The sequence below is a fragment of the Tamandua tetradactyla genome, chromosome 13 (assembly GCF_023851605.1).
Source record: "Tamandua tetradactyla isolate mTamTet1 chromosome 13, mTamTet1.pri, whole genome shotgun sequence".
Lineage (NCBI taxonomy): Eukaryota > Metazoa > Chordata > Mammalia > Pilosa > Myrmecophagidae > Tamandua > Tamandua tetradactyla.
In genome coordinates this window covers 36,468,812-37,560,770 of record NC_135339.1, presented here as the reverse complement: position 1 = coordinate 37,560,770, position 1,091,959 = coordinate 36,468,812, and the positions used below count along the sequence as shown (strand labels likewise).

The 1,091,959-nt window shown below is 38.0% G+C and overlaps 4 protein-coding genes, 2 long non-coding RNA genes, 2 other non-coding genes and 2 pseudogenes across 37 annotated transcripts; 5 read left to right on the top strand and 5 right to left on the bottom strand.

The window, feature by feature from the left end:
* Positions 1-7,558: 7,558 nt before the first annotated feature.
* On the bottom strand, positions 7,559-35,353 carry MRLN (myoregulin). 2 transcript variants are annotated; one of them, XM_077124388.1, is made up of 2 exons: positions 34,892-35,199; positions 7,559-7,786 (listed from the first exon to the last, which is right to left on the bottom strand). In XM_077124388.1, exon 2 carries the CDS (start codon positions 7,764-7,766, stop codon positions 7,626-7,628), a length of 141 nt encoding a protein of 46 aa, XP_076980503.1. In that variant the 5' UTR covers positions 7,767-7,786; positions 34,892-35,199; the 3' UTR covers positions 7,559-7,625. The 2 variants fall into 2 exon arrangements, 1 of the variants encoding a protein (XP_076980503.1); XR_013161101.1 differs by lacking the exon at positions 7,559-7,786 and adding an exon at positions 9,032-9,081 and having other exon boundaries at positions 34,892-35,353.
* Positions 35,354-64,303: 28,950 nt separating this feature from the next.
* On the bottom strand, positions 64,304-207,702 carry CCDC6 (coiled-coil domain containing 6). The gene is made up of 9 exons (XM_077125252.1): positions 206,764-207,702; positions 125,466-125,615; positions 104,398-104,526; positions 90,123-90,226; positions 88,081-88,241; positions 85,256-85,412; positions 81,330-81,430; positions 73,902-74,026; positions 64,304-68,591 (listed from the first exon to the last, which is right to left on the bottom strand). Exons 1-9 carry the CDS (start codon positions 207,076-207,078, stop codon positions 68,397-68,399), a joined length of 1,437 nt encoding a protein of 478 aa, XP_076981367.1. The 5' UTR covers positions 207,079-207,702; the 3' UTR covers positions 64,304-68,396.
* Positions 207,703-231,754: 24,052 nt separating this feature from the next.
* LOC143653365 (large ribosomal subunit protein uL10 pseudogene) lies at positions 231,755-232,600 on the bottom strand (annotated as a pseudogene).
* A 6,656-nt stretch (positions 232,601-239,256) lies between these two features.
* On the top strand, positions 239,257-343,276 carry LOC143653876 (uncharacterized). 2 transcript variants are annotated; one of them, XR_013161584.1, is made up of 6 exons: positions 239,257-239,519; positions 251,234-251,321; positions 328,031-328,157; positions 328,244-328,429; positions 338,226-338,421; positions 342,028-343,276. It is a non-coding gene; the product is annotated as an uncharacterized LOC143653876 (long non-coding RNA). The 2 variants fall into 2 exon arrangements; XR_013161583.1 differs by having other exon boundaries at positions 338,223-338,421.
* On the bottom strand, positions 303,989-1,019,255 carry ANK3 (ankyrin 3). 28 transcript variants are annotated; one of them, XM_077125243.1, is made up of 49 exons: positions 663,958-666,993; positions 555,278-555,379; positions 554,761-554,859; positions 553,976-554,074; positions 538,366-538,464; positions 532,930-533,115; positions 530,978-531,076; positions 509,126-509,224; positions 497,324-497,422; positions 492,554-492,751; positions 488,287-488,385; positions 485,442-485,540; positions 483,522-483,620; positions 480,437-480,634; positions 479,058-479,156; positions 478,684-478,782; positions 470,553-470,750; positions 466,554-466,652; positions 464,210-464,308; positions 464,011-464,109; positions 463,422-463,517; positions 456,143-456,215; positions 455,916-455,978; positions 441,884-441,937; positions 434,011-434,134; positions 429,272-429,374; positions 395,599-395,705; positions 392,018-392,050; positions 389,125-389,349; positions 386,258-386,412; positions 365,187-365,398; positions 363,685-363,892; positions 362,450-362,546; positions 361,658-361,886; positions 360,924-361,049; positions 358,414-358,536; positions 356,750-356,831; positions 344,544-344,618; positions 341,158-341,289; positions 339,994-340,137; positions 336,982-337,290; positions 336,612-336,702; positions 333,389-333,767; positions 330,978-331,028; positions 329,121-329,207; positions 323,207-323,290; positions 323,009-323,068; positions 321,524-321,611; positions 308,866-311,804 (listed from the first exon to the last, which is right to left on the bottom strand). In XM_077125243.1, exons 1-48 carry the CDS (start codon positions 664,069-664,071, stop codon positions 321,543-321,545), a joined length of 5,973 nt encoding a protein of 1,990 aa, XP_076981358.1. In that variant the 5' UTR covers positions 664,072-666,993; the 3' UTR covers positions 308,866-311,804; positions 321,524-321,542. The 28 variants fall into 28 exon arrangements, with proteins under 28 accessions (XP_076981366.1, XP_076981360.1, XP_076981362.1 ...); XM_077125245.1 differs by lacking the exon at positions 336,982-337,290 and having other exon boundaries at positions 308,863-311,804; positions 663,958-666,996; XM_077125227.1 differs by having other exon boundaries at positions 308,867-311,804; positions 336,612-337,290; positions 356,786-356,831; positions 663,958-666,992.
* On the bottom strand, positions 477,876-478,040 carry LOC143654721 (U1 spliceosomal RNA). Its single transcript, XR_013161913.1, has one exon. It is a non-coding gene; the product is annotated as a U1 spliceosomal RNA (small nuclear RNA).
* On the top strand, positions 846,960-848,950 carry LOC143653875 (uncharacterized). The gene is made up of 3 exons (XR_013161582.1): positions 846,960-847,195; positions 847,420-847,530; positions 848,446-848,950. It is a non-coding gene; the product is annotated as an uncharacterized LOC143653875 (long non-coding RNA).
* TRNAG-CCC (transfer RNA glycine (anticodon CCC)) lies at positions 954,925-954,995 on the top strand. The gene has a single exon. It is a non-coding gene; the product is annotated as a tRNA-Gly (tRNA).
* Positions 1,007,092-1,008,497, top strand: LOC143653870 (non-POU domain-containing octamer-binding protein pseudogene; annotated as a pseudogene).
* Positions 1,019,256-1,053,300: 34,045 nt separating the features above from the next.
* On the top strand, positions 1,053,301-1,073,669 carry CDK1 (cyclin dependent kinase 1). Its single transcript, XM_077125223.1, has 8 exons — positions 1,053,301-1,053,842; positions 1,055,902-1,055,963; positions 1,061,158-1,061,314; positions 1,062,180-1,062,303; positions 1,069,443-1,069,613; positions 1,070,792-1,070,955; positions 1,071,049-1,071,190; positions 1,073,368-1,073,669. The coding sequence occupies exons 2-8, from the start codon at positions 1,055,927-1,055,929 to the stop codon at positions 1,073,464-1,073,466; spliced, it is 894 nt and encodes a 297-aa protein (XP_076981338.1). The 5' UTR covers positions 1,053,301-1,053,842; positions 1,055,902-1,055,926; the 3' UTR covers positions 1,073,467-1,073,669.
* Positions 1,073,670-1,091,959: the final 18,290 nt, after the last annotated feature.

The window sequence follows — 1,091,959 nt, the reverse complement described above, 5'->3', positions numbered from 1 at the left end:
ATTTTCTTCATGCAGGTGGGTCCTCCAGACAACCTTGGGGACACCAAGTCTGCTGCTAGGTATTTTTAACATTCCCAGGACATTTTGTGCCTTGATTATTTCTCTTAGCCACACGTGCATGAAGACATACTTTGAGACTGCTAAATTCGAATCAGAGTCTTACAGTTGGATGAGGACTTGGAGATGAGCAACTACAACCTGTGCAGGGTCGAATCTGCTAAGTTCAGATGAAGAAACAGAAATCCCAAGAGGATGAATGCTAAGAAGCGAAGGCAGAGAGGGGAGAACACAGACCTTCAATCCAAGACCACCTATTAGATGTATAACCTCGATAAGTTTCTATATCCTCTTGGTACCTGTCTCTTCATCTATAAAGTGGGGATAATAATAGCTACTCTATGGCACTTGCAAAGGTTCAATAAATTAAACCATATAAAGTGCTTAAAATAGCCTAATATATAGTAAATGCTAGATGGGTGCTTGTTTTTATGAGTATATCATGGAGCCCTTCTACAATCATAGTTCTGATCCTACCTCTCCTACACATAGTTAAAGGAGGAAAATTCTATCCATTGACAAATTCACAATCACTAGGAATAAATATCATGCATGATATCCTTTAATAAAGTCTCATCAAACTGGCATCTGAGTTCTTGTCACTGATTTAAGGAAGGTTTCTGTAGTGGTAGGCGGGGATAGTAACTAGTCCGGGAAATCAATTAGCAACAAAGTCTGATGATTAGTCTGACTCCTCAGTCATCACACTAACTCCACATCACACCAATATTTCTACAACTTGGTGCTTCTCTGTTGGCCATAGTCCTAACAAACTGAAGAATCAGATTCTGCCTTCGATGTAATACTTGGCAAGGCTGTTTGTTCAACTTTTCTTTGGCTGGTCAAGATTATTTTTCAGTAGGTTCTTTAGCCAATAGTTCTACAATATGCCGCCAAATAAATCATGAAATGAACATTGCTGTGGGATGGGAGAAGAAATACCTAATGGAACTCCTATTGTGCTGATGATTATGTTCTCCAATATATTTGACTTATTTACTACGTGCAACCCACAAGGAATGGTCTGCAGCTAATGAATACCAAAGCCTGAAAACTCAATCTGCAAAGGGTCTGCCTATGGAAAATGAGCTGCAAGTATTATTTGTAGTGCACAATATTCCTCCAACCACATAATAATGAAGTGAACCTCCTAAAATAGAAAACAGCAAGGAAAATATCTGGCACGTCACAGACGTCTGGCATAGAGTAAGTGCCTAATAAATATTAGTTCAATAAATCTACTCACCATCAATGGAAAAGTATCTCATGCTAATTTAGCTCTTCACTGCTTGATCTAAGGTATTTGGAAGACATGTGAGGAATTTCTTATGTAATTAACTTTGTAACATGAAGTGGGTAATAAAGACCCCAAATAATAAGCTATGATTGCCAGATGGCATAAAATAGAGAGTTAAAGAAAATAGATGAAGGTTTTTAAAACTCAAGCCAGATTAAGAAGAATGGGACAAATGCATTACTCTTTAACTCTCTTTCATAATCTAGCCATTTAACATTTTTGTTCCTAAGGTTTATGAGGGGTAAACAAAAAGTTTTTTTTTTTCTCCCTAGAAATCAGGAGAAGACTTTTTCAAAGACACAGGTGTGGGGTAGTTGATTTGCAAAATAATCTGGCCTTTCCTCAAAAGGTTAAACATAGAGTGTTACCATGTGATCCAGCAATTCCACTCCTAGTATATACCCAAGAGAAATGAAAATATAGGTATGTGAATGTTTATCACAACATTATATATAGTAGCCAAAAAGTGGAAGCAACCCCAAAGTACACCAACTGATGAAGAGATAAACAATATCCCTACAGTGGAATATGCTCAATTATAAAAAGGGATGAAGTTCTGATATATGGTAACTTTGAAAAATTATGTTCAGTACATAAAGAAGCTAGGCACAAAAGACCACATATCGTATGACTCCATTTATATGAAATGTCCAAAATAGGCAAATTTATAGAGAGAAAAAGTATATTAGTAGTTGCCTTGGGCTAGGGAGAAGGGGGCAGGCAGGGTACAGACTGGGGGAAATGGAGAGTTACTGCCATTGAATACAGGGTTTCTTTGGGGGGATGATGAAATGTCCTAAAATATTTTGTGGTGATGGTTACACAACTCTGAATAGGCTTTAAAAAAAACCCACTAAATTTTTTTATACTTAGTGAATTGTATAATATGTGAATTGAATTGCAATAGGGCTATTGCGTATTTAAAAACTGCAGTAGATGCAATTTTTCTGTTTGTGGATTTTAAAAACATCCTAAAAAATACACCTTTCAAATTCATTTTCTTGTAGAGTGCTGTCCTCTCTAAAATTGTGACTAGCTAGGGGCCAGACACAATGAGGCTGGAATAACCATGAAAAACTCACCTCCTCCTGAGAGGGAGCTCATTGTTAAAGGTAATTGTGGCATGTGTCAGTCAAAGGACACAGACCACCAGAGTTTCTGAAGTTGTCTCTTCCTTCTGCCATGAGAAAGTCTCCCTAAACATCCAGGTCACAGGACAAACATCAGAGAAGACACATAGATGCTGATCTGTCATCAATCCTGAGCAATTTACTCCCCCACTGTTCACTAGGCTGCAGCCACACTGGCCTTCTCAATGTTTTGCTGAGCTCTGCCTACCTCAGGGCCTGCATTGGAAGGACTCCTTCCCCCAGCTCTCTGCCTGGATGGCTCCACATCAGTCAAGTCTCCATTCCAATGCTGCCTTCTCAAAAAAGACTTTCTTAGATCCACCTAGCTAAAAGATTCTTCTTTCACATAAACTCTTTCATTGCTGTTTTGTTTTCTCCACAGCAATTGCAACTATCTGAAATCCTCATGTGTTCATCAGTTTGGTAGTTGCTTCCCCCATCAGAAGGCAATAATGGCAGAGGTCAAGAAAACATGTCCATGAAGCAGGAATTCTGCCTGCCTTGTTCACCAATATTTCCCTGTGCCTCCAACACTACTGGATAGGAGGTAGATGCTTGATAAATATTTATTGAGTAAATGATCTCCATGGCAAACCATAATTAACCTCCATAAACCACACACAAAGGTCAGTCTCTGTACCTTGAGATAACACCTTGTGCAGGAGTTCGGGGACACTAAGGATCTAAGGAACAAACTGTAATCACCTCCTGGCCAAAAGGGCAAAGGGCTTCAACTGGAAACCCAGTTGGCAACCAAGTCTTCCTATGTTCTCACCATAATCTTCCCTTGCCCTGGTCCCAGGTCGGATGGTGATGCATGCTCAGGGATCTTTCCTGCAAGTCTATAAATAAGTCTGGGCTCATTGTTGATCCCAGACTGTCCCACATGGCCTGTTGCCCTCAGCTTGCTCAGTTAGTAGGACTGTTCCCAGTAAGATCAGCAAACAACAGTTATACAGTGAACAGCACAGGAAAACAGTGTGGAACTAAGTGTTCTCACCAACAACAGATATATAAGATAATCTCTCAGTCCTTCCCCCGGACTCGGCAGAAGCAGTCCATCCCAACATGCCCCATTTCACCCCAGGATTAGGAGTTGCCCATTCTTACTCAGGATGGGTGTCTGGACTATTTTTCTTGTAAGTCATTTCTTTCAAGTGGACACTCAAATATTACCAACATCTCCAACCCTTAGTAAGTAGTGAGAGCTTCATAAACAGTAGAGTGCTGGTCACACAAAAGATGTTATTATTAAGCCCAAGTAATTGGTACATTGGATTATATACCATTTTTTAGTTCTTTAAAAACAAATAGCTCAAAGTGGCCTTTAAGATTGTTACCATTATTTAAAAATTCATATTAAAATGATTTTATAGGCACAGATTTAATTTTTTAATATATTGAATGCAGAATAGTAATTTAAGATGCTTATTTATCAGGCCTGACTTCCTTTCTGTTAACACAAAACAATGATCCCCAGTGGCTGGAGGACACACATATGCCCTTTTATTTCAGACGGAAGCCTGAGGAGAGCACCCTGTGAGGTGGGTGGACAACACATCGCCAGGCTTCCTGACACTTCTAGGGTTGGTGCAGTAGGTTGTGTCTTACTCAGTTAAACACTACATGTAAGATTAAGATACCTCATTGTAGTTTAAACCTCTCACCTTCCAAATGAAGAGCTAGTGAGGTAATTAACTTCTCTGGCCTGATGTGAAGCAGAATAACCAGATGATTAACAACAGGGTTCTAAGGGCAGATATTTTCAAGTTGGGGTTACTGTTTCACTCACATCCCAGCTGTGTCACTAAGATTCCCTTTGTGAACTTGGTCATTTTACTTAATTCCTCTGCGCCTGCTTTTACTCATCTCTAAAATGGAAACATCAGCCTATACCTCATACACTTGTTAATAGAGATTAAATTAATGAATGCAAAACACTTTGCATGATCACTCCACCTTACACTGCATTTATAATTAACAAGGATTCCAGCAGACATTTTCTAAGTTCCGTTCTCCAATTCAGGCTAATTTCTTCAAGGGATGACATAACCAGGAAAGATGCAAGGCCCCTGAATTAATACCAAGAGATTATGCAATTAATAGCACTTAGAAACCTATGCTCAGGCACAACCATACAAATTTGTGTCTATAGTGGCAAGTTAAGAAACACCACCCAATTAATTATAACAGCACATGTGGACATTATGTTCTCTGAAACCCCACAGAACTCCTTTGGAGATACATTTTATATACCCAGGTGTGGGTATTGTTGCAATTTATGAAAACAGTCCTGTTCCAATTCCACTGAAAGGAGTCATAGGTCTCTTACTTGAAAGTACTGCTGCTTGTCTTCTCCATGTTTATAACCTCTTAGATTTATATAAACCCTTACTTGTGCTTTCTCATGTTAAGTTTCAGCCCAATTTATTTTAGTCACAATATTTCTATGTGATATGCAAAGCAGCTAGTATTAATGCTGTTTGGGTTTTGTTTTGATGCAGGAGGCATAGGATGCCCAAAAAGGTTAAGAAACTTGCCCACAGGTCACATAACTGCTCAGTAGCCAGGGCAATAAGGCAGTCTATCATTTAGACAAGTGTCCGTCCCTCCACACCAGTACTGCTCAAACTATAGCTGGAAATGCAATTGTTACCATTGTAACAATGCTAAAACTCTGACTTCAGTAGCTTTGGGTGGGAACTAGGAATCTGCATTCCTCACGAGCTCCCAGGAGCTGCTGCTGCGGTTGGTCATTGGATCACCCCGCCCCACTCACAGCCTTCCTAACACCCTGGGCACACCCTTCCTAATACTTCCCCCAACTGTAATTACATCATTTGGGTATTCATGTGTTTTCCCCAATAGACCATGAACTCCACAAGAGCAGGAAACAGACTTTGTTCACCGCTTGGACCTGGCTGCCCAGCACCATGCCTGGCAAAAAGGAACTGGGTAAAAATTTTTGAAGAATGAATGAAAATGACATATATACAATTACAAAGACACAACACTTGCATAGTACAACTGATTGCTTATTGAAAAAAATATCTGTTTTCTCATATATTTTTTGTTGTTTCGAGTCACATTGATACCTAGCCAGAATGGCCAGTTCCCAAAATAACATAGGCAAAAGGAACACTGTGGGGTCAACCAATTCAGACCTCTACTTCCAACAGAATTATGCCTGAGCTCCAAAAAAATACAATCCCAGCCTTGAACCAATAGTATGGGCTAATGTGAGGTGGTTCTAAGTATGGGATGGGTTCTAAGTAGGGGAGGGGCTAGTTTAGGATGGACAGAGGGACTGAGGTTTGCTAACACTCAGCTTGGAGCTATGTTGGATCTGTTCCCAGCTGAGAATAACAATAACAGCAACCCAGCAGTCCGCCACGGATTGAAGGCTTTCCATATGCCAGGTACTGTATTAAGGACCAGGTGCTTCATTTCATCCTCTCGACAGTCTTAGTATAAAGGCACTTACATCTTAGAAAAGGCAGCTGAGGCATAGGGTTATCTAATTGTAAAAGGTGAAGCCAAGACCCGAAGCCAGGTAGTTTGGCTTCAGAGGCCACGCCTCCAGCCAAGTTGCCTACAGTCTGGACGCTCCCAGGGAAAGGAAACAATTGTCTGAAGGTGGGAGTGATTTAGCTCATCTTTCAGTAACCTGATGCTCACCTCAGACAAACCCCAGATAGATGGTGCGAGAAACACCTCACACCAATAGGAAATAAGCCTTATACACCAAAGGAAGGGCTTGACAATATATTGTAGAAAAAGAATAGGATTTTCCATTATAGCAAAAGCTGTTTGACTCTATTTGGTTTATGGTTAAATATACAACATTACTAAGAGGTCAAGTAAGAATAAGTTATGTCTCAAACGTCCCCGATTCCCTTCACACTTTATTAGCTCTCTTATGAAACCTTGCATTAATGATTGGGCCAAACCCGAGGAAATGATCATCACACGGAAGAAATAAAAATTTTGTTTGTCATGTGTGTCCAATGTAAAAACAGAGTCTAAAGTACGGAGAGACCTTAGTTTTTCAACAACTTAGAAGCAGAAGCTACCAGTTATATTTTAACATTCACTGACAGAAAATGAAGGAATCAAGAAAACAGAAGAGAATCCATTGGCAAATTGGACATGCAAAAAAGGCAAACTTAGTTTTTCTTCCTGATAAAGGTTTTAAAATGCTGAATAAGAAAATAAATAAATAGGGGAAATTCTACAAAAAAAAAAACTCTAGAGTCTTAAATGAAGTGCAATTTCAGCTTTATTACGAAAAAAAAAGTTGAGCTCTGTGGATAAGCTTTTAACCTCATTTGTCTCATTCAAGTATAATTATTTACTTTGGGGAGCAACATGATATTAGGGGTTATGAAGGCCCGGGACTTAGTTCTGCCACATCCTAGTTATGCTTACCCTAGTATAATTCTTTTGAATTTCAGTTTCTTCATCTTTAAAATGGGAACAACACCTCCTCTTAGGATCGCTGTGAGCCTTACATTAAACAGCATACTTAGAACACTTAATGACAAATAGAAAATGAATACAGATTACACCCTATTTTCTCTTCTTCCCTGAATATTCTCTTTTCCTGAAATATTCTCTCTTAAATCCTGCTCCAAACTCAGTCTTGTTGGTAGAAATATTTCTTACTTATTTAATATCCCAGGGCTACGAAAAACAATCCCTCTACAAGTAAATGAACTATGTATATAAGCGGATGGGTATAAACTATTGGTATATTTTATGTAAAGATTATGCTCTTTGTATGTTAAACTTGGTATGTTAAACACAGAATCATAAAATTTCTCATTGAAATGAACTTCACTCATAATTTCACCTATGAATTTTAGTCAACCCATCAAATAACCCATGTAAAATTCAAAAAGCTTTATGGCTCAGTAGTATAGATTTTTGAAAAAAAAAATATAGCTCAACTTGTATGAATGTTTTGTGAACCATAAAGTACTAAACAACATACTATGTTGTTTCTTTAATTATAATGCCCTGTTGGCTTCTAGAGTAAATTGAAGGTGTCGTCAAATTAAAATCACTCAACGTATTCAAATACAACTTTTTATTTACTGGTATGCAATATGAAGTTTACATGTGGTAAGGGAAGGTGGCTTTTAAGAAGTTATAACAACATACATAATAGATATTAAGTCAACAAAGATAACAAACAAAATTTTGAGAAGTCTTCCCACAATTTCATCTTCCAGACTTTGGGGAGTAGTGTTAGAGATTAACATCCAGTTTTTACATGTCATATCCAGAATGCTGCTGGTCCCTAGGAAAAAAGAGAAAAGTATCCTCAAATGAGCACATTTGTATTACTGATTATTTCAACTTAATCTAATATTGGCACTGAAAATAAATAGTGGCAAAGAAAATTCTTCCTGGGAAGATTCAGTACCTATTTGCAACCAACCGATTAACTGAAATACTTTTCTCCCAATCATTTTGATGATTTTACATTATAATCTTAGATCTTTTTTTATATGCTGAACTTGCCTTTAGTTCTAAAAGAAACAGCTCAAGGAACTGTAATTACCATTGTCTTTTCATGTTATCAATAACTAATTTGTCTATGAGGTTTTATTTGCATAGTCATTTAAAATAATTTTTCTTGGCATCAGTGAAGCAGTTAACGATAAAATTTTTTTAAATAAACAACAAAAGATCATTTGTAAATTCTTTGCTCTTTCCTCAGGGTCCTTCTTACTCATGTTTTGATTACTTAATAACACATCAAAGTTTAATCTTATCCACATTTCTGTGTTAATGAAACAGTAAAAAAAAAAAAAGCTAGAATTTAAAAAGATGTTAGATTGTGGTCTGTTTTCCATACTGTAGGAACATTTTACCAAATACCTATCAGAAAGGGAATTTAAAACCATTCTTAATCCCTTTCACAGTAAAAGAACAAAAAAGGCAAGTACTTTTCAAAGCCTTACACCAAATTCTTTATATGCAATCAATTTAAAAAGAGCATTGATACCTTTAAAAAATGGAAGTATTTCTGTTGGAAAATATTTCATCTCTGATTTTTACTCAGTAACTAAAAAGGCAAGTTGAGTTTTAAAAGGCAGAGAGAGAAAAAGAGAGAGGGAGATAGATGAGAATTATTCCAGTGACTTCTATGTTTAGCAATCTTGTTAATTTCTGTAATAAGGTGTCATGTCCCTAGAGAAGAGAATGATTTGCTCAAATTTACACAGCAATCATTGGCAAAGTAAAAACATAGAATTTTCCATAGATTCAACAATCTTTTCCCTGTGCTTCAGAAACAAGCACCAAGAATAATATATGAGTTTGCAAGGTGACGTCCCTTTCCTTTCAAGTTCCAAAGATTGCCCAAAGCATTTCTGATAAAGACGAAGTTCCCTGTAGCCTCTGCGTCCAGCTTGTGTTTCTTCAGTCTGTGTTCACAGGGGCACCTTCAGCCCTCTCCAGAAATACTAAGAGAGAGACTGAGCAATGAGGGGACACCAGGCAACAGTGGGCCAGGGAGGGGTAGGGAGAAGGGCAGAAGGCTAGAACAAAGTGTGCTCAGCAAAGGTGGTCTCTTAGCAACCTTGGTTTCTGTGTCAAAGCACATGGAAAGGTTTTATTGGATGGTAAGGTAGTATAGGAAGCAGAGGGGGCAGGGAACCTGGGTGGTAAAACTCTAAAATTATTCTTAAAAGAATCAGGATGGAGTGGTCAAAGAGCAGAATTTGGAAAATATGCCACTTAATGTCAGTACAGAATTTCAAAGCTAAAAACTGTACCCAAGGTTAAGCAAGATTAAGCTAAGTTCTAAGATTTTCCTGGTAGGGCAAACATTCACCATCCTTTTAAACAACAATCCCCTTAATATCCTTTAATATAAATTTATTTCAATATCTTCCCTGACCAAAAAAAAAAAAAAAATATATATATATATATATATATATATATATATATATATATATTCTCTGATTATGTAAGATACCATAAGATCGTATATCTGGTTTGGTTTTTAAATACCATATTCGTTAAGGTTTGTATCACTTTATGAACAAATTGGAAAACAAGAGAGTACAAAAGATCAGGCTATAAAAAATGACTCCTATACCCTTTAACCATATAATTTTCCTTCTCGTAATCTATATTAATGACATTACTTTAAATATAAAGAAATCATGCTCAAAGGTGTCTGTCGTGGCCTGTCTGTTTCTCCTACCCCATCACCTTATCATTTTTCTCTGGCAAATTTTATTTTTATTGAAATACATAATACATACCAAAAAAGTAGAGAAATCATAAGCGAATAATCAATCATAAGTGAATAAGTCACACACTTGATGAATTTTCTACAAAGTAAACACATGCACGTAGCTACCAATCAGATCTGCAAAGTTATTATTACTGAATAAAAGAAAAAGTAATAGTGGTAGGAAGACAGGTGTGCCAATTTGAATTTGTGGGTGTCAGAAAAGCCATGTACTTTAATCCTCATTCAATATTGTTGGGTGGGAGCTTTTTGATTATCTCCACAGGGATGTGACTCACCAAATTGTGGGGATTAATCTTTGATTAGAGGGAGACGTGACTCCACCATTAGAGGTGGGTCTTGATTCGTTTACTGGACTCCTTTAAAAGAGGAAACATTTTTGGAGAGAGTGACAGAGCCATGACAACCACGAGAGCCCTCGCAGCCAGAGAACTTTGGAGATGAAGAAGGAAACCACCTCCAGGGGAGCTTCATGAAACAGGAAGCCTGGAGAGAAAGCTAGCAGATGTTGCCGTGCTCGCCATGTGCTTTTCCAGTTGAGAGAGAAACCCCGAACTTCATCAGCCTTTCTTAAGTTGAGGTAACCTCTTGTTGGTGCCTTAAATTGGACATTTTTATAGATTTGCTTTAATTGGGACATTTTCATGGCCTTAGAACTGTGAACTTGCAACTCAATAAATTCCTCTTTTTAAAAACTGTTCTACTTTTGGTATATCACATCCTGACAGCTAGCAAACTAGAACAACTGGCTAAATACAAGTGTGGTTCAGTCACAAAAAGAATAATATTTATCAATTTAAAGTGATGGTAATTACAGCAACTTAAAAAAAATTGAAAAAGTGATCAGACTTTGACTAGAGATATGAATGAAACATTTGGATAGGAGTAAGGTAAATCAGGATACAGGGTAAAAGATGATATGGTTCATATTTTAAAACTTCAACATCCGTGTAACACCAAAGGGAGAGATGTTCATTTGGTGCAAACTTTGTATTTTGGGTAGTGCATTGTCTGATTTAACTTGTATGGTCAGTTTATTTGAACACCATAATTACATGGACTCTTGAATGGGGTATGAGATCTTGTTGGTTTGTCCAGGTTAGGGGGATGCTCTGATACATCCCAGAGTAATTTGGACAGAGAATAAAAATATTTGCAAAGTCCCCTTGGGGGACTGGGGAGAAGGGAGGAAATATTAAGCTTGCTTATTTAGGGAATTCCTGATATTCTTGCAAGCAATGGGGACAACAAATTCAATAAGCTAAGCCCTCCATCTTAGGGCTTGTCCCTATAAAACTTACTCCTGCAAAGGAGAACTAAGCCTACTTATAATTGTTCCTAAGAGTCACCCCAGAGAACCTATTTTGTTGCTCAGATGTGGCCTCTCAAAGCCAACTCGGCAGGTGAACTCATTGCCCTCCCCCATCTACGTAGCACACGACTCCCAGGGGTGTAAATCTCCCTGGCAATGTGGGACAGGACTCCCAGGATGAGCCATGATCCAGCATCATGAGATTGAGAAAGACTTCTTGACCACAAAGGGGAAGAGAGGAATGAGATAAAATAAAGTTTCAGTGGCTGAGAGATTTCAAACAGAATCGAGAGGTTATCCTGGAGGTTATTCTTATGCATTATATAGATATCCATTTTTACTTTATGGTGTTTTGGAGTGGCTAGAGGGGAGTATCTGAGACTGTTGTACTGTGTTCCTGTAGCCTTGATTAATGAAGATGATTGTATGACTATATAGCTTTTTTAATGTGACTGTGGGATTGTGAAAACTTTGTGTCTGATGCTCTTTTTATCCAGGGTATGGACAGATGAGTAAAAAATAAATAAATAAATAAATAATAGGGGTGAATAAGGGGTAAAGCAATAGATTGAAAGACTAGTGGTTAATGAGAGTGAGGGGTATAGGGTATGGGATATATGAGTTTTTTTCTTTTTCTTTTTATTTCTTTTCTGGAGTGATGCAAATGTTCTAAAACTGATCGTGGTGATGAATACACAACTATGTGATGATATTGTGAGCCATTGATAGTATACTATGGATGGATTGTATGTGGGTGAAGATTTCTCAGTAAAATATATTTTTAAAAAGTGGTGGTAGTTACAACTGTGAATTATGGTAATACCACTAAGGAAATCATTTTTTTTTGTATGCTGAATGTGGGGTCACACTTCATTATTTTTCCTTGTGAGTATCCCATAATTGCAGTACCATTTGCTGAATTTTTGTTTGTTTGTTTTGCTTGTTTACTTGTTTTTGGGGAAGTGCATGGACCAGGAATCAAACCAGGGTCTCCCATATGGCAGGCAAGACTTCTATCACTGAACTATCCTTGTATCCCAGTAAATCATTTTTTAATCCTTAAATGTGATTACAACTTATACTCCATGACCACTCATTACATACCAAGATATGCATACAACAAAAATATGTGGTTATCTGCAAATGTGACAAACATGCAATCAATTCTATTTACAATATTCTCAACTGGAAACAACCCAAAGGTCAACCTGCAGCTAGATAAATAAATTGTGGCATATTAATTTAATGGAATAGTCTACCATGATTAAAATTAAACTAGAGGGTAGTGCAGTGGTGGGTCAGTGGCAGAATTCTTGCCTGCCATGCTGGAGACCTGGGTTCAATTCCCGGAGCCTGCCCATGACAAAAAATAAAAAATAAACTACAGGTGCATATAATAACGGGGTGAATTTTACCACATAATATTGAATTTTTAAAAAGCATGGCTGAAAAGAAGACAAGATCAGAGTTAAAGTCCATAGTTTAGGGTACATAGATGGGTGATACTGGTGTAGGTGGTGAATGTATCAAGAAAAGTGAGGGCCTTCAACTCTGTGACCCTTTAAGGCTCCAGAAATGTGATCTCTAGTGGCTTGGTCCCAATTGCCAAGAACTGTAGAGAGACTTAAGAATTTAAACCCCATCACTGCCCCTCACCATGACTGCCTTTTCTGAAGTCATGCTTCGAACCTTGGAGTAGAGACTGTGAAATTGGACAGAGCTGCTTTCTGGAATTGGACAGAATCGCTCTCTGGAAATTAGCAGTTATAGAAAGAAGAGGGCACCAGTCATATCTAGGAGAAAGGAAAATGGTTGACTGCTTTAAAAGTGTAACATCATCAACATGCTAATAGGGACCTTCCCTGGGGTGGGGGGGGGAACAGAGATTCAGTGAACAAAAAGACAAATAGCACTTGCATAGAACTCTGGAGAATGGTAGAGACTGGAGGAGGACTTCACAAATGATGAATCAGAGAAAGAGAAAAATATCAGGTAGAAACTTCTGTCCCAGGTTGGCCAATCCTCTTCCCTATGTCTCACTTGGTCCCACACAGCTTGGGAGTTACCCAGAGGCAGCAGCCCAAGTCCATTCCATCAGTGAAACAGACTATCGAGTAACTAACAGCAGTGAGTTGGAATTCCATGCATATCCAGGCACAGGGACCTGAGTCCACAGAGACCTAGGGCTGAATACAAGCTGCTGAGAATTGCTGCATGCAAAAGAGCCCTCAAGGAAATCCAAAACTGAAGGGAGAAATATATGTCTCTATGACTATAGTTGGAGACCTCATATACCACTTTCATCAACAGATGGAACATCTAGACAGAAGATCAATAACGAAAGAGAAAGCTGAATAATATGGTAAATGAACTAGACCTAACAGACAGAACATTGCACCCCAAAACCGCAGAATATATGTTCTTCTCAACTGCGCATGGATTGTTCTCCAGGATAGACCACATGTTGGATCATAAAACAAGTCTCGATAAATTTTAAAAGGTTGAAATTATACACCGCATCTTCTCTGACCATCATGGAACAAAACTGGAAATCAATGATAGGCAGAGAACTGGAAAATGCCCAAATATATGGAAGTTAAATAGAACACCCTTAAACCATCAGTGAGTCAAAGAAGAAATTGCAAGGGAAATCAGAAAATATCTTGAGATAGATGAAAAGGAGAATACAATATAACAAAACTTATGGAATGCAGTGAAGGCAGTGCTGAGAGGGAAATGTATAGCCCTAAATGCTTACATTAAAAAAGACTAAACTAGCAAAATCAAAGACTTAACTGCACAGTTGGCAGAACTAGAAAAGCAACAGTAAACTAATCATAAGCAATCAGAGAAAAAGAAATAACAAAGACTAGAGCAAAATAAATGAAATTGAAAATTAAAAAAAATAGAGAAAATCAAGAAAACCAAAAGTTGGTTCTCTGAGAAGATCATTAAAGTGGCAAGCCCTTAACTAGACTGATAAAGAAAAAGGAGAGAAGATGCAAACAAAATCAGAAATGATGGGGGGGGGGGGGGCGTTACTTCTGAAACCACAGGAATAAAAAGGATCATAAGAGGATACTATAACCAACTGTATGTCAACAAATGAGACAACCTAAATGAAATGGACAAATTACTAGAAACAAATAAACAATCTGTACTAAATCTAGAAGAAACAGAATACCTCAACAGACCAATTACAAGTGATGCGATTGAATCAGTCACCAAAAATTCCCAACAATGTCAATTTAGGGAATGGCAGTACCGTATATACAACACATACTAAATGATGATTTGGAGTCATGGCCATGCATTTAATAAGTGCTGAACATTTATTCCCATGGTTTTTAGTAAAATTGTTTCTGAAAACTCTTCCCTGATATTGGCTCTCCCTGTCAGAACTATATACACTCTGCTAGATCCTGTATCCTTAGTTGTGGTCATCCAGTTATCCTAACAGCTGTATGATATGCTGTGAAAGATTGGAAATAAGAGTATGTAGTATGTATGTGTGCCAGTTTGAACATGTGGTAGACCCCAGAAAAGCCATGTCCTTTAATCTTCATTCCATATTGCTAGGTGGGAGCATTTGATTGTTTCCTTGGACATGTGACCCACCCAATTGTGGGTGGTAACTTTTGATTAGATGATTTCCATGGAGGTGTGTCTCCACCCATTGAAGGTGGAGTTGCTTACTGGAATCCTTTAAAAGAGGAAACATTGTGGAGCGAGTCCATTTTTGTAGAGCCACGTGAAAGCCAGCAGACACCACCATGTTCACCATGTGCCCTTCCAGCTGAGAGAGAAACATTGAACTTCATCAGCCTTCTTGAACCAAGGTATCTTTCCCTGGATGCCTTAAATTGGACATTTCTATAGATTCGTTTTAATTGGGACATTTCTCAGCCTTAGAACTGTAAACTAGCAACTTATTAAATTCCTTCTTTTAAAAGCCATTCTGTTTCTGGTATATTGCATTCCAGCAGCTAGCAAACTAAAACAATATGACATTAAATTGTGAATTAGTGGGTAAAGCAAAACTTCCCAACAAAGAAAAGCCCAGGACCAGCTGGCTTCAAGTGAATTTTACCAATCATTCCAAGAATTAATACCAATACTGCTCAAATTTTTCCAAAAAAATTGAAGAGGAGGTAATAACTACCTAACTCACTCTATGAGGTCAATATCATTCTAATATCAAAGCCAAATACAAATATTACAAAAAAGTTTCAGACCAATTTCTCTTATCTTATGCATATAGATGCAAAAATCCTTAAGAAAATACTTGCAAATTGAATCCAACAACACATCAAAAGAATGATATATCAAAACCAAGTGGGTTTTATCCCGGATATGCAAGGGTGATTCATCATAAGAAAATAAATTAATGTAATACATCACATTAACAAAATGAAGGGGAAAAACACATGATCATCTCCATTAGTACTGAAAAGGCATTTTACAAAATCTAGCTTCATTTCTTGATAAAAAACACTTTTAAAAATAGGATTAGAAGGAAACTTTCTTTTTTTTTTTTACATGGGCAGGTACCAGGAATCGAACCCGGGTCCTCTGGCATCACAGGCAAGCTTTCCTGCCTGCTGAGCCACCATGGCCTTCCCTAGAAGGAAACTTTCTTAATATGAAAAAGGGCATGTATGGAAAACTCACAGCAAACATCATACTCAAGGGTGAAAAATTAAAAGCTTTCCCTCTAAGATCTGGAATAAGACAAGGATGTCCACTGGCACCACCATTTTCAACATTGTACTGGAAGTTCTAGTGAGAGCAGTTAGGCAAGAAAAAAGAAATAAAAGGCACCCAAATTGGAAAGGAAGATGTAAAACTTTCACTATTTGCAGATAACATGATCATATACATAGGAAGCCTCAAACGTTCCTCAACAAATTTCTAGAGCTAATAAGGGAATTCAGCAAAGTGGTGGGGTATAACATCAACACACAACAAATCATTACTACTATACACTAGTAGTGAGCAATTTGAGGATGAAATCAAGGGGAAAATCCACTTAAGAAGCAACTAAAAAAATCCAAATATCTAGGAATAAATTTAACAAAGGATGTAAAGCACCTGTACACAGAAAACTACAAAACATTGTTAAAAGAAATTTTTAAAAAGACCTAAATAAATGTAATGACATTCTGTGTTCATGAATAGGAAGACTAAATGTCATTAAGATGTTAATTCTACCCCAAATTATTTACATATTCAATGTAATCCCAATTAAAATTTCAACAGCCTATTTTGCAGAAATGGAAAAGCCAATTATCAAATATATTTGGAACAGTTCCTGAATAGCCAAAAACATAGAGAAAATGAATGAAGTTGGAGGATTCACATTTGCTGACTTAAAACATACTACATGTAACAAATAAGGTATCAGTGTATGAGAGAGTTCAAATGGAGTTGAGGAGCTACTCTGGAGGTTACCCTTATGCAAACTTCAGTTAGACATTGCTACTATCATAACTTGCCAAACCCCAACCAAAACCATTCCTTCCAATCCTAAAGAATATCTATGACATTATATAAGACTCTACAAAGGTTCCATGCACTAGAGTAACTTTCCAGAAACCTACAACTTCCAGATGGGTCCCTGAACCAGATAAGTCTTGAAACTTAGAGGGGCCCAGCCTCTCCAGAACATCAGCTAGTTCCATCTCTGTATCCCTGATTATTGACAGCTCTTCCAACATGAAAAAGTTAGAATGGCCATAGCTCAAATACCGCTGAAGAGTGGGGAAAGATCAAAGGTGATGGTGGAGTTATATAGAGAAGGTAGGGTTTAACAAATGAATATGGTCGCTGAATCATTAAATTGATATTTCTCTTCATCTCCAATACCATAGAGTAGCTAGAAATAAAAACCTAAAATTGTGGGTTTGTAGCCCATACCAAACTCTGAAATCTGTTCTACAACTAACTGTTGCAATGTATTTTGAAATTTATTTCTTTTTTGTATATGTTATTTATCACAAAAAAAAGAAAAAAGGAGAAGAAAGAATATAATAGAGAAGGTAGGATTTAACAAATGAATATGACTGCTGAATCAATATACTGATATTTCATTTGGTCCCCAATATCTTGGAATAGCTAGAAGAAAAAATGAAAAATCGTGGAACTATAACCCATACCAAACTTTAAAATCTGTTGTATAGCTACTTTTTAAAATGCACTTGGAAATTTATTGCTTTTTTGTATATATAATATTTTTCACAATAAAAAGTTAAAAAAAAATACCACAAAGCTGCTGTGGTCAAAACCACATGGTACTGTCAAAAGGATAGATCTATTGACTAATGAAATTGAACTGAGAGTTTAGAAATAGCCCTCACACACAGCCAGTTGATATTTGACAAGAATGCCAAGTCCACTCAACTGGGACAAAATAGTCTCTTCAACAAATGGTACTGAGACTGGATAGCCACATGCAAAAGAATGAAAGAGGACTCCTATATCACACCTTATATAAGATTAACTCAAAATGGGTCAAATACCTAAATATAAGAGCTAGGACCATAAAATTCCTAGTAGAAAATTAGGAAACTATCTTTAGGTTCTTGTGTTGGGCAATGGTTTCTTAAACTTTATACTCAAAGCGCAAGCAATGAAAGAAAAAATAGATAAATGGAACTTCATCAAAATTAAAAACTTTGGGGCATTAAAGGATTTCGTCATAAAATATTTTCTCAATGGGAGAAAATATTTGGAAACCACATACTAATAAGGGTTTAATATTCAGAATATAAAAAGAAATCCCACAACTCAATAGAAAAAGACAAACAACCCAATTTAAAAATAGGCAAAAGATTTTGAATAGACATTTCTCCCAAGGGATATACGAATGGCTAAAAAGCACATTGAAAAGATGTCCAACATCACTAGCTATTAGGGAAATGCAAATAAAAACCACAATGAGGTAACATTTCACACCACTAGAATGGACATTACTTAAAAAAAGACAACAGAAAACAACAAGTGCTGGATAGGATGTGAGGAAATAGGAACACTCATTCATTGCTGGTGGAAATTTAAAATGATGCAACTGCTATGAAGACAGTGTGGCGGTCTCTAGGAAAGCTAAATATAGAATCACTGTAAGAACCAGCAATCCCTCTACTAGGCATATAGCCAGAAGAATTGAAAGCAGGGACTCGAACAGATATTTGGACACCAATGTTCATAGTGCATGAGTCAGTCACACTTGCCAAAAGATGGAAACGACCCAAGTGTCCATCAATTGATGAATGGATAAATAAAATGTGGTATAGACACAGAATAGAATATTATTCAGCCATAAAAGGAATGAAGTTGGATGAACCTTGAGGACATTGTGCTAAGTGAAATAAGCCAGACACACAAGGACAAATATTGTTATGATCTCACTGATATGAACTAATTATAATAAGCAAACTCACAGAGTTATAATCTAGAATATGGGTCACCAGGGGATAGTTTGAGGTTAGAGAATGGGGAGTTGATACTCAACTTGTACAGTCTATTTAGATTGATTGTAAAGGGTTGGAATAGATGGTAATTATGGTAGCACAATATTATAAATGCAATTAACACCTTGAATTATGTAGGTGAATGTAGTTAAAAGGGAGACTTTAGGTCTTAAATGTCACTAGGATAAAAATTAAAAGATAAAACAAAGGACTGTGCAACACAGTGAGCCCTATTATAAACAATGACAATAATTAATAGTAAAATGAAAAGAATGTCCTTTCTGAATTATAACAAATATGACACTAATACATTCTGTTAATAATAGGGTAGTATATGGGAAAAAATAGCCCTGATGCAAACTATAGACAATAGTTAATAGTACTATTTTAGTAATCTCTCATTAATTATAACAATTGTGCTTGTGCAATTATAATTGTACTTAATTGTGCAATTATAAAAATGTGCTATCATCAATTGCAGCAAGTGTTCCATACCAAAGCAAGGTGCTGGTGGTGGTGTGGCATATAGGAATTCTGTGTTTTAGGCCCAATTGTTCTGTAAACCCATAACTTCTCTAGTATAAAATTTTTTTTTTAATTTCAATCAATGACAGGTTCTTTTTATTCTCTCTATGGAAATTGATACTGTAAAATCTATGTCAATGAAAGAGTTTGCAAAAAATACGGGGAAGAAAAGTAGTATAGAGCTGTGTCAAGCAGTTAATGAAAATGCTAGCTTATTTTTTCTTGCTATTGTCATATTTTTGGTATTTGCTTTTCAGAATCTGCATTTGTTGTGATTTCTTTCTAAATAAATATTCACTTTCATTAAAAAAATGGATTTGCTTGCTAACATGCAGACAAAGTTTTTAGAAAACAACAGCAAAATATAAGGAAAAGAAAAGCAAGGGATTGGCTACCAGAAAAGTCAGAAGAGTGGTGACTTTGTGAGGAGGAGAGAGCAAGGGATGGCAGGTGCTTCTAGAGGTGTGTCATTTTTTTGTCCTAGGCGATGGATACACTGACAATTACTTTTTAACTCTTTGTTAAACTGCCTAAACAAGTTTTATGTACTTTTCTGTATGTTAGTCTTTACAATTGAAATATTTAAAAAATAAAACATAGAATAAAAGCCCAGAGAAAAGTACATACAAATATTAGCAGTAATCATAGTGATGGATTTAGGTGGAAGAAGTATGGGTTATTTTTTCGCTTTGCTTTTTCCATTGCATTTTTATTTAAAAGGAGGTTCATATATAACTGTAGAAAATGAAAGAAAATGGTGTTTCTACTACTAATCCCCTCTCCTCTCTATATATTACTAAAAGTATTTGTACTGATTTTATTTTTGCCAAGCCAATTGTTTTAATAAACAGGAACTCAAGGAAAATTTAACGTTAATGGGGAAACATTCTAATGAAAGTATATTACTTCTGTGATAAACAAGACTTAAGTCTCATTCGTTAAAGAACATGTTCTTGTTTCTTTCAAAATGCGCACGAGAAACAGGAACCTGCATGGTTCCTGTTTGGGTTTCCCCTTTGATGTTAGATCTGTTTCTGATCTAAACCATTGAAAGGACACAAATGTGTAGCCTCAGAAATTTACTAACATTTCTAGATTCTTCTTCTGCGGATTAAGATAATCTAAAATATAGGTTATTTTGATGTGTATTTTGATAATTAGTTCTTACTCAGCTAGAATCTAGGTAATCAAGTGTTTTTTGTTTGAGATTTAAGAAACACACCTTGGGGATTAAAGCTATTTAACTGCAACAATTTTCAGGAAAAACAGTTCTGTAGTGTTTCTTTACCTGATAAAGTATGCATCAAAAATTAAAAATAAATTTCAAACAAGTTTGGACACTATCTAGAAGTATGCTAGAACATTCTGAGCGTGGCCACCTCCAGAACTTGGTCTTATCTTGAATGTGTTATTTTAAAATCATAGCTGAAATGACATGACTTCCAATCTCTGATATAAGGCATCCTAGGTTATTTGTGGCCAAATATGTTTCATTTTGAATCTTCAGATGAATGTGAATAATTTTCCTGTCTTTACAAATGCCTCAACCTTTCTTTTATTCCTTACCGTCAATAACCACTGACGTCAATTTAATATTTTATAGAATGTGACACTAAGAATAAAAAGGATACTCTTATCTAATTTTTAAAACTTGTCTTTATTTTACCTTTGCTACCATCAAGATGTAGGTCAAAATAACGTCATTCAAATTGACCTGTTAGTTACTGATTGGTTGTTTGACCAACGCTATCCCAGAGAGTAGGCTAGTCCAGTGCAGAGGAGACTACCTCGTGGTCTCTGGAATCTGGATCTCATTATGTTCTCTGTTCTTCAATCTGATATCAAATTCTAGGACTTGGCCTTTACATCCCTTACAATCTTGTTTTTATATAAAACAGGGTTCCTCAAATCAAGTCTGACTCCTGGAACCATATGAAGTGTGGACTTGCTAAATAAATTGTACCTTGGCAAAAACAAAACTAAACAAACAGATCAAAAAACGCTTCTATTATGTAAAGGGATTACTAGTGCTAAAACTTTTCCCTTTTTTCCATTTCTATCAACCCCTGTCACTTCCCCTTATTAGGTGTGGATTCTTGGTGAAGACAAAGAACAGAACATACTTTGCAAAGTCTATTTTTCCATCAAAAGAAAAACACTTTTCATTGGATTCGAGTTTATAGTCTTAAACATGAGTCACATTTCAAAAATATTTTCTTTTTTGACGACAATTTGCTAATCCTACTCTTTGTTGCCATCAGTATCTAAAAGTTAAGATAATATCGACAGAACCTTCCTAGAGACTCTTGTTGGAAAATGAGACCTAATTGCAATCTGTCCATTCTTGTTGAATAGGTGCCTTAAGTAAACTGTAATGACTCCTGTTACTGAGTGAGGGTCTGCAATGTGCTGATTTTGTACACTGGGAGATGGAGCAACTGCCCAAGGTAACTTGGCTTTCTATGGTGATGCTTGGAGATTAACCAGAGTTCCATCCCCAGATGCCACACTCTTTTAACTACACTCATTTGCTAATGTTCTAAACGTTAAAAAAGATCTGTGTTACGATGCACATTGCTATTCTAAAATAGAAATATCCACCGGTAATAATTAATGACCACTCTCCTTCTTCAGTGCTGGCTCCTTTATATATCTGTAAATTGCTTTTTGAACAATGGGATGGATTGTCTCATGTTACCCTTCTGGGCCTGATAACCCTCAATTTGCTGGAAAATTAAATCAAAACAACCTGCCCTTTGTTAACAGGTTATTCCTAAACCACCATTAGGAGCAACCAGCTTAAAGTAATTTTTTATTATCTATTTTTATTTATTTTCTCTTATTATCCACTATTATATTACTATCTAAGATTATTTGCTACCTAAACACTGATCAACTTGTGGCTAACAAGTTTCTCACCTTAGCATTAGCTGGATCGAAAAATAACGAGAATGTGTCCAATGCATGGTGGTTGAGAAATGGTCTTTGGAAACAGGTTGATGGGCTTGAATCTCAGGTCTGTCATTTACCATGAGACCTTGGGCAAATTATATTAATCGCCTGTGCTGCAATTAGCACTTCTATTAAATGTGGATGACAGTAACTATTCCTTAGGGTGATGTGAGAATTAAATGAGGTAATATCCATGCCTGGCAAATAATCATTTAATAAGTGGTATGACTGTTATTAATTACAATCTAGCAGGCTATCTGCTAGACTGTACCCTCTGTATGAATTATTCATCGCAGGATTTTCTTTAAGTATCTAAAGAGGCAAAAGTGATAAACTCCTACTCCTCCTTTCAGACCCAAATGTTACCTCTTCTATGATCCATTCTGACTTCCTCAAACAGAAATGAATGCCCATTTGCCTGTAGCATATTGCCACTCACCCTGTTGTATTTCAGCTATTTGCTTACATGGGCCACCCCATGGGCACTCACTGTCTTCCGAGAGGTCAGGGATAGCCATAATTACCCATCCTGGATCCCAATAACTGACATGTCAATAATCCATTCTTAATAATCTTAATAATTAGTGACTCAATAACTGTACTTAAAGCAGAAGCTTTCTTGAAAGACAGAAAGTTCATTTTGTTCAAATGACAATAACAACATGAAAAGCATATAAATTAAGTACCTTTACTAGTGTGTTGGTTTGAAGCTGTTATGTACTCCAGAAAAGATCATGTTCTTTTAATCCAGTTCTGTGGGTATAGACCTATTGTGGGTGGGACCTTTTGATTAGATTATTTCAATTGAGATGTGGCCCACCTCATTCAAGGTGGGTTTTAATCCTCCTCCTAGAGTCCTTTATAAAAGGATAAAAGACTGGGGCGGGGGGGATCCCCCAGAGAAGCTGAGAGAGAAGCATCCAGAAACAGAAACAGAAGCAACAAAACCCAGGAGAGGACTGCCAGACACCGTCCGAGTGCCTTGCCATGTGTCAGAGGAGCCCCAGATCACCAGCAGCCTTTCTTTGGGGAGAAGGTATCATCTTGCTGATGGCTTAATGTGGACATTTTCACAGCCTTAGAACTGTAAACTTGTAAGTTAATCAATCCCTATTGTAAAGCCAATCCATTTCTGGCATACTGCATTTTGTCAGCTGTAGCAAACCAAAACAGCCAGGAAATAGTTTTAAAATAAAACCCCAGATTTGGGTGTTTTCAATTTACTTCATATGGAAAATGTCTCACTTTCCTGCAAAGTTTATGTTCAAGTAAATTATCATTTATAAACTTCAGAAATCATATGGGAATTATGCTCTGCTATTGTTTTTGCTTTTATTTTTTGCTTGTAATTAGGGGACCAAGTCAAGTTGTTGGAAGGCAACCAAAAAATGGCACTGCTCCTATAGGGTTCAAGGAGAAGAGTGTTGTTTTGGAACGGCTGTAGTTTTCATGGAAGAGTGGAAATTTGTTCTCTCAATTCTCCAGAAATAGATGCTGGTGCAGCAGGGCAGGAGACTTACTACATCCTTCAAGTTCAAGTCATTGGAAAGTTAACTTGGGAACTCTGGCATGTTCAGCAGTAAATGAATTTTGTGTATTCTACAAGTTTCTAAGATAAGTTTAAGTTTGATTCCAGAATTAATTAAGTTTCCGTTGGATTCTGACTGAAGTTGAGTTATGTAAGTAGGAAATTTGACTTATACACATCTGAGGAATTAATTTATCAATAACATGAACCTTGTACAAGATAAAGCTTATATTCCTGTAGGAGAAGAATGATAGACTATGGCTTTATGTTTAAATGACTGCAGGCTTGATTATTGCACTTTGTTCCCTGATTAGGACATGATTTCAAGGAGCTTTTCTCTTTCAAACTAAGGAAAACCAAAGCAGTGAAAGGTCTGAAATATTAAATAAATGGAAATACTAGAAAAGATATTTAGCTTTTGCAAAAATCTCATTTGACATATACCACCCAGACAGGTATAGTAACTTATTTGAGGTCACACAGTTACTTTTTTCCTAGAGCCAGTACCAGAATTGCCTCGGTAATTTCTTGACATTTATGAGAAATTGTATTCTGTATTTGACCAGACATGGCTGTTTGAAGGAATTCTACAGTCATCAGCATTCAACATGTTTGATTAAGGCCAGTGTAAGTCCAGAAAGTTCATAATAAACTACATCATAAGTGAAAACTTGGCAGGTCAGACTCACAAGGCACAGTACTTAATAAAAATGGACTTTGACTGAAAATGAAAATGCGTGCTTTGTCACAGATGGCAAATCTGCAAGATGGAGTGGGGACAGGGCGTGGGGCTTGGAGGCACAGGGAACTGGGTTTTAGATCCTAATTCCGGCTGGTTTAGTTCTATGGCATGTAACTGTAGATGCTATCTAATTTGTAGTACAAAGATAATGACATCTGTCTTACAGGGGGTTGAAAGGATTTTATTTGTAACTAAAGTTAAGAAGTATCTGCTACAAACATTTTGATTTTAATCTCATAAACCCTTATGAGGTGGGTCATTATATCCTTATTTTCTTTGTCAGAGAGACTGAAGCCTAGGGAGCTTATGTAACCTGTCCAAGATCACACAATTAGTAAGCAGTGGCCAGGGATTTGAATGGAGGTCTGTTTGGCTCCAGAGCCTCAACCTTAGGCACTGCAGTATCACAGTATTGGTGAAAATAAAAACCAGCATGCTGCTTGATACTACATAAATAATGGTTAGTACAATGAAGCAGTAGAGTCAGAAAGAAAGCCACTTCTTTGCAGCCCAAGAGGGACAGAGTAGATCAGATAGGTGAGAGGAAGCCAATGGTCCTTAGGAGAAGAAATGCCCTAGCAAGTTGAGGCTGACACACAGACATGTGGGTGGTAGAGCACTGCTTACCTGCCAACCCACAAGCATTCACCTGCTTGCTCACAGGCCCCAGGGAGGCCCCAGATCTGTCAGGAAGATACTCTGTGTCTCTTCTGCTATTTGACTTTCTGTCAACACCTATCTAGTTTGGGTCTTCCCAAGCCCCCTATGGCTATGCCTCAACTTTATTTGAAATAAATGTCCTGGCCCTAAAATGAAGTATTTTTTCTACAATAACAAACATGTCCTCTTAATCACCCAATATCAGGACACCTGAAGGCTTAATCACCCAATATCAGGACACCTGAAGGCTTAATCACCCAATATCAGGACACCACATTCCTACCCCAAATAGGACACTGTGCATATACTTCTCAGCTATGGCCACTTATTAAGACATCTTCTGGAACCAAAATAATCAAAATGCTACCAAGCTTTTCCCTGCCAAGTTCCCCAGCCTTCTCCATGAATCACGCTGTACTTTTAAAAGGCCAGATGAACTGGCCAGACCTCTCCTTGGGTGCTGGCTCTGTGTACCTTTCACAGGGAGACCCAAAACAGTGGTGCCAGCCAACACTTCAGGCGAGATGAGGAAGAAGGAATGGGCGTGATGATATTTGCTTGCATCATAGGTTTTTATTTTTTATCTGCAGAACTCAGATATCCAAACCAGTGTCATCCCCTGTAAGGGGTTAGGAAGTGCAGGGAAATGGAGAGTCTCTAGACCTATTTGAGCTCTATAAACACTTGGCAATATCTTTTAACCTGCCTTCTTGGCCTGTAACACATGCTCCTCTGCATAAATTCACTGGTGGTAAGTTTCCAACCTTCTTTAAGGTGCAGCTTTGATTTCTGGAACCAGCTAAGTGTTTGGAATTGTGTTTAGCTGAGAAGTTAGATGGCTAGGTTAGAGAATAGAATTTCAAGACAAATGAAAAGACTGTGACCTCCTTTGGGGAAGAAACTAATATCACCAGCACCTAGCACAGGAATTGAAACAATGCAAGTGCTCAATAAACACTGGGGTGTGGGGGGTGAAGGGAAGAAATGAAGTGTGTCTTTAAGATATTATTTTTCCATGACTCACAAGCTCACTATTTAGGTGATACCCAAGGAGGGGGTTTGAAAAGCACCAATTAAGGTAAAAATTTTCTACAAACATACAACCTTCCAAGAGGAAGTCTGATGGATAAAACCTGTTTGCGGCAAATAAATTTTAGGCGTGATAGACCAGTGAACCATTCTGTCTATAATTCTCATGTACCACAGAGCAAAGCCATTCTGTCTTTTATCACAGTTCTCATGAAATGACTTCTTTCTCCTACTATATCGAGAGCTTATTGACTCCTTGCCAAGCTAGAACACAGTAAAGATTAGATAAAAGTATGTCATCAACATGGTGACTGCGCTGATTTGAAAGGATGTATGGACCCTAGAAAAGCCATGTTTTAATCAAAATCCCATTTCATAAAATGGCAGAATAATCCCTATTTAGTACTGTATGTTTGCAACTGTAATCAGATCATCTCCCTGGAGATGTGATTTAATCAAGAGTGGTTGTTAGGTGACGACATATCTCCACCTATTTGGGTGGGCCTTGATAAGTTTCTGGAGTCCTATAAAAGAGGAAACATTTTGGAGAATGAAGGAGATTTCTGAGAGAGCAGAGAATGACATAGCCATGAAAAGCAGAGTCCACCAACCAGCGACCTTTGGAGATGAAGAAGGAACATGCCTCCTGGGGAGCTTCATGAAACAGAAAGCCAGGAGAAGAAGCTAACAGATGATGCTGTGCTTGCCATGTGCCCTTCCAGATGAGAGAGGAACCCTGACCGTGTTCAACATGTGCCTTTCCAGATGAGAGAAAAACTCTGTGTTCACCATGTGTCCTTCCACTTGAGAGAGAAACCCTGAACTTCATCAGCATTCTTGAATCAAGGTATCTTTCCCTGGATGCCTTAGATTGGACATTTCTATAGACTTGTTTTAACTGGGACATTTTCTTGGCCTTAGAACTATAAACTAGCAACTTATTAAATTCCCCTTTTTAAAAGCCATCCCATTTCTGGTATATTGCATTACAGCAGCTAGCAAACTAGAACAGTGACATAAAACATCCCCTGGAAAAGTCTCCTCTAAGAATCAATAAATTAAAGGGCAAATCCCACTTGATTAGAATTCTGGAAGATGATGGAGACTGGAAAAAGACTACAAAATCATTAAATCAACGAAGAAGTAAAAATAATCTCCAAGATTAGGTAGAAATATCCATCCTAGACCCACCAGTCTGAACCCCACCCCACACTCTCACTCAGTCCTGCACAGCTTGGCTTTGCACTGAGGCAGCCAGCCCAAGTCACTCCTGTCACAAATGCAAACTATAGAGCCACTCACATTGGTGAGTTACAACCTCATGCATATCCAGACACAGAGACCCAGGGCTTGCTGAGGCACATTGCATTCAAAAGGACCTCCCCAGGCAAAAAAGAGAGAGAGAGAGAGAGAGAGAGAGAGAGAGAGAGAGAGAGAGAGAGAGAGAGATACCATGGCAGAACTGTTTGCAAGAACTGTACACAGTCAATCCAACTTCTATTGGCTGGACCACCTAAACACAAAATGAACTTTTTGGGAGAGACACACCTTTGTGGTTTGACCCCATCTGGTTCCCTGGAGTGGGATACCTGAATGCAGAAGAAACTAGAGGCAGAAAAGCCTAGGGAGAGGAAAACAAATGGGGAGGGGTGTTAACTTGAACTGCTGTAGGACAGGAAGATCCTAGAAGTGAGAAGTGCAAGGAAAATGGGGTATTGAGTGAGGAAGAGAATTTAAACAAATATTAGGAGCTGGGGTGAAAATACTGCACAAAACCAAACAGAAAAAATGAAGATTCCCAGAGAAGGAACAGAGGAAAGGAAACTCTCCTGGAGGTGAAGCAATTGTACAAAAAGTGCAATCCCCAAAATTATACCACATATCCAGGGCAAGAATCAGATGAAGAAGAACTGAAAAAAATCTGATCGGTAAAACATGGGCTATTCTAAAGGTCTAGAATAAGGCAGGCTAAGCATTAAAGAACAGATTTAACATAAAGTCAATCAACAATAAAATATTAGGCAAGAGAGAAGCTGACATTCATCGTAAACTCATCAAGATAATCAGATGCCTAGACATCAAGAAAAAATTAGTTCTATGAATAGTATATACCAACAAATTAGAAAACCAAGATGAAATGGACAAATCATGAGAAACACACATGCACTGACCCTAGAAGAAATAGAAGACCTCAACAGACTGGTTATAAGAAAAGAGATTGAATAAGTCATCAAAAAACTCCCAATAATGAAAAGCCCAGGACCAGATGGCTTCACAGATGCATTCTAACAAGCATTCCAGGAAGAATTAAAACCAATCTTGCTCAAATTCTTCCCAAAAATTGAAGAATAGGGCATGCTACCTAACTCATTCTATGAGGCTAACATTACCCTAATGCCAAAGCCAGATAAAGATACCACAAGAAAAGAAAATTAAAGACCAATTTCTCTTATGAATATGGTTGCAGAAATCCGTGACTAAAAACTTGCAAATCGAATCTTATCCCAGGTATTCAAAGGTAGTTCAACTAAGGAAATAAATTAATGTAATACACTACCCTAACAAAAATAAGGGAAAAAAACATGATCATCTCAATTGATGCAGAAAAGCATTTGACCAAATCTAGCATCTTTTCCTGATAAAAACACACAGAAAAAAATGGCACATATGACAAACCCAGAGTTAATATCATACTCAATGGTGAGAGACTGACAGCTTTCCCTCTAAGGTCTGGAAGACGAAAGGATGCCCGCTATCACCACTGTTGCTCAACATTGTACTGGAAGATCTAGACAGGGAATTTAGGCAAGAAAAAGAAATAAAAGGCATCCAAATAGGAAAGGAAGAAGTTAAACTTTCCCGGTTTGCCGATGACATTTGATCCTATATATAGAAAGTTCTGAAAAATCCACGACAAAGCCATTAGAGCTATTAAACAAGTCAGCAAATTGGTGACATAACAGATCAGCACCCTCAAATCAGTAGTATTTCTATATACTGGTAAGGAGCAATCCAAGGAGGAAATCAAGAGAAAATTCCATTTATAACAGTCACTAAAAGAATAAAATATCTAGGAATAAATTTAACCAAGGGTATAAAAGAGTTTTACATGGAAAACCACAAAACATTGCTAAAAGAAATCAAAGAAGGCTTATATAAATGGAAGGACATACCATGTTCATGTATTGGATGATTAAATTAAGGTGTCAATTCTACCCAAAATGATTAACAAATTTGAAACAATCCCAATCAAAATTCCAACAGCTTATTTTGCAGAAATTGAAAAATCAATCATCAAATTTGTTTGGAAGGATAAGAGTCTCCAAGAGGCAAAAAAAAAAAAATTCTTGAAAAAGAAAATGGAATTTGGAGTACTCACATTACCTGATTTTAAAGCATATTACAAAGTTAGAGTAGTCAAAACAGCATGGTAACGACACAAGGATAGATAAATTGACTAATGGAATTGAATTGAGAGTTCAGAAAAAGACCCTCATACCTATGGCTACGTAATTTTTTACAAGGTTGTGAATTCAACTGAAAAAGAATAATCTCCTCAATAAATGTTGTTGGGAATAGCCACATGTAAAAGAATAAAAGAGGACCCCTATCTCCACCATATATAAAATAAAGTCAAAATGGATCAAAGACCTAAATATAAGAACTAGGACTATAAACTCCTAGAAGAAAACACATGGAAGCATCTTCAAAATCTTTTGTTAGGCAATGGTTTCTTAGACTTTCCATCCAAAGCTCAAGCAATAAAAGAAAAACAAATATATGGGACCTCCTCAAAGTTAAAAATTTGTCCATTGAGGGACTTTGTCACAAAAGTGAAAAGACAGCCTATTCAATGGGAGAAAATATTTTTATAATGGCTTAATATCCAGAATATTTAAAGAGATCTTACAACTCAACAATAAAAAGACAAACGACTCAGTTTAAATACAGGCAAAAGACTCAAATAGATATTTCTCCAAAGGGATATAGAATGGCTATAAAGCCCATGAAAAGATGCTCAACATCACTAGCTATTAGGGAAATGCAAATCAAAACCACAATGAGATATCATTTACATTAACTAGTATGGTCACTATTAACAAAACAGAAAACTACAAGTGTTGTATAGGATGTGGAGGAATAGGAACACTCAGTCACTGCTGGTGGTAATTTAAAATGGTGCACACCTTGTGGAGGACAGTTTGGTGGTTCCTCAGAAAGCTAAGTATAGAATTACCATACAGCCTGGTAATCCCTCTATCAGGTATATACACAGAAGAACTGAAAGCAGAGAGTCAAACAGATATTTTCACACCAATGTTCATAGCGGTATTATTCATCTTTTATTCATTGCCAAAAGATGGAAGCAACAAAAGTGTCCATCAATGAATGAATAGATAACAATATGTGGTATATACATACAATGGAATGTTATTCAACTTTAAAAAGGAATTTAGTCCTATACATGTGAGAACATGAATGAACCTTGAAGACATTATGCCAAGTAAAATAAGCCAGACGCAAAAGACAAATATTGTATGATCTCATTGATATGAAATAATAGAATAGGCAAATTCATAGAGTTAGAATCTAGAATATTGGTTGCCAGAGGCTGGGTTGGGAGTAGGGAATGGGGAGTTAATGCTCAATTTGTACAGAATTTCTTTTTAGGTTGATGGTAAAGTTTTGGTGATGGTAGCACAATATTGTGAGTAATTAGCAGCACTGAATGATATATGTGAATGTAGTTAAAGTGGGAAGTTTAAAGTCATATATATGTTAATAGCATTAAAATTAAAGGATAAAACATAGGACTGTGCAACACAGTGAATCCTAGTATAAATGATGGACTATCTTTAATAGTACAATTACAAAAATATTCCTCCATGAATTATAACATAGGCAGCACACTAAAGCAAGGTGTTAGGACTAGAGTGTTATGGGGAAAAATACACCTAATGTAAACTATGGTTAATAGTACAATTTTAATATTCTTTCATCAATTGAAACAATAGCACCACACTAATGCAAAGTGTTTACAGTAGGGAGATAAAGGGGAATACTGTATTTTTTACATGATTTTTCTGTAAACCTACAATTTCTCTAATTAAAAAAATAAATAAAAATAGTATGGTATAATTCATGCGAAATTGCAGGGTTGTATTTGCAAATAAAAATCTGAAAAGAATCTTTAACAAGTATGACGTGTTGTCAAAAAAAAAGATTTAAATAAATGGATGCAGAATAAAAATTTATAGAGGAAAACAAATATCCCAACTCACCTCCTGAGTTAGAGTGTATTTGTCTCCCAGGGTTGCCATAAGAAAATACCACAGACTAGGTGGCTTAAGACAACAGGTATTTATTCTTTCACAGTTCTGGTGGCCTAATTAGTTTTAATTTACAGTCATCTATAAATTGGAATTTTTTTCCAATCTGGTCCATTGGAAGGGCCTACTTAAGTTGAGGGATGAGTATGCCAGGGTCAATGACCTCTAATCATCTGGCATGTGAGAGTTAAGGAGGACCTACTAGTATGGCTCAAGAGCTTATTTCCTCAGATATCTTTTCCAATATACCCATTCTCCCAGTGTCAGCTTGGGACAGAGGGGTCCACAGCAGAACAAGGATCATGAAATGCCTCTCATAGGTGCTAGAAATAGGCTTGAGAAATCTTGATTAGTCTTTTGAAATATTCAGTTAAAGCAGACTGATCCAAAGCAGGATTGTCATACGGGATGTTGCTGAGGTTCATAGGTCATCTAATAATTTCCTAAGGGGCCAATCAGTATCTTCTTCAAAGGGAGGACTAGAAGGTTAATAAAGCTAGGAGGGGCATTTTTGTCTAAAGTAAATTTAGTGATTTGATCTGTTTACCCAATTTGAACTTTAGTTTTCCCTTTGTCATTTTGAATTTTCCTAAAGATTGTGGGTGATAAGGGCAATGTATATGTTGTTGAATTGGCAATACCCAAAAGATATCTTTAAAATTTATCCAGTAAAATGCATGTTCATCACTGAAAATTTGTAAAGGTACACTCCAGATGGGAATTATTTGCTGTACAGTGTTTTGGCTACAGTGGTGAGCATAGCCTTTTGACAAGGGAAATTTCTAACCAACCAGAAAAATAAACAGAACATAACTAATACAAAAAAAAAAAAAAAAAATCAAGGTGTCAGTGGGAATGTGCTCCATCCGAAGGAGCTAGGGAAAGACCCTTCCTTTCCTCTTCCAGCTGCTGGTGGTCCCAGGCATTCCGTGCCTTGTAGAAGTATAACGCCTATCTCTGCCTCCATCTTCCCATGTCAGGCTTTCACAGGGAACTTCTAAGTCTCCCTGTGTCTCCAAATCTCTCTTTCCATATGAGGACATTAGTCAGTGGATTTAGGGTCTACCCTACTCCAAAATGACTTCATCTTAATTTGATTGCATCTGTGAAGATCCTATTTCCAAATATTGTCACATTCATAGGAACAAAGAGTTAGGAATTGAACATTTCTATTGGGGCGTGGGTACAATTCAACCCACTACACGGTGACATACCTTGGGAAGCGGGTACTCTCTGGGACAGCCTTCCTTCCCATCCCATCCAGACACACAGAATGAATTTTAATGTAGCAAGGGGAGAAACTTGTGCTTTAGAATCATAGAAGAACAGAACCGAAAGAAAATATTTAGATCTCTGTCTATAATAGAGCGGTTATGTTCAAGAAACAATAGTTAATGTTTTGCAATTATTTTTGAAGGTCTCTATCATCACCAATCTTAGATATAGCCTTAATGTCCTGCATTACTAACAATATGCCATCCTCCGCTCCATCCATTCTCAGCATTCGCATGGCTTACTCCATCCTAAAGATGAAATTATTAAGAGCAATAGTAAGTCAAATATTGTATCTACAGTTTAAGTTAATGTTTCCCATCAAAGCCCATATTGGAGGCTCTAGATTTGAATTTAAATGGAGATGACAGGAAGACCAAGGAAAAACTCAATTGAAGGACTTTATAAAGAACATTAAAATAACCTTCAGATAGAGTCCTTGGCCATTTATCTACAGTATGAGTAAGCCCCACCACCCTGTAAAATACATTACTACTCTCATTTCACAAGTGAGTAAACTGAGGCTCAGAGAAGTTGAGTGCTTGCTTAAGGTCACACAACTTTTAAATGTCCAAGCCAGAGCTCCAGACCAGGCCGGCATCTGGTTCCCTCCAACACACTGTGATGCCCCTCTCCTTTACACACTTTATTTAGAAACCTGAGGCACATGTCAAGAGAATTGAACATATGTTCAATATTATTATTCAACTGTAAAAAGAAATGACCTTCTAGGGGTAAGGGGTATGGTATGTATAATCTTTTTTTCTCTATTATTGTTTTATTTCTTTTTCTGTTGTCTTTTTATTTCTTTTTCTAAATCGATGCAAATGTTCTAAGAAATGATGAATATGCAACTATGTGATGATATTAAGAATTACTGATTGTATATGTAGAATGGAATGATATCTTAATGTTTTGTTTGTTAATTTTTTTAATTAATAAAAAAAGTTAAAAAAAAAAAAAAGAAATGACCTTCTGATATATGTGACAACATGGATGAACCTTGAAGGCAACATGTTGTGAAATAGGCCAAACGCACAAGGAGAACAATGTATGAGGTCACTGGCATGAAAGAATAAGCAAATTCATAGGGTTAGAAACTAGAATACAAGTTACCAAGGGCTGGGTGGGGATAGGGAGTGGGGAATTAATGCTTAAAGGATACAGAGCTTCTGTTTGGGGTGATGGAAAGGTTTTAGTAATGGATGGTGGTGACAGTAGCACAACACTGTGAATATAATTAACACCCTAAATTATATATTTGAAGGTGTTTAAAAGGGGAATTTTTAGATTGTATATATGTTACCGGAATACAAATTTTTAAAAAACCCATAGGACTGCACAACACAAACCATGAACCCTAATGTAAACTATGAACTACAGTTACTAGTAAAGCTATGAAATTATTGTTTTATCAATGGTAATGAAGATACCACACTAATGCAAAGTGTCAATAATAGGGAAAACCTGGTGTTAGGTGAGGCATATGGAAAATCTATACTTCCTGCTTAGTTTTTCTGTAAAATACAATTTCTTTAATTTAAAAAAATGGGTCAAATAAAAAAAAATACAGTTCATTAACCTTGTATCTATCCTCCTTACCCCCCTCTCAAAAATAAAATAACATAAGATAAAAAGCTATTATTCCATGGTCCTGAAGAAGGACTCAGACTTCAGGTTTCAGCTCTGCTCATGAGGAGTGAGCAGGGCATTGGCATTTCTGGGCTTCAGGGTCCTCCTTTTCCAGACAGAAAACACAGTGACCTACTTTGCTGGACTCTCAGAAGCAACCATTATACGGAAAGCTGCAGAGACAAAGGTTCTGGCTAAAAAACAAGAAAGCAATGGACTTGTGAAACAAGATGGTGGCCCCTCTGATCCAAACCTCAAACATGGCAAACTAACAAAGGCCCACGTCTCCTATCCAGCATTCCCTACATATAGTTTCCATATCTGAAATTTTTCTTTGAAATCACTGGAATTCTTTTTGGAAAAGAAACACAGGGAGACGGAAGTATTTAACTGCAATCACAGAGTTTGGCCAAGTAATTTATATATTATTAATCCCTTACTTCTCCTCCTGCCTTTACTTAGTCAGATGGAAATGAAAGGAGCGGAATTCATTAATGTATCTTATAATCAGCCTGATACAAATTTGATAGATGTTGAAATGCAAGAGAGAGGAAAGAGGCTTTGTGCCCTCTGTAAGTTTTAACCTACTATATTCTCCGTCTATCAGAAGCAAACAAGAGCCAGGCCAAGATTTCCTCCTACATTAACATTTAAAAATATCATGTGTTTTAGAAATCAAAACGTACCTTTTAGAGATTCAATAAGCGAAGTCCAACGTCAAGGCAATGAGCACAACAGATCTCTCTGTTTCGTGAAAAACACCATATGCTCTTAGATAGATCAGGAGCCTAACTGGACTGTTATTAATAACCGGCTTAGAGCTTTATGAAGAAACATGAGCCAGAATGTCACGGGAGGAGACAAGAGGAAAGGAACTGACAGACACAAGTGGAAAAAATTATAACAAAAATGTATTTATACCCACACAGGAGCTCAAATAACCTAGGCGGAGGGGATCAGCAACTCCACAAACAATAGAAAGTTATGGAAAAAAACAAAAAAAAAGGTGCTTTAAGAGTTAAACAGTCAACTAACAAAAAATACCTCTGATGGCATTTTTCCTTAAACTTTTTATTTTGAAATAATTTCAAACCACCTGTAATGTTTTGTTCTCTCGAAAAAATTGACATGACTCATTCCATGTTTTACTATCCTTTGTTCCTCTGAACATTTCTTTTCCATGTTTATGTGAATCTCCTTCAAATTTATTCATGTTTCCTTGTTTACTGTGACTTCTCCCTGTTTTTAAAATATGTAAACAAGTGTATTTTCAAACATGTATTACCAGGCTTTGGAAGCTTGTTTAGTTGTGAGACAATTGGTCTCCCTTCCTTGAGGATAGTACAACAATTCTTAGAAAAGCATACACTGGGGGAGGGTAGAGTGGGGTGGTTGCACGACCTTGGGATTGTAGCCTACACAAGAGGGAATCTGTAGGATTGAGGTGGTAAGAACAGACGTGATAATAACCTGTCTTCTCAAAAAAAAAAAAACGAGAAAAAAAAAAATAAGCTGCCATCTGGCTTGTAGCCACTCTACTCTTTTGAAAAGTCAAATTTCAAAAAATTCCCAGACTGGGCCTCATTGTGCCCCCCAAATTAACTCCAAATTGTATAGACTATTAACAGCTGACTACCCAAATTAGATTAAACATTGGCCCTGTCTGTGCATCTGAAATGTTAAAAGAAAATTGACAGTTAGGCAAAAGTGATTGAAGTATTTGAAGGCGCAAATTGAAGGGAACAAATGCTTGTTAAATCATCTTATTCTTAAAGCCCCAGCTGTCTTTCACTCTGGCTCAGGTCTTATAACTGTTTCTTTTCAGAGGCAAACTAAATATGGGGGAGGCGTGGGAAACACCTCCTTATAAACCTCAGTGAACTGTTAGTTTGCTGAGGCAATTGTTAAAAGACAATCTAATAAACCAGTGGCCACCAATTTAATGGATGGTTGAAAGGAGGTAAAGTAGGGTTTAAGATTTTCAAATTTTTTTTTCACACTTTAATCAGTTTAAAAAATTTGGATATCCACTGATTATATCTTTTTTTATTTATAGCGCATATCCATATCCTATTGTAAATGTATTAAATATCTCATAAACACAATTAGAGGGGTACACGGGTGGTTCAATGATGGAATGTTTGCCTTTCATGTTGGAAACCCAGGTTCGATTCACGGGCCATGCAACCCCCATCCCCCCCCCCCCCCAAAAAAACGACAATTAGAAATTTTTAATGAAATTTAAAAATAAAATACAAGTTCTAATATTTTCATACTCCACTCTCAGCTTGTCGTATATACAGTCCCTGGGGCATGAGCCTCCCAGCTCGGGAGACTTTGGGGAGTGATTGAGAATCCCAGTTCCACCACTTAATACCCATGTGGCTACCGATAGGCATTAGTCATATTATTTACTCTCCCTATGTCTCAGTCTATTCATCTACAAAATGGCAATTAATACTTTCACAAACCTCATCAGGTTATTTTGAGGATTAAGTGATAGAGGCATACTATGTTCTCAATGTGGTGCCAGGAACATAAAGACAATAACTCATACTCACTAAGCCCTTATGAGTGAGGATGGGGAATAAATGACTTCAGAAATCCATGACTCAACAACTTGCTTTCAAGGTAAAAATTGGTAGAGGAAGAAGGAGCAGAGGTGGCAGAGAAGGGGTGATGATGTTTAATTTTACCTGCATTCTGTTCTCTTGACAAACAACAATCGTCAAGATATGGCCCCTGCCCCCACATACCTCATTTTGTGTTCTGAGAAATGGCTTATTCCAAAGAACCATGGACATGGTTAAATAAGACTCATGGATAACTCCTTGTTTACCTAGGTCAAGGCCAGACTCAGACCCTCCAAAATCCCATTTTTTGACTCATAAATGATTAGCTGAACTGTTTGTCCTCACTGGCCAGTCTGGACAAAATACCTGCTATCTTGACTTGGCCAAATCTTAGTCAGGCTTCTTCTTACTCCAGGCCCTGAATTTTGGCCCATCTTCAGCCTGAGCCAACATCAAAATACAGAACAGCACCCCCTTGTGAAAACTGGCTGACCACAAAGAAAGACATTCTCTGATCAGCTGCCCAATCATACCACCCTCCTATCCCACTCCTGACACCAAGTTCCTTTTAGCCTTGCTTACTTCATCATATAAAAGAAAAACACTTTTTGGCTTGACCTTTGGAAGCTTACAGATCTTGTGGTCAACAATTTGCAATAATCTTTTTGAATAAAATCTCTCCTTACTTTAGTCTGAATTTGTTTTTATTTGAGTTTCCTGGTGCTGTATCTCAGGCGGATTGTGGACCACCCTTCAGACACTGATGGCTTCACCCAGGTATTTTAACCAGCTTCTCGGGCCCTTTGTTCCTTCCTGGCTGGGAAAATTAGGATCCAGGATGGTGAGTCACCTTCCTACTCCACTGCTCTGGATTTTGTCTGGTGCAGCATGGTAAGGAGTTCATTATTTCAGGCAAAGAGACTTTTCTTTAGCTCTTCTGTGAAGCCGCTTCTGTTTTTCCTTGGTCCCGCTAGCAGGACTGCATAAGGAAGTTCCCTCAGCTTCCCAACTGAAGATTGCAGAGGGAATCTTCTTTGAACAGTGATTATGCTAAGGAGTATTCAGGCAGAACTCTTTCCTGGATCTTTTAAGATCTCATCTCTGATTAAATTATTTAATCCCATAGATAACTCTCTTTCTATTGAGTGTCCTCCCTCCTATTCTCCTACTGATGACATAATTAGCCAGTATGGTACTAATTTAGTTTTGTGTCTTCAGTTTTTACATTTCAACAAAATTTTACACTTCAAAGCCTCTTTGGGAAACTTGAGAACTGCCCAAACTGGCTCATCTCTCTTCCCATCATTTCTTGCTTCTTCCTCCATTTTACCATTTTCAACCTTTAGCTCTCTTGAATCCCAACTTCAACTCCTATCCTCCACCAATCTATTCACTGCTGCCATACCGTTCCCTTCCCACTCCAACCTCTCAACTTCCAATGATTACTGGAGAGGTTGCGAGAAATCCAGGACACCACCCAGCTTTGCTTAGGAGATCTGGGTGGATAAGGCAGAGAAGGACAGGGAACTCATGAGCAGCTCATATGTCAGGCACAGAGCTAGAGGTTTGCTGTTAAGAGATGCTGAGGGCAGGGCTAAGGCCACAGTTACCATGTGACCAAAGGACACTGGAAACCTTAACTCTTGAGGCCCAGTTTTGTGCACTTTCCCACCCACCACTACAGTCAGAGGATTAGGTCCTTCCCAAGGATATGATTTCAGCCTCTCACTTCACCAAAAAGGAAATTTCAGACGCTGATGTTGGGGTAGGGCTTTCCACACCAACAATAGCAAAATGAAAATGTCTTACTTCAAGCCATTAGCAAATTCCTTTTACCCCATTCATTTTTATGCATTGTGTGCTATACAAAAGCAAATACTTTGCTTCTAACAGCCCATCTTATCCCAGAACTCATGTTCATTTCTCGAACTTCAAAAAATGTCATAGCCCTCTCTGATCAAGATGGCTAAGTAAGGACACTTCAGGGCTCTGTTACTCCACAGAAACACTGAATAATCAGCAAGAACTAGCAGAAACATCTTTCTCAAAGCTTCAGAAAACAGTTAAAAGACTGCAATAACAGGGTGAGTGCCAATTCAAGAAAAAGGCCACTTGAAAGCAGTAGGATCGGGCAGGCAACTGTGGCTCAAATGGCAGAATTCTCACCTGCCATGCCAGAGACCTGGGTTCGATTTCTGGAGCCTGCCCATGCAGCCCCCCAAAAAAACAGTAGGATCTCCTTGTACCCTGGTTGGCCCCACCCCTCCCCTCACTGGCTTTACTTGGAGGCAGCTCACACTTCCAGTGAGTAGATTTCTGGTGTTGGTTCTGGAAGAAGCAGAGCAACCCTCATGCAAATAGTGGTTTTGTCTGTCCCAATCTGTTTGCTGGTGGCCTGAGGAACTGTCCTAGAACATGCCCTGCATGTAGAAGGCAGCTTACAGAGTTCTTCTACAGACTGTTGTGGGAGAGCAGGCACATCATGCTGCCTCCTGCAAGGGACTGCTAGCTGTGGAACATACAGTGCAGTGCCCAGGGTCAGAAGGAAACTGTTTACTAGGGAAGGAGGGTACTAATATCTATGTAAGGGGGTGTATTCCTAGGGTTATATGTGCATGCCTAAGGCAAGATCTGTGTGCCAGAGAGACCCCTACATTTTGGCCTGAAGATATTCTCTCAACTCTTTTATGGATAAGGTCTGAAGGAGAGCACTTACACAAGTAAATCTTTAAAGTCTGGGAAATGTGCTTTCTTTTTCTTTCCTTTGCTAGCTCCTGGCAATCTAGAAAAACTCTGTCATAACACTAGTTGGATACAAGCTTAAGGAGCAGACATCTCAGAATCCAAATTCCAGTGATAACATATTATAATATCAAAATGTCCAGGTTTCAATAGTAGATTACAAAACATACTGAGAAACAGGAAGTGATGGCCTTGGCAAAGGAGAAAATAAATTAAAGCATTATAATCTATCAATAAGTAGCACAGAGAAACCTCAGGCATACCAGACAAAGACTTCTAAAAAAAATTGTCCTTCAGCTCCATTTTTTCCTTAGCTAAAGGAAAACATGGACAAAGAACTAAAGGAAATCAGGAAAATGACTAACGAATACAAAGAGAATATCAATAGAGATATGAAAATTATGAAAAGGAACCAAACAAAGCTGAAGACCACAGTACCAGAAATAAAAAATTTCCTAGATGAGTTCAGTAGCAGTTTAGAATTGGCAGAAGAAAGAATCAGAGAACATGAGGATAAGAAAATTGAAATTATCCAGTCTGAGGAGCAGAAAGAAGAAAGAATAAAGGAAAGTGAACAGAGTCTTAAGAGACTGTGGACAGCATCAAGTATACAAATATCCACATTTTGGGAGTCCCAGAAGGAGAAGAAAGAGAGAAAGGGGTATAGAGGATATTCAAAGAAATAATGGCTGAAAACATCCCAAATTTAATGAAAGACAAAAATATAGGGTGGGCCACAGTGGCTCACCAGGCAGAGTTCTCACCTGCCATGTTGGAGACCCAGGTTCGAGTCCCGGTGCCTGCCCATGTGAAAAAAATACACACACACACACACACACACACACACACACATATCCAAGATGCTCAAGGAGCTCCAGAGAGGATAAACCCAAATAGACCCATGCCACAGCATATTATAATAAAACTGTCATATGCCAAAGATAAAGAGAGAATTCAAAAGGGCATGGGAGAAGTAACATGTCACACACAAAGCTACCTTAATTAAAATTAAATGCAGATTTTTCGTAAGAAACCATGGAAGCAAGAAGGCAGTGGGATGATACTCAAAGTGCTGAAAGCAAAAAAAAAATTCCAACCCAGAGTTCCATATCTGGCAAAACTATCTTAGAAAAATGAGGAGACATATCTCTGAAGACTGAGAGAATGATCAAATGAGAAGGAAGAGTTGTAACTAAGAAATTAGGATTTAACAAATGACTATGACTACCAACTCATCGTACAGATGTTTCTAGTGTATTAGAATAGCCAAAAGGAAATACTTGAAATTGCTGAACTGTAATCCTTGATCTTTGATAATAATTGTATTACTATATAGCTTTCATCTTGTGGTCATGTGATTGTAAAAACCTTGTGACTTATTCCCCCTGTATCCAGTCTATGGGCAGATAAGTAATAAAATAAAGACATTCATGAAAAGAAAATAATAATAACAGGTTGGGACTGTGGGGAAAATGCCCCTATGTAAACTATGGACAGTAGTTATAGTATTACTTTAATATCTTTCACCAATTGTAACAAATGTAACTATGGTTGGAAAAAAAAAAGAATTACCAAAAAGAAGTACTATCACCACTGGTAACAAATTTTCCTCAAAAATGCAAATGTTGGTGGTGGGGGGGTATATGGGAATCCTGTATTTTATGCATGATTACTCTGTAAACCCACAATTTTTCTAATAAAAATTTTTTTTTAAATGAGGGAGAGATTAAGACATTCCTAGATAAACAAAAACTGAGAAAGTGCATCACCACGAGATCGGCCTACAAGAGATGCTCAAGAGAGTTGTGCAGGCTGAAAGGAAAGGACAATAGACAATGACAGAAGCTGCATAAAGAAATAAAGACCTCTGGAAGGGCAACAACTGGGATAAATAAAAATGCTAGTACTATTTGTATTTTGGTTTGTAACTCCACTTTTTGCTTCCTATAGGATCTAAAAGGCAAATGTATAAAATTTAATAAGAAAGCAGTCATTTTGTACTGACAAGTATAAACACGCAATCTGTGACAAGAACTACATTAAGGGGGGACAACGAGGTAAAGCAACATGGTTGTATATACTACATTAAATTGAGATCAAAGTAATTGAGATTATTGTAGATTTAGGTTGTTAAATTTAAGCCCCAGGATGACTACAAAGAAAATGTCAGAGAATATACCAGCTCATAAAGACAGAAATTTAAAGTACAGGCTGCCATGGATAGGGGGCAGGTGAACAGAAGGAATTGGTGCAAAATGGGTGCAGGGTTTCTGTTGAGAGAGATGGGAAAGTTTTAGCATTGGAAGGTGGTGAGGGTAGTACACACAACACAGTGAGTGTGGTTAATCCCATGGAATGGTCTGCTTAGGGGGAGGTGAGATGGGAAAGCTTATGTTGCAAACATGTTCCACAATAATAATAAAAAAGAAGAAAGGCAGAGGGAGGGAGGAAAATACAGACAACTAAGACATAATGACAATTAAAAGGCAATACATGGTCCTGGGCAGTGTCTAACAAGGGAGGAAAGAAGGCTAAAAAAAAGGACATTATTGGGACATATGAAAAAAACAGAATGTAGACCGTAAACTTTAAGTCAATGTTAAATTTCTAGAACATGATAACTGCACTTAAGGGGCATACCTAAGTGAATATCCCTGCTCTTTGGAAATGTACTTAGCAGTATCAGGGGTTCAGGGAGCATGATGGATACAATCTGTTCTCCAATGACAGATACATAGATAGATGGATAGAGATACAGATGGACTGACAGAAGGAGGGATAGATAGCTAGAATGATACTGCAAATGTGGTTAATATTGGTGGATCTGGGTATCTGGAGAGAGAGGTAGGGTATGTTGGAGTTCCCTGTATGGGGTTTGTATTATTTTTGTAATTGTCCTGTAAATTTGAAAGTATTTCAAAATAAAAGTCATTTTTTTTTGTTGTTGTTGTTTTAATGTGGTATACAGTGTTTGGTGATACATGGGTGTGGAGGGGAAAAAAAGGTTGTGGTTAAAAACTGCCACTGAGTATAACAAAAGAAAAAGCCTCTTCCCTTGAAATACGGATTGAAACTGTATTTTCTTACCTGCTTTCATTTAAAAAAGCTGGCTTTGGCTTTAATTACTAAGCAGAACTTGACCTGTTAAATACATGTTGAATGAAGGAACAGAGAACCTGGTAAGCAAATCTTCAAACAATAACATTTAGGGCCCAGTACATGTCTTGTCAGCAGCCCCACTACCCCTCCACGCACTCTCAGATGAGCAGGACAAAGTGCTCCCTGAACCGAGCTCTGCACACCCCTGTTACAGATGAGCATCTCGTCCCTGGTCCTTAGTGGAGCGCACAGGCTTCCGTGTGAGTGAAGTTTTGTTTGAGGAAGGGAGACCAGATTCTTGCAAGAAACTTCATCCAACGTGAAGGTAACTGGCAACATGTAACCACAGGATTTCCCTCCAGCAATAATATTTATCCGGAAACTAGCTTCCTGTTCTTAGTCAACCCAGCGTTTTTAAAAAGAGATGGGAATGGCTTGGGGTTGGTGGGGGACAGTGGGAAGGAAGTGACAAAAGCTGTACTCAAACACTGTTGCCCAGTCTCTCTGCCCTGTCTGGCTCAATGCTGGCTTAACCACAAATTTTGTGCAAGATGGGGTGAGGGTGGGGGGGGGCAAACTATGTGGCTGATGCAGGTGTGGCTCTCAGAGGCTGAGAGTTCTGCTCAGATTTCAAGACTAACAGATATGTCATCACATTTTGGAGGCAGGAACTTCATAAGAATCAAGCAAACAAGTAATTCGTAATAAAGCACAGCACTCAAAGGAGATTATATAAAACTCGGAAAAATTCTGAAAACGAATCTTATATATTTTAGCTCCAGCATTCATGTACCACTTCTGCCAAGAAAATTAAGTAGGTTTTGAAGAATGCAATTGTCTTTTTTTAAGTTGCATTTTCAGAAAATGAATATTGAAAAAAATCCCTCAGGATTATGACACGCTAAAATGACTTCTGTCATCAGAACTTATCTTAAGACAATCCAAATGCAGCAAAGCCACTGGACATGGAAATATGTAATAGCACATTTGTCCTCACACACCTTTATGAGGAAGATGAGAAAATGGACCCAGAGAGATTATGCAATTGATCGAGGTTACAGGTGTCAGATTCAGTATCTGAAGTCAGGCAGCCTGGTCCAGTACTCTTAACTCTACACTGTAGCCTCTCAAAATATACATGTTTAGCTTCAATAAAAGCATATATTTTGTTGCAAAAATAAAAATGGAGCCACATTTAACACAACTGAACCATGTACTCTGGTCCAGACTGGACAAGAGGGTAAATCCAGGGGAGTGAATGCTCATAAACTGATGAACCTGGAGTGATTAAGGTAGATGAGTGTTAGTATCCTTTTTGTAGGCTGTACTTTCCTTCAGAGGCATAAACCAAGCCGATTCAAGCTTATAGATAATTCCATTTTTCATGAGAAAACAAACAAAAATGCAACTCAGGGTATGAGTTTGTAGGCTGTACTTTCCTTCAGAGGCATAAACCAAGCCGATTCAAGCTTATAGATAATTCCATTTTCATGAGAAAACAAACAAAAATGCAACTTCAGGTCAAACCTGGTTCAAGGTTTGAAATGTAGGTGTTTCACCCTAGTTTTTGGAGAGACTCTCATTGAATTAAAGATAAAAAACGTCGATAACATGAATAACCTATACTTTGTCGGAAGGTGTTCTAGTTTGCTAGCTGCCAGAATGCAATATATCAGAAACGGAATGGCTTTTAAAAGCGGTGATTTAATGAGTTTCTAGTTTACAGTTCTAAGGCCGAGAAAATGTCCCCATTACAACAAGTCTATAGTAATGTCCAATCAAAGGCATCCAGGGAAAGATACCTTGGTTCAAGAAGGCCGATGAAGTTCAGGGTTTCTCTCTCATCTGGAAAGGCACATGGTGAACATGGTCAGGGCTCCTCTCTCAGCTGGAAGGGCACATGGCAAATACAGCATCATCTGCTAGCTTTCTCTCCTGGCTTCCTATTTCATGAAGCTCCCCGGGAGGCACTTTCCTTCTTCAACTCCAAAGGTTGCTGGCTTGTGGACTCTGCATCGTGGTGCTGCAGCATTCTCTGCTCTCTCTGAGTCTCTCTGAATGTCTCTGAATCTCTCTGAATGTCTCTGAATCTCTCTGAATCTCTGATTCTCCAAAATGTTTCCTCTTTTATAGGATTTAAGAAACTAATCAAGACCCACTCAAATGGGTGGAGACATGTCATCCCCTAATCCAGTTTAGCAACCATTCTTAACTAAATCACATCAACCAGGGAGATGATCTCATTACAGTTTCAAATATACAGTATTGAATAGGGATTATTCTACCTTTAAGAAATGAGATTTATATTAAAACATGGCTTTTCTTAGGGGGCATACTTCCTTTCAAACCAGCACAGAAGGGCAATAAAATTTCCTTAACAATTGAGGGTCTTAATGCCAATTAAAGACATTTGCTCTCCTAAAGCCCACAGAGAGTAACATAAAAGACCCCTGGCTTTTAATTGCTTTATAAATAAAAGTTCTCTCTTCCCCTCCAAGCTGCTGCTATTTTCATCTCAGTAAATTAACTATGGATAGCTGAGCCCAACTAGCTTCCAAAGCATCTTCTTTAGGACCAAGGAAACCAAGGTCCTCTTATCAGATGAGGGGATGGAATTTGCAGGCAGGATTCTTTAGAGTTAAGAAGATGGTTGGAAAGCTGGGTACCATCAAATCTGAGCAAGCCTTTACAAGTTCTATGGCTGAATAGACATTGTCCTAGACTCTAACTCAGTCAGAATAACAAATTCTCCCTGGTTAGAGAAACTAAGAAGAGAGTAAGAGAAGATTATGGAGTCTCCCTCCAGCCAGCATTTCTCTACACTTAGTTCTATTAAAGAATTTGGTTCAATTAAAAGTGTGATGTTCCCCTTGTGTAACCAAGAAATCAGGATTTAAGGGATGGTTTTGATTACTGAATCATGATATAGATATTTCTTTCTGCTTTCTGGTATATTGGAGTAGACAGAGGGAAATTCCTGAAATCTCTAAATTGTAATCCAGATGTCTTGATCTTTGATAATGATTGTACAGCCCTTATCTTCTGTCCCTCTTATTGTAAAAATCTTGTGATTAACCTTCATTTGTACCCAGTTGTCCAGTTTTTCAACTTTAGAATCTTGTAATCACTAAAGACAGCCACTAATGCTTATTAATGAAGGGTCTTAGGTCAGGTCAGAACTAATACACCCCAAGTCAAAAGTCATCTTTATAAGATAGACTGGATCTAACCAAAATGGGCCTGTCTGACATGCACAGTAGCTTAGACTTTAACCTACAAGTCACTTAGACCTCATTCCACCATTTTCTTACATAGGTTCTGTAACGAAGTGTGTTAGTTTGTTAGCTGCCGGAATGTGATATACCAAAACTGGAATGGCTTTTTAAAAGAGGAATTTAATAAGTTACAAAAGTTTACAGTTCTAAGGAAGTGAAAGTGTCCAAATTAAGTCACCACCAAGAGGTTACCTTCACTCAAGAAAGGCCGATGGGTCAGGAACAATTTTGACAGCTGGGTGGTCACCTGGCTGGCATCTGCTGGTCCCTTGCTCCTGGGCTCCATTGCTTCCAGCCTCTGTTCCTGCAGGGGTTCCTCACTTCACTTCTCCAGGGCTGGCTCTCATCTCTTGGCTTCCCTTGGTTCCTTCCAGGTTCTGGCTTGCTTAACATCTCATGGCAACGTCTGCTGGGCTCCAAGCATCTCCAAACATTCATGTCTCTTTTCTCCACGTGTCTGCACTGTGTCAGCTCTGCTGTGAAGTTTCTGTCAGCTCTGAGGTTTCTGCTCTGTCAGCTCTGAGGCTTCTATTGTTTCTGTCATTTCTCCAAAGTGCTTCCTCTTTTAAAGAATTCCAGTAAACTAATCAAGACCCACCAGGAATGGGTAGAGTCATATCTCCAGCAAATCAAAAGTTAACACCCACAACTGGGCATATCACATCTCCATGGAGATAATCTGATTAAAATTTTCCAGACTACAGTGTTGAATCAGGATTAAAAGAAACGGTTGCTCCCACAAGATTGGGTCAGGATTAAAATATGGCTTTTCTGGGGTACATAATACTTTCAAACTGGCATACTAAACATGTAATCAATCTGTGCATGCTCAATAATCAGATCACCTCTAATTACATCATCTGAGGCCACTGAGCTTATTATCCTAAACCTTTGCTCATCTTTTTCTCTAATAAAACTATCAGAATTACTGTAGTTCAGGGAGACAGATTTTAGGCTGCTAGGCCATCTGCTCTCCTACTATGTGCCTAGTAATAAACTTTCTCTCTTTGAACCCCTGGTGTTTCAGGAATTGGTTATTGACCATGTCAAGCCAAAGAATCCACTGCCTTTGTCCAGTGACAGTTAGAGAAGGAGTTCAGAGTATCAGAAATGTGCTGCCCATAATCAAATGGCCAGTTAAAATACTTTTTATTACTATTCTATTATTAATCTAGGGCTAGAGAAACAAACATGTTAGAAGCTATTCCAGAGGTCTGAAATTGGTCAAATAGGATAGAAAGCTCATCATCCACTATCAGAGCCTCAAGAGGATTGTTTTTATTTTATATCTCACCTTGATTTATGCTCAGGCTTGCTACCCAACCTGGGGTACCAGCAAGATTATACATTGAGTCATCATGAGCACCCACAAAAGAGAAAAGGCCAGCAATTTGAAAGTGCTCAGAAGTTGAACACTGATTTTCAAAATGGTATTGAAAAGCTAAAGTGATAAAAGGCCAATGACTTTCTCACCTCAATCTTGTTCTTCAGCTCACACATGTTCGTTGGTATCTCACTCTGTCTGATACTTGGTTAAGTGGAAATTGCTTCTTCAGAATCCTCATTACTAATGTAACTTCTTCAGGATCCCAAGCTATGAGAATTCATCCCAAGCTTCTTACGCTCTCAAAATTCCATAAGAGCAACCCCAAACATAGTGACAGCAACATCAATTCCAACAAGAAGTTAGAACATGGGACTACTGCATGCAGTGGCCTTTCCCCAAGCTAATGGGAAGCCGTATTATCTGCAGAAAGGCACAGATGGGACAAAAAGGGAATAAAAGAGAGAACATTTTCTTGGTTTCAATTTCACGCCAAAACAATTGCCCAGAGTCATAACCCACAAATCCATAAATATGACTCAGTTAAGAGGAACTTATCATCATATCTATAATTTGGGACGGTGATGGTTGAAACATTCCTCTCGCCTTGGTGTAAAAATTAGAATTCTTTATGGTGGCATTTGTAGCACTGCTCTCCCAAGACTCCCCTTTTCCTTCTTATTCTCAAAATCTCTTCATTCTAGTCCCTCCATTTTTGAAATATTTACTATGAAAAATTTAAGCACATAGAAAAACAGAAAATAGCACAATGAATGCTCAAATCCGGTTTAGGCAGACATACTGCCAAGCTTTTTTTTCCCTCTGTGCCGATGCTCACTTCCCTATCCTCCCCAAGATTTATTTTAAAGCAAATTCATGACATCTATTTTAGTTTGCTAACACTGCTGGGAAGCAATATATCAGAAATGGATTGGCTTTTATAAAGGGAATTTATTAAATTACAAGTTTACAGTTTTAAGGCTGTAAAAATGTCCAACTAAGGCATCCAAGAAAGATAGCTTGACTTAAGAAAAGCTGGTGGTGTTGGAAAATCTCGTCAGCTGGGAAGGTTGTGGCTGGCTTCTGCTGGTCCTTTGGTTTCTGGTTTCAAACAGTTTCCCAGGGGGCATTTTCTTTCTGCATCTCCAATGTCTCTGTGTCAGCTCTGAGCTTTTTCCAAAATGGTACCCTCTTAAAGGACTCCAGTAAGTGGATTAAGATCCATCTTGAATGGTGGAGACACCTCTCTATGAAAACCACTTAGTCAAAAGATCCCATTCCCAATTGGGTGGATCACATCCATGGAAACAAACTAATCAAAAGGACCCTCACTAAATTATAGTTCTGCCCCCATAAGACTGGATTACAAAAAAAAAACATAGCTTTTCTGGGGTACATAACAGTTTCAAAGCAGCACAACATCATATCATTGCAAATGTAAATACTTTATTAATGAACTTAAAAATATTACTTTTATTATACAGATAAGAAACAGGCTGAATGTGTCTACTATGTTATGAGAAATCTGCATACCTAATCTCCTGAGGTAAGGGTATCCAGGTCTAAGCAACAGTCTTGCACTTGACACATGAGATTTCCCACAGTTACAACTGTCCCAGCCATCTTAAGATCACTGAGGTAGTCCCTCCCAGACCCAGGAAGAGCCTTTCATATGCCAAGTCCACATCTAAGCTCACTGTGGGACTGCAACTGTGCTTGTGGTTTGAGATTCTCCACATAATTTCCCCTACTGTCACCTCTGCACTTGACAATGGGACATTATGCTAGAGCCTACTCAGAAAAGCTTACAAGAGTCAATTGTTAAATTTCCAGGAATTTTGTGAGCCAGTCTTTAAACACAGCCACTATTAAAATTAAATTATGAAAATGTATAATTTTTAAAAATTATATTAAAAACAAAGGTAATAGATATTCAAAACTCTCCACTTTCCAACCTACTACATTTTACTACTATCTGTGTTCTTGAGGTTGTTTACATTTACTGTGTGTGTTTGGTGGAAATACTACATGATGGTGTGCTGCTGCACATCTCTTCCCAACTCCAAGTCAGCCATTTCATGTTGGTGGCTTGAACTTGGCCATAGTAGGGAGTGTTTATAAAATGGAAATTGGCAAACATGACAAATCAGGGTTTATTATTCCAGAGAGCTGGCTGTTAAATACTTACCAGCACACCCCTGCCTGACTCATCATCCCCTTTAAATTCAGACACATGGGCCCAACTTTCCTGATGAAACCATGTCATATTTGAGCAGAGCAAGACTATAGGGGAAAATTAGATGTCATCACAGCTGAGAGACCCCAGAAACACTTTAGTCCTGTCTTAAATCTTGGCTATCCTTTCCCTTGAGGGTCACAAAAAAGACTGAATTCTCACAGACCCTCATGCATCCACATACCACTTATGATTAGCGCTGGACTTGCCAGGAACTTCAGGTGTAGGCCTCTCTCCAGCTGGATGTCAATTTTCACCCCAACGACCCTATTCTTTTCCCTTCTCTCTTTTTCATACACACACGCAAGCTCTAGCCATTATAAACTCCCTTCATTCCTCAAATGCCCTATGCCAGAGGGAATTGTGGGAAGTGGTAGAGAAGGAAGCTCTAGGAATCAGTCCCTCCACCAGAACAACTATTAAACAGTCAGGAACTGTCTGAATCAACTGTATCAGAACTCTGGAATCCAGTAGAATCCTGGATAGTGTTCAGGGAAGAACCAGACAAAGAGGCTGGTAAATTACGATAAATAACATTAAATCACTCTCTCTGTGCAGCAGTTATCTGTGCCCACCCCCCACTCTCATAGCAGACAGTAGGGTCAGGCCCCCACGTAGCCTGCTGATACTAGAGAGAGACATAAAAATCAACTTCTCCAAGGTTGGGGGTTGGTTGGGGTGAGTGAGACAATTGCTGACCACTGCCTTTTACTAGCTACTTCAGATCACTGGGAGCCAGGCTCTGAGCACAGACAGTGTTCCAGCCACCCCAGATAAAGGCAGAAGAGGAAACTTAAGGATGGTATGCTTCCTTATATCTGCAAAAGGAGTCGAAGGACTGCTTTGGTTATGCAGGGGATGAGTCAAGAATGTGCAGCTCTGGGGAGCTGTGGAAGAAGCTCCTGGTGCCTTCCTGGCTCCTGTCACATCTCCTCCCCAGGGCCAGTCGGGGCTCTTTTGTGGGTCCCTGGCATTGTTCCAGCTAGAAAAGACTGACTTGGGAAACTCATCTCCAGCATGCCCCCTCTCCCAAAATTTGCCCCCTAGGCAAAAGAAGCTTGAGACAATGAAAGCAATGTAAGAAACAATTGAGGCAGATACTTGGCATGGGAAGAAGTCAGAATAGGAAGTTTCAGGATTCAGCCCTTCTGCCAGAACAACTATTAAACAGGCAGGAACTGTCTGAGACAACTATTTTGAAACTCTGGAGTCTAGTAGAACATTGTAGAGCATCCAGGGAAGAGCAGGAGAAAGAGGCTGATAAATTACAGTAAAGACTAGTAACTTGATCTCTCCACACATGTGGTTACCAGCACCCATCACTCACTCACATGGTGGGCTGCCATAGGAGACCAGCCCCTGGCTAACTTGCTGTTGACAGAAGGGGGCATAAATAGCTTCTTCCCCAAGATCAGGAGTGAACACGGCAGACTGCTGATCATGGCTTTTGATTAGCAACTTGGGATCACGGGGTCCTAGTTCTGAGGTCAGTCATTCCAATCCACTCTGGACCAAGGTGGCTAAACAGACATAAAGATGCAAACTTCCTCAGGGCTTCAAGGGACAGTTAGTTAAAGAGCTGCATTTGTTGGGAAGGGCAAGAAAGTGCACTTTGGGGAGCCATGGAATATGCGCCTGGTGCCTTTCCTGACTCCCTCCCCAAGGCACTTTGGAGCCTGTCTGTTCCCACTTTGTGCATCCCTAGACTTGTTGTGGCTGGGAAAGCCTAACTTGGGAAACTCTTCTCTGGTGTGCGCCTTCCAGAATTTTCCCTCCAGGCAAAAGCAATTAGAGACAATGAAAAGAGCATAAGAAACTGTAGAGGTGGAAAGCCTGGGGCAAAGTCTTACCTGCTTTAAACACCTGGAAAGGAAGTTCTGTCTCCTGGGAAATAGAGGGGGCAGTTCTCTGTAAACAGGAGAACTTCAAAATAACTAACAAGCACAAGCCCAGGCCCAAAAGACAGGGAGGACCCTGCACTCTGCATTAGCCTTAGGTGGATCTTCCTGATAGCAGAGCTGAAGCTGAATAAAATCTCTGTCTTGTCATCAGTTGGCTACAAAATCAAGAAACAAACATCTCAGGAAATAAATCCCACAGTTAACATTTTAAAATATTAAAATGTACAGTGTACAATAAATAAAAGGGAAACAAGGCAAACAAAGAAGTAGGAAATGTAGACCCATCCAAAGGAAAAGGATAAACATCTAGAAAATAGCAATGAAGAAGGTGAGAATATGGACATATGAAATACTTTTTAAAAATAATCTTAACCAGCTGTGACCTGGCTCAGAGTTTTCCAGTTAAAAATAGTAAAAAAAAAAAAAAAATCTTAAAAATGCTCAAGGAGAGGAAGGAAAACTCAGAGAAAGAACTACAGCATATCAGGAGAACAATGAACAAGCAATATGAAAATCTTAGTAAAGAGATAGAAATGTTAAAAAGGAATCAAACATAACTAATGGTGTTAAAGACCACGTAACTGAAATGAAAGATTCCCAAGATGTCTCAAGAGCAGATTGGAACTGGCAGAAGAAAGAATCAGTGAACTCAAAGACACAAAAGTTGGAATCAGTCAGGCTGAGGAGCAGAAAGAAAAAAGAATTATAAAAGATAAAAACAGCCCAAGATTTTGGGGATACCATTAAGCATACCGATATGCACAGTAGGAGAGTCCAAGGAGAAGAAAGAGGCAGAAGGAATATTCAAAGCAATAATAACAGAGAACTTCCAAAATTTAGCAAAAGACATGAATATGCACCTCTAAAAAGGTCAGAGAACATCAAACAGGATAAACAGGAAGAAAAATACACATCCTCATATATCGACCACACTGCTGAATGCAAAGGACAAGGAGAGAGCTCTGAAAAGTTGCAAGAGAAAAGCAACAAGGAAGCTCCAGTGATCCTCAGTGCCAATTTCTCATCAGAAACCATGGAGGCAAGAAGGCAGTGGGTTGAAATGCTTAAATGGCTGGAACAACTGCCAACCAAGAATTTTACATCCAGTGAGACTTTCTTTCAAAAAAAATGACATAGAGATTAAGACATTCCCAGATAAACAAAAGCTGAGGGAGTTTGTCACCACTAAACCTGCCTTACAAGCAATGCTAATGGGAGTTCTTTATCCTGAAAGGAAAGGACACTACACAGGGGTTCCAAACAATATAAAGAAATAAAGATCTCAGGTAAAGGAGCAAGAAAACTGTAGCTTCTTCCCTTTTGGAGTCTGTTTCCTGCTGTTCAATAAGCTATAAGCAAGCTTGGCAAGTGCTGTGTCTGGGGAAAGGGCTCACAGTGGGATCTCACAGCTTGATGAAAGGAAAGAAAAGGAAAACGCCATTTTTCAGAGGAAATGACATTTAAGCAGATTCTTGGAAAACAGGGGGGTTTGGGTGAAGAGTGTTTTTGACAGAAGGAACAGCATGTGCAAAAGCCTGGGGGCGAGGGCAGTTGTCTACATGGTGACCTTGTGGGTTCCCTGAAAGCAAACCCCAAGACAAAAAGTTGGGAGCAGGAAATTTATTTGGGAGGTGATTCTAGGAAACAGGAGAGAGTGGAGATTGAGGAAGGATGTCTTAACGAGCATGTGAGCTCTGTGGGCAACTAGAGTTAAATCCTAATGGAGTTGCTTGACAACTGAAACATGCTCAGAAATGTCTGGCCAGATGACAGGGATGTGGGGACTTTGATTCACCAACTCCCTCCACCCATTGGTGGAAGATGCCCTAGGGACAATGACCGGGAGTTTTCTAGGTTGTGCCACCTATGAGGCTTTGGAGAGTCTGAGGCGGCCCCAGGCTGGATGAGGGACCCTGGCAAGGGGCACGGCTGTCTGTGGTGGTGTCAGGCTGGTGAAGGGGTGTGAGGCACTGTACCATATCTTCTGCAGGTGGGGTGGAGGGCTGGTGGTGGTACTGTCTCCTGCCATTTGGCTTGAAGGATTCATTGAACTTCAAAATACTTTCTAATTTAAAATGAGGGAGACTTTCATAAAAAAATTCTAGATTCCTAATTTCCCTTGAAGAATAAGGTCATAGGCAGGGACCATCCTGCATTCACAATTAGCTGGACCTGAGTAATGGCTGCCCCTCCTCAGGGCCACAGTGGTCACTCCTACCCACCACACAGTGTGGCCCCTGTGGGCTTCTGAGTTTGTGATCCCCTGGCAATAGGTGTGTGTAAATAAGTACATGTTCAAATATATGCAAATATTTGAAATAGACAGCTGTCTTTTATTTCTTCAAAAATGTTAGCTGTTTCTACTCCTTTAGAAATTGCCTACAAGAAAACAGGGGCCTAGATTGTAAGCCTTTATAGCAGACACATTTAGTCTGGCCTGGTAATTATTATTTCTGGATTTCGAGAGGCTGGTTTATATATATGTATTTTAAGTTTTTATTGTATAGTATAACATATATACAAAGCAAAGAAATTTTAAAAAGCAATAGTTTTCAAAGCACTCTTCAACAAGCAGTTATAGAACAGATCCCAGAGTTTGTCATGGGCTACCATACAATCCTCTCAGATTTTTCCTTCAGCTGCTCCAGAATACAGGAGGCTAGAAAGCTTAAATATTTTTTTACCACCACAATCGACGTTTTTCCTTTCTGTTTTTGTGAAAAATAACATATATATACAAAAAAGCAATATATTTCAAAGCACAGCACCACAATTAGTTGTACAACATATTTCAGAGTTTGACATGGGTTTCAATTCCACAATTTTAGGTTTTTACTTCTAGCTTCTCTAAGATAGTGAAGACTAAAAGTGACATCAATTTAATGATTCAGCAATCATATTCATTTGTTAAATCCTCTCTTCTCTGTATAGCTCCACCATCACCTTTGATCTTTCTATCCCTTTCTTTAGGGGTATTTGGGCTACGGCCATTCTAACTTTTTCATGTTGGAAGGGTCTAGTCACTAATATGGGGTAGGGAGATGGAACTAGCTGATGTTCTGGAGAGACTGAGACTTCTAGGTTTTAGGAGTTATCTGGTCCAGGGACCCATCTGGGGGTTGTAGGTTTCTGGAAAGTTACACCAGTGCATGGAACTGTTGTGGAATCTTACATATTGTCCTAGGTGTTCTTCAAGATTGGTTGGAATGGTCCTGGTTGGGATCTGGCAGGTTATGATAGGTAGCAATGTTTAACTGAAGCTTGCATTAACAGCAACCTCCTGAGCAGCCTCTCAACTCTATTTGAACTCTCTCTGCCACTGATACTTTATTAGTTACATTTCTTTTTCCCTTTTTGGTCAGGATGGAATTGTTGATCCCCTGGTGCCAGGGCCGGATTCATCCCTGAGAGTCATCTCCCATGTCGCCAGAGAGACTTTCACCCCTGGATGTCATGTCCCATGTAGGGGGGAGGGCAATGATTTCACTTGCAGAGTTGGGCTTAGGAGATTTAGGCCACATCTGAGCAACAAAAGAGGTTCTCCAGAAGTAACTTTTAGGCATGTCTATAGGTAGTTTAAACTTCTCTGCTACCTACACAAGCTTCACAAGAGTAAGCCTCAAGATCAAGGGTAAGGCCTATTGTTTTGGGTGTTCTTAATGTTTGACATAGTGTGTGTGTGTGTGTGTGTGCGTGTGTGTGTGTGTGTGTATATATAAATATAACCTGATATTTAGACATAAGAATAAAGCCAATCAGGTTGGAGTTAAAGTAATTCAGAACACAGGGGTAAGGAAGACAATGTCTATATTTTAGAAACACACATAATCTTTGAGATCACAGGAAGAAAGTTTTATTTGATCTGAAACTGAAATTTTCTGTAGCACATAATCTAACTCAACCTATCTGTATAGCTCATTTGAACAACTGAAACACAGGGACCCCAGAATAAGAAAGAGGTCCTTTAATCTTGTATAGCTTAATGTAATGCTGGAAACATCCTACAGTATATTAAGCAGATAATCAAAAAGTATTGGCAAAGTATCCCCTTGAGGGATGGGAGAAAAAATATGGAACCACTAAACTTTACCATCAGGAAATCCCCTACTATGTCAATTTTATATTTATATTCTAGATTCTCTATGAGTTTGCTTATTGTAATTATTTCATATAAGCAAGCTCATACAATATTTGTTCTTCAGTGTCTGGTTTATTTCACTCAACATGATGCCAAGGTTCATCCACGTTGTTCATGTATCAGAACTCCATTCCTTTTTAGGGCTGAATACTATTCCATTGTGTGTATATACATTTTGTTTATCCATTCATTTGTAGATGACACGAGTTATTTCCACCTTTTGGCTATTACGAACAATGCTGCTATGATCATTGGCGTATACTGTTGAATCTCTTTCTTTTTGGGGGTCTTTACCTAAAGAATAGACGTAAGTGAGGAAACCGAGTCTCAGAAAACTTGGCTTTAACTGGACTTTCTTCAGTACCCTGCGGCCTTACACCTGGAGGCTTCACGCCCAACATGCAAGTGACTAATGAGGGTAGGAAGTTCCTGAAGTCAATAATTTCACAATAGTGGTTGCCAGAACACAAAGCTACTCGAGGGAAAAAAGTTAGGTCAGTTAGGTAAACTTGAATTTTAAAAGTCCTTTAGGAACATTTAAGAAGCCCAAACGTAAATCTGCAAAGGACTTACAGCAAGTTTTTTTTACCTTTGATTTTCAGATATTATATTTTATCTCTAGGTCAATTTGGGTCATTTTTATATTCCCCATTTTTTTCATCATGCTCATGCTTTCCTCTCCCTTATTGAATACATGGAGAATGTACATAATTACTGTGTAACACCTTTGCAGACATTTCTATCATCTGTGTCACTTGTGGGTCTGGCTTTTCCTTTTTTTTTTTTTTTCCAGGTACATAAAGAGGTGCTTTATTTCCACTTCAAAAGCTACATATCCCTTAAAGTAAATAATAGCTTGATTTTTTTTTGCATGCTGTACAATGGGGGTCATATTTCATTCTTTTTCCATGTGAGTATTCCATAATCACAGCACCATTTGTTGAGTTTTCTTTTCTTTTTTGGAGTGGAGGAGTACATGGGGCAGGAATCGAACCCGGCTCTCCTGCATGGCAAGCAAGAATCACACCACTGAACTACCCTTGCACCCCCTCTTGTAGAGTTTTACGTAAACATGAATGTTCTAAACCAATTGTTTCAATTTTAGAAGCACCATGTGGATTCACTACTCTTGAGTGATTAAATGGAAAAAAATGTATAAAAACAGCTTAAACTTCACTAACCTATTGTTCAAGTGCTTCATTTAAATCCTATTTTCTTCAAATACTATCTGAGTTAAGAACTGCTATCCCGATGATACAGATTAGAACACTGAGGCTGGCGGGTGAGCCTAGGGTAATATCTGGTCAACATTCTTTTCAAGTTACAACTAAAACCTAGCTGCCACGGGTAGAGAGACATTTTGTCATTTGGTCATTTCACCAAATGATTTACCAAATTAAAAACTCACTGTATTAGCTAATAGTTAAAATGGAATTAGGCTCAGCTAGCGTGAATCTAGACCCACTCAAGGATGTTTTTTGACTAGTTCTATAGAGAAAAGGGCCTAGATTTAGACAGATTGTACTCATGTGGTATCACAACTGTGTTCTTGAAGACTATGCTTTCAGAGATGCTGCTGCTAAGGATTGTGGCTTTTTTCAAGAAAAGAGGATTCTAACTGCCAGGGGCTCCATAAAACGCAACTGACAAACCATTTACCCCTCGCCCCCAAAATGTGTGAAACATCACCCCAAATATTCCTTTTAGTTTTCTTCCTAAATGGATTTGGAAGGAACTAGTCTGTGCCATATTGTGTGTGAAACCATCCAAAGGCTTTCGTATTGATTTTCATTTTAGCACAGGTATGGAGCATTACTTAACAGGTGTCATGGTTAGGGACAGGTGTCAACTTGGCCAAGTTGTGGTACCTGTTCATCTGATTGGGCAAGTGCTGGCCTGTCTGTTGCAATGAGGACATTTCATAGGATTAGGTCATGATCACGTCAGCTACATCCACAGCTGATTCCATTTGTAATCAGCCAAAGAGGAGTGTCTTCTGCAATTAGTGATGCTAAATGCAATCATGGGAAGCCTTTTAAGGAGGACTCAGAGGAGACAGGTTGCATTCCTGCTTTGGCTGGTGAGCCTCTCCTGTGGAGTTCATCCAGGCCATCCATTGGAGTCATCGGCTTCGGAGCCTGCCCTGTGGATTTTGGACTCTGCGTTCCTACGGTCACGTGAGACACTTTCAAAAATTTTATATTTGCAAGTGTTCCCTGTTGGTTCTGTTTCTCTAGAGAACCCTAACTAATACATCTTGGTACCAGGAGTGGCTCTTAAGGAACAGTATCTTAAAAATGGGTTTTTATGAATGGTTTTCTACTCTGACTGGGCTCAGAGACACTAAGGACTCTGATTCCCGTAAGCAGAATGACACTCCCAATCCATGGACTGAGTTGGCAAAGGAGATAGTCAAAATATCATCATTCGATTCTCCTAATGCTTCGCTTGTACGAAGCCAGACTCTGGGGGATAATGTTTTTGACACCTTTACAGAGTTTTGTAGGAATAAGAGTTATAGAGATGTTGGTTGGTTGTTGTTAGATACACTGTCTACATTAAAGGGTGAAAGGGATGGGCTTAAGGCTTCAAACAAGAAGCTTAAGTGCCGTCTGAAAGATGTAGAGGTTTCTATGAGTATCCTGAAGGAAAATTTTATTTCCTGTAGCCGTAGACTTGAGATCTCTGAAAATCAGACTCAGAATCTTATTGTTAGAGTAGCAACTTTACAACGTAAACTGAAATCTCAGTCTTGCATGGTGTCTGCCGTTAAAGTGAGGGCATTGATTGGAAAGGAGTGGGACCCTGAAAAATGGGATGGTGACATTTGGATTGATAATGATGTTGGGGGTGAGGTTGAAACCCTAGACCATGCTGAGCCTTCTTTAGATAACCCTGTAATAATCTGCCCTGAGGACACAGCCGCCCCACCTCCAGCCTGCCTTGAGGAATTGGCCACCCAACCTCCTCCTGAAGGGATTAGCCCTAGAATTATTAATCCTGTTTCACCAGATGAAACTGCAAATGAAAGCCCTGAAGCAAATGGCTTGGAAGATATTTCTAATTCTTTTCATGACCCACCCCCACCACCCCTCATTTCTTCTAGACCTATAACTAGACTAAAGTCCCAACAGGCCCCTAAAGGTGAGGTACAAAATATCACACATGAGGAGGTACGTTATACTCCAAAAGAACTGTGTGAGTTTTCCAATTTATATAGACAGAAATCAGGGGAATATGTGTGGCAATGGATTTTAAGAGTGTGGGATAATGGTGGGAGGAATATAAGGCTGGATCAGGCTGAATTTATTGATATGGGCCCACTAAGCAGAGGTTCTGCATTCAATGTTATAGCTAGAGCAGTTAGAAAAGGTGTTAACAGCTTGTTTGGGTGGTTGGTTGAAACATGGATCAAAAGGTGGCCAACATTACCTGAGGTTGAAATGCCAGAACTGCCCTGGTATAATGTAGATGAGGGGATCCAGAGGCTTAGAGAGATTGGGATGTTAGAGTGGATTTATCATGCAAAGCCTGCTCTTACACCCCAGGAATGTCCAGAGGATGCACCTTTTACCAGAACAGTGAGAAATAAATTTGTGAGACTAGCACCATCATCCCTCAAGAGCTCTGTGGTTGCACTTCTCTGTAGGTCAGATATTACTGTAGGAACTGCTGTCACTGAGCTGGAATCCTTAAACACAATGGGGATGACAGGATCCCGAGTTGGCAGAAGCCAGGTGGCAGCACTTAATCACCAAAGACAGGGTAGACGTGGGTATTATAATAGACAACAAACTCAAAGGAGGCATCAAAATTATATGACACGCAGAGATTTGTGGCATTGGCTAGTAAATCATGGGGTGCCTAGAAATACAATAGAAGGGCAGCCTACTAAATTCTTGTTGGAGCTGTATAAACAAAAGAGTTCTAGGTCAAGTGAACAGAAGTCTAACCTGAATTACAAAAACACAGAGTTACGGCCCCTTAACCAATTTCCAGACTTGAAACAGTTTACAGACCCTGAGCCCCTTGAATGAAGGGGAGACCAGGTCCCTATGGGGAAGAAACCTGTTACACTGCCACAAATTTATACTGTTAACCTTCCTCTAAGTCTTCCCCAAGGAGACCGACGGCCTTTTACCAGGATAACTGTGCATTGGGGAAAAGGAAATGATCAGATATTTCGGGGATTATTAGACACTGGTTCAGAAGTGACATTAATTCCAGGGGACCCAAAACGTCACTCTGGACCACCAGTCAGAGTGGGGGCTTATGGAGGCCAGGTGATCAATGGAGTTTTAGCTCAGGTCCGTCTCACAGTGGGTCCAGTGGGCCCCCGGACCCATCCTGTAGTTATTTCCCCAGTTCCGGAATGTATAATTGGCATAGACATACTGAGCAACTGGCAGAATCCCCACGTTGGTTCTCTAACTCGTGCAGTGAGGGCTATTATCGTGGGAAAGGCCAAGTGGAAGCCACTAGAACTGCCCCTACCAAGCAAAATAGTGAATCAAAAGCAATACCGTATTCCTGGAGGGATTGCAGAGATTACTGCCACTCTTAAGGACTTGAAAGATGCAGGGGTGGTGATTCCCACCACATCCCCATTCAACTCTCCTATTTGGCCTGTGCAGAAAACAGATGGGTCTTGGAGAATGACAGTGGATTATCGTAAACTCAACCAGGTGGTAACTCCAATTGCAGCTGCTGTTCCAGATGTAGTATCATTGCTTGAGCAAATCAATACATCCCCTGGTACCTGGTATGCAGCTATTGATCTGGCAAATGCTTTTTTCTCAATAGCTATTAGTAAGGACCACCAGAAACAGTTTGCTTTCAGCTGGCAAGGTCAGCAATATACTTTCACTGTCCTACCTCAGGGGTATATCAACTCTCCAGCCCTATGTCATAATCTTGTTCGCAGAGACCTTGATCGTTTCTCCCTCCCACGAAACATCACACTAGTCCATTATATTGATGATATCATGTTGATTGGACCTAGTGAGCAAGAAGTAGCAACTACTCTAGATTTACTGGTAAGGCATTTGCGTGTCAGAGGATGGGAGATAAATCCAACAAAAATACAGGGGCCTTCCACCTCAATAAAATTTCTAGGTGTCCAGTGGTGTGGGGCATGTCGAGATATCCCTTCTAAGGTGAAGGATAAATTGCTGCATCTGGCCCCTCCCACAACCAAAAAAGAGGCACAATGCCTAGTGGGTCTTTTTGGATTTTGGCGACAACATATTCCTCATTTGGGTGTGCTACTCCGGCCCATTTATCGAGTGACCAGAAAAGCTGCTAATTTTGAGTGGGGACCTGAACAAGAGGAGGCTCTGCAACAGGTCCAGGCTGCTGTGCAAGCTGCTCTGCCACTTGGGCCGTATGATCCAGCAGATCCAATGGTGCTGGAAGTGTCAGTGGCAAATAGAGATGCTGTCTGGAGCCTTTGGCAGGCCCCTATAGGAGAATCACAACGCAGACCCTTAGGATTTTGGAGCAAAGCCTTACCACCTGCTGCAGATAACTACTCTCCTTTTGAGAAACAGCTTTTGGCCTGCTACTGGGCCTTAGTAGAGACTGAACGCTTAACCATGGGCCACCAAGTTACCATGAGACCTGAGTTGCCTATCATGAGTTGGGTGTTGTCTGACCCACCAAGCCATAAAGTTGGGCGTGCACAGCAGCACTCTATTGTAAAGTGGAAATGGTATATACGAGATAGAGCCAGAGCAGGTCCTGAAGGCACAAGTAAGTTACATGAAGAAGTGGCACAAATGCCCATGGTTTCCACTCCTGCTGCCACATTACCTTCTCTTTCCCAGACCAGAGCTATGGCCTCTTGGGGAGTTCCTTACAGTGAATTGACTGAGGAAGAGAAAACTCGGGCCTGGTTTACAGATGGTTCAGCACGATATGCAGGTACCACCCGAAAGTGGACAGCTGCAGCATTACACCCCCTTTCTGGGGTGTCCTTGAAGGACAGTGGTGAGGGGAAATCCTCCCAGTGGGCAGAACTTCGAGCAGTGCACCTGGTTGTTCATTTCGCTTGGAAGGAAAACTGGCCAGAGGTGCGTTTGTATACTGACTCATGGGCTGTTGCTAATGGTTTGGCTGGATGGTCAGGGACTTGGAAAGACCATAATTGGAAAATTGGTGACAAAGAGGTCTGGGGAAGAAGTATGTGGATAGACCTTTCTGAGTGGGCTAAAAACATGAAGATATTTGTGTTCCATGTGAATGCACACCAGAGGGTGACTTCAGCAGAGGAAGATTTGAATAATCAAGTGGATAAGATGACCCGTTCTATGGATACCAGTCAGCCTCTTTCCCCAGCAACTCCTGTTACTGCCCAATGGGCTCATGAACAAAGTGGTCATGGTGGTAGGGATGGAGGTTATGCATGGGCTCAGCAACATGGACTTCCACTCACCAAGGCTGACCTGGCTACAGCCACTGCTGAGTGCCCAATCTGCCAGCAGCAGAGACCCACACTCAGCCCCCGATATGGCACCATTCCCCGAGGTGACCAGCCAGCTACATGGTGGCAGGTTGATTACATTGGACCACTCCCTTCATGTAAGGGGCAGCGATTTGTTCTAACTGGAATAGACACATACTCTGGATATGGGTTTGCTTTCCCTGCACGCAATGCTTCTGCCAAAACTACTATCCATGGGCTTACAGAATGCCTTATCCATCGTCATGGTATTCCACATAGCATTGCTTCGGATCAAGGAACACACTTCACAGCAAATGAAGTGCGGGAATGGGCACATGCTCATGGAATTCTCTGGTCTTACCATGTTCCCCATCATCCAGAAGCTGCTGGATTGATAGAACGGTGGAATGGCCTTTTGAAATCTCAATTACGGTGCCAACTAGGTGGCAAAAACTTGAAAGGCTGGGGTAATGTTCTCCAGGAAGCTGTGTATGCTCTGAATCAGCATCCACTGTATGGTGCTGTTTCTCCCATAGCCAGGATCCATGGGTCCAGGAACCAAGGGGTGGAAATGGGTGTGGTGCCACTCACTATTACTCCTAGTGATCCACTAGGAAAATTTTTGCTTCCTGTCCCTGCTATCCTGAGTTCTGCTGGTCTACAGGTTTTAGTTCCAAAACGGGGTGTGCTTTCTCCAGGAGAAACAACAGTGATACCACTGAACTGGAAGTTAAGATTGCCACCTGGCCACTTTGGGCAACTTATGCCTCTGGATCAACACACCAAGAAGGGGATTACATTATTGTCTGGGGTAATTGACCCTGACTATCAGAAGGAAGTAGGACTGCAACTACATAATGGAGGTAAAGAAGAGTTTTCTTGGAATATAGGAGATCCCCTGGGGCGTCTATTAGTACTACCATGCCCTGTGATTAAAATCAGTGGAAAACTGCAACAACACAATCCAGGCAGGACCACTAATGGCTCTGAGACTTCAGGAATGAAGGTTTGGGTCACCCCACCAGGCAAAGAACCACGGCCAGCTGAAGTGCTTGCTGAGGGGAAAGGGAACATGGAATGGGTAGTGGAAGAAGGTAGTGATAAATATGAACTTCGACCACGTGATCAGTTACAGAAACGAGGACTGTAATGCTGTTTTGTTTGTGTTATACTATTTAAGTTGTAAGATATCAAGTTTAAGAATGAATGTTGCCCAAGGATTTGCACGCTATTCTGGAGAGATTTAATGTGTTTCCAGTTATATGCAGGACAGTTGAGTATTGTCAGGTAAAAGAAAAAATGTGTGCTTATTAGTTTTCATTTGGAAATTAAGTATGGTCTAAGGTGATATATATATATATATATGTGCCAAGTTGACAAGGGGTGGACTGTCATGGTTAGGGACAGGTGTCAACTTGGCCAAGTTGTGGTACCTGTTCATCTGATTGGGCAAGCGCTGGCCTGTCTGTTGCAATGAGGACATTTCATAGGATTAGGTCATGATCACGTCAGCTACATCCACAGCTGATTCCATTTGTAATCAGCCAAAGGGGAGTGTCTTCTGCAATTAGTGATGCTAAATCCAATCATGGGAAGCCTTTTAAGGAGGACTCAGAGGAGACAGGTTCCATTCCTGCTTTGGCTGGTGAGCCTCTCCTGTGGAGTTCATCCAGGCCATCCATTGGAGTCATCAGCTTCGCAGCCTGCCCTGTGGATTTTGGACTCTGCATTCCTACGGTCACGTGAGACACTTTCATACATTTTATATTTGCAAGTGTTCCCTGTTGGTTCTGTTTCTCTAGAGAACCCTAACTAATACAACAGGTAAGGAATTTGATGCCCAGAAAGGCTAAGTAACTGGCCCAGTGAAAAAACTAATTCAAACCTAGAACCGACTCTAAACCCTCTATTATTTTACTACAGATTATTAAAACATACAAAGGGACTTAAATGTTTAAAAATGAGTTCACTTATATACCCAGTGTGAAGTCCAAAGCCTGAATGCGTATTATATGTGTGTGTTTATATGTAACAGTTTGAGAGTGAGTTTAGCTCTTTTTATTTTCATAATCTCCTAGGTTTGCTTTTTAAAATTTAGATCCAACATAGATCTAGAACAGTACACAAGCCTTAAGTGTACAGCTTGATGAATTTCACAAAGCTGATACAGCCAGTAGCCAGCACCCTGAACAAGAAAAAGAACAAATGGTACCAGCCCCTTCCATGCTTTCATCCTAGGTTTCCCCTCTAAGGTAACGTTTAGTGTTTAGAATTTCAGTTAGATATCTGTCACGAGCAACAAGGACACAGTATACATTTTCAGACTCAAAGATTAGGAAGAAAGACATGGGGTTTAAGGCTCAAGAAGTACATTTAAAAAAATTATCTTTATTTAGGTTTCTGATTCAGCACATGTATCAAAGACTAATCAACATAAAGAAGTAAATAAGACACTAATTGGAAGTCTTACATCTCTCTAAACTCTGACCAAGAATGTCAAGATTGCCACTATTACCAGAACCCCAAGCTGGTCAAGTTGTAGGACACGCCATCAGGAACACACAACGTGCAGATGTGTGGAGGCGGAAGGCATGCTGGCACTTGGCTCCTCTTCTCCTTGTGGCCGGCTTGCCGTGTGACAGTCCGCCTTGGCTTTACATGCTAAGTACCAAACAAAGTCCAAAGGAGGCTCAGGGTCAACCTGATCAAAGACTCGTTCAGAGGAATGCATTCTCAAACTGTTGTGCCTGCAACTTTATTTTTGCCAGGATGAAGTTCAGCTCAAGGTGTAAAATACAATCCAAATGCCAGTGAAGACTCAGAGCTCGCATGGAGCAGTGACCCGAGTTAAGGCATGAATGCACACATGCGCACACGGCACCCACGCTGCCACAGACACAGTGTTCCTTCAATCGCCTAGGGAGAGGCAACCCGGGCTTGGCAGTTCACAACTGTTTAGCATTCTGGAACATGCTAACAGCTGTGCGTTTGCTTTAATTAAAAAAAAAAAGCGAGAGGAAAAGAGAAAAGAAAAGACAAAGTAAAAGAAGCACACACAAAAATCTAAAACCCTCTTAATCTTTAACAATGGCTCTAGAGCATGGGACTCATGTAGCAGCGTCAAAAGCTGGCTCTTCAATAATTTGGAAATAAAATGTTGCTTTACTATGTATTTCTTTGGTAATCACCACTACAAAGTTTTCAGTGTTGGTTACCTATTACACAACTACTAGACAGAAGACCAAGTTTATGCAGAAAAATTTCTTCTGTACTGATAAGATAAAAATATTGAGCTCTCAAGGCCTAAGTTACAATGCTGTTTCTTGTCTGATTGGGCATCCTGCAAGTCAGGCTTCATGCAGGAGTTCACGTCTACCTAGCAGAGGGCGACACGTGTTCTATTTTCCTACCATTGAACAGTTAAAAATTCACATTATCAATTACTTGTGGTCAAATCATTTAGAAGTCAGTTGCAAAGGGTCAGCAAGCAGCACTTGGTGTCAAAGCCACATTCTGGTCAACACATTCATTCCACGGTTGCTGGTAAGTATCTCAGCTCAGAATTTAAAACTCCTTTCAATCAACAAAGGAGTATGTTAAATTAGGTTAAATCTTAAATACTTCCACCATCTGCCAAATGTCTAGATTTTTGTCTAGATTACCAGCATGAGAGAAAGCACTTCAGAGCCCAGAGAGGTGTCGAGTATTAGGTGAGTTAATCTGGTTTTGTACGAAAGGCATGGTCATCTGGCAATGGAGTATTTATAAGCAGCACAGTGGTAGCCAAAGGTCTCTGTCAGTAAGACAGGAAAATGGAGAATCCTGAAGCTACTGTTGCTTCCGCCTCCTCTCCCGATGGCCACTCATCTTACAGAGGCCTCTGGGAGTCAGCCCAGGGTTAACCTGAGCGCGAGGGGGCAACAGGCACTGCAGCCACTGTGTTCAGCCCCCCACGAGAAGTTCCCGAGCTAAGTCAGCTTCCCGCAGACGAAGGGATGCTTACCTCTGCGGCTCAGGTTTTTAATCCTATAGGTTCCAGGTACCTACACAAATGCCAAGAAACTGCCTCAGCAGTTACTGCCCAAATGCCACCAGCTCCACATGGGGTCATGAAACACTTGAGAAGAACATGAAACATCACAAAGTACTAGTGTTTTTTCTATCAATTCTGAATGTCCACAGGGAGAGGGAGCTAGACACAATAAAAAAAAAAGCTGTTAGAAGGAGCGGTGTTTTATTTAAAAGCAAAGTGACTATTCTAGAGGAACCAGCACTACATTTAGGCAGAAGTCTGACCGTGTCTCTAAAAGGTATTTGTCAGGAACTGCTTGCTCCCTCCAAATGTTTCCTCATTCACCATATGGCAATGTTTTGACTTGCATGCTTTCAGGAGGTAACTCAATTGATAGGAAGCTGAGAGAAGTTCATTACATTATGAATTTTTTGTTTGGGTGTATGACACTACCTGACAGCACTGAAACCTATAATCTCATAAAAGAGTCTTGTAAACATATACCATATTTCTTCTATAAGAAAAACTGAGACCTGTACCACAAAGGCAATGTTTGTTTGCCTCCTCTCAGAATTCCTTGGAATGGCAATGTACCAGCAGGGTCAGCGAGTTGTTAGTGAAATCTCCAGGTATGACGTGACCCAGTCTTGATTGTATTTAAAAACCAAAACCAAAACCAAAACCCTAAAGCCTCAATAATTAAATGCCAAGCTTCTTCCCCATATTTGAGAACTGTACTATGATTATGTATATTACACACACATTATAAATAGAATTTATATAGACATATAATTTCTTCCCAACAATTGAGGAGCGATGTACTCAGTGTGGGGTGGAGGCAGAAAGAGGTGAAAAGTCCTATTGTTGCTTTTACTCTCAGGTTCTTAAAATTCTAGTCAAACACTATTTATCCAACAAGACTTTTTTTTCATTCTGTAACTCTTAAATATGCATTCAAAGGCAAAAATGGAGAATGCTATACTGTACAATTTCAGTATCTACAATGTCACGGGTCCTTATTTTTAGGAGAGTGTTTAATAAAGAATTAGCTCTTAGAGATGGGTGTCACAAAACATGGACTTAAAAATTACTGATAAATTAATTTTCAGTTTTCTGATTATACCCAACAGATACACATTCTCACCATAAAATATACATTCTCTAGTAAGTTATTTTCATCCACAGCATATATAAATATGCAAACACAGGTGGTAAAAATCACTTTACTACCAAAGTACAAAACAGTAACTGCTGAAAAACAAAAATAAGATGTTGCAAGTATCAAGAAAAGAGTGACTCACAGTGTTCCACTTCAAAGTGAAACCAAACAATTTATTCGTGCTAAATGAATGGAAATAACGTATTGAGAATATACTTCTTTGTACACTGCACTTGCTTATATTAGGCAAAATAAGCATTTACCAACTCTACTATGCTACTTTCCTCTACACCCCTTCTTTTCTGCCAAGCAGTACAATATTTTGTGGCCACTATGCCAGATATTCCTATAATGTTCATTTCAAATAGCATTTGCTAATATTATTTTTTTGCATCTTTAAAATATTTGCTCAAACTCTATTTTAAGGAAACACAAATAAAGAATGGAAGGGAGAAATAGCTGTTTTTGTTACAATCACATTGCCTTTTGCAGCAGAAATTAAATAGCACATTCTAATCAGCAACCAAAACCACTTGTGGGTAGGACAACATTTATCAACTCATGTTAGAGGGGACCAGTTTAGGCAGATTAACATTAGGGATAAAGGAAAGAACCACATCTTGATATACAATAATTATCCATCCCATGTACATGGAGAACGTACAGCCATATAATCGATTATAAGAATTTCAACCTGGATGTTGATATATACTGAAAATAACCTGTAAAAAGTGTATCTGTAGAAAGCTCTATTAAACAGTATATGTTTTGGGCACTGATTCATCTAACTTTCCATTCTACACCAAAAGCTAGATTTTCAAAGGTATGAACTGTAGTGCTGAATTATTGTACTTTTGGTAAACACCATAATAAAGGAGGGTGGGATAACAGCTCAGTAAGTTTCTGCAAATTCATGGAAAAAAATATAAAAAAAGATATCCCTTTTTATTTTACAAACCTAGAAGCCAGGAAAATGAAGCTCTGGGGCCAAGCAAAAATTGCACACTGCTACTGAATTACCAAATAGCGTATAGCAAATGTTCCAGCGAGGGAATGGACGTACATGTAGATTCAAGTAAAACACTGATGGAAAAAGTTGTCTGGTTAGTGTTGTAGACCCACAACACTGGCTGCATTTCCGACAAACATTTACAACACAATTGATAGAAGCCTAGATAACCTCAGTGCAAATAAGTCAGATCCAAATATGCCAGGGAAGGAAGCCTTTGGCGTTGAGTAGACGGCTCCGTTTTACGAGTCCCAATTTGAAATGCAGACTAAGCACATGCATTAAGGCTGGGAGGAGGGGTGCACTGAATGTTGCGCAGGGGCGGGCTGCAAGGTGGCTGCCGAGGGGACGGCGGGTTGCATGGGTGGTGGAGGTGGAGGAGGAGGTGGCTGAACTGGGGTCTGTGTGTTGGGAGATGGAGGCGGTGTGGGCCGTTTGAATTTGTCAGGACTGTTGCTTCTCCGTGGTGAAGGCCTCTGTGGAGTGGACAGGAACAGCAGGTTAGTCTAGATACAGAGAGTTCATTCCCAACCCTGCCTGACCCACACTGAGGCTGGTGAAATCCTGACCGACAAACACCAGAAACTGGCCATTCCCGTGTCCATCCCCATTGGTCTCTGAACATGTCATGAAAATCTAAACAAGGTTGTGTTTTGTTTAGATTACTATACATTACTATTACTATAGAACTTGCACTGACCAAACGACTGCACTTGGGACCCACTTGAGAGCCATGATCTTCTCGACGTGTATGTGCGATATAATTACAATATTAACCGTAAGGCAGGACAAATGCCAAGCATCAATATTGTCAAGGGCAGACATTTGCACTTCCTTGGGAAATATAAGAGATCCTCATGTTAAAGATGTTGGAAATTCACACTGGACTGAAATCAGACCTCATTTTGGACAATATGCCAACTTTTTAAAAACATGTTAAGAAGAAAGCCCAATGGTGAAAATCTGGGTATGCATCCACACTTGACCACCCACTGATTCTGTCTCCTTAGGAGACCAGCTTCTAGCCTACTGTGCCTACCTCACTTTTCTCATCAAAGTAACTGTCATCTTGTTGTAATGATAACTGAGAATGTAGGCTCTGGGGAGGAAGGGATGGGGCCCACTGAGTCACTGCTGCATCTTTAGGCTTAGCACGGTGCCTGCTTAAGAATAGGCACTCCACATTTTCTTGAACAAAATGTCAGGAGCTTAGATGCTGTCTGTCTTACTAAGTAATAAGTACTCAGTGAATAGCTATTAGTAAAATAAAACCATTATTATTTTACACAAAGATAACTAGTTTTTAAATTATAGGGCTAATTGCAGATTATTCTTTGTACCGAGAGATTTTAAAATGAGGGGAAAATGGACAAGTGGCTGAGGTGCGTCCTGGGACTGGATATCAGTTACTGACAAGAGAATCCCTGAGTCAGACGGAGTGTGTCCACAGCTTTCACATGAGGTCTCGGTGCCAACAAACCCCACAAGAGTACTATAAAGCTTCAGAAAAGAGACTGGACCAGTACTCTAATTTCTCCTGATTGCTTCAGGAAGCAGAGGGCTCATGCTTCTCTTTGGTCGGGTGACTGGAATGGCCAAAGCCACCTTTACTTTAAGATCCAGAGGAGAGACATTCCCAAAGTATGTAGAAGAGATTCTGTGTGAGCTTCAGACATCTTCATTATGGGTGGGCTTATGCTTAAAGCCAGCTGCACTCAGAGTACTGGCACCACATTTCTAAGGACTATGAAACAGAGAGCTGGGAAGACATTTGAAAGGTACACATTTTTTTTTTTTATCCCTTCTTTAGAATTTATACAAGAATGCTGCCCACTAGAGAATATGCTGTCGAAGGGCTGGGGTTTTGTTGTTGTTTTGTTTGGAACGGCTTTCTTTTACACTTTCACTTTCAAGGGAAGGTGGCCCTACAGAAATGCCACCCACGAATCGAAATAAAAAGTAACCAACTCAACCTAAAAGATGCAAAACACTCATCTCCAGTTTATAATGATGGACTTTAGACATATTGTAGTTTGCAAAGCCTGCTGTCTACAGAAAAGCGAAATGAGTTCTAGGGGAGGAGCTAAGGAAAAAGTTACACTATGCCTGTAACAGAAGAGAAAATGGGAACTAGGCTGTGAGTTAGCTCCAGTTCATTCCAAGGAGTACCACTCAGGACTGCAGGGGAGAGGTCCTCTCACACAAACGCCTCATAAAATAGTCTCTGATAAATAATATCAAAAGCACTAAAATATAGAAAATGACCCCTGTAGGGAAGAGAGGGGGAAAAAGCAAGTCTCCATGTTCAGTTGAATACCCTGGAGTATATGTTTACATGGAAGTGCTGATCCAAGGGAACAAAAAAAAGTGAAAGATTCAGACTGCAGATTCTAAAATTCCTGGATGAAACATGGTATTCACAGGTAGGCAGGGGAAATTAATAAAAAGCTATTCAAGTAGGAGTGTAATAAAGGACTCAGACTTCATTCTCAAGGCTGCTTCTTTCCCTAGTATCAGCATTGGAGAACATTTGACTAGAACCTTAACAATTTTGAGAAGAATACAGAATATTCAAGAAGTAAAAGAAATGAGAAAAAATGGCAAGTGTACTCTTAAAAAGGAGAAAAAATTGAGAAAATTGGCTTACTAACTCAAGAGCATTTTTTGGCTTGGAGCAAGGGGTGGCAAACTACAGCCCTTCACCTCTCTCTGTTTGTTAAGTGAGCTAAGAGCCATTTTTATATTTTGAAATGGTTGGGGAAAAATATTTTGTGACATGAAAATTATATGAAATTCAAATTTTTGTGTCCATAAATAAAGTTTTAATAGAACACAAGTTCATTCATTTATGTATTTCTATGGCTGTTTTTGAGGGACAAGGCGAGGCAGATTAGTCACAACAGAGACTTGTGGCCAGACCAGCCATGGTTTGGGAACCATGTTCACCCCCAACCCCCAGAGTAATTCCCATGGCCATGGAAGAATCACATTGATAAAGAAACTGGCACCTGAAATGTGACTCACAAAGCCCAAGACATTTACCATTTGGCCAATTACAGAAAAAAGTTTGAAGACTCAGCTCTCTCAGCTTAGAGTATAGTGTACTATACTACACAAGTATACTAGGTATGTAGAGGAAATACAGAATCCAGTAACAAAATTACATCATATAGCAGTAAGTATTTCAAGAGATTTTAAAAGTTTTTTGCTATCTGCTGAATTACTACTTGTAGCTTCCACTGTGCTAAGCATTTGCATATAAATACAGATGATTTTTATTGTCTTCACCTCCACTTCCCAGTGTAACATCCTATAATTTTAAAAGAGACTTTGAGATCTGACCAGCCATAGTTTTGGGAACCATGGTTTTTTTTTTTTTTGAGAAAGTAGGGTCAATTCTGGCTGTTTGTGGTGGTGATAGTCTATAAAGTTGCCACCAACACTCAACTAGAGAATACTGAGTCTTTGCTCCTGGGGGAAACACAGGGTTAGGTTCCTGTGAGCTTCTGCTCACATTTTCATCAACCAGTCAATACATAACTTTGTTTTATGTTTTATGTGTGTTTCTGTTTAAAGACACCCTATTTAACATATATTGCTGATTTATAACATCGAACTCACAGCCAAGTGCACTACCACTCATGTCTAAACAAAGTTTATCTAACATACTCATTTTCTCCATAAAGCGCATTATATGTAGGCTTTGGTGCTTACGAACAAAGGCAGCAGTTCAGCACCATACTTGGGGGCCACTGTAAGCAGTGAACCTCCAAGAAAAAGACCACAAATGTGAAAAATGTGGCCCCACATATACTACAAAAAGGACACCTGTTTACAACCTCAGCTGGGGACATGCACACTGGGCAACTCACATTTTTTACCACTCTGCACATGTCCATAAGTGACTGTGAAAGTGCCATGAGTATTTATTTCAGGGTTAAAAATAACTTTAATGAGTAGGCAAATTCACAAATATAGAATCTATGAAAAATGAAGATTGACTATGATTCCCATGGTCAAGAAAGAATTACATCAACAAGAAAACAGCAACAGAACACACAGGATTCATCTCAAGGAAAACTCATCTCAGGTGTCTTCACTCAGAGGTGCCCATGGCTTCAAATGAGCCTCTCCTGACCCGAGAGTGTGCACAGGATGCTGAGGCATCTCCCAGCTCCACCTGGCTCTTGGTCTCAAGCTAAACTTCTAACACTCACAAAATGATATCTAACTACAGACGAAAATCCCATCATCAGGGATAAAACACAAATTCTAGCCTATAATTTGTTCAATTTTAGCCTGTGCTTTTCAACCACCTGGCCAGCATAAATGGTGCCTGTCTTGGGGGAAAAGAGATTTATGAGAATACCTTAAAGATTTTCCTATTGGATGGCTACCATCACATTCTTTCCAGGGCAACAGTAAATTTTACATGTCCCTGGGGATTAAATTTTCCTGCACAAGGACCATTAACCTAGACTAGTGGTGAGTCTGCCCATTAGGAATCACTTGACCATGGTTGGAAACATTTTTGATCTTCACAACTTGGGGTTGCTACTAGCATCTGGTGGGTAGAGGTCAGTGATGATGCTACACATTCTGCAATGAGCAGGATAATCCCCCACAGCAAAGAATTATCCAGCCCAAGATGTGAAGAGTCCTGAGACTGAGAGATCTTGACCTAGAATATAAAACAGATTTCAAAATCTCAGCATGGAGACTCAAGAGTTGAAAGGGAGATCAGACGAACCTTCAATTTCAATCTCCTATACAACACGGGCATTTTGTATGTCATTCTTAACTATAGTTATTAGGTCTCTGAATGTTTCCTGTGATGAGGCATGCACCATCATGAGGCAGGGCCTGCCCTTGCTGGGTAGCATTGACAGAATTTTCTCCATGAGTAATATCTACCAACTGGTCCTAATTCTACTCTTTGGAGAAATCTAGGATAGCTCTACTCCCCCTTCAATATGAGGATCCTAAAATTAAAGAACGGCTGTCATATCACTCACTTAAAATAGTTTCTGCCAGCAATATATCCCCTATTCCTTCTACCACCCATCTTACCATCTTAACATCCTGAAAACTATAGCTCAACAAAAAATAAGTTCCCACTTTTACACCAAGTCCATCAAACTGACAAAATAGCTTTAGAAATATCTTAAACACTTCTGCAAAATTGGGCTGTTCTTTTAAATATTTTCGTTTTGGAAATACATTCTCAATTCTCTACTGTTCTGTAACCCCTATCCATTACATTTCTAATTGCTCTGTTAGTCAACTGAATAACCAACTCTAAAGCAAACACTCCTCTGAGTGGAATTTGAACTAGACAAAGTTAAGATTCCTTCTAATTCCAAGAGAGAAAATCCTGAATAAAACTAGAAACAAAGCTAATTTCAGTAATAGTGTTGAGAGTCAGTGAACTGTGAAGGTGCAGACAATAAATGTTTTTTAGACATTGTGGCAACCAATGCTAATTCTTTTTGGCAAGGAGCTGGCCAAAGTTCAGTCAAGGCCTTGGCCAGAGTTCAAATTACATTTCACAAAGGGCGATTTTCCATAGGGCAAGAAGTTGAAGTTTTGCCTCCTGGAAGGACTTGAGTTCAATGCTTGAGAATTTGGTATCAAATCAATGCAAAATTGACAGGTTTAAGGTGAACTGATGGAGGAAAGAGGAAGAAAAATAAACGTTTAAGGGGATCAATCCTGACCACTGGAGGAGGACCAGCAAGGAGCACTCACGGGAGCAAAGTGCTGTGTCCCACCCCACTGACACTCACTGTGATACCATGGGATGCCCCCATATGCTGCACGTGAAGACCCGGGGAATTGTAGTAGGACATTCCGGCTCTTGTCAGTGAAGTTGGTGGTGTGAAACCAACCGTGTGACTTGCATATGACAGACCTGAAATAAAAAACAAATGATGCATCATTTCTAACTCTCAATACCATTCAGATCCAGTACATGACACTCAATTATTAGGTTTCTTCAACCATGCATGAAGCTTGAAGACACAGAGGTCCTCAATCACCACAACAATGGGAATGGACAATAAGAGTAGTGGGCTCACTGAATGTCCACTGAATGAAAAGGGATATAAAGGTCAAGCTCTGCCAGGAGTTCAAGTGAGACACATGGCAGGAATAGGAAGACATGAAAAGATACAGAATAAAGTAAAAAAAAATAAATAAATAAAATAAAAACGGAAAAGAAATGAGCAGATACAAGAAAAGAACAATCAGATATTAAAAAATAGGGGAAGTGACAAAAGAGACAACAATGAGACAAGATCCTTGTGTGTGTGTGTGTGTGTGTGTGTGTGTGTGTGTGTGTATGTGTGTGTGGAGTACACGGCCATAAAGCCCAAAGAACAATGATCACTGAGAACTTAGTAACTGAGGATATTCCATATAGGGAATAGAGAAGTCCTATGCATGCCAATGTATTCTGAAAGAAACTGATATTTCAGGAGCTATAAAACTATAATGTTCTGCAGAGTCTTAATCTAGAACCTGAGAATAATCTCCAAGGTGTTTTAAAAGTAAACATGCCAAGATTCTCCTTACTATTCAAGAGGTCTGGGGTGTAATCCATATTTTGAAAAAGTTCTAAAAGTCACTGTTACCCTCTTGACTGCCTAAGAGCTGCAGGACTTTGGAGAGATGGGTGCTCCAGCAGCCTTGGGCATCACTTACTTATCACTGCTTGAATGCAGCTGTGTTTACATCTTTGCGTTCCCAGCGTATACCAGAGTATCTAGCCTAGGTAGGTTCCATAATATTTACTGATTGAACGGATAGAGCATGAAAACAAAGGAGCAGTTTGGGGAAGCTGAATAGGAAATTCCAATTTTCAGTCTCTTTTTACCTACGGTGAGCTAATGGGTACCAAGCAACATGAGCTCCACTTACCTCTTTTCATATCCCTTTTCATGAAAACAAGGAGCTAAGGATCCATCCTCTACTGTATTTCAGCTTCCATGACCGAGACCTGCAGTCACCAAACCTAACTCACTTGTCCTGTCACAGAATTTTTCCATGCCCTCAACATCTAGTGCTGACAGTTTATTTCTTTGACTATCAATTAGTGCTGCTTTCCATTTGACATATTTCCGTTACCAAGTGTGGATTTTTGGTTTACGTTTACAAAATGGAGTCTATGATAAAGTCCAAGCTCTTGGGAGCTAAGTGGTCATTTACTGTGATGTCTATCTACATCACAAGAATTTCATTCAGCTGGGGGAGGAAAGGGGGGTTCATTAATTAGCTCTGGGGAATATAACTCTATTTCTTATTAAATTGTTGCAATGGAAGAGAATGGCTATGGAAGGGGATCCTTATCCCCAAATGGAGACGCTCACAAGGTTCAAATCACAATAAAAAAACATGATCTAGCCTATTTTCTAGTTTTGCTAGGGTAACTTTTCTCAAGGGTAATTATGAATATGTTAAGCTGTTAATCAAGAATCTTCAAAGATTCTCTGTGGCTAAAACTAAACCTAACTTAAAACAACAATAAATCACTCTTCTCTGGCTGGCATAAAGGGGTTCTACATTTGTTTCCAAACTATCTTTTGATGCTCTAGCTCAGCAGTTCTCAATATTGAGTTTCAAAGCCCAGGACCTACTCCAAACTAAATGAAGCAGGATCTCCAGGGTAGCTAGAGCTGAGAACCACAGTGATTGCAACTTTCACTCCTGACCCAAACTTCCATGTCGATTTCTTACTGTAGCCTTTGCCATGGGTGTCTTCTCTTTACCATACCACCTGCTTCTTCCTTCCCCCAGTGTCCAAGTCCAATCAGTAGCTCATTCATTCTTTAGAGAGGCAATTAGCCCAGACCCTGGAGCCAGACTGCCAGATTATATTGGGTGCCAGCTCTGCCACTTGGTACTGAGGCCAATGGATGAGTGACTTAGCTTCCCTGTATTTTAAATTCTTCAAGTATAAAATGGGATTACAGTAGCTATTTCTCAAGGTTGCCATGAGGATGAAAAGAGTCCATGTCACAAAATACTTCAAAAGTACCTGGCACAAAATAAGTGTTCAATAAGTTTTAGCTCATTCAAGGCCCATCTCAGAAGCCCTGGCAGCTCTCTTTTCTTTGAATCTCTTTTTAAAATTTTTAACACTTTTTATTATAACTTTCTATTTTGAAATAGTTTATGATTCACAAGATGTTGCAAAATTACTATAGAAAGTTCCCATGTATTCTTCATCCAGGTTCCCCCAATAACCCCCTATATAACCATAATGTATTATCAAAACCAGGCGACTGATGTTAGCACAATACTATTCACTAAGGTACAGACCTCATTCAGGTTTCGTCAGTTTTTTCAAGCACTGTCTGTGGGTGTGAATGTGTGCCCATGTGTAACCAACACACACTCAGGATACAGGACTGATCCATCACCCCCCCCCCCCACACACACACACACCACAAAACCCTCCCCTGAGCCTCTTAACCTCCCCTCGATCCTAACACCTACCTGGCAAAAGACTGATCTGTTCTCCATCACTATTTTGTTGTTTTGAGAATATTATAGAAATGGAATCATACAGTATAACCCTTTGGATTAGCTCTTTTCAATCAGCTTAATGCTTCTAAGATCCATTTAAACTGCTGCATGTATAAATAGTGCATTCATTTTTATTGCTGATTGTATTCAATTATACAGATGTGCTACAGTTTATTTTACTTTTAGCTATTAGGAAATCTATTATGTTCACTGTTGTGTTTGATTTTCCTGTATTTTTTTTAATTCACTCCTCAGATCTCTATTGTTGATGCTAACTTCTTAGATACCTGAAACCAGGTCTTATTAATTTTGGTTTTCCCTTAAGTTCCAATCATCATGCATCTCACCATCTGGCCCAGGAATATAACAAAGGTTAAAATGGAAAAAAATGTTAGGTTGGGAATGCAAAACCTCAATACCAGCTTACTAAAGAGAACACTGTGGCTTTGTGAATATGTTGTTGGGTTTGAGACTAATTTAAAAGATTAATGAAAAGTAATTAATGGCAAAAAAAAGCCAAAACACTAAGCAGAATAAAGCAAGATGCAAAAGAGTATAATTCATATGAAACCAAACTATCTAAAGTTGCAAAGGGTAGGGAAGGAGAGAGGAGACAACTGAAAATGCTGAAGTTCTGCTTTTGCATGGAAGGATTATGGGCAATTTGTTTCTGCTGCATCTCCTAATTGTTGCAAAATTTCTTTAATATTTCTTTGCTAAAGGAAAAAAAAACAAAAACATTGAAAATAGATACTATGGGTAGACATTTTTTTCTCTTTTAAAAATTATTTTACTCATACATTATCTTTGTAGCATCCTGCTTGTGAAAATCCAAACAGTACAGGTACGATTTACTCTTTAACTATCCCTGATCTGGCTTCTGTCTCCACCACCCCATTAAAATTGCTCTTGCTAAGGTCAACAGTCATTTCCGTATTGCCAGTTTCAATAGCTGTTCTCCACTCCTCATTCTACTTGACCTTGCAGCAGCATTTGACAAAGCGGACCAACCACTCCCTTCTTGTTGAAACATTTTGTCTTGACTTCAGGGACACTATACATCAATTTCCTTTCCTCTCCTTTGGCAGCAACTTTCCAGTCTCCTGTGCCAGGTTTTCCTCCTAGACTTGACCTCTAGATGCAATATTCCTAAGGGATCAGTTTGGAGGGATTATCTCCTCTCCCTCTATGGTCTATTACTAGGTGATCTCCTCTACTTTTGGTGGTTTAAAAAAAAAGCAAACCAACTTTATTTTAGAATAGGTTTAGACTTACTTTTAGAAAAGTGGCAGAGAGTAGAGAGTTCTTCAATACATATGCCTCACCCAGTTTCCCCTATTATTAACAATTTTTCATAACAAATAAACCAACGATGACACATTATCATTAACTAAAGTATACACTTTATTCGGATTTCCTTAGTTTTTCTGTTCTGGGATTCCATCCAAGACACCACATTACATTATGTCCCTTAGCTGTGAGAGTCTTCAGGCTTTTATCTTGGTATTTTTGAGGAGTACTGGTCAGGTATTTTATAGGATGTCCTTCAATTTGGACTTGTCTGATCTTTTTCCTCATGATTAGACTGGGGTTATGGTTCTTTGGGTGGATGTGGAGGTAAAGTGGCATTCTCATCACATCATAGCAAATACCAACACGGCTTATCACTGCTGACGTGGACCTTGATCACCTGACTGAAAAAGTGTTCATGTTTCTCTACTGGAACATTACTCTTTTTTTTCCCATTTCCATAGCTGTATTCTTTGGAAGGAAGTCAGTATGCCCAACCTATTCTTAACAAGTAGGGATTTATGCTCCCCGTCTTTTAAGGTGGAGAATCTACACGAATTATTTGGAATTCTTCTGCACAGGAGACTTGCCTTGTCTATTTATTTATTTACTCAATCATTTCTTTTGTATCAGTAGGTACTCACAGATATTATGCTTTGGGTTATAATACAATAGAATTTTATCATTTTGCTCAAATTGCTCTTGCTTTGGCCCCTGGGGTCTCTTTTCACTGGCTCCCGTATCCCTCTGGCATATCCTCATTGTTTTACTTTTGAGCACTCCTTTATTTTTTTGGCACTAAAGATGCTCCAGGCTCATCTATTTCCTGCCCAGTCCTAGAATCAGCCATTTCTCCAAGGAGTCCCGGTTCTTTTTATTGGAGAATGGCATATAGAAACCAAGATCTGGGTGCGGGGTGCGCCCACTGCTGATGAGCTGAGACGATTTGTAAACTTCATTATTCCACACCCTTGCTCTAGGCACATCCAAACATGCCAAGTGGGAATGTCCTTCCCTCAGACTGCAACAGTAACATCTTCCCCCAAAAGAGTGCCACGAATAATCAAGAAGAGGACCTTTCCTAAGTTCTAGGAAACATATCTTTTAATCAAATTGTGACACAGAACTCAAAATATTTCAACAAGGTGGTTAAAATGTGATATTTCCACATTAACTGAAAATGGGAAGAGAAAAAAGAGGGCTGAGATGCTTAAAATGAAAATGAAAACTATACAAATAGCATATTTCCAGTGAGGAAGTGATTATATATGCTTAATACTGAGAAACACACATGCTTCTAACAAAAACTAAAAAGTGAAAGGAAATCTGAATATTCAGGTTTTGCTAATCTACTATGTATAGCACTGCAATGTTCTAAACAAATGGCAGTAATTCTGCTGCCAAATAAGACATAAAATTTACTTTGATGATGCTATAGAACTTAAAATAGGATAAAAATAGTCTCACTTAGGCTAGTTACAAGGACAAAAGCTAAATGTTATTTATTACACAGTTTAAGGAGAAGATGAACATCTTGTAGATATAAGCACTCCCCATACTCAAAATGGCCCCACGATGGAGTCAGGTATAGTGAAAGTTAAAATTACGTAAATAGAGTAAGATTTGCATGAAGAATACTTGTTGCGGCAATAGTAATATTCCCAACTAAGGCCTGACACTCAAGCTTTTTTTTTCTTTTTCCAGTGACAATGTTATATTCAATCAATTGGAAATTACACATCTAGAGATTTCTTTAGTTTTAAATAAATCAAGTGGCACATTAAATTATATTTAGTATGACTCAGCATCCACCAACTATAAAAACAACCATCTGCCTTGCTTCTTCCTGACTCATACCTTCCTTCTACATCAATACATCAGAAGGCAAAGGAAGATCTTTATCTTGATATTGAAACACCAGGTGCTACTCCGGGAAAATTGAGAGGCAGCTAGGGAGCTTTTGGAGAGACTTAAGGCTACTGGAGGGCAGGAGAAGCAGATTCAGGGAGATTCTTTTGGCAAAAACAAAGGGTGACGATTATACCACCGATTTGTGTTGTAAAGTCCTTTTGGTTTGCCAACAGCCCCTCTTTATCCCTGTCTGATACATAGAGCACACTGGCCCGAAGCATAAAAAAGCTGCCCTGCTTTGTGCTAGACTTTCTTTCTTTTCCTTTCTTCCCCTTAAACAAACAAACAAAAAAAAAGGTTACACTGGCAAAGTTCTGAGCCAGATTCTAAAAGCACAAAACTAAGCCATTTCTATCTCACACTTTATCTATGGCAACTTGCATCACAATAGAATCCCTCCTTCTCAACCATAAGGGCAGATCTTCTCTTCAATGACTGTATCAGGAAAAAATGAGCGGTCAGGCTAACAATAAGCTGTTTTACTTTTCAAAACCACAAAACCTTTACGCTGCCAGCCTTTGAAGCAGTCGCCTTCCTCTACTCTGAGGTGAAACTTCTCCACCCTACCTCCTCCACCCCCCAACTCTGTTTAAAATTTGTGTACCAGCAAACACAAGACCATCAGTCTTATCACTTCAGTCAAAAGATGCAGTCCTTTGGCCTACTACCTTTTTTCTCCTCCCTCCACCTTACCCGTCACCCCCAAACCACCCCCCCCCACTTCCTCTTTCTTCCTTGCTGGATCATTTCCTTGACCTCCTGACCCGAGGGCCCCATGCTCTGCTGGCACTGAGCCCGAGACCACAGGGAGAGAGTTTCTGGGGTCAGAGGCAGACAAGTACCCCTTGGAAGGAGAGGCTTCAGAGGAACAAGGCATGAGGCAGACTGCCTGAGTGAAGTTCCTTCTTACACTGCCTATATCTTAGGGCTGAGTCTCTCAGGAATTGCTGAGAATCTTCGTAGGAAGCTCATGCTGGCAAGAACACAGGCTTTGGAAACAGACACACCCGGCCTCTCCACTTCCTGCCTGCAGGACCAGTGGTGATTGAACCTCCAAATTGTCACTTCCTCAATTCTAACATGGGAAAAACGATGCCTATGTCAATTATTCTAAGGATAAAATGAGCTGTGTGTGGGACATGGTAAAAGAAAATGTAAAACTGTGTTATAATACGTCTTCAAAACCCACCCGAGATCTGTGTCAATCCAATGGCACTTAAGGACAGTCTTCTTTTTAAAAAGGGTTTTCCTTCTACATTAAGAAAAAAACTGAACACACTAGCCAGCACTACAACATTTGTGCTTAAAATTTTCAAGATGAACATGCTTAGTCTTATTACTGGGTTTTTTTTTTTCAGGTTTCTGAAAAACATGTGCTCTTTCTTTTTCTGCTTACAGGATTTTTATATGCTAAAAGGAAATATATCCAGGGTTGCCTTAGATTTACTGGAAATGAGTCACAGAAACGGCAGAGAATATTTACTTACCAGGTGATATAGGCCTGCTTGAACTTGGAGAAGGAGTATAAGGGATTGGGCTGGACACAGTGCGAGGTCGTAATCCTTGTGCAGACATCTCATTAAAATACCTACAAGGAGAGAGGAGGAAATGATCACAACCTCCTGCAATGAAATACTTCTTAAGAACACTCCTATGAGAAAATGTTCACATCACAAGGTCAAAATCCCGATTATTTAGAGAGTGCTGCTGCAGCTAGGAAACATTTCACAGATTTCAGTCTTGCTGCTTCCGGTTTGGCAAACCTCACTCAGCAGGGGCATAATCCAGGGAGTATTACAGCTCAGGAGGGAGGCTATTGACAGAGCTGTGCTCTACAACAGACAAGGCCAGCCTTTTCTCCACTGCACATCTAAACTGCACAACAGCGATGTAGAGATTTCACCTCCACCGTCCCAAGAATTACAAGGTCATCCATGTTTTAATGACTACATTTAAAATGTTGGTTGAAATGCAGAGCCGAGTAAGCCCACTGAGATTTATGTCACCAAGTCAAAACTTAAAAAGATACAGCATCTCATGAAGTGAATGTGGATGCTTTAAAAGGCAGGCCCTTTAATAAATCACTTTGTTGTTCACTTAATAACTTACACTCTCAGTTGTCAGAGCCCTAGATTGTAAACTCCTTCAGGGGCAAGAACCATATTTTCTCCATGTCATGTAAATTTTCTAAAGTGCTTGACAGCACCCTGTACCCTGTGGAGTACTCAGTACCTTTTATTTGATGTAGCTGAGGAGACCTAAAAAACAATCCCTTAAAAAAACTATTAAAGTGTAGCAAAACTGAAAAAAAAAAGGCAGGCCTTGCTTAACAATCACATGTTAGAATGTAATAAAAGACACAAGGACCATGCATCTACTCTATGTCACACTTAGCCACATCATGCCGGGTCTAACTTCTTCCTGGATTCTGAAGTCACCGCAGACCCGAGAAGGCTAGAGTATGATCATGATGGATCTCGGCTTTCACTTTGAGAACCAAAGTTCAGGGATTTTCTAACAAACCACCCTTCACCAGGCTCTGAGGGCAAAGGAAGGAATGTCCACATGTGCGTGCATCTTATCCTAGAGACCTCGCAGCCTTGGCATCCAATCAACTCAGAGAGGAACCTTAACACAACCATCTCTCCTTAGGTTTATTCACCCAGAACAGTACACGGCTCCCTGGGGTGACACACCTCTCTCAACTAGATACCCACCAGGAATTCTTCCTATTCTGTGAAAGGCAACTAACCACGGTGGCAGAGGGCTTGACTTTTCCTTGTATTCTACAGCCAGCGAGGTAGCTAAAACAGGCCCGTGGCCTTTAAGGAAGAATAAAACACATTTGTAGACATCTCAGTTGTCAGACTATTTTATTTCTGCCAAGTGTGAGGGGATCTTTCCCAGGAGGGCAAGGGAAAGTATTTATTGAGCAGCTATACTCCACCTGGGATAATCTTACCTACCAAACGTAAGGTAAACCTTCTGGAGTGAATGTCAGTTCTGGGGGTGGGGTGGGGTGGGGTGGAGGGGAGCTGTTTATCTGGAAGCCTGAAGGAGCTTCAGTGTTGTCTCTACAGCCAGAAGACATCATCCCTTAGCGCTTAGATAGTTTTGTATCCAAAGTGGGTACAGGATGCTGTGCATGTCAGCACGCACATATTCTAAGGTTAATTTAAACAGCAGTTTGTCCATATCTTAAAAAGTAGTAAACTTATTTAGTGTTCTAGCTGATGATTTTAGTCAAATCATTCTCAGAGGATAAGAATTTTAGAGAGAATGGGAAGCTATCCAAAAGCAGTGAAATTTGGAATTAAAGGGTGATAGCTTTATCTTACAAGTATTTGGGAAAGAAATGAATAATCTTTATTTTTTTCAAACGAGGAAGCATAATCACAGATATTTTAAATTGGAAAACCTGTTACTGTATAAATCAATTATTTTCCCATTATAAAAATACACACTTTTATAATAGAACATCTCAGATTTTCCTTGAAATGATAATACCATTGTCCACAGAAAACTAATAAAAAGCTTCGTTCGCCCTCTAATTCTAGTCAGTAACAAACAGAAACAGAGTGCTGATATGCCAATATTGCCTACACGCTTTCTGACAACGCATTTTAGTATCAGTAGACAGGACTACCCATCTCAGCTGTTAACAGACCTGTCTGGGACACTGGCTTTCCAGTCCGGTGGGCTGGAAAGGGCCCCTAGGAAGCTCGGTCTCGCCTCACCCTGAGATAAGACACTGTGAAAGGCCAGGGATTGCAGAAATACTCTGGTTTCCTGGAAGGCTAACTCTCTAATTTCTGGGTTTCTCCGCTGATCAAACAATTTCTTTCGATTTAAATTCATTGCTTCTCTTAACAACCACCTTACTCCCAAGTACGGTCTATTTTCCAGGTGGTCTATATAACATAAAATTCACCCATAAGGATGCTTACGACAGATTTTTGGGAGTAAGATTTCCATTTGTGTTTTGGAGGAAAAAACACTTCCAGAAATGAAAGGGGAACAAAAAGTAAAAAGGTAACAAGGAGTCGCTTATGGGCTTTCTGCCTAAGACCCCAGTGAACTGATTTTATGTGATCATGTACCACGCCTGATTAACCATTAGGGTAGGGACCAGCAAACTTTTTCTGTAAAGGGTCAGACAGTAAATACTGTAAGATTTGCAAGCCATACATCTTGGCTGCAACGACTCAACTCTGTAGGGGTGGCATGGAAGAGCCCACAGACAATGCATAAATTGAATGGGCATGGAGGTGCCCCCAATAAGACTTCATCTACAAAACGGGGCGGCAGCAGAACGTAGCCTGCAGGGCACAGTTTGCTGACCCATGCTTTAGAAGCTTGCTCACTCTAACTGAGTGGTTCCCAGGGCGAGGTCCAGGAATCCTCAAGAGTCTTTTGGGAGGGAGGGATGTGCAAGGCAAAATGTTTTTTAAAGTAATATTAAGATATTTTTGCTTTTTTCAGTCTTATGCTCTTATGACTTTGAGACTCTATGACATACAATAACACCACCAATATGACTGCTCACTGAATGTGTGTCGTGCATTCTCGGGTTTTAAAAAGTTTTCAGTTTTAATTTCTAACATGATATATATATTCACATATACATCCATAGCAATAGCCCACACACAAAAAGAAGGGGGTTGTAGTCCTTCATAATGTTTTAGTGTAAAAGGGGCCTAGGACAAAAATGTTTAAGAATTCTAAGCAAGAGGTATATACTTCTCACTCAGATATTAAGATACGAAGCTTTAAAAAAAAGGAAAAATCTTGGACGCAAACAAAGGCTGAGACTGTTTCCTCTAAGTTAACACACTGAAGACTCCCTTATTTCAGCCCATCCACGGTGGGACAATGCAGACGCCCGGTGGGTTTGATGCAGACGCCCGAGCAGATGAATGCACTGCAATGATTTTATTTTTGAAAATTAGTTGCAAGAAGGCCCAAAAGTTATCAAGTGTGTTAAGGCACGGCCTAAGGATTTCAACCACCTCTGCCTGTCCCTGCAGGTCTTCTGGACTTATGCATACGTTTCCTTGGGCTTTACCTTAGCTTGCTCACCTGAACTGTGACCTGGGATGCTGCTCATGCTTTAAGCAAACCAAAGGCAGAATGAGACTAATCAACACAAACAAATCCTGCCATTCTATACATAATCCCAGCTCCATTTATCTCCCCACCAGTTTCGGAAAGGAATTGTTTTTCTCTTCTTTTGTGTCCAAGAGGAACATCCAATTTTCCTCATTTGTCTCAACCTCAGCATCTACTATAGTGTGGTAGAATTAATCATCACAATAGATAAGTGCTTAAGCCATGTCCTCCGCATCTAAAAGGATGCAGAGAGAGGACCCTTGGAGCATGGTTTATTGATAGGGCTCATGAGACGTGCACACACCTTTCATCATCCATTTCTAAGCTGGATTCACTCTCAGACAGCTGTCGACACAGGGCTTCTCTTCTCTCCATCTCCCTCTGCAGCTTCCTCTGCAGCCTCAAGTTCTCTTCCCTCATGTGACGTTCCTCCTCCAGATATTGTGCCATTTTCTCTGAATCTGAAAAGCCAAAGTTCTTACTTACACCATGCTTTATGCAACATACCCAAATCTTAAAAAAGAAGAGTACAATCCAGCTCTGATGCCTTACACAAGGGAACTGTTCCTACACTGCAGTTCTCACGTACACATATATCAGCTCTAGATTGAAGTGTGCCCCAGTGATCAAAGCTCACCAGTGATTAACATTTAGGAAAACATATAAAGTCAATGTTTCCAGGTAGTCATCTTCATTTCCATTCGCCTGCATTCTAGTGGGCTTTACATGGAAGAGGAAATAAAGCTAAGTCTGGAGGTGGCAGCTACCAGACATCTTCTCTGTCTGTGCTGCTGGAGTGAGAAGGGGCAGAGGCCAAGTTGGGAAAATAAAACTGGCTCCTCTCTAGGCACCAGTTTTGCTTTCCATCAACTCCAATACAGCATGGCCAAAGTTTCACCGTCACAGTGTCATACTAGTTAGCATGTCCCCTGGGCATGTGATGGCAGCACACTGAGAACCACTATAACGAGCTGCTCTAGATGACCATTCAAATCCTTTTCATGAAAATAATAAACAAGAAAACCTGAGACTGATGGTTCAAGTTTGTGTAATTCTGGGTGTGCGTATGAATGACTTCTGCCCCAAATCATTGGCAGCTTTTCTGAGTTCGGCAGCAGGTGAAGACTGCATAGTCAGTACCTCTTGAGATGGTGCTTTACACAAATGCCCCTTTCTCAGAAGCCACCCCCATATATCAGGGCTCTATTACAGCACCTGTCTCCCAGGCTAGTGATGACTGACCCCAGGATTAAACGTTGGACCCAGGCTGAGCCAGTTCCATATTTCAGATTCTCTCTCTCCCAGGGATCTGAAATATGGAACTGACATTTTGTGAGGCTCTAGAATCTCCTTCCACTAAGTTCCCTGGAGCCACCACAACCCCTGCCTGTCCAAGGTTTTTGTTTCTAGGATTCTCTGGTGTACTACAGCACCCTTCCAATAAATTATAAACATGACCCTAATTTCTGGTTTACCTCAGACAGAATCTGCTGTTACAGTATAATCAAAATAACTATTTTGATCAGTAATCAGTGTCCACCAATTTCCCTGCTTCTTTCCTTTTCCCTGTCTCATCCAATGAACTTGGAAAAAGCAAAATATCCATATGCTTATCTTTTCTAAATAATAGCTACAAATTGAAAATGGCTATGAGCATGTCCAAGAGAGACTCCTACATGTTACTGCTCCTTATTATTAGCCAAGTCCAAATTTAAGAAAAAAGGAGTCAAATGCCACATTCTCTCCCATAAATTAACCCTATTATGACTCCCAAGGATCATCAAATTAGTTATTGTTTTAAGAAACTTCTCAAAGCTTTGGCCTTTTACCAAATAATAACTTTGGATGATAAGTACCCAATGATTTCCAAAGCAGCATTATTACAGAATACATAAAAGCTCTCGAATATCCTCAATTTAGAGAGTCAAATAAAAATGGCAAAATTATTAAACACTATTATATGTACTAAACACTAAATCTCTCAGTTGTTTTCAATGCAGCCGGAAACCCTGCTGGCTAATCCAAAGGCAAAAAAAAATCTCTTTAATTGAAGGCATGCTGGGAAAACATTTACAACACACACTTTTAATACAAACAATTTAAATTATTTCACCTCAAATATACAAGTGTGCAGAATTTTCAGCAGCTCTACAGAAAGTACACGACTGGCCACTTGGAAGATTTACTGTTTCTAGAACCAGAAGGGCAACTGTTTGTCAGGGCAAGCTGCCTGTCTTTTCCATAAATAGGAAGGTTTCATGGAATTAAGGATTCACAAGTTTCCAAGAAAAAAATTAAGAGGGAACACTGCTTTTCAACAAAAATGACAACACTTTAGCATCTGGTAGACAAGAAGGGTGCTAGGATCAATGGATGGAAGACTTCCTGACATTGCAGCAATTAACACAGAAGCCAGAGGCACAGAGGAGGCACCAGGTCACACCTTCAGTTGTTACAGACCCAGACAGCTGACATGCCACGGGTGCCCTCTGCTGGCACACCACCACACCTGGGAATTTCAAGCTACATAAAGGACTGGTTTAGCATGAGTCAGCCTCATGCTAAAAAGCCTCCTACCTTTTCTCACACAGAGCTCCCTAGCACTTAGGGGCTACAACTTACATCTGCCCTCATCTTCAGCTATTTCGGGACATTTAGTCAAAGATAGCATCAACCAAGGGTGACTTCCAGGCAGACGCCAAAAGGTGGTTTCCAAATGTTTCAAAGGTAGTATTTGCATCTTGCATTCCCTTTCAAGTTGATGGTGTCTATGCCCACCCCCACCAGACCAATTAAGTCAGAATCCGTGAGGATGATGCCTTGGTACTAACAATACTTAAAGCTCCCAGGTGAATCCAACGTGCAGCCAGAATTAAGAACTACTATGAGAGAAGCTAAGGGTCAGATACATTCAGGCTGGAAGTGTGAGGGTCATAGCTGCATCCAAAAGAGACAAGGATCATTTCCACTACGGAGGATGAGGCAGATGATGGGGAAAAGTCATTACTCATCCTCTAAGTCCAAACCAAGCCAACAGTAAGGAACTAAGTGCCACTCACTGCTTCTTTGTCCTCAAAAAATAAAAAAATAAAAAAAAAAAAACACTTAACAAAACTAGTGTCTACATACGCTGTAACTGAGCAGCTCTCAGTTGCTTCTTCAGCCTCTCAACTTCATTCTTTAAAAACCTAATGTGGCGCATCATGTTTTCTGGAGAGTCAATCTCCATGGAGATATCTCTAGGCGATGGTGGAGCAGAGACGGGCTGGTCTAATTTCTCCTGTAGGATTCTTCATTAAAAAGAAAAATTTCAACAGTGAAAAACAATTTGCCTTTAAAAGACAAAACAAAATATTAGCTACAGAGTTTGATTTGAAAGCAAGCTCCTGCTAATTGCCAGACTGCACAAGGCTGCTTAACTCCTCTTCTCATTTTACATCAATTTCTACTTGCTTTTACCTTGTTATCTCACTCAAAGGTCAGAAGCTGAAGGATCTACCCTCTTTCCTTCTTTTAAGTGACCACTGGTAATTAAACACTACTGAATATTTGGTCTGTGATTATGCCTGGCCTAGAGCAGATACTCAGAATTATCTGATGACTAAATGTTCAACAAGTTGGGTTTAGGGCAGAGACATGAAAGGAATTCCTCTCTCTCAACACTTTTGTTTGGAACTTATGAATTGTACATTCTGTGACCTTAGAGGTCAGTAATACATAAAGGTTTGGTTGCTAAGGTGAGTGAAGAGTAATCAAACTGACTTCTAAAATTCTCTCCTGCAAAATCAGTCCTGAAGACATAACAAACTGGACTGAGAGTGTGTTTCTTGTGGCCACAGCAAAGGTAAAAAGCTAAAAACAAAACCAAGCCAAAATTATTGGGTTGATAATTGTTGGTGTCACCTTCTCCACCAATTATTAATATTAGGTTGAAGCATATAAAAAGCTGATTTCAATAGCTTTTGACATGCAAAAACTCCAATTTCCTATTGTTTAACCTATAATTTGTAACCAAGATATATGGGAGCTCCAAAAGCATTCTGCAAAGAATGGCTGATGAGCAGGTTCTTACATCTCCTTCAATAAGTTGCTCAGTTTTCTGTTTTGTTTTGTTTCTTTTTACCTTTGAGTTTGCCCAAGGACAAACTGTAAATTACCTCCAGGCCTACCCTTGATGTTAAATATTATACTGGTCCCTACATGTACCACTGTAGTAATACAGAAACTAGCTGATTTAATTACATCTTGAACATTTTGCTGTAGCCATCTCTTTAAATTTCAATTACCTTAAAGCTTGTGGTATCTATATTTTACAAATCCAGAGTTGACCTCAAAACAACTTATGGATGTTCATCTAAATTGCCAAATGTTTTTGGCAGAAGGACTCTGGTTAGCAAGTAAAAAAATCCCAACAAGTGGATTAATTACCATTTTCAAGAAATGCAACTTCTACACCCAGATATGCACCCCACACACTTTCCCAATCGTTCTTACAAGGCCTGCCCCACCCATTCCCAGAGCATGCAGTGCTTCAGAATAAGGACCTGGCAGTACCTTGCACAAAGGGGCTCAAGAAATATTTGCTGCTGAATTGAATGACATTTCACATCAACATACATACGTTTAACTCAAAAATAATTTTAACCTTAAACAGGAACTAGGATTTCTTTATGGTAGAGTTTTGAAACAAATAGAATTTTTACCATTAACATATGTTTTCCTAATGAATTATATTTCAGAGGTGCATAATAGTTAATAGCACATAGTATGTCCTTAATACTTGAGAAAACAACTGAGGAAGCCAGTTCAATAAGGTGAGAAGGTGAAACTGGAACCATCCTTCAGAACAACTTAAAGGTGAACAGTAGCTCCCAGGACTAACTTCATCATAGTTTTTAACATCAAATGAAAAAAAAAATTCTGCTGGGACAGTAAAATAGGGAATAATAAAGAGATGGCCAACACGGAATACTTCAGAAGCTCTGTTCAGTTATCAGTGAAATAGGTCATTTCCTTTGGCAAATTAAAATGCAAGGAATTAAGCTGCCTCATTGTTCACTTGGTGCTATTCCTCAAACAGAACAGAACTCTAGACACATGCACGCGCACACACACGCGCGTGCGTGCACACACACACATCATCCCACAGTGAACAGCAAGACTAAACATGCCGCTTTTCAGCTTCCAGTTTATCCATCCTTTTCCAGAGACGATTAACGAGTGCTTCTTGTTCTTGCTCCAATGTATTTTCAAGGTCGATCTTCTCTCGTCTCAACTAGAGGAAGGAAAACAAGTTGTGCTGAGAATAGCAGGCCACTTAAAATTTGTTAACTAGATTTCTGATTGAATAATTATGACCTCCTTGGGTAGAGAAAACTACAAAATTGGCCAATTTTCTGGCTTAGACACATTAAATGCATCAAGTTCCTAAACTTGATTTGGGAAAGACTAGCAGTTCATTTGCAGACGCGAATGGTTAACTGAATCACATTTCTCACCCCAGCACTTATTCAAGGCACCTGGAAAACCAACCAGGGCAGACCTGGGTCTGTTTCCTAGTCCCATATATACTATTCAATGTTAAAACAGAAAGGTTACGTCACAATTTACATAACTCTTAAACACTCAAAAACAATCCCACTTAGAGGTTAGTGGATGGACATAAATATGTACTAAATAATAAAAAACATTCCTGAAAATGATAATACCAAATTCACACTACTGGGTACCTTGGGAAAGAAGGGAAAAAGGGAAATTTGATTTGGCAGAGAGTATATACAGTTGGGGAAGGAACCCCAAACTGCATTCCATTTCATATAACAGAAGAAAATTAATGTATTCAATTAATAATTAGCAATATTCAATAAATAGTGAGAACAATGGCAGGGACTAGATAACAGGGACGTAGCAGTGAATCAAGAAGTCAAAAATTTCTGCCCTCATGAAACTTATATTCCATTGGATTCAACACAGTAATGAGCCAATTATAGATTTTGATAGAGGGGACAAGTGATAAGAAAAATAGTGTTGGTAAGTGGGATACAAGTGCAATGATAAGTAGATTTCACAGAGACGGGTAGTAAGAATGTGTTATATTCTCTGTCTATATGTTTGAGATATTAAATAATTTTAAGAGGAAACTTTTCAAAAAGAGAAAGACTTTGTTACTGGTGGCATGCTTCCCCCTCAACCAGTAGCAATTCCCTTTCTCAGATGTTTATTAAGAAATCATTGTTGCCGAAGTGGCAGATTTCAGAGTCCTGCAGCGGGTCGCAGAAGCAAGCTCTCCTCACTGGTCAAAGATCCCTGGTACAAAGAGTAAGGTAAGTCCATGCCGCGTATAAAATGTAGTCTTTTAAAGCCATAAAAGCATCAAACATCAGAAAACAACTGGAGTTTATCTTTAAAATAAATCAAAATAAAGTTCCTCTCTCTGAAACTTGTCTCACAGCAGTTTAATGTTGGTGCAGAGAATCCCAACCATAGAAATGATTAGTATATCTATAATTCCATCAGGTTCCTTAAGGAGCCCAAGGAGGATAAAAGCTCAGTCTATAATCAGACAAGGAACACAGGACAACTCCGTGAAGGCAAATAGCTAATTGTTCCACTACGAGGCCTCAATGAATATGTATAAAATCAGCTGTCCTGGAACTTACAACAATCAAAACATGGGGGGAAATGATTTAAAGATCAACGAAATGGTCACTCCTAAGTTTAGGGATGGGGAAAACATTCTCATATGATTACAGAACTCTAGGTTTACCTTTTATGTCCCAAAACTACAAAAATTGCTTTAGCAATGACTGGCAATTTGAAAAGTGTATTTCCTTTAACTTTAGATATACTGCAAAGCAGCAGTTTACACATTAAAAGAGAATCCTTCTAAATTAAACTTCTCTCCTTCACTATAGTGAGGTGGTTGGCAGATCTAAAGTCCAATATCAGACTCAAATCCCAGCTCCACTATTTACTAGTTGGAAGATTCTGGGAAAGTTATTAGATGCAATTTCATTACTTGTAGAATAGGTATTGGGGATCCAATCATGTCACCCCAAAAGGCATGTTCTGGTCCCAAGCCCTGATCCTATGGATGTGAACCCCTTTGTATACAGGACCTTTGAAGATAATATTGTAACGGGGTGCCGAAACCAAATGAGGGTGGGCTTTAATCCAGTGTGGCTGATGTCTTTAAAAGCAAAGGAAATTGGACTGGAAGGAGAAGCTACAGGGAGCAGCCTGAAGTTGGAAGTGAATAGAACCTGGAAGAGAAAGGAGAAGAAGCCACCATATTCACTGTCATATGACAGAAAAGCCAAGGATCAAAATCAATGGCAGCCAGTCCCAAAATGCCACAGTCTTCAGGGAAAAACCACTGCTAGCTAACATCTCTATTCTAGCTTCAAAACTGTGAGCCAATAAACTCCCATTGTATGGTATTTGTTGGAGCAGCCAGGAAACTAATATAATAGGGAGTTAAAAATAAATAATGCCCTGCCCTGGTACCATGGGATCAACAATGCCATCTTGATTAAAGGGGGGGAAAGAAGTGTAACAAATAAGGTATCAGTGACTGAGAGAGTTCAGATATAGTGGAGAGGCTACTGTAGAGGTAGCTCTTATGCAAGCTTCAGTTAAACACTGATACCTATCATAACTTGCCAACCTCCAACCAAAACCATTCCAGCCAAGCCTAAAGAACACCCGGGAGTTAAACAAGATTCTACAACGGTTCCATGCACTAGGGTAACATTCCAGAAGCCTACCTCCTCCAGATAGGTCTCTGGACCAAACAAGTGCTGAAATACAGAGAGGCCAGCCTCTCCAGAACATCAACCAGTTCCATCCTCCATCCTATATTCCCGACAGCCCCTTCCAACATGAAAAAGTTAGAATGGGCATAGCCCAAATACCTCTAACTAGTGGGAGAAAGATAAAAGGTAATGGTGGAGTTATATAGAGAAGGTAGGGTTTAACAAATGAGTATGACTGCTGAATCATTATATTGATGTTTCTTTTAGTCTCCAGTATCTTAGAGCAGCTAGAAGTTAAAACCAAAAATTGTGGAATTGTAACCCAGACTAAACTCTGAAATCTGTTCTACAATTAATTGTTGCAATGTGCTTTGAAATTAATTGTTTTTGTATACGTTATTTTTACAAAAAAGAAAAAAAAACATGTCTTCTAGCCTCCAGTGTTTTAGAGCAGCTAGAAGAAAAAATCTGAAAATGGAATGGTAACTCATAACAAACTCTGAAATCTGTTCTATAACTACTTGTTGAAGTGTACTTTGAAAATCATTGCTTTCTTTCTTTTCTTTGCATGTTATATTTAACAATTAAAAAAACATTAAAAAAATAATGCCCTGCTCATAGAATTATTGTAAACATTAAATGTGTTAACCCACATAAATTATATTTACATATTGGAATTATGTGTTAGCATTATATATATGTTTACTCTAAACTTAAAAGTAATTGGGTACTCTATACCAGACGTCACATTACAAATGATGCATTGCTTAAATTTTTTTCTGCAATGCATCATTGCAGAAACTGTTTGGCACTTAGTATGTACTTAACACCTGCTATTATAATTACCATCTCTGGGTATCTGCTTTACTTCTGCCCCACCCTCTAGACTGTAAAGCTTCACAAGTACTTGTTCAGCAGAAAAAAATTTAAGCAATGCATCATTTGTAATATGACGTCTGGTAGAGAGTACCCAATTACTTTTAAGTTTAGGGTAAACATATATATAATGCTAACAGGGTCAGGGATTTGACCATTTGTTCAAAGGTGGATTCTCATCATGGACAACAGTGTCTGGCATATAACAAGTCATATGTAAATATCGATGAGCTTATTTAACAAGTAAATGAGCCAAGATCACAGTCAACAGAAAACACTGTTTCAAAATAGTTTCTTGGCTTGGGTGGGATGTGATTCTGAAGAAGAGTTCAAGGACACAAAAACAGGGGGGTAAATAGTGAGGTGAAGTTGGAGCGAGTTCACACACAAATGTTTCTCAGCATGTGAAGCAGCTCCTATGTGCAGCAACGGGAAGAAACCTTGGAACATCTCACAGAACTCCTGCCAAACTTTGTGATTTCCTGTGCTCATGACATTTTTGGCCCATCTTTCAAGTACAATTCAGAGCCATTTCTTTAAGGAAAAAAAATTCCAAAGCATTCATCTTTAAGGACTCTGTTTCGTACTTAATTAAAAGCTAAAAGCAGGATAGGAAGTACTTGTTCAGCAGAAAAAAATTCAAGCAATGCATCATTTGTAATATGACGTCGGGTATAGAGTACCCAATTACTTTTAAGTTTAGAGTAAACATATATATAATGCTAACACATAATTCCAATATGCAAATCAAGAGAAAGCTCTCTTTACCCATGTGTAACTTACTAGGTATATGGCTTTGGGCAGGTCATTTCCCCACCCTGGGCCTCAGTGTCCTCATGCATGAAATGAGAATAGCCTAGACGGATCTCTGAGGTCCACTGTAGATCCATTCTATCATTCTCTGAATGGTCTCAAATAAAACACCTGTCTTCAGCCAGAGTCAGTACAGTCACAGACAGTCAGAGCCAGAGGCAGCAAGAGAACTGATATAAATCCACCCTTTCATTTCAGAAGAGAGGAAACCAGTTGCTTGTGAGATGATGTGACTCAGGAAAAGAGCTACCTATAGGATAGGAATGAAGAAGGGTCCCCTGGTGGCCAAAAGAGCTGGACCATGTCCAACCACCCAAAACAGAGGATCTTGAGGGAAAAGAGAACTTGGGATAAATTATGCTGTGCTTTATGTGTCTATCTTCCTTGTCAACCACACTTGGGGGTGGCAGGGTGGGAAGTAGGGATTTCCCTGATGGCAGGGAAATAAGGACTGCCTAGGGAGACTAATAGAGGAATAGATAGAAAGATGCAAAAGCAGGAAAACATGGGTCAAAACCACAGACAAATCTGATGCCTTTTTGGTACCTGTTGGTAGAGCTACCTGCTATCAATTTTCTTTCCACCACAGTGACCCAGGGCTCCCTGGATGGGCAAACTTGGGTTTGCTGTCCCAATTTGTTCAACTTCCAGCACAGCAGGCCCCAACTCAGCAGCCTGTATTCTTGGATATTTCATTACATAGGCTGGCTATGCCATGGGGGTAAACACTGCCTTTAGCCTTAGAAAGAGCAGGATCTCTTATCTTGCTGTGTTCTTTTAAAAAAATCTCAACCTCTCAGTATTGCCAAGGAGCTCTCAATGACACTAAAGGGCAGAGAAATTAGAGGAAATCATACTAAGTCACCTGATTAATTCCCACCTTAAGCTGTTTCTCAGAGGTGCCCTTCCCCTTAACCCCTGCCCATCTCATTCAACATCCCATATATTCAGAGCCAAATCATAAACTCCAGTTCTGCCAACCTCAGTAATTCAGAGAGAGGTCAATTTTTAGTGCTTGGATCATCCTGATCACAGAAAAATCTTCAACTCTTAAACAGTATGTGTTAAACTTCCAGGGTAATAAGTCAGATATCCTTGCTTGAAATGGAAACATCGGCCCCATGGCACATTGCTTTCATTACGCCAGTCTCTACCAATAATACTCTTCCTGATCTCCTTCCTAGTAATAATATCTGCTCACTCTTCCATTTAGCATTCATGCAGCAGGCACTGACCCATCCATCATCAAACATCAAATCCTCAGGGGAAACCTGAGCCCTTTCTGACTGTGCTTATTCTGCAAGTACTCAGCACCAACAAATACACCTGATCTGTAAAGCCTGCTTTATAATTATGGCAGTTCTCGTCAGTTCAGAGAACTGCCATTTTTTTTAACTCCTCTTCAGGAGCTCTCCCTCTCACTGTGGGTTAATTAATGTCAGCCCAAGAATTCTTTATTATGTTCCCAAAATAAATACAGAACTTCTCCTGTGGATAAACTTAGAATGTAAAAAATATAGCTGGCTCATTCGAATTCACAGTCTGTCTCACTTGTCCTTTCAGCAGATAGACACTGACGCCAACCAAACTAGCAGGAAAGGTGGGGGGCAGCTGAAAGAGGGGCTCCCCATGCTACCACATTTTGGGTTCACAGAGCCTGTCCCCATTTCACAGCACTATCTATCATGCAGAGTGGGCACGGGAAGAAGGAATGCTTGGCAAAAAATAAAAAATAAAAATAAGCCTGATGAGAACTTTAGCTTAACTGTTCTACTCAACTGTAGGATTTTGAAAAGTTTTATGGCTCTTACCAATCTACCCCAAAAGGTTTTAGTCTAGCTACTATCTGATCATCACTTCCATGGGAAAATGCATTTTGAACATCAGACATCTGACTTGAAAACCAAGTTTTGGAAAGCAGCCTGTTGTAACTAAGACAGTTCCCAAATCCAAGCGCAACGAAAGAAAAGGAAAATCCCCTGAAATAAAAGCTACCCATAGAAACAGAACACAGATCGGACGGCTGTCACAACCCACAGCAGAGATGCTTTGAAAATAGTGATATTAAAAGGAATGTACTTAATGTTTAAAAATGAAATAGCAAGTTAAAGCCCATAAAATATGGGTTTGAAGAGGAAAAAAAAAAGAAAAGAAATAGAGTAATCCAAGATCTATGACATTAAACCAAACTCTCATTTGACCAGATTTTTTTTTTTAAGAAAACAAGTGCATATTGGGCATTAACAACACAACACCTCTTCTCTCCAAGCCCTTCCAGGTCAGGTAATATCTGAAGGGTCAGCCCAATCTCCTATCACTTTATCACTTTAATACCTAATACCATAGATGTTCAAGTGTCCAAAGTGCTGAACCTGGTGGGTAAAAAAAATGAAAAAATAGAACACTTAGAAAAAAATGAACATTGTTCTATTTCTACCACAGGAGCAGAGACATTAAAAGATCTTATCTCATTCCATTTTACTTTCCCAATACATCAGAGTTCATCAAAGTTTTATGTATATATTGGAAAAGCATGACTAATGGGATTCGTGTGGGGTTGCTAAAATCTTTCATGCACAACTGACCTGGAAATAGCTGAGGCACGATGGCCCTTGCTGAATGACAAAGCCGTTCCAAAGTAAAGCAAAAGAGACAAGCAAAACCTAACTAAGCACTGCTTGTGTTGGCATCTGTTTAGGCAATCAGGACAATTTTGCTCAGCCCTGGCAACCCTCATCCTAGGCTAAAAGACACCTAATTCATACCTTCTGGAAAATATTTTTTTTAAAAGAAACCAAGCAGCCACTCTGTGTTACAAATGAGTTAAGACAGGTGTTCAGAGACCACAGATCCCCCAAGGTGCCTATTTGATTAACCAAGCTGCTGCTGGTTTCAGAATTCAGAACAAGTTCTAGGTCATCACCAGGACTTACACAGTGAGGACCAGAGAAGTACAGGTGGAAGACCAAACAGTAAAGAGAAAAGGGGAGAAAGAATGGTCATGCTCAAGTTTAAGAGGTCAAATTTATAGCTGAAAAGATTCTATCTATGTATATCAGAAAGACACTGGTAGAGAAAAATGAAAAGATGAAAAAAGTCAGAAATAACTATATCACAAGATAAACATGGTTGTTGCCCCTTGGGGAAAGTAAGATTGCTAATAATTTATCTTCTTGCTTTTTTCCTATCCACTCCCCTCATATTTTCTAATGAACATTTATTACTTTTATAACAGAAATATTTTACATAAGAACCTAATTATTTTTTTAAAAACTGAGTTTCCTAATATAACTTGAGCTATAGTACATCCATTAGCTTAGAGTATTAATTTACATATATAAAATACAGAATGAGCCTGTCAATTTTTATAAGGATAACTGAGAGTGGAAGCCTAGCTATCTGGGAGACTGATAGCTAATTTTCCAGACAGCCCAGAGTTAACATTCTTTACCATAGCTTACACTGTTTCTTTTCCAGATCTGTAGTTTCTTTAAAAATTTGTTCTTTGAAACTGACATATTTTCAGAACCATAGTAATGTCACATCTTTATTAATATGGGGAAATGGCACTATTTTGACAGCTGACCAGATCAATAAATTTTGCTTTTGTTCAATGATGCTGAGAAATGAAGAATGATTTTTGAAACACACATATAATTTTCCTTGGTTAAATGGTTTCTGGACTTAGGTGTCATTATTCTCACATCAACACAATATTACACAAAATCATAGATGCCAGCAACATAAGGATCTCAGGAGTGTATATGCCGGGTACAAAACTTTTCTATTTGGGCATTGCCAAAACCTTCCCTTCTCTCAGATTTACTGGGTTCATAATTCTAGGAGAGTCTTTCACCAAACCAGTACCATTGATAGAAAGCTGGTTTCAAATTATTGGGCGTATATTCTTTTGCTGCTTTTAAGAGTGTAGTGGACAAGTCCTTGGGGAATCATATCTACAATTGTTGCACATACACACATCTCATTGGCTACCATCAGCCAATTATGTCAAATAAGCTTTTTTAAAAAAATAACATTTAGCAACACTTCTGTTGATGTGCTTTATAAAAAATGGAACTTTCCTTCATAAAAGAAGTATCTTTCTAGTCATTACTGCAGTCATCTCACCTTCTTAAACAGATATGTTAACTTTATCTAGCCATTCCTCCATTTGTCATAGGTGTTAAATTAAGGAAAACTCCTCTTAAGTCCTCAACTAAATGTTTACCCTATCATAAAGAAGGAGACTTTGTGCACGTCCAAATAACAAGGGGCTAGAAAATCTTGGCACAATTTCTCTGGATTTTATTGCTCTTACTGAAGCACATCAATGCCCTTTAACTTAAGAGGCAGAATCTTTTGACTCGCGTGCATGACCCCACAACATACTCTGTGGGATCACGATGAGGTGCCTCTTCCTTCATGCAGGAAATAACATTTTTATTTTTCTCCTATCAAGTTAACATTTTCTCTGCAAACTGATCCATGGGGCAAGCATTACTTGATGTTTAGAAGTCTGCTAAGATGTAACACAGTGAATTTTTGCTTTTAATTGAAATACTGTTTAGAAAAGGAATTCGGGGGGGACTCTATTCTCTTTCACAAGCTACACAGAGACTTATCCATGTCCCCTGACAGAGCTGGAGCCTACCATCACAGGACTGGAGTTGGGATCTGTTTATTCCATGATATCTTGACAACTTCTGGATTACAAAACAAATAAAATCTACTGAAAAGAGAGCCTGCTGAAGCTTCTTTTGGGTAGTGGGTCTGGATTTCAGTTTGCTGATTTCCAAAGCACAAGGCTCTACTTACTGTTCAGCTATGACCTGTGGCTTCTTTCCCATCTTTCCAAATAGGCACTACAATATGCTCGTATCAAAGCTTCTCAAACATCCTCGAGGATTTGCTGTTATCAAATTTCCACCAAGTGGATTTCAAAGGTTACGAAGTGGTGAGGGCACCACAAGGCATGTTGTTTAAATAAAGGACAACAAACTACACACACATTTATTAAAAAAGGAAGAGGAGAAGAAAAGAAGGAGGGAAAGATGAAGACAAAAATATCAATGACAGTTGTTCTGGGAGTATTGGAGTCTAGTCAGTGTTTATTCTTTTTCATTTTTCTACTTCTATGTTCGCTGAATTTTCTTTAAAGAGCAATGGGCTTCTAGCATAATGCAACATTCAATAAAAAAAGGTTCTGAGACTTCCAAATTTTGAGACAGTATTTGTAATTGGGCTGCAAAGCATGCATGATGGTCACTAAATTTCCTCTCTTTAATGCAAGAGTACCCTCCAGGAACAGGGTTATTATTTATGCTTTCAAAATGGCACACAGAAATTACAAGGTGCTACTTAGGGTTATCACAATAGATTACTTCTGCAGCCAAAATCTGCAAGGGCAGCTATTAGCACGAATGGAACCCTAACAAGGTCCAGTATGACCATACAACTGTTTGTGAATCTCAAAGAAATTAACTGCAGGCACAAACCTGAACATAATCCACTAGCTGTTCAATTCACTGCTTTATATATTAGGAAGACATACAGATGGTTCAAGTAACTCACTAGACAATCACTACAGATTCTAAAATAACCGGCATTAGATTTATATGTGGACTGGTTGTGACGTTAGTTGGGTTTGTATTTTGAAAAAATTACCTTCTAGATAAATAAGACAAAAGGCTGTCCTGTACCCTTAACTAAGAACCACTTTACTGAGGCATGGAAACCTAGAACGTCCTTTCTTTCCTGATAAAAGTTAAAATACACCACCTATTTCCCCAATACCTCCTCGAGGTCAGGGGCCTTGACAAACAAGCTGTCAACATTTCTACTTAAAGAATGGAAGGATCCCAGATTCTAAGCCTAAGAGAATACAAGTTGCCTGAAGACTAAATCGCCCTCCAGAAGGGCTGTCTCCTGGTGAGATGCACTTACTGTGAAGACCTCCCCGCACAGGACCACACCCAGGCCAGCTGTGGAGGAAACACAAGACTGAGTCTCAGACCCAGCTCACTTCTGCTTTACAGAGAATAGGGTAGTACCTACATTTTAAAAAGCTTTACAACCCAAGCCACCCTTTCAAAATGAACGTGTCATGGCCAACACATATGGGCCTTCTAACACCCCTTCTGCCGTTCAAACCATCAGGTCCAGAGGTTCAGAATATAGGTTATTTTAAAGTAAATAGCGGGAGCTCCCCAATGCTATGTGCTTATGTGCCCAGCTCCCTGCAAATCATCTGACTCACTGACTATACCTGACACAGATGAGAAGACTGAAACTCAAAAGTAAACTGGCTGGGACAACTGGACAGTCACAGACTAAAGAACACAGCTGAGCCTCTGTCTCACCATACACAAAAATTAAGTCCAAATGGATCAAAAACCTAAATGTAAGAGCCAAACTACAACCTCTATACATAAGAATAAATCTTCGTGGTTTTGGATTTGACAATGGAGTCTTAGATGCGACATTAAAAACACAAACAACAAAGGAAGAACACAGATAAATTATATTTCATCAAACTGAAAACCTTTTGTGCTTCAAAGGAGACCAGCAAGAAGTAAAAAGAAACTCAAAGTATGAGAGATTTCACAAAACATATCTGCAAGGGATTTGTATCTAAAATATATAAGGAACCCCTAAATCTCACTAAGAAAAATAACCCAATTTAAAAATGAGCATAGGATCTGAATAGACATTTCTACAAAGAAGACATATGAAGGACAAAAAGCTCAGGAAAAGATGCTCAACATCATTAATTACTAAGGAAATGAAAAGTGAAAACACAGACAACACTTCTTACACTAGGATGGCTATTATAAAAAAGAAACAGAAAACAAGAGTTGGCAAAGACTTGGAGAAACAGGAACCTTCATACATTGCTGGTGGGAAGAGAAAATCACCTAGCTGTTTTGGAAAATAGTGTGGCAGTTTCTCAAAAGTTAAACACAGAGATGTTACATGATCAAGCAATTTCACTCCTAGGTATATACCCGAAAGAAACAATGATACATGTCCACAGAGAAACATGTACACAAATATTTGCAGGGGCACTATTTACACAAACAAAAGCTAGAAATAACCCAAATGTCCATCAACAGACAAACGGATACACAAAATGTGGCATACCCATACAATGGAATATTATTCGGCCCTTAAAGTACTGGTGAACCTTGACAACATTTTGCTAAGTGAAAGAGGCCAGTCATAAAAGACTTCATATTTTATGGTTCTATTTTAGGAATTGATCAAGAGGCAAATCCATAGAGATAGAAAATAGATTTGTGGTTGCTGAGGGAGATGGGATGGTTAGGGGTAATAGTTAAAGTAGGTACGGGCTTTCCTTCTGAGATCACGAATATGTTTGGAAATTACTTGTGGTGATGAATGCACAACTCTGAACATACTAAAACCACTGATGTTACACTTTAAATAGGTGAATCGCATGGTACGTGAATTATATTCTCATAAAGCTACTTAAAAAAAACCTGGCTACGATACTAAGCAGAGGAAACAGGTTCACATTTGGTTCCTTTCACCTCTGAACTCTGTCCTTTGCTCCCTTCCAAAACACAAATGACTGCTCTCTAGCCATCCATGCAAACCCACAGTTCAACTCCTCCAACAAAGAAAGGGTACATGTGTCAGGCCATGAGACATACACTATAATTGTCCTCAAACAGCCTACAGCTAAAGAAAAAGTTTCTTGTCAGAAGAACAAAGGTATTTACTACATAGAAAACATAACCTCGTCTAGTACAGCGCATAATATAATTCATGTGATAATCACAAGAGAGGGTCAGCCCACAACCAGAGAAGCTCAGAAGAGATTTATTCCAAACGGAGGAAACAACGCAAATCCTTCCAAATATTGACTAAAATTATTTGCAGCTAAACAAAATACAGAATAAAATCCTCATCATTTAGTAGTCCTGACATATGTAAAGCAAAGGGGGAAAAAGCTTTACAATGATATTAAGTTTCTCAGTCTTTATTAAAATAGGGATTTAATATTCTCTATTTGAGATATATTGCTAGGGTTTTGCAAAGCACATATTCCATAGTGGAAATTCATTTCTTTAACACTGAGGTCTGAAAAAGTGTAAAAGTTCATTTAGTCATTAATTTGCTATGGGGAAGGTATGCCATGGACTTCATTTTAAAGAGTTAATAACTGAAGCCCCAAAGGGCCTTAAGATAAGCTTGAACAGTGGTCTCTCCCCGGGAACTGTAGTGAGTTGGCCCGTCTCCCTCTCATGCTAGGGACTTACCACCACCTTGTGGCCACAGCTAAACGCCAGGAGGTCAGAGCCCATCTCCAAGCCTCCTTAGGAGCCAGGGAACCAGCCTGAATGAGAGGCTGGTTAAAATACTGGCCATCATCACCACGAAGGTGGGGACAGAATAAATCTCTCACGATACCAATTACTATGAGAATGTCACCTGATAACTTGGTTAACTCTTGATTAATAAGTTCTTGGTGTGTTAGGGATTTAACCAATCCCAAAGAACCTTCAAAGATTTAAATTGAACATGTAACTGAAGCTGTTGCTTTTCCTAGGAACTAAACAGGTTAACCTCAGAATAAAATGTATTTAAGCAGTGGGGAAACAGCCTTCTGAATTTAGATATCACATCTGAATTCTGAAGACAAATGGTTAAGGATAGGTTACTTTGGATTTGTATGAAATAGCCAATCCTTGAAAACTGAACATTGTTTTTTGCTTTTACCTGGAAGGGAAGGAGAAATTTCAGTCCTGGAAAACCCAGTAACATCCTCCCTTGACATAAGTGGGTACAAGAATAACACAAAGAAACAAAAGGCAGCATCGGTTTAAAATGAATCTCAGCTTTTCCCCGAACCTCACATTCCCATCACCATTTCATTCTCAGGTAAAATGGTGAAACTGGACAGTCTAAGGGGTGATTTAAGGAGCTGCTAGCATGGACTAAGATACACAGCCAATGTCTGAAAGTTGAGATCAATGAGATGACTTTAGCCAAATCATCACAACAGCAATCAGAATCTAAATTACAAAGAGCTGGAAAATCGTAACCAATATACTGAAAATTACATAGAAACCCACATAGCAGCACACTACGTTCAGTTTAGCCTCCTATAAATTATCTTAGGGAAAAATTTATTTCAGGCCATTAGAGAGGGGAAAGGCCTTAGGGAGCAGCGAGGCCAGGGACGGCAGGCACTTTAGTCCACTGGATGGACTGCTTGCTGAAGGCAAGGACTGTCCCTAGTCCTGTGCAGTGGAGTAGGAGGCCCAGTTTGGACTCCCAAGGCAAATACTTTGATCAAATACCAACATCTGCCAAGACCAAAGGACAAAGGAATTGTGTCTCATACTTTCCACTTTTATACCCTTTAAGTTTGCCATTTCTGATTGTAGTCTGTCCTACTATGCTTACAAATGGGAGAACCTGGCCCAGAGACATTAATGAAGTTAACTCAAGGTCAGACAACTAGTCAATGATTGATTCAGAGTGACCAACCAGGTCTCCAAATTCACATCTGCAGTAAAAAGTCTAATGGGGAGAAGAAAGAATTCACGTAAGATTGCTAATAACTCAAAGAATAAAAAATGCTAATTAAAAAGAAAAATTTGAGTTTCACAGCAGCCAACAATGTCTCAGGAACTTTCACAGCAACTTTCCTGTGGCTAAAAACATATTCTTCCCCTTTGCTTTGCAAAAGGAACCTAGCATTTCCTGTTATAAATCAATATATAACATATCTTCTGAAACTTTATTACTTGTGGTTGGGGGAAAAAAAAAAGAGAGAGAGAGAGAAAATGTGCATAAGAGTGAGCAGGTGTTATATAAATCTGTCAGTGCCTCCTTCAGAATTGAAGTCTCCAGTGCAGGAAGAAAGAGCTGAAAAACATTTGTCACTTATATCCCTAAAGGCATAATAAAGCTTGAAAGGACAAGTTTACAATATGAGAACAATAATTTTACAGGGAGAGCTATCAATGCTTACCTGCTCTAATGTCAGCTGCTTAGAAATGGTATCATTCTCCAGTTTTTTAATTTTCTTCATCAGTTTGTTCACCTGAAATTCCTGCTCCTGTTCTAGATGCTGTTCTAGCTCAGCTTTCTCATGCTGCAACTGGAAAATAAAAAGAACACGGATATGTGCACGGAGTTGCTCAAAAGTCATGGTAACGACGGCTCTCAAAGCTGGTAAAGAGTTATCAGCACAAAAGTTACATTACTCATTTTACTTACATATCCAAGAGCACATGGTACTTAGTAACCTGTTTCTAACAGGTTCCTCTAATTTACTGCCAAAAATTATTGGGTAAATACATATAGGTATCGAGTTATAATTAAATAGAGATTTCAATTTTAGAAGACTCATAAGTGACTGCCCATATAGGGAGGAAGTGAGAGGCTGGGGAATGAGGTAAGGAAGGGAATTTACTATTCAGTGCATACCCTTTTGTACCTTTTTAAAGTTTCATACCATGGGCATAAAATGATACATTTCAAAAGCAGAAATTTCACACAGTTTTTCTTAAATGAGTTGCAGTTTATTCTGATTCCCATAATGTGTGTATAGAGGAAGGAGATATTGCAATTATAAAATATACTTAGTAAATTATTCAGAATGCTGTTTCACAATGTATCAGTAAGTATGCTTTGGCAAAAAAGATCAGTACAATTAATTACCTTTGCATATGAAATTCTATATTACACCTCCTACATCTTCCCTGAACCAAGGGGAAAGCCTTTTGTTCATTCAATTTACGTGGACATAAATGGACATGTGCAGTTACAAGAGAAAACTGAGTAAACCAGGGGGCAAATTCAGAAGACTCCATGCACTAATGCCTAGTTGGCCTGTGGGAAGTAAAATTATTAAACAAAGAAAAAAAATAAGCCATGACTGTTGCCCCAGGGGATGCTGTCTTCCTCTGTAGAACCTCCAAGGGTACCGAGCACGGCTGAGAAAACACAGCTAGGCCTGATCGACACCACGATGATTTCTAAGCCTCTCCGCATCTGACAGGTTTTCACTGCTCCGGCAACATATATACTACTTGGTTAAAAAAAAAAAGTTTTAAATCTGACACAGTCTTCCAAAACTGGAAATGGTGACTAAAAAGATGCTGCTTTCCCTCTGTTTTTGATGTTCAAACTCCAAAAAAAGCTGGTCAACCTTGCGGAACCCAGGAACCCAGAAAAAAAATCAGATGTGAAGAGATGCTTACAACAACAAGCTACTTCTTTAAAACCCAGGTTCTACAAAACCAAGCAATAATTACAAGAACTAAGAGGACATGAAGAATTCCCAGCATTTCAGATACAAAAGACCCCAAAGGGACAGATATCACTTATGAAGAAAAACAGCCAAAAAAAAGAGAAAAATCTTCATCTAACACTTTTATTCAGTAATTATTTGTTTCGTGTCTTCTATCTGCAGGTGCTATGCTAGTGGTAGGTGAAATCTATGGTTAAGACATTGTTTTCTAAAACACAGTTTATGAACACTCATAGGATATCTGCTGGTTTTAGAGAAATGATAAACTTTAGAGTCTTGAAAACCTTAAACCATTTACGCAAAAGTTTTTTGTTTTTTGTGTTTCTTTTTTTTACAAACAGCTGTGTTTCTACCAATATGGCTCCAGGTGTTGCCATTTTTGTTCAAAAGACATCATTCTTTTCTTCAGCTTTATGTTTCTGCCCTAAGGCAAATCTGAACAACAAAGGATGCGATGTAACTTTGAAAAATCTCTTGCCCAACAAGGAGCGTTTGTCAGGGAATATTAGGTTAAGAAAAGGTAACATTCTCATTGGCTTGAAGAAGATATTCATACTTAGACAGATGGCCCAACACTGTCATTACCTTTAACAATGCAGATTAAATGAGTAATAAGAGTTCACAAGAACCCTCAGTTTGAAGAGTTTCTTTTCTCTAGAGAGCTTTATACCCTGAAGGAAATTTGACAGTGAAGCTGTCACGGCCAGAACTCCAGTAAGGTTCCTGGGTTACTCTAACCCATTTGGAAAACAGAAAGCTATGCTCGAATCCTAAAGCTCCATTTGCCAAAGAGTCACAGCTTTCATCATTCCCAAATCTGAAAGCTGAAACAAACAGCTCTGCTGTCTGCTTTGTTTTGCCTCCTCTCAGGTGAGATGGCAATTCAGAAGCAGGGCATGGTGTTTCCAAACAGAACACTAGCAACAGAAAATATGGTGGTTCCTTGGAGGCAAAGAGAAAAATATAGAAACTACTAGAAGAGAAAAACATGAGATGAGGGTTAAGAATAAGGGGGAGGAGGCAGAAGGGAAGAGGGGATGTAAAGGAGAGGAGAATTCTTTAGGAACTAATTAACAGTAGGGACACTTGGGCTAACAGTTTGCCTGAGGAAAATTCAGGACTCCTGGGCTTGCTGCTGCTGTAAACAGACACAACACAAAATCTGGCCCTGACAGGGCTCCAAACCTACAGCGTTAACTCACCTGTCTATTTTGAAGCTGTAGCTTTGATATCACACACATACAAACCACAAAGGTGCAGGCTGTCCCAAGACTAGCTATCAGAAATAAACTCCAGTTTCATTTCCATGTAGCATCTTCATTATGGACATAAAATTTAAGGCATGTTTTACATTTCTAATCACAAATTCTAATGTAATGCTAAATAAGCTATTTTAAATCTTCCAATAAACTCAGAGATCAAACAGCATAAAAATAGAAAATTCAAGCAGAGAAATATATCAAATACTACTAATGTGTTTGAAATAAAACTGCATTTGCCTTAAATATAGCTAAAGGAAAATGTCTGACTAGATTAAGTTTTGTTGTTTTTTTCAATCAAGTTATTCGACAAATGAAACACCAGCAGGTCACATTTTTTTCAATGGACTGAGGGTTATGGTAAACAGATTTGCTCCCTAGGATTCAACATTAAAAATATATTAATACAAATGAAAAACCCATAGGGTAGGATTCAACTTTAAGACTGTAAAATTTAAAAATTTAAAGTTTTTAAAGCTTATTTTCTTATTATATCCATTGATTATATATGGAGTCCTAAAGCAACCTGCCAGCACATTAAAAACAGAAGTGTAGCATTAATTTGATTTAAAACAGGGTAGCTTAAGCATCATTCAATTACCAATGATTATTGGCCTTCTGATGATTTAAAAAGGTTTTCTGGAACTTACTTCAGTGAACCAAGTATCTTACAACTCTTCACCAAGTGACTTTTTATTCTCAGCAAAATTCTCTCTAGCAGGTAGAGGCACTGAAAATCATTCATCTGAGAAAATCCCCTGGAGCAGCCACCGAAGGTGCACGTGTGGGTTGGCTGTTGAGCTACCCACCCACCACACAATGGGTCTGCTACATCCCAGGCTATGCTGACTGTAAATCTGCAATTTGGGGCTTGTTTTAATCCAGCCCTTGCCAAGTGAAGTAAGCCTTCTGGCTACCAGCCCTAGGAGCCAGCTTTCTCAAGGCAATTTGAGAATAAACCCCAGATGCCCCACCTCTGTTTTCATTACTCAGCACAGATAAGTTCTGCCCTTCCCAACATCCTTGGTTATCAAGGACTAGAGCTACTCTGGGTAGCTAAGTCAAGCTTTGGGTCAAGCAAAGGCCACCACAGGGCAATAACTGCGCTAAGTCATTGGCCTGTCAAAAATAATTATCAGTTTATTAGCACGGGCTTCCAAAAGAAATTTCAAATTTACTTCTTAGAACATCAGGAGTCTCTCAAGAACCAACTTCTCAACTACTGTACTGAGCTGCCTGAGCAGAAAGATCACCATTAAAGCCTTTTTCAGTTTGTCTTTTTTAACTTCTTAATCTCACATACATACTTTCCCAATTTAACCACTTTCATGTATACAATTCAGCAGTATGAACTGCATTCACAATATTGTGCTACTATAACCTATATCTATTATCCTGTTTTCATCCCCTCAAAGAGGAATGCTGCACCCACTAAGCCAGTAAGTAATTCCCTTTTCCCACTCCCCCAATGCCACCCCACCCAGGTCTCTATGAAATTTGCTTCTTCTAGGTGTTCCATATAAGTGAGATTATACAGTATTTATCTTTTTGTATCTGGCTTATTTCACTCAACACAATGTCTTCAAGGGTCATCCATGTTGTAGCATAACCAAAACTTCATCATCCCTTTTATGGCTGAAAAATATTCCACTGCGTGTACGTAATACATTTTGTGAATCCATTCCTCAGTTAATGGATACTTGGTTTGCTTCTACCTTTTGGTAATTGTGAAAGATCCTATTATATACATTATTAAATGCTTCTTGGGTACACACTTATTACTACATCCTCCCCTATTTCTGTCACTCACCATTATTCTCAGTCACCCAGGCTGAGAACCCTGGGGGTCATCCAACACCTCATATCTAATCATTAGCCAGATCCCATCATACCTGCCTACATAAAAGCACACCTCTTTTTGAGCTCAGGGATCTAATCTAGCTCAGGACTCTCATTCCTCTTAACTGGACTACAGCGAAACCCTACTACTGATGGACCCCCCAAATCCAATGTAGGTCATCCAGACAGTGCCTTCCTCAAAACCCTTAATGGCTCCCTACTAAGTTCAAACTCTTTGGCTTGACATTTAAGTCCTTCCACAATCTAGTCCCTACTCAAGGATTCAGGCAAGTAACAGGGAATAGATGGGTCTGCGCACAAGGAGTGGTGGCAATTGAAGATAAAGGCAGGGCTCATGTCTTTTTCTAAAGACACTTAAAATAACAAAACCCACCATGCTGACCAAACACTTCTGCAGACCACTCTATTCCAGAGGCTTTCAGACTGTAACCTCTACTAGCCACTCCAGACCACTGCTACTGCAACAGCTGCAGACTTTCCTCTACATTTCTGCTTATGCTGTGTCCTCTGCCTAGAGTTTCTGGATCCCTCACCCCAAATTACTGAAACTGGGAGTGGTTCCAACAATACCTTCTATAGTATTTTTCCAAGTGCCGTTGGCATAATGTAATCCTTTGCTACCTTAAGCTATGAGGAACACATGCACTTTTTTTTAACTTTTTAATTGCATAACATATATACAAATCAAAGAAATAAAAAAGCAATAGTTTTCAAAGCACTCTTCAACAAGTAGTTACAGAACAGATCCCAGAGTTTGCCATGGGCTACCACATGATACTCTCAGATTTTTCCTTCTAGCTGCTCCAGAGTATACAGAGGCTAGAAGGCATAAAATATTTATCATCACAATCGGCTTTTTTTTTCTTTTTTTTTTTTTGTGAAAAATAACATATATACAAAAAAGCAATAAATTTCAAAGCACAGCACCACTAATTAGTTGTAGAACAGATTTCAGAGTTTGACATGGGTTACAATTCCACAATTTTAGGTTTTTACTTCTAGCTGCTCTAAGACACTAGAGACTAAAAGAGATATCAATTCAGTGATTCAGCAATCATATTCATTTGTTAAATCCTATCTTCACTGTATAAATCCACCATCACCTTTGATCTTTCTATCCCTCTCTTTAGGGGTGTTGGGCTATGGCCATTCTAACTTTTTCATATTGGAAGGGTCTGTCACTAATATGGGGTAGAGAGATGAACTATCTGATGCTCTGGAGAGGCTAGGACCTCTAGGTTTCAGGACTTATCTGGATTAGGGACCCATCTGGAGGTTGGAGGTTTCTGGAAAGTTACTCTAGTGCCTAGAACCCTTGTGGAATCTTATATATTGCCCTAGGTGTTCTTCAGGATTGGCTGGAATGGTCCTGGTTGGAATTTGGCAGGTTATGATATGGAATTAAGACAACATTAAAAATTCTAACCAGGACCATTCCAGCAGAGAGAGTGAGGCCTCATCTGAGCAACAACAGAGGTCCCCCAGAAGTAACTCTTAGGCATGCCTATTGGTGGTCTAGGCTTCTCTGCCACCTACATAAACTTCACAAGAGTAAACCTCAGGATCGAGGGCAAGGCCTATTGATTGGGTATCCCTAAAGTTTGATACAGTATCAGGGTTTCCCTGATGGTAAGGTTTAATAATTTCATATTCTTTCTCCCATTCATCAAAGGACTTCACCAATACTTTTTGATTATCTGCTTAATATACTCTAGGATGTACCCAGGCACAACAATAATCTATACACGATTAAAGGACCTCTTTCTTATTCTGGGCTCCCTATGTTTCAATTGGAACACATGCATTTTAATGTCTTTTCATGGCACTATTGATATCCTTTTTATTAGTTACTTCTAAAACCAGCTAACACTTTGGGATGCTCATAATATACTAAGAGCTTTATGTACATCAACACACTTAATTAACAAAACGTTGTGATATTTCTATTACCATCTGCATTTGACAAGAGAAAATTACAGCTTAGAAGTTAGGCCAGACACCCCAAATCACAAAGCTGTTAAGCAGCAGACCCAGGATTCAAACTCAGCTTCAAAGCCTTTTCCCTTAACTCTGACATAGCGCTGCCCCCTTTGAGCATATGGGTGCATTCTCAATCACCTTTACTGGACTGCAAGCTCCATGAAGGGAAATGAACAGTATTTCTTCATCTCTATCTTCCAAAGCATCTACAAAATACCTAACGTATACAAATACTGATTGGATAAATTACATCTTAACTTTGTGTAGACTATTCCTCTCTAGATTAAACATCAGGATGAGCCAAGCAACTAGGTAAGTATAAAGGATGCCATTAAGAAACTGAAAGAATCAATAACAAATGAACAAATATTTAAAAAAAAAATGTATGATAAATTATACAAGATGAAGCTGTTATACAATAGGGAATGCCAGAAAGACCTTTAAAAACATACATACACATATATATAGTACTGTCAGATGATCAACACCCAAATCAGGAAACAAAATTGTTTACTCTCCCAAAGCCCCCGTGTCCTTTCCTAATTTAGCACACTCCATCCTGAACAGCACTTGCTACCCTGATTCTGAGAGTATCTACTTTCTTGCATCTTTTTTTTCTAAAAGTTTTACTAACAATATATTTGTAAATAGCAATGTTGCTTAGTTTGTATTCCTTTTTCCCTCTAACTTCTACACAAACTTGTGAGATTCACCCATGTTAGAGCCTAATTGTAGTTTACATATTTTTTGCCTTATGATATTCCATTGTTTAAGTATCACCTTTCCAATGATAGGTATTGGGGTCATTTCTAGTTTTTTACTTTTATAAACAATGCAGCTATGAGAACTCTTGTACATATCTGGGGAACATGCACACACATTTTGATATAGACTCAGGAGTGGAATTGCTAGGTCATAGAGAGTGAACACTTTCAATTTCATTAGGTAATGGCACATTGTTTTCAAAATGGGTCTTAATTTTCATTCTCACCATCAGTGCATGAGAATTCCCTAGTGATAGTTTGCTGTTGTTTTAATTCTCCTTCCCTGATTACTGACCAAGCTGTACATTTTTTTTTCATTTGTTTAGTGGCCATTTGGCTATCCAGTTCAAGTACTATGCCATTTTTCTTTACGGTTGTCTCTTTCTAACTGATCTGTAGTTCTATGTCAATTATATATGTTGCAATTATCTTCTCCCACTCTGTGGCTTGTCCTTGCAGTCTCTTTACATGATGTCCTATGAGAAGTCTTCGATTGTCTTCTCTCAAAACACCCCTTGGGTGACTGCATTAATTCCCATGGTGATAAATACTTTTTAATCCATGCCCTCCTAAATGTATCTCTAACTCAGGTGACTCTGTTGAAAGTCAGAGCCTCTCTCCAGCTACCTATGTACTGTATCTCCATTTGGATGTCTAAGCATCTCAAATGAACTTTCAATCTTCCCACACAAAACTTACTCCCCCTACTGTCTGTTCCATCTTAGATGATGGCAGCTCTAACTAAGAGGATATTAAATAATTGTTAAAAGTCAAAGTCCGGACAGTGACTTGCAATGTTCTAATAAACTGCATGCCAGCAATGGAACCCTGGCCCATTACTTTCCCAATCTCATCTTACCACTCCCCACTCACTCCATTCTAACCACAATGGTCTGTTGATATTTCTCCAAGCTGGGACATACAATCCCACCTCAAGGCCTTGGCACTTCTTGTTCTCTCTGGCTGTGATCTACCTTCCTCAGAAATCAGTATGGCTACCATTCCCTTGCCCCAAGTCTTTGTCCAGCTTTTACCTCAATGATTAACGTTTAAAATTCCCACAGTAACCCCCTCCCAAACCCTTTACCGTATTCTACTTTTGCTATAGCATTTAATTCCTGCTCCAACGTTTTCTATGCTATTTTAAAATTTTCATGTATAACTGGCTATCTCTGGAATGTAGAAATACAACATTTTTCATGTGAAAAAAATCATTTACCTACAGATTCTTTAAAATGTTGCATTTATACAAATAAACAAATGGCAATCTTAGTTCCTCCTTTCAATCCTATACCTATGATCTTTTCTCTTTCCTTTTTTTCTTTTCCTTTGGTGGAGGGTGCATGTTCCAGGAATTGAACCCAGGGCTTCCGCTAGGAAGATGAGCATTCTATCCCTGAACGACCATACACCCATTTCTTGCCTTTTTGTACCAGCTATAATTCCAGCAATGATGAAAAGATGTGAATGTAGCAGCCATGCTTGTTTTGTTCCCAATTTTAAAGGGAAAGCTATCAAGGCATCATAAATTAAACACAATGTTGGTGTGTGTTTTTTGTAGACACGTTTTCAGGTGGAATAAGTTCTATTCTTAGTTAAGATTTTATCATGAATTTGTTACATTTTATCAAATCCTTTTTCATCTATTGACATAACGATGATTTTTCCTTTCTAATCTGTGAATAAGGCAAATTATTCTGATTTTCCTCCATTAAACTAAAGCTGCATTCCTTGTATAAAACAACTTGGCTTTGATGCATTATTCTTTTAGTATATTGCTGAATCACATATTTTTATTTAAGACTTCTGCTCGTGGGTGAGATCGTGCTATAATTTGGCGTTCTTGAACTGAACTTGTCAAGTTTGAGCATCAAGGTTATATTAGCCTTGAAATAAAGCTGGAAAGCATACCTTCCTTTTCCTTGAAGTGTCTATAAAAGATTGGAATTATTTCATCCTTGACTGTTTGGTATAATTCTTAGTAAAGCTATTTGAGCCTGGAATACTTTTTCTAGAAAGACTGATTGAATTTCTTTAATGGTTAGAAGACCTCAGATGTTCGATTTCTTCCTCAGTCAGCTGTAGAAAATTACATTTTTTTAGAATTTTTTTCTATTTCATCTATAATTTCTCATATATTGTCATTCATTGTCTTATTATTTAAATTCCTGCAAGAAAGGGTGGGATATGTTCCTTTTCGTTCTTGGTATTATCTGTCTGTAACAGCCTGTTTAATTCTTTTCCCTTCATCAGTCTTACCAGCAGCTTATCAAATTCCTTAATTTTTTTTGAAAAGAACCAACTGTTGGGTTTATTAATCTTCTCTGTTATATGTTCATTTAATTAGCTATTGATCTTAATTTATTTACTTTCTTCTTTCTTCTGGTTTATTCTACCACCTTATTTCTAATGTCTTAAGACAGATGCTTAGTATAATATTTTCAGCCTCTTTTTCTAGTGTATGTGTTTAGATTACAAATTACTCTTGAGCCCTTCTTTAACTGTACACTAAGTTCTGATAGAAAGTATTTCAATTATGGTTCAATTTGCATTTTCCAGTGTTCATTAGGTTTAATGAATCTATTTGACCTGGAAGGATATTACTTGGTGTCCAAGCATACAGACATTTCCTAGATACCTGTGTTTTTCTATTTTTTGCATAATTACATTATGTCATTTGCATGACAAAACTTTCAGACTTGCTTTATGTCCCAGCATAAGTTGACTTTGGTAAACATTCCACGTATGCTTTAAAAACAGGCATATGCTACAGTTTTTGAGTACAGTGTTCTTTATATGTCATTTGGTCATTTTTATTACTGTAGTTTTAGAATCATATGCATTGACTTTTGTCAGCTTGTTCTGTCAAATATTCAAATAGGTACATTAAAATTCTTAATTTTGATTGTGAATTTGTGAGTTTCTTTGCAGCACTTTTAATTTTCAAGTATATGAGCCTTGTTATGTACATGAATACATTCAAATTTATTAGTATATCTTCCTGAATCTTTAACCATGATGATATGTCCCTCTTTATCCTTAAAGAGTTTGTCTTAAACATAACTTATTTTGCTAGTGCTTGCACAGTATACCTTCTTTCCATCTTTTTATTTTAAGCCTTTCCATATTGAATCACTTTGTTTTAGATGTGTGACATGAACAGTATATAGGTAGATTATTTAATCTACTGCAAGAATCGGAAAACAGCTATGCACATTTAGTTACACAGTTTGCGCACAGTTAGGAAAATTAAGTAGCTGCAAAACAGACTGGATGGCCCACGCACAAAAAACATGATTTTGCCCTATACAGAAAGTTTATTAGCCAATGACTGAGGCTATCCTCTTCGACTTTTCATTAGCGCAGACAGTTTTATTATGATGTACTTGGATTTAAATATATCATCTTATTTTGTACTTTCTCATTATTCTTACCTCCTCAAGAATTCATTATATCATCCTTTAAAATTGTTTCCCCTTTTATTATTTGGAAGTTATATACTTTGATTCAGTCTTTTCTGTGTATCTTAGTAATTACAAGTATGTATGTATTATTATTATAAACGAATACCTTTTTTCTTCTCCTGGACACACAAAGACTTGATAACACCTTAACTAATTAATTCCATTTCCAAACTTATATACTATTGTTATGTATTTTAATGATAGTTAAAATTAATCATAATTGATATAATTAAACACTTGCAAAAAGATAGCTTTTTTGCTCTTAATACCTTCCTGTATCTCTGACTGCCTCTCAAGACCACTCTACTTGAAGTATGTCTTTGAAAAGTTACTCTAGTACAGGAAATAAATTATTTTCTTGAGAATATTTTTATTTTGCCTTTATTCTTGATTATTTTTGCTGGGTACAAAATATCACATTAGGCTTCTGGTCAACCAAGATGGTGGTGTAAGGTGGTGTAAGATCCAGGATGCTATTTCCCCCACAGTATCTTTGAACAACTAGCAAAAACTGGCAGAGTCACCCTCCTCAAACCTCTGGAAAAGAGTTAAAGGGTTGTTGTAACTCGGCAAGGAACAAATAAAGAAAACGCAGCTTTAAAAATGGTAGGAGAAGTTCATGCTGCCTATATGGCCTCTCCCCCTCTCCTTCCCTGACCTCTGCATTACTCCCTTCCAAGAGCTCTGTGGAGCTGGCCTGCACTCCCATTGTGAGTCTCTGGCCCTGCTCTGCAGGGAGCAGAGTAACCCCTATATGCATGGGGAATCTGTATGTCTATGCCAATCTATCAGATGACAGCCTGAAAGCTTGAGCCAGGAAACTTTCTCGGCTGATCTTTCTAGAAATTGCTCTGAGGCAGAAGTAGCTTACAGACAACTAAAGCAGTATTAAGAAACAATTAAGTCAAAGAGGATTGAGACAAAGCATTCTCAGCTTTAACATCATAAGATAGAACACCTGGAAGAAGGAAAAATTCTATTCCATAGGGAGTAGAGGGGGCATTCAAATTCTTGTAAACAGAGGAACTCCTAAGGCCAAAAGCAAGGGGAAGCCCAGGACAAGATCCAGGCTCAGAAATGACTGACAGGACCCTGCTTCTGCATTTGCCTCAGGCTGATCTTCTCAATATGAGGGCACTAATCAATACTGTGCCAATTTGCAAAAATAGTAAAAGGTGTTTTTTGCACTGGTATGTTTAGTTTTTGTTAACTTTTAGCACTCAAGGAAATCTCTGTCATCATTAGCTGGATGCAAGCTTAAAGAACAGAGCTCAGTGACTAAATCCCAGGGTTATCATCTAAATAATAAAATGTATACTGTATAACAGAAGATCACAAGACAAAGAAACAGGAAATGATGTTCCATCTGAAAGAACAAGATATAAATGCAGAAACCATCAACAAAGTAGACGAGGCATGGACATAACAGGACAAAGACTTTAAAAAAGTGGTCCTCAATATGCTCAAGAAGAACACAGAGAATTAAAGGACAGCAGGAAAACAATGAACAATATGAGCATCTCAAAGAGAAAGAAGCCTTTGTAGCCAAACAAACAGGAGTTGAAGACCACAATAACTGAAATGAAAAATTCCCTAGAGGGTTTCAACAGAAGATTGGAGCTGGTAGAAGAATCAGTAAATGCAAAGGCAAGACAGTTGAAGTGGTTCAGGTTTAGGGGAAAAATAGGAAAAAAAAAAAAAAAAGGTAAACAGAGCCTAAGAGACCCATGGGACATCATCAAGTTTACTATGAGATATATTATGGGAACCTGAGGAGGAGGAGAGAGAAAAGGGCAGCATGAATATTCAAATAAATAATTGCAGAAGATGTCTCAAATTTAACAAAAGACATGAACATGCAAAATTAGGAAATGTGGCAAACCCCAAACAGGATAAACATGAAGAGAATGACATGCAGACATAGTAGTATACTGCCCAAGGACAAGGAGAGAGTTTTGAAAGCTACAAGAGAAAAGCAATGTGCAATGTACAAGGGAGTCCCAATATATTTCCCATCAAAAATCCTGGAGGCAGGAAGACAGTGGGATGAAATACTTAAAGTGCTGTAAGAAAATAATGGTCAGCCAAGAATTTTGTATCCAGCTAGTCTGCCAAACATGAGGGCAATATTAAGACATTCTCAGAAAAACAGAGGGAGCTCATCACCACTAGGCCTAGCCTACAAACACGGTTAAGGAAAGTTCTTCCAAGTGAAAGGAAGGGATACTAAACAGTGGATCAGGGTGGCATAAAAAAATAAAGACCTCTGGTTAAGGAAGCCATATGGGGAAAAACAAATGCCAGTACCATTGTTTGGTATGTAACAGCATGTTTCACTTCTTACAGGTTCTAAAATGCAAATGCATAAAAGGCAATGATAAATCGATGGCTTTAGACACACAATCTATAAAGATATATCTTGTAACAAGTACAACAAAAAGGTGGGGAGGATGGAGGAGTACAAGCACAGTGTCTGGGCATGCTAGCAATGATAAGTTGGTATCAAATCAAACGTGACTGTTATAGATTTAGTATGTCAAGTTTTAGCGCCATGGAGACCACAAAGAAAATATATGAAAAATGTATTACAAAGGAAAAGGGAAGGGACTCGAAACGGTGCAATATTAAAAAATAAATAAATATGAAAGTAGGCATTAACGGTAGAATAATTCAAACATAAATGGACAAATACTGTATGATCTCACTGATATGAAATAACTAAAATAAGCAAATTCAGAGTAGCAAAGGAGAATACAGGTTAGCAGGGGCCAGAGTAGGGATAAGGAACTGGGAGTTAATGGTTAACTGGTACAGTGCTGATGTTTTGGCTGATGGAAACATTTTGGCAATGGATGGTAGTGATGACAACACAATATCATGACTATAATTAACACCGCTGAATTATATATTTGAATATAGTTAAAAAGGTGTAAATTTTAAGTTATATATATTTTACCAGAATATTTAAAAAAAAACGCAACATAGGCCTGTTTAACACAGTGAATGCTAATGCACACTATGGGGTTTAGTTAATTATAAAATAATATTCTTTCATCAACTGTAAGGCACACACTAATGCAAAGTACTAATGGGGACTATATGGGAATTCTGTATTTTTTACATAATTTTTTTGTAAACCTGTAATTTGCCTAATTAAAATATATAGGAATATAAATGAGGACATCTGAATAAACTATGGAATTTAATTTTTAAAAAGTACCTTCAAAGTTATTTCTGTTCAGGACCTTAGTATTATTCCACTCTCTCCTGGCTTCCATTTTGCTATTGAGAAACCAGTCTGTCACTTCTCTAAACGTAATATGTCTTTTTTCCTTCTGGCTGCCGTAAAGATTTTCCCTTTACTTATCTTTACTATTCTGAGGTTCACTGTGATTTTTCTGGATATGGCTGTATTCTTGTTGGGACTTAGTAAGTTTCTTGTACTGCTGTCTTTCATGAGCTCTAAGAAATCCTTATCTATTATCTTTTCAAATATTGCTTTCATCCCATTCCCTTTCTCTTTTCTTTCTGGAATCCCAACTCAACATAGGAGAACTTTTTTCACTGTATCCTCAGGCCTGCCAATTACCTTTCTGTAATTTCCATGCTGCTGAATCTCTAGGCTGCATCCTGGATAGTTTCTTCTGACTGGTTTGCAAGCTTACCCATTTTCTCTTCAGGTCTATCTATCCTGCTATTAAAAACATCCACTGAATTCTGAATTTTGGCAACTGCAGTTCTTAGTTCTAAAATTTCTATTTGATGATTTTTCAATGTCCCTTTGAAAGCTTTCAAGCTCAGTTTTTATCTCTTTAAATGTAGCAAGCATGATTACTTTGGAGCCTATGTCTGATAAATCTGATATCTCAAGTATCTGTGAAGTCTTCTATTATATTCTGTTGGTTCACATTTATGCAATTTCATATCCTCATGTGCTTGGCTCTTTTTTGACTACATTCTGGACATTGTATTTGAACAATCATTTGGAGAACAACAATTTTGTAGCCTGGACAATGGTGTCTTCTTCCAGAAAAAGATCCATTTCCTTTAGCCAGTACTATAAGTCTGGGTCTACCTTAATCCAAAATCAAAGCTTCATCTCTTCTGGTTCATCCAGGTGATAAAAAATGGGTTTGCTCTGGGGTGTAACCCCTTATGATCCAGCTTAAAGTGAGGGGTGATCTATCAGAGTGCTCACCTCTGGCTAGCACCAACTTTGAGTTCTATAACCCCGGCACCATGAAACTACCAACTAGGTTTCTCAGCTGTTTCTTAGTGACTTGATCTTTAGGACAAAAGCAGCCCTAGATACTGAGGTCCCCTCTCTTGAGTCCTGTCCTCCCCCAGATCTCAGTTCAAGAGTTCTTCACTACCTTGCTAATTCTTTGATGCTTTAATAAAAATTTAAAAGTATTTTGCTTGGCTTTATTTATCCTCAGTGAGGGTTGTCTGAAATATCTAATGACATTTTGTAGAGGGCAAGTCATTTACAATTGTAAGGGAAATGTAAGGGATGTATAAATACAAGGGGGAAAGAAGCTAGATCCTTTCAGAAAATTAATTACTTTTTATTTTAGTTCCTTGTCAGCACTCAACCCCAAAGAGTAGGGTAAAGCCTTCTCTTCCGAGCAGATGGCTCCAACACAATGTCAGACTTGCCCCATCCACTCAGAATGCCGAAAGGACTAGGTTTTGAGTTTCCGAGCTTCCCAATAGCATATTACCACTAAAAGAAATGACACCTGCAAAAAATCTCAGGAATAAAGTTTAAAAAAAAAGATGCAACACAAATAAGGCCTGGCATCAACCTATAGTGCACTGAAAATCCATTTTATAAAAACCAGCAGCTACTTCTGAGAAACACAGTGTTTAGCCCAAAGAAAGAATTCATTGTGAGGTGAGATATTATTAGAAATAAAAATAAAAAGCTTCATCTCTCTTATCTAGTTTATAAATAATTAAATAGGATATAAGTCTGCATTTTAAGGAAATTACTGACTAAGCTGTCTGTAAATTGTTTTTAATATCAAATAACCTACCCACAAAATGTAAAACATTGCAATATTAATTACTATAAAGTTTTAAAGCCATTTGAAAAGTATTTCTGGTGATTGCTGAAGTCCATCTATAAAAGGGCCAAATATCCCTTAAGAGACAAGATTCACCTTTCTAACACAAATAACAGTGCTTCTCAACCACTCTGGTAAAGCTCTCAACTAGCTTCACTTTATTACATCTACTTTTATTTTCCCTCTCTCTGTATTATGTCACATTTTATGTCCAAAAAGAAAAATATATCAGCATGTAGCTTTTATGCCTTCTTGTTGCTGGCAAATTCTTGGGACCCTGGGTTAGTACATCAAATTTAGCTACAATATGAACATATATACATTGTCTCTATGATTTAAAGAAACTCAGTGATTTCTCAAAACTGAAGAACTACTTCAAACTTATTGTGCTTTATAATCACAATGCAAATCATGTTGCACAGAGGAATTTGGACCACGCTATTAACTGGAGAATTCTGGCTTATACATTGGCCGCTAGTAGCTGCAATATTTAAAATGCATTAAAACATTCCAGGAGGTCTCTACAGAAGTACTGTGAATCCAACATGTACACCTCTTGCTCCATGAAAAGAAACAAAGAGTAGACAATGCTAAGGTTCAGACAATTTGGAATAAAAATTAATAATAAAACCAACAATAAAACTCTACCTCAGGGTGGGCCACAGTGGCTCAGCAGGTAAGAGTGCTTGCCTGCCATGCCCGAGGACCCGGGTTTGATTCCCGGTACCTGCCCATGTAAAAAAAAAAAAGAAAAAAGAAAAAAACTCTACCTCAGCTGTTTTGTTAGCTATGATATGATAGCAAATTTCTCTGACGGGTATTAAGAGTCTAGAAAAACTAAAAAACAAGACAAAGACATCCACAGTTTTAGCCTCCTTAATGAAGGACATATCTCAAGGTCTCTTCTTCCCTGCCATGGGATAACCAAGTTTTCATCTGAAGCAAAGGTAATCTTAGCCTAGGTACCCTTTAAATTAATTTAAAAAGGTTTCATACATATTTATCATCTTGATATGATTTTGCTGCCAGCACAAAACAAAATAATCTCACTGTCATCTTAGCAACTTGGGAAACCAGTGGGGGAGGGGTGGTGGTAGAATGGCAGCCTTGATCCTCCGTATAAGCTTGAGAAGGGAATGAGAGTTCATAGTCACTTTTGATGCCAGAGACCTGAAATGCTACCCTATTCATTCAATGAGGTTAGGGAAGCATAAACTCCAGAAGAGTCTGAATCCACTAAAGTGGCACTGGAAGGAGAAACAAATTCTCCAGAATCGGGGGAGAGACAGAGAGGACAAACAAACTGGTGAGCCTTTTGTCCAGGAGGGTGTGCAAATTTAGGCATTTATTGAAAGTGTTCCTCCCAGTTTTATTGTTGTGCAGAGACAGAAGCATAATGCTGTCATATGACATCCTCCTGAACTGCTCAGCTATAAATCATATGGTAGTGGCAGATTCAGCAGTGGTTTTTGCCACAACTTCCTTCCTTTCCTCTGTGTATCATCCTTCCATAGAAACTTCAATACTTTAATTCCAGGAGACGTTCTAACCTCAGAGACTAAGTCAGTAATAAAAATAAGACATACAATTTAAGAAGAGATCCAGAAAACGTTTGTTCTTAAGTACTTACAATCATCAACAAAAATGTGCCCCGTCCTGTAAGGGTATAGGTATAATAATTTCTATTATATAATGATGACACTTTCTGAGGACCACATTCAACTTCAAACATGAATCAAAAGTACAGTTACTACGAACCTGAGTGTTATCATAAGATCAGATATTTGAAACTTGGATTAGATTGAAAAGATTCAGAGATATAGGTAATATACCAGTACTCTTCTTATCCCAGCCCAGTTCCAGGGTTACAAAAGAAAACTAACAACAATAAAAAAAGAAGAACTCATTAACTTTTGGCAGTGGTACTGGCAGAGAAGTGCCCGGCCAACAGTCAAATAAAAAAGACAAGGCTCCCCAAAGAGCAGGAAGCGGGAAAGTGGAAAGCAGGTAGGAAAACCCTGTTTTTGTTAAAACCCTATTAATCTCAGCAATGGCAGGGCTCTCAGTTGCCATTGATGATTAGTTGTTAATACTTAGCCAGAGGAATTAGGAATTGAAGGGAAAAAAAAGTTTTATAGCAGAGAGCGAGTTGGGGGTGAATCAAAGACTAACAAGAAAGTCAAGCTTAGAGGATTTTGATTTTACTAGTTCTGAATGATGTCGGCAGTTCAGAATTTTCCAAAACCTGCAAGTGGTCCTGAAACGGTCAGGGTCTTACAAGCCTACTGGGGACAAACAGACGCGACGATGATAGCAAAACGCTGAGCTCTTCAACTCAGTGATCCAGAAGGGGTTTCAAAACAGAAGGAGAAAACAGGCATCAAAACTTTTGCATTTCCTTTTAAGAAATAAGATATTCTCGAACTGTAAAAGTAATGCATGTTACCTTTACCAAATTGGAAAGAAAGGGGCACAAAGAAAATAAACATAACCTGTGAACTTAGCACCCAAGTATAATCACTGTTAACATGCTGCAGAATAGTCTTTTAAAGCATCACTCCCCCCCCTCCACCGCCACAAGGTCCACGCTACATGTCTAATTTTGATGAAGAGTTTCGTTCACAAGACATCTTGTGAATTTTTAATTATAAGTGAATAACCTACAACTTCTCTTCCATGTTCAGAACAGAGTTTAATTCTGATGCCACCTTATGCTAGATTCATGTAAAGTACTAAAGGTTCATTTTAGGACAATTTCTTACCAATCAGGTAGTCAGTCTATCTGGGCTGAGAAAAATGTAGATAGTTTAGAAAAGTGTTTCCACAAATTAGACATAATTATGTGTCTATCCATTGTATACATACAAAAACAAAGGAGGAAAGCTGCATGCCATTTTTTTCTTTTTTTCTTGTGGTTCGTTTTGGTGAGGATTAACACGTTTGGGGGGTTTGAGATATCTTGCAGATGATCTTCTGAAGGGGCAAACGGATTTCCTCAGCTACACTTAAATAAACAGTTTCATTTTAAAAGGTTTTAGATACTGCTCTGTCATAGCAAATGCTGTGGGAAGTGTCTCCCATAGCAATAATCCCACTTTGCTCTCAGGATCAAAGGATCCCTTTGAAATGCACATAAAAGCATTGTCCAATCACTAGCAGTGACAACAGTCAAAGCAAGGTGACAAAAACTGTTCTATCATTGGCCTCTGGGTGAAAAATGCTAAACATAGACAGTACCTGCTATCTATCTCATTTTCAAAAGTCTAAGGACCAAGCTGGGATAAGAAAGGATTATTTCAGGGACAGGCAAACCATCCATTTGTCCAAATTCTACCAGTTACACCAATAAGCTACAGACCCACGTGAAGCTGCCCAAACAACGTCTTCATAGAATCATGTCTTCAAGCCACCCTTTGTTTTGACGAAGACATGGCCACATGAAGATGAGGGCTACATATTAAATACAACTTTTGGCAAAAATAGTTCATTGCATTGTTCGGTGGATATACTATTCAGCCTGTTCAGAAAGATCCACCCCCCAAAAAGATGTTTCATATGAATTTTTCTCCTGACCAACTAGAACTATTTCTTTAGATATAAGAACTATGAAAAAAAAATACTACATTTCTCCAGGTTATGGTTTTATTGCTAGGATGCTCAGAACTTATATTTTAAGCTCAAGCCTTCTTATGCCAAGTGTTATTACCACAAATGACGTCCTTTTCTGCTGCTCATGTCTCTTACCTAGTTTCATATTTTAAGGAACAGTAATGTCTTTGGAAGTAGACAGGATTATAAAAAATGAATGAGAGGCCAACCATAAATTATGTAATCACTGAAGATGAGTCTTCATAGAGAAAAGCAGCAGGGGCTTGCTACATTTTTTATTGCTTTATAATGTACTTTGGTCAAAGATATATAATCCTAAAAGTCATGTAAGCTGGAAAAAAAAACTATCTTGCAGTGTTAAAAACTAGGGCACCTGATTACAAAGTAAGCTAAAAAAACAAACCATAATTGCATCCCTGAAGCGCTAGAAGCAACGTGCAGAATAAATCAACTAATGCTGCCAAGGGTCAAACTAACCTTTTCCCTCATTATTCTTTTTCTAAATCAAAATGCACATGAATAAACAAAAAGTTTCGGTGCAGAAATTTTGCCATACATCTCCTGCTATACAATAATGCCTGAGTACCTCTGTTCTTCACATTTCAATTTCCACCATTAAATCAAGTTTTGTGCAAGACTGCATGAGTATTTTTATCCAGTAATTAGGCAGATAAATGAGAATAAAAGGGAAAAAGCAAAAAGAGTCTGGACCATCACACTTGGTCTTAATATTAAAGTTTCTACACCAAAACTTCCAATCTTCTCTAATAATATCATTTACATTGGGAGGTAAGAAAAGGATCTAGGAAAGATTTTAAAAGCCTCAAATAATACTTTATTACAAACCCACTAAAATATGGTATTTCAACCCAACTAATGAACGTAATTGTCAATAATGCCAGTGAACAGAAAACAGTAGGAGCTATTTCTACCTTTCACAGACATTTAAAGACAAAGGGTAATAAAATAAGTTCCCCTTGGGATAATTTTATACGTGCTGTTTTGGACATGCCATGTTAAAAACGAAAACTCAATATCCCACTTATTCTGAAATTCATATTAATTAATCCACAAAATATTTTTCCCAAAGAACTTTCACTTTTGTACTCTACTAGCAAGCTTTGAGGGGAAAAAAAAGAAGGAAAAAGAGACAGAGAAATGAATCCCTGAGTCACAGAAACCAAGACTTTTCCTTTATGTTTTGTGTGGTGTCTTCCATATACTATTAGTAATTAATGTTGTCATCAGTTTTAATATCAATGCATTACCTATTCAGTGACATATTACTCCTTCTTTGAACATGGCTGAGTGTAGGTAATTTCAACTAATATGGATACCTTTTTTCTAAAACTGGCATTTCATTTTATATATTCATTTTAGTGAACAAGGCCAACCTCTGGCTGCCATATTCATTACTGACTCAACATAAAAGGTGCGAGTTTTCACATTTGGTGTTAATCCCCATATTTCCAAAAGCCTATACGTATACACACACACACACACACACACACACACACACACACAAACACAGCACATGCTCATCAGCAATCTTTTGAAATGCTCAGACTGTAAAATGTCTTACTTCCCTAAGGAGACAAGCTATGGCACCAAGTCTTGAGGATCACACTGCTGCCACCTTTACTTGAGTATTTTTAACCTAGGAGGGACCTTGGCTACAATCTCATCAGCAAACACTTCAAGCAAAGTGCTCTATTAAAGTCCCCCCGCCCCAACAGGAAAATGAGCAGAGAAAATGAAAGGGTAAAAAAGATAATTTACCTGCATCAATTTTCTGGAGAGCTCATTAGTGAGGAATTCTTCTTCCTTCTCATAATTTACAGCAAGGGTTTCTTTCTCCTTCTGCAGAGCCTGAATCTTCTTGAATAAAGTGTTACTGATGAATTCTTCTTCCTGCTCAGCCCTGGCTTGCTGTTTAAGAACAAAACAAAAACACATGGTGAGGTAACAGGAAATTCACTAATTGAAACATAACTCTTGTTTCCAGAGAGGGCACCCATTTTAATTGGAGCTCTATTTTTAACATGAGCCAACACACCCAAGAAGCACAAAAGAGAGGAACTCAGCAGCCACCATAAAAGCAAATCTTACTATTAGCCCAAACAGCCTCGCTACACCATGTATTAACCTTCTTAAAGTGATACTTCATGGAAATTAGCAAAGATCAGTTTGGAGATTTTATACAACAATCCTAAATCAATATCCAGAATACAGCAAGTTCCTTTTTACATTTGAAGACAAATCTAATTCTGTGGTAAATACATTGATTTGTGATAACTCTCTACATCACTGCCTCTCAAAGGTTTGCAACTAAAATTTCGAGGCATCACTTTTTACTAGGACAGAGGTATTCAATTCACTTATAAGGAAAATCAATCATGTCACCTGTTTCTTAGGATACTGAAATGGATTGGATATGCTATTAGCAAAGCAATACAGATACACATAGATACATTAACATATTCATTTCATTGTGACTGGAAGGAAATACACCAAATGACGAAAACAGAATTATGGCAAAGGAATGGGCATATAGGGGGTGAGAGATAAAGGTGGATAGAGAGAAGTTTTTGGTGTTGTTTTTACTTTATCTCACTAATGGGAGGGTTCTTGGGAGGAAAGCATGGGACAGGCATTATTCAAGGACGGGCATTATTGAATTTTTAAAACACAGAAGAAACGGGGTCAGACATAATTCAGTGGCAAAGAAAATATTCTTTTGACGTTACTTTCCAAATGTTTTCACAAAATAAACAGAAAAACCTCGCCAATCAAGACTCTGCAGAAAGAGCTCATGTGGTTCAAGGGGACTCAACTCTAATCAAAGTACTTTTTAAACCATGACATTTTGATGCATTAATCCCAAATAAAACACTCCTATTTTATCTGCCAAGTGAAGGGAAAGCTACTTGAATTCCAAGCCTCCAGCGCCTGTCATTTATAATACTACAAGAGGGCCCTGTGGGCAGGAGAGAGAAAAGGGAACCCCCATTAAGCAATTATCACCTTTTATTGTCAAAATGTCCACCAGCTTTTTTCAGCTCTGATGGCTGAGATTTCACTACAAATTCACTATCTCCCCCAACACCGACATCCCTGATAGCCTTGGTTTCTGTGTAGCCCACTGCCCTTGCTCTCAATTACAGCAGCCCTAGAGAAGTACAGCAATCTCTAGAACTGCTTGCCCAGCTACTCTACTGAAGACCACACAGAGTTTAGATGGAGAAACAGAATTGTATAAAAGGTGGTAACTGTGGAGAAGACCTAGCACTCAAGTTTTTTAAGAAGCCATCCTGGCTTGGCCAGGAGAATGAGCAAAAGAGAATATACATCACTTGGCTAGCAAAATTATTTTAATTAGCCACAGATACCAAGTAAGCATCCTTCACCACAGTGGTTCTTACACACTTCATACATTATTAGCACATTGTAATGTCTTATTGTTTCCACTACAGGCAAGGAAAATCCCTGTAGATTGGTACTTCTCCCCCCCCCCCCCTTTAAATTCATCCCTACATGTCTACAAAAGTCATATACATCAAGATCTCCAGGTTTCTTATATGAGTGTAAGAGAAAGGAATTCAAGGTATGTATTTAAGGCATATCTGCTATATACATCCAAGCCTGCAATCTGGTCGAGCTACCTGTTTATCTGGTTTTGACGGACAAAGTCCTACATGATTGGAATTCTGATTATTCAAAAAGTTACAGAGCAAAAGGGTGGAGTGGAACTGTAATGCTTCTGCTGGTGATTCTGGAAGTAGAATTCAAAAGCGTGTTTGCCATACGATTAATTTCATTAACAAGTCAGATCTAACATCTTGTACATTATCTCATATCTAATATTTTCAAACACTGGAACCTTGAATCATTAAGGAGTAAAAGAGAACCAGACTCAAAGACTTCGCCTACCATCTGCCTCTTTAAACAGGGGCCTAAAAGTGAGGAGTTGAGCAGCAGAGGCTGGGCCCTGAGAGTATATTCATGTAGCCCCACTCCATTTAACCATCAAGTTATAGGGGCAATACATTTTACCAAATTTTTAAAAAAAGAACTGAAACTTAGCAGGGTCTGTAGATCACAGACCTCCCAGTTTCCTTTCTAGTGTTCTTCCTGGGGAAAGTGACAAATTTTATAAAGGATGGGGGAAGACAGATGTTCAAGAGCAGCGGGTAAAGGAAAGTAGTATAGGATGAGGACTAGACCTGCTCTGAAGGTGCCTTCCAAAGAAAGTGATGTGTAACCATCAGGGGAAACCGAGGCTTTGGCAAACACAATTATTCACCATTTTAGAATTTCCATTCACTTCTAGACTAAGCCTATTAATAGAAAATACCACTTTTAGGATTTCTAAAGGAATAAGAACTGCTGTGAAGCCCAGTAAAGCCTATCTAATTGTGACCACTCTCTCTTGAAGCCCAACTCCGCAAGTAATATTATTATTTTCCCCACTATGTGGGACATGACATCCAGGGGTGCAAGTCTCCCTGGCAACATAGATATGACTCCCAGGGATAAGCCTGGCCCTGGCACTGTGGGATCCACAATACCTTCCTAGTCAAAAAAAACAATTACAACAAATAAGGTATCAGTGGCTGAGAAAGTTCAAATAGAGTCAGGAGGCTACCCTTACACAAGCTTCAGCTAGATATTGCTATTTATCATGGTTTGCCAAACCCCAATCAAAACAATTCCTGCCAACCCTAAAGAACACCCAGGGCTCTATGTGAGATTTTACAAGGGTTCCATGTACTACGATTACCTTCCAGAAACTTGCACCCTCCACATGTGTTCATAGGCCAGATAAGACCTGAAATCCAGAGGGGCCAGCCTCTCCAGAACATCAAGCTAGTTCTATTTCCCATCCTATATTATCAACAGCCCTTTCTAACATGAAAAAGCTAGTGATTTAGAGAAGATCAAAGGAGAAGGTGAAGTTGTAACAGAGACAATAAGGTTTAACAAATGAGTATGACTGCTGAATTATATTGATATTTCTTTTCGTCTCCAGTGTCTTGGAGCAGCACGAAGGAAAAACCTAAAATGGTGGAAATGTAACCCATATCAAACTCTGAAATCTGTTCTATAACTACTTGTTACAATGTACTTTGAAATTTATTGTTTTGTATATATGTTATTTTATGCAATAAAAAGAAAGAAATAAATAAAATAACGAAAATAAAGCCTGTCTAACTTAGGGGTATGGTTAGTTTTGCCAACCAAAGATCTGACAGAGGCCTATCTTTAAGTTAAGCTTCTGCCACTTCTTGGTTCTAACTGGGGCGGGGGGTGAGGGGGGCACTGTTCAGCTATAAATAGCATCTGAAAGCACAGAGAAAACCATCCAGCAGAACAAGATTCAAGGTCCCTGTGTCAGGGTGAAACTGTTGTGTACCCCAGAAAAGCCCAGTTCTTTAATACTGATCAATATTGTTGGGTGGGATCTTTGTGATTAAGTTGTTTCCATGGAGATGTGTCTCCACCAATTCAAGGTGGGGTTGCTTACCAGAGTCCTTTAAAAGGGAAGCACTATTAAATCTTCTGGGCATCAAAAATGAAACAATTTTGTGCATCAAACAAATTTACCAAGAAAGTAAAAAGGCAGCCTACACAATGGAAGAAAATATATGGAAACCATATATCAGATAAGGGTTTATTATCTAGAATATATAAAAGAGATTCTACAACTTAACAACAAAAAGACAAACAACCCAATTTAAAAAATGGGCAAAAGACAGGAACAACCCTTTTCAGAAGAGGAAATACAAATAGCTAAGAGGCACATGAAAGAATTCTCAACTTCATCGGCTATTAGGGAAATGCAAATCAAAACCACAATGAGATATCATCTCACACTCACTAGAATGGCCATTATTAAAAAACAACAAAATGACAAGTGCTGGAGAGGATGTGGAGAAAGAGGCACAGTTATCCGCTCTTGGTGGGAATGTAAAATGGTGCAGTTGCTCTGGAAGGCAGTTTGGCGGTTCCTCAGGAAGCTAAGTATAGAATTGTATATGATATAGCAATACCATTACTAGGGGTGTGTGTGTGTGTGTGTGTGTGTGTGTGTGTGTGCGCGTGTGTGTGCGCGCGCGCGCATGTGTGTATATTCAGAGGAAATGAAGACAAGGACACAAATGGACATTTTCACACTGATGTTTATAGCAGCATTATTCATGATTGCCAAGAGATGGAAACAGCCTAAATGTCCATCAACAGATAAGTGGCTAAACAAGCTGTGGTATATACATGCAATGGAACATTATGTTGCTGTTAAGACAGAATAACGTCATGAAGCATATAACATGGGTGAACCTTGAGGGCATTATGCTGAATGAAATTAGTTAGAAACAAAAGGACAAATACTGTATAGTCTCACTAATATGAACTAACATTGATAAGTAAACTTGGGAGTTAAACACAAAGTTAAGAACAAAGGTTATCAGGAAATAGAAAGAGGGCAGAGATTGGGTATTTGATGCTGAAGGAATACAGAGTGTACAACAGGACTGATTGTAAAAATTCAGATAGCACAATACTATCTGATGGTAGCACAATAATAGAAGCACACTGAATGAAGCTGAATGTGAGTATGGTTGGGGGAGAAGGGCTGGGGGTAGGTATGACACCAGAAGGAATGATAGGAGATAAAGGCTGAGACAGTATAATTTAGGAATGCCTTGAGTGGACAATGATGGTGATTAAACGTACAAATATAAGAACGTTTCTGCATGAGAGAGAACAAATGAATGTTAACATTGCAAGGGGCTGAAAATGGAATGTTATACAGGAAAAAATACAATCAGTGCAAGCTGAGGTCTATAGTCAACAGTTACATTGCAATATACTCCCATTGAATGTAACAAAGGCATTATGCCAAAACTAAATGTCAACAAGTGGGGGATAAGGGGGGAAGGTATGTGATTCTTTGCGGAAGAAAAGAAAATGTCTTCATATAGATTGTAGTGGTATAGGCATGGCTAAGTGATTATTCCAGGAACCACTGATTTGTTACTCAGGTTGGATTGCATGAAAAGCAAATAAAACTGCTTAAAACAGAACAGAGAGAAACAATGCTGGAGAAAATGTGGACAAAGAGATGTACCTATTCACTGTCGGTAGGGAAGGTGCAGCCCCTCCAGAGGGCAGTGTGGTGGCTCCACAGGAGGCAAGGGGTATGTCTGCCATATGATCCTACAACCCCGTAGCTAGGTATATACCTGGAGGAACTGAGAGTGGGAACCAGAATGGATATTTACACACTGGCGTTTATGGCACAATGGATGGAGGTGGCCTAAGGGTACAACTGAGGGAAGGAAGGGGGAACTGTAGTATATGCATACAATGGACTACTAAACGGTTGCAAGAAAGAATGAAGTTGTGAAGCATGCAAATAGGTGAATGAACCTTGAGAACAGTATGTTAAATGTCAGAAACAAAAAGACAAATATTATCATGCATCACTCATGTGAACTATACTATACAAACTTAGAGAACTGAAGTTGAGAGTATGGGTTATCAGGTTGGAGCCTATTGTAAAGGGTCCTAGATTGTAAATTCTTAAAGCAGTCACATCCATTCTGAAGTTGTAAACATTATTTCTAAATTCTGAGAGGCTGAGCTATTTGTGCATAACCTGGTCTTTCCCTGAAATTTCAGACATGTATGTAACACCTGAAACTTAAGAGTAAGAGCTCTGAAGCTATGGAAGTCAGCATTATCCCATACAACAACTGTTTAAAAAGTTGAAAAAGGGATTAGATTTCAATTAGAGATATGAATGAAGTTGATCTGGATAGGACTAACGTGAATCAGAATACAGGGTAATGGATGATACGGTCCATATTTTAAAACTTCAATTTCTGTGTGAGACCAAAGGGAAAGCTGTTTATTTTGTGCAAAATTTATATTTTGGGTAGTGTATTATCTATTTTAACTTGTATGGTCAGTTTATCTGAACACCATAATTACATAAAATCTTGAAAAGGACATGAGATCCTGTTGATTTGTACAAGTTAGTGTGATGGCCTGATATATTTCCAGAGTAATTTCAGCATAGAATAAAAAAGTATTTGCAAAGTTCCCTTGGGGGACTGAGGAGAAAAGAGAAAATACTCAACTTCCACATTAGGAGAATGCCTGATATTCTTATAAGCAGTGGGAACAACAAAATCAATAGGCTGAGTCCTCAACCTTGACTTTTGAACCTATGAAACCTATTCCTGCAAAGGAGAAGCTAAGCCTACTTATAATCATGCCTAAGAGTTACCTCTTTGGTTGCTGAGATGAGGCCTCTCTCTCTCTCTAAGCCAACTTGACAGGTGCACTCACTGCCCGCTCCTCTATGTGGGACATGACTTCCAGGGGTGTAATTCCCCTGGCAACCCGGGGCAGAACTCTTGGGCTGAGCTGAGACATCACATCATGGGATTGAAAAAGTTTTCTTGACCAAAAGGGGCAAGAAAGAAATGAGACAAATTAAGTTTCAGTGGCTGAAAGATTTCAAAGAGAGTTAAGAGGTTATCCTGGAAGTTATTCTTATGCATTATATAGATATTCCTTTTTAGTTTATGGTGTACTGGAGTAGCTAGAGGGAAGTCCCTGAAACTGCTGAGCTGTGTTCCAGTAGCCTTGATTCTTGAAGACAATCATATTTTTACAATGTGACTGTGTGACAGTAAAAACGTTGTGTCAGATATTTCCTTTATATAGGGTATGGGCAGATGAGTACAAAAATAAGGATAAAAATAAATAGATAAATAATAAGGGGGGAAAAATTGGGTAGATTGAAATACTAGTGACCAATGAAAGGGAAGGATAAGGGGTACGGGATGTATGAGTTTTTCTTTCTATTTCTTTTCCTGGAGTGATGCAAATGTTCTAAAAATGATAATGATAATGAATACACAAATACTTGATGATATTATGGCCCATTGATTGTATACTTTGGGTGGACTGTATGTGCATGAAGATCTCAATAAATATATTTAAAAAGAAAAAAAAGAGGAACCGTTTTGGAAAAATTTTCAAAGTGGACACACACAGAGCCATTTGGAGATGCAGAAGGAAAACATCCCCAGGGAACCTATTTGAAACCAGAAGCTAAAGGACCAGCAGACACCAGCCACATGCCTTCCCAGCTGACAGGTATTCCAGACTCACTGACCTTTCTTGAGTGACGGTATCTTTCCCTGGATGCCTTAGTTTGGATATTTTTTCTGACCTTACAATTGTAAACCTGCAACTTAATAAATTCCCTTTGTAAAAGCCATTCTATTTCTAGTATATTGCATTTTAACAGCTTAGGAAACCAATACAGTACCCAAATCCTGAAACTACAGCTCACCCTTTTCACAGTTGGTACTGCTCATTTTAGGAATAAAAAATAATGAGGACAAAAAGACAAGACACTATATCCAACACAACCTCAGAAAAATTCACAAAATAAAAATATAGAGGATCAGAGACTGTATAAAGAAGGTAAACTCTCCATTATGAGAGAAGGAACCACGCCTCACAGGAAGGCACTGAGCATCCATTCTGACTTCTATTCCCTGCTGCTTTCTACCCACACTAGTGCACTATTATCTCAATCTTAGATCCTGGTTTTACCTTTCTCCTAATCTCAAAAGAAACCTTTTGTTTTAAGGCTTAAACCATTCAACTTTCAACTGTATGCCTCCCAAAGGAGCCAGGAACCGGGAAGACAGCTGCCTAGGAGCAAAGATAGAAGGTTCGGCATCATTTGCTGGGCACTGTAGGTCCAAAAAACTGGGGAGTAGACAACAGGCAGGCAGAGGGGAGGGAAAACAGGCTACCTTAGGAAATCCCATCAGTAGGTTTTATCACAATATTCTCCATTTTATCTGAAATGCTTGAAAATCTGAGAATACCTAACCACTTCCAAGTTCAATAAAGTGGCATTTCAACAGCAACAAATGGATCAGGATTAACCTGTAACAGTAAACTTTCATTAACAAAGGAAAACGTGTGAAAAGAAATTTAGGAACTCTCTGAAGGTGAAACCTTTTACTGATGTTTTGTTTACATTTGTAGAATTGAAGACTGGGACGATCGGGGGAAACGGAAGAGCCTATGATTCCACTTTAATGCCCAATTCGATTCTAGTTGCTATTAGATTCTATAACTCTATTTGCTTGTTAGCGTTTTTTATTAGACCTCACTCAGCAGGTATTCATGTGAGAATTAGTGTATAAAGCATATTTCCATCATTCTTACCTTATAAAAAACATATAATATGTGAAAATGAAAAAGAAAGGATGGGAAAAAACGAGAAATTTATGAAGTCCTTTGGGAAAATAAAGCACTGAAAAAATTCTTAGAAAAAATTATTTTTACCTGAGTCATCACAAAGTTAAGTATCCATACTCCAAGTGAGCACAAGTTTCTATGGCTAAAGAAAAACAAAGTTTCTTCTGACCCACTGATACTATAACCAGACACAAATTTGATAGGAGATTCAAAGAGGTTGCTTAAGATTCCTAGTTCTTTATCAGTGGCATTTTGGAGCTCAAAGATTAGCACAGGAAGGAAAATTCAAAAACCCTCAACAACAGTACTTGCTACTGACAAGAAAATTCAAGTGCCAAAACCAAAATCATACAGAAAGATGCAAACCTTGATATGTCAGGAATGAGAAAAAGGAGTTTTCCAAGGCAAGAAATTATCTACTAGATAGCAGTTATAAGTAAAAGGATACAATCAGGAGAAAGTTCAAGTGACTGCCAAGGTAATATATATTTGCATTTGTCAAAAATAATAATAATAATAATAACTTTTAAAAGTTGGTTGATGACCTGCTTCAATAATAAAAATCAGATAACTGTTGAACAGATTTCCACTGGACTGTGTTCTGTGTTAATAAACCCACTGGTATGAACAATAGTTGATCAAATCCTGTAACTTCCAGCCAGTTTTCGGTTATCTTAGAGCTTAATACTTAATAATCCAGGCAGATTCTAATTATTATTTTAATTATTTTAATTTTTTAGGTTTAGGAATTTATTTAAATATAATTCTAGCTATTTAAATCTACTATTCTGTCTACTCACCCACAACCTACATTTTAGTAATCTTAATGTCTCAGTTTGAAACAGCATCTGAAACTGTAATATTAGGATAGTAGGAACCACCAAACACACAGCCAGAAAACTGAATGAGACCCTGTTCTTTAATGGTGTCGTGGTTAGGGACGTGTCAACTTGGCCAAGTTGTGGTAGCTGTTTATCTGATTGGGCAAGTACTGGCCTGTTGCAATGAGGACATTCCATAAGATTAGGTCATGATCACGTCAGCTGCATCCACAGCTGATTCCATTTGTAATCAGCCAAAGGGTTATGTCTTCTACAATTAGTGATGCTAAATCTAATCACCGGAAGTCTTTTAAGGAGGACTCAGAGAAGACAGGCCCCATTACTGCTTAGGCTGGTGAGCCTCTCCTGTGGAGTTCATCCAGACCCTCCATCGGAGTCATCGGCTTCACAGCCTGCCCTGTGGATTTGGACTCTGCATTCCTGCCGTCACGTGAGACACTTTTATAAATTTTATATGTGCAAGTGTTCCCTGTTGATTCTGTTTCTCTAGAGAACCTAACTAATACAAATGGTCATTTACTAGGCATCTTAGTTTGCCAGGGCTGCTGTAACAAGGTATCACAGACCAGCAGGCTTAACAGGAGGAATGACTGTCTTAGTTTCGGAGGGTAGAAGTCAAAAATCAAGGTGTCAACAGGATCATGCTTTCCCTGAAGTCTGCAGTGCTCTTGTATTGACTTTCTGGTGATGCATAACTCAACCTCTGCCTCTGTCACTTGGCCATTTCTCTCCCACATGACCTCCTTCTCTCCCACTCCAATGCTGTCCAAATTTCCTCTGCTTAGAAGGACTCAGGTCATGCTGGATAAAGGCTCACCCTGACTCAGTTTGACTTAATCTTAATGAATAGGACCTTTGAAGATCTTATTTACAAATGAGTTCACATTCACAGAATCAGGGGTTAGGACTTGAACAAGTTTGTGGGAGGAGGGGATCCATTCCATAACACTAGGAGCACATCTTGAAAATTCTGGGAGGTATGCAGTTCAGCAGAATCCCTGATGATGATGATTATGATGATAATTGAAAACTGGCTGGAAGTTATAGGATTTGATCAAACCACTGGTCATACCAATGGGTTTATTAACACAGAACACTGTCCAGTGGAAATCTGTTTAACATTTAAGTGCCAGTACTGCAGGGGTGCGTGGTAGGTGATGTAGAAGACAGTCCATAAGTACCTGTGTTTCTTCTATTCGAAGGACTAGTAGAGAGATGGTTTTGATGAGAGGCCTAAGCATTACAATTCTGTGTTTAATCTGCTGAAGCACTAGGCTATTTTGTGCTTCCTCCACATAATGCACACTAGTTTACATTAAAGCTCTTTAACTGTCAATAAATTAAAGCATCCATATTACTTATTCCATTCCAGAATTGCTAGTAAATCACTGAGTACACAAAGATCAGAACAGAAATCATGAGCAGGATTCACAGCTGTGTTGTTCTTCCCGATACCAAGACGAAGTCACAATTACAGCACCAAAGGGCAGGAGAAAAAGGAGCATCTAGCTGTCACTTTCAAGACTAGAAGAACTCAACCTTGTGATTTAAAAGGATCCTAATCGTTACCAAGTTTTATCAGTCATGTTATGCTTGAAATCCTTCTGGTGCTTCTTGAACCATCTTTAGTGAAAGAACAGTTAGCTCCCATGCCACCAAACTGCAGTGGACTCATACGTGTTCTCGTGTGCATGTCATTGCACATGAACTGCACACACTTCACAAACACAGCTCGGCACATGGAGTCAGCAATAACTCATCCAGTCCGCACTCAGAACCAGGAACTGAATCCACTGGTCACTTGTTGGAAAGAGAACATGAAGTTACTGTAACATTCCTAAAGGCTTATGCTTGATTTACGAATTTATCTCATCACAAACCAGTGATAAGGTTTCTGCACTAGACTGCGAGCCGCACTTTGAACAATCCTGCCCTGGGGAATGTTCATATACACTGCCAGAGTCCAGAGACAAACTGTCTTGTTGGCAATGTGGCTGTGCTCCCCTCCAGTTTTGTGACCCTGAGAGACTTATGTGATCGCTCTGTGCTGCATTTTTCTCCTCTGTAAAATGAAAATAATGGCACCACCCTCTGAGTTGGTTAGGAAGATAAATTAAAATACTACATGTAAAAAGGTTGGGGAGAGTACATGAACAGGAGGATAAAAGAGAAAACAGTGACATCTCCTAGAGTCTCCATTCATTTAACTAAAAGGGGAAATGAACAACAGAATTAAGGTACATCCATGGGAAGAAATATAGAATTATTAAGAAGAATATGGTTTAGATGTGCTGACATGGAAATACATGCAGCAACAATTTCAACAAGTGAAACACCAAAGTTGAATGTACACAGAGAATGCAAAAGGATCCCATGTTAAGCACCCAAACAAAAATCACACACATACAGGGACACAAACCACCATGAATAAGCCATCAGAAGCAATATGCTTTGAGCTTCACACACATACACTAGACACCCTACCCTCAAACTTCACAAAGACTTCAGATAGCCCAAGTCTCACAAACTATAATTTTATATAAAATGTTTGAATTAAAAATGTGAATAAGAAGAGTTTTTTAAAATTGGCAGGTTTAAAAAGGAAAATATGAACTTCTTGAAATAAATGTTTAAATCCATCTTGCATTTTGTAGTTTAACAGGAAATTCAACCCAGCTGAAAAGCAAATTAAGAAACTGAAAAACCTAAGAATTAATCCAAATGATTCCATTTACATGGAATGTCTACAATGGTCAAATCCACAATGATAGAAAAGTAGATTAGCAGTTTACAGTGGCTGGGAGAAGGGGGAAATGAAGGGAGTGATTATGAATGGGTTTCTTTCTGGGGTGATGAAAATGTTCCGGAATTAGGTAGTGGTGAGGGTTGCACAACTTTACCAAAAGATGCTGAATTAAAAGTGTCAATGTTACGGTATATGAATTATATCTCAATTTTTTCAAAAAGCCTTAAGCTACTAAAGAGGGACAGCAAACCCTCCAGCCACCAGGGCCCAGGAAAAGAGCCACTGTTTCTGAAACAGGGATAGAAGCAAAACTGGTCTGCCTGTGGAAGAGGGATAGGAAACCCTCCCATTTCCAGGACTTGGGCAAATCCACCATCCCTAGGGGAGGGCAGAAAAAACTGCCAGCAATACAAAGCAGAGGTCTAGTAAATGCTCAGGGAGGCCCAGAGGATTCAAGGTAGAGTTTGGCTGCTGAAAGAGGAAGAAGAAGGAATGCTGAGAAGACAATGGCCCCATGTTTGTGCATAGGGCCTACCTAAGACAGGACCAGAGGAACTGCAAACTAACCGTTGCCTCCATAATGAGAAATAACCAACAGCTGTCTACTGCTGGAGAAGGGACAAGAATGTGGCAGTTATTTGGCAGCCCAAGCATGCAAGGACTGCTGAAAACTGAGAAGGTAAAGCAAGAACACTGAGAAAAGTGGAGCCCAATAAGCCCCACTCTACTATACAGTAGCTGCAGGCTGTACAGAATTTGAAGCCTGTAGTGCACTGAGATACCAACAACAAAACCAGTTACTGGTTTCGACTGACTCAAACCCACACTAATGGCCTAGCAGTAAAATACCATACTCTATAGATATTTTCCAAGTATTTTACTTATAAATAGTGTAGGTAATGCTTTTTACCTCAGTCTCTACTGGTCTTTCTACACACAATGTCTGGCTTCCAATCAAAAATTACAAAAATCGCGAAAAAAAAAAAAAGGCAATTTTTTGCAGAGGGATAAAGCATTATTCATGAGATAAAGCAATCAACAGAACAGATCAGGGATGACCCAGCTGTAAAAATTATCAGAAAATGACTTTAAAGTAACCTTGATTAATGGGTTAAAGGATCTAGTTGGAAAGGTAGATAACATGCAAGAACATATGGGGAATTTCAGAAGAGATGGTTAGAGTTAAATGGAAAGCTAGGAATAAAAGCCTATATTAAAGATGAAGAATTCCTTTGATGAGATCATCCCTAGATTTGGAATGGCTTAGAAAAGACTCAATGAATTCAAATATAGACCAATACTAGTTATCCAAATTCAAATACAAAGAAAATGGGGGTGGTGACAGATCATCCATGGGACAATATCAATTGCTCTAACATATGTATAACTACAGTTCCAGAAGAAGAGGGAGAAAACATTATTTGAAAAAATAATAGCTATCAATTTTTCTAAATTAATCAAAGACAATAAACCACAGATGTAAGAATCTCAGAGAACCCCAATCAGGATAAATATAAAACAAGAACAGAAAGCAGACACATGCCCCGAGCCACCTCATAATCATGGTGAAAATCAAAGACAAAAAGAAAATCTTGAAGGCAGTTGGAGTAAAGAATATAGCCAGAGAAAAGGACTCCATAAGAAGAATGAGAATATAATCCTCAAGCTGAAAGATATTTGGTACCCATAACAAGCCAATGAAAAAGATCCAAAGTATATAAAGAACTACTATAAAAAAGAAATTATTCCTCCAGTATAAAAATGACAGACATCTTAGAAAAATGAAGACATGAATGGCAAAAATATTTTCAACCTCATAAGTAATTGGGAAGGTACAAATCATGCTCAACATTTTGTACTGTCTGGACTGGCAAAAAATAAAGAGTTCAGTAATGTCAAACGTTGACAAGGATGTAGAACAATGGGAATTTTCATATTGCAAAAAAGAGTATAAGCTAGTATAGGTATGTTGAAAAATCAAGAATGTTGATTTGACACAGTCTTGTAATTGAAACCCTCCTACATGAACAAAGAGGCAATAAAATTAAATAAATTAATACAAATGAACTGCATTCTTAAGTAAAATAATGGAAATTCCCCAAATATTAATTCAGAGGAGAAGGTATAAGAAATAATATATTCACAAAGAAAGTTAAAAAGCAATGAAATCAAAAGAAATACAACTAAGTACACCATGAATCAAAAAAGGAACATAATGAGTGAAAAAAGAAAGTTGCCAGAAAATGTCATGATATTTTTATTAAACTAAAGAAACAAGCAAAATAAATTATATTGTTTAGGGATGTATTTTTGAGATACAGCAATTAATTTTTTAAATCAGATAGAATGATAAACAATTCAAAATAGTGTAGAGAGGCAAGGAAATAGGGTAGAAATAAAACTCAGGTAGATAAAATTATAACATTACTATACTTATCCTTAAATGGAGTGGTAAGGATCCAAGTGTTCATTTTGTCATACTTCATGACCTACTTGCCTTATTTGTTCAGTTGTTCTATTGTATGGATAAAATAGAACATAATAAAAACAAACCGTTGTTACATACCATGGTGGAATTTGGGGGGCCTTATTTTCTACTTAGCATTTTCCCCTTTCACTACTGATAAATACTACAAGATGGGTAAGTTTCAAAAGCATCAGACCAAGTGAAAGAAACCAGACAAGACCAGAGATGTGACCCCATTTATATGCAATGTCCAGATTGGTAAACTTATAAACAGAAATAAATTAGTGGTTGCTTAGGGCAGAGGGAGAGGGAAGGACTGGTGATCGATCGCTAATGCATACAAGATTTCTTTATGAGATGATCAAAATGTTCTAAAACTAATTATTTTGAGAGCTGCACAACTCTGAATGTACTAAAAAGTACTGAATTGTATACTTTAGACAGGTGAACTGAATTGTATATAAACGGTATCTGAATAAAGCCAGTTTTAAGGAAGCACTCAAAAATGTATATTTCTTGTATGTCAAAAATATCAATAGAATATAAAAATATTAAATGGCCTTAGAGAAATAAACTTAAAAATAAATCTCCAGGTGGTGGTGCAATGGTGGCTCAGAGGCAGAATTCTCACGTGCCATGCCAGAGACCCAGCTGCGATTCCCAGAGCCTGCTCATGACAAAAAATAAAAAAATAAATCTCTAGGACCTGTAAATTCAGTGGTAGAATTCTCACCTACCATGTGGGAGACCCAGGTTCAATTCCAGGTCCATGCACTTCCCAAAAAACAAACAAGCAGGACAAATGAAAACAAACAAAAAAATTCAACAAATGGTGATGCAAGAACGGGATACTCACATGGAAAAATAATGAAACGTGACCCCATCACAGAGCTTACAATTAAATACATAAATAAATCTCTAATATAAAGTTTATATTAGCACACAAATACTAAAAAGCCCTAACTTCATATCATATCTCTATAACAAGTTATCGATTTGAAAAACAATCATATCTAATATATATATTTTGATGTATTTAGGAAGATTACTATTTTCATTCTTCAAATATCTCCACAGCTATACACTGGCTCCAATTTATAAATACTCAAAGTTATAAATGCTCTAACATCAGTTGGTTGTTAAGATAACATTTCCTATTGCAGTAACATAAAACTGTGGTTCAATTCCCAAGGTCAGCTTTCAAAAACTCATTCACACCATGATGCAACCGAATTATACTATGAACAGAATAAACCTGAATTCTGGGTTCTAAAGCAAAGAGCTTCTATGCAATACAAAGAGAAAGGAACACTTCTCCCCCTCCTCTCTAAGTATGGAGCCCAACTTAGGCACAATTTTCAAAAATTTCTTTGATATTTTCTCATTTTTACTGTCTGGATCCCTTTATCTCATAATACTACACTTACCAGCTGTACAGTACACTCAAAGTTCTTTAAGTCCCTACCCCAGTACAGCACAATACCCAAAACCTCTCTTTCCCCCAAATGAGTCATGCTGCAAATCAGCTATCTTCTTCATCTGAGCATCTAGCAGCCATCTCAGCTCCCACCTAAGAAAGCAATCAGATAGATCTTACACAATAAAATGTGAAAGACTTGTGTTTGTAATGCTATTATTTTTCAACCCAATAAAATGAAACCCAAAACTTAATGGAGATCATTTTTTTCTGGGAACAGGAAAGCCTAATTAATATGGTCTATGCCTGAGTATTTACACCTAGAAGCTGATCACTCTATCGCTTACCTGTTGTTATGCAACAAACCACCCCAAAACTTAATGGCTTATAAACAACAATTTATTATTTCTCATGATTCTATAGGTAGATGGATACTTCCCCTGTTGACTTCATCAGGCTCCCTTGTGTGGTTGCACTTAGCTGACGGGTCAGCTAAACTAGAAGATCCAAGATCAAGGCCAAGATGAAACGATATGGAAACAGACTCCATCTCTTGATGAAAAGAACTATAAAATAATGTGATTTGCAATCAACCATACTCTATCAGGATACTTCTATTTTCCACAGCTTCTTTTCTTCCTCTGAAGACCCAAATTTTCTAAAATTTCTCAATTTTTTATTTTTATGACATCAGCACGGGAGATCAACACTACATCACATATAAGTAGGAAAGCTACTCAAATTAAGCATAGCCGGAAACTTTAAGAAAAAGAAAAGATACAGTCAGCATTCATACTGCTAAAACTCCTTTTCTCTCTCAATGACAGCACTGGAAAAGGTAAAAGTTTCACTGCAATTAAATCTTCCCAATTATAAACTCAGGAACTGGTCCTACATATGTTCGTCATAATGAGCAAACTTCTCTGATCTCTGTATAAGTAGTGTTTATAAAGAAAATCAGACAAAACTACCTTCTCTGTGTAAGGAAGTCCAAGGATTGTGCCTAAGAGAGTGTGAAGCCACACATATTCATAAGAACAAGTATCATGAACTAGAGATACACACACAAAGGGAGGAATGACCACACTGGCGCTTGTTCTGTGATTCATGTTGCTGATGAGTTTAAACCCTGTGACTTTCAAGTCAAGGAAAGTACCATCTCCTAAGTACATCTTGGTCCAGAAGACAATGTCACTGCAGAAAGTTAATCATTGTTCTTGGAAGATGTGCTTTCAGAACTGAGGCCTACATCAGTTACTCAAAAAACAAAAAAAACAAAAAAACAAAACCACCAATGCTACACTCTCTACCCTCTACCTACTTCTGAACACCCCAAGATCTCCAGACCTGGTGCTGGGGCAGTGACTGGTGTCTGAACAATATGGACACGACATTTCTACAGCTCTGTATGATTGGAAAATGGGAGTAAATTACCACCTAGTTGCCTCCTGTGAGGAGAAGAGGAGCTAGTCAAGTACCTCCTATTCCAAAGAATCAAGAGAGGGAGCTCTGTGGCAATGCGATTCTGTGGAACTGGAAGTAAGGCCAGTTATAGACACACACATAAAACAACTGAGGAGTCCATCTGTGGTGGTTTGAAACTGTTATGTACACCAAAAGAGCCATGTTCTTCTAACCCATTCTTGTGAGTGCAGACCTATTGTGAGGGGGACATCTGATTAGGCTGCTTCCTTGGAGATGTGACCCACCCAATTCAAGGTGGATTTTAATCATTTCAGTGGAGTGCTTAATGAGAAGATAAAGGGCAGAGGCATTTTGTACAGAGCTCAGAGACAGAAATACCCTGGGAGGAACAAGCAAGGACACACAGAAACTCAGAAGACATTTTGGAGAGAAGGGCCAGTAGATGGTACCATGTGACTTCTCATGAGACAGAGGAACCCCAAATGCCATCAGCCTTTCTTCAGAGTCAAGGTATCTTTCTCTGGATTCCTTAATTTGGACAATTTCATGGCTTTAGAACTTTAAATTTGTATCTTAACAAATCCCCTTTGTAAGAGTCAATTCATTTCTGGTATTGCATTTCAACAGCTTTAGCAAACCTAAATACCAACCTTTCCCCACCCTTTCCCAAAGACAGAGAAGTCTAGAAGAAATTAAAACAACAACAAAGAAAAAAAAAAAAAAAACATGTGAGCAAAGAATAAAACTCACTGGCTGCCAATTCCACCTTAGAGGTAAAGTTGATTGTAAAGGAGTATTATTCCTGACTGAATACTGGTCATGAATGATCCACCACACACCTAACAATACAGGCTACAGAATTAAGCATGCCCTCGGTACCTTAGGACATGGGGGTGGGGCAGTTTTGGTCCTACTCTCAGTAAATAAAACCTTTCCCCCTTCCATGTCCCCAATAATAAGTTCCCAAAAGTAGAAGTGGTGACAAGCAGTAAAAGAAGCTACAGACACTAGATTTTAAAAATTAATTTGACACGTATGACGGAGTATCTCCTGAATGGCAGCTGCTGTGTGGGTATGGCAATGAATTTCACAAAGTCCCTGCCCTGAAGGTGGACATAATCCTCCTAGGAATTAAAGGAAAGCAACATCATTAATCCATACATTTAGCAACTGGCCTTGGAATGGTCTTGGCTACATGAAACAACAAGAACAAAGGAATTTAAAATGGAATTAAGCTTCACGAAAGAAAAGGCTAAGTATTTTATTCACTACAGTAAAAGAAGAAATATAGGAGGCTACTTAAGGTGTAGGACTCAGTACACAAGTATTCAAATATCTGGTGAAAAGTGACAAGCATAAAAAAAAGAAAGACTAAAGAGACAAGGGCAATTAGATGAAAATACATGATCACGGACTAGGTCTAACAATGGAGGAGAAAGTGCCTAAAAGGACATTATCAGGACAAAAAAAAAATTGGAATACAGACTATATGCTTTATATCAATTTTAAGTTTCTGGAGCTTAATAGGTTTAACTAATGTGTTTAGTTCGTTGGAAATATACATGGAAGTATTACATGGTAAAGGAACATGATGTTTGAAACCTACTCTAAAATGTTTAGAAAATAGAATAACTAAAATGTGGTAAGATGCCTAAAAGTTGGTAAATCTGGGTATTTGAGTAGGGGGTATATTGGACTTTATATATTATTTTTGCAACTTTCTTGTAAGTTTGAAATCATGTAAAAATAAAAACTTCTCAAAAAAACTGATTGGCATATACTTACACAAATATACAAACTTTATATACATGTTTACAACCCTATGGACTATTTTAAATCTTCAGCTTCTGTGTCAGACTAAAGGGAGAAACGTTTATTTGGTACAAAATTTATGTTTTAACTAGTGCATTTCCTAATTTAACTTTGTATGGTCAGTATAATTGAACACCATAAGTACATGGAACCTTGAATAGGGCATGAAATTTTGTTGGTTTGTCTAGGTTAGTGTGATGTCCGGATAATTCTCAGAGTGATTTGAATAGTGAATAAAGAAGTATTTGCAAAGTCCCCTTGGGGGGATGGAGAGAAAGGGGGCAATATTCAACTTCCCCATTTGGAGAATTCCCCACACACAGTGAGGGCAACCATATCAACAGGCCATGCCCTTGATCTTGGGTTTCATCCTTATGAAACTTATCCCTGCAAAGAACAGACTAATTTACTTAAAATTAGGCCTAAGAGTCACCCCCAGAGAACTTCTTTTGTTGCTGAGATGTGGCCTCACCCTCGCTAACCCAGCATGGCAAATGAACTCAATGTCCTCCCCCTCTACATGGGACATGACTCCCAAGGATGTAAACCTCCCTGGCTACGTGGGACAGAAATCCTGGGATGAGCTGGGTCTCAGCATCACAGGATTGAGAAAATCTTATTGACCAAAATGGGGAAGAGAAAAATGAGACAAAATAAAGTGACAGTGGCTGAAAGATTTCAAATGGAATCAAGAGGTTATCCTGGAGGCTATTCTTACATACTATATAGATATCCCCTTTTTAGTTTACGTGTATTGGAGTGGCTAGAGGGGAGAACCTGTAACTATAGAGCTGTGTTCCAGTAGCCATGTTTCTTGAAGATGGTGTATAATGATACAGCTTTTGCAATGTGACTGTGAAAACCTTGTGTCTGATGCTCCTTTTATCTACGGTATGGACAGATGAGTAAAAAATAAACAGTAGGGGGAACAAAGGTTAAAATAAACTGAGTAGATCGTAATACTAGTGGTCAATGAGAGGGAGGGGTAAGCAGTATAGTATGTATAAGTTTTTTCTTTTTTATTTCTTTTGCTGGAGAGATGCAAGTGTTCAAAAAAATGATCATGATGAACACACAACTATATGATAATATTGTGAGCCACCAATTGTACACCATATACAGAATGTTTGTATGTGTTAAGGTTTACAATAACAATTTTAAACAACAACAAAAAAACCCTATGCACTCCATTCCCGTTATAATAATAGCCAATGCTTAAATATCAGTTATGCATCTGGCACTGTGGCAGGCTCTTCCATTCCATACACTACCTCATTTAATCCATACTCCGATGACACACATTACAAACCCGCATCATATATGGGAAAACAGGCTTAATGAGGTCAATCAATTTACCTGAGAACCCAAGCTAAGTATCGAAGTTGCAATTCAAATGTAGAGACTGGCCTGACCCCAAAGCTCCTTCTACCACCTACCCCAATATTCAATAATGATGCCTCCCGCTGTTCCAAGGGATGCTGTCTCATGCTCCAGAAGCCAAATCCCACTGACCTTGCAATTAAAGCCAACCTTATTTATGCCACACAATGCCTGAGCATTACAAAGCATTCATCTTTAGGAAGAGGTACCTTGTAATTTCCTTTCCCAAACTGAGAGTAACTAATCACTGGGTGATGGGCAGGTAATCTTCAGGAACTGCAAAAAAAAGCCACTTTCACTATTGCTACCACCAGGGTGAGTAGGAGAATATGCACTTTCTGTTCAGTGCCCTGCATTAACACCAAGCTCTGGCAATTTAATTTTACTCCACATGACCTTCTCTCATCCACTTTCAGATACTGACTTAGGTTACGGATAAGAGGTGACCTGTCAGAGAGGCTAAAAGGGTAGTATGGCCACAAGCAGGTAGGCCAAGTAAAGCTATGGATTTACATCTATGAAGCAAACACAGGTCAAGAAAAGCCACATTCACCATATCTAAAAAGAATGCTTTTTTGCCTGTCTTTCAAAAGTCATCTGAAGTCACAGAACAAAGTACACCTCAGACCTATCAACCCTAATAATAATCTCAGTGCAGTGCTATGAGCTATAACCCAAAGCCTTGTAGTTAAGCTCAAATGGACTAAGAGGGACATGAAACCACTGAGTTAGAAAAATCTCAATCTGGGGCTCCTCTCTCTCTCTCTCTAACCCTAACTTCTTCCCTGATCTCCAGACTCTTAGCCAACCACTCACTTACCAGCTCCAAATGGGAGACCCCACAGACACCTCAAATGTGACCAACCCCATATACACCTTGAGCCCTTCCCATTTTAACTAAGTGAATGGTAGCTAGGCACCAAGTTACTAAAGTCAAAAATCTAAGAGTGATAAAGAGTAGGATAGAAAGATCAAAGGTGATGGTGGAGTTCTATAGAAAAGCAAGGGTTTAACAAACGAGTATGTTCGCTGAATCATTAAATTGCTATATCTTTTAGTCTCCAGTATCTCAGAGCAGCTAGAAGTAAAAACCTAAAATTGTGAAACTATAACCCATATCAAACTCCGAAATCTGTTCTACAACAAATTTTTGTGCTGTGCTTTGAAATGTATTGCTTTTTTTGTATATATGTTATTTTTCACAAAAAAAGGAAAAAGAAGTCATTGTGATGATAAAAACAAAATATTTATTCCTTCTAGCCTCCTATATTCTGAAGCAGCTAGAAGGAAAAATCTGAGATGATGGTACAGTAGCTCATGACAAACTCTAGGATCTGTCCTATAACTATTTGTTGAAGACTGCTTTAAAAACTATTGCTTTTTTCTTTCTTTGCTTTGTATATATGTTATATTACATAAAAAAGAAAAGAAAAGAAAAAACCTAGGAGTAAGCCTTGGATTTTCCTTCTCCTACTGCCCATTCAATATCAGTAAGTCCATTTCTAATTTCAAAGTAGATCTTTTTAACCTCCTCTGTTGTGGCAAGTGTCACCTCTCATCAGGCTTACAGCCACCCAGGTAGCCTTGCTGATACTTCCACTCCTGTTCTCCTAAAACCTATGCCCCATTCTGCATACAAAATGATCCTGTAGACATGGAAAGCCAATCACTTAACTGTCCCACTTCAAACCCTCCAATGGCTTTCTATCACTGTCAGAATTAGAGATTCTTTTTCATGGTCTATCAGCCTTCCTACCCTCTCCCACCACTGCTTGTGACACTCTACAGCTATCCTGACTCCTGTTCCCCAAAACACCAGGCTCACAATTCCTGTTGTGGGAACAGGGTACCAGCTAGTCCCTCTGCCACATGGCACACTGGATCCCTGTCATTTCAGGGCTCCCCAAAGAAATTATCCCTACCTGCCACCAAAACGGCCACTTGTTAGCCCATTACATTGCTTTTTTTTTTCTTCCTTCTGTCAGAGTACCCCCCTGCCACCAGAATTTCTTATCTCTTTACTTCTTTTTCTCCCGGTCACCCCTTTCCAGAATGTGGGTCTATGAGGGAGAGCTGCGCTGCTGCTGAATGTTATAGATTCAGAGCCTTGAACCATGCCTGGTATATGGCGAGCGTTCATACTGGATGGACAAATGGGCACCACTAAGATGTGGGAAAAATCTTCTCTTAATTGCTTACCATTTTCTCTCTAACCTCCTCTGCTGATCAGCTGCAGTTCAAGCATGGGGTCAGGGTCTCTGACGGAAAAAATGGTTAAGGGCTTATTCCTGCTCTTGGAGGAATTCACAGTTTAGTAATTACAGCTCCTTCGCGGATTCCTACAATCTACATCTGCTTGCACAGATGTAATACCAAAACATAAGCCCTGTACTGGGTAGTGCAAACTCTTCCAATTTTCCAGCCTACTGCCACTGTTTTACAATGTACACAATTGTAGCAGATGGCAGCATTAACTGTTTCTTCCTCCTTTTGATAAAACCCTCCTGCATTATAACTGGACCTAGGACTACCCAGTTGAAGTACATTTATCAGCCTCCCTGGCAGGTAGGTAAGATCTGGACAACAGGATGAACAGAAATGACCACAACCACGGAGTCACATTTTCAAGAAGGAAGCAATTTCCATCAATGCTTATTCCCTCTTCCCACAACCTGGGGTTTTAAGCCAGCTTCTACTATGCAGGCAAGGTTAACGCATCAGGAGATAGCGGCGCAACAAGATAGGAAGTGACCAACTTCATGGACAAAAGCCACCCATCTGCCCTAGACTATAATATACGGACAAAATAAACTTGGATACTTCTATAGTTTGGAGTCTGTACTTTCAGCCACTGTTTTTAATCCAATAAAATTTCTGAAATGAAAACTCATCAGTATGAGAGGAGAGAGAAAGATAAGTTTAAAAATAAAAAGCTTCCCAAGATATATGATTCTATGAGTAAAGTTTTATTTAGCAAGGCTATAAAAATGAATTATCCTCATTTGCTAATAAATACTGTAAATTATAAACAAGTCTATCATATATAATACATACAAATATCACATATATAAATAACTATAAATATAAAATTAATACAACTGTGCCCAAGAAACACAACAGTGCCTCAGGAATTATTGAGGGAAGAATTTGTCACGTCATCCACAGGGCTGAGAACATCTTTTACATACTAACTACCACTCAAATAATGTAAATATGAATATTCAACTTTGTGCTTATATGTGCACACACACAAATCTGCAAGGGACTTATTAGCTTGTAGGTAGTAGATTCCCAAACTGCAATAGCTGGATTGCAGGAGCACTACCTAAAATTCACTAAAAAAAAAATTTTTTTTTTAATCAATAACCTATCGATGACCAGACCCTACCCCTCACCCACTGAATCAGATTTGAGGGGGTGAGGCCTAGAGATTCTGTTGGGCAGATGAGTTAGCCAGCCAGCAGCAGGTGGGAAGGCCCCACACTAGCCATCAGGAGCCTTGGGCTCTGTCCTGGCTATGCTGTTAATCATAATGCCATAACCATCTCCCTAATGCCTGACATTCCAGCTGTTTCCAGTGGTTCTGCCTTAAGAATTGTTACAAGAAATATGCTGGAACAATGTTTGCTACTACTAGCCAGATGCTCCTTTCAGCAGCAGCCTCCCCAACATTGGGTATAGGCATTCAGTTAAGACACGGAGATTTAAGCAAACTGCTTCTTAAATCTGTAGCTACGAAGCTGTGTCCGTTTCCCTTGCAACTGCAGGTGACAGAGTGACAGCCACGTTCTGTCCTGTTCGTTATCTGCTCACTCATTCAAAGTTATCTAGAGTTTGGCTTCTGAACACCAACTTTCTTTGGAATTGGAAGCCAATCCCTCTGAAGAGGTGAGAGGCATAATGCTTAGGTTAAATTAGAAGCCTGGCTTTGTGATTTGAGGGTTTGTTGATGTAAGGAAATTTTCTGTTTTTCAGTGAAGAAGGACAACGGAAGGGAGGAGTCAGATAAGGAAAGGTTTAATTTCTAGAGAGAGTTTAATTTGCAGCAGAAAGTTTCTATCCTAGTTGGGCATGAAGATATTGTAGTTAAGTACATCACCTCCTTAATAAGCAAGTTTAAGTCTGTGTACCCAGGCAAAGAGGATAACTTCCAGATAAGGGAAAAAAGAAAAAAACCTTCCCAAGATCATATATAAACAGTAATTCTCTTCTGCTACAACTTTCATGGCAGAGTCCACTGATCCAATGTTATGAATTGAAGTCAAAACCTAGCATAGGTTTTCAATTCTTTAAACACAATTCTAAATCCAAAAGCTGTGACCATCTGTCAGGAAACCAGACCAACCTGACCTGCATTTATTCAGGGGCAAAGGTTGACCTGAATGGACAAGAGGCTGTGATGATTTATGTTACACTAAATCATCATATTTAGTGTAACCTGTTCACATGTTTTGCTATGGAAATACTGATGCGTTGGATGATGTGTTATTGTTACAACCCACTAGAGGTGTGATATAATACATGGTAAATTTCAGTATTATCTTTCCATAACCCCACCCCAACCCCATTAAAAAAGTTAACTCTAAGATACATCTGGCCCCTTGGATAAGGGACTCTGGAACTGTACTTTAATGTCATTTTATTCTGTATTTCAAATTAACTCAACGTTTCATTCTAAGTTTTCTAGCAACTAGTATTTATATAAATCTGTACTATCCTTATAAAAGAAAAGGGGGGAGGGAGGAGAGAGAAGAACAAAGAACACAGGACAAGTAATTAGGCTTTAAAACTAGCAAAACCAAATAATTTAACACTAAGTCCATTTTATATGTGTTATACAAGAATAAATATTCCTCATTTCAGTAATGTTGAGGTAGCATTATATTTAGATACAAAATAGCAGTCAACATCCAAAATGCTGCTAAATTAACTACAGTTAGTAATTCAGATGGCATGTCTATTGACATGATATTGAAAAGGAAACAAAGTGAAGAGTTCATTGGTGAAAGATGTGTGTTATAATATGTCTATACTCATTTCCCTACTCATTCACTAACAAAACTATATACCAATGAACTCCCATATATATTACATATGCCAGAAGGCACAGGGAAAATAATAAAATGATAATCTGAGAAAGAACTTTACAGGCATGTAAATAAAGGACATATTGGTCTCCTCCCAGTTCTGGAATCTTCTCTTTGGCATTAAACTTGCTTTCTGCTGTCCTATCCAATCAAAACTGAAGTTTCACAGAAGGAAAGAAATAATAAAGGTTAGAACAGAAATAAATTCAATTGCGAATAAAAAACAATACAGAGACTCAACAAAACCAGTTGGATCTTTAAGAAAAATCAACAAAACTGACAAACCCTTAGCTAGACTGACAAAAAAAAGAGAAGATGAAAATAAAATAAAATGAGAAATGAGTGGGAGGGCATTACTACTGACCCCACCCCACCGAAATAAAAAAGATCCTAAGAAGATACTATGACCAAATGTATACCAACACTTGAGACAACTTGGATGAAATGAACAAATTCCTAGAAACACATGAACAACCAATACTGATTCTAGAAGAAATAAAAGACCTCAACAAAGCAATCACAAGTAGAGATTGGGATGATCATCAAAAACTTCCCAACAAAAAAAAGCCCAGAACCAAAAGGCTCCATAGCCAATAAGAAATAATATCAATCCTGCTCAGACTCTTACAAAAAATTGAGGAGGAGCCAAATTCATTCTATGAAGCCAGTATGCCCCCAATACCAACACCAGACAAAGATACTACAAGAAAAAAAAAATTAAAGGCCAATGTGATCTCTTATGAATATGGATGCAAAAACCCTCAACAAAATATTTGCAAGCCAAATCCAACAGCCCATTAGAAGAATTATACATCACAACAAAGTGGACTTTATCCCAGGTATGCAAGAATGATTCAACACAAGAAAATTAATGTAATATATCACATCAATAAATCAAAGGGGAAAAATCACATGATCTCGATTGATGACGAAAAGGCATTTGACAAAATTCAGCATCCTTTTATGATAAAAAAATAAACTTCAAAACATAGAAATAGAAGGAAACATCCTCAATATGATAAAGGGCATACATGAAAAATGCACAGCTAACATCATATGAAATGGTGAATGACTGAAAGCTTTCCCTCTAAGGTCTGGAACTGCCCACTGTTACCACTGTTATTTAGCACTGTGCTGGAAGGTCTAGCTAGAACAATTTGGCAAGAAAAGGAAATAAAATACATCCAAATTGGCAAGGAAGAAGTAAAACTTTCACTATTTGCAGATGACACGATCTTATATTAAGAAATCCCCCCAAATCTACAAAGCTACTAGAGCTAATAAACAAGTTCAGCAAAGTGGCAGAGTAGAAGATCAACTTGCAAAAAAATCAGCTGTTTCTATATACTAATAAGGAGAAATCTGAGGAGGAAATCAAGAAAAAAAATCCATTTATAATGGTGACTAAAAGAATCAAATATCTAGGAAGAAATTTAACCAAGAATGTAAAGGACCTATACACAAAAAACTATAGAACATTGCCAAAATAAATCAAAGATGGAAGGCCATACAGTTGGTCATGGATTGGAAGACTAAATACAGTTAAGATGTCAAGTCTACCCAAATTGATTTACAGATTCAATGCAATACCAATAAAAATTCCAACAGCTTGTTTTGCAGAAATGGAAAAACCAATAATCAAATTTATTTGGAAGGGCAAGGAGCCTCAAATAGCTAAAAACATCTTGAGAAAGAAAAACAAAGTTGGAAAACTCACACTTCCTCACTTTAAAGCATGTTACAAAGCTACAGTGGTAAAACAGCATGGGACTGGCATGAGGGTAGATATATGACCAATGGAATCAAAATAAGAGTTAGACTCGCTCATCTATAGTCAGCTGATTTTTGACGAGGCATCCAAGTCCACTTAAATGGGACCAAACAGTCTCTTCAAAACAAATGGTGCTGGAAAAACTGGATATCAATATGAAAAAGAATGAGAGAGGACCCCTATCCCACACTTTATATACAAATTACCCCGAAATGGATTACAGACCTAAGCATCAGAGGTAGAACCATAAAACTCCTAGAAGAAAAGCATCTTAAAGATCGTGTGGATCTAAGTTATTTCTTAGACCTTATACCCAAAGCACAAACAATGAAATAAGAAATAGATAAATGCGATCCCCTAAAAATTAAAGACTTTTATGCTTCAAAGGACACTGTCAAGAAAAGTAAAAAGGCAGCCTCTCTCAACGGGAGAAAATATTTGGAAACCACATATCCAATAAGGGCTTAATATCCAGAATATATATTAAAAAAAAAAACTCAACAAAAAAATTTAAAAATGGGTAAAAGACATGACTTTTCCAAAGAGGAAATACAAATAGCTAAAAGTACATGAAACCATTTCACACTTAATAGAATGGCCATTAACAAACCAACCAACAAACAAAAAAAACAGAAGACAAGAGCTAGAGAGGACGTGATGAAACATGAGCACTTACTCAGTGTCAGCAGGAATGGAGTACAGTGCATCCACCCTGGATGGTGACGCTTCATAAGGAAGCTAAGTATAGAACTGCCATATGATTCAGCAATCCCATTACTAGGTGTATATACTCAGAAAATCTGAAAACAGGAATGCAACTAGACATTTCACACCAATGTTCACAGCAGCATTATTCATGATTGCCAATAGATGGAAACAGCCCAAGTGTCCATCAACTGATGAGTGGATAAATTCTAGTATAAACATGCAATGCAATACTATGGAACTGTAAGGAATGAAGTCCTGATGCAAACAATAAAATGGATAAACCTTGAGGGCATTATGTTGAACGAAATAAGCCAGACACACAAGGACAAATATCATAAGGTCTCACTAATATGACCTAATAAGAAGAAGCAAACTCTAGAATTAACATATAGGACACCTGGAGACAGAAAGAGAATAGAGAACTGGCAGATGATGCTTAATGTATGCAGAATGTTTACAGTTGACTGTAAAGGTTCAGAAATGGATAAAGGTGATAGCACAATATTGTAAATCTAATTAACAATGCTGAGTGTGAGTATGGTTGAAAGGGGAAGTCTCGGGTCATGTATGTCACTAGAAGGAATGTCAGAGGATAAAGCATGCGACTGTAACAGCAAAACCTTTTGTGGATGATGAATATGGTTAACTGTACAAATGTAAGAAAGTTCTTATGTGAATTACAACAATGCATGTCACTATTATAAGGTGTTAACAATACTGTGATATATGGGGAAAAATAACATTAATGCAAATTAAGGATGACAGTTAACAATTTAACACTGTAATAGTCTTTCATCAATTGTAACCAAGGTACTATACCAAAACTCAATGTCAAAACTAGTGGGGTATGTATACAGGGTATGGATAATTTTTTACTTTTCAAAGGAATAAGAATGTTCTCAAGTTGATTGTGATGATAAATGCATAACTATGTGACTATACCAAAAGCCGTTGATTGTGTGCAGTAAATGGATTATGTGGTGTGAATAAAACCATAAAAAAAAAAAAGAGGATGAAGGTGGCTCAGTGGCACAGTTCTTGCCTGCCATGCCAGACTCGGGTTCGATTCCTGGTGCCTGCCTATGTAAAAAAAAAAAAAAGAGAGAGAGGGAGAAAAGCTCTCCCACAGACTGAGATGCTGTATGTAAGGAGCCTAGCACAGGCCAGTGATGAGGGAATAAATTTAAAGTGGCTGGCGTGTAGCAATGGGCCTGACAAGCAGTGTAGTGAGCCAACAACTTTCAGACAGGGCTGGGGGATCATGTTGTGAGAGCATATTTGTCCAGACCCTATGCACAATCTGCTGACCAAGAGCTCTAGCACAAATAACAATAGCTGGCATTTACTGGGCACCTTAGTAAGTTCTAAACACCTTACTGAATTTTCATTTCAACTCCAGGAGATGGGACTATAATATCCCCCATATTACAAATGAGGAAACAAAAGTAGTCGCCTGTCCCAAATCACGGAGACCACAAGAGGGAGAGCTGGTTCAAAGCCAGGCAGTCTGGCACGGCACCTGAGCTGGGCCCAGGAGAGCTGAAGCTGGATCCAACCTGCTCAAGAGAGTAGGGTGTTAAATATCCAGGGATTCCGGTTACTACTGATAGCAAATATTATGGAAATCAATCATGACAAGAGTATTTACACCCATTGTTGGCAATTACTATAAATCGGAGCTTTTTTTTAATTCCAGGTAGCCAGTTTGCCAGCACACATTACCATACAATGCTGCCTCTGGTAGTTTATTTAGGTCCTCCTTCCCACAAGTAATAATAAGAAACTCTTACATTTTCATGGTATTTATATGCTTTGAAATTCGTGGAAAATGAACAAAGAAAACTGGGAGGTTAAGAACGGTTATCTGCATGAATGATGTTGAAACATAGGCTCATGATGATGAACGTAAGAGCCCACGTGGAGCACAGGCCTTCCAAATCTGAGCCTTGGCCCTCTTATCTTGAAAGGCAGTGAACCTGGGAGTCAGCGGAAGGGAGGAACTGTTTAAAGCTACCCAGCAACTCTGCAGCAATGTGCAGTAGCTGCCCCCCTGGACTCTGGGGAGGGAACGCTCCCCATTATTCCACAGGCTATGATTCCACAGGTCCCAAGGCCTCTGTGAGAAACAAGCAAGAGCTTTTAGCAGCTTCCACACAGGACAATATGGAGCTAGAAATTAAGTGGGTGTTAATCTTGAAGTGAAATTTTGAAGTAAAGTCTGACAGAGCCCAGTGCTTTGCATAAGAGCAAGGCGATATATATTTCATGAATGAATGAATGAGTGAATGAACGGCATAGTCCCTCCAGTACTCAGATCTACAGAAGACTCTGCCTCCAGCTTTAAATCAGGGACTGTGTAGTCAATCAACTTCACTAATCGCCTCAACTAAGGGCCTACCTGCATTCACACCTTTTCCCTAACTTCATATGCATAGTCTCCTTCTTCTCTGATTCTGGCCTTGTGACTTGCTTTGGCCAGTGAGATGTATTAGCCAATGCCATTCCAGGAGAGCTTGAAAAGTGTGGGTGTTCTTACCTGCCCTTACCCACAACTGGAATTCTAGCTCTCTCGGCCCACTGTCACCACAAGGATATGCTCAGTCTCTTAAGGAATGTGGAGATAGATGAACGAGAGCTGAGCCATGCCAGCGAACACATGCTAGACCACCAGCTGACCACATAGGTGGGCCCAGATGAAATCAGCTCAACTACCTAGCTTTCCCTTAAACCCACAAGCAATAATAAAAGGTTGCCATTTGAAGTGACTAAATTTTGGGGGTGCTTTGTTATGCAGCTGTTTAGCTACCTGATACAGGTTGCCTGCTCTGCAATTCTCCCAAAAGCTCAGTGGTGCCTATTCATTTCTCTCTTCTGAAACTACAAACTCCCTGAAAATTCAATGAATTGCTTTATCTTTAGAGTCGCATACAGGATCATCCCTCAGTGAGAGGAACAGAAAAATCTGCCTCTAGCTAAAGAAGCAAAGACATTACTGAACATCACCTCTCCTTTGGGGAATACAGATTCTCAAAGAAATTCTGAAGGAACAACAGGCTTCATTTCTATTCCTGCTTTGATAGGTATGAAAAAGTTTCAAGATAGCACTGCTGAAAAATGGCAAACTCAAAATATGATTTTCAGGCTCTTCCAGCAGGTGAGAAGAGCTATTCTACAACCTCACTACTCAAAGTGTGATCCTGGATCAGCAGTAGGAGCAATCCCTGGCAGTTTGTTACAAATGCAGATTCTCATGTCACACCCAAGACCTACTGCATTAGAATCTACTTTGAACAATAAACTTATTGAGATCTGGGTACCAGCCACTTAAAGATTAAAAAAAACAAAAAACTGAAGTTTCAGTCATATGGTAACTTTTACTAAATGACTTAAAATTATCACTTTAAAATACTCCACTTAACGGAAAGTAGATCACAGATTAACCAGAGCTACAGAGATGGAGGTATGAAAGAGTTCACTGAAAATGTCATCGATACAAATGCAAACAAGCAGTTCTCCCAACAACAGGAAACTTGTATAAGCAGAATAACGTATCCCTCAAAGATGTTCGATCCTAAACCCCAGGGCCTGTGAACAAATTACTTACATGGTGACAAAGGGGAATTAATAGAATTAAGGCTGCTTAGTCAACTGACCTTGCGATAAGGAGCTCAATCTGGATTTTCCAGGCAGGCTCAATACAATGGCTACGGTTCTTTAAAGCGAAAAAGAGAGGCAGAAAGAAGGTCAGAGTGATGCAACATGAAAAGGATTCAACCTGCCATCACGGCTTCTAAGATGAAGGGAGGGGGCCACCAGCCAAGGATGCTGGCGGCTTTCAGAAGAAGGAAAAGGCAAGGAAATGGATTCACTTCTAGAGCCTCCAGAAAGGAATGTAGCTCCACCATACCATACCATACTTTCAGCTTTGAGAAGAAAGAACCCTATCAGACTGCTAAGCTACAGAATTACAAGATAAGAAATTTGTGTCATTTGAGCCACCACATTTGTGGTAATTTGTTACAGCAGTAACAGGAAACTAATACAGAGACTGATAAAATAAATTAGATTTTATCTTGATAATGGAATAATAACTGGAATAATAATCTGTCATGATTAAGAACAAGTGAAAATTCCACCTTAAAAAAAAAACAGGCTAGGAACCACAACGCGATCCCAATTACGCTTCCTTTAGGATCATACCAACCTCAAGTGCATTAGAAATGACTAGAAGCACATAAACCAGCACACATCAAGGATGGCACTGATGCCACATCCTTTGTATACCGAACCTATTTTTCAAAGTTCCTATGATAAATAGTTACCACAAAAAAAACTATGCAAAGCCTGGCAGACATCTTGGCTAGGAGTGGCTGTGACAGCTTCTTGGATGCTGAACTAGGCGAGGCCTGGGATGGACAAGGGTTTCCTGAAGGATGAAGAAAAGCACGCAGAGGGGGGAAAAGGGTCACACGTGGGAAGTCCAAAGATTCCCATCCAGGTGAACTTCAAGGACAGAGACCTTTTTTATCTTTCTATCTCCAAAGGCTGGCAGAGTCCCAGATATGGAGATGGTACTTCAAGTACTGGGAATTCATTTTGATGCTGATCTGTTGAAAATTACTCCACAACTCCAAGCTGCATACTCAGGTGAAAAGTTTACTTGGGTCTGTACAGTCTAGAGGAACACTTGTCTTCCTGGGTTCTGGACATGAATTCCTGCTCCCCGTCCCAGCTGAGTACACAGCCCGGAGTGAGTGCCAAGCAGTACAGGTGAAGGCTCACACTGGGCTTGAGGCAAACTTCATGCCCTTCTCCGTCTGTCTTTTCTCAGCCCCCTCAAGGCAGTAATCTCTCTCTACTGTTACTAAGTATTTTTAATATTCCTTGAGACAACCTCAAACAATGCTGAGCTGCTGGTCTGGGCCATCCAAGTTATCTCCCAAGACACCAAAAACTGTATGATTAGTGCTCGCATTACAATGCAACTCAGTTTGAGCGAGCAGTTCATCCCAACCCTTTCATTCTACAGACCCTAATATTTTCAGACTGTGATTTTGCAGAATTCAAAGTTTCCAGGAACACGTCATGTTAAGGCGTGTTAACTACATTCACAAACTCCTATACCCAGTTTGATGTTAAGACTTAATATAGATATCAAATTGGCCGAAACTGGCCAAGTCAAAACCTCTGCCTATCCCAAGCCCACCACATGCAGTCAAATGAGTTGGATAATATTAGACAAAGGACACTGCTATGTAGACATAACTCAGTACTATATGACTCTACCAAAATACTAAATTAAATTCTGCAACCTTAAAAAATAATAATGGTTGATAATTAATCTTTAAGAGCAGTCACTATCACAATCCTAAACACGTACAACACATATTTACCCAGAAATGTAAATGACACAGATGTCATTTTTTAAAAAGTGACACAGATGTCATTTAAAAAAAAATGACACAGATGTCATTTAAAAAACAAAACCATGAAGCATCGCCATTGACATATTTATGCCCAGCTGTTTCACTCAATAAAGTATATGCCATTATTCCACCCACCTTTGAAAAGTCATCCCTCCTTAGAAAGGATCCCAGGCCCAGGTGGGGTTTTTTTTCCTCCATAGTTTACATTAGGCATATTCCCCCCCCCATATCATGTTACTATTAACACCTTGTATTAGTATCAGATATTTGTTAATTTATGAAAGAACACTCTTATACTTATATCTTAAACGATAGCCATCGTTTACAAAACAGGTCACTGTGTTGTACAATCTTGTTTCATTGTTTAATTTTTATTCTAGTAACACATATAGAAACTAAAATCTCCCCTTTTAACTACATTCACATATATAATTCAGTGCTATTACCCTCACAATAATGGGCTACCATCACCACCATCCATTTCCAAAACATCACAATTAATCTAAAGAGAAATTCTGTATAAATTAAGCAATAACTCCACATTCTTTACCCCCACCTCAGCCCCTGATAACCTATATTCTAAATTCTAACTCTGAGCTTGCTTAATTATTTATATCAGAGAATGTCAAGGCATTAGGGAAGGGCAAAGAAAAGATATGGCTGGAGTGCTCAGAGGAAAGGCAAATCTCCATCAACTGGAATCTTTTTCAGAAGCAGGTGCTGTAAGGGACCTACTAAGAAATTTTGATCACTGTTATAATTACCCTCACTCAACAGCCAAGAAAAGAAGAGCCAATTGTGATTAAACAACTACAAAAAGCCTCCGACTTCACAAGGATTATCCAAAAACTCTAAAAACAGTGCCAGGTTAGGCAACCTCTGTCACTTCAGAAGACTGAGAAAAAAGGATTTAAAAGGGCAATATTCTAAATATGCTTTCTGTTCAGAATATCAATTTAGTATTTTAAGGAATAAGTATCTACTAAAGGTCAGTCCTATTTTAAGAATGCCATGTTATACTGTACAGGTTTCTGAAAACAAAAGCCTAGATATTTTCCTTGAGAAAGGGGGTGGGGGGAGCAGTCCCCTGCTATCTGGGAAACTATCTGATGCTCATTGCTAATCCTCAGTTACACAAGCTGATCTGACAATCACAGCTCAGATTTGTTGTTTCCCTGCAGAACAAACAATCTTGTACATCATCCACATCAAATAAGGTCAACCTGAAACCACGATATACTGAGATAAAAATAAGATCAATTGTGAAATCTGCAAAATACCAAATATCTCCCTTTCTCCACTAAAATGAGTATCTGCTGCTTCTTTACCCATTATCTTCCTTTCCTATGGAGAAGGCTTATGAAATACCTAATTATAAAATTTCTACCACTTTCTGACAACATCCAATTTAGATAGAACTTTTTACCTTAAATTCCCTCCAAAAATTGCCCAACCAAAGCCCAAAGCCTATAATAGATTCTTCTAATAATCTCCTAATGAACAGTAAACCCAACTTGTCAACTACAGGTATGTTCCTTGGGGTCTCTCTGACTGAAGGGCATAGATGATGCCTCATTTTACACGTTTGGATTTTCTTCACCATCAAGATCCATCAAAATACTCATATTTTGATAAAACCAAATATAACTTTATTTGCAAACTTTTCTGGTTCTTAGCTATTGCATGGAGGCACATTACATCTAAAAGACAAAACAATTTTGGTGGAGACTTGGAACGCATAAAACTTTTTACTCCGTTCTTTTAAAAATTGTTTCCCTGTTAATATATACAGAACCTATTATACCAAGGGCTCTGAAAATCCACATAGCTTTTTCTTCCAAAGTTCAGAGTGTGGCAATCTGTGATGGCACCTAGTGGAAAACAAGATCCAAACTTACAAATTTTGAAAACACCAACTGTACACTAAGGTGATTTTATAGCTCCATACCATCAATGTCTTTTTTTTAATGTGCATTTCAGGTCCTGTGACCCAACCTCAAAAAAAGGAAGGAATCAACAGTGTAGATAAATCTCACAGATATAATGTTGGAAGAAAGAAGAAAAACACTAAACAGCACACACTATGTTATTCCACTTAAACAGAGTCCAAAGTCAGAAGAGTGGTTACCATTGGGGTGAGAGTAACTGGGAGGGTCCAAAAAAGGGATTCAGAGTGCCAATAATGTTCTATTTCCTGAAGTACCTTCAATCTGAAAACACGTCGAACTCCACACATATGATATGTACATATGTATGTAAGTTATGCTTCAAAAGAAGTGAAACACACAAACATAAAGGAAGTAATGAAGTACCAGCATGCCACAGAGAACCATTTAACTGGGACTCTGGAGATAGCACATGTCTACCAAGTGGCCAGTTTAATGTCTTTGAGCCTCACTGTCCATCTGTAAATAAGTGCCTTATTTTGCCAGGGCTGCTGTAACAGTACCACAGTTTGCTTGGCTTAAACAACAGGGATTTATGGTCTCACCATTTTGAAAGCTAGAAGACAAAAATCAAGGCAAGATCATGCTTTCTCTTAAGTCTGTAGAGTTCTCCTGGTAGCTTGTCAGCAATCCATAACTCCATCTCTGCATCAGTCACATGGCCGTCTCTCTTCCCTTCAGTCTCCTACTACCCATGTCCAAATATCCTCTGCATATAAGGTCTTCAGTCATACTGGATTAAGGCCCACTCTGATTCAGTTTGGGGTCATCATAACTAATAGGATCTTTCAAGATCCTATTCATAAGTGAGTTATTCACTGTACTAGCATTTAGGACTTAAATATGTTTCTGCAGGGGACGTAATTCAATTCATAACAATGAGGATAACTGCTTATATTTCATAGGGTTCTTCTGAGGATTACACAAGATAATACCTACACTGGGTCTGGTGCCAAGTGTGCTGAACATGGTGACCCAACCAACCAAATGTCTTGCCATCCATTCTCTGCTCTCAGTCTTCTGCCTCTGATTCAGCAAGTGGTCATCTCTGGATGATTAGAGGAGGCACAGAGCAGAACAAAGTCTGGCTGACCTATTCTACACTTCTTCTGCAACCTGGGCCCTCTAGTCCTGGTCAGTAGGTCTCACTAGGCACCTCCAACACACCTGCCTTCTGACCATGTCCACAAAGGCTTCCACTAGTTCAGAGAGTAATCACCTCCATGCTCTAAAAGCTAATTTATTGTCTATTCCATCAATAACCTCTCTACTGTTTTGGCTTTGTTTTCATAGATATAATTATTAAATTGGTGCTCCCTTACCACCACCATCACAGACTGTGCTGATTTGAAAGGATTTATGTACCCTAGAAAAGCCATGTTTTAATCTTAATTCCATTATGTAAAGACAGCCATTTCTTCTAATCCCTATCTCCACGGAGATGCGATTCAATCAAGTGTGGGTATTAAACTTGATTAGGTAGCAATGTGTCTCCACCCGTTCCAGATGGGTCTTGACTATGTTACTGGAATCCTCTAAAAGAGGAAGCATTTTGGAGAAAGTTTCAGAACGACATAGCAACAAGAAGCAGAGTTCACCAGCCAGTGAACTTTGGAGATGAAGAAGGAAAACAACTCCCAGGGAGCTTCATGAAACAATAAGCTGGAAGAGAAAGTGGCAGACTTTGCCACATGCCCTTTCAGCCGAGAGAGAAACCCTAAACTTCATCGGCCTTCTTGAACCAAGGTATCTTTCCCTGGATACCTTAGATTGGACATTTCTATAGGCGTTTTTAAATTGGCGTTAGAACTGTAAACTTGCAACTTATTAAATTCTCCTTTTTAAAAGCTATTCCATTTTTGATATTGCATTCCAGCAGCCAGCAAACGAGCACACAGGTCAATGACTTACACTGGACCCCTTACACAGAAAGTCATGCTAGGTCACAGTAGGCAGAATGTAAAGCCTAGGGCCCTTCTTGAGAAGAGAATGTGAGCTGGAGTAAGATCTATCCTGCACGAGTTAAAATGAGACTGATTTTAAGATGAGCATTAAGGCATCGTAGTCAAAAGAAAATCGAAAATATTGGAGCTTTAGATGGCGAAATTCCACCTGTTTGTCTGGATGTCTCAGAAGAAGGGAGATAATAGGGCAAGAATGTTATGAGCTTTTCCCCTCTTTGGGGTCAGCTGAGAGCCTACTGAAGTTTCAGATTCATTTTGTGCTATTTTTTTTATATACCAATTCATTCTAAAAGTAACTGAGGCACTTTGCATAAATATATGTTTTCTAGAAAGTTGGGGGGGGTGATGTATGGATAGTCAAAGGAAATAAAAAATCAAATAGCCAAATGAAGCTTATAGGTGCCGTGCATTTTGAAATTTTAATTCTATGGATCTGACCAGCCAAAGGAAAGGGGGAAAGTAAGATAGATACCAAAGAGAAATAACTATTTTTTGCCCGAAGGCTGATAAGTTTTACTCAAAGACCTAAGAAAAAATTTATTCTAGGAATCTCCATAAAGGGGACATTGTGTGATAGGGTAGATGGTAGCCTCAAAAATATTCACACTTCCATGAAGCTGTTCCTGGGAGATGCAAACTGAAAATTTAGGAGTAAAGAGACCAGAGACCTACTTTCAGATGGTTTAGCAAAAGGGAAGGAGGAAGATGGAGGGAGAGGTGCATGCAATCTGGGAAATGCCAAAAGTTAATGAGTGGTGAGTCTAGGAGGAGTTTAAGACTGCTTGTTGTACTCTTGTCTGCTTGTTAATTGAAGTAACTTTTAATTTGGTAGGTAAAAGAAAGAAACCATATACATTTTCTTACTCCCAAAGCACAGCACGTTACAGCATTTCCGAAAGGTCACATCAAGTTAAGTAATCAACGAGGTCTGCCGCCCCTGTGATTTCTCGTCTCCATTTCTCTGTAATGGCAATGGTCCTCACATCTTAGTCTTTAACTTAAACATCATATGTCTTCACTATAAGAACACAACACATTAGTCTTGCAAAGTTCAAAGAATAACACAAACAAAATATGGTTTTGGAAGCTGGGGGGCAGAAAGCAAAGAAAGGAAATAAGCTCCATTTTTATGATTTTCAATGAAATGATGGCATCAATACCTTACACAAATATCAGGAAAGGATCAAAAACAAAGATGCACTGATACACCCCAAGATGACCCATACCATGAGTTATCCGAAGTACCCTCATAGCCCCCATTCCCCTCCTGAGACTGTGCATGTAGAAACTCAAACATTGCTTTCTCTTCCCTTTGCTCTTTCCTATTCTATCAACGGAACCCACGTAAGCACTGATTAATAACAGGAAAACCTAATTAGTCTACTTAAGTTCTACTGCAAGGTTGCTCAATCTGTCCAATTAGACCAACTGTCAACAAATAATGAGTTTAGTGAGGGGTTTGACTTTTACTGGTTCAACCTTCATAAATTGCAGCCAACTCAGTAGATTAAATATTTAATGAGGAAATCCACTCTGATCTACAGCTTCCTAAAATACATTGGGGGCCTGGGGAACTAAGATTCCTACCATAAGAACTGATGATAATTAGATAAAGCTTGTTTCAAAAAAACTGAATCTATAGACTTTGTACATAGCATGTGCCAGATAAAGTTTAATGAATTGAATGTGTTGGTGCAGTTCAAAACCCTCACTTTTTGACAGAAAGCCCCAAACTTTGAACCGATATCCCAACATTTCCTATCATTTTATGAGGACCAACCACTTTCTTATGTAACTTGAAGGAGCAATCCCCGCTTAAAAAAAAAAAAAAAAAGACAGGTATTTAATGGGACTTCAAATATCTACCAGTTTGCAGATTCTTATTAAGAAGAGAGTTTGGTAGTAAAAGCCAGTTATCTCTGTGCTCTCATTCTTATTTAGGCAGGGAGGAGTTTTCAATGCTAAGAGAGTTGACTAAGTTCTAGAAAAAATATATATAAGCAACATGACAGTTACGTCAAAGCGAAAATGAATCCTTTCAAAACTATATAAAGAATTCAAGATGTTTCCACACACAAGACAAGGAAAAGACCAAAAGAGATAAGAGTGTAAAAAAGACAGGATTACAATTCAAGAGAAAGATGGCAATAAATAAAAGAAAGGATTGCAAGTCAAAAAAGAGATGACAATAAAAAGATGACTTAATACTGCTCAAATGAATATAAACAAAAAAATGCAAATAGCATATGCCCTTTGAATTGATAATTCTAATCCTAGACATCTATCCTACAGATAATACAAACTATAGCAAAAATTTATGTTTAAGAAAATTACTGTTTACTGTGACTTTATTTGTAGGAAGCAAAAGAATGGAAACAATCAAGAGGAAGAGTTAAATCAATATACTGCTCCCCTCTCCTGAAATATGTCACAGCGAACTATTCAAATGAATGGGGACAGTTCTACACCAGTTAGTAGGGAAGAACTTGTGAGACATGCTGTGAAATGAAAAAAAAAAATGATACAAAATAGCATGTACAATGCACTCCCATTTCTGTGTATTTTTTAAGGGGGACAATACAGGCACACGCTTATAGTGCCATTAAACAGACTCAGAAAAACTTAAGAAAATACATAAGAAACTAATACTACATTGTTTTAGATTTACCTGTCCTAAATATAAAAATATTTACGTTTTGCTATTTTAATATGGAGTCTATGCACTTTGTAGGAATGAGGAATGAGTTTCAGATAATTTCATTCAACACATGAAGACCAACAGTTGGCCAAATAACATTTCCAACAGTCTAGCTGAGGGGAGAGATAATATAAGGACGAGCCAAATTAAAAAATGTATCAATATAGTGATAAATGCTATGAATAAAATAACACAGAATGAAGGCACAGAGGCTGATGGGATGGGTGCTCTTTTAAACAGAGAGGTCAGGAAAGGCTCCTGGCATGACTACTAAGTAAAGAATTAGAGGAAGGGATGTAGTGTGCAGTGCAAATACATAGTTACAGGAACCAAAATAAAATTCGTTATATGCTTTAATTTTCGTAAAGCAATTATCTTCAAGAGACAAGCAGTAAATAATGTTTAGTAAGGGTATGGGGTAAAGAAGGAATGCAAAATGTATCTTGGGAAAAATGCCAGTGGAATGCTCCTTTTGTCTTCATCTACAGATTTAAGCCCACTAATAACCAAAGAGATGTAGCAGCTTTGCCAGGAAGCACAAAGAAGGCCTACAACCTACAACCTGCCTAGGAAAGCTACCCCCAATCCAGCTCCTGGTGGACTTCTGCTGAGACCCAAATTACTCACTAGATAACCTGATTTTCCATTCACCTGCCCAAGCAGCTGATCCTTACATGAGGGAATTTCCCTGCACTTGACCCTTGTCTAAGACTCTAATTTCAACTCTCCCTTCCACTTACCTTCACCTGCCCTGTGGCCCTAACCTGACATACCTGATCTGAGTTCCAGCTAATCTACCTTTTCTAGATCACAAATGTACACAAGACGTTTTAGAGATAATCACAACACAAACATGCACAGGATCCAATCAGGAAAGGTCCAGAGAGTTAAGGAGCAGATTAAAGGTCTCCTAAGATGCCAATAAATCCCACTGAGAACAGGTCAATCTAAGACCTAAGAATAAGGATCTAATAGATGGTAAGGAAATAAAGAGGAGTGTATTTTTCCTCATTTGTACAAAGAAAGCACAGAGCAGACCCCTTACTGACCTTTCAACTTAGAAAGAATGACAATAAAGTGTGAACAAGGGAAAAGTCAAATCTAAAAACATTTGCTAAATATCTGCAGTTCTTATTTTCACTTGTTCTTCGGTCTCCCAGCCAAGTCGGGATGTCTGCTAAACAAGTAGTCAGCTGTTTGGCCACATCTGGATTTTAAAACATAAAGACTACTGGCAAAAACATATTCTTCCTGGGACAAGCGGTTACCCACATGCAAGAGAATTAAGCTGAGGGGTGGCGTCATCATCAAGGCGAAGTAAACATCCCTTGAAAAAGCTTCTCCAGAGATTGAGCATACAAGAGAATAAATGTCACTGGCTTTGAACTCTGGAAGGTGGTAGATAGAGACTGGAGAACTCCACAAAAGCTGAGCCGAAGGAATAAAAAAATCTTAAGTAGAAGTCCATCCTGCACCACTAGTCAGGTCCCGTTTCCCCTCCCCAGCTAAGGAGCCAGAGAGAGGCTGCACAGCCTGTGGACCCTCCACAGCAGAGACTGTAGCTGCTTCACAGCAGCCAGCAAGAGCTCCACATATACCCAGGCACAGGGACCTAAATCTGGAGAGACCCAGGGAGGAATACCAGCCACTGAGAAGTGCTGCACACAAAAGAGCCCTCACTGGGGTGCCACAGAAATGCTGGAAGAAAAGTTGTAACCCATCCAGTTTCTACCCAAAGGAAAAACAGACTTTTGTGACATGAACCACCTTCTGGATTGACCCCACCTGACTCCCAGGGTAGAAGACCCTAACTGGGAAGAAACCAAAGAAGGGGCAGAAAAAGGGCGGAGCAGGGGGTGGTACACTGAACTGCTGAAAGAGAGGATGGGTCCCAGAACCAAAAAGTATAAGGAGAACAGGACTGAGCGGGAAGAGAATTTAAACAAATCATAGGAACTGGGGTGAAAAGTTGACACAAAAAAAGAGCAGAACAAAATAAGAGTCTCTGAGAAGGAACAGAGAAAAAGAAGCTCTCTCCTGGAGGTGAAACAATTCGATAAAAAGTGCAAACAAAAAATTACACTGTATATCCAGGGCAAGGATCAGATGAAGAGCCGAGAAAATCTGAACAAACATGCGCTATTCCAAAGGACTAGAATAAGTCAGACCAAACATCAAAGAAGAGCCTTAAAAAAAGAGTCAACAATAAAACCCTAGGTGAGAGGGAGAAACAGACCTTCAAAGTTAACCCATCAAGGGAATCAGATGCCTAGACATCAGCAAAAAAAATCACAAATCATACTAAGAAACAGGAAGATATGGCTCAGTCAAGGGATCAAATTAAAACTTGAGAGAACAATCAGAAGTTGAAAAAACTAATCAAACATGCTTAAATCTCCTAAATCAATTTAGGGAGTTGAAGGAAAATATGCGTAAAAAGATGAAAGACATTAAGAAACCAGAATGTGAGCATAAAGATGAATTTGAAAGTATAAAAAGAAACAACAGAAATTACGAAGATGAAAGTCAACATAGTAGAGATTAAAAATACACTAGAATTTCCTGCAGAGATCTGGTTCGAATCCCAGAGCCTGCCCATGTCAAAAAAAAAACAATAATAACAATAAAAATAAAACTATACTATCAGGCAAATAACAGCAGAACTGAACAGGCAGAAGAAAGAATCAGCAAGCTAGAAAACAGGACAACCAAAATCATACAGTCAAAAGAACAGATAAAGAAAATCACAGAAAAATGTGAGCAGTGTCTCAGGGATTGAGTGACAGCACAAATGCACAAACACACGTGCCATGGATGTTTCAGAAGGAGAAGAGAAAGGAAAGGGGGTAGAAAGAATCTCTGAAGAAATAAGGGCCGAAAACTTCCCAACTCCTATGAAAGACATAAATATACAATGTCCAAGAAGTGCAACATAGTCCAAACAGAATAAATCCAATAGACCAACTCCAAGACACAAACCTACAAAATATCAGATGCTAAAGATAAAGAGAAGATTCTGAAAGCAGCAAGGGAAAAGGGATTTGTCACATACAAGGTATCCCCAATAAGATTAAGTGTGATTTCTCATCAGAAACCATGGAGGCAAGAAGCCAGTGGTATGGAAGAGGAAAGCTGCCAAGCAAGAATTCTGTATCTGGTAAAACTGTCCTGCAAAAATGAGGGAGAGTTTTAAAATATATACAGAACAAAAGAACTGAGTTTGTCAACAAAAGACCTGCCCAACAAGAATTACTAAAGGGAGTTCTGCAGACTGAAAGGAAACAGCAGAGAGTGGCTTGGAGTAGTGTAAAGAAATGAAGATCATCAGCAAGGGTAACTAAAAGGGTCAATGCAAAATTCAACAATACTGTATCTCAATATATACCTCTACTCTTTAATTCATATAAGAATGAGAACACAGTTTTGTTTTGTTTTTCTTTAAAGGCATATTGCCTGGTAAGACATGCAAAATATAGAGTGGTAAAGTACAACAAAAACAAGATAAAGAGGGAAAACAGAGGGATATGGGAGCAAAGAACACGTATGCTTTGAAGCCAAGTTGCATCTTTTCAAATAGGTATATTATACATGTAGGTTAGTGTAATATAAACCCCAGGATAACTACAAAGGAATTATTTAAGATAAATACAGAAACAGAAATGAGAAATGAGTCAGATACCTCATAAAAGATCAACTATACAGAAAAGGAGGTTGCAATAAAGAAAAAGATTTTTAAAAAAAAGAGGAAAAGTGACTGAAGTGAGTACAGTCTTTACTAAAATAACACTGAATGTTAATGGACTAAACTCCCCAATCAAAAGACACAGATTGGCAGAATAGATGTTTCAAAAAAGCATGATCCAGCTACATGTTGTATACAAGAGACTCATCTAAGACTCAAGACACAAACAGGCTGAAAGTGAAAGGGCAGAAAACATATATTCCATGCAAACATGAACCAAAAGAGAGCTGGGATGGAGTGGTGCAATGGTAGCTCAGTGGCAGAATTCTCACCTGCCATGCCAGAGACCCGGGTTTGATTCCCAGTGTCTGCCCATGCAAAAAAAAAAAAAAAAAGAAAAGAGCTGGGATGGATATACTAATTAATATCAGATAAAACAGTCAAAAGCTGTCATAAGAGACAAAGGACACTGTATTAATAAAAGGGGCAATCCACCAAGAAGAAATAACAATCATAAATATTTATATACCTAATCATGGTGCCCTAAAGTACATGAGGCAAACACTGACAACAGTGAAGTGAGAAACAGTTTAACAGTTGGTAGACTTCAGTATATCATTCTCATCAATAGACAGAACATCTAGATGGAAGTACGATAAGGAAACAGAGAACTTGAATAAATGAACTAGACCTAACAGACATATACAGACCAATACACCCCCAAACAACAGGATTATACATTTTTCTCAAGAGCATATGAATCATTCTCCAGGACAGACCACATGTTGGATCACAAAACAAGTCTCAATAAATTCAGAAAGATTGAAATTATACAGAGCACTTTCTCTGACCATAATGGAATGAAGTTGGAAATCAATAAAAGGTGGAAAAGTGGAAAATCTACAAATACAACAAAGTTAAACAACACACTCTTAACCGATCAGTGGGTCAAAGAAGACGTTGTAAAAGAAGTTGGTAAATATCTGGAAACTAATGAAAACAAGAACATACCACAAACTTCTGGGATGCAGCAAAGGGTGCTGAGGAGGGATTTAAAGTTCTAAACACATATAAAAGGAAGAAAAAGCTAAAATCAAAGACCTAACTGTACACCTGGAAGAACCAGAAAAAGAGTAAAGCAAGCAGAAGGAAAGAAAAAGCTATTAGAACAGATATAAATGAAAATCAGAATTAAAAATTAGGGAACTAACAAAACCAAAAGTTGGTTCTTCGAAAAGTTCAATAAAATTGACAAACCTCAGCTACATTGACAATGAAGGGAGGGGGACAGGGCAAGGGGCAAATATACTCAGAAATCCAAGGGGGGACACTATCATTGGCCCCACAGAAATTAAAAAGATAAGAGAATTCTATGAATTGTATGCCAACAAATTAGATAATATAGATGAAATGGACAAATTCTTAGAAACGCATGCACAATCTACACTGACTCTAGAAAAAAAAAATCAAAGGCCTCAACAGACCAACTATAAGAAAGGAGATTGAGTCAGTTATTAAAAACCTTTCATCACAGAAGAGCCCAGGACCAGATGGCTTCACAAGTAAATTCTACCAAGCATTCCAAGAATTAATACCAATCCTGCTCAAACTCTTCCCCAAAAATGAAAAAGATAGAACCCTATCTAATTCTATGAGGTCAACATTACCCTAATACCAAAACCAGATAAAGATACCACAAGAAAAGAAAATTTCAGACCAATTTCTCTTATGAATATAAATGCAAAAATCCTCAACAAAACACTTGCAAATCGAATCCAACAGCCATCAAAAGAACTATTTGCCATGATCAAGTGGGTTTTATCCCAGGTATACAATATTGATAAGAAAATCAATTAATGTAATACAGCACATCAACAAAACTAAGGGGAAAAAAATATGTGACCATCTCAATTGACGAAGAGGAATAAAATTTCAGCATCCTTTCTTGATAAAAACACTTAGAAAAAATAGGAATATAAGGAAACTGCCTTAACATGATAAAGGACGCATATGAAAAGCCCACAGCTAACATCATACTCAATTGGTGAAAGACTGAAGACAGAGAATGCCCACTATCAACACTGTTATTCAACACAGTATTGGAAGTTCTAGCCCAGACACTAGGCAAGAAAAAGAAACAGAAGGCATCCAGATTGGAAAGAAAGAAGTAAAACTTTCACTATTTGCTGATGACATGGTCCTATATATATATACAAAGTCTTGAAAAACCTACAACAAAACTATTAGAGCTAAGTTCAGCAAAGTGGCAGGGTACAAGATCAACATACAAAAATCAGTAGTATTTCCATATACTAGTAATGAGCAAGCTGAGGAGGAAATCAAGGAAAAAACTACATTTACAATAGCAACTAAAAGAACCAAATATCTAGGAATAAATTTAACCAAGGATGTAAAGGGCTTTTTTTTTTACAAGGAAAACTACAAAACACTGCTTCAAAAAAGCAAAGAAGGACCTATACAAATGGGAAGAAATTCTGTGTTCATGGATTAGAAGCCTAAATATCATTAAAATGTCAATTTTATCCAAAAATGATTTACAGATTCAGTGCAATTTCAATCAAAATTTCACCAGCCTACCTAGCAGAAGTGGAAAAGCCAATTATAAGATTTATTTGGAAGGGTAAGGGGCTCCAAATAGCCAGAAATATCTTGAAAAAGAACAATAAAGTTGGAGGACTCACATGTTATGACTTCAAAGCATATTGCAAAGCTACAATGGTCAAAACATCATGGTATTGGTAAAAAGAATAGATATATTGACCGATGGAATAGAATTGAGAGTTCAGAAATAAACCCTCATACCTACAGACAACCGATTGTTGACAAGGCTGCCAACTCCACCCAACTGGGAAAGAACTGCCTCTTCAAAAAAATGGCACTGGGAGAACTGGATATCCACAGGCAAAAGAATGAAAGAAGACTCTTATCTCACAACACACACACACACACACACACACACTAACTCAAAATGGATCAAAGACTTCACTATAAGAGCCAGGACTATAAAGCTCCTAGAAGAAAATGCAGTGAAGCATCTTCAGGATCTTGTGTAAGGCAATGGTTTCTTAGACTTTACACCTAAAGCACAGACAATAAAGCAAATGGGAATTCATGAAAATTAAAAACATTTGTACCTCAAAAGACTTTGTCACAAAACGGAATAGAAAACCTACTCAACGGGAGAAAATATTTTGAAACCACATATCTGGTAAGGGTTTAATATCCAGAATAAATAAAGTAATCCTACAGCTCAGTGATAAAAAGACAAACAACCCAGTTCAAAATACTTGAATAAACATTTCTCCAAAGAGGATAAACAAATGGCTAAAAAATACATGAAATGATGCCTAATATCACTAGCTATTAGGGAAATGCCAAGCAAAACCACAATGAGATGTTATTTCACAACCACACAGAGTGGCTACAATTAAAAAAAAATTGCAAACAGAGAAACAGGGACATTCAGTCATTGCTGGTACGATTATACAATGGTGCAGCCATTGTGGAAGGCCACTGGCAATTGTTTAGAAAGGTTAGTACAGAATTACCATATGACCCAGTGTGCCAATTTGAAAGCAAAACAGAAAAGCCACGTTTTAATCCTGATCCAATCTTGTAGGGGCAGTTGTTCCTTTTTAATCCTGATTCAATACTGTAGGCTGGCAAATTTTGATTAGAATATCTCCAGGCAGATACAGCAAGCCCAATTTGTGGGTATAACCTTTTAATTAGATGAAGATGTGACACTGCCTATTCAAGGTGGGTTTTGCTTAATTACTGGAGTCCTTTAAAAGAGGAAACATTTTGGAGAGAGCTCGCAGCCGAGCTGACACTTGGAGAACAGAGACACAGATCTTTGGAGATGCTTGGAGCCCAGTAGACATCGCTGTGGGATGTTAAGCAATCCAGAACCTGGAGAGAGCCAAGGGAAGCCAAGAGATGAAAGCAGGCCCCTGAGAAGTAAAGTAAGGAACGCCCACAGGAACAGAGGCTGAAAGCAACAGCGCCCAGGAGCAAGGGACTAGCCATGTGACTATCCAGCTGACAGAGGTGTTCCTGACCCATCGACCTTCCTTGAATTAAGGTATCTTTACCTGGATGCCTTAGTTTGGACATTTTTATAGGCTTGGAACTGTAAACCTGTAACTTAATAAATTTCCTCTACAAAAGCTGTTTCAATTCTGGTATACTGCATTCCAGCAGCTTGCAAACTAATACAACCAGGAATCCTGCTACTAGGCATATACCGAGCAGAACTGAAAGCAGGGACTCAAACACATATCTGTATACTGATGTTCACCACAGACAAAAGAGAGAAGCAGCTCAAGAGTCCATTAACCAATGAACGGATAAACAAAATGTGGTATATACAGACGATGGAATATTATTCGGCTATAAGAAGAAAAGAAATTCTGTTGCACATGACAACATGGATGAAACCTGAGGACATTGCATTGAGTAAAATAAAACAGGCACAAAAATAAAAATATCGTACTATCTCACTGATATGAAGTAATTATAATAAGCCAACTCAGAGTTAGTCTCTAGACTACAGATTACCAGGGGATAGACTGAGATAGAGAATGGGTAGCTGATGCTTAATTTGTATAGACTTTCTATTTAGGTTGATTGTAAGGGTTTGAAAATTGATAGAGGTGATGATAACACATTATTGTGTGTTTAATTAATAGCAGTGAATTATGTACATGAATGTGATTCAAAGGGGAATTTGGGGTCAAATATGCTACCAGAATGAAAGTTAGAAGATAAAACATGGGTCTATAATCATACAGTGAATCCTGTTGTGGATGGTGGCCTGGAATTAATACAAGTATAAGAATGTTCTTTCTTGAATTATGACAAATGTATGCCACCCTTACAAGGTGTTAATAATAGGATGGTTTATGGGGAAAAATACACCTATTATGAACTATGAACTATCATTAATAGTATTATTTCAGTATTTTTCATCATTTGTAACAAAGGTGCCACACTAATGCAAAAGTGTCAACAATAACGGATTATATGGGAACACTGTATTTTTTATGTCTTTTCTGTAAAACTACTACTTCTCTAATTAAAAAACAATAATTCTTTTTTTTGTCTGCTATATGGCAGGGGGGGTCATATTTCATTCTATTTCCATGTGAGTATCCCATTATTGCAGCACCATTTGTTCAATTTTTGTTTGTTTTCTTGTTTGTTTTGTTTTGGGGAAGTCCATAGGCTGGGAATCGAACCCAGGTTTCAAAACAATAATTCTTAAAAAAAAAAAAAATGAAGCTGAGCCCCTACATCACACTATATACAAAATTAACTTAAAATGGATCAAAGCTGTAACTGGGAGAGCTAAAACCATGAAATTTTTATAAGAAAACACAGGTATAAATCTTCATGACTTGGCTTAGGCTATGACTTCTCAGATACTACAACAAAAGCACAAACAACAAAGGATTAAAGTGGACAAACTGGACATCAAAATTAGACATGTGTTACAAAGGACACCATCAAGAAAATGAAAAGATAACCCACCGAATGGGCGAAAATTTTTTCTTTCTTTTTTTTTTTTTAACATGGGCAGGCACTGGGAATCGAACCCGGGTCCTCTGGCATCGCAGGCAAGCATTCCTGCCTGCTGAGCCACTGTGGCCCACCCACGAAAAATTTTTTAAGTCCAGTATCTGATAAGGAACTTGTATTTGAATATACAAAGATGCCTAAAACTCAATGAAAAGACAACCTAATCAATACTGGACAAAGAACCTGAACAGATATTTCTCCAAAGAAGATATACAAATGGGCAAAAAACACATGAAGAGATCCTCAACACCATTAGCCATCAGAGAAATGAAAATGAAAATCAAAACAAACACTACTTCACCACCACCAGGATGATTAAAAATAGAAAGGCAGGCAATAATAAATGATGACAAGGATATGGAGAAATTGAAACTCTCATATACAGCTAATGGAAATGTAATGATTGTGTAACCGCTTTGGAAAAGTCTGCAGATCCTCAAAATGATAATAATAGAGTGACCATATGACCCAGAAATTCCATGGCTAGGTATATATATATATATATAATACATACACAACAAAATGAAAACATGTTCAAAGAAAACTTTCACATTAATGTTTATAGCTGTATTATTCATAACAACCAAAAGCAGATACAACCTAAATGTCCAATTGTTAAATGGGTCAACAAAACCTGACACATTCTGTACAATGGAATACTTTTCAGTGAAAGAATTTTCATACATTACAACAGGAATGAACCTTGAAAACAGTATGCTAAGTGAAAGAAGCAGTCATAAAGGACCACATATTGCATGACACCATATATGTGAAATGTCCAGAACAGGCCAACCTAGGGAGACTTGTGATTGCCTAAGGCTGGAGGGCGGGCATGAGGAATGACTGTCAATGGGAACAGAGTTTCTTTTTGCAGCAGTGAAAATGTCCTGAAGTTGACTGTGTACAATTCTGAAAGTGTACAACTCTGAAAATATGGAAAACCACTAAATTTACACTTAAAAACTGAATTTTACTGTATGTGAAATACATCTCAATAAAGTTGTTTTTTAAAAAAACACATCCTGGGTGGGCCATGGTGGCTCAGCAGGCAGAATTCTCACCTGCCATGCTGGAGACCTGGGTTTGGTTCCCAGTGCCTGCCCATGCAAAAAACAAACACACACAACCTAGTGAAAAACTAAAAAAGAATCGATATTTTAGTTTTTCACTAGGACGTGTTTTAAACCAAAACTATTCAACTACGAAAAGGTCTAGAGAGATACAATCACTGGAATAAAAAAAAAAAAAAGCTATTCCTAATTTAAAAGGCACATATGCCAGTACTGTTTCTTGAATTTGATGATTTAGATACCAAAGCTTGTCCAGAAGCTGTAAGATTAGAAGCACCGATATGAGTGACCTCAGCAGATACCACATTCTAAAATACAGTCTCACCTTTTACATAGTATTTTTAATAAATGTTACTTAATAAAATGTCTTAAACGACTTTTTTATACCTTTGTTATACTTCTCAAACAAACTAGGAAACAAAAATCATATATCAGAGCAACATTTCAATTTGTAGTTAATGCTTGATTTTCTGAGGGAAGAAGAAGTGCAGGGTAAAAAGAACACAGACTAGATCCCAGGAGAGCTAGCTTCAAGTTCTGGCTTGGGTTCTGGCTACCAGTTTCGACTTCAGCAAGTCATCTGACTTCACTGGTCTGTCATCTGTAAAATAAACACTGGTCTAGCATGAAGTGACATTTAATGTGCTCTCAGCTCAGAAGTTTCATGACAGCAAAAGAATAAGCTGAAAAGTGGCTCTCTTCTCTTCAAAATGGACCTCTTACATACTTTACTAATGGTTCAGAGTTTATTCAAAGGAAAACTCAGTGGCATCAGACAAACCATAAGCCTTGGAACCTGGCCTTACCCACTTTCACATACTTCCTCAGGTCACATCCCCATCGTACTTGGGCCACATTCATCTTTCAGTTCCTCAAATCTGCCATGCTTTTGTAACTTTCAGGACTTTACATAGCCTGTTCCCTTGGTCTAGAACATTCCCTTACCCTCCCTTCTGTGTGGTTAACTTTATTCATCATTCAGATGATGGTGACCTATATGTTTCTTTGGGGACACTCTCTCTGGCTGTCCTAAACTGACTCAGTTCCTCTATTACATGTTCTGAGAACTGTATGCATATCTTCTGAATCATTTAGCAAAACTCTAATTCTGTAACTGTGAAACTAGTTGTCTGATGTCTATTTTCTCAGCCAGAAGATAAGCTTCAAGAGATAGAGGCTGTCCTCTAGACCCAAGCTTAGTACCTGGCTCACAGAATATCCTGAGTAATATCTGTAGATAAACAAAGAGGATCTACTAATGGACCAGCATGAAAGAAGATTAAATGTAAGGCCTTGCAATGTGGGATAGAGCTCCCGAGATTTGCTGGGACCTGGCATCATGAGATTGATGCCAGGTCCAAAAGAGGCAAGAGAAAAATGAGATAAAATAAAGTTTTAGTGGCTGAGAAATTTCAAACAGAGTTGAGAGGTTATCCTGGAGGTTATTCTGATGCATTATATAGATATCCCTTTTTTAGTTTACGGTGTACTGGAGTGGCTGGAGGAAAATACCTGAAACTGTTAAGCTGTGTTCCGACTCTTGAAAATGACTGCATAAAGATATAAGTTTTAAAATGTGACTGCGTGATTATGAAAACCTTGTGTCTGATGCTCCTTTTATCCAGGGTATGGACAGATGAGTAAAAAGTTATGGTTGAAAAATAAAAAAGTAATAGGGGGTATAAGGGGTAAAATAAATTGGGTAGATTGAAATACTAGTAGTCAACAAGAGGGAGGGGTAAGGGATATAGTATGTCTGAGTTTCTTCTTTTTATTTCTTTTTCTGAAGTGATGCAAATGTTCTAAAGATGATCATGCTGATGAATACACAACTATGTGATGATTTCGTGAGCCACTGATTATACACAATGTAGGGACTGTATGTGTGTGAAGATTTGTCAATAAAAATATATTTTTTTAAAAGTGCATCAAAAAGCAGGAGGAGGACCAAGAGGTGGCTTAGCGAGGTGTAGGATTTAGTTCATCCTCCAGAACAGCTAGTAAACAGTCAGGAACAGCACAGAACAACTGCTGGGGCCACGTCAGTGACCAGACACACAGCGTACCCCTGTCTGGACAAGCTGAACCGGCTACAAGCCCACCCAGAACAGTGACTTCCCCAACCCACAGTGGCCGGCGCCCCTCCCCCACAGGCTGCTTCCCAGAGAGGAAAGGAAAGGGACTTTACTAACAGCAGGGGCTGAGCACAACCAAGCTCCAATTGTGGAATTAATTAACAAATTCTGACTACAAAAATAGGCCCCTAGCTCAGCTGAACCTTGAGTAAAAACGGAGGTTCCTGGTTCTTCGCTCTGGAGCAGAGGGGGTGCAGTTGACCAAAAAAGAAAAAAAAAAGGTTTTTTTGGATGTGAAAATGTCTGGGATCTGAAGGAAAGGAGGGGGCACATAGGACTGGGAGATACACAGAGAAATACGCTAACTTAAGCTCTTGATTGGCAAACCTGAGGAACAGGGGTCCTGCTCTGAAAAGGATTTTTCTCTTTTGTTTTGGTGGCTGTGTTTCTACGGCTTGACTGCTCTTTGGATACAACTGCAAGGCTTCTCAGGCTCCACTGCCCCAGGAATAGGCTAAATTAAGCTTGTCTGAGTGTTTGTCTGGAGATTGTGCCTTCCCCAGGAGAGGGTTGGGGCCCAGCTCGGGTGGAATCTCTCCCTCAAGGAGTTCAGACCCCAGGGTCTGGAAAACTGAAGCGATTAAAACCAGACTCCAGTCTCTCCTCATGCCCCCAGCAGGGAGAGTCTGCTGACATTAAAGGTACCACATCACCTGATGTTGGTGGGACCTGCAGGCAGACAAGCGCCACATACTGGGCAGGATAGGAAAAATGGAGAGCTCAGAGACTTCACAGGAAAGCCTTTCAACCTGCTGGGTCTCACCCTCAGGGAAAACTGATGCAGGTGACTCCTTCCTCCTGACAGGAGGCCAGTTTGGTCTGGGAAAATCTGGCTGGGGTCCATAATACCCAAGTAGACCCTCCTAAGGGGGGTAAAAAAGGTACCACAGGCAGGGCAAGAAACAAGAAAACAAGAACTGAAAAATTCTGATCTGTTCAACCAAACCTAAGCTAGAAAACAAGAGGTCTCCAGACCTCTACGCTAGAGGTCCAGAATAAGCTGAACTGAATGTCAGAGAACAGAAAGACAACAAAGCCATCCAGCAAGAAAATCTTAGGTAAAAAAAGCGCAATCCCCAGAATAAACTAATTAAGGTAATAAAATGCCTAGATGCCAGCAAAAAATAACAGATCATGCTAGGAAAACTGAAGATATGGCCCAATCAAAGGAACAAACAATAATTCAAATGAGATACAGGAGTTGAAACAATTAATTCAGAAATGTTCAAATAGACATGGAAAACCTCACCAAAAATCAAATCAATGAACTGAGGAAGGATATAAAGCAGGCAAGGAATGAACAAAAAGAAGAAATTGAAAGTTTGAAAAAACAAATCACAGAACTTATGGGAATGAAAGGCACAGTACAAGAGAAGAAAAAAACAATGGAAACCTATAATATCAGATTTCAAGAGGCAGAAGATAGGATTAGTGAACTGGAGGGCAGAACATATGAAATCCAACAAGCAAAAGGAAATACAGGGAAAAGAATGGAAAAATATGAGCAGGGACTCAGGGAACTGAATGACAACATGAAGCACACGAATATACGTGTTGTGGGTGACTCAGAAAAAGAAAAGGGAAAAAGAGGAGAAAAACTAATGGAGGAAATTATCACTGAAAAATTTTCAACTCTTACGAAAGACTTAAAATTACAGATCCAAGAAGTACAGCATACTCCGAAGAGAATAGATCCAAATAGACATACTCCAAGACACTTACTAATCAGAACGTCAGATGTCGAAGAGAAAGAATCTTGAAGGCAGCAAGAGAAAAGCAATCGATCACATACAAAGGAAGCCCAATATGTCCGTGTGTAGATTTCTCAGCAGAAACCATGGAAGCGAGAAAACAGTGGGATAATATACTTAAATTACTAAAAGAGAAAAAGTGCCAACCAAGAATTCTATATCCAGCAAAATTCTCCTTCAAAAGTAAGGGAGAAATTAAAACATTTTCAGGCAGAAAAATCACTGAGAGAATTTGTGACCAAGAGACCGACTCCATAAGAAATACTAAAGGTAGCACTAAAGACAGATAGGAAAAGAGGTGTGGAGAAGAAATGAAGATTATGAGTAAGGGTAGAAAGAAGGAAAATTAGACATGACATATAAAATCCAAAGGGCAAAATGGTAGAAGAAAATACTGCCTATACAGTAATAACACTAAATGTTAATGGATTAAACTCCCCAATCAAAAGGCATAAACTGGCAGAATGGATTAAAGAACAGGACCCATCTATATGCTGTCTACAGGAAACACATCTTAGACCCAGGGATAAACATAGGTTGAAAGTTGAAAGGTTAGGAAAAGATATTTCATGCAAATAACAATCAGAAAAGAGGAGTAGCTATACTAATATCCAACAAATTAGACTTCAAATGTAAAACCGTTAAAAGAGACAAAGGACACTATGTATTAATAAAACGAACAATTCAACAAGAAGATATAACAATGATAAATATTTATGCATTGAGCCAGAATGCCCCAAAATACATGAGACAAACACTGAAAAGAGAAATAGACACATCTACCATAATGGCTGGAGATGTCAATTTCCCACTCTCATCAATAGACAGAGCATCTAGACAGAGGATCAATAAAGAAACAGAGAATTTGAATAATACAATAAATAAGCTAGATTTGACAGGTATTTATAGAACATTACACTCCACAACAGCAGGATGTAACTTTTTCTCAAGTGCTCATGGATAATTCTCAAGGATAGACCATATGCTGGGTTACAAAGCAAGTCTCAATTAATTTGAAAAGATTGAAATCATACAAAACCCTTCTCAGACCATAAAGTAATGAAGTTGGAAATCAATAACAGGCAGCGTGCCATAAATTCACAAATATATGGAGGCTCAACAACACATTCAACAACCAATGGCTCAAAGAAGAAATTACAAGAAATCAGTAAATATCTGGAGGGAAGTGAAAATGAAAACATGACATACCAAAATTTATGGGATGCAACAAAGGCAGTGCTAAGAGGGAAATTTGTTGTCCTTAATGCCTATATCAAAACAGAAGAAAGAGAAAAAATTGAGGAATTAACTGTCTACTTGGAAGAACTAGAGAAAGAACAGCAAACTAACCCCAAAGCAAGCAAAAGGAAAGAAATAATGAAGATTAGAGCAGAAATAAATGAAATTGAGAACATGAAAACAATCAAGAAAATCAATAAAACCAGACGCTGGTCCTATGAGAAAATCAGTAAGACTGATGGACCCTTAGCAAGGTTAACAAAAGGAAAAAGAGAGAGGATGTGAATAAATAAAATCAGAAATGGAAGAGGAGACATAACCACTGGCCCCAAAGAAATAAAGGAAGTAACAAGAGGATACTATGAACAACTTTATGCTAATAAACTTGACAATGTAGGTGAAATGGACAACTTCCTAGATAGGCATGAACAACCAACACTGACTTGAGAAGAAACAGATGACCTCAACAAACCAATCACAAGTAAAGAAATTGAATCAGTCATTAAGAAGCTCCCCCAAAAGAAAAGTCCAGGACCAGATTGCTTCACATGTGAATTCTACCAAACATTCATGAGAGAATTAGTACCAATCCTGCTCAAGCTCTTCAAAAAAAATTGAAGAGGAGGGAAAGCTATCTAATTCATTAAGCCAATATCATCCTCCTACCAAAGCCGGACAAAGATATTACAAAAAAAGAAAACTACAGACCAATCTCTCTAGTGAATATAGATGCAAAAATCCTCAATAAAATTCTTGCAAATCAAATTCAGCAGCACATTAAAAGAATTATACACCATGAATGAGTAGGATTCATCCCAGGTATGCAAGGATGGTTCAACATAAGAAAATCAATTAATGTAATACACCATATCAACAAATCAAAGTAGAAAAACCACATGATCATCTCGATTGATGCAGAAAAGGCATTTGACAAAATTCAACATTCTTTCCTGTTGAAAACACTTCAAAGGATAGGAATAGAAGGGAACTTCCTCAACATGATAAAGGGAATATATGAAAAACCCACAGCTAATATCATCCTCAATGGGTAAAAACTGAAAACTTTCCCCCTAAGATCAGGAACAAGACAAGGATGTCCACTTTCACCACTGTTATTCAACATTATGTTGGAAGGTCTAGCCAGAGCAATTCGATAAGAAAAAGAAATACAAGGTATTAAAATTGGAAAGGAAGAAGCAAAACTCACTGTTGGCAGATAATATGATACTATATATCGAAAACCTGAAAAATCCACAGCAAAACTACTAGAGCTAACAAATGAGTACAGCAAAGTGGCAGGTTACAAGATCAACACTCAAAAATCTGAACTGTTTCTATACACTAGAAATGAATAATCTGAGGGGGAAATCATGAAAAAATTTCATGTACAGTTGGAACCCAAAGAAAAAAGTATTTAGGAATAAATTTAATTAAGGAGACAAAAGACCTACTAAACAGAGAAAACTATAAGAAATTGTTAAAAGAAATCACAGAAGACCTAAATAAATGGAAGGGCATACCATGTTCATGGATTGGAAGTGTAAATATAGTTAGGATGTCAATTCTACCTTAATTGATTTACAGATTCAATGCAATACCAATTAAAATTCCAAAAATTTACTTTTCAAAAATAGAAAACCCAATAACCAAATTTATCTGGAAGGGCAGGGTGCCCCAAATAGCTAAAATTATCCTGAGAAAGAAAAATGAAGTCGGACATCTCACACTACATGACTTTAAGGCGTAATACAAAGCTACAGTGGTCAAAACAGAATGGTACCAGCATAAAGATAGATACACTGATCAACAGAATCGAATAGAGTGTTCAGATACAGACCGTCTCATCTATGGGCAACTGATCTTTGATAAGGCAGTCAAGCCAACTCACCTGGTTCAGAACAAGCTCTTCAATAAATGGTGCCTAGAGAAATGGATATCCACATGCAAAAGAATGAAAGAGGATCCATATCTCACACCCTTTACAAAAATTAACTCAAAATGGATCAAAGACCTAAAACCTAAACATTAGATGTAAGACTATAAAACTGTAGAAGAAAATGTAGGGAAATATTTTTTAAATCTTACAATAGGAGGTGGTTTCCTAGACCTTACACCCAAAGCACAAGCACTGAAGAAATAAATAAATAAATGGGAACTCCTCAAAATTAAACACTTTTGTGTATCAAAGAACTTCATTAAGAAAGAAAAAGACAGCCTACACAATGGGAGACAATATTTGGAAACGATATATCAGATAAAGGTCTGGTATCCAAAATATATAAAAAGATTGTTCAACTCAACAACAAATAGACAAGACAACCCAATTACACAATGGGCAAAAGACTTGAACACACACTTCTCAGAAGAGGAAATACAAATGGCTAAAAGGCACATGAAGAGATGTGCAACTTCCCTGGCTATTAGGGAAGCCACAATGAGATATCATCTCACACCCACCAGAATAGCCGTTATCAATAAAATAGAAAACAACAAGTGCTGGAGAGAATGTGGAGAAAGAGGCACACTCATCCACTGTTGGTGGAAATGTAAAATGGTACAACTGCTGTAGAAGGCAGTTTGGTGGTTCCTCAGGAAGCTAAGTATAGAATTGCCACATGACCCAGCAATACCATTGCTAGGTATCTACTCAGAGGACATGAGGGCAAAGACACAAATGGACATTTGCACACCAACATTTATAGCAGCATTATTTACAATTGCCAAGAGACGGAAACAGTCTAAATGTCCATCAACAGATGACTGGCTAAACAAGCTGTGGTATATACATACGATGGAATATTATGCAGCTGTAAAACAATAAAGTTATGAAGTATGTAACAACATGGATGGACCTTAAGGACATTATGCTGAGTGAGATTAGGCAGAAACAAAAGGACAAATACTGTATGGTCTCACTAATATGAACTGGCATTAATGAATGAACTTGGATGATTTCAGTTAAGAACAGAGGTCATCAGGGGATAGAAATAGGGTAGGTATTGGGTAACTGGAAGTGAAAGGATACAGATTGCACAATGGGACTGATTGTAAAAATTCAGAAATGGATAGGACAATACTACCTAACTGTAATACAATGATGTTAGAACACTGAATGAAGCTGAATGTAAGAATGATAGAGGGAGGAGGGGTGGGGGGCACAAATGAAATCAGAAGGAAAGACAGACGATAAAGACTGAAATGGTATAATCTAGGAATGCCTAGAGTGTATAATGATAGTGACTAAATGCACAAATTTAAAAATGTTTTGCATGAGGAAGAACAAAGGAAAGTCAATAATGCAGGGTGTTGAAAATAGATGGTAATTCATATTTTAAAACTTTAATTTATGTGTGAGACTAAAGCAAAAAATACTTATTTCGTACAAAATCCGTATTTTGACTAGTGCATTTCCTAATTTAATGTACATGGACAGTTTAATTGAAAACCATCAGTACATGGAACATTGAGGAGGACATGAGATTTTGTAGGTTTATCCAGAATGATGCCTCGATAAATATCAGAAGGATTTGAACAGTGAATAAAAAAATATTTGCAAAATCCCCTTGGGGGAATGGTGAGAAAGGGGGAAAATTCAACTTCCTGACGTGGAGCATTCTTGATATTCTCACAAGCAGTGGGGACAACCAAAGCAATAGGGTGAGCCCCCAATCTTGGGGTTTGTTCATATGAAACTTAACCCCACAAAGGATCGGCTAAGCCTACTTAAAATTAGGCCTGAGAGTCACCCCCAAGAGAACCTCTTTTGTTGCTCAGATGTGGCCTCTCACAGCGAATATGACAACAAACTCACTGCCCTCTCCCCCCATGTGGGACTTAACTCCTAGTGGTATGGATTTTCCTGGCAATGTGGGACAGAAACCCTAGAATGAGCTGGGACTTAGCACCAAGGGATTGAGAAAACCTTCTCAACCAAAAGGGGGAAGAGAGAAATGAGACAAAGTGTCAATGGCTGAGAGATTCCAGAGTCGAGAGGTTATCCTCGAGGTTATTCTTAAGCATTAAACAGATATCACCTTTTTAGTTAAGGCGTAAGAGAGGCTAGAGGGAACTGCCTGAAAATGCAGAGCTGTGTTCCAGTAGCTATGTTTCTTGAAGATTATATAATGATAAACTTTCGCAATGTGACTGTGTGATTGTGAAAACCTTGTGTCTGATGCTTCTTTTATCTACGTTATGGACAGATGAGTAAAACATATGTATTAAAAATAAATAAATAATGGGGGAACAAATGTTAAAATAAATTTAGTAGACTGAAATGCTAGTGATTAATGAAAGGGAGGAGTAAGGGGTATAGTATGTATGAATTTTCTTCTGTTTTCTTTTTATTTCTTTTTCTGAATTGATGCAAATGTCCTAAGAAATTATCATAATGATGAATATACAACTATGTGATAAAAAAAAGTATATCAAAAAAATTAAGGCCTTGGGCGTAAAGCCATTTCTAAGCAAAGGAAACAGAAAATATTGCAGAGTAAAGTAAAACCACCAGACACTGAGCCTGAAAGTGATCAAACTATAGAAATAATACCAGTTAAACTTAAGCCTATTTAAGAGGCTTCTGGAGGCAAAAAATTATCCAAAAGGCACACACTCAGTAGTTCAGCAACCATCACAATATATTTATTCTGATTTATGTTCCAATATGAAATATTAAGTAGAAAAATTTTTAAAAATCAGACAGCAAATGTGCCTTTAATGCTCAGCTATGAAGTTCAAGTAGTTTATTGCAATTTTAAAAAACATCTATTATATCTATACCATCCTCTGAATCTTGAAAGCAATGCATTAAAAATCATTTAAACAAAAACACATCTGGTCCATGCACTTCTCAAATAAACAAACAAACGAAAATCCAAATAAACAAAAATTCAGCAAATGGTGCTGCAAAAAGGGGATATTCACATGGAAAATATGGAAAAAGAATGAAATGTGACCCATGCCATATAGCATACCAAAAACAAACAAAAAAACCACACATCCGCCCTACTTTTTTCAAAAAATCAATACACAGTAAAGTTTTATTATAATATCTTAATATTCCCTATAGATAACAAATGACATTTAAAAAGCATAAAAGAAGCTTCATTTTAACAAAAATAAAAATCCAGGGCAGGCCACGGTGGCTCAGCAGGCAAGAATGCTTGCCTGCCATGCCAGAGGACCTGGGTTCAATTCCCAGTGCCTGCCCATATTAAAAAAATAAATAAATAAAATAAAATAAAAATCCAAGTCAAAAAAATAAATGACATTGGGAACATTTTTTGCAACTCAAAAAAATGGAAAAAAGAAAAGTTTCTGTAATATAGAAAGAGTGATAAGGAAAATGGATAATAGAAAGACCAAGGACCCAACAGGAAAATGAGAAAGGTTATGAACTAGGCAGTTACAGGAAAGAAAATACATAAAACTCTTACAAACACATGAAAAGATGGTTATCCTCCCCCTTGACATAAATGCAGATTATACCAAAATGCCACTTTTCATCTATCAGACTGGCAAACTCCAAGTTTAGATAAAAACCCTCCACCAGCCAAATGCGGGGCCACACATGTTCCCACATAACCCCCACCAAGGGCAATTTGGCTACATCTGTCCAGATTACACATATATAGAGCATTTAACTCGGCAACATCACTTCTGGGAATTTACCCAAGAAAGGCAGTTTCACAAAGTGAAAGAATTCAACTCTGGAGTCAGCTTGCCTACATGTAAACTCCAGTTCTGCTACAGTCTGAGGCGCAAGTTCAGACAAGCCATCTAATCATCTCTGAGCCTCAGTTTACTCACCTGGAAAATAGGGGTAATACCACTGCCTACTTCATAGGATTGAAGTAAGGCAATGTAAAGAAAAGGTTGAAGAGAGTGGCCGGTCCATAATATGTGCTATGGAAATATCAGCTAATATAACTTATCCCTTCAGATATCCATGCCCCACACCCCCTGCAAAGTACCCATATGCTCAAGGTTACTGTAACATTGTGTGTGAAATCAAAGACTGAACATAAAGTAGATGCCCACTGGTTAGAGATAGCCATAAAAAGAACAAGGAAATAATGTATAGACATGGAAAAATCTCCAAGATACAATTAAGTCGAGGTGGGAGGGGCACAGAACAAAAGTATGGTATATTCTATTAAAGAGAAGGGGAGAGAAAACCATGTCATGGTTTTCCTCTTCTAAAAATTCAATTAAAAATAAAAACATTTTTAAAAGGCAGCATTTTGTTTCAGGCCCCAGGTAAAATTAACATGTACTCACAAATGTTTACACCAATGGTTCACAAACTTTGATATGGGTCAAATGCCAATTCTGGAATTACCCAGGACTCTTGAAAACGTATATATATATATATATATATATATATATATACACACTGATGCCTGGTTCCCATTCCTAATGAGGGATACAACTTGGGCACTATGAGTTTTATAAGTTTCCCAGGTGATTTTGATGTACAGAAAAGTCTGGAAACCACAGGTATAGATTTAAAGGTGATGAGTCATTGGCTACAGAGGTCAGACTGTTCCCATAAAGAACAAAGACTCCAGAAAAATAAATAAAAGCTCCAATTCCCCAAGTCAGCAGCCTACTTCAAACACTATTGATATGCACAAATAATAGCAAAATAAAAGCACCTGGATTGTCCCTTGGTGCTAATCTGAACAGCTAAGACTGTCCACAGTTTCTTAGGCCTGCCCATCCTGCCCCAGCCCCTCTGAAGCTACGTTACCCTTCCACTAGTCCCATCTCATGGAGAACCAGCAATCATTTGCATAACTCCTGGAAATAGGAAACTTCTTAATGAATTACCCTCAAAACCATGTTTAACACCCACTCCCTTTGTTTCTAAGTGCTGAACTCCCAGACCCCTTTTATTTCTTCTGCCAAGGAACTCACAGAGTGGAAAGAACTCTGGCCTGAAAGTCAAGTCATCTACCTGCACATCCCACTCACCCCATCTTCTAGCCCCACTTCTGAGCCAACAACTTAATAACATTTCACCTGGGCTCCAGATCCTTTGTTTTTCAGGTGAGTCTCCCACTACCTACCTGAAAGACTTGCTGTGAAACTCAAATGAAACAATTTAGTCGAAACCATTGTACAGATGCTGTGCAAGCTGCCCAAGCTGCAGGTTTTACAGCAGACACTCTGTGCAAAGACTGCTCATTTTTCTACCTGCCCAGCACACACCTGTCTGCCCACGCTGTCCACAGCCTTCTGTCTGGTACTTTCTGCCCTATGTAGCTTCACACACAATGCAGAGCCAGACATCCTGGAAGTCCTCAAAGCCAGCCCATCTTCCTAAGGTGTATGACTTCCCCAGGATGCTCATCACACACACCTTTCCCAGTTAAAGGCTTCCAGGGAAGACCACAAGGGCTGCCTCACTTCAGACTGCCTTGCAGTAGAGCCATAAAGCCTGTTTCCTGGTGCACATACAAAAGTCGCAGGAACTGAAATTCATACTGCAGTGTGCCAGGGGGCCTGGGAAGCCAGTCTGCATACCTCACCAAGGGCACAAGCAGCACGACTGCGAGGCATGGGGGATTGGTGCCAGGAAACAGAGCAGCAGGTAAAAGGTCTGTGAACCTGCTGTCAGCAGTCCTAGAGGAAAGTTGAGGGTGAGAACTGGTGCACCTGCCTCAGGGCATAAGGGTAAAACCTAAACTTCTCACTCACCTTCTTTATAGAAAAGGCTTAAAGCAGAACAGAAGCAAAGATGACACATTTGATCACAGAAAGCCCTCTGTTAACCATTCAAACACAAATTTACTATGGGTAAATGTTACTAGTTTTGTCAGGTAAAATAATGGTATAGTGGTTACATTTTTAAAAAATAAAGTCCTTATCAGAGACACAAACGGACCTATTCATGGGCGGAAACTATTTTGGGGGTTTGGATTAAAATATCACAGCCAAAAAAATAATATTAAGAAACAAGAAACAATACTGACTATGTGTTGATAACTGGGGAAGCTGGGTGGTGGATAGGTGGAGTTCAAAATAATAAATAACGATACCCTACTTTCGTATGCTTGAAAACATCCATCACATAAGTTTAAACAAAATCCACTATCATACAAAAAGCTGCTAAGCAGTTGAATGTGAGAAATTTATTCGAACATCTGATCTAATACCAGACATCCAGGACTAGAAGATAGGGCCTCCAGATCCACACCTTGGGCACCCTTTCCTCCCAAGAGCCCTGGTACAAAGGGACCTGGGCACCATTCACTCATGTAACTCACTCTGGCCAGGAACTTCTTTCTGGCACTGCTGGGACATCCAAAACTGTTCAGCACTGTTAAGAATGCAAGCCTGTGTGAGAAGCAGGTTGCCTGAAGGAATTCAGGATGCAAGCTCCCCACCTGGCATTCCCCTGTGGCAAGATGCACACCAGCCACATATGACAACATGGTCACATTAGTAAGCACACCATGAAAGGGGCTTGTGAGGCAGAAAGAAGAGGGAGGGGAGATCTTAAGTATCCATTCCACCGCCTGAAGCTACGTGTGGCATGACAAGTGCTGCCGGCTGTTTCAAGTTGACGTGCTTTTGGCCATGCTGTTCCCTCTCCCTGGAATGCCCTTCACCCACATCCTCCAATGTTACATCATCTCTGATGTGTTTGCCAACTGCCCAGGACAGTCACCCCATTCTCACTACTTCCTGAGCCAACCCTGAGTCTGCCTGGCCCCAGAGCCCTCTACAATCCTTGTCCTCTCTGCAAGGAAGGGCCAAACTCTGCAGGCTGCATCTCCCTGTGCCTGGATGTCAGCTAACTTCCACCTGGATTCAGTTAATGAGAAGCACTGGCAAGAGACTGGAAGGTGAGAGGAAGAGAGAACCAGGGTGTCTCTCCCCTTTCCTCTCCACCTCAGGCAGCATGCCCGGCTCAGGCCCACCATGGTTCTTAGGCTTCCTCCGCGTTACCCCAGCCCCCAGGCTGCAGTAACTCCACCTCCTCCCTTGGTCCTATAGACGAGGTGTGGGACTGGTATTCTGCTGTTCAAACCCCTGGGCTATCCCCACCCCTCTATGACCCTGAATAATAAAAACTTACCACCTTCCTCCAACCACCATGTGTCCACTGCTGTAAGGAATTTCTGGGTTTTGGATGCCCTTAGCCCAGGAGGGGCCACTCAGTCACTCACACCTGCCTTGCTCCAAAACGGAAGCGCATACAGCTGACACTTAGGTGTTCAAAACCGTTAAGTTAAATGAACACATGGACACCCCATAATCCATAAAAGTCAGAGAGGAGCCACAAGAAGAGAAGACTCTTGGAAACATCTCAAAGGGACAAAAGAAGGATCCTTTTGATGGGAAATTCACTATGAGGATTCACCATCCAAGAATTAGAGTACTGCCCACCAAGAAAGACCACAAGACAAGGACTTGGTTTATGAATTAAAAAAACAAAACAAACTGTGCTGTGTTCCAAACTACTTCAAGAAAGTTCATGGACTCTCTCAGCTTCCAGCTATCATGAAAGTATAAGGCAGAGGTTAAGAGCAGGAGCTCAGAGCCAGACTATCAAATCCTGGCCCCATCACCTCCCAGGTGAATGGCCCTGGTAAGTTCATTTCTCTGTACCTTGGCTCAGTCTATAAAATTACAAGAATTGCACCCTGTAGTTTTGTTTCAAGGGCTAAATCAAGCTAGTACATAAGGTTTGATTTGTTATTATCTGCAGCATAGCTCTAAGAGTTTCAAACTCAAACTCAGTGCCATGAGAGTGGGAAGCAAGTACCAGAGAAGCTGCAGGGCCTGGAGGAACAGACAGAGGTGCTGCCAGGGATGGACTTGAGTGCATGTGCTTCTACAGATTTTATGAAATTCTGCTACCAAACCACTCACCTGTGGGCCCAATGTGAGTTGCTAGTGTGCCAACCCTGAAATCTAAACCAGCCCTTCTCAGTAAACCGAGGAGAAAAATGAAGCCACAAAAGGATATGTGACTAATGCCTGGTCCCAGACAGTGAGAGGTCAACAGGCTCAGTTCTCCCAATGTCACTGCAGGCTCAAGAAGAACGGAGAAATTAAACAAGAGGGCTGGTAATGAGGCCAAATAAATGGAGACACCTGAGGAATGCAGTCAAAGCTGGCTATCAAAAAAAAAAGATGGCTACAGAGACAGGAGGTTGGGAGGAAGGTAAGAAGTTGCCGGTGGAAGGTGAGGGAAAACTGAAAGCAGATGAGGGAGAAGAGGAGGCACCTTCCTAAGAGAACTGCAAAGAGTCTAAGGAGAGGACACAGGGTTGCCTTCTTTGGTGACAACGATCTTGTCTCAGACGCACAGAAGATAAATGCAGAAAAGAAAATGAACAAGAAGCAAATCCAAAACCACTGGATAAAGAGGGAAAAGGAAGTTGTGTACCTAATGTATCCTAAGTTGCACCATAAATCATCAAAACCCCAGGGTTAAAATATCATGAATACTTTTTAGAAAAGGCACGGTGATTCAGAGGTTAGGTAAATTACCCAGGATAACACAGCTAGACGGAGCAGAACTCTTTTTGGTTTTTGGTTAGCCATATAAAATACAGGATGCCCAGTTAAATGTGAATTTCAGAGAAATAAGAAATCAATTTTTCTAGTACACATTTGTTCCCATGCAGTATTTGGAACATATGTATATATATAAAAAAAAAAAGTTGACTGTTTATCTGAAATTTGAAGTTTACTGGGCATCCTGTAATATTATTTGCTAAATCTGGAAATCCTACCTGGTGTCCAAGTCTCTCTCCACAACACCAAACTCTCCCAAGAACGGGAGGACTGGAGACAGAAAGGAATTAGTGGATAAAATTGAAAGGAAGGATAATTCACATGGAAGGCCTAATGGAGAATGCTAATCTGCAACATGTAAAATTAAAAGCATATTCCAGAAACCTACAACCTCCAAATGGGTCTCTGGATCGGGGATACTTTGTCTGAATCCAGGGACTCATCTTGCATTATGGATAAATGAGTCCCAGGAAGCCATCTTGAAATGCAGAGTCCTGAAATGCAGACGGCCCAGTCTCTCCAGAACAGCAACTAGTTCCATCCCCTACCCCCTATTAGCAACAGCCCCTCCCAACATGAATAGTTAGAATGGGAAGAGTCCAATTACCCAGAAAGATCAAAGGTGACAGTGGAGTTATACAGAGAAGGTAGGGTTTAACAAACGAGTATGATTGCTGAATCATTAAATTGATATTTCTTTTAGTCTCCAGTACCTCAGAGCAGCTAGAAGTAAAAACCTAAAACGGTGGAACTATAACCCATACCAAACTCTAAAATCTGTTCTACAACTAATCGTTGTGATGTACTTTGAAATGCATTATTTTTTTTGTATGCTATGTTTTTCACAAAAAGAAAAAAAAGAGGAGGAGGAGTATAACAGCAAAGACAGGATTTAACAAATGAGTATGACTGCTGAATCATTATATTGATATTTCTTGTGGTCTCCAGTGTCTTACAGCAGCTAGAAGAAAAATTTAAAAAATCGTGAACTGCAACCCATACCAAACTTTAAAATCTGTTCTATAACTACTTGTTAAAATGTACTTGGAAATGTACTGCTTTTTTTTGTATATATGCTGCATTTCACAACTTTAAAAAGTTAAAAAAAAAAAGCTATGCTGCATAAATTATACAAAACTTCTATCTGGATTGAGTATAGAGTTTCGGAAACGGATGCTATGGTGGTGATGGTAGCACAACATCGTGAATGTAATTTACAGCACTGCATTCCATATTTTAATGTATGCAAATGAGAAATTTTAGTTTGTATATATATTACAAGAATTAAAATTTAAAAAAACAATAGGATACTGTATAACAGTGAAACCTATTACAAACAGACTGTGGTTAACAGTACAATCATAAAAATGAATTGTCACAAATGTGCCATACTAATACAAGGTGGTAATAATACGGTGGTACATGGGTATTCAGTATTTTATGCATGATTTTTCTGTAAACCTAAAAAAAAATTAAAAGCATAAAAAAAGTGAAGAGTGATACCTATGGGCCTTTAAGAGCTGTGCTTAAAAAGGCAGCAAAGTCAAATTGGCTTTGCTAGTCTACTGGGGGGCTAGTGGACTAATAAGCGAATTCTGTTTTCATATTACCCATCAGGTACCAATAACCCAGAGTGCAAGGCTCCAATGGACATGGCTAGGACCCCACCTCCCTGATGGACAGAGGACAGTCAGGGAGTCAAGGAGAAGCCTGGGTTCAAGATGACTTACTGTGACTCATTTATCTATAATGCAAGATGAGTCCCTGGATTCAGAGAAAGTATCCTCTTTATTTTTTCTCACCATCCCAAAAGACTTCACTCCAGGCCAATAAAACCAAAACAGTACCGCAGTGAAGAGCATGTTTCCTAAGCTTCAAAAAACCTCCCAGGCTGGAATTCCCACTATTCTCTTAGGCATTAGGGACTCTTAATTTAAGAAGCCAAACTCTCAATCTTGAGGCTTGCCTTTATGAACTCATTTCTATAACAGCAAAGCTAAACCTACTCATTATGATGCCCAAGAGCCCCCCCTCAGAGAACCTCTTTTGTTACTCAGATGTGGCCTCTCTTTCTAAACCAACTCTGCAAATAAACTCATTAGCTTATCCCACTATGTGAGACATGACACCCAGGGATGAGTCTGGCCCTGGATACCGCTCTTGACCAAAAGGGGGAAGATAAACGAAAATAAAGTTTCAGTGGCTAAGAGTTGAGAGGTCATTCTGGAAGTTACTCTTATGCAAGCTTCAGCCAGATATTGCAAATTGCCACAGTATGCCAAGCCCCAACTAAAAGAATTCCTGAAAACCCTAAAGATACCCTGTGCTCTATCTAAGACTTCATAAAATAGTTGTACTTAGTAAGTCTATTCTTTCAGAAATAAGCCTCTAGATTGTTCCGATGTCAAATAAGCCCTAAAAGCCAGAAGTACCAGTCTCTCCAAGAACACTGACCACTCTCATTCCTCTACCCCGTAAGGTCAACACCCCTTTCCCGCATGAAGAAGTTACAAGGATCATTGCCCAGATAGCCCTGAAGATAGAAAGATTGATCAAATGAGAGGAAAGGGTTGAAACTGAGAAGTTACAATTTAACAAATGACTATGACTACTGACTCATTATATAGATACTTCTTTTTAGTTTCTAGTGTATTAGACTAACCAGTCTAATTTTGCTGAACTGTAATCCAGGAGCCTTGATCTTTGACAATGATTGTATAACTATATAGCTTTTATCATATGACCACAGGATTGTAAAAAACATTGTGACTATACCCCCTTTTCCAATGTATGGGTAGATGAGTAATAAAGACATGCAGGAAAGATTAAACATAATAATTGATTGGGACTATGAGAAAAAAATACCCCTATATGAACTTTGGACAACGGCTATAGTACTACTTTAATAATCTTTCATTAATTGTAACAAATGTAACTACTGTTTAAAAAAACAGAATTACAAAAAAAGTGTTAACTGTAACAAACTTTCCACAAACATGCCAAGTGTGGTGGCAGGGTAGTTATGGGAATCTTGTATTTTTATGCATGATTATTCTGAAAACCCATAACTTCTCTAATAAAAAATTTAGAAAAAAAAAAGAAAAAGAAAAAGCTCCCAGGCTGATATTCCTATTTCTAGAGAGATCCAGAAATAATAGAAAGAAATAAGACAACTTGGGGAGTCCCCCACAAACACAGAAAATGACTGGCTTACCCCAGATCATAACCTGGAGCAGACTTTCCATCAAATGGATACTGAAGCTCTGCAAAGAAGTCATTTTCAAAGGATATATTCCCATTTTGGCTTCTGTTTTTTAAAACCGGTGCTAAGCAGAAGTGGCACTATATCTCAGCCAAAGGCCAACCTCTGGAATTCCGACCTCCTAAGGGCAAGGTCAAAAGTCACGTCAGAGAAAGCAGGCTTTGGCTGTCTTCTGCCCAAGGTACTAAAGGCAGAAACTGGGAAATGGAACTTGGCTACCTTTTCACGAAATAATGGAAAGAATCAGACTAACTGACCTATAGGGAAAATAGATCTTTTAGGAAAAATCGTTGTCTCCTACTGTCCTGTTACTTTTACGGGACCACAGCAGGCCCTAAGAGGCTGGTCTTCAACCACCTCCAATCAGCTTCTGAGAGGTTAATGGGCTGTTATTTCTTACAGAATTATCTAAAGCAGCCTTGATTTTGAAATGCATTTTGGAGGACAACAGAAAGAGTGAGGGTGGGGTAGAGTAACGACATATTAATGATGCACATTAATATGGTATATGTATCAGCTCATTTGACCCTCACAACAATGGGATGGAAGCAAGAGTGATACTGACCCTAAATACTATTGTTTTTAACAGGTAAGAAAATGGAGGTGCAAAGGCTTTGAGTTCAGTATAACTTAGGTAGCAAGAAACTTCAATTAACTGGAATTCAAATCCTGTAAGTCCTGGATGTACTCCATATGCCAGACTCCTTTCAAATTGCCGCAATGCCCAGCAATGAGCACCGAGGGAAGGGGGTGGTGCCATTCAGGGCAGATACTAAAATTAAAAACAATTCCCCAGATGCAAAGATACTCAGATGAATACTACAAGCAATAAAAGAGAACCCTGCTGTATGCAACAATATGGATGCTGTTTAATATTTGTCAATACATGAGCTGGGTAATGAATCAAAGACTCCAGACCCACAAACTGCATTCTATATAACTCCATTTATGTGAAATTTTAAAAGAGGCAAACATATATATTTAGAAGTCAGAACAGGGTTACCTTTTGGGGGTACTGACTAGAACAGAGCACGAGGGAGTTTTGGAGGAGATATATACATAACAGCATGTATCTTCAGCTGGGTGATTACTTCAATGCATTCATTTGTAAATTCATGGAACTCAAGTTTGTACACTTCCCTGTCCTATGTTATATTCCTTTAATGAGCTTACAGAAAGTAAACCTGTATACCTACCCCTAAATTAATTTTACAAACCTTATTAAACAACTACTGCATTAAGGCTGGGGGAAAATACAAATGCTCCTTCAAATAGCAGGGCTTTTCTGTGCTACTGCAAAGGAACCCTCAGAGCAGTTGCTACATTCAAACCCCTGCTCTACCACATACTGCAATCTTCAAAGGATTGCTTCAAGCCCCCTTCCCCACCCCACCCCCATTTCTTCATCTGTGATGTAGAGAATAAGGAATTTTCAGAGAATTAAATCAGTCACCAAATGTAAAGTGTTTAGAAGTGTACCTGGACAGAGTAAGACTGTACAACGTGCCTATTATCATGGAATAAGTCAATCTTATTGATGATTGTGCTGGTTTGAAAGGAAGTATGCCCCCTAAGAAAAGCCATGTTTTAATATAAATCCCATTTCATAAAGGTAGAATAATCCCTATTCAATACTGTATATTTGAAACTGTAATCTGATCATCTTCCTGAATGATGTGATTTACTTGAGAGTGGTTGTTAAACTGGATTAGGGGGCGACATGTCTCCACCCATTTGGGTGGGTCTTGATTGGTTTATTGGAGTCCTATAAAGGAGGAAACATTTTGGAAAATGGGAGATTCCAAGAGAGCAGAGAATGCTGCAGCACCACGAAGCAGAGAGTCTACCAGCCAGTGACCTTTGGAGATGAGGAAGGAAAATGCCTCCCGGGGAGCTTCATGAGACAGGAAGCCAGGAGAGAAAGCTAGCAGATGACACCATGTTCACCATGTGCCTTCTCACTTGAGGGAGAAACCCTGAACTTCATCAGCCTTCTTGAATCAAGGTATCTTACCCTGGACGGATGCCTTTGATTGGATATTTCTATAGACTTGTTTTAATTGGGACATTTTCTCAGCTTTAGAACTGTAAACGAGCAACTCATTCAATTCCCCTTTTTAAAAGCCATTCTGTTTCTGGTATATTGCATTCTGGCAGCTAGCAAACTAGAACAATGATATATGACAGAATTCCCATCTTCAAACAGTTCAGAAGAAATACACAAACGTCTGCACTAAGCAGCCAAAGAAATGCTCCTGGATTTTCCTCTACCCCTCACCCCTCCCCCTCCCTCTCCCCACGCCCCCACCCATCTCTTCTGTAGTGGGCTCTGGATAAGACCCAGGCGCAAAGCCCACCAGACTTGTCCACAGGTGCCCTGCTTTCCTCCCCAGCTTCATTTTCTCTTCACATGGGGGGTTCTACCCAGTGTGGGAGGACTACCTCCTCCCACCCCTCCTTCCATGTTCCTCTGGATTAACTTCAATTTATCCTTCAGGTCTTAGCTTTAAAGTCACCTCATTCCAGGGAGCCCTCCCTCCTGCAGCCCCATCTGGTGGACTGAGTCAGTGCCCCCTACAACGCCTGGAAAGCAGACTCATCCCAACTCATACGTACAGCACACTGCCTGTGGTACATCAACATGCTCGTGGGGAAAAAATCTATTCTGTGCTAGTTAAACTATTTTAAGTAAAGGTTTTTACAAAAGCACAAAGGCAGAGACTGAGTCCAGCCTAGGAAGGGAGGCTGAGAGGTAGGAAGGGGTATCCTGGCAGTTACGTAAGAGCAGAGGTGGCAAGATCCTGGGGTACACTGGACAGGGCACAGAGGTGGAGCAGAACTGAAAACAAGGACCAAGGCCCAATGCTGGAGGGCAAAAGAGCCAGAAAGGGAAGCACAAGCTATCCCCTACAATTAAAATACTCTCTCCGTGTTGTTTCTTTTCCAAGACAGGGAGTTTGCTGTCCTGGAAACACTCCCTTGGGTCTGGCATCCTGGGAATTTGCAGTGGTAATGGGGCAGTTCTGGCTACTTTAACTGCAGAAGAACTGTGTAGAAACCACTAAGAGGAAAATGCCTACAACCAAAGAAAGATAACACCATGGCTAAATTAATTTATATCCCACCTACTGGGAGGCAATGTACCTTTGCCCTTAAATTCTGAAGTGAGACCTGGATTCAAATCTCAGCCCCACCTGATAGCTATGGGATCTCAGTCTAGTTACTTAACCTCTCTGGGCTTAAATTGACAAGGCTGGGGCGGGCCAAGGTGGCTCAGCAGGTAAGAATGCTTGCCTGCCAAGCCCAAGGACCTGGGTTCGATTCCCGGTGCCTGCCCATGTTAAAAAAAAAAAATTTGACAACGCTGCATCTATGGATAACACTAGCACTGATCACAAAAGATTGTGGTGAGGATTACATAAGAATATGTATGCAAAGCCTTCCAACAATGCCTATCCTTCAGCAAGCTGTAGAAAAACATAAGCTGTTAAATCAGCAAATGTTTGGGAAATGGGACAGAGTTGGTGAATAAGAACTGCTATTAATTTCTTCAAGCCTTTTTTTCCTTCAATCTTTCTCAAATGACAGTTTATTCCAAATGCTATCAAGGAAATTAAATGCTCACAACACATCTCTTACACACACACACATTTATATATATATATAGTGAGAGAGAGGAGTGGGGGGGAAACAACCATCATCTATGAAGTGTAGGGCAAATCCTTTCTCTTTCCTAGAGGACAAGCACTGTGAGTTATTCCCTCTTCCAGTATTTTCCACATCTGGGTGCTTACTCTAAACATAAATTAAGACAAAGGGCATGAAGACAAGGGTTGGGCATAGGGCAGGGGCTCCAAATCTGTCTGCTAAACGACAAAAAAGAACCAGATGTGGGACAGCCAATAGGCAATAAAAATTTAAGCTGGAGCAAGATGGCAACAGCACTTTTATTAAAATGCTTTAAGTTCAAATCCATAGCTTTAATGTCAGGATAACAAAAAGCTGTTAACTGCTTTTGTAGATGAGAGCAAGTTTTTCTTTAAAAAGTAAAACTGTAAAAAGTCAAGGGAGGAGGTGCATGGGGAGTTCAGTAGACTTCTCACCTGGCCCAGGCACTCCAAAAAAAAAAAAAAAAACATTCAACAAAGGGTGCTATGATAACGGGACATTCACATGGAAAAGAATGAAATGTCACCACCTCATAGCATACAAAAGAAAGTCAAGGGGTCCTTTTATCTGGGTACCTAAAGTATTTCTGAATAAGTTTATATGCTTTCCAGGTTCAAAATGACTGAAATAGTTAATATACTTTCCAAAGACATGGCCTGTTACCAGGCAGTGATTTGGACCCAAAGCCAAACCTCTAATTTTGAGTATAATTAAAATTTTACTCTGGTTAAAGACATTAAAACCATGCAGTAGATTTTTTTTCCTCAAATTTTAGTTTCTGTGTAATCTGCAGCTACTAAATGAAGCAGAAGCACAATGTTTTGACTCTCAGCAAATGTCTTTGTTTAGGTAAATTAAGGCCTGTCTAGTGAAGAACCAAAAAAATCCCCAAATCTCAATAGAATAAAAGTTATCATTTGAGTTGGTATATTAAGATCAGTGGGGGAGGGAGGGACAAACTACTTACATGCAAGTAATTTCAGGAGTTGAGATTTTTCCATATTAAACACCAACTATAACCGTTTGTCTCTCAAATGTGCATTGCAGTCTCAAAAAGCCAAGAGCACGCAAGACCCAAAACTTGTTCACTGATGAAACCAATACATTTTAACGCAGCAACTAAGTTTCTCAGAACTTTCTTTACTTCACCCATAATCCACAGTTTTCATTCTCTCACTTCCCTCCTTCCTTCCATGGAAAACTTTTTTGAATTATGACCTATGTCTGGTTGCATCTCCCCACTCAGCATCTCAGCACCAGCTGGCTTCACACAGTCCTCTGTGTCCCGAGGTGCCCTCCCGGCTACTAAGCAGATCACTCTGGACATACACCTGCCTTGTTCGATATGGAACAGATGAAAGGAAGATTATCACATCAATCAACACTGCTTAAAAAAAAAAACACTGGAATTTGAAATTGCCCACAGAACTGAAGTTCTATTTTAATGTAATGTCTTTGCTTCCACATAATTTCAGATTAATACTTAGAAATTCAGTCCGTCCAACAATATTCTGTGTATGGAATATGGGTGGGTTCGGGAGCACAACAAGCATAGAGAAATATCACTTAGATCATTTCAGCCTACTGACAGATGCAAATTGTGAAATTAAAACATGACATTTCTGCTAGTGATCAATGAAAGGGAGGGGTAAGGGGTATGGTATGTATAATCTTTTTTTTTTCTGTTATCGTTTTATTTCTTTTTCTGTTGTCTTTTTATTTCTTTTTCTGAATTGATGCAAATGTTCTAAGAAATGATGAATATGCAACTAAGTGATGATATTGTGAATTGCTGATTATATATGTTAATGTTTTAGTTCGTTTGTTAAACTTTTTAAATTAATAAATAAATTTAAAAAACAAAAACAAAAACATGACATTTCTTTTCAATCACCAAATAAAGAAAATTAAAAACAAACAAAAGCCTCCCTTATAAGCTCAGCATAGATAAATCCAGCAACAGCTTTCTCCACCTCTGCCTTACAAGATAAACTATAAGCTAATTAAACTGTTAGTAGATATGACACATTGTTTTCTTTAAAGGTATTCACTAAGATGAACTTCATTTTCGAAGGTATAACATAAAATTACCCTCCCTGGGAACCACTGCAGGAGCCCACCTGAACTTCCTTTATTGCTTCCGCTTTATGTCAGTGATTCCCACACTTACAGCCCTCCCTGTTGGACAGTAAGTGGGCACCTGAGAGGGGAGAACAGTTTTCATTCTGCTCCTAAGTCCCTACAGCGCCCAGCCTGAGCCAAGCTTAACGAAAGGCAAGGGCTGCTAGAGGTGCCATTACATTCCTTAAAGGTCTTTCCAAGTACCTGACACACAGGAGGGCCTTTTGTAAGCATTTGCAGACTGAATCCTGCCTATTTCAGGCAGTGGTTATCAGAGGTTGTTTTGTACCTTGCTGAGGTGGCAGAGGGGGAGAAAAAAAAAATCACAGAAAATTTCCCAGTATTAAACAAATCAGTATTTTAATGAATTTTCAACACTAAACAGTACAAAATATGTCAGCTCTAAGAATCAGTAATAGGTAAGGGGGGAGGGCTATTTCTAAATAATAGCCAAGCTATTAACCCATTTTTAACATTCTTTCTCTAAAAGAAGAAGCCCACACAAAGTGATGTTTGCAACCTACTGGTACTAGCACTGGGATAAAATTCACAGCCGTGGGTATGACAGCCATAAAAGATGAGAAAATTTGACAGTCTTGAGAATGTGGGAGAAGTCTGCAAGGGAACACCACTCCAAGATCCTAACGATAAGAAATATTTTCCAGAGCATTAGTTTCCTTGTCAAGAACAGGCAGGAACAGACCAAACCGGTAAGCATTTACTTTGTCAGCTTTGACTATAATTCAATATATCTAAAAGCAACCACACTGTGATGGAAAACAAAAAGCAAAGCCTACTGAGAAGGAAAAAAAATAATAATAAGCAGAAAAAGAAGACAAGAAAGATTACTGTTGTTCAGCCTGGTTGCAGTTTAAAAACCCAGATTAGCATTTCTAGGTGTAAACACAATTATCCCTTCAAGGCATGATTTAATTAAAACAGAAAGAATGCAAGTACAGAGCAAAAGTGTGACACTATATCAACACCTCCAACTCCACTCTACAGCCTACCCTACAAATACAAGGATACATACCCTACATATGCCTACAAGGATTCAGCAAGTCTCCCACCCAAACCTGCTTTCAGATACTTCCCCAACAGAGGATCCCTGTACCTCTGTGACGGCCCAGAGTGGCCTGAAGCAACTTTAGGGCATTTCAACATTTAAAACATAGACAAAGCAGAGTCATCTGTCATCACCAAAACCGAAAGTAGCAAATCTGAACAGGGCCACTTTTCCCCCCAAGCCTCCTTCAAAAACTCCTGGAAAGGAGAACCTGGAAACACTTTGTTCTCTTTCAGAAGTGAAATGTATCGGGACTGTTTAGGTGTATGCTACAAGGTAACTTCCATTATCACCCACGGTTAGAAGGCAAGGGTTTAGGGCACAGATTGTAGCGGTCCTCCAAAGTATACAGTGTATCCATTCAGCTATCCAGTCTGTTTAATCAACTTTGGTGAACATGGTGTTTGCTGGAGTTTAGGGTGTCAGGAGCAGGGTCCTGTCAGCTGGAGGTACAGGAGACAATACTAGCACCCACATCCCAGTAAATCAATTGCCCCCATTGCCTCTGGCATCAACTCAACAAATCCTCAAGCATGTACCCCTTGCTGGCACTGAAAACACAATGATAAACAAGGAAAATTCTGCCCTCAAAGGAATTTACTCATCTACTAGGGGCGACCAATATGATGGTGGTGTCCTGTAATACATCAAGGGGTATAGAACCCAGTGTGTGACTGAAGGGGCAGTGCATTCTACCCATATTTGCAAGATAAGGGAGAGGAAGAGAAGGGAAGAGCTTTTAAGGCAGGAAGTACATCCTAAAGGAGCTAGAGAAGCCTATTAAAATTCCAGGAACTAGGGATTCAAAAAGAGCAAAAGACCAGAAGGGGTGTGGCTACAAAACCAGCCCAGGCCAGTTCACACAGAGCCTATTAAACAGCTAGAAAGTGGGAGCCATTGAGAATTCTTAAGCAAGCAAAGACTACTTCAAATTTTTGCTTTAGACTAGTCATGAACAAAGAGTTACCATGAACTGGACACCGATGATTCTCTGAACTATTCCCCATCCCTCAGCAAAATAACTGACTGCCACAACCTCCTCCAAGTTGTTTTGTTTTAATCATGTACAAACAAATTATATAAAACACAGGGAAGGTACCTATAAATGTGAAGTACTTTAAATGCAGAAGGAATTTGAGAATAGCCTCTTTAAGAAAACTGGGCTTATATATAGTTAGACTTAACTATGAGGTCATACTTTCCCCAAAGTTGTGTCTAAAGTTGGATATTTCCATAAGAATTTAAGACTTTTTTTTTAAACAGGGAAAAAAACCCACCACGCCTCTTTACAAGCGCTATGCCAATCTGATTGCTTCAGAGTGTCTGCCAAAATGAAGTCTTAAAAATGGAAAACAGAGTATTAGGCTGCCAAGCTGAATGATCCAAAATACACAACATTAACTATATGGTGGCTTTTACTGGTTAATGAAACCATTATAATGTTGATGCTTAGAAGAGTCAGCTTTTCTAATCATGCCACACCACATTTTCCCTACAATAACTGCAAAATGTCTTTAAATTTAGGTATTTTTCTAAATTTCTATAATGGTTAATTTTAGTCAGGAAAGGACACTTTGATGCTAAAGATTTATAGTAGATCTCTATGTCCCAATCAAACATATGCTAAAGGGTTTGAACCTCTAGAAAAAGCACACACCCTAAGACAACCAGCCTCCACCATGTGAGACCTTGCTTATATTCTGAGAACAGCGGCAACAAGTTGGTGATTTTAAAACCTTCCAATTACTGCTCACAATTGCATTTCCACAGCTTCTCAGAGACTAGCATCCCTTGCCATCTCTCACTACACTGAATCAGATAATTCACATTCACATTTGCACCCACAGTGCAAGCCAGACACATCTGCTCTAACATCTAAAAACTACTCTGATATATAAAGGATTCATAAGGGATTCAAAAAAGCGTCTGAGCACTTGGTTTTTGCTTATTTCCCCCATCCCAGGGAAGAAATTATGATCTATAATCTGCAGCCTGGTTCCACTGCCAATTTTTCTGTGAAGTTAGATAGTCACTCAAAACACTGCATTCCATCTCTAAGCCACAAATAAAATGCACTGGACCATTGAAAACATGGAGACAAGGACTCTTAGAGTTGATTCTCCCTGTGGATGAGGTTTCCCTCTATTACAGGAGGTGGGAGAGCACAGACCTATGAAATTAGTTCTTTATTAAATGGGTAGCTTGATCAGAATAAACACTTAGATACCAAAAGCGATAAAAAAGATCACTAGATAAGGGCTTCTATTAGCTCCTTGACTTGGCTAAAGAAAGGAAGGCCTCTCTCTCTTCTTCAGGGTGTGGCTGATTAGTAAAGTCCTTCCTGTACATGATCAGGGCAAAGGAAAGACATCCACAATCACCTCTAGTGTTCGAGAACATGAAACTTAATATCATAATTAGAGGAACTGGGGGCTAAGAGCCAGAAAGGTAAGTAATACGATTATGATACCATCTTCCCTTCAAATTAAGTAACAATGAAAAATCTACCAAGGCCTTCACTTAATTGATTATCTAGGCAATGTGATAAACAGCTTAGGCAGCTACTAGCAAGGGTAATGTTTTTAAGTGAGAGGTGCCAGGGATGCCGCAGATTAACCCTGACATAAACCACCACAATCATGTTCCATGGACTCAAACATTCACAAACCCATTTCATGGAGTCTGCACGTTTCTCCTCCCCAATTACATACCTGATGGTTGAAAACCAATCCCATCACACTCTGGATCCTAAGTCAATCAACAAAATCCTTAAATGCCTGCAGGAACTCTTTTCTCTGCAGCTGTCATACAGCTCCTTAGTAACCAACACCTGCCCAGTACTAGGAGACCCAGCTGAACCACAAGTTTGTCTCCCTGAATATATTAATTAGAGATAAGAAAAGAACTAAGAAGCTTCTAGTAGTGGTACTTGTTAGGCTGTCATCCAAAACATTTTTTTAATGTAAAGCCACAGAATACTTCACAAAGTGTATTAGGTTAAATGTCAACTTTAGCTGAGGTTTAGTGCTAAAAAAATAAATAAATAAAGCCATCACCTTACACACTTCTCAATCCACGTATTCAGAAGGCCTCTGGTCTTTTATACCAGGAGTGAACGTGTTTTGACTGTGCAGAGCCAACATGTTTGTGTACAATTTACAGACCTACTTATAGTATGGTCAAAGTGTCAAACAGATAACCCTTTCATAATCTCTCCATCTCCACCCCCCACCAGCCATTCCTCCATCCCAGACAAACAAAAACAGCCTGAATTGCTGGCTGTAGGCAAGAGGCTAGAGATTCTGTTTCAGGAAAGTTTCACTACTTTTTGGTGGTTCAAATTCTCCAAGAGAGCAACCCTCTCATTTACTCACTCAAACCTTAAATAAACTGGCAACATCAACGTTTCCCTCTTTTCAAGATCCCAGCAGGCTGAGATATTTCTCTCAGTCAAGAAAGCCTACAAAAGAGGCTTGGAGGCTGCCTCTGCAAATTCCTCCCCCTTGCTACCTTAAGGGCCCTTCAGAAACTTAATAGTCTTGATATGGGTGAATGTTGCTCTAATTCCGTTCACCAGGACTGGGTTCGAACATACAAAGTGCCTTTCTACAATCAATTCCTAATTAGGCTGCTGCCAGCAAATTCCGATGGAAAACCTGCTTTCGAAACGAATTAAGAATGCCATCCAATTCCCATGCACAAGCTCATTTTGGGGCAACACACATACTCCTCCACTCAAGACCCTTTCCTGGCACAGGGTCATCCTAAACTTGCCCTATTTCACTTCCAGGCCGTGACCTTTGATCCATACTAAAAGTTCTCCCCTTTCTCATCTGAAGAATCCACCTAATCAGCTATTGTCCAGCAGCTAAGGCAATTTATTCCTTTGATTCCTTGACATTTTCTTCTCTGCTCCTGGATGGGTGGCTGTTTTGATCTGAATAGAGTTGTCTGTATGAGGATTCTGCATGTTAATGATGTGGCAAGCTGGCAGGGATGTTAAGAGCACACAGTGTACTTTTTCCAGTTATGTTTCCCCTCATCACAGCCCACTACAGACAGAACTACAGACCTAACCTTACCCTTCTGGGAAGCCTCCAGGGACCAGGTGAAAACAGATGGCCTGTTCTTCAGTCGAGTACCTGGACTCGGAGGTAATATACCTTTACACACTCCACCACCAAATGAGGAAGCATACGGACAGCTTGCTCAGCAAGACAGTCGCAGCCGCAACCCCTCACTCTGGTTTCGGCCTCAGCTGTCTAGGTCAGTGTTGGATGCTGTACTCTCCCGTATATATATCCCGCCCCGAAAGGAATGGTTTTCCAACAGAGGAGGGTGCACCAGCGCCGGTGCCCGCCTTTCTCTCTCGATCCTGACCAGAGAACTCCACTTCCCGGATTCCCGGTCAATCTCCCGCCCCACCCCACCCCCCACCCCCGGGCGATCCCGCCAGAGCCGTCCAGATACCAGCTGAGTGCCCAGCCCAGCTGCGCACCTCAAACCAGGCCCTTGGAACAGGGCCATGCTTCTTCCCTCTTTCCCAGCCTAGGGTTCCCCTAGATTCCGGACGCACCCCACAGGCAAGCTAAGACTGAAGCAGTCCCACCCCGCCCCCCAGCCACGCCGCCAGCTTGCAGCCCTGCCCCGGAGCGGCCTCCTCCCCAAAGGCGAAAAGAAACCGTCGGGGATTGCCCCAACTGTTTTTCCCCGAACCCCGCGAGGGACCCGGACCACAAGGAAGGGCAGACCCCCATGGCCACCTAAAGGACACATGCCCTCTCCCCCCGCAACAGACACCACCCCCCTCCTCTCCGGGCGCGGGCAGGTCTCAGCGAGGAGTTGTTCGCTGCAGATCCCCAGGAGCCTGGGGAGTGGGGGTTATAGGGTTGCCCGGGTTGGGATGCAGCCGCTCGCGGAGGCGGGCGGAGGTCGGCGCTGCGGCGCGCCCCGGGGGAGCACTCACGATGGTCACGCTGGCTTTGCGCAGGTCTCGGTTCTCCTCCTGCAGCGCCTTGCACTTGAGTTTGTAGGTCTCCAGCTCGATCTTCAGCACCTTGTTCTCTTGCTGCAGCGAGGCCAAGCGGTTGGTGAGCTCCTCCAGGCGGAACGGTGAGATGACAATACCCCCGGACTTCCCACCTCCGCCGCCGCCTCCCCCGCCGCCACCGCCGCCGCCGCCGCCGCCCGAGGTCGACGAGCAAGACGACTGCATGGCGGCCGAGCTGCTGCTGTTGCCCCCCGCCCCGTCCGTGTCGCTTTCGCTGGCGCTGTCCGCCATGGCCGCGGCGGGCTGGGGAAAGGAGGAGGAGGAGGAGCAGGGAGGCGGCGGCGGCGAAGGCTGGGCTGCGAATGAGTGGGCGCCGGGCAAGCACAGGGGAGCGCCGAGCTGAGCGCCTGGCACCAGGGCGCAGACTCGGAGCGGCGACGAGAGAAAGAGAGAGAGCTTCCCGCTGCCAAGGGACCTCCTCTGCCAGAGAACAGAGACCCCGCCCGGGCTCGGGCAGTATTGCACTGGGGCTCGCTCCAGCCCGGCCTGGCGCGCTCGCTAGGCCGCTCTACAAGGCTTGCGGAAAGCTGCGGGAACCCGCCCGCAGTCCCGTCCCGTCTCCTGGCGTCCGCAGGCGAGCTGCTGACGTGGGGGCACTGCGGGTGCGGAAAAGCCAGGCCAGCGTCCGAACCACCAGCTCCAAGTCCGCACGTGGTCTGGGGGAGGGCCTCCGAGACCCCTGACCTAAACCACGGCAGCCCAGCCTCTTCCGGGCTCGCGCCTACTCCGGCGAAAGAGAAACCCAATGCCCAACCAGCCTCGCAGGTGCTGAGGACACGTGGAAAGGTCAGCCTGGCTCCTGCACCCAGCCCCGGTCGTGTCGTGGCCCCATCTTCCGCCGATTTGTGTGTGCGGGTAACTCCCTCTGTCTGTCACACATCAACGCGGCCCTTGCAGTTTTATCTTCCCAGTACTGGCTGAGAAGCTTTGGATGGAGCAAAGAGAACAGAACGTTCCCCTCCAAGGAGCAGAGTAGGGTGAAATAGACACAGGCTAACCTCGTTAAAAAAGAATTTGCCGAAGAGGCACATCGCCCTCTCTATTCCTCCTAATCTCATAAACCTACACAGCGCTCAATTATTTAAGCAAGCTAGAATTATTTTTTTTTCTTTGTGCATCTTGCAAACAGTATCAACACATGTCAACCAAAAGGATTAAGACACTAACAGTTATTTAATTCAAAGTCAGAAAGGGAAGAGAAACACTTCTGGTGTAAATATTGAAACACATGTAAGTGCCAAATTTCCAAAGTAAATGAAAGCATAGCATTCTGCTGTACAAATTTGTGATGGTCAAGTGGAAAGAAAATATGATCATTACCCTTATTTAGAAAACTTTAATAGCTTTTAAAAAAAAACTTTAATTACTTTAATATGGTCTAATACAGGATTCTAGCTTTGAAGCATAAGAAATTCCTAATCAAATTTTATTTCCCCTCCCCCTCCCAAAAACCAGTTGCGGGAAATTGGCCCAGCAGGTGATTTGATTCTAAATACCACACTGTTGGCACAAAAAAAAACAGCTTTCACTTATGTATAAAAATTGGAAAGTGAAACTGGCTGGACTAGTTTTAGTTTCCAAGCTTGGTCAAAGAAAGAACAAACACAGGAAACACAAAAGAGAAAAAATAATACTACCAATAAAACAATTGTTTAAAATGCCTACTGCTTCGCCTGCCACTCCAGAGACCCTGGTTCGATTCCCCAAGCCTGCCCATGCAAAAAAAAAAAAAAAATGCCTACTGCTTTCAGCTTTTTGAAAGGTTTATAAAAATGTTAGGAAGGAAAAGAAATGGCTTTAATGATTTTTATCCCCTACCTTATCGTTGCACCTAAATTTGATGTAATGATTAAACCATTATTCAGTGGCTAATGGAAACTGGTACCTCAGAATAAACTCTAAATTGCAAATGTTCCAAATGACATCATCTTTTACTGAGGTGGCTATTCCTAGCAGACAGCTCAGAAATGCCAACTGCAATTAAATCCCAAATTTCTCCTGTTTTTTAGTTTACTGCTGGAGGACTTCTGAACTTAGACCCTGTTGGTGTGACCAAAATATGGCTGTGTGCTTCAGAAACAAAGCGAATCTAAATAATTCTGTTATAAGTGAACTGGTTTAATTTTCATTGAAACTTACATGTCTTCCTAGCTTTTTCTTTTGGGTAAATGATATAAGCAGCTTGTTAAATTGGAAACGGCTCTAGAAAACTCACTGGCCGTGTGAAATGGAAGAGTAAAGCTAGCAGGGAGCAGCACCGCAGGGGAAAGCTCCGATTAAACAACATTCTTTCCCCTTTATTCAGCACCGTGAAAGAATCTTAAGAGTGGGTCTAGCTTCCATAGTTCACATGTTTCTATTGTTCCCTATCCCATAGTAGCTAAAGCTTCCACTTTTAGAGCTTACAGCAACAGGAACATTCCTTCCCCGCAGAGCAGGGGGCAAATTGGCGCCCTCTCAGCTTTATCACTAACTAACTGCCTCAAAAAGGCAGCTTGACTGCTTCAAGTCAGCAGAGGGGGTGGAGTTTGAAGCGCCTGGCTTTCTTAAAGGGCCCACGTCATGGTAAGCTTAAGAATGCTTTGGTCTTGAATAGGATTTGGAGGAAATCTGCATTTTGACATGGTATGTGTAGGCAGTAATCATGTTTAGAAGACTTTAGGGAGAAAGCCATCTTCTAAGGCTTCCCTGCTGCTACAGATGGGAATAAACCGGAGAATTTCTTTTTCACTGTGGTTTTAATGTTATTGCAAAGCAGAAGTGTGTCTAATTTTCTATTTCTTGTAAAAGTGATTCCCCTTATAAACAGACCATTTATCACAACACTGGCTCAGTAATAGCATTACAATGGAATCACCAGTTACAAAACCAATAATATCATTATAAAACTCCCTTGCAGCTTTCTAGGGGAAATGAATCAGAAGAATAGATGTTAGTGTGTGGTGCCTGGAGGAAGGAGGGGCAAATTTAGATAATCACCTCCATTGAAGAAACAATGAAATTTAGCTTTGTACTAAATCCGAGCTGCAAAAACTAGAAAAACAAAGGAAAACAATACCTTGTAATCTAATTTTAAGGCATAACAGCAAAATATTTATTTGTTTAGTGCCATCTTTGCAGTTGATTCACCCTATAGCCTTGGAACTTTGGTGTTTTTTCCAACAATAAAATTACAATGATTTTCATAGCTATAAATAAATTGCTGTACATATCTACTTACATAAATGTGCAATCTGAGTGATTCTCTTCAAACTCTGAATGGATTGGTGGTTGTCAGAGCCATTGTTAGGGTTTTGAAAAGAATTAAAGGAGCTAAGTGTGAGCTGGTTATCACAAAACTAGTTATCACAGAATTTTGATGGAAAAATAGAAGAATATATCATTGTGGGGTTATCACTTCCTAAAAGATAGCTCATAGTGTTTATTTAAATGCGTGTTTGATTTAGAGGCTGCATCTAGTACCTAGACCTAATACAGGGTTTCTCCACCTCCATACTACTGACACTTGGGGTCAGATCATTCTTTGTTGCGGGAGCCGTGCTGGGCATCCTAGGATGTTTAGCAGCTTCCCTAGGCTCTCTACACATTAGATGTCAGTAACGTGCCGCCAATCATGACAACCAAAAATGTCTCCAGACATTGCCAAATATGCCCCTGGTTGAGAATCACATGTCTAGTAGGGCAATTACTTTTGAAGGGCAAAAGCAGGTCCGCTTTAGAGTGGCTTTTCTGGCAACACATTGATTACATACCACAGAGTCATCAAGAGAGTGTCTCTCTCATTTCGTCTCCTTGGTGACAACTAGCCAGAAGATCCTGGACCCAAACAACCATATCCACACCTCTGACAATTACTGTCTTCAGCCACCCCTATTTCTTTAACTTGTTTTTTCCATATTTTACATCCATTAATGCCAAACTAACTTTGCTCACCAGCATCTCCCCCGGCAAGAGATCATGACTTCAAGATCAATTATATAGCTTAACACCTCTGTTGTTCTCCTGTTTTCTATCACTCATTATTGGTTCACAGAAATCCAAACTATTTCTACAAACCACAGTCATCACCTAAGGTAAGTCAGGTGAGAATCAAATAAGAATTTCAGCAAAAAAAATAACCATATGAGTAACTGGAGATTTGGCAGCCTACAAAAACTAAAATATCCCAACACAGAACATCTAGAAATAGTGACCAGGAAACACTTTCTAAATCCTATTAAATGTACAGCAGAGGGCAAAATAAAATAGAAGGAAATCCCAGGGTCCAAAAGCAAAGAGGAAAACTGGAAACAACCTAAATATCAACCTATAGTGGGCTAGATCATAAATTCTGTTATATTCACGTAATGAAGTATTATGAGTCAATGGGAATGAATGAATTAGAATTGCATGAAGCAACATGAATGACCCTTACAAACACAATGATGAGTGAAAAAAAGCCAGACACAAAAAAGTATATACTGAATGATTTCATTTATATAAAATTTGAAACTAGGCTAAATTAATAGAAGTCAGGATAAAGATTCTCTTTGGAAGTGGTAGTAACTGGAAAGTGTGCTAGATTTCTAGTAATGTTCTCTTTTTTTTTGAGCTTTGTGCTTGTTACACAGGTGTGTTCACTTGTGAAAAGGTATTGCACTATTTATTTATGATTTGTGTACGTTTCTGTATGTAAATTATACTTCATTAAAATTTGTGTGTCAGAAAAGGAGGAAGAGGGAGGACTAAAAAACCAAAGTACTAAACCTGGCAGCTGAGACTAGGCACAGCAGCTTGTTAACCATGGAATTTATCCAGCAGGTACAGGACTTGTCTTAGGGCCATACAAAGCAAGAAGTTGTTACTAAGACACCCATGAAATGCCAGAGCCTTCAAAGAACTACACCAGCAAAGAAAGACTGGAGGGAGTGGGGAAGAAGAGGGATCTTCCTACCAGCAAACAGGAAGGTTGCCTTTGCCTGGATTCAGATTTAGAAAAAATAATCTCTTTGGAAAAATTGTAATTTAGATCTAAGCCACATGCAGTTAGGGGGTTCACACATTTCTACTTTATCCTACCTACGTGGTCCAGAAATCCCCAGATAAGATATTATCCTAAAAGTTGGGCTAACATGGGAACTGTTTGGGTGATGGAAATGTTCATATCTTAACTGTGGTGGTAGTTGCATAAATGTGTACATTTATCAAATCTCATCAAACTGATAGTTAAAAGATGTGAATGGTACTGTATGTAAAATACATCATTAAAAAAAAACTGATAAAAAAGAAATAGTTGGAGCTGGGATGGTGATATTCCTGTTGTACCTGGCCTACATAAACACAATTCAGCCTAAAGGTACAATCTCAAATTGAAGATGGGATTACAGTTGAAAATTATAAGATGCAGAGAGAAACAGTACGTTTTGAACAAAAATCAGCAATGGACCACAATAGTTTTTCCTAGAACTTCAGTTGACAAATATTGGATAAAGTTGGATTGGATAAAATGAAGTATGTTGAAAATAATTTAAGCCATAAAAAAGGAATAGGAAGCACAAGAGAGAAAGGTAGAGTCAGAGTTGAAAACAGAACATTCAGCTTTATAAGAGAACCAAAAAGAATATTTAAAACTGCAAAATACATTTCCTCATTTTGTCTAATTTCAAGACTACAGTGGTCAAAACAGTGTCATACTGGCACAAGGACAGACACATAGACCAAAGGAATTCAATTGAGAGTTCAGAAAAAAATCCTCACATTTATTGCTTTTTGAGAAGGATGCCAACTCCATTCAATTGGGAAAGAATAGTTTCTTTAACAAATGGTGCTGGGAAAACTAAATATCCATATGCAAAAGAATGAAGGGGTCACCAACCTCACACCATACACAAAAATTAACTCAAAATGGATCAAAGATCTAAATATAAGAATCAGGACTATAAAACTCCTAGAAGAAAATGTAGGGAAGCATCGTTAGGACTTTGTGTTAGGCAATAGCCCCTTAGAATTTACCTCAAAAGCACAAGTAATCAAAGAAAAAACAGATAAATTGGGCTTCATCAAAATTAAAAATCTTTCATGCATCAAAGGACTTCATCATGAAAGTAAAAAAAAAAAAACAAAAAAACTACAAAATGGGAGAAAATATTAAGAAACTACATATCCGATAAGGATTTAATATCCAGGATATACAAGAAATCCTACAAATGAACAACAAAAAAGATTAAAAAAAAAAAAACCACAATTTTAAAAATGGGCAAAAGACTTGAATAGACATTTCCCCAAAGAAGATATAAAAATGACCCAAAAAAGCATATGAAAAGAGGTTCAACATCATTAGCTATTAGGGAAATGCCAATCAAAACCACAATGAGATATCATTTAGAATGGCTACTATTACGAAAGAAAGAAAAAAAAACAGAAAATAACAAGTGTTCAAGAGGATGTTGAGAAATAGGTACATTTATTCATTGTCGGTGGGAATGTAAAATGGTGCAGCTGATATGGAAGACAGTTTGACAGTTATCAGAGAGTTATGTATAGAATTACCTGTGACCTGACAATCCCCCTTCTAGGTATATACCCTAAAGAATTGAAGGCAGGGACTTGAACAGGTATCTGCACACCAATGTTCATGACATTGTTCACAATTGCCAAAAGATGGAAGCAACCCAAGTGTCCATCAGCTGATGAGTAGATAAACCAAATGTGGTATAGCATACAAAGGAATATTATTCAGCTGTGAAAAGGACAACATAAATGACCCCTGAAGACACCATGGTGAATAAATTAAGCCAAACACAAAAGGACAAGCATTGTATAATCTTACTGATATAAAATGATTAGAATAAACAAATTCATAGAGTCAGAAACTAGAATACAGTTTGCCGGGAGCCAGGGTAGGAGTAAGGAATGGGGAGTTAACTCAATTGGTGTGGACTGATGGTGGTGATGGCGGCACAACATTGTGAATGTAATTAACAGCACTGAGTTATATATCTAAATGTGGTTAAAAGGGTGACATTTTAGATTGTATATACGTTATTAGAATAAAAATTTTAAACCAGAGGACTATCCAACACAAACAGTGGACTCTAATGAAAACTATGGACTATAGTTAATAGTACAATTATATCATATCTTCTCATTAATTGTAACAAAGTTAACGTACTAATACAAAAGTTAATAATGGGGGTGGGTTTGTGGAAACTGCATTTTCTGCATGATTTTTCTGTAAACTCACAACTTCTCTAATAAAAAAAATTAAGACTCTCCCCCACCCCTGCATCCCCGCAAAAAATTTAGCTTTATTTAGCTTGCTCTAGCAAGAGAGAATGTACACCAGAAGAATTGTGGGATGAATTTATTATAGAATTTGTGTTAGAACTGGACTATTCTAAGTAGGATTAAGGAATAGGGCCAGTTCTGGATTGGATGTTGTAAAAAAAAATAGGGGAAATTTGGTGACTGAATATCTTGATGAATTTTGTCTAGGAAGGAGGTTGTTAAAACAGGACTAGAATTATCACTGGTAAAGCAGAAGTCCTCAGGTTAGTCAGCAGAGTGGGATGTTTAGTCATTTTTAGGAAGGTTGCAGGTTGTTCTTTCTGTCTTGTTCCAAACACATACATGAAGTTCCCTTGTTTGGTCATTGTTTACGTCCTGTGAGTACTGTCCTCATACACTTGGGAACATCGTGGTCTAGCAGCCAGCTGCAAGCTGAACATTTTTTCATTTTATCAAATGATTATGAAAAACAAAATGAAACAAACAAGCAAAAACCCCAAGGGATGGAGTAATCAGCAAATTAGGCATAGCTGAAATGAGAATTAGCAGCCTAGAACAAAAGAACGGGGAAAGTACTTGAATACAGCATAAAGACATGAAGAGAGAAAGAAATATAACAGCAGATCAGAAACTTAAAAGACAGAATATCAAGGCCTAACATGCATTCATCAAGTAGAGGATAAGGAAGAAGAATAGAGAGGCAAAATTTAAATAATAATTTAAATAGTAATGGCTGGGAATGTTCCAAAATTACTATAAATTGATATTGATTTGATTTTTCCAAAAAGATATGAAAAGTCATATTCAGATAGTACAATGAGGCTAGAACATGATAAATAAAAATAACATTGTAAGGTGCAGGGTGGTTCAGTGGTAGAATGCTCACCTTTCATGCAGGAGACCCGTGTTCAATTCCTGGATCATGCACCCAAAAAATAAAAAATAACAAATAACATTGTATTGAGAGAAATTTAAACATATACTGGTAAAAAAAAAAAAAAAAAACACCTGAAGAAAACTGGAAAAAAAAAAATTCTAAATGAAACCAGAGAGGAAACAGAGATTATCTAAAAAAGGAATGGCAACTTGAGTATCAACACATTTCTTAATAGCAAACAAAGAAGTCAGAAGACAATACAATATTAACATCAAAGGGCTGGAAAAAAATAATCGTACTGAGAATTCTATGCATGCTATACTATTATTCAGGAATGAGAATGACATTTTCAGACACATACTTGCACTGACACACTTTAGCTAAAAGAATTTCTGCATATAGTTCTAAAAGAAAGGAGCTAGATATAAGGAAGAACAGGGAACATGGATGCTAAGATTAATTATTGGGTTTAAGTGGTGATATCCAGGTCTCACCACTGCAATGTTGTAGTTTATACTTTGGTTCCTGAACATTATCTGTGGTATGAAATCAGTTTGCACAATAGTGATTTTCTAATTCCTTAGTTTCTTCTGCATCTACTAGCTGGCATTATTTTGTAAGGAAAAGATTTTTCTCATTTAATTGTTGTTCTTTGGTTGCCCTGAAATCCAATTCCTACTGTAAAGTCAGGATAAATGCTTAATTCTAAGGCATGTACTCTTAACCATGCTCTCCTGCCTCTCCAAACAATCAGTATCAAGTTTCTGATTATAATTAAATTTCTCCTTTAAAAAATTAAAAATTATTAATAAAATATAACAAAAATAATCTGTATGCTAGAAGTTTAAAATAGTTTCTAAATAATTTGTAGGTCAAAAGTGAATTAAACATGAAAATTAACAGATATTTATAACAAAGAGTTTAAAACTAATTATCAAAATGGGTGGGATTTACTACTAAAGTAGTAAAGTGTTATGTAGAAATAAATTAGTGAAATAAGAAAAATATCTGTAAGTACTAGACGAACATATAGTAAAATTCACTAAGAACAAAAGATAAGGGACGAAAACAATTTTATGCCAAGAATTTTAAAAATTTAAACAAAATGTACAATTTTTAGAGGAAAAAAATAGCTTGACTGAATATATCTATTAAACAAATTGAACACAGAATTTTTAAATGTACCTCCCCCTAAAAAATACTCCCCACTAAGACTAAAAATATTTATAGAAGAGTGCTACTGTGGGGTTTGAAGTTGGATGTACCCTAGAAAACATATGATCAGTTTCTGTGGGTGTGAACCTGTTGTAAGTAGTATCTTTTGATGAGGTTACTTTGGTTAAGGTGTAACCCACCTCAATCAGGATGAGTCTCAATTCCATTGCTGGGATTCCCTTTGTAAGTGAATGAAATTCAGATACAGAGAGAGGGCCATGAGAAGCAAGAGACTTGACATGCACAGAACCCTGAAGAGAAGGGAGAAATGAGGACACCGCCATGTGCCTTGCCATGTGCCAGAAGAGCCTAGGATTGCTGGCAGCCAGCCCCAGAAGGCCAGTCTTCAGGAAGGAAGCACTGCCTTAATGATGCCTTGATTTTGACTTTCTTTTAGCCTCAAAACTGTAAGCTAATAAATTCCCATCGTTTAAGCCAACCCAGTTCATAATATTTGCTTGGGAAGCCTAGAAAACTAAAACGGCTACCAAACAACCAAAGAACAAATAATCCTTGTCTTTCACAAACTGTTCCAGAAAATAGAAAACAAGGAAATAACCCGCAACTATTTTATGAGGATAATACAAACCTGACACTAAAACCAGATAAAAACAGTCCTTAAGAAAAAGAAGATTAAAGGCTTTTAGACAGCTAAGTATTCACCAAAACCACTCCCTTCTTTTTTGAGCATACAACCAGACAGCATTTCCCAGCTTCCCCTGCACTTAGATGTGGGCATATGGCAATGCTCTCCTCAGTGGAATATAAATGGAATATAAATATAAATATGTGCCATTTTGACACATGGAGCATAGAAAATTTCAGCCACAGTCCGCCATGCCCTTTTTCTTTTACAGCTGAGTGTAATGGTGACTCCAAGGACCTCAAATTCAAAATGGTGGAGCTCCTGTCAGCCTTGGTCTCCGAGATTCTACATGTGGCTGATAATTTAAACCCATATGATGGACAAAGGATTAGTATGCAGAAAATACAACAATTCCTACAAGTGATTAAGAAAAAAGACAAAGGAACCAGCAAGACAAAAAAAAAAAAAAAAAGGATGTTGATCAAGCAGTTCAATAGAAGCAGAAAGTCAAATGGCCAATAAACAAATGACACAATGTTCAATTTTACTGGTGATTGGCAAAATCCAAAATTATACTGCAATGTGAAACTCTTGCACAGCTACAAAACTTAAACAATTATCAAGTATTAGTCAGAATGTGAAGCAATGAGAACTCTTCCCTCATTCATTGCAAATAGAAGCATAAACTGGAAAACAATTTAGTAATATCTAAGATAATTAAAGTGCACATTCTTTATAATTCAGCAATTCTACTTCTTTGTATGCATTCTAGAAAACAAGTATATACACAGGAGACATTAATAAAAATATTTGCAGAACTGTGTGAAAGAGTAAAACCTGGGAGCCAACATAAATGTTCAACAACAAGAGAATGGATAAATAAATTCATGCTATATAACATGAAAAATAAAACCTGCAGAGATATATGTATCAACATGGATGATTTTTTAAAGATATTATGTTAGGGGGAAAAGCAAGTAGTTTAAGCATACTGTATATGATACAATGTATATAAAGTTTTAAAGCAGGCAAAACAATTGTTTGTGAATACTTACTGTGGTAGGTTGTGTAGGTACCCCAACAACATATGTTCATAATCTTAATTCACATCCATAAGGATGTGAACCCATTGTAAATAGGACCTTTTGAAGATGTCAATTTTAGCTAAGTTGTGGGGAACTGAAACAGGGTGGTCCTTATTCCAGATTGCTGGAGGTCTTACAAAGAAACTCAGAAATCACAGAACCAGAAAGGAGAGGACATTGCTATGTGAGGGGAGGTGGAAAAACAAACCAAGGAACCCCAAGGACTGCTGGCAACTGGCACCAGAACACTATAGTCTTCTGGGAGAAAGCAAATATTGCCAATATTTTGATTTTGGACTTCCAGACTCAAAGCCATGAGCCAGAAAATTCCCATTGTCTAAGCCAACCCATTGTGAGGGGTATTTGTGATAGCAGCCCTGGCAAACTAAGACATTTGCATATGTAATAAAATAATAAAAGTATGTATAATGAGAAACACTGATTTCAAATAACGATTATCTCTAAGAAAGAAGAAAAGGTAATAGGAGGCTTCAACTATGTAATGTTTTATTTCCTTAAAACATAAGTATATAAATGATCAGATGTAAATGTAACAAAATGTTAAGATTTAACAAAGTGGAATCGTATATGCCAGGGTGTTCAATACTTTTCTGTATCTTTGAAATATTTAGTTAAAAATACTCTAATATGGACTTCCAAGACAAGTGCAGGCTGTAGTATCTCCCTGAAAAAATTGACAAAAATGAAAAGAACATTAATATAAGAAAAAATGCAGTGTTCATGCTGAATGTAAACTAGTTATAGAATGATTTGGACTATTTTTCCTTGTTCTAAGATATATTTTATTTTTGCTCTTTTTATACTAAATCATTGGGATGCATCCTACAGTTTATGTGTATATGTAATATTAATTGTAATTTTTATTTCCCTGAAAATGTTATTAAACTGATGGTATATCATACCCTTGATGATGTTTTAAACTATAGGAAGTCTGATCAGCTTAAGTAATTTGATAAGCTTTATTGGTATCTAGTGATTTCAAGAAGAGCTGGGAGTATGGTCAGTGATTAGGGAAACACCCAAAATATTTCACCTGTAGCCCCTGTCAGCATCTACCCCACTTGGAAGCAGAGGTCATTAAAGGTGGTGGTCCCACATGACTCCCAGGGGTGTGGACCTTCCTGGCAACATGGGACAGAAATCCTGGAATGAGCTGAGACTCAGCATCAAGGGATTGAGAAAACCCCTAGAATGAGCTGAGACTCAGCATCAGAGGATTGAGAAAACCTTCTTGACCAAAAGGGGGAAGAGTGAAATGAGACAAAATAAGTGTCAATGGCTGAGAGATTCCTAACAGAGTCGAGAGGTTATCCTGGAGGTTATTCTTATGCATTAAATAGATACCACCTTGTTAGTCAAGATGTAGTGGAGAGGCTGGAGGAAACTGCCTGAAAATGTAGAGCTGTGTTCCAGTAGCCATGTTTCTTGAAGATGATTGTATAATGATATAGCTTTCACAATGTGACTATGTGATTGTGAAAACCTTGTGTCTGATGCTCCTTTTATCTACCTTATCAACAGATGAGTAAAACATATGGAATAAAGATGAATAATAGGGGGAACAAATGTTAAAATAAATTTAGAGTGAAATGCTGGTGATCAGTGGGGGTTGTGGTATGTATGAACTTTTTTCTGTTTTCTTTTTGTTTCTTTTTCTGAATAGATGCAAATGTTCCAAGAAATGATCATGATGATGAATATGCAACTATGTGATGATATTGTGAATTACTGATTATATATGTAGAACGGAATGATAAAAAATTATGAATGTTTGCATTTGTTTGGTGTCTTTTTGTATTTTAAAAAATTAATAATAATAATAATAAAAAGGTGGTGGTTCCAATGTCCCCCAGTGTTGTAACTCACCCCAGCATTTGGAGAGAGAGTAAGGTCGCTGTGTAGGCCCTTGGAAAGGGTGGGACTGCTGCTTTCTAAAGCCCCAAGGATAAATGACTCTCAGACTTTGAAATCCAATGGAGTTTGCCCTGCAGATTTTAGGAGCTGTTTGGGACTTTTGACCCCTATTTACCTTTCGATTTGTCCCTCTGGCAATGGAATTATGTATTCTATGGCTGACCCTCCTTTGTGTTTTGGCAGAGATAACTTGTTCTGAGTTTTACAGATCCAAAGCCAGAGGAGAATTTTTGTCTTAGAACAGAACATGCCTGTAGGGTGGGCCAAGGTGGCTCAGCAGACAAGAATGCTTGCTGCCATCCCAGAGGGCCCGATGCCTGGCCATGGTAAAAAAAAAAAAAAGCTGGAAAGAACATGCCTGTAGATGACTTTGATGAGATTTTGTGTTTTTTCTGACTTTGTATTGCATTTATATTGTTACTAAAATGGTTTAAGGTTTTGTGATATTGCAATGGAATGAATGTACTTTGTATATGGAAAGAACATGTGTTTTTGGATTCCAGAGGGTGGAATGTGCTGGTTTGGAAGTGTTCTGTACCCCAGAAAATCCATGTCCTTTAATTCTGATTCAATATTGTAGGGTGCAAACCCTTTTAATTAGATTATCTCCTCAGAGATGTGTTACCCCCAGTTGTTAGTGTGACCAGGTGATTAGATTATCACTAAAAAGATGTGGCATGCCCAATTGTGGGTGTGGACCTTTTGGTGAGATGGAGATGTAACTCTGCCCATTCAAGATCTGGATTACTTTACTGAAGTCCCTTAAAAGGGAAATATTTTGGAGAGAGCTTAGAGCTGACACAGATACAGATGCTTGGATAACACTTGCTTCAGAACTGACAGAGCCAACACAAGACCCAGACATTTGGAGATGCAGGCCCCAGCAGATATTGCCATGTGCCTTCCCATGATATACTAATAAAGCCAGAACCCACAGTTGTGTCCCAGAGAAGCTAGGTGAAGACCCACAGATGCCAAGTGAGGAATTTTCATAAGAAACAGAGGCTGAAAGCAATGCAGATCAGGAGTAAGGGGCAAGCGTATGCCAGCCACATGCCTTCACAGCTGACAAAGGTGTTCTGGATGGCATCAGCCTTTCTTGAGTAAAGGTAAACTCTTGGTGCCTCAGTTTAGACATTTTCTTGACACTAGAACTGTAAACTTGTAATTTATCAAATTTCCTTTTTAAAAGCCATCCCATTTCTGGTATATTGTTTTCTGGCAGTATTAGCAAACTAATACACTAGTCTTGAAGATTGGAGTGATTTGGCCACAAGCCAAGGAATCCCCATAGCCTTCAGAGATTAGAAGAAGCAAGGAAAAGGATTCTCTTCTAAAGCTTCCAGAGAGAGCATTGCTCTGTTGATACCTTTAATTCAGATGAGTTCTGCTAATTTGGGACTTCTGGGCTCCAGAACTGGGAGAGAATAAATTTCTGTTGCATTAGCCACCAAGTTTCTGGTAGTTTGTGATGTTGTGGTAGATTGAGTTGTGTACCCCAGTTTGGACATATTTTTGCTCTTGGCTTACATTCTGCTGGGTGTGGACCCATGATAAATAAAAATATGGCCCAACTGTTTCAGTTTCAGTCTTAATCTTGTTATTAGAGGCCTTATAGAGAGAGTCACAGAGAGAAATACACCAGGGAGGAAAAGAAGCTGGAAGTCAATGGAACCTGGAAGAAAAAGGAGAAGATGCCACTGTATACATTGTCATGTGACAGAAAAGCCAAGGTCCAAGGATCACTGGCAGCCAGCCCCAGAATACCACAATCTTCTGATGAGAAAGTATCAGTGGCTGATGCCTTGATTTGAAACTTCTCCTAGTGTCAAAAACATGAGACAATAAGTTCCCATTGTTTAAGCCAACCCATTACATGGTATTTGTTTTAGCAATGGGGAAACTAAGATGTTGACTGAGCTGAAACTTCAATGGCCACAAACAAAAAAGAATGCAGACTTTATAGAATTAGTCCATGGAAGTCATTAAACAAGCAGTAGCAGCAATGATAACATCAACAATTACATTCCCTTGGGAGGGAAAAAATATTTCCATAATTTCCATATTCTATTATATATAATGTCTAGTTTTTAATAAAATTATGAGAGATGGAAAGAATGGCCTATAAATGGTAGGGGGGAGTGGGGTGGAGAGGGGGAAATGCACTCAATAACTACTGCCCCCAAGGCAGCTGAAATGCTGGACTTTCTAGGTAGAGAATTTAAATCATGTATTTTAAATATATTCAAAGAACTGAAGGAAATGATGTTTAAAGAATTAAAGGAAAGTATGGAAATGACATCTCACCAAATAAAGAATATAAATCAAGATACAAGAATTATTAAAAAGATTCAAATAGAAATTAAAGAATTACAAAGTACAATATCCCAAAATGAAAAATTCAGTAGAGGAGCTAAACAGTAATTTGAAAGAATAAGCTAAGTCAAAGAGAAGTCAATTGAGACTATCTAGTCTGGAAAATTGAAAAAACAAAAAGAAGATGGCCTTAGAGAACTGTGGAAAACCATCAAGCATACCAACACATGCGCACTGGCAATCCCAGAAAAAGAGAAGAGAGAAAGGGGCAGAAAGAATATTTGAAGAAATAATGACCAGCAACTTTCCAAATTTTATGAAACATCTTAATCTGTAAATTCAAGAAGTTCAATTAACTCCAAGTAAGTGAAAACAGTCACCCTGTATGAATACATATGACTAGAAAAAAATGGAACAAAATTAAAATAATTTCTAGTCTCACAAGAGTTTTAGACAGGAAAATAATGGAAAAGCAGGAAAACTTCCTTCCAGAGACCTATTTTTCTGGTGGAAAAAAAAACAGCAAGAGTGAAAATTCTAATTCTCAGATACTGCATTTCGTTGATAAATCAGATAGACATTTTTAAAATTATTTTTTCACATTTTGGATGTTAGATTGCATTTTATAATCGATTGTGATAAATTATTCTTAATGGCATATGAAATAATGGGGGATCTTAAAATCAACAGCATCTTAGAGTCAATGATATACAGATTTTTTCTTAATGAGTCTCTAGGTATCCTAAATAATAGAAGCCTCTGAATCAATGATTCTATTACCAGACTATTTGTATTTCCCCATAAGAACTAAATTCCTGAAATTGGCTTGCAAATATATGCCCACTTTCCTATTCCTATAGAATCTGAATTTTATCAATTGTTCTCACATAAAATAATCTGATAAAATAATCACTGAAACTCTTTTGACTCAGGGTGGATAAAGGTGTTTCCCATAATACTTTATCTAAAGAATATATTAATTTATAATGAGGGGAGGGAAAATGTGCGGGTTTGAAAGGATGTTCCTAGAAAAGCCATGTTTTAATCTAAATCCCATTTCGTAAAGGGAGAATAATCCCTATTCAATACTGTATGTTTGAAACTGTACTCAGATTATCTCCCTGGAGATGTGATTTAGTCAAGAGTGGTTGTTAAACTGGATTAGGTGATGACATGTCTCCACCCATTGGGGTGGGTTTTCGTAAGTCTCTGGAGTCCTGTACAGAGGAAACATTTTGGAGAATGAAAGAGATTCAGAGAGAGCAGAGCAGAACGACATAGCCACGAGAAGCAGAGTCCACCAGTCAGCAACCTTTGGAGATGAAGAAGAAAAATGCCTCCCGAGGAGCTTCATGAAACAGGAAGCCAGGAGAAGAAGCTAGCAGATAACGTTGTGTTTGTCATGTGCCCTTCCAGATGAGAGAGGAACCCTAACCATGTTCACCATGTGCTTTTCCAGATGAGAGAGAAACTCTGACTGTGTTTACCATGTGCCCTTCTGCTTGAGAGAGAAACCCTGAACTTCACTGGCCTTCTTGAACCAAGGGATCTTTCCCTGGATGTCTTTGATTGGACATTTCTATAGACTTGTAATTGGGACATTTTCTCGGCCTTTAGAACTAAAAACTTGTAACTAATTAAATCCCCCTTTTTAAAACCCATTCAGTTTCTGGTATATTGCATTCTGGCAGCTAGCAAACTAGAACAGAGAATATTTCTGACTGGTATATTTCTGACTGGAAGATCTTTCCTATCTTCCCATTAATAGAATGTTTTAGTGAACAGCTTAATTTTGCTAACTGAAGAGTAGTTTGCCATTTTCATATCTTGTTTTATTGAGATTCACTTTACTGCACTTGCAGATATTGCCTTTTTTACAAATTGAAAGTTTGTGGCAACCCTGCATTTTTTCAAATAGCATGTGCTCACTTTGTGTCTTTGTGTCACATTCTGGTAATTCTTGCAATAGTTCAAATGTTTTCATTTCATTATATTTATATCACTGTGATCAGTGATCTTTGATGTTACTACTGTAATTGCTTTGGGATGCCACAAACCATGCCCATATAAGATGGCAAACTTAATTGACAAATGTTGTGTGTATTCTGACTGCTCCATTGGCAGTGGATCATTCCCTGTCTTTCTTCCTTTCTTCAGACCTAATCCACTCCCTGAGACACAACAATATTGAAATTAGTTCAGTTAAGATCCCTACAATGACCTCTAAGTGTTCAAGTGAAAGGAAAAGTAGCATGTCTCACACTTTAAATCAAAAGCTAGAGATGATTAAGCTTCGTGAGGAAGGCATGTGGAAAGCTGAAATAGGTTGAAAGGTAAGCAAGCCTCTTGCCTCAAACAGTTGGCCAAGTTGTGAATACAAAGGAAAAATTCTTGAAGGAACTTGTATGTGTTACTCTATTGAACATACAAAGTGAACAACCTTATTGTTGATATGGGGAAAATTTTAGTGGTCTGGATAGAAGATCAAATCAGCCATAACATTCCCTTAAGCTAAAGCCTAATGCAGAGCAAGACTTTAGTTCTCTTCAATTCTATGAAGGCTGAGAGAAGTGAGGAAGCTTCAGAAGAAAAGTTTGAAGCTAACATAGTTTGGTTGCTGAGATTTAAGGAAAGAAGCCATTTCCACAATACAAAACTGCAAGATGAAGCAGCAAATGCTGATATAGAAGCTGCAGCAAGTTATCCAGAAGATTTAGCTAATGTAATTGATGAAGGTGGCTACACTAAATAACAGATTTCCAATGTAGATGAAACAGCTTTAATTAAAGATTCAAACATACAGTACTGAATAGGGATTAGAAGAAATGGATGGATTTATAAAATGGGATTAGGATTAAAACATGACTTTTCTAGGGTATGTATATCCTTTCAAACTGGCACATACATCTCAGCACTCGCAGCTCAGCCAGACGTTTGGAGATGCAGAAAGGAGTTGCCCCAGGGAAAGCTATTGGAACCCAGAAACCAGGAGAGGTCAGCAGACATTGCTGTGTGCCTCCCCATGTGACAGAGAAACTCAGATGAAAGCTAGCTGCCTTTCTGCTGAAAAACAATATGTTTTTAACTAAATAAATGCACTTATTAAAAGTCAATCTATCTCACCCCACAACAGCAGGATACACCTAGTTTTTCATGTGCTCATGGATCGTTCTCAAGGATAGACCATATGCTGGGTTACAAAGCAAGTCTCAATAAATTTTAAAAAATTGAAATCGCACCAAACACTTTCTCAGATCATAAAGGAATGAAATTGGAAATCAATAATAGGCAGAGGTCTAGATATTCACAAATATATGGAGGCTCAACAACACACTCTTAAACAGCAAGTGGGTCAAGGAAGAAATTACAAGAGAAATCAGTAAATATCTTGAGGCAAGTGAAAATGAAAACACAACATGTCAAAATTTATGGGATGCAGCAAAGGCAGTGCTAAGAGGGAAATTTATTGCCCTAAATGCCTATATCAAAAAGAAGAAAGACCAAGAATCAAGGAATTAACTGTCCACCTGGAAGAACTAGAGAAAGGACAGCAAAGCAAGCAAAAGGAAAGAAATAATGAAAATTAGAGCAGAAATAAATGAAATTGAGAACATGAAAACAATTGAGAAAATCAACCAAACCAGAAGTTGGTTCTATGAGAAAATCAATATGATTGATGGACCCTTAGCAAGGATGACAAAAAGAAGAGAGAAGAGGCAAATAAAATCAGAAACAGAAGAGAAGACATAATCATTGACATCACAGAAATAAAGGAGGTAATGAGAGGATACTACGAACAACTTTATGCTAATAAATTTGACAATGTAGTTGAAATGGAATGTAGATGAAACTTTCTAGAAAGGAATGAACAACCAACATTGACTCCAGAAGAAACAAATGACCTCCACAAATGAACCGCAAGTAAAGAAACTGAATTAGTCATTAAGAAGCTCCCCAAAAAGAAAAGTCCAGGACCAGATGGCTTCATGTGTGAATTCTACCAAACATTCAAGAAAGAATTAGTGCCAATCCTGCTCAAACTCTTCAAAAAAATTGAAGAGGAGAGAAGGCTACCTAACTCATTCTATGAAGCCAACAGCACCCTCACACCAAAGCTAGACAAAGATACAACAAGAAAAGAAAATTACAGACCAATCTCTCTAATGAATATAGATGCAAAAATCCTCAACAAAATTCTTGCAAATCGAATCCAGTAGCACATTAAAGAAATTATACATCATGACCAAGTGGGATTCATCCCAGGTATGCAAGGATGGTTCCATAAGAAAATCAATTAATGTAATACACCATACGTGCCAGTTTGAAAGGATATATGTACCCTAGAAAAGTCATGTTTTAATCCTAATCCCATTTTATAAATCCATCCATTTCTTCTAATCCCTATTCAGTACTGTATGTTTGAATCCTTAATTAAATCATCCCCCTGGAGATGTGACTCAATCAAGGGTGGTTGTTAAGCTGGATTAGGTGGAGATGTGTCTCCACCCATTCGGGTGGGTCTTGATTACTTTACTGGAATCCTATAAAAGAGGAAACATTTTGGAGAAATCAGGAGATTTAGAGAGAGCAGAGAAGAATGACAGCCACGGGGAAGCCACAACAGAGAACACCGCAGAACCACGAGGCAGAGAGCCCATCAGCCAGTGACTTTTGGAGGTGAGGAAGGAAAATGACTCCTGGTTTGCTTCATGAAACAGGAAGCCAGAAGAGAAAGCTAGCAGATGACACTGTGTTTGCCACGTGTCATTCCAGATAAGAGAGAAACCCTGACTGTGTTCACCATGTGCCTTTTCACCTGAGAGAGAAACCCTGAACGTCATCAGCCTTCTTGAACCAAGGTATGTTTCCCTGGAGTCCTTAGATTGGACATTTCTATAGACTTGTTTTAATTGGGACATGTTCTTGACCTTACAACTGTAAACTAGAAACTTATTAAATTCCCCTTTTTAAAAAAGATTTTTCTAGTATATTGCATTCTGGCAGCTAGCAAACTAGAACATATCAACAAATCACCAAAGCAGAAAAACCACACAATCATCTTGATTGATGCAGAAAAGGCATTTGACAAAATTCAACATCCTATCCTGTTGAAAACACTTCAAAGGATAGGAATAGAAGGGAACTTCCTCAACATGATAAAGGGAATATATGAAAAACCCACAGCTAATATCATCCTCAATGGGTAAAAACTGAAAACTTTCCCCCTAAGATCAGAAACAAAACAAGGATGTCCACTATCACCACTGTTATTCAACATTGTGTTGGAAGTTCTAGCCAGAGCAATTAGACAAGAAAAAGAAATACAAGGTATCAAAATTGGAAAGGAAGAAGTAAAACTCTCACTGTTTGCAGATGATATGATCCTATATGTCAAAAACTCCGAAAACTCTGTATCAAAACTACTAGAGCTAATAAATCAGTAGAGCAAAGTGGCAGGTTACAAAATCAACACTCAAACATCTGTAGTGTTTCTATATACTAGTAATGAGCAATCTGAGGGGGAGATCAAGAAAAAAAATTCAATTTACAATTGCAACCAAAAGAATAAAATATTTAGGAATAAATTTAACTAAGGATACAAAAGGCCTATACAAAGAAAACTACAAAAACTTGCTAAAAGAAATCACAGAAGACCTAAGTAAATGGAAGGGCATACCACATTCATGGATTGGAAGACTAAATATAGTTAAGATGTCAATTCTACCTTAATCGATTTATAGATTCAATGCAATACCAATTAAAATCCCCAAAACTTACTTTTCAGAAATAGAAAAACCAATAACCAAATTTATCTGGAAGGGCAGGGGTGCCCCAAATAGCTAAAAGTATCCTGAGAAAGAAAAATGAAATCGGAGGTCTCACACTACCTGACTCTAGGGCATATTATGAAGTTATAGTGGTCAAAACAGCATGGTACTGGCATAAACACAGATATACTGACCAATGGAATAGAATAGAGTGTTTAGATATAGACCCTCTAATCTATGGACAATTAATCTTTGATAAGGCAGTCAAGCCAACTCAGCTGGGACAGAATAGTCTCTTCAATAAATGGTACCTAGAGAACCAGATATCCATGTGCAAAAGAATGAAAGAGGAACCATATCTCACACCTATAAAAAACTAACTTAAAATGGATCAAAGACCTAAACATTAGATCTAAGACCATAAAATTTTTATAAGAAAATGTAGGGAAATATCTTCTAAATCTTATAATAGGAGGTAGTTTCCTAGGTCTTACACCCAAAGTATGAGCACTGAAGAAAGAAATAGATAAATGGGAACTCCTCAAAATTAAACACTTTTGCACATCAAAGAACTTTGTCAAGAAAGCAAAAAGACAGCCTACACAATGGAAGTCAATATTTGGAAACCATATATCAGATAAGGGTCTACTATCCAGAATACATAAAGACATTGCTCAACTCAACAACAAAAAAGACTAACAGCTCAATTACACAATGGACAAAAGACATGAACAGGCCCTTCTCAGAAAGGAAATACAAATGGCCAAAAGGCACATGAAAAGATGCTCAACTTCCCTGGCTACTAGGGAAATGCAAATCAAAACCACAATGAGATATCATCTCCCACCAACCAGAATGGTCATTATCAATAAAACAGAAACAACAAGTGCTGAGGGATGTGGAGAAAGAGGCACACTAATCCACTGTTGGTGGGAACGTCAAATAGTACAGCCACTGTGGAAGGCAGTTTGGCAGTTCCTCAAGAAGCTAAGTACAGAATGCCAAATGATCCAGCAATACCATTACTAGATATCTATTCAGAGGATATGAGGGCACACCAATTTTATAGCAGCACTATTTACAATTGCCAAGAGATAGAATCAACCCAAATGTCAATCAACAGATGAGTGGCTAAACCCCCCCCAAAAAATTCACGTGATTTATTTTACTATGATATTAGCTTTGCATTATGGTCGTCTGGAACTGGACTCACAATATCTCCTAGGTATGCCTGTATTGTGTCCAACTTTATTTTTGTGAAAAGAGGAGCCTTCTCAATACCTCAACATTCAGAATTTTTGTCACTCTACCTTTCAAATGATACTGAATGAAATGGAGGCATTTCTTCTTATTATTGGCTGCCTTTGCAACTCCTTGAGCTCTTTTACAGGGAACACATGTATTAGTCAGGGTTCTCTAGAGAAACAGAACCAACAGGATATATCTGTAAATATGAGATTTATGAAAGTGTCTCACATAACCATGAGAATATAAGAGTCCATAATCTGTAGGGCAGGCTGTGAGCTGGCAGCTCCGATGAAGGTCCTCAATGAACTCTCCAGGAGAGGCTGACTGGCTGAAGCAGAAAGAGATTCTTTCTTCTGAATTCTCCTGAAAAACCTTAGGGTCATTAGATTAAGTGCTACTCATTGCAGAAGATCCTCCCCTTAGTTGACTGCAGATGTAATCAACCATGGATGCAACCAATGTACTTACGATTTAAGTCCATGAAATGATCTCACAGCAACAGATAGGCTAGTACTTGCTTGACCAGACAGCTGGGTACCATCACCTAGCCAAGTTGACACGTAAACCTAACCATCACAACATGGAGAGACAGTTCTTGGACACTTTTTAATACAATCAGATCTGTTACAATGCAACATATTGTGAAATCATGTGCTAGAAAACAAAGAGCTTATGGGAAAAGTGGGGCTAGAGGTACAATACACAAAAATGTCATCAGTGACATACAAAAAATGATAGAATCCTAATAAAAATGGCAGCATGGTTTTATCATGTTAGACAATAAGAAATGCATGATGAGTACAATTAGTATGATACTTTACCTTGAAAAGGACCCATAATTGCTTGTGGAAGTGGTATCAGTAGAGTTGTAAATTATTGTTAGATATAAACTGGTAGAAGGAGGATTATCTGAAATTAGATGGAATGTTGTAACGCTAAATGCGGATGAGTGCACTAATAACACACATGGTGATTGGAAGTAGATGTTCAAGGTGTATCTCTGTGCATTTTGTGTATTCCTACTCGACTCACTTCAGCTGGGTATAATTATTCCGCATTCACTTACTGTGTTTCTTGCATAAAAAAATCACCCCAAGCAAAGACAAAATTTGTGTCATATTCAGATTGATACCTAATAAATCATTAATCATGTTAGAATAAATTTTGCATTTTCAAACCAAATGTTATAACAGAACTGAGAGAATGGCAAAGGATGTCCTGATCCTCCCTTCAAACAACACTGAGAAAAATCATTGGAAAGCTGGGGGAGTCTTGTGGGTCATTTGATTCTTGCCCATACCAAGAAAGATTACGTGTCATGGATGTTCCAGGGCTGGTGCTTGATCACATTTCCTTCATGTACACGCATTGATCATTTCTATGTTTATCAGAAAGGATGAGGCAGAAGCAAACATACCTTTGAGATAAAGCTTATGTAGTCAAAAGCGAGAGAAAATACTCTAGAAAAGTTTGTTATCATCTGGTGAATTGCCTTTATTTTTTGGTTCATTTGATTTTTCAGGTCATTTGCAGTGAGCTCTTTGTACATTACCTTTGTGTTTCCCTCTTCCCCCCTCTAATGTCATCACATTTAAAATACACTTGACTAAGTTTCTCAGGAATGAGTACCCATATAGGAATGCATTTCTTTTGCCAAGAAAACTACTATTCACAATTTTTAAAAGACTTGAGTTCTCTATTCTCCACAGGGAACATACCAAGGCATACCTAATTTGGCACTATCAGGGCAATATTTCCTTAGAGTAGCAAATTTATGAAGAAAGTTTCTTAACATTTGTGGGAAGGAATAAGGGCTGTCTAGGAAATGGTGCCAAATAGGCATAGGGAATTGAGTTATGTAGATGTTGTTTCTCTTTGTGATATTTTATTTATCATTTGGGTTCCATAACTTCCATAACATTCCCTAGAATTAATATTTGTTGAGGCTTACTCCAAAATAAATTTTAGAGATTATACATTCTTCTTACTGCAATTCCTTTTTTCTATGTGATCAGTTTTGAGAGAAATATTAGTATCACTTTTTTTTAACCTTCATATATTTATATAGCCCCGACCCACAACTCTTTTGATTTGGCTTTTACATAAGACGGTTTCATTTGGATGATAAAAGGACCAAACATAATATAATTTTATGGTTAATACTTTCCCATTTTCTGCAGATAAATGCTACTCATTTAAATCGGTTAATTATTCCTTTAATAGAGTGTACTCTAATCTGATTCTTAAAATGTTTGCAGCAGCAATTTATGGTAATGAATTATTAGCCACTTAATTGCTGCTCTTTGAAATTCTTTTTGTAGTTGAGGATGGTGAGTTTTCAGTTTATTCTTATGTAATGACATAATTATAGAAATAAATCACATTTTGTGGATTGTAATTAAAACTCTGCTTTGCTTTCCCCTTCTTTTATTAAGATTAGAAATAGTAACTTGACTTTGGTTGTGAGATTTGTTTTTACTGTATTGAAGAGTAGAAACAGTCTCCTTCATAAAGACTATTTTAAAAACATCATTTTCTTTTTGGAGATGTACCCTTTATTTCCTTGTTTCACAAATTAAGCTGGCTGATTTGTCTGCTTTTTGGTAACTAGTCAAAGAGACCAAATCCCATATTCTTGCCAAACCTCTAGCCTCTTTTGCTTCAACCTTGATTTAGCAGCTACAGGAGCTGCAGTGGCCACCCATGGGTGGGGGGTGGCAGCAGCCACAAACACAGATGGATCAGCCAAGAGACCTTTTCAGAAAGTAGGAAGGTGCAATCAGTCTCCACAAGGGCAGGGCTTGTTTGTACCCAATAATGTCTGAATGAGGTACTGATGCAATTGTTGGGTGTTCAATCTGTAGACAGGCTAACAACACTGTGGACCCCACAAGGAAGCGAGAGTGCAATTTCCTCTGTGATGTTAAATACTTCAGGCTTGTTGTTGGTGCCATTGTCAAACACCTCCTGGATGATCAGCGTGAAGGAAAAAGTGGGAGACGTTCAGCAAGTTCAGCAGTGTGGCTTTGCTGGCTCCGACTTTCTCCGGTTTTAATCAGCTGCATATCACTGAGGATTTCGATGGTGACCATGGAGGTCTTAGTGGTGATGCCCAAAGCTTGGAAGATCAGTGTTCTGGACTAGTGCAGTAACTCTGCACAGGGCAATGGCACCAGCAAGGGCAACATGTCCCTGAACTCAGTGAGGTCCTCCTTGGTGAACACAAAGACCACATTTGCCTGTGTTTGAGGCAACAGTGTCTCTGGGGCCAGGTTGTTTTCCAGGTGCCTCTAGATGGCCCTGTGCCTCATGGTGCACTTGTCCTGGTCTTCCAGCAGATGGACATGCAGATCCACTGGATCTGCTCAGAATTCACATGATTGGGTCCCACAAAGAAGCATTTGGGATGCTTAAGGAAGTAGTTGAACTTCCAGAACACCTTGTCTTCCCTGGGCATCATGGCAGTGACTCAGGGATTGCCATAAAGGGTTTAAAGATGATATGCTGGTTCGAAAAGATGTATGGACCCTAGAAAAGCCATGTTTTAATCTAAATCCCATTTCATAAAGGCAAAATAATCCCTATTCTATACTGTATATTTGAAATTGTAATCAGATCATCTCCCTGGAGATGTGATTTAGTTAAGAGTGGTTGTTAAACTGGATTATGTGACGATATGTCTCCACCCATTTGGGTGGGTCTTGATAAGTTTCTGGAGTCCTATAAAAGAGGAAACATTTTGGAGAATGAAAGTGATTCAGAGAGAGAAGAGCAGAATGACATAGCCATGAGAAGCAGAGTCTACCAGCCAGTGACCTTTGGAGATGAAAAACGAAAATGCCTCCCAAGGAGCTTCATAAAACAGGAAGTCAGGAGAATAAGCTAGCAAATGACACCGTGCTCACCATGTGCCCTTCCAGATGAGAGAGGAACGCTAACCGTGTTCAACATGTGCTTTTCCAGATGAGAGAGAAACTCTGATTGTGTTCGCCCTGTGCCCTTCCACTTAAGAGAGAAACCCTGAACTTCATTGGCCTTCTTGAACCAAGGTATCTTTCCCTGGATGCCTTAGATTGGACATTTCTATAGACTTGTTTTAACTGGAAAATTTTCTCAGCCTTCGAACTGTAAACTAGCAAACTAGAACAGATGATGTCACTCTCATAAGGATGCCCAGTAAGGGGAACTAAAAACCTCATTTTTTTTTAATTAAAGGGAAAGATTAAGCACTAACCTTGAATTTCAAGAAGGAAATGAAGTTCAGCCCTAGTTGATGAAAACAAATGCTCCTTTAAAAAAGAATGCCAGCTGATAAACGTAGAAGAGATGATATCATTAGCAAGTCAGCATTCTGAATCCTCCAATAAAATAATTGATCTGGATAAAGGTCATCAATGGTTGTCAAATAATTGGGTGGAAGGTTATGGGAAAACAGAATACTCCTATGATGTCAGAGCATTTTCCTCAGATAAAGGGGAAAAGGTACCTTTATCTTGAAGTGACATGACAGTCACCACTTAGCCAAAGTACAAATTTAGAAATACTAATAGTGGGCAGGCAGACATTGTATGTCTACTAATGGGATGAAATATGAGGTACAGACATCAACTTTGAAATATATATGCCAAAAAATGTTTAGCAGAAATCGAACGGGTCTTTAGATCTAACTTCCTGTTTATAAGAAATAGAAGTGATATAGGATCAAGTCAAACATCATAAGGAAATAATAAATTGAATCCAGAGTGTAGGACACAATGGTCTCATAAATAGTCAACATCATAAGAAAAAAGTGAGAGCAATATTCTAGACCAAAAGATATTTAAGAGACATTAAAACCAAATGCTATAAATGAGACTTAATTGGATCCCAGTTTTTAAGATTGATAGAGAAATTTGAATGTGGAGTGGATATTAGACGATATTAGGGAATGGGTGTTATTTTTTTACATGGGATAATGGCATTGTTGTTACATAGGATAATTCTCTTATTTTTAGGAGATTGCTGAAATATTTAGAGGTAAGTCACTATGTTGTTTGTGACTTCTTTTCAAGTGGTTTAACAAATAAAAAGGTAAATACATATACAAACATTGTTCTAGTTTGCTAATGCTGCTGAAATACAAAATATAAGAAATGGGTTGGCTTTTATAAGGGGATTTATTAAGTTACAAGTTTACAGTTCTTAGTCCATAAAAATGTCCAACTAAGGCATTCAGAGAAAGATACCCTGACTCAAGAAAGTCTGATGGCATCTGGAACACCTCTGTCAGCTGGGAAAGCATGTGGCTGGTGTCTGCTGGTCCTTTGGCTTCTGGTTTCAAACAGCTTCCCGGGGGCATTTTTATTTCTGCATCTCCAAACGTCTCTGAGGTTTTCCAAAATGGTTCCCTGTTAAAGGACCCCAGTAAGTGGATTAAGACCCACCCTGAATGAGTGGAGACATTTCTCTATGGAAACCACTTAATTAAAAGATCCCATCCCCAATTTGGTGGGTCGCATCTCCATAGAAACAATTTAATAAAAAAGGTACCACCCATAATTGGGTGTGTTACATCTCTATAAAAACAATCTAATCAAAAGATACCATCCTAAACAATAGGTCTGCTCTCACTAGACTGAATTAGGAAAAATAACATGGCTTTTTGGGGGTACATAACAGTTTCAAACTAGCACAAACACATATACAAAACATTATTTCACAATGGTAAAAGGTAAATTAAAAAGGTTGAATATACATGGTAGGTATATGGGTGATTATTATGCTATCCCTTCAACCTCCAGAATATTTAAGATTTTTCACAACAAAAATTTAGAGGGTATTTTCAATTTTGTCAGCTGGGTGTAATTTCTTACAAATTTAGAATTATATAAGAGACAGCACAAAATGCAGAAACTTAATCAGGAGAAATAGTGGAAGAGAGGTAGAAGATTTAGTCTTAGCATCACACACTTTTATAGGTGAAACTCCTTGCATGGAACCAGAAGCTTTATCTGAACTGAAGTTTTTTCTGCAATGTTATCTCAGGGCATGTATTCACTGGAGGAAAATCATTCTAAAAGACGCTAAAATTATCTAAGAATATAATATAAATGGGCTTAAGACTCTGAAGTTAGCACTCTCAAGTGATCCTATTCTCATGGATCCTTACTCAGTTTTTTTTTTTTTTTCCTTCAGGCAGGTGAAAATATCAAGACTTCTTTATTCTTGTCCCTTAAGGGAGGCCTGGTCAGACAGACACTTCAATGTCTCGCTCTCTCTTTTTTAAATTTTTACTTAAGAAAGCAAACAATACACGTAGAACCACCAAAAAATGGATATCTTAGTTAGCTTATCCATAGGCATATTTAAATAAAGTATCCAAATAATCATTGTAAAACCTGTGTTTGCACAGTAAGTTTCATACACCAATTTAAAATTCAGGCCACAAGGAAAAAAATCTACAAATTCAGATATCAGAGTTTCTTAAATTATAAATATTAAGTACTAACTTAATATTTAAATTTTTAAATATTTGATCAGCTGTCAAAACTGTGAATGTTCTCAGAATATCAGGTAGAAAATTATTACAGGTATCAACGTTGCTATGGTAATGACCTGTTACCTAGTTGCAAGGATACAAATGTTTTTACAATTAACATATGTTCTAGTTTGCTAACTGCTGGAATGCAATATACCAGAAACAAAATGGCTTTTAAAAAGGGGAATTTAATAAGTTGCTAGTTTACAGTTCCGAGGCCAAGCTTGGTCAGTTTTGAATAGAGAATGCCCATAGAGATCATCACAACTGAATCCCAGAGTGAAGAGACTGTGAGTAACAATAGGTTGAATCACGTGAAATTGCCGATAAATGACCAGTCTTGTCCAACAAAAATGGAAATCTCACATGGCTCAAATTAATACTTGACTCTTCTCTACAATATCCCTAACAAAAGTTCACATAGTCTCTTCATACACAGTGGAAACATTGGGGGAGCCCATTTTATTTTCAGACATCCTGTTTGGAGAGTCTCCCTTACAGGCACATGAGATTTGCCACTCTATAACTATTACTCTCTCTCCATGGTTTGGTTTGCCCTTTGAATCTTCAAGTTTTTGAACACAGTTCTCATGCTCTCCCAAGTTTTCTCCTTCTCCATGTTAAACCATTATGGCTCTTTCAGCCATTCCTCATTTGGTAGAATTTCAAGTTCTTTCATGATCGTCTTTGAATTTCCTCTGAAGAAGGTTCTGTTCCTCAGCGGTTCAGAGTTCCTCAACTTTGGAACTACTAACATGTTGGACCAGATAATTCTTTGTTGTGGCGGCTAGCCTTTGCATTGTAGGGTGTTTAGCAACATCTTTGGCCTTTTACCCACTAGATGTCAGTAGCACCCTCCCTTCCCCCTAGTCATCACAATCAAAAATGTTCCTGGGAGTGGGGTGGAGTGAAGGAAATTTGTCTACCACTGGAGTAAAAAACCATAGTTATAAGGGCAGTGCAATGGTGGCTCCGTGGCAGAATTCTTGCCTGCCATGCCAGAGACCCGGGTTTGATTCCTGGTGCTTAAAAACATAGTTATGATTCCAAGTGTAACAAAGAATAACACCTTCTATTTGAAGAAGAGCTGACTGTCCCCCATAATAGAGGAAGGATAATATGTAGTTTAAGAAGGGAGAGGGTGAGGAGAAAAGCACAGAGAGGAGAGGGAAAGTCCTGATGTTCTCCTTCTAGAAGGAATTTCAGGACAGAAATGTTTAACTGTGATTTTAGAATCTGTGCTGTGCTTATGCTGCAAAACATGCAATCAACAAATACTTTGCCCAGGAAAGCTTTGGGTGGTGGTGTTTGTTTTGCGAACCAGAGGTAGTCCTCATCTGGATTGATGCAGTGTAAAATACTAGCAGTTTATGCAGAAAGAGGTGCCTGAAGGCAAGGGAATCTATAGAACTCTCTCCCCAGGGGCTTTGACCTTCCACATGTGTGAATTGTGGATTGAAACTAATCTAATCCCAGTTGACCTCGTGTATTATGTAACAGTTTAACCATCATAGTAGGAGAGGACCGCTCTTGTTTTGGACATCTATTAAATATGCCCTAATATCCACCCACCCCACCCCAGCCACATTATGGTGATTAGTCCTTTTTCTGTGAGATACATTATGTAATAGTTAAAAGCAGTAACTGGAGTTAAGACTACTTGAACTGAGGTCATAGCATTGTCACTTTACCTCTGCTACTCTACTATACTACCTTACTTCTTTAAACTTCAAATTCCCCATCTCTAAAATAGAAATAATAATACCATCTGCATCATGGGACTCTTTGTGGGGATTAGGTGAACTAGTGTACAGAGCATTGAATATGAAAAAGCATAAGCTCAAGAAATGTTTACTACTATTATTTAGTCTACACCTATCTAAAAACTTTGTTTTCTTCCATACAGTTAACTCTTAATTCTCTCAACATGGTTTCTACTGGTTTCGGTTTGTTTTGGCTCTTAGTGCAGAAATTTACAATCATCTCTCCTTAATTTCAACTTGATAAGAGCTTGACACCTGGTATCAGATAACGTTGGTTTCAATTTCAATTCTATCTACCTCTCAGCACGTTATGAGAATCAAATAAAAACAATAATTGGCAGAAGGCTAAATCAGTGATTTCTAATGAGGATGCCCCCAGGGGACATTTGGTTGCTACAACTGGGAGCTGTTACTGTTATCTAGCGGGTAGAGGCCAGGGCTGCTGCTCCACATTTTAATAGTGCCTAGGTTTAGAACCCTGCACTTAATGAACCAGAAAATCCTATACAATTGCAAATGTCAGTTATTAACTATCCTAGCAGCAAATGAGCCCATTGGAATAATTTTTCATCCTGCCTCTGACCTCTAATACATTAGCTCCTCTTTCCTGGCTTTAGGTCATCCTTAAATTTGATCTACACCATCTATACTTTTATCTGGATTATTAATAAATATTGATAGGGTATAAGGACTGAATACTCCAGCCAAGGCTGCTGTTGAGGCAGTATAGCATAATAGTTAAGCATGAGTGCACTGATAAGAATCTGCAGGAGATCAAGTCCCATCTCTACCACACTAACTGTGTGGCCTTGGATAATGTGTGCCTCCATTTCCTCAGCTGTAAAACAGAGAAATGGTAGCAATACTCCTATAGGATGGTAGTGAGGTTTAAATGAAACTAAAACACATGAAGCATTTAGTCTATTAGCCCATAGGAATTGTTCAGTGTTACCAATAGTTTAAATGAATGTTCTTATAGGTTTATTTCTTCAAGGAGTTATAAATTTCTCACTCTATACCCCTATCAAGACCACATTTCACCATTTTATCACAATAATACGATGATATTTCTTGTCATATGCCTTGATGAAATCCTCTAGTAATGCTTTTTATTAAAAATATTAAGTCTAATACCTCCACTTTTATTTTTTTTTTGTTCAGCCTGGTGTCAGTATTCCAGAATCCAAGCTATTACCTTAAATATTTTTTTTTGAATGCCTGTAGATGTTTTCTGTTTTAGTAGTTAAAATTCAGTTAAAACTTTAATGGGACAATGCATGTAAATCATTTACCACCATGCCTGCCACATGCAACGCACTAAGAAATATTAATTCTCACTTCTGCCAAATATATATCAACTCCTGGTTTATTTTTTTAAGATCACATTTGGTCACAATGTATTTTCTTAGCCATGATATAAAGAATACCAAAATTCCCCTTTTAGGGGGTTCATAAAGGTATTTTGAACCACCACCGCACCAGTCCTAGCTTCCTAGTCGGGAGCATTGCTTGGCTTTAGAATCCTTAGGAAGGCAGTCTGGGAATCCACGGACAGGCTGAGGTGACGTGGGGTAGAAATCAGAGACAAGGAAGGGGGCTTGGATTGCATAAAACGATGGCGGCAGCCCCCAGTGCCCTAAAAGGAAGCCTAAGAAAGTAGCAAGAGCCGCAGGGAGGAACGAGAGGAGGAGAGGTCGGGAGAGAACTGTGGGAGGCCTACAGATGAAGTAAGTTAGGAGAGGGAGTGGCGCAGGCGCACTCTCAAACACGTGTGATTGGAGGACTACTCCCAGAAGGCCCAGGGGCTGCAGGGGATGTTGGGAAGGCGGGCTTGTTTCCTCCTGTGAATTCTAGCATCTCATAGCTGACGAGCCGTTGTGCTCTCCTGGGTTCTGGGCTCGGAACAGTGGTGAGTCAATACAGAAATGGATGCCTGAGAGAATAAACACACCGGGGCCGATACTGAAAGACATGGCACATCCCCTGCGGTGCGGGGGGAGAACTGCCTGCCCTCCGGCCACTGAGTCTGTTTCTACACGAAGGTTCCTGAGGTGGAGGTGGAAGCTCAGCTGTGGACACCTCCGAGCCCAGGGGAGGTAATGTGCACAACTCTGGTCTCCTGAAAGCCCGGTTTTTATTTAAAAATAATAATAATAAATTTTAATAATGAAGAGAATGTATTGAGCTCCTACCAGGTTCTAATGCAGTGCTAAGAATAAAATTCAAAGGGCTTATTGTGGCCTACGAATGAGTTGTTTTGACCTTCAAGAAAGTTTGGACAGCATTTATTCTTTCAACAAGGATGTGTTGCCAAAAGTTAGTTTAAGTGCTATGGAGAGTATATGAGTCAGGCTAAAATGGGTTAGAGTACCTTTGTACAGAGGATAGTGGCACCTTGTGAGGTGAAAGTGGTATGGAAGTTCAAATATGTGTAGAAGGATGAGTGGCCAAGGGGTGAACAGTGCAGACTTTTAACCCATGTCTCTCAACAACCAATTTGTAGGAAAGTCAGCAGAGGAACATTTGAACTTCAAAATGTCTACAAAATCAGCAAAGGCAAACTAACCTGGAAGCTTTACAAGTCAAGTGTTCTGAGATTTTTCAGGGGTAGTTGGAGACTAGAGGATTATAGGAGACTTGTATTAGTTAACTATTTGCTAAAACAAATGTCATAAACCTGTTAATTTAACAACAGGAATTTACCGACTCATGATTATGAGGCTAGAAGTTCAAAAATCGAGGGGTTGGCAAGGCAGTACCTTCTCCCCAAACGCTGGCATTCTGGGGCTAGTTACTGGGGATTCTTTGTTCTTGATTTTCCGTCACATGGTAGTGCACATAGTGGTGTCTTCTGTTTTCTCTTCCCTGGCCTTTTGACTTTCAGCTTGTGTCTACTTCCCATGGCTTTTTTTTTCCTCTGTGGCCCTCTCTATAAAGTCTCCCTAACTAGGATTAAGACCTATCCTGATTCAGTTGACAACGCTTAATTAAAAATAACCTCCTTGCATTCACACCCACAGGAATGGATTAAGATTAAGAACATGTTTTTCTGGGATACATAATTCAATCCCCAACAAGACTTAAAAGACCTACCAAGTCTTTTTCTCCTTTTCTTTTTTTAAATGGGCAAGACTGAACTATAAATACTTAGGGATCCACAACACGGGTGGTAAATTCATAAAGAAATGCAAGGAAGAGAAGACTGTAAATGTCAGGACAGTGGTTACTTTGGGAGGGAAGGAGGGAGCTGTGACTGGAACCAGGCCCATGGAAGGGTTTCTGTGGTAGTTGACACGGTCCTAGGTCTTAATTGTGGTAATTACAAGTGTGTTTGCCTTCTAATAATATAATAAACTATGCCACAGTTTTAAGTTGATTTTTGTGTCTTTATATTATTTTATAAAATAAGAAAAAGGAAGAAGCGTTAAAAAAAAAAAAAAAGTCATTCTGGCCCCTGTGTAGAAAATGAGTTGTAGGAGGACAAGAGTAGGAGCAAGGAGATCAATTAAGAAGACAGAATGAAAGTGCTGATGAGTAATACTGGGGGCTTGGCCCAGCGTGGTAGTGGTAGAAATGGTGAGAATTGATGGGTAGAGAATAGGATTTGCTCATAAATTGGGGGTGGGGAGATGGTAGAGTGGAAAGAAGAGGAATCATAAATGATTCCTGGCCTTTCGATAAAAGGTGCTGTCATTTACTGAGACAGAGAAGAATGTAGAGAGGAATGTGTTTTGGGTTCAAGAATCAAGAATTCCATTTTGGATGTATCAAGTTTGATGTACCTTTGAGACATCTCTCTGGCAATGACAAATAGGTAGGTGTTTAGTTTGTTAAAGATGCCAGAAAGCAGTATACCAGAAATGGAACAGCTTTTAAAAAGGAAATTTAATAAGTTACAAGTTTACAGTTCTAAAGTCATAGATATGTACTAGCTATGGCATCAGAGAAAGGTACTTTGGCTCAAGAAAGAGTGATCTGGGAAGGCACGTGGCTGGCGTCTGCTAGTCTTTGTTTCCGGTGTTGTTACTTCCAGCTTCTGATGCTAGTTGTTTCCTCTCTAAGTGTCTGTGGGCATTCATTAGCTGCTCTAGGACACAACTGTGGGTTTCATTTCTTAGCTTAGCATCTACTGGGGCCAGAGATCAGCAGCTGCAATTAGAATCACCACCTAGTTTTCTTTTCTTCGAGTTCTGGCTATTTTGGTGAGTCCTTGATCCGCACCCGGGCTATTTCTGTCCCAATCTTCAATTGTCTGCATCGGCTCTGTCATTTCTAAGGTTTCTCCAAATTGTTTCCCTTTTTAAAGACTCTAGTTAACTAACCAAAACGCACCTTGAATGGTTGGAGTCACATCTTCATCTAATCAAAAGGTCACACCCACACTAAAGCTGTGGTATATACATACGATGGAATATTACGCAGCTGTAAGAAAGAATAAAGTCATGAAGCATGTAATAATGTGGATGAACCTTGAGGACATTGTGCTGAGTGAAATTAGCCAGGAATAAAAGGATAAATACTGTCTGTTCTAACTAATATGAACTAACATTAATGAATGAACTTTGAGAGTTGAAATTAAGAACACAGGTTATTAAGAGATAGAAATAGGGTAGAGTTTGGGCATTTGGTGCTGAAGGAATACAGATTGTGTAACAGGACTGATTGTAAAAATTCAGAAATGGCTAGCACAGTACTACCTTGTTGTAGCACAATATAAGTGCACTGAATGAAGCTGAATGTATGATTGAGGGAGAAGGGCTGGGGGCACGTATGAAACCAGAAAGAAGGATGGAGGATAAAGAGTGAGACGGTATAACTTAGCAATGCCTAGAGTGGACAATGATGGTGATTAAATGTACAAATGAAAAAATGTTTTTGTGTGAGAGAGAACAATTGAATGTCAACATTGCAAAGTATTGAAAATGGATGGTATAGGGGAAAAAGTACAGTTAATGCAAGCTAGAGTCTGTAGTCAACAGTAGCATTGTAATAGCTTCCACTGGATGTAACAAAGGCATTCTGCCAAGACTAAATGTCAGCAGATGGAGGCCATGGGGGAGGGGTATGGATTCTTTGTGGAAGAAAAGGAAATGTCTTCATATAGAGTATGGTGGCAAAGGCATGACTGTTTACTTAGATTGGCTTGTATGATGTGTGAGTAAAACTGTTTAAAAATGAACAGAGAGAAACAAGTACTAGAGAAAATACAGATAAAAAGAGATACCTATTCACTGTCAGTAGGGAAACTGAGAGGTGCATCCCCTTGGAGGGCAGTGTGGTGGTTCACAGGAAACTAGAGGTGGGGTTGCCATATGATCCTGAAACACTGTTGCTCAGTGTATACCTGGAGGAACTAAGTGTGGGGACACAGATGGACATTTGCACACTGGTGTCTATGGTGGCAGTGTTCGCAATCCACAATGGATAGAGGTGACCTAAAGGTATAACCACTGAGGAATGGAAGGGGGAGCTATGTTGTATACAAACAATGGACTACTGAGTGGCCACAAGAAGGAATGAAATTGTGAGGGATGCAACCAGGTGAATAAAACTTAAGTACTATATGATGAATGAATTGTCAGAAAAAAAAACACAAATATTATCACGCCTCACTTATAGAGACTGTGCTGGTTTGAAAGAATGTATGTCCCCTAGAAAAGCCATGTTTTAATCTAAATCCCATTTCATAAAGGCAGAATAATTCCTATTCAAATACTGTATGTTTGTAACTGTAATCAGATCATCTTCCTGGAGATGTGATTTAGTCAAGAGTGGTTGTTAAGCTGGATTAGGTGATGACATGTCTCCACCCATTGAGGTGGGTCTTGATAAGTTTCTAGAGTTCTATAAAAGAGGAAGTATTTTGGAGAATCAAAGTGATTTAGAGAGAGCAGAGCAGAATGACATAGCCACGAGAAGCAGAGTCTACCAGGCAGCGACCTTTGGAGATGAAGAACGAATATGCCTCCTGAGGAGCTTCATGAAACAGGAAGCCAGAAGAAGAAGCTAGCAGACGACAGCGTGTTCAGCATGTGCCCTTCCAGATGAGAGAGAAACCCTGACCGTGTTTACCATGTGCCTTTCCAGATGAGAGAGAAACTCTGACTGTGTTTGCCATGTGCCCTTCCACTTGAGAGAGAAACCCTGAACTTCATTGGCCTTCTTGAACCAAGGTATCTTTCCCTGGATGCCTTTGATTGGACATTTCTATAGACTTGTTGTAATTGGGACATTTTCTCAGCCTTGGAACTGTAAACTTGTAACTTATTAAATTCCCCTTTTTAAAAGTCATTATGTTTTTGCTATATTGCATTCTGGCAGCTAGCAAACTAGAACAGAGACTAACTATAATATAAAAACTTGGTGAACTGAAGTGGAAAGCATGGGCTATCAGGTTGTGGCCTATTGTAAAGGGTCCTAGATTGTAAACTCTTATAGCAGTCATGTATTTTCAGGAGTCATAACTGTTATTTCTAATTTCTGAGATATTGAGTTGTTTGTATATACCTGGTCATTTTCAGAAACTTCGGGTATTTATGTGACACCTGAGACTCAGAGTTAGACCTCTGAAGCTATGAAAGTCCACAGTACCCCATAAAGGAACTATTTAAATAGTTGAAAAAGGGATCAGACTTTGACTAGAGATATGAAGGAAGCTGATCTGGATAGGACTAAGGTAAATCAGAATACAGGGTAAGGGATGATATGGTTCATATTTTAAAACCTCAAATTCTGTGTGAGACCAAAAGGATAATAGAGATTTATTTAGTACAAAATTTATATATTGGGTAGTACATTTCCTAATTTAACTTGTACGGCCAGTTTAGTTGAACACCATGGGCACATGGAATCTGGTATAGGGTGTGAGATTTTGTTTGTTTGTCCATGTAGTACGATGCCCTGATATATCCCAGAGTAATTTGGGCAGAGAATAAAAAAGTATTTGCAAAGTCTCCTTGGGGCACCAGAAAGAAAGGAGGAAATATTGAATTTGGATAATTTCTAATATTCTTGCAAGCAGTGGGACAACCAAATCAGTAGGCCAAGCCCTTGATCTTGGGGTTCGCCCCTATGAAACTTATTCCTGCAATGGATAGGCTAAGCCTACTGTCATGGTCAGCTTCATGCATCAGCTTGGCCAAGTGGTGGTACTGTTTGTCTGGTTGGGCAAGTGCTAGCCTGTCTGTTGCAATAAAGACATTTCATAGAATTAGATCATGATCACGTCAGCTGCATCCACAGCTGATCAGCCAAGGGGAGTGTCTTCTGCAATGAGTGATGCTCAGTCTAATCACTGGAAGCCTTTTAAGGAGGATTCAGAAGAGACAGGCTCTCTTCTTGCTTTGGCCAGCAAGCCTCTCCTGTGGAGTTCATCCAGACCCTCCATCAGAATCATTGGTTTCACAGCCTGCCCTGCGGATTTTGGACTCTGCATTCCTGCGGTCACATGAGACACTTTTATAAATTTTATATTTGTGAGTGTTCCTTGTTGATTCTATTTCTCTAGAGAACCCTAACTAATACATCTACTTAAAATTAGCCCTAAGAGTCACCCCCAGAGAACCTCTTTTTTTGCTCAGATGTGGTCTCTCTCTCTCTCTCTCAGCCAACTCAGCAGGTGAACTCACTACCCTCCCTGCTGCATACTCCCAGGGGTGTAAATCTCCCTGGCATTGTGGGACAGGACTCCCAGGATGATCCAGGACCCAGCATCTGGGACCTTCTTGACCAAAAGGGGAAAGAAAAAAATTCAGACAAAATAAAGTTTCAGTGGCTGAGAGATTTCACAGTGTTGAGAGGTTATCCTGGAGGTTATTCTTATGCATTATATAGATATCCTTTTTCTGTTTATGTTGTATTGGAGTGGCTGGAGGGAAGTACCTGAAACTGTTGAGCTGTGTTCCAGTAGCCTTGATTCTTGAAGATGGTTTTATAAAGGTAAGACTTTTCCAGTGAAAAAAAAAAAAAAAGGTCGTATCCACACTTGCGTGCATCACATGCCCATGGAGATAAACTAATCATTTTTTTTTTTTACCCTATAATATTGAATCAGAATTAAAAGAAACTGCTGCCCCCTAGATTGGATCAGGATTTAAACATGGCTTTTCTGGGGCATATAATAAATTCAATCCAGCCCAGCAGGTAAACTTGTAAGTCAGGGATCTAACCATTTTGTAGATGAGTAAAATACTTTTTATGTTGCTGTTCATCAATTTTCCAATCTCTATAGCATTTATAATTCTTCACGAATATTTGAGAAAGGTGTAATATAAGTATCTAAATACCTTTTATTTTAAAAGTATTTTTTTTTTTAAAAAGTATTTTTGTCATCCATCTCCAGACTTGTTCCCTGTAACTCTACCTGCAATCATTTGCCTATGGCTACCAGTAATAGGAAGTAGATTAGCATAAATATATGTGTCAGGGTGGGAGATGGGTGGTATATGGATTGTCTTCTACTCTTCAGGTTTTTTGCTTGCACTGGCTATAAAATTTCCCTGGGTTGCAGAGCAGGGATTGGAAAAAGCAACTAGATTATCATATTGTGTGCAGTCCTTTCATTCACTTCACTCCAGGGTTCCTATTTTGGCCCAAAGAAGACAAGTTCTCTCCTTTCCTCTTTGCTGCTGATCTCAAAGTTTTAGCCCAGTTTTCTTTCCCTTTTTCAATTGCTAACATAACTCTGTGTTCCCATGAAGACAAGCCATTGGCCCTTTGGATTTAAAGGGATTTTTTTTTTTTTTACCACTAATTACGGATGAAAACAAAAACAAAACACACGCAAAAAACAAACAAAAAAAAACCCACTAACCAACAAACCAAAATACTAAGAAACCAAAACTGAGAAATTATAAAACTTTCAAACGCTTCTATTCATAGTCTCTCTAAGCGAAACATAGGAAACCCTCAAGGCTTCAGCCTTCAGTTTTATTCTTCTTTACCATCACCTTGCCTCCACTGTGATAGGTTGAATTATGTACCAATATTTGGCATGTTCTTAATCTTAATCCACGTACCTGTGGGTCTGAATCCATCATAAATAGGACCTTTTGAAGATGCTATTTTTAGTTAAGATATGGCAAACTGAATCAGGGTGAGTATTAATCTGGATTACTGGAAGCCTTATAAGAAGAAGGACACAGGGAGAAGCAAAAAGTCAGAACCCAGAAGAGAAAGGAGAAGACATTACCATGTGATGGGAAAGCCAAGGAACTCCAAGGGTTGACAGCAGCCAACGCCAGAATACTGGTCTTTGGGGAGAAAATAAGCCTTGCCAATATCTAGAGTTTGGACTTCTGGCCTCAAAACCAATACATTCCCGTTTTTTTAAACCCATTGTGTAGTATTTGTCATAGCAGCACGGCAAACTTAAAGTACCCACCACTACTTCCCACATACTTTTTCCTTAATGGCCACTTGTCCCCACTGCAGACCACAAAGATTTTATCCTTCATGGGTAAGAGCACATTACCTTGGGGCTAAACCAACATAGGTTTAAATTGCACCTCCACTGCTTACTAGCTGTGGTTTCTAAAGTGAGTGATGTAGTTTATCTGAGTCTCTATTTTTCATCTGTAGAAGGAGGATAATAATAGCAGGTTCTTCACAGAAGGAAGGAAAGCTGTGAAAAATCAAATGAAGTAATCTTGTAAAGCACTTAATGTACTATGCAAAGTATGTATATAATAAGTTATCATTTTTATTGTCACTATCATCATCTTTTTGGCTCTCTCTGGCCAGAAGATACAATACATGGCATTTGACATTTCTGAAACTTTTATATCATATACCATTATAATTCAAAATGTCTTTGTTAGCTCCAAAATGATTCCCTCTGGGATTAGAAGGGATGAAAACTGATCTGTATTCTGAACACCTTTTTCTGAAACTACTTTTTCTTTGTCCTTTTCCCACTCCTCCATCCTTCCCCCTTCCTACTTCCCAACTCCCTACTATCAAAATAGATGGTACTGAAAGTATTGATGGCTTTCTTGATTCTGAATATTCAAGGAAGAGAAGACTCCTTGATTTCAGAAGCCTCACTCTGCCTGCTGGAGATCTAATTGAGACCTAAACCCAAAACTTAAAAATGCTTGCTACTGCCCTGAAGAATCTCCAAAACCCTCACCCTTCTTCTTCAGTTGGCCAGTTTCCTGGTCCCTTTGCCCACAAAGAATAGCTGGAACAATTGCCAAAGCAACTGTAGGAGGAGTGAGAAGAAAAACACTTTTTCCATTTTGTTCTTTGCCTTCAGTGTTTCAGAACCCCAGGAAACCCAGGGGCTCAAAAAAACTTGTGTGAGGGACATCCTGATCCAAGAGGAACAAGCAGCAAGTCTTAATCCAGTACAGTTATTTCTCAGAAAGGGAGTCAAGAGGGAGAGGCAAATTGGTATTACACGTGATTCTTCTATATAGTCCTTGGGGTTGGGGACAAAGATGTTTAGCTTTAAATATCATGTCAGCACACTCAGGGATAATAAATAATTCAGACATACTGAGACAGCTGTCTTTTCCATTTTTTTTCTTTTTGCTGCACATGTTTCCTCTTTGGCTGAACAGTCTTTCCATTAAGAAGGAGCTCTTTCAGTCTACAGTAGCCCTGGAATTAGCAGCACCTAAATGGGAGATGTCACTTTAACTCTTTGGGTACCAGATAATTTGTCTACAAATTTAGGGGATTCAAAATGAAGTAGGTGGTGTGGTGGCTTGGAGTTATACACCCCCAGAAAAATATGTTAATCCATTCCTATGGGTGTGAATCCATTGTGAATAGGACCTTCTGATGAAGTTACTTTATTAAGATGTGGCCCACCTGAATCAGGATGGGTTTTAATCCTATTACTGAGGCTTTGTAGGGAAGGCCACAGAGGAAGAAGTCTCAGGAAGCAGCCAGAAGCTGAAAGTTAACAGAACCAAGGAGATGAAGGAGACGACACCACCGTGTCCTACCATGTGATAGAAAAGCCAAGGAACCCCAACATTGCTGTCCAGCCAGAAGATACTGACCCTGGAGGGTAGGGGAAGGGGAAGCAAGATTTCTAGCCTCTAATCATGAGAAATGAATTCTTGTTGTTTCAGCTAGTTCATTGTATGGTATTTGCTTTAGCTTCCAGGAAACTAAAACAGATGGCCTATAAAACATGGACTTTGGAGTTAAGTAGAGCTGGGACAGAAGCCTGCCCCTCCCCTTCCCCCCCCCCCCATTCCGTTCTGCCAATTTGCTTGCTAGTCATTTTAGGCAAATTACCTACTCTCTCTGACTTCAGTTTCCTAAATTGCACAATGGGGACCATCATGCTTGCATCATAGAATATTGTGTACAGTAAATGATATAATGTATGAAAATTGTCTAGCCAAGGGCTTGATCCTTAGCAGATGCTTACTAAGACTCTAAGCTTTCCGAGGGCAAAGATCATACCTGTTATATTTACAACTGTATACTTAGTGTCTAGTACCATGCCTGGTCAATAAATGTTTGTTTAAAGAATTGAGGAGGATGATTTCCCTTTCCTTTGTTACTCCTGTCATTCATTTATTTAACAGCTCTTTATTGAACTCCTATTACATGTCAGGCAGTATTTGAGGTATCTGAGTACAACAGTGAAGGAAGAAAGTAAAAAATCTCTGTCCTCCTGGTCTTTACATTCTAGCACGTGGTGATAGACAATAAATAATTAAGTAAAATATGTAGTATGTTTGATGATGATAAATGTTATGGACAAAAATAAAGACCAAGTAAGAATGATAGAGGTTATTGTGAGAAACATAAAACAGGGAAGGATGATAGAAAATAAGAAGATGACATATAAGTAAAAGAGAGGGTGCATGTCACAGGGTGCTGGTAGGAGGGGGGACATTCCAGGCAGAGGAAACAGTACAAATTTCTTTGGCAAGAGCATCCTAACATGTTTGAAAACTAAACCAGGAGGCTGCTGTGGGGAGTAAGTAAGCTGCAGGAAGAGTGAGAAAGATAGCACTATTTGCTTGAAGGATTTTGGATTTTACTCTGATTGAGATGAAAAATCATTGGAGAATTTGGACAAGTGCCCATTTGGGGTGGGGAGAAAGTGAATGGGCATGTAAATGAAACCAGAAGAGTCATGTACTGATAAATTTGAATTTGGATAATGAGTCAGGATATGAAGGTTCATTATGCTGTTCACTCTTCTTTTGTATTTGTTTGAGCCTTTTCATAATAAAAATTAAACCAACAAACAAAAGAGTTCTTCAGCTGTTGTGTTAAAGGTCGACTGAGTAAGGGCAAGTGTAGAAGCAGGGGAAAGTTAGAAGGTTCCTATGCTTATCAAGGCAAGAACTTATGGTGTCTTGAGATGATAACAGTGAAGGAGGTGAGAAGTTTTTGGATACTGGATATATTTTTAAAGTAAAATAGAAAGGATTTGTTAAAGGATTTGAAAGTGAGGTGAGAGAGAAAAAAAAAGAATCAAAATGACTGAGCACCTGGAATGGTGGAGTTGCCTTCAGTTGAGATGGGAAAGAATGTGGGAGGAGGATTGTAGAGAAGATCAAAAGTTCAGAATTGGTCTTGTAAAATTTAGATGCATTTTAAAGTAAATGCAGATGTCAAGTAAACAGTTGGAAATAGGAGTCTGAAGTTCAGGGAAGAAGTTAGGACTAGAGATATAAATTTTGAGATTGGTAGTGTATATAGATAGCATTTAAAGGCATGAGATGGGATGAGATCACTAAGTCTAACTCTCTAAAATTCTGTTATTCCATTGAAATAAAAAAGGACTGTCCTGCTCACATCCACATGTATGTTCATTTACCCACACATAATGTTTCTCTGAATGCTAAAACAAGAGCTCTACTTAGAGCCCTGAGCGTGCACATACTAATCACTTTTATGAGGGCTTCCAAGTGTCATTTAATACATTGTATGGTCCCAGACAATTGAGTTCACTTGTTTAGGAAGCATGGAGAGATAATTTTACATCTCAAAATATATAATGGAAGATAAATTAAGTCATTCTCTTCTTCAATGCCAGTAATCTCAGTGGTTTTACTGAATATCAATTGTTCAGTGTATTAATATGCTAGTCATTGTATAATATGCTTGGTTGGCAGTCTTGTAATATTCTGCCAACCACGGTGTCCACAATTATTTTAACCAAAAACCACATGTGAGGGCTATGGAAGTTTGGATGTGTTTTCCTCAGTCTGTGCTTGCTGAGCATTGTGTTCCATAGCTTCTTCCAGAGTTTTCCTCACAGGTATTTATAGTGTTTTTCAAACTGGGTTATCATTATGGTTGCCAGAACACAGGAATTTGTGTTTTTTTTGTAAGTAGTGCCCCTGTTTAGACAATGCTTGTCATGGTTAGGTTCATGTGTCAACTTGGCAGAGTGGTGATACTTTTTTGTCTGGTTGGGCAAGTGCTGGCCTGTCTGTTGCGATGAGGACATTTCATAGAATTAAATCATAATCATGTAAGCTATACCCTAGCTGATTACATTTGTAATCAGCCAAAGGGGAGTGTCTTCTGTAATGAGTGATGCTTAATCTGATCACTGGAAGCCTTTTAAGGAGGATTCAGAAGAGACAGGCTCTTCCTGTTTCGGCTGGCCTCTCCTGTGGAGTTCGTCCAGACCCTCCATCAGAATTGTTGGCTTCACAGCCTGCCCTGCAGATTTTGGACTCTGCATTCCCACGGTCACATGAGACACTTTTATAAATTTTATATTTGCGAGTGTTCCCGGTTGATTCTGTTTCTATAGAGAACCCTAACTAATACAATACTCCTAATGAAAAAGTTTCAAGAAGGTTTTGATCTTTTTTCTCTCCAGGTGTGTGTCCCAGGACTCCATCCCCTGCTCTGATAGAAGGTATTCTTACTCACATATGCTTCCCTTTTGCTGTTGGCCAGAATCTGAGGTGAGGATGATTGGGATAGAGAAGTGCCTGGTTCAAGTTGTAAGGACTCTTCTGTCGTGACCCCAAAGTCACTCTCAATCTGGTCCCCTTAGATAAGACTCAGTTTGTCTTCAATTCTAAACCGTTATGTTAGTAGGCTTCCAATAGGCTTAGATTTTAACACTATCTTAAGAAAAAAAAAAAACAACAGAAAAAGGAAGAACCATGCTATAATCATAAGTTGGGCATCCCTGCTACAATTGCATCCTTGAAACTAGAGATAATCACTTTGATAATTTGGGAGAAGTAACTGGAGGATTGACAAACTAGAACAGTTTTCAGATTTTCACTTCTTTGAGGGACCGGACCAGGTAACTGTCTCTATTCAAGGTAATGAACTCTTTGAATTTTGTTTATGACCTTCTTGAGTGCCTTTGGCCTTTCTGTTTGGAATCTGTGTCCTAAATCTACTCTCTACAGTGCATCTGTAGTACACCTTTTAAAAATATAAATTAGTTCATATCACTGCCCTGTTAAAACTCTTCACTGGCTTCCCCTTGCATATAAAGCCATTCTCTCTAAATACCCTCCTCCTCAAAAGCCCTTCGTGGTTTGTTCCAGGCCCACATTTCCCACCTCATCTCATATCTTTCTGTCACCATCTCTCCCAATTCCCACTATACTATAGAGCCACACTGGCCTTCTCTCTACTTACTTACCTTAAGGCCTTTTTATTACTTTTTATTCTCTAAACCTGCAGTATCTTTCCCTTTATCTTCTCTGGGCTGATTTTGTCTTCACAGAAAATAATGTCACTTGCTTGTTTTCTGTATAACATTTATTACTAGCTAATATTTTTCTGTTTTTTTCATATTTAAAATACATTTTATTTTCTGTAGAAGGATGTAAAATGTACCTAGATGTAACAGGAATCTTTTTGAACTCGTTTGCCAATGAAATGTCTATGTTTAGAACAGTGCTTGGTCCAAGATACCTATTCAGTAAATGTTTGTTGAGTCAGTAATGAATAAGCAAGAAAGAAATTGGCAGGATTGATAAGGAAGAAATTAATAAAGGTGGCTTTTTCAGGGGTGATGGGTGATGAGATTGAGGGGGTAGGGGAAGTTTTTTATGTTAAGTTTTATGTTATATTGTTTTTTCACCATAAAAGAACGAGGGATTATGAGTGATTTTATTTTTACTATTTGGGTGTGTTTGTGTTTTCCAGAGTTTCTAAAATAAATGTGTTTTGCTTGAAAATCAGAAAAATGAAATAAAAATCAAAGGATTTTTGCATTTTAGGATACCGCGGCCTACACACCCTTACAAAACACCGTTGCTTTTTGCTTACTGCCAAGAACCTAGTCACTTAATTTGGTGTAACCTATATACTAGAATCTTTCCTGTCTGGGTTTTCTTGGATATGATTAACTGAAAAACATGAGCCTTAGATGGTCTCCATGGTAGCCAACTCAGAGCTAAGACTGAGGATAACGACAGGGGATGTTCTAGGTCTGGAAAAAAATCTTTGGATATTTCCCACATTTGGGAGCACCTTAGGCCTTTAGTTTTCTGAGCATCAGTCTCAGATACTGTCTTTAGTCAAAGACTTTGCTTTCCAAATGTGTTCCAAATCTGAACTGAGGAAGAGCTTTCTATGCTGAAGCACCTTCCTCCATCTGATATCCTGACCTCCACTCCATGAATTTCCTCCTGTCAGAATTTTACTCATCCTTTACTCCTCAGCTATAAAGCTGATTCTTAGATTGGATGAAACTTGAATTATACATACCCCTCATTGGCCCTTATTTCATTCTACTTCCTAAATATGTTTACATGTCTATTCCTCTCTTGAAATATTGATGGCAAAGACCAGCTGGTTCAACAAACATTAATAAATATAGTCCCAAGTTGGGATTGCAAGTTTCAAAGAAAAGACAGACTATGTTCAGTGTAATAAATTGTGGTAGTTATAAACTTACAAAGTGCTCTCAGACCATAGAGAAAGGGGGTAAGTAATTGCCTAAGGAACTGAAAGGACTTTGCTTATGAAGTAATATGGGGTAGGGTTGTGAAAAATGAGGAGAAACTCACCAGCTTGAAGAAAATGAACTGTTGATAATGCAACAATGTAGGTAATTCTCATAGGCATAATTTTAAGAGAAAAATGTGAATGGAAATGTTTGTAAAACATGTCTTTGATATTTAACTTAGGGAAAAAGCATTGAGTATCTCACCATTCAGTGTGGTCAACTAATATTTATGGCACCCCAAGTGGATCATTTGTTAGCATCACTTTCCTCTACATGATAAAATTATTTTTGGTAATAATCATGTATTAGTAATAAATATTATTTTCCAGATTTGTTCTTTAGCTTAACAAAATTAGCAATTTAAAAAGAATACATTTCAATTTTATAGACATTATTAAAATTCAGTAAAATATTCCCCCCCAATACTACCACCGCCTAACCCCAAATTATATTTCACAGTTCACAGTTTCACTTTTAAATTTTAAACACAAATGAAGCTCCGAGTGTTCACATAGGACAAAAGAATTTAAGTAACTTGAATTCTTTGTCTTTACAATCACTGTTCTATCATTGCTTTATTTTGAATCTGCTGTTAAAACAGAAGAATATGTGGTTCTACAGGGGTGGGACATGAGGTAAGCCTGCTGAATGATTCTAAATCTTTACGAACTTACCTTCTGAAATGAATGCATGTAACTGACTCCATGTCTGTAGTAAACTAACTGTTATAGAAGTGGAGCTCTCTGTGTTAACTTCCAAACAGAATATAATATTTATTATTTATTACAGAATAAGTAAAAAAAAAAAGTGCTAAATTGATGCTTATGTGTAGTCTTTTTTTTTTCAAGGGCAGGCAGTAGGAATTAAACCCAGCTCTCTGGTATGGTGAGAATTCTGTCACTGAACCACCATCACACCACTTACTTACATGTATTATTAAAACTCAGTAATAGTAGCAGTTGTTAGTGCTCAAACTTTTTGGTTTTGGGATATCTTTTCACTCTTCAAATTACAAAGTTCTGAGTTGGTCACAGTGGCTCAGCAGGCAGAATTTTTGCCTGTCATGCCAGTAGACCCAGGTTCGATTCCCAGTGCCTGCCCATGCAAGAGAAAAAAAATTACAGATTTCTTTGCTTTTGTTTGTATAGGTTATATCTAAGGATATTAATCATATTAGAAATTAAAATTGAGGAAAATTTTAAATATTAATGATTTGTTTAAAAACAGGTGATAAACCTACATGCATTAACACAGATAATACATGTTATGAAAAATAACTACATTTCCAAGACAAAACAAAATGTAGTGAAAGAGTGACCTTGTTTTACATTTATGTGCTTTTGAATTCAATCTGTTGCAGTTTGTTGCTGTGATTAAAGAATATGAAAAAATAATCTGGCCTTACATAAATATGTAGATGGAGAAAGGGAGATTTATTTTAATAGCCTTTTTAGATATTGTAGATACTCTTCCTTGATATACTATACCAAAACTCAACAAGAGGTAGTTTCTTATAGGTGAGTAACAATATGTATTTTGAAACCATGAAGATGAATTTTTTGTACTCTGTTACGTTAAAATCAATTGATGTGTCTGCATTTTGAATGTAACCTTAAGCATTGGTCGTTTGGAAAATAGTTCTCTGAGTTATGCAGCTCTTCTAAATGTTGTTACATTTCATTTTACAATAGCAAAAATACCACATTTGTTAATATCATCACTAATCTCATCAGAAGAGTCTTTATACTCATAGAAGCTATCAAGTTTACAGTAGGAGAAACAAGGTTTCCAGCATTCAATTTTGTCTTGAAAGCTCAAATATGTTTTTTTTTTTTTTTTTTTGCATGGGCAGGCATCAGGGTCTGTAGCATGGCAGGTGAGAACTCGGCCTGCTGAGCCACCGTGGCCCATGAAAACTCAAATTTTAGGTGACGTATATTTTATTTGCTTTCCTTGAAGTGGCAGGCTCATATTGTTAATTTTTGAGAAATTATCTTCTAAATACCCAAGCCAGAATAACTATAGTCTGTCACTTGTTTTTCATGTCAAAAAAGTGTGCCATTAAAGTAGCTAGATTAGCTCATAATTCAAATAGTGACAAAAGTGTTTTTCCTTAGGACAACCATTGTACTTTGGTATAGAGAAATGCTTTATTTTCCATTTTGTTACAGAAAAAAAGATGGACGTGAAACAGTCAAGATTTAATAAAATTAGCTTTTTCCTGGTTCATCAAGGATATTCTTAATTAAAACTAGGGTTTTGTTGATGATGTTGTTTTTAACTGCTAGTGTGTAGCAGTAAAGAAAACAGTGACTACTAGTACCATTCGTCCCTCTGCCTTGATTTTTGTTAAGAAATGAGCAGTTTTTCTCACCATTGCTTTTAGACCATGAACACACATTAAAACACATGAAAAAGACAAATACTGTTTTAGTACTATTATAAGAATATTTCAACCCCCTGTACTCTTGAAAGGATCTCAGGTTATCTCAGTTGATTGGATCACATTTTAATTTAAAGCTTGCACCAACCAAAGATTTTTCTTTTTAGAGGGCATTTTGTTATCACATTATTTAGATCTTTCAATGAATGTTGATAATAAAATGTAGGCTGGCTTTTAGTCAGTTTTATTACTGCTTTGAAATTATCCACATACAATGTGCACCTTTATTAATCGCACACAAGTCAGATTCTCCCACACTCCTTCCCTTGGTACAACAGTAGAGATTAGCGATAGCTTTTTTGGTGTCTTGATTAATAGGAGTTCTTAGTTTTAGTGAAGTACAGTCTTTTATAATTTGTACTTTTACTGCTTATCCTGAGATTGCATTCTGGCATAAATCCTACTTGGTTATAATGTATTATCCTTTTTATATAAAGGAGAAAGCCCATATAATTATCTCAACAGAGAAGAAAAAATATTGATAATTTAACACCTCCTCATGAGTTCTCAGTAAACTGGGATAGAAGGAAATTTCAAGGTTTTGCTGATCTTATAAAAAGATTGGAAACTATTCTCTCCTCTTTTTTATTCTTTGAAGGAATTTGTGGAAAATTGATATTTTTTTCCTTAACTGTTTCCAGGAATTGACCACTGGGGCTATTTCAGCTTGAAGTTTTCTTTTTGGAAAGTTTTAAATTGAGGGTTCGTTTTCATTGATATTTAATTTTGTTCATATTTTCCATTTCTTCTTGTATTAGTTTGGTAAATTTTTTCAAGGAATTTTTCCATTTCATCTTTATTTTTAACAGCTTTATTCACATGCCATAAAATTTATCTATTTAACGTAGGAAGTGGCTATTGCTTACTGCTCTTGGGTTTCCCTTCCTCACTAAAAAAGAATAGCCAGACTGAGACAAGATACCTTAATTGCTTTCAGATTTCCTAGGGAAAAGATTATAATTGGCCCAATTTGGGTTATGTACCTACTCCTAGACCAAACACCTGTGGTCAAGAGTGTGGTTACTCATATGGCAACCATGTGGATCTAGGGCTGAGAGTGACAATTATATCCCTTGGCCCACAGCCTGTGTTTGTACAGTCAGTGAACAGAGAACGATTTTTGCATTTTTCAAGAGTTGGATTAAAACAACAAAGAAGAATATGTGACAGAGAGTATATATGGCCCCCCAAAGTGGAAAATATTATTATATGACACTTTTCAGAAAATGTTTGATGACTCCAGATCTAGGGGGAGGGGAGCAGTTCCTTCAGAAGATGTATGAAGTGAACTAAGCTGATACTCCAATAGAAATTCACAGACCCACCAGTTCCACAGGATATTAATAAATGACCCCAGGATCAAATATTTTTGGGAAACCAGATAGCAAAATGTAAAAAGATTGCTCTGTTCTAGGACATTTCATGGCATTTGGCATGCTAGAAATCATTGTGAATATTCAGTAGTCTTAAGAGAAAGATACAGTATGTATTATTTCCCAAGCTTATTTGAGCAAAGATCCTTATCCATTGCCCCTCCTCTCCCCTAAGGAGATAATATTTCATGGAACACAACTTTTAGGAAACTTTTGTATGTGCACTCTGACATGTACTAATGCAGGTTTTATTTCCAGTCTTCTTATAAATTTATAGAATTGATAAATCCAGAGACCAGACCAGGTTTCTTCACATGGTAGTTTGAGGGCGTTGTTCTAAGAGGTGAGAGCAGAAGCTGAAAGGCTGCCTGAGTTCTAGGCTTGGAAGTCCCACATGTCACTTCCACCACATTCTACTGATCAAAGCAAATCACAGAGCTAACTCAGATTCAAGGGTGAGGAAAACTTTTTAATAGAAGAGTGGGGAAAAGTCACATTACTAAGGGGCAGGCATACGCGGATTTATCACCATCATCTGTGCAAACAATCTACCTCACCTGTCAACATATAATCTTATTTAATCTATACAGCAACCCTGTTATCCTCATTTGACAGATGAGGAAACTGAGGCACTACTCAGAATTGTGTAGTCAGTAAGTGTCTAAGTTGGTATGAATCCAGGCAGCCTGACTCTAGAGCCCATGCTCTTTTTTTTCTTTTTATGGTTTTCAAATAGAAAATGCTTTATAATAAAGATTATTTGTGCTTACCTGTATCCAAGTTTAAGTGGGACATGTAACTGATTCTAAGTCAATGAAGGCATTTATCAGGAGGTGTAAATTCATCATTCTCTTTCATCCTTTGTCTCTGTTGCCCTACACACCAAGTCAAAATGGTACAGCAATAAGGTAGAAGCAGATCGGATTGCTGAGTCATCTTCAGAAGGAAGATACTCCATAGAGCTGCCAGACCTGTATGTGTTAAGCCACTGAGATTTTGTGATTTGCTATTGCAGTGAAGCTGATTCTCTGCTGACTGATAAAAACCTCACTGTATTTTTTTCCTTGTAAAGGGAATCCATAATTTAAAAGTCACTCCAAATTTTATTACTCCAGGCCAACAGTACTGAATCTTTTGATGGCTGTCATTCCAGATAAGTCTCTCTGTCTTCAGATAAACACATACTTTTATATAAATAGGTTTCACACTCTCCATATTGCCTGATAGTTTCCTTTTATCATTGAACAGTATAATCTTGATTGTTCTTGTTCAAGAAGCAGAGATGTATTTAGGAAGCTCACAAAAGGAAGATTTTTAAGAATATATAGTATAGGTATTCAGAGCGCTGGTTCTGGAATCATAGTGCTTGAGTTCAAATTATAGTCCCATCAATGACCTTTCAAAAGTTACTTAATCTTTCTGTGCCTCTATTTCTTCAACTTTAAAGGGAAATAATAGTACTAACTTCACAATGAGGATTAAATAAAATAAGATTTGTAGAACACTTAACATTGTGCCTGGCATGTAGTAAACACTCAATAAATGTGCAGATTTGCACATTCCACTAAGATGTGCAAAGAAAATGTGGCTCCTTCCCATAATTCTTTCTTATAACCTCCTGCTGAACAGCAGGGAGCTGCTCCTGGTAGTGGAAGGAACCATGGTATCTACCTGCTTTAAAAAGACTTTCAAATAAATATTTGGTCTATCCAAAATTAATTTCCTTAATGGGGCAATTGCTTCCCCAACCCACATCATTTTTTCCAAAGACAGTTTCTCTATATAGGAAACAACCTTACAAGGTCTTCTGGTTAAGGTGAAGTTCACGTGTTATCTCTGTTGAATGGTCTTGTCACGAGGTGACTGGTCTGATCTCCACTAATATCCATTGTAGGAAACTAGTTCCATTGGATGTTGGTGCACGGTGGTATCCACTGCTATCTGTTCGTGACTTGACATTGCCTCTAGCATTGAGGGCCCTGACCTTGCAGGCTTCGTTTTCCCAACTCTAGGCCTCTACCAGTTCAGTGGTCCTCCCAGTCTCTCCCAATTTCCTTACCAGGGCACATATAAACTTTCAGGATTCTTGTGCGCGCAGTGGACAGACCATAGGGAGCAAAGAGCTCTGTCACTCCTTCTACTTCTGTTCAACTCATTCACCCCATCCCCCTGCTGGAGGTTGGCAGAGTCCCTTGCATGGAAGTCTCATTGCAGCTGGAGTGGGCAAAATGCTGTTTGATTTTTGGCTTTCTTTTCAACCTATGTAACAATATGTTTGCCCTCCAGGCAAAAGTCAGTTCAGGTGTCAGCCTGTTATTCCTCCTCTTCTCCCTGATTTTGTGTGTGATTTCCAAGTGCTGTCTGGGACAGGATTTCTCCCTCACCTTCTTTACAGGGACTTCGTTGATATCACTAAGCCTTACGTTCTATTTTAATGACAGAGGTAAAATCCCTGTGTGATAAGAAACTGCATGTCTCTTGATATGAGAGCTACAAGTCAACTAAGAACTAGAGTTAACTATGAATATAAGTAAATTTATGTAGTATTCTCAAATATTGCCCCCATTATAGCATCATCATCATCAATATTATCCTTAGGAAGTGCTGATTTTCCCTCAGTGTACTTCTACTTTTCCTGTAGATTTATGCTGTTTGCGAAGTTCTGGATTTTTTTAGCCACCTTGCCTGTTAAAATATAATCGGAAGGCCATCCACGTATTGTTTGCCTAGAATGCAGGAAATGAGCATTATACCATATGGACTCTATAATAGACTCACCCTATGGCCCCAGACAAGCAACAGATCCTGTGGCAACAGTGGGCCAGGCACCGCTGGGATAGCTGCTTTGTTTGAGAATGACAAATTAATTTCTGGTCTATCTTTTGACTACAAACCAACCCAAGATCTCACTTCCTCTTTCTCTGATTGTCCATTGTACACATAGCCTTTAAAATGACTAATAATTTTATTTCTGTGTAATTAACACTCTCAACTGTGTAATTAACACTCATACATAGATTGAATAAGAAACCCTCCCTGCCTAGGTGTGAGTGCAAGGGCTGCCACTAAGACCTCTCCTATATGATAATACCCCAAATAGTATGTTTGGCATTTATGTATGTGGATAAGTCACAGTTTTTCTATTTTTATGTAAATAGAATTACCAGACCATTTAAGGGTTAGTTTTTATCAAGGAAAGGAAAAGAAATCATAGGCTTCTATGTGTCTTTGGAAAAGAAGATTCATATGAAAAGGGAGAGAGATACAGAAGAGGCTGTGTGTGTGTGGGGAGACCACGGAAAACTTTACTGTTTACTGTTTAAAACAGGCAATCAATTAATGCCTGAGGGGCCTGCTACAATATGGCAATGGGTAGCAAAGTGACCAGGCTGGCCTTCTCAATTAGGGCCTTCAGCTAGGGCAGCATTTATCACCAATACTGAGAGGTGCTAGCTGGAATCAGAGGGCTAGCATCTGCATGCTTGTTTTAATAAAGCTAGTAAAATTGAGATAGTGTCTTGGCTCATCTTCATGGCTGCAAGCTCTCAATATTTGAAATAGGGTCATTTAACCTCTAGCGCATAGCTAGCTGTAGAAAAGCATCTGAATAGACCTTTGCAGGGGTCAGGTGGGTCACCTCGATACAACAACTAGCAGCTGGACTTGCATGCTGTGTCTTACAAGGACCTCTACAATTGGGCATCTCCTCCCTACCATTTTCGTATATACAAAGGCATTCTTTTTTTTTTTATTAATTAAAAAAAAATTAACAACATTTAGAAATCATTCCATTCTACATATACAATCAGTAATTCTTAATATCATCACATAGATGTGTGATCATCATTTCTTAGTACATTTGCATCGATTTAGGAAAAGAACTAGCAAAACAACAGAAAAAGATATAGAATGATAATATAGAGAAAAAAAATAAAAAATAGTAATAAATAAAAAAATATATAAAAAAAGGAAAAAACAAAACACAAACAAACAAAAAAAAACTGTAGCTCAGATGCAGCTTCATTCAGTGTTTTAACATAATTACATTACAATTAGATAGTATTGTGCTGTCCATTTTTGAGTTTTTGTATCTAGTTCTGTTGCACAGTCTGTAACCCTTCAGCCAGGGTACTTCAGGGTAATTGGAGCTGAAGGGTCAAAGGCATTCTTGATAAAAAGAGCCAGCCAGGCAGACATCTCAAGAGGAGTTAAGCCTGAGCAGAAGAAAAGATCAAGGTTCAAAGAATAGGAGAGAGCTCATCACTTGCGTTAGAGCTATGAGTCAGAAACCTGACAGCATTGGAACTGGAGAACTGAAATATGCCTGGAGTGAGCAAGGCAGGTCCTAGAAAATTATAGAACAAATTGTATTTTATTGACAGGGGCCTGAATGTTCCATGTGTAGTGCCCACAAGGAACTTTTTGAAGTGAAATAATTGTATGTGTGTAATTTTTTATTACTCATATATATTGGTTCTGACATGCCAGATATGGATGGTGTCTGCTTTAACTACCTATCTGGGAAGCAGTCCTTTCTATCTATTATCATGGAATTTTCTCAGAAAAAAGCCTTTTCTCCTCATGTTCAGAGTTCAGGGAAGAAAAAGAAAATGTGTAGGTGGGAGTGTAAGAGGAAGGAGAGTAGCAGCATAAACAAGCAAAGCAAAAACAGTTCATGTCTTTGAAACAAATATGATCATGTCAACCCTGTAAGAGACAACAACCAATTGATGTGAATATGGATACCAGTATTGTTGGAATCTTTTGCACATAGGTGATATTCATTAGGATAGGGGAAACTTAGACAGAGACACAGGTCTTTGTACTGTTTATACTCCTGGTTGCTAAACCATGGACAAAGACCTGCTGACAGAGTGATTAAAAACTTTACTGTAGGAGCAAAAGGGGAAGTAACTGCAGTTAGGAGATGTATTAGGGTTCTCCAGGAAAACAGAACTGACACGATATATATAAATCCATATATACGTATGGAAATATTATGAGATTTATTATAGAAATGGACTTCTTCATTTGTACCTTCTTTTCTGAGTTTTCTGAGTAGTGGTGGTGGTTGTTTTGTCTTTTGCTTTTATTCAGTGCCTCTTATTAAATTGTCATTTAAATCTATATGCACTTGGCACCATGAAATGTAGTCTTTATTTCTGTTAATATTTTAAAAAGAAAATCCTTGCTCCTTCCCGGGCCGGCTGAGAGTCTCGGAGAGGCAAGTTTCCCAAGCCGTGGCGGCCGGCACCCCTCTTTTGCGGGTGGCTTCCTGGTCCGGCTATGAGTCTCGGATCAGAGGGCTACCCAAGCCGCGGTGGCCCTCCCCCGCGGGCGGCTTCCTGGTCCGGTGGGGAATTCCACAGGCTGCGGCGGCTGGTGACCGACGCCCCTCCCCCGCGGGCGACTTCGTGGTCCGGTGGTGAATTCCCCGGGCCCACTGCGGCCGGCGACCAGCCACAGGGTCCCCTCAAGCCGCGGCGGCAGACGCCCCCACCACGCGCGGCCCCCCGAAACAACGGAGAGAATTGGATCAGAAATCCCCAGGCCGCGGAGATCGGTGACCGGGGGGGATCCCTTCCAAACACGTGAGACAAACGTGTGCCACGAGCGCCACCTACTGGGCAGGATAAGAACAACAGAACCCAGAGATTTCACAGAAAAATCTTACAACCTTGTTGGGTCCGACACCCAGGGAAATCTGACTAAATGCCCAGACACCAGCAGCAGAAGATAATGGTCCACGCTCAGAAGATTGAGAATATGGCCCAGTCAAAGGAACAAACCAATAGTTCAAATGAGATACAAGAGCTGAGACAACTAATGCTGAATATACGAACAGAAATGGAAAACCTCTTCAAAAATGAAATCGATAAATTGAGGGAGGACATGGAGAGGATATGGGCTGAACATAAAGTAGAAATAGAAAAACTGAAAAAACAAATCACAGAGCTTATGGAAGTGAAGGATAAAGTAGAAAAGATGGAAAAAACAATGGATACCTACAATGATAGATTTAAAGAGACAGAAGATAGAATTAGTGATTTGGAGGATGGAACATCTGAATTCCAAAAAGAAACAGAAACTATAGGGAAAAGAATGGAAAAATTTGAACAGGGTATCAGGGAACTCAAGGACAATATGAAGCGCACAAATATACGTGTTGTGGGTGTCCCAGAAGGAGAAGAGAAGGGAAAAGGAGGAGAAAAACTAATGGAAGAAATTATCACTGAAAATTTCCCAACTCTTATGAAAGACCTAAAATTACAGATCCAAGAAGTGCAGCGCACCCCAAAGAGAATAGATCCAAATAGGCATTCTCCAAGACACTTACTAGTTAGAATGTCAGAGGTCAAAGAGAAAGAGAGGATCTTGAAAGCAGCAAGAGAAAAACAATCCATCACATACAAGGGAAACCCAATAAGACTATGTGTAGATTTCTCAGCAGAAACCATGGAAGCTAGAAGACAGTGGGATGATATATTTAAATTACTAAAAGAGAAAAACTGCCAACCAAGACTCCTATATCCAGCAAAATTGTCCTTCAAAAATGAGGGAGAAATTAAAACATTCTCAGACAAAAAGTCACTGAGAGAATTTGTGACCAAGGGACCAGCTCTGCAAGAAATACTAAAGGGAGCACTAGAGTCAGATACAAAAAGACAGAGGAGAGAGGTATGGAGAAGAATGTAGAAAGAAGGAAAATCAGATATGATATATATATAATACAAAAGGCAAAATGTTAGAGGAAAATATTATCCAAACAGTAATAACACTAAATGTTAATGGACTGAATTCCCCAATCAAAAGACATAGACTGGCAGAATGGATTAAAAAACAGGATCCTTCTATATGCTGTCTACAGGAAACACATCTTAGACCCAAAGATAAACATAGGCTGAAAGTGAAAAGTTGGGAAAAGATATTTCATGCAAATAACAACCAGAAAAGAGCAGGAGTGGCTATACTAATATCCAACAAATTAGACTTCAAATGTAAAACAGTTAAAAGAGACAAAGAAGGACACTATATACTAATAAAAGGAACAATTAAACAAGAAGACATAACAGTCATAAATATTTATGCACCGAACCAGAATGCCCCAAAATACGTGAGGAATACACTGCAAACACTGAAAAGGGAAATAGACATATACCATAATAGTTGGAGACTTCAGTTCACCACTCTCATCAATGGACAGAACATCTAGACAGAGGATCAATAAAGAAATAGAGAATCTGAATATTACTATAAATGAGCTAGACTTAACAGACATTTATAGGACATTACATCCACAACAGCAGGATACACCTTTTTTTCAAGTGCTCATGGATCATTCTCAAAGATAGACCATATGCTGGGTCACAAAGCAAGTCTTAACAAATTTGAAAAGATTGAAATCATACACAACACTTTCTTGGATCATAAAGGAATGAAGTTGGAAATCAATAATAGGCGGAGTGCCAGAAAATTCATAAATACGTGGAGGCTCAACAACACACTCCTAAACAACGAGTGGGTCAAAGAAGAAATTGCTAGAGAAATTAGCAAATACCTCGAGGCGAATGAAAATGAAAACACAACATATCAAAACTTATGGGATGCAGCAAAAGCAGTGCTAAGAGGGAAATTTATTTCCCTAAATGCCTATATCAGAAAAGAAGAAAAGGCAAAAATGCAGGAATTAACTGTCCGCTTGGAAGAACTGGAGAAAGAACAGCAAACTAATCCCAAAGCAAGCAAAAGGAAAGAAATAACAAAGATTAGAGCAGAAATAAATGAAATTGAAAACATGAAAACAATAGAGAAAATCAGTAAGACCAGAAGTTGGTTCTATGAGAAAATCAACAAGATTGATGGGCCCTTAGCAAGATTGACAAAAAGAAGAAGAGAGAGGATGCAAATAAATAAGATCAGAAATGGAAGAGAAGACATAACCACTGACCTCACAGAAATAAAGGAGGTAATAACAGGATACTATGAACAACTTTACACTAATAAATACAACAATGTAGATGAAATGGACAAGTTCCTAGAAAGGCATGAACAACCAGCTTTGACTCAAGAAGAAATAGATGACCTCAACAAACCAATCACAAGTAAAGAAATTGAATTAGTCATTCAAAAGCTTCCTAAAAAGAAAAGTCCAGGACCAGACAGCTTCACATCTGAATTCTATCAAACATTCCAGAAAGAATTAGTACCAACTCTCCTCAAACTCTTCAAAAAAAATCAAAGCGGAGGGAAAACTACCTAATTCATTCTATGAAGCCAACATCACCCTCATACCAAAACCAGGCAAAGATATTACAAAAAAAGAAAACTACAGACCAATCTCTCTAATGAATATAGATGCAAAAATCCTCAATAAAATTCTAGCAAATCGTATCCAACAACACATTAAAAGAATTATACATCATGACCAAGTAGGATTCATCCCAGGTATGCAAGGATGGTTCAACATAAGAAAATCAATTAATGTAATACACCATATCAACAAATCAAAGCAGAAAAATCACATGATCATCTCAATTGATGCAGAGAAGGCATTTGACAAGATTCAACATCCTTTCCTGTTGAAAACACTTCAAAGGATAGGAATACAAGGGAACTTCCTTAAAATGATAGAGGGAATATATGAAAAACCCACAGCTAATATCATCCTCAATGGGGAAAAATTGAAAACTTTCCCCCTAAGATCAGGAACAAGACAAGGATGTCCACTATCACCACTATTATTCAACATTGTGTTGGAGGTTCTAGCCAGAGCAATTAGACAAGAAAAAGAAATACAAGGCATCAAAATTGGAAAGGAAGAAGTAAAACTATCACTGTTTGCAGATGATATGATACTATACGTCAGAAACCTGGAAAAATCCACAACAAAACTACTAGAGCTAATAAATGAGTACAGCAAAGTAGCAGGTTACAAGATCAACATTCAAAAATCTGTAGTGTTTCTATACACTAGCAATGGAGAAGCTGAGGGGGAAATCAAGAAACGAATTCCATTTACAATTGCAACTAAAAGAATAAAATACTTAGGAATAAATTTAACTAAAGAGACAAAAGACCTATACAAAGAAAACTACAAAAAAGTGTTAAAAGAAATCACAGAAGACCTAAATAGATGGAAGGGCATACCGTGTTCATGGATTGGAAGACTAAATATAGTTAAGACGTCAGTCCTACCTAAATTGATTTACAGATTCAATGCAATACCAATCAAAATCCCAACAACTTATTTTTCAGAAATAGAAAAATCAATAAGCCAATTTATCTGGAAGGGCAGGGTGCCCCGAATTGCTAAAAGTATCTTGAGGAAAAAAAATGAAGCTGGAGGTCTCATGCTGCCGGACTTTAAGGCATATTATGAAGCCACAGTGGTCAAAACAGCATGGTACTGGCATAAAGATAGATATATCGACCAATGGAATAGAGTGCTCAGATATAGACCCTCTTATCTATGGACATTTGATCTTTGATAAGGCAGTCAAGCCAACTCACCTGGGACAGAACAGTCTCTTCAATAAATGGTGCCTAGAGAACTGGATATCCATATGCAAAAGAATGAAAGAGGACGCGTATCTCACACCCTATACAAAAGTTAACTCAAAATGGATCAAAGATCTAAACATTAGGTCTAAGACCATAAAACAGTTAGAGGAAAATGTAGGGAGATATCTTATGAATCTTACAATTGGAAGCGGTTTTATGTGCCTTAAACCTAAAGCAAGAGCACTGAAGAAAGAAAGAAAGAAATGGGAGCTTCTCAAAATTAAACACTTTTGTGCATCAAAGAACTTCATCAAGAAAGTAGAAAGACAGCCTACACAATGGGAGACAATATTTGGAAACGACATGTCAGATAAAGGTCTAGTATCCAGAATTTATAAAGAGATTGTTCAATTCAACAACAAAAAGACAGCCAACCCAATTACAAAATGGGAGAAAGACCTGAACAGACACCTATCAGAAGAGGAAATACAAATGGCCAAAAGGCACATGAAGAGATGCTCAATTTACCTGGCTATTAGAGAAATGCAAATCAAAACCACAATGAGATATCATCTCACACCCACCAGAATGGCCATTATCAACAAAACAGAAAATGACAAGTGCTGGAGAGGATGCGGAGAAAGAGGCACACTTATCCACTGTTGGTGGGAATGTCAAATGGTGCAACCACTGTGGAAGGCAGTTTGGCGGTTCCTCAAAAAGCTGAATATAGAATTGCCATACAACCCAGCAATACCATTGCTAGGTATCTACTCAAAGGACTTAAGGGCAAAGACATAAACGGACATTTGCACACCAGTGTTTATAGCAGCATTATTTACAATTGCAAAGAGATGGAAACAGCCAAAATGTCCATCAACAGACGAGTGGCTAAACAAACTGTGGTATATACATACGATGGAATATTATGCAGCTTTAAGTCAGAATAAACTTATGAAGCATGTAATAACATGGATGGACCTAGAGAACATTATGCTGAGTGAGACTAGCCAAAAACTAAAGGACAAATCCTGTATGGTCCCACTGATGTGAACCGACATTAGAGAATAAACTTGGAATATGTCGTTGGTAACAGAGACTATCAGGAGTTAGAAATAGAGTAAGATAATGGGTAATTGGAGCTGAAGGGATACAGACTGTGCAACAGGACTGGATACAAAAACTCAAAAATGGACATCACAATACTACCTAATTGTAATGTAATTATGTTAAAACACTGAATGAAGCTGCATCTGAGCTATAGTTTTTTTTTTGTTTTTTTATATATTTTTTGTATTTTTTATTTTTATTTTTTTCTCTATATTATCATTTTATTTCTTTTTCTGTTGTCTTGCTATTTCTTTTTCTAAACCGATTCAAATGTAGTAAGAAATGATGATCATACATTTATGTGATGATATTAAGAATTACTGATTGCATATGTAGAATGGAATGATTTCTAAATGTTGTGTTAGTTAATTTTTTTAATTAATAAAAAAAAGCAAAAAAAAAAAGAAATGGAATGAGTTTTAAAAAGAGGTATTTATTAAGTTGCATGTTCTAAGTCCATGAAAATGTCCAAATTAAACCAAAGCTATAGAAATATCCAATATGAGGCATCCAGGGAAAAACACCTTGGTTCAAAGAGACTGATGACATTTGGGGTTTCTCTCTCAACTGGAAAAGCACATGGTGAACATGGTGATGTCTGCTAGATTTTTCTCCAGGCTTCTTGTTTTATGAAGGTCCCCCAGGGGCATTTTCTTTTTTCATCTCCAAAGGTCTCTGACTGCATGGGCTCTCATGGTTCTTGTGGCTCCAAAGCTTTTTCCAAAGTGTTTCTCTTTTAAAGGATTCCAGTAAACTGATCAGGACCCACCTGGAATGTGTAGAGTCACATCTCCCTCTAATCACAGGTTAATACCCACAATTGGGTGTGTTACATCTGCGTAGAATCCATCTAATCAAAAGTTTCCACCCCCAATTGGGTGGGTCACATATCTGTGGAAATAATCTAATCAGTTTTCCAACCTACAGTACTGAATAGTGAATAAAAGAAACAGCTGTCTCCACAAGATGGAGGCACATAATCCTTTCAAACCATGACAGTATCACATCATCTGCAAACAGTGAGAGTTTTGCTTCTTCCTTTCCAATTTGGATACCTTGTTTTCTTTTCTAATTACTCTGGTAATTAGAACTTCCAGCATATTGTTGAATAACAGTGATGACAGTGGGCATCCTTGTCTTGTTCCTGATCTTAGAAGGAAAGCTTCAGTCTTTCCCCATTGAGAATGATGTTAGCTGTGGGTTTTTCATATATTCCTTTTATCATGTTGAGGAAGTTCCCTTCTGTTCCTATCCTTTGAAGTGTTTTCATCAAGAAAGGATGTTGAATTTTGTCAAATGCCTTTTCTACATCAGTCGAGATGATCATATGGTTTTTCTGCTTTGATAATTTGACATCATGTGTTACATTAATTGATTTTCTTATGTTGGCCCATACTTGCAAACTTGGAATAATTCCCACTTAGTCAAGGTGTATAATTCTTTTAATGTGCTGCTGGATTCGATTTATAAGTATTTTGCTGAGGATTTTTGCATCTATATTTATTAGAGAAATGGGTCTATAATTTTCTTTACTTGTAGTATCTTTGTCTATTTTTGGTATTAGGTTGATGTTAGCCTCATAAAATGAGTTAGGTAGCTTTCCCTCCTCTTCAGTTTTTTGAAGAGTTTGAATAGGATCGGTACTGATTCTTTCTTGAATGATTGGTAGAATTCACATGTGAAGCCATCTGGTCCTGGGCTTTTTTTGGGGGGGAGCTTCCTGATGGCTGATTCAGTCTCTTTACGTGTGATTGGTTTGTTGAAGTCATTTATTTCTTCTGGAGTCAGTGTTGGTTGTTCATGCCTTTTTAAGAAGTTGTCCGTTTCGTCTACGTTGTCTAGTTTATTAGCATACACTTGTTCATAATATCCTCTCATTACCTCCTTTATTTCTGTGGGGTCAGTGGTTATGTCTCCTCTTCCATTTCTGATTTTATTGATTTGCATCCTCTCTCTTTTTTTATTGCCAGCATAGCTAAGATTCCATTAATTTTATTGATTTTCTCATAGAACCAACTTCTGGTTTTGTGAATTTTCTCAGTTGTTTCCATGTTCTTAATTTCATTTATTTCTACTCTAATCTTTGTTATTTATTTCTTTTTTTTTGATTTTGAGTTAGTTTGCTGTTCTTTCTGTAGTTCTTCCAAGTGAACAATTAATTCCTCGAAAGTTGCTGTTTCTTCTTTTTAAATATAGCTATTTGAGGCAATAAATTTCCTCTTAGCACTGCTTTTGCTACATCCCATAAATTTTGACATGTATTTTCCTTGAGATATTTACTGATTTCTTTTGTATTTTCTTGAACCACTGGTTGTGTAAGACTGTATGTTTAACCTCCATATATTTATGAATTTCCTGGCCCTCTACCTGTTACTGATTTCCAACTTGATTTCATTATGATCCAAGAAAATTTTCTGTATCATTTCAGTCATTTTAAATTTATTGAGGTGTGCTTTGTGACCCATCATATGGTCTGTCCTTAAGAATGATCCATGAGTACTTGAGAAAAATGTATATCCTGCTGTTGTGGTGTGTAATGTTCTGTAAATATCTGTTCAGCCTAGCTAATTAATTGTATTATTAAAAATCTGTTTCCTTATTGATCCACTGTCTAGATGTTCTATTCATTCATGAGAGCAAGGAATTGAAGTCTCCAACTATTATGGTAGAGGTATCTATTTCTCCCTTTAGTGTTGTCAGTGTTTGCCTCATATACTTTGGAGTACTCTGGCTCGGTGCATAAGCATTTGTAATTGTTATGTCTTCTTGTTGAATTGTTCCTTTTATTAATATCTAGTGTCTTTTTCTCTTTTAATTGTTTTACATTTGAAATCTAATTTGTTGGATATTAGTATAGCTACCCCTGCTCTTTTCTGGTTGTTATTTACATGAAATATCTTCCCAACCTTTCACTTTCATCCCATTATTGTCCTTGGGTCTAAAATGAGTCTTCTGTAGACAGCAATAGATAGGTCCTGTTTTTTAATCTATTCCGCCAGTCTATATTCTTTGATTGGGGAGTTTAATCCATTAAGATTTAATGTTATTATTGTAAAGGCAGTACTTTCTTCTACCATTTTGTCTTTTGGATTTTAGATTTTATATCTAATTTTTTCCTCTTTTTACCTTTACTGATAGTCTTCATTTCTACACTCTTCTCCAGACCTCTGTCTCCTGACTTTCCTATCTGTTTGTAGTGCTCCCTTTAGTATTTCTTGCAGAGTTGGTCTTTTAGTCACAGATTTTCTCAGTGATTGTCTGAAAATATTTTAAACTCTCCCTCATTTTTGAAGGACAGTTTTCTTGGATATAGAATTCATGGTTGGCAGTTTTTCTCTTTTAGAATCTTAAATATATAATACCACTGCCTTCTCGCCTCTATGATTTCTGTTGAGAAACCCATACATAGTCTTATTGGGCTTCCCTTGTATGTGTGGATTGCTTTTTTCTTGCTGCTTCCAAAATTCTCTCTGGGTCTTTGACTTTTGCCAATCGGATTAGTAAGTGTCTTGGAGTATATCTATTTGGATCTATTCTGTTTGGGGTATGCTGTACTTGGATCTGTAATTTATGTCTTTCATAAGAGATGGGAGATTTTCAGTGATTATTTCCTCCATTGGTCTTTCTCCTCCTTTTCCCTTCTGTTCTCCTTGTGGGACATGCACAACACATATATTCATGTGCTTCATGTTGTCATTCAGTTCCCTGAGACCCTGCTCATATTTTTCCATTCTTTTCCCTATATTTTATTTTCTGTGTTGGATTTGAGTTGTCTGGGCCTCTAGTTCACTAATTAGTTTTTTGGGTTTTTTTTTTAATTTCTTCTATTGTGTCTTTCATCCCCATAAGTTCTGTGATTTATTTTCTCAAACTTTTAAGTTCCTCTTTTTGTTCATCCAATGTCTTCTTTGTATCCTCCCTCAACTTGATTTGATTTTTGATGAAATTTTGCATGTCTGTTCTAATATACTGAAGTAGTTCTCTCAGCTTCTACATCTCATTTGAAGTGTTGGTTTGCTCCTTTGGCTGGGCCATATCTTTGATTTTCCTAGTATGGACTATTTTTTGTTGGCAACTAGGCATTTGATATCCTTAATTAGTTTTTTCTGGAGGTTGTTTTTACTCTTACCTAGGGTTTTCTTGCTGGATGTCTTTGTTGAATGTTCTTTGACATTCAGTTAAACTCTAGTATAGACTCTGTTTAATTGATCAGAATTTTTCAGTTTTTTGTTTGTTTGTTTGTTTCTTTCCCTGCCTGTATGGAGCCTTTTTTTGAAGAGAGTCTCCTCATATATAATGAACCTCAGTTAGATTTTCCCAAACCAGACAGGCCCACATCTCAGGAGGAGATAGTAGCCAGCATGTGTTTTCCCTGAGAGTGAGACCCAGAAATTTTTGGAGTTTCCTATGAAGCCTCTGGGCTCTTTGCATTTCCTATCCTGCCCTGCATATGGCACTTATCTGCCCATAGCTTCCCACTAGCATAAAGTGATGTGGTACCTTTAATTTCAGCAGACTCTCCCTACCAGGGGCATGGTTGAGACAGAGACTGGGGTAGTAGGCAGGCTTTGATTGCTTGTGTTTTTCCAGCCCCTGATGGCTGAATTTCCTAAAGGAGGGTCTCTCCTTGAGCTGGGTCCCTCCCCATTTTCTTAGGGAAGTTATGCCCTTTAAGGAATGAATCCCTTTCACCTAACTAGTTACTTGTTCTCTCAGACATGCCCTAGTTCTGCCATTGCCTGGGGCAGTGCTGGAGTCTGAGAGCAGTAATAGTTCTATCTAATGATCTGTTAAGGAGTTTAAAAAAAAAAAAAAGCAAAAGACCATATTAGAGCTGATCCCCCCTCCCCTGGTTTGCTAATTGTGATGGTCAGTTTCATGTGTCCACTTGGCAAGATGATGGTGCCCAGTTGTCTGATTGGACAAGCACTGGCCTATCTGTTACTGTGAGGACATTTCATGGACTTAAATCATGACCACATTGGCTGCTCAGCTAAGGGGAGTGTCTTCTGCAATGAATGATGCTTAGTCTAATCACTGGAAGGCTTTTAAGGAGGATTCAGAAGAAGCAATTGCTCTTTCTGCTTCAGCCAGCCAGCTTCTCCTTAGAGTTTGTTGAGGACCTCCATTGGTGCTGCCAGCTTGCAGCCTACCCTACAGATCTTGGACCTATACATCTCCACGGTTGTGTAAATTTTATATTTACAGATATCTCCTGCTGGTTCTGTTTCCTAGCTAATATATCTATTTCCTAGCTAATATACCAATTTTAGCTTGTATTTTCCTAGCTAATATATCAATCAAGAGCTTGAGTTGATATGTGGTATGTGGCTGCATGCATACCCAGATTCTGTGAGCCTCCTTTTCTTGGGCTCCAACCCTTTTCCAGTGTTTTGTGCTGGCCAACTAAAAAGCCTCTGATTTTGGTCTTTCCTTTTTTTTCCATCAGCCACACCCCCTCTCTGCCAGGCTGAAAACTCCTGGTTCCTTTAGTGTGTATTCCAGGTTTATCTGTGCTTGGGCCTGTTTTCAGTAGTCAGAATTTGTTATTTAATTTGGCAGTTGGAACTTGGTTGTGCTAAGCCATTGCTACTAGTAAAGTCTGTTTCCTTTCCCCTCAGGGAACCAGTCTGCAGTGCCCACGAGTGAGGGGCGCTGTCCTACACAGCTTAGAAGACTTACAGTTCTGTGTGGGATCTCACCCATTCCATATTGGTGTACACTATGTGTCTAGTCACTGATGTGCCCCCAGCAGTTGTTTTGTACAGTTCCTGGCTATTTACTAGCTTCTCTGGAGGATGAACTAAATTCTATACCTATGAACAAATTTCATACCTATGAACAAATCTTTGTTCATAGATTTTTGAAACAATAATTCTACTTATGGGAATATATCCTAAGAAAATAGTCAAAAGAAGAAAAGGCTCCCATAACATGAAATTCATTATAGGAGAAGTCATAACATTTGGGGAAAATTTTGAAATGTCCAACAGCTAGATAATGTAAATTATGTAAATAATATAAATTATACATCTATTGTTTGGAATATAATGTAGCTGTTAACACTATAATAGCCCACACCAACTCAGGGATAAAGGTAGGCCACAATAATAGTTACAGAGGAATTAATCTGGCTTGGGCTGATTTTCTCTCTGGTACTTCTAGTTCTCTCAGTTCCTCCTCCATAACTCTAGGAGTCTTTCTGATCACTTCAAATATGTTTCTCAAAGTAGTTATTTCATAAGTTTTGCAAAATTCCAAATCCATCATTTCTCCCCTTCACCATAGTAGGTGTTCATGGCAAAGGTTCCTAATGGTGCTGACACTAAAGTGGCTGCTGAGGCTCAGAACCACGATGTGGTTCAACTCCAGGGGGACCCTTTCCTGGAGTGTCAAAATGTGTGAATAGTGGCTGAAGTTTTGTCCACCTGATGGCTATGAATTGTACTTCCAAATGAATACCCCTTGCTAAGGATGCTGTGTCTAGAATGCTGGATACTCACCAGGGTCATTGAAGTCAGGGCAAACTTTTTGCCCCTGATAAAAATAATAATGATAGTAAGAATCTCTCTTATACCATTAGTGAAAAGTTAGCACAAAAGTAATAGAGTATTATAGCAAGAAATTCAGTTAAAAAAAGAGGAGCTTGCTAGCCATGTGCCCTTCCAAATGAGAGAAAAGGAACCCTGACCGTGTTCATCATGTGCCTTTCCAGATGAAAGAGAAACTGTGACTGTGTTCGCCATGTGCCTTCTCACTCGAGAGAGAAACCCTGAACTTCATTGGCCTTCTTGAACCAAGGTATCTTTCCCAGGATGCCTTTGATTGGACATTTCTATTGACTTGCTTTAATTGGGACATTTTCTCAGCCTTAGAACTATAAATTAGGAACTTAATAAATTCCTCTTTTTAAAAGCCTTTCAGTTTCTGGTATATTGCATTCAGGCAGCTAGCAAACTAGAACATCCATCACTGTCAGTGTGCAATAGATAGCTGAATGAAATGGGTAAAACTATTGACTTTGAGCTATTATTAGCTGAAAATGTTGATCATGTGATTTGCTCAATATTTGTTGGACACTAGGGCTGGTGCTGAGGGTACAAAAATGAATAAGCTATGACCTCCAACCTCACGTTTTTGGCTTGTTTATAAAGGGATCATCAATGTGTTAACCCCAAGGAATACAACTCTTGAGGATTTCAAAGTCCACACATAGTCTGTGGAGAAGAATTTTTAGCAAGGAGGGCCACAAAATATTCTTTAGTGGATTGAGGGTGGATAATTCTGATTATAATGATAATTTCCTCTATGTCACTGAATCACTTCAGATTTATGAACACTCTTACAGAGACTGGCAAGAGAACTCTTGCCCTGGCTCTCTTCTATTCTCTACTCCCACCTGTTTCTCTTCTAGCCACAGAATTTCCTTTCACTCCATATACCTTCTGAGGATCAAAAGCCTATGAGGGTGGGCCATGGTGGCTCAGCAGGCAAGAGTGCTCGCCTGCCATGCCAGAGGACCCAGGTTCGATTCCCGGTGCCTGCCCATGTTAAAAAAGAAAAGAAAAAAAAGTCTATGACAGGCTTGTCTGTCTGACTTGAACTAGGAAGGGAATAAATACATAAACTTGCCAGAGTGTTAGGAGAAATATTTCCTGAGAGAAGGGACAAGTGACCTACTTAAGAGTCAAGATGCAAAACAGTATAGTTCCCATTTTATAAACACCCAACTTACAAATGACCTAGACACATACTACTGGCCCACTCCATTCCCAATCAGCAGACTTCATGGCGGGTCAGGGGGTGAGGGTGAGGTATAAAACGGCTTAAGGCATCATCTACTAGCTTTTTCTCCTGGCTTCCTGTTTCATAAAGCTCCCTGGGAGACATTTTCCTTCCTCATCTCCAAAGTTTGCTGGCTGGTGGACTCTGCTTCTTGTGGCTATGTCGTTCTGCTCTGCTCTCTCTGAATCTCCTTCATTCTCCAAAATGCTTCCTCTTTTATAGGACTTCAGAAACTAATCAAGACCCACCCAAATGGGTGGAGACACACCTCAACCTAATCCAGTTTAACAAGTACTCTTGATTAAATCACATCTCCAGGGAGATCTAATTACAGTTCCAAATTTACAATACTGAATAAGGATTAGAAGAAGGGACTGCCTTTGCAAAATGGGATTAAGATTAAAACATGGCTTTTCTAGGGTCCATACATCATTTCAAACCAGCACAAATGGATTTTTTAAAAATATTTTATTGATAAATATCCACATATTATAGTCCAACCATATTATACAATCAGTGGCTCACAGGATCATCACATAGTTGTTTATACTTCACCATGATCCTTTTTAGAACCTTTGTATCACTCCAGAAAAAGAAAAAAAAGAACTCATAGATCCCATGAGAGTGTACAACTCTTCAACTTTGTTCACTCTTGCCAGTGAAGCTAGATTCAGTAAAGCACATTAATCTTAAGTATTAATCTTTCATATACGGGGAAAGCAGGAAACCTAGAGAACAGTCTTATTTCCTAAGAGCTTTATTTCTAAATCCTTAATTTTCTGTCTGGATGAATGGTTTTCGATTTCCTCTAAGTCAAAAAGAACTAAAGAAAGTTTTGTAAAGGATTTAAATGCTACTGGAGCTTTGTTGTTCATCTGTAGAGAGGCACTGAGAAAGAGCCCTGACTCAGCTGGGTTTGATAATGTCTTTGCCACGTTTTAATTATGTAAACTTGGGTTAATCATTTGACTTCTTTGAAGTACCTTTTCCTTGTCCAGAAAGTAGGAGAAATCCCTATCCCGTTGAGTTGTTATTAGAATTAAGTCTTTGTTACATTACTTCCTACAAGTGTGGCCTTGGGCAAGTTATTTAAACTTTGTGTCAGTTTCCTCAACTGAAAATTTGATTATTTTCAGATAATCCCTACTGCATAGGGTTTTTGTGAAGTCAGTTCTTAGAATGGTGTCTGGAACACAGTAAATACTATATAAATGTTAGCTGTTACTATTCTGTGAATATATGATATATGACACCTATATGTCAACCAGGCTAGGATTCTTATGGGCGCCAGCATTCGTAGGGAGCAGCATGAGGGCATGCTGACCTTTAAGGTAACTGTTGGGGATACATGTGAGAGAATCTAAACCATAAACCCCTGCCTAATTATTTCAAGTTTTGCTTAAAAGGGGGGAAGTCCTAAAATGAAAATATTTTCTAAGGGGAGAAATAGATGCCAAAAATGTATAAATAGAGTGTTCTTATAGTCCTTAGTAATGTAAGCCCTTCTTCCCAATTTATTTTTGTTCATCACTGAAGACCCCTTTGTGGGATGAGGGGCTTAAAAGCCATGTTATATGATAAGGTTCTGCATGTTAAGAGGAAATAGCAGGTAAAATATTTTTGTGGGACTCTTATCAAAGACTGTCTCAGGAAGGTTTCACTCAATAGGCTGTATCAATTCTTCTATACTCTCCCCCATTATCTGCATTTTTCAGATTCAGTCAACATCTTTAAGGACATTTAGGTCAAGAATTGGGGACAGCCATTTGATATTGGAAAGCAAACATTTTTAGCTCACAAAAATCTGTCTTTTCCCTTTTAGCTTCCTGTAGTTATTTCCCTGATTCTGGAAGAGGGAGACAATTTATAACCACATTTTATTGGTACTTTTCTCCATTACACAGATGATAAATTATTGAGAAGCTATTTGCTCTATATAAATGAAATATGTGGCTCATCCCCATCCAGCAGCTTGCTTGAACTGGCTCCAGCTGCTGTGAATTGGAGTTGGGAAAACAAAGCAAATCCCTTTTATACATTATGGGCTTGGTCCTTTGGGTCTGTGCAGGGGATAGAAAGGGCGGCAGTTATAGAAAGGAACAATGAACTAATGGACTATTTGCTGTCTGGTTGCTACTTGAGAGCAACAGACAGAGTCAGCTCTTTCATTGTCCCAGAAGGATCCTTTTCTCATCTGAGTATTGGAGGTCAGAGATTTTATACCTATATTTTAGCTAGTTCTATTCTGGGTTCCTAGTCAGAGATAGTCTGATCTTCCAAAAGGTTTTAAAATTTCCTGATACTTTATGGTAGTCAATTTTTTTTTTTTTTGCTTTATTTTATTTTTCTTATGGTAGTAAATTTTAACCTTTGTTTGGATCTCTTATCCCTTTGAGAATCTGATTAGTCGTGAACCTCCCCCCTCCTCAGCATCACTGATGTATGTGCACATGAAAGACTTCAGGGTGTTCATGAGCTCCTCCAACCACCTACCTACTTACCTCTTTATAAATCAATGGCTCTCTCTTATTAGATTACATTTTCCCTGTGATTTTAAAAAACATGTTTGATAATATTGTTATATTCTAGTTCTCTCTATTTCAAAAATAGAAAATTCATTATCTCACTGTGATTTTGTCTGTCTGTAAAGATAAAATCAGCTGAGTTTTTAAATAAGGTATAATCTTAATTTTATTCCAGGAGCCTTGTCTTTCTAAAGTCTTAATATTTAAAAACTCAGATTTATTTGTGCATGGATGGGTCAGTGGTAGAATGCTATCCTTCCATGCAGGAGACCCGGATTCAATTCCTGGACCATTCATCCCCCCCCAAAAAAAATAAAAACTCAGATTTAGAACTAGATAAATGTGCTTCATATTCCAAAAATTATACCTTTTTAAACTAAAATTCATGCACTTCCAGGATTAGTTTCATTTTCTCCAACTTAATAAACTTTGTTTTTTCACTTTATTTTTTTTTAATTAAAACTTTTATTTTGAGATCATCGTAGATTCACATGTAGTTGTAAGAAAAGTTCCCTGTACCCTTTACCCAGTTTACCCCAATGGTAACATATTGCAAATCTGTAATAGTATGATATCACAACCAGGCTAATGACATCATCATCATGTTGCCCTTTTTTTTGTTATACCCATCCCGTTCTGCCCCATTTCATTGTCCTTTATGCAATTCACATGGACTTTCACACAGCAAATATTTTCATTTTGTTGAGATCCAATTTATCAATTTTTCTTTTTATGGATTGTGCTTTTGGTATTGTCTAGTCCAAGATCTCAAAGATTTTAGTGTGTCTATTTCTAAAAGTTTTAGCGTTTTATGTTTCACATTTAAGTCAGTCATCCATTTTGAGTGAATTTTTATATAGGGCGTAAGGTTTTTGTTTGGAAGTTTTCTGCTCCTTAATTTATTTGCAATGTAGTCTATTGAGATATATTCATACACCATTCAGATCACCCAAAGTATACAATCACTGGCTCACAGTATCATCACACAGTTCTGCATACAACTCTGTGATCAAATTTAGAAAATTTTCATTACTCCAGAAGAAAAGATAAAAAGGAAAATCCAAATCCTCCCATACCCCTTAACCTCCTCTATCATTGACCCATGGTGTTGGTGTAGTACATCTGTTACAGTTGATGAAAGAGTATTAATAAAATATTGCTGTTAACTATAGTCCATAGTTTACAATAAGTACATTTTCCCTGTATACCCCTCTATTAATTAACTTCTTATAATAAGGTCATACATTTGTTCTAGTTCATCTTTTTAATATTTGTACAGTTAATCGTGATGTTGTCTGCCACAAGAGTCACTGCATTATACATGCCCATGTTTTCTTAATTACATTTTTTGAGGTGTAATTGATATACAATGAGCTGCATATATTTGAAATATACAATTTGATGAGTTTTGACATATGTATATAATCTTGAAACTATCACCACAATCAAAACAATAGATATACCCATAACCCCCCAAAGTATCCTAATGTTCCTTGGAATTCATCCCTTTCTACCTCCTGACCAGTCTCCATGAAAACACTGATTTGCTCCCTAATCTACAGATTAATTTGTATTTTTTAGATTTTTATTTAAATGGAATCATGTAGCATATATTGTTTTTTTGTTTTTATTTTGTTTGGTTTCTTTCACTCAGCATAATTATCTGAGATTCATCTGTACTTATAGGTATATTAGTAGTTTTATTTGTGTTCCTGAGTAGTATTCCATTTTACTGATAAACCACCATTTATTTTTCCATTCACCTGCTGGAGGACATTTGGGTGTTTTCCAGTTTTTAACTCTTATAAATAAAACTGCAATGAATATTTACGTACAGATCTTTGTATGGATATGTTTTCATTTTTCCTGGGTAAAACTTACAAGTGGAATGGCTGGGATGTAGGGTAGGATTCTTTTAATGATATTAATCACATGAGAAAACAAACCTTATACTTAACTTTCTGAGGACCTGTTAAACTCTTTTCCACAGCAGCTGCATCATTTCAAATTCTTATCATCAGTATATGGGGGTTCCTGTTTCTCTTCATCTTCACCTACACATTATTTTTTTGTTTTTATAAAAGTAGTCATCATAGCTGGTTCTGGGAAGATTGCAGAATAGGATAGGCCAAGTTCACCCCAGCTCCAAGGAACAGCTAGAGAAGTGACAGAAAAATGACCGGGACAGCAGTTCTAGGATACAAATGACCTGAGAGGGTCTCCTACGCTACATAGGGAGGTCCAGATACAAAAGCTGAGGAAATGAGACGTAGAGAACTGGAGACCATTCCGCTGTTACAAAGAGCCTAATGCACCCCTTTCCAAATGGAAACCCTCAGGAGTGCAACAGGGAGGCTTGGTTGAGGAAGTAAGCCAAGCCACACACTCCTTGACTGAACCTCGCCCAGGTATCCATGTGTGCCACAACCCTTCCCCCATGCACCTTGCCCTGTGCACTCGATCCCTGCCCTCATGCCCCAAGAACTCCTGCCCTGTCCCCTGCCCATGATGTGGGCCCCTTCACCCTACCCCCACATGCATATGTGCACGTGCACAATGCAGTCTGCACACCCATGCCCTGCCCCTCCTACCCATGCTCCCCGCCCCCTCATTTATCGCATCCTCCCCATGCTCATATGTGCATCCACACCCTGCCCCCTCTGCCCTACACACATGTGCCCTAGCACCGACTCCTGCACCCTGCACATGTGTGTACCCATGCCGTGGCACCCACGTGCCCTACCCCCACAACCCATGTCATGCCCCCTAAGACCTGTGCACCTGTGCTCCATCCCCCAGACTCTTGCTTCCCTCCCCCTGCGCAGGCACACACCTGCATCACACCTGTGACCCCATACATGTGTACACCTGTGCCTGCTCTCTTGCACCTTGGCCCTGTACCCCAACACCCCTGACCTCTGCGTCCTGACCCTGTGCACTGAATCCTGCTCCCTGATCCCCACATACCCTGAACACTGCCCATGCACCTTCCCCCACACACCAGTGCCTCACCCTTCCACTCTGCACAGCACCTCCTCCCCATACACCATATAGCCCCTGCTGTGCCCTGCCTCCATGTCCCCTGTGCCCTGTCTCTGAATTCCGAGGCCTGTCCAAGCAGTATCCCTCCATCACAGCTCCCACACCACAGCCCCACAACCTCATGCCCTGAACCCCATGCTCCTGGGCAGTAGCGTAATGCCCCTACCCAATGCCATGCCCTGTGCCTGTTGTGCAAATTCAAAACCTTAGATGACTGAAGGAAATCAACTTCCAAAGTAACTCTATTAAGAAAATTATATACCTCAAGGGCAATAGAAAATCAGAAAGATTATGAAGATGCAGACAGGTATAGCCCAGTCTAATGACCAAATTAGACACTGCTACCTGTCATAACTTGCCAAACCCCAACCAAAACCATTTTTGCCCATTCTAAAGAATACTTAGTGCATTATATAAGATTCTACAAAGATTCTATGCTCTAGGGTAACTTTGCAAAACCTGCAACCTTCAGATGGATACCTGGAATAGATAAGTCCTGAAATGCGGAGGGGCTAGCCTTTCCAGAACATCAACTAGTTCTGTCCCCTATCCCATATTATTGATAGCCCCTTCCAACATGAAAAAGTTAGAATGGTCATAGCCCAAACACCCCTGAAGAGTGGGAGAAAGATCAAAGGTGATGGTGAAGTTATACAGAGAAGGCCGGGCTTAACAAATGAGTAAGAGTGCGGAATCATTATATTGATATTTCTTTTAGCCTCCAGTACCTTAGAGCAGCTAGAAATAAAAACCTAAAATTGTGTAATTGTAACCCATACCAAACTCTGAAATCTGTTCTACAACTAATTGTTGTGATGTGCTTTGAAATTTATTGTTTTTATGTATATATGTTGTTTAAAGAGAAGGAGTTTAACAGAGAAATAGGATTTAACAAAAGAATATGACCACTGAATCATTATATTGATATTTCTGTTGGTCTCCAGTGTCTTGGAGCAGCTAGAAGAAAAAAACAAAAACTTGTGGAACGTAACCCATACCAAACTTTAAAATCTGTTCCATAACTACTTGTTAAAATGTACTTGGAAATTTTTGTGGGTTTTTTTTTTTGTGTATATGTTATATTTCATAATCTTAAAAAAAAGATAAAAAAATTCACAACTAGAAAAAAACACCAGAGGAGACAGACTTTGGAACAACTAATCAAAGATGTTCATAAAACTGTACTAAATAAATTCACTGGGTTGGCTAATGGCATAAATGAGGCACTAGAAGAGGATAAAGAAAAACTTGGTAGAATAAATAGAAAATAGCAGATATCAGAGAGATGAAAGATATTGTAGCCCAAATAAAAAATATACTAGAGGCATGCCACAGCAAATTTGAAGAGACAGAAGAAAGAATAAGTGAATTAGAGGACGTGACGATTTCAAATGCACAAAAGTACAAATGGCAAAAATGATGGAAACATTTGAATTGGTTTTCACAGAAATGATGAAAAACATGAAGCGCACAAATGTAAGAATCATCAGTGTCCCAGAAGGAGAAGAGAAGAGTAAAGGGAAGATTAGTTGAGGAGATAATGGGGGAAAACTTTCCAACACTTATAAAAAACATAAATATGCAAACCAAAGAGGCTCAACGAACTCCTAATAGAATAAATCCAAATAGGCCTACCCAAGACACATACTATCAATGTATCAGATGCCGAAGGGAGGCAGAAAATCCTGAAAGCAGCAAGAGAAAAGTGATCTGCTGCATGCAATGGAAACCACATAAGATTGAGTTTGGATTACTTAACAGGGAGCAAGAAGGCAGTGGAATGATATATTTAAGATCCTGAAAGAGAGAGACCTCCAGCCAAGAATTCAGTACCTATCCAAGATGGATAGATCTATCAGCTGAAAAAATAAGGAGAGGGAAGTCTGGATGAGGGCACAGAATTGAAGAGTACCAGTGAGGGTAACTTAAAGGATAAAAAAAAAATAGAAGGAAAAAAATATATAGATCTGAAAATAAAATCCGAAGGATAAGATAGTAGGATTAAGAAATGCCTTTATAATAAAAATTTTGAATGTTAATGGACTAAACTGATCAATTAAATGATACAAATTGGTAGAATGGATTAAGAAATATGATCCATCTATATACTGCTTTATAGATTTTAAGTGTAGAGAAGTCATGAGACAAAGAAGGACACTACATGTTAATAAAAGGGGCAATTCACCAAGAAGAAATAACAATCATAAATGTTTATGCTCCCAATCAGGAAGCTCCAAAGTATATGAGGCAAACATTGTCAGAACTGAAGGGAGCAATACATATTTCAGCAATAGTAGTGGAAGACTTCAGTTCACCACTCTGCTCTATAGATAAAACAACCAGACAGAGGGTCAACGAGGAAATAGAAAACTTGAACAATTTGATAAATGAAATAGACCTAACAGACACATAAAAATCATTACACCCAAAAACACGAGGATATATGTTCTTCTCTAATGCTCTTGGAAAGTTCTCCAGGATAAATCATATGCTGGGGCACAAAATAGGTCTTTATAAATTTAAAAATATTGAAATTATTCAAAATGCTTTCTCTTACCCCAATGGACTGAAGCTGGAAATCAACAACCACCAAAAAACCAGAACTTTCACAAATAAATGGAGATTAAATAGTGTACTCTTAAACAACCAGTAGGTCAAAGAAGACATTGCTAGAGAAATTGGTGATTATCTGGAGATTAATGAAAAATGAGATTATGACATAGCAGAACTATGGGATTCAGCAAAAGCAGTGCTGAAAGGGAAATTTACTGCCCTAAATGCCTATATTTAAAAAGAAGAAAAATCAAAAATTGAGTACTTAACTACTCACTTGGAGGAACTAGAGAAAGAACAATGAACTAACCCCAGAGCAAATAGAAGAAGAGAAATAACAAAGACTAAAGCAAAATTAAATAAATTGGAGAACTAAAGAACAGTGGAAAGAATCAATAAAACTAAAAGTTGATTCTTTGAGAAAATCAATAAAATCAATGGACCCCCCTAGCTAGGCTGACAAAAAAAAAAAGAGAGATAAAGAACGCAAATAAAATAAAAATGAGAGGAGGGTCATTACCATACCATGGCTCTAAGAAATAATGAAAGTCATAAGAGACAAGTAGGAACAATTACACGTCAACATATTAGACAACTTAGATGAAATGGACACATTCCTAGAAACACATGAATGATCTACACTGGCTCAAGAAGAAATAGACTATCTCAACAAACCAATCACAAGTAAAGAGATTCAATCAGTCATCAAAAAGTTTTCCTACAAAGAAAAGCCCAAGACCAGACGGCTTCACAGACGAATTAAATCAAACATTCCAAAAAGAACTAACACCAATCCTGCTCAAACTCTTCCAAAAAATTGAGGAAAGAGGAACACTACCTAACTCATTTTTATGGAACTGATATCATTCTAGTACACTCTAGCATCTGGTAAAAACTAAAGATGCTATAAAAAAGGAAAATTACAAGCCAATGTCCCTAATGAACATAGATGCAGAAACTTTCAACCAAACACTAGCAAATCGAATCTGTGACAAATTAAAAGAATTATACACCATGACCAAGTGGAGTTTATGCCAGGAATGCAGGGGTGGTTCAACGCAAGAAAATCAATGTAATACAGCACATTAACAAATCAAAAGGGAAAAAAAATCACGATTTGACAAAATTCACCATAATTTTCTGATAAAAACACTTCAAGAAGTAGGAAACAAAGGAAACTTCTTCAGTATGATAAAGGGCATATATGAAAAATCCATAGCTAGGGTTGTACTCAGTGGTAAGAGACTGAAATCTTTCCTCTAAGATCAGGAGCAAGACAGAGATGCCCTTTGTCACCATTATTATTCAGCTTGGTATTTGAAGTTCTAGCTGTAGCAATCGAGCAGGAAAAAGAAATAAAAGGCATCCAGATTGGAAAGGATGAAGTAAAACTTTCATTATTTATAGATAACATGATTCCATACTTGGGAAATCCTGCAAAATCTATGACAAAGCTTCTTGAGCTAATAAATTCATCAAAGTAGCAGGATATAATATTAATGTGCAAAGAGCAGTAATGTATCTATATACAAGCAATGACCTGAGGAGACAATTAAGGAAAAAATTGGATTCAAAATAGCAGCTAAAAGAATCAAGTATATAAGAATAAAATTAGCCAGTGATTATGTATGAGTTTTTTCTTTTTATTTCTTTTTTCTGGATTGATGCAAATGTTCTAAAAAATAATCATGGTGATGAATACACAACTATGGGATGACATTATGACCCATTGATTGTACAGCATGTATGTAATATATGTGTGTGAAGATTTCTCAATAAACATATTTTTAAAAAATTAACCAGGTATGTAAAGGACCTGTACACAGAAGACTATATAACATTGCTAAAAATATATCAAAGAAAATCTGACTTGGTGGACAGATATTCCCTGCTCAACCTTAAATATAGCTAAGATGTCAGTGCTACCCAAAACGACCTATAGATTAAATGCAATACCAACAAAAATTCTAACAACCTGTTTTGAAGACTTGGAAAAGCTACTTATCAAGTTCACTGGGAAGGGAAAGAAAACTCAAATAGCTAAAAATATCCTAAAAAAGGAGAACAAAGTGAGAGGATTAACACTTCCTGACAGTAAAGCCACAGTGGTCAAAACAGCATGGAACTAGCACAAAAATAGAAGTATTGACCAATGGAATCAAATTGAGAGTACAGAAATAGACCACCAAATCTGTGGGCAACTGATCTTCAATAAGGCCTCCAAATCCACTGATCTGGGACAAAATATTTTCAATAAATGGGTGTGGGAGAACTAAATATCAATAACCAAAAGAATGAAAGAGGATCCTTACCTTGTACCTTCTACAAAAATTAACTCAAAGTGGATCAAAGGCTGAAATATAAGAGCCAATATCATGAAACTCCTAGAAGAAAATATTGGGAAATATCTATAAGACATAGTAATAGGAGGTAGCTTCCTAAACTTTACACCCAAAGCACAAGCAACGAAAGAAAAAATACATCCATGGGAACTCTTCAAAATCAAATGCTTTTGTGCCTCAAAAGACTTTGTCAAAAAGGTGAAGAGGCAGCCAACTCTATGGGAGAAAATATTTGTAAATCACGTATCGAATAAAGGTTTGATACCCTGTATACATAAAGAAATCATACAACTCAACAACAAAAGAACAAACGACCCAATTATAAAATGGGCTGAAGATATTAATAGACATTTTTCTGAAGAGCAAGCACAGATGGCTGAAAAGCACATTAGGAGAGATGCTCATTTTTGTTAGCTATAAGGGAAATGCAGATCAAGACTACAATGAGATACCACCTCATACGTATAAGAATGGCTGCTATTAAACAAATAGGAAACTACAAATGTTGGAGAGGATGTGGAGAAATTGGGACACTTATGCACTGCTGGTAGGAATGTACAGCCACTATCAAAGACAGTTTGGTGGTTTCTTAGAAAGCTAAATATTGAGTTACCCTTTGATCTGGTAATACCACTACTCAGATATACTCAGAAGAGCTAAAATCAGTGATGTAATAGACAGCATCGTCATTCATAATTGCCAAAAGATGGGAACAATCCAAGTGCCCATCAACAGATGAGTGGATAAACAAAATGTGGTATGTACCTACCAGAGGATATAAAGCAGCAGTAAGATGAAATGAGGTCCTGAAGCATATGACAGCATGAATGAATCTTGAGGACTTAACACTGAATGAAAAAAGTCAAACACAAAAGGATAGATACTGTCTGATTTCACTTTTATGACTTGGTAAAAGTAAACTCAGAGGCTTATAATACAGAATATAGGGGACCAAGAGATACATAGAAGATAGAGATAGGTGAATGGTTAGCTAATGAGGTTGAATTTAAATGTAAGGGAATGGATAAAAGTGAAGGCAGGGCAGGCAATGGTGGCTCAGTGGCAGAGTTCTCGTCTGCTATGCTGGAGACCCAGGTTCGTTTCCCGGTGCCTGCCCATGTGAAAATACAAAAAAATGAAGGTAGTTCATTTGTGGGTCTTTAAGTTATAGTGCCATATTGAAGGTGAACGTGATTGAAAGGAGTTGTACAGAGCCATGTATACCACTCATTAACACTATATAAATAAGTTCTTGCATGAACTTCTTCAAAAGGTATGAATCTTGTACAAAGAGTAAATAACATTGGGGTATAGGGGGAAAACTATTGCATGCTATGGGCTGTGTTTAACAGGAAGCCAGCAACAGTACTACAGCAATACCAGGGATAAATAATTGGAGGGGAAGGACAAAAGTTAAGAAGGAGGTTTTGATTTTCTATTTGATGAGGGTGTGTTTATCGGTTATTTTTCTCTTGGGAGCAAGGAAAATTGTCTAACATTGAGAGTGTTGATTATACAACTAAGTGGGGATAATGTGAGACATGGATTGTTGACATTGGACATTATACATGATGCCCAATGGATGGAGGTGGCTGAAAGATACACTGAGAAGTAAAATGGTGAACTATAGTGTATACATATGATCGAATATTGTGCTGCTACAGAAATGAATGATATCGTGAGGTATGCAACAATGTAAATGATCCTAGGGGATATTATGTGATGTAAAATAAGCCAGAAACAAAAGAGTAATTATTATATGTCGCATTTAGAAAATACTTAGGGGCTTAAGTGTAAGCTCTTATAGCAGTCACATTTAGTCCAGAGCTGTAATTGTTATTTCTAGATTGTGAGAGGCTGTGCTATGTATGTATAACCTTGTATTTCCCTGGAACTTTGGGTACCTGTGTGTCTCCTAAAGCTCATAGTAGGCGTTCTGCAGTACTGAAGGTCAGCATTGCCACATACAACAATTGTTAAAGAAATTGAAAAAGAGAGCAGTCTTCAATTAGAGATAAGAACCAAGTGGATAGGGTTGAGACTAAGGTAGATCAGAATACAGGGGTAAGGAGGATGTTGTCTGTATTTTAAAACTTCACCTACTCTATGAGATCAAAGGAAGAGAGGTTTATTTTGTCCAATACCTAAATTTTCTATAACACATAATCTAACTCATCCAGACAGGATAGATCATGAAAACAACCCAAACACAGGGAGCCCAGAATGGAAATAAAGGCTCATAATTCTGTATAGTTTAATGTAATGGCCAGATGCATCCCAGAGTATGTTGAGCAGATAACTAAAAGGTATTGGCAAAGTCCCTTGAGGGATAGGAGAAAAAAATATGGAATTATTAAACTTTCCCAACTGGGAAACCCCAGATACTCTTGTAAACAGTAGGGGCTCCGAAAATAATAGGCCAAGCCCTTGATCTTGAGACTTGTTCTTATGAAACTTATTTCTGTTGTGGGGAAATTAAGCCTACCTAAATTATGCCTAAGAATTCCAGAGAACCTCTTTTGTTGCTCAGATGTGGCCTCTCTCTCTTTAAGCCCAATTTTGCAAATGAAATCATTACCCTCCCCGCTACATAGGGGACATAACATCCAGGGGTGAAAGTCTCTCTGGCAACGTGGTATTTTACTCCCAGGGATGAACCTGGCCCTGGCACTGTGGGATTGACAATGCCTTCCTGAACAAAAGGGGGTGAAGAATGGTAACAAAATAAGGTGTTAGTGGCTGAAAGAGTTCAAATAGAGTCAGAAGGCTATTCTGGAAACTACTCTGCAAGCTTCAGAAAGATATTATTTACCGTGGTTTGCCAAACTCCAACCAAAATCATTCCTGCCAACCCAAAGAACATCTAGGGCTCTGTCTGAGATTCTACAAAAGTTTCATGCACTATGAATACTTTCTAGAAACCTACAACCTCCAGATGGGTTCCTAGGCCAAATAAGTCCTGAAACCCAGAGCAGCCAGCTTCTCCAGAACATTAGCTAGTTCCATCTACCTGTCCCATATTATGGACAGTCATTTCCAACATGAAGAATTTAGAATGGGCTTAGTCCAAATATCTCTAAAGATTGGAAGAAAGATGAAAGGAGAAGATAGAATTATAACAGAGAAAATAGGATTTAACAATGAGTGTGACTGCTGAATCATTATATTGATATTTCTTCTAGTCTCCACTGTCTTGGAGCAGCTAGAAGGAAAAAGCCGAAAATTGTGGGAGTATAACCCATACTAAACTCTGAAATCTGTTGTATAACTAATTGTTGCAGTGTGCTTTGAAATTTATTGCATTTTTGTATATATGTTATTTTTCACAATAAAAAAATAGTCATCCTAGAGGTTCTGACTGATTTTTAATATTTAACCAACCTTGTATTATTGGAATAAATTCACTTGGTCATAGTGTATCTATTTTAAAATATCATCACTGGATTGAGTCTGTTAACATTTTGCTTAGGATTTTTGCATCTGTTTGATGTGTAAGACTGGCCAGTAATTTTTTTTTTTCCAAGTACTTTTTTTTTTTTTTTGGGTGCATGGTCCGGGAATCGAACCCACGTCTCCCACACGAAAGACAAGCATTCTTCCACTAAACCACCCCTGCGCCCCAGTAATTTTTTTTTTTATAAATCCTTAACAGATTTGGATATCAACAACAAATGTAATCAGCTGTGGATGTAGCTGACCTGATCATGACTTAATTCTATGAAATATCCTCATCTCAACAGACAGACCAGAACTTGCCCAACCAGACAAACAGGTACCACCACCTGGCCAAGTTGACATGAATGTAACCATCATAGCTTCTGAGAATTATACTGTCTAACCCAAAGGTTACTGTTACTCAGAAAAATGCACTGGAAGTGAGGAGATTGTTAGTTACAAGTAGAAGTTCTCACTAGTAAAAAAAAAATGCTCCAACTAAATTGTACCTATAATAAGTGCAAGTAGATTGCCTATGATGGTTACACTTAGAGAAAAAAGATTTTAAAAATATTTTGCAACTTCACAGAAGACATAAGAAAAATGGATTTTTAGTTTTTCTGAGTGAAAATCATAGAACTCATCAGAATGCTACTCTATTGAGTTACAGGGTTGACTGCTTGGTCTTTTTAAGACCTTATTCTCTTTTGGGGAGCTAGATACAATCTCTTTGTACTTCTCACATGGGGTTGAAATGAGCAGAGACCTGTTTTCAGGCCTCACTTGGACACCCTATTCATATCATGAAAAGTAGACTCAATGTCAGGCCTTAGAAAGATTTTGGGCATTTTTTATATGAACTCACATATGAGTAGACTGTCTTGTTTTTACCGTGTCATATTTCTGGAAGAGAAGGAGGTACAATGGAATCCTGAGGGTTTAAATAAGGTCCAAAACTCCGACTCTGCCCACGTTTAAATTAGATCTACCTGGTTTTTATTAAATTATATGAGCTGTTTTATACTCCTGCCAAAAATCCAAATGCCTTCTTGAGGAACAGCTGTATAAGTGTTTGCCCAACTTTGTCTCCTTGGGAAAGAGAATGTACAGGGGCTCAGACTGGGATGAACCATCACATTAACCTTGGCCATAAGCTTTGCCCCACACTCAGCACAAAAAACTCTGCAGATGAGGTGGGTTTACATAGGCAACTCAGCCAGCTCATTTCTGAAAGACTGAAATATTAACGGTTTCTGCCTCTGAGCTGCTGCAAATGGCCTCTTTTCTCTTTTTACCCTACTTTGTAGTTTACACAGATGCAAAATCTTTCTGTCCTCTAGTTTTCAGGGATGCTAATTTTCCTTAATAGATGAGCATCTGCCTGGGTCATTGCATGTGGCAGTGCATTGTATAACTCCAAGGGGTGTCATTCACATAACTACCATGTGTTTTGTGCCCCTGGAGTTGAGCATTGCGGGGCTTGCACAACTTCACACAAAAGCTCTGATATCTGCTTCAAATGCAGGGTAGCAGGTGATTGGGATTCCCTTTCTTCTAGTAAATGCAGTTCAAATTTTGGCTTATGCTGGCATGAAACGGTGGTTCTTATCCTTGAGTTCCTGCAGAACAAGCAGCAGTCGAGTCCTTGCTCCAAGAATTCTAGGAATTGTGTGATATCTCTTCTTCATGGCTGAGCCCCAAAACTCTTCTTGATTCATCAACAACAGTACAATTGTGGCTTAAGGCCAAGCTGCTGAGATTTTGCAAAACTCTTCGCAACTTAACATCAGTAAATCAGTCGCATAAACTACTAGTTTGTAGAATGGGGCTGAGGAATGAGGCAAACGTGGACATTCTTAATTAGAGCTGACCCAAGGCAAGGCTGCACCAGAATGGGTTTACTTCTACCACCTCTCCATCTGCTGTTTCAAATAGGACTCTTTTGGTTAGAAGAAACAGAAAACTCAAGTCTAAGTTGTTTATGTAAAAAACAAAGTAGATTTATTGGCCCATTTAACTGAAATGCCTATGAGTATGGCTGGCTTTAGGTGCTCCAGTGAATTTAGTACTTAATCTCTTTCTTCCTCTCTTCTTCCCTGCTCTCTCTCCTATCTCTCAGTTCTGTTTTCCTTCGTGTTAGCTTTATTCCTAGGCAAGTCTGTGGCATCTGGGGATCTCTAGCATCCCCAGGCTTATATCTAGAGGAACGAAACTGCCCTTAGTAATCCAAGAGGAAAGGAACCCAAAAGCTCCAAAAAATACCAAACAAAAACAAAAATGAACAAAACAACAACAGAAACTCAAAGGTTATGTTTCAAGGGTCTGGCTTGGGTTGTGAACTCACTCTCAATCAATTACTGTAGCCAGGAAATGGAATCATTTGATGGCCAGGCCTGGGTCAAGTGTCCTTGTGGTGATATGGAATATCCATCCCAAACCAAGTAGATGCTGAAGGATGGAAGGTTGCTTCTCTAAAGAAAAATCAAGATGCTATGACTAGAATAAGAGGAATGTATACCCGTGTGTCAAAACAGGAGTCATCAGATCAGGTCTTTTTCTCTCTCCACCCCATGTCTACCATATAGGGTAGATGGGCTGGGCTCTTCACCATAGACCCTAATTATTTTTGCCCTTTCTGATATATTTCCTTGTTTAGGAAAATATATCAGTTTATATGTTAAAACTGCTTATGCTGCATTTACCAAAATATATAAAGGATTTGTAAATATAAAACGTAAATGAACATGTTTATGCCCTTAATTTATTTGACCTTTCCATAATATTTCATGCTCTCGACATGCACCTCCATTTTAAATCTTCTTTATTGACTTCTATGACACTGTGGGCTCTTTATCTTTCTACTTTTCTGATCCTTGTAAACCTTTTGATGGCAACCCAGAGAGTTAAGAAACTAGGCTAACCCAGTGATTTAAGAAACTACTAAATTGTCTTAGCTTTACCTTCTTGATAGTCCTTAGATCCAACATTTCTTTATCTCCACAACCACTTCATTTGGGTCCTCATCACCTCTCCTCTCAGATGTTGTCATACCTTCCAATAGCTCTCTTAGCTTCCAGTTTTATACGTCTCAAATCTGTCCTACACAACTTCTTCCAGATCCTTCTTAGTTATCTGTTTGAGTTTCATCTTGTTCCCTACTTTCCTAAAGATGGCAATAATAGACTCTATTAATTGGCCTTAGGCCCCTTCTGTAGCCTCATTTCTTCCTTGTACCCTCTGAATTTCCATCACATCAGACTTCTCATAGATTCTGTCATACACCAAATGTTTCAGTCCTCTATGCTTTTGTACCTGGTATTCAATCTGTATGAGATGCCCGTCTCCCATTTATGTGCATTGTAATCTGTTGGTCTTTTAAACCCCTATTCAGGCATCATGTCCTCTTGGAAACTTTCTCTAACACCCTTCCCACCCAACTCTGAGCATAAGAAATCACTATTCTGTACTAATTTGTGTGTACTTTATTATGTACAGCTCCCTGTACTATACTTATTTATTTACATTTGTGTCTCCTTTACCAGATTGAATTTGCCTTTAGGTATGACTTGCACTTAACTAGACTCCATCACTCAATTCTGACACATGAATAGTTGCTTCACACAGTTTCTGTTACCTCCTTAGCCACTGAAAAGTTTCTGACCAAAGTTTAAATAAGGTATTAGTATGCAAACATCCTGAGGCAAGTAACTTTTGTGTGTTATTCACTATCCTTGTCATAGATTACGTACTCAGTGAATGAATAAATAAGTGAGTAAACCTATAGTATTGCCCAGAAACATCTAACTTTCATTTATAGTCTTTTGCCACTCCAACCACTTGGAGCACTGAGATGGAGGTTAGGTGGCTTTCTGTGGCCATCTTACCCTTAAGAGGCAAAGTCATAGATTAGAATATGGGTATTTGGTTGATTTCAGCCAGAGGTTCATTCCACCACAGTGCCTGGAGAAATTGGAGGATTTTGCTTTTAGTACCTTGGTCATTAACATGTCAGTGTTTTCAATTGTATGTTGGTAGCTCTGTTGCTATGTATAAACCTCATGAAGACTGATCTGGGAAGACCGAAGAAGTTCTAGAAATCCTAAGGGATGGGAGTGCCTTTTTATACTTTTTCATACTACTGAGAATGATTGGAAGCAAATGAATAGGGGGAGGGAGAGGAAAAATCAGAGGAAGAAGAATGTGAGAGAGAAAACAGTAAAATATACAGAAGGAAGAAGAATGTGAGAGAAGAAAAAGAGAGAAAAAAATTTTTTTTGTCCTTCTAGCACCCCCACCCCCATCTCCCAAGGCCTTTCTGGCCTTGTTCTTTGGTGTCTAGATTCCTTTCCTTTGTTTCCACACACCAATTGAATCCGTGCCTTTTATTGTTAGTAAGTATTCTCTGAAGGTAGGTAGAATATATAAACCATAACCACAGAAGGACATTTTCTGTGGGGGAACACTTGTCTTTGGGGGACACCACCCAACATCTAATCCTGCTTCCTCTGGTTGGTGAGTCTGGTAGGAGGTGAGGATTTCACCTCCAACTGTGGAAGCTGAAATGGCCAGATCCTTTTGACTCCTGGATGATAGGATACTATCTAAGCTCAGGCTGTCAGATGATCCTCCTAGGATTTTCTTTGAGTCTGGGGTGAATGTCACCAAGAAGCAAGGATGGTTCTGGGTTCACCCTACTGCCAGCAGTGGTGACATTGAGTATCCTTGGCAGCTACAGGGTCTTCCTAACTAGGCTGCTTCTATGATGTGACCCTGGTTTAAGCCAGCCTCCCAGCCTCTTTTGGATTGTGTCATTTTCCAGGGCTTTAAGTTTTCCCATTATTCTGCTGTAGCAAGTAGGCTTTTAAGCAGGCAGGCCTCTCCCCACCCTTCTTCTGGTTCAGCTGTCTTCACTGTGGAAAATACCCAAAGCCCCTCTCCTCACCTTCAGGACCGGGTGAAACTGCAGGCAAGTGAGAGAAGACCCCTGGGATGGGGACCCTCCCCTAACAGCTCATCTGCTTCTGTAACCCACTTTGCACCTTAAACTAACCAATTGTTTTTCCTTTAATATTGCCGGTGGCCATATTAAGCTTACCTTATTTCTAGCATGTAATACAGTCTATAAAAGCTAAGGTTGCCTTTTGTTCGGGGCTCACACTTTCAGAGGCTACTCGGCTGAGCCCTATGGCCATAGAAAATAAAACCTACTTCTTAAACCTCGGAGCCTCAGCCTGTTTTATTCTATTTCTATATAACATTCCAGGAGGCTTAAAGCCTTGTCCCTTTTTTCGTGCAACACTGCGAACTACTAAACATCCTTTCAGCAAACCCCTTTTCTGCTCAACTTAGCCAGGTGGGTTTCCTTTGTTGACAACAAGGAACCCTGACTAGTAACCCCTCCTTATCAGCATTAGAAAAATTCAGAGAGAAAATAATACAGTTTTATCTTGTGGCTCCTCTTACCTAAGTCCTCCTTGCTCTTGTTTTTATTCTCATCCTTGTCTTCTCCCTGCCTCCCTCCTTGCCATTCTTCAGCTATCAGCACTTCCTTTCAGCTCCATTTCAGTTCAAGCTAATGGATTAATTATGCCAGGTGCTTATATCATAGCCAAATCTTGAATAATCCACTTTCTTCTATATGAGAGTGGCAAGTGTGGCAAATATTGGAACTCTCTTTATACAGAATACAAACACACCTAATATATGATGGTCAGGACATATATTTCCATGACAACAGGACATCTGAGATTTTAGATAAATGAAAAGATACATATGTACTTAAAGCCATTGTTTTCTCTTCACTGCAGGCAATAAGTAGACCTCTGATTAACACAGGTTCACAAAGTTCATTAGAAGTCAATACAGTGCACTTAATGAGTTATCTTTAGCATTATGTATTTTCTGAGACAAAGCAAGTTTTCTTTCCTCTCTTCCTTTGGAGGGAGAGATAAAAGTAGACATTTTCAGTTCCATCTGTCAATAATGGAAAGTCCTCATTTTTATAACAATTTAATTTTTCCATAAAAAGTGAATCGTGTCTTCAATACAAATAGTTTTCAGGGCAATTATAATTAGGGTGCATGTGAAGGTAAAGAAGGAATGTTTTCACTCGCAATCCATTTGCTCCCTGCCCCTCTTATGTCCCTGCTTTTTTGTTCCTACCAACCATGCTGCATTCCTGCTGCAGCTCAAGGAACTTTTAAAATAACTCATTTACTATGTCTGCACAGTGTTCAGTGCTGCTTTAACTCCTTAAAGTTCTTTGATTATAATAATAATAGGTGCCATTTATTGAGCACCAGGCACCAGTTATGTGCTAGTTGCTGGAGAAGGACTTTTTTTTTGGACAAGGACTTTTACATACAATATCTTGAAGCTCCCAAGGCATACTAATACCATCTGGAAGATGGTATTAGTATGCCTTCTACATATAAGGAAAGATAATTTGTCCAGATCACAGAGAGCCAGTGTTTGAACCCAAGTCTGTTATACTGAGAAACCTCTGCCTTCTCCCTTCTGCCTCTACTGTCCTGGTGTCTTTAGGAGAATTTTTGACAACTCAAAAATTAACAATACTCACATTTTATCACTGTTGTTTTTTTCACTTAAAGACAAGGAAAACTTACAGCATCTGGAAAGCCACAGAAATCAGGGGGAAATAAGTCTTTAGAGTATGATGTCCTTGTCTCTTCCCTATTAGTTGCACAGTAGTAAAGAAATAAAAGTAGCCAAGCACTCCAATTAAGAATGCTTGGTCCCTTGGCCAAGATATTAGAGCAGACACTTGTGAAAACCAAATAGACTTTGAATGATTTCTGATGAATCAGAGCCATGATGCACTGTTTCTAGCAATCCCATTAAAACAACTTGTGTTGTTGAGATCCTTTGTACTTTGTGAAAGACTTGCATCTGAAACAAGTGGCACCTTTAAGATTTGCTAGAGTGGAAGCTGCCACACTTGAAGATGATATAATAGAAACAGTCCCAAGTAACAGAGAGCATTTGACAACTCACCCTAAGTGCATTTCGTCTCCTCACTCATCTCCTAACAGCCTGATTGCCAAACTCAGCTTTCCAGTGTCTCCTGATGTCCTCATGAGATTATGGCTTTCAAATGTCTCCTGATGTCCTCATGAGAACACCTATCACCAGTCCTGGTTATGGCCCTGACTTTGCCTCCTGGATCATTTAGTGTGGCCTGTGCTCTCTACAGACCTGTAACCCAACAGGCTCCTGGTTTGGAGCTTTGCCCAGCCTGTATAGGAAAGGGGCAGTTCTCCATTCTTGTGTCCTGTTTGATTTTTGTGAGAAATTCACTCTCATTTATGACTTGGTAAATTTTAAACACTAATTTTGAATGAGGAAGAGGTAAGAAAAATCACCCAAGAAAGGAAAGCTTTTTATTTTAATCTGTTACTGTAATTGTGGGCTTAACTAATAGAAACAGGTTCGGGAGCAAGCTTCCCAAGACCCACCCCAGGTACACGCACATTCTCTGCTTCTGTAAACAACAAAAACATTTCTCTTTTTTCTTGGTGCAGAGGAAGTGGATTTGGAGAAACAAGAATGAGTTTGGAGAATATTTTGTCAAGAGGGAATTTCCTACTTTAAAGGAGTTAGAAACTGGCTTTAGAGGGGGGATGGGACTGTGTGCAGAGAAAAGAGTGTGTTTCTTGGGCAGGAAACTCATTTTTTGTCTCTGGGCTGGGAATGAGGGCCCATCTTTCCAGGGCGAGTGTAGGAGAGGAGGCTGTGAGAATCCTGAAGACCTGGGAAGGAATGGGGGTGGGTCTGGATTGCAGAGTTCCAAGGGTTGTCCCCTGGCCTCTGGAGCAATATGTAACTTCCTAGAGCAAGAAAGGTTAAGCATAAGCCTCCCATCTGCATTGCTACTCACAAGCTTCAGAGGCCCGAGAATGCATTTTCCATCATCTTACCTCTAAGTTTAAGGCAGCTTTATATATCCACTGCCGTCATCACCCCCAAACTCAAATAAGGAAAATAAGTAACATTTATGGCACACTTTACAGTGTGCCAGACATTATTTAAGTGCTTTATGTGGAAGATCTCATTTCTGTGGTTGACATAACTATCACCCCCATTTTCCAGATGGAGGTTTATAAAACTTTCTTTTATAAAGGTTCAGTAAATTTCCCAGGGTCACATGACTAGTACAACATGATGTAAACTGCATAAAAACATGTATGCATGCAAAACCCCATTCTTCATGTCCTTAATATCTGAAATGTGGGACTTTTTTGAAAACTAGTCTTCCTGTTGACTGAAGATGTCACCATAAGCAGGCTAGAAGGCTGTGCTGGGCAGGCTTTCCATGGAGCTCAAGCGCTTCTTCGTGGCCCATGTGATGTGCCCCAGTAGAATGGGAAGAGGGATGGCTTCTCTGTTTGGTCAACTCCACTTGGTCCCTCATGAATGTGATAGGCTTTCCTCCTCAGCTCTTGGGGCTATGCCTGTCATTGCCCCTCTCCCTGTTGCTGTGGAGTTTTGCCCCACTATGGATTCCCTCTTTGTCTCTTTTTCCCTCCAGACCCCTAAGCCCCTTTCGCTACCCATCTACTCACTTCAGGATCCAGCATATATTAAAAATTCAGATATCTATGTGCTATCAAATGTAACCAGCTTTACAATGTTATGATAAAGGAGTCTGTGTTCCTGTCTCTGCTTAGATTTACTTTAAAAAGGCCCCTTTAGTTTTCCTAGTTTAGAAGAGGCACAGACCAAAAAGAGGGCATTGAGCAATTACACCCAACACACACCCACAAACAAATATGAATGACTATATAAAAGACTGGGGGGAAAATTACAAAAATGAAAACATCATTTACTAATAAGATTATAGATAGATTTTTTCCTTCTTTCAAAATAGCCTTGATATCGTTACAGTATCTCATCAGTAAAGTACTAAGTTAATGGTATTCTATAAGTGTTTATTTGATTCATATTAACCAGCCTTCATATATTCTATTTTGTTCATTTCTTCTTTTCAGTTATCTTCTGCCCCAGGATTTTCCCAAAGTCCAAGCAAATGGGGAACCAGGTTGATTATGTTTAATATTACTGACTTTCAAATATCAGTGACTTTCAAATGAAGTAAGGATGAATGGAGATTTAAAAAATATTCACCCATTTAAAATTCTTTCTCCTTTTTGTTATGAAGATAGTAAGCAAGATTACTATTTTTTCTGCTTTTATAGAAACGATGTTAAAAAATACCGGCTATATTTATGAACTAAAGACTAAAAGACTTAGGCGTAGAGAAGGAAGAGGAGAGAGGCCAGACTGCTTGAATGTCAGATCTACCAACTGCCTAGTCTGAATAGGTTCCTGTCTTTTCTCACCCTGTAAAGCTGTTACCATGGAGCTTGTCAGATCCTTACCTGGAAATTCTGATTTAGTGGGTCTTGGGTAGGCCCAGGGGTTTATATTTTGACAAGTACCTCCAGATGGTTCTTATTGTCAGATATTAGTAGGGGATACATGATAATAATAGCTCCATTTATTTAGTGTTATTTTGTTCTAGGTGCTATGCTATGTGTTTTACGAGCATTATCTCATTTAAGCCTTACAACAACCCTGTTGCTTTGAGATTATAACTTAATTTGGGTTTAAGATTGACATGGCAGTTTCAATTCTGACCTCTTACAAAAACAACATTCATGTTGCATTTACAGTGTTGTAACTATCAAAACTCTACGTGCTGCCTTGACATCCATCTCACTTGGGCTAAGTCGCTTGCCTCAACAATGACCTCTGGTCTAGTTAATGAACAGCTTTCCAGCCCTGATGTAAAAACTCCCCTAGAGCTCAAACCCTGATCTGTGGCCACCACCTATACACTTCACTGAAAACCCATAGCTGGTCCCAAATGATAAGTAACCATACCCACTGTGCTCAGAACCTCGTACCTTCCCCCCGCCCCTTTTTTCCCCAAGTATTGCTTTAAACTAAACAATCCTTGATTCCTACAAGAAATCTATTAACCTCCTTCCTTGGACCACAAGCCCATGATCCAAGTGAGAAGAAAAGTACTATTATTGTTTTTAGAATCCTCTCTGACTATATGCTAATAAAAGGAAATGAATTTTATACCAAAGGATGTTATTTATAAAGAACTAGTTGAGGATAAAGCAGGATGACAATCAAACAGCTCAAATAGTGGGACTGAACTATTAATAGTAAAGGTTGGATAATCATTCCATTCACAGAGTGTCTAGTATTATAGCAAAATAAAAAAGGCATGATCCCATCTTTTGAAGAGCACACAATTAATGGGAGAAACGATGGGAAAAAGGAAGAGAAAGAAGAGAGAGAGGAATAAATGATTATATAGAAAATAGTGTGATACATGCTATAGCTAACATAATGAGAAAGTGGTGTTAAGTCATAGTAGGAGGGGAGAGAATCCAGAGAGCAGGAGAATCCGGTATTGTTAAAAGTACCTTTGTAAAGGAGGCGATATTGGAATTGTTTTAGGCCACTCAAGGATTATATTTCCTGTGAGAGCTTTTTAAAGAGCCAATATGAGTTAGCCCCATAAAGACTGAAAGATAATCAAGGGTCTCAGATTAGTAATAAACATAGGCATCTGCTGAATGCCAATCACTTTACCTGTAATATCTAATTTAATCCTAAATACAACCCAGTAGGTTAGATATTATTGACCCCCATTATATAGATGAGGAAAATAAGATCCAGAGAAATTAAGTAACTTGTCCTGGGTTTCACAGCTAAGCTTTGCATGACGTTCAAAGGAGTTTATTCTTACTTCTGAAGGTAAAGAAGAACTTAAAGTAGGGAAATAATGTGATCAGAGGTTTTTAAGAAAGTATCATGGTGTGGTCAAAGGTCAGAGGTAAGACCTGTTAAGAAGTTTTTGCAGAATAAGGGCCTAAGGTAGTGGTTGTTGGAGTGGAGACAATCCAGCAGACAAGGAAACATGAAGGACATGTTTTTGGACTGGATGTGGAGGGAGGAGGCATGGTCAAGGATGTTCCTCAGGCAACTTCCCTGGAATGGATGGTGATGCCATTTGGAGAGAGGGATGCCAAAGCTGATTGCCTTGGAGGGGGTAGGCATGTGATCACTTCTGGACACAAGGAGTTGGAGGTGCTGGTGGGGTATCTGAGTGGAGACGCTTAGTACATAGCTGGATATATGAGTTCTGGAGCTCAGGACAGAGATCTGGGTGAAGATAAAGATCTGGGAATTATCAGCACATGAATAATTTTTAAAGTCTTAGAAAGAGACAAGATCACTCAAAGGACTCTGATGTACACCAACAGGAAAGTAATGGGTTAGAGAAGAGGATCCATTGGAGATGAGTAAGCAGGAGAGACAAGAGGATAATGAGGGAAGACAAAGGAAGAAAGAGGGTGATTAAATTTGAGTGCTTCAGGAGTTAGTTAAAAGACATGGACCTACAGGTGTGAGAGCATTTTGATTTTTTGTAGTTACAAAAGGCCTCAGAGGAATTCAGCTGTTGAGAGCCCTTTTATACTGTCCCCTATAAGATGACTCTTTTAGGTTCATCTGTAAACCAACAAGAAGCCAGTAAGGTGTGGTTTCGAGTCTTGAGTCTACCACAGGCTGTCTGTGCAACCTTTCATCATTTAACTTCTCTGGGCCTTCTCTGACCTTGTTTGCTCATGTTGCCATAGATCAGTCAGTCAACAATTATAGCCTTAAAAGCAATTGTTTCTTGCTCTACAGGTAATTTTAAATCACACAAATGGCATGTTCAGTGGCTTTCTTATCTTTATTTGGCCCAGAGCTTTTGGTGAAAACCAGGCTTCACTTTTTTGAAAGTGGGTGGAAAAATTGTTTTGTTTTGTTTGAGTAAAGATTGGTTCCCATAGTATAGGCTAAAAAGACAGGTTTGGGGGCACAGTTATATATTCCCAAGTACTCTTTTGAGTACTAGCTCGTTTCAAAGCTTTAGAATCTTGTTTGGTGAGCCCAGTGTATTAAACAGCCTTATATTCATTAGGTACCTACTGAGTGCAAATATACTGAGGTGGGCAAATACACATAAGATATGACTGATGAGGATGATTACTGAAAGTAGTGTCTATAAACACCTTCAGTAGCATTCAAAACTCTCTGTGGGAAGTCTCTCTTGCATCCATATCTTTCTGTCCTTGCCTCCTATTCTCTTCCCTCAGGTTCTGACCAAAACAAATTGTTCATGTTTCTTGGGATGCTTTTATTCTTCTAGCCTCTTTGTTCCATTTACCTTGACCTCCCTCCTTCAGATATTAAAATCCTGATCATTTCTCAAGTCTCAGCTCAAATGCCTCTCTTCCACCAATATTCATTCATTCGGCTAGTGTTTATTGAGTGCCTAATGTGTGCAAGACTCCTTGCAGGCCTTCTCCAGTCACTTTGTCAAGAATACTTCTAAGATCATTGTTACAGTGATAATGTTATAACAATATTAATCACAATAATCATAGTAACAACAGTGGCCAACACATGTGGCACTAACTATGTGACAGAATTGTTTTGGCTTTACACACATTTAATACATAGCACTTCCCATATTGTCTTATGCTTTATTTAAGAATATATCTTAGTTTTCTGATTCGATTAAAAATCTTTGAATCCATGGGTCCTAGTTCTTATTCTTTAAAATTTTTTTGATAAAAAGATTTATCTAGGACATATAGTTATCTAGGACAGTGACTTGAACGCAGTATGAACTAAATAAATAGCATTTGAGTTGAATTTGATATTTATCCCTAGTCATAGACATCCCTACCTACATCTCCTCATACCGATTTAAAGCTTCTCTTCAAAATCAGGAGGGCTAATAATGCTGTGCCTGCATATTAACATGTGCCTGCATATCTAACAGAACTAACTTAACACTGTTTTTAGATAGAACATATGCTCTCAAGTTTTCTAGTCTGTACTACTCTCTAATGCCTTATACAGGGTCCTGTAGCATTTGATTTTTGACCTTTATGTAGCCAAAGGGAAATTTAGATTCTAGCTAAACCCCCTCTCCTGACCTTCAGGAATCGGTAAAACTGCAGGCAAGCAAGATAAGACACATTCCTGGGATAGAAACCCCCTCTCCTAGCCTTCAGGACCGGGTGAAACTGCAGGCAAGTGAGAGAAGACCCCTGGGATGGGGACCCTCCCTTAACAGCTCATCTGCTTCTGTAACCCACTTTGCGCCTTAAACTAACCAATTGTTTTTCCTTTAATATTTACGGTGGCTATATTAGGCTTCCCTTATCTCTAGCATGTAATACAGTCTATAAAAGCTAAGGTTGCCTTTTGTTCGGGGCTCACACTTTCAGAGGCTACTCAGCTGAGCCCTATGGCCATAGAAAATAAAACCTACTTCTTAAACCTCGGAGCCTCAGCCTGTTTTATTCTATTTCTATATAACATTCCAGGAGGCTTAAAGCCTTTTTTCGTGCAACACTGCGAACTACTAAACATCCTTTCAGCAAACTCCTTTTCTCCTCAGCTTAGCCAGGTGGGTTTCCTTTGTTGACAACAAGGAACCCTGACTAGTAACCCCTCCTTATCAGCATTAGAAAAGTTCAGAGAGAAAATAATACAGTTTTATCTTGTGGCTCCTCTTACCTAAGTCCTCCTTGCTCTTGTTTTTATTCTCATCCTTCTCTTCTCCCTGCCTCCCTCCTTGTCATTCTTCAGCTATCAGCACTTCCTTTCAGCTCCATTTCAGTTCAAGCTAAAGTGTTGCAGCCATTATATAATGTAGCTACTCAGGCTGTCTGATCTGAGCAGCTCTTTTCTGTTATTGTCTCACCAGCAAGATTAGTATTTCAGTCAGAAAGATGGCTTATTCTTCTAGTACCACTTTAGCAGGAGTTGTCCTGCGTTTGGTTTCTTCAGAGACAATCATCTGAAGATTTGATGCTGTGACACATACCAGATGACTTTAACAAACTTCCTATCACATGTCCTCAGCACAAGAAGGAAAAACACCATGACAGCACCTACCAGTCAATAAAAAAGCTCTCATAAAATGCCATGGAGAGGGAGTTACAGTAGAAAGCTCTTCTCAGCAAGTCCTCCCTGGGGGTAGAGGCACAGCAACCCTCAAAGGCAAACTGAAGTCTTTTTGACACATCTTAGTGAGTCACTGAAGATAATACTGTTTTTCCTTGACATTTGCTAGATACTGTCCTAAACTGTACTTGTTTGTGCTTCTCTCCATCTCTTATTTATTTATTCAACAAATGTTGAATACTAGTGCTAGGTACTGTGATAAGATGCTGCAGATACAGCAGTAAGAAGGACAATAAATAAATACAAATAAAAAAAGATCTTTATAATGGTAAATACTATCGTGGGGAAAAATATGGTGATGTGACAGAGAAAAACTTGGGGTTGGGGGGGGAGGGTCAAGCTACTTTAGAAAGGATGTACAGGGAAGGCCTGAGGAGGTGACATTTGGAGGTTGAGATGAGAGCTTTCCTGGTAGAGAGAACAGTAAGCGCAAATGGGATAGGAATGGAATGAGAAGGAACTTGGCATTTTGAGGAACTGAAAGGAAGCCTGTGTGGCTTGAGTTTGCTCTCCAGAGATCAATCTACAAGATAAGGCACTTGTACCAGATTGTTAATCTGTTTACTACTTCCTTCATCAAGAAAGCCTCACTACTAACAACAACAAAAAAGTCAGCTGAACTAAAGAATATACTTAGTAGCATAGTTGATTTACATTCTGGCTCATGTTTCTTATCTCACTGCAGTCGGGCAACAAAGAGTTCTCAGACCAACAGCAATCCATGGACCATAATTTATCACTTATCTAGAGTGTAGTGAGAGAAAGGGAAGAGATAGCATGAGATACAGTTATGCAGATAGGAAGGAGCCACATGAATGCCAGATGCACAAGTGAAGATCAGTTCTTCACTAAGGTGCATTAAAATGGAAGTAAAAAAGCTAAGTGATTCCTTCAGACCTTTAATGAGAATTCCAGAGATTGTGTGAAATGTTCCAGAATGACCAACTTGCACTGTGATGGGGATGTTAGGTAGTCCATCAGACTGACTCAGAAATCAAGTTATTAGTTTATACACACTAGTCTCACATGTGAATTATTTGTATAACATGTTCCAGGAATGTGTTCAATCTGAAAATGCTAAGAGCCACTGGCAGTGGTTGAAAACTAGTGGCCTGTAGGCATATTTTGTTTGGTCCAAACAATGTTAGTGGGGGAAAAAATTGAATTGATTGCGAACACTTAAAAAAAAACAAACTTAAATCTAGCATTACTGTACTTGGGATTCCTACAAGGCAGCCTCTCTAAAAGAAAATGTGCTCACCCACTTAGCCACTACCCCTTAATGTTTTATACCTGACTTATATGTTATTCAGGATAGTGGGTTATGCTATAGTAGCAAATGACAAACCATCTTAGTGGCTTATTAGAAAGGTTTATTTTTTGTTCACATTGCATATTCCACATCATCTTCACTTTAGTACCAGGCTGGGGAGCAGACTCTATCTGAAATACTATAGATGTTGGGGGTAGGAAGAAAGAATGCATGAAGAATAGCATGCTAGCTTTTAGAGCATCTGTTCTTATATTTCACTAACCAAATTAAGTTCCATGACCAACATGATGCCAATGGGGCTATGAAGTATAATTCAACCTACAGGGATAGGCAGCCGATTTCTATGTACGGTACAGTCTACCATAATCCTTTTGCTTAATTTGTAGATAACCTGTCTATCCTTCAGAAACATTTGAAAGTATGACCTCACTGGCCAAAGGAACTTGGGAATTCAAGGAGTTTTAAAGATTTATTATAGCCAGAAGCATGGGAGCTATTATGCTAGAGCTGTCACCACTACCTTTATACATTTTTTGAGAGCTACATTTTCTTCTTGAATGAGTTGAAATTTCATGGACTTTTTCCTCGATACCCTTTATTTACTTCTTGTTTCAGGCTGCACCCATGCAAGACACACCAAACCCAATAACAGTCTTAGCCGGCAGGCTGTGAGGCAGCTCTGCTGCTCCAAGTACTTGTGCTCACTTCCAGTGGGTAGAGTGTGTACCCCAGACTGAGCCATCAAATGAGACTTAACTATAGAGAAAAAATAAATGATCAAGGTGGTGCAAGGGTAGCTCAGTGGTAGAATTCTCACCTGTGATGCGGAAGACTGGGTTCAATTCCTGGAACCTGTACATGCCAAAAATAATAATAATAATAAATTTAAAAAAAAGATCAGGCATGTTAAACTGAATATTTATTACATACCCTCTGTGTATCCTCTTGGGCCTGTGGAATACAGTCCTTTTCATTGAAGAACCAGGAAACAACCAGCGAAACCACTGGGAATGTAGACTTGAGCACTGAATTGTGGAGTATCCATTTTTTTTTTGCCTGAGTTGCCAGCATGGTCTGGCATCAGCAGGGTGGGCTTTGTGAAGAGGTCAGAATTATGAGGGACTTCAAGTATGGAAGGACAAGAACATTTTTCAAAATTTATACTGGGTTTTACTTACATCCAAGAACTTTGGAAGTAAGGTGGACTTATTTTATCATGTAGAGTTGGTTAAATGCCTCTGAAATTTTTAAAGTTTTCTGTTGATATATTTTTTTGTCAGTGTTTAAGTCCCATTTAATTGTGACTAACAGGATCACTGACATGAAAGTGTAGTGGCCTCACTCAGCAGCCACCTATGACGTACTGTAGAAGATTTTGTTTCGTTTCCACAAGTCATTCTAGAGTTTCTTTTCCTGTAAGACTTCACACAGAGGCTATTTATGTTCTCGCTTTGAAGGCAATGGACAGGGAACTGATGTATCTGGTACCTGGAAAGGTACCTAAAAAGTGGCAGGCACTGAATACGTACATGTTGTTGAATGAGGTGGATGGATGGTTTGGAGAACCACTTAATCCACCTTTCCCTTGTTAGTTACTCCTTTATTCCCTTCTGCTAGCAACACTGAGAGAGACAGGATAAAAATGAGGTAGACACTTTGGCTTGCCAAAAAGAAGAAAGAATTTAAACAGTATGGTATCAATTTGCTGCCTTCTAGATACTGTCCTTCTAGATACTTCTAGATACTGTCTGGATACTTCTCCTTTCTCCAATCAGATCAAACAGACACTAGGCTGGGAAAAGAAATTAATGAAGTAGGTTGGTTTTAGAGGGAATAAGAAGAGGCACTATGGCTAACAGTAAAACAAATGCCTTGTCCAAAGGGGGCAAACGTAGCTTCACTCGGGTGATTTTTTGTCATAAGGAATTGCAGAACCAACATAGCTACTTTAGATTTTAAAGAGAGCTCAAAATCCAAATTTTCATCCAGAATATCCTGATTGAAAAAAAATTTGGCAATACGTTTAATTCCTTTTGCATACCCTGCATACAAACAAAACATCTCTGGAAGCTGGATGTGGTCTAAGGGCTTCCAGATTGTAATTTCTGGGGTATTTCATTGTCCTTCACCAACCTAGCAAGCCCTTAGCAACACCAAAGTAAATATCTTGAAGTAGCTAGACTTTTATTTAACTGGGTGTCATGACTGAAAGAGGGGACTAAGCTGACTTTTTTATAGAGATGAGGGGTCCTGACGGGCTCTCCACGTTTTTGCCTGGCTTCTCAGTGGCCAGACAGAAATGAGGATGGCAATCCACAGGCGAGGGAGAGATTCCCACTTCAGCTGTGTGACTGATGTGCTGTTTGCTCATGAATTATTGGTATGCTCAAACCCATTTACTCAGGACTTTGTGGCTGATGAGGGGGTTGTACAACCAGAAAGGGCTAGTGGAGGATGTGGATACAAGTCAGTCCTTGGTAAATTAAGTCATTAGAATCAAAAGCCGTGCTTCCCTTTGGTTTCCAACTTGGTTGAATCTGTCAGGAAAAACTGCACACAAGATGGTCCACAGAGTAAAATTTCCCATTCACTGTTTCTTGTCCACTGATGTTTGATTCATTTTTTCATACCCTCAAACCCTTACTTTTTAAGCACCTATGAGGTGTCAGGCACTGTCCTATCCATTGTGGATATAACAGAAGCAAAAAACAAAGTCCATGCCTCAGAAAGTGTACAATCAAGTAATTAAGACCTGGAGGTTTACCTCATGTGATGAAATGCTTTTGAAAAGCTGAAAAGCAGGCAAATTCCTTCTCAGCTCTCAGAATTATACCATTGCTTGAGTTGGTCAGCAGAAGAGGAGTAATTGAGGATGTAGGAGGAAATTAGGTAAAGGTTTCTACTCCTTTTCTGGGGTATCAACAGGAATTTCCAATGTGATTCCAGAGGAAATGTTCTGACACTTCTTACTGCTGGTGTACCTTCTGTGGCCTAATGGCTCTTCTCACCACCTTTAAAGTCCTCTAAGCACATTCCTCTCAACTTTGCTTTGGAATTCTTTGGAATTGCTGAGGAATCCAGGAGGTCCTATTGTAAATGCCAACTCCATGATGTTTATTTTCTAATTCAGGAAGTGTCAAGGAATAAAGAGTAACATTTCTTCCTTGTAGGTTTACCTGAGTTGCTGTATCAATCAATGAAGGCAGCAGATATAATGGCAACTTTCACTTTGCCTTATTTTGAATGGTCTGCATTTAATTCTATAAAGAAGCAAAAGCTATTGGGCCTATTTCTAAGGATGCTGGTCAGAGTCCACTAGTTTTTTGTTTATTTTATATTAGTTTGTGTTGTTTTAGATTAGTACATGTTCAGCCAGGTAACAATCACACCACTACCTTGAGTCTCTATTATTTAAAGAACTCTTGCAAAGTTTGGCTCAAATCTCAATCTTGGAAATGTCTATTTCTGGACTATTTGATCATCAATTCATGAAAGAGAAGCAGTGCCAAATGATTAGGAGATTCTATATCTTTTAATATGTTTTGGCTTCTTCAACAAATCAAGGACATCAAGGTTCACCCAGACAGGAAGACAGCTTTTGGATCATTGGCTTCTTCAGAGAGCCTCAACTAGTGAGTTAATACTACTCCTTTGATTCACTTCTGGGCTTCTCACACATACTTGACATACAGCCCAACATGGCCTAATGCTTGAAATAATAAAGGAAAATAACTTTTTTTGCTTATTTGCTGTAGAGAAAATCCTCAGTCTTGATGGAACCCCAGGATGATACCAGAAATGAACATAGTGGAACATTAGGCTACAAAGGTAGACCTTATTTACAGAAGAAAGAAGACTGGCTGCTTATGTACCCAGTGGAGCAGTAGACCCCTCTTAGAAGTTGTGAAATAATCTTGCACAGTGTATTGCCATAATTTGGCAATACAACAGTGATAATACATTTTAATTTAACAAACTGAAGAATTTGGCAAAAATGTAAAACTGAAAAACAGAGCAAATATCAAGAATTTATCAATCACAGTTCAATATTTTACAGCAATATCAATCAAGGAAAAACTTAAATACATTTTTATAAGCTGCAGACCAAAGGCTGTATTAGGAATATATAATGTATGCCCCATTCAATCCATGTATGCATAAAAAAAATACATGTACTCATATGCACATAAAATGATTATAGTTTGGATACTTGTGTTTCTGAGTAAATTTGTGAGCTTTTGCTTGACCTGAAACTTAGCCTCTCAGTTCTCTCAATTTATCCCTAAAATCAAGTTTTCAGAACTATAAATATACCATAACACTCATTTAGCACCAAGACAAGCATGTTCATCTGAATTTATAGTTCAGGATAAATCCTTTTCTGTCAGCAACTATGAGCCAGAAATTCATAACTCTCAGATACTTAGTAAACTTGGATTCAGGTCTGGGTTTCACAGAGAGGACTTGGGGCATTTTTTTAACCCTTTGGGGTGGGTCTCAGTTTGCTCAATTGTAAGAAGATTTTTATTGTGGGGATAGGGGTACATTCCATTTATTTGGGACACCATGCAAATACAGTCCATACAAATTTTCTGCATGATACTGAATCCTTACTGGGAAGAAATCATCCATTTGGCAATAATCTTTAATGGCTAGGCAATATGTGACATTGCCAAATGGCTCTAACCACCCATCTAATATTTATATGGGGACTATTACTACCACAGACAGGTTGTACCTCACACAGTGATTATAAGGTATAGGTGCTTTAATAAATGTCATATACTTAAGTTTGGCACACAGTAAGTGTTCAAATTTTAATAATAACAATGATGATTTTTACTACCACTGTGGAACTTATCATCTAGAATAGGGGTTACAAACTCTAATGTCTACCAGGCCAGTCAGAGCATAGAAATCTAAGAAGTGGGATTGCAACTGTGGTGCCAGGAGAGCATATGGCTGGCTGGAGGCAATACGGGCAGTATGGCTCCAGCAGTTTGTTACTTTGTAGGGATGAGGCCCATGGATGCCAAATCCTGTTTTTCAAGAGAAGTTAGAAATTTGGGTTATTCTGTGAAATCTCCCATCTTGTAGGCACTGATAATGAATGTCATTTGAAAACACAACAAACATGGTGATGGTAGCACAACATTGCAAGTATAATTAATGCCACTGAATTGTACACTTAAAAATGGTTAAAATGGAAAATTTTATGGTATATGTTACCACAATGAAAAAATTAGTTAAAAACATAGAACAAATGCTTTATGAGCTAAAGCAACTGCAGGCCAGATGGTTCATGGAGCTGCCAGTTTACAACCTCTGGATGTGCTTGCTGTAGTAGCACCAACTCTAGTTTTGGGAGTAGCCCGAATCAAATGTCAACCAAAATTATTTGTCAGTTTATCTTTACTTCTTGGCTTCTCCATCATATGCACAGAATTTATGTAAGTTGGGAGCCTGCAGGGACAGAACCGAATGATAGAGCTGTCTGTATGATGGCACAGGCGAGAATAGGACTTGGCAAGAATAGATGGACTGGGCTGGCCTGGGCTTATGTGAAGACAGGAATTAGACAATTACCTTATGCCAGAGAACACAAGGACACTGTAGAGCACAGATAGGTGAAGAGTTTTAACACAATTTATTTTATGCTTAAATAATCAACTAGGTCATCCAGTGTGTGGGTTTTCATACATATGCCATTAGAGCTGTGTCAATGAATGCTGATTTTATATGAATATATCAACAAATAAAGAATTTCACCAAAACCCAAATAAAAATGCCCTTTAAAACACAGCAGCCTTATTAACCTAATATGACACTGCTAGAATGGTTAAATGATTGGCTTACTGAAAGGTGTCTATATCTTATAGCCAGTACACAGTACAGTAATAATTTTACAGCGTGCTGCCATTCTACTAGCTAAGGATTTGTTTAGTCCATTTTAAATACCCCCAACTGGGGCCTCTTGTGAGCACCATCCACCTCTAAAGCAGCAAGCATTACCCCTTTTTAAGCACTAACAGATAGGAACCCCCCTCCCCCTAAAGAACTACTGTATAAGTTATTTTTTTCTTTTTTAGGTCATTTCATTGAAAAATTGGCAATAGCAACAAATATTAGATGAAGGGCTTTGTGTTTACAGATAAAATCTTCTGTGTTGCAGTATACTGTAGTGTTTGCAAAATTGGAAAATATTTAATCAAAATAAGGTGATACACATGCATGAAAATATTAGTATTCTGAAGAAAAAATTTTCACAGAACTACAGAATTCCTCATTTTGGGAATTATTTAAATTTGCAGCAGATTTTAAAGATTTGTTTTTTTTAAAATCAAGCTAGCAGTTTTGCATATACAAACATTATAACTGCTAATATACAAGAATCAGTGAAGATCCCCTACCCAGAACCCACCCCTCCTCTTCTAGGGCAGTCATTTGAGACCCCTATTATGTTAAATGCATTTGCAATATTCTGTTTGTGTTCTAAGAGGCAGTGCCTTATCAACATTTATTCTAGTTTTCTGTTAGAATTTACACAGTGTTATTATTTACAGCAAAACTATCGATGTTTTAAAAAAGAAACAAATAGTGTTTATACCCTGACAGTTTGGGTCCAAGAAAAATAAGGCGAGCTGTTGTGGATTTAGTAATTTTAGTGTTCTCCATGATTTCATCATTCCATCTCCTTCTGTCCCTTCTGGCGGCAGGAATTTCTTCCTTTTGTAAATGACACCAAATTACTTGAGATAAACTGTTAACAGCATGGCTTCTTGTATATACACTGCATTGCTAATTGCACACGTGCCAATCCCGGAAATGAAAGTGAATTTCCATGCTCTGTAAATTGGCTCATGCTAAATTAAAATGGGTGGTTTTCTTTTTTTTATTGCATAAAAAAAATCATGCAGTAAATGTGTGGAAGCAGCAAATACACACACCCTTCTCTGAATTTTTACTTCCTGCTGACATTTCTTCCACGAATTTCTCAATACTGGCAGTAAAAACACATGATCCTGTAGAGAGACAATAATAGGTAGTGAGTTTAGTTTTCTTTGTCTCTTTTTCTTTCTTTTTTTCCTCCTTGGTAAGAGAACTTGCCTAAGTATTCCTTGTCATTCAACAGAAAAGCCTCAGCGTTTGGAGCCCTCTATATTCTAATGGGATGGTTTAACATGATGCTTTTGAGTGAGGCTATCTGCTTAAGCCTCCGAGGACAAGGTCCTGAGATGTACTGGAAAGCTCAAGGAAGGCAGTGGCCTTATCTGTGGTATCCCTGTGACCTCCAGAGAATCCTACCTATTGAATTTGTGATTTTAGGGATCTTGTTGGAAAGACCAGCTTTTACTTCTGTCTCTGATGCTAAAGTCACTCACCTACTTAGGCAAGTCATATGCATCCTTTTAGGCTTCAATTTTGTCATTTGTAAAATGAGCTGGAAGAGGTGCTCTCTGAGACTTCAGGCAACATTAAAATGTGAGAGACCTGTGGTTTCTATGGGCTTAAGAGGTCAGGGATATGGAGTCAGGATAAAACGTCTCAGTCATTTCTGTGCTTTTTGTGAGTGGTCACCCCCAAAAGCCAATTAATCTTTCAAAAAGGGAGAACAGTGTCATTATTTCATTATTAAGAAATTATTTCCCTATATGCAAATTAAAATTAAAGACTCCATCTTTTACTATTGCAAAACATACTTTCCCTTCTCTTGCCCCCAATCAATCATTAGTAGAATGAATTAATTTTATGTTAGCTTTTAATGGAGGCTCCACCAAGAACACCTTGTCCTGTCAAATGATGACTGCAAAAAGTTATCAGTGTTTTACAGCCAGGGCTAATATGTCAAAATAAATCACATTCCTCAGTAGAGGTTTTTGTAATTTCACGCAGTACTATTCTTGGTATGAACTACTCCAAAAACAAAGTTCTTCCTACATATAGTCCTGGTTCACTGTAAAGAAGACAAATGCTTTGAATACTGCCTGAGAACAAGAACATAGCCCCTACAGAAAGCTTGGTAACAAGAACAATCCCAGGAACAACTCTGTTCACTCAAATCTAAGCTACAGACTGTTTTTTTTTTTCAGGTATAGGAGAACGTTTAGAATTCTGTTTCTCTTGGGGCCTGAGTGTTCCCAGGGACATTGAGGTCTTTTACCCCTGAAAGGTTTCTTTCTCTTTGGATGGATGGATCCATGAGAAAGATGGATCAGCCAGGATACCTTGTCTTATATAAACATGTCAGTACAACACATCCTCTGTCCCACCATGGTTCTGGTTTCCTTTTATGTATTAAAAGTGTTACCTCCATGCCCAGGTCACTAAATCTTGAAACCAAGAACAGAGAAGTATCAATTCTTGCTGGGTGATATCAATACCTGCATGCCTCCTAGGACTCTGCAGAGGTACCAGAGAAGGGAAGTGGCACCTTTTGGCAGATCATGGCCCACAGGGTGGGCAAATCAGAGTAAGGTGAGGATTCTCTCACCTCTGCTTTTTACCACTTAAGTCTAATCTTCCAGGCACCAGGCTCTTTTGATGGTCCTGTGATGATGTTACCTCATTACTCTTCCCTTCTGTTTTCTTAGGAAGAATCCTCAGCATTTTTTCTCTAGTTGAACTCTTTCCTCATTTTTTACAGCTTTATTGATGTATAATTTATATACCATACAATTCGCCTATGTAGATATATGGTTTGATAATTTTTAGTAAATTTATATAAATGTGCAGTCATCACCACAGTCCAGTTGAACTTTTTTTTGTTTTGTTTCATCTCTTCTAAAAATCAATAAATCAATCCAACCTCCCAGGTTAATTTTGTAATAAAAAGTAAGGCCCTTCTCTTAGCATCTCAATGCAAGCAAACATTACTTTCTGGAAATAGTGGATATGTTACTACAATTTATTTAAATGCTACTTATTATGCTCACTTATATTTGGATGAGTATGATTTGGGTAATGGTTTTTTAAAAAAGGAGTATGAGAGTTAGTTCTCCTCTCATTGACCAGATTTCTCTTGTTCTTGATTACGTAATCAGGGTATATTGGCTTCATTCACTCAGGGTGCAGGAAGGGCATTTGTTGGACAAAAGTACAGCATACAAAGTACAGTGTTGCACAAAAAACATTAGTATAATAGACTGTCTGTTATGAAATATTGAAACTTTGAATGTTTCAATACTTCAATGAGACTTCAATGAGAAGTATTGTTACTGCAATGAGAGTGCCACCTGATGAGAAGACTATAAACATTGTCTTCCAACTTCCTTTTCATTGTTCAGAACTTTGTATTCACCATTCTTTTCTTCTCTACACTTCATCTATTTAAATTCCTTCTACACTTCAAGGTTGCTTCAAATACCATCTATTTGTAAGTGCAGTTTCTGATCTCCTTAATGAGATCCATCTTTGCAGTCTAACTCATACTCATCTTTAAAGACTTAGCTCTGTCATGGTTTAACAAAAGCCTTTCCTGATACACCTTCTCCACACCCCCATTGAGGACAGAGAGCATTCTTTAGTTCTTCCTTTCTTTCTCTACTCATGTCTCTCTTCCCTTCTCTTCTCTCTCTCTAATTAAAAATCAGTAAAGAACATTTTTTCATTAAGCATTAGTTCTAATTACTTTATATCGATACAATCAACTACAGTGAAGTTTTAAAATAATTTCCAATTCAGGTCCATTTGTTCTTCAATTAAGAACATTAAATGGGCTTTTTGAGTTTTGTTTTTTTTCTAGTGAATTGTGATTTTAAAAAGACTGGAGGTCACTAGAGCAGTACAAAGAAAGGAAAATACTGATTCATGTTTTGGCAGTGAAAGAAACACATAACAATACTAATAAAATAAAACTTTATGACTATTATTAAATATTATATACCAGGCACTATTCTAAGGGTTTTACATGGTTTAGCTCATTTAATCCTAGTAATAATAAGATGCTATTTTACAGATAAGGAAATAAATATACATAACTGTTAAACAACAAGGTTACACAGTTAGTACACAGTGGAGTCAGCACTGGAAGGAAGGCCACCGGCCTCTACAATCCATACTTTTAACCTCAAGGCAAGGTTTTTGGTTAGTTAGGAATATTTGTAAAGTGTTTAAAAACAAACAAACAAACAAGAAAATTACTACATAAAAACATATCTACTTTGAATGAATTCTGGAAAATGTTCTGGGGGGCAGGGTCCTGAAATTGGAGTGAACAATTCAGGCCATAGCTCTCTGACTTCCTGGAAGTGATAAAGAGATCTAGGTTAAAATCCAGACCGGTCATTAACTGCAGCTTCAGGAAGTTTACTCTCTCTCTGTCTTTCTTAATTCCTTAGTAAAGAGAAACAAGAACACCTATCTTACTTCCCAGGCTGCTTTGAGAAACATGTGATAAGAAAATAAGTGAAAGTGCTCTTAAGTATAAACCCACCATCACATGTGCAGAATTTCAGTGATGCTACTTTACGATTTCTCCCACTGTTTTATTCTAGCATCCCTGGCCACTGCTTCTTAGTACACTGGCCTATTTTATCAGGGCTCTTCAAGGAGTTAGTTTTGCTTCTCCTAATATTAGTAATAATAGCTGACACCTACTGAGTACTTACTATGGGCTTGCTAGCCCTGATTTTAAGCAATTTATATGTGTATTCATTTAATCCCCACAATTCTATGAGATATTTTACTATTTTTTCCCAACAGAAATGAGGAAATCAAGGCACAGAAGTTAAGTAACTTGCCCAAGCTCACATAGCTAGTGAACTCCCTGTCAATTTCACCCCTTCAAGCCACTTAACCTTTCACCCCATCCCAGAGACAACCACACTTAGATCCCAAGCCCAGGCCTCTATTTAAAATTATTGACAGATATTTAAAAAGCCAGTTTAATACTCAGTATACCTCAGTACCTGATTTTGTTTCTGTATTGTTAGGTCGTATATTTTTGTTATAGATTACATGTTACTAGTTTCCAAAGCTAGCAACTCTCATGTCATGCTTAACTCTCATTCTTCCCTCCCTCCTCATATAAAATTAATCTGGTGGTTCTACTTCTAAAATGTTTCTCAAAGCTGCCCTTTCCTTTTCATTCTCTATGCCCCAGTTTAGGCCCTCATCCATGTCTCCTAACCAAGTGGCTCTTGTTCATACTACTAATAAGATTACTTAAGTCACATCTAATCATTGTTCTGTCCTAGTACCCTCAGTGGTACCCCACTGTCTCCAGGATAAACGCCAAACTCCTGAGCATAGCATGTATGAATCCTCCTTAATGCCCTGTTTCAAAATCCTACTTTTTTTCAAGAGCCAGTTCAAATATTCACCTCCAAGAAGCTTTGCAAGATCTTTTCTGTTAGAATTAATTACAACTTCCACTGTGTGTTCCTAACATTATGTTTATCTCTTTTTTAGCAGTTACATTTTGATTTGTGTTACCTGTGATCATAGACAAGACTGTAAATTTACAGTGGTCAGGAGTTCACTCATATGTATAGCACACTTAGGATAATGTCTTGAAAATTGTACTCCCCCTGCTACCTACCCAGTATGTGTCAAAGTTTTGCACATAGTAGCCAAAATGGACTCTAAATGTGTGTAATCACTAATTCACAGAAGTTGGTCCATTCATATGCATTCTGCTATAAGAAAGTTTCCCTCATCCACTAATATTAAACTGTATGGATAAAATATTTTGAGGTAATACCAAATACACGAGAGGGCTTAGGCTGAATATGTAGGCAATTTTAGACTGGAATAGGGAATACAGAACAACAGTTCAAACTCTAACAGAAAAAATAAAGTCGGGTCATAATTGGAGCTCTCTTGGAAGGAAGAGGTCAGAGGCAACTTTTAAAGCTCCAACTCTCCTCAAAATCGTGTTTCTTAAGGCTGTCTTGAATCTCTTCTCTACTTACTTCAACTTTCTCTTTAGGTAATCACATTCTCTGGTATTCCACACTTATTTCTATAGCGAAGACTCCCACGTTTTTTATATGTACAGTCCCAGCATTTACTCAGAGTTCCAGATTTGTGTATCAAACTTTATAGATGGATGTCTTTAAGTACCTCACACTGAGCAAGTCCAAACCTGAATGTCTAATATTCCCCAAACCTGTTCCTCTTCTATTTCTGCTCCTTTCTCTACAATCAAGTTGCTTAAACCTGAAGCCCAAAAGTCATCTTTAACTCAACCTTTCTTTTCCACTCCACTTCCAAGCCAGTCCATCAAGTGCTGTTATGTTTCCTGAAAGCACTTCCCAGGTTCTAGCCTAAGCCACCATTATAGCTCATTGGGCTACAACAATAACATTCTAACTGCTTATATTAATTTATTTGATGAGCAAATAGTCACCTTAAATAATCTATTCTGCCACCAAACCATTTTCTACATGTTAACCGGTGTGCCCTCAAAACAAACAAACAATCCCCCACCCCACCCCCAAAATCAGGTAAGGCTTTTACTTGTTTCAAATTCCATTTAGAATGAAATAAAAATCCTTTACTCTGGACTACAGGGGAATGATGGCTCCTTCCTGCATCTCTCACGTCTACCCTACCTACCACGAGCTTGTCATGCTGTGGTCATGTTGCTCTTTCATTTGTTTCGCATTTGCCAGGTGTTTTCCCACCTTGAGGCCCTTGTCATTCAATACCTTTTGCTTGGAGTCCTCTTTTTCTCTTCCCCTTTCTTTACATAGCTAGTGCTACATGTGAGGTCTAAGCTTAAATGTCATGAGTTCAGAGAGACCTTCCTCAGCCCCTCTTTCTAGATATGTTCTCACATTCTTCTCTTACTGGATCGTGGACTTTGTTTTTTAGCACTCAAACTACATTTGTCCCCCATTTCTTTTCCCCTTCTTGTACTGAGAGATCCAGAACGACAGGGACCAAGGAGGTTTTGTTCACCATTGTGTGTTTAATATTTCTCCTCTGTCAGGCAGATGGTCGAAAGGATTTTGAAGGAATGAATAAAATAATTCAACATTTGGCCTTAGGTAAAGTGCAGCCTTTGACAAGTAAAGACACTGTTGTAACTGCTGTCCTCTGTATGCCTGTGAGATTGAGTGCATCCTCCAAAGAGGTCTGGAATATGGCTATTCCAAAGTCTTTATCAGGGCTTGTATCTGGGGACCGTTCCTTGCCATGAGCTGACTAATCAGTCTTCTAATTGTAAAAATTTGGAGATAATAGATTCCTTAAAAATGGAGTTTTGTTATGTTTTAAAAAAGAAAATATCGTGTTTTCACTGTGCAGAGTGTAAAAAAAGTCTACTGTGGGTTGTCTTTACACATGTATTTGACTTAAAATTTGTTCTTAGGTCTCTAATCATGAAATGCTATTAATATGAATAATAGCTATTAATATGGGTAATCGTTAAGAGCTTGGGTTCAAATTTTATTATTTTTCATTAGCTATAAGACCTTGGATATGTCATTTAACTTTTCAAATTTATAAAAAGTTTCCTCCTTTATAAAAAAAGGACAGTAGTCTTCATATCACTGTTTTGAGGATTGAATGAAGTAGTTTATATAAAAATATTACTCTAGTTGGCATCTAGTAATCATTTGATAAAAGATTACTTTCATTATTCATAAATAATTTTAGAGAGATAGTGTAATGTAACAAAGAACACTAGGTTGAACATCAATAATCTTGAGTTCAAATGTTAGTTCTACTGATAATAAGCTGTGTGATTGTAGACATGTTACCTGACCTCTCCAAGCCTTACTATCCTAGTAAAAGGTGGCAAGCAAAACTGGCCCAACCTACTTCAAGACTTGTTTCACAGATTAATTAAGACAAGAAAGTAAAAGTATTAAGTATGAAACATTATATATCATAGTGATAAATCTTTCTCTCTATAATTTGCCCCTCTAAGAAAGAAATTATTTTTATTTTAAGCTGCCATTAGCTTTTCTCTTACATTCAAAACAGAATGGCTATGACTCAGTATTAAAAAAATGCAAGTGCAGGGTTCAGAAAGCTCAAAATTCAACTAGTTGTAAAATGGGAAATAAAAATTTTGATATCACCATCTGAGACTCAGTGAAATTCCACTTGTTCAGTTCTTTTTTTTTTTAAATAAAAGGGCTGCCAGTAGGGGCTATAAAACATTCAGTGTATTTGAAAACTGATTTTTTCCAGGGTATATGTTCACATGTGTTCTAGAATTCCAAGCAGTTGGAATTCTTGCAGTAAAATCATTATTTCTTTCCACCTAAAACATTATTAAGTTTGCTTTATGCTGAAGTTGTTTTCATATTCATATGAATCTGTCTACCTAAGTTTCTCTTTCCATTGAGTGGTATAGCCAGTAAACCAAGGTCCTGACAACTTCTTTATAGGATGGATTATTTATAATACTAAAGCCTCTTGTTTATTAGTGACTAAGTCACTTCTATATTAATACAGTCTAAAGGACCCTGGAAAAACAGTGCTGTCATAAATTTTTTGTTATCATTTATTCATAGATATTAGGTGTATGTCGCTCTAGAAAAATGGCCCCAGCTGGTGTAGGTGACCTCTTTAGTTCTTTTCTACTTAGAGTCCTGAGCTACGATAGAACTGGTTGCTAAAGGTTAGTAGACTCTCCTCTCATTTCATTTCATTTATCACTTAGAATTGCTTAACTAGACTAATGCAAAATGGAAAACTCATGCAGTCTGCTATATACATGCAAGTTTTTCACCAGGTTCAGCAGTAAGATATGCGTAATAGGTGAGTTCATTATAGATAGATTTTGCTATGCTGAGGTTATCCTTAATTTTCTGATCTCTTACCCTTCTCAGCCAATAAATTAGCAGTCCTGTCAATATCTCTTGATTCAGCCCACCTCTGATCTTCACTGCCAAAGCCAGCATCTGTAATAGTCTCTTAACAGGCTTACTGCACATTCATTCTTGTCCCCTCAATTTACTTTCTGCCCTACAACTACAGTGATACAGAACTTACATTGGATCATATTTCATCATTGCCTAAAAAACCTTCAATGGTTCCCCATTGCTTTTAGAATAAAAATCAGAATCCTTAAACAGAGGGTTATGAGGCCTAAATGTTCTGATCCTTCCTACCTCTTCAGAAATCCTGGCAAAACTCTCCCTTACCAGTCACACTGATCTGTTCTCACGGTTCCCCTCTATTTCTTCTTACTTCCTGGCCTTTGCATAAGGCTACTGCCTGTGCCCAGACAGCTATGTATTCCACACATCATCAAATTCCCCACCTCTTTCGCATTTGACTTCTGTTCATCCTTTAACTCAGCTCAAACATTACTTGCTCAGGGAAACCTTACCTGCCATCTTAGACCCAGGTCAAGTCACCAGTTAGTATGGTTGAGAGTGTGGGCTCTGGAGGCAGCCTGCTAGGGTTTGTATTATGCATCTGTCACTTTTTACTTATTTGACCTTTGACAATTTACTTAAGCTCTTTGGCCCCATTTCCTCATCTGCTAAATGAGAGTAAGGACACCTATCCACGAGGGTTCATTGTGAGAATTAAATGAAGAGCATATATAAAACACTTGGAAGGAATGTATATAGTAAATATTATTTCCAGAGCACTCTGTAGTTCTTAGTAGTTTTCTCGGTGCCATTAAGTATTGATGTGATTCATTAGTTATGATTGGTTAGTTGTGATTGGTTACCATTAAGTCTCCAAAAAGAAGCTCAGCGCAAGGCAGGTACCATGCTAGTGTTGTTTACTGAGGAATTCCCAGTGCCTATGCTGAGAGTCTCAGAGAAAGAAAGTGAAATAAATCTTTCGAGTAAATTAAAAAAAAAAAGAATGGGCCTCAGTTATCTCACATATAAAATTAGGGACAAGGAGACTAGTTTATTTCTTAGTTTCTTATCCCAGCACTTAAAATTCCAGGTTTCTGATAATTGAAGATCAGATATACTAAAATGAAAACTGGAATCTGTTTGCTCTTTGTTACTTTGACCAATGGAGCTAAGAGGCTTATTGGTGAGCAGCCCTAAATAAGTGACCTGCCTTCCCTTATAGACTTACACAGTACTTTTCAAAAATTCTTATCTGCTTTCTCAACCACATGGCCTTTCTTACTGTAGTTATAAGAAAGAAACAGAATGAAAGTAAAATTTAGAAAACAATGCAAAAGGAAAGTATCTTGATCTATAATGAAAAGTCCTGATTATGTAAACAAAGCTCACTAAACATTTAACTTAAAAAAAATGTATTACCATTAACTTTTAAATTTCTTTGGTTTATATAGAATATATAAAGTAGTATATAGGGATTTCAATGATTTAATTTTAACTTGGCAGTTGCTACATTTCAACTGAAATCATATTCTCAGATACTGTTCTGCTAAAATTTGAAAGGCAGGATCAATAAAAATCTCAGAGTGCATTTGTAGGAATGACTGGTTGCAAAACAGTCTTCTTTTTAGATTGTAAGAGCCTACTTCATAATGAACACTTGCTCTTAAAGAAGGGATTCAAAAATCATTATTTACATTTGCTATTGCAAACATCATTTACATCTAAATTCCAGATGGATTTGTGAGGAGAAAGTTTATGAACTGTTACACTAGAGTCAAGTTGTGGTGCAATGAATGTATGCATACATAAACATAAGAAGAACCTTTGCTACTTCATGTTGGATTTTCAAAGCTGTACGTCAGTGAAAAAGGGAGGAAAGGAAAGATCTGAATGACTTGCTTAGTGGCAATTTAGAGATTTCACAGGAATTAAAATCCTACTGTTGTCATGAGCACATTTATCACCTTGACTGATGGTTCACTGTTATGAGAGGCTCTTCTTTTCCACATGCCGGATTTCCTTCTTTGTCTTCACCTTATAACCTTCTCCCTGCTTTAAAAGGAATATACACATTCAGATTTCATGGCAAAAGGGTTTTAGTTATAAAGCAGTTCTCATTCTGGTCCCTTGAGGCTGGATTAGGGTAAGTGAAAAGCAGTTTAAAGCACTTTGTCACTTCATGTCCAGAAGTACACACAATCTGGTTGGCTTGCCCACTCAGCTTAGCATCATCAAGGCAGCCTAGAAAGCACTCTCAGAATGAACACAGTCTAATTATTTCAGAGTAATTCAGCAGGTTAGTAATACATCAGAAAAATGAGCAACCCGTCCATTTCCTATAGTAAACTAGAAGAAATCATCACTAAGGTTCTCAAGGCACTCAAATCCCAATGAAAAAAAAATTAGTAAATTATAATTCATGCTTTTTTAAGCCAGAATGTAACCAATTTGTTGTAATGAGACTGAAATTTCTCAGGAAAACCCTAATCAAGAACTAATTCATTGAGATGTTACTGATTTGAGGAGCACTTTTTAAAATTTTAAGTTTGTGGAATTACCAACCACGTTCTCTCAGCCTTGGACTAAGTAGGTATCCCTTTCCCATAACAGAAGACCTTTCTTTGCTTCCCTGAAAAGACACACTTCCCTGAGAGCAAAGGTGTTGTACTAATACTCAGCTTTAACCCTCTTCTAATGGAAAACACTGTATCCTTTCTGATTTTCTGATGACTTAATTCTGAGAAAATTTCTGAGAAATTTTCAGTTCACCTTTTTCTTATGTAAATAAGGCCACTGAAGTTTCTGTTTTAAAATAGAAAAGAAGAATGGTTTGAGGAAAGGAAGGAAATTAAAAATAACCAGAGATGTTTACTCTGAGAGTTGGGAATTCATTTGTGAAGTTATACGGCTCAGTGATGTTTGGTTCTCTAACTGGCTCATTGGAAATAGGCTGTTAGAAACCTCCTCAGGTTAAGATGGGGAATTTGAGATTCCCCCACAGAATATGTTGGAAAGGGTGAGTTTATAGATTGGATGTAAGAATCTTGAACTGAGGTTTCCACCATTCTAATGTTTAAAACCCATGTATTTGCTTCAGCAAGCATTGTGTGCTCAGTGTCTGGGGCAGGCACTCGGCTAAAAAGCACTGGGTAGAGGATGGGCACCAGTGGGTTTAAGGGGATCTTATTTCTCTCTCTTTCTCTGTAACTGGCCTGTTCTAGTCCCCCATAAATGAAGTTATCTCCATGAAATACTATGAAGACATTTAAAAATACATTAAAAAATGTTAAGTATATTTCTTTGACCCTAATCAAATGCACAACACGTCAAAGCAGCAAACATTTTATTTAGCCTGCCACACTGCAGATGCCAGCCTGTTAGCAGCATTTTCTAGGGAGTTCACAAAGCTTTCATCCTCTACTTTCTCCTTAGCAATCCCTCTGCATTACCACATCATCATGTTTTCTCTCGTGTGGGATAACAATTCGTCTTATTACTTTCCGAGTGATCTGTAGGAAGCAATGGTGAAAAGGAGAGATTTTTCTTTTTTGTCTTTTTAAGAGGCGACACTATGGCAAATAATAGCAGTGTTTTTAATGCAGAAAATCTAAATTTCAAGAGAAGCATGAAATCTCAATGATCTTTACTTTTCTGGTGATGAGGTTGCCTTCTTCATCAGTAAATTGTTCTTCTGTGACAGATACACCAGGAATGGTTTTTGCCTCCTCTCCCTAAAGGATGTGGCATAGAGGTTAGCAACATACTAGATGAACAGAGCTCCACATCACTCCATACACCACACACATGCTCTGCAGAATTTTAGAAAACAAAGCTGTAAATTTGATTTGCTCTTCCAGTGCAAGGGGAGAAGGCAGGCTCCACTAATGGTTATTTAGTAGTCAACAGTATTCAGAGCATGAAACTCCAAGTATGAACAAGAATTGTTGTTAGCAACAAATTCCAAGGAAGAATTTGAAAATGTATACATGTAGAATGCAATTATACATTGCTATACAAACCAGGTTTCATTTGTTTAAAAAAATGTAACCAAAGTTAGAGCTCTAATTTGATCATCTCACTTTGAGCACAAAGTGTTTCTTCATTACTCATACTAAATCTCCAGTTGGAGATTTTTGTGGGTTGAGTTTTGACAGGTTTAACGTAGTGCCTTAGTTGCGGCATTATATTTGTCACCCTTTTTTTTGTTAGTTTCATTTAAAATCTCATTTATTAAGGATAATATATACATTCTTTTTTAGAGGACTCCAAGGAAAGTTGAAGGTACAGTGGAAATGTTAAATTTTTTCCAAGCCTTTGCAGAATAGTATTCCAGGAACTTATTGACTGGTCAGTCACACTTATTGTTGAAAAGGTGCCTGAGATAATGCTATAAGTCCAGTGTAAACCTGTATTTTTTCAAGGAAAAATGGCAGATCACAAAGAAGACAACTGCATATCTGGGAGGGCTAGGATTTCTAACTCTACACGTAACTGATATGGAAAAGTAGTGACACTGATAATTCTGTTACTGCTACCCAATGGCGAGAAAATTCTATGAGTGTCTTTGTAACAACTGGTAGAAAGGCAGTTCTGGTTTAAAATAATAAAGACTAAACAACTATCTTGTTTTGCTAACAAAAGTCTATTCTTTTTTTTTTCTTTTTACAAAGTAACTATATTTTTGTAGATTGTGGGCTTATAGATATAGCAATGGATGGGATATATAACTCATTTTACCTCACTCTGGTATAGGTAAGACCAAAAAAAAAAAATTTTCTTGCTGCTTGTGTTTAGTTCACTCTAAATCTTGCTTATAACTAATTTCAATTAGCGCAGTTAAGACAGGGAAATAGAATAATGAAGAGGTCTCATGCCAAAAAGCACTAAAATTAGCAACAAAATTTTATGGGATGGTGTTATTTTTATTTCCAATGTTGGTTTCATTGTACTCGGGGAAAAACACAATTTTATTTTTAAAGCAAAGGTACAAGGATGGCAGAAGTGTAATAATGTCATGATAGGTTTCACTAGAGTCTGAACATGAATGAGAGAAATGTTTTTAAGCCAATTCAAACACGTTTATCTCTTTCAGTGATAGATAATTCAAGAGTTGGAAGAAAATCCAGTAAAAGAGAATCCTACTGGATATGTCATTACTGGTTCCTTTTTTGGATAAAGATGCCAATTAACTTTTAAATTGTTTAGACAGTCTCTGAAAGGAATGTGAAGTAGGTTTATTTATAAGTATAGCGAAAACATGCAAGTAGACTGATTTATACTAATAGTCTTAGAAAAGCAAAGTCCACTTATAAATAACAAGCCATATATATATTGTTGAGAACTATTCATTATGTAAGACATTTTCACTGTTTCATACAGACCCTGAGTCTGTATAATTCAAGGTAAAGATACATCTCTTTATCTTAAATGGCTATAAAGTAGACCCAATTAGTCCTTTCATAAGGCCCATATAAATAGTCTGCTACTGTACAAACTTAGGAAATTGGGGGTTGGTGTTGATTAGATAGGAAATGATTGAAAGACAATTAAGAATTCATGAAATATGTTTTTTAAATTCATACATCTTTAATTCTGTCAAATAGAGTAATAAACTAGACTAAATGTTATCAGGGAGAGATCTCAGGGGCCTGTCTTTATTCTCTTTAATGAGAAAGAATAATTTCACATTTGTTTCTAAAGTTCTTAAAAAAGAAAATTATAGCACATACGGTGTCATATCATAATCCCTTAATCCCTTCATTATCATCTTAATGAAGACCAACTGTACTCTGGAACCCTGCTGGAAGCATTGTATTTTATAAACCGTTATTCCTCTGTCCTTGAATTTTTTAATAAAATGAAAGGATAACAATATGAAATGTACTAATTTGTTTGGCTGTAAACAGCATTAAGCAAGAACTTTCCACAAAAGAGCTGGATGTGATACATACACAAAGTATCCATCATGAAAGAATGGACAAAATAAATGGAAGTAAGTTCATCCATTACAAAAGAGTGGGGTAGAACTAGATTTATATTGACATCAAAATAGATCCACAGTATATTAAGCATAAAAGGCAAGTAAGTACTAAGCAATACTTATAGTATAACCCATTTTTATATTCTAAGACACCCACTAGCTGGGGATGCGTGTGTACATGTACATGGCTATTTGTTTATAAAAACAAATCTCACACATGTGAGTAATGGTTACAGTTATTGCCTTTTGGAAATAGAATGGGCAAGAAGAACTTTACATTCTTTCTAATTGCCTGATTTTGGGAAAACATACAGATACACACTTATTTAGAAAGTATGAAAGTTCAAAAATAGAACTAAAAATACAGTTGAACCATATGGTAAAAATTCAGTTATTTGAGTATTAACAAGGCCTTGCAATAGTTTGTCTGAGTTGGTTTAAAGTCTTTACCTTTGCAGTTAATGGATTTGCTAAGCAAATCATGTAAACAAGTGCAAAGGACGGGTTAATATACTTAAATTGCTTCCAAGCATTTGAAGCTACTATATTATCATCAAATATAGAAATGAATAAATATGCTAATAGCATTTAAAAATCCCAAAAGAAATCAGGAATTTGTTAGTTTGATGCATTTCACATGGATTTGAATATATTAAAGATTTTAAAATAAAATTTCTTTTAAAATGAATCCACATATGAATTTAAAGAGAGAAAAATCATAGGATTACAATTTCACCCCATTTCTTATACAATTAATGGCCGAGAAGACAAATTTTCTCACATACGTGGTAATGAAATCCTGTGCACAGCTACTGCTTCCCTTAGAAGGCACGTTCTGGCCAAAACTAACTTTGGGAGGGAAGGCTGGAACAATCCCTAAGTTGTTTTCAGCTCTGAGATTGAATGTGCTAGGGGGAATACTATGGCAAACAATATAAATATGGTAGTACAGTTCAGGGTTGGATAATCTCCATTAAGCAGGTTAAATTCCCAGTACTCCCAACCTAATAGAGTTTCCAGGAATGACAGCCCAATGCTGCCCTCTTCTATACCACTGGAAAGGTCTGAATGGCCAAATGCCTACTTTAGTCTAATAAAAGGTATTCCTTTTTTTCATTTGTTCTGGAAGAGAAAGAACATAGTATCATGGAAAGAGCAGATATAGATGGCACTTCACTAGAGGGCTAAGGATTAGGTTCTGGTCCTAGAGCTGTCACTTGCCAGCTGTATGATTTTAAGTAAATAAACTCATCACCAAGGCTAGGTTTTGTCATCTAGGAAAAGGAATGATTTTAGTCTTGGTGACCCATTCTGGTCCTAAATTCTCATTTCATGTTCTGGAAGAGATTTACATACTTACAGTAAACTACTGCAGTTCTCTGAGCTTTTATCTTAGAAAGATACCAACATATGCAGTAAAGAGAAAAGCAATGGTCATGTGAGTCTTTTCAACTGCCCACAACTCTACAGAAAAACATTTAACAGAAATAATTCCATATATGTAATTCATATAGTTTTTTCTTATAGCTTCCAATTATAATTACAGATATCCTTTAGCTTTCAGTTTCTCAGTCACATATAAAAGATGATTTTTCAAAGATTGTTTATACAATCTTCTTCCCTATTACAAAACCCATTCTCTGAATCCATTCAGTCAACCTCCCTAAAATTACACTAATGTCAAGAAGTAGAGAGCTGGGCAGATTACACACTCTTTAACATTATAGTATATTTTGTTCTTTTAAACCTAAGCTCTTAATAAACACATTAATATATTATACACATATTATTAATCACATATTAAGATCAAATACATGAATAACTCACTGTAATAAAGTTATTAAAAGCTAAAAAAATTACTTAAAAGCTAACTTGTTGATGCATGCCTAGAATTCAAGAAGACGCCCCCCCAAAAACGCCCTCACTGACTAGGGAATTTTTTAATGTTATTATTTTGTTTTTGTCTTCTTCAAAGAAAAATTTCTTTATCTTTTACCACTCTGCCCCCCACCCCCACTTTGGCAGAATTAAACACAATTTAATTCTGTTCTATATAAAGGAGAGTCAACTTCTATAATGGGAAGCTATTATAAAGGGATGAGGTGGATTTTGATGCTAGATAGATACAGCATATATTAATCATAAAAAGCAAGTTACAAAACAGTGTTCTTGGTATGCTGTTTTTTAGATGTTTCACTTTAAAATATCATTTCTTGGAGATATTGGTTATGGTAATAGCAAAGCCTGAGAAAAGGGTATGCTTTAACAACTTTAGAAAAACCAAATTAAGTATTTTGCCCCTAATTACAGGGAACATGTGAAAGGTGACTGATTATAAGTATTTTATAGATTGTAGGTTAACTATGTGCAAATATGGTAGACACCAATAAGTAACTTGGCTTGCCTATGTGGAATTTTCAAAGAAGTGATTCATACTTTATCTTAAGAATATTCTATTGTGCTCAGGGTTTCTTCTCTAATGTTTCCACAGACTCAGAAAAATAATCTAGAGCAGATTTGAAGAACTTTCTTCTCTCCTTTCATCTGATCTTCATGAAAGTACAAGTAGCAGCAGGATTAAGATGTTTTGAACACCTACGCTAACTTCTCTGCTCTTTGTAAGGTCTCATGATACTTTGGGCTTGGTTGATAAATTTGATAAATGGTGTCTCAATAGGTATTTCCTTTCTTTTTTTATCTCCAGAGAAATGAAACCAAGCAAGCAGTTTGAAGTTATTTAGACCACATTCAAGTTCTGTGCATTGAAAAATGGCTTCCTAGTTTTGTATGCGCAACTATTCTAACATCAAGAAAGAGCTCTCTATAGGTGGTGTAAAGAAGAAACGCACAGATTGCACAAAGCATTCTTCTGGACCTAGGCATGCATGAGGTCAGTGCTTCGAAAGACTTACGTGAGAAAATCAGGAGAATATATTCATACACTTTTCAACATGTGGTAACAGGGTAGGAACTGTTTTTCATGTCCAGTAAAAATTGCTTCTTATACTTAAAAATGCAGCCTGATTTTTTTTTTTCTGCATTAGTCAAGTTAAAAAAATAGTTCAGATGTTTTTTGCTTGTCCTGCATCACATCACATCCATTCCTTGAAGGCTATAACCCCAAATTCTCAGCCACTAATTGATATTGAAGAACCGGTTTTCATTTAAGAGTAGGAATTTGAGACTGAGGAATGGGAACTTTTTAATTCATTCTTTCTTCTTTATGTTACTTCATACCTCATTACAGCCTCTGAGGTTTCAATTGAACATTTCATTTTATATGAACTACTCTCTCACTAGATAGAATCTTTGTTCACACATATAACACTTCTCCAAGGAAAGCAGGAAACAAATGCCAAGAATTCTCAGATAAAATTTCAGCTGCCAAATGTCAAACACAGGCCTAGACAGAACACTTACTATCATGCAACATGGCCTTTTTTAAGTGGTTGTTTATAAGCTGACAAATGTGCAGAGAAACATATACAGAGCCATTTATAAAGCATGCTGAAGTTTCAAAATTATGAGAAAGGAATTTCTAATAATATAGCTATGCTCCATAATGATCCAGCTCCAGATACCTTTATAATCAAACGCCGGCGAGTAACTTGGGTAGTGACTCTCCGTTCTTCCTCTGAGCTTGATTCGCTCTCACACTCTTTCAAGTCCTGATAAATGCATTTGTAGTATAATTTTACTATCATATTTAAAATAAAAGACATTCTGAGAAGGGAAATCAGGAAAGAATTACTTTTACTTGTTTGGTTTTTTCTTTTTTGCCTCCTCAAGAAAATTATGATGTATATTTGTGAGCATCTTAAAAACATTTTAAGTGAAAGAAAATTTTTGGGTAGGAGTCTAAATTAAATTTCTCTTTCTCTGTTGTGTATGTGCATCAATACACACACACACACACACACATATATATTGCGGTAAAGATCAAGTAATTAAATTATAAGTGATTAAAAAACAACTATAGAGCCTTTTAGGCATCAGAAACTATATGAAACTAGCATTTACAGAAGCATGAATATTCATTTTAAAGTTAGTTTTGAATCTATATTCATTTGACTTGAATGTATAGCCTTGGTGGTTGGGCCTCATTTGTTTTGACCTATATAGTGGCATATTATTTCTGATTTTTATGACATTTTGGTCAGATCTGACAACTTAATCAAAAGGTATTTTGAACTTTGTAAAAAGTAAAGAATTTATATTAGTATAAATATTTGTATCACCAGATTTTTATCAGCATAATTGGTAACTAGTTAGTACATAACTGGTACTCAGTAAAATTTTAATCAAATAATTGAATGAATTATATAAAACATAAAGCTTCAGGCATTTTTAAAAGTACTGACATGAAATTAGGATAGAACATCATTTCAAAGACAAGAATATGGATATATAATAATTGCACAAAATATTAATTCTTAGGCAGTAAGGATAGGAATAAGGAAATATACGTGGCAAACAGTTCCTAATTCAAAGGGAAAATATTTTGCTTCTACTTAAAGGCCATGGTGCAGGGTATTCATTGAATGGTTTTTGGTTTATTTCTAAATTTTAATTGTGGGATTCTGAAAACAATTCTGGCATTTTATTTTCTAAGTTTACTAGTTAGCCCAAATCTAATAGTCCTGGAGATAGAAATTGAAACCAACACCATTGGAAAAATGAATGGCTATTAAAACAAATAAAACTGCTACAGGAGGTATGGTGTTATATAAAATGGCTTGTGAAATGTTAGTGAGTAGTTAAGAAGGTCATCTTTTCACAAAGGGATATGAGAACTATTTTTAAATATTACAGTAATATCAGCCTTGACTTTGTAGGAATTGTCATCTGAACAAAACATCCCACTAAATAATATGGGTTTCAAAGGAAATAGTTTTCAAATTTTTTACTCCTTCCAAAAATATTGACTTTTAAATTCCTTATTATTTTAAAATTTTTTAGAAAAGGACATTTTGTAAATTAAGGACACTCTAGAATGATCCAAGTATTGTGAAAGGAGGATTTGCAATAGCTCAAAAAGGCAGAAAAAGGCAAGACAAATTCATATGGCCAAAATAAAAGAATTTCTGGGTTTGAGGAGGCAAAGGGAAAATTCAAAAGCAGACTATATGTTATACAAACACTAATAAAAAAACCTAGATGTCAGTTATCTCATAATCCTACCAAGAATCATCTAAGACCAGCCTCTTAGATAAGGAAAAAGTAGTCATTAGGCCAGTGTTTCAGTTTCCACTTTCTCCTTGGAGTCTCTGCCAATCCTATGGGAAGGGTAAAGAAGATGGTAGTACTTAGATCAGGATTCCTTTTAGAGAACTCTCAAGGAAGTGGCAGAGGGAAAACCTAGGACACTAGATGGGATTTTCTCATCATTCCTTGCCATGGGTCACTGCATGGAAAAGGTGAAAATAGCAGATTTTTACCTTGTAACAGCAGGCAGCCATCCGTGTAAGAGCCGCACCGGGACTTTTGACCTAATTGTTTAGGGGACAAAAAGGGGGCTGTTTTCTGACTTCTTACATGAGATGACCTAGTTGGTTGCTTTTGTACTATGGTCTAGCTACAAAAGACACATCCTGAACATCTTTGGATTTCTTGTGAGATGAGACTCCTATCTCCCCAAAGCTTTAACTCCATATGAATTTTTATGGTAATGAAACTTTTATGCATTGGGTGGGACTATTGATACCCAATACCAAAGGCACAAACTCATAAGAAAATTTGAAAATATTTTCTAATAGTAATTCTTTATTACTGGTGTACCCAGCTAAGATTCCATTCAAGGTTAAGACCTTTGTTTTCAAACTCTATGACTTCTGTCTGGTTCCCCAATGGCCAATATGTAGTCACACGAACTCACATACCAGTATTTAAATTTATATTTACATTCTAATTTGCTTTCAAGACTTCTCTGATGATTATTCTTTGAATAGGCTTTTGCAAAATAAATCTTCACAGTTAAAACATCACTACGTTATTGCTTCTTCTGATTTTTTTGTGGGATCATTTTAAAAGGGAACATTCTCAGCACACAGCATTTTAAAAGGGAATATTCCATTCAAACTCATACTGTTCAAATATACTAAGAGTCAACCCCAAATCAGAAATTAATATTCAAACCACACTAGTCAGGAAGGAAGTTAATGAAAGCCTGAGAAAGACTCAAACAGTAAATCATAAAAGAAAAAAAAAAGAACTGATTCAGTTAATGATTGCTGGTGATGATACAGTAATTGTATGTGTAAACATCTTTTTTTTTTTAAAAAAACAATCACACATAAAACCCATGGTACTACAGTCCACAAATAGTGAAACCAAACTTAAAGCATGGACTGTAGTTAATAGGATAATTATAAAAACGTGCTTTCATCACTTCTAACAAATGTTCCATACCAGTGCAAGGTGTTGGTTATGGGGTTGGTATGAGAATCCTATATTTTAAATGATATCTTTTTTTAATTTTTGTATGTTGTATGGTAGGGGTCACATTTCATTCTTTTTCCATATGAGTATCCCATTATTGCAGTTGTTGAATTTTTTTGTTTGTTTTGTTGTTTGGGGAAGTGCATAGGCTGGGAATCGAATCCACATTTCCCCCCTAGCAGGTAAGGAGTCTACCACTGAACTACCCTTGCACCCCCTTAAATGACATCTTAAAAGAATCTTCTGTTCATTTAATGACTGCCTTCACCAAATCTTAAAGCAACTAACACAAAAAATAAATACAATTATTAGAGTTTTATTTCCTCTCACTTTCCCTGCTAAAAGCAGGAAAACAGTCAAAAGATAGCCTGCAGAAGGGAAAAGGAAAGGATATGATTAGTGACAAAGCTGATGATGAGCCCCTGAACTACTGGGAGTTGACTATAAGTTTTTCTAAACCTCACATTAATCATGGACTCATTATTTTAGAAAAGATTTGTTTTTCCATCCAAGACACTGCAGAAGATCTTAAGTAAACTACATAGTTTTAGGGAAAACTACAAGTGCTATTCCAAAGATGTATAACTCTCAATCTGTATTGAGAGTCCATGAAAAGATATAAATTTTGAGAGATTGAAAAGCAATAAAAAAATGTAGTAGAGCTTATTTTTAGTTTAAAAATTTAAAAGTAACTAAATATGGCAAATGTCAAAGAATTTAACAAGTAATCTATTAGATGATATCATAATACAAAGAGCAAGCAATTTATTTCATCACAGTAAAGTTTTAAAATTGTTGAAAACAAATGTTAAGACAATTGTTAATTTAGATATAGAAATGATAAGAAATGATACTTCTAACTTTACATTTCTAACTGTTGTTACCCAATACTGGCTTATACCCACCTCAGTTTAGGCTTGTTAATTGTATCTTTTCTCAATTTTTAAAACACTGTACTTTTCAGGACCAAAAAATCCTTACAACTCCAATATGGGTCAGATGCTATAGATTCTTTACATTGTACAAAAGGTCCAGAGAGGATCAGAAGTACTATTCGCCTTCCATAAGAAAGAAGACTGGATTAGGGGCTAGGAAACCTATATCCCAGACAAAAGTAATATTGGGCCTTAAGCTAGTTACTTAACATTTCTATGGTTCTTTTCTTTCCCAAACAATGACTAGAGATGCTTATTCCTATCCCTATCTTCATCAGGAATGAAAGCATGATGAAATGGCATACATTTTACTTAGTACTTTCTTTACCCCCATCATTAGTGCTACAACTTCACATATCTATAATTTAGAAATAGTCCGAAAAACTTGAGTCCAGTGACATGAGATTAATTAAACAAAGTAAAGCATCAGAAACATCAATTTAAATGAGAAGACACTGGATAACCAGAAGACATACCTTTTGCTCAGACCCATTGGACCCCTCTTCTTCATGGAGGTTAAGCCGTGGTTTGCCATCTGCAGGTGAAGTCCTACTCATCTTTTTCATACTGACAGGCACACAGGGTTTAGGCTCTTCTAGTATGAGCTTGCTGGTTTCTTCCAGAGATTTCTGATAAGCTACTAGTGGTGATGCTGGTTCCTCAACATGACCAGATCCGTGTATTTTTGGTTTTAGAATTTCCTTAGCACTGTGTTTTCCTACATCATTTTGGGATTCTGGAAAGTAAGATTTTGTCTTTGCTTCTGAAGTGACTTCTGCATGGCTTCCATTTGCTTCAAATTTTCCAGGTTCTCCTTTAAGATATGAGGTAATAGAATCCCTACACTGGTCAGGCCTGCAAAAGATAAAACGTGCAATTTACATTGGCCATATTTGGCTGACTGTGGCTTCAGAAGCTCTAAATTTTTAATAACAATGTTTTAAACTATAGGTAATAAACAATGTAGACATTTGAAGGCATAAAATAGAAAAGTATGAAATATTTGGCCACCGGATGTCAACTGAGGAGCTATCATGGGTTTGGGTAAGGATGACCTACACAGGCTCCAGACATCCCCCACATCCACTTTCTTACGCGGATAGTTATGCTGACATTTTAATTTTTTTAAATTAAGGTGCTATATCTATTTGGCACTTGAAAAATGATACTGAGAGGTTCACGAACATACCTCGAGTTCTAAACACACCGATTTAAGAGGAAATATTTCAGAATGTCCTTATGTCGCCAATGGAAAAAAATTGACAAGGAACAGAATGAGGCTTCAATGGAAACTCTGCCATTTCCAAGAACCTCAAATTCCATTTCTTTGTATGTTTTCAATTGCAAATCCTGCAGTGATTCTTTTCTGACCATAATAATTGAGAATCCCATCTTTCTCCACTCCTGACTACTACCTTCTCCCTCTGTTGAGCAGTGTTATTGCACATCCTTTGCGTCTATTTAAAGGGCAGTTTTCCTTTTAACTATTAAAAATCTTTCTCTTTCATACTTTCTTCTAAACTGACTTCAATTTTTACTAGTTTTAGGATAGACTTTTTTTTTTATTTTGTAGCTTGTGTATTCTTTTTAGCGTCTTTCCTTATTAGCTATAGAAATCTGAAGGCAAAAACTGATATAATATATATAAACGTATATAATATACGTTTATTGTGTGGTGTCTGTATGTATATATACATTCTTTTAAATCAAATTGATTATCTAAACACATTCATTAAAAAAAAAAAAAGATATCAACAGCACACCGTATTCTGCAAGTGCAGGATCAAACGGTCCCAGCATACTGTTTAAATTTCCATTCTCCAGCCACACTACTTGACTGTGTTATTATTTTATATATGCTCATACCAGAAGCAAGGCTACTGCTGTTCTCTTACTTCTGTGGGACAAAATGATGCGTTGTCATTTTTTTCTATGTAATTCACTGGCAGAACCTATATAAAACAAGGGATTTTGGCCATTTTAATAATAATGAACACCTTTCCTATACAGACCTGTATTTCCTGATATGCAACTATAAATTATGTGACTATTTCTGAAAATAGACATCAAAATTAATACTATTTGTCTTCTTTGCGTTACTCCCTTAGGTATGCTATACATAGAATTCATTGATGCTGCCAAACTTCAAAATTTTTGTAAACTCCTCTTTGGAAACCTTATGAATTCTCTCTTTGGAAATGTCTATTGATGAAAAAGCTTATCAGCAATATGAAAATATTATAGTTATGAAATAACTTTAGTTCTCTTGCATCTCATCTGAGTTTATCACTAGTTGCTACTGAAGTAAAAAATATATATATTCTGATGTTTGCATAAATAAAAGTAATGATTAATTTACTGAGAGACTGTTATTTGTACTAGCCATATGGTAGGAATGCTACAATGCTTTCTTTTCCAAGCCGTAAAACTGTTTGCTATAAGGAGCTGTATTCTTATTTTTAAAGATATTAAAGGGATGTTCTTAGAGCATTGAAACACATTTGAGGTCTCAAAGGGCATACCTGATGATGGTAGGATTTGAACCAATGGCAGACTCAACTCTCACTACTTTAAAGTGGGGCCAATGACAATCAGAATTATCTGGGTTAGAAACAAAATTTCTGTCATGGCAATATTATTTGGAGTAAAGAATTATATGCACTGTATGTTTCTAATGTTGTAAAATAATATTCATGTTGAAAAAACTAAGGAAAGATACATAAAGTGTATCTCATTATATAGATACTTCTTTTTACTTTCTAGTGTATTAGAATAGCCAGAAGGAAATATCTAAAATCTAGTAGACTTGATTTTTGATGATTGTATAACTGTATACCCTTCATCTTGTGACCATGTGATTGTAAAATCAAATGTATGTGATTTTATCCACTGTATGGGTAGATGAGTAATAAAATAATGACATGCATGAAAAAATAATATTAGGCTGGGAGTATGGGGAAAAAAACCCAAAGTAAACTGTGGACAACAGTGAATACTACTACTTTAATAAACTTTCATCAATGTTAACAAATGTAATTACTGTTAAAAAAATAGAATTACAAAAAAGTGCTATCCGTTATAACAAATTTTCTTCACCAATGCAAGTGTCAGTGGTGGGGCAATGTATAGGAATCCTGTATTTTATGCATGATTATTCTGTAAACTCAAAACTTGCCTAATGAAAATATTTTTTTAAAGGTGTACGGAAGGGAAATACACCAAAATGTTAATAATAATTATTGCTAGGTGATGGGGTTATACTGATTTTTTCATTTGCATTTTCAAATTTTGTAATGAGCATATTTATGTTTGCAGTCAGTAAACAATAGAAATATTTAAAAGACTTAGACTTTTATTTATTACATTATTTTGAAATGAATGCCAATTACTGGTTACAGGAAAATAATAATATGATGAATAATAAACTGGAAAAGAGTTGTCTTCTAAGGTAAGGGAATGAAAAAATAAAGGGAACATATAAATCTTTGGCCAGTATATTAAATTCTCTGCATTTTATATCAAGCTCTCAGTTGTTCTGAGAATTATAAAGTAACTTTCCTTCTTTCAATTAGCATAATAAATAAATCTTTAAAGCAGGAATTATCCCCAAACTAGAATGGTAATTTAGAAAAAAGATCATTGTAAAGAGAATATATATTTAAAGAAACCCTTAAACTTTCCTTTTCCGTAGAGCCATACCTGTCATCCAGTCGATCTAGTAACCCACTAGTTATTCTTCTGGCTTGAGCGAGGGACTCTAGGTTTCCACATGATGTCTCGTTCTGCCAACCTGTAATTGAAGACATTTCCCGTTCTGCTTGCTGAACACCTTTAAGAATAGCCTTTACTTTTTCTTCTGTCATCTCCTCAGACTCTACTCCTTCTTCAAGTTGAATGTCCTCAAATAGAGATTTAAGTTTTTCTTCCGTCATCTCCTCATCAGGACCAGATTTTCCTTTCTCCTGCTGCTCAGAGCTTACTCCCACTTTTCTAGTCTGTCTCAATGGCTGTGCTGGTTTAACATCTTTTGGGACCCCAGCCAAACTTCCGAGGTGTGGAGGATACTCACTCAGATACACATCCTGCAATTGGCTCTCATCTACATCCACTGCTTCGGGCATTTCTGTTAAAGGCATTGAGTCTTCGAGTTTGCTGTCTTCTAAGGAAGTGTCTTCTGCAATTACAACTGGAGGTCCATCTGCTGAATGTTCTGTGTTTCCCTGGGAAGGCACTAGCCCATCACTCAGTCTACTGGGGGTTCTAAGGGGAGACTCTATGCTAGAGATATCACTAAAATTATCATCTTGCTGGAAAGGGGTAGGTGGTGTGTAGTGCAACCCTGTGGGGGTTTCCAGTTCCATTTGAAGGGAAGGGTAACCTATGGAAGACAGTACATTTGGACTGACTGGAATGAATTAGAGAGACCATCAAACAAAAACACATGGAATGATTAAAATTGTATCAGGTATGAAAATGTATGATGAATCACAAAACAATGTTGGTAAATTCATTGGTTTAGTTCAATTAAATGTAATACAATGAAATAAAAAGCCTAGTGCAAACTACAATAAAATAGAATACTAATGAATTAAGGTACTGATTATTTCTACCAATTTTGGTAATTTCAATACAGTGACTTAAATAAGCAGACTAATTTAAATAAGCAGACTAATTTAATCCAATATACAGTTAGCTGTCATCATATAAAATACATTTATTCCATGGCCAAATTTATTATCTTCTTTTAGCATGCAAAATCCATTTTGTGGTGAACTGAATACAGCAAACCACAAGAAAACCATTTTTGAAAATAATTATAACTTATTTTAAAATCTGTACATTAAGCAATGCAACCCAACTCTAATTTTTACTTATTTCAAATGAAATTTTATAGCAAAGAAAAATGAACTTAATCTTTCAAAAGAAATGATTATTAGATTTTAGAGCAGTGGCACTGGGAAAAAAATCTAAAAAGATATTAGGAAACAGATTTATAAAGCAGAGACAAAGCAGAAAAGATTCCATGTAAAGTATTCAGGTATCGTAATATGACAGAGATGAAACAGTTTGGTGTATATGGAAGTCTTGGTGAACTTGGTGATGGGTATCCAGTCAGAATCCAAAATCAAATACAGAGGGAAAAAAAGATATACACAACAGAGACAGGAGGAAAACCATTTTCAAAGAGCACTGAATATTCATGATATGAAACGTGGAGACTTCTTAACCAGCCTACACAAAGGGGAAGGAGGGAGCAGTTCTTTAATTTAAACATTGCTGCAGGACTAAGGAAATATTTTTCTGCTTCAGCAGAGAGAAAAGTAAAAAATAGTCTGGTCATGGTGAGGAAAGGAAGTTCCACAAGAGTTTGAAGAAGAGGAGAGACAGGAAAAAAAAAGCAGTGGAGCACACTTTCTGAATTATTGGTCTACAAAACAAAAGCTAATTTTCATCAATCCAAGGCAAATACCAACTTGATTTTTTTGTTGGTAAACTCAACTTGCTATAGGTAAGTGAACATTTTTCAGTTACATATCTATAAAACAATCTTGTTGAAAGTTGGCCTGAGATTTATAGCCAGCATAAGTGAAATTTACATTACACATACATTCCTAAGTTTCCCTAAGAATTTTTTAAACTAGGAAAATAAACTATTAAAATGTAGGAACAAAACCTTTTGTGCATTTATTTTAATGATATTCTAATTTTAAAATGTTAAACACAGCTTTTCAGTGCATTGAAGACTTCCATTGTTTTCTGGTGATCATTTTTATTAGAGGCGCTTTTCTTTAAAAAAATTTCCCAGTAAAGAATATTAAATGAATCTATAAATTATGACTTGGCAATAATTTAGAATCTGGGGTAACATTGGTCTAAATATTTATCTAGTGCAGAAAAAAGTTTGATTATCAATATAGGGCCTCACATAAAACACAAAGCCTTTGAGAGCATTTTTTCAAGGCCCTATGGTGTTTATAAGCTTAAAAAGAAACCACTTTTGACATTATTAGCCATCGTGTTTATATTATAGGATAACAAGGTATGCTTTGATTTTCTGTTGACATTTAACTTTAGAAGGCAGAAACTTTCTAAGAATGTAAGATCTTCTGCCACAGAACATGTACAGAAAATAGAAGTTATTGTCTCTTGGTAGTTTAATTTTGCCAGTTTAAAAATGGAAAATCACCATTTTTTCAAAACTTGGAAAGGCTGAAAGATATCCCTTCTTTTCCTGCCTCTGTTCAATCATCAACATTGCTTACTCAAAATTAATTTGTAGGAATAATTTCCACTTGTGAAGGTAAGACAAGAACATCTTGAAAAACATAATAGGATATTTATTATGTTTTCTTAATACTTTGATGAAGAAAGCCCAATGAAGGAAAGATGAAAACATTATTATATAAATAAAGCTAGCATAAGAGGAATTATTATTATGCTAGTGATAACATTTATGCTCCTTAAGTTAGAAATTGTGCTGTCATTTATGTAGGATAAATCAAGTAGGATTTTTCCAAAGAATAAATGGCAACATATGAAGTTAAAATGATGCTAGATAAACCCCTCATTTGATTGATAAATTAGATTTTTTCAGTTCACACTTTACTATTTGGTCACTGAATAGTAATTCATCATTTTACCTTAAGAACTTGTATACTATAGGTACAAACTTGATCCAGTATCTTGCTTACTTGGTAAAAATGACTCAAAAGCTTTTACTTATATAAGTAAAAGTGATCACTAGTTTTATTAGTTAATATAAAAATTAAAAATGACAAAATCAATGTGTTCTCTAGATACTAAATCTTCTTCCATTTGGTTATATAAAATATTTGAAATTTTAACTCAGATAGCTTATATTTTTCTATCTCATTATTTATATTTTTATATAACAGAGACATTTACCAAGTTAGCTCTGATATCAGTGTTTATTTGCAAACTCTGGCAGAGTAAATGCTGTGAAAATGAGAAATTAAGTCAAGCAAATCACAATTTAGTTGATTTTAAATGACTCCCTTGTCTTATTGCACTTTCAGTATAAGAAAATGATTAAATAAACATGAACACTAAATTCAATTACCATCAACAGGGTCATGGAAAACATTGTTCTCATCTGCAAAACTTCTGGTGCCTGAAATATTTCCATAATCAAATATTGGTCCTTCTAGTAGAGTCACTATATCTATTCGATTAATTTTTGTCAAGACGGAAGTTAAGGCATCAGCTGAAGAGGAGAGAAAAAAAGTTGAAAACCCAAATAAAAATTTATTTTCTTCCAGTCAGTGCAATATCCACACAAAAGCATGGCTTTTGTGACCTTTCTATCATTTTAGCTCCTGTCTACTTCAGCTCTGCGGTATCACTATGCAAGAGCTCAGAACTCTCACTGCTGCAAGGAGACATTTCTAGAGTCTTAAGAATCATTTTATGAAGCCATATGCAATGACAGCAGCATTATCCTTATTATAACAGAGCATAGAGGTGTCATTATAACAGAGCATAGGGGCCTCAAACTATTTTAAACAAGTTCCTTTCTCTTAAAGATGTCAAAATAGCTCACCCAGATATCTGTTTAACATTTTTTTTTGGTTCATGGTCCAGGAATCAAACCCACATCTCCCGCATGGAAGGTGAGCATTGATGCTCAACATTTAATGAGTTACTGTGGTCAGGCTAACATCGGCAAGCCCACAATAACTTACTCAACATCATCATGGGTTGGCACTCACCAGACAGTATAGCACCCCTCACTATCTATCAAGACAAAACAAAGTAATTCCAAATGATACTAGAGAATTCTCTGCCTCCACAGACCAAGCTGAATGAAATGATTTGTCTTCCAATTTGATCCTATCATTCCCGCTTATTTCCCTGCCTGTCCACCTCCAGTCATTAACAGTGGCTTCAGAGTGTTTCTGGTGACTGTCCCATGATTTAAGAACTAGAATCATTTTTTCATTTTTGAAAATCACTAAGGACTACAGACAAAATACAACAAATATCTACTACTTGCTTTCTGAAAAGGTTTCAAAAATCTAAAGTATAAAATATTGGAACTAAATTAAACAATTAAAATTTCAGAAGATTTGTTATTACTTTATGATTACTCTGATTTAATTTTTTGATAATATATTTAAAATTACATAAAATTCAGAATAGTATTTGCATGACGCTAACAAAAGGCTTATCTAAAATTTTGGATATATGCAGTTATGAAAGTTATAGTAATATAATTTCAGCATACTTGTAGCATTTTTTCCATCTCTGGTAACCCATTTTTTTAATAACATGAAGCTTTGAGAAATTAAAGAATTTGGATTTTCCACACGTATTTGATTGATTTCATCCACTGAAAAATTCAGTTCCCTTGCCAGTTCTGTAGAAAAGGAAAAGAGTTACTAAGATTTCATATTCTAATTTTATAACATATTTCATAAATTTAATGTCCAATTGCCACACACACACACACAAAAGGGAACTTTAGCATAAACCTAAGATTGGTCTTGAGCAGTAATCTTTCATAGAAAAATCATATACATACAAAGACTGTGACTTACTCTCTTGATGAAATTATTTACATATAATGAGATTCTCTTTTGAAATTGCTTTATAAAGATTCTTGATCTTTTACAAAGAGGGTGTTGCTTGATTCTTTTAATTCAGCCACAATACTCTCTGCAATTTGAACAAACTTCATGCAAGATAGGTGGAGGTATACAGTTCATATATATGACATGAGAGGCTGATAGGGTCTTCCTGGGGAATTTTCACATAGTACATCTTTTACTCACATAATATTCCATTCTGTATGCCTTCATGTTTCATGAACCCTAACTGGGAGCTTAAATGATGACTCCAGGCCAGATTACCACATAGAATATGCTGCCACTTGTGTGAAAATTGAAGAGATAGTTTTCTACCACCTACATGTATATACCCATACATTCAGTCTTGGAAATGCAGAGTGTGTTTGGAATAATACCTATGAGTATTGGTGGCTGCCTCGGGAGAGAGAAACAGGAGTCAAAGGTGGGAAGGAGGCTTACTTTTCATTGTGTATTTTTTTGTGTGTACAATTTGAAATAAATATTTACCATGTCTTATTACCTTACAGGTTTATAAAAAAATGAAAAATGGCAAACAGATTTGGTCAAGATTGTATCTCCCTCAAGAAAATATTCCCAGCAGTTTGGCAAAATGCAATTCAGAGGCTAAAAAAAGTCCATGTTGTTTGAACTAGAGATTCACTTCTAGGAATCTTTCCTGGTGATATATAAGAATTATACACAATGATTTATATAAAGGAATGTTCACTGTAGACTTATACTACTGAAAAATTGAAAACAATACAAATGTTGATCAAAAGGAGAAGAGTTAAATAATGTAATGCAGAGGCTTACAGACTTTTTTTTATCATAGCCTACAATTAGAAATACACGTGTATCACTGTGTTTATATGTATATCTGAAACCAGATCTTCATGGAGCAAAACTTAAGTCTTAACACATGTAATTCACAGACATTTTCTTTTCTATTCCATTCTATTCTATTCTGTGTAAAGACAAAAACAAAGTTTTAAATGGATTTCATGACTCACTGGTCCACTGTGACAGTGAGAAAAACACCATGGTAAGGTATGTCTATTGGATGTTATTTATTCATTAAAAATGAGATCAGAGCGGGCAATGGTGGCTCAGTGGCAGAGTTCTTGCCTGCCATGCTGGAGACCCGGGATTGCATCCTGGTGCCTGCCCATGTAAAAAACAAAACAAAACGAAAACAACCAAAAAGAGAGAGATCAGAGAATCCCTGACTTTGCAGAAAATGATATAATTACAAATCAAAAAGCTGAAAATTACATTATATATAATGTTATATTTTTATAAAAATTCAAAGTACATTAAGATGTTAACAGTGGTTAACTGTTAACTGAGGGACAGATCTCTATATGCTTAATTTCCTAATAATCTTCACTGAGATATAATAATCCTAATTAGAAAAGTTCAACTCTTTGTATTTAAGAGACTTTTTAGTACCCAAAGAAGTCCTGATGATTAAACAGTATCCATTGTCTGGAGACTCAATGAAAAGCAAAGAAACACGGTAACCAATATATATATTAATATATATATTATAGTATAATAAGTTAAATTTTGGTTTAGGGCAATATAGACAGAGATTGAGAGTGGTGGTACTTGGGAGCTATGCATCAATTTTCAAATGAATTTTGACTGTTCCAGTGTAACGTTGGGAAAATAGTTGTGTTTGGCTATTCTTAGGGCATCTTCTGCAAAAACTTACTCTCACAAACTAAGGACTGTATAAACTTAAAGAAAAATAATTTAATAGTTATGGGCATATAATACCACACAATCAATACTTGTAAATACTAGTGTATTTTCAGAGTTCAATGGCCCATGTTAAAATATGAATATAATTATTATAATTATTATTTTATATTTATATAATATATAGATCTCTGTATCCAGAGAGAGGAAGGTTTAATATATGTGTGTGTGGCGTGGGGGGGAGGGGGTTTAGGGTCTGAAAACATTCAAAGGGAAAAAATTTAGATGAAATTGTTTCCATTATCTAGTTTCATTTTCTCACTTTCAATAATGCAGATAATTGTTTCCCAAGTATGGAATGTATGTAGCTGATAGTATGCGAGATGGCTTTGGTTGTGACAGATATGTTTTAACTGTCATGGTTTTGGCTGTGCATTTAAAAAAGTACAGTCAAACTTGAAATTTCTCAGACTCATGTAAGGTAGGATTTTTGGGTTCAGTTAACATCAAAACTACAAAACAAAAATGTCTTATTGATACAGAACCTCATCTTCATCTTTATGCAAAGTCATACCAAATAATCCTTTCCCTTATACTGATCATAAATAGTTGCATTCATTTCATAGGATAACTCAGCTACTTTTGTAAGTTGAACAGATTTGTTTACTTTTGTCCTATTTTTTACTTTATTCAAAATTCAAACTTACTGCTGCTCCTTTGTTTTCTTGTTTATATAAGTATCACAAATGATTCTTGCTTTATCTTGCCAAAGGGATAGAATGTTTTCCTTTTAAATAAAACCTTTGAGCATAAGAGTGAGTCCATTTAAAGAAAAGCATCAGGTAAATAATTATATAGTATGTGTACATTACAAACAATGGACTCATGAATAAAATTTATGAAACCCAGGCCTGCATTAATTGAACTGTTTACTTAAGAGAGCTGTTCTAAGGACATAAATCATTTTAAAAGTTTTAGATTATTTAAAAATCATTGGCCTTAGCTTTGTTTTCCTTTGTGCCATGCCACATACACACATACACATAAAATGCTGTGAGGTAAAAGGTTATTCTGTGTTACCAGAAATAGTATTATGAAGAAATTACTTAAATTTCAAAAGTAGATTTAAATTTCTATTCCTTCATTGTATGTGCATAGAAAAAGTTTTGAAAAAACAGAGTATACAAGGTACCATCTGTAATTATCTCTGGGTAGACAGAATTATAGGCAATAAAAATGTTTTTTCTTTTTGCTTATTTTTATTTTTTATAATGGACACACTTGTGAATAAGACAAAGAAATTAAGAAACTTTTTGTTTCATTCAGGAGTATATACACTTACCTGTCCAACTAAGGCCCAGGTGATCAGCTACTATCGCCATTCTTATATCTGTCCGCTCACATGGACTCTGTGGACCTACGATTTATAATTTCTTAATTAAAATAAGCATCAAGAAAGATACCATAATGGAAAATTGCTTTTAGCAGTACTCAGATTTTACAGAGAGACTAATACTAACACCGTACACTTAAATGTGTCCTAATCACCTACATGAACACTTCTTTTTTCACATGGCTCACTTGTTTTTTACCTGCATCAGGCCAAATGTCAGACTACATGGATGCTCAATGTAATGAAATTAAACATGCTGACAAGCTAGCAATTTACAACAGTTACAGAATTGTCGTCTTGGTGAAAACACCATGATGGGATGCCAAGGTATGTGCTTTTAATTTGACAAAATCATATTCATTAGCACACTTTAAAAAGTTGCTCATCTTGAATGACACCAATAGCTTCAGCATGCTTCCCTAGCTATCTACAGTGTAGTTGACTAAAGGACGAAAGAAGAATATATAAGACAGCACGTACAAATGACAATGACAGAATGAGAACTACGATTAAGTCACTCCACAGGCAATCACAACAGTTCATGCACTAGGGTCTACGAGTTAGAAAGTGTTTACAAACTAGGCTTGTTCTCCAGGATGTGAGCAAAGAGTGCTCAAGAAACCTGACTGCCTTCATTCTCACCAGTCCTTCTACTGCTCCTTTTCTCACTGCCGGCCTTTTCACTCTTTGATTTTAAAGGTGCTGCCTCTGTTTTCTTATCTCTAGCAGACTTCGTTGTAACTGAAGGCTGGCCACCCCGGGAAGTCTCGGATAACGACGTGTTTCTTGAGGTACTGTCTTCTTCATCGGACAACTCGGACTGCATCTTTCTTTCTTCTTCAGAGAGGCGGTCCACAAGTTTTAAGGTCTCACCACTAATTCCCTTAAAATATTCAATGGAATGTTTACATACTTCCTTAAGCTGACTTTTCCTAACTTTAACTGTGGTGTTGGTGGTGGTGGTGGTGCTGGTGGTGGTGGTTGTGACACAGGTGGATCTTACCTTTACTGGCAACTTGGATGGAAGCTGTTTGAGCTTGCCTTTCTCTGACTGCCCTTGCTTCTGTGTGGCACATGCTTTTCTAACTGAAGCTATGTTATCCCTATGTGTGCTTTTTACTGGAATTCTGGACTTTGTATCTACACATGGAGAAGTAAGGGTTTTAGTTTTCTCAGCTTGACTAACCCGCTTCATTTTATTTGCTTTCATGTTTGTCGTATGATTTGGTGGGAAGATATCTTTTGGTGAAGTGGCCTTTACAGGAAGTTTGGACTTTTGCCTAATACCTATAGATTCTTTTGTCTTTTGTTGCTCTCCCAGAACTCTCTGCTTATCTCTTATACAGTGTCCTTGCAGTACCCCTGTCTTTTTTCCTGATGAGGTTTTTACTGGATTAGCTTTTTCTGTGGAACAAATGGGTGAAGAATGTTCTGTCAGAACTATATTACTTGTAATGTTATCTATCTGTGTAGTGGAAGAATCCAAATTGTTGTTGTTATTAAAGTTATCTTTTTGAAAATCATGTTTTTCTTTGGGCCTAATGCCCATCTGGCTATTGGCTGTATTTGAAAGAATTATAGTTTCATTCTCTAATCCCTGACAATTCGTCATCACAGTTTCTATCTTATCTGTTACTTCTCCAGGGCCTTCTTTCTTCATGGTCATGGTGGATGCAGAAATTCCCATTTTTATAGGCGTGCGTAACTTGGGGTCAACTTTGGAGGTGTTAGTGGCTGCAGCTGATTTCTCCAGGGAGCCACTACTGCATGTGCCTTCCTGATACTCTCCGCTGGCCGGGATGCTGGGGTTAGGGTCGACAGTAGGTGCCTCTACATTTCTCTCTAGATTGGTTTCTACAGTGGTGTCCCCTGAGTGTGGCTGTGGGGTGGCAGTGACCATACTTTTATCCCCTTCCCCCTTGTCCCCTGACTTCCCTTCAGAAGTATGCTCACCAATCTGGAAAAATTGGAGCCTCTCTTCAACAAAATCCCTCTTGCTCATGTCAATTGCACCACTGCGAGTCATCTCAAACATTTTTCCTTCATGAAATGGGAAGGGGTTAGGCTCACTAGTTGGGGTACTTTCATCAGTTGGTGTTCTGGCTGGTGTTGTATCAGGGGTTGTTGCTGGAGAACGGTCTTCCACCGCCAGACCAAATGGCTTAGTTTCATCTTCTCGTGATTTACTGTCAAAAACTTCATCATCCCCTCGGTTATTAGACCAAGGGTCAAAATCTAGACCTTTGGTTGCTACTGTTTTAAAAGGAGTGGCAAATTCTTCGTCTACTTTGTAACTGAAATAGGTATCAGGAAACACTGATCTGTCAGGGTGTCTGCCTTCTAGTGTGAAAAACTGGGCCCCTGACTTATGATCAGTCTTATCAGGAGTTTTTTCAAATGAAGAACTTTTAGAAGGTGGCTTATCTTCATCTTGTCCCACCTTTCCCTCCTCCTCAATAACTTCAAGTTTACTTTGGCTAAAAGAGCGATCAGCTGGCTTCAGAATGCCTTCTGTATTCCAGACATCTTTCTTTATTTCCATGGTTTGACTTGGAAGTCTAGAATCACTTTCTGTCAAACCATCATCTTCATCTTGCAGGTCATAGCCATCCAGAGAGTCAATCTCTGTGGCATCCGTATCATGAGAAAACTCTGCTGTGGTAGCAATGGAACACTCTGTGATGGACTGGTCATTGTTCCCATTCTGGGCAGTTTCATTCTGAGGTGACTCAAGGCCAAGGGCAAATTCATTATCTTTTCCAGATCCATTAGTTTCCAGTTCTTTCTGGTTGGCAGCCTTTTCAGTTGAAGCTTTAGATTTTGTCACGTCTTTTTGTTCATCATCTACCTCCTTTAATTTGAAGGTGTATTTTTTAACTGGAACTGGTTGATAAATAGATTCATCATCACTCGAATCGCTGATGTCTGCCCCGGGAGGAACTGGTGAGGGTGGCTGCACTCTGATGACTGGTTCAGCCAGCTGGTATTTGTCATGCTCATCTTGCAGATTGACTTCAATCATGTTGACCTCTTTCTCAGGGAGATAATGATGATTCTTATCCAACTCGATGTGGTCTGCATCCAGGGGTGGAGGAGGGGGAAATTCAATATAGGCAACTCTGTTAATTTTAGGTCTTTGGTTAGAGTCTCTGCTCACATCAGTAGGCATTTCACGCTCAACTGTTGTTTCCTCTACTGTAGTTTGCTTTAAGGAGGTTGATTTGGCCTGTTCTTCCTCCTCTGATTCTTCAGAAACCTCAGGAATTGGGCTGGGTTTGCCTGGGATATAAGCTATGAGCGAGTCTGGTGTCTTTGATGTAAATTCATAACTCACTTCTTCTGAACTGGGAGTTTCTGGGGTTAAAGGGCTTTTCCCAGAGCTGTCTAGAAAGGATACTTGCTCTAGAGTATCATCTTCTGGGCTACCTTGGGGAGAAGGAGGTTGCTTTTGCTGTCTAGTTGTATAAAAGGCCCCCCTGGTTTCTTGTACTGTCTTACATTCCTGACTTATGATTTTTTTTATACTTCCTTGTTGTATCTCCTTTTCATATTGCTTCCCCACTTGTACAAAACTAACATAAACGGGTAACGTTTTTATTTCTTTCCCTCCCTCTATCTGAGCTAATGGTGCAACTTTTTCCAATCCATCAATGGGACTGTGGTCGAATACATCACTAGAGGGAGATTCCTTTCCTGGGCTAATATCTAAAGAATCAGGAGATTTGGTGGGGGAGATTTCAGTTTCATCAAGAGGTGGGCATAAGCCTACGTAACTCTGATGTTTAGAAACTTTGCTGATTTCTGAATACGTAACTTTTTCATCTTCTACAGAATTAAAGTGCTGTGTCTTGATGATCTCTTTACTCATACATGACTGGGGTAATTTTTGTGATAGTTCATGTTTTGGAAATGTTGACTGCTCACAAAAAACATCAGGAACATTAGAAGACAGCATTCTCCTTTCATCAGGAACTCTGACTGGAATGTGAGACACTGCTGAGGTCTCACTTCTCCTGGAAAGTTGATCAAGAGGTCCTCCTGGATGTTCCCCTTCTTTAACAACATATTCCCTATATAAGACTTTTTTGGAGGGAGATTTTACAGTCATTTCCTTAATTTCTGAGAGAGAGCCATTTGTTAACAATTTGTGTTCTCTCTCAGTCACAGACATAAATTCATTCTTTTCATCAATGCTTTTATTCTCAGGGTGATCATTGTGATTCTCTCTTACATCATGAACAAGTACATGTGAAAGTTTTTCTTTCTGTGACTTATTGTTAGTAGCTCCAGAACTTTCCCACGTTCTAAAGACCTTTTTGTCCCATGGTTCCTTAGTTGCTAAGTCTGTGGTTACATGACATGCCAAGTCTTTAGTCTGTTGCTCAGAAAAATAGTCAGACATTGCTTTCCTTGACATTTCAGTTCTCTCTTTTTTTACATCATAAAAGCCAGAATCATTTACAACAATTTCATTGCTTTGGGAGTATTCATCTTTGGCTTTCAATACCATAAAATCTTTTTGATCAGGCACACTTTCATCTGAGAGGTCTATGGCCTTCTGCTGTTTTTCTCTAGCAAAAACTTGGTAGACAGGCAGCTTGCTCTCTTGAATTTTTTTAACTGGGATTCTGGATTGGCCATCTGGTTTTTTCTCTTCTTGAGATATGTCCTTACTTTTTCCTTGTATGCCTTGTTCAAATTTTAGTCTAATAGAACTAAGTTTAGATTGTTTGAGCTGAAACCCAGACTGGGGCCCTTCTGGTGCTGTGCTCTGTGAAACACTTCCTTTGGCTGCCACTGAGGACTTGCTCTCCTCGGTCTCTTGGCAAAGATCCTTCTTCTCTGGGCTGCTGGGCAGACTAGACGCTTTCCTCTCATCGGCTTGGGGGAAGCCTTGTCCATCATGGCCATGCTGCCTTGCTTTAACCCATTCATCATTGGATGCCAACAGCTCTGTTAGCAGTACTTTCTCAGGGCTGCTACTGGTAGAACTTTGAGAAGAGTATTCTTTGCCATTTCTAGGGCGTGACTTTTTCTCTGGGGATTGCAGTTCATCATTTAGCTTTTCAGTTTTGTCACGAAAAAACTGTGACACTTCAGTCAGTTTTTCTTCAGCCTCCTTCACAGTCCTGTCCACCCTATCTTCATATAGTAACTTCTCTCTACCTCTGTCTAATCTGTCCTCAGTAAAGCGCATCCACATAGCATGTTTTGGACTACTAACATCGCCAGAATAATGCAATACTGTCACTTTATCAAAATGCTCATCTTTAGACACTTTACCTACACCATTTTCAGACACATCTTTATAGATTTTGGAGACAATTTCTTTTTTGGGGGCAGTGGCTACATTTTCTCTGGACCACTTATCAGACCCCTGTAACTCTGAGCTAGGGGGTCCTGCATGGTCTGTAACTGATTCCTCAGTATCAGAATGAGACACATCTAACTTTTCTGACAGAAGCATTTTCTCAGCAAACCTGTAAGACTCCCCTCTTAATTCTGACAACTCATCATCATGGTATTCTATTGAGTGTTGACTCAAAAGCTTCAATGTTTTATAAGAGTCATCAGATATGAGTTGAGCAGAACTAGGGCGACTATCTTCTTCTTGGGACACAGGAGTGTTTACTCTGGAAGACTCCAGATAAGAAGGCAATGATTCTTCAGCAGTAAGCTCTTCTTCTTCTTGCTGACCCTGTTCCTCTGAACAAGGAAAAGCATCATGTTTTTCTGGCAGAAAATCTTTTAGGTTAATATCTCCCCGGGATAAGTCTTTCTGATATACATACATTTCCTTTTCTGGATGCTTTTTGGTTTCTCTAATAATGACTTCAGTGGGCTCAGCTTGGTTACCTTTTTCAATGTGGACTTCTATTATACGCTCCAGTTTGGGTTTCATTTGGTTGTCCCTCTCTACGTGCTGGGTTGAGGTTTCAGCAGCAGACTTGTGAACATCTGGAGACACTGAAGACTTATGTTCAAACAGACCTGCCAGTTCTTTGGAAGGGTCCCGGCCGGACTGAAAGGCCTTCATGATATCATGGACTGACATGGTTTCTTCAATTCTCTCAGAGGTACCTTCACTGCCTGGTGGAGAATGATAAACCATTCTGGTGGTTGTGGTTATATGCGTCTCTTCTTTAACACGCATGCCTTTGCTCAAAACCCGATTGTGATCATCTTCTTCACTGTTGGCTTTCATTTGAAATGCCTTAACTTTCTCTTTAATACTAGAAGTGGTGGGCTTTGGCTCCAATTCCATAAATGTAGGTGAAGGTTTAGGTGACACGGGCTCCTCTGGTTGGGGCTGGGAAACATCTCCAGCTGAGGGTTCATAGCTCCTGATAACATGAACCACTTCAGTTCTTGTTTCTGTAATGACAGGAGGGATAGGAACTTCATGAAAAAGTGGCTTAGGACCAGTGCTTTCAGCGCTTTGTGGGGCTGAAGGTGTTTTCTCACTTCTTGTTTCAAAGCCACTGTCTGACAGGGGACTTTTATCTTGATCATGTTGAGAAAAGTCATCTGGAGACTCTAAAATAGTATCTGTTCCAAAAAAGGAATCGGCCATTTTACATAATTCTTTCTCAGAGGTGGAAGGCCTCATGGAGGCTGGAGGCATTTTGAGTTTGTGTTCCTGCAAAGCAATTGCTGGTTTTAAAATTCTTTTCTGTCTCTCTTCACCATCCTTCTTTGCATCCTCAAATTTGTACTTTAAATTTGTCAGTGAACTGCTCCCGATATCATTTGTTAGGTAATCAATAACTTTTGTCAAGTTATAATCCTTTTCAGAGGCAGCTTTTGCTTTAACTTGCACCCTCTCTGGCAGAGATGGAGAATGGCTCCCAACAGTTTGTTGTCGTGCTTCGTTTATTTCTTCTGAAGTGAATTCTATCCAGTCATCTTCAGGAGAGTGTCCTTTGTCACTTTTTGGTGATTTGGGTGATCCTTTATTGTCTACACACACATCCTTTTTAAGGATTTCACTAACTTTTACTAAGTCTTCCTTTACTTTCTCAACAATCTTGAAAGGCTCTTCATCGTCAATTCTCCCTTCTTTTGGGAGTTCAGGTTGGAATGGCTTCTCCTCAGGCACATCTGTCTGTAGTATTGCAGTCATCCGCATTAGGTCCTCCTTCATTTCAGCCACATCTTTTAATATCTCCTGACTGGAAGATAAAGAAGATGGTGCAGACAACTTAAGGGCAGAGGGTGTAAGGAACAGAGATGACTTAACTGGAGATGAAGTTCGATTGAAATAGGGTTGAGGGCATGTCTCTGTAGTCAATGTTTTAATGGGTGACAACAAGGCTGCTGCTGATTTTGTAAGTGAATTAGACTCTGGAAGTTTCTTTAATGCTGGCTCTGGCAAAACATTGACTACAGAGTATACTGGCACTGTTATTACTGATGATGTTACAGATGAGGTAGTTGCAGATATTGACGACCCAAGGGATGTATAGAGTGCACTTGTGGAAGGAGTTCTTAAAGACTGAAAAGCTGATGGTGCTGAAGAAACATATGACCTGAGTGGGGAAAATGGCATTGTTGTTGTGGTAGAAAACACTTTCTCAACTGTGTCAGTGGCTGCATTAACCACAGAGCTTACAGAGTTTGTAGCTGTAGAAATTTTGTCCTGTAATGTGGCAGTGGCTTTGTATCCATTGATTAAAGTTGAAGATGATGGATATTTCAGAGGGGAAATAGATCCATTGACTAATGCTACCTCTGCATGTCCAGGCATCTGTTTCACAGGTGATGAGAAAGAAGGTGTCATCGTAACTTTAGCTGATGAAATGACATCAACTGCAGATATGGCTGGAGACACCACTGACTTTAAAGGTGACGATAATAGCGGTGCTGCTGATGTAATAATTGACTTAAAAGGCAGACTTGATGAATACATATTAATGTTTGATTTAGGGGAGGCAGGGGGTGTCATAGTAATTGATGATCTCTCCAAAAGAGATCCTGCTGTAGTCACTGGAGAGGTTCGAGAGGAAAACGTAGAATTGGATGCCAGCCCTTTTAAAGGCATAACCTCTGTGACTGCAGGAGTTCTAACCAGGGTACCAGAAGAAACTTGGATATTGTATGGAGATGGTGACACCACTGTTTTTATTGGTGAAGAAATTGTCCGAAAGGATCTAATTGGAGATGCCACGTCACTAATGGATTTAACTGAAGATGTTGTTGATGCGCCTAATGTGGATTTGATTGGAGAAGGAGTCGAAACAGACCATATTGATTTTAATGGAGAAGCTGATGGCGTATTTGAAGAAGAACTTGATAAGGAAGTGAAGCCTGACTTGGCTGGCCCGGGCACTGTAATCGGAGCTGTTGTCCAGGACTGGTATGGTCTTGTAGAAAACAATGGCTTGTATGAGTAAGTGGTGGGGAGGGATCTTGTTGCTCCTGCACTCCGTTCAACTGTTTCTTAAATTTTAAAATGAAATCAAACACAAAAATCAACAAAAATGGTTGAGAGACAGAGAGACCAGAGAAAAAAATTGGTCAGTAAACTTTGAAATATTACAAAAGCAAGTACAATTGTTTGCATGATTTAGAATGGAAGAGGCAAAAGGAACAATTAAATAAACAAGGGGGGGGAATCTACAGATATATCTAATCCAAAGTGAAGAAAAAAAACCAAAAAACTACAACATAAATAAAAAACAGAGCAATGTGAAATGAAAGACAGAAAAGCACATTGCAACCAAATAGGCCAACAATGGAAAATAGAAAACATGAGGAAAGAATTAATGATGAGAAAAATAACCACAAAGGAAAACTGTTCTCTTATTTCCTATTGACTTTCTTATGTGCTGGTTTTGAATTATCAGCAGCCATTCTGTTTTGCCTGAATAGTACATGTTTGTTTTGTGCAACCATATGACTTATTATAGTAATTTCTAAAGTTCCTTCTTCTTGAACCTTTTAATGGTACAGATTGCACCTACTTAGAACCATATCAATATGTGTTGCTGTACTTTAAATATCTAAAACTCTTTTTAAAAACCACTCAAGCCTATTTCATGCAGAGTCAAAAATAACTTTTCAGTGACAGACAACTGATGTGCAAACTGTGAAGCCACTGGGTTTTTTAATCTGTATCTTCCATGCACAATTCAGTTATGCTTCGCACCCATAAAAAGCCAATAAGAGCAAGAAATTTTGTGTGTCAGAATTTTAAAAGAAAAAAAACAAAGAAAAGGAATGTTTGCATTTATTTTTTCCATGCAGTATATTCCTTTGGTGGGGGAAAAAGAAAATGTAATATGAAATGATTTAAAAATGCATGTGTCTACACACATAAAGGAGGGGAAAAAAAACAGAAAATATGGTTCATGGTTACCATAAGCAAGCAAAGCAAATGAAAACATTTTATCATGCGCAATATATCATGGCAAACAAGCCAGTGAAGTAATACAATTTGTATGCCATATTATGCACAATATAATAAACTTTAAAAGCACTTTCACAAGAGCATTTAGAAAGAAGAGTACACTTTTTCCATGAGATATGAAGTCTTAGTACCCTTTGATATTTTAGGAAAATATTTAATACTGCACTTTAAAAATATATCTGCAATTAAATATATCCATATTTATAGCTGTCTTCATTATGGATATAATAAACACATGGTTCATCTTAGATTTTTTCATAATCTATTCTACTTTTAATGCCCAAAGGTATTACAGGGAAAATCTAAAAAAGCACAGTCATATTTTTTTAATACCCCATTTTAAGAACCTACAGTGGAATACAGTGTGTGTGTGTGTGTGCATCTGTGTGTATGTGAGTGTATTTATCAGTTGCAAAAATAACAATTTTAGTGCCTTCCCAGAATGTTTATGGAACTCGTGGATAATACCCCCAAATATCAGATCAACCATCAAGTAGATCTCTTACTAGGAAAGATGGGTATACTCAGTACCCTTAGTATTCTTCTTACAGTGGCAAAGAAAACACACAAATGGCGTAAGCACATTCACTGGGGAAGAACGAACACACACTTAGTCCTCTCTACTTCTACAACTCTCACAAACAAACCGAACTGGTCACAGTGATTTGGAATGCCTGCCAAGGGCTAATGTTCTACGTCAGAGATGATTACAGTCTCGCTCCCCGAAAGCACTGGTTCAGCATAATAGTGAAACGCGAAGAGGAAATGAGTATCTGCTTCATCTTTTATGCTCCTCTTCATGCTGTGCCTGTCCCATTGCTACAGTTCAGTTCTTGGTTTAGCAGCTACTCCCACAAGAGTGAAGATTTTCATTCCTAGTGTACATTTAAATTCAAACATTCAGAACATATTCTTTTCTAGGCCTATACATTATTCTAAAGAAAAGTGGAAGAACTAAGGAAACCTCCATCTATTACCCCTCTTAACCAGAATTCTCAATAGTATATTGCTTAACTCTTTTGGAAATGCCACACTGCAAATGGAAGGTTTGGGGATTCCTTCAGTTTGATGATTTGGGCTCAATCCAATGTGTCAAGGCAGTTTATTTTAGCAGCTACCAAAAACTAGCAAAGGATCTCTCTTTACCACTGAAGGCTGGCTCCATCAGGCAAAGAAGTCTTCTGAATTCAGGAAGACAAGTTGCATATACCTTAACTGGGTTTATTGAAAAGTAACAATACATTATTTATAAGTGGGAAAAATAACAACTGATTACATACACAGCTGACCTTACAACTCCACTATTTCCCAAACAAAATAATGTTTAGAGACCAGAGGTACTTCTAACCTCAGGGTCAGTGGAGCCTATCCAAAGCTTAAGGATGTTGCCTGGGGGTACCAACCTGCTACCCAGTAAGGGCTTAGCTCTGGGGAAAAGTAATATTCCAAAGAAAATTTCTCTATTCAGTATATTTAGTTGTACTGAAAAACCATCTAGTTATGCACAAACATACCTCCCCTGCTTTGTGGCATAACAGCAGTTGACTTCAGCCCTCATGTTTTTGGAAGGATTTTGGCATTTCTTCTAAGGGAGAATACTGAGGTCTGGAAAAATGTTTGTAAAATGGTGGTGGGGTTTCATTTCTCTTGCGTTCCACATTTGGTATCCGAGTATGCTTCCCTAGTAGTTAAGGAGCTAGACGCCACAAGCTTATGCTAAGACCATATAATCTAAGTAATAGAGTAGTTTCCTGCTGCACATTTCATCTACTGTGTTGACCCACAGAAACATGAAATCAGTTTGGGAAAAGCCAAAGTTGTGGCTTGTGCTCATAAATTTCCAATCCTTCCTGAACTCAAGTAACTGTGAGCCAATGGGAAACAGCTAGGAATGATTTACTAACTAAAAATTTGTTTTGTCTAAATTCTCCTCTCAATAATACTCTACTGGTTAAAGTGATCAAACAAACACAGTGCTGCTCTCAGTACTCTTAGTTCCTGTAGGTAGAGAGGTTGGCTTAAGGACTGTAAAGTGATCACCAGAGGTGAAGATTATATGGATGAGGGGGGATTGGAGGAGAGAAAGACAGTGCACAGGGAGAACAAATGAATGAATCTATACCTTGATACTTACAAGCCAGTTAAAAACAAACCACAACAATCACGGAGAGAAAACGGGGCTTAGCTAGTCCAGGGAAGACCAGCCTTATTTAGAATTGATATTTTAATAAAGGAGAAAGAAGCAGGGGGTATAGGAAATCAATAAACATTCAGAGTGCTACCTCAAAAAGGGAAGAAAAGATTAGACTAGGTTGCAATGACCTAACTATATTTTTTAAATGAGATGACAACCAAAGTAACTCTAGAATCTTTTCTACCATCTCAAATACTGAAGGGCAAATATCTTCACTTCTGAGCACAAATTTAAAGCAACATTGGTGTTTATTTCCTAGCACTGCTAATAACCAAAGTGAAATCAAGGATTTAAAGACAAGTAATAGATATTGCTATTAAAAAACAGTTAATGGCTTTTTTAAAAACAATATTTTGAGGCTGTGAACTGGGGTGCTGACCCCTCCTATCTTCAACTGTGTACATTACTTAGATTCCATAATAACATTTTCCTGCAGGCAGTTTTTCTTTTGCTGTTGGTTTCCAAATGTTCCCCAAATGCAATGGGTATAGAAAAAATGTCTCTTCTTATAAAAGTCCACATAGATTAGTAAATTTATGTTAGCAAACTCACTCATTCCAGGCTCAGTCAAGTAGCTGTAGCGCTTACGTAAAGCTAAAGATGCAAAACTCTGTCGTTTATCTGTTTTCTCGGTCTGAAAAAGAAAAAGAAAAGAAAAGAGACTATGTTTCCCAGTTCCTTGTGACATTTTCATAGTGTTGAAACATTTTGTAGGATAGCATGTTGATATCTTGCTTATCCTTATTTTTCTTCATATGCATTTTCCTCTTGAAAATGTTAATTTCCTACCAGGGTTTTTTACAACTCCACTCCAGTGTCTCAATCAAATGACTATCATTCAGTAAATATAAGAGCACCAACACAGCAGACTACAGGGAATTACAAATAAAAGACAAGCATTACAAAGACTTCTAATGCTGAGCAGTAAACTCCTCTAAATCCATTCGTATTGAAAGCACATATATCACAATGTACAGTTCACTCTATGTGAGTACATTCAAGGAAAAAAGGCATGGAACGTTTATGATCTCACTTACTGCTGTTGTTTCTATACGTACAAAGGTGTCAAGTATAGATGTGGAGATTAAAAGCTGGTTATGGTTTTATTAGAGATAATGTTACTGATTCCTATGATGGCTGATACTATTTGTTATTTTTGATGCATGAGTTTAAAAAGTTCAATTATACAGCTTGGAAAAATATTAGGAGGTAACTTAAAAGGAAAAATTTATTCAAATTTTAAGTTAACTACAGTCTTAAAATACATGGCCTAGATAAGTTTCTTTAAATAGAATATCAAATATCTATGGATAGCCAGTGAACAAATATTTTATATCACATAAATAAAGTTTATTGTACAAAAAAATTTCATATGTTAATTAACCATGATATTTTGATTGAAACGTTATAACATGATGGATGCTAGGTGAAAATATGCACATCAAACTAAAAAAAACAATGTAAATTGATGTATGCCAATCTATCACATTTTAAAATGTTTAAGAATTTTAGCTCTTTTTTTTAATCAGCTGGGTTATAATTTTGTTGAATATACTGAAGTACTCTTGTGTACATGTTGAGCAACAGTGAGCCTTTCTTTAAGAAAAATGTATACCCTTTTACCTCACATAAGCTAAGATCTGCAAAAATATAAGACATTTCCCACACTTCAGCCCTCTGTACTTCTTTTATACAGATTCAATTTCTATTCTACCTCTGATAGAATAAAAGCAGAAGTGTTCATATTACCTCATCATCTTGATCTGACTCTGTCTCCTTTTGGTTCCAAGATGCATTGCAGAGACAAGGAATATTATAATGGACAGCAGGGAAAAGAATATCAGGATATGAAAAGGACTGAGTAGGGAGCACAAAATGCAAGCTGATTTAGAAAACAAATCAAATCAAAAGAAGGCAACAAAAAATATCAAGAACTATACATCCAAGGCAAATTAATGTGTGATATTATTTGAAAGCATAAAATTCTATGAACTACCAGCAGAAGCAGAAGCAGTAAACAAGAGGACGCCATCGAACAAACCATAGGAATCTGACACCACAGTAACAAGACTTAAGTCAGTCTACACACAGAGACTAATAAAACTTGAGTTTCAAGAGCTTTAATCATGTTACCAAGCATTCCTTAATTGCACACCAAGGGCTACTTCTTCAAGACCAGGGGAAGAAAGTGAAAATAAACCAATATTAAAAGATACCTTTTTATGTGCTGGCAGAGTGATATTTAAGTTGCAAACAGCTGTTTGAGGCAGTCCTTTTGTTGTCTTTGGTTCTTTCAGAAAAGACAGACGACCACAGGGCTCTTGGCTGGTGTCTCTAATCTAGAAGAATTTGGGTAGTTGACAGTTATACACAGACTTTTCTGAGGGTTCCTTTTTATATAAGATTTAACCATGTTTGTTTTATGAAGCTCTCTGAGAGACAGAAACAGTAAAAAGAAAACATGGTAATAACAATTACATGTCATCCAGAGTAGTTGCATTTAAACTTAACAAGATTTAAAGTGCCCATTTCCTAACCTAAACATAGGACTGTTGTGTCTGCTTTTCTTATCCTGACAATCATCTGGTTTTATGCATTTCTTTCCTGCCTCATACCATTTTCTTAAAGCCTTAGCATACAGGCAATTTTAGTGACAATAAAAACAATAAATAATAATGATAAAAACTATAATCATAATAAAATAATTGTCCTTTCTTCTTTGGGGAGGAAGAGCTCTCCAGGTTGTTCCTGAACTCCATCAGAAATGGACTGGACTCCATCCATTATTTGATTACAAATATGATGCATCTTCTTATTCTGGCTTGTTTTGCCTTACAAAAACTTGCTTAAATATCAATATTTTTAAACTGTTTATAGGGTAAAGACTTTTTACTAATTATAAAGCTTTACTGGCTTGAAAGTATACTTGGACAAAACCTGACATTGCCATGCAGCAACTGTTAAAGAAGCTAAATTAGAGATCAGACTTCAATTAGAGATATGACTGAAGCAGATCTGATTAAGACTAAGGTAAATCAGAATACAGGGTAAAGGATGCCATTGTCTGTATTTTAAAACTCCATATTCTATGTGAGACCAAAAGAAGAGATTTTATTTTGCCCAAAATTTAAATTTTCTGTAGCACACTATCTAATGTAACCTCTCTTGGCAGTGTACTTAAACAACCTAATTACATGGAACCTAGAATAGGGAATGAATCTTATTATTCTGTACAAGTTAATGTTATATGCTGATATATTACTGAGTATTTGGGGCAGAGAATAAAGTGTTTGCAAAGTCCCCTTGAGGGACTGAAGGAAAAAACTTCCCCACCAAGGGAATTCCTGATAGTCTCTCAAGCATTAGGGATTCCCAATTTAATTAACCAAGCCCTCAATCTTGAGGCTTGCCCATATGAAGCTTATTTCTGCAATGGTGAAGCTAAACCTACTTATTATTATGCCTAAGAGTCATCCCCAGAGAACCTCTTTAGTTGCTCAGATGTAGGCCTCTCTTTAAGCTAACTCTCCAAATAAATTTACTCCCCCCGCCCCCTCACCACCACATGGGACATGGTTCCCAGGGTCGAGCCTGGCCCTGGCATCATGGGATTGAGAATGCCTTCTTGACCAAAAGGGGGAAAGGAAATGAAACAAATTTTCAGTGGCTAAGAGATTTCAAATAATGTCAAGAGGTCATTCTGGAGGTTACTCTTAGGTAAGCTTCAGCCAGATTTTGCAAATTGCCACAGTATGCCAAGCACCAACCAACAGCATTCCTGAAAACCCTAAAGAACAGCCAGAGCTCTATTTAAAACTCTATAAAAGTTGTACTTGGTAAGTTTTTTCTTTCAGAAACTTAAGACCTCCAGATTGTTCCCATGCCAGATAAGCCCTGAAACCCAGAGCTACCAATCTCTCCAAGAACATCAACCAGTTTCATTCCTCTACCCTACAAGATTGACCCTCTTTCCAGCAATGAAGAAGTTAAAATGGTCATTGCCAAGATATCTCTGAAAATTGAGAGAATGATCAAATGAGAAGAAGGAGGGATAACCGAGAAATGAGGATTTAACAAATGATTATGACTACTGACTCATTATATAGATATTTGTTCTTATTTTCTATTGTAGTAAAATAGCCTTAAGGAAATACCTGAAACTGTTGAACTGTAATCCAGTAGCCCTGATATTTGATAATGATTGAATAACTATATAGCTTTCATCGAGTGACCATACGATTAAAAAAACCACGCAACTTAATACTCCCTTTATCCAGTGTATGGGTAGATGAGTAATAAAGACATGCATGAAAAGAAATAACAATAATAAGTTGGGAATATGGGGAAAATACTCCTACATAAACTGCGGACAATAGTTATAGTACTACTTAAATAATATTTCATCAATTGTAACTAACAATCACGTTAAAAAAAAAAGTAGAAATACCAAAAAAGTATTAATATCAATTATAACAGATTTTCCACATCAATGCAAGTGTTGATAGTGGGGTAGTACATGGGAATCCTGTATTTTCTACATGATTTGTTCTGTAAACCCATAACTTTTCTATAAAAAATTTAAGGAAAAAAAAACCAAAATCCTGACATTGTTCTTATGTGTCCTGGTGTGGTAGAATATTTCAAACAAGTCATTAAAACCTTTTCTTTTTATTCTTTAAGATCATTTAAAAAAAAATTCATAGTGTGTCTGTTGAAGATGGTTTACCTTGATGGAAAATGGCAGTCTGTTTTCTTTGAAAGCATAAAAGTTAAAAACAAGTTGCTGTCCTCCTTTGGTAAGCGGGGCCAGATTTCCATAACAATCAACATAAATAGGTTTTCCTTCCAGAACCTTTTAGAGAAAAAGAAATACATAATTTAATGTTACCTGCAGTCTGTATAATTTTTGAAATTTTAAGTCACAATACTAAAAGACTGACATGTTATGTCACATTTGTCTCTTTATTAGGACATTACTTCTATGGCACTGTTTACAACAAAAAAATTAACTCCACTGGCTCACAGTTCAGCAGCTGTGATTGGAAACTGTATCACTGACATGTACAAAAAGAATTTATCTCTATTCTGGCAACCTTAAACATATTTGAGAAGAGCACCTGACAGATTTTGAAAGAACAATTTTTACTCTTAACTACTTACATGATGACTGGATTTGAAAACAGAAAATCATGGAAATGTATATAGACAGTGACCATGTAAATAAGATAACTCAAATGACCGTAAGGAAAAAGAGACCATGACCTTAGATTCATTAGTACTGTGTTTTAACCAATTAAGCTAACCCCACAGACACTTAAAATAATTTGAGAATGAATTTATACTGAGTAAAATCAATAATATACTTAATATTTATATTGAGTGCTATTATTGCCTCAAAATAAAATCCCTTCCTTATCTGGGCAATGTAATTAAATGAAGTTGTTTTGGTGAGCAAGTTACCTCAATATCTTTGCTTCTTGCAACTTCTTCAAAATTCTCTTGCTGCTCTAAAGTTTTGTCCACTTTGTCATCTGTCATGCAGAAACATCGCAGGGAAGATTCCACAGGATCATTCATTTTGGCAAAAACAACAAACTTGGCCATATATGGAACACATATTAATTCTCTGTACAGTTGTGTGGCTAAACCAACAGTTTCTAAAACTTGATGGCAGTCTGCAAGCCAAAATCTGAGAAAAACAAAACAAAACAAAAGTATAAAAATCAGGTGATTTAAAAGTCAAATCTTCAAAAAAATTCACAAACCAAAATATCAACTTGTTTTTTAAACGACTAGATCAAGAGTAAAAACGTTTATTCCATTCCTCAAATACATAAACCTTGTGTATTTTACTAAGAAAAAGCTTACGAATTTTCTTTCTTTCTTTTCTTTTCAATAAACTTCTCGTTCCCCTTCCACATAACCATGATAAGCCTTTCCTTCTATTCCCTGCTCCAAAATTTAATCTATCACTTTACGATTGGAAGGAGCAGAATTTTATGGGGGGAAAAACGGGGAAGGAAAATCTTATTCCACTGAAAGGAGCAAGCCTAGCACTTTATATCTTCTTGTGAGAACTGGAGAAACCAGCTCATTAGCCATTAGCAAATTTTAAATGTCTGAATCAGACCCAACTTTACTATTAAAAAAAATTTTTTTTAATCATACTGATATTGAGCACTATAATTTTTACTTTCCAAAAGATAATAAAACTAATTCCTTAGTGTTTTCTGAAATTCTTTATTTCCATACCTGGCTGAAACATTGGTTGTAAAAGAGACACAATCCTTTATAAACGTCAATGGAGTAGTTCCTGTTATATCTTCCCACTGGGCAGGCGAGGTGCCCCCTGAGAGAAAAACAGTGGATATATTCAAGTTATGATAGGAGATGCTCCATGTAAAAATTTCATCATTATCTTGCCCTCTTCCTGCATAAAAAATACTGGCAAAACTAACACTTCTGATTTCACAACATGTCCTGAAGGGAGTTTCCCTCTCTACTCTCCTATTTTGACTGGCTTGTTGCGATTGCCTTGCAAGCAATCTGCAAGCCAAAATCTGAGAAAAACAAAACAAAACAAAGCAAAAGTATAAAAGTTGTGATTGCCTTGCAAGATATTACTAGATATTTTTAAAACTACTTTTCTGTTTGTTGGGTAAACTTAAACTTGGGGCAACTACAACTTTTAAGGGCAATTTATAAGTGCAAAGAACTGTCATTTCAGATAGACAATGTAATTCCTTTTTTTTTAAATGAAAAAAAGGTAAGATTATCAAGAAAGTGAAGAAGCACCTCTTTTAGTATTGACTGAGCTATTGACTATTGAATTTTTCATGGCAAAAGGGGAGTCAGCCATTAAAAGTATTCCCCCCAAAATGAAAACAAAAACAAAAACATTTTCAATTAAAAATCAGATGAGGTTAATCAAACAGTGGATTGAGCTCCAGATTTCCTGTCCTTATCACAAAATGTGTTCTCCTAAACCCTGCATATTTAGTCTCTAGGATTACATGTGAATAGAGTAGATGAGAATGCTCCAATCCTGTACTCAACACTTTGCTACTACTGGTACTCTGTGGAAATTTCTATTTTCCCTGGAGTCCATCCAGTTTCCTGGTGATCTAAAGGTCAATTTTAGGTTTACTATCTCTGTCTAAATCACAGAGATATTACCTCATTACTCATTAGATTCATTAATACCTCAATAACTTTAAAAAGAGCTCTTTCACTAGTTGCTAAACTTAATAGCAGGGAATCGGGGAAAAATAATATCACCAAATCTTAAAAGTCATGATAGCACCTTAAAGAAATTATTACAGGGACAACAGAGATGAGGTGATGGACAAGTAAAAATTTTCATTTTCTCTTTTTATAGTGTTAACAAAGATGTTTGTTTAAAAGGTTTTATCCTTACAAAAGATTCTTCCTTATAGAGAATCCTTACAAAAGCTAGCATCAATAAAAAGTACAGGACTTAACCAAACCTGTAATGCTGCAAAGAAGGCGCAAATTGGGTGTGGTGTCCCCCTTGTATCCATTGGATATGCCTTCCCCTGAGGGTGGGGGCACTGGAATGGTCATTGTGATTGGTTTATGGAATTTCCTTCTTCTTGGTTCCACTGTGACAATTGGGCTAAACGTCGCTTTATTTCCAAGGATCTTTTTCACAATTTCTTCTGGAACAGGCTGGGCCTAGAAACAGAGAAAGGACTTAAATAAAAGTGAGCAGGCTTTCAGAGTTAAGTAACAAAAATAAAAGTGAGCATTTTTCTTTCATCAGAAAGTTGATTTTTTAAGTGAGAAGGAAAACAGTCAACTAAAAAATACATCTTTCTTCTTCATCCTCTCTCAGTATTTTATGAAGGAGTTAAAAAACAAAAAACAACTCAAAACCTAACACTATAGTAAGTTTATGCAGGAACTAGTAGGCCGGAGTATTTCCCCAATAAACAGGAATCATATAAGTGTCCCTAAAAAAGTTGAGGCTTTCAGAGTTAAGTAACAAAAAGGCATTCAAAATTTCAAAGGATTTCAACTCTATTCTGCCAAACCTAACTTTGTTCTTTTGGTCTCTTTGCTACTTGGTAAAATTTTCAGTATGGGAGACAATTGAAAAGAACTTCAGTTGAAGTATATAGAGGTCTCTTTAGCTCCAACTGTCTTTTTTTTTTTTTTACGTGGGCAGGCACCGAATTGAACTGGGGTCTCCAGTATGGCAGGTGAGAACTCTGCCACTTAGCCACTGTGGCCCACCCTCCAACTGTTTTTTGAAGTCCTTTCTAGACCTAAGAGTATTGGCTCTAAAAAAACCCAACAACCCCTCAAGCATGAAGGTCTAGCCTCAGAAAAAGGGCATGAACTCTTTCAGTTAAGCTACTTATTATATTAATTAATGACACAAATTGTTATTTCCAGATCATTTTCCTTATTCTAGGAAAAAAAAAAACTAGTTAAGGTCTAACTGAAATGAATAAATATAAAAAAAAAACATTCTTGCCAAGTTTTCTAGTCAGCTTTCCAAACCAAAACAAGTTCTAGCTGGTTTAGATAAAACCCAGCATTTATGATTTATTTAAATCAAACCAAAAATCTAAGACTTGCAAGTTTCACTATTACTGATTTTTACGGTATGGCATTTTATAAGCCAAGCCAAATATGGTTCGTTTCTTTAATGGTATACTTGCTCTTTGGTGCTTTTGCTGCTGTACCTACCAAGACCAATAACCTATCATTAAAAAATATGTATCTTTAATCAGAAACCAAGTATGATTTTACACAGGAAAAAAAACAACTAAAATATGTGCCTTATTTAATAAGCCACTAAGCTAACTTTACACTTAATGCTTTCCATTTAAAATAACTTAGTGATTCCCAAAATTGCAGAAAGCAGCAATTAGCAAAATCAGTAAGGATGAGTTATGACCATTTCCAGAGTACAACATGGTGTGCACACATACTGAGGAGAACAGCTCTTTGTGAACATTACCTGCAGGCCCACTCGAATTCTTTTGGTTAAAGCACCCTCAGGGAAAGATGCTTGGACGAGGGGCACTGTGGTGCTGCTCAGAATTCCCCCTTCAGGACCAATCTGGTTGCTTTCCTGCTTAATCCGTGAAACCACCGCAAAATACTGGGGGAAATCCTTAGTGATAATCCTACAAATACGCTTTTTCCCTAACTCTTCTGGGCTGTCAAGTTCTGAAAAGACAGATAAATGAAAAAGCCATGAGAATAAGCATGTCTCCCAAACAGCTTGAAACAAATTTATAGGCAATTTTAATAGTCATAAAATTTAAAAATAGTTTTATATAAAGAGAAACTACAGTGACCTTAAAATTAGATCAAGCTTCACAAAAATATTACAAAGTTCTTCATATTATTTGTTGAAAAATATTTCTGCTGAGGAGGAATAAAACATCTTAATCAATAGCATTTTACCACATATGGACAAATTTCCACTTTTCAAGAGGGAAAACCTCATTCTGTGTGGATAATATGCAATATGATAATCTGTCCTCAAACTGCCAAAAGTAGGAATGAGAAAGTAATTGATCTGACAAGAAAGTGAATAAGGATTTAAGTATGTTTGAAATACTCTAGAACTGTATTTGAAAACCTCTTTCAAAAGTTTTTTAATTCTCCAAATGATTAGTATCATAATCACGTACTTGTTTCCCCACTGATGGTCCTCATGCAATTAACTCAATATATATACAAATAGGCATACCTTCCTCCCCTCTATGCACCTCTATATATACTCCTTCAGCTGTAGTTCTAACTCTGGTGAAGGCTTTATAATATGACCATTCCTCCCCTTTGATAGTTTTCCATCATTTTCCCTCATACTTCACATCTAGTGACACTCATATCTAATGGCCAAAGTCCAGTTGATTATACTATGGAAACAGCTTGGTGTCCTGCCAACCCCGTTGTTCAGGCCCAGTCCTGGCTTGCCGTAGATTACAAAAATCACTTCCTAACTGTCTCCCTGCCATTCATCTCCTCTTACTCCAGTTCATCCCCCATGGTGCAGACAGATTAATCTTCTTTAAAAAAAATTTTATGCACAACTTTGGTAGGTTTAATTGGAATAAATGAATTTAAAAGTGTTTGAAATAATAAATATTTGGGGCTAGCCAAAAATATTTTGGAAAAAAGTAGGTTTGCAAGGGATAATTTTTCTTATAAGATATTAAAACTTAGTACTACAATATAATACTGTTATAAGAATAGACAAATGAGTCAAAGAGATAAGGATAAAGAATCCAGAAATAGCTTAGACTTTATATATGAATACACACACAAACATAACCACTCACATATACATACATATATAGTACATATGAAAGTCCATATTTACTTTCATATATATATGCTTTATATATATGTATTAAATTCATATACTTAAATTTCTAATCAGTGAGGAAAAGTTAATTTAAAAGATGGTGTTAGTATAATTGAAAATCTACTTGGAAGAAAAAGCTAAATCACTTCATCTTATCATGCAAAAATTCCAGCTGGGTAAAAGGCTTAACAACTTAAAAAAATTAAAATATTACCAAAGATTTCAGGAAAATATTCTTTTAGCCTTGAGTAGGGGGGCCTTCCTAGACAAGACTGGAAACGCAGAAGCTTAAAGCATTTTTTTTATTCACACACAATACAATCCACCCAATGTATACAATCAAAGGCTCTTGGTATAATCACAGAGGTATGCATTCAACACCGCTATCAATTTGAGAACATTCTCATTGCTAAAAAAGAAAAAGAAAAAAATCTCCCATACTCATTAAACTCCCTACTATAAAGACTTAGCATTGATTTAGAACCTTTGTTACAACTAAAGCAAGAATATTATAATGTTACCGTTAACTATAGTCCCTAATTTGCATTAGTTCTATTTTTTCCCCACATACTACCCTATTATTAACACCTTGTAATTATGACATACATTTTTTCTAGTTCATGTAAGAACAACTGACCACAGTCATCCTTCTTTTTCCTTCTAGTGACATACACAACCCTAAACTTCCCCTTTCAACCATAATCACACCCATAATTCAGTTACTTACTATTACATTCACAGGCTACCATTGCCTCTATCCATTTCCAAACATTTACAATGAACCTTATTAAAAATCATGTACAAATTAAGCATCAGCTTCCCATTCTCTACTTTCTATCTCCTGGTAACCTATACTCTAGATGTTAGCTCCAAGAGTTTGCTTGTTATGATTAGTTCATATTAGTGAGCCCATATTATATTTGTCCTTTTGTGTCTGGCTGTTTTCACTTGAAAATAATGTCCTCTAGATTCACTCATGCATCAGTACTTCATTTCTTTTTACAGCTGAATAGTATTCCGTTGTATGTTATACCACATTATGTTTATCCATTCATCAGTTGTGGACACTTGGGTTGTTTCCATCTTTTGGCAATTGTGAATAATGTCACTATGAACATTAGTTGCAAATGTCCATATCTCTGCTCTTTCAGTTCTTCTGTTTATATATTTAGTAGCAGGATTGCCTGATCATATGGTAATTTCATACTTAGCTTCCTGAGGAACCATCAAACTGTCTTCCATAGCAACTGCACCATTCTACATTCCCACTAGCAATAAATAAATGCTCCTATTTCTCCAAATCCTCTCCAACATCTGTAGTTTACACACCTAGTAGGTGTAAAATGATATCTCATTGTGGTTTTGATTTGCATTTCCCTAATAGCTAGTGATTTTAAGCATCTTTTCATGTGCTTTTTGGCCATTTGTATTTCCTCTTTGGAAAAGTGTCCTTTGTCCATTTTTAAATTGGGGTGTCTTTTTATTGTTGAGTTATAGGATTTCTTTATATATTCCGAATATTAAACTCTTATTGGATATGTGGCTTCCAAATATTTCCTTCCTTTGAATAGACTGCCTTATCACTTTCTTGACTAAATCCTTTGAAGCACAAAAGTATTCAGTTTTGAGGGTGTCCCATTTATCTATTTCTTCTTTCGTTGCTTGTGCTTTGGGTGTGAAGTCAAAGAAATCACTTTCTACCACCAGATCTTGAAGATGCTTCCCTACATTTTCTCCTAGGAATTTTAAGGTCCTAGTTCTTATATTTAGGTCTTGGATTCATCTGAGTTAATTTCTGTATAAGGTGTGAGATAAGGGTCCTCCTTCATTCTTTTAGATACGGATATCCAGTTCTCTTGGCACCATTTGTTAAAGAGTCTGTTCCATCCCAGTTGAGTGGCTCTGGCAGCCTTGTCAAAATTCAATAGGCCATAGATATGAGGGTCTATTTCTAAACTCACAATTCGATTCTACTGATTAATATACTTATCTTTATATAAAAGGCATTTTTGACTACAAAAATGAAAATCTTTTCATGACAAAAACAGCAAACTTGAAAGACTATAAAAGATAGTCCAGGAAAGACAATAGCACACATGACAAATGAAGGATGAATATGTTCAATACCAAGGGCAGTTACAAGTTGATAATAAGATGATATCATATGTAGGTAAATGTTATAAACAAGCAATTCAAAGAAGTGGGAAAATAGCTAATAAATATATATGAAAATGTTTAACCTTGCTAATAAACATGGAAATGCCCATTTAAACAAGATACAGTCTCCCTCTACATCCACCTCTTAGTTTAGCTAGGATTAAATAGTCTTTAGCAAAACAAGTACTTTCATTCATTGCATTCATTTCTCATTCTTTTGAGAAAATAATCTAGCATCATCTATTCAAAATAAAAATGCATATACCTTTGGACCTTGCAAAAATCCATTTGCTGACATCCTTCCTAAGGACATACAAAGCAGCACTATTTCTAATAGCTAAAGCTTGAATTAACCAGCTACATATCTATCAATAAGGGAATGGAATGCTTAGATAAATCGTAGTACATCCACACTCTAGACACTCCTACAACTATCAACTAGGATGATTCAGATTCACTCATTTACCAGATATTTACCAAGGACTCACTATGTGCACATGGGTCCAGGTACTGGGGATAAAGTAGAGAGCAAACTAAAGTCACTGCTCACAGTGAGCTTAGAGACTAATGATTATGGGGTGAATACACCATTAAGCAAATATGAAAGAAAAAATAACAAATTGGGGCTAGAGAATAGAGTGTGTCTCAGGGTGAGAGTACATAATAATGCCAGGGATTAGGGGAAGGGGTCCTCATTTAAATTGGATGAGCTGGAAAGGCCCTCCTGAAAAGGTAAGACTACAGGGAACCTGGAGGGAGGGAGGGTAGGATTCATGCAGCCATTTGCTAATAAAAGTCAATAAAGTGGAAAAAGAGGCAAGATGCAGACAGCAGCGTGTACACTGTTATCTTGGGAGAACAGTCACTTGTACCTGTTTATTTTTATAACGGCACTTTGTAGAAAAAAGCTTTTAGATTGCTAGTACCTCAGAGGGATGGGAAATGGAGTTAGAGCTAGGGAGGTGATAAGAGGGTGGGGAATGAGACATTATGACTTTGGGGTAATATGGTTTGGGGTGTTTTACGGTTACAAAAAAAGGGGGGAAATCCCAAACTTCAGGTGTTTTTGGTTTGTTTTTTACTGTTCACATAAGCCTTTCTTCATTCCTCTGATGCATAACATGCGTCCTCCTGTCCTTTAATTATGAACATGTCTGCCTCTCTATTAGACACTCAGGGTTGAGATCATGGCTTACTCCAAATAAAACTTTGTAGAATGGCAGAATGGATGATTAGATAATTGGGTCAAGGACGTCTACTTCTCATTTTACATATCAACCACTGAACTCAGGATGGTCCAGCTCATCACCAATCTGAAGAGAAATAGGATTCAACCCAGATTAAAAACAGAACTGGAATTGTACTTTCTGTTTTTTAACATTCCCCTGCCCCTTTCCCTCTGCTCTGTCCAAACTTGACCACCGAGCCGTTAATAAAGGAAAATCAAAGAAAATAATAGTAAAAACTTTAAAAAGAAGGTTAAATAAAGAAAAACAGGAAGGAATCAAAGAGGAGCTCAGGGGAATATTCTGGAGAGTTTTCACCTATTGAGCAATTGATAGGAAATAGAGGCTTTCTCTAAGGAGAAGATACATTTCTTTCCTTATGATTTGGCTTATTTAAAAATATCTGAGTTAACCAAAAAAGCCACGATAATTTGTTTAAATTGTTGTGCAGCACATCAGCAACAACTAAATAAAAATTTTTCCACTCCAGCATCAAACTTGCCATTACGTTCTTCAGAAATGGCTTAGGACTCCTTATGGTACAAACAATTTAAGAAGACTCTGCTTATGAAATCATATCCTTCAAATAAGAAAGATTTCCTAATTCCACATATAGCAAGCTGTGTATCCCAGCACTATGAGATCAGTCTGAACTGATAAGAAGAAATAGGCATCATTTGGGGACATGCAGTGATGGGCACCTCTTCACAGTTTGTGTGTTTCAGTGTTTAGTATTTGCACATACATTTTCAGGGATTTGAGGTAGAAACAAATGCACCTCCCCTAGAAACTGTAATAGCAATAGATTGGGATGAAGTGCCTCTGTTTACTCAAGGCAGCCTGGGCACACTTCTGTTATATTACCTTTGATGGAACATTAAAGCTACGTACATCTGGTATGCAGCAGAGCCATGGTAAATGAAGATGCTCAGATTTCTAACTGTATAAACAGAGTAGTTCCTAAGATACGTTCATCAGTACCCTCCATTCTCAACTTCTGACATCTTTTTGATTTTTCAGAGAATCAGGGACCCTCTCTGTTGTTCCCACTATTTTAAAGCTTTAAGCAGTTCCTCTCAAAACATCGAACTTGCATAACTGTTGCCCTTCAAAATGTATTTTAATAGGTATTTTGAAGATAAGCCTCAACAACTAATGTGGGAATTTTATTTACTGCAGTAGGCAAGTGGGAGCAATTAGGATCCCCGTGCGCCATTGTTTAAATAGACTTACACATATTGCCTTCTTGAATTACAGAGATCTGCAATCCTCTGCATAATGAAATGGAGAAACTGTATCTTCATTTAACCAGGCTATAGTCTGTTTATATGTGTGCTTAAAATGCTTCTTTTTTTCTGAGAATAAAAATAAGTCAATAGAAAATATTAAAAATAAAAAAGGATTATTTAAATATTGGTTTGTAAAGGAGGCATAATCTCTTCAAGAGCTGCAGTCAATGGCCAGGCCATTAAACTCTAGGATAGCTACATAAATTTAAAAAAATGATGTAGATAATATGTGAGTGTGAGGAGGCAAGAAGAGGTAGTGAAAACCAGTTAATAAAGTCATTACAAAATTCTATGACTGGAAAATCTGTCACAGGGCTTTATTGACCATTAGCAAGACAAAAGATAAATAAATTATGATATATATACCTACTAGGGAATAGTGTCCAATATTTTTTTAAAATGGGGTAAAAAAAATAGGGGTAGAAGTATATGTTGTAATACATAAAGTTTTCCAAGACATGTTAAGTGAAATGAGTCACCAAAAAGTATGATCTCACAACAATTGGTTAATTAAATCCATGCATTTATACATATATATACACACATAAATTTGTAGAATTTACATAAAAATTAGGGGAAAGGGAGATGAAAATAGGAATGTATTATAATGTGTTACATGGTAATAATATGATTAATATTAGTACCAGTAATAAAACTGGATAAGAAGTTAAATGTAGTTAAGAATATCAATTCTACCCAATTGATCTACAGATTCAGCTCAATACCAATCAAAATTCCAACAACCTACTTTGTTGACTTGGAAAAGCCAGGTATCAAATTCAGTTGAAAGGGAAGGAGAACTTGAATAGCTAAAAATATCCAAATAAATACATTAATTAAGGAAGAACAAAGTGGGACATTTAACACTTCTGGATTTTAAAGTTTATTATAAAGCTACACTGGTCAAAACAGCATGGTACTGGCACAAAGACAGAAGTACTGACCAATGGAACTGAATCGAGAGTGTGCAAATAGACCACCAACTCTATGGTCACCTGATCCTTGACAGGGCCCCCAAATCCACTGAACTGGGACAAACATTTTCTAAAAATGGGCATGGAGAACTGGGTATCAATAGCTGAAAGAATGAAAGAAGCGCCTTACCTTATACTTTATATAAAAATTAACTCAAAGTGGGTCAAAGACCTAAATATAAGGGCTAGCACCATAAAGCTCAAAGAAGAAAATAGAGGGAAACATCTTCAAGACCTAGAATAGGAGGTAGCCTCCTAGACTTTATACCCAAAGCACAAGCTAAATGACTGAAAAAACAGATAAGTGAGAACTCCTCAAAATCAAATGCTTTTGTGTCTCAAAAGTCTTTGTCAAAAAGGTCAAGAAGAGTGGGTCACAATGGCTCAGCAGGCAGAGTTCTCACCTGCCATGCCAGAGACCTGGGCTTGATTCCCAGTGCCTGCCCATGTAAAAAAAATCGGAGGCAGCCAACTCAATGGGAGAAAATATTAGGAAATCATGTATCGGATAAAGGTTTGATATCCTGTATACATAAAGAAATCATACAACTCAACAACAGAAGAGCAAACCACCCAATTATAAAATGAGCTAAAGATATGAATAGACATCTTTCCAAAGAACAAATATAGATGGCTAAAAAGCACAGGAAGAAATGCTCATTTTCATTAGTTACAAGGGAAATGAAGATCAATACCACAATGAGATACCACCACACACCTATAAGAATGGCTGCTATTAAACAAACAGGAAATTACAAAATTAGAGGATGTGGAGAAATTGGGACATTTATGTACTGCTGATGGGAATGTGTGATGGTATAGTCACTAGGGAAGACATTTAGTTTTTCTTCAGAAAACTAAATGCCCTCTGACCCAGCAATATCACTACTTGGTATATACCTAGAAGAGCTAAAAGCCATGACACAGACATTTGCACACCAATATTCATAGCAGCATTGTTCACAATTTCCAAAAGATAGAAACCATCCAAGTGCCCATCAACACATAAGTGAATAAACAAAATGTGGTTTATACCTATGATGGAATATAAAGCAGCAGTAAGATGAAATGAGGTCCTGAAGCATATGACATGGATGAACTTTGAGGACATAATGCTTTTTGAAATAAGCCAGATACAAAAGGATAGATACTGTCTGATTTCACTTTTATGACCTTGGTAAAGGTAAACTCAGAGGTTTATAATACAGAATATAGGGGACCTTGAGTTACACAGAAGCTAGAGATGGGTGAACAGTTAACTCCTGACGTTGAGCTTAAATGTAAGGGAATGGGTAGAAGTGAAGGCAGGTCATTAGTGAATTTATAAATAATATTGCCATATTGAAGGTGAACATGATTGAAAGGGGTTGTCGGACCTATGTATCCCACCAATTAATGCTGCAAATATAAGTAACTTCTTGCATAAACTACTTCAAAGGTATGAATCTTGTACAAAGAGGAAATAATATCAGGGTATGGGGGAAAACTACTAGTGCATGCTATGGGGAATGTTTAACAGGAAGGTATCAGCAATACCACAGCAATACCCGGGGTAAATAATTGGGGTGGAAAGGACAAGAGTTAAGGGGAGGTTTCAATTTTCTATTTGGTGAGCGTATGTCTGTCAGTTCTTTTCCTCCTGGGAACAAGGAAAATTGTCTAAAAATTGAGAGTGTCGATGATTATACAGCCGAGTGGGGATAATGTGAGACATGGATTGTTGACTTTGGATACTATACATGATGCCCGATGGATGGAGGTGGCTGAAGGATACGGTGACTACGAGTAGAATGGCAAACTGTAGTGCATACATATGAATGAATATTGTGCTGCTACAGAAATAGATGAAGTTGTGAGGCATGCAATGATGTGAATGAACCTGGGAGGCATAATGTGTTACAAAATAAGTGAGAAACAAAAGAGAAAATATTGTATGGCTGCATTTAGAAAATATTTATAAGAAAATTGGGATCTAGATTGTAAACTTTTGTAACAGTCATATTTAGTCCAAAGCTATAATTGTTAATTCTAGATTTTAAGAGGCTGTGCTATATACATTTAACCTGCTCTCTCCCTGGAACTCTGTATGCTTTTGTGATTCCTAAGACTCAGAGTAGGTGTTCTGCAGGGCTGAAAGGCAGCATTGCCACAACAACAACTGTTAAAGAAACTGATAAAGAGATCAGGCTTCAATTAGAGATAAGAACAAAGCTGATTGGGTCACGACTAAAGTAAATCAGAATACAGAGTGAGGACATTGTATTTTAGAACTTCATCTACTCTATGAGACTGAAGGAAGAGAAGTTTGTTTTGTCCAATACCTAAATTTTCTGTAGCACATAATCTAACTCAAACTGTCTCTAACACATGGAGCCCAGAATGGAAGTGAGGGCTTGTAATTCTGTAAGGCTTAATGTGATGCCCAAACACATTCCAAAGTATGTTGAACAGATAATCAAAAAGTATTGGCAAAAGCAACAGCAACAACAACGAAAGTATTGACAAAGTTTCATGAGGAATGGGAGAAAAAATAAGAAATTATTAAATTTTACCACCACGGAAACCCCTGACACTGTCTCAAACTTTAGGAACTCCCAAGTCAACAGGCCAAGGCTTTGATCTTGAAGCTTGCTCTTGTGAAATTTATTTATGTAGTGGAGAAGCTAAGCCTACCTAAATTATGCCTAAGAGTTACTTCCAGAGAACCTTTTTGCTCAGATGTGGCCTCTCTCTCTCTCAAACCAACTCTGCAGGCAAAATCATCACCCTTCTCTCTATGTGGGACATGACCTCCACTGGTAAAATTCTCTTGGCAACGTGGGATATGAATCCCAGGGATGAGCCTGGCCCTGGCACCAAGGGATTGATAATACCTGCCTTATCAAATTGAGGAATAGAATGGTAACATAAGAAAGTATCAGTGGCTGAGGGAGTTCAAATAGAGGCAAGAGGCTATTCTGGAGGCTATTCTTATGCAATCTTCAGCTGGATATTGCCATTTATCATGATTTGCCAAACCTCAACCAAAACCATTCCTGCCAACCCTAAAGAACACCTAGAGCTCTATCTGAGATTCTACAAAAATTTCACGCACTATGATCACTTCCCAGAAACCTACAACCTCCAGGTGGATTCCTAGGCCAGATAAGTCCTGAAACCCAGAGAGGCCAGCTTCTCCAGACCATCAACTAGTTCCCATATTATCGACAGCTATTTCCAACATGAAAAAAATGAGTATGGGAGTAGTCCAAATACCCCTAAAGATTGTGAGAAGGACCAAAGAAGAAGGTGGAGTTATAATAAAGAAGATAGGATTTAACAAATGAGTATGACTGCTGAATAATCATATTAATATTTCTTTTAGTCTCCAGTATCTTGGAACAACTAGAAGGAAAAACCTAAAATTGTGGGACTGCAACCCACACCAAAGTCTGAAATCTGTTCTACAACTATTTGTTGTGCTATGTTTTGAATTTTTTGCTTTTTTGTATTTATGTTATTTTTCAAACACACACACAAAGCTGATTGTGATGATAAAAAAATATTTATGTCTTCTAGCTTGCTATGTTCTGGAACAGCTAGAAGGAAAAATATGGGATCTGTCCTATAGCTACTTGTTACTACTTGACTTATTAATGTCAGAGAAGCCTAGCTATTATGCTCCTGTGTTAATAACTCAGAAATTATTGTGTACTTGATGGATGTTACCCAAACTGAATTAAAAGCTCATTAGAATATAAAATTCCTCTGAATTCCCTGTGTTGCAAACTAAAAGGCCCATCAGAGAAGTCAGATTTTCAGACACACGGTGATAAAAACTTGATAAAATAAAAGCGAACATCTGTGTTCCTTCAAGGATTGAATGTATATGCATTCAGATATTAAAAGCGTCCATTACTCAGGTCAGAGAAGCAGGACCATATTACCAAGATTCTTTGCTTTGTTTTTAGCCTTTATACACAGAGAAAAGCACAACAGAATACTCTGCAGTGCAAATGTGGTACTTACATCACATTCACACCCATGGATACCTGAGCTCCTAGTGAGTGTGCCCCAAACTGGCAGATTATAGGAAATACCAATGCCACGTGTTAAAAGCACAGATTCCTAGGCTTCTCTCATTGAGATTCTGATTTGATAAATGATGGGTGGACTCTGAAATCTGTTTTTCACACTCAACGGACGTTATGATAACATATTTGGGAAACAAGTTCTTAGTGAACTCTTAGCCTAGACCTGGCCTTTACATTGCAGCCCATATCATAGAAAAACCTGACAACTGATCCTATGATAAACAACTCCAATGTGAGGAGAAGCTCAGGAGGCAAGAAAAAATAACCATTACTTTTTAATAGTTTTTTTTTTTTTTAAGGATCTACTATAGCTATAGAACTAAAGGAGAAAAGGACATTAGTTGCTATAGGGCAAACAGTTCCACACTGACATAAGGTTCATAGTGCTGTAAGCTATGAAAGGACTTTGAAATCGTTCTCTCTTTCTTCTTCTTTTTTTAATCTACTAGTAAAACTTTCACCAAAAAAAAGACTATTAAAGATGAGTTCTGAAAGAGGAAGCCTGAGCCACGAGAAAGGTTTAAAATTAACACCTACTGAAAGTCTACTTTGTGGAAGGTCAATTATTACATAACCCACAAAGCATTTTGATGAGGTAGGTACATGATGTTCTCAGAGGTTAAGTGACTTGCCCATACTGACTTAGCAGGTCAGTTTCAGAGCTGAGATTAGAACACTGGTCTAGGTAAAAGGGAAAGATGGAATCTCAGAGACGTGGACTTCAACCACTATTTAACACAGTGCCTTTGCAGACTGCCTGGCACACAGTTGTTCATAAAAGGCAGGTGGTTGATAAATGGATGGATAATGAATGGATTTGCAAATACCCTGGCCCAAGAGATGACATAATTTTTATTGGCCTACTCTATGAGTAGAATGCCCAAGAAATGGTAGCTAATGTTCTGCAGCTGTTTTCCCTTACTGATTAATGATAAATTTCTTAAGCACCTTGTAACTTGTTTATTGGTAAAAAGTAGGGCAGCATTCTCTATAACTCTGAGGTTCTGCAACAGAGCAATAAGGTTCATAAAATGCTTTGCAATATATAAGGGATCAAGGAGGCCATAATTCAATGAAGCATAAATAGACAAGTGAAATCATGTTTCATCCTTGCAAAGCTTTCAAATAATCATCTTGGTTAGTTTTGCCTCTCTCTTATGTGCATACACCTAAAGTCCCAGTAACTTGGTTACACCAGGACACCATGACTCTCTTTCCCATGTCAAATGAGGTTTCAAAAGGCTTTCTGTGTCTTTGGCAGATTGGAGTGTCAATAATCTACAGAAGGAATATGACCTCAAGGTTTCATAAGGGAATGATTTCTGTATGTACAGTTTAATTTCTGGCCAGATGAATGCTCTGCTCAGCTTGCTCCACTAAGAATGGAGTATTTGGTATTGAGTGGTGGAAAAAAACTGAAGTCTTACAATGCTAGAATGCAAAAGGGCAAGCTAGTAATTGGAGTTCAAATCCAGCTCTGTAACTACTAAGCTTGAGACTTTGGGAAAGTTCTGTAACTTCTCTGAGTCATTCTTCATCCAAAAGATCAGGATTAACAAAATTTCTGAGATAGATATGACAAATAAATGATATAAATCCACCCAGCACAATTTAACTCACATAATGAGTTAGAAAGGTTACATGTTTTCTCCAAAGTCATATAGCTGTGGAGTAGAGAAGAGGCCGAGGGCCATTTGGTGGCACATCTAAGATAATATACAAGTTGGATATATTTTTTTAAACCATCACATTATCTCTGCTTTGTATGTCTATGGTATACAAACCTAAATCACTATCCTTTCCATTTCATTATTTTAAAATAAAAATTTCATCAATTAGAAGAACGTTCCATTTGCTTCTTCATGTTTTTTTCCAGGAACTTCCCCCCCCCATATTTGCTTACTTTCCCATTAGTACTAATAAGAAGAGATTGCTTTCAGGCAATTAATCCAACTATGTCACCTTCTTCAACCCATTGTTTAAATTATTACTACACCCAGGTAAAAATCAATTACTATAAACCAGTCTTCAAAAACCAGGATCATACATAACGTCTTAAATCAACCCCCAGGGTGTGCGGCGCGTTCAAGCGCACTGAATTCCAAGGGGCTCAGACCTGTTTGCTGTGTGAGCTCGCTGCCCTCTCAATTCACATCAGTGCTAAAGAAAACAGAGACCCGCACCCAATCTCTCAGACTTGAGGCTTGCTTCACTGTCCTTGGAGGGCTGTCATATGGGGCAGGGTGTCATTATTTTGACCCACAAGAGTTCCATAAAGACAAATAACTGCTACAAATCCCTATTCAAAAAAACATATAAAATTTGATGATATTAATTAATGTTTATTTGCTTTGGTCCAATTTTCATTTCCCTCCTAGTTGGAGTAGGAAACTCTTATGATACAGCTTCCTTTCCTTTTGCAATATCATGGTCATCATTCAATTAATTTAAAATGCCAATTTTTATGGCAATGGACTGAAAGAAAATTCGTATCCTGTTGTGATTTAATGAGAGGTTTGGGGTATGCTTCCCCCACCCAACCCCACCCCCACCCAAGCCACAATGCTGATTAAGTTTTTATTCTTTTCCTTTGGAATTTTTCAAAACTGTTACTAGATTTTTCCAACAGATGGTGCTGTGTACAACATAAAACCACATATTTCATTCACTTTTCAGCACTCAAGTGCTTCTACAATCTGATTTCACACTTTGAGATCACTATTTGTCTCGACTATTAAATGAAAAACAAGTTCGATTCCTGGACCATGCATCCCCCCCAAAAAAAACTTAGTAAATCTAACAACGCCTACACACTGTTCATAGCAGTGCTCTACAATAGAAATATAATGCAAGTCACATGTAATTTAAAATATGCTAATGGCCACATAAAAATAAGAAGAGGTGAAATTAATTTTCATGAAGTTTTACTGAACCCAGTATATCCAAAATATTACCATTCCAACATGTAACCAATGTAAAATTATTAATGAGATATCTTTTTTGTACTACATCTTTGAAATTTGGTGTATTTTACATTTGCAGCATACCTCAATTTGCACTAGCCCTATTCTAAGTGTTCAATAGCTGCACTTACCTAGTGGCTACTGGATTGGACAGCAGAGCACTAGAGCATTTCTCAAGCGCCCCAATTTCTAAGTTAAAGACATCTAAGGAGGTAGGATTCTTCTACCAGTAAATGCTCCCAAATCCAGCATAACTACAAACTGCAAAACACCCCTTGGGGTCTGACTTTGGAGGCACAATTTAAAAATGTTTAATTAAATTTTGTAAGTAAGATTTTAATTAAATTTACAAAGTGGATTCAATTTGCTGCACTTAAAAAATTTTTTGGGGGGGGATGAATTTCTTTTTTCTGTTTCACAGTGTCTTTTTTCTACTGAGAATAAACAAACTGACGAATGTTAGAATAAGATCTTTCTGCTGACAAAGAGAAAAGCTGCTCCTGCCACAATACCTGTTCTAGTTTGCTAGCTGCCAGAATGCAACACACCAGAGACAGATTGGCTTTTAATAAAGGGGATTTATTTCATTAGTTCTTCAAAGGAAAGGCAGCTAACTTTCATCTGAGGTTCTTTCTTACATGGGAAGGCACAGGACGATCTCTACTGGCCTTCTCTCTAGGCCTCTGGGTTCCAACAACTTTCCAGGGGTGATTCCTTTCTGCATCTCCAAAGGCCTGGGCTGAGCTGCGAGTGCTGAGATGAGGTATGCTGAGCTGCTTGGGCTGTGCTATGTTGCACTCTCTCATTTAAGCACCAGCCAATTAAGTCAAACATCATTCATTGCAGCAGGCACGCCTCCTAGCCGACTGCAGATGTAATAAGCAACAGGTGAGGTTCACGTACCATTGGCTCATGTCCACAGCAACAGAACTAGGTGCCTTCACCTGGCCAAGTTGACAACTGAATTTAACTACCACAATACCTTAGTAGTAACAGCAGATTCTTCACACCCAGACCAACTGTCCTCCGTCATTTTACCCTCTAGCTTCAATGGGGCTTTGCTAACATACCTGCTTCATTAACATAACACTAATGCTTTTGTCCCTGGGCTTGGTGTTCATAGAAATAATTCTTAGTTCCAGCTTACTTTGCAATTATAATCTTTCCTGAATATACATGTTATATTCTTGTTTTTTTTTTTAACAAAGAAAAAAAATTTTACCGGCCATACCCCTTACTGATCCCTTTCATTGATCACTAGCATTTCAAACTAATCTATTTTAACATTTGTTCCCCCTATTATTTATTTTTATTCCATATGTTCCTCTCATCTGTTGACAAGGTAGATAAAAGAAGCATCAGACATAAGGTTTTCACAATCACACAGTCACATTGTGAGAGCTATATCATTATACAATCATCATCAAGAAACATGGCTACTGGAACACAGCTCTACATTTTCAGGCAGTTCCCTCCGGCCTCTCCGTTACATCTTGAATAACAAGGTGATATCTACTTAATGCATAAGAATAACCTCCAGGATAACCTCTCGACTCTGTTTGGAATCTCTCAGCCATTGACACTTTGTCTCATTTCACTCTTTCCCCTTTTGGTTGGGAAGGTTTTCTCAATCCCTTGATGCTGGGTCTCAGCTCATTCTAGAGTTTTTCTCAATCCCTTGATGCTGAATCTCAGCTCATTCTGGGATTTCTGTCCCACGCTGCCAGGAAGATCCACACCCCTGGTAGTCATGTCCCATGTAGACAGGGGGAAGGTGGTGAGTCTGCTTGCTGTGTTGGCTGGAGAGAGAAGCCACATCTGAGCAACAAAAGAGGTTCTCTTGGGGGTGACCCCTCGGCCTAATTTTAAGTAGGCTTGACCTATACTTTCTGGGGTTAAGTTTCATATGAACAAACCCCAAGACTGGGGATTCAGCCTATAGCTTTGGTTGTCCACACTGCTTGTGAGAATATCAAGAATTCAACTTGGGGAAGTTGAGTTTTCCCCCGTTCTCACCGTTCCCCGAAGGGGACTTTGCAAATACTTTTCCACTCACTGTTCAAATCGCTCTGGGATTCATCATGGCATCACCTGGACAAACCAACAAAATCTCAGGTCCTTTACAAAGTTCCATGTACTACATGTCATATTCTTTTGAGTCAGACAGCAACTAAAAGGGTACCCTCTTAGCAATGGGAAATTTAAATAGCAGTTGACATTTATGTGGCATTTATGTGCTACACAAAGCACATTCATAGGCATCCTTCATTTGAGAACACAAAGAGGCAAAAGACAACTATAATTGTAGTCAGAAGTCCTGAATTTGAAAGTAGGTCTATCTGCTTACTATTTCCTGATGAAGTGGTGGTGACAGAGATAAATGTCATCATTGTCAACTGTGACCAAGGCTTCCACTAGCTCATATGGTACCTTTGTGAAATTTAGAAAAGGGTGCCTTCTTGGGGTGGACACAACCCTGCTGGCAGATGGCTTGGCAGCTGGACAGCTTTGAGCAACTGGGAAAAGTGTCCTTTCTCCTGCAGGACAGCATCAGGACAGACTGCTTGGCAGGTGGAAGAGGCAGGATTTCAACCCCAAGCTGCCATCTTTTGTGTCTGGCTTCTGTCACTGTAGCATAATGTTTTTTAAATGTTTATCCATGTTGTAGCATGTATCCATATTTCATTTATTTTTTTATGGTTGAATAACATTCTATTGCAAAGATAGACCGCAATGTTTATCCACTAATCCTTTGGTGGACATTGTTTCCACCTTTTCACTATTGTGAATAACATTGCTATGAACATGCAAATACATGTATTTGAGTATGTTTCCAATTCTTTGGGGTAGAACTGCTAAGTCATATGATAATTCTATGTTTAACTTTTTGAGGAACTGCCAAACTGGTTTCCACAGTGGCCAAGCCGTCTTACGTTCTAAGCAACAATATACAAGGGTTCCAGTATCTCTACATCCTCGCTAACACTTGCTATTTTCTATTATCACCGTTATTACCACTATTATTGTTACAGTCATCCTGGTGGGTATGAAGTAATATCTCACTGTAGTTTATTGACATTTCCACTTTGCAACTTTTAAAACACTCTAGAACCATAATTTGATCTTTGTGTTGTACAGCAAGATATGGTGGTCAAAATATTGGCTAAAATGATTCTTAAATACTCGTGTTTAAAAATTTCCAGAGAAGTATGTGCAACAGTACTGATTAAAATGTAAGCACACAGAATGCAATTATGGAAGTAGGGGATTAAACAGGAGGCATTTATAATAAGACAAGCATTACCAAGGGTAGCTTACCAGAGGTGACAGTTGAAGTTTAATTATCATGAACTAAGGAAATTGATAGGTTAAATACAATAATGGTAGATACATTTTTTTCTCTTTTCTTTAAGGGTATTTTGAGTGACCTAATCATTGCTTTATTTCATGCACTATTTTTATGTTGCTGATTAACAAATATCCAAGGCAAATAAAGGGAGGGAACAGGATAGAGAGGGTAGAAGAAATAAACATGAAACTTCCAAAACTGTGTGTACGCTTCTCTCTCCACTAGAACTTTGATTGGTTGGAACTTGAAGGGAGAAGATAGGTTGTTTTTCTCCTTGTTTTTTGTTTGTGGATTTTTCTTTATAGATTAACTTTTAAAGGAAAAATTTTTATCTTTGCTTCTTTTTTTAGGAGGATGGGGTGATACTCCAATAGGAGTGACTTTGGGGGTTGGAAAAGTGTGGTGGTAAATTGGGCTTAAGCTTGCTATGAAATCTGATGAACTGAGCTTTAGTTATTGCATCTGTTGTGATACTTTTATCATTATCATTATTATTACTATTTAGTAGAAGAAGAAAACCTCTGTGCCTTGAAAAACTTAAATCCTCATCTTTGCTCTAGTGGCCTCCAGTGCCTGGATCTTTAAACTGTAAGTATTTACATTTCCTTTTAATTGGTCTAAGATGAAACCAGAGTTTATCTAGTCTTTAAAAATGTAGCAAAGAAATTCTATCTTTTATTTCCAAGATAACATGTAGAATCCAGGACTGTGGGTTATAATATTGCTTCTTTAAAAAGTCTGGCAAACACCCTCAGCATGGCAGTGTCTGGGGCATCATTTATCTCAGTGAATATATGGCTAATTTCTTTTTGAAAACTGATTAAAAACAGAATAAAGATACATCAGCATGAAATCAAGGAAATGCATTGCATAAAGTTAATTTTTTTTTTTAATTCTACTTCTGCTGATAGGATATATTATAATGGGTGCTCAAAAATGAACGAGAGGGCAGGCCATGGTGGCTCAGCAGGCAGAATTCTCACCTGCCATGCCAGAGACCTGGGTTTGATACCTGGTGCCCGCCTCCCCCCCAAAAAAAGGAAAGAAAAAAAATGAAAGAGAATGTATTATTAGAATATTTGACATTCTTCCTAGAACTGCATTGTCTATTGAGATAGCCACTGACCACATGTAACTATATGAAATTAATTATACTAAATGAAATTAAAAATTACCTTCCTTTGTTGCACTAGCCACATTTCAAGTATTCAAAAGGCACAGGTAACTAGTGATTAGTATTTTTGGATAGCACAGATGCAGTACATTTCCATCACCATGGAAAGTTCTATTGGGCAGCATTGTGACAGAATATTCAGTATTATTCCTAAAATATTGTTATCTTTTCAGAATTTTTCTCTAAGTAAATACACTTTAACTTTCTTTTCCTGTAGATTAACAATTGATAAAGCTTAGGGGAAGGGGAAAAAGACTTAGGAGACCTTTTCTCCAGTTCTTCCTTCCATCTATCTATTCATCCAAGATTTAGTTAGTATCTAAATCATCACTGTGTCTGTCCTGGAGATTCAAAGATGATTAAGATATGTATCCTGCCCTCAAGGAATTCACAGTATTTTGGTAATAGCTATCCATTTAAAAAAAAATCCTTTTATAGTTGATGTCACATTTTCAAAATCAGTAATCCCTTTTAGCATTAAGAAATATTCTAAATACAAAAATATTTTTATACTTTATTTTCCTTAAAACAATAAAGCCTATCCTCTATGGAAAAATCACTTCTCTTACTCTTTTCTTTTTTTATTCTGACTCATCTCTATTCTTTTACAAAATAAGACAATCTATTGTCTTGGCTTTCATTCTTTTAAAAAGTTTTGTTGTGTTTTTTTGAAATTTTCCTTATAAGACAATGATGCTATGTGTATGCTTTAAAACAAGTTAATAAAAATTCAGAAACCTTAATTGCCATTGAATATTCCTACCCATCAAAATCATTTGATGTTTTATATGGTATATGATGTAAATATCAGGACTCATTTTTAAATGACCATTCTTTTGGACCTTTAAGTATAAGGTTTGTAAGAATTTTCCTCTTGAGGTTTATATTCTTTTCCTCAGGACACAGATTTCTTTAAAACAGGTGGGATATGTTAAAAGTCTTTGAAAATAGGTAGAGCTAGATTTCAGCCCCAGGTTTACTACTTAGGAAGGTGTCCTTAGATAAGTTACCGACCTCTCTGTACTTCAATTCCCTCATTTGTAAAATGAATTAAAAGTATCTACTTTGAAGGGCTATGCTTTCTTTTTTAATTTTCTTATATAAAGACATTTATCAGAGTTTCATGTATGCTAGAGACTTAATTATTCGTTTCCTCCTACCTTGGTGCAAACACATCTATTAAATTCATGGTTAGCTGTGATTAATCATGTCTTATAACAAAACCTTTGCCATGATATTTTTTTCTATTGGATGAGTATAAAAATGACAATAACTGATATTTATCAAGGGTTTATTACATGACAAGCACTGTTTTCCAAAAGTGCTTTCCATTTTTTTTTGCATGGGCAGGCACCGGGAATTGAACCAGGGTCTCCAGCATGGCAGGCGAGAACTCTGCCTGCTGAGCCACCATGGCCAGCCCACATGATTATTTTATTTATTCTTAACAATAACACTTTCAAGTAAAGAAGGTAATCTCCATTTTAGAGAAGAAACAGGCTTGCAGAGATCAAAAAACTTTGCCCAAGGTCATCCCACAAAGCAGGAAAGCAGCTCTTAAACACAGGCCTAAATGGCTCCTTTGTCCGCACGCCATGAGACTATGCAGATGCATTCCAAAACCCAATGAAACAATTTAAAGAGCAAATGTTAAAAGGGTGAATGTTATGGTATATGAGTTATATTTCCAATAAAGCTGCTATTTTAAAAATTGCTGCATTTGTAGTCATTAAGAAGTAAAGCTATAGTAAAGATCAGCCCTGATGTTCTGTTCCCCAACATCAACTTTGTTTTATGGTGAGCAAAGTCTCTATTTGTTTTTTTACATTTTGAAAGAAAAACTCTGCTTCTAGCACCTACTCTCAAAACCAATCAGTTCCCAAACTCTGAAGAAAAACTCTCCTAGTTCTAAAGTGAAACAAGCCCAAAACAGCTGTGTAAAAGAAAGTCACATTCTCAGTTATCTACAAGTCCTACTTGGTCAAAGAATAAGACACTGAAACTACCTCACACTCTAGTAATTAACCTATAACTTATCTTTTAAAAATGATTCTTCCCCACGACAAATTAAAAATTCATAAAGGGCAATGAAAGAGTCTGGGAGAAAACTGAATGAGATGAAAGAGTCTGAAAATAATAATTCCAGAAATAAAATGTGGATGCCTCGTCTTAAAAATGCTCTGCATGCTTTGCATACCTTCCATTATTATTTCACCTTCTCTTTAGCCATTTTCAACTCAGTAAACCTTCTTGGATTTTGGAAATTTTCACGTATTTGATTAAAGACTGAAAGAATCATCAAATATTTGTTACACTTGCATAGCGAGGGAAACAAAGAGTGGTTAGAGTAAATGGAACTTCATGCCTTAGACACAGAAAACAGCAATAAATGCTGAGGAACCCGAACCCCAACTTAAAATAAAAACCTGTGAAATTCAGATATCATCACATTTAGTCTGGTCATTCCTTTGATTTCTGCCTGCTGACATTCACAGACACGTATTTACCTTCATCCATGCCATTAAGTAACTCGGTTAAATCTTCATTTTTACTGTCAAATTGATGTTCTTTCCAAGTTTCACCATTTTCACTTCGAAGAACAATGAGTTCTCTCTCTTTTCCTCTCATTGACCCAAAGTGAGGGATTTCCACTATGACAGGGCTGGAAAAAAATTCCACATCACTTTGGTATTCATTTACATATACTTACAGTATCACACTTAAAACAATGTTTCATTTACAGTACTCATTTGAAAATCAGAGGTGCCACTAAGGTTGGGAATGATTTCAAAGCTGCAGAATCATTTGCTAATTAAATCATATTATTAGAAGCCTGATAACATGCCATCGTTCATTCATTCGCAAACAGTTCTTGAGGGCCAACTACCTGCTAAGCATTAGATTTAATGGGGCTAAATACTCAACACATATAAACAGGAATTTTCAATCAAAGAATTGAATGTTACTAAAATAGACCATAAGATAGAAAATCGGTCCATTTTTTAAAAACATGATGGGTATATTATATTCTACAAAATGCTAATGACTTAAAAGGACACAATCATTTCTTTAGAAAAGAAATTCTATAAATTTCCTATTATGATCGATTACTGATATCTGCCCCACCCCCCTATCTTGGCAAGAAAACAATCAATATAATAATCCACTCTAATAGTCAGCTGGATTTTATGGCCTGTGTAGTTAAAGCAGTTTCTCTGCTTTTTCAATTTGTGAAATGGGAGCAGGCAGCTTCATTTCCTGGTTCCAGTGTAACTTTCAGAGGAATATTTAAATTTTCTGAAAAAGCACTTATTGGTTTGAAATCATCACGTAACGGCATATTCATATTTGACAGTGTCCTTTTGCAAAGGAATGTGAAAGAATGGCTGCAAATTGAAGAAAGCCAATCAAGCCATGAGAAAATAAATTTGTTAGATTTTAAATTAGGATAGATTTTTAAACAGACGAATGGAAGTAAGCAGATCACAATCACACACAGTTTATGTAGTTGGATTGTGCAGCTTTTTTAATACATTTAAGTAGACAGTATCATTATTCTCCTACAGAGGTTGTATGTAACCTCATCTCTTAACCTAAGTGTTTCTGTACACCTGATAATGAAGGAGACAAGCTTAAATAGATAAGAGCATAAAAGGGGTAATAGTTGTAATGGTTAAATAACAAACAAAAACATATGAATATTTAAAGCATTCACTTAAAATGAAGAGGACAAATATAATTTTTTTACAAAATAATAATTCATTCAAATTAAGGATATTTAAAAATAATTTTTAAATGCCTCTATTTTTTGATAGAAACGAAAGAAACAATTTATGACAATGCTAATAATTTCAAGAGTTAAGATAGTTACCATAGTTTTTAACCACACCCCAAAGAACATAAAAGAAAAAATTTTTTTGAGAGCAAGATACAATCTTTGCAGGTAAATGTGTCAGATACTGTCTCTGTAAATATTTAAGGAATGTGGCTTTGTGTATGACATCCAACAGGTATGAACAATGGTCTCTGACCAAGGTGAAAGCCAAGCGTTACTTTTCATAACAGGTTTCTTCATGCAGACTGCCAAGGCAAAACACCAATCAAACAAACAAGCGAACAAAATACCAACACATTCCAGCTTAAAACAAAACAATAACTTCAGTAGAATATTCTATCTGTTGCCTTTTTAGTTTGCTTTAAATATTTTGTTTCCTTAATATGGTTCAAAATCAGTTTACTTATTGAAGATTTTTCCCTTCTCAAAGTAAAGATTATATAGAGCTCATAAGTACTTATGTTTAAAATGTAATTGCATATACACACACATATATACACACATATACAGTCATTTATAGCAAATGCTGATTCAAAGCCTCCAAATCCCTTGTCTTACACTGGGTGAAAATTAAAGACTATCAGTCAGTCTTTAAAAGTACCATATGCAGTTGAAACATTTCAAATTAAAGAAAAGTTTACAAAAGCACAAAGTTATGAAAGCAGAATGCTTGCAGTGAAATCCACATGCTTGAAAAGCACAAGATTGGTAGCGGTGCTACATTAAGTCAAGCCACTATGATATTTTTTTTTTCTTTCAGTGACACACATCAACTGAAAGCACTAAAAAACTTTAAAAATAAAAGTAAGACAAGAATAAGACCATGGGCATGACAGAAAAACTTGAAAATGAAAAGAAAAAATTGTAGACATTCTGTATCTTGTCTATAAAGATCCTACCCAATAAATTTTGTTCCTTGAGGCCCAAGCTGCAGGATTCGGCTAACCAAGCTCTCGCCCTCATTTACAGGGGGAGGATTGGTAGGAAGATGCAGTTTACTGAATAGCATCCATGCAGCAGGAAGAGAAACGAGAAGGGGAAATTATGAACAAACTGTCAGTCATGACAGAGCCTACCTAAATTACACCTAAGTGCCACCTCAGAAAATAGATTAAATTTATTTTTCCTTTCTGTAAAATACCATATCACAGTCGATTGTTTCCCTAAAACTTTACCTTTTAAAAGGCATGTACCCAAAGTAGTTATTTATTCAATGTAGTGATTCTAGCATCTGTATTTTTTCCCTGACAATGGTGCATTGACTTCTACTGAGACTACTGGGACTCCATGCACTCACTAAGCAGGGAACATGCTTCTTGGTTAGTAAAAGCTTTGACCAGCAAACTGAATTAGGGAAGTATCAGTCTAATAACTTTTCACAGAATTACGGTTTTGTGACCTTGGATACTACACAAAAGGTATACTCAATCAAAAGGCCCAACTTAGCAGTTTTAATGGTTAACTATTTGAGTTAACAAGGGTAAAGAAAATCAAAGAGGTGCTATGAGGGCCAAGATTGAAATTAACATGTCTACTTACCCTAAAAATTGTGCCCCCGCAGGACCCATTTCTACCAGCCTACTGGCTAATCCCTCTCCTTCCACCATGGGGGGTGGGTTGGCCAGTTTATGTCTCTTTACCAAACGGCAGGTGATTCGGGTAGGGGCCGTACACTTGCGTGGGGGGATGATGATTCTCATTCCATGGTGACGGCTTCCTCTCATGGAGCCGCCGCGCGCATCCACCATGAAGCTCACCAGGAACCTGCAGGGAGAAGACCCAAGACCAAATCAAGGACAGAAGTACACCATCTTCACAGCAGCTTTTCAAATTAAATATTAAAGTTCAAAGCAACAGACAATGCAGCTATCATTTGCTCTCTCCAAAGATAAATTGGAAATAAATACGGTGGAGTCACATCAAACATGCATTTAATTTGGGTGCTGGGCAAAAACTGAAACACAACTAATTTATGATGAAACATGGCCCCCTAAAATAAACCAACCACTTTATCATATGTTCAAATTGTAAGAACAGTGACTATTTCAAAGCTGTAGTAAAGACGCTATTAAAGGACTGTCCTGCATAAAAATCACCACTGTAAATGGAAATCATGGGTGGCTTATAGTCAAAGATCACTTTAACTATTAGTGGTTTTGCTACATGCTGACTATGGAATCTGTCTCTCCTACAAGTAAGATGAAACTCCACAGTATGTCTCAACACAGAGAACTCATAAAATGAATGTGTATTTATTTAATCATACCAACACTCTAATTTTTACTATCATGAAGCAGAACTTAAGAGTAAAAGCAGATGATGAGTTTCGCTAAGGCAATTTTGATGAAAGGGATTTAATCTTTTCAGTATAAATTTGGCCTAAAGAAATATTTGAAATCAACTACAACTCGAATATTTGTAAAGCAATACAAATCATGGTAACTTAGACTTTTTGGAAAACATTTCTAAATTATATAATGCTGTCACTGACCTTTATATTAACGGTAATGAAGAAGAAATGCATGTGGATATGGAAATGTAAAGAAATTAATTGCATCATATCTGCATACCAGCCTACTGGAATTCCTGATATCTATCACAAACTCATGGACAAAAGCCCTACACGAGTTCTCCCACTGTCCCCAGTGTTCCCCAGCACTCTGGTGAACGTAACTCAATGAGCCCAAAACACAGAAAGAGTGCAAGTCAGAACGGGGGAACAGAAACATGTATCCTTACACTCTAATATTCACATTTGAAAATATGCTTTATTACTGGAACACCATCAAATGTTGATAATTAGAAAACTGGCTGAATACCTAAAATATTGTTAGAAAAAATCCCATCCATCAAAATGTTCTACTATTTATTCATCTAAAAACAGTGCTAACGTCCTGCAATTAGAGCTTAAGACCTTGCATGGAAGAAAACCTTCCTAAACAGTGATGCCGGTTGATCTTAAAAGAGTGTCCTCTTTGACAAAAGAAATTGACCTAGAATACTCATGGAGAGAGGCATTAGGAAAGGGAACATTTTACAGCCAAACATATGTTCAGCACCAATTCTGGCCATCAGTAAATTGGACATTGCCTTCAATGTCCTTCAAGAACCAAAGTTCTTTTTGCTCGTTTTGGACGTAACCATTTTACTTTGGATTAATTTACATCTTTGATAATATTCTCCTTACTTTGAGAGACTGAGGCCACTATAATATTCAAGATAACGGGGGAAAAGACTCAAAACCAAAAGAAAACAAAGCAAAAGCTCTTCTCCTAGTCAAAGACAGAAGTTACTTGTTAACTGGACAGAATGATTTCTTTCCAACACTAGATGATATCAGGTTCACGTCAACTTGTTTGGGGATGTCTATATACATATAGGCATATATATATACACACACATATTCGGAAAAGTAATAACTGCCTTAACTCAATAACCACTTTAAGTCAGTAATAAAGGTAAAATCTGATCTTCCCTGGCATTTAAAATGCAATTCTGATTGGGAATAATAGTCACAGAATGTATTAAAAAGGATTCAGAAAAAATCTCGGTTTGAAAATTCAGTTGTATGAGTAAAAATAAAGACTAGAGTGCTTTCACCGAGAGGGTTTTGTTTTCCCTGACAACAGCTGAGTCTCAAAAATCTATATGGTAATTCAGATTAGGTCTGTCTCATTCACTACTCGACCTGCAGTGCAGAGACCAGTGCCCACACACAATAAAAGTAAGCACCCGATCAGTGTTTATTGAGTAAGTCAATGAACAAAAACTATTTTGCTAATCATGCTTAGAAACTGCCAGGTCAGACTTGGTTACCAATACTAAAAAAAAAACACAAGACTGTTGCTGAAAGATCTGAAGGTAGTGTAAGAAATGTTGTCAGCATTGATTTAAAAATATCCCAGCTATGAAGAATATCAGAACCAAATGGAAAAAAAACTAAAATGATTTTAACAATCAACTGGAAAAATCTTTCTCTACGTTCTGCATAGCACCCAGTGTATAGTTGCTGCTCACTAATGATCATTTATTGCTCTGAGGTTTTCAACTTTATAGTGACAATGGACTAAGGAAAGGTGGGAGTATTTGGCAAGCAGGATATTAGGTCCGATTATTCCATAACATTATGAAATACAGTGATTTGTTTTCCAAACTCATTCCTTATATATTCTGTGCAAAATAAAATTTCATGCAACATAACTTATAGAAACAAATTAAAAGGTGATATTTAATCATATTTGCATCTTATTAAACTTTAAAGAACAGCATGAACTCTACAACGATAAAGGTAATGCACAAGTACTTCTAGTTTTAGGAATAGAGGATGACAAATGCTAATACACTACAGACATTGACACAATCTAATTGTGGGAAAAATTCACAGAAATTAAAAATACAAAAGGATGGGTCACATAAAGGACACAGTTATCACCTTGAATCATACTGAGGAAGTGGAGAAGAATAGCTGCAAAATAATTTAAAAAGCAAATGGGAAAAATTAATGTAAGATAATTACAAGCAAGCAACAGAAAATGTCAATGATAAGCACAGGAAAAATAAAAACCATCAGGAAATGAAACTGAGGCATTTGGCAATTGTGGGACAACCTGGAAAGACATTTGCCTTATGTGGCTATACATACTACTCCACAGACCTGGCTTTAGTGAAATCAGTCTGAATATATCCCAAGTCTGTATTATTTTCCCTTTCAAAGAAGGCCACAATAGCTGCCGTTAATTTAGTTTTGCTGCACATGTTTATCAGTGTCCACAATAAAGTGCAAAAGCAGGAAGAGATAATTTGCATATACAAATACTTCATTGTCTCTGATATATGGGAAAATTTATTTCTGATTTTATTACCCTTTGCTTCCTCAACTTCTCAGTTTACAAAATCAAACCCTAGTACTTTTCTTTCATGTGCAGAGAGTACAGTGATGGTTCCAGTGATTTGGGCAATTCACCAAACTTGATTGAAAGAACTCTCCAGCATTTCTACTCACTAAATGTAATCCAAGAAGTTTATATTTTCCTTCTCAAATCAGTTTTTTTTAACCTTAGCAATTTTGGATCCCTATACATCTAATATAAATTGAATAGTATTTTAAGCAGTTTAAAAATTAGTAATTTAACTGTATAATTAAAAGATTTTCTAATCAAGGTCAAGAATATAATGTTAATGAGTCAAAGACTCAAAATGCAACATGTAGTTTATGGTTTCTCAAGTACTTTCGCATAAGTTATCTCCCTTTGTATGATATTGAACTGATTTGTCTTTTTTGTTGTTGTTGCTATGATGGCTTTTTAGGTTGTGGTGTCAAAAAGCCCACAAATCTCTAATATTACTTTAAGTAACCTACAGACTTCTCTGAGCCTGAGACTTCTCATCTGTAAAATGGGGATAATGAGTAAACCTACCTGTTTTTTTAAAGTTCAATTAAGTATTAAATAAGACAATGCATGTTTAAAAGCACAATCCAAGTACATAAAAAGCATTAGGTAAGTGTTAGCTATTTCAATTTATTTTATTAGAAACAGCAGAAAACACTTCATAAAATATAAGGTACTTTATGAATGTTAATTATTAACTTTTCAAATTTCAACTTAATTTGCCTTTGTCCTAAATCACAACCAATTTATGGCCTAACTGCCAATTTGAGAGGCAATTAATACCTTGAGATGTTTATCATCTCAGTGAATAGTTTCTATTTTTAAATTTTTATTGCTATATATTATATATTCACATACCATGCAATCATCCAAAGTGTACAATTAATGGTTCACAGTATCATCATGTAGCTGTACACATATTATCACAACTCAATTTTTCTTTCTTTTTTTTATGAAAAATACAAAAATACTAAAAAAGCAATCAATTTCAAAACACATAACAACAATTAATGTAGAACAGATTTCAGAGTTTGGTATGGGTTATGATTCCACAATTTTAGGTTTTGCTTCTAGCTGCTCTAAGATACTGGAGACTAAGAAATATCACTATAATGATTCAGCAATCATACCTGTTAAACCCTACCTTCTCTGTATAACTCCACCATCAACTCTGATCTTTCTCCCACTCTTTAGAGGTATTTGGGCTATGACCATTTTAGCTTTATCATGTTGGAAGGGGCTATTGATAATATGGGATAGGGGGGATGGAACTAGTTGATGCTCTGGAGAGGCTGCCCCCTCTGCATTTCAGGATTTATCTGGTCTAGGGACCCAATTGGAGGTTGCAGGTTTCTGAAAAGGTCCCCTAGTGGATGGAATCTTTGTGGAATATATATATATATATAATGCCCTAAGTGTTCTTTAGGATTGGCGGGAATGGTTTTGGTTGAGTTTGGTAAGCTATGATAGGTAGCAATGTCTAACTGAAGCTTGCATAAGAATAACCTACAGAGTAGCCTTTCAACTCTATTTGAACTTTCTCAGCCACTGATACCTTATTTGTTACACTTCTTTCCCTCTTTTGGTCAGGATGGCATTGTTGATCCCATGGTGCCAGGGCCAAGCTCTTCCCTGGGAGTCATCTACCACGCCATCAGGGAGACTTTCGCCCCTGGATATCATGTCCCACATGGGGGGAGGGCAATGATTTTACTTGCAGAGTTGAGTTTAGAGAGATAGTGGCCACATCTGAGCAACAAAAGAGGTCCTCCAGAAGTAACGCTTAGGCATATCTATAGTTAGGCTAAACTTCTCTGCTACATACATAAGCTTCACAATAGTAAGCCTTAAGATCAAGGACTTGGCCTATTGATTTGGGTGTCCCTAATGTTTGACACAGTATCAGGGGTTTCCCCAGTGGTAAAGTTTAATAATTCCATATTTTTTCTCCCATCCCTCAAGGGACTTTTTGATTATCTCCTTAATATACTCTTGGATTTATCCAGTCACTACATTAAGCTATACAGGATGAAAGACCCTCATTCTTATTCTGGGCTCCCTTTGTTTGGATTGTTTAAATGATTTATCCAGACAGGTTGGGTTAGATTATGTGCTACAGAAAATTAGGTTCTAGACAAAATAACCTTTCCTCCTTTGTCTCAAAGTCTGTTTTTTGGGGGGTGGGGGGTGGGGGGTAGGGTAAGTATGGCTATCAATTATCCCAGGTTTGAGTTATGCACAAGTAAAGAAACTGATATATAAAATATATTGACTTATCAATTTAGTGGTCAAGGCACTTCCCCTTTTAGCCTCCTGCCTCAAATTTTGTTGACCAATGGGTCAGCAATGAGGAGGCCTGCTTGATGTGGTTTTTACTATGGTACTTTTGGTGTACATTTCTATCTTTTTCTAAGTAAATTTCTTTCTTTCTTTCTGTTTTCATAATTGTAATTTAATACAATGTAAGTTCAGGAGTGCAGAAAGTACCAACTATTGACCTAAAGATTCCAAGTTTATATTTATTTTTAAAGGAAAAATCACACAAAACAAATCCTTTGTCAAATCAAAGATTGGTATCATATGGGGGGAAAATGAGACACTAGAGCTCATTGCTTATTTTTAAAAACTAAACACCTAAGTGAAATTTTATCATTAGAAGCGACACAAAGGTAATGAAACAGAGAGGTAACAGAAATACCTCAATATTTAATTTTTGATTGGAAAGGAAATGAGATACCCAGAATAAAATTTCATTTGCATGGTAAAGTAAAACCTAAAGAAACGACTCTTGAAAAGTTTTTTTTAATTGAAATGGAAAAGTAAAGACCAAAAAGACATACCAAAATAGCCAGGAAATTTTGCTGCAACAAGTAATCGAATTCTTTTCCTTTCTAATACTGTGTGCTTTTACCAAGAGAAGACATTTAGGCCAATTTCCTTAGAAAACAAAATACTATTTACCAATGATTTACAAACACATGTGACATATACATATACTCACTAATGTAGTCCTTTAGAAGATCAATATTTCATATATATAAAGCTTGTCAATTTGAATTTATAACTGTAATAATACAAGAGTAATTAAATAATATAAAGGAAAAATGAAATAAAGTTGACTTACCCAGAATGAATAGGGCTTGAGACAAGATTGACATTGTCCAAGGTGTCTGCAGCCCAGCTGTAATGTCTAAGAGAATCCGAATCAAATTCCCTTGTGAATGTTAGATGCTGAAAAATAAAGCAGTATAACTGCATTAACAACCCACACAAGACACTTTGCTTTTATAAAATATATATGAATTTTTCTAGAATCCAGATATTATGACATTCAAAATATACAATTTTTAAATCCTACTCTATGAAGGTCTACATTAAAGTCTGAGTACAAAAAAGTTAAAAAATAAAGTCTATTGATACAGTTTTGTTTTTTAATCTTCTAAGAAAGCACTTTGGGTAATTTGCACAACAAAAGGATCATCATAGAAGCAATTTTCAACCATGATTTTAAGTACTTCAACATATCTCCAAATTAATTTTATAATAGTTGTAAAATTCTTTCCCAGTTCTCAAAATAAAAATAATTCAATCTTGATGACTTATGTTCCCAAGTGGGACAGAGTAGATATAGCAGTAGTCTAGTGCTTCTGCCAAGGAAGATAGATAAAACATGGTAATCATGTCTGAACGCAGCCAACAGCAGCTGAGACATCAAGAACTAGAGAAATTAATTAGGGAGAGAAGAACTCGGAGTGTTAAATTGACCTTTTTATGCAATTTCAATTATCAATGCTTGCAGAATTTGAGTTGTGAACCTACAACAGGGGCCACTTGCTGGGAAACAGAAAGAGGAGATTCTGGTGGAGATTTGGGTAACCTCAAGTATTCGGTTTTCTGCCAAGAACATTTGCTGAATTTTGGGGCTGTGCAAAACAGGAAGCTAAAAACCTAATCAGAAAATCCCTGTAAAAGTAGAGCAAAGCTTTTTGACAGTTTCATGAGAAAAGCCTTTCATGGGACCTGTAAGGGGGAGGAGACTTGAAGATTGCCCCAAGATTTCAAATATGGAACCTGAAGAGCCAAGACAAACCAGAGGGGGTCTGAGCTTTACTAGAGTAGCAAATCAGCTTCATTTCAGTAAAACCTTGGTCAGATCAAAATGATCAGCAACCTCTATCTGCCTAGCAGAGGAAGTATGAATCCTCTCTGGAGGAATATATCATCATCTATATCTACAATTTTTTAATATACTATGCCCAGTACTAATCAACAATTGGCAAGCATGGATAGACCACATTAAAGAAAAATAAAGACGAAACTCCAGACATTACAAACAGACCCCAAGGTCATCTAAATATTGAGGTCCACTAACAAGAACATTGCAAAATAGATTAAAAGAGAAAAAAATACATAAAAAGGTAGAGAATTCAACAGGGTCCTGGAATATACCTAAGAAGGAACTTAATGAACATTCGTTCAGTTCTTAATACAGTAGCAATTCTGGACTATACATAATAAGAGTTAACTTATTATGTTACTTACATATATACTTATACTTATATAAATATGTATATTTCAATGGAAAAATATGTAAAATGTAGCATAGACAAAAAAAATCACGGAAAACACAGAAAACATCAAGAGAACTGGAGCACAGTTACACATTTGAAAATATGTTGAAGAAAGGACTCCTAGAAGTTGGAGAAAGGAAGAGAACAATGCAGAAACTATGTTTAAAGTGATAATTGCTGGTCTGGGAAGATGTAGGTTGAGTTCAGCCCTGCTCCAAGGAAAAGTCAGAGACGGGACAGGAGATCAACTAAGATGGCAATTCAAGAGTGCAGCTGACCTGGGAGAGCCTTCTGCACTACATAGGGCAGCCCTGGTTGCAAAAGCTGAGAAACTGAGAAGCAGAAAACTGGAGTCTAATGTGGAAGCACAGAGCCCACAGGAGTGCATGGACAGGGAGACGGGGAGGTGGGAATAGGAAATAAGCCAAGCTGCGCTCCTTGAATATGCTTCTCTCATCAATACAGCCCCAGGACCCGCAACTCACTCACTCCACACCCCACACACCAGAACTCCATCACCCACCCCCACTTCCCATGCTCGAAGTGCCCCTGCTCCCCCAATCCCCAGTGCACATAACTGCCCTACACCCCCACCCCAGGTGCAGCCCAGCTCACCTCTCTTGCACTCCTTCAGAGCACTGCCTCCTCTTCTGCCCTGCTCCCTAAAGGCTTTTGCGAGCACATAAAGGCTGCCAGTGCATACCTCCATACCCAGGATACACACACCCCCTCTGCCGCCCACAGTGTCACATAGCCTCACCTGCCCCCTCTGAGCTCTGCACATCAGTTCACGGCACTTCTAGACCGGCACATGCGCACAGCCTCTAATCATGTCCTTCAGGTCTGGGAACACCAGTTTATAGCACTTCTAGACCCACGCATGCGCATAATCCTCAGTCATGCTTCCCAGCTCTGAGAAAGCTCTGACCTGCGCAGCTGGGTCATATCCACCCCCAGCCCATGAAGACATAATGCCGACCAGCTGCCATAACTCTGTAAATGAGCACAAAGGGCCCCACTCCCTAGACCAGTGCACACCAGGGTTATGCCCCTCAGACCTGTGTACCTGCACAGCTAAAGCCTCCCTGGCTGCTGGGCACCCACGTTCAAAAACATCAGCATAACATCCTTAACCTGCACCTATACCTTTGCTGCAGTGCAATGCATCACTACACTGTTGTGCCCTGTCCTGTACCCTGCATCCTGCTACACATCCACTCGACAAACACAAGGCTTTAGACACTGAAGGAAATCAACTACCAAAGTAAGTCAGTCAAGATATTTACATGGCATGAAAACAACAAAAGCTTACTAAGCATATCACAATGCAGAAGATATAGCCCAGCCTAACAACCAAATTAAAATGCCAGAGGAGACACAGATGTTGGAACAACTAATCAAAGATGTTCATATAACTCTACTTAATAAAATAAGTGGGATGGAAGAGAGGGCCAAGATCACAGTTTAGTGAGGTATAGGATTTAATTTGTCCTCCAGAGCATCTAGTAAATAGCCAGGAACAGTACAGAACAACTTCTGGGGCCATGTCAGTGACTGGACACACAAAATACCCCAGTTTGAACCAGCTGGACTGGCTGAAAACCCACCTAGAATCGTGAGTTCCCCAAACTGCAGTGGCCAGTGCCTCTCCCCCACTAGCTGCTTCCCAGAGGGAAGGGAAAAGGGCTTTACCAGCAGCAGGGGCTGAGAACAACCAAGCTCCAATTGTGGAATTAATTAACAAATTATGACTACTAAAAATAGGTCCCCAGCTCAGCTGAACCTCAAGTCAAAGCGGAGGTTGCTGGTTTTTGCCCTGGCACAGAGGGAACAGGGCTGACAGAAAAAGAAAAAACAAAAAAAGAAACAGAGGTTATTTGGATCAGATAGCCCATAATACTTGAAAGGGTCTGAGCCCTGAAGGAAAGTAGGGGACACATAGGACCTGAAGGTACACAAAACAGCATACCAACTTAAGTTCTTGATTGGCAAACCGGAATGGGAGTCCTGCCTGAAAAGGATTTTTCTCTTTCTTTTTTGTGACTGTGTTTCTATGACTTGATTACTCTTTGGATACAGCTGTGAGGCTTCTCAGGCTCCAACCGCCCCAAGCAAAGGAAAAATTAAGCTTGTTTGAGTCTTTGTCTGTAGTCTGTGCCTTCCCCAGGAGAGGAGTGGGGCATAGCTCAGGTGGTTTTCCTCCCTCAAGGAATTCAGACCCCAGGATCTGGAAAAGGGAAGCAATTAAGGCCAACCTACAACCTCTCCTCTATTTCAACCATGCCCCCAGCAGGGAGAGTCTGCTGAAATATTAAAGGTACCGCATCACTTTATGCTGGTGGGACCTGCAGGCAGACAAGGAAAAATGTTGAGCCCAGAGGCTTCATAGGGAAGCCTTTCAATCTGCTGGGTCTCACAGTCAGGGAAAACTGATGCAGGTGACTCTTTCCTCCTGAGAGGAGGCCAGTTTTGTCTGGGAAAATCTGGCTGGGGTCCTTAATACCTAAGTAGATTCTCCTAAGGGGGATAAAAAGGCACCATACAGGCAGGGCAAGAAACAAAACAAGAACTGAAAAATTCTGACCTGTTAAAAAAACCTAAGCTAGAGGTCCAGAATAAGTGGAATTGAATGTCAAAGAACAGATAGACAACAAAGTCATCAAGCAAGAAAATCCTAGGCAAAAAAAAAGTGAAACAATCTCCACAATGAACTAATTAAGGTAATTAAATGCCTAGACACCAGCAAAAAATAGCAAATCATACTAGGAAACTTGAAGATATGGTCCAGTCAAAGGAACAAACCAACAATTAAAATGAGATACAGGAGCTGAAACAATTAATTCAGAATGTCCAAACAGACATGGAAAACCTCATCAAAAATCAAATCAATGAATTGAGGGAGGATATAAAGAAGGTAAGGAACGAACAAAAAGAAGAAATTGAAAGTCTGAAAAAACAAATCACAGAACTTTTGGGAATGAAAGGTACAGTAGAAGAGATGAAAAAAACAATGGAAACCTACAATATCAGTTTTCAAGAGGCAGAAGATAGGATTAGTGAACTGGAGGACAAAACATCTAAACTTCTACAAGCAAAGAAAATACAGGGAAAAGAATGGAAAAATATGACCGGGACTCAGGAATTGAATGACAACATGAAGCACATGAATATACATGTAGTGCGTGTCCCAGAAGGAGAAGAGAAGGGGAAAGGAGGAGAAAAACTAATGGAGGAAATTATCACTGGAAATTTCCCAACTGTTATGAAAGACTCAAAATTACAGATCCAAGTACAGCAGCGTACCCCAAACAGAACAGATCCAAATAGACATACTCCAAGACACTTACTAATCAGAATGTCAAATGCCAAAGAGAAAGAGAATCCTGAAAGCAGCAAGAGAAAAGCAATCCATCACATAGAAGGGAAGCCCAAGAAGACCATGCATAGATTTATCAGCAGAAATCATGGAGGCAAGAAGACAGTGGGATGATATATTTAAATTACTAAAAGAGAAAAACTGCCAACCAAGAATTCTATATCCAGCAAAATTGTCCTTCAAAAATGAGGGAGAAATTAAAACATTTTCAGACCAAAAAAAAAAAATCACTGAGAGAATTTGTAACCAAGAGACTAGCTCTGTAAGAAATACTAAAGGGAGCACTACAGCAGATATGAAAAGACTGGAGAAAGAGGTGTGGAGAAGACTGTAGAAATGAAGTAAAGGTAAAAAGAAGAAAAATTAGATGTGCTCTATAAAATCCAGAAGGCAAAATGGTAGAAGAAAGTACTGCCGATACAGTAATAACACTAAATGTTAATGGATTAAACTCCCCAATCCAAAGATATAAACTGGCAGAATGAATTAAAAAACAGGACCCATCTACCTGCTATCAACAGGAAATGCATCTTAGACCCAAGGATAAACATAGGTTGAAAGTGAAAGGTTGGGAAAAGATATTTCATGCAAACAACCATCAGAAAAGAGCAAGAGTAGCTATACTAATACCCAACAAATTAAACTTCAAGTGTAAAACTGTTAAAAGAGACAAAGAAGGGCACTATGTATTAATAAAAGGAACAATTCAACAAGAAGACATAACAATGATAAATATTTATGCACCGAGTCAGAGTGCTCTAAAATACATGAGGCAAACACTAAAAAGAGAAATAGACACATCTACCATAATAGTTGGATATTTCAATTTTCTGCTCTCATCAATGGACAGAACATCTACACAGAGGATCAATAAAGAAACAGACAATTTGAATAATACAACTAACAAACTAGACTTAACAGATATTTATAGAACATTACACCCCACAACAGCAGGTACACCTTTTTCTCAAGTGCTCATGGGTCTTCTCCAGGATAGACCATATGCTGGGTCACAAAGCAAGTCTCAATAAATTTAAAAAGACTGAAATCATACAAAACACTTTCTCAGATCATAAAGGAATGAAGTTGGAAATCAATAATAGGCAGAGTGCCAGAAAATTCATAAATATATGGAGGCTCAACAACACATTCTTAAACAACCAGTGGGTCAAGGAAGAAATTACAAGAGAAATCAGTAAATATCTCGAGGCAAATGAAAATGAAAACACAACATATCAAAATTTATGGGATGCAGCAAAGGCAGTGCTAAGAGGGAAATTTATTGCCCTAAATGCCTCTATCAAACAAGAAGAAAGAGCAAAAATCGAGCAATTAACTGTCCACTTGGAAGAACTAGAGAAAGAACAGCAAACTAACCCCAAAGCAAGCAAAAGGAAAGAAATAATGGAGATTAGAGCAGAAATAAGTGAAATTGAGAACATGTTAAACAATCAAGAAAATCAACAAAAGCAGAAGTTGGTTCTATGAGAAAATCAGTAAGATTGATGGACCCTTAGTGAGGCTGACAAAAAGAAGAGAGAGGATGCAAATAAATAAATTCAGAAATGGAAGAGGAGACATAACCACTGACCCCAAAGAAATATAGGAAGTAATGAGAGGATACCATGAACAACTTGGATGCTAATAAACTTGACAATGTAGATGAAATGGACAGCTTCCTAGAAAGCCATGAACAACCAACATTGACTCAAGAAGAAATAGACGACCTCAACAAACCCATCACAAGTAAACAAACTGAATCAATCATTAAGAAGCTCCCCCAAAAGAAAAGTCCAGGGCCAGATGGTTTCACATGTGCGTTCTACCAAACATTCAAGAAAGAATTAGTACCAATCCTGCTCAAACTCTTCAAAAAAAATTGAAGAGGAGGGAAAGCTACCTAACTCATTCTACGAAGCCAACATCACCCTCATACCAAAGCCAGACAAAGATAGAACAAAAAAAGAAAACTACAGACCAAATTCTTACTGAATATAGATGCAAAAATCCTCAATAAAATTCTTGCAAATAAAATCCAGCAGCACATTAAAAGAATTATACACCATGACCAGGTAGGATTCAACCCAGGTATGCAAGGATGGTTCAACATAAGAAAATCAATTAATGCAATACACCATATCAACAAATCAAAACAGAAAAAACACATGATCATCTCAATTGATGCAGGAAAGGCATTTGACAAAATTCAGCATCCTTTCCTGTTGAAAACACTTCAAAGAATAGGAATAGAAGGGAACTTCCTCAACATGATAAAGGGAATATATGAAAAATCTACAGCTAACATCATCCTCAATGGGGAAAAAACTGAAACCTTTCCCTCTAAGATCAGGAACAAGATAAGGATGTCCACTATCACCACTGTTATTCAACATTGTGTTGGAAGGTCTAGCCAGAGCAATTAGACAAGAATAAGAAATACAAGGAATCAAAATTAGAAAGGAAGAAGTAAAACTCTCACTGCTTGCAGATGATATGATACTATATGTTGAAAACCCGAAAAATACATAGCAAAATTACTAGAGCTAATTAAATGAGTACAGCAAAGTGGCAGGTTAAAGGATAAACGTTCAAAAATCTGTAGTGTTTCTATACACTAGTAATGAACAATCTGAGGGGGAAATCATGAAAAAAAATTCCATTTACAATTGCAACCAAAAGAATAAAATATTTAGGAATAAATTTAACTAAAGAGACAAAAAACCTATACGGAGAAAACTATAAGAAATTGTTAAAACAAATCACAAAAAACCTAAATAAATGGAAGGGCATACTGTGTTCATGGATTGGAGGACTAAACATAGTTAAGATGTCAATTCTACCTTAATTTGATTTACAGATACATTGCAATACCAATTAAAATCCCCAAAACTTACTTTTCACAAATAGAAAAACCAACAACCAAATTTATCTGGAAGGGCAGGGCGCCCCAAATAGCTAAAAGTATCCGGAGAAAGAAAAATGAAGTTAGAGGTCTCATGCTACCTGACTTTAAGATGTATTACGAAGCTACAGTGGTCAAAACAGCATGGTACTGGCATAAAGATAGATATATTGACCAATGGAACCGAATTAAGCATTCAGATATAGACCCTCTCATCTATGGACAATTGATCTTTGATAAGGCAGTCAAGCCAACTCACCTGGGACAGATGAGTCTCTTCAATAAATGGTGCCTAGAGAACTGGATATCCATATGCAAAAGAATGAAAGAGGATCCATATCTCACAACCTATACAAAAATTAACTCAAAATGGATCAAAGACCTAAACATTAGATCTAAGACAATGAAACTTTTAGAAGAAAATGTAGGGAAATATCTTAGAAATCTTATAATAGGAGGTGGTTTATTAGACCTTACATCAAAGCACAACCATTGAAGAAAGAAATAAAAAAATGGGAACTCCTCCACTTTTGTACATCAAAGAACTTTGTCAAGAAAGTAAAAAGACAGCCTACACAATGGGAGACAATATTTGGAAATGATATATCAGACAACGGTCTATTATCCAGAATATATAAAGAGACTGCTCAACTCAACAACAGAAAGACAGACAACCCAATTACAAAGAGGGCAAAAGACTTGAACAGACACTTCTCAGAAGAGGAAATACAAATGGCCAAAAGGCACATGAAAAGATGCTCAACTTCCCTGGCTATTAGGGAAATGCAAATCAAAACCACAATGAGATATCATCTCACACCCACCAGAGTGGCCATTATCAATAAAACAGAAAATGACAAGTGCTGGAGAGGATGTGGAGAAAGAGGCACATTCATCCACTGTCAGTAGGAATGTCAAATGATACAAGCGCCGTGGAAGGCAGTCTGGTGGTTCCTCAGGAAGCGAAGTATAGAACTGCCATATGACCTGGCAATACCATTGCTAGGTCTCTACTCAGAGGACATGAGGGCAAGGACACAAACGGACATTTGCACACCAGTGTTTACAGCAGCATTATTTACAATTGCGAAGAGATGGAAACAGCCCAAATGTCCATCTACAGAGGAGTGGCTAAACAAGCTGTGGTATATACATACAATGGAATATTATGCAGCTGTAAGACAGAATAAAGTTATGAAGTATGTAACAACATGAATGGACCTTAAGGACATTATGTTGAGTGAGATTAGACAGAAATAAAAGGACAAATACTGTATGGTCTCACTGATATGAACTAACATTAATGAATGAATTTGGAGAATTTCAGTATAAGAACAGAAGTCATCAGGAGATAGAAATCAGGTGGATATTGGGTAATTGGAAGTGAACGGATACAGAATGTGCTATGGGACTGATTGTAAAAATTCAGAAATGGATAGCACAATACTACTTAACTGCAATACGATAATGTTAGAACACTGAATGAAGCTGAATGTGAAAATGATAGAGGGAGGAGGCCTGGGGACACAAATGAAATCAGAAGGAAAGATATACAATAAAGGCTGAGAATGTATAATCTAGGAATGCCTAGAGTGTATAATGATGGTGGCTAAATGTACAAATTTTAAAATGTTTTTGTATGAGGAAGAACAAAGAATGTCAATACTGCAGGGTGTTAAAAATAGATGGCAATTCATATTTTAAAACTTTAACTTATGGGTGAGACTAAAGCAAAAAATGTTTACTTGCTACAAATTTATATTTTGACTAGTGAATTTTCTAATATAACTTATGTGGACAGCTTAATTGAACATTATAAGTACATGGAACCTTGAGTAGGACATGAGATTTTGTAGGTTTGTCTAGAGTGATTGCCCTAATAATTTCCAGAGTGATTTGAACAGTGAACAAAAAAGTATTTGCAAAGTCCCCTTGGGGGAAGGGTAAGAACGGGGGAAAATTTAACTTCCCCGAGTGGAGAATTCTTGATATTTTTACAAGCAGTGGGGACAACCAAAGCAATAGGCTAAGCCCCCAATCGTGGGGTTTGTTCATTACAACCCCACAAAGGATAGGCTAAGCCTACTTACAATTAGGCCTAAGAGTCACCCCCAAGAGAGCCTCTTTTGTGGCTCAGATGTGGCCTCTGTCTCTCAACCAACATGACAAGCAAACTCACTGTCCTCCTCTTCTCTACATGGGACATGACTCCCAGGGAGTATGGACCTTCTTGGCAATGTGGGACAGAAATCCTAGAATGAGCTGGGACTCAGCATCAAGGGATTGAGAAAACCTTCTCAACCAAAAGGGTGAAGAGTGAAATGAGACAAAATAAAGTGTCAATAGCTGAGAGATTCCAAACAGAGTTGAGAGGTTATCCTGCAGATTATTCTTATGCATTAAATAGATATAACCATTTTAGCTAAGGTGTAATGGAGAGGCTGGACAGAACTGCCTGAAAATGTAGAGCTGTGTTTCAGTAACCATGTTTCTTGAAGATGATTGTATAATGATATAGCTTTTGCAATGTGACTGTGTGATTGTGAAAACCTTGTGTCTGAGGCTTCTTTTATCTACCTTATTGACAGACAAGTAAAACACATGGATTAAAAATAAATAAATACTAGGGAGAACAAATATTCAAATAAACTTAGTAGATTGAAATACAAGTGATCAATGAAAGGGAGAGATAAAGGGTATGTTATGAATTTTTTTCTATTTTCATTTTATTTCTTTTTCTGAATTGATACAAATGTTCTCAGAAATGATCATCATGATGAATACACAACCATGTGATATATTTTGAATTACTGATTATATATGTAGAATTGAAGGATCATATGTAAGAATGTTTGTGTTTATATGTTGGTATGTTCAATAAATAAAAATTTTTTAAAAAATGAATGGGATGGCTAAAGACATAAAGGAGATCAAGAAGACTGTAGAAGAGCATAAAGAGGAATTTGAAAGAATAAACAGAAAGATAGCAGATATCACAGAGATTAAAGACTCTGCTGACCAAATAAAAAACATACTAGCAGCACACAACAGCAGATTTGAAGAGACGGAAGAAAGGACAAGTGATATAGAGGACAGGATACCTGATTTCAAAATCTCAAAACAGCAAATGGAAAAAATCAAATTGTATCTCAGGGAAATGATAAACAAAAGAAAGCATGCAAATATAAGAATCATTGGTGCCCCAGAAGGAAAAGAGAGGATAAGGGCTAGGAAGAGTAGTTGAGGATAAAATGGGGGAAAACTCCCCAACTCTCATAAAGCACAGAAATATACAAGTCAAAGAAGCCCAACAAACTCCAAACAGAATAAATCCAAATAGGTCTTACCCAAGACACATACTAATCAGACTGTCAAATGTTGAAGAGAAGCAGAAAATCCTGAAAGCAGCAAGAGAAAAAAAATCTACTACATACAAGGGAAACCACATAAATCTGAGTTCAGACTACTCAACAGGCGCCATGGAAGTGAGAAGACAGTATTATGATATATTTAAGATCCTGAAAGAGAAAGACTTCCAGCCAAAAATTCTATACCCAGCCAAACTGACCTTAAAAACTGAGGGAGAAATTACAATTTTCACAAACAAACAAATCCTGAAAGAATTTGTCAACAACAGACCGGACCTACGAGAAATACTAAAGAGTGTTCTGCCAGTTGAAAAAAAAAGAAACAAGAGAGGGAGGTCAGGAGGAGAGCACAGAATTAAAGAGTATCAGTAAGGGTAATGTCATGGTTAGGGACAGGTGTCAACTTGGCCAAGTTGTGGTACCTGTTTATCTGATTGGGCAAGCGCTGGGCTGTCTGTTGCAATGAGGACATTTCATAGGATTAGGTCATGATCACATCAGCTGCTTCCACAGCTGATTCCATTTGTAATCAGCCAAAGGGGAGTGTCTTCTGCAATTAGTGATGCTAAATCTAATCATGGGAAGCCTTTTAAGGAGGACTCAGAGGAGACAGGTTCCATTCCTGCCTTGGCTGGTGAGCCCCTCCTGTGGAGTTCATCCAGGCCATCCATCGGAGTCATTGGCTTCGCAGCCTACCCTGTGAATTTTGGACTCTGTGTTCCTATGGTCACGTGAGACACTTTTATAAATTTTATATTTGCAAGTGTTCCCTGTTGATTCTGTTTCTTTAGAGAACCCTAACTAATACATCTTGGTACCAGGAGTGGTTCTTAAGAAACAGAATCTTAAAAATGGGTTTTTATGAATGGCTTTCTACTCTGACTGGACTCAGAGACACTAAGGACTCTGATTCCCATAATCAGAATGACACTCCCAATCCATGGAGTGAGTTGGCAAAGGAGATAGTCAAAATATCATCATTTGATTCTCCTAATGCTTCACTTGTACGAAGCCAGACTCTGGGGGATAATGTTTCTGACAGCTTTACAGAGTTTTGTAGAAATAAGAGTTATAGAGATGTTGGTTGGTTGTTGTTAGACACACTGTCTACATTAAGGGGTGAAAGGGATGGGCTTAAGGCTTCAAACGAGAAGCTTAACGCCGTCTGAAAGATGTAGACGTTTCTCTGAGTATCCTGAAGGAAAATCTTATTTCCTGTAGCTGTAGACTTGAGGTCTCTGAAAATCAGACTCAGAATCTTATTGTTAGAGTAGCAACTTTACAACGTAAACTGAAACCTCAGTCTTGCATGGTGTCTGCCGTTAAAGTGAGGGCATTGATTGGAAAGGAGTGGGACCCTGAAAAATGGGATGGTGACATATGGATTGATAATGATGTTGGGGGTGAGGTTGAAACCCTAGACCATGCTGAGCCTTCTCTAGATAACCCTGTAATAGTCTGCCCTGAGGACATAGCTGCCCCACCTCCAGCCTGCCTTGAGGAATTGGCCACCCAACCTCCTCCTGAAGGGATTAGCCCTAGAGTTATTAATCCTGTTTCACCAGATGAAACTGCAAATGAAGGCCCTGAAGCAAATGGCTTGGAAGATATTTCTAATTCTTTTCATGTCCCACCCCCACCACTCATTTCTTCTAGACCTATAACTAGACTAAAGTCCCAACAGGTCCCTAAAGGTGAGGTACAAAGTATCACACATGAGGAGGTACGTTATACTCCAAAAGAACTGTGTGAGTTTTCCAATTTATATAGACAGAAATCAGGGGAATATGTGTGGCAATGGAATTTAAGAGTGTGGGATAATGGTGGGAGGAATATAAGGCTGGATCAAGCTGAATTTATTGATATGGGCCCACTAAGCAGAGATTCTGCATTCAATCTTATAGCTTGAGCAGTTAGAAAAGGTGTTAACAGCTTGTTTGAGTGGTTGGTTGAAACATGGATCAAAAGGTGGCCAACATTACCTGAGGTTGAAATGCCAGAACTGCCCTGGTATAATGTAGATGAGGGGATCCGGAGGCTTAGAGAGATTGGAATGTTAGAGCGGATTTATCATGCAAAGCCTGCTCCTACACCCCAGGAATGTCCAGAGGATGCACCTTTTACCAGAACAGTGAGAAATAAGTTTGTGAGACTAGCACCATCATCCCTCAAGAGCTCTGTGGTTGCACTTCTCTGTAGGTCAGATATTACTGTAGGAACTGCTGTCACTGAGCTGGAATCCTTAAACACAATGGGGATGACAGGATTCTGAGTTGGCAGAAGCCAGGTGGCAGCACTTAATCACCAAAGACAGGGTAGACGCGGCTATTATAATAGACAACAAACTCAAAGGAGGCATCAGAATTATATGACACGCAGAGATTTGTGGCATTGGCTAGTAAATCATGGGGTGCCTAGAAATACAATAGAAGGGCAGTCTACTAAATTCTTGTTGGAGCTGTATAAACAAAAGAGTTCTAGGTCAAGGGAATAGAAGTCTAACCTGAATTACAAAAACACAGAGTCACGGCCCCTTAATCAATTTCCAGACTTGAAACAGTTTACAGACCCTGAGCCCCTTGAATGAAGGGGGGGGGGCAGGTCCCTATGGGGGAGAAACCTGTTACACTGCCACAAATTTATACTGTTAACCTTCCTCTAACTCTTCCGCAAGGAGACCGACGGCCTTTTACCAGGGTAACTGTGCATTGGGGAAAAGGAAATGATCAGATATTTCGGGGATTATTAGACACTGGTTCAGAAGTGACATTAATTCCAGGGGACCCAAAACATCACTCTGGACCACCAGTCAGAGTGGGGGCTTATGGAGGCCAGGTGATCAATGGAGTTTTAGCTCAGGTCCATCTCACAGTGGGTCCAGTGGGCCCCCGGACCCATCCTGTAGTTATTTCCCCAGTTCCGGAATGTATAATTGGCATAGACATACTGAGCAACTGGCAGAATCCCCACGTTGGTTCTCTAACTCGTGCAGTGAGGGCTATTACGGTGGGAAAGTCCAAGTGGAAGCCACTAGAACTGCCCCTATCAAGCAAAATAGTAAATCATTAGCAATACCGTATTCCTGGAAGGATTGCAGAGATTACTCCCACTCTTAAGGACTTGAAAGATGCAGGGTTAGTGATTCCCACCACATCCCCATTCAACTCTCCTATTTGGCCTATGCAGAAAACAGATGGGTCTTGGAGAATGACAGTGGATTATCGTAAACTCAACCAGGTGGTAACTCCAATTGCAGCTGCTGTTCCAGATGTAGTATCATTGCTTGAGCAAATCAATACATTCCCTGGTACCTGATATGCAGCTATTGATCTGGCAAATGCTTTTTTCTTAATAGCTATTAGTAAGGACCACCAGAAACAGTTTGCTTTCAGCTGGCAAGGTCAGCAATATAATTTCACTGTCCTACCTCAGGGGTATATCAACTCTCCAGTCCTGTCATAATCTTGTTCGCAGAGACCTTGATCGTTTCTGCCTCCCACAAGACATCACATTGGTCCATTATATTGATGATATCATGTTGATTGGACCTAGTGAGCAAGAAGTAGCAACTACTCTAGATTTACTGGTAAGGCATTTGCGTGTCAGAGGATGGGAGATAAATCCAACAAAAATACAGGGGCCTTCCACCTCAGTAAAATTTCTAGGTGTCCAGTGGTGTGGGGCATGTCGAGATATCCCTTGTAAGGTGAAGGATAAATTGCTGCATCTGGCCCCTCCCACAACCAAAAAAGAGGCACAATGCCTAGTTGGTCTTTTTGGATTTTGGTGACAACATATTCCTCATTTGGGTGTGCTACTCCGGCCCATTTATCGAGTGACCAGAAAAGCTGCTAATTTTGAGTGGGGACCTGAACAAGAGGAGGCTCTGCAACAGGTCCAGGCTGCTGTGCAAGCTGCTCTGCCACTTGGGCCGTATGATCCAGCAGATCCAATGGTGCTGGAAGTGTCAGTGGCAAATAGAGATGCTGTCTGGAGCTTTTGGCAGGCCCCTATAGGAGAATCACAACGCAGACCCTTAGGATTTTGGAGCAAAGCCTTACCACCTGCTGAAGATAACTACTCCCCTTTTGAGAAACAGCTTTTGGCCTGCTACTGGGCCTTAGTAGAGACTGAATGCTTAACCATGGGCCACCAAGTTACCATGAGACCTGAGTTGCCTACCATGAGTTGGGTGTTGTCTGACCCACCAAGCCATAAAGTTGGGCGTGCACAGCAGCACTCTATTAAAATGGAAATGGTATATACAAGATAGAGCCAGAGCAGGTCCTGAAGGCACAAGTAAGTTACATGAAGAAGTGGCACAAATGCCCATGGTTTCCACTCCTGCTGCCACATTACCTTCTTTCCCAGACCAGAGCTATGGCCTCTTGGGGTGTTCCTTAAAGTGAATTGACTGAGGAAGAGAAAACTCAGGCCTGGTTTACAGATGGTTCAGCACGATATGCAGGTACCACCCGAAAGTGGACAGCTGCAGCATTAAAACCCCTTTCTTGGGTGTCCTTGAAGGACAGTGGTGAGGGGAAATCCTCCCAGTGGGCAGAACTTCGAGCAGTGCACCTGGTTGTTCATTTTGCTTGGAAGGATAACCGGCCAGAGGTGCGTTTGTATACTGGCTCATGGGCTGTTGCTAATGGTTTGGCTGGATGGTCAGGGACTTGGAAAGACCATAATTGGAAAATTGGTGACAAAGAGGTCTGGGGAAGAAGTATGTGGATAGACCTTTCGGAGTGGGCTAAAAACATGAAGATATTTGTGTCCTATGTGAATGCACACCAGAGGGTGACTTCAGCAGAGGAAGATTTTTTTTTTTTTTTTTAAAGGAAAGACAGAGAGGAAGAAGGAAGGATAGAAGGAAGGAAGGAAGGAAGAAAGGGAAACATCTTTAAACATTTTCTTGTTTTATTGTATTTTGTTTCTTTGTTTTTTGTTACATGGGCTAGGGCCGGGAATCGAACCGAGGTCCTCCGGCATAGCAGGCAAGCACTTTGCCCGCTGAGCCACCGCGGCCCGCCCAGCAGAGGAAGATTTTAATAATCAAGTGGATAAGATAACGCGTTCTGTGGATACCAGTAAGCCTCTTTCCCCAGCAACTACTGTTATTGCCCAATGGGCTCATGAACAAAGTGGTCATGGTGGTAGGGATGGAGGGTATGCATGGGCTCAGCAACATGGGCTTCCACTCACCAAGGCTGACCTGGTTACCGCCACTGCTGAGTGCCCAATCTGCCAGCAGCAGAGACCCACACTCAGCCCCCGATATGGCACCATTCCCTGAGATGACCAGCCAGCTACATGGTGGCACGTTGATTACATTGGACCACTCCCCTAATGGAAGGGGCAGCGATTTGTTCTAACTGGAATAGACACATACTCCGGATATGGGTTTGCTTTCCCTGCATGCAATGCTTCTGCCAAAACTACCATCCGTGGGCTTACAGAATGCCTTATCCATCGTCATGGTATTCCACATAGCATTGCTTCGGATCAAGGAACACACTTCACAGCAAATGAAGTGTGGGAATGGGCACATGCTCATGGAATTCTCTGGTCTTACCATGTTCCCCATCATCCAGAAGCAGCTGGATTGATAGAACGGTGGAATGGCCTTTTGAAAACTCAATTACGGTGCCAACTAGGTGGCAAAAACTTGAAAGGCTGGGGGAATGTTCTCCAGGAAGCTGTGTATGCTCTGAATCAGCGTCCACTGTATGGTGCCGTTTTTCCCATAGCCAGGATCCGTGGGTCCAGGAACCAAGGGGTGGAAATGGGTGTGGTGTCACTCACCATTACCCCTAGTGATCCACTAGGAAAATTTTTGCTTCCTGTCCCTGCTACCCTGAGTTCTGCTGGTCTACAGGTTTTAGTTCCAAAATGGGGTGTGCTTCCTCCAGGAGAAACAACAGTGATACCACTGAACTGGAAGTTACGATTGCCACCTGGTCACTTTGGGCTACTTATGCCTCTGGATCAACACACCAAGAAGGGGATTACATTATCGTCTGGGGTAACTGACCCTGACTATCAGAAGGAAGTAGGACTGCAACTACATAATGGAGGTAAAGAAGAGTTTTCTTGGAATATAGGAGATCCCCTGGGGCATCTATTAGTACTACCATGCCCTGTGATTAAAATCAATGGAAAACTGCAACAACACAATCCAGGCAGGACTACTAATGGCTCTGAGACTTCAGGAATGAAGGTTTGGGTCACCCCACCAGGCAAAGAACCACGGCCAGCAGAAGTGCTTGCTGAGGGGAAAGGGAACCTGGAATGGGTAATGAAAGAAGGTAATCATAAATATGAACTTCGACCACGTGATCAGTTACAGAAACGAGGACTGTAATGCTGTTTTATTCATGTTATACTATTTAAGTTGTAAGATATCAAGTTTAAGAACGAATGTTGCCCAAGGATTTGCACCCTATTCTGGAGAGATTTAATGTGCTTCCAGTTATATGCAGGACAGTTGAGTATTGTCAGGTAAAAGAAAAAAATGTGTGCTTATTTGTTTTCATTTGGAAATTAAGTATGGTCTAAGGTGATATATATATATATAGGTGCCAAGCTGACAAGGGGTGGACTGTCATGGTTAGGGACAGGTGTCAACTTGGCCAAGTTGTGGTACCTGTTTATCCGATTGGGCAAGCGCTGGCCTGTCTGTTGCAATGAGGACATTTCATAGGATTAGGTCATGATCACGTCAGCTGCTTCCATAGCTGATTCCATTTGTAATCAGCCAAAGGGAGTGTCTTCTGCAATTAGTGATGCTAAATCTAATCATGGGATGCCTTTTAAGGAGGACTCAGAGGAGACAGGTTCCATTCCTGCTTTGGCTGGTGAGCCTCTCCTGTGGAGTTCATCCAGGCTATCCATCGGAGTCATTGGCTTCGCAGCCTGCCCTGTGAATTTTGGACTCTGTGTTCCTATGGCCACGTGAGACACTTTTATAAATTTTATATTTGCAAGTGTTCCCTGTTGATTCTGTTTCTTTAGAGAACCCTAACTAATACAGGTAACTTAAAGGATAAAAATAGAAAGAGGGAAAGAATATATAGATCTGACAAATAAAGTAGAAATGAGAAATGATGGATTCAAGAAACGCCTTTTCAGTAATAACTTTGAATGTTAATGGACTAAACTTACCAATTAAAAGATATAGATTGGCAGAATGAATTAAGAAATATAATCCAGTTATATGCTACTTACAAAAGACTCGTCTTAGACACAAGGGTATAAATATATTGAAAGTGAAAGGATGGAAAAAAGATTTTTCACTCAAGCTGTAACCAAAAGAAAGTAGGAGTAGCTATACTAATATCAGACAAAATAGACTTTAAATGTAAAGACATCGTAAGAGACAAAAAAGGACACTATATATTAATTAAAGGGACAATTCACCAAGAAGATATAACAATCATAAATGTATATGCTCCCAGTCAAGGAGCTCCAGAGTACATGAGACAGACATTGGCAAAACTGAACGGAGTGACAGATGTTTCAACAACAATAGTAGGAGATTTTAATACACCACTCTCCTCTATAGATAGAAGAACCAGACAGAAGATCAACAAGGAAATAGAAAGCGAAACAACTTGATAAATGAAATGGACCCAACAGACATATATATAGGTCATTGTATCCCAAAACATAAGGATATACATCTTCTCTAGTACTCATGGAATATTCTCCAGGATAGATCATATGCTGGGGCACAAAACAGGTCTTTATAAATTTAAAAACACTGAAATTGTTCAAAGCACTTTCTCTGATCACAATGGAATGAAGCTGGATTGCAATAACCAAAGAATGAGAACATTCACAAATGGAGATTAAATAAAAACAATCTTAAACAACCAGTGGATCAAAGAAGAAATTGCTAGAGAAATCAGTAGCTAACTGGAGATGAATGAAAATGAGAATACTATTTATCACAACTTATGGGATTCAGCAAAGGCTGTGCTGAGAGGGAAATTTATTGCCTTAAATGCCTATATTAAAAGACAAGAAAGAGAAAAAAAAAAAAAAGTAAAAATTGAGGACTTAACTGCTCACCTGGAAGAACTTAAGAAAAACAGCAAACTAACCCCGAAGTAAATAGAAGAAGAGAAATAACAAAGATAAAAGCAGAGGTAAATGAATGGGAGAACAAAAGAACAATAGAAAGCATCAACAAAACCAAATGTTGGTTCTTTGAAAAAAATCAGTAAAATTGATGGGCCACTAGCAAGACCGACAAAGAAAAAAAGACAGAGGATGCAAATAAACAAAATCAGAAATGAGTAGGGGTGTGTTACCACAGCCCCTGAAGAAATAAAATAAATCATAAGAGGATACTGTGAACAACTATATGTGAACAAACTAGACAACTTAGATGAAATGGACAAATTATTGGAAACACACAAACAAGCTACACTGACTCAGGAAGAGATAATTGCTGAGAACGTTCCAAATCTGATTGAAGATATCCCCCAGATTAAAAAAAAAAACAACTCAAATTTTCTCTTGCTACAGATGCACTTGCTACTGAAAACCCAGTAAAACGGCAGTCAAGTATTTAAACGAACACACACACATGGAGAGAGAGAATAGAAGAAAAGACACCAGCAGGAAAACAGAAGGACTGGTTGAAAGTCTGTTTAAAAAGTGACTTGACTCCCATAATCCCCTAGTTGATTATGATAGCCAAATAATCGCCATGACCCCCTAAACCATAGCAGCAAACTAGAGATTATTTTCTAAGGGAGTTAAAAAAATATCTCTGGTTTGAGTGATGATAGTACAGTTGAAGACAAAGGTAGCATACTGAAAATGGGAATTAACTGAGAGTATAAATATGAAATGTTCAGAGTCCCAGCCTCCCAGAACACAAACAGCTAGGGGTAGAGCCTAAAGGCAGAAAATGGGAAACGCTTTCTCTGGGAAGTCTGATAGGCTGATTGAGATTTCCCAGAAAAAGTCCCAGGCTTATCTTGCAGTAGAAATCATGGATGATAAGCCAAACACCACACAGAGGGCATGCAAAGAGCTTATTAGTAAGCAGATAGCCAAAAATCACTAGACAGTTAAGAAAAGTATCTAATATGAAAATTAGAGTTAACAAACAAAGCAAAACCTTTAAGGAAACAGATTTTTCAGGGAGAACAAAACAATGTTCATTAATATTCTCAGAGAGTGATAACATCTTTTTATATCTGTAAAACAACAAAAAGTTAAAAAAAAAAAGTACTCAGAGTAAAAAGAACTTTTAGAAAATAACAAACATGATAGCATAACAATTGAAAAAATACTCATGGGAAATAGAGGAAAATTAAAATATATATATATATAATAAAATAAATAAAATGCTGTCAAAAAAAACAAAACAAAACAAAAACAGAAATTCTAGAAGGAGAAAATAATGAAATAGAGAAGAAATCAATGAAACAATTCAAAAATTTTTCCCAGAGTTGAATATGTACATTTCCACAGTCAAAGGACCTACTAAGTGACCAGCACCATAGATGAATATAGACCCTGCTACGCACATCATCACGAAATTTCAAAAATTGGAGACAACAGAAAATCATAAAAGCATAGAAAGAGGAAAGATGGTCACATATGGCAGACTTCCATCAGACTTTTCAACAGCAAAAAAGAAGTTAAAGGCAATGGAACAATCCCTTCAATGTTATGAAAGGAAATATTTCCAAACTGGAATTCTATAACCATCTAACCAAAAAAGCAAAAGGGAAAATATAATTAAGACATTTATAGATATATATGTATACACATAATCTCAAAAATATATTTCTCATGCACCTTCTAAGGAAACTATTAGAAAATGTATTCCACCAAAACTAAAGACTAAACTAAGAAAAAGGAAGACCCAGGATCCCATACAAGAGAGAACAAAGGGCATCTTTAAGTAATGATGAAGGAAATCCCAAGAGGACATCTCTTCAGTGGGTCTAAAAGTAACTTGACAAGAAAGTGCTAAGAGAGTTATGTAGATGAAACTGATAGAACACCTAATGAGTGTGAGCATATTGAGAGGGGTTTTGCATAACTAGGGGAAAGTTTGTGGGTGATATGTACAAAGAACACCAAGCAAACTAAAAATCTCCAGAGAAAACAAAATATTGTACCAAAAAGGAACAGCAATCATAATATACCTTACATCTGTGAACAGCATGTCATAGACATAATAATATAAACACAAGTTCAACCAAAATAAAAAAGAACTCTTTTGAGGAAAGGGGGAGGGGAAATGGGAAATATATGTGGTGGGATAAGGGAGGTATAAAAATATGAAGTTTTATTTTACATTTTTGAAAACCAATAAATAATGCCTGAAATGAACCAAAGAACCCAGCAATAGTAACATACAATTTTTTTTAGGGACATGGAAGCAAGTGATAAAAGAGTCATCAAAAAGTGTTCTAAATGGACATTTACACAATGGTGTTTATGATGGCAATATTCACAATTTGCAATGGATGGAAGTGGCCTAAGGGTCCAAGGATTGATGAATGAAAGGGCAAATTCTGGTGTATGCCTACAATGGAATATTGAGTGGCTACAAGAAAGAATGAAGTTGTGAAACATGCAACTAGGTGAATGGATCTTGAGGACAATATATTGAGTGAAATAAGCCAGAAATGAAAAAAATATATATTACAATGCCTCACTGAAAGGGACTATAATGGGCAAACTCTAAGAACTGAACCCAAGAGCATACATTATCAAGGGGAAATTTATTGTAAAGTTTCTTAAATTGTAAACTCTTACAGCAGTCACTATTCCTGAGTTGTAACTGTTATTTCTAAATTCTGAGGTGCTGAGCTCTTTGTGTATAACCTGGTTGGTCCCTGGAACTTTGGATATCTGTGAGACACCTGAGACTCAGAGCTAGAGTTCTGCAGCTCTGAAAGTCAGCATTATCCCACACAGCAACTGTTAAAAAAAAAACCTGAAAAAGAGATGAGACTTCAATTAGAGATATTAATAAAGCAAATCTGATTAGGACTGAGGTAAATCAGAATAAAGCATAAAGGATGACATAGAAAAAAAAGATGATAAATGTGTTTTAAAACTTCAACTTCTGTGTGAGACCCAAGGAAGAGAAGTTTATTTGATACAAAACTTATATTTTCTGTAGCACTCTATCTAATCTAACTTGTATGGTCAGTTTATTCAAGCACCATAATTAACGGAATCTTGTATAGGGAGTGAGATCTTATTGGTTTGAACAGGTTAGTGTGCTACCTTGATACATCCCAGAATAATTATGTCAGAGAATAAAAAAGTATTTGCAAAGCCTCCCTTGAAGGACTGTGGGAAAATGTGAAAATATTAAACTTGCCCACCTGGGGGAATTACAGATATTCTAGAATGCATTGGAGACTACCAATTTAATAGGCCTAGCCCTTGATATCCAGACTTGCCCTTAAGAAACTTATTCCTGAAGAGGAAAAGCTAAGCCTACTTATAATTATGCCTAAGAGTCATCCCCAGAGAACTTCTTTTGTTCCTCAGATGTGGCCTCTCTAAGCCAACTTGGCAGGTAAACCCGCTGCCTTCCGACCCGACATGGGACATGACTCCTGGGATTATATAGATATTCCTTTTTAGTTTTTAGTGGATTTGAATAGCTAGAAGGAAATAGCTGAAACTATTGAACTGTAATCCAGTAGCCTTGATTCTTGAAGATGATTATATAACTACATAGCTTTTACAATGTGACTGTGTGATTGTGAAAACCTTATGCTGACATTCCCTTTAACCAGTGAATGGACAGATGAGAAAAAAATAAGGACAAAAATATAAATAATGGGGTTAGGGTGGGGTGGGATAAGAGATATGGGATATTCTGGGAGTTCTTTTTCACTTTGATTTTTATTCTTATACGTATTTCTTGGAGTAATGAAAATATTCAAAAATTGATTGTGGGGGTGAATGCACAGCTATGTGATGATATTGTGAGCCACTGATTGCATACTCTGGATGATTATAGGGTACATGAATATATCTCAATACAATTGCATTAAAAAAAGTTTTAAAAAAGAGTTCTAAGCAGTTGCATCTGGAAAGGAGAAATAGCATGCTGAAGGTATGGGGATTTTGTTTTTTTCTAACAAGTATGTCTTATAGAATTAGGATTTTTTATTTGTATAACTTTGAAAATAAAACCTATCACTCTAAATTACAATGTTTTAAAAAATAGCTCTAGAATCAATTTTTTCTTATTGTTTATATATGATCCTATTTTGCTTATGAAGGCTGTTAATGCTGTTATTGAATAATGATCTGTAGTAAGTTTGTTCTCATTGCACTATCTCTGTCTTTTCCAAAGTTTACCCACATTACTGGCCTGCCTGATTGAAATCAAATTTTAAAGAATTTGTGGAGAATTATCCCGCCTAGGTTCTAGGAAAATACAATGAATACAAAACAGTTTTTCTACATTCAGTGGATGAATGTGTAATTAATGATATTAATAAAAGTCTACAAAACAAAGGTCCTACCCTAAAAATAGCAATAAACCAGACAGTTCCCACATTCCGTATGGGCTTACCAAAGATAGGATATAGGTCTTAGTCTCATTTACCAATTGCCTATCCTGGCTTATAGAAATTCCAACCAAATAACTTTCAGAGTTGGACAAAATAAGTGGGTGGTACTGCTCTTTTTTTTTTGGTAAAATACAATTCCTACATTTTGGAGCCCTGATAATATACTTTACAAAGGACCTACTTTTTAAAAAGTCCTCATAAATAAGTAATATCACACCTCTTTGGTACTTACAGTAAATTATTTACCTTTGGTACTCTTAGAAACATGCGCTGTTGACATTAATTATTGAACCAATGAATTATATCACCCAAAAAGGTATCACCATTATCATGCAATATTTATTGAGGCAGGAGTGTGCCAACACACTGGGATTCCACATCCCTTGGGGTCCTTTCTTAACTCCTTTACTGTCCTCAAAACTCTTTGGTGCTCCCTGAAACATTTCATAATATAAATGAACAAATGTCTATACTTGATCAAAACAATAGGCTGTATGTCCCAAACAATGTTTTTAGGTTCCATATTAATTCATCTTCACGAGGGTGAATTTTTTCCTACCCCCATACAGGTTGTTCAGAGTTATGGACAGACCTTAATTTAATAATCTGAATATAGGCAAATGGAATGTTCTTCCTACAGAGCATCCATCTAAATCCAAAACAGGGCAATTCACCTGAACCTATGGTTTTATAGATAGAGACAGAATTGGTAGCTTCATTCCCAAACTAACTGGCTCCAAATACTTATTTTTACAGACTAAGGTTTACTTAAAACTTTTAATGAACAATATAAATTTCAAAATGTTTTGACATGTTATTGTACAAGCACCACAGTACAAATGAAAAGCTTTACCTTCACTTATTAATGGACAAATACATTAAAAATGATGAATAGGACATCACATATGATGATAGTTAAAAGAGATGAAGCAGAGAGCCGAAGTTCTTACATTTCCTAGATCAAGGAGAGGTGTTCCCCAGGTTTCATAGAAAAGCTTGATTTTGAAGTTGAATCACAGACTTGTTTTGGAAATTGCCTTTGCCGCTTGTTAATAGGGAACACTTCTTTCCCACTCCCGAGATTTTTTCTTGGAAAGGCAATTCAGTTACGTAACTCTGGGCCTCTATCTGCCCCTTTGTATTTACTTTCGCCTTGGAAATGTGGAGTGATTCATTGGAGTGGTAGATTTGGAATGATAGCTGGGAAGAGTCTGCTCAGATCTAGTCTCTTCTTTCTTGGTCTGGAGCTTGGCCACAGAGCTGGCATCATCCTCTTGGGGGCTTTTCTCAGTGAGGGATATGCTGTCCTGGGCCAGGAATGCTGGCCACTGGGGGGAGTGTCTAATTTAGGGGTTCAGTTAGCAGACTTACTTGGCTCGGACACTAAGCCGGCCCAATCCTGTCGCCCTCAGGAATAAAGCACTTATTTTCATTTTGACTTTTCCTCATCTTTTTACTTCTTAAAAGCCCCTCCAGAGATGCCCTAATATCATCACTTGCTGGTTTTGTGATTCTGAGCATATTGCCCAACTTTTCTCAGCTTCAATTTCTTCATTTTCAATTGGGGATATGGTTGATAAAGGGATCAAATGAAAACAACATGTCAAAAGTCTGGCAATAATGATAATGATGGCATAGAATTATAATACTATCTGCTTTCATTTGTACAGGCTTTTAAACTTTCTAAAGGACTTTCAGTTACATTACCTCGTTTGTTACAATCTAATAATTTGTGGGGAAAACACAGCAAAACAAAAATATTCCACTCCCAGCCCAGGGCCTTTACAGTTAAACACACAGGATGCATGTATCAAATAAGAGTTTATCTTATAAAGGTCTAGGTCTTATTTACTGACTCAAAATGTTTAAATTTCTTTGTTAGCAGCAATACCACAAACCACTGTTCATCTACTCAATGTCAGGTACTGCCTGAGGCTTTCACATTCCTTTGTTTTTTGAATCCTAATAACTGATAAGCCAACTATGATAATATTATACCCATTTTACAAATGAGAAAACTGAGGTTCAAATAGACAAAATTTACAGTGAAAGTAGTGTTCTTTAGTTAAAGAGCAGCCAACATCTCTCTTTTGGTGACTCCCAGAACTGAGTGGTTTTAGCTTAGAACACTACTTTAGGGAAAAATTCATAATGACTTAATAAGACTTTAACTACCATGTCAAAAGTAATATGAATAAGCATACCATTTTTCACTCTGGAAATAATGTCAAGGATACTGTTAAAATCAAAATGCACAGGGCAGGCTATGGTAGCTCTGCAGGCAGAGTTCTTGCCTGCCATGCTGGAGACCTGGGTTCGATTCCCAGTCCCTGCCCATGCAAAAAATAAAACAAAATAAAAATGCACATTATTCAATAGAATCCAAAGCCTGAGTAATGTGACACCACTGTTTCTAAGAGCTTAATACTTTCTGAAAATAGTTTCTCATTGGCCCTATTCATCAGATGAAAGAGGAGAACAAGTACATACTGGCCTAATTGAGTACACACCCAAAAGCCCAGGTCTGAGAATAAAGGTCCACGCGCCAAATAAAGAAACAGGGAGCAAGAAAGTATTTGCAAGGAAAAAAGGAAAGAGAAATCCAATTAACTCCAACATTAGGTGATTCTCCAGGCTGTTGACCATCAACCCCTAGTGTTAGATGACACCAATTAAGGTTCAAAACACAATGGACATCCTGCTTGTCTGCCAACTCTGATGCCTCTGGAGCCTGCAGAAGTTGGTCCCACAAATTAACTGCTGGCCTTGGAATACTAATATCAATGGCGCCAGTAGATTCACAACAACAGACCACATGCAAAACCCAGTGCATCTAATCTGGAAAAGCATAAACATGGTTTAGGCGAATAATAGCTGGATGACATAACCAGACTGGGAACCCAGGAAGGCATAGGCTTGTCAAGAATAACTTCACCTTGTGACCAGACCAGAACATGACAAGGTAGAGGGAACCCATGCAGCGTTGGTTCCTCTAGACAAAGAAGAAGAGGACTTAGACCTGAGTTAGGCCATGTTTCTGTATAACCCAATGAATAGCACATAAAAAAACCTCACTGAATCTCTAGCTCTGCATTAGGGTAACAGATAATATTAACTGCCCTAAATCACTGTGAAAATAAAATGACCCAAGTTATATGAAAGTGATTTGAAAATTACTATGCAACCCAAAACACTGATAATCATCCTATTTCTCCTAGATTTTTATAACTGAAGATCATTTCTTTCTTAAATTTATGTAACATTGCATCCTTCCATGGAACACTTTATAGTTATGCCTTTTCAGACCATAGCAAGAAGTCAGAGCAGCCCACTGGATTAACAAACAAGAATAGCGGTGCTTTTACTGCTGACAAATACTTGTCTAACCATAGTCTCTTCCCATGACTTACATACTTAATAAAGATCTGCCATACCTTGCTTATTAGGGAGGCAGTACAGCCAAGCGATCAGCAGGAGAATGGGTTCAACCATCTATCGGAACCTAAATTCTATTCTCAGCAACTCTACGAATCACTTACTAGCTTTGGGCAAGTTAAGTAACCCCTCTCAACCCCAGCCTCCTTGTTTGAAAAGTATACTGATGATATATATAAGTGACTGAAAGGATGAAATGAGATGACATCTTTGACAAACATACAACAAAAAAAATTAACAGTACTGCACTGTTAATTACTGTGACCATGATGGATATTGAGTGATGTGCAAACTGGTTTCCTAATAGATCAGAGCTCTGTTTGAACATCCAGCATAACTGCTAGGAAACATTTTTTTAAGAAATGACTATGGTAAAAGAAAACCAAACAAACAACAAAACAAAATGAAAATTAAAGTTTTACTATAAGGGAGAAAACAGCCCTTTCTGTTGTCTAAATTATTTTCTTGAAGTCAACTATTATTACCCTTCAGAATCATTTCTGACTAGAATCTGCATCATAATGAAGCCTGCTTCTTTTGAATTTCCAAGTCTAATTGATGTCAAGATAATCTCTCTATGAACTTCAACAAATGAAGGTAAGTCAAGGTCAACGTGGAAGCTAAGTGAGGGGAGGCCTGAACAACTGCTCACACATCAACATCCAGCTCAACACATCTAAGCTAACTGTACTACCTTAAGCAAGTTGCCACACCAACCTCTCTACCTTAAAAACAAAATCTGTAATCTTGCTGCCCAATCTGCAGAAGGTGTTAGCTAGATCACTTGAGTAATGCTGGCAAAGCACTCTGTAGAGAGAAAGCGGAGTATCAAATGTCACTAGTCAATGGTGCTTATCTCCCAGGGGACTATCTCTAGCAAATCTGTAATCTCAGGCAGGCTACCTTCTGCCACCACGCAAATTTCTATGCCCCCCTTAGAAATCAGCTTCTGCAAAAGAAATAGAAAGTTAATATGCAGGGCAGGGCGGGGGAGAGAGAAGGTCAGGGTACAGGAGGAAAAACTGACTATTGGCATAACCAGACTTTAGGATTTAGTCTTTTTTTCTACTAAAGTAATTTAAAATTGCCTAGATCTTGGGGAAAAAAATAAAGGCACAGTGTGTCGTGAAGAATCCTCTAATCTGCACACCACTTGCTAATGTATCAAGTAGTAAATAGCACAGTATATGACTAAATATACATTAAATCATCCTACAGCCTCATAAAAGACCAAGTCCAATTCAAAGGAATCAGAATATTAGGTTGTGAGATACATAAGAGGCATGGGATGGATGAGGTAACAGCAGCCTCCACATTTGTGGGGGCTACAATGAGGCCCTCAATATTAATTATAGAACTATCTCCACAATCAAAATTCAGCCAATGCAGCTCTTTACACAATACTTTGATTAAACCGTCTATCCCCGTCATTATTAAAAGTTCTACCACTCATCCCCTGGGTATAAACTGTGCAGCCGAATCTAGTATGATAGAAAGAATCTGCAAAAGGAGAGCAATCTAATCAGAGAGAGGGAGCAAGGCTGGGCAGCTGCCCTATTTTCCTCTTTTTCTAGGGGCACTGCCCCTAAGACAAAAGGAGTGAAAGGAAATGGAAGGTATTCATTCTGTAATGGTCAATTGGTAAGGGACCTCTTTCTAAATTTTTCTGCTTGAAACACAAATAGCTTTTCCTTTCAATCATAGCATCCACGTTCTTAGTAATTTTTTTTTAACTTTTTTTATCATATAATATAACATATACACAGAGCAAAGAAAGAGAAAAGCAATAGTTTTCAAAACACTCTTCAACAAGTAGTTACAGGACAGATCCCAGAGTCTGTCATGGGCTACCATCATCTCAGATCACTTTCCTAGTGTTTTTAATCATATTTATTTCTATAATTAAAGCATGAAATAACTGAATCTCAAAGTTGACTGGCATTTGAAGATGCCAGAATCTCTACTGTTGCCCTTAATATGTGAATAACAGGCTTGGCCATCATCAATAGCTAGCATATTAGCGAGGAAAGAAACACAAATCAAACTGGCTTAAGTACCCCTCTCATAACAGGGGAAAGTTTGAGAATATTCACTGCCTTATAGAGTGGGAAGACTTCGGGTGGAGTACACTTCAGGCATGGGTGGATCCAAGGGCTCAAATGATGGTAAGGACTGTTTCTCTCCAACTGCATTCTCTCAGAGATTCTGGCTCACTTTCAAGGCAGGCTCCCTCTCTTCTTGGTAACTCCCAGCAGCTTCAGCCTTATATAATTTTTATAGCTTGGCAGTCCAATTTTTGAGCTTTCTCTGTCCAAAATTGCTACACCCATCTCATATGTGAGTCCCATTAAACCGCTTAAATTACACTTTTTACCTTAAAGTAATCACTGTAATACAGGAAAAGGAGTGCTCTGATTGGCCAGACCTAGGCACCCTCCTTGATAAAGGAGGATGTCAAACCCAGCTAAACTGCACTGACTGGGAAACAGGTGGGATTGAGGGTTTGCCCATCAGATCCTGGTGCTGCCACCTAAAGAAAGCAGAACAGGTATACAGGGCAAAACCACCCCCACATACGAAATGAATTTCTGCTCTTCACACATTTTTGAATAACTCTGTTAGCAATTATTTTGAACTAAACACTTCTGGCTCCAGCAGACACCCTTTGGTCTTACACCTACTTCTAGAGTCATTTAAAGCAACTGTAATGCTGACAGTAGACCAAGATGATGGCAACGCATCCATAGTATTGATGCTAACAAGGATTCGATCCTGCAGGACACAGTATAAGATTCTGGGGCTCTTTATTCATTTTGTCCTCATAATGAGCCTCAGAGCCCTATAGTTTCAATTGCAGATGTTGCTCTAGGACAACCTGCTACAGACACATCTGAGCTTATAAAACAAATACATTAGCTGTTGACTGACAATATATAACAGGATTCTGGTCAGAGTTGCTGTAAGTCAATGGTTGCTAACTAGAGGACATTTTAGATCAGTGGAGCTTTAAAAAGCTCACATACCTGAGAACCCCGCCCCCGAGAGCCCTGGGTGGTTGAGATTATGCACTCATGTTAGGAAATCCCACGACACATCAGTGGCTCTCGACCCTGGGCACAGGTACAAATCCCAGGCCCAGGCCCACTGCATCAGTACTGAGCAATAGTCAGTTTAAAAGTTCTCTAGGTGATTTTCATGAGCAGTCAGAATTCAGAATCTCCACTTTAAAAAATGAGATCTTCTGACAAACAGAAGATAGAATTCTATTTACATATACATTTTCAGAACTGTATCTACAGGTGATTTCTTGGTTAGCAGGTAAAGGGAAGGCAAAGAGTAAGGAGTTCAGGATAACTCAAGATCACAGTGAAAAAAAGAGCCCACTCAACTAGCTAGGATGAATTAAGTGGTTTACAGATTAATCATGCTTAAGGTCCAGCAGGGAACTGGGATGGGGTTACCTCTCTCCACCCCTCTCCCCACCTCTGGCCTCCACACCTGCCTTCACCCAGCACGGGTTCCTAGGAAGGAGGTGGTGGCAGGCAATCCGAGCTGCCCATCCTGGGTCTGGGCAGTACTTTAACTTCGATTAATGTGCAAACTGATTAATCAGCACCAGGATAATAAAGAAGCAACTGTACTTTGTACGGATGAAAAGGAAAATTTACAAGTGCACAGAAAGTTAATCTCAAAGGGATTAACAGATATTAATTTTCCACCTTTACTTGTCAAAGCAACTTTAGCTGGGCAATACCAGAGAAGTTTTCAAACTGACGGCAAGCCTTGTATCACTGTGTTAGGAATTCTAAATATTTAAGATTTTTTCATACTTTCAGACCAAACAAACTGGTTACTGTGGAGAAACTTTTGAAAATTATACAGACACACAGAGGTGAAATACATATAAATTAATTTTTTTTGTCATTTAACTCAAATACAAAGTGTATAAATGTAACCCTGAATTAAATGCTTCTCACTAGTTTTGCACAGTGTAAGGAGCTCGCCTCTCTGACTCCCTCTGTTTTGGGGCATTTGTCTTACATTTACATAATTAATGAGACACGAGGGAACTAAATTGTCAGCACGTCTCTTTCAGAATTGATTTTCCCCCTTCCTTCCAATTTATCTTTTGAAAATGTTCATTCACACCAAATAGGTGAAAGAATTGTATAAGGAATGTCCATGCACCTTCTACCCAGATTCAACAATAAACATTTTCCCATATTTCCTTTAACACACATTCTCTCTATACATACACACACACATACACATTTTTTTTGGCTGAACCATTTGAAAATAAATTGTTGACTTCATCATTACTTCAACTCTGAAAACTGATGTGAATCCTTGGAAAGAGAATCTTCTGCATAGCTTCAGTACTACTATCACTATCATGAAAATGAATGAGAATTTCTAAAGAGTACATTTTCAAATGCCCTCAATTGTCCCTCAAATGTCTATACACATTTTATATTTATTTAAAAATTCTAGTGACTTTATCTTGGATGTGCCTGGCCATAAGTAACATTATGTGGCCATGAAACATGTTGGCTCCACAAGAAATGCTGCCGGTGCACAGATACTCTGTCAGTAAAAAAAAGAAAAAAGCAACTTCCTGTTTCTACAGTTATCAATTTAAGATTTGTTTATAAAAGTTTCAAGACATCCGATGCTCTCCATTCCTCGACTGGCCCAGAGAGTCGTTTGTGTCTGTGAAATCGAAGGAGCAACAACACTGACTAAGAGAGCATGAGCACCAGCTCTCCCCTCGGATCCTGGGGTCTGTGTGAATGCTGCCCCTCCATTCTTTCAGTGTAAGTAGAGCTAGGAAGAGGGCGACAGGAAAGGGCGTGCGAACCCTCCGAGCTGTCTGCAGTCTTACAGGACTGTAACATTTATATTTACTTCAAGGCTGATCTGCAGAAGTGGGGAGGTACAGCCATGGTGGCATATGGTGGGATGTCAAGGTTGTGTTGACGGAGGTAGTGTCAGGGCGATGGGGCCCTAGTGATGGAGATGGGGTGGGAGATAGGGTCCTGGTGATGGGAATGGCAGAGGTGACCAGGGTAGGAGGGTGGGGATGGTGAGGTCACGGTGATGATGGTCCCCATTTCAGGCCCTTCCCCCAGGGCAAGTATATATTCAGAAATGTAAACTCTATTTAGGCTCAATCAGGGACTTGCCATTCCATCATAAAGCTAGGCACACATCTTCTGCAACAGCAAAGGGTCACAGATACCCAAGAAGTCATCTTTCTCCTACAGTTGTGGACATTTTGTGGAGCTCCCTTAGGATACAGACAACAGGCATTTCGACACTTATAAATGCTATCAATATGTTTACTAACATCTCATTTCAATTGGGAACATGAAGAGAACAGGGTTATCAGGCTAGCCACAGCTAACCAAGTAGAGGGATCTACAGGTATCCAGGTGAAACTAAGCTTCACACCCAAAAGCTTAGTTTCATTTCTTGAGACAAGTGCTTTCTGTGGTGCTAACATCCACTTAAACCCATGATATGGTACCACACCTACAATCATTTTACAAAGGGATTTTGTCAGCCTGAACACCGAAGAGCCACTGTATTCAACTCTGGAAGCCCTGCTTGCTAAGGATGTTCTAGAGAATGTAAAATAATAAAGCATTTATTCTAGGTCCTCATGAAGTACAACACACACCCGTATATCTCTAAGTCAGCATCTCCAGACATGTGGGAATCTCAAAGGTCTGATTACCCACTGCTTAACCTCCAATTCTGCTATAAGTTACTATCACTGATTTGCCTGCTCCAGTTTACCATCGCTGTGCAGTGAATGAATAAATCCAGACTAATTTCAACAAGGTACATCATTCAAATATTATAAGCGACTAATTTCAACAAGGTACATCATTCAAATATTTTAAGCAACCTCCAAATTAGTTTTATGGTTCAGACAGTTTCATCCATCATCAAATCACCACTATGCACATTTAAAACCAGGTATTGCATGTATTTAGGACAATTAACCATCCTGAGTCCATATGTAGCAGGATTATGTTGCTGGAACTTCTTATATTAACCCAATATCTATTCAGCCACAGTTAGTGGAAGGAAGAAGTCTCACAAATGCCCAATGAATTTAGCAGAGATTCTGGAAGAAAGCAAAATATCACTTATCTTAAGAACTGCCCATCAAAGGCAGCTTTGAGGTAAGGGATCAAAAACAATTCTAGCAACTTCCAGCATGAATACATAATCTGTTTAGCAAAATAAACCATTCATGGATAACATCAGTAACTTTAGCTACTACTGATGACCTCTTCTTTAAAAAATTATAATAGCTTTGACCTAAAGGTGAGAAAAGCATCTATGCCTTTCTGAGATTGTTTGAATTGCTCTTCATGGGCTTATAGAGCAGAAGAGAGGCATATTTCTGTTTATAGTACAATTAATTTCCTCTTTAACTGGCTAGTGCCAGAAGAATTGCAAATGCAAAAATCAAACATTCAGAAATACAGTCTTTGTCACATGGGTCTTGATTCGATCATACACATCAATGTCTAACAAAGATTATTTTAAGAGAATGCATACCTGTTCTTTGGACGGCACAAGGAGTTCTTCGATCATCATGCTGTCCCGGGCATAGGAGCTTCTGTTCAAGGTGTAAGACCTATCCGAACTGAAGGAGCGGAGGCTGTTGTATTTACAGTTAACCATTCAAAAATGGTAGATGACGATGAGATGAATAAAAGAAAATTAATGCATGCAACTTTAAGAACAGGCAAGGATGACTACAAATGTCAACAAAAGTTGTTCTTGAAAAGACACCATCAAGGATAAAAATCCCTTATATTTGAGGAAAACTCTTAAGCTTGGGCAACCTCATATTCAGGTTTTGGTTTAAAATCAAGCCAATTGGTAATAAATCTGTGATAAGATGAAATGCATGGATAACTCTGGATGCTCCGCTATGACAACTGAACCAACATGACAATTGAGAAGAACCAGATGACTTTAGAAAATATGATGGATTTTCCTAGGTTAAGACTTTATGTCAGAATCTCTTCTTCCTAGGCCATATCTTATAGTAGAAGAGCTTGTACTATTGGGTGGAATTGTGTCTGCTGTAAATGGTGTCTGTTTATAAGACTTTGGGAATGTGATATGGCTTGAACATATGTGAGAGCTCTGGTTTATAGTGGCCTCAAGAAAAAATTAAAATTGCATACATGGGCTCTCCTAAAGGAGTTCATTTGGCTACTCTTTTTTTGCTCCCTCATTTACACTGTTCTCCTTCCTGCCCTCTCTCAAATCCCCCATATAGTCACTGAACTTCCTGGAGTGCAGATCTCCTGTGCCCTGAAGTGCCACTCACCACACTAACCTAAACGACAATGGAGTAAGGGACTGAGGGGACTAGCGCTGCCATGTCACCCTGGTGGCCTTGTGTGCATCCACATAGGCCACACAGGCAAAGGCTCGAGTTGCAGCTAATCTGAGTCTTGGCTGAATGCCTGGGATCCTCCAGGATCGCAGAGGACAAGAGGCTTGTTAGGGGCTGCTATGAGGCTGTCATCTCCCACTTGCCTTCCCAGAGGTTGTCCTGAGACAGTTTTCAGGAGACAATTTCTCTTTACCTTCTGGTTCTGAGGAGGTATGAAGGTTCCTGCCCACCCTTCTTGGAATAGAGCTGCAAAATACAAATCTGCTTAGCTGTAATTCTGAATTGGATCCTCAGCAAAAGGGTATTCCACAACTAGCAGTGCAGTCACCTGCCCCCTTTTGTTTTGGTGTCGTTCATTTTGGTGTGTGGGACAAGAACCACGGGGAGCTGACACCTCTGTCTAATCTTCTTTTCACTGTCTGAATCTAAGAGTGCCTTGTGTATCCTTGTTGGTTGATTCCATCAGAACTTGGATTGGCCTTATCTTGTGTGGGCTTGACAGGGACAAGAGCAAAGAAGAGGTAATAGGGAATTACTCCCTGCTTCATGCAAAACTATTTATTTTCCCCACTACATACTGTACTCAAGATTACTCCAAAATGGGTACACTCATATCATGACACATAGGACCCTGAAATTGTAGTCATTATTTTAAGAGCTGGTGCAGATGGGTAGGTACTTTCTTCTGGGTTAGAGCCTTAGCTTTTATTGGAATCTTAGAGGGATCACTGATCTCAAAAAAGACTAATAGCCATCACTGTATGGAGTCATTACTTAATGTACCCTGTAAATATTTACTGAGTGGCTATGATGGGCTGGGCACAATGTTAGGGACTGGGGATGCGAAGGAAAAAAGGTAAACATTACCCTGCATGGAGGAGCTTCTCTAGTAAGTCACATGACTCTGATCACTTGCATACTTGAGCTTCTGTGCCCCAAACATCCCACCCCTAATCTTCCTTTTTTTTCCCTCTCTTTCCTGTTTCAGTTGTAAACATTTCTTTCTGTTACTTCGGTTTCTAGCCCCTTTTCTTCTCCCAATTATAAGCTTTCTGAAAGCAGGACTTTGTTCCCCTACTCTTTAGCACAGTGCTGTCCAAGAGTACTTTTCTATGATAGAAATATTCTGTGTCTGCAGTGACCACTGAACCCTTGAAATGTGGCAAGTATCACTGAGGAACCTAATTTTAAATTTTATTTCAATTAATTTAAATTTTAATTGATTTAATGTTAATATTTTAACTAATTTAAATGTAATTGATTTAAATTTAAATGTGGTTATTGGCTACTTTATTAGACAGTCCAGCTTCTAACCACTCATAGCAAGGCTCCCCTTTGCCCCAGAGGTGTGAGTTGAAAGGTGCTGCAAAACTCCACTTTCTGCATGGGAAATTCGCCTCTTTAAATTATTGTTCCCACAGCATGGTATGTTTATATTGATTGTACACGAGACCAGTTTTATGGTATAGGCAGACAAACTTCAAATGTAAAAGAAATAATTACGTATTCATTTTCATTTCAGGTTTTTCATATTTCTAAGATTTACTAATACTATTTAAACATCCCCTCCTTTATTATCGTATAATACATGTGCCAACTTCAGAATAGAACCCAGGATTGGGAACTATCAATGGAAAGGTTTAAAGATCTCTTCATTTTACATAATGTCTAAAGTTCCTACTCTTGATCAGTCCAGACTAGCTTACATTAGACAAATGAAGCCCATTATAACCATCAAGCTTCACTTTGAATCCTTAATACATCAAATACTTTCAGGTTCTAAAATTAGAGATTTCTACACTGGGGCCTAGAAATTATTAAACTGTTTTTACCGAAGGTCAGCTATATTATTTGTAGCCATCACTATATCCTAAGTACTACATGCAGGAAGTGTTAGAAAAACACAAGCTACAGAAGTCTAAAATTATACTAATGCATCTAGCACAACTCAAAACAGAAACCAGCAAACAGGTCTTCAAATTCAGGTTTTTTTTTAAACTTAGTGAAATTTCTTCAGTTACTTCATGCACTAAACAAAGTCGAAGGGAAAGAAATTCCTTTAAGTATTCAGTCAATTTTGCATAAGTAACATTTCTTATCATAGATTTAGTTAACTTGCTAATTTTCTCACAATTGCAAAACTGATTTTCTAAAGCTGAGCAGGAAAAAAAATAAAAAGCACACCACAATGCATCACATCACAATGGTGAATAAAATAAAAATGAGAAAATGAGTCAGGGAGTGGGCAGAGAAGCACTGTAGAAGTGCTATGTCTTCTTACCTGATCTTGGGACTATTTTTTAATATTTTTAGAAAAAAGAAACAGGAGAAATAGAAAGCAAAAAGTCAGACAGGGAAAAAGGAAAAAATGTTATGGTTGAATGAGTTACACATTTAATGTATTCCTTTCAAAATGTTACACTCAGAATATTTTACTTTATAATACTCTTTAACAGTGTGCTTAAAAAATATATCCGCTTTATAAATTTTTTTCTGTTTTTGCCTCTGAGCATAACATGAATTGCCAAGATAAAAAAAAAAAAAAGAGTTACATATAATAGCAACAAATAAAAGTGTGAAAGCCTAAAATTCACTTAAAAAGATCAACAATAAAAGACAATATCCTGGTCTCATATTTCACTGGGTGTCAGCTGTTACAAATTTCTATATATATTTCAATTATATACAGAAAACTGATTTACAAAATGTGTTATATTATCAGAGGAGAGAAGGCAACTAGCTGTTGAGTTATAAAACTGTTAAATCTCTAAACAGAATTTTCCTTTGAAGACTAACATTTTTCGATTTCTAATTGTAACTTGTTGCTATTACCTGATATATTCATATTTAAACAATTACTTATCCCCTTCTTACTAATAACAGCTTCTACAATAAGATTTTAAGGACTTTTAGAAATGTATTTATAAAGCAATGCCTCTATTGAGTTATGTGATGTTCGAAATTCTACTAAAAAAAAAAAAGACTATCTCAAAGAAACCAATTCAATATTTAAACTGGCCACACTAACGACCCCAAGAATAAACAACCAAATTTACTTAGTGGGAAGTGCCATTTTCTTTTAGACAATGAAACTTTTTACAACAGATCCTGAAACTATAGGAAAATGTCCCCAGGGCTCTGGCTCAGAAGGTTTAATTATTAGCTTTAAAATAACTTGACTGTCAGCAAACATGCTGTTAATCCACAACAGGGATAAGAAGTCTCTAAATTCTGGATAAGTTCCTATTTCTTTCAACCAGCATCAGATAAGTCTGAGCCAAGGTTTTCCACATACACAAGCTTTCTGTAAGGCACAGTCACACTCCAAATGTGCCCCTCGTGAATAAATTAAGAATACTTTTAGAAGAGATACTCGAAAGCTTGATAGACAATTTTAATGGACACTATACTTTGTTTCCAACAATGCTCTCTTTCAGAGTTTCAGCCTTGGAATATTCTTTCCCTGATGAAGTGAGGATAGTGGCCACAGATACATATATATATTTCTTACTTATTGGCAAATAATATTTTCTTCCAATATAGAGCAAAAGGTCATTTAAAAACACATGTCCTAGATTGATTCTCCCAGTTTTGTCAGTGAGCGCTGGCGCTACTATGCTAAGCACAGTGTGTGGGGAATGGGGGAGTTGGGGGGAGGGTGGAGACGGACAAACAATATGTTCAATTACACAAAATTAAGGACTGAAAACCATGAAAGAAAACAGCAGAGTATGTATATTTGAATAGAGGACATTCCACCAAATTCACCGTCCCCATTCAAAGAGCACAATTTGGGATAATGTAAAAGATGAAAATGATTTTGATTTATGACAAATCATGGTTGTTTTAAACTAACTACAAGAATAGCAGTTATAAAATAAAGTACCTGGCAGAACGGGCTCCCAGACTAAAGCCCATGTAGCCCTCTGCGGGCAAAGAATCATCACCCAGTTCCTTAAGGTCCTGTGGCCCAAGATATTTGTCAGTGTCCCCTGTCATTGCATCTTCACCTGCAGATGGACAAAGCAAGCCCAAATGAGATGCTTCCCTTTAGAGTATGTGTCAATTATGGAGAAAACCGCTCCTTTGGGCATCAGCAAATCACTCATTATTTCATGTTCACCTTCCCTTATCCCCCGGATAATTTCTGTAACTCATGTTGAGAAGGAAAAAGCTTAGAGAGAAGTTAGTACATGATTTCAAGCATGAATTTTAGTAGCTTAACCAGCTCCGGGTCATAGACCAATTTTAAAACATCTCACCCTCTCCTTCCTCTCTCTCAAGTCCCTACTATCAAAAAGTGGATTTTTTTTTTAATATCAATGTTTTCCTAACTCTAGCCTGACCATGATGAGGGCAGCTTGTTTGAATGGATGTGATTGCAAAGTAACAGCCATTATTATCTTTGAAATTATATATAAGAGAGGAACAGGCCTTTTTCTTTTTTTCCTAATGGTTATTTTCACAAACAGGATCTGTTCGAGGTAGCAGGTAATTTATCTGAACTATAACTGCTCAATTTGGGAACCTTGGAACACCTCAATTTTGAATTTTGTAATCCTATCTGATTAAGAACGCAGCACACCTGTCCAAGTGCTTTAACTGACTTGAAAAAGCAACTCTTACCTTCCACAGAGGAAAACAGGAGCTTCAGAAGTTTAAAAGAATAACTAAATAAACTACTCTTTATTGTCAATACAAAGAATTAGTTATGTAAAACACTTTTACTACCTATATATGTGTAACCTGACCTCATAGGGAAAAATCACATTCCAGGAGTGACAGGGCAGGTTTTTAAATTGTCTTTTGCCATCTGGGACATTTCCCATCCTTCACAAAATGTAATACAGGCCATGGAGAAGTTCCTAAAGCACACAGGCAAATCCTGTCTCCCTTTTTCTGACTCTCCCTCTCTTTCGGGACAGAAGCTTGGCTGGCCAAGAGAGATTTCAAAATATGTATGTCATGTTTTCTCAAAGGTAAGTGATTCATCAACTCTGGCTATAGTCTCCAATTCTTCCATTCAGAACCATTTATAATTTCCATTCATTTAAACTCTGGAAACCACAAGAGCTCAGCTTTTAAACTACCAACTGAGCCTAAAAATACAATGTCAACTACTGTTTTTGCACATGTAAAAACTAAACAGATCAACTTTCTACTGCCACCCAGTCCCAAGAGATTATTTTTAGTAACTATTTACAGCTAGGCTATTTGCACATTCACTACATCTGAAACAAAAAGAGCACAGCATACCAAGTACAACTTAAAAGAAAGAGCTTACTGTGTGGTAAAGCCATTTCCACCAGGCTGGGCAGATCAAATGTTTTCCTGATGTTTTCCGGAATTCCTTAAGCAGTGATTCAGAATCAATCTCCAAACCAGCCCAAGTAAACCAATCCCTGGGCTGTAGCCACTGTCCTTAACACCGCCGAGTTCTTCTCAGCATCTTGATCTCATAGGCAGCTGAGGAAGTACACATCTTTTCCCACTCATCAGAGTTTGAAGCTTTCCAAAATTTCAGACCATTAAAAAAAAAAAAAGGAAGAAAACCTGGCAACACTTAATTGAGATTAAGATCTTTTCTGATCACTCTGCAGACATCCTTTCAAAGCTCCTTCTGATTGGATTAAAACTCCTCTGGCAAGCCTCTAGCAGTACGGAATAGTGACATAAATGCAAGCCCTTCAGTTATTTGTATGTAAATATGAGGACTGCTCCGGTGTAGACTTTCCGTAATCTGATACCAGCGCTCGGTGCCTAACCCGGTAACCGAGACAGTTTTAAATCTAGGGAGCGAGGTGCTGCATTTAATTAGGAGACGACTCTTCTTGAATATGAATGAAGAAACAGCCAACCCAGGTAGAGGAAAAACCTTGTTAGAAAACAAAGAAATTGTCCAGGCTGGGAGTAGCTGGGAGCTCCAGACAAACTTTCAACTCTGTTCTCAGCTGGGAGCACCCAGGAGCCTCGGTTATTTATGGTCCCAGTCAGGTGGAAGAAGGAAAAAAAAAAAAGAGAGAGGGAGGGCAAGTCCGCCCTTGAGTTGAGGTTGTGAAACTCTGGGCAGCCGTTCCCATAGCTCTCAAAGAAGTGCTTTAGAATACACTCATCAACGTTGCTTTTTATCAGGCGTTTGAAGAAAGGGGGAGAAAGCAAGACAAGCTGGAGAAAGCAGTTGGGCTTCTTCTTTGTTTTTGGCACCAGTCATTTCAACTCTTTAGTACACTCAAAGGAACTAACTAGCTCTCCTCTTGAGAGCTTCCTGGAGACACAGCCACTCAGAGGGAGAAGTGGGGTTGGCCGAGAGGTCTGGGTTGCAACCACTGGAAGCAGGCAGAAGGAGTGAGGAGGTGCTTCTGCCACTTTACTCTCACATTGCTTCCTCTCTTGGACTCAGGACCTCCTCGCCCTGCTCTACCCTATTTATATTGGCAGTGGAGGAAAAAAACAAGCAGGATTTCTGCATCCTCCTTATCTGAGTATACTGGAGTACACTCAATTGCTTTCCTCAGAATAAGTGGAGCATTAGGCTTGAAAGTAAGTAAAGGGTTTAAAAACTTTTGCTGAAGTCAGGGTTGCAGCCCTTCATGATGGTGCAGCTATCCCTTGGAATGTTTCCTAAGCATACAACAATTTGAATCTGAAGAACTGGTAAAATGGAGAAGAAATGTGCTTTTCCCGGATAAATGTGTAAATAAATATATAAACAAATGGCCTCTAATGTTAAGATTATGTAGCTCCTGGTGCTTTAATCCAAACAGTTTGGCTTTTGTAATCAACATTGTAAATACAAGAGATAGAAAGAAAACTATTGTCATGCCTGGTACTTATTGAATAAATATTCCCAGGTAAAAGAATAACTTCTAATTCTAAAGAATGGAAGGGGAAGTATGGTTAAAGAGAAGAAAATGTACACATTAATCTGTTTTTTTATATCTGCATTTGAAATCCCAAACTATCTATTTAGGAAGGCATTATTCAATGGCTGTCCTCATTCAGACTTCCTACCAGGCATGCCATGGAATGTTCCTTTCCTTGACTTCTTGCCACTTCTACACCCACCCTGCTCTCCTGTTATACAGAATTATTTTAGTCCCTATAATTCTTTAAGTTCTTTAGACTTTGCACCTTTTCACAGCGTGTACTCATTTCATGCAGCCTTTTCCCTCTTCTTCATCTAAGTCATTTCTCCAATGTTTAACTCTTTCTAGAACTCTCCTCCCATCTCTAATTAAGTCAGGTGTCCCTCATTGGGCTTCCCTTATTATCTGAGTAGAGTCTCCCACTGGATGGTGACATCCTGTAGATCAGGAGCAAATTTGTCCTAGGTCTGACCTATTTGAAGTACCCCACAAATATTTTTGGAATTAACTATCACTTTTAGTAAAGAAATGCACTTTGACATTGTTGTTTTTAAATCTACATGCCACAGATTTGTGCTGTTTTCAAATGTCGTGCTTAATGATTGGTGCAGAGTAGACTTTCAATAAAAGTAAATTTCATTCTTCTTAGACTCCAGAAACAACCACTAAATAACCAAAAAGAAGCACCGTCATGTGTTGGGGGTGGGAGGGAGTCTGTCAGTACATTTGGTCAAAGATTAATTAAAATGAAATAGCTTTATTACATAAGTAATTAGGCATTTACCATTTTAGAATGGTGAAAGCATTTGTTAAAAGGTATATAATTTAGAATTAAAGGCAACAGTATTATTTAAATGCTGTATTGCATATTAGCTATTCTGGGTTCAAATCCAAGCTCCACCAATTACTCACCAGTGAACTTTGGCATACCATTTAACTGCTTTTAGTCATTTCAACCTCTACAAAAGTGGAGTAATAAAGTGACTGCATAATTAGAACTAGCTTTTATACTGTTAAAGACAAAATCCAACCACAGCAGCAAATTGTCCCTGTGTCCATTGCCTAACAAAGGGCCTGGCTCATCATAGGCAGTTGTGATAGTTAGGTTCAGGTGTCAACTTGGCCAGGTGATGATTTCCCGTTGTTCTGTTGCTGTGGACTTAAATCATCAGCATGTGAAATTCATCTATGGCTCATTAAATCTGTGTTCAGCTAAGGGGGTGCATTCCTCAATGAGTGACATTAATTTAATTAGTTGGAGTCTTAAAAGAGAGAGGTAAGAAAAAGAGCTCAGCAGCTCAGCATATCGTCTCAGCACTCAGACCCAGATGCAGAAGACAAACCACCCTGGGGGAAAGCTGATGGAATCCAGAAGCCAGGAGAGAAGACCAGCAGACACTGCCATGTGCCTTCCCATGTAACTGAGAGACTCAGTTGAGAGCTGGCTGCCTTTCCTCTGAAGAACTATAAATTTGTAACTAAATAAGTTCTCTTATAAAAAGTGGATCCATCTCTAGTGTGTTGCATTCTGGCAGCTTTAGCAAACTAAAACAGTGCTCAAGAAATATTTGCTGATTGAGAGAATGAATGAACAACAATAAAAATAACTCGCTCTCCATTTGTGGGACAAAAAATTCTGTAACTATAGTAGAGAGCAGCACGCTACTGTTACAAAGATTAGAAAGGAATGAGATGAATTATATTGAGTGACTTGTTAACTGTCTCTAAAGATAATTCCAAAAACATTTTGATTAGTTGCAGCTTTTGACCAACAGGTATAAACCAACCAAGTTAACTCTTTTAATGTACAACACTCACACCATATCAGATCTAGATAGATTAGATAGATAATCAAGTGCCACATCTTTTCATTTATTAAAAAGTACTTGTGTGGGTCTATGTTTCTTAGAAGCTTTTAGTGCAGTGGCTTAACAGTTGTGTTACAGATACATTGACTATTTTCTGGCAAAGAGGATGTGCTTGACCAATCTGCAAAGGAGCACCCTGTATAGTAAAGAATTAACCTTACCCAAAGAGAGGTCTGGCCTTTGTCCTTGGCTCCTGTTAGGAAGAGAGTTTTTGCTTCCTGGGGCTCATGTGATTTATGGTGGGCACTTTGGGCCAGGCAATAACCACTCTCCTTCTGGAGGGGCTGGAGACTGAGCTCAGTCAGAAGTCACATGGGCACTCAACTATGCCTCCATGAGGGAGCCCCAATAACTACTCTGGACACCAAGGCTCAGATGAGCACCCCTGGTTGGTTATCCTCCAGGTATACTGTCACACATCAGGAGAGAACACCGTCCATGACTCCACTAGGAGAAGTGAGGGGGGTTCTCGTGGGAACAATTTCTCTAACATCACACTCCCTAATGATCCACGTCTCCTGATATTCATGCCCTTGTATGGCAGATGCCCATGAATTCGGGCTGGCTCACTTTTTTTTTTTGTATGCTGTCTGGTGGGGGTCACATTTCATTCTTTTTCCATGTGAGTATCCCCTCATTGCAGCACCATTTGCTGAATTTTTATTTATTTGGTTTTTCATTTGTTTGTTTGCTTATTTGTTCAGGAAGTGCAAGGGCCAGGAATCGAACCTGGGTCTCCTGCATGGCAGGTGAGAATTCTCCCACTGAACTATGCTTGCACCCCCCTAGGCTGGCTCACTTTTTGAACAACAAACTGCAGGGATGTGATTTTGCATGACTTCTGAGGTGTAACCCAATGAAGCCTTTTAGTTTTTGCCTGAATCATTTGTAACATTTGCTCTGGAACAAGCAAATCCCAATGTAAGAAATCTGACTTCCATGAAACCCTCATGTTATAAAGAAGCCATGTGGGGAGAGAAAGAGAAGGAGGGAGGGAGGAGCGGAGAGAAGAGAGAGAGAGCAAGAGAGAGAGCGCCCCAGGCTGACCTCAGTTGTTCCAGCTATCCCAGCTGAGATGCCAGATCTTTGTTAATGATGACATCTTGGACCACCTGAATGTCTAGCCACATTGACCCTTCCGCTGGGTGCAATTTCAACTACCATTTAATTCCAATCCCCTGAAGGACCCCAAGAACACAGCTGCACCCAGTTCACCAACAGAATTATGGGGAATGATAAATTAAACCACTGAGTTTGGAAGTGGGTTGTTACACTGTAATAGATAACCAAAACAGAGAGCAGTAAGAAATGACAAGGTCCAAAGGTAAGCCAAGGAGGTTACAAATTGGCTGCCTGCTGCTTTCTTAGTAAGGTAGAGTTAGCTCAGTAGCATATCATATGATCAGTGTAGACAAAATTTGGGAGAAACACAGTGGCTAATGCCACTAGAGAAGACCTCATCTATTTAGTATTGACTTCACGATTTATGACCACTGATGTTCTTACTGTTAATCCATTTCTGCCAATGAAGTTCTGGAAGCTGGAAAGTGTTTTCAAAACTCCAAAGCTCCAAAATGTACCTTGTTCTTACCGTTAACCAATAATAAAAGTTATTCAGAGTATTAACTTCAATTTCCCAGCCAACTCCATTTCTTAGTCCTTTCTGTAACGACTAGGATAAAGGAAGAGATCTCCTGTACCACAGTCAAACATTCCGTGATCTACAAACTTTGTCTCCCATGAAAACAATACAAAATAAAATCAGGAACAACGTAGAGAAAGAGGCTATATTAAATGATTATTGGGACTGTTGTCAGTTGAATAAGTGCACCCTTATTACTTTTTAAAATTTCTGAGTCAGTGCTCATGGAGGATATAGCTAACCTAATTTCCTTGCTATCTTTCATTATGTCTACTAGTGATCCTTTTTATGCAAAATAAAGAGAATTGGTCTTGGTTAAATCTTTACAAGTTTAAATTTGTTTTCTTGCCCCAGGATTTTCTCTCTCTCTCTCTTTTTTTTTCTGGTATATAATTTTTCTCTAATCTTTTCTACCTAAGAACATTACCAAGGAATATTTTTGTTGCTTTTCCAAGGCTTGAAAGTTGTTTTGCCGTCTTGCTGGAAACTCCAATCCTAAGAAAAGTTTCTGAAGGTATAAGTTACCTAATTATATAGTCAGAAATTGCTCATAAGTGTTTGACTCCTCTACTGTGAAATGCAGAATCTCTCCAAATTATGCATTTTGTAAAGTATAAAGATAAAATTAATAGCACAAATCACCTTCAAATTAATACTGTAAAACCAGCAAATTACATGGGATTAAAAGAAAAACTAGATTAGACAGAATAAAGAGGAACATTGTCTCTATGGTCTAGTGATTAAGAGTTGGTTTCTCAAAAGAACTCAGTAGACAGTCTTACAGTCTTACAGTTGCTGATAAGAATTTAGAAGTCTTAAGAAATTTACTGTTGCTTGCTCTGAAAAGTGACCTTTCTGATCATCATACAGTAAAGAAAGGAAAGGAAAGACAATTGGTAAAAAAAAAGTACTTTAACTATTTCTAGTCTAGATTATAGAATAGTGGAATGATCCCATCATTACAATAAACACTAATATTTACTGAGCATCTACTATGTTCTAAGCAGTGTGTTTTGGTGCTTTATATGTATTATCTCATTTAATTTTCACATTTATCATATAATATTTCAAGATAAGAAAACCCAGTTCATAGTGGGAAAGTACCTAATATAACTTAGAACATGGATTCAAAATCAGTTGATTTGACTAGAGTCCTATTTTCAAGTACTGCAGTACACTGGTTATAGTGCTGAACAAATACTGTAAGAAACTGGTAAGCAAGATGCAAGTTTCATGCAGAACTGTTCTGCTTGCTGTCTAAACAAACAGAACAGTGCCTAAGACATAGCAGGTGCTCAATAAATGTGTGGAATGATTGAAAGGTCAATGATTGCTTTGGAGATAAGAACCAGAATTACTGAGGCAAGAAGCAAGAAGACTTACTTTTCACCGTAAACTCTTGTACCTTGGGAATTTTGTACCATGTGCATCTATTACCTATTCGAAAAATGAATAAAATTAACAAAATTAAATAGAGGTGTTATAGACTAATTATATCAGTGGTATGTTTCATTTCCCATAAACTGTGTCATATATATATAGGTATGTATTCAGGTGTCCATGTGCACCAGTGAACATCCAGCAAACATGGAGAAGAAGCTCAATGCTTTCCAGTGTCCAACCTTAAGAAGCAATGAAATAACAAGGCAAGAAACAGCAGCAGTACCTTATTAATGTGCTACTTCTGGGAGCTCCCCAGTGTTTACCTAGAAATGGTTTTGAGAAGTCTAAAGCAGTGGTTCTCAAACTGGTGTGCTTCAAAATCACCTGCAAAGTGGCTGAAACACAGATTGCGAGGCTCTTCATGCTCAGAGGTTCTGATTCTGGAGGGCTGGAAGGGGGCCTGAAAATCTGCTCCATTTCCAAGTGAGGCTGGTCTGCGGATCCAGACCACACTTTGAAAACCATGGTCTAAAGGATTCTACAAATAAATTTCATGAGAGCATTGATTCTACCAAATTATCTACTTTCCAGGTAGGAAATACTGGAATAACTAAAATAGCTTCGGTAATGTCAATTTAGTGCTGTACTTCTCAAATTTCAACATACTTGTGTATCACCTGGGGACTGACTTTTTTAAGCGCAGATGCTAATATGACAGGTCTCAGTCTGGGCCTAAGATTCTGCTTTTACAACAAGCTCCCCAGTGACTGCAATGTTTCTAGTCCAAAAGTGACAATACTTTGAGTAGCGGAGACAGCAGAGCTGCGGGCGGGGACCTGTGCTACGAGTAAGCCAACTATTTACTTTGAGGCACTTCCACTTCTCTAAAGAAATTAAGACCAGAACACAAACAGTAATGTCTGCTAGTGCTATTCCTGCTGACTACACTTTGTGGAGTGCTTTCTATGTGCTAGGCACAGTGTTAACTGAAAATGTGTATTTCTTGTTTAATCCTCAACTCTATGAAGCAGATCCTTTGATCTCCCTTTTATAGATGGAGAAACAGATTCAGGAGGCCAAGTCATTTTCCTCAACTCACACAGCCAGTGAGTGGTGGTAGAGTGTTTAATATTAGAGGCCACACAGTCAGGTTGAGGAACCCAAGCTTATAGCCACATCTCCCCAATGACAAAAGATATACAAGAGAAATGACAGACAAAATGTTACAAGAGCTCAAAGGAAGAGGGCATCATGTTTAACTGAGTAGGTTTGGTAAAGGTTGACTGGAGGGTGTGGGAGTTAAGATAGGGAGAGAGGAGTGGAAATGGGAAGCTGCCCACTTCAGCCAGAGGACGCAGTATCAGTAGGAAAGAATTGGGCCTGCTCCCAAAGAATGACAGTCAGTTAGATTTACTCAATTGATAGGCAATGGATTTGTAGGAAATGGGCTAATTGGGCCCTATTTTTAGGATTTTTGAAGTTGGATTATAGAATACCAATTGCCATCCAAGTAAAAAGAAACATATAAAAGCCAGTGGATGGAAAAGCGATTACTTTGTTGGCACCCCCCTCTTTTTTTAACCGAAGAATAGAACCCTCAAAGCTCTCTCTCTCTTCCTCTCCTGCTCTAATTCTATAGCAGGAGACAGGGTAGATACAGTCATATACATCTGACACATTATCCCCAAAACAGGGATCACCATTTATTGAACACCTACTAAATGCCAAGCACTGTCCCAAATGCGTTATACATAATTCCTTTTAATCTTCACAGCAACTCCACATAGTATTTTTAACACTTTTAGAAACAAGAGAACTAAGCCTCTGCATATTTTATTTTCTGAATAAATATCAAAATACAAATGACCCAGAAGGGAAGCATTTTCCCTCAATTTAAAAACAAATAGATTTTTATATCTCATCCAAAATGTATCCATTTTTTAGCATGGAGAATCCAAATGACTAGATCTGCCCATATGACTTTTCCCTCGATCCTTTGATATTTTCATTCTCAAAAAGGTAAGAAAGTGGGAATAGGAAGGAAGAGGAATATGGTAGTATTAGGACCCTGATGCACTCACAAACGAGTATATTAGGGATCTCTAATTTTAAAAGTCGAATTCTATCCTCTTGTTACCCAGCAGATAACAGATGGTAGAAACATAGATAAGAGATCTGCAAGTTTTGCTCCCTTCATCTTGAAGCTTGGAGCAAGAGCTTATATTAAGCAAGGCGTCCTGTGAAATTCTGAGAGACTCATAAAAGGAGGAATTGGTTTGTGAAAGATGGAGTTGTCCCATGCAAATCTGGGGTCCCTGTGTGCGGTCAGGTGGAAGGACAGGGAGGTGGGGCCCAGCACCCGACCCTGGGATCTTCAGGGGTGGTTGGTGGTTCAGAGAGAAGCTGACAGCCCTGTTCCCCAAGTAAAGAATGGACTGAGCTCCTGTCTCCCCTCCCTTTTTAGGCCCCACCAGTCCCTTTGTCAGGAAGCAGCAGATGATGGATCCTTTTCTTTCATGTTTTGTTTTCCAGGGGAGCAAAATGTCCTTTAAGAAGCATCTCCTGGCAGCAGTAGTTGTTCTTTCAAAACATAAAATAAGTACTGGAATATAATATTTTCTCCCTTTACCTCTCAAAATGTATGCAAACTATGGGATAAGTTGAGAAAACGGTTAGATGAGCCATGGGTGAAACAGGTGATCTTAAGGAGGCCAAAGAATAGTGTTGCCCCTTAAAGGGGTTCATATACTTCTCGTAGAAGGGGCATCTACTGCGCAATCCCTTTCTTTTCCCTAGTTCTAGGTGCTCATGAGATCTCTGCTTTGTAGGTGGGCGAAAAAGAATCTGGCTTGAACAAAAAAGTTTGCACACCTCTTAAACAACAAGAAAGCAAATTGCTGTTATCCCACAGAACAAATTACTCTTCCTTCCAAGACTAATTTTTTAGGAGAACAAAATCAATTTGATTCTTTTCTCTTAAATATTACTCTGTTCTTTGTGGCTAGATGTGCTTTTAAAAATCCATATGGCAGTTTACTCGTTTTAATCCAGGCTAGATGCAGTTTCTAAAGTAAGGATGCATGACTCAGGGTTGGAACTTTTCCAGACATAGCAATGAAAAATGTCCCCTGTGATCTTGGTTGAGTTAATAAATAAACCCAGCCCAGAAAGGAAAAGAGAATTCCATATCTTTCCTGTGAAGAGGTAGGAAAAAGACAGTATTGGAGTACATGCTATCATTTGTCATATTCTTGTTGATATGCCTTAACCCTGATCCAGAAAATTCCTCAGTCATTTAAGATTAGAAACTATGCAAACTTGGGCCAATGAGCACAAGAGTGTAAAGAAGAAAAGCAGGCATGAAGGAGTAAATAGTTACTGGTTCTTTTCTCATTATCTAAAATCAATACTACTTGTAAAGAAGACTAGACTAGATAATGAATTAATTGCAAGCCACAAACTAGCCCTGTAGAATCAGGCACTAAAATGCAGTTCTTACAGGGAAATGAGGTAGCTAAATTCAAGATGTTAGTCATGCCAACTGGTTTCTTTTATCCTGGTTCTTTTCTCTTATCCAGAATTAGCTAACCATATAGCCTTAATCTCAAAATCAGACAGTATTCTCAGTTCTTCATTACCTAGGTATATACTGATCACGTGTGCAATACGCAACGTTCACTGCTCCCAGGTATAAAGGAGTACCAGAACTGGGTGTACTTTATACGTATTCTGCCTTCTCTTTCTCTCACATCCAATAATCCCTGTCACGTGCAAGGCAATAAACATATTTCCAACCTGTACCTACAAGAGGTGGACATACCAGGGAAAGACACTCTGGACCTGTTCTCAGTTTTGAGACTCGTCATAGTTTTGGCTTAGTAGGTCAGACCACTCCTTTCTGTCTGGGACATCTCCCCCGGGTCCCCCTAACCCCAGCTCTCTACCTGCCCCGCTGCATTTTTTTTTTTTTTTTTGCCCGTTTCTCAATGCTGATGCTCCCCAGGCTCACCTTGCACTTTCTTCTCTTTGCACTAATGGCCCCAGTGTGAAGGGGAGGGGCTAGGTCGTCAGACTCCAGCGGAGCCTGGGCCCTACCTCCATGAAGCAGGTCAGACTTTCCAAGTAGGTGGGCAAGGACTGAAATAATTTGGGATTTTTTTTTTTTTTAAGCGTATTCAAAACTACAACTTGTTTTGGGGAAATGAAAACAAAATCCAACCCATTTCTCCTCGGTGATTAAGCATGCTTCCCTCATTACCTGACATCTCTTACAACAATCTCTCTGCCCTTTCCACAGGCTACTCCAGCTACTCGTTCCCAGACTCGCCTGCATTAGAGCTACTATATTCTGTCTCTCTATCCATGGTATCTCAGAAGCGGCACCCACTGAGGTCACCATATGCCTGTGCTCCTTTGATTGTCCCTTTCTCAGGAAGTCTCTCCCACAGATTCCACGAGAACCCTAACTTCTGATTTTCTTGCTGTATTGGTCACCATTCCCTCTCCATATCCTTTGGACTTTCCTCCTCCTCAGTGTGCTCAGAGTTTCTCGAGAGGGGCTTCTCTTCCCTCCCCATCTTCTACCTCACGTGCCTCTCCCAGGCTGGCCCCGCCCCTGCCCCGCCCTCGCCCCGCCCCCGCCTTCACCACCACCTGCGCAGATTCTCCTTTGACGTCCCGTGTTGCGGCTTTCACGGGAGCATTTTCTAAACCTGAACACCTCCTTCCAAACCCACACCCAGACAATTTCTGTTTTTCCAGATTCAACGTATTCTTTAGTTTTTTTTCTGAACACCTTCAGTAATGTCCTTTTCTTTCGAATTTCCAGGTCCCTTTATCTGTTCTTCTCCATGGCATCTGGGGAAGTAGAAGATGGGAGCAAAAACCTGATTTTTCAAATTCCAGTGTCCTTAACTGTGTGATCCTGAGCAAATACTTTAAACTCTTTCAGATTCCTCGGGGTAAATCAGGACTAACATTACTTTCCATTAGGGCTTTCAATTAGGGAGAAATGTAAATTAGGACTAATAGTAAAGAGTACTTAGAATTAACAAGATAAGGGGGAAGAGAAGGTACCAGTGAACTAACATTTACTGAGATTTCACTACAGGCCAAATTTTGGGCTAAACCCTTTAGACATTATCTTATTTAAAGCAGTTGTGTGGTTTCTATCTAAGTTATGAGACAACTTCTATGTCAGAGTAGAAGTTCATTCAGTACAGGGACTTGAATAAAAACGCTACACTTACTTGTATGATTTGGTCAAGGCCTCTTAGCCTTGCTAAAATTTATTTTCCACATTTATAAAGTGGGAATAATAATGGGATCTAAACTAGAGGATCACTGTGAGAGTTAAATGAGGTAATGCATGAAATGTGCATAGTTAATTGCCTAGCACATGGAAAGGGCTTAATTAAGGTTAAATATGTTTAAGATGTCGAGAGTATTTATTTACATGGAGTCTTGTGCCGGGACAGACACAAGTAAGATGCCCCATTCATTCATGAATACCTCAATGTATGTGTCCTAGAGTTATGATTGTGACAGTGACCAACACAAGACTGGTCCCATGGAGCTTACAGTCTAATGTGAAAGAAAATAAACAGGGGATAAACAACAGGAGTTCGCAAATTACGCCTGTGGGCCGAATGTAGCCTACTGCCTATTTTTGTAAGCAAAGCATTATGGTAACAAAGCCATCCGCACATATCCAGCCGCTGGCTCTGGCTGTGCACAAAGGCAGGGTTGAGTAGTTGCCACAGAGACCAGCATACGGCCAGCAAAGTAAACAATTTTTACCATTTGGCCCTTTACAGAAAAAAATGCGACGAACCCCGAAACCAATGACTACGAAATTGAGATGAGTGCTAGGGAGAAATAAAAAAGTGGTTAAGAACACTTTGGAGAAGAGGTAGGCAGGAGCGAAATCATACAGGGCTTTTCAGCCACGGTAAGGGACTACTTTATTCTAAGTGCAATGTGAAGGCTGGACAGTTGTTATTTTACTTTTGTATTTCTACTTTTCTTGAGGGTGGTGGTGGTGGTGGTTACTTTTTTCAGGGAATAGAACAATCACATAAAATGTAAATGTGCGTTTTAACAAATGGTTGTAAAATAAGCACCATCCTGGGCAAAAAAGCCACTTTTTTTGTGTCACAGTCACAGCCACTTCCTCCCTTACAATAATAATCACCTCTAGACTCACATGATATTCTTTTATTTCATTTTCTTTACAGTCTTACTAAATAATTTTACAATCTTAGCTTAGTGTTGCCTGGTTTTGATGCATTCTGTTCTCTTTGCACGACTTACAACCCAGCAGTTACACTCCTAGGTCTCTACATCACCAAAATGATATGTATACATGCACTAGGAAACATATACAAGAAAGTCTGTAACAACTTTGTTCACAAGAGGCCCAACATGGAAACCATACAAATGTCCATTGATAATACAGTAGATAGCTTAATTATGGTACCGGCACATAATGGATTCTTACACAGACATGACATACAGTTCATTAACTACAATCATACACAACAATATGAATGAATCTTAAAAACATAATTATAGGCTTTGAAGGGTTTTAAGCTGGGCAATGGAATGGAAAGAACCAATTTATATTTTTAAAAAATTGCTGTAGATGCTGTGCAGAAAGCAGAAAATGCAGCAAGAGTAGATGTGGAGACCTGTAAAAGGGCCCCTGTAGGAACTGGGTAAGAGATCCTGGTGGGCTGGATGGGGGTGGTGGCAGTGGAGAAGGAGAAAAGAAGAGAGATTTGAGATGCAGTGTGGAAGTAGAACTGGTATGACTTGACGATTGACTGGAAATAAGTGGTAAGAAAAGGGAAAATACACATTACTCAGAGGTTTTGGTTTGGGTGATAGAGCCACTTAGTGAGAAGAAGTGTGAGAAAACACATTGTTTTGGAGGCTTATGTTTAGAGGACAATGAGAATCTACATGGAAATATCTCATACCTAGCTGGACAAGTGGATAGGGTAGATATAAATTACTAAACAATTCCAATTGCAAAGATAGGATGGACTCTTAGCATAAGTGCCCTGAGCCTGTCCACAGATCTTTTTCTTTAGCTGGAAAGTCTTTTACATTTACTAATGATTCTTTGAGATGCAGATACGTCTTAGGAGAGTCATTCTAACACCTGTTGATTAATTCAACACTTAGCCTAGGGCTGTCTCAGCGAAAAGGGGTTTAATGGAAGACAAAAGGAGTGTATTAGGCAAAAATCTCTCCATCTTGCCTGATCTCAGAACCATCTGAAACTATCCTGCCCTTGAATCTCTGCCTACTTTTCAACAGAACTGAATAAATATATATTGAAGATCTGCTGTGTGCCGGCACTGTACCAGGTTCTGAGAATACAACCAAGAATAAGATTCAGACTCTGTAATTTGGGCAGAGAATAGAAAAGTATTTGCAAAGTCTTTTTTTCCCCTTTTCTCTGGGGAGAAAGGAAGAAATATTCCATTTCCCCATATGGGGAATTCCTGATTGTGCCGGTTTGAAGCTATTCTATACCCCAGAAAAGCCATGTCCTTTAATTCTCATTCAATATTGCTGGGTGGGATCTTTTTTATTATTTCCATGGAGATGTGACCCACCCAATCATGGGTGGTAAGTTTTGATTAGATTGTTTCCATGGAGCTGTGTCTCCACCCATTCAAGGTGGGGTTGCTTACTGCAGCCCTTTAAGAGGGAATCATTTTGGAAAGAGCCAATTTTAGAGCCCACACAGCCAGAGACCTTTGGAGATGTACAAAGAAAATGCCCCCAGGGAAGCCACTGAAGAAGCCTGGAGAGAAAGCTAGCACATGTCACCAAGTGCCTTTCCAACTGACAGAGAAACCCCAAACATCATCAGCCTTCTTGAGCCAAGGTATCTTTCCCTGGATGCTGTAGTTTGGATGTTTTTATAGGCTTGACTTAGTTTGGACATGTTCACAACCTTAGAACTGTAAACTTGCAATTTAATAAGTTCTCCTTTTAAAAGGCCATTCTGGTATATTGCAATTCAGCAGCTTACAAACAAAAACACTAATATTCTTGCAAGCAGTGGAGATAACCAATCCAATAGGCTGAGTCCTTGATCTTGGGGTTTGACCCTACAAAATTTATTCCTGCAAAGGAGAAGTCTACTTATAATTATGCCTAAGAGTCACCCCCATAGAATCTTTGTTGTTGCTCAGATGTGGCCTCTCTCTCTAAGCCAACTCGGCAGGTGAACTCACTGCCCTCCCCACTATGTGGGACATGACTCCCAGGGGAATAAATCTCCCTGGCAATGTGGAACAGAACTCCCAGGCTGAGCCAGGACCTGGCTCCATGGAATTGAGAAAGCCTTCTTGTCTAAAAGGGGGGTGAGAGAAATGAAACAAAATAAAGTGTCAGTGGCTGAGAGATTTCAAACAGAGTCAAGAGGTTATCCTGGAGGTTATTCTTATGCATTATATAGATATCACTTTTGAGTTTATGGTGTATCGGAGTGGCTGGAGGGAAGTACCTGAAACTTTTGAGCTGCGTTCTAGCAGCCTTGATTCTTGAAGACCATGGGATAACTATATAGCTTTTACAATGTGACTGTGTGATTGTGAAAACCTTGTGTATGGATATATGAGTAAAAAAGTAATGAAAAAAAATGAATAATAGGAGATAAAGGGTTAAAAATTGGCCAGATGAAAATACTAGTCGTCAATGAGAGGGAGAGGCAAGGGGTATGAGATACACAAGTTTTTTCTATTTTCTTTTTATTTGTTTTTCTGGAGTCATGCAAATATTCTGAAAATGGTCACAGTGATGAATAAACAACTATGTGATGATACTGTTAAGTCATAGATTGTACACCATGTATGGACTGTATGTTTGTGAAGATTTCTCAATAAAAATATTTTTAAAAAGGAAAAGAAAAGAAAGACACGAACAATATTAATCAAATGAAGCAAGACCTTGGAGTTAAAAAAATAAATAAATAAAAGATTCAATCTCTGCTTCTGGTATATCATAGTTGTCACTATGACTTTATTGCTAAAAGTTGCTTTGCATGCAGTTATGTAATGTCTGTGTTCTATATGAAATGCGAATTGTAAGTGGAGAAATAGTAGGCAAAAGGCTAGATGATGTGATTTAAGACACATTTGTAAAGCGCATAAAATTTCAGGTGAGGAACTATTTCTGCTGGTGCTAAGAACCACAATGACACAATCACCACCAGCAGTGAGCCCCTTGGACAACGTGAGACAAGCTAATAATCTCCAAGGCCTCTTTTCAGATCCATTAAGCTAATAACATCAAATGTTCCCTAGGTGATTAATAAACTGGGATAATCCTAGGCACTCGGAGGGAAGAGACCCTGAAAAGGTATTTTCTTGGTGGTTTTCTTAATGTGCAGCCTCATTTTTCTCAAAATAATTCCTTCTTCTATTTTGAATTTCAAATTGTACTCGGAGAACTTCTCCTACTTAATTTTATATTTATTTTGTGATATGACTACTGGAGTGACTTCTTTGAGTTCTGAAAATCCATTCTAAATTATGTCTATATTTATTGCACTTGAATTTCCATCTTGGTCTGCTTATTTCTCTCACAACAATGGTCAGAAGAAGGTATAATATTTCTATTCTGGTCTCACTAAGGTCTTTTAAAAACAAGGAATATTATCTTGTGATAATTTCCAAGAGCATGACTGGTCCCTATTCCTAAATGTACATTTTTTTGGAAGCTCAAAGAGTAATACATTTTTGAGCTCTGTACATAAGAAAATGAATTAAGTTAGAGTAGCAATGAAAGAGATGACATAAACTCACAGGGTATAAGATCTGTCTCCTTGTTTGGCTCTGCCACTATACTGGGTGGACAAGCCATTCAACATTTATGTGGGGTTTTGCTTCCCGTATGTAACTGAGTTTGGAAGGGCTACATAATTCTGCCCCACCCTCTCAGTTCTCTGAAGTCTATGGATTTTAATTTGCTGTGGCTTTCACTGGGCACCAAAGTTGGCACAAAGGTGTGTGGAGTTTGACTCTCCTCACCATTCACCTCACTCTAATATCTACTAAGCGATTCTTGCTTTATCATAACTCACACTTATACCTGCTTGAGAATTACTTCTTCCACAAGTATATTTAGCCTCAACTTATTTCTCCTAATACGTAGTATCTGCGTAGGATCCTGAATGAGATTTTGCAACCCTATCAAATTTGCAAGTTGCTAGGAATTGGATAATTCTTTCCCAGCAAGGGGTTGACCCATCCAGTTGCCTCATAAACCTGTTCAGTAGAGCTGTATTTCACAGAACTTTCGTGTCTTTCTTTTCATGGCTTCATCCATTTCTCATTATGTCTCATCTACATAGTTCTTTCTGTACATCTGTTTCTATAACCCAACCAACTAGACATTCTATAAGCTAATATAACATTTTATACCTTTTTCAAATTAAACATTTTTTAATTAAAATGCAATTTATAGGACTTTACTATTCAAAATCAGAATTGAACTAAAGCCATTTGTGAAATCCCCTGGGAGGGGAACTCACCCTAAAAGAGAACCTGAACGTTAATCTCAACTACTTTATTTTCTCTTTCTTTCATTTGTTCTTTTCTCTAAAAAGAAATGAACTTTTTGCCACTTTTCTAAATGACAAAGTGAGTTGTAAAATGTAGGAATCTAACTGGTATTAAAGTCAAACTCAGTATATTTTCTGAAACAGAAAACAGTGCAATGTTAAGATATTTGCCAGGCAGTTCTAGCCCTTTAAGGAGTCCTGCTTTTCCTCACCTGCATAAAGTGTGGGTTCAAAAACCTGCCTTATATAAGGTTGCTTTCTCTCCTTTTCTTCTCTGGTTTCTGGATACTTCAGCCTTTGTTCTAACTCTGTCTTTTGATTCCACTGTTCCCCTAACTCATTAACTGAAAGCACTGTCTAGATTTGTTTTCCTTAATTTTCTTTTCTGAGAAATGAAATATTTTTTCTCTTATATTAATGTCTCATAATCGGCCAAATAAAGAGGATAAAGGAAAGAAGGTTGCAAAGAAGAAAAGGAAAAGAGGAAGAAGGGGAAAAAGTCTACTCTTGACACTGTTTCCTTAATATTTACTCTATTTTTTTAATTTAGGGTGAAAATAATGTTTTCCCATATTGCAAAGTCATTCTTCTTTTCTTTCTTGAGACTATCTAGCAGCATTTATTGCATGCTATTTTTATTCTTCTTTAAAAGCTGCTGCTATCATCAGTACCCTGGGATACCATGTGATGCCCTCATACTAGATCCTGCAGGCAGGTAAATTCACAATGTGCTTGGGCTTGGTGAAAGCAAAATTTGCCCCAGCCCTGTGAGGGCTTACTGAGACAGTGGCACATTGGTTTCCACAATGGTCATCCTCAGTGTCCCTTTTGTTGAGAAGGTCTAGCACCAAATCCAGCAAAGGTGAACATTAAAGCTCTGGCAAGACTATCAGGCAAATGAGTCAGAAGTAAAAAGTATCATTTAAGTTGTAGAGATCCTTCTAGAATTAAAATTTTAAAATGATTTGTTTGGGATTTGGAGTAATATAGAAATGGTAGTTTATGCAGCAGAGAATAATGTAAATACATGATAGGGCAAAGGGAGCTTGCCAGAGCTCAAATAAGGAAAATTTAGGACTCTTAAATTGACAGTGATATTCATTAAGTTTAAATTGACAATTTAAAATAAGATTCATTAATCTTAAATTGACAGTAATATTCATATGAGTCAAACTAAATGCATATCATAGATGTGAAAATATCATCTTTGATTATAGATTTTTAATATCTTCCATGGACAATGTTATATTCCTGCTACACTCTGCTTTGATTGGCTACACTGAGAAGAACCTTTGTGTTCAATTTGGGTCACCTCAATTTGAGAGGGATACAGACAAAATGAAATGTGCATGGAAAGTGCCCAGGTAGGTGAGGGGAACAGAGGATGGAAAAGGCCATGATATGCCTGGACAAGAAAAGACTAAGAAGAAATACGAAAAGCATTTTCAAATGTCTGAAAGATAGTCACATGGAAGAGAAAGATTTTATTCTAAATGGTGCTGAGTATATCAGAGCCTGGATCAATGAGTGGAAGCCACGGAGATCTCAATAAAATGAAGAATTTTTAAAGTTAGATTGTTCAAAATGGCTATGTTGTTTGGAATGAGGGAATACCCATCAATTGTGGCACTTGGGCAAAGGTACTTCTGGGCAGGGGATTTTATACAGGGGACTCCAGCACTAGATTGTTGCTCAGATTAAGTGACGCTGTCAACCTAAATCCTACCACATTATGAAATCAAATGTCATTTGACACCAACAGCCCATGGATACACCCATAAAGTAAGACCCACAGAGTTTGAAGAAAGATTGATAAAATGGCAATTAAAATCTTTTTGTTAATTTCAAATTCCCAAGCTAAGAAAAATCGAAAGGACGTGATTGTCAATTAAGAGATGACAATCTTTTCTCTTTTTTGAAGTTTACGTTGAGCTATCTACATATGTAAGGCTGTTATATACTCCATTCAAACATTGCCTCTCATCATTGAGGCTATTTTGAAATGTTTTGTTAAAGGACCAGTAAATTTTTAGGTCTATGTATGTCATATTTCAAAATAACTTCACTTGGAAAACATTTTTTACCTCATTTGTATATGTGTGTGTGTCTGTGCACGTCTATGTTGAGAGTAGCATTTTTTTTTATCCTCTAGACATAAGAAAATACTCTGAATGTTGCATGAGACAGCATTGAGCTACAATATGATAGTAAGGCATATTAGTCTTAAAATCTTAAAGACAATGAAACTATCCATTTTGTGATAGATACATAGCTGATGTTTTAGAGAAAAAAAGAGAAGAGTTAGTATAAGTCTTTAACATTTTTCAAAGAACCACCTACACACAATGGGATAGGTCCTCCCATGTCCCAAAATGCCCACGGGACTTTGGCTCTTCTGTGTGTGAAGTCCTCAGACCCAACACACCGTGGGCGGGCAGGTACCAGACACAAGCTAGGTTCAAGTGGCTTTGGATCAGGTAAGCTTTTTACCTATTTAGGTTCCCAGTGAAATTTGTGCAAATCAAAGGAGGAACCAATAATGAAAAGAGAGAAGATCACTTAAGCTTAGAGAAAGATCAGCAACACCAAGCAAGAATGATCCAACAGAAAATGTCTTCTGAGAGTTGGCAAGTGGAGTTAACAATAAGACAGAGGGTAGTTCTGGAGAGTGAAATGATTCAAAAATGAAACAAACATATAAATTCTACTGAGAACATTTCATTATTTCAATCAAAGTCAAAATTTTGCCATCCTTGTAATATTTATTCACCATACAAATGCTAGTTTTCCAATAGACCTTTTAAAAATGTAATTTACTAATATATCTATATAGCATGACCTGGTCGCATGTATTGATTTATAAAAGTTTCTTTCAAACATAGGAAGTAAAACTACAATATTTTATATATTTAATCATTATGGAAAATTTACACTTTGAAAGTAACTTTTTTCAGGTTGACTTTTCTTTATTTGAGATTGAAAACAGTTTATATTTTTGAAGAAAGAACATAGATTTATTACTATAAAACGGAAAACTGTTCATAACAAAAGCTGAATAAATATCAGAATGGGGATCTAATCCTTTAGTTATTACCTTTTCTTAGTTATTTCTCATTTTTTTACCTATAAAATCAGCTTTCCTTTTCTAGATTTTCAGATGTAAATAAGCTGATCAACTTTCTGCTTGATAGAAACAGACAGAAAAAAAGTAATTCAGACAATTAGTGTCACTTTTGCATCTTCAAGTTGGAAAATGGTTCAAGAACAGGTGATTCAAAGAGACTACAAGAAGGCAATCAGTAATACCAGATATGCATTATTTAAATGATGCATTAATCAATAATCTTAAGATAATATGAAAAGTTAGTAACTCAAGAAAGTGTTACACTTGAAAGATAAGTAAGACAAAGTTGATAGTTAAGTTTAATCATGATAAAAATTCACAAATACCTTCTTCAACATCTGAGATATATTCACCATCACTGAGCATTTCAGGAGCATTGGCTTTACGAACTGCATGATTTAAGCGAACAATGTATATGAAAAATGCATACTCTTAATTCTAACACAAAACATTTCAATATTTCAAAAAACATTTTTGCAATGAACTTTCTTCTGGAAACATCAAATACATATTCACTCATAATTCTTACAAACTAAAGGGCTTTATCCCATACCTTCATCGTCAGACATATCAAGAACTTCATTCATCGTTTCTGGAACATTCATTTTGTGCTTCTCTGTGATAGTCTAGTAAGAAAAAAAAGAATTCACTGTAGTGTGGGCAGACTGCACATTTTAAGAACACTGACCATTTCCTTTTAAATTAATCAGTTGTTTTTAAAGTGAGACTTATGTTTGAAATATCTTGCAGCCCTGGCATAAAAAGTATCATAAAATTTTTGTTCTTTAGTACTAAAGACCTCAACAAGTACATGGTAGAGAAAAGATGCACAGTGAGAGGTAATGCATGGGCAAGGTCATCGGAGCCTCATAAAAACTGTAAAGAGTGTTACAGTGCAGACCAAATGCCTAAGTGATTTATACTTATTCCTCAACGATTTTAAACCTATAGAGATTATATCCATCCAAAGACAGTGACAGCATTATTTGTTAGTAATCTTAATGACTTAATATTTTAGTTTAAAAGTCTTTTTTTAATACTGAGTATGTAAAGGATTAATGGTATACAGGGAGATACACTTTAAACGAGACAACTGAGAAAAAAAGCTAGGTTGTCAAAACAAGGAAAGAGTACAAATTCATTGTTATTTGGGAAAAATACTTGGTAAATGTGATTTGTACCCTCTCCCCAATAATACTGTCAAAATAAAGCATTAGTGAGACCTTTCTCTAGCATATGATACTACAACTGAGCATTTTTCCTTCATTTTGTTTTTATTATAGCATGTTTGCTTAAGTTATAGCAAGCAGAAAATATGCTGGGTCTCGTTTTGATCCCAACATTGATATTTTAAAGGTTGTACACAACATTCGTTAAAAAGATCATATAAAATACTTTTTTAGAAGCTTCTAGAAGAAAGAAAATACAAAGTTTAACCTCAAAAGTTTCTCCTTTGCTAGAAATGCAAATTACTTCTACAGTTTTAAATAGACTTTTTGTTGTTTAAACTATACGTCCAGGAAAATCTAAAAAAAAATGAATGATACATGTATATAAATGATCGCATAGCAGAACATTGAACATTAACTGAAAACAGTAAAGAAACGGAAATTACAAATACTATAAAATATACAGAGGTTCTGGAATCAATCCTTTAATCACATTCCACAAATTCAAACCATCTTTTGTTCTTTACAGGCAGGTCTAGATTACCAAAACCAAAAATGAAAAAGTAATCCTCTAAAACGAATTGTTTTTCCACAATATTTCTTACTTAAATCTGCTAGCTTTTATTCTGAAATGTGACTGGACATGTCATCCAGTTACTTTTTTTTTTTTCTTGCATGGGCAGGCACAGGGAATCAAACCCACGTCTCTGGAATGGCAGGCGAGAACTCTGCCTGCTGAACCACCGTGGCCTGCCCTCATCCAGTTACTTTATGGCCTACAAAATGATCTTGCAGAGAAATAAAAGAAATGATAAATGGTTAAAGGGATCACTTCCTTGTTTTTAGCCAGGTACTGCCAAGTACAATAATTTGTTAATTATCCATGAGAACACCGATAATCAATAAAAAACACAAGAGATGTGACTTTTGCTTAAAATGGAATGATCCTTTCTCCCAAATTATTTAAACACTACAATTGAGCATTTTTGAGAAATAAACTTTTTATTTAAGAACAGCTTTAGATTTACAGAAAAGTTGCTAAGATCCTACAGAGAGTTTCCATATACCACAGTTTCCCCAATTACTAACATCTTACATTAGTATGGTGTACTTGTCATAGCTAGTAAACTGATATCAATATATTATTAACTAAAATCCTTGCTTTATTCAAATAGCCTTAGTTTTTCCCTAATGTCCTTTTTCTGTTCCAAAATCCCACTCCCATGTAGTAAATCCTAATACTTTTATTCATCATGTCCCTGTAGGTTTCTCTAGACTGCAACAATTTTTCAGATTTTCCTCGTTTTTGATGACCTTAATGGTTTTGAAGAATACCAGTTAAGATTTTGTAGGATGCCCCACTTTTAGGGTTTTTTTTTTCTTATTCTATTTTAAAAAATTTTTTTATTGTGCTAACATATATACAACATGACATTTTATTTTAACCACTTTGTAGCATATAATTCATTGGCATTAATTATATTCATAATGTTGTGCTACCCTCACCAACATTCATTAGCAAAACTCTTTCATCACCCCAAGCAGTAATTCTGTACCCATTAAGATTGATCACCCCATTTCCCCACCCCTGGTAACCTACCATCTTCTTTCAGTCTCTTTGAATTTGCATATTTTAGTTTTTTCATATAAGTGAGATTATACAATACTTGTCATTTTGAGTCTGGCTTATTTCATTCAATGATGTCCTCACAGTTCATCCATATTGTCACGGGTTTCAGAACTGCATTCCTTTTAATGGCTGAGTTATATTCCATCATATGTATATACAACATTTTGTTTATGCATTTTCCCATCAAAGGACACTTGGATAGTTTCCACTTTTTGGCTAATGTGAACAATGCTGCTAAGAACATTGGTATACAGATGTCTGTTCAAGTCCCTGCTTTCAATTGTTTGGGATATATACCTAGAAGTACAATCACCGGGTCATTTGGTAATTTTATACTTAACATTTTGAGGAACTGCCAAACTGTTTTCCACAGAAGCTGAATCATTTTATATTCCCACCAACAATGCATGAGGCTTCCTTCAACCTCACCAAGCTTGTTATTGCCTTTTTTTAAAAATTAGGATGGGTGGTGTGCCATGGTGGCTCAGCAGGCAGAATGCTCACCTGCCGTGCCGGAGACCTGGGTTCAATTCCCAGTGCTTGCCCATATAATAATAATAATAATAATAATAATAATAATAATAATAATAATAATAATAATAATAATAATAATAGTTGTTCTAGTGGGTAGGAGGTAGTATCTCACTGTGGTTTTGATTTTCAATTCCCTGATGGCTAATGAAGTTGAGCATCATTCCTTGTGATTACTGGCCATCTGTGTATCTCCTCTGAATAAATGTCTGTTCAAGTCCTTGGACCAGTTTTAGAGGGGTTGTTAGACTTTCTGTTGTTGAGTTGCAGGAGTTCTGTTTATATTCTGAATATTAAACCTTTCACACGTACGGTTTCCAAATATTTTCTCCCATTCCGTAGGTTGTCTTTCACTTTCTCCACTATTGGAATGTGGTTGGTGTTTTTCTCACAATTAGGCTGGGCTTCTGTGTTTTGAGGAGGAAGTTCACAGAGGTAAAATGCCATTTTTATGATATCAATGCATAGTACCTATTTTCAATGACTCATCACTGTTGATGTTGACCTTTATCATGTGGTTGAGGTGGCTGAGGTCATTTGTCAGGCTTCTCTACTGTAAAGTTACTATTTCCCCCTTTGCCATACTGTATTCTTTAGAAGGTAGTCACTATGTAAAAGCAACCCCTAAAGGAGTGGGTTTTTTTTTTTGCCTGGGCAGGCACTAGGAATCAAACCCGGGTCTCCAGCATGGCAGGTGAGAACTCTGCCACTGAGCCAACATGGCCTGCCCAGAGTGGGGATTTATGCTCCATTCTCTTGAGAGTATAGTATCTACATAAATATTTGAAGTTATTCTACATGGAAGATTTGTCTCTTCTCCTCCTTCTTCAGTTCTTTATCTATATTAGTTTAGACTCATGTTTTTATATATATATATTTTTGGGTTATATCCCCATATAATTTTATTTATTTTGTTGTGCTAACTGTTCCACCTTTGCTCATTGGAGGCTCTTTCAGTTGGTTCCATTGTTTCATTGATGACACCTGTTCTAGTTTGCTAGCTGCTGGAATGCAATATACCAGAAACGAATGGCTTTTAAAAAGGGGAATTCAATGAGTTGCTAGTTTACAGTTCTAAGGCCGAGAAAATGTCCCAATTAAAACAAGTCTAAAGAAATGTCCAATCAAAGGCATCTAGGGAAAGATACCTTGGTTCAAGAAGGCCGATGAAGTTCAGGGTCTCTCTCTCAAGTGAGAAGGCACATGGCGAACACAGTCAGGGCTTCTCTCTCAGCTGGAAGGGCACATGGCGAACACGGCGTCATCTGCTAGCTTTCTCTCCTGGCTTCCTATTTCATGAAGCTCCCCGGGAGGTGTCTTCCTTCTTTATCTCCAAAGGTCGCTGGCTGGTGGACTCTCTGCTTTGTAGTGTTGCTCTCTCTGAATCTTTCTGAATCTCTCATTCTCCAAAATGTTTCCTCTTTTATAGGACTTCAGAAACTAATCAAGACCCACTCAAATGGGTGGAGACATGTCATCCCTAATCCAGTTTAACAACCATTCTTAACTAAATCACATCAACCAGGAAGATGATCTCATTACAGTTTCAAATCTACAGTATTGAATAGGGATTATTCTGCCTTATGAAATGGGACTTCTATTAAAACATGGCTTTTCTTAGGGGGCACACTTCCTTTCAAACCAGCACAACACCCCACCCCCTTTTGTTTTAACACTTCCTTACTTTCTGATACTACCTGTGGCCTCTGATCACCCTGTACATTCCCTGCCCCAGTACTAGAATCAGCCATTTCTCCAACAGTTGCTTTTATTGGACAACTTCATGAGAAACCAAGATCTGCAGCTAGGTGGACCCTTTGCTACTGGGTATTTTAAACAATGCACTTTAAACAGCTTATTCATATCTTTTGGATGTCAGGTTTTTTTCCCATTCAGTTTCCTATGCTGCCGTGATTGTAAGCTAGCTTACTAAACAACCTGCTTCTCAGAATTGCCACATAAAACTTGTATCCAAATGGAAGCTGCATTCTTCTTATTAAGGTTTTAGAAAAACTGAAGTCTTCTGATAGAGACAATAACTGGTGGGGCCCAAGTAACTGGCTGTGCAAAGATCATGCCCCTGGTTGAGGTTGCACAATGTTTACCTAACTTGAGATCACAGGCTGCACCCTGAGTTATGTCAGTCTGCTCTCAGCTAGGTTCCATGTAACTGCTAAGTCAGGGCTGACAAGGTGGTATCCTGGCTTGAAATCAAGTCTCCAATACCATAATGCCAAGCTGCACCTCAGGGATTTTGAAGGATTATTTTTTAATCAATGTGGGTGCTTCACTTGGTGGAAGCCCTGTTTGTTTCCTTAGACAAACTCGGCCTTTCCCATTAGCAGCAAAAATGATATCTTCTTTCTCTTGCAGCCTGTGCTGGAAAATCACCAACCCAGTTAGCTGATGACGTTGGGAGTAAAATGGCAGGTTCCATACACATTACATCTTTTGATAAGAACCCAAGCCTCCCTCTTTCAGTAGATTTCCTGAAGCTATAACTTTGTCCTTTCTATAACTTTATTTTCCCTTAAAGCTTTTTGTGATATCAAAGAAATATTCTGAAATTTTCTAATGGGTGAGAAAGCCATTCAACTAAATAAGATTTCTAGTCTGATTATTTGTTTAAACTGTTTTATTTTTTTTGAGGATTTCATAATAGATTTTAAGATACTGAAATACTCAGATATGTATGAGAATTTCTCTCTTAGACAAATTATATCATGAAGTTAGAAATTTGTCCTTGAATCTAGGGATGTTGAAAATCACAGCCAATTTACCCTTCACAGACAGTAGGGCTCCAGATTACAAAAACAAATAACAGATGGACCACAGTCTACTTCTGGGTTCAAAGGATTTTTCCTGAAATAAAGCTTGTCAAGGGACTCTTGGAACCTGGAAAGTGCTAGGGAAGGAAAAACACTTTGAGAATTTCACACCTTTGCTATGTGCTTTTCTTAAGGATGCTGCTAGAAAGAATGACTGGTTACGAGTATTAGTATGATATGTACACTCATGAGGTAGGACCTTTATTTGAACTTTTCCTTAATCCACTGCATCAACTTCTATGAAGAGCACCTTTTAAAACAGTGCCACATACGTTTCCTGGATCTCAGAGTAAAAATCTGAGATCGCCTTTTGTAGAGTGATTCGGTGCATTTTCCTTTTCTGTATCTTCTCACCCACGTGGTTTTCTCTAGTCCAGGTTTTGTCAACCACAGCAATGCTGAAATTTTGGGTCAGAAAATTCTTTCATGTAGAGGGTTGTCCTGTGTATTGTAGGATGTTTAGCAGCAGCCCTGGCCTCTAGCCACCAGCTGCCTGGTGAGGACACACGGAAATGTCTTCCTGGAGAGTAAAATTGTCACTGGTTTTACATGTCCCCTGGAGAGTAAAATTGTCCCTGTTAAGAACTAGTACTCTAACCCATTAAACATTTCTTTTCTTCTCTCTTTTGCAAGTTATAAATTTTCTCTTGTCATCCATAGACTTATTTTTTAGTTTCCAAAGCCCAGACACAGCCAAATAGACTCACTATACAAGTAGCTACAGAGCCGCTACTCAACCCATGTTTTCAAGATGAAGTGCTAGGTGTGCAAAGTGGCTTGCAGAGGACAACTCTACCTTTTCATGTGGGAGGATGGTGGAAGGGAAAAGAAGGCAGAGCTGATGGTTCCAAATGTTCCAGAGTCCTAAATTTACCCTGTACGTAGCGCCAATCTGGGGCTTGCAAGTTGAGTCATGGAGTCAGGAATAACTAAAATAAACCTCAGATATGGTGCAATATCTGCTCTTGATTACAAAGCTACCAGTTCCTAAGTAGTCCAAAGGCACCAGATGGGGTTAAAAAGAAATGGCTTGTCCTAGAAGCACAGCTTGTAAAACTGTAGCTGATGCAATAGGGTCTCCCAGTAAAGATTTACTTTACAATTTAACAGCACATTCTATGGTTTTTCCTACGGAGCCACCAACAGGTGGTCAGGAGAGCAATGAAAGGGGTAGTCAAAAGCAACTTTGACCTTCTCTGTGAGTTTTTTTACAAAAACAATGTAAATTTATTTTACAATAATGAAAATGGATCTATGAGTTACTTATGAGTTAAAACATTTTAAAGACTCAACTTAAGAGTTGTCAACTTTCTTCACTGTCAAGGAAGGCTGTTAAAAGAGCCATGGCCTTTACCATCATTTCATTAAAACATTTGAGGGGGTTATCAAAACAAACACACAAACAAATAAATCTAGCTTTATATGAGGCTAAAATCTCTAGAGCTACAAATGTAACTTTAAAAAAACATATTTTTTTAGTGTTTTTCATTTTTATTATAAAAAAAATGACAGTTTTTCTATCTTGATCCCCAATAGTGAGTTGATAGCATTATGACACATGGAGCTCAGGCTATAAAAATGGAGGGGAAAGAAGGGTTCATCTTAGAAAAACTCAGGCCTGACTATAGCCTGGGAGCTGGGACTCGGGGAACAAGGCTCCTATTTACTACTTACCGTTGTGATAAGCGTCTCTTCAGTCACTACCTTGAGGGTGTCGACCACTGAGATGTAGCCAAGGCGCCGGGCAATGGCCAGGGCAGTGTTCCCATTCTGCAAGGGGAGACACGGGCAAGGAGTCAACACGTCTCACCCCACGTCTCAGTGCCTGTAAGTTCCCCATGTCTCACCCACACAAAGAAGGCGGATGTCTCACCAGCCCCATCCCACTGTCATACCCAAAAAAACTTTCATTAGAGACATGCCTTGCACAAAACCTACCTAACCTGTTTCTACTCATATAACAAAGTCTGCGTATCTATGCATGGAATCTGAGAGACTTTTTAATGACCTAAGTCAGCATTCAATGAAACAGGCACATATTTCTTTTTGTATCCGTACTTCCTATAGCTGGCCTGCACTCAGCAGTTTTTAGTGTGAAACACTCATCACATCTTTTTCCAGACAGCTCGGGACAATCTGGCGATTGTCCTTTTTCCCTCATTCTACCGAATGGTTTGTTCTGACCTATTAATGAAAGTTAAAAAAAAAAAAGCAACATTAGTGCACGACGGAAATACAAGCAGATCTGGCCCGTGGCTCTTACCACAGTGAGTTCGTTGGGGGAGGCACCACTCTGAAGCAAGACATTTATTATGTGCGTGTGTCCCTGCTGAGCTGCTTGATGCAATGGCGTATATCCATTCTGTAGAAGGAGAAACATGACTCTTACCTCCTTCACACGAAATCTACGATTTTGGTGGAAATCTACAATTTTGGTGGAAATAAATGGGAAAGGAATTTACCTTTGTTTTGGCATTAACTTTTGCAGAATGCTGGAGCAGGAAATTAACTATCTTGATGTTTCCATAGTGGCAGCCCACATGTAATGGGGTGTATCCCATCTGTAATTAGATATTTTTTTAAAAAAAGAATCAACATAAGTGTATAATTTTAGCAGCGGCTATCCTGAACAGAAACAAAATTATGACTTAACCTTTCTGTCTGAGCTATATCAAAAAGTCCACCCTTGACAATTCTTCCAGCCAGTCATAGATATAAATACCAGTACTATTTCACATGTAAATAGATATTTAGCTTCCCAAAGTGCTCTCTCATATGTCGGTTTATTTTACTCTCGAAACAACTTTTCAAGATAGGAAGGAAAGATGGCACAATCAATCAACATACCCTGACTATTTGGCTGCTTATAGTGGGTCAGGCAGTGTTGTCTGGACAGATTTGGATAAGAATTTATTGAATACTCTATCTTCTAAAAGCTTAAAATCTGGGCAAAAATTTGAAGTGGCTAAATGGTAATGCAAGGCAGTAGATGATTATCAGAATCCATGGCAGAGGCATATAAATATTAGAGAGGAAGAGACTGGTGCCAGTTGGGGTGGTCTGAAAAATATGAACATGATCTAGAAAGAGCCACCTCCGTCCACTGTTCCCTGCCCGTCTCCCCACAGCTCACAGCCCCCACTACTCCAATGGGACTGCAATCCAGGGCACGCATTTTAGTGCTTCTCTTACCTGACACACCCTCCTCTCTCATAACTTGGGTTCTATGTCCTATTCTTTCCTGATTTTCCTCCAGCCCTCATCCAGAATCCCCTCCACCTCCTCAACCACCTTGAAATGTTGTGGAACCCAGATTTCGTCTCTCCTCTCCCCACAGTGTTCCTCAGTGAGCACATCTGCAGTCACAACTTCAATGCACATATTTATTCAGATGACTCCCCAACCCAATCTTTCGTCCAGACCTCCTGCCATATCCAAAAGCAACACCTTCATTGCTTATTGGACATTTCTAGGTCATCTAAACCTCAACTCACCCAACATAGAACTCACTGTCCTCTTTCCCCAACCAGCTTCTTCTCCCTCATTGCCTGTCTTAGCTGATGAGGGATCCCATGTACAAATTGGGAGCAGAAAGCTAAAATTCCCCATCTATCACCTCCCCGCTCCCTACCCTATAGATTCTAACCAAAGTTTGGTGTATGCCTTGGAAGTGTTGGGGCAGAAAAACGTGGGGAAATTTGACCCAGTCCTTGTCTGCTAAAATGTTATATCTATAAAGGAAGAGAGTCTAAGTCTTTGTGTGTGTATGCATGTGTTTATGTGTGTGTGGAAATAAGACAATGCAGAGGGAATACATTTACCAAAATAAGCAGACTGAGCAAATTTTCAAAAGAAATTCTTCCTTCTGAAAGCATTCAAGCAAAATTAGGAGACTAAGCTAAATTTGATCTGATTTTCATGTCTGCCCCATGTCTTTTTACTTGGCTAATTCCTAGTGATACTTCCATATCATTATAACCTTCAATATCTGTCTATATGCCTCGGAACTTACCGAAATTACACATGAAAATATTTTATCCACAGTATAATACTTAATAAACATTCTTTTTTTTGTATCAAACATGACATAAAGAAAGAAAGAAGAGTTATATTTTTAAATACATAAAACAGATTTGATATGAAGAGGTAACAAAGTTAAGCACTCAAAGAACTAATTCAGAAAAATGAGATTAATTGTATACAGTCAGATCTTTGACAATGACAAAAAAGATCTACTTTTCTTATTTGAATTTGAAATCCTCGCATTCTTATTATAAGCTCAATCGGTAATTTTTTTTTGAGAAGAGAGCTAATTTGGCTGGGGGAGAGGCAGAGAGACAGAGCCCTTCCACACCAGGACCATAAGGAATTTAGCAAGTGAGTACTAATTGAGTAAGCCTTAATTTATCCTTTTTCATAAAATTATACCTGAACAAAGTTAGAGATCACAGAATACTGATATGTTTTTCTATATGCATTTTTTTTTTGTCAGTCACAAAGACTAAGAAAGGTACAAACTTTCACACTGAAACACAAATCTATTACAGCAAGGAATCACTAGAGTGATGTTGATACCCAGCTAGGATAAGGTACGCAGGCCATATGGGACAACAGCTTCTGTAATGCTACAGCCAGAGACTGTGGTGTCCTTTGCAGAAATACACATTTGAAACACTAGGTATAAAAGATACGATGGAAGGTTCCCCCTGCCCTCTTATCGAAGTGTAGTTGCTTCCATGCAGAAATCACCCAATGGCATTTTATACAGGCACATTCTTTTTATATGGGGAGGAAGGGGGAACCTACCTTTGTCTGAGCATCCACCTGTGCCCCTTGGTTTACGAGAACCTCAGCCACGTTCACTCTGTCTTCTTGAGCAGCCAAATGGAGTGGGGTCAAGCCACTCTGCAAAAGATGCAAAGGCATCTTACAGGAGGGACTGTGGTACACATGGCCATGTTTGAGAGACAGTTTGTGAATTCTATGATGGGGAGTCCAAGTTTCTACATTGACAAAATTAATCTAGCGAATGTAGTTACATGTATTACCATAGTAACACTGTGGCAACATTGTTACTGGCTTAATAGAAAATTCCAGACATACTCAAAAGTGGAAGAAATGCTACAATGCACCCTGTATGCTCATCACACATTCAGCAGTTATCAAGGTTTTCCCAGGGATTGATTTGCTTTATCCATCCCTTTTTCCTGCATCATTCTTTTCTTCGTGAAATTATGTTAAAACAAATCCCAGACATTATGCCTCCCCCATACATTCACACAATCATCTCCAAAAAAAGAGATTTTTTTTTTACAAAATCATGTAGGATTTTTTAATCATCACCAGTGCTACTAGCATTAGCAAAATTATTAAAATGAAAATTCTTTACAAAGGAAAATCCTACTGAGTATTGAAATTTAATGGTAATATTTTCTCAACCAAATATTAATACCTGAGATCTCACAAATATTTTCTGTATGTTGTTTCTGGGTAGGAAAGATCACCTGTAAGATGCAATGGCAACCCTCTATTGCAAGAACTTCCACATTGTTTAGGCAGTGTATGGAGTTAATAAGACAAAATATTTGAAGCTGCCCCAGCACAGAATTTGCAGAGCCCATGGTTTTTAATGGCCAAGGGAGAAAAATCACTAAGACTGGTACTCTGCTTAAAAATTCCACATAATTGCAAAGCATTTTTTTCATAAATAATATTTAACAGAAAATAAGTTCATATAAGTGCTCCCAGATGCCTTTCTTTCATCCATTACCAGCACAGAAGTTAATTTCTTTAATCTTGGAACTTTTGTTTTTCTCCCCCTCTAGCATCTCTACAATGAGAACATCAGCCTGTTCTATTTCACAGAGAAAAGGAATGAATCAAAAGTCACTCCAGGCAGGATATGAACCTCTGTAGATGATAAACATCATTTATTTAGGGGTTGCTATTAGACCAGATAAATGATCAGATTCACAAAGAATCATATACTGGCAATTTTTAAACAATGTTTATAGAATTCTGGAGCAAGTTCATTCAAACTGAATATCAAGGAATTATGAAAAGGAGGACTGATACATTCACTTACAATCCAAGAAAAATAAACGGGCCAAAATTGGGACTTCCCAAACAGTGACACAACCATAGAACAATGTTCCATGTTCTACTCTAAAGGAAACATATTTCTGGCCATAATATTTTGTGAAAGTGTTGTGGTCACCTATTCTAAGTTTGGGACTTCTCAAAACTCTGAAAGATACTTCACAGGGTGGTTCTTACCAAGATTTGGGAAATATATTCTGGGCACATGCCATACTCTCTCATGTTCCACTGCCCCTGGGGACTATCCCTTCTCTACCATGGGCCTGAAGTTATTTCCAGCTTTGCCTGGCTCCCTCTCTCCCTTGTCTGGCTAAAGGACCTCCTGTTCCACTTATATGTATACCTTCCATGTCCTCACCTCCATTAAGAACATCCTAACCCTGCATGTAAATTCTCTCTTCTTATAACCAGTGTCTAGCATTTAGTAGGTTCTGCAAAAGTTGGATGAATTAATAAACATGCCCCTTCACTGAATTAATAAGATGAAATTAGAGAAACTCGAACATCTTGTTGGTAAAACTGAAGAAATTAAATCATGAAAATTGTATTTTTATATTCCATGGTTTGGATTTAAAATATTTTTTAAAATAATTTGAAATTCACAACAGTCCCATTGGAGCATAGACGTTAGCTACTGATCTTTTATGGAGTTTCAACCATTGCTCATTTTAAAAAATTGCATCTATTTAAAAAAGAGAACACCACGGACTCAAAATAGCCATAGTTAATGTTAATAGGAAACCAGCTGCTCTACTTTTTTATTTCTTTGGAAACGTCTCTGTTTATGTGGAAGATGGCCAGCAATTTCCAGGTTTCCCTAGTTTACTATGTGTCTCCTTTGGCCTTCAGAATTCCCCGAGCTACCTTGCAATCTACCAAACCAAACACTGAGAAGTTTTTTCTGAAGTATTTTGAAAACATTCAATGATTCTAAGGCGAATGCAACACTCAATATATACTGCAACAAAATGACTGCAGGATTTTAAAGAAAAAAGTTATTATACCATAGTTTGGAATCCAACCTACTGAAAATTTTTACTCTTTAGTCAACTGTTAAGGTTCTAAATTTTGTCTGGCAAAATTAATGAAATACAATATTCTGGGCTCAGAAGAGAAAATATTCTCCAGCAGAAGCTGGAATAAGTACCTCATTAAGATAAGATGAATTTTGCAGTAAACTATTTCAAGGCTGGTCTATAAATTAACATGTGAACCTTAGAAAATCCAAAAGTTCAAATAAATCCTGAATTGGTTTGTGATTCCTATTAGTCCTGAGACATGCATTCCTTTTAACACTTAAAAGGAAAGATGTAAGAAAATCAAATCTGTACACCAGAATCAACTGAAGAATGTGTTTGCTCTGTAATCATCAGAAAAGCTTTCAAGATGCCAAAATTGACAAAAAGGCTTCCCTTGTTTTCTATGCATGTATTTTGATCGATAGAATTTGCTCAATTACAAGCTTGAAAATTCAGATTAGTGCAGCATATCCTTTGCCAAAAGCTAGTTTTTTTTTTTTTTTTTGAAGACTTAGGTGATGAAAATTATCTCAGGTAATCCTCGTGACATCTCTATGAATTCAATACTATTACCTTCATTTAGTAGAGGAGGAAACAGGCTCTCAGAGGGCACACTAAATTGCCCAAAAAAGACACTCTACTAGGAGTCAGACTTGGATTCAAATCCAGGTCTCTGTGATTCCAAAACACAGGCCACATATGTTAAAAAATATTTAAGTTATTTGTAATTTGTCACCATAACATTGCAATCTTTAAATCCTACTCCAATATCTGAGCGACGGCTGAGAAATGCCACATCTGTGCCATCATCCAACAAGCAAAGGAAAAGGTAAATGCCAGGGAGTGCCCATTATCAAGAATCTTGGGGCACTGTGGTAGGGTTCCAGGCTATTTGAAGGCTGAGACCCCTCTCCTGTGTTTTGGGGTAGAGCTCAAATGCAGGCATTAATGAGCAGTTCAGCAAATCCAATTTCTTTGATATACTCAGTGATTGACAGTAATCTCATTAACATGTTTGACCACTTGTGGATTGTTTTCACTTTGACAAATCTTTGGCCCTATTTTCAGTAATAATGGAAATATCACAAATGGAGCAGGAGTGTAGGAAGAGTTTAAGAAACTAACTTTATGAGTTCCTTCTGAATTGCAAATTTGCATACAAAGACTAGAGTGTAAGCTGACGACCTTTCAAATCAATGAAAGTTACTCTCAATTCCATTTATTAAAATGAACCCTATGAAGGCAGCACTGTTTTCAGTTTCTCTTTGCAATTACAACTTAAAACTGGGACAGGCAAGAAGTAGGTGTCTAAAAAATGTTTGTGGAATGAATCAACAGGCTACAATTTGCAACTTCTTATTTGCTATGTTCTGGTAAAGTAAAAATGTTGCTCTTTTAATTAACATTATAACAAATAACTTCTTCATGTTATTACAAAACTTTGTGGCCCTCTTTTTAATGGATGTATGGCACATGATCATATGACCTTGCATCTATTTATTTACCATTCTCTTGCTGGTAAACAGATTGTTTCCAAATTTTTGCTATGATAAGTTTTACTCTGGTAAACATTTTAGTGAAATATTCTACTCCTATTTGACCCAGATTTTTCATGAGTTCTTGGTGGCCTCCCCGAGGAGGGGTGTTTTGCTGTGTAGGAGGTTTTCTGGAAAAAGAAAATGGTTACCTTATTGCTCAGGTTCACATTAGCATTTCTGCTGAGAAGCAGTGACACCATGTCCACATGTCCTTCCTGAGCTGCAAGATGGACAGAAGCAATTCCTTGCCGGGTAACTGCGTTTGCATCAGCACCATATTCCAGCAGGGTCGTCGCTATGTCCATCTGGTTCTTTTTGGCAGCGATGTGCAGGGGTGTGTAACCATTCTGTCAACACAAATCACTTGGTCACATGCCCAGTAACAAGACAAAAGTGTGTGCAGTGCTTTTTTCAAATAGTATACTTGTCTTTCTAGTGCTTTATCTTTGATTGTTTAAAAAGTCATCATTAAGCAAACACTAACAAATCAAGCAGTGCCATTAATGCAAAGCCTTCATGTTTCCCATATTCCTAAACAGGGAAAACATAATTTAATTTAGACATTCTAATCTGAGAGAGGCAGAGTACCTAATGGTTACGGTACCACTGATTTTCCAAAAGGAAAAGATTCCCCTTTTACAGATATGCATATTAATAGGCGCTCAATACTTATTTGTTTCATTTAAATAGGGGATGAGAGGAACCCCTGATGGGAAGTAACAAACAATATGGTATCACTATGGCATGTTCAAAGCTATTATTCCTTTTCCTTTGGTGTCCATTTATTGCTTACAACAAGTTAAACATTCTGATTTCCATAGCAGCCTGACCCCTATACTCTGGTCCTTTTTCCTCTTTCCCCAAATTTCAGTTTCTATGCCATGTTTTAGCTGGTTACCTGACAGTTCCCCCCCAAAGCACACAGCCTCATGTTTCTCTGTCTTGGCTCACTCTACCAAGAATGCTTTTCTCCAGCAGCAATCAGTTGAAGATTAGCTCAAGGGTCACCAATCCTCCATGAGGTCTTTTATCTCCCTTCCCCTCCCCTGCCTGCCCAGATCCTACTGAAACTAATCAAAGAACTGGGACATTTAATATGCCAATGACAAATTAGGATGCTTTTCAAATATATAATGTAATGTAATGTAATGTAATGTAAAAGAGAATTTAGAGAAAGAAGGTAAAATCTAAGGATTTATATTCAGGATTCTGACCCAAATCTAGACAACAGTCTGGATCAAGCCACAATCTTTCCAAGCCACTTGGATGATCTGGAAAGAACACAGAAGGCTAGAGGGGTTTGCCTGGTGCAATGAACCCTCATATTTCAAGTCACCTGGCATCTCCAAGTCTGACAGCATTTCTCACTTAACAAACACTCTTTTCATTGAAAATCGATTATAGGGGATTTAGACTGTTGAATATCAACCTAAAGTGGAAATGGTACTTCCAGAGGCTTCTGAAACCAGTCTCTGCCAAACTAGATGAGCCAGGGTAAAAGAAGATTTTACATTCCTATTTTTAGATTCCACCTTTTGCCATCTGGAAACCCCAGTTGCCCGGGGAAGCATTCGGCCTTGTGTTCAGGCACACCCTTCAAGAGGCCGACGCCTTCTGACTGCAGGTAAAGCTTTGGACTGAGCCCAACTCTACAATGAGCGATGTGAGAAAGTGAAATGGCCCTCCTCCCCAGCCACATAGAAAACAGAAATTTGCAAAGCAGCTCCTAGTAGGAACTCAGATTAGTCACACTGAACATTAAAACATCGGTTAATTTGAGTGGTAAAGGCAAGATACAGTCAAAGTTTGGCTTCTATCGTACATCTTCTCTTTTTGCTTCTATTACTGACATAACCTTCAGGCTGGTCTCTCTGCAAACCCAGGTAAGGCAGTTCAGTACCTTTTCAGACATGGTAATTCTCTTGCTCGCTTCTAATCCCATCAGAAAGTTCTAGATGCTAAAAAGCACTAATCAAGAGAAGCTCTGGTATTTTCTATAATGCATGCTAATTCTAATTGTTGCTTAGAGCTTTATCTTGAGCTCCTTACCTGAAATACAAAGGGGGGTACTATAGAAAGCAAAGGGGGAAAAACAACTCATTGGATTATTTTAAGTTGCTAGAGACATCTAAGAAATATTTTCAAATAACTCATTTATCACAAGGCTTTTAAGGAATTTTCTAATTTTTCTAAGTTCTTACTAATTTCTGGAAGTTAAATGATTCTCATGTGCCAAACTAAAGGAAACAGATGTATTTATCAGAATAAAAATAAATAGTGAAACTCAACTACAGAAAAATCTTAATCTATATTTTCTCTTGTTATAGAGGACTAAGTGATTGCCACATGTGCATTTTGAGATGAAAATAAAGGCAAATGTAAATTTAAATTATTAGATATTATATGTATTACTAACTTCATACTTTATATTTTTTCCAAGCACTTTCACAAGCATTCTTTACCACACAGTAAGGAATCTGCCCTCCCAAAAGAAGTCTGGCCTTTGCCCTGGTTCCTGGAGGGCAGCCTTTAATTTCTGATGACCGGAGTATTTCTGTCCTTCATGGTGGGCCCAGAGCCACACCTGATAGTTCCTATGCTAAGGAGATTACTGAGTGGTGGGACCTGCCACACCGGTAGTCTTAGAATGAGGGACTGGCCACACCAGAAAGACCAGCCCTGTGATTTGACCACTGGGGCTTTGAGGCACATATAGGAGCCCACCTTCCCAACCTCTGGGAGGGGAAGGAGCTGAAGGTTAAGTTCAACCACGTGGGTGTAGATTCCCCCAATCCTACCTACACAACGTAATGAACTCCTTACACTCTGGACACTCGAAGCTGGGGGTGCTTCCAAGATTTAGAGGATACGTTACCAAGAACAGGGATGAGTTCGAGACCCTTTCCAAACTTCGTCCTATGCCTCTCTTCTTTCATCTTATCTGTGTTCTTTTCATTATAATAAAACTATAATTGTAAATATAGTGCTTTCAGTGAGTTCTGTGAGCCATTCCAGCATATTTTCAAAACCACAGTGGGTGCTGGGAACCCCAGAATTTGTAGAAAGGAGGTCAGAATTTGGGGGTGGCCTGGGGCCACCTGTCAGGCCCGACCTAATTCCAGGTAGAGTCAGAAATGAATCGAGCGGTACTGAAGCCGGCAATTGGAGTGTTTGCTGTTTATCTACCCACTAATCCATACCCATATATATGCTGCACAGTTTATGGGAGAGAAACTTGACAAATAATAGATTAAGGCTCACCATCCCTTCTATAGTCAGTGTCTTGGTTATAACAGAATGCTCCTTCTAACACAGTCCTGCTTCACGCAATACATCTGGTTAAAATGGGCCCTCTCCACTTTTAAGAAAATTTTCCACTCCATTCCGTTACCTAAAAATCATAGTATGTTTCTAAAAGGACTTACATGAGTAAGAAAATATGCTGGCGATTCTGAGACAAGAAAGGTTAAGAAGAAAGCATCTATAGTCTATGGAAAAGAGGAAGAGATGGGATTTGTGGAAATGTTACCATCAGTGCCATAGCTGGCACATGCATGTGCTAATCATGCCTTATTGAAGCTTTGCTCTGCATTTCTCCCCTGTGCCAGAATTCAGAAATGCCAGGGCTTTTCCGAAGGAAGGAGGCTGTAATTTGCCTACCTTTGATCCATTCTCCCTCCTTTCTTTGTAAAAGTTCCTCCTGTAATACACCCCATTGAAAAACTACGTTTCCCAACTTCCCTTGCAGATAGAAGCAGCCAATGAGATGTAAGGAGAAAGGGCCTGGTAGAGCTTCAGGGAAAGCCCATTGTGCTGCTTTCCTTCCTGCTGCTACCAGGAGAGAGGACTTGGCAGCCTGAGCTCCAACAGCATCTGGAGGGAAAGGCCAAGAAAATCACAGGATTGTCTCTATACAATGAACCAGTATCATCAACTGCTTGTCCCTGCCTGCTTATGACATGAAGAAAAGAGAGCCTTAAAGCCACTGTAGCTGAGTCTCTTTTCTAGAAGTTGAACCCAATCTCTGGCTTTAACTGTACAACTGGGCTTGTTCAGGCTCAAAGTCTAGAGAAAGGGCCCCTAAACAGGACCCTACCCCAAGAAGATGGGGATGTTTCTACATGTGGTCGAAATGCATTATAGAGGCTTTTATGGCGGCAACTGTGCTGTGGGAATGAGAATTACTGTCCCATTAGAAAAGCTTGTATTTAATTGACCATAAAAGATATGCCCAAGGCTAAAGGGATGTTATAAAGAATTATTTAGAGGACTGCTTTTCGTCTCTCGGTCAAAGATGTTTTGCAGACGTGGTACTATTCTTGTTTGATGAACATAAAGCTGGAAATCAACTGCAGATGTACTAACCATACTGGCCTGTTTAAGAGTTATTTGTGGGTGGAAAGGTGGCTTGGACTCGTTTTGCTGTACTTACCACTTTATGACTCTTGTCAACTATAACTGCTTGGTACCAGTTGTGCCAAAATTATTACTCTCATGTCAAGAATGGATAGATCATTTATTATTATTGACTTGTTGCCTTCAAAGAACCTGGTGCTATAGTAACATAAGAAAAATGGCTCAAAGGGACATTAACAGATACTGAAATAAAATGGACAATCATTCAACTTAATTATAAATATGTGTTTTTTCAAAATAAATTTTTATCAAAAGTCAAGGCATGGTTTTATGACAGAAGGAATGTTGGTTAGGGTCAGAGATTATGGAGTAAAGTTGCATTTAGATGAAAAGCAGGTTTGAGGGTCTGATTTTGAGGTGTGGATAGCACTGGGAATCATTCTGGAGGGAAAGGGGGTAGGAGATATTATAGAAATGCAGATGAGGGGGTTCTAAGGGGAAACACTGGTTAAAACAAGCAGCTCTCTGTGTTAGACTGAATTATGTATCTCAAAGAAGGACATGCTCTTTATCTTAATCCAGTCGCTGTGGGTGTTGAAACCATTGAAATAGGACCCGTTGAAGATTTATTTTTAGTTAAGGTGTGGCCCAGTGGAATCAGGGTGGGTCTTAGTCCATATTACTGGAGGCCCTATAAAAAGTCAGAGAAAAGTCACAGGGAGGAGCCAGAAGCCAGAAAGGCGCAGAGAGTGGAACATCAGACACAAGAAGAGCGCGATGGCCATGTGATGGGAAGCAGAGACACAGCCCAAGGAACCCCAAGGTTGTGGCAAGCCAGCACCAGCACTCCCCTGGCTCCTGGGAGAAAGCAGTGCCTTGCTAATGCCTTGATTTGGGACTTCTAAAACCATGACACAATACATGTTTGCTGTTTAAGCCACCCCACTGTGTGGTATCTGCTTAGCAAGCTAAGGCATTCTCTAAATGGAGAAGGTACCTTAAAACTGTATCTCTTAGAGTATTTAAAGCAACCCAGAACTACCCAAGATCCTGATCTGTGTGTACGACAGATTTGATCTAGATACTAGGTAAAGGAGAGGACTGAAGCTGCCCCAAGATGGAATTGTCAAGTAAAAGTGCAAAAAGCTTAGAGATGCTTTTTCAAACAAGAGTGTTTAGTAATTCATTTAAATCATGGTCTGTATTATTCCATTGTTATCTGACTATGACCTCCTACTCAACAGCAAACCTATTAAACCTATAGCACTCTATTAACCTATCTAAACAAACTCTTTGACTTGTCCATCAAATAAGAATTCCAGGGTAGTTAGAAAGTCATATACTCTACGCATCTCTTTTCTAAGAAATTTAGGTTGTCTACTGGTCAAGAATGTCCTAACAATAAGAATAAAGATTCTCCTTAGCAATAAAAGGAACATAAAACCTCCTAACCTGTTTTACTAAAAAATAGACAGCATGGAAGGAAAAGAGACCTCAAACAGCTAAGGATACCCTAAGAAAGAAGAGCGAGCTGGAAGATCTATCACTTCCTGACTTGAAAGATTACTATAAAGCCACAGTGGTCAAAACAGCATGGCACTGGCACAAAGGCAGAAGGACTGACCAGCGGAATAGAATCGACAGTGCAGAGATTGACCACAAAGTTTATGAACATTTGCTCTTCAATAAGGCCCCCAAATGCACTGAAACGGGACAGAATAGTCTTTTCAATAAATGGGCATGGGAGAACTGGATCTTGATAGCCAAAAGAATGAAAGAGCACTCCTACCTTACAGCTGATACAAAAATTAATTAAAAATGGATCAAAGACCTAAATGTGAGGGCCTGTACTATAAAACTTCTTGAAAAACACGTAGGGAAACATCTTTAAGATCTAGTAATAGGAGGTAGCTTCTTAAATTTTACAGCTAAAGCATAAACTGTGAAAGAAAAAATGTACAAATGGGAACGCCTTAAGATCAAGGGCTTCTGTGCTTCAAAGGACTTTGTTAAAAAGGTGAAGAGACAGCCAACTCAATGGGAGAAAATATTGGGAAACCACATATCAGGCAAAGGCTTGATATCATGTGCACATAAAGAAATTATTTATAGCCCACAACAAAAGAACAAACAACCCAATTATAAAGTCGGTAGAGGAAATGAATAGGCACTTTTCTGAAGAGCAAATACTTCTGAAGAGATGACTAAAAAGCACATGAAGAGCTGCTCACCTTCATTGGCTATAAGGGAATGAAAATTAAGATGACAATGAGATATCACCTCACACCTATAAGAATGACTGCTATTAAACAAACAGGAAACTATAAACGTTGGAGAGGATGCAGAGAAACTGGAACACTTATTCACTGTTCGTGGGAATGTAAAATGGTTCAGCCACTGTGGAAATCAGTTTGGCATTTCTTCAGAAAATGAAATATTGTGTTGCCCTATGACCCGGCAATACCGATACTTGGTATATACCCAGAAGAGTTGAGGGCATGGGAGCCCATGACAAACTCTGGGAACTGTCCTGTAGCTGCTGGTTGAAATGGGCTTAGAAAATTATGACTTTTTTCCCCTTCTTTTCTTTGTATGTTTAGGTTATATTTTACAACTAAAAAATAGTTTTAAAAAAACTATAGGGAGTTATAGTAATATTAGATAAAATAAATTCCTGAAATAAAAAACTTGAAAATACTTAGCAACATACTTCACTACTATAGCAAAGTTAATATCTGTAGTAACTTTTTACTTGATAGTTTGAGAACACACACAGTTTTGATAGTTAATCGAATGGTATTTAATACACTTTAATATTCAGAATTCAAGTAACTCTGACATCTGTATTTATGGATTTTTTTCCTTCTTTGCTTTATATGCCTATGGCTAAGCTAAGATCTCTATTTTAGGTGGTTAAGATTTCCATATATCAATTGGAAAAATATTTGTATATTCATATTTTCCTGAAATCAGGAAAATATTTAGTAACATAGGTCATTACTATAGCAATACAGATATTTGTAAGAACTTTCCACCTGATATTTTGAGAACATTCACAGTTTTTTATTTATTTATTTATTTTTGACGAGATCAGTCTCACGTTGAACAAACAAAGCCAGGGGAGAGCGCGAACGGCAGTCCCCCACTACCACAAATTATGCAGTTGAGTTTCCCACATTTGGGGAAATCGCAGGGGTCAACACATCCGGAGTGCAATGGATAAGCCTCGCCCTGGGAAAACCACCTATGTGATCATGGTATCTCCCCTGCCAGGTAAGTATAGAACATTCACAGTTCTGATAGCTGATCAAATGGTATCTAAGTTAGTGTTTAATACTTAAAATTTAACAACTTTGCTATCTGAATATGTGGATTTTTTCCTTGCTGCCTTAATTTTAAATTGGTTTATAAAACTTACTATGAAAACAATAGGTTTTACAATGATTATATGGATACTTTATTTAAATATGCCTCTGGTTAAGCTAACTAAGATATCCATTGTTGGTGGTACTAAGTATTTTGTTTGTTTTCTTAAATTAAAAAAACAAGACACCACGAAGGCCATTTTTGTATTGACAGGAAAACATATTTTATAGCTTTGACAATTCAGAACTTTCTTAGTCCCACAAGCTCTGTTCACATGTATTGTCTGGCTAAAAAATACTTCAACTTCTTCCCTTCCCCAGGTTCTCTGGGAAGTCCTGGGTTTCAAGAAAAATCAACCAACAAGTAATTATTTATTGAGCATCTACCACATGAATTGCCTAAATAGCTGAAGACACAGATTTCCTAAGGAGCTTATATTTCTGTGATGTGACGTAATGCCTGAACTGGGAGGGCACTGCAGACAAGGAAAAGGTAGGAAGACACACAAAGACCGAAAGGCATAGCCTGTCTGTCTGTCTGAGCTGTGAATTACGGTACCTTCGCGGCCGCATGAGGTGAGGCTCCTTGGTCCAAAAGCAGAAGGGCCACTTTCTGATTATCGTAATGTGCAGCGACATGCAGTGGAGTTAACCCGCTCTGAAAACACGTGCAGAAACAACAACCAGTGTAAAAGTGCCTTAATATCAGAGGTCGAGATTTAGGAAATGCGATTAGATTGAGTATAATTTACATTAGAATTTCCACAATACTTGGGTCCCAGCATTCACCTTCTGGTTCCCAAGTGTTCTTGATCCTAGTAGGATTTAAATATAGTTTAGTTATAATTTGGGTGGTTGCTGGTGAATATTAGCAAAGTGATAGTTTTGTTATCATGAAAGTAGCCTGTTACAGGGCGGCCAGTGACCTCGTACCTTCCCAGCAGCATCTGGAGATGCACTTTTCTGTAGCAGGAGATTGGCTACTTCAAGTTTCCCATATTTTGCTGCCACATGAAGGGGAGTAAATCCTTTCTGAAAAAAAAGAAATATTAAGATAATGAATAATAGAAATGACCGAAGGCCATCACTTTTCTGGAACTGATAAATCATTCCAGTGATGAAGAGCAGCTAAGCCTGTACTCAAGGGCCAAGATGATAAGAGCCCCTTATCAACAGAGATGAACAGAACATACTAGGATATTGAATCATACTCCCTCTGCTAATTGAGTCACAACATTCCATTAATTTGGGGACTAATCAGATATCTAACCAGCTTGAGGTTGGATAGCTGGATCAGCGGGTTATTTCAGGGCCATTTGGGGATTTCATATTTGGGGGAAAGAGTAAGCAACAGGGTCCCAGACCCATCATGGAAGGCCTCTAGGAGGGAATGTTTGGAAAGAATTAGATCAAATCTAGACTGCCTGGAATATCACATCACCAGACTGGACCCTTTCTCTCCTCCCTTTTTCTTTTTCCCCCTCTTATGTGTGCATTTTTCTTCAGGAGTTGGAGTGAGAGATTCTTCCACCTTTGCCCCCACAGGTGAACTGAATAATGGCACATGGCTCCAGCACAATAAATATGTGAGACGGGTTGCTGAGAGTAGGGTAGCTACCTCTCCTTCCAACTCCTACAAGGATCTGGGTTGCAACCAGCCAGGCAGTGGAGCGGTTAGGGAGGGTTCCAAACACGAGGCAGGGTTGGAGGGTCATCAACACATGTGACCACCTGAGGCTAGAGAAAACCAGAGCCAATAGGCAGTTGGCAAGGTAGGAGGACTGAGAGAGCTGAAACTCCATCAACCATTATTCTGTTTCACATTTTAAAAGACATCCAGAGACTGACACCTCAATTATACAGAAGAGTTGGTCATCATTTTTTGGATACTTCCCTAAGAACTTCTAATTATCTTCAGCTTTGATTACACATTCATACGCATTAGCTGCATCCACATAAAAAACAGTGCAAAAACACGTCATATGCCAAATGATCTTGCTGTCATACTTGATAAGTTTACATAGTATCACAAGAAAAACGAGCACCAAATTTTACATTCTGCACCAGAGGACCAACAGTGTGGTATGACGTTACTCTAAGGCATCTTAGTCAAGATAATAAATCAAATAAATAAACAAGATAATAAATTAAAACATAAATCAGACAAGACAACAATAACAACAAACAACAACAGCCCAGGAAAAAGTCCCCTCCTGATTTGAAAGTGCTATAAAAGCAACTTCCAGTAGAGCACTGATAATGTTGTTTGTACACTTGGGCCATAATAGGAGAAACCTGTAGCACTTCCATACCTTTGTGGTTATAGATAACGACGCGCCATGATCCAAAAGGAACGCAGCTACGTCCGCATGCCCCTCTCGGGCAGAAAGGTGAAGTGGGGTGTACCCAGAAGTCGTGGCTGCATTTGGAGATGCTCCTTGTTGCAACAACTGTTGTACTATATCTGCCTTCCCCAGTCGCGCTGAAATGTGGAGTGGCGTTTGGTCATCCTAAATGGCAAGGTAGAAATGCAGGGGTGATGAGCTGAGAAAGCAATGGCGCCACTGTGAAAAATTCAGAGAATGTTCCGGCTTTCTGTCAGAAGCTAATCAATGTTTAAAAGAATCTCATTTACCTTTCTCTTCAAATTTCAGGAAAGTGGAGATACAGGATCTAGGCACCTCTTTTACCCTTGGTATGACCTATTAGTCTGTGACCTGTGGAAGGCTGTTCTACCTATAAATGATCATCACCCCCTGCCATCATTCATCATATTTTAACTTCTAAAGATTTCTTTTGTGAGGAGCTAAGGGAATGTATCCTGGTAACAGGCAAAAAGCTGGGCAGGATATTTTACTTGCACTAGTTATAAGGCATTCATATAGTAAGAATTATTGTATTAGCTCCACCTTCCCTCCATGACAGCGGATGCTGCAGGGTCATGCAGTGTACTTCATTCAAGGGCTCCCAGGGAAGAGGGCTAATGGGGGTTGAAAGCCACCCTATCTCCTGCTTGCCGAGTTGTGTGTCCTGGCATGGGCTGCACCTGCCTAGAGGGTGGAAGGGTACCTTCTTAAAATTTGCCAAAGGCACGAGGCACTCACCAAGCCCTGAACCTATAGGCACGATCCCCCCGAGGAGGAGGGGCATCTTTTCCTAATTTGCTCAGAGGTGTCCTATGAGCTAGTGGTGGACCTCCGGAGAGGAATCTCCTACTACACTGGGATAAAGGTCAGGTCAACGCTTTGTGTAGCGAGAAGCCACCTCACAGGACACCACTTTGGAAAAGCAGGTAAGATGGTGGCCGAGGTCAAAGCACGAGGATCGATGGAGCTGTTAGTAGGCATAAGAGGAGTTAGGGGAGGGGCCTTAAGGGAGAAGAGAAATATTGAAAGCATAAAAAGATAGGTTCCAAAGAAATATCTCTACCACCACCAGCACCAGCAGAAACAAACAATTACTGAGCACTTATGTTCCAGGCTCTGTTGTAAGCAATCCTACGAATTGCAGCTCTCATTATCCTCAACTCCTAAATGAGGAAACTAGATGAGGAAATGAGGTGCAGAGAGGTTACTTAACTTGCCCAGTGCTACCCAGCTAGTAAATGGTGGCTCAAGACTCGAACTCAGACAGTCTCTTGCTGAGGAGGTCAGCTTCTTAACCATTTTATATGCTGCCTCCTCAATGAAATGATAATTATATACCCTGTTCTCAATTTTGGCTTGTGGGTGAAAATCATTCCCTATGCACAATACTTAATATGTGCGTAACGACAATCATAAATGTAAGGTTTCTCGTGACCCATAGTAGAGTGCAGGCTCTCTGCACCATTCCACTTAACCAACTGAATTAACCAATATCCTCTAGATCAGAGGTCAGCAAACTATAGCGCAGGGGCAAAATCCAGCCACCACCTGTTTTTGCAAATAAGGTTTTATAAGAACACAGCCATGTCCAGTTTGCTTATGAATTGCCTATCGCTGCTTTCGTGCTACAACAGGACAGCTGAGTAGTTGCAATAGAGACTGTACATCCCACAGAGCCCGAAATATTTATTATCTGGCCCTTTATAGAAAATGCTTGCTGGCCGATCTCTCTGTAGATTCCACCAGTGGTGAAATGGCACACTGAACATTCGAGGTTCACGGCCTGCTTTCTAGAGTGCTCACAGTTTTTGGCACCCACCTGCGGATTTTACACTTACAAAGACTCAGTTGTGCCTGATCCCACACCAGTACAGCTGTACTAGTTACTTTACCAGTTTGTACTATGTTCGTACTAGTTCCTTTAATTATACAATTAAAGACCAGAATAATAGCTAAAATATGAGTATGAAGGAAAGCTTTATCTTCGCCTAAGAATACTAAGTTGAATGCCTTGGAGAGCCCTCATAGAAGTTGCTAAATAACAACTGAGGTTGAAGTAGATAAGTGTGAGACAGCTGAATACATTGGAGAAAAATTATAAAAGTCTAAAAAGGTTCTGTATTCAAAGTGATTCCCAAGGTCCGTTTTCTTTCCACTTAGCCTGAAACTAGGAATTGCAGACAATGCAAATAGAGGGACATAAATGTACATTTATATATTTTAGGTTAAAACAAAATGACCAAGGTATTTATGCATTTATTTATATTTCCTGCTATGAACTTCCATATTCATAAGTAGACCAACTGCCTATCCCAAAAGGAACAGATAAATGGGCTTCTACTGGAGGTTAATCACTAGCCAGAATATGAAGCATCCAAACTCAACTCTGAAATTCTTATTATATATATATATAATGAGTGCTATATATATATAGGTAGGCTTTTGAAGTGGCCCGAATCTGAGTCTCAGGGTTTATAGTTTCACAATTTGTGGGGAAAAAATTAAAATAAAATAAAAAAATTTGGCCAGGACAGCTGACATAGAAATGAACAAAAAGAGCTCAATTACTTTCTAGAGTTTTCTAGAAGCTCCATGCCTAAGCTTCCCTGGGGGGGAGACCTCTGGAGCAGGTCTAGGCTCTGATGTCTAATCTGTTAGGGATTAGTCATGTGCCAAGGACAGTTTTTGGTACAAAGTTCTTATTCCATTTAATTTTGCTGAATGAGCAAATGTATAAATGTGGAGGGCAGGGCTCCTGCAAACTTTTACTTGGATAGAGACTTTAGTTGTTGGAATTTTTTTTTTTTTTTTTTTTTTGACATGGGCAGGCACCGGGAATCAAACCCAGGTCTCTGACATGGCAGGTGAGAAGTCTGCCTGCTGAGCCACCGTGGCCCACCCTAGTTGTTGCAGTTCGTTCACTTCTTTAAAGAAATATTCTGGGAGTGGAGCATGTATTTGTTTAAAGGTTTTATTAAGATCAAAGTTGTCCTCCCCCTACATAGCAAAAGTTGCCTTGCATTGCACCTACCTTAGCTTTAGCTTCCACCTGAGCTCCATCTTGTACCAGATACCGCACAACCTCAGCTTGGCCGGATCGAGCTGCCATGTGCAGTGCGGTTTCTCCTCTCTGGGGAACACGAGCCAAAGTAAGTTTACTGCAGTTCTGAAGAAGAGTGGTATATTGGATGCATTTGCATAAAACCTGTGCTGTAGGTTTTTTTTTTTTCAATGAAAAAATAGCCCCAAGTTCTTCCTTTTGGAGGGATAGGACAGGAGATGCATAAGGATTTCAGTGGAACCTGATCCACGGTGGCAAGGATAAAGCAGGGATCCCAGTGCTCAGCAATCTCGGAAGCAGTGCTCACTAATCTACAGAGTGGCCTCATGAGGAGTTGAAAAGGCAAATGCTTACAGGCTGGCCGGGCAGGAGGGGAAATGAGAGAAGCAGGACAGAAAGGGAGTGGTCAAGAAGTCCCATGCCCCATGGAAAGGGAGCAGCTGCTGGCTGGCGCCTGAGACCATGGCTGTCACTGCACAGCCAGTTTCTGCTTTTCAAAAGATGCAGCAGCCTGCTTTTCAAAAGTGGTAATCTGGATATTTAGGTACATTTTCCAATTTTTAAGTGTTGCAAAATTGGAAGCAAAACAAAACACCGTGTGGACAATATAAAGACACCAAAGGGCAGACTCAACTTGTCTGCTGTTGTTTTGCATTCTTTGCTTTATCTGAACAGATCCGTATCCTCATGTTTGGATGTTATTCCCAGAGGTCCTTTTCTTTGCCTCTGGATTCCCCTACCTCACCTCTTTTACACCAAATAGACTTTAATTCAAGTATTTATTTTTTTATAAAACAATGAAAAGACAATTTAGACAAACATGGATAGATTGAAGTAAAAAAGAAGAGTAAAGAAATCAAATATATTCTCTCACATCAGCAATCGCCACCTTTAAATTCTTTTTATGAATTGAGATTAGCTTTGTGGGCCATCCACCTCTGTGGAAGGACGCAAGACACGTTTACATGAAACCGGTTACTACGTTTATTGGAAAGGTGTTGAGGAAGTTGGCCAACATATTATCCAGCGTCCTCTTTATGAAGGAAAACATTTTCTCTCTGGCCTGAGTGCCAGGAAAGATTATATTTCAGTGGAGAAGCTGGTCTGTTTCTATCTCACAGCCACACTGACTCTGGCCATCAGAAGACACAGAGCCTGACTGGAGGTCCACCTTTGGTGGGGAGTGTGCAGGAACTTGCCCTTTCTGTGCAGGAATGTTGCTTGTTTTATTTTTACTTCTTTAGTGTTTATGAGTCCAACTAGTATCTCTACGTTTGTGATCTGGTGGGCTAACATTATTGTGACACCAAATTCAAAATCCTGGGAAACAATTTCCAATACCAGATGCAGATCTAGGGTGATATGTTTCTGTTCTGATACATGCTCTGCAGTGAATCTTGGGGCTCTGACAGGGCAATGCTGAGCATGGGAACCCAACATTCGATAAACGATGAACTCAGGGTTGCACAGGTTTGCTCTGACATGGTTGAGCCCACTAGAAAAAATTTACTTTGAAGTTACTGGAAATCATTTCTTTATATAAATACTGATAGCTTCGGAACCATCTCTTCAACATGTAGCACTTCTTAATGCTTTTATTATAGAAAATGCTTCCACTCACACCAACACTGTCTTTTTTATCCTGTAGTAAGGTACTTGTAAGGTTAACGGACACAGTCGATAAGTTCTAACAATTTGGGCCACGGGCAAGTGAATGAATCCTGCCTCAGAAGTAAAGGAAACCACAGGTGTTCTCCAACTCTGTCCTTTCCAGAAGTCATGTTAAACCGCAATTAACTGAATTTCCTGCAACCATAGGTAGATAAGAGCAACGTTTGCCAGCTTCTTCATTAGTCACCATCGGCCCTGGCCCGTTAGAAAGACACTCACCACGTTGGTGGTATTGGGGGAGGCTCCGTGGTGCATGAGCTGGGAGACGATGCTCACGTGTCCCATGAAGGCTGCCACGTGGATTGGGGTGAGGCCCGACTGCAGGAAAGAGAGGGCAGAGCTGGTTTGTTGGCTCATCACAAAAAGGGTCTGTGGGCCTGTCTGTCTTCCCACCTACTTACCTACCTACCTATCTTAATATCCCCAGTTTAGTGACCAGATCAGAAGCCATGAGGACATTCCCCATGGGGCCACAGATTCTACAAGGCAAGTATCTCAATCCATACGCGTCATGGCCTCAAAGCATGTTCTGGGATTATGAAAGGCCTATGTCACACCCGTTAAAGAAGACAGGAGATTTCATACATCTTATATAGCTCTGTGAAAGAAAGTGAGAGAGAGAGAACCCGAGAGTTTGTTCCCTCTGCTACAGAATCTTCCTTATCCACATGAGCACGTGTGGACTGTGGGAGGGAGTGTGATTATACAGGTGGTAGTGAAAAGTCACCTTTTATTTCATATTCTATTCCGGACTTTAGAAAGGATTCTCTGCTCAGAATAAAATTAGTATATAACAAGTAAAACAACAGTGTCCTTGGCTGTCTGTCTAATGAGCAAATCAGCATACATTTCAATTGCTAAAAAATAGGCAATATAATTAAGGCATATATTAAACTGGCTCCTAGACAACTCCTTAATTTTTATGTTTGCTTCTAATGCTCCCCCCCCCCCACCATCTAGCAGAAAGCAGAATCCACTGATGCACCCATGACTATAAAATTTAAGGAGAGTGGATATATTTTTTTAAAAAAAAGATCCAACTCTCAATAAATAATCTTGTTAAAGAATGTAATTTACTTGTACTTCTCAGATGGAATGACTCTACTTTAATTACTCAGAATTTAATTCCACTTGCAATTAATAATCTTGTTGATAATATATTTTACTTGCACTTCTTTTATGAAATGATACTACTTTGAATTTCTCAGAATTTAATTCTTCTTACAACTTGATGACTTTTGTAACAAAAAATTAACATGGCTAGAAAAGCTAATCTGTTTTTTGAAAAAAAGAGAGAGAAGGGGAACACAAATCTCAACAGAAATTTGAACAGTCAAAAAATATTCAAAAGGAATTCAGTGCAGTAAAAGTGAGGTAAAAAGACAGATGGGGAAGAATTCTGGCTGTCCAGACTTCAAAAGCGAGAAGAACTGAGGAAAACATGAATTTTGTTCTGATTTGGCACCTTCTTGTTTTTCCTATCAGCAGGGGGAGTCATTGGGACATGTGTAAGGCACAGCCACATCCTGGGCTGAACTGCCTTTCCCAGCACTCAGGGAGCACAGGGCCGGCTGCAGAACCTTCTGTCCCTGCCCTACAGCTCTGCACACTAAGTCAGACATCAGTCAAGAGTCCACTCTTATTTCAGAGCCCATTCTGGTCTTTACAAAGGATTCCCTTGCACTGAGAATAAATTTACAGTTTATAACTGAAATAACAGAGTTTTAGATTGGATAAAAGAGCCAACCAGTATCAGTATTATTTCAATCATTTAATATTTTAAAAAATCATAAGGATTACAAATCGAGGCAAATGTTTCCTTTGTAGATAAGAATCTGAAGCACACCAGTAATCACTGGGCCAGACCTTAATCTACGCATTTGCTTCAAATCCCTACAGTCTTTACTCATGCATTCAACAAGCGTTCTCTGAATGATCTATCATGGGCCAAGGGTTGTGGGACTGCAAAGACCAGTAAGACTCAAGGATCTGCAGTTGCTGGGGGCAGGGGGCAGTGGCTGGGCCCTAAGTAGGACACAAGTGCTTTGACAGGAATGTGCACAGGACATGATGACACTCCCTGGCAGGACCATCTAATCTAGGCCAGGGAGTGTGGGAGGTTTCTGGAGAAGGTGGCCCCCAAGCTGGTCCTGAAGGACAGGTAGGAATCGACAGGCAAACGGGGTACAGCTGGGGAGCATGACACATGGTGGGTGCAGAGACATGGAGGCGACAATGGACGTTCACTCTAGGGAGGTGCAATAAAGGACTAGACTCCATTAAGCCTAGAGTGTGGGGGGCAGCGGTGGGGTGGGGTGGGGAGATGAGTCTGGAGGGGCAGATGGGGCCAGGACTGGTATGCTAGGTTGAAGGTCCAGACCCTGAATCTGAGGGATCATTTCCCTGAGTTCTGGATTTGTTCATATAAAAGAAACCTATTTTCAGGCTTTTACGAACTCCAGCAACCTCTGTGTTTCATTAATTCTGAGTCTTTATACAGAGCAATTCTCACTTCACAAGAACACAGAGGTTGCACTAAGCATAGTTAGTTCATCAACTTTGGCACTTTTGACATTCTGAGCCAGTTAATTCTTTGCTGTGGGGAGCTGTTCAGAGCACTTTTGTTCGGTAGCATCCCTGGCTGCTATCCTCTAGATGCCAGTAGCGCCATCCAGTTGTGACAACCCAAAATACCTCCAGACATTGCCTAAGGCCTCCTGGGTGTGTGCGTGAGGGGTGGGTGACAAAATCACCCTCAGCTGAGGGCCACTGTATTATAAGATTTCACAGAAATTATGCTTTTGATGATGGCTCCATTCACTTTTGAGCGGGAAGCCTGAGCTTTGGTTTACGCATCTAGTCATGGTGAGGGGTCTGCAGTCACCCACCCACACTCCTGTCTGCTCCCCCTGAGGATTGTCAGCCCCGTCAGTGAAGGCTCAGGAAGTAGCCTGGCAATTGCAGGCAGAGCAAAACCAGCTGGTCTTAGGAATGGCACTGGGACCTTGGCCACGGAGGCTGGACCCTCAGCTCCCTTGGGAACCACAGAACCTGCTGCTCTCACCTCGGTTACGGCCTGGATGGATGCACCGTGTTTCAGGAGCAGTTCCATCACCTTGATTCGATTCTTCTTACAGGCAATGTGAAGAGGGGTAAAGCCATTCTGCAAAGGATGGATACACATATCTGAAGACAGAATATATTTCACAGAAATCCAGTTCCAGTGTGAGTGGTAAGACATCGTGGCTAACATTTTGTGCTGTAAAGACTTGGAAATGATCTGCAATGGCCAGGCATTAAACAGAGCACAGATTCTTTTCCAGAAACAGAAGTAGTCTAGGGAGTCCCCCAGGTGCAATGGTAAATAAGTGGGTTTTCATCACAATCCCCTGGAAGCTAACGCAAATGGTTATTCATTTCCTTAGATTATTTTATTTTGGGATTCAACCTTCAAAATTACACGTTACTCTTCTTTCTCATTTCAAACCCAGAATAAAAACAGCTGGGATCAAACATCCTTCCTCATAGCCAAAACTTCATTAATGCCTGCTCTGACATCTCTGCTGTATTTTGTGGGTAGCTAGAAGATCAGCTACCCACAAATGCCTTAATTGCATTAATTTCTTCTTAGAACGCCTTAATTTCTTCTCATTTAAAAATTTTCCCAGCTATAAGATTCAAGGAGATTCTTACTTCAAGGAAGCAGAAAGCTAAACAGCCTAGTATTATTTCAATCATTTGGTTTAATATTTATTTAATAATAGAAGAATCTGCTTTAAAAAAAAAACGCCCATCAAATTGTGCTACCTAATAATTAAGACTGTGCTGCATATTTCAGCCACCGACAGTAAATTATAAAGTGCCAGGGTCCACTATAAAAGCTCAGGTCAGGTTCCTGAGACCATTTACCTGGCCATAGTCCACCCCAGTATGACTAGTTACAATCAGCAAATGTTGTAAAATCTTCAGAGTCAGAGGAAAAAGAGAGAGAGCACCACGCCCTGTTTTAAGACTTTTTTTTTCTTGGATGGAAAAAATGAGTCATGGCTGCTCATTTCTTTTCCTCCCTTCTCAGAATTCAGATACATCTCCTATACTGGGCAGATGAACAGCTGTTGGGAATGCTGCGCTGATAAAAACTTCTAGAACTACAATAGCAGTGGATTTGCCTGGCTTAAGGAGATTTCCTCTTTCCCCTTTCTTTCCTGCTCACTCCAAGTTTTGGGGCCTGGAAAGCACCAGAGGCTTTGTGTATCCATTCAGACAGGCAAACAGGCAGGACCCCAGCCTACCAGGGCCCAGTACACGACACCTTTCCCTCAAAATGGCTAGGAAACTCCCACATTCTCCCTAAAATTTTGTGACTTCTATTTCCCTAAACATGAGTGATGAATGCTTATTCTGAGCTAAATTTAAACAACTTCCTAAGTTAGGGCCATTTATTTTTCCGGAGATGAAGACTCTGGAATCAAATAAAAAACAAATAAACAACTCTCCCCAAGTCTTCCTCCCCACCTCATAAAACCCTCCTGTCCACAAGCATGATGATTCCTTTCTGTTTCCACTGTGGGATGGATTTCTCTTTCCTCTGCTCTCTTTCCATGCATCCTTTTTTACAGCTACCTCTGTAGAAAATCAGAAATTCCCTTCTGCATGTCTCACAGTTTTGGTGTTTTCTAAATTAGCCTGTCATTTACTGTGAGGCATACAAAATGCATATGGAGACCCTACCCAGGGAATGGAATGTCCACAAAGCAGAACAAATCACTAAGATTTCACTGTGGTCAGACAAGTGGCAGGCTTCTCGCAGCAAACAGGTGATGCCTTCTCTTCCTCTTCACTCACTTTCTATCTTCCATGATGATTTCCATCTCTGTCATACATTTTTATTGCGTAAAACTCTGCTACTAATTACAGAGGTGCAGTTTAAAGCAGTTAACATTGCTACTAATTTTGCAGAATCATAATCTATAGTAGAATCGTAACCATATAGTCCAAACCTGACTCACATATTTTTGTGTTTTTTTCTTATTTTTGTCTTTATGACACATGTTTTTAAATAAAGGGAATGAATTTCTGCAACAGGATGTGAAAGGGTAGTTGGGACTGAGTCATGGAGGTGGTTGAGTAGCCATCAAGAGTTGGTAAGCAGTAGGAAATGTCAAATTAATTTTGATGGTGAGGAAAACTACAACAAATTGATGGGTTACTATTACTAATTAGATGTATCAATATTTCCTTGTTCTTTCAAGTCCTAAAGTAAGATAACGAATTTTTATTTGATAGCTTTATATGGAAAAAATAGTATTCCTAGAAGTTCTTATTGCACTTCAAGAAGTTTTAAAAAAACAATCTGTGGTGAAATGGCTATTGGCATGAGTTTACTGCTGAGAAAACCAAAGTTTTCTGGGGGAGATTTTTTAGGTTAAAACAGCAAATTGTTTGAGGAATAAAACTAGGAACTAGACCATAATTTTGATTTGGATTGATAGGAAAAAGACGATGACAGGCAATATTTCTTTCACTTAATATTTTATATTAACATAATATAAAATTTCAGCTCACAAAATGTTTAAAATAGAGTTTTTGATTATTTTGCCTCATGTTTTTTAGAAAAAACTTTAATCCACAGAATTATAACTTTACCTATAATAAGATAAAGTTACAAACAACCCAAGTAAAAAATGGGCAAAAGACATGAATAGACGTTTTTCCGAAGAAGAAATACAGATGGCTAAAAAGCATGTGAAGGGGTGCTCAGCTTCACCAGCTCTTAGGGAAATGCAAATCAAAAGCACAATGAGACGTGATCTCAGACCTACTAGAATCACACCTACTAGAATGGCTGTGACTAAACAAACAGGTAACTGGAAGTGTTGGAGAGGATGCGGAGAATTTGGAACACCAAGTCACTGCTGGTAGGACTGTAGGATGGTACAGGTGCTGTGGAGGACGGTTTGGGGGCTCCTCAGGAAGCTAAGTCTAGAACTGCCATATGACCTTCCTGCCTCATAAACCCTCCTGTCCACTAACTGAGACCATTTACCTGGCCATGGTCCCCCCCAGTACTGGGATGTTCCCAGAAGATCGGAAAGCAGGGAAACGAACAGACATGTGCCCATGGTGTTCACAGCAGCATTATTTATAATTTCCAACAGATGGAAACAACCCAAGTAACCATCAACACATGAATGTATAAACTAAATGTGGATGTACATATGATGGAATATTATTCAGTAGTAAGAAAGAATGAAGTCCTAAAGCACACGACAATATGGATGAACTTTGAGGACACTGTTAAGTGAAGTAAGTCAGACAGACAAGGACAAATATTGTATGATCTCACTGATATGAGCTAATTATCATATGTGAACTCATAGACATAAAATACAGAATATAGGCTCCCTATAGAATGAGGCTAAAGAATGGGAAGTGATTGCTTAATATGTGTAGAATGTTAAACTAGGGTGAACTTAAACATTTGGAAATGGACAGAGGTGATGGCTGCATGATACTGTAAGGGTAGTTAACAGAGCTGAATGGTGTGTGAGTGTGCTGGAAAGGGGAGGTTTAGAGTCGTGTACGTCACTAGAAGTAAAGTTAGAGTTTAACACATGGGACTTTACAAGGCAGTGAATCTTATGGATAATATCCAAGATTAACTGTACAAGTATAAAAAAAAGCTCGTTCACGAACTAGAAAACATGTATAACACTATTACAAGGAGCTAATAATAATAGAGAGGTAGATGGCAAAACTGTGCCTATTGCAAACCATGGACTAAAGTTCACAGGAATATTTTAATACTCTTTGTAGTAACAAATGTACTACACCAATACCATGGGTCAGTAATGGAGGTGAAAAGGGTCATGGGAGGATTTGACTTTTATTTTTTATTTTTTTCTCTTCTGGAATAATGAAAATGTTCTAAAATTGATGATGGGGTTGTACGTACAATTATGTGATGATACTATGAACCAGTGATTGCCTATTTCAGATGGTTTGTATGGTGTAAGAATATATCTCAATAAAACTGGGGAAAAAATGATAAAGTTGCCCAGCTCAGTCTTCTTCATTATTGCACAGCCTTTGAGTTTCACTTATTGTAAGAGAATCACTTGTGTGACCATTACGAGGTTAATGGTTAGGTTAATCAGCCTCGTTGACCTCAGTAAGAGACGGTTTCATAGAGCTCCGAGAAGGATATTTGAAAAAATCGGCAGGAAGTATAGTTATTCAACTAGCATCTTCTATCTTTACCTATTCGGGAGCGATCCCCGCACGGGCGATCAATGAGATACCTAGTTGGGCTCCTCGGCTGAGCCACTCACCAGAGCCTTGGCGTTGGGGTTCGCTTTCTTGTCCAGGAGAACCTTGGCAACTTTGTAGTGGCCGCAGTGGGCAGCCACGTGCAGGGCGGTCAGATAGTCATTGGTGACGTCATCCACAGGCACGTTATGCTGGAGGAGAAGCTGGACGCAGTTTAGGTGATCCCCTTGCGTGGCCATGTGCAATGGAGACAGCCCGTTCTGGAACACACAAGGAAGTCAGCGCTCATCAGCTTACCTTTTAGAACTCACATCTGTCCAACCCAAAGTGCACATAGGAACAGACAAAAACCTTCGCCTTATGGTAGAGAAATACCTTCTATTTTCAAAAGGTTTTGACAAGTCTTTTGAACTGCAACTACTTTTAAAACTGGTCCTCCCACTTTTATATTAATGAATAGCAGATTGTCAAGGACAATTTCCTTCCCTGATGTAAAAATAGAGTAAATTGCACTAAGGATCATTATTTAATTGGAATTCTTAATATTTAAGCCTGAAAAGGATAAAAATAAAGGCAATAAGAGATTGTGTTCATTAGATGAACATTTATCTGTCCTTAAAAGTTACTAATACTTGATATTGAATACTATATTGATTCAATTTTTGAAAGTTCTGAATATAGCACTTTTCATCCGACAGCAAATGCAGAAACCGTTTCACTTTTCCATTAATCTGGTGCCCCCATGTGCCTGTGAGGGGAAAGGCAAGGCAAACAATTCATTGCTTCTATTTGTTTAAATGAATAGGATTCAATGACACAGATAATCATGTGCAGTAAGAAGGAGTCTAAATCTCATTTAAAGAGCTGAGAGAAGAAATGTACATGGTTAAAAGGTAAATAAAACCTTTAAAAAGGCTAGAATGACATTTAGCATTCAAAACATTTCCTAGTGATGGGGGCAAAAACAAGGTATTAAGATGTCAGTCTTTTCAAACAAGCTTCCTATAAATATGGAGGCAAAAGGGGAGAAAGTCCTAGAGAGTCCAATTATCAAGACAGTCTCTACTATTATAACATAATTTGACATGCTTTGGAAAAAAAATTGATAGCAAATTCTGTTTTCAAAAGAGTTGTCATCAATGAACTTTGAAAATAATCATATATTAAATATACACTAGTGAGACCAGTGTTTCTAAATCTTTGGAAAGTTTATTTCTTTCTAATTTATCTATGAAGGGCATAAAGGAGGAGCCCAAAGTTAACAAAAGAGACCTTTCCTTTGCCACATAAATGGCATTATTCACTCACTGCCATAATATTTCTATTTTTGTTCACCAAAAGTAAGAGGTTCATGGTTATAATTTCCCCCACATTGCCCAGCAGAAAGACGGTCATAGAAGGAATTCAATAAGTATTCATGCAAATTTAAAGACCTCATACATTGTCAATCAGGCTATTTCTGTCTAAAAAATTCTCCAACATTTTGGACCAAAGTAGAAAAGAGGGTGGCACCAAGGGCGGGAATGATTCCCATCTGAGATCCTGCTACCCAGGGGCATAAGCACAGCTTTATTTCCTGCCAAAACATTCCTTTGCTATATGTTTTGCTATAGCCTTAAAGGAAAACATGAAGTAAACAAAGAAACAAAATCTGAAGGAACAAATGACTCAGGGGAGACTAGAAATGGGAGGAGCACTGATAATAGAAGGAAATTCTCTATTGATACACAAAATAATGTTGTATGAGTGAGAAACCTAGATATCATTGGGGAAGTTCAAATTGTCGCCTTTACAGACGGCCCCTTCATTAAGTTGTGTGATGGGCTTTCTTGGCTCAGTAAGAGTTTCCTTTGTGTAAGAAAAGCTCCGATGTGTAACATTTGCAAATTTCCCTGCTGTTAATATTCCCACAAGGGGCAATCTCAAACTAGCAATGCGAGCTTACTCAATGTGGAACTGAGGAGAGATGTACACATTTGGCCCCTAAGCCAGCACAATCTGGCTCCAGCACATTACAGGGTATAAGAAATAAAGGCCAGCTTATTTATCCGTCAAACCCCCATAAGGCAGGAGATGTGGGGCACTGATAACTTGGAAGACAACAATGAAGCATGGGGTTAAAAGCAGGATTGGTCAGAAGCCAGTCTAAGGAGCTGTCAGGAACAGACATTTGAGAAACACCTCCAAAGTGAAAGGCAGAGCCAAAGCAGACTATGGGAAAAGAGGAAATTGAGGAATAAATTACAACAAAGGTTGTTTTAAATAGTTTCAGAGAGGTAATAAAAGATAGTTCATCCATAAAAGAAGACCAAAAGTGCTTTAAGAAAAGAAGCTATCAGAGAATGAGAAAATGTGCTTGAAAACGAAAAGCATAGAAGAGAAAAATCAAGGGAATCTTCTAGAAAAAGATTAGATAAGGAGGGGATCAAGGAAGGAGAAAACATGAGATGACCTGAGAATAGACCCATAAAAATCCAGTATCTCATGAAAATATAGAGCTCCAAAAAATGAAGGGAAATTAATTATCCAAGAAATAATATGGACACTTGAGGATAACAGAATGCTCAGCTAATGAAAGAAGAAAAGACTCCACCACCTCACATCAATCTTAAATATTAGAATCCCAGGGATGAAAGATGATCAATGAGATTACAGCAGGAGATCATAAAAAAGGAGCTGATCATCAGAGTGGAATGGAGACTTCTCATTAGCAACACAATTGCCAAAGTCAGCGCAGCAACCTTTGTGACTCAAAGGGAAAATTATTTTCAACATAGAAATCTTCATCTGGCCAAGCTATCAAACAACTATGAGGGCAGAATAACAATTTTATCAGAAATGCTAAGAACTCATGCCTCTGTTCTCAGGAAGCTCCCAGCAAATGTAAGCTAAGAAAGAGAAACATATAGGACTTAGATTTAGGATTCTAGAAATAGTGGAGCCATAAAGAAGAGTGGCAAAGGCAAGTGTGCAGAAGATAATGTCTGCCATACTGCGAGAGCACTAGTCTAGACAGGACCAGGAGAATGGAAAGCCGTAGGAGGGAGGGACGGAAGGAGAATTGGAAAGAACTGATAGAATATTTTAAAGTGTGTGTGAAAGTTGGAGAAAATTATTAATCGGCAGGTTTATTGGAACATTTGGAAAAGGTTAGTAACAGGCCCATTTAAAACTTAACAAAGGAAAAAAATTGAGCTAGTTTCTAATGCCCTGTAACACAGACATTTATATAGAAAGGAAATGTTATCATAGCACAGAATTGACTCAGCAGCAAACAATATTTTAAAACTGATTACTGATTTAAACATTTCTGATATAGTTTAATTAAGATGGTGCATGGGGAAAAAAGTGGAGGTAGAGATAGAGCAAAATGTCACCTATATAAAAGGAATCAGGGGAGAGTATCCAAGGATCAGATACAACCGGTAAATTATGAAATAGAAAAAAGTGAATAAAAATTAGAACAGTAGTGAACACACGATCACAGTGCTAAAATGGTTGAAAGCTGTAACTTTAAGGAACAGAGTCAGGAGGGTTAGGGAGGGAAGAGACAAGGGATGGTTCCCTTGTTATAAGTCCTTTAGTTCTGCTTGGTTTTTAACTATGCCTGTACTGCTTTGATAAAATAAAAATTAATTTTAAAGGGGACAATGGGAATTAATTGGAAGGTTTTTAAGCCTGAAGTTGACATGATGTAGTTGATGTTTTATAGACAACCCTGACTACAAAGCGGAAATGGGATTGTGAAGGAGCAAGTAGGGAAGAAGTGGAGCCAGAAAGGAAGCAATCACAATGGTTTGGGGAGAGAGAGAGAGGTGAGTGCTGGCAGCACAGCAATGGAGGTGAAGAGAAGATGGAGGGTGAAAGGAAAAAGAACATAGAGAATGGTTAAGCTGAGAAACACACAAAAGTCTGCGTCCTCTGATACAATGAAAACTTGTGGAACACAAGGGAAATGGCTGGATGAATCTGCAGGATAACTCAAATGGCGCACCAGCTATAAACCCTGCATTTTAAATGAGTGATGGAATTATTCAGACCACTCTGACACTGTCCAGTCTTCCCTGGGGCTCTGGAGGAAACACTGACTAAGCGCAAATAGGAGTAATATGTGCTTTCCTTGCTTTGATAATGTTTAGAAATTAAGGCTATTTATAAAGGTCAATATAGCTTCCACATATCACTGCTTTAATAAAAACAGTAGTGACTAGTAGATAACTCATACAACCCCAGATTTATTCCATCTTCTCTTTTTCAAACCGTGTTAGATGATTTTACCTTTGAAAATCAAAAAGTATTAATAAAACATGGATTTTTTTTTAAGGCACTCATGATGTATTCCTTTCAGATATGTCAAAATTCTCAAAACCCCAATGAAGGTTCAATTTTCCAGAATTTCCAGTCTTTTTCAGCAAAACGATATCCATATCTAATTTAATAGTCTGAAAACTATCAAGGAATAAACTGTGGGACTGAAGAAAGAGAGCCAGTACCCGAACCTTAGAAAAATTCTAGACCTTTTGTTTGTTCTTTTCCCAACAAGCCACAGTTTCTGAGTTGTGAAAATTTCAGCGTAAGATCAGGCAGTAAATGTCCCTAAAGCCAAACCAAACCAATGGCGACAACACACACACGCAACTTCGCGGTATGGTGTGCTCCACTTAAAGGCTTCGCAACCCCAACTTACCTGGAGGGTCTCCAAAATTTGGGGAATATAGCTCCTCTAATTGCTTAATTGAAACTATGTCATTTTCTACCTGACTCTGCCAGGACTGGGTTAAATATCAGTAAAGCAAAGACATCTAATGTCCAAAAATCTGAGAAGAAATTACCTTGGTTTTAGAAAGGACGGGGGCAGCTCGATCAAGCAGCATCTCTACCACCTGCTCATGGCCACTCCTTGCCCCACAGTGCAGGGGCGTCAGGCCATCCTGTGGAACAAAGTCAGTTTTCAGTTACATCCCACGCATGATAAGTTCCACAGCGCAGCGTACTTCTTCAATATTCACCTGGCATCCAACATCACGTAGACCAGTGAGCTTCAAGTATTTCTTCACATATCTCGTAAAATAATTTTGAAAAACTATACATCTCTTTCCACAGTTTTAAATTGAGAATCAAATTTTTTCATGTCAAAGCTGTGATAAAGCATTTAATTTTCCCCATATCAGGATACTGACATTTAAAAATAAAACTGTCTACCACTCTTTTGACTATACCCAGTGGAATTTAACACTTCATTAATTTGATACCTACCAATCTAAAACCACATAAATAAACTTATTATTATTCTTTTGCAGGGGCAGGCACCGGGAGTTGAATCCAGGTCTCCAGCACAGTAGGTGAGAACTCTGCCACTGAGCCACCATTGCCTGCCCTAGATAAACTTTTAAATAGGAATTTTTAATAGGAATTTCCATTGTTCCATTTTCTCCATGCATTTCTATTTCTATCCTTTTCTCTACATAATTGCACCATAATATAATGTAATTTCATGCTTGAGTGTTTTTATTGATTACCATATTATATACATTTAATTTTAAGAAAGGACTAAAGAATTCCTGTGAACATATGCCTCTAAGCATCCAAAATACATCTTCTACTAGGAATTATCATAATTACTGGAACACAATTGATCAAAAAGTAAAAACATATTACAAATTTTGTGATTTTAAACAACTGTAACAATTTATTAAAAATTCATATCTTAATGGGATGTATGTTTTCTCACAAGTACTTCATTTTTTTCTACTAAAGAATACTAGTTATTGCTAGACTAACTCAGGGTTTAGTATCAATATTATTACTAATATTTGTTTTTATAGATATAAGTGCTGAGGAGACTTTAAGTAGACGGACTTCTGTTATACAAGTGTCTCTAATTCTCTGAAATCCTTCTGAGTTGCACACCATAATTATTTAATACATTTTTGTCAAAAATTCTTTTCAATGATTCATCATTGGAAAGCTATATCAAGTCCCTCATTTTTGTTGAAAGCAATGGACTGAAAACCATCTCATACACAAAGGGATTTGTTAATGAATTAGTAGAGTCATGCAGTTCTCAGTAGGGACTATTGTGAGTTCTTCCTTTAGCCCCCTTCTCCTCATCTCTTCTTGTAGTTAATCAGGTTGGGTCTTTCCTTAGTACCCGGGGAGAAGGGCTATTGCATTAAAGGACAAAGGGACGGAGAATCAGCAGAACCCCTTAACTGTCTCCCTTTCCAAAAGACAACACCTGGAAGTTGAGAAGGTAGAAATTTCTTCACTGAAGCTATCTAAGTGGCTCCAAACCCTTACAAGAATTTTTCACACATCCCGAGGCTTATATATGTTCTGACTTCAATACTGCTGTGATTTAATCCCTTCCCTAAGGATGATAACATTTAAAAAATACATGAGAATTTGATTTGATGTTTCCAAATACTGTGAGCAACCTGTGTGAGGAAATCCTGAAAGTAAACCTAATCATTCTAACATAAAGCAATAAAGAATGACTCTATTTCTAAATGACAGTCAACCCTCAGTAGTATTAAAATTCTTTAAAAGACAAAATTTGAATTGCAAATAATACATGAGCTGATGTGAATATTGTTTGACCATGTTTAAATATTCTCTTTTATACTGATTTAAACCATTTGCTTTTATAAACCAAAGTAAAGCAATAACAGCCTTTCAAGTAGAAAGAGTATTTTGCTAATAAAACAAAATCTGTCAATAAATTAAAAAAACATCAAGTCCAAATATCTTCCCAGTAACGTGAAACATGAGAAAATCTGAAGGAGGAACAATACAATAATCACATTTACATTCCACCACCAAGAAAACATTTCACACAGACCCTGTAGTATAGCAGTGATTTTTTTTTATGGACTAAAAGGTCAAAATTGTTTCTTTCATTTAAATTTTTTTCCATTTTCTTTTAAACAGACTCTAACGAAGTAAGAGGTGACACAATATGCTTATATAGAAGAATAATTCTTTTTCCCACCTCATTTATCCTGGAAAAACATCTTCCTCAAAGCAAAATGTTAACATACTGCCTGCAAATTGCTTGGCTATCTAAGAGCAAAATCTTTCAACCATCAACTCTTAAATCCTTTGAAGCATACCATTCCTTCTTACAGGCATACATTTTTGCTATCTCTTTACAAAAGTGTTCATTATGGAAAATTTCAAACACATTTCAGATGAAAGTAGACCAAATAGGATACTGAAACCCTATGTACCTAGTGCCCAGTGTCCACAGTTAATCACTCAGGGCCAATCTTGATTCCTCTATATCCAGACCTTTTCTACTTTCTTGTATATATTGAAGCAAATCCAAGACATTCTATCATTATATCCTCGCAATTTCCCCTATGAAGAAGGTATAATCTTCATTTTATAAATGAAGACTCTCAGGTTCAAAGAGGTGAAATTATTCATCCACAGCTGCACAGGCTAAATTCCCAACTATGCCAGAGCTAGCCTCAGGAGGAGTTAGGAAGACAAAGCCCCAGGCTCAAATTTTCAGCTCCCCTTAGCCTTCAACTTTCTGGAGCCACCACCTCTGGTCGCTGGTGGCTTCCTTATAAAAAAAAACCCAGGGAATCTAAAGACGCCATAAGGAGGGACAGCTTTGGCTTCATTAGTGGAAGGGCTGTGCAGTGCGATCGTTCCAGCCACTGTCCCTTTCATCACCTTCCTTCAATGATTGCCAGATCCCGAAGGTAAAACTCATCAGTTCTAGCTGAACGGCAAAGAGCTATCGGAAGCAGAACACTTTCAACTGTAGTTTAACTTGCAGCATTTTTTTCCACACTGATTTAAGGTGGCTGAGTCCTCTGGATCTTCTACAGATTTGTTCTGTCACTTTGCAAAGGTGTACGGCACTCTCAGCAGGAAAGCCTCCTCAGCGGGAAGCTGTACAAGATGTCATGAGGGCTCAGCTGTACAGGCCGTGCAGGCCCAGCTGCTGGGACATTTACAGGTCAGTGGAAGACTAGTGTCCAAAGGTAATGTAAGATCTTTAATTAGCAGCACAGGCTTTACAGTCATGAAGACAGAGACAAGACCAGCTGATCCACAGTAAGACTGAAAAGTACCTGCCATTTAGTGATTCACACTTAGTGCAGTTTAGAAAAAGGGGGAAAGTAGCAGGCACTGACTTGACTTAATGTCTTTTTATTATTATTTTTTAAACAAATTAAAATTTCAAACTAATTTCTTTGGCTTTGAAACCACCCAAGCGAGAATGACTTATCACTCACTTTCTCAAAGCACAGCTCTGGTTATGATACCCTTCTGTTCAAAAAGATCTTCAGTAATTGTCATTTGCAACTTGGTCAAGTCTAAATTCCTCAGATTAGCATTCAAAGCCTTCTATAACCAGTCCCTGCTACCCGGTTTAACGTGACATTCCTCTACTACCCTCACTCCTACTCCTACTGTCCTTCTCTTTGTAGCACTTGGTAAAAGCCTCTCATTTATTTGCTTCTGTCTTTCCTAAGCTACTTCATGTAACTGAGGATTCTGAGTCCACTTTCTCCAACCTCCAAATACTTTCTGTCTTAAAGTACAACCCTTCTTTGAAACTTTTTCCAAAATTAGATTTATTTTTTCTACCTTCAAAACTCCTGTCTTATTTTACTTGTACCTCTCTGGGGAACATATTACTCTTTAACTGTTCTTTTTTTTAGCTATTTGTGAACATATGTTATTATTTCAATTACTTTGTCTCTGAGGACTTGGTCTCTATTGTAAGGCATATTTTTTAATTTCTCAGAGTGGGTAACTCAGTGTCATGTCCATGAAAACTACTTAATAAAAAACTGTCGGGTAAATGAATGGGATGAGTGAATGGTTGAGTTTCCTGGCTAGTCTTTTAAAAATGTTTTGTAGTTAAAGATTTCTTCCCTTGTTATTCTTCATATTTAAGAGTGGACTCATTTTTGTACTTCAGAAGTGCTACAGAACATCTTATCTTTCCAGAAAAATAAAATTCTCAATAGAATAAGTGACTTGTAAATTGTGATTACATTTAAAAACATGACTCAGTCTTCTTAGCTCTCAGAATCAGATCAATATAAGGCTTACCTTTTTCCCATCAGAGTACTCTAAGCTTAAAAAAAGAACTATTGTTAATATTGTGCTTTACAACATAGCAGTGGAACAGGTGTGTTCCTTTCCCTAAAATTAGAGAAATGCTTTTTTCAACACAAAATAAGGATTTTCACTTGCTCCCATCCCCTAGAAATTTATAATTAATGTACAGCGTCACTTAGAATGGATCAAAAAGGAGTTCTTCAACTTGCCATAGTTACATTATGTGAGGACAATGAATTGCATAGGTTAGTAATTTTTCCACCCAATTCCCTTGATTTTTAAAGCACTAACCTAATGAATAAGTATTCCCTGGGGCAGAATTCTGAAGCCACAGAAACTGGCTAATGCAGACTTCATATTTAATCTCAATGATAGTAATCTTATTAGTGAAGAGGGAAGCACACCTCACTGGCTGGACAAAATGCTTGTAGTTGCTTTTGTTAGACTAAGAGTAAAACTTGCATAAATGAAGGTCAAAAAAGACTTTCAGACCTGTTTTCATCTGAAAAGCATGAAGCAGAACATTAAGTCATCACACCTAGAAGTACTCAACCCAAAATATGTCCTTAATAAGTTGAATTTGCACAAAGCCAATACTGACGTGACACAAATTCATGACTCGGGAAATATTTTCAAGACTGTCTATTCTTGAAATCTTTTCTTCCTCCTAAGCTTATCTATTGCTCACTATAGAGAAAACGTCAGACAGAGAGAACTCTGTGGATATGCTTTTCTTATATTGTGGATGTAAAACAGAATAAAACATTTCATTGAAAACTGGAGACTAAGACAGAAAATGTAGATCATGCTCAGGAGAGGAGGGTTATAATGTTAGCCAAAGGTAAAGTTGTGGGCATAAGCTATAGTCTGAGGGCAAAGCTATTCTCATATCTGTATTTTCACCAAAATTCAGAGTGTATCCTCATTTTGTAGATATTAGGTAGTTATAGATTTTGCTTAAGAGGAAGTGAAGAACATTTTTTTGAGTGTCCATTGTATTCTAGGCTCTTTATATTTGCTGTTTTCTTTGATCGTCCCAGCTGTATGAGAAAGGTGTTGGTAGAACTACTTAGAGATGAGAAAGCTGCTCCAAGGAATGAACGCACTGACCCAAGATCACACGGCAAGTAAGCGCTTGAAATTAGAATTTACACTCAGGCTTGCCTCTGCCTGAAGAAAGGGATTTTTCTATTAAAATAAGGAATCTAATATCCTTTTAAAACCAAGAGTTCATTTTTGCTGTTCATTTATAGGAGGGAGCATTATCTTTTTAAATTCCCTTTCTTGTTCATCTGCCATAAATGCTATATATTTAAAAGTAGCACAAAACAAATTCAATGCTTCTTCTGTTCTCTTTGCTTAGACAACTACAATCTTCACTGTGGAAGCCCAGAATACATCCTGATGCTGTTTGTTTTGTATTTGTTGACTCGGTACTTCATGCCTTTTGGCCCTTCTTTCTTGTCTTTTTTTGGATTATTTAGTATTTCAATTCATATGACATTATCAATTTATCATTGGTTGTCTCTTCTGATTTTTTGTTTGTTTTATTTATTTTTTCTTCTGATATTTTACTTAAATCTCTCTCTCTTTTTTTTTTAGCGGTTGCCTTAGGATTACAATATATACCCTTATTATAACAGTCTACCTTAAATTAATATCACTTCATGTACAACATAAAATCCTTGCAAAATTATAGTTCTATTTATACAATTATTCTCATCTTTTATGCTTTCAATATTATATATTTTATAATATTATTTTACTTCTCTTTTTTTAGACTTTATGTTTGATATTTTTGTTAAATAGTCAATTGACTTACAGAATGTAAGAAAAGAAAAATTAGTCTTTATATATTTATTCACATATTTAGAGCTCTTCATTCCTTCATGTAGATTTAAATTTCCATCTCATATTATTTCTCTTCAGATGAAACTTCCGTAAGTATTTCTTTTAGTGTGGGCCCAGTGCTGCCAAAATATCTCAGCTTTTCTTTACCTGAAAGTATCTTCATTTTGTTTTTATTTTTGAAATATATTTTTACTGGGACCTGAACATGCCTTTTTAGGGGGTATGGTTCACTGCCAACTTCTCTTTGAGAGAGATTATTTTATGACTATGAGATAGTCAATCTTTTTTTGAGGATCTGTTTTTAACCACGGCAAATCACACTTCTGAAAATACAATGAAAAGCAAAAGTCAATACCAATGTTTCTTTTTTCTTTAGAATATAATCTGAGAAATGTAACAAGTTTCATAACTGGGAAAGAGTAGTTTAAAATCATAGGACATCCAAATGTCCCCTGATACCTTCCCGGAAGAGAAAGAATTTAACAACTAGTGGATTGAAAGTACTCAGAAAATCCTTTATCTACATGTGCACAAGTACCTCTTCATTTTTATAAAGAAATTGGATAGGAATTGGATGACACTGACTTCATGGAGAAAAATTACGTTATCACTGAACCAGTAAAAAGTTAAGTAAATCAATTCCTCTTGTTAAATCTAACATTAAGGAGTATATCTTATTTCTTCATATTCAGCAAAAACACTTACTAAGCATTGAGAAGTGTGCTGAGTGCTAGAGGTACTCAGATGAATATGTATATTAACATGTATCAATATACCAATAGTGCAGTAATGGGGTCCTATAAGAATATGCGCAGTACACCTTGCTAGAAAGGTTAGAAATTGGGGGTGGGGTCACGGTTAGAGCAGCACTCTGCAAATCAAAGTATTGCTATCACTGGCCCTATCTGCAACTCCTGAACAGTAAATATAAACACAGCTAAATTTATTGAATGGGGACGAGTCAGTGAAAAAAGTCAGAGAACTCAGAAGATGTTGCAAAGTCGTAAAATGGTTCTGATTTAGGGTCTACAGTGAGCTTCAAATTTGGCTGTGAATTGATGCAGAGGAAAATGAAAATGACAAGAGACCCTTCGTTGTAAAATATCTTCCTTCAGCATATACTCAAATTCTCATGCTAGCATTGTAGAAAGTAAGAATCAAATAGAAAGAAATAGCAGGCTACCCTAAGTAACCATTCTTTTAGTCTATAAAGGAACAAATAAAGCCACTAAGATGTTGAGAAAATAAATGAATTTCTTGAATCATTTCAAGATTAGGATGTTGCATATAGACAAGATTACAAAATTTGCCTTAATAAGCATTTATATCTCAGTACATTTTGCACCATAATTACCTAGATGCTCTACATACTTAGGACTATTCAACAGGAGCATATGTTAATAAGCCTGTTATTATTAGTCAGTATGACGAAGCTGGGAAAACTGCAAAGATTTCATGAAATGAGCTAAATAGAAACACGAAGGCTCTGTGGTACATCAGTCTAGCTAAACTCCTCCAGGTAAGATTTGTACATCACCACCTTGATTTCATAATAACAAAGTATTCTGAAAACTACCATATCCAGTGTCCTTCTAGCTGGGAGAAACTTGTGAAATCAATGGGAATAACTCCATTTGTCCTGGAAAGAAAAATAAGATGTAGGGCGGTGAATTTTCCTAAGGTCACAATCTCACCTTTTGCTAGCAGCACCAAAGGCAAGAAATCAGGCACTAGGGTAAAGTAAAATTCACCCTCATTCCACTTTTCCAGCTGGTAAGATCTTATTCAAATCCTTTGTAAACTATCTTTATTCAAGTTTGCTTCCTTGCATTAAAGGGCTTTCAGAAGTCAGCTTTTAAATGCAAATCCTTTATTAGAAACAACAGCCCATGCAGGGATTATGGCAAGCAAATGAAGTCTTTTACAATGTTGACCTCTGAGGGGAGTCCAGAGATGTTTACCTGTCTGGAGACACCGGGGATTGGTGCGTATGAGGTCGGATCTATAGAACGCTGCCGGAGATCCACAACAATAGTAAGCACCTGGTACCTGGGTAGTGGTGAATGGGTAGACAGCTACTTAATTTCTCAAGAGCTTTCTTTCCTGGGGCAAATGGATTGGCAGTTAAAACTTATACTGATGAACAATTTTATTTTCTGTTTGTAGGCTTGCCTTATGACTTTCTGACATTTTAGCTGGCTCCCTTCCTTTCACCCACATACCCAATCACTACTTAGTCATTTCAGCAAGAGAGAAGGGAAACTTTGATGAGGACAAAACAAAATAGCTTACATATTTTGGGCATACACTACACTTTCTTCCACATAAACTGCCAGGAATTTAGCCTGCGCACAATTGATACCCCACCTCCTCGTTACTCCAAACAAAACGACAATAAAAAACGGACAGACTTTTCCATTCTCTGGTTTGCCAAGTGTTTCCCTCATGCTCACACTTCACTCGCAGAACATTGGAGAAGAGAAAATTCCAAATTAAAACTACATCTCTGTTTAAATGAAGATAACTTAGGAATAACCCTGTGCCCACAAATTTACTAACTTAGATGAGATAGATCATGTTCTTGAAAGGCACAAACTACCACAACTAACACAAGGAAAAATAGATCATCTGAAGAGGACTATAGGACTATGCCTTTTAAAGAAACGGAATCAATAACTAACAGAAAGGACCAGGCAGGCCTGGATGGTTTCACTGGTGAATTCTACTAAATATTTAAAGAAGAAATGATACCAATTTTCTAGAAGCAGAGGGAACGCTCATTCTATGGGGCCAACATTACCCTAAAACCAAACGAATTAAAGACAATACTGGAAAGAAAACCCAAGACCAACATCTCGTGTCACAGATATAAAAAGCCTAAAAAAAAAATTAGCAAATCTGATCCAATATTAAAGATAGAAGTATATACCATGACCACATAGGATAAAATAAGAGAGCCCCCCAGAGTAAGGAAGCAAACTGGCATAGAAATCAACTTGCAAAGTGAATTTTCCTAATGTATATGTGGTAGTTTGAAGCTGTTACGTAGCCCAAAAGAAAGGATTATGTTCTTTTAATTCATGCCTGTGGGTACAGACCTATTGTAAGTGGGACCTCAACCTTCAGCTGAGGCCTGCTGCAGGGTGGGTCTTAATTCTCTTACTGGAGTATAAGAGGATAAAACGCATATAGAAGCTACGAGATGAAATTAAGAGAAGCTCACAGAAAAAGTCCCGGAGAAGCTAAGAGCAAGTCACCGAATCCAGAAGCTAGAAGCAACGAAACCAGGAGAGAAGGCCCAGCAGACACCAGCATGTGCCTTGCCATATGACACAGGAAACCAGTTTTCAGAGAAGTTATCATCCTGTCAATGCCTTCATTTGGACATTTTCACAGCCTTAGAATGGTAAACTTTTAAGCTAATAAATTCCCACTGTTAAAAGCCTATCCATTTCTGGTATATTGCATTTCGTCAGCTTTAGCAAATCAAAACAGTAGACTATTTTATATCTCTCCAGAAGAATTTTCATGGCCCTCTCCTGTGACACTATCTGCCCCCTGAAGATGGGGCTTGAACTTCCTAAGTACCATTATCCTCCATTGTCCCAAATACAGAATATAAATGCTTAATAAATAATGCAAAAAGACACTCAAGTAATTTTGCTGTTTTGGTGATTGATGACTATATCAAGAGAGGGAGAAACAGGTAATTTTCTCACTAAAACCCCACCTGGATAGGTAGGCATCTCCTCAAGCTTTTCTTTGGCTCCTGCGACCCTCACTTCCCTTTATAAAGTGTCCTCCTATCCACAATGTTCTTCTACCCCCATGTGATAATAAAGGGGCATAAACAATGCATCTCTATCTTTTATTCCTTACAGTCTCTTCAAATAACCTACGCTCGGCAGAGGACCCTTGCCACTCAAAGCAACTCTTCTAGCCTTCTTTATATCTGGGTAAGTGCTTCTTATTGAAATGATGCAAAGCCAGTTCAATAAGATTTCTAATTTATTCTCCCAATCAGTGTTTTAAGGGTAAATCTTCATCTTCCTTCACTCTTGCCCTATAGAAAGTTTGTTTCTTTTAAGGTAAATAAGTGGCTTTAAGTTCAATAGTCATCAGGGAAGAGGAGTTTGGGTCTCCTGCTGAATATCTCTGGCTGGGCAGGATTAGGGCCTATGCCCAGCCCGTGCACAGTCAGTTTACAGAAGACAAACAAGACCATGTGCTTCATGAAGGGCTAGCACTGTGCTGTCTTGCTCACTGCATGGCTCTATTACCTACCTATGTCCCACACATGGGAGATATCATAAATCACTTACTGGTTCAGTGGATAAAGGCAATGACTAAAGTTGGGGATTGAATCCCGTCCCCCACAAAAGGCATGCTCAGGTCTCAACCTCTGGCCTGTGGGTGTAAGTCCATTTGTAAAGAGAGCCTTTGAAGACATTATTAGTTAAGGTGTGCCCAAACTGAATCCACTATGGCTGAAGTCCTTTAAGTAAAAGAAAGGACACAGAAAGAGAAGCCATGGTTGAGAAGTGAGAAGCTGGAAATCAATGGAACCTGGAAGAGAAAGGAGAAGACGCTGCCCTGTGCATTGTCACATGACAGAAAAACCAAGGAACCCCAGAGACTGCTGGCTGGCCAGAAGGTACCAACCCCAGGAGGAAGCAGGCCTTCTAGCCTCTAACAGTGCAAATCAACAAAGTCCTTTTTATGGTATTTGTTATAGCAGATAGGAAAATACAAGAAACAATAAATGAAATTCTAAATCAGGGAGCTACAGGCATCAAGTTCAAGTTCCCAGGCCAGTTTCAGAGAGATGGAAATTGGGGTTCTTGGAAAAGTACAGCACAGGATGGTGGAAGGTACAATTACAAGACAGAGAAAACCTCAAAACTCCTAAATAGATGGATGCTCATGGTAAGACCACCTCTTCACTATCCTGGCACTTCTCATACCTCATAACAAACACATGAAATGTTGGGGGAAAAAAAAAATCTCAGTTAAAAGTTTAAGGTTAATTGGGGCTCTGTGAAATAGATTAATAATGGCTGGAATTTATTTCTGACGAGTTTTATGCTGGCACAGTTTACAAACTTTATCTTGATTATCGCAGCAACTCTTCATAGTGATTATGAATTTTTTTAAATTTTTCATTTAAAAATATTATACACAGAAAGGTTAAGCAGCCTGACTAAATCAACTAGCTAAACCCAGAGTCTGGGATTCAAACTGGATTATAAGTCTCAGTTCTTTCCCTTAGGCACGATAGATATATCATACCGTATAAGCAACAGGTCAAACGCCAAGCTAAACAGATTTTTTAAAAAATAAAATAACTAACAGTTTCAGAGTGCAACTGACCAAAAAGCTCATCCTGCAGTGTCAATTAATGAGTACATTCTTGAAAATTTAACCCAAAGACTCTAGAGTCTAGGTTTCTATAATTAAAGCCATGTAATATTTAAACATGAATTAAATATTTATAAATATGGATGGTCACCCCATTTTAAGGAGAATAAACTTTGCAGTCATTTTCCATGAGACTACAACAATTGAAAGAAAACGAAGTTGATGTTGGGCCAGAGTAAGAGATCTCTGATTATTTCCCACACAATCCAGAGGTCTGAAGAAAGGTATTCCTATTTCTTGAAAATAAGCATGGGCATGTATCACATGTATACTCTTACCCTCGTTTTGGCATCAATTTTAGCTCCTCGATCAAGCAGTAGTTTTACCATATTGGCATTGCCTCTTTTTGATGCAACATGCAAAGGAGTGATGTCATTCTGTGGAAGAAAAGAAAAAACAGTCTGTTTTTGGTATCCTCAGTTTAACCAAAACGTTGCGTCCTACACCTCCCACTCTCTGTGTCAGTTCTTTTGCTTCTTATGAATAAAATGCTTCCCACCATTTCCCTCTGGCAGTGATTTTCTTTAGAAGGAGTCTTTAAAAAGGTACAACTTTTACGGGAGACACTCTGTGGGGCAGGTTCAAGTATATTTATTTCATTTGCCTGAGATGATTCATGGATGAGTTGGTGACATTTTTTGATCAAAAACCCAGAGTCTTTAAGTCAGTGCATTTTCCTACAAATATGTGTGATACATACTGGCTAATGAGTGGCTGATTCAGTCACTACCAGAGTGAAGGAGTGTCACATCACCCAGAGCCTTCCATGAGTCTGTCTTGAGCATCAGGCAGTCAAGGAGGACAATAATTCAAACTGGGAAATCCGACACTAACATGCGTACTTAGAGGATTTCTCATGCCCACTGGGTTTAATTGTGGGCTCAGGCATTTGTCAGCAATCTCACAAAAAGTGATTGATTTTTTCTTTTTTGGTGGCGGAGGGGAGAACTGCTCTCAAGGAACAGTCATCTCGTTAGGACAACCTGAAATTCCAATTATGTTCTCCTTGATTTCAAAGGTAGGCTTCCATTAGCCTTTCCTCCATGCATCATACAGGGCCTGTAATTGTTTCTAGACTGTCAAGGAAATGTGTGCATTATTGAAAAACAATTGTTATAGTTTGTTTCTTCAGTCCTATTTAGCAGCAATATGCATTTAAACTCTCTTGTTCACAAATGCACTAGGCTCCTATCAGCTTATATTTTTACAGTTTGATAACGGATTCAACATAATAGCAGCGGCCAGGTATTGAGCAATTTCTGAATGTCAGGCACAGTGCTAAGAATTTTGCTTACACCACTTCATTTAATGCTCATAATCCTCACAACACCATACATAGTGATAGTCCCCAGATGTGGAATTACAGATGTGAAAACGCTTGGCAAAATCAAGACTTGAACCAAAATATTACGCTGAAATTTGTGGGGTTCTTTTTCTGAAACTCATGCTTTTATAAAATTTATATTTTATGATGAAAAATTTCAAGCAAATATGAAAGTTTCAGAGTTGCAAAGATTAGTACATAATGAACTTCATGTACTAATCACCCTGCTTCAACAATTGTCAACCTGTAGAGGATAACATTTCATCTGTCCCCCCAATGCTTCTTCCTGCTGAAGTAGTTTAAAGAAAATTTTAGGCATCATATTATTTCATCCATAAATTCAACAATTCAATTGTCTCTAGCAGAGAAGAATGCTTAAAGAAACATAACCACAAAGCCATGATGATACCTAAGAAAAATAATCCCTTAATAGCACCTAATACCCCTGTCCATATTCAAATTTTCCCATTATTTTCAATGATCTCAGTTGGCTTGTTCAAATTATAAGGTCCATATATTGCATTAGGTTGAAATGTCATTTAAGTCGCTTTTAATGTCCACATCTCTCCTACCCCACCTTTCTTTATCTATGCCCACTTCTTTGTTGAAGACACTGTGTATTTTATTGGATAGACTTTTCCACCTTTGGATTTGAAGATTGCATCTTCACAGGGTGTGGTTTAACATGTTCTTTTCCCCCTGTATTTTCTGTAAAAACTTTTCTAGTTAAATGCTTTTAACCATTATACATCCTCACATCTGAAGAACTCTTTATCTTATTATTCTTAGATGCAAAAGTATAAATCAGTAGTTAATTCACTAAATGAAAGAAGAAAGAGACTTAAGGGAAACAAATGTATCTTAGCACTGCTGGTGGGGGTGGGCAGGACAAATATCTGTGTTCTACACCGCAGGTTGGCAAATCTTTTCTTCAGAGTGCCAGAGAGTAAGCATCTTTGATTTTGCAGGCCACCCACTCTGTCACACCTACTCAAATGTGCTATTGTAGAGCAAAAGCCACCATAGACAATATGTAACGAAATGGGAGTGCTTATATTCCAATAAAAGTATTTATGAAAATGCACGGTGGGCCGAATTTTGGCCCATATGCCATAGCTTACTGACCCCTGCTCTAGATCTAACGGCTTATGGTTGGCTTCAACCATGAATAGCAGGTTACAGAAGCGAAACTATTGTGGTACTTTGGGTATGCGTTTGGTCCTCTTTGATGTAGACCATTCTTTGGTATGAATGAAAGCTGGCAGAAGGAAATAAACTTCCAGATACTTGTATATTTTTCTTGCTTGACATAGTTTACTGAGTGCAAGCATGTGCTGCTGTGATGATTCAAGGAGCATCGTGGACAAATTCGAGACCTAAGACAGCAGGTGGAGTGTCTGGTTGGGAATCATTAAGGTTAACGGAATCAGATAAAAGCACAGCCCATCAGGGGGCTTACTGAGCTGTGGTGGGATATGACATGAAGACCTCATCACTTTCCAGCGTGAGTCAGGGTTTATATGCTCTCTCCCTTCAAAAGTGTGTCCTCTCCTGGTTGAGAAGGACTTGATTAACCTTTACCACAAATAGGCTAATCTTAGTAAGAGGAAGAACTATAATCCTAATTTTGCTCTCTTCCATATTCATGTATTCTCTCACATGGAGGATGTGTGGATGTGAAGAGGGTATCTTGGGTGCTCGGGTGGTTCAGTGGTAGCATACTCGCCCAACATGCAGGAGACCCAGGTTTGATTCCCAGACCATGCACCCTCCTGTCTGCCCCCGCAAAAAAAAAAAGGTATCTTGAATTTCTAATTCCCACAATTTTTCTATACCTTTCTAATTCTTCTTAGGGAAATACTTTATATTTCCATAGCATTTAAAAAATGTTGCAAAGGGCTTACAAAACTAGTTTAATTTTACGCTTACAGCAATCCAGTGAAATGGATAAATACCATTAAGTCCGCTTGACAGGTTAAAAAAACTGAGACATAGAATTGACAGTGATTTGCAGACTGAGGATCAGAATCCAGTTTTCCAGACCCTTGGGCTATGGTATTTTCAGGCAGGGATCAAAATACCTCTGACCAAAGATTTGACTGTGTCTCTGTCAAAGGGAACTTCCAAATGAAATACATACTTTTCTATTTCTGAATCTGACAGTGACTGCTCCTATCAATTAGAAACAAATCCAAATTAAAGTGGAGCCTTTGGACCACTCAGTGAGCTATTTATATTTTGATTCTTACGTCTAGCAATAAAAATGTTTTTATGCCCTACAATGCACAGGGCCCATGCTGCATTTCCATTGCATAAGCAAGCAGGAGAATTATGGCAAACTCACACATATCAAAAGAGCCCAGTGATCTCAAAAGACAAAATGACAGTACAAGCATTCCCTCGTTTGTTGCTGGTAAATGTAAATTTGTACACACTTTCTGGGATGCAATTTGGCAGGATATATGAAGAGTCTCCAAATAAGCAATCATAGATACGAGGCAGAACTTGGCTATCCTAGTAGGAAAGACAGGAATGCCAAGAAGAAAACAAGCCACAAGGCCCAGGTGCACTAGGTTTCCCTAAGATTGGACCACCGGATCAGAACACAAGACCTCTCTCACCCCAAGCATGAGCCCAGTAGCAAGCCACAGGTGTCAGCCGCTGAAGGCCAGGCAAGAGTGTGCCCAGAGACCTCCTCTGTGCTGCAGGCATGCAAGGAAAGCCAAGGGTGGAGCATTACATTGTAATTACATACAATGTAATTACAATGTAATTATATTACATTACATTACATACATTAAAATCCTCTGATACCCCAGCCCCCAACCTAAGCCTGAGGCCATGGCAGCCCACCTCTAGAAAATTTGAAGGTTGGGCTATGCTGAAACAAGATGTAAATTCAGTTCAGATCAGGACCAAACTGAGTCAACTTCCCACACTTACAGCCTGACTGAAGAAGAGGCATGTTCATTTCCAGACAAAAATACTATCTATCCCAGTCTCTCCTGTCCTACATACAATGCCCAGCATTCTATATAGCACAACATCTGAACAGCAAGCATGAAAATATGGGAAATTTCAGCAAAGAGATATCTTTAAGAAATAGCCAAATGGAAATGCTTGATTAAAGAAACCACAATATCAGAAATGAAAAACACCTTTGATAGGCTCATTCATTGACTTCCCACAGCTGAGGAAAGAATCAGTGAACTTAAACATATGCTAATATAAATTACCAAACGGAAACACAAAGAATGAAAAAAAATACGTAAAAAAAAAAAAAAAACAGAACATCCAAGAGCTGTGGGACAAACTAAGACAGATGATTGGAGTTGCAGAAGAAGAGAGAGAATGATGCAAAAGAAATATTTGAAGAAGCAACAGTCAAGAATTTTCTCAAAACAACGAAAGACAAACCACAAATCCAAGAAGCTCAGAGGACCCCAAGCAAGGTAAACAACAAGCAAACTGCACACCTAGACATATCAGTCAAATTGCTGAAAACCAAAGACAAAGAGACTATCTTGAAGGTAGCCAGGGGGGTGGGGGAAAGACAGAGAGAGGGAACAAAGATGATAATTATAGCAGACTCCACCTAAGAAATTACGCAATACAGAAATGAGAAGTGACATCTTTAAATATTGAAAGCAAACTCTCAAGTGAAAATTCTATACTCAGTGAAAATATCTGTCTAAATCAAAGGGAAAAAAATACTTTTAAGATAACCAAAAGCTGAGAGAATTCACCAGCAGCAGCCTATGGTGCAAACAATGTTAAAAAAAAGTTCTTCAGGCAGTAGGAATACGATACTATACAGAAAATTAGACCTGTACAAAGAAATGAAGAGCTCTGGAAGTGGCAAGAATGCAGATAAATATAAAGGATTATAAAAAGCAAAATCAATAGCCTTGTATTGTGGGATTTACAGTACATACAAAGGTAAAATGGATGACAACAAATGCACAAAGATGGGGGAGGAGTTGGGAATCTACTCTTGTAAAGGTCTTAACCTAGATGTAAATGGACAGAATATTACTTTAAGGTACACAGAGCTATATCAGTAACTTGGAAAAATCTTTATTACATATTAATTAGATTAAAAGCAAGAGATAAAAAAGAAAAATATGCTGTTTAATTTTCAGAAATAAATACATGAACATATACACATTTTTAAAAGTTTGCAAAGATGTTGACCCAAACATTAACAATTTATCTCTGCGTGGTAGGATTATAGATGAGTTTTTTTGTTTTTTCATGCTTTTCTAAAAAATTTCTACTGGGTACATGTGTAGAGTATACAGTTAAAATAGGTTTTATTTTTAAAATTTTTTCCCTAAATTATGGCCCACTACCACCATCTCTGCCTTAGTCCCCACCATTTGCAGTCTTCACTCTGATAGCCACCGAGAGGTATATCTGCTTACTATCTAATATTTTAACTTTGGAGGAAACTGCTTAGCCGGGAGATATCCTGAAGGTAAATATATACCACTATTGTTTTTGCATTCATGTAGAAGATTATGCATGGCTAGAGCTAAGACTCCATATGTTCTTTTGGAGAAGAAACCTGAATTAAAACTTGGATAAAAGTAAATTCAACCTAGAGTTTTGAATCTGATCTGAATTTAATGCAAACAAAAGTAGATACTGCTCTTCATATTAATTAACTGATTAATAATTTTTTTCTTGTACATTCAAAATATAATGGAATATATTAGCATTTCAGAAGTTTTTATTTTTTAACTGAAAAGGTCTTCTGAGTTCATCCACTCACACCCATTTTTCAGATAAGCAAGAGGACCCAGGAAGGTTAACTAATTTGCCTGTAATTTCCCTCAAGTTCTGTAACTTGAGGGTTGGCCAAGACCTCACGTTTTCTAATTCCCAGGCTCGGCCCCTTTCATTTCATTATGCTTTTGGGCTTTTCTTTTTGGATGCATGGTCCGGGAATTGAACCCGGGTCTCCTGTGTGGAAGGCTAGCATGTTCATTGAACTTTGGGCTTATTTTTTAAAATCAAATCTTAAATCGTATTCTCCAGCACAAGAGCATTTTATTTAACTTAACTCTCCTACTGAACTACTTAATGTAATAATTATTTACTCTAAAAAACTTAAGTGTAAATATGAATAACGAAGGCCTTTCTTTCTCTGTATTTACTTCCCAAGCCTTTTTGGAGGATGTTGCATAGACTAAAGAGAAATCAAATATATACACACATGCATTTTAGAAATAGCAATGAAGGGAACTGTCCATAAAAATATTTATATAAACCATTAGGAGACTCTTGAAAAACATTCAGAATTTTGATTAAACAACATCACAGTATTCAGTAGGTTTAATTCAGCAGTTAACCCCTGGAGCCCATCTGTATAGGTTCAAATCTCAGGTCTGCCCCGTAATAGCTATATAACCTCAAGTAAATTATTTCATTACTCTGTGTCACAGATTTCTTGTCTGTAAAGTTAGGTTAATAGTATCTATACTATAGAATTATTATAAAGATTAAAATGAGTTGTGTACTGTACAAGAAAGGTGCATAAAGGCATTTAGTAAACAGTATGAAAGTGTTACCTATTACTATTCTTTTTCATTTATCATCAGGACAGTTTAAAAATGTATGAAATGACAGCCTCTCACAAAAACATTATGCAATCGTTTGGGCAGAAAAGACATGCAGAACTGATATAACTAGTGACCTATAGGTACGTACTAAGTGAGCAGTGCTGATGAAGGATGCAAAAGGTGTTAGGGAAGTGCCAGCTAAGCATCAACTAAGTGTGCAAGAACTTCAGAAAGACAATGGCTGCGGTAGGGAGCAGCAGAGAGGAGAAGGAGTGTTTGCTGAAGAAAACGTCTGCTAGGACAGGTGGGTGCCATGTTGCTACCGGCGGGACCGGATGAAACAGCTCCCTCTGCTGGGCAATTGTGGCATTCCCGGCCTATGTCTTTCTCAGTGTCTAACACACTCAGCCCAGGTCGCAGACAAGTTTGTTTGAAAGCCAAGTCATTTCTGCAACTTCCCAGAGTGAAATCAGGACCATTTCCTACCTTACTTGCGATAAATGGCAGATTTTTCATTCCATTTAAATATGTACCAGACAGTTGATGGCCCAGGCCCCTCCAACCCCAACCCATGTCTCTCCTCCTCTTTGAAAATATGTAGGGGGTGTTATCACAAGTGAATGAGCAAGCGGAGGGATACCGCCCAGGAGCTCCTCAATAATAGACTAAATGAATACAATTAATTTAGTTTTGTTCCCTGTTTTGTTCTCAGTTTAAATTGTTAAATTAAATTTAAATTTAGTTTAAATTCTAAAATTATTAACGTGTTGAGAGGGAATTCAGGATTGTCTGCTAATTCTTACCACTTGTAATAGTTTTTGCCTCTAGATTACTATCATGGTTAAAAAAAAATGTTGGTGAAAGTGGCAAAACTAGATGTCTGAAAACATTTCAATGTATTAACGACTTGCATTTAAAACACTTCCTTTAAGATTCTTAGGTTTTCTCATTCTATCCTCTTATTGTTAGCATTATCCTTGGCATAATTAGAAACAGCAAAATAATTAGTACATAGGCTCACAAAGAAATGCAGGAAAAGCATTTAAGCAAAGATTGCCAGCATACAGTTCACCCTACAGATATATATCTTTTTTTGCCTGGGCAGGCACCAGGAATCGAACCTGGGTCTCCGGCCTGGCAGGCGAGAACACTGCCACTGAGCCACCATATATCAAAAGATAGATATCTTTTGAACAATCTTTTAGCAGCTGAGGGAGAGATCATATGTTCTAATCACCAAGCACCACACAGCAAATATAACAGTCATTTAGATTTTAATACAGTGTAGAAAAAAATATAGAATTTGAATTTTTCCCCTTTAATTAATTTTTATTTAAATTTAATTCAAATAAATCTTCTGTTTATTTGTATAACTGCTTTGTTGAGATAGAATTCACATACCGTAGAATTCACCATTTTGAAGTGTACAATTCAGTGGTTTTTAGTCTATAACGAAGGTTGTACAACTATCATCAGTATCTAATTTCAGAACATTGTCATCACCCCCAAAATAAACCCTGTAACCAGCAGTGATTTCTCAGTCACTCCCTCCCAGCCCCTGGCAACCACAAACCTACTTTCCATCTCTATGGATTTGCCTATTTTGGCTATTTCATAAAAAATAGAATCATACGAAATGTGGTCTTTTGTGTCTGGTTTCTTTCACTTAGTAGAGTGTTTTCAAGTTTCATCCATGTTGCAGCAGGCATCAGTACTACATTCCTTTTTTATAGGAATGACACATTTTTTAATGACATAAGTAGTCCACAAGGCATTTGCAAACAAATGCTGCTTCCAAGGATAAAGATGTGAGATTTCAAGGCTACACCCAGGAAAATTCAAACAATGGAACAAACTGACAAGACAACACCCCAGCCTGCAGATTCTGACACGAGTAGGACTTTTCAAAAAAAAAAAAAATTCCTCTTAGATGGTCTTTGATTAGTAATACAAATATAAACTCAACTCAGAAACGTCCCTCCAAATGCAGTGACCATTAGGATGGTCGCCACTGTTAGTAAAAGCCCATTTCCCCTTTTTATCCATGAGGTTTTATTTAAACAAATTAGGTCACTTTAGATGAACTGTTTCCTCTTTGCCAGTTTTTCTTACTGCTCACTTATCCTGCACCAACTTGTCTCTCTCTGTGCTCACAGGATAAGGAGATTAAATCCACACGGGTCTTGCTGAGACTGACATTCATGCTATTAACTCCATTTGCCATTTCCTCCATCTCACTCCCCTCCCGAAAACCGATAAATTCCCATTTGATTAGACATCTGATAGGGCTGGGCAACCCAAGAAGCAGCTGCAAATGCTTGAATATTTGTTATTTGCTGTGAAATCAGGTGCTGGGTGTTTGGATCTGTCCTGCTCTAAATAGCTCAAGAGGTTCACTTTTTTTCCTTTTAAGGAGAGTCAGAGGTTGTTTATTAATAAAACTGTCAAAGGTATTTTCTTGGATTAATGGTTAGTCAACAATTTACGTAAGATGCCACAGGTCTCCTCTCTAGTTTCTCCAAGTCATTCAGAAGTAGGGAAAGGGACAGCTTAAATTTTATAGTAAGCGTTCAAGACCTCAACCCCTAACCCCTTCCCTGCACACAACTCAACCCATCAATCCTGGTTATAGCCACGGTGGTGGGAGGACTGGGCCTGGAGCTGGTGTCTCCCCATGGCTTAGACGCCTCCAGCAATTACAAACTTCTCTTCCACCTTTGGAACACTGGATGTTCCAGCCGAATGGGCCTTTGGATGTATCTACTCTAGTGGTTTTCAATACATGCTTAATTTTTTTTTTTTTCTGTATACTTTTCAGGGGTTCCTTAACTTCATCAATAATGAGGAATTTTTAGTTCTTGAAGAAATGAAAGAGTAAATGCTTTTTTATCCTACAAGAATTTGCTGGACACCTGCTGACTTACTCCAAGCAGTTCATTTACATGAGGACAAATGTAATTAAAAACAAAAACAAATGACAAATTATGGAAATCCTATCTTGTGCAAGCATTAGGAGATACACTTCATCTCATTTAATATCCACAATAACATGAGATGGATGCTATTGATTCAAACTCAAAACTGAGGAAGGTGAAGCTGAAAGAGATTCTGGGAAATGATCAAGGTCATGTGGCTAGAAAATGCCAGAGTTGGGACTTGAAACTGAGTTGTCTGAGGCCATAGCTGTGCTGAGTCTTTCTACCAGGTCATATAAGAGGAAATAAATCCAGATAATGAGTCAAATATTCTGAATCCAAGTAGCACAGTCTCTCTAGAGAAAATACTGCTGACATTCAATTTCCAACCAGAAGAAAGAGCCTATCTCAAAGCTAAGAAAAATACTGAATGTCTCAAAAGAGCGGCTGGTTCAATCCTGTCATTTTACAGAACTCATGGCTTTTTTTCGTATTTCTTTGAGGTGTCACTATAATTGTTCATTTACTGCTATCTGTGTGGTAGTAAAAAAAAGCCCGTATGATTGGGGAAGAGCAGTGATTGAACTGGAAGAGGCATTTAAAACTCAATTATAAAATTACCAATTGCTTTCTAAATGTCGATGAAAGTTGTTGTAAAGTTTTAGATGAATTAACTGAATTAAATTTCCCATAATGTTGCTCATAATGAATGCTATAACTACAATAAAAATAGTCTACTTCTTTTTTGTAGACCTCTACCATCAACAATTCTGAAAAACAAAAATATTAAGGGCTCTTACAATTCTAATTTTTCCACACACCGATATAATTTCTAGATCAATCTGGAGTGAAACTAATTTCTGTGAATTAAATATTCTGTGTGGAATATTTTTCTTTCTTCTTCAGAAAGTAAATCAATCACTCTTGCAGGCTTTTGAGATGCCAGTTCTCTTGAAACCATTAGTTTCTCAGATATTCTAACCTCATTTGGTCTTGGGATAAATTAGAGTCTTTCTAATTTGTTTTCCCATGTCAAAAACTGAAAAACAATGTTTTTGAAGTTTCTAAGGAAAGATGGATTGGAAATAACAACTGGTGTGGGGTGCCCATTGTGTACAGTGCACTCTTTCTGAGGAGACTTAAGTTTCTTCTGGGGCTGTGAAGACACAGCCACCAGCAGTATAGAACCCATCTTCAGCTTCCAGCCACTGCTGCCACCCTCCAAGTGCCAGGCTGGCTCAGCCTCTCACCAACCCAGTGTGATCACCTGCTCTTGAAGACCACACACAGAGGTGTTGCAGGATGAGTTAGAAGGTTTGGATTCTGATCCCAGATTTTCCCTTCACTCTTTGTAGGATCTGAGACAAAATACTTCTTAGGACCTCGGTCTGCTCATCTGTAAACATGCTCATCCATGGGTCTCAAATGATGTGCTTTTCCTAAAAGTACTTTGTAAACTGTAAAATATGATGTAAACTCAAGGCCATATTACTAAGGACTTATAAGAATCATTGTTTTCAGCAAACGAATTGTTAAGACTTCTATGACTCAACTTTGGGCAAGTTAAACGGAGAAAATACGGCCTTGATCCATGTTTTCCAAACTGGCTGATCAGAAGATTCATCAAAGGAGCTTGTTAAAAACACAGATTATTTGCAAGGCCCTGCCCCAGATTTACTGAATCAGAATCTAAGGGTGTGGCAGGCTGCTGACCAGCTGGAAGAGAACTGGCTGAGAGACCCTGACTTGGGAGACTCAGAAATATGTGTTTCTTATTTTAACACTCAGAGGGACTCACTGCTTGTAGAGACAAGCCTGTCTTATGTTTATATGGAAATATATATTATACATGTTTGTCATAAAATCATTGAGATTTTAATGTCGCGTCTATTTCCAAACGATAATCATTAAGGATTCGAAAATGTACTTAATTCAGCTTGGAACCCTGGAGCAGGCAGAGAACGACTTCCTGGCTGGTGGAGAGGCTCTGGGCGGTTCTGGGTTTCCTGTGATGTCCCTGCATTTAGTCAAAAGCCCAGGGCACCTTGCCCATGAGGTTAGGATACATGAGCCACACAGTCCAAGTATAGTTTATTTTACTTTATTATTTTTATTAGGAATAAGAATAACATTGGTTTTGTGCAAGTTACTTAACCTTTTGCTTCCTAATTTGTAAAATGGAAATTATACTCATACCTCATAGGATTACTATGAAGAATTATATGAAATAATTTCTGGGAAACTTATTACAATGCCTGGGTCCTAGTAATAAATGGATGTTATTACCTAAATTACTCAGAATTATGTGTAAGTTTTCTCTACCTCATATTCCAAAGGATTCCCAGGGTCTTCTTGTCCAGCCACCCTCATGGGTGGGAACCTGGTAGATGCTCAGTGTCTCTGGAGAACCAACCTGGACTGAGCATCGAGAAGGGGCCACTTTGGGACCCTTCCTTTTCACTTTGGGACATCTCATCTCTCCATCTAGGTTGTTAAGAGATGTTCTATCCAGTGTGCCTCAATGGGTTGTCAGTGACATTTTGCTCTGGACATTGTTCTTTGCATGGTACTGTCCCACTCATTGAAGAAAGTCTGGCTGGACCCTGGAAAGGTCATCTCCTAAGAACAGAAGCATGTGTCTGATATGCTTGTCCTTATCCTCGGTTCTTTTCCCTACATGACGAGAGTCTGCCACAGTTCACAATTGAGTCTCTGTGTTTCTCCTTCTAAAGCACAATAAGGAGACTTTGTGCTCCTTCTAACCAACTTCTCCATTTAAAGACCTGCCAAGGCTCTTTATCCCCTGCAGGATCAAGGCCAATGCCCTAAGCCCAGCGAGGCATTTCAGGAGAGCGTCTCCCCAGGGCTGATCTCACCATTCCAGTCTCATTTGACATGTGCTTCAGCCTTCACGCCTTGGTGAATTATTTCTCAGACTGGTTCTAATCTCTACATTTCCACCACAGCCTAGCTTTTTCATTTTTTCAAATTTGCTAGCTTGCATTGATCGCCTATCTGAATTTTTCTTGGGACCTCCAGCTTCGATCTGGAAGAGATTTAGCAAATGATCATGCATGTGTCCAAAGAGGTTGATCAACACGTTGGTCACTTCTCCAAGTGGCATTTAACCTGTCATCTTTGCCAAGTTCTAATCTAGTCCCTCTAGATGTCTGTATAGAAAGGAATTTGGCCTTTATCCCTGGCTCCTGGGAGGTATCCTCTTTACTCTTGAATTTCTTGAGAGACAGGAGCATCTTTGTTATTCATAGTGGGCCCTGGAGACCACACCAGATACTTTATGCTAACCAGGTGATTCTTCCTGGGTCCCTCAGACAACATAGTATAAGATGGGCCTCTGGGCACGAGTGTGTGTGTGTGTGTGTGTGTGTGTGTGTTGGGTGGGGTTAGGGGAACTGGAAACTCAATTCAACCATTTGGACAATCAATAAATAAGCCCCAAGAAACTCTCTGCACACCACAGCTCAGGTGAGTTTGCTGGATTGGCAATGTTCACACCTTCATGCCAGGAGGTGAGCGTATCCTGGGGAAAATGGAAGCTTCCTGTTCGGTACCCTCCCAGATGACATATCATCTCTTCCTTTGGCTGATTTTCTGTGTCCTTTAGTAAACTTTAACATGCATATCATAGGTTTCAGTGAGTTTGGTGAGTCTGTCTAGTGAATATTGAAACTGAGAGTATTTTTGGGAATCCCTCCAACTTGTCGGTGACAAAAGTCTTGGTCAGACTTGTGGTCGGGAGGACTGTGACGTCATCTTGCAGTTTAGCTAACTCTGGGTAGTGCCCCTTGGTTCTTCCTTCACATTTTCAAACCAGTAGAGGGAGAAAAGCAATGTTTTCTCATCCCAGTGGCAGAGGCTGCAGTACTGAGGAGTGCACCCGGGAACATCTGAGCTAACCCAAGGTCACCATCTAATGATGGTGCGAATTTAGACACTGGGCCAGGAGGCGCGGCAGAGGGTCAGTTGGGGGCACGGCAGCCCCTCACTGCCAGCTGTACTCCTCAGAGGAAATGAAATCTCTAACAGCTAATTAACAATGCTCTTTTAAATTGCAAATGAATAAAGCAAGCTCTGCCAACTCCTACCTTAACAGAACGATTTCACAGAATTTCAAAATAGGGTTTATTCGGGTCATTTAAAAATGTTCCCTGAGTACCAATTCTAGAGCAGCATTGCAGGAAGCAGGGCACATATTCAAAGAGGAAAAATAAAAGAAAAAAAGAGAAATGTACATTTCCATTTTTCTGATTTTTAAAGAAAAATTCTTACAGTCTCAAACAATGCCAAATTAATAGTTTCTTGAAGGACCACTGCAAATAATGTAACTCAAACCTTCTAGGAGTTGACCTTTCTGACTTGCCTCAGAAGCACTGGGGAGTGCAGCCACGATGCCACATGCCCGACAGGTGAACGTGTCCCACAACGAGTGGGCCCCTCCCCGAGGAAACAATAACAATGACAACCATCACAACAACCAGAGACATGTCTAGAGCCCAGACCTGTGCCATGGGTCAAGCACTGAGCTAGGCGTTTTGGGATTATTTCCCTCATAGCCAGGTTGTGCACGAGGTACTATCATTGGACCCATTTTACAGATGATAAAACTGAAGCATAAATAACTTGCACAAAAGCACGCAGCAGGCCACAGGGCCGGTGTGTGGCCCTGGCAGGCTGATGTCAATGCCATTGACTCGGCCACTTTACTTGTCCTTCTCGCTGTTGTGAAAACGGAAAGGAGGCCAAAGGCCGCCTCCGTCACTGTCAGACAAGGTGGCTAGGCAGAGGGGCCAGGCCTGAGGTTGACTGGCACTGCTCTCATCTGGCTGTTAAGAAAACTGCATGGGAGGTGGTGAAGGGGCTTATCCTGGGCCACGTCAGTGACTAGAAACACAGAGAGGGCCAGAGCCCAGGGGCCCGGCACATGTCTGGGGGCTCCTCTCCTCCCTCATGAGGAGCAACACAGACCTTACATGACACAGTTAGATGTGAACAAGGCTCAAATGCACTAATGGATTTAAGAGAATGATGCTTTATTAAAAAATGTTTACAGGAGATTCTCCTTTGGCATGGTGTTCAGGCTATTAAATGGAAAAGGCAGGCATGAGACTGCATGCTTATAAGAGCAAATACTAGAGAAAAGCATATTCCTTCCCTCTGCCCCATGGCTCCTTTATTGGCATTGTTCCTCCTTGCTATTCGGCCTTGTAGACAACTTCAGAAGACAAGGCATGTTAATATCACCATGGCAACAAGAATGCAGTTATTGCAGGCCACATGGCTATTTGCCCATAAAACTCACATTCCCTTAGCTGATGCTCTCAAATCCTGGTTTTCATTCAGAAGGAGGTTTTATTCAACCCATTTTCAAACACAATTCTGTCTTTAATGCTGTTTAGCCTAGATTAGGAGATAAACCTAATTGGCTTTATTATGAAAATAAGTTATCAATAAAAATGAATGTGTTTGTGTGTGTCTGATCTCTGTAAGGACAGACATCCAGATTAAAATCTAGATATAAATGGGGAATGATTAGGGGTGGATTTAATTTTCTTTGGCTTTATTGTATTTTCTTAGAAAATTGCTTGTATAATGAGGGAAAATATCATTTAAAAATTTATTTGTAAAAGCACCACCACACACACCAAGGCTGAGTCTCCAGAAAGCCCCGCGCCCTTAGAAAACTGCTACAAAAGTCAGCCCCTCTTGCAGGCAGCCATGCGCCCTTCTCCAGGTTCGAGTCACTCTCTAGCGCCCTCTGCTGGCGGCCGTGATTTGGCCCGGCTTCAAACACCCTTTGGTTGAACAAAGCTTGGCAGCTGCCTCGGTAACTAGCCCATTGGTCTAGCCTTGTCTTCTGAAGTTGTCTACAAGGCGGAATAGCAAGTCCCCTCATTGCTCATAGACTTGTTCCCCAGCGTCTGATAATCAACACGCAGCTTTGGTGCAATGGTCTAAAATTCTATCGACTCCTAGGAATTTTCCATCTCCCCTAATGCAACGATCCCTCACCAGAGAAGGTTCAGCCTGAAGTAAACGGGGAATGCGGCAGTCTGGGGAGAGGGTGGGGCTTGAGCAAAGCTGGTCTGCTAGGTTTCTGGGTATCCAGGAGTAGTGGACAAATGGCCTACAAACTATTATTTGCTCATTTATTCTTTTTTGTTATTTTTTTAATTAATTGTGTTTTCTTGTTTTGTTTTGTTTTTAGTGTTCATTTATTCTCAGTATATTCAACCATAGACTAAGGTCCTCCCAGGTAGGTGCTGGGCTATATTCCAGGGATTCCAAAATGTGTAATAAAACACAGGGTTGTGGCTAAAGGATTCAAAGTCTTGCAGATAAGGTGAAGAAGAGGCTGCAGGTGGGAAATATAAACACATTTCCTTACATCTCTCCTTCAGTTTTCATAGGATTGTTGAGACAAATGTTTAACAAAGAAACGGAAATGCAGTAATATGCATTATACCTAGTTTTTTTCTCATTATTACTGTCACTATGAATTCCATCTGGGGAAGAAGGGAAGGGAATGGACATTTGCTGAGCACTTCCTGTGTAAGAGGCGGGCCCAGGGCGCGCTCGCATTTGCAGTTCTCTGGCTGGATGGAAGGGCTGAGCACGCCTCTGGGGGACCAGGTCCTGGTTCGCGGCAGGCTGGGGAAGGGCTGTCAGGCAACAGGAACACAGGGCCTGCCTTCTCGCTGACTTTACCGTGAGGAACAGTACTCCGGCATAGAGGTAGACGGCGTGCCTCTACTAAAAGAGCCTGGCTGGCAGGCAGCGCGTTCTAACCCGAGGTCTTTGAAGTCTTGAGCCCGGAGCCAGGCACGTGGGTGCGCTTGGGGGTGGGGTGGGGAGTGCAGGGCTGCTTAGATGGCAGAGACTCTGCAAGACACACGCCACCGTGTAAATAAACTCACACGCAATACGTACAGAGGGCAGGGTGCACAGATGGAGGGGGAGCAACCATTCCGGGGGTCAGAGAAGGCTTATTATCTCATTCAATGCATACACGAAATCTTTACACAGATTAGCAAAACTGAGGTTCAGGGCAGTTAAGGAACTGTGGGGCATAATCTCTGGTTAACGGAGACCTCTCTTGAGATTTATCTTAATTTCTGATGTTTCTGAACTTTCCATAGCATGAATTAGGGAGAAAACCACCACTGTAAAGTTCCTAGGAGTTTGGTGTTTTTTTTAAAATTCTTCTTTGGAAGAAGATTGCAGCTTTATTATTGTCGTTTGAATTGGGACAATATAAAGTGGGAAAGCACCATCTTCTTTTGGAGCCAAAAGGACCAAGTCTTTTAGGAATAAAGCTGTTCTGCTTAACTATTTAAAGGACCATCTTTCTTGGGAAGAAAGTTGCATTTTTTGAGGTAATTATGACGCTGAAGGGAAGGCAGGCCTGGGACTGATGGTGCCATAGCTGTGTGCAGTGCTGGAGGCAGTATGTACCTGTGCTGTCCAGCACTGGAATGTAGCTTGTGAGAATGATTATTTCATTTAGCATTTGTCAAAGTAGACAACCCAACCACAGAGGGAACAGGGTTCTCTCTTCTCGCTGGGACCCTGAGAAGATTAGGTCAGACTCTGGCTGGGAGGGAGAGGCCAAAAGGGATCCCACTTGGAAGAGCATCATAAACTCTGCGACCCAGTGGCCTCTGGAAGGTCATAACTAAGGGGCCATGTAATCCAGGACCTGCCCTTCAGTGCTGCCCTTCTGCTTTGAACTCTATTTGTCGATCCTTATGTTTAAAAAAATAGTCCTGTTTGGCATTACAGCCTGGACTTAGTTGTGCTTTGGGAAACTAAGGGAGAGGCTGTGGCGTGGGGTGAGCGCTGGGGGCTTGAACAGATTAGCTACGGTGAGACAGTAGGTTAGTCAAGTCTAAATCTTCAGGGCCAAGCATTTAGTAGATGTTCTATAAATATCTGCTAAATTGAATTTAACTTCGAAAAGAAATCTCTGAATAATTTTCTTTGTTCATTTTGTTCACACATACTCTGATCCATGTTTATGGTCTGTTTGGGCAGACTGTAAGTGTGAGTCTTTTATTTTCCCTCCTCAAAGTTGAGCAGTTCTAGCATGTAAAAAGCAACGCTCTCGCTTTAACGAAATGATAACATCTCTAAAATAAAGTAACCTGTTGTGTGATTCAATTGAGATCTGATTGCGTTCTAGCATCTGCCAAAATCTTGCTTAAGACAGCTGATGTTTGAGAAAGGCGGTCCAAAGGGCCTGCTAACCACTCACCGCTGGGTGCCACAGAGTCCACGGTCTTACCCACACAATTACATTGTTAACCCCAGTTGCTCAGCTTCCCATGGCAGGTGCCTCCCCACATGGAGATTTAGCATCCACTGGCATAATGGAGGGGTAGGAAGTGAGTTTTCTGAAGTACAGTAATTAAAAGATAATCATCAACTATCAACGTACCATTCTTAGCGGAAAGGTTCACATGAGAAAAATCATGTTTGAGTGATTTCACGCAAAAAATAATTGTCTTTATAGATGATTGTAAGCTCTCTTCTGTCAAAAAAAAAAAAAGAGAATCCAAGCCTCCCTTTCTACTACATATATAAAAGACCTTAAGGCCTAAATTAATTCTCCAGTTGTATTCACTGGCTCATTCCAGCCACTTTTTCTATTTTGTGCTTCTATATTTTACTTTGTTTATCTTAATTTGTAGACCACTTGAAATCCTTTTGGAAACAAGTAAGGTAGAAATCTTTTTTTTTCAGTATAAATCTTAAACACAAATTCCTAACCCTTTCAGAAAACAACGAAAATCACTAAGTTGCAAAGCAATAGAAGGACACTTTATTTGATTATTTTCTTAAAATTGTAAGTTGGGTAGTCATTTACAAGAGAAAGGTCAATGACAAGTGTGAAGATTAAGTTAGATGGTCCATTATATTTGATGAAAAAACTCTTAGCCAGCAAAGTGTTTATCTTCTTCAATCAACAGAAGGAACTTTGCAGGCATTGGTAAAATATAATTTGACTTTTAGTTACCCCATTGCAGAGTTGCTTCTTACAGGAATGATAATTAGTAGTAGCTTTGGTATATCTTCGTTACCTACTTTTCCCCAAGAGGGCTAGTGTGATTTGCTAAGAGAGCAAGGGTCATTAATAAATCCAGGCAGCGTCAACACCATCTCAGCAGATTCATTTCGAAGGATGAAGAATGCTGACACTGCACTGCAGCATTCAGCAGCTACAGCATTCACTTCTTGCAGTGCACCTGTGAGGCTCCGGTGATAATCCAAAAGCTAACACTTAAGATGTCAGACAGGCTATCTTATAGATACATAGCAAGATCACAGTGCAAAACCCCAAATTGACATCATTATAAAAATCTAGGGAAAGGTGTTCATAAAACAGGCAAGAATGTGCTGTAAGTTGGTACTATAACTCCTACTTGGGCTGTACATTTACCACTAGCTGGGACTGGCTTTACTGCTGCATAAATTAGCTGGCACTACAAAGAAGCATAGAAAGCAATCCGTTCTGAGGTGTATTCCCATTAGTTGCAGTGTGTTTGTTTCTGCCTCTTGACTGCCTCAGGAATAAACACCTCCTGCATGCAGGAAATGACTCCAGAAGTGTCCTCCTGGCTCCTCTTTCCCAGTGCTCTTTGCTAGCAGGTACCCTAACTCCCCAGTTCAGGCCTCAGCCCACTGCTCCACAAGTAATTATCAATAATCCAAATCTTCCACTCTAATGTACCCTGAAACAGGATACAGGAAAAAAAGATCACAGCCCTTTAAGAAAAGGTTGCTGCTGTTGTTTTGTAATTTACCTCTAACAATCTAATCAATACTTCTAGCCAAACCTGGTTACGATTTGCAGCCAGTTCTCAGCAAAAGCTGTTTAATGATCTTTCTTTTATTGCTCTGACCAGGTAAAATGTGCTCCGATCTGTTTTCCAGGACAACTTACTCTCACTTGCTATTTCTGCTACATTCCTGATAGAACTGTGACCTAGAAAGACCCTGCCAGAGTGGGGAAAGGAGAGGCTTCTGTGGTCCAAACACTAGAGAGGCTGGAAAAATATAATGAAAATCACTAGACATTTCATTTACAACCCAAAATGCATTTCCTGAGGCAACTAGCAGTAGCCTCAGGTTAAGCTCTTTATGAAGACCAGCTTTTAGACACCCCAGGCAAGTCATCAATCACCAACTGCACAGAGAAGCAGGGCTGCTGGGGTTTAAGCAGCAGTTTAAGTGCAGGCCTATAAAGTCCAATCAAATTCTACCACGGCCTTTAGTTCAGAAGCTCTATTAGAGCTCATTAATTAAGAATGACGGGGTGAAAATGTTTTTCTAAATCAGTGAAAAGTCTAAATTTTAACAGATTTTAAGCTAAAGTACAATGTAATTCTTTTAAATCCTATATTGTAAATCAGGCAAGTTTAACAAGGTGGAGCTGAGGTCGCCTCTGAGCTTTAATAAATAAATAGGCATCATATGTAATTACCACTGCCATTGTTTTAACGTAAATGAATGTGTTGGACTTGCTTGATGGAGTTTGAAAGTACTGCAATTTGTCCTCTTAAATTACTTAAACATCCCCCCAGTCTTCTTATTTTCAGCAGCATAAGGAATTTCTAAATGAAGACAAACCTCAAGGCCTTTACCCTGCATAAATTTTCCAAAAGTCCTAATTAGAAGGGGTGACAGTGTGGTTTGTATTATACTGTAATGAAACCAGAAGAATGTATTTTATGTTTGTTCGTTCTTTATAATAAAACCAGGAGAATGTGTTTTAAAGAAATGAACTTCAGTTTTAACATTGACATGCCCTGTTTGTACATGACTTAAAGACACATGTAACGTTGTCCTTCAAAATGTCAAACTAGGCCTCGGCACCGCCACATGGCTCAGTCCTCAGGACGCAGCTGATGCAGTAAGAAGACTGCACCAGAGTGAACCGAAATGACTGGCACTCTTTAGTCATTTTACACGGATACAGGCTTTTAGCAAGTTGATGACGAGAAGGTAGGAAATAGCCTTTATATTTGTACAATCTGTGCTTTTATTAATTTTTATAGGACTAATGAATTATAAAAGGAAAAGAAAAATGAACCCTTTAAATTTTCTAAGGGAGACAGAATGAAGTCGTACTTAAGAGCCTCGGGTCAAGAATCCTGCCTCTTCCAACCTGCCAGCTCTGTAAGGCTTATCTCTAAGCCTCAGTTTCCTCATCTGTAAAACAGGGATACATAACCCTTCCCGTTATGTAAGATTAAATGAGATAAAATAGCTTGGCCTCTGTCATCCAGTAAGTACATAAAAAAAAAAAAAAAAGGTACTACTTTTACTGCTGCTGCAACTGCTGCTTCTTACCCCACCGCATCTAATTCCATTTGCCCTTTAATAAAAGAGATAGTAGCAAAAACATCCTATGTGCAACATACTACTCTGTTGTTGCTGCTGCTGCTGCTATATCAGGCATTAAGTACTTTGTACAATTATCTCTTTTAATTCTCACAGTTCTCCAATGGGGGGGAAGTGAAATTATTTTATTCTTATTTTTATTTTATTTTATAACTGAAAAAAACCTGATGGACACAGAATGAAATGTCAGAGCCAAAATGCGAACCCAGGGAGAATCCGGAGTCCACACTTTTAGCCACTACTCTATCCTGCTTCCTGCTTTAGCTCTACTTGCAGTGATGACTTTTCTGCAGCCCAGGCCTAGCGCCAGAACCAGTTTTTACATACGGAACAGTACTTCTCCATTTGGATGATCAACTTGCTGTCCGGCGGCATACAAGACACTATAATTCCTTTCTCTGTGAATGTGAGTGTACTCAGATTATAGAATCCTATTACCCATTACACACATTTGTAGGGGACAGACAATGAAAGCAAAAGTGTTCTCAATTGTTTGGTTTTTGAAGTTTGGGCCTGGTCTGGAAATTCCAGCATGCCTCTGCCTCTAAGCTCAAGACCCTGATCTCCAGAGCATCATTAATGCCATATGACTAATTTCTAACACTCTCAGAAATGTCAACGTGGGGAATAATTTGTAGTTCTAAGCCATAATTACTTGAATCACATCTATGTATTTGCTTACATGCTTTTCACCCCTCTCCCTCCTCCCTACCCCATTTACACCTTGGTTTTACTTTTCCTGTTAGGAACCTGGCATACCTACGTAAAAGCAAGAAAAAATCACAGCTTTCACCCACTGGAGGACCCTTGGAGGTCATTTAGTCCAACCTCCGGCTTGTGTTAGGAAAGGAGAGTTAAAGATCATTTCAGATGCTTTCAAGAAGTTTCACCTTGCAGCGCTCTTACCCTTGCAGTGAAGTCCACAGCAGCCGCTCGGTTTAACAGCAACGTGGCTACATTGATATTTCCATAGTGAGCAGCTATGTGGAGCGGAGTGAAGCCACTCTGTAAAGAAAACACAGCAGATGTTCAATTGACTTTTTTGCTGGCCCTGTGTCTGACAGGTGGCTATTATATAACCCTGCCCAAATAAAAATGAGGAAGCAAAATATGCTGAGGGCCACATTCCATTCTGAACTAGTTTTCAATCAGTGCCAATTGCTCACAGGGTTCCTAATAAACCCCAAACTAATAGGCAGAGGAATAGCCAGGAAGGAATCAAGGGTAGTGATTGAGCAATTTTAGTAATTCAGTAGCAGAATATATAGAAGCCAACTTTTTGAAATATTAAAATAGGGATGACAAGAAAAATCTTCAGGGCTCAAAGAAAGCTTGATTGGTACCATTGTACTATTATTGATAGAATTGCCCATTGAAACTCTTTGTTAGTTTTAGGAATTCAATATAGATTTAAATTAGTCAATGGCAAATGGGATTTTTAATGATAAAATTAATTTTGGGGGAAAGAGGTACTACCACAAAATTGGCCTTACATAATGGGTGATTGCATTCCATAAAGAATCCATAAGTTGGTCTCTTTATAAGCAAATGCCTATTTGATCACACATTTTTCTGGCTTATGCATACCAAGGTCATTTTACTTCCTTAAAAAAAATGCTAAAACATGCAGCGATTCACTTAGTCCACAAAGATTGAAACCTTATAGGAACTAGATGCATTTCTAAATTGTTAGCAAGCTTCATAGCCATGCTAGCTATATTACTGACTAAATTACTGAAGGGTGGGTCATATTGGTACTCTTCCAAGATTGCTTTCCTTTTGCTGACACCACATGAGGGAAGTGTCATGCAGAACCCTAAGAGTCAGTCCTGGATGAGTAGAATGACAGGGTTGTCTGCAGCTTTCAGTATAGCTGATAAGCATCTATGTCTCCAAACTGCATCTCAAGCAACTCTACTGCAAAACTCTTAAGTTTCAAGGATTCCTGATTCTTCCTTTTGAGCACCAGGTTCAGCTGCAGAAAGCCCTGGTAATCAAACTACTATCTTCTCTGGCACATGCTACTTTGGGGGCAGGTATAAAGCAGGTATCTAGCCTACAGAAGGCGATGCAAGGAAGAGAAAGAAATGAGGCAGCAGCACTAAGGAATGGGAAGGTGATGATGCAGATATAGATTATATGTATATATATATATATACCTCTGTTGTTCTATTCACCACCATCTAGGTTAACATTTGGAAGCAAAGAGGAGGAAAAAATGAACGGTTAGTTCACTCTCGATGATATGGACTGCAGAAAGCTCATGACAGCTAAATAATGAGGCTGAGCACTCTGATGGTAGCACAATAGGCACGGAAAGAAAGCTAGACTGAATGAAGGGCTAAACAATGGCCTATTCCAAATGCCACATTTCCTTAAAAGTGACTCTCAAGTGATATGTTTAAGACAATGGAATCTTTGGTTGTGACTGTTTCACTGCTGGCACGCTCTCCCCAGCTGATTGTCATCCGGGGCCTTGCCTGTCATCTTTGCCACCCCCACAGGTTTATGTGTGCACATTGTCTCTAGTATCTTGTCATTTGTTTAGCATGTTGGAGTTGATGAGTTAAGTGCATTTCAAAAAATATATATATTTTTAAAAACACAAACTATCAGGTGCATAGAAATAAATGTCTTTTGAGGTGGGCTCCCTTTTGGCACGCAGAGGGCAACCTCCACGGTTACCTCTTAGTGTTTCCCTCGAAGGGGGATGTGTCTCCTATTGGCTAATTTGGACACACATTTTGATTGCTTTCAATGAGGTTAAGTGTTTGGCAGAAGCCTGCCAAAAGGGAGACCCGGCAGACGTAAATGCCCAGCATCCTGGGCACGAAAGTCCTGTTTCCCTGGGGCCCCACCTTGGACTCCACATCGGCGTTGTTGTCGTTCTGCAGCAGCAGGGCGGCAGCTTTCGTGTCGTCTTTGCGGGCGGCGATATGAAGAGCTGGGAGGCGCACTTTCCCTTTTGTGTCATTTTCTAGCAAGAGTGAAACAACTTGATCGTGACCTTGTTGCAGAGCTACTGCCAGTGGTGTGAAGCCATCCTGCAAATAAATGGATGGGTCAAGATTGGCCCCGATGGATATGTCATTAATCAATTATTAATTAATTAAATTATATTAATCAATTAAATCAACAAATAAGTCAACCAGGTGTGAATTTTTGTTTAAGCTAATTAAAGCTAATATAGCTCAATGCTTATATATGTGTGAAAAGACATTTTCAAATATGTATGATCAAAGTAAAAAAAGAGATTTTAATAAGTATATGGGGGGTCCTATTAAAAAGTAATATACGTTAATTGTTTAAATTTGGAAAATACACAAAAATTCTACACAAAGATGAAAAAATCCTCAATGATTTCAATACATGTGAGATAACCTCAATGAAAAAATAATCTTTCTGGTTATTTCAAAGGAGCTCATTTAAATAAGATGTAAACACTTCCATGATATTTTAAAGGTGAGGAATATGCCTGTCTGGTTTTTCAATGTACCCTGTTGCCTAGCATATATTTGGTGACCAATCATATATAGAGAGAATGTCATGGTTAGGGACAGGTGTCAACTTGGCCAAGTTGTGGTACCTGTTCATCTGATTGGGCAAGCGCTGGCCTGTCTGTTGCAATGAGGACATTTCATAGGATTAGGTCATGATCACATCAGCTACATCCACAGCTGATTCCATTTATAATCAGACAAAGGGGAGTGTCTTCTGCAATTAGTGATGCTAAATGCAATCATGGGAAGCCTTTTAAGGAGGACTCAGAGGAGACAGGTTCCATTCCTGCTTTGGCTGGTGAGCCTCTCCTGTGGAGTTCATCCAGGCTATCCATTGGAGTGATCGGCTTCACAGCCTGCCCTGTGGATTTTGGACTCTGCGTTCCTACGGTCACGTGAGACACTTTCATAAATTTTATATTTGCAAGTGTTCCCTGTTGATTCTGTTTCTCTAGAGAACCCTAACTAATACAGAGAGATACATATATAAATTAATGAACCATAGTCATTTGCTATTTGCTCTTGGCTTCTCAGACAAATGTGGGAGGAAGACATAGGAATCACACAAACTATGACTTTAGAATAAATCCAGACATTACGTGCACACACATATAGAATTTGCACATTTTGAGTCTTCTTTTTGCAGTGCCCTGGAGTGTCAGAGAAGAGACAGCCACATATTTCACTGTGGTTAATTTAATTAATGGATGATCTATTATTGCTGACTGCAGAACAAACATCAGAGGCCAGAAAATCCTGACTGGCCTTCAAAGTTTAATTCTGCAATGGCTTCATTATCACACAATTTCTTGATTTGTCTTTAAATCTAATCTCTGAAAAGAATTAAAAAGAATAATTTAACTAGAAAATTGACATGTGAGTTGCTTATGAGTTTATTTGTGTCACGATACTTCATTCCATGTAGCACTCTGGTACAAATAGAGGACCATTTGATTAAATAGCATTTGCAAGAGAGAAGGAGAAAACCTTGTTCCCTGCACATAAATGTCTTATTGATCTTCCTAAAAGATCACTTCCAACATACTGTCCCCTTGCTGGGAAACAGATAAGGGCCCCTGCCACCTATCTGACTGAACCCAAATCAGCACCCCTATATTCAAAGATGTGTAAAATATTGGTCCCACACATCTAACAGACATTATCATCCAGGGTCATCCTATATAAATCCTTTCCTCCAGTCTCCTCACTAACCACAGATGTGTAGACTATTTCCTATGCTGGCATCGATGATCGGTGATCAGGCTATTTCCCTCTCCTGAAATGCCCTCCTTCTTTCTCTCTGCACTGCCACCTGCTCTTTTCAGCTTTACTGCCCAAGAAAACAGGAAAAAGGAAAAAGGATAAGCACCAAGGTAATCAGAGGGATAGTTCCTGCAGCCCTTAACAAAAGAACAGGAGAAACTAGATGCAACCAAGATGCATACTAAAATGATACCAAATGATATTCTAGGCTTACACTAATGGACAGGAAATTTAGAATAAAATTTAATGTTATGAGACATAAATGTCTACCTAACTACATAAAAAAATATGATCTCTTTTCATACCCATAATATATGCTTGTATTGGATACATGTACAAAAATTCTGGATGAATAAATAAAATGTTATCTCTAGGCAAAATTAACAGTGACTTTCATCTTTATTGTACTTTCTCATTTGTATGCCAAAAAAAGAAAAAAATACATTTTTTTAAAGGAGAGAGAAGTAACAGGAAAATTGTGTATTAGTTTACTTTGCATTTCCACTTTAAAAACCTGAACAAGATTAAAGGTATTAAAATGACAGTCTACTTCTGTTCTGAATTGAAACAAAATGGCTACATTTCCACAGATCTGACTTTTTCAGGTCCCACGGACCCTGTATGTAAAGAAACCACTTTTACACCAGAAAATAGACTGCAACTGAGACGATTAGCACCAGCAAGAATGTGCTTCCTGCGCATGCAAATTAAAGATACAAAGACACCAACTTAAGGTGTTAATAGCTAAAATTAGTAGATCCAGATTTTGCTTCCAAATCAAATTTAGAGAGTTGCAATGGCTTTGTGCAGTTATTCTCAAGGGAAAATAAAAAGCATAAGAGATATGTGATAGAAGCTCCACGAGAGCAGGGTGCGTGCTCAAGCTGCTCGAGAAAATGCCTTCAGTGTTTTCAGTAGTGTTTGGCGCATAATTGGTGCTTAATAGTTATTTGTGGAATAAATGAATAAAAATTTATCTCCTGCTTCAAGAATCCTAAATAGCAAAAGAAGGATGACTTAAATAGAAAGGATGTGATATACAATATGCATTAATGTGGAAAAAGTTTTAAAAGGCACAAACTGAATATACCACATATGTAGTATGGCATGCATGCTGAAAAAAATATATAGTGGAGGAATTCGGAAATATCAGATCATTTAGTAAATTAGAAATTCTATTAAATATTCACTATTAAAGAATCCTTTAATTGATCTCTACTGTTCTGTAAATATAGACTTCTGAATAAATTAAAGTGGGTGACAGCATTATTGCTAATAAGGGAACAATGCTCTATTGAGAGGGTAATAAATACCTAGAATCTGAATAAAACATCTTTTCTTTTCATTCTTTGTATTATTTTCTAATATCAATATCCAACAGAAGATAAAAATATCAGTCAAAGAATCAAATGTCTCTACCACTGTCCCATGAAGATATGGACATGACTTGTATCCATATCTTTCTTTATATCCATAGTATATAAAGAAACTATATTCATTGCTTTCTTTTCTTAAAAAAAAAGATTAGTGAAATTAAATTAATGAAGAAGAGTAAAAAAATGTTTATCCTTTGTCAAAAGATTGATTAATTGATTTGGTTTGACGATCCCATCAGCTACTTCTCTTCAAGTTAATTGAAATTCCAAAATTTCAAGTTTGGCACTTAAAAAATACTAGAGCACTCGGTGAGTTATTCCTGGTTAGTTTACAAGTTAAATTCAAATCTATTAGCAGTAAGTTTGACTTATAACTGCTTCAAGATGAGAGACAATGCCCTGAATATCACAGTTTTAAAGAACTCTGACCACCTCTCACAGACAAAGAAAGTTAATGGAATACCTTTTTTAGGATATTTAAATTTCCTTCTAAAACTGAGATTGAATTTTCTCTGATCTAAAGGCCTGTTTCCTGTCCCCATTTAGCCTGTGTACTGCGGCAAATCTGTGCATCAGACTCAAGTCACATCTGTGCAACTGGGCCCAGACGAGGCACTCCTGAGGTGGGAACAGAGCCGCTGCTCCATGCCTCCCAGATGCTTGTCTTTTCATATAAATCAACAGCTGTCTCCTAAATAACATTAAGAATATTACTATAAAATAAGACATTCTCATAACAAAAATACCAAACAATACCAAAGGGCATAAAGTAAAATTCCCTCCTAATTCTCAACCTTTAAAGCTTGATAAGAATGTACTTTGGACATTTTCCTGGATCAGTACCCATTGTCCTACCTCATTTTTAATAATGGAGAACAGCATTTTACTGTATACATACCAATATTTATTAAACAATTTCCCTATTGGTGCACAATTAGGGTCTTTCCAGGGTTTAAAATTCATTATTACTAATTATGCTGTTGAACCTTCTCATATACTGTTTTTGTACCCCCTTGCAATACATCTGCAACATAAATTCCTAGAGGTGGAATTCTCAGTAAAAACATGTGAATGTTAATTTTATAGTTATTGCCAAATGTACTGCAAAATTACAGCAACCATTGAACACTGTCACCAATTCTGTAGGAAAGTTCCATTTTCCTCTCCCTCTTAAGAACTTTTTTAATTGCATAGGCAAAAGATTTCAGTTGATTAACAAATTTATCTTTCTTTGAATATGAATGAGGGTGAGAATCTTTTTATCTATTTATAGTGATTTGTACTTCCTTTTTTAGCATGAACCGCCTTTTCATTTATTTAGTGGCTGCCCAAAAGGCATAATCTCAAAAGCTGGGTGAGGATCTATGTAATTTCCCTATTGCCATCTTTCCTATGCCAATCAGAAAACACATCAAAACACAAATAAATGTAGTAGAATTAAAACAGAGAGCACGCTGAATCTGTTCTAATTCACTTTTTCGTTAAAAATTAAGAAAAAATAAACATTGGCAATAGATTTTTTTATTATTGGCAATAGATTTCTAATGATACACTTCACAAGTGATCCCAATCTCCTATCCAGATTAGTTCAAAAAATAAAACTATATTATCTAAGACAGTACCAAAGACAAATAATTTATACTTAAATAATTCTGTTTAAAGCTGCAAAGCTATTTTCAAATACTACTTTTTCTTAATACTTAAAAAGTTATAACGGTTTTAGTAGAAATAGGAGCTATCTACTTTACCTAGGAAATGAAAAAGGTCAGTCATTCTAATCAGGCTAACTTAAATTTGAAAAAAAAAGAACAGATTCAAAACCAGTGTTTATGACTAAAATATTTCAAAACAATGGCTGCCTTTGGGGTAAAACTGTAAAGTCAGGAAAGTATTCTCAAGCAAGTGTTAAATAAATAGCTCAATTATAGGGTAGAATCAGGCATTCAAAATTAGAAAGGGTATCTATGCAGTAAGAGATTGTTTAAAGACTGAAATAGACATGATAATGTAGTTCATAAAACTTATGAGCCCACTTATTTATATACAAACTGCAATTGAAATAACAGCAGGACAAATTCTCAATGTTATGAAGCCAGGATTACAAAACACACCATAAATGTGTGAACTTACCCATAGAAAAAGCCAGGTCTCTTACCTCTGTGGCCAGGCTCTGGCTTGCACCATTGTCAAGAAGAAACTTGACAACTTCCAGATGGTTTTCCTGGGCTGCCATATACAATGGTGTGAAACCATTCTGCAAAATAAGCAATAAAATGTTTGTTTGCAGCTTTCTAGGGGTAATCTAGTTTTCCACTCTGCTGATTATATTATACATTCCAAGAAATGCTCACATATAATACTTTAAAACATTTTTTTTTTTTTTTTTTGCATGGGCAGGCACCAGGAATTGAACCCAGGTCTTGGAATGGCAGAAGGGAATTCTGCCACTAAGCTACCATTGCACCACCCTCACATATAATAGTTTTAATAATACTTTCACGTAGATAGTTATATTTATTAGAAAACCTGTATACCATAACTTAAGCACCATTCATAATTTAAGAATAATTCACAGTTATACTTCATAAATTCCGGATTTAGGTGTGGTTCATAATTCACAGTTTAATTCATTAAGTGTAATTCATTCAAATATATCTAGTTTAGATAAATAAGTCCATTCATTTAATCATCAACACCTACCATGTAAAAAGAATTGTACTAGATGCTATGGAGGATATGAAGAATATATTTGGCTATTGTAGTTTCCAGGAATTATTTGAAACAAAAAGTGCATTTTTTTCACATAAAATTAAGCATCTGAAATAGTTCCTACTTTGGAAGGAATTTATATTAATGTCAAACAGCTTCAAACTTACCACAGACAGGCAAAGAAAGGAATGCCAGTTTATAAAATGGTATATTTCAATTCAAAGTGGAATCCAATTAGACTTGTTTCTTGTATGTTTCCTTTCCTTCCACTTTTTGCAAAGGTTTGCTTTTGTATGTGTCTCTGAAATGTGCTTATACTGTTAAATAATTTGGATTTAAGCAAAGGAATATACACATTATATCTCAACCTTCTTATTAAAAACATGTTGCCTATGTGTGTTTGTTCTCTAGAACAATGTATTTCATACTGGATTAAAAGGCAATGTTCAGTGAGTAAATCAACTGAGGTGGATGTGGGTCATGACCAGAATTTTACCAAAAAACATATTTTCTGTTAAATTCTGTACTTTCATTTTCATAGAAGTTTTTCATTTATCCTCTGTTTTACTTATAAATAAACAAGTGTGTGTATATATATATATATATATATATATATATATATATATAGATCTATATATGTGTGTGGTTACTGGGTCTTAATGAACAAAGATTAAAAAAAGAAGGCTTAGGTAAATTATTTTTAACTAATCAAATACCAAGACATTAATTTCTACTTTCATAAATTAATTAAACATATGCTATATTGCTGTTTGATTATGTCGTTGAATAAGCTAGAGTGGGACTTATGATCGGGAATTGAATCTTTCTTTTATCTACTATACCTAAGAGAACTTAGAATGATGTATTTTGATGACAAGGAAAAATAAAAATTATTACATAAAATACATTTTTCAGTATTTTGTAGATTGCACGTAGAATTATGTTTTGCTCCATATCTGTGCTGATATGATTTTTGCTTGTGTGAAAGCTATAGCTAAAATTACCTACAAATATAATATTTACAAGAACCTTATTGTATGATATAAACACCAAACTGTAATAAAATCTATGATACATTTTTTCAGAACAGGCTTCTATTCAACTGAATGTTCTGGAAATCTTACTGAATAGATTTTAAAATTTCAAAGAATATAATTAAATATGCCCCAAAGTAAAATGTTACCAAATATCTAAACTCTTGTGATTCAACAGGTTTAGGTTTCTCATTATAAACATCAATTTCTATATATGATTCCCTTATCTTTCATTAATTCAGCTGTCTGGTAGGCTCACTTATTTGGAATTCAGAGGTGAATTTGAAAGTAAGTTAAAAAGGTCCTTGAGCAGATTGAAAGTGATGCCATATAACAAATACTACATACATTTCATCCATTGGAGAGGGTTTTTCTGTTTTACTAACCCTATTTTGCACGTACTCTTAGGAAGCTAGGTTAGTTGGCTTCCATGCTCAATATCAGAAGCATAAAATTAGAAGAGATAGAAAAAGCACAGGTAGATTTCCTAATTTCTTGAGCCTCTTTCTTTTTTGGGGGTGAGTGGGTAGAGGGTGGGTTGTGCATGGTCTAGGAAACCTCTTCCTTTTAAACTGTCTACCTAGTAACATCAGTGAAACACACAGAGAAGTGGGGGGGGGGGGGAGAGAGAGAGAGAGAAAGAATGTGTTTAATCTCTGTCACTATTCCCAGAGCTGTGAGGGAAATTGAAAAGTAATTTATGATTTTATGATTATCCTCATCCTATTGCTGACTATTTTCTCATTAGGCAAAAACCAACAACAACAATGTTTAGTCTTTGGTTAACTTAAATATCTGTGTTAAACAAAGAAAATCAAGGGGGGGGGGGAAGAAACGAAAAATAGAAAAAGCGAAAACCAGTGTGGATATCCCTCATAACTAACTTGACCACTGAGCATCTATCTATTTTTCCTAATCAGGTGCTGTCTTGGAAAGCTAAAATTTCTAGAGTTAAGGCTCAAAGTTTTAGGAGAAACATTCTTCAAGGAAAATTCCAAAATGGTTGCAGTTTTTTTCAAGTACAAATATCAACCCAATAATTTATCCCAAAAAGTGGGTTCTCAACTTCAGATTGGAAATCTGCTGTGGTTCAGGATCCCCTAAGAATCACTGCTCTGCCTACATACCTGCCTTCTTGCTCCCTGTATGCCCACTGGTTCTGCGGTTGCCTTCCAGAACCAACTATTTCATGGCTTATGAAGAAAACTTAAAGTTAGGGCTTAAGTGGATGCCACTCTTACAGAAATGGAACTTCCAGAGACTGATTCTTGAAAAGCAAACCCTTTAAATAATTCCATAACACCATTCTCTATGATGGCAGAAAGCGAGATGCATAGAACGAAAATTACTCAGAAATGATTTATAGACAACAGCCACTGCAAGCAGTTGTGTATTTAATTGTTTTCCACAATAGCTTCCCCCTTCTTTTTGAGTGTTTCTCATCAAATAACTATTGCTTTTATCTGAACGTTGGTCATTTTCTGAATAGTTCATTTAAATATATTTTATTTAATTGATAGCTGATTCAAGTACTATAAAATCCACCATTTTAAAGTGCACAACTCAGTGGGTTTTAGTATATTCACAAGGCTGCATAACCATCACAAGTACCTAATACCAAAACATTTTCATTTCCCCCAAAAGAAAGCTACACCCATTAGTAGTGACTCTCCTTTCGCCACCCCACAGCCCCTGTCAATCACAAATCTGCTTTCTGTCTCTATAGATTTGTCTATTTTTAACATTTCATATAAATGAAATTATATATTATGTGGCCTTGAATAGTCTCATTCTAGTTCTGCTAGTTCTAGTCCATATTGATGAGATGTTGTTTTGTTTTTGGTGAGGTCTTCATGATGGAAATTCCAATTTTATAACAAGCATCTGGGGTATGTGTGTTTATGTATGTGTGTGTGTGTGTGTGTGTGTGTGTGCACGTGCATGCATATTTTGTTTTGCTTTGGTTTTGGTTAACCAGCATCCACGTCCATTCCTTCATTTGTCAATATCACACCTATTTCCTTTGAGGGGTTACCTCTTGTAGGACTCGTATTGGTTGGGCTTTGAATCAAACTGGCCTGACTTTCTTTAACCATATATGCAGGACATCTTCTTCCTGCTCCTTCAGGTATACTGCGCTATCCTCCGCACACATTCTCTGCCCAGAACTTCCTCCCTACCCTTGGTTGGTCTGTGGGGACCACATCAAAGGGCAGCCTTCCCCTCTGGCTTCTGGTTACGTTCTACCACTGCCCACCCCAAATATCTGGTTTACAAAGCCTTATGGAAGTTTCTTTAGCCTTCCATTTTATTCTATGTATTAATTTATTTATTCCAATAAATTCCCTTTTTTGCTCATTAGTTTCTATTGTTTTAATCCAAATAACCACAAATTAATACAAACTTCATCCGTCAAGAAAAGATTAATAAGGCATGAGAATGCAAGCATACTATTTAGTTATGATTGGGGAGAAGAAAATTAGAAATACTCACCAGAAGGAGTGAATAAAAATATTACAAATCTGTCTGAGGTTTAAGGTTTAAGACACAAAAAAGTTTAAGGGACAAGTAATTCAATATGTTGTCTCTGGACAACCTACAGCTGTAATGATTTTCTTTGAATAGCATCTGGATTGAAAGAATGGTCAGGTTTCAGAAAGAGTGTTATTTTTCTCCTAAAAGAAAACAGCACACCACTGTTTCATATTCATTGTCTAATTTAGGAAATTTCCAAAACAAAGAGTAAGCCAGAAAGGAACATATGGTTGCCCAGTTTATATTTTCTTTGCTGAAGCAACAATAGACTCAATTCTCAAAAGCCTGAGCAGCTCAAAACTGAGTGTATGTAGTATTTGATGCCTAGTTTTGTCCAAAATCTTCAGTACCTCTGGCTCTGAGCGTGTATCATGGCATTATGATAAGCATACAAATCATCACTTATAATTTCACAGATAGTACTGAGGCATGTTGCCTAAAACCCCCCTAAGTGAAATGAAATTAAAAAGTTCTCCTGTGATTTCATTTCAGTAAAGGCCTAAACTTCATCCATGAATGTCCAGTTTCTCACAGCCAGTACTGCTATTAATTTAGACATTAAAGGCATGGTGATGGATTTGCATTGATTCATACATGATACTGGTTTTTGTGAAGATCAGTTTGACACGGAGGTGTGTCATCAGATCAACAGTTAGAGAGGCTTTATCTGGACCACACCCATCTATCTGACTTCATTAGGAACTGAAGTCTCCAGTGTAGGGGACAACAAAAGGAGCCACTGGTTTCACTCAAGGGTCTTCCCTGTGTTAACACTAGTATAAAAACCTGTCCATTTAGAATACTTTGACAACTAAAATAAAATATCATTTAAAACAGAACATTGCTTCTTTATAAACAGAGTTGGTGCTTTACATTATAGAAAAAGACAGAGAAGGAGAAAGAGTGGGGCTATCATTGGATTTGCCAGTTTGAAATTTTTAAAAAGCAAACATCATTAACCATGTCGCTGAATTTAGGACAAAGGATTGAAGACTAAACAACAGTAGAACTCTTTTGTAATCACAATTTAATTATTCACTTCAATTTCTCTCTCAGGATAGAAAGTGGAATGTTGAGTTAAATAATATAAGAGTTAACTAATATGTTAAGAACCAGGGATCATGGCAATAACAAAAATTAATTTAAAATAAAATCTACACATTCCTACCTTCGGTGAGTCTTGGTTTATTAGATCAGAACTTGATATAGCCAGTGTCATTTTTATTTTTGAGACAAGAAGGGTTTTTATATTCAAGAGGAGGGTGAAGGACTCTCTTTACACTATTTCTTGTTGGTTATTCAATATTACCTAGAGGCTAAAATTGTCGTTATTGAATATTAATACTCCCATGATGTTTTATACGCTGTACCTAAATGGAGTTTAATTTCATTTCACGGTATTATTGCTTGTTGTTCTGTATTAAAACTGGAAGAGTTGTTACAGAGAATCGTTGAGGAAACTCCCGTCTGCTGCTTAGTCACCGCATTACTATTTTGTCGACAGAACGACGCAGTTCAGAAGGCATCTGAGGGCAGGTTTTCAGATGAAGGGGAAACGCTTTGCTGTGCTCAGTGTGGCATGGCATTTCAAGCACAGCTGCTATGCAAGCAACGGAAATTCACAGCCCATATTCTCCCTCATTTCATCATCTGCATGGAATGTGTATAAACTGAAATAAAAATTGGGTAGGATTTCATTTCAAATTCAGCTTTTCCTAGATATTGCAGAAAAGTTATAAAACCATGACTGCTCTAAGCACTGGCCAGGAATGTGTGCAATGTTTAAACAAGATTTGTCTTTCCTTGGAAAAAAAATGGGTTAAATTGTTTCCCTCCTATTTCAGAAATTAAAACTGGCTATTTTCCAATTAAAAAAAAAGTTATAGGGACATTTAAAATAGTCACTTTAAATGCATGGTACTTCTATTCGATTCAGCTGTTCTGTACCTCTTTCCACATAATATACCTGTCAATATTCAACTTTTTATAATTCATTTCAGCTCATAAGGAAATGCTCATAAGGAATTGAAAAAACAGTGACCATGTAACACAGGTTCTACCACAGACAACTAGAAATAAATTTGATCAAAAATATAAGAAATCCCATGGAGATGCTTTTCTATGATCACATAATACTGGTATTTAATGACCTCAGAGCCATTGTCTCTATGGCTAAAGGATAAAGGAAAAGAAGTCACTGCAATTCTGTGGACCCATAAATATGGGAGGTTCATGATATTCAAAGACAAGTACTGGAAAAGGCTGATGAAATCAAATGCCTTTAAAACGGACATTGTAATGGTCAGGTTCATGTGTCAACTTGGCAAAGTGGTGGTACCTGTTTGTCTAGTTGAGCAAGTGCTGGCCTGTCTGTTGCAATGAGGACATTTCACAGAATTAAATCATGATCACATCAACTGCATCCACAGCTGATTCCATTTGTAATCAGCCAAGGGGCGTGTCTTCTGCAATGAGTGATGCTTAATCTAATCACTGGAAGCCTTTTAAGGAGGATTCAGAAGAGACAGGCTCACTTCCTACTTTGGCTGGTGAGCCTCTCCTGTGGAGTTCGTACAGACCCTCCATCGGAATCGTCAGCTTCATAGCCTGCCCTGTGGGTTTTGGACTCTGTGTTTCCATGGTCACATGAGACACTTTTATAAATTTTATATTTGCAAGTGTTCCCTGTTGATTGTGTTTCTCTAGCGAACCCTAACTAATACAATTTGGTACCGGGAGTGGTTCTTAAGAAACAGAATCTTAAAAATGGGTTTTTATGAATGGTTTTCTACTCTGACTGGACTCAAAGGAACTAAGGACTCTATTCCCATAATCAGAATGACACTCCCAATCCACGGGGTGAGTTGGCAAAAGAGATAGTCTAAATATCACCATTCAATTCTCCTAATGCTTCGCTTGTACAAAGCCAGGCTCTGGGGGATTATGTTTTTGACATTATTTATGGAGTTTTGTGGAAATAAGAGGTATAGAGATGTTGGTTGGTTGTTGTTGGATACATTAAGGAGTGAAAGGAATGGCTTAAGGCTTCAAACGAGAAGCTTAAGCACCGTCTGACAGATGTAGACGTTTCTGTGAGTGTCCTGAAGGAAAATCTTTCCTGTACTGTAGACTTGAGATCTCTAAAAATCAGACTCAGAATCTTATTGTTAGATTAGCAACTTTACAACATAAACTGAAATCTCAATGTTGCATGGTGTCTGCTATTAAAGTGAGGGTATTGATTGGAAAGGAGTGGGACCCTGAAAAATGGGATGGGGACATACAGATTGATAATGATGTCGGGGGTGAGGTTGAACCCCTAGGTCATGCTGAGTTCTCTCTGGATAATCCTGTAATAGTCTGCCCTAAGGACATAGGCACCTCACCTCCAGCCTGCCTTGAGGAGTTGGCTACCCAACCTCCTCCTGAAGGGATTAGCCCTAGAGTGATTAATCCTGTTTCACCAGATGAAACTGCAAATGAATGCCCTGAAGCAAATGGCTTGTAAGATATTTCTAATTTTTTTCATGACCCATCCCACCACCCCTCATTTCTTCCAGACATACAACTAGACTAAAGTCCCCAAAGGCCCCTAAAGGTGAGGTACAAAGTATCACACATGAGGAGGTACATTATACTCCAAAAGAACTGTGTGAGTTTTCCAATTTATATAGACAGAAATTAGGGGGATATGTGTAGCAATGGATTTTAAGGGTGTGGGATAATGGTGGGAGGAATATAAGGTTGGATCAAGCTGAATTTATGGATATGGGCCCACTAAGCAGAGATTCTGCATTCAATCTTATAGCTCGAGGGATTAGTAAAGGTATTAAAAGTTTGTTTGGATGGCTGGTTGAAACATGGATCAAAAGGTGGCCAACGTTACTTGAGGTTGAAATGCCAGAACTGCCCTGGTATAATGTAGATGAGGGGATCTGGAGGCTTAGAGAGATTAGAATGTTAGAGTGGATTTATCATGCAAAGCCTGCTCCTACACCCCAGGAATGTCCAGAGGATGCACCTTTTACCAGAACAGTGAGAAATAAATTTGTGAGACTAGTGCCATCACCCCTGAAGAGCTCTGTAGTTGCACTTCTCTGTAGGTCAGATATTACTGTGGGAACTGTTGTCACTGAGCTGGAATCTTTAAACACAATGGGGATGACAGGATCCCGAGTTGGCAGAAGCCAGGTGGCAGCACTTTATCACCAAAGACAGGGTAGACATGGCTATTATAATAGACAGCAAACTCAAAGCAGGAGTCAAAATGATATGACTCACAGAGATTTGTGGCATTGTAAGTCATGAGGTACCTAGAAATACAATAGAAGGGCAGTCTACTAAATTCTTGTTTGAGCTGTATAAACAAAAGAGTTCTAGGTCAAGGGAACAGAAGTCTAACCTGAATTACAAAAGCACAGAGTCACAGCCCCTTAATCAATTTTCAGATTTGAGACAGTTTACAAGCCCAGAGCCCCTTGAATGAAGGGGTGACCAGGTCCCTTTGGGGGAGACCCTGTTATACTGCCACAAATTTATACTGTTAATCTTTCTCCAAGCCTTCCCCAAGGAGACTGACGGCCTTCTACCAGAGTAACTGTGCACTGGGGAAAAGGAAATGATCAGATATTTCAGAGATTATTAGACACTGGTTCAGAAGTGACATTAATTCCAGGGGACCCAAAATGTCACTCTGGTCCACCAGTCAGAGTGGGAGCTTATGGAGGCCAGGTGATCAGTGGAGTTTTAGCTCGGGTCCATCTCACAGTGGGTCCAGTGGGCCCCTGGACCCATTCTGTAGTTATTTCCCCAGTTCCAGAACATATAATTGGTATAGACATACTGAGCAACTGGCAGAATCCCCACACTGGCTATCTCACTTGTGCAGTGAGGGCTATTATGGTGGGAAAGTCCAAGTGGAAGCCACTAGAACTGCCCCTACCTAGCAAAATAGTAAATCAGAAGCAATACCAGATTCCCGGAGGGATTGCAGAGATTACTGCCATTCTTAAGGACTTGAAGGATGCAGGAGTGGGGTGATTCCTACCACATCCCCATTCAACTCTCCTGTTTGGCCTGTGCAGAAAAACAGATGGGTTTTGGAGGATAACAGTGGATTTCAGCTGGCAAGGTCTGCAATATACTTTCACCGTCCTACCTCAGGAGTATATCAACTCTCCAGCCCTATGTCATAATCCTGTCTGCAGGGACCGTGATTGTTTCTCTCTCCCACAAGACATCACACTGGTCTACTATATTGATGATATCATGCTGATTGGACCTAGTGAGCAAGAAATAGGAACTACTCTAGACTTACTGCTAAGGCATTTGTGTGTCAGAGGATGGGAGATAAATCCAACAAAAATAGAGGGGCCTTCCACCTCAGTGAAATTTCTAGGTGCCCAGTGGGGTGGAGCATGTCAAGATATCCCTTCCAAGTTGAAGGATAAGTTGCTGCATCTGGCCCCTCCTATGTCCAAAAAAGAGGCACAACACCTAGTTGGTCTTTTTGGATTTTGGCGACAACATATTCCTCATTAGGGTGTGCTACTCTGGCCCATTTATCGAGTGACCAGAAAAGCTGCTAATTTTGAGTGAGGACCTGAACAAGAGGAGGCTCTGTGACAGGTCCAGGCTGCTGTACAAGCTGCTCAGTCACTTGGGTCATATGATCTATCAGATCCAATGGTGCTGGAAGTGTCAGTGGCAAATAGAGATGCTGTTTGGAGCCTTTGGCAGGCCCCTATAAGGGAATCACAACACAGAACATTAGGATTTTGGAGCAAAGCTTACCATCTGCTGCAGATAACTACTCTGATTTTAAGAAACAGCTTTTGGCCTGCTACTGGGCCTTAGTAGAGACTGAACGCTTAACCAAATTACCATAAGACCTGAGTTGCCTATCATGAGTTGGGTGTTGTCTGACCCACCAAGCCATAAAGTTGGGCATGTGCAGCAGCACTCTATTGTAAAATGGAAATGGTATATACAAGATAGGGTCAGAGCAGGTCCTGAAGGCACAAGTAAATAACATGAAAAAGTGACCCAAATGCCCATGGTCTCCACTTCTGCCACATTAGCTTCTCTTTCCCAGACCAGAGCATGGCCTCTTGGGGAGTTCCTTAGAGTGAATTGACTGAGGAAGAGAAAAGTCGGGCCTGGTTTACAGATGGTTCAGCATGATATGCAGGTACCACCTGAAAGTGGACAGCTGCAGCACCACAACCCCTTTCTGGGGTGTCCTTGAAGAACAGTGGTGAGGGGAAATCCTCCCAGTGGGCAGAACTTCAAGTAGTGCACCTGGTTGTTCACTTTGCTTGGAAGGAGAACTAGCCAGAGTTATGTCTGTATACGGACTCAAGGGCTGTTGCTAATGGTTTGGCTGGATGGTCAGGGACTTGGAAAGACCATAATTGGAAAACTGGTGACGAAGAGGTCTGGGGAAGAAGTATGTGGATAGACCTTTCTGAGTGGACTAAAAACATGAACATATTTGTGTTCCATGTGAATGCATACCAAAGGGTGACTTCAGCAGAGGAAGGTTTAATAATCAAGTGGATAATATGACCTGTTCTGTGGATACCAGTCAGCCTCTTTCCCCAGCAACTCCTGTCATTGTCCAGTGGGCTCATGAACAAAGTGGTCATGGTGGTAGGGATGGAGGGTATGCATGGGCTCAGCAACATGGACTTCCACTCATCAAGGCTGACTTAGCTACAGCCACTGCTGAGTGCCCAATCTGCCAGCAGCAGAGACCCACACTCAGCCCCCGATATGGCACCATTCCCCGAGATGACCAGCCAGCTACCTCGGTGGCAGGTTGATTACACTGGATCACTCCCTTCATGGAAGAGGCAGCAATTTGTTCTAACTGGAATAGACATACTCTGGATATGGGTTTGCTTTCCCTGCATGCAATGCTTCTGCCAAAACTACCATCCATGGACTTAAATAGAATGCCTTATCCATCATCACAGTATTCCACACAGCACTGCTTCTGATCAAGGAACACACTTCACAGCAAATGAAGTGTGGGAACGAGCACATGCTCATGGAATTCTCTTGTCTTACCATGTTCCCCATCATCCAGAAGCAGCTGGATTGATAGAATGGTGGAATGGCCTTTTGAAAACTCAATTACGGTGCCAACTAGGTGACAATGCCTTGAAATGCTGGAGTAATGTTCTCCAGGAAGCTGTATATGCTCTGAATCAGCATCCACTGTATGGTGCTGTTTCTCCCATAGCCAGGGTCCATGAGTCCAGGAACCAAGGGGTGGAAATGGGGGTGGTACCACTCACTATTACCCCTAGTGATCCCCTAGGAAAACTTTTGCTTCCTGTCCCTGTGACCCTGAGCTCTGCTGGTCTACAGGTTTTAGTTCCAAAAGAGGGAGTGCTTCCACCAGGAGAAACAACAATGATTCCATTGAACTGGAATCTAAGACTGCCACCTGGTCACTTTGGGCTACTCATGCCCCTGTATCAACAAGCCAAGAAAGGGATTACATTATTGTCTGGGGTGACTGACCCTGATTATCAGGGGGAAATAGGACTGCGACTATACAATGGAGGTAAAGAAGAGTTTTCTTGGAATATAGGAGATCCCCTAGGGCGTCTTTTGGTACAACCATGCCCTGTGATTAAAATCGAGGGGAAACTGGAACAACCCAATCCAGGCAGGACTACAAATGGTTTTGAAACTTCAGGAATGAAGGTTTGGGTCACCCCACCAGGCAAAGAACCATGGCCAGCTGAAGTGCTTGCTGAGTGTAAAGGGAACATGGAATGGGTATTGGAAGAAGGTAGTGATAAATATGAACTACGACCACATGATCAGTTACAGAATTGAGAATTGTAATGCTGTTTTTTCATGTTATACTATTTAATTATTAAATATTAAGTAATACTATACTGAGCATTATTAAGAATATTATATTAAGTAATATTAAGAATGAATATTACCCAAGGACTTGCAATCTATTCTGGAGAGATTTAATGTGTTTCCAGTTATATGCAAGACAGTTGAGTATTCTTTTTTTTTTTTTTTTCTAGGGTACTAGGTTGCTTTATTTTAACCTTTACATAATACATAGAAGTGCAGTTGAGTATTCTTAGGTGAAAGAAAAAATGTGCGTTTTAACGTTTTTTATTTAGAAATTAGGTATGGTTTAAAGTGATATGTATAGCTGCCAAGTTGACAAGGGGTGAACTGTCATGGTCAGGTTCATGTGTTAACTTGGCCAAGTGGTGGTATCTGTTTGTCTGGTTGGGCAAGTGCTGACCTGTCTGTTGCAATGAGGACATTTCATAGAATTAAATCATGATCACGTCAGCTGCATCCACAGCTGATTCCATTTGTAATCAGCCAAGGGGAGTGTCTTCTGCAATGAGTGATGCTTAATCTAATCAATGGAAGCCTTTAAAGGAGGAATCAGAAAAGACAGGTTCTCTTCCTGCTTCGGCTGGTGAGCCTCTCCTGTGGAGTTCGTCCAGACCCTCCACTGGAATTATTGCCTTCATAGTCTGCCCTGCGGATTTTGGACTCTGCGTTTCCACAGTCACGTGAGACACTTTTATAAATTTTATATTTGCGAGTGTTCCCTATTAATTTTGTTTCTCTAGAGAACCCTAACTAATAAAGAGATCAAAGGCCATAGTAAATGAACAAAGTCTGGCATTTTACCTTGAAAGATATAACTAGAAATTGCAAAAGTAAGTTTATATGATATAACAAAATGTAGGTTATGCATTCACGTACTAGTTCTTAGAATTAATAAAGATTAAATAAGGTGTGATTTTTTTGTGGAGAAAAATTATAATTTTTCCACAAAATTATATGAAATGCAGTAAGACCTCTTTAAACATGAACTCAACACATGAGAATCCAGATATACATGGCTAGCAATAGAAAAAAATAAAGGCAGAGAGAGAATTAAGATAAAAAAATTATCTCTATGATGAATTTTGTTTACTTATTGCTACTAGGGTGTTTATTTGCCTTACTTATAAAAATATGTGTGGTAGGTATGTTTGTATAAGAAATAATTGTTAAGTAATAGGGTTTGCTGTTATGTGCACCGTATATAAACCCAGAGAGCAGAGCAGAGGCTGGGGGGTAGGTGGGGAGATGTTACAGAACGCTGACCCAGCCAGGGTCTCCAGGCAAGACCAACCCAAATTTGTTGACATCGGGCACCTTCCCAGCCTATCATTAGCTGCTGCCAATTTTTTGCTCTGGGGAGGGTCGGAGAGACCAACATGCAGTGCAGGCTGCTGGGGTGTGCATGTGACAGAGAATTAAAATTAAAAAAAAATTATTTCTCTCTCCAGCCAACATGACGAGCAGTCTCACCACCCTCCCCCCTCTCTATGTGGGACATGACTCCCAGGGGTGTGGATCTTCCTGGAAGCATGGGACAGAAATCCTAGAATGAGCTGAGACTCAGCATCAAGGGATTGAGAAAAACCCTAGAACGAGCTGAGACTTAACTTCAAGGGATTGAGAAAACCTCCACCAAAAGGGGGAAGAGTGAAATGAGGCAAAGTATCAATGGCTGAGAGATTCCAAACAGAGTCAAGAGGTTATCCTGGAGATTATTCTTATGCATTAAGTAGATATCATCTTGTTATTCAAGATGTAATGGAGAGGCTGGAGGGAATTGCCTGAAAATGTAGAGCTGTGTCCAGTAGCCATGTTTCTTGAGGATGACTGAATAATGATATAGCTGTCACAAACCTTGTGAAAACCTTGTGCCTGATGCTCCTTTTATCTACCTTGTCAACAAAGGAGTAGAACATATGGAATAAAAATAAATAATAGGGGGAACAAATGCTAAAATAAATTTAGTTTGAAATTCTACTGATCAATGAAAGTGAGGGGTAAGGGGTATGGTAGGTATAATCTTTTTTTTTTTTTCCTTTCCTGTGTTCATTTTATTTCTTTTTCTATTGTCTTTTTATTTCTTTTTCTGAATTAATGCAAATGTTCTAAGAAATGATAAATATGCAACTAAGTGATGATATTGTGAATTACTGATTATATATGTTGATTTTTTTGGTTTCTTAATTTTTTAATTAACAAATTAAAAAAATTATTTCTATGAGCAATTATATTTACTTATTGTTACTAGAGTGTTTATTTGCCTTATTTATAAAAAATGTATGATAGGTCTGTTCCAATAAGAAATACTTATTAAATAATGGGATTCGCTATGCACAATTTTCAACTTCCTTAAAGCCTCTTGGAATGTATTAGTTGTACAAACAAGGTCCTATTGTACTGACATCCTTCACTTCACTTTTGACTTTCACAATATGTGCCTTTTTATAAAAAGTATTTGAAGATTTCATCAAGTTAACCAAAGACCTCAATTTTTTTCCTTCATTTAATCTTTTGACTTTCAAATCATTCTTATTTGAAAGATTGATCAGGAAATCAACCAAATTCTTCAAATACTGTCTGGTCTAACACTGCCAAGAAGCCACCTACCCACAGCTTGGCTGTCTACCAGCAGTTCTCTAACATTACTCTCCCTGCCTTCATGAAATCCTGCTTCTTTTCTAAGACTTGTAGTTTTATTCTGTAATCAACTTGCTTAATATCCAATACACTGAGAAGGACACTGACAAACAGGGATAGATTTTAGCATCCAACTGGAGGGAATGTTTGAGCAGTGACCAGTTTAAAAAGTGGTCAGTTCCTCAGTGAATATTTTTGTGTTATGATGCTGCTTGCTTTCCTGTACAACCTCACATCCGTGGGGACTCAACTAATGAATACTTGGATAATGAGCACCTAAATATTTAACCAATAAAGTAAAGTGAGTCTGCCAGACTCAAAGTCTTATCAAAAGACAATCTCATGGTATTCTTAGAACTTCATGCAAGACTGTGAATTTAGAGGAGGGACTACAGAAAGAATGTTTGTGCAAATCCATTACAAATAATCTGGGAATCTTAACATTTGTGGACTTTTGAAGTTTATGCGGCTTAATTTTTTTTTTCTATCTGTCTCAGGAAATAGCTATGATGCCTTGGTAAACAGGCATTAAGCAATTTCTTTCCGACTAGATAAAGCAGTGATAGTTTCTGAACTTTTAAGAACATTTCCTCGTTTATAGACATCTCCAGTTCCTTAGTTGATTAATAAATACTGGGGCTGGATGTGAACTAACATCATAAAATAGGATAAGACCCTCCATTACAGATATCCCCTAAACATTTGTGTCCATGACTACGAACCATACAGTTTTATAGGTGGATGATTTGAAAAAAATATCTCTACCTTTCATGTATATGTATTGTGAATGATAGCATATATTATTTAAGAAGTTTCCATGTAAATACTCTGCAATAATATAATTATCTTTTAAATACAGTTAAGTATTGTGTTATTAGATCTACACCAAACCAGTCCTTGAACAAAAGAGCATTATTTGTAAATTACAATAATAAAATTTCTTTTCAATAGAGTTTGTAGGTTTACCTGAGATTGTGCATTGACATTGGCTCCATTTGTAACCAGGACCTTTACCACTTCTGCTTGCCCAGCCAAAGATGCTATATGCAATGCTGTGTTTCCTTTCTGTAAAATGAAAAGGAAGATATATCAACTCATTCACCTTTCTCTCCGTTTCAATATTTTACAAAATATCAAATCCCTCTATGCTTAAAAGTTCTCTAAAAAAGACAAAGTGGACAAGCATCTTGTGATGGCTGTTCATGTATCTACTTGGCCAGGTTATGGTGTCCAGTCATTTTGTCAAGCAAACACTGGCCTGATTGTTACTGTGAGGACATCTGTGGACTTCAATCATCAGTAAATTGACTGTATCTATGGCTGATTTACATCTACAATCGACTAAGGAGATCGCCTTCAACAATGAGAGAAATCTCATCCAATCAGTTGAAGGCTTTAAAAGGAGAAGTTGATCTCAGCAGTCAGAAAGGAGAATTTCCATATCTACTTCAGCCAGCCTGCTTCTTCTGGGAAACTCATTGAAAACCTTCATCAGAGTTATCAGCTTGTGGCCTGCCATACAGAATTTGGACTTGCCCATCCTGACAGTCATGGGAACCTAATCCTTAAAAATATTTCACAATATTTACACAATGTGCACACACACACACATATCTGTTGGTTCTGTTTCCCAAGAGAACCCTAATACAGACCTCAATAGAAGTCTATCCTGATTTGCATATTCTCATAGAGGGCTGAATATTACATTTGGCCTGTGACAGGTTAAAAAGAGTTAACTATGCGATACTGACCTTTGTAGCTGCATCCACGTTGGCTTCTCTCTGTAGCAGTTCAGAAACAACTTCCACATGGCCTTCTTTGGAAGCAAGATGGAGAGCGTTCAACCCATTCTGATTAGAAGAGAAGGGGAAGCTTTACTCAGCAGGTTGAAAATAGAGCAATGAACAGTCTCCTGAGAACCCTTAAGGTAATGCATCCTGCCAACATTCACTTGTATATGTGTGATGGAGGAATTTGAACCAGGAACAAAAAATACTTCAAAAACTATGTGGGTTATCCTGATATCATCGGTTATCAAATTTTAGAAATTAATTATTAAAGGATGTATGTACGTCTAGTTTCTGAGGTTCCTCAAAGCAGAGAATAAGATGATAATAAAAATCTGGTAAAATTTAACAGGAAAAACTAGCAAAAAAGAGAATATCTTGGTAATATTTCAGGAAAACTTTAAGTAGTTTAAAAGTCGAGACTTTTAAATTTTTGATTAACAAACTAAACAAGAACAATGACAACACAACAACTGCTAACCTGATTGCAGATGTTGATATCAACTCCATTTTTTATGTAGTCAAGGGCCTTTTCTAGGTGTCCAGCTCGAGCCGCTCTTAAGTAACTTGCGTTGGCATCAGACTAAAACAGGAAAGAAAAAGCATCTCGATGAAAATGCAACTAAAGTGCATTTTTACTCTAAACTAAAGAAAGGTAAAGCTGAGATGTTTCATTTGAACAATTTGATTTCTACCATGAAAGCACGATGGTCTTTGCAAAGTCACTAGGAAAAGGACAAAGTTAGTTTCAAGTGTTCAAAGTTATCCTTTCTGTGCTGGAACTGGTTCAAAACTGAAAGAGAAAATTTCCCATATTGTGCTGGCCTGTTAAATCAACATGCAATTTCCAGAGAGTCAGGAGAAATCCTAATAACTTCTTTGGCAGTTACATCATGAAGCTTCCAGTATTCTACTGGACCAGAAATTTAACATCTGTTCCATTCTTTTCTGAGTTTCTAACTGCCACAGTTAATTTTTAAATTCATAGTTTCACAAACACAGTTCATGTTCTCACACTAGTCAACAGGAATATGTGGGCAATGACGTTGCATTTTCCTACAGGACATAGCTAGATTACATTTGAAAAGTATGTATAAATGCCTACACTGATTGAGAATTATACTCTCCATAAATTTTCAAGCTAGTTAAGGCCATAGCCTGGAGAAAACTCTACCAGGAACATTTTCAGGAGCAAATGAATAAAAACATATTTTAAAAACAAAATACAAAACAAAACCTGCAGTTTGCTATAGAAGTAGAACAGCCCCAAACTTCTCATCATGGTGGTTATAAATACAATCATGCAGAATGTGGCTTTAAAAAGGAAGGTGTTTTCTTTCAGCCATATGGCCAATGCGTACTTCAAGGCTTGCCCCCCCTCCTTCAAATGCCATCTCATCTGTGAAGCCTCCCCAGAACTTTCAGACAGAATTTAATTGCTCAAGGCTCCCAAAGCACTGAATTCATTGAGACACTTGGTATTCACCACATAGCATCATTATTTAGGTATACCTGTCCTTCCTCCCTAAAACATAAGTACTTTAAGAACAAAAATTAAGGACAGGCAATTGGAAAGCAGCCAAGATGCAGAATGAGAATTCATCCCTGGAAGTGTAATTGAGGTATACTTCTTCCTGTGGAAGGATCTCTGGTTCTGGTGATAGTTTAGAAGAAAGACCACTGCCTGTGGAGTCTCTTCCACCCTTCCCTCCTACGGCAGTAAGTCTCCCTCGAAATAAATACTGCTTTCTCTAAATAAGGGTATCTCAATGATGGCCCTACTTATGTTTTGATTTGAATAATTCTTTGGTGGGGGGACTGTCCTATATACTGTCTGATATTTAGCAGCATCCCTGGTCTGTATCCACTAGATGCCAGTAGCATCCTGTAGTTAGGAAAGACAAAAATGTCTTCAGAATTTCCAAATGACCTCTGGGAGCCAAAACTGCCCCAGGTGAGAACTAGTTCTCTGAATAAAAAGTAAACTAATTCGTTTAAAGATTGAAGGCTCAAAGAGACTTAAAGCTTTGCCCAGCTGTGGTGGCCACACACCTTGACCTGGCACAAGGCAGTGACTGTAGGTATAATTGTCACGTTTCTGTTTCCCCTGCAATAAGAAGAGTCCCTGGCACGTGGTAGGTGTTCTAGAAATTATTTGTGAGTGAACCACTCAATAAATTGTTTGGAAATTGCTATAGTAATTAAAATATCACCTGGAAAACACAGGAGACTTTATTAACAATGATAACGACAACAGCTATTTAAACTGAGACTCTGCTACAATACAAAGATGAATACCAAAGATCATAAACTAAGCCCACCAAGTATCTCAGAGCACACAGAGGTGCTAGGAAAATAAAATAAAGCTGGGATTTCAGGCAAACATGTAAACCACTTAGAGAAGAGGTTAAGTAGAAGGAAGACAGGAAGAGGTGAAGATTCAAAGCAAAGTTTCTAGGCATTTAAAGAAAAATAAAATGTAGTCTTTAAAAGAGCTTCACTACTTTTACCAGAATAGCTTTGTTTTGCTTATTATAAATACAGTTACAAATAAATTAGCTATGCAAGGATGGCTCATTGTACCATAAAACATCATCTTCTCTGTGCCTGCTCCATGACTTATCTGTGATTTTGCCTAGAAGAACTCTGAAATTGTTCTGGGAAAAAATAACATCAGTCTGCCTGGATATTTTGACTGCCAGAGAGAATAAATGTGAGGACAGCATCCCAATCTTTGGCTATGAATGAAAAAAAGCAGCAGCCAAAGGAATTCAAAAAGAGGTGAGAAAAATCAAAGAAAGCCTTTGAATTTATTGTAGATCTGACAACTTTTGACAATTCTAGACACTATGTCCTTTTGAGTTTTCTCAGAAATTTCCCAGCCCAAACTCTAAAGCAAAACAAAATACAAGCATAGAAGACAAATCTTCTAATTCAGTAGTTCTCTGAGACTAATAAAGGTTAGAAATGAATACTTTTCCTTCAATAATTGCACATAAGTGTGTATACATAGCAAATCTGTGCATCCATCATTTGTTCAAGATTCCATGTGGCTCAGGAATGCGAAGCCTGCTCATGGAATCTGTTGAAGAATTCCTGCTCTAATGACAAAGATCTCCCTGGTGGACACCTTCATTGTATCTATCTCACAAATGACCTGAGTACCAAATTATTCTCTGAGGGAGCTAATTTATTACCTGGGAACTTTGGAAGGAAAGAGGAGGGACAAAATTTATTTGCTTCATTTTTTTCCCAGCACTTTGTGACATACAGATAAGGCCACCGCACCAAGGCCGTTAACAATCAGCCACTTTAGATTTCAAAGAAAAAAGCACAGAGGGAAAAAAAAAGGCAAAGAAACCTAGACATTTTTTTGTCTATGAGGCGAGAGAAGAGTGCCTTGAAGGAAATTTGCAACATAGGAAGTGAAATTATTAAAACCCACAGAAGAAGAACCAAGAAGTTCCTCCATTTATCCTCAAGAACCTCCAAGCAACGCAGTCAGGTTTTCCTTCAACAAACACAGATTGGTCATCAGCTATGTGCTGGCCATTATGCCACATCTGGCTACACAACAGTGGGAAAAACAGATGTGCTCCGAGTGATGACTTACTCACTTGATCTCAGTGCCTTGTACACATTCCCAGATTGTCTTGCTTCATGTCAATTAAACTTTATATAGTCTTTATTCTTCACTTTTTCCAAAATTCTGCCTGTAGAGTCTATATATTTTTCAATATTACCTTAATATAAAAATATATCCCCATTCGTTGTGTTGAATCTCTTAGCTATCATTTTGTCAGGTAACTAGATTTACTTTTAACAAAGGCGACAGCCTGTTTTTTAATCTAGAGTTTTCTATTAAAATATTGCCTCTTTAAAGACAGCTGTGGAAAAATATTTTAGAATGAATTTAGGTCCCAAAAGAAGTTGAGCTCTGCCACATGGAAAGTCACATAGAGGAAATCATGGCCTGAGGAGTTAGTTGAATAGTTAGTTGGTCAACAACTTTTTTCCCTGGATGACCAAAATCTGAAGGAAGAATTCAGAAAATGAAAGTTTCTTACATCTCTATTTAATGTCTTGTCTATTTAATCATTTCACCATACAGGAAAAAAAATATGGACCTTGAAATATTTTTTAAGGAAACAGATTCAAGGATAAAGCCAAGCATCATTATGAATTAATACTCAGCACCTCCACCTCCACTGGATACTGATATTGGTCAGCAGAGAACCTTGGTTGGAAAGAATAAACATTTCCTGAGTGCCAAGTTCTGAGATAACTATTACTTCATACTTCTGATTACAGTATATGTGAGACATATGTTCTTATAATAATGTACTTTTTTCATTACTTAATACAATATGTATAAACTATATGTCATTTATATTAATTTACTTAATTCTCATAATAACTCCTACAAAGTAGGTACTATTACTAGCTTCATTTGATAGGTAAGGCTATAGAAGAGCTGAGTGACTTTCCCAGGGACACATAGCCCGTAAGTGGCAGCACTTGGATGCAAAACTAGATAGTCTGACTCTGGGGGCTATGCTGTTAATCACTACTACTAAAAAAGTGACTAATAAAATGTTTGATCTGTACTAAGTGCTCAGCCACTCTTCATCATTCATTCGTTTTCCATCCATCTGTGAAGTTCTCTGCTCATTCGTTTGTCTCTCTGTCTCTCCATCCAACAATCCAATTAATGACGTTAGATATAATTATTACTAGCAAGTAACGATATGTTCTTTCTGGACCACAGTTGATTAGCTGAGTTCATTTCCAGGCTCTAGATCAAGCTGAGTGGAGAACAAAAGAAAAGCAGATTGGGGACCCAGTGGGTATACAACAAAGCTCAGATCCTTGGCCTGTAAGCCTCAGGCAGGCAATCTCAGAAGCCCATCTCCAGTTTCCCAATCTACCTCCTTTTGCTCATCCTCCCAACGATATGGAAACCAGTTGGAAGGTCATTTATCCTTCCTGTAGCTTCAGGTGCCTTCTCTACTGGTAGCTGGTCTTTTGCCCATCAACATATTCTAAATCTAAAAAAAATTCTTCAACTTTTCTACCCAACCCCCAAGGCCCACCCCCACCCCATGCAAGTGAGGATCTCCTCTATCTCACAGTTTAAAGGACCAGCTTAAAAGCAAATCATGAATCACACAGTCTGGTCTATATTCCAGCCACTCCTTACTAGGAGTGTGAATTTGGCAAATTTTTGAACATCTGTGTATCTCAGTATACTCAGCTGCCAACGGGACAAAATAATCTGTTAGGATGAAATTAGGTAATCTATATAAAGCAATTAGCAATGCAAGAGCATAAAAATGCACTCAATAAATGGCAATTTTTAAGTTCTCCTCTAAATCTCAAATATTTTGAAGGATTAGTTTAAGTTCAATGCCTCGATACTCTTACTAATTCATTTTTGAATCCCTGGCAATACAGTTTCTCTTACCAATCAAAAGAGTCTCTCTGGACAAAATCACCAAGGACCTTCAACAATCAAATCTCATGATTTTAACTTTACCTTAATGTTGAACCATTTGATGGCACTAATCGCCTTCTCTTTCTTGGAACTCTTCCCTTTAGCTTCTCTCATCTCTTTGTTCATTCTCTTTTATTCCTCACTGCCTCAGCCCATCAATGAAAAATGGGCCTTTCCCATTTTTACAACTCATGTCTTTTCTTCCTGAGCCCATTCCTTAGGTGACTTCATGGTTTCCATGGCTTCCACTATTCTAAGCTCAATTGCTCCATATCCACATTTGCACATCCTTATCCCAGAACACTTCCACTCCCACATCTCACAATTCCCATGCCTTAATAGTGGCAAAGTAAACATTCACTGAGAACATCATGGATCTACCATTGCTACTAGGGACTAATGATAGAGACGTGAATAATTGATTCCCTTATTTCCCTTTAAAAGTCCCAATCTTATCCTAGCCACACAGACATACAACATTGGCATGAATCTTTGATTACTTTTTCCCTGAAGCTCCCTTCTAAAAAGTTACATTCATGCATCCCATCAAGTGTTCTTCCTCAGGAGTTTTTACAGTTCTCCACCTGTCTTTTAAAAAGTACTTACCATGATGTTGATGAACATTATACATACAGAAGAGTACATAAAACATAAATGGAAGGGACACCCAAATCAATAGCCCAAACCCTTGATCTTGAGACTTACTCTTGTGAAGCTTATGTAGGTAGCAGAGAAGCTTAGACTACCTATCGGTATGGCTAAGAGTTACTTCTGGAAGGCCTTTTTTGTTGCTCAGATGGCCTCACTCTCTCTAAGCCCAACACTATAAGTGAAATTACTGCCCACCCCCCGCTACATGGGACATGACATCCAGGGTTGAAAGTCTCCCTGGCGGCATGAGAGATGATTTCTGGGGATGAGTCTAGCCGTGGAACTGTGGGATTGGCAATTCTAACCTGACCAAAATGATGGAAAAGAAGTGTAACTAACAAAGTATCAGTGGGTGAGAGAGTTCAAATAGAGTTGAGAGGCTGCCCTGGAGGTCACTCTTATACAAGCTTCAGTTAGACATTGCTACCTATAACTTGCCAAACCCCAACTGAAACCATTCCAGCCAATCCTAAAGAACACCTAGGGCAATACATAAGATTCTACAAAGGTTTCATGCACTAGAGTAACTTTCTAGAAATCTACAACCTCCAGATGGGTCCTTAGACCAGTTAAGTCCTGAAACTTAAGAGGGCCCAGCCTCTCCAGAACATCAGCTAGTACCATCTCCCTACCCCATATCACTGACAGCCCCTTCCAACATGAAAAAGTTATAACGGCCATAGTCCACATAGCCCTAAAGAGTAGGATAGAAAGATCAAAGTTGACGGTGGAGTTACACAGAGAAGGAAGGGTTTAATATACAAATATGATTGCTGAATCATTAAATTGATTTTTTTTTAGTCTTCAGTATCTTAAAGCAGCTAGAAATAAAAACCTAAAATCGTGAATTGTAACCGATATCAACTCTGAAATCTGTTCTACAACTAATTGTTGTGCTATGCTTCGAAATCTATTGCTTTTTTTGTATATGTGTTATTTTTCATAAAAAAAGAAAAAAAAGTCAATTGTGACGATAAAAAAGTATTTATTCCTTCTAGCCTCCTATATTCGGGACCAGCTAGAAGGAAAAATCTGGGAAGATAGTATGGCAGCCCATGACAAACTCTGGGACCTGCCCTGTAACTACCTGTTGAAGAGTGCTTTGAAAACTATTGCTTTTTTTCTTTCTTTGCTTTGTATATATGTTTTATTATACAATTAAAAAAAGTTAAAAAAATGAAGTGTAAAGAAAAATCATATAATTAACACCAGAGTACCCTCCAGTCAGTTCAAGAATGAAAGTTACAAGTAGTTCTGAAGACTCCTAACAAGCCCTTCTCTGACTGCCTCACTGGCTTATTTCCCAAAGGCATCCTATGTTCCAGTGAATCTTTCCCAAGCTTTTCTTTATAGTTTTAACACCTGCGTACTTCTCCCTAAGCTAAGTACTATGTAGTTTACTATCTTAGTACTCCGTAGAAGTAGGAGGTACATGCTTTTATGTCTAATGTTGTTTTTCTGAGTCATCCATGTTGACACGTAACTGTATTAAGTTTATCTCTGCTGATGTAGAAGATTCTGTTATGTGATTATAACACAATCTACTTATCCGCTGCAGAGTTGCTGGCTGTTTGCATTGCTTCCAGTTTGAGTCTCCTATGAACAGTGTTGCTGTGAGCACCCTGGAACTGGTCCTAGTACACACAGGTAAAAGGTTTTTAAGGTATATATCTAAGATCACAAATACTGGGTCACTGGGTATGTGCTTACTCAACTTTACCAGTTAGTGGCAAATTGTTTTTCAAACACTGCACCAATTTATACTTTCTATGGTTTGTAATTTTCTCTTGTGAGCTCATATCCCTTAGAAATTTATCTCTGGAACTTCTTTTGGGCCTAGGCTAATGTTGCCATATTCCGGGGAGGCATTTGAGATTGCTTCTGCCAGTTACTAGAGGCACTATCAACACAGGAGTACTTAAAATGCTCAGCTTGAGGGGGGTTTGTTGTTTCAAAGATTACACAGGTGGATCCATTTCTCAAACTGCTATGGTTATGAGGGAATCTTTGTGGTTACAAATCCTCAGGGGATATTTTGTTTTCCCTCTACGAGGTGATAAATTGAGACAGGCACATTTTTTTCTGTACCCTTCAACAGGATGGGTTTATTTTCTATCCACCATGATATTGGAAGCTACACCCATTTGGGCTCCAGCCTAATGTGGGATCTCTTATTAGGGTGCTCACCGTGGGTGTGCTCTAGGCTTTACACATGAAGCCAAGCAAAACTGATTCTTGTTTTCACAACAGTTTTGACCTTTGCAGATTCCCTGCTTTTGTGCTAGTTCAGAGATGAACTTCAAAAGATTTCGTTTCCTGACATCTTAGCTCTTCCTACAGCTGGAAATATGGTTACCCCTCCCTGCCCACCCCCCCACCCCCACCTTTTTCCATTCACCCTGGTACTTGTTCAGTTCAAGCCTTTGCCACGGGATGCCACGATTATTCTAACAATCTCCAAGAGGCTGTCATTGGCACATTGTCTCTAGGTGAATCTGCCAGAGTCCCTGGACAATGTTTAGGGGCTCACAAGGAGCCAGTGAGGGTTCTGAGAGTTAATAACAATTAGTGAGTGCCTGTGATATTTCAGGGAACACACTAAGCACTTTACATATATTACTGTATATTATTTACTATTACATATATATTATCATTTATTTCTTAAAAACTCAACCAGAATAGGATCCTTTATTACATATATGTAAAACAGTGTATCATCAAAGTTAAATGACCTGCCCAGAGCCACACAGTTAATAAGTAAGCAGCAAGGACTGAAACCTAGTGCTGCTAAATAACAAGCCCAGGCTTCTTCCTCAACACCAGTGGTTTACAAACTGTGTCCTGTGAACCCTAGGGTTCATTCAGGAATACTGAGATCCAGGGTAAGGCTGGTAAGAGGAGTGCCATGTGCCTATCCCAGTTTCCCCCAAGAAGGTCTACTTTTATATTAGTATTTGCTGACAGACTTCATTTGTCAAAAATGTTTCTGCTTTTAAAACATAGTATCCAATTAAATTCTAAGGATAACTTCTGAAGCTCCTTAAAACCTGGCCAAACAAACACTGTCAGCCTGAACTAAAACTTGAATACTAAGCTTTAAGGCAATCTAGACAGCTTATTATTCCTGGACTGTCCCCATAATTCCCTGGCACTGTGACTTCACCTACGACATTCCCTTTTCCAGGAATCCCCTTGGTATCAATCCCCCAAAACTCTACCAGCAGCCTCACCTACTAAATCTCAGGCCCAGATCAAATGTAGGTTCCTCTTTTCAAGCTTCCCTGATAAGCATTAGGCACGACTCCTTTTCTCTCTGGACTTTTACAGCACTTGGTCTGTTCCACATAAGTGCCAATTATCCCATAAAGATGGATTGAAGCCTCCTTTAGGGAAGGTCCGTGCCCTTTTCACTGTTTAGTTCTAAATATTACACACTCAGTAAATGCTGCACAAAGAACTGCTGATCTCTTATTAGCCTAATGTTCCAATCACTTCTTCCTTGAAAAGCATAAACCTAGGCCAACTTAATTGGCAACCCAAAAATTCTGTTTTTTTTTTTTTTTATCATCTCCAGTTATTTGGTCTCTCTACATATCACCAGAGAGTCTAGTGACAGACTTAGGGGTTCTTCTTCCAAACTCAAAGAGAAGACAAAGGAGGGACTCAGTGGATCTGAGTTTATGCTGGCTTCCTAATTCACTTTGGGCACACTGTCTGATTTCTATTATGCCTTCTGGAATCACTTTTGAGAGCAAAGTGTTTGTTTTCTAGTAACTGTCAGAAAGAACACACAGGAAAACCTGCATTCTGTTGTGCTTAATGAATCATAAGGCATTTAGGTATTCTGATGTCTAATAATAATACGGCAATAGAACAAACAATCATTGGGCACTTATGCAAGGCATTTTAGCTTGCTCCTTAGTCATCCTCACAATGAATTTGTGACGTCAATGTTATTATCATCTACATTTTACAGATCAGAAAATGCAGGTAGGTGGCTCATCCAAATGCTTTTTCTGGGAACTGACAGAGTCAGGGTTAAAACTCACTTCCTATCAGGAAATAGAAATATGGTGGATATTGGCTAATTGGAGCTGAAGGGATACAGACTGTACAACAGGACTGATTGTAAAAAGTCAGAAATGGATAGCACAATACTACCTACCTGTAATACAATAAAGTTAGAACACTGAGTGAGGCTGAATGTGAAAATGATAGAGGGAGGAGGCCTGGGGGCACAAAGGAAATCAGAAGGAAAGATAGACAATAAAGACTAAGATGGTATAATCTAGGAATGCGTAGAGTGTATAATGATAGTGACTAAACGTACAAATTTAAAAATGTTTTCACATGAGGAAGAACAAAGGAATGTCAATACTGCAGCGTGTTGAAAATAGATGGTAATATTTTAAAACTTTAACTTATGCATGAGACTAAAGCAAAAACTGTTTATTTAGTACAAAATTTATATTTTGACTAGTGAATTTCCTAATATAACTTATGTGGACAGCTTAACAAAAAACCATAGTACTTGGAACCTTGAGTAGGGCGTGAGATTTTGTAGGTTTTTACAGAGTGATGCCCCAATAAATCCTAGAGTGATTTGAACAGTGAATATAAAAATATTTACAAAGTCCCCTTGGGGGACTGGTAAGAAAGGGAGAAAATTCAACTTCCCCAAGTGGACAATTCTTGATATTCTCACAAGCAGTGGGAACAACAAAAGCAATAGGCTGAGCCCCCCAATCTTGGGGTTTGTTCATAAGAAACTTAACCCACAAAGGATAGGCTAAGCCTACTTAAAATTAGGCCTAAAAGTCACCCCCAAGAGAGCCTCTTCTGTTGCTCAGATGTGGCCTCTCTCTCTCAGCCAACACAACAAGCAAACTCACTGCCCTCCCTCTCTTTATGTGGGACATGACTCCCAGGATGTGAACCTTCCTGGCAACGTGGGACAGAAATCCTAGAATGAGCTGGGACTTAGCATCAAGGGATTGGGAAATCCTTCTCGACCAAAGGGGGAAGAGTGAAATGAGACAAAATAAAGTATCAATGGCTGAGAGATTCCAAACAGAGTTAAGAGGTTATCCTGGAGGTTATTCTTACGTACTAAATAGATATCTCCTATTTAGTTAAGGTGTAATGGAGAGGCTGGAGGGAACTGCCCTAAAATGTAGAGCTGTGTTCCACTAGCCATGTTTCTTGAAGATGATTGTATAATGATATAGCTTTCACAACGTGACTGTGTGATTGTGAAAAAAAAAATTTCCAATAAATGTTCAGAAGTTAAAATATAAAGTATATTTTTCAAAATCAACAGTTTATTATTTAACACAGTAATAAGATGGTCTATGAAGAGCCTCTATTTTTAGGATATCTATATCTTAATATCTATACCATCTTAAAACAGCTAAGACCTGAAAAGAAAAAAAAAACCAAAAACCTCACTTCCTTCTGGTTTTAGAGGGTAAGCACACAGAAACGAAAAGTTCTGAGGAAGGGTGAACAGATGATCTTCACTAAAAGCAGAGTTCCCTGGGAAGAAATGGTACCAAGAGGCAGTAAAGGGTCTTGGAGAGCACAGAGACATCATTAAAGCTCTATTTTATCCTGATTAATTGACAGCAGATTAGAGTGAGAGAGAAAATGGAATCAGGAGTTTGGCAGGTCAGTGGTTATCAACCCACCATGCATCAATAATCTCCTGGGGAAGTGTTACAAAAAAGAGAACTTCACCTCCAGATTCAGATTCTAGCATGGGACATTTTAATAAATGAGAGCAATGGGATTCTGTGTGCAACCACAGGTGAGAGGCACAGGATTAGGTGATGGTAAAAATACAGCTGTTTGTCATATGGAGTTACTTTGGGGGTGGGGACGGTTGGAATGGAAAATAAAGGAATTGGTATGACAAGGTGCTGGCAGACTGACTTTTAATTTCACATAACGGAGCATTAAGATTTCAGTGCCAGATTTCTTTTTTGGCTTTCCTATTTTTCTTCCCCTTTTTCTCTTGTTCTTTTAACCTTCGCTCTGTTTTTTTTTTATAATGCAATTTTATTGATATATATTCACACAACATAGAGACCATCCAAAGTATACAGTTACTGGTTCCCAGTATCATCACATAGTTGTGCATACATCCCCATGATCATTTTATTACTCCAGAAAAGGAATAAAAAAAAAAAAGAAAATCCTAATCCTTCCATACTCCTTATCCCCCCATATTACTGACCCATAGTATTGCTGTGGTGCTTTTGTTACCTTTGATGACAGAGTATTAAAATATTATTGTTAAGTATAGTCCATAATTTGTGATAGGTACATTTTCCTCATATGCCCCTGTATTATTAGCTCCTTATAATGATGTCATGCATCCACTCTAGTGCATGAAATAATTTTTTTATATTTGTACAGTTAATCACGATCAACGTCCCCCATGAGATCACTGTGTTATACATTCCCATGGTTTACCCTCTGACTTTCCTTCTGGTGCATCCATGACTCTAAACCTCCCTTTCTCCCGCAAACACACACCACTCAGCTCTGTAACTACCCTCACAGTACTGTGCTGCTGTCACCTCTGTCCATTTCCAAATGTTTAAGTTCGCTGCCTGCCTTTTAAAGAAAAACGTTAGTAGCCAGAAACTAAAGGTGTGAACCATTCCCCAGTAACAGCACACAGTAAATTTTAGTGGATAAAATGGGACTCTTTTGTAAATTATTCTAAGGAAGGGGACTCACATGACATGAGGCCCTGCTTACCGAAATCCCCCGAAGATGGTGGCATGGCATTGCCCCTTAGATGGTGCTTTCAGATGCCAATTACAGTTTTGAACTATAAATTGCACCTCTTTGCAGAACTTCTCAAAAAAAGTCAAGTAACTTGAGAGCCATATTCTTCCAAGGCAAAGGCACTGTGAATGGGCAGGGGCTTTGGGCTGCCTCCACGGTGGGGGGGAGGTGTCGGTGACAGAGGGCGGGCATTTGTGCATGTGTTTCTTTTAAACAAGGCTAACACAGAATAACTTGGACATGCCCATCCATGTGCATAATCTAATTTCAGACCAATTTCAAAAGAACGTGACGGGTTGTACAACCTAGAGAAACTGCGGTGCCAATCCTGCTAAAATCTACCTTCTATCAATAAAACCCCAGGTCTTAGGAAATTGGTTCCCCTTTCCCCACTTCTTTTTTTTCCCCAATGGGGAGTTAGGTCTTTATATTAACAAATCACTTTTAGGCATGTGTGGGGGGAGCATGAAGTTCTTATGTAAAGAGGAATCCTGTGTGGGTTTATTTGGCGTGGCAAGTGCTTGAAAAATCTTGAATCCTTCAAGTCAGGGAAGACCTTGGGTTATTAAGATGTTCTTTTTTTATTTAATTATTACCCAGTTATTGGAAATAAAGCTAGTATTTTCTATCCGTAATTGGGCAGGGAGAGGAGTAGAGGGGGGCGGGAGCTTTGCCGGTAAGGAAAATGCTTTCAAAAGCTGTGTTTGTGACCATCGCTGTCAAAACAGGCCAAAGCACAAGGTGCGGCCTCCCCAGAGTCCCCCAGATTGCTGAAAGCTGCCTTTGTTTGCAAGGATTCTGCATGGAAGTCACTTCAGTTCATCCCTGAAAATGAGGTCACTGTCCCCGAACACATGTTAGGCATGGTTAGCATCTTTACGCTGGGACCTTTGCCAGAAAGTCCCCTGCTGGTGGCACGATTCGAAACTGCCCCGTGTTTGTGCACGGTGGCCGCTCCGAAGCTGAAGGCAGACCTATGTCCCCATCTTTATCTTTAAATAGAGGGGAGCAAGAAAGTTAAAAAAAAATAAATACAGTGCTTGGCGGCCTTTGTTTTCGTAAAGGCAGTGTTTTTAAGAGATTGACCTTGCCACGTCGATAAAGCCCACTCTCCACACATCTGTCTACCTCTATCTAGTTTACATAGAAGTGAGGGTCCAGAATCCAACCCCGTGGGATGGCTTTTCTCACCCAGAATTCAGGCCCCTCCCACCAAATTCTCCCAGAAACTGATTAGAAATAAAAATAAATACAGAGAAGACTTTTCCCATAGAGAGAAAAAAAAAAAGGGGGGGGGGGAGGCATGTGGAATATTGGGAAGGGAGTATTTCCAATATTCCTTAAAGTCAAATTGATTCTGTTCAGCTGTGGGATTTATTTGTCTTTTTGAAATGATCTGAGAATGAAGTTAGATTTTAAAGAGCCTGTTTCATCAGCTTCTCAAGGGATATATATAATGTGTATATATATATATAAAGCCTTATGTATCAGGGAAGAAGCGTTTTGTAGGTCTTAATACAAGGTCAATAGAGTATCATTTTGTTCTGCTTTGTACCAATCTGTGCCAGAATTTCAAACCATTTTGACTTAAAACTTTAGTTTCCCTTGCACTATAGAAGGTGCTGCTGGCAGAGAGCCCCTATTACGGATTAGAATAGAATTGATAGATAAGGATGATTTGATTAGATGACAGGCAAGTTCCCTCATGCCCTAAAAGTTTCATGACACACAATATGGAAGGACCCTTACAATAATGGTAAATGGTTCAGTTCCTAAATATGCAAACATGAGAGTGTTAATAAAAGTTGTGGTGGAGCAAGGTACCTAACACAAGACATGGAAAGATATAAATATCTTTATATAAGATATTTTTGAAATTTCAAATTAAAACAAACTTCACCACTCCCTCCATTTCATTCAAGGAACTATGAGGACAGGGCAAGTATAATCTTTACTTGCATGAGAGGGAAGTTATACAGTGGGGATGGACACATAGACCTGAAAATTCTTCAAATAGCTCTAAACATAAAGATTCAAATTAATAAGCTAAATAACCACAGATGGAGACGCCATTTCTGAAAAGCATGTTCTGCAAGTATATTCATTATCAGGCTTGTCTCAAAGCCCTGCTGTGTTTGGACATGTTTCCGGTTATCTCTTGGGGCAAAGCAGCACAAAAGTAATGTAATATGTTGCTTTGGAAAAAACAAGTCTAGCAGCAGCGCTCTCAGTGCTCAAAAATTCAAAACACATACTATAACCTGGGAGGATTTTCCAGTTTAATTCACAAAGATGGACTATTAATATCAGGACAATTTAATCCTTCTGAAAATTTAATCATCTTTATTTCAGGGAATTATTTTTCGCCATTGAGTGAAAATAAGAATGTAGTCAAAGTTTGCATAAAATAGCAGCTAATGCAGGTGTGTGAGGTGTACACTTTGTGGATGACACCTCTCCAAAACAGATGACTGAAAGCCTTCTCCATTTGCTAGGCACAAGGTGAGCTAAACAAAAAAACTAGAACCACTGGGGTCATAAACTTTGTTGTTAGCAGGCATCTCCTTCCCTTTCCTTGCTCTGCTTTGTCTAGTTTGTCTGTCTCAATCATTTCTCATGTGAACACGTGTTTTAAAAATTCTCTTTTGCTTCCCTGTGGGCTAGGCTGTTTGTGTAATACTTGATGCATAATCTGTGCTCCATTGTTTCCCTGAGAAAGTGACTGTCTTAACCATCAGGCTATCCCATCCCTAGAAGGACCAGGTGACATACATCTCATGCTTTCATTTCTGATTGTGTTATAGGGTGAGTTATTTATGTATGTGCCCTTGACTCATTTTAACAATATTAACTAAATAATCTCAGGGTATATAACCCTGAACTAGGAAAATGGTAACAAGTAAAGATAAATACAATACTGATTACATCTCACTTTAATAAGTATCTTGATTTATATTGGACAAAAAATGTACATCCCTAAATTTACACACATCAATTTTCTGAGGTAGGTAGATATCACTATGATCTCTTTTGTATAATAGGAAATGAAGCACAGAGAGGTATGATTTGCTGAACTAGCTGGAGAAACTGCTAAAACTAGAATCTGGTTTTCTTTCAGAGAAGCCAGTGTTCTTTCTACTACCTCATGGTCTAAGAACAAGAATGAATGAGTCTACAGTTTTATGGCTCAAAGTAGCAAAATGGCTTGGCAGGATGTTTTCCTGCAAGACTTCTAAATTAAATGGGATCTCCATGGTTCACATTCCAACCTCCCTTTCCCCAACCACTATCCAGGCTCCAACTCTTCCTACATTCCTTGTGCCCTGTTGAACACAACAATGCACCTCAACCTCAACCCACTTCTCAGAGATGCAGAAATCTAAAACTACAAAGAGCATTGTCTCTTTAGATATAAAATGAAATTGTTCCAGTGCCTGATGGAGCAATAGTATGCACTCAAAATTGGTAATCTGTGGGAACCTGTGTTGGTAAAACAAGCATCAAGTTGTTGCATAGCTTGACAACCTCCACCCCACAATAAACAACCCACAAATAACAACAACAACAACAAAAAACTTGTAGAATCCCTTACAAATGTACCTTGTAATACTAAAATAAGAGAATATCTTCAAGATATTGCAATTTACCACATAGGAAACACAGAGTGATAACTTCTAGCATTATCCATGGTGAGATTATATAAAATAGGTTGACTGCTTGGGATTTTTCCATTTATTTGGTATGTTATGAATCAGAACCAGGATGTCAGGGCTTCATGCCTAAGGATCCTTATTATGTAGGAGGTATTGGCATGAGTCCTAAAGTATTTAATTCAGGGAACGATTTGCATTTTAAATATAGCAATCGCAAACAATGATAAGCTAAAATTGGTTTAGGTAACAGGAGAAAAGAAAAATTATTTACTTGAGTAGGTAAACATTTTCCCAACAGTTTTTTTTTTTTGAGATCATGAAATAAATACCTTAATTTTTAGAGTGGATGAGACTTAATATTGCAAACATCACTATTTTCTTCCAAAGATAAACATGCTTTATATGGTGGAAATTAGCCAGGGAATCACAATATACTGGACTTAAACTTCCAGGTCAGATAATTAGGGGTCTGGAGTTTAAAAGCCCAGAGGAATTGAAGGACGAGGCCCACAGCACCAGAGGGAGAGGAGGTGTTAACTGGTGAGAAAACGGGCTCTTGAATTTATCATCCTAAAATGTTGGTGCCAGCTGGTGCAGCTGGAGGTTTGCAGGAACTTATGTTAAATGAAACTTTCTGCCTTTTTTGGGGATTTGTGGGGATGATGGTCTCATGCTAATTTCTTAAAGTCAACATATCAAAATGCTATTATTCTTTCTATTTTCTTAAAAAAAAACTTCTACCCAAGTCTGTGATCAACAAAGAGCTCTTACAAGCTCTCACTGAAAATTCAGCCCTCACAGAAAATTTTATTTGAAACGAAAAGAATATATTTTAAAATAAAGTTAGGTCACAAGTGAAGACAGATTAGATTGGTAGATGATATATATAGATGATAGAGACTAATTGATTGACTTGGAAATCTTAATCTTCAAGTGGCATTTGTATTTCTCTTGGGCAAGATTTGTAATCGGACAACTTGCCAGCTTTACGTTGAATGCAAAAAGAAAAAAGGGTGAGGGAAAGAGCAAGTGAACACACACAAAACAGATCTCTCCAAAAGTGCAATGGATATATGTGGTAAAGATAAGGAAAGATTTTTTTGTTTATTTTACAAAATGATACATTTAAGAGTGAAATTCATCCCACTGTTAAGGTAACCATTGGAGTCTGTAGTTATAAGTAGTTATTACAATATGGTACATAACTTTCACATGGTCAGCTCTTATATAATTGTTAACTGGGATTAGACTCCTATTTAAGGAATTGTCCTCCATGTATGAAGATGAAGGTGCTAACTAAAGCTGTGTAAGTATATCTTAAGTATCCTTTCAGCTGTTGGAGATCTAAATCAATTCATCACTTTTTATCAGCAAGTCATTATAGCTTAATGATTTAAGAATTTAGACTCTGCTGTCAGAATACCTGGGTTCGCATCCTGGCTCTGCAATTTGCAAATTGTGTGACGTTGGGCAATTTACTTAAACACACCATAGCTCAGTTTCCTCACCTGTAGAATGGGGACAGTGGAAACACAACTCATAGGGCAGTTGATAGGATTAAGTGAGGTGACAGACCCAAAGCAGTTAGAAATGTCCTGGCACAATAAAAATTATATATATATGTCTATAACTATATATAAATAAATATTATCTATTATCATTTAAAATTATTTTTAAAATTAATTTTCTAACTGGTGTGTTACAACTATGACTATAAGAGTCAAGAGAACATAATTGGTCACAAAGGAACCAAACCCATGTACTTGACTTTATATGCCCAAGGCTTCAGCAATGAAGCTAAGCAGAGCATCAGCGAACATTCCCATTGCAATCTGTCTAGAGCAGCAGTACTTATGCTTGTTTTGTCTCAGGATCCTCTACCCTCTTAAATGTCACTGAGGATCCCCAAAGAACTTTTTATTATGAGTGTTACAGCTGTTGATATTTCATATTAGAAAATAAAAGAATTTAAAATGTCTATATTAATTCATTTAAAAAACAATAATAAATCTATTACATTCTAATATAAAATACACATCTTATTTTTGATGAAATATAACTTAATATTTCCCAAAACAAAATGAAGAAAGAACTGGTACTGTTTTACATTTTTGGAAATTTCAATGCCTGATTTAATAGAAAGCCAATTGGCTTCTCAGATGTGCTTCAGTCTCTTCTCATGTGTTGTTTGGTTGAAGTACATGAAGGAAATCAGGCCTCAGATAGAAAAGGGAGGAATTCACAGGTATCATGTAATGGTCTCGGGGATACCAAGTGGTCCTTGGACCACACTTTGAGAGTGGCTGGGCCATGGTAAAGTTTTCAAAGAATGACTTTTTTTTTTTTTAATTAATTAAAAAAAAATTAACACAACATTTAGAAATCATTCCATAAAGAATGACTTCTTGATACCAGACCCATGATATTGGCATTAGATTATTACCCTCTAAAAGTACAGTTTAGGCAAGCCATGAATGAGCAGAAAGAAAACATTCAAATAAATGTAGAACTGCTGCTTTTGCAAAGTACAGAGCAGAATCACTCTAATTGCTGCCTGTTGCCTTCTTGCAACCTTGCTGCAGCCTTTCTTTCCTGTAGGGTCTTTCTGAGTGGCCAGATCCACATACTCTAAATAGTTGGATGCTACTACACTTTTCCAGTAGATAATATTGTCCCAGAATATTGACTTAAAGTTCTTGGAAATGACATGTGAGAAATAAGCAAAGCATCACATTGCAGGTGGTGCTGCCGTATCAGAAAGATAGCATGAAGACTTTTTATAGACAGCTTGTCATAATTGCATCAAACACAGTTATAGATATGTATCCTGTATTCTGGGAAATTCAAGACTGGAAAAAAACAGTATCATTTAGGGTACTGATTAGGAAAGTTAACTAGCACAATTTCCCCTTTAAAATGTTGCCTTTTATTAGTGGAGCCATACGACTAAGCAGCAGCTAGAAGACCACACTATTTTCAGTCTCACTTATTAAATGTTTCTGGCTCTCCTTCAACTATACAATTAATACTAAGTTTACTTGAAATTTAATTTAGCTGTTCTTTTGGAGAGAATTATGAGAAGCCTCTACCTTTAAAAGATGAGGATTTGTTGAAAAATTTTAATAAATACTTATTAAATGCCTACTATGAGCCAGGCTCTGGGAACCAAAAGATGAGTAAGACACAGTCCGTGTATAAAAGCTACAGTACTCAAAGTATAACATTTTATTTACGCAAGTGTTTTCAAAATATAAAAGATAATAATCACTGAGTTACAGAAACATTTAGATCAGTGTTAATATGTCATAATAATGCTGAGTTCTAGAACACAGTATAATCAAGAATCCAAGACTAAGTAAAACAGGAACATATTCAGATTTTGCAAAGCAACTGTTAACATTACTGACTTCTACTTTTTAAAGTGATTACCATCACTCAGTTGTCACGTGAGCAAAGGGAAAAATGACATTAGCTTCCCATCATTATTCTCTGGAAATATTTGCTATCATGAATAGCTACATAGAGCTTTATTTTAGACAAGAGTAAAAAGGACTCCTAAAATAAAAGAATTACATTCCTCATAGATTGTTATGCTTAATAAATAAATTATTAGCAACTGCAGATACTTGGCAAATAAAGAATGAAATTTATACTATATAACCTAATGATAAATATACACATACACACACACACACATATACACACACGTATAGCAATAGTCTAATTAGAAATCAAAACTTAATTTTTATTTCTAGCTTTTGTAATACATTCTGAAAGCCACAGCAAAAATAAAATATAAACATTGCATTTGTAGAAAAAGTTGGAAAATATATTTTTACTTTGTGAAGACAAATATTTCAACTTTATAAAGAAAATGACTTTTCATAAAGATGACACAAATCTTAAATTCTCTTGTCTTATAAATATTGCTTGAACTTGATCGTCACCCAAATTTACAATTGACGTGAGATAGCATCTTCTTGTGTCACACAGAAGAAAACAAATTTAGAAACAAAAAAAAGTAAAAATCATACTCACTATATAACAAAAAGTTTCCATTTCAAAATAAGAAATAGGTACAGCAGCATAAAAATGCAAGTTTTATGGTTCCTTTTTTAAACCTGACTATATAAATTATCACTTTACTTGCCCTTGTGTCCTAAAGAGAAATCATCCACAATAAATGAGGGAGTCCCCTAACAGGTAATATGTATATTTTAATTAATCAATCACTGAAAACAAGTTATAAGAAACAGAAGCCATTTGAGTTGGAAAATAGAACATGAAATAAAACTGAGTTCCTATTTGATATATACAATCACCATCTCCCTTATAGGATTTAAAAATAACTGACAACATTTGCTTTTAAAGAGTCTTAGCATTAGCAGCCTCTAATATGCACATTAATATTATATTAAATCTGAGCTTTACTTCATATTGGAGTCCAGATTTTTTTAACGCAGGCATTAAGAGTTCAAACTGAAGAGCTAATTTTTCATCCATCATTTATGTCAAAACTAGTTTTTTTCATGAACACTTGATTTTTAGCAACCTATGAATGGCTAATTAGGAAACTGGCCAAGGTATGCAACCATATTCATTCTAGGTTTGAAGTGCAAATGTTCACAATAGCAAGCTGTAAAATCACTAAAAATCTCTCCCAACTCTACAATCTTGTAGAAAGTCACTAAATATATTGTGGGGACACAAGCCTAATAGAAGTGGGAGAAGAAATAAGAACCCAACAGCAGGCAGTATTAATGATCATTTGTGAAAATGTAATTATCTATCATACCCTCTTTGCAAGGATTTTATCCATAGTCCATCTCAAGCAGATAAACTGTTCAGTCTTCCATTCAAGTCAGAGACGAGGCCAGGAGATGAAGAATTCTTATTCATTGTCCAACCAAACCCAGCAGAGCAACAGCCTACATTACCCAGTAGTGACAGGTTTGTGTGTGCTCTGCATCGGGTCAGTACCCTTCCAAAGTCACTGCTTAGGGCATGATAATTTCAAATTCAGTCTGTCATCTTATTACACGTTTTTTAAACAGCATGCCCACCCAAACAGAAAACACTGCACATATGGGCTGAGATCAAATGCTTTCACCATTTTAGCTGATATACTCTGACAGGAGACAGAAGCAAGATAGTCTGCTTTTATTTGGATTTTCCTTTTGCATCTCAGATCTCCTTGCTTCATAAAAGGCCAGAGCTTTTTGGGCATATTCTTTAAGATTTATTATATTTGCAGTTGATACAAAAACTTCCCAGCTATGAGTATGTCTCAAAGCCAAGTCTAATTAGGCAATCAGCAAATGTCACTATTATGATATGTAAAATTTTCAGTTCTACCACGAATGGGACAGGATACACAACCAAATCTTAACCTTCAATATTGTCATAATTGGGTGAGTTGATTCTTTTTAGAATGATGTACTATGACTTCTAAGACTCATCGGCCAATAAACTCATATTACTAGTAAATTACAATTGGCACCAATGCCTGGAATCCATGAACAATGTCCACAGCTCCATTATGAATCTCAAAGTTTAATCTGAAAGGGTCTTTCTCTGATGGACACATGTTTGCAAAGTCTCACTCAGATTAAAAGTTCATAAATATACACTCTACAATATACTAAAATTCCCCAAAGATCCTGAAAGTTTAATTTTTTAGCAAAGGGTATTAGATCTAGGAGTATGAAGATGAAAACTGAATATGTTAAAAATAAAGTTCAAATTTGTGAGAGAGTACTCTGATTTCCTTTTTGTAATACTGTTAAATGACACTTCTCTTTTCACAAAACCATTAGCACATCTACCCGCCTATGTCAGAATTCACACCAAAGTCCTCATTTTTATGATGTCTTATTCTAGTTATTACGGCCATTGTTTTACAAAATGTTTCTATTATGCTAGGATTTAATATATCATATCATATTAATTAATACTGCCTTCTATTCATAGAACTGTCTACACATGTTCACACAGTTGGGTTATGCTGGTGTTAATAATTGAAAAGAAGCACATAGAAACAAGTGATGATATGACCTCTTGAACTATGCCAAATCTGAATAATATTTTGTGAATCCCTTAGAGTCAAATACTTCAAATTTCATAAATACAAAGCAATCCCTCTCCCCTTTTCCATGCAGTTATCACTTAAAGAGGAAAACAGCTTAAGATGCTAATTCTTCAAAATTATTAAACTAGATGCCTTATTTGTAACTGGGTACAGTTCTATTGAAACAAAAATGAAATTACAGCCTCCACCTACCATTTAAATGAGTTTCACAAACAAATTTTAACCCTAAGATGTCTACTCTCCCAAATGTAAAGATCTCATATTTCCCTTTGTAATTAATATATCCGAAAAAGCTGAGTTAAAAAGCCCTCACGGTTCTCTTGAGAAAAGCACAGCCACTTAAACTTTCTTACCATTCTTGAGTCCAGTAGGCCCTTCCCACACCCCTCATCCCTCACTCTTTTTTGCATTTCGTTAAGCATCCTCTTAAAGCAGGCCAGAGAGGAAAACACTCCAAATTACACCAGAGGCAAAACGTACCTAGAATCCAGATTCGAGCAAAACAGAAAGACGGCAGTCCATTGTCCTACGCGTATTTAACCCAAGCGATCCACACAGCCAACAGGCCTTCCTTCCTGCCCAATCACAAATATTTTCCAAAAAGGCTCAAAGATTAAGGGGTTTCAAAACAGCACTTCTATAAGGAAAATGCATTTCATTCCGAAGCTGTCAATGCTTACTTGTTCTGAGAAGCTCTCTCCCTCTTCCACTGCCATTCTCTGTAGCCAACTATGAAACCTGATAACTCAATCAGTTAACACTTTGAACAGAGCATTACATCTAAAAATATCTGCCTCGGGAAATGTAAAGTCTTGCCCCTCCTAGTAAGAGGGCTGGAGCCTGACAGAATTTTCTTAACTATTTAAATGGGATGTGGGTCCTGGTAGACAAGGGTTGGGAAGGTTTCTCAGCCTTTACAAACAATGTAGTAGTGCCTCCCAGGATTCCCAACTGACTTACCATATTTGTGGCTTCCAGTCAAGCTCTGTGTATTTACTCATGATATGGGGAATACTGAAAATAGCAGGGCAATCAGCTGGGGAGCGTATCAGGACTGCTTGGAATCACTCATGAAACCAGCTTTTGTCATTCTGCTTATCAGCACTTTTGTCTGTACTGCAGACTGCTCTGACATTCCTTCTGGAGACAATGCCACCATTTTCTTCTGTCTGTCTGGAATCCAGTCAAGCCTGCCTTTTACTAGTCAGTCTTCTTTTTTTTAAAATTAATTTATTTTTTGCTACATTAACTTTAGTAATGAATATATGTGTGTGTGTGTGGATGCACACACACAGTGAGAGCATACTATACTGCCAAGGGCAGTTACCTTATAAACCCAATTTTCCTCTAACCAAGGGCAAATACAATTGCGAATCATCTTAAAAGTACACCACTATGCAAAACTCATATGTAAACCAGAAAGAAAAAAAAAAAAGAAAATCCTCATTGAATGCTTCTGATCAAGTTTGTTGTTGTTGTTGTTGTTTTAATTTAGGTTTGTTTGTTTGTTTGTTTTTAACCTAACAGAATTCAGTTTTTCAGATCTGGGGTGGATACCACTTAGGTGATTTCTTATATTCTTGCAACTGAGCTCAAGTCACAGCCCTTAAAAAAATCTCATAACAAGTTGCATCCATCTTTTATTTAGAACCGTTCTAATCAATAGTTCCTTCAAACTGTGAGGCTTTAAAGGAGAACAGGGAAGGGCAATCATAAGTGTGTGTGGGGGGGATAGGGTTGGATTTTTTATTAATGTTAATAATATGAAATTTCCATTTTTTATAGGTCAAAACCGGGTGAATAATGGCAATTTCATAACCCTAAAAATAACAATATAATCATAACTGTTATTTATTATGTGCCACATATTTGCTGCTTGCAAAGCACTTTATCAATTTCTCGACATATGTTATTTTAGACCTCATAGCTAGCTGTGAAGCAATATCCCTCTCTACATTTTTGGGAGGGAAACTAAAGTTCAAAGAGGTTAAGTAACTTGCCAAGGTCACCAGCAAAGTTCAGAGAGGTTAAGTAACTTGCCAAGGTCACCAACAAAGTTCAGAGAGGTTAAGTAACTTGCCAAGATCACCAACTAGTAAGTAGTCAGGGTTTGAATCTAATTCTATATGCTTCTAAAAGAAGGTCGCACTCTGGTAGCCAAGAGCCAACACATGTTTTCTAGGTCCCCACTATGTTTGCAAAAATACTTGAATTAGTTGCCAACACTTAAAAATTGAGAGATTTCACATCAAAATCTGGAGTACTAGATCTTCTTTTAAAAAATAATCCAGGGGGTGCAAGGGTAGCTCAGTGGTAGAATTCTCGCCTGCCTTGTGGGAGACCCGGGTTCGATTCCCGGTCCATAATGCACTTCCCAAAACCAACCAAACAAGCAAGCAAAACAAACAAACAAACAAAAAAACAAACAAACAAGCAAACAAAAATTCAACAGATGGTGCTGCAATAACAGGATACTCACATAGAAAACATAGTGAAATATGACCCTGCCATACGGCATACAAAAGAAAAAAAGAATAATAATCCAAAGACCTGGCATATCTGGCTGTACTTTCCTGTCAGGCTGTGGTCATGGCTTCCTGCCTCTGTCATCTCACCCCATCTAGGCTTCACTCTGATGATATGTACCTATCCGCCAAGAGGCTTTTGGAGTTGGACTTGTGTCCTAAAGCCTGTGCTTCTGACCACAGCACCAGGCACTCCCAAGGGATGTGATACCCCAGGATGATATGGGTCCCCTAGAGAGGGGTGGTAGGCATGACTCTTAAATACTATGGGGAGTGAGTCCAATACTGACAGGGTGCCTCCTTCTTCCCTCCCCCCTGCCCCATTCATTCATATTTAATGCAATTTTATTGAGGTATATTCACATACCATACAATCTATCCAAAGTATACAATCAGTGGCTCACAGGATCATCACATTGTTGTGCGATCATCAATCCAATCAATTTTAGAACATTTTCATTATTCCAAAAAAAAAAGAAAGAAAACTCAAAACATCCCAAGCCCCTTATCCCCCCTATTATTTTTCTTAACACTATACAAACCATCCTAAGTGTACAATCAATGGATACAGATATAATCAACTAGTTATGCATTTACCACAACAGTTAATATGAGAACATTCTCATTTATTCCAAAGAAAAAATTCTCATACTATTTGTATCCCCCTACTACTGACATTTAGCTTAGGTATATTGCCTTTGTTACAATTAATGCAAGTCATTCATTCGTTGTGATACTCACCACATATGGAGTGAGCACCATATGTGCTGGAAGCTACACCTTAGCAGGGAAAATGTGGAACGCCACCTCCCTGTTTGCTGTGTGCCTGTTTCTGAACTGACTCATAGTGTTTTGGAGCCAGAGTCATCCCTGGCATAGGTCAATCCGATCTGCCTGCTGTAGATGTGAAATGGGGGGCAGAGTGGGAAAGGGCAGTGTCCTGACCAAGGCTCTGGACAGGCTGAGCCAGCCAGAAGAAATTGTCCCCATGCCCAGGCTGGGTGTTGTCCAACTGAGGGCAGAATCCTTCTTTTTCCCATCAAACCACGGCCCCAACCCCAAGCCCAGCTCTTTCCCCTTCAGTGCAGACTTTCTTTGGTTGACATTTGCTGTGTTTCTTCTCTTCTTCAAGTCTATCCTTTATCTCTGTGCTCCCAGATTTGTTTTATCAAAATGCCAGGGGTCTAGGACTCCAGGCCGGGGATCTGACACCCCCACCCCCCATGGCCGTCCTCAGTGCCTGCAATGAGTATCTGGGAATCAGGGAATAAGACTCCTGGCTCCAGGCAGGATACGAAAGTCCTCCTTATCCACCTCCCCTAAGAACTCATTTCAGTGTTTTATCACACTTACTGGCTTGACATTATTCCTCACATCTAATTTAGATCTCTCCTACCAATTTCTTAATCTTCCAACTTCAGCAAGAAGAGAGAACAGCAGGTTATCATCTTCCAAATACTCAAAACTGTTACTGGGTTATCCCTCCCTCCCTCCCTCCAGTCTTTGCTGCCCCAGGATAAATAATCCCAACTGATTCAACCTTTCTGTGCAGCTCTTTAGAGAAAAACACTCTATAATTATACTAAATAAGAAGAGTAATAATTCCCATAATTGTGTCTTTCAACCCACCCCCTGGCCAGGACAATTTGTTTCCCAAACTATCATTGCTCATCTCACAGACACTGCAGCTGCAAAAGGAGAAGCAGGGACAGAATCTAGCATCTCCAAACGGTAAGCACAGGCTGTGTGGGAGTCTGGCAGGGTACTGAAGGAAGCTAAAAGTTCTAGAGTTGGATATATTAACATTTTCCACCTTATTTTAGGAGAACAAACATATCCCATCTCAAGGAAATGCTGGTGCTGGGGGAGGGCGCTGCCTCCCCTACCAATGTTTGCCCTCTGCCGTGATCCTTATTCACTCCTTGGGCATTGCCAGCTGACCGGGCACCTTACTGGCTTGTCTTTGTCTCCATATCACCAAATCTAACCAAGGGCCCAACACAGTCTGCCCCCAATAAACATGTCAGGAAGGTGCAAGAAGGCAGAGAGGGATTGAGTGGAGGTTGGTAGGCATCTGCATATTCAACAGTTTTCTGGGATAATCCCTGATGTCAGAAATCTTTTCAGGCAAGGGGAAGAGGGAGTAGGCTAGGGTTTGATACTTATGCTGAAACAGTTCCTGAAATTCCACTTCTTCACAAACCCTTTCACATCCCAGCAGACAACTGCATGGAGGACTGTTCCCCTCCCATCCTGTAGGGCCTGAAAATGGGCCTCCCAGGTACCAACTTTTGAAGCAATAGTTTTTTTCCCCCCATTCATTCAGTCATTTATTTATATCAGTAAATAAATGCAAATTTATTTTATACTATGGGCTATAATTTAATACTAAATTATTTTGTTGCTCAAATTATTCCAGTTTTGGCTATTGAGAGTTCTTTAAGGTTGGTTCCTGTGTCCCTTTGACATGCTCCCTCCTTTTGCTCTGTGAGCACACCTTTATTTTCTGGAACCATAAGATGCTCCAGACTCATCTTGTATTTTACCTTCTTTACTCCCAGAAACAGCTATTTCTTGGTTCCTTTTAGTAGAGACAGACATTTAGACATCAAGATCTAAGTGTTGGGTGTGCTTGACAGTACTGGGGTGTCACTTCTCCTAGATCCTGTTAGGGAACAGAACCCAGCGACAGTTCTTGCAATGTCTGATGATAAATTAGGGGGCAGGGGTAAGCAAATTATGGCCCAGGGGGCAAATTTTACTGCAACTTGGTTTTGTATGACTTATGAATAGTTTTTACATTCTTAAATGGTTGAGAAAAAAGATCAGAATAAGAATATTCTGGGCCACATAAAAATGATAGGCAACTCAAATTTCTGTGTTCATAAGTAAAGATTTATTGGACCACAGCCATAGTCATTTGTTAATGAATTGTCTATGGTGGCAATCATGCTATGACCACAGAGTTAGTAGTTGTGAGACACTATGTAGACCAAACGGATTAATACTTAATTACCTGACCTTTAAGGAGAAAGTTTGTTGATTCCTGATCTAGAGCCAGGAGTTTGGAAGTTTTATGCTCCCATGATGCACTTTTTTTAAAAACTTTTTTATTATATAATATATATACAAAACAAAGAAAGAATAAAGCAAATTTTCAAAGCATTCTTCAATAAGTAGTTACAGGACAGATCCTAGAGTCTGTCACGGGTTACCATACCACTATCTCAGATTTTTCCTTCTAGCTGTTCCAGAATATAGTGGGCTAGAAGGAATAAATATTTTTTTATCATAACAATTGACTTTCCTTTTCTTTTTTGTAGAAAATAACATATATACAAAAAAGCAATAAATTTCAAAGCATAACACAACAATTAGTTGTGGAGAAGAGTTCAGAATTTGGTATGGTTTCAATCCCATAATTTTACTTCCAGCTGCCCTAAGATAGTGGCAACTAAAAGAAATATCAATTTAATGATTCAGCAATCATATTCATTTGTTAAACCCTATCTTCTCTATAAAACTCCACCATCACCTTTGATCTTTCTATCCCACTCTTGAGGGGTATTTGGGCTATGCCCATTCTAACTGTTTCACGATGGAAGGGGTTGCATGACACACTTTTAAATGACAGGCCATGAAGCTTCCTGCCTGGCATGCTGATTTGTGACTCTGCAAGATGGCATAAATCCTGACATCACCCCAGTAGGCTCCACTCACACATGAGCTTTACAGGACAGAAAATACCATTATATTTTCATGTAATATTTTAAAATATTAATATACTGTCTATCCTCTTGCTTTAAGTGTCTCAGAAGCAGGAAATCAGATTCTATGCATTTTTTTTGGTTCAATAATCAGCATTTAAGCACATAAAATGCTTTTTAAAAAGGAAAAAATGATGACAGCCTTTACATTACACTCATGACTCATGAAAATTTGTAGTAACAAAATGTGCTCTCCTTGTCTCCTTGTTTCCCCTCTTCTTTCTCACTGAGTTCATGACATGGGCATTATTCACAGGAACACATGGAGAAGGTACCTCATTGAAGAGGACAAATGATCTCAAGTACAAGGGGGCTGCTCAGGTAAATTCATCTGGACTGGCTATGCTCAGGATTTTTCACTATCTCCATCAGGGCATGTCTCTCTTCACTCCTTTGACTGCAGAGATACCAGACAAGATAAAGGACAAAAGAAAAGTTCAGAGACATAGACAGAAGACCCTTGACTTCAGCAGCGACTGGGCTTTGGATGTCCCCTTGGGGGCGCCGTGGGGTCAGGGACTCAGCACGGTGGAGGTGGAGAGAAGGTAAAATGCTTCGGGAGGCAATTCCCACCCGCGTTTTCTCACAAGCCCGCTCCCATCAAGTCCAGTGATGCCCTATCCAGGAGAGGGTAGACAACAGCTACTCTGGGAGTTACCTTTACTGAAATAACTGAAACTTAGGTGGGGATGATCATAAGGTGGGGATAAACCCCCCGGAAGCCTGGCTTACGCCCTCCTGAAAGCAGCTACAAAACTCCCCTCACATTGGCTGTCCTAGAAAACCTTTCCTTCTATGTGCTGCTCCCCACACTGAGTTCACAGCTTCCCATTTTCTTATTCCTACCCCTAAGCCCCATGACCACATTCCCTCAAAATCGTGTATTCCCAGAGATCTGAAATACATGGATTCAACATACCTTCCCTCCTTTTAATATCGCAAATGGCTCCATATATAAATGACCCCAGGAGAATAAAGAAAGGGACCTATTCAGCAGAGTTACAAAAGAATAAATGATGAGTATGGTAATGTATTGTCCTCAGCACTTCACATGCATTCTCAATAACTGTACACTTCACAGCTAATAAATTATAAAAGATGCCGTCCATTAACAGTGAAGGCCCACTGGTTTTTATTAGACCAGATCCCATTAGGAAAGCAAGGTTATTTCTGGACTATCAAGCTATGTTCAGCGTAGCCTGAGATATTTCCTCATTATTTCATATGGTCTTGAATATATAAATATGAATCATGAAAAATTCAGAATTGATTATGAAATGATTGCTTTTTTCTTCTCCAAGAGCCTCCGGTGAATGAAAATATTCTTAGCTGGATGAAATTGGCTATGTGTCTGCTGTCATGTGTAATCATGCCTGAGGATTCTGAAAACATAATGCTCTCCATAGAATTCGATTAGCTTAGTAACAAAAGCCTTTCAAGATAACAATCTTACAGTTGTGCATTCTTTATGTTGACACATTACTTTAGGAGGGTCTCCTGAAAATGTGACACCCACACACTTCTCTCAAGGTGAATCAGAAGGCTGGAATAACTTGCAATAGGTAGTTTTCTCTGCATTCTGAACATCAACACTTTCTGTGAGTAAGGGAAAAACGTTTGTAGAAATATGCCAACCCCTTTTAAAATTCTGTCCCTATTTAAAGCATCAGAAAGAAAGAAACCAAAGATGAGAAAAAGGGGAATAGGGTTAAGTTCTGCAAGACAGATTGCCCCAGAATCTAAGAATATAACAGTTTCCTAATTTCTCTGTTATTAGGCAGAAGTCAATATATCCAGTTTCTTTTAAAACCTTATGTCACAGAATTAAAGCACATGCAAACACACACACAGGATGAGCTAGGTTTCCATGAATCGTCTAATGATTATTCAACTCTAATTGCAATGCACTCATTTGGGTTTGATTTATGGGTGGCAGATTTTCACCCAGACATGAAAAAAAAAAGAAAGATCCTGTTACCTAGCATTGCTTTCTAAATAAGCAAATACACACGCATGCTCTTATACATTATATGAAACACATTAAATAAAAATGATTATCTTTTATGAATGGAAAACACTAACCATTAAACCAGAAAATTATTTTTTGGAATAAATTATTCATGATTTAGATACATTAGGGGGATAGTAAATAATAATTTCATATGTGGAACTAATAGTGACTTTATTTTAGAAAGTTCAAGAGATAAGAAGCAAATGATTTAATAACTCAACATGAAAATAAGTTATTAAGAAGTTGTTCTGGACTCACAAGCCCAAATGTCTACCCCAGACAGGTCTGCAATCTGATTGCTATGATGCCGAACCCCAGAGTTTAACACAAGCAACTCCCAATGTTTAAAATGTGCAGAAATGATAGGGCCCTTGAAGATACCTCCCGTCTCTGGAAAGGATTTTTTTCTCCCAGAAATCTGAAAGGGGGGTAAGACTAAATATTTTCACACATTGTACCTATCTACAATTTCTTTTTTCCCTCGACCCTGGAAATGAAAAGGTCAAGTGGAACACGTCACATGATGGCCCGCTGCTCTGCAGAAAGGACTGGCGTTGGCCACATGTTTTGTTTTAAGAGGGGAGAGAGCACTTAATCACTGTGGCCAGCATTCCAACCAGCTTTAATCTCTGCAGCGGAGCATGAAGTGGGGTTGGGAAGCTGTCAGACGGTTCTCAGCAGACAGGAAAAAGGGCTCCCCCTCTCATCAGAGTGCTAGACACAGTGGAGAAAGACAATCTTGTTGTTGTTGTTGTTTTTACTCACAAAGACTTGTGAAAATGTCTCCCTGCCTGCTTCTTTATTCCCTACACCAGAAGGAGGTCTGTGGCTACTGGTGCAAAAGTTCCATGTAATCAAAACAGCACATGGATGAACTAGGAAGAAAGGAAAGATAATTTGTCCTCAGATGGGTACTGTTGAAACAGCAACTGGGCAAGAAGGCACACTTCAAATCTCCTAGATGTAGCTCTTCTGAATATTCCTAAAATCAAACTCTGATGAAATAGAACTTGGCTCCATTAAACGAAGAATTCTTCATATAGAGTCAATAAAGTAAATATTAGTTAAGCAGTTGGGTGCTGCAGAGGAAAAGACAGATTAGTTTTATTTCCTTCTTCAAGGGGATTATAATCAAAATGGGGGGAGGAAAAACTTACTTACATAAAATAATTTGAAGAACATCTATGCCTAAACAATTCTCTGAGCTCATTGAGGACCCTTCCTTCCTCCAAATCTATGCTCCAGCCACATGAGCCTCTTATTTTCCACCAAATGCCAATTTTATTCCTGCCTCAGGGCCTTTGCACTTACTGTTCCCACCACCTGGAACGCTCTCGTCTCTTCTATCTCCCAAGACCATTACTTCTTATCATTAAGACCACAGAATAAATATCCCTTCCTCACACGCCCTTTCCTGCCCACACAATTTAAAGTAGCTCTGAAATAATGACATCACCATTATTTTCTGTATAGCACTATTGATAAACTTCTCATTTATTAGTTCTTAGCTTGTTTCCTCCTTTCTTCCAAACCCATAGAATTCTGTTTTGTGAAAGCAGGGCCGCTGTCTGTTTCACTGGTAGAACAAGATTTGGAATAGTGGATGCTCAATATATACATGCAAACTACAGGATCTCAGGGTTTGTGGGCAGGAATGAAGCAGGACAAGCTCGAGCTGACTTTTGAGGATTGTCAAAACTGCTAAAGGAGGATGAACCTATCCTAGGCTGAGAGAAAAAGTCAAGTAAAATGTTTTCTGAAAGTATCCTCCCAGGGGACAGTCTCAGTGAAGAGGAACAGCCAGCAATTCTTGAACCCTCACTTGGAGCCCAGTACCGGGCTGGGAGTTCTGCATTTTAGAGTCGAAACGACTAAAACTCTTCATCTACCCAAAGAAAACTAAAGGGTAGTACCTGGTACAGGGCTGAACACAGAGCAGGGCCTCAATAAACCCGTGTGAAATGTTGGAAATTTCTACTTCCCAATGACAGATTTATTGATGGTCCGGAGAGACAGAAGTGGTGCATGATTTGTTCCTGCATTCAAGTCCTACTACCTACTGAACTTGCTACAGTGTGGCCGCCTGGCCTTTGCCCTGGAAATGGCAAAACACTGACTCATGCCTGGCAGAGACCCCTCAAAGAATGAGGTCCAATTTTCCTGGTAACAAACCCACATAAGCAAAGAGACTTGCCCAACGTTACACTGCTCTTCTCTTTTTTTTTTTAACGCGGCCCACGTCTCTCCTCCACTGGGTCTTTCACTGCCAGCATTCACAAATAAAGAATTCACATAAAAATCTGGACTTCTGCCTTCTCTTGAAAAATAGATGTTTTGGAAAAACTGACCCTTCATTTCCATGTAGCAACAACTGGCAGCCCCTGAGCCAGCGCTATGCCCTTTAACTGGGCACTTCCTCTGCAGTTTTGCTCCAGTCTCCCAGCCTGGCCTTGGGGGCTGGGCTTGGCAGTTCCAGGATGGAGGTCCAGATGAAGACACCTGGGTCTGCCCAGGCTCCGGAACAGAGAGGCGGAGCTCTGGCTGGGAAGGTCAGTCTCCTGGGAGAGGCACTGCTATTCATCTCCGCATTATCGGCACTTACCACAACACCTGAGACGTGCTTGTTTTACTGACCAGAACAGAAATGAACACATTCCAGTTTGGAAACTACACTTACTTCCTGGGCTGTGGGCATAATATGAGCTGGGACCTTGCTAGAGTCAACACTCCCACTGGATAAATATCCCCAAGAGATTCTGAATATTCGGCCAAAGTTACAGGAAGCCAACAACTTCTGAGTAATATGTGACTCATAGGATAAGGAGAAAAGGAATAGTATATTTCTGTGGAACAGCTACATGACTATAATACTGTAGTACATAATCAGGATTCAAAAAAATGAGTCTCACTTCCCTCAGGTAGATAACATTTTGTACAGAGAGGGGGGAAAAGTGCTGACTTCACTTTATATCATCAATTTGTCTTTACTGTAGGAAAGGTTAAACTGGAATATAGCAGTTTTCTCCTGCTTATCTCTTCACCTGTCCTTCAGAGCTATTTATTTCCTTCTGAACTTTAACCATCAATCACTATTTTCTTGAATCTTCAGCTGGTCCTTCTTCGACCTTGGTTCTTCCCTGGCAACTCAGCCCCTCCATGAAATACTCCCTCCTCCAGATTCAAACATTGCTCATTAAACTCTGCTCTTACAGCACTTTCAATATCTACAGAAATGTTTCTGCCAAAAAGGAAGATTCTCAAATAAAACCCCAAGAATAAATAGTTCAGCAGATGAACCTTGAAGGAAGCCTATAAATTGCTTCTAGTTGATCACAGCATCTGAGATGTTTCCTTGTCCAGAGGCCAATCTGACCACCTTGTCTAAAATCGCACCCAGACCACTCTGCCCCGTACTCCATCTTCTGACTGTTCTACTTTTCTTGTGGGCTCACATCTCTATCTGAATCGATATAGGGTATCTGGTAGTTGGCTATCTCCTTGCTAGGGAATTCCTTTAGGACAAGAAGTTGCCTTCTGCTAACTGTCTGATATTTAGTAAATTTTTTTTTTGAGTGACTGAATAAAGCAACATTTACTATGGTGGAAGTGATGATTAGAAGGATACTTTCAGAAAGTTAAGTTAAAAGGCCCAAAATTCCAATTTTTCAATTTTTCAAAATTGCACAGCTTTCATCAAAAGATATTCAGTTGATGTGTTCAATATAGATGGAAACTGAAAATGCTAATTATTAACTGAGCATTTACTATATATTCCAGGCACTGAGCTAAGTACTTGGCGTTCATTTTCCCACTTAATTTTCCCACCACTGTAAGAAGTTGCTGTTATTCATTCCATAAGTGAACTGCCCAAGGTCTCTTTACTACTTACTGTGTCATGCTGTAGAGAACCTGCAAAACCTTAACCTCAACAGGAGTTTACCAAATTAACCTTTAAAATAGTAATTTTCCAATTGGATTATGTACATAGGGCCAGGCCAGCAATGCAAATGAGGACACAGGCCTGGCAATATGTTTTATATGAGTATTACATGACTCACGGGAAAAGGAACAAGAATACTTCAGTGGAGCAACCGCATGAATATATTATGGTGAAAGCATAATCAGGACTGAAAGCATGAACCTCCCTTCCTCATGTGGATGACATTTTATGCAGAAAGTGCCAGCCTGCTGATTGAAAACAGAATCTTCCATTGAATGGGGCAGGGCTCCTGGCTCAAGGTGACAAGTGTGAGAATAGAGGTCTTCTAATATTTCAATACAGGCTGGAAATATGTGTGTTTTTAAATGCAACTTTCAATTTCTTTTTTAACTTTGGCAACTAATTAAAAAATTAGAAATATACTCTGCAGGACAAGATCTTGTGTTCCAGATCTGACAGCCAGGTCAAAAAGCTATTGATTTTAAGTCTTAAAGGTAAAGCTCTCCCACTGATGTTGACTTCCGATACCACACAATTATAGAAATATAGAGGAGATGATATAATTCATATAATAGTACGTTACATTAATATACAGAATTTTCCAGTGTGCAAAACACATTATCCGACTTGTCTTGCTAGTATGGCCCATCACTCCATGGGATGGGCTGCGTGGATATGCAGAAGAATTTAAAACAGTCAGGACCCCTGGGAGCAGAGGAGGAGGGAGACAAGAAATAGATACATTAAAGAGTTAAGTAGCATCCATCTGTTTTTTGTCTGATAAGCAAAATGGATTTCCAAGTTGGCATTAAAAAATATTACCTGTAATATTATATCTGGTTTTTATTTAAATCCTTCATGAAAGTATTTTTATTATATAGTGTTTTAAAATCTATTTCATTTTGACTGGGTGTGTGAAGGAAATACACAAGCAGACTACTTGTTTGATTCAGTAAATCCAAGGACCCTCCCGAAAACTCAACAAGAATTCTGGAAATTAACCCCACTTAGAGTCCACTAAGACCACAGTGATTCAAGTACACGGCAATTGAAAAGTAAAAACAGGTTCCAGAATCACTGTGATTTAACCAAAATCACTATTAGAAATGTGTCACTTCTGAAAATACTAATAATTGGAAAAGGAAATGACCTAGAAGGCTGTCAAATCTATCCACCCATCACTGTGAAGGGATAGTCGGCTGCAATTTAATCCGGAGGCTTAGTTTAGGTTGTGAGTGTTCAAAAACAAAAAGATTATATAGATGCCCAGCCCCCTTCTAATCTCAGGAATCCACTGATTTTACAGTATTCAGAGTGAGCTGATTTTACAGTATTCAGAGTGAGCTGACCCCATTTACCCCGTTCCCCACCGTTTTCTCCTTCACTAGAAGTTAAAGACTTATTTTATGTATTTCAGAGAGATTCCACCAGAGGCTATTATAAGCAATAAGGTGGTAATTCAGGGTATTTTGATGGTTACAGTTCAGGAGTGTTTGAAACCTCCCGGGCTTTCACTCAATATACGGAGGAAGGCTAATTCCGATGGAAATGTTAAAGTAAAGATTCTGATCTAATTTTCAAGTCAGCACACCGGACAGGATTTCCAGACCCCCGGCGCGCCCTCAGCACCGAAAGCCTGCAGCAACCACGTTTCTCCGGGGCCGCGCTTCCGTGTCAAGACGGGGAGAACGTGAGAATTCCACGCAGCTCGGTCAGCCACGAAGACAAGTTCATGAATCCCCAGGTTCTTTTCAGCTGCCATCAAAATGGGTTCCGGGGGGCAGCCAGGCCGTCTGGTCTCATTATTCTAGGCAGTTCTAGCGCTCTAAGGCCCGCGAACCCGGAGTTAGAGCCCGCCCACCAGCAAGGCTCCGCCTCCGCGGGCGGTATCAGCTGCGCTGCACTTGGATGTGTCTCAATGGGGGGCCCACAGCCTTTCCCGCCAATGGGCGGGCTCCCGAATTAGGAACTGCGAATAGTGACGACGGACTGTACTTCACCTTGTGAAAATCATGTACTGTGAATAAGCAGAAACAGACAAGGGAAGATTTGTAAACTCAAGATCTCTTAGAAAACCCTGCGTTTAAAACTTAGAGGCAGTGAGTAGGGTGGTTAAGTGTGTGCGTTCTAGGGCCGACTGCCCTGGTTTAAAGTTTATTCTGCATCTTCCTAGCTATTAACCTTAGGCAAATTACCAGACCTTCTATTTCTGTTTCCTTAGCTTTTTTTTTTTTCTTCCTTTATTGGAGAAGTTGTGGGTTTATAGAAAAATCACGCATGAGTCCCACAAACCACCCTATTATTAACACCTTGAATTGTTGTGGAACATTTGTTACAATTATAAAAGCACCTTGAATTATTGTGGAACATTTGTTACAATTATAAAAGCACACTTTTATAATTGTACTATTAACTATAACCCATGGTTTAATTTAGGGTTCTTTGTGAACTGCAGTTCCATGGATCCCATATATACAATCTAATATTCAGATATCTATTTCAATTGTTAATTGCAATTGCAATGTTGTGCTGCCATCACCATCATCGAGTACCAAAACGTTTCCATCGCTCCAAATAGGAACCCTGTGCATTTTAAGCCTAACTTCCCATTCCCTATTCCCACCAACCCGATTCCTCATCTTAAAATGAGGATAATAATAGTTTCACTTTGTAAGTGTTTTAAAAGGATTAAATAAGGTAATATATGTAATATATACAAAAAGCTTAGTTAATTTATGTTAAAATGGGCATTCAACAAGTAGTAGCTCAAACTACCATTGTTACTATTTTTGAAAAGGAAGATACAATGTTTTCATGATACACTGGTAAAGACAATACAGCCCTATCTCATACATACTATATTACAAATACAGTCTTTCTATCTATCTGTACGTATTTCATGCATTATATGGGCTTAGAGTTATACAATACAGGAACAAATTTCATCCTTATATGTACATGCTAACCTTTACTGAACACCTGGTATGTGCCAAGTATTTTGCATATACAAAGAGACCTACTCAGACAGGGTTCTTTAAACCACAGCAATTCCCATCTCTCTTGGCTTGTTTAATTTTTTTCTGCTTATTTTTTCTACGGTACTTATTATCTTCTACCATATTATGTAACTTACTTATATGTTTACTCAAACTATTCATTGAAGAAATGATGTTTAATGTTACACAATAGCTCTATAAAATTGGTATTAGTATCCCCAACTGAAAAATGAGTAGACTAAACATTAATCAGAGCCCTAAACATCAACTTCATGAAAGAATCTTTTTTTCTCTTTAACTTTTTTTAAGGTAATTTTATTGAGATATATTCACATACCCTATAATCAACCAGTGTACAATCAATGGTTCACAGTGTCATCATATACTGGGCATTCATCACCACAATCAATTTTTGAACATTTTCATTATTCCAAAAAATGCACATATGAGAATAAAAATAACAGCTAACATCATCCTCAATGGGAAACACTGAAAGCTTTCCTCCTAAGATCAAGAACAAGACAAGGATGTCCATTGTCACCATTGTTATTCAACATGGTGTTGGAAGTTCCAGCCAGAGCAATTACACAGGAAAAAGAAATACAAGACATCAAAATTGGAAAGGAAGAAGTAAAACTTTCACTGTTTGCAGATGATATGATACTATATGTCGAAAACCCAAAAAAATCCACAGCAAAGCTACAAGAGCTAATAAATGAGTACAGCAAAGTGGCAGGGTACAAGATCAACACTCAATAATCAATAGTGTTTCTATACACTCGTAATGAGCAATCTAAGAAGGAAATCAAGAAAAAAATTCCATTTACAATTCGCAACCAAAAGAATAAAATACTTAGGAATAAATTTAACTAAGGATACAAAAGACTTACACACAGAAAACTATAAGAAATTGCTAAAAGAAATCACAGAAGACCTAAATAAATAGAAGGGCATACTGTGTTCAAGGATTGGAAGACTAAAGATAGTTAAAATATCAATTCTCCCAAATTGGTTTACAGATTCAATGCAATACCAGTTAAAATCACAAAAAACTTACTTTGCAGAAGTAGAAAAACCAATAACCAAAATTTATTTGGAAGGGCAGCATGCCCTAAACAGCTAAAAATATCTTGAGAAAGAAAAATGAAGTCAGAGGTCTCACACAACCTGACTTTAAGGTATATTATGAAGCTACAGTAGTCAAAATGGTATAGTAGCAGTATAAAGATAGATATACTGACCAATGGAATAGAATAGAATGTTCAGATATAGACCCTCTCATCTATGGACAATTGATAAGGCAGTCAAGCCAATTCACCTGGGACAGAGCAGTCTCTTTAATAAATGGTGCTTGGAGAACTGAATATTCATATGCAAAAGAATGAAAGAGGATCCATATCTCACACCTTATACAAAAATGAAATCAAAATGGATCAAAGATCTAAACATTAGAGCGAAAACCATAAAACTTTTAAAAGAATATGTAGGGAACTATCTTATGAAACTTGTAATAGGAGGCAGTTTCCTAGATCTTACATCCAAAGCACGAGCCTTGAAGAAAGAAAGAGAAATAGGGACTCCTCAAAATTAAATACTTTTTGCATCAGAAGACTTTGTCAAGAAAGTAAAAAGGCAGTCTACACAATGGGAAACAATATTTGGAAACCACATATCAGATAAGGGTTTAGTATCGAGAATATATAAAGAGATTCTTCAACTCAACAACAAAAAGACAACCCAATTAAAAAATGGGCAAAAGACATGAATAGACATTTCTCAGAAGAGGAAATACAAATGGCTAAAAAGCATATGAAAAGATGCTCAACTTCACTGGCTACTAGGGAAATGTAAATCAAAATCACAATGAGGTATCTCATACCCAACAGAAGCCAATATCAAAAAAACAGAAAATGGTAAGTGCTGGAGAGGATGTGGAGAAAGAGGCACATTTATCCACTGTTGGTGGGAGGTAAAACTGCTGAGGAAAGCAATTTGGCAGTTCCTCAGGAAACTAAGTATAGAATTGCCATATGACCCAGCAATCCCATTGCTAGGAATCTATTCAGAGGACATGAGGGCAAGGACACGAATGGACATTTGCACACTTATGTTCACAGCAGCATTATTTACAATTGCCAAGAGACGGAAACAGCCCAAATGTCCATCAATGGAAGAGCGGCTAAACAAGCTGTGGTATATACATACAATGGACTATTACACAGCTGTAAAACAGAATAAAGCCATGAAGCATATAACAACATGGATGGATCTTGAAGACATTATGCTGAGTGAAATTAGCCAGAAACAAAAGGACAAATACTGTATGGTCTCACTGATATGGACTAACATTAATGACTGAAATTGGAGAATTTCAGTTAAGAACACAGGTTATCAAGAGATAGAAATAGAGTAGAGATTGGATAATTGGTGCTGAAGGGATACAGATTGTGCAACAGGACTGACTGTAAAAATTCAGAAATGGATAGCACAATACTACCTGATTATAGCACAATAATGTAAGTATACTGAATGAAGTGAAAAGTGAGAATGACAGAGGGAGAAGGGCTGGGGGCATGTATGAAACAGGAAGGAAATATAGATAACAAAGACTGAGATGGTATAAATTAGGAATGCCTAGAATGTAAAATGATAGTGACTAAACGTACAAATTAAATTTTTTTTTTTTTGCATGAGGAAGAACAAAGGAATGTCAGTACTGTAGGGTGTTGAAAATAGGTGGTCATTCATATTTTAAAACTTCCTCTCCTGTGTGAGACAAAAGGGATAAATGTTTATTTGGTGCAAAATTTACTTTTTAACTAGGATGTTTCCTAATTTAACTTGTATGGTCAGTTTAATTGAACACCATAAGTACATGGAACGTTGAATAGGGCATGAGATTTTGTTGGTTTATCCAGGTTAGTGTGATGCCCTGATAAATCCCAGAGTGATGTGAACAGTGAATAAAGAAGTATTTGCAAAGTCCTCTTGGGGATAATGGAGAGAAAGGGGGCAATATTCAACTTCCCCATTTGAGGATTTCTGATATTCTAGTAAGCAGTGGGGTCAACCAAATCAATAGGCCAAGCCCTCGATCTTGGGGTTTTACCCTATGAAACTTATCCCTGCAAAGGACAGGCTAAGCCTACTTAAAATTAGGCGTAAAATAAGCAAAAATAAATAGATAAAAACAAACCAAAAAAACTAAAAGAAAAAACAACAAAAATAAATAAATAAATAAATAAATAAATAAATAAATTAGGCTTAAGAGTCACCCTCAGAGAACCTCTTTTGTTGCTCAGATGTGGACTCTCTCTCTAAGCTAACATGGCAAGCAAACTCACTGCCCTCCCCTCTCTACGTGGGACATGACTCCCAAGGGTGTAAACCTCTCTGGCAACATGGGACAGAATCCCTTGGATGAGTTGGGACTTGGCATCAAGCGATTGAGAAAACTTTCTCAACCAAAAGGGGGAAGAGAGAAATGAGATAAAATAAAGTGTCAGTGGCTGAGAGATTTCAGAGTCGAGAGGTTATCCTGCAGGTTATTCTTATGCATTATATAGAGATCCCTTTTTTAGTTTTTGGTTTATTAGAGTAGCTAAAGTGAAGTGCCTGAAACTGTAGAGCTGTGTTCCAGTAGCCACGTTTCTTTAAGATGATTGTATAATGATATAGCTTTTGCAATATCATTGTGTGATTGTGATTGTGAAAACCTTGTGTCTGATATTCCTTTTATCTACAGTATGGACAGATGGTAAAAATTATGGATAAAAAGTAAACAAATAATAGGGGGAACAAAGGTTAAAATAAATTGAGTAGATTGAAATACTAGTGGTCAATGAGGAGGGTTGGGGGATGGTATGTATGAGTATTTTCTCTTTTATTTCTTTTGCAGGAGTGATGCAAATGTTCAAAAAATGATCATGGTGATGAATACACAACTATGTGATGAAATCGTGAGCCACTGATTGTACACCATGTGTAGAATGTTTGTATGTCAAGAATATTTGCATTCAACATTTTACTATTGCCGACAATAAAAATTTTATTGTTCAAATTTTATTGTTGCTTAATATAAAAATATTTTATATTAAAAAAAGAATAAAAATATATAAAAATATTTAAAAAAGAATAAAAATGAAAAAAGAAACACCCAAAACATCTCATACTCCTTATCCCCCCTCCTGTTATTTATTTTTTAGCCTTTTGTTTTTAACTCATCTGTCCCTACACTGGTTAAAGGGAGTATCACCCCAAAGTTTTCACAATCACATCATCACACTGTAAAAGCTATACAGTTATACAATTGTCCTCAAGAATCAAGGCTACTGGAATACAGTTCAATAGTTTTAGGTATTTCCTTCTAACCACTCAAATTCACTAAAAAAAGTAAAAGGATTATCTATGAATGCACAAGAACAACCTCCAGAAAGACCTCATGACTCTATGTGAAATCTCTCAGCCACTGAAACTTTATTTTGTTTCATTTTTCTTCCTCCTTTTGGTCAAGAAGGTGTTCTCAATCCCATGATGCCAAGGCCAGGCTGATCCCCAGGAGTCATGTCCCACGTTGCCAGGGAGATTTATACCCCTGAGGGTCATGTCCCACATAGTGGGGAAAGCAGTAGGTTTACCGGACAAGTTGGCTTTGAGAGAGAGGCCACATCTGAGCAACAAAAGAGGTTTTCTGGGGGTGACTCTTAGGCATAATCATAAGTAGGCTTAGTTTCTCCTCTGCAGGAATAAGCTTCATAAGGGTTAGCCCCAAGATTGAGGGCTAGGCCTATTAAATTGGCAGTCCCCAGTGCTTGTGAGAATATCAAGAATTCCCCAGGTGGGGAAGTTTAATATTTTTCACATTTTCCTCCAGCCCCTTCAGGGAGTTTTGCAAATACTTTTTTATTCTCTGCCCAGATTACTCTGGGATGTATCAGAGCATCACACTAACCTGTACAAACTGACATGATCTCACTTCCTATTCAAGGTTCCATGAAATTATGCTGTTCGAATAAACGGACCATACAAGTTGAATTAGATAATGTGCTATAGAAAATATAAATTTGCACCAAATAAACATCTCTTCCTTTGGTCTCACACAAAAGTTGAAGTTTTCAAATTCAGTCAATATCATCCTTTACTCTTTAGCCTCATTTACCTTAGTCCCAACTAGTTCTGCTTCATTCATATCTCTAATTGATATCTGATCTCTTTTTCATCTTTTTTTTAACAGTTGCTGTACAGGGTAATGCTGACTTTCATAGCTGCAGAACTTAACTCCGAATTTCAGATGTCACACAGATACACAAAGTTGCAGGGACTGACCAGATTCTACACAAAGCTTAGCATCTCGGAATTCAGAAATAACCATTACAACTCTGGAACAGATGTGACTGCTGTAAGAACTTACAGTCTACGAGCCTTTACAATAGACTTTCACCTGTTAACCTATGCATCTCGAGTTCAATTCTCAGAGTTTGTGCATTTTAGTCCATATTGGTGAGGCATTAAAATGTTTGTCTTTTTATTTCTGGTTTATTTCACTCAACATACAGTGCTCAAATTCATTCATGTTGTTGCATGCCTTACAACCGCATTCTTTCTTGCAGCCACTCAATTTTCCATTGTATAGATCACCATTGGCCCTTCTGTTCATCAGTTGATGTACCCTTAGGCTACCCCCACTATTGCAAATTGTAAACTCCAGTGTACAAAGGTCCACACTGTGCTTTCAGTTCTTCCAAGTATATACCTAATAACAGGGTTGCAGGATCATATAGCAATTCTATACTTAACTTCTTGTGGAAACCACCACACTGCCCTACAGATGGGCTGCTCCATTCTACTTCTCTACCAACAGTGAATAGGGAACAGTACACCCCCTCTCCATATTTTCTCTAGCACTTGTATCTTCTTGTTTTTTTTTAAAAACAGTTTTATTCATACACCATATAGTCCATCTTAAGTACATAATCAATGGTTCCTGGTATAATCACTTAGTGATGTATTTACCATCACAGTATATATGAGAACATTTCCATTTCTTCCACAGAGAAAGAGGAAGAAAACAAATATAAAAAATAAAAAAAAGGAGAAATACCAACAGCAACACCAAGAACCCTGTCCCCCTCCCTTATACCCCCTCTTATTGACATTTAGCTTTGGTGTATTACCTTTGTTATATTTACTGGACACATATTACAATGTTACTGTGAACTATGGTCTCTAGTTTGCATTCATTGTATTTTTTCATATACAACCCCATTTTCAACACCTGGCAATACTGACATTTGCTTTTCCTCATGTAAAAGTATTTTTATATTTGTATATTTAGTCATCATCATTGACTACCTCGGTTCTGCTAAATTATACAGTCTCAGACTTTATCTTCTGTCTTTCCTTCTGGTGTCATACATGCCCCAGCTTTCCTCTTTCAACCATACTCACTCTCATCTTTGTTCAGTGTATTTACCATATTGTACTACCATTCATGAAATAGTGTTGACATATTTGTAAGGTCATAAAAATTATACACATAAGTTTAAAAGAAATGGCATTATGTGCAGTTTATACAAATACTTTATTTTGGATCCTCTATACCAATTTCATATTTTTAAATACTAATTTTCAAGTGATTTACTAAACACCCAATCTTTTAAACATTTATCTAAAGTATCTCTCATTAAAGTTTGCCTTGCATCCTTACTTAAAACAATCAGTAACACAGTCTTCTAAAAATATAAAAGCCACGTAAATAAAGTTAAGCAGTTTCAAATTTGAATTTTCAAAATCAACCTTTCAAATCAATAGCAATAAAAAACGGAATCTACATTGTCTCTCAGGCCTAAGCCTACACAGCTCTGAGTTACTGTACATCCGTGAGGACAACATACAAATTGGCTCCAAGAGAAATGCTGCTGCAATAAACCAGACCAGGGTTTTAACCTTAGAAACTTTAGTGTGTCTCTGAACCCTCAGAAAGGGAAGCAAATTGTTTTCATGTGAGCCTTGAAGGGTGGTGTCATAACTCAAAAACTTTATACCTACCATTCCAGAATGCCAAGAAGAAGAAAAGATACACATACCCCGCCTCCTGCTTCTCTTTCAATAACGCTCTCTTAATGCTACTAGTGATATGACACTAAAATCTCTGGTTTAGAAAATGACCAAAGGCTGTGAAAATTTACACAAGAAAACTTTCCTCAAACTCTCAGTGTAATTATACTAAGGACCACTGATGATTTCCCTGAGTGCCCATGGTACTTAAGATCAGTGTGTCCCTAACTACAAAGCCATTTAATGTCACCGAGTCCTGAAGGACACTTCATCAATCAGCCACACGGCCTCACAGAGCAGCCTGTACTTGGTAATCAAGGCTTGGCCCAACCACCCCCGCCACCTCCCCCCACCTCCCTCATTTTCTACACAAGATCAGTGAGCAGGCATTCTTAATATGTAAGTGGTAGTCATTATATATTTGTTGAATCCATTCCTGAATGTGCTTTAGAGAATGCTGTGGTTTTAAGCAAAATGTATATTAAATATATTGATTATTGGGTACAGATATACTGATTACTTCAAAATACTACACTAGTGCATGGTAATTTCTTGCATCAAAAAACTGCATAGACTGTTAAAATAGTAATATATTTATTCGCAAAGGAATATTTGTTGCCGCTGAAGTTTTGTTACATTTATTATTTCACTTCATCATCACTAATTTGTTCATCATTAGTACCAGAGAGAAGACACTCTGAGCAGGTGCTTATCTCCATCTTTAACAGACAAGGAAACTGATGCTCAGAGAGAATAAAACCTTTCTCCAGAGCAGGTGGCTGGTTAGAGAGCACAGTATGGGCTAGAACTAGGTCTTAATTTCTGACTTCACTCGTTTGAAGGAGTCTTCCACTCTGACACTGATAAAACAATGTAACAAATGCCATCAATGAATGGCACCATAGAATTTGTTATAATGAAATGTCTTCTATTCTGCACCCGGTATTCACTATATTTAATATGCATTTTGCATTCAGCATTCTCTAAAGCACATTCATTTATGGATTCCATAAATATATAATGACCAATTACTAGGTGTCAGCACTGTGCTCAGTGCTGGAGAAATATTGCGAACAAAGCCTTGCCTCCAAGGAGCATTCATTCTTGGGGTAGTTATTTGGCAGAGGGTTTGGAGTCATAGCTATACAATGAAGAAATCTTTCCCTACTTGCCTTCTAAAAGCTAATGATCCTCAGATTAGAAAAAAAAAAGTTATAATATATCGGCTAGCCTAAAAGTTCTACCTCTATCTTGTTCATAAGACATGCCTATTCATTACTGCTGATTATCTGTAACCTAAATATTCTCCTTTATTCTTTTCCCCATTTACTCCAAATTCTCTCTGAACATTGTGGATCACTGCTTTGCACACTATTGCTCTAGAGGAATTTCTGGAGAAAATGAACATCATTTTCCCTCTGTCCTCCCTGCCCGCTCTTCATCTGGACTGTGGTAGGTTGAATTATGTACCCCCAAAACATCCAGGTCCCTGTGGATGTGAACCTCTTTAAACAGGACCATTTGAAGAGGTTATCTTTGGCAAAGTTGTGCAGAATGACACAGGTGATCCTTAACCTGGATCACTGGAGGCCTTATAAAGTCAGCCTAGAAGTCACAGAAGCAAGGAAAGATAAGACATGGTCATGTGACAGGAAAGCCAAGGAGCCACAAGAATTACTGGCAGCTGTCCCCAGAATACTACCAACCCCGGGAGGCGGCAAGCTTTCTAGCCTCCAAAACCCATGAGCCAACAGATTCCCATTGGTTAAGCCAAGCCACCATGTGGTGTTTGCGATAAGAGCTCTGGCGAACTGAGACATCAATCACGCCGATCTAAGCAAGGCTCCCCTTCCTCGAATGCCTTAAAGTCAGTCTCCCGGCTGCTAAAACAAATACCATACAATGGGGTGGCTTAAATGACAGGAAGTTATTGGCTCTTGGTTTTGAGACTAGGAAAAGTCCAAAACTGAGGCATTAGCAAGGATCTGCTTTCCCCCTGAAGACTGTAGCATTCTAGGGCTGGTTGCCTGCGACCGCTGGTCCTTGGTTTTTCCATCACATGACAATAAACATGGCAGCTCTACACATTTCTCATACAGGTTCCACTGACTTTCAGCTTCTGGCTGGTCTCCATGGCTTCTTTTTCTGTGTCCAATCCCTTTTTGCTTATAAGTACTTCAGCCACATCGGATCAAGGGCCACCTTCATTCATTCAGTGTGGGTACACCTTAACTAATAACAAACCTATTTACAGATCCAGTAAATCCTATTTACAGGATCAGGGTTTGGGACCTGAACATTCCTTTTATGGAGAACATGATCAATCCCCAACACCCAGGTTTTCATCACTTTCTTTCCTGGAATAGCATAGGAGCATGCTCTGTGCCTACTCTGCTGCCCACCATCCACAGTTTCCCTCTTGGGGACCTGGAACCATTTGTATGACTCTGCCGTAACTCTTCCCCACCTTGTACCCACTTTGGGTACTTTTAAGCACAGAAATACAAATTTGGGTAAAGAACAGGAGGTCGCTGCTCCAGCTCTCTCTGGTCTTATATTTGAAGCACCAACTTGTTTGAAGACTCACGGCATATGTAGAGTGGAAGATTAGTCTTGGTGTTTACAAAGACCTGGGCATACCCCGAAAGGGAGGAGACAGCTCGGCAAATCTGGGGAGGGGGCATTTTGTGTCTATTTTTGAGAGGCACTGTGAGTTAAGAAAGAAAGTTGATTTGGTGCAAACAACTGTGAGATTCCACAGAACAGGGGGGTCTCAGAGCACATGCTCTCCTCCTAATTTGGAAGGGTGACTCTGTGTGGCAGAGTTTCAGGGTCTGTAGCAGATGTGTGTAGAATGACAAAGTCCTCCCAGCACTCTCCTTTGCAATGTCCCCCCAGCCTGACTGAAAACCACTATTGCAGGGAAATTTTTTTCTGTGCTTCTTTAATAAAATCAGGCTAAGAACACATTGTAGTCTTGCAATTACAGAAACGGCATTTTGAACATTAAATATAGAAAGGATTATACAAACCTAATTATGGTGCTTTGCTTAAAAGGCACAGCTTACCAGGCTTGTAACTTAGAGCATAGCCTGGGAGACCACACAGGTAGGTGTTTGTGGGTATAAACTGAACAGGAAAGACAGCACACTTAGTGCTTACTCTGTGCCAGCCACTCTGCTCTGAATCCCACCCATATTAGATGATTTGATCCTCATTAGATAGGGACTGTATTAGCCCCATATTGGGAGAGCAGAAACTGAAGTTAGGCTGGACAAGTAAACATGCCCATGGTCACACAACTAGTGAGGGGCAAAGCTAGGCCAGAAATCCATCAGCTGCCCTCAGATCTCATGACCCTAAGGCATATGCCACCTGCCTCCTTGGCTGCCCCTTGGCAATCAGTAGGGTCACAGCAACAGTGCATCTACTTATTTAAAGTGATCCTGGCAAGCTGCCAGTATGTTCTCAAAATCCACCCATGAATAGGTGTGTCCTATAAAGGTGAACATGCACAAATGTGTGGGATGGTAGCAAGGACAGGGGGAGGCAGACTTCATTATTAAAAATTATCCATTCATCATTCAATCTCCCCCGCTTCATAAATAACTTCTTACTATGGGGACCTAGAGTGATAAACCACAGGCATCTGAAAACCCCTGAGGATTCTTTTCTGTTTGTAGAAATACTTTAATAACACAGATATTTGGTATGGAAAAAATTGCATTAATCATGTTCAAGCATTCTATGTAGCATCTTTTTATTCCTTTCATCCCCAAAGCTTTTTCTCCTTAAGCAGCTTTTTTGACAAAGGCAGTATCAATGCAACATATTCAGCAAATATTTTTGAGGGTTTACTGTGTACCAGACTCTATTCTAGGCATTGAGGATACAGCAGTAAACAAAACAAATTAATTTGAGATATATTTTGAAGGTACATGTTCTGACTAATTGCGTATGAGATATAAGAGAGAGGTGTCAAGTGTCACCTGGGAGAATTTACTCTTTTACCAAGGCCGACAAGACTGTGGAAAGAGCAGCTTGGAGTGAAGATCTTAAGCTTGGTTTGGGCATGTTATACTTGAGATATTTATTTGATATGTGACTTGGTTTAGGTTTCCCAAGAAGCAGACAGTGAGACAAGTATTCAAGTACAAGTACTTTTAAGGAGCATGACGCCAGGAAATACTGTTGGGGATTTGAGAAGTGAGCCAGGTAAGAGAAGGACTCCAATTTAGGGTATATTACCAAGCCAGCTGACCCCATGGAAAAGTGGAGTGCTATCTCTAGGGAATTCTGGGAAATAGAACACACCTCAGAATTATCATCCTGAAGGGTGAGGGAACAGAGGCATTTTTCCCACAACTCTCATTGGTTATTGATTCAAGAAGGTTCCTGGAGGGAGCTAACTGGGCCCTCACATGGGATGAGTAGTTCCAGCCCAGAGAAAGCCTTCTGGGAAAGTCATAAGGACTTCCAACTAGAACTCAGGCCAAATGCATGGAAAGGGTGAGTTCCAATGGAATATAGATGGGGCAACAGCATTGTCTATTCCAAATTGCAAATGGAGCTTTAAGTTGGAGCTTTAACTAAGCAGCTAGAGATGTAGGTTTGAAGTTTAGGGGAGATATCTGTAATGGAACTATAAGAGTCCTTAATATTGATAGGCATTTAAAGCTATGAGACTGGATGAACTGACCAACAGAGCAAGGAAGATAGAACGCAGTGTCATCCAAGAACTGAGCCCAGGTAAAAGCCAATAGTTAGGAACTGGACAGATGAGGAAGGATTTAATTGCCATACGAGTCCCTCAGGGCTTTCTTTCCCTACTCAATGAATCATAAGCATTAGTGAGATGGTTTGAAGTAAACTAGGAGGAGTAGATTTTCACACTCCCCATGCCTGATATGTAGCATGAGCAATAAAACTTTCCTTGATGCTCTAAGTTTTCCAAGCCTGGTCCTCCAGTCTTATCATAAAAGCAAGCTCCTGATACTTTTAATAAATTATCTTCTCCTAAAGAAAGTCAAAGTTGGTGTGGCTTATTGCATCCCTGAAGGCTTCATATATCATTTCTCTCAAGTTCAAGGACAAAATTATGATTATTGCCTTGAAAAGTCTCTACCAGGATCATCCATCTTACCTACCTACTTTTATTTCCAGATCCCTCTCTTTCCTGACATGGGTCTCTAGCCTTCCTTTTTTCCCTAAGAATGTGGACTTCGGAGTATTTTCTCTAGTTTCTAATCCCGCACCCCTTCCCTCCCTTCAGTCACAGGCAGGGCTCCATGGGCCCCTCCTTCGCCATCACCACCTGCTTTTCTTTATCAGCGACATCACAGAGCCACCGGGCCTCTCCGGGCCTCCCACTGACACTGCCCAGGTTTTCATAGGAATATGTAGATGATGATTGTCTTCTTTCCCATTAAAGATTAGGCTTCAATCAAGGCAGGGGTTGGATATATTTATTTTTATCTGAGCACGTAGCTTTGGTACAAATATTCATGGAATGAGGCAGGAGGAGGGGAGAAGCTACATTAATTGACTGAATTGTGGCAATCAGTGGAGGGTAAGCTGTCTCACTTCTATGTCAGTTCTATAGTAGGTGCTTGAAACTGTGGCTACTTGGCACACATAACAGGTTCAGTAAATAAGTATTTAGGGAGACAGTGACTATTCTCTCCCTTGTGAGAGGAAAGGAGCAAATAAATTTCTGTTAGGATAGCAAGCTGTGTTTTTTGTTTTTTCCTTTCTAAGTAGATAGATACCAAACATATAAGAGTGTAAATTTAGAACAGTGGGGTGGTTGGTAAATGCTGCCTTATAAAAAAAACCTTTTACTCACTCCCACATTCTACTAATCATTTTTTTTTGTCCTTATAGTGAAGCAAAAGAGCCCAAATAGTTACACAATCTTCTAGATCCAGAGTCCCTAACTGTTCACTTTAATAGTCCAAAAGGTAAAAAGGTAAGGATATGAGAGAATGTTGCTGGAATTTCTGGAAAGTAAAAGAGAGGTTCAAGGGTTGTGTTGTCTTAGCTAAAAGAATCTTCTGCCTCTTCCATGCTTCTTTCTTTGGTTTGGTGTATGTTTAACCTTAAAAGGCACCAAAGATAAAGGCTAAGAGATGCCTTTGGCTGTACAGTAGTAATTCCCCAACCTGGTCGGTCATCAGAATGAACTGGTCTGCGGTTTGAAAAAACCTAATTCTTCAGGCCCATCCCCGGGACAGTCTGATTCAGTGAGCTTAGTAATTGCATCATTAGAGCATTTTTCAGGTAACCTGGATTAGCAGCCAGGTTCACAGACTACTACTTTAGAGTCCAAATGATTTATTTTCAGAAAGGTATACATAAACCGAAGTTTGGTTAAATTTTAAACACATTGGGGTGATGCCAGTTAAAGCAACTTTTTAGTGAATCCTTTCTCTAAAAATAATCCTTTCTAAAAGGTAAGCAGTCATTTTCAAATTTGTTTTATCTATTCAAATTTAGGCTGGATTCACTTAAAGCAGATACTTCCAAGAAAAGTCATCTATACTGCTGTGACACTTTGGAAAGACAAGTGATGAAACAATGAAAGTGACTACAACAAGGAATAAAGGTTTCAGTGACATTTTAACACTATGCAACTCTTCTGTAGACTTCTGTAGGCTTAGGAAATCAATTAAAATGTGGAGTCAATTTTATATGATGGCTTAAAGATGGAGTTAAAAATGTTATTGCTAAAGAAATAATATTAAATGTGAACAAAGATTTACCAGTAAATGTTCACTACAACATTATTTATAAAAAGGAACAATGAGAAGCAAAGCTCAATAACAGTGTAGGGGTTAAATTAAAGGATTATGTTCCTATGATAGAACATTTTGCAACAACCATTATATTAATGATATGATAAATGCTTATGATATAATACTAAATAAAAGAAAAAAGATCTGGAGTTATTTTTACAAATCTAAATATATCACACAACAAAACTAAAGAAAGGCTAGAAAAAAATGGACAGCACAAATAATACCTAATTGTAAAGTAATCATGTTAAAACACTGAATGAAGCTGCATCTGAGCTATAGGTTTTTGTTTTGTTTTGTTTTGCTTTGTTTTGTTTTGTTTTACTATTATTACTTTTATTTTTTTCTCTATATTAACATTCTATATCTTTTTCGGTTGTGTTGCTAGTTCTTCTAAACCGATGCAAAGGTATTAAGAAACGATGATCATGCATCTATGTGATGATGTTAAGAATTACTGATTGCATATGTAGAATGCTATGATTTCTAAATGTTGGGTTAATTTCTTTTTTTCCGTTAATTAAAAAAAAAAAAAAAGAGAAGGGGTAATTGGAGCTGAAGGGATACAGACTGTGCAACAGGACTGGATATAAAAACTCAGAAATGGACAGCACAATACTACCTAATTGTAATGCAATTATGTTAAAACATTGAATGAAGCTGCATGTGAGGTATAGGTTTTTTTTTTCTCTCTATTATAGTTTTAATTCTTATTCTGTTGTCTTTTTATTTCTTTTTCTAAATCGATGCAAATGTACTAAGAAATGATGATTATGCAACTATGTGATGATATTAAGAATTACTGATTGTACATGTAGAATGGAATGATTTCTAAATGTTTTGTTAATTTTTTTAATTAATAAAAAAAATCCATAAATAAAAAAATAAATAAATAAAATTTAAAAAAAAAAAAAAAAAGAAAGGCTAGAAGAAAACAATACCAAAATGAAACAGTGGTTCTCTCTGGTTGGTGGGTTAACAGATTACTTACTCTATTTTAAATTTCCACAATGATTAATGCTATAATTTTTTTAAAGTAAACATGCCAATAACATAGAGAAAATTCTGCAATGAAATTCAATCAGCCTTATTTAAAATTTTAAAAAAACCTGTCATTGTGCTAACATGCAGGCTATTCTTCACGCTTGCCTATTACTCAGAATCTCCTTTATACCCATGCCTTACCCACTGTGAACCCAAACAGGTTCAGTCTTGATGATAAACATATTAGCCTGTCCTTGAGATAACATTTGCTAATAAATAAAACAAATTTATTTTTTTAAGTAAATTTAAAAAACTAAGAGTTCATATTCTACATTAAAAATGCTAACATCACACACAGCAATCCACTGGAACTGAAGAATAACCTGACTTCATTTATCAAGGCAGAGAAACTATTTTAAAGGTAGAGAAGAAACAAACAAACAAAAAAGAAGAAATGAGCTCATCTCTCCCTTCCCCATAGGGCTATGAACTTTAAAAAAAGGAAAAAACAAAAAAACAAAACTAATGACCTCATCTCTTAGTAAGTCATTTGAACAACTCAGAGCATCCGGAAATTCACCCATTTAGGTAACTTAAATTATTTTGTTGCAGTCCAAGCCCATTTTCTATTGTGCTAAGCTCAGCATAAATGGATAGCTGCTAGTTGACATTCTTCTCTTGATTAAAACTAATTAAAACATCCCTCTATCTCTGCCATTACAAGTGCATACAAATGGACATGTTTTCTTAATGTTCTGTTCCTAAATTGAGAAACTGTCTATAAAAAATCAACTCAGGGCTTTATTCAGAACTACCAGTTATTACCTGTTGAAGATATATCCAGTTTAATTATATGCAAAACATCTTAATACAATATAGAAAGGAAATGATACACAGAATGTTTCCCTTAGAAGCTCACCTTCAATCAAACATTAACCTCATGCAAGTACAAATTCTGCAAGGGCCGTCTCTGCAGCCCTTGGCCCCAGTGGTCTGATGTAAGCAGGCGGCACATACGGTGTATATGTTTTCCTAGTTTTTAGAACGATATTACTGATTTCTGCCAGTCGTACTCCTCTGTAGTCACCTCACAGTTGGCCCAGCTAGAGGGACACATGGAAAGGGAACAGAAGGGAACGGCAAGACTGCTTTAAAGTGGCAACTGTCAGCATACTGCCACATTTGCTTGGCATCAGGGAGCTGGAGGGTGGGGGTGGGGGGAGGAGGGGAGCACAGCCAGATCGTCAGGGAAGACCCAAAGTAAACATGTAAATAAAAGCACCCTAGTCTAAACCGTATTAAATAGACGCATCAGTGTATGGGGATAGCTGCCTTCTGTGACAAGCCTGTGGCTGCGTGCCCCCCGCATCCAGGTTTCTGCCAGGCTCTTGAATTTCAGCCCTCCTGAGAATCAGTGCTTTAAGACAGTGTCAGAGAAATCACTGATCTGTGAAAAGTGATTACAAAACAGAAAGAATGGATCTGTTGGGAGGAGAAGTAGAAATAAGGACAAACAAAATAGTTTCAGCATTAAAACTTTGAGCAAATTTTAGGCTTATTTGGGCAGGATCTATTTAAAACGTGTGTGTGTATATACAGACATACCTATATATCCTTTTTGGGAATTGAAATATAAAAATATATGAGTTTACCGAGTTTTTTTAAAAGGCTATATGTCTTAAATCTTTTCATTCTGACAAAGAACGCTAAAATGGGACATATGGAGATACATTTGAATTCCCTCAATCTCTATGGTGTATCTGAAGTGAACTTGCTTTTCCACAGAAGGGGTCAACCAAGACATTATGTTATTATGAATCATAAATTATATTATGAATCTTGTATACTATTTCAATTTCTACTTATATTCTTATTTTCTTCATTTCTATCAATTGTCTATTATTGCTACATAACATGCATTGTTTAGCTCTGCTCTATCTTATTTTCTAGTGAAGTGCTGACAGGAATTTTAATAGTGAAGGGAAATGAAGCACTAAAATATTAAAGGTAAAAAACAAACAGATGAAGGCGATTAGGTTAATTTCTGCTAGCATTAATAGCCCTTACACAATGTTTGCAGCCTTGGATATGTTGGATAGCAATTATCCTGTTGTCACCTAACAAAGACTTTTACCAACAGGTAAGACACAATTAATGTGGTTTCCTATATTCATATTTTGATCACACTAAATAATCTTTATTATAATAGTAACATACATACAATCTGAAATTTAAAAAAAAATCATAGAACCGCACGACACAAACCAAAGTTAAACCATAGACTATGTAGTTGACAGCACAATTATAAAATGGGGCTTTCATCAATTCCAACAGATGTACCATGCCAATGCAAGGTGTTAATACTAGGGTAGTATGTGCAGACCCTGTATTTCATGCATTATTTTTCACAACTTCTCTAATAAAAAAATAATCTTGAAGTGTTTATTTGGTAAAAAATTTATATTTTGACTAGTGCATTTCCTAATTTAACTCATATGAACAGTTTAACTGAACACCATAAGCACACGGATCCTTGAATAGGGCATGAGATTTTGTAGGTTAGTCCAGGTTAGTGTGATGCCCGATAAATCCCTGAGTGATTTGAACAGTGAATAAAGAAGTATTTGCAAAGTCCCCTTGGGGGAATGGGGGAAAAGGGGGCAATATTCAGCTTCCCCATTTGGAGAATTCCTGATAGCCTCCCAAGCAGTGGGGACAACCATAGCTACAGCCTGAGTCCTAGATCTTGGGGTTTGTTCCTATGAAACTTATCCTTGCAAAAGACAGGCTGAGTCTATTTAAAATTAGGCCTAAGAGTCACCCCAGAGAACCTCTTTTGTTGCTCAGTTGTGGACTCTCTCTCTCTTGGCCCAACAGAGAAAAGTGAACTCACTGCCCTCCCCCTCTCTACGTGGGACATGACTCCCAGGGGTATGGACCCCCCTGGCAACATAGGACAGAAATCCTAGAATGAGCTGGGGTTCAACATCAAGGAATTGAGAAAACTTCATCAACCAAAAAGGGAAAGAGAGAAATGAGACAAAGCAAAGTATCAGTGGCTGAGAGATTTCAGAGTCAAGAAGTTATCCTGGATGTTATTCTTATGCATTATATAGATGGTTTATGGTATATTAGTTTATGGTGTATTAGAGTGGCTAGAGAGAAGTACCTGAAACTGCAGAGCTGTGTTCCAGTAGCCACGTTTCTGTAGGATGATTGTATAATGACACAGCTTTTGCAATGTGACTGTGTGATTGTGAAAACCTTGTGTCTGATGCTTCTTTTATCTACAGTATGGACAGATGAGTAAAAAATATGGATTAAAAAATAAACAAATAATAGGGGGAACAAAGGTTATAATAAATTGAGTAGATTGAAATAGTAGTGGTCAATGAAAGGGAGTGTAAAGGGGTATGGCATGTATGAGTTTTTCCTTTTTCCTTTCTTTTGCTAGAGAGATGCAAATGTTCAAAAAAATGATCATGGTAATGAATACACAACTATGTGAGGGAAAAAATGTACTTGGAAATGTATTTTTTTTGCATGTATGTTATTTTTCACAATAAAAAAAGTTTAAAAATCTTGATAATTTAATTTCAATGTGTACTTCAGTGAAAAATATTTTAACTGATAAAAATGGTCTGTATTTTTTCTTTTTACATGCTGTATGCATTTTGTATATTCACATTTTATTATTTTTCCCATGTGAGTAGCCCACTATTGCAGCATCACTTCCTGAATTTTTGTTTGATTGTTTGTTGTTTGTTTTTTGCTTGTTTGTTTTGTTGGGAAGTGCATGGACCAGAAATCAAACCCAGGTCTCCTGCATGGCAGGCGAGTATCCCACCACTGGACTACCCCTGCACCCTCAAAACAGTCTGTTTTAATAGCATCCAAAAGCCATTTTAATCTTACCCTACTCTTTTGCACTCCACAAAGAATTTACCAATGTAGACACTGGGTAACATTTCCATGCTAGGTCACTGGGCATACACATGCTTCATTGGGTATGCCAGTCAGAGAAGTGCAAAGGTAGAACAATCTGGCCAGTCCAGGAACAGAGTAGCAGAACTGGAAAGATCCAGATACTTTCTCTGGTAAGTTTTTTAACTGGTCTATAAGTTGCTGCTGGGCCAGAGACGACTCTGGACTTCAGGAAGGGTAAAGGAAAAGTGATGGCCACGTGTCACTTTGCAGCCAGTTTTTCATTTAAGGTGATACATTTCAGAAGTCTTTTACGATACAGTAAACTTCTCCCTTTCTGACTTACCTAGGGAAAATAGGATTCATCCTAAAATTGACAACTGGGGACAGTCCCCTTCTAGGTGACCTAGAAAGACATGTACAGGTCAGCATTTGATAGGTGTGGAAATAATCATCAAAATTCGGGATTTTTATTTTTCATCTTAGACGCTATGGACCAATCTCAGGAGATTAATGAGCCCTAGAAAATTATGTGCCTATGAGGAATTAATACACATTTAGGGGTTGAAAGGGAGGGGGTGGAGTCTGCTTCTTTATTCAGATTTTCAGAGGAGTGAAATATCAACCTTTTATGTTCCTTTAAATTCCCACAACTAGTCATGCTTTCAAGGAGACATGCTGGGGATTGGCCACCTATTAAAATCTTTCCACTTTCTGGAAGTGGGACTTTAGGAAAGGGTATGCATGTGTGCGTGTGCATACATGTATGTACATGCGAGTGTCTGAGGTGTGCTAAGGAAAAAGAGTCAGAGTATAGGCTGTTTTTCAAGTGGGCAGCCAGGAACAGAAATGAGGTTATGGGTATTCAGCCAAGAAAAGGACGCAAATAAGGGTCTTAAAAACAAACTCATCTACTTTACGTTCAACCTTGATACAACTCAGAATAAGTTTTTGTTTTCCCAAAGTAATAATACTACTATGGGACATTTAAAAAGAGAACAATCATAAAACAAATTTCTTCATAGTGAAGAGAACATTTTTTGGTAGCACAACCCAAAAGTTGTTCTCTTCCTGGCAATCTGCAAAAATTCTGTTCCCTGCATATGAGAAAAGTCAGTCCTGGAGCACTCCTACTGTTTGGCAGAGTGGCTGAGGAAAGTCAGCCCACCTAAATTCCAGCCTTTACACACAGCTATAGAATAGCAAATAAGGGCAAAGAGACAAAGCTATATAAATACAGGCAATGAAGGTAGTTCCTGAAATTTACCATTTTGAGAAACTGTGGATGGACAGATGAAAATTATAAAGAGCCCATTAGTTCTGATTCAAAAATTAACCCTATGAAATGAAAAGATTTGGGAGGACAAATATCATCCACGTAATCACTATCGTTATTTCTTGAGATACTGTTTTAAGGGCTTTGTAAGTTTTGATTCATTTAATTCTTATAACAATCCTATATGGTAGGTTCAATTATTATCTACATTTTTACAAGTGAGGAAAATAAAGCACAGAGAGGTTGAGACACCTGCCCAAAGTTACACAGCTACCTCTAGGTGGCAGAGAAGAAATGCAAACTGCGGCCTGGCTCACAGAAGCCATGGGACTAGAATTTCAGAGTAATAACTATCAGTTTCAACCACAGCAGAGAAATCCCAGTAAGAAAAGGACCATGAAATGTTATTTGGATTTTGGAGTTTGAGGACCACTGGTCCATTTTTTAGAGCATTTTCAACCCAGGTTGGGATGGGGTGGGGGTGAGGTGGGGCTGGGGGCAGGGTGCAGGCAAGTCACACTGAGGAAAATTGAGGAATGAAGCCTGTAACTAGAATATTATTGAAAAAAGATAGAGTAAAAGGGAGATGGGGGGCATTAGGCAGAGGTCCTGAAGTAACCAGGGCTTAATTTAGGCTGGGAGAGAAGTGACATACTTGCAGGTACATGTGGAAAATCTGGAGAAGGAGAAAAGTTTCTCTGAAATGCAAGAGAAAGGGGATCAAGGGAAACCTATACTCTGTTTCCAGATCTCACTTTTTCATAATGCATTCCTCAATTGTATAAATCACTGTAACTGGTAGTGCATCATGAAAAACATGAAATATAAGACCACTACATCATCCCGTCATTGTAGTTTCCTGAAGGAATTAATTTTCTTTTGATATGACACACATGTTCACATAAGAAAGCGTGATGGCAAATGATGACAGCAGTTATTTTTGGTTTGCTGGGATTTGGAGATATCTTTATGTTCTTTTTTGCTTACCTATATTTCCTAAAATGAAGACATATTTCAAGGAAGAAAGTAAAAGTGACTTATTAAAACAGAAATGAAAAGGTAATTTTGCTTAAAACAATTGTAAAGAAATAAGTCAAGAATCCATTGACACCAGATGATGTTTTCGATTCCATAACTCAGGCTCATGCAGCCCTGGGAATGGCAGAGAAGCTTATATTCAGTGAGAAAAGTACCCAGTGTAGAGACAAAGAAGAAATCCTTCTTTGTACCATTTTGCCATGTAATGGTAGACTGGTGATGGCACCTGAACAAAGAGGGGCCTTGAGCCCACAGGTCCTTCCCTCTTGACTTTTAGGGAGAGACTTAGCAAGGCTGCACAGCAGGAGTGCTGCTCAGTGGCCTTGTCATCCTGAGAAAGCCTCTACAACCAGTTAAAAAGAAATAGTTTGTGTTGCCAAGCACCAAAACATCCAGTAGGGCTCACAGAGAAGAAGCCTGGGCAATCTGGGAGACACTAACACATGCTTTGTGTGAGTTGGGCTCTCCTTTGATGATAAAACAATAAGTCAACAGTGAACTTTAAAGTCCATAAGTCTAACTGATCAAAGATAAAATGAGCACTTATTTTTTTCCCCAGGCTTTTTATATTCTCTCCCACTTGTCACGGCATTCCATATCTTCCATGCAGTCTTTGCCGCCCCCATCTTGCGCCATTCTGTTTTCTGAACCCTCTATTCTTGTCAAACTGTATAATCTAAGTTCCCCTCTTCATATACAACCCTTTCTGTTTGCCTCCACATATCACATTTTCCCATTTCCTTCCCTTCTTTCAGTCCCAGATTCATCGTTCCAATCATGGCCTTTTCTCTTATCAGGCTCCCACTAAATATTTTCCCTATTAAATTGTATGCTTTCCCTTTGACCCCTACAATCTCTCCAGCTTTTCCCTACTTCGTATTCTTTGTCTGTTTCCCCTTGACTCTCAATCATGTCTCTATTATTTCATACTTGGCAAACATTCACATCCTCCCAAACCAGAAGTGCTTGATTCCGTTCAACAGAAATCCACTGGGCACCTTATATACATTGGGAAATTACTACGGGATATTGACAAGAATGCCACGGTATTCCCTGCCTTCACAGTTACAGATGTAGGTTGACAAGTAATTCCCCCACATCATATGGGTGCTTTAGCAGAAGTATATGTCTTTCTGGAGTGGTATATCAGCTAAAAGCAGATTGCACATGACTGCCAATGAAGAAGCACAGAATTTATCCTATTACATGCTTTTATATTTAACTTTTCGTATTACATTCTGTCTAACTTGATTTTTTTAACCGTAGTCCCATAGTTCAAAAGTTCTTGAACTGCTGTTGCAAACTATTAGGAAGATGATGTTTAGACCTGATGCCTGATGGACCAAGACCCATGTACCTACTCCCTGGTTTCTTCCTCCAGCCTTAATTTTTGCCTGAACTCTTAGATTCCACTGTTCTTCACACTAAGGTTCAATACAGTAGGAAACAGCACTGTCGCCCATAAAATGCAACCAAGAGAAGCTAACAAGAATAAAGAATGGGCAGTTGGCTATAATAAACCTTTATCTAGGAGACAAAGAAAATAGTGGTAGCTTGTCAGTAATTTAGCAAATACTCAGACCATTGGTTCTGAAATGTCCACGTGCTGCAGGGCCACCTGGAGGGCTAGTTTAAAAGTCCCACCACTGGGCCCCAACCCAAGGTTCTGGTTCAGGAGATCTGGACTGTGCATTTCTAAGACTGTGCATTTCTGACATGTTCCACTTAAGGCTGCCACACATTGAGAACCGTTGATCAGAGAACTGATTTTGAAAGAGACATATGCAATAAATAAACCCATTTCTCAAATTGTTTTGAATATAGAGTGTTTCTGTTACCACTGTTTTGTAATGTGAGTGGCATCAGGCCACAACCATGGACTATCAGCCTGTGCCAAGCAATGGGAATACAAGAATGGGCTCGGCCTCGTGTGCTCCCAGCCTTTGGGGGCCAGTGCAAACCCCAAGTCTCAGTGTCCACTGTGGTAAATTTAGACAGTGGAGGAGACTGGGCTAAATGTTCCCCCATTTTTGGTAGAAAAAAAAAATCTTTTTCTTGCTTTTCTAAATAAATCCCTCATTAAAGCTTGTTTTCTGATTCTCCCCAGATCCCAACCCACCACCATCACCACCACCACCACCATATTTCATGAAGATATATTTTAGTTGTTTGAGGGTTTTGTTTGTTTGGCTGTTAGTCTCCAAATGGCTGGGAGTCATGTTTGAGTCTGGAAGCTACCAGGTCTGGTGGAAAGACTCACAGATGTTTGGTGAGTTTCCAAAGAGGGAATCAGTATCTACATGAAGAGAAGAGGGAAACAGAATGCATACCATTTCTCTTCTTTGTTGGTACAAAAATAGATTTGCATTTATTTGCTAGAAAAAAATTTTCTAGCATGATTAAAAGATTCAGACATTAAGTGGTACATTTTGAAACTGCTGCATAGCTGTATGGCTTCCGTTAACATCTGTGGGAGTTAAATCCTCCGCATCGCTATGAAAATGTAATCTACTCAGAGGCCAAGAATATTTCTGGGTTGTGAAATAAAATGAAAACATTAGCAGGGAGATAAAACAGCAGTGCGACTTCTCAGAATCCCACAGCTCCTCTCATAGGAAAAATTCTACCTATGATTCCTACCTGTACATGCTAATGGAAATTCCTTAACCACTGGAAGTCAATTACAAACATGTCACCAGTGCATATTCATGTCCCTCTTTAACCCTAATCTTCTCACATAGCTCTTGTTTCTGTGGTTTGCAACAAGAATGGACATCCCATTTGGGCAGGCCGTATGTGCTCATGGAAAAAAACAGACAGACCTGGGTTTGCCTTCCAGCTCTTTCACTTGATCACATAATGGCTGCTGCCTTTCAGCAAAGGAACAGAACCATTATCCTATAACACAACACATTATTGACACTATAGGGTTTTTGAAACTATTAAATGAGCTATTATAACCAAAGTAGCTTTTCTGACTCGTCTGGACAACTTTCTCCTTCCTGGAAAGGTCAGTGGCTTTAGGGAATAGGGGACAGGAATAGTGGGAGAGGTACAAACAGTAGGGGTTCTTGAACTGACAGCGCTAGTGATAGTACTAGCTAGAGTTTATCAAGCATTTACTGTTTGTCAGCCCACCACTAGCAAATAGGGTGCCTTTGTGCAAACTGGAAAGAATTGGCCATTCCTTAGGAAAAAGTGCTAATTATGACACATATCTGTGATGACAGTGAAGTGATAGAGGCCCCCTGGAAATGTATGCAATAGTAAGCTGCAGCCCTGGCCAAGCATTTCCCATGCTAGCTCTCATTTATTTCTCACCAAAAACATCTCTGCAGGAAGTACCTTTACTCTCTCTTTTACAGATGGGGTGGAGACCATAGAGGTTGTGTGAAAATGGTAGCAGCGTCAGACAGCCAGCCCTGACTGAGCAATTAATCTGTGCAAATCCTGTTGTAAGAACTTCACTGCAGTTTTCATTCTATCCTCACTACCACCCTATACATTCTATTATTAATCCCATTTTTACTGATAAGGAATCTGAGGCTTAAGGAGGCTAGACACTTGCCCATGGCTTCCCAATGAGTAAAAGTAGTAGATCTGAGTTTCAAACCCAAGGTTATTTGGGTCCAGAATAGAAACTGTGACCCATTATTCTGTCATCTGCATCATATCTCTCCTAGCATCTGATCAAAACCACTGCTGCAGAACCATTTCCTTGGTGACTCTTCTGCTCCTCAGAATTCTCTCCCGCATTGACCTGGGCACCTCAGCCCTATACTTTCATTATTAAACATCCAGGATATTCTGATTTCTTGAGAACATATAAAATCCATTTGAAGCCATTGGGGAGGGTTTTTGAAATGCAAATCTAATCATTTGGTGATTAATCATGTTCTGCTTTATGACAGCTCATATATCTTTTGGCTTACATTGGTTACATCTCCTATTATCCTCTATATTTCTGCTTTCATGGCTTGTCAAGTTTTCAAGGGCACTAACCTAGTCTTATGTTTCTTGATATTCCTCCCAGCATCGACCAGTGAGGAGCCACCATTTCATGACTGGGTAATAGCAGAGGTTCCATTAAAATAAGCTAAATAATACTATGATTTTTATTCAGTGACTCCCAAATCTGAAAGGACTCTATCCATTGTACTGCTGCATGGTGTGCTTCAGCTTTGCTTCTATTTATTTACATGTATGTCCAATCTTCCAAACTAAAGAGTGGGCTCTGAAGGACAGGTAGCATGCTTTGCTCTTCTCTGTATTCTGTTTGCATCATGCTTTAAACAGAGCAGTTTCTGAGTGACTTTTTTTTTGAATGAACGGTTGTGCAAAATAAACAATTTAATCTAAGGAAATAGGAAGTGCTTTTTCAGGCTAAAAATATCTAGACTGGTGTTTAAGTATTGTGTGACTGGGCTAATCCACATGAGGCATAGGTTTTAGAATGTCAGGTTCTATAGTAGGGTGGCCAGTTTATAAAATAAAACTCATAAAAAACTTTTATATAAAAAAAACATCTCAAAGGTGATTCAGACAGAAAGATTGTCCAGAAAGATAGGTAGAAGACTGCTTCTTTCTGGCTCACAAGTGACACATTCATGAGAAAGAAAGGAGAAGGAACTGAGTTTGTAGGAGAAAAGGAAAGAAGGCTTTCATTCAGTCAAGACTGATTCATAAATATTGTTATTATAACATCTACTATGTGCAATACCATGAGCAAATCTGGTTTATTGTCAGAGTGCTCTGCTTTCAGAAAGAAAATATAGTCAAAAAGCAAGGCTGAGTAAGGTCACTCTGTCTAGGATAAGGTGGAGAAACACTTAGCATTTAGGAAATATGAAAATCACAATTTATTGTCTGGTAAAAGAGAATCAGGGCACTAGCACTCTGACAGAGGAAAATGGCATTGGCATGACTTGCCTTTGTAATGGATCACACACATGTGATTCTAAGATGCCAAGGTGGTGGCTGAGGAGAAAACAACTTTCTCCGGGTTAGCATCTGGGTGAGAACCGATCACTAAGTCTGAACACCGAGTCCAGGTATAGGCTGGACACTGGAGTTAGGCGAGAGTGAAGGCATCTGGATCAGGAAGCTGCAGGTCCCATAGAGCAACCCTTACCAAAGCAGGTTCTACCTACGACACATTGGCTAAGATGCCTAGAGACAAAAGCTCCACTGGTTCAGTTCACTTGAGAAATGCTACGTACCAATCCCTCTCTGGAAATGAATAATTGTCATTAAAGATGAAAGGACTTCGAGGAGTCCTACAGTAGTGTGTTTAAGTTTATTTGAGCGTTTCCTAAATTTCTTTTGCCCGATGTTTTCCTTAACAGCTACAGGAAACCCTTAAGGAAATGCTGTCATAGGACACTGGGACGCTGTGGACCCAACCCGGGCAAGCCATCAAAGGTCAGGGGACGCCGTGGGCCAGGGACGACATGAAGTCACAGGCCACTCGTAACCGTGCTGAGCGACTACTGTGGACACAAGCATCACATTGCAGACACTGTTTATCTCCAATTTCCAGAAGTAACAAATAAAACAAATTAATCATGAAATGATTTATCGCAGTAAATTAGAAATGCTGACCGTCTAAAAGGAGTGGTGTATTTGAAACAGGAAAGGAGGGCGGAGGAGGAGGAGGAGAAAAGGGGAGAGGAGGATGCTCACTTCCTCATTGACACAGTACTAAGTTTAACAGGTGAGGACTTAGGAGATGAAGCACATCATTTAAAGTTATGAAGGTATGCTCTGGAAGAACCACACTAAAAATGCAAGTAATAAAAAATGGGGAGGCAGGGGAAAGGGACCAGGAGTATAAAAAAGTGACATCATCTCTCAAAGAAGAAATCAATAAATACTTCTGGAAGATAACAAATTAGGGTAAACATTTTATAGCACGGGGAGTACTGCCAAAACATCTAATAAAGATACACTCAAAAGTGATTCCTCTAAGGAGGCGGGTGAAGGTGCGCCTCCAGGACCCTTCCTCGGAAGCGTGAAGTTGGATTTGGGGTACGGTGCACTCAAGCATAAGGAAAGGAGGCACTGAAGCGTGACGTGGCTCTGGGATGACTTTCTGTTCTAGTAACAGTTGTGGGTCTCAAAGTTGAGTGTGCATCGGGGTCACCTGGGGGGCTTGTTAAGACACACAGCTGGGCCCCACGCCCAAGTCTCTGATTCAGACGGTCTGGGCTGGGGCCTGAGAATCTGTGTTTCTAATAAGATTCAGGTGATCTGATGCTGCTGCTCCAGGAATGAACTTTGAGAGCTGCTGCTCTGGGGCAAACACCAGTTCTAAACCTCCATGCCTCTGGGCCTGTGTGATTAGGAGAAGATGCTCCAGACCAAAATTGTGAGGGCACAGGTGAAGGTAGATCCTAATAACAACTTAGTTTTAAAACGACTCCAAAAGCAGATCCCGCCTGCCTGTCACCACCATTCCACCTAAACCACCTGCTCTCAACATCCAAAATCCCCAAGACAAATGTCATCGAGAAAGATTCTACTGTTGAGTATAAAAACTTAAAGAATAAAACTCAAATATAGCTATTTAGCTAGTTTGTCCCAGTGCCAAAGATGGCATGTGAGAGACCTAAATTTCACAAAAGATGTGGAGAGCGCAGATAACAGTTCCATGGGTACTGTTTGAGAAGAACAAACATGCATGCAAACAAACAAACAAACAAACATGCAAGATTGCATGGAGACTTTGCAATCTCCATGGTATCCATCCGGGAGAATGGAAGCTTCCCCTGGGTGATACATGTGAGGTTTAACATGGTCACAGCCCATTACCTGGAATGTTTCTCTTAAAAATGCAATCACTTTCCCCCCTGAAAATATCTTTCACAGCTACTGATGCTACAAAACATAAACTTAGAAACTAAAAAAAGTCTTTGGATCACAAATGCATAGCTATGATATTTTACCAAGAGTAAGATTTCACTGAAGTGTATATAACTTTGAAAACAGAGTTAAGAAATGGAAAAATCAGTGGGAGACAGGTTTATTTGGTTGAAAGAATCTGCAGATATATGCTTGGAGGTTAATTTATGATGTGATCCATGAATTAAATGAAATATTTGATCGGCTCTGAAAGACAAACATTCAAATAAATTGGTTATGAGTACGCACAATGAATTGAAGGTAGGTATCACTTTTGGGCATCCTCATTCTCAGAAGACTAGCAAAACTTTTGACATTTGTATAGATGAGTCTTCAGCAAAGTAACTTGCTAGTAAAAATCATTTTGTTTCAGCCCTTTCTCACTCCATAAAATGTTTCTCACTGCTCAAACATTGAATTAGCAACCAATATTGTGAAATAGTGCTCAAATAAATAAGAATTTCTGTACATGCACCTGTGCCTCGGTCAAGCATTAAATTTGATTCACAGTACTATTTACTTTATTACTTATAAAAACAGCTAGCACTATAAACATTTTGAGAAACAGGGGTGGGGAGAAGTCCAAAATACTACCCTAGCACAACCATTTTGATGTTACTCATTCTTAGTTTTTCCCCATAAATGTGTGTATGTATTTTGTCTTTTTAATGGTTGACATACTATATACATGATTTTTGCATTCTGCTCTCAAATTATTTTTTCAGTTAATTAACTTATTGGGTATTAGTTTACTTGCTACCAATATTTTCCTAATATAAAGAATGAGAATTTGTATACATGTAATATTTCTCCTCCCTTTTGATCATTTCCTTTGGTTAGATTCCTAGAAGTAAGTTTTACTAGGTCGAAGGGTATGAAAAGTCTTATGACTTTGACACCTAATACCAAATCCAAAATAGCCAAATTATATACCTTCATGAATATATCTTCTTTATCTGGCTGATATATATTAACCTTTTAGAAAGTGAAGAACAACATAATATGAAGTACAAAGAACTATTTCATTCATTCAGAAATATTTACTGAGGATCTACTCTGCCATAAGCACTGTTCATTCTTGGAGAGTACATCACTAAAAATCATGGACCTTATATTCTTGATGAAAATGTCTTTTAAAAATGTTTACATCTAACTCTTTTCTGAAAAGTATATAGGAAGCTGTTTTAACCAGCGTGGTCACTTATCACCTAGTTATTCATTCCAGAAGCATAGACCAATCTGGGGAAGACGCCAGGAAGTTCAAAACTGGTTCAAAAATTATTAAGTCATTCAAGTAAATTTGTAAGTGTAATGTATAGAGAGGTGGCATTTGAAATCAGTAGGGGGGAAAGATGGATTATTCAATAATTAGATCTAGAGCACTTTAGCCAGTAGAAGAAAAAAGCTCGGTCTCTTCATCACTCCTAGCACCAAAATAAATTTTAGATTTCTTAAAAATATGTGTATAAAATAAAACCATAAAAGAACTAGATGAAATGTGGATGAATATTTTAATAGCTTTGAAGGAGGGAATTTTAAGCAGGAAGCAAAACCCCCAAATTATAAAGAACAGGTTTTTTTAACATTTGTGTGCATTAAAATGTGCCACTTCTACATGGCACAAAAATTTTTAAAATAAGGATAAACAAACAAACAAACAAGAAGTAATATATTCAACTTGTAAAAGAAAGGCCTGCCATTCATAAAATACAAAGAATTCTTAAAAAACTGAAAGCTAAGGACATAAATATGAAATACAGATATGAAAAACTGTTCAACTTATAAATCTTTGCAAACAGAAAATAAAATATTTTGCTCACTAAATTGGTAGATTAAAAATATTGATAATAAATATCTAGCATTGAGAAGGACAAAAAGAAAGAGGGATGACCATACATTATTAGAGAAAGTATAAATAGATACATCTATTTGGGAGGGAACTCAGCAATTATTACTGAAATTTTATTTTATTTTTATTTTATTTATTTTTTTTGCATGGGCAGGCACCGGGAAAGGAACCGGGTTTCCGGCATGGCAGGCAAGAACTCTGCCTGGTGAGCCGCTGTGGCCCTATTACTGAAATTTTACCTATACATAGCCACTCTCACAAACTGGAAATATATAAGCTTACAAGTACACACACACACACAGAGACTCAGAACAAGCCATGTCTCATGCTTCTTTGCCCTAACAAATTTCAATTTACTGCTTATTCAGATTTATTCTCTTGGAAAACACTGGTGGGCTGAATTACTTTCAGAGAATAAATGTTTTGACCTTCACTGATCTCAACCTTTACTCAACCACTATTACATCACATCACTTAGGCCCCGACATTCTATCTTCTATTGTTTTCTAATGATTTTGCATATAAGAATCTTTTCAGCAACTTGAGGCCATTTATTATTCTATTTTTAGTTTGTACCCAGCACCTAACAGTGCTGTTCACACTAGATACATGTTTACTGAATGAATTTTTCACAATAGCAGGTGTTTAAAACTCTCATGGATTTAAACTGTAACAATTTACATAATATTCTGTGACTATAAACTACCAACAGAAGGACTGTATGTTTAATCTCTTCAACTTCTCTTTTCTAAAAAGGTTATGTGGAGTTTCTAAGGCAAAGTCAGCTAAGTTTCTGGACACAGCTCTCAGAGCATGTGTCCAAAAACTTAGGTCAAATCCCAAGACTTCTACTTGATGTATATGAGGTTGGACAAGTCACTGAACATCTCCGAACTCTTGTTCCCTCATCTGTAAAATGGGTACATGAGTATCACACACAATTTTTATAAGAAGAAAATATATTAATATCTGTCAAAGTGCTTGAGACTCAATAAGTAATGAATGAATGAATGGTTAAGTTCCAGATAAGTGAGCTGTTACTATCATCAGCATCTTTTGCTTGTACACCAGACCAATTTGTAATGATTTTTTTTAAAAAAAACTGGCTATTCCACTTTACCATGCATCAGAATCTCCTTGTGAAAATACAGATTTCTGGAACTGACCCTCTGAATTTCTGAATCACTGGGTTGGGGGTAGGGCCTAAGAATTTGCATTTCCACCAAGTTCCCAGGTGATGCTGAACTTGCTGACCCAGGGACCACCCTTGGAGAACATTTGCCTTAACATTCAGTAATGTTCCACTGCCTTGAACCACAGCTTCTTTTCAGCCTAAGTGAAAGAGTGTGGAGTGGACTCTCCAGTGTGAATTTAAATGTCTCAACCCCACGCATCCCCACCCCACTACATACTTTGCTTTTCTTGCTTTCCTTGTACTGGGGTGTCAGCCAGATAATATCTTTGTTTCTTATGCTGATTTATGGTTCTAAAGGCTTTCTATGCTTGTTAGCAACTAAAAGTTAGCAATCTGCAGGGCCAAGGAGGCTCCTCTCCTTTGCTTGCTGCCATTCTCCAAACAAATTCATTTTGAGTCTTAAGCCTCTGTCATCCCAAATAGCCCATTCTGATTCTGGGTGGCACAGAAATCTCGGGTCTTGGATTTTAGTTATTCATGTTCCTGTCTTCTTGGTCACATGAAATAAAATTCCAGAACTAGCCAAACAGGTAACACATTGACTGACTCAGGAAGAAGTGGCATTTGACGACCTCCAGCAGAAAGTAGGAGGGTCCTGACTAAAGGACACAGTTTTGGGAGTAAAAGAGACTTGGGTTTGCATTTCAGTCTGAAACTCATTAGTTATTTGACCCAGGGCAAGTAATTTAAACTTACTGAGGCTTAGGCTTCCTAGCTGTTAAACAGGGGTACATTTCTTACATCAGAGGGCGGGGAGGTTTAAATGAGATATTACACTTCAAAGGTTTATCTTAGTGCCACACACAGAATCAGGATCCCCAACTGGTAGGTGCTATAATTATTATTAATATTAGTAGTTTTTACAAGCATGAGACACTACATTTCTATTTTATGGACGGGGTGCTTCTAAAAGAAAATGGCATTGATTTCAAAAGCCACACAAGACAGGGCTGCCCCCTCAATTTACAGTAATTGCATATAGACCAGATAGGCCCATAATGGCTGGTACAGTGACATGTACACAATATGTTCTCAATAATTTTATGGTGACTGAAGAACATATCCATTCTCCCTTAGGAGATCTTTCACCACAACTTCTAAAAACAGAAGGGATGCCGAAGCAATGAACACGGATCTCACCCCTGTTTGCAGATCTCTACTACATTTCCGTTTCCCCAGCATGAACTGGTACTTGAAAAAGCACTGCTCCAGGACTAAATGGTGACAACATGAGCTCATGAGGGAAACATAAAGAAAGGGGAGAATGCCCACACACCCGCAAAACTGAGTGAGCAATAGTTACTTGAAGGACAGAAATGGAGAACATTCCTGGTGCAAAATGTTTGGTGTTATTACATTTGGCCTTTTATTTACCACTTGAACTTCAACCTTTCTTTTAATGTGTGATCTCATGTATTCAACTACAGAAAAGAGAAAAGGGTCTTTTTTTTGCCAGATGTCTATGCAGACAGTCTGAATGACGGGTTTCATCAAATACCCGAGAAAGAAGACAAAGGCCTCATGTGTGTCAAGCCTGGCAGGCAATTCAAAACTGAAAAAATATCTCTCAGTTCTCATGAAAATAGTAAACACAGATTAGTTAGGGAAAATAGTCTGATGCTAAGGAGATAACTGCTCAGTAAACAAATCCAGGGAATCTAAAAATCCACCGTACACACTTATTATTTTTTACATGGGCAGGCTCCAGGAATTGAACCCAGGTCTCCAACATGGCAGGCAAGAACTCTGCCATTGAGCCACACACTTATTGTTAACATAAAAAAATCTCTAAAATGCATGCAAATCTTAATCCCTCCTCTTCATTTACAATTAATGCTTCCCTAATACTTCTTATAAGGACAGGCTCAAAAAACTCAGACTCTTTGTATTCAAATAACTTATTTTATCTACTAAAAGCCCACATGAACCCTAAATTTTCCTAAATAAAAGGAAGTAGAGCAGAGAACACAAAAATAGTAGCAAGCAATGGAATGAGGATAGAATTAAAATAACCATACTTTATTTCTGTTCTACTTTCTAATAAGTACAAATATTCATGGAAGTACAAGAAGCTTCTGAGCTGCATGGATCTCTGGACAAGTCATGTCTCTCAGAGGTAAATAGGGACTTAGAGGGAACAAGTGATAAGACAAGAAAATAGCATGGAAAAAAAAGGTATTTTCCTGGAGATGAAAGTAATAGGTCACAGTGGTGCCTGATAGGTAACACATATATTACAATATACCTAATAGCTAATATATATATTACCAATTTCAAATGAATTGATAACCAAAGTGCTGGCCATATTTATTCAGCACTTACCACATGCAAGGCACCATGAGAGTCAAAGTGGATAATACCTTGTCCCTGACTATAAGGAATTTTCGATCCATTGGGGGATGAGATAATGTATGCAAATATCTAGACTATAATACCCATGGTAGAGTACATAGTAAGAACCCAAAAGGTGTGCTAACTAATTAGGGAGCTTAGATGGCAGCTAATAGTTTCAGCTTTCGGAACAGATGTATAGGTCTAGGAGGGGGTGGGGAACAAATTAGGGAATGTGCAGCAAAAGAAAGAGCTATGACTTTAAGTGATGAGGTCAACACACATTCGAAAATGAAAAGTGTTTTCGCCACACTCTGAGCAGGCAATGTGGGATCTTCCCACCCTTGGCATTTTACAAATGACAAGACAGGAGAATATTAGATAACTTGTTGAAGCTATTCCATGTGTGTTCAGAGTAGAAGAAACAGGTCCCTTGGGCTTCTCAGGCCAACCTCTAGAGCCTGCTTCTCCAGGAAAAAGACTTTAGAAGACTGAGAGAGCCTCTCAGTAAGCTCCAAAGGAAAAGAAGCAGCTGTGGAAAGCTACAAATGTAACTGTTGCAAAGATAAGTGGGACAGAAAGTTGGGGGGATAGGGAGAGGAGAAAAATTACAATATGAGCAGTTTAGATCAGCTAGCAGACAGGGTCTCCTGAATAGAAGCTGGAAAAGTTGGGCTGGCTCATGAGGGATATTTATGGACGCAGCAGCCCCTCACTCACCAGGTGGATGAAGATAACAAAGCTGCTGCTGGCCTATCTTCCAGTTCCCTGCCCTTCCATACTTCGCAGGGCCACTAATTTGGCTGCGTTTCAGGAAGAATAATTTAGCTCCAATTACTTAAGCTGTTTTCTTGGTTTCACAGAGAAAATCCCCTAAATCGACTTTTAGAAAACCAGACAAAGCCACTCAAAAGGCACAAACTTATTTCCTCAAATCCTTTTCATTTAGAAACAATTGGAATTTAAATAAGGAGAGAGGTCAGGCTTACTTCTTTCAGGTCAGTGGAAAACCTCTTACCCTAAATCTTATATAACAGGACCACAAACATTTCAATATAAAAATAACCATTTAAGGTTTCACAAAGTTTTTCTTTGGGGACAATCACTCAGAAAATAAAATGAGGGGGAAAGTCCTCAGTTCCCTTCCTTTACCATTCCCCACCCCCAAATCTGCAATACAGTAAATAACACCCCAGATGCCCTCAGATGGCAGTCACCCAGAACGTGCATCTGCTGCATTTGTGGGACTTGCTTTGACATATAACTGCCAAATATAGAATTATTCACTCCAGTGCTATCACAGACTGTTTGTTCCACCAAAGGGCAGGAGCATTTGGGAAGTTCCCTATGAGGAGGATAAATAAGAGACCACTCATAGGCATCTCTAGTCCAGGTTCTCTTACTGAAACATGCAAAAACCACAGACCACGTCAAAGGGCTAAGTTCTACTCTGAATGTTACATCCTAACCTCGTTGCCTTGAATCTACAGGAGAAAACTGTACAACAGGAAAAGGCCAACTAGCAACTAACTAGAATTCAGGCTCTGGAAGAATCAAGATGGGGCAGAGGGAAGTTAGAAGGGAATGGGCAGCCTGAGATGGCTCAGATGGGCAGAGACAGCTGCCCAGTCTAATGGGATCCCACAGAGCAGCTCAGCAAGTGTCCAGAACTGAACGGTACATCCCTATCACTTTTGAAATTGCTTTCTAATGAGGATTATGCAACTAAAAGCTCAGGTACCAATGCATTAAAGGCATAAAGAGAAAAAAAAAACAAAAAACAAAAATGAAACAGAGCTTTACATTTAAAGTGTCGATTCATAATGGCAATTTATTTCTCATGTTCATTTGAATTATGAATGAAAATAAGGAGCAAATTACATAATCTGAGCTGGAGTATAAACTCTCTCACTTCTCATTAATAAAACTCTCACTGATGACTTGTCTATGGCATCCACTCACACAGGTACACACAGATGTGAGACCTGAGCAGTCCATGGACTGGCTGGATTAGACTAACAGTGGCAAAGGGAGACAGGAAGGAAGTTCACATAGGGACAAATGCATTTAATCTAATTTCACAGTAACTGCAAGACTCAGGAGTTCAAATTAGGGAGCAGCTGTGTACGGTGGCATCTATCCCTAGAAGCCTATGGTGTCCAACATCTATTGACAACAAATGGTCCTCGAAAGCACTCATGAGAACTTTCTTCTCAGGATGTTCTTACTGAATGATTCCGCCACCTTTGGACTGTGCTTCTTCAACTCTTTTCACACTTGTTTCTCCCCTCCTTACTTTTCTTTTCAAAAGAAGAGGGAATAAGATCAGCAAGTATATAATATGTGTCTTAACCATTTACTTTTCTATTTCAACTAAAACTAATAAGAGTCAGGAAGGGTAAGTACTGTGTTGTATGTACATGTGCACAGTGCATTTAGCTTGAACAAATGAAAGTGGACTTCACTGGTAGAGGGAGGGAGGGATGGAGGGAAAGAGAATGAAGAAAGAGAGTGCAAAAAAGAATATGAATATGTGAATGGAAAATAGGAACTGTGAATCTTGAATCTACCACTCCTTTAGCCTACATGAGTTCCTCTGTAACCCATATAACATGTGTTGTAGGTAAACCAGGGTAAGAATATCTTCTGAATAAATATCTATTTAATTAAATTATAAGCATTTTTGTAAACATTTCATCGATTAACCTTGCTTGCCATATCTCTTTGTATCCTGGATGTCACACTATTTGTTGTCTACAGGATTTCCTGGCACATAATCTTTCTTTTATTACTGACTTTGTTCATTGATTAATGCAAACTGGGACTACCCCCAGGTGAGGGAATTTTTGCTTTTGAAACATTAGGTATGACTGAGACTTGTGGCCCACTGCCTCTGGTTGAGCAGCTGTGGCAGAATATGCCAGAATATTCCCTCATTCTAGACTCTGTGTGTGCAGCAGCTGCTTATTCTGGGGAAAGGGCAGAGCTGGAACTTTCAACAACCACTGAAAGCTCACAAAGGTTACAAGGACAATTTTCAGAACAAAGACCAATTCTAAAATAAACACTGACTCAGAAACCTGTTTATTCCCGCAGATCTTTCTGCTGGTCTCCTAGGATTCCCCAGGGAGATCCCTGCCTGTTCATTTCCCCCCGTGGATGTGGGCAGGCAGGGCCACGAAAGCCACATGCATCGTCATCACCCTCGGCTCAGTCCGTGACCAGCACGCAATGGCTGTGCTTGGCTTGTACATCTCCATAGCCACGTGCAGTTCATGATGTCATGGAGACACTGTTGTCTCTTGCAGAGTATTGTCTACCATCTATCAACATTGAATAAACAGCCCAGTTTTCAGTTCCATTCCACCTATTATAGACAGCTGGACTTGACTGCTGAGTACTTTGTGAATTGTCAATTGTTCAATGATTGTAAAAATGAAGCTTTAGGGTTTAAGCCATTTTCCCCCTTCGCTAAGAAGGCTGACATATCTGATAGATGAAATGGGAAAGAAGACTTGAGAAATCTTTAAGTGACATTGCCGCAGGCCTTCCAGAAGACTCTGCAGTTCTCCAGGAATAACAGGTGTCATTTAAGAAACACTTTATTGTTTTCATTACCACAAAATAAGGCAGATACTATCTTTAAACTGAACACAGTACTGAATTTGACATTGTTTGGTAAATCCTCAATGAAAAATAACTAGAACTAAGACATTTTTAAATAACACTTTCTACATAAGATGGAGTTAAGAACAGCAGTCAGAAAACTCTGCGCCACCATTTCTCCTGCAGATCCCAGAAATAAAGAACATATAACATAAAAATAGCTCCTTGTCCCAGTTCTTCTCTTGGCTCTTGCTTAGATACCGATTAAGAGAAAGGACTACAATGCAAGTTGGGTTTTAGTGTTGATTCTTACTTTTATCTTATTTTAAAGGAGACTCCCCCCCACACACTAAAATGTGGTTGAATAAAATGTGGAAAACTTTATTGTATGAACTATGGCAACTTTTATTGTAAATACATTTTATCTTTTGATTAAGGACTTTTAAATCATAAAAAACTTTCATTTTACATTAATTTTTACATATTTATCATTTTGAATTCTCTAAAGAGAGAATTCTAAATTCAATATTTCTGAAAAAAAAATCCTTTTTATTTATTTATTTATTTATTTATTTATTTATTTATTTTTACATGGGCAGCCTCCAGGAATTGAACTGGGTCTTTCCAGCATGGCAGGTGAGAATTCTGCCACTGAGCCACTGTGGCACCGCCTGAAACCCAAAATCTTTATAGCTAATTTTGGAACTATAAAATCTTATGTCTTGTGGCATAATCCAAGAACAAAGATTTCAAACTTATTTTATCAAGACCATTAATAGAATATCTTAGCTACTTGAAAAATACTAGACAGAAAAAAAGACTAGAAGGAAATACACTACTCTATTAATGATGGTTAATCCAGGTATTGAGATGATTCATGATTGCTGTTTTTTCTTTTTATAATCTGTATTTTCTGTAATTTTTAAGAATCAGTTACAATTTTCAAGAATTAATTCACAAATAAACAAACAAAAAATCCAAACAACTTCTCTCCTCCGAGAATTTTAATTAAAAAAAAAATCTTGTCAAGTAGTCAAAGACTTTGCCGTCCACTCAAAGACATTAAAAGAGAAGAAATCAATGACCAAATTTTCTTATCCAGTTTTGGCTTTTCTGCAACTGTCCTGAACTGCCTGTTCCCTCGGGGGTCTTACCTGGCATAACTACTTCTGATTTGGGTTACTACTGCCCATGCTCTCAGAAAGTAAGGCCCTATCCACTGAGCTTCCACTGGTCTCCTTAATAAAGTTAGACACTTCCTCCAGCCTCTTTTTCTTAATATAGTTAAATTTAGTTATCCATCTTGCCCTCTGATAACTTCATTCCACATTTTAGATGAAAGTAGAAAAAACGAAACCAAGAAGCGTCCTTGTTCTTCCATTTCTCCTTCCAATCTTCTCACAATTCCTTTCTTGCCTTCCCCCAAAAGAACAATAGAGGAATTAGAAGTGAGACATTTCAGAGCGGCATTCAGGGCAACTCACTGTAGGGATAACGATATGATTGAGACATAGCCCCACCCTTCAGGACTTCTCAGTCTAGTGACAGCAACACATACATAAAAGGTTAGAAGACTGAGATACGCGCTGAAATGTTTATGTGGATGCCCAGAGAAGTGGCAGTTATTAGAATGCACTTTTCCAATAGAAATGTTCTAAAGGATAGTTAGCACAGTAGTTTCCTCAGAACTCTGGTTTATCCATCCTGCATGTGAAATACGTCTCCATGGATTTCCCTAGAACGTGACACCCTTCACTGTTACAATTTTCACAGGAAAAAAAAATATTTTATAACTTCTGAAATCCTTTTGGAGTTAAGTACCTACCATTGCTGAATATGTTTTTATATACTGGATCCAGTTTATACATACAGTCTGTGGGAATCCCCAGATGTCCTGAGCTTTCCTTTTGCTCTTTGCTCCCACAGGCATGGCATCTACTCTATCCCTCGGGTTCCCTGGTTCTTCAGATTGTACCCTGAAGAAGCCTCTGTCTTCCCCTCAAGCCCAGTGACTGGAGAACAAGTGCCCAGCGGCTCCAGCTAAATGCTCTGGACCTGGGATTACTAAGCACCCTCTGAGAGATTTCCAGAAGCAGTCCCAAGCCAACTAACATCTGAGATAGCCTTGTTCACCATCAGAAGTCCAAGTCTCTCAGATACTCACCACATTGAACCCCCACTAGTGAACATGTTTTATTTATTTTTAAACTTATTGACATCTTCACACACATACAGTTCATCCAAAGTATACAACTAATGGCTCACAATATCATCACATAGCTGTGTATTCATTGCCCTGATCATTTTTAGAACATTTGCATCATTCCAGAAAAAGAAATAAAAATAAAAACTTATACATCCCATATCTCTTACCCTCTCTCTCACTGACCACTAGTATTTCAATCTACCCAACTCTTTTTTTTTTTACCTCTTTTCCTCCCTTATTATTTACTTAATATTTTGTCCTTATTTTTTTTTTAACGCATCTGTCCATACCCTAGAAAAAAGGGGCATCAGACACAAGGTTTTCACAATCACACAGTCACACTGTAAATGTTTTATCTTTATACAATTGTCTTCAAAAATCAAGGCTACTGGAACACAGCTCTACAGTTTCAAATACTTCCTTCTAGCCACTCCAATACACCACAAACCAAAAAGGGATATCTATATAATGCATAAGAATAGCCTCCAGGATAACCTCTCAACTCTCGGCCACTGACACTATTTTTTCTCAATTCTCTCTTCCCCCTTTTGGTCAAGAAGGCGTTTTCAATCCATGTCACCAGGACCCAGCTCATCCCTGGGGGTCCTGTCCCAAGTTGCCAGGGAGGTCACTGTATTTCCTGATTGCCTTATTATTCTAATAGAAATGGACTATCTCCTTAAGCCACTTCTATAATCCTCTCTTGTGAAGCTGTTTTACTTCCATACCTCACATAATTTAGAGCCTGGCAGCAGGTGTCCTTCTTGCTCCCTTTTGCAGCTTCCAAGCACTTTCCCCTGTCCTTCTTTGAAAAAAAAAACAGCTCTTCTAACGTGTATTCCATCTTTCATTAGTCTTCTGGGTTGCCTTCACCTACTGACATCCTAGGCACATGCCCTTGATCATTGATGGATGCCTCCCATGTTCCACCATCTTTCTGTCCATCACTCCTCCTGGCAATTTTCTTAGCAGCTTCAATATCCATGTAGCTGATCTTTCCAAGGCTCTGTCTCTTAAGTTCTTCATCTCCTTCAAGCCAAAATTCTTTTCCCACTCCACTTCAGGCATACACTGACACTGTCGTATGATGCACCTTGCCATCACCAACAGCTGTGTCACTCCCATATTTATGTTCTCAGCATCTCAATTTTTAACTCCCACCTTGTATTTCTTGGTTCACTTGCTCCAGTACTCCATGTGCTACAGAGCTCCAATCCACAGACCTCCTATATTTTCTATCCATCAATCTCCCGTCTATCATCAATCTCTTCCTTGCTCAGCTCGTATTCTATGACCTAGCATTACAACCATTCCCTTTAAGTAATCTGTTCTCATTTCAACCACATGCTCCTCAGGAAACCTCCCAACATATTTACACAAAATCCAGTTATATCTGCATCTAACCAGTTTAACAATCCTGGAGAAAATCACCCAACCCCTCAAACTGGACTCACTTCAAATTTGTCACCATAATTCTTGAACGGACATTCGATACTGCCAGAAGACCAACTTTGCTTTCCCATTCAAACAAGACAATGACTTGACTCCTAATCCTCTCATTCACTCCTGACCTCCAGCTGCCCCAGACTTCTCAAAGAAAATGGGTACTACTTCACCTTCTGACCACATTTTCCCATGCACTTTGCTTTCCCTCCTTCTGCAATGGAAAAAGTATTCCTGCTTTTATCTAAGGCCAACCCCTCCACGTGTGCACTGGCTCCAGCACATTATTCGAGGTTCCCTTGCTTTCTCAAGAACTTAGCTCCTGCCATTATACCCCCTCTCGCCTGCTTGGTGATTTCTTTAGCTCTACAACCTTATTACCATCAAGGTACAGACAATGCCTTTAAAAAAACACAAGGGCCCCATTTCCCTTTTGACTATTCATTCACCTCAAAATGCCTCGATATATTGTTCCTTTACTTTATCAATCTTTTCTCTTTCTCCCACTTAGCAAGATCACTAGTAACCTGCATCTTACAAAGCCAGCTGCCCATTTCCAGTTAAATGCTCTGCTGCATACAACCTCCTTTGTAAAACACTTTCCTTCTATAGTAGGTATTTTTTCCCTGGTCACCTTAAATATATAAACCCCTAATCACTATTTACCATCTTAGCCACATTTATTTTTCTCATAGCACTTATTTGGATTTGAAATTATCTTATCTTATTGGTCTGTTTGTTTGCATGTTTATTGCTTGGCTCCCCACTAGAATACAGGTGCTAGCCTCCGAAAGCCTCAGGCTATCTTGTTCACTAACAATTAGGTATCTTGTTATCTTGTTCAATAACAATTAGGTAGTTATTCTGACCACACTCTTCTATAAAAGCACCCACAGTTTTCACTCTCACAAGCTGGTTGACAGCCAGTAATATCAGTAGCCTCAACAGCACTTCTCTCTAGCTAGAGTACCATACAGCCTCGATTCGAAGTGTTGGTAAGAGTGGTTCTCTTGGAACAATTTCTCCCCACAAATATATACCAAGCCTTGATGTGGTTCAGAGCTAATAGCGTCTTTTAAAATCACATCTAAATTAATTATAGTGTTCAGCAAATCACCATATCTTCTATCTGTGAGTTTTACAGTTCAACATTTGTCACCTTTCCAAAAAAATATTTTTAAATATGACTTATGCTTTTCTTAGAATAATTAGCTCTAAATCCTTATTTATGGGCCCTTTATAGGTTCCTTTAAAAATAAAGCTAATTTAAATCACATGTACATGTGACCATGCTACCCAGAATTTTTAAATTCCTGGCTATATTGCAATGCACTCTAATTCGATCAAATTTAGAGGATTAGGTACAACTCTACTATCTAGTTCTAAAATTTCTGTTTGGTATTAGCAATTCTCTCCATGCCTTTGAATTACTATAATGAGACAGTAAATTAATTTTCTCTGAAAAAAGTCCAAAATTCTACTATTATCAGAATCTAAGGAACAGTTCTGACAGTTACAGATTCTTTTAGCCACAGGTTCAAATCTTCTCTCTCTCTCTCTCTCTCTCTCTCTCTCTCTCTCTCTGTGTGTGTGTGTGTGTGTGTGTGTGTGTGTCAGGATGAGGGAAAACTGCACCTTTAGGTTGACTATTGTATTCACTTGTTTTGACCAAGACATTAAGGAATTAGGTGCAGATCTGTTTTTTTTTTTTTGAAACAATTTTATTCCAGAGAGCTGAATGAACAAGAGTGTTCAGTTAAAAGGTCAAGCAATTTAGAGTGTGATATCTGTTTCACTTCATTTTCTATAAAGTAGATTGGAGAGGTTTCTAATGATGTAAGCAGCAAAATATCTAAAATACTCTATTTTCCTTTCTAGTGACAGGAGTTCCAAGGAGACAGCTGGATTTGCTGAAGCTAAAACAAAAAATCACCCTTAACCTTTGAATCTGTTACAAAACTTTCATGTAATAAGAAAAATGTGCATTTAAAAAATATTATTTCTACCTACAATCTATTCATAGAAGGAAAAGAAAGTTGACATTTGTAGAAAGAACCACCAATAAACCCTTTCTAAGAAAGAATGATGAAAAGGAAAAATACCACACAGTTTAAACATGGATTTAAACTGTCAGTTAAAATTAAAGTTCAGATAGATTTTTTCTTAAGTTTTTTCTTAAGTTTCATCTTTACATGTTAGCCTGGAAACTCGGCTTTCAGAATTCACCTGCAGGCTTGCATCAACAAGGAGATGGCCCTGGACACATTCTAGAATTAAGATTTTAGGTCAATTCTGTTCCTTGAAACTTTTAGTCTGAGGTTTTTTTCTTTTTTCAACTACCTAAGGAACTTATTGACTATTTCATAGATCTCTTGTGTGCCCTCATCTTTACAAGCATAATTTACAATCAAGTGGACCAGAATTTTCCCTAGATATAACACAATTTTGCTGCTTACAAAAACTGCAGTAATACAATAACCTAATTGAATTATTTTGTGGAGTTTTCACCTATGCTTGTCGCCTTTGTAATAGCACTTTGATAAATTAGAATTTTAAAAAGGAATTTGTAAACTACTTACAAAAGTTCTATGGTGAATGCTTTATTAATTGGAATGTACATGGAATGGAATTATGAATTTGATTTGGCTTAACACAATACATATCAGAAAGTTCTCTTTGTTTAGCCCTTGGTATTGAAAATACTTCCTAAATATATTAGGCCTATTTGTGTTTCACAGAGTTTGGTTACTTTATTCACTAAGAAAGGAACTGGCCATAGCCCATGGTCATAGATATTATTCATTGTTGTAGATTAAGGAACAGGGAGAAATGAGGGAAACCCAAGATATATTCTGAAAATCATTTTTATAATATATTTCCAGTCATAGTTTATTTTGTCCTGACTTACTTTCTTGCAAAGATACAAAGAAAAAGTTCTATTTATTTGTTTTTGCTAGTTTGGTTCAGCTGAGGTCTTTCATGCATACTACCTATTATTTTTTCATTAACCTATAGCAATTATTATGAAAACTATTTTTCTTCTGAGTGTAAAACAAACACAGAAATTGCAAAAACAATAACAAAAAACAATGCAAAAAACATAAAAAAAGGAAAAAATAAGAAGGAAAAAAGTAACCGTTGTGTAACATTTTGGTGAACAGACATTCATAACAAGCATAAACCCAGCTTTGTAAACTGAGAGGGAAACTGTGTCTCACATATACATAGCTTGTGAGATAGACCTAGCAACATTTCCACACCATTACAAGCTCTACATGATCATTTCTAATGTTTCCAAAATGTTCCACTCTCTCTTTAATCCAACTCCTAGTGACGAGTTGGGATGTTTCCAAATTTTATCATTATTAACCACTGCTATAAAAAAATTTTTGCATATACATCTTTGCACACTTAATTATCTTCTTAGGATAAATTCCAGGAAGTATAAACTATATTTTAAATTATATGCCTATTCAGGCACAACAAAGAATATTTCCTATGAACAGATATTTTGTACATTTTCTCATTTCAGAGGACGGTGCTGATTGTTATGCTGAGCTAAGATTTATATTATCAAGAGACCAAATGACTATAATTATTTAAAACTGTATGAAAATTTTAGGGAGGCAGAAAGCCAAATGTCCCAAACTAGAATTTTCCTATCACCCGTGAGCCAATAGGGCTTTGGCAGAGAGTTCCCCACAGTACCTTAAACAAATGAAAGTGGTCAGGGTTGTGGTTTCGCATTTCATCAAGGGAAGACCATGGACAAGGATGGAATGTCAGGTGGAAAGGAGATTTCCTCATTCAGCACTCTGGTTTCCCTCCAGCAGCTGGCGTCAGGCAACACAGCAAGAGCTCCGCACACCCCACACATCCATTCATTCTTTCAGCAAAGCTTCACCGAGCAGTGCCTCTCTGGGCCCATGTGGGCTGATGTGGCCCTTGACTGGGCAACACGCCCAGTCCAGATGGAGGGAATGCTGACTTCAAGACCAGGTGGCTTCATAGAGGAAAACTCCACCTGAACAAATTGGGAAAGTCTTCTCATGAGGGACAGTAGAACTGGTCCTGGGCAGGGGGTGTGGGGGTGGGTGGGTGCGGTGAATGGGAATGGGGTGGGGTACTGTGATGGTTTGAAAGGATGTATGTCCCCTAGAAAAGCTATGTTTTAATCTAAATTCCATTTCACAAAGGCAGAATAATACCTATTCAATACTGTATGTTTGAAACTGTAATCAGATCATCTCCCTGGAGAGGTGATTTAATCAAAAGTGGTTGTTAAACTGGATTAGGTGACAACATGTCTCCACCCATTTGGGTGGGTCTTGATAAGTTTCTGGAGTCCTATGAAAGAGGAAACATTTTGGAGAATGGAAGGAGATTCAGAGCAAGTAGAGCAGAACAACATAGCCATGAGAAGCAGAGTCCACCAGCCAGCGACCTTTGGAGATGAAGAAGGAAAATGCCTCCCGGGGAGCTTCATGAAACAGGAAGCCAGGAGAAGAAGCTAGCAGATGATGCCATGTTTGCCATGTGCCCGTCCAGCTGAGAAAGAAACCCTGACCATGCTCACCATGTGCCTTTCCAGATGAGAGAGAAACTCTGTGTTCACCATGTGCCCTTCCACTTGAGAAAGAAACCCTGAACTTCATCGGCCTTCTTGAACCAAGGTATCTTTCCCTGGATGTCTTTGATTGGAGATTTCTATAGACTTGCTTTAACTAAGATATTTTCTCAGCCTTAGAACTGTAAACGAGCAACTTATTAAATTCTTTTAGAAGTCATTCCTTTTCTGGTATATTGCATTCCAGCACCTAGCAAACCAGAACAGGTACCTTGGACAGAGGTAGGCATGTTCTCTGGACTTCCACAGGATATTCCCATACCCCTTTCTTTGGCTACCTCCATGGTAGAAAGGCTACAATTCACCTTTCTAGCCTCCCTTTCAGCTGGAGGGGGGTATCAGAAACAGTTCTGACCAATGAGATAGATATAAATAGAAGTCTGCTTGGAGCTACTGGAAAGACATTTTCCTTTTCTGATAAAGGGATGGATATAACGAGCCCTGAATATTTCTTTCTGTCTTAAATGCAGATTTGAGATACAAAGCTGGGCAAACAAGGAGTGAAACCCAACATCATGAAACCTCTAAACTACCACCAGCAGCCACCTACCTTCAGACAGCTCGTTTTGCGGGAAAGAAAAATCCCTCTTTGCTTATAGTGCCGCTAGCCAGATGTATTGCTATTTGTAGCTGAGGATAGTGCTAACCAATACACCACTTCTCTAGCCAAGATAGTCTCCGATAGAGGCAGGGAAACTAGAGGAGAATAAGGGGCAGAGACAGGACAAAATAGGAAGGAATACCAGGGTTCAGACATGTGACCTAAACAACTATATGCTCTCAACATATGGCCCTTTCAAGGTCAGAAGGCGTGGTTCAGTGTTTGAAGAGCCATTTCTCCTGAGTATGAAGGCTCAGAGGGCATATGAGGGTGTTTTAATTAGAAAAATGTGTTCACACTGTCCAGTAATGAATTTGAAAACATGGTTTCCTTAGGAAATCCCTAACAAAGCAAAACAAAAACACATCCAAACATGAATCATAGAACCAAAGAGTAAATATAATGTAGGCATAAAAAAATGAGAGGGATATAGGCGGTATAATTTATATATACATATAAATAGAACATCCTTTCTTCTTCTTGCAGAAATATTAGAAGTTTATATGATATAAGGCCTTAAAAAAAAAAAACAAAACTAACAGCCAATGAGTTACTAGCCACTAGAGTTCAAAAGGAAGGAAGAAGGGTCGCAAATTTAATTTTATAGGATTTTTAAAAAAAGAGCATCTGGACTCTCATGATCTCAGCCAACTGAACAGGTCAAAGGTATGATTATTTAAGTTTGCTCAAATGATCCAGAAATGATGGGAAGAGGTGTTTCAGGACAGAAAGAACTAATGAAAACACTATATAGAAGTTGTTAGAAAAATAAGACAACGAACAGCAGATTGTTGTAATAACAAGTCAAATAGCTTAGTAAACTGTTATTCTAAGGTAACAAGGAAAAAAACTAATTTTCATATGGACAATTTATAACATCATAAATAAATGGGGAAGACCGTCGTTTTGAAGAGAGTAACAGTGACAATAATGAAATCAATGCAACATAAATATAGAGACATTTTCTTTATTTCCAAAGGGTGAAGGACCTGATCCTAATAGGTGTCATTTTGTGGATACATTTCTCTGAGTGCAAATAACCAAAAAAATCTATATATTTGAGCATGAAAGAGATGGCATGTAATAAATTGCAAGGAATGAAAAATATAGACTTTAAAATCTATGAGGGCAGGGCAATAACTATTATTTGTCACTATTTTCCCAGCATTTTGCTGGGTGCCTGTCAAATAAATGCCAAAAATGCTTGCTGGGATAAAAAGGGAAAGAAAAGAAGGAGAATGAGAGAAAATAAAAGCGAAAAAATTTTTACATGAGCAAGATGTGCTAAAGGTCTTAGCTTTTCTAGTTATAGGGGTATCATTCAAAATACACGTTACTGAATGATATTCAAGAAATCCAAACCAACAGTGTAGTCTTACAAAGCAGGTTATAGAGCTATACTTTTGAAAATCATTCTCAAATCCCATTCTAGATTTTATTAATCAAAATCATGATCTTCACAGAACAATTTTCAAACATTTGCTATAGAATAAGTTCTAAAATAATAAGGGCCTCTGCCCTCAGAAGGGAATACCTTACATCAAATGAGGCTACAAGCATTTCCCACTTATCAGGAGCATCTGTCTCTTGGTTGTCAAATGTTTAAGAATTACTTTCTGTTGGCTAATTCAGAGAAACTTATCCATGAAGCTACCCACCTAGATTTAATCTGAAGTGCATTCTTCAATGCGATGATGAGAAAGCATCAGAGAGTTATTGGGCACTTCCTAAACCTCTTGTGCTAACCTTTTCAGGAAATTTTCCCAAGTCACCTTGAGACAGGAATTATTGTTGTCTCCATTTTACAGATGAGAAAACAGAGGCTTAGTGAGGTTGAATAAGGAATAAGACCACACACTGGGCAAGCAGTGGGGGTGATGCTCACATAGGGTTTCTGATGCCAGGGCTGACTGTTAGCCACCAGGTAAACTTCTATTATGCCACCAGCACTAAGGGTGACATAACAATGACAGCTATAATAATAATCACCACAACTACCACTGAAAATAAAATTACTACACACATACAGCTGACGAAACCACTTCACATGTATTCAATCTGCTAGATAACCTGATAGGGGCTTGTAAATTATACCAACCTTCAGTTGTCTCTCTCCTGCCAAGGGGAAAATGTTTATATTTTAGGACCAAGGTATTAAACCACTTTACTTGGAAATTTTTTACCAAATACCAACTTTCTCTCTCTTTGTACCTTAGTGTTAATGGCCCTGCCAGGACGGCAAATGCTTTCATCATCTCCTCCAGGCCTCTGGGATGGCAGAGCCTGAAATGGCTACTCTAGAAAAATAAGAGAGTAGGCACCAGATTTTCAGTTGCTTGGGGCCAGACTGAAAATGGAAACTACTTAAATTCTACTCTGACTGTATACTTAAATGATATCATCTCAGTTTTCTAATATAAATTATATGGAGATAAAACAGATATGTTCATTCAGGTGGCTTAGGTGAATTCCGGAAACTGTTATACACAGCAGCTCATGCTGTGGCCCGAACTTAGTCTCATTTTATTCTATTTGAAATATTAAAAATCTGAACTTCTATGTTTCCATAATTCTAGTTTTCAGATACTGGGGAATGGGCTATTTAAAAATAGATCTTACCTTAAAAGTTTTTTGTTTTGGTACCAACTCAATCTCTACATGCTTATGACATGTTACAGTAATAGTAAAACCATATCACCTGGCCTTCCTAGTTGCTTCTAAACTGAAAGATGAGAATCATTAAAAATAAAAAATAGACATGGACAACTGCAGGAGACGTGTGAGTTATGTGAGCGGCAAGCCATAAATGAAGAATGGAAACGGCTGGCAAGCTTATGAAAAATCATTCAGCTGCACTAATAATTAAGTATTGCAAATTGAAATATTAACACAAACACCGTTCAACTATGAAATTGGCAAAATAACCCAAAATGTTAATACTCAGTGCTCAAAAGGGTATAATGAGGTCCACACATTGCAGAAGTACAAACTGATGCACATGTTCGGGGCATAACTTAGTTTTCTTTATGATCAAGGCAGGGAAATTTTCCTTTGATATCCCGTGTAGAAGAGACACAAACACACACACACACACTCACACACACACATTATATTTATATTTTAAATTTGGGCCCTAATACTACTCCCTCGTCTCAGGGCTTACTATTCTCTGAAAAAACAATTGAACCCTAACGGTGGCCCTTTGCTCGCTGCAGTACACTTCTCTTTCCTCTTCGGGGAGGAGACTCCTGTTCGGAGGCGGACGGTCCACACTAACGTGGAAGGAAGGAAGGGAACACAGAAGGAAGAGGGGAAGGGAGGGCGGGTGGACGGGAGGAAGGATGGATTTCACTCAGCAGCAACTGACCTTGAGCAAGGAGCCTAACTTCTGTGAATATGAGAATATCCTCTTCACAGAGCTGCAAGCATCAAATGTGATCATGTATATAAAAGTCCTTTGCAAATAACAAATCGATACACCATCTTTTGAGATCTCGAAGCTTCCTTTTTTTTTTTTTCACAGCTTCTCTCTTCAACGTCCTCAGATGTCCCTCACAAAGCCCCGAAGTATCTTATCCCCTCATTTGAGAGACAAGCCTGCTGGAAGATTATTTTCATTCTTCCTACATTTGCATAATTATACCACTGTATAGACATTTTATCTTACCCTCCAGGCTGAAGTCAAACCCCACCATGTTTTTCCAGCAGATTAACACTGTTAACTTTTTCTATTACACCTCAGGTCACTGAGGCAGAAATACCCTAAGCCAGAGGCTTTTAGGGAGAAGCACCAACCAACAGAGCTGTGCACGTCAGAGCTTCCCTGACCCCAGACTCAGGCTGGATGTGCATTATTTAGATAGACGACGCAGCCTAACTTACATAAGTGTTCCCACCAAAAGGAAGCTTGGTGCCATGTCTAATAGGAACTTTCTCCTGAAAGTTTAAATTTTTCATCAGGTTGCTGTTACAAAAAAAAATTGAAGAATATTCGCCAAGTGGGGGAACGGTTTGCTCTACAGAAATTAGAATTTGCAATAACCTATTTAGCTGTCTTTTCAGGAGTCAATGCTTCTGTGACTAACATGTCAAGCAAGTGTTTGGCTTTGATATTAAAGTGAGAAAATGAATTCTTCCCCTAGCCCCAGAAGGAGGCTTTTACTTTTACATGTCCTGGAATGGCAATTTCCCATTATTAAAAGCCTTTGTCCTTCAGGCAATGGAGAAAATTGGTTAAAAGGATAATGGGAGTCTCCCCTCTGGACTCAGCACACTGTGTAAAAACGCCTTTTGTTGTCTTCCTCAAGGTGAGGTGAGGAAAGCAGAACCACAGCAGGCTTGCCGAGCTGTGAGTCCATTCCCTTCCCTCTGCTGCACTGCAGACTCCTTCCGACCCAACCCCCGTGTCCTCAGTGACATTTAAATACAGAAGGCAAGCTTGCCCTTTAAGACTGACGCAACAACCCAAAGAGCAGATGAGGCTAACTAATGCTTTTAGAAATTAAACATTATGATTCTGTGGGTGCCCAATATTATAATGTTTCATTCCTGGGTGTTTTCGAGAAAATAGGGGGAAAAGTCTGCATTTCAGATGGTGGGCGCATGCTGTGAATACAGATGGAAATTTTATGGCTTGTCTAATGCTTGCTTATTTTAATAAAGAGAATAAATTACAACAGCAGTGCATTTCATTCTTTACTCGATGTGCTGCAATACTGTAATAAAGGGGGTCCTCTATGCTGGAATAACACATCTCTCTCGCATTGTTCTGTTTATTTAGACCTTGGCTGTAAAATATATTTATCAAGAAGAGCACACTGGCTAAAAGGAAGGAAGAGGAAATCTCTAGGGGCAATATGGAATGCTCAAAACACACACACACACACACACACACACATCCATCAAGGGAGAGAAAAGAAGTACTCTTTGTCTGGTTCCCATGAAAACCACATGCTATAGTCTCACCTGGGGTAAGGATATGGGAGTCATGGAGAAGGAATACAAAGGCTGAGTGCTTGATATGATCTCCTATCCCGGCAGAAGCATCATGGGGATAGGAGAGCAAGGCAAATGCTGCTTCTCCTCCAACTGAGGGGAGTTGGGGGAGCAGGAACTGAACTGTTTAGCTTCATCCGTAACACTGTTGATCATTCTACTAAGTTTACATTAATTGATCATTTATTCCACCTTACACACAGTGTGCCTGTACTACATAAAATTAGGGTATAATTACAGAGGACTGCTGGCAATTTTTACCAGAAATGGAAGTTAAAATATAGTCAAATTAAAATTCAGCCAGAAATAATATTATTTGCAACAGTTTTCCGACAGGCTGGAAACTGACCTGCTCATCCTTTTATAACAATTAGGCACTGAAGACGCTCTAATGCATTTTAGAAATAATAGGCTGAAAGTATATATAGACAAATTTTAGACCCCCATTCTTGACCTATGCATGTACTTCTGAATGATTCTCTAAGAGGGAAAACTCCCCCAAAGGAAAATCTAGTGTTAAAGATTCTTCTCCTTTGACATGGCATATGACATATAAACTTCTAAGAATTAACATTAAAATTCAACTACAGTGCAAAAATCCTAACACTGGTTGTGTAAGTAGAAGAGATTTTGGGAAGGGGCACGAGGGGGCTTTCAGGATTGATGGAAGCATTCTATATGTTGTTGGGAAATAGGTTATATGACCGTATACATTTATCAAAGCCAATCCATCTATACACTTAGGATCAGTGCATTTGCTGCAAGTAAATAATAATTCAATAAAAAAATCCCTGAAAATGTTAAAAAATAATAAGATTCTAAACACAGAGTTCTTTTCAAAATTTTCTGGCATATAATTATAAGGCAAATAGAAATAAAGAATGCTTTATTGCTCAATATAACATATATTAAAACTGCAGGGTTCCTGGTATCACATGTCCCCACTTTACAAAGACATTACCATGATCAGTTTATTGTTATGAGATGAAAGTAAATATTGCCGAGCATGCGATTAAAATCTCTCCATTAAACTGCATGCTCAAACTAAAATCCTGGGGTGGCATTCCTGCTACATTCCCCATGCTGATACAAGGGACCATGGGACTTCCCAATCATATCCGACATAAATGTCCCAGCTGTGGTCTGCAGCACAAAGGAATGAGTCTAAAAGGCCCCTCTCCATAGAATATGCTTCTGTTCCATTTTATGATAACTGACTATCCAAACTCAAATAACAGGTACACAGGAATTCTTATATGAAAGGATGCCTTTAAATTGTCAAATGACATTGTGTATTTTACATCATTCCAGCCATAGAACTTCCTGTTTTACATAATTATCTACTGCCCTGAGTGGGAGATATCTGTTTTATCTTTATAAACCACAAACTGTGAACTGTTTTCTCTCATTTTTTCTACTTTGACTCAACTAAGCTAAACTCTTTTATCAGGCGAGGTGTGAGTTTATTTCTGTTAAACTAACAACTCAAATACTGGTATATAACTATCAGGCTAATATAATTAAAAATACAGGTACATATACAATCATACATGAAGGTAAACATTTTAGAAAATTAGAAAAAATATTAATCCCATGAATTTTGGGTAATGGCATACTTTCCTGATAGTTCAGGCTTTAATATGGAAGGCAACATTTTTCATCTAAGTATTATGTATGCATTTGCAGAGTGTTTTATAATATGCAACTGAGTGCATATTAATATACTTGCAGAAGTCTTTAAAGTACAGTTGCAAACTTGAAATATTCTTTCAAAAATAGGAGCACATTTCAGAAAAGTAAAACCTGGTGCATGTTTATAATCAGTTTGGCAAATTTTCCAAGCATCCTTATAGCTCAAGTGTAATCATGCCTATTTTTGTGAACATATTTGCAAGGTAAAACTATTCTATTAAGTTGTTTTCAAAATATTTAATTTCTTTTTCATTTCTCCAAATTTCTGAAAATTAAAGTTTAAATATGTTTAAATAAGTAAAAAAGAAATGTACGTACTAAATGACCATGCAGAGTTTATTATTGTTGATTTTCAACTTATCTATCTTTTTAAAAATCACTGTAAATATACTGCTCTTAAGATGGAAGAATATATTAAAACATAACACCCTGATTTAAGAATTTATTGTGACTATAACACAATACATATATAGGAGAGCATGAACAATGACATTGCAATTCTTATCATGAAGACTGTCAAAATCTAAATCTGAGAAGCCTTTGAACCTATAATTATACTACTGTGCTAATTCTTTTAGACTCTTCTTTCTCCCTTACTAGATTATAAGTTCCCTAAAGACTGGAAGCATGTATGATTTGTCTTTGTATCCCCAGGGCATACACAAATTTGTTGAACTGAAATACTGTTGAAATGTTATTGAATCAAAACTATGTGTATGTTTCATATTCACTGCACCGTAATGAATATGTCAGACCTTTGTCTTTTTTTATGTCCTTATTATTGATTAATCTTTCTGATAGTCAAAATAATTCCATATATTTGTTAGTTTCTAAGGATCCAATCGATCTATAAAAATTAGTTCCGAAGAAGCCACCTGTTTACCTATTAATTTGGTTAGTCCAAATTATATGAAAAATCAACTTTTGATAAATTTTAATATTTTACATAATTTGTTTCTCTCTGTTATCCAAGTGATACTGAATTATTGGCATCTGTTCTAGTGAATTCTAGTGAATACTTTCATGATAAAGAAGGTAAGAGAAGAAAGCAGAAACAAAGATGGAAAGGTAGAAGCCAAGCAGGAAAAGGGCAAAAAGAGAAAACCAAGTATGGTATCTGGTTGGAACTTAATAACTACTTAGAATGTGATTTCCTGGTATGATGGATAAAGTTGTGGGAGATATTGCAATGGAAAATACAGAAGATAAAATATCAGAGGGAGGGTGGGCCACGGTGGCTCAGCAGACAGAGTTCTCGCCTTTGTGCCGGAGACCCGGGTTCAATTCCCAGTGCCTGCCCATGCAAAAAAAAAAAAAAAAAAAAAAAAAAAATATATATATATATATATATATATACACACACACACACACTACAGGGAATGAAGCTTTGTGTCTTTTTAAATCTATATTAAGCTGCTGTTTATAGATGTTCCGATATATTCGCAATTTAGTTAAATGCAGATATTTCAGACACTAGCCAACTTATAAAACTAAAAGAGGAAACATGAAGTTCACGAGCAAAACAGAAACAAAATTCCTGTGGAAGACTGAAAAGGCTCTTATTTGCCTTCTCCCCAAAGTGACGCTGATCTTAGCCCTTTTACTGATTGTGGCAATAGCACAGTATGTGCACTCTAATATATCATCTAGCTGGGCAACCCACATGTCAATCCTGGGTACCACCTGAGGACTAAGAAGTGAGTTGAAGGGCCTCACAACCATGTCCTCTGAGGTCTGGCTGAGGTAATAAGGAAAAATTTAGTTTGGAGAGAAGACATAGCAGCAACATCTCACCATCTCCATCCACACAGCTGGCAAATAGCTGGCAGGATGCTAGATTTAGTTTCAAAAGAAGAAAGCATATTCTAACAATTGGAATTTCCAGAAATGGGCAAGCCATGTTTAGAGGTAGGACATTCCCAGTCACAGATGATTGATAAACTGAGACTGACAGGCAATTCATGACGCGACTGTTGAAGAGATGCAGGCACTGCAGAGGCCCAGTGCAGTGACCCCGAAGGTCCCTTCCACCTCTAAGATTCCATGACTCTACAGCCTCTCTGGGAATTTTCCACACAACTCTGTCCTTCAAAACTGATGTACTTTTCCCTTACATAAGTTCTATACGCTTAAATTCAGATTTCTACAGCAGCTTTTCTTTACATTAAAGTGAAATCATTCCTGTAACAGTGATTGCATCATGCATTTTAATCTACAGTCCATGGAAGTTCTTACTAATATGTTAAATATGAGTTGAGTGATTGATTTGAAAATAGAGGCATGGTAAGTGAACTGTACCCCAGTATTCACTGTAAAACAATGTAAAATAATTATTGTTGTTTCAATCATGCAAACTTGAGTAAAATGTGGTTCTCCTGAACATATAGAATTTTAGTAATGCTACTTTTTAGTGGTCCTCTTCAAAACATTTTCTAATAAGATAATAGTGGCCCTCCACCTCTGGTTTAGACAGGAGAAAATGAACTATAATTAAATTGGAGAGTTCATGTGACATTCTCTATGTCTGCTTATATCTAACATTCCATCCCCTGGTGGAAGGTGGGACTGAAGAAACAGCAGCTGGGTCAGTGGATCTCTAAGGGCATCCAACTAGGGGAAAGTTTCAGTCTCTTTCCCATGGCTAAGATGGGGTATAAGGGAGGAGGAGACAGGTTTGGCAAGTGAAAGAAAGGAGTAATCAAAATAAGAAGACAGGTAAATAAGACATAAGATCCAGGGAATTGAAGACTCAGAGAGAGAAAAGCAAAGCCCTAGATATCAGTCCTGGCCCTAGATTAGCCTTGTTGACCAAGGCTGAATTTTATGAAATTTCTTATATTTGCCATGGTATGGCATATGGAAAGTCCACCATGTTTAAATGAAGAGGGCAGAAAATTTAGGAAGAAATAATGGCCCATTGATGACACTGGATATTAAAAAACAGGAAATGGTCCCCTTAAGGAGAAAAGATGGCATCTCAATTACAAATAGGGGCCAAGGCCCTCAAAAGGGGTAAAACCAAGAGGGTTTTAGAGACAAGTGGTGTATGGGCCCTCTCTCTGGCTCCACTACTTGCCGCTCCCCAACCACCAATTCTACATGCTTGGTCGGGGGTGCGGGGTGGGAGTGGGCATCACTGTCCCAGTTATGAAAGCCCCCTATCCTGGAAAAGCCCCCAGCCCTGGACAAACAGAGTCAGTTAATCACCCTATTGCCACCTCTTCTCTCACCTGCTGGAAATCATTAGCCTAAAAGAATCCCAGATGAACTGATGTGGGCTAGGGGGAGGATGGAGCCGTGGACAGAGCAGTGGGTGCCCCCAGGTATTTACTCATTCCTTGGATGGGCCCAGAGGAAGAGAACACCCTGTGAATCAGTCGTGGTCCTGCCCCAAGGAATTCGCAGTCCTTTGAGTGCACGAGGGACTGCTGGAGCTGGGAAGGATCCCAATGCGACTGAATTAGGGACCTCAATTTAAAACAGACAAGGAAAAAGGGGTTCTAGTTAAAACCCAGAGGCCTTGCCAAGATTCAGAATCAAGACTACAACTTTTTCTTTCCATCTAGAGGTCTTCATACATAAGAGACTCTAATTCCATGCACAATATCTTACATTACCTAAGAGACACGAAAATGTTGAAATAATAATTAAGAGGAAAGAATTTACTACCATCCAAGTGAACCAGTGTTTCAGGGGGAAGGTGGAGTGGAGATCACCCTAACAGTTAGAAGGATCTGGGCACGCAGGCACAGCGGAAAGAGGCACTGCAGGCAGAGCGAGCTTCCCAGAGGCCGGCGGTGGGAAAGTGGGGGTACATTCTTGGAATGCTGAAAGGTAGACTTACTCCAATGAGAACTCAGATCAACTAACACATTTGTGGGAAATGAGGTTGTATACGTAGGTACCAGCTTGAGAATTAAGGACCTGAAATGCTATGCTAAGAAATCATCTGATATAAGGAGAGTAGAAACTAATGACTCATGTTTAGGAAAAAGATGAAGTACTGTTGTTTTTTTGTGGTGTTTTTCATAATGAAAAGTTGAAATGATCTAAATATAAAAAAAGAATTAGCTGAGTGTATTTCAGTATAATCCTAAGGTAGAATATTATAGATTCAATAAAAATACATTTATTATACATATCCATTTAATATACTATTTATTGAAATGAATATATGTTCATATTATATCACTGATATATTGTGAGGTACCACTATTATGTTACCCCTACTCATTTTGGGAAAAAAGAAAAGTAGGATGAAATGGAAAGAGGAAGATTAGAAAGGAAGGAAAGGAGAAACCAAGCATACACAAGCACAGAAAACGTTGGAAAAAGTATTTTTAAATGACAGCAGTAATGCTTTCTCTGGGTGGTCTTTGTCCCCCCTTTGTTGAATATTGTTTCTACAATGAACATCTATTAATTACATAGTGAGGAAAAATGAGTTACAAGAATGCACAGAATGCTCTAGTATATTATAAGTGATCAAGCAGTGAGCAAAAGTGGTACAACAGGTATTCAATACTGTCAAAATCTTTTAAAAGTCTCTCTGCTTTGACAGTAATATTTAGCAAGAAAATCTATCTTCATGGTTTGCCTACTTCTCCTTAATTGTCCTTGGGAAATTGCATGTCGGAGACAGCCTTCAAAAAGTTCTTGGGAGACTTTACAAAAGCAGAACCTCTGCTGACTAGTTTCCACCAAATGCTTTTCACTCTGGAAGGCAAGCGACTGTCAATGGGAGACCTTTAACAGGAATGTGAAGAAAAATCCATTAGGGCCCACCTAGGATTGGCTTATCACACGACACAGAAAATCTGCAAAGCAGAACAAGAGAAATGTGTGTGTGTGTTTTGGGGTGGGGGTGGGGGGTCCTGGAGGTGGGGAGCTGCTTCAGAAAAAGCTAAAGCTATACTGAGTGATCTTGAGAAAGTCACCGCCCCCTTCTCTAAAACCCAAGCCCCCCTACACCAAGTTGAACGTTCTTTCCACAAGCCACATTTCTCTCTAACAGAAATTTGGCTCACGTTTAACTGTCCTTTTGGAAGATAAAGATGCAGATGGATACATAGACCTGTATATGTTCATATGTATGTGGATAAATGTGTGTATATGCACCAATATTTATTTATTCATCCACTGCTTGTAATTAACTTCAGCAAATTTACATTTCCCATTTTAACCGACGAGTCTCACTAAACATGCTTAGCCCAAATAAATTCTCATTTCTTCCAAGTGGATGAGAGAAAGAGGAAAGGAGTGGGGAAGTGGGACGAATTAATAATTGTTGAATGAATGCATTATGCTGAACATTTTGTGTTCAATTTCACTTAGCCTTCATACCATCTCTTTGGGGTAGGTATTGTGATTACAGAGCACAGAGGCTCAGAGAGGCTAAATAACTGACTTAAGTCTATGCAGAAAAGAAGTGACAGTGTCGGGATTCAAACCCAAGGTTGACTCTACAGCTCATGCCCATGTTCATTCCCTCAGTCCACAGAGCCTCCAAAATTCAGTTTTCCTATTATTCCAGAGATCCTCAACAGCAATTTTTCTAAAAAAAAAAAAAAGGTGGATTAAGCTCTATGTTGCCAGAACAGCACAGATCGTATTAATAATTTAGGTTCCACTAAAGCGGAAATGAAGCTCTGGGAAAGCAGGTCAGAAAGGAGACGGCCAAACGCACGTAAGAATACTCCTTTCCTGATGCCACACGCTAAATCCTAACTAATCCACAGAAAGCAAATAAATACATAATGCCTATCAGATGCCAAATGGATGGCTAGATAATTATTTTACTCTCCTCCTGTGGAAAATTCATTGAAACACGTTAGGTAATTACAAGAAGGCAGAGAAGACAAGGTTCCTGCATGGAGAGCCTGGAGAAAGACCAGACTCTGGCCAGAAACAATGGAGCAAAAGAAAGGCAAGCGCGTCAGGTCTCAGGAACAGCAAGACCAGGACTCACATGGGTCAGGTCACAACACACGCAGCTGGGGAAATGCATATTTTAAATGTATCTGTGGTCACCCTCAAAGATCCAATTTCAGGGTGCATGGGTGGTTCAGTGGTAGAATGCTCACCTTCCACGCAGGAGACATGGGTTTGATTCCTGGGCCATACACTCCTCCCAAAAATAAGTAAACAAATAAAACAGACCAATTTCAGCCAAGATGATGCACATTCAAAAGCTTCTGAAATGAATCACAAACTGGAATTGAGGAGGATTACCAGGATCACTAATTCTATGCTAATGAAGACGAGTGAAAGTGTGAATTTCATATACCTGAATTCCCAGTATTAGAATATTAATTCTATTTGCAATAAATATGGAGGGGATGAATGGGCATAACGAAACCATTTTATTTTTAGATGGCAAAGGATGACTCCAGCTGAAAAGGCACAGTGAAGCAGGGATCGTTAACAATGGCCATTCTTCTTAGGAAAGAAATTAATTGCACTCAGCATTTTTAAGCATCAATATGGTTATCGTCATGTCAGTTAAAGAGCAAGCAAATGTATTTGGAGTGTTAGCAGAGCTAAGTAAATATACTCATTATGCTATTGAATCAGGTCACAGTGGCCAAGCCGCTGCACGGAGGGACAGCAGGTCCTTACAGAAGGCAGGAGGGGGGAGAGCGCAGTGTGGGGGTCCAGTGACCTCAGACTTCTAGGACATTCTGTCTCCTCAATCCCCAACCAGCCAGATAGCAGAATTGTGACCAGGAATTAGGAGGCTGGGCATTTCAGGGATTTACTAATAGAAAGCAAAATGATTGTTCAAGGTTACTGTTTTGTTACATGTTGCTTCCCTGGACCATGGTAAATTCATGATGCCAGTATCAATTATGATCTCTGTGCACCTGATTCAAAATTGCTCTGTGCTTTGTAATAATATGTGGAACATTTGAAGATAAAAAAACATGGGGACTAAATTACAAACCGTTACTTGAAAAAGCACTTTTCATGTTTTCCTAGAAAACAAATGAACTTGGTAATGAAGAGGCATAAAAATGAAGCACAAGCTGATTCCAAAAATAAAATAATAAAAAATGAAAGTAAAAAGCCTTCTCCAAATGTGAGAACCTTATATGATTGGTGAACAATCTGCAAGCGGGATAGTTAAGTAGAAGAAAAAAGGCTGTGTAGTTTGATAGCCATGGGTTCCAGTCCTACCTCTGGGTTTTGCTTCATGTTAGCTGATAAATTATTTTCTAACTTCAATTTCCTCTCCTGCCATATGGGAATAATGCCTCAACTCAGAGAGCTCATTTCAGTATTAGTTGAGACAACAGCCTTTGGTATATACCAATTATTTTATTTTAAGTGGAAATTAATGTTTTCTAACAGGTTTTCTGTGGAGTCCAACTGCCAACTGAGGCTTACTAGGAAAGCACAAAAAAACATATTTAAAAAATAATAACAAAATATTTTGAGAATATTGATTTTTGCCAATTCCCTCTCCCCAAATTAAAGATTTTATGCATTGTTCTTATTGTCAAAGAGAAAAAAAATGTATCACTTTTCTTTTTTATCCTGAATCTGGCAAAACCCACAATGACTCAATTCTAACATTTTGTCTGTGTCATCGGTTGAAGCAGCTTTTTGCTGCTAGTGTTAATTTCTTACCATTTTACAAATTACATTTTAATTTCTAATCTGAGCTCTGAAAATTAGTCTGTTTTGAGGCGCTGAGTGAGTTATTTAAAGCTAGTTTCTTCCACACTTTTCTTATAAAAATAAGCATAAAGTGGAAGGCATTGATAAACATGTGGGAAGACACCAACTTCAGACCTCAATAAATCAGTCAACACAAAATTTTACTGCTTATCTTCAAAAATACAAAGATTTTGGAAGGTAATTATATTCAGGTTTCTTTATTTTACCACTAATACGGTTATAATCCTATTAAATTAGGATGCATTTCAAATGAATGTGTGCAATGAAAGTGGTTTGAAGTAAATGTATTTATGACATTGAGCAAAAAAACAAAAATGAAAACAAAAGCACTCCTATCCTCCACAGCTCTCACTGTGTACTTTTGTCTTTGGGGAAAGAGCTAAATCACAATAAGAAATCTATTCGGGATTTTCTAGGAAGAGATAGTCCAGCCTGACCTTTCGTGATGCAGGGAAGACTGACCTCCAGGAGCCCAATATTCCATGGAAAACGATGCTCCCAGCGGCAGCTCATGGGTGCTGCAGAGTTGGGGAGGGGGTGAGGGGTGACGGAGAAAGCTGGGAACCAGATAGGCCTCACTGTGAATTCTTGCTTTACATTTATTAATTGTGCAACCTTGGGCAAACTGTTGAAACTTTCAGAGTACAACTTTTCTAATCCAGAGAACTGGAACAATATTTATATCAAGGAGAGTCAATGCAATAATCTACTTAAAGCACGCAATAGCACACTCCTCCACAAACCACAGGTCAATAAATAAACGGGAGGGAACATTCTGCCCCATCTGCTTTCGGTGTCAGGAACCTCGTTGTACTTTGAAAAGTGAAAAATCATAGTGTCTATACGGAAAAAGTCTAAGGAAAGATGTCCAGGTTTCGGGCTGTTTTCCTGTTGCCTAGAAAACAATCGTTCTGTTAGTTGAGGATGGGGATGTATCAGCACAGGGGCAGTTCTAAGTGGCAGTTATTGAACTTCCTGTGTGTTGTTGAATATTTAAGATATCCCAGCAAGTGGAGATCAGGGAAAGCAGTGAGAAGGGAAAGTGCTGGTAGAGGAAGGCAGCCAATAGGCCACTTTGCGTTCTGACAGCAAGTATGAAAGGTGATAACTCTAAATCAGTCAGATTATTCATTCTTCCCTCAGTCCTCAATTATCCTGAAACTGGAGCCATACTTCTATCATGGTCATTCCACCTAAAGCAAGCAAAAAATTGATTGATGGAGAATTACATATATTTTCTTTTGGAAACATATTGTATAGGTAACATTTTGTTTCTTCTCAATAATTACAACATACAGTGACTATTTTTTCATTTCAATCAAGTGCTATTTTCCCATAAATATTCTGACATTTATGCCCAAATCTGCATTTCTTAAAAAGAATCATTTGATGCCTTCTCTATCAATGCATACGGTTCTTTAACTTTCTTTAATATCTTCCTAGGCTATCACTTACCTATCTAGAGAAGCTAATTAATAATAGCATTAAAAATGAACAGAAAATGTAATTAACATTTTGGAGTAAACTACGTCCAAAGTTAACTTTGGGGGTATTTCCCAAAATGACAGATTTAATTCCCTGAGGGCTGTGGAAAAGCTTGCAAAGGGTTGGACTGCAGGATTCAAATGGCTGTTTGGGGGTGACAGTCTATTAGTAAAATTTCATTCAACAAATCAGTTCAGCAAATAATGTTCCGAGTACTTATGAAGTACAAAAGTTCTTAAAAATAATCTCTTCTTTTCTTAATTCCTTTACCTCCTATAGTCACTTAATTACATTTGAAAGCTCATATTATGAGCAGTGGAGCTGGAAACCCTTGCTAAGAATTCATTTAATGCCAGGAAACTAAGATGCCTTTATTTATGGTGTCTCAACTCCTCACAATAGGCATGCAAGGAGAAAATTAATAGCTCCATTTAATCAATGGGGAAATTGAGGCTCAAAGAAATTGAGTTCAAAGCCACGCAACTAATCAGTAGCATCTGGGATATGCACCCTTTCTTTCCATACCCTGGATGATGTATTGGATACTGATTCCCTCCTCCCAGCATCTTTCTCTTTATTGCTTTAGCCTGCTTTATCAGTGCTTTTAGTCCTCTTTAAAACAAAATTTACCATGTTTTCATACCCTCTTCAACTGTATAGAAGTCTTACAAAATCACATTTCCTTAGGATAAAGGAATGCGATTCATATGACAGGTCACGAAAAGCTTTTATAGGGTATCCACACGTAGACTACAAATAATGTTTCAGTGTCTTTGGGTTTCTCTAGTTAGTAAATCTTGGACTTCCTTCCTTACCACCCTCCTCTGGCCTAGTCCTTTCTCCCTCTTCTTTATTTCCATGCAGTCTACACATCCTTCTTCTTCTATCTTGATGTTATTCGTTGGCTCTTATTGTATCAAAAGAAAGCTACAGACCTTAAATACATGAAAGAGTTTCTACTTTACCCATTCTGATGGCCATCACCTAACTCAAATAAAAGTAGGGATATGATCCCAAATAGTCAGAAGGGCATCTATGACTATGAAACAATTTACCAGATCCACTGAAATCTGTACATTTTATAGGCAGCTCTCATATTTGTCAACGATGGTCCATTCTTTTTTGTTTGGGGGAGGGTGCATGGTACAGGAATTGAACCTGGTCTCCCGCCTGGAAGGCAAACATTCTACCATGAAACCACCTGTGCACCCAGCCCATTCTTTTTCATGGCGCCACTTTAGATCCACAACACAATGGTCCTGATGAATGAGGTAAGCACCAGAAAAAAATGACCTATAGGTAAACAATTCAAGCTGAATTTCCACTGTTTTGCTTTTAACTCTTCCACTTTTAATTTATACCAACTAGAAACACCAACTTGGGTAAAACTCTAACAGACTGCTTGTTTCCAAATGTTCCCTTTCTATACAAACATTTCTTCAGAACAAAATTTGGATTTTATAGAACTCATGGTATAACATCGTATTTAGACATTGTCCTTTAATATTTAACCTTTATATCAATAAATAAATATATAAGCCAATAGTTCTATTTTTTCAGCGACTGAATTCCTCTTAAAAAGTATTTTAAATATAGAAATACAGTAACTTAAATATAATATCTTATACAGTATCCAGAGTTTGAATTTAAATTTAAGTAGTTAATTTATAAAAATTCCAATTACTAAGCAATTTAGCTTTTTGTTTGTTTGTTTGTTTGTTTAACATGGGCAGGCACTGGGAATCGAACCCGGGTCCTCTGGCATGGCAGGCAAGTGTTCTTGCCTGCTGAGCCACCGTGGCCCGCCCAGCAATTTAAATTTTAACATTCCAAAGGTGTTATTTCTCTTGGCATAAGAACTCATCAAGGATGTTCATTAATAAGAACCTTCCTTAAGAAAAACCTCTCCCATTCTGAACAAGGAACTTAATAATCACCTGACTTTGGTTCCAAGCCCAGCTATTTCTGCAGCTTCAGGCAAACTGAATGCCTCTGTACATGGAGATAACACTTATGTCATTATAGTGCTGACATAAATTTAAATAAGATGAGGAAAGCAAAAAGCATAGGAAGCCCACCAAAAAGGCATTTGTTTTTCTCCTTCAATCTTGTGTAAAACAGTGCAAGCAGAATCTAAATAAAAGCAGAAAGACAGGGTAGATGGGTCTTTCTTATGTTTCAGGTTCCCAGCACAGCGACAGACACAGGGTAGGTGCACAATAAATTTTTATTAAATGAATAGATGCAGGGAAATAATAGGATTACTATATTTATTTCTAATACTCTAACTAGAAAGAAAGTACCACCAAATCCTCTGCTTTTTCCCAAGCCTACCAATGAAAAGCTAACATTTTTCTGCATTAAAATTCAATAAAACAAAAGCAAACACTCACAATAAGTAATGGATCATCTTGCCAAAGGAAAATTAAGAGACAGAAAATATCAGGGGCCTGAACAATAATGAAGAAACAGTTCTTCAATGCTATAAAACTAATCAGAAATGTAAAAATAACACTATCAGACAATAAATGTATAATTTATATCTAGCATGATATTGTACTGTTTATAATGGTAACAGAGCAAGAGCAAGAAAGTGTTAGTTTTTTTTAAAATAAAAATTACCTTATTAAAATTGAAAAGTGTCACAATATTAACACATTACATAGATAGCCAATCTGCTGACAAGTTTTACTTATTTGGTTCCCCACTCCTAAATTTCATGGAACATCAAAGGAAAAAGGTTTATCACCTTTCCTATGAGCAAGTTAAGCGTTCTTCCATTCATCCTTTTTGAAGATGGAAGAATGGAGATAGGACATTTGTTGGATGTGTTTGTAGGGAGTCTACCTGCTGGGCTTGTGTGAGTTGGCTTGTGGCACAATCCCTCAAGGCTCAGAAAGCAAACAATCCATTCATTCTTCTTTTCATTTGTCTGTTCATTCTTAACAGCAGGAGCAGTGGCAACAACAAATTCTATATGGCTCATACCTTGTGCCAGGCACTGTTCTAATATTAAGTCATTGAAATCACATTACAATGCTAAGACCAAGAATATGCTATTCTTACATTCATTTTGCAGGGGAGGAGACTGAGGCTTAGACAAGTTAAATAACTTCCCCAAGGTCATGCAGCTTTGAATGACAGAACCAGCATCTGAAGTAAGACAATCTGACTCTATAGTCCATACTCTTAACCATTTCATGATACTGCCTCATCCATCCATCCATCCATCCATCCATCCATTCATCTATCCATCCCTCCATCCATCCACCCCCCACTCAGCAAGCCTCAGTTTGGCCATCGTAGGTGATTTGATACCACTGCTGCCCACAAGGAGCTCAGAGTTCCTAAGTGAAAGAGACATGTAAAGACATAACTAGAGCATGGGATATCAAGCATGTTAATAGACACATGAGGCTCCCTAGAGACTTGAAATCTATGTTGTCAACAGAGCAGATTCCTTTTGTCTCATAATGGTCTACCCATCTTCTCCTCACAACCTCAGCTTCCACAGTACAAAACCTCACCCTATCTGCTATCTTCCTTCATGGGTGTTGCAGGTGCCTGGCCTAGGTTAAAGCCTGCAAAATGACAGGAAGCCCCTAGCTTCTTATAGCAAGAGAGACACTATAATTCATGTATTTTGAAACCTGCTCTTCTTCAACCCTTAATTTGCTTTAATCTTAAAAGAGACTGCTAGCATTTCATTACCATAAATGCCATGGTTAAATTACAGATTAAAATTCACACTACCCAAGTTCAAGTCTAGTCTACCACTCCCTAGCTGCATGACTCTCAGGCAAGTTGTTTATTCTCTTTAAGCCTTGGCTTTATCTGTGAAAAATGGGGATGAAAAATAATACCTACCTCATAGAGATATTGTGAGAAAAAATAGAACAACCCATGGGAATCACATAGCACATTGCAGGGCATATGGCAAGTACCTAATACACCATAGTGTAGTTATTACACCAATGTGTCTTTGAGGATTTGAGTCCTAGTGTTGGTAAATTTTTATTTCTATTTTCCAAAATCAAAAAAGGAAACCTTAAGAAAAACATTAAAATTCATTGCGGAGAATAAAAAAAGGGCATACTAGAATACTGGGGTACTTAGAGACATGTGTGTCTAAGACTACAGATGCCTGAGAAATAGCTTATCATTTGGAAGATTCTCTTAATCAAGCCCACTTTGAATATGTAGCTGTGAAATATTACTGCTACACATTACATTTGCTGCATATAAAAGCACCAGCTAGAGTCAGAGGGCCCAAATTGGATTCCCAGCTCTACTACCTATAAATGTAAAATACTGGGCACACTGCCTAAAGTCATGTGCCTCAGTTTCCTCATCGAAAATGGATATAAGAAAACTACTTTCTTCGTAGGGCTTTTATGAAGATTAAATGAGCCTCCACCTATAAACAATTAAAAACCCTAACTGTTACCTGACAGGCATTCAATAAATGTCCTGGGAGAAAAAAATATACAAATCCAGGAAATCTAATTCTTCATCTTCTCCTTCAAGCCAGAAACTTGGCAGTTACCCTAGATATAGATCGCTCCCTCTCACTTCCTACATACAGTCCATTGCCAAGTTCTATCGAGTCTTTCCCCTAAATATCTCCTGTCTGCATCACCCCCTCTCCACTTGCGTAGTCTCTACCCTTAGCATCGCCTGCCTGGGTCACCATCCTGACTGCTCTCCCTGCAGCTGCCTCCCACACTGATGCTTGAGTGTTCATTCCCAACCATGAAACTACTGACACCGTAACTGTGAAGTTAGTAATTAACAAATGATTATGATTATTAAATTAGCATATAGATATTTCCTTTTACTTTCTAAGTGTATTAGAACACACAGAGGGAAATGCCTGAAATCTCTCAACTGAAATCCAGCTGCCATGATTTCTGATAATAATTGTATAGCCTTTAGCTTGTGCCCCATGATTGTAAAACCTTGTGACTAACCTTCATTTGTACCTATTTATCCAGTTGTTTAACTTTGGAGTCTTATAGTCACTAAAGACAGCCCCTAATGTTTATTAAGGAAGGGCCTTGGGTCAGCTGAGAACTAACCCACCCCAAGTCCAAAGTTATCTTGATGACCGAGACTGCATCTAATCAAAGTGGGCCCACCGGACAGGTGCAGTAGCTCACACCTTAACCTACAAGTCACCTATACTTCATTATAATACGCTACCATTTTCTTACCTGTGACCAAGCCTGTAATCAATCTGCGCATGCTCAGTAATGAGATCTCCTCTAACCACATCATCTGGGGCAGCTGTGCTCATTAACTAAACTCGGCCCATTTTTTCTCTAATAAAACTGTCAGAATTATTGCAGTTCGGGGAGACAGATTTTGGACGACTAGGCCATCTGCTCTCCTGCTCTGTGCCGAGTAATAAACTCTCTTTGAAACCCTGGTGTCTCAGGCATTGGTTACTGAGTGTGTCTAGCAAAAGAATCCACAGCCTTTATCAGGTAACAACACCCCCTCTTCCTACTAGCACCATTAAAGTCTGTTAAAGTCCCTCCCAGCTTTGACCAGGATAGTTCCCAAACCCTGTAAGATTTTGTAGAAAGGTTGTTGTGATGTGGCCCATAGCTATGTTTACAGCCATTGTTTCTTGCCACATTCTCATGTCCCCTTTACTCTGGGCATTCCAAATAACTGTGCTTCCCACACACCCCAATATACTGTCCTACTTCCATTGCTTTGGGCATGGGATTCCCTTCCCTGCACTTGTCTATCTCCCTAATTCCTACAAGGCTCAGCTTCTCTAAGAACCTTTTCTGTGCCCATTTGTGTTAAACTGGGGCCTCTATGGCTCCCTTTTGGTACTTTAAAAAGGGCAATTCACAGGGCTCTCTTATCTTTCTCCTTAGCTCTGCTGGAAGCTACTTTACTGGTGCCACTACGCCTTTGTTTAGCTTTGTCTGCAATATTTAATGCAATTCCTGATCCACAGAACTCACAATAAATGTTTGCTGAATGAACGCATGAGTGCAAGAATGAAGTAATGACTTCCCTTTCCTGCTGTGGCCCTGATTAACTGTATGAGTTTAACATTGATAATCAGAAAGATATTAATCACGGAATTAACTGCCACCTTATTCCACTATCTAGCATGGTGTCAGCCATATAGTAGGGTACTCCATAAATGTTTCCTTGTTTAATATGAATTTTCTGCAAAGATTTTCTAGCAGAATATAGCAAATGCACACAAGCATATATTCATAAATACATTTTAAAACATTTATTGAATAGATTAAAGTTAATTCCCCTCTTCTCTCACTATGTATTTTATAGTTTAAATATGAAGAGGGCAAAACATGCAGGTCACAAGGCACAAGAAGCCAGTGGCAACAAGGGATTTGAAGGGACTGCAGCTCAAGTCACAAGAAGGGCATTTGTGACTACTGACCCTAATGAGTTCATGATAGGTTGGGCCATCTCCAAACCTTCACCTGTGGGCAGGGCACCAGGGATATAGAACGTTCCCCTCTGCAAGTTGCTTAGTCAGGGAAGGGATCCAATATTAAACCTCCCAAAGTCACTCTGTCTGCCTTTGGCATGCCTCCCACTTGCTACCAACCTAAGGAGCCCGTCAGGAGAGCAGGAGTGTAAAAGGGGGAAAATATGTCAGGGAAGAGCAGTAAGAAAATGTGGGTAAGGGATATTTGCACATGCATTTGTAAGCAACTTTTAAACTAGATGCCCATTATTTATTTATTTATTTATTTATTTATTGTTTGCTTCAAGCCAGAAAATTTGGTGATACAAAATTAAGGGTTCTTCCACCTAGATGTAGCTTCTTTTACCAAATAGGAAGATTTCCTTTTTTTTATACTACTTTCATTGTTGTGCCAATATTAAAACACACCCTTATTAAAATTCAACTTTTTATAAACACACTGGAAGATCCTACTTTCTTTCCTTCTTTTTGCAGGTATTTTATTCACGGTTATCAATATTCCTAACAGACCAAACGTAGAACTCGTAGGGTTTTTAAAAATATGATGAAATGTGGATCCAATGTAAAATCCACATATGTATTACAATTTTATTATAATACTTATTAATATCCCATACTGTGTGAGATTGTGTCATATAGGCAGTATCAAGGAAGGTACATCCTTGGGCTTGCTCAAAACCTGAATCGTATGGGGTGTTATTGGCCAAACTCCTGATTTCATAAATTAGAAGTTCTTTAAGATGTTCTTAAGCATTTCTAGTTTGTGATTTTATGAGAGTACTCGCTATTATTTTTGTGTAATTACAAGACCCTAGGGGATATTTCTGCATATGAATGATAGCAACTATTCTCATATTCACCCACATAATATTTAAAGGCTGCATTTTCAGTTGACCTGGGGCCTACAATATGGAGCCAAGTAGCACGCAGCCTTGATTGGTATCTTGGAAAAAGGTAAGAAAAAGAAACTCAAAGTTCAAAAAATTCATTTTTTAGGGAATAAGTATCATAGATGCTATACCACTGAAACAAATCTAGCCTATGTCTTCAAATGAATTAATCTTAACTTTGCACATTAAAAGTAGTCCATTAAATAATTTGACTAATATCATATCTTCTAGAATTCATTGTGTCTTTGATCGGGCATATATATATTTTGCTGCATAGTGAATTAATAGGTATAACAGCAATGAAAGTATTATCCATGAGCCACTTTTTGGCACTACTCCGTGAGTGTCCTGAGAACAAAACATTTAAATCTGAGTGCACATTTACAATAGCGTTATTGATATTTCTCCATGTTCACTTCTGGTTGCTAAGAGATTTACATTGGACAGACTCTGTTGTGCTCATAACAAAGCACTTTAGTCTACAAAGCATTTGCTTCAGATCAGTGAGTCCAGAAACTCCCTTTGCCTCACCCCTTCCCTATTTCGCTTCCAAGACAAATAGGCACCCAGGCACGAAGGCAGCAGGTCCGTTGTCACTCTATAGATCCTGCTGTCCATAAGCCGGGCTCGTTAGCAACTCTTATATAAATTACTGGCATTAATGATGATACCATAGTATAAAAATATATGTACCTTTTCCCCATGTTATCACAGAGCCCAGATTACATGATGGGGTGCGGTAGAGATGTTGGAGAGAGGGCAAGCATTAGTGTCCTACCCACAAACAAACCTAATACAATAAAACTGGACCCAGAACCAAGCAAATAAGATAGTTTCATAACAACTGTGTTGTGAAGAGCTTTGAAATATGCCTGCACAGAATACCTTAATCTAAGTTTGCACTTATGTGAAAATATATTCAATTTTTTTTTCCAAGAATATTGAAGTGGGAACTATTTATATTTAACATCTTGCAGCAAAACCACTGCAGCCCTCCAAATTCAGTCCCATAAAATCTGCCAAGTAACAAAAGGTTAGAGGAGGTTTCTATATTTCCTAATTTTAAAGAAAATACCAAAGAAGCCCAAAACCTTCATGGTCACTCCCCAAAGAGAGGTAGGTACATGTGCTGGAGGAAATCTGCATGTCATTAGAAAGCACATGCATCAGTGCTCAGAGCAAATTAAGATGATCTTTCTCTTGAGAATTCTCACAAAGACACATAAAAATGCTTTATGACCTGGCTTCTGCATTCAGATCGCAGAGTTTTAGTCAATTTTTATTCATTGTCATAGAGGAAAAGTGATTTGGGGCCTCACTCAGTGCCTGGGAGTCATATTTAAGGACACAGCTACCTAACCCTTAGTTAAGTTCTCTCTGGCTACAATAAAACACCACTGACCTAGAATATCTCCCCAATATTTTCCCCTAACTTGGAATATCAGTAGGGGACCATCCATAGCCATGCTTTGATCTAAAGCAATCAGCATGCTGAAGGTTGCAGGTCCCTGCGTACTGTGGGAATTCCTGCATTCAGAATAATCACTCTCACCCAGCAGGGAGAAACAGACCAGTGATTTGAGCTTTATTTGACAAAAGAAAGTTATTTCCAGCAGCTTATTTCTAATGTGCTCCCTAGCTAAAATCACCTTATAGAAACAAGAGGAAAAAGGAAAAAAAAAAAAAATCAAAGCAGGAAATGACTTTTCTGCTAAGTCGTTAAGGTCACAGATCTGCCTGAGGAATGCACACATGTGACAAAACCAGCACCAAGCTCCTTTTCCACAAGACAGACCTCTGAGAAGTGCAGAGCTCACTCTCTGGCCGCTCCCTCAAGCCTAAGGCACCGCAGTCCATTTAACCTTGACTAGGCTGTGAAGAAACTACTTTTAACTCCTTTGCAACCCATCTCGGCATCATGGAAACCTGACCATGCCTACGTAGAGCAAAAGCACACCTTCCGCATCGGCACTGCAATCACCCCTGTAGGAGAATGCCTTTCCCTGCCTTGTCAGTCTTATGGCCGTGGTCTTCCATAGGGTTTGATCATCTGTTCCCAATCTACACACCTCATTTACACTCTCCACAGCACGTAAAAACAGCCCTTAGTGCTCCTAACAGATGCCTGCAGGAGATTAAAACAATAAGCATCCAGGCAAGATATACATGCCCTGGAATACACAGTTACCTTTTTCTTCCGATCCCGCGACCGCTTCCGGTGTTTCCTTTTTTTCTCTGTCTCCTCTTCAGCATTGATTTCCAAATCCCTGTTTTTCTTTAATTGTGAGGCTGCATGAGCCATAATGCATTTAAAAAGATCCTCTTGAGTGCAGCTTCCCTATAAAAGGTGCTATCTTCAGGCACCTTTAATCAGGCTGACAGCAGCATTCCAGGCACTGGAGAGAGACCTCTGACTAGAAGCAGGAAGACACTCAAAATGCAAAGATGCTGTAGAAGCTGAAGATTTTAAAAAACAGGACGGATTCCAGACTTCATCCTACACCTTCCTCTACCTGAACCTTCACACGAGAGTGCAGCCATCGTAATGCATTTACTGTAGTGAAAAAGACAGCCGGGACAGAGGAAGCTGTATTATGGCTGTATCCCCTGCCACCAGCTGGAAGTGTCTAAGTGATTCCTCAGAAGGGGGAATGCTGCAAAGGATGCTCCTCCGAAAGGAAAAGAATCAAGTCACCACACATGCAGAAGCAAAAATCCAGCACTAATTCTGAAAATCTATTTTAGAATCCTTCGAAAAAAAAGAAAGGGCTGCAATTTATACATCACCACTAGATCTGCACAGAGCATAATTTAACCCGTAATAGAATGGAGCAGTTCCTACTTTAGTTTAACTGCTGATGGTGACAAAATATATAAAATAAGATTTCAAAAAACCCACTAAATTTTGCCATGGAGATCCTGACTGCATTCTGGGGAAAACAATGCGTGCATTTGCCCATCTCAACAGTATGTCCTTTATGCTGAACTGTCAGCCTAAATGCATTTTGTGGGAGAGGACTACAGAAGGGCTTGTTGTCTTTTAAAAACAACATGCTTATTACAACACATCACACAGAAAGACGTGATCATGTCAGTGTATGGAACAGATGCCTAATTCATAGGAGGTTCTGTAGGACTCTTCCCTAATGTGTTCTGAGGGTCAGAGAAGGGGAATCTGTGCTGTTAATCAGTGGTTTTGAGGCGCTGAAATGGAGATCTGGCTTTTATGTTAGGGTTTGCTTCAATCACCTTACTATTTTTGCCACCTGAGTCCTCAGTGACTGCAGCCTCTGAATATTCATTATGCAAAGGGAAGCAGCAGCAGGGCTCAAGGCCTGCTGGGACATCTTCTGCTAAGATGTACACACTGGAAGAAATTTAATAAGTCAGGAAACATTTACAAACAACACAGTATTCACACATCTTCACCCAGAAACTGCTGAAAATGTGATCCTGGGTCTAAAACATTTAGGTCCTGGTAAGAAACCTAACTACATCCAGGAAATCAACAGAAAGAAAGAAAAAAAAAAAAGGTGATGCTCAGTTGAAAATGCTTAGTAAATGTGCTTCCGGTTCCAAAAGGCCACTACCTTGGCAATTGGTGCATCTGACATTGTAGGGCTGAGCTGCTGAAGCGCATGAAGGATGAAGCCTAAAGTCCAAATATGCCATATGAGGGTTTGGTTGAGGTTCTTGGCAGCTCTCAGCCCCTTGCTTCACTGAGTGCCCAGTATGAGTTCCTATAAACAACTTCTACTCATCATATTTCTGACGTAGAGTCCAAAGTTCTTTCTCCATCACAGTCTCTGCCAGGCAGTGGCAGAAAATGGGAAGGGGAATGTGCAGGGAGTATGGTGTCCCATCACTACTAAAACGGGCTGAGACTTTCTCTCAGGCCTCACAGTGAGCTGTAAAAACCATTCCAGAAATGATCATGATGATGAATATGCAACTATGTGATGATAGTGTGAATTACTAATTATATATGTAGAACGGAATGATCAAAATAGGAATGTTTGTGTTTGTTAGGTGTTTTATTGGTATTTAAAAAAATAAAATAAAATAATTAAAACAAAAACAAACAACCATTCCAGTCAAAGAGTCCCCGAGGACCTACTGAGTGCCCATGTGTTTGCTCTGCACAGAAACCATCCCCAAAGAACTGAGAGTTCAGGAAAGTTTCCCTACGGCCTGCGGAACCATCCATAGGACAAAAGAGAGAAAGAACTGAAGGGGGGGAATTCCATGTGACTCAGACCCCAAAGCAGAGAAACCCTATTTGGGCCTTCATAGTGTTGTTCTACCAGAAAAAAACATTTATAATAATATATGGGGCAGAAAGAAGAATAAAACAAACAAACCAAAAACATTTGCATGCTTTCTTCCTATTGGAATCATCTGTACTTTTGAGGACCATTCATACAATTACCTTTCCTTATTTTCAGCAAGTTAAAGAATACAGCCAGCTAAAGAATTGGCTGGTTTCCCACTGGCTCCTGGATCTTCCTTTTTTTCTTCTTTTATAGACACTAATGTATTTTAAAATATAGATACTTGATCAAAGTATAACTTCTCCAGCAGAGGCTGGCAAAGCACTACACATTTATGTAGCTCTTGATCAGAAAAGCGTAATTGGAAATTAGGAAAACAAGCCACAGGTGTTTTTCAATACATTTCTCTCTAGAATAATTCTTTGCATACCCCAAAAATGTCCAGAATTTAAGAAGACATCATGACTTTTATGCAAGCATAATATGAGTTTATTGTTACCTTGGATTTTGCCTTGTATCAGTAAGCGATAAAAAAATAAATGCTAAGGCATAGCTTGTTTAGTTTTTCTTTCCTATGGAAAATATGGGCTCATTTCTTCCATTTCTAAACTACTAGAATTTAAAAGATCAGCTCTACCAGGGAAAGTAGCCCAGTGGGTCCTAGATTTTGATGTGTCATATCAAGATTTTGATGTGTCATATCATTAGAAGCCTATGCACTTTCTCCCTTCCTAGCCTTTACTCTGACAATTGACTCCAGGCTGTTTGCATACTTATTCTCAACACAAAGGCATTTATCCAAGATAGCTACAAGTGTTAGCATCACCTCCCCTCCCACTAAAAACAAAAACAAAAACAAAAAACTGAACTGACAGTTCTAGAAAGTGAGACTTAATAATTGCTGAAATTGAAACATTAAATGAAGATTTAAAAACTCTTTTCTTGGGCTGACCACAGTGGCTCAGCAGGCAAAGTTCTCACCTGCCATGCTAGAGACCTGAGTTCGATTTGTGGTGCCTACTCATGCAAAAAAAAGAAACCAAAAACAAACAAACAAACAACAAACTTTATTCTTTGACTAAAGTTTTATCAAACTTTTTCCATTTAAATCTCAAGAATGTGTTCTCTCCTGAGAGATTACAGACTAGTATGAATCTTCAAAATAAAATTGATTGCACAGCTGGTACAAGTTTATGTATCTGAGTAGCATGACAGGTCCCTGATGGCAAGGAGAATGGGATTCTGACACAGCCTTCTAGCAAGCACCCCAACTAAACAACAATTTGGGTTTGGTGGGTCCAGTGGCTGCCCATTCCCAGGGCAACTCCTGCAGTCCTCTTCCCTGTCATTGCCCAAGAGGGTGCATTGGACAGGACCTGCATAGGATGGGGCTGCCCAATGCATGGAACCTTGGAGCTATCGAAAGTCCCCTGTAAGAAAAACAATACTTAAGCCATTTCCCTCAGGAGGAGAAATCTACTCTGGTTTTATGAAAGTCACAGGTGCAAGAGTTTTTAAACTAGTCTTTCAAAATACAGTAAAAGAGTGATCTTTCATGTTTCTATTAGTTGTAGGGATCTTTTTTCTTTTTTGAAGAAGTCCTACAGGAAAGACAGTTAACAGTAAATATAACAGTGGAGTAATTTGGCTGAATTGAAGGAAAGGGGTCCTGGACCCCCCGCCTTTCATCTACCTCAGTGTTCCCACAGAGGGCAGTGCCAATGGGCAGTTTGAAACCGGCATCCTACAGCAATGAGCCCTGGACTTTGCCTTGCTTGCACTTGTTACCAGAGGGTATGCCAGATAGTCATTCCTTCTCTCCAAAGTTTTCCCATTGTTTTGTCCAAAGCAATTCCTATTTCTTATCAGAGGTGATATGTTGCAGCTAGAGTACTTCCTCTGCATGGGTTATTAGATTTTACCACAAAAAAAAAAGCAAACAAACAAAAAAACTTTCCTGTTTGACCTATAAAGTAATGCTTACACTCCGATTATTTTCTAATCCAGAAATTTTTAAATGGTGCCTAAATATTCCACTGAAAATGTTTTTATTTTTAGTTTTACATTGGGAGTTTTATAGATGTTAGATACCTCTGCCAGAAATTTTTGTCTTTTTGAGTTTTTGCATGACACATCTTTCCAGGATTTCGAAAAAAGTTTTCAATATTACTTCAACCAATTAATAACTTGGCTACTCTCATTTAGCATTTTATATTGTATCTTCACATTGTTGAACGGAATTGAAACACAAACAGTAGTGTACATAACTTCTATGGAGATGACACTGTCACTAGGAGATTCGGAACGTGCAATGGCTGCACACTTGGTGAAAACACCACCTAGTGAAGTGGAGCAGTGGAGCACGTGGGGCATCTAGCAGAAGGGAGGACAAGACATGGGAAGGAAACTGAACAGCACAATGGTTCCAGCCCTGCCAGGGACACTGCATCTCCCCAGTCTCACTCTGGGCTCATGCTCTGAGTAAAATATGTTTGGACGTAATAACTATTTCATGCTGTACTGACTTCAGTTTTCTTCAAAACAGAACAGCCTTACCATGAGAGAGAGTCAAAATATTTTTTCCTTCACAAAGAAAATTGGAACCATTGTCATTTCATTAATTTCGGCATTGTAGTTAAAGATGATGTCAAAAGACCTTGACAGGTTCTGAACAATGTGGGGAACAAGAAAGAAAACAAGCACTCAACCCGTGAAGGGTGATGAATGACAAAAAAGTGTCCTGGAAATTCTCAACTCATAGTCACACAGTCTTCATTTTCAGATAAAATGCATAAAGCCCTTAAAAAAAAAAGGACCATAGGACTGTGTCTGGATGACACTGAGGAGTGACCAGTGGTCCTTTTCAGACCCCTTGTAGGGGTGGCACCTTTGGCGAAATGAGCAGTGGTCTTGGTGCCATTGTCTTAGCTCTTGGTCTGCCCTTCTTCCCCAAAGCAGGCTGTTCAGCTAAGTGACCTGACCTCTGTGCTGGAGAGAGAGCTAGCTGGTCACAAGCATGCCAGCTGCTTCCGTGACCTCTCGTGGTAGACTGGGGCAGACACCCAGGGATGGCTTCCCCAAGATCTCTCCATCACACTCATGTTGGCTAGCAGAGAGGAGAGGATCCCTCGCTGCATGTGAAAGGCCCTTGTAGACACATCCTTGGCCTCTGTCCAACACAAAGGAGTAGACTGGTAGTGCCCAGCAGAGCAACGAACACAAACCAGGCACCAAGAGTGGTGTGCAAACAGAAAGTCCTGGAGGGGCCGCTGCACCTCTCTGGGCCTCTGTTCCTGTAGAAGGAAGTAGGTGGACCAGATAGCCATGAAGATATTGTGATTTAAGGTCATGGAAGTTTGTAGCATAAAGGAAAATACATAAGAAAGAGTTTATAAGATGTGTCATGGATGGGCTGAAATGTGGCACTAGGCAATAGCTATGCTCTTGTATCACTTGGCTCCTAAACTAACTGGATAATTATAGTCTCCGTCATCTTTTACTGACTTAGGGTTTAATAACTATTCCAAAAAGACTGATGGCATATATTACCTAAGCAACGGGATAAATTTTCTTGTGCAGCTTATGGAAATGTCTTGATGTTTCAGAGTCAACTGAAACAACTCAATGAATTTTGAGTTTTATTTAATTAAAAACTTTAAACTAAAAACCGACATTGGATTCAGATATTGGCAAATGTAGATTGTGTTTAGAACTATTTGGATAGGGGAATTTACTTTTTCAACTTTAAATTTTATGACAAAATGCAGATCAAGTGTGTCTAATTCAAACTGAGAGGTAAAATACATACCAGTTTTCAAGACTTAGGACCAAAAGAAAAGACTGTAAAACATATCCTCAATAATTTGTATATTGATTAATACTGAAATTGTAGTCTTTTGAGTATGTTCAGTTAAATAAAATATATTGTTAACATTAATTTCACTTAAAAAATACTTTTTAATGTGGCTGTTAGGAAAATTGCAATTACATGTGTGGCTCACATTATAATTACTTTTGAACACTGGAGGTCTCTATAAAGAACTTATGCTAACAAAAAGAGAGAAAAAATGGGCAGGAATTCTCTTCCAGAAGGCAGCTATTTCTCCAAACAAGGATCAGAGGACACTTAGCAATCGGTCATTATGTCTTCTGTTTGAAGAGGTGAAACACAGAAACATCATATGTTCTCAGGCACTGGTGCTAAGGAAGCATTCATGCACTCACGGGCACATTTATTCTCTTAACTCACTCATTCTCACTCTGCTGGCTGCTGCGCTCAGCATGAGGGACATTTAAGTGACTACGACTTGTTCCCTGTCCCCAAGTAATGAATCAGAGAGAAACACAAGTAATCCAACAATTGTCAGACATGTACAGGTACTATGGAAACGAGAATGGGGGGGGGTGCATATGAACTAGAATGAAGAGGTCAAGGCCTCCCACTTAGAACAATGCTTTCTGGGTTAATTCTTGCTTCTCCATCCATCGAATGTACGATTTCACTATTCCATCCCTTATATCAGAACCAACAAGGCTAACTGCTTATGCACTAAACAGACAACAAGCAATTCCTGTTATTCTCCAGGCACCACTATAGGTTATAGTGATACAACGGTGAACAAGGCAGAGGAGATCCCACTCTCTGCAGCTTACTTTCTTTGTGGAAGAGTAAACAAACAAACAAAATAATTTCAGATAACAGGTGCTAGACAGAAAATAAAGCAACACAACTAGATTACTAGTGACTGGTCAGGGAACAATTGTTCATGGCCTCTCTGCTTCTTTCCATTTTTAGATGCCCAGAAAAAATAAGACAGTGATGAGCCAAATGAATTGGGTCTTCTAATCTATTAGGGTAGTAATTTCCCCCTAACAGCTCTCTGAACCAAGAAATTGATTGTGAAGGTTGATAGTGAATGGTAAATGGCTCCTAAAGTAATGTGAACACTGTGTTTGATTCAAATATATTTATTTCTAAAGATAAACAATAGCTATGCTCTTGTATCACTTGGCTCCTAAACTAACTGGATAATTTTAGTCTCCGTTATCTTTTACTGACTTAGGGTTTAATAACTATTCCAAAAAGACTGATGGCATATGTCACCTAAGTAATGGGATAAATTTTCTTGTGTAGCTTGTGGAAATAAGTCTTGATGTTTCATAGTCAAACATAACAGTCTATAAAATGATTTTTTGATACTTCAATGAACCTGTTATCTTATGTTTATAAAATAATTATATTCAAGGTGTTCCAAAAGAGAAATAAACAAGTAAGGCAAAAGAGTTCTTACCCCAAATTCACTACTACACAGCTATGAGACCTTAGAGGAATCCCCTAACTTCCTGAGTTCTGGGTTCCAAATCTACAAAGTGAAAGGGATTCTAAAGTCTCTCTCCCAGCATACATGCTTTGTGATGCTGAAATATAATTATGATAAGGTTACAATGATTGATTTGCATGTCTTTTTTCTGTTGACACGTTCTGATCAAGATATAAAGAAAACTGGTTTCCTTAAGAGGCAACAAAAAATCAAAGATATGAAGAAGGAAACAGGATTTGAAGATTCAAGGCAATGCTGGCTAACTCAATGATTATTTTCTGTCTATCTGAAGAAGGGATGGAGCGGTGCAGAAGGAAATAAAATAAAATAAAGTACTTAATTACTGACTCATACATACTACAGTAGCCAAAGGTGGTATAATAACTAAAATGCCATATGCTATAAAGGAAATCAATCAAATATTTACTCTAAGATTCAGGTAATAATTCTTTATCATACTGCGGCTCATATCATAAGCATGCAGAGATTATGTCTGATAAAAAGAAAAAACCATCATTGTATTTTCTTGGATACAGAGTACTGATTTACTGCCATTGAAAGAGCCACATGCAGAGTTTATAGTCTTGTCCTTCTGTAAAATGGAATTAACAAAACCTGCTTTTTTTTTTTAACCTTTCCTGCATGTTTCAGTAACTAATGTCTATGAAACAATAGGAACACTACAGAAGAAAGAAGCAGCACACATACACACGACATTACAATGTCAGAGTAGATTGTGACTCAGTTTGGCATTCAGTGTCCCTAGGTGCATTTGGAGTTTGCCTTCTTCCTACCTGTTCTACGATTTGATAAACAATGATAGGTTTATTGTGCTTCAGAAGGCAAATTGTAAATCAGACAAATTAAGCTTTTATATGTTCCACAATTTTTCAAACTTTTACTCATCCTACCATTAAATCACATCAGGATACAATCACAAGAGTTATTAAACCTTGAATATTCAAAATCTCATGCTTGGGACTTAAGGTTATATGTTAAAAAAAAGATATTATGCCTTTAAAAAAGGTAACAGTGAGAGGATATAATCACAAGAGTTATTAAACCTTGAATATTCAAAATCTCATGCTTGGGACTTAAGGTTATATGTTAAAAAAGATATTATGCCTTTAAAAAAGGTAACAGTTGAGAACAATTTTCTCATTCTTTCCCAATTTTTCTTAAAAGAAAAGGGTATATGTGTGATGATGTCTTTTCAAGTACAGTGAGATATGCCTTAATCCAGACAGATTTCATCCCATGCATTTTTTTGTATATTGTAAGGCAGGGCTTAGTAAACTTTTTTGTAAAGGTCCAGGTAGTAAATATTTTAGGCTTTGCAGGTTGTATGGCTGTAAATTACTCAACTCTGCCATTGTAATGCAAAAGCAGGAAGAGACAATGCGTAAATCAATGAAAATGTCTATGCTCCAATACAATTTTATTTATGGATACGAAATTTGAACTTCATATGATTTTCATGTGACAACAAATATTTTCTTTTGACTGTTGTTAGTAATCTAAAAATTGTCGGCAGTCTTTATAAAAAGAGGACTGGGCTTGGTCCGTGGTTCATAGTCTGACGACCCCTATTCCAAGGCATCACATTGTTAGGGGTCACGTGCAGCATGGATCATCTCTGAGAAAGCTAGCGAGTCATCAGTGCTGTGTGTGTATGTGTGTATATAACATCCATGTGTGCATTTACCGTTTGTGCATGTGTGCACAAATGCACATATACACACTGTGTGGATGTGTAAGTTTACATAATACTCGTGTATGTATCCTTTGGATTTGAACACACTTGCCATCCAAGTGATGTAAAGACATGTTGCTAAGGGCATTTTCTCTACTAACTACACAGAATTTCCTTATTATTTCATTAATTTAAAAGATATTTATTGAGCGACTCCTTTATTGGTACAGCATAATACCTATACATGCATTTAAAACTCCTAAACTCAGCAACCACATATGCTCAACAGAACAAGAATGAGCAAGAGAACAATTTAAGTGGTGCAGGTGATACAACATGCAGTTCTATTTGATGCCCATCTATGCTGCAGTGAGACTTTACTAGGAAACATAAACATATTTTCTGTGCAATGTACAAAAATGCACTGTACTGGTCACTATGCATGTTCTATTTCCTTCTCAGGGAACTGTAGCAAGGGATAGGAAGTTCTGATGCTTTACATTTCAACAGTAATTTACTCTTATATTCTACACATTTCCCACCAAATTACTTCACTTCCTTTGAGGAATGAAGAAATGAGTAAATCTTTATCAAGGCTCCCCCACGTATCGAATACTGTACTAAATCTAAATGAACGATCAAAGAGAAAATGCACAAACTTTTTCTTTTAACAGAGTCCTGATTTAAAACTTACATCCTTCTTTTTGTCATTATTTTATTAAAAGAACTAAACTCAGAGGTCTTTCAATAACTCGTGAATGGTGCAAATTTCAAACAATTATCTGGCAAGGAAAGATTTGGAAGCTACAGAAAGAACAAGCTTAGGTCTCCAGTCTAAAAGAAACTCTATCTGCCCCCAAAGAAAGTCGATTGTCCTTTAAGAAATGTAAGAGAGGTTTTTATTCCCCCTTTCATCCGCCCAAACCTCTTCCCTCCCTTCACACACACACTAAATTGTTATTCAGAGAAAGGGAGAGGCCAGATGGTTTTGGGGATTAGCAGTGAGGAAAGGCCCAAGTTTCACCTCAAGGTTGTTATTAAATTCTAGTGCACATTGGCAGGGATACAAAATCAGGGCCATCTGAGAGCGCTTCGGGAGTCTTGGTCCAGTTCCTAACGAGCAGGTGTTGACACGGAAAAAAAACTGCCTGTACCACGGGCGCCACAGGCACGAGGCCGCCCCAGGGGCCCAGGCCCTTCCACACTGCCTGCCACCCCAGGCAACCTTGCTGCACATTCTACACCCCACCACCAGTATCTGTGCTTTGGTCCTTCCCCCAACCAGCCAGCGACAGTAAATTCATCAGAATTTTTACAAGTATGCTCTTTTCTGCACAGGTGACTCACAACTCTGCTAAATGACCTATCAGATTTCGCAACCCTTTGCCCAACTCTAAAAATTTTCTCCAGCAGATAAGTAATTTAAATTAAATTTAACTTGAGATCCAGAAAGCTTCAACTGCCTCTTGTAGACATGCTCAAACATGACAGATCGATGGTAGGATATCTGCAGACTGCAGCCACCATTTCCTAGATGGAAATTGTTCTAAACAACCTATTCAGTGAGAAAGTATATACATCAAGACCTCTAATATTGAATAATTGTTTTTGCAGCCATGGTACTAAATAGTGACGATGTAGGATTTGCCCCATGGAAATACACTTTGTTACGGACATGTAATGGATACCACCCTGTCAGCGAGCTCATCAGCTAGACCCGCCAGAAAAACATGGGCTCATGGTCAGAAGTTTAACAGATGCAATACCTGTGTCTATTTTTAACAATAATTTTCTAGCCAACTTAATTTTTCAAAAGAATCTAGATTCTATAAATATTCAAGGTACAAGAAAGAAATGAGAATGCTGAACTCTGCTTCCAACCAAAACAAGCTTCTATATACAATAATGGTGATTTTGTCTTTTGTTTTCTTTAATAAAAATATCATGTTTATTGGAAAAGATTTCACCGGTCTTTATGAGTATTTGTGAATGTTAATGGTAAAAACAAAGATCCTAAAGTAGCTATTACTTTTCACGATGTCATGTTCTATTTGGATGCCAATCAAACCAGCTTTTGCATAAGCAGATCATTCAAAGTTTTAGGTGACTCTAAGTTTTTAAGTTGCAACAGTTTTTCTTATATACACGCTGGCAATAAAAAGTACAAATAGTTCTGAAAACTGTGACTGTGTAGGGCTTTTTTTAAAAAAATACTTTGAACTAATTTATTTTTCCTGCATGTCCTCCATATACATTCATTCTAAATAATTTCAAATTATGGGAAGAAAAAAGAGGAAAATAAAAGTTACTCATGTTGCCATCATTCAAAAATAACTACCATATTTTGTTATATATCTTCTAAGTCTTTCTTTACGCAGACATGTATTCAGATATAGTTATGCTACCAAATGAGTCATTTTATAATATAACTATATATTAAAACACATATAATCAACATTCATTTAGGTAATTAAAAACTCTTCTTTTAAATGTTGTAGAAGATTCCATTTGAGGAATATGCCGTATTTTTTAACCAATTCTCTTCTATTAGACATTTAGATTGCTGCCCTTTTTTTTTTCTGAAACAAAGCTACAAATGCCATTCTATTCACCTGATGATTTTGCACACCCATAAGTACCTTAGGATAAATTTGTAGAAATACACTTCTAGAACAATGAAACAAAGTTGATTTAAGGTCTCGACTTAAATATATCCTTGAAGTCTGAAAGAGTCAACCAGCAGTTCTATTATCCCATTCTCAACTTTACTTATATTTACTGCATCCAACAAATGCTCTGAATGTTGGCTGAGAGGACTAGGAAACTAGAAAAACATATTGCCTATGTTAAAGTAAATTGTTTACTTTTCATTTACTTTCAATTTATCCACAGGTGCAAATTATTTCAAGTCAAAATACTCATGATAATATTTACCAATACTACATTTCAAAGCATTTAAAACATTATGGATGATAATTTATACTGTGGACCTAAATATAGCTTTGATCTGGTTTGGAGCTCTGTGGATAACCAGTATATGCAACTTCAATTTCACCTCTCATACATTATTTTTGAAGAGCCTTTAAATCACACATTCTTCTATTCAAGAATTATTAGTCAAGGGTCACTGAAACCTTTAAAACACAGTGATGAAAAATAATGCCTTTCAATTGTGGCATCATAAAAATAGTCTGAGTAGCACAGTATGGTAAATGTGATTAATACCACTGAAATGTATGATTAAGATGGAAATTTTTATATATTATATGTTACCATAATAGAAAATACTCTTGGGGGTTACAATTTCCTTTAATTTCCAAGAAAAAAAAAATCTCAGAAAGTTCATTGCTGAGTAGAAGCTTTTTATTCATCTCATCGCTTTACTAGATTTGAAGTTTTGAATGTCTGGAACATTTGGAGTTAGTTATAGAGACAAACTCAAACTTTAATAATAATAATAATAATAATAATAATAAAAACAAAGGAAAGTTTTAAGACTGTATAAGAGTTTTTGTCTTGCCAGGAAAAAAAAATACCCAATACTATCTTTAGAAATCAAAGTTCAAATACCTAATACAACCAAACTGTTCTTTTCTTTCTAGCATTTCAGGTGCTAAATCATAGTTGCAATAATGAAAAATCCCACAATGTCCTTAACTACTTTAAAACAGTGATTTTTCAAAACTTTCATTCTGAAGACTACCTCAGCAGGTACAACGTTCTATCCTTATCACTTACAAAACAAAACACATAAAACAGTCCAAATCTTCAAAAGGATTAATAGGAGAAATGGTGTTGCTTTTGATGAGACACCAAAAAAAGTTAATGCTCAGTAAAGTCCAGAAAGACTCATGATGATTGTTGTATAACAACACTGACAGTGAGACCAGACTACTTGCACAAAATTGATAAATCCATAACAACTGATCAAAAATGATATATCTTAAAAATACATATATATAAAATAAAAACAAATGGTATACCTTAATATGTGATAGATTGCAAATATGCTTCCAATTCTCCTGCTCCACATGTGCACCTCTTTGGAATTGGTGGTGGAGTCTAGTTATCCATTCTGTAACTCTTGATTGTTCTTGTGACTTATTTTGAGCAATAGAACATAGAAAAAGCAATTTTCTGCTAGTCCCAAAACTGGGCCTCGAGAGGCCTTGCCTGCTTCCACTCTGCCTCTAGGAAGCCTGTCAGGCCATCATGTTAACAAGCCTGGGCTAACCTGGGTTAGCCTGGTAGATGATGAGAGACATATGACCCAATATCTTCCACTGACCCCATCAAAAGCCGGCCAAGCCCCAGAAAGAATGCTTCCTAGCTGCCTAGTTACTGACTGAGGACTCCATGTGTCAATCTCATCTTGGTCATAAGTTTTGCCCCACTGATCCCAGCTCAAATGGACTACCCAAAGAACCATAAGTGAAATAAATTGTCATTACTTTAAGCCATTAAGTTTGGAATGATTGTTATGCAGCAAAATTACTGATACCCAAAAAAGAGAGTATAATTACAACACTAAGATAAAAGGGAATATCACAATAAAACCCGAGATATTAAAGATCTAAACATTAGGTATAAGACCATAAAACAGTTAGAGGAAAATGTTGGGAGATATCTTATGGATCTTACAACTGGAGGCGGTTTTATGGACCTTAAACCTAAAGCAAGAACACTGAAGAAGGAAATAAATAAATGGGAGCTCCTCAAAATTAAACACTTTTGTGCATCAGAGAACTTCATCAAGAAAGTAGAAAGACAGCCTACACAATGGGAGACAATATTTGGAAACGACATATCAGATAAAGGTCTAGTATCCAGAATTTATAAAGAGATTATTCAACTCAACAACAAAAAGACAGCCAACCCAATTACAAAATGGGAAAAAGACTTAAACAGACACCTACCAGAAGAAGAAATACGGATGGCCAAGAGGCACATGAAGAGATGCTCAATGTCCCTGGCCATTAGAGAAATGCAAATCAAAACCACAATGAGATATCATCTCACACCCACCAGAATGGCCATTATCAACAAAACAGAAAATGACAAGTGCTGGAGAGGATGCGGAGAAAGAGGCACACTTATCCACTGTTGGTGGGAATGTCAAAGGGTGCAACCACTGTGGAAGGCAGTTTGGCGGTTCCTCAAAAAGCTGAATATAGAATTGCCATACGACCCAGCAATACCATTGCTAGGTATCTACTCAAAGGACTTAAGGGCAAAGACACAAAGATAAGTAAAATACAATAAACAATTTTTGCAAATAAATTGAAAATTTAGACAAAATGGACAAATGCCTCAAAATACACAACATTTAATAAGAGACAAAAGATGAAAAACATCTGACGAACCTCTATTTATTAAAGAAATTGATGTCATTATAAAAAAAAACACAGAGAAAATCAATATAAACCAATCATTTAGGGAAGAAATCACACCAATATCAACTAACTTGTTCAGAAAGTTAGGAGATGGAGAAACTTTTTAACTCATTTTATGGGGTCAGTACAACCCTAAAATCAAAACCTAACAGAGAAATTACAAAAAAAGAATATCGCTCATCAAGATAGATGTAAAAATGCTTTTCAAAATATTGGCAAAATCAAACTTAGCAATATAGTATGGTGTATCCCAAGAATAAAATTTTTTTTGGCATTCAAAATTAATCAAGAAAATGCACCACCCTGACAAAATAAAGGGGGAAAAACTCATAGGATCACTTCGTTAAAGGCAGAAAATTCATTCGAAAAAATTCAATATGATTTACTAAAAAGAAAAAAACCTCAGCAAATTACAAATAGAAGGAAATTTCCTCAATCTGATAAAAAGTGCCTGTGAAAAGACACAACTAATATTATGCCTAATGGTGAAGTAATGAATGCTTTCCCTAAAGAATGAGAACAAGGAAAAGATGTACATTCTTACTACTTCTATTTGCCATTATAACAGAGCTCTCAGCCAGTATTATAAGTCAAATAAAAGAAACAAAGTTATGCAAATTGGAGAGGAGTAAAACTGACTCTTTCCCTGGATGATATAAGTATTTACATAGAAAATCATGAGTAATTTGCAAAACAGCTTCTAGAATGAATAAGTGAATTTAAGTTTAGCTTGGTTTCAGGATACAAGATACATTAACAAAACAACTGCATTTTAAATGTTAGCTGCAAACAATTGGAAAATGAAATTAATAAAAGAGTAATCTCACTTTTAAAAGCATTAAGAAACACTAAATACTTAGGGGTAAGTTTAATGAAAGACATGCAAGACCTCTACATTACAAACTACAAATCATTGCTGAGAGAAATTAAAGACAATCAAAATAAAAGTGCACATATACCACACTCATGGATTGGAAGATTCAGCATTATTAAAATGTCAATTCTCCTTAAACTGATGTATAGATTCAGCGTAACCCCAATCATAACTCCACCAGACCTTTTTTTATTTTTTCCCATACACGAGCTTACCTAAAAGCTGAATGGCAAAGTAAAGGACCTAGAATATCCAAAGCAATCTGAAAAATAAAAATAAAGTTGGGGCCTTGCACTATCTGAATTTAAAGTTTAGTATAAAGTCATTATAATCAAGACTGTATGGTACTGGCATTAAGATAGACACATGGATCAAAGTTAAAAAGAGAGACTCATACTTATGTCCTCCATTTATTTTTGACAAAGGCATGAAAGCAATTCATTAAGCAAAGACAAGTCTTTTGAAAAAGTAATGTAAGAAAAGCTGAATGTCCACATGGATTCAAAAACCAACCAACCAACCAACCTCAATCCCTACCTCACACCAAATATTAAGAATAATTAAAGAGGAATCATAAACCCAAGCATGAAAGCTAAATGCTAAAGAATTTAGAAGAAAACATAGGAGGCTATCTTCATGACATGGGGGAAAGCAAACATTTCTTAAGACAGGGCCCAGAAAACAATAACCATAAAATAAAAAAAGTAACAAATTTGACTTCAGCAAAATTTAAATTTATGCTCTTCAAAAGCTGCCATTAAGAAAATTAGAAAATTATTCTCAAAATATATAGCTAAGAACTGGTGCCCAGAAAATATAAATGACACATACAAATAAAAAAAGAAAACAACTTATTTAAAAATGGATAAAAGATTTTAACAGACACTTACAAATGGCCAGTACATGAAAAGCTGTTCATCATTATTGTTCATCAGAGAAATGCAAATTAAAACCACAATGAGATACCACTACCACCACACTAGATACGCCAAAATTAAAGACTGACAACCGGAAATGTTGGCAAGGATGTGAAACAACCAAAACTCTAGTACATTGTTAGTGGGTGTGTGAAACTGTACAACTACTTTGGAAAAAAGATCTGACAGTTTCTTACAAAACTATGCATAACACTTATCCTATGACTGAGTAGTTCCTCTGCTAGATATTTTCATGAGATAAGAAAGGACAAGTCTACAAAAGATTGATACAACAATGTTCATAGCAGCTTTATTCATAAAACCTCAAACTTGGAAACAGTCCAAGTGTGCATCAGCTGGTGAATGTATTAATAAATCGTGGTGTAGTCATACAATATACTATTACTGCTGAGTAACAAAAAAGAGCCAACCGCTGCTGCACACAACAGGTTGACACTCTGCCACATTATGCTGAGTAAAGGAAGACTTACTCAAAAAAGCTAGCCTAGGAAATGCTGGGAAGAAGATGCATTTCCATTAACAGTGCAATTCTTGTAGATTTATGGAATAAATGTCTATTGTTGTTGATTAATTTGGTAGACTAACACTAAATGGTTTATTCTTGTCGTGATTCTATTTACAAGAAGTTCCAAAATAGGCTAAACTAACATACATTGAAATAGATTAGAATAGTAGTTGCTGGTTGAGGTAGGGTGAGATGGGAATTGACTAAGAAAAGGCATGAAGGAATTTTCTGGGGTGATAGGAATATTTTTTAACTTGACAGGAGTTTGCGTACTTGTCAAAAGTCATCAAATGATGCACTTACTTTTGTGCATTCTACTGTGTATACATTTTACTTAAAAAAAGTAAACAAATACTGAACTCTCTTTAATGACATATGAGCCAATATGTTTATGGGTGAAGTGTTCTGATATCTATGTTGTACTTTTGAAATGCATAAAAAATAAGATGAATTGATGGTTGGATATATATATAAATGTAAAACAAATATAGTAATACGTCAATTGTAGATGGTAGGTGTATAGCAGTTCACTTGTACAATTCTTTCAAATATTTTGTATATTTGGAAATTCTCCTAATAGTGTGCTGGGACAAAAAGTAACAGATAATACATAGTAGACCACTTTTAAGTTTCCCTACAGGTTTCATATAAAACAGGTTACTTTCTTACAACAACCCTGTAAGATAGGCAGGGCTGGCATCACTATCTCTGTTTTACAGCTGAAGCAACTGTCTCATAAATGATCTTCCCCAAAGTGTCAGGGCAGTGTGCAGTAAACTACTAGATCAGGAGAAACCAAACTTTCTCTGTAAAGGGCCAGGTAGCAAATATTTTGGGTTTTGCTGGTCACCTGGTCACTGTTACAAATACTGAGCTCTGCTTTCATAGTACGAAAGCAATCATAGATAATATATAAACCAACAGACATGATCATGTTCCAATAAAACTTTATTTACAAAACAGGTAGGAACTGGATTTGGCTCATAGAGTATAGTTTACTGACCCATGGATGATAATTCAGGCACACTCATTAAAAAGGTAGAGCTAAAAGGATTGATTTTAGAGTCAGACCAACCTGGGTTTTTTCTACTGCATAGGGAAATTGAGAAAATTAGATAACTCTTATAAAGTAACCAGCATAGTATCGGTATTATAGCAGATATTTAGAAGATGTTCATTACTTTCTTTTCTTCATTTACAGTTTTTGCCACTATTACCTCATGGCCTGGAAAAAATATAGCAAGAAAACAAACTATCTAATGTTGCTTAACCAAATTAATCAACCATAGAAGACCTTTTGTGTAGTACATTTGTAACAACTGTACCATAAATGGAAATGTACCTTATTCCCTGCCATTTTCTAGGCTAGCTTTCAGATGGAAATCCATTGAGAACCCATCAGGTTTTCATCTGTAATATCACAAAGGGAGTTACCCTCCCTGACTATACAAATTTGAGCAAACAAATTTGTTCACTACTGCTTTATTACTCTTCTTTCAGGCCATTTCTCCAACTTCCATGATTTCATCATGCCAAGCTGTATGTCCCTCTCACTCTTCAAAATCCCACTGAAAACTGATCTTCTCCTTAAGTGTGTGGTACCTCTAACTTTTATCTTTGGAGTCTCTCCAAATACCTTGAAGAAACTGAAACAGCAAAATGCTAGTGATACAGGGGGTTAGAGGTGGGGTTGCCATATGATCTTGCAATTCCGATGCTAGGTATATATACCTGGAGGAATTGAGGGTGGGACAGGAATGGACTTTTGCACACTAGTGTTTATGGTGTCAGTGTTCCCGATGCAGGTGGCCTAAGGGCACATCGACTGAGGCATTGAAGGGGGAACTGCAGTTTTACATAAGAAGTTGTAAGGCATGTAACTAGGTGAATGAACCTTAAGGACAGTGTGTTGAATGAAATGTTAGAAACACAAAGACAAATCTTATCATGCCTCAGTCATATGGACCGACTATAATATAAAAACTCAGAGAATTGATGTAGAGAGCTTAGGTTATCAGGTGAGGGCCTATTGTAAGGTTCCTAGATTGTAAGCTCTTACAGCAGTCACATACATTTAGGAGTTGTAACTGCCATTTCTAAATTATGAGACACTGAGTTATTTGTATATAACCCAGTCGTTCTCTGAAACTTCAGATATTTATATAACACCTGAGACTTAGACTTAGAGCACTGAAGCCAGGAAAGTCAGCATTACCCCATTCAGCAACTGTTAAAAAAGATGAAAAAATGATCAGACTTTGTCTAGAGATATGAATGAGGCTGATCTGGAAAGGACTAAGGTAAATCAGAATACTACATAAAGGATGATATGGCCCATGTTTTCAAATTTCAACCTCTGTGCGAGGTCAAAGGAAGAGATGTTTATGTGGTGCAAAACTTATATTTTGGGTAGCACATTATCTAATGTAACTTCTATGTTCAGTTTACCTGAACACCACAATTACATGGAATCTTGAATAGAGTGTGAGATCTTGATGGTTTGTACAGGTTAGTGTGATACCCCGATAAATCCCAGAGAAACTGGGGCAGAGAATAAAAAGTATTTGCAAAGTCCCCTTGGGGGACTGGGGAGAAAGGAAGAAATACTCAACTCCCCCTTCTGAGGAATTCCTGATATTCTCGCAAGCAGCATAGGCTGAGCCCTCAATCTTGGGGCACTCCCCTATGTGTGAGCCCTCAATCTTGGGTCTCACCCCTATGAAGTTTATTCCTGAAAAGGTGAAGCTAAGCCTACTGATAATTACACCTAAGAGTTACCCTCAGAGAACCTCTTTTGTTGCTCAGATGTGGTCTCTCTCTAAGCCAACTTGAGAGGTGAACTCACTGCTCTACCCTGTATATGAGACATGACTACCAGGGATGTAAATCTCCCTGGCAATGTGACACCTGACTCATGGGGATGAGCTGGAACCCAACATCATGGGAATGAGAAAGCCTTCTTGACCAAAAAAGTGGATGAGAGAAATGAGACAGAACAAAGTCTCAGTGGCTGAGAGATTTCAGAGTTGAGAGGTTATCCTGGAGGTTATTAATATGCATTATATAGGCATCCCTTTTTAGTTTATGGTGTATAGGAGTGACTACAGGGAAGTACCTGAAACTGTTGAACTTTGTTCCATTAGCCTTGATTCTTGAAGAAGACTGTATAACTATACAGCTTTTACAATGTGACTGTATGATTGTGAACACCTTGTGGAATGTTCCTTTTATCCAGCATATGGATAGATGAGTAAAAAAATGAGGATAAAAAAATAAATAGAAGGAGATAAAGTGTAAATATTGGGTAAATTGAAATACTATGGGTCAATGAGAGGGAGGGGTAAGGGATAGGAGATGTATGAGTTCTTTTTTTTCCTTTTCTTTCTTTTTCTGGAATAATGCAAATGTCCTAAAAATGATCATGGTAAAGAATACACACGTATGTGATGATACTGTGATCCTTTGATTACATAATATGGTTGGATTCTATGTGGATATTTCTCAATAAAAATATTTTTAAATGCTTGTTGTCATGGTCAAGTTCATGTGTCAACTTGGCCAAGTGGTGGTATCTGTCTGATTGGGCAAGTGCTGGCCTGTCTGTTGTGATAAGGACATTTCATAGAATTAAATCATGATCACATCAGCTGCATCCACAGCTGATCCCATTTGTAATCAGTCAAGGTGCATGTCTCTGGAATGTGTGATGCTTAAACTGGAAGTCTTTTAAGGAGGATTCAGAAGAGACAGGTTCTCTTCCTGCTTTGGCTGGCGAGCCTCTCCTGTGGAGTTCATCCAAACCCTCCATTGGGATCGTCGGCTTCACAGCCTGCCCTGCGGATTTTGGACTCTGTGTTCCCACGGTTACATGAGATACTTTTATACATTTCATATTTGCAAGTGTTTCCTATTGATTCTGTTTCTCTAGAGAATCCTAACTAAAACACTGGTGATAATTTTAAATTGTGCCGATGCAAATTATCCAACCATCTCTTAACATATTGATTAGCAAATGTGTGAAGGTATATCAAAATGTTAGGTTATAAGGAAAGAGAGGTATCTTCCACCTTAATGGCCTACAAAAATAATATCATAATAACCATAATGGATACACTTACTGAGCATTTATTATGTGCCAGGCTCTGTGCTAAGCATTTCACTCATTCATGTATACATGTATCAATATGTATAGAAGACCTACTATTTACCAGAATTTACAAAAATTATCTAATGAATTTTTACCCAAATCCTATAAGGTAACTATTATTATTCTTGTTTTACAAATTGGGAAAATGAGGCTCAAGAGTAATTAAAGGAATTTCCCAACAACACATGGCTGAAGAAGCAGACAGGATCTTTAAAACCATTCTGATGACTTTTGATAAATACTCTGAATGTATATTTTACATCTCTTGTTTTTAAGTGTTTTCATATTGCTTTACCCTTTTCTAGCATGTTTGTCCTGCCTGTTTCTTGGTTACGCTCTCTGTGAAGGAATGGACTGGCAGACTCACCCCCCGTGGCAGTTCCCAGCACACCTCCCACACGGCCATGCATGCTGCAAGGGACTGCCAGCTCCTGCCCCACCATGCCCCCACCCCCCCACCCCGCCGCCATCTGTTCTGGCAATTCACTGGACAGCACACTCCCCAGATACTGTGCTCTCATTTTAGTCTTGGCTACTCTGGAATTAATCTGTGGAAGGCAACGGGGAATCAGGAACTACCTCTCTCACAAAAGATTCTCTCAACTTTGCACTTTGCCACCAAACTTCAACGGCACATGATTTCCATGTCATCATAAGAAGGAGTGACTAAAGAGAAAAGGAAGTGTCCATCTATACATTCCTTTGGGAAATAACGTGTAATCTGAAGTGACACTTCCTCCCAGAGCATAGTCACAGGGGTGGAGGGAAGAGCTTGACCTGGGAAGTCTTCTCCTGTAACCAGGGGACAGGACAACTCTTTCTCCTCCTCTTCATCTTCCTTCTCCTCCTCCTCCTGTTCCCCCTTCCTCCGTCTTTTCTTTTGCAGCCAAGCTTTTACACTAGCTCGAATTCTTCTGAGTAAAGACTCCACTTTCTCAGATGTGCTTCTGAGATCAGCTAATAACACTGGGTGCTTTAACTAATTAGTAACAGTAAGGAGTTCAGAAAACAAACAGGCACGGAGCAATGCTATTATTACATGGCTTCTGCCTGCCACTGTTGTCCTCATTAAGCAGGCAGCACTGTCAATATATCTGGGAAGGCAAAGTAGAATCCTTACTACTAGTTGCCTGCTGGGTTCAAATACCTTCTGCCTGAAATTATAGACTCTGCTACTGCTGCAGTGAGGGTTGCAGCTGATTTCCCCATTTTTTAGTTGATTTTTTTTTAAATGTCTCCCTTTGCTACTGTAGTCATGCATTCTGCATTGCTTGAAAGCTGAGTTCATGAAACCTCCCACCCAGCCCAACAGCAACTTCTCCAAAGAGACACAGAGAAAGTGATACTAATAGTTTAATCTTTCTCATTAATTGGTTTTAATGGCTTTTCTCTGAATAAAGTTGCTGCAACATCTCTGCATCTATCACATTGCAGAGAGCAGCAGTCTACTTGTATGTTATTTCTTTTTTCAAAAACAAAAACAAAAAGGCGTTATTTTCTGCTTAAGTAAAAGAGGAATATAAAAAGGTTTTGGCCAATTCATTTTCCAGTAATGGCTAGTTACGTTTATATTATCAGAAAACCAAAGTTTTTCTGTCTCCTTTGAGGGTGCAGCCTGCTTTCCTATTGAAGGTCATTTCCTCAACTCTCCCCACTGGGCCTTCTCCTCCTCCCACTCCATATTCTCTTGCTAGACCATCTCATCCATGCCTACAGCTACAAGTATCGCCTACCTCAGACAACTCATATTCCAGACCCCCGCCTCTGAGCTCCCAACTCCAAAATTTCACTGCCTATTTGACATCTTCCCTTGGATATAACAAACTCACCAACAGCCAAAATTAAAGCATGATATATCTCCCACAAGTCTACCACTTCCCCTTAGCTCTGCAAGTGACACCCTCACCCAGAAGGCAGAAATGGCACTAGCTCTCAACATGGCCCATTAGATCTGGCCTCAAAGCCCCCCTCAGCTTGACCTTGTGCTGTGCTTGCCTCGCTCTGCAGGTTCTGGTCCATTTGGTCCTCTGAGAGTCCCTCTGTTACCCCTCCTATCTCCACTCTTCACCTAGATCACGCCTCCCCATCTTCAATATGAAGAATCATGCCCTTTATCTCTTAGCAAAAATTTATTCTATTACAGATTTCACAGTATTGCATATCTCCCCTTGAAAGCATGAGTCATAATTGCAATTTTACATTGTACACGTGTGTGCGTGATTATTTAATTAATATCTGACCTTCTTTTGTCAGGATGTAAACTCTAGGGGGGAGGGACAGTGTCTGGTTTTGTTCACACTTGCTTTCCATAAAGCCTAGAGTGCTTGGTACATAAAAGAAGCTTCTCATGAAAGATTTGTTGGAGAGAAGGAAGGAAGGGGGGTGGGAGAAGAGAGGGAAGGATGATGGGAGGGGGGAAAGGAGAAAGGAAGGAGGGGAAAGAATACTTGCGGCTTTCTGACTTTGGATAATATAGCAGATTGGCTACCTATGCTCCATACAAGTTTCATTTTCCTTCTGGGCCTACATCTTGATTATCTTTTTCAGACTCCCTGCAGCTAGCTAAAGCTACGTGACTGAGAATGGAGGCGAAAGCAGATTGACATGATCTATGGCACCTCCGGGCCTGTCCCTTAAACATTTCCCACACAATCTTTGTCTCCTTCCCTCCCTCCTTTTCTCCTTCCTTTTCTCCCAGCATCCACTGACCACCTACCAAGAATCTAGTGGAGAACTCCAAGGGTTTAGTGGATGATGGAGCCCCAAAATAGAGGGGCCTGGGTCTCCAAATAACTGTACAGCCACTCCACCAAACCACATCCACCTCTGATGTGAGCCAGAAATAAATCTTGATTGTGTCAGATTTGGGGGCTGTTTGTTTCAGCAGCTATAAAGGCTATACTAACAGAGTTGAGAAGAAAAAAAGATGAAGCAATTATCACCTGGTGCCTGGGAATTTTCTTATTCAGGATCTTTTACATTCTTGTCACTTACAGACACGAAAGTTACGCTCTGTTTAGAGTTCAGAAAGTAAATATGCTTCAATCTGAAATGTGCAAGTGATGAGAAATTACTATGATTTCTGGTCAGGGCAACCTAGTCAGAGAAATGCTAAATTTGCCTAAGCCAGATAAAGTTGTTGAGCCAGTAAGGATAATTAGATTCTGTCTCTTTGGTAGTTCTTTTGTGTGTGCTACTATATATAAGACAATAACAGCAACAGCCAGAAACACAGCCACTCATAACAGAATTTTCTTAGTGAGATGGGAACAGTTGAGAGGCAGTGTGCTTCGAACAACTCAGGAGGGGGAGGGATGGGGACATCGGAAGACACCCAGACCAGTGGGGATGGGGTATCTTTGGGCCCATCTCACCAGCCTTGAGGAAATATGGGCATCATTAGAAAGCACCAAAGAATACTAGCGAAGCCTCCAGAGGCAGACTTTCTGGGTATGAATTCCAACTCTGCTACGTACTAGGAGATTGAATTTAGAAAAGCAACATAACCTCTCTTTGCCTCAGTTTCTATACTTCTAAAGTGTGGAAATGAGGAAACAGGAGAAAATACTGAGAGTGTTTCTAGAGATAGTATGTGAGTTAATATTTGTGAAGCGCTCAAAAGAGTATAAGTGCTATGTGTTTGATCAAAAAGTAAAAAAAAGAGAGAGAGAGAGAGGCAGGGTGGTTAATCTAGTTGTGCACTGTCTGTTTATAAAGGGCCCCCCCCGTTTTTCTTCAGGAGAAACTACTTTTGACTTTCTAAGAGCCCTGAAGAGCACCATGAAGAAAGAGGTGAGGAAAGAGCCCTAAAATGGACATTGGTGAGAAGGCACGTGCAGAGAGGGAGGCCCCCTGGGTTGTTAGTCGGGAAGCATTTGTAATTTGCAGCCACCAGGAAACTGTCCATGTGTTCCAAATCACTGTCAGCTGCTATTTTACTACTGGTAAGGTTGAGACATCACAGCTTCCTGAAGGCTGACATCTGTCTCTCATCTTCCCTTTGATATCCCCATTGTAATTATCACACCAGCAAGAGAAAATGTGCAAGAAATATTTAACTGATTGATTTCACCTCTCTAATGACAATCAGCATTTTCTATTTAGGATTGCCATTTTTCTAGTGGGCATATTTTATCCCCCTCACCTATATGAAGCCCCTAAAGGGCAGATTCCATACCTCATTAATCTTTTGATCCTCTTAGCCCAGTGCCTAATAGAGACTTAACGAATATTTGAATTAGTGACTCAATGAAAGGACGATCACCCACTGCTCCCCAATCTGTGGGATAGTAAAATCTGACTTCACAAAACTAAGCTGTGAAGTACAAAATAATTATGATCATTTTTCTGTGAGCCCTTATAAATGGAGATTGCAGCAATTCTAAACACTTCTCCTTCACTAAAGTTTTATGAACCTCTTGAAGACTATTTTGGCCAATTGACTAAAAATGATACGGAGTTCATAAAAAAAGTCTATTTCCTCTTCTGATGTTCTGGAACATGATATACAGGTGAAGAATTCATGATAAGTGAAAAGTGGTGGCTACCATGTTGCTTTTTGTTCGTACCTGTAATAACTTCCATGCCAAATGCCTTAGGAAAGCTCTATAGAAAAAGTGATGGAAAGATGATACATAAAATATTCATTATAGTTCCGGGAAGATGGAGGAATAGGATAGATCGAGTTCAGCCCTACTCCAAGGAAAAGTTAGAGAAGGGACAGGAGGGCACTGCGATGGTGATTCCAGAGTGTAACTGACCTGGGAGAGCCTTCTGCACCACATAGGGCAGCCCTGGTTGCAGAAGCTGAGGAACTGAGAGGCAGAGAACCAGGGCCTAATGTGGAAGCCTGGAGCACTCAGGAGTGCACAGACCAGGAGACAGCACCAGGATATAAGCCAAGCTGCATACCTTGAACTCGCTACCTTCATGAGTGCAGCCCAGTAACCAGCAACTCATCCCACACCCCAGGCACCTGAACCCCATCACCCACCCCCTTCCCATGCTCCAAGCACGCCCGCCCCGCCAATCCCTCGTGCACGTACCTGCCCCCACACCCCCACCCTAAGTGTAACCCAACCCACCTCTCCTGTGCCCCTCCTGAGCACTACCTCCCCCTCCCTGCTCCCTGCAGGCTGTCGCCAGTGCAAAAGGTTGCGGGCACTAAACTCCATACCCAGGTTACACCTGCTCCCAGCTCACACAGTCGCACAGTACACCCTCCCCCGTGTCCCCTCCCCCCGAGCTCTCCACACAGGTACATCAGTTTACAACCCTCCTAGACCATGTGCATGACCCCAAGTCATGCCCCACAGCTCTGGGAAAGCACAGACCTGCACAGCTGGGTCACATCCGCCCCAGCCCAGGTAGGCATAAAGCTGACCCACTGCCATAGCTCTATGCATACGCAAAAAGGGCCCAGCACTCTAGATCAGCGCACACCAGGGCCACGCCTCCCAGCCTGTGTACCAGTGCAGGCACATCCTCCCCAGCCTTTGGGCGCACACATTCACAGGCACCAGTGTAGCATCCCCAACCTGTGCCTGCATTTGTGCTGCAATGTATCACCACCCTGTTGTACCCCGCCCTGTCCCCTGCATCATGCTACACATCCATCCCGCAAACGGAAGGCTTTAGACTAATAAGGGAAATCAACTTACAAAGTAAATCAATCAAGATATTTACATGCAGCAAAAATAACAGAAGACCACTAAGCATATCACAATGCAGACAGATAAAGCTCAGCCTAACGTCCAAATTAAAACACCAAAGGAGTCAGCGACATTGGAACATCTCATCAAAGATGTTCATACAACTCCACTAAATAAAATAAGTGGGATGGCTAATGACATAAAGGAGATCAAGAAGACAGCAGAAGACCATAAAGAAGAATCTGAAAGAATAAACAGAAAAACAACAAATATCACAGGGATTATTCTGTAGACCAAATGAAAAACATACTAGAGACACACAAGCAGACTTGAAGAGCCAGAAGAAAGAATACGTGAACTAGAGGACAGGATAACTGATTTTGAACACTCAAAACAGTGAATGGCAAAAAAGATGGAAAAACTTGAATTGGATCTCAGGGAAATGGTGGACAAAACAAAACGCACAAATATCTCTTGTCCCAGAAGGAGAAGAGAGGAGTAAAGGGCTAGGAAAAGTAGTTGAGGATATAGTGAGGGAAAACTTCCCAACCCTTATAAAGAATATACATACACAAGTCAAAGAAGCTCAACAAACTCCAAATAGAATAAATCCAAGGAGGCCTTCTCTAAGACACATACTAATCAGCCTGTCAAATGTTGAAGAGAAGCACAAAATTCTGCAAGTGGCAAGAGAAAAACAATCTACTACATACAAGAGATATCAAATAAGACTGAGTACAGACTACTCAACTGGCACCAGGAGGTGAGAAGGCAGTGGTATGAAATAGTCCAGATCCTGAAAGAGAAACACTGTCAGCCAAGAATTCTGTACCCAGTCAAACTGTCCTTCAAAACTGATGGAGAGATTAAAATTTTCACAGACAAATCCTGAACAAATTTGCCAACAAGAGACCGGCCCTACAAGAAATACTAAAGGGAGTTCTGCACTTGAAAAAAAGACAGGAGAGAAAGGTCTGGAGGAGGGCACAGAATTGAAGAGTACCAGGAAGGGTAATTTAAAGAATAAAAAGAGAAAGAGGAAAAAGAATATATAGATCTGACAAATAAAATAAAAAAGATAAGATGGTGGATTCAAGAAATGCCTTTTCAGTAATAACTTTGAATGTTAATGGATTAAACTTATCAATTAAAAGGTACAGATTGGCAGAATAGATTAAGAAATATAATCCAGCTATATGCTGCTTACAAGAGACTCATGTTAAACACAAGGATACAAATAGATTGAAAGGGAAAGGGAAAAAGATTTTCCATTTAAGTTGTAACCAAAAGAAAGCAGGAATAGCTATACTAACATTGGACCAAATAGACTTTAAATGTAAAGACATCATAAGAGACAAAGCACACTATATATTAATTAAAGGGACAATTCACCAAGGAGATATAACAATCATGAATGTATATGTTCCCAATCAAGGAGCTCCAAAGTATATGAGACAGACATTGGCAAAATTGAAGGGTGTGATAGATGTTTCAACTATAACAGTAGGAGACTTCAATACACCACTCTCCTCTATAGATAGAGCAACTGGACAGAAGACCAACAAGGAAATAGAGAAGTTAAACAACTTGATAAATAAATTAGACTTAACAAACATATATAGGTCATTGCACATCAAAACACCAGGACATACATTCTTCTCTAGTACTCATGGAACATTCTCTAGGATAGATCAAATGCTGGGGCACAAAACAGGTCTTTATAAATTTAAAAACATTGAAACTATTCAAAATAGTTTCTCTGATCACAATGGAATGAAGCTGGATCTTAATAACCACCAAAGAATGAGAACATTCACAAATAAATGGAGATTAAATAACACACTCAAACAACCAATCAGTCAAAAAAGAAATTTCTAGAGAAATCAGTAGCTATCTAAAGATGAATGAAAATGAGAATACAAACATATCAGAACTTATGGGATGTGGCAAAGGCTGTGCTGAGAGGGAAATTTATTGTCCTAAATGCCTATATTAAAAAACAAGGAAGAGCAAAAGTCAAGAACTTAACTGCTCACCTGGAGAAAGTTGAGAAAGAACAGCAAACTAACTCCAAAACAAATAGAAGAAGAGAAATGACAAAGCTTAAAGCAGAGTTAAATGAATGTGAGAACAAAAGAAAAATATAAAGAATCAATAAAAATGAAAGTTGGTTCTTTGAGAAAATCAATAAAATGATGGGCCACTAGCAAGACTGACAAGGAAAAAATGAGAGAGGATGCAAATAAACAAAATCAGAAATGAGAAGGGATGTGTTACCACAAACCCTGAGGAATAAAAGAAATCATAACAGCATACTATGAACTATGATACTATACATCAACAAACTAGACAAGTTAGATGAAATGGACAAATTCCTGGAAACACACAAACAAGCTACACTGGCTCAGGAAGAAACAGAAGATCTCAACAAAACAATCATAAGTAAAGAGATTCAATCAGTCATCAAAAATCCTCCTACAAAGAAAAGCCTTAAACCAGATGGGGAATTTAATCAAACATTCCAAAAAGAACTAACACCAATCCTGCTCAAGCTTTTCCAAAACATTGAGGAAAAAGGAACTCTAACTCGTTTTATGAAGCTAATATTTTAATACCAAAACCAGGTAAAGATCAATCAGTAAGAAAGGAAAACTAAAAGCCAATCTCCCTAATGAACATAGATGCAAAATTCTCAAAAAAAATTAGCAAATCAAATCCAACAACACATTAAAAGAATAATACACCACGACCAAGTGGGGTTTATACCAGGAATGCAAGGATGGTTTAACACAAGAAAATCAATTAATGTAATACAGCACATCACCAAATCAAAAGGGAAAAATCACACGATTATCTCAATTGATGCTGAAAAAGCATTAGACAAAACTCAACATCCTTTTCTGATAAAAACACTTCAAAAGATAGGAATCAAAGGTAACTTCCTCAATATATAAAAGACATATATAAAAAATGGATAGCCAGCATCATACTCAATGGAGAGAGACTGAAAGCTTTCCCCCTAAGATCAGGAATGAGACAAGGATGCCCATTGTCACCACAATTATTCCACGTTGTGCTAGAAGTTCTACTTAGATTGGCAGGGCAAAGAAATAAAAGGGATCCAAATTGGAAAGGAAGAAGTAAAACTTTCATTATTTGCAGATGACATGATACTATACTTGGAAAATCCTGAGAAACCTACAGCAAAGTTGCTTGAGCTAATAAATTCAGCAAAGTGGCAAGATATAAAATTAATGTGCAAAAATCAGTAACATTTCTATACACAAGCAATGACCTAACTGAGGAGACAGTTAAGGAAAAAATTCTATTCAAAATAGCAACTAAAAGAATCAAGTATTTAGGAATGATGTAAAGGACTTGTACACAGAAAACTACATAACATTGCCTAAAGAAATCAAAGGAGATTTAAATAGGTGGAAAGACATTCCCTGCGCATAGATAGGAAGGCTTAATATAGTTAAGATGTCAATTCTACCCAAAGTGATCTACAGATTCAATGCAGTACCAATCCAAATTCCAACAACCTGCATTGAAGACTTGGAAAAGCTAGTTAACAAATTCATCTGGAAGTGAAAGAGACCCCCAAATAGCTAAAACCATCCTAAAAGAGAACAGAGTGGGAGGATTAACACTCCCTGACTTTGAAACCTATTATAAAGAGCCAAAGTAGTCAAAACAGCATGGAACTGGCACAAAGATAGAAGCATTCACCAATGGAAATGAATTGAGAGTGCAGAAATAGATCAACAAATCTATGGTCAACTTATTTTTGACAAGGACCCCTGTGCTGGTTTGAAAGGATGTATGTCCCCTAGAAAAGCCATGTTTTCATCTAAATCCCATTTCATAAAGGCAGAATAATCCCTATTCAATATTGTATGTTTGAAACTGTAATCACATCATCTCCCTGGAGATGCGATTTAATCAAGAGTGATTAAACTAGATTAACTGGAGGCATGTCTCCACCCATTTGGGTGGGTCTTGAGAAGTTTCTGGAGTCCTATAAAAGAGGAAACATTTTGGAGAATGAAGGAGATTGGAGAGAGCAGAGAATGCTACAGCACCACGCAGCAGAGAGTCCATCAGCCAGCGCTTTGGAGATGAAGAACAAAAATGCCTCCTGGGGAGCTTCATGAAACAGAAAGTCAGGAGAAGAAGCTAGCAGATGATGCTGTGTTTGTCATTTGCCTTTCCAGATGAGAGAGGAACCCTGACTGTGTTCACCATGTGCCTTTCCAGATGAGAGAGAAACTCTGACTGTGTTCACTATGTGCCTTCCACTTGAGAGAGAAACCCTGAGTTTCACTGGCCTTCTTGAACCAAGGTATCTTTTCCTGGATGCCTTTGATTGGACATTTCTATAGACTTGTTTTAATTGGGACATTTTCTCGGCCTTAGAACTGTAAACTAGCAATTTATTAAATTCCCCCTTTTAAAAAGCCATTCTGTTTCTGGTATATTGCATTCTGGCAGCTAGCAAACTAGAACACCCCCAGATCCAATGAACTGGAGCAAAATAGTCTTTTCAATAAATGGGCATGGGAGAACTGGATATCAATAGCCAAAACAGTGAAAGAGGACCCCTATCTTTCACAATCTCCCTAATGAACATAACTAAAAATGGATCAAACACCTAAATATAAGAACTAGCACCACAAAGCTTCTAGAATAAAATGTAGGGAAACATCTTCAAGACCTAATAATAGGAGGTAGCTTCCTAAACTTTATACCCAAAGCAAAAGCAACAAAAGAAAAAGTAGATGAATGGGAACTCCTCAAAATCAAATGCTTCTGCACCTCAAAAGACTTTGTTAAAAAGGTGAAGAGGCAGCCAACTCAATGGGAAACAATATTTGGAAATCACATATTGGACAATGGCTTGATATGCTATATACATAAAGAAATCATACAATTCAACAACAAAAGAACAAGGAACCCAATTATAAAAGGGGCTAAAGATATGAATAGGCATTTTTCTGAAGAGTAAATACAGTTGGCTCAAAAGCACATGAATAGATGTTCATTTTCATTGGTTATAAGGAAATGCAGATCAAGACTACAATGAGATAACACCTAACACCTATAAGAATGGCTGCTATCAAACAAACAGTGAACTATAAATGTTAGAGAGGATGTGGAGAAACTGGAACACTTATGCACTGCTGGTGGGAATGTATAATGGTGCAGCCACTATGGAAGACTGTTTGGTGGTTCCTTAGAAAACTAAATATTGAGTTGCTCTATGACCCAGCAATAGCACTACTTGGTATATACCCAGAAGAGCTGAAAGCAATGACACAAACAGACACAAATGCACACCAATGTTTATGGCAGGATTATTCACAATTGCCAAAAGATGGAAACAAATCAAATACCATCAACAGACAAGTGGACTAACAAAATGTGGTACATACACACAATGGAATGTTATGCAGCAGTTAGACGAAATCATGTTCTGAAGTACGTGACAAGATGTATGAGCCTTGAGGACATAATGCTGAGTGAAATAAGCCAGACACAAAAGGATAGATACTTTAGGATTCCACTTTTATGGCCATGATAGAGGTAAAATCAGAGGCTTATAATAAAGAATACAGGGGATTTAGAGACACATAGAAGCTAGAGATGGGCAGTTAGCTAATGAGGTTGAACTCCAATGTAAGGGAATAGATAGAAGTGAAGGTGGTTCTCTAGCGAGTCTATAAACAAAATCACCATACTGAAGATGAACAAGATTGAAAGGGGTTGTATAGACCTATGTGTCCCACTGATTAACACTAGAAATATAAATTAGTTCTTGCAAGAACTACTTAAAGGTATGATTCACGTACAAAGAGTGTTTAAGTCCAGGGTATAGGGGGAAAGCCACTATTGCATGCCATGGGCTATGCTTAAAAGGAAACCATCAGCACTACCACAGCAACAGCAGAAGTTAATAATGGGGGAGGGACATGAGTTACGAGGAGGTTTAAATTTCCTATTTGGCAGGGTGTGTTTATTGCTTTTCTTTCTCTTGAGAACAATGAAATTTTCTAAAATAGAGAGTGTTGATGGACTGTGGACTTTGGGAATTATCCATGATGACCGATAAATGCAGTGGCTGAAGGATGTACTGATGGAGAAAGAGACGGGCAATCGATGGTGTATACATATGATTGAATGTTGTGCTGCTACGAAAAGAAACAAAGTCGTGAGGCATGCAACAATGTGAATGAATGTGTGGGATATTTGGAGAGACAAAACAAGCCAGAAACAAAATAATGACTATTGTATGGTCTTCTTTAGAAAATACTTATAAGAAAACAGGGGTCTAGATTGTAAGATTTTAGAGTAGACACATTTAGTCCAGACTGGTAATTATTATATTATACCAGTCTAATATATCACCTGGTATTTAGAGATAAGAACAAAGCTGATCAAGTCAGGGTTAAAATAATTCATAACACAGGGGTAAGGAAGACAGTGTCTATATTTTAGAACCACACATACTCTTTGAGACCAATGGAAGAAAGGCTTACCTGGTCTGGAACCTAAATTTTTTATAGCACCTAATCTAACTCAACCTATCTGTATAGCTCATTTGAACAACTAAACACAGGGAGCCCAGAATAAGAAAGAGGTCCTTTAATCTTGTATAGCTTAATGGAATGCTGGAAACATCCTAGAGTATATTAAGCAGATAATCAAAAAGTATTGGCAAAGTCCCTTGAAGGATGGGAGAAAAATATGGAACTATTAAACTTTACCATCAGGGAATCTCCTGATACTGTGTCAAACTTTAGGGACATCCAAATCAATTGGCCAAGCCCTTGATCTTGAGGCTTACTCTTGCGTAGTGTATGTAGGTAGCAGAGAAGCTTAGCCTACCTATAGGTATGCCTAAGAGTTACTTTTGGAGGGCCTCTTTCGTTGCTCAGAATGGCCTCAATCTCTCTAAGCCCAACTCTGCAAGTGAAATCACTGCCCTCCTCACTATGTGGCACATGACACCCAGGGATGAAAGTCTCCCTAGCGACATGGGAGAGGACTCACAGCAATAAGTCTGACCCTGGCATCATGGGATCAACAATTCCATCCTGACCAAAAGGGGGGAAAGAAGTGTAACTAATAAAGTATCACTAGTGGAGAGAGTTCAAATAGAGTTGAGAGGCTACTCTGGAGGTTGATCTTATGCAAGCTTCAGGTAGACATTGCTACCTATCATACATCACCTGCCAAACCCCAACCAGGACCATTCTAGCCAATCCTAAAAACACCTAGGGCAATATATAAGATTCCACAAGGGTTCCATGTACTAGAGTAACTCTCCAGAAACCTACAACCTCCAGATGGGTCCCTGGTCCAGATAAGTCCTGAAACCTAGAGGGCCCAGCCTCTCCAGACATCACATAGTTCCATCTCCCTATCCCTTATTAGTGACAGACTCTCCCAACATGAAAAAGTTAGAATGGCCATAGCCCAAACACCCCTAAAGAGAGGGACAGAAAGATTAAAGGTGATGGTGCAGTTATACAGAGAAGATAGGACTTAACAGATGCATATAAGTGCTGAATCATTAAATTGATATCTCTTTTAGTCTCCAGTGTCTTAGAGCAGCTAGAAGTAAAAACCCCAAATTGTGGAATTGTAACCCATGCCAAACTCTGAAATATGTTCTACAATAATTGTGATGCTGTGCTTTGAAATTTATTGCTTTTTTGTCTATATATTGTTTTTCACACAAAAGAAGCAAAATGTTGATTGTGATGGAAAAAAATGTTTCTTCTAGTCTCCTATATTCTGGAGTAGCTAGAAGGAAAAATGTGAGAGGATCGTATGGTAACCCATGACAAGCTCTGGGATATGTCATGTAATTACTTGTTAAAGAGTGCTTTAGAAAACTAAAAAAAAAAAAAAAAAAAAAAAAAGTTTAATTTGTTAATTTTGATATAATTTGTTTCTTGAGGGTTTCCACTTTAATATAAATATTAGAATTAACAAATGAATTATTATTTTTGAAACTTGGCTTGGATTATAATTGTGATAGCACTGAATCTATAGAATCATTTGGGAAAATCGGTATCTGAACAACTTTAAGGTTCTCAATAGATGAAATTGCATCTCTTCCTCTCTTTTCTAGTTCTTTATCTTATTTTAGCAACTTTTAATATTTTTCAGTTTAGAGCTTTTGTTTATACTCTATTACATTTATTTCTAAATATTTTATGGTTTTGATACTATTGAAATTATTTGTTTAAATTATATCTCATTTTTGCTGCTAGTAAATAAAATACAGTTGATTTTCGTGTATAGAAAAAATCTTTATTATACTGACAATCTTTTTGTCTAGCTCTCAGTATACTTCCTCAATAATTTATCTTATCTTTGGAGACAATATAAAAGCCATAGGACCCATCACATGAACTCTAAAACATCATTCATCATCAAATAATATTGGGAAATCTAAGAACTTCTGTAAAGTAAAAGAAGAATGTAATCTTGCAAAAGTATGAAAGAAGAACAATGTTGTTTCAGAATAAAAAAGGAATTGTAAATCTTTTGTTTGGAAGGACGACAGAGCATTTGATAAATATTTAGTAAATAAACTAGAACAACTTTCAAGTGTCACATGTTCCCTAATAAAATTGGACACACACAAAATATTATAACCTAGGCCCTATTATTTGTTCCCTAATTTTTAAAACACTTGAAGTTTGAAAAAAAAAGAAAAGATGGTTTCTATAATTCTCATGGCACACAAACACTGGCATCTTAATTTAGCAACATTTATATTTATCACATAAAACATGCCTACAAGAGATCTGGTTTTTTGAATGTATTCAACCTCATTCTCAGCAATCCTCAAATCTCCCTCTCGCCAGTGAGGGAGGAACTGGCCTGCAGACTATTTGTGTTCTGCCATTGAAGGCCCTCCCCATTCCCACATGGGGTAAGCTCCTGACATAATAGGAATATACAAAGCCATGAGCATTTCTCAGAAGGCAACAAGGCTATTTATGCAATAAGAATTGATTTTTCAGTGCAACTCAACAAGTACCAGGCATGTATGTCCTCAAATAAGTACAGCACAAGACAGAATTATATGTGATTACTAAAAAGGAAGTTGGCAGAAACAAGGAGCTGTATGAATTCTGAGGAAGATCTTTCTGGAGAGCAGAGAAGACAGCTACTATGGAGGAACAGGGCTTTGCAGGAAGGGTAGACTGAAAGCATGATTCCTTCTCTCCCATAGGCCATGGATTAGTGGAGAAAGGTCGATACTGGCAAAACGTTATTCATCAAAATTTTATGCATTTAAAAGGATGTAAAAAATGAGTCTGTTCCAATCTCCCTTTTGGCTGTGGCTATAAAAAAATTTGGTGGGGCAGGCCACAGTGGCTCAGCAGGCAGAGTTCTCGCCTGCATTGCTGGAGACCTGGGTTTGATTCCTGGTGCCTGCCCATGTGAAAAAAAAAAAATTGGTGGCAACCACCTGCACATTGGACACTTAAGCAGCATGTACAAAAGGAGAGCCAAGTTTGAGGCCTTAGCTGACTCCTCACCTCCAGACTACAACACAGAAAGGCCAAGGGGAGGCAGCTGGATTAGAGAGGTACATTTGGAGAAGTTGTCAGCATGCTCTGAGTATTTCTCACCCACCCATTATGACTGTGAGAGCAGCGTCCAACAAAGTTCCTTGGAGGTTTCCCAGAGCTGCAGAGGTAGAATGGACCAGTATCTGATATTCACCTGAGGAATCTCCAGGTAAGAGGCTGTGGCTACGGACTGGGGACAGCAGAATGGAGAAAGAAAGCTTGCGTTGCTGGCTGCCTACGATTCCCAGTCCATAGGCACCAAGGGCTAGAGTGCACAGGGGTTTCTTATGCTCAGCTGAGGGACACAGGTGCGACAAGAGGCAGTCTGGGACTACTGTCCATTCTGCCCAAGCAGACTTCTGGAAGGAACAACAATGCCTCCTGAGGCTAAGGACGGGAAAATAAGTGGTCAGCCTGTGTCTTGGGAAGTTCAAGTGATTTTAGAGTAGGCCTCCAAAACACCACAGAAGGAGCCAGCTTTGATCACGTACAAAGCCCAAAGAGAAGACTCTTTAAATTCCTGTTACAGCCAAAGGAAACCATCGCCAGATTATATCAGTGCCCATGCCTACCTCTCTTCCCTCCACCTCAGAGGCGAGAAGCTGGATTGGCCAGTGGGAGGAAGGGGGATAAATACAAGGTAAGAGATGGGCAAAAGCCTCCACTCTAGTCCTCTCTACCGGCGTCCAAAATCCAAGCTGGAGAAGGGAAAAGACTTCGACTTTCAAAGAAGTTCTGAGTTTTTTTTAATTCCTATATTCAAATACAACTTTTAATTTCTTAAATGAGACTAAGAGTGACCAGAGACTGTTACATGAGCGTAACCAGCAAAGCCTTGGCCTTGCCCTAATATTTCACTCAAGCAGCAAAGAAAATAACACCTCAAATAAGATTTCAGTAGGCAACAGGGAAAAAACTTATTTTCTGACTGCAGTAAGTGAATCTTGTGCATTGAAGGTGCTGGCTATATTTACATATAGCTTGGCTTATAGTGATTTTGGGTTCTATTAAGAGAGAAAATAGATAAAAATGAGCAACTTACTGTTACACGCAACTACATGGATGAAACATTAAAAAAACATGTTAAGGGAAAGAAACCAGACCCAAAAGAGGCTAGGTGGTGTGATTCCACTGACAAGAAGACTAAGTGTTTGGTGAGGAGAGATGGGCGAAGCATCGACTGGAAAGAAGCCTTAGGAAAATTCTGAGGTGATGAAAAAGTTCACAATCTGAGTGGCACAATAAAGTAGCCTCATGTGGCTGTTTAAATTTAAATTAATTAAAATTTTTTTTAATTAAAGAAATTAAAAATCCATATCCTCAATCATACTAGCCACATTTCAAGTGCTCAGTAGCCACATGTGGCTAGAGGCTACTGTACTGGACAGCACGGAGGATGACATTTTTGTCATCACTGAAATATTACATGAGTCACATTTGTCACCATTCAACAATCTGTACACTTAAAAATGGACATTTTATTATGTACCCACAATGGAAAACAGCATTTAACTCTACGTCTAACTCAAAAAGTTAAACATAGAACTTACAACCCAGCACTCCCACTTCTAGGTTTATACCCCAAAAGGACTGAGAGCAGGGACTTGAACAAATGCATGCACCCAATGTCCACAGCAGCATTATTCACATAGTCAAAAAGTGGAAGCAGCCCAGGTGTCCACCAACAGATAAAATGGATAAAAAAAAAAACTGTGCATACACATACTGTGTTAGTTAGATTCAGTTTTCAACTTGGCCAGGTGAGCATAACTAGTCTTGTTGCTGCGGACATAAGCCAACGGTATGTGAACCTCATCTGTTGCCAATTACATCCACAGTCAGCTAGGAGGCACGTCTGCTGCAATGAGTGATGTTTGAATTAATTGGCTGGTGCTTAAATGAGAGATTGCAACGTAGCACTGCTAAGCAGCTCAGCATTCCTCATCTCAGCACTAGCAGCTCAGCCCAGGCCTTTGGAGATGCAGAAAGAAGTCACCCCGGGGAAAGCTGTTGAAACCCAGGGGCCTGGAGAGAAGACCAGCAGAGACCATCTTGTGCCTTCCACGTAAGAAGGAACCTCAATGGAAAGTTAGCTGCCTTTCCTCTGAAGAACCAACAAAATAAATCCCCTTTTATTAAAAGCCAATCTGTCTCTGGTGTGTTGCATTCCGGCAGCTAGCAAACTAGAACAGAGTTGGTACCGGAGAGTGGGGTGCTGCTGTGGTTTGCAAATACCAGATATGTTGGAACAATTTTTGGATGGCTAAAGGGAAGACTTTGGAGGAAATGTGAAGAGATTGATGGAGAAATCTTGGAGTGCATGAAGAGACTGTTGGTGTAAATGAAACCACTGCCAATCTTGACAAAGGAGGACACAAAAGGGAGAGACTGGAGTTCGCAGAGGGAGAACCATGGAAGTTCGGGTCTGAAGCCAAGAAACCTCCGCCAGGAAAGTGGACCCACCTGTATGCGTGGAGAGGGTGAGTTTACCCTGAAGGGCGAGGATGAGTCTCCCCTCTCATTGCAGTGAAAGAGTTGTACAGCCTCAGGCCTTGGAAAAGGTATAGCACGCTCCTTGGGGACTGGGAGAGCCTGGCTGCCACCATGTGGAGGGGTTGAGCGTGTGCCCCAGAAATGGCAGAGAGCCCAGGGGTGGCCCTGATGCCTGGAGAGAGTGGAGCCCAGAGGTGGTCTCCTCGATGTTCCCCGAGGTTGATTTGGAAAGAGGCGGGCCACTGCATAGGCCCTTGGAAGGGGTGGGACTGCCACTTTCTAAAGCGGAAGGATAAATGACTTTCAGACTTTGAGATCCCACGACACCTGCCCTGCAGGTTTTACATCTGTGTTCCAGTTTCTCCCTATGGAAATGACAATCTATATCCTGTGAATATCCTCCTTTGCATCTTGGCACCAGACAACTTGTTTTGAGATTCACAGGTCCACAGCAAGAGAATTTTTTACATCTGTGTAAGGTGATGCTTGAAGTTGCCAAGTTGACAAGGGGTGGACATGTGTTAGATTCAGTTGTCAACTTGGCCAGGTGAGCATACCTAGTCTTGTTGCTGCGGACATAAGCCAACAGTACGTGAACCTCATCTGTTGCCAATTATATCCGCAGTCAGCTAGGAGGCCTGTCTGCTGCAATGAGTGATGTTTGACTTAATTGGCTGGTACTTAAATGAGAGATTGCAACGTAGCACTGCTAAGCAGCTCAACATTCCTCATCTCAGCACTAGCAGCTCAGCCCAGGCCTTTAGAGATGCAGAAAAAAGTCACCCCGGGGAAAGCTGTTGAAACCCAGGGGCCTGGAGAGAAGACCAGCAGAGACCATCTTGTGCCTTCCACGTAAGAAAGGACCTCAGTGGAAAGTTAGCTGCCTTTCCTTTGAAGAACCAACAAAATAAATCCCCTTTTATTAAAAGCCAATCCATCTCTGGTGTGTTGCATTCTGGCAGCTAGCAAATAAAACACATACCATACAATATTAATCATCCATAAGAAGGAATGAATTTCTATGGTATAATGACGAAAGCATTGTGCTGAGTGAAATAAACTAGGCTACAAAAGGACAAATATGTATGATTCCACTTATGTGAAATATCGAAAATAAGCAAATTCATAGAAGCAGGTGATAAGAGGTTACCAGGGGCCAGGAGGATGGAGGAATGAGAGTTACTACTTGAAGGGTACAGAGTTGCCATTTGGGGTGATGAAAAAGTTTTAGTATTGGATAATAGCGAAGGTAGTACAACATTGGGAATGTATGCCAATGAATCGTACACTTAAAAATGGGATATTCTGTGATATATATATATGTTGCCACAATATATTTTTTAAACTGAGCATTTTAACATACTGAAACTATAGTACAGTAGCATAGATTTAAAACGACGTATTTTTGAGAGACTGGGAGAGTGACCGGGAATAGAAGTGGATGGTGATAAAGTAAAGGCAGGCGAGAGAAGCGGGAGGATAAGCAGGAAGATTCTGCATGAGACAGCTGCTACCCATGGTGCTACCCACGGTAGAGAGAAAAGAACTGCATGAATTGAACAGAGGTCAGCCTGCTGGAAAAAGTTTGAGAACTAGAGAAGATCTCCAGGAACATGGACCCAAGTGAAAAAGTGGACTTTGGAGGGTGAATACTGTTCAGAAAGGGTCTGGAATGCATCTCAAAGAAGAATGAAGCACTAACCCCAAGATTCAGGATGTGTGGGAATGAGCAGTTTCATTTCAGCTTGCAAAGAAAATTAAGTGCCCCAACGGTAAAGGGAAAAGACATAAACCTGGCCAGGGTCTGAAACTGGGAATAAAAACACATCTAAAAGCTGATCTGTATATCAAGCTGGTTTATGGCACAAGCCCGTTTCCTGCATTAACCAGAATTATGTAGAGGTTTAAGGTTTCTTATAATACTTTTGAACTCAAAAACAGATGTCTGAGCACGCATTTTGAGGGGGAGAGGCTGTGGCCAAACAATAGATTGATCTAGAAAATGTTATAAGTGAAGAGCTGAGGTGCCTTCTATGAAGTGGGGTTCATGGGAGGCTTGTTGGTGCTACAGCTGGAATAGCAGATGGATGATGCAAAGACACAGACCAACAGAAATAAATTAGATTCCACCAACCGTGGTGTTTAAGGGCAAGGAACACGAAGAAAACGAGTACCAGTGGCTTTTCCCTGAATGCCCTTAGACTATTCTCACCTGCCTGATGAAAAGATATTGATGTAAACATGTAGACTATCATGATACTTAATCACATGAAAGAAAGCTAACCATTCATTCATGACAATAGAAAGCATCGTTTAAAATTGTTTGTTTTTTACAACCACATATACAATTGTATTGTCCTGACATGAAAACACACCTCATTTTCACCTGTGAGACAAACGTTTCTCTAAGAAGCAAGGCCTGTTGATTCTACTTGTAAAATGTTTCTTCTCCTTTGATGACCATAGCTGTAGTTCCAACTCTTCATTTCTAGGGGGACTATTGAAGCAGCCTCCCAGCCAACCTTCTCACCTCCAATCCTGTCCTCTAGAAGTGTGTAATGTCTAATTTACACACAGTTCTGGTGCTGCTTCTGAGATTCGCTCTAGATCTTCACCAGCACACACTATGCTGGCCAAGCTTCTGAACTTTACTGTTTCTATGGCTTCCAGCTAGAATCCCCTTCCCAGTGCTAATCAGATGGCACCTCCCTGATCTTTTAAAACCGAGTCCAGGTATCACTTCCTGGTGAAGCATTCCCTAAACCACTAGATTGGCTGAAGACACTTTCTCTTTGCTCTCCTGGTTGCCTTTAGCAAGCCTGCTCTGAACTCCTTGAAGGAAAGACGTGTCTCAGTCATTCTGCACCTAAACTGCTGATAATCTAAATATAATAACAAATTTCCCAAATACAATAACACTGTCAAAAATAATGAACAGTAAAAATAGTGTTGCCATACTTAGAAAATAAAAATGCAGGACTCCCAGTTAAATTTTAATATCAGATAAATTTAAAAATTGGTGTTAAAGAAAGATCTCCTGTTTCTCCGAAACTCGCATTTTAACTGGGTTTTCTGTATTTTACCTAGCAACACTAAAGGGAAATTTTCAATGAATTTAAACATTTATTTAATTCCTCTGTTTATTTAGGGTGAGCTTTTCAAAGGTATAAATACCCCGAGGTTAATAAAATTCTGTTTTCTTAAACGGATCAAAAACTCAAAGATGCTAAGTCTGTATTTTTATTATATTCTTTAAAGATAAAATGTTAAGAGTTGTGTTTACATTACTTACTATCTATATCAAGAAAAAAGATTTCTCTCCTAAATGTTTTTAATCTGAGAAATAAAGTATCAGTTTTAGCCTGAAACACAAATTCTCAGTTTGATTATTTCAAAGAGTTAACCTATGAATGCAATCTCCTGTTGGATATAAACATCTCTGTTCTTCAGTGAAATTTAAAGTTATGGAAACCCTCATAAATGCCCCAAAGGCTCTAAAAACACAATCTTTGAAAGAAAACAGATTTAGTAGAAAAAGTGCTGGGCCAAGAGTTTTACAAACTTCAGTTCAGCCTTAGTTCACTCATTAGCTTGCAATGTGCCTGTGGCACATAACTCATTTCTCTCATCTATACGATGAGGATTTATTTTCAGATGATCTCAAAGGCGCCTTCTCAAAACTGACATGCGTATAATTCACGGAGCCACACCATGGATCATCGTACACAGCAATGGCAAACACGCAGAGTCACCCAGCCTCCGCGTAATCCTTGCTCTGCTGGGCAACTTGCCTCTATAAGGTGCACCTGCCCTTCAGGGCTGGCAGGAAATCTCCAGGCACTCTAGTCCTGCTGCCACTTAGCGTCATATTCCCCCTTGAGGCTCATCTCACTCTTGCTAAAATAAAACATTGCTAAATACAAGGGAATGGTCAGAAGCGGGGTAGAGAGTTCTGTTGATTTATTGGGTTCCCCTTCAGCCTGTACCATACAGGGAGGAAACAAGAGCCCTTTCGGCCCTAAGCCTGCCTTCCCGTTTCTGAATTTTTGTCTGAGGACCTACAATTTAAGAAAATGGACTCCTGCAATGAACTCCCACCTTCACAGGGGCGCAGACCTCGATGAAATAATTTCAGAGTACAATACAATAACTCTAAGATGCCGACGGGAAAGCTGTTTGGTGACATCAACCTTTCAGAGCCTTGCTCTTCTTTCCTCCATATTTGCTTTTCCGTTTGGATTTAGTAAATTGGTCAGTACCCTCTCAGTAACTAACAACCATCAAACAGCTCACCCGTGATCTCCGAGGAGTACCAACAACCTCACACCCTCCAGCAAACATCATGCTGGCAGCTCCTGACCACGGGCAGAGCCACGGGGAGCTATGCGCACAAGCGCGGCCCTGCACGCACAGGCGCGGCTCCTCACGCACAGGCGCGGCCCCTCACGCACAGGCGCGGCCCCGCACGCACAGGAGCGGTTCCTCACGCACAGGCGCGGCTCCTCACGCACAGGCGCGGCCCCGCACGCACAGGTGCGGCTCCTCACGCACAGGTGCGGCCCCGCTTGCACACCTGCGCGAAGACCTCCGCTGTCTGGAACAGTTGTCCACCGTGAGTTGATTTTCTCTCTCCCTCCCGCCCCCTCTCTCCTTGGAGTACCACAGGGGTACATTTTATCACCCAGTTTACTAACTAACTGTCCATGTGAAGCTAGTTAAAGACAGAACAATATGCTATAAAAATCATGATACTATTCACAGACTCTTCCCTGTGAAACACCCCGCTCCAGGCACCATGGAGATGCCTGGATAAAGAAAGTATCTGCCCTCAGGAACTTCCAGTCCAGTTGAAGAGAGAAGGCGCTTTATGAATGAGTGAGAAAGAGAGAAAACGACTCCAGTCTCACTACCAGAGTCTTCTCCTCAGAATACTCACGGCACAGCCACAGACCCGGTAACCAGCCAGCTTCCTGTATGAAGACAAGAGTCAACCGAGAACATTTCAAGTGAATGTCCCGTAGAGTACGCAAATGTGAGGAAAATGTTTCCAGGAAATATTGTGCCTGGTATTAGTCTGGGTCAAAATGAGCCGTCATCTAGAGCTGACATCCTTTTCCCTCCAGATGAGCAGCATTTACAAAGAAGACCCAGATTCTGAGATATAAATAAAATCATAGCAAATGTTAATACTGCACCTGGCCCACTCCAGACTTGGCGAGAAGGAGAGAGGAGGGGATCCCTTTCCCAAAAGGGCATAAAAGGTTACAGCATCTCAGGACTGCAAGCAAACTAGAGGGACCTCGGTGGGGGTGGAGGTGGGGGTGTGCGTGCGCGCCACCTACTGGCTGCCGGGAGGAAGTATGCTGTTACCAAGGGGGGTCTCGGCAGGTGCAGCAGGTTCCACAGAGGCTCCACAGAGGCATGGTCCTGTGACCTCAGGGATGCGGAGGAAGCCAGTCTTATACTGAACAGATAGGCACTCAAGACTTCTGCTACCCAGGCAGTGGTCAGCCCACTAAATCTTTATAAATATACTGTTAAATCCAACCACACTCTTCCATTGTGAACATCATTTGTGCCTAAATTCAAACGTCATTATTACAATCAAATTGCACCAGTCAGGTCTCTCTCTCTCTCTCTCTCTCTCTCTCTCTCTCTCTCTCTCTCTCTCTCTCTCTCTCTCTCTCTCTCTATCTATCTATCTATCTATCTATATATATATATATATATAACCCACAGGCTTCAATTAATTCGGAGGGGTGGGAGGCACCCTGGGTACCGAATAGAAAGAGTCTAGTTTAAATGTGGCTTTTTGTTGGGAGAGCCCAAACCCCTGCAGTGGACTGTGAAAACTGGCTAGCATAAAAATGTAGAAGGGCTGAAGGAAAAAAGTTTAATGCTGACACTTTGAAGCAGACCTGTGGAGATGGGTGGGGTTTAGGTGACGAAGCTGGAAGCCTATTTTCCAAATCTGATCTACGTTTGGAGTATTTTCTTAATGTTAACTTTGTCTTGCCTCTTAGTCTTATATAACTTCCATCAAAGTCTTCCATAAAAAGTCTTCCTTTAATTACTATGGCTTAGAGCCACAGAAAGCTAGCTACTAAAAGCCACAAAGAACAAATACTCATTTTTTCATTAAATTATTCATTCATGCAACTGTCAAGAAATATCGGCTGAGCATTTTCTACCTATGAAATTATTCTGCTTTCCTGTGTTTAACGATGCAAATTCTAATTGACAAGGACTAGTATAAACTTTGGGTGATTTGCCCAGAGATCCATACTTTCCATTGCTATTCCAATTAATTAAAATAATTATATATATTTGCCCAACAGGCTAAAATCTAAGCTTGTAAGGGTGAGATGCAGAACATTTTTAAATAAGATTCTTAGCTTTTGGATTTTAGTTCTATTTGTATTTGGCCATGTATTAGTTTACTTATTTCTGGGTAATAAAAGCTTGATCAAAACATTTTCTTTTTGCCTTCATTAATTTAGTTCCTTGGTATGGTCTGCTTCTTTTCTTTTTCTCCTCCTAATCTATAATGGCTTTTGTACAGCTGTTGCAAAGAAAGAAGTTTTTAAAATGCAAATAAGTAGGTAGATTGCACAAGCTAAAAAGAGCGCTCTGACAAATATTTATCTTAAAAATTTCCAGTCAAATAATTACACTGACTAACAGAATACAAAAGCTTATGCAAGATGATTTTTCTGTAGATCCACAACTTCTCTAATAAAAAAAATGAAGGTAAAAGAGCTTATGCAAGAGTGAATTTCAGTAATTTAAAAACTTGAAAGACTTTTTTCATTTTTCATACATACAGAATTTATACTATCCAAAACCAGATATATTGTATGTTTGATCTTTCACAATGGGGCACTATTGACATTGGGGAAGGATGATTCTTTACTGGGCAGAACAATTCCACTTATCCAAAGGTTGTTACTAGCCCTGCCTGACCTCCACTCACTGACAGTCAAAACATCCACAAATATCCTCAAAAAAACCCCTAGAGAAGTGGTTTTAGTCCAAATGAGAACCAATCTAGTAAAATTATCACTCTAGGCAAATGGAGAGCTAGTGAAGGATTTTAGCGGGTAGACAGACTTGTGTTTTGGTCTGATAACTTTTAGCAGTGTTAGAAAGATGGATTTGAGTTCAGAGGACAATAACAGAGGCAGAAGAAAGAGTCTGGAGGCTATTGCGTTAATAACATTATACAAATGAGTATTGGGGAGAAAAATTGGAAAAAGGCAGTAATTGTGTTTCCCTTTCATCTCCTATTTTCAAGTCCTATTTGTTTAAATGATAGATTCCTTGCAGTAGTTGGAGCCATTAGTAAGTAGAAAAGGTTTGCCTTCCATTTCACCTCTGGCGGCTAAGTTCATTCAACACTGTGTTCTTTAGTACTCTCCTTTACCTTGGCTAAAGCCCTTGCTTAAATAAATGACTAATTCTCACAACAAAATCATTCTCTGTGAATTTAATTGTTCCTGAAGCAGGCAGTTGCCTTGGTTAAAATATAAAAAGCAAAAAGATCATGAGAGATGAATGAAGTGAAGGTGGGTCTCTCTGGTTGGCATACAGGGTAATGATTGAGGTGAGTCAGTAAAAGCTGCATAAAGAACTGGGCCTTGGCCTTCATTTATAACAAGCTTAGAGATAATAAAAGGGGAAAAGACAAAGTAGAATGATGATCTGGGGCTCCCAGAAGGGTCAGGAGATCTTTGGTTGTTTTGGTCCTAATATGTAGCTTTGGGAAAGCCCCTTATATTCTCTGGGACTCAGTTTTCCCATCTGTTAAAAAGGATACAACATCTTCAAAAAAAGAAAAGCCCCAGGACCAGGTGACTTCAGAGGGGAATTCTACCAAACACACCAAGAAGACTTAATTCCAATTCTGCTCAAACTCTTTGAAAAAACTGAAGAGGAGGGAACACTCTCTAACTCATTCTATAAGGCCAACATCATCCTCAGAACAAAGCCAGATAAAGATACCACAAGAAAACAACAGACCAATATCTGTTATGAATATAGATTCAAAAACCCTCAACAAAAATACTGGCAAATTAATCCAACAATATATTTAAAAGAATTATACATCATAATCGAGTGGGAATTATCCTTGGTATGCAAGCATGGTTCAACATAAGAAAATCAAGTAAATAATACACCACATTAGTAGAATGAAGGAAAAACACTACATGATCATTTCAATTGATGCAGAAAAGGAATTTTTGACAAAATACATCACCATTTTTGATAAAAACACTTAGAACACTAGGAATAGAAGGGAACTTCCTCAACCTGATCAGGGATTATATATATGAAAAGACCACAACTAATATCCTACTTAATGGAGAAAGACTGAAAGCGTTCCCTCTCCTATCAGGAATAAGACAAGGATGCCCACTATCACCACTGTTATTCAGCATTGTACTGGAAGTTCTTTCCAGAGCTATTAGGTAAGAAAAGGAAATAGAAGGCATCCAAATTGGAAAAGAAGAAGTAAAGCTTTCCCTATTCGCAGATTATATGATCCTATATACAAAAAAAAAAATTCTGAAACAATCCACAATAAAGCTCCTAGACCTAATAAATGAATTCATCAAAGTGGTGGGATACAAGATCAACATCCCAAAGGCAGTAGTGTTTCTATGCACAGCAAATGAACAATCAGAAGGAGAAGCCAAGAAAAAAATTCCATTCACAATAGCAACTTAAAGAATCAAGTACATCTAACCAAGGAATAAATCTAACCAAGAAATAAATCTAACCAAGGATATAAAGGACTTACATACAGAAAATACAAAACATTGTCAAGATAAATTAAAGAAGACCTAAATAAATGGAAAGATATTCCAGGTTCATGGATTGGAAGATTAAATATCATTAAAATATCAATATTACCCAAAGCAATTTATATTTTCAGTGCAATTCCAATCAAAGTTCCAACAACCTTCTTTGCAGAATTGGAAAAGCCAATCATCAAATTTATATGGGAAGGTAAGGGACCCCAAATAGCTAAAGCTATCTTGAGAAAGAAGAATGAAGTTGAAGGACTCACAGTTTACAATCCTAAAACTCATTATAAAGCCACAGTAATCAAAACAGCACAGTACTGGCATAAGGATAAACATAGACCAATGGAATAGAATTCAGGGCTCTGAAATCAACCCTCACATTTATGGTCAACTGACTTTTTGACAAGATGACAAAAACCACTCAATTGGGAAAGAATAGTCTCTTTAACAAATGGTGCTGGGAAAACATGATCTCCATTTGAAAAAAAGAGTAAGATTCCTACCTTGTACCATATACAAAAATCAACTCAAAATGGATCAAAACTTTAATATAAATATAAGAGCTAGAAATATCAGACTCCTAGAAGAAAATGTAAGGAAGCATCCTCAGGACCTTGTGTTAGACAATGGTTTCTTAGACTTTACAACCAAGGCACAGGTCACAAAAGAAAAAATAGATAAATGGGACCTCATCAAAATTATTTTTTTTCCTCAAGGAACTTCATCATAAAAGTAAAACCACAACCTATACAATGGGAGAAAATATTTGGAAACTACATATCCAATAAAGGATTAATATCCAGAATATATAAAGAATCCTTCAATTTGACAACCAAAAGATAAGCAACCCAATTAAAAAATGGGCATAAGAGTTGAACAGACATCTATCCAGAGAAGATATACAAATGGCCAGAAAGCACATGAAAAGATATTCAACATCATTAGACATTAGGGAGATGCAAATCAAAACCACAATAAGATACCATTTCATACCTATTAGAATGGCTATTAGTAGAAAAAATGGAAAATAACAGGTGTTGGAGAGGATGCAGAGAAACAGAAACACTCATTCATTGCTGGTGGCAATGTAAAATGGTACAGCCACTGTGGAAGGCAGTTCCTCAGAAAGCTAAAAGAATTAAAAGCAGGGACTCAAACAGACTTCTGCATACTGATGTTTATAGTGGCATTATTCACAATTGCCAAAGATGGAAGCAACACAAGTGCCCATTAACTGATGAATGGATAAATAAAATAAGGTATATACATATGATGGAATATTATTCCGCTGTAAAAAGTAATGAAATCCTGATACATGTGACAACATGGATGAACCTTGAAGATATAATGTTGAATGAAATAAGCCAGATGCAAAAGGACAAATATAGTATCATCTCGCTGTTTTGAAACAATTAGAAAAAGTAAACACATAGAGTCAGAATTTAGAATATAGGTTACCAGGGGATGGGGTAGGGATAGGGAATGGGAAGTTAAGGATCAAAATGTGTAGGCTAGGGACAACCAAATCAATAGGCCAAGCCGTCAATCTTGGGGTTGGCCAAGATTGAAACTTATTCCTGCAAAGAACAGGCTAAGCCTACTTAAAATTAGGCCTAAGAGTCACCCTTCGAGAGCCTCTTTTATTGCTCCGATGTGGCCTCTCCCTCTAAGCCAACTTAGCAGGTGGACTCACTGCCCTCCCTCCGAGAAGGGACATGACTCCCAGGGGTGTAAATCTCCCTGGCAAAGTGGGACAGAATCTCAGGATGAGTCAGGACCAGCACCAAGGGATTGAGAAAGCCTTCTTGACAGAAGGGGGAAGAAAGAAATGAGACAAAATAAAGTTTCAGTGGCTGAGAGGTTTCAAAAAGAGTTGGGCAGTTATCCTAGAGGTTATTCTTATGCATATAAAAAGATCCCTATTTAGTTTATGGTGTATTGGAATGGCTGGAGGGAAATACCTGAAACTGTTGAGCTGTTTTTCCAGTAGCTTTGATTCTTGAAGACGATTTTATATAACTTTTACATTGTAACTGTGTGAGTGTGAAAACTTATGTCTGATGTTCCTTTTATCCAGGGTATGGACAGATGAGTAAAAAAATATGGATAAATAAATAAATAATAGGGGGCACAAAGGGTAAAATAAATTGGGTAGATGGAAATATTAGTGGTTAATGAGAGGGAGGGATAAGGGGTATGGGATGTATGAGTTTTTTCTTTTTATTTCTTTTTCTGGAGTGATGCAAATGTTGGAAAAAATGATCATGGTGATAAATACACAACTATGTGGGGATATTGTGAGCCACTGATTGTACACCATCTAATGGAATGTATGTGTGTAAAGATTTCTCAATAAAAATATTTTTTAAAATATATAGGATGTCTATTTGGAATAATGGAAAAGTTTTGGCAATGGATGGTGATGATGGTAGCACAATATTGTGAATTCAATTTCTGAAATACATGTCTGAATATAATTAAAAGGGGAAACGTTAGGTAACGAACATTTTTAAAGATGTTCTGTTACCTAGTATTTTTAAAAATCCATGGAACTACATTATACAAACAGTGAACCCTAAATTAAATCATGAATTTATTACTAGTACAATTATAAAAATATGCTATTTTTTATATAAACATATATAAAATTTTTATACAGTTGATGGTAACTGTATAAAATTGTAACAAATGTTCCACACCAATGCAAGCGTTGACGGTGGGGTGGTGTATGCAGTTTTATGCATGATTGTTCTGCAAACCCCTCACTTCCTAATGAAAAAAAAAGGATGCAATGTACCTTATCTATCTCTCAGGTCTAGAAGGAAGAAGAAAATGATTGTTGGTGTGAAAATGAACCTTAGCGATTACCTAGGGAAATAAAAATACTGTGAAAAAGCTTGCAGTTCTGTGCAAATGTACTACTACTAATTTTTAATTCTCTTCCTCTTCTATTTATTTGTATTTTAACTTTTTCAGCCTACCACATTCTCTAACCTTCTCCTTTGATCTCCCCTGGCTTCCTGCTTTCAAGTGTGGCCAATAAAATTCCTATTATGTGGTTGATACTTTGTTATTCTAAACCTAGTTCTCCTCTCTACAATTTTCTTGCTTTAGCAGAAATCTGTATCCCATCCTTCCTCCTCCCACGTATGTTGTGTCGGTGTTTTTAAATGTCACCACCAGCTGCAACATTTCCTTTGTCCATTTTTCATAACTAGTGACACACAAGGTCTTCTATTGTTCTCTTTTTCATAACTGCGTATCTTATTATAACAGCTAGCCAAAAGCCAGGACTTTGTCTTAAAGCTTCTTCAACACCATTGATGCAATATTTACCTCATGGGCAGGACTTCAGTGGGTCATTCAACAAAGCCTTAGTCAAATTTGTGTTGAACTGTCAGATCAAATTTACCCCTAGAGTTTCATAGGGTAAATGTGCTAAAAAGTACGAAGTACTTCTAGCTCTTGTAAGAAAGAAACTCCATTAATCCAAAAGATCATTTCAGCTGAAAGGCCATCAAACATCTTCCCACAATAACTTATTTATAACTTTAGAAGCTGTTTACAATGCAAAAATCCTCATTCTCCATTGGGTCACACAAGTTCCACATCTATGAAGTATGGAGGCCAGTATGTACAGAACAGCTGATGGAAACAGTGCCTATGATAACTGTAGGAGTCGTGTCAGATCTTAAGAGAGAGGTTGCAATTTAGGCAAAATCATGACTGACCCAGTTCGGCTCAAATGGAGTAGACTTGGGGTCTCAGTTTTCTTATCTGTGAAATCTATAGGATTGAATTGGTGCTGTAAGCTCCATTTCAGCGCTAATCTTTTGTGCTCCCCAAGGAGGCAAAATTAGAAGTGACGAAGCATGCAGTAGCACATGGAAAACTAACAGAGTATCTGAAGAAGGCATTATGAGAGTACAGTACTCAGGGCAGTATATTTATCCAACATTCCAAAGCAAGCAAACAACTTAACAAAACGCTCCATCTAAATCAAATAAGCAATCAAAGAAGACAGCAGCAAACATTTTTAAAAGTTTATTGTGGTATGGTACAAATTAACCATTGAAAGGTGATGAGAGATACACACACACACACACACACACACACACACACAACCTGGCTCTGACTCTGGATGAGTACCCAATGGGAAAATCCAGGGCAGTTCACATCCTAAATAAAATAAATGGGAAAGTGAGATTTCCTGAAATTCTTATTGCTGAGCCATAGAGATGAGAGAAAAACTCAAGGTGGTCCTTTTAAAAGCACTTTTCCTTCAATAGGTCTCAGGACATAGAATACAATTTTAGAGCTCCAAGAAACCTTGGAAAACAGGAGGTGAAAGAAAGGGCACATATCAGAATGAAGTCAGTGTCAAATATTTTTTGAAAATATTATATTCAATATTGATATTGTTTTGATCATAGCTGCTAAGGGCATGTTGTGATTTAACAACAACAAAAAAACAGTAGCTAAGAGCATGCAATTTATTGCTTTCAAAAGGGCTCACTGGTTAATAAGAGAAAAAGAATGGAGAGATACTAACACAGCCCAACTTCGTGCCCAGCGAGGCACAGTGGTTTCCCCGGGTCATGGGGTTAGTTGGTGGGTGAGACCAAGAGCCAGACCAGAACTCAGATGTCCTGCAAGTTCAGCTAACAGGTGAGCAACACCCAGGTACCTTCCGGGAAGAACACGTTTCTGTAAGCAGTTAAACAACGTAAGGTTAGCAGGCATCTTACACTTCAACTCTTCTAGGCCCTCTTGATTTTCTTACATGTGGAGGAGGTCAGTGCTCAGTTCCAAAGGCAATCAGTACTCACGGCCTCTCCAGAGCCAAAGCTCAAAGCAATAACCTATTACATCTCATTTTCCAGTGGCTTTTATCCTCCAGTTCTGAAAGGTTAATATTAAACTGCATTTTCATTCCACGAGTCTAGCCAGTAAACTCCTCATACTGTTTACAGAGTCCCTTAAAAACTTCTTAAGGCCATCACAGGATCAAACAAGCATATCAAAAAAAAATGAAGTCTGAAGAATGCAACTGTCTGAAACACAATCAAGCATGAGCAGTACAGTTGTACCAAACCCAAAGAGTGTGCAGTCATTCCTAGAACCTGTGCTCAGATTCCTTTGGAATAGGTTTAGCTTCTATAAATATAACTTATTTTCCAGGGTATTGCAGCTTGCTCTAGTGGCTCAGTACAAGAAAGAGGTTGTATATCTAAAACACTCCCCAAATAAGCAGCTCCCCATGATTTTCTATTTGTCACAGTTAACTTTCAAGGGACATAACTGCTTCATCACTATATTGGGACATTTCCAGAGGTATCAGAATGATAAGAATAACACTACAACCTTTAAAGCATTGGCATACTGGCAGTGTCATGGGACACTTGTTTCCAGAAACTCCACCAGGGTTAAAATCACACTCTAAGACTTAAGACGCCCTGAGGCTGGATATGGACACAGTGAGTGTTCCTGAAGCAATCATACTGTTCTCTCCCTTCCAAGTTCAACAGAAAGAGCTGGGTAATTCCCAACCTAGTTTCCATAGACATTGTCAAAGAAAAATTATACCAGAGTATGTAAAACACAAGTATTATTTTATTCAAAGCGTTATGCAATATAGAAGAGGCTCTGTGTGTATGTGTGTAAGATAGGTGGTTCGGTAGACAGACAGAGAGAGGGAGACCGAGAGAGAGACTGAGAGACTGAGACCAGAAAGCTATCAAAATAGAAAAGAGTGAAAGGGCTAAACTTCACTGAAGCAGAGGCACGAGAATTTTTACAGACTGGGAAGAGCTAATGGAAGAAACTGGAGAGGAAGGTTCTGCAATGTTGTGTGTCCTTTACATGATGTCATACCCTGGGTTTACTATCAAAGCTAGGAGGAACATGTTTTATCTGGATTGTGTAAGGGCCAAGGTGAAGGATGTCAGGGTCCTAGAGTCAGGGAGAAGCCTGTCTAAAGTTTACCAACTTAAGGAGACATTAAGGCCACCTCGGACAGTAACACAATGGGTTGGAGACTTCTTATCCTTTGCTGTTGTCTAGTATTGCAGGGCTCAGGTCAAATTCAATACTGCCAACATAAGCCAACATTTTGGAAACAGCATCTAATTGCATTAAATATGCACAATCAAAGGGGAGACTCTGGCAGGGAGGTTTCCCCATTTGGAAGGAGGAGGACATGTCCTAACTTGCCATCCATGTTGTGAGAAAGGTGAGTCACAGAACAAATTAGAAATATCAATTCATTTCTAATCCCCAGGAATAAGGGCTGCTTTTTGTTGAAACTTCTATTTTATGTTTTATTGGGTAATATTCATAATGAATGTGTTTGGTAGTTCAAAAGTTCAGTGTTAAAACCTGGCTTTAATTCAGCTACCCAATATTAATGTGATTACAGATCCCAGGGTCCCCATCTCAAGTACTTTATGACAGGTAAAAGCCCGACTGACATTCAGAGCCTCTGCATATGAAAATCATATGGTTTTGAAGTTGAACCTCAGTAGTCAGTCAGACCTAACGTATTGACAATCATTGAATCACTTAGAAATAACATAACTTGAGGTGCTTTCTTTTTTTTACTTCCAAGCAGCCTATAGTCCTATGATTCTCTATAAGGTTGGAAGAAAGAAAGAGAAGGAGGTGAAAAAAGCATATGCCATGTTGAACAGGAGGGAATGACAAGGAAAAAAAGTGAGCCGCAAAGGGCTAATCAATATATTGTCCTCACTCCAAATACAGTAGATACAATTTTCTTCAGAAAGGCCTTTAGAGGTTAGTAGTTTTATTTTTATAGGAAAAAATAAGAAGTCAGTGTAAGCAAAGTAAACATGGTTTTTGAGCTTCTGGGTCAGTGTGTCAATGAAATAGAGACTTGGAACAGTTCAAGGCCTTGCTTTGGTACAAGAGCCCTGTTCTGGCAGGACAGTGCCTGGTTCTGGCTTCCCAGTGGCAGAAAGGCCCCTCGCCTTGCTCTGGCTCAGGTGCCTCCTCTGTAAAAATGGATAAAATTTCCTGCCCTACCTACATCACAGAAGTACTGGAGGGTCAAATAAGGTAATAGATGCAAAAGTTATTTGACAAGCCAGAGCACCATATGCAAATATGTTATTAATAGTATGCATTATTTAATAGTTCCTCACTGTTGTGTTAAAATATGGGATAAAATGAAACTTTTTAAAAAAGTCATTACTTTGATCCTTATGTTCTTTTTCTCAAAGGAAACACAAAAGTTTCAAAATTGTCCTACTCGACTGATGACTGATAGAAATATTCGGGTATTCTATGTGGCTACAGATCTGCATATGTACAAGTTACAAACAATTTCATGAAGTTGTATTTTGAGATCTTTTGCTTGGTCTTTTTGATCTGGTCCACAATCACATCAAGTTCATTAGAGGAACCATGATTTAAAGTTTTCTGACCAATACATTTAACTAGCACTCTTGGCTGGATGTTAAGTGGTCAACTGCTCATGGCTTGGAAGCCTGGACAAAAAGTCTTGACTACCAAAAGGTTGACTGCTGCAGAAATCAAGAAGGGAGCATTAGGTTGATTAGATTAATAGACTGTCAGGGAATACCAGGTCGGTATTCCTTGGCCTGTAGTCCATAAGATCTACACACAGATAGTCCAGAGACTAAAATTTACGTTCCCCTAAAGATGCCTGGGGTGGATGAGATAGTCAGTCCACAGGGAAGTAAGGAGATGAATGACTAGCCTTCTATTCACCGACTCCAAACTAGCAGGTCTTCCCTCTTCTCAGTGTCAGTTCTGGCAAATATGAGAAGGTTATAGATAGGGTGGCCAAGTAATTTATTGTCCCAATTGGGACACTACTGAGAGTGAAAGGGAGTGTCCCCCAAAATCATGCCAGGGCAACAGATGTGAACGGGGATGTCCCAGGCAGTCTGTGAATCCAGTCATCCTAGGCACAGATATCATTGTTGTTTTACCCAGGGAATTTTTAGTAAGATAAAAGTCCATCAACTAAGGGAAATGAGAGAAAATAATCACCATTTCTTTCCTCATTTCCAAGAAGAATCGGTTTCCTGGACTTACAAAACAGTTCTCATTACCCTCTGTGCCTTGGTTTTCTCCTCTATTAGCATAGGGAAGAAGGGGTGGCTTAGACGTTCGTTTTGAGGATTAAATGAGTTAATGCACAGAAAACGTTTACCATAGGCTTGACTGCATAATGAATGTTAATTCTACCATTATTATCGTTAAAGTGTAGAACAGTATGTGGCACTAAAATGTCCCTTGTTCAACCATATGCATTTCAGTGATTCTTCCTGGTGTCTCCACTCTTTCTACCTGTGATTACCAGCCTGCTTTCCAGGTCACCCGGTCCACAGTCCTTTCCACGCCAAACCCCACCTATCACGGGGAATGAAGTCAGAATTCGGAACATTCAAAGAAGCCTAAAATGTGTTCAAAGAGGTGTTCAATAAACAGTGTTCTGCTGGCTATTTTATGTGCCTTCCCAGCTTAAAAGTACCTGATTTGCAAAATGGATATTAATAATTTCACACCATTAGGCTTAGCATTCACACAAGTCAGGAAGGCTAGTCCTCCACGCAGCCCTCTAAAAACAATGGGGAAATATCCTAGCAACTGTTATTAACGTAAGAATGGTGATTTTTTCCTCAAACCAGCCTTCCCTTGCTTTATGTCAGAGCCTTGAGAACTTTTTAAGGTGCCATATCTTCTCAGGGGAGGGGTGGTAAGGTATTTTGTTTTTTCTTGAGGAAAATCTTTCAGGGAGTTGGCCCAAAGGCATTCTCTGAAGGGCCCTAAGCTTCTATTACCTGCTTGTACCTCCTTTGATTGGAGGTGCACTGATGGAACATTCCCCAACACTCACAAAGCTAACCATCTTTATTGCGTTTCCCACCCAAAGACATCATTTCATTTTTAAAACTCAAAGAACTGACGAGGCCTGGGGAAGTATGACATCTCCCAAAATAATAAAACTGGACGACTTCTTAAACACTCTGAATTGCATTAGAAAGAGCTGAACAAACATGAGACCAAATATGGCAACACTTGTACATTAAGTTTGAGGGCTGGGAGGCCCCTGCATGGGTTCAGGAATAAAATGTTTATCAGCATTATTCTAAGATCTGACAGTAGTGGGGAGGGTACCGCAATTCTCCGAGGGAAATTATCCCAGCATGGCTCCACCACCACTCTGAGAAAGTCATTTCCAGAATGAACTGTCACAACTGAATTGAGAATTTGACCCTGGGCCTCTCTTCCAGTATCAAACTACTCCTCCATCAACCATTCTCCTCCTTTTTTCCTCCCCCAGCTTCAACCAATGGGTTGGTTAAGACAGTGTGATGATGACAGAAACTGCCCAAGTGATCTTTTCAAAACGGCCCCACTTTAAGCACTAATAACAGCCTAAATGCCCAGAAATAGTAGATTAAAAATATATATATGACAAAAAGGCACATGAGGAAGAACACTGAAAGGGAAAATGCAAAATAGTGGGAAGGAATCCTTAAGTAACCTGGGGGTAGCAAAGACTGTGGGAAAGGTGGGGGGCGAAAAGAAGAAGCAGGAACAAGGAAGAGGACTTTTAAATTATTTAACTATGCTTTTAGAATATTTTAGAAAAACATTCTTACTACATAACTCATAGAACTGCCCCGAGAACATCCAGGTTCTTGATCTGTTTCCAGATCCTGAGTACACACATCAAATGCAGCTCCCAAGAATATTGCTTCCCTTGGAGAACCTGCCAGAAGGATTTGCATGGGCTGCAGAATAATTCTGAAATTTCTCTCGCTATGCATTGTCTCCAGCTGGTAAAACTTTCTGGATTTGGTATGTATCATAAGGATTTTACAGAAATTCACAGCAAGTATCAGCTATGGGTTTCGTTCACTAACCTAAAAAATAGTCAACTGTTTTATAAAAGGGAGATAGAATGCATAAGCAAGTAATTTAAAATACTTTAAAAACTATGAACAATAAAGGTTTTGGTTAAACTTTCAAAACCCCTATGGAATTATCAAAAACCATGTCTGTACTGTCTTACATGTCTTGATTAAATAACATACTTTGTCTTTACCTGTGAATATTCATTCTGATTTGAACCCTGTATGTTGCTGAAAGAGCTCAATAACTTGAGTTTTCAAAATATATTTGCGCATATTTGACTCTATACATCGCCCACACATGCAATATTAGGAAGCACTGCAGTCTAATTACTATGCTGTCGGATTGACGGTTATTAGGGTGTGGTATGTAAATAAAATCAAACGTTGAATAATGTACATGAACTCACTGTTAAAGAAAATCTGTACGTATTTAACAAACTGTAATCCAAATCAGCTTCCACCTTGTCATTTTATTTAAAAACTAAAATCAAGTTTATCATCCACTTGTAGTTCAGAAGACTGTCTTCTGTAAGTAGGCACACTTCAATTTGGCAGACTCTATTGGAGCGTGAGAACGTTCACAGTTGGGAACAGAATTTAACAGTCTGACTTTCCTGTACTGCCACCCTGTGGAATACTCAGAGAAGACAGTCAGGCTTGAAAAACCATAAAGTGTCCCCATCATCGCGTCCACCTGAGTACTGGAGTGCTCATCACGTAGTATATATATATTAATCATACAGGTAAAGAATTCATAGACTGGCAACGACTTTACACTTCATACTTTAAAATTTCTCACCGATCACTCCAAATAACCAAAAACTCACTGTTGCGAAAATTACTATTTCATGTGAACCCAGTGCCCCTTTACGCATGTTAATTTTTTTAAAAATAGGATTTTGTCTCAGGCTGGGTGGAAATGCCCAGCAGAAGTAACAGAGGGAGGCATGAGTTAATGAGCTACAGATGGGCTTTATGACAGGTCAGCTGTGATCGCTTGCAGACCACACCTGCGCCTCCTGACCTACCCTCACACCTGAGACCTGTAGCTATTCTTTAAATGGTGACATCTGGCCCAGGACAGGAAACGAGGTGCTTTACATAGAAGATCATAATGCATTGCTCAAGATTTTGTTTTGAATATACTATTCTCTCATATTACAAGGTGTTACATAGGATTATAGGTTGATTTAGGTTTTCTCCCCCCTGGATTTTGGCTGATTGGATGTTTGTTATTCAAAATTCGTAAATAAATTTTATTTTCCTGATGGCTTGATGAAAATTATGTTTTAACACTGGGAAAAAGAGTATCAAAAAAATACCTCCATTGATGCTGTAAAAGACAGTGCAGTTCTGTCTCCATATTTATTTTCCTTACTTTCAGCACATTTTCTCACCTTATAAGCTCTTTCCTCAGATGAGCCCTAATATTCATAGGGGACTTTTTCAAAAATCTTCCCCAGGTAAAATTCTATTTTTTTTTCCTTTACATAATCTTTATTTTCTTTTCAAATTGAGATATAATTCACATATCATAATGTACAAAGATAAATTTACATAAAAATGTACACAATGTACAATTCCAAAGCTTTCTATATATTCACAACATTGTACAAGCATCATCACTACTTAATCCCAGGATATTTTTATTACCCCGTGATAGGTTCAGGTGTCAACTTGGCCAGATGATGATGCCCTGTTGTGCTGTTTCTGTTGCCTTCAATCACCAGTATGTGAAATTCATCTATGGTTTGATTATATCTGCGGTCAGCCTGCTAAGGGAAGTGCCTTCCACACTGAGTGAGATTTAATTTAATTAGCTGGAGGCTTAAAAGAGAGAGAGGTCAGAAGAGAGCTCAGCTGCTCAGCATACCTCATCTCAGTACTCACAGCTCAGCCCAGACATTTGGAGATGCAGAAAGGAATCACAGGGAAAAGCCATTGGAACCCAGAAGCCAGGAGAAAAGGCTGGCAGACATCCCCATGTGCCATCTCATGTGACAGAGAAACTCAGCTGAGAGCTGGCTGCCTTTCCTCTGAAGAACCATAAATTAGTAACTAAATAAATCCCCTTATTAAAAGCTGATCAAGTCCCCTCTGGTGTGTTGCATTCTGGCAGCTTTAGCAAACTAAAACAACTCCAAAAAGAAACCCCCATAACCACTAGTAATCTTTAGTAATCACAACCCCCTCAGCCCCGCCCCTTTCCCTGGCCCTTGGTAACCACTCATCTACTTTCTGTCTCTATGGATTTGCCTGTTCTGGACATTTCATATAAATGAAATCACACAATACATGGTCTTTTGTGTCTGGCTTCTTTCACTTAGCATGATGTTTTTGAATTCCATCCATGTTTTAGCATGTTTCGGTACTTCATTCCTATTTATGACCGGGGATACTTTTTGGCTATTATGAATAATGCTGCTATGAACATTTGTGTACAAGTTTTGTGTGGACATATGTTCTCAATTCTCCTGCCTATTTACCTAGGAGTAGAATTTCTGGGTTATATGGTAATTCCATGCTTAACTTCTTGAGGCATTGCCAAACCGTTTTCCAAAATGGCTGCACTATCTACTTCCCCACCAGCAATGAACAAGAGTGCCAATTTCTCTACATCCTTGCCAACACTTATTATTTTCTGTCTTAATTATAGCCATCCTAGTGGGGATGAGGAGGTATCTCACTGAGGTTTGGGTTTGCATTTCCCTCATGGCTCATGATGTTGAGCATCAGTTCATGTGCTTATTGGGCATCTGTATATACTCTTTGGTGAAATGTCTATTCAGATATTTTGCCTCTTTTTAACTGGATTATTTATCTCTTTATTGTTGTGCTTTAAGTGTTCTTTATATATTCTAGATATAAGTCCCTTGTCAGAAACATGATTTGCAAATGTACCTCATATTCCATGGGTTCTTTCACTTGCTTGAGAGTGTCCTTTGAAGAATAAAGGTTTTTAATTCTGATAAAGTTCAATTCATCTATTTTTTTTTTGACTGCTTGTGCTTTTGGTGTCATATAAACACAATCTATCTTAATCCACAAGTGTTGTAGTGGACTCAGACAGAAAGAGGACAATCATAGACATGCCCAGGACAGTGCAGAGAATTGGTCAAACCATGTCTTTATCCGGTCAGATGCAAGCTGGGGTCAGAGCAAACACAATCCTAACCAGCACGGCCCTGGTCACTCTGCGGCCTCTCAGATCCTAGAACACATCCCACAATTCTCTCTCTACAGAGCTTTGCCCATGCTGTTCTTTCCGTGCACCTCAACAGAGCCCCTCCTAAACACATGGTTTCACAGAGCTGAAGACAATTTTTCAAAGAAAAGACACAGGAACAACAAAAGGATGACCCTTATTTAGCATAAGGACTGCTGACTGTTTATGCAGAGGGGGTGGGAAAAGCTAAAGAACAGAAATTTCAAGGATATAGAGTGAGGGTATAATGTAAACAAAAGTTTTCTAGAACAAAGCCTAGAACTGAGGATAAGCTAATTATTGTTAAACAAAAGAATGAACAGATTAAAGCTCATTAATCTGTTAAATAAAAGAATGAACAGATTAAAGCTTCCAAACAATGAAGCTGGCTGTCTAAAGAATTAATGAACTAATAAATGAATTCAGCAAGCTTGCAAGGTATAAGATCAACATGCAAAAATCAATTGTCTCTATACACCAGCAACGAACAATACAAAATGGAAATTAGGAAAACAATTGTATTTACAATAGCATCTAAAAGAACACAGTATCTAGGAATGAATTTTTTTTTCTGATTCAGGCTCCTTATTTTAAAGATTAATAGTTTGAAGCTCAGAGAGGTGATAGACTTCTGCAAGGCGGACTACCGATTAGTGCACAGCTGGGATTACAATTCCACCTCTGGCTCCTGGATCAATAATATTTCCCCATACCACAAAGCCTTGGAATAAATGAAATGATAGCTTTTTTTTTTTTGAGTTAAAAAAGAAAAAAGGGCAAAGAACAAACATGTTAAATTTCACTGGGACACAGGTGTTAAAAGACTAGTAAACTGAAAACTACAAAATTGAAAGAAATTAAAGAATGCCTAAATAAATGGCAATACATTCCATGTTCAAGGATTGGGAGACTTAATATTGTCTATGGAAACACTACTCAAGACAAATCTTCAGATTCAGCATAATCCCTATCAAAACTCCAGCAGCCTTTTTTTGCAACAATAGAAAGGCTGATCCTCAAATTCATAGTGAATGTCAAGGAAAAATAGTGAAAATAATATTGAAAAAGAACAGAGTTGGAGGTCTCATGCTTTACAATTACTATAAGCTACAGTAATAATAATAAAAAAATAGTGTGATACTGGCAAAAGAAAAGACATATAGACCAATGGAACGGAACTGAGAGTTCAGAAATTAACTCCCTCATTTACGGCCATTTGAATTTTGACAAATTCAATTTTTTTTTGAAAATTGAAAATTGGGGCGAAGTTCGTTCAGTTGAGTAAAGAATGCTCTGACAAATGATGTTGGGAAAACAATGTCCACATGCAAAAAAAAAAGAAGAAGGACCTCTATAACACATCATATGTAAAGATTAGCTTTAAATGGATCAAGGGCTTAAACATGAGTTAAAACCTTAAAACTCTTAGAAGAAAATCTCTATAACCTTAGATTTGGCAATGGATTGTTAGATATGATCCCAAAAGCATGTACAACAAAAGAAAAATTTATAAATGGGACTCTATCAAAATTAAAAACTTCTGTGCATCAAAGGACGTTATTAAAAAAAGTGAAAAGACAACCCTCAGAATGGGAGAAAATAGTCACAAACCATACATCTGATAAAGGTTTAATGATCAGAATATACAAAGAACTCCTACAATTCAACAACAAAAAGACAAACAATCCAATTAAAGTTAACACTTAATTGGTAAAAAGTTTCTGTTTGGGATGATGGAAAAGTTTTGGCAATGGATGTGTGATGGTAGCAAAATCTTGTGAATGCAATTAACAGCACTGAAATATGTATTTGAAAGTGGTTAAAATGGGAAAATTCATACTGCATGTATGTTACCAACAATTAAGAAAAACAACTGTACAACACAAAGGGTGAATCCTAATGCAAACTATAGTTTACATTTATATAGTTAGTAATATAACTGTAAAAATGTTGGTCCATCAATTGTAACAAAGATACTGCACTAATGCAATATGTTAATAACAGGGAAACTGTGCAGTGGGCTATATGAGAACTCTGTACTTTCTGCATGATTCTTCTGTAAACCTGTAATTGCTCTAATTATTTTAATAGGCAAAAGACTTGAATATTCACTCTACCAAAGGACATATGCAAATGGACAATAAGTAGATGAAAATATGTTCAACATTATAAGTCATTAGAAAAATGAAAATCAAAACCACAATGGAATACCACTTCACAAGCCCTGGGCTGGCTACTAATAAAAAAAAAAAAGAAAGAAAGAAACTAACATATTGGTGAGAATGCCAAAAAATACATTTTTGGTGGAAATGTAAAATGAGGTAGTTGCTGTGGAAAACATGTTGGCTGTTCCTCAAGTAGTTAAACATAGAATTGCCATGAAAGCCAACAATTTCTATATCCAAAAGAATTGAAAACTGGAACTAGAACAGATACTTGCATAACAATGTTGTAACAGAGTTATTCACAATTGCCAAGAGGTGGAAACAGCCTAAGTGTTCATCAACAGATGGATGGATAAATGAAATGTGATATATAGGCACAATGGACTATTACTCAGCCATAAAAAGGAAAGAAGTTCTGATACATGCTACAATATGGGTAAAACTTGAAAACATTATGCTAAGTGAAATAAACCAGGCACAAAAGGACAAATATTGTATGATCCCACTTAGATAAAATATCTAAAATAGGCACATTCGCAGAGATAAAAAGTCGATGGTATGTTACCCCGGGCCAGGCATAGGGAAGAATGAGGAGTTGGCTTAATAAAGTTACAGAATTTCTATTTGGGGTGATGAAGAAGTTTTGATAATGGATGGCGGTGATGGCAGTACAACATTCTGAATGTAATCAATGCCACCGAATTGTACACTGAAAATGGTAAAACTGGGATATTTCGTGTTTTATGTACATATATATATGCTACTAAAACAACAATTAAAAAAAAAAATCATGCCAAGGGAAAGAAGGCAGACCGAAGGAAGAAAAAAGAACTAACATTTCTTTTTTCTGGAACTACTCAAGCAGCAGGATTTTAACAGGAAGGTCCTACATCTGGCAAAAAGAGAAGGGTGCTGTAGGGATACACATTCATTAATCTCAGCCTAGAGCAAACACTTATAACAATCTTACGCAATAGAACTTTTCATCCTAATTGTCCTGTCAAATGAAGAACAGAGACACTTAAAAGGTTTAAGTGCCTCATCCAGGATTAAACAGGAAGTGAGCGATGTAGCTGGGCTGATTTGCAGTTTGCCTCCAGAATCCATATCTTTCCATTTCACCACATTGTTGTGAGTTGGCTCTGAGGTTCCTACAAATTCTCAGACTGTATTTCTATTAAATTTCTGATACATTATATAGCAAGGAACTATTTATTCCCTTTCCCAAATGGAGAACTTGAATTGCCCACTAAATCTGAAAGAAGATTGAAAATTATCTTAGCCAGAAATCCACACTAACCCCTACAGGTGACTATTGCACATACTTTTCCTGCATTAACTAGTGATTTGGGAACATATCTCGCTGAAAAATAACTTTGCTGCAACAGGCTTTCTCTGCCAAAATTATATGCATATACATATAGGTAGAGGAGTAAGGATGAGATGGGCAGAAAAAGAGGCATAAGTTAGCCAGAGCTCTGCTTCTTCAAATAAGGGGAATCCAATCTTGCCTGGTATTAGGCCTCCATTTAAAGAATTTAAAGGAGAAGTTGTGAAATTCATTCCCCTACTTTCCCCCTCCTCTTCTGCATCCCTTTAAGCACCTATGCTAGTTTCCGACATTCCAACATCTGGACCTGTGATCCTTTGAGTTAAAGCAATAAAAGACCTAGTAGACCAAAAGGCAAGGCAAGGCAAGGGGCGGTGGGGGTGGGTGGGTGGGCGGCACATGTGAATATATAAGCCATTCACCACCTCACAATGATGGCTCTGATTGGCTGTGAGGTAAAAATCAAGTATGTTTGAAGAGAGGAGGAACGAGTAAGTGGCCAGTAGAAGACCTTAACAGAGTCTTGAGCAGCCAGCTATAACTGCTTGAGGAAGGAACGATGGTAAAGTATGATGACTGTGCTCTCATAATTTGCTATGAGATTATGAGAGCACAGTAATCTAATCTAATAATTAGATTATTATTATAATTTGCTATGGGAAAATGCATCAGCGATGCGGGAACTTCCCACCGGTAACACTTTGCTTTCAATCCACCACCACCACCACCAAAAGGGAATGAGTTGCTCATTTGCCACTGGGAGTAAGACTGAGAGGGACACAATTTTTTTTATTGTTGTTATTTTGCATGAGCAGGCACCAGGAATCGAACCCAGGTCTCCAGCATGGCAGGCAAGAACTCTGCCCGCTGAGCCACCATGTCCCGCCCATAATTTTTAAAGTGTGAAAAAGTCCTTGACCAGTCTACAGAATGAGTTTATGTCCCTAAATCCCCCCAAACCCAAGTGAGCTGTCACCCTCAGAAAGTCTCAGGCACCCTAGGATGTAGGAGTCACTATAATTCTAGTTATCCTAACTATATAACAGGTTAAGATCGCTTCTACTTATCTTAAAGTGTTTTTTTTAATATAACATGATCCTTTAAGCACAAGCCAAGAAATAAAGCTAGAGGAAAAGTTAGTTGGTTGAATTTATTGAGAGATGATTATATAGGAGCTTTTAAGAGTAATTTTGATAATGCTTTGCCTTTTAAACCCTAGCCCCTGAGTAGGATGCAATTCCATTAGAAACGTGATTCAGTGCGGCGGCTTAGCGTAGTTACTTCTGCAAACTGCTAGGGAAGTGAAAATCTTACTGATAAAAAAATCAGTAAATTTTTAATGTAGATTAAACAGAATCCTATGTGGAAATTGGCATAAAAATATTCTTTTTAAAATAATACAGAATAATACAGATGTTTTAGATCTTATATTTGGAGTCATGACACAAAGGTACCAGTTTCCACGATAGGACACAAAACCCTTACGTACCTCAGGTATGCCATCAATACACAGAGGGAAGAAAAAAACACTAAACAGGGGTATCTTTCTACAACAAAGAACTAGGTTCTAGATCTGATTCTATTTGTATCTTGCTATGTGACCTTAGACAAGACATTCCACCTCTCTGGGCCTTGGTTCCTTTCTCCATGAATGAGAACATCGGTTCTGATGACCGCAAAGTCCTTGCGGCTCGGAGACTTCATGACTACTGTGTTTTTCCTAAATGTACGCCTTAGCTAGATCTCCCTCCTACCAGCAGCTGAATAGCCTGGTTGAAAATAAATTTATTTGCTAAATAAATTGTAGCAAAATTTTACTTTATAGGAGAAAAACCAGTTAATTAAAACGTTCAGCATACTGATTTTTTCAGTCTGCACAAAGTACATTTCAATATGTCCTTCCCTGCTGAGTGCCCCCAGGAACCTTCCATTTACATGGAACATTCACGCTGTCAGCCAGTATTCACAGGCTTCGCTGCTCCAACAATATATGCAAAAAAAAAAAAAAAAAAATCAGGATGGAGTGGGAAGAGAATAAAGAAAGTGAATAACAATTTAACTAACATTCAACCTGCTTGTCCTTGACTATATGTGCAGTTTCTTGATGTGAACCTGAGAAAAGCTGTACCAAATCACCCGGACGGTGTGGTCTCTGAACACGAAAATTCCTGAGTGCCTCCAAAGACCTACTGATCTCTAGGGGAGGGGTACAAGAATTTGCATTTTACCATGCCCCCTGAATGACTCCATTGCATAGCATGAGAACTCCCCAGGTGGCAAAAAGTACATACATTTCATCCAACAACCTAAGTCAATTCAGGCAGGAAAGTGTGTAAGCCAGCAGATTGCCTCAACAATCAGAACTAATATTAGAGGCAGTGTTCACAGAAAACGAAAAGTGGGTTCTCTATAAACCGGTTTTAAAATAGTATTGAGTTTCAGGAGCTTGTGGGACTTTTAAGTGGCATTCAAGAGAGAGATTTGTGCTGGCAATTTCTATTTAAGGGCTACTGCCTATGGGGAGCAGGGTGGAGGAGGAGGAAAGAGGGAAGGAAAGGGAAGGTAGGAGACAGTTTAGAAAGGCATTCACCAAAATGCGGTAAAATTTAACAGTGGCCATGTCTGGGTGGTAAGACCCTTGTTTCTGCGCATATATATGCATTTTTGTATATATATAATTTCTCTTGCATTATTTGGATTTGTTTTCCAATGACCATTACTAATTTTATAATCATTAATCAGAAGTAAAAGGCTAATATAATTTGAAAGAAGAAACAAAAGCTGGCAGAAATGTGGCATGAAAACCGGGAAAGAATTGTGTCAGGGAACACAAGGAAGTGAAAGTTTTGAGATTAGAGTGGTCAAGCCTGTCATATGATAGAAGTCACATCAGAAAAAAAAAAATAGTGCACTCTAAACAAACAAACAGAAAACTAGGTTATCAGTAACATGGAGCTTTTGGGTCTAGAAAAAAAAGATACTTCATGGTGGCAGAATGACCATTTGGAAGAGAATCCAAAGGCAAACAATCCTCTGAGGACCCTGTAGTACAGAAGATGTATTATAGAATATCTCTCTGCACCTGATATTACAGAGATGAGAAAATTTGCTAAAAATAAGCCCAAGAAGAATTAATTACTTAGGAATTGAAAATGCAGGATTGCAATTACAGTATTTTTTAAACATTTTTTCCAAATGGAAGCATTACTTTAATTAATACACAAGGAATTAATATAATATACAATGAAAATTCTGATTCACATTATCAAAAGTTATCTTTTTTTCTCCTCTGGATTGTTTGCTAATTAATTTTGCTTCTGTAATTTGATCTCTACTCCCTGCATTTTTGCATTTTTCTCTCAGAGATGCTGGAATGCAAGTTCTAGACATATACGATAGTAATTATACGGGCAGAATTCCTTTAAAATTCTCATTATGCTTTACGAACTTACTTGGGTTCAGAAACAGTTCATATACAACATAAGTAAATAAATGAAATGAACTACATATATTTCTATGGATAGTAAGCGCAGTAATTGTCATCAGTGCATATCCACATGGTTTACTGCCGCCTCCACACCCTGACCTGGGGTCCACACAGCCACACAGACAGATTTCAGTGATGCACCAGAAACCTGAAGTTTTGTGTTTGGACAAACTTAGAATTCCAAGTACTTAACCTACTTATTTTAGGTTTCTCTACCACATTAGCTAACCAAACCCACAGAAAATGTGGGATATATTCTCTCTCCTTGTGCGTTGTGGCCCTGAGTGATTTCTCATTCAGCAGAATTTTTAAATACATGTTGCTTAATATTCTACACTGAAGCAGTAAAAAAACTACTTAATATATTTAATTTAGATTGGTATTAAGTATTACTTTAAAAGAAAAATAAAATAAAAACTCTTTTGTAGTTCACTGGGAAGAAAGTACTCTCCATCCATTCAACGTTATTCTCATGGCTTTTTTACACACTGTGTTCAATTCCTTGCATGGATTATACCATTTAATCCCCACAAAACCCTATGCAGTAGGTGCTATTATTATCCCCACTTTTCAGATGAGAAATTAAGGCACAAGAAAGTTAAACAATTTGCCCACGTTCTCCTAACTGCGGAGACAGGATTCAACCGAGGCAGCTAGAGCCACTGCTAATTTATAACTACGCTATTATTATCATCTACACCTGGATGAAGACACTGCCTACAGGTAGTGTGGGGAATAAAAATAATATCCAAGACATGCTATATCCTTGAGGGCACAGATTAATGGAAAAGACAAGACAGTGTTCACAACATGGGATAATAGGAATAGTGTGGGTCTATGCATACCTAAATTGGAATGCCTGCTCAAGAGTTTACTAGCAGCTTATCTTTGCACAAAGTATTGAACCTCAGATTCTTATTCCATAAACTGGGGATCAATTTTACAATATTAACTATAAGGAGTAATGTGAGAACAAGTACATGTAAAGTATACAGTTAGGTATGCATATAACTGTCCTCTAATAAATGCTGGCTATAAAAATTCCTATAAATCTTTTTAATAAAAATTCTAAACTCCCTTCAAGGTTTGGTGAAGGCATCTGCAAGCAGAGGCATATGAACTGGGTCTTACAGGGACCTACCATTCTTTGACTCAAATCATTTTTTTAAAGTATTTATTGTATGTCTGAGTTTTACCAGGCACTGTGGATAAATCAGTACTTGTGTTTTATTCTCGCCCTCAAAGAGTTTGCCAACAACAGGTGAGGTCAGGGGAGGGATATTCCAAGCAGAGATTTCAGCTGGAAGAAAGACATGGAAGTGGGGAAACAGGATATGGTTAGAATAAAAACTGTGTGTGTGTGTGTGTTGGTGCATGTGTAGGAGTGGGGTAGGAGCTGAGGGTGGCTCACTGCTATCCGATGCTCTAAATGTTGAGCTTTGTTTTCCACCCAGCATCTGATTCCTTGCTGTGTGCCTGAGACAATAATGGAAAAAAAAAAAGAAAGATTTTGCACTACACTTTTAAAAATAATCAGAATTTCCCAATTGGCCCTATCACATCTTTCACTGCTCACTCCTAAACCCGGACTTCTTGATTTCAGCTTCCTCCATCATTGTCCATTATCTTTTGCCCAGCTTACTTCAAGTTAAAACATTTTCCTTCTGGGGAAAATTGCACTAAAAGAGTAGATTCAAAATAAAATTTGTTGCAAGTATCCCAGTATGCAGCTGATGGGCATTTGGGGGCAGTAAGAAATTGGAAGCCCTTCTTGGCCCAGTAGAGCACAAAAGCCTGTTCAACTGGAGACTCTTCCTACCTTTCAAAGCTCTGGTCTGATAGGGTGGTTTCCTCTCTTGGTATTAAGCCCCAGCGCACGTCAGGCAAGATGGTAACTTCAGCTCATTCTGAGGTTCATTCAGAATTTTTTGGCTCATTCGGAATTTTTCACAGAAAAAAAAATTGTGAAAATATATATATATAATGTTAACATTGGTATTTCCGAGTGATGGAATTATAAACATCAATTTTCTTCTTTCAGCTTCTTTACTTTTTCCTACTATCATATATTCATGGTGCATCATTAAGACTGAAATTCTGTCAAGTGATTATTCTGTCAGAACTAAAATATTTAACCTTAGCTAAATAGTAAAACGGATTCTTACTGAGGTTAACAAAAATCTAAAATAACTCCAAGTCAATCTCCAGGCTTGTACACTTGAACCCATTCACATTACATAATATTTCTCAAAAAAGAAAAAGTTACTGTTATGACATATTATAAGGTAAAGATGCTAATAGATGAAAGTAGAGTCCGACTGACCAAGCAGCAACTGTTCACATTCACAGTGTTTGGAACTTCACCCAATTTCTACTTTTGTTGCTACTGTATCATTTGTCACTAGAGGGAGTGGTTGTTCTTTCTTTTAAATCAAGCCTTTAAATTGCTAAGAAAAATGCTCTTATATTTTCCTTTAACATGCTTCACTTAATATATGTTTTGAAAAGGGAATGGGATGTAAAGTTCGTGGCGTCTGGAGGACCCTTCTAATTTTCTAAATTGTTTTTGGTAACAATTTTGTTATACCGAACAGCTCTTCCAAGTGAATTTAGTATAATCTTGATGCTGATAAATCTCTAATGGCATATATCTTTTTTATTTTACATTTAAACTGTTCTAAAAATGAACCCTTTCAGTTAGCGTCACAATTACATAGCTGTAAAAGTGTAAGCAATGTAAAAGGGAAAATCATCAGTGTTTCAAGATCCAGTTTTACCCTTTAATAAACTTGACGTGCCAATTATGGACACAAATTAATGCAACATCCCAGGTTATGAGAAAGAATTCATTTGAAACGTCTTGTTGTCCTCTATGTTTAGAAAAGAGATCAAATACAATGTCTGACACATCTTAGGACTATAACAAATATTTATCGAGCTGACATCAGTAACGTAAAAAATTGCAGGGGTCCAGGGTTAGCCCACCTTAAGACTAACCCCTACACTTTCGACCTTCTTGCAGAATAACTGAAATTCAGATACATGCACCATTTATGCCTTGTACAAGTCTCACTGTCAAAACACAGATTGCACACATAATCAGCAAACAAAATTCCCCCAAATCATTGCAATAACAGCTTCAAACAAGAATTTATAAATGATTCCCAATCAGAATAATCACCTAAACAGTATGCTGCAGTTCTCAAAGCGCAGGTTATACAGGCTATACAGGTTACCAGGGAAATCCCTGAAGTGGCTGGGGCAGGGAGCTATCTCGTTTCCTGCCCTGTCATTAGCATTAATTTAAAAAGTACAGATACTGAGCGTGGACAAAAGCTCTCTCATGTGATCATGGAATATGAAGGCAAGTACACAAATCCAGAAAGCTAATGTGTTTATACCTACCCAATATAACCACTTACAATTATCATCAACATTTTTCTCCATTAGCACTGCTTTTAAAATTACAGTCGGCTTGTTCAGAGGAACAAGGAAGAAGGAAAGCAGAAGACGATCTGTGGCCTGCTATAAAAACCCCATTGAAAGCACAGCAAACCCAACGCCTTGGTACTTTTGACAATGGCTACCACTGGCATTTTAAACCACGTAGGGTTTGGGGCTTCTCAACTATGGAGAAGTACATTTTCAAAAGCATTTTTTTCTTGCCTGTGGTGAAGGAAAACACCCTCAGGAAGCAAATAACTCATCCATCAGAACCGAATGCACTAGTTCAGGTCCAACTGAGTTTGAGAAAATTGCATCTCAGGGTGTGCACCATTATGCCCTGGGAATGCACTCATCTCTAAGATGTAAGTAGCTTTTCTTGGGGTCAATTAACATTGATTCTGGGTAGCACCTGATACTCTCAGTGAGCTCCCCCATCCTCTCCATCTCTTCATTCCTATAATTAGCAAGAATTAGTCTTGAGTGCCCGGGTTACAAGTGAAATAGAAGTTCAGGGGCTCTTGTGATTTTATCAGGTACAGAAAGACATTCAGTGACAGTTTTATCAAAACATTTCTTTACTCCCCTTTATCTCTCTCCCTGTCTGTTCTTTTGAGCTTTTCTATACACCTAAGGGCAGGAACATGCACGGGTTATTAGACTTGATTCTGTCTTTTCAAAAAGAGATGCCACGGTTGTTTTAAAAGAAGCTTCAACTCCAAAGCCTGATTTGGGGGTTATCCACTGGAAAGAGGCCAGGACTTTATATTATGAAGACAAATGAAGTCTTACCCAAAACGACCTTAACCAACAAAAGCACCTTTGAAAAAGAACAAAATACGGCACCCAAGAAGTATCTGGAAATAAAGTACCACTTAAGATTAATTCATTTAGCTATTTAGTCATTCCGTTTGATCCTCAGATTTCTCAACCTTGTATATGAGAAGTGCTACGGAAGCAGGAAATGTCTGCTTAAAATACTAACCTTCACGGGTTAGCAAAGGTAACAGGAAACAAATCTCTCCAAGTAACAGGAAATACCAGTAGAGCGTTAAGGCTGGCAGTCTCCATGCCAACCTCCTGCCAAATGCCACACAACCACCGCTCAGCATCTGTACACACTTACTTTCACTGGAGGGGAAAGGGAGTCTATTCAAAGACTGAGGGCTTCCCCAGGTAGGGAAAAAAAACCCTCTAAAATGAGGCATTTTACTTTAAAGAGTTCTAAAAATGTCACAGCCGATGACACATGAGAGATCAGGACAAAGGGAAAGGAGAGATGAAATATCTGCTCTGTGCATGTTGAGAAGGATGGTGACGGTTCAGAAAGTCAAAAAAAAAAAAAAAAAGAAGCATTCTATTGCTGCTAGATAGGACAATTCTCCCCAGGGAAATATTCTTTTTGAAGGATACTAAAGGTTCATTTGTTCTGGTTAACGAAAGGGGGGATGGGCTGCACAACTCTAGTAAAGGCATCTCAGTTCTGGTAATCTATGTTAAGTGAGACAAGTGATGTCTGCTTCTGAGAAAGATGCAGCTGGGAATTCTGAAGGTGGTGTGCGCTCAGATGTTTCCTGGGCAAAACGCACCATATGTAGGTTTTCATATTTAGTGCCAAAAAAACAGTCATTTATTTCTGACCTTGCTATAAAAGGAGGCTTTTGCCATCCACCTTTTCCCTGTGCATGAAACGAGGGTCTTAGAAGCTATTTGGTGAAATGTTATGGCCTGATGTTGTGAAATGAGGCTTGGGCTGACCCTGGGTGAATCACGCACTTAACAAAATTAGGGGGCTTATACTTGATTTTAAAAATCACTTCCATTTCTAAAATGCTATACATATATATATTTTTCTCTTTAGAAGAATTATATTTATCTATAGGGATCTTTGAAATTAACATGGTGTTGAAAATGAATGAGATGCAGATGGGCTCCTCCTGCCAGAGAGAACCCTTCCTGTCATCCTTTGCAAAGCTCATTCATTCAAGACACAGAGGTTAGAGGCAACTCAGCTCCAGACACCTGGGAAAGCTAGAGGAGAAATGGCAGGAAATCCCTCCACAGAGTTCTGCAGCGGCTGATCACATGCAGTCATCAGTGCTGCAGCTCAGGCATTATGTCTAGGCTATGGGACTGCAAAATCAGGGAGATTCATGGTGCTTCTTGGGATTGGCAATCAGAGAGACTCCGAGCCCTGAAGAGCAACTAAAATAATTACAGGAAACTACAGCACTCTGGAGAAACATAAAATGTCATCATAACATTTTCAGAATGTATTTCTTCATTAGAAAGGCAGGAAAATTAGGGTGCTCCCGTCCTGTCTTACCTCTGACTCAGACTGAAGCGTGTGAGAGCTCCCCTGGCATGGAAACAAGAGCAGCGAGGCTGGAGGATTCATTTACCAGCATTTATTGGTGTTCCATTTTAGTGTTCTAAAGCATTTGACCTATTTACACAAATCAGACATCTCGTTTCCTTTACTGCTTGCCTCCATTATCTGTGATAAGCTGGCAGGGATAGAATGGCTGAATTCTAGTTACCTGCTTTGTACATTTTCTGTGTTTACCAGCTTGGAAGTGACTCCCTATCCCCATGACCACAATCTAGCTCGCTGGGGAGAGCTTTGGGATGCTAGCCTAGTTATTCTGAGTGTACTGGAAGCAGCTTCCTGCCCCAAAGGAAGAGAAGAGAGGAATTGATTACTAATTCCTCTGAAATATCTTCTTTTGAGCTGTGGCTCCCCTCCAACTAAGCGGACGTAAGAATTATTGTAACTGATATTCACAGATTATTCAGAGATAAAAATTTTGGCCAACAGCTACAATGTTCCATGACTCCCTGGATGCCAGAACTTTTCATAAGGTGCCAATTTGACTGAAGAACTGACCTTTATCCCTTTACCAATTACAAATGCCCTGTCTCAAATGGTCAGTGAGAAGACCAAAAGATAAATTTTAGAGGAAGCTAGGGACTTGTAGATTAGTCCTTGAATTATTTTGTCTTGGCCCTACACTAAGATAAGTGTAGAAATCTCTGGATATATAAATGCCAGTATATGAATGTGGCTAGCATAGAGTTTCCAAGTTCTAGGAAATAGCAGTCTTTATTTCTATAGAAATATAATGTGAGCCATACACCTAAATTTAAATTTTCTGGTAGCCACATTAAAAAGGTAAAAATTAATGTTATTAATGTATTTTACTTAAGTCAATATATTTAAAATATTATTATTTCAATAGTTTACATTTCTTCATATTACGTCTTTGAAATCCTGTATGTATTTTGAAATCAAGGCGCTTCTTAATTCAGACTAGTCATATTTCAAGTGCTCAGTGGCCATGTAGCTGGCTGATGGCTGCTGTATTGGATGCAGAGGTCTGGGATAGGAAATTTCAGCTCATTCAAGAAAAACTCTAACATAGTGCTAAGGGTTTGGGCTGTGAAGTTAGACTTCCTGTGTTCGAGTTGATTCATATTTCTAAGCCTCAGTTACCTTCTATAAAATGGTCTAATAATCATATCTGCTTCATAGAGTTACTGACAGAGCGAGGGTTCAATAAATACTGGTTGTCATTACTCTCTTCTTTGTTCCTTTATCCTACTCAATTTAATAAACATTTATTGAGCACCTTCTATGTATGAGCTGCAGTTAAGATACAAGAAAAGATAATTCTGTATCCTCTAAAGAATGGAGAATAATCCTTTAGCCTCATGGCTCTTTACATAACTAAGTATAATAAGTAATATTAAAATAGAGGTAGAAACAAAGTGCTATGGAAGGTCAGATGAGGGGAAAATTCAGTAGTGTGCTGGTAAAGAAGGAGTCCTGACTTGTATGGTGTGTCAGTTTCCAAGATGTAAATGCTCCCATCGTGGCTGACCCCATGCCTCCAAAAGTATTACGGAAATTAACATTCAGCAATCAACTCTCCCTAGCCAGTGTGAGTTAAGTCTAGTACAGCAGTGGGAAGAATGTCAATTTTGGAGAAGAAGAATAGCCAGCCAAAGACGTAGGATATCAGCCCAGCCTTGAAAGATAACATAGGGAATGTGGGACATGACATCTGGGGGTGAAAGTCTCCCTGGTGACGTGGGAGAGGACTCCCAGGGATAAATCCAGCCCACTGTGGGATCAACAATTCCATCCTGACCAAAAGGGAGAAAGGAAGTATAACTAATAAAGTATCAGTGGCAGAGAGAGTTCAAATAGAGTAAACAGGCTACTCTGGAGGTTGCTGTTACACAAGCTCCAGGTAGACTTTGCTACCTATCATAACCTGCCAACCTCCAACCAGGACCATTCCAGCCAATCCTAAAGCACACCTAGGGCAATACATAAGATTCCACAAGGGTTCCAGGCACTAGAGTAACTTTCCAGAAACCTACAGCCTCCAGATGGGTCCCTGGTCCAGATAATTCCTGAAACTAGCCCAGCCCCTCCAGAACATCAGATAGTTCCGCCTTCCTACCCCATATTAGTGACAGATCCTTCCAACACGAAAAAGCTAGAATGGGCAAAGCTCAAACACCCCTAAAGAGAGGGATGGAAAGATCACAGGTGATGGTGGAGCTATACAGAGAAGATAGGATTTGACAAATGAATATGAATGCTGAAACATTAAATTAATATCTCTTTTAGTCTCCAGTATTTTAGAGCAGCTAGCAGTAAAAACCTAAAATTGTGGACTTGTAACCAGTCAAACTCTGAAATATGTTCTATGACTAACTGTGGTGCTATGCTTTGAAATTTATAGCTTTTTTGTATATATGTTATTGTCCACAAAAAAAGAAGGAAAAAACTCGATTGTGATGATAAAAAAATTTTATGCTTTCTAGCCTCCTGTATTCTGGAGCAGCTAGAAGGAAAAATCTGAACGGATCGTATGGTAGCCCATGACAAACTCTGGGATCTGTCCTGTAACTACCTGTTGAAAAGTGCTTTGAAAACTATTGCTTTTTTATTTCTTTGCTTTGTATATCCGCTAAACTATACAATAAAAAAAGTTAAAAAAAAAAAAAAAAAGATACGTAGGGAGGGGGAAGATTACTCAGGATAAGATGGAAGAATGAGTGGGAAATGTAAGAAGAATGACAGTGCATGAAGACTCAAAAAATAAGTGATCTCTTCGGGCTAGAGTATAAGATACCTTAGGGTTATAGTAGGAAATATATCTAGAAAGATAGTTTGGGATCAAATCATAAAGGGCATGGAATGCAGGACTTCTATAAAATAGGGAATTTCCAAACATCTCAGAGAGTGACAAGCATAATAATGTAAGACTTCACATTTTACAAAACACATGTGCATTATTACAGTTTTTGAGGCTGGTGCTGCAGGCAGGGTGATGTCACCGCCCCTGCAGTGTGTTGAAGAGTGGTCTCCTGCAAGATATGCCCACCTAGAACTTCAGAGTGGACCCAGTCTGAATGAGGGTCTTTGCAGAAGTAACTAAGGTAAGGATTCTGCAATGAGATCATCCTGGATTGGGGTGGGCCCTAAATTCAATGGCAGGAGTCCTTAAAAGAGACAGAAAAGGAAAGCCACAAAGACAGAAGGGAAATGGAGATGGAGGCAGAGATGGGAGTTTTAGTGATGCATCTACAAGCCAAGGAACACCAAGGATGGTCGACAAACCACCAGGAGCCAGGAAAATGGCCTGGAAAAGATTCTGCTCAAAGAAACCGAGTCGCTACCTTACCTTCAGACTCTCGGCCTCTTTAACTGTGAGAAAATACAGTTCTATTGTTTCAAGAAACCTGGGTTGGGGCACTTTGTTATGGCCGCCTTAAGAAGCTAATAACTGAAAAGAGATGAGGCTTCAGAGAGGCAAGGTGACTGGTTCAAAGCCATTGGTTTGGAAGTCATTGAAGCCGGGCCTGGAACTCAAGTGTCTTGGCATCTGGTCTAGTGCAACATCTATTATTTCTCATGGTCTTGCTTTCCAAAGAACACAAAGGAGCCCAGGAGAAGTTTAGGTGCTGCCCCCAGGAACATGCAGTCATGTCTTTTCCTAACATCTCTGCCTGTACCCATGAGCGTGTAGATAATCACCCAGGCCAGGCCATCTGCTGGTCCCCAGGCAAGGTCGGCTGGTGTTTCATTAGCGCTAGACCTTTGGGAAGCCCTAAGCTTGGTTGTCTAAAGGCTGCTGGTTGTGACAATTCACGCCCTGCTGCTGTGTGAGGAACCACCCTTCAGCCTTGCCCAAGGAAGAAAAGTCACTTGAGGAACCAAGTGATTTCTGCCATCACTGAAGGATTTGACAAGTATATCCCAAGGGTTCCCACCATCTTCTAGAACACTGAACATATACTAGAGGCCCAGTAGCAAGGTCAGTTCTAAAAATAGAGTCGAGTCTTGGTAGCACACTCTGTAGAAATACTTTGCCTTCTAGGAATACATCAGAATTACAAGCTTCTGCAAACTCACTGACATCTTTATCTCTAAAATAAAAGAAATCCTGATAATCCTGGGGGTCAGAGAGGTGGCCCCCAGCCCCTGGCAGGAAGCATACTGCAAATCAGCAGAGCAGATTGATCCACTCTGAGACACTTGTAGCTGTTTCTCTCTGCTATCCACACTGCCAGGGCTGTGCCCTTATTGATCCCAGGGTAACCACCATAGCTACACACACCCTCGGCACCAACCGTCCTTCTACTGTGGTTTCCTCAGAGCTGCTCTGCTCCTCTGGGATGAAACGCAGGCAGCCGTGGACACTCCCTGCCAAGTGCGATGGTGGTCAAGTTCTTCTAAGGAGCCCTCTGGTGAGCACAGGAAATGCATTGGGCAGCCAGCATCTCCTTTCATGGTGCACAGAACCTTTCTCTTGACACCCATAGTCCAACAGATGTGCAAGTGAGGGTGGCAACCTAAAGCTGCCAGAGAGAGGCGGCAGGAATGGCAAACCCTCCCCCCCCAACGCAACCCAGAAAAAATAAAGCACACAGCCAGAGTCCTAGCCAGTATTCTCAGCTGGATTTTTCAAAGGAAATATTGCTGAAAAACCACCCACTATGCCCAGAGAACTTAAGGGAGACGGTAGGCGACCATTCTTTTTTGCCTTCTTTTTTGACATCATCAAAGGAGGAAGAGCCCTGGTTAAGGAGCCTGCTTAAATTTAGTCACCAAAGAGTGATAAATGCCAAATGCAGTTCCCAAAGAGAACCTTATCTTGGGTTCCTTCAGAACTTCATAAAGATACCCAGAAATTCAAGCTCAGTGAGATTTTATATATATATATATTTAAAATGAGATCTTCAAAGGTTACACTTTTGATTTAAATTGTCTCATTTAAATTTCGATGTCTCGTTTCTCATTTGATTTCTCATTTTACTGGCTGGAAGCATTGTTTGTTTTGAGGCAACTGGAAAACTTCACATAAAACTGAATTCAAGGAACTGTGGTGTTTACAACTTTTGAAGAAGGATGCCATCACACATACCTGTATGCAAATCAACCCAGCATGTCCCTGTGGTGCCAGGGAATTGCTGACTGCATTGGTTAATGTTTGTTCTTCATGCAGCTACAGGGGGCTGAAAAAAGCTCTAGCACTCAGATTTATTGTTTGCTTCCCAGAAAAGCTACATTTATGAAAATTATCTCTGGAGGTACAGCAGAGTGGAGTGGAAAGAGTGTGACTTTTAGAAATAGAAAGATCTGAATTTGAAACTTGGTTCCAGCATTTACTAGCTGTGAAAAACTAGATAAATTGCTTAATCTCTACGCTGGTTTTCAGTAATAATAAGTAATCTGCAGAGTGGTGGGAAGGATTGACTTTGCACACCCCGGTAAGATTCTGGCACACAGTAGGTGCTCTTCTCCCATGCTGTCACCACCACATTCCAGTTGTTTTCTGGATAAAACTGTATGACTGGGTGCCCGGGTAGCTCAGTGGTTAGAATGCTTGCCTGCCATGTGGGAGACGCAAGTTTGATTCCCAGACCATGCAACCAAAAAAATAAATAAAGCATGACCTACACCCATAATCCATTTCAATTTTTTAAATTAAGAAGTTTTTTGCTTAACTTAAATAACATTTTCCAGCCACTTAAATTGAATTCATCATGTTTTGTTCTCAAAGGAGTGTGACTGTGTATGTGCGTAGCTACCAAATTCTTAAGTCTTCCAGACTTCAAAGTTAAACAGGAGTGACCTTGGAATATGAGTGATATCAAGAAGATATACAAGAACAAAGTGCTAAATAAATGTTTGAGGACGTTGAACTCCCCTTTACATTTTCCCTTGTTTTCTTCTTGAGTGATGACAAAACTTTTACGGCACGAGAGAAAACTGACAGGAAACAGCCAAAGAAAATCGAATTAAATAGGATTTTCTCCAACTGTGATATTTCTAAAGTAGTTGTGACATCATAAATCTTCAAGTTTTATTCCTAAATATTAACAATCTCCCTGAATATTTTCATTAACATGAACATATGCTAATCTCAGGACTGCTGGAAATCAGACAACACAAATGCAACATATAGCTATAGCCTGACTAAATATGACTGGTTTATAGGTTTCCCATTTCAAGTTCAACAATGAATCAAACAGCTGGCATGTTTTTCCTATATGGAAATTAGGTCTTTTTAAAACCATTCTTATCCACCACTCTCCTTCACTTCTTTTTTGAAAATGCAGATTTAAATTCATAAGGAAGTGGATGCTTCCTTTCTATTTTCGTGATAGCTACTGGAATTATAACTACTGCATCGTCATTTTGACACAGGGTAGCAACCTCTCAAAGATTGCATTTTTGGATAACATTCCTGGGCTTCTCTGACGTTAAAATGTCCTATTTCATACGTGCCTAGAAAACGAGAGGGGGAGAGAACGTACAATCCACTGAAAGTCAGTAGAAGTAAAGCACGATAGACAATGACCCTTTCCCTCTTCTCTTTTCCTAGCCACAATCTATCCTCTGCCTCTTCCTTGCAGTTTTTATTAATGGCAGCCTCTTAGGATCTCACGTGGTTCCTGGCTTTAGAGTCTTGTGAAACTAGAACCCTGACAGCGATAAGGACAGGAACAGCACTTCCTTTACAATAGGGAATGCTGCCAGGGAGGTCGGTTTCAGGATGCCCCTACCAAAGGGAGACCCATTCAATGCACCTGGACGAAAATAGGCCACCTTTTGGCTCTGCCTGAAGTAGGACATCCAGGGATATGGTTTTATTAGACACACAAAAGGGTTCCTCCATTCAACATGAATCTACCTGAAAATCAAAGACAAAATAATCTCTCTCCCTATTAGAGGTTGTTGGAGTACAAAAATAAGCACCTTTCTGGGCCTGAAGTACTAACTGAACAAGTTATTACCAAGAACATGTAAAAGAATCTGATATTAAGATGGGTAAAAAAATTTATACAGTACTGTGACTAGATTCTCAATTTCTTTATAATAACTCAAAACAAATTGAACCAAGGGGAAAATTCAGGCCACATTCTTAAATTTGAAAAAAATCGTATCTTACCGTAAAAAACGACTTTTCTGTATTACATATAATACGTAGCAATAAATAGCATTTTTTGGCATGGTGTTTTTGTGGTTGTTGTTCAAATGTTTTTAAAGCAGAATCTTTTTTCAAACAAGATCTTAAAAAGAAACCCCAATACATAGAACAGAGAAAAGAGGCTTTTAAGTATTAAGGATATTTTACAAAATCTGAAGTGCATATTTATTTATTCTAAAGTTAACTCACGAGCAGCCCAGGAGGAGGGAGAGCATTGCGGAAGTTGCTCCCTGCGGCAGGTGGCCCCTGACCCAAGCTGCAGACATGAGAAACACCTCCAGTGACTGGGTATTGGTTGTCCGGGAGCACCCGGCACAAAGGTGGCACGTGGCGAGGGTGCCTGAGGCAAAGAGCACTAGACCTAAGTGGGGAGCACAGACGACCCCAGTGTCTTCAGTCTGCCGGACACCAAGCTCCCTGGGTTCAAAGCGTTTGTATCATGGCAGCAGGATTTGGAGGATTCCAAAAGCCCACACAGCAGGCCTGGCTCACTGTTATCCTCTGGTCTGAAGGAAGCAAGGGGGCCTTCATCTCTGGGTCCTTTAACACTAGGGCACCAAGAGTCCACTTATTAAGAGCCAGAATGACTTTGCTGCCATCCGGGAGCTCCCGGGAGAGCACCAGGGTAAGTTCTTTGTGGATGAACAGTAGGTTCATGATCCATCAGGGATTCCCCTCTTCACCCTCCTCCCCACCTGCTGGTATCCCTCAGGCTGAGGCGTGGAGGCCCCTGTGCCATCCTGGTGGGAAGCTTAAAGCAGTTCCAAGCAGTGTGCTTTAGATGCTTCCATGATAGGACCTATACCTGGTTCTAAATCACATGCCAGTATAGATTTTTTGACAATTGGAGCATACGACAATGTACAACAAGAATTTTGCACAAAGACCCAGTGGGATTTATCCCAGGAATGCAAGGCTGGTTCAACACAAGAAAATCAATTAATGTAATCCACCACATTAACAGGCTAAAGAAGAAAAACAGATGCAGAAAAAGCATTTGACAAAATCCAAAAACCTATTTATAATTTTAAAAACCTCTCAGCAAAGGAGAGATAGAGAAGAACTTCCTCAACTTGATAAAGGCCTTCTACAAAAATCCTAAAGCTAGCATCATTTTCAATGGTGAGATACTAGACACTTTTCCTCTGAGATCAGGAACAAGGTAAGCATATCCCTTCCTACCATATCTCAACAGTATGCTGGAAATCCTGGCTAGTGCAGGAAGACAAAAAAAGGAAATAAGGTCTACTGGTTGAGAAGGAAGAGTTAAAACTGCCTTTGTTTGCAGATATGACTGCCTATACAGAAAACTCTCAAAGAATGGACAAAAAGAAAGCAAAACTCTGGAACTAATAAGTGATTACAGCAAGGTCACAGAACATAAGGTAAACATAAAAGTCAATTGCTTTTCTATATATCACCAATGGACAACTGAAATTAGAAATTAGAAATAAAATACCATTAAAAAATGAAATAGGCATAAATCTTACAAAATACATGTACACAGTTTATAGGTGGAATGTTAGAAAACTCTAATAAAAGAAAAAATATCTGAATAAAGTTAACTCACAGAAATGAGGTTGTTTTGATTTATTTCCAAAATTCAAACTAAGCACTATGGATAATAATATTAGTCACAGATTTCAAATTATCTCTGTATTTTTTTTTGTTGCACAGTACTGAAAGATTCCCAATTAATACAGTTCGTTTCAAAGAGTAACAGTTTTTAATTTTCATTTCGCTATATCATGTATCAAGGTACTCCTCAATTAGACATAGTGAAGGGGGAAGATTTATTCAAAGTATGCACGAAACAATTCAGTCAGTCAACAAAATTTACTACATTAAGAGCCTTCAATGTGCCAGCACTTTGTATTTCACTGTAGTTTCTAAATTTTTATTATATAATCTGATAATTTACAATTAATCACTTAAATATAAAGTTTATTGTTAAACAAAGTTCATAATTTGGTTCCTTACTTTGCCTATAAATATAAAACATCTATTCACATCACACTCAAAACTTGACTTTGATAAAAGATTTGCATGTCTGTTATTTTAATTACATTCTGTCTCCTCACCGTATATCTCTCTAATTCCCTACACTTAAGGAACTGTGCACCTACACGGAATGGACAGATTCTGACTTGAATCAGTCAATATCAAGTTAGTCTTCACCTCTAGTCTAAGAATAAATCCTTTTTGGGTCTTAAAATTATCATTCCTCATTCCCCTCTAATTTCCTTTAAGAGTCACTGCTCTTGGGAGACATGATGATGATATAGAGAACATCTGCAATGAGATTTGAAAGCAGTTCTCTCCTCAGCCTATCTGACCAAGCTCTTAAGACCAGCCATCAATCTATCCCACAAGCAGTCTCGGCAGGGAAATCCAGGTTGCCACAGCTGGTTTGGCTCAGCATGTCATTTATTTAAATGTCATACATGCAACAAAATTTGTGGATCTGCCTGTATTAAAAGGTCGAACTCAGTTGTCCTCCCAATTAGTGGAGGATCTCTACCAGAGATCCCTTCTGAGAGCATATCCTTCTTATCCTGCATCTAACCAGGAAAGCAAAATGACAGCTGGCAAAAAAGTCCAGTTATGGGCCAAGCCACCACCTGAAAATAGTTCACCTTCCCCAGGAGATTCTGATTCACTTCTGTGGAGTAAATCCCTATATTTCCTATCATGAGCCAAAAGATCCCAGGGAGCTTTAGTGTCTATAATTTGTATTATAAAAACAATAGGGTTGTGTTTTTCCTGAGTAAAAAATTATAACACTGAGTCAATGTTCTTTTTTCAAAATACCTCCCTCCCAGGAGATCCCACAGAGAGAGGAAATACGGCCTTCCCACCACTTCTTCCATCTCCCTGCTGTCCACAATGTTACTCACCTAACCAGCGATCAAGTTGTAGTATCATAATAAATGAGAAGGCAGTTGACTATGTGATTTTAATTTCATGTCCGTCTCCTCACCATCTACCTTTCTAATTTCCTACACTTGAGGCTCTGCGATCCCATCAATAAGATGACCCTGTTAGCAGGCTCTGGTACCATACTTGGCCCTCAACAGCCAAGCTCAACTCAGCTTTGGTCTTGTTCTGGTTGTCTACCCAGTTCCTCCAGGACTTGAATTCTGCCTTGTAAGAGTCCATTCAGGGACTGGTATATAACTCCCAACTTCCAACCTCCAAAACAAAATCTTTGTTTCTTGCTACTAAGTCTCCTAATGGTGACCAATCTTATCCTATTGTCTTAGCCCACTGCTGACCAACCTTAGACTACTGCCAGCCTACTACTGCCCTTGGTCCTCTTCCTGCTCCTTTCTACTCGGAGCTGTGCTTATGTGCATGGCCAGGTTGACAATCAACTACTGCTGGGACTTTTCTATTCTTCTAACCGACAGGCCAGACACTAGTGGGCATCCATTCCTGGAGTCAACCACTCGGGGAGGGGCATATCTTTTAATAAGTTGGACCTGCAAGACAGCCTTAAAAAACAGACAGAGGAACTCTCTGTCTTGGGTTCAACCATGATTTGTCACAAATACTTAGGAAGGGCTCCTGAGTAGAGGGTAATAAGGTAGCCCCCTATGCATAGAAAGACACAAACATGTGCAAAGTCAGGGTGTTCTAGTTTGCTAGCTGCCAGAATGCAATATACCAGAAACAGAATGACTTTTAAAAAGGGGAATTTAATAATAATAATAATTTAATAAGTTGCTAGTTTACAGTTCTAAGGCTGAGAAAATGTCCCAATTAAAAGAAGTCTATAGAAATGTCCAATCTAAGGCATCCAGGGAAAGATACCTTGGTTTAAGAAGCCTGATGAAGTTCACGGTTTCTCTCTCAAGTGGAAAGGCACATGGTGAACACAGTCAGAGTTCCATCTCTCATCTGGAAGGACACATCGTGAACACGGCATCATCTGCTAGCTTCTTCTCCTGGCTTCCTGTTTCATGAAGCTCCCTGGGAGGCATTTTCCTTCTTCATCTCCAAAGGTCGCTGGCTGATGGACTTTGCTTTGCGTGGCTATGTCATTCTGCTGTCTTTGAACCTCTCATTCTCCAAAGTGTTCCCTCTTTTATAGGACTCCAGAAACTAATCAAGACTCACCCAAATGGGTGGAGACACATTTCCCCCAATCCAGCTTAACAACCATGCTTGATTGGGTTACATGTCCAGGGAGATGATCTAATTACAGATTCAAACATACAGTACTGAATAGGGATTATTCTGCCTTTATAAAATGGGATTTAGATTAAAACATGGCTTTTCTAGGGGACATACATCCTTTCAAACCAGTACACAGGGTAAAACAGATACCAGAAAGGAGAGGAAATGAGGGATACAGTAATCAGAAAGGGCCTTCAAATTCATATGTGCAAAAACATTACCTATACTTCAGGAAAAGCTGTCCTCATACTAGAAAATCTAGTAAGGACTCAGCACGCAGCTGCATAGACACTGAAGGAACTGGGCAGAAGGTGAAGTCAGGTTGAACAGAAGCCCAAAATTTGTAGGCTGGATTGCTGATAGGGCTTTAAATTTATAAAATGTAGATTCCTTTTGTTCTCCCTTGGTATTTAGCAAGTTCCAGTCTGTCTCTGCTATATTAAAAGAACCAAAAGGGGATCCCTCATGTGACCCCTTACATCAAAGGATAGACACAGCATCAGCTTCTCTTTGGGACAGGGTGGGCATAGAGAGATAAAGGGAAGGAGTCTCTCTGGAAAGGGCAAACTGTAAGGAAAAGAGGTGGGCTTCGTGATCTCTTTCAAGAAAATCTTCAGCATTCCAGGTTTTATTACTAAGGGAAGCAACTGTCCCTTCAGGTCTGCCTAATTTCTGCCAGTCTGGCATATCCTGCCAGCATGCAGTCGAGTCTGAGAGTGTATCTGTGGGGAAGACAACCCCTGTGGGAGGCAGTGGTTGAGAGAAGACATGATCTAGATTAAAAACGGGCTCACTTATGGGCCTGTCAGGCTACTCCTTATGTGGTCTTGGGTAAGTTACTGAACCTCCTTATATACAGTCTTCTCATAAATAGAACCCCCAAGAGGTAAAAGAAGGAAAATATGTTTGAGAGTGTTTAGCACATAGCATGAACAAAAAATGGTAGCTGATGAGATTTCCTATATACAAAATTTTTCCAGGCAACATTGTATTGTTCTGTACAAAAAGCATCTTTGAATTGGCATCCTGAGAGCAGGGTTGGAAGTTCCCGGGAAACTGAAATGGAAGATGTACACTCTTCTGTTATGTTCTTCCACTTAAAACTAGCTTCTTCCAATTATTTCATATTGCCATCAGAGTAATTCAGGGAAACTGAACTTTTCTAGCAGCCCAGGACTGTACTATTCCATAACTGTGTCCTACTATTTCTATCTCCAACGTATTTCTTTGTGTCCTACTACGTGCCAGATACACCTCAGACCATGTTGAGGAATAGAGGGGATTCTCCTCTAAAGGAGCTCACGATCTAGAAAAGAAACAGACAAATGCCAGTGGATTAGGACATCACACACATTGGTGATAGGATGCAATCGCTGTTCAGAAAACACAACAGGAGAACAAGGGAGAGGGAAATTTGTTCTGTCCTTTGGGGACAGAGGAGATGAAAGCAGGAAGGTTACCTCTCCTTTTGAACTTGCGATACTACTTTGGATGTGTGTCTGAGAGAAAGAGAAACAGAAAACGGTAAGCTTAAGTAAAATCATCTGCCACACAGCAACAGCTAACTCAAGGAAACAGTGACGGGAATAAAGTTAACGTGAGCCAAGGTTACCAAAAAAGCTCCAAAAGATGAGCTTTTATCCAAAGATGAGGAAATCAGGCTCATTATTTAGGGTCTATAAATAATGTAATAAAAGTAAGAAGCCTGCTATGCATACTCCAAAACAAAGACAACATAGCTATGCATGCCCTTTATCAAAGAGAGCTGGATTGGCATTAATGCTACTGGAAAAAATATAGATGACATTTATCTTATTTATGATATGGGTGAACTATTTAATATGAAATAAAATGCAAACTAAAAAGTACCACAAAATATACTACATAATATGGGAACTGGTGCATGTATGACAGAGACTTATATGGAAAAGTACTCAACCATGCCTGGGGAGAACTGGTTTTAAGAAACAAATATATTCTCTTCTCAAAGGATAGATATGGGATTCTCCAGCTAAGATTTGAGAGAATTTTAAAGTCTGTTGGTCTGATGGTCAAAAGCTTTTACCAATATTTTCATTGTTGCCAGCTTTCCTGTATCTAAAGGGCACCCACATCTATGATAAACAGCAAACCTGCCTGTCTCTTTCACTATATTCCACATTTCAAAACACCCTCAGATCTGGGAAACTACCGCTGGATCCTGAACTAACTAAAAACTTCAACTGACACATCCATGGAGGAATGAGGCACTGTGGCATCTCCACAATCCGTAACCTCAGCAGTTTTCTGCACCTGCCTGGACCCTCCTCTACCTCACTGTAATAATCTGTTTTCAGTGATGAGGCACTGTTCTAGGTCTTTCCTCCTTCTGACAAATTCCCTTTGTCAGCCCTAATTAATGATGCATGATGGTAGTTAAAACTGTTTCCATAAAGCTTCCCCACTCTTTATCACCCAGCAAGTAAAATGCAGCCACTATATGGAATACGACCATAATTACCCACAGGGATGTCTTCAACAGACCCCCGTCTAGGTGAGTGCATCCCCAGAAATGCACTGTTTTTCAAGCCCTGCACACATCTTCCTAGACGTAGTTCTGAATGCCCTTTGTAAGAGTCCTTGTGTGCTTGCACGTTTGAAACACAAGCGCCAGGCAGCTCTAGCTGCCGGAGCTTCGAAAGCAGAGTCGACTTCATGAGACAAAACCTGAAAGAACTGGAGCCAACGCTTCAGCTCAAGAGAGCAGATGGCAGAATGGTTTCATCACCCTTGTCCTGTAACATCTGAAACAAGGTCTAAAGATAAAACCCAGCGCAGAGCACACCGCCAATTCCCTCGAGCATAGCTACCGTGAAGTCTCTAGTCCTTGAATTGAGCCACGCACTTCCTCTGCAACAACTGCGATTTATCTCAAAACAAGTAGAACACCTAAGCTGCTGATATACAGGTCATCACTTCTCATCAGAAGAGAACACCCGGGGAAATAACGTGTCTCCCAGAGGAACAGGCAATGATTCAGCAAACTAAAAAAGCCAGAAAAGTAATATTTAGGAAAACAAGAAGCTTAGAAACTTGAAAACACAACTTTGTATGGTGCTTATATAAGCCACTTAAAGGCACAAAAAGATAATTGCAAGAAAATGCAATGTTAGAACAAAGAAACAAACACATCCACTGTGGAAAAAGTAAGCTTTTCAAGAATTACTTTAGAACAACAACAATAAAAACTATTACCACAGAAACATAGATAAATAATACACAGATTATTTTGCCAATCGCTGTAATTGTATATGGTCATTGCAAACTCCTAACTTGCACAGAACCAAAAATGGTGTCCACGAAGGGGCACAAACCAATTGTTCAACACAACAGAAATCGCACATTCCTTTTTTTTCAATGTCTGTCAAATGTTTCTTGGAGAACTGACAAGCCGTCCCCCTATGGCATGTAATTTAAACCTGATGGCATTTCCAGGACTTTCTGAGAGGTACCTTGCAACTTCCATTCCACTATGTTTTTCATTTTGGGTCATTCTTCTATACATGTATTCATCTTGAATTTATATCCTCACTAGTATGGGAAGTGTCCAAGAACCTGAGGGGAAAATGTCTCAGTTCTCCAGGTTTTGAAAGTGTTGCCACCCCCCCACACACACACAAAAATATTGTACCTTAACAGTCCTTTATGTCCCTAATCCTAAGATTTCTTTTATTCTCATATTTTCCATGTAAAGATGTCAACAGCACATTGCAAGCAGAACTGCAGGTTTATAAGTATGATGAACATCAAAATTGCTTAATCTTATTAAAAGATGAACTATGGCATAATCCTGTATATAAATGGGCACAGCTTTACAATTCATAATACCATACGGGTTTCTGAGATAGAGGAGATTTTATAGTTATTCTGGCCTACAATTCTCACTTCACAGAGAAAGATCCTGAAGTTCAGAAAAGTTGTGACTACTTCTAATCAATGATAGTTTGGAAGCAGGGATATGATTTGAGTGCAAGTCAGAGAACACAGAATGCATGGCCACCTTCAATGCCCATGAGTCTGCCTTTGAGTGGTCTCACTGACCTTTATTTTATGGCCTCTCCTTGGAGTCAATGAAATTAAATGTTAACATTTCATTAAAATGAACAACCTGGGTTTCTGACCGGCTTCTGGAGAAGAGCAAGCATCCTTTCCCCTTGTTCAGGCCTAAAGGCAGAAACTAATTCTCAAAACTAAACAACAATTAAAGAATGCTGCATTTCCCGAGCTAATTCAACGTACTGCCAAATCATATAATTATAGATAAAATTAAATTATTTTAAATAAATAATACTTTACAGTTATTAAAATAGTCACCATATAAATAACTAGATCAAAATGATATTTTCAGTACAGAGAGTGATTGCTAATGGATAGGAACATCCAAACATCTGTTACAGAGAATGTCACCTGTCAATGTTGTAGACACATTAACAAAGCAAGGTTAATAAAGACTGTCAGCGCATCTTTGCCCAAAGTGAATTCTATCCACATAGACATGCTTGAGTGGACTTCTTAGTCCAGGTGTACATCCTGACTCCAACACCCGACCAAAAAACACAGCAAACTGTCCTCAGGAAAAGGCGGTCAGTGACTTGAAGACAAGTTAATAAAAGGGCAAGTATAACTATTATCCAAATGGCCCAATATCAAGCAAAGTGTTTGAAATGACTCCCTTGCAAGCTCAGATGAGGCAAGGTTGAGAATCACGCAATCAAATATGAGTTCACACATTTCACCCCTGACAGAGTAAAGAGATTGACGTGCAAATAGCCTCATCTCACGTTATTCCCTCTTCTGAGGTCACCACGCCAGCCCCAGCTGTCTGCCTTGCCACAAGAAGCAGAAAGGAGAGGTTGAGAATGCTGCTTAGATGGTGAAAGAAGCAATCAGAGGTTTGGGTGCCCAAGGGAACCCAAGAGAAAATACTGGAAGTGCAAACTTAGGGATGTGCAATTTGATGGTACGTGAAGAAAGAAACTAGAAGAGATGATTTACTAGCCTATTTAATTAGAAAAAGAAAAGTGAGAAGATTTGGTCAAGGTCTGGCAGAAATCAGTGCTTTTTCAGAATTGGAAGGCCAGATTTCTACATACTAGACTACTCTATGGACAAAGTTTTAAAAAAATTATACCAAAATGGGTTAACACATATGCACAACCTCAGTCTGTCAAAATACCTGTTTTAAAGAGGCTTTTATTTCTCAGAGCAAAGTTCCTGTAATGTCCTGATTCTCTATAGGCCATCTAGCCCCCTAGTCAGAGAATATTTTTGGTAACATATCCAGAGGAATAACTAAAAATTATCAAGCTTTCCTTGATAACTTTAAGTACAAAAGTATGCATGCTGGAATCTCTTCTTTGAAAAGGTTTAGAGCCTTAGATATGAGTTTATATTATACCACCTAAGCATTTGCAATTTCTTAAAGATTTCCAAAACAAGACTTTAAATCATTTCACCATTTTAATCTTGTTCTTCCTATACATATGTTCCTTTCTCTGAACAATATTCCAAGCGTGATTGATCAAGCAAGAAAATTGGAGTTTGTTTTTTTAAGATGTAGACAGTCAAACCTTGCCACTAATTCCTTATCGGATCTATCTGCAAATCAACTAAATCAGTGGTTGTCTCCTTTGGATGCACAATAAAATCAGCTGGGGAGATCTGTAAACATTTCAACACATGGGGCTTATCCCCAGAGACTCTAATTTAATTGGCTCTAGTGGTGCCCAGGAATTGGTATTTTTGAAGAGCTTCCCAAGAACTTCTGCCTGATATCCTTTTCCTAGGCTCAAGAGCTAAGAAATGTCTCTTCTCCTTTGGATTTCTTCCAGGGGTTTTCTTAAACCTCACATTTATCCCTATTAGGATTCATCTCTGTGACCCACTTTTCCAGAACCTGTTATAAAATTTTTGTCACTCAATGTATGTCTTAGCCTTCCAGATTTGACGGGGGTATGTGTATCACAGAAGAATTTCCTTATGTTTTATTCAGGCCACTGACAAAAATGTGGCTAGATCAAGGCCCAAGACAGAACTCAGTTTTTATACTCCACCCCCATCATTTAAGTATGATCATTCAATCGTTTAACATCCTTTTTTTTATTAGAACTTCTCTGTCTTTTGCATAAGAAGATGAAGAGAGATCTCAACAGATATATACTGAGATTCCTTGATTTCCCAAGCTAGCAACTCTGTCAAAGAGAAACTAAAGGAAGTCTGAATATGACATAGTGTTTCCATTTCATTCTCAGCTATAACAGTTTATAATCTTGTTTTTTCAAAAAATTACCTAGGGATAGGTATCACCCAAATATCTAAGAATTCTCTAGATGATTTATTTGAGATAATAGTTTTTCTTTACAAACAACACTTTCTATTTCCATTATTTTCTGAGTCTAAATTTAACAAATAAATAAAACAGATTCAACTCTTTCTCCTCTGGTAGGATTTCATACTTGTTTGGAGGAGAAAAGTTCAATGTGAATATAGTGTCCCATAGGGAATGATAGTTTCATTCCATCAAGAGGATGCTTTCGCTGGGCAGCTAAAGATTCCTTCCTTTTCACCAAGAAACGCACTCTACTAAAACTCTGAAATGGTCCAGAAACACAGAGAAGATTAGTGTTGTTCAACATGGAGAATTTACCTCCACACTATTCAACTTTGTCCCTTTTGTGCAGACTCTCAGCCCACACATACTAAGGAAGAAACATCCAGAAGTCTACTGGGAGGTAAGGCCCGAGGCTGAGTGTGCTAATTGGTGCTTTTGTTACCATTTGTTAGAACAGTTTATATCATGCAGCTAATCAAGAGGTAAGCAAAATAATAACTACTTATTCAGAAAAGAATTCTACATATACGATTACTGTTTTTTTAATTTAATATTTAAATCTTAAACTGTCAACATTTTAACACATTTACTACTTTAACATGTGATGCTTTAAATTAACAATTGTAATATTTAACTTAAAGGAGCAATTTTTTCTAAAAACAAGATAATACCGAACAAAGAAATAACTTGCTAATTAGTCTAAGACTTCTGCCATATTTGGTCACGTTTCATAAAGCCCTGTTTTATGAGGAGAGGGAACTGTGCATTATTTACAAGCACATTTTGTGATAAAAGCATTTTTATGCACCCTCTAATTAAAAGTGATCCACATACATCGAACACCCTGACATAATGAATTGAAGAACTACTGTTTGCCAAATTGTCTTTGTTTCTCTCCTTGAACGTTTTGAAGGTGGAACAGTTTTGTTCTATTTTTTGTCTTTGAAAAGTTAGTATACATACAGTATACTATATGGACAGTATGCCAAGAGATATACTCAGCATACTTATAGAGTACTATATGCATAGTATGGTAAGAGTCTACTTGACATACCTCCGATGTCAAATTACCTCATGCTAAATAATGAACAACAAATTATAGCACAAGTGTCACAATTTAGTTCCAATGTGCAGAACTAACTTTATACTTACATTTTTTAAAATTCAAACTCTCCACCCTGAAACATTAAAAATAATGCTTATAAAAGAAATTCCTTTGCCAGCGGCAGTTCATTCTCTATCTAGAAATCAATAAGCCACATCCTACATCTGTTGGGCTCTCCAAGCAAATGCTCCAGCACTCTATTTGATTTTCTCATAATGTTTCTACATAACTAGACTCATAAGTAGTTTTTCATTTACTCCTGAGGCCTGTATAGGAGTTTTACTAGTGAGCTACAAAATTCCAGGAAGCATTTGAAGAAATATTGCCCTTGGGTCTAATAAGGAAGAAACTCAGAATTTCTTTACCCTATGTGGACCATGAAAATTCCCACACTGCATAAAATTAAGAGCGATATGCATGATTCCCTAGTTATTTGGAATAACAACAGCCACATCTACTCATTTCTGATCAGTCATCATTTGTTGTATCCATAAGCACTGGAAAATATTGGGTACAGAAGAATGGAAAAGCATTCCTCTTGAGAGTTTCATGAGGGGATTAACCCAAATGTAAATGAACAAGAGCAATTAGAGGGAGAGGGAGAGGCTAGGCCACTTCTGTTCACTAGACCCCAATATTCCAGGATACTTCCCTCTAATAAAAGGCTGGGATATCTGTTCACAGGTGATTTCTGGAATTCTGAAATGCATATACGTGGGTAGGGGTCTCACGGACGCTGAATTTTACAATCTGGATTGAATGGTCATAGATCAATTCTACTACAATCTATTTATTCATGGGGAATTATTTCCCCAAGCCCTTAATTTTAGATTTGGTCATATAGAAAAGTTAATGGAAACAAAATTCATGGCTGGATATTGTTTTCCAATATTTACAATAATCTTCCACGTTACTTTATAAAATTCTTTGAGTTTTTCTTCGCTTATCAACCAATCAAGTCAGAAAAATCACAGAAATGGTGGGACATTAAAGCATTTGAACACTGAGAAAGCTTTGATATCACAGGGAAAATATGCATTTTATAGTCCTATATTTTTATTTAATTAGGTAGGGATTAGTCAGTTTGGCTAACTATGGAATTTAGCAGTTCAATTATACAATCACATAGTAGGAGAGCTTGTAGGTAAATTAGATTATATAATTACGACAATAAATAAGCAAAAATGAGTGCTTCTTTCAAGTCAATACTTCCCTCCATCAGGAATATTTTATGTTTTCCAATAATTGGAATCAATAATATTCCAATAATCAATACCTAAGATCAATAATGTATATATGTATATAACCAGTTTTTGAAAAGGTAGATTTAAAAAAAAGTTAAATCCAGCCACCTCGTATCTCCCAATTCTATGCGTGGAGAACATCAGAATTAGCTGACTTAATAATAAGCATACCCCCCTCCCCCGCCACACATTTTGTGGGACATGACTCCCAGGCATGTAAATCTCCCTGGCAACCTGGAACAGGACTCCCACGGATGAGCCTGGACCTGCCATCGTGAGACTGAGAAAGTCTTCTGGACCAAAATGGAGAAGAGAAATGAAACAAAATAAAGTTGCAGGGGCTGAGATTTCATATAGAGTCAAGAGGTCTGGAGGTGATTCTTATGCATTATATAGATATCCCTTTTTAGTTTTTAGTGTATTAGAATAGCTAGAAGGAAACACTCCACAGTTGAATTACAATCCAGTAGTCTTGATTCTTGAAGATGATTATATAACTACACAGCTTTCAGGGTGTGACATGTGATTATGAAAACTGACACTCCCTTTACCTAGTATATGAACAGATGAGTAAGAAAATAAAGACAATAAATACATAATGGGAGGGCAGGGATGAGGGGTATGGGATGTTCTGGGTATCCTTTTTAATTGTATCCTTATTTTTATTTTTTGGAGTAATGAAAATGTTCTATAACCGATTGTGGTGATGACTGCACAACGATATGATGATACTGTGAACCACTGACTGTACACTTTGGACTATTATTTGCTATGTGAATATATCTCAATAAAATTGCATAAAAAATAATAAGTATATATTTTTACATGGTGGCTCAGCAGGCAGAGTTCTTGCCTGCCATGCCGGAGACCCGGGTTCGATTCCCGGTGCCTGCTCATGCAAAAAAAAAAAAATAATAAGTGTACATTTTAGGAAGTTAAAAAGTTAGGCTGCTGGGGGGCATAAACCACACTGCCGACCAACAGTGAGCACAGGATCAGTGGTGATGTCTGGTAATCCCACACTTCACCACAATCCTAATGGGAAACAAGAACAACCAGGAGCCACAAGGACCCATGGCTTGGAACAGGAGAACCCTAACAGTACCACAGAAAGACAGAGTTCAACAAAATCACAACTACACAACTACAAACAGAATAAGATTTACAGAGAAAATAAACCTTAAAAGTGGAGAAAATGTAGCTGGGAAAAGTTAGCAAAGACCACTTTTCTCATCTCCACTCCCCAATAAACCCTTCTTCCTATTCCATTTTCCCTCTTTTACAACCCTGCCATCAGTGAAAATCTATTCTCCATATCTTTCAAAGCTCAATGTAAACACATAAAAACAAAAATACCCCTCCTGATTTTTACTCCTTTCACTTTCCATGGCATATTTTCTTTCATCTCCTCTAGTCCTATTATTTCTTAAGATTTTTAAAACTTTTTTATTGTATAGTATAAACATATAAACATTTATTTTAAAATAATATTGAAATAGTATCAATATTAGCATCATTCTAACCTTCTTTTGTATTATCTCATTTAATAATTTTAAAAAGATCCCAAATCATACCTTATGCATAACCCTCACTGACCAAAAAAAGAGAAAAAGTAGTAAGTGCAATTATTAAGGAAATTCAAACAAAAAAGGCAAACTACAATTACTCAACTCCTTTCCCCAAAAGAACCATATTAATTATTTTGTGTAAACTTCCAGAAAAAAATTCATACCACATATACATACATATCTATTTATGTATATAATCTTTTTGTTATTGGATTATAATAAAAAGTCTGGACCTGCCATATACTAGGTAAAGGGAGTGTCAGTTTTCATAATCACATGTCACACCCTGAAAGCTGTGTAGTTATATAATCATCTTCAAGAATCAAGACTACTGGATTGTAATTCAACTGTGGAGTGTTTCCTTCTAGCTATTCTAATACACTAAAAACTAAAAAGGGATATCTATATAATGCATAAGAATCGCCTCCAGACCTCTTGACTCTATATGAAATCTCAGCCCCTGCAACTTTATTTTGTTTCATTTGTCTTCTTCATTTTGGTCCAGAAGACTTTCTCAGTCTCAGGATGACAGGTCCAGGTTCATCTGTCACTTTTAAATAAAAGGTATGATTCTATACCAATTGCTTAGCATCTTGTTTTTCTTCCATGTATTAGTATATTGGCACTCTCTCCTTGCAGATATATTTATACTTTTTAATGGCTGCTTGGTATTCAGTTGCATAGCTGCCCCAACAGTTATTTACTTAATATCTGACTGGTTGACAAAGCTGCAATAACTACCCTTGTACATTATCTCAGGAGCTTCCTTATATAAGGATATCCACTAGATAAATTTCTAGCAGTTAAACTGTTCAAGCAAAGACTACATACAAATGAACTGTTGGAAAGTATTGCCAATTTCCTTCCAAGGGTAGAACTTTTAAAGCTCCCACCAACAGAATAAGAAACTACTAATTTCCCCATACCTTGCATACACCAAAATACTTTTTTTTTTTAACCCATGACCTGACAACAGAATACATTTTTGAAAAACTGTCCCAGAAAATGTATATGGACACCAAACGAGTAAGTCAGCAGAGATGGAAATGTGACTTTTAAATATGTGTCGAAGTTGCTTTCATTAAATGGTGTCACTAGCAGAATCTGGATTTTGCCTATACTGTTAATAAAGGCCATAGAGAGAAAGTTACAAAAAGTAGCTAAAACCAGATTAATAATAAAATTAATAATTGACAAGGAGTCATTATCAGTGAAAGCCACTTATGTACTCAGAATGCATTTCAGAGAAACTTAATAGAAAATGTTTCAGAGAAGAAGATTTAAGATCTTATCAGATCAAGCGACTTCTAATTCAGCATTTCAAGTCATGTTTTTTGACAAATGTCAAATGACAAACTTGAAAAGAAAAGTCTTCAGAGGTTCAAGACAGAGACTAATTGATCTATCTTCAAGTAGGCATATATGGTTCAGTACCACTGTAGCCTTCTTTTCAATTATCTAGCAGTGCTGAAATCTCAGGACAGTTTTGTATTGATAGTTCTCATGCTATTATTCAAACTACCTCCAGATGAGGGAAAATGCCCATTTGTTATTTTTGCCACCATACTGACTTTTCCAGCACCACCCCATCTCTCACCCAGACCTAAAACACATGAATGCTTCCATAAATACAGAAGAGTCACAACAGATCGTGATGCTAGATAATTTACTACATTAATTACAAGATTTCTGGAGAATTCTAGTATACTGGGATAAAGGACTCCGTCATTAGATAAGTTCAGAAAACCCTTGATTTAGTGATATTAGCGAGAGTTTTTTGCTGCAGGACTTCTCAGGGCCTTTAATAAGCTCTGTGAGAATCAGTTGTTGTAGCATTTTGTAAATTTACCTGACCCATTAGTGCCTTCCTCCCCACCACCCCATCTCCAAGGATACTCAATAATGTCTTAAGCAACGCACCATTATTTTCAACAGAGTGGCTCATGGAACTGCGGTCTTTGAGAAAGGGACTATGCCTTACCTGTTCCCTATTGCTCACACATTCCTTGACACGTGGTAGAAAACTCATTAAATGTTTGAAGAATGAATGATTCATCATTGCAAAATAAGACAAACAGGTTTGGTTTCTGTTTTTACAATACCTTAAATTGACCTCACATTTGTAAAACAGTAACACTCCTTGCTAGTGAGGGCACTCTCTTTTATACTGCATGCATCAAGTTTCTGGGAAACAACTTGAAAATCCCGATAACAAGAACCAACAATCATTTCCTGAGCCTACAATGTACACATTGCTAAAAGTCCCTCCACTTTCTCCCCAACACATATTTAGTATGTAAGTGACAGGTGCACAACTGGGAATATTTTTGAAACAAGGGGAGAATATTTAATAACACCAAGGAATGTTCACAATACATCAAATAAAAAGAGCAAGGTACAAAATTAACTATAAGATATGATTCCAATTTTGTAATACCCATACACATGTCTGTATGCATGCAGACATTCACACTCATATATTCGAATAGAAAAGAAAATTCTGGAAGGAAATGCCCAAAGTTATGAATAGTATGTTTTGGCTGAGAGATATGATTACATGTATTCTTTCTTTATATTTCTATTTTCTAAATTGTTACAAATAACTACATCAAGAGACTATGTGTATTCAAAAGAAAAACAAGGACACAATTCTACTAAGTACTAAATAATTTTTAAACTTTTATTGTAAAATATAAAATACATACAAAGAAAGAAAAGAAAGAAAAAAGCAACAATTTTCAAAGCACACTTAAACAAGCAGTTACTGAACAGATCCCAGAGTTTGTCATATTCCTTTTAGCTTCCAGTGTTTAGGAGCAGCTGGAAGGAAAATGCTGCACAATTAATGTTACACAAAATTACATAAATATACAAAAATATAACTTCAGGGTAAACCTGATTCTGAAACGTGGCATGGATGCTGATCTCAAATGTGGACCTATAATGAAGATTTAAAAAACAGAATCAACGCCCCCGGGAAAAAGCCATGACCTCCCACCTCACCAGAGGACGGTGGCTGCCTCCATCAAGTGGGGGCCAGGGCTGAGTATAAAAACCCAAGGGCAAATGTGGACATCTTTCTGGGGGGCCTGTTTAACTGACAGAGGGGTGGCTGGCAAATGGCTTGGCTTATCCTTTTATGAAAACAAACGCTGACCTGTATAGAGTAGAATGTCAAATTTACATGAACTTTTGAAATAAAAGGAGAATTTCCAAAGGAATTTCCAGCTCACTTCAGTTAGGGGCAGGGTCGTATTCATTAACCTTTGGTCGTTTTTCGAAAAACCTGGGGGGCACAGGAAAGGAAGATGAATGAGTATCCAGAGCAGATGGCAGCAAAGCGCAACCCTCTCCGTGGAGGTGGGGCTCCCCCACCCACCCACGTGACACCACAGGCCACACCCGCTTAGACTGACGTAGAACTTTATGTGCCAGTGGGGAGGGCCAGATTTCTTTAAATTGCTTAAGTCACTCTGAAGAGAGGGGAGCCAACAAGAAAGAGTGGGCAGAAGATGATGGCTTTGCTTCTCTCTGAAAGCAAGAGGGTCAGTGGCAGTGGGTGTAATTAAATAAAAACCACATTTCTTGGCTTGATGCTAAAAAAATTGAGTGGTGTGTAATAGAACTGCAAGACAGGATGAATTCAGGATGTGTGTGTTCAATACTTCAGCCTCCAACAATCATGGGCTCTCTGAGGGCTTAGCTCTGAGTTTTTCTTTCCTTTAAGAAAGATGACTTAATAAGGGGCTGTGTGGGATTTAGCGGGGGTTCGAGTATAAATTTAAATCAAATTAGAAAAATACTAAATGGAAATAATTGTTATGTATATAATTACAACTGTTTTAAAATATCCCATGTTAATTTTGAAACACGTGTGTATGTGAGAGGGTGTGTTCTCATAGAAAAGTGTATAGAATATATACGAGTACATGGTTAGTGGTTATTTTTAAATAGTAGGGATATGGGAATTTTTTAATTTGTCTTTTCTTTATATTTTACTGTATTTAAGATTTTTGTACAATCCTATTTATTTTTATAATCTAAAATATTTACAAGAGAAATTATCCATCACACATATAATCTAAATGCTGTTTTGTCAAAATTAACCCCAAACTTTCATCATCTTAACCCTACTGAAATATGTGCCATTTGGAAGCTATGTATGTTTAAATCCAATCAGAAATTCAAACAAAAACTCATAGAACTTGTTGGCAGCATTGATCACTTGAAAATAGTTAAGCACATACCACTACACTGGAATGGTGAATGGAAAATGAAAGCTTGATGATTTACAAATCATAACTTCTTTTTCAGAAAAGCAAATGGGCCACACTGGTGACCATATCTACTGACCACAATCCTTATCAGAAAAATACACACAGGATAAGCCATAATGGGACAATATTTAGTATCTCGCAATTTTACATAAATCTAGGTTGAAAATAATGATCACACTGTAACTACCTTTACATGTAACTACCTTTACACACTGTAACTACCTTTACCTTTGCAGATAAGAGTTGCTTTTCCTGTTCACCAGTATTGGTAAATTTTGGCTTCTATTTGTTACATCAGCTCTACAGAAAAGTTTTAGTCCTATTTCAGAATTGACAATACAACTCAAGGTTTACCCGTTTCAGAGAGAAAGCATCTTTATTTCTGGATCATACACATATTTCTTACTCCAAATAAATGCATCTGAGGCCAAACAGCTTAACTTTGAAATAATGTATCACATACATAAGCAAAGCTTGTTATAAAGTTTAGAATGGTCTTTCTCCTCAAAGAAGAGAAAATGCTAGTGATAATCACTTCCAATTACACATTGATGCCTTTTCATTAAAGAATCAGACAGCTGATCTCAGAGGCTCTGGCAAAAACCATCAGGACGTCTGTGCCCATCGTACCATTACTTTGGTTTCATAGCATGAAGCTGATTTTGAAAATATGTGGCTCCATAATAGTTAAGACGCCTTGAAAGCACTCACCATGCCAACAGATCCTTCAGCTCAACCTAAAAACAGCAGCTTTAAAATTAAGGGTTGATAATGCTAGACATAACATCTCTAGCCAATGTGCAGAGAGGAAAGCAACTAAAAGGTAAGTTTTCATTGCATCAGAACATCGCCTCTTCATGGTTTGTTGTTGCTGTTTTAACAATGTTTTGTCTTTAGCTATGAGACCAGAAGCTGTGAGAAGTGAACTAATACTAGATCTTTGTTATAAATTTTCTAAGTAGGACCTCAAAACTAAATAACCAATGAAACATTTTTAAAAGGCCTTGACATCCTTCTATCAAAACAAACACTGACCTATGTTAGAGTAGAATGCCAAGTTTACGTGACTTTTAAAATAAAACAAGAATTTTTAAAGGAATGGAGGAAAATGAGAACAATGGGGCTCTAAATTTGCTCTCCAGAAATAATTTTTACAATTAAGAGAAAGGAAGATAGTTGAGTTAAAGGAAGAAAAGTAATAACCTAAAGGCCCATCAATGCTCAAAATATGTGACAGCACACAGTGATTTGACAACAAAAATGTCCTGGTTAAGGGATAAACAGTAATACAATTTCTCTAGGTGTTGCTAATTACCACATTTATCTTTAAATGACTTTAACTTGCTCACCTTGGTCATCTAAGAGAATGATGAAGAAGCAATGAAAAGTAGGCAGAAACTGCTTTGTAACAGCTAACAAAGAACTTGGTATAAAATTATAAGCTCCTAAGAGTAGCTGTCTGCTACCTGAAACTATCTTAAGTAATGCCAAAAAATTACATGTAGGCACTCACCATATGCTTCTAATGAAGTTTAAGGGGCAATTTCCAATAATATAGCTCTACTCTAGTGGTGAGAACACTCGATTGAAAGCCAGAACTTGGGATTTGAATCCTGGCTCTGTTATGTATAATCTGTATCAACCTAGATCAGTCAGTGAATCTTCTGGAGATTCAGTTCTTTCATCTTCACTTAAAAATTAAATTGAATTGTGGATGAAAAGTGAAAAATAACAATAATGCATTTTCCAGCTCTGGTTGAGAACTTATTACTACCTTGAATGGAAAGAAATTTTTCTCCTAAATTAATATGAAAGATCTTTATAAGCACCTTCCAACTTCAAGAGTTTTCACACTAAATACCACACTAAAGGAAATTAGACCAGCAAACAAATCTTCTAGAACAACATGAAAAAAAAAATAGGTCACTTTGATTCTTCAAATGAATGCCCTTTATAAAGTATATGAAATTTCACAATTCTTTCTGACATGGAAAATTACTACTTAAAATACACACTTAGTAGAAGTTTAACCTGCCATAAGGGGGACTTGGGTTCGATTTCCAGTCCATGCACTTCCCAAACAAACAAGCAAAAAAAAACAAACAAATGAAAAACCAAACAAAAAAGAAAAATTCAACAAATGATGTTGTAATAAGGAGATAATCAATGGAAAAAGAATGAAATGTGACCCCACCATATAGCATACAAAAAAAAAAAATACACCATTTCAAGAATGGAGGGGTAGGTGAATAGGTAGAAGAAGACTCTTGAGTCTACCATCTTTAAAAATAAAAGTAAACTTTTCCCCTAGAGACATCATAAATGTGGGATTTAACTTGCAAGGAATACATGTAGCAAAAATAAAATGAGAATCATAAGGTTACAGTCAATTTCTGCTTGGAAAAAGGAAAGATCATACTGCTTCGCTGGAACTTGAACAAGACTTTGCAAAGCCAAATACCTGAATCACATAGAATGTGTAGCAAAATGCTGCAAGTACGTGAAAGAATCATAGAAACCATTCTTCTCTACTATTGGGTGCTGAATTATGTCCTAACTTCTTTTAAAAAGTACAGTTTGGGGACACAAAGTACAGGTTAATGCAAAGCAAAAACTGAAATACATTTATTCACAAGATCTGTATGCACGAACACGAACACACACACATCAGGTAAGACAAAGAATCACAGAAAGTGTGGTGTTACAGCATTATTATAACCAACAAAAGCAGCAAACCTTGAATCTCTATTCAGTGTGTCACTTTAATCTTAAAATAATATATATATATATATGCCTAAGTGTAGGAAGCTGTTAGAAAGCCTAAGAAACCCTCACATAAAAATTATTTAAATGACTGAAAAAACAGGTAAACTGGAAAAAAAAAAAGATAGTAGAATCGTTCTAAAAACCATTTAGGGAAGTCTAATTGTATATTACTGTTCTGCCTATAGCTCAGAAACAACACACATAAGAAAGAGGCTGGAAATGGACAGGTTGAATCATTGTCACGTGCTCTATAATTACCCCACAGGACAGACATCTACAGGGCAATACGAAGGCGGGTGGCTTTGTAAAGTTTAAAATACAAACTTGACAATTATGTGAATTCAACTATAATTACCCACAAAGTAAGTTTTCGTGGTGGTGGTGTTTAATGAGAAAAGAAATACCAGTTTGCAATTGGGGAAAGGGATAGAAGGGGACTGAATTCATTATTAGTCCCCAAAGAGACGGGTTTCCCTCTTGTGGCATAATAGTTAAGGTGGGAGACAATCTAAAGGTCAGTCTGGGGAAGCAGCCAACACCCAACACTGTTAGCAAACAAGCCTGAGTAGGTCCTCTTCATGGGATCCTTCCACAATTCTAATTCTAAAATTAACTGCCATTTCTCATCACATCTGATGCTGCTCAAGTCACAAAGAAATTCTGTGGCTATATGAGTAGATTACAAGGCAAAGCATGTTTATCCAATGGTAAAAACAAAAACTGAACAGAATGAACAAGTGACTAATGGGACTTCTGGAAACTACCACTATAGCTTCACATTCCAAATCTGACAGCACATATTCAAAAACAATGATGGAATAAGTGGCAATTCTCTAAGCATATGTATCATTTCTTAATGATATGAGTAAATTATTTCCAAGAATAAGAACAAACTATACAAGAAGGATATAAGTGCCTGATACGTTAATGCACCTTGACAATTTTGTTAGTCTGAGAATTATAAGAAGATGATAGAAGAAAATGTTTTTGAGCTAGTCATTGCCATTGCTGGAACTACTCTTATTAGAAGGAAAACTTGATATATATAAGTCAATAACACAAATATGGAAATTCAAATGGCATCATGTTAATGATTAAGAGTACAAGTCTAAGGGCCAAAAAGCCTGGGTTATGATCTGCCTGAAACCTAACTTCCACATTTATAAAGAATGATAATGCCTGTGCTGTAGACTTATTACCATGTCTGAGTAGGGCAGCAGGTGAAAACTACATCACACAGTTGTTGGCACTTGAACGTGGTAATTGCTATTATAAACACCATCATTACTGGTATTTTTAGAAAAGGCTATTCCCCAACCACTATCTCACCTGTATTAACCAAGTATGTCTAGATGTGTGCAACCAAAGTTCTCCAAAACTTTTTCTTTTCTTTTATTCCCCAATTTTTCTAAGTTGATAAAATTGTAATTCATTGTATTAGGAATTGGCTGAAATTCAAGTAATGAAAACAAATTATGGAAACTGAATAATTTTTCCTCCTTTAAAAAGAAAAGTGAATACTAAGAGGATGATCTGATCTGACTGGTTCATTTCTGGGTTCTGGGGGTTTTGGAAGATCGTATGATTAAATTACTTAATTATAGGTTAGCCAAACATGTTACTAAGTCATAAAGTGAAATCTCTTTCCTTACTACAAAGGAATAATGGAACTAAACAGCCCCAAAGAGCTGAAAACAAACCTATCTTAAATACCTCTTTTTTAGAGACTGGTGGCATCTTCAGAGACTATGTCAACTATGTCAGTTGAAATTCCTCAAGGCTCCGTGTGCATACATCCATCTCCATGAAACCTTCTAATACACAGCCAAAATTAAGCTCTTTGATTTCACAATGTTTATAATTACCACACATTGACTCATGCTTTCAACATTTGCAGGAAAAGCCTTTCTCCCTGTCAGCTCCTTGACGGAAGGAGCTTGGTCTTGTTCACCGTTGGTTTCTCCCACTGCATTATTATACATAACTATTCAATACATTTGGATGTTAGTGATGAATGGGAAATGCTGCTGGCATAGCCTAGGTGAAACTAAACTACTCAAAAGGGGAAATGTGGCCCCTTTTGAACACCAGACGCCAGGACTGATAAAATGAAAAGAGAAAGAAGGGGAGGATGGAGGATCACTCCTACAGTTCTGGCATGAGCACTTGAGCTATTACTCAGAGAATTCTAGTGAAGAGCAGATTCAGTAGAATGTAATGAGCTTAGGTTAGACATATTTAGTTTGAAATGCCTGTGTGATCTCAAGACCTCAAATATGAATCACCAACATTTTAATAGTATGTAACGACATTGGGATAGATAAGTTTATATAGTGAGAATGTTTAGAAGGAAAAGAAAAGGAGAATGGAACTAGAAAAAACTAATGCCCAATGGACAAGATTGCAAAGTAAGCCAATTTGTGCCCCAGAGATTTGGGAACATTTAATTTCAATCAGAAGAGGTGAAAGAAAGGGGGATGTGAAAACTAAAAGAGAACTGATTGGTATCCAGTTTCAAAAGAATTCAAGTCAATGTATTTGAGCAACAACCATTTATTCACTTATTTGTGAATCATTTATTCACAATTGTGTGATAAACACTAATTTGAAGCTGGAAATAACCTGTTAAACAAGACAGAGTTACAGTAAGAAGATGACTGACATAGAAATAAGGTGGGGGTGGGGGTAGATGGATAAGTACAGGACTTTTCATACTTCATATTATATACTGGTAATATGGTGGTAATTATAACTTGATGACACTGGCCAATAAGCTCAATCAGCTATTTCCTCAATGTCTACAAACTTCTGATAAAAATGGTCTTTCCAGGTAAATTTTCCAGTTGGGCATGTTGGTTTAGACATCAGAATGTTATAAATGTGGTTTGTTAGTATCAGTTCCCCTGAGCTAGACTGTTAAATATTGCCTCTGGACTTCCAAAGCTAAGCACTGGGTTTTAGAAGCTAATGACCTCACTGAGTCACTACCATTTGTGACGATGTGCTAAAGCAACAATACAATTTCCCTGGTCATTCATCTCTGACCATGACCCTTTCCTTTAAAGGCTGCTCAAAGTGACATTAATAAGCCTGGACAATAGAGGATACTGTTTGCTAAAAAGTAGAAAGGGGAACTTTTATGCTAAATGCTGATCTTTCTGCCTCCCTATGTCTAATTCCCAGTCGTCATGAGAAGGATTTTTGGAAATCCTACAGAAAAACTGGCATGAGGCATTGTGAGCGCATGTTTTAAAGTGAGTTTCGTATGTGTCATATGACTAATGACATATTAGTCTGGCCAAAGCCATGCTTTACCTTCTGCTACTTGGCCTCCATGTGTTAATTCCATGGTTCTGGCTGGCTACAAACACAAGCCACATATTCGAACCTCGTATTCAATCCAAAAGCAAAAACCATCGCACCATAAGTCCATTTGCATACTAGCACAATCACCAAAACATACTGTCTGCATTTCCAATGAGCTGCAAAGGCTCAAGATTTCCCCAGTGTATGGGTTCATAGTGCCTGCTTGCTGAACAATATTCCCTAAGAAAGGCATGTACCAGAAATAACAGTGGACACTGCTATGAAATCTTAGTATTGTCCAAAAAATAAAAGTCAAATTAAAGTCCTGGCACTGCTCTCCTCTTCTGTTCTTCAATTCTTTTATTTCCTCCCACTCCCCATATTGCTCCCTCGATTCTGAAAAGTAATGCCTTCTGTCATCCCCTGTTGTTCCTTAATTCCCAACTCCCACCCATCCCCATTGCTCCTGTATTACTCTCTCAATTCAAATGGCAAAGCTCTACCTGCCCAACCATAATCACAGAATGTTGGAATCTGAAGCATCTGCACCAGTACCTGATCCAAATTCCTCCTTCACAACACAGGAAAATGGTGTCCAGAGAGATTAAGCAACTTGCTTGAAGTCAACAAACTGGTTCCTGCCAGAACCCAGATCTTCTCATTCCCATCCCAAAGCTATTCCCGGTCTTTCCTTCAAATAGCTTTATTCTAACCCTCAACTACCTTTTATTTACCTTCAAATAACATCTCCTTCACCAGATTTGCAAGTGTCTCAGAAATCTAGCCCGGACAACCATACCACCCTCTACCAGCATCTACGATCTCTCGTTTATTAAAGTAAAACAAAAATACTCACGATTTTATCCAAGATAAAAGTCAGCAATCAAAGCAAAAAGAAAATAAATGAAATGTGACAAATTATATTACAGAACCATGTCCATGAAAAAATATATAATGAGCTAATCACAGGATTGCTCTAAATTTTGTGTCAAGGACTCTTGATATTCACATCTTTCTAGTGCTTACCATGGATATGTCAGAGCTAAGCACTGTTATGCATGTTATTTTGTTTAACTATTGCAATGAAATACAAGTATTTGCATCTCCATTTTGTAGATGAGTAAACTGAGAGGTGGGGAAGTTATAAATCATGTTAGTCCCAAAAAATGGTTAGTAGGTAGCAGACCTGGCATTTGAAACCAGGTCTGTTTGAATCCAGGACCTAGTTTTTCACTATAAAATACCTTGTCTCCCAAGACAGAGCATCAAAAATCATAATTCACAGTTGACAAAAAGACTTCTGTCTGTGATATTTCTATTACAAAAGTTAATTCCAAAATAATGAAGATACCTAAAATTTCCATAGTATCTTCACATGCAGTGTCCTATGTGATCTTCACTAAGCATATTGCATTGATATCGAAAGCACAGTCTGCAAACAACTCACATATGTCCGTTCCTCACTCCCTTGTCCATTTTCTCCTTTATCCATGCTTATGTTTCTTCAAAGATAATTTTAGCATAGTGAGAAACAGAATGAAACAGAGCTTTGATATGATAGGCTATGTATGCTTATGAAAATTTAATCGGTATTTAAATTTTTTATTTTTATGTCAATATATCAGAAATTATGAAATAATACGTAGTAAATTTGCTTAATCTAATGAAACAATGGTTTTTCAAGTCTAAATGATTTTCTGCTGATCCCCCTCCTCCCTTGCAGGAACCATTATAGATACCTCCTAATCATGGACCCTTAGACTAAGAAGGGTTTGGTGGCTTGCAAAATATGTATATGATAGAACAAAACAATAGCCAGCTACCATTCACGTCTTACAGATGGAGTGTCACTGTGACTAAATGACTTGCCCAAGTCTACCCTGTTAGAAAGAGTAAAGACCAGAACTTCCTGATATCATGGGCATCTGGAGTTATCTTTTTTATTTTTCCCTATTAAACTAATATTCTAAATGGAAGATAAGCAATAATAAAATCATTCCAAAATTCACCACCAATAATGCCAAATAGGGAGGTAGTGAAATTTACAAGCCATTCTACAGAGATCTGAGACAGTCATTTCAGAAAAGAAAGGTCATAAGGAAAACTAAAAATTCAGCAAGGAGAATGGAAAATAATGAGAAACAACCTCCAGTGATGTTTATGACAGCTGGGTTTACAAATGAAAGAACACAAAATGAGAGTGAAGTTTTAATAGTTAATTAATAAAAGGTAGAAAATCCTCTAGGATGCTCAATAGTCAAGTCTTGGCTCTTCCAGTTGGGCAATTTGAATGGATGGGTCCTAGAGCATAGCAAGGGTTGGTTTTTAATATCTTAGATGTGATAATGATATTGATGCTATATTTTAAATCCTTATCTGTTAGAGATGCATACTAAAATATTTATGGGTAAAGAAATATGTTGCTTGAGGTTTGCTTTCAAGTATTGCAGCAACAAACAAACACATAAATAAATATATGTGTAATACAAGAGAGGCAAATTAAATCAATCAATCAAATCAAACAATCACCTAGATAAATTCTTAAGGTGAAGATGAATTAGTTCAGAATACTCTTCTGTCTTTTAAAATAGCTAGACTGTTCATTACCATGAAGAATTCAGTGAAGGCCTAATGTAACACACAGAAAGAAGAAACAGGAATGGTTAACTAGTTTGGAAGGATTTATTTTCCCCTAATAGTAGACTCAGCATTACCATTGTGCAGATGAAAAAAAATAGAATCCAAGTAACTGAAAAATCACACAATGGACCAAGGAATAAAGAATTTCCGACTACTGGCTAAAAATTAAGCTTTTGAAAAATAATGACACAGTTTATATTTAACAACTAATTCATGATGATCCCAATGTTACTTTTCATTTTATTCTTTATATTAAGTAACCTGATTATTTTTGAGGAAAAAAAATACATATGTGTGTATATTTTTATATTTCTATATCACTGATATCGCTGAATCTGTTAATAAAACCCATGAGAATCGCTGAACAAAAATAAGAAAGGACCACTAATTTCAGAAAAGCTATAATAGTAAAAGAGCACTGAATTAAATGAAGAATTAGGAGGTCAAAATAATCATGCTGGGCATACCTCTTACTAGCTGTATGAATTTAGGTAAGTCACTCAACACTTGAGTCCCAGTTCTATCATCCTTATTAGGGCTGGATTCCATTACATGATACCAAGGCTGCTTTGGTTCTAACATCCTAGAAGCTGAAATCTTTCTCCCTGTCACAGGAACCCAGCGCTCATCACAGATTATGACACCTTCAATTTTAGGAGGCTCCATGTCTCAGCAAGCCTGACTGGTGGAACAACAAAGAGAAATCTACTTCTGGCCTTTCTGAATGAAGTCCTGCAAAGAGGCAGGGAATCTCAGAGTTATCTCCCAGTCATGGGGAAGGGATTTATCCTCCAGGAAGAGGTGAATGTGGTCAGTTCTGCGACAGAGATTTGTAGAAAGGGGACACCAGAAAGGGACATGGAACCCCAAAGGAGGAAAGAAGGCAGTTGGGGAAGATGAAGCAATAAATAGCCCCTGAGCACAGCTCTCCCAAGGTCGGTTGGGCATCCCAACCTAGTGTTTCCAGAGTCCTCATGAACAAATCTCTCTGTGCACTTACTGCTCTGATTTATATTTAGCTGTGTGAGCTACTGGGGAAGAGCTTGTGGCTTTCTTATTCACCGTATATCTCCTGCATTCAGCACAGCGTCTGGCACACTCAGCATGTGTTTGCTGAGAGAGTAATGATGACAAAGGGTAGCAAGATTGTCATTCTAACATTGTAGCTAAAGTAGCCGTAAATTTAAAGGTAGCATATTTAAAAAGTGGCTTTTTGGAGTGGGGAGGTTTTAAGAGAAAGCCATAAGAAGAACATGAGAAGAGCGGAATGAAGAAGACAAAAGGAACAAAGAGAAAACCAATTATCCTTAAGGGGGCTGTTTTAGTTACTCAGCTGCTAAAAAAAAAATACCATAGCATGGGTTGGCTTAAGCAACAGTAATGTACTGACTCATATTTTTAGAGGCTAGAAGGCTTGTTTCCTCCTGGGTGGGTATTTTCTGGCTGGCTTTGGGGTTCTTTGGCTTTTCCATCATCTGGCAATGCACACAGCAGCAACTTCTCCTTTATTTTCAGGGTTCCCTTGACCTACAGCTCCTGGCTGCTCCCCATATCTTATGTCCAATTTCCTTTGCTTAGAAGGACTTCAGTCAAAGTGGACTAAGGGCCATCTTCATTAAATTTGGACACTTCTAAAGGAAGAGTATCTTCTATCTAAGGTCCATTTTCCAGTGGGTTGGGATAGAACATGACTTTTGTAGGGGACATGATTCAGTCTGCAGCAGGGGTCCTTAAAGAATGAAGGCCTTCTCAGAGATTGAGGGGAAATTTAACTGAGAAAGAAGGCAACATAACACCTGTAGACTGATGAGCCAATGGTGCAAACTGAAAAGAGCTTTACCCACATACCAGAAGTATCTCAGAATAGGAATTCCCTGGCAGTGGCATAAATATAGGTATCAGGGAAGAATAATTAGTAATTCCTTACTTAAAATCTCAGGCATAGTCTAATCAATAAAAAGAGCAGTGATAAAAGTTGCTTATCAGTGTTAAATAAAATATTAAACCTCAATTAAAATTTATGGTTATTAGTAATAAAAGTGTGGTCAAATTTTGTAAGCTCCATGTTTGAATTCTACCCTCACTGGGGTTTGCCTACACTCAATCTTTTATTCTTAAAATGCTATAAACCATGGAATCTTATGCTAAGAAATAATTTTTTAAACAAAATATATTAAAAGAAACTAAATAAATACTTCAGCAATGAAACTTTTAAAAGATGTTTTTCAAAATACACTTTAAGTCCTAAAAATACTATGGTAAATGCTAATCTTCATATTATTTATAGTTTTAAAATATTAAAATGTCTTTTACTAAAATTCCTTAGTTTTAACAGAAATTTTTACTTTAAAGAGCCATGTGATTCTTCCCAAATTTAATAATGCAAATATAATATTTGCTCTAAAACTTTTCAACGAACAGGTAAAAAAAAAAAAAGGCCTAATTCTTTAGAAGAAAACAAAATAACCAAAACAAACCAAAGCAAATAGTAAGAACTCCATATTGTAAGCTTTTTGATGATAGCAACTATGTATTATTCATCCATGAATACCCATAATACCTAGTATTTAACACATTACCCAATACAGTTTACTGAAAGAAGAGAAGCAGGGAGGGGTATTTAAAAAAAGAAATTAATTTTTTTTAAAAAGTTAAGACATCTTAGAAGCAATCCTCAAAAGGAAATGAAGTATCTCAACCATTTTTGCCCAAATCTTCATTAAGCAATATATGTCCTTGTTTGGTTTATTCTTTCCTAATATGCATAAAGAATAAAGCAAGCAAGAACAGAGAAGACATGGACAATAGTTGAGTAATAGAGATCAACAATGCCTTTAATAAACTAATTGACAGGGTTTTCTATAATTTTAGAGCATATCAGAAACATTAGGAGTTCTTGATTAAATGCATACCCCAAGGTGCCAGCTGAGAAATTCTGATCTAGTAAGTTTACTTGGTGAACTCTAAGAATCTTTGGAAGCTGAACGTAGGATCTACATTTTTAATAAGTTCCCTTAGATGATTCTGATGCTATTGATTAATTATACCTTGAAAACCCTGAGAATCGAATCAAATTTTCTTCTTAAGAGACCAGCAAAATTATATCTAGGAACAGAATTTGGGTTGAGTGCTTTTCTAAAACACCAAAACAAAGTAAGGGGCAGAAAAAAAGATGAGAGGGTAGAGAATCAGAAAAATTTTTAAACAGCAGAATTATATGAGATAGATACCATCTGGAATTTCCTTGCATATCAGCTCATTAAGATATTTGCCAAAAGTAACTCAATTTAGGAAACTGCCTTAGGCCAAGTTTTCTTTCACATCAAAGCCTAAATGCTTGGACAAGTTTACACATGGAGGGGAAGGTGCAAGAAAAGGACACTTTAGTGAAATCCTCTGGAAGTGCCATAAATCAATCAACCAATAAGATCAACATGTGCCAAACTTAAGAGCTCCTAAAAAGATGTTGAAATATCTGTTGAAAATTTTTCTTGTAAGAGCTTTATTGATATATAATTCACAAACTATATAATTCACCCATTTAAAGTATGCAATTAAAGGTTTTAGTATATTCACAGATTTGTGTGGCCATCACCACAATGAATTTCAGAACATTTTCATCAACCCAAAAAGAAATTCTAGGGCAGTGTAACAGTGGCTCAGCAGGCAGAATTCTCCCTGACATGCCGGAGACCTGGGTTCAATTCCCAGAGCCTGCCCATGCCAAAAATAAAAAAAGAAAAGAAAAGAAACCCTATACCCATTAGAGGTACCTCCCCATCACCTCAACCCCAAATCTATTTTCTGTCTCTATAGATTTGTCTATTGGGACTTCAAATGGGATCAGACAATATGTGGCCATTTGGGACTATTTTTCACCCAGCATAATGTTTTCAAGGTTCATCCATGTTGCAGCATGTGTCAATACCTAATTCCTCTTTATTGCCAAAATGTACATCTTTATTAAGTGAAAAGCTTAGAAAAGAAAAATCCTTATAAAAACCCTTATTCATGTATCAGACAAATACACACCGGCTGGAGAATGATTATAAGGGTTGAGCCTATTTGATATGATTCAACATTTATGAACATGTTCTTGGCAATTTTTGCTCATATCTGTAACTAGATTCCAACTAGAAATGGAAACTACATGCTACACCACAATGCATTTTATAATTTATTCCAGACAAAATCACAGCACTTTTATTATAAGTAGTTACCTTTGAAGAAAATGACAGGCATTTCTATAATGAAAACAGTTCACAATCTCAAGAAATTGATGATCCCACAGGGGCAAATAACACAAACACAAATAATAGTACTTCAAACTGAACTATAAGTGTGGCGTTATCCTATGCTGAAATATCCTCCAGGATCAATAGCTTCACTGAGGCACATTGAGTTTAATCATTTGGTGCCCCAAAATATAAACTTCAAAAGGACAAAGATTGGTTTACCTGCTCAATGATGTGTCTCAAGCATCCAGCACCCAAGAACAATGTATTAAAAAAATTTAGTTGAGTATAGTTTGTTTTCTTAAATGACTGCTGTTCTTATTATGAAAGTAAGATGCTCATTTTTGGAAGCATTGAAAAACACAGAAAAATATAGAAAAATTAAATTAAAATAATCTGTGGTCACACAATTCAGAGTAAATCCACCGCTAATATTTCTGCACTTCTCCCTCCACCTCTCTGTAAACAAGTGTATTAATTGGAATCACACTGTATATATAGTTTGGGACACACTTCACCATATATATAAATATATGCGTGTCTATGTATGTATATATAGACACACACATATAAACGATTTCAAATGTCTTTAAATACTAATTTCATGGAAATTATTTTTCTAGTCATATTCACATGATTTTATATGTAATATATACCTATTTCTGTCATATGGCTAGCTCTTTCTTTTTGTGTATTCTGACTCCATGGGACTTGATTATTTAAAAAAGCCTTCTTATTCTGCAGCCTGTTCAGGAATATAACAGAACAATGGTTTGCTTTTAGAGCAGTCACTCCAAGCAAATAGTCTAACTCCAGCTGGGTTATCTAGGCCCATATAGCTATTAGGCACTCCAATGTGGCTGTTCCAAATCGAAATGTCCTGTCAGTATAAAATACACACTAGATTTTGAAAACCTGGTACATAAAATAATGAAAAATATCTCACTAATATTATTACTTATAGAATGATAATAACGTAGATATATTTAATTAAATAAAAGATATTGTTAAAATGAATTCAACCTGCCTCTTTTTGCTTTTTTTTAAAAAATGTGATGACCAGAAAATTTTAAATGAAATATGTAGCTTGCATCATATTTCTTTTGGATGGTACTATGCAGGTTGCTTTACCACTTTGATCTTCATTTTCCTCATCTATGAAATAAAGATAACAGTACCTACTCAGTGTTGCTGGATGGCTCAAACGAGTTATATGGATAAGGCATTTAGAGCAGTACCCGGCACATAATAAACCCACAATATATATTTGCTATCATCACCACCTTCATCATCACCATCATCATCATCATCATCATCATCATCATCATCATCATCATCATCACCACCATCATCATCACCCCACCGTCATCCTCTGTTCTCCAGGAAGAAAGAGGGGAGTGGAAGAGTTTTGAGGTCTTTAACATGGGGATAATGATTGAGCTAAGACAAAAGAAAATAAGTAAATGAAACAGAAAAAGCACAGTCACTGTCAGAAATCGCACAGTGTATCTGGGAAAACAATAATCAATAGAAAGAACTAAATGCACGTTTTAAAGACAAGGTCACAAAGAAAGGCAGGGCAAGACATGAGACTAAAGAGGTAGAAGACAGCAGGTCCTAACGTGTCTTGCTAAGGAATTTAGGTTTTATTCCTTGACAAAGAAGAGTTACTAACTGTTTGTAATCAGGAAATATCATGGTCAGAGGGAATTTTGGGACGTTTACTCAGTAGATGTGGAAGAGAAATTTTAAGGGGAGAGCAGTATGAGAGGATAGGGAGAGATCAGTTACAAGACAACACTTTGGACCAGAAACAGCAAGTGTCTGAAGTGAGGTGACAGACACATGGAAAGGGGAAGGAGGAGGACAGATACCAGAGAGGACAGGGAGGAGAGTCAACAGAACTTGTTGATGAACTCCTTGAGGGCAAGGAGGTAGTCAAGGATGGCTCCCAAGGGTTTGGTTTCAATGACTCACCCAATTGGGAGCTGGGGAGTTAGGGGATTTTAGGTGAAAGTAGTAACTTCAATTTGGACATGTGTTAAATTTGAGATTCTGTTGGCAGCTTCAAGTTGAATTTTCCAGGAAGAAATTTCATGCATATATATGCAACTCTAAAAATATATTGTTTGGATATATAGATATTTCAGCACACACAGAGATAGTAGTTGAAACCATAGGAGTGGATAAAATTACACAGAGAGAGGATATGGTCAGAATGAAAGATAAGCTAGAACATAATCCTTGGGAATGCAAACATTTACAAGTTGGCAGAGAAAGAATATAGTGGACACTGGTCGATTGCCCAACATCCATCCTATCGTACCACAAATGGCAAAAACATGTCAATCATGATCATTTCATTTCCCCACGAATAATGCCATTGACACAGACACAATTAAGAATAGAAAAAAATATGATCAGAGACTTCTGGGAAATTTTTCTTTGTTTATATGAGATGGAAAGAACCTGATAGTTCATGAAATGGCTGAGACCCTTAATGAAATAGCTAAACTAATATATCAACCACATATGAAGACTTTCCTCGTTCTGGATTTCTGGTTATATGAAATAATAACTGTCTTAAATGTGTGAGCCAGTTTGAGTCAGTGTTCCTGTTACCTGAAGTAGAAAGCATTCTAATTGATAAAAGGAATCCACGTTGGAGATGGAAAGGAAACCATTAGACTGGATAAGGGGAAGAGATGCTATTAATGAAACTAAGTAAAAACAAAAAAAGCTTCAATATATACAGACAAGCATAAGAGGTTTATGACTATGATTTATGAATGTATGTGTATGTATGTATTACATATATAATTGTATTCTTTATATCAATACATATCTCTATGTACGTGTCTATGTGTATATAGCTTTTGATCACTATATTAAAAAATTCATGACTAAGAATAATGAAAATACTAAATATTTACCTCTTCTCTTTCCACAGTTGAGCCAGATGCATGACATATTGTGTGTAGTAAATACATATTTGTAGAATGAATGAAAGATGGTGCCCATAAGGGAAAGTGTTTTGCTTTTTAAAGATATAAGTGATCATTTTTATTTTTCAATTAGTTATCGTGGGATATGGTCTCTCAATTATCTTCAATAAATATATACTAAAATGCAGGATTTTGGCACTCTTCAGAGGACATGATTCGATTTTTTTAAGCATTACCACTTATAGTTAATTTCAGAGCTACATATGACAGTATCCCAGGGGGTGGACAGGGACTTGTTCTTAATCTTAGCCCATTCCTTTGGTTGTAAACCCATTGTAAATAAGATCATTTGAAGGTGTTATTTTTTGTTAAAGTGCGGCCCAATTGAACGATATTAGACCTTAATCCTATTATAGAGGCTTTGTGAAGACAAAGCCACCCAGAGAAGAAAAAGCCGGAAATCAAAGGAACCTAGAAGAAAAAGGAGAAGACGTTTCTATGTGCATTGCCATGGGACAAAAAAGCCAAAGAACCAAGGATCTCTGGCAGCCAGCCCCAGAATGCCACAGCCTTTGGGAAGAAAGGCTTGCCTTGCTGATGCCTTGATTTTGGACTTTCAGCCTCAAAATCATGAGCCAACAAATTCTCATTGCTTAAGCCAACCCATTGTGTGGCATTTGTCTTAGCATCCTGAAAACCAAGGTAGATCTTATAAAAACAGATAGACATAGCCTAAAGCAGAGGGGACTAAAATATGACCACAGAATAAGCTAAAATTTATAAGAATTAATAAAAGCATTTACAGGCCAAGACAAGACTAGTCTTAAAAGAACTGAAAAAATCTAACAATGCCCTCCCCACTAAAGGATCAGATTAATAGCAGAAGGCAAGAGGAGACATGTAAATCTTCCTTTCTCATTCTTTTTTAAAAGAGAGAAAACACTATCCCTACAAGAAATGTTCACAAAGTAGCAAAAAGTTCAGATCAACAGCAAATGGTAATTGTTTTGTAGCAGAGACCAATGGGGTATTATTATTATTATTATTATTATTATTATTATTATTATTATTATTATTATTTGCAAGGGCAGGCACCTGATGGGGTTATTTTATGAAGTTCCATGCAAAGCTTTAAAAACCAAGAATAACATCTTAAGGCCAATATCCTATAAAACTGTAAGATCCCTAAAGTAAAGCTCATGCCATAACACTAGAGCCTTACTACTCAAAGCGAGGTCCACAGACCAGAAGCATGGGCATCACCTGAGAATCTGTGAAAAGGAGAACTGTGGGCTCTACCCAGAAGCAGAATCTTCATGTTGACAAGATCCCTAAGTGCACACTGGAGTTTTGAGAAGCACGCTTCAGAATATCCTCCTATTTCATTCTCATCAAAATTACAGAGAACTCATGTCTCAGAATTCCAGTGCAATGCTAAATTGTTCATTGTACACATAGGGCTCCAGCAAAAAGAAAAAGTCCAAAATGGTCTGATTCAAAACCAGGCAATGATACAATAGCTACCTTTTCATGAGGTCCTGTGAAAAGTACTGGATACAATTTTTAATAGTTAAATTAGAGAGGAAATTTTTATAATCACATTTCAAATTCTAGTATAAGGGGCAGAGGGAGGAGAAGAGAAAATAAATTGGCTACTGTAGAATTATAACATAAAGTGGGGCAAAGAGACTTAAAAGGCATCAGTTCTTAAGCACAGAGGCGATCTTCAGTTGTGAATTCCTTAGAAGACTCCCAGAGGCTTGTCTTTAATAATTAAGTTTTCTTTGCAAATCCCTATGCCAGAATGTATTTAATAGGTATTCTTACAGCTGATGTCATCCACATGGAGAGTGCTCTGCGTGAGCATGTATCATTTTCCTTTCTCTTCTCTTTCATTTTTTCCCTTTTAGATGTCAAGGATATCAAAACTGCCTGCTTCTACTATATATGCTAAGGGTCAGTGCAGTGACCAGCACATAAGTACTTCTATATATGCTGAATGAATGCAAGAGTGAATCTCTCCTCCTGAGGGATGATTTATTTTTCGAGGAGTAATGATACCACATGGAAGTCTACATGTGTTACTGCCTAATCATTCCTTGAGCCTTAGTATTTCCCTGACTAACTAAGTACTCAGCAGTGCTTACCAGTTCAATTACCAAATACCAATTCAATTATCGGGTACCAGAAATGCACTTAGCACTTAACATGTGTTATCTCACTAAATCCTCATAACAACTCTATAAGGCCAAGATCTATATTCACCCATTGTGAATCTGAAGCCTATGTTTTTGCCCATCAGGCTAGGCTGCCTGACATCCAAGACTGAAACTCATATCTCTTTACTCCTAATCCACGGTTCTGTCCATGTACCATGGGACCTGGGATAATTCGGCTCATTAGAGGCAATGATGCCTGGGAATCTCATATTCTCCTTTTGAAGTCCCTCGCTCCACCAATGGGACTAGGCCTTCAGAAGCTATTTCCCAAATGTCCAGAGACTCCAGTCAACATCCCCCAAATGAGATACCCATCCAAGGTCAAAGCATTCCTAGCGTGATCCCCTCTGGGACCATCTCTTGCTTAGGTGACAGCAGTTCTTATATATGTGTCATCCTTCCCTGGATACCTTAATTGTAATACCTTAATTCCATTCAAAACCACATTTCCAGAAAGCCCATGAAAGAATGATTCCAAGCCTTGTGACTATAAGTAGATAAGATGTTAAATTAAAATATCAAAATACAAGGTCTATAAACAAACCAAACATTTATCATCATTTTTTTGTGATTTATTTTAGCCATAAGCAATATGTTTTGGATATTTATAAGAACATGAGCTGTTACCATAGTGATGAGGATAAAAGTCTTGATGGACAGCAAAGATCCAAATGGAAGGTCTGTCTCAGTAAGAACTCTCTGTAGCAAGAAAATATCTGCTCACAGCAGGGCAGTGTATGAACACCAGGTTCAGTCTGGTCATTCACAGTATATGTATCAGACATGGTGGGTTTAATTTTCCTTATGCATCATCAATTTTAGAGAGGTTAAAGGGTCCACTTTGCATCTGGCATTTCACGCATCAATTAATTCAAGTTGACTACACCTGCTAAAGGATTTGATGACAATAAAGATTTAACAGGCAGGAAAACGGCTTTTTTTCCTAGAAAAGAAATTATTTCTGAATATTGTAGAAAGAAGTCCATCTGAAGAATGGAATGAAATGGAATGAAACGAGGTTAGTTATTAAAGAAATATGCGAGGGACACACATCTATCAAAGTACCATCTATGAAGTATTCTTGCTGAAAATTTTGAGACTGAATATAATCAAGTCTTCAGAACCAAGTTTGTGTTCTAAAAACAAAAGAAGGGTGGAAAATGTAGAAACAAATTAAAGGACACTACTAGGATGAAATCAGAAAAACACAGAGCATGAGACATTCCATAGGACAATTGACCAGGTTTCATCAACAAGTCAATGGCAAGAAAGAACAGGGATGGGGAAGGGAAAGGGAGAGAGGAGAGTGGTAATTGCTCTAGATTTTAAAAGCCTTGAGAGACAAAATCAAATGTAACAAGTTGAAACCAGTTTGGCTCCTGAATCATACAAACTAGCAATTGAAAGGCAATTATAAACCAATAAGGGAAACTAGTATCTAGTCTAGGGATTACAGAATAAGAAAGGGATGATCATGAATTTTCTAGTTGCAGTAACAGTATTATTTTAAAAAATGGCCCCTTATCTACACATGCATATTGGAGTATTTAGAAGCAAAATGCTAAGCCTAAATTTGTTTTTAAATCCTTCGGCCTCCCCCATCCCCCACCCAAAAAAAGGACAGCAATTATGGCAACATGTTGGTGATTGTTGAATCTGGGGTGACGGGAGTCATTAGACTATTTTCTCTACTTTTACATAAAAAGTTTTATTTAAAGAGAGAATCCAAAATTCTCTATGTACACAAATAGGTATTTTAGTCAATAAATTATAAAATGCATAATCTGATAATTAGAGCATAAAAGGTTGATATTGAAAATTATGTAATGATTTTGAAAGAGCTGATATCTTATTTACAGACTAAAAATGTCATTTATATTGTTTGATTAAAAGTTTAAATTATGACTCTTCCTGTTTTTGTTCACCCTGATGTATTTCTCATTTTTGTATCTTTAACATTTTAATTCCTGAGGTTGACTATTGTTCAAATTTAAGCATCAGTTATTCTCCTTCTTGGAAAAGTACAAGAGACTTTTTTTTCTCATTGGGGAAATAGGACTAAAGATTTTCCCTTCCACAGTTATGAGTTAAACCTTGTATTTACTGACATTTCCAAAACTGTTGATCATTATTTTATATGCACTATATACAGTTCCTTATGACACAAGATCTTTCAGTAGAGGTTAGACGCAGAAGTGCAGGGACCATTCCAAGTTCTAATTTTCAACCCCCTCCCACTCACTCAGGCTTCCAGTTTCTTTTGGGACCCCCAATTTTCCAGTATCTATATCAAAAAACGCTGAAACAAGTTCAAGTTTTAGAAAAATCTCTCTTCTGGTTTTACAAAAATTCATGTCTGCATTTTACAAGCATAACAAAAAATATGTATTGTAATCCCTAACAGATCAAGTAATCTATTTCAGTTTACACAATGAAGAACTTACAGGCCACTACCAGGGGTAGATTCAAACTTGTCCAGCCAGTCTTACTTACAACAATTTGCTTCCTACAGTCACCCGGGCCAAGTTTCCTCCCCAAATTAAGTTAACTATTCATATTCCTAGTAACACTTCACACCCCATACTCCCACCCCCACCCCGTGCATGCGTGCCTGCACGCGCACACACACACACATTTATTCCCTCAAAGGCACAGAAGAGAAAACAGGCTGGGTGATTATTTCATTTTTTTTTTCAAATATAAACAGTAAACCTGATGACAATGCTCACTGACCCAGGAGAACATGCAAATACAATCATTTCCTTCCATTGCCTAGACACTATTTTAATAATAAAGGAAAGCACTGACCTGTCATAAAGGCCACCAGGATGATTCAGCCCCTACAAGGGAAGCAGCTCAGGTATTTACCCTTTAAAGAATGGTGCAACCAAGTGTCTCTCTGTGTTGTCTCTGAAGCTTTTTCCAAATTGGTTCCCTCTTAAGAGACTTCAGAAAGTGACCCATGTTGAATGTGTGAAGCCATATCTCCACAGAAACAACCTAATCAAAAGTTCCCACCCACCCTGGACCAGATAAGTCCTGAAACCTAGAGGGCTCAGCCTCTCCAGAACATCAGAACATCTCCCTATCACATGTGACAGGCCCCTCCAACATGAAAAAGTTAGAATGGCCATAGTCCAAACACCCCTAAAGTGAGGGACAGAAAGATCAAAGGTGATTGTGGAGTTACACAGAGAAGATAGGATTTAACAAATGAATATGATTGCTGAATCATTAAATCAATTATTTCTTTTAGTCTCCAGGATCTTAGAGCAGCCAGAAGTAAAAACCTAAAATTGTGGAATTATAACCCATGTCAAACTTTCAAATATGTTCTACAACTAACTGTGGTGCTGTGCTTTGAAATTTTTGCTTTTTTGTATATATGTGATTTTTCACAAAAAATAAAGGAAAAAGGTGATTGTGATGATAAAAAAACAAAAAGAATGTGCAACTGATAAATTTTACAAAATCAGTCATGGGAATTCCAAAGAGGCTCTAGAACATCTCACTAAACTTTGATTATTTCTGAACTTCTTCTATTAAAGAGGACACTATAGCTGGGCCATTTTTAAAAACTTCTAGGACTTAAAAAGACGACATGGAGTGAACCACATACTTCAAATGCAAACACGATTCCCGGAGTACTTTGTTCTCTTTAAGCTTCTCAGAGGGTTCTAAAGAGCCTCTGGTTTCCCCCAAGGTCAAAGGCTGTGGATTTCAACATCTCAGTGATGCAGGCATGACTTCGTTTCTAATCACAATTTAAAACTTTGTGAACTAGAAGAGCCCTAGTGAAATCTGTAACATTAGGGACTGATAACATGATGTTTATTTTGTCAGAGCATAATGTTGATGGCGATTTTTATTTATGTAGAATACATTAGTTATAAAGCTTACAATATGCAAATTTTAAGAATTCAGAAGAGGATGGACAAAAGGTTTCGTAGGTCAGAAGTTCAAACCCAGTTCTCTCAGGCCTCATTTTGAAAGATCTACTCTTATGTCCTGATTTTAAAAATGATGTTTTCCCATTAACATAAAAGTAGTTACATTGTGAATATTAGTGGGAAAGACAATATTTTACTTATTTACAATCCATATCACCCTGCTTGTGAAATGTGAAAGATAACATTTCTTGGAGAAAATAACCGCTATTATAAAATGACATTGACTTCATTTACTCACATATCCAGGTTTAGAAAATGTCTGTATAAAAGTGTCTGATATATGAAACTTGAATCCGTATTCTATTAAAACAATCACTCCCAAAGATTACTGTGTTACAAAAAATCATAACATGTAAAAATTAAAAGAATCATTCCAAAATACATATTGTCTAAACATATTGTCTTAGAAAAATATCTAAATGAAATGGACCACCATTTGCAATACTTTGAACACTGAGCTTCCCTAAAGTAAAATTTCTAAAGTGTTATTAGTATTTCTATTCATTCGTTTCAGGTGAAGCTATAATAAACAAGAAACTGATTGATCCAGGTATTTTTCTAATATGTTGATTTGAAAATACACGTTTCAATAAAGAGCTTTACGTAATATATTTTTTCCAGTAATAATCATTGAAAATAAAAATGACAAAAAACACCAAGAATTTATATTTATATTTGAATGTAACTTTCTGGTGTAAATTTTAATGATTCAAAGTGAAAAGAAAATAATTCTCAACAAAAAGAAATGGCAAACTAGTAAGTTAGACTGCAAATTTCAAAAAATCAAAGGACATCACCAAAATTTTAACTCTTAGAGAATTAACAACAATAGAAATATTTAAGGGATTTAGCTATAACAGTACTAACAATATTTAAAGCTTCTTAATACTTTAAAAAGTCTTTAATGACTATATTTTTTCAATAGCGAATCAAGTAGGAATTCACATTCATATTTAGCTTAAAATGCCTTTAGAGTCCTTTCTAAATATAGCTCTAATATTTGAATGTTTACATAGTAAATAGTCTTCAAATATTTAAAAAGGAAACCCCAATTACACTTCTTTGATATACAACTGAATCCAAAAAAGACGTCTAATAATACTCTAGTTCTTAGGCAACTATTAATTTAAACTGTTTTACTTTGGATGGGATTCTAAGACCCTCCTCTTTCAGCTGAGCCTTTTTCTTTCCTCTAAGCCACAAAGACAACCTCCTGGCAATTACATCACTACAGCGTCATGATAGCCGAAGTGTCATTCCAAACTGGCCAGGATGTGAGATGTAAATGCAATATGATACAGATTCATTTAAAATACCAACAATGTCAGATGATCTCAGGCTTTTGGTAAAAACCATCCTCCAAAAAGCACATCAAACAGGCCTGCAAAATGAAAAGTGCATCTCATTTTTCATTGTAGCTGGGCAACTAGAGATGCTTACTAAACCAACAGAGCCAACTTAGAGGGAAGACACCTCGTTTGCTATCAGGAAGTATAATTAAAATGGAAAATAAACACTTACCATTTCTCTTACAACACACACTCAGATAGTATCCACAGTATTTGCATATATGTATTTCTCTAGCTGCCTTATTGAGTTTCAGTCCATAAACTGGCAACAAGAGCCAGGCTGGGAGCTTAACAAGCAACGCCCAATGCCATGTTCACTTACCTGCAAAAAGAAAACCAAAGGTTTCAGACACTTTGATTGTGGAGGCACAATTATCTCCTCATAACTCTACTAATTAGCTTTGACTTATCGCAGATTATATGAAACAGAAAAAGATAAGATATAAACTTGTGGTCTCTAATAACACTATTTGGAAACAAAAGATTCCCTTCCCCTTATATGAATTCCTTAACAGGTACAAGTTAATTGGATGCAGAAGTGGAGTACGTATTTTCTTTACCCTATTCAGTTTGTCAAGGAAAAGATGCGACAATAAAACAAGTGATGGAAATAGAAATCTCTTAAGGTCTTGAGGTGCTTAATGGTTGTCACTAGATCACTTGCAGTTCTTTATAGGATAAAATGGTGCTAGTCATTGCTGGGATTTTGCCAAAGATCTCCTAGGCAACTGACAACTCAAAAGAGCCATAAATAGAGCAGCAAATGCCATCACTGTTTGCTACCCAAGTCTTTTGCCCTTATGCACTTCAGCAGGCTTATTCTCAGAGAGGTGTATCTCAGCACAAACTTTCCTCTTGTCTGAAAGCATAGGATATCCCAAATACTGATGCACAGAGGATACGCAAATAGCAAGAAAGCAAAGTAAACACAAATGAACTTTCTCTATATCTATAAATCCATAATAAAAACTAATATTTTTAGCTTTTATTATTACCAAGTACCTAAGGATTTTACATGTGCAAATGCATTTAGCTTTTCAAACAACTCGTTGAGGCAAGAGCTGGTATCATCCTCATTTTCTGTAAACAGAAGTGTAGGGAAACAAAGAAATTTGCTCAAAACCACATTGTCAGGAGTGACAAAGCTAGAATAAAGATATGCATTTTTATTATTATCAACTCAGATTTCACAGATTCATGAGTCAAGACATCAAGTTCTTTCCCTCATGGGATTCATTTTGACATGTTACTGAAAGATTGAAGAAGAGTCTATAATTGTGCACTTCAAAAAACATCAAAATGACAATAGTGTGGTTTAAAGCTATTTTCTGTAAGACAGAGAACATCATTCCCTTAGAATAAACTATGAACAATAAGTGCGTAATAGAAATAAAATGCTTCAAAAGATCAAAGTTTACAAATATCAAGTCATTATTTGTCCTTAGACTGGTGCTATAAAACTGGTCTTAAAATACTTTCTTCAAGGAATGTCCTTCAAGGGTCGATGCCTGCTGTGATATGGTGTCCACTGATTAGATTATGGATTCCAGTTGTTTGGTCAAGCAAGCACTGGCCTGACTGCTACTGTAAAGGCATTTCATAGCTGGATTTGCATCTATAGTCAGGTGATTGAATCTACAATCAACAAAGGAGCTTATTCCCAGCAAAGAGGGGAATATTTTTCATTCAATCGGTTGGAGGTCTTAAAGCCAAAACTGAGGATTTTAGAAGTCAGAAAGAAAATGTCTCTACTTTAGCCAGCCAGCTTCTCCGTCATCACAGTTTTCAACTTGTGGCCTGCCCTATAGAACTTGGACTTGTCAATCCCCATGTCAAATGAGACAATTCCTATAATAAATCTCTTAATATTGACATATATCTTGCCAATTCTGTTTCTCTGGAGAACCCTAATACATCTGCTATATAAAATACTATATTACTGGAACAGAAAAGAGAATGAAGAATTATTGCCTAATGGATACAGAGTCTCTGTTTGGGGTGATAAAAAAGTTTCGGTAATGGATGGTGGTGATGGTGGCACAATGCTGTAAATGTAATTAATGGCACTGAATCACATACTTAAAAGTGGTTAAAATGGGAACCTCTGTGTTAAATGCTACCACAACAAAATTATTGAAAAATAATATATTAGATAATAAACATAATAGACCTTTCACAATCAGTGGCACCTTACCTTCTTTCAAATCACTCCACATAGGAGCTACATGCTCACTCCACTGCAAGGGCCATTTCTCTATTTTTTGGAGCCTTCTTGGAGCTATCTTCAGACATAATGTGAGTTCCACAAGAAAATGGTCTTCATACTCTATCGTAATATTTTATCCTTGACAAAAGACCATGTTACTCTATGGGTAATCTAGATAGATGATGATAGGACATAGATAGATAGGAAATTAAAGCAAGTATCTCTTTAATACTTATAACGCTTCCTAGAGTGAAGACTTTGAGGGGCAGAATATTTATTTGAATGTTCTGGCGTGCGTGGGTTTCCCCTACTAATCACGTTCTCAGTGGGGGTAATCATAGAGCAGATCTGATTCAATTAAGAGTCACTGGTTACCTACGCCATGCCAAGCCACATGCTAAGCCTTTCCATATATGTCAGTTGTTGACATTTTAGCAAAAATCCTCTTAAAAGGTAGTTTGATCCCTACTTGACAAATAAGAAAAAGATTTAAAAGATGTAGCAAAAGAAGCTCAAAGTCACTCTGGCTAGTCACTGAGATTCTAGATCAGGTCATCAGATCATAAGATATTCTTTGGGCCACCTGCTTCCAGGTAACTGCATGACTGACCAGCTCAGGTTTTAAGGAAAATGCGATGTATGTTTCTGCTCAATGGGAACATTTTTCATGAAAAGGGAGAAAATGATACTCATCCGGCCTAGCCACCTTCTGCTTCTTATGCTGTTATATTAGATCTCTGCCTCAGAAATTGCTGACTATTCCAGGTGTCACCTGAACACACTGGTGAGGAATCAGGCATGTGGATTCATCAGCCAATTTTAGTTCAGATAGGAATGGTCAAAATTGTCTACATGGGTCTTTTTTCTTCTCTTTTCTGCCCTAAATTCGTTTTCAAGACATGCCAACCATTGGAAAATATGTTTGCGATGGGCATTTTGTTGCATTAGGGAGTTACAGAAGAAATATGACAAGAAAAGGAGCCAGACTAAAGAATAGAAAAAAGTGAGCTCCAAAAGTCAATGTGCTTTCCGTGGGTTTCACAAGATCATAGGGTAATTGCTGTAGAAGAGAAGCATTAATGTAATGTATCTGCCTGCTGTCCTACTCATAAAGTTCCACTTCAGAATTGCATAATAGATGCTATTAGCAGCTTGAGGTAAAATAAATGCTTAATGTTTCTTATAGAGAGACTCCTTCATTAAAAAAAAGCTATTTTATGAAAATAGCTACTCACCTGTCATAATATTATTTTCAAAGCATTTACAGTTGACTGCCCATAGCCTCTAGCCTCTTATTACACACATTGAGGTAAATCCTCAGTGACCTGCAGAATACTGAGATATGAAACCCAGTCACCCCAATATCAAACTACCCTCCTGCTTTCTCCCTTACCACCTTACCCACCTTTCACACACTGTCATCTGGACAGTGGTAAGGACATTTTTTTTTTCTTTTTGAAATGGCAGGAGCCGTTGCAAAGTGAGATATATACCAAACATCTTCCTTTGTAAAAATTCAAAAGCCCCTAGCAATGACAGAATTTTGAAAACATTTAAAAGTCTTACACCCCACTGTAAACAAATCTCAGGCATAGTCCCATTAAGTCATGATGATACTAGCATTATGGAATTATCTAATTATCCAATTCCTCCCCAAAGCACAGGGCATCCTATTTCACTACAGGTGACACCGAGGAAAACCTCTTTTTGTGGACAAGAGATACAAGTCACTAAATTCCAAGAACTTTCACCTTTTCCATCAATGCAGACAGCTATCTATAACATGCAAGACAAACAGGCTAGGTCTTATCTTGTACAGACAAAGGTCATATTCACCTTCCCAGAAGCAGGAAAGTAAAAAACAAATGTAAAACAAATATAAAGGAGAAAGAAAAATGAAATTGAATGGCTCATTTTGCACCTTTTTTCTTACTGCAGTCATTGGAAACCATACCTACTTATATCTTGAGCTTTTTTTTTTTTTTTGGCCCTCTGTGTCAAGCAATGCAAATATTCCTTGGGATGATTTTTAGCTAAAGAATTAAAAATTATTAAAGGAAATATCTATCCAATTAATGAAGAAACCCTACTGGTTTCCATTGTTAAAGTTACCTCCAAGTGAGAAAGTGGCATAGGGAATACATCAGGGGTTATTCTCACAGTGAAGAAACAGAAAAAAGATTTCTCCACGGGAGAAAAGAAAATTCTTAAGCAAAATCAATTATTCATTGCAATGCGAGGAAAACAATTGTGTTGCTGGCCTAGGACACTATAAACAATTTTCTGCTGTTAAATGTTCTTCTTCTTTTTGGGGAATTATTCTTCGCATTTAATGGGAGGATGCTACTTTCAAAGATTTCTGACAATCTGGAAAAATTTCAGGAAATAAGATTTTGAATAGCAGTATTGCCAATTTAAGGCTTGATGCAGAACAGAAATATCAAAAATAATGTTGCAGAAAACTTAACTACCTTGTTGTTTTCATTTTTTGTTTGTATTATAAACATGCTTATAACCAAGTAGGGCTAGGAGCTGTAGGAAGAGCTGGGAAATAGCAGTAGTGGTGGGCTGGATTGGGGGAGATACAGAGAATTCACCTAAGGTAACCTAAAAATAGAAACCATACAGAGGAACTATTCATTTCCATGCTTTACAGGATTCATAATTATTAATTTTCATTGAAAATCTGCACTGGGGAATTCTCTAACCACAAACAACTTTATGTTTTAAAAAAAAAAGATGCACTGTGTCTCAATGTATAGGACAAAGAATGAAAAATCAATGAAGACATCTGCACTTGTTCCAAATGGTGTGCATTTATATATATATAATTATACATATAATTAGTGCTTTTCACCCTAAACTGTGTGCCTGCCTCCTTCATGAAATTTTTGATAATAGTGAAAGAAAGCAGCTCACTCATCTTTGTATGTCTAGCATCTAAACTAATGCTTGATCCATAGATCGTACACATAAGACACAATCAAGGTATGAGCTGCTATCGTGGGCACAAAGGTTGGAAGTTATGGCTGCTGCTCTCAAAAGCCTTACAAACTAGTCAGGGATATTGGAACATAAGAAGTCAAGATTTTACTTTGTAAGCAATAAGTATTTGTTCTGCTCCTAAGCGCTACAATCTACGAGAGCTCGGACCCTGAAGAGGTCATTCTCGGCTGGCAGAGGGAACCAGAGTTTGTTTACTGAAGAAGTGAAACGCAAAAAGAGGTGAAACTTGAAAGAAGATGAGTCTTAAGAAGCCAAAGGACGTTTGGCTAGTAGAGAAGTTAGTATTGAATAGGAAAAAAACAAATGTTTAAGTTGAAAATGGGTCTAAATTTGGATAATGGTTTTCAAATTTGGATCCAAATTTGAAATTCAAATGGCTTCAAGTTGGTAGCATACAAACCTCCCCCTAAATATAGCTTACTGTTTGCCTTCTATGCACTGTGAAAAGAGATCCTATCCACATAACATTCTTAAAAATAATGCCTATCATTTATGGAAGGGGAAACATACTGGTTTTTTTTAACAGACCTTCTTCTATTTAGTACCATCTCAGGTAGTAGTAAAAGCAGAGGAAATTTTACAGAATTTCTGTTTTTATAGAAAGACAATTGCCTTAGAAAGTATATACAGGCGAATTGACAGATCGCTACAATAAAAATTCCAAAAGAATGAGAAAATAAATGAATCTAAGCAGGAGTGATACTCAAAATACTTAATTACCTGTAAGGTCCAGGCATTAACCAATCAAAATGGCCACCAGGCCCTTCAGGCTGGAACCCGGAGTTCTGCCCCAGCTCCAATATTTCTGTGCTCAAAAGTATTATTATCTGCAAGATCAATTTAAAACACAGCAACGTCTAGAGATCAGCCAGACTGACCACATGTTACCAGAATATAGGTCTGGATTAGAGACCTCGGGGGAGCATGGAAGGATCAGGAAGCTTGAATCCCAACTCTGCCTCCTGGAGTGGTGGCTCCCTGGGTGATTCGCTTCACCTGTCTGAGACTATCTCCTCACTCACCTGCTGGGAAAAGACCCTGCAGCACCCAACAGTGCCCAAAGGACTGAGATACCACACGTGAACGTTCCGTCTAAGCGGCAATGTTCTGTTCAAGTATAAATAGTTAATGACCAGAAATTACTAAAATGATGAGGGAAACCTAGTTTAAAAGAGGAAATTTAACTAAGTATGCTGATCTTTGCTTCTTTGTTCTCGTCTACTTCAGAAAGAATCTACCACCACTCCAGGCCTCCTCAGGGGTGGGACTAGGCAACCAAATTGATAACAGATGTCCCAACCCCTGCTCATTGGAGGGAACTAGTTGACTGTCTAGGCGAGCCTGACAAAAGCTAGGCCAGTCTGATTATTTGGGAATTGAGAACTAAAAAATGCTGAGACCAAGGCAGTAGGCCACTGGAGAGTGGTGTGAGGCCATGTGCAAGGAAAGGAAGGAGTAGAAAAGACTGTCTGGAAAGGAAATGATGAAGCAGGTAGACAGAGGAAAGGCAAGACAGCAGCTCTGCAACTTTGACAAAGGAGACAGTGTAGCTGCCTGAAGATGCCCTTATTTCTCACAGTGCCAATTCTACATCTTGCAGTTGGATTCCCTAACATTCATTTCTTCAGGCCCTTGAAGTAAACTCCATTCTATTTTAGCTTCTTTGAGTGCATTTCTCTTCCTTGAAGTCCAAAAACAACAAAGAAAACACAAAGCAAATTGAGGTCCTCTAAACTTTCCCTTACTGCACAGCAAGTTACACTGTGACTGTCCTTTCAGGATTCTTTCTTCTTTGAGATCAATAAAAATATTCTCCAAATAGGGAAGAAAATAGCCAGAGTCACTAGAGAATGAATGCTACTCCAGTGATATGTTCCCAAGTTGCTTCTATCTATGTCAGGCTAACTGAAATATAATTGTATTTAATAAAAACACAGCAAACAAATGAAGGGCACATCTAATGAGTGCCTTCCTCAGATATTTCATGTAAAATGTCAAAATGTATTTGTAAAAAAGTTGTAGCCTTAGTTGATGAAGCTAACTAGATTTCTAAAGAGGCTCTAAAATAGTAACACTGCCTAATTTTCAAAAGAGAAAAGGTCATTGCCATTGGATAGAAAAATGCAAATATGTTGAGCTTAGACATAAATAAGCTTATTTTTGATAAATAAATTCTAAAGTAATACTATCTACTCACCCAAAAATTTCTGATCAGGGGTCTGCAATAGGTAATGTATTATGCTAAACATTTTGGTATAATGCAGATATAGACACTTCCAGAAAGCAGCTGACATCATAAGCCAAACAAGGGCAGAAATTACTGAATTAACTTATCAAAAACTTTCCAGTGTTCTTATTACTTAGGGAATGAAGTGCAACTGCAGGAAGGATTGGCCAGAAATACTCCCCAGTGGTTCCAGCCCATCCACATTCAGCAGGATCTGGTGTGGTCCAGTTTGGAAAGAATACCTTCCAGGCAAAATTAAGATTTTATAAGAATTGATATATCCACAAAGCACATCTCTGGCACTAACATTACGATCACACAAGATCTTTCCTGGGGGAGCAATTTTTCAAAATAAATCAGTGACAGATAAGGTCCGGAATAATGATTAACCAGTTCATTTCAATAAACTGCTTTCATAGAATTATCAATCGGTCCCTGTGATTTCATGAGGCTAGGATTCACACGAGGCCACTCCAGTGGCTCACAAGTAGGGCGTGTTTCGGAACCACCACTATCCCTTATCAAAGGAAAACGCCATGTTCCATTTACAAGGCTGCTGGCTTTGGGAGGCATGGCTGCAGCACGGAACATGAGAGCTGGCTCTCTTTCCTCACATTATGTCTTACTTAGGGTTAGAAGTCAAAGAAAGCAGCTAAGCAGAGGAAACTAAATCAAACCAAGTGACAAATACTGAAAGCTAATAATATCACATGAAGTTAGTAAAAACTATTCATTCACTGGTATCTTTTGAGACTTACTCTGTGCCAGGCACTGTGGGAAGCTGGAAAAACACAGTAAGTAAAGTAAGATAAGGTCTCTGCCCTCAAGGAGCTTATGCTCTAGTGGGAGAGATAGATAAAAGCAAGCAAAAAGCAAATAAATATGTCAGTACCAAGTGAGATGAGTGCTTTGAATGAAAATCACAAGGGCAGAGATAATGCAATGAATAGGGAAACATGGTCAAGAATAACTATGACCATGTGACAGTCTTATTTAGGTAGGGTAGCCAAGAAAGGGACCCTGGAGGAGGTGACAGTAATGTGATAGTTCACTTCAACCCAACAGACTCATCAGAGGACTCAGTTCTTCAACCCCGAAGAAGAAGTAACTGTAGGGCAGTGCTTTACCTTAAATCAGTAAATGTTTACAAGGCTGGCTCTGAAAATGAGAAAGTAGAATCAAGGACCTTTTCTGCAGCAGAAGAAAAACCTCCCTCTAACACAATTTCATGTGACTGAGAGGACAGGTATTTGGGAGCTAGGGTCTGTTCTGAGAAATCTCATTTATTCTTCACAATCCTACCCATTTCACAGATGAGAAAGCAGAGGATCAGAATGAGTTAGATTACTGGCCCAAGGTCACACACAGCCGGTAAATCTGCAACAGAGGATTCCAAAGCCTAGGGGAGCCCCTTCCAAAGTCCTTCCCTGAAACAATGTTCTATGATATTTTCCTAAGGCCTGCATCACTAAGACCACTGCTTCTCACAGATTAAAGAGCAGCATTCATCACTCTCCCCTCCCTTTTTTTTTTTTTTTTAGGAAAAGCAAAATTTTCCTTTGTGATCAAATGCAGTGATACCTAAGCCCACGTGTTTGGAGAGTTCATGCATTGTGGTCTGGGGGTGGGATGGGAGAGGTGGAAGGTAGAGGTGGTGAGAAAAGTTTCACCAAAGCAGGAGGAGCCACATTATTTTACCCGTAGGAATAAGGTGCCACAGTTTTTCAAAATATTAGACATTTGATTAATCAAAGTATAACTGTACAGTGAAATTACAGAATTAGGACTTCAGAGTAGCATAAAAAACACAAAATATGGCATCAGCAGAGCTAGCTTTGACCCTGGTTTTGCCTCTGGGGAAGGAAACATGGTGAGTTTGGGGAACTCAGGTAAAAGGGCAACTTTTACCTGAGTGCTTTCACTATGCACTCTGCAGTAGGGTTTGAGTTCTGTACCACATATGTATTACTTACCCAAAAAGCTTAATTTTAAAAAGACAAAAAGGTAAAATAAAAGAAATAATCATGACCCTGCCCAAATCATCATCTTTCTAAAATTCAGTTTTCTCATTTACAAAATGGGGACAAAACTCGACTCTCTAGGATTGTTGTGGAGATTGCACCAAAATTTACACATGAAGTACTCCACAAACTGTGAAACATCAACCAATAGAAAACACTGTTATTAACAAGAAGAGAGACAGAAGCGCACTAGGCGTACAACAGCCATTAGGATGCCTTTCAGGGGTGCACAGAAACTCTTAATGGATGCTGGCTACTAACTAAAATAACCATGCTACTATTAACACCACGCCACCCTAGAACCTGGCATAGCCAATTCTAAAGCTGAAGCCTTGGGGAGAGAAGGAAATAGGGGAAGAGTTACATGTAGCACTGCCAGAAGACTCTGGTGTAGTCATCAGACAATCACCATGAATTAACATTCACCTTTTTCTAACTTCAGATGGCACGGTGCAGATCATCAAATGTCAAAAGAGAAAAAATGACTGAACATCTATTTTCCAGAAGGTGTAGCTTGTAGCAGGGTTGTACTGCTGCCACTCTGTGCTCCATTTGAGTCATATGCTCACTGGCATTACTTTGGAAACTGGATTATTTTTTAGATACAAGGAAGAAGACACGCGGTAGGGTTTCACACACTTCCCCATCATAAACATCACCTAGAGCATGTGTTAAAAATACAGAGTCCTGATCAGACCTCACAACCCCTGAATTTGAATCCCTAGGGGAGAGGCCTGAGAATTGTCCCCCAAAGAGTTTTAGGACCAGGTCTGTTTAGGGTGCCCTTCACCGGAAGCCAAAGCCACCACTACACACTAACCATTATTTAGTAAGTATTTTCCCTTCCCCTCCAAGGTCACTCTCATCCCTTGTGAAACAATTCTCTGCAGCTACACACACACACACACACACACACAGACTTTAATTAGCCAAAAAATATTTTTTACCTCTAAACTACCAGTGGATGGAATTTGAATTTGATGATGGAAACCGCAGTTAATTAACCAAGCTATCATGCAAATCTCATTAAAATGGCTGTAGGTATTTTGATAATTTGTAGCTAATCCAAAAGCTAATAGGAACGCAGCCCCAGTATTACTGGCAAGCACCAGGTGCCTTCCCCATCTCACCGCTGGCTAGGTCCCCAACCTCCTTTCTAACTGTTTCCCCTATACCTTAGGGATGGGAAATTTCTTGTTTGTGTGTTTGTTTTTCCAAATCATAAAACCTTTCCTGTAGATGCTGGAGAACACAGTGAAGAAATCTTACCTTTGCTTCCTTCCTTGCGATAGATGAAAGAATAAGGAGAATAAAGAAAGCGAGGTTGCAATATGTAGGGAGCTGGCCCCGACCCAATGCCCTGGGTGAGACATTAAAGAAGGGCAAGCTCAAGCGAAGAGGCTTGCAAAATTACTTGTAGGCCTTGGGGGCTCTCTTTGCAATACAGACAAGCTCTCCTGTCTAGCCACGCACCCACCAAAAAACTCAAAAGTGTCTAGCATATCGCACCAGGTGTATACTGTCAGAAATACAATTCATGTTCAGACAAAGTTTCTGCACAACAGGAGCTTATAGTCCAGTGATGACTGAAGTATTAAATAAAAAAGAATGACAAATAACAACATGTTCCAGAGGTTTGGAGGAAGAGAAATTATTTTTCTATTAATAGAGCTTGGAAACACCTTGGAGAAATCTATCTTATCCTAGCTCCTCACTTTACCAATAAGAAAGTTACCTCTCAATCCAAATTCTGATGTTCCCAAGTGGATTCTCAGAGATAAGAGACTTGACAACTAGCTAAGAACAGGTCTGGGCATTCATCCCAGGTTTCCGAATTCTAAATAAGTCAACAAAGGTATATTGGACACCTACTATGTGATAGATATAGATCTAGGCAGTGGAGATGCAGGGTGAGAAAGATGGAATTACTGCCCTCAAACAGCCCATATTATGGGGTTGTTATTATATCTCGCCACAGTAAGAATAAAAGCATAGAACATAAAGATAACTGGGAAATACAGATGACATCAGAGTCTACTACGTGTGTATGGGGGGAGTGGAATATTAGGAAGATGGGTCAAAGGGACAATCAACTATGAGATCATTGAAACTCATTAGGCATGAAGTGAAACAGTTGTGTTCCGGTCATCGTGGGTCTCAATTTCAGCGTCAATGTCAACACAGCACACATACAAAGTCCCATTACTCTTTAGTGAATGGAGGGACCAAGATTCGAGTTCAGCCCTTTTGATTTTAAATGCTGTTCTTGTTCTAAGCCATGAACAGGAATGAAAAGAAGTCATGATATTAAGAGACATTTCAAAGGTATAAAACAGAGGGAGATGAATTGTGCACAATTTCCAGTACAGTAATAATCCTTTAATTTTTTTCCTCTGTGAAATTTTGGCCATAATTGTTTTGCCATCTAGTTTATAAACTACTCCAGAAAAGGTACGGGCTTTTCTATTTCTGTATTACACTGCAGAGTACTTATTACTTGCCATCACTGCCGCTGCTATCACTCATATCATACTGACTGGCAAACAGAAATTATCTGTCCTTCTGAAAACCATATGAATGACCCCTTAGCAACAATAAAAATTAAAAACTGCTTTTAGATATTCATAGGCCAAATACACCTAGAGTGACATGTTAACAATTCTTGGAATGCACACCTTACCCAAAATACCTAATCATTTTCCATTTTGCAATTGTGCCTTAAACATTTTGCTCTTCAAAAATCTGATTCACAAACTAGCTCAAAACTGTATCATGAGTCTACATTTTGAATACTTTGTTTCAGCAACAAATCAGCTATTTTCTATGAAATCCTTCATTTCAAAAACAAAATTAGCTAGAGCCCTTTGGTACAGCCACGTTGTGTCTGTTTGAGGGGCAATATAAAACATGCCTGTAAATGATCATGGCCTCCATATCTTTTTCTTTTCCTTGTATACCAGCTTTAACAGGATTGTTTTCTTCTTTGTAAGTTGATAGGAGAACGTCAGTGTGTTTATATCTCCTGAATTCTATTAAATCTTTTTTTAAAGGAATGAATAAATTAATCCAGAGAATTCAGAAATTCATCATTCAATATTAATTAGATAATTTAACAAATCTATTTATCCATCTATCTGGATTGAGCACTTATACATTTAGAGTATTACGTTAGATAATGAGGGAGATTCTTTTTTTCTTTTTTCTTGTTGGCCTTTCTACATCTCCTCCAAGTCATCTGTCTCTGTTGTTTCACATTCGATTTTTTTTCCAGAAATGACTAACTCTGACCTTCCTTTGACTATCTCAGCCTTCTTAAAATGTTCATCAAAACAACTGATGGACTTTTAACTCCTTCCTTTTTATATTATATTTTTAATTTTGCATATACTTATCCTTCCCCCTCTCCCAGCCTTTCCCCCACCTCGTAACCTCTAAGCTGCTTTCTATCTGTGCAAATTTGCTATTTCTAGTCATCTCTTATAAGCGTTATCAGATCATTCTTGTGTCTCTGTGCCTTGCTTACTTCATTAATCATAATGTTTTCAAGGTTCTTTCGTGTTGTATCCTGCCTCTTAACTTCCTTTTTTCTTCTGACCACATAATATTCCATTGAGTGTATATACCACGTTTTGCTCATCCATTCATCTGCTCAACTTTTGGGTTGTTTCCAGCTTTTGGCTATTGTGAAGAATGCTACCATTCCCAGTGGAGTTCTAAGAAATCTGCCTATGAATTTACATAGGACTACAAACAATTTCTGATTCCTATAAAAGAATACATTACACATAATATAATATAAAAAGCTAGTATGTCTGTAGCAAATAAGCTATTAGCTAGTTAGGTGTCTAATTAGAATAGATGGAGGAAAACCATACTGGTAGTAAGTATTTTACAGTTTACACAAAGGTAAGTTTGGGATTCTAAGCAGAGGTTAACATCTGAGCACAGAAAAATAATTAGCACATTTACAACAGTCCTGATTAAAGTTCATTTGTAACCATAATGAGTTAATTTTGCAAAGCCCCATAATTAAAACTGGAAAATAATATAAAAGAGTGGTTCCATCATTAGATAACAGTGTAGAATGAAGCACCGAAGTCTTTTTAACATTTTACATTTTAAATCAACACTCATTGTTGCTCAAAAATCATTCAGGTGGGGCGATGGTGGCTCAGTGGCAGAGTTCTCGCCTGCCATGCCAGAGACCCGGGTTCGATTCCCAGTTCCTGTTCCTGCATTCAGGACCTAATCTGGAGTCACTCTTCTTTTTTTTTCCAATGTAATTGATCAAAGCTGTAAGAAGGGTTGCCTTAACCGGAAGATAGCCCTCCTTCAAAAAAAAAATCATTATAAAAGTCCCACATTTCCTAAATCATTTCTAAAACATCTCCATTTCCTGATTCCCTGGAGCAGATAATGAAAATTACCAAAACACCTATCTTCTTTCCAAATTAGAATAGCAGCAAACCTGACCACAGGCATAAGGAGAAAAAAAAGAGGTGGGAGGTAACATTGCTACCATCAAGATACTAAGAATAGCTTGGGCAGAGGAGTTTTTTTCACTTTGAACACAGTTTGATTAATCAGGCTAGTAAGAAAATGTCAGCTCTGCGGGGACTTGGGGGATGTGTGCAATTTTCAGAGATAAACCAAGGCTAAAAATCAATGCAATGCCCTGCAACACAGCCCAACTAAAGGCCACTGTCCTTGCTTAGTTTATCAGAGACACTGCCTGCCTCCACCCATGGGCTCCTCCGTCTGGCCAGGTGTTTCCAATTTTATGCTTAGTTTAAATGTCCATGCAGGGGCTGTTTCCGGCTGACACAGACCCATGCGGCGGCTCTCACACAAAGGAAGTGCTAAGGCATGTTTTCTATAAGCCCTGAATGTTTTGGGCCAGAAATGGTGCTTGGATTACAGGGCCCTTTTACCGCCTAAGCCCTTTTGCTAGATTTACAATATTTAGCTCATCCACCTTATACTGCACAACTGTTGCCTTTTTAAGTGGTTGACACTGAACTTGACCTTCCACTCTTGGCCCAGCATTTGTATTTTTGCCCACTGTCTGTCTGATTGGGGCCTCTCTGAGCCTCCACTCCTAACTACTGAATTCTAGATCTTCAGATTCAGCATTACCAAAAGCTTCTAAATACTGTCCCAGGTCTAACGGTTCCTAATCTCATCCACTGGCCTTGCCATCCATCTAGGCCAGGCCAATTCTTCACTTAATACTCTGACAGGGTTTAGGATAGTTTTGTTTCTAAAAAAATTAAAATCTCAGTCGATATCTTGAAAGATATTTTTCACATTCACTTGCTTTTTTTTTTTCTTAAAATGCTCCACATGCTATCAAGAATTTGGTGGTGGTGGGGGGGCGCCTTCAGGGCAGGAAACTGCTTTATCTACCCATGTGGTTCTAGAATTGGGCCTAAGATAGCACAATTTAGGTTCATTCTTTCATTAAATTATAAAAATGTTTGCACATCAAGTATTACGTTTTACAAATTAAACTATGGTATTTTCTCTTATGGAGAATGATGAGGTTTCTGCCCAATATCTACATAGTGCTTTAGGCTCCAAACTCGCCCTTCTGCACAAGACCAAGCATTGTCCCTTTAAAGAGAGCTCAAAGTTGTTTTGTCAGTAGAGGGCGCTACAGAGACACTACAGAAGAAAGGGGGCTTCTCTGGTTCTGGTGGGCTCTTTTCCTGTTTTACTGCACAGTTGGTCAGTGGTATGAGGATGTAAGGACATTTCTTAGTGTTCTACCTCAATTGCAACCCGGGACATGAACTTCCTCTGCTGACCTCACAGTCCCGCCAGGGCTGGGGCACTACCCTCCTGTAGCCATCTCAACACAGACACTTGTTCTCCAAAAGCATCACGCCTGCCCAGGGGTCTCACTGGCCTGAACCCCGAAGAGTTGCTTCCTGCTGCCTGGTAATTGGACCAGCGCTGGCCCAAGCAACCCAGCAAAATTCCCCATCCAGGGGGCTGAATCACACCTACAGCAATGAAATCTGAACCCAGCCTTGTTCTAAGTTTGTTCTCCATAGGTACTTTCCCTCAGCCCTAGGATACTCTTTAGAGTTTGTTTTACATCTTTATAGTTAGCTTTATATCTTTATATTACATTCCAGTAAGAGCTTAACAATTTTTTACATAAAACTTCCCCTGTTTAAATTACTGTGTGGTTTCTATCAGATCCAGACTGATAAGGGGTTACTCAGGAATTATTTGTATTTTATTATTATTTCTTCCCTACCAATAAAAAATATATAATTGGATGGATACTTCAGCACAGAATGGGGAAGACCTGATACAGAAATCGAAACGAATGGGTTGTGTGTCTTATTCTCTTAACATCTGTCATCAGTCCACCACGTAACCCTGTGCAAAACATTTAATGTTTTATGACTCAGTTTTCTCATCTGTTAAATGGAGACATTAGGGCGGGCCATGGTGGCTCAGCAGGTAAGAATGCTTGCTGCCATGCCCGAGGACCCGGATTCGATTCCCGGTGCCTGCCCATGTTAAAAAAAAAAAAAAAAAAAAAAAAGGAGACATTAATGACCATTTTATGATCCTCATGAGGTTTAATGAGGATTTTATGTATTAAAGGACATTTTAAAAAAAAGGTTTAAAATGATGACTCTCACACAAATCATAAAATGAATCTTTCAAAGACTTCGTTGAAGTAATCAAATTAATGAGGGGAGCAATATGATGCTACAACCAGTTCAAAGAGTAGATACATATATAGGGAATCTGGAGTGTTGAAATGAATTAATAGATTTAAAAATGTTGTCTTCCACAAGGAAGAGTAGTGCTGTCAACTGGATCTCCATGAGACAAAATGTATTTGCATTGCTATCCATTCTGTATAACTTAGAGAGTTGTTCAATAGCTCATTTAAAGACAATGAAAGGCACAAACACCTACAGAATTAGATAACTTCGAAGGGGTGCACTAGACAACACCTAATATTCCATTGAAAAGACCAAGAAATCTTTTTTTCCCACTTCAAAGTCTTTCATAGTTTGGCCTGACTTACGTGTAAGTAGATTTGTGCAAAAGAACTTTGTGAATTAACAATATTTATGTACCAAAAGCAATTTGCCAGAATCATACATTTTTCCATTGATAAAGGACAAGTATGTGGTTGTGTACTCCTTTGCCACCACAATAAAAAAATTAAAAAGGTGTAGGATTAAATGAAACAGTATATGTAAAGCCACCAACACGATTTATAGACCATGGATGCCAACAAGTGGCAGTAATTTTAAAACTACAAACATGTATATCTACACACATGTTAAACATTCTCTCATGAGTTAAATATGTATGTTAAACAAACAAGTAATAAAAGATTTTGACCAGGACTTTCTTTATTCAGTTTGGTAGATGCTATGGAGCGCCTATGCCCAAAAGAGAGTGAAAAATCCAATTTCTTCTGAGCTCTCCTTTCTCCTCCCTACTCCACCATCCTCCTTATCTTTGGGGTACACTGACTGCTTGTTCTAGGCAGGGTAGTATAACCAAGGGTTACAAACTACCTGATAATAAGCATCTCCTGGGTTATCTGAAGCCCTATCTGCAAGGAAAGGTCATGGGGAAATATACTTATAATCAAGCATCCCAGGTAATTTTAAGGATCAGGCAAGTTTGGGAAAGACTAGATTAAGGCAGCATCCTTAATGAATGGGATGAAAAAAAAAAAGCATGGGAACAAAAAGGGTGGTCCATACACAAGAATCAATCATAAAAGATCCTAGCTGAATATAGCCATACGTTTAACCATGGAAGAAAGGAAACAAGGAGTGGGGTCCAGTGACATTGTATTAGTCTCACGCTCCTGTGAGACATTCTCAAGACTGAAGGGGACATTCACACCAAAAACATGGTGAATTGAACCCAAAGAGTGAGATGCTTTGCCAGGTAATTGGACACTAAACGCTGTATCAATAATAAAGTAAACATTTGTCCTTTGCCAGTTATTTTTTATTTGAATCTCTGAGATATGCAATACCAAAACAAACATCTAATTTAAACTAAACAGACTTTATCACCCTCCAATAATTTCACCTGACATTAAATTCTTTGTAGGAGGAATTTTGGCTAAATTGAAAGTCACAGTTTACATATGCAAATAGAAGCTTCCCTTTTGAGAAAAAAACTTTGAAGTTTCTATATAAATATTATTTATCTTGAACAACGACAGGATTTTAACATTTTCATTCCCAGAAGCCATGTAAAACTTTAAAATCAGATTCCCAATATTCATAATTACAGCTCCTCCTCAGCATCACAGAAAATCCACACAAGTACGGACTATGAACATGACTGCGGGATACACTAGGGAAAATTACTACTTCTGCTGTTTCAGTGATAGACAAAAGCCAGAGGCCTTGAAGAATACTTAACACTTTTCCTTTTTTTTTTAAGAAGGAGGATGATTTTAAAAGACTGTGGATTTAGGCATCTTAGAGAGACATGATACTAAATATTTGCTGGAAGACTGCGTGCCCTGGACTGCAGTGGATACCAAAAAAATCTTAGATGGGGGTCCTGTCCTTTCTAGTTACAGTCATTTTGAGGTGCAGACATCCTGGATTTTGTCAGTTATCAGAGCCAACATAAAGAGATTTTCTTCCCCTTTACACATAATTTTGGTTTTATGTGCCGCAAAGTCTGTGAACCTGGGCAATGATTTAACTTCCTGGAGCCCCGTGTGTAATGCAGACATAGTAGAATGCCTACATCCTAAGTGCAATTGTGGGGAGCAAATGTGAGTGCGCAGGTGAATGCATTTCCTGAAGACCTAGTCCTTCACCAATGCTGGTCATTGTGAGTTCATTATTGAACACAGATGTGAAACCCATAACAGAATCTGTGTAAAGAGGAACTGTGCAACACTGTCCGATGCTGGAGCTAAGACAGTGAGCTCAAAGTAATTATTTTAAAGATCACAGTGCAATGATACTTGAACCTTAACAGTCAAAGAAATCAAATGTAATGTGAACTCTCACAGATTATTTGGGATTTGTCAGAAACTCTGACTCCCCCACGACAATATGAATGTACAAGTCAACCATGAAAAATTTCCCCACACAAATGGCATTTTTCATTTGTCAACTTTCCTTAGTGAATGGAGCCCTCTCAGTGAAATCAAACACACTCATCCATCTACAGACGGTGACAAGAAAATTAGAAGGTCCTGAAATAAAGCTTTTGCCTGAAAAAAAAAAAAAAAGAAAATTAGAAGGGCTTTTGAAACTGCTATTTTCCACACTATGCAATAAATGGATTTAACCAATTGCCCTCAGAGCACTGTAATGTGCGGTCGCTAGAATGATTTCATGCATTTTATGGGAACAATGAAATCCGTAGCGCCTTTAAAGAGAGTTATCAGTCTCAGCTAACGCAACTCTAAAATGTAACACTGTCCCTGACACTCTGATGCCATACATTGAAGTTCCTTTCATTGTGCATTCCATTAGACATTCTTTGAATTTTTCAGTAACTCATAAAAATGTCAGGAGTGATTATTCAGATCACTGTGATAAAACAGCTATTTAATACAAAATGCTGACCCATAAAGAATTTGAAACAAAGACTTTGTTATAGGAATATATCAGAATCTTTCTAAAGAGTCTGTAAGGAGACAGATGACCAGCTCATTCTCAAAGCCAAATTAAGATTTTCTCCAACAGATCTCCAAAATCATGTTAAAGCAGTGGAAAAAGAATGAGAAATCTACATAGGTACTTAGAAAATGATTAACATGAAGAAATAAACACCGTAGGTTGCTAAGAGAGTATGTGCTTCAGTGCTATTTGTTTAAAAATACATATATTTTCCGGGGAATAAATGAAAACTGGGACAATTAGTAAATCCCCTTCCCACTCCAAATTCCAAATCCCACAACGAAGTGATCACTGCTAAATATATTAATGTATTTCTCCATAAATTCCTTCCTGAATATATGTGCACGGGCGTCGTCGTGTCTAACATATATTTTTCAATTGTAAAAAAATAAATTGCCAAATTTCATATATACATATCTTGCTTTTTCACTTAAATTTAGAGACCTTTTATATAAAGTGCTGGATATGCAATTATATTTAAAAAGAGAAGCTGCAGGAAGCAAACAGCATTTATCTTCTAAATCAGCGGCCCTCAGCTCTAACTGAAAGCTGGAACAACCATTTTTAAAATACCAATTTTAGGGTCCTACCCAGATGGGATATCTCCATTTTAAAAATCTTCCCAAGTAATTCTAACTAAGGTTTTTCCAAGTTGCTCAGGTGCTGAAATGATAAGCACCAGCTCTCTTTTAAATGTTTCATATGATCAGCACATACCATGCAGCCATATGCAGAAGTCTTTTGTTTTCAGTAATCCATAATCATTGCAGTGAAGGATACAAAAAAGCATGAGAACTTAAGAAATCCCTACTCCCACACGAGTCTTAATAGTAAACAGCACCTGATAAACCAATGAGGCAAAAATAGCAAAAAAAAAACCTTAGGAATGAGAACCTTGGGTAAAATCAGAAATTCCAGAAGACGTAATTAAGAGAAAAAGACTCTCCTCTCCTCAATTCAACATTCTCTTCAATTCAACCAGAATGCCATCAGGAATGCATTCAAAGGGGCATTGAGCAGCAACTATGTGATAAGTACTGAAGGTCCAGAGAAAGGAGATAGCTCCCGTGCTTAAGAAGGTCTCAGTCCAGTGCAGTAGCTGTCAAAGTGTAATTGTACCTGTTAAACCTTTTCTTCAAATGCAATCTCAGTATCGCTTTAGCTCCAGGTCTAAAGCTTTGCAGGAGAGTGCTGCTTGACTGCGGTGGAAAGATTAGTGCTGAGATTCCTACAGGCCTGCCCCACTAGAAGCAACCAGTCACCCCACACGCCACCAGAGAATCCCTAACACCCCAAAGGCAGAAAATGAGACCCTCTAGCCATGTAAAACGATGGCTGTCACATCAAACTGAAGTCTAGAGCACTTGCTCTCCAAGAGGGGCACATGCAAAATAATCCTCAGGGACTCAAGAAGAAAATATTTAACATTTTTTTCTGTATTAATTTGGATACCCTCTTTTTACAAATTCTATTTATCTGAGTTTTATCATATCAATAATTTATATAGTAGTTCATTCACACAATTTATAACTGTACATTTTAGGTTGAACCATATGAAACTGCCGTTTTTATAAATCAAAAATAACAGAATATCAGCAATTTCAGAAGGTTCAACCAAAGATACATAGTTAAAAGTTGCATGTAACTTCATGCATTAAACCTATATATCAGAGTTTCTCAACTTCTGCACCACTGACATTTTAGGCAAGAAAATTCTTTGCTGTAGGTTGATGTCCTATGCATTTAGAACATTTAGCAGCATCCCTGTCCTCTACCCTCCCCTTAGCAACCAAAATGCCTCCAGACATTGTCAATTGTCCTATGGGGGCAAAATCACCCTCCACTGAGAACCACTGCTGTACACAGTGGCTGTCCTGAATTTTTACTAATGGAGTTAATGATCAGATTAGTTTGGAGACCACTGGATGAGAGAACAGAGGGAGTTGCCATCCACATTTATAGTAATGCCAAGAAGGTGACCCCATGTGGACATTTTTACAAGCTTCACGCTTGAGCCACCTGTTAGAGATAAGATAGGTTTATCATCACCATAAATGTTAATCACCTCCCTACCTCAACGGGTACTCATGAGAGTCCCAGGCCATGCACAGAAGCATGTGCAAAACGTCATCAATGGGCACTGCCGAAGCAGCTGCTCTCCCCAGCTAAAGTGGAGGTAGACAGTAAGGATGAGAGAAAACCTATCTGTGAAGGACATATCTGAGAAAATGTATCTGTGAAGCATTAAAAACAAAAGTCATAGAAAGAAGGCTAGCAAGCAGTTGTCAGGCCTGGGTGCACTTTTCCAAGCTTTTCAGAGGGTTCTGACACACTGGATCACAAAATGTTCTCAAATGCCTAGTCATAAACACGAATGAGAGACAAGCAGGAGCCAAAGGACTGCCTTCCCAGATGCACAGAGTGGAAGAGGCTGTTAGTCACAAACTGATCTTCTGTGTAACCACCCCCATGCGCTGAGAGAGGTTTAATCAATACAATTTAATTTTGAAAATTAAGATTGATGAGACATGGTCGTATAATACGTACGGGCTCAGGGGTGCACGCGCCAGTATATGCAATTATATACAGTCAGTGCTAACTGAGCTCATTCTCCAGCTCTCAAAAGCAAAACTAGGGCAGTCCAAGCACACGTTCATTTGTTCCTATCTTTTGAGGGCAAATTCATCTTTAAAGAAAAGAAAAAGCATGTCTTAAAAACAGCACAGCAGGTGGTGCGACGGTGGCTCAGTGGCGGAATTCTCACCTACCATGCCGGAGACCCGCATGTGATTCCTGATGCCTGCCCATGCAAACAAACACACACACACAAACAAAAAACAGCACACCTTTTTAAATTATGAAGCTGCTAGTCTTGGTTCCAATTAAGCATGAGCATATATAAGATGTGACAATATAGCAATTAGACAATATCACCATTTACACATAAACACCAGCCTTGCTACTTTCTAAACATTTTACAAATACATAAAGATGCATGACAGACACTTTTGAAGTACTTTATTAAAGGCTTCAGATTTTTCTTTCTTTCTGAGGCATTAATATTTTTGGGTCTTGAGTAGGAGGAAGTGTGGGAAGGAGGGAATTCTCAAAAGGAACTGAATAAAAGCTGGCATTAAAATGGAATCGGGATTTCCCCTTATCCCACCTCCTGCTTCTGAAAGGAAAGAAAAGACTTGAATCTTGAGAAAGCATCTCCTGCTCTGACCCTTGGAGCAGGCCAGCCTCTGCCAGAGTTCTGCCCCCTAGCCCCCCGCCCCTGAGACAGAAGCCCACCTCAGGGACCAGACAGCAGCTTCTGTTGTGCATGCAGAAGTTTAGAAGATGCTGAAGAGATAACAGGATCTTCCTACTCAAGTTAATCCATGAACGGTAGGTAGCTCAAAGAAAGTCAGAAAAACATTCCTTTGTTCTTTTTAAAATTTTTCAGCTTACAAAGTCGCATTTTATTCAACCAGAATTATGACCGCACCCTACTCCTTGCTAGACCTTATTCCTGAACCCACTGAGGAAGCTGCTGTGGCCACACAGATTGGACCGGCTGGGTCTGGGAATGGAACTGGCGGAGTCTTAGGCACGCCACTCAAAGGAAGATAAGCCCACCATGAGGGGAAGCCCAGGGGCTTTAGAGTTTGAAGAAGTGAGTGAACACCTCCATTACTGACTAGCTGCAAATTTTAATTTCACTGGGCCAGATAAGACTTCTTTTTTTTAAAAAAAAAATGTGATAATACCTACTTCAGGACTGACTCCTAGCAATTGAGTTGGAGAACACATGTTCACCAGAAGACCTGGTCTCCACGGTAGAGTCCATAAATATCACACACACACACACCCCTTCTGTAAGTACTAGAACTCTTCATTTAATGTCTTAATAGTAATTTTTTTAATCTCATCATACACTACTCAAAACTAAACTTCGCTCTTGTTCAGTTAGGGTCACTGGAAACGTGGTCCAGAAATGATCTCAGTGGCTAAGGTAACATATAAGGCCTTTGGCTCAAACGTGATGTTTTTGGTCTTTGGGTGCCTGCGCTTCTGTTTTGTTTTGTTTTTTGTGGACCCCATGACTGGCAACTCAGGTATGCCCACTGGTGGGAGGTTGTTTAAGTAGATTATGGCACAGTCAGACAATGGATAGGTGCCCTTCATGTCCTGCAATGGAAAGATCCTCACCATTTATCAGACTTTAAAAATAAGGTTCACAGCAGTGCACACTACCGTCTTAACTTAAAAGAGGAACAGTGCAGGGCAGGCCATGGTGGTGCAGTGGCAGAGTTCTCGCCTGCCAGGCCGGAGACCCAGGTTCGATTCCCGGTGCCTGCCCATGCAAAAAAAAAAAACATAGGAACAGTATATGTGCATATGTATGCCCAACTAATATACAATATCTCTGGAAATTCACCCAATTAACAAGTAATATTAGTTGCTTTGAGGAGGGAAACTCAATGGGCTGAGAGCCAGGAGAGGGAGACCTTGAGATATTCAATTTAATACATTTAAAATATTTAATTACATGAATATATTAGCTATTTCAAAAAATAAGGAAAATAAAAGTAAATAGAAGGCTTGGAAGATATTGTTACAATGTGAGCTCAGGAGTTGTTATTGCAGCATTCTCGATCAATGCTATCTGAGGGCCAAGAACAAGCATTACCTGAAGCCCTATTAACAAAGCAGAATCTTGGGCCCTACCCCAGACTTTTAGGTGTTAGAGTCCGGAGTCTAGTTTAATAACTCCTCCAGGTGATTCAGATGCTTGCTCAAGCTTAAGAAGCAATGGTCTAGATCCGTGGTGGGCAAACACTGTTTGCAGACTGGCTGCTAACACCAGGGGAGTTCATTTAAAACAGACTCCTGGGCCCCATCTCAGACTGAATTACAATAACCCAGATGAAGCCCAGGAATGTGCAAAGGCTAAAAATCCTGATTCCAACACACCACCAGAGTTTAGGAATCACTGTCTAAATTCATAGGCTATGGGATTAATCTAAATGCTTTGCTAAGATTAATTTATATGTAGCGATCAACAGAAATCCAGTCCCACACTTAATTCTCACAATCATTTACTTCTCACAATCATTTATGCTTCTCAGCTGCTTATAGGTATGACAGCAATTCTCGTAGACTGCATCTCAAACTTAGCTTGGTTAGAATGACCTGAAGGGCTTATTAAAACGCAGATTGCACTGTTAGGTCCAGAGAGTTTCTCATTCGGTAGCTGTGCTGCAGAGAGGGGCTGATCATTTGCATTTTTTACAGGTTCCTGTTGAAGCAAATGCTGTTGGTCCCAGCATTTTGAGAACCATTCCTCTAGTCCACTTGTTCTCAATCAGGAAGCCACACGCACTTTACAAAATAAATTTTGCTCTGATCTGAAAACACATCACCTTACAGGTATAGGTGGGAGACAGGACCTTGCACCTAGCCGATTGTGCTAGAGCAATATTGGAAAGGGTGCAGCCTGATCAGCGTGATTAGTAAGAGGTATAGCTAAAGGTTTAACAGGTACCCTCAAGAGTGCATAAGAAAGCCTGGCCAGGGCCCAAACATCAGAAAAGTAGTTAAACAAAGAGTGTTACACAAATACCTTACAATGTCCCTCCAACATTTTCAGTATGTGAAATGATGGCCGAACTCTCAAAGGTGGAGCACCATAGCTCTCAGCAGCAGCTCCAGTCCATCCAATGGCCTTGCTGCCCAGTGCAGATCAGGGTTTTGAGACCAAAAGGGGGCCTGAGTCTCACGGCGGCCCCCTGGCTGTGTCAGTGAGAAGAGTGACTGAGGATGACAGCATTTAGTAAAACCCACAGCTTCACCTGGGACTCGTCCTTACCTAATCCACGAAAACACCATTCACACACCCCTGCAGGCATACACACACCAGTAAATGCTTCCCAAGGACAAAAAATGAAACTAGAGGAAACCAGGACCTGAGAGAATCAGAGGAGGTGGGGCAAAGAAGAAGATATTTCTGTGGGTTCTGGGAAAAGTATCACTGACAATGGAAAAAGCAAGGGTGGGGAGGTGGACCAAAATGCACAGTGAAATCGAGTGAATTTTTGACCTCACTCATTTGTAATGTGTGCTTACTTTCTCATGACATAGGATGAATTATATTTAGGACATTTTTGTTTAACATTCCAAAGGTAAACGTATAATGTTGAAATGTTAGTGGCTGGAGGAGAAAATTTGGGAGAAGGAAGTAGATCGTCGTTTTCAAGCCCTTTTATATGATCTAGTTTTATTTATCTAATTTCAATAATGACAGTAAAAAAAATCATTCTCTCGTCCTTTGGAGCATGAGCAAGATTTCTTCTTGGAATATGGTAAAACAGAACATACTATTTAATAAGACATTCAGGGTTTTTTGTTTCTGCTGTTGTTTCAAGCCTCATTCAAGGGTTCTTCTGCCTGCCCTGACACACCTGAGTTTTATGACACAATGCTATTGCTATGGAAATGATTCTCAAGAGGGCCACAATAGAATCTCTAGGGTGGGATGGGTGGTGAAAATCACTGCTCTAATATTCAAAATAGTAACGATTACAATAGAGTGCTTATATTTACAAGCAGGAAAACTAGAGACTGCTGTGGCTCTCCAAATTCACCAATCCCTGTAGTTCATGATTTCCTGTACGGAAGCAGTAAAGAATACAGGACAACTAAGGTGCACTGGGCATCAGGTCCTGAGTGGATGACTAGGCTTGCCCACCCAGCGACACCAGCCTTACAAACTCCAAACTCATCTGTGTCTCAGTAAAATTACAAATTACTCTGGATCACTTAGGGAATGCTGAGACTGTGATGTTAAATCTGCAAAAGTCAAGAGTCAATTATGCAATAAAAGATAAATGAGTGTTCAAAAATGCAATGACAAGTTAAAGAACTCTTATTTTTTCTACTTGAAGTTGGCTGAATGTTCTATGTATAAAATATATTAGCACTCCAGAAAAATAATAAATCACATCACAGTAGGTCAGGATATTAAATATGCAACAATCTAAATTTCCTCCAGGGTATATATGAGGCTTCCACATCTCAGAAGCTTGACAGTTCTACCTGAGAGTGTGATTATTAAGAAATTATAAATTAGAGCTATTAGTATAGGTGAGAAAACTGTAATTAGGCTGAAATCATAGCCATCAGCCAGTTGTAACAGTTAAAATGACAACTTCCTGTCTTCAAGTAAGGGGAAAATGCCTGTTTCTTATTATGGCACTTGGTGAGCCAGTGGCTTGTGACAAAAACCCCAAACCTACAGGCTGGAAAAATACTTTCCCAGCCTTTCAGCAAGGAACAAATTCAAGACAAAGAATCCCAGCAGGTTCAACCAGTCAGTCAGCCTCTACTGTTAAGCCCTCATAGATCCTCAAAAGCAAACCCAATTTCATCCCAGCTGGGTAAATATTCACACAACTAGAGAGGCTTGCTGCACTCACCGCAGCGCAGCCTCCAGGGCGGCCACCTGGGGACACACCTTCTTTTGGTCCAACTATTGGGCATTGCCACTAGGAACACAGGCCACTATGGCCAATGACCTTACATCATCAGATTTATCGTTTTAAAAACAACAAAACCTTTCTTGAGCACCAATGTTTGCAGTTTCATGATCACTCAGTGGGTTTTTAGATTCAGGCCAGATATTAAGCCAGTAAACTAGGAAAGCCAAATTCAGACTGGAAAACTGCTAACTTTTCATTTCTGTTTTATCAGCAGAAAAGCAAATATGGGTATCTGAAATTTCTCCTTCCGTGGGGTCCACAGAAACCGTCCTCTCTGGGTACAGGCTACATGTAATTGCAAAAGGCTCTGAAAGCCCCTTTTTCTGAGGAGACTATCATTTTCCTTTTGAAACATGTTAGGAATACCGATTACCTACATTTGGTGGAGAGAACAAAGCAAGAAACCTAATGTTGAAGAGAACCTGGATTAAGCGTAGAGAGAAGGGACAGGAATTTCTTGGGATGAGATGGGTCTTACCTCAGGAATGAACGAGTCAAGTCTACTCCAGATCGTGCCTTTTAAATGGGGGTGCTTTCAACCTCCCCACAGGGCAAATATTGGTTCTTGGAGGGATGAAACAATATTATACATTATTTTTCTGCATAAAGCATGGAGATTCATACAGTACTTAAACAGATACACATATATCTGCAGTGTTAACATTTCTTGGAGGAGAACCAATTAGAAAAAAATGTCTGAAGAGGCTCCTTAGCTGGAGACTAAAAGGTTTGTAAACGCTAATCTAAATGTTGGCAAGGCACCTGTTTGATACCACCAGCCAAAACAATCACAATTTTTATTGTGATTTTTATTTGGAATGAACAATAAGTTTTAAAATTCAAGCTTTCATTAATAATCAAATTATTTTCTTTTTGAAGAGAGACAAACTGTAAATTGCAGGAAAGCAGAAAAAAGTTCTATACGGTTAAAAATATTTTATAAAATGCTTCTGATCTTGTAAAGGATGACTAAAAGTTACTTTTGACAAATGATCTTGTCATATTTCAGAAATTCATAAATGACTTTTCTCTCCTATACAAAGTTAACATAAAAATATCTTATCTTCAGTAAAATATATATATATATTATCTTCTGTCAAAATCGCAAACAGATAATTTTATAATTGCAGATGAAAAATTTTTAAATCTTATTTTTACAAAAGTTAATTCAAAATGGATCAAAGATCTAAACATTAGGTCTAAGACCATAAAACAGTTAGAGGAAAATGTAGGGAGATATCTTACGAAACTTACAGCTGGAGGCGGTTTTATGGACCTTAAACCTAAAGCAAGAGCACTGAAGAAGGAAATAAATAAATGGGAGCTCCTCAAAATTAAACACTTTTGTGCATCGAAGAACTTCATCAAGAAAGTAGAAAGACAGCCTACACAATGGGAGATAATATTTAGATATGACATATCAGATAAAGGTCTAGTATCCAGAATTTATAAAGGATTGTTCAACTCAACAACAAAAAGACAACCAACCCAATTACAAAATGGGAAAAAGACTTGAACAGACACCTCTCAGAAGAGGAAATACAAATGGCCAAAAGGCACATGAAGAGATGCTCAATGTCCCTGGCCATTAGAGAAATGCAAATCAAAACTACAATGAGATATCATCTCACACCCACCAGAATGGCCATTATCAACAAAACAGAAAATGACAAGTGCTGGAGAGGATGCGGAGAAAGAGGCACACTTATCCACTGTTGGTGGGAATGTCAAATGGTGCAACCACTGTGGAAGGCAGTTTGGCGGTTCCTCAAAAAACTGAATATAGAATTGCCATACGACCCAGCAATACCACTGCTGGGTATCTACTCAAAGGACTTAAGGGCAAAGACACAAACGGACATTTGCACACCAATGTTTATAGCAGCGTTATTTACAATTGCAAAGAGATGGAAACAGCCAAAATGTCCATCAACAGAAGAATGGCTAAACAAACTGTGGTATATACAAACGATGGAATATTATGCAGCTTTAAGACAGGATAAACTTATGAAGCATGTAATAACATGGATGGACCTAGAGAACATTATGCTGAATGAGTCCAGCCAAAAAGTAAAGGACAAATACTGTATGGTCCCACTGATGTGAACGGACATTCGAGAATAAACTTGGAATATGTCATTGGTAACAGAGTCCAGCAGGAGGTAGAAACAGGGTAAGATAATGGGTAATTGGAGCTGAAGAGATACAGACTGTGCAACAGGACTACATACAAAAACTCAAAAATGGACAGCACAATAATGCCTAATTGTAAAGTAACCATGTTAAAACACTGAATGCATCTGAGCTATAGGGTTTTTTTTGTTTGTTTGTTTGTTTTTTACTATTATTATTACTTTTATTTCTTTTCTCTATATTAACATTCTATATCTTTGTCTGGTGTGTCGCTAGTTCTTCTAAACCGATGCAAATGAACTAAGAAACGATGATCATGCATCTATGTGATGATGTTAATTACTGATTGCATATGTAGAATGGTATGATTTCTAAATGTTGGATTAATTTCTTTTTTTTCCCGTTAATTAATAAAAAATAAAAATAAAAAATATATATAATATGTAACCCTTTTATTAAGCCGCAGAAAGTTTTTCAAAATCATGCGCACATTTCAAAAAACAAGCCTGAAAAATTGAACAATCTCTGTACTGTTACAATGATGTAATAGCAAAAAAATGAGAGAAATGCCACCTACAACTCATCAGCTTCCCCCCACCAAATCCTTTCAAATAAAATTCTACAGGTTAAACAAATGCATATTTTCCTCATTTAAAAAATTAATACTAGGGCAAGTTTCTGAAACATCTTACATATTTAAGGAGAGGATTTAGATTCTACTCTGAGTTACCATGAAACTGACACAAAAACAAGTTCAGGCACAGATTTCCTTTTCTGGGATCTTTTCATGCCACTTAGAAAAAGATGAATTATATAAACAAGGAAAAATGGCCACTTCTTTATCATTGAAAGGAAGGATAAGTAAAGTAAGAAGCTTCTACCCAATTCATTGCAGCTTGACTGGTGACATAGATTTCCACAACCAAATCTGACTCATTTCTGATGGTAAGTCATGTCTCCTTCTAGTTTCTTAAGTAATAGTGCACCTAAAAATTTATGAGCCAAGAAGGCAGGACTGCTGGCCATAAAAACTTTTAACTTGATTTATGCAAGAATAAATCATGCTCACCAAAAGGAACTGGCATTTTTCTAAATTAAAACAATCCCAATAAGTACAATCAAAATTCTTCACGTACTGAAACAAAGCCAGCAAAAGCATTAACCTAAATGTCTGCCTCAGCAAGAGTCAGAAAATGCTAATGTTGACATTCAGCTTCAAGAAAAATTACCCAGAAAAAAAAAAAGTCAGATTTCAGCAAAGGGACTTGTAAGAAAAGAAAATGTGGGGAAAAGATTTTTAAGTTCCACATTCAACTAAGCGAAAGTTATCTTTTCACTGAGGGGCTGTCATTTTGCAGTATGAGAACAGTTAATATTCTGAAATTGCATTGTTAGAGCTATTTAGCTTTTCTAATTGTTGGTATAAGATTTGGGGGAGAAAATTGAACGTGATGTGTTAAACAATTCAACAACTTAATGTGATGCAAATCTGGCTGTAGATCAACCACATTTTCTGGGGTATGCTATATTTTAAGATTATGATATAAAAATACCTTTAAAGTAAACAATAGAGAGCATCTTCAACTGAGAATCTCAACTGTTACATGGAATATCATGAGCAGAAAATATAGAAAATGTTGGAATTAAGTAAAAAAATTTAAAACTTCCAGATAATCACCAGATTAATCAGTTGCTCCTAACATATACTTCTGTATTACATTCACAATATACCAAATCATTGGCCCAAATGAGAAATTAATGGAAATTAATATATATTCTGGAAACAAAGTATACTCATTACTTTCTGTTTCCTGAAAATGAAACCTTGCTTGAATGAAAGAAATATTATTGTGCAGCCCTATATTATATTTGGTTTTCAAAAATATGAGAGAATTATAATTACATTAGCCATATTCTGTAAGTTCCAATGAAATCTGAATTTTAAGACACACTCAACACCACGGAACAAAACAGTGACATTTCATTTTCTCTTGTGTCACTATTTCATTTGTGTATAATGACTAAAAGATTCCTATAAGTGATTCATGGTGAGTCATTCTTATAAGGAAATAAATTTAAAATGCATTAGCATAATGAATAAATCCTAAATTATTTTCAAAATATCAGTAAGGAATCTGGGCACATCAAAAATAATTTCATAAAATGCCATTTCACTCTGACAAGGGCAATTGTGGTTATACTTAATTTTGTCTTATGCTTTAACCATGAGGCCACTAACCATGGTCTCACATTTGGGTTGGGTCACATGATTTTGACAGCTGTTTTTAGAAACAGAATAGGTATTTCAGGATGATGATTAAAATCAAGGCAATGAAAAGGGCCCAGTGGTAAACAAGAATAACAGACAATGGGAAATCTATTCTCTATAGAATTCCCAATTAAAACGACCCCTTGTCTACCATTTTTGAAAACATCTTTCCTGCACAACTCCATCTCTAATCTACAAGATTCTTAACAGCCAGCACCTCACAGTTCTGTGTTTGTCAGCAGGTTTCATGCCAGAGCACATTACCTTTTGTTTCTTTGAGAGTATTTTTCCATAAGTCCTAAGATTCTCACAACAATATGCCAATACCCTCTCCACCTATTCCATTCCCACCCCTTGGACTATCTTTGCAATTGAGGACTTTCAGAGGCAGAAAAAGACCATCTTTTTTATACCTAAATACATAAAATGACATTGTCTAATTTAGTGTTTTTTAAATTTTAGCACACATCAGATTCACAAAGAAGGCGGGATAAAATAACGATTGCAGGTCTTACCCCCTAGAATTTCTGATTCAATAGGATCAAATAGAGATGAGCCCAAGAATGTGCATTTCTGACAAATTTTGAGATGCTGCTGGTCTGAGAACCACACTTTGAGGACCAGTGATCTAGCTAATACTAATTGAGGAAATCACTCCTGTAATTCTCTCTGACGGGAACATTCACCTTTCAGCCTCAGCATTGCCTCTTAAAGACCCACCTCTTCATCAGGTCTTTACTTTACTTACTTTCTTTGGAAGTTTTTTCAATTAGTCATTGATTCATTTATTTAGTCATTCAACAAACATCTAGTGAGTCTATTCTATATGTCATGAAATCTGCTAGATGCCTGGCCAGATATAGAGAAGGACCGATCACACAGCATTCAGTGTGGTTCTGCATTTATTTTGTGAATGTAATTTTTCCTTCTGGATTTAGGCAATCTGAAGCAGGGACTATCTCCTTCCATATAGAAAGTGATACACATTTATTGCTGGATGGGAATCATACCCAGTGTCCATTTTAATTACATTTTACACTTTCTCAAAGGAAGTGATCTGTTTAAAAATTTCTCTTTTTATAGTCATTGAAACAATTTCTAATAGAAATGTTTAACATGTACATTTCAATTTGGTGTTCATTTGTTGGTTTTATACATCTCACTGCCCCAATTTGTAGACATAAAATTCTTTACACACAACACATTATAATCTCTATTAACAGTGAGCAAATGAGTAATGGCAAAAACTAAATGAAGGAGGAAATAGATCAGAGCATTTGCTCACTGGTAATAAATCTTCAGAGATCCATTAACAAGGGGAACATAAAATGGGCTATCAATATAAAAATGAAACTAGCACTGTACACCTGAAATGTCACAGTTTACACTATTAAAATAGAAAATTATAAAAATACAACTCTTACTGTTAGAAATTTCATGGATGTAAAATGAATTCACAGGAAATAATAATTTAAAAGGTATTTGCTATAGTACCATTAATTTTTTGACGTGGTACCTTGTTCTACCTTACTAGAAGTAGCATCTTTGGATCTGAACTAAAAACTTCTTGTTAACTCCTAATAACCAACTCTAGAAACTAGAACTTATTGAGAATAACACTATGCTGTAAATTAGAAGAGCTGGGTTCTGGAATGAGCTTTGAACAATGTGCACAACCCTCCAGTGTCTCAATGAACATATTACCAAAGAAAATAGGACCTCGCTTGTTTGCCCAGTGTGGCACCTGTGAGGATTAAATTTGAAAATTATAAGCAATTTGAAAGTTGCAAAGCTCTATTTAAAATGAGATGTAATAAAATATGTGATTCTCCAAATAAGAAGAGTCAAAAGCATGTGAAGTACAAATGAAGAGGCACTGAATAAAACAGCGTTCAGAGAAGCTAAAATGAACAATTTCAGCAGCCACTAAAAATCCCCAAGACTCTGCAAGATACAGGAGAGTTCCAAGTCCATCCATTTGGGTCTTCAATCAACATGACTTTATTGAGTGCCTACTGTCAACCAACCACTATTTGAGGCTCTGAGATTAGAACAGTGAATATAATGGATACATTCTCTTATGCCAAGAAGCAAACATTCTAGTGGGAGAAAAAAAAGACAAAAATAAGTAGCCCAAGATGAAGTGCCATGAAAATATTAATGCAGAATTATGAGAGGGAGAGTCACGGCCAAGGGGTATATTTGGGGTGAGTGGTGAAGCCCTCTTTGAGCAAGTATCATCAAGAAGGAGGAAGTGAATGAGGAGAAGAAGCCATCCGGTGGGACTATGTTCCTTCACCTTGATTTCCGGACCATAGCAAGAGTGGACACAGGACACAGAAGACCAAATAAATGTTCTGTCTGTGGCAGATTGAGTTATGATGTAACCCCATTATGTTCTTATGTAAAAACATAAGCAGCATGCTCTTAACCTTAATTCTTAAATATTCTGTCTGTGGCAGATTGAGTTATGCTCTAACCCCATTATGTTCTTATATAAAAAACATAAGAAGCATGTTCTTAACCTTAATTCATGTTCCTGTGGGTGTTGAAGCCATTTATAAGTAGGATCCTTTGAAGATGTATTATTAGTTAAGGCGTGGACTCACGTGTGGAAAAGATCTTCTAAGATCCTATGTAGGTGTGGCCAAACTAAATTAGGATGGGCTTCAATATTCCCGGAGGCCTTATAAAGAGGAGCCGGAAGGAAGCAGAAGCCAGAACTAGGAGCCAGAGAAGAGAGAGAGAGGTCAGTATGTGATGGAGGACTGCCATCACAGCTTTGCTGACATCATGGTGTTGGACTTCCATCCTTCAAAACCATGAGCTAATAAATGTCTTGTTTAAGTTAACCCACTGTGTGGTATTTGTCATAGCAGCTCTGGAAAACTAAGACACTGTTCTGGGAATTTGGAATCCACGACTGTTAAACTTTTAAGTACTTAAACCAGGCAATGATGTATAGATGGTTTGGGTGACATTTTTGGCTTGGTGGGCCAAGACAATTGATCATCAGAAGGAAGAAGGCAGTGACCACATAATAGCAAAGACCACAAGGGCCCTGGGAGATAAGGTGATCTCAGTTTCCCGTGGCTCTCCAGATCCTGATGCCAGTATCCATGAGGCACTGCTATATTTCAAGCCCTTGTGGTCCATGAGGTCCATCTGGATCCTTCAGATAAATTCCCTTCTTCTGCTGAAAGTCATCTGAATGGGGCTATCTTTCAAAGACACTTTGTAACAAGATTAAGTTGCTATGTTACTTCCAACTGGAAACACATTAGGAATCCTAAACACTGTCTGCTAAGAGAAAGCACGGTAGGATAGGATAGGCACCTGGGGTGGAGATGCACTAACAGTGAGGCCACAGGACAACATAATGGGAAATGTCTAGTACACAAACGACTCCAAGCGTTCTAAGAGATTGGGCAGATTCCTGCATCATGGCACCTTGAATGGAGAGTTGATAGGACCAACTACCAATATAGAGGCAAAAAGGCCACTTTAGGCTTTTCCTGGTTTCTGAAAATAACTCTTGCTCAAAAAGTCTGTCCTGACTGCCAATTTGTGCATTTTAAGGTTTTGATTTTTTTTTCATGTGCATATCCAAACATATTAAAGAAATATTTCCACAAGTACACATTCTTATATGTACAAGAATGTTCACTGCAGCAGCTTCCAATGGTGAATAAATTGGAAATAAGATAAAGGTCAAAAGGCAACTGGTTTCCTAACTATGGTACAGTCATAATGGAGCATTAAAGAGTTTAAAAAAATAATCAGGCAAATTCCACATTTATTGGCATGTAAAGACAATCAAAATATATTGAAAAACAGCACAGCTTCAGGGAAGAACATCCAATATAGTTTGAGGTTGAAAAGTAAGTATATATGTGTGCACACTTACATGGATAATCAGAATACACAAAAGGAAATCCGGCAGGCTCTTCTCCAGACTCTTCCTTGATAGATTTCATCAAATCAGGATTAAAGGGGGATTTTCATTTTCTGATTTATTGATCTCTAGCTTGTAAACATCTTGCACAAGTATGCATCACTTTTCTACTCAGAAAACCTATAAAGACACTAAATTCAATCCATGCCTGTGTGGAAATGAAAAGATATGCTCAACTGTATGAAAACTGTACGTGAGCTCACAGAATTAGCAATGCAAGGCTATATTATATTTTCTTCTTCTTCTCATTTTTTTAAAAACTGAACTACAGTCCCGTGAAGAAAGGAACCTAATAATTTTACATCTTGCTCTTACAAGCCAGCAGTTTCAGAAAAGCACAAAATGCTGAAAGTACTAAAAATAACCTCTATACCACCATAGCATCCAGCTTTCTTTTAACTCCCTCTGCTATAAATATCTTAAGGATAACACCCATACTGTCTAGAGTACTCATAAGAGTGTGGCTAGAGAGGAATTCTCACTACTTAATAAGCTAGAATATGACTTTGGCAAAAGAAGGAGCTCCTTTGGGGAAAGAAAACTAGGGTTGTCATAGCACCCTGACAGGTTTTCCCCAAAAAGCTAAATCCGGAGAGCACTATGCTTAGGTTGAAATAAAAGCAGAGGTTTTTCTTAAGAAACAGGTGACCGAATTTTTGTCTTATTTGTGAGGATACTTTTTATGTGACATAGCAGGCAGAGGTCCTTATGGGAGCTTTCCATTAGAGCAGGCAACGCAAAATCCACTTCCTGGGGATGCAGGTGCCATAGGCTAGTGTGCGCTTAATTTGTAAACATGTTTGTAGTTTATTTAGGAATATGACAGTTTAGCCAGTTATTGTCCTCTTACTTTCCCTCATTCTTGTGACTACCACACACCAGTTACCAATTGTTTGGCTGTAATTATTTTTTTATTTCTTTTCTCCCTATCCTGTGAATTTTGGACTCATTTGACGGTGCTTTCAAAAAAAGAAAAAAAAAATACAAGAGTCCCCACCCCCAGCAATTGTCTGGCATTCTTTTATTGTGTCTGAAGGACTACACCACAGTTACAAAACAGAAATCTACCCCAAAACCCCAACTTAAACCTCACTTATTCTGGGGAAAGCATTTCCTCCAAGACACTAGTCACAACATAAAAAAAAAAAAAAAATGCTAAGAATGTTTGGATTGGCTGTATTCTTCCCTGTAAACAGTTTTTTACCAAAAAGATAAACCCCACAGCTCTGTCAAGTTACAAAACATTTCATAGCAGCTGTGGATATGAAGAAGAGAAAAAAAATTGCCCCAAGACGCCCATTTCAGCTATGACGCCCGTTATTTATGATTTCAGGACACCAAGGTAGTAATAGAAAGCACATTCCTTCATTCTGTCCTTGACTGGTCTGTGGGGGGAAGAGAATTTAAATAATCAGATGATTGGAGAACAAAACCGGGATATGAAGTTGGCCTTTTCAACCTGTAAAATCTCAGACTCCCATCCACTCGTTGGGTTGATCATTCAATCACTTGAGAGCCCATTCAGCACCAGGCCATCTACAAAGCATGGGGAGGGACTGGTTTACTTGGCTTGAAGCTCTACATTTCCTTTTACTGGTTCTCACATGGTTTTAAGCTCTGGGCACCATAAAAATGTAGAGTAAAGACACCAAGGTAATTTATACCCCAAATTTACCCAACATGATTCAGCTTGCCCTCAGTACAGCTTTTTCAGCATCACTGAAACCTCAGTATCTAATAAGTAATCCTTCTAGTAAGAAATTCACAGCAAATCTTTTTTATTTTTAATCCTGTTTTAAATAGTCCATGAGGAACGAACCTAAGAAATGCAAATTTTAACTATAATAAGATGTATTTGCACCTTTCAGAAATTGACAAATCCATGATGACAGGGCTGCAGGGAAAACGGAATTCACATGCATTATTAATAGGGAAATAAGGGATAAAATGGGAGATACTCCGGGGAGGGAAATTTGGCAATATCTATTAATTTAAAATGTAAATCTCCCTTGCCCCCAGAATTCCATTTCTAGTAATGTCTCTCACAGACACATTTACACACAGGCGCAAAGATAAATGTACAGAGAGACTTAGCACAGCAGCATTTGTAAAAGCTGAAGATGGGAAATAAGTCAAATGTCCATCAGGAGGGAAGCCAAAGTACTTTATTATGTAAGCATTTCCACACCATGGGATGCGCTGTAACTACGAACAGCACAGCTGTGTGTGTGCTGATATGGGGCGCGTCCCTGTATACCGTCAAATGGAAAAGTCCAAGAGAAACACAGGGACAGATCAATAGATACATACCCACATTAGTGTCTACATTGACTATCGCTGGAAGGAGAAACAGGTAATAGTGAATGCCTCCCGGGAGAAGGGCGTTTTTGTCACTACGTACACACCCATTGCTTATATATTTTTATTTTTTTATCATGTACCTGGATTACTTATTCTAAAATAAATACTTTTAAAAATCTCAAACTTTTCCCTAAAATATCCCATTGTCAATTCCTGAGATATCGATTCTTCGTTCTCTCCTCTTCCGCCTACTTAATTAAAACTGTCAAATCATCCAAGGCCCGCTTCAAATCCCAGCTCCAGCATGGGGCTCTCCTTAGGCATTCCTGCCCTCCTTCTAAACTTCCACAGGGCAGAATCCACGCCCCAGTTTTGTATTTCTATGATAACTTGTTTGCTGTGGTTGCTTCACTTCCCATCCCCTCATTAAAACCGTAAATTCCTTGGGGGTGTGGGCGGGAACCACGCGGGAGGGAGGAGGCTTTGCCTATTGCGTTCTCTGTGGTTGGCTAGAGTGCCAACCATAACAGTAGGCCTGAGATGTCTGTAAGCTCTGCACCCAGAAACTTACAGAAAGCGCTATGCACTGTGTAAACAGCAATACTCAAAAGGCAACCCATAAAAGAGGGCAGATATTCATAAGCACCATGTACTTTTCACTCTAGGAGCCCACTCAATGCGTGCTGGCATGAAAGAATATTAGTCTTCTTGTGTTTCGACTCCTTTTACAGATACTGCCCTTTATATCGCAACACAAAATCTCATTTTGATGCTGTTCAGTAAGAATCTAAAATGAGGTTATTACAGTTCCTGAGAGCTAAGAGTCATAAAAAGTGATTACTAACTCCTAAATGTATAAAATGAGAATATAGCACTCATTTGCCATCCCTGCCACACTTCTGCTTTCTTCAGGACTTCAGTTGATATACTTCATTTCATTTTTCTCCTATATTTAATCAACATTGATAATCTTCAATTCTGACAGGTTAACAAATTCCTCCTTTAAAAGATAATAACTTTGCACTAAACTTCAAGTCATCTCTAACTGGCAGACTTGAATTTCAATCTTAGGAACGCATGAAAATTAATGTAAAAGAAATAGTTTCTAATCATTTTTCTCATTTATAAGGCTACCTTGATCATTCTGTTTGTGTTGATCTAAAGTACTGCTTAACCTAGGATGTTTGAAGAAGGCTAAATATTCATTACAGATGTTTAAGACTTTAAATCTTTGTCTCAGCGAATAATATTTTAACACAAATCTATTTAAAATCCTCAAGGAATTCAGTGGTAGGTGTTTGGTTAATTGATTTGTTAGAGAACATGGCATTACGGAGAGTTGATACTTTTTTTTTTAAATGGAAGAAATTGCCATGTTATTTTGGCTGAGGATGTCCATTAGCCCAATGTATTTGATTCTTCCCCAGAATGTTCTCTTAATTTTTTCTAACAAAGATCTATGCCTTAAAAGAATTCAATGACCACAGTCATTAAGTATAAAAGAGACATAAAATATGAAGATCAAAATGATAATGAATAGTAATGGTATTAGTGTAGGAAGAGGACAGAGAATATAAAGGAAAGCTAGGGGCACTAGAAAGAAATAATGGGCAAGTCAGAAATGAGGAGGGAAAAAATGGAGACTAAGTGATACAAGGAAGTAATCAATGCCTTATCAGGGAAGGAAAAAGTGAGGTTAGAGAACTAGGATCCTCAAGAATTATCTGTCCAGAGGTAGCAATTTCATACTGTCTTCCAGTTACGATTATTGGAACACACACCGGCATCCTCTATTCAATTGACTATCTGTTGCTTAAGGCACTCTCCCAGAACTGAAATTCTCTGGTTCTAAGTCAAATGAAGAAAACAGTATTTCAGGTTACTAGGGTTTCTGGTCAGTTGTGTGCCATCCGGTTTATAATCTTGATTACAGAACCTGAAAAGCAAATAGTCAAGAAGACTTCACAAATTATTTTGTGTAAGTATGACAGCAAGAAGATTTCCCATGAATATTTAAGAATTTTGAGGGCTTAAAAGAAATACTAGAATTAGCCTAAAACATTCATGATGTCAGAATAAAGGGTATTGTTTAAGAGATCTAATTCACAAGGTCAAAGGCCAAGATGAGCATGCGGTGGGCCTGCAAATTAAGAACTGACTATACAACATTTAAATTTCCATACACTAAGGACCTAAAGCCTTAAGATATATTGTGATATGATAAAATGATGTAATCCTAGGTCTCTGCCATTATCCATTTATGAGAACAAGATAATGCTGCAATGCGTTTTCATAAGTAGGCCTCAGCCCATTCTATTCCATTCAACCGTCCTGTTTATTCATACCCAGTCTTCATTTTCTTTGGGCACATGACTCCTCCTTTAACAAACAATTGAGCTTAATTTATGCATTCTAAAAAAAACACAAACAGGGAAAATAATAGTTACAAAAGTGAAGCAACATAAAGTAAGCATGTCAAAAGAAAAGGTCTAGAAAGGGTACAGCATTAGGCCACTTGATCTAGCAAACCCTCACATCAAGCTTCCCAGTGTCCGGTATTGGTCTAAACCTTCAGGAAATTTAACTCATATAATCCTCCTAGCAATCCTGCAAGGTGGATAACCCTGCCTCCAATTTACAGAAGATAAACTGAGATACAGAGAAGTAATTTGTTCAAGTTCACACAGCCACCAGTAAACAGCAGAGCCTGGATTTGAAACTAGGCATATTTTTACTTTTTGTTCTATTTTTTATTAGAAAAGTTGAAGGTTTACAGAAAAATCATGCATAAAATGCAGAATTCCCGTATACCACACTATTACGAACACTATGCATTTGTGTGGTATATTTGTTACAATTCATGAACACATTTTTAAAGTTGTACTGTTAACTATAGTCCACCATTTACAACAGCATCCACTGATTGTATCATACAGTCCTATGTTTTCTTTAATATTTTTATTCTATAATTTATATATAATTCAAAATTTCCCCTTTTAACAACATTCAAATATATGATTCAGTACTGTTAATTACACGCACAATGTTGTGATGTCATCACCACCATCCATTACCAAAACCTCACGATCAACCCAAATAGAAACTGTACATACTTTTAATCACTGCATATACTACCTCTACTTTTGTCATCTTCTTTGTCAGCTCCCTCAATGAAACTCTATGAACAATTTTTGCAGTTGACCAGAAAATACATATTTTTATGTAAAAGAAGAGAGGGACATTGCTTTTATTAAGAAAAGAACACTATGTTTAAGAACAGGACAGAAGAAAAGGTAAGCTCTTGTCTATGCAAACTTAAATCCATAAAATCACCTCAAAATCAGAGCCCTAAGTTTTATTAAATGCCTTTTTATTAAAAGAAAAAAACAGTACACTAAAAAGAAATTATTAGTTAAAATTACAAGACACTGCAAAAGAAACACACATCAAGTTTGAAAATGACATAACGAACACCATTATGGTAACTTATATTATTGTCCTGTTGTTATAAACCATGGAACACTTCACACTCACAATCATTTAATTCTTATAACAATCCAATGAGGTAGATAAGACCTAATCATCATCCCATTTTTATGGATGAAGAAACTGAAGCTGGTAGCGTCCAAAGCATTCTAAATGATCAGAACTCACAGCTTCTGCTCACTGATAGCCATAACATTATCCCAAAAGCCATATCATACACATAATAGGAATATATAGCTGTCAAACTCACCAACTGCGATTTCATGAGAATTTCAAATTTCAAAGAAAATTAAATAAGAAATCAAGCTTTATTACCATCCTTTTGAATAATACAATTCATAAGGAAACCATGCTAATCAAATACTGTCTGCATATGCTCAAGAGTGAAGAGCTTGTTTCAAACATACATAAACACACACACACACACACAAAACCATGGTGACTGATTTTTACAAAAACCCCGTGGTTTCCTATCAGATATTGCACACCTGAGTCTAAAATATTAATACCTTTGAGGTAAGTTTCAAAAAACTACAGTTTAAAACATTCATATTCAGCTTATTGCTTATAATTCAATAATTTTATCGTGTGCTAGAATGTGTTATAATGTTGTTCTTACTATTACTTTTACTGTGCTTCAGTATTTTGTTCTTGTTCTTTACAAGTCTAATAAAATAAGGCAACATATCTCCTACACCAAAAGTAAATGCTAGTCAAAAATCAAGTCCCTTACTTCTACATCAACGAAGATGCATAGCACTTTCAAATCGCTCAGGGAAATAATTAGGTGAACTACTGGTTATCAAGTATTTTAAGCTTACCGAAGGACTTAACGCCATTAAGGCAAGGCATCAAAAAGATTCAACTGCATAAAATTCTAGCCAAGTTGGTCATTTTACTTGGATTTTATGGAGACCTGGAAGAAAATTATACCTTGAAAGTTTTTCAACATCTAATCTGTACATTGTATCTCCAAATATAACATAATTATATTATATAATCATATAATCCCCAAATTGACATTTGGGAATATAAAATGAAAGACAAGATCTAAAACAACACATATGCATGTACCCTTCTAAAGTAATTTTATACAGCCCTATACTATGAAATGGGATTAATGCATGCTAGATTATTGGTTGAAAATGGTGAATTCTTTGTGGGGTCCCTGGGCTATTTGCAGAGGTACCACAAAGAGCATATTATCAAGGACAGTAGGAGAGGACATGGGATGCTTTCAAAGAAATAAGAAAGAGTACTTACTTTACTTTCATAAGGTATCTTTGTTTTTATAGAATGTCATGGGAAAGCAGTCAAGTTGGGCTGCCTGGGGCAAAGGATTGTTGGTTATGGGTAAACAGAGCTGAAGAACACAGTAACAGAAATTTCAAAATCCTTAGAAGGAGTTCAACAGCAGATTGCAGCTAGCAAAAGAAAGTATCAGTGAACTTGAAAATAAGACAATTGAAATCATCAAGTCTGAGGAAGAGAAAAGGACAGAATGAAGAAATAATGGTGAAAACTTCCCAAAGTAAATTGAAAGACATACTTAGACACATCCAAGGTGCCCAATGAATGCCAAACAGGTTAAACCCAAATAGATCCATACTATAGCATATTATAATCAAACTTTCCAATGCCAAAGATAAAGAAAGAATTTTGAATACCACAAAAAAGAAGCAATGTGTCAAACACAAGGGAGCCTCAATAAGATTAAGTGTTGATTTCTCATCAGAAACCCTGGAAGCAAAATGGCAGTGGGATGATGTACTTAAAGTGCTGAATTCAAAAATACGCCAACCAAGAATTCTGTATCTGTCAAAACTGTCTTTCAAATACAAGGGAGAGATTAAGACATTTCCAAGTAAACAAAAGGTAAGAGAGTTCACCACCACTAGACCAACCTACTACAGATGTTAAAGAGAGTTCTGGAGGTTGAAAGGAAAGGACGATAAACAACGGATTAAAGCCACATGAAAATAGAAAATATAAAAATCTCCAGTAAGGATAATGACATGGGTGAATATAAAATCCAGGACTATTAAATTTCTGTTTTTTTTAATCCACCTTTTACTTTCTATAAGATCTGAAAAGTAAATGCATAAAATAGAATGATAAATCAGTAGTATATAAACATGTAATTTGTGACAAGAACTATACAGAAGTAGGTGGAGGGAGGCTTTGTATAGGTACATTAGAGAACAGGCACACTCATAAAGACAGAAAGTGGAGTACAGGTTGCCAGGGGTGGTGGGCAGGGGAATGGGGAGTTAATGCATAATGGGTGTAGGGGATACAGGAAAGTTTTAGTAATAGAAGGTGGGTGAGGATACTGCAATAATATGAATACGATGAACCCCACTGAATGGCATGTTTAGGAGTGGTTAAGATGGGAAAATCTATATTGTTGATATGTTCCCAAAATTAGTAAAAAAAAAAAAAAAAAGAAGAAGAAGAAACAGCAACTAAAGAGACAATAACAATTAAATGAAATACACAATTCAGGATAGGATGTAGCAAGGGGGGAGAAAAGGCTCAAAGGGTTATTATTGGGACATACGAAACAATTGGAACACAGACTGAATATCTTTATATCAGTGCTAAATTTCTTGAACTCAGTGACTATACTCAAGGCAGTTTATATAAAAGGTGGTTTTGGAGCTCTGTACACCAGAAAAACATTCTTAAACTTAATCCATTCCTGTGGGTGCAAACCTCTTATAAGTAGAACCTTTTCGTGAGGTTATTTCAGCTAAAGTGTGGTCCAGGATGGGTCTTAATCCTACTACTGGGGTCCTTTATGAACAGGATGAAACTCAGACATATAGAGAGAAAGCCACAGAGGCAGCAGTCAGAAGCTGAACAGTAGCAGAATCTAGAAGAAAAAGAAGCCAGGAGAGGCTGGCACATGCGTTGCCATGTGACAGAGAGAGCCCAGGACCAAGGACCATTGGCAGCCAGCCTCAGGGAGCTACAGTCTTTGGGGAGAAAGCACTGCCTTGATGACGCCTTGATTTGGACTTTTTCCTAGCCTCAAAACCATAAGCTATTAAATTTCCATTGTTTAACTTATCCTTTTGTCCGATATTTGCTTGAGCAGCCAAGGCAAACTAAAGCAATAAGTGAATATCCTTGTTCCAAAGAAATGTAAATGGCAGAATTGAGTTTTTATGGAGTATAATGTATGTGACCTACACTCATGTTCAGAAAATGGATTGATAAACTAACAGACAGATAGCTAGATGGGTAGGCTAGATAGAATGATAAGGCAATTGCAGCAAAATGTTAAAATTGATGGATCTGGATTTCTGGTAGGGTAGAGTTATATTTGAATTCTCAGTATGGCGTTGGTATAAGTTTTGTAATTGGCCTCTATGTTTGAAAGTATGTCAAAATAAGTTTTTTAAAAATAAGATTACAGCTTTTAATTGTATTGTAAAACATATTCTGATTCCTTTTTTATAAATAACAGAATTACTACATGTAATGCTTTTACATCTAGGCATTAAAGTACTTTGAAAATTGCAGGATAATAGGCCATTTTATAAAAAGGAAATGGAAAATAATTATATTTAGAATTTTCTAAAGAGTCTAAGAGGATTAGAATGTCTAAAAAGTCTGAAACATAAAATAGCATTTTAAAATGTTTATATGTTTCTTTTTTCTTTTCCTTTTTTTTGCCATTTTATATTTTCTGATACATCCAGAACAAACTGCATTATTGTATTCTTAAAAGACAATAAAATACACTACCTACAAGACAAAACATCAGACTGACAAATACTTAAAAGAACATTAAAATTTAAAATAAATGATTTTTCAACTCCATAATATGTATTCTTTATATCCAGCAGAAAAGCAAGAATAGAGCATGTTATGGCAGCTAATCTATCTTTGGCATTGCTGTAGTGAACTGAATTTTACTTTATAACTCTGTGGCATATAACAGAAACTTGACACCATTACATGCTAACTTGAGTGATGAAAATACAAACTATTTCTAAGCTGTGAAGTTTGATTTAAAATGTTAATTTTTCACTACTCTATTTCATCACATATATGATGCCATCGATTATGAGATGCACTATTATTAATATAATACAAAGAAAGAAAAAATTACTGTCAATTAAGATAGATACAGTGTTTTATCACCTGAAAGTTTAAATTTAGTCTTTGTGAAAGAATTATTGATACTCATTTAGACAAACTGTTATCATATACGATCCATACATACACATAAAACCAGCAACACAAGTGAAATAAATGAGCTAAGGTAGTCTTAAAATTTCTTCATATTCAGAGTCTTGTTCTTCTGAATAATAAATGCCGTGACTTCAAATTGTCAATGCCTTTATTTCCTACACAAAGTCAAGCTCTGTGCCGTCAAGATGGTGGCAGGTGATGCAGTTTTTCATTAAAAACAAGAAATAACTCCACTACCATCTATAGGATTTTCTTCCAACCCATTGTCACCCTTTCGTCAAATTCCTTCCTCAAAGGATCCTTAACTGGCTTGTTGACTGAAATTTTGAGACAATATCACCATATCACCCAGAAGAACAACCAAGTTTGCGGGGGCAATGGCAGGACTCCATCCCTCTAAGATGCAACTTGATTTCAGAGGCATTAAATTGTCTAAAATGCTCTGTCACTTAGAACTGCAGGGATGTTATTCATATTTATTTCTTGTTAATCTGCAATTACAAATGGAGTCTTCATTTATCTCCTATCCTAGCATTATAAAATTTAAGGTAATTTTGTGCTCTCAACTAAGTATTTAATAAGATTGGATACAAAGCACTTTTTAAATATCCACATCTAAGATTTCACAACCAACTAAAATATACATATGTTAGGTTTCAACAAAATGCTTTTATTACAACAATAAATATAAACATCACTGACTTTAAAGTTTTATGTATAAGCACATAGTACACGCATATGTTTCAGTGAAGGACCTTGGACTGTACATTACCAAATTCACAAGGCCATATCTTGTGAATTCAATATGTCGCATTAACAAAAATAGATTTACTTGCTAGTATTGTTCATTTACCAGTTATGAATTCTGACTATGTAAGATATGAACTGTTTTTATTAATCTAGTTTGTTACAGAATCCTGGAAAATTGCTGTATGTAGCAATAAAGGGTAAAGAACGGAATTGTCTTGCTAAACCTGCTAAAACACATATTTCTGATTCCTTTACCTCGTGTTAATACCGACTGATAAATTATGACAAATTTAATTACACTATCTAAATGGGAAACCTCCTTAAAATACAGAGGTGCTAAGGTGCAAGAGAGAAGAAATCAGGTATATTACTTCTACCCCTTGAAATCATCTATTTGATGCCTTAATAAACATGATCATACTATAGTCATCTAAATCACTTCTCTATTGGATCTCACTTGGGGCAGGGAATGGAGAGGAAGATGGAATCTCAAATCAGTATATGAACAATCAAAAGAGTAAAAATGTAAACCAGTAGGACGAAAGAAAATGAATGTATGTTCAACAAACACTGACCACAGAGATTCCTTCCAAAGGAACTCATTTCTAAGTTTCTATTCAGAGAAAAGAGAAAACAGTAACCTTTTATAACAAAGCTCAAAAAAGAGGCACAGATTTGCAGCCCCAGAGATTGTGCTGGTTGGTGTCCTGTTTGCTTGTATGAGCCCTGTGCCATTTGAATCTACTACGTACCCCAGAAGAGCCAAATTTTTAATCTTGACTCAATCTCTGAGGAGCATATATTTCTTTTAATCCTGATTTAATACAGTAGGTTGGAAACTTTTGATTATTTGCATAGAGATGCAACATGCACAATTGTGGGTATGACCTTTTGATTAGATGGCAATGTGATTCCAGATGGGTCTTGATTAATTTACTAGAGTCTTTTAAAGGGGAAATATTTTAGAGAAAGCTCAGAAATGACAGAGCCAACAGAAACTTCAGAGCAGAGCTGACAAGCAGAGAAGAGAGACACGGATGTTTGGAGATACTTGGAGCCCAGCAGACTTTACCATGAGATGTTAAGCAAGCCAGAACCTGGAGAGAGCCAAGGGAAGCCAAGAGATGAGAGCCAGCCCTGGAGAAGCAAAGCGAGGAACCCCCATAGGAACAGAGGCTGATGGTAATGGAGCCCAGGAGTAAGGGACCAGCAGAAGTCAGCCATACGACTATCAAACTGACAGAGGTGTTCCAAACCCTTCAGCCTTCCTTGAATTAAGGTATCTTTCCTGGATGCCTTAGTTTGGACATTTTTATAGGCTTAGAACTGCAAACTTGCAATTTATTAAATTCCCTTTATGAAGCCATTCAATTTCTGATATATTGCATTCCAGCAGCTTACAAACTAAAACAGACCCCTACAACACTTTTTTAATGTTAATTAGTTTGAATATTTCAATATTAAGAGATTTCACACAGAAATCTAGACTTTTGGCTTCTCTTGAACAAACCTGGCAACACTATCCCCAACTAGTTCATTGATATGACCTCTCTGTCCCTTTAATCATATGAGCTTGCCACTCTGGCCCCAAAGACGCTCTCTTCAGAAAGTCTTTTCAAAAGACACCAACTCATAGATGATGATACAAAATATATTCCTAAATCTGTGTCCTTATTTGTCTTTTAGATTATTCTTTTTTTTAATTTTACATGTATTTCCCTTTTCAAATGACATCATTTAGCGCCCTTTCTCTAAATGTAATTCCGAAGTAGTCATTCCTTTAGATTATAATCTCCCTCAAAGTTAGAACAGGACTGTACCCATGGAGCACAGCATAATGCATTTACAACAGTGCAGGTAACTTCAGGTGATCTTTCTTGCTGGGCTCTAAACTTGTGACAGCTCAAGGAAAGAGTCTCAGTGCTAAGTCTTAAACCTTCCTTTCCTGGAGCAATTTTTTTCAAATGAAAGTGCTAACCAGCTGCAGGACCATGAAACCACATACTACAAGAGCATAAAGTTTTATTATCCAAAGTTAAAGGAAGTAAATGACATGTTAAGCCACATGACAAGCCACCGTAAACTTCATTTTTTAAAAAATCGAGAATCATCCAATTCATTGACAATATCACCCTATATCACTGACACTATCTATCATTGACTATATTCAATGATATTCCAATGAAATTGGAACATTCCCAAACTATCACATAGTAGGCTTCTAAATCTTTGAAGAGAGAGAGAGCAAGAAAGCTAAAGAGAATCCTCCCAGGAGCTCTAAAGACACTTACTAGGAAAATTTCTGACTTTACAATTAAAATTTCAGATCTGCTTCCCACTATGTGGGACATGCCTTTCAGAGACATAAGTCTGCCTGGCAATGTGGGGCATGACTCCCAGGGATAAGCATAGCCTGGCACCCTGGGACTGAGGATGCCTTCTTGACCACAGGGTATAAAATAAATATAACAAAATAAGGTTTTAGTGGCTAAGAGATTTCAAATAGACTCAAGAGGTCATTCTGGAGGCTACTCTTATGCAAGCTTCAGCCAGATATTACAAATTGCCATGGTATGCCAAGACCCAACCACAGTATTCCTGAAAACCCTAAAGAAAACCCAGGGCTTTAAGACTCTATAAAAAGTTTTACTTATTAAGTTTATTTTTCAGAAACTTAAAACCTCCAGATTGTTCCTATCTCAGATAAGCCCTGAAACTTAGAGGTATTAATCTTTCCCTGAACATAGAACAGTTGCATTCCTCTACCACATAATGACAATACCCCTTTTCAACAAGAAGTTAGAATGGTCATTGTCCAAATAACCCTGAAGATTGAGAGAATGATCAAATGAGAGGGAGGAGTTATAACAGAGAAATTAGGATTTAACAAAAGACTATGATTATGAATCATTATATAGATATTTCTTTTTAGTTTCTAGTGCATTACAGCAGCCAGAAGGAAATTACTGAAATTATAAAACTGTAAACCATACCATACTTTGAATATGCTCTAAGTACTTGTTAAACTAAACTTCGAAATTTATCACTTCTCTGTATGTATCATATATCACAATAAAAAAATGTTTTTTTAAAAAAATGGAACATTCCAGTCAAGTTGTATTCCAGTGAAATTGTTCTGTCTACCTATTTTCCTGATAAAATCAGTCATAATTTACCACTCATCTTTATTACACAATCCTGGTAATTTGCACACACTTTTCATAATATCACATACTTTATAGATATTACATTCCAATAACATATTGCTATTATGAGTCGATATAGTTCTATCAGATAAGAACCTAAAAACAATTCAGGGGAGTGAAAATCCGAATAGCTTTCAGGCTGATTCTCTCAGCAGGAATATTCCCAAATTTTCAACTTTGTGCTTCTTTTGTTTTTCCATGGAACCTGAGTCCAAAATTCCTACTGATGAGCGCAGGAAATAAATAGAAACAATAATAATGGTATGAATTATTAAAACTTCTAGTTAAAAATTTAAAGCAAGAAATTTAAAGAATGCATTTAGATAAAGAGGTTATATTTGGAAAACATCTATTGGAATTGAAATTATAAAAAAAATTTCTGGTCATAAATAAAAAATTTTTAGGCAAGAAAAATTTTAAAGGCATTCAAATGCAAAGGCTACATTTTATTTTGTATCTGAAAACTATGAGACAGATGTTGACTGAATCTCATGAAGAGTTAATTCTGAACCTTCAATAGTATATCATATGTCAAAACCAGAAAGTACCCTAGGGAGTAATGCCAGTTTTGCCCAGTGGACTGCAGAATAGCCTGCACTAACTGCGTATTTTCATGAGGTTGGTACCACCAAAAAAGAAAAACAATAACAACAAAAATTCCACCTAGAAAAGATCTAGAGACTTGATATCTTAGAGATTTTCCTGCTCTTTCTATGAAGATCATGTGAGCCATAAGCAAATACTTTCAATGCCTTTTCTATTTTCTGCAGTGTCTACCTCAGAGCAAGGCAGTTAACACTTGTTTATTTTGATGTTTTTCTTTTTCCCTAACCACGATCACAAATTCAGTAGTTCTTAAAGCAAAGTCCCAGGGGATACCTTGCCTGACTTTGCCACAAAAGTTTACTGAATTCTGCCTGCACTTGTCATCACATCCTACCTAATTCAGAATCTTCTTTGCGACACTGCCTAGGGGCATTCTCTCAGTCTAGATATTGACAGGATGAGAATCATGTAAGAATGATTGAAGCTACACTGGGAAATGAGAATTAAATAATTATGTGCTCCACGTTTACGTTAACTACAAGTGTATACAACAGGTGAAATCCTACGCTACAGACACCATTTGCTTTCTGGTCTGGTGTAAATTTCCCTTCTTGGGATTATTTTTCTTCCATCTCAGATGCTCTGAGTTGGGATAGTGAATGACTTTTGTAATGGATATAACACTAATTGCTGCAGAATCTTCTTAGCTTTTGATCTGCCATTGCTCAAAGTTCAGCACAAGGTCCTCATCAGGAATGCTAGTTACCATGATGAGTTTACTTTTCTCCCTTCTCTGAGAAATTTCTGCTGCCATTCACTAAAAGCCCACGAGTGACTTCTTTCTCTATTCCCATTAGATCAGGGCCGCTGTCTTTCTCCACAACCCCTTCTCACCACCATGTCTGTGAAGAGTATATGTAAACTTCCACTACACTTGACAGTGTACGACAAAAAACTTCCAAAAGAGTAATATATCACGCGATCAGAGAACTAATAAAATACAGAAACAGTCACACAACAGAAATAAAATGAAAACAAAACTGTCCATGATCTAATCATAAATAGTACATAAGCCATTTCAGAAGAGATTTCTACGAAAGGCTCAGGAAAGAAAGGGTGCTTTTATTTACTTTATCACTAATTAGGTGTTCTTTCTAAACTACTTCAGGCATCAAATTTTAAATTCAGAATGTTTCACTATGGCATTGTTAAAAATAAGAGAATGGCAATTGACTTCTGCTTGAAATGGGAGACGATTAGGCAACTTTTTTTTCTTCACACCGCAGTTGTAAAAATACAAAAATTAGAACACAATTTAGTAAGTAAGGTGGCTTCATCGTTAGAGAGGGTGAATAGAAAGCAGCCACAAAAGAGTGCCTCTCCCAAGCCTTTGCCTCCCTCCAGCAGACACAGCAGCTCACCAAATCTCACAGATTGTCCCATTTGCTTGAAAATAAGAATTCAATGTCTTTCTGTCTTTCATAGAAAGAAGTCTCTGAGGATCATAGGTATCATCTGGTTCAACTGTTTTTCTGAGATAAGAAGATGACGGTTTCAATCCAATATCACATAGGCAAACTCAATTTATGTTTTCATATATATTGCCTCAACGCTCCTAACAATGTGGCAAATGAAATGCACCAGGTTGTAACAATGTACAGTAGAAGACAATGATGTCTGCATTTCGCACAAGGTCACAAAGCTTACAAACACCAATGCCCATGAGGGAAATCATATCGTCTGATTTCAGATCTCATGTTCCTTCCACCACACTGCCAATTGCTGCTATCATGCCAAAAGCCAAGACCAAAACCAGGACTTTGGGTCCACAATACATTGTTCTTTCTTACTCGTCTCCCTGTTGCCTTATATCAGATGACCAAATAAGAAATGGAGTACAAGGATTTTTAGAGTACAAATACAAGAGTAAAAATATTTACTCCTATGCTAATGTACTAATGTTAATGCAAATCATATGTGACATGTACTATCAGAAGTTAACACTACACAAACACATAAGGAACAATCTCTGCCAATTTTCACAATGATGTAATGCAGCATGTTCCATATTTTTTGTTCCTAAATCAAAATTTCACTAGAAAGAGAGAGTAAAAATATATTTTTCTAAAACAATTCAGCAGATAATATTTTCATAGGCTGCTGTATTTGGAAGACAAATTTCTGAGTTTCTTATTAAAGAGGAAGGAGATTTTTAAAAAGTTACAAAGTAGTCTGTCATTATGGAACAAGTTTCTCTGATTTGTAAACACACCTTTGAAGATGCTATTATAAGTTAACAGTAATAACTATTATTAGTTAAGGTGTGGACTCGTTTGGAATTGGATCTTGGAAGATCCTTTTTAGATGGGGCCAAATTGAATGAGGTTGGGCCTTAATGCATATGCTGGAGTTTTTGTAAACAAGGAAATTCAGAATTAGTCAGTGAGTAGAAACCAGAGGCCAGAAGCCAGAAGAAACCAGAATGCCATAGAGGCCAGAGTTCAGCCTAAATCCCAGAAAAAACACAAAGAGAGAACGAGAAATCCCCATGTAGCAGAGGATTGCCACAGTGCTGCAGGCTCTAGGAGAAAGGAAGTTCTGCCAATACCCTGATGCTGGACTTCCAGCCTCCAAAACCACAGGACAATAAATTCCTCTTGCTTAGACCAACCCATTGTGTGGGATTTCTCACAGCAGGTCCAGCAAACCAAGACACCAAGCAAAGGGTACTTTCCTTAGATCATAAGCCCTTGAGCGTATTATTTTTAGGAGAACCTCCACTTTAAAGATTATAGAAAAGCTTTAAAAGTGGGACATAAAATGTACATGTTACACCTTAGTTCAATACAGCTACGTCAGTAGACCTATTTTCAAAAGAGGAAAAAAATATCATTGCTGGGCATATTTATAACTTACACAAAGTACTATAAAACAATGCCTAAAGTTTATCCCCCAAAACAACCTTTTATAAATAGGTAAGTTACTGTAAGGCATTCTAATCAGGTAGATTACTGAGAGAAAATTTGGCATTTAATTTAAACACTTAAAATCAACATGATGGGGCGATATAGTTTTTACACTTTGATAATATACAGAACCTTCCTTCATTTTTAAAACTTTGCTCTGAGGGACTAATGTGTTCATGCAAATTACTAGCAATCATTTCAAGTACTCTCCATACCTAGCAAATATTAAGTAAGAAAGGTGGAATTTTGGAACCTATCTCGCTATTCTAACGTCATAAATACCCAGTTCATTTTTTTTTTTATAATTTCTGACATAAGAAACAATTAAGGAGCATGAAACCTGCTTGCATGGGCCAAAACAGAGAACACTCAATAGCTGAAACCAAGCTGCTTCCTGCGCTTCTCTATTTGTCCATAACAACAAATTGGATGAAATCACCCCACATGTATAATAGGAGGCAATCCATTACATTTCTGATAAACATTTCTGGGGGGCAGTGGAGTGGGAATACATAAAATCATAACTGCAGTTGCTTTTGTTTTCTAAAAGAAACTTTGAAATCATTCATAAATATTTACTTGGAAATATAATTCACTTAATCACCTGTAATTACACACAAAATCCTTTACATTAATATTCAGACCACCGTGGTTCAACTCCTGTAGGTATTTTGATGTTCCTTCTATGTTAAAATGGCCTAGTTTAAAAAACAGTGAAAGCATTGCTCAAGATAATATGATACTGTTTCAGAGATATGTTTCAACTTTGTATGTTTCACTAGTGGTGATATTCCTGCATATGAAGTTAGCATCATGAAAAGGCAAGGGGAAATTGCACAAGGTCCTCAGATAAGTTATCTAGAGGTGAAGCTTTGTGTAAAGGGCTTGCTATAATTACTGCTGAACTTTTCAGTAAGTGCCCACAAAATTCTGATATTAAATATAAAAAATTGGGTGGGCCACGGTGGCTCAGCAGGCAGAGTTCTCGCCTGCCATGTTGGAGACCCGGGTTCAATTCCTGGTGCCTGTCCATGCAAAAAATAAATAAAAGTAAAATATGCTTGGAGATATAAAGCCTATTCTAAAGCAGTACAGATATCATAGGCTACATTTAGGCTATATACGAAACTAAAAATTGCAAAAAGATCATAGTGTCTAGCAAGATTTATTAAATTAAGTTTCCAATGTGCACCTTTATTTGCATTTCTATATTATCTATTTTATAATCCAATATACAACCTAACAGACTCTGTAACAAGGGAAAGAGTCATTGTTAAATAGAAACCTGAGAGACGTGGCTTTTGGCAGGAAGGTTTTAAATTCCTCACGATACTTAAATCACTGTGGTTAATGATGAGTAACTGAAGGGAAAGTGGAAAGTACGATAAAAATCCATCATTTGTTCACTAGGCAAAAATTCATGGTGTGCTCACCCTTTACAGGTACCATGGATTCCCAACTGACTCCCTAAAATATTCCTCCTTACCCTTACAACTCACAAAACATTGACTGAATTCCAGAAGGAATAAAACATCTGAGGGCTGTGTGAAGAAATCTTAAAAGTTCATGCCAACTGGGAGAGCCAGTGGTGAGGTAAAGTGAAGCTCCCAAGGGCTGGGACACCTTGGGGCCTTTTTCCAAGCAGTTCCTCCTGCCTGAACGGTCCCTTCCTGACTGGCCTTCTCGGGGAGGACTTCTGAACCACCTGGCTGTGAGACGTGTCCCCCCACCCCTACCTCCGTGCCCCAGTCACTCTCCATTTTACAGTACTTGTCACTACTTATCCACTTCCTATGTTTATTGTCTGCCTTGTTCCCTGCTGTGTTCCTTGCACCTAGAATAATAAATGCTCAAAAAATATGTGTTGAAGGCATAATGGTACAGTCTTGAGGCAGAACCAAAATAATGAAATAGACCTATTAAACAGTTTTGCATGATCACACTTTACTTTCAACAACAACAAAAAAGAAACCGTGAAAATGTCAGGCAAACACATATCCCATGTGCTGTGGAATGCATAATTTAAAAGATTAGTGAATCAGGCGTGAAGGATGAAGTTTTAAGACTGCTTACATAGAATGCCCGCCTGCAACAAACTGTTTAATTATGCCCCAAGTCCCACAATCGTAAACTCTACTCAAGCATGAAACTTCATAAATGATTGAGAATTTTGTTTTTCTTAAGAACACCATTAAAGCCAGTAAATCAACTGGTATCTCTAAATATATTCAAGAAATGTCTTTATGGCAGAATGTTTTAAATATGGTTTGTGTTCTTATCGTTTCCCTACTGCTGGGAAGATCAATGGATTTCAATGACTAGGATTTAGAATTAATAGAGGAACAAGGGGTTAAAAGGAGTTTCTAGTTTTTAAAGTATTAAGAGATCACAAAGCAAATGACATTGTATCTACAATGGTGTGCTACAGAGAAGAAAAAATAGAATTAAAACTTTTTAAAAAATTAAGTTGTAAAAAATACATATACCCATAAACAGGAATTTTCATTTTAGGTAGATGACAGAGAAAACCATTTTATGTGCTAATCTGGGGAAATTAATTATCCTTCATATGATTAACATTATTTTCTTGGCAAGAAGGCACAAAGATTCAATCAAATAATAATTCCCCCAAAGCCTCTATCCTTTCATCTAGAAAATACATACCAGAGTTATTTTAATGATCTCATCGAACGGTCATGGATAAAATAAATTAATTTCATAAACGGTATACTAAAAGAGCTTTTTTGCTTCTCCTTATTGATAAAGAATGATTCATTTCTTTAAAAAAAAAAAAAGAGCAGGTTTTATAGATATCATCTCCAAACCCATCTTGTCCAAATGCTCAGACTTATTATCAAGCAAGTAATTTTCTGTTTGAAAGCCCCTAGAAAGAATTTTTCCTACAAGACTGAAAACTGTAGTAGGGATCTGGATAGAGAGTCTTGTGTTACAGAACACCATTCTTCTGAAACTTATTAAGGCCCAAAACAAGCCCCTTCCTTCAACCCAAGCTAACCTTTAGACATACTGGCTTGTCACTATTCCCAGCTTATAACTCATACAGATTCACAACCCATTATCTGAAATCCGCAGAGCCAGAAGAGCTTTGAAATTCAGAACTTCTCAGATGTTAGAAAGGCATATACCAGTATTATGAACATCCCCGGCAGTAAATAGGGGCAGCACCCAATAAGCAAACAATTATCCTTTCTGCAGGAAAACAAACAAATATTTACACTAAGTTGCATAAATAAAAACTATAAATAGCCTCACAAGGTCAGATCAGGTTTTGCTGCCAAATAAGTTCGGGTTGGGCCACCAACGAAGTTAGGAAAGCATTTTTGTTTTTTCATTTTGGATCTTGGAATCATGGAGAAGAAACTGCAAACCTATGGAATATCAGTGCCTTGCTTTAAAACCCATCCGTAGAGTCTCTACCCAAGGCTGCTACATATAAAAGAAATTTGTATCAAGCTTCTTCTGCCCTTTTTCTAATAAAAAAAAACTGAAGAAAAATCTCCAGGTAAACCTGCCTCATTAAACTTGATTTTTCAAAAATGGTACTAGATTGAGGTCATATGATTTCATGAAATTCTGAAATCAAGACATCATCTCCCAGGCTCTCTTAATCCATCCAACTTCTCCCCCCAAAAAGAAAGTTCCAAATGTACAAACAGTTCAGGAAAAGATAACGTGGAAATCTGCATACGAAAGAGAAGAAATGCCAGTGCTGAGTTCGAGAAAATATCATTACACATTAATTACTGCGAAAATAGAAATTTCTACTTTCTGGATCGAGATGAACAAGAAATTTAAACTTTCTCTCTTTTTGTTTTACATGGGCAGACACTGGGAATTGAACCCAGTCTCTTCAGAATGGAAATTTAAACATTTTTAAATGCCTAGTAAGTATGAAGTTGATGGTATTCGAGAAGGTGAGATTAACAAGCACAAGTAAGAACATTGTGGGAAGAAAAAAATTATAAAAAATTCTAATTATGTAAGACTAAGAGAAAAAAAAACATTTGACAGTGATGTATTTAGTGAAATGGGAAAAGCTGTAAGAGTCACTTGACATGAAGTATATCTTTAGCCCCTCAGAAATGACATGTTTCTAACACGTGACCACTATCAGGGAACTGTAAATCAAGTCGTCCAGTTAGTTCATGAACAAGACTGCGAGAGGTTATTTGCCTATAGAACAGTAGTGGGAAAATTAAGCAATATACAAACATACAAAATAAAATCACAGATCAACTAGGTGCACAGGTCGTTCAGTGGTAGAATGCCTGCCTTTCAAGTAGGGGACCTGGGTTCAATTCCCGATCCATGTACCCCTTCCTTCCCCCCAAAATTGCCAAGTCCTGCAGGTGGGTGGTACGATGTTGACTCACTGGCAGAATTCTCACCTGCCATGCTGGAGACCCGGGTTCAATTCCCGGTGCCTGCCTAAGTTAAAAAAAGAAAAGAAGAAAATTACAGGTCAACCCAATAACCATGTGTTTGAGGGTGCCAGGGCCCATCTCGTATGTAAGGGAGCATAAAGCCTTCAAGGCACGTTAATCAAAGACCCAAACCATGGAATAAGAAGAACCCAACAACGAAAATTCAGCATTATCAGAATATTGAATGAGCAACATAAATGGATATCCCCTTGACTCTCCTTCAAAAAAAATAAGAAATATGCTTTGGGATCATTTAAACATCTTCAGAAAAGAAATAAGTATAAATCTCACACAAAAGCAGGCACATGGCAATTTGAGAGAATTGTCTGCCCTCAGAAAAAACACAAACTATAAAAACCAGCTTTGCCATGTGGGAGACCCAGGTTTGATTCCTGGCCCATGCACTATGTCTCCCCACTCAAAAATAAATCAACAAATGGTGCTGCCAATAACGAGATACTCACATGGAAAAAGAATGAAGTGTGACCCCACCACCACACAGCATACCAAAAAAAAAAAACTAGCTTTAATAAAGCAAGATTTTTGCATTCCTAAATTAGAAAAGGCAACTGAACTGAACTGGTGAAAAGCTCTCTCCAGAAGTTCTCTAAAAAATAAGCAAACTCATTGCAATGGTCTCACTACCTAGCAGAGTTTGTATATCTAAACATTTTTATCCTATCTGCCACTAAAAGAACAAAAACACATCAAAAACAACAATGACTGGATGAAACACTCAAGGGACCAAGTCCTTCATAATTGGCAAAGAAACTTGAGGACGTATATTTCTACTGATTAGAGTGATGGTATAAAATAAGGACCTAGCATTTCTACTGAATACTAGTGAAGGCTTCCTATAAAGAGAATCTGACCTCAATGCTCATGCGCTCGAAGCTTTTTGGTGGACTTCAGGCAAAAAGGAGGTCTTCAGCTCATACTCCTTGAGATGGGCCTTGTTGCTTCTTCATTCTAATGTCCCGCCACACCCCATTCCTGCACTCCTACCATAAAAACAATGGTGAGACTCCTTAGCACAAGCTGCTTCAAAACTTTCTCTTTCTCTCTCATCCCACACTCTCCACCTGGGATGCTCTGACCCTTTGTTATTTGGGACACAATCATCTTCTTAACATCAGTTCAAGCAATCCTTTCTCTCTTTTTCCTTTGACCTCATCCTCCAAATAGAATCTATCACCCTTTCCTGTACGCCACCAGTTGGATTGTGCATTCACCTTTTAGTACCCCTAGCACTTTCTGCATGGATTGGGTTAATGTAGCTGGCTCTAGCCCAGAAACTGAACGATGCCCCCTACATAGGACTTACTGAATGAACTAAATTAAGAGAAAGGAATGCAATAATTGTCACATGCTTTATTAAACACCCATATGTTGGGAATCTGGATAATACAGATTTCTTTGGATGTTAAAGATATAAAATCATGAAATGCCACTCTTATGTATTTTCTTTGGTGGTCAGTTTAAGCACTTCTGAAGTATAATATCAAATGGGACAATGAATCCCCATTTGTCACTTTCTCTATGGGATCAGCCATTCTATAGCAAGTTTGGAATTCATCATGATGACCACTTTGAGCTGAGGGCCTATCATTTTAAAGCCCTTTTTGGAAATTTGTTCCTATTGATGGTGTTTATTTTATGGATTTTATTTCATTTATTTTATTTGTTTATTTTCACTGCCATAAAATTCCTGGTACCTGTTGCTAGAACTTGCTATTTAATGTATCAATAAAGAAGCATATATATTACAAAAAAAAAGTTCCCTGGTAGCTTTGCATACCACTCCTTTATTACACAGATAAAGGATTTTATTGCGCCATCTAAGACAAGATAGTAAGTTAGAAACAGGGCTAGATTAGAATTCAAGGATCCTGAGATAAATAGCTATGGGAAACAGATACATAAACACTTCATATTCCAAAGCAAAAGACAAAAATGATTAGAAGAAGCATTTCCTAATACTAATTTGAATTCTACATTCCTGAACAAAATACAAAATACTATGTACCATCAAAGGACCAATATAATGATTACATCACATTTATCTTGCTGACTCAATATTAAATACGTCTCATGAGAGACTTATACTGAGATGCCCTGTGCATGTACTCTGCTCCTATAAAAACACTGAACATCTGTACATAATGTTAATTTTAATTTATGTACAAAATGTTAATTTTTAAGAACATTTTGAGATATATCGCTATAAAAAAAGAATTTCATACTAAATTTTATATTGAAATAATTCCATATATTTAAAATCCTTGGGGAATGTGTTGCAGCAGTTTGGCAGCTTGTCTATGCTTCCCATCTCAAATGTTTTCCTTTGACCACACCCACCAATGCTGCAGTGTCAGGAATCTTAAACACCGAAAAATCTTCTGAAACATTTGGTTTGGAAAGAAATGGAATAGATAAATTTGAATAAACAACACAATCTCACATCCTTTATTCATAGAAAATGAAGAGGAAATGCCTATTCATTGAAAAGATATCTTTTAGTTGATGTGTATCTGCTCTAAAATTTCACCTACTGAAATTTCTTGGTGAACTCTGGTCAGTAAATTGGTAGAGGTAATTAAATGGGACATTTATTTAGGGTCAGCTGCATAAATAATAAATAATAAACAAGGCAGCATGTTGAGGTCCTCCTACGGAAATACCAGAAGGCTTAATGTAGTCAAGAGAAAGGGCAGGTATACGATAATGTAGAACGCATTAAGTGTCCTGAGAGTATAAAACGCTGTGTCAATTCAGAAGACCGACCAACTTCTGACTAGGGTTGGAAGAGCGGTTTCAAGAGGAAGACAAGATCTAGGTTGGACCTCAAGGATGGTAAGATTTTGCCAAGTGGGTTGGCACAGAAATGCTCTCTACTTGGGATAAAGGCCAAGCATTAGATGAAATGGTTGAGTTCAGAGACTGGTAAGAATTGATTCAGTCAATTGGGAGTTGAGATGGAGTCAGATATGAATTACTACCTGGAGAGGGGGAGAAAAACCTGAGATTTAAGTGAGGGTTAGACTGTGAAGGACCTCAAGTTCCAAGGCCAGAAATTCAGATTTCACTGAGCACAGGCAGCAGGGAATGTGAAAGGTACTGGGGCATGGGGATGCTCGAGGCATTCATAAAGACGGCTGCAGCAGCAGTCAGGAGACTGAATGGAAGGAAGAAGGGCTGGAGGCAAGATAACCTGATATGAGAAAAGGAACACACCTGGGAAAATTTCAAGATAGTCCAGGAAAACAAAAATGCCCATGTTAAAGTATTCCACATAAAAGCGTAATGATTTACAACCAACCAAGCCATTGCTCACTTTCATCTGAATTGCACTGTCGTGGCTCATGATGTCTGCCTGGGCTCTCTATGACACGCCATGCTCAGAATCATGGTGCAGACTGTCAAACACTTAAAGCGATGGCTCATAAACATGAGCAAAGCTGACAGTTTCCTTGAGACCAGCACCACTCATGCCAGGCATTCAACAAATCATTTGTGCTCTGCAGCTGCGACCTGCTCCCTTGGGAAATCAGAAGAGCACCTTTGCCACATCATCAACCCCTGCTGAGACAATGTAGGAGAAGTTGAGGCTGCCTTACAGCCAGTCTGCTCAGCTTCATTATGGGTAGGTGGGATGTTGGACCATTTCCCTAGAATGTCGGCATGAAATAAACGTGTCCTCAGAGTCAGCGGTGGAGAGTAGCTCCTTTAATAGCACTGTATTTAAATGAATCTTTCCATAAATAATAAATAGATTAGGAACATTTTTTAAAATGCCTGATATATTCAATGTGTAGCTGAAATCTTCCCCGTTTCTACTATAACCAACCATTCTCTGTGTGTCCACAGGCTTGGCAAGCCTTACATTGGCTCAAGGAAGCATTTTAAAGAGGCACGATTATATATAACAGTCTAGGAATAAAAATGTAATATCTGAAGCTTTGGACCATGGATAAACAGGTATATAACACATTTTCCTTTATTAGCTATGACCCATAATCGTGATTTAGAGATTTGTTTTTCTTTGTTACAGATATACAATCCTCTTTCTCATTAGTGGCACGCCCTAAAACCAAGCTAGTTTTTAAACCACAATGCATCAAAAGCAAATGCTAGATCTAGGGAAATACCTTTTTTCCTCCCATTTCAAAATGTATTAAAAAGTTAGGAGCACATTTTAAGACACACATATTCAACAAAACCAAAATGAATCTACAGGTTTACAATAATCATCTATCGCTATTTTGGAAATTCTCCAATTTACATAAAGACAAAGTTAATTTTATAATCTACAGTAGACAAAATAGGCACATGAATGTATAGCCGCAGAGTTGAAAGCAAATCTGAGATTTGTCAGCCATAAGCTGATCAATAATTAAAATGGAGTTCACCTCCATGCTGTAATTTTAATGTATGACTACAGGTTTCCCTAAGTTTCCCTAAATATGTGTTAAAGCTAAACGTCTATACCATAATAATATTCATTAGCAATTGTACCCTGTTGATTAACAAGCATTCTGGAAAATTTGAAGAAAAAAACACACCCACCCACATAATTAGGACGTGTTTACTTAATAATCCTGAATATCACTATGAAAAACACACCACTTCAGTGAAATCTAAATGACTATATTTAACTGTTTAAATATTTTAGCAATGTATCCGAGTTGTGATGTTTTTCTTCAACACAGAACACACCCATTAATAGCCCGGAAAAACAAAAGCAGTCTGATTCTAGCAGCTTCTTAAAATCTGAAGCCAATCTCTGAAAAATCCAGCCTAAAGATCACTTCCTCCCCAGAGCCAGAAAACAATACAGAAAACATGTTGCTTATTCATGTCTTACCTTTTTCCCTTTCCTTTTCCTATGGGCAGGTTTTGTATTTTTCTCCTTTGGCTCTTCACTCATCTTTCCTTTAAATCAGGTGAGTTTTTAAAAGACAGGAGATCACCGCCCGTATTCCAACATCCAGAACCACGACCAAGAGTCAAGGCATTGAGACCTAAGTCCATTTACGGGCGCTCCCCAGGCAGGCTGCCGCTGCTTAAACCCAGCCCTGCTGCTCTCCGAGGCGCGGGCTGCTAATGTAGCTCTGCTCAGCTTTCCTCCAGAAGAAACTGTGTGTTCTCTACACCCAACAGTCAATTATTCTTCTAAAGAAAATCAATATTTTAGCCTTTCATTTTTAACTAAGCATTACCCTGAGATAAATCTTGACAAGACTTTGTTGCTTGTTCCTTCACACTGATTCTAGCCTGTAAATGGTGAGAGAGAGAAAGAGAGAGAGAGAGAGAGACACACACACACACACACACACATACACACACCCTCACACACAGAAATAAGCTACAGACTGCTGACAAGTCTCTAAAGCCTTCCCAGAGGATGATTTGCTGCTTCTTGCAGCCTGAGAAGCCGAATGTAAATTGCTCTCAGTGCTGCTGATTGCCTCCCATGCTAACACATGTGCTGAATGCATCAGGGCATACCAGAGGAGGAGGCTGTGGTCAGAGTGATAAAAGATCAGGTTACTGGTTTGTTACAAAAAAAAAAAAAAAAAGACACTCAGTGATTCAAACAATAAAAGAGATCTACTACCACTAGAAAAAAAATCACCAGCTCCACTTTCTCGGTGGTTCCTTTCTCAGGTGACAAGCAGAAAGATGGGCAAATTGCCAATTTTCACCTAAAGATTTTTTTAATGAATGGTAAATCACAGAAAGCCCCTAATACCCAATTTGCCATTACTCTTGTGTAGTTACTGAATATATCGTGCATGTACCAACCAATCGAACAACCAGGAAACCCTCAGGATAGTTATGGAATACTAAGAGCCAAACTGCTGTCTCTGTGGCAGAAGCATCCTGTGCTTCTCTGCTATGTTTTAGGCCATGCAGGTCTCAGATCACATTACACACTCCCCAGCTGCCCTGCCCAGCAAGCCCACAATCCACAGCCTCCACCCGAGCTCAAGGCCTTGAGGATAATTTCTGACTGTCTGGGGGGCTTCACACCCAGGTGGCAGCTCCCTCACAGGCCTTCCATCCATTTAGACCTAACCAAATAATCATCAGAAGCCGGCACTGAAGCATCTTTTGAAAAATGCCAGATTAATTCTGACTCAGGAAGGTCCCAGGAACCACCACAGGCAATCGCTAAGACATGAAAGGGTCACTTTGAACAGGTAACGGACACAGTTTGAGGGTAGGAAAGTGGGGATAGAAAAGTGAGGGTGGAAGCATGTCAAGAGGAGAAGAAAATGGGGAACAAGGGTCGATCTATCCCTTGGGGGACAGAAGCCAGAAAGAAATCATGTTTCATCCCCATCCTAACATTTTTAATCAGGAGAAATGTGATTAAAATTAAAATAAAGCATGCCCTTACAGAGAAAAGCAATTTGTGGGGGGCTAATTTGTAGCAATGTGTGCTGGCGGATCTAGCACTGGTTTGAGGAAATGATGCCAAAATACTGAACCAAAAGGACAGCCCTGTTGACATCAAACTATTCCCCATTCTTTGCCTACCATAGAAAGGGGGTCTGTGTCTACATGCTACCAGCACCCCAACCCCCATACCTGAAAGACCAACCACCCAGCAAGACCTGAGTGTGATGCAGCAAGCCAGAGACATGGGTGCAAACTACCCACTGAAAGAGGCACGAGAATTGCAGGAACTGACTTAGCTGTTTGAGCTACTTTCTACTGTGGCTCGCACATTATTTAATTGTAATGATACACATCTCAGTAAGCCTGGTGTGGCTAGAATTCTGTCTGGTGCCAGGCACCTAACCCTCATGCTCCAAGTTTCTGTTCAGACTTTGAACTGCTAACCACCCACACTTCCCATCTTCTGCTGCTATTCCATTACACTCTTCTCCTCATGCAATGAAAGGTAAAGAACCATAATGTGGCAGAGTAAACCTTTCAACTTTGGTAGTCAACCCTTGTTCATCTTCAACTTTGTGGAGAAATCTGGAGAACCCTCGGTCCTGAGAACGCCTCTATCCCTCATTGACTTCAATCTGGTAAGCCTGAGTTTATTAGCTGTGCGCCTTTTGAGGGTTGAGGGTGAGGGAGGTGCTCTGGAAGCTGAAAAGTCTAAACAAGTAGACTGAAGTCAGGTTTTCCCACCTCTGTCTTGCATTCTGCACTAGTCAAGCAACAGCTGTGGCCATCTCCATCTACAGTAGAATCCTGACCCGTTGATTACCGGTGTCCAAAGAATTACTGAGCTCAATCACCTCCCAAGGAATGTCTTTCTCCACAAGCGCTTTACTGAGTATCCACAGGTGTGAGCCTCTTTGATAAAACTCATGGGTTTACAAAACTGGAAATTGAATTGAGTCTGTTCGAGAACAAACTGACAAATTAATTGGGATGGTAAAGTTACAAAAATACAGCTAACACAAAATGGGCCAAGTATATAGCACGAGAATGTTTTTGGGGAAAATGTCATTATACTAACCTTTAAAAACTATAAATGGGTGTTTAAACTGAAAAAAAAATTAGGAAATTGATGAGGAAGCTTGAATTGATAGAAAATGAATGACTTTGACTTGGGATACTTGTTTGCCCATTTATTTGATCAAGCATAACCTCGCCTGTATTCATTTATATATACAATACTCATGTTACAAGCTAAAGTGCTCTCTGCTGGTTAGACAGATAAAAACAGGACTTGTAAAGGATTATGTGGCAAAATTCTACAAAAGATCATTTTAAGGAGAAATTATCCTTCCTGATGAGGAACTCATAAATCTGGTTAAATAATATTTCAAGCTGTCACACTGTATAATCAGGTCTGACAGAAAACCCAGTTTCAAAAAATTAACTTTAAATATGTCAAATTGTATACATAAATAATAAAATGCATCAATTTAATTTAAAATAATAAAAGAACATGATATATAACACACTTAATGCTCATTTTCTGTAACTCAATAAGTTCTAGGCTTAAAAAGGAATAAATAATTACATCTCTGAAATTCTATAAGGCGAAAAAGAGTTTCTGTGCTAGAGCAAAGCTTTAAACCATCACAAAATCAATAGCAATTTAATTTCTAGCATTATAAAACATATTTTGACTTCGTGAACCATCAGATTGTATTTAAACATTGAACAATTAAAGCAGCTGAAACAATAAATAGAAAAACATTACTTGCTGTTTTATGGTATTTCTGTACACCTGTACTCTAAAAATTTGTGTTCACAGAATACTGATGGTTTTTAATATGCCTGAAATAATGCCAGTGCATTTTAAGTTAAATTTCCTCTGGCTAAAAGAGTAATCTGATTGACCTAAAAGTAATCTAAAGGGGATTACTTGTTCCAAAAATGTTAAATGTTAGCTACTTTCCAGTGGTAAACTCTCTTTCATCCGAATTAGCAGATTCCCCCTGCCCTTGGGTAAAGTTAAATTTAGCCTAGGAAAAAAAATGATAAGCTAAATAAATACACTGAAATTATCAATCTAGAAACAAATCTGTCACTTCACCAAACATACATACACAAACCATAACTGGCTTATAAGGTTTCCAAACACCAGTCCACATAATTGACTGCCTAATTAGAGTTTACTCCAGCTAGAAATGCTCATGAACTAGTTGATACAGATCTACTAAGACAGTTCTATTTTTAAAACGCACAACTCGCTTAAGAGGACAACAACTAGGGCCAAGTTAGGTCTCGTAGAACAGATCTATTTTTAAAATGAATGTGGCTTACCAAAGAAATAATAATGGGGCTTGGAATGGTACGAAGCCAATTTTTGTAGACTATATTCTGCATAAAATTCACTTGAAAACACTAATTAAATCTTTTCTTGACTAAAATGATTGCACATTATTTTAAAGGTAAGAAAGAAATGCCCATTTAAGATGAGCAGAAATACGTCTATGAATAGACTAATTTTAAGGCTGGGACATCACGGACTTACTGTAAGTTACACTGCTTGCTGGCAAGCTAAAGCAGTTGTTAAATCTTACTAACAGTATACCCTTAAAGGCATTCACTAGTTCTCAATATTTAAAATACTCAAACATAAAGAAAAAATTACAGGCAAAGAAGCTGTTTTCCTGGAGACCATCATGAGTACTTTGAGATGCATTCCTCTCTTCACCCCTCCGAGGCCCTAAGAGGGGAGCAGCTTCCCCGCAGTCAGTCACATTAGCAGAGCTGGGACCAGAAGTAGTTCTAGGGACCCCTTCTCTGAAATGCTTTCTTTCCATTATACCAGGATCTCTTAGAAAGTGTAAAGTGAAGCTCAGGTCAGACAGGAGATGATCATCAGTGGTACGCAAACCAGTCTTCAACAGGTATACATTTACTCGAAATCAGAAAAAAATATGAGAAGGGTTCATCCAATGCAGCTCATGGAAACTTCTCTTTGGAGTTGCTATACTCACCTGCCCTGTTTGTATGAAAGCCTGCCAAGAGGGAACCCAGAGGACGAGTGTGTCAAGAAAGGGGAGGCAGCTCCAGAAGGCAAAAATGGCCATGCTCCTTCCCATGCATTTGGGGTTTCTTAGGAGAAGAGGGGTCCTTTGGCACCCCACCACAACCACATCATCCTCCTGCTTGCTCACTAGCCTCATGGATATGGCTGGGGTCCCTAAACTTGTGGGTCGTCTCTAGTGAAGAGTTCTGTATCAAAATCATTATTATTTTTAGGGCTATGTGGATCTGTTTCTGAACTTTCAATTCTGTTCCATTAGTCTAGTTATCTTCATGTCAGTACCACACTGTTTTTTGAATTTTGTGTTATTAGCACAGTTGTGGGTTGACAGAAAAATCATGCAAAAAGTACAGAGTTCTCAAACAGCCTCTTCTCTCACACACAGTCTTCCCTAGTATTAACATTTTGCATTGGTGTGGTAATTTTGTTACACTTGATGAAATATTATTATAATTACGCTATTAAATTTAGTTCACTGCTTAGATTCACACCTTGTGTTGTATAGTTTTATGGAGTTTTTTTGTCCGTGTGAGGCTACTTATATGCAACCTAAATTTCCCTTTTTCATCCCTTTTGAAACATGCAATTCAGTGGTGTTAATTATATTTACAAAGTTATACCTCCCTCACCATCATCGATTTCCAAAACTTTTCCATCACCTCAAACAAAAACTCCATACCAATTAAACATTAACTCTCTACTTCCCTCACCAACTGGTCCCCATTAACCTAGTTTCTGACTATGAATTTACATATTCTGCTTATTACATAGAAGCGAGATTGTCCTTTTATGTCTGACTTGCTTGGCACAATCTGCTGTCGTTAAAATTCATCCATGTCGTAGCATGCATCAGGAATTAATTCCTTTTTATGGTGAATAATATTCCATTGTATGTATATACCATATTTTGTTTATCCCTTCATTGATCCATGGGCACATAGTTTGCTTCCACCTTTCGACAACTGTGAATAATGCCACTATGCGCATCAGTGTGCAAATATCTGTTCAGTTCCTGCTTTCAATTCTTTTGGATATATACCTTGAAGTGGGATTGCTGGGTCAAATGGTAATTCTGTACTTAACTTTCTGAGGAACCACCAAACTGTTTCCATAGTGGTTGTAGCACCTTACATGCTCACCAATAATACACAAGTGTTCCTATTTCTCCATTTCCTCTCCCACACTTGTTTTTTTCTGCTTTTATAAAAAAAAAAAAGCCATTCAATTGGGTATGACATGGTATCTCACTGGGGTTTTGATTTGCAATTCTCTGATGGCTAATGAGATAGAGCACTTTGTCACATATTTATTGGCGTCTTCCTGGAGAAATGTCTATTCAAGTATCTTCCCCATTCTGAATTGGGCTGTTAGTCTTGTTTGTTGTTAAGTTATAGGAGTTCTTTTTATATTCTAGACATTACACCCTTAATAGATACATAGTTTCCAAATATTTCTCCCATTCTACATCTTGTCATTTTAGTTTTGATGAAGTCTTTTGTTGTACAGAAATTTTTTATTTTTATTAAGTCCCATTTATCTATTTTCTCCTTTTACTGTTCATATTTTTGACATAAGCCTAACACAAGGTCCTAAAGTAGTCTCCGCATGTATTCTTCCAGCTTTATAGTTACAGTTCTTCTATTTAGGACTTTGATCCATTTTGAGTTAATTTTTGCATATGGTTTGAGGTAGGAGTATACCCTCATTCTTTTGCATATGGATATCTACTTATTCCAGCACTCTTTACTGAAAAGACTACTCTTTCCTCACTGGGTGGAATTGGCACCCTAGTCGAAGTTTATTTCTGAACTTTCAGTTTGATTCCATTACTCTATGTCTGTCCTTGTGCTGTTACCATGTTGGTTTGATTACTGTAGATTTGTAATACATTTTTTCTTTTACATGGGCAGGCATCAGGAATCGAACCTGGGTCTCAGGCACGGCAGGCACAAGCTCTGCAAGTGAGCCACTGCTGCCCACCCTATAATACATTTTAAAATCAGGAAGTGTGAGTCCTCCTGCTTTGTCATTCTTTTTCAAGATCATTTTAGCTATTCAGAGCCACTTACCTTTCCATATGAATTTAATGATTGCCTTTTCCAATTCTGTAAAGAAATCTGTTGGAAATTTGATTGGAAATGCATTAAATCTGTTTACCATTTTGGGTACAATTTACATCTTAATATTTAGTCTTCCAATCTATGGACACAGAACGTCCTTCCATTTATCTGGAACTTCTTTGATTTCTTTTAGCAATGTTTTCGTAGTGTTCCGCGCACATGTCTTTTACATCCTTGATTAAATTTATTCTAGATATTTGATAATTTTAGTTTGCAATTGTAAATGGAATATTTTTTTCCTGATTTCCTCTTTGGATGTTCATTACCAGGATATAGAAACATCATTGACTTTTGCTTATGGATCTTGTACCCCACCACTTTGTTGAATTCATTTATTAGCTCTAGTAGCTTTGTGGTGGATTTTTCAGGATTTCTACGTATAGAATCATGTCATCTGCAAATAGGGAAAGTTTTACTTCTTTCTTTCCTATTTAGATGTCTTTTCTGTCTTTCTCTTGTTTAATTGTTCTGGCTAGATGAATAGCAATGTGGTGACATGGGCACATTTTTCTAGTTCCTGATCTTAGGAGGAAAGCGCTCCGTCTTTCACTATTGAACATTATATTAGCAATGGGTTTCCCACATATGCCCTTTATCATATTATGGATGTTTCTTTCTATTCCTAGTTTTCTCAGTGATTTCATCAGGAAAGTGTGCTGAATTTTGTCAAATGCCTTTTCCACATCAATTGAGTTGTTAATGTGTTGGGTTTTTTTTCCCTTCATTCTATTAATGGGGTCTGTTATTATTATTATTTTTTTACATGGGCAAGCACCGGAAATCGAACCCGGGTCCTCGGGCATGGCAGGCAAGCACTCTTACCTGCTGATCCACCGTGGCCCGCCCTGGGGTCTGTTATTTTAATTGACTTTCTTATGCTGAACCATCCTTGCATCCTTGAGATAAATCCCACTTAATCAGGGTGTATACATTTTTTAATGTGCTGGTGGTTTCAGTTTATTGGTATTTTATTGAAGCTTTTTGTATCTATATTCATGAGGGATATTGGTAAGTGATTTTCTTTTCTTGTAATATTTTTTATCTGGCTTTGGCATTAAGGAGATGTTGGCCTCATAGAATGAGTTGGGAAGTGTTCCCCTCTCTTCAACTTTTTGGAAGAGTCTGAACAGTATTGGTGTTAATTCTTCTTTGTATTTTTGGTATAATTGACTGGTGAATTCCGTGAAGCTGTCTGGTCCTGGGCTTTTCTTCATTGGGAGGTTTTTGATTACTAATCCAATCTCTTTATTTAATATTGGTCTGTTGAAATCTTCTATTTCTTCTTGAGACCACGTAGGTAGTTTGTGTGCTTCTGGTAATTTTTCCATTTCATCTACCTTATCTAATTTGTTGGCATACAATTATTTAGAGTATATTCTTATCATCCTTTTTTCCTATGGGATCAATAGTAATGCCCCCCCCCTTTTATTCCTGATTTTAGTTATTTGCATATTCTCTCCTTTTTTCTCTGTCAGTGTAGCTAAACATTGGTCAATTTTATTGATTTTTTCAGACAACTGACTTTTGGTTTCATTAGCTCACTCAATTTTTTAATTCCAAATTTCATTTATCTCCTCCTTAATCCTTGTTTTTTCCTTCCATCTACTCTCATTGGGTTTAGTTTGTTTTTCTTTCTCTAGTTCCTCTAAGTGTGGGGTCAGGCATGTGATTTGAGCTCTTTCTTCTTTTTTAATATAAGATATTAATTTTCTTCAGAGCACTACCCTTCTCAGTGTCTCATAAGTTCTGATACATTGGGTTTTTGTTTTCATTTGTCTCAAGCTATTTCCTCATTTCCCCTATGATTTATTCTTTAACCCATCAATTGCTTAAGGCTTTGTTAATTTCCATTATTTGTAGGATTTTCCAGTTCTCCCTCTGTTATTGATTTCTAGTTTCATTCCTTTGTGATCAGAGACAATGCTTGCTTTGTGACCTAATGTGGTCTATCGTGGAGAATGATCCATGTGTACTTGACAAGAATCTTTATTCTGCTGTTTTATGGTGCAGCGTACTACGCATGTCTGTTAGGTCTAGTCACTTATGGTACTGTTTATGGTCTCCCTTTCTTTATTTACCTGTCTAGATGTTCTACTCATTGATGAATGTAATACATGGACATCCCCAACTATTATCATAGAGGTGTCTATTTTTCCCTTCAGTTCTATCAATGTTTCCCTCAAGTATTTTGGGGCACTGTTTTTAGGTGCATAAATGTTTATGATCATTATTTCTTCTTGGTGGATTGACCCTTTTATTAATATGTAGTGTTCTCTGTCCCTTGTAAGTTTTTGGCTTAAAGCCTATTTTGTCCAATATTAGTACAGCTATCCCAGCTCTCTTTAGGTTACTATTCACATGGAATATTTTTTTCCAACCTTTCATTTCCAATTTATTTGTATCTTTGAGTCTAAGATGAGTCTCTTGAAAACAACATATACTTGGGCCATGCTCTTTTATACATTCTGCCAGTCTGCACCTTTTGACTGGAGAGTTTAATCCATTTATATTCAGTGTAATTATTGTTAAGGCAGGACATTGGCGATTTTGTCCTTTGTTTCTTATACACATTTTATCTTTTTTGATCCTTTTTTCCTTGAATGCAGGCTTCTTTTGTGTATAGTTCATCTTTTGGATAACGGATTGATCCTTTTCTCATTCTGCTTCTATGGTTTTTAAATACTTTGTGGTTGCTGTAGATATTGTATTAAACAACCTAACACAACCTAAACATTGGATAACGGATTGATCCTTTTCTCATTTCTGCTTCTATGGTTTTTAAACACTTTGTGGTTGCTGTAGATATTGTGTTAAACAACTTAAGACAACCTAAACAAACCTACTAATTTGAAAAGATATCAGCTTAACTTCAACAGCATACGTGGTCTGCTCCTACACTCCTATATCCCCTTTTAATGTAGTATTTGTCACATACTATCTCTTTATATTTTGTGTGTCCATAACACAGAAATATGATTCCTTATTTAATTATATTCTAAATCTTTTAGGAAATAAAGAGTAATGCTACATACTAAGGATATTATACCACTGAAGTTTGCACTGACCCATATAATTACCTTTACTGGCTATCTTCACATCTTCATACTGCTCCAGACTACTATCTCTTGTCCTCTCCTTTCAACCTGAAGAGCTCCCTTTAGCATTTCTTGTATTACAGGTCTCTTTGTGATGAACTTTTGCAATTTTTTGTTTAACCACAAATGTTGTAAACTCTTACTCATTTTGAAGTATAGTTTTGCTGGATAAAGAATTTTTGGTTAGCAGTTTTTCTTGTTCAGTACCTTAAATATGCCATACCACTGCCTTTTTGCCTCCAGGATTTCTGATGAGAAATTGGCATTTAGTCATATTGAAGATCCCTTGTATATGATGAATTGCTTTTCTCTTGCTGCTCTCAGAATTACTTCTTTATCTTTAGCATTCAACATTTTTATTATAATGTGTTTTGAACTAGGTCTATTAGGTTTTAAACTGTTTGGAGTTCATTGTGCTTCTTGGACATGTATATTGTCTTTTATGATATTTGGGAAATGTTCAGCCATTATTTCCTGAAATATTCTTTCTGCCCCTTATTCCTTTTCCTTCTTCTGGGACTTCCATAATTTATATGTTGATATGCTTCATGTTGTTCCACAAATCCTAAGGTTCATTTTTTTTTCATCCTTTTCCATATCTGTTCTTCCAAATGTTACTTTTGATTGTGCTTTCTGCTAGTTTGCTGATTCTTTCTTCAGCCTGTACAAATCTGCTAGTGAATGCCTCTGGTGTATATTCTTAACCTCCATTACTGTGTTTTTCATCCCCACAAGTCTTTTATACTCCTTTTTAAGCTTTCTAACTCTTTTATTCACACGTCATCTCAGGATTGTGTGGCTTTGAGTTCCCATGCTTGAACGTGTGTGGGAGTCTAATCACCGACGTAGGTGGCTCTGTGGTCAGCAACCACAGCAGGAGGAGCTCGTGCCAGCGTGTGGCCACTGTATGTCTCTTAAACCCTGCAGGACTGAGCTTGCAGGAGGGGTGTGGACTAGCAACTCTGTGCCACTCTTCTACTTCTTTGTTGTTGCTTTTGATTTTTTTTTTCTTTTTTTCTTCTAATTTAGCATTTGTGGACCAATTTCCTTCATCTTCCAGAGTTTCAAGCAAGATGAACCTGCAGTTTTTTTTAGATGTCTCTAAGAGAAAACATTTCCTGACATCTTGACGACAACACTTCCCCCAAACCATCATTATACAATGTCTTGTTAGTTCTAATGTTGAGTGAAAACATCTGAAGAAACTCACTCTGTGTTTTCATATTTCCAGTCTTGAGTCTTCATAGTGGAAAATAACACAGTGGCAGATGCACTTCTGCTTGGAGCAACTGACAATGCAGGCAGGTGTGGGCCAGGAGGAGAGGAAGCATGGGGCACTGGTTTGAGTCCCAAATTCAGCTGATTCTCAAACACCTATATAGTTCTTGCCATATCCAATGTTCATCTTAGGTATTTACTAATACTTTCTTATAATTGGATTTTTTTAACCTAGCATTGCCCTAAACAAACAGTATCTGTGAAATCACAGTTTTTACATGCTAGTTACATTTTTGACAATGTATTTGTCAAAGAGGATTTCCCTATTTTTTCTGGTGTTGTTCTTTCTTTCCAGATTTTTCAGCCATGTTCCTATTAAAAGATAATGATACAATCAAAATGGATTAGTAAAAAACAGAGACAGAATGTTCCGTGAAATGTAGTTGGTAAATGGGTGGTTTGCTTTTTGTTTGTTTTCTTCCTTGAACTTCTGCATTTTCATAGGTATGATTTTCTAAGTAGGGTAATTTTCTTTCACCAGGCTAGTAATTCTCTTTAGAAGCCTGGTGATATTTACACACCAAATATACCTACTTTTGTGAGGCAATGTACCAAATGAATCATTCCTTTGATCTTCCTTAAATCTATGCTTTACTTACTAAAATAAATATCCTAAATGATTTTAAAAGAACTATGGTAACAGATTCTAAAGACATTATCTTGCTTTGTAAAAGGTAATCTCCAGTAATATGAATATTAAGATGATCAAGGCATATGGATTCTTAAATTTGAGTCCAAACACCAAATGGGTTCAGTAGTTCGTTCTTTAATGGCTATGGAAAAATTATACAAAAGATAGCCTTCTTAATTAAATATTGACCCAATATAGCAGCCTCTCAACTCTCCACATTCAAAACAAATGTTGAAACTCTTTTTCTTTTGTCTACTAAAATAAAAAGGATTAGAAAAGGAATTAATTTTTTTGACTTTTATTTAAGCCCTATTTCACAGGATCTCAAACCTTTTTACTAATTTTAATGCTACCTTGACTAAAACCATAATGACATAATAAGCATGTTTGCCTATCTCCTTTCTGTTATTTCATTTTGCTTAACCATTATTTCCATAAAGGTCTGAAATAATTTTTCATGAAACAGGAAAAGTAATGGGCTTAGGAGATTTTTCTACTGGCAAAAAACAAAACAAAACAGAAGTAAAGGCAAAACTGCAATAAAAGGGGAATTGGCATTGAAGTGGAGAGTTTGTAGAATGAAGAACATGAGAGCTGCTCCAAGAAGTTCCTGTTTTACCTGCACACACACCTGTGAAACACGATGTTGTCATTCAGCCTCATGGTCAAAGATGATAGCAGAATTAAAGGCAGACCTGGGCTCCAGCAAATTATATTTTCATCATGTCCTGATTAATCCTCAGATTACTTGGATGTAATAATTAAAAAGTCAAGGTAACATTCCTAATTTTAAAATAAATGAATACCTATTGCCACATGATATTCTCAATTATTTTTAAAATTATTACTAATTTTATTATCAACAATCCATACCCACCAAACATATACTCACATGCACCCCTTGACTCATCCCCTGAAAACCACTAATCTGCTTTCTATCACTGCAAATTTGTTATTCCTAGACATTTCTTATAAATGACATCATACCTTTGTCCTTATGTGTCTTGCTTATTTTACTGAGCATGTTTTCAAGGCTCTCCCATGCTGCAGTATGTCTCAGAACTTCATTCTTTCTTATGAAAATATTTCATTGTGTGCATGTACAGCATTCTGATAATCCATTCATTTGTTGATGAACATGTGGGTTGTTTCCACCTTTCGGCTATTGTAAATAATACTGCTATAAACATCAGTGTACAAGTATCTGTTTGAGACCCTGTTTTATTTTGTTTGGGTATATACCTAGAAGTGGAAATGTTTGATCATATGATAATTTTATATTAAACTTTTTGAGGAACTGCCATATTCCTTTCTCGGTAGCTGTACCATTTTAATTCCTGCCTGTGAATTATTTTTAATATCAATGTTTTGACACAAAAATACATCTAATTTTAAACAGATTATAAATTTAAGACACGGTACTATGATCCAGAAAATCACATCAGAATAAGCAATGAAAATGAATTTCCTCTGGAAATCATCATTCATTGTCAATTTAACCATTCTTCAACAGCATTTGAGGACATGTGTTTACTCTTATGCTCACCAATCTGAGTTACCATAAGTTTCTTGTGATATTTGCCAAATTCAGAAGAGGAAAAATATATTCTGTGTTTTAATTTGCATTTCTTCAATTGGTAGAAAGATTGAATCTGAACGTCTACTAATCATCTTCATTTCTTATTTTGTGAATGTTATTTTCATGACCATACTCAGCCCATCAGAACACCTTCACGGGAAATATGACCAGGACTTCCTTGGGCTATAAAGATGGAAAAAAATCCCAAAGAACTGACCATAAGCTTGTCTTTTCTATCTACATTGGAGAAGATAGAATGTTCAAGGAGCGGGTTACATCTATATTCACGCAAAACTTTTCCTTTTGGGGTGCATGATCTGGGAATTGAATTCTGGTCTTTCATGTGGAAGGTGAGCATTCTACCACTGAACCTCCCACGCACCCCATATCCACACAAAACTTTAACACCTTTAAACATGCTGCTCCTCAATACTGTGGCCTAGCATGGTATCTGAAATTTAATACATTACTTAGCCTGTAAGCTCCTGGAACAAAGTTTGTACCTGAGTACCTATCACGCTCCTGATGTAGAAAAAGCATTTCATAAATACCACCTGAATTATTTAACAGCAGCAGCATGGAGCCTTGAGGCATGCTGGACACTGTTCTATCCAACAACTGAAATCTCAACCTTTACGTTTTGATGCACCGTGGGCAAGGGCACTGACACAGAAAGCCCAGCAGGGCACTAACCATGCTGCAGCAAAATGTCAAGACAGTGTCTTTTACTCCCTCAACCCATCTCTTTCCTCACCCTTGGCCCATCTCCTCCCCACCATGATTCCCTACTCTGGAAGCTCAGGGATGGGGTGAGAAGAAGAGTAGGAATCAGGGTTGGGAGGACATCTGTTGGACCAATTATTGGTGGTGTCTTTAAATTAAGTTTTAAATGGGCTATTATTAATATTACATAAAAACAAGCAGTTTCAGAATGAGACAAATGCACCTAGCATTTTGACTGAGATTAAAGGCATGAAAATATACAAAAGATCTATAACAAGTCACATAGATCGTCTCATCTATACCTCCTTGGGGCATTTCTCTTGAAGTTACAATTGTTTCCAATTGTCTCTTTCTTCTCTTTTGTCTGAGCCTTAATGATGCCCTGTAATAGAGTCAGGCTTGCACATTCCCCCTTTGGTTTAGAAGTTGTTCCCTAAGCCTCTAGTATGTGCCAGGCACTGAGCTGAGGGCTGGTTCTGCACAACCTCTAGGCCATTTGGCTCTGGGCAAGCCCTAACTTTTTCTTGTATGGGTGCCTGACTTCTAAAATGAAGAGAAGCTAGATGCATTACATGATCTCTAAAGTTCTTTTTTAGTTCTAAATGCTCTAATTCTGTGACAGTCTCCATTACAGCAGCTAGCATTATCCTCATGGATACAAAAATTAGTACCTTCAGGCGAGGTGCTGCCATAACAAATATCTATAATTGGCCTAGCAGCCAGGCAGCAGGCTGCTAGAAAACTCATACTGGAAGCTGGAAATCTGGAGATCCCTGGTGTCAGTGGTGGTGAAATGCTTGGTAAAACTCACCTATAGTAGCACAGAAGGCAAACCATATGCCTGCTGTGCCTGAATGTTTTGTGTGTGTTGGTTGTTATTGGCAATGCTCAGTAAGGTGTTGGAAGACAGAGATGCACTCAGACAATAATTATAATTATCAGAAAAAAAGAAGGGGATAGAAGAAGTCCATAAATGTGGGGAACTGCAGGAATAAAAAGGTGACGGCCTCAAGACCCCAAGCAATAAGAGAGAATCCTGAGAAAGGCTTTGAGGGACAAAGGCCCACTGAGGACCACCCCTGGGTAAAGATTAGATTAAGAACATAGCCTTCTTCATACTATCAGGGGGCTCCCAGTAGCCACCACTCCCTGAGAGACAGCCAAGGAAATGAGGAAGCAAAGAAAATAATTAGGTGTGACAGGTATATCTTCGTAAACCTTTGAGTGAGATTACTGGCACATGGAACCAACTGGAAAGGTGCAAATCAGAACCTACCAAGGTTTGGAAAATACCCTATTGCTAAAGAGACCACATCTTTTTCTAAAAAAGACTTAAGATGTTAAATGACAGCTAGGAAACAGCAGAACTGTTGTTCAAAGCCAGGGAGTCTGACCAAGCACTCAGCTTAACAGTACATATGCAACTCAAAAGAACCTATCACTGAAAGGCTTGGTAGTTTTCCATCCCACTTGCTCCTAGTTTCTTACTCACTTGATAGGAAAAGAAAGCACCACCTTCCCGGAAGATAACAGTCACCAGTGTATTTGGAGGAGGGGAGAGAAATAAGTATCTAACTTCCTGCCTCTTCTAGGGGAGAATGAAAGCAGATCCTATGTCAAGAACTACTTGAACAGAAGATTGGCCAAGACAAATGGAAATGTCAATCAACCCACACAAATCTGAATATATACATTTCAGATTTAGTGGTTCTATTTTACAGTCAACTTTAAAGTAATGAACAATCATCAGTAACATCATAAGTACAGTTCACACATCTTCTGCCTAGCCTTTCTCAAAGGAACCTGTGGCCATATAACAGACATAGACACTGGAAAATGCCCAGACCTCTTAGGAATTACTGGGTACTAGTTCTGAGCCAACACTAGTTCTGGGCACATAGCACTGTAGCCTAGTCAAGGTGGAGGTTTCTGGGGGTCAAGTTATAAGTGAAGTTTTTACCAAATTTACCCCACATTAATCCCAGTGGGACCACAAACCCATCCTGTGGTTATTTCCTAAGTTCTCAAATGCGGACTTAATAGAGATATTCTCAGAAGAAAACCCAATGAACCAAGATGTAGGAGTTATTTTTGTAGGAACAGCCAAGCAGAAGCCCTTATAACTTTTTCTTGTGACCAAAATAGTAATGAAAGTAAAACAACATCCTCAAAGGAATGGCAGAGATTAATGACTGCATGAAATACATAAAGGTACTGAGAGGGTGATACCTAATTTGTACAACAAACAGATGGATCTTAAATCACAGCGGCAGTTTATCATATGTTTACTTCAGTGTGACTGCATTTCTACCTGCCATTTCAGAAACGGTCTGCTTACCAGGACAAGTTGATTCGGTCCCTGGAACCCACTATGCAACAACTGATGTGGTAATTAATGCTGAGTACCAAACTGCAGAAACATCACAATCAGTCTGGTTTACCTGATAAGGCTCAGTGCCACCACTTAGTTTTTAGGGACTTTGGCCATCTCACCAAGCTACAAGATATCAACACAGTTGAGGACATTAAGGACATTAATAATATCTTGTGGAACAGACCTGAAAATCCAGCAAGAATCCTAGATGGCTTATAAGACACAAGTGTGTCAGAGAGCAAGAGATTCAAAACATAGGGGCAGTAGCATACTATAAACAGAGGTGAAGATGGGATTTAGTGTCCAGCAGTGATTATTCCATTCACAAAGTCCAAACCAGAACTTTCTGTGTCACCTTGCCGTGGCTTTGCTACTCAGCTTGCTCATATTCCCTTGCTCCTGCATATTTCCAAGCCTCATTCTCCAGACTTCTATTCAATTCGACAGCTGTCTGATATCCTTCAAATAGATTTTTGTCCAAGTTAGCCAGAATCATTTTGTTCTTTGCTACCAAGAACAATATGCTAAATGACTTTAGATTATAGAACAAGCCCTTGATCTTGAGTCTTGCTCTTATGAAACTTATTTCTGTAGTGGAGAAGCTAAGCCTACCTATAATTATGCCTGAGTCACTTCCAGAGAACCTCTTTTGTTGCTCATATGTGGGCTCTCTCTCTCTAAGCTCAACTTTGCAAGTAAAATCATTACCCTTCCCTCTACAAGGGACATGATGTCCATGGGTAAGACAATGTGGGACATGACTCTTAAGGATGAGCCTGGCCCTGGCACCATGGAATCGACAATGCCTACCTGACCAAAAGGGGGAAAAGAAATGTGACAAAGCAAGGTATCAGTGGCTAAGATATTTCAAATAGATTTGAGGTTACTATTCTGAAGATTACTCTGATGTAAGCTTAAGCTAGATATCACTAATTGCCATGGTATACTAAGCCCCAAACAGTAATATTTCCATAAACTCTAAAGAATACCCATGGCTCTATCTGAGACTGTATAAAAGTTTCACTCACTAAGTTTGTTTTTCAGAAACCTAAAACCTCCAGATAACTCCTAGTCCAGATAAGCCCTAAAACTAGAGGCACCAGTCTCTTCAAGAACATCAACCAGTTGCATCCCCTACCCCATAATGCTGACACCCCATTTCAACATGAAAAAATTAGAATGTTCATTGCCCAAATATTTCTAAAGAGCGGGGGAAGGTACAAAGGAGAAGGAGGAATTGTAATAAAGAAGATAGGATTTAACAAATGAGTATGAGTTCTGAATTTTTATACTGATATTTCTTTTTAGTCTCAGGTATCTTAGAGCAATTAGAAGGAAATACCTGAAATTGTGGAACTATAACCCATGTCATAATTTCAAAGTTGTTCTATAACTCTACTTGTTAAAATGTACTTTGAAATTTATCACTTTTTGTATATATATTTCACAATAAAACTGTTAAAAAGAAGAGAATACCAAAAAAAGCTTAAAATTTTTTTTCAGAGTTGCCAAGGGTTCCAGTAGTACCAAGAAAGATAACTGATACTTAATAGACATAACCATTAATCTTGAGAGTTTTATTATAGACCTATTAATTAACTCTCACCATTACAGGTACCCCCAAATCCAATTTTCCCCTAGCCATTTAAGACATATTGTAGCTGTCCTATAGCCAAGTAGTGAAGGGACTTGTTTTAGTCAAAACATATGAATTTTTGCCTAATGCAAAATGCTATTAATAGATTTCTTTCCCAGGATGTCTAGTCTTGAGCTCTAAGGACTCACTAAAAACAGAACTGAATACTTGATATTACTGTAGAAATGTATAGGACAGCTATAGGGTAAATAATAGCCTCCAAATCTTTTCCATGTAGTAAATAAAGCTCTTTAATCCATAATCAGGAAAGGAAACTGCTGCAAAGACCACAACCACTGAGGATCCTCTTGCTCTCTGGTCATCCTCAATAGTTCCCCAGGTATGAACAATGCTTGTTAATTTCCTTTAGGACCTATAAGCCTGGCTGGACAAATCTGGATTGGCAGCAGGAAAATTAAGCAGGTTCTGAAAAATTTTTGCCGGAAGTATTCTAAGAAAAATATTCTTGTTCAAGGGAAGTGTGGCAAAATTCAATTTTCCTCACTCAAGTTTTAATCCCTTTATCTTGCTGCTGACAGAAATACAGATACTGAGAAAAATGAGAGTGTCTATATGGATTTCTTGGAGTGAAATAGCTTGACTCAAAAGCTATTACAGTGATATCACTTACTTACACATCAAAGATGAGCTGGAACCCGGACCATCCTATGTTGCTCTAAAATGCAAATGCAGGGAAGTCACATAGGTACTAAGTCCCATCAGAATATCTTCCCTACATCCTTGCATTGGGTAAATCCCTGAAATTCACAGAGGAAGTTTATATCATTCAAATTCATCGTGGAAAATTACCTATTTTAATTTTTGTATGGAACATGAGAATAATCTAAAATAGCCAGTTTCTCCTTTCTCTCACCCCAAACTAACCATCTACCTCCATAAATCTTTGTAAGTACCTTTCAATCTCTTTCCCTATAATCCCCCTCGATATTTTTACCTGCAGATAGTTAAAGCAGGGGCTATAGTCATGGCAAAATCTAAGGCTAATTCTTAGACTGCAGATTTCACTTCTATTCACATTAGGAAGCACTTAATAAGTTCATTCTAATGTATCCCACAATGAGCTTATGGCTATAATAGGGCATCGGACTGTTTCCATGCTTATTTCGAAGAACTATTTTTGATATATAAAATATTGCTCTTATTAATAATCATAACAATGGATTTTTGACAGATTTTTTATTTCAGTGATGGTGTTTCATTATGGTTGAGTGTTCAGCCATTTCACAGCTTGTTAAAATTCTATTTCAAGCATTTGTTTTTCCTTCTGAACAGTTTCCCAGTACCTAATTATTAAGAGAACACACAGTATGAAGAACAAACTCACATGTGCAAAATTGACAATCCCAGAGTGTTATATTCTTATTTACATTGCAGTCTTATTCATGTCGGGTAAAATCCATGTATTTCTCTCAAATTTCTCTCGTTTTTTTGCAGAGTTCCTTAGCAGGGACGCTGTACATGATATTGCAAGCTGTGAGGAATATTAAAAAGGTTAAGTGCCTCAAGCTGAAGAATTACGTGGAAAGAAAGGATTCAGCGTGAACTGTCACTCTGTCTCTCCCGCCTTGTAGTTTCTCTGACTTTCTGGGTGACAGCGTCTTGAGAAAAATGTGCAGCTCTTTACCTGCAATTGTTCACCAGGCTTTTTTTTTCTTCGTTTTCTAAATTGACCTTCCTAGGATTTGCCTGAGTTGACAAGGCTCTATATCTGATACCAAGGTCTGAACATTTCATATCTTTCTCTAAAATGTTCTGAATCCCTCAGACGCCAGAGATTTCAGCGGGTTCTTAGCTTGTTGATAAAAAACAGGCTGATCTACAGGATGCCATTAGACCAGAATCAGCCTATCATTACTAATGGTTGCCTACAAGGAGCAATTAGCATCCCCTGCAAAGGTGATTGCAAAGAAACAAGAAAAGCATGCATATTTCAAGCAAAATCAGCAGACTAACTGTAGTAAGCTTCAAAGGCCTCATCAGAATGAGACTTTTAGTATGTCATTATAGTCTAAACAAAGGTATACATGGAATAAAAATACGCCTGCTATAAATGTAAATTTTCTACAGATGAAATACAAGCCTTAAAGGTCAAATGTGCAAAATGTGATAGTGAATGAGTTAATGTTTTACAAAATGTGAGGTCACGAATGACTTTAAATAATACATTTCAATACCTGTATTCTTTCAATCAGGAGAATCCCATATTCAAAGTGAATCCTTTTATATGCTATAGATTTTTTTTTTTGCAGAGGCAGGCACTGGAATTCAAAATCGGGTCTCCGGCTTGGCAGGTGAGAATTCTGCCACTGAGCCACAATTGCCCGCCCAGATACAGATTATTTTTTATGTTATCCTTTATGTAAAATGTACTTTTGTATATCAGATGTGCTTAAATATTAGAACATGTCTAATATCTTTAATAATACTGCAATTCAAAAAATGTTAATTTCTGTTATTTCTACCTTTAAAATTCTATAAGCTTTTGCCCTTACCTCTCAATTTCCATTGTCCCCAGTCTAACGAAAAGGTTCTGAAACAACTTCCAAATGATTCTCTATTCCTCTAGTTTCTATGCTACCTCATTCATAAAAGCAATACATTTGTCTAATCATTATCCTGCTCAAATCTCACCTGACCCCTGAACTAGCCCTCTTCTCTTTCCCCTGCAAATGCATTTTCCACCCTTCTCCACACAGCTCCATGTCCAGGGAAGTGGTGTGGACCATACAGGGGCTCCCTGGCCTTCTGCCTCCTGGCTGGCCACTGGGGAGCACCGGCAGCAGACAAGAGAGAAGGAAGAGAATGAATAGAACGAGAATGAGTAGGCTGCCTCTCTGTGGGGTCATGCTGGCGGCATACCTCTCTGAAGGCACAGCTCCTGGTAGGCAGTCTCCGTAGCCACAGAACTTTCTGGGAGCCAGGAACTCGTCAATCTCCTGGCCCCTGCAGACCTAGGGACAGTAAAGATGCTCCTCTGTTGCTGGCTTCAGAGCATTGCAGCATCTCTTTTGATTTCCTTAGACCCTGCCAATACCCATAAAATCTGCCCAGATTTGAGTATGCCACCTATTCCCTTCCAGGACACTGACTGACACAACTCCCTACTAACTACTGGACACCATCTGTTTGGGTATGGGCCTTATAACTTAGTCCTTTATCCTCAGCCTCCTGTGTCTTTCACTGTGCTGTTTGCTGCACCTAGAGGAACCTCTCTCTCCTCCCTCCTTAAATAACTTTATAATGCCAGAGCAGTGATGTGGGAAGACCTCCCTCATATCCAAATCCTTTCATATTCAATCCAGTTCTTGAATTCTTAGTCCTTTATCATCCTCAAATCCTTTTATGAACTTCAACTTCCTACAGCATATCAGACAACTCGAGTGCATTTACATTAAATCCTCTACAAAAGAGAGTCCAGTTCACAGTCCCAAGGCCCAAAACACTCAATTGTTGTGCTGTTTTTCCTGTCACCACAGAGGTTGTCTGGAATGCCAGCAATTTCTATGCCTAAAATAGCAGAGGCTTACTCTGAGCACTGGTATGGCCAAACAGCCACTCTCTTCAGCATTCAACCACCACCCATGGACCAAATCCATGAGCAGCATTCTCTTTACACCTGCCCACCATCTGCATTCATTCAACACTCCGAGTGTACAAAAACCAAAACGACCAATTTCATACGGAAAACACTGAGCTTTCAGTCTGCGAGATTTGAAGATGTACTTGGACATCACAACCTACCTAGTCAACCATTTGAAGTTTGAATCAAATTTAAAATGATTTGAAAAAGATGAATACGAAAGGCATTCAAAACCCATCTCCTATCTAAAGGACAAGAAAGCCTCATATATTTATTTTTAAATAGCATTTTATTCAATTGGAAAATATGTTAAATGTAAAAAAAGCTAAAAATAATAAGCATATATACTCCCATCACACAAAGTTATGGGCTGTTAACCTTTTCCTGTGTTCCGTACCAGCCTCTCACATACATATAAAACTGGAATTTCATTTATGCAGGGGTTAGGGTCCATTACATAAGGCTGAAATTGACGATTGTCCAAAGGAACCATAATAAATTATTAAATCACCAATTAAACACAATATAAGACTCTCTTTTAAGAAGTCCAACATGACCAGATTTCTCTGGAGGAAATTATTTCTTCTTTGACTAAGCACCAGAAGTTGTACTCGTCTTGTGTTTAGGAGTCACATTGCCTGGAATATACGCCTCTCTAACCTCTCACGTAAGGCTCACCCAGCAAGACCCTTGCAAAGGAGGGGGACGCAGCAGCCAGGACTGACCAGGAAATGACAGGCTGGTGTCTCTCATGGCTTTGGCTCATTGAACGTAATGGCCAACAGAATCACTCATTAATTAAATACCTATTTTTCCTGTCTTTAGCTCTGCTCAACTAGAGTTGAAGTTAAGTTAAATGCAAGAAACATCACTTTGGTTTTTGAAATAAATGACATGACATGACTTACATACTTTTGTATCTGGAGTTTTTCATTGCCATTATACCATTTGGATTGGTTCCCCTGTCAAAAAATATTCAAAAGTGCATGCTTACATAAATATAGATGTATCATCATGTATTTAACAACTCAGTCAAAAGGTTGTTCACAATTTTTCTTATCATAAGTAGCATTGCAAAAAAATATTTGAATATAAACCTTTTTATGAGTTTCAGTTCCTTGAGATGAATTTATATATGAGGAATTATCATGTTAAAGGGTATTCTGCTAACAATTCACAAAAATTGTGATGTTTTAACTCACATTATACTACGAAATAAATTTCAGACATTAAAGAGGTGAGTATTATATATTTTTTTAATTAAAAGAAAATACACATGAGAATGTCATTGATATTGACAGGGGGAAGGGAGTTAAAAGAATTTCACCTCAGCAAGCAATTGTGTACACACACACACACACACAAACACACACACAAACACACACACAAACGCACACCCAAAATCTGTCCATAGGAAAGAATGTGCTAAATGTGCTACCTTCATTTTGTTACCTGTAATACTAAATTTTGTTAAATATTAACAAATAGGCTAACTTCAGGGAGAAGAACGAGGTAATCCTACGGACTTTCTATAACAATTCTTTCTCACTTCAAATTCGTGTTTTTAAAAGAAAGGAAAGCATATATTGAATAGAAGCTTCAACAATTAGGTATACAATACCTACTATGCCACAGAAACATTTTTCAGTAGAGAGATACTGTAAAACAGACATTTAAAATCAGTATATGAAGGTCAAAGATTTATCAGTAATGTCTATCAACATTTACCCAGATAAATTCTTATGAACTCTTTATACTAACAAAGATGCTTTTTCTCCTACTGATTTTGTACCAAATCAAATCAGTAACTGCAAATAAGATGTGCAGTGAATAAAACAGAGGGACAAGATATCATAATGTGACTATAGTCTGTCACGTTGTTTCACTGGATTTAAATACACATTGGTAATCTGTATACTGTCAAAGCACAGCTATGATGTCCATCCATGCATTCATGTGTGTTCAGCAGCCTCTCTATTCAGGGCACTTTGTGAACCCCGGAGGCCTGCAAAGGGACCAGTGCAATCCCTGGAAATAAGAGAACATCCGGCACACGTGCAGTCCTTCCCCATTGCTCTCCCTCCCACTCACCTCCACCTATTTAAAATCTACACACACTTCAAGAATTAGTCTATCACTCCAAATAGGAACTCTGTACATCTTAAGCCTTAAATTCTCATTCCCTATTTCCTACCCATTCCCTGGTAATCTATATTCTAGAATCTGAGTCTTTGAGTTTGCTTATTCTAATTGTTTCAATTAGAGGTCATACAATATTTGTTCTCGTGTGTTTGGCTTACTTCATTCAACATGATGTCTTCCAGGTACATCCATGTTGTCACATGTAACAGGACTTCATCCTTTATCCAGTTGAATAATATTCCATTGCATGTATATACCACACTGTATCTAGCTATTTATCTATCTATTTATTTGTTTGTTTGTTTATTTGGAGTGATAGTAATGTTTTGGTAATAGATGGTGGTGATGTTAAAACAATATTGTAAATATAATGTAACACATATCTGTAATATATATATATATATCTCTGAATGTGATTAAATGTTAGATTGTATATATGGTGACAATAAAAACTAAAAAAAAAAAAAATCCATGAAATTATACTACCCACTGACCCTAAGTTAAACCACAATTGTAAACTGTTGTAACAGTACAATTATAAAAATGTTCCATTCGATTCCCGGTGCCTGCCCATGCAAAATAAAAAAAAATGTTCTGGCGTCAATTGTGGCAGATGCTCCATACCATCGAAAAGTGCTAATAGGGTGTTATACAGGAATCTTGTATTTCATGCATCATTGTCCTATAAACACATGACTTCTCTATTAAAGGAAAAAAATCTCCCAGGATTTAACCTTAAGATAAGATGAGGCATAGATATTGAATCTCTGGGATTGTTCCTCTAGATAAGAGGAGTTTCTGGAAAAAAAAATAATAAGTGAAGGAAGAGGAAATTACGAAAAACACTAGGAGAGATTTTTACAGAACTGAAGGTCTTGATGAGAAAATTCTTCATGTTGACACATCACGATGTAAAGGATAAATGCAAGATGCTAACAGATGCTAGAGAAGAAGCAAAAGATAGCATACACTACAGATTGAACTTTAGAGCTGGTTTACGGGCTTGTTAGCACAACTCCCAGAAATATTAGGACACTAATATCTGTTTTGATTCTACAGCACTGAGTTCAGGAATATTCTTGAATCAAGCATTACTGGCTTGGAGAATCTGAGGTTGATAAGTGAGGATTTTGTTTATGCCTAATGTGGTAAGTTGTACTTTGCATTCTTATTTTACATTAAATACTCAACCTAATGTGTTATATGCTGAAACCACCTCGTAATAAAACAATAATAACAATAAAAAGAACTAGTTCAAGTGCCAAATTCCATGGAACTTCCATGGCTAAATTTATTCTCATCCTACTCCCTCAATTGTTTCTTAAGACTAATCAGATAAAATAGCATTTTTTTCTTACCAAGATTGAAACAATTTTACAATTTTGTTCTATTTTCATAATTCTGAAAGTATATATTTTAAAGTGGTTCACAAAGTTTGGTTCCTATTTCTGGACTTCACTCACTAAAAATACTCCCCAAAGTTTTCATGATATGATACCAAAGGGCATTCAGCACACAGAGTTCATTACAGTCTTGATAAAATTGAGTAACATTATTTCTTTCAATTCACTTATATTCTGACAGGAAAATTGAATGTGTCCCATCTCAACTTAAGGCATTTTATTCAAAATAAAACAAAGCAACTAATGATACAAAAGCATCTTGTACACTGTCATGCAGTCCAGTTAATAAAGTTAACACAACAAAGTGTTATCAGATAAAAGTACAACTACACTTAATTCAATAAACCCTTAAGAACTACAGATAACTAACACATTGACAACATCCATTTGTTTAATTTTAGTGACTTATATGGTACTTTAATAGGATTTATTAAAGAAGCAAATATTTCCTTTTTCTTCACCTCATCACTTGCTTAGTAAGCTTTTATTTCCAGAATACAAAAATAAATTGTATCTAAAAAAGTTTTTGTGGTATTCACAATGTTTCTTCATACAGAGAAGAAATTATTCCCTTGGAAATTTAAAACAAACCAATTGTTATAATATTAAATCCCAAGTCCTCCTAGAATGAATTTGTGCATTTGATATAAAACCTGAAATGTCAAAATTTACTTTATTCAGCTATTCATTCCAAAGAACACCTTGTAAAGCCCCTTAGCAAAATATATTTTGCCTGAAAGTGACGGCTACAAAAATGAAATGTTTCCTCAGTGATTTCAAAGTTAAACAACAATATATGATGGAAATTTGTTCTACTTTGCTGAACACCATAACTGTTATGAAATTAATTCACCATGACCATTACATCAGAAATATTATTGCTAAGATGAGGCTCTTCTGAGGATTAACGCTCAGGTAAATGGGTTGATTAACCCCTAGTTTATTAACCCCTAAAGACAAATTCTTACTTTTGTGGGCTTGGTTATTACTTTTGTAATAACTATTGGCAAGCTTATTATATAATAAAAATTAAGAGTTCATTAGCCTGGTAAACAAGGTTCCTCTTCTTTTACTGACATGTGAATTAAGTTTTAGTGGGCATGGCTCCCTAACTATTCCTAGCAGGTTAATGTGGATATCTGACAACACTCTTCTTAAAAAGACTCATTGAGGGCAGTGCAACGGTGGCTCAGGGACAGAATTCTTGCCTGCCATGCCAGAGACCCGGGTTCAGTTCCCTGAGCCTGACCATGCCAACACTAATTGGAAATATAAGGCTGATGATACTATTTCTATGCCAAATTTTTCTAGCTTTAGACGCACATGAAAGATGATCTATATTTAAGGCAGTTTCTGTAGCCTTATCTTTCTTGTTGATTCTCCTCAACTGTAATAATTTAATCCAGTTCATCTGCAAAGTCTGGCAGTTTTATTTCCCAGATATATCCCAATCTGTCCACTTCTTTTTGTCTTTCTGCTACTACCCTAGTCCATCCTAGGCCACCGTCTATTTCATACATAGACTCTGAAGGTCATCTCTTCACCCACGTGTTTGCTTTCACGTCTCTCCCCTTACAGCCTGTCTTCCACACAGCAGATAGGAGGTTCTTTTTAAATACATGTATTGAGTCATGCCACCCTGTTTAAAACCATCTAGAGACTGCCCATCAAACTTGGCCCTACTTGGAAAACCTGCAGGGACGGGCTCATGCCTCCCTCTGCAACCCAACTTCCCTACTCTTCTGTCTCCGCTTATTACACCTGAGCGACTCAGGTCTTATGTCTACTTCTGGAACTCACCGAGCCATTCCCAAGTGCAGACGCTTGCTGGAATGTCCTTCTTACAGACCTCCAAATGTCAGGTCCTCCAGCTTACTCAGGCCTCGGCTCAATCACCATCTTCTAACTGAGGACCTCCCTGGCTGTGAAACCTAAAGCAGCCTGTAGGGAAATCACCACGAACATGCAACTCACCAGCACTTCACCCTGGTTATTTTTTCCAAAGCACTTACCATTCTCTAAAATCATTTTAAATGGCTTTTTGCCTGTGTCTCCCATTAGAAATGTAAAGTCCCTAACAACAAGCACCTGATTACAAGCCACCAAACAATGCCCAGAACATAGTAGAAGCTCAATAAATATTTGTTAATTGAATAAAGAGCTCCAAAATATGTGAGTACATGAGTCTAAATGTTATTTATGTATTAATATATTTAATCCACACTTATGAAATTGGTACTATTACTTGTACAGAAGTTTTTCATATGACTATTGGTATTACTCATAATGAGTTGAGCAATTCCCCCAACCTCCTAGGCTGTTTAGATGATGTTTCTCTGCTTATACTGTGGTTTCAATTCTAATCCCTTTTCAGCAATATAATGGAAGCCTGGCAAAGAGCCCAGTCAACTTGGCATTGTCTATAAAGATTTACTATTCTATTCTATTCAAAATTAGGACACATGGAAAATATATGTGTTTTAAACTTATCTCTGCTATTATGCATGCTTAATATAGCTCATGCTACATATACTACTGGAATAACCCCAAAGATTAAAATCCCAAAGAGCTACAGTCTGTGAAGAACATATCTTAACTTTATATTATTATATTTTACTTTTTGTTTGGGGTCAATGTTGAACATGTAAATGGAGTTCTTAAATCAGGGTTATGGTCCCTTCCCAGTGGATTTGTGGATAGATCTTGGGTGTGAAAAAGTACATCTTTATTCTCATAAACATCAAACTGAAATCCAGCATCTCCTTCCATTATTAATATAGGTATAACATAAGCCACAGAAATATTAGCAGTGCCACTATCATTGATACTAATCACAGATACTGTCCTATCAAATCACAATGAAGCAGGTAACTCAAAAGATTGCTTAACTTCATAATGATTCCTAAAATATAATTAGGCCCTCTTCTAGATCTTGCTACTTAATTCACTAATGAGTAGGTGTATCTATTACTTTACCCCAAGTTTTTTTTCTCTTTTAATAACTATTTCAATATAATTGATTTCTCTCATAATGTATTTTATTTAATGTATTTAAAATTTTCCTTCCGACAAGGGGTTCCTAGACTTCATTAGACTGAAAAATGGATCTACAAAAAGGTCAGTATGAGAGTTTAGCCAGTTATGCAGAATGCATCTGCCCATTTGTCTTTCAAACTAATTAAGGGTTCTACTCAGCAAATGCCTGTGGGTTGAAGGAATGAAAGAAGGCAGCATTTCCAGTTCCTTTTTTATTTATGGTTTGATGTGTAGCAGCTCCCTCTCCATTTTTCTATAAAGAACTCAAAGAGAGTGTTGAAACCAAATATTGGGCCTTTCGCCATGTCTCTGAGCTTATGCATACCTCTAGCAGTGACAGAAGCCCTAACTCTTGCTTTGGGAGGGTACAAGTGGTAAAGAAAGCCTGTCCTTGATACTTTGATTCACTCTTACTTAAGATGTGAGCACAGCCTAATGTGATAAAATGTTAAATAAGACTTTAAAGGATAAAAAAGCAAAAGGAAAAATTATAAGAGAGAAATGCAAATTGTTAAGTAAATACGGAAATATTTTATCCCTGAGTTTCAAAAACATTTATATCGACGTTAATTAATGTTCTGTTTCATTTCTTCAAATAAGAGTATCACTTACAAGAAAAAAGCATGCTAAGTGCTAATTTTAAAGCACAAGAGGTAGGGGTTGCAAAAATGAAATGTTGATTAGTGTTAGAAATTTCATCAAATGTGTTTCTAAAATCCGTATCTGGTGGCTACAGCATTACATGAATCGCCAGTTTAGTAAAACCATCAAAAAGAAAATTGGGGGCAGGCCGCGGTGGCTCAGCGGGCAAAGTGCTTGCCTGCTATGCCGGAGGACCTCGGTTCGATTCCCGGCCCCAGCCCATGTAACAAAAACGGAGAAACAGAATACAATAAAACAAGAAAATGTTTCCCTTTCTTCCTTCCTTCCTTCCTTCTATCCTTCCTTCCTTCTCTCTGTCTTTCCTTTAAAAAAAAAAAAAAAAAAAAATTGGTATACTTTCACATGGCATTTTCCTACTAAAATATGCTGGCTCCTAATTAGTAGCACTTTGAAGTCATCATCAGCTATTAGTTAAATAACCCAGACTGTAATTTTGCCTGATATCAATATCAAACTCCTTGATATGCAGTCTCTACAATCCCTCTTTGCTTCCTTTGGGACACTGGGACAAGAAATAGGTCCTTCTAGTCTTCCCATGTCCAGTTCCACATCTTTAAGAGTACCGAGGAAAGCTCTGAGACATACCTCTCACCCTCATTCAATAAACATCAATGAATAATTGCCCTGAAAATAAGAATGTTGATTACATGATTTACTTAAGCATTTCTTTAAAATCTGGTACTCAGTATTTCAAAGACAAAATCAGCAGAGGCCAAGAAAAACAAAATCTGTACAGGTCAAGAGGATTTCTATAACAGGTGGCTGACAAAGAAGTCAGGCAGAAAAAATCCTGACAGCAAGGGTTTAAAAGATCTATTCAGAGATGACTTCCAAAGACAAGTGAGTCAAAGGTATTGCAGGTTCAAAGCAAATGATTTATGTCAGAGTGCAAACAATAAATCAAAACTTTTAGCTGGAAGAATGCAAAGCTACTTGTATACTTTTTTAATAAAAGAGTGCCTAGAACAGTCTTTGACTACAGTGTGCTTTTATAAGAACTATTTTCTCTATTTCAAGGCCTAATTTTAAAACCAACTGCTTACCTTTTTATGCAGCAAGTTAAACCAAATTGCCCTGAACAAATAAAGTTTCTCTGAAAAGACATTTCTACAAATAAAAACTCCCCAAAAGATAAAAAACAAAATGCCAAAAACAAGATTTGACCAAAAAAAAATTAATAATCATAAGAAAATATTTCTTATTTGAAAGTCTGTGAACTGCTCTCCTGGTTGCATAGCAACCAATCTAAGTAGCAGTTCTAGCCTGTAAGAAATTTCCATGTCAGAGCTGTGGAAATAAAAGCTATCTGCTCAGTATATTTTTCAAGGTTACCTAAATGTACAAAAGAAAACAAGGAAGATGGTTATCTAAATGTGCATAAGAAAACAAGGAAGATAGAATAATGCACTTAGAGGTTCTAGAATCGAAGCTCTGGAAGGAAGTTCCTTAGGTCAGCCTCTAATGTTTTTAGTCCCTCTATAACATTTTCTGCAAATGGTTACCACCAATTCTCAAACTAGACACCTATCATATAGAAAGAAAGGCTTCAAAACCCATCGGAAGCACAGTGAGTTTGAATGTTGATGCAAAAGAACGAAGCTCCACAGCACTAAACGACTAAGTTCAAAAGCCAGAAGATAAACAATGAACCTCACTGTCAGAGGGCACCATTCACAGACTACTCTGTATGTTGCTCCCAAGACTGCTACTGAATAACATGGCAAAATTCATTTAAAGCTTTGCTGTCTTAATTTTCCAATAAACATGATTATAGCTCAACCTTTTAGTATCTTTCACCACCCTTATCGATGATTGATCATGACACTGGACAAATGCCTAAGCCGAACAATTCATTTTAATGAAGGCTAATCTTGAAAAGCTGAGCCTGGTAAACGTGATCGGTAAACTTATCTGGCATCAGCACAACTGACTGACACGAGCTAGCTTTCAGCCTATCTCCATCTGAGTTCTACAAAGGAAATAAATAATACAAATCAGTAGGGATGGTAAGTCTACAAATTCAAATGCTCTTGAAGAAAGTGAAAGCAGAGGCACACAGAGAATTGCTCATATACATTAGTGGACTGGGGTATTAGTTTCTCTATACTTAGTTACAGACTCCATCCATTCCTATTTAATGTTCAAGCCACCAAGGAACAGGGTTGGCCTGTTTCTCTCAAAGCAACCACGTGGATGGGGGCCTGTGGTCTGTAAAATGAATGAGTGAGACAGTGGGACAATGGAAAAAGCTCTGGACCAAGGACTACAAAGGTAAGTCAATTATGTGATTTTATGCAAATTGCGTAAGCCAAGCCTCAGTTTCTCTATCTACAAATTTTATTAATAAGAACTTCAATACCCATTTCATAAGGATGTTCTAAAAATCAAATACCATCAAATAAAGTAACAGAAAGTACTATAAAACCTGCTAAATACTTTTTCACACTTTCCTCAAATCATATAGTGGCAATGTCCTACTGGTACAGATTATCTGCAGAGTTTCAAACTATTGGTAGAAAGTGACAAATTCTAGTTTATTTCCATTTATAAAGAAGTGCTTAGGAAGATACAAATGCAACTTTATTTTTAGACTTTATAACAACAGAAAATTTCGTGCTAGGTGTTAACAGGCACAATACTGAAAATTAGAAAAGGAACCTTAACACAGTAGTCACTCCTGTTCCTGATATTTCTGATTTTTTAAAAATGATGCATCTCTCAGGTATTCAAATGTGAAATTAGAACAAAAGTAAACACAACTATAAATTGGGTTGCGGAACATTTTCTTTTAGGATACTGGTAACCGTACAACACTAAAAATAAATTCAAAGCTTTCTGATTAATCAAAGTAATTGGTCCCATGAGTTGATTTAGAAAAAGTACAGAACATTCTTCTTAAAGCATGTGTTCCTATAGACAGGAAAGCCTTTTCTCATTGGTGATTAAAATATTTGCTTTTTCATTTAAAATTATGCCTTGTTTATAAAAAAAAAACAAAACAACAACACTCATCTGTTGAACCAAAAGTGAAAGAATGGTTGTCAATTTTAGACGCTGGAGAGTATGTCTAGTAGCTAATCAATTTAATGTAAAAACCCTTGCTAAATTTCCTAATATAACTCATGTAGATAGCTTGATTGAATGTCATAAGTACTTGGAATCTCAGGTAGCTCATGAGATTTTGTTGGTTTGTCCAGAGTGATCCCCTGATGAATCCCAGAATGATTTGATCAGTGACTGGAAAAGTATTTGCAAGCCCCCTTCAGGGAATGGTGAGAGTGGGGAGAAATTCAACTTCCCCATGTTGAATTCTTGATATTCTCACAATCAGTGTGGACAACCAAAGCTATAGGCTGAGCCCCCAGTCTTGGGGTTTGTTCACATGAAACTTAACCCCACAAAGGATAGGTCAAGTCTACTTAAAATTTAGGCCTAAGAATCACCCCCAAAGAGCCTCTTTTGTTGCTCAGATGTGGCCTCTCTCTCCAGCCAATATGATGAGCAGTCTCACCACCCTCCCCCTCTCTGCGTGGGACATGATTCCCAGGGGTGTGGACCTTCTTGGCAACGTGGGACAAAGATCCTAGAATGAGCTAAGACTCAGCATCAAAGGACTGAGAAAAACCCTAGAATGAGCTGAGAATTAACATCAAGGGATTGAGAGAACCTTCTCGACCAAAAGGGGGAAGAGTAAAATGAGACAAAGTGTCAATGGCTGAGAGATTCCAAACAGAGAGGTTATCCTGGAGGTTATTCTTACGCATAAGGTAGATATCACCTTGTTGTTCAAGATGTAGTGGAGAGGCTGGAGGGAATTGCCTGAAAATGTAGTGCTGTGTTCCAGTAGCCATGTTCCTTGATGATGATTGAACAATGATATAGCTTTCACAATGAGACTCTGTGAATGTGAAAACCTTATGTCTGATGCTCCTTTTAGCTACTATATCAACAGAAGAGTAGAACATATGAAATAGAAATAAATAATAGGGGGATCAAATGTTAAAATAAATTCAGTTTGAAATAGTGGTAAATGAAAGCGAGGGGTAAGGGATATAGTACGTATAGTTTTTTTTCTCTATTATCATTTTATTTCTTTTTCTGTTGTCTTTTTATTTCTTTTTCTAAATCGATGCAAATGTACTAAGAAATGATGAATACGCAACTATGTGATGATATTAAGAATTACTGATTGTATATGTAGAATGGAATGATATCTAATGTTTTGTTTGTTTTAATTAATTAAAAAAAGTTAAAAAAAAAAAAAAAACCTAGCTAAGATTGTGCTCATGAATTGTTAGTGTTTGGGCATATTTGACACCATTCGCAGAAACTCTTGAGTGTATGCACTCAGGCAGACAGGTGAGAAAGGGCAGTCTTCACCAGGGAGCAGAGAGTTGACGGAAGAGTGAGCAGGAAGCTGAGAGGGAACACAGTCCCTACGCTGCCTGGAGGTGTTTTCAAGGCTGTGGAAGCCTTGACCTTCCACATTAGTCATTTCAACTTCCAGCATCATTTCAAAAGCATCGCCTACGTCATAACTGTTGTGCTGGAATCATCAAGAGCTCGGTCTATGAGCAAAATGTAATTCTCACTGCACCCCAGATCTGGCAGGAAGGACACTTAAGTATAAGGGATGCATGGAGCCCACCAAACAAGCTGTTGTATGTTGTATTCAAGTCTTATCTCATGCAGAGGTACTGGGGAAACGGAAGGGCTTAAACCTTTATTTGAAATGCAACAGAAATAGGACTATAATGGGAAATGCAGTCTTTATATGAGAAAAGGCTTAAGATCTTTCCCCATATATACGCATTCATTGAAACAAGGACTTTAAGAAGCAATACCTTCTAGGTCAAGGTAAAGAGAACTAATATTTGCTCAGTGATGCTCTGTGCCAGGTGCTAATTCCATGAAGTAAGTATCGTACCCATTTTACAGATGGGTGACCAGAGCTCAAAGAAGTCAAGTGCCTTGTTGAATGGGAAAACACAGACAATAAGAGATGGGATCAAAATTTGAATCTGATTCAGTTTGACTTTCAAACTCACTTTTCCTTACGCCACACACTTCCTTCCTTTCTAATGTTAAAAAAAAAAAAAAAAAAAATCTTACCAAGAAAGGCTGATTCCTGCCCAGAAGACCAAAATCATTGCAAAACGTTGCCTATAAAATTCTGGAAACTTTTCATTAAAGAGAATCATATTTACATGCCAGAAGGTTTTAGCATATGCTCTAGCTCTATCATTTCCAAATACCTATCAGCACAGAGCTCAGGAATCCTGACAAGGCTGACATCTTAATTGCCAACACTTCTCTCAGAAGGTTATATATGCCTCACATTATAGCTGGATATTCAAAACACTGGAATGAATAAGTTGAAATTGAAATGAATAAGTGAAGTAAAATAACTTTCACCAATATGGCTTTCATAGTTTTACTGCAAATTTAATCAATATAAAACTTTGGTGGGAAATAGGAGATAAGGTAGAAGTCAGAGAGCTGAGACATGTAGCAAAGAATAAGGCTATCCCCCTAAATCAGAGAACAGTCAGAAAGCGTATACAAGAGACGAGGAACTCCTGGCTGAGGGGATAGTCTGCCTCACACAGTTCTTAGTGATGGCAGCAGCCATCAGCTGACTTCCCTAGGTGTGGCCAGCCAAGGCTGCTGGCACTTCACATTTCCTAACAAGTGACCCATCAACCAGATGCCAGTCCAGACATCCTCGCTCTGAACCACCAGGCTATAAAGGCGTGGAAGGAGGTGATCTGTGATCAGGAACCACACATCATCCGAGTCAGGACCATGCTTTCCATCAGAACAGGGAAGGGAGTGGAGCAAGAATTTACCTTACAGGTCCAGGATACTAATTTGACTCTATTAAGACATATTCACGTGTTAAACCTTTTAGATGTGATAATCCACAAACAGCCCTACCACAGAACTACTTGGAGTCTGCTTGGCAGCTTGGAATCTTATTCCATTGCTTCAGAGATGTAGACACACTGGTACCCTACCATATCATGATCCGTAATTGCATCCAATTTAATATGAGATACAGCTATAGTGGATTGATCTCCTTAGCTGAGAAATCAAAGCCCCCAACGTGACTCCAGCCCACCTTTCCAGCTATGCTGACCACCCTAGCAAAAATACAACCCTAAACTCTGCCAAACATATTTATTAAAAGTCAACATATTTGTAAACAATTCTACAGCTATCCACCATACAGGTGTTTGTTTACTACACCTTAAAATATTAAATTTTAAAGGGTTAAACATAATATAAAGAAAATTAAAAGGCAAAGTCACACGAGAAATATCTGCCACCAAAATGAAAGCTAAAGGATTAATAGTATCAAAATATAAAATGCTCATATAAATTGACAAGAAAATCATTAAAATCCTACTTACATAATACCCAAAGACATGTGAAAGACAATTCACAAAAGAGGAAGGTAAGTGGTTACTAAATATGGAAAAAGGTTTTACCCTGTTCGGATTCAAAGAAAAGTAAGACTGTAGCCCTGCTATAGAAAAGATTCTTCTATTGGATACAATTTTCATGGTTGGTCTGTAAAAATTACACTTTTAGAAATGAAACTTTACCAGATGCCAAAATCTAGAATCTAGTAGCCAACCCAAACTAGCAGATTGTCATGATCACATTTTTAAGTCATTTTGCAGGGCAATTATAATATCTTCACCACCAAATTGAGCCAAACGTAATAAATCTGCAGGGAAAAAATAAAGTCGATTATTCCTTCAGGAAGATGGAAAACAGACAGCATCAGATGTCTGGGAGAAACTGCCATGATATCAGATTTCATTTCTGAAATCAGATTTCATTTCTGAAATATGAAAGTTCAAAATGGTTTTAAAAAACAATGGGGGAATAGAAAAATTAAATTTTCTCCTGGGAAGAAGGATCCTAATTAGTAACATTTTGTAAAGCCTGAGATAAACAGCTTTTGGTTGTGGATCTTTTGATTTGCTGAGACAGGATTCTAGCCTGGTGAAATTCTAAGCGGGTATTATTTACTTGCATCTGATAACTAGATATTAGTTAACTAAAGAGTTGTGTATGTAACAATTCTAAAATGAGTAATCTGTGAATGGCTATATGGTATAATCTACTTTGTCATATCATTTTTTTTAATTTCTAAATCACACACACACACATTTCCATCACTAACACATTATTTTAAAGGGCCTAGAATAACATTATTTTCTTTAGAACAGTAAGCAATGCAAACACATCTTCCTTGCATGCCATGGGAAGGTGTTTAGGGATCAATATTCCAGAATGAAAATGGAAACAATTCTTCTTACTAACCACATACCTTTAAGAAGGGCCCACAAGAAGCAGCAACTAGGAAAGGAAACACCTGAGCCATTAGATCGGTTCTGGGGATAAGCAAAATGACAGTGGATACAAACAAAGCACTCTCACATCTGAACCTGACATAAATCTGTCTCATTCAAGAGACAAGGTGGTCCTGGAAAGACCTCCAGGCTGGCATCACAGCCCATCACACCATGATTGCTAACTCTGATTTGTTCTGAAGGTAGAACAAACCAAACTTTTGCACACAATAAAAATCCTGCACTTATTTTTAGGCAGCCTCCTTGTAACCCATAACCTTAAATTGGGCATGAGTCATATCTGACAGTTCTTAGAATTGTGTCATCAGGATTCAGCCTTTGCCTGACATGATGCAGCATTGTTCCTGATTACTCATATTCTACAGCTCAAAGACAAAAGAATTTTATCAGAGAGGTTCACGCTTTTCTTCATCTTTTCCATGAAGCCAATCGAGCGTTCCGACAGCACACCTTTCTGTAGATGTCAAGTGACATTTGCAAACATCTAAATCAAAGGTTTGCCTAGGCAAGCCTTCGGCATACAAGATTTAGAAAGTGACCTAGGCTTCTTAAATGCTGCCTTTGGAGTTACAGTCATAAAAGCACATGAAGTGATAGGGGGAAATGATGAAGAATCAGATACCCCACATAATAAATGGCTTTCCTTTAATTTTTATTGATGTTCTTCTTATCTCATTAAACTCAAAACCCACCCAAGCCATCACTTCAATTTGTGCACTATGAAGTCATATTTCCTCATTCCCTAGTCCCAGGAGAACCTTAATATTTTGACTCAGTGAGAAGATTCAATAACAGAGATTCTGAGAAAGGATTCTGGGTAGCCTCCAGAGACCCCAGATATCATTTTGCTGGCAAAGTGGGCTGGACCATTAAGCAACAGGAGCTGGCGGAGCTGGAGCGGGTGCCAGGAAGTGAGTTACTTCTTCAGAGTTCAGATCCCTTGCTTCTGTTTCAGAGAACAAACAGTGACAAGGAAGAAAGAAGGCAAACTGAGCTTGCAGGGCAGGCAGTGTTCCAGGGCACCAAGACAGTTGAATTTATGCCCAAGCTGGCTAGAGACCAGAAAAGATGCCCCCAAGATGTCAAAAATGTAGAGGACAAGAAACTCTCTACTGCAGATAAAGGGCACCAATGCCCAATCTCTTTATGTTTTACTCACACAAATTCCAGGAGGTATTCAAGCGTCCAAAGAAATAATTTCAAACAGGCCTTCCCATGGCTGCCTCAGGTCTTTTGCAATCACAGTACTTCAGTAAAGACAGCATTTACACCACTTTAAAAAAGATTACTAAAGCCCTAGCACCATGGGAACAACAAATTCCATCCTGACCAAAGGTGGGTAAAGAAGCATAACAAATATGGTATCAGTGGCTGAGAGGGTTCAAATAGAGTTGAGAGGCTACTCTGGAGGTCACTCTTATGCAAGCTTCAGTTAGACATTGCTACCTATCATAACCTGCCAACTCTCCACAAGGACCATTCCAGCCAATCCTAAAGAACACCTAGGATAGCATATAAGATTCTAAAAAGGTCCCATGCACTAGGGTAACTTTCCAGAAACCTACAACCTCCAGATGGGTCCCTGGACCTAGAGGGCCCAGCCTCTCCAGAACATCAGCTAGTTCGATCTCCCTACCCCACATTACTGACAGCCCCTTCCAACATGAAAACATTAGAATGGGCATAGCCCAAATACACCCAAAGAGTGGGATAGAAAGATCAAAGGTGAAGGTGGAGTTATACAGATAGGTAGGGTTTAACAAACGAATTTGATTGCTGAATCATCGATATTTCTTTTAGAGTATCTTAGAGCAGCTAGAAGTACAAATAAAAAATTGTGGAATCGTGACCCATAAACCACTGAAATCTGTTCTACAGCTAATTGTGGTGCTATGCTTTGAAATTTATTGCTTTTTGTATGCATACTATTTTTCACAAAAAAAGGAAAAAAAAGTCCATTGTGGTGAGAAAAAAAATAGTTATTCCTTCTAGCCTCCTATGTTCTGGAGCAGCTATAGAAGGAAAAATCTGAAATGATGGTATGGTAGCCCATGACAAACTCTGGGATCTGTCCTATAGCTGCTTGTTGAAGAGTGCTTTGAAAACAATTGCTTTTTTTCTTTCTTTGCTTTGTATATATGTTATACTATACAATAAAAGTTAAAATAAAAAAAGATTATTAAAGACAGTAGCACAATCACGGGTTCATTACAGAAGCTGTTTAAGACTGGGTGGGAGAGCTGGTCTGCACACACGTACGGAAGTAGAACAGAAGAAAAAGTTCTAAGTTCATATACGAATAGCTGTTTCATTCTCATATAAGGTTTAAACATCTTTAAGACAAAGCTAAATTATTTACATGTTGAGATTTGACAATATGTTTTTGTTCTTTGCCAGAGTATTGTTAAAATTCATGTTCCGTTCATTCTAAAATTTGTATCAGTTATTATCTATAATGGATTTAAAATCCTAAAGCTCCATCAAAGAATGCTTTTGAGCAACCGCAGAATCCTGGAAACATAGTAATAATGGAGAAGCTGGGAGATACACATTTGGGTTTTGATTCTGCCATTATTTCAAACAACCTCTTTAGATTTTTATTTATCCAACTATATAAAATGAGAGGTTTGGATGTGGCCTACAAAAGCCCCCTCCTAGCTTTGAAATTATAAAAGTATGTTCAACTCTCCATAGCTGCTACCTAGATCTATTGCCTTTGTCCAATTCTTTAACATGACTCAATTTTTCATTTTAAAGAAGTAAAGAGAACACCCCCTCCCCCTTAGAATTATTGGAAAGAGAAAATATACTAAAAATGCAAATGTGCTTTGAAATTAGGACATATTTTACCTGGGTAAAATGAAATTATGTACAGAACTGAATTAAATTTGGTTTCAGCTTATCAGTTATGACACAAAGGATATGACCAGCAGCGTTACAACCTCCTGCTGAATTAGAACCCTGCTGGTGATGTGATGAGAAATGCCTGCTGAACCAATGTGAAATCCCAATGCATTATCATCTCTATGAGTCGTCATAAAAAAATGTCGTCATAAAAAAATAGTCTGACATTTCACCAAACAAAAAAGCGAAATATATTTTAAGTTTATTTATATCTTAAAGAATTTGGGGGTAGTGATACGTGGTAAAGAAACTAAAGAGTCTATTGACGGGCAACAGTTGAAATATGAGTTAATTATTCTGGGATTTAACATATGAAATAACTGGTGCCTGACCATTCTTGAGCTACCAAAATGGCAATTTCAGATGGTTCAACCTAATAAAATCTACACACATAAATGCAGAAGTCACCTGAGAAAACACTAACCATATTAGTACGAATCATATTATTTGATATTTATCAAGCTTTTATTATGGCACTGAGTTAAATGCTTCTTGTTTTTATCTCAGTAAATCCTCACAACAAATCTCTGAAGTAGATACTATTATTAGTTTATTTTCATATAAGCAAAATGAAGCACAGAGCTATCAAGTACTTATTCCGAGATCACAGGGCCAAATGGAGCTGACATTCAAATGCAGTCTGTCCTTTATCATGCTAGTTGAAAAGAATAAATATCTCTCAAACTAAAGGCAGAAAGCACAGTGGGTGTTATGAACAAGAAGAGGGAAAGATGCATGGTGGAGGTTCCAGGAAGATAGACAGCTGGAGAGAGAGTTCCAGCATTTACCCCTCACTGTTTAAGGGGAAGACTGTCTGTGCAGCCCACTAAACAGGATATCGCTCAAGGTGAGACACATATATCAGGTTAATGCCTTGTGTTATTAAAATCACCAAACTGGCTCTCCTTGTTCCAATTCTGTATCTACCAAGTAAGCATCAGATCATAATTGCATTCCCAATGGAGACTGAATCACGAACTCTACAGAAGACAAGTTTAAGTCTTAATCCACACTGCATTCTTGTGGGTGTGAACTGATTTGTAAATAGCACCCCTTGAAGATGTCCTTATCAATTAAGGTATGTACCCCTCTGTGGATAGGATCTTTGAAGATCCTATTTAAATGAAGCTAAATTGATCAGGTGGACATCCATCCATATGGTGGACGCTGTCATAAGCAAAGGAAATTCAAATGCAGAAAGACAGCAGAAGCAGAGGGAAGAGCTAGAGAGATAACGATGTGATGGAGGCAACAAGGAACCCCAAAGGCTGTGGCTAGTCAGTACCAGCAAGCTACTGAATCTGGGAGAAAGCATGGCCTGTTCAGACCTTGATTTTCGACTTCTAGCCTCCAAAACTGTGAGCCAAGAGATTCCTGTTGCCACGTCTCGCAGTGCTGTCATAGCAGCCCTCACAAACCAAGAAAACTCCCATCTAGATGTGTCAAATAGGGGAGAATATGCTGATAATTCAAGCCAAACATTTGGCTTTCATGGCATCATAAACAGAGAAATGGATATTGTATTGGCCTCCAGCATCTTTCTATGTAAAAAATCAAGCCTCAATCTGCACAGCTAAAGAGCAGGCGTGGATAGAAGACAGCAAACACGCCAAGGTACCATCCTTCTGTGAATATTTCTAAGTGACGAGGTGATCTTGCTCAACAAAACCATAAAAGCCTTCAAACTATTCTTGAATTAGAAAAAATGATGTGGTTAAAAGTGCCATATCATATAAATAATTCATTTGTTTACATGTGTATACGAGGAAGGGAAACCTGTCCACAGAAAAAATATATTTGTTGAATTCAGTGTTTCCTTTACCTTTCTAGAGCTTCTTGAATAGTAGGATCCATAATCACCCTAAAAACAAAGAACTAAACATTTAGTAAGTATGAAAGAATTTCATATATTTACCATGAAATTTTTAAAGCATTCATATTTAATGAATTCATAAACATAAGCAAGTGCCTTAAAAGGAGAAACAAAGTAAAACACAGTAAGGAAATATGGTAGATTATAATAAAAGGATTTCTTAATATATTTGGAATGGCTTATGTTTGAATAATAAATATATGGAGAGATAAAACTTCTACAGGAAATTATTAGATAACTACAGAATAAGAAAAAGCTCTGAAGCCTACACATCAAATCAATGGCATCAATAATCTGAACAGAACTTTTAAGTGAAGTCGTGCCAAATACCACAAAAGCATGATCCTGAAATCAAAATGAATATGGCCATGAGATGCAGCTATAACAGTTATAATAAAGACAATGTAAAAAGAAAGTGCCTCTTTGTGAAAATGTTGGCACTTTTCCAATATCATTCTCGTTCACAGCTATTATGAGAAACCAACTGTTCTAGTTTGCTAGCTGCCACAATGCAACACACCACAAATGGATTGGCTTTTTTTTTTATTAATTAAAGAAAAAAAAAGAAATTAACCAAACATTTAGAAATCATTCCATTCTACATATGCAATCAGTAATTCTTAACATCATCACATAGATGCATGATCATCATTTCTTAGTACATTTGCATCGATTTAGAAGAAGAACTAGCAAAACAACAGAAAAAGATATAGAATGTTAATATAGAGAAAAAAATAAAAATAATAATAATAGTACAAAAAAAAGACAAACAAAAAAACAGACAGACAAAAAAAAAAACCTATAGCTCAGATGCAGCTTCATTCAGTGTTTTAACATGATTACTTTACAATTAGGTATTATTATGCTGTCCATTTTTGAGTTTTTGTATCTAGTCCTGTTGCACAGTCTGTATCCCTTCAGCTCCAATTACCCATTATCTTACCCTGTTTCTAACTCCTGTTGGACTCTGTTACCAATGACATATTCCAAGTTTATTCTCGAATGTTGGTTCACATCAGTGGGACCATACAGTATTTGTCCTTTCGTTTTTGGCTAGACTCACTCAGCATAATGTTCTCTACGTCCATCCATGTTCTTACATGCTTCATAAGTTTATTCTGTCTTAAAGCTGCATAATATTCCATCGTATGTATATACCACAGTTTGTTTAGCCACTCGTCTGTTGATGGACATTTTGGCTGTTTCCATCTCTTTGCAATTGTAAATAACACTGCTATAACCATTGGTGTGCAAATGTCCGTTTGTGTCTTTGCCCTTAAGTCCTTTGAGTAGATACCAAGCAATGGTATTTCTGGTATTCCCACCAACAGTGGATAAGTGTGTCTCTTTCTCCGCATCCTCTCCAGCACTTGTCATTTTCTGTTTTGTTGATAATGGCCATTCTGGTGGGTGTGAGATGATATCTCATTATGGTTTTGATTTGCATTTCTCTAATGGTCAGGGACATTGAACATCTCTTCATGTGCCCTTTGGCCATTTGTATTTCCTCTTCTGATAGGTGTCTGTTCAAGTCTTTTTCCCATTTTGTAATTGGGTTGGCTGTCTTTTTGTTGTTGAGTTGGACAATCTCTTTATAAATTCTGGATACTAGACCTTTATCTGATATGTCGTTTCCAAATATTGTCTCCCATTGTGTAGGCTGTCTTTCTACTTTCTTGATGAAGTTCTTTGATGCACAAAAGTGTTTAATTTTGAGGAGTTCCCATTTATTTATTTCCTTCTTCAGTGCTCTTGCTTTAGGTTTAAGGTCCATAAAACCGCCTCCAATTGTAAGTTTCATAAGATATCTCCCTACATTTTCCTCTAACTGTTTTATGGTCTTAGACCTAATGTTTAGATCTTTGATCCATTTTGAGTTAACTTTTGTATAGGGTGTGAGAGATGGGTCTTCTTTCATTCTTTTGCATATGGATATCCAGTTCTCTAGGCACCATTTATTGAAGAGACTGTTCTGTCCCAGGTGAGTTGGCTTGACTGCCTTATCAAAGATCAAATGTCCATAGATGAGAGGGTCTATATCTGAGCATTCTATTCGATTCCATTGTCGATATATCTATCTTTATGCCAATACCATGCTGTTTTGACCACTGTGGCTTCATAATATGCCTTAAAGTCAGGCAGCGCAAGACCTCCAGTTTCGTTTTTTTTTCCTCAAGATGTTTTTAGCAGTTCGGGGCACCCTGCCCTTCCAGATAAATTTGCTTATTGGTTTTTCTATTTCTGAAAAATAAGTTGTTGGGATTTTGATTGGTATTGCATTGAATCTGTAAATCAATTTAGGTAGGATTGACATCTTAACTATATTTAGTCTTCCAATCCATGAACACGGTATGCCCTTCCATCTATTTAGGTCTTCTGTGATTTCTTTCAGCAGTTTTTTGTAGTTTTCTTTACATAGGTTTTTTGTCTCTTTAGTTAAATTTATTCCTAGGTATTTTATTCTTTTAGTTGCAATTGTAAATGGGATTCGTTTCTTGATTTCCCCCTCAGCTTGTTCATTACTAGTGTATAGAAATGCTACAGATTTTTGAATGTTGATCTTGTAACCTGCTACTTTGCTGTACTCATTTATTAGCTCTAGTAGTTTTGTTGTGGATTTTTCCGGGTTTTCATAGTATCATATCGTCTGCAAACAGTGATAGTTTTACTTCTTCCTTTCCAATTTTGATGCCTTGTATTTCTTTTTCTTGTCTAATTGCTCTGGCTAGAACCTCCAACATGATGTTGAATAATAGTGGTGATAGTGGATATCCTTGTCTTGTTCCTGATCTTAGGGGGAAAGCTTTCAATTTTTCCCCATTGAGGATGATATTAGCTGTGGGTTTTTCATATATTCCCTCTATCATTTTAAGGAAGTTCCCTTGTATTCCTATTCTTTGAAGTGTTTTCAACAGGAAAGGATGTTGAATCTTGTAAAATGCCTTCTCTGCATCAATTGAGAAGATCATGTGATTTTTCTGCTTTGATTTGTTGATATGGTGTATTACATTAATTGATTTTCTTATGTTGAACCATCCTTGCATACCTGGGATGAATCCTACTTGGTCATGATGTATGATTCTTTTAATGTGTTGTTGGATACGATTTGCTAGAATTTTATTGAGGATTTTTGCATCTATATTCATTAGAGAGATTGGTCTGCAGTTTTCTTTTTTTGTAATATATTTGCCTGGTTTTGGTATGAGGGTGATGTTGGCTTCATAGAATGAATTAGGTAGTTTTCCCTCCACTTCGATTTTTTGAAGTTTGAGGAGAGTTGGTACTAATTCTTTCTGGAATGTTTGATAGAATTCACATGTGAAGCCGTCTGGTCCTGGACTTTTCTTTTTAGGAAGTTTTTGAATGACTAATTTAATTTCTTTACTTGTGATTGGTTTGTTGAGGTCATCTATGTCTTCTTGAGTCAAAGTTGGTTGTTCATGACTTTCCAGGAACCTGTCCATTTCATCTAAATTGTTGTATTTATTAGCATAAAGTTGTTCATAGTATCCTGTTATTACCTCCTTTATTTCTGTGAGGTCAGTAGTTATGTCTTCTCTTCCATTTCTGATCTTATTTATTTGCATCTTCTCTCTTCTTCTTTTTGTCAATCTTGCTAAGGGCCCATCAATCTTATTGATTTTCTCATAGAACCAACTTCTGGTCTTATTGATTTTCTCTATTGTTTTCATGTTTTCAATTTCATTTATTTCTGCTCTAATCTTTGTTATTTCTTTCCTTTTGCTTGCTTTGGGATTAGTTTGCTGTTCTTTCTCCAGTTCTTCCAAGTGCACAGTTAATTCCTGCATTTTTGCCTTCTCTTCTTTTCCGATATAGGCATTTAGGGCAATAAATTTCCCTCTTAGCACTGCCTTTGCTGCGTCCCATAAGTTTTGATATGTTGTGTTTTTGTTTTCATTCGCCTCGAGGTATTTACTAATTTCTCTTGCAATTTCTTCTTTGACCCACTCGTTGTTTAAGAGTGTGTTGTTGAGCCTCCATGTATTTGTGAATTTTCTGGCACTCTGCCTATTATTGATTTCCAACTTCATTCCTTTATGATCCGAGAAAGTGTTGTGCATGATTTCAATCTTTTTAAATTTGTTAAGACTTGCTTTGTGACCCAGCATATGGTCTATCTTTGAGAATGATCCATGAGCACTTGAGAAAAAGGTGTATCCTGCTGTTGTGGGATGTAATGTCCTATAAATGTCTGTTAAGTCTAGCTCATTTATAGTAATATTCAGATTCTCTATTTCTTTATTGATCCTCTGTCTAGATGTTCTGTCCATTGATGAGAGTGGTGAATTGAAGTCTCCAACTATTATGGTATATGTGTCTATTTCCCTTTTCAGTGTTTGCAGTGTATTCCTCACGTATTTTGGGGCATTCTGGTTCGGTGCGTAAATATTTATGATTGTTATGTCTTCTTGTTTAATTGTTCCTTTTATTAGTATATAGTGTCCTTCTTTGTCTCTTTTAACTGTTTTACATTTGAAGTCTAATTTGTTGGATATTAGTATAGCTACTCCTGCTCTTTTCTGGTTGTTATTTGCATGAAATATCTTTTCCCAACCTTTCACTTTCAACCTATGTTTATCTTTGGGTCTAAGATGTGTTTCCTGTAGACAGCATATAGAAGGATCCTGTTTTTTATTCCATTCTGCCAGTCTATGTCTTTTGATTGGGGAATTCAGTCCATTAACATTTAGTGTTATTACTGTTTGGATAATATTTTCCTCTACCATTTTGCCTTTTGTATTATATATATCATATCTGACTTTCCTTCTTTCTACACTCTTCTCCATACCTCTCCTTTCTTTTCGTATCTGACTCTAGTGCTCCCTTTAGTATTTCTTGTAGAGCTGGTCTCTTGGTCACAAATTCTCTCAGTGACTTTTTGTCTGAGAATGTTTTAATTTCTCCCTCATTTTTGAAGGATAATTTTGCTGTATATAGGAGTCTTGGTTGGCAGTTTTTCTCTTTTAGTAATTTAAATATATCATCCCACTGTCTTCTAGCTTCCATGGTTTCTGATGAGAAATCTACACATAGTCTTATTGGGTTTCCCTTGTATGTGATGGACTGTTTTTCCCTTGCTGCTTTCAAGATCCTCTCTTTCTCTTTGACCTCTGACATTCTAACTAGTAAGTGTCTTGGAGAACACCTATTTGGGTCTATTCTCTTTGGGGTGCGCTGCACTTCTTGGATCTGTAATTTTAGGTCTTTCATAAGAGTTGGGAAATTTTCAGTGATAATTTCTTCCATTAGCTTTTCTCCTCCTTTTCCCTTCTCTTCTCCTTCTGGGACACCCACAACACGTATATTTGTGCGCTTCATATTGTCCTTCAGTTCCCTGATCCCCTGTTCAAATTTTTCCATTCTTTTCCCTATAGTTTCTATTTCTTTTTGGACTTCAGATGTTCCATCCTCCAAATCACTAATTCTATCTTCTGTCTCTTTAAATCTATCATTCTAGGTATCCATTGTTTTTCCATCTTTTCTACTTTATCCTTCACTTCCATAAGTTATGCGATTTGTTTTTTCAGTTCTTCTATTTCTTCTTTTTGATCAGCCCATGTCTTCTTCATGTCCTCCCTCAATTTATCGATTTCGTTTTTGAAGAGCTTTTCCATTTCTGTTCGTATATTCAGCATTAGTTGTCTCAGCTCCTGTATCTCATTTGAACTATTGGTTTGCTCCTTTGACTGGGCCATATTTTCAATTTTCTGAGCGTGATCTGTTATCTTCTGCTGGCGTCTGGGCATTTAGTCAGATATCCCTGGGTGTTGGACCCAACAGGTTGAAAGATTTTTCTGTGAAATCTCTGGGTTCTGTTTTTCTTATCCTGCCCAGTAGGTGGTGCTCGTGGCACACGTTTGTCTGCAGGCCCCACCAGTAAAAAGTGCTGTGGGTCCTTTAACTTTGGAAAACTCTCGCCATGGGGGAGGTTCGCCAGCCGAAGCAGCTTGGAAGAGTGCCAGCTGGCCTGGGCATCCAAACGCAGGGAGGGTCGCCGGCTGCCGCAGCCTGGGGGAGTGCCCATCCGAATCTCCTAGTCGGCCCGGGGCTCCAAGCGTGGCGGGAGGGCGCCAGCCGCCGTGGCCCGGGAGAGTGCACCGTTCCCAGCCGGCCCGGGAAGTCACATGTCTGGAAGGGACTCCGGACACCGTTCTCCGCGGCCTGGGGATCTCTGATCCAATTCTCCCAGTTGGTCCGGGGGGCCGTGCGTGGGGGGGTCGCCAGCCGCCGCAGCTTGAGGGGACTGCCTGTCCACTTCTCCCAGCTGGCCCAGGAAGGAGGAAGGGAGGGACTCCGGCTGCTTGCCGCCCCGGCCCAGGGAATCCCGCGCCCCTCGGCGATCTCACCGGAGCGGGTTCTCCCAGCCAGTCAGCCGTTCCAGGATGGGGTACGCTGTCTTTTTGATCTCTGTCGTGGCTCCGGGAGCTGTTCTGTATCGTTTCTACTCCCCTAGTAGCTGTTCTGGAGGAGGAACTAAGATCCGCGCGTCTTACTAAGCCGCCATCTTCTCTGGAGCTGGATTGGCTTTTAATAAAAGGGGATTTATTTCATTAAAAACGTGTAGTTCTTCAGAGGAAAGGCAGCTAACTTTCAACTGAGGTTCTTTCTTACTCAGTAAGGTTCAGGGTGATCTGTACAGGCCTACTCTCCAGGCCTCTGGGTTCCAACAGCTTTCCCCAAGGTTATTCCTTTCTGCACTCCAAAGGCCTGGACTGAGCTGCGAGTGTTGAGATGAGGTATGCCAAGCTGCTTGGGCTATGCTACGTTGTGCTCGCTCATTTAAGCACCAGTCAATTAAGTCAAACATCATTCATTGCAGCAGGCCCGCCTCCTAGCCGACCGCAGATGTAATCAGTGACAGATGAGGTTCATGTGTCATTGGCTCATGTGCACAGCAAAAGAACTAGGCACCTTCATCTGGCCAAGTTGACACCTGAACCTAACTACCACATCCATTTTCTCTCAAATTTCATTTCCCCAAATATTGTTTACCAAGGGCAGTATAGCAAGGCATGTAAAAGTCAAAGCCTGATTACACAAGAGATGATATGGTTCATATAATATTATTACAATCTCGAAAAAGAAAACTAAGAACTTACTCCAAATCCAAGTATCTCAAGATGAAGATTAAAGCTATCTACTGTACAAAATGCTAATTTTTTTCTGTCAGGTGACAAAAAAAAAAACGCATTCAGCCTTTTTCCTATTAGGTTATATAGTAATATGTGTAAGACAGAAATTATTCCAAGTGGTACCAAAATCTAAACATGTAGTATGTGACGACAGGAACATTCTACTTCTTATCTTTAGCTTTAATACCGTTGTATATTGGTAATTTGACTTTATCAAAAGCTATAAAAATTGGCACCACAAAAATTATTTGATCTTGCCAGCTTTAAAAAATCCACTAGAAAATCATAAAGAATTAAATCTGAAATTTTAAGTTTATATCCAAAATTCTAATAAAGAAAAATCAAAAGAAATCAACATTTCTAAAATATTATATTATTTTTGGTTCCTCAGCTATCTTTTATCATTTAATCATCATAACAACTTCAAAAACAGTACTTTTAATAGCTTTTTGTAATCCTAAAAGCGATGTGCTTTCACTGTTAGAAAATGCACAAAATACAGAAAATAAAAACCAGTTTCACCACCTCAAGAAAAATTAATATTTTGTGTAGTTTTTTCTTTTTTATTTCAATATGGGTAGGCAGGCACTGGGAATGTAGTTTCCTTTTTATTGTACACATTCATACATATAGCATTTTAAGCAAGATTTGGATTATATAATAAATACAATATATCTTGATTTTCCCCTTAACATCGAATCATTTTACATGTAATTGTTTTTAAAATTACAGTCTTAATATTTGAATTCTAATCTTCATATTCTCATGACAAAATTTGTTTAAACATTTTCTGATATTTATGATTTAAGTTGCTTGGGCTCTTTTGTCTGGTACATCTAATACTGCAACAATATCCTCGTATAAAACTTGACTGTGTATCTACTAATTTCCTTGAGTGAAATTCACCAAAATGGAATTTCTGAAAAAAAAAAGCATAAACTTTCTTCATGGTACTTTTTACAAACTGCCCATCAAAAGGACAACTGGCCGTGTACAACAGCATCTATTTTTTGGCAAACATTCAACAATGTATCTTATCATTTTCATTAAAAACTTTTTTCATTACATAGTAAAAATGGTATCTAATTTTTAATTTAGATAATTATCTTGTTATTATGGCTGAGCAATTTTTTATTTTTGTGGTAATTTTCCTGCATAATATCTGTTTATAGCCTTTTACCATTTTTATCTAGAAAATTTGTGGTCTTCCTATTAATCTGTAGGAGTTATTTATATACTAAAGATATTAATCATTTGTGTATCATTATTGTATAAATATTTACATTTGTCTTCCCAGACTATTATTAGTCTTTACATTTGGTTTATAATGGTCTTGATGTGCAGAAGTTTAAATTTTATGTAATCAAATCTATCTTTTCTTTTGTGGTTTTCTCCATGGCTCTTAGGCTTAGAAATTTCCTTCTCGGTCCAATATCAATGAAATAGTCCCTTGTATTTTCTTTTCCTTGCGTCCAGCCACCAGGCTTTCTCCATGTAGAATTCATCCTGGGTATGGCGTGAGATGAATATATAATGTGATCTGTAGCCACGCCCTCTTCCGGTTACTTTCCCCAGCACCATCAGTGAAATCATCCATCCCTTCCACTTTTCTTTGTATAAAATTAGATTTTGAGAGCAGTTGTTTTGAGTCAAACCTTCAGCTCTAATATCAGTTTTGACACTTGGGCAGGTTTTCTGGTTTGTTTGTTTTAAACTTTTCTAACACTAGGTTTTCTGACTTGTAAAATGGGATAACAATGCCTATGTTTTTGTTCTGTAAAGATTAAACCAGAGAATATATAGGAAGCACTTAACTCAGTGCCTGAGTACAAGATACCTGTTCAATAACCCAACAGCTTCAGACCTGATTCAAGTTTCTCTGTTCTCTTCCTGGGATCCATCTGTCAATTCTTGAGCCCACAGTGAAAATGTTATTGAACATGTAATGTTTTATAGGGGAAATATGTCCAACTTTTTTTTAAAAAATTCCTTGGCCATTTCCACTTGTTTGCTCTTGATGTACGCCTAAGCATTCCTCGTTATGGTTGTTATGGTTATTCGTAAGATGTTCTTTATCCAGTAAAAACTCTACATTTTGTTGAGTTGTTTCTTTGGGGGGAGGGGGAGGAGAAGGGGAGAGTTGGGGGAAGCGCCTCATTACCTGGGCCAAAACTTCCAAAGCAATGGTGAAAACAGTTATCCTCATCTTCTAACTGATTAAAATATTAAAGTTTCTATGCTATTGAGTTGGCTATTGGTTTAAAATAGGTAGTCATTATAATATTGCTAAAGTATCCTATTCTTGGCTTTTTGAGATTAAGTATCTCCATTCCACAGAGGAGACTGAATTTTAAGGAGACAAAATAAGTTTCCCAAAATCAGGCACCTAGCTACTAATGAGGTCTGAATGAATACACAATTAAATTGCCTGTGCCAAGGCCTTTTTTTTTTTTAATTTTATTTATTCCGTCAATACTCTTTCTTCTTTATGCACATCAGTGCTTCTGACCCATATCATTTTCCTTGTCTCTGAACATTTCAACAATTTCTTTTTTATTTATTAAACATAACAACATAGAAACACAAACATTCTTAACATGTGATCACTCCATTCTTGATATATAATCAATAGCTCACAATATCATCACATAATTGTATATTCATTATCATGATCATTTCTTAAAACATTTGCATCAATTTAGAAAAAGAAATAAAAAGAAAACAGAAAAAAATTCATATACATCATACCCCATACCCCTCCCTTTCAGTGATTACTAGCATTTCAATCTACTATATATTTACTTTAACAGAAAAAAATTCAAACATATCATACCCCATACCCCTTCCTTTCAGTGATTACTAGCATTTCAATCTACTACATATTTATTTTAACATCTGTTCCCCACATTATTCATTTATTTTTAATCCATATGTTTTACTCATCTGTCAATAAGGTAAATCAAAGGAGCATCAGACACAAGGTTTTCACAATCACACAGTCACATTGTGAAAGCTATCTCATTATACAATCATCATCAAGAAACATGGCTACTGGAACAAAGCTCTACATTTTCAGGCAGTTCCCTCCAGCCTCTCCGTTACATCTTAACTAAAAAGGTGATATCTATTTAATGCTTAAGAATAACCTCCAGGATAACCTCTCTACTCCGTTTGGAATCTCTCAGCCATCTACACTTTATTTTGTCTCATTTCGCTCTTCCCCCTTTTGGTGGAGAAGGTTTTCTCAATCCCTTGATGCTGAGTCCCAGCTCATTCTAGGATTTCTGTTCCATGTTGCCAGGAAGGTCCACACCCCTGGGAATCATGTCCCACGTAGAGAGGGGGAGGGCAGTGAGTATGCGTGTCGTGTTGGCTGAGAGAGAGAGTATGCCAAGGCCTTTTATTTTCCATTGCAATCAAGCTCCTTACCCCACACGATAGTAAGTCTCCAACCCAGCGATATAGTTTGTAGTAACACAGGCAAGCAAATTCTTTGTTTAGACCTTATAAAACATCTTCTCATGAGAGCAATGCAAAAAAGGCTGGCTAGTTTCTCAGCTCAGCTGAAGAAATAATGTCCATCATCCATAATGGGCTTGTAGAAATATTTCAGTTTTTATCACCATTTCTGTGAGAATGAATTCAGTGTGACATACCAGAGACACTGGGAACTCTCATCAGTCATCCCCTAAGGTACAGAGCAAAAAGAACCCCCATAGGTTTGGGCCACTGAAGGTACAAACAGGAAGCCAGACAAGGGTAGGAATTTGAAGCAAAACAGAAACTCCTGGAGGAAACATTTAGGAGTTAGCAGATGGGATGGAGGGGGTGGTTAAAAAGTAGGGTAGAGGGAAAAAGCCACAGAGTAGAGTGTTTGCATGGCCCCTCCTGCCCTGCCCTACTACTTCCCTATAGACCATAAGGGTCACAGGAGTCTTAGAGCGCAATACAAATAAGCTTGGGCTCATCTGCTTTCCTTTTCAGGCCATCAACCAAACCCTGATGGGGACTTTTTCCCTCCTTCTGGCCCATTGCGTTACTGGAAGGCACTCTTTCTTCTATTGACCTCGTGCTAATTCTGTGTGTCTCCAAGAAAGCTTAATTTTAGTAACGTAGAAAGATCAACACGGTAGAAAAACCACAAATAATAAGTCACAGTTTTAATAAGCCTCATAATCAGTGCTGATCTAGAGACTTTTCTGGAAGGCAGTTAGGCCCCACTCTTTCTCTAGGCCAGTTCTGCCCTCTTGTGGGAGAGCCCCATCATCTCATAGGCTTCCTTCTGCCTTCTTTCTAACAGAAACCTCAGATGCTGCCCTTCCTAAACGCCTCTGTACTACAAAGCTGCTAAACCCATCCTCTTTTCCTGCATCCTCCCAGAGGAGGCCTGAAAGTCTTGCTAAGATCTTGTCTGGGAGACAGTGCTTGGGAAAGCTCCCCAACACCTACTCTTTCCTGGTAACAGGCTTCATACTGGACCTTCTCCCCTCCCTTAACCCAGTCCCCAACCCTATTTCCTCTTCCCCTGATTTCATTCCACCATGCAGGTCAAAGTCATATGTTATGAGGTAAAGCAAAGAATTTGAAAAGAAAACATCCTTTCTGCTTTTCTCTTCCTATGGCACAAATCAGGTATCTGTGGCATGCAGAGAAACAAAAAATGCTTGGTTCTTCACCTTGTCTTGTTAGCAATAAAAATGGTAAGCACACTCACATGCCCAGGGCTTCCACATTTTCTTTTATTTGGACTAAACGAAACGGTGAGGAAAGAAGGGTAGACATTATTATTCTTATTTTGCAAAAGAAGAAATCAATGAGCAAAGAAAGAAGAGATTTGCTGGGAAATTAGGTACATGCTCAGTAAGTGGCAGCACCTGTTCCTAAAGCCCAGGACTTCTATTGTTTAATCAGAAGTTCTTTCTGCTTCCTGAGAACTCCCACAGCCTCTAGAATCACTCATCACATAACGCTTAGGATTTCTATCAGAGCCACAGAAGCAATCATGGTTCATTTCTCAGCAATTGTTCCCCAATGAGACTATTCTGAAGTCCACCATAATTACCTCAAGACCATCCTATACAATTCTTGTTTCTTCTTTGATTGAATAATCTCTTATGGTCATAAGTAGAGAAATAAAGATCAAATTATGTCTGAATCTATAAAAACTGGATTTAACATTATTACATTGATACACGTACTAAGTCAAAAAGATTGAACATCATTTACAATAGCTGTTTCTTTTAAATAATGCTCAATTTCCAAGATCTCGAACTTGTGAGCCTTCCATATCTGATACATCTTAGGTATATATCCAGTGAGTCAATGCCTGCAGTAATAAAGCATTATTCTAGCCATGCTTATGGTTCAAAATGCATATCCATCAAAGGAGTTTATTACACTTGAGTAATGAAATCGAGTTGTCTGTGTTAGTACCATCAATATAAGACAATAATCAGTTTATCCTTGTATAATCCTTACTATGTGACAGGCACTGTTCTAAAGTCTTTACAAATATCATCTCATCCAATCCTCAATAACAACCCTATACAGTAGGTACTTTTATTGTCTTCATTTAATATGCAAAGAAACTAAGGCATAGAGAAATTAAGAAACTTGCCCAAAGTTACAGAGTTAATGAGTAACAGAGCCAGGCTGTATGGCTCCAGAACATGTAGACGTTCAATAACTTGTAGTTTCCAAAGACTTTAATTTGATACCACAAATTAGATATGAATTAAAAACTTTTATAGGTTGACTTCTAGAATCAAGCATGACATCTTGAAAACAACCCTGTTACGAGAACCATTATTTGTACAGTTGCTTTTTTATTTTTCCTTGCAGTGGCCATTGTGTATTTAGCAATCATTTAGCAATTAGAGACCACTTATTGTTTTAAAGTGGTGATTTTTTTTAACGAATAAAAGGAAATAAACTAATATTTTGTCTAATAACAACAATTAACCTTTTTGAGCTATTGGGCATTTAATATGTAACCAGGACAAACCACATCTAATTCCTCAAATAATATGAGTTAGAGATTATTGTTGGTCCCACTGAATAGACAACGACTCTAAGGCTTGGAGAAATTAGCTAAATTGCCCAAATTTACATGGTTTATACATGGCAGAGGCAAGATTCAAACCCAAGTCTCTCTTCAAAGCTATATTCTTAGTCATTCTATTAACCTACCCCTCAATCTATTCTTTGAATTAACACTGGCTAAATCAGAGAAAAAGCAATTTGAGTAAATATTTCTTCACTGCAACCATGGAAAGCAACACAATGGAATGTGTTTCACTCACACCCATAAATGTGTCACTATTATGTTCAAACAGAAGTGTCTACTAGAATGAAGCACCCTAAAGAAGACCTTTTGCGGGGAAGAGTGCCCAAAAACAGTAAGAAATTATAGAAACCTAGACGATCTCCTTTAGTCATAATTAATATTAAAATTCTAGAATATTTTAGTCTATGTTTGACACTGAATTTTTATTTCCTTCCAGAAATAAAGCATTTAGATCTCAAAACATATCATTTAAAAGATACTTGAGTAAACTCAGATGCTCGACACTCAATATTTTTGCATTGGAAGGCAGTGAAACAATTCATCATTGACAAATCAATGGTTCTCACGACTTCTTGTGAGAAAACTGTCCTTCTCTCACATGTCAGTTCATTTGCAGGTCTAAGCAATAGAATGTCAACCAACTTTTCTTTTAATTGATGAAACTTAACATCCAAACGTTCTTAACATACAAGCATTCCATACATGATGTACTTTCAATGGCTCACAATATCATCACATAATTGTGTATTCATCACCATGATCATTTTTAGAACATTTGCATCACTCCAGAAAAGGAAATAAAAAAGAAGAAAACTTATACATACCATACCCCTAACCCCTCCCTCTCATTGACCACTAGTATTTCCATCTACCCAATTTATTTTAACCTTTGTCCCCCTTATTAATTATTTATTATCCATAATTTTTACTCATACCCTAGAAAAAAGGAGCACCAGACTCAAGGTTTTCACAATCACACAATCACATTGTAAAAGTTATATCATTATACAATCATATTCAATAAGCATTGCTACTGGAACACAGCTCTACAGTTTCAGGTACTTCCCTCCAGCCAACTTCTGAGAAAAATCATGGTTCATTTATTGAACTCGGCCCAACTAATATACTTAAAAGGAACTACTAGAAAATTCCAAGTAGCATAAAAAGTGTTAGCAGCTTATATTTAGTTTAAAAATACTTCAGATATCCATTTTTGTTTGTTTGTTTGTTTGTTTCAAGATGACGGTCACACAATTTAAGAGACTCTGTAAAGTAAAGAACAAGATAAGTGCTACTGTTCCAGATGGCTAATGGGTTCGATCCATTCACTCAGCTAATAATGTAGCAGCAATTTAAAGCACAGACAGACAAGAACTATGTTTGATCACTGGGCTGGAATAACAACGCAAGATCAAAGTCACTTGCAGGAAAGAGGTGGCAAGGTTTACTCAGTCTGGGAATAATCTATAGTGAAAAATGCAGATTCTAAAGTTGGAAAAACCTGAAATTTAGCCTCCATTTCCTCACCTATGACACAATGATTATGTTGCGACCAAGAGATTTGTACAAATATATGAGGTGATGGATGTAGAGTGCTTAGCATATAGTAAGTGCTCAATAAATATTAGCTGCAGTTGATGTTATCAATTGAGCGCTCCTATTTAACAGACAGGGAAATGTCATGGGGGTTATTTAAACTAATAGGAAATATGCCTTAGATTTTTAAAACCTGTCCTAAGGAAGACATGGGGGACAGAGGCTATCTGCCTTCACCACTGTATCCCCAGTACCTGACCAAATGTCTTATTAAATACATGTTGACTCATTATATGAATGCATATTTTTAAAAAGTCATCTGTGTCTGTATATGGCAACTGGAATCACAGCAAGAGGAAAGGAGAGGATTTATATGGGAGAGAGAAGTGGGTATAGAACCAAAGTTAAATGAATTCTATCAGATTGTTTATCATATTGGAACCAAGAGGACCCAATAAGATCCTTTAGGTTAGATTTCCAAAACTCACTGCTCTATACATAGTACCGAATGCTGCAGACTGACCGTGAAAAATGATGCTAGTGTTTATTTGTTTATGTGATTTCAGTTATTCAAACCACAAATCCCTGCATCCTCAGCAGAACCTCCCTAACCACCCAACCTAGCCCTGCCACTAAGAGCCGCTATTATCTACTATTCATTTAGCACTTACGTACAATACAGAAGCCACCATGTTATGGAGTCTATACTCACAACACTAAATGTTTGACAGATCTTCTCAAAAATACAGTAATTAAATTCTAGGTATATTCCAGACTTCTTAGGTTTCAGGCACAACACTGGCCTCTATAGGAAATATGAAGAGGAACGAGACACAATTATTACCCTAAAAGAAAGTTCTGTCTAATAAGGAGAATAAGACAGAAAAATAACTTCAATGCAAAGCAGATCATAGCAGGTAAATAAGAGATACAAAGAGAGAGATGCAAAAAGGAATCAAGTAAATCTGTTTTAAGTAATTAAGGCTTTTATGATAGTGAGGATGTGTGAATAAGACCAGAAGGATGGGTAGGCTTTTGAATGGGCAAGGACAATGCAGGTTGAGAAGACAGCAAGGGTAAAGGCCAGTTAGGAAAACATAGTGTGATTAACTAATTTAGGACCATTTCCACATTTTGCTGTTTTATGGGGCCAAAACAATCTAATGTTATAAACAAAACTGTATCCAAAATCTAGAGTGCAGGTAAAAAGCAGATTAAGAAGCCATTGTAGATTGTTGAACTGGAAAGTGACATAAGACTACGCATTAGAAAGATTTATCTGGCAACATCAAGTTGGACAGAATGGAGAGGAGAAAAAGAAAAAGCAACTGTGCAGTAAAGGATCAACCTTGCCTAAAGAAAGTTTTGGTCTTTGCCCTCAGCTCCCAAAGGTGTTATCTAAGTATGGCCTGCGTTATAAGAGGGCCTTTGTTTATCTGGAGACTTTGGACCCACTGGATAGCCTATGCCAACAACATGATGTATGGTGGGACATTTGGGCCATGTGCTATCAGCTTGTTCTCTGGAGGAGCTGGAGCCTAAGGTCAGACACATGGGAAGTAAATTATGCCTCTGTGATTAATCATGTCTATGTGACTAAGCCGCACAAGGCAGGCTCAGATGATCTTTCCTGTTTATCTATACTGTGTGCACACTGTCATATGCCAAGACTGGAAGAAGTAAGCGTTGTCTGTACAACTCCACTAGAAACTCCCAGACCTGCCCTATGTGCCTCTACCCTTGGTAGATTTTAATCTGGAACCTGTCACTGTAATAAAACTTAGCCAAGAGTTTAACAGCTTTTAGTGACTTCTTATGAGTTCTTCTAGTGAATTATCAAACCTGAGGGTTCTCTTGAGAACCCCCAAAAGTGCAGTTGGTGTAAGAAGTAAGAATGATCTTGGGGACTCCCAAACATTACAGCAACCAATAAGGAAACCCTCCCTAAAAGTAGGGGAAAGTTATGGTCTAAAAACAGTGGTATGATTGAAAAGAGGGATGGATGCCAGAGCTCTACAGAGAAAAAACAAACAAAAATAGATGGAGACTTGATTAGAAATAAGAAACTGAAAAGAGCCACACTAAGACCAGAAAAAAATAATTAACTAAATTATTAATAAATAACAACTGTGAAATTAGAACAAAGAGTGGGTTTGAGGAGGAAAGCAAGGGAAATGGGAAGTGTGGGTGGCTTCAATTCCTTCCTTCCTTGGGTACACGTGACAATATCCCCTCAGAGAGGAAGGGTCTCTTCCTTGATGCCTTGAGATCTCATCTGGCCAATGCAAAATAGCATAAGTGATGCTGTACAGCCATAGGTCTGACCTTTCAGAGAACTTCTGGGCCCTGCATCCTGCCACTCGGTGTCCTGAGCCGCCAGGTAAGAAGTCCAGGCTGCTCTGCAGAAAGGGGGTCAACAGGAGAGCACTGAAGCACTAGACCTGTGAGTGCAGAAGCCCACTTTGGCTATGAAGAGCAGTGGGACCTTTAGATGACTCCAACCACACAAGAGACCTTAGGCAAGAATCCACCCTCCCAGGAGAGAGAATGATTCACTGTTGTTGAAGCCGCTACTCTTTGGGGTGGTTGGTTATATAGCAACAGATAACCAAAACTCCTTCTATGAATTTCATGACGGTAATATAATTCAGCTAAATAATTTTTACCCAGTGAATTCCTTTATTTAGAAATCTAATATAAGACCACAAAATACTGTAGGTCGTGGGTAAGAAGCGTAACTGATTTAAACCCAGAGATGACCCAAAGAGCTTAGCAAACATTCTGCTATGGGCTATAAATGAGTAAAATTCATTTTTTCCCCAAAGTCCCTAATTTATACATCAAGACCCACTCTGGATAATGTACTCAATCAGGTCTCTGATTATACATGGCTCATTCTCCCTCCTCACTTTCTGTCTCCCCTCATCTTGTTCCTTAATCTAATGCTGTTTGATAAAGTGCTGGCAAATCATTTTGCTTTGTGTCATTTCTCTTCACACTAGAAGGTAACACATATACAAATTTATCTTTCTTAAATTTATTTTGCTGTATTTAAAAACTTTCCAAAGAAGCCCCCGGTTCCTGGTGTAGAACTATGGCATTTTGAGTCTAAAAACCGAAATTAAATATTGGTTAAAAGAATGCCTGGGACAGAAATAGTTGCCTTTGAAATGCTGACTGAATAAATAAACAAACAGATGAGTGGTGTTGCCCAAAGCCCATAACAGCCATTCACCTTTCTAGGAATACACATCACAGAAAAAGACAATTTTCTTAAGCACTTTTTGGGGGCCATGGACTGCTTTGGAAGACTGATGAAGCCTCTGGAATCCTTCTCAGAATGTTTTTAAGGCATTAAATAAAACAGGATTATATGAAAACCAACAATATTAAATACAGTCTCAAATTATCTTTAAAAAAGAACTCTGTAATTAAATAATTAATTCTTTATTAACGCATCAAATTGTAAGATCTAATGGCAGGTTAAATAATAACAGTAATTTTAAGCTTGTTATGAGCATAAATGTATTTCAAGGTACCTGTAACAACTGTAAAGTATTATGAAAATATTAATTATTACTGGTAACAAAGTAACAAAATATTTCCTATACTGAGGTTTCTTATATAAATTCATAATGAAAGGAAATGCTAAATTTTTATTACGAAATTATTTTTTTCCCATCCAAGTTCAGAGACCTTATAAATTCAACATATGGATAGTTACAACTCCCACAGTAAAGCATGAGACATGCCTATTATAGATCTTCCAAAGCTTTGAGCCTTGGTGTCTGGGAAATACTAGTAACCCAGTAGAATTTAAAATAAGAAGAGCTACTGGTTTTAAAAACAGTTGGTATACAAATAACCAACAAGCACATGAAAAGATACTTAAGATCATCAGCCATTAGGGAAATGGAAATCAAAATCACAATGAGATATCACTTCACATCCACTAAGATGACTATTATTTAAAAAAAACAAAGCATTAAAGGTATAAGTGCTGATGAGGATGTAGAGAAAGTAGACCCGTCACGTATTACTGGTAAGCATGCAAAATGGTACAGCTGCTGTAGAAAACAGTTTGGCTGTTCCTCAAAAAGTTAAACATAGTATTACCTTATGAATATTACCCAACAATTCCACTTCTGTGTAGATACCCAACAGAACAGAAAACAGAAACTCAAACAGATATTGTGCACCAATGTTCATAGTAGCATTTTTCACAATAGCGAAAAGCTGGAACCAACTCAAGTGTCCATCAACAGATGAATGGATAAATAAAATGTGGTTTATCATACAATGCAATATTACTCGGCTGTAAAAAGGAATGAAATTCTGACTCCTGCCGCAACACAGATAAACCCAGAAGACATCATATTGAATGTAAAAAGCCTGACACAAAAAGGCAAATATTATACGATTTTGCTTATATGAAATATCTATAATAGTAAGTGATTCCAATTACATGAAATATCTAGAATAGGCAAATTCATAGAGACAGAAAGTCAATTAGAGACTACTAGTTCCTGAGGAGAGGGGGAACGGGGAGTCACTGTTTAATTGGTACAGAGCTCCTGTTTGGGGTGATGGAAAAGTTTTGCTAATGGGTGGTGGTAATGGTAACACAACATTGTGAATGTAACTAATGCCACTGAATTGTACATTTGGAAATTATTAAAATTACAAATTGCATGTTGAATACACATTATGACAATCTTAAAAAAGAAAAAGGAAATGATTATGATCTTGTCTAAAATACGAATAGTAGAAACAGGGTAAAGTGTATGGACACCAGATATATTTTGGAGGTAAAGCCACAGGACTTACAAATGGATAAGGTGAAGGACAGGGTAGGGGTTACTGGTGATGCCAAGAGAGTAATCAAGAAGGACTTATGAAGTTGAGGCCTAAATGATCAAGTAAACGTTCCCGCTTTGAGACAGGGAAGACTAGGAGAGAAAAGGTTAGAAAATTAAGACTTCTATTGTGGTCATGGCATGGTGGAAATATCTTTTAGAAATCCAATCAGACATACCATAGAGGCATTTGGAATTCAAGGGAAGGTCAGGGCTAGAAAGGTAATATTCAGATATCAGCTCCCAATTACATTTAAATACACAGGATTAGATGAGGTCACTTAGGGGTAGAAAATATAGAGATAGACAAGAGAGAGCATCAAAAGAGACTGAGACGGCCAGTGGAACAAGAAGAAAATAAGAAGAGCATAGCTTCAGAGAAGCCAAGGGAAGAAAGTGTTAAAGAAGGGTGGAGAGGTCAACTGTAGCAAACATTGCTGAGACATAAAGAAAAAGATAGGTAGCCTTCGGATCTAGAAATATGGAGACAGAAATAGCTGATAACTTCGACAGTTATCAGCTTTGGGGAGGGTTGGAAACCTACCAGGAGCTGCCTGAAGAAAGAAAAGGAGAATGACATCTCTTGCAGAATATGCTAGTTTTAAAAAGACTTGAAACACATCACAGAATTGTCAAGAGAGTAAGGAATCTACAAAGTTTAAAAACAATATCAATAAGGAAGAAGAGAAACTCATCATTACAGAGAAAAGCAAACAAAAACAAAAAGAATATTGGGGAAATAAATTTTATTATTTGGCAACAACCATAAAAATTATTAAATTGTTTCGAGCAAGAATCATCAATGCATAAGAAAGTTAATTGGGTGAAAGTTTGTTATCTACATGGTTTGGCATCAACTTGGATTTCCAACAAAGATACCTATTAATTACAAAAAGAAAAATATTAACTTAACATTGGAGAAACTTGGGGCAGATACCTTCTCAATCTAGTAATCAAAGTAAACATCTTCAGAATTAGAACAACAGATATAATGGACCTCCTCATATGAGGCAGTGAGAAGACACACCTTAATTCTGTGATAACATTGCCAAAAATTAATAACCTAAACCTAATTTTAAAACAAGAAGCAAATCTGAGATACTGTTCCATATATAAGGAAGACTAAAGAGAGATGACAACTAAATGAAATACGTGAGCCTGTACTAGATACTGGACCAGGAAAAAAACTTAAAAAAAATACCAAGGACTTTAGTCAGACAGTTGATCACAGTGGAATAATATACATAGATTCAACATTAACAGTGTATATATGTTAACTTCCTGTCTTTGATTGCTATACTATGGTTATATAACATATGTCTTCGTTTGTGGACTGAGTAAAGGGACAATATATCTGCAAGTTACATTCAATTTAGGAAAAAAAAATGCATATATATACACAGACACACACACACACACACAGAGAGAAAATGAAAAAGCAAACTTAATTACAATGTTAACATACGGTGAACCTGCATGATAGGTATAAGGGAATTCTTGCACTGCTTTCCATTAGTCTAAAACTATTTCAAAAAAATAGGGTGTACAGGTAGTTTAGTGGTTAGAATGCCCACCTGTCATGTGGGAGACCCGGGTTCGATTCCCAGACCATGCACCCCAAAACAAACAAACAAATAAATAAATAAAAATAAAACAAGACACTAAGTCATACATACAAAAAAAAAACTGTATTGGGATGGGGTGAAAAGATAGAGTTGGGCAGGGTTCAGGGATGCAAAGGACTTGGGGTTACAAGCAGATCTGAAGTTACAGGAGATTATCAAGTGGAAACACTTGAATGCAATCAGACTGAGGACCACTAGGGAAAGAGATCAGGACAGGGACATACATTTTCAAGATATCCACACAGAGGTAAAAGTGGGGCCATGAATTGAGTAAGATAAACAAAACATCTGGGAAGCACAGGAAGACAGAAGAGAATGGAAACTCGGGATTATCAGATTTAGGGGAGAGGCCAAGGATTGAAACGAAGGAAAATTTGAAAGGAAACTGAGAAATAGTAGAAGGTTCACAGAGACTAGGTGACATCAAGCAAGAAACGAGAGCTCGAAACTATCTGTGGATTAACTACGAAATCCAACTTAAGTATGCAACCTACATTCATTAGCACAAAAGGAATTTAGCTATGGCAAGAAATTACTTATTAAATTAGACTGAAATTTCTTCTATGAGTCTTATTTTTCTGTTCAATATTGACTCAAAGTCCGTTAAGGGAGAAAAAAAAAAGCCAAGACATTCTGTTGCCCTTGGCTCTGGGACATCTTGTGGCAGAAAAAGTGAACAGATACAATAATATTTTGAATGCATGCTCACCAGTAAACCCTTAGCTCACTAAATGCCAAAGATTTCATTTTACTCTTTTCCTAAGTTAAATATATAAAATATATAAAAGGTATAGTTCCTATACCTGTGTTGATACTACCCATTACATTACTAATTTTCTAATCTGTAAAATGGTAAGTGCCATTAGCTCTGTGTCAAATGCCATTTATAGATGTGCATCATTGTTTGAGAATTCCATATCTCAGCAATTCAGGATATTTTACTCTCAATTTTACTTGAAGCCACTCCTTGCAAAAAGGTTACTTGATACAATAACATCGTGCATGAAAAGATTAGCTTTTTAAAACGGTTTCGATCATACCCTATATACCTCCGCTATGCAAGCTGTTCCTGATGAAACACTATTTCATTTTACCATTATTTCTCGCAAGTACCCATGGTTAACTGACAGCAATTCATATGCTCTCCAGTGTTTCTACGTGCTGAATTATGATCCTATGATTTTGTGTTTCACCTCTGCTCTACTGCAGACCGTGGTATCTTTACATGTCCCACGAGACAATCCAGCTTCAGGGAAGGTCGTTGGAGAGCTCCCAGCCCACCACACCGTCCAGCTTCAAGAAAACAAAAGCAAGGCGTCCCAACATCATGTTTCCCCACAACTTTAGATCAAAGCTTTCAATTAAAAAAAAAACCAAGACAGATCATAAAATTAAAATGTAAAAATTGACATTCACTCATCTCTATTTTTAATACATAGACCTAATTTAGGTTTCTCCTCATTTGAAATAAGGAAGGTCAATTATAGACAACTGACATCATAGATCTAATGTTTCTAACAAGTTAGGAATTTCAAAACGATTGCTAAAGGGCTGGATGTATCAAAATGTTTTTGAATAACATGCTTAAAACTTTTCTTCAACCAAGGGATTTGCCATTTTACTGAAAATAGTATTTCTCTCTTTTTTTTTTTTCTTTGGAAAGATACATGGAGCAAGGAGTTGCCAGGTGATTTCTGTTCTTTATTTTTGAATTCCATTTCAAAGACATGAAAATACTGTTGCTGTCTGTCTCCTCACGTGTACCTGAGCTGCTTTTGTTCAAGGTCATGAAGGAGACAGTTAAAACAGAAACTTAAGATTATTTGCAAGAAGCTTTATCACGTGGGAGTTTATGTGCAGGACAAACATTTGAGGCCATTTAAAATGCTAGCATCTCCAGAATTCAAGTGAAATGGCTACATTCAAGTTATTAGAGCTTTCATTTCTGTTTAATTTATTTGAATAACGGCTTTCAGCAACATATTTACAATATCAATTGGAGATAAAGATGTTAAAGTATACCTTTCGTTTTGCTTTTCATTACTGAACTCCTAAATAAATATCATTCAGAGCCACCATCATTTCCAGCTAGCTGATATTGGGAAATACATAATGGCGGAATGTTGCCATAGTAACCCCTCTACAACCACACATTTTCTATGGCAACGCATGCTCCATGGAATACTAATGAAAACCCATAGCAACAGAGAATGTTACAGAGGTGATGCCTAGAGAACAAAAAACTCATGTAATATTTATCACAAGCATTATGGATGACTTTGTATATTTAACAAACAAGATCAGAGCCCAAAGGCATATCAGCTAAAAAATATAAAAGGTATATTTGAAATCTTTTCTGAAAAGAAAAATGCCTGTGGAACTAAAAGAATTCATGCCAATATGATATTAAATGTGAAAATATGTAACACATACTTTTAAAACAGAGACTCATAATTTTCTTATAAAAATGGATATATATTTTCTCAATTGCAAAAGACATATGTTATAATGCAATGTGACTTCTAGAAGCAACTCAGAAGCACTTTATTTAGATTTTTTTTCCTAGGTCCTACTTTCTTCAAGAATTCCAGGTACATAACCTTCAGCATTTAACCTCTAGAAGCCTCTGGTTCTGTTTTGCAAAAGGATGTCTCATTTAAAGGACCCTAGAGCCTCTATGATTCCCACTCTATCATTTACCAGCATATGAATTTGCATAAATCATTTAATCGAAGTATCAGTTTCTTATCTGTCAGATATCATGGCATCTCCCTTCTGATACCAGTTTGCCATGAAATGTGCTGGATGTACATGAGGACTCTGGACAAAAATTAATATACTGTCATAGCTAAAGGAAAAGAATTAAAATGTTCCTCTATATTTTTATAAAAGATATCTGAGTTAAAGATTCATATAAAAATTAAAAACCGTTTGAGGTAAAGATCCATACAAAGATTACAAACCATTTTGATGTATTTCTTGGAAACCTACTGTGCTGAAAATTGTTGGTGTTACAGCAATGAAGGGGACAGACAGGATGGTCCCTGAATGTCAGATAATACCTAAGCAAGCAGAGAGGACTAGGGTTGTGAAAGTGCCACAGAAGAAATAACCAGAGGGCTGTGATTCAAAAGTCTCTGGGGGAAGAGATGGGCTAGCTGAGGTCATGTTCCAGGTCAGCCTCTCTAAGGGACTTCGAGGCGAGACTTGCAGGATGGGAGGGAGGCAGCAGCCGAAAGAGAGGGATGACGCGCATTCCAAGCAGAGCGGACAGCAGTCACAAGACCCTGAAGTAGGAGAGAGGTTCTTGTGTTGAAAAACAAACTGCCAAGAGGTCAGAGGAGCTGAAGTATCAAGAATGGGGACAGAATAACATGAAAACCTAGAAGTGGCAAGGTCAAAATGAGGTTGTGGCAAGAATGCAATGTCATGACTAGTCGCAGGAACTGCTCAGGAATGCAGCGATATAGGAAACAAGGGTGAGGGAATCAATTATCAATCCCCAGTTTCTGACACAACTGGTATCAGACGATGCCGTCTTCGACTCTGGTAAACATGAAGGAATGAACAGGTTGAGGGAGCAGGAAGGGCTGGGCAGGAAGGAGGGCTCTGTTTTGTACTGATGTGCCTGTTAAACATTTTTGTAATCCACACTCATAAACTTCCTTCTAATACTATTATTTCACTAGTTGGCACCCATTTGTATGAAACTTACAAACTTCAAAAATAGGCTTTCCTTTCAAAACATGCATTAAAATTATGCTGAAAAATTATAAAATCATGCACATTAAAATTATAAAAGTAGATCACACTAATAATACCAGTGTGATAGGAAAGACAATAGGGAAGAATATACAGCTAAATAAATTACGCACTTTTAAGTAACTGTCTTTTCTACGGTAAAAGTAATATAAGTCCATTGTAGAAACTTTGGAAAAGTTTAGAAAAAATAATAATTATCTGCAATCGTCCAATGATAAACCTTGCCAATGCTTTGGTGAATAAAAACCTTTTTTTTTTATGTGTTTAATTCATTTAGCTAAAGAAAATTGAAATTCACATTTCAAAAACATGAAAATGAACTAAGGGGATAACATTTTCATCCTTAGATATTATCAAGTGCCTCAGATTCTACTCTCGACCAAGGAATCTAATTTCAGACGTAAGGATTTTTGCAGAGGGCCCAGCCAAACTTCCGTAATTCCAGTCGTGCCAACCAACGAATTCCCCACCACCAATTGCTACCTTCAAACCCTGTATCTACTAACCTAGATGTTTGGCTCAAATAAAGTGAGCTTTTTAAAAAAGACAACATCTAAATTTACTACATTACTTTATATTTCATACACTACGTACTCATTTAGATAAAAGCCAAAATATTCCATAACCAGCAAAACATTGCTGCTTCAATTATGTTTTCAATTTCTTCTAACTTATTTATAAGACCACACTTTACATAGCATTTAAAATCTATATCACAGCTCATCAGAGTTCAAAATGTTTTCATTTTAATAAAAACCTGAACTGTCAACAGAAGGATAAGAAAAGCAAAGGCTTAGAAAAGTATAAAATTTAAGATAGTATATTTTGTTTAAATCCACATAATGTCACATTGATAGTTTTTATTATATAAAATTAAAGCTGTGGTAATTTTTAATGACTTATTTTGGCATTATCATCTCTATTTGGTTCTTCCCAATGGAATGGAGTGTGTGTGTGCGTGTGTGAATGTAAACGTATATATATACTATACTAAGTCCAAATTTAATAAGTTCAAAGGAAAAATCACGTTTAAAGTTTAACTAGAAAGAAAAAAGAGATCAAATGAGATTTCTTCTTAGATTATATGATTTGAGCTGGGTTTATAATTTAATCATTCAGGCATGTAAAACAATACTATCATCAAATACCCTTTTAAAAAAATCATTAGTGTAACTAGTGAAAGGAACTGAATTCAGAAAAGCCTACGATATTTTATTTCACGTAATAGCTGCACATTAAACAAGCGGTGAAAATATACTCTCCAGACTGAAAAAGAAATTTGTCACAGTGCTCCTTTAAAATTATTTTTAAGTGCAAGTGTTTGGTTAGGAATAATTTATTTTCTAAGATACATTGGATCACTGGGGTGTTCCTTTTTCAAATCAAACATGATAAATTATTATGTAATGATTATGAAAGTAAGTTTAAAAATAATAAATACTGATTAATGCAAAAGAAACACTCTACTAACTAGAGAATTTCAAACATGTAAACTTACGCAATATGGACATAAACATTTAAGCAAATATAAATAAATGTACAGGCTCAGATACAATTTGAAACATGGTCATGACTTGCTACTTTAAATTATGGCTGTCCAGGGCCACAGTGGCTCAGCAGGCAGGAATGCTTGCCTGCGATGCCAGAGGACCTGGGTTCGTTTCCCGGTGCCTGCCCATGTAAAATAAATAAATAAATAATTAATTAAAAAAATAAATAAATTATAGCTGTCCAATCCAATGAAACTGAACAAGGATAAAGGAATTGAGCTAGGGTAGGGATGGGGTGTTCCAGCTTGATCATTTTCCGGGTAGCTGTAGGTGATATTTACAAATAGGCAAATGGTCAAAAGTATCATTGGCAGAACAATATCTTCAAAGTCCATACCAGCTGAAGTGTCCAGATCTGATTCTCTATACCTTTTACTAACTTTTAGATGCTCATTTTCTCTTGAGTTGACAAACATCTATGCCTGTCACTGAGTGTTGGCTGGCCTTTCTACCTAACAAATTTTGTCCAACAGATTTTGCCCATGTTTCCTGCCTTGGGGTCAAATACAAAGGAGACCATATTCAACATGAGAAGAGCAAAGACACAGGACAAGGTTCATTAAACTTTTGTCAACTCTTATTCTGAACCTACATGAGAGACATATTTTGAATTATAATACAGTCTGCAACAAGTTCCAATATAATTGAGTGGGGAGTGATTAGTTGCAACTTATTCACCCCTTCTGTGGTAACAAGCTATAACAAGTTTTCCAATCTATAGAATAATATAGAATCCTCTAAGTTTCTTTGGAACTTTGTGGCCTCCTTTTTCTGTTTGATTTTTGTTTGGTTGGTTTAGTTGGGTTGCATTAAAATCTCTGAAATATATGATCATTGACCAAGAAGAGGGAAATCATACAAAATCATCAAGTACTTCAAAATTCTCTCACAAACTAACGTTTATATATTACTTTCAAACTGAGCAGAAAAAGTCAGCTAATAAGGAATCTGTCATGGTTAGGGACAGGTGATTATCTTAATACTTAATTTTGGGAGCTCAGACATTTCTAGAAGTTCAGCAATACAGAGGTTATATTTCAGGTAGATCTTAGTCTCCCCAAGCCCCACTCTGCTCCACACATCTAGAGACAGTCTTGGTGGAAACGTTCCTCTTCACACAAAAATGGTGGTGATGCTGAAATCCTGTTCACTAACACAGAAGACCATTTTTCTGAGACTCCCTCAGATCCTACATGTATCAATTTATCTGTAGCTTGAATAAACACAAGGAGTCTCAAAACACATCATATTAGAAGCAATTAATAAAAATGTGAGAGCAGCTTAGAGACCTAATAGAAAAATCTATAAAAATGGATAGAAAAAACTATAATTATAACAATCAAGGGTCGCTTCTCATAAGAACAGACCTAACCTTGTCAATAATCTCTAAACACTGTAACTGATTATATACCAGTAGTTCCAAAACATGCATAGGACATTTCAAATATGCTCTTTATACAAGTAGTTTCCAAATTACACAGCAACGTTTGCCCAAAACTCAAGCACAAGTCTGTTATTTAGGACTCAAAATGTCCCTGGTCATTTAAAAAAAAATTATTATTAGTGGTTTATACCCAAAATAGCACAGGAAAAGTCCATTTAAGCCAAAAAAAAAAAATGAAGATCAGATTAATAGTACTTTAACTAAACATTATAATACACAGCCTCAGAGAACTTTCTTTCCTGTCTCGTATTTCAAGACAAGTAAAAGCCCTAGAATTATGGCAAAAGTAGAAATACAAAGAGGCCAGCAAAGTCCACAACCAGGAAAGCTAATCGATTTTAATTCTTGTAACTTGAAGCCTCTTAAGGGAAGATATGACATTCATTTAAGCACTTTATTTTAAACTATGTTCATGGTGAAATATCTCAAGTTTAAAAATCTGCCAAGCCTATGATAGAAATGAAAAGCAATCCAATAGATTTTACTCAGAAATTCAGTGGCCACATCATGATGAGAAAACAATTTAAAAATCTGAATTTTCTCTGTGAAGGATCTATTGATAAACTGGAAAGTTAAAGTATTACAAAATAAAGCTAATGGCTGCTTTTAACAGGAAACACAAAATTAACTTCTATATCCACAATGAAGGAATTTGGTTTATCCTTTTATGATTTTTTTTTTTGAACCCTTGTTTAGAAGAGAACGTGAAGGCCATTTCTTTAACCAAGAAGCAGAGGTGCAAAGAGCGAGATGACTTGGCCAAAATCACTCAACCGGTCAGCCAGACTCAAAAACTAGATCTAGCTCCAAAGACCCAGTTCAACTCTGTTCTTGTCATTGTTCCACTTTTCCCCGTTTGTGTGATGCACCAAACTCTGCTTAAGACACATCTGGTTTTATGATACAAAAATTCCTGAAATTTGCCTTCATTTTGATGAGGCACAGACACAGGTAGAATGAGACCTGCATCTTGAGACAGTCTCAATTAGCAGGAGAAAGCAGAGCCTGTGTTTACCTGGAGGAGGTCTGCTCCAGGCAGGCTTATGCCTGTTGTTTAGGAAGACAAGAAAGAATTCAGCCTACTGAATTTAATAAGAGCAGACAATGCCTCAACCTGCTCTCCTAAAAAAAAAAAAAAAAAACTAGCAACAACAGAAAAGGGTTGTGGCAGTATATAACTGCTGGATGTTAACTCTAAATGAAATAGGGTCTAAGATATGAAAGGACCTTGGAAATCTTTGGATGAGTAAGAAAAATAAAGTCAAAAATAAGAAACTGTATTTTACCACCTATAAGGACTCAGCGCATACCCAAGAAATGTGGAAGGTTGGGGTGTTTGTTTCACTTACTCAAGGACATATACAGCTACACAATTTGCTTTCTATCTCCTAGTCCCACCTTACTTTCTACTACAGTCTCATACCCAACACACCCTAGGCACCAGCTAAACCATTCAGTAAAAATGCCAGGCTGTTTCAAACTTCAGTCACTTTCAACACCCCATGAATCCTTCTGACTAACATTATCTTCCTCTGACCTTATTACAAACTGATTATCCTCAAATATCTAAAGAAAACATCACCTTTGCGGGGCAGAATTTGATGCCACTGAAAGGACCCAGAACTCATCCCATTCTGCTCATCCGTTTATTGTCTCTCCATCACTCATCTAAGAGCCCTTTGGGGAAAAGGGCTGTTCTGTTTAATCTTCCTGGCAATGGACTTCACACCTTACTGTAAAAGCATTTGATATGTGTTCTCTCAAGAAATAAAACGATAATGCTATTGAGGGTGTGGAGAAATAAACACTCTCAGACAATGCCAGTTGGGAAATGGGTACATTTCCAGAAAGAATTTTGCAATACAGATGTATCATCTTAAAACTTTCAAATCTTTTGCCTCAATAACGTCACTTCCAGAAATGCAGCACAAATAAATAAATGGAGGTACAAAAAAATTCATGTCCAAAGATGTTTAACATCACTTTCTTTGATAGTGTGGAAAACTGAAAACAAACATGGTATTCTAAAAACACTGAAATGGTTACTTAAATTTAGAAAGTCTTTAAGATGTAATATGACACTAGTGACACGGAGGTAAAATTTAAAATATAATGTTAAATGAAAATATTCACTTATCAAATGATCTCAATTACTTAATATTTTTAAACTTCTGCTATGGGAATTTCCTTTGTGCTGTAAACAACTAGAAAACTGGACAAAATATATGAAACAATGTTTTGTAGACACTGGAAAACAGGTAATATGCAACTATGATCCTCGAAAAAAGAGGGAAAATGAGGTTGGTCTTGTGATGTTCCAACTCATTGTATGAAGGCAGTTTTCAGGCACCAGGACAGAAAAGGGACAGAGCCCAAACAGAGCAGAGTGGTCTTATTGAGTGGCAGAAACAGACAGCTAGAATTTGTGGATCCAAATTCCAGAGAGGATGGACCTGCATAGAGGACCACAGAGAGCTGCAGAGAGGTTAGCTGACTCATTCAATTAGTACTGATCTGCACATACATGGGGTGAACACCTTGTGAGAGAGGAAAGAAATCTGAGGGTGAACAATCCATGGAACTTACAGAGGCAGAGAATAATTCATGTTTCTACCAGTGAGAGCAGATAGACCCTGCAATGCATGGAGAATCGGTCAGAGTTCTTAGAAGGGCCATACCTTAGCAGTAGGGCTAAATTAACTAAAGAAATAATAGCTACTCTGAGCCAAAAAAACAAAACTTTAAAGCAGCCAAAAAAAGATCAAACTGACCTGCAAGTAACTTAACTGCATGCCAGTACAAAAAGTCCCACCCCTTTTAAAGGAATAAAACAAAATCTAACCCTCAAAAATTTGAATTCACAATGTCTGGTATCTAACCAAAAACTACTAGACACTCAAAAGAAGCAGAAAAATATGACCATAATCAGGGGGAGAATAAATCAGTCAGTAGAAACAGAACTTTACATGACATCAATGAAGGAATTAGTAGACAAAAAACTATGTTAGCATAGCTATTATAAGTATTATAAATATGCTCAAGGATATAAAAGAAAATATGACGATAATGAAGATAGAGATGGATGAATAGACAAATAGAATTTCCAGAGATGATAAATAGACTGGATTACATTGAGTCAAAAATATTCTTAATGAGATTAATAACAATTTAGATATTGCTGAAGAAATGATTGGCCAACTTGAAATAGAAACTATCCTGAATTGAAACATGGAAAGAAAAAAGACTAAGAAAAAACAGAGCATCAGAGACTGTGACATCTATGTAACTGGAATACAAAAGGTGAGAGACATAAGCGTTGAAAATTTTCCAAATTTGATGAAAGTCCACAGATTCTAGAACCTCAACAAACCTCAAACAAGATTAAAAATAAAGAAATTACATAAGCACAAATCATTATCAAATTGCTAAAAGCCAGTGATAAAAAGAAAATTCTTAACAGCAGCCAGAGATATAAAGACACATTAAATACAGAGTAACATAATTAAAAACAGCAGACTTTCCATCAGAAATTAAGTCAGATGACAATAGAATGTTTGCTTTAAAGTCCTGAAAGGAGAAAATTGTCAACAGAGAATTTGAAACCCAATAAAAATATTTTTTTGACAAATTAAGGTGAAACAAAGACATTTTCAGCATTTTAAAACAAAAAAAAGAAAAGGCTGAGAGTATTTATCATGACCAGATCTCCACTAAAAGATGAAAATTTAGATATAACTGAAAGAATTGAGAATGTCAGAAATGGTAAATATGTGAGAAAATACAGTTTTTGCTTTGTTTTGTTTTTTGGCATGGGCAGGCTCTTGGAATCGAACCCAGGTCTCTGGCATGGCAGGGAAGAATTCTGCCACTGAGCCACCTTTACATCACCCAGAAAATATGGTTTTAAAAATAGTTTAACCTATTTAAAAAAATAAACTGACTTAAAAGCAAAACAATAATGATGTATTACGGGGTTTGTAACACATAGAAGTTCAATGTATGACAACAAAAGCACAAAAAATTGAAGTAAATGAAAGCATACTGCTGAAAGGTTTCTACAATGGTGGCATATTATTATTTGACTATATTCTAAGATAAAATATGCATATTCTAAGCCCTATAGAAACTATTAAAATAAAATAATATAAATTAAATTAAGAGATATCTCTAATAAGTTAATGGGGGAAATAAAATAGAATCTAAAAAGTATTCAATTACTCCCAAAGAAGGAAAGAAAAAGAGAAAAACACAGTATAGGTGGATCAAAGAGCAAACAAATAGCAAAACAACAAACATAAACCAAATCATATCAATAATTATATTTAAGTTAAATCTTCTAAATACTCCTAGCAAGAGCAGAGATTGTCAAATTGGATAAAAACGCAAGATAACCATATTCTGTGTATGAGATACCCACAGAAATGTATGGACATAAATAGTTAAAATTCAAAAGAATGAAAAGCATTTACAATGTAAACACTAATCAAAAAAAAAAGCTGGAGGGGCTATACTACTATCAGAAAAGCAGATTTCAGAATAGAGAATATTGTCATGAATAATGAGGGACATTTTATCAAAAAGTCAATTCTTCAAGAAGATATAAGAATCCCAAATGTGCTCGTACCTAATAATGGAGCTTCAAAATACACAATGCAAAACCTGAAAGAACTGAAAGGAGACACAGAACAATCAACTGTATAATTAAAACAAATGAAGTATAATAAAATGTTAGCTGTACTTTTCTATAGATGGTGAGATTGGAGATTCATTTTTTTTCTTCCTTATACTTTTCTGTATTTTCAGAATTTTCTATAACAAGCACATATTAAACGTTAATAATTATGGTATACCGGCTCCATCTTCCCTTTGTCTCTCAAAACTCTTTTGGTCTGGGAACAGAATACCCATTTTTCCTTCTGAGGATCAACCCGACCTCACATGGCACAGCTATTAATTTGAGGGCCATGCACTAGTGGGCGTGGCCACATGGCTCAGGTTTACCAATAGGCATAGCCCATCCTCCTACAGCCAATGATGAATCCACAAATGGCAAATGGCCCAAGCAGAGCTAAGAGGGCCCCCTGTTCAGGAATATATATGGATGCTAGAAGATGCTGGAAAAAGGTAGATCTCTCTATCTGAGGGCCTTATAACCCTGGACCAGCTGGTAGCATCTCTGCTGTTCACGGAGAATACCTGCCTGGCAAGAATTGATGAAAAAATAAGTTATGCTGAGTATCATGGTGAAAGAGACAGATGCATCACAAAACTATTTGAGTCCCTATATCCAGCCATGCCTAACAATATTCTTTCCTGGACCTTTCAGTTGCATGAGCCCTTTCTTTTCCATTTTTTGTTTAAGTCAATTTGAGTTTGGCTTCTGCTAGAAGAAACCAAATGAACCCTCATTAACATTAAAAATATAACATAGTAATTCAACTCACCTCTGTTTTGCTAATCTATTTTTTGCCTCTGTAAAAAGAGAAATCAATATGATGATGTCCCGTTCCTTGGTTTTATTTATGCCTATCTCAATCACACTTCTTACCAGGCACAGCCAATCTTTTTTTCTTTCATCTTATATAGATTTCTAAATAAATAAATACACTACAAATAAAATCCAGGTTTTATATTATTCTCTGGAGCAAATGAAGGAATAATGTCTTTAAAAGTACCTTATTTCTCTATTGTAAAAAATTACAGTAAAGAGATTTACGAGTCTAATCACCATCACAACAGGACTCTTAAAACATTCCAGTTTGGTTTATAGGATTGGTTACATGATTCTTGATAAATAATTCCCCTCCTCACTCACACTCTTCCTTAGATAACGGAAGAGATCAGGTATCTTACAGAAAAGAATAATTGTGAATCCTGCAGTAGACCTCCCTACTGTTATGCCAACAGAGAATTTTAAAGATCAATAAGAAAACTATTCAAAAAAGTTGATCTCTTTTTCTTTTAAATGTTTTCATATTGAGTCCTGAATTACAGATAGTTTCAGTTTAAAAACTAATAATGGTGACTCAAATTTGCCCTTCCTTGGTGCTCAAATTTAAATGTAAACTTAGGTACATTTATAAAAGTAATTATAGTTTAAAAGGTCTATTAGGACCCAAATTTATTTGCTCTAAAAATGATAGACTTTTATGCAAATATCTTAATGCCTTTACCATTTACCATTTAAATTAATTTTAGAATATTTCTGAAAATACAGACTGTCATATATAATTTGCAGTTACTCTGGTTTAAACAAAACAAAACAAAATCTATTTACTATGAGATTTTTTTTCTCATAGAACCAACTTCTGGATTTGTTGATTTTCTTGATTGTTTTCATGTTCTCAATTTCATTTATTTCTGCTCTAATCTTCATTATTTCTTTCCTTTTGCTTGCTTTGGGGTTAGTTGGCTGCTCTTCCTCTAGTTCTTCCGAGTGGACAGTTAATTCCTTGATTTTTGCTCTTTCTTTTTTTTGATATAGACATTTAGGGCAATAAATTTCCTCTTTACACTGCCTTTGCTGCATCCCATAAATTTTGATATGTTGTGTTTTCATTTTCATTTCCCTCGAGATATTTACTGATTTCTCTTGTAATTTCTTCCTTGACTCACTGGTTGTTTAAGAGTATGTTCTTGAGCCTCCACATATTTGTGAATTTTCTGGCACTCTGCCCATTATTGATTTCCAACTTCATTCCTTTATGATCTGAGAAAGTGTTTTGTGTGATTTCAATCTTTTTCAATTTATTGAGACTTGCTTTGTGACCCAGCATATGGTCTATCCTTGAGAAGATCCATGAGCATTTGAGAAAAAGGTGTATCCCGCTGTTGTGGGGTATAATGTTCTAGAAATGTCTGCTAAGTCTAGTTTGTTTATTGTATTATTCAAATACTCTGTTTCTTTATTGATCCTCTGTGTAGGTGTTCTGTCCATTGATGAGAGCAGAGAATTGAAATATGCAACTATTATGGTAGATGTGTCTATTTCTCTTTTCAGTGTTTGCCACATGTATTTTAGAGCACTCTGGCTCGGTGCATAAATATTTACGATTGTTATGTCTTCTTGTTGAATTGCTCCTTTTATTAATACATAGTGCCCTTCTTTGTCTCCTTTAGCTGTTTTACATTTGAAGTCTAATTTGTTGGATATTAGTATAGCTACTCCTGCTCTTTTCTGATTGTTGTTTGCATGAAACATCTTTCCCCAATTTTTCACTTTCAACCTATGTTTATCCTTGGGTCTAAGGTGCATCTCCTGTAGACAACATATAGATGGGTCCTATTTTTAAATCCATTCTGCCAGTCTATGTCTTTTGATTGGGGAGTTTAATCTATCTACATTTAGTGTTATTACAGTAAGAGTAGTACTTTCTTCTACCATTTTGCCTTTTGGATTATATATGTCATATCTAATTTTTCTTCTTTTTACCTTAACTGATAGTCTTCATTTCTACAGTCTTCTCCATACCTCTCTCTCCTGTCTTTTCCTATCTGTCTCTAGTGTTCCCTTTAGTATTTCTTGCCGAGCTGGTTTCTTGGTCACAAATTCTCTCAGTAATTTTTTTCTCTGAAAATGTTTTAATTTCTCCCTCATTTTTGAAGGACAATTTTGCTGGATATAAAATTCTTGGTTGGCAGCTCTTCTCTTTTAGTATCTCAAACATATCATACCACTGTCTTCTTAACTCCATAGTTTCTGCTAAGAAATATACATAGTCTTATTGGGCCTCCCTTTTCTCTTGCTGCTTTCAAAATTCTCTCTTTCTCTTTGACATCCGACATTCTAATTAGTAAGTATCTTGGAGTATGTCTATTTGTATCTACTCTATTTGGGGTATGCTGCACTTCTTAGATCTGTAATTTTAAGTTTTTCATAAGAGTTGGGAAATTTTCAGTGATAATTTTCTCCATTAGTTTTTCTCCTCCTTTTCCCTTCTCTTCTCCTTCTGGGACACCCACAACACATATATTCATGTGCTTCATGTTGTCATTCAATTCCCTGAGTCCCTGCTTGTATTTTTCCATTCTTTTCCCTATATTTTCTTTTGCTTGTCGGATTTCAGATGTCCCATCCTCCAGTTCACTAATCTTATTTTCTGCCTCTTGAAATCTGATATTGTAGGTTTCCATTGTTTTCTTCATCTCTTCTACTGTGCCTTTCATTCCTATAAGTTCTGTGATTTGTTTTTGCAGACTTTCAATTTCTTCTTTTGGTTCAGCCCTTACCTTATTTATATCCTCCCTCAATTCATTGATTTGACTTTTGATGAGGTTTTCCATGTCTGTTCAAACATTCTGATTTAATTGTTTCAACTCCTGTGTCTCATTTGAATCATTGGTTTGTTTCTTTGATTGGGCCATGTCTTCAATTTTACTAGTATGATTCATTATTTTTTGCTGGTGCCTAGGCATTTAATTTCCTTAATTAGTTTATTCTGGAGATTGTTTTCACTTTTTTTTACCTAGGATTTTCTTGCTGGATGACTTTGTTGTCTATCTGTTCTTTGACATTCAGTTCAGCTTATTCTAGACCTTTAGCTTAGGCTTTGTCTAACAGATCAGAATTTTTCAGTTCTTGTTTTCTTGTTTCTTGCCCTGCCTGTGCAGTGCCTTTTTTTTTTTTTCTAAGCTGGGGGCCTATTTTTAGTAGTCAGAATTTGTTAATTAATTCCACAATTGGAGCTTGGTTGTGTTCAGCCCCTTGCTGATAGTAAAATCTCTTTCCTTTCTGCTCCAGGAACCAGCCTGGGGGAGGGGTGCCAGCTGCCATGGCTTGGGGGACTCACAATTCTGGGTGGGCTTGCAGCCAGTCCAGCTGGTTCAGACTGGGGTGTGCTGTATGTCCAGTCACTGATGTGGCCCCAGCAGTTGTTCTGTACAGTTCCTGGCTATTTACTGGCTGCTCTGGAGGACGAACTCAATCCCACATCCACTAAGCCACCATCTTGGCTCCGTCTCCACTATGAGATTTTTTGATGCCCAGAATTTGAAATCCTCTTTTGTTATCTCATTTATATCAACCACAGTGATAGGCAATTGTAGAAATACGTAAGTAAGAATTTGTGACCTGTATCCTATAAAAATTTATTGATCATCAATCCAAATGAAAAAAAAAAAAAAAAAACCAAGCCATTTCTTAAAAATACACTTGGTATTCTAAAAAATTCATTTTGATATTAATAATTTAAACAAATATCTAGGAAGATTTCATACCAAAGTTATTGATCTAATAAATTGGTACATCATCTAAGACAATGAAAAACTAAACTTTAGACATTTAGAATAAAATGTTTCGGAAGTTCCAGAGGCACTTATTAAAAAGTAGCTTACTTCTGTTTATAGCAGCTGGGAATGTCTCAGGGCTTTTGATAAGGGCCAGAATGCAACTGAGGACCAAGTAGTAACAGTCTACTCTCATACAGTTTGTAGTCTAGTAAGGGGCTCAGACACTACACACATTTTATTTAAATCAGAGTCACAATAAATGCTCTGAAGTAAATGCAACATGAAGTGAGAGCTTGTCACAGAAGGAAGACTTAATATCATCTGTGGGGGCAGAGAGGAATTCTTAAGAAAGTAGCATTTAACCTGACATTGGCATAGGGAGCAGCAAGAGACTATCAATATGTCCCAGCATCCACAGGCAGGTTACCCAGGGCTTTTGTGGAAGTGAAAAAAGAGGCTTCTGAGGCTAGAGGACAAAGAGTTCAGGAGAAGTGGCTCAAGATCGGGCTGAAGACAGAGGGAGGAATGTAGTATAAAGGGTTGAGGTCATGAGACATCATTCTCAATGATGAGTCTTGGAAGGGTTCTAGGCAGGGAATTGATGTGTTCAGATTGCTTTGGAAATCAGTTAAGAGGTTAGCCAACACTTTCAGTAAGTTTGGCAGAAAGCAAAGGAGAGAGTTGGGGTAGAAGTAGAACATGGAGGTTTGTATATCAAGCTTTCCAACAATAAAATTATACTATGCAGGAAAGACGCGGGGGTATATCTGTGCGTGGGTGTGTCTTTACAGAAAAGTCATGAGAATTAGATTTTGAATAGAAAGAAACAACAGAGAAACATTTTAATTGTTTTTGAGCGAAAACCCTCGGGATCAAGTAGTTGCAGCATCTCGTGCTCAGAGCTGTAGGGAAAAGAGAGAAAGGGCACAATGCGTTACTTGTAACCCAAGAACACTTGCTATCCAGTAGGCAAAGCTAAAACTGGGAACCTGAAATGATGTAATACTAGTTATAATGAAGGAAGAAATTGCTTGCTCAGAGCTCACTTAAAAGCCATTTGGTTGTAGATTAAAATGCAGTTTTCTAAATGAAATATGAAGTCATTTTGCCTTAACAGCACCAAATTGCTGCCGCAATACTGTCATTTGCAAAGCTTTATTTCAAGTACAATGCCACGCTGCCATCTACTGGTTATTCTTTACATTTTCTTTCACTGTTGTTTGGGCTTGATTTTTTTGTCACCTATCACTGGACAACTCAATTGCCTGGGTGGTAAAATTTCTAATAAATGACACATAGCAAAATTTAAGGAAAAAAGATACAAATCTTAGATGTTACAAAAGAAACTTGATTGCAATATGTTTTTAAATTCATATTGCCCAAAGGCAGAGGAGGAAAAAAAATGACCTATAAGAAAGTTTTACTGTACTTTAGCATGCAGTATGTGGACTTTGAAAAAGGAGGGAAAAAAATGTATCTTTAGCACTGTTCCTAATTATCAATTGCACCAAAAACAAATTATGGGATAAAAATAAGTCCAGCTCATTATATATCACAGTGTAGAGGAATTTCAACTGAAAACAGATTTTGCAAACGTTAAAGAAAGTTTGCCTTTGGGGGATTTTTTTTTAAATCTTGTATGAAGGTGCTGCTTCTGCCCCTCTTCCTACTCTAGCCCACCTCTGCCCACCCATGTCTGAGCTCCACCTGCTCCCCCTTCCCCAGCCCGGGAGAATTTGTCAATTATATTGTTCAGAGCTCAGGGCAATCATAACTAGGCAGGTTGATGTACCTTGGCAAGATACCAAGCCATGCTCCCCTGGCTAGAGGCACTGGGGAAGTATAATGGGACTCAGTGTCCTTCTTAAGTACTGGACTTTCCTGGCTCACTTTCAATGCAGATTGGTCCCAAGATCCAAGAATGAGTGGACTGCCCCATTTAGATCTTATATTCCAACACAGCCTCCCAGTTATTAAGAGATGGTGCTTTGCTTCTCAGCTCACCACCATTCTGGCATATTCTCTCCCAGGAACTCCAGAGCAAGGAAGAGCATAGACCAAGACAGGATTTAGGTGCTGGTGAGTCCTGCCATCAAAATACCACCCACATCACCTAAAATTTAGATGAAGAATGCAATGTCTCCATAATTCTTTTGACAGTATAATTACTTTTTACCAGTGTAATCATTTAACATATTAAAGCATAGTTAACTTCTTAATATTTCTATAGGAATAGAATTTTCCATAAGATCCTAGTTAAGTATCTTAAGATAAAATACCAAGGGTAGGAATTAATGTAAAAATTCAGGAAGGTCAGTCAGTGAATTGCTTTAAAAAATGGTAATCTGTATGATGAAATCAGTTCAGTTCAACACACTCTCTGACACATAGCTTTGAAACCTAAAACTAGTTCTTTCAACTGCTAGTCAGGTAATTTTCTCTAAAGAGAGGCTTTTAAACTACAACCTAACGAGCTCTAGGAGACCTCAGAGGCTGTTTTCAGGAAGAGTTTCTAGCCACCCCACCCAGCCTCAACCCCAGCACATTTGCATTTATCTGTTTTCATGTTGGACTTCATCATCGGACTCTTGGGCTATTTGCAAATATTCCATTTCTCTTCCTTCCGGTTCCAGATAGGCTTGCGTCACCCCATTTCCTTTGAAGCTAGGTGTGGCGATAGGACTTGCTTCAGCCAATGAAATGTGTCACTTCCGGGGGGAAGCTTTCAGGGACAGTTCACAAATTGTCATATTCCCCCTCCCCAGCTGCGTGGCAGCACATGTCCACATGGACGGCCCATCGGCCTGAGTCACTGAGTGTCTAGAATGAGCAGAAATTCTTGTTGCTTCTCACTGGTCAGAAAACACGAGCAAGAAATAAACCTTTGGTGTGTTGTTATAATAAAATTTTTAAAAATGTATACAATATAAACAGTGAACCTTAATTAACCAATGGACTATTATTAATAGTATAATTATAATAATATTGTTTCATCTATTGTAACAAACTTTTTAAACAGCAACTAATATTTACTAAGCACGTACGTATCATGCACTGCTCTAATTCCCTCGATTTTCACAACAACCTTAAGTAGAAAATATTATTCTCATTTTATGGATGAAAAAACTAACAGCTTTTAAGTATAAGCCTTCCCAAGTTCACATATAACTAGTGAATACTACACTTTTGCGTTAATTTATATTTGATTACCAATGATATTGAAGGTTTTTGTACATTAGTTGGTAATTTATGTTTCTTATCTTAGCATTTTGCTCATGTCTTCACCATTTTTCTATTAGAGCAGCAGGCGTTTTATCTGTCTTAATTCCACCCCCCCCTTTTTTTTTAATTAGAGAAGTTATAGGTTTACAGAAAATTTAAGCAGAAAATACACAGTTTCCATATACCACTCTCTCTCTCTCTCTCTCTCTCTCTCTCACACACACACACACACACAAACACACACACAGTTTCCCTATTAACACTTCGCATTAGTGTGGTGTGTTGGTTACAGTAGTTGAAACAATATTATAATTATACTACTAACTACAGTTCATCAGTTACCTTAGGGTTCATAGTTTATGTTGCACAAGTTTTTTTTTAATTTTCTTCTAGTAGCATATACACTTCTTTAGCCACAGTTGCATGTATAATTCAGTGGTGCTAATTACATTTCCAATGTTGTGCTGTCCTCACCACCATCCGTTACCCAAACTTCTCTATCACTCCAGACAGAAACTCTGTACCAGTGAAGCATTAACTTCCCGTTCCATGCTCCAAACCCAGCCTCTGCTGACCTGTATTCTAGTGAGATCTTGGGGTTCTATGTAACCACAGCACAGCCTCTCTTCCTGACTGCCACAATTGCTAAATAATTTGCTCAACTGGGGCTCTAACGCAGGGGTCAGCAAATGATGGCCCACATGCCAGATCGATCCTGGTGCCTGTTTTTGTAGACCAGGTTTTGTCGGAACACAGTCCAGCCTGTTCATTTACACATAGTCTATGGCTGCTTGGGAACTATATCTGCAGACGAGAATAGTTGCAAGAGAGATCCTATGGCCCACAGAACCTAAAATACTTACTATCTGGCCCTTTGAAGAAAAAGTTCGCTACTTCCACTCTAGAATGCCATGCTAGCTAGATACTGCTAAGAAAACGAAGATGCTCTCTTTGAGAGCAGGTGCCAAGTCTGCAGAAATAAATATAAAGCAAAATTTATTCTACAGGTGAAGTACAAAAGACCATTTGCGTGTGTAGTTTTAACATTCATTATTGTAACTATTCTCTGGAATCTGTTAAGGACATCAGGAGGAGTTTGAACCTTATAGAGGGAGAACTTTGAATTCCAGTTCAGAGAGGCTGCTTTGTGAGAGTCACTAAGCTAGAAAATGCCCCTAGCAGATTGCCCAGCACTTGCATTTTATCACAACTTTGCTATTCTCAACTCACCTTTGAAGTTTTCAAAGTTTTGAAAGGTCACAAATACTATTTATTTGGGTGAAAAAGCCCTGGAAAGAACACCAGCTACTAGTGCTGATGGTAAGAATTAATGAAATCTTAGAAAATATTAACTTTGTATGGGTTACAGGGTAACACTGGTATATGCCAGATGCTTTTTATATGTTGAAGGGTAGCGCGTCAAGATTGCGGTGGCTCGGGATTTTGACATAAATGAGCCTGTCACAGTATACTGGAAGAAAGCTGTCAAACAGTTTCAGCAAGGGCCTCAGGCAATACAAAAAAACACTCCACATATATAAGGCCTAAAACTTTAAAGAATTCCACAAATTCATTTGATATTGTAGAATAAGGATATATACATGAAGCACATTTATTTTTCAAATAAAATAGAAACGTCATTCTGATTCTAATCCATTTTAATTATAAAAACTATGAATTAACCTGCATGTTACTGCCATATAATACAGCTCAGATTAGCAATTTAATAGACCTGGGAAGCGGACTCTGTCTTCAAATCCCAGTTCTGCCATTTATTAGGTGTCTGACATTGACAAACTTCCTAATTTCTCCCCACCACAGTGTCCTCATTGGTAGAATGGGAATGACAGTGTCATCTGTGTTACAGGGTTTTGTGGAGGTCAAATTATTATACTTGCAACAAGTGCTAAGAACGATGCCTGGCTAATTGTAAGGACCATATAATATAAGTGTTTGTTCATAAAATGCACTCAGCGATCGACCCTACTTATACAAGCCCGGTCACATACAAGAAAACATTCAAAGCATATTCAGTTTAAAGACTGCTAGATTTAAAACTAGATGGTAAAAACCTCATAATATATAAGATAGACATTAGAAAAAATATTAAACCTCATAAAACATAAGATACACATTAGAAAAAAAAATAAATATAAATGGTTGAATTCTTACCTGCAAAAAAAGAGAAAATTTTCTAGAAGAATTAGTGTCATTTGAATAAATTTAAAGACTAAAGCACTAAAAGAATTTAAAGAAGGAGAGATGACTTAAAGAAATTGAAAAAAAGTCTTACTGGGGAAAAGAACAAATAGATTTCGGTCTTTGACTTCAAAAGTCAAGAAGTTAAGGAAATGAAGACAGAAGCATAAAATGGAACATGACAATTAAGATGAATATTAACCCAGTAATGAAATAATTCTTTGGCAGGTTTTTTTTGGAGATGGAAGGTGCCGGTTTGTTTAGCATATTTTTGTCTGTAGGATTCATTCTTTCCCAGGCAAAATATACAAAACCTAAGCTGGGCAAAGAAGTGGTACAAGACCAACCCCAGCCTAAGGGCATTGAGCCAGAAAGTAATTAGAAGCTAAGGTAAAAGCAGGATTTAGAACCCAGCAGTTATGAAAAACTGCACTACAACAAGTTCGGGCAGGGACTTCTAGAGAACAGATAAGAGGAGAGACCGTAAAAGTTCTTTAGGGCACAGACAGACCTTTACACGTTTGCATTTCCCTAACCAATAATGATGATGAGCATCTTTTCATGTGTTTACTTGCAATTCCTATATTTTCATTTGTCAAGTCGTTCTTTTGTGAAGTCAAATCTCTTGCCCATTTTAACTGAGTTATTTGTCTTATTGAGTTAGAAAAGTTCTTTTTTCTAACTACGAGTCCATATGTGTGTGTGTGTATATATATATATATATATATATATTTGCATATATATATGCAAATTCAATATTCTCTACCATTCGGTTTGGGCACGCCTTAACTAATAATCCTTCAAAGTTCCCGCAGGACGAGGGGTTGGAACCAGAAGATGCTCTTTCTGGGAGGCGTGATGCAATGCCCTCCCCAACCCCCATCTTCCAGCTGCTTTGCTGGCTTTGATCTCTGTTCTTTTTTGTTATTATTATTTTTTTTTTGCATGGGCAGGCACCGGGAATCGAACCGGGTCTCCAGCACAGTAGGTGAGAACTTTACCTGTTGAGCCACTGTGGCCTGCCCTGATCTCTCTTCTTTGACACATCAGGTCCATAGCACTTAGACACTTTTGGGGAATTCACTCAGTTAAAACAAGCAGCAAATGCACTGATCTGGCGCCTGGTAGCTCTAGCTTGTAAGAAAGCACTCATTTTCTCTCTAGCGTCTACCCCATTTTTCTCGTTGTTTGAGATCCTCCACGGTCTCCCACAGACATGCGCCCAGCTCAGCTGTCAACCAAGGTCCTGAACAGAACACCAAGATCTCTCTCTCCTTCTCGGGTTCTGTAGCTGCAAGGGTCTTCTCTTTCAATTTTCAGATGCATTTCGGCCCTGAGCTCTGATTCTCAGCATTTAGCCAGCACGACTGTATTTTTTCTACCACAGCTACGACGAGAAGATGCACTGGGCCAGTAAGTCACAAACTCCCAATTCTGATCTTCTCCAGACACAGGTTTCTGAGATTAAACTCTTCTTAGGCTTCCGTCTGCTTTTTCACATTTTCCAGTTTCTTTAAATAGCTGTCATTTCTTTTTTTATTATTTTATTTTGTTATAATCATTGTTATCAACAGGAGGGATTGTAGGGCCACATTACTCCTTTACCAAACCCAGAAGTAGCTGGCATTTGTATAAATTTAAAACCTAAAAGTAAATAGTGACCACTTGAACTTTCCAAAATGCACCACAATGGTGGTTCAGATAAAACAACTTAAAACACCCTTAATAAACACTGCACCTCCTTAGTTCATCATAAATCTTTTATAAAGATACAATAATCATGCAAGTGAATGAGGAAAAGGCTTCCCCTTGATTTAAAGCACTTTGTTGTACGAATAAAACCGGGAGAAAAAGCAAGAGCTGGAAAAGGCAATTGAATGCACTATTCACAAAACTAAATTAAGAACTAGAAAGCTTTAAAAGGATGGGGAAGGATTACAAAGGAATCTGATAATGAGAACCTTCTGTTTCTAGGACACTTTGCAACAAATAAAAGAAACTATCCCCAAATCTCTCTGCTAACCTTTTAGGATTTGTTTCTTCTTCATTAATCACTAATCATTGATCAGCCTTCTCTTAAAATTTAGTAATATCAGAGACTGTTTCTGTTATATAGTTAGAAAAGTAGGTAGGTAGGTAGATATCTCCTTCTGAACCTCTTGAACCCCTTGTGTATGCCTCTCCTGTGGCAATTAGAGGAAAACTGGTTGTAAATTAAATTTTGAGCTGCTTCAGGACAGTGGCCATCTTTTATTTCCCTTCTTATCCACTGAAGCTCCTAGCATATACAAGGACTAAATGTTTCTCGAATATACATACCTCTGTATGTCAAATGTTGATGCTAAAACCTGTCCGTGTGCAGCACTATTCTAGGGATGCAAGAATGCATCAAGCAGCATCTCTGTCCTCACAGTCTGGTGAGTGGCATCACCAGACTTCAATAACTAAAATACCTGTTGAGTTATGAGTACTGCTGTGACAGCAGTAGTAACACGTTGCGATGCAGTAAGGAAAAACAGAATTAATTCTGATCCTGCAGCAGAACCAGGAAGGCTTCACAAAAGAGGTGGGGCTTAAGGGAGAAACAAGATTCTCCTAGACAGAGAAGTGGGGAAGGGAAGGGAGAACATTGGAGGTCAGGAAAATCGTATGAGTTGAACAGTCTGAGCACATAGGGGTTATTTCAGGAATCAGGAATTGGTCTTGCCTCAAAACCTTGGAAATAAGGAGCATACACTTCAGAGTATTAAAAACACAGCACACACACACAGATACATACATACACACAAAAGTTTAAAAATAAACCCAGGAGTTTAGGCTTTATTGCATAGAAACTAGGAAACCACCAAGAAAGGTTTTTGAGCAGAAAAGAAAAATAATCACAAAAGATGACTGGTGACAATGACAATGAAGGAATGAGGAGGGAGAAGTAATAAGGGTGGGGACAGGGCAGAGTGGGGAAGGTGTTTTTCCTGGAAGGCTGCCTATGATGGAAATGCAACCACTGCATAGGTTTCAGTGTCATGTTCACCTGTTGTTTCAGTTTTCTAATGCTGACAGAATGCAAAACACCAAAAATGGACTGGCTTTTATAAAGGGGATTTATTTAGTTACAAATTCTGAGTAAAGGCAGCTTTTATTTGAGTTGTTCTGTCACACAGTCATGTCTGCTGTACTTCCCTCCTGACTTCTGGATTCAAACAGCTTTCCTGGGGTGATTCCTTCTGCATCCCCAAATGTCTGGGTCTGTGTCAGTTCTGAGCTCAAGGAACTTCCCCTTAGCCAACTGCAGATGTAATCAGCCATGGATGAATTTCGCATGCTGATGATTTAAGTCCACAACAACAGAACAACAGGCATCATCACCTGACCAAGTTGACACCTGAACCTAACAACTACACCTGTCAAAATAACACATAAACCTATAAGTTAACATTACTAAAAATAGTATACCTATACTTCTAATTCCTCAATCAAAAAAAAAACAAAACAAAGAAAAAGTTTCTCAGAAAATGAAAGAATAAGAGTCAGGAATAAATCCACTAGTAATTTCTAGGCATTCTTTTCCCCTTTACCAAGATAATGCTTTTCAGGGACGGTTTCCAAACCATACAGTGTTCCATGCTTAGAGACACTAACATAAGAATCTAATCCTTTGTATTCCTAGTTTCTTTCTTTTTCCTTAGCCTAAACAAGCTTCATTGTTTTTACCCCATCTATTCACACCTTCGTTTATGGATAACAGGTGACTCCAGGAAGATTGTACTAACTTTTACTCTATTATCTGTTTCTATTGTCTTAACTTTGGGTTTAAACTCCTGGCACAAGGATGAGCCTCTACTCTCGGTAACCTTGCAGCCATTTTCCAGGCGAACAGCCAACAGTCTGTTTCCAGGTGCAACTACGAGAAAAAGCATCCCAGAACAACTCGAAGGCTGCCCCGCCACCCGCTGGGAGCCCCTCAGCACCTTCACCTTCCATCTGGCTCAGCTGGGCTACAAAAGCATTATTGCTTCTCCTAAGTGCAATTTTTGAGCTGATGCTAACATCAGTATGCACTTTTTTCCCCAAAGACAAACTGGGAATTGAACCAGGTCTAGTCCCAGGGTGTTTGCTCTAAACTGCTATACCATATGACTATAAAGAGTAGGAATTCCAACTAAAGAAACTCTTTTCAATCAATCCAGTGAAATTTTTTGGTGATAACAGTTAGAATATATCCTAAAATTATAAGAAGTTTACACAAATAAGAAAAATGTTTATACCCTCTTTATTCGGGTATCTGAGTTTATTTTTAGAAAAATGAAGAAGTAAAGAATTAAGAAAACCAATGACATATCTAGCTAATTTTAATTATGGAATTGCCCTGCAATAAGAAGGAACGCAAAAAAGATGGTTAACCATCCTGCTAATATAATGACATCTAAATTATTACTGTGCTTTTAATTCATACCTGATTAATACATTTGTTAGTCACAAAAAAGAGCAAAATGTAAATGGACAGCATAGAAATCACAGAGCACAGCTAATCCTTTATCAACCTTCCTGCTATGAAATTTTGGAGAAAATTGGTTGGGGGGGAAGTGATGTGATCCCTGGAACCAAATCCTAACAATCTAATTAACTGGTAAATATGTACATATCTTTACATACACATTCATTATTGTCAGTCATCTCATAGCATATGCTCTAAGTCATTCATTAAGATAATATGTAAAATGTACTGACAATTTCCTCAAGCAAGTATTAATGAGAATAAACACTTGTATCAATTAATTCCTTCCAAATGTTTGCATATGCATTTGTGTATGTGTGTATGTGTGTGTGTGTGTGTGTTCTATCAAATGAAACAGAAATGCAAGTTCCAAGAGGATAGGAACCTTCTTTGTTCACTACAGTACCCCAAGTCTCTAGAGCACTATATGCTAGACACATACTTGATATTCAAACAATATTTGTTGAATGGAAGAATATATTTGGAATATAATCCACTACTAAACTGGGCTTTAAAACAAATTTAAACTATTTGAGAACTTTCCTCTATGTTTTATTCATTTGCTTACTTGGATATTTACAGAACACCTGAGTAGGACCTCGTGGGATATTCAAAGAAGCTTTCATTAAGAAGGTCTTTGAAAAGTTCTGAAAAGCAATATACGTGGGGAAACAAATTCAAACAATTTAAGAGTTCATGGTAATATCAAGTTTTCGAGACCCCTCTCCTCTAGAAATGAACCTCATCCAGTCACTCCCCAAATAATTCAGCAATCCATGCAAAAATAATGAACTTGTTTTGCAAATAGCACAGCCCACCCCACCCCCGTCACCCCCACCAGATTACTGCCCCTAAGGCGCTCCTATGTACAAACTTTGGGCCACCAGGAAGTTAACAATTCTGATGCAAGAAGCTAATGCAAGAATTGTCTGGGGGACGGGCCACGGTGGTTCAGCAGGCAAGAATGCTTGCCTGCGATGCCAGAGGACCCGGGTTCGATTCCCGGTGCCTGCCCATGTTAAAAAAAAAAAAAAAGAATTGTCTGGGGATACAGCACTAGGCAGGTGGTTTTCATAGAACAGACACTGAGAAAACTGAGAAAGTCCATTGAGATGACTCCAGGGTTCAAGATATTGGGGGAAAAGAGAGGGTCTTGAGCCCCTCATCTCTTGCTTCAACTCAAGCAGCTAAATGTTCACCTTATTACAAAGGTTTTCATATATTTTCCTTTGGGAAAAGAAACACTGGGCTAACCTATATAAAATTAACTTTTTAAAATGTAATAGTCAAGTCACAGGAAGGCTCAGCTGAAATGAGATAACAATAAAACCTTGGAGGGTCTGATCGGACAAAGTTATGACTTCCTAACATCTATTCAGAGGCATGAACAGGAAGCAGGGGTGGGGGTCCAGGCCTGAGAGCAGCCTGGGTTCAAACCCTGATTCTACCCCTCCTGACACTGTCACTGTCAAGGCAACAAAACCCTGGTTTCCTTATTCACAAGATAGAACTGGTCAGATCAGCATTTCTTCTACTTCATAATGGTGTTAAAATTCTCAAATGACATCTATATGTTAAAAAACTTTGATTGGAGGTTTCCTACTTACAGATCTCAAAACTTATTATAAACTTACAATAATCAAAATGGTGTGGTAATGGCATAAGGATAGATATATAGAGCACTGAAATAGAACTGAGTCTAAAAATAAACCCTCACATCTATGGGCCACTGATTTTTGACAAGAGTGCAAGCTCACACAATGTGAAAGAACAGTCTCTTCAAAAATGGTACAAGGGATGATAGCTGGAAGATGGCGGCTTAGTAAGACGCGCGGATCTTAGTTTCTTCTCCAGGACACCTACTAGGGGAGTAGAAACGATACAGAAAGCGCCCAAAGCCACAACAGAGATAAAAAAGACAGCGTACCCCATCCTGGAACGGCTGGCTGGCTGAGAGAAGCAGCTCGGGTGAGATCGCCGAGGCGCGCGGGCCTTACCGGGCGGGGTGGCAAGCGGCCGGAGTTACTCCCTTCCCCCTTCCCGGGCCGGCTGGGAGAATTGGAGAGGCGGTCCCCTGAAACAAAGTCAGCTGGCGCCCACACCACGCGCAGCCCCCGGACCAACTGAGAGAATTGGATCGGAAACCCCCAGGCCGCGGAGAACGGTGACCCCGTGACTCCCGGGGAACGTGCACTCTCTCGGGCGGGCCGCTGCCGCTGGCGCCCTCCCGCCACGCTTGTTGCCCAGGGCCGACTAGGAAATTCGGACGGGCTCTTTCCCTGGCTGCGGCGACCAGCAACCCTCCCTGCGTTCGGACCCCGGGCCGGCTCAAGCCGCTTCGGCTAGCGAACCCCCAGGACGGCGAGAGTTTTCCAAAGTTTAAGGTCCCACAGCACCTTTTACTGGTGGGACCCGCAGACAAACGTGTGCCACGAGCGCCACCTACTGGGCAGGATAAGAAAAACAGAACCCAGAGATTTCACAGAAAAATATTACAACCTTGCTGGGTCCAACACCAAGAGAAATCTGAATAAATGCCCAGACGCCAGCAGCAGAAGATAACTGTCCACGCTCAAAAGATTGAGAATATGGCTCAGTCAAAGGAACAAACCAATAGCTCAAATGAGACACAAGAGCTGAGACAACTAATGCTGAATATACGAACAGAAATGGAAAACCTCTTCAAAAATGAAATCGATAAATTGAGGGAGGACATGAAGAGGACATGGGCTGAACATAAAGAAGAAATAGAAAAACTGAAAAAACAAATCGCAGAACTTATGGAAGTGAAGGATAAAGTAGCAAACATAGAAAAAATAATGGATAGCTACAATGATAGATTTAAAGAGACAGAAGATAGAATTAGTGATTTGGAGGATGGAACATCTGAATTCCAAAAAGAAACAGAAACTATAGGGAAAAGAATGGAAAAATTTGAACAGGGTATCAGGGAACTCAAGGACAATATGAACCGCACAAATATACGTGTTGTGGGTGTCCCAGAAGGAGAAGAGAAGGGAAAAGGAGGAGAAAAGCTAATGGAAGAAATTATCACTGAAAATTTCCCAACTCTTATGAAAGACCTAAAATTACAGATCCAAGAAGTGCAGCGCACCCCAAAGAGATTAGACCCAAATAGGCGTTCTCCAAGACACTTACTAGTTAGAATGTCAGAGGTCAAAGAGAAAGAGAAGATCTTGAAAGCAGCAAGAGAAAAACAATCCATTACATACAAGGGAAACCCAATAAGATTTTGTGTAGATTTCTCAGCAGAAACCATGGAAGCTAGAAGACAGTGGGATGATATATTTAAAATACTAAAAGAGAAAAACTGCCAACCAAGACTCCTATATCCAGCAAAATTATCCTTCAAAAATGAGGGAGAAATTAAAACATTCTCAGACAAAAAGTCACTGAAAGAATTTGTGACCAAGAGACCAGCTCTGCAAGAAATACTAAAGGGAGCACTAGAGTCAGATACAAAAAGACAGAAGAGAGAGATATGGAAAAGAGTGTAGAAAGAAGGAAAATCAGATATGATATATATAATACAAAAGGCAAAATGTTAGAGGAAAATATTATCCAAACAGTAATAACACTAAATGTCAATGGACTGAATTCCCCAATCAAAAGACATAGATTGGCAGAATGGATTAAAAAACAGGATCCTTCTATATGCTGTCTACAGGAAACACATCTTAGACCCAAAGATAAACATAGGTTGAAAGTGAAAGGTTGGGAAAAGATATTTCATGCAAATAACAACCAGAAAAGAGCAGGAGTGGCTATACTAATATCCAACAAATTAGACTTCAAATGTAAAACAGTTAAAAGAGACAAAGAAGGACAGTATATAATAATAAAAGGAACAATTAAACAAGAAGACATAACAATCATAAATATTTACGCACCGAATCAGAATGCCCCAAAATACGTGAGGAATATACTGCAAACATTGAAAAGGGAAATAGACTCATACACCATAATAGTTGGAGACTTCAACTCACCACTCTCATCAAGGGACAGAACATCTAGACAGAGGATCAACAAAGAAATAGAGAATCTGAATATTACTATAAATGAACTAGACTTAATAGACATTTATAGGACATTACATCCCACAACAGCAGGATACACCTTTTTCTCAAGTGCTCATGGATCATTCTCAAAGATAGACCATATGCTGGGTCACAAAGCAAGTCTTAACAAATTTAAAAAGATTGAAATCTTACACAACACTTTCTCGGACCATAAAGGAATGATGTTGGAAATCAATAACGGGCAGAGTGCCAGAAAATTCACAAATACGTGGAGGCTCAACAACACACTCCTAAACAACGACTGGGTCAAAGAAGAAATTGCAAGGGAAATTAGCAAATACCTCGAGGCGAATGAAAATGAAAACACAACATATCAAAACTTATGGGACGCAGCAAAGGCAGTGCTAAGAGGGAAATTTATTGCTCTAAATGCCTATATCAGAAAAGAAGAAAAGGCAAAAATTCAGGAATTAACTATCCATTTGGAAGAACTGGAGAAAGAACAGCAAGCTAACCCCAAAGCAAGCAAAAGGAAAGAAATAACAAAGATTAGAGCACAAATAAATGAAATTGAAAACATGAAAACAATAGAGAAAATCAATAAGGCCAGAAGTTGGTTCTATGAGAAAATCAATAAGATTGATGGGCCCTTAGCAAGATTGACAAAAAGAAGAAGAGAGAGGATGCAAATAAATAAGATCAGAAATGGAAGAGGAGACATAACTACTGACCTCACAGAAATAAAGGAGGTAATAACAGGATACTGTGAACACCTTTACGCTAATAAATACAACAATTTAGAGGAAATGGACGGGTTCCTGGAAAGACATGAACAACCAACTTTGACTCAAGAAGACATAGATGACCTCAACAAACCAATCACAAGTAAAGAAATTGAATTAGTCATTCAAAAGCTTCCTAAAAAGAAAAGTCCAGGACCAGATGGCTTCACATGTGAATTCTACCAAACGTTCCAGAAAGAATTAGTACCAATTCTCTTCAAACTCTTCAAAAAAATCGAAGTGGAGGGAAAACTACCTAATTCATTCTATGAAGCCAACATCACCCTCATACCAAAACCAGGCAAAGATATTACAAAAAAAGAAAACTACAGACCAATCTCTCTAATGAATACAGATGCAAAAATCCTCAATAAAATTCTAGCAAATCGTATCCAACAGCACATTAAAAGAATTATACATCATGACCAAGTAGGATTCATCCCAGGTATGCAAGGATGGTTCAACATAAGAAAATCAATTAATGTAATACACCATATCAACAAATCAAAGCAGAAAAATCACATGATCATCTCAATTGATGCAGAGAAGGCATTCGACAAGATTCAACATCCTTTCCTGTTGAAAACACTTCAAAAGATAGGAATACAAGGGAACTTCCTTAAAATGATAGAGGGAATATATGAAAAACCCACAGCTAATATCATCCTCAATGGGGAAAAATTGAAAGCTTTCCCCCTAAGATCATGAACAAGACAAGGATGTCCACTATCACCACTATTATTCAACATTGTGTTGGAGGTTCTAGCCAGAGCAATTAGACAAGAAAAAGAAATACAAGGCATCAAAATTGGAAAGGAAGAAGTAAAACTATCACTGTTTGCAGACGATATGATACTATACGTCGAAAACCCGGAAAAATCCACAACAAAACTACTAGAGCTAATAAATGAGTACAGCAAAGTAGCAGGTTACAAGATCAACATTCAAAAATCTGTAGCATTTCTATACACTAGTAATGAACAAGCTGAGGGGGAAATCAAGAAACGAATCCCATTTACAATTGCAACTAAAAGAATAAAATACCTAGGAATAAATTTAACTAAAGAGACAAAAAACCTATATAAAGAAAACTACAAAAAACTGCTAAAAGAAGTCACAGAAGACCTAAATAGATGGAAGGGCATACCGTGTTCATGGATTGGAAGACTAAATATAGTTAAGATGTCAATCCTACCTAAATTGATTTACAGATTCAATGCAATACCAATCAAAATCCCAACAACTTATTTTTCAGAAATAGAAAAACCTATAAGCAAATTTATCTGGAAGGGCAGGGTGCCCCGAATTGCTAAAAACATCTTGAGGAAAAAAAACGAAGCTGGAGGTCTCGCGCTGCCTGACTTTAAGGCATATTATGAAGCCACAGTGGTCAAAACAGCATGGTATTGGCATAAAGATAGATATATCGACCAATGGAATCGAATAGAGTGCTCAGATATAGACCCTCTCTTCTATGGACATTCGATCTTTGATAAGGCAGTCAAGCCAACTCACCTGGGACAGAGCAGTCTCTTCAATAAATGGTGCCTAGAGAACTGGATATCCATATGCAAAAGAATGAAAGAAGACCCATCTCTCACACCCTATACAAAAGTTAACTCAAAATGGATCAAAGATCTAAACATTAGGTCTAAGACCATAAAACAGTTAGAGGAAAATGTTGGGAGATATCTTATGGATCTTACAACTGGAGGCGGTTTTATGGACCTTAAACCTAAAGCAAGAGCACTGAAGAAGGAAATAAATAAATGGGAACTCCTCAAAATTAAACACTTTTGTGCATCAAAGAACTTCATCAAGAAAGTAGAAAGACAGCCTTCACAATGGGAGACAATATTTGGAAATGATATATCAGATAAAGGTCTAGTATCCAGAATTTATAAAGAGATTGTTCATCTCAACAACAAAAAGACAGCCAACCCAATTACAAAATGGGAAAAAGACTTGAACAGACACCTCTCAGAAGAGGAAATACGGATGGCCAAGAGGCACATGGAGAGATGCTCAATGTCCCTGGCCATTAGAGAAATGCAAATCAAAACCACAATGAGATATCATCTCACACCCACCAGAATGGCCATTATCAACAAAACAGAAAATGACAAGTGCTGGAGAGGATGCGGAGAAAGAGGCACACTTATCCACTGTTGGTGGGAATGTCAAAGGGTGCAACCACTGTGGAAGGCAGTTTGGCGGTTCCTCAAAAAGCTGAATATAGAACTGCCATACGACCCAGCAATACCATTGCTAGGTATCTACTCAAAGGACTTAAGGGCAAAGACACAAACGAACATTTGCACACCAATGTTTATAGCAGCATTATTTACAATTGCAAAGAGATGGAAACAGCCAAAATCTCCATCAACAGAAGAGTGGCTAAACAAACTGTGGTATATACATACGATGGAATATTATGCAGCTTTAAGACAAGATAAACTTATGAACCATGTAATAACATGGATGGACCTAGAGAATATTATGCTGAGTGAATCCAGCCAAAAACTAAAGGACAAATACTGTATGGTCCCACTGATGTGAACGGACATTCGAGAATAAACTTGAAATATGTCATTGGTAACAGAGTTCAGCAGGAGTTAGAAACAGGGTAAGACAATGGGTAATTGAAGCTGAAGGGATACAGACTGTGCAACAGGACCAGATACAAAAACTCAAAAAATGGACAGCACAATAATACCTAATTGTAAAGTAATCATGTTAAAACACTGAATGAAGCTGCATCTGAGCTATAGGTTTTTGTTTTGTTTTGTGTTGTTTTGTTTTGATTTTACTATTATTACTTTTATTTTTTTCTCTATATTAACATTCTATATCTTTTTCGGTTATGTTGCTAGTTCTTCTAAACCAATGCAAATGTACTAAGAAATGATGATCATGCATCTATGTGATGATGTTAAGAATTAATGATTGCATGTGTAGAATGGTATGATCTCTAAATGTTGGGTTAATTTCTTTTTTTCCGTTAATTAAAAAAAAAAAAAGAGAAGGGATAATTGGAGATGAAGGGATATAGACTGTACAACGGGACTGGATATAAAAACTCAGAAATGGACAGCACAATACTACCCAATTGTAATGCAATTATGTTAAAACACTGAATGAAGCTGCATGTGAGGTATAGGTTTTTTGTTTTTGTTTTTTTTGTTTTTTTTTCTTTCTATTATTGTTTTAATTCTTATTCTGTTGTCTTTTTATTTCTTTTTCTAAATCGATGCAAATGTACTAAGAAATGATGAATATGCAACTATGTGATGTTATTAAGAATTACTGATTGTACATGTAGATTGGAATGATTTCTAATTGTTTTGTTAATTCTTTTTTTAATTAATAAAAAAAAAAAGAAAAAAAAAAAAAAGAAATGAAAAAAAAAAAAAAATGGTACAAGGCATGAAAAGGTGTTCAATATCATTCCCCATCAGGGAAATGCAATTCAAAACCACAACGAGATACTATGACACACTCATTAGAATGGCTGCTGTTAAAAAAAAAAAAGAAAATAACAAGTATTGGAAAGGATGTAGAGAAATAGGAACATTTATTCATTGTTGGTGGCAAAGGAAACTGGTACAGCTGCTGTGGAAAAGTTTGGCTGTTCTTCAGAAAGCTAAATATAGAACCTATGACCTAGCAATCCCTCTACCAGGCATATACCCAAAAGACTTGAAAGCAGGGACTCAAACAGATATCTGCACATCAAGATTCATAGCAGCATTATTCACAATTGCCAAAAGATGGAAGCAACCCAAGTGTCTATCAAAAGAATGGATAAATAAATGTGGTATATACATACAATGGAATATTATTCAGACATAAAAAGAAATGAAGTCCTGATACATGCAACAACATAGATGAACCCTGAATATATAGAAGTCCTGATACATGCAACAACATAGATGAGCCCTCAATATATAATGTTGAGTGAAATAAGCCAGACAAATGTGCAAATATTGTAGGATCTCACTGATCTGAGACAATTAATATAAGTAAACTCATAGAGTCAGAATCTAGAATGCAGTTACCAGGGGATGCTATGGGAATAGGGAATCGGAAGTTAGGTTCAAAATGTACAGGGTTGACTTCCGGAGAAGATGGCGGCTTAGTAAGACGCGCAGGTCTTAGTTCCTCCTCCAGAAAAGCAACTAAAGAAACAGAAACAATACAAAACAGCTCCCGGAGCCACGACAGAGACCAAAAAGACAACGTACCCCATTCTGGAACGGCTGAATGGGCAGGGAGAATCCGCTGCGGTGAGATACCCGAGGGGCGCGCGTTTTCCCGGCCGGGGCGGCTGGCGACTGGGGTCCCCTCCACGCACGTGGCTCCCCAGTCTGACTGGGAACATTGGATAGCGGGGCCCTCCCGCCACGCTTGGCGTCTCGGGCCAGCTGGGCAATTTGGACCGGCACTCCCCCAAGCTGCGGCGGCCGGCGACCCCCCTCCTCCACGCGCGGTTTCCCGGGCCGACTGCGAGATTCGGATAGGCAAGTTAAAGGAGCCACAGCATCTTTTACTGGTGGGATCCGCAGACAGACGAGTGCCACGAGCGCCACCTACTGGGCAGGAAAAGAAAAACAGAGCCCAGAGATTTCACAGAAAAACCTTTCAACCAGCCGGGTCCCACACCCAGGGAAATCTGATCAAATGCCCAGACACCAACAGAAAATAATGGATGACGCTCGGAAAATTGAAGATATGGCCCAGTCAAAGGAACAAACCAATAATTCAAATGAGATACAGGAGCTGAGACAACTAATGCTGAATATACGAACAGAAATGGAAAAACTCTTCAAAAACCAAATCAATAAATTGAGGGAGGACATGAAGAAGATATGGGCTGAACAAAAAGAAGAAATAGAAAATATGAAAAAACAAATCACAGAACTTATTGGAGTGAAGGACAAAGAAGAAAAAATGGAAAAAACAATGGATACCTACAATGGTAGATGTAAAGAGACAGAAGCTACAATTAGTGAACTGGAGGATGGAACATCTGAATTCCAAAAGGAAACAGAAACTGTAGGGAAAAGAATGGAAAAACTTGAGCAGGGGATCAGGGAACTGAATGACAATATGAAGCGCACAAATATACGTGTTGTGGGTGTCCCAGAAGGAGAAGAGAAGGGAAAAGGAGGAGAAAAGCTAATGGAAGAAATTATCACTGAAAATTTCCCAACTCTTATGAAAGACCTAAATTTGCAGATCCAAGAAATGCAGCACCCCCCAAAGAGAATAGACCCAAATAGGCGTTCTCCAAGACACTTACTAGTTAGAATGTCAGAGGTCAAAGAGAAAGAGAGGATCTTGAAAGCAGCAAGAGAAAAACAATCTGTCACATACAAGGGAAACCCAATAAGACTATGTGTAGATTTCTCAGCAGAAACCATGGAAGCTAGAAGACAGTGGGATGATATATTGAAATTGCTAAAAGAGAAAAACTGCCAACCAAGACTTCTATATCCAGCAAAATTGTCCTTCAAAAATGAAGGAGAAATTAAAACATTTATAGACAAAAAGTCATTGAGAGAATTTGTGACCAAGAGACCAGCTCTGCAAGAAATACTAAAGGGAGCACTAGAGTCAGATACGAAAAGACAGAAGAGAGAGGTATGGAGTAAAGTGTAGAAAGAAGGAAAATCAGTTATGATATATATAATACAAAAGGCAAAATGTTAGAGGAAAATATTATCCAAACAGTAATAACACTAAAAGTTAATGGACTGAATTTCCCAATCAAAAGACATAGAATGGCAGAATGGATTACGACCCAGCAATACCACTGCTAGGTATCTACTCAAAGGACTTAAGGGCAAAGACACAGATGGACATTTGCACACCAGTGTTTATAGCAGCATTATCTACAATTGCAAAGAGATGGAAACAGCCAAAATGTCCATCAACAGACGAGTGGCTAAACAAACTGTGGCGTATACCTACGATGGAATATTATGCAGCTTTAAGACAGACTAAACTTATGAAGCATGTAATAACATGGATGGACCTAGAGAACATTATGCTGAGTGAGTCTAGCCAAAAACTAAAGGACAAATACTGTCTGTTCCCACTGATGTGAACCGACATTCGAGAATCAGCTTGGAATATATCATTGGTAACAGAGACCAGCAGGAGTTAGAAACAGGGTAAGATAATGGGTAATTGGAGCTGAAGGGATACAGACTGTGCAACAGGACTAGATACAAAAACTCAAAAATGGACAGCACAATAATACCTAAGTGTAATGTAACTATGTTGGAACACTGAATGAAGCTGCACCTGAAATATAGTTTTTTGTTTGTTTGTTTGTATCTTTTGTTTTTGTTTTTTTTCTTTTTCCTCTTTTTATATATATATATTCTTTTTTATTGGTATTATTATTTTAATTTTTTTCTCTATATTAACATTCTATATCTTTTTCTGCTGTTTTGCTAGTTCTTTTCCTAAATCGATGCAAATGTACTAAGAAATGATGATCATACATCTATGTGATGATACTAAGAATTACTGAGTGCATGTGTAGAATGGAATGATTTCTAAATGTTGTGTTAATTTCTTTTCTTTTTTTTTTGATTAATAAAAAAAAATTAAAAAAAAAAATGTACAGGGTTCCTATTTGGAATGATGGAAATGTTTTGGTAATGGGTGGTGGTGATGTTAGCAAAACATGGTAAATGCAATTAACAGCACTGAAATATAATCTGAATAAGATTAAAAGGGGAAATGTTAGATGGCATATATGGTAACAGAATAAATTTTTTTTTAAATCCATGGAACTACACTACACAGAGACCCTAAGTTAAATCATGGACTTTAATTAATACTACAATTATAAAAATATCCTATCATCAATTGTAACAAAAGTTCCACACTAATACAAGCTGTTGTTGGTGGGGTGGTGTAGGGGAATCCTGTATTTTATGCATGATTATTCTGTAAAGCCATAACTTCTCTAATAAAGAAAAAACGATGCAGGGAAAACTGACTGTGCACAAGCAAGAAAATGAAGAACCCCAACCTCACACCATGTGTAAAAACTAACTCAAAATGGATCAAGGAGCTAAATATAAGAACTAAAACCACAAAACTCTTAGAAGAAAACATAGGAGAAAATCTTCAAGACCTCGGACTTGGCAAATATTTTTCAGATGTGACACAAAAAGCATGAGCAAAAAAAGAAAAAATAGGTATCTTCATAATTAAAAACTTTTGTGCATCAAAAGACAAAGCACCTAAAAACTGGGAGAAAATACTTGCAAATCATATATCTGATACAGGATTAATATCCAGAATACATAAAGAATTATTATAACTCAGCTACAAAAAAGACATAAAAGACAGACAATCCCATTTTAAAACTGGCAAAGGTCTTGAACAGGCATTTCACCAAAGAAATTAAGTAAATGGTCAATAAGTACATGAAAAGAAGCTCAATATCATCAATCATCAGCAAAATGCAAATCAAAATCACCATGAAATACCACATCACACCCAGGAGGATGGTTTTAAAGAAAAACATGGAAAATAACAAGCGTTTTGAGGGTGCTGAGGAATTGGAACCTTCATACAATGTTGGTGGGAAAGTAAAGGGGTACAGCTATTGTGGAAAAGTTTCGTAGTTCTTTAAAAAGTTGACCACAGAATTACCACACGACCTGGAAATTTCACTTCTACATATACATCCAAAAGAAATGGAAGCAGGAACTAGGACAGATACTTGTATACCAACGCTCACGGTTGCATTATTCACAAAGCCAAAAGGCGGAAATAACCCAAGTGTCCATCAACAGATGGATGGATAAACAAACTGTGCTATGTGTTATTCAGCCATAAAAAAGAATGGCTATAAGGTAGACGAACCTTGAAAATATTATGTTAATTGAAATAGGCCAAACATAAAAGGAAAAATATTGAATAATTCCGCTTACATGAAATATCTAGAATAAGCAAATCCAAAGAGACAGAAAATACATTAGAGGTTACCAGGGGGCGGAAGGGAGCTGTGAATGGGGAGCTGTTGCTCAATGGGTGCAGAGTTTCTTGTTGGGATGATGGAAAAGTTTGGTAATGGATGGTGGTGATGGCAGCACAACACTGAGAATGTATATACCACTGAAATGTACACTTAAAATGGTTATAATGGAAAATTCTGCATTATACATATATATATTACTGCATATATATGCATATATACATATATAATATATATATATTACTGCAGTAAAAATAGCTTTAAAAACACCCCTATTTCAGAAGTATTTTTGGGGGGGGGGGGGTGCATGGTCCAGGAATCGAACCCGGGTCTCCCACATGAAAGGCGAGCCTTCTACACTGAACCACCTGTGCACCCAGAAGCATACTTTTTAAAATACCATTTAAAGATTTTTTATTTATTTGTCCTCAGGTAAGTTAGCACATCAACCCATTTCTCCAAATTAAATACGTAAAAGATTATTTTTATATGTCTTTTGAATTAACTAAGTGCCTTCAAAAATCCTATTTTATTTATCCTTGCAATAATCAAAAATGAGTTAGTTGGTACATCGTGTGTGACACAGTAGGCACTGAATAGTGTTACTAAATGTCTAAAAAGTATGAGGGTATATAGGGCCTTTTAAACCATGACAGACGGCTCCAGGCAGGGGGATATAGAAGTAACTTATAAGAATTACTGAAATATCCATGTAGAAATAAGTGCATTATCTGTGAAAGAAATTAGTCAGTCTAAAATTAGATATTAGTATGTAAAGATTTTGATATTTATCTTCCGCCATGGCTAGCCCATATGTATACAACTAGGCTTCCTGTAAGTCAGGGGAGTCAGCCAAATTCAGGTCCTTTGGACATTCTTGTGACACACAGGAAAATAAAGAAAAACATTAAAAATTTATACATGCTAAAGATGTCATTTCAAGTAAGTGTAAAATGGATGAATTATTCAGTATGTGATTACCAGGACTGGCTAAATATTTGGCTAACTACCATGTGCCAAAATAAATTATATATGAACTAAGATTTAAATATAAAAACTAAAGTTATAGGAGTTCCATAATAAAATATGGGTAAATATTTAATAATGGATTCAGGAAAGGTTTTTTAGAAAGCATAAAAATCAAAGCCTGATTCGTTTCCCCCTTCCCATGCCAAAATAAATAAATAAATAAATAAAAATCAGAGCCTGAAATCACTAAGGAAAGGAGGATAAAATTTTAACCACATAAAAATCTAAAACCATTGGATAGCAAAGAAATGTAAAAGGGATAGGACAAGCTGACATTATATAACAGAGTGAGTATCAATATATAAAGAGCACTTATAAATTAGTAAAAAAGGACTGATGTCTCAATAGTTGGACATGAAGAAATAATTCACATAAAAAAATACGTTCAACCCCATTTAACAAAGAAATGCAAATGAGATAAAGACTGTATTTTTTACCTGTTGAATTGGCAGGTGAACAATAGCTCGTTCTTACTGAGCGCATTCTGCGCGTCAGATACTATCAGTGTTTTTTCATTTAAGAGTTGCTACCCCTCATATATATGTAAAATTCATCAAGCTGTACATTTAACACTTGTACACTTTACATTATATAATACCTTAATTAAAAAGTTGTTTTGTTCTTACGCAGATTACACTACAGTCTGTTACAAAGTAAATCTGTATTGCACTTTGGGTGGTCCAACTCTATGCTTGCTCTGACTGATGGACAGGAGGAAGATGATGGCTGTCGTTTGGTCCTGCTAAGATTTGATGAACTCTTCTCTTCAAATATGTGGGGTTCCATTTCTCTATGGCTTTATGACAGCTCTCTATATATCAGAAAATGAGGTGTAATGGACTTTGAAGCAACATTTTCATTCTGAATATATCTTCCACAATATTTTCTATTTCCACAATATTTTCATCAAAAATTGGTCATCAAACAATGGTACTTCTACAAAACTGCCTTGCAAAGCAATTTGTATTATTGTGCCTGTATCCACTACCGTAGTTTTAAGAAGTCAAGAAAAAGGTTTTATTTTATTTGTCTTTCCCAAAATACACAATAAAAATTCTTTGAATTGAAAAAAAAAGTGAGTTAGTTAGAATGGGGCAGATGCTACTATTTAAAATAAGGAAATAAAAGACAGGAGATTAAGGGGTTTATTCCAAAATCAAACACATTTCAGGTCATCTGATCGCTAATGTAGAGCTCTCCCTCCTATTATGCTCTGTCTGTCTCACAAGGCAAAACAAACAGCTGTACTGGGAACAGAAGTGCAGTCTAACGCTTTGCCACCCACGCAGCTTCCCAGGGCGCTGTCAGGGAGAAGGCAGAAACAAGAGACGTGAGACAGCACAAACCCTGACACTAAGTCAGCCTAAAGTCCGATCCAGCACTTCCAAGAATTTCTAACCTAGATGTTTGGGATTAATAAACCAGAAGAGTTTGGTGTAAAATTTCTTGTTCGGAATACTGTTGAGTTAGAATAAAGTAAAACGGTTTTATTAGGGCATGATGACACAAAATATTATACTGGATAAAAGTATGTATGTTTGCACAAATACAGCAGAGAACATTCAAAAAAGAAATGTTAAATCAAATGAGTTGAGAATAGGTCACCTTGATACATCAACTAGTATTAATGGATTCTTGTTTCATGCAAAGTTGGCCATTTAAAGTTTCACAGCACAAAGAGAAACCAGAATAAATTAGCTCAAAAGAAACTACTGCAGGCCATAATGGTTAATAGGATGCTTGGAATTAAGTCAGACCTAAAAAACTAAAAAAGAATGGGTCTCAGGATCCATTAAAAAACATAAAGCTCAAACTTCCAACAGTAGCCTCCACTGACCAAGTTAGATTTGAAATATTTTCAAAAGGTGTTGCATAAACATTTGCTTCATGTACTATTTAAGAGAACATTTAATTTAGTCACAAAGTAATAATTAATTTTGATATGAACTTGAAATATCAAAGGTACAGAGGCCAAATATTGATAAATAGAATTAAAGAGGAGGGAAATATGAGAAATTTAAATTAATTAATTTTATATCTAATATTCAGCCCCCTTAAAAAAAGAATAAGGCTTTGACCCTACCCTAATCAAGATGGCAACGTGAGATGTTTCAGGCCTCTGTACCCCAACAGAAGTTTCTAATAACCAGCAAGAACTGGCAGAAACAACTTTCTCAAAGCTCCAGAAAAGAGTTACATAAGATCTGCACTACCAGGGTGAGCACCAAATCAAGAAAAATGCACTTAAAATGGTAGGACCTCACAGCACCCTGTCTGGTCTTACCCCACCCGTCACTGCCTTGGCACTAAGCCAGTCCATGCTCCCAGTGTGGGTCCCTGGTCCAAAATTTAGAGGGAACGGAGTTCATACTGGAGCATGTATATCTGGCCCAATTTGCCTGGTGGTGAATTCAGGGAATGAACCAGGGCAAACGTTGCATGTTCGCCATCTCAGAAGTCCCACATGTAAAATGTAGCTTACAGAGTTCTCCTACAGAACACTGCAGGAAAGCAGTTAGTGGCTGCCTGGGACAAAGGATTTCTGGCTTAGGACATACAGTACTCAGGACCACATAAAAACTGTTTCCTAAGGAAGAGGGAACATTCGTATCCATGTGACGGGGAATTCCTGGGGCCACACAAACATAGCCAAGTTCTGAGGCATGTGCAGAAAGGATCAGAATGGTCCCTATGTTTTATCCTTAAGCATTCTTGAATACATCAAAAGGATAAATCTAAAGGAAAGCACTAGCATAAATTAATCTGCAAAGAGTGAGAAAGTTTTCTTTGTTGTTAGCTCTACACATTCAAGGAAGGCTCTGTCAAAACTAGCTGGATATAAGGACTGCAGCAACAGGGTGAACGCCAAATCAAGAAAAATACACTTAAAAATGGTAGGGCTTCATATTCTTGAGGACATCTTTTGTTGCCCAGATGTGGCCTCACTCTCTCTAAGCCCAACTCTGCAAGTGAAATCATTGCCCTCCCCCTACATGGGACATGACATCTAGGGGTGAACATCTCCCTGGGAATGTGGGTGATGACTCCCAGGAATGAATCCAGCCCTGGCACTATGGGATCAACAATTCCATTCTGACCAAAAGGGGGAAAAGAAGTGTAACTAATAAACTGTCAGTGACAGAGAGAGTTCCAATAGAGTCGAGAGGCTACTCTGGAGGTTGCACTTACGCAAGCTTCAAGTAGACCTTGCTACCTATCATAACCTGCCACACCCCTAACCAGGACCATTCCAGCCAATTCTAAAGAACACCTAGGGCAATATATAAGATTCCACAAGGTTCTATGCACTAGACTAACTTTCCGGAAACCTACAACCCTCCATATGGGTCCCTGGTCCAGATAACTCCTGAAACCTAACCCAGCCTCCCCAGAACATCAGATAGTTCCATCTCCCTACCCCATACTAGTGACAAACCCTTCCAATTTGAAAACTTTAGAATGGTCATAGCCCAAACACCTGTAAAGAGAGGGATGGAAAGATTAAAGGTGATGGTGGAGTTGTACAGAGAAGATAGGATTTAACAAATGAACATGAATGCTGAATCATTAAATTGATCTCTTTTAGTCTCCAGTATCTTAGAGCAGCTAGAAGTAAAAACCTAAAATTGTGGAATTGTAGCTATGTAAAACTCTAAAATATGTTCTACAACTAATTGTGGTGCTGCACTTTGAAATGTATAGCTTTTTTGTATATATGTTTTTTTCACACGAAAAAAGAAGGAAAAAAGTCGATTGTGATGATACAAAATATTTAAGCCCTCTAACCTCATATATTCTGGGGCAGCTAGAAGGAAAAATATGACAGGACCATATGGCAGCCCATGATAAACTCTGGGATCTGTCCTGTAACTACTTGTTGAAGAGTGCTTTGAAAACTATTGCTTTCTTATTTCTTTGCTTTGCATATAGGTTATACTATACAATAAAAAAAGTTAAAAATAAAAAAAATTAAAGTGATTATACAATGCTTATTTTTAATCAACATTTTTATATTAAATGCTGTAAGAGTATATTCATTACAAATACTTTAAATTTCCTGATTGGTACTGAAATAAAACTGCTAAAAATCATTAGTACATAAAATAAATTAATTTATTTTTTCAATTTTGCAATGCTGGCAACCAATGATTAAATTATTAACTTGTTATACAATAAGAAAATGGTCATCCCTAATTGATTTGTCTTGAATTGTACCCAAATGTAAGCAGTTTTGCAAAAATACTATGCTGTTAAAAAGGGCTGCAATGACTAGAAAAGAGCACAAAGGGATTTCAAAGGGGCTTCTGGTAAAGTTGTTTCTGGAGACGGTAGTTAATTGAGCATGTGAAAGTTCACTGAGCTGAATACTTACAATATGTGATTTCTTCTGTGTATTTTATACTTTTAACTTTATAAAAAGTAAAAAATAAAATGAAACAACAACAACAAAATAAATAAGGTAAGGTGCACGGGTGGTTCAATGGTAGAATGCTTGCCTCCCATGCGGGAGACCCAGGTTCGATTCCTGGACTGTGCACCCATAAATATAATAATAATAAAAATAAAGCAGACACGGATACATCTTAGAGTATATTAAGCAGATAATCAAGAAGCATTGGCAAAGCCCCTTGAGGAATGGGAGAAAAAATAGGAAACTATTAAACTTTACCACTGGGGAAACCCAGATACTGAGTCAAATATTAGAGACACTCAAATGAATAGGCCAAGCTCTTGATCTGAGGCCTGCTCTTGTGAAGCTTAAGTATGTAGTGGAGAAGCTTAGCCTACCTATAGGTATGCCTAAGAGTCACCTTTGGAGGACCTCTTTTGTTGCTCAGATGTGGCCTCTCTTTCATTCAGCCTAACTCTGCAAGTGAAACCATTGCCCTCCCCACTATCTGTGATATGACATCCAGTATTGAAACTCTCCCAGTAGCATGAGAGATGACTCCCAGGCATGAGTCTGGCCCTGGCATCATGGGATCAGCAATACCATCCTGACCAAAAGCGGGGAAATAAGTGTAACAAATAAAGTATCAGTGGCTGAGAGAGTTCAAATAGAGTTGAGAGGCTACTCTGGAGGTCACTCTTATGCAAGCTTCAGTTAGACATTGCTAACTTGCCAAATCCCAACCAACACCATTCCTGACAATCCTAAAGAATACCTAGGGCAGCATATAAGATTCTACAACAGTTCCATGCACTAGGGCAACTTTTCAGAAACCTACAACTTCCAGATGGGTCCCTGAACCAGATAGGTCCTAAAATGCAGAGGGGCCAGTCTCTCCAGAACATCAACTAGTTCCATCCCCCATCCCATATTTTCGACAGCCCTCCCAACATGAAAAAGTTTCAACATGAAAAAGTTAGAATGGGCATAGTCCAAATACCCCTAAAGAGTGGGAGAAAGATCAAAGGTGACAGTGGAGTTATACAGAGAAGGTTGGGTTTAACAAATGAGTATGATTGCTGAATCATTATATTGTTATTTCTTATGATCTCCAGTGCCTTGGAGCAGCTACAAGAAAAAACAAAAAACCATGGAACTGTAAGCCATACCATCTGCTCTATAACTACTTGTTAAAATGTACTTGGAAACTTATTGCTTGTTTGTATATATGTTATATTTCACAATAAAAAAAAGTAAAAAATAAATAAATAATAAGGCAGACACTAAGACATTCCCAGATAAACAAAAGCTCAGAGAGTTCAGCACAACTAGACCAGTCCCACAAGAACTGCTAAAGACTTTTTCTGTAGGTTGAAAGGAAAGTTCAATAGATCAAAGCTGTGTAAAGAAATAAGGATCTCCAGTAAGGGTAATGCCTTTGGCAAATATAAATGCTAGTACCATTGCATTTTTGGTTTATAACTCCACTTTTTTACTTCCTAAAGGACCTAGAAGGCAAAGGCATAAAATGTAATGTAATCAGTGGTTTTGGACTCATAATGTATAAACACGCAATATGTGAAAAGAACTACATGTAGGTAAAGGGACAGAGGGGTATAAGAATATAGTTTGTGCATATTATTAGGGTCAAGTTAGTATGGGCAAACAAGAGTGTGATAGATTTAGGATGTTAAATTTAAGCCCCATTGTTATCGCAAAGAAAATATGGGAAAATGTGCAAGCTCACAGAGAAAGAATTCACAGAGCAGGTTAACAAAGGCAATGGTATAGAGGGAATGGAGAATTAATGCATAATGGGTATAGGGTTTCTTTTGGGGAAAAGTTTCAGTAATGGAAGGTGGTGATGCTAGCACAGCATTGTCCCAATCCCACTGAATGCTATGGCTGGGAGTAGGTAAGATGGACAAATTTATACTATATATATGTTACCTCAATTTAAAAGAAGAATGAGTAACTAAAGGTATAATGAAAATTAATGCCATACGTGACCCTGGACAGATGTATCAAGGGAGGAGAAAATGCTCAAAAGGATATTTTGGGGACATATGGAAAAATCAGAATATAGACTGTAAGCTTTATAACAATGTTAAATTTATTGAGCTAGATAGCTGCACTTAAAATGGTTACATAAAGTGAAAATCCTTGTTCTTAGGAAATGCACATGGCAATATTAAGTGTTCGAGGAACATGCTGTGTACAACCTACACTGAAGAGTTCAGAAAATGGATTAATAAATAGAAGCAGAGGCAGGCAGGCAGATGGATAGATAGATGTTGGAGAGAGAGATAGAATGATATAGTAAATGTGGCAAAATGCTACAATTGGTGGATATGGGTGTCTGGGGGGATGGGGGATGTTGGAATTCTCTGATAGAGTTTGCATTATTTTTATAGCTATCTTGTAAATTTGCAAGTATTTCAAAATAAAAAGTTAAAAATTTAAAAAGAAAGAGAGCTTTTAAAATCGCTGCTTCCCTAGGAAATGCTGACTTAGTTCTCCCTTTATCTGGGATCTTCAAAAGTGAAGAACAATGGAAATTTGAGAACAAACATCTGCAAAAACCAAAAACAAACCAAAAGAATAAGCCTTAAAAGCACCATAGACTCAATCGTAAATTTTTATGGAATCATGTAAAAGATAAGGGCAAAAATGTATTTCCTATCCAGACAGAGCAGCATATCTCAATGGAAAGAGAGAGAATGTTCCCTGACTGGTTGCTCTCCAGCCCAATCCAGCACTCAGATTCTCCCCGTACAAGGAGCTCTGAGCCACTGCTTCCACATCCACAAAGCGATAAGAATATCTGCCTCTCTGAGGACAACAGGAGAGTATAAAACACTATGAAAAGTATTTTTTAAATGTCTTACTACCTTAGAAATAGGTAAACTATTTTCTTTTTTTTTTTATTATTACCTACAGAGGTAATAGGGTTTTCTCTTATTTCTGAACCACTGGAGACAGCACAAAACTATAAAAATACCAAAATGCAATTCTATTCCAAAAGCATTTTCTGAGAACCTAAAACATGCTCATCATTATGCAAAGCAGTGAAGAAAATTTAAATGCGCTTATTCTTTTTTGAAAAGAATGGCGCCGGGTGTGTAGAAGCTGCTCCATAAATATATATTAAACAAACCCTTTGAGTCTTGAATCCTGTTCTTGGGTAGGAGGGGTGGTAATTTAGACAAAGCACACACATTAGCACTTGATTGTGGGCTGTGGTTTAAATACTTATTTTAATATAAATATAATTGACATGCTGGAAACTTGTGAAAAATAAAATAAAGAAGGCATTCCATTATCTTTGATATTCGAGAAAAGCCATCCAGTTTCTCCGCCCTAATCCCAGTGTTATTTCTCCTTCCAGCCCAGCCGTTCAGAGGATCAGAACAGCAGTTCTCCATTACATGTGACAACATACTCATGAGCTTGGATTAAATAGTTGGTTATCAATAATGAAGAAATAAATTCATTAATTATTTTTTTAAAAAAAACACATAAGAGATGCTCATGCATTATCTATTTTAAAAATATGCTGTAAAAATGTAGACTGTCTTCAGAATTATCTTTATAAATCTATACTCTCATTCACTTGCATTCCAGTGTAATTTCTTGAGTGCAAGAGGACAGCGCAGCATTAGTTTCAGGGTGCCTAAAATTGCACGTATCCCACAGTCAATTTTATCAAAGACCATAACTATTAAAAACTGTTAACTAGTTTTTAGTTAACATTTGGGGCAATTCTGAACGACTAAAGATTAGAAGTTATCATTTTAAAGTTAGTACCAATTTAGGATTGTCAGGTAAAATATAGATGCCCAGGTAAACTTAAATCTCAGATAAACAACATAATTTTTAGTGTAAGTATATCCCCAATGTTGCACGGGGTATACTTATACTAACAAAACTATTCAATGTTTATCTGCAATTCAAATATATATAGGCATTCTGTATTTTTATCTCTCAAATCTGGCAAACCTGCCCCAATTTATCAATTTTATACTAGAATAAAAATATTAATAAGGAAGATATCAAAAATGAAATTAAATCACCTATGTCAGACGTGAAAATGATGCATGTGATGTCAATAACTCACAAATTACACTACACAAATAAAAACCAGCAAAGTGATAATGCAACATTACTCATATGTGGAAATAAAATTACACAGTACACACGTGCTGCAGAAGTTGCACAACCACAAACCTCGGGCTCGTTTACCCTCTCTCAAATCTTGATCAGGATGAGCTATATGTGGTTCTGAGGAAAACAGCTCTTTGTGTTCCTTTTTAATTGTGTTGTGCTTTTGAATAAACATGTTTGACTTTCCTTAAAAAAAAAAATTACACAGTACACAAATTTAACAATAAAACAAATTTACTTGTACAAATTTTTCAACAATGCATACTCATTTTTAGCTGTGGAATGGATTTCTGGGTGTAAGATCAAAGTTCACTTTTTCAAATTTTTAAATTTGGATTTACCAATTTTATTTTTCTTTGATAATCTGAGAGATCTCTAAAGAGCTGATTTCATCAGAAATGCTGTTGGAAAATCCATAGCACATCTACCCCCACTTCCTCCTCCCCACACACACAAAATACTTCAGGCCCAGGTCCCTTCATAAGCGCAGTGGGGTTCCAATCTGGCCATGCTCATGGAAAAATAAGTTGCATGTGGTTATTGCCCTTCTAGGTGGAGGGAGGGAGGAGAACCTGAGGATTTTTGAAAGTAGAATTATCAAATTCGTTTCGGGACAAGCCAAACGTTAACAATATAAAGGAACAGGGATTCCCCATTTCCTACCAAGAGAATATTAAAAGGTCTACTCCTCAAAGCCCAAATGGTCAAACCAGAATGTTCTTAAATACAAATAGAGAAAACAAAAAAATGTATCACAAATGTTATTGAATTAAATGAAAAATTAACATGCTCAAGGCAATTTTTGCTGAACATGTTTCTTATAATTTGGGGGGTCAAAAAAATCAGAGCAGTGAAATAATGAAAATTTCATAAAACTTGACACCTTCAATCTCTAAAGAGACACTAAGGGCTTAAATATAGGAAGGCTGATCATTTTCTGGAAAAATTTTAAATGTCTATTTTTATACTTTACCATCTTGTCATTTTTTTTGTTCCCTTTTTGTAACCTAACCAGTATTATTCAAGCTGTCTCCATTTCCTCTCTTCCCATTCCCAGCACCACTCCCTTTCTTTTTTCCTTCTTTCCTTTCCAGGGAGTACTGGGCTGGACTGGGTACCTCTCCAGGGCCTCACAGCATAGGTGCAGGGTTTATAGCTGTGTATTGATGTGCAACATAGTCAACTCTAGGCACAGCTCTACCCCTGATAATTTGTACTAATTTTCCGTATTCTTAGTCGCCTGGAATCTCCTCCAAGGTCAGGGTTGTGCTTTCCGAAATTTACCATACAACAAAATCACTTGGAGGTATTTTAAAACAGATTGCTGGGATCCAGTGTGGATCCAGTAGGCGATGGTTGGGGTAAAGCAAATTGTATTTTTAGGGCATTTCCAGATAATATTGATGCTCCTGACCAGCTGACCCCCATTTGAGAAACACTGCATGGGGAAAATGTACATTTCTGCTGTTTGGCATATTCTAAATATCCCCATTTCTCCTAAAAAAGAGAGAGGGAAGCTCAGAGAAGAGCATAAGTTCTCACTCTCTCCCACAGCAAGATGGACTACCCATTGGAGCAGGAAATAACTCATCAGATTATTTCTGCCTCCTCTCCCCAATTACTCATGAGAAAATTAAGATTCTGAATAGAGAAGGTGCCCCTGAAATGTACAAGTTGCTTAGGAAGTAACTATTAATAGGACCTGGGACCACTGCAGTGTGGCACTGATTACAGTACTCCAGGGACACAGCAATCCAGAGGCTGGCTAACTCGCAGACATAAATAAATACGGATTTTACAATATAAAGATCTGGTGGCCCATTTTCACATCATTGGCATCAAGGGGCTGGTTCCTCTTGCTGCCAGATGCCAGGAATTTCTTCAGCAAAGGAATATTACTCATTCCTGCTGGATAAAGAAATGTGGAGAGAGCACTAGAGACCTCCTCTTCCCCTGCAAAAATACTTTCAAGCAGGTGCACATCAGCCAGGCTCAGCTGGCTACTGTCAAGAAAGCGTTGTTCATGATTCTTTAAAAACCCTTCAGATGCAAGAAATGATGACACTGTAGTTTTGGGATCATTTCAGCAATGTTTCAGTTATGAGTTCTTGGTTTTGAGAAAGGGTCCAAATGAGGGCCACCTCAGACCTATGCTGTCTCTACATGCATGCCAAATAGGCTTCCATCTGTTCAGGTGTTGACTGAACTCAATGCATTTATGAGCTACATGGCAGAGTAGGGCACTATTCTAGAAGACAGCTTCCTCACCACAATGTCAACTCCTGACAACTGCTAGCACAGAAGCCCAGTATTCAATACTTTTACCAACGGTTTTTTTTCCAAAAGGTATTCTTCAACCGCATTCCAGCAGCAATGGCTTAAAACCATTGTATGGGTCCCATTCTGCCTCTTCCAATTATCTAGAGGAGGTTTAGGTTTCCTCGTCAGGATGAATGCTCATTGCAGAGGCATGCCTCCACAGACAGCACTGGGTACGCGTGGTCCTCATCCACACTTGAACCCATTCCAATCTAGCGCCACCTCATCATTCCACTGCAAATCTCATTATCATGGTCCCCAGTGACCTCATGCTTCCAGATCCAATGGGCACCTTTCTGACCGTGTCTTATCTGGCCTCTCAGTAGCCTTGGCTAATTGAGACACTCCACCTTGAAGCCCTGCCTTCCCAGGTTCCCAGAACACCACACTTCCTGATTTCCTTGGCGACTCTTTTCTTCTGTTGACATTTCCTCCCTTATCTGACCTCTAAATGTTAGGGGTTCCTTGGAGCTAGGTCACGAGTCTTTTCTTTTCCCTTTCTGGACACTCTGCCTGAGTGATTTTACACATTCCTATAGCTAAAAACCCAATGGATAGGCTCCAACCTCCTGAAATATATATACAACGGCTTTCCCCACATTTCATTTGTTACCAAGACCTGTAAATTTTAAATCCAAAAGGTATTCAAGATCCAAACACATCAATCACTGCCACTACCCTAATCTAAGCCAAATGTTTAATGCCTGAACTACTGTAATAGGCTCCTAACTGGCCTCCTTACTTTCACTCTTTCCTCCTTATAAATCGTTTCCTACCAGGACTAGAGTGTCCTGTTTATAAAGCATCGTGTCCCTCCCTGGCTTTAACCCCTTCAATGTCTTTCCACCTGTGGCACAGGCTGCTGGTCACCTGCCCCAACATCCATTTTCCCCTTCTTTGAGTAACAGAGACATGATGTTTAGTTGGGTACACTTTGCCCAAATAAAAGTCTACACTTTCTTGCTTGCAATTCAAGAAGGCCATGTGACTAAGTTCAGGACAATTAGTTCTAACAGGGAATGTTACATGGGATTCCTGGGAAGGCTACCTGTAAGAACGGATCAGCTGGGAAGAGTTACCCTTTTTATCCTCTTGCCATTCTTTCCTCTGGTCTACAATAAGGATGTGATGGCTGTGGCTGTATCAGCCATATCAGTCCAAGATGTAACCTTCAGGATGAAGATATGCAGTAAGTTAATGGACCCAAAAATAGTTCAATAAATAAATGACTCAATAAGAGCCTAGGTCTCAGGTTACCCTGATTTTCTACCACAAAACTCCTCTCACAAGAGAGAGAGATAAACTTTTAACACATGTAAGCCACTCTTGCATGGGGTTTTTCAGTTACACGCAACTGAACTTCAATGCAAATATACCATGACATTTATATTAAAATCCAATTCCTTATGATCCACCAGCCCCTGCATGATCTGGCTCCAGCCTGCCACTCCAATCCTTCTCACCATCCTCTTTTCTACCACTGCTGGCTATACTGGCCTCCTCTCAATTTCGCCAACAACCAAGTGCATATTCCTTCCTCAAGACCTACACACAGGCTCTTCCGTCTCTCCTCCCAGCCCTTCTCGTGACTGGCTCTTCCTCTCTAAATCATCCAGCTTAAATGTCAGTCCCTTCCAAGGCCTTCCCTGGCATCCCTATTTAAGTGGCTTCTCCTGGTTACATCCTTATCCTTTTTGTCTTCCTTGCAGCACATTTTGCCTTTGTAAATATTCCTTTCTGTTGTTGAACTTATAGGAGCAAATGTGTATGTGTTCCCCAACCACTGGGCTGTAAGCTGCCAAGCCAGGAGTGCATGTCTCTTACTCACCATCGTTCCTCAGCATCCACTCCAGCCCAGGATACTGTGGAGATGACAAGGTGTGACTTATGAGGCTAAGTCATGAAAGGAACGGCAGTCTCCTATGGAGAGCTACTCAGCATCCTATTTACAAGTCCACATGGTGAGGAACTGAGGTGTCCACCAACGACCAGCGCTAGCTTCCCAACCATCCCCAGTCAAGCTCACGGGCAGCTGCAATCTCAGCTGACTTCTTAGCAGCAACCTCATGAGAGATCACAGGCCAGAAACATCTAGCTAAGGTGCTCTTAGACACCTAACCCACAGAAACCATGGGAGATAATAAATATTTTTTGTCTGAAGCTGCCAAGTATGGGGGTAATGTGTTTCTTAACAGTAGATAACTAGTTAAGATTTGTATCATTTCAATTCGTTAAAGATCACATTTCCATATAAATGGCGACCACCTACCTACAACCTGGAAAACTTAAAGCAGTTCATATGATAGGATGATGAAATAATTGTCGCGTTGTTTAAGACTTCTGCTGCAAGCATGTTTTGCTTGAAACAGATTGTTTTTGAGTACCCAAAGAGATAAGGCACACATGAGTGACTATAATGTCCCAACACTCCTCCCCAACATGAAGGGAAAACCACAAGAACAGGGAAATAGCTCACAGGGTCAGGAGAGATCAAACCTTCATTTTGACCTCTCCTTAGACAAGTCTTTGAATAAGGTCTCACAGGTGTTCACTGGCAACATAAAAATTTTAAGAACAGAAGTATTTCATAAACTCTGATCTAGTTTTGGTTACTGCTCTCTTAAATCCCTTTCTTCTGCATTGTTCAGGTGACTTTTCCCCCTCTTCTCCTATTTGATTCCAAAGGTGGAGGAGGGAATAGAATACTCAGAGGTATATTCCAATTAAAATGCTGAGTGAGCATCAGTATGGCACAGGGCACTTAATTATTAAAGTAATTAATTTTTTTTTTTTCAATTTGCAAGACCAACTATTTTGCTTTGTTATGGTATTTCTCTAGTCTGGGTGTAGAGCCTTCACTGTTCATGCCTGGTCAAGTTTTGTCTAACAGGGAAGGAAAGAGCACTTGGTTCTGGGCCAAAGCCCCAAGCAGTGGCATCCAGTGGCCTGGAATGTCCTCCCTGCCTGTTGGTCCCAAACTGAAGTCAATGGATCTAGTCTCAGAATATGAGAACTTGTATTAAAAAGAATTTTTAATGTTGTCTTAATTCCATATCATAACCTGCCAAATTCCAACCAGAACCATTCCAGCCAATCCTAAAGAGCATCTAGGGTAATATATAAGATTCCACAAAGGTTCCATGCATTAGAGTAACTTTCCAGAAACCTACAACCTCCAGATGGGTCCCTAGACCAGATAAGTCCTGAAACCTAGAGGGCCCAGCCTCTCCAGAACATCACATAGCTCCATCTCCCTATCCCATATTAGTGACAGCCCCTTCCAACATGAAAAAGTTAGAATGGCCATAGCCCAAACACCCCTATAGAGAAGGACAGAAAGATCAAAGGAGATGGTGGAGTTATACAGAGCAGATCGGACTTAAATGAATATGATTGCTGAATCATTAAATTGATATGTCTTTTAGTCTTCAGTATCTTAGAGCAGCTAGAAGTAAAAACCTAAAATGCTAGTATTGTAACCCATGTCAAACCCTGAAATATGTTCTACAACTAATTGTGGTGCTGTGCTTTGAAATTTATTGCTTTTTTTGTATATAAGCTATTTTTCACAAAAAAAAGTTGATTGTGATGATGAAAAAAATGCATGCCTTCTGTCCTGTAACTATTTGTTGAACAGTATTTTGAAAACTATTGGTTTTTAAATTTTTGCTTTGTATATATATTATACAATAAAAAAGTTATAAAAAATTTTATCTTCATTCCAATTATAATTTTTATGAAAATTTACCTACAGTGAAATGAAATTATGAGTTTTGATAAAAGTAGGCACCCAATTAAAAAAATACCCAAATCAAGATATAAAAATTTCTATCACCCTAGAACACCCTTGTGTTCCTTTCCAGTTTCCCCATAGAGGAAACCATTGTTCTGATTTATATCACCAATTATAATCTTTAAAATTATGATCAACATATGCTAATTATAATCTTTGAAAAATTAATACAATTTTATTCTGAATCATCTGCATGATCGTTTCATAATTTTGAATACTGTGCCCTTTTTATATTTACAATCAAGGTGGCATCAGGTAGAAAGATCTCAAATATTTGTGAATCAATAAAAAGAGAACCAAAGCACGAGCACTGCATTTGAACCCCGGTGGTGCAGGCATGTTGAATTTAAAGAACCAATGCCATAACGGTCTGCACCACATTTGCATTTTAAGTGGCAATTTATTTGCAGCAACACATCATTATCATTGTATAATTTTGTTTGTATGGAGTTCGTAAATCATTTTTGGTTTTTATAGTTGCCCAAGAGATAAAAGCATAAAGCATTCAGGCCAAGTTTTATGCTTTTGCATATTTAAGTAACATTAAATAAAAATAATTTAAGGTAATACTGGCAGGTCACAATAATTTTCTTTCCTTTTAAAAGACTTCATTACCTTACTCGTTTGAAAATATTGTTCTAGTTTACATATTCATCCTAACTAGATCTAGTAATTTCAGAATGTTGGCTATCTTCCCTTGTGAATAAAAGGATTCAAGAATTTGAAAGTATAATTACTAATTTTTTGCTTTCCGGCCAGTGTGACCCATTTCTTCTCTTATCAATCTTCCTAAACCTAACTCAAGCCCCACGTACCCAACAACACCGGTAACCATTCCACCACTTAAGTTTATCCTTCCCTAAATTTGTGCAGCAGGCAATATAATTGTGTTTCCCAGAGAATTCTTGGCTTCCTCTCAATACCTAAATTACATACATATACAAAATTGATGATCAATAAATATTTTCTGAATGAATGCAAAGTCGTTGTGTATAAATGGGAAGTTCCAATGGGAAAAAAAACAACATATATTAGAGTTGGATACTTAATTCCTGAAATTAGGAATAGTGTCTATGTATAGGACTGGAGCTGTTTAGCTGCATCCATAAAGTACCTGAAATTGTATCCTAAATTTTGTATGTACATAATATGTGCGTATTCTTCTTGATAGATGGCCCATAATCTTTTTCAGACTCTCAAATGGAAGCCTAATTCCAAAGAGGTTGAGAAATCATAAGGATACACAAAGATCAATTAGCCATCAAAATTCTCAACATGTTTGGGACCACAGTTCCCCAGAAATATGGTCAAAAAATAAATTGGAATATTAAGATAATTTGGGTGGAAAATAAAAACTGAATTCACATATGAAAAAATAACATAAAGTTACATTGCAATATTCATATGCCTAACCCTAATTATTTTATCACAGTTTCACCTAAAAAACAATATTCCATTTTTTCTACCTCATTTCCATATTAGATGAGACTAAAATGATGTCTATCTCAAAAGGTAGGACTCATTTAACCTTAGAAAAGACCATCAAAACATAGTCGCCGAATAAGTGAAATGCCATAACAAAGCAAAGTGGTTGGTGTTGCAATTTGAAGAAAAAATTTCAATTACTTTCTCTACTAAACAGAAATTTCTTACAATTAATTTGAAAATGTTTTACCTTTTCTCAATAAAACAGAATGAACAAACTAATAGAAATCATCTTAAAAGTGTGTGTTTGTTAATATGATTATTCAATTTTAACACATGGGTTAGACCACTATTTTATATACAAGATTATCATTTACTATATTCAAGTTTACTTTCTTTAAATAATTACAGACATATGCTATAGAATTAAATGTTAAAATTCTTTTATGTATAGTCTCAGTTACCTGTTTTCCTGACACATACCAGCAAGTCATCATACATTTATTGGAGAATCCATTTCCATGTTTCTATAGCAAAAATAAGATTCATCAACTATAAAACACTAACATAAGTTCCAAATATCAGACTAAGATATACTCATGGGAGTCATGAACAATCATGATTTCCTCCAATCTCCAGTTGAAAAAAGAATAATTAGAGGGGATACAAAATTTTGGGAACTAAAAGTATCTTACTACTAAGCGTAAGAGGATACACGCACAGTAATTTCTTACTCGTTCAGAATTACCTGAGAGTTAATTAATGTCACTGTAATGATTACTCATAGCTGAGGGCAGGTCCCCAGTACACAGGCTGGCTAAGATCAGGTGACCTTGAATGTAATAGACCAGAAATTTATAGACCAGAGAAATCAGAGTAGCAAAAACTCCTCAACAAATTAGACCACAGAAGCAGCAACAGTCTGATCATCTTGTTTCTGCAACGAACTGACCCCAATTTGATGAGACACGCCTGCGGTAGGCGGTCATGTGGAGACAGAGCTAAGGCAAGAAAAATACAGAACAACTGTATGGATTTGTAATGACATGGCAGTAAAAAGTACTGTGTTTCTTCTAGATAAAAAGCAATACATGTTATTGTCCAAAGTTATTAGCTTTAAGAATATATGTCATTTATTCTAAATAAATGTTTAAAAATTGACCAAAGAATGGAAATGGAAATCTTTGATTCAGAAACTGTAGATATATTTTAAAAACTGATTTTAAATATTTCATTTAGTATTTCTACTCAAATCAACAGCTTAAAAGGTTTCAGTCTTATCATTCTAGTTTTTTAAGAAATACGTATATTTGGAATATCTGAACATCTTAGATTTGGAAATGGTTATAGAGGTTTATTTGAATGATAGAAGAACCAGCTTTTGCAATGAAGCATTAAGTCTGGTCTCTAGAGACTCTCAAATTCCAAGTTGTTTCTCACAACCTGATCTAGAAACCAATCCCCAAACAAATATTTTCTCAGCTACAGAAAACAACAACAATAAAATCACTATTAGTTCCTCCTTACTTGCAGAAGCACACAATGTCAGACCCTACTAAACTTCTACTTGTTCTTTCTCACAGAAGCTTGAATTCCATCCCAGCTGCCCAAATCCACTCAGATCATCAGATTATCTTCTATCAAGTGAGTTGGAGAAGAAATGGAAATAAGGAAGTTATCTGTGAGCTTGTGATTTTTACCCTCACAGATGGCGAATCAATAATGTGAAACAAAGACTGAACAAAAGGCAATGTAACTTGAGAATAATTTTCTTACTCTTCTTCTATAAGAAGGCAATGATAAGAATTTTAAGAGTTACTTTTCATATTTCAAAAACCCTTACATAAATTGCATTTTAAAGTAGTGAGGTCACAGAAGCCAATAATATGACAACTTAATAAGGCCTTTGTTAGAATTAAATTGTCAGCTTGGTAAAACAGGATATCTCATGCTGACAGTTATATTGGATTTAATATGGGAAAACAAATGATTACTCAAGAAACCATTTAGTGGGCAAGATTTTAAAACGTTAGGTTACAAAATTAAAAATAACAGAGTCTGGAGTAGCTTATAAAAATGCAGAGTACTTAAGAATACATATTTAAGCAAAGCTCATGACTTATTGTCTATCTTAAAGAATGGATATGTCTTTCTTCTCCCTGGAATTACAAAATATATATTTAATATAGAAGATACCAAAAAGTATTTATTTACTAGACTGTATACCCACTATTATTCCTAAATAGAAACTACAAAAGTATAGAGGATAATGTTAGACTACCAATGAAAAATGTATTCTTTATTCTGTTCGATTCAATACTTACATAAATTATTTTACTCATTTATAGATTATTAAATTTAAAGACAAAATTAAGACTTCAAAGATTCTGAAACATAAAATGATTTTCTGGAGGTTGAATCAATGCAGTTCTGTGATTTTCTTCAATAATGTCTTGAGACCCAGAAAAGGAAAATAAAAGAACTAACCAACTACAGACCTAATCCAATGTTGGGACTTGACATGGAAGCAGGTGACGTGGGAAGAACCGAGGTTGGCTTTTAGAGTGGCTAAGTGGTTAATTACAGAGAACAGGTTGAACTGAAAAGCAAGGGTGGAGATCACAACATGAAGTGTTTCAGGGTATGGAAGAGATGGTTGGTAAAGAGAGCACTCAGGGTGGGGACTCGGCATGGTCCTGAGACTGATGTCATATTAAAAGGCAGGTCTTTGGATTGTAGACCAGATGGCAATGACCTGAATGAGTGCCTAAACTGCATGCATGCTGAAATTTCCAAAATGATGCATGGAACAGGGCAAACCAAGAACTTGTCCTAAGGAATGAAATAACCCAGCCATGCATAATTGGAGCCTGCATTGAAGGAAGATGCCACGGCAGAAGACAAGGGATGCCTAAGGACCAGGGAGAAAGTGGTAAGTGCCACTGTTGCCTGGTGGCGTTGAGTGATGTAGAGTAGTGGGGAAGGGAGACTGGAGCCGCCTCCTTTTAAAATCAGTTATCCCATGGAGATGTCCCTGAATATATAGCCTATGCTTTCTTGGTTTCCTTCCCAGCTCTCAAGTCTTGTTTAATCTCAGACTTCTGGGAAAGGCTCCATAACACTTGTGTTCCCAAGAGGCCTTCTCCTCCTTTCGCTCTACCTCCTCTTCTTTTCACTGTTCAGTTATTACCATGTATAGTCATATGTTCCACAAATCTATGCCTCTGGCGTAAATTTACTTTCTAAACTCCAAATTACTGGGTGTCTCCAATTTATACATTTTAAAGATGCCTCAAACTCAGCATGACCAAAATTGAACTCATCCTCCCCAGTGACAAGACACAGCAGGATGCACTGGTCAAAAGCATGGATTCTGGAGCAAGACGGTCTCGTTTGAACTCTGACCCCACTACTTACTGGCCATGTGTTCTGGGGCAAGTTATTAATCTCTCCATGCCTCAGTTTCCTCACCTCTAAAATGGAAATAAACAGTAATGTCTACTTCACAGGACTATCATGAGCACTTACACAGCGCAGTCTATGCAAAGCACTTAGAACAGTGCCTGGCACACAAAGTGCTTCATCTGGAGGCATTAGTAGTAGTAACATCCCATCTCTCCTGGCGTCCTCTAACCCAGGGATAGGCACGACAAACAGAGCAGCTGACCAAGCCAAAACCCTGGATGCCAGGTTCAATTTCTCCCTCTCTTCCACTTTCCAAATCCAAGTCTTGCCAATTCTGTGTCCTAAATATCTCTTTGAAAGATTTAGTTTTCTCTACTTCTACTCCCTCAATTCCACTTTGGATCTCCATCATCCCTTGCGTCCACACTGGCCTCTATTCTTAACCTCCAATCCATTTTTCAGATAGCAACCAGAGCACAAATCCGATTGCGGCAATGTCCTCAAATTCCTTCAGTGCCTTCTCACGACCCCCCAGCTCCAACTCCAAAACCCTTTCCACAACTAGGAAGACCCTTTATGAGGTGCCTTCACTTAATATTCCCGTATCAGTTCTTGCCACCACCTACAGCTGCACAGAGGGAGCTTCTTTTGGTTCCTGGAAAACAGCACAATCTCTCATATCTTCAAGGTTTTGCAAATGCCATATTGTATTTCTGGAACACTTTTCTCTCCTGTCTTCACTTGGCTAGCTCCTAAGCATCATTCAATGTCAGCTCAGTGTTTCAGGAAGCCTTTCATACCTGTCCAGACTCATCGGTCAGAATTAGGTATCCATTCCATGCCTTACAAATGTATGATATGCGCCGACCATCATTGCCCTGAAATCACCATATTACAGCATTCTACTAAACTATAAATTCCATGAGGGCAAGGACCACAATTTCCTTGTTCACCATGGTATTCCTAGTGCAGAGCAGACTAACCGGCACTTAAGAATCTTGATAGCCAGGCCGGCAATGGTGGCACAGTGGCAAAGTTCTCGCCTGCCATGTGAGACTCAGGTTTGATTCCTGGTGCCTGCCCATGCTAAAAAAGAAAGAATCTTGATAACCATAATGAAGGAGGGAAGGAGAAAAGGAGAAAGGATGACAGGGGTCTAGAAAATACCCTCAAAAGATAAGCATTATTACCCTCATAATACAGAGGAAACCAGGATGTGGCCCTGTTTATTGATGCGTCTCCCTCAATTATTAGAAAATGTTTAGTATTATTCTGGACAGAAAGGGCAATTTTAAACCATTTAGATTTTCCTTGGCAAGACTGCTCAAAACCCTTGTGGAGAAATGCAGCTGCTCCATTCACTTAGACATGCCACAGCTGCCTTAAAGAGAACATAAAGGAAGCTGTATCATCTTGAGTAATAGACAAGCAAACCGGATTCTTGTAAATTGTTTGTACTTTGTACTTAATGCAGGAAATTCAGAGATGGGTGCTTTTCCGGAAGAAAGTCTGATTTGTTCAAAAACTAATGCAAAGACAAAATGGCTAACATTTAATGCCTAAATGCTTTCATTTCCCTTGATAAAAGATCCAGTAATTGCATCAACTTCAGTGGAAGAGGCTTTAAAGTATAGTCAATCTTCAATCATTAGCATTTGCTAAAGATCTACTACATGTAACGACCTGCACCAATGAAGAGAAACATGGCAAAATTTCAGCTAATCTAAAAAGCACAGATAGAATGGGTAATTTTATCTATAACTGAAAATGAAAACGAGTGCCTAAAATGACAATCTGGAGAATTAAGAGCAGGACTAGGTAAGCGATAGCAGAGCCTGAGAACTCATTTACAGAGAAGAGAATTGAAACTGTGAGCGTGAATGAGACCAGTGCTGGAAAAAAAACCTGCAGAATGAACAGAGGACCTCCAGGGAACATGTCAAACCATCCACTCCAAACACACAAAAATGGAAAGTAATGAATAAACAGAAAAACAAAAACTACAGTGTAAACTATAGGCTCATCCCAGCTATAAATAGACATAAAAATTCTTAAGCAAAAATAAGAAACCAAATTCAGCAGTGAAAAAAAGTCACATATCACACAGAAAAAGGAATGTTCATCTCAGAATTCAAGGATGATTCAACTCAAAAATAGAAATTAACATAAAGTCCCCTTTAACAGATTAAAGGTTAGAAACCATAAGATCATGCCAATCAATCCAGAAAAATTATTCAATAAATTTTATATTTATTAACGTTACAAATAAATCTAACAAACAGGGTCTATCCACGTTCTTCTTAATTTGATAGGTAGTGTGCTGGTTTGAAATGATGTATGTACCCTAGAAAAGCCATGTTTTAATCCTAATCCCATTTTGTAAAGGCAACCATTTCTTCGAACCCTTATTCAGTATTGTAAATTTGAAACTGTAATTAGATCACCTCCCTGGAGATGTGATTTAATCCAGAGTGGTTGTTAAATTGGATTAGGTGGAGGCATGTCTCCACCCATTTGGGTGGGTCTTGATTAGTTTCTGGAGTCCTGTAGAAGAGGAAACATTTTGGAGAATGAAAGCGATTCAGAAAGAGCAGAGCAGAATGACATATCCACGGGAACCAGAGTCCACCAGTCAGCGACCTTTGGAGATGAAGAAGGAAAATGCCTCCCGGGGAGCTTCATGAAACAGGAAGCCAGGAGAAGAAGCTAGCAGATGATGCCGTGTTTGCCATGTGCCTTTCCAGATGAGAGAGAAATTCTGACTGTGTTCTCCATGTGCCTTTTCACTTGAGAGAGAAACCCTGAACTTTGTCAGCCTTCTTGAAGCAAGGTATCTTTCCCTGGATGCCTTTGATTGGGCATTTCTATAGGCTTGTAATTGGGACATTTTCTCAGCCTTAGAACTGTAAACTAGCAACTTATTAAATTCCTCTTTTTAAAAGCCATTCCGTTTCTGGTATACTGCATTCCAGCAGCTAGCAACTAGAACAGGTAGCATCTATTAAAAAGTTACACAGATAACATATATAACAGTACAACTCTGAAGGCTCTCCTATAAAAGGCAGGAACAAAGTAATAATAGTCAACTGCAGATCCCAATCAATGCAGTATCAAAAGGAAAGGGGAAAAAAGATGAAAAAGAGTATACACCATTTCTGGAGCACAGACCATAAGAAAACAACTATAACTAAAAACAACTAGAACTATTTGGATAGTTCAGCAAAATTTTTATAGATAAGCTCAGCATAAAAATCAATAGTAATCCTGTACGTTGGATATAATAAGAAAATTAAAACATTCACAAATAAAACAAAAAACTATGAGATAAATATAACAATGTGTGAGACATTTATGTAGAAAGTTAAAAACTATTTCTTGAAAGTCATTTAAAAAGACCTTAACAAATTGAGAGATAGGCCAGGTACATGGATGCGAAAACCTAGTAACATCAAGTTATCACTTCACTCCAAAATTATCTATAAATTCAAACAAACAAAATCCGAAGAGAATTTCTCACGCATATTTACAAGATGATACCAAAATTATATAGAAGAACAAAAATGGCTAATATAAATTTAAATGAGATGGGCAGGGGCATGCTCTATTTGACCGCATAGTAATTAAGATAGTATGGTATTGAATCAGAAATAAACAGGTCAATGAAACTAAATAGAAACCCCAGAAACAGACCAAAAAACATATACATAGAAACTTGACATGTGACCAAAATTCAACTAAAATAAATGAGGAAAGGATGGACCAGACTATCCAAAAGTAAAAAACATTTCATTGAATCCCAACCTTGCTACATAAACAAAAATCAGTTCCTGGTGGATTAAACACTTTAACGTAAAAAACAAAATTTTAATGTTTTGGAAGGAAATACAGGAGAATATATTTGTGACCTCAGAGTAAGAAAGGATTTCTTAAACTAGAACCAAATTGAACAAAACATAAAGGGAAAAAAAATTATATCAACCATACTAAATGTTAAAACTTCTGCTCAACAAAAAATGCTACCAACAAAGTTTAAATATGCAACACTGAGTGAAAATGGTAATTTGCAACCGAGAGAAGGGATTTCTACTCTGCATATATATATAGATGGCAACAAATCAGTGAGAAAAATACAAAGACCCCTACAGGGGAAAAATACTGAGCCACAGATATAGCTCTGCAGTTTGTAGAGGAGGAAATATCCCTTGAAATGGAAGAAATAAAAATAAAACCACAGTGAGGTTCATTTCACAACCAAAAACTGGCAAAAATTTTAAATCTCACAATTTCAAATGGTAAAAAAAAATACGGAGAAATGGCATCTCTCATGCATGTTTGGGCAATGGTGGGGTGGGGAGAATAAATTTAGTAGCAACCATTTGGAGAACAATCTGGCAATATCTCGTGAAGTTAACCTTAGACCTAAGGACTCTATTTACTCCAAGTTACATATCCTAGAAAAACTCCATACGAGTTCTGCGAGATTTTCCAAGACTGACCGTTGCTGTATATTATTTTATATAACGAATACTCGTGTAGTACTTCCATGTGCCAGGCACTATTCTGTGTTCTTTTATAAATACCAACTCATTTAATACTCACAACAATGAGTCAGGTACAATTACAATCATTTAATTTTGTATGTTATTTAATTTTCAAGTTGGATTAATCAATATCCTTTGTTCATGACACAATCCCCTCTTTGATCTATGCATGGATCACTTTTACTTATTAGCTTATTAACTATATCAATGATGTAACAAGTACTATGAACTCAGTATCCAACAGGAAAGTTAGGATCTTGACAGCAACCAATATCTAACCTATATATGCCCCCAGCTCGGCCCCATACCCCACAATACTTTATTAAAAATAGTTTATTATGAATAATAGTTTATTCATATTGATAAGGTTCATTTGTTTCAGCTGCTATATAATATTCCATTATGTGATTATATAATTATCCCCCATTCACAGAGGAGGAAATCGAGGCAAGTCACTTGCCCAAGATTATGCAGCTATTAAAACGTGAAACCAGAATGTACACCCTAGGAAGACTTCTTGAGTCCCTGCCCTTAGCCACTATACAATGGCTGACTCTCACCTTCAAATGTAACAAGCAGGAAAAGGGAAGCAACCAAAATGTTCATGAACAAAGAATGGATGCCTATATACAGGTATATGTATAAAATGAAATCTCTTACAGTAGCTAAAATGAATGAACTGTATACACACACACACACACACACGCACATGCACACATATATACATATATATGGATAAATTTCAAAAACAGAAAGTTGAGTAAAAGGTGCAGAATTATATGTGCAGTATAAACCCTTTTATATGAAGTTCAGAACATGCAAAACAATATTATGCATTGTTTATAGATACAAAAATGCAGTAGTTGTATAAAAACATGCTTGAGAATAGCAAATACCAACTTTAAGACATACTTACTCTGAGCAAGCAACAGGAAAGAAATAAGATTAAGAGGGGGCAAAAGAAGAAATATCTAGAGCAAATGTGACAAAATATTAAGATTTCACAAGCTAATTTCTTGATTCACAGGCAATCATAATAATTCATTATAATTTCACATGTTAGAAAAGATTAATGAAAACAGTTTTATAAAGGAAAATGAGTTAGTCTGGTATAATAAAAAGTCAAAACCCATCATAATAATTAAGATACTTATATTCTACAGACATGAACAATGAAGTGATTTTACAGATTAGATATTCTTTTCTAGAAATCACCACCCCAAGGAAGCTAATCACTGCTCTGGTGCAAGACTCATAGTACTTTTCCCTCTTAAAATATGCAATGCAAATTTAAAGCAATATTGAACTAAGAGGATAAGGAAATCTAAAGTCATTCATTTTTCATCAATAAAATTATAGAAAAGAATGCAATTAAGAAGAAATGAAGTTGTGAGGCATGTAACTAGATGAACGAAATTTAAGAGCTGTATGCTGACTGAAATGTCAGGAACAAAAAGACAAAGATTATCATGTCTTAATCATATGGACTAACTATAATGTAAAAATTTGGTGAACTAAAGTTGAAAGCATGGGATATCAGGTTGGGGCATATTGTAAAGGGTCCAAGACTTAACAGATATTTATAGAACATTATACCCCACAACAGCAGGATACATCTTTTTCTCAAGTGCTCATGGCTCTTTCTCCAGGACAGACAATATTTTGGGTCACAAAGCAAGTCTCAATAAATTTTAAAAGACTGAAATGAGGGCGGGCCACGGTGGCTCAGCAGGCAAGGATAATGCCTGCCATGCCAGAGGACCCGGGTTCGATTCCCAGTGCCTGCCCATGTAAAAAAAAAAAAAGAAAAAAAAAGATTGAAATGATACAAAATGCTTCCTCGGATCATAATGGAATGAAGTTGGGAATCAATAACAGGCAGAACGTGAGATAATACTCAAATATATGAAGGCTAAACAACAAACTCCTAAACAACCAATGAGTCAAGGAAGAAATTACAAGATAAATCAGTAAATATCATGAGGCAAATGAAAAAGGAAACACAAAATATCAAACATTATGGCAGGCAGCAAAAGCAGTGTTGAAAAGGAAATTTATTTTCCTATACGACTATATTAAAAAAGAAGAATACAAGCAGGCCACTTGGCTCACAGGCAGAGTTCTCACCTCTCATGCGAGAGACCTGGGTTTGATTGCTGGTGCCTGCCCATGCAAAAAAAAAGAAGAAGAAGATTTTCTGCTTTTCTGCAACATTTTACAGACTGGTGAGTATGTGTCTTGGAGTAGGCCTATTTGGATTTATTCTATTTGGGGTTCATCAGCCTTCTTTGATTTGCATATTTACATCTTTTATAAGGGTTGAGAAATTTTCCACATTACATTTTCAACTAATCTTCTTAGCCATTTACTCTTCTCTTTCCCTTCTGGGACACCAATGATTCTTATATTTGCGTGCTTCATTTTGTCCATAATTTCCCTGAGATCCAACTCAAATTTTTCCATCTGCTTTGCTGTTTGCTCTTTTATGTATTCAAATCAATTGTCTTGTCCTCTAAGTCACTTATTCTTTCTCCTGCCTCTTTAAATATGCTGTTGTGTGTCCCTAGTATATTTTTTATTTGGTCTATACCCTCTTTAATCTCTGTGATATCTGCTATTTTTGTAGTTATTCTTTCAAATTCTTCTTTATAAGACTCTTCTAGTGTCTTCTTGATCTCCTTCACGTCATTAGCTAAGCCATTCATTTTATTTAGTGAGGTTATATATAATCTTTGATTAGTTGTCAAATGTTGAAGAGAAGCAGAAAATCCTGAAAGTGGCAAGAGAAAAACTGTCTACTACATACAAGGGAACCCACATAAGACTGAGTTTAGACTACTCAACAGGCACTATGGAGATAAGAAGGCAATGTTAAAATACATTTAGAATCTTGAATGAGAAAGACTTTCAGCCAAGAATTCGGTACCCAGCCAAACTGTCCTTCAAAAGTGAGAGAGAATAAAATTTTCACAGACAAACACATACTGAGAGAATTCATCAAAAAGAGCCTGCCCTATAAGAAATACTAAAGGAATTTCCATCGGCCGAAAAAAAAAAAAAAAGTCAAGACAAGGAGGTCTACAGGAGAGCACAGAACAGAAGAGTACCAGTAAGGGTAACTTAAAGGGTAAAAATAGATATATCTGACAAAAAAATCCAAAGAATAAGATGGTGGATTCAAAAGATGCCTTTACAGTAATAATGTTAAATGTTAACCAACTAAATTTACCAATTAAAAGATACAGATTGGCAGAAGGGATTAAGAAATATGACCCAGCTATATGCTGCTTACAAGAAACTCATCTTAGACCTAAGGATACAAATAGATTGAAAGTAAATGGATGGAAAAAGATGTTCCATGCAAGCTGTGAACAAAAGAAAGCAGAATTGCCTATACTAAAATCAGACAAAATAGATTTTTAATGTAAAGACATCATAAAAGATGAAGAAGAACACTACATAGTAATAAAAGGGACAATTCACCAAGAAGAAATAACAATCATAAATGTTCATGCATTTCAATTAAGGAGCGCCAAAGTACATGAAGCAAACACTGGCAAAACTGAAGGGAGTGACAGATGCTACAACAATAACAGTAGGAGACTTCAGTATACCACACTTCTCTATAGATAGAACAACCAGTCAGAGATCAACACGGAAACAGAGAACTTAACAATTTCATAAATGAATTAGACCTAATAGACCTGTATAGGTCATTACACCTCAAAACACCAGGATATACATTCTTCTCTAGTGCTCATGGAACATTCTTCAAAATAGATGATATGCTGGGGCACAATACAGGTCTTCATAAATTTAAAAGACTGAAATTATTCAAAGCACTTTTTCTGATCACAATGGAATGAAGCTGGAAATCAATGACCATCAAAGAACCAGAACTTTCACAAATATAAGGAGATTACATAACGCAAACTTAAACAACCAGTGGGTCAAAGAAGAAATTACTAGAAATATCGGTAACTATCTGGAGACAAATAAAAATGAATACAATCAAAGGACCTCCAGCAAGGGTAACAAAGGAAAAAAGAGAGAGGATGCAAATGAACAAAGTCAGAAATGAGAGGGAGATTGTTACCATGAACACTGAAGGTATTTTTAAAAATCATTAAGAGGATATTATGAACAAATATATGCCAACAAACCAGACAACTTAGATAAAATGGACAAATTCCTAGAAATACACGAACTTGAGAAGCTACAATGACTCGAGAAGAAATAGAATATCTCAACAAACCAATTTTTTCACTCAAGCAAATAAAGAGATTCCATCAGTTATCAAAAATCTACCTACAAAGAAAAGCCCAGGACCAGATGGCTTCATAAGGGAATTTTATCAAACAATCCAAAAAGAACTAAGATCAATCTCACTCAAGCTTTTCCAAAAAAATTGAGGAGAAAAGAACATTATCTGTGCTTATTTGAAAGGATGTATGTCCCCTAGAAAAGCTATGTTTTAATCTAAATCTCATTTCATAAGGGCAGAATAATCCCAATTCAATTACTTCTGAAACTCTAATCAGATCATAACCCTGAAGATATGATTTAATCAAGAGCGGTTGTTAAGCTGGATTAGGTGACAATATGTCTCCACCCATTTCGGTGGGTCTTGATTGGTTTACTGGAGTCCTATAAAAGAGGAAACATTTTGGAGAACAGGAGATTCGGAGAGAGCAGAGAATGCTGCAGCACCAAGAAGCAGAGAGTCCACGAGCCAGTGACCTTTGGAGATGAAGAAGGAAAACACCTCCTGGGGAGCTTCATGAAACTGAAAGCCAGGAGAGAAAGCTAGCAGATGACCCCGTGCTTGCCATGTGCCCTTTCAGCTGAGAACAAAGCCCTGACTGTGCTCGCCATGTGCCTTCTCACTTGAGAGAGAAACCCTGAACTTCATCAGCCTTCTTGAACCAAGGTAACTTTCCCTGGATGCCTTTGATTGGACATTTCTATAGACTTGTTTTAATTGGGACATTTTCTTGGCCTTAGAACTGTAAACTAGAAACTTATTAAATTCCCCTTTCTAAAAGCTATTCCATTTCTGGTATATTGCATTCTGGCAGCTAGCAAACTAAGACATTACCTAACTCATTTTATGAAGCTAACATCACTCTAATACCAAAACCAGGTAAAGATACTATAAGAAAGCAAAACTATAGACCAATCACCCTAATTAACAAAGATGCGAAAATTCTCAACAAAATATTAGCAAACTGAATCTACTGACACATTGAAAGAATCAAATACCATGACCAAGTGGGGTTTATACCAGGAATGCAGGGTAGTTCAATATGAGAAAATCAATTAATGTAATACAGCACATTAACAGATCAAAAGGGAAAATCACATGGTCATCTTGATTAACACTGAAAAAACATTTGACAAAATTCAACATCCTTTTCTGATAAAAACACTTAGAAGGTAGGAATCAAAGGTAACTTCCTCAATATGATAAAGGCCATATATGAAAAACCCACAGCTACCATCATACTCAATGGTGAGAGACTGAGAGCCTTCCCCCTAAGATCAGGACTGAGACAAGGATGCCCACTGTCACCACTATTATTCAACATAATACTAGAAGTTCTAGCTAGAGCAATCAGGCAGGAGAAAGAAATAAAAGGCATCCAAACTGGAAAAGAAGAAGGAAATCTTTCATTATTTGCAGATGACATACTATACTTGGAAAATCCTGAAAAATCTACAACAAAGTTACTTGAGTCAATAAACATACAAAATTGACGTGCAAAAATCTGTAATGTTTCTATCCACAAGCAATGACCTAACTAAGGAGTCAATTAACAGAAAAATTCCATTCAAAATAGTGACCGAAAGAATTGGGGATCTAGGAATAAGCCTAACCAGAGATGTAAAGGACTTGCACACAGAAAACTATATAAAACATTGCTAAAAGAAATTTAAAATAACCTAAATGAAAAGACAGTCCATGCTGCATGTCATTAAATGTCAATTCTTGCCAAATCAATATACAGATTCAAGGCAGTACAATCAAATCTCCTACAACCTGCTTTGAAGACTTGGGAAAGCTAGTTACCAAATTCATTTGGAAGGGAAAGAGACCCCGAATAGCTAAAAAATATCCTAAAAAAGAAGAACAAAGTGGAAGGATTAACACTTCCTGATTTTAAAGCTTACTATAAAACCATAATGGTCAAAACAGCATGGTATTGGCACAAAAATACAAGTATTGACCAATGGAATCAAATCAAGAGCACAGAAATAGACCACCAAATCTATGGAGAAGTGATTTTTGACAAGGCTCCAAAATACAAGGAACTGGGACAAAATGGTCCTTTAAAGAAATGGACATGGGAGAACTGAATACCAATAGCCAAAAGAATGAAAGACAACCCTTATCTTATTCCCCATACATAAATTAACTCAAAGTGGTTTAAACATCTAAATATAAGAATCAGTACCATAAAACTCCTAGAGAAAATGTAGGGAAGCATTTTCAAGACCTAGTAATACAGGTAGCTTCTTAAACTTTACAGCTAAAGCACATGTAGTGAAAGAAAAAATAGATAAACAGGAACTCCTTAAGATCAAGAGCTTTGGGGCCTCAAAAGACTTTGTCAAAAAAGGTGAAGGGGCAGCTAACTCAATGGGAGAAAATATTTGAAAATCACATATCAGATAAAGGTTTGATATTCTGCATACACAAAGAAATCATACAGCTCAACAACAAAAGAACAAACAACTCAATTATAAAATGGACTAAAATATGAAAAGGCATATTTTCCAAAGAGCAACTACAGATGGCTAAAGCACATGAAGAGATGCTCATTTTCATTAGCTATAAGGTAAATGCAGATCAAGACTACAAGAGTATCATCTGACATCCACTAGAATGGCCATTATCAAAAAAACAGAAAATGACAAGTGCTGAGAGATGTGGAGAAACAGGCACCCTTATCCACAGTTGGTGGGAATATAAAATGATAAAACTGTGCTGGAAGGCCATTTGGTGGTTCCTCAGGAACCTAAGTATAGAATTGCCATATGACTCAGCAATCCCATTACAAGGCAAATATTCAGAAGAACTGAAGGCAAGGACACAGACAGATATTTGAATACTACCATTTACAGCAGCATTATTTATGATTGCCAAGGGACAGAAACAGCCCAAGTGTCCATCAACGGACAAGTGACTAAACAAGCTGTAGTGTATACATATGATGGAATATTATGCAGCTATAAGACAGAATAAAGTCATGAAGCATGTAATAATGTGGATGAATCTTGAGGACATTATGCTGAATAAAATCAGCCAGAAACAAAATACTGTATGGTCTCACTAATAGAACTAACATTAAGGAACAAACTTTGAGAGTTAAAATTGAGAATACAGGTTATCAGGAGACAGAGGTTAGAGGTTGGATATTTGGTGCTGAAGGAGTACAGAATGTTCAACAGGACTGATTGTAAAGACCCAGAAATGGATAGCACAATATTGTAAGTACACTGAACAAAGCTGAGTGTGAGTATGGTTAAGGGAAGAAGGCTAGGGGCATGTGTGACACCAGAAGGAAAGACAGAGGATAAAAGACTGGGATGGTATGGCTTAGTGATGCCTAGAGTGGACAATGATGGTGATTAAAGGTACAAATATAAGAATGTTTTTACATGAGGGAGAACAATTGAATATCAACATTGCCAGGTGTTGAAAATGCGATGGAATACGGAAAAAATACAATCAATGCAAACTAGGCTGTATACTTAAACAATAACATTGTAACAGGCTCCCACTGAATGGAACAAAGGCAATATGTGAAAGCTAAATGTCAATAAGTGATGGATATGAGGGAGGGGTATGGGATTCTTTGCAGAAGAAATGGAAATGTCCTCATATAGACTGTGGGGGTGAAGGCATGACTATGATTATACAGGGAACCACTGATTTATTTATTTAGATTGAACTGTATGGTGTGTTAATAAAATTGCTTAAAAATGAAGAGATACAAGTGTTGGAGAAAATGGGGCGAGATATGCCTATTCACTGTTGGTAGGGAACTAAAGTGGTGCATGCAGCCCCTATGGAGGGCAATCTGGTGGCTCCAAAGGAGGCTAGGGGTTGGGTTGCTCTGTGATCCTGCGGCCCCATATTGGGTATATAATTGGAGGAACTGAGAGTAGGGACATGAACGGACATTTGCACACTGGTGATTATGGCTGCAGTGTTCTCGATTTGCAATGGATAGAGGTGGCTTAAGGGTACATCATCTGAGGGAATGGAAAGGGGAACCGTGGTATATACATACAATGGAATTTTGAGCAGCTGCAAGAAGGAATGAAGTTGTGAGGCATGCAACTAGATGAATGAATCTTAGGACAGTATGTTGAATGAAATAAGTCAGAAATGAAAAGATAAACACAATTACACCTCACTAATATGGACTAATTATAATGTGCAAACTCTGAGAATTTAAGTTGAGAACATAGTCATCAGGGGAAGGCCTATTGCAAAGGTTCCTAAATTGTAAGCTCTTACAAAAGTCATACCTATTCTGGAGTGGTAACTGTTATTTCTAAATTCTGAGATGCTGAGCTCTTTGTGTATAACCTGGTCATTCCCTGGAACTTCACATGTCTGTGTGACTCCTGAGACTCAGAGCTAGAGTTCTGCAGCTATGAAAGTCAGCATTATCCCATATAACGACTATTAAAAACACTGATCATACTTCAATTAAATATGAATGAAACTGATCTGGTTAGGGCTAAGGTAAATCAGACTAAAGAGTATATTGATTGTATATCAAAACTTAAATTTCTGTGTGAGACCAAAGGAAGAGATGTTTGTTTGGTATAAATTTTATATTTTTGATGGCACAACAACTAATTTAACTTGTATGATCAGTTTATTTGAACACCATAATTACATGGAAACTTGAATAGGAAGTCATATCTTGTATTTACAGGTTAGTGTTATGACCCAATACATCCCAGAGTAATTTGGGCAGAAGATAAAAAATATTTACAAAATCCCCTTGAGGGACTGGTGAAAAAGGTGGAAATATTATACTCCCCGACCTGGGGAAGATCTGCAATTCTAGCAAGCACTGTGGACTGCCAAGTTGATGGGCCAAGCCCTTTATCTTGGGGTTTGCCCTTATGAAACTTATTCTTGCAAAGGAGAAGCTAAGCCTACTTATAATTAGCCTTAAGAGTCACCCCTAGAGAACCTCTTTTGTTGCTCCGATGTGGCCTAAGTCAACTCCACAGGTGAACTTCATTGCCCTACCCCACATGTGGGACATGACTCCCAAGAGTATAAATCTCCCTGGCAACACCGCCAGTGATGAGACTGACCCTGGCATCATGAGATTGAGAAAGCATTCTAGACCAAAAGAGGGAAGAGAAATGAAAAAAATAAAGTTCTGGTGACTGTGAAATTTCAAATAGAGCTGAGAGTTCATTCTGGAAGTTATTCTCATGCAGAATACAGATATTTCTTTTTAATTTTTGGTGTATTGGAGTAGTTAGAGGGAAATGCCTGATACTGTTGAACTGCAAATCAATATCCTTGATTCTTGAAGGTAACTGTATTACTACATAACTTTTAAGGTGTGTCAGTGTGATTGTGAAAACCTTGTGCCTGACATTCCCTTTGTCCAGTTCATGGACAGATGAGTAAGAAAGTAAAGACAAAAAAATTAATAAATAATAGGGAGGGATGGGGGCATAGGATGTTCTGGGTGTTCTTTTTTTACTTTTATTTTTAATTTTCTTCTTTTTTTTTTTTAAGTAATGAAAATGTCCAAATTTGATTGTGATGATGAATGCACAGCTATATTATGATACTGTGAAACCACTGATTGTACACCTTATATGATTATATGGTATGTGAACATATAATATATATGAATAAAATTGCATTTAAAAAAAGGTACAGACTTAAGATAGGAGGAGACTGGTAAACTAGATCGTTATTTTGAAAACTTCCTATATAAACTGTACCACAGGTTAAGTGAAAGTGAATGTAAGGGCCTTTCTCTTTATAGAAGTATTTCAGTTAATAATAGAAATATTAGTTATAGATTTAGAAAAAAAGATGAATTCTAGAATGAGAATATCACCATTTTGGACTTCTTAAAAACTGTGAATCTGTACATTTATCTTCAGTAGCTAATAAGATCACAACGAGAGACAACCAGGCATTCATTGTTTGCCTCTTTGTGGAAAAAGACACCATGACCTCTGAAGATGTTTTACAGCAACAGCAATAACAAAAAAATCTGAATCTGAGAGTGTATTAAAACTAGATACAAATTTACAGGAAATACAGAGAGTAAAGGTACCATTAAATGACACCATAGGCATGCAATCAATAAATAGACTCAGTTTCTCTAACAAAAATAAAACAGAGAAGGCAAAACAACAGATTAAAAAGGACAGGTACGGGCGGGCCACGGTGGCTCAGCAGGTAAGAATGCTTGCCTGCCATGCGAGAGGACCCGGGTTCGCTTCCCGGTGCCTGCCCATGTAAAAATAAAATAAAATAAAAAATAAAAAAGGACAGGTACACTTGCACATTGATGTTCATAGCAGCATTATTCACAATTGCCAAAAGATGGAAACAACCCCAGTGCCCATCAACAGGTAATTAGATTAACAAAATGTGATGTACATATATATATATATATATATACATATGATGGAATATTATGAAGCAGTAAGGCAAAATGAATCCTGAAGCACATGACAAGATGGATGAGCCTTGAGGACATAATGCTGAGTGAAATAAGCCAGACACAAAAGGATAGACACTGTATGACTCTATTTTTATGACCATAGTAAAGGTAAAATCAGAGGCTTATAATACAGAATACAAGGAACCTAGAGACATATAGAAGGTAGAGATGGGTGAACCGTTAGCTAATGAGGTTAAACTCAAATATAAGGGAATAGATAGAAGTGAAGGTGGTTCTCTAGAGAGTCTATAAGTAATATTACCATATTGAAGGTGAACATGATTGAAAGGGGTTGTATAGACCTATGTGCCCCACTGATTAACACTATAAATATAAATAAGTTCTTACATGAACTACTTCAAAGGTATGAATCTTTCTACAAAGAGTATATAATATTATAATATTGGGGTATGGGGGGAAACAGCATCTACCCGGACAAGATTTAAGGGGAAGTTTGGACTTTCTATTTAGTGAGGGTGTATTTATCGGTTATTTTTCTCTTGGGAGCAATGAAGATTGCCTAATATGGAAAGCATTGATAGACTGTTGACTTTGGATATCATACCTGATGCCCAATGGATGGAGGTGGCTGAAGAATACACTGAATGAAAAGTAGAATAACAAACTATGTTGTATATATATATGAGCAAATATTGTGCTGCTACAGAAAGGAATGAAGTTGTGAGGGATGCAACTTTGTGAATGAACCTATGGGACATTATATGATGCAAAATAAGCTAGAAACAAAAAAGCAAATATTGTATGGTCTCATTTGGAAAATGCATGAAAATTGGGCACTAGATTGTAAGCTCTTATACCAGCCACATTTACTTAGGAACAGTAATTGTTATTTCTAGATTTTGAGAGGCTATGCTATATATGTAAAACCTGTTTTTTTTATATTTCCCTGGAACTTTCAATACCTGTGTGACACCTTAGACTCAGAATAGAAGTTCTGCAGTTCTGAAGATCAGCACCGCCACATACAGAACTTTAAAGAAATTGAAAAAGAGATCAGCCTTCAATTAGAGATAAGAATGAAACTGATCAGGTTGGAATTAAGGTAACTCAAAATACAGGTATAGAGGAAGACATTGCCTGTATTTTGGAACTTCACCTTCTCCATGAGACCAAGGAAGAAAGGTTCAAAACCTAAATATTCTGTAGCACATAATCTAACTCAACCTGTCTGAAAAGATCACTTAAACCACCCAACACAGGAACCTCAGAATGGAAATGAGGGTTGTAATTCAGTACAGCTTAATGTAATGCCCAGATATATCCCAGCATATGTCTAGCAGATAATCAAAAAGAATTGGCAAAATCCCTTGAGGGATGGGCGAAAAAATATGGAACTATTAAACTTTACCACCAGGGAAACCCCTGAAACTGTCTCCAACATTAGAGACTTCCATGTCAATAGGCCAAGCCCTTGATCTCAAGGCTTGCTCTTGTGAAGCTTATATATGTAGCAGAGACGCTTAGCCTACCTATAGTTATGCCTAAATTTACTTTTAGAGGACCTCTTTAATTGCTCAGATGCAGCCCCTCTCTCTCTAAACTCAACTCTGCAAGTGAAACCATTACCTTCCCCCCTATGTAGGACATGACATCAGGGGTTAAAGTCTCCCTGCAATGTGGGAGATGACTTCTGGTGATGAGCCTGGCCCTGGCACCATGGGATCAACAATGTCTTCCTGACCAGAAGCAAGAAAAGAAGTGTTAACAAATAAGGTATCAGTGGTTGAGAGAGTTCAATTAGAGACAAAAGGCCACTCTGGAGGCCACTCTTATGCAAGCTTCAGCTGGATATTGGTACCTATCATGGTTTGCCAAACCCCAACCAAAACTATTTCTGAAAACTCTAAAGAACACCTAGGGCTTTATCTGAGATTCTACAAAGGTTCCTTGCACTAGGACTGCTTTCCAGAAACCTGCAGCCTCCAGATGTGTTCCTATGCCAGGTAAGTCCTGAAGCACAGAGGGGCCAGCCTTTCCAGAACATCAACTAGTTCCACCCTGCTATCCCATATTATTGACAGCCCCTTCTAACATGAAAAAGTTAGAATAAGCATAACCCAAATAATACTAAATACTGGGAGAAAGATCAAAGAAGAAGGTGGAGTTTTATACAGAGATTATAGGATTTAACAAATGAATATGACTGCTGAATCATTATTGATATTTCAATAATGTTTAATAGAAATATCAAATATTGATATTTCTTTTAGCCCAGTATCTTAGAGTAGCTAGCAGTAAAAACCTAAAATTGTGGAATTGTAACCCATACCAAACTCTGAAATCTGTTCTGCAACTAATCATTGTGCTGTGCTTTGAAATTTATTGTTTTTTGCATATATTTTTCACACACTCACACACAAAATACAGCCTTAGGAGACATGGATCTTTTTAAGATCCTGACTCAAACAAACTAGTAAACAATGTTATGATATTTATGAGACAATTGCAAATTTGAGCTTACAGTATACTGATAATATTAAGGAATTATCGTTCATGGTTTGGGGCATAATGATGGTATTGTGGTTAGATTAGGTTTTATTATTTTTAAAAATTCTTATCTTTTAAAGATACAAGTAAAATATTTAGGGCTGAAATGTTATGATACCTGTGATGTGCTTCAAAATAATACAGGAGAGAGGGAACTGGATGGGGTATAGATGAAACCACATTAGTCATGGGTTGGTTATTATTAAGTCAGGTGATGGGTAGATGGGAGTTCATTCTACTATTCTGCCTATTTTTGTGCATGTTTAAAATTTTTCACAATAAAAACCTTTAAACTACAGCTTCTACCCACATAGAGCAAATTTACTTTGGATGAAGATTTTCTAGGTAGGAGTTCTTTAAGACTATGGAGATACAGAATATAAAAGGAAAAGGTGTACATGTTTTTATTATGAAACATTTCAAAACAAGTGTAAAAATAACAGAACCAATAGCTGTGTTTCTACCACTGATTATAAACCATAAGAAACATGTTTCCCCAGTTATATCCACCCCGTGCACTTATCCCTCCCCTCCCCAAAGGTAATCACTATCCTGAATTCAGTGATGAAGAGTCCCATATGTTGTAGCTAATCTTCAAAGACAGCTCACCGATGTGTAACACCTCCAGGTATTTGCGTCCTAGTGTAGGTCCCTCCCTTTGAATCCGAGCCAGCCCTAATGCATACTTTTGACCAGGAGCATATGGAGGAACTGATGTTGTGTACTTTCTAAGGCCAGGTCATAGCCTTCCAATTTCCACCTGGGTCTCTTGGAACATTTGCTCTTCAGTCACTCATTTTTGGAGCCCAGCTACCACACTGTAAGAATCCCAGACCACATGGACAGGCGACCTGTAAGGTGAACTCTCAGCCAATAGCCAGCACCAACTGCTGTCAGTCATCTCAGGCACCCAGCCCAGGTGCACTTGCAGATGACTCTAATCTAGCCCCAGCCATTGTCTGATTGCATCTACAAGTGACATCAAGTAACATGCTTGACACCTTCCAACCACAGAACCAGGAGACAGAAGAATAAACTGATTATGTTAAGTTACTAGGTGATTTTTAGCACAGCAATAGACAATGGGAACATGACACTTTGTATTATACTACCTACTAATAAAATAACTTTAAAGAACCAAATTGGATAGTAAAAATTGTACCTATGATTTATGAACACTTTCCAACATTACATTTATTGCATTGAAGATGAGAAACCAGAAACCAGGAGTCAGCAAACTATGGCCTAAGGGCCCATGGTTTTACATTCTTAATGGTTGAAAAAAAAATCAAAAGAAGACTGTTTTAGGAGACATGAAAATTATTTGAACTGCAAATTCTAGTGTCCATAAATGTTTATCAGAATATTCATTTATTTAAATATTGCCTACACCTGCTGTCTGGGCTGCTTTTGTGATATAGCAGTTGAGTTGCATAGCTGCTATGCAACTCACAGACCAAACAGCCCGCAATGTCCAAAATATTTACTATCTGGCCATTAAAGAAAAAGTACATTTGCTTGCCATAAAATAACTCACCTAAGGCATCCCATGGAGTGGAGAAACCCATTAAAGTAGATGAAGAGTAACAATGAAAGACACTGAAATTGACCCACAGGAACAAGGTGGCGAGGAAGTACCCTTTAAAATACCACCTGAAACCAAGGCCAGCAAGAATACAAACGATTGGTACCCCACCACCACTAAACCTACCAACCAGAGATCAAAAGGACTGGGAATAAAGGAGAAAATAGTTTCAAGATCATCTCTACTCTACTTATAAGAAAATAGTTTTAGTGCGTCTAAAGGAGTATGGTGGGTAGGGTTTTATCTCAGAGGTAAATGATTTCAAATTGAAAAGGGGAAGTAAGGAAAAAGAAAGGAGGTCAGTACTTCAGCACTAGACATAAGCTATGTGTGAAAACATTTAAAACATGCCTTCTAAGTTATACAAAATGAAAGCATGCTTAAAGTACTTCTGGAGCTAAATATAAGGAGCCCTTATGTGCCAAAAGGTTCCCAAAACACTTATATCCATTACTTCCTATAATTGCAGAATAGATATTAACTTTAATACTTGATTATTCTATTAACATTAGAGGTTGACATTTCTCACATAAATACCTATGAAGTTCAAGCAAAGCCCCAAAACAACCTGGGTTTAGAAATTTAATCTGTAGAATATTTAATGCTAAGGAACAGAAGGGATATTGTAAAGTTTAAAATAACACCAGTAAAAATTGGAATACTGTTATCCCCATTTTACTGAGGATTAGCAAAATGAAGCAATTTGCTCAAGGTCACAGAACTAATAAGTGGCAGGGCCAGGTTTCACTCTCAAACAATCCTATTCCAGAGACCATGTCTTCAACTTCTGTACCTTATTGGCTCTTCTAAAGTTCATTTTAAATCCTCAAATCAGTATAAGTCCAATAATATAGGAGTGGTATCAAAATCAAACTTTATGCTGTTAAGCCTTCAAAGAGTTTTCACTATTAGGAAATGTCAGGTATAGTGTTTTTTTAATTTCACATCAATATTAGTTTCGTTTCTCTTTTTACACCATCTCAATTTAAAACCAGTTGAAATTTTTTTTAAAAGCCTCAACTATACAGTGTATTTTAATCAAAGCTCACTGAATATTTAAGCATGCAGAAATTAACAGCAATCAACATACCCTGAAAGAACTTTAGTTAACAAAACAAATACCCAATTAAGAGCTTTTAGACTGAAAAGAAAAAAACAGAGAAAGCAATAGATTATGATGGTGAATTTAGAGAAATCTAAAGAATTTTAATAACCTTGCTCTCCTGACCCTTTCCAACAAAGAAACTCTACAAAGAGGAAGTACAAAGGTCACTCTAGGAACCGAGTTTGAAAGAAAGAATGACTCCAGATGCTCAGGACGGTTAATATTATACTCAGATTTCAAATTCGTTTTAATTCAGTAGGGTGTTAGCAAGTAATTTCCTTTTAATAATACGAAACTATCATAATGGACAATTACAGCATATTTTACTAATATAACTCATAGTGGCCCAATTTAGGAGCAAACAATTGAAAAAATAATCATTTTTAAAGTTAAAATTAGATCCAGCTGGTATCAATCATTCTCTGAATCAATCAAGTGAGCCTTCAGAAATGATAAAATGAAACATTTTCAAAGCCAGGCTTTTAATCTTTTTTATGAAAATAAAAGCCCACTGACCCTTTCAGAAACAGAAAACTAGCTGCCCTAAAAATGAAAGGATGGACGGATGAATGGACGGACGGACGGATGGATGGATGGGTGAATTTTTAAAATCAGCCATTCAATTAGTTGTGGGATAGACATTATCTGCAATTCCTTTAATAGTAAAGGTTGAAATTTCTCAGAATTAATCATGTAAGATCTTTACACCACAATACATCTTTTGCCTCATCTGATTTATAAGCTTGACAAGAATTCTTTCTCTGAAAACACTTTAGTTTCTTCTTAAACTGTAGTGCATTGTTTGAATTATATCCATAGGAGAAAACACAAGTTATTGCCTCTTTCTACATTCATTGACTTAAATGAACAAATGATAATAGCAAGCATTTGCCTAGCACTCATAATGTACCAGCCATGATATGATTTTTCTTATTAATTCATTTAATTCACACAATGACCTTAATAATAATCATCATTATTATCCCTAATTTAGGATCTATGAAATTTAGCATATAGGAAAACAGAGGCTCTGATATATTATGATTAAAACTCAGGTATTCTATTTCCAGAATCCATGCTCTCAGTTAACCATTAAACTAAAGTGTCTCTAGGACTTAGGTGGTCCCTTACTTAAACTCAGATGGTGGCCTTGAGTAGACCTGTATTTTCCCCATAAAATAGAAAGTACCAAGAACACCAATCTATTCCATGGACCAAGTCAGTACCTATGAAGGAAAAAGCTTTATTCTTCCTCCTATTTCAAGTGTAGTGTGGATACCATTTGTTTAATAAAACCTTAAGTGTTGATGGATAGTAAATGCATTTTCTTTCTATGAACTTGATTGTTCTCAAGATTACCACAAACAATTACTGCTATTGTTCCTGGTGGGCAAACTGCTCCAGTTTACTAGGCATAACAAAATCAAGTGAATATATAAGGTGGTGGGGGATAAGAGTTAAGGGGAGGTTGATTTTCTGTTTGGTCAGGGTGTGTTTATGGTTATTTTTCTCTTGGGAGCAATGAAAGTTGTCTAAAATTGAGAGTATTGATGATTATACCACTAAGTGAGGATAATGTGAGACATGGACTATTGACTTAGGACATTATATATGATGCCTAATGGACGGAGGTGGCTGCAGGATACACTGACTGAGAAGGAGAATGGCAAATTGTAGTGTATACATATGATCGAATATTGTGCTGCTAAAAAAGAAACGAAGTGGTGAGGCATGCAACAATATAAATAAACCCGTGGGACATTAAGTGATGCAAATAAGACAGAAACAACAGAGCAAATGCAAGATAACTGGGGCCTAGATTGTAAGCTCTTATAGCAGTCACATTTAGTCAGGAGCGATAATTATTTTGAGAGGCTGTGCTATATATGCATAACCTGGTATTTCCTTGGAACTTTGGGTACCTGTGTGACACCTAAGACTCAGTAGGAGTTCTGCAGTCCTGAAGGTCAGCACTGCCACATACGACTGTTAAAGAAATTTAGAGACTGGCCTTCAATTAGAGATAAACGGAGCTGATTGAGCCGAGACTCAGGTAAAACAGAAGAGAGGTACAAGGAGGACATGGTCTGTATTTTAGAATTTTACCTACTCTATGAGACCAAAGGAAGAGAGGCTTATTTTGTCCAGAACCTTAATTTTCTGTAGCACATAATCTAACTCAATCTGTCTGGATAGGTCAATTAACCCAAACACAGGGAGCCCAGAATGAGAATGAGGGCCCGTAATTCTGTATAGCTTAATGGAATGCTGGGATACATCCAAGAGTACATTGAGCAGAAATTAAAAAGTATTGACAAAGTCCCTTGAGGGATGGGAGAAAAAATATGGAGCTATTAAACTTTACAACCAGGGAAACCCTTGATACTATCTCAAACATTAGGGACTCCCAAGTCAAAAGGTTAAGCCCGTGATCTTGAGGCTTGCTTTTGTGAAGTTCATTTATGTAGCAGAAAAGCTTAGTCTACCTACAGTTATGCCTAAGAGTTACTTCTGGACAACCTCTTCTGTTGCTCAGATGTAGCCTCTCTCTTTCTCTCTAAGCCCTACTTTGCAAGTGAAATCATTACCCACCCCACTATGTGGGACACGACATCCAAGGGTGACAGCTTCCCTGGTAATATGGGATATAACTCCCAGGGATGAGCCTGACTCTGGCACCAGAGGATCGACAATGTTTTCCTGACTAAAGGGGAAAAAGAATTGCAACAAATAAGATTACCAGTGGCTGAGAGAGTTCAAATTACAGTCAAGAGGCTACTTTTATACAAGCTTCAGCTAGATATTGCTAGTTATTATGGTTTGCCAAACACCAACCAGAACTATTTCTGACAACCCTAAAGAAAACGTAGGGCCTTATCTGAGATTCTACAAAGGTTTCATGAGCTAAGACTACTTGCCAGAAACCTACAACCTCCAGATGGGTCCCTGGATCAGATAAGTCCCCAAATCAGAGGGGCCAGCCTCTCCAGAACATCAACTAGTTCCATCCCCTCAGCCCATGTTACCGACAGCCCTTTCCAACATGAAAAAGTTAGAATGGGCAAAGCCCAAATATCCATAAAGATTGGGAAAAAGAGCAAAGGAGAAGGTAGAGTTATAACAAAGAAGATAGAATTTTTAACAAATGAGTATAACTGCTGAATCATAATACTGATATTTCTTTTAGTCTCATTGTCTTAGAGTAACTAATAGTAAAAGCCTAAAATTGTGGAATTGTAACTCATACCAAACTCTGAAATCTCTTCTATAATTAATTGTTGAGGTATGCTTTGAAATTTACTGCTTTTTTTTGTATATATGTTATTTTTCACAATAAAAAATAACAGAAATATCAAGTGTGGACCTATAGAACACATAATAAATAAAGTACAATCAGTTCAAGTGAATAAATTAATTTGTATTTGATACTCACTAAATCATTCTTAACATAATTTGACTATATATTTGAAACAAAGACAAATAAAAACTGATTGGACAGAAATAAGCACAGGCAGTATTTTTAGCAGTAAATATTCCTGAGTGAGGGAAGAAAAGGTAAACATATACGCACATCCATATATACACTTTCACCTATGTTTCACACCTAATAATAGTAAATAAATGTTTGCGCACATGCCAGTGTTCCTTTAGGATACATTCTAGGAGCTCCTGATTAACAGTCAATGTAATGCAAAGAGGACTGTCTTAAAAGCATCCCCCCCCAAAATAAAGCACCCCAACCTTCCAGTTAGAATCACTATTATAAATAATTTGGATTCAGTGAAATCTAATTTTAGACTATATAGGTTCTAGCATTAAATTATTAGCAGGCAAATCAATTTATTCCACTTTTGAAATCTGAATCCTTGAAAACTCAATATGAAAACCCACATTTAAATTTTTAAAAATTCCTACTTGACTACAGAACAATTTCTGTGCATATCTTAAAGGGGGAAAAGCTAGCAATTTGTATGTTTCACTGGTGTTTTTTTCTTTCCAAGTCAAAAATTCCTTCTCAACAGTTTTATCATTTTTTATTCTCACAAGCAGTGTGGACAACCAAAGCTACAGGCTGAGCCCCCAGTCTTGGGGTTTGTTCATATGAAACTTAACCCCACAAAGGATAGGTCAAGTCTACTTAAAATTAGGCCTAAGAGTCACCCCCCAGAGAGTCTCTTTTGTTGCTCAGAGGTGGCCTCTCTCTCCAGTCAACACAACAAGCAAACTCACCATCCTCCCCCTGTCTACGTGGGACATGACTCCCAGGGTGTGAACCTTCCTGGCAATGTGGGACAGAAATCCTAGAATGAGCTGAGACTCAGCATTAAGGGATTGAGAAAAACCCTAGGATGAGCTGAGACTCAGCATCCAGGGATTGAGAGAACCTTCTCGACCAAAAGGGGGAAGAGTGAAAGGAGACAAAGTGTCAATGGCTGAGAGATTCCAAACAGAGTCGAGAGGTTATCCTGGAGGATATTCTTATGCATTAAGTATATATCATCTTGTTATTCAAGATGTAATGGAGAGGCTGGAGGGAACTGCCTGAAAATGTAGAGCTGTGTTCCAGTAGCCATGTTTCTTGATGATGATAGTATAATGATATAGCTTTCACAATGTTACTGTGTGATTGTGAAAACCTTGTGTCTGATGCTCCTTTTATCTACCTTGTCAACAGATGAGAGGAACATATGGAATAAAATTAGATAATAAGGGGAACAAATGTTAAAATAAATTTAGTTTGAAATGCTAGTGATCAATGAAAGGGAGGGGTAAGGGGTATGGTAGGTATAATTTTTTTTTCTGTTTTCATTTTATTTCTTTTTATGTTATCTTTTATCTTTTTCTGAATTGATGCAAATGTTCTAACAAATGATCATGATAATGAATATGATGATGATATTGTGAATTACTATGTGATGATATTGTGAATTACTGATTATATATGTAGAATGGAATGATTATATATTAAGAATGTTTGTGTTTCTTTGTTGTTATATTTTTTTAATTTAAAATTAATAAAAAAAATTTTTTTTAAAGTTTTATCATTTTTGACTCTAACCTTGCCAAGATACTCAAACCTTGGTCCTGTCCAGAATTCTAATTACCTGCCATAGTTTTATTTCCAATTTGAATGATGTTTGATGTTTGATTAAATGAGAGAGCTCAACATACATAGCCAAGCAGCTCAGCATACCTCATCTCAGCACTCGCAGCTCAGCCCAGGCCTTTGGAGATGCAGAAAGGAATCACCCCAGGGAAAGTTGCTGGAACCCAGAGGCCTGGAGAGAAGGCCAGCAAAGATCACCCTGTGCCTTCCCACGTAAGTACCTCAGTTGAAAGTTAGCTGCCTTTCCTCTGAAGAATTATACATCTTTAACTAAATAAATCCCCTTTTATTAAAAGCCAACCCATCTCTGGTGTGCTGCATTCTGGCAGCTTTGGTAGACTAAAACACTGTTGTTTTGCTCTTATCTGGGGGAGGAGAAATGTAGCTACATATGTGGAAGAATGTGACATATGAGAGAGAAAGAATGAGGATCTCCTCTTGAATAAGTTAATCTAAAGATATATTCTAACAAATCTATTTTAAATATCAGTCCCTCCAGGTATAGGAAGGCTGAATGTTAACTATTATGGTAACTATCATTGACTGAATACTCGTTCTGTGCATACATACCACTCACTGTGCTAGGGGCATCTTATAGATGATGAATAATATACTGCTTCATTTTATAAGTGCATTAACAGGGGAGTAATTCCCCAAAGACAAAACAAAAAGCAAACAAAAAAACACAGACGGAAAGGAGTTCATAAAATAGTGACTCATGTAGGTAGAAAATTATTTCCTTTTCAACACTGAGTGCTTCCGATCTTATCAAGGAGAAAGCTTATGTTTAGTTTGGAGATTAAGACATCTCTAACAAACATTAATCTTGCCTTTGGAAAAGAAAGCATTTTCTGGCTTTGGGCAGGCAAACGTATCTATCTTGAATTTTGTAACATTGTTTTATTTTCATCAGGATTTTTATGTTTACCTTCTATTTCAGCAAAGCCATAGTGGTTTTCCATTTATAATAGTGATGTGCAGTTTCCTTTCTAAAAATATTGATTTATAACATGTGACTTGATTTGAGGAATATTTAAATAATCAATGGGATAGCACTGAATTAAAAAAAAAAACTGAACCACAGCAGCCTGCCTCAACACTTAAAATATATATCATAATTTAAAGCAGGCATTTAGGTTGAGTAAATATTTTCATGTGCTGCCAGCTGTAATTAAGACATGGGGTTCCACCTGTCATTATTTTCCTAAAATAATGTTAAAGCACAACTAAAATGTTTAATCTCTGACACTAAATATACTCACTATTTTTTTTCACTGTTTCTTCTATTTTTTTCTAGTTTTAATTATTCTTTCCAACCCTAATTTTATGCGTTTAGTATCTGCTACAGAAACCAGTGATAAATTGCTAACAATATTTAGGGCAAAATGGAATGCAGGGATTAAGAAAGTGAACACTAGAGCAGATCCAGACCGCCTGGGTGGAAGTCAAACTCTGCCTCTCAAAATCTGTGTAACCATGATCCTTTCCTCTAATCGCTCTAATTCTCAGTTCCTTCATCCATAAAACAGGATCAGTAATTAAATCTATTCTCATAAGAATATTAAGAGAATCAAATGAGTTAATACAATTAGAGTTCTGTGGCCACACAGAGCAGATAGACTCTCAATAAATGTAAGTTCTTATTATTCAAAGAAAATAAAAGGAGTGAAATGCAGCAAATTGCAATGTGCTATTTTAAAGATCAGCCTTGTCAACTAGAGTCAGAAATTTGCCTTTCTAGACAATTATTTTCTTTCCTTTGAATGCATGCAAGATAGCAGGTGCTATAATCAAGACACCCAAGAAAGAAACCTGGGAAATAATGCACAAAAGACAGCCACTTGGGGCAGGCCACGGTGGCTCAGTGACAGAGTTCTTGCCTGCCATGCCCGAGACCCGGGTTTGGTTCACGGTTCCTGCCCATGCAAAATAAATAAATAAATAAAAATTTAAAAAAGAAAAAAAAGATAGTCACTTGATGCCCCCTGCCCATAGGCTGTCTCTTAGCAAAGTAGAAGCCCAAATTCTGCACAGAGAAGTATGATGGGGCAAGATGGTATAACTGGGAACCTTAAATTTGGTTCCAAACTGGAAAATTCCTTTTGCCTTCTAGTATTCCTTGTAGCTCTAATCTAAGCAGAAAGAAGTCAGATTCACTCCTCAGTTAAGGTTCTGAGTTACAAGGCCATAATAAAATGCTTTCAAAAACTTAAGCAGTCCCCTAAGAGCCACCTGTCAATAATGAGCTACATCCAGCTAATAACAGTAAAGAGTAAAGACCACATGCACAGATTATGTACACTCTATTAAATACTCTATATCATTCTTACTCAGCAGAGAGCCTGGCACAAAGAGATGTACCAGTATCAGATAAATTTTTAAATAATGCATGAAGGTATGCAAGATCTGAACACACACACACACACAAATATCTAATGGTGGAGAGACACAAATCCAAGAAAGTTTTATAAAAGAGGAAACATTCAAGAAATAGACATAAAGCACATGAGACCTTTCCCGGTTGCAATGGATGGGGAGAATATACAAAGAGAGAAAGTTTGAACAAAGGCAGAGACAAGGAGGGGGAGTGTATTTGGGTAATGGCAAGAGGACTAATTTCTTGGGACACTTCAGTGTGGATTTCCTTCTAAAACTGGAATAAAACGTTATTTTAGACAACATAATTAAATAGCTATTTAAATACTAAATATTTTCAAAACTGATTTCTAAACTGTAGATTCTTTCTTATATTGCAACTCTGTTCTAACATAAATGTTATTTTTTTCATGTTGTATTATACAATAAAAAAGTTAAAAAATATATATATATGAAAGTCAAAGTAATCTCAATTAACACTGTTTCACAAGAGACCATGTAGGCAAACACTATCCAACTACCAAGAATCCTATGTTTGACAGCTATCAACTGAGTATCAGATGTGTAAGAGCCTAGATATGTGAAGGCGGATACAAAAATGGAGAAAAAATATATATAATTTTAACAAATGTACCACACTAATGCAAGGTGTTCATAATAGGATGATGTATGGGAATCCTGTATTTTACACATGCTTTTTTTCTATAAACCTACAACTTCTCTCATAAAATAAAATAAGAAACAATATGTCCTCCAGGAGCCCAGGGTCCAGTTTGGAAAGAAAGATTAAATAAATAATTACAATAAAATGGGGCAAATGTCACCCCTATAGAAGGGGTGACTCTCCATATCTGGGGAAGTTCAGGAGGTTGCCTAGGGGGAAACATTTGAGCCAGATCTGGAAGGCTTTGTAGGCATCTGCTAGGAAGAGAAAAATGAGAAAGGTACACACCACGAGAGTGAAGACTTTTATGAAGAAATGGAAGAGTGCAAAGGCAGAGCCAAATGGATGAAATAAGGAAAACATGGTCAGATGTTTCAGAGAAAGCAAAGGATGACAGGGGTAATTGTGTTGGGACAAGATGGTCAATGATTTTCTGTACAACACTAAGATGTTCGGAATTTATCCAACTTAGCATGGGTAGCCATAAAAGGCTTTTAAACAGGGGAATAACATCATATTCTCGTTTTGTAAAGATTAAGTGCAGTAACCAGGCATCTACTGGAAGTCAGTGTGGCAGCAGGGAGACAATTTAGGCAATTGTTCAAATAGCCCAGGTGAAAAATGATAAGGGTCAGTGTCAAAGCAGTGCCATGGAATTGAAGAGAGCGCTGGATTTCCAGTGCAGAACTGAAATATCTGAGAAGAGGAGAAAGGTCTCAGTAATGACTCAGATTTCTAACTTGAGCTGATCAAGGTCAATAACAAAATAGGTTTCTTCAGGCATTCACATGAACGAGTAGCGGGCATTTACTCACACTTCCAGGGTCTTCATCAATTTCTGGTCAAGCCTACAGTTCAGAACTCACTCACCGGGAGATTCTCCAAAACTACATGTACTAGTTTTGATTGACAACCTCACCACAGTTCAGATGTCAAAGCACAGAGAATCTTTCAACTGGTAGAAATCTTATGAGGAAACTCTGTAGAAATTAAGTAATTTGCTCAAGTGGTTATAGATTTTAATAATAAATAATATTATTTATTATTAAATAATATTTATTATTATTAATAAAATTTTTAATAATAATTTTGGATTTAGAGTAAATCCAAATTTCCCAACTCAGAGAAAAATTCATTATTCTGATTCTTAACACCTGAAGAATTTCAGGTTGATCAGTTGTACACATTGAAGGAGACTCAAAAGAGACTTACAGGGCCATCCACACCCATGTAAGAAACACCTTTTCAAACCCGAAAGGATCTTTGCCAGCCAGCCAAACTGCAAAAAGCAGCATGGAGCCCACAAGAGATTTGAATTATTGTTTATATATCCACAGAATTGGGTTTCAATAGTCTAAAAAACCAGTATTTCCTGGCATGCCTAACACTTTAGAAGATAAAAAAAAATTTCCAAACCCTCACAGAGATGCTAAAAATCAAAATCTCTTAAGAATTCGAACTTTAAAATGTTCAAGCATCACTGAGATGTCATTTGCTCTTACTTATATTTTGCAAGATGCTAAATTAATTCAGTAAAACACCTACCAAATGAAAAGAGCAGTGCATTAAAAAATAAATGTATATAAAAGAATTGTTTATATAGGACAAAGCAATTTGAATTAAATAAATTGCCTAATCATTATGTCCATTTAGTATATGAGGCAACTAAATTGCAGAACAGTTCAGAATCACCCTTGTGAATTTGTTTCACCGTTTGTGCATGCTCTGACTCTAATCCCAATGCTTCCCTTCTCTTACCATTTTATTGAAATTGTTGAGAAAAATAGAAAATAGCATTACCATTATTTATTTATTGTCAACATGTCACTGGAAGGTACTGCTGATGAGACTTACACAAGAGCGAGGACTTCCTGGGCATATTACAGGTGAACTCAAAACTCTCATCCGTGCACTGCCCACAAACAGGTGGACCCTGGGCGAACTAAGGATGTAATCAATATCTCTCCAGCATCTGCACCTATCATTAAAATAATTGGGTGACCTCCTTGTCCCAGCAGAGTACACCTACCGAATACCAGCAACACCTCCAGGGCAGTGAGGGGGGAACACTTTCAAAGGCTGATCATTTTGAGTGGAGTTTTTAACCATTATGACTTCTTTATACAGTCAAGATAGCTGATCTTATGAAAATGTACAATATGCACAAAACATAATTATAATCATTTTAAATAACTATCAGTTCAGTAGGATTGCAAATTAGAGAGCAGAAAGTGACAGTAAATTGAAAAGCAATCTGTTTGATGTAGTGACAGCAGCAGAGACAGGGGTGATGTGGGGCCCTAACCCAGGAACGTGAGCTGTTCTAGGAGCTGGGCAAGGCGAGGAGATGGACTCTCTCCTATAGTCTCCAAAAGAAATGCAGCCCTCCCAACCCCTTTGGGACTTCTGTCTTAGAGAAATGTAAAATAATAAGTCAGCATTGTTCAGAGCAAAAAAAAAACCCAAAGTTGTCATCTATTACACTTCGAATTTAACTTGGAAAAAAAAAGTATCACAATAGTAGGTGATATATCCGTGGCCCCCCCCCAATAAAATACACATCTATATCCTTTAAGGATATATAAATATAAACCAGTATTTCTAAATACAGTATGCTTTGTATTTACATTGAATGAAACAATGAAACCAAGAACCTTCTGTATTCATGAAGAATAACAAGGATACTTTGAGTATTACCTCTTTACTTATTTAAATCTCTTTACCTCCATGGAATACTCCCAAGTACTGGTCCCCACAGGTAGCCATTCTAATGCACTGATTGTGTAGTTTTATGTAAGCGTTCTTTTAAAAAATGTATACTGTACTATGCTAATGAATTTTTAATTCATGTGAATGATTTCATGTTTATATATCTCACACTTTTTTTTCCTGAAATACCATGTTCTTCTTTTTTTTTTTAACTTTTTTATTATATAACATATATACAAAGCAAAGAAAGAGAAAAGCAATATTTTCAAGCACTTTTCAACACTAACTAGTAACAGGACAGATCCCAGAGGATGGGCTACCATACCATCCTCTCAGATTTTTCCTTCCAGCTGCTCCAGCATATAGGAGACATGCGATATTCTTAAAATCTATCTATGCTGCTTTTTTTAAAGTAATCTAATGGCTATAGATGACTTCATGATGTGAGCCACTATTTTACCTTTCCCTCTCCCAGCAACAGCCACCCAACCCACCTCTACACTAGTAACCCGGCAGTGAATAGCCTCAGAAATGTCCACTTAGGGGCCTAGGGGACACATTTCATGTCCACTTTTGGAGATGAAATTGCTAGGTCATAGAGTGACTGTCTAGTTAATTTGCTTAAGTAATAGCAGATTGCTTTCCAGAACAGCTGCTCCAGTCTCCTCCAATAGAACAATTAAATGAAGTCAGTACACTCCAATCTATTGTCTAAAGTTCAGGCTTTGTGTTTCCACACAACCTGATTTCCTCCTAAAAGATCTGTTCTCAGCTATCTTTAGTAGAGAACAGGCTGTGATAGAAGTTACAAGGATACGAACATAATACCTCAGAAAGGACAAAGGGTAGGCATAGATCAACAATAGAAAAACTATCACATGTAATATCTATTAAATACACCAAGTGCTCTATTTGCATAATTAATAATCCTTATCAAATATTATAAAGGAGGTGTCTTCATTCCCATTTTAAACATGTGGAAACTGAAATTTAACTTACCAAGGTTGCACAGTTACTAACTAGTAAACTGAGAGAAAACACAAGTCTTCCTAATTTCAAGTGTTTTTATTTTTACTGTAAATGGTCATTTCTTTTAAGGGGGATGGAAATATTGTATAATTAGATTGTGGTGACGCTTGAACAACTCTGTAAATACACTAGAATTCACTGAATTGTACACTTAAATTGGATGAACGTTATGGTTTGTAAATAATACCTCAATAAAACTGTCTGAAAAAAGCATAGGTTTATTTCCCTCTGTAACTATGCACTTTCTTTTACAAACTTACTTAACATCAATGTCTCTTTTTAACATCAACCTTCCATGAGTAGTTACTATCACATTTTAAAAATTCTCAGATAAAGTGAACATCAAAGGAATAATCCCCCCCAGTGGGCCTTCCCCTACTCTCTCATGATTCTAGATCATTATTTTTCTCGAGATGTAAGGTAAGATATAAATAGTTATCATGATCATAGGTATAATCCAGTAAATTGCATCCTTATATGTGGATGTAAATCTCTCTCAACACATATTGCCCAAAAACTTGAGGACTAACTGAAACAACTCTACAGCTACATGGAAAACAATGTACCTCAACTGTTCTACTACACACCATTCTCAAAAGTCAGTTTCAGGTAGCTCATCCCTAAACATAAAAGCTAAAACTATTAAAACTTCCGGAAGAAAACAGAATATTTTCACAACTTTGGAGTAGACAAAGATTTCTCAGAGAGGATACAGAAAGCACTAAGTGTAAACCAAAAAAGTGATGAATTGTACTTCTTCAAATTTACAACTCCTCTGCATCAAAAGTCAACATAGAAAATGAATAAGCAAGCTACAGATTTGGGTAAAGCTTTCACAGTTCATTTTTCTAACATTTGTATATTCTGTATTCAGAATATACAAGGAGCATCTTCAAAAAACAAAGCACCTAATTTTAAAATAAGGCAAAGACTTGTATAGGCACTTTACAATGAAAGATAAAAGAAGATGAAAATTGTTCAACAACAGGAAGATTCAAATTAAAACAACAATGAAGTACATTATTCACTAAAAAGACTAAACTTTAAGTCTGACAACACCAAATCCTGAAGCAGATGTGGAAAGAAAACACTCACACGCTGCTACTGGGAGTGTAAAATGAGTACAGTTGCTTTGGGATTAGGCTTGGCAATTTCTTATACAGTTAAGCATGTAACACCCTTTGACCTTGCTAAGCCTCTCCTCCAAAAAAGGAGGGAGGGAGGAAGGAAGGAAGGAAGGGGAAAAGACCATATATCTTAACAAAAAGATATATAGGGCGGTGCGATGGTGTCTCAGTGGCAGAATTCTCACCTGCCATGCTGGAGACCTGGGTTCACTTCCTGTTGCCTGTCCATGCCAAAAAAAAAGAACATAAAAAGATATGTACAAGTATATTTACAGCAGCTTTATTCAACATAGCTGAAAACACTCCAAATGTTTGGTGAGTGGATGAAGAAATTGTGGTATAATCGTACAAGGAAATACTACTGATCAGTGTAAAGGAACAATTCCCTAATACCATGAACAGTATGAATGAATCCCAAGAACACACTGAAGGAAAGAAATCAGGCACAAAAGAGAATGTATAGGGAAAGCTAATCTATGTGACAAAAAGAAAAACAGCACTTGCTTAAGGGAGTGGATTAGGGGAAAGGACTTCATTTGGGAAAGAACACAAGGGAACTTCTTAGGGGAACAGAAATATTCTATGTTGTGATTGTGTATGACATTTGTCAAAATTCATCAAATTATATACTTCTATTTGGTGAATTTTATTGCATGTAAACTATATCTTAATAAAACTGATTACTAAATGCGCACACACACACCAATCTACACACCAGAGGAAAGAAGAATTTAGTATGCTTCCCTTATTTCCATCAAAACAGGGTCTTAAAGATCCCGTTCCACCATTTTAACATCTAACATCTAACTGAAGTCCAGTTACAGACTTCAGTTCTATCATTTCTAATCCAGACATCTGAGGCTTTACTTGATATTTATTTTGTTCTTGGCAGAAAAAAAAAAAAAGAGAGACCTGATCAGTCATTCTCACTACAAGGGTCCATTCTCTACTTAAGAGTTCATTTAAACCACCTGCTAAACTATGACATTACACAACAAGAACCAGTTATTGTGTATCCATGCTCTCCCATGCTTATGCTTTACATGTAATGAATGCCAAATACATTTGGAGTAAGTAAATTGTTGATTCAACTTTTTTTAAAAATCAGGGCATAACACTGTATTGGTGTGCTGGAGCCAGCTGACGCCAGCTTGCTAAAGAGTCAATCTGTGCCTTTCCTTCCAGCTCCATGCTCAGTGGTCACCTATTAGTAGCATCAAATCAGTCACAGTGAAAGTATTTACACCATAGAAATGAGCAAATGCTACAAATCAGGGCTTTTCTTTTTTTCAGAGAACCAGTTTATAAGCATACCGTTGATAATATTTCAAATTAAAAAGGAAAGAAAAGGAAGGAAGCCTGCAGGATCCCCAAAGGCCAAGCAATTAATTTGAGTATAGTTGGCCACATATAAAGGAATAGGGAATGGCAGAGATTACAGACCCATTGTTACTAGATCTTAGTATGTCCCAAAAAACTGGACATTCAGATTTTTATATAAAACCTCCCAATAGTTGACTATTAAAGATTAAGTTTAAAAACTTTAGACCTTGTGTGATTCAAACGAAGCACGTCTGAGGGTCACATTCAGCAAACACCAAGTTAATGCACTAACTTTTAACCCAAATCTCTGTTGTACCTTCAAACACTTTCACTTAAAACTGTTCCCTCTATACCCCCTATGTTTTCTCCACCCACCATATGAAGTGCCCCCATTCATTAACACCCCATTAAATTTCTTTGTTTGTAGTGAGCAAAGTTGCAGTCGCAGAGCTGCTCTTTCCTAGATCCCATAGAAAATGTTATGATGTGGGAACAAGAAGGGAAGAGACCTGCCTTCTATGGCAGAGCTTTGGCATCCAGCCACAGCATTCCTCAGAGAAGCTGCACAGTGCAAAACCGTAGTTAGATGCTGGAGGGACAAAATAGCTACTAATGAATCACTGCAGTTACCTTTCAACACTTTAGGAAAGAGTCTCCCCAGTTCAGCAACACACAATTCTCCAGATCTTTACTCTTCAATGGCATTTAAATAAACTTCAGTTCTGCCATTTGGACCTACCAGACCAGGGTCAAATATTCATGATCTGCTCAGAAAACAAAATATATGTTAGGCCCATCTCCAAACATCTGTGTGTCTGTCAGCTCTGAAACAAGTTTCTCCAAGCATCTGCATCTGAAGTTTCTAAAAATTGTTTCCCCTTTTAAAGGACCTTAGTAAACTAATCAAGACCCCACTTTGGATGGGCAGAATCACATCTCCACCTAATCAAAAGGTCATACCCACAACTGGGCACATCACATCTCCACTGAGATAATCTAATCAAAAGTTTCTGCCCTAAGATGCTGAATCAGGATTAAAAGAAACTGCTGCTCCCACAAGATGGGGTCAGGTTCAAAACTTTTCTGGGTTTTCTGGGGTACATAATAGTTTCAAACTGGCATATGCGCCTAGCTGTCCACTGCAAAATGCTGTACCCCATGGTGCTGGTATCAGTCACCAAGCCAGGTGAGGCAAACAGCCATCCAGTTGGGCACGGTAATTTGCTGAGGCTGGTATCAACTGCTTCACCAGGTGCTGTGATCAGCTCCCTGGTCCCACATGCTGGGATAAGCCATCCCACCATGCACGCCACCTTCCCAGGCAGCTGCTGCAGTTGGGGAGGGGTGGACCTGAGAGGATGCGGTGCCTCAGGAGTGCCATCTGTTGGGAATAAGTGGTAAGTGCAGTCTGGCAAACTCCACATCTGCCTCTTTTTTAAAAAATACATATTTTTTTCCCTACATTTTCAATTAGTAGAACTTTTTTACTTCTTATTTTTATTTACATATTTTTATATTTTATATATTTTTTATTTTCTGTCTCATCTGTGAGCACCAGTCTGAGTTCACTTCCAGTATATCTTGGGTATCTTCTGAGCCTACTATTGCTGAGGATTTTTAGTTTTGTTTTGTTTCTTTGGCAGAGGGGTTGCATGTGCTGGGAGTCAAGCTTATGTCTCCAGCATGACAGACATAAGCCTTCTGCCACTGAACTACCCGTGCACCCTGCCTGGGTTTAAATAGACCCTCAAGTAGAATTGTACCCCCTACATGAGATCCAGGCCTTGGTTTGGCAAGTAATAACTGAAAAACCAAGTATAAAAGGGAACCTTCAATGCAAAACCAAGTAAATGCAAAACTTTAGACAAGTGAAGGAAACCAATTTGCAAAATAACCGTAATAAAATAATCAAATGCCCCGAACACAACAGAATATTACAAAGCACATGAAGATACAGGCAGAAATGGTCCAGCCAAACAACCAAATCAAAACACAGAATACAGAACAACTACTCAATGATATAAGGAATTTACGGATGTCAGGAAGACACTAGAAGAGCATAAAGAAGAATTTGAAAGATTAAATAGAAAAACAGCAGATCTTACAGAAATGAAAGATGCAGTAGGCCAAATTAGAAATATACTAAAGACACACGATAGTGGATTTGAAGAAACAGAAGGAAGAGTATGTGAGCTAGAAGACAGAACAATTGAACTAGAGCTTACAAACAAAGCAAACAGGTCTTTGGCGGTCACATGCTCTTTTCTCCAGACCGGCAGAGGCCATACAGCATTGCCATTATTCTGGGTAGAAAACAGTCAGTAGAGGGTGCAGAAATGAAGAGCAATAAAACCTTAAACCTGGAGAAGCAGAACCACACTCCAAGGACGCATCATCAGCGTCACCACCTGCAGCACCACTCGCAGGAACAACAGCAGCAGCCACCACTACCACTACTACCTGCAAATGGGCAACAGCCAGCAGCCAAAATGAAGAATTGACTATTGATCTGAAGAATTTTAGGAAACCAGGAGAGATGACTGTCACCCAAAGTAGAATCTCTTTATGAGTTATCTTCATCCTGACATCACTAAGGAGGAAATGAAACTATTTTTAAAATATGGGAAAGAAGGAGAGGTCTTCATTCACAGAAATAAAAGCTTTGGTTTTATCCACCTGGAAACATGAACCCTACCAGAGATTGGCAAAGTGGAGCTGGACCACATGCCACTCCACGGAAAGCAGCTGTGAGTGCATTTTGCCTGCTATAGCACATCCCTCACAGTCAGAAACCTTCCTCAGTACATGTCCAGTGAAATGCTGGAGGAGGCCTTTTCTGTGTTTGGTCAGGTGGAGACGGCTGTGGTCATTGTGTCTGATTAAGGAAAGCCCTCAGGAAAAGGCACTGTTGAGTTCTTAGGGAAGCCAGCTGCTCAGAATGCTCTGGGCAGATGCCGTAAAGGCCCCTTCCTGCTAACCACATTTCCTTGATCTGTGACTGTGGAGCCCATGAACCAGTTAGATGATGAGGAGGGAGTTCCAGAGAAGCTGGTTATAAAGAACCATCATTTTCACAAGGAGCAGGAGCAGCCACCCAGATTTTCGTAGCCTGGCTCTTTTGAGAATGAGTACACCATGCACTGGAAGGCACTCGCTGAGCTAGAGAAGCAGCAGCAGGACTAAGTGGACTGCAATATCAAGGAAGATTGAGAGAAGCTGGAAATGGAGAGGGAGGCTACTTGCCATGAGCATCAGGTTTGCTAATGAGACAAGATTTGATGAGGTACCAATAAGAACTTCGGAGGATGAAGGAGCTACACAATCATAAGGTGCAAAAACAAAAGCAATTGGAGCTTTGGCAGGAGAAACACAGATGCCAATACAAAGAGATGTGATGGTAGTAGGAAAAAATGATACAGCAACAGCAGGAAGGATTCAAGGGAACCTTCCCTGATGTGAGAAAGCAGGAGATACAGCTGGGCCAGATGACTCCGGGAGATGCTATGGACATAAACAAACAGGTGCCATGACCCCTGCTCCTGTGCCAGCTGGTATTCCAGCTCCTTCAGGACCAGCCACTATAATGCCAGATGGACTGCTGGGATTGGCCCCACTAACAGCTGAATGCTTTGGCCAAGCTGCTACAATGGAATGAATGGGGGCAATTGGTAGAACTCCTCCTGTATCTAACTGCTCAGCTCCTGGAGCTGAATTTGCTCCAAACAAATGTTGCCAATACTAATAAAGTTGCAGTGTCTAGTTTCCCAAAACTCTTAAAAGAAGGACCATTTTTGGACTAGCCGAATTCTCCCCTGGAAACACATGATTCCTCCCAATAGTTAGATTTTCCCTTTCTGTACTACTCTAAGGAGATCTAGGACAAGGGAGGGAGGGTGATATTTAACAAATCAGTTAAATATGGGATATTATTTAACAAATCAATTCTGTGGGGTGCATTCCTGAAGTCTCAAATGTTATTGAGTTCAAGGGCCTGGGGGATCCGTGACAAAAATGGATCCAGTTAGGGCCCTATTAATCCTGATCATTCCATTCTTTGTTCATCCTATTCTGTTTGCTTTTTCATCCTTACCCTCCCTGTCCTCCAACGTGAGTCACTGCCACATATACCACAAAAACCAAACGTTAGCCAGCGACCTTAGCCCCATTGCTCCATTCACTCCCAGCTCAGAATTCAGCAAATACCCACAGAGATCACAGACAGCATACATACGGTTCTGTTATATCCCATATAGTGCCCCTTCAGGTCCTAAAAAAGTTTTTTTCATAGATTTCATTTTAGTGTACTTTAAATTTATCTTGTATTAATTTACATCCGTCTTTTCTTGGGTGAGGACTGCCCAGAAATGGCCCTTTTTTGTGTATATGATGTTGCTGTTCACAGCTTTTCTTGATAAAGAAAGAATAGAACCCTGTTTCTTGGGAACAGGATTGCTGTACGCTGACGGTCTGACAGTACCTCTTAGCCTTGCCTACAGGTAAGAACAGGCAAGGTAATAGGCAAGACTAAGATAGGCCTTAGTTGCTGTGCATTTTTTATTGGTGTATCATGCTTGATCTGTCTCTGATACCTTAAATTTGGATTTTTTTCTGAGACATGAAGCAGTAATGCAGCATCAACTTATTAAACTATATTTTGAGCTTTTTTTTATTTAAACAAAAAGAACAAATGGCAAGAAAGATGGGAAAAATGGAACTGGATCTTAGGAAAATGATGGACAACAAAATGTACACAAATATCATAATCATTGGTATCCCAGAAGGAGAAGAGGCCTAGGAAGGTTAGTTGAAGATATAATCGGGGAAACCTTCCAAACCCTCAAAAAAGACATAAATATGCAAATAAAAGAGGTCCAATGCACCCAAACAGAATAAATCCAAATTAGCCTACTCCAAGACACATACTGTTCAAACTGAAAAAAATTTTGAAGAGAATCAGAAAGTCCTGAAAGCAGCGTGAGAAAAGTGATCTACCTTATACAAGGGAAAACACATAAGACAGACTTCAGACTATTCACAGGTACAATGGAGTCAAGAAGGCAGTGGCATGAGATTCTGAATGAGAAAGGCTTCCAGCCAAGAATTCTTCATCCAGCCAAGCTGTCCTTCAAAATGGAGGGAGAGATTAAAATCTTCAAAGATAAACAAAGACTGAGAGAACAATTTAACAAGAGACCCACCCTATGAAGAAATACTTAAGGTATCCTGTCAGCTGAAAAAAAAAAAGTAAGGAGAGGGTGGTCAGGAGCAGGGCACAGAATTGAAGAGTACCAGTAAGGTTATTCAAAGGATAAAAGAGAGCGGGAAAAGAACATATAGTTCTGACAAATAAAAAAATAAGGATAAGATGGTAGATTCAAGAACTGCTGTTACAATAATAACTTTGAACATTAATGGGCTACTTTAACCAATTAAAAGAAATTGAGTGGGACAATGGATAAAAAATTAGGATCCATCTAAATATTTTTTACAAGAGACACTTCTTGGATCTAAGGACACAAATAGATTGAAAGTGAAAGGAGGGAAAAAGATGTTCTATGCAGGCTGTAACCAAAAGAAAGCAAGAGTGCTAGTATATACTAACATGGTATATCAGGTAGTAGATATACTAATATTAGACAAAATAGATTTTAAATATAAAGATATCATAAGAGACAAAAAAGGATGCTACATATTAATAAAGGGGACAATTCACCAAGAGGAAACAATCATAAATGCTTATGCTCCCAATCAAGGAATGTCAAAGTACATGAGGCAAAAATTGGCAAAACTGAAGGAAGCAAAAGACGTTTCAAAATAATAGTGGGAGACTTTAATACACCACTCTCTATTATAGCTAGAACAACCAGACAGAGGATTAACAAGGAAATAGAGAACTGAACAATGTAATAAATGATTTAGGCCTAATAGACATATATAGTTTGCTACACCCTGAAACACTAGGATATACATTCTTCTAGTGCACATGGAACATTCTCCAGGACAGATCATATGCTGGGACACAAAATAAGTCTTCATAAACTTAATAAGATTGAAATTATCCAAAGCACTTTCTCTGACCACAATAGATTGAAGCAGGAAATTAAAAATCACCAAAGAAGCAGAGATTTCACAGTTACATAGAGATTAAACAACACACTTTTAAACAATCAGTGGGTCAAAGAAGAAAATGCTAGAGAAACCAGTAAATATCTGGAGACAAATGATAATGAGAATATAACATATCAAAAATTATAGGATGTGGCAAAGGCAATGCTGAGAGGGAAATGTATTGCCTATATTTAAAAACTAGAACAAGCAAAAATTGAGGACTTAACTGCTCACCTGGAGAAATTAGAGAAAGAAGAGCAAATAACCCCAAAACAAATAAATGAAGAGAAATAACAAACATTAAAGCAGAAATAAGCAAACTGGAGAACAAAAAATAAAACCCAATAGAAAGAATCAACAAAACCAAAAGGTGGTTCTTTGAGAAGATCAACAAAATTGAAGGGCCCCCTAGCTAGACTGACAAAGAAAAAGAGAGAGAGGATGCATATAATCAAAATCAGAAATGGGGGGGGGGGGGGTGTTGCCACTGAAATTTTTTTAAATCTCATAAGAAAACACTATGAACTATATGCCAACAAACTAGACAACTCAGATGGAATGGACAAATCCCTAGAAACACATGAACTACCCACACTGACTAAAGAAGAAATAGAACATCTCAACAAGTCAATTACAAGTAAAGAGATTCAGTCATCAGAAATCTTCCTGCAAAGAAAAGCCTAGGACCAGATGGCAACACAGTAGAATTTTATTAAACATTCTAAAAAGGACTTACACCAATCCTGCTTAAAGTCTTCAAAAAAATTGAGGAAAAACGAACACTACCTAACTCATTTATCAAGCTAACATAACTCTAATACCAAAACCAGATAAAGATGCTACAAGAAAGGGAAACTGGAGACCAATCTCCCAAACAAACATAGATACAAAAATTTTAAACAAAATACTAACAAACTGAATCCAACAACACTTTAAAAGAATTATACATATCACAACCAAGAAGGGTTCATACCAGGAATGCAAGGGTGGTTCAACACAAGAAAATCAATGAATGTAATACAGCACATGAACAACTCGAAAAGGAAAAATCACAATATCAACTGATGATGAAAAGGCATTTGACAAAGTTCAACACCCTTTCCTAATAAAAACACTTCAAAAGGTAGGAATCCAAGGAAGTTTCCTCAATATCATAAAGGGTAGATATGAAAAGCCCATATCCAGCATCATACTTAATGGTGAGAGAATAAAAGCATTTCACCTGAGATGGGGAGTGAGACAAGTATGCCCAATGTCACCACTATTATTCAACATTGTACTAGAAATCCTAGCTGGAGCAAGTACACAGGAGAAAGAAATAAAAAGCATCTAAATAGGAAATGATGGAATAAAACTTTCATTATTTGCAGATGATATGACCCTATAGTTGGAAAACCCTAAGAAATCTATGACAAGGCCACATGAGCTAATAAATTCAGCAAAGTAGCAGGAAACAAGATTAATGTACAAAAATCAATAATATGTCAACACACAAGTACTGATCCATCCACGGAGACAATTAAGGAAAAAGATTTCATTCAAAATAGCAACCAAAAGAATCAGTTATCTACGAATAAGCCTAACCAGGGATGTCAAGGACTTGTACACAGAAAACTACAAAACACTGCTAAAAGAAATTTAAAATGACCTAAATAGGTGGAAAGACATTCCACACTTAAGGAGACAGGAAGGTTGAATGTCATTACATGCCAGCTCTACCCAAATTGATCTACAGATTCAATGCAATACCAATTAAAATTCCAACAACTCATATGAAAACTTGGAAAAACTGATTATCAAATTTATTTGGAAGGGAAGAGACCCCCAATAACTAAAGATATCCTATAAAAAGAAGTGTGAAGTGGGAGGATTAACACTTCCTGACTTTAAAACTTACTATAAAGCCATGAGCGCACAAAGATAGAAGTACTGACCAATGGAATTGAATCAAGAGTGCAGAGACAGACCACCAAATCCATAGACAACTGATCTTCGATAAGATCCCAAATCCACTGAACTGGGACAGAATCGTTTTTTCAATAAATGAGCATGGGAGAATTGGATATCAGCACCCAAAAGAAAAAAAGAGGACTCCTAGCCTACACTCTATACAAAAATTAATTCAAAATGGATTAAAAACCTAAATGTAAGAGCCCGTACCATAAAACTTCTAGAAGAAAATACAGGGAAACATCGTCAGGATCTAGTAACAGGAGGTAGCTTCTTCAAATTTACACCAAAAGCACAAGCAGCGAAAGAAAAAATAGATAAATGGAAACTCTTTAAGATCAAGAGCTTCTGTGCCTCAAAAAACTGTAAAAAAAAAAAAAAAAAAAGTTGAAGAAGTAGCCAAGTCAATGGGAGAAAGTATTTAGAAACCACATATTGGATGAAGTTTTGATATCCTGGGTGCGTAAAGAAATTCTACAGTTCAACAACAAAATAACAAAAAATTCAATTATAAAATGGGCAGAGAATATGAATAGATACTTTTCTGAAGAGCAAATACAAATGGCTAAAAAGCACATGAAGAGATGCTCATTTTCATTAGTTATAAAGGGAAATACAAATCAAGATGACAATGTGCTAAAACTGCACACATATAAGAATGGCTGCTGTTAAACAAATAGAAAACTATAAATGCTGGAGAGGATGTGGAGAAATTGGAACACTTATTCAGTGTTTGTGGGAACGTATAATAGTGCAGCTGCTGTTGAAAACAGTTTGGTGATTCCTCAGAAAACTAAAAATTGAGGTTCCCTATGACCAGTCAATATCAATCTCAGTATATACCCAGAAGAGCTGAAAGCAGTGACATGAACAAACATTTTCACATCGATGTTCACTGTAGCACTATTCACAACTGCCAAATGGAAACAATGCAAGTGTCCATCAACAGAAGGGTGGGTAAACAAATGTTTATAATGTAATATTATGCCGCATGCAAGACAAAATGAGGTCCTGAAGCATATGACAATAAGAATGAACCTTGAGGACATAAGACTGAGTGAAATAAGTCAGACACAAAAGGACAGATACTGTGTGATTTCACTTCTACAACTCTGGTAAAGGTAATCTCAGCAGTTACACTGTAGAAGATAGCAGATCTAGAGGTACAAAAAGATAGAGACAGGAAAAAGGCTACCCAGTGAGGTTAAACTTAAATGTAAAGAAACGGAGAGTAGCTAATTAGTGGGGTTATAAGTAATATTGCCATGTTGAAGGTGAATATGATTGAAAAGGGATGTCTAGGGTCATGTATCCCACTGATTAAATCTACAATTATAAATAAGTTCTCACATGAACTATTTCAAAGGTCTGATATTGGACAAAGAGTCAATAGTAGAGGGGTATAGGGAGAAAACTAAAATTGCATATTATGGCCAATAGCTAACAGGAAGACAACGGTACCACAGTATTACCAGGGGCAACTAACTGGGGGAGGAGGGAGGGACAAGTGATAAGGGGTAGTTTTAATTTGATATTTGGTGAGGCTATACTTGTCAGTTATTTGTCTCTATGAACCAATAAAAATTGTCTAAAATCGAGAGTGTTGCTGATTGTATAACAAAGTGAGGATCCTGTAAGACATGGCTTATTTATTTTTGACATTATCCATGATGCCCAACAGATGGAGGGTGCCAAAGGGTGTAATGACTGAGAAGCAGAATGGTGAACAGTGATACATTTATATGATGGAATATGTTGCAGCTACAAAAGGAAGGATGTTGAGAAGCACGCAATGAACTGAATAAACCTTGGGGGACAATGTGTTGTGCAAACTAAGCCAGAAATAAAAGAACAAAATTGCTGAGGTCTCTTTCAGAAAATGCTTATAAGAAAATTGGAGCCTTGACTGTAAACTCTTATAGCAGACATACTTAGTCTGAGGTTGTAGGAGTTGTTCTCGAGTCTGAGACACTGAGCTTTATGTGTATCAGCTGGTATTTCCCTGGAACTTTGAGTAACTCTGTGAGACCTAAGACCCAGAAATAAAGTGCTGCAGCCCTGAAAGCTAGCACAGCTACATACGAAAACACTTAAAGCTAACTGAAAAAGCGATGAGGCCTCAATTAGAGATAAACACGTAGTCAGTCTGGCTGGGACTAAGGTAAATCAGAACACAGGATGAAAAATGATAGTGTATTTACTCTAGACCTTCACCTTTTGCATAAAACCAAAGGCAGAGAGGTTTATCTAAATTTTTTGTTAACACACATTCTACATCACCCTGTCTGGATAGGCTCATATAAACAATTCAAACTCATGGTGTCCAGAATGGGAATGAGGCATTGTAATTCTGTATAGCTTAATGTAATAATACCTGGATACATCTCAGACTATGGTAGCCTTATAATTTGGAAAGTATTGGTAGAACTTGGATTTTGATTGAGGTTGTACTGATTTTGTAGATTAGTTTGTAGACAATTGGCAACTTGGCAATACCAAATCTTCCGATCCAAAATACAACACATCTCTCCATTTATTTCGGTTTTCTTTGACTTCACTCAGCAATGTTTTACAGTTTTCAATATATAGATCTAACACATCTTTTCTCAAATTTGTCCCTAGGTATTTTATATTTTAGATGCTATTAGAGTTAGGAGAACTCAAATGGTATTTTTTTAAATTAAGTTTCTGATTTTTTATTGTTGATCTATAAAAATATAGTTGATTCTTATATATTGACTTTGTAAACTTAGTGAACTCAATACTTAGTTATAGGAGTATTTGTACAGATGCCTTGGAATTTTCTATGTAGACTACCATGCCATCTGAAAATACGAAGTTTAATTTCTCCTTTCAAAAAAAAATTTATCAGTAGAGTCTCTGGAGGGTATGAATGGGGGAAAAAAAATGGTACATTAATCTTCCCCATCTGGGAAACCCCAGGTCTCTCTCAACCATTTGGGACTCCCAAGAAAATATGCTAAGTCCTTGATTTTGAGGCTTGCTCTTATGAAACATTTCTGTAGTAGAGAAGCTAAGACTACCTATAATGAGGCCTAAGGCTGCTTCCAGGAAACTTCTTCCAGGAAACAAAAGTTTTCTTTTGTTGCTCAAATGGGGCCTCTCTCTACCTAAGCCGAAATCTGCAAAGAAAATCATTGCTCTCCCCCTTACACGGGACATGACATTCAGGGGTGTAAAACCCCCTGACAATGTGGGACTTGACACCCAGGCATGAGCCTGGCCCTGGTACCACGGGACCAGCAATGCCTTCCTGACCAAAAGGTGGAAAAGAAGTATAATAAAATAAGGCATCAGTGGTGAAGAGAGATCAAATAGAGTCAAGAGGCTATTCTGAAGGCTACTGTTATGCAAGCTTCAGTTTGATAGTGACAGTTGCCATAGTTTGCTAAACCCCAATTAATATCACTCCTGTTGAATCTGAAGAACACCCAGGGCTCGAATGGAGATTATAAAAGTTTCAGGTCCTAGATTTGCTATCCTGAAACCTATCATTCCCAGAGGGTTCCTATGTCAAATAAATCCTGAAACCCAAACGGACCAGCCTCTGCAAGATTATCAATTAATTACATCCCCCTATCCTATAGTGTCGAAACCCCTTCTCAACATGAAAGAGTTAGAACTGGCATTGCCTAAAATAGATTTGAAGAAGGATCAAAGGAAAATGAGGAGTTATAGCAGAGAAAATAGGACTTAACCAATGTGTATGACTGCTGAATCATGACACTGATATTTCTTCTAGCCTCCAGTGTTTTGGAACAGCTAGAAGGAAAAGTCTGAAATAGTAGAATGGAACTCATAACAAACTCTGAAATCTTTTCTGGAGCTATATGTTGAAGTGTATTTTGAAAATTGTTGCTTTTTCTTTCTTTCCTTTGTATATATATTTCATGATAAAAATGTTTTTTTAAATGCTATTTATTTAGGCTAGAATTTCACCTAATCCCTAATTTGAATTACAGTGATTTATTATAATTATGATAAAACATTCCATGAAAATATATAAACGTTTTGTGAAAACGGGTAACTTTTAAATAAAGAAGTTACTACTTGGAAGTCAAAATGGGAACAACTTCTGAGAGTCCAGAGCAATTACACTCCTTTCAATCACCAAAATATTCTAGAACTAGGCATACTCACTTGCTCTGTAAACCCATTAACACTCCGTAAGGAAATAAAAACAATAAAAAAGAATTTGATTTACTGAAAAATGGGAAGCCACAGTCCTAATGTAACCACCACCACAAAAATGCAAACAAACCGAAAATCTACAGCGTCTCCTTGGATTCCAAACACACCACTGGTCTTTCCATTGTGTGAAGGACACTGAGCAACACTCGGCCATGGAGCCAAACACACCACCGCACAGATTACGAAACGGACATTTCTTTATGCCTTAACAAAAAGAACACTAAGAACCATCATAAATAACAGCCTAACTAGAGTCCAGATTCACAACTTTTTTTCATCCTCCACTGATTTGCGAACTTAAGAGAAATGGACTCTCTAGATAGCAGTTGCTGGGTTGGAGATATGGGCTGATTGCTTTATTTCAGTCATTTTCTGTTTCAGAAGCTGATAGTGGTTTTAATCTACATTCACTTTCAATATTGAAATTTTGCTTTCTTAAAGATGCATGACTTTGAGCCCAGGTCAGCAGATTATAAAGCTCCGGAAATGCTGAGGCAGCGCCCCATGTCCACTCCCACAGTCTCCCTCTGGTCTGAAGCCTACCTGCAGAGGCCTCCCCTCCCCAACTAAGGTCTGGCATAACCCCAGGGTGACTCCTGTGCTTTTAAGAGAAAGTGACTGCTTCCAAAATTAGACAAGCTACATTTACTCTCAAACAAACAAAATCAAAACCTGGGACCAAGGTAGCAATAAAAACCACCACTTGACTTTGTGCGGGGATTTCCTGAGATGACAACTAAAGGAAAGGAATGCTAAAAGCAAAAAGTTTTGCGTGTTTCAAGGGCAACTCTCCATAATTTAAAACTGCTTTCAAGGCTACTCAAACTGCCTCATTTTAAAAAGCATAGTAGTTATCAGGTTTTCTAAAACAGATAAGGGATGCACATAGTTTTTTTAAAAAAGGCCCAAAGATATGTGAAAGATGTTTCCCTCCCACCCGGCCCCCAGACCCCCTCTCCAGAGATAACTATTGTCTCTTGAGTGCCCTTCTGTAGACATTCTATGCACATGCCAAAACATACTCGAGTGTTTTAAACCAATTACCCCATGTTATACACAGTGGCAGCTCCAAAATTGCTATTAAACGCCTCCGGGCTTTAAGGTCGCAATCTGCTGAGAACGGCGGTGGGGCGGGGGGGAGTTGGGGCTGGTGATGAAGAGGAAAGGCGGGGGGTGGGGGGGGTGTGGAAGAATGAAGAGACAACTTAAAGCTGCGGATTTGCGCATCAAGCACTCGGTTTTTACCTAGCGTATATTTATTTATTTGAAGACTCCCCTGAGACTAAGGCGGGTAAATAAATCCTCACAAGCCACCCCTTGGTACTGCCACTATATTCGCACTCGTCTGCACTTTTATGTCCCAATCTTTGAAGTAGTATTTATATTTTCACTGGGTTAAATGAAGTATCTGAACTCACCCCCTCCCCCCGCAAAAAAAAAAAAAATGCCTAACTGAAGGTAACTTTCAGAATCAGGTGATTTCCTTCCTGGGTCTGCGCAGCCTACTTCGTTGTGTCCTTGGGATGGGTTCAGCCTGGCACGAAGCTGGAGGACCGAGCCAAGAACAGAGAACCCAAAGAAGGGAGACAGAGGTGAGGGCGCTCCGAGCCCGGGGCCGCGCTTTTCTTGTAGACAAATGTTCCCAAACAGAAGCCCCAAGTCGTCGGGCTCTCCTTCTTCGGGATGCTGGAGCGCCGGGACAGGTAGCGAGCTCACGCCCCTGCCCCCCGCCGCACCTTCAGTCCCGCGCACTCCGAGCGCAGCTGGGCCCCCACGAATCGGGAATTGCACCCCCGTCCCGCTTGCCTTCCCGGCGACCAGCGGCACCCCCTGAGGGGCCGGGCTCCAGGCAGCGCCCTCCGTCCCGCAGTACTCCCGGGTCCCCCCGCCCCGGGCCTCCCTATCGTCCAAGCCTCCGCGCGCCGCTGCCGGGAAGGAAGCCACAGGTAGGGGGGCGGCGCGGCGCTCACCTGCGCAGGAGGGGTGCTCTCGGCGCCAGCTGGAGAGGAGGAGGAGGAGGAGGCCATGTTGTGGGACTGCTGCTGCTGCTGCTGCTTCCAGGAACTCTGCTCTCCCCTCCCCGTCCCGCTCGACTCCTCCTGCCCCCAAAGTGCGACTCCTTTGGAAAAAGTTCAGCTGCGGCTCCGAAACGCCGAGCGCGGCTCTGCGGCGCCCGCCCGGGTGCAGTGACTCCTCCCCTCCACCCGCGGTGTCCGCAGCGCCCGCCAGGTGCCGGCCGGGCAGCGCAGGGGACGGGAACCGGGGGTGGGCCCGGCTCAGGTAGAGGCGTGGCGGCTGGGCGGGCGACCGAGCCTCACGGCCCCAACTGGCATGTCCAGGCAGCTCGGCCGCACCCTCCCGGGGCTCTCGCGGGGGTCTGAGCAGCGGCAGAGCCACACCGGGCTGGGAGATGGATGATCTTACCTGGTGGGGTGGGGGCGCCAGCCGAACAGCGCCAAGAAGGCGGGGAGGGCCTGTTTTTCTGCGGGCTGCTAAGTAAAGGTCCGTTAGCCACCCCCAAAATTATAATAAAATAGTAATAATAATACTCTCTAATGTGATTGATTAATATTTATTCAAACAGATGAATAAAAGCATCGTTGGGCAATTTTTCTAATTAGTAAAATATAGCATACAATCTGTGTAAAACTGCAGACAAATGCAAAACAATATCCTCAGCCTCAATCCACCCAACCCCTATCCCCATTACCCCCAAGGAAGACCAGATGGCCTCAGTAAGTCCCTACATTTAAATAATAAAAACCTGGAGATGTCCGGGGTGTGAGATAGGGACCAAGCCTGACCCAGAAAGGAAATGGGGAGTGGAACGTCTGAGTGCCCTTGATTCTAGGAGCTCAAATGACAAGCATCTGTGGAAGCTGCTGTCCTGGACAAGGCTGCGGGGACCCCCTCGCTGGAGTCACTGGAGATAACATTCAGGCACTGCAGAGCCAGGCCATTAAATGACAGCAAATCACAGGGTGAGAAGGTTATTCCCTTTTCACTTCTCTTTCCATCCTTCTGAGTACAACAAGAAGTGGTCTCTCTCATAAACAGTGGCTAAAATCCTTTTTTTAATCAGAGAGAGAGAGATTGAGAGCAGACCTCAGTGCCTTAGGTAAGCACTGGTATCTAAATAGAATTTATAACATTATTTAGTTTTCTTTGTTTATTGTTACTGTTACTTTCTATTTATGGCAAATGAAAGTGATTTTCCATTTATGGTAGGGACCCAATTTCCCTTTTAAGCAAGTATTTTTAAAAAATCATTTAAAGAAAGATAAGTGATAGTTCAGTTGGGATGAGATAAAGCAAAATTTCTGAAGATAGATAAAGGATGTACGAACAGATAACAGTGTCTTTGCCAAGTAGTGACAAGGGAAGGCCAAAATAGCTGCTCAGCCGGGAGCAATTTCTCGTGCCTCTGATTTACCACCTAGTCCACTTCTTCTATAACACGAGTAAAGTTGATGTAACATTTATTGGTTGGGAACCTGCTCTGTGTCGGACCCTATACTAAGCACCTTATTCATATTATCTTAGTGGATCCTTTTGAATCTCTTGCAAGAAAGGCAGCACAATCTGGAAACTGAGACTCAGAAACATTTAGCTGAGGTCACCAACTAATAAATAGAGCACCAGTAACTCTCTTAACCTGAGTTTCATAAACTTAGTTAATTTTCATTGATTTTTCAAAGGGATCTGTAGGTTCCCCTAAAGGTGAAGAACTGCCGTTACTGTTGTTTACAGGACAACCCCACCCCTTAGATTAGAGAGTCCATAAGGGCAGAGACCCTGACTTAAATCTTCCTATAACCCCTCCCCCCCCCCCCATACCTAGCCTGTGCTTTCTCCCTTGGGGCACTCATAGGAATTAGTTGAGCTCACTTTAATGTGTGAAGCAAACAAAGCAGACGGTAAGAATGAGGTGGGGGTGGCCTGGGAAGGGCCTCCCCATGGCAAGTCCTATATACACACAGGTATTTTACGAGCCAGTGCACTGGCACCGATACAACCACAGGAGCTGTCTTAAACAAGAGGCAAGCAGCCAACCAGGTAGACAATAGAGGGAGGAAAGTGCAAAAGCTCTGTGGGAAGTTAGATCAGTAAGCCACACCTGAGAGCCCAGAAAAGCTGTTTTCCTGCAGAGCCATCCCATTCAGACTGTTCATCTGGTCGTCTCTTTCTGAGAAGCATTCATATTCAGGAATGTCAAACAGCTCTCATCCTCCACAGGCAGGAAATACAAAAGAAAAAAATGACTGCAAGAAGTTACTGGGAATCTGGAGGCATTTCTCCTCCCTTTAAAAATTGAAAGTAAAACAAAAATCTTTCCATGCAACCATAATGACCTCTTAATTTCAGCCTTCTTCTTTGTCTCTCTCTTCACAGTCAAGTATCTTAAAAGAATAGTAGTTGATATCGGCATCCCTGCTCTCCTGCTTGCCACACACTCCTTTATCCCAGCTCATCCAGGCTCTGCCTCTCCAACTTACTGAAATTGCTCTTCTCACATCACAATTGACTTCCTATTTGCCACATCCATTAAGGGTATTTCCCAGACTTAATCTCAGTTGACCTTCCAACAGCAGTTAACATTGTTACGTTTGGTTTAAATTTTGTCTGGGATTATTACCTCAGTCTTCCTTGCTCTCCCAGCATGCATTGTCTTCTGGAATCTCATTCACATTGTCTTCAGCTACCATACAGTGACTCTCAAATCCAGCTAGACGATTTCCCTGAGCACCAAACCCAAACTTCATCTTGTTCAAAATGGAACCTGTCATCTCTCCTTCTGCACCCTCAAGGATAATAGAACCAGGAACCACCTCTACCAGTGCTGCCCAGCCTTGCTAGTGATATTACCAAACAACACAGATCTCCAAGCCAGAAACCTAGGGCTCATCATCTTCAACTCTGCCCCAATGCCTTCCTTCCCCATCCAATCAGATACTGAATTCTATAGAATTCGTCAAGATAGTCCTTCTTATTGATCTCCACCGTGACCCTCCACTAGATAGCATTTATGGAGCAATCACTATGTTCAAAACTATGCTACTTGCATTTTCTCATCATTGCTCATCTCAACAACTCTAACAGCCTCCTAATTTTATAGTGCATTGGCTCTGTCATCCAATGTTAGGATTCTCCTAAAGTGCCGAAACTGGTCACATGATTATCCCCTCTTAAAATCGTTTAGTTCCTCTCTCTATATTTCAGGATAAAGTTTAAGCTCCTTATATGAGTCCCTGTCCGCTTCTTCCACCTCATCTCAAGGCTGCTGCTCTCCATCCCCTCCTCCATCTCTGGCTCAGGCACACCATACTCAGCCATTCTGAACTACTTCCAATTTCCCCAAACACCAAGGCCATTGTCTTTCTACAGGCCATCCCTCTGCCTAAAAAGCCCTTTTCCCATCCTCCAGTCCCTGCCTCCCCATCTTCTTTGTCTGATTAATACCCACTTATTCCTTCACCAAATTTGCACTCTGATAATACATCTTCAAGGAAGCCTTTCCTGAGCCCCTTTTTTTTGTTAAAGTGTGATTCATTGCCTGTTCTTTGTACTTCCAAAACACCCTGTAGCATACCTCTAATTATTTTGGATTTTAGGTCCACAAATACTTTTCTGCAATGCAGAAATTTAAAAATTATAAAAACCAAAAATGTTTCCATGTGGTTGTGACAATCACCTAAATCGAATTGATGTGAGCCTATTTATACTCTTTATTCCATTTAGGGTGAATATTCATATTTTTTGATTACGAGTTCTTGCCCCCGACCCCTTCAGGAGTGTTATGTGATATACAGTTTGTGCACCCTATTACCATTCTAACAATTCAGAATTCTGAAACATAAAATTCTGAATTCTGCCTGAAAGTGTGTCAGGTAAGGAATATGGACATATACAACTATTATTTGACTTGTCTGTCTCCATTTCTAGTCATAAGCTCGTTGAAGTCTCAACTGTATTCTTTTCATGTCCCAATCCTCAGTGCCAATCCTCAGTACCTAATGCAGTGCCTGGTGCAACAGAGGTTTGCTGAATAAATTCAGGGCATATTTATGAACTTGGGCATATTCCATAGGATTGATTCCCAAGGTCGAAACCTGACACCTCCTCTTGCTCCCTGCATGGCTGTCCCTCCTCTGGGCTATGCTATCCCTTGCACACACATCAGATTTCTCACTGTATATTAATCGTTTGCATATTTGTCTCTCCAGTGAGACTAAGCAGCTTGAAGGCGAAGATTGTGATGCATTGGTCTTTGTAGTTCTGGGTTTGCAGGACCTAGTACAATGTCAGGTACATCATATAATGGCTCGAAACTTTTTGCTAAATGACAGAGAGAAGAACAGAACTGGGGGAGAAAGGGATGGAAGGGGAAAGGGAAGATCAAAAAGAAGGATGGAAGAAATCTGGGAGAGGGTGATTTAGTCTCTATTCAGTGGATTACAACAGTACGTTCCAAACTCAATCGCTTGACAATATTTATCATATCTGTACAGCAGCTGTATTACTTAATGCTGTACTTAAATTAATTTACATTTTATCTAAACAAATTTATTTTAAAGGAAACTTTAAGTTAATATTTCAAATGGAAAAATCACTTTTGCTTGCACTTAATAGAAGATAATCATGAAAATAGATAAAATGAAAACAAAATATTGTTCTAATTTCTTCTTTTATCCTGTTGCTTGCCTGAGACCTGGTCTATATGTTAAAAAGGAACTTTAGCAAGTGTTAAAGGGGCATGAAAGATTGGCACCACTTGCAAACTTTTTCCTTAATGTTAATAGAAGGACTAAAAGAGAACCGGAAAGGTAATAACTTAGTATGGGATCCAATAATATTTAATGCTCCAATAATATTTAATTTAATATTTAATAATATTTAATCCAATAATATTTAATACTATTTAATTTTAAATAATATTTAACCACCTAATCTTATTTCAAGAGCTACCAGTAGAAAGTGGACTGTGGGTATCGTCCTCTGTCTCTGCTTCTACATTTACAATATTGATCCGAAATAACAATTAGACACCCAATTCTTTCCAAAGTAGTGCCTACAATAACTAGACTGACCAACGATTATGTTTAAACAGTAGGAATTTCCCACCTGGCCATTAACAATAGAGAAACACAGTTCTCACACGGTGTATGTGAAATTGCCAATATACAAGGCAACACGAGTTACACAGAAAGTTTTTGCCTGTGAGAAATTTTTGTCTAAGTTCTGGAGATTATGGCTAGTGAATGTATTTTTGTCTCATAAAGTGAGCAAGTAGTAAAAAAGCATTTCTCAAATAGGAGAAATATATATTTGGTTCCCGCTTACCATGGAGGCTGTAATTTCTTTGTAGAAATATGCCCCTTAATTTGTAAATGTTATGAGGGAAAGTAGTTCTTCAAGCACAAAGCTGAACCAACATGTTCTCTCTCTTCGTGGTTTTTGGCCTTTCACCCCCATATATGGTATGAAGTGGGTGGAAACTCATATAAATATACAGCAAAGATCATAACTTAGCAATATATTTTACCAAGGTCAACTAGCATGACAGCGCTATGTTTATTTATTGAGCTAGTTTTGCAATCCCTTGCAGAATATGGTTAAATAACTTATTTTAATATCTGTTGCCATTTCTTAATTCCTTAAATTTCTAAAAGATTTCAAAAGAAATAGAGATTATTCTGTGATCTATGCAATAAGAAACACTATCTGGCTGAATATATTTCAAATAATTGCTTTTTTTTTTTTTCCCGCACAGGCAGGCACTAGGAATCAAACCCAGGTCTCTGGCATGGCAGGTAAGAACTCTGCCACTGAGCCACTGTCGCACCACCCAGATAGCTGCTTTGTAAAACCCAATCATGGTCTCTCATCTCCCTCACCTGTCTTTGCAAGAATGCCCACATGTTCTCTTACTTGTGTATCTAATAAATTTCCTACTACTAACTTTAAAAAAAATCACACAAATAGATATATAGATATATAGATGATAGATAGATAGACAGACAGATGAATATATATAGAGAAGGATAGAAAGAATGTGGCAAAACATAAAATTGGTGGATCTAGGTATGGGGGATGTTGGAGTTCTTTGTATGGGTTTTGCATTATTTTTGTAACTATCCTGTAAGTTTGAAATTCTTTCAAAATACAAAGTTTTTCAAAAGAACCAAACTTCATAGTATTCCAGAAGAGAAAAGATCTATGTGGTTAGCTCTACTTTATCTCTACCTTTTGATGATTACTTTTCATCAATTCCTTTTACTCACTTTGGTCTGTGATTTTAAATACATACTATAAAATGTTGATAATATGAATAGCATAATATCACATTATGTTATTAAATACACGAATGTTAACATAAATAAAAATGAATTAATTAACAATGGTAAATTACAAATAACATTGGTCATTTTCTGCCACCTACTAATAAGGAAAAGCAAACTTTCCTTATTACCTTTGTCTGAGTGCAATGAACCGTGAGTCTAGTTGAAAGTACGTAGGAAAGAAAAGGAATGAGAGCCTTTGTTTTATTCATTGGCGTAGTATCTAGGACACAGGGAAAAGGAATAAAAGAAAGTGACACCTTAAGAACAAGACCTGGGAGAATAAACTTTCAATTAAAATATTTTCACCTGCCTCACACACTCCACTTAGTTCCCTCTTGTTTCACCCTTTACTCTCCTCCGTTCTAACTCTGCTAAACCAGGACCGGCTCTCTTAATTCATATATGTTTTCTTCTTTGCCCTGAACAGAAGAAAAACTGAATCATGAAGTCACTTGGCCCACCCCGTGCACTCTTTGCTCCTAGCTCAATGGGATTGTCTATGTTAGCCTTTATGCTTTATAAAGCTGTTTCTAATGACCTAATGTGGGGACTTCAGCATGTAAGAATTCTGATCATGTACCCACCTTTATGAGATGAAGCCTTGAACTTCAAATCCGGTTTTTAAAGTTCAAACTAGAAAATAAAGAAATGCGATTTAACAAAAACTGGAAACATACTAACACAACTCTCTAAGACTCCTCACAAACCACCTCCACCCTCATGGAGTCCCCAAAAGTTTGGTCTCTTGGACATCCTATTACTGATCATTTTATTTTGCTGCACTGTTTCCTTTGTCCTCTCTTTCAAGTTCAATATATAGCTTGCTTAAATAATTTCACATTGAAAAAATTTTGAGAATCATATTAAATTCTTGTGGACACCCTTAGGATATTGATAATTAGGGATCACAGACTTAGTAAAAATTTGATTACTAGAGAGACCATCTGTTTTAGTTTTCTGGCTGCCAAAGCAAATAGGATGCAATGGGCTGGCTTTAACAATGGGAATTTGTTGGCTCACAGTTTTGAGGCTAAGAGAAGTCTAAATTAAGGCATCATCAAGGCAATGTTTTCTTGCCAAAGACTGGTGTTCTGGGGCTGGCTGCCAGTGACCCTTGGTCCCTAGCTCCCCTGTCACTTGCAATTCACAGGGCAGGCTGTCCTGGCCTCTCCCTTCTCTTTTGGGTTCTGCTGACCTTCAGCTTCTTTCTTCCTGTGGCTTTCTATTCATCTGAATTTCATTCTGATTATAAAAGACTCCAGTAATAGGGCTAAGGTCCTATGTGCAATGGGTTCATCCCACAGAAATGGATTAAGTTTAAGAACATGTGTATCTGGGGTACGTACAACTCCAAAGCACAACACCATCTTTACAATCTTGAACCCGGTGTGGTCTCTTCTTTATAATATTATTACTGCTTCAAATTCTAAACACTTGCTTCCAAGTTTGTACAATGCAAAAGGGCACCATGCCCAAGGGGAATGCCATTCACATCATAATTACAGTAGAGCTGAATGTTTATCTCAAAATTTTTTGGCAGATGGCAATTAAGGCCCTAAGGAAATCAATATATTTTGAAAATTTTCCGACAGGTGGAGAAAAAGTATCTTGAAGAAGGATCTTCTTTCATTTGTGCAAGGATACTTAACATGAAACTGGTGGCAATCCTGCAGTCCTCCCCCAAAATGAAATATTAAACTCAAAATCCCATGAGAGCAGGGACTGTGGCTGTCACGTTTCCCTCTTTTCATCCCAGCACTGACCACTGAACCTCACACATATTTAGTGCTAAATTAGCATTTGTTGGTTGCATGGCTGAAGAATTCTGTATTTTATTTACGGTTCTTCCAATTTATTGATATATATCTTTTCCATTACTTATCCTCTCTTGTTCTAAATTTATGCATCTACAGTGGATAATTTTAATACAATTTTTGACAAGTATAATGCTAATATAGGGGCACTATATAAATGTTACATGATATTTTTAGTTGATTTATGTAACAACGATACTTAAACTTTATTTCAAATGCTTCCCTTTCTTAATCATCACTTTACAGCTAGAGACCTTCTTTTACAGAGCACTTGAAAAATACTGTGCACAACACACCACTGAGTGCACTACCTCCTTGGTGTACAGATGCAATTCATCCCTCTTACATTCCTCCTACTCTTTATTGTAATATAGATAAGAGATCAGCAAACGTGTTCTGTAAAGGGCCAGGTAGTAAATATTTCAGGCTAATGGCTCTTGGTTGCAACCACTCAACTCGTTATAGATCAAAAGCAGCCATGGACAATATGACACAAGTTTTTTTGTGTGGGAACAAGCCAAGGCTGTGGCTATGTTCCCATAAAACCTATCTACAAAAATAGGCAATGGGCCTGATGGGCCATGGTTGACCGACTACTGATCTACATTTTTAGCAGGCTCTCCTTTGGCGTTGTAAAATGTCAGTGTACCTTTGTATGTCCTGAGCACTGTGTGTTATCTCATTAATCCCTATCACAAAACTCCGAGTTGCATATTATTGTACCCTTTTAATGGGTGAGAAACTAAGACTTAGCAACGTGACTACAGGCTTCTTCTAGCTTGTGAGTCAAGTAACCAGGCCTGTTTGTGTGATAACCCCACCCTGGCCCAGTGGGCCTTACCTGGGATACTGCCACCTCCTCCTAAATGGCATCCTTCCTCCAATCCACTCTCCAATTAGCAGCCCAAGTGACCTCTTTTAAATGTAAATCAGATCTGCTTGACTTTCCTGCTTAAAACCTTCCAACGACTTCTACTGTCTTTGGGATTAAAACTGAAGTCCTAACCCTGCCCGCACAAAACCAGAACATGTCTGGCCCCTGCTTGAGTCTCAGAACTCATTCAGTGTCTTTTCGCTCTTGTCCTCCAAACCCTGGTCACACCAGCATCCGTTCCGTTTCGAAGACATGCTCAATCCCTTCTGACCTTAAGGCTTTTGCACATGACTTCCTGCCTGGATCAGCTTTCCCTGCTCTTTTCCCTCACTGGTTTTCCCAGTTGCCTCTTTCTTGTCATTCAGGTCTCAGCTTCAGAGTCATTTCCCTTCAGAGAACTTCCCTGATCGTCCAGTCTGCATTTTATCATCAACCACTTTTTTTTTTCTCTCTGCATAGCATGCATTAATTACTATGTGAATTTTCTGGTCTGTTGTTCATTGTCTGTCTGCCCCATAAGACTGTAAGCTCTATAAAAGCAGGGATCAGTTTTTCTATCACCCATCACTATATTATTAGAACATTCAACAGTGTTTGGCATATAGGAAAGGCTCAAGAAATATTTAAGATATGTGTCAAATGGATGTTAATTAACAAAACCCCATGTCCTTCACTACATTCTCCTGCTTCCTAGCACTGGCTGAGGCCATTTCCCATGAGATACATTGGAGCATTTGATTGGGAAAGGGGTGGTTTGGGTCATTCAACCCACATTCCTTAACTTATAACCTCAAAACATAAACAGACAAAAAAAAAAAATACACCAACTATGTTTGGCCATTTAGTTCAATGACCAAAGGTCATCATCTTCATTTTAAAAAACAACACTCTTGAAAGTGACAGCCCCATTTTGCTGTAGATAAAATTGTATTGTTTAGATAAGCAATCTTGCCATAATGATTTAATTCTTAGAGTGGCAATTTACATAGGTCTTTTTTTAAAAAAAACAAAACATTATGGTCTAGAAGAGAAATGGGATTTCTTTCAGATGAATAAAGATAATTTGGGTTCAGGAGGAAATCAACATGATTATTCACATAATTACATCCTGACTTGAATAAGGTCGTATATGTTTCTCCTCTAGATTACAAGTTTCTTTGCATATATGTTTTGACATCCTCCATGATACTGAACACACAGACATTTAAGAAGTTCTCTAATGACGTAAATGAAAAATGGGGATGAGAGGGGTAGAGAAAGGGAAGGACTGTGACGTGACTGAAATCAAGACCACACTAAAAGGAAGTGGTGAGCACTTCTTTTATGGCACCAAAGAAGACAAGCACTGTAGTGGGAAGCAACTGGGACCAGGATTTAAGAGAGCTACTCTGAGGCTCTGGGTGAATAACTTCAATTTTTCAGCCTCAGTTTTCTTATCTATTGAAGACAAGAAAGAATTGAGAAATGTGATCTTTAGGATGCCTTCCAGTGCTAACGTGCTACGATTCCACCTAGAACTTTAATCTCAGAAGCTGCAATTCAGTTACATAAACCACATTGCTTTTAACACCTTCAGTATGAACAACACAGAAAAGGGCAATAAGTCTATTTGGAGATGCTTGGCCCCATATCCTTCATTCACTCATTCATTCATTCATTCATTTAAAAATATATTTTTGAGTTTTCACGGGCAACTCATGACATGTTGTGAGAGGACTGAAATGTAAGGATACTTATTAAGTACCCAGTACATTCTGAGCTGTCCAAAGAAATAAAAGAGAAGCATAAGGTTTGGAGTGTGTATACCTGGTTTTAGTCTGGACTCTGCTTCCACCTTTCTGGGTTAGTACCTTCATGGCATTTTTCAAGAACTCATTTTCTCATTTATGATGAAGGTGTTACATTCCCCCTCTAAGGATTCCTGAAGTGCTGGTTCTGGAGACACTACACTTCTGAACAGAAGGCCTTGCTCCTGCTTGAATGAACATAGCTTACCTTTCAGCTTGATGGGCTGAGGGATCTGCTCAGTTTCCTTTGCCGGGATGTGGTGGTTGTGTTGCAAAACTTTCAGATACTTAGATGCATCATTCCTAGAAATAAAGCTTGATGACATAAGGAAGTTGAGAACAAAGTGGTCAATGAGTGTCATCAATAGGCCTATTCCATATTAAATGCTGCACAGAAATCATGAAATGCTTTGGAATCTTAGAATTCATATATGAGATAAAAAAAAAAATGACAGTTGATTTTCCCAAATAGGACAACCTCCTAAATTTTATCAGTAATGGGTATGAAGCTGAAATAAACTTTTCTAAATAATTTGGGCCAACCTAGAGAAAAAACTCAACTATCTTTCTATTTTCTGAATTGAAAATATTACCAAACTTTTGTTTCCAACCCCACAAAAGCTAGATTTTCCCATGGGTATATGAGTATCAAAGATGAGAAATTTAGGGGAGACAGATATCGGTATATCAGGGAAAGCTTCACAGAGTGGGTGGGATGGGACCTGGGCCTTAATGGATATTAGAATTCAGGATTTGCTGAGTGGGTTTATAATTTTGAATAGTTTACAGAGCAGCCCCTCTTCAAATCCATGTCATATTCCAGGAATGGCAAATCAGTTTTCTCTAGGATGTTATCCCTAATTGATTGGTATGAGTTAATTGGAAAAGAGTGCCATGATCAATCAGTGACAACTACCATCGGTCAGAGATGGTGGGAAAGAGGCTACATAGGCCACATGTTTGCCTTACCTGCTCACCTCTTTTCTGGATTTTTCCCAAATGATAGTGGAAACATTGTCTCCCAATTCAAAATTTATATGTTGTCATGTCAAAATACCTTCCTTTATGTTGTGCTAATGCTGAGATGTACTAATGCCTGGGTTGGGAGAACAAAATAAGAAGAGATGTTTGTTTTCAAGAGAGAATTCTCTTACTTATTCCCCAGTCCCACTGCCCTTCAGCAGCTCTGACTCCCAGTTTGGGTTGGAGGGGAGGGGATGGAGGTTTTTGGGATGGTTTCAACACAGGCAGAGAAGCCTATAGGGAGGAAGAGAGGGGAGCAGTTTGTCAAGATGCGAGCTGAAGAGGGGCTCAAATTAAGGGGGCCCTTTGCACACATTTCCCCCACTCATTTCCCTTCTAGCTGCCGTTCCTTTATTTTATCATTTCTAGAAACAACCCAGTGGGTGGGTGTGGAGGAGAGATAGAAGCTCTTTGGGGATGTGGGATATGGAAAAGCCAAAGGGGCCCTTTTCATCTGCTAGTCCCTAGGCCACTGTGCCTGTGAGGTTGCAGTGTCCCATGTACACTCAGAAAGCTTTAGACATGGACATATAATAGATGACAATAAAAGCTAATATTGATCTAAGCCTCACCATATGCTAATCACTGGGCTAAGCAGTTTGGGCACCTTTTCTTATGATCGGAAACAATGTAGCAAAAAGACTGTTATCAGATCAATGTTGCTTTAAATAGCAGCTCCATCGTTGATCACCTATATGATTTGAGGTGATATATCTCATCTCTCTGAGCCTCAGTAATTTATATATAAGAAGGCATTATAATAAAACCTCTATACATTGTTGGTTGGAGTTTGAAGATATGTGTAAAGCTCCTGTCACATAGTAGGCTCTCAATGAAAGGGTCGTTGCTCTTAGGATTATTAGCATCACCGTGGACTGCTGGTTAGAACCTGGAGGACATGGCTGTCAGCTGCCGGATCAATTAGACCAAAGAAGGTCCAAGAAGGTTAGGGACATAGGCCGTATTAGAGGCATTGGTGGGTCACTATGGCTAACAGGACTGATGCTGGTAGAGTCAGGAAGAAATGATTGTGGGGCTTCCCATGTATTCCAGTTTGCTAGCTGCTGGAATGCAATATACCACAAATGGGATGGCTTTTTAAAAGGGGAATTTAATAAGTTGCTAGTCTACAGTTTTAAGGCCAAGAAAATGTCCCAGTTAAAACAAGTCTATAGAAATGTCCAATCAAAGGCATCCAGGGAAAGATACCTTGGTTCAAGAAGGCTGATGAAGTTCAGGGTTTCTCTCTCAAGTGAAATGGCACATGGCAAGCACAGTCAGAGTTTCTCTCTCATCTGGAAGGGCACATGGCAAACATGGCAGTGTTTGCTGGCTTTCATGTGGCTCTACCACAAGGGACTCTCTCCGAAATGGTTCCTCTTTTAAAGGATTCGAGTAAGCAACTCCACCTTCAGTGGGTAGAGACACACCTCCATGGAAATCATCTAGTCAAAAGTTACCACCCACAATTGGGTGGGACACATCTTCATGGAAACAATCAAAATGCTCCCATCCAACGATATTGAATGAGGATCAAAGAGCATGGCTTTCCTGGGGTCCACCACAGATTCAGACCAGCACACCATGTAATAGCAGCACAGATGTCCTCACAGGCCTGATGTATCTAGCTCTAGGATGGACTTGGCAAGAACACAGGGAAGCAAGGAGGTAGGTTTGGACAGGTGCTCTACACGTTGCCACCTTCCCCCAACTCGACACCTGGTTTGCGTGGTGTTTTGTACACAGCTGACAATCAACTATAACAACATATAGTAAGCACTCACAATATGCCAAGCCTTGGACTAGACCCATAGCTCCTATGGCAGAGAGTGCCTTTCAGAGACATTGCAGTTGTATAGATAATTTCGAAACTCTTCAAAACCTAAAGAAATACAGACCTAGTGGTGAAGGGGAGGCAATGTGATACAGTGAAACAAGGGTCCCTGCTTGTCTGGCCTCGGATTTACCAGTACTAGCCAATCCTGTCAAAGCCTTTCTCTTTGGAACCCTGGAGAATGGCATGTCAGTCTCAGCTTGGTATTTTCGTTTCCTACAACTGCAGTAAAAAATTACCACCAATGTGCTGGCTTAAAACAAAACAAATTCATTCTCCTACAGTTCTGAAGGTCAAAATTTGGCAATAAATCTGACAAAATTAACTTAAGGCACTGACAGAGCTGAAATCTTCTGGAGACACTAGGGGAGAATGCATTTCTTGCCTTTTCCGGCTTCTCAACGCTTTCCTCTTTCCTTGACTCATAACCCAGCATCGCATCACCTTTCTCCCCCCATTTCCATCTTCACATGACCTTCTCCTCTTCTGTTGTCTAATTTCCCCCTGCCTCCCTCTTAGAAGGACACCATTTATCACATTTAGGGCCCACCCAGCCATCCAGGATAATCTCCCCACCTCCAAAACCCTTAAATTAACTGTATCTGCAAAGTCCATATTGCCATATATGGTAAGTTCTTGTTTCTGGGAATTAGGAGCTGGGCATCTTCCGGGGCCAGCACAATTGGTATACTAAAAATAGCATGAGTGCCTCATTTCCAGGAGAGATGCAGCAGACACATCTGGGCCTAGCAAGGGAGACCAAGCAGACCCTTAGGGCATCATTAGGCATGTTTCAACCTGAGCTCTGAGACCAGGATCCTGCCAATGTTCCTTTTCAAGGAAGAGTTTGTAGAATCACAGCACTGCAAAGAGGCTTCCAAGAGAAAATCTTTCCCCTGCTTCTTATAGGTGAGAAGACTATATTTGCAAAGGGCATGAGCTGACCTGCCCAGATCATTCAACTAGACCAGAGCTCAGGTGTTCACACTCCAACCCTGGCGCTCTCTCTCCTACCCCTGTAGAGGACTCGGAATGCCATGGTTGCTTAATAAAAGTCCACAAGTTTCTAAGTTAGCAAACGTTATCTCTTTAGTAGAGGGAGTGTGAAAAGCACCCCACTAAATGCCAGTGCACCTGGAAACTCACAAAGTGTTTGTGAGGTGTAATGCTATGTTTTTTTTTTTTATTTTTTAGTCTTCCTCCTTTGTTCCTGGAGGTCTGGATGCTTTCTCATAGCCCCACGGCAGCGCAACTGGAATTGCTGCAGGGCTGGAACTTGTCAAGAAACATTGGTCTTTAATGAAAAGGGAAGTTCTTTCAGTGATTCTCTTCTAGGTAAGCACCCTATCTTAATCAGAGTCACCTGAAGACCTTTTGCATCTGCCACCCTCACTTAGGGCAGTGGTTCTCAGGATGTGTTGTTGGTAACAGTAAGATCAGCATCCCCTGGGAACTTGTGAGAAATGCAAATTATTGGGCCTTACCCCAGACTGGACCAGAAGTCTGGGGATGTGGGCCACCAAGCTGAGTTTTGCTCTGCAGGTGATACTGATGTAAGCTAAACTTTGAGACACACTTCCAGCTTTGGGTGAAGAGGGTGCGTGAGTGGGACAGGTGAAAAGAGCCAGAGCAGGACTTGCTTTTCAAATTGAGAATGATGATAGAAATGATGATGGTTAAGGGTGTACTCTCCTTTCAGGTGTGTTAGGGTGGAGCCCGCTGACAACAGGTCAAACAGGCCAAAAGCAATTGGCCAGCAGCTCACCAATAAAAGCATAAAGGAGTTCGGGTAATACTGTGGAAAGCATTCAGGAAAATTGATGTGTATGGCTTTATGTGAAAGCAAGGAGAACAATTCCAACCAGTATGCAGGTAGACTTGGAATGTATTTAGAGAAGATCTTGTATCCCAGATTTCTGGGAGGTGGGGGTAGACCAACAAACTAAAACAAAATCTTGTCTTTGAACAAAAGATCAGGGAAAGGGACATGAATTCACAGTGGCAAAATCATTAAAAGAGAAGATGGCAAATTATTGGGTGATGGCCACAGAAATTTATTAAACTGGTAAAGAGACTACTTAGATACTGCCTTGGGTTTAGTTTAGTGATGGTAGGGTCTGAAGTCTAGTGAGTGAAGGATTCCTTTGTCCTCTTAGATGAGGATATAAAATATGAAAAGAGATAAGATATAACACTCTAGCAGGTTGCAGAAATTCCATATTACACCTGACCGAACATGGATCTAAGGCTGTGGGTCTTCACCAGAGATGAAGGCATTTGACAATGTCTGGGGATATATTTTTACTCATAAGGGTGCTACTGGCATCTAGAGTAGAGGCAGGGATAGTGCTAAACATCTGACAAGGCACAAGGCAGCTCTTCACTGCAAAGAATTACCTGGCACGCAATGTCAATAGTACCCAGGTGAGAAACCCACCTCTAGGATAAGGTGCCCTGACAGCTCCCATCCCAGCCACATAGTAGGTACCAGACTTCCTTGTGAAAACTTCAGGCTTGCAGGCAGTAAAATCTGTATCTGAATATTCAGACTTGAGTCAAAGTAATTGAGGGAGAACATTTGTAAATGGTTGGAGACCTGGCCGTGGTAGCAGGGACAGAGGTAAAGACTGGGCTGGGAGAAGAGAAAATCAAGGAAACAGGTCAAACATACAATTCTCAGCCTTCTCTGTCTGGAGATCACTCATACCCTAAACTCCTGTCACCTTATCCCAGCTTTTTCCCGATACGTGGGTAGTGACTGTCTTCACATCAGCAATTCCAGCCTTGCAAGGGGTGTTACCAGAGGATACATATAGCCTTGGGATGGCAAATGTGCTATTTAACCAACTATTCTGAACATCAAACACAAATTACACCCATTCTGAATCACCATTACCATTTCATCATTTAACTAGCGAAAGTAAAACCTATTCATTATAAAAGAAACCCTGTAATGAATTTCTGCATAACCTTGTGTGATGAGAGATTCAAGAGGTTAGTATTTCGCACTTAGTGTGTCCCAATGATTCACTGTGTATTACATTAAAAATTTATCTGCTTCCTGCCCAAATTCGCCCAAGGCTACCAGTTGTACAATTAAGACAGTTTTGAATACAATTCACTAAAAGCACAGTTGGAACAAAAATTAAAACATCTGATTGTACCCATTGCTAATATCTTTTCTCACAAAGAGTTCATACTTAGAAATATTTTCTTTCTCTTTTTTCTTAGACCACTTAATTAGATAAGTGGATAATGTAAAAATTCCTTTGTAGGTAAAATATTTTATCAGATTACTCTGTTGATTCTAACTACTCTTCTAAATAATTTAAGGTGGGTAACATTTCTAAGTTTGCCTTACTTATTTTTTAACACTTAATTGAAAATTGCCTGGAATTTAATTGGCGACTAATTAATTCTCCACTAATTAAAAATGTTTGTTGAGTGTCTCTCACATGCAAAATGGTGGAGATAAAGAAATTTGGGGCATGGTTTTCAATATATGAACTGAAATTAAAATTTAAAAGCTTATAACTATAATTTTTATAAAAACTGAGGGATTTGACTGATGATTTGATGAACTAGGTCCTCTGACAGGACATTTTCCCTGGGTCCCCACCCGGTCACCTTGCAGAGCACTTGAAGAGATTTTGCTTTGGCTTCTAGGAGAATATTAGTGATGAGCTGAGTCACTTCCCTTCCCTTGCTTTTAAAGAAGTTCTTAGAATTAGAAAGAAGAAAGATGTCGTGAATATACTTAGTCTTATATTTATTTGATTTGATATAATCACAGGGCTAAGAGCCTCTCCAGATTAAAAAAAAAATAGACATATTTTGAAGCTTGGTAACTTTTTCCCGGTCACTGAGTAACAAGTAATAATTAGGAAATTACTGTAGCGCTGCCCAAGACTACTGAAGTCAGTGAAAAGAATTCATATGCTTAAGCCAACACAGGGGGAACTGGCCTAGTCACAATTACTGCAATTACTGTTGAGACTGTCAGAAAACAAAGTTGTGATCTGTAACAAGATTTAGTTTTTACTCTAAACCTCTCTCTGTTCCTTTTGCCCCTCATCTTGCAAAGGTGCACAGGCTTGCATATCTGTGTGCACACATGCACACTATTCTCTTTGCACACAATTTCTAAATCTTCATTCCCTCGGTTACTTTAATTACTAGCGTATAAATTATTAGCATTCTCATCAGAGAAGTTTTTCTCAAAATTTTAATTTATAAATATCTTCCCTTGGCTACAAGCTCTAGTTATTAGAAGTATTGCTGGTGTATGCTTCTTCTCTCCACCCCTTATTTTTATCTTCACTCTTCCTTATCCATCAAAACTCACTCAGGAACTGCCACCCCTCTGGGAAGCCTTCCGGGATACTCTCTACTCCCAGTTCGACAGAGCTGTTGTCCCTGTGGGCTCCCTGGTGAACCTGTGAATTCCTCCATTCCTTTGTAAACGTGTGAGGACTGGGTACTCCTCCAACACCTCCTGCCCCAATCTGCGTGTTCCTTATAACCTTGAACTAAGTTCCCATTACCTTTGCACAGCCAGTGTCTAGGATAGATTCTGCTATATGCTGGGCATGCAATAGATGTTTGAGAAATTTCCCTTAGTAATAAAATGCAAACTTAATCCTCAACTATATGGCAGGGGAATTATGCAACTGCCAAAAGCAAGGAATTCACCATAATATATCTGGACAGATATTCCTGGTAGGCCATGTAAAAGGGAATGGAGTAGTATTATTAGGAACTGTCACACCAGATAATGTCCAGAGAGCTGCCAAGGCTTAATAACTTCTACCCCAGCTGAATCCAAATTCATGTAATCATCCAACAAACACTTAGCTGTGTGTTAAAAGCCAGCTGGGTTGCAGGGACCGAGATTAAAGATGGTGCTGGTGGTGTAGGGCTGAATAGTCATAAGTGAGTAAGAGCTGCATAAAGGCATGTGAAATGTGATAGCACGGGGGTCAAGTTCAAGCTCTGGAGTTGAGTCATTCTGTGATGGTTCAAGACCCACAGCACTGATCACTGGCAGTGCAATCCTGGCTAGATACTTAGCCTGTCCATGCCTGGGACACTTAACTGTAAAATAGAAGCAAAGGCTAAATAAAAATCACCTGTATTCTCAAACTAACAATTTAGTGCATATTGTTCCACAATTTTTTTTATTTGTATCTATAGAGATCATATTATGTGCAATATTCATATCACATTTTCTCATTGTTACTGTCAACAAATATGCATTTACATTATAATTCTTAAGAACTGCATGTATTCATTGAATAGTTGTATAATATCACGTTTAGTCAGTTACTTACTAAGGTTATTTCCCTTTGTTCTATGAGAAACAGCACTGTAATGAACATCTCTGTCTCTGTTTCTCTCTCTCTCTCTCTGCCAATTGTCTGATAATCAATTGTCTGATAATATCTTTAGGATATATTTCTGGATGATGAAGGTGGTAAATAAACAACAGTGGTTAAAATTAGTTTCATTTTACTTTTTGAATAGATAAGACATTTATATATTTTAAATTTCAAAATTTTCAAATTAAAAATTTCAAAACAATATAAAGAGTCATAATTAAGTTATCTTGTGAATGTCCCCCATCCACCTTGTTTTCTCACTTCCTTCCATCATGAGAAACCACTTATGAAAAACCGTAAGAACTTTATTTGGGTTCTTATGTAACTTTTTATGACAAGCAAAAATTCCACATATAATCTGATTTTACTTTTTACTCAAAAACTAGCATAGTATACTTACTATATTGCATCTTTCTTTTTCACCATTTCTCAATATGTAGGAGAAAATACTCTCTTGGTTTATTAAAAAAAAAAAACTCCTCTTTCTCTCCACCTCCCTCCCTCCTGCTCCTCTTATTTTAGTAGTAGTAAGGATTATTATCGTTTTGGAGATAGCATAGTTTATTGTCTAAGTTCCTTACAGATGTAGAACCCCTGCTCTACTCCCCATGGTAGGTTTAGATAGATGTGACCCACCACTTCACCGCGCCCCCCATCACCATCTAGTTATGGCAAGCACAGGAAGAGCAAGCCAAGGAACAAACTGCCAATTTTTCCAAATCCACAGCAGACTGTGTCTACCATTTCCTAAGTCTGTATTCTTGATCTCTGTGATTTCCTTCCAAACAGCTACATGTGAATAGACTTTCTTGGAATAGACGAGGTACATTTATCACCACATGCTCTATCCGTTTACACCGACTCTGATTAAAAACAATGGGGAAAACACAGGTGTCCCAAGCAGCATCAAGTTACTCCTGTATACACTAAACCATTTTCTTCCTCCATGACTTCATTCTTTGTTTGCAGTACAGATCCCTCCCCAAATCATCCCCTGACTTTCTTCCAAGGAGAGGCTAAGCAATCCAAACTCCTAATTGCTGTTTATTTCATTTGCGTGTGGGTTTTCTCCCTTTGCTATAATTGTCATAAGGTCGTCATCCTATTGCCAGGTAAACAAGAGCTCGATTAACAGGCCATGAAACTTTAATGGTTCTATTTCCTTGACTTATTTTGTCTCCCACTCCACACGGCTGCTTTCTGTTTGGCTGACCTTCAGTTTCTCTTGAAATTACTGTATTTACTTCTTCCATTTTTATCAGCTAAACTTGAGACCTTTCTCCTCCTCCTGCCAAGACCATTGCCGGTCCCTACTTCTCACTCAACAAAGAGTAGGCAAAGTAGGCAGACATTCTAGACAGAGAGAATGTAATATGATGTGTTTGAAGAATCAGAAGTTGTTAGAATCTTCTGGTTCACAGAGGAGAGTGAAGGGGATATCAGGAGATTTGTGGGTCAGGTAGATTGGGGCCATGTTGAGAAGAATCCTAGGCTTACATGTTAATCATCTCTGTGATGGCTAGCTACTGAATTCTTTTAAGGAAGTGAATGACACGGCAATGGAGAGGGTTGATTGAGGAGAGACTGGGGCAGGGGAGGACATGCAGTTAAGCAGTTGTTGCGAGGGCAGAAGCAGCAGTAAGAATGGAAGGAAAGGCAAATGTAGAATGGTTCATCAAATTAGATGAGGTTGGGGAGGAAAAATAGTCAGTCATGTCAGCACTGAAGTTTCTGGAGTTGGTGGAAATGGTAAGAGTTATGGACACAGAGAGATTATATTTGGTGAGGGAAGATGTTTGAGGTTCAGCTGACAGTGGGAACTCCAGGTGCAGATGTCCAGCGGGCAGTAAGCCTGGAGTTCAGATGAGAGGTGAGGACTGGAGAAATGCAGTTTGACTTTCATATGCTTTATATAGGAGTAGTTGTAACCCTGGGCTTCAAAGAGGCTGTGCAGGGAAAGAACAGGGCAAAAAAGAATGAGGGAGACAAGAAATTAGCCAGCCAAAGAGCATGAGAAGCAGCCACTAGAGGGGCAAAAGGAGAACCACAAGCGAGGCTGGTGTTGAAAAGGACGCATCTTTTAAAAGAAAGTTTCAAGAGAAAAAGATCAGCCAACATTATTTAATGCCTAATAGAGGTCACGTAAAATCTTGCATGATTTTCTTGGTTTGTATTGTGCATGTATAATGAACTGAATCATTTTGATTTCTTTTGAAGAATCTAGAAAAAAATTCTTAAATCCCTTCATGCCCTTACCGTCTACCTTCAATCTTTGTTAAAATAACCAGTAGGCTTTGTAATTGTGGGAATACCCCTTCTGTGCCACCCCAGTTCAATTTATCACTACTTCATGTTATTTCACTACAAAATTATTTATTGGACCCTTATCATGTGCCAGACACGGTCTCCGTCTCTGTGGATGCAGAAATACACAGGTTCTGTCTCCAGACCTGCATGGTTTGCATTCTTGCCATCTGAAACCCAAACAGCTGGAAAATTTGAGTAGAGTGGGGAGAAACGCCGGCCCATCAAAACAGGACAGAAGACGGGTGATTGGAGCTGACGGGATACAGACTGTGCAACAGGATTAGATACAAAAACTCAAAAATGGACAGCACAATACTACCTAATTGTAATGTAATTATGTTAAAACATTGAATGAAGCTGCATCTGAGCTATAGTTTTTTTTGTTTGTTTGTTTTGTTTTTTTATTTTTTTTTATTTTTTATTTTTATTTTTTCTCTATATTATCATTTTATTTCTTTTTCTGTTGTCTTGCTATTTCTTTTTCTAAATCGATGCAAATGTACTAAGAAATGATGATCATACATCTATGTGATGATATTAAGAATTACTGATTGCATATGTAGAATGGAATGATTTCTAAATGTTGTGTTAGTTAATTTTTTTTAATTAAAAAAACAAACAAACCAGGTGACCCTAGGGAAAAGGAAAAAAAAAAAAAAGCACTTCCCTGCTCAGTATTTCTTAACTCTACATCCAGCCAAGCATTTATCAATTACTTGGGAAATTTAATATTCAGTGATTAACAGCTGCTTTATGATCTCTTGGTTGTTTTTTTTTTCTTAACTTTTTGAGTTTTTATTGCATTTTTAAAGTACATTCCATATACACCCTCTGACTGTGGTGATTGAATACTTGTTAGAAGCAAAGCCAAGCTAAAGGTAAAAAAAAAACAAAAAAAAAACAGGACAGAAGAGTGAAGCAGGCGAAGAGCTGAGAAGAGCAGGTGGGGACCACCTGTCTTGAGCAGTTGCCTTCCCAGCTCCCCCACCCCACCCCCACCCCACCCCCGCAACACTCCAATGGCTCAGTTGCACAATCTAAGGAGTACTTCCTCTGAAAGAAGCTTCATCCTGCTTTCATGTGGGAATGAGCAATTAATTGTGGTTTGCTGGTGCTTATTAACCTTATTATTTATACATTAACAATTATCTAAACAAAGATGGCTATAAATGCCTGCTGTCAATGAGAGTGTGTCATGAATCAAGAATTATACTAAACTGTTTTTGTGCTCTTAACGCACCTCCAGCCTACTCCCACAAAAATACTGAAAATAAACAACCATTTATCTTGAGTGGAAACTCTAGTGATGGGAGAAAAGCTAGGCTTACAGTTATTTGGGAATCAACTTGAAAGTTTTTCATCTGAAACTAATAATTGTGGCATCCCCCAAATAATGGACAGCTATTTTAAATACTCTACTTAATATCTATTAAACAAATTTGATTCAAACCCTGTTATCACATTCTTATTTAAAGAACATGATGATCTTCCACTGTTCTTTAGGGAGACACTAATGAGAATGAAATTATCATTGAGACACAGTATAGGAGAACTAAAGGCTTAATGCCTATTTATCAAATTTAGTGTTAGTGATATTTCATTACTAACAATATGCCATTTCATATTACTCATCATCGTAATAGAAGGCCATATATTTATTTTATTGCACGTAGGTGGAACATCGCATGGTGACAGAAAAGCTGGGCAAAAGCCTGGGTTCAAGTCTCCATTCTGCCACCCATTAGTTATCTAACATTGCACAAGTTACGTAACTTCTTTAGACCTTAGTATCCTCATCTGCAACTGGATTTGCAACAATTAGATTGTTTTATCTGTAAAAGAGTCCATTTAAATTGCTTAGTACAATGCTTGATAAATGTCTTTTATAAAGTCTGTTATTGCCATATTGAAATGTTCAAATTGATTGACTTTATATAACTATATTACACATATTCATATTTAATACATATATAAATTTCCTAAGTAGTGATAAAATTATACTGTTTATTACCGAGAACTTAATAACAATACAAGTAAGTATGTATGGCTCTGAAAATAGAGAAAATATAAACATTAATTTCCTTAATACTCTCTTCACTTCTCATTTGATGATCTCTAAGACTCCTTTTGGTTCTAACATTTTATTATTTTATAATTCAATGATTATTGCCTTTGCAAGTGTTTAGAAACCATTAATGTGAAGCAGTTTTTTTGGATTTTGTTATGTTTTTAAAGGTGGAAAGGATGTTCATCTTGAACAGACATTTTCATGACTGAACAAGTCTGCAAAACTTTTACTCCCTGCAGAAGGACATGTCCATTTGGTATTTAGTGATACACTAAATGTACTTTTGGAATACAGACAAATTCCATTTTAGATTCGCATTTGTGCCCCATCCTCTTTTCACTTCTTTTCTTAAGCTAATGAGGAATGTATTTATACATCTTTTAAAATACTATCGTTGACTCCAAAGATGTTTGGGCTGTAGATATGATAGTAGGTGCATTCAAGTTTTGATTTAGTGCTTGCCCTTCTTTCCTTCCTTGCTTCCTTCTCCCTCCCTCCCTCCCTTCCTCCTCCTTTCTCCCTCCCTTCTCTTTCTTTCTTTGTAACAAGATAAAGTAATTGAAGAGAATTACTCCAATTAGAGGTTTAATGTCTCTTGACCACTGCCCTGTGAAGGCTTCAAAAATGCCAATCAAAATGGCAGTGTCTTGAAATTGTAAGTAAAATGTTACTGGCAGTAAATTTCCCTCTTTTGTGTGTGGTTATCATAAAAATAACATAAAACTAGTTGGAAAAAAGATTTGTAGATGACCACACATCCCATCATGCTAAGAGAACAATTCTGGGTCTATTTCCTTCCAGTAGAAGTCCATGCCTTTGTAATCTTGCAATCACAGTGCATGTGTCTGGGTACATGTGTGGTGTTTGGTTGCAGGAGGTACTGTATTTTACCTAATTAATCATGCTCCTATTCCTATTAGACCTCTAGTTTGGCTCTAAATTGCTGTTAATATGGAAAATGATGTAATGAACTTTTTCAAGTATATGACCTTTATTCTTACAAAATTATTTTCTTATGATAAATTAACAGTAGAGAGAATACTAAGTTTATTCTTACAAAATTATTTTCTTATGATAAATTAACTGTAGAGAGAATACTAAGTTTGTTTTTTTAAACCACTATGGCCATTATAGCTCTTTATTGCTGTCTTACTTTCCAAAAGTGTGTGTGTGTGTGTGTGTGTGTGTGTGTGTGTGTGTGTGTGCATGTGCTAGGATACTTTCTGTAAATGAGTATATCAAAGAAATGCCTTTCAATTTAAACTATCAAAGCAAATCACATACCAGGATTAACTTTTTTTTCTATAATAAATAAGAGATATGGGTATAACATTAAGGACTCATTAGAAAGAAGAGTTTCAATTCAAGATCATAGTGAGATATTAGTTATTGTAAAAATACAAAATGCCACCTAGTTTTTCAGTTCTGGTCAACCTGGCTTGGTTTGCTGTCATTTAAGAATGTGTGCCTTGAATTTCTTAAATTGTCTAGAGCTACAGCCCACTAACTATACTTGTCATATTTTTTTAGCAGTAGAAAATATAAGCTTGCAAGCATTACAAAACATAGACAAGAAAAATACTTGGCAGGGAAGAGGACAGTTTCATCTTTGTATTTTACCAATTTGTCTCTACTACCCTCTAGTGGAATTATAGTCATAATAACCTTACAACATTGCTTCCAGATTTCAATAAAAAGAAAACCACCTTACACACACACACACACACACACACATACACACACACATTTATAGATTTCAGCTTTATGGAATTGGTCCCAGATGTTATGGTCCTTAGATATAATAAACTCCTAGAGGGAATTGCCTTTTAACTGACATTCTTGCTCCTTTCTCTTCTTTTCTCTTTAATCCATTCCCAAAAGTGCTGACAGATTAATCTGTTTAAAGGGAAACTCTGGGTTTATTCACTCCTCTGCTCAAACCTTCAGTGACTTCCCTTTGTACTGCTTCCATTACTGCTGGTAAGCTACCCCAGTGTCTGTTCCAAAGTTCTTACAAAAGGAATCCAACTCTCCTTTCCACTTTTCTACCCCTAACTACCTGCACCCATTCTTCCCTCCAGCCAAATCCCATTCACTGCTGGATGTTCTCCCAACCTGCCCATGCTTCTCCTCTTTCGGCCTGGAATGCTACCTGCCTAGTCATCTCCAACTCCCCTCCACCAACTTCCTTCTCCCATTTCTACTTGGCAAAGCTGTGTTCATAATTCAAGAATGAACCAATGCGTCCTTCTTTCAGCTTTACCAAGCTCCTTTCTTGGCTCTTAAGTGAGCCAGGTATTCCCATGACACTGCACTGTTACCTGTGCTGTGCCCTCTGCCTGGATGCCTTGCTTTAGCTCTCTCTCCTTCAATTGCCATTCAAACTGACACCTCACCTTTCCTTCCAAAGCCAACACGAGGATCATGGCATCAGTGAAGTCTTACCTGTCTCCCCAGTGTTTTTTTCCTATTGCCTGCGATTCCATAGTGATATATTCAATGTATTCGTAGCCACCACCAGAGCTATTTTTGTGTGGGAGAGATAGATAATAATTGACGATATTAATAGGAAAAAGGAATTATGTGTGTGAAATACTTATGTGTGGTCTAGGCACTGATCCAAGTAAACATTACATAGATTCCCTCATTTGATGCTCAAAGCAGCTCAAGTGGGTACCATAATTACCACCAATTTGTAGGTGAGTAAAATGAGGTACAGAGAAATTAAGGGACTTGGGCAAAGTCACCAAGTCCAAAATTTTGTCTTGTTTAATAAACTCTGCTTTTCCCTTTGAAAATATTTTTTTCCCTAAATCTCTCCCTCTAGACTCAAGCTTTGGCACACAAACAAAGGGCAATGCCCTCTTGTTTGTGTCCCTGTCATCTAAGCTGAAGTTTGGGACATAGTAAGGGCTTGATAATGTCATCAGATGTTGTTGAAGCCGCAGATGACATCTTTCCCTTTTTGTCTCAAATATGTCACATCTTTTTACTTTTGTATATCCCCACAGCAGAGGAAGGAAGACGGCATGTAAGAAGTATACTCATCTGTTGTATTTTTCTTCTCTCTCTCCCCTTCATTCAATTTCAGCAAAAACAGACAGTCTAACATCTTTTTATCTTTATTAGCTCCCAATAATGCCAGGGAAATAGAAAACACTCAAACATTTGGTGAGCAGAACTGACAGAGTTTGATTTTCTGCCTTTTAAAGTTTGCATCGTGGTCCGTGTGGCCCTTTAGTGTCACATCACTGGAATAAAACAAGGCAAAGCTTAGAGTGGGGAGTTGATATTCAGAAGGAGACCCTCAGGCTGAACAAGATTCTCAAGTGCCTTTCTTGTTTTTGAGACCAGAGTAAATTATGTTCTGTTCAGTTTGGGCAGTAAGATGTTATTGTAATTTCGCTCTTTGGAATTTGTCAATTAAAGTAAACATTTAAAATGAACCAGAATATTTCATAATGTGAACCCCTAGGCCTGTATCATTCTAGATGACAGCTTATTGAATTAAATTAGAACTTCATTTGTTCAACACCGTTAGAAAACGAGCCTTTTTATTAATTCCTTCACTTCCTAATTAGAGAGCTAGTCACAATCCATTGCCCTGGTTCAGTGGGCTGATTTGACAAAGATAAAGACTTAAAAAAATGACACCTCATGATAAATTTTAGTTCTAGCAAGAAAGGCCTATTAAAAGCATGGCAGAATTGTGATAAAATTTCAGGGGCATCAGGAATCCATAAAAGTTATCAAAAATATCACAACCAATCGACTATAAACTGTTTGTCCAAGTGCTGCTCATTTCTCATGGCTCCAAATATAGATTCTATTTTCTGCCAATGTCAGAGTTAGAGTGACTGTGAAACTAATGAAGCTCAAGTGTCAGAGCCCTGTCTCCACACAGCCCACTCTAATGGCTCTGAGAGGGGCCCCAGCTATGTGTTCATACGGTCAGATATTTTGTTTTGTTTTACTTTTTAGAAGTCCAGTTACCTTGGAATTTATTTAAACTAAGAGAAAAAGTTCATGATGCTTTCATGCAATACATAAATGGTTCTTTAAGTAACAATCATGACAAATAGAGAGAATTAAGCAATGCTGCACTTGTGATCCATATGAAACACCAACATTTTAGTTGTACATTAATTAATTTCTCAAACACTTTTCAAAATATTGTAGTAGCCAATACATAAAGGCATGTCTTAGGTGGGCATAGGAGTGCAATCTAGAAAAGAAAAAAAAATCTTACTGGAACTACTTAATTTCTTCAACATTACTGATGAAAAAAGCAACACTGAAGTTTACATGCTGATTTTACCAGCTTCTATGCAGTACCTTGGCTTCAATCCAAGAGCAGAAGTTATGATTCTCCTCTATTTTTGGTAAACAATTGCATGGTAAATGTAGTTGACTGCCCCCCACCCCATTCCAGTATTTTACCTGGGAATAGCCTTAAAACTTTATTTATTTAAAAGAGGGCAAGTTTGGCTCTCTTATACTGATATCACCGATGTTAATATCTTGGGGATCTCAGGAAGATTCATATTCTTTATGGCTGATACAGCATGGGCTAGAGCTCCTACTAAGCCAGCCTCAGATTTCACCACTTTTATTTTGTGCATCAATTTGGGTAACAATTTCATTCATGATGGTCTCCAAAACCATTTCACCCATCACCGTTTCTCCAAGGATATTGTAAACCTTGTCGGCATGGAAAATTAAATCTAGCTCCCAGACAGTTCTATAATATTTGTCTAATGTTTCCTCGTGTACTTAATGTAGAGTAAAGTTGCCAAGTTCACTTTCAGGAGAATCTACACAGAAGACAAGGCATAATGTGGCATGATGTCTATAAATCAGTTTGTTGTCAGATCTTCTTATTAACAATCCTCCTTCTAGGAGATGACAAACATTGCCATCTCTTTTAGACAACAAAAGGAAAGTCTCCCTGAGGATGTTGTTGGTATCTTCTCCTTGGGCTGGTAGAACTTGGAGAGCCATGACTTCTCATGGTGTTGAACTTGATGATGGCCATGGTCATGGCTGGCCTGGGCCAACTGGGCGGGCCCTGGGGGTCATAGTGGGGCAGTACAGGAGACTCAGTTCAGGATCTTGCTGGCAATCCTTCCCCACCCACCCTCTCCTGAGCATGTACCCACATGTTTTTGTTAAATGTATAAGATATTTGAATTACAACCCAGTTAAGGCTGCTGTCTCTTTTCACTTTACCTCCCCCTTCAGTCACACTTTCTATCAGTCCAGTGGCATTGAAGAGGTCATGAGCATTTTGGAGATTCAGCTCAGGTGAAGTTGAATTGAAGATACATTTGGTTTGGGTTTAGCAGGATTACTAGTAACTATTTATCCACAGTACGTCCACGTTATTGCTAGTAGTTCTCAGTTTGGAATGGCTTCTAGGAGTATTCTTTCTGCCCATGCTGCTGACTCTCCTGGCATCCTGAAGTGAAGCTACAGGGTCAGAATGTAACATTCAGGAAGTCCCTAAGAACCACCTTCACTTCCAACACCAACTGCAAGTTCAGGGGTCCCCAAAACCACCCTTGGGCTTGAAAACTCACTGGAAGGACTCATAGAAGTCACCAAAAGGTATTATACCCACAGTTTTGGTCTACTGTAACAAAAGGATACCGATGACACTCAGCCAAAGGAAGAGTTGTGTGGGACAGAGCCCAGGAGAGACAGTTCCATCCACAGAGTTTCTAATTATCCTCTCCCAGTTGTGTCATCAACAACATACCCAACAATGATGTGTGGCAATGTGCATGGAGTACTGTCAACCAGGGAAGCTCATTGGAGCCTTAATGTCCAGAGTTTTTATTGAGGTTCAGCAACATGGACATGGTTGACTACCTGCATTGCTGACCTTTCGTCTCCAGAGCTTGAGCTGCTTCCACACGGATCTAAGCCCACACCATAATTCATACGGTTAGATCCTCCAGTGTGGCCAAAGACCCCCAGATAAACAAAGGCACTCTTATCAGGCAAGATGTTCCAAGGGCTTAGAGAGCACCTCCTCTACACAGATATTTTGTGTACTCACTACCCACACAAAAAAGCATGTGGGTAGTGAGTAACAGGAGAAGCTAGACCATGGAAACTTCTTCTCATCACCAGATTTGTAAAACTACAAGAAGAGACTTTGGTGTTATCATCTGCAGTTCTCTTCTTCAGGAATACACTCATTAATTCAGTATAAACAATTATGACTCAGACAATTTTTTGAATCTGGAATACTTAGAAATCATGCAAAATAGCATTTTCCAGAATCCCTGTGTTTGCGGGGCAAAAAATTACAGCAGTACTGCAAATAGCTGATAATGTAGAAGAAATCTGATAAAAGTTTTATGGCATTACCAATAATGAGCTAAGAAGTTAAAATAACTTTCTTTGTAATTATGAATAATAAAAAACAATTTTGATCCATCCTGATACAGGAAAGACTGAGTTATCTTTTTTCTCTATACAGAAAATATTACAACACAATGTCATATGAAGAGACAAAGACATCAAGCTTGCCAGGTGGGTTAACAAGTAAGCATTTAAAATATGGATGTCAAAAATATAGCCATAAAATGTAGGGCAATAGGCATTATAAAAGTGTGTCAGGCAAAATAGAAAGACTTTTGGTGAATTTTGTAATTTTGTGGTATTCTTCAACTTGTTGAATTTTACAATTTTATGATTTCTTTTCGTATTCTCAATACATATTTCCCATCACATTTAATTATATATTCTTTTTCTTAAAAAGGGCCTGCAAATGATCCAAGCTTCTGGAACCCATAAAATCTGGGACTGTCCTTGGCTCTCTGCATCCATATGGACATCTCCTGGTACCTCCCAACCCACAAGCCCAAAGTGGCACTTCACCTCTCACAGCTGCCCATCAGACACTTTCTGGACTGGTAGTGGTGTCAGCCTGTTTCCAAGCCACTTATATACCCAAGAGTCACTGGAGATGACTCTCTCCTATTTTCACCTCACTAAATCCCTCACTGAGGCCTTGCAGTCCTATCTCCTAACTATATATGGCGGCCATTTCTTCCTCTTCAAGCTGACCACCACCTCCCGTAGTTAGCATCTGCCGGAACAGTTGCTTGAGCCCTCCACTACTTTTCCTGGTTCCAAAGTAACCTCTCTCCTCACACCTTATTGTCAGGTTTTAGACGGTAGCTGACTGAGAAATCAGAGAAACTGAGTCCGAGTTTAAAAAGTTTATTGTCCCGGGGCGAGGTTCCTGGGTCCAGGTGTTCAGGGTGCGGGCTGGGGAAGTCGCCCCCCCCTGGGGGCGGCGGGGCTAGATATAGGCTAGCTAGTGGGGGTGCCGACGATGCCTACCGGGCCTTCTGTGGTAGGTTAGGAGTTTCACGCGCTTTAGGGCTGGGGGGCATAGCTACAGGCCTTGGCCGGGGGCATAGCTACGGGCCGTGTGCAGTGGGCATAGCTACGGGCCGTGTGCAGTGAGGGTCCTTTGTTTGCAGGGCAGGTCCTGATGGCTGAGTTTGAACAGCTGTATGCCTGGATGTTCACGGGTTTTAGTTCGGGTGGGGGCCTTCCAGTCAGAGGTTAACAGGCCTTACATTTATCTTCGGTGACCTTTCTCCCCCTAACTCTCTCATCTGACTATGTCACTCTCATACTCAAAATTTTTTCAATTCTATCCTCCAGTCCAAATTCTATGGCATAATCCTAAAAGGCTCTTCAAGATATGGCTATTGTTTAATTGCCTAGCCTCATTCATTTGACCCTTTCTTCAGTACCCAGACTCTCTTTATGATCTGGCAATATTGAATAATTTCATTCTCTTAAAAATGCCTTGTTCTTTCTTCTCAATCAACCAGGAAGCTCTCCGCACTTATTTGCCTGTCAAAACTCTTCATTCTTCAAGACCCATGCCACTTCTGCTATGAAGCCTTGCCTTCCTCCCTTCCTCCTCCCACCTTACACACACACACACACACACACGTGCACACACACACGCATGCACACACACTACTTCTGGTAATCTGTGTGCTCTGTAAGAGCATCCCTCACCAAATTGCACTTGAAGCACTTGTCCCCCATCTAGATAGGAAGATCCTAGGGGCCAGTGTCCATATTACTGACCTGCTGCCCTTGGTCCTCATTGGCCCCTAGGTTGGTGAGTGAATCTCTCCTCCCTACCCCAATCCCACTGCCTGAAAGAACAATGAGATAAAGGTGCGTTGACAAGCAAGCACTTAGTGTGGATACCAAATGTTAACCGTGCTTGCTCTTTTTCTCTCCCTTTTGTTGGAGGAATGAAGGTGAGGTATGGAGGTTGTATATAATGAACTCTCATTATCCTCATTTTACATTTTGAAATTGCACAAAAATACTTATTAGTATAAAAATTAGAAAAGTTCCTAAGGAGCCACCTTACTAGTTCTGCTTTCAGCTGTGATTACGAGATCTCAAATGTTTCTCTAACAACTTCAATTTCTGAATTAACCTAAAGGAACATTATTTGACTTCTATTGGGTAAGTATATCCAGCAACTTCTATTAATTTTATGCAGTAGAAAAAGGGCTTTGGCCAGAGTCATTCATTCATTCATTCATTCATTCTTCTTTGGACTAAGCGGTAAACTAAAACTGTTCAAAATTAAAAAGATGCAAAAGTTTCCTTTTCACCTCTGTGCCCCAGCCTCTCTTCTCCACAGAGGCATATTGTTATGTTTGTGGCGTCTCCTTTCAGAATAGTATATGTATTAACAAGCAAATATTTCTCAAACTTATTTTTATCTAAAAAAAATCTGAAAAAAAAGTTATGGGTAATGCCAACTGATCTTTTCTTTTCCTTATGTAACAGAGTTTACTGAAACATAAATATGAAACTTTGGGGGGGCACATGCCTTTCTATACCTCCCCTCTTTAGTTCTGCTTTTAGATCTCAGTTACAGTTGCTGTTTTAAAATATCGTTCCAAGCTTGTCCCTCTTCTGCCCAGACTCTTTGGAACAGTGTTGAGTGCTCTTCAAGATTCTGACTCCAAACTCTTTTCCCTAGCTTGATACCACTGGTACCCCTCTATATGCTGAATTACTCGGGAAGACTTTTAAAAAATTATGGTAACATATATAAGATATGATTTCCCCCTTTTTTTTTTTGCATGGGCAGGCACCAGGAATCAAAACCGGAGTCTCCAGCACCGCAGGTGAAAACGCTGCCTGCTGAGCCACCATGGCCCACTCCCATTTTTTAACATACAATTCAGTGGTGTTAATTACATTCATCACCATCCATTACTAAAACTTTTGTCATAACACCAAACAGAAACTCTATTTTAATAGCTCCCCTATTCTCCCTTCCCCCAACCCCTGATAACCTTTAGTTTGTTTCTTTCTCTGTGATGAGGTTGGGGAGGAAAAATGGTCAGTCAAGTCAGCACTGAAGTTTCTGGAGTTGGTGGAAATGGTAAGAGTTATGGACACAGAGAGATTATATTTGGTGAGAGAAGATGTTTGAGGTTAAGCTGACAGTGGGAACTCCAGGTGCAGATGTCTGTGAATTTTCTCTGTGAATTCACTTATTCTAGATATTTCATCTAGGTGAGATTGTACAATATCTCCCCTCTTGTGTCTAGCTTATTTCACTTGGCATCATGTTTTCAAGGTTCATCCATGGCAGAATATGTCAGGCAAAGCCTCTGTGCTTTGTTCATGCCGTTTCCTCTGCTTGGAATGCCCGTCCCACAATTCTTTCTAAAGTATTTATTCAAATGTCACTTCCCCTGTCAGCATTAGTTTTCTCCTCTGTGTTCCCCTGTCATTTTATAGCATAAGTTACAATTTAAGTACCAGAAGAGAGTTCTAAATCATCTTTGTGCTTCCCCCCTCTTATACTGAGAGCAGGAATGGTATCTTACTCATTTTTGCATTTATAAAATACAGTGTTGCACTTTACAGACACTGAATATAGGTTGGCTGAAAATATAATAAACTATATGTGTTAAGAGGATAGCTTGAATTTACAATAACCCTCCTGAAATTCTGAAAAGAAAGAGAATCGCATTAAATTAAAAAAGAGTAGCATCACAGCTATGGAAGCTTATGGTCTTCTTTATGCTGAATGTAAAGTGAATATAATGCATTAATTGCATTTTTTAAGATGATACAAATTGAATTCCATGCCTAAGCCTTCCAGAGAGAAAGACGTATATTCATTTATTAAAATCAGTAACCCAAAATAACAGAGAACAGCCTGCCTCCCTAGAGCACCACTCTGGGGAAATGAAGGCAGTTTTCATGTAAAGAGTGAATTTTTCATTTAAAAGTAAGCTTTAAAAACTGTTAGGCTTAATTAGGGTATTTACAAGCCCCTACCCAACAACCCCACATGTTCTGCCTCTGTGGCCTGGGAGGCTAAAATAGTCAAGACTGAGCCTAAGTGCCACATATAGGGCCAAACAACAGATGTTGCTTCTCCTATTCGTTGTGCAAAAATGCATGAATGCATGTGATATACTAGTTCCATTCCTTATCCTACCCTGGGTATTCTAATTCATAGTTGAAGAGGTCGAGATAGTCATTCTTTGTTCTATGTCCAGTTAGAGTCAAGGCAAAGAGGAATTCTTCCTAGAGGACTCTTACTACCCCGGGTTCTACATACTGTTTTATTTCCTTAAAGATTGAATGTTCAAATGCAAAGATCTTTCTTAAGGATATGGTGGTGATGCTGTGTTATTTAAAGAATAACTTGATTCCTTTTTCTTCCTTCAAAGAATTATGAATTTTGTGTTCATATGTAAAATTTTGATGTAAAAATAATTTAATATTGTAAAAATTTCCTTTAGATTTTAGGTCTTTCCATTTTCCATCATCTTCAGGTAAGTGAAAACGTGCTCTTATGGAGAAATAGGCTCATCCAGCAAACCACTCAATTTAGAAAAACATAAATATACATTAGCCTTAAGCACGAGAACTGAACGGAATGGAATCTTGATGTAATGTGATAAGCTATTTGAGCGCAATAATTTTTAACTGTACCAATTCCGGAAGGAAAAAAACCCGAACGAATAGTAGATTCTCAAGACGAGAAACAGTAGAACGACGCTTCCCTGGGATGAAAGACGCCCCTGTGTTCAGACTCAGTTGGCGCCCGCCCACCTGCTTTTTCTCCAGCCGCCGTTTCCTCTTCCTTTCGCGCTCTAGCCGCCCGGGAAACCCAGCCCAAGCGTAATGTGCTCTGATTGGCTGCTTTGAAAGTCTACGGGCTACCTGATTGGTGGATCGGAGACCCTTTAGCGCGGTGACTTTGAAACTGCTCTCACTTTGCTTCAAACCTGGCTCTTGGAAGTTGGGAAGGAGTGACGCCGACGTGGTAGCTGCTGCCACCACCGCGTCGGATAAGCCCGGTAGAGTTGCAGGGGCCCGGGTCGTACCTATGGGGCATGTACTCGGCAGGCGCCGGCTCGGGGGCCTTGGGGAGGGGAGTATTGAAAGCCCTGCTGGGGAGCAGGGGGTGTGTGCGGCAAGGCCGGGCCTCAGGGTGGGCTGGGCCCGGGGCTCGGAATCCCGGGCCTGGGCTTTAGGGGGAGTTTTGTGGGAGCACAGCCGGATGGGCTTACTCTGGGGAGGGCTGAGGCTGCCCTGGCCTCGGAGTTCCCTTCTGGAGGTCTGAATCGTCTGTTTCGAGGAAGAGGTCGCCCACCCAGCGGAGGAGGCATTCTGGTGTCGGTGCAAGCTGGATTGAAGCAAAATCCGTGCACAGGTTCGAGGACGCAGGGTGCTGGTGAGCGCCAGGCTCGCTCATGGGCCCTGCTGCTTCGGTTCGCCGCCTGCGCTTCATCCTTCGGCTGCTCCGGGGGTGGAAAGCGAGACCGCACCTGGGCCGGGCCCCACGCCAGTCTTTAATCCCAGTCAGTCTGAGAAACCGATCCGACGAACTTCTGGGCTCTCTCGGGCTTCCTTCAGCACCCATGTCCCTTACCTGACCGGAAATTTTAAGAACCCGTAGCCAAGGCACAGAGCCAGTGGAAACTTGGGTTTCTTTTTTTTTTTTTTTTTTTTACTTGTACTTTACACTCGTAGCTAGTATATCACTGGCAAAAAGTGGAAAACTAAGAAATGCCGAGAGAGAAACATGTGTTCTTAATACCTTTGTCAAGGCCTTTAATCAGTGTTGATCCATTACTAAAGTTACTAGTGTGCATTCTGGACCTGGAGGTCTCTGGGAAGGGAAACTAAGCCAAAGATATTTTATATCCTACAGCTGTTAGAACAGAGCCGCGGGACGCATCCAAAAGGCATTCTGAAGCAGCATGTTTTATTGATAATTGTTAAAGTTGGAAAATAGAAGGGTAATTGAGTCCGGCTTTGAAGTGGAGTTAGTTTTTAGCTATTAAAGTGAGCGCAACAATTTTATTGTGTTTTAGCCCATATTAATTCTGGTCACTTAGGAAAAGATAATTGTGCTAAATTGTCCATTGCTGTTTAATAAAATTAAATTGTAAATTCTTGATGGACATTCTTTTGTTTTGGAGTCAGTTGCTCAGAGTAACCCTTATGATTTTATCATCAGTGATGAGTGTGTTAGAAAATCAATGTAATTATGCTTCAGATTTCTGAGGTTTTGCTTCATTGGAAAACTTAACCAACTGAGAAGATCTTGAGTGTCTGGCTGTCTGTCTGCAATTCTGCTCCTTCTTACCATTCTTAGTGATTAGTATTTGTTTTTTTATTTGGTTCTTGGTGTTGGTAGGGTATAATCAGAACTTTATTTGTGGAATTGCACTTTTAATCTTTTCCTTCTAGGGCATTCAGTGATATCTTCTTTTGCAAAAGGTACCTTGCAAGTCTTGTAATAGAGAAGCACATTTGTCTATGTGACTGCTATAAACAAAGAAGAAAAATTAAAACTCAACTTGCGCCAACTGTAAACACTTAAAATGCTTTTGTTGCTTTAAGCAAAACCTTTCTAATGGGGAGCAGTCTGACCAGATTTTAGACCCCTACTCAAGTCTCCTGAACATTTTCTCTTGAATTATCTTCACTAAAAATATCGTAAAGCAATACAAATCAAATCAAAATAGCATTATTTGCTGATGTATTTGGGTATAACCTTGGTACACAGTAGTGCTCCTTAAAAGTGTTACTTACTTCCATGTTTGGTTTGGAAAGGATGGATTGATTTATTGTGAATTTGAGGGCTAATCCAGATGGAAGAAGCTAAATGTTACACTGGTGTAGAATATACACATATTTCCAATATTTTAGAAGCTAAAGAGGGTGGGAAAGTCTTATTGCAAGAGTTCTTATTCTTGTAAATATTGTCTTAATATAACTCATATTTATGAAATACTTTATATTGCAGTAGACATTGCTAAATACTTAATATGTAGTATCTCATTCATACTTAAAACCACTCTTTGAATTAGTAGCATGTAATCAAGTCATTTTTTCCCCTCATTTTAGGATTTACGGCACCTGTTGGGTAACTATGGAAGACTATACCAAAATAGAGAAAATTGGAGAAGGTGAGTGATTTTAATAATATAAAAATTTTTTAAATGATGATTTAATAATGCAAATATGTCTATGACTTGAAGAAATGTGCACATATTTATTAAGATCCAGCCACTAAGTGTAGACCCCAAAGAACTGGAAGCAGCAATTCAGATACTTGTGCGGTAATGTTCATAGCCCCGTTATTCACAATAGCCAAATGTGGAAACAACTCAAGGTTCCATCAACAGATGAATGGATTGGAGAGGGTAAATAAAATGTGGTATATCCATACAATGGGATACTAATCAGCCATAAAAAGGAATGAAGTTCTGATACATGCTACAACATGAATGATCTGTGGAAAACATGCTGAGAGAGAGAAGCCAGACACAAATGGATAAATCTTGTATGATTTCACTAATATGAAATAGCCAGCAAAAACAAATTCACAAAGATAGGAACTGGATTACATGCATAGGAAAAATAACAGAGAATGCACACATGAAAAAATCCAACCACCAAAGTATCTTCCAGTGCTTATATGCATAAATGCATATTTTCTTTACATAACAATTTAAATATCACAGAAAAGGTTATATTTCCAGATATTTGAAATTATTTGAATATGTATGGCCCCCTGACAACTCCCTCCCAAAGAAATTCTTCTAATTTTTTACATTCTGTCAATACTAAGCACATAGGCAATATTTGAGTTTTGAAAACACTATTGATAATCTCTGTGTGGTTGTAAGGGTTAAGGCAGTGAAATTATATGTCAACTCTCTATAGTATATTTTTAGTCTCTTATAATTATTTTTGGGATGATAAATATTTGTACCAAAATTTTATAAACAGTTTGTAATAATTCAAAATTAAACTAAATAGATTTTTGATTTAGAAACCTTAGGTTTAAATGACCTGTCAAAAGTACATGTTTAAGTGGTTTTAAAACAGGTAACTTTTGTATTACCCATTTTTTTCTGTTTAATATGTTGCTATATTAAAGTTTTTTATTTTATTAAAGTTTTTAAAAATGAGAGGTAAAAATGTCCCTTTGCTTGTTTTCTTCAACAGAATATCTAAGTTTCAGTATAGGAGTTTTGATAGTAACATTCTAAACACCAGGAACAAATGATAACACATAATTTGTTATTAGAATCCAACTTATGTAGGTTCTGTTTGAGGCACATGCTCATCAACATTTTTAGTGTATTCAGAAATCCCAATAGTATAAGATAATAGTAAATATTTTTTTTTGAGAAACAATTTATTTAAATACATTACTACATCCATTCTACTAATGTAATTTTACTATAAATTGATTGCCATGTTTAAAGGCTTCTGCATTGCAGTGTATGTTTCTTAAATCCCCAGATGACCCCAGATGACAAATGAGTGTCGATTTTTAGTTTGGAATATAGGCATTCTCAAAGTATAGCAATATTTTTTCTTTAAAACTATGAAACTCCAAATTTATACAGAAGACTACACATTTGACTTTTGAGAGAGAGAACTCTAACTGCTAGTACAAATACAAACAATTAAGACTGTAATTTTGAACTTAGTCTATTATACATAGTGGAGCACAAGACCCGTGCTCTTCTTCATTTCTAGCAGTGTGAGAAAGGTAAACTTTTAACTTCAGGGCCTCAGCTTCCCCCTCTGTAAATAGGAATAAAGTATAATACAATGAGTACTGCAATTTGGAAAACCTTCAAATGTTAACCATTTGTTATTACTACAGCTGCCATCTCCACATTGTAACCCCTTGCCAGCCTGATCTAATGACACTTGGCTTTCCAATTTAAATTCCTTTGAGGTCCTGAAATAAGCCCTATTCTTTGACCTGTGGGCCTTTGGCAATGGCTGTTCATTTTTCCTGGAAACTACTCTCTACTGGCTTCTATTTTTCAACGCCTTGCCCCAATTTAAGAGCATTTTAAAATCTCTTTTTCTTACCTGTAGTATCTTTTTCCTTTGCTACACCATAAAACTCAACAAGGGCTGGGATTTTTTTCTTGTTCACTGCGTTTACCTAGCAGTTGGCAATAATAGTCCAGTACATAGGAAATACTCAAACATTTCATTATAATCTTGTGTGATTTTCTGTTTCTCATAGCTGTTTCTTCTCTTTCTGGCATGAATTATCTTGACTACTTCAGTGCCTAGCTATTTTGGATTATATGATGGGCATTGTTTTTGGAAAATTGACTTGTAGAAATAATTGAGCCTAGATATTTTCCACACAGAATTTTCTTTTGCCTCTGCCAGGTACCTGGCCAAAGTCTAGCATTAAGATAATTCTGATTTTAAAAGTTCTGTTTATTTTCTTCCCACTTATTATTCTGAACATTTCAAACCTATAGAAGAGTTGAAAGATTAATACAGTGAATCTATATACCCTTTCCCAAGATGCTGGTGTGTTTTTCAAGTTTGTTTTATTTTCTATGTGTGTGTCTGTGCATTTTATTTTCATTGGTTACCTGTTTGAAAGTAAGTCCTAGAAACATACTTTACCACTAAATACTTAAATGCATATAGGTCATACATTTTACTTGGTTGTTAATGTCTCCTTAATTTCTTCTAGAATAATCACGCTGCCTTTTCCTCCTTTTGATATTGAGTTTTTTGATGTCATAATCCATTTCTTAAATTCACGCAGACTTATCTGAAAGATTACAAAGTTGCTCTCTGTACTTTTCCAAATTACAAAAATCTGAACATTGTCTCATTAGTCTTTGAGCTCTTTCTGGTCTTTAAAAATAATAGCGTTTTGGGATATAGTGTGGCCATAGGGAACCTTGCCTGGCATTTAGTCAGTGCTGTATAGGTATTTGTTGAATGAAAGTTTTCTGCATAGCATTCAAGGCCTCTATAATCTGACCATCTCCAACATTATTTTTCCTTTATTTCCTGGGAAATCTTTGGTTAGTCTTAGACTGGTCTCCTTCCAGGCGTTTCTGTGTTTAAGATTGCACTTACTTGTCTGACACTGTTAGAAAGCCTCTGTATGGAGCTAATCTTTTGCCTCCTTAGTTATTTTAGTAAGCTATTTTAAAAATACTTTTGTACGTATAATGCTTAGTTTATTTTATAGCACATACCAGGTATTTCATGGATTTTTGGTTATTAACCAGTAGAATGGTTTAATCCTCTTTCTAGTAGGTCAGTGAGATATAGTGGTTCAAAGACAGAAAGAAGAAAGTTGTAGAGCACTAATCTCTAAAATTCTATTCAAAATGGACTGAGTGCTAGCCACTAGTTAATCATTTGTGAGTAAATTATTAAAATGATTTAAGATCACGAGTGGAAAGAATACTAGAAAAAAAGATTAGTCCTAAACTTACCAGTAACTGCTTATTTAACTGTATTTTACAAATGACTGGTCTTTCTAAGTCTGTTTTAACAGTATATTAGATGAATGTGATATTGGCTTCCCTACTTTTTGATTTTTTGCTTTTAAAAGAAGTATAATTTACATCCAAAAGTACACAGGTTTTAAGTATGCAGAGGATTTCTGTACTTTAAGGATTGTTACGAGGATCAAATATAGTCACGTCTCCTGTAATTGGAAATAATTTTGGGTAATCCGAAAGTCACAGTTCCTCTAAAATTCTGTCAAAATGATATGAAATGGATTTTTTGTTTGTATGCTATATGGTGGGGTCACATTTCATTTTTTTCTGTGTGAGTACCCCATTATTGCAGCACCCTTCTTTGAATTTTTGTTTGTTTTGCTTGTTCATTTGTTTTTTTGAGAAGTGCGTGAACCAGAAATCAAACCTGGGTCTCCCACATAGCAGGCGAGAATTCTACCACTGAGCTACACATGCACCCCCTGAAGTGGATTTTATGTCATAATAATAATAAAACTAGTGTTTAGAGGCAAACATAGTCTATTGTATAGAATTTCTGTTTTTTTTTAAAAAGCACATTAGAACAAGGCTTATGTAACATCGGGTTGCCATTGGCCAAACTATCTTTAATATTCTAAATAAACCTGTTGATAAGTTGTCAGTCATTCTTAGCCTCTTTTGAAGTAAGCCACTTTTAGAGACTGATAAGGCTATAGAGTTAAACTGTCTCCCAAGAAAAATGCGCTATAACTACTTTTGAATTTAAACTGATATCACGGAAAACAAAGGCTATTAAACAACATTTTGCATATAGTTATGGACTACGGGTTCAGGACTCCCAAATCATCCAACTGCAATTTAAAATAGTCCTTCTGTAGGAAATTAAATACGGCCTGCGTATTGACTTGTTTTAGGGAACTAATCCAGCTCCTTTACTAATGCTGTTTCTATTCCCTGTACCACCACCGCCCCGTGTACTTCCCCTCAGAGCCCATAAATTGACATTGTCGTTCACTGTCTGAAACCCATATATAAGAGTCAGACCATTTCGGAGGGTTCCTAATGGGTAAGAGGGTTTTCTCTACTGTGTCGATACTGTGACCTTTATTACATTTAGCTTCTTCATGAACACACAGTCTTATTTTTTAAGCCACATTCATTTCTGGATAAGGACAGTCGACTATATTTTGAGATGCGTATAAAAGTGTTTTGCAACGCATAAAACATTCTATACACATTCTTCTGTAAGTATCATGTTGTCTTGTACCTCCTGAGTCTAAATTATGCCACTTACTGTTGGGTAGACGATCTGGCAGGAGATAAATTTCAATTTGCGAAGGACCCATTTTCTCTAAAATAAAAATTAATGGCAATTGAAACGTGGCAAACACCTGGTGACTCCTGAATTTTATTTCTAAACTACAGCTATGATAGGTAGCCATTGTAGTTACCCACAATTGCCTTTTAGAAATAATGAGTGTATGATTATTAGTAAAAAACTTACTGTCTGCCCTCAGTGGATGTTTCTATCGTGACACCCTATGGGATTTATTTTTTTTTTTTTTTTTTTTTTTTAGAGAGAGGGAGGAAGGGAAGGAAAGACAGAGAGAAGGAAGGAAGGATGGAAGAAAGGGAAACATCTTTAAACATTTTCTTGTTTTATTATATTTTGTTTGTTTGTTTGTTTTTTTTTACATGGGCTGGGGCCGGGAATCGAACCGAGGTCCTCCGGCATGGCAGGCAAGCACTCTTGCCCGCTGAGCCACCGCGGCCCGCCCACACCCTATGGGATTTAATAAGTTTTTTTAATCTTTTTTTTTTTTAGTTGTGGGGTGTGTCACTTAGATATATACTTGGTCAATTTCAGGTACCTATGGAGTTGTGTATAAGGGTAGACACAAAACTACAGGTCAAGTGGTAGCCATGAAGAAAATCAGACTAGAAAGTGAAGAGGAAGGGGTTCCTAGTACTGCAATCCGGGAAATTTCCCTGTTGAAAGAACTTCGTCATCCAAATATTGTCAGGTATGGTATAATATCTGAATTTAAAACATTTTCCACTTAACAATTTAAAAGTGAATTTCAATGTGGAAACTTTGACATTTTGCTTAATTTCTGGCATAAGCTTGCTGAACAGAATTGTGAATGATGAGTATAGGTAAAGCAATCGGCTTTTAAAGCAGGGTCAGCATTAGAGGAGGTTGATGGATGGATATAATTGGTATTTGGGGCTGGAAAACCAAGGTGAAGGGCCAGGGGAGAATAGGAAGCTCTTTTCATAGAACCTTGATATTTTTCTCTCTCTGTCTGATTTCTAATCCCTGAAAGATCCTTTAATCAGAATCCTAAGACAGGTAGGTAGGGAAAATGTGAAAGAAAAGTTTTCTTTTTTTTCCCCCCCAAGTACTTGGATTAGTATTTTGGGGTAATTATCTTTTTAATAGTACAAGTTAGGCTTTAATTGCATTTTGCTGGGGATGGGGGTAGGGAGCAGTTGTTAAGGTCAGATATTACTATAAAATTTATTTCTATAATTATTTCAGTGGAAAGATAACTGAGCAGCAAACAGCCAACCTAGAAATGTTCTTTTGGACTACAGATTGTGTAAAAGTTGACACCTCCTATATAATGAGACTTTATTTTAAATAACTCTGAGATTCCTTTCTCAAAGTCTAGTTTTGTACTAAGGCTTTCTCTGTTAGGAAAGCTATTCTCCATCTCTTATATCCCACACAATATGTATTTTATATCATTATTTCTTATCTAATTTCTTTTTATGATAGCCACTGTGAAATTTAGTAACGTGGTTTTGTTTTGCGGAAGAGAGATTAAAAATATTTGTTAGAATTATACATATATACATATATATATATGAAATTGTCTTATTCAGTCTTCAAGATGTGCTTATGCAGGATTCCAGGTTATATCTCATCTTTGAATTCCTTTCCATGGATCTCAAGAAATACTTGGATTCCATTCCACCTGGTCAGTTCATGGATTCCTCACTTGTTAAGGTAAGAAGCTCATCTAATTTTATTAACGTTTATACCCTGTGACCGTAAAGAATCTACTTTATGTAGTCCTTGTGTTTTATTGACTATAATATGGAAGTGTTAGAAAGTAGAATGAGGAGCCAAAGAATAAATAGTTTATTTCCTCACACACGGTCTGTGGATAAGCTGCTATTACCAATCTTGTTAGATAGAGCTTCTAGTTAAGTAAAGTGAAAAGTAGTGCCTGAGATAACATAAAATTGATAATTGTGTTATAGTGTTGAAAAAAAAGTACATTCTGGTCTTTCTTTGGTACTCAGGTATAAAACAAAATAAAAGCCTTTGGCAGGGTGATGGTGTCAGGTTGTTTTGTTATTATGGTTTTGAATATTTTAGTTTTCAATGCTGCCAAAAATGCATTATACCAGAAATGGAACAGCTTTTAAAAAGGGAATTTATTATGTTACAAGTTTACAGTTCTAAGGCTATAAAAGGTCAAACTAAGGCATCCAGAGACAGATCCAGAGTTGAGAAAGGTCCTATGATGTTTGGGGTTTCTCTGTCAGCTGGGAAGGCACGTGGAACCTCTGCTAGCTTTCCCTCTGGGGTTCTCTGCTTCTCCTTTCAAAAGGCTTCCCTGGGGGGCGTTTTCCTTCTGCATCTCTAAAGGTCTCTTGTCTGTGTCAGCTGTGAACTTTTTCTGAAATGGTTCCCTTCCTTGAATGGGTAGAGAAATAGCTCCCTGGAAATCACCTAATCCAAAGGTCCCACCCACCATTGGGTAGGTCACATCTCCATGGAAACAACTTAATTGGAAAGATCCCACCCAATAATATTGATCGGGATTAAAGAACATGGCTTTTCTGGGGTACACAGCACTTTCAAACTATGCAAATGTGTTTGGTCAATTTATTATTGATAATTATTATACCTCAATTAAATTATAATTGTGTGATGATGGCTTAAAAATAAGTACTGAAGTGTATAAAATTTAATGTGTTTTCTTCACTACCAGTATATTTTCTGTGTAGTTTTATTTGTAATCTTATAAACACTTATACCTCTACCTTGTAAATGTATAAACATATTCTTTTACACAAATGTGATTATATATACACATATTGTCCCCCACCCTGCTTTGCTGCACAAAATGTCAGACATAGAGGTCTACCTGTCAACTTTTTTTTTGATGTAATGTTTATAGCAGTTTCGTATTGATGGACATTTGTTTTCCAGCTACATTGATGATTGTTGCTATTGTGAACAATACTGCAATGAATATTCTTGTATTTATTTATCTTTGTGTACATTTGGATATATTTTTAATAGGATAAATTCTTATAGTTGGAATTGATAGCTTGAAAGAGGTTTACATTTAAGATCTTTTTTTTTTAACTTTTTAAATTGTGAAATATATACGAAAAAGCAATAAATTTCAAGGTACATTGTAACAGTTGTAGAGCAGAGTCCAGAGTTTGGTATGGGTTACAGTTCCACAGTTTTAGGTTTTTCCTTTTAGCTACTCCAAGATGCTAGAAACTAAAAGAAATATAAATGTAATGATTCAGTAGTCATACTCATTTTCTACCTTCTATTACAACTCCTCCTCCTTTTTTTTTTTTTTTTAATATTTTTATTGTAAAAACTTAACATACAAACATTCTTGACATACAGCTATTCCATACGTGGTGTACAATCAGTAGCTCACAATATCATCACATAGTTGTGTATTCATCATTCATCACCATGATCATTTTTTTGAACATTTGCCTCATTCCAGCAAAAGAAATTAAAAAGGAGAAAGAAAAACTCATACATACAATACCACTTACCCCTCCCTCTCATTGATCACTAGTAGGTATTTCAGTCTACTCAATTTATTTTAACCTTTGTTTCCCCTACTATTTGCTTATTTTTTTATCCATATTTTTTACTCATCTGTTCACACCCTAGATAAAAGGAGCATCAGACACAAGGTTTTCACAATCACACAGTCACATTGTAAAAACTATATCATACCATCGTCTTCAAGAAACATGACTACTGGAACACAGCTCTACAGTTTCAGGTTCTTCCCTCCAACCACTCCAATACACCATGAACTAAAAAGGGGATATCTGTATAATGTGTAAGAATAATCTCCAGGATAACCTCTTGACTCTGTTTGAAATTTCTCAGCCACTGACACTTTATTTTGTCTCATTTCTGTCTTCCTCCTTTTGGTCTAGAATGGTTTCTCAATCCCTTGACACCGGGTCCCGGCTCACCCCAGATTTCTGCACCACATTGTCAGGGAGATTTACACCCCTGGGAGTCATGTCCCATGTGGTGGGGAGGGCAGTGAGTTCATCTGCTCTGTCAGCTTAGAGAGAGAGGCCGCATCTGAGCAACAAAAGAGGTTCTCTGGGGTGACTCTGAGGCTTAATTTTAAGTAGGCTTAGCCTGTCTTTTGCAGGGTTGAGTTTCATACAGGTGAACCTCAAGATCAAGGGCTCATGAGACTCAGCATCAAAGGACTGAGAAAACCTTCTTGACCAAAAGGGGGAAGAGAAAAATGAGACAAAATAAAGTGTAAATGGTCCTGGAGGTTGTTCTTACACATTATATAGATATAAACTTTTTAGTTAAGGTATATTGGAGAGACTGGAGGGAACTGCCTGAAAATGTAGAGCTGTGTTCCAGTAGCCATGTTTCTTGAAGATGACTGGATAATGATATAGCTTTCGCAGCGTGACTGTGATTGTGAAGACCTTGTGTCTGATGCTCCTTTAATCCATGGTATGGACAGATGAGTAAAACATGGATTAAAAATAAATGAATAAGGAGGGGAACAAATGTTAAAATAAATTTAGTAGATTGAAATGCTAGTGATCAATGAAAGAGAGTGATAAGGGGAATAGAAAAAAGTAGGGGAAACAAAGGCTAAAATATATTGGGTAGATGGAAATATTAGCAGTCAATGAGAGGGAGGGGTAAGGGATATGGTATATATGAGTTTTTTTCTTTTTATTTCTTTTTCTGAATTGCTGCAAGTGTTCTAAGAAATGATCATGGTGATGATAATGTGAGTTTTTGCTTATATACCCAGAATGGAGTGATCATATGGTAAGAATGTTCGTGTTTGTATGTTTAAAAAAATAAAAAAATTAAGGAAAAAAAAAAAGATCAAGGGCTTGACCTCTTAATTTGGTTGTCCCTACTGTTTGCAAGAATGCATTTAAAATCATGATAGATATTGCCAATGTCCTATTTGGGGGTAGGGGAAAGATACATTAGTTTACTTGACGACTCCAGCAAATACCATGCAATGGGTTGGCTTAAACAATAAGGAATTTTTTGACTCACAGTTTTGGGGCAGGGAAAAAGTCCAAATCAAAACCTCGTTAATGCCAATCTTCTTGAAGATAGGCATTCTGAATTTGGCTGCCAGCAATCCTTGGTCCTTAGCTCCTCTGTCACATGGCATTCAGTGCACATGGCAACCACTCCTGGCCTCTCCCTTCTTTTCCAGATTCTATTAACTTTCAGCTCTTGCTTCCCCTGGCTTTCTATCTGTCTGAATTTCATTCTGCTTATAAAGGACCCCAATAATAGGCTAAGACCCATCCTGAGGTGGGCCACACCTTAAACTGAAGTAACCTCATCATAAAGTCCTACTTAAGATCGAACAACCTAAAGTCCGATATGGAACTGTATTGCCTGTCGGGGCATCCAACGTTACCATGCAATGTGCTCAAATTCAAATCAACCACCATTATGTTAGACTGGACTGGACATGACTTCTACCCTCAGTTTCCTTCCTTTGCCACTTGTTCAAAGTCCCAGGCTGTCCAATCTTCCTGGCTTGTCTCTAAAGGATGGAAATGCTTTCTTGGACAAGGAGCTAAAGGAGTCCTCAGGTCATGCATTTGTGGATTCTGTTCCTGAATTCTGCTTAACCAGAGACTGAGCTAATAGATTTGTCTACGGTAGATGTGATCCTCATCTCTGACTATCACTGCATGATGGCACTGCCCTATATAACTGAGCATACTGGTTTCATAGGCACAGTATATGCTACAGAACCCACCATTCAGATTGGCAGGCTTCTCATGGAAGAGCTGGTGAACTTCATTGAAAGAATGCCGAAGGCTCAGTCTGCCTCCTTGTGGAAGAATAAGGATGTACAGCGGCTGCTGCCTGCTCCCCTGAAGGATGCAGTAGAAGCGTCAACCTGGAGAAGATGCTATACAATGCAAGAGGTGAATTCTGCTCTTAGTAAAATCCAGCTAGTGGGATATTCTCAAAAAATTGAGCTTTTTGGTGCAGTCCAGGTGACTCCTCTCAGCTCTGGCTATGCCCTTGGTAGCTCCAACTGGATTATCCAATCCCATTATGAGAAAGTGTCTTATGTCTCTGGATCTTCTTTGCTTACTACACATCCCCAGGATGGAATTGTTGATCACATGGTGCCAGGTCTGGATTCATCCCTGGAAGTCATCTCCCACGTCCCCAGGGAGATTTTCACCCCTGGATGTCATGTCCCATGTAGGGAGGAGGGCAACGATTTCACTTGCAGAGTCGGGCTTAGACAGACTGAGACAACATCTGAACAACAACTGAGATCCTCCAGAAATAATTCTTAGGCATGCCTATAGGAAGTCTAAGCTTCTATGCTACCTACATAAGTTATACAAGAATAAGCCTCATGGTCGAGGGCATGCCTATTGATTTGGGCGTGTGCGTTTGAAGGGATGTATGTACCCTAAAAAAGCCATGTTTTAATCCTATTTCCATTTTGTAAAGACAGCCATCTCTTCTAATCCCTATTCAGTACTATATGCTTAAAACTAATTAGATTATCTCCTTGGACATGTGACTCAATCAAGAGTGGTTAAGTTGGAATAGGTGGAGATGTGTCTCCGCCCATTCAGGTGGGTCTTGATTGGTTTGCTGGAATCTTATAAAAGAGAAAACATGTTGGAGAAAGAAGAGTTTCAGAGAGAGAGCAGAGAATGCTGCAGCACCCTGAAACAGAGAGTCTACAAGCCAGATGAAGAAGGAAACACTTTCCAGGGAGCTTCCTGAAACAGGAAACCAGGAGAGAAAGCTAGCAGATAACACCATGTTCGCCATGTGCCCTTCCAGCTGAAAGAGAAACCCTGACTGTGTTCGCCATGTGCCTTGTCACTTGAGAGAGAAACCCTGAACTTCATCGGCCTTCTTGAACCCCAGGCTGTCTTTCCCTGGGTGCCTTTGATTGGACATTTCTATAGACTTTTTAAATTGGGACATTTTCTTGGCCTTAGAACTGTAAACTAGCAATTCATTAAATTCCCCTTTCCAAAAGCCAAAAAAAAAAAAAAAAGTCCTACTTGAAATGGTTTTGTACCCACCAGAATGGATTAAGTTTAGGAACATGTTTCTTTGGGATACTTATAGATCCAAACCACAGCACTGAAATTTTGCTTATGATTTGACATTTAACTTTTTATTTCTATATTTAGCCATTTGTTAAAGAGCCTGTTTTTTTTATTTTTAAAATTTGTATTAATAAAACCAATCAACATACAATATGAACATTCTTTTTTTGTTCATCACATAATTGTATATTCATCATTATGATAATTTCTTAGAACATTTGCATCAGTTCAGAAAATAAGAAAACAAAAAAATTTCATACATACCATACTCCTTACCCCTCCCTTTCATTGATGACTGGCATTTCAAGCTACTAAATTTATTTTAACATTTGTTCCCCCTATTATTTATTTTTAATTTATGTTTTACTCATCTGTCCATAAGGAAGATAAAAGGAGCAATCAGCATGAGGTTTTCACAATCACACAGTCACATTGCAAAAGCCATATCAGCATACTATTATCTTCAAGAAACATGGCTACTGGAACACAGCTCTGCATTTTCAGGCAGTTCCCTCCAACCTCTCTGTTATACCTTAACTAAAAAGCTGATATCTATTTAATGCATAAGAGTAACCTCCAGGATAACCTCTCGACTCTGCTTGGACTTGCTCAGGCATTGTCACTTTGTTTTGTCTCATTTCTCTTTTCCTCATTTTGGTGGAGACTTTCTCAATCCCTGATGTTGAGACCCAGCTCATTCTAGGATTTCTTTTCCATGTTGCCAGGAAGGTCCACACCTCTGGGAGTCATGTCCCACATAGAGAGGGGGAGGGCAGTGAATTTGCTTGTGATGTCTGAGCAACAAAAGAGGTTCTTTCTCTGTAGGTGGCTCTTAGGCCTAATTTTAACTAGGCTTAGTCTATCCTTTGCAGGGAAAGAGCCTGTTTTTATCTACTGATTTTTCTATTAGGATTCTTTTGTTCACTCGTTTCTAAGAGCCTCTTATTGGTAACCTTGACGTTATTATGCCTTTACTCTTTTTTTTGTCTTTTGATTATTAATCAGTAATCATTAATTATTAATGGCATATGCAAACCCATGAGAAAAATTAATAGGTTATTTCCCTTCCTTTTTGTCTTAAATTCTGGATACATCAAAGATATATTCTGGTGTAAGAACTGGAGTACAAGTCCAATTTTTTTGTGTCTATCCAGTTGTTCCAACTGGTTGGATTTTGTGTATTTTCTGATTTGAAGATTATAAGTCACACTGTTAGTATGCCTATTTTATATTTCTGTGGTGTTTGTATTCAAATGTCAAATACATTTTCTTGGTAACAAGTGTCATGTAAAACATTTATCTCCAAACTACAACCCAACGTTTTATATTTTACAGTATAAATAGTTATATAATCATAATATTCTCTTTGCCATTTATTTTTAAATCTGTGACCAATATTTCCAGAGAGGAAATGAATGTGTAAAGATAAAAATGAAAAAGATTAACCTTACTCAAGGTAGAAATGGAGTTGGTAAAAGTTCAAGTAGTGTTCTGTACAACTTAACTTGTGACTTAAGACTCAGGGACCCAAAACAAGTATAAAAAGACCCAATGGATTTATATGAATATAAAAATATATGTCCATAAGATGACCATCTATGTCTTCGGTGTGGTATATAATGGACTTCCTACCAACCCCAAATGTTTTTTGTTAGCCTCAAATGACCTGAAACTTTTTGCCTTTAAAATGAACCCACCAGAATTATCTAGAAAATCATTAGTAATATTAAGTTTGTAATATGTATTTCTTTTTTCCAGAGTTATTTATACCAAATCCTACAAGGAATTGTGTTTTGTCACTCTAGAAGAGTTCTTCACAGAGACTTAAAACCTCAAAATCTATTGATTGATGACAAAGGAACAATTAAATTGGCTGATTTTGGGCTTGCCAGAGCTTTTGGAATACCTATTCGAGTATATACACATGAAGTAAGTGGAATAGGCACTTTATTTTTATTTTCTTGGTGGTTTTTTTGTGTGTGTGATTGCTGGATTATTTTCTCTATTTGTTCTTTAAGTCAAGAAATATTCAATAGAAATGATTTCCACACAATATCAATTTATTGCTTAAATAATTTTCCTTTACCCAGCTAGTACAGTGCCATGCTGTACCATTAGAGGGTGCTGGAGAGGCATCACGGGAGGAAGGGGTTACCTTTCCAATTTTTTTTTTTTTGAGTTCTCAGTATTTCTTACTAGCCAATTCCTTGTTACTCCAATCCCCTGTTACAGTTACTAATTCTTTGTACTAAAAAGTTTGCCTGTTCAAATTACCATGTGGTTTCTGTCAACTGATTTTACCCTCACTGATAATACCCTCAAACTGCTTGAAAGACATATTTTATTACTTTAAGAGATAACTATTTCAGATGCCTTTAGAATCTACCAAACATATCATGTTTAGCCAATGTTACTTACTAATTGATGACTTGGCATCTTATTTGGTATTTCTGGAGATAAAGAATATTGAATGGGATAGTAAAGAGTTGTTAAAAAAAAACTGTTTTCCGTGGAATTTTCTACCCTTGAGTACAAAGACTACTGCCACATCAAAACTTACAGTGTAGTCATTTGGTTAGCTGTTTTGGCTTTTTGTTATAATCCCTTGTTATATCTCCCTGTGAATAAATTAAGATTATTTGGTTCCCATTGGTTTAAACAAATGATATTGAGCTCCATTAACTTTATTCAATTTTATAGGTGATTTTTTCAATTATATTGAGAAATTACATGGGCTAAAATGATTGCTTAAGTTCTAGAACACTAATAAACTGTTCATGTTTCTAGTTACCATTTTAGCATAGAAGCAGGACCTCTATAAGTCACACCTCATCAAAACTTTTTTTAAGGATAAGGCTCTATCTCACTGTTCTGATGCTCTTACTTGAATGATTTGAAAAGCAAGAAAACATACTATCCTTTTTCCCTCATGAATAGGAGTTATAAATGAGATATTTGTTTTCAATTTAATATTTTATGCATAGTTAACTGACAGTAATATTACTGACATAAAACCTAAAAGGACACTATAAGTGAAATTTAAATGCTTAAATTTAGATAATTTAATGCACTATATTTATTCAATATAAAAATTTGTTTTATGATAGGTAGTAACACTCTGGTATAGATCTCCAGAAGTTTTGCTGGGGTCAGCTCGCTACTCAACTCCAGTTGACATTTGGAGTATAGGCACTATATTTGCAGAATTAGCCACTAAAAAACCACTTTTCCATGGAGATTCAGAAATCGATCAACTCTTCAGGATTTTCAGGTATTTTTAAGTTGATAATAATAAAGACAACATGTATATAACAATGAGCCTATATTTATACTTTAATAATTTTTGTTTTGTTATGGTTTTTAGAGCTTTGGGTACTCCAAATAATGAGGTGTGGCCAGAAGTGGAATCTTTACAAGATTATAAGAATACATTTCCCAAGTGGAAACCAGGAAGCCTAGCATCCCATGTCAAAAACTTGGATGAAAATGGCTTGGATTTGCTCTCAGTAAGGAGTACATTATTTTATACTGAGTTTAACGTTATTAATGATTCTGAATGAACTCAATGATCTTTTACCTGGGAAATGGGGAGAAAACCAACATTTATTGAGCTAGACACATTATTGCTTGTCTATTGTATTACTAAGTCCATTTTAGCATCAAGAAACACTAGTGTTTTTTTTTTTCTTTTGTATACTGTATGGCAGGGGTCACATTTCATCCTTTTTCCCTGTGAATATCCCCTTATTGCAGCACCATTTGTTGAATTTTTGTTTGGTTTTTCATTTGTTTGTTTGTTTTTTAGGGGGAAAGTGTATGGACCAGGAATTGATCACTGGTCTCCCACATTGTGGGAAGGAATTCTACCACTGAACTACCCTCATACCCCTCACTAGTGGTTTTGAGAAGGGGATTTAGCATTAATTTTGTTTTTATCATTGAATAAGTAGCTATAGAAACTTGTTGAAGAAGCCTAGGTTATACACTATATATATTTTTTAAGTTGCTGACTTTTGGGCTTTCCTTTCTTAGTGTTTTTGGTTTTAATATTTACTACCAGGCCCTTTATTTAATCCTAGATAGAGGTGTTTTCCTTATTGCTTCATATCTTGTGTCCTTAAAGCTTTCTACTGCATGAACTGCATTTCTTTGCTTAGTTTCACATCAGGAAGATAAGGTGAGCTAATGTATTTTAAAAAAATCTATCCTCTCTGTTAAATTATCCTTTCCAACTAAAATTGCTTTCTTTAAAAGCAAAATAAAAACTATTAGAATAAAAATGATTGTCCTAGGCAGTTTTAAACCTTGAGCATTTAAAAGGGACTAACTCTTATAAATCTCAGGTAATGTGATGCCAGAAAAAAACACTAAGTGTAAGCTTTAAAAAATTAATGAGATTTGGACAAGTTACTGAACAAAACTCTATTGCCTCATCTTCAAATCTTCTAATTGGTCTCTGGGTTCCTTTCACAATCTAAATCATTATACCACCAAATTATAATCAAATTTCCCAGTTGCTTAGAGTGAATTCCAAAGTCCTTTATCTGCCATTCTTAGAATATTAATATTGTTCACTTGCTTCAAAGATTCTCCCATGTTCTGGATCCCAATCTGCCTTTTTAGTGTCTGCAGTTTTTAAGCAAAAAATTTTCACTTCAATTAATGAAATAAATCAAAAGCCGTAAACCAGGGCTCCTCAACACAGCTACCACTGACATTTTTGATTGGATAATTCCTTGTTGTTGGGGGCTGTCCCCTGCATTGTAGGACGCTTAGCACCATCCTAAGCTGACCCACCCCCCTCCTATCCCATCAATTTCAATAATGAAAAATGTCTTTCAGACATTGCCTAGTGGTTTCTGAGGGGCAGAATCTTCACAGATGAAAACTACTCTGTATATCATAAATTAGTCTTGTTTTCAAATTTCAGTTTTATCACTCCCTAGCTCTATGAAATTGGGCAAGTTACTTTACGTTTGAATGTCTTCATTTGTAAAGGGAATTAATACCTAATTGTTGTCATGAGTCTTAAATAAGGTAATATATGTAAATCAAATAGTAAGTGGTTAGGAGAGGTATGTCTAGGCTGTCAATTTTACTTTTTTAAGATCAATATTTCTTTAAGAAGAATACTAAGCTTTATGTAGTTCTTTCTTCTAATGTGTAAATTAATTTTAAGGCTAGGTTGTCTGGCCATAATTCATTTAGTGACTCATTTATAGCAATGTTTATAATACATTGTACTCTGGTTATTTTTATTTGAAACTTGCTGAAAGCTACACTAGAAATCAATATGGTTAATTGCCACTATTTCAAGAATGTTATAAATAACTCAGATGGCTAGTTAATTCTCAAAGTAAATATAATTAACTAAATATCTTTCCTAAATTTATGTCTTGGTTTTAAAGCTATCTCTGAATGCTTGTGTTTGACTGTAATTTATAACAAAGAGGTTTATTGAGGCATCTGTGATTTAAGGAGTTTTATTCTAGAGTTAGAAGGTGAAATATGAAGGGTGAAATATTTATGTGGTTTGGTGTTGGATTAATGAAAAGATTCATTTGGAAGATTTTCACTGAAATTATTAGCTTATTGCTTATTTGTAGAAAAGTTAAGGGTTTATGGAGATATTTTTTTTAAGTTGGTTCATAACCTAAGTAAACATTTTTTTTTTCCTCCCCAGAAAATGTTAGTCTATGATCCTGCCAAACGAATTTCTGGCAAAATGGCGCTGAATCATCCGTATTTTAATGATTTGGACAATCAAATTAAGAAGATGTAGGTTTCCAACAAAAAGTTTCCACGTGTTCTTTCAAGAACAGACAGCCATATTTTTATGTTAACCCTGTCTGTTTTTGTCTTGTATTTTTCTTTTCTTTGTTGTAAAACTTAAGCTGTACTTCATCTTCTCATTTCAAAAGTGTAACTTAAGATTGTAAATATTGTTCTATATGAATTTAAATATAATCTGTATATGTGTGTAGATCTCACTGTGAACAACTGTTTGTTACTGTAATAAAATTATAAATCTAGTATTGATGCCAGGAATCAGGAAAAAATTGAGTTAGTTTAAATCATCTCAATTCTTCGAGCAATTATGTTTTACAAATTGGTGCTACTAAAATTTAGGAAAATGTGTTAAAGTTTCATAATGCTTTGAAGTAATTTTGTGCTCTGAATGTTTAAATGTTCTTGTTAGTTTCTTGGCATGTAGTAACTGTACAACCTGCCTAAAGATGAATATTTTTCTACTTGGATTTCAAATTGTGACCTAAACATTTAAGCATTCAGAATGAGATAAGTATCCAGATTTGAGAGATAATGTAAAATTTTATAGGGATTTTCGGTGACTTATAAAAACTAACATTAGGGAATGCCAAAGTTTCGTCAAGTTTTACAGTCAAAGATCAAGGCTGTCCATAGCAGTGAAGAATAGTTTTGAGAATTTAACTATCCTATTTTTAGTTGGATTATTAAAGGTATTTTTCTAATTCGTATGCCTTCCTTGCTCAGAGTTAATAACTTTATGAAGGAATTGCTTATTTTGGCTTTCAAGTCTAACTTAAAATCTACTTAAATATTTTGGTATAATGTTGTTTATTAGCAGCCTCTTAAAAAGTTCTAAGTTTAAGTATTTTGCTAAAACCCACTAGAAGTTGTTAATAATGCTGCTCATTGTGATTTTTATCTAAGCAGCCTTTTTAAAATTATTTGCTACAGTCAAGAGAGATGTCTATAAAAATAGTTGATTGGTGGTTTTCTAGTGTGCATCTATTGTTTCGTCTGACTCCATTCCCTTCTGTTCCTGACTGTATGTGACTAGAATGGGTACTCTGGTGGTGGTGGTTCCTTATACCCAATCAATTAGATATGTATGGGTGACTCACCTGATCCATGTTAAACACATTGTCTTAGAATTTTTTCACTCTGTAGGAAAGTGTACTCAATCTCTAGCAGTGGAACCTATGAGATGTGAGATTTTGGTGGCCTTGTTATAGGCCATTTGATGGAAGCTAGTCTGTAGTAACAGAATGTGGTGACTGTATATCAGAGTAGTTTGGGGTCAGGTTGCAGAGGGTTGTTGAGATTTCATGGTGGGACTTTGATGAGTAAAATGTCAAACAGGCATTTAATGAAGACACTGGTGGCAGTGGCATGGCTATCACTGCTTCTGATTTTCACGTATTTGGGCAAGACAACATCTGCGGCTGTTTCTTTACCTATGAAGTCTGTTGAATGAGATCTGGTGATCAAATTGTGACTGGCAACTCTTTAGTTTTAGTTTAGGCCAGCATTAACCAAAAGAAAAGTAGAATAGAAAACAGCAGTGCATCATATATAGTTAAATATTTCAAGATGCTTATGCTTCAGTAGTGTATACACATACGTGGGTGTTTAGGACTGCACGTGGTACAGAAGCAGCATGTACTTCATTGCTCTTGCTTCAAGGAGTTAGAATTCTTTGAAAATGGAGTCAATAATGCATCAATTGAATCAGTAGAATGAACCGGTGGATCAGGGAAATGAGGTGGATCAATGTATGAGTGACCTACTTTTTTTCTGCTTCAAATATGGATAGTCCTTGTGTAAAGTATATCAACTTCAATAATGAGATGAAAAGGCTGCTGAATTGGGCCTTCATCTCTTGCATATTTATAAATCAGCTTTTATGTTATGGTGCTTCAGTTTACTTTTTAATAATTTGTCTTTAGAGCAGTGGTTTTTCAATCTGTTGTATTCTAAACAAGTGCAAGCTACTGGTGCTACCCTGAACAATACTGATTTTGAAAATTGGGGAAAAGATAGTCCAGGAATCTGTTTTCAAAAGCTGCCTCAGTTATCACCAGTGGGTATGAGTTTGATAGTTTAGTTGTTTTAAAGTTCTGTGCCATCGTGTGATTAGTTTCAACCTTCTGGCTCATTTGTCAGCCTCAGAAATGCAGTATCTGCTTGTTCTATTTCTATTTCAGCCTGCACTCATTTTAGTGGGGGAGAGGCTCTATTTGATTACTGGTACAAGGCTTTCATATATTTGAACATATCAATTCCTCTAAAGTAATACTGTCCCTAGTGTCTAGAATGAGGTCTTTATTTTTTTAATTTGAATACATAGACAAAGATGATGCAATTTTAACGTATGGTAAAACATTTCAAATTTATATGTGGATGTGGCATATGTGAATTAGATGTACTAGATAGTATTTTAGAATTGAGTTAATAAAAAGTCTTGCAGACATAGCTTAGATTAATAGGGTAAAATAATTTTTAATTAGTAAAGTAATATCTTTTAAAGTACTTGAAAGAGCCCTTTTATTGAATGGAACAAACTTTTTTACAGTAGTTCCTGTAGCAAATTGTACTTTATAATCAACTTCAGTCATCCCTGTTTACATAATTATCATGTTCAATCCTGGAATCAGTGAGGCACCATAGGATTGCAGAATCATTTTGCATTGTGGACAAAGGAAAGAGATTTAGTGATTTTTGTGGTATGTGGAATGAAGAGAATAAATGGGCATTGTTTAAACAGTGATGAATAAAGAGTGGGTAAAGAGTGATGAATGACTAAAGGAGTGTGAGGGATAGAGAGGTAGCAGCATGAGAGAACCTGAAGAAGTATTCAAACTTAAAAATATGACCCAGAAGAAGGCAAAAGGTGAAATTGTAGTAGTCTTCACAAGGATTGTATCCTTACTCAGTTTGGAGAAGGGGGTAAAGTTTAATGTAAGATTGTAGACATTTTCAGTCCCATGCCATTTTATAAATATCAAGTTTCTAAGAGTCCTTAGAAGTTTCAGAAGAAATGTATTGGGAATCAGGCTGCCAAGTTGAGGAGAAAAAAAGTATCACATGCAGTAGCTGCATTCCTCTAGAATGCTGGCTGTACGTCTTTCAAACTCGTTAGGATTCTCTGGAGAGGTTGTTAAAACAGATTGCTGGGCTCCATCTCCAGAGTTTCTGATACAGTAGGTCTATGTGGACCCAAGAATATGTTTTCCTACATTCCCCAGGTGATAATGCTGGTCTAGGTACTATACTTTGAGAATAGCTGTATAAGGGATTCTCAGAATTGTAGAGCTAAAGAGAAGATCAACTATTTGGTCACTGGTCCTTTTGTAGAGGAAGCCTGTAGATGTAGATGTGGAAAATACTAAGGTTAGACACATTTAATAGATGAACTGGAATTCAAACGTAAATCTTCCATTGTCGTCATTGTGAAAAAACTAGGTAGTATAATGTAAGGGTTTTTGTTCTGCCACTTCATGTCCATAAGCTTGAGCAAGTCAGTTGTAAAATAGAGATAATAACGACTACTTTTTAGGATTGTCATGAGGAATGGAGACAGGGTTGCCAGTCATACTGTGTATATAAAGTTTGTGCTGTATTTAATGATTTTGTCCTATATTCTGTATTTGTCAGGATGCCCTAAATGTTCTGCTTTCAGCTTTTTGCAATTCTTGACAAACGTTGGGTAGCTAGAATTCTTTTCTCCCACGGTAATTGGCACTTGAATCTCATTAAGGACAGCACTAGTTGGAGAGTATAGATAAAATTCCTGGCACATAGTAGGGATTCATTTTATTGTCTTATAACTTCAACTCTCAATTCTAAAATGGTTCCCAATTATCTCAACTTCCCTTGCCTTCATATTCCCCTTTTCTTGAAATGTCCAACCCCCAACCCAGCCCCTAGAAACAGTTGGCCTTAAAGTTAAGCAGTTTCTCCTTTGAGTACTTTTTCTTTACATTTCCTCTATTTTTCACAACCACTTTGTAGGAAAGGTGACAAAAATGGTAAAATCTCCATTTTAGAGATGTTGAAACTAAGGTTGAGAGTTTAACTGGTTGATGATCTCAAGGCTAATAAATGAGATTATCAAGACTTTGGACTTCAAAATATTCTCTTCCTATAGCATCATGTAGGTTCCCAAGTTAAGTCCCTAAAGTGAACGGAACGTAAAGAAGAAAACTGAAGACGGCCCAGGGTAGCACTAAAGCCAGCGCGGCCCGGGCAGGTGAGCACTGAACTCAGGGTTGCTGAGACAGGCCACAGACCTCAAAGACCTGACGTCAGAAACCCCTACCTCAAGGTTGAAAGACTCAAGGCCGCTAGAAATACTGTTTTCAGTCCAGTCCATTTTCCTATCTAACCAGATTCTCTTTGGGAAACTCCACTACTGCCTGTGGTATTAATGGGGTTCATGATTCCGGCTCTCCATAAGGGTGTCCCAGACTGCATTAGTCACCAAAGACCATCCTCCAGCAGCAGTGACGGGTCTAAGGGATGGGCAAATGACCTATAAATGAGAAAAATCAGGGTTCTTTTTGCTACAGACACCTGGAGAAAATGAATTCCTGTTCCTGCTGAAATTGCTAAACTGGTATGAGGTGACTAGAAACCCTGAGAGGCATTTTTCCCTATTCTGGAGCAAGGAGAGAAAAGAGGTCAATAAAAAAAGATTCCTGGGAGCTTGATGTTCCAGGATCCGGTCCTTAGGGCCTCGTTCCTGCAATACAACCTTAAAATTTGTAAGCCAACCAGTATCCTTCTTAGGTGCATTTAGTTATGTTTTAATTCTGATTTGCATAAACTAAATAGAATTGGGTTTCTGTCATTTAAACCTCAAAGAGTTCCGACTAAGCTATCAATACCAAGACAACACTTGTTAGATAATTTAAGCACCTTTGTAGTTATAAATCTTTTCATAATACCTTAACTTCCTTCTTTAAAAGCTCTTTGTTATAATCACTGTATTAACAATATTGGTTGTGTAAAACAGTGCTGATATAAATGTAAATAATTAGCAATGTCTACCAATCTTTCAAAGAACCTACAAAATTTGAGGAATGTATATGGTACTTTCTCTTTATCAGTAAGAAGTAGAGATTTGCAAAATCAATTTCAAAACCATGCTGTACTTGAGAAAATAATGCAATAACAGAAACGGCATATATTTTGAGAATTTATTTGCTAATGAGTATTGATAGTTCTTTATATTTACAAAGATCTTTATAGTAATTAAGTAGCATATGCTACTTCAGTAGATATAACCTTCCTATACTGTAAAAATGCTCTGAACTATAAAACCCTAAGTATAATTACACTGTAGCACATCATAACACCCAGAGAAAATAACGATTTCCCTACTGAGCCTAGTCCTATGTCTCAATGGTTCTGGTATCACCACAAACGTATTTATGTGTAAGAGAACATAAATGTAATCTTCATGAAGTGTTTTCTCTTTTAGGGTCCAAAAGGGCAGCAGAGCATTTGCTCCGTCTTAGATTTTGCTAGAATCCGAACACAGTTTTAGAAGTGTTTTGGCCTCATCTTTGAAATACTTCTCATACATAAGCACTAATGGAAAAATGTATCAACTTAAAAATATTGGAATTCCCCAGATAAGCACAAAATGTTACATTTTTGATCAGTCAAACTCAATCTAAGGTCCCCTGAACTGGATGACAAATGCAACATGATTTGTGTTGGGAGCTCTTAACCATGCTAGCTGAATGTCAATAGCATTCTGGATAGCTCAAAGAGCAAGCCCTGCACTCTCGCCCCAAATTTTGCATTCACTATGTGATCCCCCTCCCTGCTTTGGTAGTACATTTCATTTCCTAATTAGTGAAACAATTTTAGAATTGAATGGGATCTTGGACATCATTCAATTCAATCCTCTATTTTCCCTTCGAGGAACCTGTAGATTTCAGCAACAAAAAGAAATAAATCTGGATTTTCTGCCATAAAGTTTAAAGAGGTTACTATGTTTTACATCAGCTCTGATAGTGAAGTCGGAATCAATAATGGTAAGAAAGAACTATTTTGAAGATGAAATATTCAAGAAGGAGAGAACCCAAGTGATCAGTGAGGAGGAAATAGTTGCATAGAACAGATTTTTCAGCTCTTGGAAATTAGAAGTGAAATAGCAACAGTACAAGTAGTATCTATATACCAAAAAGATTGTAAACAAAGGTATTGGGTATATTCTCTGCAAGAGGAATAGTATTTTTCCTCTATTCCCTTCAAAGGGTAATCTGGGATTTAACTCAGTTACAGATATTTTTAAATATATATAATAAAACATGACAACTTTTATCCAACTGCAATTTAATTAAAAGTATGTACCAGGTAGGAAACATGATAATAGCTTAATGTATAGTAAAGGGCAAAGGCAAAGAGTCAACTTCATCTCTTTTTATCTTTTTTAAGAGATAGCTCATGTGTTACCATATTTGGAATATTTCCTAGCATGACCAGAAAGCATGGAATAACCACAACAAGAATTCAATATGCCTAATGGACAAAAAAGAAAAAAGGATTAACCACTAACAGAAAACTAGACTTTTGAACAGATGTTTGTTTAAATACAAACAACAACTCCTACTTTTCCTGTTATCTCCAATTAGGTGATGCAACATTTTTACCAGAAGAAGCACTTTTTAAAAACAGCCTTCCAGGGAGTGAATAAACAATACTATATTTGGCTAACAGCTGCTTTTGGAAAATGAGATGTCAGCAAAGCTGAATGTTGTTTAAAGAAAACTATCCAGCTACCTTTGACTTGGATCAGAGTAAATTATAGCACTTCCCAATTTCCAAAGAAATGTTTTTGTCTAAGGTTTAAATATTAGGTATTAGATATTTCACTTCTTCCATCATTCGCCATGAGGAGTAAATGGACTTAAAGAAGTATTGTTTGATGGTATTGCCAGAACCACTTTAGGTTGTCTGGAGCTATGCAAAGTTATTGATTTTTGCTTATTTACCATCCATTATTTATTGTGTTCAGTGGAAAATAATGTGTATGGACACATTAAAACCCAGATAACCTGGTGACATCCAATATGGTAGCATTTATGTACATTTAATTATGCAAATGTCAAATAATATAAAGTTTATGAGTAAATTAATGAGTAATGTCTTGTGTAGAATTTGAAATAGCACAAATACCTCCAATTTTTGAAAATCCACATCAAGGTTTGCAAGCTTGGTGAACTGTACACTGGTTTATGCCATTGGCACAGGACACTTTGGTTGGTAAATTGAAATACCTGTAGCCTTTTGTTAGTGTTGAGGGAATCAGGCTTTGATTGAGCTAAACTTGGACTATAAAAATGTGCCTGTGGTAACAACTCTGTTTTTGTTTGTTTGTTTTTGTTTTGTTTCTTTCTTCTTTGTTTTATCGTTTGCTGTTATTGTAATTTGAAATTTTTTACATTCTGAAGCAATCTCATATGAGCGCTCATTAAGCAGAGGTGACAGTGCTAGTGCTGAAAATTAGGAAATTTGGAATGAACTTTAGATGTGCTTTAAAGTCTAACAAAGAAGACAAAAACTCACATGAAATGATGTGCTGTTCATTTTAGAGGAAGTACTCCATAAAATGTCAGTGCTAACCTTGAGAAAATAAAAAACATTAAAACAAAAATATGATACAATTTGGTATAGATTTCAAGGAAACATCCCCCTTTGGAAAAATGAGTCTTGAATTATGCATGTTCTTCAAAGTTCTCTATATAAAATCTGGCATATGATTTTCATGTAAACTTATTAGAAAACGATTCTGAGACTTGCACAGAATTAATGGTTCTATAAATATTTGTTCACCAAGTGAGTATTTATTGAACACTTATTATGAGCCAGATGCTGTGCTAGCACATGACACAGAATTGAATTAAATTGACAGGGTTCTGGCGTTCTTGACTTTACATCCTCTGGTAGGAAAGACAGGTTATAGGTCAGTAAATAAATGTAAGAGGATGTTATAAGGGAGTTCTTCCACCTCAGTTTTGCCTAAGGTCAATAAGAGAGTTATCAGAATTCCCTATCTGTTCTGCAGATTTACAAGGAAATGACTTTAAGAACCTGTTCCACAACTCTTAGACCCAGGACAGACTACAAATTTTTCTGGGTCCAATGCAAAATAGAAATGTAGGGCCCCTTGTTTAAAAATTAAGAAATTCCAGACAGCAGCATTAAGCTAAGTCCTGGCCCCTTTGTGCTACCCAGTTCTCATCCCCATGAAATCAGCCCTGCTTAGATCCTTCAGCCAAAGAAAGAAAGAATATTAGAAAGACCCTGAATGGCCAAGAGAGATTTTGCAGATGGAGATCTTTGGAGGGCTGTTGCTATACTAACCCAAATTGAATGGCATGATTTAAAGAGGCCCCTTGAAGAGCTCTGACACATGTAGTTGAGAGACACAGCGCCAATGCATGATGGAGGCCCCCAAAACAAAAGCAGACAGTAGCCACGGCTGTAGGCCTGTGAGTTCCAGATGCCACTGAGATGGGCCCATTTGCATACTTCGAGGTTGTGGGGCAAGGGTTGAGTGTTTGCCTAATTTGACTGGGGCCAAGATGGAGAGAGCTGGGCCGGTTGTCTTGGGCCAGTCTGCACTTGCCAAATGGCATCAAGCCCTGACTCCTTTGCAAAGAAAATGGAGTCTCTTCCTACCATTTAGAATAGGCAGGCCTATATCGCTCATACTCCTTTAAGCTGCTCAGTAAAATTAAAACTTAATTTATTATTAAATATTTTAGATGTAAAACTGTAAATATACATTGTCCCCCATGAATACAATCCCCAGCTTCATTATTAATTACATTTGAAACTCTCAATGTATCTTTCCCTGATCATGTCTGGCTTCTCCTCCCAAAATATTTGATGTATTTTTTCATTTCTTTAGATTTTTACTCTATCTGTCATCTACCTGCATCCAATTTATCTGTTGTTTTGCATGTTTTTATACTTTTTTGAATGGCATCACACTGTGTAGTTTGAAATTTATTTTGTTTGGCTTTGTTTTATGAGATTCATTCATGTTGATGTATGTAACTAGTTCATTTGCTTTCACTGCTGTTTTCAATTCATTCAATTTATTCATTTTTTCCCTTATAAAAAGACATTAATTTCTTGTGTTTTGCTGTTATGGACAATACTGCCATTAGTTTTATTATGTATGTCTCTTTTCCCTCATGTGAAAGGGTTCTTTGGTAGATCCAGTCCTTGCCCTGTCCTGATCTGCTCTGTATTGCAGGGACCTGACCCCCATAGACTGATTTCCCAGGCTCTTGTGTCACCTGGCTTGCTTCTAGGTTTTGCTAGTGAGACGTACTGGCAGGAGAGGGGTGGGGGTGAAGAGGCAAGAGGAAGAGAGAAGCCACAGTGCTTCTTTCCCTCTCTCTCTCATCTGTCAGCATATCCTGATGGTGTAGATGGCTGGGTTCAAGAGAGGAAGTATCAGGCTCCATTTGCTTCAGATCCTAGCTGGGAGTGTGGAGGGGGCATGGCTTCCCTGGGGGTACCTCCTATGCTTTTCTAGCCCAACTATCCTTCAGTCTTAGCTGCACACAAGCCTATAATGGGAACATATTTCTTTCAGCTCATACTGAGCTTGGCTTGGAAAATTTATTGGACAGGGCTGGTCCTTGAAATGTAACCAGCTCTGTTCAAAGTGGCCAACTGGCAGACAAGAACCATGCTGGGTTAGAGCAGAGAACACCCAGCATTGCACGGCCGGAGCCTCGAGCTGCCACCGGAGGCAGTTAAATCCAAGCATGACTACTCAGCAGGCTGAGGAAAATGAGCTCAGGACCTTCCCAAATCTTCCCTGGCCACACAGCCTGCATATCCATCTCTCCACTGGCAATAGCAGCCTCCAACACAAAACCTACTGTGAGGTCTGACACCCAGAACAAAGGATGGAGCTTTTATATTTATAAAAAAAAAATGCATCTGAGGGTAGTCATCACTTGCGTATGATATTTCCAAAATTCAAACAAAATGACAAAAAGTACATGGTTTAAAGTCTTGCTTCTTCCTTGTCTCTATAAGTTAGACTCCCACATCTCACAATAGCCCCCACACCCCTCAAACTTAATAGTTTTTTAATACAAATTCAGTTAAATATAAATATATGTTATCCTTCCTTGTTTTAACACATACCAGTAGATCTTTATTTTAATTTTTTACCTAACTACACATCTAGATGTTTCAACAAGAATTTTAAACTTTTAGTTTTAATTTTATTAGATATTTCCTATAAATTATCTGTGTCGTGTGGATAATTTTTTTCCCCACCTTCTTACTGACAACTTATGAAAACCTGTGGCTAGCCATCATTCTAAGAGAGAAGTAGGACTCCGGTAAAAAACAGGGTGATTTTTTTTCCTTCTTATTATTTCAGAATTAGAAAAAAAGATTGTGTGTTGATTGAAAATCTGGAAAATAGAGGGAACACAAAGTAGAAAGTAAAATGTAAGGGTAATTCTACCACCCAGAAATATCCCATGAGATACAATGTTTGGGCTTCCAATATTTTATAAGGGCTATATTGAATGTCCCAATAAAACACAAGCACAATTAGCATGTAGTTTTAACTTCTATAATGATTACATATACTTTAATATATTTTAACTGTAAAGTTGAAGACCATTAATCAATACTTGGTTACTTACCCTAAAATCACAAATGTTGAAAATTCCCAATCTCATTGGTGACAAAAACATAATGTTTTTATGTGTTAACTAGCAAAAGTCTATTTATTTTGACATTTATTTTGACTTCTATATATATACTTATTTTAATTTTAAAAACAGTTTTAAATAGTCACGAAGATGGATTCCATGCCTAGTATAAACAATTACATCACCTGTTGTGGTGGATTGGCGTTACAGACCCTAGAAAAACATGTTTTCAATCTTAATCCATTCCTATTGGTGTGAAGACATTGTAAATGCACCTTTTGATCATGTTACTCAAATTAAGTTCTGGCCCTACTGAATTATAGGATGGGCTTTATCCTATTACCAGAGGACTTAGGGAAAAGACCAAAGAGAGAAGCCTCTGGGAACAGCCAGCAGCTGGAAGTGAAGGGAACCCGGAAGTGAAAGAAGGCACCACTGTGTGCATTGCCGTGTGTGGAAATGCAAGGAGCTCCCAAGATTGCCTGCCAGAATATACCCACCCTGAGAGGAAGCGAGCTTCTGGTCCCTGAAACTGTGAGCCAATAAATTCCTGTTGTTAAGCCAACCCAATCTATTGCATTTGTTTTAGCAGCTAGGAAACTAAAACACCTGTCTATTCAGTTCAATGCACTTTAACAAGTATTTATTATTCTAATTTTAATAGTAATTTCATTTTGGAATAATTTCAAATTTACAGGGAAATTGCAAAAATAATATAAAACCAATCAATATAGGGAATTCCAGTATCCTCTCTACCCAGATACCCAGATTCACCAACTTTTAACATTTTCCCACATTTGTCATGTCATTCTGTCTGTCCATCTGTCTTGGTTTTCCAAGCTTCTATGATAATACTACACAATATGTGTGCTTCAACAACAACAACAAAATATATTGGCTTACAGTTTTGAGGCTAGAAGAAGTCGAAAATCAAGATGTTGGCAGGTCTTGCTTTCTCCTAGAGTCTGTTGCATTCTGGTTCTGGGTTGTTGTGACCCTTGGAGTACCGTGGTTTGTATCTCTGCTCCCAGTTACACAGTAATGTCTGCTTCTTTCATTTGCCCTAGTGGTTTCCATGAACTTCTTGCTGCTTCTCTGACTTCTAGCTCCCAATTTCTTCTCTTTCTAAGGCTTCCATTAATACGAATTAAGACCCAGCCTGATTCAGGTGGTCTCACCTTAACTAATAAAAAACTCTTCAAAAGATTCTTTTTATAATGAGTTCACACCCACAGGAATGAGGAATAAGAAGAATAGGTCCTTTGAGGGGATACATAATCCAATCTACCACTCTGTCTGTCTATCCATCTATCTATCTATCTATCTATCTATCTATCTATCTATCTATCTATCTATCTGCCTACCTATCTACCTATCATATCTGTCACCTACCTATCTATCATCTATATTCTAATATTTAAGAATATATTGTATACATTATGGTCCTTGAAGAATTAACTTCCATGTATATTTCCTAAGACAAGGGTATTCATTTATGTAACCTCGGTAAGTACCGTTATCAACTTCAAGCAATTTATCATTGATATAAAGTATACAGTCTATATTTCATTCTTTTCAACTGTCCCAAAAATGTTCTTTCGAGCATTTTTCCTCCATTATTAGATCTGGTCCAGGATCATGTGTTCCATTTTATTGTCTTTTGTATCTTTGGTCTTTTTTTTTTCTTGTGGAAAGATATATATAATATAAAATTTCCCTTCTCAATCACTCTCAAGCATGTGATTCAGTGGGATTAATCACATTTTCAATGTTGTGTTACCATTCATTACTAAAATTTTTCCACGCCTCTTTGCTGGCTGCAGATGTAATGAGCAACAGATGAGGTTCACGTATCATTGGTTCATATCCACAGCAACAGAACTAGGTACCTTCACATGGCCAAGTTGACAACTGAATCTAACTACCACAGTATTTTTATGCTTATTTAAGTTGGAGCTCTTCTCCGGAGTTACTTTTTTTTTTATTATTAATTAAAAAAAAAATTAACTAACACAACATTTAGAAATCATTCCATTCTACATAAGCAAACAGTAATTCTTAATATCATCACATAGATGTATGATCATCATTTCTTAGTAAATTTGCATCAATTTAGAAAAAGAAATAGCAAGACAACAGAAAAAGAAATAAAATGATAACATAGAGAAAAAAATAAAAATAAAAAATACACATAAAAAACAAATAAAAAAACAAACAAAAAATGCTATAGCTCAGATGCAGCTTCATTCAGTGTTTTAACATAATTACATTACAATTAGGTAGTATTGTGCTGTCCATTTTTGAGTTTTTGTATCTAGTCCTGTTGCACAGTCTGTATCCCTTCAGCTCCAATTACCCATTATCTTACCCTGTTTCTAACTCCTGATGGTCTCTGTTACAATGACATATTCCAAGTTTATTCTCTAATGTCGGTTCACATCAGTGGAACCATACAGTATTTGTCCATTAGTTTTTGGCTAGACTCACTCAGCATAATGTTCTCTAGGTCCATCCATGTTATTACATGCTTCATAAGTTTATTCTGTCTTAAAGCTGCATAATATTCCATCGTATGTATATACCACAGTTTGTTTAGCCACTTGTCTGTTGATGGACATTTTAGCTGTTTCCATCTCTTTGCAATTGTAAATAACGCTGCTATAAACATTGGTGTGCACATGTCCGTTTGTGTCTTTGCCCTTAAGTCCTTTGAGTAGATACCTAGCAATGGTATTGTGGGGTCGTATAGCAATTCTATATCAGCTTTTTGAGGAACCGCCAAACTGCCTTCCACAGTGGTTGCACCCTTTGACATTCCCACCAACAGTGAATAAGTGTGCCTCTTTCTCCGCATCCTCTCCAGCACTTGTCATTTTCTGTTTTGTTGATAATGGCCATGCTGGTGGGTGTGAGATGATATCTCATTGTGATTTTGATTTGCATTTCTCTAATGGCCAGGGACATTGAGCATCTCTTCATGTGCCTTTTGGCCATTTGTATTTCCTCTTCTGAGAGGTGTCTGTTCAAGTCTTTTTCCCATTTTGTAATTGGGTTGGCTGTCTTTTTGTGGTTGAGTTGGACAATCTCTTTATAAATTTGGGATACTAGACCTTTATCTGATATGTCATTTCCAAATATTGTCTCCCATTGTGTAGGCTGTCTTTCTACTTTCTTGATGAAGTTCTTTGATGCACAAAAGTGTTTAATTTTGAGGAGCTCCCATTTCTTTCTTTCTTTCTTCAGTGCTCTTGCTTTGGGTTTAAGGTCCATAAAACTGCCTCCAATTGTAAGTTTCATAAGATATCTCCCTACATTTTCCTCTAACTGTTTTATGGTCTTAGACCTAATGTTTAGATCTTTGATCCATTTTGAGTTAACTTTTGTATAGGGTGTGAGATACGGGTCCTCTTTCATTCTTTTGCATATGGATATCCAGTTCTCTAGGCACCATTTATTGAGAGACTGTTCTGTCCCAGGTGAATTGGCTTGACTGCCTTATCAAAGATCAAATGTCCACTTCCGGAGAAGATGGCAGCTTAGTAAGACACGCGGGTCTTAGTTCCTCCTCCAGAACAGCTACTAGGGGAGTAAAAACGATACAGAACAGCTCCCAGAGCCACGACAGAGATCAAGAAGACAGCGTACCCCATTCTGGAACGGCTGACTGGCTGGGAGAACCCGCTCCGGTGAGATCGCTGAGGGGCGCGGGCTTCCCCGGGCCTGGGCGGCAGGTGGCCAGAGTCCCTCCCTCCCTCCTTCCCGGGCCGGCTGGGAGAATTGGACAGGTGGTCCCCTCAAGCCGCGGCGACTGGCGCCCCCCCCACGTGCGAACCCCTGGACCAGCTGGGAGAATTGGATAGGAGATCCCCAGGCCGCGGAGATCGGTGACCGGGGTCCCTTCCAAACACGTGGCTTCCTGGTCCGGCTGGGAACGGTGCACTACCCCGGGCCGCGGCGGCTGGTGCCCTCCCGCAATGCTTAGTGCCTCGGGCCGACTAGGAGATTCAGACGGGCGCTTTCCCAGGCTGCGGCGGCCGGCGACCCTCCCCACGTTCGGATCCCCGGGCCAGCTGAGAGATTCGGATTGGCACTCTTCCAAGCTGCTTCAGCTGGTGAACCTCCACCACGGCGAGAGTTTTCCAAAGTTAAAGGACCCACAGCACCTTTTACTGGTGGGACCCGCAGACAAACGAGTGCCACGAGTGCCACCTACTGGGCAGGATAAGAAAAACAGAACCCAGAGATTTCACAGAAAAATCTTTCAATCTGTTGGGTCCAACACCCAGGGAAATCTGACTAAATGCCCAGACGCCAGCAGAAGATAACGGATCATGCTCAGAAAATTGAAAATATGGCCCAGTCAAAGGAACAAACCAATAGTTCAAATGAGATACAGGAGCTGAGACAACTAATGCTGAATATACAAACAGAAATGGAAAAGCTCTTCAAAAACGAAATCGATAAATTGAGAGAAGACATGAAGAAGACATGGGCTGATCAAAAAGAAGAAATAGAAGAACGGAAAAAACAAATCACAGAACTTATGGAAGTGAAGGATAAAGTAGAAAAGATGGAAAAACAATGGATACCTACAATGATACATTTAAAGAGACAGAAGATAGAATTAGTGATTTGGAGGATGGAACATCTGAAGTCCAAAAGAAACAGAAACTATAGGGAAAAGAATGGAAAAATTTGAACAGGGGATCAGGGAACTCAAGGACAATATGAACCGCACAAATATACATGTTGTGGGTGTCCCAGAAGGAGAAGAGAAGGGAAAAGGAGGAGAAAAACTAATGGAAGAAATTTTCACTGAAAATTTCCCAACTCTTATGAAAGACCTAAAATTACAGATCCAAGAAGTGCAACGCACCCCAAAGAGATTAGACCCAAATAGGCATTCTCCAAGACACTTACTAGTTAGAATGTCAGAGGTCAAAGAGAAAGAGAGGATCTTGAAAGCAGCAAGAGAAAAACAATCCATCACATACAAGGGAAACCCAATAAGACTATGTGTAGATTTCTCAGCAGAAACCATGGAGGCTAGAAGACAGTGGGATGATATATTTAAATTACTAAAAGAGAAAAACTGCCAACCAAGACTCCTATATCCAGCAAAATTGTCCTTCAAAAATGAGGGAGAAATTAAAACATTCTCAGACAAAAAGTCACTGAGAGAATTTGTGACCAAGAGACCAGCTCTGCAAGAAATACTAAAGGGAGCACTAGAGTCAGATAAAAAAAGACAAAAGAGAGAGGTATGGAGAAGAGTGTAGAAAGAAGGAAAATCAGATATGATGTACATAATACAAAAGGCAAAATGGCAGAGGAAAATATCCAAACAGTAATAACTCTAAATGTTAATGGACTGAATTCCCCAATCAAAAGACATAGACTGGCAGAATGGATTAAAAAACAGGATCCTTCTATATGCTGTCTACAGGAAACACATCTTAGACCCAAAGATAGACATAGGTTGAAAGTGAAAGGTTGGGAAAAGATATTTCATGCAAATAACAACCAGAAAAGAGCAGGAGTGGCTATACTGATATCCAACAAATTAGACTTCAAATGTAAAACAGTTAAAAGAGACAAACAAGGACACTATATACTAATAAAAGGAACAATTAAACAAGAAGACATAACAATCATAAATATTTATGCACTGAACTAGAATGCCCCTAAATACGTGAGGAATACACTGCAAACACTGAAAAGGGAAATAGACACATATACCATAATAGTTGGAGACTTCAATTCACCACTCTCATCAATGGACAGAACATCTAGACAGAGGATCAATAAAGAAATAGAGAATCTGAATATTACTATAAATGAGCTAGACTTAACAGACATTCATAGGACATTACATCCCGCAACAGCAGGATACACCTTTTTCTCAAGTGCTCATGGATCATTCTCAAAGATAGACCATATGCTGGGTCACAAAGCAAGTCTTAACAAATTTAAAAAGATTGAAATCATACACAACACTTTCTCGGATCATAAAGGAATGAAGTTGTAAATCAATAATAGGTGGAGTGCCAGAAAATTCACAAATACGTGGAGGCTCAACAACACACTCTTAAACAACGAGTGGGTAAAAGAAGCAATTGCAAGAGAAATTAGTAAATACCTCGAGGCGAATGAAAATGAAAACACAACATATCAAAACTTATGGGACGCAGCAAAGGCAGTGCTAAGAGGGAAATTTATTGCTCTAAATGCCTATATCAGAAAAGAAGAAAAGGCAAATATTCAGGAATTAACTGTCCAATTGGAAGAACTGGAGAAAGAACAGCAAACTAATCCCAAAGCAAGCAAAAGGAAAGAAATAACAAAGATTAGAGCAGAAATAAATGAAATTGAAAACATGAAAACAATAGAGAAAATCAATAAGACCAGAAGTTGGTTCTATGAAAAAATCAAGAAGATTGATGGGCCCTTAGCAAGATTGACAAAAAGAAGAAGAGAGAGGATGCAAATAAATAAGATCAGAAATGGAAGAGGAGACATAACTACTGACGTCACAGAAATAAAGGAGGTAATAACAGGATACTATGAACAACTTTATGCTAATAAATACAACAATTTAGATGAAAAGGACGGGTTCCTGGAAAGACATGAACAACCAACTTTGACTCAAGAAGAAATAGATGACCTCAACAAACCAATCACAAGTAAAGAAATTGAATTAGTCATTCTAAAGCTTCCTAAAAAGAAAAGTCCAGGAGCAGACGGCTTCACATGTGAATTCTATCAAACATTCCAGAAAGAATTAGTACCAACTCTCCTCAAACTCTTCAAAAAAATCGAAGTGGAGGGAAAACTACCTAATTCATTCTATGAAGCCAACATCACCCTCATACCAAAAACAGGCAAAGATATTACAAAAAAAGAAAACTACAGACCGATATCTCTAACGAATATAGATGCAAAATCCTCAACAAAATTCTAGCAAATTGAATGCAGCAACACATTAAAAGAATTATACATCATGACCAAGTAGGATTCATCCCAGGTATACAAGAATGGTTCAACATAAGAAAATCAATTAATGTAATACACCATATTAACAAATCAAAGCAGAAAAATCACATGATCATCTCAATTGATGCAGAGAAGACATTTGACAAGATTCAACATCCTTTCCTGTTGAAAACACTACAAAGGATAGGAATACAAGGGAACTTCCTTAAAATGATAGAGGGAATATATGAAAAACCCACAGCTAATATCATCCTCAATGGGGAAAAATTGAAAACTTTCCCCCTAAGATCAGGAACAAGACAAGGATGTCCATTATCACCACTGTTATTCAACATTGTGTTGGAGGTTCTAGCCAGAGCAATTAGACAAGAAAAAAGAAATACAAGGCATCAAAATTGGAAAGGAAGAAGTAAAACTATCACTGTTTGCAGATGATATGATACTATACGTTGAAAACCCGGAAAAATCCACAACAAAACTACTAGAGCTAATAAATGAGTACAGCAAAGTAGCAGGTTACAAGATCAACATTCAAAAATCTGTAGCGTTTCTATACACTAGTAATGAACAAGCTGAGGGGGAAATCAAGAACTGAATCCCATTTACAATTGCAACTAAAAGAATAAAATACCTAGGAATAAATTTAACTAAAGAGACAAATGACCTATATAAAGAAAACTACAAAAAACTGTTAAAAGAATTCACAGAAGACCTAAATAGATGGGAGGGCATACCGTGTTCATGTATTGGAAGACTAAATATAGTTAAGATGTCAATACTACCTAAATTGATTTACAGATTCAATGCAAT

Bases quoted from the DNA above. Each gene is read 5' to 3' on its own strand.
- ANK3 (XM_077125251.1), bottom strand. From the start codon at position 664,071: ATGGCTCATGCAGCCTCACAATTAAAGAAAAACAGGGATTTGGAAATC. The intron at 455,979-456,142 runs GTATGGGATAAA...TAAATCATGCAG, and splicing joins TGATATGTCTGACGATGAAG to TTCGTAAAGCCAATGCTCCT. The intron at 362,547-363,684 runs GTTTGGTTAAGT...TTTTTCTCTCAG, and splicing joins CCTTCTTTGCAGCATTACAG to GGGGCACCTCGCCTGCCCAG.
- CCDC6 (XM_077125252.1), bottom strand. From the start codon at position 207,078: ATGGCGGACAGCGCCAGCGAAAGCGACACGGACGGGGCGGGGGGCAAC. The intron at 125,616-206,763 runs GTGAGTGCTCCC...GTTCTTAAACAG, and splicing joins GCAAAGCCAGCGTGACCATC to CAAGCCAGGGCTGAGCAGGA. The intron at 104,527-125,465 runs GTAAATTATCTT...TTTATTTTCCAG, and splicing joins TCTCCAGAAAATTGATGCAG to TTGCAGCATGAGAAAGCTGA.
- CDK1 (XM_077125223.1), top strand. From the start codon at position 1,055,927: ATGGAAGACTATACCAAAATAGAGAAAATTGGAGAAG. The intron at 1,062,304-1,069,442 runs GTAAGAAGCTCA...TCTTTTTTCCAG, and splicing joins TGGATTCCTCACTTGTTAAG to AGTTATTTATACCAAATCCT. The intron at 1,070,956-1,071,048 runs GTATTTTTAAGT...TATGGTTTTTAG, and splicing joins CAACTCTTCAGGATTTTCAG to AGCTTTGGGTACTCCAAATA.
- MRLN (XM_077124388.1), bottom strand. From the start codon at position 7,766: ATGACATGTAAAAACTGGATGTTAATCTCTAACACTACTCCCCAAAGT.